At 40.7% G+C, this 1,153,433-nt stretch overlaps 3 protein-coding genes across 10 annotated transcripts; 2 read left to right on the top strand and 1 right to left on the bottom strand.

Annotated features, from left to right (window-relative positions):
• The first annotated feature begins 30,105 nt into the window (after nt 1–30,105).
• On the top strand, nt 30,106–913,264 carry LOC136560179 (BEN domain-containing protein 5). 8 transcript variants are annotated; one of them, XM_066555873.1, is made up of 13 exons: nt 30,106–30,151; nt 47,166–47,288; nt 76,711–76,835; nt 248,615–248,709; nt 383,224–383,440; nt 497,725–497,764; nt 708,912–709,001; nt 734,097–734,211; nt 770,124–770,235; nt 821,024–821,176; nt 834,994–835,156; nt 901,603–901,699; nt 913,131–913,264. In XM_066555873.1, the coding sequence occupies exons 1-13, from the start codon at nt 30,109–30,111 to the stop codon at nt 913,252–913,254; spliced, it is 1,497 nt and encodes a 498-aa protein (XP_066411970.1). In that variant the 5' UTR covers nt 30,106–30,108; the 3' UTR covers nt 913,255–913,264. The 8 variants fall into 8 exon arrangements, with proteins under 8 accessions (XP_066411970.1, XP_066411971.1, XP_066411967.1 ...); XM_066555874.1 differs by having other exon boundaries at nt 497,728–497,764; XM_066555870.1 differs by lacking the exons at nt 708,912–709,001; nt 734,097–734,211; nt 770,124–770,235; ... (2 more) ...; nt 901,603–901,699; nt 913,131–913,264 and adding exons at nt 573,619–573,752; nt 575,394–575,769; nt 581,869–582,017; nt 586,473–586,686; nt 590,485–590,678.
• A 23,909-nt stretch (nt 913,265–937,173) lies between these two features.
• On the top strand, nt 937,174–978,568 carry SPATA6 (spermatogenesis associated 6). The gene is made up of 13 exons (XM_066555955.1): nt 937,174–937,283; nt 941,868–942,005; nt 943,348–943,396; nt 944,138–944,179; nt 945,525–945,649; nt 949,843–949,923; nt 951,709–951,987; nt 953,588–953,675; nt 954,868–954,908; nt 955,946–956,118; nt 965,210–965,309; nt 968,850–968,917; nt 972,667–978,568. The coding sequence occupies exons 1-13, from the start codon at nt 937,236–937,238 to the stop codon at nt 972,845–972,847; spliced, it is 1,413 nt and encodes a 470-aa protein (XP_066412052.1). The 5' UTR covers nt 937,174–937,235; the 3' UTR covers nt 972,848–978,568.
• Nucleotides 978,569–982,359: 3,791 nt separating this feature from the next.
• SLC5A9 (solute carrier family 5 member 9) lies at nt 982,360–1,003,154 on the bottom strand. The gene is made up of 13 exons (XM_066555579.1): nt 1,003,125–1,003,154; nt 1,001,268–1,001,372; nt 998,806–998,970; nt 996,172–996,277; nt 995,515–995,595; nt 994,561–994,766; nt 993,606–993,741; nt 992,644–992,751; nt 992,329–992,479; nt 991,117–991,285; nt 990,383–990,598; nt 984,452–984,593; nt 982,360–982,821 (listed from the first exon to the last, which is right to left on the bottom strand). Exons 1-13 carry the CDS (start codon nt 1,003,137–1,003,139, stop codon nt 982,613–982,615), a joined length of 1,809 nt encoding a protein of 602 aa, XP_066411676.1. The 5' UTR covers nt 1,003,140–1,003,154; the 3' UTR covers nt 982,360–982,612.
• Between the last annotated feature and the right edge of the window lie 150,279 nt (nt 1,003,155–1,153,433).

Below are 1,153,433 nucleotides of genomic sequence, written 5' to 3' on the forward strand. Positions count from 1 at the left end.
AAAGACAACTGAAAGAAATCATCTGCAGCTCCTCTTTTTGCCCTCTAGAGTTCCTGGAGCTCATCTCTTGGGACGAGGATGACTGTAGCTTTCCTACCAGGCCTCAGATTTTCATGCAGACCTATGGTTTTCTTTAAACTTTGTCTTTGCAAAGTGCGACATACCTTAGCATGGTATGATTTTTAGCTTCCTTTAAAGTAGGGCAGATGAACAATGGGTATTTTTAATATTGTCCTTTTTAAAAAAAATAAAAATATACTAGTAGGTATAAGAGTTTCTCTGGTGCCTAACCTTCCTAATAAATAACTTTATGTTACAGTTACCTAGCAATAGATATTTGGTGCTAGGGCTTCAAGGGATTTGTGCAGCCCAGCTGGAGAAGCTGGCAGGTTGGCACCCAAGAGTGAATTCACTTCTGTGCTGAACTGTCTCTTCCACAGCCACAGCTGATTCGTTTTTTCATTGAACAGGCAGGTAGAAGATGAGGCAGCAGCCAGGCTGCTTGTGGTTTCTCCAGTCTGTGGAGAAAAGCTGCATGTGAGAGGATGGGCTTTACCAGTCCTAGAAGCCAGTGTGGATGAATTTACCTCACCTGAGGTTACCCATCTGCTGGGCAGTGACTCTCCCCAGCCCTTTGTACAGGAGGTTCTTAGGAAATGGGCTCTTCCAAGGCACAGTTCATCTGTCCTGTTCTACAGATTTCTGAGAGGAAGATAAATCAAGCCCTTCTTCACTGGCTGCACACTAGGGAGGTCTCCAATGATCACCAGGGGAGCCTTGCTCCAGCAGAAAGTCCACCTTTGGTCAGCCCAGTCCCACCATGGGTTTACCAGGTGACCAAAGCTGATGGTCTCCAGCTGACCCTCACCTAAAGAACTTTGGCCACACTAGGGTCTCTTAACTCCACAGTGCAATCCTTGATTTAACTCAGCACAGCTGTTTGTAAGGACAAATAAGTACTTCAGTGAGTAGCAATTCAAGCAAGGCAAGTTTAGCACAGACACAGACCCACACCAAGGCCAACACTCAGTGCACCCATAACAGCTACACAAAGCAAATCCTGCAAGACTACATTGGTCTGTACACAGAAAAAGCCTAACATCTTTGGAAGCATGTCAACAACTCATCAAAAGGAAAAAAAAACCAGCAAAGTTAATTTCATGAACTCTAGGCTAGATAATCTCGCTTTCATAACAAAAGCTTTGATTCTGGACCTCCGAAGAGCAAAACCTTAAGAAAAAAAAGGGTTCTAGTACATCCTATTTATGACTGTTGGGAAAAGCAACAATCACATCAAAACAGCTGCTCTGAAAACCTATCCAGCTACAGGCCATCACCCTGCAGTTTAAGAATATTTCACTCCATTGCCTGAACACATTTATATTCTTCCAGGCAGTTTTCCTCATGTTTTATAAGGATTCCCCAATGCAACAACAAACGATCTTTCTTTTAATAGTATCACTGGATGCGTTGTAACCTGCACCTAGGGACACCCTGCTCTGCTCAGATAAAACTTAATTGTTCTTCTGACATCATACAATGAAGGAACTTTAAACTCACATAATAAACAAAACAGTCCTCTGTTTTGAACATTTTCCATAGTCCCATGCCTAAGAAAATTCACTTAAAATGTTCCAAGCAAGCACAGATAACCAACATAGAACTAGTGTACAAAAAAATATGTTTACTTTTTTTTTAAAGGTGTTAAAGGACAAGATTTTATTCTGCTGTGGTGGAGGGTCCTACTTCTGTGGGTAAAGGAAAGCCAGACATCAGTGATGCTGTGGAACATTTGACAAGGAATTTCAACTGCTGGCAACAAATTGCAAAATCACTCCAGCATATTGGTGCTGTGTCTTTCTCCAGACTACTTCCATAATTTTGTGCTTTCTGCCAAAGTAACAGGGCAGTATAGGTGCACACCATAAAATTCTGTGGTTTGGTAGTGGAAATTTCAGCTCATGACCTTTGAGGTTAATGGTGCTATTTAAATTTAAGACACAATGAAGCTATTAACCAATTACTCCCACTGACCTCACTGTTAACTGGAAGACTGTCAACACAGAAAACGCGGCCAATTATTTAGGAGCAATCATCTGTTCAGGAAGCCACCCTCTTCAGCTGGTTGGGAGACTATCCCAGGCTGGAGGATGATGACATGGCTCTATCCATTCCTGCTGCTGTCACTTCTCAGCTGCCACATGGGCACAAAGACTTGGATGCTCAGCAAACTCCTACTAGCACAGAACATTCCTTAGCAACCTGGATGACTTGAGACACACAAAGGTTTTCTTTTCTCTTTCCACTGGCATCAGTCAGGTCTTAGTATGTTCAAGACTCCCCAACACACAGGGCCTGTGCCCACAGCACCAGGTATGAGCACTGCCATGATAAGGACTGCAGCTCTGCACGTGCTGCTGACAGATGCAGAATTCCCTCCAGTAATGAACTCCCTGAATTTCATCATTTACTGTTCCATGTGGAAAGCAGAGCCAACCTCTCCTTCTGTATCATTAGGATCATAACAGTAATTTATTAAAAAAATCTGTCAAAACTAGATGCTATTGCACATTTCATAAGCTTTTAAGTAATGAATGAAGGAAAAAAACATCTCACAGATACAGTCACATCAACTATGCAAACCAAAATAAGACCAGATACTAAAAATGAATGTTGGGAGAAAAACAACATGTAAGTGTATACAGTAAAATCTTGCTCCAAATGCTTCCACAAGACCCAGATAGAAATAATTTTAAAAACACTGCAATCAAGCTTAATGGAGTCTTCACTTGATTCATCTATTTAAGAATCCAGAAAAAAAACCTCTCACAATTTCTACACAAGAGACTGCTTGTAAGATTCAGATTAAGATGAACAGGCCAGATGCTCCAGTGTACCAAATTTGCTCCTCAGCATTTTCCTATCCTGCCCACGAACTCAGCCTCACCATTCTGTGAAAGGGCAAATGCTGAGCATCAGAGCTGACAGGTTAACAGGACAGAGGAAAAAAAAAAGCACATCAGCCAATGACATTCCCATACTGCAAGAAGATCCCAAATGAGTTGTTCAACACTACAAAAAGCAACATAACCTGGCAAAATTTCAAACAGGTTTCCAGTGGAGTGACCTGCAGAGAGCAACATGAGACTCTGGGAGTGAGGAAAGGAAGAAGAGCTGGGAGCATGGCACTGCCATGCACTCCCAGGGTTGAGTGCCCTGATGGGTCCCACCTGCAGCCTCCACCACCACCCCAGCCCAGGTGCTCCATTTAAGCTCAGGGCTTGGGACAGAGGGCACAACTCTGAGTGTTCAGTTTCTAAGTAGACCATTTTACCATTGAGAAAGTGGATGGAAAAACAGACAATAGGCAGCATAACTCCAGCTCTTATCTCCAATACTGTATCTCAGGTTGGGATTTTCATCAGACATTTGCAGGGTAAGATGCACAGAGAGGCACACAAGAAGTGAGTGTCTGTGCCACACAGAGCATCCCAGTAGTACAGATGATTGAACCCCGTGGTTCCATGAAGTGTAGTTAGTTCTGGGTGTTAATAACCCTGATTCAGAACTGTTCAGCAATGTACTCTCATTAGCCAGACCATCTGTGTAAAGGGAACAACCTACCCTGTCACAGCACACGGAGCCTGGGGCTGACCTTAATATCTTCCCCCACATACCAGCAGAGGACAAGTGGAGAGAGAGAAATCTGGCATCAGTTTGTCTTTATTGCTGCCAGAGGAAGATATCTGGGCTGGAGAGGAAATTTCCCACCTCTCCAGTCACTCTGCCAGCTGTGGCAAATGCAAACTGGCAACTGCTCTTCCTCCTAAGGTCCCACTGGCGAAATGGAAAATTTGGCTGTCCTATTATGACAGGGTAAGTCCAGTTCAGATATCACAGGACTCTGACTTACTGGGAAAGAGAGGCTTCACAGATCATGTGAAACAGTGAAACCTCCTGACATTTTTCAGTGTAAATTATCCGATGGACTGAAAATGCCCAGCATGACATGGAATTATATTCCAAATATCAAGTATTTGTTGCTTCTTGCTCCTTCCTCTGTATCACATATCTGCTAAGACAAGCTGCCTGGTGGACATTCCTGGAGGTTTTTCCTACCTGCACAAAAGTCTGAGATCCTTGAGCTGGCTCCTACAGGAGCAACTTACACAGAAAATTGATGCAGATCAGAGGCAGTACAGGACAGTAAGGATACAGCCCATCCCTGAGTGAAACATGCAGCAACCATCTTTAAGCATGCTGAGGTTTAGTCCTCTCTTTCTAGGCACATAATTCTTCCAGAATCTGCTTTTCTGGCCAACAAACATCATGCTTCCTCCTCAGAACAGAAAAAAGGCAAAACAAACCAATCAGATCCAATCTGCTTAATGTGCTACTTACTTCCAAAAATGCCATTTTGTCCTTCTCTACCAATCTCTTTTCATCTTTGATTCCTTCCCTGCTTTCATCTGTTGTGTTTATTAACTTCCTCTGGCTGGTGCCACATCCAAGGAGAGCTGCAGAGAGCAATCCTGGTGCTATTGCGTGCTCCCTGCTGCTGAGAAGAGCCCCAGTGAGCCCAGTACAAACCACAGCGTGCAGCCCTGAGTGACAGAATTTGAACAACTCTTCCAAGACATAATTAAAGCTGATGTTTTCTTTAGAGCAGTGGAATTCAGCAATGAGTACATTAACAGAAAGCTTGGTATTGTGAACACCAACAAGCATCTCAATTCAAGCAAAAGTAGATTGTCTGGATTATGAGATGTTACCTAGGATGCCAGTAAGGGTATACAAAGTGTTTTATCTCTTCTCATCATGGCATGGCAGAAATCATCTCCCACACATTAAGGCTGCTAGCAGGAACCTTGTCCTGTGGAAACAATGCTTTTTTAAGGCTACAGCATCCAGTCTTGCTGCTGTGCAATTCCCAAAGAGATGAGAGCAAATTAAGACCCTTTTTGGACGTTTGATTTTGCAAAACCTAAGATAGTTTAGCATCTTTGAAAATTCCACCTTTCTGATATCTGTTGAAGACTTGCCAGTGGGTTAGAAATTCATTAAGCAGGGAATACATGAACAACAGACAAGCAGGGTAGAGAAAGGACTTCTCTTGAAAAGCTAGGAGCATAACAAGACAGAAGTGATCCAAAACCAGAAATACTTGAATGAGGAAGAACAATTAAAACTGTTGGCAAGTGACAGACCTGGATACAGGAGTCTGTATCAGACCAGCTTTGTATCACATCATCTTAATAGGAAAGCTTCCTTTTTGACATACAAAACTCCTCAAATAAAAGTTACTTCTTTTAAGCAATATCCATTTTTATATACCTTCGACAGTCTGAGGTTCTGCATAAGCAATGAGCAACAGCTTGGCAAAAGTTGACTTTACATGGGCTACTGCAACTAAAGAAACTGGCAAGATGTCAAAAATGCATGAATTGAACTATTACAACTCATTAAAAGACATTTAGAATTATGCATCTGTAAGAAGTAAATACAAAAGGATATATAAGCAGACATGATAGTTGGGAAGCTCAAGAAATCCACTGTTAATATACTGGACAAAAGAAAACATTGCTATGTAGGTATTTTACAGCAAGTGACTGTTCCAAACTGAAAAAGGCCTAAAAAAAAAAGGAAAAACTAACAGCAGCAAGATGGAATGACTTCAGCTACACAAAGCAAAGACTCTTTAGCTATACATTGCATGAAAATATGGAGGACAATGGTTCAAATAAAGTCAACTGTGTTGGAAATAGTGCATGAAATCCCAGAAGTGATAGAACTACTAGTCAGTGAAGAAAATGAAAGGAACCAAGTGGAAGAAATCAATCAAGAAGAAAAAATAAGCTTTTTTTATAAAGGCAGGCAAGGGGCCAGGTAACATAGATGGACACACATGCAAAAAAAAAAAACACAGAAAAGTAGCTCTATCTGTAAGTACAGCAAGTGATAAATTCGATAAACTACAAACCTCCAAACTAAGGAATGACAGCAAGCAGTGAGGGGTGAAAACCATTTTTCTTGTGCTGTAAAAAAAAAAAACCCACCTTCTAATGCAAATGGATGAGCTGATTAACAAAGCTTGCAGAGCCTGTTGTGAAAGACGGGTGAATGGAGAGAACCCGAGGGAGACACTAAGAGCGTGTAAACCAAATCAGGGAGCAGCTGACTGCATTCAGAGGGAAGAGGCTGCAGGAGCACTCAGAAACAGGAAAACAAGAATATGACCTAGGCTGCATGAAGCACCAGTAAACACTCTGAAGTGGAGGGCAACAGGAGGCATCTGTTCAATGTGTTCTTCGACTGCTGAAGTGTCAGCAGTTTTACAAATACCACCATTTATTATTAGTAGTTTTTATAACCAGGGGGAAGCACCAGAATGCTTCTTTTTAATGAAGTCACACAAACCCACAGAGAAACTACACTTGTTTTTCAGTACTAAAAACCCAACTGTTGAAAGGTGAGAACTCCCCTTAATTTATGGAAATCCCAAACCAAATCTCCCATGCATTAACTTTAAATCTTTATGGAAACAAAGGCTGCATATTTTGTCTATTGTAAGGATACTGAAGTACCTTTTTTTCTAAAATAGTTTACTATGTCAATGAAATTGCAGATGCTTCTGTGCACTTCAGGGACTTCAAACATTGCATCAATTATCTGAATAAGTAATGAAAAGACATTGTGAATAAAATGGTTCACCAAGCCTGGTTCACAAGTCAATTGCTTTCTGAATCCAGTTATATACTGTAATATTTTACATGTTATTTCTTTTTGCAAGAGGTTAAGAGTTTTCTATGCTTCTATGCTATACTTGCTGCAAGAGTTTGGAGAGGAAAAAACCCAACAAAATACAAAAGACTGCAGGAAGGACAACACACACTTAGATTCTCCACTACAACCCTCTTTTCACACAAAACACAACAAAGAAGGTCACTGAAACCAGAACTTTGAAGCCCAACCAAGGCAGAAACATGAAAATCCCCTAGTAGATTGCTTATCATTATAGCCCAATCTAATACTTTAAAATTCCACCTTTGACAAACTGGACTAGGTGATGGTACAACACAAAATGTCTGTTTGTGGAGCTCCTGTTTCCAGAGAGTCTCTTTCTGGCACCTGGAAACAGAGCAAGCATAAGGCTGATTATCATTTCCATAACCCCCAAGGAAAACTATCGTGCAAGATGTTTGAGTAAGAGCAGTGCTGTTCGAAGGCAGCATTCATAAACAGAACAAAGACTAAACAAAAGGCTAAACAAGTACATCATAATTAACAACTACCACCAAACTTTTAATTAAGATATGTAAGAAAAATCAAGGGGAGCTAATTAAAAAAACACCAGCATATATACTTTCTTAGAAAAATCTGAATTGGTACCATGAATAAACAGGCTAATTAGAAGTGACCACAATTATTTTGTCACTGTTTCTGAGTTTAGTCATGATTTTTCAGCTTGCTCTTTACTCCTACACCTTGTTTGAACTCCTCTGTTGTTTGAATGCAGGATTCTTCCATCAATTTATTCAAAAACTAAGCGAAAGTGACTAAAATACCACCGAGCTTTAACTCTGTATGGCAGGCATGTTTTGTCATTAGTTTTGAGACACACTCTTCTCTGCCTAGACAGTATCATTCTTGCAGGGCCAGAATTATAATTATTATACACTCCCCCCATTAATCCTGAACAAATCCACAGTTACTACAAATGGAGCCTGATAAAACTGCCACATCAATAATGCTACACTCCACATTTTCCTTTTATCCAGGCAGCTAGACCAGTATAAGAATATGATGCTGTTTCACACAGATTTTACTGTTAGAGGTATCTACTTCCCTTAGGGCCAGAAAGCAGTTACAGATAATAGGAATCTAACTGGCAATATTAAGGTTTTACTTCTCTGCTCTTATATACTACCCTTTCGTGAAAATACATCCATTCTCATTACTTTTGCCATTCTTCAAAACTGTTACTAGGCTGATTTGAACAGTAACAGTTAATGCTGATAGAAACAAGCAAAGAAAAATGCTGACACAACCTGGAGTTATTTAAGAACTTATTTGCTACACATCTATTTCCAGAAAATTAATAAAAAGTTGCTGACTCCCAGCTGTAAAAACCCCAAGTATACCTAGGGAAAAAAAAAAAACCAAACCAGAAAACCTGGGTAAAAAAGGAATTCCCAGCCCAGAATGCAAACAGCAAAGTGACTTGCAATTAACAACTTCTGCCTCTCCCCTACAGTGCTGGCACAAAAACCAACACTCCATTGGGATACATGTTAACTCTTTGTGATTACCAAACTCAGGAACCATCTTCCAGGTTATTTCTGCACCTCCACAGAAGCCAAATTTGACTTTTCAAAAAATATACTCTTACATTTAAGAGAAGTCTATGGCGCCCTAAAATTCTGTTCTAATGTATTACCTTACTAATAAGGTTACCCTTAAACTATCCAGGAAGAACCGTCTGCCCACACCAGCACGTTTCTCATTCCCACATTTAAAGTTCCAGACAATGCTGTTCTGCCTGTAGCTTTCTGACTTAAAGCTGTAGGGTGTCACCTTTTCCCCCTTTCACAAAACCACTAAATATATAAAGCAGCCTTCTCTTAACTAATGACACAGTACACATCTTCCTTGAAAGTCATTCATTTTAAACTTGTAAATTTCAGGTGTTTCCTCTAAATTGAGACAAAAATAACAAGTCCTTCCTGCATATGGCTAAAAAAAGTTAACTGTGTTTCAAACCCCCTTTAAAATTTAGATTAAAATAAACATGCCTGTGCCAGGTAACTCACCAGCAGTGCTGAAATGGAATGCAATCTCCATTTCCTCAGACTATTTCCAGGCTTCTCTACTGCCAAAGCTAGACAAGCACTTTCTCCCTAGTCTACACTTTTCTGTTCAATAGGTGGAATAAAGTAAAAGGCTTATTTCTGTGCAAAGGCTTCTTCCTCTGCATAGCAATAAGCCTCACACTGTAATTGATTTTTTTTAAAGTGTCATTTAAATTATTTTGGTATGATTTATCTTTCCTTACTTTTTCCTAAAACACCTCAGAATATTAACAAGGAAATAAATGTAGTAATACTCTAACATCTTCAAACATTATCTAATTTAAAAATCTAATTTACTTTCCATCATTTGGGCTTCCTTACTATTTCAGATGTCACTCAGTGTGGATAGTAAAATTAGACTATCAATTTCATTTTTGCTTTGAATGTGTTGCAGGCTCTGCTTCTCAACCACTAGAACTTCCTTGTTTAAGGCTTCCAATACTGTTCTGGAATTTTTGAATTAAAAAACAGGGGGAACTATTGCTTTGTTTTTATTGAAAGAATTCTCAACTGCTTTCCCTGACCTTTCTTACAAGAAAAGGCCGAGTGCTGGCACAAAACCAAACCTCCAATATACCTGTTAAATAATATTCTGTAGTCCTCTATTAATACAAGGAGATAATAAAAGTCTTAAATAGCACTGAGGGTGCCACTGGATACAACAACCTTCCAATGACGCCAGTGGGAGACCTACTTAAGAACCAATAAACAAATTGAGCAAGTGATGCAATATGAGCTGTCCTGCTCTTGCTTTGGTGAAATTTAAAGGATGATTTATCACCGTAGGCAGCCTTACTGCCAGCCAGCCTCCACAGCCAGTGAGTCTTACTCAAAGCGTGCCACTGCACTGGAAAAGAACTCAGAGAAAATATTTAGGGAAATCTATATTCTTTAACACAAATGTTCATTGATAGAATTTCCTTTTGGATTTTATTTTATGTATGGCATAACAGATGAACAGAAGTTTAAACTCTATCCATGCCAACCTTTTAACACCTGGGAATACTTCATATACCATCAGCCTGCTACAGGAAAAAAAAAATAATGCCATCAGCATAAAAACAGCACTAACTTCCAGAGTAACTATTGGGCAATTAAAACTACAGTCATGGGTAATGACTTTAATTAAAAACACCTTAATTGTACTCATCACAGTGAAGGGGACTGAGCCTGCAACTCGCATATGCGTCACAGGGTAACACAGGTAGAGAAACAAGGAGAAGCCACTGGAAGGTGAAGAGGTACAGACAGAGGGAGAAGCCACCCACAGGCACGGATACCGGGGAGGCCACCGGGAGTGCCCGGCCAGGGCCCCCGGGAGCGGCCACGGGGCGCGGCCGGGTCCCCGCCCCGGCGGATCCCCCCGGTCCCACTGCCCAGAGGCAGCACCCCGCAAGCCCTCGATGGATCAATTTTCATTCTAAAACCTCTAATTTAGGAAACACAGTGCAAAATTACTTTTTTGTTGTTAAAAAAACCCCCAAACAAACAAAAGCAAGCCTTTTGTTTGGAGCGGAATGAACCCCAAGCCTTTCGTTTAGGCGGCATCACCCAAACCGGTCCGAGCGCGGCGGGCCCGCTCCGGGCGGCACGGGAAGGGGGAAAGGGTGGTTTAACCTCCGTTCTGCGGGAGCGCTGGCCGACAGGAGAAGGGAGAAGGCGATTAGGCCGCTGCGCCCCGTCCCCACCGCCACCCGCCCCGGGCTCCGCTCTCTCACCGCGCTCCGGCCGCGCATCTTCCGCCGCCGCGGGACGGCCTCGAGGGGGGCGCGCGGCCGCACGTGGCGCTGGCGCCTACGGGGTCTCCCGCGCAGGCCGGCAGGGCGCTAGGCAGCGGCGTGAGGCGGCACCGGCACCGCCGCCATACTCCGCTGGCAGCGCTCGGGGGCCGCGCTGAGCGCCGCGGGGACGGCTCTTATGGCACACGGAACCCGCGGCAGCTGTGCGGGCTGCGGGGGCAAACCACGGCCGCGGAGAGGGAACACGTGTGGGGGGCGAGAGGGAAGAGCCGGAGCTGGGGTTAAGCAGCCAGGAGGGTCTGCACAGCTCCGCTCCCTCGCAGGTGGCTCCCGGTGTGGGAATGGAAATTAATGAAGTGCGGCGGGCAGGGTGAGGTTTGTGCCGATCTCCACCATGCAGGTGCTTTCCCCCTCTTTCTGACTGGGTCTGTGACCCTTGGCTGTAAAGATGTATGAGGAAGAATTTTCAGTAGGTTAAAAAGCCTCTTTTTCAATCAAGGAGAGGATAAGATGATGTGACACAAATGTATGATCGTGTGCTACAAATAGAACATTGTGGGAAGCTTTTCCTTAGACATAAGCTTTGTCCTATATTTTTTCAAACAGTTTATTTTCTTGCTGTGTAGGTCATCCTTAACATTAGGCTAAATTTAGATGAGGATTCACCAGCAGTGAAGACAGTCTAAAGAAGCTGAGCTGGACCTACAGCCTCAGCTGTGGCCTAGTCAGGAACCTGGGTGTGAAATTATTTACCTTTTTACTGACTTCTTTTGTTTCAGGTAGCTTGGTTAAAAGTACTGAAATATCAGAGGTTTAAATAAAATACCTGGAGTCCCAAAGAATGAGGGGCTTCTAGCTTCCAGCTTGCCTGCTTTACTTCAGTGCTGCAAGCCATATATACAACTAGCATTAATTTCAAGGGTATTTCTACCACAAAGTGAGGTAAGACTGAACATCTTGGGCCTTTTGAAGATCTGTACCTGAAACTTCAAAACAGGGTCCAATCTCCGCTTCCAGTATGGACGGCAGAATTTGTACTTGTTTATGCACTTTGATTTTCAGTTCTTTGTGTATAAATTTAGCTGTGGGTGGAGTATCCTGAGCCAGATTCATCCCTATATGCTATACATACAAGATTGCAGAAAGGCAGACATGATTCTGTGTTAGATTGACAAGGAATTGCATTTCCCAGCAAATGCTGGATCAGAGCCATCTGTTTCAGAAATTAGCATAGCAGCAATTTGTTTGTTTGGCTTCATCTGTCTATTAGTTTGGTCCAAATTCTCTTGTTTTAGAGACATGCTATCACATAGGGAAAAGATCTGTGATACACTCTGTGCAGGCAACCCCTAAAATACATGAATTATTCTAAACAGAGGAGATAGGAAATGTCATTGTCAGGAATCCAGACAAAGCTAAAGTAAGATTATTTGTTTTCCTGTAAACAAGCTTGACTTTCTCACAACACTCTTATATTAAATCATCTGCCCCTTCCCAGTGTCCTGGTCTCAGAGTGCTTCTCTCCCACCCAAAGTAGTGTTGCTGTACTCTTAGGTGCGCTGGATATTTTCCTTGTATTTATTTTGACAGAATGATGGAAAATCCTTCCTGACTTACAGCCTCTACAAATTTTGAAGAGGTATTGATACTCTTAAAAACTGAGAAGTCTAGCTGCAAACAACAGTCAGGAAAAGGGCATCAATCCATTAAATGATAAGGAATCACCACATTAGACAACAGCTTTTCTAAAAGCATTTTACTTTGAACGCTGTATACCCAAGAAAATGACATCTTTTACACAGCTTTTTTTATTTGTGGCATACCCAGGCTGCACTATTCAGGATTTCAGTTATTTACCTAGAAGTTTTAGGTCTCAAGAAAAAAAATAAATTACGTAATACTCCAAAACTGTGCATCTATTATTTTATAGTTCCTACTGGATCTGGTTACAGTGCAAATGTTTCTCCACAGGTGTAGAGGAAGGTCTACACTGTTGTACAACTAATGATCATTATCTGGCATTGGCTTGATGATGCAAGTTTGGATTCAGAGGATATTCCTACCAACTCTTTAAAAATGGAACCAAAAATAGTCATAGAAAAGCCTTCTGTACCCTTGAGAAGTGTAAAGACCAATGTAGGTATTATGGAAAGACAATTCTAGGTAGATCTGCTCAAATAGGAAGCAATTGTGACTGTTTCTTATAACTGAATGCTGCTAATGCATGATTTAGAGACTACACAAAGTAAAAGATTTAGTTCATTTTCATGCTGCTTCATTTCTTAGTTACATGGTGAAACCACCAACAAAAACACCTTCTAAAATAAGAACTTACTTTTCTCCTTCAGAAAAATGAGTCGTGTGTTGTAGGCAGTGAAAGTGAGGTGAAGTCTCAGCTCAGAGGACGTGAGTGCTCATTCTGCACCTGCGCTAGAGATCACCTGTGTTGCTCTGTGTGTCTGTCTCTACCTGAGCACCCTGCTCACCATTCTCCTCCCACAGCCCGCCCCGTTCCTTTGTCTCCTCGGAGCCACCAACAACGGGATCCGCTGGAGCTGGGAAGCCTGGGCCAGATGGAGGGCGGGAGCTGCCAGTGAGAAACGCTTACCCAGGTCACTGCTAAAATCACAGCACCCAGGGCAGAGCTGTGCTCGCATCCTCGCCCAGGTCACTGCTAAAATCACAGCACCCAGGGCAGAGCTGTGCTCGCATCCTCGCCCAGGTCACCGCTAAAATCACAGCACCCAGGGCAGAGCTGTGCTCGCATCCTCGCCCAGGTCGCTGCTACAATCACAGCACCCAGGGCAGAGCTGTGCTCGCATCCTTGCCCAGGTCACCGCTAAAATCACAGCACCCAGGGCAGAGCTGTGCTCGCATCCTTGCCCAGGTCACCGCTAAAATCACAGCACCCAGGGCAGAGCTGTGCTCGCATCACCTGATGATGAAACGGCAGCAGCAGCCGAAGTCAGACGGTGACAACATCTGGTGGCTTCTCTGTGCTGTCAGAGCAGGGTGAGGAAATTGCCCGTTCAGAGGCTGCTTTGTGAATCGATACACGGGTAATGCACACCGCGGTGTTTAGAACAAATAGCAAGTGTCAGAAGTAAATAGTTCTGTATTTTAAGCAATGGAAAGAGAGTGTAAGTGCTTTTCCAGGGTAAGTGTAGAAAGCCATTACAAAGCTTATCTTTGCAACTGACCTATAAAAGCTATAAACACATCAAAGGCTTTGAGGACATCAGATACAAACTTTAATTCTTCCCACAGTCAAAACTACCATGAAGTCAATGTCCCAGGATCACGACTCTGAGTATGTTCAGTAATGCTAATGGAACTCTGACTTCCATGGGCAGCTTCATTCACAATTGTAATTTAATTCAGGTTGCAATTTTTTAAATAGTGATTTCTTGTAATGATTTTTCCTCTAAATTGCTTGATGTAAGGCAACACAATTTTTTAGAATAGAATTTCTTGGAGGTTTTATTATTACAGAATAAAAAACTTAAAAATGTAGCTGAAGTACTTTTTATTCAAGACAACAGCCTTTTGTTTACTTTTAGCAGGTTAAGAGGTTATATTTGTGTCATGACTAAAGGCAGGCAAAATTCCTTCCAGGTAAAGAGTCTAGATTTTCATAGCAATCTCAGATCTTAGCAGCAAACAGCTTTTCTTATATTTTTGTCCATCTCTAACCATAATGCATTTACTCAGTCAAAGAACCATGAATTTCAGTAATGGTGGCTTTTTGATTTTCTAAAATGGTATGCAAAGATGTCCTTTACTGTAAATACTTAATGACTTAACCTGATATCATAAACTACCAATACAGAGGGGATGAAAATGCCAGTGGATCCCTCTGAATGTTTTAGCCTTAAGGCTCCTGCAGGTTTTATTAGGATTCACAACAGGAATGGGAAGGAGGAGATAAATAAAACATTTGTTTCAGAAAGTAGGTGACTTTGACAGAACACTGATGTAAACCATGAAGCCTTGCAGATCAGAGGAATATTGTTAAGAAGGGAGGCTGGTGAAGAACACTCAACACCAGCCCCCGAGTGGTGCTGATCAGAACAGTTCTGCTTTGCTTTGCTTTTAAGTATTATTGCACCTTCTCTGCTATTCTGTAAAGAATTCAGTTGGTGACTCCCACTGATGTATCACAGTCACTCAAAGATGTTTTTACACCACTCATTGGGTATTTTGGTAAAGGTCTAATCTCATTTGGATTTAGTACGATTTATCTCGGATTAAGCATTTATCTGCTAAGGATTATGACCCATACTATGAGGTACTGATGAACCATCAGAGTTCAGGAATGTCTAAGCACATTAGAATGAATCAGCAATATTATTTTTTGACACAGTTTTCACACATTATCTTTTTTCAATCAACTTTGGAACGTTCATACAGATAAGTATCTAATTTTCCTTTAATACGGGCAGTAACCTGGAAAGCTCTTAACATCCAGTAAGAGCAAAGCTACATTTAATTAGGAGCAGCTTAAAAGATCAGGCCTCAGAGCCACATGACTTCATATTCACTCTGCCTTCAACTGTCAGTATAACTATTGATTTTTTTCATACCCATTTAAATATTTTTTCTTAGTTTGGAAATGTATTTTGGTGAGTCTTCCACTGCTATCACAACCTTCTACTTTTTTCTAGTTTGCATAGCCAGGAGTGAAAAAAGGAACAAGGATAAAGAAGAAGAGTATGTTGTTTATATCTTTCTGGACTTTTAAGATTTTTTTTCTGTTTGAAAGTGTTTAAACTGCTTCCACTATTGATATACATGGTACTGCACCTCAGGAAAAGTGTTGGATTTCTCATGGGTTTAAAAGAAGTTAATGTGGCTTCAGTTTGTGGCAAAGCCACCAATGTATGCTATAGTTGCCCCAAAAAGCCTTCTGGCTATTTTCATGCTTAATCATTTTGTATATATATTATATCTTAGAGATTCCATTTTATGTGGTTTTAATTATACAAATTTGGAGAATTCCAGTTGCCACTTTAAATCTGTATGTTTGGAAGTTTTCCTTGCAATTCAGATTTTTTTCTTTATGATGATACATACAAAGAAGGTTTAAATACTTCCTGCTTCCTGGCGGTGTTTTATAATGCTGAAAATAAGACCTTGGATATGAAACTGCACAACTTAATGTGTTTAACCACTCTTAATAAAGGAATTAGGGAGAAAATATATGGTTCATTTCCAGTATACATTTCTACTATTTGCTAAATAGTGTTACATTTAGAATGTGCAGTTCTGTGACAAATGACTACACTGCAGTGTTACTGTTCATTTTGAGGATTGCCTGCAATGCCTGGTTTGCTAAGCAGGGAGTTTGCAGTATGAATGTAGCTGTGAAGAGATGAAACCTCTGAAAGGTTGTAAGGGACACTGGTTTCAGTGTGTTTGATTTCACTGCATGGAGTAATGGAATGAAATTTTGGATTTCACAAGAACAGTGCAAAACTCCCATTTCTTTACAGTGTTGGGATATAGCATGCCCTTTTACCAATTTGTATCACAGTTTCTTATCCAATTAATGTTTAGAGCTATGGACACAGTGATGCGTGTGAAACCTTAGCTCTCATTTCAGTTAAATAAGGAAAAGACTCAGCTGATGAAAAATTAGATGAAACAAAAGAGAAATGGATGAGCACAGAAAAGAATTGATCTACCATAACCAAAAACATTGATGAATAAGCTGTAAAAAGACATAATCAAAGACAAAATTGTTTTTCAGTACCTTTTCTGAAAAACACTGAATAGAAAATCATCTGGATTCAGAAGAGAAAGGTTCTTTACCCACTTTCACATGAATACGTGTGCAAGGAGAGAAAAATAGTGAGTGAGAAGGGTATTTTCTGCTAATGGGATACATTAACGTTGCCATGGAATTTGGGATCAGCATGCACAGGGTATTGATCTTAAACCTGCTTCTCAGCTACAAGGATGAGGAGGACATGTTAATTTACTTACTTTTGACATCAGCCCAGAACTACACATGTATAGGGAAAACCTAAGGATAGGATGGATGGCAAAGGTGAACTTTGAAAATCCTCTTTCTCAGAACCATAGAATCATTCAGTTGGAACAGACTTTAGGAGGTTTTCTAGTGCAAACTGCTGAGATCAGGGTCGACACTGAAATCAGTTGGTTGAGGACACGATAGAGGCTGCTGTGGGGACCATGCTGAAAGCCTTGCTGAAGGCAAGGTAGGCAACATCTACGGCTCTGCCTTTGTCTGCACATCTTCCAGGGCATCACAGAAGGTCATTAGGCTTGGTCAGGTTGGGCAAACCTTGGAAAAGCCATCCTGGATACTATTTCTAATCACGTTTCTTTCTTCAGGAATGGCTCCTGCAGACTTGCAGCATTATTGTCCCAGAGGACAAGCAGTAGTTCCCTGGATCATCATTCTTGCATTTCTTAGCATGATGGGCTTTTGGATAGATTTAAGTGAAACCAGGCTTAAACTTCACAGTTAAAAGATCTGACATAGTCCACAGTGATACCCTCCTTATACACTGGGACTAAAAAGTCTGTAAACAATTATTGATCTCCACATGCTACTGGGGAAATTTTCCAAGATCAGTGACAGCTGGGAAATCACTGGCATTTTAAAGTTATATATCAGTGATTCACTTTTTTGGCATTTACAGTATTGCATTATGGCAATGAACATACTAGATGTGTATTTAAAAAACCAAACTGCCTTTAGCATTTTAGTATTTTTTGTTTGAGCTGTATTACAGATGAAAATTTCTTGATACAATTCAAAATAATGGGTTTGTTTATTGAAGATATATACCCATTAAGAAGAAGTTAGAATGAGGAAAATGCTTCTTTGTGTGAAAATAATTCTACTTTCTCAACAACAGCATCTCCTGAGTTTCTTTGATTCATACCTGATTAATGACTAAACTAGATTTTAACTCCTATAAACACTGTAGAATGCAGAGAGCTATAGAAAAGTAAAACGTATTTTGCCCTCCTAAATCATTGTTTACACAGCCCTCAGTTACATTTTATTCTGGAATTATTTGCAAGAGAGAGGTTTGGTTTCAAGTCATTGTCCCATAGAAGACTGCCAAAGCCTCTGATCAGTCACTGAGCTGTCATAATTTAAGAGGAGGAGCTGAGTGCTTGCCCACAAAAGGGCACAGCTACGTGAAAGGAAAATGTTTATTAGGTAAAACAATGCTAAAATCACCTCTTTGCTGGAAAATAAAAAACGTGTGGTGATCCCAAGCTTGTTCTGTGCTGCTGGGCAGGAAGGACTTCACATTACCACAGTGATTCCTCTGGCTGCTGAGGGATCTGCTGTGACGCATTCCGAAGGATGCTGCATATGCCTTGGCTGGGAAAATGATGTTTTCTTTGTACTGGTCGAGGCTAGAAAAGAAGGGGAAATGGTGGGAGTGGTGACTCGGGTGATCTTTAGAGAAAAAATAATGCAAATAAGAATTGAAGATGAGCTCTGCATACTTCCAGGTTTGAAAATAATTAGTCACAGAGTTCGTAGTCCACTGTCTCAGCTTTCTGCACTGCAAAAATACATTTTAATATAGATTTAAAAATTGGCTAATGAGATTAGCTGGCTAATGTTTTAAAAGGTAAAAGGTATGTCATAGAAAATGACAATCTGAATTGGGAGAGGAAAACATAACATGCAATAAGCTGATTTGAGCTAAGAACTTTGAACACAGAATATATTGTTCAAGATATAAGTGATTTTATTTTAATTCCATGACAGCATCATTTCATCCACTGTCTGTCTTGACATGAGTCCTGTAAAGGTTTGTATTTTGCCTTCTCAGCATGTTTTAGGGAATGATTTGTGATTAGGAGTACAGAGACTATTTCAAATGCCTCTTAAAATATGTGGTATTGCAAACAACGGATATAAAATGAGATTCACACACATAGCTTTGCTGGTGGCCAAGAACTGCGTTGCAATATGCCGGAAATCCAAACATCCTCCTACTCCCAGAGCCTTGCTGACAGATCTACAACAACTTCTTTCTCTTGAAAAAGCTACTTACAGAATCAGAATAAGACAGAGAGAAGCCTGCTAATTCTGAGAAACTAATGTAATACATAAAATGGGAGGTTAAAGATTCCTCATCAATATGAAAATCACATTTTTCTTGAAAATTTTACGGTTTCAAGTAACATCTAGACTATCTAAAATCCTCACAAAAACCAGAGAGGGGAACGTCATGTCATCTCTGAAAAAGCAACAACAGCAAACCTTTAGGATTGGTGTCATTGTTGTCTTGTCTAGCCTTTTAGAGCTGCAAATCATTGGTCTTCTGCCTTAGTACAGGGGTGTGCATCAATGGAACTTGGTACAGAAATAGAACCTCAGCTCAGCAGATCCTCCTTTCTTGAAAAACCATTTAAAAAAGCAAACACAAGGGAATAGAAAAACAAGTAACTTTTCCAGGGATGTGTATTTTTAACAGCATGTTTTGCAAGAAAAGCTGTTGTTAGATGCTACATATTTTAATTAGCTGTTTAGAAAATCAGGTTGACAATGTCGTTTAATTAGTAGACATTGACTTATTCCACGTGTATTATGGCACAGTGAATCTTATTAAGATAAATGTTTCTCTCTGAAGAGATGAAAAAAAAAATCCACTATCATTTGTTTGCTTACCAGATTGCTCACCATCAATACGGCTGCTATTTAAAATGATGAATTTTAGTCACATATTTAATTAGCTAATAGCTGATCTCACTGTTGGGTCTTGATCCTCCTTACATGTGTTCTTTCATCCTTAAAAAGTCTTTGGTTATATCTTGTTTTTGAAGTTTTCGTTTGAAATTGTCCTTGCAACTTTCAAACCTAAAATGCAATAAATTAAATTATTAAAAGTAAAAATTATTGTGAAAACATTTAAGGTTTTGAGTATAGTTTTATACCTACTGCTCATTTTAATATCTTGCTAGAGGCTGTGAACTTAAAAAAAATTACAAGTTTTAATGTTAGATTTTCCAGTTGCTGCAGGTGTTTAGTTTGTGAGAAAATTATGTGCACTTTAAAAGGCTATAAACTAAGTTAAGATGTCAATGCATTTGTCTGTCACTGCTCAGCCTGCAGCCTTCTCACAGAATTCACATTGTTTGGGGGCCACAGTTGGAAAGTGGCCCATATGCCATGTAGCCCATACAGTGTCATGATAACTATTAAAACGAAAGCCTTAATTGTGTTTGCTTAAAAGACATAAAGCTCCTGTGGGTGTCACTGGTTTGGACAAGGGGTCTTCATGGTAGATTCTCTACTTCAGTTGTTCACTGTGTGTGACAAATGGCGCTTCTTAATGCCACAGATTATGTTAGTGCCTAGAATGCCATTCAAGGGCAAACATCCCTCCCTCTTCACAGAAGATGACATTCTGAGTCACATGGACTGGGAGTCATGCAAGGAGCAGGGAGTTGGCCTTGATGATCCTTATGGTACCTTCCAGCTTGAGATGTTCTATGTTCTGGATGATTTTCCTCCAAACCTCTCATTTTCTTCCCATTTGCAGTATTAGGTCATTCCAACAGTACAAGGAAGATAAGCAAGAAGAACATTAATAAATCAGAATTTTCTTTGTTATAGAGACTTTGAAGGGATTGCTATGGCAGGTATTATGTTGCCAAGGAGAAAGGAAGCTGGAGATGCTGTAGAAGGTCCAGGCTGGCCTGTGAATAACCTGGAGGCAGCCTGGGAGGGGTGAGGGAAATCAGGCTGCACTCATTGCAGAAGGTCTGAAGAAGTTCTGCAATATGGGTTTGCAATATGAATTTGTAGCTACACAGGCATGTACCTGCCATGGAATTTGCATTAATTCAAACTTTATATATATATCTATCACCAAAAATTATGAGTGAACTTTCTTTGAAAGGACATTTTGAAATAATACGTGGTCAATGATATGAGTTCCTAGAGGAAATGTTATGGGCCACATGGCTCAAAATAAAGAGAATTTGTTTGCTGAAACCAAAGGGCATGAGGGTGCCTAGAGCTTGGTGGTGCTGGTCACATAAGACACCACCAGACAGGGCTGGATATCCATCAGGCTTGTTTTGCCACTGCTACTTTCCTCACAAACACTGAACAGTAATTAAGTGTCAATATCTATCAAAAACTGGCTATGTTACTTAAAGACCAAGTATTCTCTGACCTCTGGAGCATGTCATTACAAAAAGAAGGGCATAATTGACTTTTTGGATATGCAATTATTTGTTCTCACAGTTGTCCCATAACAGCATGGATTATAAACCTTACATCTTAGTCAGGCAGGCAAAACTCAGTTACCTTAGCCCTGCTGTTTAATTAGTGTTTGCAACTGGACATTGTTTGTATCCCAATAAATGTTGCCTGAGTGAAGACTTTCCCTTAACCAATTATACCAGATGCTTTTCTGTGAAGGTCCTAATTAAATAGCATCTATTCTTATGTTTCCTTTAGTCGTGCCTCTTGTGTGGATCTCTGTCAGAGTGCCATGCCACACTGGGACATTTTACCCACATTTCTGTCACTTTCAGGCTCACTGGCTGGCTGCAGCTGCTCCCCTTAAAAGCTCTTGCTTTCTGTATGGGAGGAAGGTCCTGATGGGCAAGGCTGGTACTTTGGAATCCAAATCAGTTTCTTGAACTACAGTAGAATCCTTAAGTGATTGCTAAGTCACACATGACCCCATCAGGAGGGTGTAACTTCAGGTGGCTGATGGGGTCACTGCTGTAGTGTCCAATCCGGCAGACTCCAGCACAGAATTTTAAGAAAGCTGGAATTTACTTGGAAGCCCTCCTCTACAGAAATTGTCCAGGTGCAGAAACTGTGCCTGGCTTGTGAACAGCTCTGCCCCTCATTACAATTGTGGCACAGTTTCAGGAATGGTCAAGATCAGCTGTCCTGGACAGCGCTGTGCCCTCTCCCTAATCAGACCCTCAGTATTGAGCTTCCCTTCTCCTGTATAATGGAACTTTTTTTTTCTGGCAGGTAAGATTTTAAGAGCTTTTCTATTCTAGGTCCTTTTTCTAAGAGCTGATTCCTAAGTTGCTACCACTTTTATGTGTGCTCAAAATATGAAAAGGAAATCAGCTTCCTTTCTCTGGTACAGCAGCCGCTCTCCTAAGTGAGTCAATGAGCTCCCAAATGTAGTATTTCAATGCCACGTGGAAAAGTATGGAGTGAGAGATGTGTTAGTGCGAACACTGTCTCAGTGCCAATCCTTATGGGTCAGAGGATTACAAAATAATGTAGCCCATCTGTGCTTCACCAAATATCTTCATTTAGAAGATAAACATGGTAATGTAACTACATTTTTTACTGTGTACTTCCTTCATCCAAACTTCAAGTGATTCAAATTTCATCCTAATGCCTTAATTTTTAAATTGTCCTTGATTTCAAGATGGATTAGCTAGTAATTACATTAAATTATTTCTGCAGATTCTGATCAGATACATATATACTCATTCATTTCCTTAAGATCTTAATTTGAAGAATTTTTTATCATCTATAGGGTCAGGTTGCAGTGAGGAGCAGAAAGTTTGCAGGCTGGAAGGGTCACTGAATGCAGAAAATATTATGGATACAAACCTTGAAAAGTTTATCTGAGTTTTTCTACAGACTCTAGGTTCAAGGTCGGGGACAGATAATTGGGTGTGATTATGTCTTACTGGATATTCACTTCTCAGCACTGCTATCAAAACAAGGGAAACAATTTTGGTAATCATGGGTTCAGAAATATCTAGAATTTTGTGTTACTTGGATGACATAGAGAGATTAAAGAAAAGATGCTATGTGTTTCATGTGTTTTTCCAAACACATAAAATAGTGATTTTAAATGTTACTGAGGATGTGGCCTTAGCGTACTGATTCTCTAGCACCACCAAAGCCAGGTCTCCACCTATCTCACCACAGTCAGGCTGGAGTTTGTGTGGGGAGCGCTAGTCCCTAACCATCTTGTGGACCATCATCAGAAATTACATTTTCCTTAGGGGCATAATGATCTTTTTCTCTTGAGTTCTCATTATTTTGCCATAGCAGGTAGTATTTAGGACTAGATTCACTGAACAAATCTTGTTTTTGTATTCTTGAGGGAATGTTGTTGGCCTCGGTCGGTCCCATATTTTGCTTTACTCTGTACCCTGGATTCCACAGAGAATGTGTCTAACATGTTCTTATCCCTTTCCTGAGCTGATGGAGTGCTGGTATGGGCTTTAGTTTTCCTTACTGAACTGTTGTTAAAGGTAAATGTTGATAATATTTTGCACTGCAAGGACTTGTTTTGGTGGCACTGAAGGGCGTGTGGAGTAACTGGGAGTGCAGCAATGTTCCACTGAAGGTGAAAGGTGAACCAGGACCTCAAAGGCTGAAAGTCTTGAGTCCTCACAACAACTTAGCAATGAAAGGCAATCAGCCTGCAGCCCCTGAGTTCACTCCTTGGATTCCTAAAAGGAATAAACCCATCATTGTTCATCTGTGTGGCTGACATTGGCACAGATCTCCTCCACTCCTATCTGAGTACTTGTAAGACTTGTATATGATAGGAGCAAAAGAGAGTTCCTTGCCACTTAGTGTGAGAAAAAAATGCTAGGGAAGACAAGTGCATACTAGGGTGAGCCAACTGTTTACCATGATCTGCTAACAAATGTGAAAACTAAAAATGGCCTTTCTGCACTGGGATTTTATCGTGTATTAGTTGCCATGTGTTAGTGAACATAAGCTTATTGCAGTCTCAAGTAAATTCCTGCCATTTCAGTTTACCTCCTCTTTCCCAGCTGCTACATGTAGTGATTGTCTCTCAGAGATTTGCTGCTCCTTTTTCTGTGCCACTGGAACCTTGAGAAACCATGAATTTATTTTATAAGTATGGAATTTAACATGGTTCCTAAATTCATTATGAATTCTTCTCTTCTCTAAAGAATTAAATTTCAGTTGAGGGCCAAATAATCAGTTTCAAAACAGCAAACAATTTTTTGTTAATCCAAAATTAAGTTCTCCTTGTACCTCTCTCATTTTTCCAGATGTTCATTGGCTACATTAAAAGAATTTTATCACAGTAGATACTGAAAAGGACTAAAAGACAGCAGAGAACTGTAAAGTTTATAGATGATTAAAATGCAATGCATAAAATGTGTCTGTAAATATAGACACACGACTGAGTCTGGACAATGTCCATAATAATATTGAAATATTAATGAAAAACTAATACTTGGATATTAAATATTTCCAGTAAGTATATTAAAACATCACACAAGCATATATTTTAATTTCTAAGTATAGGTATAGTAATCTTTGCCACTGGGACTGGACCAGGATCCTGTAGACCCTTTGGGAACACCTGTCAAGTTACAGACCATGTTTAGCAGCTCCACAATTAGACCCCCCTGGAAAGTGCTTTCCCCACTGAGGGCTTCCAGGGAATTCCAGGGTTCCACTGCAGAAGAGTTCTTTGGGCTCCTCCTCTGAGTGGCGCAGAATTCTAGCTTAGCATTATTCTTTGGGTATGAAATCCTAAACCATCTTGATCCACATGCTCAAATCCCAGGAGAACTGACTTAGCCCTTCACCTTTCCCAGATAAAGTGCACCTTTATCACGTACCTGTGTATACCTTTCTGATGGGAACTTAAAAATGAAGGTTATTTCCTGAAAAGAATTTCAAAGGCTCATTTTAGTAACAGCAAGAGTTTACTCGTGGCCTTGGGTAACATCTCTTTTTCCATTCTGTACCCAGGTGGCTGGCATTGACCTTCCTTCCCTTTCCTAGTCAAATGCAGGGCAGAAGTGCACGCTGGCAGCCAAGCCCTTGTCAGCCCTGCCTGGCTTAGAGGGACACTGAAAGAGCAAGGACGTGCACCTGAGAGAGCTCTACACCTTGGTGATCCCTGGCTTTTACAAGCCCAGAAGTGCTTGTGGAAGAGTGGAAAAGCAAGGCAGCATTCCATATCCTGGAGGCACAGGTTGTTCACCTTCCCTGCAGCACAGTCGTCGTTTGCAGCCTGGGTTCCTTTGGGCCGACAGTGTCTCTGTGTAATTACACAATATTGATGCACATCTGTGGCAACAAACCGTTAGGAACAAACAGTTCAAAATATCTATAAAACATAGAATTAAAAAAAATATTTTCAGGTGTGAAATGAGATGATGATTCGCCTGCATGGGCACAAATTGATCCGAGTTTTGTGATGATAGTGTCACTGGTTTCATATCAGTTATCTCAGCATAACTTTTTGATTATTTCTGAAATCATGCACAGAATGAGGGGAGATTCAGTTTGACCTTTCCAAAGTTGCTGCATTTTAATTTTTCCCATGCTTAGAAATAATACAGAAAAAAAAGCAGCAGGTAATATTATTTTTGTATAAAGCTCTCTAATTATACTAGGCATGTTCAGAATACATTAAAGATACTGTCCTGACACAAAAAAATTTACAGTGTGCTTTTAGATATTACATAACTAATGAGAGCAATAAATGCTGGGAGAACGAATGGATCGAGGTTACAATAATAAGATTATAGGATTCCTCCACTATGTGTGCATAGTTTAAAATTCACTTCAATTTTGCTACCTCAGTCTGGGCTTTGGTTTTCATTTTGGCTTTTTCTTTCTTTATCAGATTTAATTTTATCTCTGAATCCACCGGACCATAACAACCTGGCAAAAAACTCTGACCAGACTTTTGCTTTTCTTTCTTTTTTTCCTGCTTTTTAAAATTGATTGGGTTGTGCCTGCTCTGCTTGCACAGCCACCATGGATGCCCTGTTTGCATCAGAACCATTTCTATGGCCTTTTCTCTGACAGTAGTCACAGTTGAAATATACTTGAATGCCTGCACTACTTTATTCTACGTGGGGAAAGGGATACAAAAAAGAGTAATTATGTGATTTCTACACAATTACACCTGGATTCTTAGATCCCCACCTTGAAGATCCACAACATGCACCATGCATGTGGTGTGTGAAACAGATGCAAAACTTGTGCTAATGCTCCATCTTCTCCTTCTCATCCAGCCTTAACAGTCACTTACAAACGATTTGTGAAAAATCAATAATGCACCTTACTGGCTTTTTTGTAATGTATAAGAAAGGGCATTTTTTTGCCAATTTTTTAAACACTGAAAATATCAGGATTGTAAAATTGGATTTTTACTGATTTTCTTTGGGGTTTCGACAGACATGTATTGACAGCAGCCACCTCTAGCTGAATCAGAAGTATTGAATGTATAAGACAAATCATTCGATCTTCAACATATTTGAATTATCCTCATGTTAAAAAAAAGTGATCAGGAATCTTTTTCCTTTCAAGTCTTTGCTCTTATGTTATTATTCTCTCTTATATTCTTTAATCACCACAGCCTTGCAGGCTGCAAACGAAAGATAAACAAACAATGGAATATCTAATGTTTCAAATACAAGCACAGAGAAAAAAAAGTAAAGCATACTCTTCAAGTCCTTATAGATTAAAAATAAGTAGAAAAATGGCACAAATCTCTATTTAGAAAAATAATTTATTTCTCAATATTTGCAATGAAAGGAGTTGTCAGTCACATTAATTTTTATGTAAATTTACCTAAGCTGATGAATCATAACTGAAATATTGTCTAATCTTCCTGATTTTGGCCAGCATTTCCATTTCCATTGCCTCAATTTATTTCTGTTTGCTTATATAACGAGTTTTAAGGACCCATCCCAGGACCCATAATGAGCAGAGTGGAAAGAGGGGCTGCTTCCAGGCACTGCCAGTCCCACACAAGCAGTGGCTGCCCAGCACATCAGACCAGTCCCCATGACAGACACTCAGCTTGGCACACAGCTGACGATTCATTATCATTCCTTCGGTAGACATCACAGCAGAGGAGATTTTTAGGGAGGGATTTGAAGGAGGAAAATTAAGTGAGTGGGAGTGCGAAGCAGCAGCGAGGGAAAGCATGAAGGTGCTGGTTTGAAAATGTAACAAGTAGAGAGTTATTACTGAATGAAATGTGTGGGGGGAAGCCGTTGGTTTCTCCATAGGCTATTAAAAGATGGTGAGGTGGGAATAAGCTGCAAAGAGCCACAGAAGTGAGGCAGCTTCTGCTTGCCAAGATGCAGAAGGGGGAGGAGGGACATGCTGGAACAAGGAATAGGGCTGAAGCAGCAAATGTGAGGATAACCAGGGCACCAGTGTCTTGCAACAGTGTTCTGTTATTTGTTGTTTTGTAATGTCCAAAATCAGACTGTTAGGGCCAAAGGCCTCTTTGTACTAATGACAACCCCAACATATTCTCAGGTACTCTAAAAATGCACAAATAAAAATAAGCAACTGCCTCTCCTGAAAACCATTTCCCTCATTCTTCAGCCCTGAATCGAATTACACCATCCAGTTATCCTTCTATTTCCAAAAGAACTTTCTATATGAACTTTGCAGTCCTCTCTTGTCAAATTATCTTACTGTTTTTGGAAAGACTGCATATCATCTATATTTAACACCACTTCAGCTTGGTGAGGTGACTATAACATAGCATTAAACTCAGACTAAAAAAATGAGTGTGGCATTTCTAGGTTTTTCAAGTGTGTTAACTCAGAAGAGATAATTTGAATGGAAAAAGTGCTTTCCCCCAAAAGTCTCTGATTTCAATAGAACTTCTTGCAGGTATTTCAGTTGAGTTAATCGGCTGGCAATTAGATGCAAAAGGCCTTTGGATTAGTATTTGTGGTCACCATAGAAGCGAGTCTCAGAGAAATGTGAATAAAGAGGTCACCCGAAGAACAGATATGGAAAGTCTCTCCACAGGCACTTAATTCTTAGAAATTTACAGATGAAAAATGCTATATGGGTAATAATAGATAGAAATGAAATATGGATGAGGGGACACTAAAGCTGGAATAGCAAGTAGAACAAAGGGAATAAGGGGATGTGGGGACATGGTAAGAAACCAGACTAGAGCTGCAAACTTGGACAGAACTGTTTAAGACCTAGTAATAGGAAAAAAAAATCTCAAATAAAGGAATGAAGAGATCAGGACTATGAGAAATTATTTGAAGGATAGTTGGGATGGGACATGGCTATCAGGGAACATAAAAGAAAGAGGAGAAAGATCAGAGTATATGCGGCATATTCTGAAGAGGGAAGTCCCAGGATCATTTACCCAGCAATAGATAAGGAAAAGCAGAAGGCCTGGGTGATTGCTGGCCTGGAGCAAGGCTGTAAGGAAAAGAATGTGTCTGTGGGGGTGTGTGCACTTAGTGTAGCTCACTGTCAGCAGCGAGACAAATCCACCTTTTTAGTATGCAAGTGACCACCTATAGTTTATAAAGACTGCAGAGAGGAAAGTCTAGAAAATATTTTTGCAGAGCTTGGATCTAGATGACCTTCAACATTCTTCTGTGCCAGGGTGTATCTTCCAAGCGCATCACAAAGCCCCCTTGGTACACCACTTCAGACAGGTATTTCATCATGGAACAGGAATGTGGCTGAAGAAATGTTCAATTAGCTTATGTAATACTAAAGTAAGATACTGAGAGAGAAGAGGAATAGGTAAAGGAAAGAGGCCTAAGTGCCACTGAAAAATAAAGGAAACAGTAAAGGAAGTGAAACCACAAAAATAAATGCTGCAAAAATAACCAGAGAACTATGAACTGAAAGAAGAATGAACAAGGCTGCAAAAAGGAGCAGGCTTTCTCTTTTTCAGGGAGAAAGCTAGCAAGTGACCCACAGAAAAATCTAAGTATGTAGAACCTGTAGGTATTATCCACCTGAGTGTTGTTAAGAGGAGCTGAACTGGAGCAGAAAAGGCACATACTAGGTAGGAAGACAAAGAGGTAAAGTGATGTTTAAATAACAGAACTTAGATGGAGAAAGATATAACTTTACATGCCTTAATTTTTAATCTTGGATTGTTTCCCTGACTAGGAGTCACTAGGAAATGGTTACATTAATTTACTAAGGTCTAAGGAAGCAAACACCTGAGTGCATTACCATAACCACAGTCCTGCCTGTTTCCATTGCTCAGCACTGCTCGTGTACTCCCTGTTCCAGAGTTTTAAGAGCCGCCTGGTTCGGGGTGCATTCAGCCCCACGTCTGCCTGTGTATGCACATAAACATGAGCCTTGATGCTTGTACTTGTAACCCTGCCCTCGTCCCGCGGTCAGCCTCGCTTCCCAGAGGCTAGAGCTGTCTGCGGGGAGGATGCACAATGGAGCTTGCGCCTCAGCATTAGCGAGACACGCATGATCACACCCAGGCTGCCGGGTCCCCCGGGACTCACACACATAATTAGCCCCTGTACACCAGAGCCTTCATGGCCGTGTTCGCCACATGGTGAGTGTCACCCAGCGGGCCCGCGAACACGCGCACACAGGAGCCCTCCCGTCCCCAGCACTGCATTTGCCATATGGTCAGGCTCACCTGCTGGGGCTGGGGCAAGGAGACAGACGGGCAACACTCACACGCATAATGAAGCTCCCCACTGGGCTGCCTTAAGAAATTAAAAAAAAAAAAAAATCAAAGTTGACATAACTGCCACATGACCAGACTCACCTGCTGAGTCGTGGGGCAGGGCGGGGCAGTCATGCACACATGCATTGGCCATCTCTGCTGGTGCTGAACCTCAGTGCATGGGGCTGGAATCGGAGCAGGAGGGATGTGCTCGCTTCCCCTGGGCCGACAAGAGACCCCGAGCCCACACAGGTCGCCGGCCCCTCTGCCCCCTGCTGCTCTGAGCTGTGTGGAGGGGGACATGTAACACCAGGACATCGGACAATAGGAAGATTTCTTCACAGAAGGGGTGATTAAACGTGGGAATGGACTGCACAGGGAGGGGATGGAGTCGCCGTCCCTGCAGGTGTTGAAGAAGGACTGGACGTGGCACTTGGTGCCATGGTCTAGGTGACATAGTGGTGTTGGGTCTTAGATTGGACTTGATGACCTCAGAAGTCTTTTCCAACCTAACTGATACTCTGTGATAACGAGCCTCTCCTCCTCAGCTCCCTGTGCGCACCTCAGGCCCACACCGACTCCCACGGGCAGGCAGGAGCCCCGAGAGAAGCTCCGGTACCGGCACAGCTCCATCCTCCGGGGCTCAGTGACGGCAATTGCCGAAGTGGCGAGCAGCCACCAGGGAGCAGAAAACGAGCCCTCCTTTCCTCGTCCGAACAGTGCCGGTAAACAGCGGCCGCGGGAGGCGGGGCGGGGCGGGGCGGGCGCGGCCGTGCGGGAGGGAGCCGTGCTGCGTGAGGGGCGGGCGGCCGGCGGTGCTCCCCTTACGCCCCGCCCGCCACCACCGCGGCGGCCGCCGGGCTGGGCGAGGATGGAAGCGGACGCTGCTTCCCGCGCAGGCTGTTCCCGGGCAGGCACTCCTAGGGAAGGCTCTCTCCGGGCAGGATGAGCCCGGGAAGCCGCTCGCAGGGAAGGCTGTCCCCGGGGAGGGCCGTCAGCCCCGCCGCCATGTCGGGGGGGGGGCGCGGGGCTCCCCCATGGCGCTGACGCGCGTTGCCATGGCGACGGCCGGGCGGCGTTGGGGGGGGTGGCGGGATGACAACAAATATGGCGGAGAGGAGCAGGACGGCAGAGACGGGTCAGTGCCAGCCGCAGGCGCCTGGGCGGGGGGAGAGGGGGAGCCCCCCTTCTCCAGGGGCTTCTGGCGGTAGAGGGGGCCCGGTTCGCAGCGGAGTGCGGAGACGGAGCCCTTCTCCTGGGGGAGACGGGGGGGGAGAACCTCTGGCCGAGGGCACTGAGGTGGTGAAGGGACCGTGGCAGAGGCTCCTGCCCAAGGAGCTGTGACGAAGGGCAAAGCCCTTTCCCTTGGGGGATGAGGAGAGTCTTCCCAGGGACAAGGTGGTCGTGGGGAAAGCTCCTTCAGGCAGGTAGAGAGGGAAGAGCCCGCCTCGTTCCAGGCCTGCCTGAGAGGGACTGACCCGCTGTGGCGTGGAAGGTGTGAGGGCCACAGGCCGGCTCACCCGGCCGGCGCTGCGGGGCCGAGCCCCGGCGGGGCAGAGGAGGAGGCTGATGGTGGGGCAGCCTGCACCCTGCCCCATCCCCATCCTCCCGCACCCTGCCCCATCCCCATCCTCCCGCACCCTGCTCCATCCTCCCGCACCCTGCTCCATCCTCCCGCGCAGGGGCAAAGGTGGCGGTGGCGAAGAGCAGAGCAAACCGGCGGTGCAGAGGAGCTCCCCTTACACAAGAAACGACCGCCTGCGTGAATTAGCATGAAAAAAAAATAATGCATGAAGACACAGGTCTGGGACTGAAACTGCAGCACAAGGCTGGTAGCTTGCGGGTTGACCTGCAGGTGCTGCTTGACCTGTCTGGGAGGTGTCAAGTACCCGGAGGCTGCAGAGGGACAGCGAGCAGCACACCTGACAGCTTCCCTCCCTTACACTGTTACTGAAGATTTCTTTAAGGAAGGTGCCAAATGTTATTCTTCCTGTTCAGGATGTATTAACAATGGCTTTAACTGCGTATGTGAGATAAGTTTGTCTGTGAAACTGAAGCTTTGTGTCTCCTCATAAATTATAAGGACCCTCTAGGTACAGGGGTCTTTCCTGTTGTAACGAAACACAGTTAAGGTCTTTTCCAGCCCACGTGAAAACAAAAGCCCTCAAAATATATTATGAAAATTAGAGATACTAACATTTGGAAGATGGAACAAAGATGACAGTATTCCTGAATATTTAATCTCCCATAGTACCATACATAAATTATCTGAGTTCCTGAACCAGGAGTTCATTTTCCCAGCCTGCTGTGTTAGCTGCTGCACCTCCACTGTTCAGCCTCAGAAGTGGCTCCAAGTAAACATGCATTACCCATAGAACTGATCTTGGATTTGTAGTCCATTTAAGGTGAAAAAAAGGGATAAGTATGTCAAATGCTGTTGTGTTCTGGGAAATGATACTACAGAGTCTGCATCTAAGTGGATTGTCCACATGGATCTTGAACTCTGTGTTCAGCCATACTGTTTATGAACCCATGGAAAAACACTGTGAAGTTTATTGTGTGTTGAACTTGTCCATGAAGCAGGTGATTATTTTCATCTGCACTCTGTAACACTGCCAACACAGGTGATCAGCTCTGCCTGAGCTGTGAATTGGGGAACAGATCCCTGGAGGCCATTGGACTTTGTCAGCTTTCCTGCCTACCCCCTGTACCTGTGCCCTTGTCAGTAACTTCAACATGGAATGTAAATTTCCTGCTACTTCCAGGTTAATTTACATTGTGTTCTCTGCTGTATTGCTTAAACCTGCAGCATCACAGTATTTGTTTTTTAATTTCAGCCTTGCCCAGAACTTTTCCCACTTCTGACCACTAGCTGACTAACCAATGATTTTCTCATAAATGTTGTGTTCCAGCTTGTGCTGAATTCATGTCTAGTTGCATGTCCTGGTCCATGTCTGCTTGAGTTATACAGTGCTTGTCTGGCCACTTTGCAAGTTTAATTTGCAGGTCATTCTGTTTTGGAGAAGCCAGATAAGGAATTAAAAATGCAAATAAACACAAAGATAGGAAAAAGACCCAAAATCCTCAGAGAAAAGGAAGCAATCTTGTGATCTTGGCCCACTTTTAAGAAAGGTCATGGAAAGTAGACTGTGAGAAAAAAAGGTGAGATGGTTTGGATTTTTTCTGACTGTCAGCTGACACTAAGTCGACAGGCAGGTTCTTTCCATGGCAAATCCCTCAAAGAATCTCTTTTTTCCTTCCCTTTACTTCTGGGTGGCACTGACACTGTTGTTGAACACGTAATTGGGGAATGTTCCTGCTGCATCCTCACTGCTTAGTGTATCTTCATCATGTGTGAGATCTTGAGCAGTCTTTAGGAGATACAGGAATGTAGCTCTGGAACCTGCATTTTGCACAAATGCAAGGAGAATAAAACCATTACAGAAGGACTGAACAGTGTTCAAACCATATAAATCAATTTAGCTAGTATGAGTATGTAATACTTGCTGGATAGTTTTTGTTTTGTTTTGTTTTTTTTTATTTTTTTAACAGCAACATCATGTTTTTCGTCAAGGATCAGAAAACACAAGTAATAACTCTCATCATCTCATCTTCTCATCTTGAAATACTGATATTTGCCATTTTTGCATAAGGAAACTGTGTTACAGAGAAATGGATGGTAACTTATTCATGGTTTATAGCAGCACAGATTGCTCTGATGGACCATTCTTTACTGATTTAGTTCAGAACCCAGGTTTGACAAGAGTTGATGTCAGGAAAAATATAGTGTGCACTTAGAGATAAGGGATTATAAAAATTAGGTTTCTTCCTAAAGGTTATCTGACAGAGAATTATGCACATCTAGGATGCTTATGACCCCTCTAAACTCTTAGATTTGAAAATACACTGTGTCAAGACATTTTGTAAATTAATTATACTTTATGGAAAATACATATTTTTTTATAAAGCAAGAATTTTTTCTTTCAGTTTTATTAGTATCTCTTCCTGTTATAGGGAAGTAAATATATTAATCTATTTTATACTGGTAATTATTTGTACTCTTTCCTTATATACAAACATTTTCATATTCCATTCCTTTTCCCTGTAGAAGATTTTTTGTTGCTGTTTTTGCAAATTTTTAACCTTTTAAATTTTTTTTTAATTGGGGAGGGGGATTAGGACACACAGAATTGGACAAAGCATTTCAGGAGAGGGATTTCCATCAGTTTTTAGTCTACTGTTAGGCCCAGCATTGTTCTCTACATCATGGTTTCAGTGCAATTTCATGTAAAATTGAGACTTAATATGGAAAGTAGATTATCTCACACCTGTCTAGTACAGAGTTCATATTCTGCTGCTATCCTCACTGGACTAGGCAGACATCTGCTCTAATCCATTAAAATAGTTTCTGTATTCTGATGTTTGGTTAGAGTGCTGCAAATCAGCTCACTTTATTCTGAATTAATCATTTTACCATTGTAGTTAGCTCCTTAGTCCTACCTGCTTTCTTGAAAGTGTTTAAATCAGCCTTTTGCAGTAAAGTCTAAATTTGTATACCTCCTGTTTGGTTTTCCAGGTTGAAACCTTCATGTCTCAAACTGGGAATCCAACTTAAAAGCAACGTAAACCTTCACAAATGAAGGTTGCAGGAGGATGAAAACGATTGACTGCAGTTAGTTACTCTCAGGAGTTTCTTGGTTTGATTTCCAGTTGTTCTGCTCAGCTCATCTTGTTGTCATAAACCTCTGGAAGATACAGGATACAGGAAAAGAACCAGTTTAGTTAAGTTTCTTCAAAACCAGATGAATGTTATTTTTCCAGTTCTGGAGCAAAGAGGACATTTTATCTTCAGTAAGGAAGGTTTAGAGTAGGTCATAGTGAGTACAGAGTGCCTGTATCTGTTAAAGTTTTTGACCCATGAACCAGATGAAAGTGTTTTCCAATTTAGAATTTCACTAGTTATCTCCTTCTCCCCAGGTTTCTGTTCAAGGCATCTGCATTACCTTCAGAGGACTTGCATCTGGAGACCTGAATGATCAAAGGGTGCAGGTTATCTCTGAGTTCTGTAATAGTTTTCTATCTGAGGCAACTGCATATTAGCCTGGATTGACAGTTCTAATATGTGTTATTCCACAATTGCTGGTCATTTTGTGGATATTAGTATTTCTGGTATTTCATTGTGTCATCATCACTGAAATCATAGTGAAAGCAAGGAAAGGCATGTACTCACAGTACTGGACAGGATAGAAATAAATGTCTTTAGACCAAAAATCCTGGTTATCAGAATAAACAGGCTTCCCAGCTGAACGTGGAGTTTTTAATGTTTATTTACATGTCACAGTCGGTACCTTGCAGAGTGGTGTTGAGTCACATTTCATGTTAAGAATGGTTGGAATTTTCAAAGTGTTCACAGCAGTGCTGTGACCTGGCTTCAGGGAGGAAATCTGCAAACCTCTGCTGAATGCTCAAGCCCCACCCAAAGTTTGTGTAGTAATTAGTGTTCCTAAAGCAATTGGTGTTCAGCTCATTTATTTTGGAGATCTGCATGTGAAGGGGCCAATAGAACAGCTGTGTAAATGCTGCAGTGTTTTCTAATTGATTTCAGTATGATTATGCTGAGTTGGATTGTTTTGAAGATAGCTTTTCATTATTCTTTCAGAAAAGAAAAGTTATTCTTTTAAAAATATTTAATCATATGTGATATGACAACATTCTAGTATCAGACACATAACTGCTTTCTTTTCAGTGGCCTTAATTATTAAATAAAAAAAAACTAAATAAGAAAATAATTGATTTGTCTTTAAATATAGGCTTTTTTGATAACTAATTCACCAGCTTTATCATGAAGAAATTTAAAATAGGAGAGATCAGCTAATTACTTTAACAATAGTACCTAATCTTGGTCATTAAAATAACACTGTACATCAGTGGTACTTCTGATTCTCCAGGTAAACTTAATTTCTTCAATTGAATTAACTTTCCCTAAATGATTTCTGAATTTTAAAGTGTATACAAACAACAGAGCTTATTTTGTAACGTAGACAACTAACCTGTGGGCACAGCAGAATTCCAGTGTTTGGGTAAAGACACTGCAGCCTTCGTGCTGGATGGGATCTGCCCACTGTATCCTCCTATCAACACGAGGAGGCTTCAAGAGTCACTGGAAAACTGTGTGGGGACTGGGCCCAGCCCTGCAGATGTTCACACAGCAGAAAGAGCTGTTTGCAGTTGTTTATAAAATGCTGCAGGGTAGATTTGTAAACAAATCTAAAATGGGTTTTGTTCAATAAAGACATTTGCCAGAATTTACTGATTGCATTGGTACATTTCAGCCAGAGCAGTTGGAAGTCTAGGGGACATTAGAGAAAGGTTTCTTAGTAAATCTGAGCTCTTTTTAAGACTATTAACTATTTCAGTTTTAACTGTATAAGGTGAAATATTCATTGAAGTTCTATACAGAAATTAACTCTAGTTGCTGCAGAAAGGTATTATAGTGATCATTAGACTCTGTTGCCAGTAGGCTGCTATTCAAGTAATTTCCAACGTTTTTTCAGTTATCTAGTGGAAAAAAAAGCACCCACTAGAAAAATTCATTGAAGAAGAGCTGCTAATGTATATTTGGTACTTAAAGCTTTGATCATATTTTTGTTACATAATTTGCCATATAAGGAGACCTGAGAAATACTAATGAAGGCTTTATACAGCCAGAAGATATAATTTCAGAAAAAGAAAGAAACAGGAATGTGTTAGGCATTCCAGCTGCCATTTTTGAATGGTTTACCATTTCCTAACCATATTTCATACATTTTTTTCCTTTGACGAATAATCAAAGCTTTGAAAAGTTACTTACCTCAAGCCTCCCAACATTTTTTCTTTCAGTGTAGTTCAAAGCACCCTATTAATTACTAGCTCTTGTGAGAGGAGGCTTTTGAATTCGTAAAAAGTAAAATGAGACACATGGAGAATTTTAATAGGTTTTATACTGAAATTTGTAAAACAGAAGTTTCTGCAAGTTTCTTTAGTGTGGCTGTCACTACTTTTAGTAGGCTAAAGTCTCATGCAAAAGACCAGATCAACCTCAGAATGCATTTATGTGCCCTACATAGCTTTTCTGTTTTTGGAAGAGGAGTTATATAGATTTAATGCTGAATAAAATAGTTTTTAGAGTCATGTCCCTGTGTTACAATGGAACCAGCTTGATCTCCACATGGGGCCACTACCAGGACTGGGACACTGAGATCTGCAGCACCAGCCCACCCTCCAGGTGGGACACCTCACACAGTAGCTGTCAGCTGCCCCAGGAGGGATGAACAACTTGTCTACGCTGGGAAATTTTCCTTCCTCCTCTTCCCTGCACAACACCTGCTTAGGGACAGAAGGAAATGGCTGAATAGTCATCGTTACCTTTTTCAAAGTTTTTTAATGAAGATGTCTGATAACTTGGCAACAGAAAGCAGCAGCCCTTGGATAAAGGAGGTGCTGGAGGACAGGGAGGGGAGTTTGTGCAGCTGTTTCCTGCTGATGTCACCGAGATGCAGCCGTGCTGCTTTGCTCACAGCAGTGCTGCTGATGCAGAGCAGCTCCAGCACAGCCACCTGGGTGTGTGCATCGGGCTCCATCACTCTTGTTTCTGGAGGATTGATCGTGCTGCCCTTTTCCAGAACGATGGGAATCTGTAGAAACCAGCTTAGATTTCTCAAGTGGTGCCCGAAGGTTGTTGGCAGAGCCTTGATGCAGAATTGCCATGTTTAGATTGCACTGTACCTGAGATAATGAGTTCTTCTGGGCTCAAGCTGTGTCTGGCATTAATCTATAATAGAGGTAAACCAATTTACAATTAATTGAAGTTGGTTATGGGTACACATCAATGTATCCCGTATCCCAGCTTCCTTGTCACATTGTCCCCACAACCAGTTTTCTTGACTGTGCCACAGAGGCCAAGACTGCCATTTAAGAAGTACTGTATTTGTTGACTTTGGATTTTTACATAAGTTTCTTGAAGTAATTTTACTATTTGTATGTTGAAATGGTTTGGAAAACTGCTCTACTAAAATAATAATGACTTCCATTTCATTTTGTCACAGAGTCTCAAACTCAGAATGTGGACTTCAGTATTAAATCTAGGGCTCTCATCCTGCAAATGTTTGGCAATGAATTTGATGTATTTGTGTATAGTAAATGCTTTTCGTGGCTGGTTCTATTTTAGGATAAGTAATGTATAAACATTAGAGACTAAAACTTCTATGTTTTGATACATATATTTTCTAATATACATATGTATCCCTGTTCTCTCAGAATGGTAAACTAGCTGATTTCATAGTTGCATTATGTCAAAAATCAAGCATAGAAAAGGGAATGGAGGAAAAAGTAGTTGTCTTAAATTATTATTATTAGATTAATAAGCTCTCTAATGATTCCATTTAACTGCTAATTTACAGAGCTGCTTACTTAGCAGTGGATCTCACAATCATGAGTGAAAACTGGCAAGATTTTCCTTTTACATTTTGTTTCATAAGCACCTTGAAAAATGCGTTGAATTTCAATCTCCACTAAAGCAAGTGGAACATCAGTTCCCGTGAATCACCAGAGCAGAGCAGCAGGAATCCATCGCAAAGGGAGCCCGTTTGGATTCATTGCAGCTCTGCTGATGTGTTTTCATTTGCAATAAGCAGCAGAGGCACTTTGCCATTACAGACAACTTCAGTGCTGGGAAGCCTGGCAAGTGACTATCAGGTTTTCATGCATATAAAATGCAGATGAGTTAGTATGGTGTGTTTGATTAATGAAAAATTCCTCAAATAACCTATACAAATCCAAAAGCAGCAGCATTATTTCATGGGAGCTGTCCATGTGAAGTAGGATTGTGAGATAAACTTGGCTCTGTACTACTTACCTACACCCAAAGCCTGTGGTGCTCCAGAACAGCAGATGTTTTGTAACTAGGCACAATACCACTATATCTGCTGGTTATTTTATTTCTGAGCAGTACAAATAAACAGTAATTTGATCTCAGAGCTTTCTCTGTGTAAGCCTTCTTGAAGGTAGAATTTTTGGCTTGTGTTCTGCATATTTGAAGTATTTTGTATGCATTTCATATTCCCATAAATATTGTATCAACTTAGTATTTGCTTAGTTAAAAAAACTGCTGAATATGCTGTATTAGTTAGTAGCGTTCTCTGTAGTTTTATTCCTGTTCTGTTGCTGATGCAAGACAGTTAATAGATCGTTTGTTTTTGCTGACATTTTTTATGTTAGAAAATGGGAATTCTGAAAGAATATTTAATTTTTTTTCTATATGGTGCTTTGTGAATAAAATAATACTGCAATGATCAAATTGTTTGGAATGAAATACTAAATTATGTTTTTAAATAAAGGGAATGTGAGTGGAAAATGCTTGGATCAAAGAAATTCTCAATAGTTTAAAATACTACTTTTTGGAATGGACTTTTGGAAAGTAGGGAGAAATGCTCTTCTAAACAAAGAAGTTAAAGGAGTTGTTTCAATGATTAATTATAGCTATGGCAGTAATTAATAATGTAATTGATTTCAGCAACCTGGGGGAACAAATTATTTCAGAAGTAGTACTAAAATCCCCAAATTATTTTAAATATGCAATCGTGAAGAAGAGTCTAACTCAAAAGTGAAGAAACTATGGCTGAAACTACTGCTGGCTTAAGTTTTAACTGGCAGAAGACATCCCTACATCCCTAAACAACAGGTGAATAGGAAGCAAGAGCCAAGGGAAATAGCAGTTTAACCCAAAGAAGAATACAGGAATGGTGTGTAATAACCAGGATGGAAACTGTCCGTGCGCCAAGGCTGCCCAAGTTTCATTTACCACACTCAGGATGGAAGCCCAAGCAGCTGCAGTGACCACCTTTGTTCCAGTCACTTGGGAAATACAAGGTCTTGAACAGAGAGATGGTGCTGTGCAAAGCTGCTGATGTGTTTCCCCACAGGATTTTCTGCCTGCCCTGGAGCCCTCATGGAACGCCCAGTTTCTCATGGATAAAGATTTATTATCACCATAATGATGTTAGTGGTTGAGTCAGAAATTGAATTGAAGTCTCCTGAACACTTGAATTAGTGATAATCAAATATTTTAAAAAAATTTGGACATGTGCATCTGCAAGAAATTTACAGTAGTTGCACTTGAGGTATGAAAAAATTTAAATAGCTGTTAATAGTGGGTTTGGTGTAGTGCCACAGCTGACCTGTGTTGAGGCTCACCAGGCTGATTGCTTGTGAAGAATAGCTGAGAATGAGATAAAAGCCCTATCCAAATTAGAACGCACAGCTGTATTCCCTCAGTGCTAACCCTGGAATAATGTCCATGATCCAGCTTGCTAGCTCAGCATCACAGCCATGCTGCCTGCCTTTGGCCTTCCTGGGATTCAGCAGATAACCTCATGCTCCCACACTGTGGCATAGACATCTCTTTAAATATAAATTTGGGAAGTTCCTGTTCAATCAACAGACATTGTAAGCCATGAAAAGTGCTAGGATTTTGGCATGAGCAGGCTAATTTTCATGAACAGAAAAAGTGCTGTTTATATGCTCCATACTTGACCTTGCTGATATTCTTGAAAGGCTTCCATAGTACTTCATACCTGGTAGTTTTACAAGATGTCTTTTGTGGACAAACATTTTGAATGTGATAGTCAGGGCTGAGGAATCTGAAAACTAGGACAAGATATAAAGCCTTGGCCTTTTGCAAAAGCTGAAATCAACCTACTTCTCTGTTATATGAAGAATATTTATTACCTATTGAATCTTTTTTCAGTTTCCCAGCTGAGAATCAGTTGTTCCCCAAGCAAGGAGACACACAAAGTTGTTAACTTGGAGAGATTAAACTTTGTTAGTAACTAAAGGCTATATAATCTTGGGTCAGGGTCACTGCGTTGGTTGCTATATCAAAGATGCTTTATTTACATTTAGCTTGCCTCAATGTGAGTTATCTTTAGTTTAGAAATTTATTTTCTCATGACTTCTTCTAGTTATGCTGTCAAGTTTAAGCAAGATAATGTGCTTTTGTTAAATCAGTGCCTCACACCCAGGGCAGCTGAAACATGGATGTATACATATTATCCAGGAGTATATATGGATTTATACACAGCATATATCCATGAATCTCTCCCTTTCCTTCCACTTCTTCTATGCTCCCTCACATATAACACAAACCCAGGTATATAAAAGCTGATTTGTTTCAGTATTAAATAGCATGGGAAATATTTACAGCATTTTAGGGTGGCATCAGCAAATACTAGTGAGTAACTTCAACCACTACCATCTTTTTCCAGTTTTGTGAGTAATATCGGGTTTTGCCCTTACCTGAAATTTCCTCCACTACAATTCCAAACCCTGCAATTGCCTACCTGCTTGACTCAGTATTTTTTGCAGGTCACACACCCTCCTTGTCTTTGGGAAATCAGTTGCATACAAATTTCAGAAATATATGGGATGCTATGGAAGAGTTTCGCTTCTCAAAGTTCTGTGGTACCACACAAGGAATTGGCTTTAACTCTTCAGTTCTTTTCCTGCTTCAGAATCCCTAGACAGATTTTCAGATTTTTTCAGATTTTTTCCTACCATTCCAGGTAGGAACATCCCCAAATTTTTTTTCTTGACCCAGAACTTGAATTTCTGTATACTCTTTGCTGGTGTTTCAGCATCTCCTCTCATTCACATGCAGAGCTAATTCTCTGAGCCATCCCTTATTTCCCAGAAAGGGTGGACTTGCTGATACTTTTTTGTGGATGCAACTCTGAGGACTAGTTCAACTCAATAGCTATTATCTTCTCTTTTTTCTGCTAGCTGGTGTTGCATATTATGTACTATAATTTTGTTTACTGTTTATATGTTTTATGCTTTTGTTTGATGTGGTTTTTTTACTTAAGTATTGCTACTATAGCAACTGTTGCATCATGTGATACCTTTGATGTTATCAAGATACCAAATACTTGTTAAAAGTAAACCTATATATCATGAAATCCACTGATCCTTATAATGTTTTTAAATAAACATATTTTCAGTTTATGTATTCAATACAACTGTATTTTCATTCTTTTTTTTCATTTGTGGTAGAATTTTAGTTTAGACCTTATAAGTGCAGTAAAAAGAGTAATGGATTTTTTTTTTTTTTTGCTTGCTGAGTTCAAAGCATTAATTGCTTTTTAAAATTTTCAGTAGAAAAATCTGTTCGTACCTTCTTGGACACTTTGGATTTCACTGAAGTGATAAAAAAAATTTCATTGCCATTTGTCTCTAACAGAAAGGTATATCCTTGGGGACAGCCCACACTGAGATAATAAATGAGTAGTCTTGAAGTAAAGCTTTTAGGTTGAAGAATGGAAACAAATATCACATATGAAATAAGTGCAACGCCACACAAGCTGACTTTTCTTCTTTTTTCTATAAACTCATAAGAGAATGCCAGCCGCTGAGAGTGAGGAGTCATGGGCAGAGCAGTATCTGTCTGCCAAATATCTCCAGCTGAATGTTCCTCATTGGATTTTGGATAGCAGCTATATTGACCTTGGATTGATAGTTGTATCTCTGCGTGGATCTGGTCTTTTTGAAAGGACCGTGCAGTGGAAATTTCTCACCACCTTTTCACACTTGACCAGCCTGGTAGTCAGTGCTTTGTTTTGGGCTAAGCACCTTGTGTACCTTTTCGTCCCTACTTGCCCGGGGCTTTCTGCTCAGCGTGTTGCAGGCAAAGTCCTCTTTGTGGTGCCACTGAGGCTTTCGTAGGCACCCCATGTGTCACCACCTTTAGTGGTCATTTTGCTTTACATATTCTCACATAAGAACGAGATTTTCCACCCTGAGCTTTGCCTCAGACACCAATTCCACACCTTCTGCTACAGTGAAGGAGTTTGGGTCTGTGCAGCTAAAGAGGCATGAGGTATTTAGATCTACTTTAGCTTCTAGCCCAAAATGAAAATTAATGGTGGGTTAGCTAAGGAGTTGTATTAGGAAAGTTGAAAGGTAATATTGTCTGGTAGCCTCTGAAGAAAGAATAACTTGTGCAATAAATTAAAGACCCAAACCATAAATTTTGTTTCCTTCCTATTATGCGACCAACCACAAGCTCTTTCAAGTCCCTGGCAGTAAGATGGAGTTTATTTCTACTGACTACTTTCAGGATCTGTGAATCTGTACAAATCTCAGAATTTGTCTGATCTCTGCTAAACTACAGTTCATCTTTGCTTGTTTTTTTGAATATGAATATCATCTCACAGTTTGGAGACAGACTTGACAAGCAGTCTGTTGGTCAAACCGTAGGAGGAAAGTAATTGAAGAGACAATTGCTGCAAAGCTGCTTTATCTCAAATTTGGTTTTTAAATGACAACACAATATTACTATTTTTTAGAACTAGACCAAGCTATATGACAATGCCTTCTTGTGGTAACCAGTGTTTTCCTTGCTGGACTTTTGAAATAGGTAATGATGACAGAATGGGCTCAGTACCCCAGTGTGAGGAGCAGGTGTGGCTGCTGCCATGCCAGGTATTATCTCAAACCCTGGGATTTGTAGTCTAAATACATTTTTCCCCTTTCTTTTCAGATCACAGTGCCTGTGATTTAAGTACATTTCAGATTGACAGCACTCTGTAGTATGTTTAGATTCTCCGGGTCATGCCCAAGCCTTGCTTCGGGATACATGGCTGTGAAGATCAAAATGACAGTTATGTTTTCTTCTTTTTCTTAGCATTTTTAAGTCAATGGAGCTGGAATTCCAAGTTCCTGACTGCTGCTGCCTGTAGGATTTTTAGAATGGCTACAGAGCATTCAGAATTCATAGCAGAAATAGCTTGTCTTCCTGAATATCAGTGTTTCTGAAGCCTAGGGATAATGATATAAAGCTTTTATTAAAAAAAAAAAAAGTCAAAGAATAAGAGAACATAATCAGCTGTTGAGACTATGAACTTGTACTAAATGCTATAATTGGAAAGAATTTTGCTAAAATGACACTGTTTTCACGTTTGTGGAGCAGACACAGTTATTGGCATAAATTCCATTAGTGCTGCTTAGCCTAAGTGTGAGTTGAGCAGTGTTCATCTGGAGACTTAGAATGTTTTGGAGCTAATAGGAGTTGCTGTTGGTCATCTGATTTTTTTTTTTTTTTAATTGCAAACTGTACTGAGAGTTCAGATTCACTTCTTTTTGTGGGTTTCTATTAAAAGTACTGCTCAAGGCTAATGGAGCTTATCTAGGATACCTGGAGACTTCCTAGCCCCCGGACGATAGGGATCTTGTTATTAGATCTTTATACCATAGATGTTTCCAGCAGCAAAATGTACTCTAATTTTATTCTAAAATAAGGATCTCAAAAAAGAATGCAGGGTGTCTTGATGCCATTTGTAATTAAAGAAAGACTTCCACAAAGGTTCCTTGCAGTTGTTGTAGGTTTTTTTGTTACCTCACCTTTCTAATTGGCTCTCATTGTTAGGCAGTGTGATTAGAAGAAAGATGCAGGTTTTCCAGGCAAATTCTCGCTATATTTTTCCATGTCTGTTTTAATGTAGCTGTGCTCTCCTGCCTAATGTAGCATGAGGGTAGCTGCTGGCTGCTTGCTCCCTGGGTTTTCGTGTTTGGCACTTCTGGAAGCTGGGCTTGTTGTTTACTCAATACAGAGTCCCTGTTACTTTCTAAAGAGGTACCTACCTCTGGAAACTACAGTGTTTAAAGAAAATGTACTTAAATTTGCATGATGTTTATTGTAGCAAATACTGATTTCATCTTTTCCTAAATGAAAAAAAAAAAAAAAGTTGGCTTTACCCTTTGAATTTAAGAAGGGCAAAGAAACTCTGGAAATTTCCAAACTCTCCCTCCCACGAATCCCAGTCTCCTGGAACTGATTCTATTCATTTTCACTAGTTTGATGTGAAATATATCCACAATGACAATAGTGATGAATGCAGATACCAGAAGACTCTGCCCAGGTTTTATTTTAAAGCCTTATATACTTACAGAGATTTCAGGCGCCCACAGATTTTATACCTGATAGAAAATTACCATTAAAGTTTAATACTGCAGTAAAAGTAAATCCTAGGGATTTGCTGGAGCCTCCTGGAGTTTAAGCTATGAAGAATTAGAATAAAATAGCTATGTGTCTTACAACCCATAAGAAAAATAATTGACAAAATAAGAACTACATTCTGAGACAATTTCTTTGCTTGGTTTTGCCTTTGCTTGTCTTATCTAACCTTTTTTTCAAAGGAGACTCTGGTCTCCTTAAGTGGAATGCGCAGGATGTACTTCAGTTAATTCTCTTCTTTCCCTTTCAGTTTGTTTCAGATCGAAGAGCCATTTCCCTTCCCCACTAGGTTCTGTCATACATCTTTGCCTCCAGGCAGGAAAATCTGCTGAGGGCTCCCCGGTTGGGAGGACAGGATCTCAGGATTGGCCAGAGGACTGGAGCCCAGGGTAGCTGTTCCCTCCATCTGAGGGTGGTGTTGTGTTCCCAGCCCCACTCTCTGCATCTGCTGAGCGCACAGGCGTGAAGCCATGGTTTATCATGGACTCACACAGGCTCCTTTTCAGGCAGTTCTCTGGCCTTTTCTTTATCACCCAAGGAGAGCATGCCAGAAGGGACGTGGTGCTGTTGTGCTGCTGAATAATGTGAAGTTCAAAGACAGCAATTTTGCATGTTTAGAGATTAAAGATAATATAACTCAAAATATAGCAACAGTGCGTTCTGAATATTGTAATTACCGTGGAATAAAGAACATGCTAGGAGAGTAATATTGTTAAATGACTATGAATTGCAGGCTATTTGATGATTTTATTCTCATTCCTGGAGGGCTACATTAGGTCAGGAGGAGCAGATGGAAACTTTTTGCTGGGACACAGTTACTTGACAGCTTCCTTCTGCATTGTGTAAAGTCTCCATTGGCAGATTTTCTAAATTGCCAGGGAGATGTAACTCTCTCTTCTGCCTGCTTTTCCTCCACTGTCTTATGGTGTTAGTGCTATGAATGTAATCCTTTCTAGTTTCTTCAGCTTTTTCCCAGTTATCTTCTATAATTTCTAAGAGGTCTGTTACTTTTAGCTGAGACTCAAAAGGAACATTTACCAAGAGGAGTCCAGTCTTCAAACAGCTCTACTCAGGCGACTCCCTGCTTCCCATTCTTTCAGTTTGGTCCCTGGCAGCTCAGGCACTCATGGTGATTTGCAGGTTTTCCACTAATTTTTCTTTGTATCCTTAATTCCACAATGTTTCATTGCACATTTGCAATCTTAGCTGTAAGAGGTAAGTATTGATCCAACTCAGGTGAAACTGAGGAAGGGTTTTCCTCTGGCTCCTGCTCTGCACTGGAGCTTGCTCAATGCAGAGGGGTGAATTTTATCAAGGGACAGGATCACAGCCATGCAGATTCACAGATGCCCCATCCAGGCCTCAGTTTGTCTCTACTGTTCCCAGGCTTTAAGCAAATTGTATCAGCATGCTGGTAAAAAACATCCAGTTAAAATATCCTACGTATCAATTATACACTTAAAGAAAACAATTTAAATGCCACAGATTGCTGTCTGTGGGTAATTATTCAGTCTAAAACAAATAACCCAGAGGTTACAAATAATAATTTTGCTAAAAAATACTATTATGCATTATTAAATTCTAGATTATGCTAAAGTAAGAAAAGGTCTAAATTCTGTTTGTTCTGTTGTAGTACTTCCCAAAGAGAGTAAGTTCCAAATTTCTTCCAGGGGAAGACTGAGGATTCATATGCCAGATATTGACCTGGATTTGCATATTTTTTAATGTGGGATTTATGTACCTGGGAAAATATGGGTATATGATAGAAAGCCTGACAGACCCTTTAATTATGGTGTCACAATACATTGATATAATTTGTTACCTCAGCTAAGGTGTTTTGCCTCAAGAGGTGGAATACTTTTATGTATGGAAAGGTCACTTTTAATTAATAAGCTGTTTTCCTCATTCAGGGACAATATGAATTGCTTGTAACATTTGTGTGAAATACTTTTCAATATAAAAATAAAACAAATTGAGCTTTATGTCACATTTATCATTCCCCATAACCCATTTAAATGTCAAAAAAATCAGTGCAGACCAAAAGTCTATTTCTAGAAGCCTTAGTAGCCCTATTTATCAGAGTGAAATAAGATATTATCATCCCATTATCCCATCCCATGCCTTCTGCACTTGAAGCCATACCATTTCTTCATTTTCTATAATACAGAAGATAGTTTTTCTATTGTTAAATATTTCTTGTCCAAGCTGTAAGTAGTGAAGAAAGTGCTGAATGTTTCTCACACTATAATATAAATGTATGATATAATATACAATTATTTGCTTGCTTTGTTGTACATATCTCAAATGGAAAAAAAATTAGTGTTTTTCTATCCCTATTTGGAAACAAATATTTTGCAGACTACAATTTATTATAATTTTACCGTAAGGATAAAGCTTTCAGTGTATTCAGTACTGATATATTTTGATAAAAATCATGCCATTGTATGGAAACTTACATCCTTCTATATTTTACCATGAAACAATGCCTCATTAAAAAATATAATTATTCAGGTTCTTTTTCTGAGTTTTGTTTCCTAACAAGGAGGGCTCAGTCACATGGCTCTATGGGTGGGTGTCTCTTCCTTCTAATAATTCTAAAATTTCAAATTTGAGTGAGATTGAACAGTGTGAAAGGTTCTAAGTTCATTTAAGATGCATGAAAATAGGCATCAGGATAGAGGAAGAAGATCCCATTAATGCTGATAGAGAAGAAGATGCTTCTGAGGGTTGTGATAAAGAACCTGATGAGGAGTTTAATTCTAGGGAATCCAGCAGGATCTAGAGCTAGAGAATTCCTGTTGAAAGAAGTAGATCCAGCTGAATATCAGACTAATGCATATGAGAGGGCTCAGCTACAGGTCATAAACATGCATGAAACCAGCTGGGTGATTTGTTCCTTAGAGAGGCTTTAACAGGTTATGCCATTATTATATCAAAATTCTTATATACACTTTGAAAAGAAAGAGTTAATTTACTGGTGCAGATGTTAAATGGTGAAAAATTTATTTTATGTAGAAATGTGCGGGGAAGTAGCCTTCTACTGGTTTTTATATATTAAATATATTTTGTTTTATGCTAATGGTTTTTTTTTTCACTTTTACTGCAACAGGCAGTGCCATGGGAAGCGATGATATCATAGCAGGGAACGTGAGCAAGCACATTGTTCTCCCAGCTGGTTACTGTGGACAGCCCAAAAAAGGACATCTTATATTTGATGCCTGCTTTGAAAGTGGTGAGTATTTTCATCATTATGTTACCCAGTTGTCAATATATTAACATTTTAAACTCCATCACTCATCTTTTTATGAAGTGTCTTAATTATAAAGAAGACTTACATTAAATACTACTTAACAAATTTAGCTGATTCCCTTCAGTCACGTTTGACTTCAAGTCAGTCTTCAAATGTCAAAAAAGTTTTGAGGTTTGCTGTTGCCTACAACAAAAATTTCATCAGGTCCATCTTTAACCACATGTGGACACATAACAGGATTTTATTCTGTCATTATTTATGTGTAGTATTTATGTATTTATGATGTTGTATTTAAAATATGCTATTTAAAATTTTAATTTAGAAGTTTACTGGGGCAGTTAACCCAGTAAAGTGCCAAGCCCATCCTTGCATAATTAAAGAATTTTGAAAATCTGTATGTGCTGTCTTTAAATATATTACTTTGGGTTTCCTGTGGCCCGATCCTATATTGCTGAGGCTAATGGAAGTTCTGCCTCTGATGTCAATAGGAGAATTCAACTTTAGGAAGCTACTGCAAAGTGAAACTGTTTTTACAGGAGTTATAGTTAGCACATTAATTTAAAGAGTCATTTTAATTGCTTATATGCATGTGGGCTATGTAGGTAAATATATGCATGAAAATGTAGCATTGTTTAAATTTTTGTGTTACATACATGTGTGCTACCAGATTTTTAGCTTAAATCTATTATTACTGGCTTTCAGACCTACAGAGCACTGTTAAACACCATATGTAGAAAAGGCATTTGGCAGGATAAACTATAGTTTTCTGCATGGTTTATGTGAGAGGTGATGGTAATGCCAAAACTGCTCCAGTGTCTTGTAAAATGAGCTTTTTATAAAGAGTTACATCCCTAAGGGTAGAATACTGGCTGCCAGTTCCTGGATAAATATTAAATTGAGTTATTTAAATCCTGTGATTACATTATGTAAAAAGTGCAAATGATGCAGTGAATAATAAAGAGTATTTTTTTAAGGTGTGTCTCTGAAGGTTCAGACAATAGTTCTGTATTTTTAAAAATACTTTGACTGCTATTTTATAATACTTATGTGCGGTTTTTGCATTTTTGTATCAGAAAACAGCTTAAGAAATGAATCATGGCCAAGCTGGGAAATTTACTTTATTGTGCTAAATTTCTCTGCAATGAAAAAAGATCAGTAGCAGTCATCAAATTATTTGTGAAGTATTGTGAGTCATTGCATGATGGTTTATTTCCAGTTTTTGAACAATGGAATTAATTATATTTTTAAATTAAAATTTTTATTCCGTTCAAAGGTAATGTTCATACTTTACATACTTTGGCAATAATAGAATATGATAGAAGCAGGTGCTATTTGAAATACTGTATTTATTTACATTCTAACATGATGAGGCTGTGATGTTTCTTTGTATATTCAGACACTTCCAAAACACAAGTGTGAATGAAATTAATACCTTCATTTACTTTCTCATGATGACAATGTATTAGCAAGAGTGAGAGTAATATTGTGTACACTTCATATGTAGATTCACTTCATCTTTTGTTCTATGTCAGCCAAGTAATTGCTTGGAGTACCTTTACTGGTCAAAGCAAATTAACTGATCTTGGATAACTTATGAAATTGTTGTTAATAATGAAATCTATCCCACCCTGTTGTCCACACAGTAGGATACAACATTCATAAGATTGTTTTGATGCTCATTGAGTACCACCTTAAATATAATATCCTATTGAAATTGCCTTTTTCAAAGAACAGGTGGTAAAACTGACCCCACCTGCAGTACTGCCCCCAGCTCTGGGGTCCCCATAACAAGAAATACAGGAACCTGCTGGAGGGGCCCAGAAGAGGCCACGAAGATGCTGCAGGGGCTGGGGCTCCTTCCCTTTGGACACAGGCTGGGAATACTGGGCTCATCTGGCCTGGAGGAGAGAAAGTTCTGAGGAGACTTTTGTGGCCTCTCAGTATGTAAAGGGGGCCTGTAAAAAAGGTGGAGAAAGACTTTTTACCAAGGTCTGTGGGGACAGGGCAGAGAGAAAGGGGTTTAAACTGAGATTTAGGTTGGCTGTGAGGAAGAAATTGTTTACAATGAGGCTGGTGAAGCGCAGGTTGCCCAGAGAAGCTGTGGCAGCCCCATCCCTGGAAGTGTTCAAGGCCAGGTTGGATGGGGCTCTGAGCACCCTGGGACAGTGGAAGGTGGCTCTGCCCACAGTAGGGGAGGTTGGAACAAAATTATATTTATGATTCCTTCCAACCCCAGCCAGTCTATGATTCTAAAACAGAAGTTGTGTTAGATGTAATTATATAAGTGGCTTTTCTTTTTTTGGCTGCATTCTCTGCTTTCTTGAAAGGTCTGGTTGATAGAAAGAAAATACCTATTTTTCAATGACTGTTTTATATTGTGGAAATGGAAGTAAACAGATTTCAGAATAGAGAAGGGGTATTAAACTTGTAGAAATCAGGAAAAAATATTAATACATGGAGAAGAAATGCTATTTAATGTGGTTTCATTTTTGTAATTGCTATCATTATTGTATTAAATAACATTGAAAAGTATGAATTTGTTTGAGACAGAGGTGTGTTTTTATGTAGTGTGAAAACCAATGTCCAGCTTGCTGTTTTGAAGTGCCATGCTTTCAAAAATTCATAAAAAATAGAATTGGGCACTGAGATTTCTTTTTAGTCCATTCTGTTGTTGAGAGGCAAAATAAACTATTTTTGCCATTTCTGACAGATATTTATCTTTTTCAGAGACTTTCAGTGAGTTTCAATGAGAAAGCAGCAATTCATTCTAACACTGCAATTTGCTCAGTATAAGAAACATTTTCTTTCTATGTAGAAATGTTCTTACAAAAAAGGCATTAATTCTTGTCCAGTCCTATAGGCACAGAAAGCAGATTATTCCTTTTTTCTTTGACTTAATGGAAAGCTGCTATCATATCTTTCCTTGGCCTTTCCCTCCTCAGGTTAAATAACTGCTATTTTTTTCAATGGTTCCTTAGTGCTCACATTTTCCGAATTTTCTCTCATTCTTTATTTCCTTTGGCCTATCTCCAGCTGTTTTTATTTCCTCTGGCCTATCTCCAGCTGTTTTCTGCCTTTCTTGATTGGCAGTGGTCCAAGGTGAGCATGATACTCAGATAAGCTGGTGCCAATCCTATGTAGAGTTTATTACATGACATGCCTTGCAATCTATTTACTTCTGCTATGTGACAGTCCAATCTTTTTCACAATAGCATGGTACTGTTGACTTCTATAAAACTTGTGAACCCTTATACTGTCCAGGTCCTTTTCTGAAGGAGCTAAACCAGTGCAGCTGGTTCCTTGCACTTTACTTACCCTTAATGAATCTATTACTAGGGAAAAAAACATTGCTGTGAAATAAATGCAATTACTGCAAATGAAGAAAGGTGCCTCAGCCCTTTATCATATTAATAACTGACAGAGGAGTAAAGAAGATGGAGAATTATCAACTTGCAAGTATGTGAGGAATTTGTGTTTCCCATAGTTCAAGTTCCCATAGTTAATGTTCTGCCTGTAATCTTCCTTGTTATCTTTATTATTATTTAAGAATCTATACAGCCAAAAGAAACTTTTTTACATTGATTTATCATTAGCATGAAAGAAACTGATAAAAATTCAGATTTCTTGCATAGCACACCATACTTTTTAGATAATTTCAGTTTTCACAAGAAACATGAGTTAGTTTCAGGGAAAGATGGAAGCACAGCTACCTATGCATAGTACAAATTTAAAGGAAATAAATGCCACATCTAAAATGTCTACATTTTGTCAGTTGTAATTCTGTTTCCTAATATTCATTAATGCATTAAATTATTAACACAGTTTCAGTTTAGCAGCAATGCACAACTGTACAAATGTTTACCTCTCATCCCACCCACTGTTCTGTCAAAATGGGAATTTTGCACATTATAGTGCTCTGGGTAAAAGGATGTATTGATTTCTGCCATGCAAAGAAGTCCTTCCTGATTAAAGAGGGCCCAGATTTTGATATGAACGTGTCCTTCAGGGAATCTGGCATTTCATACTCAAGGTGAGTTGGTATTTCAGACATTTTATCTAAAGGACTTCAAAGTCTAGTTTAGCCAGCTGCCCCTACTGTCTTGTGTTGCCTTCGTGCTTGTGATTTCTGATGGCATCCATTAAGTCAGCAGCCTATTCTGTATTGTGGCTAAGACCTGTTTTATCTGCTTAGTAATTTTAACTGTAAGAGATGTTTTTGGGGATGATACCTCCAGAGCTGGCAGCCACTTGTTTTTCTGGGAGCTTACATATCTGCAATAGCTTTGCTTCTGCACGAGGTCACAAATTTTTAGTGAATTTAACATGATGCATGAGAAGCTTTTTCTATTTATTTTTCAAAGTGAACAAAGAAAACATAAACTGAATTACTCAGCTCTTAAAAAGCCCCACCTTTCTTCTCATTGTGCCAAGGCTGTTTGCAGGGTGTAGCCACCAGTTGCCTTCCTGGCTCCATCACAGAGTGATTCTGAGGTGGGCTCTGGTTGTTCTCCAGCTTTTGCCTCCCTGGGATCTCCATGGAGAGAACTGGCAGATGAAAAACTTGGGCTGACACTGCCAGGGGTGGCTTTGCTGCAGAAGAATGCTGGGGAGGTTCAAATGTTCCTTTTGCCTGGTGTCACTGGGCTGCAGTCCCCAGGGATGGGTTGGTTGGTGGCTCTGGCATGCTTGGGGCTGCACCCCAGTCCTGCCTGGCCTGGGATGGACAGGGAATATGGCAGGGAGCTGGAGTCAGGCTGCAGACTCTGATGTGTTGTGAGCATGGTTAAAAACCCCAAGCTCAACAGTTTCTGCTGCTTGTGGCTCAAATTGCTTGTTTTATAATTACTTTTGAGAATTGAAGGAGCAGTGTTGGCTCACAGAGGTTTGTAAATCTCAGCATTTACACTGTTAAATACAGGGGCTTTTAATAAGGCTTTGAAAATATATATTTTGGCTTGTTAATCAAATATAATGCTGTTTAACTGTTAAAAAATACTGTGTTTCTTGAAATTAGAAATGAAGCTGCTGTCTGCTTTTATTCTCATTTCAACCAAAAAGTGGAACTCCGCCAAGAGTCATTAAATCTTCTATCCTTTGGATGAATTCTTATTTTTTTATGAAAAAATGTTATGATTGGGTAATTTCTGTATTGTGGTTTATGTTCAAAAGATTGTAATTAAAGTTTTGTAAAATTTTAGATTCAATCTCAATTACTGTAAGCCTCAAATTATGTTAACTGCTGTACCACCACCTTGCAATGAAAACGATTCACAAACATTAGTTTGTCTTTTCCTGCAGCAGGTTTGTAAAATATTTTGCATTAGAAACCTGATAAAAAATTCAGGGCTGACAGATTGCAAATGATATTAATCAGTTGGAAAAAGTTAAAACTTACAATGTATTAAGAGATCTCATATGACTGAGAAGTACCCTTGTATCATTTTTGTTAAGGTTTTAAATATCCTCCTATATTTCAAAAATAGGATAATGTACTTATAAAACACTTTGCACAACACTCAAAATTGCAATAAGTGATTGTAATTCCGCTGATCTCATTGTAACCACTTAGAGGCGTGAAATAGGCCATTGAGCTTTACCATGAAAGATATCTTCTGAACAAAAGCACAGATAATATAGGATGGATTGCCCTTTGGGGCTGCTTCTGTCCCAGTTGTTAAGACTTGACATGTAACTTTAGAGAGCTAAAATTAGGGGTGATTATTCTTAGATGTGATTAGTGAAATATCGTAAAATTTGATTTGCAAAGCATTTTCTGAAATTGACATTTTTGTTTGTAAAAATTTAAAAATGAAAACTAAGACAACACAGATGATGATACTAAGTGTCATGCTCAAAGAAGAACTGAAATCCAACCTAGGAAATAGTTGTGTTTTTGCCATCTAACATAGAATTGTAATGTACTTGCAAAATTATTAAACAATCTGACTCTCTGTGTGTTTGTGTTTAAATGAACAGAAAAACCCTTCTTCCCCCTGATTTCAGTAGCACTGTGATGATATCCTAGAAGAGGAATAAAGCAATACAGGCAAGTGTCATAAAGGCACATCAGTAGAAATAGAAAGTGCAAAAGCTGTGTAAGGATACTTTCTTCCAATGCAAACACTTTTAGTAGCAGGCTAAACTGTGTTTTGGAGCAAAAAATAGTTGATATTCCAAATTTCCTGTATTATAATCTCTCATGTATATCTAGAATCACTAAGTCAGGTGGAACTGTTTTGTCTTTCTCTTCTACAGGGATGCTCATCTGTAAAGTAGAAACAAAGGAATGAAAGTCTCTGTGTTATTTCAGTAATGATGTCTGTTTTCAGCCTGCTTTTGGGGCTTCAAGGTGTGTCTGATTAATGAAACATTTTAGTTATTTCCTTATTTTTTGACAGTAATTTATGTCACATTTCAAAGGAAGGCATGAAGTGGTTATTTCTGCCAGTAGGGATAATTTAGCAAATGTTTCCCATTTCTGAACATGTCTGTTCCCTGTTCAGAGCAGTTTTACTCTAGCAGAGTATCAATACCTTTGGACTACTGCAAGTTAAAAGTCAGAAAAATAGTAAGAGCAAAAGATTGATTTTAATTTTTTGTGTGTTTTAATGATGACACTAGGCATAGATTAATGGATGTAGCATGCACAGAGTGCTATCAGTTAACATATATGACATTACTCAGATGTCTCAAACTCCGGAAAAAGCACGTGAATGATTTATGGAATTGATATTAATCTCTTTCCAGTAAATGCATTACTAAAGTTACATGGGAAATTGATGTTACTGCTGTAATGCCAAATTAATTTCTTTCTTGCTAGGTCAGCATTGCAAATGGAACTAAATATTAACCTTTTAAATATCTAAACAGATATAGTATGGAAGGCATTTTTACAAATGGAGAGTGCTTGATGTCAATGTGATGCCAGCCAACACATATGGCATTAGTCAGATAGCATAACTTGTGGAAAATAGATATTAATGACCTATGGAACTAAAGAAAATGCAGGATGTATTACTGTAACAAGAAGAGTAAAGAATTAGGATGATAATTGCAGTTGTTGTGACAATTATGATTTTTACAGTCAGTTTACCATCTGATTCTCACACTACCTTCTTCAGGACCAATCCTCTCCTCCCTCTTCCCATGTGTTTGTATCTCCTCAGCTGGTATTAAAGCACATGTGTTGATTTGCTCTTTGACTGACCTGAAAGGGACCAGAATAAGCAACTAGAAACAAAAGCAGAAATGTCTGTGATCAGATATTGTAAGCTCACAGCAGATTTACAACAGTCTCAGTATCAGAAACAACTAAATACAGTATGGATTCCTAGTCTGGAAAAAAGGCAACTGAGAAGTAATATAATAAAGGTCTGTAAAATTCTGATTTGTAGTTAAAATATCAGTGTTTCCCTGTCTGTTCTCTTTGTACAAAAAATTAAGGGCCATCAAATGAAACTAGCAGTTAATATGTTGAAAGAAAACAGAGGAGAATGATTCCTTACATGTTGTTTAATTAAACTGTGGAACTTCTTCCTGCAGAACATTGTGGATGCTAAAACTTGACATGTGTCATGCTTTCAATAAAAAAACCAACTGACGAGCCCAGGAAAGAAAGATCAGTTAAGAGCTACTAAACACTGACACCATTTCTGGCTCAGAAGGTTCATAAACTGTGCCTTGTAAATTAGGGAATTATACTGGGAGATGTCTTCCAATGGTTGTTGTTTTTCTTATGCTCCTCTATAGGGATCCATTTCTGGCAGTTACTGAGCTGGACCTTGATCTCACCTGATAGAAACATCTGATTAAATGGTTAATCACTGTTAGTACATTTAATAATGTTGTGTTATTTTGTAAAAAAAGATTTGAGGTTATAGTTGCAAGCCAAAATTAACGTCATGCAAAACCTTGATCAAATAATAGGAAGGAAAATCTTACAGTTCTTGTTTCTATTCAAACTGTTTTCTAAGGAGGACAGTGGCTGAAGGTGGTCCAGCAACAGACCTGATGCAGATCTATTCTTAAGATTTTGCACATTTCTGATACTAGATTTCCATCAGATTTAAAAGTTTTCATGGGATTTTTGTAAGCTTCTTCTGTGACAGAGAAGGAATTAAAAAAAACCCCTCAACAACAAAGATACTTTATATAAAGATGGCTAAGTATTTTTTGAAAATAAGCAAAAGTATTTTCCTACATATCAGGTTCTGAGATAAATTTTCTAGTTTTCATTTTTCTGGCTCTGTTCAAAAATTTCCATCTGGAAAAATGATAGAGGGAAATACAAGAAAGAATAGCAATGTCCCTGCCAGTGTGAAGGAACATTACATTACACTGAACAAATATCCTTATCTGAATGTACAATCACTGAAATAAATGCAGCTGTGTTTATTTCAGCATAATCAGATATATTTGAATATAAAATCATTGACATAAATGCAGCTGTGTTTATTTCAAACTGCACATGTTAATATGAACATGAATGTGACATCAGGAATCAGGAATGTATAGAGGTATGTATATATAGTGACACAATGGAAGCCTGGGGCAGTTAAAAGTGTGAAGGAAAAATGTCTAGATGAGTTTGTGCTGTACCTAAAGATTTTTTAACACCATTGGAAGTCACTAATGAGGAGATGCAAAATTCTTCTCATATACAATCCCTGGATTTGAATAAATCTGTGGTTACTCTATAGAATAACAGGTGACCTCTGCCTCAGTTACTGACTAAGGAAATAATTGCTTTGAATAATTGCTTCTTAAAATAGAGAATCGTGTTAGTTTTGAGTGATTGGTAGGTCCAGGTCAATCTCTTCTGATGGGTGCAATGCAGACCTTAACTGTACCTTAGGTTTTTATCCGATTTTGAGCCTTTAAAAGAGCTGTCAGCCACCCTTCCCAAATTTCATCTTGCTGGGTTCTAAAACCCAGGGAAAATACAATGTAGTGCAGAGCCAGTGGAAAAATTCTGGAGTTGTTTATTTTGCCAGGAATGCTGCTCCTTGCTATTTCCTGAAAGTAGTAAAGTACTCTGCCTTCACTGTCCTGTTTATATGCTTAACCTCTGTCTTTTGAAATCAGAGCCCTTCAGAACTAGAAGAAGTTGAAGTGTTCTTTACTCTGCTTATGCAGATGGTGCTATAGAGACTATCACAAGGAGTGGCTGTACTCAGAATAAAAGGGAAAGTAGCATCAGAACAGTAAATATTTGGGAGCTAAGAGGTATTGGAAAGGCTTTATTTTCATCTTGGGAGAACATTGAAATAGTCTGCTTGACTAAATAGTGGTATTTTGTTCAGTTAGTTCAGTAACCTGTAATATTATCCCTGTTTTGCAGAAGACAGGAACACAAAAGCCCTGGTTCTTGTCTGCCTAGTGCCTTTTGTAGTGAATTTCAGCTGTGTGAAATGAATGCAAAATGGCTGAGAAACGTTGAGAGTGCTTTGCATCAGATCTATGTGAGCCAAATTCAGACTGAAATGTAGGAAATTTCATATCTTGTACTATGTCTACTAGATTTGATCAAACAGGGATGCTATAAAGAATAGGGGAACAGAAGGAAGGGGACTAAAGCAGAGAAGAACCATTGGAAATGTTCATGTGAGCCCCTGCCCTGGAAGGGCTCCTGCCATGGGCACAGCGGTGCTGAGCTGCTGCTTCTCTGCCACTGTGTGACCCAACATGTGGTGCTGCTTTTGGCTCAGGACAGGGCTCAGGCGGCACCAGCTGGGAGAACAATGATCCCTGTACTTCTTTCTCAGCCCCAGATACAGGAATACCTTTCACAGAATCCCAGGATGGCGGGAAGGGACCACAGTGGGTCACCTTGTCCCACCTTCCTGCTCAAGCACATGGCACAGGGTTGTGTGCACACAGTTCTGGAATATTTCCAGTGAGGGAGATTCCACACCCTGTCTGGGCATCCTTTTCCAGTGCTCAGTCACTGCACAGGAAAATTCTTCCTCATGTCCAGGTGCAATTTCCTGCGCATCAGTTTCTGCCTGATCCTCTTGTGTCATTTCTGGGCACCACTGAGCCGAGCCTGGTCCTTGCTCTGATCCCTCCCTGCAGACACTGACAGACGGATGAGGGCCCCTCTCAGTTATGTCTTGCCAGGGTTGAACAGGCCCAGCCCCCTCAACCCTTTCTCATTAATCCTACCCTTTGTGTGGTCATGTTTGATTTTTTTCCCAGTGGGCTGAAGACACTGGCACAGGGTGCCCAGAGGGGCTGTGGAGTCTCCATCCACAGAGGCATTCAAAACCTGGGCAGATGCAGTTCAGGGCAGCCTCCTCATGCTGACCCTCTTGTAGGACTAGACCATCTCCAGAAATCCCTAAGAGATCACTTATAATATTAACACTTCTCTTTTTTTTTGCCCTGAAATTACAATACACTTCAGATAGATTCTGTTCTTGTTCTTTAAATCACTTAAAAATTCTCAACTGCCTGCTGTTCCAAAGTTAACAAGCCAAATTAAGATCTTTGCTTGTTTGAGCTGCCACTCTAATGCAAGAAGAGACAAAACGCTGTGAAATAAACAGTGGTCTGTACTTTTGAAAGAATACTGGCTGGAAAACATACTTCAGAAGAGGTGTTTCATAAACAAAAAGTGTTTTTTATTCTTGGATGGATACTATCTGATTTCAGGAGAAACTATTTTGGAATTTTTTGCTCAGCCTAACAGAATTTGGATACAAGTTATTAGGTGGGAAGCACATTGTTTTGGATACATGCAGAGCTTCATTTTGCATTTATCGATGCTATTTAGTAACCTAATTGCCTTCTAGGTTCAGCCTTTAGCATGCTAATTTTGATTTAGTGTTTGTATTTCTGAAAACAAACTGGGAACAAACCATAAATTATCACTGTGTGTTCTTTAGACAGCTACTGGAATTCCAGTATCTACTACAATAACATAATGTGAAGGTAAATTACCATAATATATTAAGGGTTATTATTATGTTCTAACAGTTTCTGGTGGAATCACATCTCTTTTTTCTCATCTGAAACTGTAGCTTTTTCATAAGAAGAATAATTTATTCTGTTTAAAAAAAAAAATTGGTTTGAATGTTTATTGTTGCTACTGTATTATGTTATGAATAATTCATTTTAGTAGCCTTTTTTAGGATTGTAAGTGAATGTCATATTTCTGATGTGAAAAACTTTTAAGCCTTTATCATGAATGCAATATAAAATATGGAGAGCTAAGGAATAATACATCTAGGGTTTTTTCCTTTTCCTTTTAGCAGTTTGGTGGTCAGCTTAAGAAATTATGTTCACAGTGAGTTTTTTGAATGATTGACTAAGAATTCTTTTTGACACTTCTGTTCCTTTTTGGTCTTTCTTCTCACTTGCAGTTTTTATTATATTAGGATCCAATTATATAGACTTCACATATATATTTCATATGATGTTAACTTGTATAATGAAACACCTTCAATGCAACCTAAAACTGCCCAGGTACCTGCGCTGGGCTGATGGTCTCTTGTGTAGGTACAGTTAAATCAGATTGTTTAGCAGTGTTAGCACAGCCCAAAATGTCTTTAGATTGGAGGGTGAGTTCACTCTGGAATTTTGTGCTGTTACAGATCCATTGCTGTCAGAACACCAGAGCTTTGTGCCTGAGCTCACTGGGGTGATGGATGGTAGCTGTGCTCCTTACTAAAAGTAAAGTTAGGAGGAGGAATGGGGCAGCAATGTTATAATTAATTTATGCTTTTGTCTGAGAAATAAAAGCTGATAGCAAGTTGGAACTTGACTTCTGGTTATTACTGTGTGTATTTCAGTGGCCCTTCTGTTTCAGTAGCTTCAGGGCAATTCTCACTCATCTCAGACACTTCTCATCCTCTTACTTGATTATCTCTATGTTGTCCTGCCTGTTAGTTCTCTTTACTCTCTGCATTTGTGTAAATGTTATTGCTGAAGTATCTTCTTTTGTATGTTGAGAGAATGTTGAGCCTCACTCCTGGAGCCTGTACATTAACTGCTGTATCAAATTAAATCTTGCTGTTGTCACATCTAGGACTCCATGTTATTGGTCTGCCATTAGCATTTGTTTTGTTTTTTATTATTCCCATCTGTGTGCTCTTCTTTATCCTTTTGGATTTAGTGATCAATTTATTTCCTTCCCTCATATTTGCATTTCATTTTCATCAGTAAACATTTTATCCATTTTATTTTAGTCAAGGTTTCCCATTTTTACAATTTCCTCTACCAGTATCCCTCCTTGAAAGATTTTTGTAAATCTGCCTTTCCAAAATGCTTCCTATTTTTTTTCTTCTTAAATGTCTTAATTTATATTTATACATATTTAACATTCAAAAGAACTGGGATCCAGAGCTATTGTCCTGATGTTTGTCCTTATTCAGTCTGCATGCTCTTTTGGACATGAAATGTTTCTTGCCCAAAACTTCAACTTCAGCTGTGCACTCTAAATATTTTCTCTAGCATGGGGGATCTATGTTGACAGATACCAAATCTTCAGTGCCTGGTCCAGGGCAGAAATCAGAGGAAAAATTTCTGCATAGCTAGTTGCTGTTGGTTTTGGGTCAGGCCATAAGCTTGTGAAACTTTCTATGAATAAGTAGTCATGTGGCAAGGGGGCAAATGCTCTGTCACTCAATTGGCCACAGATCAGTGAGCGTGGATGCCAAAGGAGTCAGAAGTGATTAGATGGCAGGAAAAAGAGAACATTCTCAGTGATTATGAGGAGTTCAATTAAAAGTGTCTGTCCCATGTATCTGCAGTGTCACAATGACATCTAGATACTTCTTAGGATGTGAATATGTGATTTTATTTTCTGTTTAGAATGTTAGCCTAGTTAATAACTTTTGCTTATACTTATAGTCCTTTACAACAAGAGATCACTGTGTGCTCTTCAAGGTACTTTTGTTTTCATTTTATAGTTCCAGAAAGCCAAGGCTCCCAGAAGTTTAGAGCTTCAGTGTTACATGGTAGAATCACCATTTGAAGCATTTTGACATTACCTTCTTTGAAGCACACTAATTTGATTTAAGCTCACACCTTTGATTACTCTTTAAAACTGAACAAAGTATGTGTCATCCTGAATCACGGTGGCTAAGATGGACTCTCCTTTGTAGGGATGCTATTTTATAATAGTCTGCCATGCTTCAACAGGTATCAGGAATAATAGATACTATTTCAGATAGAATGTAACAATAACTGATATTATTTCAGCAGCACGGGGAAACTTAAATACTGTTGGAAAAATTGTGTTAGGTTATCTTCTCTGAGTCAGACTAATGAAGAATGAATCAGCTGAGTAAAGAAAGAGGAGGGAGAGCAAGCATTATCTTTTGCAACCTATTCAGTTTTGGCTGATTTAACCTAGATGAGGAGAAAAGCAATATTGTGTTCTTTGACAGTTCTGTAACAAGCTTTGCTAACTGATAATAGTAACTGGAAGACATATGTTAAATTGTTGGTTCTTCTGAGAAAGGAAGAATGCTGAAATCAGAAAGTTGTATTATTGTAATTTGATAATTGTGATTTGGTCTTCTTTATCTACATGACTTCATAGTAAGAGCAAATATAAGCTACTATATTCTAACAACATAAAATTTTACAGGGTATGAAGTAGAAAATGTGGAGAAAATTCAGTTTTGCCTAATTAATATGCAATCCAATGTCATTTTACCGTGGATGTTACATTGAAAAGATAATGTTTGTGAATTATTTCCCATCTTGCAGAAGGATTTCAACACCAAGAAAATCTTACCAAATGAAATAAACTTGTTTATTAATAGTATTCTTAATTAACCTGTCTAGTTCTATAAAATTATCTTGCCCTCTAAAAATTGTTAGCCAGTCATTCCTCCATGATTATTGTTGTTTGGTGGATGATACTGGAGGAATGTCCTGGTGTGGTTTTGGTGTCAGATGCCTTGCAGAGGAAGGTGGGGGCTCAGTTCAGTGTGAGAGCAGTGGGCAGTGTCACTGCCCCTGGTGTGACACTCACAGGTGGGGCCGCCTTGGACCACGCCCTTGCCATGCAGCATGCTCAGGGTGGATCTGGGGCCATGGGTTCATTCCAGGCTGTTCTAGGCCTTGATGAGCAGGAAAATGCAGCAGCAAATGCAAAAATAATGAGAGAAAGGGGAAGAAAGACACAAATATCCATGTGACCCTGGAATACCTTGTTCTGTACACTGAGGGCAAATCCCTCAATGTCTATAGAACTGATTTTTGCAGGTTAAATTTTATATGAGCTTAAAAAAATCACTTTGCTAACAACAAAAAATTATGTTTTTTTTTTTTAATGAAAATATAGCTGCTAGGCCCTGATATCCCCTATTTATATACTTATTAGTAAAAGAGTTTATAAATTGAAATATACAACACCTCTGCCATCCTAGTAATTGTAATAAGCTGCCCAGCTGTTCAGAATTGGAAGTCTTTTAGATTCTGATTATAATTCCCAAAGTATAAACTGTTTCCATCTTTAGAAGGGGCAGTGGGACTGCCATGTTTCCTGTGAGTCTGGGATGTTCTAAAGCCAAAGGTGCCTCTGTTGCTGACTGCCTTCACATCAGCAGTGTGACAGAAAGTCATCTCTCAGTTACAGAGATGATGTTTTCCTGTCAGTGTGGTAAAAATATGATCATGAACAGACAGACTTTAAAAGTTCCTGGTTTTGAAGACTGGCTTTTGAAATAGCAGGTCTATTTGGTTAAAGTTAGTGACATTTGTTAACTTCTTTATTTGAAAGTTTTTCACTATGGATAGCAACATGTAAAGTTTTTTTTTACTAACATATTAAATATCTGATTTTTTACTTCCAAGTAAATAAACTAAAGAGATACAGGTTATTGAGGTTAAAGTAGTAGAATGTTATTAAAATGAGGAACCACAAATAATTACTTGCTTCTTGATATGGTTATTGTTTTGTTATGTGAGTTCTTGTCCAGCGTTTCATAATGTATTAAAACTTTCCAATGCATTTAATAACACAAATATTTTTGTATGGCATAATGATTGAATGTGTTGTAAAGCACATACATATAGATTCAAACTGAAAATTGGAATTAACCATGGATATATTTAAAGAAGTAATTTTAATTAACCCCTTAATCTCATAGTTAATGTCCATTATGATCTAAAGAGCTCATGTTATATCAGCAGCTTCTTATATTGTTGGGGTGTACTATTAGAAGTATAACATAATATGTAACAAAAAAAAAGTGTGTTTTGTTGTTGTTTTTAACTGAAAATTTTGATATTTCTTTAAATTCTTATGTACAGGTAAATTGGCACCCCTCTTGAGAAATTCAGCCTAATTTTCAATAGAAATAGTACTGGAAATTGTGTGTAAGTCCCTGCCTTTGAAGAGTCAAAAGCAACATAGGATCTGTATAATTGATCAAGGTCACTTCATGCCCATGAGACACAATAATACAGCTCAACAATCACTGTAAGGTTATTTAAGTACTAATTACTTTAGGATTACTGATTTTTTTTTTCATAAAATAATTGCTGGGAAAATTTTGACTATTTTGAAAATCTACATATTTCCCTTTTTTTTAGATAATTTTTTTTCTTTTTGGAAAAATATGTTCCTACCAAACTCAAACCCAGTGAGAAAAAAAAATTGGAGATGCAGTCAAATAAAAAAAAATTTGCTCCACTTAATTGGAATCCTAAATCAAGCTTAAGTGGGCGTCTTTGTAGGCTAGAAACTTCTGGATATCAAAGAATTATCAGAAAAGCAGAAAAAGTGAGTATGTGATGTGATTTGCTTTAAAATCATAGTTTCCTCCACATTTTTTGAGATTCAGATAAAGGTGAAAAGTAATAGCACAGTGGGCAAGAGAGTTCTGTTTTGATTTTTGTTCCTTCATACTTCGTCATTTTGAGTTTTCTGTATTTAAAAGCCAATTAATCTAGGTTATTATATAGCAAAAAAAAGTCTGCTTTTTGTTTAAAAGCTTTATTGGCTTTTTGGAATACTCACTTATAAGAAAAAGATCTAGGCAGTTCAATTTCAATAATATGTCTGACTCAGATTCTCATCCCATCCATCTTAAATCCATTTTCTTTCTCTAATCACCTGCACGCCCTCGTCACAGTTCCCAGGCTTGCTTTGCTTGTATGGGAGTTTGCAAATTGCACTTTTGGGACACCTGTATGTCTGAGAGACAAGGGAAATTACATTTCTCTTGTGCCTAAAGCACAGGGGGGCTGTGTCCAGGAGGAAACCAAGGTGCTCCGTACCTGAGCCAACGTGAGAAGCTCCGTGATAGCAAACTGAAGTGTGAGACTGTAGGAGGATGGAGAAAGGCAGTGCTCTCTTTTTGTCACACTGATCTCTTCAGTCTGTTGCTTAGCAGACCAATTCCACGTCTCCAAATATGTGGAATTGAATTACTTGTGATCATTATATAATTATTGTAACGTGGAATTTCGGGAACATGTGACGGATGTGCAAGCAACCACATCCTCCAAAAATGGCATTCCTTTGGAAGTAGTTTGGTGTTTGCATGGCTAGAGACACAACATTAATAGCTTGGCTCTGCAAAAAATTGCAGAAATAGCTTGGTTCTGCAGAGAAAATATTGTTAAAACCCAAAATCTCATAAAGGAAATTTACACAGTTTTAATGGACATAGCAATGTATTTCAAGGTAGAGCCATACAAATGTCTTCACATATATGTATACTTTATGGATGTGAATGTGAATTTTCATGAAAGTTCCTGTTTGTATGGATGTAGCTACTTTAAAAGTACTCTCATCTCATTAAAAATTAAGATTAGCATTTAATGTTAACATAATACATGGAATTATAAAAGGTGTATCTATTGTAGAGTACAAATTTTCATTGCTGGCTGCCACTTATAGCAGTCTTCCCTTCGACTTCCTACCTTGCCCTCGCCTTGCCCTTCTCTCTCCCCATGTTTTAGGCATCATTTTCTGATGAAATCCTCATTTTGTGTTAACATGAGGAGTAAAATAATATGTTGATGGCTTGGATATCTGTTGGTGTTCTTATGATCCCTGAGTAGAGAGAGTGATGTGCTGTCACTCTCTCCATAACTCTCCAAGGTTGAGAATTCTATTACATCTTTCAAAATGTCTTTTTACTTTCATCTGAAAATGAAAATAAGTTGAATAAAATCCAGTTTACATTTGAGCTGGGCTGCACACTCACTGCTGTGTATAAAATCAAACTTGATTTCCTAAGGAGTTTTTTCTGTTAATACAACTTTTTTCCTACTTTATGACAATTATCATATATGGTGGGTTTTATTTTTTTTTGTTTTACTGCCACAGTTTGAAGTGAGAGCATTAAGTTAAATTAATTTGACTTTGCTTGGCAAATGGTGATAGTAGCACTTTAACAGCTGTTTGCTTTCCTGGATTGTCCTTGGTGCTGAAATTGCTTTTGTATCTAAACAGCAAAATGTGTTTATAGGGCTACAGAATATGGAGATAAATTTAGCCTGTCAAACAGATATTATTGGGGCTTTTTTTGTGCTGTGTTTCTGGGAGTGGATCCTGACTGCAGTGCTTTAATTCCAGGCTCTGTGTGCCTTTGGACATCTTACAGGAATGTTGTGGAGCTTTTCCCTTTGATTTATGACCTTGCCTGTATGGACTTCTGATCAGATTTTATTCTCATTTAGTGCAAGAGGGGCTAATTATGAAAGTGACAAAGATTCTTTCGTTGTGCTAAAGCTTTTTGAATGACAAAAGGGGGCTTTAAATTAAAATGAACTTTAACAAGGCATTTTCACATTGAAGTGATACACACTCTACCACTGATAGAGTAATTCATTTTCAACCCTTTCTGATTCTATAAACACATTGTCTCACAAGATCAGTAATTTTTTACCTCTCAGGCTAATGAAGAGTGGATGGTAGACCAATGAATTCTCTTTTTGCAGAACTGTTTTGACATTCTTAATTTTTTCTTAAATATCAAAGAAAGGACAAAGAGCTGTGATTTTATTGCATTAATATTAGTAATCATTTATCTGCCAGAAAAACATTTAAATATCACTTGACATTTGCAGAGAAAGATTAATGTTTAATTTACTACAAACATAGAAATACTTTGAAATAAAAGGAAATGCTTCTGGATTCAGCAAAATAAAAAAAAAAAAAACCACAACAAAACACCAAAACCCCAACAAAATTAAGACAGACATTCAGATATAAAAAAACATTGTAACCATGCAGAAATCAAAAACATGTTGGTGCCATCTAAAATGTCAATATTTAAATTATCACTTCTGATTGAAAAAATAACATCAACTAGATAGTTCTTTAAGGTTTAATTTAAGCTTTAGCTAAACAAAGATAAATGAAGGAAAGCAGTTTTCTGTTACATCCATGTGGGTACAGTTACAAAGGCCTGTATAAATTCTAGCATCATTATAAAAACAAACCAACATAATGTAGTTATATTATGAACAGTATTGGCATTTCCTAAATATTGGTAAATCTGAAAGTCAAGGGAAACTTCCAGAACAGGCTGGTGTCTGGAGGAAAGGAAAATAGCAAGACACAGGAGTCAGAAAATTGTATAAGTGAAAATACAGGAGTAAGTTCCATTACCTACAGAAGGATCAAAATGCTGTATAATAAAGAGAAAAGTAGAGAAATCGCCTTGTTCTACAAAAGAATGCCAGAGTAAGAGCTACAGAGGAGGAGGAGGAGGAGATGAGCAGAAAAGTTGTGTATCAGTCTAATCTGATGAAATGGCTAAAAATGTACCCAGACTGCAGGAAAGTCTATCTGTGAATTTTGTCATGGAGATTATATGGTAAGATACCACTTTTAGGCAATGAAATGATGGGATTAATGTATTGAATGAGAATAACATTTCTAGCCCTCAAACTGTTTTTGTGACTAGATTGATAATGGCACAGAGAATCAAATTCAGTTTTATAATAAACTAAAATAAGACTTGTTTCTCGTGCAAAAGCTCTATGTAGGACACATGTTATTCACATTCAGTATTTGTGTGGAAAGTCTATCCTTGCAGTACCTTTTTCCAAGGATTTTTTTTTATAAGATAAAGAAAGTTTCAACTATAAATCCAGTAATTTATTATTTAAAGAAGGATCTTATCCAGGAAAACAAGGTTCTTTTATAGGGCAATACCTGGAACCTTTCCATTAATATTCTTTAATAAAAACTTCTGATTTTATTTACAGCTCTGGTGACTTTTGAGAAGTCTTTGAGAATATAATATAACTGTAGGTCTCTGATTAGGGTTTCCATCTATTAATTTTTATTCAAGTGTCAGTGTGTAGTTATACTTTGGAAGGATTCCCCTGGAAAAATTGTGATTCTGTGTATAAGGTACCAAACTAGGCCAAATGCAGAATTACAGCATTACTGTGCAGTAATAAATCAACAGGAATATCCTCTCTTGTAGGATGAAAGAACTTCCTTGTCTTTTGCATTACAAGAATTCTCTGGGTCTTTGCAAAATGATGAATGTATTGAGTAGGAAGCATTACATAAGTAGCACTGCTGTGATGTATGAAAGAATAAAGAATATGCAGCTTTAAATTTTTTTAACCATTTTTAATACATTTTTGGCATATTTGTGCTGTTAGGGAATATGAGAATGTTTCACATCAGAGGCTGCAGAGAGCAACAGATTTCAGTGATGTGCACTGAGCATCAGGCCCTAAAAACTCAGAATTTGGGACGTGTTTCTGTCTGTGGCACCAGTGATGGTACATCCCACTGTGGTCCTGCAGTTCCTGCCCCCTCATCTGCCTTGGCTGGTGGTTCCTTCCGTGGTTAAGGCTGCAGACGTCGTTATAATTTATTTATTAACTCATTCATTATTTAGGATAGCACCCATTATATGCTAAGTGACTTCCAAACAGAAATTTCCCCAAATGCTTTTCCTTTAAGAGCTCTGCTCTGAAAGATGTGGTACAAGCCCAGCCGTGAGAGACTCATTTTGGGAGCGCACGCTTTGTTAAAGAAAGCTGAGTTTCGTGACACTAATGCAAAACCTCTTTGTATTCTGATTTTCCTCTAACAAAGGTTCACTGCCGTGGCTAAATAACTGCCCATCTGTCATTGGGGGCCTTTGGGGAGTTGATAAAGAGGGAGCTGAGAAATCTGTTTTTCTGGGGATTTGGTGGATTTGGTGTAGTGGGTGTGGATGGCCATCTTAGGGCACAGGCCTCTGATTTTTAAGCACTCTTGACACTCCCTACTAAGTTGCAGCTTTACCACTGCCAGTTGGTGTGTTTACATGATTTTGTAACTTTTTGGAGCATTTTTCCTGCAGTCTTGGGCTCTGCTGATATTTCTGTAATTTGTAAGACTCTCACAGATGTAGGAGAATGAGTCAAGAGCCTGACTCCATTTTATTCATCCTTTACAATTTCCCTACTCGGTGAACATTGACATTTTATTCTTTGCAGCACCAGGATTTTAGGTCCTTTAACTGAAAGCATTAGTTTTTATTGAAAAGGGCAATTTTGAAATAAGGCTCTTTGGCTGCAAGTGATTAAATATCAATCTCATTTTATCAAAACTATTGAATTCTTACAGCAAGATTGTATTGTATAATTTCTTAATACATATTGTTTACAAAATGGTCTTTGTAGTATTTTGGGATACCTGTTACTTGTATTTTGTGCTACTTTGCTCATAGTGGTTCTTGAGCAATCATGATCACTAAATATTCAGGAATACTTGTTGCTGTTTTTGACTGTGCTCTAAACTGGCATCACCAATAAGACTGCTCTACTTAATGAACATAAAAAGACAGAAAATATTCCAGTTCTAGCTGCTTGTGTTGTCTCTCTAAATGTCATTGTTTGCTCTCCTGGTCTATAAAAGAAAGTTGCAAGTGATGTCAGTAGGTGGCCTTTGGCATCAACACATGCTAGAACTTTACAGTTATTTTATAATGTGAAGTCTCTGTAACTGTATCCTCATTGCAGGAGGAACCTCAAGCCTACTTAATAAATTTTAATCCCTCTATTGCCCATTCCCCTTTGCCCAGACATCATTCAAACACTTGTGACCAAGAAAAATATTTTTTCTGAAAGGAAGAACTCATCCTAAATCTATCCATTGGCAGCACTGCCTGGACTCCTAGAACATGAGAATCTTTTTGTAACTGTTTTTAGTAAAATAAATCATGGCATTGGCCACCTCACCCCTCCTTGTTTTATATTCAATGAATAGATTTAAGATCAATTATGATTCTCTCATTTTTCAACCAGTTCTTCTTTCTTAAAGGTTTTGAGTTCTCTTAATTTTCTGTGTGGAAGACAATTCTGCCTCCTACTCTAATTCAGATAAAAGTTTTAATTTATAAAACTCCTGTGGGTGTTTTAGTCTAGGCCACACATGATTAATATTTCTGCAATTTAACTCAATACAAAGGAATTAAAGATTTGTTCTTGACACTTGTTGGGAACCACTGAGAAGCAGTAACTGTGTTCCCAGGCCTATGGGCCAAATGCCCCCAGGGAATGGATCCAGTGCACCTTACTTGTGTCACCTGGGAGGAAGAGTATTGGAGACAGTGGAACTCTGAATGTGATCCTGAAAAGGGGTGGAAAAGCAGATCAGGCTCTCACTGTTATGAATTAAGATCAACACCAAAAGAAACAAATAAATCAGCAGATATCCATAATTATATACCCCCCATTAATACATTTTATTTTAATGCTGTTTACATAGATAAACAAGAAAAGTGTAAAACTAGAATTTTCATGTGCTCTCAGTCACAATTAGATTTTATCACATGGTCTGCTTACAATAAAAGCTCAATCAGAGTTTCTCGGCCTCTGTGAGCTCTACATCCTGATCTACCCTTTGCAGAGATGGAACGTGGCCTTCTACCAGCTGCTGCTAAGACCTAAGTCATTGTTCCCATACAGTATTTTTCACAAAAACTACTGATCTACTGCTATTTGGATGTCACTATTGATAAAAACATAAAACATGATGGAAACAACAATTTCAACTTATTTAATTGAGGAGGGAAGATAGAAAAGAGACTTCAAGTTTGAAGCATCCAGCTTTTTGAGCCATGTACTTTTGAAATGCTTTGCCTATTTGATATTCTTGACCATTTTTCAAAGGAAATCTGGATTTTTGACCAAAAGAGGAGTCATAAGCATTGCTTTGTTTTTAACAGAAACATCAGGTTTTTAAAAGAATGCTATATTGGTGAAGAGTACCCAGGGATTATCTGCAGAGCATTGATTTAACTGTGGTAGTGAAGATAATATTTTGCATTGCAGAGTTTGATATGTGCAATTTGAATAATTTAAACTATAATTTACAGGTGTTGTATATGTGGTTTTTATGGTATTGTCTTGCTTTGTGGTTTCAAGTATCTTGAGCTGACATTGCTCTGGGCACGATGCAAAAACTGTCATGGGTTTTCAGATATCATTAGATTTTTTTTTTTTTCTATTTAGAAATCAAATACTATTTAGAAGTTCTTTAGGACTTATTGCCAAACTATTTTTTATGAACTCTTTTCACAGGCAAAGACCATAAAGCAAGTGGGAATTTACATCTGATAGTCCTAGATGCACTCCTTTCAGAAGATATCTAATCTTTCACTAGAGTGAAGTTTTTACAGATCTCAGTCCCTGTAGTTCCTGTTCCATTTAGAACATATCAATAAAATTTCTTTGCATTATCATCTCAATGTGTTTTATGATCTGTAAGGATGAATTTCATAGAGGTTATTCCATATTCAACATTTTACCTTATTCTGGGAAATGTGGAGTTGCATGAAATATAGATTAATACTGTTTGGCTATCTTGGACTTGATCCCAGGTTCAACTGGTGAAAATGATGTATATTCCAATCTTTTCCTTGGTTGTTTTTGTTTAAAAAATTTGTATAGATTGAAATGCAGCTGCAAGTGTATTAGTGATTTTCTATTGCTTACTTGTCAAGATTTTTATTGTGTGGATGAAAAATAGCATTTCAAAACCTGGCAGCATATTGACAAAAACAGAAGAGCACTTTGTGTAATTCTCTTTTGAAAAACTACCTCTTTTAGAGACAGAGATTGCCTCAGCTACTTCCATTCATATGTATCTTGATCAATAGATTTATTGATAGCTTTTAGCCAAGATTTAATTCTTTTTTTCTCCTCAGTTCACCATGGTGCTCACTTTTCTGAATTAAGAAACTAGAATTAGGCTCCTATAAGCAAGACATACAATATGCAAGTGCTCTAGGTGTAAAAGGAGGCATTTGACCTTTTGTTGCTAATCTGTGACAGGTGCAGGCTATTTTCTTCCAAATGGTGTTAATTTTCATGTGCAAATCCACCCCCTGAAACCTGCATTCTATATATCCACCACAGGGGAATTGGTGGTCATCATGAGTACTGTAATGGACAGCTGAGAGGGATAATCACTGATATTTCAGCACATTTATGCTCGCGACTCAGTCGGCTTTAGTGCACTTCTGTTTTCACTGCTTATTAGGGAGGCTGAAGTTAGTTATTCATGGCCGGACAAAAAAAAAAGTGTCTGAGAAAGTTCATGTGCCGGGAACAGCACATTGTTACAAATTAGTTTCCTTTACCATTTCTGGCAAACTCATTACAAAGTAATCGCGCCCTGCGCTGAAGTGCACTTCCTCTGGGACCAATAACTGTAAATAAGCAGGGCTGCAAGCTGGCTGATAAGTTGTTGTTCTGAAGATAACGGTCCTTTTTAGCAGAGTGTTTGACCTTTTTCTTTATATTGCCTCAGGCTTGTCTAAGACCCTCAAGGTCTATTTTTCATCTTAAAAATTCTCTGTAGGCAAGCAAAATGTGCGGTTTAAGAAGATTTTAGGATTGCTTAACATATCTATATTTTCTTTTCTAGCATTTTTATGATAATTGTTAGAATGTTTAGTAACTTTAGCTAGCATTTTCTTCAGCAGGTTTTCTTTCTTTGTGTAAAGTACACTTTTTATTGATGTAGGAAGCAATAACATTAATATTTTATGAGGACTAAGTGTGTGTTGCATGATTAATAAAATAGTATCATTGGGCTTTTTTCTGACTTTTAAAGAAACTTGAAACATGCTATTGACCCCTTTCACTATTCACATTTTGAGAGCCTTGCACTAAACATTACTCTGTGAAGTAATTTAAGCAAATATAATTAAGAATGTCAGCTCGAATGATTAAAGGAAAGTATGTCTCCTCTTTTCTCAGTATGCTAAGAGTATTGAACAGAACTGTGACTGAAAATTGAGCATGCCTTAAAAACAAACCCCAAGGCTAAGTGAAAGTCAGTTTATAGACATTTGGGAATTTGATTTGTTCACATCTTCCCATCAGTTTAAAAAGATCCATGCTAATATTTCTGTAAAGTAAAATAATAATAGAAAAAAAAACCCCTAAAACTAATTTCAGAGTGCATAGGAGAGAAAATACAAAATGTTTTGCAAAGTGCTGGCTATCCTAATAAATGACTTGTTTTACTTTTAAGATGTAGTCTGACAGTCATTTGCATACAGATGTGCACCCACATTATTAAAAAGAAGTTTAACAAGAATGCCAACCAGTTCAGATTTTTTTGCTCATAATGTTGTTGGTTTTTTTCCCCTTGCAGGTCTCATTAATCAGTTCATTAATCATACATGTACCTTAAATAACATTAATATCTTGTGTTGTATAATCTTAACCCCCAAATATAGTGCTAATCACTAGATATGGAGTGATGAGGCTTTGAAGAATGCTGTATACTCTCATATATACAACTTCTGTATTTATGGAATGGAGTGGTGATGAGTTCACATGGGCGTGAACTCAAAGTGAAGTAAAGCAAAGCTGATGTTTCAGTAGTGTGAGACTTTCTCTGATTTTAGAAGATACTCAACCAATGAGGTTGTGAACAGGCTCTCTTACTGATACCACAAGTGACCAGAATAGCAATGCACACAGAATAAGAACTGTGCACACAAGGGGTCATACAGTAGTTGTACCATGACTGAAAACTATTGGTAGGTTCATTTCACAAAATTGGTGCTATCTGGCTTTTTCTTACATTTGTCACAAATTCAGCACAGAAACTGTTGGCTGCAGATGCTGCAAAGTACAGTGTATACATTGTGGAATTGCACAGAAATTCCTGGGACACAGAAGGAACTTGCTGTCTACCCACTTATTAAATTGTTTTCTCTCTTGCTATATATTTAGCAAAAAATCGGTTTAGAGGTGATTTGCACTTAAGAAAAAAGTTGTTTATTTTCAGTGTTAAAATGTTAAAATGGCTTAATATCTAAATGGAATGCTGTAATCAATGTTTTAATTCCTGTTCCATAGTTTCTAATGCATGTCACTGTGGGACCTGTGGTATTGGAATATAATTGTCATCCATTAGAATAAATGCATTTCCCATGATTAGAGCACTCTGAAGGCAAGACAAAAACTGTGCAGTTTTTTTTATGAGATTAACACTGGGAAGTTTAAATCCTTGCTTGGACACCAAGAAATGTTTTTTGGTGGCATTATCAGTTTTCTACAAAGCATCTCTTAAAGTGAGGAGGTGTTTTGTTCCTACAGTTCTTGGCTTCTTTGTACCAAAACTGCTGTCTTGTTTAATGACATTGCTATGTGGGCTGAAATTAGGCTGACAGATTGTGAGCAAAGGCTGTGATATTACAAACAATAGTCTATTGAGCACGAGGAACTTGTTGAATTAGTTACCGGAGGCATTAGTGCTCAGTCCAGCCTCTTTAGCATCTGGAAGACAGAGAAGAAATAGTGGGCTAATGAAATGTCCAAATGACACCAAACTGCAGAGGGCTGCAGGTTGACAATGGCAGCTGATGTGTGCCTGGTAAGAGGCAAAAACTAATAATAAACCAATAAACTCACAAAAGGAAAAAAAACCCCAGTGCATTAGCAGGGAAAGGAGTATTCAAATCAAGAGAGAAAACCATGTTGGGGCTCCTGAGGAGTCAAGCACACAGATGATTACATTTTAAGGGTTCTGCTGGATTTGAGATGGGTTTTCCAGAGCAGACTGGATGGCAGTGGCTTCAGCACACCAGCTCTTCACCATCCCTTATTCCCTTGACATCAGTACAATTCTCCAGTGCTAGTTTAGGGATCCTGAGGACCCTGTAAAGCAGTTCTGAGTGGGTCATCTGTTCCCTATCCAGTTCAAGTTAGCTTGATGTTGAAAAAGAAACTGAAATGTGCAAAAGATCAAAATCAAGGTCTCATTTTGCTCTGTTTTAATTATTCACTTAATAATCTTTTAGTTTCTTATGCCTTGCAGTACAAGTTTTTAATGGTCTTTGAACTTTAAGTATGAATTTAATTGCTTCTGTCTCCTTCTTTGGGAGTAATTGCATCAAAATTTGCACCTCTGCTCTGTGCTGCAGATAATGCAATCCATATCTGGAATTTCTGGGATTGCTGGGAGGCATGTATAGTAGTTTATTAGTTGACAAGATGGACCTAGCCCACCATCTGTGTTCATGCAGCCTGCTGCCTTAACCCTAGAGAATCTGCCAGGATCACATGCACAGCTCAGGCTCAAGTGAATTCACACACCAAACTTTGTCCAGAGAGATCTAAATCTGTGACCTGTGACACAACTGGAATCTAAACTTTTGGGATGAATACCTTGGACTACCTAAATCCTGAAATATCCAAGGAATATTATTATGCCAGCTATGTCATTTATGCATGAAATTTAATGAAAAATAAAACAAGGAGCAGTGGTGAGCTGGCTTTGCCCACCCAGTGCTTTCTCTCCCCCACTCCTCACCAGGACAGAGGTGAAAATGAGGTGAAGAAGGTCCTGGGTGGAGGTGCAGACAGGGAGACTCATTTATTGCCAGTTAAAATAGGTTTGCATTGTGAAATTCAAAGAGAAACTAAACCAGTGCCTTGTCCCTGCCCTTCCCTGTTTCCCAGGATCATCTTCCTCACACAAGGAGCTGTGCAAGGGGCGAGGGCTGATCCTTCTTTGCTCCCCAGCTCTGCCCTGGGCCTTTTCCCTTCCCAGGGCTGCAGTCGTGTCAGGAGCACCTGCTCCAGCCTGGGTCCTCTGTGGGTCACTGCTTGTCCAGGAGACACCAACCTGCTCCAGCCTGAATCATCTGTGGGTCAATGCTGCTCCAGGAGACACCAACCTGCTCCAGCCTGAATCATCTGTGGGTCAGTGCTGCTCCAGGAGACACCAACCTGCTCCAGCCTGAATCATCTGTGGGTCAATGCTCCTCCAGGAGACACCAACCTGCTCCGGCCTGGATCATCTGTGGGTCAATGCTTCTCCAGGAGACACCAAACTGCTCCAGCCTGAATCATCTGTGGGTCAGTGCTGCTCCAGGAGACACCAACCTGCTCCAGCCTGAATCATCTGTGGGTCAGTGCTCCTCCAGGAGACACCAACCTGCTCCGGCCTGGGTCCTCTGTGGATCAATGCTGCTCCAGGAGACACCAACCTGCTCCAGCCTGGATCATCTGTGGGTCAATGCTCCTCCAGGAGACACCAACCTGCTCCAGCCTGAATCATCTGTGGGTCAGTGCTGCTCCAGGAGACACCAACCTGCTCCAGCTGGGTCCTCTGTGGGTCAATGCTGCTCTAGGAGACACCAACCTGCTCCAACCTCTCCCCACAGGACACAGGACTCTCTGTCCTGGCTCCCAGAGCATCCCCTTCTCTCCTCTTCCTCAGCTCTCCTCAGGCTCCTTCACCCCTCTGCCTGTGTAGGATTTTGGCTTTCACTGGACACATTTTCACCACCTGGGCTGAGGGGCTGGGCTGTGCCATGGGTGAGGCTTTCTGGAGCCATCTGGGAGTGTCAGGAACAAGCTGGAAGGGAAAGGGGCAGCACGGCCTCCCCAAGAGCCAGGCCTGCAGCCCACTCCAGCACCTGGGCACGGGCACCCACCATGGCAGGTGACATTATTTGTGTTTGGCAGAGGCATTCTGGCTTTGCAATAGAGCTGTTTTTTCAAATATTTCCAATGCCAAGTGTCTCCTTGAGGCAAGCCCTCAGGAACAGATTGAGAGCGTGGAGCAGGTCTCTGCAGAGGGAAGCAGTGGAGAGAATTTTCTTCTGAAAAGAAGGATGTGGGTAGGAAAGTAAAGGATAACATTAAAAATAGAGAAGATTAAGCATGTTCCATTAGTAAAGCCAGAAACAATTTAGGATAAGGTAGAAATCCTGGAAGTGTATTGATAAACAGAATTTAAAATGTCTTTTTCCCTCTTCTTTTCCAGCCCAGAGCAGCAGATCTGCTGAATTTTGCTGCTCATGCTGGTATTGAGCAATGTGTTGCCAGAGAACAGTCCTATTGACTGCAGTGGGACTTTCTGAAGAGGGAATCATTTAGCTCAAATAACCTTATAAATACACATTAGAACCCAACAGTATATTTCCAACCCAAGAAGATATATCTAGCCCCAGAAATATATCTGAAACCATAAACCCAGGTTTTCAGTGCTACTTTAAAAAAAGAAATATAATTTAGCATGTGAGCTAAAACATGGCCCTGTCTTACAAGATGAGATGGGTTTTGGATTGGATCAGGAAAATGTAAAGTCTTATTTTTGTAGTGGATAAATGAAATGGACAGTCTAAACCCTGTCTCTAAAAATCTTGGCACACTTCAAAGGAAAAATGCCATTTTAGCAATTTAAAAGCACTTAGTGGGTTTTTCCAGTGCTGAACTTCATTTCTATAGCCGGTGTGGTTGCCTGCTGAATAATGCCATAGGGGACAATGTAGCTCTGACTATATTTAAAAATACTATTCCATGAAATTCACTGGGAGCAAGCTGAAGCAAAATCTCATTTGTGTCTTTGGAAGGAGGTGATAGTGGTTGTAAATGGTGAAGGAAAGGGATTGCGATGGTTTTTGAATCACAGAAGAGATGAAGGCTGGACCATCTGTGGGGAGAGAGGGATGCTTAGACCAACAGCCAGAGGGGCCAGGCAGAAATCTGGGGACTCTTTAATGTTACAGGGACTTGAACTTGAGCAACAGTTGGAAGGAAAGAAGTCCTCACAGGTGGGGACTAAAAGATGTGCTGCGACATCAGTAGAAAAGTGAAAAAAGAATAAGGGAAACAATTAAAAGGATGTTAGAACACATAATTGGAATATTCAGATAAGAGGAGACAAAAGGTCAATTTGATTGAATAATAAAAATCTGTGTTGTCTTCTTTTTGGTGTATTCATATGCATGTAGCTTACTGGTACGTATTTTATTTTATGACTACAGTGAAGCCTTTAACAATAATTCTGAACTACTTTTAACAATAATTGTGAACTCTTGCAAGGCTTATTTTACTCGTATATTTTAACCAATGGAGGTAGAAGTTTTAAAAACTTTTCTCAGTGTTGTTCCTGGAGAGTTGATCAGGCATTCATTAAAACTCATCCTGTTTCATCTGTTCTTGGTAGGGAACCTTGGCCGTGTGGACCATGTCACAGAGTTTGAGTATGACCTCTTCATCAGGCCAGACACCTGCAACCCACGCTTCCGAGTCTGGTTCAACTTCACTGTGGAAAATGTGAAGGAATCACAGGTAAGTGATAATAAATTAGATGGTATGATAGCCTCAAAAATTGCTTACTCCAGAACATGTTTACTTAATAAAAAAGATGACACCCCGGGTTTGCAACTAAAAATTTCTTTAAAATGTATCTTTGTTCTTTGAATTTTTTATAAACAAAAGCAGATATCAGCAGGAGTGGGTATGACCATGCTTTTCGGCTATCCAAGACAGGAGGTAATTGCAAAGACAGTATAATTTTTGCCAACTAACAGAACTGGTATTAATAATGGCTGCCATGTATTTGTGCTTTTGCATTCTAACCAAATATGTGTGTTAATATAAGAAAAAGAAGTCCATCATAGCTGTTCAAATATTATCACTCAAGCCTTCATTTAATACCTGTAGAACAATGGGGTAGCTGTGCAAACAGGCATTTCCCCAGTGACTTGTAGCAGAGGAGTTGCGTGCCAACGAGTCCCTTGTGAAAGAGGAGGTTTAAATGTGAAGCAAATTGATAGGCAACTGTTTCACTTACTTTTAAAGAATGTTTTTTGCAGTAAAGATGCCCCTTGAGAAAGAAACATCCTTGCTCTATTTTATCACTAATAAAAGTTATATACTAACTTTCACATGGAAAAATAATAATAAAAAAATTTCATTTCACTTTTCACATGCGCCTTGAATTTTGTTCTGGTGGCCAGCCTTAGTTTATCAGAATCAGTCTGTCATTTTTACTTAATGGAAATAAAGCATATTTAGTAAGAGAAAATGCAGAGGCTTGATAGTTGTATTCCTACGAGACTAATATCTTAATATCCAGCACTGTATCATTCCTGTTACAACTGGAAATCATGAAATTGTTTATCTATCGTCTTGGAGCCTGATACTTTATCAGACAGACCCTTTCCCCTGCTGTGCCTTACTCAACTATGATCAAATTATATAGTCATGAGATGAATGGGAATCTGTCTCAAGGAGGCAAAGAGATCGGGTAGAAAGATACAATATATATCTCGTGCTTACAGGATATTTGTTTTCATGGTTGTCTACATGAAAGAGAATGGTTCCACTATTAAGTTTGACTTGTGAGGTCTGTTTTTATAATGTGTGCTCCTATAATCTTTTTCTCATCTCTCCAATTTCCGTTAAAATGAGACCTGCCTGGACCTAATCTAGTCTGGAACCTTTTTTAGGTCTTTGTACTACAGGCCATGGGCAGCATTAGTCATTGCAGCTCAGCTATATTAAATGAAAGTTAGAAGTTGCTGCATCAAACGTACTGTGTAATGCAATTTGTTTTCTGCATTTTGATTATTTTATGTTTTACTAGAAAACAGTAACAAGGAAGCCCAAACTGTTCAGTATTGCTTCAAAATGTTGCACTAATACAAATACAGAGGACCTTTGATCACATTATGTATAAAAGTAGATAATTAATAGCTCTCTATAAATCATTACCTGGGTAATATTGCATTTATTTTTGATATATTATATAAGTAACGTGTGAAGAAGGCACATCAATACACCTATATATATGAGGTCTGGTTTCAGCCTTTTGGATAAGGACTCACAAAAAGTAAGTATTTTTGTTTTTTATATTATCTGTTAGTGCAGAATTTTGTGTTATTAATCTACTGATAAATGAAAAGAAAGACCAGTTAGACATTCCAGCTAATCTTGCTGGAATGCATTATCCATGCATTATTCTATAAGAAAACAGGCTCTTTGCTTTCTTCTGGTTTTAATTTTCTTAAGTCATGGAGCTTCCATTTCCTATGTCTCAAAACTGTTTTATGGACTCCTCTCACTTACAGTGTTGCTTGATTTTTAGCCTAAAGCTTTCCTTTATTTAATCCCACAATTCCCAGTTGCAATTCTGCTTAGTAATAACTCCTCTTGGTACGAATAAATCCTCATCATCCCTGACTAACATTTATATTTCTGTGAATTATAACATTCCTCATCATTTGTGTGTCAACCTAGCTATCATGTTTGGTTCTTTCAGCCCTATGTCCAATAGACCACTTTACCTTTTAAGTATTTTCCGCTTTGGGGCCTTTGGACTTTCATCAAAGTGAATGTTTCAGTCCTTTGATAATTATCCCAGTTTCCCAAGGAAGTAAGCTTATATGATCACACTGTCTACTTGCTAGCCTAGGTGTTTGTATGGCTGCTGATCCCCTCTCCTCTCTTTTCTCCTTCAACTTCTTAACTCTTGGCCAGTTTCAGCATCACTGGACAGGAATTCCTGTAAGTTTTGGGAAAACAGGCTGCCAGATGGGCAAGAGACCCATTAGTGTTCCCACTGGCAGACAGGCTATAGTATGAGATCATTTCTTATTAAACATCAGAGAATCCACAGAGGAGATGAATAGGAGAAAGTATTCATTGGAATTTGCATTTTTAAGATACCAGAGAATCCAACCATGAAATCCAAATCCATAGCATTTAGTAATTTTGCTTCTTGCAGAACTTCTTGTTTTTATTATTATTCTTCCTCTTCCAGTTCCTTCAATATTTTCTTTATAGTGCGGAACTAAAATTTAATGGATAATTCTGAGTATGCTAATCCCAATTTACAGAGAAGGGGCTCGAGTCCCTTTGCTCTGTTACTGTCTCGCTGTAGACAGCTGGAAATTGCAGCAGCCTTTTGTTGCAGCATCACTATGGAAACTCAGGCCTAATTTGTTTTTCCCTATCATACAGAAGTCTTTTTTAGAGTGATTGCTTCCTTGCTTCTGTTACGTATGTTTGAGGTTACTGTTGTGCTTCATAGGTAATAGAGCTAAGCTCTGTGCCATGCCAGTGACAGCCCTAATATTTCCAGAATTATTTTTAGAATTTTATTATAAACTTGGTTTATTTGATGTTCACTTCCTGACATTGAAGTCGAACCAACAGACTTTTTTTTTTAAATTTGGATGTTGATAAATTAATTTCTTCCTCCTTATGATTTGGGCTTCTACTTCATTTTGGGCATCTACATCAACAGACATTTTTTGTTGTCAGTTTTATTTGTACTTTTTTTAACAAGGTAAAAAAGATTTTTAAAAAAGGCTAATGCCATATATTTATGGGAGGAAATGAGCCATCATGTAAGATACCTGGAAGATGTAAAATTTGGTCTTTTGGTCTCCTTACATGGTTTCTGACTTGGTACTCAGTTGGTCTGAAAAGATGTGAGCTATGATTCTTTTTTGTTACTTGTTTGGTAAGTTCAATTAACACCAATATTGGAAAAGAAAAAAAGAAACTGATATGTTATATGTAAAGAAAATACATAGACTTTTATGATTTACACATATCCATGAAAGGGAGAGTGAAGGAAATAGGATTTGCTGTGGAACACATGGTCTCATGGGCAAAGCCTCCAATTTCTCTAATTATATATGTGTCACAGGCTGCTCTCTATTCCTGATAATGCTCTTTACTGGGCAGGGGTTGCTTCCTATTCACTTCAGCCATGGCCCTTCAAACACCATCTACGATTTTGCTAAATTTCTTCTCTGCACAGTCGGAAATTGGATGAACAAATTTCATCTCCCAATTGCATTTCAAGTATTTTAAATACACAGTGCTTCAGGTGCAAGATTACCTCTGAGCTAGAATGGCTTTAATGCTATTACTAGCAACAGTGATTCATTTGAGCTTTTTGGGAAAAAAAAAAGAAATGTGTGTACGTGTGATAAATTATAAAAAATATGCTGGTATACTGATATTGGAGGATTTTACAGGTGAAAAGAATGATTATTGTTTTTGAGGGCTATAGTCAGAAATTCTTGTCAAGTGCTTGACACTCACTGTTCCAGATACTGTAACTACACTGGAAAAATATGATCTTTGTCCTAGAAAATTTTCTTTTGAGCAATTTGAGAAGAGATAAGTATTAAATACAAGAAAGCAATGAAAGGATTAAAAATATTTGAGGATTTTTGATTTAACACTCAGCAGCCATATTATACCACTAACTAATGCACATCTAGGCCTCATGACAAATTCTGTGTGTGTGTACCCTGAGGAGCTCTGCTGTTGGATGAATCATGTTGAGAAATGGTATTTTCACTGAGATTAAAAAAAGAATTTCCAACAGAAGGGGTTTCCTAATAGTGCCAAATTTTGTTCTGTAAGTGTTGATAAACACATTTGGAGTTCTTCATCACAAAGGTACTGACAAAATATACCAAGAAGGATAGAGGAGAAGAATGGATATTTGGCAGCTTGGACTTGATCGTTACTTACAGTTAATAAATCAATCCAGATTGAGGTTAAAATCAAAGAACCAAATGTTATTTACTTCAAAGGCATTTTCTCTGTTACTTCAGTTGCTGTTGGACTGAAACTAGAATTTTGACTCATGAATTTTTTTTGGGTTTTTTATGTGTGAGTATGGACCAGGAAAAAGGATAGCCTGCTCTTCAGAATTTTAAGCAGGATGCCCAGGTAAGACAGACATTATCATAGCTGGACATTATTATGAATGCATGGAACTGTCACTGTAGAATTTTATGGGTTTTTGTCCTACACTGTTTTGTAAAATAGAAAAGGCTGTAAGATCTCTGTTATCTTTAATTGATTAGATATTCAGGAAATATTTGTTATTGACAGTGGATTTTATAATATGTTCAGGCCTCTTTTCACTGTCCTAAAACAACTCAATGATCCTTAGCAGACAACTGCTTCTTTATGATGCTACAGCTGTGATTGTTTAAAGATATGAGTGATACGTGTATAGGGAGAGATAATGTCTCTCTTTATACCAACTGACACATTTTGGAGAAGCAGGGAGGAAAAAAAGAAAAGCAGGCATAATTTGAGGTACTCAACCTTTTTTTCTGACCTAAGAACTCATTCTGTGCAGTTAATTCCTGCAGAAGCTGCATCCAAAGTAAGATGGAGTGAATATGACATCAAAAGCAGGCTAAAGTTGGAAACAGGCTACCTTTTTACTTTCTTCTTCTTAAGCAGACATGCTTTGCTCTACTGTCACTTGGGGATTTAGTTACTGGTATCAAGATGCTTTATAACATCTTATACTCTTTCCAGCTTCTCATTTGAGAAGACAGATATTTTCTTTACTGTGTATTAAAGGCTATATTGCATTTACCTAGCTTTGGAAAATGCATATGTAAAAGGGCAGGCTTTTATGAAAGAGTACAGATTTGAAATTTTCAAGTGAATACATTTGAAGTGAATGAATAAAGCATTTTTTTGCAACAATTCCTAACCCATCTTAAATGCATAATTTCTTTAGTGTGTTTCATTGCTTATACCTTCTTAATAAATTAGGTATACATCACTCATTTATTAATAATTTACATTATAATTTATTAATCCTCTTCTGGTCAGCTACTGTAATCTATCCGAATAGCTGTTTATAATAATTTGCAAGGAAAATCACTGGATTATTTGAATTTTCCCTGTTTAGGAAGCTTTCAGCTGCTCCCCATCTTTATGTACCATTATGTGAATTTTTAGCACTCTAGAAAAAGATGTCCAACTCTTCCTTTATTTTGGTATTTTAGTCACCATTTACACAGGTAGGCAAAACCTGATGTTTTTCACATCCCAGTTTTCTTTTGTCATATGAATTTATTTTGTTTCCTTAGTTCTGATACTTTTCTTGAAAACCATCTATATTTAAGAGGTTAAATGGACATCAGTAACCCAGCTGACACTACCAGCTCACATTCCCATTTTGACTTCAAGGTGTAACTGTGAGTAGCATCACTGCTATAACTTTTCATTTCCTGCTTACTGTAGTGTTAGTATTGATTTAGTTAGAGCAGTATCAAATTTTTATTTGTTTCATATGTGAGTGAAGTTTTTCCTTTTCTCTTGGCTATCAAATAGTGGATATCAGTTCTTGTGGCTGAATTTGGTTAAAATTTAAACTTTGGCATGCATCTAAGGCTGCTGGGTTTGCCAGTCATTATCATTCATCATTATCATGTCATATCATATCATGATTTATTTTCCCTTGGAGAAAAGCAAATACTGCATAAAGGTTGAAATTATAATCAGTTTTGTAAGGTTAAAAAGGAGCCAAAGATGTCTTGAAACATTTTCATCAGGAAAAATCAAGTAAAGAAAATTAATCTCAGAGAATGATTTCAGTGAAAATTCTTTGGTGTTCACTAGCAAATATGACAACAGTTGAGCAAAATCAGGTATGTGTTTGTATCCTTTGGGATTCCTTTTAGAATTTAGAAACAGCAAAACTCTGGACTTTAAGTTGGTTTTTGTTTAATCTGATGGCATCTCTGTGTATGACAATGTTGCTTTCATATCCTGCACTGGCCAAGTTCCTTAAAGCTGTGTTTGTGTGCATATGTATATTTTATTTATAAACATGTGCATAAATCTACACCTATCTCCCTAGAAAACACGGGAGGCTGAGGTGAGTGCATTTGGATAATAACTTTTTAGTAACAGCTTTTCTACAGGGTAAGATTATTTATTTGAGTAGCACATGCCCTTCAACTTGGGAAAAAAAAAGGGAAAAGAAGGATGGAGGCAGAATCATGATGCAAATTTTGTAAGACCTTGTGGTACCATAGCACTTGGTAATATGAGCCTGTTACTTTTTGTTAGGGAAGGGCTTGAATTATCTGAAATTCGTATTAAAAATTAAAATGGATTATTTCAAAGGAGCCTTTGTATTTTTAAAAGTAGTTTTACTGATCCCTGGGTTGGAAAGTGGTACAATTTTATCATAAGTCAAAAGTTGCACGGGGTTAGATGATACCTATAGCAGTTGAGGTAATCATTTACTTACTGAGGAAGCCATATGAAATGATAGTTAAATAAGAAACAAAGTGATGACATTTAAAATAGATTGCATGTGTGTCTCAACATTTAAAAAAAGAAAAATCTATTGAACGTGGTGCAGTTTTGAAGAAAAATAATGTTACCATTTTGGAAACTTGTGCCTATATTGGTCATGTATAAAATTAGATTTATAAATGATGATTCTTCCAAGTTGGAATCCTTTCAAGTACGTATAATTTTATTTTGGATCGATAATTCAGTTGTGCTTGGAATAGATAGAGGGTGCATGTGAAACTTTGGTAAGTGCAATATAGTGTGCATATCCATGAAATTATGAAAAGCTGCCATGACAGGTATCATCCTTTAAAAGTAATGAATGCAGGTAGGTTGGTAAACAGGGGAAACAGTCAGCATTACCAGAACAACCTCTGTCCTGGTGAAATATTCACTCTTGGCAAGGCAGTGTTAAATTCATAAACTTTCTCTGTTCCAGGTGTCTGTAAGAACATTTCAGATTCCAGTGTTCAGTAATTATTGCACACCTACTGTACTCTTCAGATTTAACACTGCCTTTTGCCTCCAGGAAACTAATGGCCAGGTGTGTTTAATTTCCTATGGTGGTGGCATCTGTCACTCAAAATGTCAAAAATACATTATAGATGTCATCAACAAAATCAGCGCTGTGATGATCTTGATGTCAGTGATGTGACATGCTTACTTTTCTTTCAGTTTAAAACCTTTTTGATTTCTGATTAAATACTCCCTTTTTTAGTTCCAGAGTGAATTGTCTTCCATGCAAATTTGGTTTCATTTTCCTTTTATTACTGAAAAGTCTTTATATCAGAATGTAGAAGCATACATTGAAGAAGTGAAGATGAAATGTTTTGAACTTTCCTGCTTTTAGATTTTTTTTATCTTTTAAATTCAGAATAATTTTTAATTTTTTAAAAATTTGGAATAATCTAGGTCTCCCATTGATTTCCGAGGGAGCAAAGTTCCTACAATGCTAAATGCCACAGAAAAATTCCATCCTCATCTCAATTAAATATTTTGTTCCTTTGCTATACTGCTCACAGGTATATGCTTAGTTTATAAAACTCTGGAGCATTAAGATAAGCACTTTCACATTTTTAGGGAGCAAAATTAAAATGCCATGATTTGTAGATACTTTCCTTTTTGTTTGTTTCTTTGTTTGTTTTTACTGTTAATTGAAACTGGAAAACTGTATAGGCTACCTGAGATATTACATTATATATAATAAAATTATTAAGTTTCTTCCAGCAAAATATATTTTAATTTATCTATTGAAGAAGCTGTGAAATACTCTGTAAAATTACTGTGCATTTTTATCTGCTTTGAGAAATTAAGGAAAATTAACACTGGATTTATAAGATGACTCTTAACATAGAGCTGCTGTATTTTACATACAGAATGCAGAATAATCAGCTGAGTGATTCTGATGATTGAGTACAGTTCCCCCAGTTTAGAATCTGACCTGTGCACCCTGGATAGGCAACATCTGCTGTTACACCACAGCTCAGGATGGCTCTGGTAATTTTTTTTGTGATTTGAGAAGCTCCATGGAAGCTTCTAATTTTCATAGTAGCACTACCATGATGAACTGAGGCTCATTACTGTAAACTGATGGCAGCTGTTAATACTATTACAGGCAGAGACTTTTTATTTAAGGGAAACATTAGCCAGTAACTGGTAGATTTCTGACACTGTATTACATAAGGCTTCCTGTTAGGAAGGAGAGCAAAGAGAAATGGATTTGAACCCATTAGTATCAGAATTACGTGTCAAAAAGCTAGAGCAGAGTTCAATTTATTTCTGCAATAAAGTGTAAGCTAGAGATTGACTTGACAATTATTTTACCTTACATTGCTCTGGTTGTTCTGAGATGACTATTCCAACATCAAATCATCTTGTTTGGACATCTTTTACAGAATAACATGATAGTCTAAATATGCATTATGTTATGTAGGAACTAAAACTCGGCAGGTTTTTTCAAGTAGAAATGAGTTTTTTATTACTCCTTTTACTAGAGGATGTATATACCGTGGAACACATTCAGCATAGATTTAAAACAACTGCATGTATTTTCTGCTAAATCTAGTGCATGTTGTTGAATGGCGTTTACATTGTAATAGAAAGGATAATCTTTCTGAAGCTTTTAGTGGCTTGGCATAAGGAATACAAATAATCTGCCCAAAATATTTGTTTTCTCTAAGCCAGTCACTGAGCAGGGTTGTGGCTCCTGTTTACCACTCTCTTTTTTCCCTAATAATTTTCCAAGATAAGAGACAACAAATTGGACAAACACTTCCTAATTATAATTTTCAACTTTGAGAAGAGCAGTGCTACCAAAATTTTTGCCCACTTAATATATGTATTGTCCTACTAAACACCAAAATGCATGAATTCAGAGCCTTAACCTTGAACATTATAACAAGCTTTTATTGGAATGGCAATTTTTTCCTGTCTTGAACTGATGGTGCTCTACAGAACACTTATTTAATTTTCTAATTGTGCAGTATAATTTTTGGAGGGTGTTGTGTTAATTGTCCCTCTGAAAATTCTCATGAAGCTTCGCAGAAATGTTTATTAAAACCTTTATAAAAATAGCATTACACCAATGTGCAGATTCTCCCAGCAGGTTTTCCTTTCCCTTTGCATGATTTCATGCAGGACCATGTTGTACTCAGGGGTGATGCAGGGAAAGCAGAATTGCAGCTTTGCAGCTTGTTGTGTGTTCGTGTTCTGATCTTCTGTGAACTTTGTGGGCAAAACTAATCCCACAATCAGAGCCCTACAGAGTCTTGTGGGGTCCATGGCAGGGCATTCCCTGGCCCTGCAAATTTGACAGTGATGCTGAGTACCTCCAGTGTTAGGTTTAGAATCACCTCAATTGTTAGATTAAACCGCATATCCTTCCTGGCAGGCATGTGGAATGGCAATTCCATGGCCTTGGAATATCCAGGATGAAACTACAATAGCTGTTCCTTGTGGGTTGTCTCTTCCCTATGGCTGCAGAAGGATTTCTTTGAGCCAGAGTTTAGTATAGCTACCTACCTAGGTCAATTGTTATTTAACATGGAGTTATATATATTTATTTTATTGATTTAAAGCCGGTTCATTATAAAAATCAGCCTATAAAAAGAGATGGCATGTATGCAGGGAGATAATTTCTTTTTTTTTTTTTTTTTTTTGCCAGGAATTTCTCATGCATAGATACAATGAATTTTCTAAATGTAAATGTTTGGCTAGATTATTCTTCAGAGACACATATTGATTTCTGTTGTCACCCTTCAGTGAGAGTGAGTGTAGGTTACTGGGAAATCCTTTCCAAGCACATACTGAAAAAAATGTAAAATATGATTTCCTTGACAGTTAGTGAAAAGAGACAGAGTAGACGTTAACAAATTAACTGTGTTTATTCCATCCTCACCAGTTTCAGTCTTTCAGCTTCTAAAAAATCAGCTCGTTTGGTGCTTGGAGAACACGGGTCCATATTGCACTGGGTGAGCTCGAAAGCACGTTTTGAAATTCATAGCTTAGCAAAAGGGAATCTTTGCATTTCCTCATTTTCCTTTGCAGATCTAAATGTGGAGTTGTGGCTCTCTCGCCAGAGTGGGAAGTACTGCATAATTTTGCAGTTTAGGCTATTCTATAATGCAAGTAGTATGAGCCTCATGGAAAACTGTATGTGGTGGCCAAGCTTAATCCTAAAATGTGCTTCATTCAGCTTTCTAATAAACCTGAAATTCATAAATTTCTGTGTCTTATAGTGAGTTTGATAATTATGGATTATAATAATTTTATACTTCAGTGCTTAAACCTAAATATTGTTCTACAAATACTTTTTCCTTTTTCTTTTTCTTTTTTCTTTGTTATTTAGAGAGTACAAAATGCCTTCACGAATACCAGAGTGCAACCTATGAAGAATTTGTTATAATTTTTTGTCTATCTAAACAAGTTATTTTAAAACCTAGATAATATTTATATGTCTTACAAGGACTGTTAGATAGAAGTGTTGAATAGCTTGTTATGTTTCAGCCATGATAAACGTCAAGTTCACCTAAAAATTAATAAAAAAATATTATTTCAACAGCTATGAAATCTGATAAATTTTTGCTTTCTTGGCATTGTGGTATTGCTAACTTCCATTAATTTTCTTTGTAAATGGTTTAAAAACTATTAGTGTCATGTCAGGTATAAAGTACGATCAAGAAATGTTTGATTTTAAAAATACATGTTAATATATAGGAGATGAGACTACAATGTTGCAGTAAATTACTGTATTTTATAACATTTAAATCATAATTTCTATGCACTCCTTTGCTTGTTTTGTAGATAATAAATGTACAGAGTTGGATGGAAAACTCAGCTTCTGTTGTTTCAAGGGAACAGTGATGCTTGGGTTTGTATGTGATTAGTAGTGAAGCTACAAATATTAAAGTTATAAAATGATGTAGTTGTATTTTCTCAAAACATTTGGGAGCATTTTGAATTCAGAGGTTTTTTTATGATCTCTCTCTGATGTACTTCAAGGAAGAAAAGCAGAAAGAATTTTGGAAAAAAATTAATCTTTGTGGTAAAACTGGCTTTATAAAAAGCCAAACAAGCAGAGGCATTTTAACATAATTTTCTCCTGACTTAAACAATCTTAATTTTATCACTTTGCCAAACTGTGTTCCTTTGCATGAAGTATGTGCAGGAGATACTTCTGAATTTGCATTTTCATTAGATTTAGCATTCAGCACCTAATGCCATAAATTTGTTTTTGAAACTCTTTAATTCCCCTGAGTGTTCCAACATATTGAATGCTATTTGCTTTGTATTATGTTGGCAGCAAATCTGCAGTGAAAATGCTGTCAATATATATTCATAGCTAACATTGTTAACTAAAAGCAATATTGTTTTTCTATTGTAAGCTGTCACGAATGTTTGGCACCCTGTTGTGTAAGCCAAAAAAATGTCAAAGAAAGAAAAGAATATTTATGAAGAAAAGTGCAGTGATAGTGTCAAGTTTTCTGTATTAAAATACATTCCTTGTTTGTACAGACCTTTACAATTTATGAAATTGTGTTTTGTAGTAATGTAAAGTTAGAATATTGTGAGAAGATGCAGGCTGTTACAGATATTAACTGAGAGGAGCACAGTAAATGATACAGCCATTTTACTTTGTATGTAATGCAATGCTTATCAGGCTGTAAAATGTATTCTACTACACTACAGATTATTTTATTAATAGATGTGCTATATATATGTGGAAAATTAATGAAAAATATTTTGAATTTTTTTCCTGGTTTTTATGATAAAGAGTATAATTAACAAGAACAAATGCAAACTTTTCAACATTCTCCTAGGGAGTATCCTTATCTTTATGCAAGAAACAGTGATTTTGTTTATTTAAGTAGTGTATTCCTTTTCCCAATAATTCATACTTTTCTAATGAAACATACTTTTTGTATCTGCATGCTATTATAAGAATGTCTTAGAACAGAATATTTTAGAGAACTTCTGTGGGGAGAAATGAAAAAAAGAAAAATTCTGTCTGCCATGCAAATAACCATGTTAGTGCTAATACATAATAAATACCCATAAGCTAAAATAAGACAAGTGGCATCTTTTGTGCTACTCTTGCAAGTGTTTTAACCCAGAGAACTTGAAACCTAAACCATGTAAATGGAAACTTCTGAATAAGGTATTTGAAGCACAACCTGGCCACAGGCTGGGTTACTCTGGAATCAGCAGACTTCAGCTGGTGGCAATGGAGAGCTCTGACAAAAATCAGTGTTTCAGCCCCACAGGTGGCTCTCAGTGATGCACCAGATTTCCATTACCCTCATCTCACCAAGGTAACATTTTGCTATGTCCGCCTAGGTGAAAATAATAATCCCTGTACAGTGAAGTACTGGCAGCCCCAGAAATGTTGGCATTCATGACACTTTGTGTCATTCTCTAGAAAACCTGTTTTCTTTGGGAAACTTTTTTTGGTAAAACTTTAATAGATTTGGACGTTGGTCAATGTAGTTTAAAAAACCCCCAACCTTAAATATTCTGATCTACCATTCAAGAACAATCATTGGTGAGTTTGTTTGAACACTCTTTTTCATACAGCAGTGTGTTGGTGACACATATTAACATGTGTCATCTTCTGTGGTCCCGGCCCATGGTGTGAATACATACTGATCATGCTACATGATGCCAGTTATGAATCCTTTTTTTCCTTGCAGCTGATTTCACCCCTCAACTTCAAAATAACCTCTGCTTTCTGTGCTGATATTTGCTCTGCTAGGGTAATACAGGTGCCACAAGTGATTTCACAAGGTCCCTGTTATGGACTTGCTATTTTCAAACATTTTCTAAGAAGTGCAAAATAACCAGAGTTTCCATTGACTTTAGTGACATTTCAGTACTATTAGCACCTTGGAAAATTGGCCTTTATATTTCTTGGCACCAATCTCTATAAATTCTCTCATGTGCTTTCAAGTAAAATTATATAAGCCTTCAGAGCTAAGTCTCCCACTACTGTCCAAATTAATTTTTTTCCTGCTTTTTTGCTTCCAATATTCTTTCCTAATTTTCCTAAAGAAAAGGAATCCAAACTAAAAACATGGAATACATTTGATGTATGGAATTGTTCTCTGGGTCTTTGACTGGCATTATATAACAAGGTCAGAGATGTTTATTAATGTTCTAGGTGAATGTCCAGCACATTCAGGTTTAAGAGAGAACATGTCTTGCCCTCTATTCATTATATTCCAGGTTATTCCAAGAACTTGCACATGACTGAGTCTAATGTGTATCTAGAGAGGCAATATACTCGGACAATTATATTCACAGGTGAATAATATTTTTTAAACACAATAAAAAACTTTAACAGTTTCTTAAATGGCTCACTAGATAGGGATTGCTGTTTCAGAACAGGAGGCAGTACTGCATCCTGCAGACAATTGACAAAATGGACTAGCAGTTTTCATCCTTAATTTAATTCTTTCTCCTCAGTGGCAGAGAGATGCACAGTCTTTCTTACATTGTTTATCTTATTTTGGCATAACAGATTTAATCATGACTATATCCATTTTCCACAAACTGTCTTGTGTCTTGAATCATAGAACGTTTAAATCTTTTACAGGTGTGGGATAACTGTGCAGCTCATCCTACTGGAAAGCTTTGGATTTCTGTGCATTGTGGAAGAATGTGCCTTTCCCCAGTTTTCAGAAATGTTTATGAACCTTTAGAAAGTGCTGTGTCTTCTGTCTGGCAGTTAGATTTCTATCAGTTCTCGCTATTGTCAGGGTTCCTTTTTATTACTTACTTTATTATATATTGTACAGGGGGACCTGCTTTGCCATTTTACTTTTTTTACTGTTGTTTTGTTAGGCATAAATTTGATGCTGAAGGAGGAATGAAGATGTGCAAACCCAGTTATTAATCATGCTCAAATCTTTTCCACATGTGTGTCTTGAAACACTTCTTTTCCTTCTAATACCCTTATATGAAATAAAATTGTATTTTTCTTTTTTATGCTTGAGAGTTTTGACTTGATAAAAATGAAGGCTGTTGCTTGCTCCCCTTTGGCAGAAGTGATGTCACAAAAAAAGGAGCAGACATTCCTAACTTTTTCTCCTAGCCTGAATTAAGCTCATCCCTGCTGAGGAATTTAGGTGGAGGGCTCCTCCAAGATGTGTTACCTGCTTTTTCTTCTAGCAGGGGTGACTCAGAATTCTCTTGAGGATAGCTATTGAAACAACAGTGGAGCACAAAGAGATAGAAATTAAAAAAGTAAATAGGAAAGGCAGTAAATATAGACCAGACCATCCTCATTTACTGTTAGAAATAAGAGAGGAACAGTATTAAGGTACATAGATGAGACAAACCAGCACTTATCCATGGTGAAATCTATAAAATGTCTTCGATTGCTCAAGGGATCTTTAGATATAGCATTATTTTCTCTATCTTATGGATGACTTGACCACCTTCACTATGAATTTTTCATGATTTTCCTGACCCAGCAGCTCTTGCCTGTGGAGAGAGTAATACAGTATTGATTTGGGTGTTAGGTTTCTGCCTTTTTTGCCATAACAGGATTTTTGTAGCCTAGAAACCTCAATCCCTGATTACTCATTAGAGACTTGAACAACTTTTCTTAGATCTGGAATGTAAAAGAATAATCACTTGGTTACTTTTGTCATAGGTAGCCTTTGTAGTGGAATTTCAGCTCATCTTGGTAATGAGTGCTGTTATTAAGCTTTCCTGATTGAATGGGCTCTACTAGGCCTTCAGATTGTAAAAATACTGTTGCCTGTTAACAATTAGTGTGTTTGCAGCAGAATAACACTGGTGAATGTGTTTATTTAGCAGCATACTGCAAACCAGTGGGATAAGTAGGGGTCTGTCCTTCTGCATTATTCCTGGCATTGATGTCTTGGTGACTTATTTTCTGTGCCTCTTGGGCATATTAGGAAATTGAAAGGAGGCCATGATGTTGCTATTTCTCATTTAAACTGTTGTGTTTTTTTTTTTTTTTAATAAAAAATCCATATCTTACATCCTCAGCATTGCCATGGAAACAAGATTTTTAAAAGGGACTTAACTGAAATTTAGCAGCAGTTTTTATTTCTTTGTGATTCATACTTCATAAAAATGCAAATGTCACGCTAATACATGTTTTACCTTAATATTTTATATTACCATTTTGTCTTAATTGGTCTAATGTTTTTCCTAATTAAATTTTGAGCTTCTTTGAATGATTTTAAAACTGTTCTGTGGACCTATCAAGCTTTAAATTTTGACTATGTGACACACAATTTAAGACACTATCATAGAGGAAAATCAATCATTTCAACCTGTAGTCACAGGCACAACAAAAGATTTAAAAGATTTAAAAAGCCTTTTGTCCTGACTGGAAATTTCTTGCCCTCTATAATCTTCATTTCTAGTGAAGTATCACAGCAAATAGCTTTTAATCATTTCTATTCCTTTGTTTTTCACTTTATTCCCTCTAACTGTGTGAAGTTGTTTAGAGGATAAATTACTGCTGTGCTAAATAAAGCTTTTATTCATAGTTCCCTTAAGAGGAGTGTTCTGTTTATGCAAAGCTACAGTGTGCCCATTGGTTTACACACATACTTGCATCAACCTGTGTAAATAAACTACATTAATTTAACATTTTATTTGTGTCTAAACATGCAGCAGTTGATAATGTTAGTTCAAACATGAAAGGATATCTGACATTCTCTTCTGAGTGCCTGTTTGGTCAGGCCTCACAGATCATACAACATTTTGCCTTTTAAAAATGAAAGTTAATATGATTAGAGTAGGGATCCTGGTGATCAAGACTGAAACCATAGAACTGTGAAATTGTTTGGGTTGGAAAAGACCTTTAGGATCATCAATTCCAGCCATTAACCCAGCACTGCCAAGCCCACCACTAACCCATGTCCCTGAGCACCACATCTACACCTCTTTTAATTAACTCCAGGGATGGTGACTCTACCACTTCCCTTGGCAGCCAGTCCCAGGGCTTGACAACCCTTTCAGCAAAGAATTTTCTTTCTAATATCCAATCTGAACCTCCCCTGGTGCAATTGGTGTTCTGTCGCTTGTTGTGGGGAGAAGAGAGCGACCCCCACCTGGTTCCAGCCTCTGTCCATAGAGCTGTGGTCAGAGATAAGTGATCAGTGACAGTGATAGTGACAGTGACAGTGATCAGTGACCAGTGACAGTGACAGTGATCAGTGACAGTGATAGTGACAGTGATCAGTGACATTGATAGTGACAGTGATCAGTGATCAGTGACAGTGATCAGTGACAGTGATAGTGACAGTGATAGTAACAGTGATCAGTGACAGTGATAGTGACAGTGACCAGTGACAGTGATCAGTGACAGTGATAGTGACAGTGATCAGTGATCAGTGACAGTGACAGTGATAGTGACAGTGATAGTGACAGTGATCAGTGACAGTGACAGTGACAGTGATAGTGACAGTGATCAGTGACAGTGATCAGTGACCAGTGACAGTGATCTCCCCTGACCCCCCTGTTCTCCAGGCTGAGCCCCTCAGCTCCCTCAGCTGTTCCTCACCAGACCTGTGCTCCAGACCCTGCCCCAGCCCCGCTGCCCTTCCCTGGGCTCGCTCCAGCCCCTCAATGTCACTCTTGGCATGAGGGGCCCAGAGCTGGACACAGCACTCGAGGTGTGGCCCCACAGTGCCCAGGGCAGGGGCACAGTCAGAGCCCTGCTCCTGCTGCCACACCATTGCTGGGACAAGCCAGGTGCCACTGGCCTTCCTGCCCACCTGGGCACAGCTGGCTCATGTTCAGCCCCTGCTGAGCAGCACCCCCAGGGCATTTTCCCATGTTCTGCCCTCAGCCTGTAGCACTGCTGGGTATTGTTGTGATCCAAGTGCAGGATCTGGCACTTTGTCTTACTGAACCTCATACAGTTCCCTCATCCCAATGATCCAGCCTGTCCAGATCCCTCTGCAGAGCCTTCCTGCCCTCCAGCAGATCAACACTCCTGCCTGACTTGGTGTCACCTGTGAACTGAGGGTGCACCCAATCCCCCTGTCCAGATCGTCAAAGAAGAGATGAAACAGAGCTGATCCCAGTCCTGACCCTTGGGGGGAACCACTTGTGAGCTGGATGTAACCCCATTCACCACCCTCCTCTGGGCTTTCAACAGGGACATCCAGTTAAAGCCAGTGTGTTTTTCACAATTCTCTCGTCTATGAAGCTGCTGAACCTTGTGATGTTAGAAAGAAGAGAAAATGGTGTGGACCATGTACACTACTGGCCTAACTTAGAAATTGTTATTACTCACAGCTCGAGCAGTATGGATCACAGATCCCTCAGTGCTGAGCTGTAAATGAATTGTATTGCCTCCTTTTATTGCATTTTTATGAATGTTTTCAACAGGTAAACCAAACAGAAGGAGGTTTGCATGAGGTTGTCATTTACTGTAGGAAAAAGTGTAGTCACAGGGAAAATACAGAACCATTGGAAGGCTTCTGCCTTGACAATTTTTTTTTTTTAATTAAAAAGCTGTAGCCAAATAACTTTATACCCCTTACCGTAAGATTTTCTTTGTACATGCTGAATATTTATTGGTGTGTGTATTGTCCACATTTTACAAGTATCTTATTCTGGTTAAAGGCATCATGGATGCACATTGAATGATGAAGAGTCTGAAACTGTATTTGAAGCTCAGTTGGGTGCAAATTTTTACTGAGATTATACAATACTAAGTATTTATGATTAAGTTTTGTGTAAGAAGTAAATTAGCTCACGAGGCAGTGGTTGCATGTATTTGGCCCAACAGTAAAATCCATAAAAAGTTATTTTAGATATATTTGTAGTGCTTAGAGCAAATGAAAAAAAAATTTATCATTGAACTTGCCAATTATTTAAATACATTACCCTATTAATTGAATGTATCATCATTGCCTATGCTACAAATGCATTTAAAAGCCTAGAAACATATTGGTCAGGTTCCCAAGGCTGCCCACTCAGATTTAGCTGAGTGTGTATAAAAGCTTTCTTTTGTAAACACACTGAGTCCTGCAGTTTGAGCAGTGTGTTTGCCCATTTTTGCATGCTCAACTTCCATGCAGCCTTCTGAAGAATAATGCTTGACATTCTGGATTGGTGGTACTTAACAGGAGAGGAGACAAAATTCTTCAAAATATCATAATATTGAGGGGCATGCATACACAAATGTGCTTACAGAAATAGTGGAGTGTCAAATGAATGCATTTGAAAAGTAATTACATCTGACTTTTATACTGAAACAAACAAACACAATTGTTCAACAATGTCTTTCTCCACAGAATCAGTTGCCAGTGTATTAATAATCCCACCTAATTGACACTCTCTCTATTTATATTATGTGTACTGTACTATTTCCACTCTTCAGTTTTTCCTTTTTTAAGTAACTGTTGTATCTGCCTCTCTCTGAAGATGAGCAATATCTTTTTCAAGTTAATGAGATTCCTGTTTTACTTAAACAAGATGCATATTCACTATCTTTCTGTTGTTTTAAAATATAATTGCTATGAATATGTTCAACAGTTTGACTTGGTTTCTTCAAATTGAGTGAATTAATTAAAAATTGGTGTTTGCCCATAAAAGAGTGAATGAGCACACTCAGTGCTTGATGTCAGAAATCAGACTGTAAATGAACATAATTATGTTTCACCTTCCTATTTAGTCATTTGTGTGGGCATAAGCCTTTAGTTGTTTGCAATGTTATTTCTTAAACAGTTTCATTTACACTTTGGTTTTTGAAGAAGAGAGGGAGGGTAAAAGAAAAGTTAATGACTAGATAATGATTTCTTTCTGAAAGGCTGAGCATCACTTCTAATCCTCAATTTGCAGAACATCAGGGTAGAAAATACTTCTCTGATGGTATTTTGCTAAGTGTATATTATTTAGAGAGAAATTCTCACCACAGAACGCGAGAGATCATTTTGGCTCCAGGTGCCAGAGTGTTATTCCTACACACATTTATGGTATGGTGTAAGCAACATGAAATATACTCTATCTGTATTGTAGAATATACTGCTTGAAATATACTGCAGACACTGGTGATGGCTGCCATTTTGTTTAAAATAATCCATATTATGGAGTCAAAACAGCATGGCTTTTTCCCTTAAATTTACATACCAAATACAATAGTCTTTTTCTATTTTGACTGCTTACTGAATGGAAAATGAAATGCAGTTCAGCCAGCACATTGCTTGTTATAATTTTGCTTTTTTGTGGGATTGTTTTTCTTGTCCCTAGAGAAACCTAGCATTATATTCATGATTTGGATAGGCTTATTTAACAGTAAGCAGTTGCTTTGTCTCCATGAAGGATTCCATGACCCAACAGCACAGTCAGATAGGAGAATAATTTGGCATTTCTATACAGGAATATTGTCTTGCTACTGAATCAAAAAACCCCTGTGATTATTGTGTGGTTTTATATATATATCAAATAAAAAAAGTACTAAGTGTGGAGTAGGATGTTATATCAGTTCCTTCTAAACTGAAAAAAATTAAATAGGATGATGAACAAAAAATCTGCAATTGAAGATTTCAATTTTAAAAGGCTAAAATTGGAGAAAGGACAGAATGTGGGACATAATGAGAACTTACTGGTTAGTGGCTGAATATCCCTCTGCCACCCTGTCTGCTATGTGAAATATCCAGAAATAATACAATGCTGGACAGGAAGAGAGTTTCTATTGTAGACAGTTGAATACTCTGCTATTATAAATTCCTTAATTTGGCCAGCTATCCTTTAAAATAAAGTATTCCTTTAGCAAACATGTTTGAGATGTTAGTCCTCTGAAAGTTTGAGGCCCTCTAATTTCTCAACTCATTAATAACCACATAAGACTCATTTGTTCTTTTGACAATATTATTCTTAAGACTAACCATCAATTCTGCCTCCCGGGTGTTCATTCCTGTTAGAACTTATGCAGAACAGTCTTTTCCATTTCCCTCTGAAAGTGAGGGATGTTTTTGTGAGAGTATCCAAATAGTCACCAGAGTTTCCCAGTTCAAGTTCATGAGCCTGCATTTACTGGCTCATGTAAAATACCAGGTGCAAATTTTCAGCTTCTTTTACAGCAATGGAATTCTACCTTGGGGTTGAAATAACAGTGTCAGGACTGCACAAAGAATCCTCTGTGCCAAACATGCTCTTTGGTCAATACATGAATTCTCTACTTCCATTAATATCAACTGTAATCTCAAAAACATAAGATCGAAAGAAGAAAGTAATGAGTATAAACTGTGACCTCTTATTTTCCTTGGAAAGCCCCTGAGCAGTAAAGCACTGGAGGAAATATATCTGTAAGGCTGGTTACCACAGAAGTGTTTTTTCAGGTTTCAGGTTATTCCTCAGCAGGAATTTTATCAAATATGGGAAATCAGTGGAATGTTTTTCTTTCTCATAATACTGTTTCAATTGACAAAACAGAGGCATTTTAAGCATTGATAACTATTCTTGATCATCTACTAAAATTCCTGAAAGTCTCCCTTTTACACTGTAGTGCAATGCAAGTAGAACTCTTTTGTTCCTGCAGAAAGGTGACCTCAGGAACTCATAAAAGGTTGAGTGTGATAATTTTGTAACAACTACCAGAATTCTCCATTTATTGGTTAATGACTTGTCATGGATTAATAAGTAGAATATTGATAGTTGAAGGTACATATGAGAAAAAAATGCATGAATAGTAAATAAAAATAGTGCAGTGCTTGTTTAGCTGCCATCTTAGACAATGAAAAGCTATTTTTTTAATGACATGAGACACAAATCACAAAATGTAAGATACCACAGCCTGAAAACTGGTATTTCTGTCCACCTTGCAATCATAAAGGCTGTATGACCTCAAGATCAGTTCAAAAGATAAAGAGTTTTTAAAGATAGTTACCTTGTGAATATCTGTTCTGATGCCCAAGGATACAATTTGAAATTCAATTTGTATATATGGTGTGCTTGGGAAAGGATGAATCAAATATGTGCTAAAGGAAAAAACTTGACTGCACAAAATTGTTGACTAAATTTTACCTGTGTTCTAGTAATAAAGAAAATTTAAAATTTTCATATAAATGTAGCTGCTATTTACATAACCTTCAGGGCTTTTATAGAAATACAATTACCAAAGGTGCAAAAGTCAGAGCCAAACACACCTATAACAAAATAGATTCAAAATTGGAGACAAAACTCCAGTTTGTGCAGCACCAGATCGAAATAATAGAGCTTGATAATAGCATTTGATAATGTTAATCACAACTTGATAATAACGAGTAGTATCTTACACCACACTGAAATGTTGCATATTTCTGGTATCATCCATCCTTTTCCCTCCAAGACTGAAATTCAGTTTAATGATAGTGTTCAGTGATAAAGTGATAATTATTTTGCCATATTTTGCCAGGTTTATATTTTTTTATATTTTTTTAGTGGTAGAGGTCAGAAATAGCACAATTTGCACTGCAAAGGAAAATATTACCTTAGCTAGAGCTTCAGTGGTGAAAAATAGGTGTTCTGCAATAATGAATTGTATTGAGATTATTTGAAATCTACATTTTTGTTTTTTTAAAGTAATTCCTTTGATGTGATACTTATTGAATGATTTAAATTTCAAATAAATTTCTTTTGCAACATTAATGGTGGGAACTCCCTCAAATTCACAGGATCTTCAGGGTTTTAGACCATAGAAATCATTCAGGTCTCATTTTGTCATATGAAAAGTGTGACAGGTACCCTTTAATGGTTACAGACTTTTCCATGTAGAAGAAAGGAATTTTTCAGGATCGTGACTTAAATCCAGAAATTTATGCTAGTTGGATACAGCACTATTAATGGCAATTAATGAATTTATTTTTAAAATTTTAGTTTCTTTTTTTTTTCTAAAAAACCTCCCCAACTGTCAGAAAAGTACCAGAAAATATGAAAATACAAACTTTATAAATAGAGTAATTAAGTAAGGGTGAGAGAATTATCTTGGAAAGCCTTATGGAATAATGAGACAAAGTCTAAGGAGACAGTGAGGAAACAGGGACCAGTAGGTTTATGCACTTCCTCATGAACATGTGTAACTACCTTTGAGTTCCTGTTAGAATAATTAGCAGCAAAAGCAGCAACACCAACAATAACTAAAGAGAAAGAAAATGCAATAAAGCACTCTACTAGGTGGCTTCCTAATATTAATTATTTCTTCAGATTTTTATATAGGCATAAAGCAATCTATGTAATGTGGTACATAGAAATTCCAAAATGAAAAGGGAAAAAAATTATGATTTCCACTGGGTAAAATGTAAAAGTTGCTATAATTTGTGAGAAGTAGAATGAAAAATCACTGAATATACACAAACAAAAAATAATTACAACCAAGATGAAACTGCTCATTAAAGGACTGCCAGGTTTGGTGATAAGTCTAATTTTATTTGACAATTTCGTAAATGATGTGGGGGAGGAATAGACCTTGAATTACATTCTTAGATTGCACTAAATTGGAAAGTGCTGTATATTAATGAGGACAATAATACTTCAAAGGTACTGGAAGGTTTTAGAAATGTGAATATAAGGTAATAGCATTATTTCAGTTTAGGTAGAAAATGAGAGCATAAAAAGGAGAAGCCCTGAAAAGAAAATTAAACCATAAAGAAAATATTGACCATATTTTTAAAAACTGAAAAATAGAGACTTTAGAAACAAACAGCAAGTGATGATGCTTTTGCTGAACTAAAGCTATTGGTGATTTAAAAGAGGTTTATTACTTTTCAAAACTGCATTTCTTTTGAAAGTCTTCTTGCAATGTAAAAATACTGACTTAGATAACTCTCACTGTGTTCCATGGTGCAAATTACAAATATATATATATGTGTGTGACATTACAGAGTGATTTTTTCTCCATATTTGAGGGGTTGTTTATATCTGCAGAAATATATTCCCAGACAAGATACTATCCTGACTTACATTCTGCAGAGATTTGTACCTTGATTAATTTTACAATGAATAAGTGTACTCCAGGTAAATAATACAAAGTTATGAAGTATGTATGCCTTTGTAGTATTGTCTGCAAACTGATGTCTGCAAAAATAGACTGATAATTTGTCTGCAAATATGTTAATGCAGAATTTTAAGTATTAGTGCCTTCATGCATGAACTTTTCCAATATTTCTTTTAGAAAGTTAAAAAAGAGTGGGCAGACTGTGGGGTGACATTGTAGAATCCTATAACACCCTTGTTATAAGAAATAAAGCAATTTTTATTATGGTATGAGCTGATTTATGAAGCTTGCCTTTCAGTCCTGTGTTACATAAGTAATAATTTAAGAAATCATTAAAAATTAAAAAAAATAAAGAAAACTATCTAAAGGATTAAATAATACCAAATTGCATACTACATTTCAATTTACCCAATTAAAATAGAATATCACATTCTGCTTTTATTAAAGGAATGCATATATTATTGGTTTACTTCTTTTATTGTTCTGAACATTTACTTCTCTAAAGACATTATCTTACTAAAAAATATTCTCTTATATCTGTTTCTCATTTTCTTGTTATATTTTGCTGCTGCTGAGTTCCTATTTGCCACCTCCTAACAGTGTTACATATTTTAATCCAGCTCGCATATTGCAGTGATGTTCTGAAGTCACACGAATTTTGCTTAGAGATCTTGATCCTGCAAAAAATTAGGGATGTGTTAGGCTCAAGGATGAGAGATTCCTAGTTAATGTAATAATTGGTGCACTAGGTAACCTCAGTCAAGCTCTAAAGACACCAACTTTAACTCCCAGTCTTTACAGGCTACATCCTGGTAGACTCCCTGCTTTATTTTCCCACCTTATGCCTGTGGAGACTTTTCAGTCTGTTCTCCATCTGTCCATCCCTCGGCCTCATGTAAACACAGATGTGAGTCCCTTGTTTTATGAAGGGACACAGTGGAAAAGGGCCTTGTCAGTCTACAACAATTATATTCTATTCAGCAAACCATTTCACAGAATCATGGAATCAAAGGGAATTTCAAGGATTACAAGAGACCTTAAGGATCCTCCAGCCCCAGCTGCCCTGCCATGGGCAGGGATGCCTCCCACTATGAGAGGTGCTCCATCCAACACGGGCCTTGAAGAATTTCTTCCTAGTATCTAACCTAAATTCCCCCTACTTCAATTTTTACTCAATACTCCTTGTTCTATCACTGCAGTCCCTGACCAAGTGCCCCTCTCTGGCTTCTCTTTAGTTCCCCTTCAATCTCAGCAGCCACTGAGGTGTGTCATTCAGGTCCCAGGTCTGCCTACCTGTGGGTATAAATATGATGTCAGTCCTGTTTTCTCTTGTTGATTCTGGGGTATTCTAGGTTTCCTTTTATTTGCATTAGAAAGAACATCTGACCAACCATTCAGCAGTTTCCTCTGTGGAACACAGCTTTCATCTGCTTCTTGGTAACATCAGAAGGAGTTTTCTCATAATTGGATCACACCCATGAAACAACATGACAATGGGAAGCGTGGCTATTAAAGGCAAGGATCAGGCTAGCTTATATTTATCCCATAGGGAACTTCAGCAGCACAATTGAAGTAAGGTAAGACAGTGTGAACTGTAAGATTTAGTGGTTAATCACATGAAACTGTCACAAAGAGGACTCCACTAATTGCAAAACACAAAGGGTGAGAACTGGTTGAGTGTATGTGCTGATCAGCTGTGGCTGTGAGACATCAATGGAATGTTTTTATGAAAATAATCTTGAATATACATTACGTGAGTGTAACATTAGTATCACTGAAGGCATCAGTAGGACCTACGGTCTCCAGTTCATGGAGTGTTAAACGGAATTTAGAGAAGAACCAGTAAGATAAAGCTTGTTACAATTACTGATAAGTGCAAAGCCTGTTGTACAAGTAATGACTGATGCTTACTTTACCTAACATCCATAAATTGTGAAAAAATTGTCCCAGTTGTTGTTTTAGTTGCTAATTATCTTCATTAGCAAGATATTCCTTATTTCTTGTGTGTATTTGTGGAGTTCCAGCTTCAAAGCAGTGGGTATCATTATGCCTTTTTCTCTTAGAGAAAATAGCTGTTTATAACTTTCTGGCATTTTCTACTAAATTTCAGCCACATCATCCATTTGGTTTAATAAAAATGAAATTGCTTAAATCTCTTTTTAATTATTTTTCCTTGTTTGATTAGTGAAGGAAGATGGATAACTTGCTGCTCATATTATGCTGTCAAAATTGCAGAAGGATTCCAATCCCTATGCAAGAATTGTGGCTGTATAGCTACACTTCTGACTTTTGAAAATAGAAATGCATGTTTGCTTTCATGCATTTGGGCATGTTTACTGAGTCCTTAAATTCTGGGCAGAGAGCATACAGTGCCTTTATAACTTTATAACAAAATATTATGGTCTCGAAGTTTTGGATCATATTTATATTACATGACCTAAACTTTAAGGGAAGATGTTAAAATATAATTATATTCTCATTTACATATTAAGCATGTTTACAGTTATCTATATTGTTTTTCCCACCAAATGGCACTAAAGTTAACATGGCTTAGTGTTTTGGGATTTTAGAATTGCAGGACTATTCATTCCAAAGCAGTTTTGTGTGAATTCCCTTATATTCCAGCTCAAGTCAGTAAATCAGTAGATTGTTCTTTAATTAGTGATGCCAGAAGGACTGCTGATGGAGATGTTATTCTCTGAAGGTGCAGATAAACTCGAGATCCCGATCTCTTGTGAACATTAAAGCTTCTGGGACCCTTTTCAAAGATAAAAGTATTGACTAAATATATTGACTGGATTTCGTTTTGGTTTTTGTTTCTCATCTCATGGTTTCCTACTGTTAGATAAGGTAGGTTGTGTTTCATGTGCTGAGCACATGCATTAGTAATGGTGCACTACTACAGTTGGAAAGTTAGGCTCAAAATACATGTCAGTCAAACAGACTTTTTTATAAAACAGCCTAATTTTGTGATGCTTAAGTAGATTCCTGTGTTTCACATTACAGAGTTACATCCTACAGCATTTTATCCAGGACAGTGGAAGATGAAATCCCCTTCTGACCATATTTGGAATACTTCCTTAATTGTATGTCTTTCTTGTCTGAGTATTTTTCTACAATACTACCATCCACATTAATTTCACAGGGAAAAGACTTTCCCTTTAAAAGTCCCTCTGATTCTGCTCCAACATATTATGGAAAGCTTACACATATGAAATGCAAAGTTGCAGAAGCTTTGGTTCAAAAAAAGATGAAGAAAAAAGGAAAATACGTTCTAATAATGCAAATCTCCAGAAAAACAAAGTTTACTTTTTGTATTAAGTAGTTTAACTCCAGGGATATATGTGCCTGTAAATATATAGGAGCAGAGAACTACATCTTTACCTATAATCAGAGTGTGCAATAAAAAAGGAAAGTGCAGAAAATTTACTCTTCACAAAAAAGTTTTATGTCTTTAACTTTCTCAGCAACAATTTCTTTTAAAATGCTGGTATGCTGTGGTGATTTCACAGAATATTCTCAGGTGGTAGCAAAATGGGTGGAAAATTTCCCATGGAAAAGAAGCCCACCCAAATGCCAGATCTTTGCCACCACCAGAGACTGGTCTTCAAGGCTGCTATACTTAAATTAGTGAGGAAGTGCACATTAAAAAATTGTGAATAAAAATACTCAAGATAAAAATTCCTGGCAGAGCAAGAGCTGTTTCAATTTGTCTGTGTATACCAGTCACAGAAATATGAACTGCACAAAGGTAGCTTGGGATATGGGAGCAGTCCATGTGTTTCAGGCAGCTGGTGTGGTGTCCCTTCACTATAAACAGGCACACAGGGAAGTAGAGGAAGTCCTTTATCACTCCACTAAGTGTGTCCAACACTGAAGCTGAAAACTTTTCCTTTATGTGGCAGAAATAGCAACTCACATGGTCTTTTTAGGCCAGCATCTGTTAGAAGAAACCAAATAATGCTGTCATGGTCACAAAGCCAGTGCTAGGGTATCTAGCATCCACAGGACAGGAAATTCCATAATTCAAGACTTCAGGATGGTTTCACCCCCACCCCAACCCTAATTTTATCCTATTTCCACGGTCATCTGGTTCCAAAGATAACTTTAAACAAACACCAAAGAAGAAGGTGAGCAATATTTATATTTCATATGTATGTCTTTCCTGTGCTGGGCGGGAAGTCTTGCAGATACATGGATTAACCTCCTCTCCAAATGTGTAGGTGACTGGGTTTATGCAGCCTTGGATGAGAGAAAACTTTAAATTGTTGAAACTTCCATCCTTCTGCGTAGATCAAAATAAAGAGTGGTAGAAACATTTAAAAACCTCAGCATGTCTAGAAAGAAAATTAATCTTTTGGCTGAATATTAGAATTTATTTAGCTGCCTCTTTGAGGAGGGTGGCTCCAAGGGGCAATTCCAGCATGACAAAGGACAGCTGAAAGTCACAGCTCAGGGAAGTTGCCTCCCACACTGGACATAGACAACTGAAGAACAGAAGTGATTACACCTTACTTGCTCTTGTATGACACATTAAATTTATTTTTTATAATAATTACAAGAAAAGCTTTTTAAACTTTGGGTCATGATTGGGAAGTGTGTACACTTCAGTAAAATGGGACAAGACAATGGGTTACTTCTAAGGATGCTGGCTTGCTTGTAACTTGAATAACTTCTTTTTTCCCCCAGTGTGGCTGTTCTAACTTCATCAGACAGAATAATGCAGAAGTTACTGAGCAGAAATTCTGAACTGAGGACAAGCAGACCCACCCTCAAGTCTGACAGAAAAATATAAGATCAAAATAGGTGACCATAACAGATACTTTTCTCAGTTTGCTTGAAACATCAAAAAAGACTTAAATTTCTTTAAGTAGAATTTGGCTGACAATATGATCAGAAGAATGAAGATTGTATATACTTGCTATGGTTACTCTGCTAAAGAAACAGAAAAGGAAAAAAATATTTCTCCCAATTAAGTATTTATAAGATTCCCTGGAAATGACAAACTATTAGCTTTGAATATGGAGGATGTCCATGAGGCTTGCCAGGCAGAGCCAACATGCCAGTGGGGTTTCTTTGGAGGTTAGACTCTGGAAAGCTGTGCTCCTGGAGAGATTTGTGCATGTAGCATCACATACTTTGAGTATTCCCACTGAAGTCAATATAGAGGCATCCCAGTGCCAGAGGACAACAGGATAATAAGAGTTTGCATAGTCTGTAGTGATAATTAAATATCTAAACCTCTGATTGACTTCGTATTTAAGAACTTTATAAATGTAAGAAAAGAAATGAGGGGGCTGGAACATGGCATAGTTGTATAGTTCATAGATGCTTAGTCATACTTCTTTTACCTTTCTAAAACCCTTTTGTTCTTCTTTAGCATTTCCTGTTTAAATAATCCTTTTTGTTTGCTCTTTTCTGTTTGCAGTGTAATCCATTTCATTTTCACTTTTCTTCCCTCAAGCATTTGTGAGCTCTCTTCTGCCTTTTCCCTCTTTGACCTGGTCTAACAACTGTGTCCTAGCCTATTTCTCCGCTAAGTGAGGCTCAAGGGTATTTGAATTCAATTTGGGGCCATCTCTACTCTGACAACAATGTTGCTCAAGTAATACCATTAGGTCGCTAAGATACTGTACGAGGCAAGAGGACACAGCTAATAAATTTTATTTTTTTGTCTGGACAAAGTAACTGTGCATTGGTGTAGCCGATGTTCAAGGAAAGTACTCTGTGTGTGATGTTCTGCAAAATGCTCATTTGACTGTTCTCTTTCAAAATTGATCCCCTATAAGAGAAGAAACCTTTTTTTTTTTTTCTCCATGATTCATTTAAACTAGACACATCTTGTGAATGCTGAAGCACTAGGGAGGGTATTTTTTCCCCATCTCTGTTCTTACCAGACATCTTCTGCTTGTCTCGGAAGACGAAAGATTCCCCACAGTAAACTGTAAAAGCAATGTGATTCTTTTTGTTTAACAGAGGAGAGTTAGTGTTAGAATGCTTTTAAGTTTTGCTTGTGGTTAGGAGGTAGATAGGTGGGTTAATTTTGCCATTTTTATAAAACAATTCTGAAGCAAAACAGTTCTGTGAAATCAAATAGATACTGAAGTATAAATTCAACAACAAAATCTGTACAGTTTTAAAACAGGAAGATTTTATAAGTTTTATGGTTGGAGAAGAAATGGCAGGTGCAGAAGGACTTTGTCCTTGTTACTAATAATATTATCATTAACAAATGATATCATTAGCAAAATGTGTGTATAGATGAGATTATGTTATAGCTGATACAATATTTCTTTGAAAGCTTATCCAGAGAATGGTTTAGTGGCTCACAGTCAAAGCTGTGAAAAAAACCTATTGGGTGGGACTCAGTGGAATTCTATTCCTCATTAGACTTAGATGATGGAATTAAAATTTCTATGTGTTGACAACATTCTAGGACAGATTTTTAAGACAAAAAATTAGAATTCAAAATGATCTTTCACTTGGAGAGAGGAAAAAGTATTCTGGACGTAGAAGCAGAAGCCTAGCCTAGAACACGTGTGGAGTAATTTTTTAGCTTTTCCCAGCATGAACAAGGACAAACTGCATCCTGTTTTGCATAATTCACTTCCAGGAAACTGTGGGCTGGATGGAGGCAACTGAAAGAAGAGTGGAAATGATGATCAGAAGTTGTAGGTGATCTGTAATGAAAAATGGAAGAACTTCAGCTTATTAGAGGGAATATTGAGATGGAACATGACAATTTTGAGTATGTGTGGTCTCTTGTGATTTGGGCAGTAACTAACAAACTTTAACTGTTGTAGCACATTGGAAGTGCTGAAGGAGAATTCAGAGTAGATATTAGGTAGAGGCATTTTGCTGTAAAGGCAGAGAATCCCTGAAATGATATTCCTAGGAAAGATATGGTCTCTGTCATTAGATATCTACAACATGGATTAGACAGGAAGCTGCCCAGAGTGCCAAATTATTTTGTGTGTTAGTGAGATGAAGGAAATGACATCTGAGGCCATTTGCCTTAGAACTATGCCTGTTTTGTTGGTAAATCAAACTTTAATTCATGTTACATTTGTAGTAGCTGGAAAAGAGCAGAATCTAGATTTATATCTTGATTACATCCTTTACCTTCTCATTACCTGGGGGAAATTAAATAGTTTGCATTAGAATTGGTTTGCATATAGAACAATGTAAAATATTGACAATGAAATATGTACAAACAGGATAGTGCAACCGTACTTGCATTCAAATTAGCATCCTTTCACATGCTCCTTTTGATAAATGACAATAATAGGGATTAGTTTATAAACCTTAATTCACAGGTGGAAACATGTTTTACCCAAGAAGTTGAATTAAACAACTTGCTTTTGGGATAAGTAATAAGTTCCAGGATTAGGATAGTTTGGGAGGAGTTCTGCTGAACTCTGTAAATGCTACCTAGCAGTGAATACCAGCTGATATTTAACTAGGTGTGCCCATTGCCAGTGTAAGTCTTGTTGGAAGGGATGAGTGTGCTTTGCTGGATAGAGGCCAGGATAGGCTTCATCCTGCTTGGACTCCATCCTATTTGGTCAAAAGCTTCATTTGTTATTTTATAGGTCTGAAAATTATGATGTATGATCAGCTTTGAGATGATCAAAGCATAATTATGACTTGAAGTTAATGGTGCGAGCCATGTGAGCCCAAAAGTTAGGAAGAAGGAAATTGTGTGCTCAGATTCCTTCTTTACCCTCTCTCAAGGGCTCCCTAAAATGTTACTCCAGTTTCACTAATTAGTAAAAGACAGTAGTACATTCTGTATTCTGTAAGTACTGTAGACATGCATGTAAAATACTGCATTCATCATAGATACTGCTATTAATATTTGTTAAATTACTTTTTCTTACTTATTATTTGTCTTGCACAAGCACCTCCAATTTGGAACTGTTAGTGCTGCTTGTCTCTGATTAGATTTGAGATAATAACTGCAATGATGTAAAATGCCTAAATGCTGGTAGGGTTTTTAGTAAAATTAACAACTTCATAGAAGTTGGCTGCATATAACATAAAAAGAAACAGAATAGCCTATAAAATCCTTATGACTATGGGCATCTAAATTAAGGCTGTTGGCAGAAAGATGAAGTTTGAGTACATATATGTATATCTAGTGATTTAAATGGGTCTTACTGCCAAGGCATTACAAATGAGATTGTCAGTGTTGCAGCAGAGTAAATCAGCAGTATCAGGCAGAGCAAGGAGACTGGAACAAAATTACTAATGGATAAATCTCAAAGAGCTAATTTAAGTCAGTTTTCTTTCAGTGTTAAATAAGGAAGAAGTGTAACCTTTAAGTGTGAGTAAACATGATATATTACTTTTAAACTATCACTAAAAATGAATCAAATTTGGGGAACACCTCTCTTGGGTAAATATGTTGCTATTACATAGATTTTTTTTCAAGTGTCTTCTGGGGGTCTCTTTGCCAAAAGTATGAGTCATATGTAAAGTATTCTATAAGAAATGTGTTTGTCCAACTCAGAGTAACATCTGTGTCTTTACCTTCAGTTTCTTATGCCTATTTCCCTTTCTTTCTCAGTGTTTTCAGGACTTGTCTTCTATCAATCCTTCTAGATTCAAACATCTCTCTTTCTCTTTGATTTTAGATCACTTTTATTCTCTCTCTCCTTTTTCCCCACTGCTCCAGGTTATATATATATATGTTAAGTAGCAGTGCCATAAAACCTAATTGCTTTCTATTTAAGGGAAAAAGGAAAAAAGAAAAAAAGAGAAAAAATCTGAAACAAATCTACTAGCCTTGAAATTGTTTTCAGAAAAATGCAGCTGTTATGTTTTTAACCACACAATAATACACAAACTTTCATTATTGTGAATTCTCAGGACTGTACTTGAACTATTTTTGTGAACTGGGTTTTTATCTTTAGACTTTTTTTCCCCTTTAAAAATGGGATTTTGCTCTCAGTTGATGAGATTGGAAATATTAAACTACAGTTGTCCTTGATTCCTTTTGCTGCTTCTTCATAGTCCAAATTGCCCTTCATGCAGAGCTGAGCTTGTAATATGTACTCTAGATGCTGAGTAAATGCTTTCCCTGACTGTCCCTGGCTTACTCACTCAGCCACTCTGAGTCACCTTCAAAACATCAAGATTATGTGTGTATACACTGTAATAAATAACCACCTGCACTGAGGTAATGCAAATTGAATTTGTTGAAATATGGTCTATTATATTAAAATTTATGTTTCTATTATAATTTTTATTGAATGAAAAAATTTGTCCTGTGTAAAATTACTGAGAAATAAGAACTGTATCCATATATAGGAAGGCTTATCTTTTCTTGGGAACTATTTAATAATGGATTCTTACCCTACACATGTCTACTGCATCCTCTTAAGAACACAGAGCTGGATTTTGTCATTCCTAAAACAAGTCAAGTAACTTAATAATGATGTACTCCTTGTAAATATCTAAAAGAGATAATAAGAGATCTGGTTTCTTTTTATACTTTAACAATATAATATTTCTTATATTTAACCATATAATATTCTGAATATTTAACCATAATAATATTTCTTAATATTGTCAACAGATAGAAAGTACACCTAAAATACACTAATTGGAGGGATCTCAAGAAAAAAATCCACCTGTTGGGTCATTTTAGTTTGGAATCTGTGCAAATGGTGACATGGTGGGAATGAAGGTGAAATGTAGTGAGAACAGAAGGACTTTTTTAATACACAGTTCTGGAGCTGACACAACTCTGGTGCTTTTATTGGGCTGAAACAAGTTAATGACCTGTATAACAAATAGTTATTTTCCTGAATGAAAAAAAAACATTAAAGAAGAAAATTTGAAATCAATTGATAAGTATGCAGGCACTAAATTAGCCTTATTTCATGCTAATTCAGCTTTATTGAATTCATATCACCATCCATAAAAGCTGCCTCTGCTGTTCAAAGTAATACCCAGTATATCTCAATTAGCAATGTGTTAACCTTTCATCCAAGCTGGCTAGCAGAGTGAAACTAAATAGATTAACTATCAAAAAAAGGAAATAAAAATCTAAGAACATAAAGAGAAGTTAAAAATATTTTTATTTTTGATTGTAACTTAAAAAATGCCAGTAGAACGGACAAAATGACATTAAACCATGAGTATGCCTAAGTTTGATAGAATATGCATTTATTTTTTAATGGTTGAAACTAATAATGAATATTTGAAGAATTTAAAATATGTTTGTAATAAAAATGGGCCATACCTGTTGCTACCACTGAAAGGAATTAGAGCCTATGGCCTCAGCCTTCATTCCCTATAGCTGTAGAAACATTTCTTGGTGTAGTTAAAATTCAAATTCAAATCATAAATTATATTATAAAAAGAATAATTCAAATAGCATAGTTTGTAAAAGAGAGGACTACAGGTAATGGTCACTTGTATTTTTGTCTTTTAATTGCAATATTTAATCTTTTGGGACGGGACACTAACTCCCTGTATTTTAACTCTGTGAGATAATTAGTTCAATACTGAGACATTCTTCTTAATTAATTGATCTTGGCTCAATTTAAATGTAAGAGGCTATGTGGCATTATTTTTTTAATCACATGTAAAAGCACAATAAGAAAGACAGTCCTTGAGGTTTGAACAACATATGCAACAGATGCTTATTGTAGTGTATTTAAACGTGAATTTCTTTTTTAAACATAGCCTAATATCTGCACTGAGTATTGTAGAAGTTAATGGACTAAAAATGCACTATAAATCCTCCAGGGTGGGTGATGTTTCAGAGTTATTGTCTCCATTGATACCTTCATTCTTGAATCCCAAATTTTGTTTCAGGCTTTTTCTGCTGCAGTCTAATTATGACATTAACATTTTTTTTTCTCCTTTACTCACTAATAGAAATTGTGACTATCATGAATGGAGGGACCATATGCTGCTTTGAAAAGGCAGCAGGGACCATGGAGGCAGCTCATAAATGATCTGAGCAAGAAATGAACAGAGACCAATTAAGCTGGTTAGGAGGCCGAAGGTTTTGGAAAGCGAGGATACTAAATTTGGGTCCCTTCAAAAATTATAGAAGATAGAATTAAAAATTAGTGCAATTATTTTCTGTCTTTTTGCTTAATAATTCCTTTGTCACTTGCCACAACATGGCATGGTTTCTTTTCTCTTTTTAATGTGGGACACAGATTTTAACACTGGAAGTTGTTGTGTGTGAGTGAAATTACCAGGATGGGGCTGGTGGCCACTCACAATATGGCTTTTGTCACTGAGGAAAGTCTGTGCACCAAATAATGCATGCACAATTACCACATTAATCAGGCTGGTCAAAACAGGTGATCCAGTGAATATCTTTGTGCCCACTGCCATTTAATGCTATTCACCCATGTATCTATTATAACTTTTCATTTAACACCACAGGTGTGCTCAGTGCTTTGCAGATATCATGGAGAGGAAGGTTCCTTTCTTAGAGAATTTAAATTCAAGGTATCCAGTATTCGATGGCAATAAAATGCAGGAAAATCTGAGTACGTTTTTTTTTTTTTAAACCACACTTTAGTTAAATTTTTGATCTTTATTTAGCTTTGGAGAGATATTTTGGGAATATATTTTAAGCTTTTTTTTTGAGTCTCTGGAAAGTATCCAATTAGTGAGAAAAGAAGATGTAGCCAAGGAAGGGTTTCCAGATGTAAAGGGTGGAATGAAAAAGTGCCACAGAAGAGAGCAAAGGAACAATTTAAATACCAAAAGCCTCCAGGTAAAGTTGCAAATGGCTTATTATAATTACATTTCATTTGTAAATGCCAAAAAAGAAATAGTAAATTCAGTATTAATTATATATAGAGACACAAATGGGGAAGATAGAGCACTGACTTAAATGCAAAGGGGAAAATCATATTTACAGTTGGGAAGACATCTGTTTTGAAATAAGGAAAACTCCAGAAAAGAGTTTTCAAAAAAAAAAAAAAAAAAGAAAGGAAGATTCTTCCAGGGAACATCTAAATTCTATTAGAAAATCTCAGAGGTTCACACATAGCAAATATGTTTAAAAAGAAAGAAAAGTTTTGATTCCACTGACAACTGCCTCAAACTTCACACTTGAATGCATGAAGGGGTGTGAACTGGGGTCATTATTTAGTTTATTGCTTTGTGGTTACAGTTATGAAAATAACCCATTATTCTCTTTTCCTCTCTTGTAAAACTGTTTTTTCCCCCTTGGCACAGATGATGAGGCAATGTGACCAGAAATCTGTGCGTGACCACAGTGGTTGGGGCTGGCCAACACTTTTATTTGTGCTTTCCCACATGTCTGCCTTGATCTTAATGTTTAAAACTCCTTCAGCCAACACCATTTCTTCCCCAGATTAAAAAAACAAAACTGGACAAGGCCTGAAACTCCCAAACATGAGAATAATATCAGCAGCACACAACAGTGGCAAAATAATGAAGAGCGGAGATTTTTGCTCTGCCTGGGTAAATGAGACGACATAACATGGTGTATCTGAAGTGTACTGCATATCTGAGTATCTCAAAACACTCCACGAATTATAGTGATTCATTGTAATTGCATCATGATATTGCCATTATGTTGCAGTCGTGTTATCATTTCCGTAATAAACATTTATCTTAGGAATGCTTGTGTGCACCACGTAATTAGTTCTGGAATAAAGAGTGCCAAACATGAGGTGTGATTCATTAGGAGAATGATAGAATTTGATTTTTAAATTCTAACAATTTATTTTAACTGTTACTTGTTGAAAGTGAAAACAAACTCAAGTTCTATTAATTGAAAAACTGATACAAAACAAGCTTAATTAATGATTGAAAGCTAATACGTATTTAAATATTAGCACAATTAGTTATTGTTGAGTTTTTCATTTCATGTCACTGTAAAATTTAATTGCTAGGCCTGCTTTATTTATGATTTCAAGTTGAACAGTTTGATCTAGAATCTTAACTAAGAAAACACTTTATTTATCAAAATATAGCCAGGAATAACAATTTCACCCAATACCTTATTGCCTGAATTTGACTGTATCACTCCAAAAGAAGTCTGGCTCTAAATTATTAATAAAAATAATTTTAGAAAATCTATTCTGCTATTGAGATGCCAGCCATACAAGAGGAAGCAGGAAAAAATATTATTTAAAAAAAATCACTTTAGCTTAAAAGCAAAATATACTCAGTTGCAAGCTAATCACTTATTTATTCCATTCTGCACAACTTTTGCCTTCTGAGGTTTGTCTGCATAAGCCAGTGATCTAACTCTAACTTAATTAGCTTGGTTAGTAGAAGAACTATGGTCATATTAGCTCCAAATATGTTTATAGAGCACTGAGTTATGTGTGAGAACAGTACCCAGAGCTTCTGAGAATTGGGGTGTTGTTCACTTCTTGTAAGGATGATATATAAACCCAAACCAAACAAGCAAACAAAATCCACAAATCCTTATGAGAAGTAAATGAGAACTATTTGGCTTTCTTTGCTCCCAGTCCCTGAGAACTTCAGAAAATATCACATAATGTGATCCTTGTGATGCAGGATCACAGGCATGTAGTATAGAAACTTTTGTTTCCAGACTAGACAATTAATATCTCTCAAACATTAGTCCTATAAAAATAAGAACAGTAGGATGAAGAACCACTTTTCTTATAAACAAGCATAAATGAGCAGCTGTTTTTATGGAAGTGTGTTGGTGATTCCACAAAAGGTCAAAAACTTTTCAAAATAACACAGTGTATCTAGTTTATTTTTGAAGCTTAGGTCTATTTATTTAGATCCAAATTCTTTTCAGACATATACCCAGGACAAGGAGCATCCACAAGATTCCCTCAATACTATTGATAGACTACTCTGCCTAAAACAAAAAAGGGAGCAAAATCCGTAGAATTTCAGTGATTCAGACCAGCTACATAATTTCATATTAATCCAAGAGAACAACTTGTTCTTAACTCACACACCAATTTCTTCTTTGGGATCTGAAAGTGTTAGATGTGTCATTTTTGTGATCTCAGGTGTTTGAGATCAGTGCAACTGAGGGTAGATTGAACAAACTAATTGACATGCCTTTTCCCCCTGCAGCCTTTGGCAGTCTATTTTTGAATACTGTGAAAGTTGAAGCATTTTTACTCTTTGGTTACCTGTGTAATGTCCTATTTGGTATGTTTTTACTGAGCTGTCCAAATTTCATAGCAGCTTGCAATTGCTCCTAACTGTGATTACATAATGTTTTCCATCAATAAGAATATTTCAGAGCAAGGGGAACAGCAAATATTTATGTATATATATCATATTCTGTTAATTTTTGTGGAATTATCTAAGTTTTTGACTTTGTGATTTTTTTCCCTAGACTATTATTTTTTCAAGTTCTAATGGTATGCAGAACAAAATTTTTTTTTAAAGGTAATTTGATAAGGAAAGAAATTTTAAGGTTAAACCTTAAGTTCAAGGTAAGGTTATTTTGAAGAAGATGTACTCTTGTTATTAGTGGGGTTTGTGTGGTTGGATTGTGTACAAAAAGATGAAATCCCAAGAGAGTTAATTAGACAGTAGATAGGCATGGTATAAGCACAGTATCTAGCGTGATAGAGTCTAAGAAATGTTTCAATAATGCTGTTACATTTATACATTAGAAAGATTCTTTCAACTCTGAATTACTGTGTATGCACCAATATACACACACTAATATATAGTGTATATGCCCATATATATGCTAATTGCTGATATATATAGTTAAGAAAGATATATATGTAGCATTTAGATTAGTTTGCACTTGGGAGAAGATTTCTGTAGATGGTGAATCACAACTGAGCTTCATTCCCTTCTGCCTGATCAAAATATAACTCCTGTAACGAGCACATTTCTCAGTATGCACAGGAAAAATGATAGCTTGTGTTTATGAAGACTTTTAAGGACAGAAAGGATCTATGGGGAATGCAAGGAAATGACCTAGTTACTTTCAATACCTACAAAAGGCATCAAATAATGGCCAGGTTTTTGCAAAAATGTTCTTTTCAAAATTAACACCAATCGGCATCAATATTTTTCTAGAGTGCTTGTAGTTATTGTAGTTTCTGTCTGTTGGTTTTAAAAGTAGTCAAAACTGAGTGCTCTTTTCCTTTATAGGAAAAATAACTATCAGCTCCTTACCAATGATTATAGTTTAGTCACATTAGAACTGAATAAACATTAGAAATCTGATCAGGAAGTGACCTATCCAAGTGTTTTTTGTCTGAGTGTAAGTCTACCCTGTACTCAAGTTAAGGCTCTGCCCATTTTTTTCTGAAAAGACTAGATCATATATTCTTCAAAGTGATAAATGGCTGTTTACTATAGGTAACAGCAGGCTTTATTTCTTAGAGTATTTTTAACATAGAATGACACATGGTCATAATGCCAACCATCTAATTTTTCAAAGCTTTTCAATGCTATTTTCTCTAAATAAATCAGTAAAGCATTTAAAATGAAATGCTAACAGTTTATTTTCATGGTTTTCAAAGGAGTCCAACACTTAAGGCTAAACTTTAATTATTATGTAGGTGCTTAAGTACCATAGGAAATTTGGGTTTAGTACAAAATTATTTTACCATTGTTCTAGGCAGAGCCGTTTCCAATTAATCTTCTGATTTGAAGTCCTGGGCCTTGATATGATAATTTAGATAGTTTCAGCATATTTTGCTATATGATGTAACTGCTACCATTCCAAACTCTATGCAATTAATTTAAACAATCCTTTTGTTGTTAATGTAAGTGAAACCTTAGTCCCAGTCCAATCCTTGATAGAGAAGAACATTCCCAAAAGCATCTGCACTTACTTCAGCCTCATGCACTTGGAAAACAGAGGGACAGAGTGTGTGTCTTGTCCAGATGACTATTCCCATTTCCTTTGGTCCATGTAAATCACATTTTCTCTATCCTTCTTGTCTTAATTCATGGTATCTGCTTTTATGCAGACAGGAGAAAATAAGAGGCAAAGATATGAGAACACTCTGTGTCAGTCAAAATAACTAGATTTGATACAAAGGAAGGGAAATGCCACAATTCCTATGGAACAATTTCAGATTTTGATTTATTTAAATTTAGAGAATTGTGGAAACTGTGAAAAAGGTGTCTGAATCATCTGATTGGCAGGGAATAAGATATAATTATCAATGGCCAATATGTGTTTATCAGAATCTGACTGGAGAGTCCAGGGTCAGAATTAGCTCTTAGACCTACAAATTTTCATTATAAAAGAGAATAAACCAATGAAATTAATAGAAACTGGTTTTGGACAATGTCAGACTAGTAAATCCTTTGGCATCTTTGTAAGATGATATAATTTTTGTAAAAAAGCAGATATTATTATTACTTATTGTACCACAGTACAATAAGTAATCTATTTATTTATTTATCTATTTATTTATCTATTTATATTTATTTTACTGTACCACAGTAGTCATATCGGGTGATGATAAAGCTTGGTAGGTTGAAGTTTGAAGTCAAGTGCTACTTCTCCTGTGCATTTTCCACCTTTTAAAAATTTTTTTAAGGTAAGAAGAAAATACCCTCATCTTTGGTATTGGTGTCTGAATCTGAATATTTTTTTCACCAAGGAAATTTTTACTGAGATGTGAGTGACTCACTGGAAGTACTATTCAAATCTTTGAATATAGGACTTAATTTTTTTTTTATTTGTGTATGTTTGAATGATGTCAGCAAAGAACATCTTTCTTCAGTGGCAGGTAGTCTTTGAGCATTTAGATTGACAATGCTTGAGATCATTACCATGATTTGAATGAAATTTTAAACACAGGAAGATCAGCGATGAACACCTGAGCAAGTAAATAATGGAAGGGATAGGTGTTCATGTCCATCTAGATGAAAGAACTTTGGCATTGGAAAAAGGACCTTGAAAAAACAAGACATTGACTCAAGTTGCTTCATTGATTGTATAAGGTAAAGAAAATAGAAGGTCTGGCTAAATTAGAAATGCTCTAGAGAAGAGCCACAAGATTGAGAAAAAATTAGGAAACAAAACTTTGATAATGGGATTTTCAATTCAGTAAATAAAAGTACAAATAGAATGACTGGAAATTGAAGCTGACATTATTTATAACCGTTAGGTTAATTAATGTTAGAATGATTTACCATAGGCCGGTTCACTATAAATGGCAACTGATGGATATTTTCACCCTAAAATATATACTTTAATTCAAAAGAGAATTAGTACATGCCTTTATTTCATAAAGGTTAGATTAGATCATCACCATGATCCCCTCAGGCCTTTAATCTATAAATTTGTGAAATTCTCAAGCTGCTTTGGTTGCTCTGATGCACTGAGACCCTGTTGATGGTCACTGAATATAAATGCATTTCAGTATGGCCACACTAATGTGAAACTATTGAAACATATATCTAGAGCTTATCTCTATTATAAACTCTGGGTTTAATTGTTTTTTTCCAGGAAAATACACAAAAATTTCAGGATCTTATTTCAGGATCTCACCTTCCCCCCTCCCCTCTCCCCCCAGATACAAATACTCTCACACACTGAAGATGAAATGAGCATCCTGGGGATTCTGAGAAGTCATTCACCAAACCCAGCTTGTGTGCCGGCCTGAGATGAAGCACCTGTATGAATAGAAAGTCTATCCTAGACAAATGCCAAAAATAAAATTGTGTTGTTGTATGAATAGAATGGAAGTGAAGTTTTCAGGACTATAAGCTCTCAAACTTGAGATTTTAGTAATATTTAATTAGATGTAAGAAGACTGTTAGGTTCCTTTTCTTCAATATTCCTCTCTAGCTACTTCCACAGGAATGTTTAATGTATTTGTTTAATGTAAAATTTTCCAGACATGTTAATTTTGTTATAGGCAACTCCAAAGCTGGTTGAAGGCCATTAGAACTCCTTTATTAACAGCATTACTACCTATCCCACCCATGCATCAATGTATTAGAAAAACTTTATTCTCATTCTTGACAAAATGCTGAAACTATTCAGAAAAAAAGTTTGCTTCGAATTCATTACTATTATTAGTTCATTACTATTATTATTAATAACTTAAGCTAAGAGCTGCTCCAGTGTGGTGCTGGGTATCTGATAACGGTGGTTTGTTGTTGTTGCCACTTGCGTTCAGCAATGCCATATTGTACTCTCTCAGATTTGCAGTTCTTTCAAGAGCAGTGCTGCTGTAGAAGATTCCTCAGTCTTTATTTGTTGCCAGTCAGCCAGGGAATAAATCAGCCTCATTTTCCCAGAAGTAGAACTCTCCTTTCTGGAGTCTGTTCAGCTCTTTTACCTGAGTTATGCTTTGCAGTTTTATTCAGCAGAGACTGAAGTGTTGGAGAGTAGTTTTCTGTGAAAGGAAACAAAAGATCTTACATGGATCTTTTAGTTAGATGTTCACATATATACCTTCTCACACACAAACACTTTTATGGTATTTAAAACTACTTAGAGGAATTCCTATTACAATAAAGGTTAGGGGTTATGCATATCACTATGCAGATGAAGAAATTTAAACAGCTGATTTTAGATTCTTTGGTGCCCTTACTTGTGACTTAATTTGAACCTGTGTGGGAAAGTTGATGTGAGAATGCACCAGCCCAGACATAAATTCACTCATCAGCATTTGACCATAATGATTGATGATAATAGACGAGACTAATGATAATTTACTTCCTTGTCAAAAGAATTTCTCACTCCAGACAGTGGGCAATTAAGACTTTACAAGGCTGATTTAAGGTTAGTTATTGTGAATTCTTTCACTTAATGTTCTGTTATAATCTTTGTCTTATTTTTAAACAACCAATGTTTGTAACAATTGCTGCATTTGAAAATTGCTTTTCTCTGTAGTTGTTTTTTTCTTTTGAATGGAAGCTATTGACTTCTGTATTAATGTCCTATTGAACATATTAAGAATATTTTTCAAGACTATTCAAGTTGCTAGGAAAATATCCATGGAAAATGAATAATTTCTTTTTAACATTCCCCTGTGCATAAAATTTTTTAAAACCTCTATTTTTAATTTGTAAGTCATTTGATACAACAGGGTCTGGTGAAGAGAAAACTTGTTGGCTGATATAGCTCATCTCTTGGTAATGGCTGTAATATCAAAGTATTACTAGTGTATTAGCAGAAAGTTACATTCTGAAAATTTGGACCTGAGTTTATTGCCATGTGATGAAATTGTGATTCATCACAGGCTCACTGGCATGAAAATGATCAAAATGTTTTCATGCCTTCTTTCTGCAAAGATTTAATTTTCAAACAGTTTTATTTCATAACTAGTGTGAAATATCCATAGTAGTGGTTGGTGGTGTCTGGACTAAAAATACCAGTTCTGACTGGGAAAATGCACCAGACAAATTTGCTTGGATCTTTTGATGAAGTGTCCTTGTTAATCCTAAAATTCATTTCACTTAAATGTCACAGTCCAAAGTTTAGATCTCCAGTCTAGATTAGGTGTCTAAACTCCCTGCATGCTTCTCACCCCACTCAAGTCCCTCTGAAAGGCTTTTCATCCCATTTGAAAGCAGCTTGTGAGAGCGAGTGGGGTGATGGATGGCTCTGTAGAAGTGCTTGCCTCTTTCCATTCCTCCAGTCCTGGACTTTGTTCAGCTCATGTCCAAGCCTTGCCAGTTCTTCCCATGCATCTGTCACAGACATTACCTCCTCTCTAGACATGCTCCTAGAACTTTCATTCCACACTTCTTCCAACATTTGGGTATATGGGAGATGAAGGCTGAATTTAAGAACCCACACTGTTCTCTGCACAAGCCCTACACGAGTTCATTTGACCAAGAGCCTCATTGAACCAAGTGGATGCACTGCTCCATGGAGATTCCCATATCCTCTGCCCTAGGACAGACCATGCCAGTGTTCTGCTTTTCCTTCTGCCACTGGTTTGTGTTTAATCCCAGTGAGGAGTTAAACTCCTCTTCCCTGAGCCACTTTTGCAATAGGCTGCCCACATCTTAGCCAATAAGAAAAAGCTTTTATTTATAAGCCTGGTGCCAGCATCTGAACAACTTGGAAAGATTAAAATATCTCCTCAAAGCCTCAGATACAAATCGTGCAACAATAAAAAATTCCCCAAAGTATGAAGTTAGTCATTTTGCTATTAAGTGCTATATATGTAAAGGACAGACTTTCTGGAAGGACTAACATCTTCTTGACAGATACAATTGGCTGAGTTTGTCTATTCCCTACCTTAATGGATGACACCTGTAAAAAAAAGTAAATCTATTTTTAATGGGATAGTCCCTAAATGACCCAATTTCAGGAAGAGTGCACTTTCATGAATATTTATTTAATATGAAAACACTAAAGTAAACAAGAAACTACATGCTATAAATAAAAAGAGCCCAGAGGGTCAAACAGTGATAGACTGTATGATATGAAAGCTAATTTTGTATTGCTTTATGCACTATGTTAGCAAAACAGATCCCAGTGTGTGGCTGCTGCTGACGATGGCAGCCAGGAGGTCTTTGCTACCTTTGCACAGGCAGCTTCTGTGCACTGGGAAGGGCTTGAAGCAGATACCATGTTTTAAACATATATTCTTGTGTGTTTTCTGTAAAAAAAACCCTCCAATTTTCTTCTGTCCTTCTTTAAAATTCTTATTTGTTGTCAGTATGGGTTGCCATTCCAATTTAGAATGTGTTTATTTGGGAGGTGCTTTGGAGAGGCCATGCAGAGACAGGTCCCTGGTTATCCTCCAGATTCTTGTAGGTTAATTTAATTCCATCTAGGTCTTCCTACTAAGTGCAGATTTTTTTTTTCCTGTGGCACAGCAATAGCTGGTGTTCTATAGGGTGTCCTTAGGAGGTGAAACTAATAGCACTGGACAGCATTTGGGGATATGCAATTATTATGTTCCAAACACTTATAAATGTATTGACAGAATAATTGGCAGAGTGTATCTGGTCTTATTCATCTCTCGCCCCCATCAGATGAATTATGTAGGCCCACAGTGCCATGTTTATATTTTCTCAGGCTGGACATTTTTGTGTGCAGTTTATTTCTAAATATATTGTATCACTAGGGTCTGAAGGTGAAAAGGACCTCAAAGTAGGCCACTAAGTGCTGTCATATACACTAGAACTGGATATTTGCTGCGTGTATACTGGGCTTGCCCTGGACAGGAAGTGGTCTAGGTAGTGAGAAGAGGAGCACTGGTGCAGAATGAAAAATCCCACTTGGATATTCATGCCTTTTTCAAAGGCAAGTTCAGAATAATTTAACAATTATTTTATCAAGCTTTATCATAAAACTGTATTGTATCCAGAAAGCCAACATAAGTAACCTCTTTATCTTTTCTTGAATTATAAGCAATTCTATTTGAGAGATTGCTATAAAATATTATAAGTTTTAATGTAAATTCAGCTCCTTTTTATGTATCTAAGTGCCAATATACCTCATACATGACCATTGTTTAATATAAAGCTTTATTCATTCAATCACATGTAGTAAATATTTCTGTTTTCTCAATAACAAGAATATACCTTCATTTATGGAATACTCAGCATTTGAGGCTGGGCAACATGTGATATCACTTTCCTTTTTTTTTTAAGCAGCACCAAATCATCACTCCTGTGGATTTAAAAAATACCAGTTTGAATGACAACATTTATAGGAAGTGTGTGAGAACTGCTTTCCTACACAGAGACAAGCTATAGCCAAACCATCTGGTTCCAGTGAGACAGTAACTTGTGAACCCACTAAATTCTTGTAGGTTCTCTGTAGCTGCCTGTCCTGTGAGACTTCCCTTGCAGTAAACAAGATATTGCCAATTAGGGTATCATTGGTAACCTACTGCACGCAAGCTAAAGATCTCCACAGTGTTTGTGGGAAGCCACTCTCCACAGGCTCTGGCTGGAGCCACTCCTGGGAGATGGTTTTCTCCTTGTTGAGGACCAGTTCCTAGTCCAGGTTATTTTAGTAACCACATAAAGCAGCAAATGTTGTCATTTTTTTCTTACCTTGAGGATAAAGAGTGTTTTACATGCTATTCTCCACATTTTTAAAATTGCAGGAGGTGCAGGAAGAAGACACATTTTAAGAGCTGGAGAAATTGCTTTGTAGTGGGAGATTTAAATAGCTCAATCTGTTTATCTTATCAAAAGAAGATTGATAGGTAACATGATTACAGTGTGCAAGTAAATTCACAGGAAGAAAATATGGGGTATTAAAAAGCTTTTTTTATTCATGCACAGAACCTTGGTAGAAACTAATGCTGGAATCTTAAACCAGATAAAACAAGTTGGAGTGAGGTGCAAATTCTTACTGATCAGAATCATTGTCTGCTGGAGTAAACTCTGAAATTGAGACTCCATGTCTGGTGGTACCTTTGAAAGGGGACTCTGCCCTGGCTAAAACCATGTCATTGTGCTAAATAAGAGGGTGAGTGGCACATTTAATGACCTATGAGCTGCAGGAAGCTGTCCTAAACATTTTATGAATACTTCTGTCCTTCCCCTTTATTAAAACTGCGAAATGCCAAAATTCTCTTCTGTTGGAGACATATTGAGCCCAAATGCTGAGTTTGTAAAAAACACTTATGCACATGCTGAACCTTAATGGATTCCAAGATGCTCAAAAAAAAAAAAAAAAAAAAAAAAAAGGAATTAGGGAATTTATTATTTGCCAGGCCTTTTAATCTAATTTTCACATGACATTTTACAGCTAGAATTCTTGTGCCTGAGTTCACTGCTAGTCAGTTCACTTTTGCAGCTGGGCATTTGCAGAGAGCCTTGTTTCTTTGTTTTCCCCTAGCAACATGCTTTAAAAGAAAAGACAAAATACTCTTTGACTTCACTGAAGTCAAAGGCAAAACTCCAACAAGCTATGACAGGGCAAAGATTTCACCTTAATATTTAGCTAATACTTTTGCTTGATATGAACAATGCTTGTACTTCTCACAAAGATTTTAAGATTTTTTAGCTTTGCAGATGGAAGGCCTTGGACTGCACAGTTGTGAATGAAAGAAAGGGCAGATTATGAGATTATCTTCATGACTACAAGATGGATTGCTATGAAAAATATGGGATTTTGTTTTGCAGTATCAGAGATTATACTTATTGTCATTTTATTGTTGTAAGGTCAAGGTAGCGCATTAAAATGTAGGACCACAGAGGAATAAAATTTACGTTGGAGCATTTGCTATGTCTCCATGCACATTATGAATATTTTTATTTAAAAAAAATCAGCAAAATAAGAGAATTACTTTCTTATTTTACCAGTGTACAACTTTTTCCTAGACTACTGGCAGTTTTTTCATTTTCAAGTCCCTTTTCCCCATCCTTTCTGTCATACATGCTAATCCCCCTTTTTATAACACTGTCTCTGAGTGATTCATTTGTGACAGTCACAGAAGCATGCACTCCAACACCCACACGCAGGTAAATCTGCTGCGGTGATATATTTTAATTACAGATTTAGTCAGAAGTAATTAAGGTTTTATGTCACAGTGATAGCGGAGAGTTTTAAAAATTCATGTGGTTTCAGTCTTTGTGAGCGTGCAGTTTGTGACACAATAGCTTGCAAAACAGGAACGATCCCTTAGTGCTGTTAGATTAATTAATAGAAAGAGAATAAACTTAATGGGGCTAGAAAAGTGCAAAAAATTGTGGTTTTTCCACTGTATATCACACAGATGGAATGGTCGTCCTGGGATTGCGGCGGGGGACAGTAATTGCATTTTAATTACAGTGCTGATGGCTTCTGCTTCCTACCAGATGGAAGGCCCTTTTAAAATAGAGGCACAATAGCAAGCCTCTGCTTATTTTCTCTTCTGATGCTGGCTAACATATAGTGACACAAGACAAAAGCTATTATGGTATGGTTTGATCAGAAAGACTTTATTCAGTGCTATAGTACTTCATAGTAGGAAGAAAATCCATTCTCTGCCAATATTAAAAAGGCTTTTCTTCTGTCTAGAAACTAAAATGGAAATATGCAGGGAACTACCTACTACTTTTATTAGTAACAATCATAGTTAATCACGTTGTTGCTAGGTTGACAATATTTATAGAAGGAAAGAGAGATAACTGAGACTTCCTTTGTTTAGAATGCTTAGCTAAGATGGTTCTCAGGATGGCACTATGCAGAATAGGCACAGGTTAGAGGGAAGTTAAAAGATGCAAAGATCACTCTGTGATGTCCTTTATTTTACAGATATTATTGGGAGTTAGCAAACATAAAAGTGCTGATTATTGAGAAACTGATGTTGCAGAGAAGGGTCAGATCTGTAAATAGTGTGAAAATTACATTCAAAGCCATTAAATTACATGAAGAAGCATACCTTTGTAGATGCACATACAGTATTCATAAGTGAATAAATGAATTATATTTAATAATATTTCACCTTTTTGTCATAGTTTAACTGCTTCATATATTAGTTTACTTCAGCAAGATGCCCTTCCACTGTCATTGCATCTTTGAGAGAATAGCCTCTGGTTTGTTTTTTTTTTTTTATTGTAAAGATACATATCAGAATCTTTTGTCTGTGCTTTGAATCTTAAAAAAATGCAGGTACCAATAAATAAATTTGCTTCACAGTTAATGTATAACTGATTTATTAAGCAACTTCTTTGTGCCAAGGGTCACTCTCTGTAATTTTTATGGAAGAAATGAAGTAGTTGCCATCCTTTAATGGTACTATTATTTAATACTTGTAATTATTAATAATAACTAGCACATTGTTGCTCAGAAATATGTGACTTCTAGTGCTATGCTGCCAGCAACTCAGCTGCCTCTGGGGCAGTTTCCAATTAACCCACTGGAGCCATCTCTGCGTTGTCAAGGATGTGCTGAAAAAACCTCTGAGCTGGCAGCTCAAGGTTCATCCTTGGAGAGCGGGAAGATGGAGGGACCTTGGAAGGGCCCAGACAAAGGATTTGTGATGTCCATTCTCTGACTCTCTGGAATCTGAATACTGGTAATAGTGGAATGTCTCCAGCTGGATTATTCTTCATTAAAATTTATTTGCATAGGCGTTTATGCAAACAGTATTTTTGCAGGCCATTAACACACCCATACATTTCTTTCATAACAAATTGAAGTCTATTTTTTTTTTACTGCTACAGTCCAAAAGGTCACTTTGATTATTATTACATTAAAGGTTCAAAAAAATGAATAAAAACCCCGAAGAAGTGAAAACCCAAGTGAAATATTTAGTGATTTCCTTGCTTGGGTTTTCATGAGATTGTAATCAGTTAATATTTTGTAATCAGTTAAAGTGGGAGGGCCTGCAAACCCATTGAGAAAAGGTCTAAGTATTCTGAGTGATCTTGACAGAACTGCAGGAATGATCCAGTAACGAGGAGACCAAAGTGTTATTTTTAGGAAGGAAAAATAAACCTTGAGTACAAAATATAAAGTCACTGTTTTGGGAGTTGCACTATCTGACAGTAGGAGGCAATAGTGAAGTAAAACCTGAATTTGAATTATTGCAATTGAATGGCAAAACAAGACATATTTTTCTGTGATATGTAATTAGGAGTGTTGTGTTTATGAGATAATTATTACAATTTCCCTCAGTCTGGTGGTGTTGAAATGGATAACATCTTCAGGATTTATCCATCTTGAAATGGATAAATCTCTTGAAGTAGGATTTACTTCAAGAAAGATACAGGTAACTTGAAATTTTGGGGGAGGGAAATCTAAAGATACAGTTAACAGTGGTTCGTCATATCTTCATGTCATAGAATTTTACCCACAGCAAAAGATTTAAATTAGATTATAAAGAGCTTTTCTAACTACAGAGTTAGTGAATGGAACAGACTGTCTGGGTTGTGAAGCCTCTTTCATTAGAGATTAGATAAAACTATCCTCATAGAAAGGGATGTGCGATCAAGATGAAATCACAGGGGTGTGAATGGTAAATATCTGAGTAGTTTTGGTCTTTGTCAGTGTTTATCATAATTTTCTCTTATGGTCCTGCAATTACTCCTCATGGCTCCTTTCAGCTCTTCTTTCCTATGGTTCTTGGATGTTTGGTCTTGTGGACTTCCTCTAATCACCTCTGTATTTTTAAATTTCTGTAAAAATGTAGACCAACAACAGCAAAAGCAAGTTTCATATGGGACAAAACCCATTCCTAAAATCAGATATGAAGTTTGAAAGTACTGAAAATTAGGTTTTCATTGAGAATTTGTAAAAATGTTATAAAGTGTGAGTTTCATGTTGGAGTTTAAAGGGTGTATGCAAAATTTTTTGTATTTCACATTCAATTCAGAAAAGCGCTTGTTTGTTGAAGTCAAGAGAAAAACTGCAAAAGTAATAAAGAGATGGCAAATAATTCTGTAAGGCTGTGGTGCAGCAAGAGAAAATGCCTGCTGAAAGGTATAAATAGGCGTGCTGACATCAAATTTAGTGAATTGTTTGTTAAATGCTCCCCTGGGTAAGAATTGATTAAATAATACCTAAGATTGGGAAAGGTACATGGTGATGCCCTGTAAATATTTAAAAGTAAGGGAGAGTATTTTGAGACAGTATGGGAAACTATTAAAAACTAATGGAGGGAAATAAAATACTGCCATAGTGCAATTTCAGGAAGTTAAAATGTCCAAATACACTAGAGGATGAAGATTTGATAATGAGATCAATACACTTTGCAATAGTTTTCCAAGACTAGTGGTGCATAAAAACATAGAGGTCATAGTACCAGGTCAGAAAAAATGTCTATTACAATCTCTGGTGGGCACCAGCAGATGCTTAAATTACAAAATAAAAGTAGGTGTGACTAAACAGCAGCTACACTAATTAACATTTAAAAAACAGAAACAAATATTAGTAGAAGGTACCCTTGTAAAAACAATGCTGCACTAATTATTTGAATAGGGAACATGAGCTGTTTTTTTTCCTTCTCCAATTTCAAAACATCTGTCTTAGGAAATGTGATTTCATCATGATGAAAAATCATCAAAATTATCTGGAGTGGCTAAGAACTTACCAGCATCAACTATTCCCTCCTTATTTAAAGAGGGTTTTACAGGTATATTAGTTCAGGCATTAGAATTACAAAATTTCTCTCACTCTTATTCACAGTCTAGAGAGATGAAGACAGCTTTAAACCTGCAATAATTAATATGCAATTATTTGTGTGAAATTTGCTATTGGCCATCACAGCACTTGTAAACACTTCATACAATAAATGTCTGATGTTTTCAGTACTTCTGGGCTGAAAATAATTATCATAATATGGCCTCTAATTTTCAATATATAAAATGATATTTCCTGTTATTCTAAGGTAGAGTGCTCTAGCACAAGAAATATTTAAAACCCAAAGGACCATGGCAACATTTGCAGAGGTACTGGACATTTATATGAAATATCTATTTTCATTGTTTATTGTGTTTCAAATAATAAATAACAGAAGATTCATCTATCTAGCCTAGTAATAGGTGCTAAAGAAATAAGTAAAAAGAAACAAATATTTGACATGTGTATATCCATATTTAGGCAAATTGATGATTTTTGGCACTGTAATAAAATTCTACACTGTAGGGAAAGTTTGCCAGCATGGAACAGAAGGAGTATTGACTTTTTACTATAATGACATTTCTGTCAAATTAATTATAAACTTGGGAAATATTAATCTAATTGAAATAATACTGCTAAAGGAAAAATCATTTAGGTTTTTTTTTTCCTGACAGTTCAGTGGTTCACAAAACTTGAAGGACATGAATACAAGAGTATTAGAGAAAATAATTGCTAGTATTATAATCATTTGCATGAATACTATTGAAAAGTAATAAAATGTCTATTCATGTCTTTTAAATATCTATTCATGTCTATTAAAACTCCAACTGAGAGCAATGGAAGAAATTTATCTCTTAATAAAGAATAATAAATAAAGAATTAATTAAAATAATAAAGAAAATGAGCAAAGCAGGAATAAAGAAATATTTATATGATCCTTATTAATTTATTATCAAATATATATTTATCAGCAGTCTATAATATTGTAAATTTTTCATGACACAAAAAATGGCAATAACCAAATTAAAAGGAGATTCATGCCTATCATGTGTGTTTTTGTCAAACCAAAGAAAGTGTTCTAAAATAGATTACATTATTTAAATCAAAGAAAATACGAAATACTGTAGGATCCTATATGGCGTTGCACTACAGGAAGGATGGACACTCTTTGCCAGGTTAGTGAATGCTGAAGGCAGATGCACAAACCCAACTCATGCTCTGCTGGGCTGGGTTTAATCCAGGCTGGAAGCCAAAACTTGAGGGAAAGCATTTATTGAGCACAGGATTTAAGTTCAGAGTGGCATAAATGAGCACTTCTGTTAAAGCACAATTGACACACAGAAATTGGAGGACTTTGACAAAAAGTCAGTGACAGCACCTTGTTTGTACCTTTGTGCCTTTAGTGAAGGCAATGAGCTAAAAACTCTGAACTGGGTCCTTGATGCTGTTTTCTTTGCAGGTGAAGAAATTAAATTTGGTGCATCTAAAAAGTGTAACGAGGAGAGCTCTTGAACCAAAAAGGTTCCTTTGAGTATTCATGGCATCTTCTGGTTTACATGTGAACACTGACTTAGCAGGCCCTGGAAGTGGCTAAAGCAGTCTTTGTCACTTTATTTTGTGTTGATTGTCTAAGTAATGTCCTCATAGGCACTGGGAAAGGATGTTTTTTAGACTGAGTTTAATAGGTGGTTGATTTTTGAAACAACCAGATATTTTACTTAATCACCACACTTGGTGAATAAAAGAGATCCACACTTGGATCTTTCAAAGAGTTGTTGACTGGATTATGTGACACAATACAAACATCTATGACTGAATTATTACCTGAGGGACACCATTTCCTTTTTCCCAATGCTGTGGAGGGATAGAATGTAACAAAATAGTGCAGAAGGTAATCTCACACCTGAGGAGTTGCAGCTGTACTCATCACCAAAGATTAGGAACAGGCCTGCCCTTAACAGGCCAGAGCTGGGTCCAATAAGCAGAGGAGTGCTACAAAAGAGTGGGTTAGCTGGGTGAGGAGAGAGTTGGAGTTGGTTTGTACTGGGAAGAAAAAGGAGTCAGTGCTGCAAGGTGATGCCCATGAGAAATCACCAAGAAGGTGTGGGACTTTTGAAAAAAGATGACAACACAATGCCATGCACAATTTACTGGTGGTTTCTTGGGGGACAGACTGAAACCTTTCTGTGCACCACGAGAAAACCACAGAGCTCCTCACTGCCTGTCACTGAATATTCATTTCCATGCAAGCCATGCATAAGTTAGGTTTCACTTCTGCAAGAGGACTGACTGCCTTGTGTGCTGCAGAGCTCAGCGTCAGCCCCAGCACTGCTCCTCTTGGGTTATCTTCCTTATGGGACACTCCCAAGGAAAAGAGAGGGGCAAAGGAAGGAAACCTCTGGGAAGTCCCAGGGTCAGCACAACAGGGCTTCCAGACCTGGATTGTTCTGCATCAGGGGCACCTTTGGTTCTGTGGAAAGGGACGTGGATTTCGTTCCAAACAGATGCTGGATGTGGTAAGCATTAACAGTTCATACTTTTCTTGACAAGTGATCTGAAAATGGTTTGAAGTGTAATGTCTTAATGTGTAAACAATCCTGATGGGTCCTGTTGTTGGCTCAAGGCTGCTTTGGGCCTAATAAACTGGTTGGCTGACTTAAATATTAAAATGGGTTTTCTATGCTGCAGCTCTATTAGATTCAGGGAGGTTTGAGGTATCTAGAACCTGACTTGTTTCTCTGCAGGTTCTGTATCTCACCATGTGAAAAAAATTGTGCCACTAGTGCAACCAGCATGAAGCTTGTTTTTTATTAGATTTACAAGATGGAAAATAATTGGTGCTACTTTAGTATTAACAACTTTCTCACAAGAGACAGTATTCACAGGAAAAAATTGCTTTTTCTGCCTTTGAGTAGGTGGGTAATACTAAAGCAATTTAAGTCTGGTTGTTAACCAGGGAATAAAATTAACCCCACTTTAAAATCTTTGCCATGTTCCAGAGTTGGATGTTGGAAGCAGAGCTCTTTTGCAGCAGTGGCATACTGTGACTGACATTGGCACTCACCCTTACCACAAGTCTTGTTAATCTGGGCTTTCTAAAAGTATAAATGTGCTTGATTACCTGTCCCTGTTCAGCCTTATATTTCTGCAGTCTTTCCTAAATTGCAGCTCTTGCTCTGGAAGGGCTTTGTCTGTGTAAAAACCACTGCAAAGTGGTTTGGAATGGAATGGTTTTAAATGTTAGTGATACCTCTGGATGACACATTATGGGGAGCTGTATTCCAGTTGTATGGCAGTATTAACTCCACACTAGGATCAAACACCTGCTTGTTTGGCATAAAATTTGGTTACCAACTTGGTTTTCTCATTGCCTGCATAAAATGTATGGCTGTGCTATGACTACGTGTTGTTCATGTACTTCATCACATAGTTCAGGTAGTGTAAGAGTTACTCAGAAACTTCTCTCTTTTCTACAAATGTATTTATTTAGGTGTTCATTTGCAAGTTCTCTGTATGTTGATCCGTCACTGAAGCAGGCAACCCTTCTGTAAATGCAGCCTACATAAATAATCCTGTAAATATATAAACCACATTTATCAGAGTAGCTAAATGAACCCTGCATAATAAGAAAATGATAAACTACTTTGTATTAATTGCTAAAATCAGTGATTCTATTTGACAGAGCACTGAACTGAAACTTAGGAGATCATATTCACTGGCCAGAGCAATTTGCCTATCAGCTTCCTTCATTTTCCACATCTATATAATGGGGAAAATGTTATTGACTTCCTTTTTAAAGCAGTTTCAAGATTTAATACTGAATAAAGCCATATGTGAGAGATGCATTGTTTATAATCTACTGAACAGAGAAATGCAAAACCAAAGTGACACTTTGTCTCTAGAAGCTATTTGGAGTGAGGATTTGCAAGCCTTCAGGAGAGAGAATTCCAGATTTATGGCCTTCAAAAAGCACTGATAAAATGTGATGTGTCTAAATGGGGAAATCAACAACAGCAGGGACAACACAGGAGTGATGTCCATGATAAGACAAAGAGAGAGGACTGGAGCTCTGCACCTGAGTTGCTTTTGATTTATTTTTCAGTCCGCACAAGAAGTGTTCCATTACATAAATCACATTAAATGTCCATACAGCTTTTGGAAATTTTAATTGTTGACTATATTCTGATTTACCTGTGGCAGATAATTCCAGTGTGCATGTTTTTATTGCAAACACAGGGGTTATATTGCTCTTTTTGGAAACAGAGGGGTCTATTCTGCACAGATTTAGTTCCAAACCCAGGTGTTTCCTGGACTGTACCTCAGTTCCCTGCCACTCAAGGGTGCTTCTTAAGCCATCTTCCACAGCACATCTCAGTGGGCTTGATGAACACAAAATGGAAATTATGGTTATGGAAGGCCATGTAATTTTTCCTTCCTGCCTAAAACAGCTTCCTTATGCTTTGACACTTCCTGTTGGAATTCTGCTCCTAGTTTCCTAAGGCCCTTTATACACAAATCCATCATATCAACAGTTTTCTGGTGTGATTGAGTGAAAATCTATTCATGTAGGTCAGCTTCTTGAAATACAGAATACAAGGAATAGAAATGAAATGAAGCCTGATTACAGTTCCTCTTAAACCCAAATAACCTTCTCTCTACGGTTTCTCTAGAGTATGTGCCTCTTTCAGTTTTTGTTATGGCCAATTAATCAATATTTTATAAGAAAATTTTTAAAGCAATTTGTTTTTTTAAAAACAGTTCTTAAGGAAAATAGTTTAATGATTCTTTATAGAGAAGCCTCTATTCAGTCACACTTTTTTTTTGGGCATAGAACTGTTTTTATCTCAAAGACTGCAGATGCATTTACACTTCATGGCCAGAGTGTTTCTTTATAGACTGTTTCTCTTCTTGAATATGTCATCTTCCCACTAAATAATATTTGTTACCATGAATGCTTGTAGAGGAGCTTTTCAACTGTGAGGAGTGTCTAAGGAAAGAGAAGCAAAAAAGTTACTATTATTATTACAATACAAATGACAATTATTCAATGCACATCCATAATAAAATGTGTAAAGAAAGGTGACATTTTTGTGTGTGAGGAGCACTCTACAGACTTAGCCTTCATTACATCATCAGGCCTACAACGATGTTGCAGGAAGATGTCCATTTAGTGTTTATGCAGAAAAAAATAAATTACCAATTAAGTTGTAGCCAGGAGCAGTGAGATGAAAGAAAAATGTGAGAGAAATACTTAGTATTAAATAGAAGTTTTAAGCACAAGTCTACAGTTTTGTCACAGTTCAGCTTGTATTCAATTTCTTCCCCTCTTAGTTTTGGAATAGTAAATTATTTGATTCCAGTTACCTTGGTTCATGTCCTATATCCAAATACATCAACACTTCTTTCCTGGCATTTGACATAGTTCTGGAATCCAAGAGTGAACCTCACTATTTCAGCATTTATTAGGGATTACTCTGTGTGTGTGATGAATTTTGTCTTGCTGGATAGAGTGATGAATATTTGAGTCAATATGCATATGAGATAGGTTATTCATATGCACTGGTTCATATGCAGAACTATAATTTCAAGCTCATTTCTTGGCTTCACTGCATTAAAATTCTTAACCATAGTGTTTCATTAATGGGTTTATTGCCCTAATAAGTTTCCATGAACCCCAGAAAAAGAATAGAAACTGTCATAAGTAGATTTTAAAAGTTTAGGTATAAAAATATGTAGTTAAAATATCTAATTACTGTAGTATTGTGTGCGTTGAAGACACTTTAAGGGGTGTAGAAAAATGAATTTAAGCTAGTGCTGCAGAAAAGACTGATATTCCCTTCATAGAGGTTCCAAGTGATACATCCATTATTATTAGAAAGAGGCTGGGTTCAAATTTCTAGAGCAGTCTAGCTCATCAAGGGCTGAGAAAAAAATAATCTATATCTTATTTCTGAGTACAATTAACACATCCTTACTCATTATTGGCAAAGTGAACTCTGGAAGAGAGAGGAAGCAGAAATCTGAAATGACCTCTTAGACTTCATAAGGGCAGACTTTTGTTTGTTTAGGGACCTGGCTGAAAAATCCCATGGGTTATAGCCCTGGAGGAAAGAGGGGTCCTGGAGAGATGGTTGGTTTTAAAGGAATCATCTATCCTGATGAGATAGAAATCAGATAAAGACAACAGGAGTCCTGCATGGGTGGACAAGTTGGTCTTGAAAAAGCTCAAATGTGAAAAGAAAAAAGAAAAGAGATGGAAGAAGAGTAGGTGACCTGGAAAAAGTAGAGAGACTGTTTGAACGTGCAGGGATAGGGTTAAGAAAGCCAAAGCCCAGCTGCATTTGGATTTGTCCAGGGACTTGGAGGGAAAGAAGTAACTTATCTGTAAAAGGAAGACAAGAGAAATGGTGGGCTCACTGCCAAGGGAGAGATGCAGTGTGGTGATACAAGACACAGGGAAGGAGTAGGAATTTTGACCAACTTCTCAATGTTTGTTGGTCAGACTGCTTTTCAAGGCTCTCAGCTCCCTGAGGCCAATGTAAAGTCTGGAGCATGGAAGGCTTACCCTTGATGGAGGAGGATGAAGTGAAGGAAAACCTAAACCTAAAGTAGATTGTCAGGGAAGTGGATCTAATCAGTGAGCATAAATATCCTTTGGGAGCTGGTGTTGAGGAGCACGGCTGGTGCAGTTGAGTTTGAGGATTGAGGTTCAGACTGAGCTCCGGGTGAAGCCCCAGACAAGAGGCCATGACCTTGAACTTGATGGTGACACCAGCCTGGTGAGTGAGCCCCGAGAGCCACGGCAGGAGCAGGGGACTCAGGAGGAGTGTGGGAATATGAGGGTATAATTTTTTAAACATTTTTTTACTGTAACTCAGATGGAACACTGAAACTACTTGCCCTGATAGGGTATGGACTGTCTGTCTCTGAAGATATTAAAAACTTGTCGGGACATGGTCCTTGACAGCCTGCTTTAGTTCACACTGCTCAGGCAAGAGTGTTGGACAAGGCAACCTGCAGAGATCTCTACCAAACTCAACTTTTCTGTGGTTTTGTGAATATAAAAGAAAGTACTTTTTTTGCATCACAAAGAGCAGTATTTAAGCGTTTCCCAACTAACAAATCCCTTAATCAAAGAAAATGGACTATTATTCTTTTGTAAATGCTCACCCAGAATAAGAAAAAGGACTGTGCTTAAGAACATTAACTGATGACCTCTTCTTTCTTTATTGTAATTTGTGATAATATGGGATGGTGTTAATGCCTTGAAAATGACAGTGCATTGTGAAAATGCTTTGCATAATTTTATACTTTAAGCAGTAGTGGAGATTTTGTTTCAGTCACTCGCATACAGAATTTGCATGTTATGAAATAAATACCACTAAATACTAAATATATTCTTCCCCTGCTCTTCAAGGCATGGCTTCCCTTAAGTACATGCTCTACCTAGCATGTCATCTTTTCCTAGAAACACTATTAATGTGAACAAAAATTTGATATGATCAGGAATCACAATCAATTATTTGATTAGTCTGTAATATAGTTTACATTTAAGAGTCATGTATGGTTGCATTTCCAATAATAAACATTTATAGCAATTATTTACATGAAATATCCATACTGTGTTCCCATACTGCATTTTTCATTAGATTCCCCACAGAGATGAGACAGTAAACATAAAATTCAAAAATTCATAACATTTTTTATTAGAAAGCATTCAAGGACCTTCAGCATTTTGACTATGTTAAAATACTCTGTCAGTTCTCTGTGAGGTTACTAAGATTAATTGCCTTTTCTGTGATTCAAAGAGCTTCAAATGTACTCAGTCTGAATCTGAATTTCCTGTATGTTCATACTCGTTGCACAGCAGTAAAATATAAGATCTTTTGTCCACTGTGCATAAGTTTCAAAGTTTATAATAAATCCTAATGTTTTCATATCTCCTTAAATAAAAGCTGAGGACAGGGAGTAAAACAGGGAAGCCAGTGGATAGTGAGGGAGTCTAATTTCCTCTTCCTTTTTTCCTGAGGTTCATATGGTAGTTTCTTTCTGTAACTGTGGATCTGAGAAATTGGATGTGAACAGTTCTGCTGAGAGGAGGGGTCTCTGTGTTGGTCCTGATGCCAATTTCACCATGCAGAAACTGAAGACAGAATATTTGCTTTGCTTGTATTGGTTGCAGGCATCTAACTTACTTGTTTTACAAGTTGAAGAAATATGTGCATGAATATAGAATTCTAGAAGACATTAATATTTTTTAATTCATCTAACTTAAATCTTTTTTTTTTTTACATTTTTACAAATATTTACACATTAAAAATCTTTTGGCACACTATTTCAGGGTCATTTTGCTTCTTGACTCATTGAAATAAGTGGGAATGAGGAAGTCAGCAAGTCTTTGCAAAGCTAACTTTAAATCCTCAATAATTCTTTTATGGTAGGATAAAAAAAATAACTTCAGAAAGTAAAACAGCCAGGTCCAAATTCTGCTTTTATTTGTCTCCTGTGCAGTAAAATTGAAGAAATTGGATAGTGGTCAAGCTTTTAATTATTTTAAGTCATAAAAAGTACATGAGCTGATGAAGATCTTGCAGAAAAATTCCACTGTGTAGTTGTATTATAATTGACTGAATCCCAGGCCTTGTGCTTGAACCATTGGTCATATTGCCTCCTTCAAATTATGGAAGTACTGTGATTAATTAAATCAATTACTTGGCTTCTCAGTCTGGAGGCTGGGAACAAGAGAGCCTCAGCAGAGTCTGTGGATGCCACTGCTGAATTGCCAAAAAAGTTTTTGCCGTTTCCTTTTCTTGAGGCCTGATGAGTTAATGCTTCTACTCTCTTGAGAGCTTGTAATCAGTAACAGGCCAATGTTTTAGTGTATAAACAGCATGGATTGGGCCATGTGTGTTTGTGTATTGCTGCACATAACCCTGGGCCATGCAGAGTCCTGGCTATTCCACGGTGCAATGTTTTCCCTCTGTACTTAGTTTAGGCACTGAGAACAAGATTGCATTTCTGTCAGAAGCTGGTGGGTGATTCACTAGAGATAGAGGCAAGGGAGAAGCTTTCCTCTCTTTTTCAGAGGCAGTACATGTGATCATGTTAGTATCTGAGCTGGGTTTAATTTCAGCCCTAGTTAGGCCAAGCAGTGCAGTCTCCACAAATATGTGAAAGTGAGCCTGGCTGTATTTCTGGCAGTGTATCTCAGAGAAAAGTATTAGTTAGTTCATCTACAAACTGTTTTTTGCTGTTCCAAATGCAGGCAGGAAGAGTCCAGCTTGCCATTCAAACACAAGGCTGTGTATACATGGCCAGCAGTAAGACTGATTATCACTTTAATAATAATTTAAACAACTAGATATGGATGTTGCAGAAAGAAAATAAACATGGAGATCTATAACATTACATTTGCCACCCCTTTCTACTGTGTGGTGCATAGATATCCTCAGATCCAGCAGAAGATGGCTTATGGTAGTCAAGGGTTACTCTTCACATTGTAAAACACTGGAGAAAAAATTTAAGGCAAAGTTATTTCTTTGAAACATAGTGGGAGTGCAAAGGAGGAAACTTCCTGTTGTGCTGAGATGCTGTGAAATGCATCACATTTCAAAACACTACCATCTTTTCTATACTTTAAACCCACCATACTTACTAAAAAAAGAATGCAAAAGTTTCAGTATCTCACATGTATAAGTTAGGCTGCCTGCAGTTTTAATTTAACTGTATGATGGGATTCTGCTTTTTCCCATCAGGGAAGAAAAGGTTAAACAGTTGGTTTTGAGCCATGATTATTTGAAAGTCATAACAGGACTGGGAGAGCAGGGATTTACAAAGAGATGATAGAAATAAAGGGTGGGGAAGGCAGAGGATTAGAAGTGTGGTGTGTTCTTTCACAGTTTTTAGAGTCAAGGTTTAGTGACTTTTTTGAGACTGTGAGGGCTTGGGGATGGTGGGAGCTCTTGCAGATTTAAGACAATATTCTGTCTTGTTAATGGTGACTCACTTGAGGATTTTGAATAAAAACCCATAATTGATAAAAGGAAAAATATGCAAAGTGTAGGTAGGACAAGCACTGGATACAGACTGCACCTCTGAAAAGTGTGAGGATCGGTTGTGGGCTGCCCAAGCAGCCTGCCTTGTGAGCATGCCCTGCTCTACAATCTTTAAATATGTAATCTCACATTGCTCTCACATAAGAGATAAGAATTTAATGAGCAGTGATCCAGTATTTTGTTTTATCGTGTTCAGTGTGTGGTCCCAGGCTGCAGTATATAGGCTGTTTACTATACACTATTTAAATGCTGTGCTGAAGGCAGAATAATTAACTTCCTCATGGGCTTTTCTATAGCACTCATTGTGGTGAGATTGGAGTGTCTTACAATGTGAAATAAATTGCCACCTTAATGCATGTTTGTTGAGGAGAGACTATTTCTGCTCTCAAGCACAGACAAATGTCAGGCACATTGTATGTGCCCAGTTTGAAACATCTGAGACTTGATTTTTGTGCCTACTCACCAGTACACAATACTTCATTTGATGTACAGCTCCTCTTTGCTGCAGTTGCAGCTGAGGCTATTCAACCATTCCACAACTCTCCAACGGAAAAGCTGAAATAAATAGGGAACACCTGTGAGAATCTCCCCTTTGAGTTGCTTTCAGTGTGTTTGGAATTTCTGCTGGAGAAAAGCATTCTGTGTAGCTGTGCTCTTAGATGAGTGGGATCTTGTGTGGTCCTGCTGTCAGGTTTGGACTTAGACGCAGTGGTTTACAATGCTCTGAGGAGCCAAATGTTTGGAATTGTTTATCATCTTTACTAAGCTGGGACAGGTGAGTAAAATGATAGAAAAACTTTCAAAATTGCTCAACAATGTAGACTCCCATTTTCAAAAGCACATAACTTGTTTATGAGCTTAGGTGCTTTCAGAAAATTGCTTTCCCTTTTATTCCATAATAAAGATGATGAAATAATAACTTTATCACTGTTATAGGACAAAAAGTCTAATTTGAAAGTGCTCTGCATGTAACTTTTAACAATACTCCAAAATTTAGTTGCAAGCTGTTAAAGAAGCATATCTGAATTAAATAAATGCAATATATCTGCCTTGTGAGCAATGTATGATGGTAATTTATCTATTATGTAACTAAACGGAATCTTTAGAGAAAAGGAAGGTTTCTTGAGAAAACATCATTAACTTTATTGCTGCTAGCAGCACCAGAAATCTTCACTCTTATATTCTCACCTAGAACATTCAAGCAAATCAGCTTTTCTCAGAGAGGAGAACACTTGAGTGAGAAAAATAAGTTTATGACTTGAAAGTGAGTGTTTCACACCATTTTAAACTCTGCATTGAATATATACTACAGAGTGAAGACCTAATAATACAGGCCACCAGGAGTATGGCAACACTGTAGTGTTTAAAACTGATTATTTCTTAAATTGCTGTGTGTAATCGAGTGTATTAACATTGATTACTGCTGACAGCCTAATAGAAAGAAGATATAAAAAACTGCTTCAAAAAGATGCCTACCAAAGGATAAAATAGTACAGGCAATACCACTTGTGAAGCTGAAGAACATTTTCATAATTAGTGACTAATTTGTATGATGCATAATGTAAAAATGTGCTTGATTTTAATTCTCTTTATATAGTTTCTTTTTATTTATTCCTAATTTCATGTGCTTGTCATTGCCCTTAAACACTTCTATTTGCTGTGATACTTCTCTGAGGTATTTGAAGAATATGCTAATATAAATTGTAATGTTTTATCATGAAATAAATAAATTACATTAGCATAATGCTCAGTTTGAACCAGCTTTTGACTGTGAACTGACCTGAGATCTCCAAATTCACTTTTGCAGCATCTTTCAGAGGCTGTGGTACTGATCTGACTATCCTTTGTACTTATAGTCTCCTAAACTTTTGAAATGCAATCAGTAACTTGGCTGTACATTGTAGTTGCAATTAAAGCCTTTCAGAAAAATATAATTCATCTGCTTTATTACATGCTATCAGTCTTGCATTTTATCTGTTAACAATAAACTGTGTTTAATCAAAATATATCCCCTGAAACCATATCTGATCATCATTCAAAGATCTCAATCAATGGGGAAAAGAATTGCTAAACTCAGTAATGTCTTCCAACCTTTGCTTTTTAATTTAAAAAATTAGCAGTACAGGTTCTTAAGAGCTGCCTGGCTGGTTCTGTGTTTAAAAAGCACTTAGAACAAGGTATTTATTGTCCTTTGGAAAGGTTTAACATACTCCATTTCAGTCACTCCTCTGCCCTTGCCTGCACTGGCAAAGCTGTGTGTGAAATTTCATCATGAAGCAGCAGCAACTCCTTGAGAGCTGTGGGTGAGACAGGTCCTTGTCCTTTTGCTGGTTTGGTAGTGGAAGAATCTCCCTTGGATAAAGGCCAGAGGATAATTTAAAACTGTTTGTATAGAGAGCTAATGCACTGTAATTCATACTCTGTGAAATGACTTTAACACTGTGGTAACTTCTTGGACTATGCTTGTGTTGAGCCTTTTTTTTTTTTTTTTTTTTAATTAAAGGCACTGAGCTCCAGCAGTTTTGCTGTAAGGTACTTTTAAATCACTTTGGGAATTCACTTTTCAACAACCACTTTAAAACAGAAATGCTGGAACGATGTACAGCCCAAATGTCAGGCTTTCCAGGGTCTTAAGTAGAATTAATGTTGTAGTTCTTATTTTATTCTTTATTTTCTTGTTTAGGCATTCAGGAGTCCAATTTACCCCTTTGCAGCACTCTGGGGAGTCCCAGTGTTTAATTACTCATCCAGTATGAACTTGGCAGTTCCTACATCTCCTGTTTCTGATACTACACTTAGCAAAAAGTTTGTTCCTTATCAGGTTTTTTTTACAGGTTAAAAAAACAAATTGTAATTTAATATATACACATAAGGCAAAATAGGTGTTTCAGTTCACTTCTCTATCTGCCCATCCTCTGCATTTGCTTGCAGGTTTTATTAGAAACCTGAATTCTTCCATTCAGATGAACATGTTCCCTGTCCAGTTGTACATTAATCCCTCCAATGCTGTTCTAAAACAGCTGATGAGTTTCACAGAGTAGTTTCCAGTGGGGAATCACATCCAAGTTAGCTGGCTCCTGGTACATCTAATATATGCTTTGCTGATATTTTGTAAAGCTAATCTGTAAATTACTTGCATGCAGTATGGATTGCAATACTTTTAAAAACTATATTACATGTGAGATTAACACAATCAACCTCCCTTTAATATAATAAAACAGCTTTTTATGGGTCCTATTTTTCATAAAATCATTTTGATTGACTTTTTAAATGTTTTCTCCTTTAATTCTTTATCAATTGAATCTCCTGTCAGCTTTTTCTTCTAACCTCCTGATGGGGTGAACTGGGGTAATCTGCCTTGCCCTTTATTAATATTTGCATGGCCTTCTAAGACTGTAAGAAACTATTTCCCCCTCCCAGAACTTTGTTAAAAGCAGCAACCAGTGGCAGATCACTCCAGCATCTCTTTAGTCCACTGGCCACAAGTTTTTTTTAAAGAGTAACTGCTTAAAAAAAAATTATCCAAAGTTCCTATAGTTGAACACTAAAGCACAAAAGGTCTGAATAATTCAGACAGATTTAAGCAAAAGTGTACAAAATCCCAAACTGGTCTCAGATTGCCTGGCCATTGTGGGTTGTGCTGTGTTTTTTCAGCAGTGTCCTCTGTGACATTCAGGACTGGTTCCAGCCCTGAATTTCCTTATGGTTTTCTCTGCTGCTGGAAAATCGAGTGCTTTCCAGAAACTCCATCCAAGATAGCAAATGCCTGTCATGTGTTCTGCTATCTCTAAATCTGCATTTACAAGATTTATAAGAGGCAATTGTTAATTTTGTTTGCTGCAACCAGCTTGCTGAAGAGAAATGGACAAGAAAGGAAATAAATTCAGTATTTGTTGCAGAGTAAAGAAAGTGCAGGAAAGTATGTTTTCACCAGTCTTTTATCATTGGGTCTGCTGTGCTCTGGCCTCAGCATCATTTATTCCTGTCCTGGCAGTGATCAGTCTTCTTTTTGGACACCATTAAATTCATTGTGTCTTTTGCTCCTTGCAGACCATTAGGAAATTGCTACAGAATTGCAGTTTATAATATTACTTACCCATGCAATCCCTGCTAAAAAGTTATCTTCATACACAGAGAGAACGTTTTGACTCTGAGTTAATGGCAAAATCATAATTCCATTTAGGTAGCGCAAGGAATTTTCTATAAATCTTAATTCATTGTCAGGCCCTTGAGTTTTCGAGGAAGAGGAGAAGATGGTTCCCTAATGAAACTGAATTGGCTTCTTTTTTTTTTTTTTCTGGTTCAGATGGAAATTGTAATTGCCACTGGCCACTCTTGAAAGTATTTGTTTTTTTTTCCTGAAATATTCACCATTACAGTGAGAAAAGGATTGCTGCAGCAGCACTGTGTTTCCCAAAGGTTGGTTTAGGGAGTCAGCCTGCCAAGGAAGCTGAACAGGAATTTTAGCCCTAACTCTTGACTTTTCCCCCTTGTGACTCCTCCTTTCTTTTGTGTTTATACCTGTGTTGAGAGAGTATTGATCCAGTCTGTTAGCCCAGGGCAGGGGGCAGGTTTCAGTAAGATGTGGAATTCATTGAAGGAGAGAGGGAGGGATGTGTGGGGAAAAAAATCATGGCAGCAGTTTTGCATTCTTAGATTTTGCCATATAAAATTTAAATATCAGTAGGTGGCGATTCATATTCTCACTGGAAAAAAAGTTGAATTTATTAAATTATCTCAGGTGTAATCACTGATTTCTCATTACAGCTGGCATATTACACTCTCAGGGCCTGAAGCACTAGTCCTTTATCTCTGTTCTCTGAAAATGTATTGTTTTTTAAGAAAAAAAGATGTGTATCCCATATTAAGGTCTGGGCATATAGTACACTTATAATAGAACAGAATTTTATTTTAAATGTGCCTCTCTTAAAACAGTTTTGGAGCGCCTGAATGAGTCAAACGCTGCAGTTCAGTGCTGCACAAAATCTCTGAGTCACTTTGTGTATTCCTGACAAGAGCCCAAGCAGGATGCTGATTGTCAGAACTGTTCTGGGAAGGGGATGCTTTTCCATGCTCAGAGTTTCATCTCCTGCTCCCAGTTAAAGATGCTGAGCTGTTCTTGAGCCCACCTGAGGCGTCACCTGCTGGGGCTGGCACTGCAACGAGCCCAGCCTGGTTTTAATGACACAAGTGCTTTTCCTGGCACTTCTTTCCCCCCACTTTCCCCCTCTGCATGTTTCTGTTTTATTTTGGCACTGATCCTGCAGCTCTGCTCAGACACAGGAGCCCACACAATGTGAGGTAGGTGCAGCAAATTGCGCAATCAGGTCCATTAAATAGAATTGCACTTCCATAACAAAATATGACAGCTGTCATTTAAAGCTGAGAATTCCCTTCCCCAGCAAGCATATTTTATTCTGAGGCAACAGCAAAGAAGATATTCTCCAATCAAAAAAGACAGAAAGAAACTCTAATGGGGGTTATTTAAATCTAGCTTCATCATTGGAGCAAATAAATGGCTTGGAGATGAACTGATTTGTGTGGTTGGTGCCACAAAGGAAGGACAGAAAGTTCCTAACAACTGATCCACGCTTCTGTGGCATTGAATTTGTAAAGTAAAATGGACTTTAGGATTTTTTAAAATTTTAATTATTCCATCTGGTTCATACAGAAACTCTTCTAGACTTAAAACTCTGTGCAGCATAGGCTTAAATTTCTATGTGACGATTTGTGCTGTGTTTGGATTTTTGGGACATGTTCCAGAACTGACCTGTGCCTGATTATCTGCCAGAAAATCTAAAACAATCATAAGTAGAACATAGAAAGTGAACTTTGCAATTCTGCTACTCATACAGCAAAACTCATAAGCAGAGTTCTAGGAATAGCTTTCATTCCTTCGCGTGTCCTTGAATAACCATTATGAATTGCAGATTATACAGATAATTCTGCATATATGTGTATGATTTTGGTGGAAGGCAGCAGGCCAAAATTTGGCTAGCAAGATAAATTCTTAATAGTTAGACAATGCAAAAGAAATTAATATGTGTATAACTCTGGCAAGTTTGCTAAGTGTGATAATACAGTAGGCCAAAGGGATATATGGTTGCAAATTGTTTCAAGTATAAAAGCCTCAAGTACAACTTGTTCAAATGGAAGCAGAAAACTTGTCAAGTGCTCTGTAGAGTGAGAAATATTTGCCTGAGACTTAATTCTTCAGAGCTCTCACTGGATTAAGTTTTGGGTGGTGTTCTATAAAAAAAGAGATTTTTTCCATTCTTCAAAATTGACCTCAAAATCATCAAGTAAAACTCTTCTAATTGAATTTTATAACTTCATGGGACCTTTGCCTGAGTGAGAACTGTGCTGCACAAAGATTGCTTCTGCTGATAGAAGGAAATTACTTATTCCTATGGATACTTTCAGCATCATAATGGGCTTCAATGTGTATTTGAATCTCTCTGAACAAAAGAAAAGGTGCCTGTGTTACTGATGCACCATAATCCATCTATTTAAGAGCTGTGTTTTACTCTGGTCCTCTGTTCTGGGGTAATTTTTGCCTGAGTAGAGAAAAAAGTTTTTGATAGGTGATAGGAAGAACTTACTCAAAATGGGAGCTTTCAAATCCTGGGAGGCCACACTCTGATATGGAAATTGGAATATGAATTGACAACTGTTAGGAGAGAAATACCCAAGGTACAGAACTTAAGGAACCTTGAGCTTTGTTAAAAAATAATTTATTTAATAATGCAACATTGACTGTCTGAGATTAAGAAGAACCAATTTGATGTAGTTTATTTTTTAAGATATTCACTTCATACAGCTGCATATTTGTTCCTGTCACTCTCTCCAATATTAAATTTCATGGCTCTAAATGGTATGAGTTTGTTTTATTTTCCTCAGTCAGAGACTTTAATGCTTATTTTATTGATTCGTGCTAAAAAAAGGAAACAATGAAGGGCTTCTTCAGGATACTTGAAATCTGATCAATTTTTTTTCTTTTAAATTGGAAATATAATATACCTCTTACTCCAGGATATGTGTCTCTAAGTGCAAGTGGTTGCAGCATACATATTAATTTCCTGTTGTATTTGAATGTACAGGCTCAGCATCCATATTTTATAAATGCTGACACCCTAAAGTTAAGTAGGCTAACATGGCAGTTTTGAAGTAGCAATTTACGTTGCAAGTAAGGCATTATTGAAGTCAAATAAGTGTTTCACAATTTGTGTTATCATGCACATATTTCAGCTACTTGGTGCAATATTTGTAAGTACAACTCCAGGAGTTTTTAGAGCAGGGGCTGAATTCCTGTCACTTTCTGTCCAATACTGATTTTAACCTTGTACATAAGATTAATATGCACATAATTAATAGATGAGTGACAAAACAAGGTTGAGAAGGCAAACAGAAAGGGATTTCCTTAGACACTGTCTTAGGGTTGTTGGAACATATTTCTACCTTTGTTTTGATTTAATTTTAGTCATTAGGAGAAAGAACATTCAAAAAAGAAAAGAGATCTTTATTATGTGTCATGGGTAATAAACTAGGGAGGAATATTAGATCAATAGAGAAGGACTCTAAATTTTTGCCTCTTACATTTGTTTCTATAAGGTGGTATGAGATATTTTTGTTTTCTGTTGCAAAGTAATTTCTATTTTATACTGAAAGCACTAAAAGAGAGCCAGAAAGGTTTTATGAGGGTTGAAAAAGATATTTAGATTTCAGTTAATTTTTTTGAATAACAGACTGAATGCACATGTAGAACTAGGAGTTACAAATGAACGAGGGGAGAATTGAGAAGTTCACAAGTGCCACAATTCACAGTTGTTTCTGCCTGCCTGGATGTAGAAAGTAGGTGGGATTTTCCTAAAATGACCTCCTGTAAGCAGCTAAGAACTGAAAGCTGTTGGTGACTTTCGAAGGGTCCTGGTTGCCCTCATTTGGTTGCAGTTTCTGGCTGGTGCTTCAGGAGGGGAGGGGTGTGGGGTGCCACCCCAGGGAGGGTGGTCAGGCTGAGGGGGAAGCACTGGGGTCTTGCTAAATTTAGGTGGCCCAGAAGTAGGGGAGAGGGTGTCAAGGCTGTGTCATGCAAAGGAGATATTCCAGAGAAAGAGTCCCTGGAAATTTCATATAATGGACTCCTAAGTGTCTACCACTGGGACTTTTCTACTAGGGAAATGGGATTGCATAATAGGATATAGATCTATAATCTTGAGTTTTAAGGACTGTTATGCAAAAGCTGCTGTTTAATGCTTTGTTTTTTTCTTCTTGTAGGCTGCATCTTAGTTCTGAGAGTCCCACTTTTTACAGATTGCTACCAAGGCTGCATTCTAAAAGGGTCATAGTTTGAGAATGTTCAAAGTATAATGTAAATGAGAAAAAGAATGTATATCATTCATTGTATCACAAGGCCAGGGTGCTTTTTATTGCATATTCCTACTCACTCTATAAATTCCTGCAGAACTTTTTTTTTACCAGCTTCCTTTATGTGTTTCCACACAGCTGCCCACCTTCTCTCATTCTGTTCCCTTTGCTTGTTTCATACTCCTCCTCTCCTCCATTAACTCCCTCCAGACAGGTGCTCTAGGTCAAGAAATGACACAGACCCTGCTGGTGAAATCTGTACTTGTTCCTGGGAGCTGGACAGCCACAGTGTTTCCTTTGTTAATAGGGATTTATAACCACTTCAGTAATAAAAAGTACTTTTAAATTTCTTTTAAAATACAACAGCCATAAATAATTAAAGGTTAAGTAAAGAAATTATTTTTAGACAGGTTCTTCATCATGCAGGACCAAGAGTTCTTTATTCATATCAATTAATGTCAGTATTAGTACGTAAAAAGGAGTAAAGACTATAGTGTCCTATTCTGTTTTTGGTTCTAAAATACCATCCAACTATTGCAAGATGAGCACAGAGATGAATGACTAAGAGTCACACTCTTAGAGCACTTCTCTTATTAAACTTTTAATAAGAACATCAGTAATTTGCACTAATGACTTCTATTTGTATTAGAGAAGACCAAACTATAAATTAGGAAGTAAATTAATATATGGAATAAATATCCCAGACATACTGCATTATGTTGTGTACTTTATTCTCTAATTGAAAATGGTGTTTTAATTTAATTAATAATGATGATCATGCAACAGAATGTGCTTTGGAGTCTGCCTTTTAAAAGAAAATAAATTCAAAAAATGAGATAGTAACTGTCGTTCAGCACAAAGGGACAGGGCAAGGACCATTTTTTGACCTTTGTGCCTTTGGCACTTGATGTTATCAATTTGTTCCTGTGAGTGGAGAGATTTCCTAGAAACACAGCAGACATTTTTTTTCTGTGGAATAAGTGTAATTCTGTCAAACTGTTGTAAAAATTCTGTTTGCAATCCACAGAAATACCCAAGGAAGATTTTTTTTAAAGCAAATAATTTGTTCTTCTGTATTTTCTATTTCACACTCTTTTGCATAATCTTTTAAATTCTACAACATTGTGTTTTCTTACTGTTAGAAGACAAAGCATAGTAATAGAATTGCAACTGTCAGAAATACACTTATTGGCAGGAATAGTAAACAGTTAAATTTTTTTTCAAAATTTTCCTTCTGAGAAATAGCATTTCTAAGTCCCACAACATTGTTTCAGCTTCTTGCCATGTGGCTGATACAATGAGCCTTACTAAGATTAAGAAAAGCTCTAAAAAGCACTGGAGGGTTTTCTTTGTTTTGTGTTTGTATTTTGAATAATAGGTGGCAAGACATGTTTGACATAAGACTGCAGAATGATTAAACCAAGGATTTGGACTGCAGCTGCGCTGATGATATTTGGCAGCTTTATTGACACATTGTATTGCCTCAGGCTCATGGTTTTTGCAGTTTTTCAGTCATTTCTTGCAGTCTGTTTAGGCAGAAAGCACTTAGGCCTGCTTATGAGCTGGGTTTGTCTCCAGCCTGTGTCTCTCCCAAGCTGCAGTGATGAACCAGAGCAAATGGCTCTGCTGGAGAGGAGGAGCACGAGAGTCCAAACTGGGCCTCTTTTCAATGCTTTGCATTAATCTAAGTTCTTGTTAGATCAAATATTTCTCTATTAAATGGCCAGATTTTAATTTCAGTTAATCTGATTATTTTCCTTCCCAATTCTTCTCCAGATTTCATTGAAACTCGATTTAAATGCATATTTGAGCTGTAAAAATGGTGTTGTTCTGCCAAGATGTGATTATTGGTGTCATTGCCCTAAAATTCTTGCAACATTTGCAGATCAAATTGTGTTGGAGTCCATCAGAGGTGTGACTTGCCTGGACAGTTCCAGGACAGTGCTCCCTGCACTGCTGTTCCATGGCTTTCCTCAGGTGTCACCTAACACAGTCTGTGCTGCTGCTTCCCACTGTGCCCATGGTCAGGTCCCTCTTCCTGGTCACAGCAGGAATAATATTGAAGTAATAAGAGTATTTGCTATGAAAAAAAAATGGTTTGATGTGCTAATAATTGTTTTTCTGGCTGCCTTGTCCACATGAAAAAGTTTTCCACAGAGAGTGATGAAGTTGTGGAATGGGCTGCCTGGGGAGGTGGTGGAGTCACCATCCCTGGGTGTTTAAGAAAAGGATGGACGTGGCACTCAGTGCCGTGGCTTAGTTGAGGTCTTGATGCTGGGTTGGACACAATGATCTTTAAGGGCTCTTCCAACCCTGTGATTCTGTGAATCTTGTGATCCAGACTGTGCTTGCTACTTGAGATCTTTATGGGGTAGGAAACAGCCCTGTGTGTTTGCATTTCTGACACCTGTGGCTCTCCTGATCACGAGGCCAGTACTGAACCATGGAGGCCACTTTTAAAAATAGTTGTTTTATGCCATGAGGCACAGGCATGTGACATGTCCAGTAGAAATCACAACAACTTGGAAAACTGCTGGTGCTGCAAGATATGCAACTGATCCTGAGGTGAGGTTGTGTCATTAGATATATAATTCATAATAAACATCTCATCATTGCTGCTCTACAAAATGGTTTTTACTCAGTGGTTACAAATAAAAATGTCAGCCAGGCAGGTGATTGAAGCTTTTTTCATTTCCTTAGCTTTACACCGTTTAAACTAAATGCTCATTCTGGTGTCCTGGCTTTATGAGTGATTTTGAGGCCATTTGCTCTGATCTGAATTTTAGAAAGGCAGCTGTTCACTGCTGAGTGGCAGTTCTCACTGAGCTTCCCTGTCTCCCTGAAATGTTCAGATCTTTAATGTCTATAACTGTGCAGTCACCTGCCACTGAACCTTTACCTTTTCCTCTTCATTGGCATGTGGGTTATCCCTCAGATGGACAATAATTACACTGGAGGTAACTTTGTGTTCCTGCATCTAAGTCTTGATGTTTGAAGACTTATAGGGAGTTTTTACTGGCTCAGACCTTTGTGATAACTTCTTGAGGTGAATCTGAGCATACTTTGCTTAATCTCAAAACTTCTTTTTGTGGAACATTCAAAGTATCAAACTATCTTTCAGAAATATTTCTAATCTGTAATTCAAGATGTGAATTCATGTGTAAAGTTTCCTTAAGGATTTTTTTTTAAATGAAAGTTTTCATTGTTACGAGTATCTTCCAGAGTGGAATGAAAAGAATAAAAATAGTGAGTTTTTTGCATCCACTTGTTGCCTATTAAAAAAATTCACATGCTCTGGATCACAAATGGAAGTGTGTTGTCAATACCAATGAAGGTTTAAAATTTTTTAAGTTCCCGAAAACACAGATTACATTGGATAGTTTAAACTTGCCTGACAACTTTTAAAAAAGATCTCAAAATGTTTATACTTCAATCAGAAGGTTTCCATATTTCCTAGATTTATTTAAGATTTTTCTTTGTTTTATATCCTTGCCCACAGTTAAATACTAAAGATTTGGAAGTATTTCCTGCAGAGCATTTTGTCACTTTTATAGCTATATAGCTGATTTTAACATGCAAAGAAAAGTTAGGTGACTTTTTGGACATCATTTGTCCCTCAAACTGCAAAGAAACAGTTCATACTCTTTAGTGCCTGATAAAAAACCCCAGATCAACAAAACCAAATAATCCTCCCTCTCCCCTAACCCAGAAAAAAAAAATGCTCAAGTGAAATATAATAGAAGAAAGCATAAAATCAATTTTCAAATCAGAAATGAACTTTTTGGTCAAATGGCATTTCTTACGTTCCTCTGTATTAAAGCATGAAAGCTCTGCCTCAGTTTTTTCCACATCTGATTGAAATCTGAGTTTGTGGCAACACCCTCACCATGAACTTTCTCTACAGTCACTCTGCTTGGAGGAACTAGATGTGAGATTAATTAGATTTAAGTTTAAGAAACTACCTAGTATAAGGCATTCCCAGTGCAGAAACCTGCAATGCTATAGAACAGATTAACCTAAACAATTTTACTTTATTTGGGAGAAACACCCCCCACCCCCCCCAAAAAAAAGAAAAACCACCACCCCACAACCATTATTTGAAATAAATTTATTTCAGCACTTAAAGAAGTGGGAATTATTATTTGAAGAAATAATTATTAGTCCATATCAAAATTTGAGAAGGTATAACTCAAATTTCTTATGTAACAGGATTATCTATGAACTGAAATGTAATCCCTATAATTATTTTCCTTTTCATTTCTAATATCCCTTCCTGAATTATTTAACATGTGAAGTGCCATGGACATTTGTGCTTTTTCAGAACTAAAACAAAAACCTCAAAACTTTTATTTACTCTAACTATAGTATGTCTTTTAATGAGTTTGGGATATTTGAACTTTTTGAAATCATTAAAATGATAGCTTCAAATAAGTAGCTAAATATTAAATCCCACCAAACAGAATGAAATTAAGTCTTTTTAATACAACACAAAATATTGGTTAACTTGAAAATAGCGATCTGATCCAATCACAAACTGTTGACCAAACTGAGAAGAGAGATTTTTTTTTTCTTTACCATTGGAAAGATGGTTGTGTTACAGCCATTGTAATTGCAGAGTGTAACTAAAACTGTTCTGAGATTTGAAACTGTTTTTTGTTAAAATTGAGTGTGTAGAACTGGGGAAATAGTTTATACAAGCTCTAACATACTTTGATAACAGTGGAAGCTTTAAGAACTGTGTTCTTTGCTGACAGGAGTGAAAACCTCACAGGTATATGTTCCACAGCATCCTATATTGCTGATGTTTTGACCAGTTAATTGTATTTTTAAAATTATTTCACATGTTTAGTTAAGATAAATACCCTTAATTTAAAATCTTCAGTCAGTTCTGTGCTCTGATCCTTCAGAGCACTGTGAGTGGTGTACCTCATAAATACTTTCCTGTGCTTCCACAGTGAAATTATTGGTAATTTCTGGTTTCATATTTCTTTCATGGGACAAAATGAGCATTGCAAACATGCTTTTTCAGAGATTAATGCTTTTACTCAATAATGTCTGTATCCTCATGAGTCCTCAGCAACCAAGACAGAAGAAAGGGAAAGGCTGAGGTTTGTTTGCTGTGTGGTTGCATAATTATTGTGTGACTAATGGGAAGAATTGTGCTCAGTAGGAGTCATTTCACAAAAATTGGACTTTTGTACAATTTGTTTACTCAGACTGAATTAACTTGCCCTGACTTTAATGTTTGCCTGAAAAGCTATTATTTCTCCTCTTAGTACTGCCAGTTACTGTATTACAGTTATTACAATGTGTGCCTTATGTATTTTCCTGGTGTCAGTCAATGTTTTGGGAAGTTATCTGGAAGGATTTTGAAACCTAGAGAATTCTGCCTGAGGGACTGCAGGAAGACTGATGGCCATGTCTTTGGAAGGTCATTAAGAGGATTTCAAGGATTAAAGCCCTTCTTTTTGTCTGGCTGGAGATTAGTGGAGGAACCTGCACCAGTGGGCATTTGGTGTAATCAGACCTGACTGTGGAGCTCCCTTTGTGCTCTGGAGGCAGCTGGACAAAAGGGAGCTTAGTGCTGAGCCTGACCCAGCCAGAATAGGCTGTGTGCAGGCAGGACTGATGAATTCTGAAAAAAACCAGAGGGCAGGCCTCGGGGAGGAAAGTCTGTGGTCAAGCAAGAGACAAAAGGAGACTTTGTTATGTGCAGATATTGAATCTGTGAGGATGGGCAGAGAACAAACAGAGAGAGTAAAAATATCACTGGTTTAGTTCATTTTCAAGTGAGATGCTCATCTGTAGCCTTCCCACTTTGCAAATCTAGGTATTATGTAAACAGGACAGTGTGTGCTGCAATGACATGAACAGCACAGGAGAAATCACAGGAGCAAATGAGGTACTCTGGTTCTTCTGGTTATTGCCTCAGTAAGGACTGAAGTGCAAAGGGCATCTGTGGTGGCTGGGGAGAGGGAGAAGTTTTGCCAGATCAGGAGTTTCATACAGGAAACTATGGAAAGAAATGCTGGAAGGTCATGGGAAGGCCTTTAAAATCAGAATAATCTGGAAATAAGAGGTCAGCTGTGGTGCTGAACACAAATGGTTGAACATGACTGCAGAATCACTGAGTGGTTGAGGTTGGAAGGGACCCTTAGAGATGATCTAATTCCAACCCCCTGCCAAGGGCAGGGACACCTTCCAGCAGATGATGTTGCTCCTCTCCAGTGGTGGGGGTTAAGCAGAGAGAGGGTCAGCCTGCTGGGATGCTCTGCAGTGCCTGTGCTCCCAGAGGTGGGTGTTGGAGTTCTCTTTTGGTTCTCCTTGTGACCTCTGCCTGTTGGTGAGCACATGTACAAGAGAGAAAAGGAGAAGCACCTCTCCTGTCTGAGGCAGCTTCCCCAAACTGCAGCTATGTACAGTTTCTGCACAAAACAATCCATTTCAGAAAAAAGGTTGAGTATCTCAAGTTTTTCTCTGGTACAAGCTAGCTTGAAATATCTTCCTCTTCAGTCACTCGACCCTCTACAAATTGACTTGAAACAGTTTTAGAAGTGTTTATTTAACATCCTAGTAAAAGGATTTTTAAAGTTTGTTGTTCATTGTGAATTTAACACTGAAGGTCATTAAGATTTCTGTATCTGGGGAATTCTGGCATATCTGGATTACAGGGACAGTGATATAACTTCCAACAGGTGTGTTGACTCCTTTGTCAACATATTTTGCATGTCAGCTGCTGCTGCGCCTTTACCTAAAGCTTAGACACAGCCTAAAAAAGACAATATTTTAACTGGATTGTTAAAAGCTGGGAGCTGAAGCTGGACCAGGGGATTTGTGGTGCTGGGAATTTGGCTGAAGGTCACAGTCGAGAGTCTAAGGAATGTGGTTTGTAGGTTTGTCTTTCTAGGCTGTCCAGAGCAGATTAGCCTGGGCTTTGTGTTCTGACATGGAATTAAAGCTTTAGAAAATTTGGTGTGGAATTCTACAGAATTCATGTCTGTGAAGGAGTTCTTAATTATCTTCTACCTAGAAATGTTTTGTTTTTGTTTTTTTTTTTTTTTTTTAATTTTTTTTATTTTAATGTATCGTAAAAAAAAAACCCAAACCCCCTCACTTTGAGAGAACTATTTTATGATAATACTGGTAACCTAACTGATAAACATAACTGATAATGGCAGTAGTAGCTGGTAATGCTTAAAACCATTAAAAATAAATTCATCTGTCTTTAGAATAAATGTGCTTTTTCACTTGAGTATTGTCTCTAATAATATGTGCAGTTTCAGCTCATAATGCAACAATCAAAGTTCCAGTGAAAGGTTATCAAGGGTGACAGATCTATTCACATGATTTTCTAATTGAAATCAATATAATCTGTTTGTGTGCTCTCAGTTATGTTCAGTGTAAAATATCCCCAGACGTAGGTTGGACAAGTAAATAACTAAGTTTTTCAAACATTTATCATTTTAGAGGATGCATTTTTCCTTGTTTGCTTAAGACCAAAATCTATCAGCTAAATAATCATTCCAAACAGATGCTGTTTATTTATTCTTTCTTTTTCTACTGTTTTCTCATACTTATCTATAAGAAGCTTTACTACTATCTAAAAACTCATAATCTATGAAACCAATCAGAATGGAAAAATTCTCGAGGGGTAGAAAAAGCTACTGTAACAGAAATAACATTTGTGTCATTTTGGAATTCAGCATCCAAATTCACTGCCATCATATTTCAATAAAAGTGAATTTGTATAAGATGTGAAATATAAAATATTTTCACAATCAGAAATTAGTGAACTATTAGCCAAAACTCTGATTTAAACTGGATGAAGATATAAAAGGGTGAATATTTCTTCTTTAATTTTATTCTTACCAGATTTTTTTTATATTTGATATAAAAAAATATGTAACGGTTGTTTCCTGAAAAGGCTTTCAATGCAACATAAGAACATTGAAAAGGGAACAATTGTTTCATCTGTGCCAGTCCTGCATTGCTGCAGGTGGCTGGTGGGGCAGTAAGTTCTTAAACTTCATCTTAAAACTGGTTATTTTGCTTTGCCACCAATGCTTCTATTGGAACACTGTCCCAGAGCTTGTTTGAAAGTTAGAACTTCTGAAAAGTTTATTATGATGAATGGTTTAAATTAATATATACTTAAGTATTCCTGATTAAATCCTGTGGTTTATGGATGAACAGCATTATAAAGGTGGGGTTCCGCTGAGAACCGGGCTCCTGCCCAAAACAGGGCCCACTTAAAAGTTGGTTCAAATTGTTCATGGCCTTGTCACAGATGTTAGAGGAGGCTTTAGTTTGATAGTTCCTCTGCCACTGTAAGTTGTCAGACTTATTTCAGCTGCACTAATACTTGTAGGATGTGATACAAAACTCCCTGATTATGACACACAGACTGACTGGGTTTTCAAGAAATGTTTTCTCTCCATTATACCTCTCTTAATCTGGCTTTCTAGAATAGCAATGTGTGTGTGTGTGTTTTGCTATTAAAAGTCTTGAAGGGTGGGGTTTTTTTCTCTAATTACTAAAGATTTGGGTTTTCCTTATGCATCTGAAAGAGCAGTTTGACTTTGAGCTAGCTCACCAAACAAAAATCTAGATATGTTGCACAACCTATACTGAGGTTTTTGACACTAAATAATTGTCTGAAACATCCATAAACTTAGTGAGAGTTTCAGACAGAATTGTGCAGGACTATTGTTTTACAATGATGCTTTGACAAGCAGCCTAGAAAACATAATGGATTTTAGAAAAATCATAGTCTGTTCCATTGCCTGATGTATTGATTTTATTTATTATTATTTTTCTGAGGCTTTTTTTAATGTATATATTGAGTGGAAATAAAGTAGCGTCAATGAAATTGGTATTACTTTAGCCAGAGTATTTTACTTTAAATACCAGGGAAACAAAGGTCTTTCATGCATTCGGATTACACCAAAGTGCTTGCTGGAACAACGATAGAATTTGAGATGTAATTGAAAAATAAAATGAAAGATACTTTCCATAGAATAGATAGGAAATAATGTTCATGACTTTGGAGTATACAAAGCAATAAAAGGCTTTCACGGGTGATTAAATGCTGAAATGAAGCTAAGATGTTTGATCACTGTGCAAGTAATTTATTTCAACACTATGAAACATGATTCCTATTATAAGACAAGATAAAAGAAGATACAACAATATTTGTCTTCTCTTGTGAAGGTCGGGTAGAACAATTAATAATGGAGGGACCAGATGGCTCAAGGGACAGGCAGTGGGCTTAAGATTGTTCTTTTAAATGTGGAACATATCAGTAGTAAATAACCTTTGGTATCTTCTGTTTTCCTACCATATGCAAACTAAGGCAGTTTTATCAGTCCCTTTCTCTTGGAAAGTGTTTGCAGCCTCGAAAGTCACTCTCATGGCTGGCACACTTGATCCTCTTTCGGCAAAAAGACTAAAGAATACATTGACAGTGTCAGCTGGGAGTGAAGGAAATGAATTTATGAACTCAGATTTGTGGAATTAGGTGTGCACAGTTGCCCATATATATTTGCAGACTAACAGACCATGTGTAAACACAGATGTATTCCAGGCTTCGGTTCATCTCACTTAAGATTTTTTTGGCTCACATCCTGTTTTCTTTTGGGGATTTAACTGTTTGAAAGTAGTCTTTTATACAATTGGGTATCCACATACCTGAGTGGTGAAATACAATATCGATGTGAAGCCACCACCATAAATCATGTGGGTTGGTTGACAGAAGGACAAACAGCTTTACAAGTAAGCATATTTTGGGGGGGGTTGTAAATCAAACAATAGAAAAGTTAAAATTTCAAAGCCTCTTGTCATTATAGATGCTGGCAATAGTTTAAGAAATATTTTAATAGTGTCTATTTTAGACAATTTCTACTACTAAAGGACTCTCTTGTTGAACTTTCCAAGTCATAAGAATCTCTCCCATGTCAGTAATCAGGACTGTGTGTGGAATCTTAATGGGCAGTTTTGTACATACTCATATTACTCCTGTACTGTTAATTATTCTGTTATATTTGCATACATAAATATCTCGGTAAAAATGTTCTTTTACAAGAAAATGAATCAGAAGGCCTAACAGATTTCCTTCACCTAATACTTTAATGGGGCAAAGAAACAGTTTTGCTTGGTTTTGTGCAGTTTATCATATTTTAGTTTGCTTTCACTTTCAATGCAGACCTCCTCAGGTTATAAATATTGTGTTTCTGTGACTTTTCTTATCTGTTGAAGAGCAAATTTTGCATGTCAAAACCAACCTCTTTTATTTTAAAAAGGATATTCTCCAAAGCAACAAGCCTTGACACTGACAATAAGAAGCATTTAACCAAGAAAATGATTGCTTAGTCCAGAAGACTATTATTGTGCAGATTATAATGTCTTGTTATAATGGGAAAGAGGAGTTTTGCTTAACCCAGAGTTCTGTGTTTGGAGCTTCCACTTTCTTCATCTGCCTATCCTGGTAACTATCAGAGCCCAAACTGCAGTAAATGATTCCATGTTTCTTGTATATTCCAAACCTTGGATTTGGTTAAAACTGATGCTGCCGTAGCATTGGCTGTTCTAGGTGAGTCATGGAGTAAAAAACTTTGAGGTGGAATAAACCCAGCTTCTGTGCACAAGATCTCAAGATGTATTCCCTCCTAAAAAATTCCAAATGCAAGAAAGTTCATGGGTCAGTCTTAACCTTGGCAAGTGATTTATTTTGTGCCTTTTCAGGTCCACCTGGTGCTCTTAGTTGTGTTTGTATATTTCTTAATTTTCTGCCACCTCTGACTTTGGCAAATGATCTGTACATTGTGCAGCAGTGACACGTTCTCTTGTTGGATGACTGATGTATTTTACCTTATTGTATCTCAATGATTTAAAATTTTTTTCCATGTTAAATTGCTTTGAGTGAAGGATGGCAGAGTGAAATGTTGGAGTAGTGAATGTAGGCTTACCTCTGGTATGCAGCAATATTGCTAAATTCTACTGCCATTTTCTAAGTGTGCAGCTCTGGCATTCAGTACAAAGCACTACCTATGAAATATTGAGCAAACTTAGCCATATGAAAATATTCAAAATGCCTGCAACAACTTTACTGAAAGGTTAAACCCCATCTTTAATGCAGTTCTCACTTTTCCTGAAGGCTGAGATAAAAGAAGAAAGGGCAGTTTTCTTGATTCAGTTCACATGGCAACATGTTTATAAACACTTGCTTCTGAACAGAAACAATTATATTTGAAAAAAAAAAATTTATTGTTGCGTACCCTTTGGCAAAAAAATAAAATCTGTTGCTTAATAACCAGAACCATAATTTTCTTAGGAAAATGCAGAGTGTCTAACAATAGATGGAGGTGAATAATCATGCACCTGATATAATAATACCTCAAAAGGAATCTGGGTAATGGGATCCGTGTTTCCTTCCTGCTAGTTTTGCATGAAAGTGTTATCTGGTGATCTACCCAAAGTACCTTTCAGTGCAGCAAATTATGGTAGAGAAATTACCACGTAGGCAGCTGGTTCTTGATTGGGAAGGTGGATTTGCATCCCCTGCACAGAGGTTTTGTGGCATTTGCACAAAAACCTTGGAAAGAGGAGCCACTCACTCTTAACCACTTGCAAGAAATCCCTCAGGTCCAAACTTTCTCGTGGTCCTGAAGCATCAGAGCAGAGATTGTAGGAGAAGGAAATCCTCACTGGTAAAATATTAGTGAGAAGGGAAAATCTGAAGGCTGTATGCAGCATTTGATGGTTTGACTGTGTTGGATTGGCAGTTGCTAGGCTCTGATTTCCCCTGGGAATCTCAGCACTGCCAGGGACCACCACAGGCAGCCTGTGGCTTTCAGGGAAACAGAGTCCTGGAATGTTCTTTTGCAACAATTCTAATTTAGCCACTTTGAGGTCTAATGCCACATTCAGGTTCCTGTGGTAGATGAGGATTTCAGCTAATTTTAGTGCTCAAGGACATCTCTGCTTTCAGTTCTTCCTTCCAGCCTCTAAACAAAGATGACATTCATACTTGGGGAGTTCTGACATTCAGATTTATTACGAATTTCTAATTGGAAATGACTGTTTCTCAAGGAAAAGTAAAATCCACAAAAGAAATAAGTAAAGAGGATAATAGTGCAGCGCTGTGATGGTTTAATTAATGTTAGGCTAACCTTAGGATGTCGCAAATGTCATTTTCTGTTGGCTGCATTGGGACTGAGCTGGGTTTTAGCCCAGAGCAATGTGTGGGCTGTGGGTGGGCAGAGCACTCAGAGTGTTCTGCCTGAGGATCCTGCTGCAGTTCTCCAGTGCCTCCTTCTTCTTTTCCCAACACCCTGTGGCTCAACAGACATTTTATTTTCTTCCTTTTCTACTCTTGCTGTTTCCCAGTAGTTGCCCATGGCTAATCCAGAGGCTGACACTGGCATGGAGACAAGTTTGAGTACCTGATAGAAGTATGTGTGTTTAATTAGAATATCTTGGTTAGCTAGTGTTAGTTTTTTGGTGTGATTTTTTTTTTTAAATTTTACAGATTTCTTTGCATGTATCTTATACCTAATAATAATTCTTAGCACTTTTACATCATTTGCAATTTCCACAACACTGTACAAACATTGTTTGATTTATCCTACCTGTCTGCTGCAATGCACATATTGAAGTGGCAGCTCACATGAAAGCTTGGATCCTCTGGGCCTTCCTTTATGCTTTGCCCCTTGCCCTTAGAGATCTATATTTACCACAATCCCCCAAAAAATATTTATTCCTCTCTTTAAAAAAACTGCTGAGGAAGAAAACTGAGCTCATGCACAAATATTTTAATTTTCCCATCTTTATCCTGCTGTTTTACGTGCTTTACAAAGTGCTTTTCCTCCCATCTCTATTTCTGATGTGTTTTCTTCCCACGTGAAACCCAAACCTAATCTCTGATACTGAAAATAGGTATTGCACCTCTTCAAACTTCAACTGTAAACTCTGAGTTAATGCAAAAAACCTGCTCAATATTTCTTCTGGTGCCTCTAAGACATGGGGAGGATGACAAGGCATTCTTTTCTTTTTTTTTTTTTTTTTTTCTGGGGGAAGGCAAGCTGCCACAAGAATCTCTGTGGATCAATAAAGCACAATTTATGTAAATCGCAGCAGCTGTCTCCCTTAAATTAAACAAATGGAGCTGGTCCAGCACGCAGTACTTCAGTGGCCCTTTCCATTTTGGGCTTGCTCAAAGTTTCCCTGAGCAACTGAGAACTCTACTCTTGCTTCACCTTGGGACTCTGGCAAGTTAAGAAGTGCAATTGCCTGGTTTTTTCTCATTATCTGCAGCTTAGGTCGGAGAGTACCTTCTGCACTATCATTTAGATTAATTAATTCACATTTTCCTGTGCTGTTTTGCCATTCTGTCCATAAAACCAGTCTCCAAACTACTGTAAAGATAATACAATATGCATGTCATTTCACTTCCATTACTCTTAGGGTCCCTACTAGGCACTGACATCACATTTGCAGCTCTTATTCATATGTTCAGTTGGAAATCTCGTATTTGATTTTAAGATAATCATATTTTCATGAAAGTGCACACAACTTCAGTTCCATCTTAGCTCAGTAAAATTATTTATCATACTGTTATTGGAGTAGAAATTATTGGAACAGCACTGGAAACTTGCCAGCTAACACACACTGAAGCTTTGAGGTATTCAGTCATTTTACATAATATGCTGAGGTAAATTTATGTCGACTTTTCTTGCAAATTGTAGTAGTTTTCCAATTATTTTCCCCCCAAGTGAAGATGTTTGAGGAAAAGATTTAAATGTTTTTATGGAATGCTAAAAAAGAATTTAATGTGGAAAGAGAATAAATTTAAAGGCTCACTTTTACTGTTCCTTAGATAAATGAGTGGAATACAAAGGAGAATATCTGTGATATGGCTGGAGAAAATAATTTTTCTGAGCATTTCCAGGCTCCAAGTGACTGTTTTGGCTTTTCTGGACCCCAATCCTCCCCTCTTTTTTTTTTTTTTGTTTCCTTCCCACCTGCTGATGCCTTTCTGTATCAGATTGCTTCTAAGGATGCTCTTTATAGATAAACTAAACACTGCTTTCAGTACCTTATACACGAGGTCGTTCTTGGGGTCCCTTTGAACAGTTAATTTTTGTGTTTGAGACACTAAAGAGACTTGAAATTTGTTAGCCTGACCTTACAATCTTGAGCTGGTGATGCCCAACCCAACTTGCAAATCTCTGGTAACAGTTCTGAGCCCAGATTGCAGAATGCAGGATCTGAGATAAAGCTTTCCATGAGCCCACCCTTTCCTGCCCTGGGGCCAAGATCCCCTGGTTACAAATGCAGTGGGGAGCAGGAACAGCTTTGCTGCTCCTGCCTGAGGCAGATCATTCCTGGCAAGCACTGGGGATGGTTTTTGTCTGTAGATACCAATAAATGCATTGACAAGGAGGGATGGATGGCTCATGTCCAAGAGTGACCTTCAAAGTCAGCCTTAACTGGCACTGTAGGCATTGATTAAAATAACTAAGGAATATGTTACAAAACATGTGAAACCTAATGTCTTGAAAACAACATTCATAGATGCAACAACATAAGAACAAAAGGAAGATGGGATGCACAAGTCTTAGAATCCAGGGCCCCACTATAGCAGAAAACATCATAAAGGTCCTTTTAGTTTAACTTCCATCTTAAAATAAACTTAGATCTTTCTAATAATTGCTTTGAGTGATTATATTCTCTTTTCTTTCAGAACAGAATCATGAATAATGAAATAGAAATGTGTGGAAATATTATTAAAACTAACAGTGAAATTGCATTTCTGTTTAATATAAATGTATGTAGCCAACAAAGGGAAAAACATTGATTATTCTTATACAATCTTAAGTAGTTATTTAGGTGCTGAACCTTTTAATAAAGAACTAGATTATTTTTAGAGTGAACGCAAAGTAACAAAACTCCTTTAACAAATTATCCTTAGGAGATTGTTAGAGTTTTAATCGGTTTCTTGTACTTAAACTCATTTTCCCAGCATGATGTACCCTATCTGTGGGAGCTTTTCATAAGAAATTCACACTATGATTAAGGCACCAGCTATTTCAAGTGAAAACATTGTGAAATGTTACTATTGTTTGGGCAGTTGGAACTGAAATGATTGAGTGAAGGATGATAGTTATGCTGCAGGCTAATTACATGGCTAATGTCTTTGCTTTACATATGAATAGATGCTTCTAGAGATGAGCAATAACTGAGACTCCATTATCAGTCCAATACAATGCACTTAAATTAGCCACCATTTATGAATACTATTAAAATAAGAGCTGGCTACTGCTTAGTGATGTTGCACTTGACATGTTTTTTGTTATCAGTCTCTAGATGCTGGATATGGTATACAGGGGAGTTTTGACATAGTCAGAGAAGATGTTTTTACAACATTTTGCTCTTAACTACGTATTGATTAAAATCACAGGATTTTTCAATGGGGTAAGAGATCAAAAAAGGCCATCAGAACAAAGGAAAAATGGCATTAGAGGTAATTGTTGCCTTTGCAAATGCAGTGTAAATTAAGCATCATTGGTGAGAGGTTTCATAGCCAAACAATGAAGTTCAGTGGAGCAATGCTAATGGATGCTCTGTCTCAACTTTTGATACAGAATATTTCAAGCTGACCGAATTTTCAGCTTTAAAGTCAAAATGAAAGGTATCATCCCATGTCTGAAAGTGCTTGCCATGGGTTTTCATGGATACTTAAGGAGTTATTGTACTTTGTGAAAGGCTTAACACAGATTTTGTGTTAAGCAAGATATTGTCTCCTTGGCATTGCCTCCGAGTTCAGTGTGTGTGGGAAAAACCACAGGAATGTCATGCAGGCAGCACATGGATTAAAAAGAATTAGGTTTTGCTGACAATATGCCTCTTCTAAGTGGCAGCTTAACTGTTTAAAAGCAAAGATTAAAAAGGTGGGATTAATTATTAATTCCTACTAATCACAGAGCTCTTATTAGGCTGTTGTCCCCTTCTCTGCATTTGGGCAGCATGATGCTCCTCATGTGGGACACTTCCCATCTTCTGGCAGTAATGCTGGAGCCTGGTGATCTGCAGAGCTGATTTCTGTCTGGTGACAGCAGGCTTTTGTCACCTACTTACACAGCATCCATTCTCCAATAATGTACAATTTATGGACCAAGCTACCCGGCTTCAATACAAACATAATTTATGCAGTGCTGTATAGCTGTGTAAGCTGGAAAGAACACGAAGTGTACGGTCAAATTTCAAATTCTTTTTAGAGAAAATGCTCAGGAAAATATTATCTAATTAAATGGAATCAGTTTGTAGCAAGGGCTGAAATTCAGTAGACTTCAACTCCTTGCCTTAAAAGTTAAAAAAACCCAAAAAATGGAAGCATCTCAGATGTGTTTGAAGCATGAGGCCTGAGTGTTTTCCTTGTTGCCCCTGGCACAGGGCAGAAAAATGTGCCCATAAGAAAAAACAATCAAAATAATTGCTCTATGAAATGGCACAAAGCAAGGAAAGGTGCACTGGTGGCATACACAAATGATAGACAAGAACTGTGAACCTTTCCTTGAGAAAAGAGCTGCTGAACATATAGTTTATACTTTATTTTTTAGCTGAAATCTTCATTTAAGGCTGGTGGAAGAGAATGATGATTAAATTATCTTTTTAATGTTTATTAGATTAATTGTAGCATTGTGTTTTTGCTTTTTCCAGTGAGGCTTAGATGTGTTAAACACATCCTGTTACAATCATCTTGTTTCACTTATGGGAGTTGATATTAATATCAACTGATTTAATTCTGGTTTTTTCCCATCAGTTGTTTTGTTTTTAATCAGTTTTGTGTCGTACTTATAGATAAATATGGCTTGTGAATGTAAGCTTGCTTGCTGTCTAGGATGCCTAGACCACAGCAACTACTCTAGAACACAAAATTGCAAGCACAGGATGCCTCCCTTACATCGTGCCTGAGTCTCAGGTAGCAGGTGAATGTGAATAACCTGTGGTATAAATTTCAATGTAGGAGTAAACACAGAAATATTCCTTAACCACCTGCATTTTCTAGGCACACAACTGCTTGCATGAGTTACTCTTCTGTTTTGCCTAGAAATCTATGCAAAGGCAAAGCTTACTATTTTTATTTGACTGGTCAAGAAGGACAGAGCAAATTTGAACCCCTATGACTGCATTCCTAGGAAAGATTATCCATACATTTTTTCCAATAGTTCATGTGGAAAACAAACATTCCAGTGCACTTCAAAGTCCTGCCTTAAGTGCAGATAAGTATTTTCTCCATTTCCATATGTAGCATAGTTTAAACCAAATACTAAGATCTTATTTCAGTTTGCAGATAAGTCTCACCTCAACACTGAAAGATATTCCTTCTTTAATGGATGCCAAACTTGCTGTTATTTTATTTCTTTTCTCAAATGGCAATACAGCCTGTACTGATCATCTCTAAAACCTGTACAGATTTTCTTTGCTCACGAAATTAGAATATATGGGACTAAATGACCTCTACAATCTTCTGGATGTGGAGGTGCCTCATGCTAGTTAAATGTGATTATTGCTTCTCTTTGTTTGTCCAGTAAGGTCACCAACTTCTGTTAAATCAACAGCAAAAATGTTTGCGGACACTGTTTTGTCATGTGCTTCACGACCTTTGTTATCTACATTCACTTTCTTCTCTCAGTTTTCCTAGTAAAATTAATTACTGAATGGCCTCCAGGATCCTCTCTTGAAAGGTTTCATGTTTTTACTTCATCATGGATGCAGCAGTGAATGTGACAGTGAAACACATATTAAAGTTTCAAATAATTTTAAAGCTGGTAGCATTGTGCACATAGTCAGGATAATTGAGCAGAAATATATCTATTTGGCTATCTAATGCAACTCCACATATATAGGTTTTCTTTTCCTGTGCCCATTACATTTACAATTGCATTCTTTTGTATCCTTTCCTGCACTTAAGGAAATTGTCCCCACCACATGTTATGCAGCTGTGAATAAATTCCTGGCATGGACAAGCATTTTGGATTATCTGAAATATTTTTGAAAAGTAATGAATTCAATATAAAGCTTAAATTTGTCTGGATTGATTTTCTGACAGCATTGCCAATGATGTGTATTATATAAGTTTTTAGTTATCATTTTGTTATTGTCATTTCCATGTGACACATATGTGGAGAGCATTATTGTTGGTTCTCTGGTAAGCAATTGTTGGTGCTCATTTTCCTTCAGTTCTCATCTCTTTTATAGGGGATATTTTAAGTTCAAGGACACAATAAATTTTGCACAGACGAAAACGTCACGTGCTGTATTGTAGTCTTCAGATATTCCCATCCAATCTATGAAGAACAAACATGGATAATGATGTCTATGCATGTGTGTAGGTAAAAATTCTTCATATTCATGGAAGAAGCAGTCATGTTGTTCCAGCTCAGATGCGACTATACTTAGGTCAGTTTACCTCTGCCTTTTTATTAGTCAGATAATTTGCTGATTTTGTGAAGAGCTGCCCAGATATCAGAATTCTACTTAGTCTACTAGCTTTGAGGATCACTTATATACGTATATATTTTTTTATATTTGCCCTGGACAGCATAAAATTACTTTAGCCAGTAGCAGAATATCCATCCCAACAAACCAACCCAAGGGATGTTCCCTGGATGGTTTCCTGTGAGAAGAGGTTCAGTCTTTGCTGTGTGACAGAGCAATGGAGAAAGCTCCTGGCCATTGCTGGCTAAAGCATCCATTTAATGACAGACTCCAGCAGAGCAGTGCTTTGCATGAACAAGCAAGGAAGTGTCACAGCAGCTCCTTAATGCAAGGGGGTGATTTGTCTGGGGAGCTGGTGTGTTTTCCTACAGAATCACAATATCTGTGATTCATCTCCTCTGCTTCAGAAACACATTCACAAGTCCTATTGGCAAACATTTCTCACAAAGTCTGGAGTGGACAGGCAAGGGTTTGATCTTTGTGCCTGCACTGGATCAATGGAATTGGCTATTCAAATGCCATAAGGTCCTCCTTGCATTTCCTACATTGTAATGCTCCAGAGCAAGACAAACTATGTAGGCTTTTATGGAAATACTTCTCAGCAGAATTAGGATCTGTCAAGGCATGGCTCTTGCCAAGGTTAGCTGCAGTTTTTGACTGCCAGTGTTTGTACTCACTGCTCTCAGCCCTCTAAGCTGAGCAAATCCAAGACCTTCAACATTTCTTTGTATTTTAACTTCTCAAACACCTTAATCATTGTGGTGGCCTCCTACTGCATCACTGGCAGGTTTTCAGTGTCTGTCATGACCTGGGAAGGACCAAAACTAGAAATCTTACTGCTGGTGTGTCTGAACAAGTGCTGAGCAGAATGGGGTGTTTATTTCTCGTTTAATTACACATTTTTAAGAATCTTGTTTATTACCTAAAGCTATGTACTGTTGTTGTTGCCTAAGTATTAACTGACACGTTCTAATGCGAACACTTCTTGTGAGTAGATCTTGAAGGTTGTTTATTGTGTCATAAGAAATATTTTGCCACCTTACAGATGGGGAGCTGAGCCATTCCATGGCAAAGTGCTTTTTGAAAGGTCGTCTCACACACTGAGTCTGGGAAGCAGTCAGGTATTGGCTCTCCCTTTACTGTCATACAGAAAAGGTGCTAAATCACGTGAGAAATCAACCATGCTTTTGATTCTTTATTAAAAAAATATAATTTAAAGCTATTTGACAGATCCACGTGGTAGAATGGCCTGAGATCTCAAGCTGATCCTTTTGTTTCTGGTGCAGGTTACTACATGAGTTCCTCTCATACCAGATTGACTTTATGTTGTTCTTGTGCTTATAAACCAAATACTTAAAAAAATCATACTATCCAAGTATCATCCTTCTCAGAACACCTTATTCTAGTATCTAAGAAATCAACTGTGACAATTGAACAGTTGCTGCCAGCCTTGCCTGGATCTTAAGGGTGTATAGAGTGTATTCCCAAAACTGCATTGGTTCAAGATTAACTCCTGCTTTTATAATATACAGAGATACACAAAAAATACCAAAGAGAAAGAAAGAAATCTCCCCACACAGTACTTCCTGTGACTGACTGTAAAACTTTAGTTGGAATTATCAGTGTCAGTTTGGTGAATTACTCCACTTAAAATAGAAACAGGTCACATGGATTATAATAAGATTCTAAATGCTTTGGAGACAAGTGCTGAATGGAGCTTCATCCTACAGAAATACACTTGTCTACCAAGAAATAATTAGTTTCAGATTGACCAGAACTCCTGGACTGCAGCACTGTGCAAAGGAGGGTGGAACATGCCAAACACTTTGGGTGCAGCTCTACAGCACATTTAACCTTTCTGGCCTGGTTTTGTGGGCTGCAGCCACATTCTGCTGCTCCCTGAACTGATGAAATACAAGCACCAAGCCTGGTGTTGGACCTGCCTTGCCCTTTTCTCCCCACTGCACAATTCCAGTGCAGCATAAATCATTTACAGTGGTGATTTGGGGCAGTGGCTGTAGTTCACAGGACTCTTTTAGAAGTCTATCCCTAGGTCTTCTCTCTGTATTTTTTGTCTCCCCCCACAAGCTCTGATGGGCAAAAGGCATAAAATGTCCACTGAGTTCCATTTTTAATCTGAGCCACATTTTCTGATACACATATAATTTAGTCATCATCATCAAGAGGAGCTCTTCTTCTCACAAAAGAAATTGCCATTATACTGGAAAAAGTCCTGTAAGTGTGGTGAGAGACCACAACCATCATGCACAGAAGGACAAATTACTACTTACTTAAGGAAGTTGAACAGAATTTAGATTAAGGAGAGGAGAATACCAACAGGAAATTACTATTGAGAGTGATCACATGAGGAAAAATACTTGGTGAAAATTATTTTCATTAAATTTAGATGTGTTAGACTCAGCAAGATGTATATAACGCTTCCCAAATAAAGTCAGCTTGCAATGATTGAACCAAATAAATATATATTAGTATGAATTTCTGATTAATTTAATTTAAATGCAAACTAAATAGCCATAAAAGTGAATACTTTTTAGAAATCTCCACTCTGAAAGTTTTATCTGACCAGGCTACAGACTTAGGAAATATGGTTTCAAAATGTGATAATATTTTTACATTTCAAATTTATTGAAGCTGCTTGCTGGAGGAAAAATATTTTTTGGCCATTTTTTGTAACTTCACTCCAAACCAATCAGTTTATTTTCAGTGCATGAAAGTCAGAGGGAGCACTGAGGGAAGGATTTGAGATGCCCGTTATTGAGCTGTTTTAGGGTCCTGTTAAAGTCTTATTTGTCATGGAGAATCAATCTTCTAAGAAGGTTAGGGATTGTGAGCAATAGTTTTTCTTCTTTTTTTTTCTTTTTGTTTTTTTAACAGATGTACTGATAAAATTAGTGTAGGAGGAAACAAACAAGATATTAAGCATGGAAGTGTTTTGGGGGTCAAAAACTTGCCATTGTCCCACCCAGTACCCCACTTGGCTGAATAAGAGATGCCAACTCTTTCTTCAGGGTCTCTCTTACAGCACCAGCCCCAGAGCAGCCCTAGGGATGTGCTCTCTGTGCCTTCTCCCCTAGCTGGAATCATAGATTCTTAGCTGGAACCATAGAATCGTTTCAAATCATTAAGTGGGTTAATTTAATCATGTGAATTACAGAATTCCTGTGGTAAGCCCTGACTCCCCCACTGCTGTCCCAGGGCAAAGGCTGAGGCAGCCACCCCTTACTCAAATGTAACAATATCACTTCTGTTTTTACAGCTTTACCTCAAATCTCCACATTCTCTTTAGACTTATTTGAAAATATTCTCAGCACAAGCACCACGTCTGTGTCCAGTGCCAGCTATTATTAGGAATCTATTATAATAACAATCATATCAATAAATAATGTCTTTCTTTAGTCACAGTCATAAGATCTGAGCATGACAGTTCTGTTTACCAGATCAGGGGAAGTGAGCTGCCCTCTCAGTATTTAAGGGGAGTCCCAACCCTCTGATTTATTATATTTTGGTTGCCAGAGGCAGCCCTGAGGGCAACATCACCTCCCCAGACAGATCATATTTACCTCTAATCTCAGGCTTTAGCCCAAGATTGGGGCGTTGGTACAGCTACAAGTGCAGTTGCTTCTTCTGAAGAAGTGATGCTAAATAGATGGAAGAAGGACTATGGAGACAGGTTTTCTGTGGGCAGGTTGCAAAATGACAGAATCATTGACAGAATGTGCCAAAGGTATTATTTTCTTCATTTAGAAAAAAAAAAAAAAGAAAAAAATCAGCCCAATGCTATCTTCAAAAAGAAGTGCAGAGATTAAAGGAGAAAGAATCAATGTTTCCATTTTGCCATTACAGAGATATATGCAACAAATTGTTTTGTCAGGAAGCAGGTATTATATTTTGTGTGTTGTTACAGGTATCTATGTGTTAGAGGAAAATTGTGCGGCTCTCATACGCAAAGCAGGAATATAATCGTGGGCTAACAGTCATATTTCTACACTCCTAAAACTTTCTAAAAATCTCTACTCTATGAATATTTTTAGACTGGGTGAAGCTGTAATATAATTATTGAATTGTCTCTTTGCAGCTATTTATAATATCCTGTCTTTCAGCCTGAAAAATCCATGTGTTTGAAGGGATTTAGGTCTTCAGGGATGTCAGCTGTGACTGGGGCTTAGAGAGATATCTATCTGTGTTTAATTGCTCTACTCCTAGACTTGCACAGATGAGTACTGTGGGACAGGACACTGAGTTATTTCTTTCCATAGGTAAGCAGTACAAGACATTTAGATATTTTGGGGTTTGTTTTCCCCAAGAATAGACAAAAGATAAACATTTCCACAGAACAGCACAGAAGAGAGGCAGGAGGAAGGATGTAGCACTAAACATAGTGCTTGGTAGCAGCATTTGTCATTAGTTCCTGCTGAGTGTGCTTAGTGCTTTAATATCAATTATAATGTTTTCTATTGTAGGGCTGATGAGTTTTGTATTAAGAAATTGCTTTTCATCCAGCATTTCATAGTACTTTACAGAGTTGGGAAATAGACTTTCTTTCCACAGATGTTTAGAGCCGGGGGCTCTGTTCACTCAAAGTTGCACTGATAATGAATGGATAGTAAATTAGGAAGAGTCTCACTTGAGTGCTGCTTATCTATTTTTTTACAACAGAGATACTTTCTTAATATTTTTGTGTATTGTAACATGCAATAACCTACTTTTAAGGCATATTACAACTTCAAAACCTGCACAAGCTGATGAGAGCACTTAGAAAGCATTTATATCTTGCTTTTTTTAGGTGGTTTTGATAAATCTTTCCAGGAAAGTCCCATCTTTTTGTGCTCAGAGAGGGCTTTAAGGCATAATGTTACAAAATCTTTTCATGATTAAAATAGTGCTGCCCACTGCTATAGTAAACTATGAAATAAAATATGTTCCAATTGAATGTCTTCAACTACAGAGTGCATTCCTTAGTTGCTTTTTTTTTCAGTTTTCATCTATATGTTCAGTAGTGTTTAAAAACAAAGAGGTTGCATTTATGGTACACTTTAAGGCATGGAAAGCTTTCCTAAGAGGGAAGACAGTTCTGTAATGAACAGCATAACTCCCAAATGCTTAAAATAGTCCTGTGTTTAATGTCTGATCTGACGCACGTGTATAAAATTAATAATTGCTTGAATTTTGAACAATGAAAATACAGGGGAAATTGCAACATAACAAAGGCAAACTATGCAAGTGAAAGTATCAGCTGGAAGAATAATAGCTTTATTTGACAGTGTTTTGACATCATTGATGTACTGTTGTCATTGGAGACTTTCCTTTCTGTGTTTGTGATATACTATTTCGATCCATATTATCCCAACAGAATCACAAACATTGAAAAGATCTGATGTGTGATAGTCTCTTACTAATATGTGAGTTGACATGTTGATTGCTCTTTCATATCTGGGACTTGTGAGAATTCTGTTTAAAACCAATTCACCAATACCTAATAAAAGATGCACAGTCGACAAAGGGGATACAGGTGTTTTGAAAGTGATTAGCATGTTAAAAAGTAAAATGACTTCTCCACTCAATTTTGTGGAAAGCAAAAGTAAAAAGTAAAAGTAAACCAAGTGCATGATTGATGATATCTACAGCAGTTCCTGTGTTAAGTTAATGACAAGTTTATTATCCTCATTGAATAGACCAAAAACGCAAATCTGGATGCAAGAGACCTCTTGAAATTTAAAACTTTAAGGTTTCTATTTTTGGAAAAAGTACATAATGGTTATAATTATTCCTAGTTTTTATGCAGCTCTATCAGTGGGTGTTTTTTCCCTGATGGGCAGACACTCATCAGGACAAGCAGGTCTGGGGGAAAGGGGAAACACAAAAGCAGTGGGAAAATATTCCTCAGGAAAAAGTAAAAAATTAACACTTGCAACTCTCAGCCAAATGGACTGACCTGTCCAGGAAATGTCTGTGCAAGCCTACAGGTCCAACCTGGCAGTGTTTGGTGTCTGCAGCCCAGGTGTGCTCACAAGTGAGGAAGGAATCCTTCTCTACTGTTTTGCCACTTGCGTTTTTCTCTCCCTTGTTGCTTGTGTGAAGCACAATTTCCCCACGACAGCAGGCAGGCTGGGGCATGTGTACAGCTGTATCAGGCTTGTTAGGATTTCTCCAACCATAGTCAATAAATTTGTGTGTTTAGACCTGGGTACAGTGATGTGGAGGAAGTCCCTTGGAGAAACATGGGATGAACAGAACTTCCAAGACCAGGTCTGCTTCCACTCAGGCGCCCCTTATCAAAGCAATGAGAAGAAGGAAATATTGGTAGAAGAATTTGGTGCAGAACAGCCACCTGAAGGCAGCCTATTATTCTTTAGCTAATCTGTCCTGCTGTCACCTTCAATCTCATCTCAGGAGCACAAAAGTGCTGTGATGTGATAAAGCAGGAAGGAAAGATGAAGTGTTCTCTCTTTCCCACAAAGCCTGGTGAGTAAGGACTCTTCAGGTTTTTTATACAACGTTGGTAGAATGTGAGAAAACATGGGTTTGAGTTTGAGAAGAATACACTGAAAGAAATTTCCATATGCAGTGATAAAATGTTCAGGATTTTTTTTTTGTGCAATGGATGTGTATGCCTAGGTCATAAAGAAAGAGTCTTCTTAAAGCTGCTTCCCTTTTTGATGCTTTTGTTCATCCCTGCCAAAACCTGCTCCTTTGTCTTCCCAGTATGGATTAGAGGTATCAGTGCATCTATCTGAAGATGAACAAGATGATCTGGTTTGCTCTCTACATATTGTCTCTGGAAAATGGGCTTCGTTTCTTCATTTAGTTCACTAGTTACTATGTTTCTGGTAAATATTTCAATCCTAGGCATAAAGCAGCAGATGGGAATAAAAATTGTGGGTGCCAGGATGTGTGGGAGAGGAAAGGACTGTTAAATTATGAAAGGGAACGCAGCATTCAAAGAGAATGGTCTTTGTGGGAAAGGGTGGACTGGACAAAGTCAAGGGCAGGGCTTAGAATGCACAGTGAGAGTGAAGAAAGATAAAATAAGTGTGAAGAGAGAGGGAACAGATTCCAAAAGCCATTTATATAAAGTTGTCTGTGATGCTGTGGAGGAAAGAGGAAGCGCAGCGCAGACGAGAAAGCAAACAGTGGGTGGGGAGCTGTGCTAATGCTCCTGAGCTGCTCTCGTGTCCTTGGCTGTTCCCAGTGAGTTTGGATCTCTGTGAGGGGATCCCACTCTTCCGTGGAGCTGTGCACACCATGTTTTCTGCAGTCTGAGCCTCACAGATTAGGGTGGGTTAGTTATTAACCCAGCACTCATAGTAAGACAGGTTTCTACAACTTCACTTCTCAGATGGTCAGAAATAGTCAAAGAATTCTCAGTCTAAATTTAATCATGGCTGTTCTCTTACTCTTGCTTGGGGTTTTCTTTAGTATAAAAGCTTTTTTTCCTTCCTTAGATGACAGCTTCCCTGATATATTTTGTATGTACAGGTTTTAATTCTGCCTTTTTCTGGTCTAAGGAGCCCCCAGTGCAGCCTGAGTGTGGGAGGTTGTGCTCAGCCCCACCCTGGGGGCTGTGGTGCCCCACAACCCTGTGGCTGCCCCACAAGGGCTCCCTGATGGCCAGCAGTGTGTGTTCACTGCAGCATCCACCCAATCAATCCACTGCCTTTCCATGGCTGGTCCCTTGGTAAAACTCTTCCTCTTGACAGTTCCTGCCATCCTCTATATAATGGAAATAAAACAGGAGCTGACAGTTTCCAGCATTATAAATAAATACCTCATACTGTGAGTGATACACAAATGTTGTATTCCTTTCAGTGGTAGAAGATAAGGCTTTTGGAGTATGTTACCACTGGCATTTTTCCCTGCAACAAGGGGCTCAGACTGCAGGGTAGGGAATGTTAAATAAATTTCTCAAGCTCTAATGCCATCTATTTTTTTAAACAATGTTGAATTGGAACTGATGACCTTGTCATTGCAGAAATAGAAAATTTTATTTTACAGTTTCTTCTAGATGTATTAGCAAAAAGTATGTTGTGAAAATGGGCAAAAAAATGCACCCATGTTAAATAGATGTTTTTTATGCCCAGTCTAATGAAGATACCTCCAGCAATCAGGAGCCACTTAAGTGACAATAAACAAAACAATATCTGAAGCCTTTCTGTTCATTCACATCAGTGAAGTTATATCATATTAAAGAAGTAACAAGTAGAACTACCTATGCAGAATAATTCTAGTTTGCAATCCCAAAATTTTCCTCTGCCTTTTTTTTTAATGACAACCTCTTATTCTTCTGAGTATTATTGCAAGCTGCTTTAAGCACCCTATCATTAATCCTGAAATATGTATATATCTTCCTGCATTGTTAGTCAGATGAATGTGCTGTAGCTCTTATGATCACCTGAAGAAAATTACAACTCTGTGAGAAATATTTATATTGTAAATTTTCAAAATATTACATGCTCTCAAGTCCAAATATATAATTGCCTTCTATTACAGATAGAAAGGATGTGATTTAAAAAGAAAAGTACTTCCAGGAACTGGCAAGCAAATGGTGTCTAAATTTCACCTAATTTATGGGATCTTTTAAATCCTTCAAGCCTTCAGATGTCTGAAGTCTGGTAGATACCTGAGATTTTGTCACTAGTGTTCTTTCTGTGTCTTCAATCCATTGCCTGCCAGAGCTTCCAAAGTCATTCCTGGCCACCCTAAGCGCAACCCATGCTCTGGAGAGAAGTGCTCAGCCCACGATTCTTTAATTTAATTGATAATGGAGGGAGTCTCTCCTCTGGCCTCTTGCCTCAGGTGATCCTAGAGGAAGGAATGTCCTTTCCACACTGCTGGTGTTTCAGGGCTGTTCTTGTTCCTGAGCTCCCCTGGTTTCAGGGGCCTCCCCGAGGGTTGTCTCCCTGCTGGGAATTGCTGAAGGCCTTTTCCAAGATTATTTTAGGGAATTTTTTCTTGTGCCTGAGGTTCATGTCCCTGCTCCTTAGCTGTGACAAGCTTTGTCTCAGGGCCAAAATCTCTTGGTGGTCCCACACATTGATTGCCTTTTAAATTACAGGGGAAAATGTGTGCCCAGCTTTTCTAGGTGTCCTCCAGCATCCAGACATCACAACAGGCACTCCTGGACAGTGGCTGCATCCAGCAGTGCTTCATGTTTGTAGCTGCTAAACTGAACTAGAAAACACCATTGCAATTGTACTCTGTACTCTCCAAAATTCCCTTTTCTACATGGACAGATGGTAAAATGGTTCTGTTGCTCTCTTATAAACTGCCCTTAATCTCTCCTCTAAATGATAAATTAAACTTCTCTCTGAAAATTTTCCTTGGCACATGAAAAAGTTCCCAAACTTGTAACCAAAAATTAAATAAGCAAATGCTCTAATATTAGTCTACAGGATATTACAAGATGTAGTGATGATATTTGAACTAATTTGATAAAAAAAACTTAATGGGAAAAAAGGAAACATTACAGTTTTAGCTTTTCTCTGATGTAATAGATCTGTTCAACTCTAGCAGGTTTTTTATACTTTTTATTGAGACAAATCCTGAAATCCTTGTTCTTTCCTTCCTTAGGACAATCTCCTTTTAACTTCAGTGAGATAATAAGGCTTATGCTGCTTTGTAAAGTACTTTGAGATCTATGCTGAACAAGATTTAAATATTATTGAAAGGGAAATTTGATTGAGTTAAAATTAAATAAGGAACTTCAGGATTCAGTTTATGGAGATTGCTCTTTTTTTTTCTTCTTTTTTTTTTTCCTTTTTTTTAACCACATGGTTCTTTATGCATTCATAACTTCAGACTTTGGTTGCAGTAGTGAATGCTCTGCCTTCTAGGAGGGTGTAGGAGGGACACTTGTGGCTGGCCTTGGAGCAGGGCTATCTTCCTGCTCTTGTACACAATCTGCCACTTCATGGATACATTTGCCAGCAGAATTACTTGTTTAAATAATTTACTTTGACATGTGGCTGCAGCATTACGAGGAAAATACAGATGCTTTATTTCAGCTTAAGTAAAACCTGCCTCACACCAGAGTTTGTTCTATTAGGTGGGGCCACCAGGGTCAGAACTTTAATGTAGGAGCCCATAAGGTAGATTGCAAGTAATTTTAGTTTCTGAACTTGGTCAAATTCATGAAACATGAATAATTTTTCTTATAGAAATGAAATTTTGTGACGAGAAAGGCATGTGTTTTGAGAGAAAATGATAAATGAAGCGGAAGTAAAAATGGAAAAAGTGTAATCATATCAGTTTCCTATTGACTTTTATTGAATTAGTCATATCTGCTACTTAAGTGTTTTGTAATCTACTAAAAATGCTTTTATAGTGTAGAAATTTCATTTTATGAGTTTCACATAATGCAATCAAAACATTTGGACTAATATCTTCATGGTAAGAAATTCCATCCACATATTATTTTGCAATTCTTTTTGATGAAAAGTAATGTGTCTAATGTTACATGGAAGTATCTTGACAGAAAATGCAAGAGTTATGTAGTAGCATGGAATTCATTGTTTGCCAGTGTTCTGGGATGAGAAAATAAACTTGTGAAAGAAGTGCTAAGTTTAATCTAACATTGGAATGTAGCTTGACACCAAGAGGATCTACTGCCACGTCCCTTGAAGCTCATGGAAATCCTGTTGTTGACTTAAAGTAAAATCTTTGACACTGAAACAAATTCTGTGAGATTTTTATGCTTCTCAATGCAAAAAGGAAGAGGGAGCTAGAGGAGTGAGGCCACCCAGATCTGGATTATAGAAATGTTGATAGTGCCAGTTATTTGGAAGAGGAGGAGGAGGAGTGTGGGTGTATCGAGTGCAGTAGCCAAAGAGCTCTGTTGTAACTTGGGAGGCAAAGTGTGCACAGGTAACCCAGTGATGTGGGACTGCTGTCCAAACCCCATTTTCTCACATTGGTGAGGGATTTCCTCCTGTAGCCCAAGTCAGTAGAATTTCTTTTCTGTCTCCTGCCATACTGGTGCTGCACTGTCAGCTGATTATTGTACTGCCATGTCAGACTGAATGAGGGGGACTCCCTCAAAAGGAAAAAAATGAATTCACTTGAAAAAAGTTGTCTTCAGTGTTGCCCTAATGTAAAAATAGTTAAATTTAATAATTGACGAGACTAGATTTCATTGGGTAACACAGACCTAAGCTGTAGGGCAATGGAAAATGAGTTTGCATCTGCCTGCCTGTTGGAAGAAGCCTTCCATTTCTCTAGCACAGCTCTTTTGGGGAGTAGTGGTCTGAAGACTTGGGCTTTGAGGTACAATAATTCTTGCAAATGAATATTTGAAAATTTCCAGGCACTTAATGTGTCTGAGCATTTCAAGCTGTTCTTTGCAATGTTTGTGGAGGCTGCAGCTCAAACTATGCTGGATTCTTGCATGCTCATTTGCCAGGATTTGACCAAGGATTGCTGCAAAGCCTGAATTGCAGGCAGGCAAATTACATAAGACACTTTATTTGTCTGTCACTGTATCCATCAAAAACATGGTTGACTGGGTCAGAATTCCTCCTCTAGGCAGTGGCAGAGGAGGCTGCTGGGTTTGGCTGCGACAGCAGATCTCAGTGGACTGACTTCCTAAGCCACCGCGTCCCAGTTGTGGCTTCCATGTAGGGAAGAACATCTGGTTTCTTAAAATGTTCTGGGCCCAGAAGTTGTGTAATGACTCTTTGGAGGACAGGTACAAGTATCAAGGAGATCTTTCCTCTTGTTTTTGTGGTGTTGTGGTTTGGGTTTGTTTTGTTTTTTTGAATATCTGCTTTGAATGAAGCAAAAGGTGCAAGATGTCAATATTTAATGAAAGAAAAAAAAAAAGGAACTTGTTAGTATTGTCAAAAAACAACATTTTTTTTAAAGGGAAAAAGTGGTTTCATGGGTAAATGTCACCTCTTTTAGGTTTGCAGGATGTGGTGACAGTGAGAACTTTGCATGGTGGTACTTAATATTTGCATGAGGGAAAGCTTGGTTTGTGAAGTCTCTGTGCATGACTTGAGCCACTTGAGATCAAAATAGGAAACAGATCATCTGAAACAGATAGAATTAGAATGATCCTCCATATTTTTGTGAGTAGGACCAGAAGCAAAGACATTGTTCCAGAACTAAGGCTAATATAACTTCTTGAGGGCTGTTCTACATTTTATTCCAAAGTAATGCTTCTCCCTATCTTTAATTAATATCTATTTAAACACTATATTTAAATATTTAAATACTGTATTTAAATGTAATAATTAAGATATTTGAATAAATTGAAATCCAAGTATTTAATGTATTTAAATAATACCTTTATTTGCTGAAAGCAGGTTTTATCTCAAATTTTAGGGAATCCATTTAGCCCACAAGAAACTAATTTCTTATTTCTCAAAGTCTTCCCTCTGGAATGAATGCAAATAGGAAGACATCTTGAAATGAGAAAAGGTTTACCTTTGTGTACCCAAAGCAATGGGTATTTTATGCTCAAATGGAATTTTTTCAATCCACAAAGCAGGGAGCTGAGTGTACCCATGAGCACTTAAACTTCTGAATAGAGTTTAGGAAACCAGCTGCTGTGTTGAATTCCTGGAGTGCAAAGTTTTAACACGTCAACACACACCAACTAAACACATCTTTTAAAGTTTTGTTTAGTTTTTCAACTGAGGTTTGGTGCAGTTGTAGTGCTAATATACAAAAAAATTCCAAATGTAAAACCACATAAACGTTATTCCAGGACTTGTTCAAACTAGAAAGAGCATTTTCATTGACTTGGATGGACACTGGATTGAACACAGAATGGATATTTTTGTTTAAATAAACAAGAAACATATGGCAGACAGCTGATTCTCTTTCTGTTGTTTGTTCAGTTAACAGCTTCTTGAGAATCACTACATTTGTTATTAGGATATAGATTAGGGATGAGATTAAATAGTCTTCAAATTGCCCACCCAAGTTTGTTCAATTCTCGGAGGCAAACTGAGTAAATTAAACCCTGAGATTGGAGACCAAGATATCTTAATTCAGAGTATTTCTCCTTCCACATCTAAGCTGCTTTCCAGAGACTGGGGCTTTTTTCCCCCCAGTTAGTTAATTCAGCTACTGAATCTTTAGAGGTGTTTGAAAAGAACAGCTGAAAACAAAAATAAAATGCATATTATGTATTATTTAGCAAATATTTATTTAGCTCCTGCTAACACAATTCCTTTTATTCACATTGTTTGCTGCAGGTGCAATACATCTCTTTTTCTTGTACCTGCAAAACATTAAAGACTTCTCCCTGTGAAGAATACTTATTATTTTTTTACTATTTTCTTGCCTTTGGCTGCTATTACAATATGGCATCGGTGGCTGATTGTCTTCTGGAGGAATACATTGTGGTTTGCTGCCATATTTTGGTGTCTCCTGGAGCCTGTGCTCCCTGGCTGAGCAGTGGTGCTGGCTGTAGGCGAGCGCAGCGCGGTGACCGAGCGCTGTTGTAGGTGGGTGTTTCAGCAGAGCAGCCGCAGCTGTTATCTCCCTCAACCTGGTGCAGCATATTAACTATGCCAGCAGTAAACTGAGGCCTGCCTTTAACCATTTTTATTCACAGTTTGTCCCCATTTTGCATTTGTGCTGTCGGGAGATTTTTGTTTTTTTTCTAGAACGACTTCATATCTCCGTCAGCTTTGCTTTCTTTTCTCTTGTGTTCTCTTGATGTTTTTCATGTTGTTTATTCTTTTCCCCTCCCTCAATCATTTCTTTTTATTGTCCTTTTCATTCCTGCAGCTCAGTGCTGTTGAGGAAGAGGCAGTACCTTTTCTCTGGCTGTATGTGTCAAGCCAGCTTAACCTACTGCTCTTTGACTTCTGCATCTTCAGTTTGCTGTCACGCTCTGCTCTCCCTCCAAACTTCCATCATTCTCCTCCTCCCAAGCAGCCTCTTGGACATGCTGTTTCTGGCTGAGTATTCCATGTGCAGGGAGCAGGCTCTGCCTGCCACAGCTCCCAGCATCACCTGCCTCATCTTTTGTGGTGCTTCAGAGCACCAAGGCTCTTTGATGTACCAGAGGGAAGGGGGGAAGTTTTACACAAGTTTTACACACAGACCTCCTCTCTGCCTTCCATCACTGCTATTTATCATATTGCTGACACATGGATGGGAGCATTTCCTTTTTATGTTAAGCCTGGTCAATGCAAAGGCACTGGAAAGCAATTTATACACTGCTGCAACTTGTGGACTGGTATTTTTACAAGTTTGAGACATTACCACAGTTAAATAAACCAGGGTAGTGATGAGGAGGAAAAAAGTGAAAGTGGCTGTAGCAGCTGCACATTTCTGGTAGGGAAAAAGATAATATGGGAATTATGACTTACAGCTTTCTGGGGTAAAATGTGTATGGCTGCAATACCTGAGGTCACAGCTGGGTGTGGACATCATGGTGCACTGCTTTGAAGTGTATACATTTATTGACCTGGGGAGGGTCTTTGCTTTGTCTTTGCCTTGTCCAAGTCATCTGTGACATGTAGCTGCATAAAGAAGTTTTAGATAGGAATAATGCATAGGAAGCTGGGGAAACCTGTTCCAAATAGTCAAGTTAAACCTGCTTAAAGTTTGGTTCTACCCTTCAGTATGGCTTCAGGAATGATATTTATGCCAGCAGGATGATTTGGGCTGATATCACTTCAGTCTGAGGCAAGATGAGGAGCCTGTTCTGATAGCAGAAACGTGAATGTGTATAATTTGGTTTGTGGTTTTTAGTTGGTTTGTAAATATATTAATCATTCAGCGAATCCATTGTGACTGAAAATGAAGATTTGAACACATAGATTCCTCCCAGCAGCCACAGTTTGTTTGCATCTGTGAAGTGTACACCCCTGGCTTGGACTTGTGATAATTGTTTCTTTTTTAAAATGCTTCTCAGAGTGGAATGTAAGTGCTAATTGAAATACTTATTCTACTTTGTTTTTATCCTAAAATTGCATCCACTTAGAGAGGAGTTAGGCTTTAATTGTTTAAAATCTGCTATATCAAGCAGTGTAAATTTTTTTAAGGATGTATGTTTTGCTTTTCACTACGAAAGGCAAGTTATTAAATTTACCAAAATGTAGATAATCTGAAGAGATGGGGGAGAGTGTATTTCTCTCCCTCCTATCCATATTGATTTTTTGGAGCTATAATTACTCTTATTTTCTTTTGTAAAAATTACAAACTCCATTTTGTCTGTGTGTAGCTTCCCTGTTACTGCTATGCTCAGAGTCTCCAGCAGGAGTTCTGTGCAGACAGAGGTGAAATTTAGCCTGATGTGTTGGCATATACTACAGTATATTAAACCTTACTGCTTACATCATCATCATAATCAATTTTATTTGGTCATTTCACCATTTTTTTGACTGAAAGAGTGGTTTAGGTCTGAATTTCAAGTAGTGTCTTTGTTAACAACAGTAAAAGAGGTATAAATCTTGCATTCAAGCAAGTGCACACTCTTGTATACATTATAAAATATGCTAAAATGTTTATAAAGCTCCAAGATGGTGTTTAAATGACATTATGTGACTTTATCAGCAAGTAGTGCTTCTCCAAGTGAAGGCAGTAGTTGTAATGTTTTTGATTTTTACTACATGTTTTTATTCAGAGAGAACCTGAGAGCCTGGAGAGAAGAAAAGGAGAGTTCAAATTAGAAAGTAAAAATAAATGGCAAATCACTGATCTACTCCAGTGGCTTAGGAGAGTTGCATCTCCCTAAAACCCTTCTTTTCTGTGATGCCTGTTTAAAACTGGACAACAGTGTTCTTCTGCTCTGACTCCTGCCTGGAGCAGTGATCACAAGCATCTTGTCACCTTCCATCCCTCTCCATCTGTCCACGCTCCCCTTGTCTTGCAGATGGTGAGCTGTCTAGGGCAGGAGCTGGGGTTTTGTTCTCTGCTAACGCAGCACTTAGTGAACAGCACTTGGCACCATGGAGTCCTGGTCAATGACAAGAACTCTGAAGTTTTGTGATGATGAAGCAAGTAAAATTGTCAACTTCATATCCATTAGAAACTTTGGTTATGTAAATAACTGGTTTCCCCCAGAGTTTTTTTCAAATATTTTACGTTGCTAAATTATTTACGGTAAACACGTTGTCTTACTACTCAGCATAAATTTAAAAGACAATTTTAGCATGGAAAGAAAATATTCATGAAGAGATAGCAGAGGAAGAAAAAAAAGTGATAAATTAATGAAAATGCACTGATAATGGCAATGATCCAGATGAGAAATATCTCTCATCTGAGAGTTCATTTGGTACTGTAAGGATGATTTTGCACCTGTATATATTATGTGCTGCATTTTCCCACCTTTGTGATCCATGTACAGCTCGGGAATAGCGGAGGACAAGGGCATTCTGGAAAGATTTTGGGAAAAGAATTACCTTGAAATGCAGTAGGCAGTGAGGAGCAGGAATGCAGTAGTGCTGCTGGGAGGTCTTAACACCATTGGAGTTTCACTGGGAGCTGTCAGAGCAAGGGGGAAGAAACCAGGGGCATTTGGGGTGCAATAACAATGGATAACCTTTAAAGAATTGTTACCAGATAGAGGCAGCAGGAGCAGACAGGAGAACCCATGGCCCTGAAGCAAGAGGCTGTTCATAGCAAGGTGTGCCATTTTTGACTGCAGAAAACTATAGGCTTGCCTCAGGGAGAGGTCCCTCATGGAACAGGGAAAGGTTGTAACAAGATCTTTCCATACTGTAAATATCACATGTCACCTCCACACTGGGTCTTTTCTCTGCTAGTTTATGTAGACTGAAATGTCAACAACATGCTTCTGCTCTGTTCCATGTCACTTGTACAAAATCAACTGTTGCTAAGAAAAACTGGATTATAGGTGTTTGCCTAAAGATAATCCAGGAGATGATGGCTCTGGCCATAGCCCCAGAACCTATTATTTAATGCAGATATACTTTTAACACTTTTAATAGTTTCAACATTTTAGAAAGACAAGAAACTTCAGCATTTTGCAAAAAAAAAAAAATTATGGCAGAAATTGTGTATTCATTATAAATTCATTATATACTAATATACATATATAATACATAATGAATATATATATTCATATATAGTCATAATGTAACAGTTTGGGAATTAATATTTATTCCTACAGGAACAGAGACAAAGACGTATTGGCCGAGTAGAAGACATGGATAATGTGTTTGTGCAAATCATGAGTTTTCAATAAGCTGAAAAATGCTGTCAGTGTGAGCACTCAACAACAGCTTTGCTGTTTTGTTCTATACAGCAGCAAAATCCAGTATCCTCCCGGAGTCTGACAAGTGTTCTTGCATTTATATCATTATCCTGGATTCTTGCATGAGTATTCTGTTTACTCTGACAGTAATTATAACAAAGTAAGAGGTGGCAGCTCTGATTGTGGTCATGAAGGCTTTCTGTTCCAAAGGATGTTTTCCAAGAGGCAGGATTATCCTTAGTCTCTGTAGGGATACAGCAGTTGTTTCTGTCTTGCTCCAGGGGCATGGAAGCCTTCAGAGAATTCCCACCCTCATGGCACCATTCCCCCATGCTCTGCAAATCTGGCTGGAGCTGAGAGTGTTTATATTTGTGTGTGTTTGTGATTCTGTCCTCCACCTAAGAGTTCAAGTACCCAGAGAAAACATCTGCCTCTGGAAACAAATGAAAAAGATCATCTGTGCTGTATTAGTCATAGAAATATCTTTTTCTTTGGTTGCTGGACAAAATTCTTTACTGAGCAATGTCAAGCATTGAAGTTATTGGGTTTACTGAATTTCCAATGAAATTTGCTTTTGATCTTGGTGAGGTACAGCCCTTACTTTTATGCAATCAAATATTCCTTAAAATGAGTGCAATGGATGTGTTTTAGTTTCATAAAATTGGTTTCAGGAGGTTTCTGCACGATTGCACTATCAAGACAGATACATTAATGCTAGTTTGTTTGTTTGTTTGTTTTTCTCCTTATTTCCAAGTGAACTGGTAGCAGAATTTTGGCCCAGATGAAATATCAGAATTTTGACTGTCCAAATGGCAAATTATCACTCTCATGTGAGACCCTCTGTGCTGTAAGTGTTGCATGATGCCTTTAGAGACTGCAGAGAGCAGTTTCACCTCTGCACACTTGGAGGCCAGGAATTTTGCTGTCCTGCAGTCCTTTCTTCCCTGGTGACTGCAAATCCTGGGTGTGCACGGGTTGTCAGTGGCATCCACGCTTGGGAAAATGGAATATGGGACTGGCTGAGTGTGGTGTCAAATTTCTTGGTCTGCCATCAGCACAGTGAGGCAATAGTTCTGTTCCAGCCTTGCTCTCCAGAAAAGCAGGTGCAGATAAAACAATGTGACATCGAAACCTCCCAGCAAATTCTGCTGCTCTAGCAATATGTTCTCTTACCTTGTAGCTTCCCAGTCTTCTTACACATGCAGGATATTTTGGGCATGCTTTGGAGAAACCTGACAAAAGCCTTTGCATGTACAGAGAAAGAGCAGTGAACCTTAATAAAGGTGTGTAGAAGGGAAATTTTGGATTTGTAGAGTTGCTGTCCTCTCTGTTGGGAACTACAGCCAAGGACAATCTCATCTCTTCATGCCCCTAAACCTGAAAGCAGAAGTGAGACTACACCACAGAAATGGCAGATTAAAGCCCCTGCCATGAGTACAGGGGGCACGTGTGTGACATATGGAGCCACCAGTGTGCTGTGAACATTTCCCTGATTTCTCAGGGAGCCTCTTATGCAGTCCCTTCATGTACAGAAACAAAGGAATCTCCATGAGGAGATTTAAACTACAATTTACACTAATAGGAGAGCAGAAGGATTTTTAATATTAGTCTGTGGAGGTATTTAGGTTTTAGGTATGACTGCAGACTGCTGTGGATTTTGTTGCTGCTTCATGAGAATCTGTTGTCACAAGGGGCTGCTGAAGAATTCATAGGCTATTGTTTTTTTTCTTGTAGGTCTTAAATATTTGCCCTTTAAATTAAAAAATGAGAGAAGGCATTACTCTCATGCTTTGCTTTTTCCTTCAGTGAACCGTGCAAGTTCCAAAATGGAAGTGTACCTATTTTGTGTCTGGGAATATTTGTTTAAAAACTGTGTTATAGTTAATATAAATGATCTATACCATTCCTCTCTTGGTTACAAACTGTTCACAAGTTTTCAGAATCAAAGAAACTGGAAACAATGGATCAGTGAGATTATTACCTTTATTTTTGGGCTATACTTACCTATACTACCTTTCCCAAAGTATCTTTATGGCTAGAGACAGAGATCTGGAGAAGACAAAGTTCTTTGGAACTAAAAGAGTAGGTTCTGTTCAAGATGACACTTGGTCTGGAGTTCTTGGGTTCCTCCTGCTTTTATCTATCCTCCAAAATAAGGAGGTTAAATTTTGTTAGATTTATGGGAAGATATCAGCTCCATATGGAGATATCTCTTTTCCTCTAATGCTCTGCCAAGCAATGCCGAAGGGATGCATCCATCATTAGGCACTAAGAAATGTTTTTGGATCATCATCAGGTGAAAGACTTGGAGGAACCTGGGAATACACTGAAGGTCAGAGCTCAAATATTTGTGTAACTTTACAGTTGACTTGAAGATAGATTAATCCAATGGTAAAAAGCAGCACTATATGCCAAATTTATAAAGGAAAGAATATGCACAGTCACTCTCCCCACTGTGAAGAAGCAGCTCAGCTATGAAAGCAGCAGATTTAGCAATGTATATCTCATATTTCAACTCTCTGGAAGATGCATTGCTATTTTTGGATTATATGAGGAAACAGTATTTTCAACAGTTCCCAAACTGATGGTGAAAGGAATTAAGTTCAGGTGAATATTCAAGTAGTTATATGAAGCACTCAAGTGGACATTAGAGGAATGGGGTCATCCATCATCAACCCATTTGCATTAGAGAAACAGAAAAATTTTCGTTGTTTGGGGCCTCTTTTGCACACTCACATATCCAGAAATATGACCAGAATTCTGGGTCTTTTTCTACATAGGCTGATTAATTTACCAGCTCGATTCACAGCCAGTTGCTGGCCGTGAGCCACTAATAATGGATTGCCTATGCAGTAGCCTTCAAAGAGAAAACAAAAATAAATTTTTATTACCACAGCAATTTTGGCTCTGCTATGAAAATGCATTTTACAATCTTTTGTTCTGTGCTCGAGCAGAATGCTTTGTCATCAGGAGGTTGTGGCAATAAAGATGTGGTGGGCAAGTGGGACTGCTCTGGGTTTTAACTGCTCTGGAGTTTTACCCCCCTGGATATGACATCCTCTCTCTGGGTGTTGAGGCCCAAAAGCCTCTGAAGTAAAAATATGAAGTACTCACGTTACTTTATGGGAGGGAGATGATTAATGTCTCACAAAAAATAGGTAAAATTGCCCACAAAGAGGATGACACGTGGATACCTTGAATAAATCTCTTCACATCCTTTCCTCCTTCTTCTCAGCCCCTGATGAATATTCAATATAAAATCTACCTAGAACAGCCTGTTCACATGACCTCAAACCAACAAATCAGTAGATCAGACAATATCTATGTTATTTCTAAGTTACTAATCCTCAGTGGTTTCTTTTTTGTTCAAAATTTGCATAGAAAACAAAATAATTTGTAGTTTTTCATATGTAATTACCTATGAGTTTTCCTGAAGGTGATGGTGAGATTAAATTTCAAAAATATTTTCTTTTTCTGTTCCTGACAACGGTTAATAAGAAACAACTATTAATGGGAAATCTGAGTCCAAACTGGGACCACAGGTGAGTGCTCTCCCTCACTTGTAACACTCTGCTCACTAAGGCAAAGCTATTTAATTGGTTCCTAAGCACCTAATTTTTATGAGTGGGGCCTAAGTGCTGAAATACAGGAAAGCACATTTCCTTGTGCTTGCTATCAGCACGCAGGAATATAAATGTAGTTCAAAGAAAATCCTAGAAAGCTTCCTAAATTATTCTTTCTTTGGAAAATGGAAAGCATTATCCTGTAATCTTTATTTTTATCGGAGAACAAAGGGGTTTTCTTTGGGAAAAGCACAGTACTCATTTCTGGTTACTTTTAGTGGGAGTTTCACAGAGGGGCAAAAGAAGATGATGTGACTTCCTTTTTTGGTGGGGGAAAGCTTTGACATTAATGCTAAAAATCTCAGAGATATGAGTGCTATGGTGTAAAACACAGTGATGCTTCTTACTGGTGTGACCAACTGAACTTGGTATTGTGACCCTGTCATCTCTATCCTGTTGATTTGGAATCTTTGTAATCAGAGATTCTGACTGAGTTGTATGCAAAGCTGCAAAGTATTTCTGTAAGGTAAAGCAAAGCAGTGTTTTACAAACACCTGGCAACAAACAAGAATATTAAACAATAGCACTGTACTTTTGTCCCTCAGGCAAGATTTATGGTCTTTACAGGTTTATTCTGATGAGTCTTTTTTTCCTCTCTTTGAATGAACATTGAAATAAAAAGAATGTTTTTCTAGTTAGTTCATTGTCTTTAGGAAGCAACATAAACTAAAGTTGCGTCTCTGATTGTTCTCTCTTGACATGCAAGACTTCTATGAATTCTTTATTCTGGTCTCTCTTGTTTGTATCTTATTTTCATAAAAACAATCATTTGCAGTATTCTGATGATGGTAGGTGTTTATAAAAGTCAAATTACACCAGACTGATATGGATAAAGTCTAAAAAATACCATAAAAGATGGAAGATATCAGTTAATTGAACAGTGTCATTACAGTTTTTATTTCTGTATAGGAAAAAAAGGGTAAATTGGAATGCCTAGATAAAAAAAATATTTTAGCTCTTATATTTATTTATTATGGCTATTATATTAAAAATCTATCAATGAAGATTTTATTTAATGATTATAATGGTTTAACATAGTATCCTGGCCCATGGTTCAGGGTTGGTGGCATGACTGCAGCAGATACTTGTAGTAAAAATAATCAAAGTTGTAGAAGGCATCATTTAAAAGAAATTCCACTTTATAAATGAGGTGGAATAAGTGATAGAAATAAAGTATTTCACTTACATTTCTCATTTGTACCTGTGTTTTGATGTTTTAGGGTTCTTTTTTATTTTTTAAATATATTTGACATGACTCTTACAAGATTTGTTAATGGTTACCTTTAAAAGATGAAGATATTTGCATTACAGGTTCAAACACGTGCTTTGTATATTGAAATCAAATGGGAGATATTTCCATCTACCAATGATGGGAGATGGTGCCTTGATGTCCTCGCCCCTGGCAGTTGAGATAAAGAGGAGTTTATGGCTTGTAATAAAAGCTTATGCTAATGAATGAACTTCAGTACTCGAAGGTGCTAAATCCACTTGCCAAAAAAGGTGTCATAAAACTCTTCTTTTTCCAGCCAAGGAGAAATGATAGAACAACTAAAAAATTAACCATAGTTATAAAAAGCACTTTAACTGCACACACTACAAATAAAAGTTCCAACACAAGTAATTTAAATGTTTTATCTATTAAATGGTTATGTATCTAAGGCACAGTTTCTTTCTAAAAAGCTTGAAAAGCCCAAAACCTTTGGCAAGGTATTTTAGGTCTTGATTCTCTCTCTTAGGGTATGTAGTTTAATCTGCCTCAAAGGTCTTCTTCACTTCAGTGTGTGCTATGAATTATTCTCTTCCTGTGTGCTGTGTACATGCCATGTCTGACCCTCCCAGCAGAAGGGGAAAAGCATCCAGCAGCACTATTGTCTTAAAAATTGTGATTTTCATGTTTTAGGCACCAAAAAGTGCTATAATACCTCCTTATGAATAACGCGATTTTTTTTTTCCTGGCAATTTTAAAAGAGAAAGCAAAGTAAACTCTGGGTGCCATCTGGTAGGATATAGGAGCTGCAGGTAAGCACACTAATAATACTTAATGCTACTGCAACATGCTGTGTTTTCAGCACTGTAGGCATCAAGTGATGAATTCTCAGAACATTTCCTGTGCTCAAGGTAAATGTTACTAATCTCTTTAAGGAATCTTCTTGGTCTTGCTGAGAATAATACCTATGTGCTTGCCAGCCCTGGAACCCCTAAAATCAGCTTAATATTGTGTTTGCTGAAGTTTGTTCTTTCTCTGGCCAGCCCTTCTTTTTCCTGCCCTTTTCAGCAGCTCAGACTCTGCTTCTTCAGAGAACGCCTGGTGAAAAAAACCAGACAAAATTAGTGGTTTTTTTTTTTTTTTTTTCCTGAGATATCTGAGAACCCAGGGAAGTGTCGACCTACTGTCATGGTATAAAGAAAGGCAGATTTCCTTCCTACTGTCCAGACATTGCCCCACAGAAACAATAAATACTGTTCTGTGCATATTTTTATTACAGTAAATATGCAGACATATTTGCCAGGCTGGAATCCCTGCATGTTGCTAAGTTCATATTAGCTAAAAGAGACAGGCAGCAGTAAGTGTAATATATTGTCACAATTAATGTTCTAGCCTGTGACCATGTTTAATTAATTATTTTTATCACACTAGCAGTATGTTTAGTGTATAATTAATTTGCCCAGAAGCAGAAGAGTAAAGAAGAACGACTTGAAAACTGATGGTGAAAAGGTTCCTGGCATATCATAGTCAGGCTTGTTCTTTCTGTCTTTCTTCACAGTGGAAGCCCTTGCAGTGTTTTTGCTTTAAAGTAAACAAAATGGATCCCTATGTATTTGCTAAAGAAATTAATGTATCATTTGCTCTGTGTGGGACAAGGCATTAGTCTCAAGTCAGTGCAAGATGTGTAAGACAAGTGCATGAATTTTTTTTTGGTCTCTGTGTTACCTCTTAGGCAGGAAAAGCATCAGCTCCTATTCAGTATCTGTCAATGCTCCAAGTGGATGTGTTACATTTTTCTCACTTCCCAACATGACAGACATTGGGACTGTGGCTGTGTCTTGGTCTTTCTAGTTCTGGCAGCTGAATTCTAATACTTGCTCGGGGCTCTCTGTGACAAGCACACTCCTTGGTGAGGATGTGAGGAGCTTCCTCTGCCTTGGCACTTCAAAGCACTGCAGAGGCAGCTCTGCTGCTGCTCCCTGGGGCAGGTGGACAGGGGAGCAGGCCATGCCCTTGCCTCTGTCTCTATCCCTTGACCTTTGTGTCAGTCTGCTGGAGCTGGTGGAACTGGGGGAGCAGGCTGCACCCTTTCCAGAGACGTCAGCCAGGGCACAGCCTTAAGGACCTGAGGGGGAATCAGCACAGCAGGGCACTGACACCTCCCCCAGGAGTGCTGAGCACAGGTGCCTGCTGAGCTTTAGGGCTGTAATGTGGGAAAACAGACCCTTGTGGATGTAGATTCTGAAGATGTAGAATGCAAAATACAAGTTGAAACATAAATACAAGTTGAAAACATAAATACTTGAACATTCGCTCACAGTCTGGCACACCAGGAGCACTGGAATCAAGGGAAATCACCGCTTTACAATGTGCTGTGAAAGTTTTTGCTCTGTTAACAATTGGGCCCAAGAAAATGAAATGCTGATTTCACTCTTTCCATTGTGTTTCACTGGGTTTAACTGGCTTTCAAATTGGAGTCACCACTGGATGAGCGAGTCTGTGGTGGTGCCAAATAGCTGCACAGGCATGAAATGTGACATCAGAACAATGCAGTGCCTAAGGTTCCCACTGCAAATGCCACCTGGATTTGTAATTTCCTCCATGCTTCTGAAATCACAACAATAGCATTAAAAATTCAAGTCAGGCAGAAGTTTTTCTGTCTCTGAATAGAGATCACTACAATGCTTACACTCTCTAAATGCAGATAATTAGAGGCTGTGGCATAATTCTCTTCTTCCTCGACCTAAAAGCAGTCACAAGTAAAGTCACTGCAGCAATTGGTTACTGTCTCAGAGAGCTAACAGAATGCATTGTGCCTACAGTGAGATCCTTGACTTGCATTAATTTGGGTGGCATGATCTTTACATTACTTTTTTTTTTCTTCAATTGCACAGTCTCATGGCAACTCTTATTTGGAGGTGAACATCAGCAGATGTAGGGAACAGTTGTGATAATGTCTGAACAGTAGGCAGGAGTGGAACAGGAATGCCAAATTTTAAGAATTTTCTCTTTTTTTTAAGTGTTTGGGGAATAAAGGAATCTATGCTATCTACTTTGCTTATAATTCACTAAAATGGGTCAATGCTTGAGCTAGCAGTTGCTCTGAAATTACAATGACTGACTGTAATTAAGAACTAATTTGTAGTCATAAAAAAGCCAGATAAGGGGCTATCCACTTCATGAGAAATGAATATAATCAGGATAACTGGCACAGCTGGTGGCCATACTCTGTCCTCTGTGAGCACACACAATTCCCATAATTCATAATAGGACGTATGTATCTGCCTCAGAAAGTGGTTACTTAAGAAAATTTCTTTTAGATTTGAAACATAAGAACTTACCGAGTGTGGGGACAGGGCTTGGGGAACAAGGTGCAACCATTTATTAACTATACAACATTAGCATTTTGATAGGTGTCATGTGAATGAATTGGGTAGATTTCTTTTGGTTTGCCAGAAAATGTCAGGTTTGTTTCAGAGGAGTTGTATTGAAGCTGAATGTGCCATTTTATAAATGTGAGCAGGAATTGACTTCAACTGAAGCCATTCCTTAGTTGTATTTGAATTTGTGGACTTCTTTCCCTTGATATCACAGGCAGAGCTAGCAGCACTACCCTGTAACCTTTTCATTTGTGATATTCAACTAACTTCTGTATGAAAACAATCAGCTTTAGCTTTACTGCAGAATATATATCTATAAAACCCTGTTAACTGTTTTCCATATGCAAAACAGCAATTATGACCTCTTTGACTTAGCACTTATTCTACAGAAATAAGCAATTGCCATTTGGCTCTATTCATTTTGTACTTTGTTTCACACTTTCTTAAGATGTATCAGCAGACTTTTAATTATCCTGCAAATGATTCTATTAAGCATTCTCCTTGCATATTAAATGCAGAAGACATTGTTTTGAGCTTCCTTTTCCTCCTGTGAATAGAATGTGGGCAGACATAGAAAAATCAAATTATTTTACTAAATGAAAACAACCTGAGCAGAAGAAATCATTTTGAATAATGACAGCTTGGGTGAGAGTGTCACCATTTTCTATCAGTTTGCTCTGCATCAAATAGGAGCTCACTTGATGGAATGTTAAAAAAAGATGTGTCTAGTAAAAATAAGCTGTGACAGTCTCTAAGTAAATGTAATAAATCAGGAGGATTTTCAAAGGGAATAAAAAGTGTCATTTATGATGGTTACAGCTTATACGCCCACTATGATTCCTGTACTGGTACAGTTTATACTCTCCCATGGTAGATAAAATTATTACTTGATCTGTCAAAATGGAGTGACAAAATTTTTGTGGGTAGACAGCTTATTTAAGAATAGTAAAGTTCTATTGTGTGTTTGCTATCCTAACTCAAAGTACTGTAAAAAACAAGAAATGAGGGAAAGCAATCATTGTTCAGAAAGTTGAAATAAAATTGGGGAAAAAAAGGTTAGCAGCAAAAGTCTTAATGTTTTATCCCTAGGAATCTGAAGAAATAGTAAACATTCTGTCATCTGAGAAGTGATTATTTCAGTACCCTGTGAGACCTAAATTCAAGCAGATTTCCTGTGCTAGAGTGAATTGATAATTCTCAGAAAAAGTCTTTGCTCTGCTGGAAGTGGACTGGATTAATCACTCAGTTCCAGGTGTTCTCTGGAATGGGATTAATTCTGAGAATTGACTGTGGTTCCATAGTGCTGGCTCAGATTTGCCAGACACCCATATGTGACCAGGAAATTCAGAGACATGGAATATTTATGCAGCCTCAAGCACTGAATCATTGTCATTTACAGAAGTTCTGTTTCTCTACTTTTTGAGCACATAATTGAGAAGCTGCCAAGTCATGATGTGTAACTGCTCATGTAGGTAAAGGCATCAAATACTGGAAAGCTTTTAAAACTAGCTGAAAATGTCTTATGGCCAGAATTAAAGTCAGCAAGGTGTCAGAAGTAAATAAAGTGCATATGTTCTGACAGTAGGAAGGAATACTCAGCCTTTGGGATGGGTTGTGCAGGAATGTATTGAATCTGTCATTACTTAAAGCCTTTAAATTTTGATTCAGAATACTTCCAACTCTCTAAACTCACCATGAGCTACTGCTGAAACCTGAATAAAGGCCAGGCATACTCTTCTGTACCCTTTTTTCTCTGCTTGCACATTTTGAAAGAAATGTTGTGGAGTTACACTTGCAGTGCTAAATGTGGAGTTGGAGTTCTGTGCTCTGTTAGAAATGGCATTTAGAAGATGAATGCATTTGCATATTTTCTGAAGAAGTGATCACAGTTGAAGGCAAAGGATGATTCCAACATAAGGAATAAGTCCCATATTTCAAAATTGCTACTAATTCCCACTAACCAGATCATACCAGCTCCCACTAGGCAGCTGAAACCCCAAGTGCTTTGGAAGGAGCATGGCTCTAAAAATTTTAGGCTGATCTATAGTGAACTCACTTCACTGACAGAACAACTCCATTCTCTCTGTTATGGCTATTTCTTTTAAGGCATTTTCTACTCGGAAAATGCCTTAAAGAAATTTCTACAGCTTCCTAGAGCATTCATTAATTTTGGTAAAGGAAAAGGGGAGTTGTGGGAGAGGAAGCAATCAAAATTGGGGAACTATTCCCTCCTCTTCAGATAAGGGACAAGCTGTAAAGTGACTGTCTGGATTTTCTAAAATGCTCAGTGAGATGCTGCTTTGGGTCTAACCTTAGTGAAGATAAGCTGGTTTTCATGGGCATCGGCTTGCTCCTACTGCTCGTAGAGCTGAAAGAATGGTTGTGGCAAGTGGAGTCAAACTGGACTTCTTCCCCCAGAAAATGGACATTTTAGGAAAATAAAGCATTTCCTTGCACCAATGGAAAAGTCAGCATAGTGGAGTCTCACTAGGTGGACAGCAAAATTCATGACAAAAATAAGCAAGGGACATCAAACACACCATAGAGTTTTTTTTTTCCAAGAGCAGAGTCTTCTAAATATAGATTATAGTAATTTACTTTCAAACAACTCATTTTCAGCATCTGACATGTTCATTAACCCCAGGTAGAAAAATTATTGTGGTGCATTAATTTTTTACCAATGAAGACATTAGTCATATTTGCAAGTATCATTAGTGTCTGCCACCGAGGTGGAAAAGTCTTACTGTCTCTCTCCAAATGGAGGATGCATTAGAATGTTAACTAGGGTCTGCTGAGTTCTGTGGGTTATCAGCCCTTGCACGCTTTTATGCATTGAATTTTAATTAGACTTTTCTAAAAGTACATCATTAAAAGACATGTTTTATATGTGAATGGGAGAGGTACGTAATCCTTTGGTAAAATAAGGCAAAATGTACAAGGATTTAGTGTAAGTATTCTGATAGTTCTTCTGACAATATGAAAGGTACAAGTTCGTATATTAAACTGTGTGTGTGCTCAGCAATTATAAGAAGGAAATGAGATCAGAGGTATTAGAGTCCACTGGGGGGGAAGGGAAGGTTTCAGAGGTGCCAGCAACAGCAGGTAGGTGAGGTCAGGGAGACTTGGGTGTTTTTCTTCCCACTGTGTCACGATAAATCCCTTACACAGAGCATTCCTAAAATAAAGGCTGAGTATGGAAAAATGTCTCTGAACGATTGCCTCCTATCTTAGATGCTTTTCTGTAGGTTATTTCTACTAGATGATCACAAAGTCTTTCATTTTATCAAATCTTTATTTAAATAGTTTTGCTTTGCATTTATCTATGACCTATTTTTTTAATCCTTCAGGGAATAGTCCTTCTAGCTTTTGTTAAAGACGTGATGAAAAGGAGAAAAAGTTGAAACAATGTTGCTCTAGTTAAATTTTTTCACATTTAAAAAATGTTCAAATTTTATTCCCTGAAGTATAAGGCTGTATATTTGCACAGTGGATAATATTTTAGAACATTATTTTTGTAGCTAGAAGGATGAAGGTGTGTCTTACTGATGAATATGACTAAATTTTGGTCAGGAGCCAAGGGAAACTGACATTCCCTTTAGTAGTTCTTGTAAAACTTGTAATCAATTATTCCCTATTTCCCCAGTTCCATCCCCTTTTACTTGCAATGTCCAATTTCCACTTAAATGAAAGAAGGCATGAATGAGCTCTATGCAGAACCTGCTGAGAACAGTCAACAAGTTCACTAATGGGAGTAACATAATGTGGTGGAAGACATACCTGATTCTCTTCTTCCCCCAGACCAGTTTGGTTGGGTTTCTTTCCTGATACTTTTTGGTATAATAAAGGCAACAGTCTGGCAAAAAAAGAGAAACCATTTATAATTCAAAGTTATTTTCTAACTAATCTGTCCATTATTAGTACAGCTGGGATGGGTCTTGTCTTGCATTGCTCTAAAATTAGGTGTATTGTCTAACTGTGTCTTTTCTCCAATGGAGAAAAGTGGAACAGGAGTCAGTGGAAAGGATCAGTCACTTCCAATGACAATGCTCATTTTCCAGAGTCACAGAAGGCAACCAGATTCCTGGGCACAGGATTCCATCAGGAGCATGACCAGGGTGGGATGTGGTGCATCTCTGGAGCTGCCCATCTCCATGCTGGGCCTGGAGCAGTGATGGGTTTTAAATGTTTGGTTTACAGTTATTGTTAGAACAGACTGTCCAGTGGTGTCTGGAGAGTCCTTTCACTGCGTCCTTTCACACACCAAAACCACAGGCATCACCAAGTGATGTATCAACAGAGCTCCTTAAGTAGGAAATAGTTTATTTTTCCCTAACCAGAGGATTGCCCAGTTAGAGTGTGAGAGTGTCCATAGTTGCCTCCACTGCAGGAAAAGAGTGGAATATTAATTGTCCTGGTTTAGGGCATTCCTAATTGAATTCTTAGCTGGTGAATGTTTGGATTATCATGAGGAATGCCTAAATGTTAAATGATGTAGCATTTAGGAATCTGATGGTGTATGAAGCTGATGGCAAACTGTGACACCAGATATAAACCTTGTCTTCAAGAGGAGAATAAATTGTAGATTCATCCTCTCTTAATAAAGACCTCTGTTATTAGGTTTGTAACTTACTAATTTTTTACCACTTTTGTAAAGTATGTTAGATCTTTCTGATTAAAAAGATGTTTTTTTTTCATTTTCTTGGTAGTGTAGGTGGTAGCATACAATGTGAAATTCCATGAGATTCTCCAGGGAGATGAAATATTAGAATTGGTAATGCAGTTTGAAAATGAAGGCAGGAATGCCCTTTGAGCTTCATGTATCAAAATAAAAGTAAACTTATTAGAACTTTGTTGCATTACTCATGGATTTGCCTTGATTGTAAAAACTTTGTTTAACCAGTATTTAATTTAGTTGTACTACCTAAATTTTTTAAAATAAAGGTAGTAAGTTCTCGTTACTGATTATATTAGTAGTGGAAACTTTAGTTCATGCATCTATTAATTATTGAACATTTGAGTGATTATTTGATCACATCACAATATGAGTAGTTGAATAGGTACAGATGTTGCTTGCTTAATTTCAGTGTTATAATTCAGATTTTTTGAATACAATAATAAGTCCATTTATGAAGCCTTTGTGTAACCATTCTTTTCAGTAGAGTTTTCCTATGGTAGAAGTTTCTAGGAACTGGAAAGCTCACCGAATATTTAACCATTGTACAATTTAATGGCACCTAATATTACATTTCTGGCATTTACACAATACAAAAGCTATTTGTTGCATTTTCATTTGTTTGCCTTTGAGCTCAGCCATAGAAAGTTATTTTCATCTTGAGATAGTTGTATTATTTAAGTACTTTTTGTTTTGATGGAAATTACTTTTGTAGGCAGAAATTTACCGCTTTGACTGCGATCAGGGCCACAGCTCAGTCTGTAACATTCACTGCTGACATGCCTATTTCCTACCTGTCAGAATGAAATACTAATGGTATGTCCTATGAATTCTGACATTGCTTTCTTATTTTTTATAACCAAGGTCACTTTGCTTCAAGTTTACATTTGGCATGCAAATAGCAATGAAACTGTAAAAAGGTTTATTTTATTTTTTTTCTTGCAGCAAATTTGTGCTGATTGTGTCCTATTTTAATATTTTTTCATTTCAAAGAGTAAAACATTGGAGAAATTTAGGTTGATAGATAAGGCATTTACTTGTTGGAAAGCAGAAAAAGGTGGTTTTTCATCTTTATTAAATACACATGCTAAATCAGACTGGCTAATCAGCTGGTTCTTTTCTCAGTGTCTATATTACTGCATTCATGTTTAAATGAAGCATTTGAAAGGTGTTTAAGGACTATTGTCTAACCCTTACAACATTGCTGTTCACAAAGAGTCTAAAGGAAGCTTTAGTCTCTGTAGGAAAGGATGGTCTTTTGGGTAAAAGACATTGCATTTCCCTTGAACACACCAAGGCAGGCTTGCATTCCAATTCCCAGGGCCGATTTTCCACCGAATCTTTGTTCTTTAATCATAATTTTCACTATTGTCTGCTGAGAATATAATTTCTTTTCTTTCAATACTCAGGAGCAAGAAGCCTTGTTTATGGCTCTGAAGTGGGGAACAATTGCACCCCGGGAAAGCAGAGCCCTTGTTTTATCTGCCTGCTTGGGTCAGGGCAGGCAAAGCTTCTCCCGTGGCTGCCCTGCATGGACTCTCTCTGGGTAGCCCAGGAGAAGTGACTCAGCTTAAAGTTGGCATTTTTGGGGAGGACTTCCTGGCTGTGACATGTTTTCAATTGCAATTCTCATGATCTTACCACGAGATCAATCTGTTACACTGAGATAATTTTGTGTCTGTTTGGTTTTGTTTTATTCTGGGGTGATTTTTTGGGTTTCTTTAGCCAGCTGGAATAAGGTTTTTTTTTAGCACTGCTCTGACAAAAACATTCTTGTAAGTTGGAACAATAGGCAGGTTTTGTGTAACAATCTTTTCATTTATTCCAAAACTATGAAACACTGTATTTCCATTGTTCAGAAATGCCAATAAAAGGAGGAGTCGTTTTCGTGGTATAAAAGGAGCTGCTCTTGTGATGGAAACTCAGCAGCACAGTGCCTAGAATTAGGGTCTCTGGAGCATCAAAATACACCTTAATAACCAGACTCCTAGGTAGTTTTTGAAAGGCAAGGGTGTGATCTCAAGACTTCCTTGCAGTGCACTCAATTTCAGATCTATTCCATTTTGCAGCAGTAAATTGATGGAATAATGCAGAACACCACTCTCTTTGGCATATCCAGAAAGAAACAAGAGGCTCTTTATACTGATGTGTGACATAATTTTTTGCAATTTTATCCTTATTGGAGAAATTCCCTTTTTATATTTTGAATTGTTAGATTTTATTTTGGTTAGTATCAAAGGATATTTCATGAACTGGAGGAGGCATAGCAAGAGGATCCTGTTACTGTCATCCCTTTCTTTTTGGCAGTCACTGGGACTTTGTGCTGCTTTACAGAATCAGCTCTGCAATACTCTACAAGCTTGGTTTTTCACCAGTCATTTTGGTCTGGGAAATAGCTTGATTGCTTCAAAATCAAAATTTGCTTTGGTAGATTGAGATTTCCCTGCTGTCAGAAATGGGGGGAAGTATTTGTGGTGGAAGAGCACAAAGTTGAAGGACACAGACTCTGAGATTTGTCCTCAAATTTGCAGCTGGTGTTTGAACAGCCTTCAGCAAGTGTCTCCCTTCACAAAGTGTATTTTGTAGGCATTTTTTGTAGTGTTGGAAGACACTGAAGTCCTGCAATAGGATGTACAAAGTGGTATTTTGTTTCCAAGAAAAATTTTTAAAGCCCACAGTCTTTATATGCTATTTCTTTGTGCACAAGGAATTTTTTTCATCATATCTGATTTCTGTTTCCCTGAATTCAGAGTCTCCATCCAGTTAAATCTAAATATAAGTAAGAAGCTGAAAGTAAAGAAAAAGTAAGCCTTCTGGACTGTACTTACCTCTGTTATCTAGCCAGAAGTGTAGTTATTAGATTTGTTTCCATGTCTGTGTATGATGTGGGTAAGTCTACTGCACATCTATATTTTTAGAATGCCGCCTCTCCTGAAGGAAAGCTATCTTTTTTCTTGTCTTTCTTAATTTTCTTTTCTCTTTTTTTTTTTTCTTTTCTTTTTTGGAGTGTGAGGAAAGTCTGAGCTCAGTGTCATTCAATGGCAGTAGCCTTGCAAGGTGAGAAAATCCATTAAAGGCATATAAATAACCACTTTCCTTTATTTATTTTTTTTTTTTGGTTAAAGAAAAAGTCTCCACTTATTTGCCTTTGGAGTAATAATGCAAAAGCTTCTATTGTAATCTGTGTGCCCAGCACTGTATCTTTTCCCTCTCAGACAGAAAGAAATGGATTTATTTTTCTAGTCTGCCAATCTAACCTCTGCAATTCTGATGTAGACATTTACCAGAGGTCTGAGCCCTGTTTGTGCTGCTCTGATTTATAGAGAGTTCTCACTGATATATGGCCTTGATGTTCCTCCTCTTCTGTATTTTAGCTGTTGGTGGCTGTTCTTTGATTGTTATTTGTTAAGTCTTGTTACTGCACTGCTCTAATTATAGTTCCCATTATTTTTAGGGAAATGCTGAAATACAAGCTCAAAAGGGGCTTTAGAAGTGCTCAGATAAGAATTGGAGATGTGATAAGCGCTCGTCAACAGGCTTCTGGGGCTTTTCATTTGCCATCATTCAAATAATAATTAGAATATTTAGATGCTAAGTACATATCTGAGGGAGAAAATCAAATGGAAATGGTTGGGGCTTTAAAATGTATATATATAAATAGAATATAATGCAGATCTTCACTTGTGTGGACTGACACACAATGTAGAGTTATGTGTATTTTGTCTTTGTTTTGCAGAGCTGTTCTTTACAGGAAGTACTGCAGGCTTTTTATAGTAAATGAAACTGCTAAATATGGATTATGTAGGAGCAGAATTGGTAAAAGACCCGCAGAATGGCTCTGTACTTAAATGCAAAAAGAGAAAGGCACAGTCTAAATTCTCTTAGTGTGGACAGTCTAAGTCATTGCTTCAACCTGGTTTTGATCATAAACAATTGTCAGAAGAACTTTCTGAAAGAGACAGCACAAAAGAAAGGAAACTTAGTAATGAAAATGGGGGGACTATAACACTAAATAAATAGTAAATAGGGAATAAATAGAAATACCTGGAAAAGTAATCATTAAGTGTATGCCAGAATCCATGTGAAGGCATTCCCAGCTTGCCATGTTTCAGGATTGGGAAAGCTGCCTAGGAGCCATACAGTTATCTGTGGTTGCAAAATGTCTAACTTTGCAAGGATGACTCCAATTCCTTTGCCATTTCTTCACAAGCATTGGAAGCAGCAGAGATGGCTCTTCTATACTGGTAGTAAGACCAACGGTTTGCTATGTTTTAAATGCCTATCTTACAAAACATTTTGCTTTTGTAGCTGAAGCCTTGCTCTCTTGTGACTATTGACTCTCCATGAAGCTCATTCTGCAGTAAATATTTTTTCCTTTACCAATGTAAACGTTCCTGATTTCTTATGCATCTCACCCCCCTCTCTCTATGCCTGGTGATCTTCCCTATAGATCCCTTCTGTTTGGATAACTGTGTGCATCAGATGGCAAATGGTTGACTGCTGGTTTGCATGTTGCTGGGATCAATCCTTCACTGATAGGGCAATGGACTGGATGACCTAAGATATGTCTTTCATCTCTATTTTATCACTGCAAAATGCAAGTGGGCGTGCAAATCCCAGCTCTTTGCCAAAGCCATCTGCTCAAAAATATTATACAAACAGACAAGCAGGGTTTAAACTAATTGCAACTTTTGTCTGGTTACGAAAATTATTCTTTGCTACTGCAATCATGTATCTGGGCTTCCTCTAGTTGTGTCTTTTTTAAAATCAGAAAATCTCCTCTGAGCAAAAGATGAAGGCTTTGGGTATTTTTCAGAGATTTTTGGATGTCCCCAGTCCACTTTCTCTGGAAACTGGCAGTTTCTCTGATTGCCAATCAGTTCAATGCACTCATTGTACAAAGACTGCTCATATTTTCCCCTACAATATCAAAGACAGCAATAGGAAAGGCCTAAGCTAGGTTTTCTATTAAATTGTTGCCTTTTTCAGGCTTTTTCACTTTGAAAGGCCTGTCTCTTGGGAAGAACTAGGATTCACATCAATATAAATTTTGTCTTTGGTGTTGGAAACTCTTTGCTTGCGTGAGATGGTGTATTTTGCCTGTGTTGAGAGGAACTTCATTTCACATGGGCTGGAGAAACTGGACTGAACGTGACCTACTTCTAGAGCCTCCAGCAAACCAGAGAATGGTTCCTCTGAACTTCCATGGTCTCCTCTTTCTCTCAGAGCTCGCTGCACCCATTTCCTATTTCCCGATTTGATCAAGAAATGCTTCCAGGGTGACGTGGGCTGTTTCCCCAGCTGGGATGAGTTGTCCCCTGTTTTGTGTGCCCAGCTGTCCTGGGCAGCCCTTCTGCATGCTGAGCTGTGCAGCAGCCAGATGAGGAGTGAATCCTCCCCCGTGCAGCGGGTCACTGAGCTCAGCTCCGAGGCTGTGCCGTGCTGCCGCCGGCTTTTCGGGTGACAGATGGAAAGCCATAAGCTTTGTCACTAAGTGTTGCCTGAGCCAGTAACAGTTGTATGTGCAGTTCAGGGTGCTGGTGTATTCAAAGTTTTATTTGTGTGTTTTGGTTGTGTTTGTGTGATATTGTAAAAAAGAAAAAAAAAACACCGATTAATCTCTTGGCTGGTTAAAGGGAGCTCCCCTTAAAAATAGTAGGGAGGAAAAGGAAAGCTGTTTATGTTCATTTTTAATAGGATTTTTCAGCTTGTTTGGTTTTTCCCCTTCTTTTTCTTTTGGCCAACCCTTTATGGTTTTTACCTTTTCAAGTAGTAACTAAGAATATTTTTAGCCCTGTATTGTTTCAGAGGCATCAGCTCCAGAGAAACTCTGCATCTAAATAAAAGGCTCACTGTTGTCTCAATCAACGTAAGCTGAGTTTGATCACAGTTTTAACACTCTCCAAAGTAATTACATTATTTTTCTGTTCCATGAGTCTGTATTTCAACACATAGAAATCTTTTGCTATTAAAAGTTCTTTTGGAATGGTTAAATTACCTGTGGTGATTATGTGTATCTGTGCTGCCATTGACTCAGTCTCAGAGAGGCTGAACAGTGCTAAAATCTGACCTTAGAGCAGGATATGTGGATATTTGCTTAGAATGAGTGAGGTTGGTTCATCAGAGAAAACAACCAACGTATTTAGCTAAGTATTGGACAATTTTTAGCACTGTATTAGTACATAATTAACAGTTTTGCAACTAGCTTAATAAACAAACAACAATTAAACTTCTACATATGGCTTACTTTGCAAAGTTACACCGCCATGCAGAACTAATGGGTTTGCTACCACATGTTAGGAACAATTCTGTTATAGTTTAATGAAACTGGTGGTTTGTCTGTTGCAGGAATGGCTTTACATTCTTATCAATATCAAATAAAGTATTGGACGTGGGTTGCATTTTATTGCCTATTACCAGACACCTTGCATTGGGATTTGCAGAGAATTTTAGGGTCAGTGAGAACTTTTGTCTTATGTTTTAATGAGGAAAATTAACTGAATTTGAAGAGGAGCCACTGCACTGTTTGGTATCTTAGTGATAATAATGAGATATGATCCTTATCTTCTGCAGGCTCCATGCCAGTTAAATATTACTCAGCTTGGACATCCTAAAGGTCAAGGAAGCAATCCGGGTTTTCATGGCTGGAAACTGAAGAGCAACAGGGTAATGTGGCTGGAATGGCACGAGGGGCAGGGCTGTTGGTACCCAAAATGTGAATGAGGCCAGCCTTGTTCCCAAGCACAGGGAGTGTTTTCTGCTTGCACTGCTCATAATTCAAGTGAGAATGGCCAAGTAGGTGGGGCTGAGGGAGGGGCAGAGTTTTCCCTCACTAAAGCCATTGCAGGAAAAAACAAAATACTGCACAGATTTCTCATGAGCTGCTGCTACCAGGGTCCTGTCCCTTTGTGGGACACATTATAAGGCTGCACACACTGCTCTGGAAACCAGCACAGGCGGTTTTTGCAGTTAATGTGTTTTCCCCAAAGTTGCAGCTCTGGTTGGAGATTGCAGCTGCTGAGATTGCAGGTCAGGGCCATGCCCTGCAATGCTGCAGTGGCAGCCTTGTGAAGCTGCATTTGTGTGCAATTCATACCAGTGGCATTAAGGGCTGCTGCACCAAAACCCCTGAAATTCAGGAATTTCTGAGTCTTTATTCCCTTTTTAGTCATAAGTAAATAAAATCAGGAATTTGTGTAGATACACAGACTTGAATGCATTTGAAATGCATTTTGATGGATTTTTCCTTAATAAACCAATGACAATCACTTGCTTCTCCCTTTTGCTGTTCTTAAAAAAGTTGAATTATTTTGAAAATGGAAACTTGTCATGAAGGGAGATTTGGTTTGTATTGTTTCATGTGCAAACTTCAGCTTTACCTTTACAACTTCCTTTACTGTTTTATGGCTTATGACATTTGTGTCAGATCTACTTTTGTTTCGCAATGTAAGCTATATTCTTTTACTGTATGTCATCCCTCTGCATGAAAGAGAGCTGGACAGAGGTTAGGATATTATCTTTTTGAGGCTAATTAAATTCCAGCATAATCATTACACCTTGCCTATATTTTCTTGTTGAATATAAAACTTGCTTTGAGCAGGAGGTTGGCTGAGATAACCTCCCAAATTTGCTTCTGACCTGAATTACTCTGATTCTATAAAAACAACAGTCGAAGGTGTGTGTTTATTGTAGAAAGAGATGTTTCATTGCCTAAAATTCTGTTTTTGAGAAGTCAGAGTTCATTGTAGAACATTCTGACTTGTGGTAATAGAAAATGAGATTTCCCAGAAGAAAACTGTAACTCTAACATGGACACAGCTAAATACATTCTTCAAATTTCCATCCTCCAGCCTGTAGGTCCTGCATCCTGCAGAAAATACCTGTTCTTCTCAAGGCCATGTAGCTCACAGAAGGCAAACATGTTTTTCTAAAACAGAGGCTTTGCCTTTTAAGAAAAAGGATTGAAATGAAGTGGAAGACTATAATTTAAAAACAAAGGTCTCCACAGTTTCAGGTTGTGGAGAACTCATGCTGTATAAATTTTTTAGAACAGCAATATTTCAGTTGCTGAGTTGATGGATGAACTTGGCAGCCTGTCCTCAAACGATCTGGGATTTTTAGAAAAACAAAAAACAGCACCCTTAATGCCAGGCTTTAAACTGTATTTAATAAAAAATAGAGCTGTGTGCAATGTGCTTATTTTGCTTTTTTAGCTATGAGGCCTGTTGCTGCATTCAGCCATTAACTTCTACCTCATTCTGTCAATATCCAGGATTGCAGATACAATAAGCCACCCTGGCTGCCTTCAGGAGGATGCAAACTGAGGGGAGAAAAACAGCCACAACTTAGCCATGCCTCTCTTAACTCTTTCTTCTCTGATCATGTTTATTCTCTCATTTGATCTTCAGAAACTAAAAACTAATTTAAACATGATACAGGCTCCCTCATGGGACAAGAGCACAGAGCACAGTGAGCACAGTGTTCACAGTCACTAAGGAAGACATATGAGCTTACATCTGGGGTGGGTAAAAGGTCCCTGGGTTTTGTATGCTTAAACTTCTCTGTGTGAAGTCAAAATAGATAATCCCAGAGAAGCAGGCAGGAAGGGCAAGGGAATACGAGTAGGATATGAAGAGATCATGGCCTCTGTTCTCCACAGAATCATTTCCATTTCATTTTCTAAAGCCTCCAAAGAAACAGGTCATCTGGCCTCTATATCTGACAGAATACATATAGAAGGGCTCTGCCTCCAAATCCAAGCCCTTGCCCACTATTTGTTGTTTTCTGTTCATGAGATTCCACAGACCTGCTTATATGCAAATAATTAAAGGTCTGTCTAAAAATGAATGATGATAATTAGGATAAGATTATAATTATTGAACTTCACTGTATCTTTTGCAGTTTCTATTGCCTTTAAGACTGGGATATGCAAGGGAAAAGTGCAGCAAGCAATGCTTTGGTAAATATGCAGGAAATTTAAAATCAGTAAACTGGTCCTTGATTGTGAATCCAGCTGTGCAATAGTTTCTTTCTTTCTTAAGTTGTTCTGAGTCACAGGCAGTTTCAGTATAAAAATATACACATCAGGCTAAAAATCTACATGCTTTCTTTGCTGCACCAAGTTCTAATATGTCAAATTTTGTGCAGTCAGTCAAGCTACATAACTTTATTTACTGGAGAATACTGAAAGCTAGCTCTCCATGTCAGTAGTCAGAAATAATTAAACAAAAAATAGTTTCACAGAGGGTTTGGGTAAGAAGAAAGCAATTTAATTTCTTTCCAGCTTAGGTTTCATGCTCAGTTAATTACAGAATCGTGGAATCACAGAATAATTGAGGTTGGAAAGAACCTCAGGAGATCTCTAGTCCAGCCTCCTTCTCAAAGCAGAGCCAGCTGTGAAATCAGACCAAGTTGCTCAGGGCTTTATCCAGTCAGATCTTGAAAACCTCCAAGGATAGCAATGGCACAACCTCTCTGCACTGTCCTCATGGGAAACAAGTTTCTCCTTCTGTGCCATCAGATCTGCTCTAATTTCAATTTGTATCAGTTGTTGCTCGTCCTGCTGGGATGTGGCACTGTGGAGAGCCTGGTCCCTCCTCTGTGGAACCCTTTGGAGGCTCTGGGGTCTCTTCTCCAGACTGAGCCAGGCCTGCCCCTCCAGCCCCAGAGAAGTGCTTCACCCCACAGCCATCCCAGCACTGAACGTGCTCCAGATGATCAACGCCTCTCTTGTATCTGGAGGGGAAAATCTAGACAAGGGCTGAGCAGAGAGGAATAATTGCTTTGCTACATCCCCTGGCCATGCTCCTGGTCAGATATCCAAGGGTGCTGCTGTCCTTCTTTGCTGCTAGGGAACATGGTTGGCTCCTTTGAAACTTCCCAGCCCTCTGTCATGGCAAGGGCTTGTGGGATTTTGCATTTCTCCTTGCTGAGTTTCATTAGGTTCCTGCCTGCCTTTTTCTCCAGCCTGGGTGGCAGCCCTGCCCTTGGACATGCTGACTGATCCCCCAGGTCTGGTCCTCTCCATTTACAAAATACTGCCATGCATTTCTAGTAGAGCCATATCTGCTGCATTTATTATAGTAGAAATAAAACAACACAGTTTAGACTCAGTGTTTTGACAGTATGAATTTTTGTTTATATCATAGCTGTAAAGTTGTGGAACAGAAAGCTTTGTAAAATTTAACTAAATCATACTGATAGTTAAAATACATAAAAAAAGTCTTTGTGTGCCAAATACCTATTTTACTTGGGTTTGATTTTAATTCATATGTCATGCTGTCCACATTCAATTACATTTGGACCCTCTGGGTTGGACTTGTTCTTGGAAAAAGGTAGATGCACTCCTGTCTGCTTCCTGAGTGTGCTAATACGTCACTACATTGGCTGCAAAATGCATGGTGATATCCATTCGTAAAACAGAAATGGAAACTCTAAAAAACAGTGGCTTGGTGCAGTGTCCCGTGGGGCTGGAAAAAGAAGCCAAATCACAAGTCCCATTCCACTGCCCAGGCGTTAGATTAATACCCTTTCTGGCAGCTATTTAATTCAGAATAGATTTAGATCAGAACTTTTGTTTGAACACAGTGGCCATTTAATCATGCCAAAATGTTTCCACTGTTCCCATTTTTTCTTTCATTACATTGTGTGCTAAAGAAATTATAATCAGCAAAGCACTAGAATTATCACCTGGCTATCCTGAATCATAATGAAGTACTGTGTGGCATTTTACTGTTCCAATTCCTGACTTGTGGTTAAATTTGATATGCAGCATACTGAATTCACATTATTGTGTAAATATTCTCATTATAAGCTATAATTTGCTTTTGATCTGAAAAGGTCATAAACATGCCATCAGTTATTTTGTAGTAGTATAGAATGATTCGTTGGGATTTTTCTCCACTCAGAATGGGAGGTATCTGCAGGAACTGTATGGTAATGCCTGGCAAATGTTGACTTTTATCAATGGCTTGTGTTTGCTTCACGCCTTCAACTCCTACATATTATAGCAGTGATTGCTGTTTCTGTTTTATTCTATGGTGGTTTAGTATTATGCTGGATATACTACTTTGCATAATGTTATCAAATTCCTACTATTAGGCCTTGGAAAATATTCAGCTCATATTCCAAACTGTTCTGAAATAATGGTAAGTTTAAATCTAATTTGTATTCAATAATTCAAGGTCCATAAATGATTGTCAACCATCAATTTAATGCATCTTTAATTCTGTTTTGAAAAACAAACATTTGAATTTTATCTTTTCCAAGTCCCATCTGAAGCTGGTTTTTTTTTTGTTGTTGTTGTTTTGACTATTTCTCGCCTTACTATTCCTTCTGGTCCTGTCACAATCTCTCCATGAAATCAGAGTAATGACTGTGGTGCAGCAGCTTTTCTGAGAAAGCACCTTAGCATCTTATGGGACTTTGGGGAGGAATTTATACTCACACTGAGCCAGAAAGGAAAAGATGTGACTTCTTTCTCACATAAAGTCTTGGTGTTAAGGGAGGTGGCAAGTCAGCAAGAACAGGAAACAGCATTTTTATTATTTCAGTCCAAGTTATTGCAAATTGTAGGTGGCTGCTGCTTGGAATTGTCCCAAATCTGAATGGGTGCTTTATAATAAAGTAGAAATGCAGTACAGGAAGAGTTATTAAATGTAGATGATCTCTGGGGCATGGCAGAGGCATGGATGCTTTGTTTGGATTGCAGACTTCAGTTTAAGTAGCCACCAACATTGCATTTCTATGCACGGAGATTAAACTGTAAGATTAAACAAAAATTAGCCACTTCCTAGGGCTGCCAAAAGCTACCAACAATTCAGGATTTGGCAAAACTGACAAGAAATCTATATTCCACCCTTTGGGCTCATGGAGGGGAAAGACAGAGTCTGTGGGCTCTTCCTTGTGGGAACAGAAATGCCAGGTAGCACAGAACTGAACCCATCCAGAGAATTCCTGATGGAAAGTTGTGAGGGAGGCAGTGATGGAAAGTTGTGAGGGGTTCTGTGATGGAAAGTTGTGAGGGGTTCAGCGATGGAAAGTTGTGAGTGGTTCAGTGATGGAAAGTTGTGAGGGGTTCAGCGATGGAAAGTTGTGAGGGGTTCAGCGATGGAAAGTTGTGAGGGGTTCAGCGATGGAAAGTTGTGAGGGTTCAGCGATGGAAAGTTGTGAGGGGTTCTGTGATGGAAAGTTGTGAGGGGTTCTGTGATGGAAAGTTGTGAGGGGTTCAGCGATGGAAAGTTGTGAGGGGTTCTGTGATGGAAAGTTGTGAGGGGTTCAGCGATGGAAAGTTGTGAGGGGTTCTGTGATGGAAAGTTGTGAGGGGTTCAGCGATGGAAAGTTGTGAGGGGTTCAGCGATGGAAAGTTGTGAGGGGTTCAGCGATGGAAAGTTGTGAGGGGTTCAGCGATGGAAAGTTGTGAGGGGTTCAGCGATGGAAAGTTGTGAGTGGTTCAGTGATGGAAAGTTGTGAGGGGTTCAGTGATGCCACTTCCCAAGCTGGGATGGGAACCTGAGCCCCAGTGTTTGCATTAAACAACACCCCTGAGTCAAACCTCTCAGCCAGGCTCTACAACTTGTTTACTGGTGGTTTTTGGGGCTGCATGGTAGCTGACAATCTTTGGGCTTGTTGCTTGTACTTTGTCAGAGCAAACTGTAGGAAAACTCAGAATTATTAATAATCCAGGATTACGAAGTTTGGTGATGCAATTTTCTTTTGTGACTTTGCTGTCTGTCTGGTGAGGAACATTTTCTGTATTTAAGGAGTTTTTCTGAAGACCATCACATAATATGGATTGAATTAGTTTGCATATAGCAACATTAATAAACCCAAATCATAGATGAGGAATGACCATTCTGGTGTCTGAAGCCAGTGTCCCAAATTCACATGAATTGTCAGGTTAGCTGAATACACAGGTGCTGTCTTACAAATTTTCTACTCAGACATTTCTCATTGCATGCCCTTGAAAATCTACAGAGAGGTGATGAGCAAGGATTTGAGCGTTACCTGAACCCTCTTCATGCACGGCAGCAATTGACTGATGCACTTTTTTCCTACCATTATGTACACAAAGGAGCAACACTTTCCTCTTCCAGAGTATGTTGAAAAGCATTTTTGGTGTCTTAAGACAGCTACTTTCATGCAAGTTTTCCCTACAGCCTCAGATTTTTGATGGAATCTTGGAGGGTGTTCTGTAGATTTAATCTTACCAACACTGAATTTACTCCAGCCAAAAGTGTTTTAAAAATCAAAAGCAAATACATATCTAAGAAAAGTGCCTCACTGTTTCTCCCTCAATTGCAGCACATATTCAAGATTTCCTTTACTGGGATTCTCAGTCTTTTGATGGTAAGGGAGTATATTTGCTCACTACAGAAGTCACAGCTGAAATTCCAAGGCTGTATTTGCTGTGTGTAGTCCAGGATTTTAGAAATAATGGAGATCAATCAGAGAAAGCCCAAATTTTTCTGGCAGACTTTCTTGGCATAATTTTGTCTAGAAAATCTTCATATGGCTCATAAAAATTCATTTATTTCCACTACTGCCTCATGTGATAGAAAAAACCCACATAAAATCCTTATCCTCAGATGTTTGCTATATATATGGGTAAGAAAGTCTTATAGTTCCCCTGCCTGTTGTTCATTATTTTAGCCTCAACACAGTAATCAGTTAACAAAGAACAGTAACTTTTTATTTTCATACTTTTATTCAGAAAAAGAAACAAATTATCTCCCTCATTTACATTTATATTTAATCCATGAGGCATCTTGTCTTTTTTTCCTGAGGAGCAGGGAACAGATTTGTGTCCAGATAGATAGTTTACCAGGATCTGCCTTTGAAGGCCTATTAATTAAAATGTGGATATCTGCCTTCCTGAGTCTGTTTAAATATGCCTTAAATATGTCTTAGCCTTAAATCTGTCTTAGAAGATTTACACTTTTGCTTTTATAAAAATAGCATTAAAAATAATAAAAATAATAATTTGTAAGACCATTTTTATGATAAAGGAAATTATTTTTGTATAACCAACAATGTAGGAACTATCAATTTTTATAACTTTTTCCTGTGAGTGCTTTTTAGCAATTTCATAACACTGAAGAGAAGGATATTAGTAAAATGCATTGTTGTTGGTTTTTCTTTATGTCTTTTCAGTTATAGATCTGGATGTAGAAGTCCTTAGTATGTCAAACTCTTTCTAAACCAGGTGTATGCTTTTGCTGAAAAGACTCATGATGGCAAGAACCGAGGAGCAGAATCGTGTCAAAACATCCCAAAGTCAGCAGGAAATTCTTTTCTAGTTAGGGGGCCTGCACAAAGCTCAACATTTCAATAGTGCCTCATTTAATTCAGGATGAAAATGAGGATTAAATACTGCCTAGGACTACACATGGAGCTTGCAAAGTCCAAGAAGAGGGAGAAACTGAAAAAAGAGGTTTTATATAGGCACAAAATGAAGCTGGGAGTAAGTTCCCTAACATTTAGGATAAAACAAGGTGGTAAAATTTGTTACAAGCAGCCCCCTTTCTTTCTGTTTAAACGTGCTGGTTGATATTCCAGCCTGACTGAAGGCAGGAACAAGATCCCAGTGACAGCAGTGGAGCCAGGATTTCCCTCTCTGGCTGAGGGAAGACATAGATCTTCTGTATTTCTCCCTTTCTTCAGAAATCAGGCTCCAAGGAGCTATTTGCTTTGCATTTGACTTTGCCCATGGGACATCTGCTTTTCCCTTCAGCAGGTGGAGATCAGTCCCTTCCTGGCATGAAGCTTGGAGTTTCCCCTGAGTGTGTGTGTGGGAGTGCCCAAAATAAGTGTGATTTTTCCCTACTATTCTTTGCGATTATGTCAAGGGAAGATGTTTATGAATGTGCTATTTTTAAGTGGGGTTTTGTGAAGGATGTGATGTTCTGAATCAATTTATCCCTTTTGACATCAGCCACCAAACTGCAGATTGTTCTGCCAAGGGGCAGAGCCCAGCAGAAACCACCCATGCAGGGAGCCTGTGGTGGACACTGTGCACAAGTCACAGAGGAAAGTGGTGTGGGAGCAAAACTTGTTAGGTTTTGGTTAATTCTTATATTAGCAATTCTTTAAAAAAAAAATGTAATTTGTGGGGGTTCACTCCCTCAAAGTGTTAAAGAACTCTGAGTTCCTTTAAAGGCAATACTTATCCTATTATCAAAAATAAAACTGTGCTTTTCAAACTTACCTTTTGTTAATTTTTTGGCCTTCTTGCTCTTTCCCTTTCCATCCCTTCTTGATCTTCTTCACAATGCCAATTTTAATATTTTTCTTTTTTTTTTTTCAGTTCCTCATTTAACATTTGGGTTGTGCATGATGTTGCCTTTCTGTTTAGGAAATATGAAGCAGTCAGTATTCCACAGCTGCAAAGTTACTGCTGTCTTGAGGCTGACACAGAAACAGACACAGAGCTTTAGTCTGTTTAAATGGAGATTAAAATTTTATGTAGCAATTAATGGTTAACTGGGGGTAAATGATCCAAAATTACCCAGCAGGGTCTTTGTTGAACAGAAACACTGCTTAATGTGCCTTGTTTACTAACAATCTGATGATGAGTGAGAAGACATTTCTACTTGTGCTCTGTCAGGTCTGTAGAGAAGCCAGGCTGTGCTCCTGAGGAACAGCTCAATAGGGACCTGACAAATCTGTGCCAGTTGCAACAAGATGTGGCATTCAAAAAGGTCAGCTCTGACTTCTGGACATGACAGGGGATGTGGGGAGAACCAGGTATTTGCTTGCCAGTTTGAGCACTCAGGACTTTCCTGTGCACAAAAGCAGTTTTCATTCACGTTCTGGGCACCAAAAGCAGTGTTGGTGCTGGTTTAAAGCTGCGAGGTTGGGAATGAAACTGCCAGTTTGGGGAAAAAATTTCTTTTGACACTCCCTCCTTGGCTATGGGTTTCAGGCTGATTAGAATATGTCCAGAGGCTGCATCCTGGTGCTGCAGCTGTGGGAATGAAAGAAAATATGGGAAAAGGATGGGAAGGTGTCAACAGGCTGCATCCTCCTGAAGGTGGGATGAAGGAGAGAAGGGGGATTTTGAGAAGTGTTCTTCCAAGCAAACGTTTTGTTTGGAAAAGTTTGTATTAATGGACATTCGGACTTGAGATTATTGTAGATATCTGACTGTATTTCAGTTCAGACACCTTTCTAAGGACATAATTTCCTATAAAGTCTGTGGATATAAATAGTGGTACTGTAACTATTGGAAGAGGTGAGTTTTGCCAGAAAGTGGTCCAGATCCCCTAAGTCAAATGCTTAAATTTAGAGATGGTGATGAGCTGGTTGTCAATTACTATTTCCTCTAAATAGGAGGTATTTTCTTCCCCTCTTAAGCTAAAATACAGTCCTGTGACTTTAGTACAGCATATGAAATTGTAGAATTTCCCTCCCAACACACACTTTCCACAGCAATCCTCCAAAGTTATCCACAATGAAAGGTTCCAAGCAAATAAGAGTAGGAGTTAAGTCATCTGCTATGCATTAAATGTACAAATACTGAAAATTAAAATCCTATTTGCAGCATGCATCCCAAAAGGTTTAAAGATTGTTCTGTAAGGAAGAGTGGGAAGGCAAATGTCTCTCAATGCATTTTATATATGCTACCTGTGACAAATGTTTCACAGACTTGAGGAATGGAAGGGAAAAGAATCCTAGGGAGGGAAGCAAATTCCTGCTTGGTTTCCAGCACTTGTAGATCTACTTAAAAATTTAAACGGGGAATATATGATATAAGCACTTTAGCTTACGTGATAATAACTACCAGAAATTTTCTGTGAAAATTAAGTGCATAATGTGCACAAGTACCCTGAAAATCCTGGTAAAAAGTTGCAAATAGCCACTGGTACAGAAGCCGAGCGTGGGCAGATTAAACTGCAAGGCGACGAGCCATTTTGCATTTGCTGGCAGGAGCTGGCATCTGTTTTTAGATGTAACATCCTCAGTGTAGCTGAAGAGCCTCTCAGAAAGAATGTTGCTGGGAAGAGCTCCAAGCAAAGACAAAGCCAGGTTTGCAAGATGTGGAAGTGAGCTGGTGTTAGACTTGCACCACTCAGCAAGACCTGCTCTGTGAGGAGCGAGCTCAACGAGGTACAGGGCTGGCTCAGATTTGGCAGAAACAAGAGTCACTTGAGTTTGAGGTTGTCATGAGCTTTTCCAAATAGCTCATTACGTTTGCAGCTTCCAGGTGGGCTGGATGATAATCTTTGGTCTTTATTATTGCTTCTTGGATGACTGGGATTTTCCCCTGATGTTCCTCAGCTTGACTGTGCGTGACAGTTCTGGCATTGTCTTGGGGAAATGGAGAACTGGCAGAGAAGTGCCTGAGCTAAGGAATCAGAACTCATTCTACATGGTGCCTTCACTGACACCACACTGTTAAACAGCTCAGAAAGACAAGATAACACTTCCTTTTTTTTGGCCTCGTTGCCTTGATCCGGTACTCACATGCTGAGGGGGGACTGTCAGAGCCCTGACAGCTGGCATGATGACACACATACACACATCTCCAGAGCTTATTTTTCAAACTAACTCCTCAAAGGGCTTGAGGATGTGAATGACAGTGTCTGCCAGGCTCCACTGTACCTGAGTCAGCACCAGCTGTCTCCAGCCAGAGAGCTGTCCATGATTGTTTATTCTTCTGCAGGCTTTTCTGTATGCAGCGTGTGGTTCACCTTGTGCCTGTGCCCTGGCAGAGCCAGCTCATGAAAAGGCAGTTTGGAATAAAATGGGTAGTGTATTTATAGTTGCTGAGTATTCAGCTGGTAATAAACCTGTCTTAATCCTTGAGAGATATTTCAGTGAGATGACTCTTTGGAACCATCTTGTTTAAACAATGCATCATTCATACAGATGCAAAAGGTGTGTAGAAGCCTCCTCTCTAATCCCATTGGAGTCTGCAGCTACTTACAGCAAGAGCAGAGCACTGACAAGGTCCTCCCTGCCAGCCACAAACCATTCTCTCATTTGGCAAATGGTCATTATTATTTTAACATGTCCAGGAAGCTGTGGCCAGCTGCTGAAGGCCTGGGCATGCACAACCCAGGCCTTGAAAAGTAGGTGAGCAAAAAAAACCCCATGAGTTTTGGTCTTAAAAGACCACACACATGATAGGAGTTATTTTCTGCTTTTAGCATGACTACTGCTCATGGGAAACTTTTTCTGGGATGATGGCATTTAAAATCAGAAGATGTGGGAATATTTTCTGTGGGAAGGGTGATATTGAAACTCTACTAAGCACATCACTGACCTGGAGTTCAGACATTCCGCTGGAGATATTTGTGACTTCTCAGCTGGTGCAGTTTCTCTTTGGGAGAGAAGGTTTCTGATGGTGCCTGTTGTATCTAACCTCCAGGGTCCTCCAGCTTTTGCAGAGCTCTCAATATGGTTGATTTGAAAGCCTGGCTACGCTGTGACCTTAATCTTTGATACTCCTATAAGCTTCCACAGATGCAGTTTCAGCTTATTTATTTTTCTGGCTGACACACACTAACAAAATACAACAGTTCTTTCAGAAATGTAAACTTTCTGGGGGGTTTTGCAGCCATTTCTTGTAATGTGAGTAAAGTGAGGGGTCCCCCCTCCCTTTTTTTTTTCCTCTTGAACTTTGTCTGGCAAGGTCCAAAGGGAGGCATATCTATATCTCATGCAAGTAAGATTTTTGCCATTACAGTAATTAAGAAGAGACTGTAACTAAAAAGCATTGATCAGTTGGGTCATCTCAGTGATAAGGGACTGGGACTCCTACACACTAAGACTTCAGTATCCAGATAGTAAAAAACCAGTTTAGAATGAAAGGCTTTACAGAAAATAAAAGTGTTTTTTTTTTTTTTTTTTTTTTTTGTTTGTTTGGGGTCAATTGTTTTTCATATCCTTGTGAAGCATTGGTATCTTTTCTTATAAAAATTACGTCTTGAATGTAATATCTCCTTTTATTCTATAGCATGTGATGTAGGTATTTTGTAATTGCTGTGTAGTGGGACTTTATTGAAGTAAATCCAGTGCGTCTTGTATCCCACTTACTTTTATTCTAAATGCATTTCCAAAGAGTACTTTTTTAAAAAGTCACTTAAAAGCAGGTGATCAATATTTCTTTGATTCTAACTGCCTGATGCTGATATAGGTAGTTATTTTTATCTAAAACTCTTCAATCTGCCCATACAACCTAGAAAAATGGCATTTGTGATCAGGGAGTTTCACCTTGGAAATTAAAAAAGAAGTCTACAACAATACTGGAAACACATTTGCTGAGCTGCAAGAATTCTTTCCTGGCTATAGACTGTCCATAAAGAACGTACCTAATTGTACTAGACACACTTTGGAAACTTTCCCAGAGGAGTAATAGATAAGTTAACGGAGCACTTTTTAATTTTGCAAAGTGCACTCTTCCTTATAATTTACTTAATATAGAAATTTAATGTACTGCAGTTTACTGAACAAATTACATTTAAAGTATTTCAGAGTTAAGTTGAAAGCTCTGCTTTGGTAGCCAGTTGGACTTTATTATTTGATTATCCAGATAAGGACAAGCAGTAACAAAGTTCTCTGTCTTAAGTGGTTCCAGGGATTATCTCTCAACCATTACCACTGTTAAATGCAGATTTTAAATTCCCAGGAAAAAAACCCCACAAAACAACAAAAAAGATACAGTAGTCCTTTCCTGCCTCTGCACTAGCTAATGTTTAGTTTTTGTTTGACTTAAGTCTGAGAGGATTTTGTATCTGTTCCATAACAGCTTTCATAAATGGACTAAAACTTCATTAAATAAAACCCTAAAGTTATAGGAAAATACAAGGATATTAGAAATTAGTATGGGCAGAACCAAATGTCCTCTTTGTGTGTTACTGCAGCCCAGCTAACTGAGGTTCTTTTCCATTTATTTGCCTGAAACATGACAAAAAGCACAATCCTGGATTAGAAGTAACAGCATATATTTTCATTAAGCCATTGCCACAGACCCATGATTCATCATGAGTGATACTTCTGTCCTGCCCTCCTGTAGGGAAATCATGTAATGTAACCCCCTCCCCCTGCATTTGTTCTTCAAATTGTGTTAGGGTTTGTTATCAGCCAACAGGTCAAATGAGTGTTTGTACTTGGAATGACATAGACTGTGGCATAAATTATCCCAGGCTCCAAAGCAGCTCATTAAAAAATTTCATCTAGTACATGGTGGAGCTCTACCCATCTTCTGTGTCAGAAGTAGAGTTCTGATCAAAAAATCCTTTTCATGGAGGCTTTTTCACTGGGATGGGCACATAGATCATTTGAAGGAGAGAATTATTTAAACTTCAGGGGAAGCTGATGCAGAGAGTAGAAATCAGAACTCTTCTTGAAAATCTTGGTGGCTGAGGAGATGCACTGTACTTCGCTGTTTAAATTTTCCTATGAATAGTTTCTCTGTCAGGAGGAGTTGTAAGAAAACAGGACACCAAAGAAAAGGAAGTATCCCTGAACATTATGGCGTCTGCTGCTGGTGTGTTCTGCAGATGGGAGTTTGAAGAACTTGATGGCCTGTGGGAGAGGGTGGGATGAGGGAAATACATGGCAGCAGACTACAGCAGCAGCAATCAATGAAACCAGACCATCACACTAAGCATGGAAAAATTTCTAGTCAAATTGCCAGGCAGTTCACAGCTTCTGCAATGAGGTGGAGTCTGGGAATCACCAGACTGGAGAATGGCTCAGACATTCCCAGCTGGGAGCTTCCAAAAAAGCCTGCACTGCAATGGCAATGCCTCAAAATATCACCTGCTCTCAGAGGGTCTCACCAGTGCTGTTCCTCTGTTTAGTTTCAGCAGTTCACTGATGATTAACCTGATGATCTTGGCTTAACACAGAGCCAATCTGGATGAAAAGAATGTTTCTGCAACTGAAATGTGGAGAGGTTGTGTAGTGCTTCATATCTGCCCTGTGCATGTGTCCCTCCATGCAAGACATGGGGTCTCTGAAGGGATTTTAGTAGACATCCCTTCCTGTGGTGTACCAGAAAATTCTAGAGATGAAATCTGTGGCGTGCTGCTGTGGTCCAGGGGGACTAAAGGTAAGCAAATGCCCTCTGTCTACAAAAAACTGAACAATGTTAGGGCAACCTCTATTCCTAATCCTTGCTGCAATCCACATTGTGCTAATGGAAGATGTTCAAATCAGTCGAGGTTTTAGGCAGCCTTTGGTATATTTCCTTGTGACAACAAAGCTTGGAGTTGGATGGTAATTGACTTTGTTTTATCAAGGTAGGTAAGGAAGGTGAAAGAGAATTCACTACTAGACAATCTATTGCATTCTTGAAGAAGAAAGAAAATGCCAAATTGGGCCAAGGGAGGATTTGTCACTCCTACGTCTCTTTTACCAGCTGGGAAAACAGAGATGAAATGGCTAAGAATTGGACAATCAATATTTTTTTTGATGAAAACCTTTTGAATTCTTGAAGTGAAATCACCTGGTTTCCTGGCTGGTGGAGGGACATGGCTTGTGTGTTAATGAGGATTCCAAATGATCATGGGAGCAGTTAGGCAGGACTTTCTTGGTACCTGGATCTGGGCAGTACTGCTGTCTGTGGATAGACTGATGATACATCTCAGAGTTTGAATAGCCCTTTGGTGTGAGGCTTGATGGCTGGAGGTGAAGAATGAAGTTTGCTTCATCTGGAACATAGCCTCAAGATAACATCAGAAAAATGTTTTAAGCCTCTGCTTCTTTTAAAAGCGTATATGTGCCGTTGGCTTTTAGTGAAAACACATAAATGGATAAATGGGTAAATGGCTTCATGAGATTAACGTTCAATTAATGGATGATTTCTGCTATACAAAGATTTTTATTAGCATTGTGATTACTGAGAGTAATTAGTCATAGAAGTCTATATTATCATCAAGTTGAAGAACATGACTGGATCTAATTAAAGCTAATGTGAAGAATTGGATATTGCATTTTGACTAGGATGGCAATGCAAAATCCCATGCTCCTGTGAAGCATGAGCTTCAGTGACATCCTGTGGTCAGGACTCACTTTGTTGCATTGAAAGAAGGCATTTTCAAAACCTAGGGATGAAGACATCGTTCTTTCTGAAAATGGTGTGAGTGTGTGTGGTGGTTGCACCTTGTCCACAGTGACCTCACTGGGAACCTCAGGGTGAAAAACTCAGTTTCCTCCTGGGTCACCTGGTGGTTCTTCAAGGAGAAACAAAAGCTCTTCTGCAAGACCAGGGAGTAGCCAGCTGGAGAAAAGCAGCAGCCAGTGTTCTGACAGGTCCTCAGAAATAGGATTTTATTATTGGAATACTGGAGGTAATTTCTGCCTACAGGTGTGGATTGAGGTAAAAACATAGCTAGATACAGCAAGTTGTTATTATTCACAGACATGAAGAAGATATTTAAGGTAAAGATCATCATTAATTTCCCTGTAATGACTAATGCTTTATATTCCCAGAGGCCTACCCCTTCTTTGATGAAATACTTGCCAAGCTTTGGCTCACACAGGGTTTTCTGCCTTCTCAATGAAGCTCTGCTTCTACATCTTTCAGGAAAAAAAGATCTGGTGATGTTGATACAATGCATGTGAAGGTGCTATAACAGAAGTGAGATGAGCAGGTACACAGATCATTCAGATAAAATCATTATCTACAACAGAAATTAAATTATTTTTTTAGGTTAGAAACACTTAAGTCAGAGTTTTATTGTAATTTTTTACCTTTAACAAAATGTTGTAAAAGACAGTCTCCTGCCTGTTGGGAAGAAATAAGTAAAATTCATAGGGAATTAACTCACAAATAAGCCAATATGTAGATTAAGTGGGCAGATTGACTTTTTGTTTAATAACTCCTATTCCAAGCCATTATCACCAATGAATTTGACTGCAAGGGAAAGGAAATTCCTATATCTTAGTTATGGTGATATAAAAATAATAATTAAAAAAAATGGCTTAGTGTTTGTTGCTTCTTTCAATTTTTTTTTCTTTGATATGCACATAGTTGATACAAACTATCAATGGTTTTGTAGGTGAATAGTGCAAGTCATTTAATGAAACCAGCTTTAAAAATCTTCCAAAGATAATCACATGTGCATCCAAAGAAGATTGACTTCTGCCTTTAACATTTACATGAACATTTTTCTTTACATTTCAAGAATACAATGTTGGGACTGGCAATTTGAAAGAATTTTCTATCATTTTGTGTAGGTTGTTACTGCTGCTGACTGTTAGCAAGTGCATCTCTAATATGCATTTAGAAGTTTTGAGAAACAGAATTTTTAAACATTTTGTCTCTTTTCTAAACAACAATTGTTGCCATCAGCTATTTTTTCTCCCATGCTTTTCTCACAGATCTCCAAGAAAAAAAAAAAAATTCAACTTCTGTGTATGAAGACAGAAAGGTCTTAAAGACAGACTTGGATATCTAGAAATACCACTCATCTCATGACTATTTGGTATTAAAATCTATGTGAAAGTGGTGGAATGCAGGGTGAACAGATTTGAAGGCTCACAACCCAGCAAATTCTAAAAATCTGCTTGTTCTTTGTTTAGATGGAAATTTCAGAGACTTGATAACACATCAACTATGATAAGCTGGAGGTGTGAAACAGCTCAGTCTCTCTACCTCCTTTTCTTTTTTTGTTACAACTCTTCCTTATTTTATTCAGGTGCATTTGCAGTCAGAAGACTCTTATCATATGTGTGCTTATAGTTGAGAATGACACACCTGCCTAGTATCTATGGTAACAAAGGCTCTCTTCAAAATCTCAGACTTCTTGGTTCTCTTTTCTGCCTTTTCATCCTCTGCAAGAATAGATAAGAAAAAAAAATATTTGTGACAGTTTGTTTTAATTTCTCTTACCATTTATAAATTTTCTGTAATAATCCAAGCATCTTGTTACTATAAGCTTTTCTCCATGATTACAGAGGGTTGGTCTTTTGTGGTAATGCATGGTTTCTGTTTTTCACCTTGGGAATATGATTAAAAATGCAAGAAATAGTAAAATGAACATTGCCTTTATAGAAAAGAATGACAATGAGAGAGTTATGTATAACACGTAGAATACCTATAACTGCGTCAGAGAATTCTGTTTCTAACATAAGAAACTGCAGATCTACAGGGAAATTACTTTAATCAAAATGATAAATAAACTCTAGTCCATGTTTTATTATGGAGAGCTGATCCAATGTACTAAGCTCTTTTCTGCTATTGATGAAAAGGCAACATACAATATCAGTTAGCTTGGATCACTCTGCAGTGAATCAATACTTCACAGAAAATAATTGGATTAATAACTTTCTCTTTATTTATAGGCCCTGACAATTAAAAAAAAAAAAGAAGAAAACATAAGGACTGTTTTTCTTCTTAAACCTCTCGCTCTTTCCAGACTTATAAGTACAGCCAGTATTAGCTAAAGGAAAGGGCTTCAGTACCATCTGTTTTGCCTTGTTCTGAGATTCTTTCAGTGAAATCAGAAAGCCTGAGCATATTTTAAGTGGTATTGTTTGTACGTTCTTTTAAATCAAGGTGAAGAGACAAGTCCCCCCGTGGAGTTCAAGAATCACTTAGCAAACCAGATCCTTGTCAGAAAACATAACAATATTCTTTCTTTATAGTGCACTCTATTCAAGGCTGTCTTTCATAGACTACCCATGACATAAGGCTGCTATTCTTCAGTTCCTCCTGCTCTCCTATTTCTCATTTGACAAGCACCTTCCAACAAGTGCAAAACCCTTCACTTCTAAGAACAGGCTTTCTATTAAAATGTGATGTAATCCTCGCTGTGCCCTACTTACAAAACCTCACAGGCCTAATATACTTCCCAAAGGTCTGTGGGTCAGATTTTGTCCCCAGAACATCTGCGTAAATCTCAGTGAGTTGATGGAGTTACTATAGATTTACACTGGTGTAGCAGAGCAGTGCTCTGCTCTATTCAGTATATAATTCCTTAACCACTGCATCATTTTAATATGATGGTTAGGAACGTGATAATTTACTATTTTGTTCTCATTACAACTCATCAAATTTGGATATACAGTATGCTGGGATTTGTGTGAGGGCTTAAGGAGAGAAACAAAATTACTGAAATGCATGTTTTGATCTGAGCCTGTAAAGAGTTTTGCAAATGAAGGTGAATAACTTGGATACAGCTGTGAAAACAAATGTGTACAGGGATTTAAAGACTAATATGGCCAAAGCAACTGACTTGGGAGAATAAACTTTTTGCAGCAGTTTCTTGAACAGCTCTGATCAAAGCAAGGGCACAAACATTCAGAAATGACCTGATAAGGGATGTTGTGACATTAGAAATGCAAAACAATGTTGAGAAGATTCAAATCTGCAGAAACCTTTTACCCTAGAGGCTGAAACACTCAGCTCAGTGGCAGAAAGAAAATTTGGAATCCCTTCCCTGTTTGACCACAAGGCAGTGGCCATATCCAGTGGAGATTTCCCTGAGATTTCCCAGGTTATAGGACCAAGTTCTAATGGATTTCAGTTAGTTAGTTTCTTAAGGCTAAAGAAAAATACTTTGAAAACATCAGACCCGCTAACCTGATGAAATTTTTGTTCAGCTTTCTGGCTGGGAAATCAGTTATTTTCACATCTCTGTTGCACAAATGATGTCTTTTATTTCTCTCCCACCACCTAAATCAGCCTTTCCCACTGCAGTTTATTTTCCAGGTGTGTGCAGTGACTCTGGGGAAAGGGTTAGGGCAGGACTGTGCCTCTGTGGGGTTGGGTGTGCTTGGACACCTCTCAGCTGGACCTGCTGGGGGGAATCCACTGCTGACAGGCAGAAGTGAGAGTTGACAATGTCAGGGCTCGAGCACTGTCTCAGGTGATGCTGCTCTTCTCTCCCTGGTGAGAAATTTACCTCACACAGAGGCTGTTGAAGGCAGAATGGGTGAGGCAGGACCACATGAAATTTTGTTTGCCACCTATGAGGAAAACTCCCTTTTCTTCTGTTCAGCCTGTTCTTCAGATGTGACCAACACTGATCACCACCTGATGCTCAATGTCTGGGATTTGCTGACCTTTAAATGGTCAGCCTTCATGTGCTGGTTGACCTTCAGGGCTGAAGAGCAGAGGTTTGTGCATTTAGTTGTAGGTGAACCTGATATGTAAATATATAAAAATATAGAGAAAATATACAAACACTGTCCTTTAATTTCTTTAATTTCTACTTTTGCACTACAGAGTCCATAGAGGGTAGTGATGGCAGGGAGCAGAGGTCGAAAATATTAATAGGATCATTTAACGTTCTAAAAGAGTTCTGGTTTTCAAGGTTATTCTAATATCCCAGTCAATAGTAATATCATCACAGTGTCTTCATGTAATCAAGTTATGCTTAATAAAATATAGTGCTGAATTCTCAAATTTCAAATGAAGATGGAACAGGGGGGGAAGATTGTGATAAAGAAAGTTGTCATCATCATTTTATCAAATAACTTCTACTGAACAATAGTGAGGCTCCACATAGGTTCAGTGGCCTTGTTGCACAGAGGTCACCCAGATATAACTTGTCCTTCCCTATCACTATTTCAATTATTCCAATTGTTTCCATTTCCTTGCAGAGCTGGCAAGCATTTTAGAATCCATGGGACTTGCTGCTCGGGGGAGAAGAATTCTCTTTATTCAAAGTACAAAATCACAGAATAGCCCAGTTTGGAAGGGAGCTTGATGGGAACCATTTTGTGAGCAATGAGTTTAGATGAGATTATTTAGCACTCTGACCAATTGTATCTTGAAAACTTCCAGAGACGGGGGACTCTGCCATGTCCTGGGGAGGAGATGGAACATGAAGAGCTATCCAGTTTTCCCCAGCTCTGAAATGTGGGTGTAAATACTCTCTCTTAGAAAAGCTGTTTGGGAGAAACTCCTCCTCTCTTGCAAGAAAATTTGTATAGAAGAGGAAATTGAGTGGGGAAGAAGCCGAAGGCTGGGAGAACAAAGGAAATGATTATTTCTAAGGGGAAGAGAATGTGATTGCTCAGGAAATAATTACACTTGTTACTTAATAAATAGTGTTCTATTTATTATGTAGCTAGAACTTGTTTGGTGTCTACGAGGAAATAATTGATTTGACTTTTAACACACACTTAATGAGTTATAGAATAGCTCAGAAATCTTCACACTGTGAATGGAATTGTTTTCACAGCAGATTTGTGAAATTCATGAAGATTGGCCCAGAGTTCAAACCCAAAAGTGAACTCCACCCACACTGAAGGTTTATTTGGATCATTCCTCATGCTCAGCCCATTGATAACAATCGGATTCAGCCTCCAAGAGGAAATTTTTCTTTCTAAGCTTAGGGGTGTTTGAGGCTGAGGTGCTGTTGTGAGGTTCCCTTTGAAATTTTGTTTTACAACTGGTTTAATGGTGATTGGCAATATCACATCCTATCACAAAGGAGAAAATGAGGGCACTCCAATTGCAGTTTTATTCTAACTAAATTCCTGATAGATACACGCAGATATGATTCTATGATTTTATCTTGGTTTAATATGCAAAAGCACATGGAGTGGTTTTGGGTTATTTTTAATTGCTTGGAAACTTCAGCATGCACTGAGTACTTTTGCTGCATTTCTACTCCTCTTTCAGCCCTGTCACTTTAAACAGAAGGGGTAAAAAACTGTCTCATTTGTAGTCTTAAGGACCTTAAACTTATTGGAGAAAAATGTGACTGTGGTCAGTTACCAGATTGTGAGTAAATGCTGATTCATTTAAAAGTAAAAGAAAATAATCTTTTCTTCTTAACTTCAAATGTGAGGGAAAAACTGGATATTGAGACTTTAAAGTAAAAGGTGCTTTTTATTCTCCCCCTGCCCCCTAGCTGATCAAGGATGATTTGTAACTGTTAGTCTGTAAATTTTGGGAAATATCTATAAAGACTGAGGTTGCTTTTGCAGCATTTGATAAGAGCCTCTGTGGGAAACAGATAAACAAGAAAATTATTTTTTTCTATCTTGATTGAGTATTAATATGTTGCACAATTTCATAGATGTAACACGTCTCTATAAGTAAATACTTTCAATCACAAGACCAGATTGTGCCAATAAAAAGAAACCTCATTTTAATGGAACTAATAGCTTGAAATGCTGGGGGTTTTGTTCCCTTCATTTTAAATGAAGCCAAATATAATCCAAGTGGGGGATACAGAGAGTTGGGGAGATTGACTGAAGGAACCAGTGTTTTCAGCATATGGCTACTATTAATACCATAAATGCCATTTTTACCTGCTTCCTGGGATTTTCCTTTGTTGTTTTAGTGCTGGAGGACGTGCAGACCATTGTGCCCACACTGCTCAGACACTGGGTAGGGACAGCTCACATTTCCTGTCTCCAAAGGTGTGGGATTATCCAGTTAGTGGGAACAAATCCAGGCCACAGAAAGGCACCACGCATTTGCAGCAGTGGGGGACATTCAACATTTTCAACCAACTTTGGAAATAATGGACTTGTCTGTCACTTGGAATCTTTAATCAGCCTGATATCTTTTGTAAAAATACATTATTGCATCAAAAATTATAGGTTTGATGAGGGTTATGGGGTGGTGATATATGCACTGTGGAGGCTAGGCAATAATTTAAAATACAAAAGCAAAGCTACTCCTTGTATTCACAATCTCAATATATCACCCTTCTGTAACTGTTTTTTTCTTCAGAACAACCAAAATATTCTTTTGGGTAGGATGAGGGCCAGAAAGGAATGCAGAAGTCCAGCTGGTGGGTAACAGATAACAAGATCATAAAAATTAAAGTTATACTTTGGGTAATTAGGAAGTTTGCTTATTCTATCATTAATTGTGCAGCTGTGTAATTTAAATATAATCTGATTCAGAGTGTTAAAGTTTACTCCAAGCTGAATGTTACTGTTTTCCCTGCAGTCTGCAGCATTTTGCAAGGGAAATATAAAATCTGGGAATAAAAGGAAAACAGTATTTTTTGTTTGCAAAATTACATGTTATGCCTATCTATAATTTTTTTTTTAATAAAAGGAACTTGAAGTAATGCAATTATTTCTACTGGGAAAACCTCTCAGGAGCAAGTTGTACACAGTAATTATGATTTTAGACTGAGCTGACATCTTTACTTAGTTCTGTGTTATCTTACCCTATATTAAGTATGTTCGTTTTTTGAAGTGGGTGTTTCAAATGTCTACTCTTAATTATCACTGTAACTGAAGAGAAGTACAAACTCACAGCCCCATAAATGTGAAGACTGTTTTGATTTGGTTTGTTTTGATATTGTTTTTCACATATAAATCATATGGGCACATCTGCCACTGAAATGGAGATAAACCTCCTGGTGTTATCTTATTTCTTAATTGTAGGCTCTCAGTTTCCAGGGAGAGTGTTGACTTGGTCCTTCCCTTATCATGCCCTCCTCTGCTGTTTACTTGCTTATTTACTGGCAAAGCTGCTTATATTTTAAACCTATCTAGGCAGAGCAAGCTTTAGAAATACACGTCAGATTCGTTTTAATTCAGAAACCATTTTGTTCAGCAGCACATGTGGGCTTGCTCCAATTTTCTATTTCCTTTTTTCCTATTTCACACTAGAGTCATAGAAATGCCTCCTCCAGATAACAGAAGGAGGCAGGTGTTATTGAGAATAGTTTTTTTTTTTTGTGGAAAAGTGGAACCATTATTAAAAATACTTTCAGATAAATGTCAGCCTTTATACTTCCTGATATTTAACACACATTTCAACTTTTCCTACTTGGGTATCTCTGGTGTGAGATACTCTTTGAAATGAGGCAGTCAGATACAAGCCAGAGCTGCTTCTTCTGGGGTCCTGCTAGTGCTGAAGTCCCAGGCTGAGAAAGGCTCACAGGATTTTGGATCTAAGCTCATATTTTTCATCTGGCTACAATATTATTAGGGATAAAATCCTGTTGCACTGCCTGTGGTCGGATGCTCTTTCACCTTGGCACTTCGTAGTTATTTGGAGCTTCCCACTTGATCATTGCACAGTGGCCTGGGCCACTTCATTTGCAAATATACTTCCAATCTTATGAAGTACATACAGGTTTTTTTTCCACTGGTGGAAAAGCTGAAAATTGGAGTGCTGGAAGCAGGAAGGACTGATGAGGTAGGATAACAATAGGAGAAAGCTGCATTGGCAATCAAGGTTCTCTTTCCTCTCTCTTTCTATCCTGTTAGTCCATTATCAGGGACAAGTAACTGTCCTTATAAATAGTGTTTAATTTGAGGTTGCAGCTTTCAGATGTTAGTTAAGACTAATTAACTAAGGGAAGACAGGTTAGAGCTGCCATTTTAGTCCTGATGATGGAAAAGTGGGGCCCACAGATGTCTTATGATTACAAAATGTGCCAGTGTCAGACCCAGGGCTGTGAGATGGGATTGAGCAGCACTCCTGTGAAAATGCCCAGTGCCCAACCAGCCACAAATTGTCTCAAATTTGAGAAAAATTTGTCTCAGATTTGAGTAACCATTTTCCCTGCCATAGTATCCTGATTCATTGAGTCCTGCTTAGTGTTATGGGTGGGAACAGCATCCCTGAGTCCTGGTATCCCTTTTTGTGAATGTTTTAAAGGTTGTCTTCTCCATTTTCCACAGCTGTTATATCCTGTCACAGTTATTTCATGAGTGAGTAGAAAGTATATTTTGCATCTCGTTTAAATGTGCCAGATAAAATGGGGAAATGAGAAATACAGGTGGATTAAAAAGCAAAGGTTTAACCTTGCAGACAGTGCTGAAGAGAATCTTCCAGATGTGATAAATCCGTGTCATTAGATGATTTATGTTGCAGTTAGCTGTGCATCCAGGCAGAGAAAAATTAATAGAACAGAACCTGAAAGTTTTGGAAAACAAACAGGAGATAAAAGTATTTGGAAACATCGAAACTGTTTTTTACCACAACAGTAATTTTCAACAATTCGGTCCTGGTAATCAAAAGTGTTCTGAGAAGGAAAAGCAAATTCAGAAGACTCCAGACCTCCAGAAGCAGCAGGAATTTTCAGAGGTTTAAAAGGACCACTTTCCTCAACTACTGCTGAATAAATTTCTAGATAAATTTATAGTAAATGATGCATTTTGCTGAAATTTCTCTCAACTTATATATAGGACAAGTGGAAGAGTGAAATAAGAATAATCTCATCTGTGAGTTTCTGAAGAACCTAAAAATATGCTCTTAGAGGATAAATAGATATTTCAGAAATAGAAGTCAGAGTACAGTGCTTTCCATTTTTAAGGCAGATGTCTGTGACACAGACACTAAATTCAGAGATCCATTCTGTCTGATTTCAGAAACACTTAGGAGCATCTTGTGGCTGTGTATCTGCTAGACCAACTGCAGCAAATAAGTAACAAAGAATTCTGTGTTATGTTGGATACTGGGATTTTTTCCTATTTCTTCTTGCAACTGCAAAGTTATTTAGTATTTGTTTTACTGTAATTTTCTATTACATTCAGACAAGCCAGATTATTTAGATTTATTCTGATCTGATTCTTTACAAGTTTTGATTTGTCAAATGTTTAGGGAATTAAAAAAAAAGACTGGACAATGTGCAAAGAATTTTCTAGTTTACTGAGGATTTTTTCTCCCTAGTAACGTCCTCTTCCTTAATTTATTTATATTTTATATTTGTCTTTCTAATTAAAGTAGATAAAAAAATTAAACCAAACATTTCCCAAATGGGTAGAAATAATAGACTAGCATAATTAATTTTAAGCATTTAGCTATATTCTTTGCATACAGCCTTCTCTGTCAGTAGCTGTGGTCACTCCATATGGTTTGAACTGTGAAGACCACAGTTTAAAACTGTTCTAATAAAACCCCATTTCAATTGCAAGTTATTTTCATTGTCTGATATTTTTAATGTGCTCTCCAGTAGGCCAGTTTGCCTGAAATTTTAGTCCTTTTTTAAAGTTTGTATGAAAAAAGAGACACTGTCCCAGGGGAAACAGGATGGCTAAAGTAAGATTTAATAAGAATTAGCAATCACCTCTCAGAGCTTTCTTGTGCAAGGCAGATGACTGCAGGCAGAACACTCCATGCAGAGTGGGGTTACTCTTCCCTCCTCCTGAACCCCAAAATTCTGTGACTCAAACTGCCTCACATCTCTTGTCCAGACAGAGTTTTACCTGGCTTTATTCAAGGAGCTTTTCCTCAAGCCTCCTGGTGCCTATAGCAATGATGCTCTGGAGCCTGCAGCCATACACAATCTGTAAAAAAAAAAAGATGAGACAGTAGGTATGGTCCTGGGAATTTCCCACACTCTAAAGCACACAGGCAGGAAAGTGTAGACCCTGGAGAAAACACTTCTGCAGATGAATCCTACAGGCTTTGTGCCACTGCACTCAAAAAATGCCTTTCCAGTGGGAATAACACTGCAACTGGTATTTCCACCCAGACTGGGAGCCACTGTTTAAAGTGCTATTGTGCATCCTTTTTCTTAGTAGCACCTCGAGCTATTTATATTTCATTGAATTTAATAGTTTGTTTTCATGCTGCAGCAGATTTGCCAAACAGTTCATTAAAAAAGTATTAAAAAAAGTTGCTGGGGTTGAGGAAGCATTGTGGAAGATGGATTCTTCCTGGCTTGAAGAAATGGTAATGTTGTTTTTTGGCTATAAGGCAGAATTGATGCATGTTTGTGCTAAAATTACCCACAGTGAAGCAGTTAATAATAGTAACATCAGAGAGATAAAAAGTGCAGTTCACACAGTTTAGAGTTATCACCTCTACCTGTTCGTAGGAGGATATAACACTGCGTTGGATTATATTCTCTTGTTAGGTTGTTAAAAGTCACAAAGGAGGAATACTTTAATGTGATCATTCTGGGTTTTCAGTGAAGTGAAAGAATCACAAAGTGCTTAAATGCCAAGATTAGGGAAAAAAACAACAGAGTGAGATAACTGGATTAAACCCCAGCCTATAGCATAGGGACAATTCTAACTGCAACCTTTTCCTTTAACATTTCCCTTCTCCCTACTTATTTCTGGATGGCTTTAGGAGAGTAATTTTAAGATAACTTAGAAATAGGCCCAAGTCCTGCCTTTCTGAACTCAAAGTTTTGCAGCACCTCATGCAGCACTGGACCACCCACCCTGGGATTCCCATTTTCATCTTTGCATTGTTTTACAGATAGGACTAAACCTGTTTTTTCATTAATTAGCTTGTAAGCTTTTGTAGCAGGGACCAACTCATTGTTATGTCTCTGTGCAGTGCTGAGTCCAATGGGATCATTGCTTATTATTCATATCAGAGGCAGCTTAAGGCTTGTCAGCAGTGTAGGAAAAATTGAATTTTGCTGCCCCTGGGAAGGCTGGCGTGGGCAGTAAGGTTTTTCCAGGGGACATGGCAGAGGGGACATGGAGGACTTTCAGTGTTGGGAGTGTCAATATATTTGAAATTACTGCGAGGTGTGTGGGGATGCTGCAGAATAAACTATGTTAGCTCCTTTCTCCAGATGGGGAAAAAATAATTAAAAGCTTGGTTGAAAAGGTACATTCTTCTCCATGGCTCCTGAGATTTCAAAACTACAATATCAATTTTTAAAATAGGTTTTTAGCCTTTTATGTCTATTTGATTACTTTGAAGAAGGAAGTGAAAGTGGCTCAGAAATATCAGGTCACCTGCAAGGTAGGGTGTGACCAAGCATTTTGAACTCTGAGAGCATGTTATCTTTTGCATCTGATAATACTGCTGTTCACTTACAGAGGCACTTGACTAAATAAGAATAACTATGAAAAAAATATGAGTAACGAATCAATTTTAGTTATTTTCCTTATTAGGCATAATATAAAAATATAATGTTTAATTGCAGGCATATAACAGGGGTCCTGATCATTTCTTATTGAAATATTACTGATATCTCAGTTGATCAGCCTTTAAAACATGATAAGGGTGAGACGTGGCCATGAGATAAATATCTTTATATCCTGTAGAAGTAAAGGTCTTAAAAATATTCTATCTACAAAATTTTTTAGTTGAATATCCAGTGAAGATTGCTCAATTTTAGTCTTATAGTTCTGTGAAAATACAAAAGATGGTAGTGACTCAGAGTTGGCTGGATGTTACTTAGGTTTCTCCCACAGTGCTTCAAAACTTATCCTGTTTCTGATGCTGTCTGAAATCTGATCATTCCTCAGCTTTGAAATAATTCCTTGATTAATGGATACGTTACACTGTTACATTTTCAACAAGTTCTGTCAAAAATTCAACTCACCTGAAAACAAATCATGAAAGAACTGAAAGGAAGAAAAAGGATTTATTCAGGAAAATGTATTTCATTTCTGAGAACTACCATGGCCTATAGATCTCCATGCATACTTCTGGAGTCTTCAGCTAGGAAATGGCCAATGTTGAAATCCTTTTCTTGTCCATTACCCAAATTTTGCAGAATTTTTATCTCTTTTTCATTTTCAAATACATCAAGGGAAAAGATAGTTCACTGAGGAATGTACAAAAAGGGCTTTGTCGGTTTATTAAAGAAAAGATGGATGTGAAAGTTTAAAAAACTCTCATAAATCTGATCTAAGTAACATATTCAAGCTTCAAAAAACTAAATTTGAAACCTGATAACAGTAGAATCACAAATCTTAGAGAAAAACATGATGTGCCATGCTGTGTACCTGAATGATGAATTGCAAAGATTTTTTCTTGTGTCTGCCCCAAGGTACCACGAAGAGGGTGAGGGAGACCTCTCCTTACATAGAAACCTCACTATCTCTGTGCAGCCCAAACTGGGACCTCCCTTTGTGGCATTGCTCCCCACAAACTGGGATTCCAGTTGGCCTCAATGTTTAGTTGTCACTCCTTGTTTGTTTTTATAAGCATGAGCCAACATTTCCCAAGCCATGCCCTTGTGCAAAACGGTGCCAGAGAGCCTCTGGTCATGTAGAGAACAACTCATTTTGGGGTGCTAACAGTTATAGAAAATGTTCTCTTTCTGATAAAAAGAAAAAAGCTTAGAGAGGAGTGGAGAATGACAGAGAAAAGATGACATTTTCCAAAGGCACCCACTCTCATCTCGCAAATTTGAGAACACAATAAGTGTATTCAAATGATTTCTGGTTCATAAACTTGGGAGGGAGAAGTGTTTTAATTTCTAATTAATACATGGGGTATGTATGTTACACAGAATATAATCACAGGAAATTGATAAATGTGAGCCTTTTGCCTGGCTAGAGCATAATGATGGGTTGGAGGGAAAATATGCTGTACTTGAAATTTTGGGGAAATGGAAATTAATTTGGCTTTAGTTTCATATGGTTTCCTTGAAAGACTGTTCATAAAGTACTTTGTGCATAAATGTCTTGTAGAGTGGTAAGGGCTTTTCTTTTCTTTTTGGAAATTCCTTTTAAACTCATTCCTGCTGCAGATATTAATTATCAATATTTAATAGATTACATGCGTGAAGAAGAATATACTTCTTTTACTCTCTTATTGCCTCTTAGATTTTTAATATAATATGGGCAGATATCCACATATAAGATATTTTTTCACACAGCTACCGATAAAGGCATTCTTACAAAGTGGAAGATAACAATATTAGAATCATGTTACAAAATGATAAAAAAGGGTTCATGCTACATTTATTTATACGCATATCTGGATACTCTTGGTATAAGAAAAATAAATGGATGCATTGAAGGTAAAGTAATATTTAATTTAATATGGTTCCAACTTTTCTGTTGAGAGGGTGATTCTCTTGATAGTGAGATTTAAACTCTTATCTCTGCTCTCTGGCTTTGGACATTGCCTTCTATTTGGCAGCAAATGAGAAATTTCAGAGTAAACAGCTACAAGCAAGCAAATATTGTAGACAAACTCAGTTGCTACTGCAGTTCTTCTGTGTAAAAGCTTCTGAGATATGATTAAAGTTGAAATCTAAATGGAGATAAAACAAATAGGCCTAAGCTAAGTCCAAAAGGTAAAGCAGAAGAGGTTTATTTATTTTTAGGTAATGAGATTACAGTTTAAATTGCATTTCATCTCATTTAGGGACTGTTAACGTCTGTTACCTCTTTTTCTGACATTAAGTTACCATATACCACTGATTCCAGCTAATGACTTTTTGAGGGAGACATTTAGGACATTTCCTAGGAGAGGTTAAATTCATTTTTCTACTCCAGGAAAAGATTGAAAATTTTTTTAAACATACCAGGGAGTTAATTTATCTGATTAAGGATTAATTGTGATAATACAGTCCCACTGATTAGGTACCTTCAATGTAAAATTTGACTCCATATATTACAGATTTCTAGATTAAAGATCCTGATAGTCTTTGACCTGGTAGTGACCCCATGTTTGAAAGCAATTTTTTTAGTAAGGTGGGGACAATTCCATTCATGACCAAGTTCTGAAGCTTCAGTTTGGGTTAATTTGATTTTTGTTTCAATCAATTTTTTTTTCCTGTAAAATTAACATCACTTCTGGTTCACCATAATGGTGATCAAATCCCTGTATGCAAGTGTTGTGCTGAAAAGCACATTCTGCTCACAGGTCAAAGCTGCTTGATTTTCTAAAACCTAGGAGAAGTCAACTTTTACATATTGGAGTTCAGAAATATTAAACTGATATTTTTTGTGGGAGTGAACCATGCAGTTTAAACAGTTATTAATGCCTTTGAAAGTGCTATGACAGAATTCTGTCACAACAGGCCAAAACATGAAGGTAATTTACTGTTAATACCAGATAAATCCATCCCTGGTTTCCTGGTGAGTACTTCTGTACAGTGAACATAAAATAAAAACATACAACAAAGGATAGGACCTTCCACAGATTCTGGTGAATCCAGGGGTGGTAGCAGGATGCCATAGAAAGGCACTGAGCTGAATTTTGCCATCATTCCTCAGATTTTGTTTTTCTAAGTAGCAGAGTTTCTATTTTTCTGTAGTCTGTATCCTTTCATTTGGATTTACTCATGGAGAATGATCCCATAATAAAATGGTTATCCATTAGTGAGGCTGAGGCAAACGAGGGAATGCTGACACAATTGCAAATTAGTTCATAACCCCACCAAACCTGTATTAATGTCTGAGAGTGCAACACTTGCTATTTAAAAGAAACAGAACACAACATAAAAAGGGAATTTGAAATAAAAAAGGTCAAGGAGGAAATCTTTGTGTGAATATTACTCCATTTGTGTGCATCCACTTTCGTACTTGGTAAATTCTAAACCACAAAAATGTTTCCTGCCTCATAACAGGAACTTAGGAGGGACAAACTTTTATTTCTACCTCCCATGTATTTCATGTGATGAGATAGATCAATGCCAGCCTTTGGCCTGCTGGGACATATTTAGGGAAAATCTGCAGTATTTAGGATTTTTGGAAAGTGTTCTGGTTTTGTTTGAATCTGATGTTAAAGACAACGATGAGGATATCTGATAATGGTTTCCTTGGGGGTGCTGAATCTGTTTTTCAGCCTTGTCCATGCTGTGAGATGGAACAGGCTCCATCTCACTGTGTGTGTGCAGCCCTGTGTAGTGAGCTGAGCAGATCTGATGTGTAATTGAAAGGAACAGCTTTGTGACTGAGAGTAATGGAGATTAATTAATGTACTGTTATTGCTAGAGAGCTGTTTGTGAGAAAGTTTGCAGTTATTTTGAATACAATAGGAATGTGGGAGACTGGATTATAATTTGCATGGGTTTGAAGGATGTTCCAGTTTATTTTCTCTCACTGTTGCATTTTTCCTCCCAAAATTGTTCATTTTCTGGGCTGGATATTTCTTTCTGTATTTAGTTTTAGTACATGGTCTAAATTCTTGACATTAAATTCTGTCAGCAATTTTTCAGTAATTTTCCCCCTATATATGCAAGGACTGGAATGGCTGGCCAAACAGGATTTGTTCAAGCAAGGATTTCAACCTGGACAAATAATGTAGCTTTAGCATATTCCCCAACAAAATCCCATTATCCTTAAATTATTCTCTTTAGTCAGCTTTGATTGTGTTGCAAATACTACACAGATTGAAATACTAGTATATTAGTAATAATGTCCTATATTAGTAATAATGTCCTATATTAAAATTAGAATTTTTCAGTGATCAGTTCAATTTTGAATTTAAAATATTAAGAGAAAAAAACAGTGGGGGTTGTTATTTTGAACAAATTGCATGTAAAGCATGACTGCAGCAATAGTAGTAAAAGGCAGGAAGCTATATCATTGCTAATCAATCTAGAGAGCTCTGTCTCTTACAGATGTCAATACAAAGTTAAGTGCTAAAATAATTGTAGTGTAGGCTTCCTCATAATTACTGTTGTTCATTTGGTGTGTTGTGCAAAAAAAAGAGAAAAGAGGAATTTGCTTTGCAGTCAGCAGCCGCAAATCTCTAAGGAGAAAGAAAAAGATAGCAGAAGGCTGATAGTCATCCATCATTCCTGACAATTTCACAGCCTAGAATAACTTGACAGAGACCCAGAACAAAATGTTGTTGAGAATTGAATGCTGCTAAGCTGAGTGAATTGACTTTCTGATGTCAAAGCAGGACCTGCTTCAAGTGGCTGATGATTTTTCTTTTCTGACTTCAGAAACACTGACACTGAAAATGCCTGGTGGTGGGAATAGGCAAATTTGGAACCTGAGGAACTGTTTGAAAACTTTCTAGGTGCTTTTAAAGAATTTAGAAGGTGATTCTGGTCAGCAAGTGTGTGGGGGCGTAGCACACCTACTGTTAAAGAGTATTTGATCATTACATTCCTCAGAAAGCAGGAATAAGGAGTCAGAATTTTTCCCAATTGTCCTGAAACACAAAATTTTTTCAAGACCTGGCTCATTTCATCTAAATTTGTCTTTGGTGCAGTGCCAGTCTCTCTTTTACAAACCTTGGGAAGGTAGGCTTAGTTTGTGTCTGCAAAACATGAGGTTAAATTTGCTATATTCGAACCCACATATTTATTTCTTATTTTAGGTTTAAAAATTCTTGCATTTTGTTTAGAATAGGTACAAAAAATCTTATGATAACATTAAAATGATGTAAGTTGTTACACAGTCTTTATTTAAATATTATTGTTATATGAATGAGATAATTTTTGCAGCTATTTATTTGGAAAAAAACATATATTGGAAATCTTCCTAAATTATCATAATTAGGGCATTTATTTACCAATAAATATTGCCAGTTTTATCTACTATTCAAACACTAACCTTCTAAATTGCTTACAGCCATTAAATTGTATGAAGAACACAAACTGCAGGGTTTAAATGGAAAGAGCTCTTGTTTTGTAAAAGACACACTATATTTTAGAAGTGTAAAAGAAATAGAATGTAAATAGGACATGTGGGTTAAGCATGCCATCCCTGATCAATAATGCAAAAGGTTTAGCAGGTTTATTTGTAAACCTAGCAGCACAGATTTAGTCAGAATGGGGCCTTGTACAGTACATGCAGGTATTTAAAGGTTCAGAATGAGGAATTTCATGATTCTGGCAAATCCTCTGCTGTCATTCCCCAATCTCTTTGAATTATTTCCAAATGTATTCTCACTTTTTTTTTTAACTTTTTTTTTTTTTTTTACTAATGGCAGTGTTACTACTACAGAGCTTTAGTGCTAATTTAACTCCATCACAAATTGGCACAAGGAGCAAAGATTTTCAAAGTGCCTTGATTCCCAGTAATGATATTATAGCAGCTATCTTTATGTTAATGTAGTTATGGCTGGTATAAAAAGGTTACAGTATCAAGCCTGCTAGTCTACAACATTTTATCTGTGTTTCCAGTTTGCTTAAAAAAAAGCAAAGCATGATGTCTGATAGACTGAGGCATAGATCTGGTATTTTACAGCATCCACTGCAACCTGAAAGCAGCACTGAGGGACATAAACCTGAAAATTGGTTGAAAAAACAACTTTTAGTGCAGTTTGTGCTAAAATAAAAACCCAAAGAAACAACCCTCAGACCTTTTGTAGCAGAGCGTGGTTCCTTCCCTCTCCTTCCTCTCTGCCTTCCCTTTCCATCATCACAATGAAAAAAGAAAACCTTAGGCTTTGCTAAGAGTTAAAGAATAATGTATTAATGGAGGAAAAAGGCAGACATTCTCCCATTTGAAATGTACAATTGTTTTCTGCATGTGCACAGAGGTCTTACCTAAAATATAGACTATCCAAAAAGAGGTTTCTAGGCATAAAATAGCTTTCATTGTCATTTACTGCTCAAAAGTTATTTCTTCAAATGATATAAAATATTTTGCCTCTCATTTATTCTGTTCTTTTTCAAGAAATCAAATATGAGAGCTTTGTTGAAGGCAGTGTTCAGTCGAGCTCTTGTATCCTTTTCCTGACAGCTCTGTTGTGACTGGGTAGTTATGTACATTTCTGTGGTGTAGAAACATGCAGGGGTCTCTTTTTTACAGGGACTAAATGTTTAAAAGAATGGAGATATTTGAATTTTTATATCAATGTCAAAAAAAGAATATTTGCAGTTTTAATAATTCATTGTTTTCATGTATTTTTTAGTTTTAGGTTGTAAAACAGAAGTTTGTTTGCAGATTGCAGAGTTTCTACAAATGCTTTTCAAGTGATCTGAGGTTGTCATCTGTCTGACAAAGACATTTTGTTTGAGATATTCATAATTTTGTGACGTTTGTGTTTTGTTTACATTGCTTCAGTAATTCACTTCTGGGACTAAAACTTGCTTTTGAGGTTTAGGCACACTGCAGGATGCCAAAAAAGCATCAGATTCTTCTGTATTTGAAAGCTTTTGGGCCATCAAGAGATCAAAAGCTGCCAGAATCAAACCTGAGATCTGCCATTATAAATAAGGCACTGACAATTCTTATTGTGAGAGGTCCTCCCAGGGGTGAAAGAAGCAAAGAGAAATGAATTGCCCTGACTTTTTCCTAAGAAAAATCTGGCTATGCAATGGTATCTTTCTTTGAGAAACTTATGTGTATATTAGAAAATGGAGTCTGCCATAACATGTTCTGGTGCTGAAATAACCAGTTTTACTCAATTAAAAATCTACTAAGGTTAAAATAAATCTTACAATCCTTTTGTGGTCAGCAATACCAAATTCTGGGGACCAGAGCTGTCCTGGTTTCAAACTATAATTTACTCTGCTAACCTTGTATTTATATACAGAAACTTACAAAATGCAAAGAAAACATTTCTATAAACATCAAAACAGATTTTTTCAATTTACCAGACCATTTCTCTGGTTTACATTTCATGCATATATAAAGGGTCATAATTCTTTACCAATTCTATTCTATTACACAAGTCTCAGCAGAAGTAACTAACTAGACTAATTCAACATATTCAACATTGTGTTTGTAATGAAACTTTTTTCTTTTACCAGCTGTGTTTTAGTAATTTTTAAAAAAATAATAAACATGCTGTTAATGTGATTAAACCCTTGAAGCTATTTACAAGAGACTTCATATATGTTTATATCTGAATGTCTTTCCATTCTTCTGCTTGTTTGCTGTTGGTAAGGGCATAATGCAGAACTGCTGTAGTTATCACATTGGAACTCAGCAATAAGATCATCCAAGCAAACATCTAGAACAGTGTTGTTTCAAAGCGATCTATAAGAATTGTTCAATAAAGAAAATGTTCCTTATATGTATAGTTCAGCTTTATCTTTATTGATTTGTTCATATTTTTAATAGGTTTTGGAATTGTCAGTGTTCTAGTAAAATATCCTATAATCTGCTTTATTGTTAGGGTAATAGAGTTACAAACTTGGACAAAATTTTAATCTATCCTGCAAGGCAGTTGTTATTTTTTTTTCCTTTTGTCATGCTTTTAAAAGTCAATTCCTTGAGGAAGAAAAGGCTCAAAGCATGTGCTGTGAGGAACAATATGAGAAGAGGAATTGTCCTTTCCAAAAGAGGGAACCTGACTCTTTTTTTTGACCCAACTAATTTTTGGAAGATGGGCATTTTTTAACATGGAGAATTCTTCATGGTCATATTTTTTATTTCAGCATTCCATAGGGGCTGGCATGGTACAGGCAAATAAACAGCACTGTTAGAACTGCCTGAAAACACAAGGGCTTGAAGGGAGTGAAATAAAAAGCACAAGGGAGTGAAGTAAAAATTTCCCCTTTTTTATGTCTATGTTCTTTCTTACCAGGGCTCTGGTTCATGATGAGCTGTAACCTTTCCTTTAGCAAGCAGTAAAAAATACTTTTATATTTACAGAAATGAGCTCCAGGAGGGGATTTAGCAGCTTTTTCCTTCCCAAACCACAGACTCTTACAACAACAACTTCTGTTTGCTTTTCTCTGCTTTTCCTATTTTCTTTTTACCTCTCTTAGACTGGATAATTGAGTCTTTCCACAGTCTGAGTTGCAGTGATTAATTCTGAAGCTTCTCTTTTTTCTTTTGTATAATTTTTTACTTGTATGTGACTTTCTCATGTACGCTTTATTAATTTTTTTGTATTATTATTTTTTTAGAGGCAAGGTTTTTACGTGGTGATGTGGGACTGTACTCTGCAAGTTTATTTGTACTGGAGTCACAGACAAAAGGAGAGGAGATTTGAAATTCTGATGTGAGGGGCCTGTTTATCTCCAGGCTCTGATCTGGGGCTGTGCTGTCACAGGTTACCAGTGCAGTGCTGGCACTGTCATCACTGTCACATTGTCACGTGGAAAGCAGGAAGGTGCCGTCTGGGGGAGCCTTGGGTGGCAAAATGTTGCTATAGGACACGAAATAAAATGATGCGGACACTGGAATCTCCAAGGTAAAAAGGAGAAAGTTTAATTTCTGACTCCAACATTTATAGATTTTCAAAATAACAGTGGATTGGAGGATGACAGTGCCACCTCTCCAATGACACTGGACAAACCAACAGTCCATCAAATTTCTCCTCCTCCAGAAAAGAATGCAAAACAATAAGTATTTACAGAAAAGCAAGTGAGAAAGTTCCTTACAAGAATGTAAACATCAGAAAGCTTAGAAGAACTTAAAAACCAGGGTGGCAGAAAGTTTGCAGTCAGTGCTGCCACAGAGTGTGGATGACTCAGCTCTCCCACCCCAGGGATCTCGGCAGCTGGGCTGGGCTGGACTGTTTAGATTTCTTTGATTTATGCCCAGGAAATCCCTAATGATCCAGAACTAGGACAGTGCTAAGCCATGTATTTCACCCTCCTGAGACACCCAGTGTGCTGCTCTTGCAGCTGACATCCCAAATCTGAATCACCATTTTATTTCTCACAGTCACGTTTACAGCTTCAATCTTTATTCCTGGCATAACTAAAATTCCTGTTGAATCCAGTTTCAAGCACATAAGGACCACAGAAAAGCATTCTCCCATGCAATGGGAATTTGTGCTTTGGTGACAGAGCACTGTTTCAATTTTGTGGGAAAGTCCTCATTATTTTTAAGGTCATATTAGCATTTTTTGTTTATTGAAAGTCCTCTGCTCCTGCCACTGCATGCACTTTTTTTGTTTGTGTTTTCCTGCCTCCCTAGTGATAAGTGGGCTTCTTCCCCTCCCCAGGCTTGGCCACCAAAATAGTGTTTGCAGATTTTGCCTGTGTGATACGTGGTTATAGGCTGGCTGTCAGAGCAGTGTTCATGAGGTGATGTAACTATAGATATAAGTAAAATCAAGGGAGAACTTATCATATGCATTGCAGTAAAAAAAAATGTAAACTACTTTAGTGTTCTGGAAAGCTCAGGGCTTAACTGATACTCTGGAAAATGAGAGATGATCAGCTGTGATTACTTTGTAAGGGAACTGAGGGATGTCTTGGATCTTTGATTACGAATTTTTTTCTTTGCTAATAATTTGTATCTTGTGCTGTTACAATTTTAAAATTCTAGGAAATCTGAAAGGAATTATATTTACATATGGTTTCCAAAAAAAACTTGAGTCTTTTCCAAAATGAAAAAATTGAACAACATAAAGTGTGAAAGATCTTTTTGCAGCATTACGGTTAATATTGAGATGTTGTATTAAAATACTGAGTTATGAGAAGCAATGTTATCAATTTTCACATTTCCCCAGAAGGGTTTTCAGCAACTTTGAATATTCCATCAACCTGGCATATTAAAAGTGCAGAATTTACCTGTTAAAATGCACGGAGCATTCATAGTAGCCTCATAGCAGCCTGCTGTTACTGTTGCTTTGCAGAAGAATAAGCAACCATTTAGAGATGATGTTTTCTCTACCAGGAGGGCTCTTCACAGCAGATTTCTACTCTACCTTTTGGAAGGGATCTGAAGGAAAATCAAATCTGTATCATATTGAAAGGGGCTTTGGCTGTACATGATACAATTTTTTTTAGAAAGATGTTCAGCCCTGTACCATATTTATATCTTTTTGGAGCCTTGTTTTTGATGGAAAATTACCAGAATTTGTGCTGAGACTTGCTTAGTATCTGAGCAATGGTTCTTATAACTCAATATAATATAATAGTTTCAGCAAAGTACCAAATACTCAGTACTTCAAAGCCAATAAAGATGAGCAATCCATTTCCAAATTCCTTTTATTCATACAGAAGATTGATTTACATAAACTAACAAAACAATATTACACTTAAAGTTGATCTGTAACAGTAATAAAAATGTTGCTGCATCACAAAGCTGCAGAAACGTCACTTCCAATCTACAGTGATCACTTAGTAAGGATAAATGGTGCCTATGGGATTTTTGGCAAACCCAGCATCTTTTTCCCATAATTCTGGGCTGCCTTAAATCCTGAATCAGAAATCCACCCATGTTCAGCAAGAAAGTGTGAATGTTTGCTTAACTTTAAGCCTCTAGGAACACTTAAAGTGGAGCTAAATATTTATGTGATTGAGAGCTGTTCTGAACACAGATTTTTTTTATCCGCATTTTAAACTCAGGCAGGGCAAAATGAAGTTTTACCTCTGGCATTTGAAAGCAAAAGGACCTGACTGACTGGACTGCAGTAATGCTGCTCATGCCAGTAATGAGAATTTGCCATTTCTGGGCGATTTTTTCCCCTTTCCAGTGCCAGGGAGGAATGCCAGAGGGGAATGACACCCATGTTACACAAATACAGCACAGGGCACCTTGCTTTAAGACACTTAACTTTCCTGTTGAAATCCTCCCTGCTCCTTTGTTTAGCTGTTCTGTTCATGACACTGCCAAAACATGTTTATTCCACATGCTGTGAATCACCTTTGCAAACAGACAGAGATCAGCATTTGAATCTAACGTTCAGCATTTCAGCTCCAGAATGGGGTTTTCAAAGCTTTGAGTACAATTCATGTTATCCCCTTACTATTAGGGTTGGTTAAGGCAGTTCTGAGGTCTTATTCTAAATGTCAAATAGGTACACAAAAACTAGCAGGAATTAGATCAGATTTCCTTCTACTTACCCTTGGGTTTTCTTTTGAAGCACAAAACTTTGAATAGTCTGTTAGTACATGAGTTAGACTCTTGGAGTAGAATTCTAAGCAGTGAAAATTGAAAATACAAGAAATAGTGCTGAAGAACTGTAGAAATCATTCGCATTTTTTTTCAAATCAATACTGCAAGCTCCTGGTTGTCAATGCTAAGATTCCAATGTGCACTAACACATCGATTGTATTTTCTTATAGAAATCAGTGAATTGTGTGAATGTTGCAGTATTGCAAAAGGATTCAGCTAGAAAGAGCAGAAAAAACCCCCAGTATTTGAACGCTACTATATAGAAATAGAATGGATTATTAATTTTGCAAAGGAAAACTAGAGGGTACATGCTATAATAATATCCCTTATTTTCATGAAATTGATAGCATATAGTTTATGTTTTCCCTCAAAAAGGGTGTTTTTTTTTTTCCCATCAGTGCTGCAGCTACTCCAGTAAGGATTCAATTCAAATTCTGTCTAAATATAAAGGAGCTGTACAATATGGGAAACCTTTATTCTATTACTATTCAGAGCCATGCATGGAAGAACATAGAAGGTTCAAAGGTTTCATTGTAATAGCTTCTAAAATGCTTGAATTAAAGAAAATAAAGGGAAAACCAAGGACCTCCATGAATAACCTGGACACAAAGCCCATCTGTGCTTAGTTACTGGAGAAGTAAATAGAGAGGGTTTATGTTTGCAAGGCTATGATCATAGTAACATGACCAAGACCACTGGCAGTAATGACCAGGGGCTGTACACATCAAAATGTCATTGTTTTCTAACCCATCAGAGAACACTGAGGCAAAAACATTGGTGCTGGTTTTTGAGCTCTCCCATATATCCTGTTTTGCCTTCTATGTGTTATCATCTCCTTCTTTTCCCCCACAGAATTTTCCCACAAGCTCCAGACAAACATTAGCTTTTAACTGTGAAAAATGCCAGCTGCAAAAATACAAAGTAAACAATTGCTGGAAAAGCTTCATCCAAATCTCTCCCTTAACAGGGTTTTCTTTATCTTCCTCACAAGGGCCTACACTTGAAAAGGCTTTTTCATTCTCATCTTCCAGCCTGGGTATCAGATTCTGTTTGTATGCTATTTAAATTGAGATTGTTACCTTCTGTGTGTTTAGGGATTGAGCAAAGTCATGATCCATGCAAGTATCAGTGCCACTCTGTCATTGTTAGTGCCACTGTCACCTGCTGCCTTGCAGTGTTTTGGGTGAGTGTTCAGCACTCCACCTGCATGCTTTCAGCTCTGCATCCCTTTGGTGTCCGTCACCAGGGTGTGATTGGTAGGGAAGTGCATCCCTTGTTGGTAAGGGAGGCTTTCATTCTGGATCATGGGCTGATTTGCACTTTATGAGGGGCTCAGAGAAGCAGTCTGTGCAGAGTGTGCAGAATGCTCCCATATGAACTAAGTGCCACTTCATGCTCTGCTCTTCAGGACAAACTTTATGCCAGTGATTATAACCATGGGCTTTTGGTTCTTACCGTAGTTTCTATATGTGGAAACTTTTTCTGGCCCTTTCCCTTTTCCAAACTGCTCTCCTTGTTTTGAAGCCTCCTGTGGGGCCTGCACCATGAAGGGGATATGGACTAGAAAACATTTCATTGATAGCATTATCTTTTTGTACCACCAAGATGTTACTATTATAACCATTTCAAATCCTACAAAACCTTGTAGCATTTCTTCTCACTGGCTAAATGATTTCTATTAGGAAAAGGAAAATGTAAGTCTTTTCAGCTGCTTCCTCTTGAGGGATGTAAGATATCCGCAAATTTTGCTAACACGTTCCAGAACAGCCAGCTGTTACTATCCACCTGCAGCCATAATATTGATTGAAAAGAATATAGAACCTAAACATGGATAGCTTCTGTAATTATGCAGAATGAGTTTAATACATGATGCTACTTCAAATGTCATCTGGCAGTGGCTGCAATGTGGCATGGAATCTATTAGGAAATAATTCAGCTGGTTGAGAAAGTCTCAGAGAAAGACTATGCACTGTTTTCTTGTATTGCTGATTCCTGAAAATATTCATGGAAGTGGGAAAAGGCAATGGCAAGACCAACAGGGCTCAGGCACCTGTCAGTTAGCAAATAAAAAGTTGCTCTCACATCCCTGTAGCTCTGCAATTTCCCAGCAATGGAACTAGAAGCCTCTCCTTTGCCAAAGTCTGCATATATATTAAGAGATAGGAAATAATAGAAGTACTTGTTTTTTCCCCCCAAGCTAATTAAATAAAGATGCCTTTGTTATTTTTGCAAAAACTTTGACCTTTTGCTACAAAAAATGGACAAAAAATGGCAGGCAGCTTTCAGCTTCAAACCTGTTTTAAATAACTCTGTAGCCTGGTTATATGCCCTGTCAGGACTTGTGCTATTTTCTTTTTGATGAATCAACACAATTCAATATATGTCTTGTGACACATTTGCAATTCTATTGGAGATTTTGGCCCAAGGGAGCAAGGAACAGGAGTCAGTCTAATTACTCAAGTGCTGGCTTTCCAAATGGACATTTCTGAGTTTTCAATTGAAAGTGTCAGATTATTGATGTTCAGATGAAAAGTTAGAACAGAAAGCTGACTTATGATTGCAAGAGAACAGTACTGTTATTCTGTTCATTGAAAAAGTTGCTGTTTTTCCAAAAAAAAGTTGAGTTGGGAAAACTTGGTCTCATAATTTTTAAGTTCAACAGGTCACACAGAGAAGCCAGGTTAGTGGTCATTCCACAGCATGGGATTACACAGGGAGTAGAAATTCCTCTGAAAATCCTTTTGAAAGCTCTCTGCTGGAAGAGGGTCTTCTCCACAGTTTCCCCCTGCTATAGAACTTAGTGAAACCACTCATACAGCTCAAGGGTGCTGGGCTGGCAGCAAACCCAAGAATATCTCCCACACACAGACAAATACCACAATAAAGGCTAAACTAATTTAATAGTTAGCAAAGCATTATATCAGAGGTGTTGTTGTATTAAAATCCTTTGGGTCTCTTTTTAATGTTGCTCTTTGCAACATCCCAGACCTCAGCATTCCTCTCTTTCAAGTAACTAAATGAAGATCTCTTCCAAGGGAAAAACACTAATAATTCATGATCTGTAATACATTTGCTGCGTCACTTTCCTAAAATTTTGTTGTGTTGTAAAGACACGACAGTTTCCACTTAACAAGACACAGGTGCAGCTGATGAGTGAGGCTGGTGGAGCTCTCAGGGGTCCCCAGCATCCTCCCCCCTCTGAAAGTGAGAATTTATGTTCCCCTCCTGAGCATCAGCAGGTTTTGAAAGCTCCTTAGCTGAAGAGAAAAAGGCTAAATGCTGTCAATATTAAAAACTTTTCCATTTGAAAGGACAAGTGTTCCTACAAAGGGAAAAGAAAAGCATGGCTTATTTTAAAATGTTAGCAGTAATGAATGATTTAAATTTGAAAAGGTCAGAAAAACGCTATTTGTAAGTTCTCATTGGGGATTTTGCAAAGACCTGACTGTTATATTACTTGTTTTCTTCAGCATTGATAACAGTTGCAGGTGACACTTTTTTCTTGCCATTTGGAAGTCCCTCCAGTGTAATTTATTTTTGTACAGCTTTGTATAAGGTGCTTTGTCAGAAAAGATCCTAAAGACCTTCTGACTCAAATACCAAAATGCAGCACTATTTTTGGTGAGCAGGCAGCAATCCCGTGTTGCCACTTTCTCACATTCACAAATGGTGTCTCCAAATCTCACAAGTCATGATTTGGTTCATTTTTCTTTCTTTGTGTTTTTTTTGTTTTTTTGTTTTTTTTCTCTTTCTCTCCTTCTGAAGTAGATCTGCCCTTTAAAGGGATGAAAACTTACATCTTTACCTTTTTTTAAAAAAAAGAAGGAAAGGATAACCAAGAATCTAGCCAAGGCAAGAACCCAACTCAAAAAAAGGTGCAGGTTTCAGGAATTCACAAAACGCTGTAATATCTAAAGAATCTACAGGAGAGGAAAGCAAGATCAAAGCAGCATAAGCGAGGCAGAGCCTCATGGTATCCACCACCTTTGGATTTTAATGTTCATTCAAAGAAAAGAAGCTCAGCTTAATTTCAGCTGAAAGGTCTTACTTAGTGCCCAGTTGTCTTATTTTGGCTGGTTAAATGAAGAAATTGTTCATGACTGACTTCAAACAATTGGTCCCCAGGTACTTTGATAGCTCATAGTGGTAGCATTCAGCACTGTCCACTGAATTGAAATTGTTATGCCATTAATATTAAATATATGATATACATTTAAATATTTAATATATGAATGTTACATCAGTATTAAGAAGCCTGACACTTCCTACTGCAAACCCTATTTTCAGTTAGTTAAAACTTCTCATACTTGTAATGATTTGACACAAAATTTTCTGTGCCAGGTGTCTGCCTCAGGCAGAATTTTGTGGTGTTCTATGGTGTGTTTGTTTTTTTTTCCCTTTTAATGTCAGCCAGAGCTGCACATTTATTTCTGTGAGCAGCCAGCCAGGGAAAACCGTGCAAAATAAACCTGGAAGCCTTTTTGAAGGGACCTAATGTATCCTGATCCTGGGGGAAGGCACTTAACCTTTGTCAAAAGTGTGACTTTCTTTTGGAAACCTGCTTCAGTTGGAAAACCTGCTGGGAGCTGGGTGAACCCTGTGCTCCCACCAGCCTGTTGGAATATGATCCTCAATGCAACCATCCCCTCTCAGTGCCTTCAGCTCCAAACCAAAATCACCCTGCTGTGTGCTTGCTCCCCAAACAGCCAGCAGCTCCTTCCAGCACCAGTCAGGAAAACTGCTGGCAACAAGAGGAAAATGTGATGTATTTCAGCCACCTTTCCTCCTTTTATTCATGGCTCATCTTTGTCTTGCTCACCTTAAATGTACCTTTATACCTGATTGTGCTTTAATTCCTGATGTAAGTTTGCAAAGGACTATAAGGAAAACTAGACATAAACTCAATTTCTATGTAAATTTTAAGGCTAAAGGAGGTACCAAGCTTTTCCTTTGTTTTCTGTCCCAGTGGTTTTATGAGCAAGATACCTTCAATTTCATACTTATTGCCCATGTTATGGAAAGAGGTCCTCCTCCTTCTTCTCTCAGTAGGCAGAACTTGCCTGCCTTGTCTCATGTTCTCCAACATCTGTCTCAGATTTGGCAGCGCAAGCCCAGAGCCTGAGACTGCAGCAGTTGTCTTCCCTCATGCTGTGAAGCCACAACACATCCCCAGGAGCATGGTTTGACTCGGTGCTCTCTTGAGAGGCTTTTCTGCATCATGCCTCTTCCACCTACCCAAAAATTGCAGATCAGTTTGTCAAAATAAGGAAATATACTTAAGATTTTATCCAAAATCTGAAGTGAAAGCAAAGAATTATTATTTCTGGTACAGCATCAGTTTGAACATTGCCTCTTTTAGTGGTATTCATACACTCCCAAATACCCAAGAAGTATTTTTATTGTAAAAATTTGCACCATTTTTCTCTGTATTGATGCTCTGGAGACCAGAAAAATTTCTAGGGAATTTTAAGTAGATTTAATCTAATTTTATTTTCTTGACATTTCTTAAATTCTTGAATACTCATTTTGGAGTATCTCAATTATATTGCTTATAAGAGGACAATCTTCTACATCTCTATTACTGATTTAATAATTCAGAATAGTGATAATTTTCTTGCAAAAGAGTGTTTTAATGTGCTCAGTTTGTTTTTAGTCCTTTTGCTCTTTACACTGCATAACTGGTGTGTTAAAGGATTATAAGTATAGACAGAAATTAGACTAAAAATTAGAATGTGCTCAGTTTGTTTCTATTCCTTTTGCTCTTTACGCTTCATAACTGGTGTGTTAAAGGATATAAGTATAGACAGAAATTAGGCTAAAAATTAGATCTGTTCAGCAAAACTTTGATTGCTGTATCACAGCCTTTTATGGCAGCATTCAGTTCAAAGCTGTTTGCATACCTTATTGAGCAAGCTGCATATTTTTCCAGCATGTGTATCCAGTGTGCATCCTGTAGTCATTACATTTTTGCACACTCCACTGGCTGAGCTGCATGGACTATTTTAACCATCACCAGGAACACTTGACGGAGTTCAGCTGCTCATTTGAGTGCTTCGGTTTGTGTGCTTTATGACTTCAGTGGTGTGTGTGTGTTGATAAAGTTCTGCTCTGTGCTGTTAAATCTTTGGTTCTGCCAATCTAGCTCGGTGCCATGCTGGGGGAATTGCACGCGTTGCTGAGCGCTCGCTCCGCGCTCGGAGCGCAATAATCGGCAGTGTTTTGTTAAATGAGCTGCATATTTTTGTTTTTATATACATTGCTTACCCAGTTGTGTACATTTGCCCAACTCATTATACAAAATAAGCTTGATTGGAATAAGAACATTCTCTACCAGCTGTCTGCTCTGAGTCAGTATGTAACAAAATTAGCAACTTTCCCTTTCCAACAGTGACATGATTGCATCCAAAGTTTAAGGCAATTGGTTTGGAGATCTTGTTTGTTTCATTCACTCCATGCAAACATCAAGATTAACAAACCAATTTGTTGCAACTTAATTTGTTTTCAAAAATATGAACAGAGTTAAGTAACAGAGGAAAATCTGAGCATTCTAATAGAGGGAAATGTTTCTATGTAGAGCATAAAGCATGTAGAGACCTGAATACCATTCTGTAACTTAAAGCCATCCATTATAAACATTAGATGGAAAATAACTGGAGACCTCTCAAAGTGGATATTTTTTATCAGATAAGCAATGGCCTAAATACCTAAAATTACAAACATAACATTCTGTAACTTTAAGTGCATTCTTTTATCCAGAGTTATAAAAATAAGTTCATCACATGACCACTCACTAGAAAATGTCAAAATCAAAATACATGAAAACTCTTGTGCTGGGATATGTAGTTTCCCTACTGCCTTTGGTGCAAAATTGAATTACCACCTTCAAAAAAGTGATTTTCTCAACTTTCTAGTTTTTCATGTCAGTTCTAGTCAAACCTACAGGTTTTTTTTAGCTTTTGCTTTTACTGATTGGCAGAATTTGCAGCATAGACGTATGTGCTCCCATTCACAAAACCTTCAGCACTACCTTACCTCAAAAAAACTTAATTTTTCTAGAGTACAGAGCCACTTAGGACTATGCAGTTTACCTGGCCTCCTACCTGTCCCATATGAAAAGATAAATGTGCCTGGTTCCTGTTTGTGTCCCACTGCTGATTCCTTTCACTTTAATATTCTCACTCCCTATTGCCTGAGCAGACTGCCTGGAAGGTCCAGATTTGTTTTTGCAAAGTTGCAAAATATGAAAGCTTATTGTTTTAGTCAAAAATTGTTTGATTTTTAAACAGTGATCAATCGGTTCTTGGGCTTCTTGTGGACCATTATGAAAGGTGCCAATGTTACAATAGTTTGCTCTAAAAGAAAAGTGTGAATATAATTTTTAGTGGTTTGTATTCACTTCTACCTTTAAAAAAACAAATTTAAAGAGAGATACAAATTGAATGCATCACTATATTGTGGACTGTTTTATAAAAACTAATTTAGACTTCATATTTTGTTTTCTTGGAATATATCAACATTGGGTATCAAAAGAGTACAGCAAATGAGGGATACTGCATTTGCCATCTGAAAAGTCAGTGTTCTCCATGAGATGAGCTAGATCCAATTTAGATTTTCTTAACAGAGACAGAATAAGTAATTTTGTATGAAATGACTTGAAGCAGACAGATGGTAAAGAAAAAGGTTTTGTCTCTGTTTTCTCTTGTCTTCTCCCTGCATTAATTTGCTTTTAGTATCAGTCCATTACCCTTAAAGATCTAAATTCTAGTCTTCCCTTGACCTATTAAATGTCATCTTCAGTTTCCCCAAAGTTTTAGTTTAAACTAAGATCAGATTTAGAATATTTTTTTCTTCATATTCAAACAACTGATGGCTATGTGCAATATCTGGGTAGGTATCCTGTACACTTCTTGCAAAGGAAAATTCTTCCTTTTGCCAGGGGAAGAGAAATATTCCTATCTTTGGGAAAAAAAAAATCAGAATTTTTTTTTTTTTTTTGCTGCTGCTGCGTGAGGGCTAAGAAGGGTGGGGGACCAAGTGTACCCTTGCCAGTTTGCAGATGACACCAACTTGGATGGGAGTGTTGATGCGCTGGAATGCAGGAAGGCTCTGCAGAGGGGTCTGGACAGGATGGATTGATCAACCAAGGCAAATTGTATGAAGTTCAAAAAGGCCAAGTGTCAGGTCCAGCCTTTGGGCCACAACAATCCCTGTGGTGGCTGGAAAACTGCCTGGGGAAAAATGCCCTGGGGGTGCTGCTCAGCAGGGGCTGAACATGAGCCAGCTGTGCCCAGGTGGGCAGGAAGGCCAGTGGCACCTGGCTTGTCCCAGCAATGGTGTGGCAGCAGGAGCAGGGCTCTGACTGTGCCCCTGTCCTGGGCACTGTGGGGCCACACCTCGAGTGCTGTGTCCAGCTCTGGGCCCCTCATGCCAAGAGGGACATTGAGGGGCTGGAGCGAGCCCAGGGAAGGGCAGCGGGGCTGGGGCAGGGTCTGGAGCACAGGTCTGGTGAGGAACAGCTGAGGGAGCTGGGGGGCTCAGCCTGGAGAACAGGGGGGTCAGAGGTGACCTTACAACTACGTGGAAGGAGGTTGTAGCAGGGTGGGGGTCAGTCTCTTCTCCCAGATAACAAACAATAGGACAAGAGGTTTTATCAGAGGTTTTAAATTGTATATTGGGGAAAAAAAATCTTCACTGAAAGGGGTGTTAAGGATTGGAACTGTCCACTAAGGGAAGTGATCACCTTCTCCAGAGGGATGTGGATGTGGTGCTCAGGGACATGGTTTAGCAATGGACTTGGCAGTGCTGGATTAATAGTTGGACCTGATCTTGGAAGTCTTTTCCAACTTCAGCAATTCTATATTTCTATCCTACGGTTCTGTGAAGCAGTTAGAAGGTTTTCACAAGGAATGCTACCCCATCTCCCAGGTTTCCATCCATCTCTGTAATGTTAACTGCAGCACACTGGACTAGCTCTGCTCGTTTTTTTGTCTGGCTAAAATTCCTACTGAAAAATCAGCGTGCTAAATTAAAAACATATATTTCACATGTATCAATGCAGTGTGAAACAACATGGACATTTTAAATACTTGGAACAGGCAGGATATCCATTATCTGAGTCTATGGAGAATACCAATAATTCATAAGCTACACATCTATTGCATATGTTATCTGTGTATATTTTTATGCATACCAGTATAGACAGCATATGTTGGAAGTCTTTCAGAATTTATACCTGATCTCTTTTCTTTTCCTTTTTTTCCCTTCCAGAGAGTAATTTTCAATGTTGTCAACTTCAGTAAAACAAAAAGCCTCTACAGAGATGGGATGGCTCCAATGGTGAAATCCACAAGCCGACCAAAATGGTGAGTTACTCTCTTAAAGAGTAATGAGATAAATGTGTTTTACTTGGCACTTGGACCAAAGACCCCATGGTTGAGGAGCACTTTTACCTGAGAGTATGAGAACCTTGATGCAGCAGTGTTGTGAGGACAGGTTCTCTTTGGAACAGATGTGAATTTGAATTCTGGAGGCCTTTGTAGTGCCTTGTTTCAAGTGCCATGACTGAAGGGATGTTCATTTGAGCAAACTGAGCAGTCAGGGCTTGGGACAGATTGTTTTACAGCAACTGTCCAGTTCTTAAGAGAGCAATTGTACCATTTTTCGCCTGCATTAATGTCCCAAAAAAACCCTGCAAATATTATGGGAGATGGACTGGGGTTGGTCTGGTTTGGAAAAGCTGCTTGGAATTGTTCTGCCTTTTTTGGGATGGCTGGAGTTTGGTGCGGGAATGTGAGCTCTGAGCTCTGCCACGTGAGTTGACCTCATGTGAATGAGCAGTGCCTGGTCTAAGGCAGAGGGAGGCCAAACAACCTCATCATCAGCTACATAAAATGTACAAAATGAGAACTCATGTGCATATTAAACATGTGAATACCCATATAGATTGTACATTTTCTCAAAGCAAATGTAATGAAACATCTACTGTGAATAATAATATGTAAATCTAGTGAGTCTGAATGCATGCAAGACTCCCAAGAATTATTTGATTTGCCTTTGCCAGGAGACTTGTTTGAATATGGATAGTGAGGTTAGGCCAGAGGTGTACAGTAAGTTATTCTTGTCAGCCTCCACAGCTGCTACTTTTTATTGGTTAATTAGTAATACATTTGATCAAGCTGGACATTATCTGGGCTTTGTGAATATATCTTTCTTAAATGCTTCAACTGTCACAAATTTTCCACTCACAAGATGGAAATGGTGGTCATAAGATTGTGCTCATTGTGTGGCTTCCTCTTCATATGACCAACAGAATGGATATTTGGCTTTTTGTCTAGATGGCAAGGTCATATGGACAAAAGAACTGACTCACAGTACAGTTAGTGGATTGAGTCAATTCCAGCTCAATAGGAACATGTAATAACATTGAAAATTAATTTAAAAAATCCATTGCATTTAGTGTTTTTGTAGCAAAAGCCATGTTAATTGTGTTTACTATTTAACTTCAGAAAAATCTTTTGGGGCATTTCAGGGCCACATTTATCAAGCATATTTTAATCATCTTTCAAAACCTTTGGCTTCTCTCACTGGGGTCTGGTATTTGCAGCTGAGTGTATTGTGTTTTAAGTTTATCTATAAATCAGATATTGCTTTCATACAAATTTTATGCCTTACTTTGGTTTCAAATTAAAGTGTAAATCTTACAAAACAATGCAAAATGGACTTATTTTTTTAGAACATAGAGGCTCCTTCACTATTTTTAAAACAGATTTCTCTTCAATTTCCCTGGAGATCTATTTATTTTTGTGTTTTATATTTTTAGAGGATGTATTTTGCTCCCATGAAAGTGAGGAATGAATAACATTGCCTGAAGCCAGGCACAGTGTAGGCAGCAGGTGCTGAGCAGCTTCCTTTTACAGGGCTACTACCACACTTTAATCCTGTTTCAAAAATTCAAGATGTAATTTTTTTCTTTAAAAAGATGATTATTCTATTAAGATATTTTTATTTTTTTCTAATAGTCTGCATATGAAAACATCTTGCTCTGCTTTGAAGGTGCACATTAATTCATACTGTTATCAGGGACCTTGGTGATATTGGGGTCTACTCAGTATAATTTTCTGTCTTGATGTTAATAGGATTTATGCATGTGTTTGCCAAGTGGGAAAACATATATATTATTTTTGGATATATGAGCTCTATCAGGGCTGTCTTCCATTTGGATTATGCCTTTCACAGTTACCTCTGTATCTGTTTCCATGGCATTCTAGTGCAACCTGTAAACAAAATTTTCTCTTTCTCTGTTTGCTGAAATAGGATTTAGCAGCAGTGGCAGCTGCTGTTGCAGCACACAGGTGGCTGTGGTCCTTGAACACGAGCAGGGCAATATCCAGCTGCATTGATTGGATCCTGTTTGATGTTTTGTATGTATTACTCTTGTAAGCAATACTGGACCATTCAACGCTGCAAAAGTGCTGAGCTCTACATGAGGGGAGGAAGGTGTGGAAGGAGACTATTGGAACTCTCCACCTTATATTAGGGTTTATGTCAGCATAGCAGTTTTTGTGGGCACAATGTAATTAAATTAGAAAATGATATATTAATTAAAAAAGCTGAAGAAATGCTAAAGGTTTTAAAATCCAGTTAAAGGGAAGATTACCAGTAGCCATGGGCTACAAATACTCTGTGGCTCAGGCTTCATCTCTGAACTCCTCTTTATGAAATATTTGAGGAATTAATCATTATTGTGCCTGCATTTGTTCTGTACCAAAACTCACCCACTGATAGGCACACTCTGACCCCACTGATAGGCACAACCATGTGTCACACATAACTACTCCACTCCCTTTTTAGATGATCAATTTTTATTTTTAGATGATAAAGTGTCTGTTTTCCTTTTTGCATTTGAGAGATATAGGTGCATTATCCCTCTTAATAAAAGATGTTCAGGCCTGAGTTAAGGCTTTTTTGATTTAAATGAAAACTCCTCCTGTATTCAGGCTAGAATTTGACTGTATTGCTCACAAACCCCTGCATATCAAAAGTAGATTGGCCTCCAGAGACTGTGAATTTTAATATTTGTTTTGAATGTGGTTATGCAAACATGGCTCCGAGCTTTGCAACACTTTGTGAGTTTGATTCTTGACTCTGGAACAAATTGCTGCCAAGTGCTCTTGAAGTAGAGAGTGTGTCAAACAGAGATCAACGTTTTTGACCTGTATTCTCTTGCCCTGTGGGGTAAGATCTTTAAATGCAGACAGCATCAAGGTTCAGCTCAGTGTTACTGATGTAAATGGAGTATATCACTGTCATCAAAGCACTCTATGTGGACACAGATGTTCTGGTGTTGACATATTCTTCTCTTTTGAAGCAAGGCCAAACATTTCCAGTAATGAGCTACTGGAAAAGAGGAAGCAGTAGGGATATCCTTGAGGGATAAGGAAAAATATAGGTTTCACTGTAAAGAAAAAGATTTCTTAAAAAAAAAAAATTAAAGCCTGGGAAAAAAAATCTGATTAAAATGATGCATATGTTTTCTCCACATTTGGTCATGGACACTAAATAGTAAGGGATTATATCAGTTGTATCAAATTCACTGCATTGAAGCACAGCTCACATATAGAAATACAGCAATGTGTCACGCCTTGTGACATCAGTTGTGTACTGGACAAGATAAAACTCAAGATTTTATTACAAACCAAGGAAATAGGCTGTGTCACTTTAACATTTTGCTTAAAATTTACTATTGCACCAAGATTTTAGAGAATTGGAGGGTATTTTAAAATCAAAAATTGCAATATATAAATTTTTTAATATAAAACCTCAGTATCATAGAGACCTGTTCTGATTTGCCTGTGTCTGTTTTTCCTGTTTAGTGGATGTGAAGAATTTGAAGGGAGATGGATTTGAGGAAATTGAATTTTTGCTGTGTGTTGTGGACTTTGTGCTGTAATCCTATTTTTCTTTGCTGCTTGATTTAAGTATGACATTATTTTGTTGCAGTTTCTTAATCATGTTTTTACACTAAGAGCTCTGTCTTTGGAAGTAAAGGTAGTAAAAAAGCCTGCCATGTGGGCATAGCAGTAGAAGACCATCTAAGTACATATACTGTACTAATTTATTGATTGCACAAAGTTTTACAAGTTTCTCAAAGTTAAATAGAAGAGTGAATTGTTCAAGAGGCAGCAGATTTTCCAAATGATGAAGTGAGCAAATATTCCCTTTGGGCAGAGAACAGCTATAACTCTTGATTATTCAGTGTGAGCATTGCCTCATTGGGGACATTAGTTTTTCAAATTGTGCTAATCTTTTAAAAGTAACAACTGGCCACTCATCACCTTAGGTATTTCAGCAAGATCATGTGCAAAACTCTAATTAGTATTTATAGAACAGCAACTCCTCCCAGTAGAATAGTAGCAGTAGCTGGCAAATATCTGGTTGACACCTGTTAAGTCTTTAGACATCCATTGTATTTTATTCTGCATTTCAAATGAGTAGAGAGCAGTAGGTGAAGTCCCCATAATTAAGGGATAAAGGATAATAAATAACATGGCTCTTGAGTGGATGAACACAAGGTTAAAGGCTGTTCTGCACTTTTGATGCTGTATTTCAGGAACTGTTTGTTTGTAAGTAATAATGCTAGCTAAAATATTATTGAGCCTTCAGCATACGGAGGATTTATGTCTAGATCTAAATGTGTTTTGTTTATAATGTCAGATTTCAAACTGCTTCTTGGCAAAGCAGCTGCTTCTTCCCTGTCTTTTATCTCACTCAGCAGTGATGGCTTTTAACTGGGTAGGCCCCTTCCCCAGCAAGCACTCTGCTACCTCTGCTGCTAAAACATCTACTGCTAAATGCTCACAACACATTGCTTCTGAAGTGTTTTTCTTTTCCAGCAAACCTGGAAGAACAGAAAAACTTCTGGGTAATTAATTCAAATTTGAATCTTTATGTATCTTGGTAAATATTGTCATGATGAGGAATTTTGGTAGACATCAAGAAAAGCAATGTAAGTTTTATGAACAATACTCCCATATGTTCCATTCATCAGAAGGGGACAAGTCTGAGAAAATCTGAATTTTGAGTAGCTAAAATGTGTTGCTTCTTGCCAAGTTTCTTTAACATTTGTGTCTACAATGCAGTGTTACAATCACTACCATGTCTACCAGGCTGCATTATACATTCTGAGACTTTCAGCAGCATTTTTAGTATGTATTTATATATCTTTAGCCATAAGATAAGCTGTTTGTGAAATGAGCTGTCATTTGTGGTGAAACAGTTTGAGAATAAAGCACTAAATATATATATAGCTTGCTAATCTGAAAGACTAAAACTGCTTACTATAAAATATGTGGCAGGCTGGGGCTAGTGATAACATCACCTGAATTTAGGTGAGGAAGATGAACAAGCTGTTAGCATTACCTGATTCCTTCCTTGGCCTATTTTACAACTTTGGCTACTCTCGGAGGTTTGTTCTTTTGCCAGCTCTGTGATGTCACGTGTGCTTGCTCCTGCTTTCCCGAGGGATGTGGTGAGAATGCTTTTGGAGGCTCAGGAATGTGTCCCGTGGCACAGGTGGGTGTTGGTGCAGCCCCTGCCAGGGGCAGCTCCAGCTCCTCCCTCATCCTGCACAGCTCTGCACGGGAGCACCAGGCTGGGAGTGGGCCCAGGGTAAAACCAAGCTTTCAAGGAAGAGAAAGAGGATTTAGTCTTGGTCTGGGTCATGGCAGAGATCCAAAATCAGCTGTACAGCTCCAGCCACAGGAGCAGTAAGGGAGTTGGGAACCAGTGGCTGAAGCAGGGACGAAGGATTGGGGTAGCAGCTCCCACAAAAATGCCTTGGGAACCGTCTGGGGAACCACAGGCTTAATTTCAATAACTTGTAGCATTTTATTTGGAGAGCATAGGGAGAAAGGCATTTCAGTATCAACCTTTTGATATCCCAATTTGAGTGAAAAGCAGAAGCTTTGTCTTGGTCTTAGTGCAGCTCTTTGGCAGAAAATAAGATCTTTTTAGACAGGTTTCAGGTTGCCATGTATATTAAAGTGAAATAACTGCCAATCCCTGGGTAAATTAATGTTTGTGTGAATCTTGCAAAATAACAAAAGAAACAGTTCCAACCTCTCTACAAACCTGTAAAAGAAACACAGTTATTTCCTCTTTCTCAGCTCAGCAAAGGTGGTTTTTCCTGGATGTAGAGAGGAGATTCCATGGCACTGTTATTAACAACAACTTTTGTGGAAATAGAGGAGATATTATATTCTGCTGAAACAATGTTTGAATCAGATCCCAAAATTAATTGTTTATTGTGTAGATTAATGGGATTAAATTTGTGTCAAGAAAGTAAGTTACATTTTATTGGAGAGATACTTCACTGCAAATTTAAGATGGAATTATGTTGGAGAAAACTAATAACAAAGAAATTAATATAAAGAAAGGCAAATGAGTTTTAGGATTCAAAGAGAAAATGAAGAAATTCCAAAGGCTGCTATGCCATCATGAAAAACCCCAGCTGTTTTATATGTATGTGTGTGTTTCCTCATCATTTATCTAACTGATCTCCTATAAATCAATTTATTTAGATTACAGCAGAGTCAAAAGGCCCCAGCCAGGATCAGGACTTATTGTGCTTAGTGTTGTGGAAACATATAAACAGACAAAGTCCTTTTTTAAAGTTGTGAAAATTTTATGATTGATTTCAGTAAGAGCAAAGTTAGGCCAATACTGAGCACTTCTGAAAACTCCATCCTTAAAGATTTATTCCAAGCAGTAACTGTTTAAAAAATGACATACTGCTTACATAAGAGTCTAAATATTTGATGGTTATAGTATTTACATCTAAAACACCAGAGGCTATGTGCTTTAATACCTCAATCTGTTTCCCATATTCTCTGTCAACATGAGTTCCCTGCATTGATTGAGGGCACTCTGTGATCCCTAAGGTTGTATTCATGAAAGGTTACCCTTGGCACTACTTTATTCATGAAAGGTTTGAAGCCCATAGGAAACAAATGAGTTTGTTCCTGTTAGGTGCATTTTTGTCATCTATAAATACTTAATTACTGGGGTTCTGATGAGAACTTCAAAAAAATCTTAAAAGCATACAGCTGTGTGGAAATAGCTCCCCCATCACTGGTGCAAACCACAATGAAATTTGCAGTTGGGAGATTTTGTGGCAGTTTGAAACAACTGAATTGTAGGTTTTTCCCACTACAGTCCATGGTATTGAGTTTAATAGCTGCAAAATATGACCAGAGCCGTGCATTATATCCCATCCTGAAACAGGTCATTCTCTCTCCTCAGGTGATGGGCATTTGGTGGAACTGATTGCATGAAAAGTGTTCACAGAACTGGGTCCCTAACCTTGGCAGGTTTAACAAAAAGTACATAAAATTGAAGCTTTTTTCTCCCTGAAATGAGTCTGTAAGTTAGATAAATATGGGCAGCACTGAGCTCAAAGTAGAGTCAAACTACCAAGAGGACATTGCAGCTTTTCATTGCAATTTTATACTTTGGACTAATGGAGTGAAGCAGAATGAAAATCACCTCTGTTAAGAATGGCATTTATCAGCTGTAAGTACTTAGTAGTAAGAGCTCTACACAGACAAAGCTGAGAGTCACCAAGAAATGTACTTGAAAATCAGACTGTTAACACAAGACTACACAAATAAGAGCCAAAAACTGTAATCAGAAAATGTAACATCTCTTTAAGAATCTTTTAATGGTCTGAAGAGTGCTAGACAAGTTGAATTTAACAAGATGTAATAACCTATGACATAATATAATTGAGAATGCACCAGGACGCAGCACAGGCAGGTTAAATTTTGGCTTTCCTTCACTTAGCCTTGCAACTTTAAAGATCTTTCAACACAGGGTTTTAAAAATACATAGTCCTGTTTAAATTTACATATGACATAAAAGCATAGAATGTGCAATACATCAGAAATACAATTCTAAGCAAAGTTAGGGCTGAAACATCCAGCCTAATATTTTTAAATGTTTGTTTGAATCATTAACAACAAAGTTTTTTATTCATTTGCTGTGAAGAAACAATGTTTAGTGCAGAGGAAAAGGTGTGAACTTCTGATAAAAGTGAGACCCTTATCGGGCACTTGCCTTATATTCGAGGTGGTAAAAGTCAAAGCAATGAGTTCAATTTCTCTTTTAATAGAAAATAAAATAGGAGACAAAAACATTTTGCTGTACTGTGGAAATTGAGAACTGTAGAGAAAATAAGCAGTAAATAAATATGGCAAGTGATAATGCAGGATCAGAACATTAAAATAATAGGTGCTGTATATTGAACTTGGACTCATGGGATTCAACAGTTGTATACAAACCCAAAAGATAAAAATCTGGGTTTTATGCTGTGATTACTAGGGATAAGTTATGAATTAACTTCTGTATGATATGGCACAGGTTTGAGAGAATTAAAATTTAATGATAATACAATAGGGATAAGATCTTTCCTGTATCTCTAGATGCTGAGGCAGTGCTTAAAGTTTGTTTTTTAAAACTGCTTCAAGTAGGATTATTGAATTCCAGCTTGAAAGTGAAACTTTGTCTTCCTGCTTCACTATATTAAGCATCTCTGAGATTGAAAACCTAGCAAGAGCTCTCCTAGTGTGATTAGAATGTATCCAATATTTTTTGGCAGCAAATACTAATTCCAATCATTCTGTCTAGTACTGCTCAGGCAGCACGAGGATAACTGGCTGTCAGATGTTTTGGGTAATGGAAAGGTGAGGCTCCAGGCTCTCAGGGGAAAGCTGGCAGCTTTGCTGACAGTTCCCTGCCTCTGGAAAATCAGAGTGCTGCTGGGGAGGGGATGGGCTGTGCTGGGTGAGTGGTCTGGGCAGGGCTGGTTCTTGGCTGGAACAGCATCCCTGTGGAAACCACGGATCTTTGGCAGAGGTCTGAACCACGCAGAGCCTTCATTACCACCCTCAGGTTTCCTTACAGCTTTCCCTGCCTTCTGCTGAGCTCCTCTGGCTGGGATGCAGGGCTGGTTTACCATTATGGGCTCCTGGGGTATTGGGAAGCTGGTCTGAGGCATTTCCTGGTACCTGGGGTGGCATTCCCAGGCTGGACATGCCCACAGCTGGGCTGTGCAGGTGGGTGGCGTGAGCCATGAAGGTGGGTGAAGGAGAGACATGCAGGTGGGCAGTGCAGGTGAGCAGTGCAAGTGTGTGAGCAGTGCAGGTGGGCAGTGCAGGTGAGCAGTGCAGGTAGGTGGGCAGTGCAGGTGGGTGAGCAGTGCAGGTGAGCAGTGCAGGTAGGTGGGCAGTGCAGGTGGGCAGTGCAGGTGGGCAGTGCAGGTGGGTGGGCAGTGCAGGTGGGTGAGCAGTGCAGGTGAGCAGTGCAGGTGGGCAGTGCAGGTGAGCAGTGCAGGTGGGTGAGCAGTGCAGGTGGGCAGTACAGGCAGGCAGTGCAGGCGAGCAGTGCAGGTGTGTGAGCAGTGCCCACCCTCAGGGCTGTACCTGCTGCAGATGATTCAAAGCAGCCCCTTGGGGAGACAGGGGCTCTGAGGCAGGAGGGGAGCCCTGCACGTCCCGGCCAAGGAGGGATTCCTCAGCTCCTACACCACAGCAGTGTGTGAGCCCTTTATCTGATTTTGTCTTTTAACAATGATGGGTGTGTGGGAAGTGTTAAAAATGTTGACAAAGAAGCCATAAAGTGTTTATTTTAGCTGGACTGCTTTGTTGGAAAGAAAGTGCCCCACATGTGGCTGGGCTGCGGCCTACCTTGGGGCACCTCCCTTAGGGGCTGCCTTGTGCCCTTTTCTAGGCTTATTCTCTGCTTTTTCCCCATTCTGTGCCCTTGCACAGACACTGCCAAGCCCCATGAGAGGCTGACATCCGTGGTGAGTGGCTATGGGACTTCCTGGCACAGCCTGTCCCATCAGAGGTACCTGTAGGTGTGTGAGCAAGGTGTGTGTGCTCACTCTGCTGCCATCTGCCCCAAAACGTGTGGCCAAAGGAACTGTGTCATGAGAAGCACAATCATGAGCAGAAAGTGTCCTCTCAGCAACTCAAGAATTAGACTTTCATTAAGGATTGGCTGTTAATTTATGAGGGACTTGTAACAGGTAACTGGACCTGTAGTAAAATGACATGAAATGGTAAAATTAGTAACTTCCCTAACAGGGAATTGCTATTGAGATTGGGGAAGAAAATGGTGTTTCTGTTTGTTTTTTGTTTGAAAACATCACTGTTTTTTATCCTTTCTGAGGTGCTGCTGTAAAAATGCTGAATTCATTCTGTGGAGAATTCTTTTGGAATTGTTTATTGGAAATATGTGATACCATTTACAAAATTTACAGGCAGGGACATTTCAGCTCAAGATAAAGAGATTCAACTTAAAAGGATAGATTTACCAAAGAAAGAAACTGAGGAATATCCAAGTTAAAATAACATACTCTGCCTTTTAATATGTGATAAAATCCTTTCCTAATATTTTTCCTAGTGGAATTAAAAAACACCAGTACCCCATGGCTTCACAATTAGAAGTGATATAATGATTTAGCTTTGATAAGAAAAAGAAGTTTTCCCCGTCTGCTATGGTACTGGATACTTTAATGTTCTTATGGTTGTTTTTTAAATGTCATTCAGTGGAAGGGGAGTCATGTAGCATGTGTATTTTTCTGTGTAGTTTTTTATTAAACATAATTCCCTGAGCTCTCCTGAGGGACTGTCTCTATCCTGGGGGTACTGGTGGAAAGGATTGTGATGCCAATCCTGCCCAGGAAGTGTTTGGCTTGTTTCAACTCTGTGAACTTGAGGAATGACTCAGCCAGGGGAAAAGTGCTGCTGCATGTGCAGTCAGAAGGGCTTTACCTTCAGGAGCAGCTTCTGTAGCTAAAAGCAAAGATAAGTAGGGAAGGAAACACATTCAGATTCACTGAGTGTTAACCCCTGCAGGGGAAAAGCTGATTCTTGCTTTGAAAGGAGAAAAAAGAAAAAAAAAAAAAGAGAAATACTGTGTGTGTACCTCGTGAAATGAAGGGGTATTGATTTAGGTGGGAATGATGGATATAAATAGACTTTTCTGTATAAGTTAAAAAACAAACAAGCTACAAACCCTGTGCTGTATGTCACGCTCTTCAAGAATACATGTTCATGTTAACTGTTACATTCCTGCCTGAAATCTGGGGGTTTTAAAACCAGAAAATTATTTACAATCAGAGAGTGTTCACCTGGAGGAAATTTCCAAAAGAGTGGAAATTTCCCAGCTGATGTGAGGTACTTTTAAATCAGAAGTTGACATCTGTGATCTGTGTGGCTGCAGTCTTTGAAAAGAGTCTCAGAGTACAGGCAAGTGAATAGAGCATTCTGGATTTGTCATTTCTAATACTCATCAACTTGTTTCTGTGTGCTATGAAAGTACAGAAACCAATAACCCAGATGAATCATAAATGTCTGGGGTGGGTGTGTTGGTATTTTTGTGTAGGGATGCTCCTTCAGTTTGTGTCCCTTTTCTTTTGGCAAAGAATTCCAAGTTTTCACTAAGGAACTGGGCTTTACAAGCATATCTGGGTAGAGGAAGTGAAGGAGTGGATACAAAGGGCAAGAAAATAGTAGCCTGGAGTGAAATGTGACTGTGCCTGGGGCCTCTGGATCCTAAAATTTAAAAGGGAAATAAATTACATGTTGACTGCATGTTCTTCTATATAGAAAAGAAACAGCCAACTGAGCCATAAGCAAGGCTGGAAAACTGTATTTTAGTTGTCAGCAGCTGCTGCACAACAGAACAGAGTGTTTGCGTTCACAGTACTGCCACTGTGTGGTTTCCCCTGAAATTCTGCAGGTAAGGAAAGCTCTTCTCCAGCAAATTATCAACATACTCAAAGCAGCAGCAGGTGTGGGAAGGAGAGTGATGGCAGTGAAAATGGCATGGTGCATTTCCAAAGGTTTGCTTTTTTAGTTTTAGTTTTGATTTCAGTTTGCCTTCCTTGAAGGAGGGATTTCATGCTTGAAAAGTTTCTGCCTTCCAAATATAGGTGTTCAGCACAACCCGATATTTCAATACCCTCATATTTACAGTTGAAACTGAAGGTTTCCTTTTGTTCTTTGTTTCAAAGGTTGGTATACAATTTTAGGTCCAAACCAAACTTGTTATTAGAGTTTCTTTTGAAGGTTTCAGTTCTTGGAAAGTATAGTGCAATGAAATAAAGATATCCCTTGACAGAATCTTGTGCTAACATAAATAAAGGCTGTTTGTAGCTTTAATTTAACATGTAATTAATAAAAGCTATCTCTCTTGAAGCCACCAAAAATGTGAATTAATGTTTAGAAAACCTTCTGGTAAGTGAAGCTGAGATACTTTCTAGCAGATGCACAACATTTACAAGTATCACTAATATGATCTGCCTGACAGCATGAGCCACATGCATGAGAGCTTAATGATCACTAATGCCTCAGTAAAAGCTATTTATTGGAGTATATTTTCTAAGATATACCTTTAAGTAGAGATACTTGATATTTTGAGTTCCAGTGTGCTTCTGTACTAGTTTCTCATGTTGGTATTCTACCATTTTTGCATTGGTAGGGAATTAAAAACACTTTAAAAATATAAAAAAAGCCTTCTGACCCTAAGTGACATAATACAGATATTGTAGTCAAGGTCAAAAATATAATTTATGTTGATTTTATTAAAATATAGATACATAAAATATATCCTGTTACTGTTCTAGTGGTAAATCAGACTTGAATCTGGAGAGTTTTTGAAAAGTACTAATTTTTTACCTTCACTTTGTGCAAGATTCTGCTGGATATCTTCCATCTTAATTTCATATGAAACAGTTGTAGTTTTGAAATGCTGGTCAACTACTCTTTTTTTCCTATGTATAAGACTGCAACATAGTAAAATGTCTCTTAATTTTTCCTATTATATCTAAATACAACAATATAAATATTCCTATTATAATATCCTATTATATCTAAATGCAACAATATATGCCAGAGTTAGAAAATCTGGAAGCTAATTGTGAACGGCAGTGTCTCTGAAATTGTTTTACTTCTCCTGTCCTTCTCCTGTTTAATACTGGATTTCCTCGAATGTGAGATGTGAACTTCACAAAGCTGGGCCTTGGAAACAAGGATGTTACAGCTGTGAAAATCCAGTAGTGTTCAGAAGCTGGTCATGGATTCAGTTACAGCACAGCAACAATAAAATAAAATAATTGTGATGCTTTTGTTTGTTTGTTTGTTTTGCAAAGGAGCAAAGTTTTTATTCAGTGAGGATGACAGCTGTAAGAAATAGAGAATGGAAAAAAACCACAGTTCTTGAAATGATGGCACCAGACATGGGCTGCACAACAGAGCTGAACCTGCTCCCCAGTCCAATAGCTAAGAGCTGCCTTGGATAGAGATGAAACCAATTGACTTGGATGGATAAAATAAAAGTCAGCTGAGGTGGAAGGAGAGCTTTAAATGTAACTCACAGTGACTCATTAGGTTTTGAAGAGTTAGGGTGATTCTGGTTATGTTTTTGGGGTTATAGACTGTGAGGCTGACTTTGGAAACTCAGCCAGCAAAAGCAAAGTGGTTGTAAATTTTTGCTGTTGTCTGCTCAGAGTCCCATCCCAAGATAGAATATCTAACTAGTATTTATGATCACATTTTACAGGAGGAGAGATAAAGGCAAAAGATAATAGATTTTTTTTCAAGGTCATTGTAAGGAGCAGCTTAGGCGCAACCTCAGAATTTTTTCATTTTATTTGTTTCTCAGTTCAGTGATCTGCAAGCAGTAAAAATCCAGTACCAAATTTACTACATTATACTGTTACATTATTACCTTAAAATTTCATGCCCTACATAGGTGGCTGTAAGCAGGTCCAGCTTGGGTTCTGGGGCTTACTTATTTTTTTTTTTTTCTGGAGATTTATTTGTTTAAACTCCCAGGGAAAGCTTGAAAATTTCCAGGATTTCAGACTTCAGAAAGTGATTTGCTCTTTTTTCAGAAGCATACTACTGATCCTAGCAGATTTATCACACCTTATTAGTTATAAAGGAATATTTATACTCATAATCTGAGAGCTAGAATTTTCCTCTCACAATATTTACATTAAAGTTATCTCTTGCTAGATTACTGAAAAAGAAATCACCCTTCATCACCTCAGAATACTTGCTATTTTTTATTTTTTTTTTATGTTTCAAAGCTGTCTAAAAATACATCCAGACACTCCAAGCTAAGCAACAGAAAGGCTTCCCATAAGTTCCAGAACAATTAAACTCAGTGCTCCCTTCTAAATAAACCATGTGCTGGGTGAGGAGAGGCAGCCTCTTTAGCCCCGAATGTTTGCAAAATGTTCTGCTGGAGCCCTGCACAGGTTTGAAGTTTTTCTCAGGTCTAACTGCCAAAAAATCCCCCTGTACTTGGTTTTAAATTTAGCTTTTAGAAGTTTTTCCAGCTAAGTTTGAACTGCTGAAATGAAGGTTCATAACACAAAGGTTGTCATACCCTTTGTGCAAATGGTGCCCTTATAATGTGGCATATTAAATATTTAACATAGTTTGCAGCAGATAAAAAGCAATTTTGTTTAATTTTTCCTAAATATTAATGCTATCAGGCATCTTAATCCTTTCATTATAACAAAAATTTGTTCAAGCTCATTCTTATTAAAGATTTTCTAATTTATAATGATATGGATGTTTTTCTTCTGATCCTAATAATTAAGGCCAAAATGCCATTTAAAAGGAAAAAAATGTGAGAGCTGGGAGGGGGAATCTTCATTGGTATATTGGGAAGAATTGCAGGCTAGAAAAATAGCTTTATTTTAGCCAAGGATACCAAAGACAATGCCTATCTCTCAAGTAATCCAGCTCAAAGTTTTGGGTCAGTTGCCAAGGAATGAAATAGAATACCTGCAAAATGCTCAGTGAAATGACCTGGAAAATGTATAAAGAGGTTGCCAGTCACTTCTGAGTGAGGATCATTCTTCCATCTCTATCTCTGAACTGCAGAAAAAGAAATAAAATTCCTGAATTGGAATTAGTTTCAAATCAACTTTTCTCTGCATCCCAGAACAAAAATGTAGTCAGCAATTATTTATAATGCTAATTAAAGACCTGTTCTAACAGGGTTACTGGAGGCTGAAAGCCCTTGATATGACAGCAAATGTTTTCCATAACCACCCATTGGCATTCAAAGACAGTATAAAGGTAGGGAAAGGATAGGAACAATGAGAAAGAAACAATTGTAAGGAAATATTGTTTAGAAATTGAATATATTTAGGTGATGTTATACTTTAAGCAGACCGATGTGGCTTCACTAATTGCAGTAAAACTACAGCTGAAAAAAAGGGGGACTGTGGCTCATTTTTGTAGTGGATCCAATATCTCTGGGTTGTTTTTAAAAAAAATTATGTTTATACTTGGTTTCCTTCTTTCTCCCATCTAATTCTCATTTATGCACTCTCACAAAAGGACATTTATAACTATATTTTTTATAATTATGCAGCTTTTCTTTTCTCATGGAATGACTGTTTTTAATTTTCAATGTCCACAGCTTTTCAGCTGAACGGAAGAAATATTGCTAATTTGCTTGTATGCAAAGAGCTTTATTGCTTTTTTTGGTGGATGCACTTTTTAAAAAAATGTTTCTTTTAAATAGTAAGCTGCTTAAAACAGTCTTTGCATAATTCTTGGGTCTGCTGAATCCCATGTTAGTTGATTTTCTGAGCCAATATTACTCATGCATAGGATAATTATATAGATATTTCTGTTGAGAAAGTAAAGAATGAACTTACAAGATAAAGAACTGAGTGTGGTGGCTGTGGGCTTTGTGAATACTATAGGTATTTTCACATCAGGGAAAATCTGGAGAAACCTCTGGATTTAGCTGGGGTAATTTTTAGATTTAAATCAGTGTGATGTAGGCTCCTTTCCTCCATCATATTGTAGGATTTTGTGGTCTCAGGTGAAGCATTCACTTTATTTTGAGAGTTTGCTTGAAGTCAAAATGGAGCACATTTTTAAGTGCCTTGATGGATGCAGACTTCTCCCAAATGCCAGAAATTCACAGGTGGCCATCAGCCATAAACCCCACTTGCTGCTGTTCCTAAGGAGTGTGTCCCAAACATCCTTTGCCTGGCTGGGATCTGCACCCATGTGTGAGGAGCAGCTGGCTGAGATCCACCTAAAGGCAGAGAGGGATGGGGTTGTAGCTAAAGTCAAACTCTCCAAGGATGGGAAAGCTCTTTCATTTTAGAAAATGGTTCTGGATCACGTGCTGCCTGGGGAAAATTGTGGTTCATATAAAAGTCCCCTTTAATTCACTTCCTTCAGTGGACAGCTGGAACACTCTATTCTCTTCCTGATAAGATATGTTGTGAACACACCTGCAGCATCTCTTCAGCTGCACCAGCTACTGAAGATTCTGTTGTTCTGCCTTCCTGGTGACCTCAGAAACACTGGCAAGTTCCAGGTATGGTCTCACAGCTTATATTTGTACTAGAAGCTGCCATGTATCTTCGCCTAGGATAACAAACAGAGACAGGCTTGGTCATGGGTGCTGAAATTCAAGGTGAAAGAAGACAGCTCCCCAGCAGGGTTTGCATTGCAGTCTCTTTTACCAGAACAGATCGGAGGAGTGAGGAGTTTTACTGTCCTCCATAAAGAAATGGAAAACTTCTCTCAGCAATTGTGTTGAAAACCAGTAATAAAAAAGAGGAGAGAAAGAACAGAAAGTAAAAGGAAGAGATTTGTAATAGTATGAGAAGCTCTAAGGGAAAGAAGGAAATATGCTAACAAATCACCAGTCCTAAGAGAAGCATGATGCAAACCAGAACTGTGAAACTGCATGTGTGTTGTACAGGATCCAGACCATGTTCTGTGTAGTCACAGCAGAGACAGACATTCATATTTTCTTCAAGGCAAGTGAAGATTTAAGTCTAAAGGTGAAATAAGGATTTTTTGTTTTTAAACGGCCTAACTAAATAATTATAGTATGCTATTTTTTTTTTTTTGGCACTAATAGATGGACCTCTATACAAGAGGTTGAATCCGGTAAATCTCAGTGGCTTCTGACTGTCAGACTGTACCTGGCAAGCTTAGAGGAGAAAAATTATAGTAAAGGGGAAGGAATAAGTCGACATTAATGTTACATGCCCACATACTAACTTGGCTTAAAGTAGATATGGAAATTGAGGTCTAAAATATCTCCCAATATCGTTAGAAGAGACAGATTTTTAATGTTTTTCAAATAAAAAAGGTTCTTTCAGTTCATGAAGATCTATAAAAGTGTAACTGTACTCTTCATGTAATTGAAGCGTTAATTTCCCCAACCTTTCCATGGAATGCTTGAATGTCTCTTATATGAGTGTCTCTCTTCACAAATATCAAGCTTAAAGGAATTTTTCTTGAACCTGTGAAGATTTCTTGAGTTGCAGAAAAACAGGTTGTTACGAAACCCACAGCTCTCTACATGAAAAATATTGAAGTTCTATTTTAAGTATTACTTGGCATATCAAAACCTTTACACTGGTAATTGCATTGTCAATCATGTAGTGTCCCATTACCAAAGAAATAGGTACAAATCCAGCCATTCTTTATTTTCCAATGGCTAAAAAAATGAGCTTTATAATGAGAAAATAATACAAATTATTCCCTTCAAGAACTACCCAGTGTATATTGCTCAACAAAATTATCATAAGCAACAGTTACATCATGAATTATGCTTGAAATATCTGCATCTTCCAGCTTCCTACAGTCTTTTTAAAAACCCTTTGAGCTGTGCTAATGCCCACTGCGTATCGCTTGAAACCTGCGGAAGGTTTGTAGTCAGTACGAGCTGATGTGCTGTTGATCTCTGTTTGCAAGCTGTTTAATGTTAAAAGTTCTGCTGAAGCTGTCAGTAGAAAGACTATGAATAATTTCAAAGACCCTCCCAGGCTTATCTGTTCTGTTGCTTCCAGCATGCTGCTTTTAGTAATGAAACTATAGGTGCTGCCTGGCTGCGGGAAAAGTGACTTTGAAGCAGTTTCACCACAGCTGTGCAAAACTGAGATGGTGCCTGCACTTCTGGATCAATTACCACTCGTTCCTTGTAGCAGTGATACTCGTTTTTCACCAGACAGTGGTGGAAAAAATATTCATATGCATGAAAAATATGAATATTGTTGTATATATGATCATTGATGTCATCCAACCTTTCTTCCTGGAGACCACAGGACTCGTAGGGTTGGTTCTTCCTGCAGGGTGTGTTTCCAGTGCTTCTAGGTATGATGTATATGGGTGCTGTTTTAAAAAGTCTGATTCCCTTTGGAGCATGTAAAAGCCATTATTTAATGGAAATTTTGAAATACCCGCTGACCTCATAAGATATTTGCCATTATCTTTCAAAAATCCTTCTGCTTTTAATAATCTGGTCTCATCTAAGCTTGAAATAGATAAATTTGTTCTGTTGTTGATGAGAGTCTAGCAAGAAATAGGAGTGTGGTGGTTAGGAGTCTGCATTTCCCATAAGCACCCATTACATATCTGGTATTCGAATCTGTGGGGAGTTTTTTGTCATTTTGTTTGGTAGTTTCTCTGAGATTTAATTTTTCTCCTCTTTTTTCTTTGTTTGTTTCTTTTGTGGATGGGGTTTTTTGTATTTTTGGGGGGGGGTTTCTATTCTTTTTTTCTTTCTAAAATAACTTTGTTAGGAATTTTCTTACTCAATGGAAGACTTCAAATAAAAAACAAAGTTTAAACTGTGAAGGGAAAATATTTTAGAAAGCTCTTGGGGCTGTTAGGTAATAGTTCAGTAAAAAAAAAAGAAGAAATAAAAGAAGCAGTACTGAGGTGGATTGCTTCCTTTTCAGTGAAAGGGTAGTGCAGTAAAAGGTGATCTACTGTTGGAGAGTCTCTACTTGTACTTATTATGGTACCATGGTAACATCAGAACAAGCCACGGAAAATGGGGTAAGCAGCCTGGTAGAACATAATCAAGAGCACACAAACAATGTGTTACAGGGAATCTATAGCAGAAATTACTGACAAATATTGTAGGGTTCTGGGAAGGAACATTGCAGAGCTCTTTGGGGAACAGCTGGAGTAGACGATCCGTCTGTAGGAAATGTGGAAGCTGTTGAAAGAACGCATTGTCTGGGCTGGTGAGAGGAGCGGGGATCATGACCCTGCTGCTACAAAGGGGTGGTGGCATTCTAGGTTGGGAAGAAGTAGAGACCAGTCAGCTTTTGGAATCTGTGAGAGGTGTGATTTCTTCTAGACTTAAAGAAACAATAATTCACTACTGCTCTGCCTGTGTGCTCAACCAGCAGGGCCATAATTAGGTCCTTTCAGTGATTTTTGTGTCTGTCTAAAAGCAGAGTGTAAGATTGTGTGTTGTAGGGGTTTTTTAGGGTAATCAGCTGTCCAGACTGACTCTGCAGTCCCCACAGAAGACAGAGGCAGTCACAAGCATTGTTGGCAGTGCAGGAAGGCACAGGTAGTGTGGCTTCGAGTCTGTAATTGTGAGGGATAAAACTACAGTACGGGGAATATTTGATCCCAAATCAAAAACATCTGACAGGTCAGTATTCCTGTCTGAGAATTCAGCAGTCCCAGATTACAAACCATTAATGGGAAATGAAATGAATGCAAAATCATGGGCATGACTGCATGTGAGACATTAAATAGTGTAGATCACAGCAGACTGCTGTATTTTCATTTTTGACTGCTTTTGTTTCTCACAGGAGGTGTTTATGCACATTGTTTCAAAGGGTTTGTGTACACATTGTGAATTTACTACAACAATGTTGTTGATTTTTGTTCCCCAGCTGCTATGGGTAACATGGGTGTCTTTGTACCACCTGTGCAGCAGGAGGTCCTTCCTTCCTTCAGCTGATTGCAGATTACAGGTTTGGATGTTATCAAATTAACCTTATGAACTGCTTTGGTTATTCTCAAATCAACCTTTTGACCCGCATGTCAAAACTGTTGCAGCTGAACGTGTATGAGCATGTGAGGATTAAGGTGATGGCAATGCTATCCCACCATTCAGTATCAAAGTCAGCCTGGAAGACATTGCTTATGAAATTGATTGATCTTTCTGTTGTGAGGAAATGATAAGGTTGTGAGACACAGAGAGCATAAGAAATGTTTTGTGCAGAGCAAATACGTTAAGTGCAGTGCCCACTCTCACAGTGGTTATTGCATTGCTGGTGTGACAGATTGAAGGACAAGACTGCAGGAGCTCATTCCCTCCAGGGCCACGGAGGAAGATGAGCAGCATCCAAGGTGCTCAGGGGACTGGCTGATGTTCTCTGCCATTGTTTGTTGCCTTGGAATAAAAATGGAAACAGGGAGAGTTTCCTGTTGATTGGAGGAAGACAAATTTTGTCCTCATCTTCAAAATGGCCAAGAGGTCAGCTTGGGGAGGCACAGGGCAGATGAACTCACTTTGGGCCCTGTATGGAGCAGGTTCTCTTGGAAGATATCTCTGGGCTGTGAAGAGGAAGGCATTTGGATGCTTAATCTACCTGATTGCCTTCTATTGCCTTTGCAGATGACAGATGGGAAAGTGGTTATTTACCTCAACTTTAACAAGGCTTTTGGTATGGCCCTTGAGGATATTTTTGTGAGTTGTGTTGGTCTGAGCGCATGGACAATTAAACAGTCCTCAGGTATCAACTCAGGTATCTAAATGTAAAAAGAGACTCCCAAAATATCTAAGGGAATTCAGTTAGGAGTCTTCAGAGAATGATTCAAAATTATTCAGAATGTTTTCAAGTGATAAAGTCAACTACTGTTTGCAAGGCTGCAAAGCATAAACACTACTTGAATCTTATTTATTAGGAAGGCCATACAATTTCTTTTTTTACACATAGACCTCAACCCAACAGAAGATAATGAAGAGTATGCATTAAAACTACAGTAATTGTGTTTGTTTAATAGTAATACAGTAACATTAAAACTCCTACTTGTTATCCCTCTTTATTAATAAATAATTACTGCTTTCATTGTTCATTGTTGGTAGTACCAGGCTGTGAACTGGGAGGGCTGGAGGGGAAGGAACATGTGCTGTCCTCCTCAAGGAAGTGGGCAGTGGCCACTGGGAAGGTGACAGACACTGATGGTCTGGGCAGGTTTCCTCCCTTCCTGTACAGTGGCTCAGCAAACATGCCAGGAATTCACTTTCTGCACAAGGTTTCTGCCACATCAGTCTGCTCCAACCAGATGCTTCAGGTAAACTGTGTAGCACAGGGATGAGGGTCAAGTCAAACACCAAAACAGCTTCTTTGTCACCTTTTCCTGGAGTTGTGGGTGCAGTTCATTAAATGGCATTAACAGCACTCTAAAGCTGACATTCCAGCACGTTTACAGCAGCACACACGTTGTTTGGCAAAGGCTTAGAAGCAGGCTTTGGAATGTGGGAATTTGTAATATTGCCTTTATTTCTTCCTTCCATTTTTCCTCATACTTATGGGACCACTGGTTATGAGAGAAACTTGGGATGGGTTTACAGTGTGAAATAGTGATGTACTTGTGCTTTGCAAGTCATTGCACTTGTGTGATAGAGGATGTAACAGTGAGCAGAATGTGGCCTTTCTTAAGGCAATACTTCTTGGAGAGCTGCACTGAAAGCAGTTTCGTTTAAATGAAGACATGGGTGGATCCAGTTAAGAAGTAACTGGTAACTGATTTAGATGAATAAAATAACACCTGGTTCTCTGGACTTGAAAAAAAGAAGATTGGTGAATATTGTAATATCTTTCCATAAAAAGCAAAAGCAGGGGGATGTAATGGTGAAAAGAGCAGGCAGTGATTAAAAGGATTGAAAGTCTACAGGAGATCACAGTGAACCATTCTGGAATGTGTGTGTATGTGCTGAGTCACTGGCAGAGGAGCTGATGAACACTCCTGCCCACCCCAGGGGCTGATCCAGCCACTGCCAGAGCTGTCCCCAGCCCTGGGGCTGTCAGTCACCCAAGCCACAAACCCTACCCTGCTCACTGTGCTTGCTGGTGGTTCACAGCTGCTCAGCACAGCGTGTGGAATCAGCACCTGACAAGTGCAAACATCCATGCTTGGCTGGCAGGGCCTGGGGATGTGGTGGGAGATTGTATCCTCATTATGTAAACTGTGTTTTCTCTTCTTGCACATACCCAGGGCTGTTTCTTAGCCCTGTCAGGTTGGTTTCTTTTTTTCTTTTTTTCTTTTTTTTTTTTATTTTATTAAAAGTTTAAGTTTGGATGTGTTTTGAGATGTTTTGAGATGTTTTGGCATGAAAGATCCGGCATAAATACAGAACTTTAAAATGAAAAGCTGCATGAATATAAGCTATTACAATACTATAAATGATTTATCTTGAAATACACCCAGAAAAAAGATGTGATAGAGCCAAAGCATATAATATCAATGAAAAGGCAATCCCTACCTCTGCATCTCTCTGAGCTGTTGCAATTTGATTTTTCTCTTTTTCCTTTAAATTGCATTAGCAATTCCAGATAGACACTCAGTCTCCGAAAAAAAGGCCCTTGACATTAAGTGTACTGAAAGGTCGTTGAGCAGTCATAGCTTTCTTTTAATTTTAAATGCATTTATCCAAGAAAACGCAGGACTGATACAACATCTGCTTTTCAAAGGGACTCTGTCTTTTAGCTGAGCTGACTGAGGCTTACAGAGGTCAATTGAAATGCCTAAGGTCACTCAGAGTGTCAGAGTAAGGGATGAGTATCTGGAAAACACACTAAAACAGCAACCTACTTTTTTTCCCCAGAAATTACAGGATTCTCCTTTAAACTTCTGGGTAAACAGCAGTATGGTTCTGGAAAAAAAAATAAAATAGAAATGTTAAAGATGGTGACTCCTGCTGTGCTGATTACTATTGATACTGTGGGTTATTTGTAGAGGATTCTAAAAATTCCTGTCTAGAAAAATGATCAAGTTACATATTGCAAAAGCAACAAATACTCTGAAGGCAGAAAGCTGTGAGAGGGTTTACTGCATTGTTGCCACATACACACTGCTTTTTCAAACTTGTTTTTTAATAATTTTTCTGTGATTGACTTCAATTAGATGGCACTGTCTAAACTGGCTGATGAGCACACTTATAAGATCAGAGCTATTTTGGGAATGAAAGATCCTTTCCCCCCGTCATTGAGCAGTGAAGTAGGATGCAGTGATGACTGTGATTAGCAGAATACATGCACTCGCACGAGGGAAAATGTTACACTGAGCATGAAGTACAATTTTAGCTTTGGAAATCTGCACAAAAGTGTCTGCAATGTTGTAGTGATATCTTTCACTTCTGCGGCTTTTAACCCTCTGACTGTAGAAATTTTGTGAAGTTTCACCCAATTTAGTAAATGCTGCCGTAAGTAAAGGGAAAAAATACAAGGATTTGTTTTAGATGGGTGTTGTGCAGAAGTAAATTCTGTTGAGGAAATGTATAGCCTGTCAACACATTTGTGTAAAAAACTCTGAAGAATTACTATGAATTAGAAGTAATTTATGAACAGGGCTTGTAATTCTGCCTTTGTACCTGCCTCGATCTCCCATTGACTTACATTAGCAAGGATGCTTGAGATGTACAAGGAATGCAAGTTGTAAAACTCAGTTGTCAAAAAGAAAGGCAGCTGTGGGATAAGTCATGGGAAGCAATCTTAACGATTAACAAATTTATTTAAAGATTGCTAGGGGCAAAAGCAAGGAACTCTCTTCCAAGTAGTACAGTTGAAAGATAGCATGACTATCTTTCACCTTCATTGCTGACAAAAAGAGCATTACTGTGCTCTGATGGCAAAATAGGAATTCATAGAGGCTAACTTTGTAAGGTCAGCTGGGAAGGGAGAACATGAAGAGGAATACATGGGAAGTACAACTATGCTTCTATTATTACAGCATACTGAAGAATGATCAAAAGAAATGTGACCTTTTCTGAAGGTGACTGATGCATTCATTGCTGGCTTTAACTTTTTCTGCCAATATTCTGATGTTTCATTTGCCATTTGATTCCCCAAAAGGCTTATTTTTCACAGAAAATAGAGTGGATGTTGAAAATCTCGTTTGGGGTTCATCACCCACCCCACCCTCTCAACTACTCAGGAAACAACCTGGCTACTGGGCAAGAAAAACTCAAGTCATTATTTCTCAGAGGGATTCTAATGTTATTTGGTGGGACACTTTGTAATCTTGTTGAACATTGCAGTTTTCTGTATTGACTTTACTTTGTCCAGTAAAAGCTCTGGCTGGAATATTTTTCTTCTGCTCCCAAACTGCATGTACTGTGTTTGAAAAATGATTTTGCTGAAGTAAAATACAAACTGATCAATCACACAAACAAGACAAAACTCCCACAGAGCACATGGGAAAAAGAACAAAGATTATTTTTGTCTGTCTAGTTAGAATTTTGCATATGCTTGAATATATCTGACAGGTTGTTTGTGCCTTTTAGAAGATTAAAAAAATATAAATAAATATATGGAGAGAGTTCTAATAAGTACAATAGCAGTTTTGTTTTTCAGACATTTGGGGTGCTGAAACAAATCACAAGGGGCAAAGCAGACCAAGTTGTCTTATGTTTTCCCTGCAAATGAAGATAAATGCCTTGTTCTTTATCACTCTGGGTTACATTCCTGAGAGAAGGATTTTTAAAATGGATTTTTAACTTTCTATTCACTTTTTTTCCTTAGTTATATGTGTATTTAAATTATAAAGGAAGTATTTTTAAATTATAAAGGAAGTATTTGAGGGCTGCTGTTAAAGCTGGGCTCCAGCTATTTTAGGCCCTGAAATATTGTGGCTATCCTGAAAAAGACAAAAAAGAGAAAAAATTATGCTAATCCTTCTAGATTATGCTAGTCCTTCTAGGACTAGCATCCTTCTAGTCCCAATAGGTAGACCTATTGGGACTGTAAAATTTCAGAATGTGATTGTAACATGTTTATTGGAGCAAAAACCATAAAAAGATTTATCCCTTTTTTGCTGTAGTTAAGAATTGTAAGAAAATAGAAAATAAGTTTCAGTATTATTCCCCATATGGACCTGCACTGCTGTTTTTCTCTTGTCTCCACTGAAATGATACCTCCTTAAGTAGTGAACTTCCTTGTGTTTGATTCCCGTGTTTTCTTACAAACATTTCAAGACATCTATGTCTTTGCTTGAAGGGGCATCCATTAAAAGCAGTGGCAAGTCCAAATTTCAAGCAAGTCCGAAAAAATATTGAGTGGGGCTCTAGGGACAGCTAAAATACATGAATCTGCCTGAGTAGCTGTGAAAATCCACCCTGAATGACTATGCAAAGTTCTAACCATCTCTATTAAAAAACCCAACCAATCAACCAACCTCAACAACTGTCTAGACAAGGTTCTGCTTCTCTGTCCTTCCACCTCTGCCTGGATCTGAGAAACACTTCACACTGGATTTGAACCCTAGAAGTAAATATAGTTTGAAGAACAGAATAACTCTAAAGATGGAAAGTAGGAATGAGGTGAGAGATGTGTCCTTTCCATTGAGATGTGTCCACCGTGTGGACTCCGAGTGAGGCTTCACTAGGGGAATTTATCCAGACAGCTCCAAACCAGGGCCTGGCTGGGTGGTCTTTGGAGAAAGGAGAGCAGATCCACTCAGTTAACAGGGAGGATCTAAAGTGGGATGGAAGAGATGTCTTGCCCTGGTCTTAGATATGGAAGGATGGCATGAAGAGAGCTGTGTGGAAGCACAAAAATGTTTTGTGGTGGAAGGCATTTATGAGACAACTTGCATGTGTGCTTGAACTCTTGTGGGTGTTAACTCCAAGCCTCAAATGTGTTCAGGAATGCCTAACAAAATGAGTTTTGGATTCAAAAAATTGTTCAGACTTGTTAATATTTGATGGTAGAATTATCTGTGTCTCCATTCATGTGTGACCCACTTTGTATCCTTTTGGGAAATACATATGGGAAGGCCAAAAAATTGCACATGGTTCTTCTCGTGAGTGTATACACTGAAAATCTGCAGCTTGGGAAAATATATATATTTTTTTCTTCTCTGTAGACCACAGGGACATAGCCTTTAAAACTTTCTGCTTCTCTGAGATTTGTGTACATCCAAACATCTGACAAAGTCAGTAAGTGTCAGTAAGTGTCCCTGTGCCCTTGCTGTAACTGCACAAGTTCTGCCTCTCCCTGACCCAAGGGGTGACTTGCAGCACCAGGTGCTTCCAGCTGGTTTGTGTTTCCAGGGTGCTCTTCAGAGAATTTGCAGTGAAGATAAAAAAAACAAACAAACAACCAAATACTACTTGTGGAAGTGTTCATCCTCCTCTGGCTGGAGGAGGGAATGTTTGGCAACCTACCTGTCCTGTGCCCGTGGCCAAGCTCCTCCCAGCTGCAAATCTCCAGCCCTGCAGAGAAGCTTCTGCAGAGCCCACCTGGCTGAGCCCCAGGGCAGCTCCCTTCTGCTCCCAAGCAGGGATGGAGAAGAGGTTTCTGCAGATCCCTGTGATTTACAACCAGCACAGCCAAGAAGTGACTCTCCATACAATAACCTTTGGTTTTGTAGAGCTGGCTAAAACACAGTCAATTGAATGTGAAAGAAGCTAATTAAGAAACAGTAGACCAAAGTAGTCATCATTGTAATTTCTTTGGCTTCGGTGAGCTTATTGCATGGATGAGTTTTATTGGAGACGTTATTACTAATACAGAAAGTATGTGCAAAGTTAAGAGTTATGAAGTCAAAGCTGTAATTCACCTGGGAATACTGTTCTTCATTTTCAAAGAAGGCTGAAAAGAGTTAAACATAAAACTTCTACTTTATTTCTCTTGAATTTGGCTAGTTAATCTTGAACTTTTAAAAATATCCTACCTAGTGAGCCAGTTGCTTAGCTTCTGTGACGAGGAGTTCCCAGAGTGCTAGGTGGCATGCCAAGGAAGCTCTTGCATTAGTATTTCTCTGAATGTAAGTAGTCTGAATTTTTAGCATACTTGCTCAGTCAGAAAAGGATGGAAGAAGCTGCTTTGTGCAACTGTTTCTATTCCTGCGCTTTCCATTTAAGTGGCACAGGAGATTTTGTACCCTTTTCACACTGAGAAGGCAGAGTTCTTCATTACAGAACTGCTTTCTCTCTTTTGGTTTTCTGTCTAACTAAATTCATTTATGGTATTCCAGAAATGTATTTTATGGGTGCCTCAAACAGAGCATTGAACTCTGCCCATGAGCTGCTGTTCTGTGCTGTGAGCCTGAAGGGCATCTTGGCTTCTCAGAGTTTTTGCTTTATTGAGAGGAGCCTCAAGTGCACGGGGGTGATGCATCCCTGCCACAATCTTCACCAAATTTAGTCTCCTATAACGACATATACCTGGATAGAAAGAATAGTCTTGGTGTTCACAGCTTTGGCTCAGATCAGACCTGGAAATTTTAATTAGGGTTTAGATCTGCTTAGGTTTGGAAACTGAAATGATATTGAAATCTTTGGAAATTTGGTGTCTAATTACCTCTTGGGGTTCTGGGACTGAGTGATTTACTTAAGGTCACAAATGGAGTAGAAACAGAAACTGAGCAGAGAATTCCCAAATCCCAGTCCTTCGCCATTTATCCTTGACTAATCTGGTATCTTGTGATCTAGGTTTCACTTCAGCCAGCTGCCTTCATCAAGTCCTTGGTGTCATCCTACCCTGGGACAGCTGGCTGGAGTTTAATGCAGGAGGAAGTGTCATCTGCAGGTCCTTGTTTATAGCCACGGCATTATGGGATGCCTGCTGGCAGCTCGGCACAGACATGGACTATAAACTGGGAAAGGACAGCGTCTGTGGATCTCCAAGGAAAACAGAAAGTTTCTGATCAGAGATTTCAGAGTCTGAAACATAGAATCAAACCTGCCAGAATTAAGTGCTGTTTATTTAGATAATAAATGTAGGAGCCAGGAAATTTAATCTCACAAAAACATCTGCATTTCAGTGGTATACATGCAATGGAAATATCTAGGAGAATGAATTAAGAACATGTCCACAGGTTTCTGTGCCATTCCTTGCCTTTTTTTTTCCTGCATGGCTAGAGGAGACTTGGAATGATTTGCAAGGAAATACTTTTTAAGAAATATTATAAGTAATGAAATGTAAAAAAAAAAAAAAAAAATACAAAGTATTGAAAGAATGACTTTTCAGTATTTAAAATCCAATCCTGATATTTGAAAAGAAAATGCTAAGTAATAAAGGGGATGAATTTCCAGACAGCATACTGCACAGGAAATTTGCACATGCAACCTTTTATTTGTTTAATGGATTTTCTGTGAACATCTCCCATTAAATGTTTGTAAAACTTCAGCCCAAGAAATTTAGTTATGGAAGTGAAAGCATTTATATTCAATAAATGAGCGCAGACTTTTTGCTCATGATTTGGGTGGAATTTAAAATGATTAATGCAGCTTAAAGTAGTTAGGTGATAGGAATTTTCTAAAACATTTTATCTGTATCTAATAAGCCCTCTTGGGGATACAAGAGCTTATGATGCATATAAGGAAATTTAGAATAATTTTAATAAAACACATTTCCAGTTACTTTGTTGATGTTCTTCCATTGTATCTAAAGGCTTCCAGGTGTTTTACTATCTAGTGACGCCAGTCCATAGAGAATAGAATCATATAAACACCTATATATGAGAGGCCCAGCCTTTTATTGTAGACCTGGGAGTTGCAGCTGACAAAGGGTGAAAAGAATCCAGGAATATGTTTTAGCTGAAGTTCAGAAAATCCTTCACAGAAACTGAAAATATCTTTAAGTGAATTTGTCTAGTGAGGAGCTCTTAAGCAACATTCTGTAAAATCTTAAAAGTAAATAAAAGCATTCCAGTCAGATTGTGGTCTCAAATTAATCCTTTTAAGGGGCTTTATGATAAGATAACACAAAAATACTGAATGTAGCTATTTATTCAAATTTTCTAGAGAAGGGAAATTCAGATTTGCCTGAAATTCAATTAAGGACTTTTCCAAGTTTTTGACTGACTTTGTAGTGATGGAGAAATCAGTGTGGATGACAGTAATAAATCATTTACTGCATTCATGGTGCAAATTAAAAGTGATACACTTGGTGCTTTAGATTCCTGGTAAATCAGCCTCTGCAAAGTCACCATTGGCAACATTCAAAGCCAAGCCCCTCTTGGATGGAAAATCAGTGCAGTGGTGTCTGAATTATCCCAGGGCAGACTCTGCAGGTGATGGATGGGAACCAGGCTGCAGGTCCTGAGACACTCAGTCCTGCCTGGGATGAGTCAGTCTGGTGCTGCTGTGAGCAGTGATGATACCAGCCCTGCTGATGGCTGGGGAGCTCTGATTCAGCATTGTCACTGACCTCTCTGTGCACCATTTTTTTCCTCCTCTGTCCTCCTGCAGCCTGATTTACAGGGGAAGAAGTACTGTAGGCAGTAAGGTGGCAAGTTAAGCATTTGTTAATCCAGTTTGTTGAATAGCTGTCATGTTTGTTGTGCATTTCTGACTGCCAGGTATCATTTCTCTGAATTTCTTTGAAGAATTGATTTTAATGAGTTAGAGAAGCCAAAATTTTAGAGTTGGAGGATAAAAAGCATGAATGAAATGAATAGCTATTCCACAGAAGTAGAAACGTATCATTCTCTGGATTCATGTATGAGGTCTATGCCTGTAGCAGAAACTCTTTCCCAGGATAACATTATGATGGAGTTGCTGCAGTTTATGCTGGTCGGTGGATTTAGATTGTGAGCATTTGAGTGAACTCTTCCAGTGGCAGGGATTTAACTGGTACTTATCCCCAGTCATTGCAGTGATGCTGGCAGAAATCTGTAGCCTTGACACAGCCTGAAACTCTCCTCACCTCAATTCTTCCAGCCAGTCTCCCTCTCCTCACAAGGACTCACTTTAATGCAGCTATAAATTTTTTAAAGGAACATTCTGAACTGAATGCCACAGCAAATAAACCATTGTGATAGAACACAGTGATGCTTCATTTCTCAAGGAATGATGAAAAAATAGAGTAATTTGCTCTTTGTTAATATGCGCTCTATGCTCAAAACAGGAAAAAACAACTGATCTGTTTAGCTCTCCAGTTTTACTGCTGGGTACATTAGGAAAGAACAGGACAGAATTGGCAAGGTGGCAGGATTCTTGTTGCCTTGTTTCAAGCCTTACTGACTCAGGGAAGCAGCAAAGTGCTGCCCACCTGGCTGTTTGAGGCGGTGTTCAGCCTCTGCTGCGTTGGCTGCCCAGGTGGCAGAGCAGGGTGTGTGCAGAGTCAGTTGTGCAGGCTGATTTTGGGAGGTGACAGTGAAGTCTCAAATTCTTCTGGACTGTCATGACATGGATGGATGTTTATAAATAGGGTAAACAGAAAATTTAAACTCCTGGAGGCAGGGCAGGAGAGACAGGCTCTGAATACTCGAGGAAGTACTCTTCGATTATTCAGTCAAAACACAGAAATAACAAATTTCGGGTAATTCCTTCTTAGTTGCTATTTGTTTGTGTTGGGTGGCCTACTTTAGGCATAGCATATGTTTAACAGATAATCCTATGCAGAACAGAATTTTTCTACACTTAAATTCAAGGTCACCGAGGTGTTTGTTTCTAAAGATTTATTGAAAGGCCATCCACTCTTTGGGCAGAGAAATTTCTACCCCCCTTTCTTCTGTTAAACTGTGTGATTCTAAATGTCTTCTTGAAATACACACTGCCTATTTCTTTGTAGGTACAGATACTTTTAAAAGATGTCTTAAAATAGGTGCAGGGTGAAGAAATTGTCTGCCATCAGATGAGTAAGACTTGGCGGGGCTTCTCTCTTCCTTTCATCTACATATGCACACCTCTACAGCGATAAAAATATCCTTCTTAAAACCTGCAAGGATCTACTGCTACTCTCAAAAATGTATGGGGCAGTTGTGACTCTTCGTAGCAGTGTAGGGTATAATGTGTGTAGTTCTGCTTCTGTGGGAATGTCTCTTCTGGCAGACTAAACAGTAAAGACTGAACCAAAATTAATCCATGTTAATCTCCCATCATGCTGGACACAAGGACATTGTTGAGGTTTGATTGATGAATTCTGATCCTTGCTTATGAAGTTACAGGAAATAGAATATGCTGGCTTGAAGAAGAGTGATGAATCCATAGGAGTAGAAACAATATGCCCCATACTAGACTCATATTCCCAACTCCAAATGCTCCTTTTCTTTGCATTCCAACATCCCAGATGGCAGATCTCCTTAGCACAGTTTAAAATTTTCAGCTTACTGAAAGTGGTTTATTTTTTTTTTTTTTGTCTTCTTTTCACCATCTTGTCACTTAAGACCCTTCATTTAATGAGTATCTCCAGGGTCACGTTGGGGAATGAGCTGACAGGATGAATGACAGTGTACAAGGACAGGGTGAGAGATTCCACTTCAGTTTACAACCTTGTTGGCACACAGTCCAGAGCATCTCTAATAAAAAGGATTCATAGCTCTCTGGATTTTTCAATTATTTTTTTAATTTCTCTGCTCTCTTCACTATTTCATCACATGGGATGTTGCTCTGATTATCTTTGTTGTAGAATTTTAATAATAAAAAACAATGCCCTAAATTCTCTTCTGTAGAACAGTTAAAACAGCCAAAGGGAAGAAGTTTACCCATCGTGGACTTTGACTTTTTCCTGGTCATCTGGACTCAGATAGAACAAGCTGACAGTCATTTCAGATGTTCTAATACCCACCAATCTATGACCCTTTTCCTCAGATGAAAGGATTGTAATTTTTTAGTCTAGAGACATTATTAGTGATTTCATTGAATCTAATGAAAAGCAGTCATTTATTTTAACTGAGTAGTGATTTAGCTGAACCCTACAAACACAGGCATAGCTGCTGCAATTTACTTTCAGGAACACTTGAGGCTGAGGTCAATGGTGTCCTGCATTATTTCTTGGAAAGTCAGCAATGTGTGCAACCTCTTTTACTAAAAAGAGTAGTCTTATAGAGTAGTATAAAGTCTTAGTATTCCACTTCCATCCTTCCAAAAATTTCCCTCAAAGTTCCAATTAATTGTCATCTTCCCTTCCTCTTCTGAAGAGCTGTCACGTTGTGTTGTTTCTGTGAAATGCCTGATAGCCACTTCAGATGTAGGACTCTGTGTTTTGCTTGGGAAGGAAGCCTTGCTGTGGATAAAGGGTCAGATCCACCACCAGCATATGTCAGCGTGATGTGCTGATTATAGGGAAGGTATTTTAAATATAGCAGGGATGAAACTGAGTCTAAATATTCATGCTTAGGGTATGAAATGAGGTGTGAGTTTTCCTTCCTTTCACCATATATCTGGGGTATTCTGCACTCTGAAAGCTCTGTTCTTATACCTTAGTCATTGTGCCCAGTGTCTTTCCTCACTAACAGGAGGGAAAAGCAGGGAAAAACCTTCTATGGTAAGGTAATGATACCAGCACATATATTGCTCACAGAATTAAAAAAGAGGGTTGGACACACCACTAAAGTGCATGTCTGCAATTGAGTTATACTGATGTGGCCAAGATTTCTGTTGTTGGCTGCTGTTGAAATGGAAGCTTTTAACAAGTCAATAAGAAGAGTGCTTTCATTTTTCTTTAGAGAAATGGATAAAACATTTCTGTTTAAAAAAAATAAATCAGAAGTTTGGTATTCTAGCTATTTTAAAATCCTTCAAAATGGAGCTTTTTAAGAGATATTAGATAGATTTTTTTAAGGAATATTGCAAATATTTTCCTTGCCATTTGGTTTATAACCATAGCTTCTTCCAAAGGATTACAAAATATGAGTGACAGAGATGATCAAAATACCTGGATGCTGGAAATTCTGTGTAGCTTTAGGAAATTACTTCACAGAATCAACATTGCATTGTGTTGATAATGTGCTGGAAAGTGAGTCACCATCTTGAATTTCAAATGTAGGAAGAGTAAATTATAAAATCAGGGTTTATTATAGATGTATCCTTTTTTCCACAAACCACAACTTGAGGTGCAGATCCTTTCAAAATGCTGATATATTAAATAGGTATCATTTCTTTTCATGTTAGTGCTTTCCTGAGCAATACTTTGTGACATGAGAATACATTTAGTTGAAGGAAAGAGTGGAGAAGAGAGGTTGTAGTGGGAGATACTCTCTTCTCTGTCTTTCACCTGCATATTGATAAGCTGGCTTTGAGGTATGTTTCCTGTTTGTTTGCAATTGCGAATTCTTACTAAATTGCAGTAGAACATCTTGTCTGCATTTTATAAATTCACAGCCACTCTACTTAAATACAGTTCTCACCCACACAGAGTTTCATTTGCACAAAAGTCATAGCAGCAGAATATCAGCAATTCCCACAGAAATGACAGCCTAAGCCTTTAGTTCATAATATTGAAAAATTTCCCTAACTTGCAACGTTTCCTGAGGGAATGTCAGAGTTGGCATACATTTCTGCTGCTTTTCTCTAATTTTTAACCTCTTATTACAAATGAAAGCTTGTAGGGCTTTTTAACAGGTGGTTTTTGCCTGGGAGTACATGACAGAAGTAGAAAGCCAGAGAACTGTGATAAAAATTAAACTCGGCAAATCTAACTAGTTCTAGTGAGAATGCAGTAGGGAGTTACAAATCCTCAGTGAAAAGAGCTAAAGATTTCTTAATTAAACAGGGATGCAGAATTAGATTTAACTTTAAACTTGAAATTTAAATGAATTTCTTTGGTGAGGAAACAGTGACTTCTTGAATGTCTTCCTAGAATTTAAATCAGAGTAGTTGCTTATTTCACACAGAAGATTTCAAAATCCCAGAGAATAGGCTTTTATCACTATATTTATAAATTGTCTATAAAGAAATATTAAGTGATGATTAGAGACTATAACCCAGGATAAAAACCCAAAAGAAAAGGAATTTACATTTTTGTGGGCTGTGAGTACTCAGTGGCTGCACTGACTTGAACAGGAAACATTTAACATTCACCAGGTTTTTAAAACCTCATGTAACAGGAGATTTCACAGAAGATCTTGAAGGCCCTTGGAATCTGTGGCCAAAGATTTATAAACACGAGTTAAAAGCAGTGGAAATACTATTAGGAAAGCAGGTAGAGGTAAATTAGTCTTGAAAAAAGGTTTTGGGCAAGTATCTGAAAATGAATTTGGTGTTACCTGTCCAATGGGTTGCATTTATGATTTGTTGTTTCCTTTGCAACTCAGAAGCTGTAGGTTCCCCTACAAATGATACTTCTACCTGTTACCTTTTAGTTATCTCGTGGACTTCTGAAATGGACCAAATGGCATTAATTAAATTTCAAGGAATAAGTAATTGACTTTATAGTTAACCCCCAGAAGTTGTATGGTGGGTACAAGTTAGGCAGGACTGATACAGCTTTGAGTATCTTGCCACTGTCACCCGAGCGTCTTTGACAATTTTCACCTGTCCAGATTTTTATTAATGTAAATCTCTGCCTCGTTTTCATCAAAGACTGTGACAAAAAGTTTTAAGGCATTGGGCTTCATGGTTTCAGAGGTCCTTGGCAAAGATCTTCCAGCAAAGGGCCCTGAGGCACTTTATCTAAAAATGCAAAAGTGATGCTGACTGGGGATGTGGCAAGGCCAAGGTGCCTTAGGGAAATGATGGTTCAGTGCTTCAGCAGGACAGCTTCCCTTGGATGATGCCAATTAAGCTGTAGCTGTCATTTAAAGTTGCTGTCTTCTGGATCGCACCTCCTGTGCATAAGCAGGAATCAATCAGTCTCTGGTACTGTGTTATAAATAAAAATGAAGGTTCATGGTTTTGTAAATGTAAAAAAAAGTCCCCAAAATGACACGTACCCAAATGTTGCTCATTTCCAATAGTGGCAATTATTTCTTGGGCTCTTCCAGGAGGTACTGGAGTCTGTCATCTCAGAAGTTTCATGTACCAGATGAATTAAACTAAAGCCACCACTTAAACACCTTTATAAGGCTGTGAATTATTTTTAAATTCAGGCAGTGTTATATCAATAAACAAGCATGTAAAAAGCTATAGTGTAATCAGGTTTATTGTTTCATAATAGGTTTATACAAATTATGAATACCAGAGTTTTATTAATTGGACTTTTAATTATCTACTATAGTGAAGAGTGATGTAAAATTACTAATAGCTCTGCTAATTAATATGGGGATTCGATGGTTGTTAATTAAGGGCAAATGGGACAGGGCTAACACAATCCCCTTTTGACTATGATGAATAAAAAGTCAAACCAATAGCTTATTTCCAAATTAACATGATTGATAAAAAGTCAACTCTGAGCACAAGTCATTCATCCTAAGTGAGCTGCAATTTTAATGTTTAGATGGTACAAAAAAGAGAACATGTCTACAGGCCTTGAAACAAAGGGAAAAGCTGCAAAAAGCTTCAAAGGGCTAAACCACAGATTTTTAAACTTGCTTTTAAATATGTAACTTTGTGCACAGTGAGGCTTTTCAGATCACTTTCATTCCTCACAGATTTAAATAAAGCTGACACATGAATGACTAGCCATCTGTAATATATTCCAGGAAAATTATCATTATTTGACTTTCTTTTCTGTTGATCAGATATTCTGAACATCACTTTACACACTTAAAAAAAGAAGAAGGTGGTGTTGAGGGAAGAGAAGCACCTTGCCAGCAGCTGGTTTATCAGCCTGTCTCTGTGATCATTGCAGTCTGTCCCCTTCTGATTGCTGCCTGCTCATTACTTGCTTTCCTGCGTGTGGCTAAACATTTGAAACTTGTGTTTAAAATATTCATGAAGTCAAATCTGGGTGTGTATCTCTAGAAAAACCTCCAAGACAGAATCCAGAGCATTTGGTGATGTGCTTATGTGACAAATACTGTGGGATGTATTGAGAGTTTTCATGTAGTATGTGAGGTCTTGAGTTTGGCTTCCCCTTTGTGAAGGAGGTTAAAACTTGCATTTCCCATGATGAATGAGCACCAAGGTAAAGAATGCTTTGTTTTGGGATTGTTTCTGCTTCTTCTGCTGCAGAAATGTTGTATAACAGGAGCAATGAGTACCTAGGACATGAAGTCAGATGTATAAATGTGGTTTCATGAGCAAATATTTAAGGCAAGTTTGAGCCTATTAGGAAAAACAAAAATTCAAAACATTGAAAGCTATAATTGAGACATGCTGAAACTAGAGGAAAAACAGGAAAACATTTTGATCTTTATGAGAGAGAGATGTATGTATTCTGTTTGACATAGAGTGAGTGTAATTTGCATAGTTGAATATGAATTTAAGAACTTGGGATTGGAAGGAATCTCCTGAAACCATATTGCTTGGTCTTCTTCTATCACAGGCAATTATTTCACATAAAATTTTCACAATCTATCACATTCCAAGTTAAAAGAAGCATCTTTTTCTACCTTTGGATGCTGAGTCTGTGCTTTGGTTCTCTGATTGTTAGAAGCCTCCTAATCCCTAGGCTAAATTTATTCATGACTGGTTTATTCTGATTTTGTTCATGACCATTTGTTTCTGTTCCAGCTCTGATTTTTAGCTTGATTTTCCCTCTTGAAAAAATATTTCTATATACAGGCTTTTTTGACTTCCCAGATGAGGCAATTCATATTGAGCTCTTTTATTTGATAGTTTGGCCCTTCCTAATTCCTGTGTTTTACTTCCCTGCATCTTTTGCAACTCCCTCCTGTACACAGGAACCCAGGCAGGGCCTTGTCAGTGCTTTAAGCAGTCCTGGGAGGATTTTATTTTAAGCTCTTTGGGAAATGAACTGATTGATGTATTCTATCTGTGATCATATTTGCCTTTTTTTTTAAAGTTTATACATATCATCCTATATATCTTTTTCTTCCTCCCCTTTTCAGTGTCCTGCAGCTCAGGTTCATAATTTTTAGTCTCCACTTACATACCCTTCACTGCACTGAATTTCATCCTACCTCTATTACTTTACTCCTCAAGGTTTTTCTTTATATGCGATATCCCAATCTTTTATGTTGACATTGTCTCATTTTTTTTAATTAGGAAATTTCATTTTATTCTTACATTTTTTGATTAATATTATGAAAATATTGATCTACTAACTTTCATTTTGAATAGGCTACAGCTTCTTTTTTAATGTAAGAATTTGGTAAAAAAATATCTGTGGGGAGTAGTCTTCCCCCTGCTTTGTATTTCAGTAATATCATAATAAGTTACATTTCTAGAGTGAATATGTACTGTGTTATTGTGAAAAGATATTTTTCATGAAACAGGGCAGGAACTATGTCATGTGCAGTTTGGATTTTTGGATGTTTAGCTTTTATAACTGCCAATACATAACAGTATATATATGAAAAGCTATATTAGCAATAACATTTTCTTTAATTAATTTTTCCATGAATGAATTCCTATTAGAAATTCATTCTTACTACACTGTATTATGTTGTGATGCACTTTGGTGAAATTAACTCAAAGAGCTGCTCTTTGCAATTTTAATATTCCGCTGGGTTTTCCATTCTAGAAAACTCATTATTATACATGTACAAAGCTGAAAAGAAACAAGAGAGAGGCATATTGTGTGAATAACAGTCAGGGAAAAGAGACAGCTGGCATGATAATTTTCTAATAAAGCTTAGAAAAGGCTGCTGTGTCTTGAAAAAAATGAGAGTTTTAATTTGAGTATTCCTTTTGTTTGGATTTGCTTTGTACTAAAAAGTTCTGAATCCTATTCACACCTTTTATGAATATTAACTGAAAAACAAATATATCTTGTCAAGCCCTTCTACTTGGTAGGTGCAAAAGAATCAGTGGTGTGTATCCAGCGGGGGATGGTATTTCTTGTTCTTCTTATCCACTTATTCTCCCCCAACCAGACTGTGCAGTTTGGATCTTGGTAAATAGAGATTTTTCTGAATCATGGACAACTTATTAACACATGGAGCCTTTAACCATCTGTGTGCCAACCTGCAGCCTCTAAGAAATGTTTGTATCTTTCTTAATTCCTATCACATGTAAGATCCTGACCTTTGGAGGCTGTGCCTAAAAGCCCACTAGTGGGAGGCTAGGAAGATTCTAGACAACAGTCATAGAAATTAAACATTTCACTTCTGACCTTTGAAGTCTTGTTATTTGTAAGTAAAGCTTTAGGTTTTTTTCAGATATGACATTTTTAAAGACTACGTGCTACTTTCTTGAGAATTTAAACCAGATTATTTTAAAAAATGTACTAAGTATTTACATTTAATTAGAAAACTCAAACACACAGCTTAGAGAGGCAAATTAAGGTGAAATTTAAATTAGCATGAGGGAGAAAAGTTAATCCCTTAAAAGTGAAAATTGAAACACCAAATTCTGTGCTTGCTGCTACGTTTCAGCAGAGGATGGCCAAGACATCAGGTAGCCTTCCCTAATCTGCATTTCTGACTGCTTCCTTGCATTTTGTAAGGCTTTTAGAAAGGTAACAAATGCAGTTTTGAACACATTATTATAGCAGTGTTTTAAAAATGTATTAGTCCTTTAAAATGTTTTCTGTTATTCCTTGGCTTGATGTATTGTTCTAATGTGTTGCCCTGATATTAGATTATCCTAACTCGTCTCTATTTTCATCCATTCATCCTTTTTATACAATATAATGTTATTTGCATTAATGAAGTTACTGCTAATTTATGTCACAGTGAGAAAGGAATCAGGCTTGTTATATCTGGTATCACAGTTCATGAGAGAATCAGTTAATTGCATTCCATTAGTAATTAACATAGAGGAATATGAAATACTAATGTTTTGTAAACTGCACATGTAATAGCCCTTATTCTCAGTAACCACAGGGCTGCAGGTGGCAGAGAAACAAAGGTCTGCACCTATAGGTGGGACCTCTGCTGCTCTTAAATGAAAACCACTGACAATGGTTTTCTGAAACCACAGCATATAGTCATGGACCATGTGCCACTGCTACCAAACTGGAGACATTTATCTGACATTTGGTTTAATTATTAAACAAGTTATTAATTGGTCCCTTTTTTTCTCTGTAGGTTGAGGTTAGTTAATTTAATATTTTTAAATTTTTGTCAGCTTTTGCAGTACTTGAAACATCTGAACTAATGTATTTGTTCAACCTTGTCTTGTGAACTGTGTGTATCACAGTGGGTTGCTGTCACTGGGTTTGGGTTCTCAGAACCTTACCCATACCCAGGGCTGTTTCATCAGGTTCAGTGCTGCAGGTGGGAGGTTATAGCAGAAGGGTCAATTTTAACCATGCTCCTGCTCCACTGGAGGCAGAGATTGAGTGACCCAGCAGGAAGAAATCCTCATGGTAAAGTCAAGGGAGTTCAGGTTAAGAAATCTTTCAATTTAAATTAAACAGTGTGGGCTCTGTTCTGTTAGGAGTGTTTGGAAGCTCCCTGCTAAGAGCCAAAACCACAGGTACATGAGGTAAACAAACACTGGAGCTTCTTTCCCACTTCTTGGTCTGTAGAATTGATGCATATGGCTTCCCCACATAGACAAAGAACTTTTCTTCACATTTCTAAATGCCATTCACAAGTATTTTAAATTTGTTTAGGTACATCTATTTCTTCATTTCATTTAGTCTACTGGAACAAAGATTTTAATTGGGTTGTGATGATGCCAGGTCTTATGGCATTGTGAAAGACTTGAGTTTCATGAGAAGAGCACTGGAAGTTGGAACACAAGCTGCTAATGGAGTGGCTTTGCTGTTTACAGAGCCATGCCTGGATGTCTTCAGGAGAATTTTTTTGTATGCTCATTGTTTCAGTAGTGTTTATCTGTGAACCTGCTTTGTGGCTGGTCTTGGATAGGTATTTCTTCCCTTCACTGGATGTTGAGATGTCTCTCTCAGCCCTAGGTCCATCCCCATATCCATCCTTTTTCTTGGTCTCTCCTTCTCAGCCATTTCCTCATTGCTGCACAAAACAAATCCCCAGACATTTTGTGTGCATTGCAAATGGATTCACTTAATAGATGTTACTGTTTTAAAATACAGTGTGTACAGTCTAGCTGGGAAATGGGAAGTGTTTTGCAAAAGCAGTGAGCAATTAAATTTCAGTTCTTTGCTGGTGGGAACTATGTAGAAGTCCTTTGAACGTCAGAAGACATTAAAAAAAATAGCAGCAGCCTCTAGAAGGATCCAGTCCACTCGATCAAGATGTAACAAATTAAATCAGTCTCAGTTTCATTTCCTGCTGTTGTAAGTGGCATTGTGTCATCTCCTATGGATAGGTCTGATGAACTCCATACATGGGAAGACTGAGACCACAGTAGGTATCAAAGTTTCCTCCCAGAACTGGTTCTGGAATCAGTTGAGATTTTACTGCCATTTTCATGATCAGAGCAGTGAGGGATCTTGACTGTTGCATACTTGAAATATGGGGGACTCAGAACTGTCCTCTTCAGGATTTCTCATCTGGGAAATATCTTTATGTAAAATAAGCGTAAGCTCTCCTCCCATGTCCTCCTTCAGTGACAGTGGGTGAGGCTGGGCCAAAAATGAAAAGTCTTGGCTGAATATTGAATTGTGCTTAACACTTCAGAGAAAGCACTTGTGGCTGCAGCAATGGTGCACCCAGTGTATTTCCTCACCACTTCATGGCTTCACTGTGTGCTGCTACTGTAAAATCTGGGTGTGAAGTGTGTATTTAAACAGTGTTTCTTTATTTTCCCCAACTAATTTTAGTCTTTGACTTTGAATGACAGTTTATTTGTAAATTAGGAATAAGTGTGAGCAGGAAGGAATGGATAGCCCAGGTGATAGGTAACAGAGAGCCTTTCATTTGTAGCTTGCCAGTTCAAATTTGGCTCGGGTCTGTATTGACAGAAATTCATTATCATCTGATGGTTGTTTGGGAGTCTGTGTGAAAGGAACTGATGGTATTCACATTCAAAAAAACAACAACAAAAAACAAAACCTGTCACAATTACATTCTTTTTGGCAGCTTCTGTGAGCATGAGGATGAACTTCCCTCTGACATCTTAAAGCAGTCTTTCCAGATAAGGCTTCAGGCGAATTGGCAGGATGATGTGAAATTTGCAGACACTGTCCAAGTTTTATCTCTCCTTTGTCTAATCAAGGGATCCTAAGCCTGGAAATGATGAGAAACAAAAGTGGCTTCTATGTGACCTCTATCTTTTGCTCTTTCAGGTGCCCAATATGCAATTGCTGCCCTCTGATTGCCAGAGAATACCAAGCATCCCCAGCAGCTGAAAAGAGATAATTTGGATGAGCCACTCTAGCTTTAAAAATATTCATCTGAGAGATTTGCCCTTGGTCAAATGTAAGTCTGCCAGACAGTCAGAAATATAATGGAGGCATTTTTGTCCCTTAGTCTTGTCTGCAGTTTGGCAAAATTAACTGCTAAATGCCAACAAACTGCCAAAATCCCGTAGCAAAGGTAGACACCAAATCTCTCAGCAGAGCATTTTCTGAGTGTGGTGATATTTAACTTAATTGGGAAAGTGCAGTATGTCAATATGAACTTTTCCCACCCCCCTATCTGTCTCGCTCTGAGGCAGTCATACAATTTCATTTTAGCAATACAGAAACCTTCAACCACCAAAGGATGTGCCAGCCAAAAAACATCACTGCCAACAATTATATGCTAGATGTGTGTGGGCAATAACATATGCACTTAAAAGGACTGAAAAAGAAGGTATGCATGGTTCTTAGCATTTAATCTTATCTTGAGTTTCAGTGTCTCCCTAAAATTAGAATTAATTTCAAACAGCAAAAAGTCTCTGGAAACAGAACATGTAGGAGCCCTGTGATGAGACAGGAGATTTTCATACCACAGTTTTCTTACTTTCACAAGGGTAAGCAGAACTGTCTTCATCACTCTTTTAAATAATTAAGGCTTTCAGTTTATTTCAGCATTGATTATCTGACCAGTTAGAGTAGAGTACCTTATGGTATTTTTTTAATTTCTACTTGAAATCTCTAATAACCCAAGCATATGTTGATACCCACGTAGGTACAAGAAGTAGGATTTTAGTGGTGACTGGAGTGTGACATGACTCATCTCCAACATATAAAAAATAGGCAAGATGTATTATAAAGGCAGACTTAATGCAAAAAACAAAAAATAGCAAATGTGCAGGATACTTCTATGCATATATATGGAAGAAAGTGAGGAGATTCAAAAGGTCCTTGATCTACTGGGGCATTTTCTATTGCATTTCTAAATATATTTCACTGTTGATTCAGCATTAACTGGATTCCCTTCTGTCTGTTGAAAGTCAAACTCGGGCCAATTTATATTTTTGGTCATTCAAGATCTAGTTAAAACGTATTTTTAATACCTCCCACTTCAGCCTTAGACAATTAGACAGTCATCCTATAAATTAGTGCTGGGCCAGGATAGGAGGAATGAAATAACACAGGCCCAGTTTTTACTTTATGCAAATAAAAAGGCTTCTTATCTACACCTGTACACCTCTTAGTGTGGCTTTTGTGGATCAGATGGCTGTCTCATTTTATGGAACTATTAATACTGTACCCAATGAAGAAGGTGGACTGATGGCTTGGAATTACTCATACAGAGAATGTAAATTTGTCCGTGTGTGCCTTTGAGTACTCTTCTGAGTACTCAAAAAGTCATTCTCTGGGCTGAGCTGGGGTATACCACATATTTATTAAATCCAAAGGATACTCTGTAGAGTACTGTGTATATTTTTTATCGTCTATTTTCATAAAAGGTACCTTGGCACAGATACAGAGAAGGCCAAAGAAAAAGCAATCACCCAGAAGATTTTTTTTTGTTTATTCCAGTAAAGTGAAGTCAGAGAAAGGGTAAAATTTACCCTAGTAATACAATCTAGGATTGATATCCGAGAGGAAAAGTTGGCATTAAACTAAAACCACATGGGTAACACTGTCAATGAATAAATTTAGACTGGAAATTAAAAGATTTCTGAATACTGGAGGAGGGGGATTTTGAAACAGCTGTCCAAAAACAGGAAAAATAATTCTACCTCATATTTTGAGACAGTTACAAAATTACATAAATAATGTGTCACCTTTAGTCATTAGAAAATTAATGAGTCAAAAGCTATTTCTAGTATAGGCCCAAGACAGGAGAAACAGAAGTTCTTGCTCCTGAATTCTTACCCCTATCTTCTGGATAATCAACAGGTGGATATTTTTTTTCTTGTATGGGTCCTTCACAGTAGAATAAGAATTATCCAGGAAAAATGTTTGAGATCTTGTCACAAGAAAGGTTCCTGACAGCCTCAGTTGTTCTGTGGGCAGAGACAGCATTTGTTATCTTGTTCTGGCTGTGCCTGTGCTTGAGATCCCCAACTGCAGAGCTTGGGAGCAGGTTTCCTTCAGGAGCATCACAGATTCTGGCACCTGAGCATCAGGAGCACCGGAGGAACTATTGGCCACTTGTTTGTTTTGTGTGAGAGGTGTAGGCATGGCCATTCTGTCTGTATTTCCTTCTCCCTATGGTATTGTAATCAAACATAGATATGCTGTAAAAATAACACACTGTTTGCCTGGGTTTAGCTCTGGTTTTAATGCCAGAGTAATTTTTAGCTACAAGCATAGTGCAGAATCCAAATTAATAATCAGCGTTCAAATGCTATGTAATTATCCATCATGTTTAAAGGTTTAGCTTGTGCTGTCAATGGTTTTACATTTTTAAATGTGATGGTTTTTGTGCTCAGTTATTTCTGCTTCCTCAGTTTGTTTTGTTTTGTTTGTTTGGATGCTGCTAGTACATGCAAAATGGAGATTTTACATTTTAAATTTGCTTTTATTCTACAGTTGATTCGTGCTTTCAAAAGTAAAGTTTACCTTTCTAACTTATAGAACTAATAAACTTCATATAGTGCTTACTATCACAGCTATAATTAAAGCCAAATTATATTCAGGTTGTGTCTATGTATTGTGGTTTGAGAGAATCTCTATGCCAAAGACTTTAAAAATTCTGCAATTTGTTCTGTTACTAGTAAAACTCCAGCTACAAATATATTCCTTCAGCATTTGACTTTTAATCCTAGTCTATTAAAAGGTTTGTTAGCCTCATGCCTGAGTAACACTGAGCACCAGTCACATAACTGAGTTATTGATAAATGTCTAAATAAATAAAATGTGCCTGCTGTTCTACTCTGCTGGCTTTGATTGCAGATGCAGCATTTCCCCAGGTGTTTCACACACTCACAAGCTCACCAGTATTCTTTTGTGGTGAACAAACCATAAATGTTTGAAAATAGCTCTAGCAAAATGTCAGCGCTATCACAGTCACGGTATTCATCAGAAAACTAATGTTTACATGTCTGCCAGTGTATGCAAAACTCATTTTAAACGATGGATCTGATCAGTGATCTTTTTATCACCTCCATCTTCATCATCAGGGTTGCATATGGTGCTTAACTGGAAAACAGTGAGTTCTGGTTTGCTTCACCTGGTTCCTGATCAACACAAGCCCTGCTGCAAGTGCTGATGATATGAACATCTCTCATCCCTCTCGTCCCTGAAAAACAGAGCTCTGCCAGCTGAGTAGGGCAGGGTTTGCCCAGTGCCCAGCCCTGTGGGAGGAGAGGGGCAGTGATGGCAGGCTGTGCTGCAGGTAGGGAGCCCTGGGCCTCCCTCTGGCTCTGTGGCTTTCTCTGCTGCCAAAGGAGTTGTCCCAGTGCCACTGCAGATGGCTGAAGAATCAGCTTAGCTGTCCGTGGTTTGTGCTCTTGATTGCGCATTCCAGCTTGATGAAGTTCTGTAATTCTTTATTGGAATGTAGTTAGCCAAAAGTATTGAATTAATTTTGTTTAGTTTTATACTGACCACAAGGTCATGGACAGCACAACAGACAAGTCAGCAAAGTTCATTCTTCCCAGTCATAGCCAAATGTGTTAGAATTTTGTAGTTAAACAAATCTGAGTAGAGTGAAAGGGAAGATCATGCCTACACTTCCATTCCATGGGGGCCCTTTAGTCCTTTGTCCTGCTGGTTTCTATTTTGAAAATAAATTGGAAAAATCTTTTAGAGGAAAGACTTTAGAATATAAAGCCTTTGGGACTTTCCAGTTTGAGAGAGAAGCGTAGCTTTATTTGCCTTTAAATGATAAAGTTTATTTTTTTGTGTTTAAGTATTTATAACAACTGAGACTGGGGTTTACAGTATGCAGTGAGGTATTCCATTTTCCAGAATGCCCTGTTACTTTTTAATTGCTTTATGTTTTTTAAAAGTAATAATATAAAGTGCCTAATCATTCAGATTAATGAAACAATCTATGTAGAATGGGCGACTACTTTCTATGAAGTTTGGTTTATATGCTATATATCTGAGTAGCAGCTTTACATCCCATGGCCAACCTTTTACTCTGAAAATTGAAGAGGAAAATAAAATCTTTTTTATCTAAAGAAATGCACTATACTTGCCCTGAATTTTTACAATTGTGCTTTCCTCCTTGTGTGTTAATGTTTCTGAATTCTTCAGTATTGAAAACACTTTTTCATTGACTGTATTTCTTTGTATTAATCTGGCAGTCCCAAAGCAATTCATTAACTTTAATTAAATTTTTATATTACCTAAAAAGTGACTTTTGGAAAATGGTGTTGGGGGAATACAGGAACCAAGAGGTCATTTCACAAGATTATTACTACCCTGAAGTGCTGCTGAGATTTAGCTTTTGGTTCTTCTACCTTTGGTTTAAATTTAACAGATGAAAAGAAACAATTTGAAATGTCAGAAATCAAAATATGTCACTAGAGCTAGCAGAGTTCAGAAGTACAATAATATATTTGCAATCTCAAAGAGCATTGCAGTGATTTGATTTTTAAAGAAGTATTATACTGAAATGCCCAAAACAATTAAGATTTTCCAGGATCAGTACCTGGAGTTGCTTTGCTTATGAACAGATGTGTAAATCTGTTTGGCCATTGGGCAATTGTTGATAAAAATAAGCCCCAAAATATTGGAAATAACATAGGTGAATCTTGGGTTCAAGTGATTTCCTCACATAACAGTGGTGTATAAGCATTGGAAAGCAAAAATATAAATTGGAGAGAGGTTGCATAGAATGAGCAGCATTCTGGATACAGAGTACTTCAGCTTTTTTTGTTAGTCTGGCTCAGTTTCCTTTCCTCTGTTGTTTCTCTAATAGTGAAGCTGGAATCACAGCTCCAGTTTCTCTCTGAAGCCAGTGTCTGTGCAGTCTGGATAATCATAGAGTATTGCTCATGACTCATCAGTGTTTTAATGCAAAGGTGATTATTGATGAGATCTTGGTGCTCTTGGCTAGTAATTTCCTTAAAGCTTACGTGTTACGCACATTCCCATCTTCGTGACTAGACCCCAAAAATATTTTTGCTGGCAGCTTAAGCCAGGCTCTGATTTAATATTGCACTGGTGCTATGTGTGTGGGGTTAAATTTAAAAACATATCTCTGATGGATGATACACAGGAAAACCAAATCAATGTCAGTATGAATGTTGATTTAACTCATTGAGTTGCCTGATCTCCACCCTGGACTCCAGAGCAAATTGATGGGTATTGCCTTTCTGAGCTGATAAATAATTTTGTGACCATTTTAATGCAGATTTCCCATTTTAAACAGGGATGATTCCCACCTGTATTGCTTTTTTGTTTTTTTTCTGCAGTGAGAAAGTGAAGGGTGCCAGAAGGCACTAAGGTGTGGGGTTGCCACTCATCCTGATGATCAGCATCTGTTTATCTCCTTGTCCTTGCTGAGCTCGGGTTTTGGTGGCAGTCACAAAGTGGGCACTGCTAACTCCCAGATATGCTACATCTCCCTGCTGCTGTTCAGTGTCTGACACGGCTGTGTGGGCCAGGGGCTGCTCACCCCTCATCTAAAACCCGCTGCACTCCTCGTCAGTGCTTTGCACACAGAGCATCCGGAATCTTTCCAAACCTCAGCCCGCAGCTCGCGAGGGAAAGGGCTCTCTCCAAGGCCTCGTTTTGTTAATGTTTGTCCTTTATTAAAAAAAAAAAAAAAAAAAAAAAGGATGCCGCCTTGATTAGCATTCAGTTCCAGAGGGAGCGGGGCCCCGAGCAGAACGGGAACACAGAGTGATTCAGCCGCACGGAGCGGGCGCGGCGTGGGGAGGCTTTCGCAGCGCCTGCCTGCAGCCGGGAGAGGAGCCTCGCTGCAGAGAGAACAGATGCATTTCACAGTCGCCCGCCAAAGGGAGTATATTATGCTCCCTTTTTAAACTTTCCCAAACACACACCATCTGTTTCACACTAGATACTTACAGCGTTTGATCAAATTAGAAGTCATACTGAAAGGAAAAACTAAGGTTAGCATGGACAGCTTTCTTAAAGCTACAGAAGTCACAGTTCTGTTCCATTAAAGCCTGAGTGTTAACCTCTGTGAGCTGGACTGAAACATTGCTGCTTAGTGGCACTGCCGATTTCATTTGTTCACTTACCTAGTCTCAATCAGAGTAGTACTCGCAAAAGCAAAATTGAGAAAATATCCTATAAAATGACAGCAGGAGAAAACAAGAATGGTGGACATGGAGTGGCTGATAAAATTGAGTTAAAAGTACTGAAACAGATGTTGGCTGCTTCAGAATAGCTACCATTAGCTATGCCTGACTGCAGAAACAACCTCTGCAAACACTGGAGTTCAAAAATCTTCTGGCACAGGATGGAAGGAGCTAGTTCCTAAATCTGGGCTGGGGAAATCACTCAGTGCATACAGTAATTGTATGACAGTGACATTGATACAAATGAAACTGAGACAAGTAGAGGAACTAACATATTGTGATAGGATGAGAATAGTTTTAGTGGTCAGAAAGGAAGATTAAAAAAAAAAAGACAGAGACTTATAGATCTGACAGGTTTTGTCCCTATTTCAGTTCTGAGGTTGTGACTTGCAAAGGTATTTAGTTCTTGTTTCAGCTTGGCAAAATGTGGCTTGCATAGCTAAGGCACCGAGGCTCCAGGAAAATCCATCACATCTGAACACAAAGTTTAGGCTATTTGGGGTATGTCTCTTTTTAATAGCTGTGCTTGAGGTTTGGTTTAAGATCTCAGAGTAAAGTGGTTTGAGCCAAATCCAAAGGAATATTCCTGCCTGTCCTTAACCCTGCTCTGTGCTCCTTGGCAGGGCTGGGTGCCAGTTTTACCTCTACTGCAATTTTTATACAAAAACTGCTGTGATGCCATAGACAGAGGATAAACCAGGTGGGCACTGCTAAGCTGGGGGAGCCCTGCCCAGATCCCGGGCCTCAGCTGCTGGCAGTGAAATGTTGTACAGGTCATCTCCTTGTCCTGAGACAAAACAGTGGGAAAACTGAGATATGAATGTGAAGAAATCCTTATCAAAAAACTTTGCTTTAGCTGTGTCAAAATTGTTGTAGTTAAATCTGAGGCATAGTCACAAAGAACATATGTCACAAATTATCTTGTTTTGTTAAGTGTTGTTTGGCTTGAGACAATTCTAAAATAGAAATATAGACATATAAAACACTTCAAAAATAATGCCAGAATGCCATGGAAAAGGCTGTGTTGAAGACATTTCTAAGACATTTTGCAGCCTGAAGTAGAGGAGCAATCTTTTTTTTTTTTTTAACATCCAAGATTCAGTTATTTCACAGATGTTCATCTTACTTCAAAGTAAAATCTTTTTATGATGATGCTGTATTAACTGCCAGATGTGGATAATTGTTTAAGCCAAACATCCAAACTCTGTAAAGTTCATTCATTACTTCTCATAGCAACCATCCATTTAATGTCTATTTTAGTGAGAGGAGCCCTAATTTAGGGTGTGGTTTTAAGTCATAAATGTTTGTAAAGGCCCCTTGGCCATGAGTGGGACAGATTTGGTGGGCAAATTTGAAATATCTTGATTTGTTACTCTGTAAGAATATTACCTACTTCTTTCTCTTTCCTCCAAAAATAGACAGGCACAAGACATCTTACTAGTTTGGGGTTTTCTTTTAATTATATATGTAGACCTTGACATAAAACCGACAGATACAAAGGAGATTGTTCTCCTCTTCACTACCCTTCTGAAACCAGGAGGCATTGCAATTTCCCGTGTGACATCTTGATTACATTCCTTTGGGAGATAGCATTTTTCTAAAAATTAATTTGCTTTTTAAAGATCATTTCACAAGCCTACACTGACATTCCACATGAGCGGAATGCGATACTGCCAAACCAGATAATCTATACCACAAAGTCTTGACAATATCTGCTCGGAGGACTTTGAAAGCACAGAGCTGTGGGGGTTACTCGTGGCCTGTGGGCTAAGGGAATTTAGACCAGCCATGTTGCCAGGATACTCTTTGCTGATTAGGAATTAATTTCAGATCCTTGCTCCCATGATAAATTTTGTACACTTCCACATAGGTATGATCTAGAATATACAAATACTGCAGTGACACCGTGGAAAAGGGGATTGGCGAAAGAACCGCGCACATCTGTCAAATTTTTATCTTTACCTTGAATTATTTTTGAATTAACCTTTCTTTTAATCTACAAGCTTCTTGCTTGAGGCAAAACAGTCTTTACTTCACAAAACCATCTGCCTGGTTTCAAGACTTTCATGTTAGTGGACAGACCTAGAATAAGGCACCATGTAGCGGTAGGCAATTTGACAGGAGCTTTGACAAATTGGAGATAAATTACATGAACATAAAGAACGTACCATTGAGTGCTGAGTGATATACTAATTATATTTTTGTGCTTTATGAGTGAGAGACAGCTAAAACTGAAGGCAAAGTCACCAGTCCCACTAGCTGGGAGGTGCATTGAGAGCATTGCATACTTCATCAGACAAGCTGGAAGTTTAAGGCTTTCAGAAAAAGAAAGAGGCATGTATCAAGGTGTAATTTTGTCTTCTTCAATTTTTGCATATCACAAACCAAGGAAATGAGTTGAGAGTAAAGAAGGTTCTCTATCAGGCAGTGGCATCTGCATAACAAATAGTCTACTCCCATTGTTGATAGTGTTACCACTTTTTTAATACCATTAAAACTAAAGTCACCTAGCCTTGTGCAGCAGTGAAACCCAACCTTAAATCTAGTGCAAAAAATGTCAATTATTCTAACATTTTTCATAGAATCATGAAATATCCTGAGTTGGAAAGAACCCACAAGGATCACTGAAGTCCACCTCCTGGCCCTACACATGTCAGCCCCAAGAACCCCGCCATGTGTCTGAGAGTGTTGTCCAAACACTGAATGTCTTGGGAGGGTGTGCTCTAGAATTTCTGCAGGTTAGGGAAGAAAAAACAATGTTTGCAATGTTTATGGATTTTTATCAGAGCTAAATAGCAGACAACCCCTCCTACTCTTTTTCTAGAGCAAGTGTGGCATTAGTGGCATCAAACCCAGTATGAGATGTCATGGTAGTGCTTGGGAATTCAGTGGGACATCAGAAACAACTGGTAATGGACAGGAGGTGTCTGAACTGAAAAATAAAGGTTACAATACAAGTGTAAACAGAACATATTTATAATATTCACATCATGCATCCTTTCCAGCTGGGCAGGTTTCTGTAATATTTGTACTGCACCTTGCACAGTGAGGCCTTAGTCTGTAATAGGAGCTTCTAAGCACACATAAATAACAGTGTTTCTGTTGCTCACTGAGCAAATTTAACTAAGAATGCTTTCTTCAGAAATGCAATATGGGGTGAACAGACCATGAAAACTGTCACTGGGCTTTTTTTCTATAATCTATCAGGTTTTATGGGCTGTTCCTGTAGTACTGGGTTTAGCTGTAACGTCTCACAGGGGCACTTTTCAAAGATACACCCTGTTTTTATTTGCAATTAGAGCTGTTATCACTCTCCTTAAATAATGCATTTCATAATTTAAAGCAGACAGGGAAAGCTACACAAACATGAACTTAAGTGTATCTCTACAACACTCCTGCAAGGAAGTTCAAAATTATGATATTGTTGTTACTTTCATTGCTAAATCAATGTACCAAATACAGTAATCAAATTTTAGACAGGGGTTGCTAAAGGAGTTTTCACTGAAAATTGCTTGCAGTGTTTGGCATTATGAGTTTGTTTATTATCTAGTAAGCAGTTGGCAAACATTAAAGGTACACCTATTTTTACGGCATCTTCCAAGCAGAACATTTCTATGAGATCTTTAAATTTCACAAGCCACTGCTATTAATTTATGAGAAAAGATAACAATGGAGTAAAATGAAAAGAAAATGAAGACTCACTCCTGAATATACCTGCAGTCCACATGGTATACAGGTCCTTTTCCAAAGGTTGCTAGGGACAAGGAGAATTCTTTCACTGTTTTCACAGAGATTTGGATTTTATCCACAGAGAAAAGTTAGAAACTCTTTATTTAGAAATGTTGCAAGGTCCTGCAAGGGATCAAAGGAGAAAAGAATTAGTTGGAATCCTATCTTGTCTCCTTGACACAATGAGGACCTTTAAAAAATCATTACATTCAAGTGCCAAAAACTTCTGAGGAAGTGCAAATCTGGATGTAAATAGTTTGAAGTGCTTCTCACCTATCTTGGTGACAATTCCAGGTATAACCTTCACTAAGAGAGGAGAGAATACAAATACCAGAATTATTAAAACATAAATAAAATATCAAAGTCTTGACTCTTCATCTGTTCACAAGTGTCTCGTCTTTGTTTTAAAGAATTTACATTTATTCAAATATATATTTTATAATGTATTGATTCAGGGTTAAATTTTGTAATGCTTACCTGAACTGCATTTCCATGCTCAATGTTTAGCAATGCTAAGCAGGGTGTTTTTATTTATTTATTTATTTATTTACTTAAAAAATATTTGGTGTTTGGCTTGGAACTTTCCTCCTAGGGCTGTATGAAATACATTGAACTGGTCAGTTCTCCCTTAAGGCAATATTTCAAATACTATTTTAGAAAGTATCCATAGCAGCAGACAGACCACACACATTTCAGTTCACATAATTTATTGGTTTCCTTCCTTAGTAATTGCCCCTTGGATCTTACAGCTTCAGTGTAAAATCCTAAGGCCCTCTAATAGAGGTCACTCAGTGATTTCCATAGACTTCAGCTAAGATAGCTTAAGCTATGTGTACCTATTTTGCAAACAAATTATATACTGCTCAGCGCATATTTATCTGCACTCACAGAAATGGATCAATTAATGGAATAAGACTTCCCAGAATTCCTGTTTCTCAGGAAAATGTATCCTGACTTGTTGAGATATTCCTAGATTCTCAGCAACCAAAGCAGTTTAATCAGGCAAATGAGCAAAACTCCCTTCAAGAGTAGGACAAAAGGAGTTGAAACAGAATTTGGGCAAAATTCATACTGAAATTAGTGACCTTTATTTTAGTAGCTGCTAAGTAACAAGGGTGAGGGAAAAGGAGCCTAGAAGTCAATTCCATATGTGACAGAAAAAATTGTGTTTAATTACCATATTCAACTATTGCATTGCTATCAAATCTGGATTGCAGTGTATGGGAGTGGTAAACACCTGTCTGGTATTTAAGCTTTTTAAAATTACTTCCCTTTCACTCTTTTAGTGATCACAGTGTTCTTATTTGCCATGGCAGCAGCATTGCCATGCAGACCAGCCTTTTGCTGCTGTGGCCTGTAGTGGGGAGTGAGTTTCTTTCCACTGCCCTTCATCCTGTCACAGGGCTGGGAGCTGCTGTGGCCCTTCATTAGGCAAACCTGGCATCTGCTGGCCCCAGATGCCGATCACTGGGAGCATTTTTTTCTCAAGGTAACATATGGACTTTAGCATCCCTGTGTGCTTTACTTGCTCCTTTCTGTGTCTCTCTACTTCTCCACAAGAAGCTGAGACAGTACTAGTGTTATTTTCTCAGTGACTTCTTGTCCTGCTTTGTCTCGTTTTATGTGTACCCATCCACGCTTTATTAATGAATACATGGAGAGTTCTTTAGTAGTTGGAAGTGTTCTAGCAAAAGTAAACCATGCCTGGTAAAGCATGTTACTCCTCTCTTACAGCATCCTGGGATATTGAATATGGCAAAATAGAGCACTCTCATCTCTTTGACATTGCATCAGTTTATGCTGGGTATGATGTGCCCTGGAGAAAGCAGATGCAAGCAACAGCTGAGGATAGCTAGGTGGGCATACAGACAAGGCGGATCACAAAGAATTGATGTAAAGGCTGCTCTACTGATCTGAGAATAGCCCACCTAATATGCTGCTACATTTGTGGGGTCACAGTAGAAGAATATGGGACACATGTAAAAAGGTATCATTGATTTATACTGAAATAGGCTAGAGGGAAATTTTTCTGGAATTATTTGTTTGTTGGAAAGTTATGCTGAGTGCAGACCAATTCCTTTGGAACTGCCATCACTGCTGTATTTTAACAATTCTCACTTTTGTTACAGCTGTGAACCTTTCATAGTTTCTTTGTCCTTAGGATGTCAGACATGAAAGGGAGGCAGTGTCATGCTGTTCATGAATTCTAGGTGCCTTGATCCTTGATCACTTTGTTAAATCATTAGAGGAAGGTCCCTCTGGGAATTATCAAAAGTCTCTGAAGAGTCACTTATGAAAATGAATGTACCTCTCACATAACATATATCACTTCCAATCCTGTCTTGAGCCTGGCTTCTCTCTGAAATGTTTCTGAATGTTAATCAGTAATCAGGGCACAGATTGGCACATGCTGCTGGGCTTTGAAGCTGTTCCTATCGTATGATTTGTCACATCCTTAGGAGTACTTTGCATGATTTACATACATATCCTATTAGACTTCCTTGCTTTTAAGGACTGTAGATTTCAGCAAAATACTTGACAGCACCCAACTGTTGGACACTCTTGAAGAGTTTCACATTAGCCAAGTACAAGGTGCCACTTGACAGCTCCAATTGACTAGAGGATTGAGAAGTGGGTTATGTTGCTCATCTCTGTTGTAGCATCACTGCTGGAGAGCTTTTCCAAATGTCAGGGCATATCTGTGCTTCCCAGGCTGGATGCTGTGAGACTGCACCCAGCTATCCTTCCCATTTGCTTGACAGGAGACATCCCAACATTATTTGCTGTGGAGACTTCAGCACAGCTGCTCCCCCAGGGTGGGCAACTAGTTTTATTATAATGTAAATTTTCTTCTCTCAGAGAAAGGGTGTAAATCACAGGAATGGTTTGTTGTTAGTTGATGTTTCTGTGTAAGCACTGCTTGGCAAACCTAAAACATACCTGTGCTATCAAAACTGTTTTCAGCAAAACCCAAAATATAGCTCCATACTGGCTGCTATGAAAAAAACTACTCTGTCACAGTCAAAACCAGCACAGTATATTTTAAACTCCTTAAGGAAATGCTTAAATACCTTTGAAATTAGAGAAATCCCTTTCTGTGGTCTAGTTATCCTCATTCATCCAGGGCAGAATCTCTGCAGGTGGTTTTCCTTGTTTTGGTTTGGTTGAGATTTGGGTTTTTTGGGCTTTTTTTTTTTGGATTTGTTGCCTTTTTTTTGTTGTTGTTGTGGTTGAGATTTTTTTTTGGTTGGTTGGTTGGTTGGGGTTTTTGTGTGTGTGTATGTTTTTTTAATTAGTTTTGTTTTTGAGATTTTTTGTTGTTTTGGTTTTTGTGGTTTATTTGTGGTTTTTGTCTGGGGTTGTGGTTTTTTTCCTTTTTTTTTTTATTTGTTTATTTGGGGTTTTATTTGTGGGCTTTTATGGCTTTAAACTGACAGATGGTAGGTTTAGACTGGATGGTAGGAAAAAATTCTTCAGAGGGCAGGCTCTGAGCAACCTGGTTTAGTGTAAGATGTCACTGCCCATGGCAGGAAGGTTGGTGATGATCTTCAAGGCCTTTTCCAACATAAACCATTCTATGATGTAAGAAATAAGCTGCAATTCAGACATTATTAAGGAAGGGGAAAAAAAAAACTTGTCCTATTTTCAGCACGTTATTTTTGAAATTTCAATTTTAATTTTCACATTTGTTTTAGACTTTTATACCCATCTTTAATCACTACGAGTGAAGGAACAGTTGAGACTACCAGCTGTAGATTAGTGTTTGTGATGATTTTAACATAACTGAGAAATCAAATTAGTTTTTAGCAAAGTCTAAATTTTAGCAGTTTTTCATTATGTTTACAGCAACTATTTACTCTCACTTCCTGTGTGTATGTATGCATAGGGTTTCAAAATATTTCTAGAACAGAAACTAGACTTTTTGTTATTAATATGACTGCCTGAAGGAAATTAAAAATATCTTTATGAAGTGGTGGGGAAAACATTAAGTGTTGATTAGATAGTGTTTGATTATTTTTAAGGTTGGGATGGTGGGGGGAAGAGTCAAAAAATGAAAATTATTTTGAATTAATTACTGTATCTGTTCTAATATCAATCATGTCACTTGTGCCTACTGTTAAAACATCTGGAGAATTTCTTAACATTTTAAATCAGTTTTTATTGTGGTCTACATTTACTGACCACTAAACAGATCAGACCTAGCATAGCCTAAATAATTCTCCTCCTTTTGCTGGGAAAACCCTCTGGTAGGTGCCCTTCTAGTTATCCCCTGCAGGAATGTGAACAAATAATATAGAAAGAGGAAATACAGAAGCTCCTGCAGTGGGGTTAGCTGAGCTCCTACTGAGGAGAGCAGTTGCTTTGTTTTTGTGCTGGGCCAGCCAGAAAGTGAAAAGGGAATGTGTGCTACCATTTCCTATCACAGTTGGATAAGAAGAATGCCTTCCACAGTTGGGCAAGAGGCATTTACTGAAGAAATTATTCTGTAAGGAAATAACTAATGGGAAACAGACCTGCAGTGGGCATAAGAAATATCTAAAGAGGCTCTTGGGAGGAACTTTCAGCTAGGCAATGTTAGCAGATACAATTATAGAGGATTGTGAAACCACATCTGCCAACTGAAATAACTGGCAGTGAACAAAAGATGATAAGTGAAAGAAAATAACCATTGGCATGGTTGTGAAATGCATTATCTAGTCATTTCCAGCATCTGTAACAGAAAGCACACTCCTATTTTATTTGTGGAAGCACAAGGAAGGTTCAATCTGATGGTACAGCAGTGAATGAATTTGTAAAATTTGATATTATAACTTTACTTTATTGTAAGACATTTGAAAATCAGGTGTATTGTGTAGTGTCTAGAGCTGCAAAGAAAGAAGATTTGTATACTCTGGAACAGGTTTTCATTTCTCTTTCATTCCCTGGAGTATATATTGAAGAATGATGACTGGTGCATAATTTTATGTCACTGGCTAAGTCTGACCTGACCCTGTCAAACCATCAGGGTCACTTTCTCTGCTTGAAGAACCAGTTTCCTCAAAAATAAATATAACAGCACACAAACCTTCCAGTAAGACCTTACCTTTGAGCACAGTAGTTTTCTTTCTGTCATAAATGACATGCAGTAGTCTCAGGTGAATGGAAGCAGTGGTGGTACAGGTCTTCAAGAAGTATTTATGGAGAGAGGGGCCATCCAGAGGTGTGAATGATGGCAAAACCAACTTAATTTGCTTGGAAATGCAGTGACCTCCATGGGCTGTATTGGAGCAGGACATGTAGAACAATAGGAACTGAGGAAGGTCAAGTTAGTTGATGAACCAGGCAGTATCTCCAAGAATGGGACAACTTCCCTGAATATTCTACCAGCAAATGAGCCACCTTCTGTGAATTTCTTGCCACCAACAGGCTGGCCAAGTCAGGATTTAACATAATTTATGACATCAGAAGCAAATGTGTGCTAGGAAAAACAGGTTCTCTGCCAGGCTAGAGCTTAATCTCATGAGCGTGTCTCTTTCACAGAGAAGTGAAACACATGAGCAAGCTTTCTTAAATTACACACTAATCTACTTTTCAGTGACTTTAAAATTTATTACTGAAAATACAAATAACTGCCAGCTTGGAACTAATTAAAATGTTAGGATTAACCTAAGGTGTACTGTTGCCCAGGCTTTCAGCAAATGAGAAAGGCATAGAAAAAAAATAAATGGATGTTTAACTGGTACTGTCATAGAACAGAGTTCTCAATGTAAGTGAAATGTCTGATGACTTCAGTGAGGGAATGGATTTCTTAGCAACAATTAGAAGTTTGCAGAAGTTAGGTGAGTTATGTAACGTACCACATTACCTGAAGTAATGATGATTTTAAGAGCTGGACTGGGCATCTGATTATTCTGATTTATAAAAGCAAATGCAATTTATAATGTACCATTTCTTACCAGCTGTGGTAGCTGAGGATCCCTTCACCCCTAATATAATTATTTAATATAGTGGACTATATGTAAAAATACAACCACGCAGCAATCTATAAAACCAGAGGAATTACTAGGCCAGCCCAGTTGCCTCCATGTACACACTCAGAGGTGTGAACGTTGCATAGCCTTGATTTGTACACAGGCAAAACACCAGAGTTTGTATTTGTGCATGGCTCGTGGGCAGATCAGAGGCACTTTCAGCTGCTGCAGCACACTGCTCCTGGGGCAGGGTTTGTGAAGTCTGGGAATACCCTGCTTGAGACAAGGGTGTGCAGGGGCTGAAATTGCAGAGCCATTCTGGCATCTGGCTGCAAACCCAGCTCTGATATTTCCAGTGCAGTCAACAAACCACTAGGAACAAATCCCATCTTCTAAAAGCTTCTTGGCCACTTGATCTGCTTTTCTTTTTTTCCTTCTTTAATTCCTTTGGTTTAGATCTTCTACTTTCAAAAGGCTTCCTCCACAGAGCTTCTTCATGGGGAAGACAGAAATCAGGAGTATGGGAGGAATCTGGCTTATTTTCCAGATCAGCAACTGAACCTAAGAGGAAAACATGGTGACTGCTACAAATCAGAAGATGAATTTTGGGGGAATTTAGTTGGAATTTTACAAACTTGTACAGAGAGGAGCAAATTGTGATGATATGAGAGTTTTTGATCTGGACAGAGTTCATGCAACAGTCAAAGGAACATCTAAGTCCAAAGATTCAGTGTGGGAAACTTTGGCTTAAATCATGAGCGTCATCATAATTTCAACAAGTGAAAACCATTCTTAGTGAGTGATGATTCAGAAAGCTTGAAAAGAAGAAGCTGTCAATCATATCTTTAATTCAGCTAGTTTTGTAGCTAGGGGAAAACTAGCACCGAGCCTTTTAAAATCAATTATTGCTTTCATTTGATGATTTGGCCCCATTGGCAGTTCATTGCTTTTACCTCTGCAACATGTGGCTATCACATTTTGCTTATGTTAGACCAATATTTTTATATTTTAATTTTGAAAACATTAAATGTTTATTCTCTGTTTCTGCCTTGAAGCCACCATGCTACATTGATGACATAATTTCTATGGAGAAAAATGAGTAAAACATAATGGTTTCAGATGAAGACAAAAACAGAGAAACAAATGAAATTCCTAAAATCAAAGGACTTGCAGAAAATTTACCCAAGAAAACAGAAGAATCCAGGGTTTATATAGAGAAGCATTTTAACTAAAATCCTTCTCAAAGTTTTCCATTAAGTGCGAGTCTTAAATTTCATGTACTAACTGCCTGGATGCATGTGGCAAAAAAGTAATTGGGTAATAACTTATGAGCATCTGCAATGCATTTGATAAAACAAGTCAGTCCTTGTTGGTCTGAGGGCACTGTGAACAAAGTGAAAGTTCTACGTTTTGTCTGGAAAGATGGGCAGTTGAACTTCACTTTCTGCTATTGTATTATTGCCACAATGGAACTATCAATCAGCCAGCCAGACACATTAACCAAGCAAGCCATAAATTCCACAAGATCTTGCAATTGTATTTTTCAGCTTTTTTACTTCTTTTAGCATTCCTAAAAGTTATTGCTCTTTCCCTGGCATCTTCCCACACATATAAAGGTTCTGGCAGCTTTGACCTTCACCATGGACTTTTACCAGGTGCCTTCTATTACTGTCTGAAGTTGCTCTGCATATGTACTGTGGAGCCATCATCAATCAACTTGTGTCACCCTGCACCATTCCCATCTACTGCCTGGTCTCATCCTGGCACTGAAGATTTCAAAAAATACATATTTGACTTCTACTGACCTGAGTTTTAAATCCACACTTAGAGAAGTGACCTCCCGTTATAAATTAGCCATTGTGATAGTTGGCATCTCTGTGACAGGATGGACTTTGTCACCCCTAGTCACTCCCCCTCCTCTGCTTTTGGGGAGTGATGAGCCTCTTGACCAAATGGACCCTACAGCCAGTGCTTAGTGCTTCATCATGTTCCCACATCTGCTGCCTTGTCACTTCTGTGAGCTCTGTCACAAGGCTGGGGAAGGAGGGCTGTTGTGGGCCTTCAAGAAATGTGAAACAATTGATTCCCTTTACTGTGTTACATGGCTATGACTTCTAAGCAGTTTCCTAAAAGGGCAACATAAAAGATATTAATATTAAAGCAGGCAAATGTGCTCTGCCCTTATTGCCAGTCCTGGTGTGCATGGGTCAGGAGTCAGTCCATCAAAAAAAAAAAAATCACAATATCGACTGAAAAGTCATGAGACTGAAACACCAATAATTCTATGAAGAAGAATTCTTGCTCTTAGGGGAAAGTGGGAATATGGAGACCTCAAAGGGAGACACAGCTTCCAGAAAGACAGGGTGCCTTCCCACTAGATCCCAAACACTCAAGTTCTTCTGTGGGTCTCCTCAAAATCCCATTATCTCCCCTTTTTCTTCCTTACTCTTTGCAAAGTGAAGGGAATGAGTAATTTAAATTCAGCTTAAAGGGCTTAGTACCTTCCTCAGTGCCCTGGGAGTGTGTCCTTTCATTGAAACCTTGCAATGAGAAGCTGTGCTGAATTTGGGTTCTGAATACCTGTTTCCGCCCCCAAAAACTATTGTTGTCCTTCCTTCTGCACAGCTCTTATGCAGTCATGTAGTGTTAGAGCCTTTCTCAAGTGTGGGAGACCTGGCTTCAGCTCCTGTTTCTATCAAAATCAGGGTCTCATTCCTTAACTGCGTGTCCAGTCTAGAGGTTGCTTGGGAAGGGAAGGGAGAATAATCTCAGCTATCATAGCTTCTCACACAGTGAGACTGAATGTCTGATGGTAGCCTTGCTGCTCTCTGTTGTCACAGAGCAGCAGAATAGCCTGGTTTCCAATGATTTTGGTTTCCAATGATTTTGTTCTAATTTAATCATACTTCAGTGTGAAAAGTAAACTACTTTTTGGGAGCATATAGTGAGATGAAGACTCCTGCTACAAGTGAGTGTTTTCTGATGATTGGGGCTGACAAACTTTGGCTCTCTTTCCTTTTCTCCCTCTTGCAGCCAAATCAACAGAGAGAGCTGAAAGCCTCTTCTCCCATTTCTGTTACCCTTTAACATAAGTGGCTAAAGTGCTTTGAGGCCTTTGCAGCTGAAGTGAACAACTCATGCAGCTGTGTTCTGCTACCCAGACACTCATCTGAGCCCTCCTGGAGCAGAGTGTGAGTTTGGAACACATGCATAAGCAATAATGCATTAACTATTGCTTAATAACTTCTTAGAGCCTGGCTTCTGTGGAGACACCAGGGAAAAGCTACAGCCAATTAGTTGTAAGAGGGTGGTGGAGCAAAGTTAAACTTTAAATTACTGCTGGAAAGGTGAGCTGATAAACTTGAGACTAAACTAGTGTATCAGCACTACAATGGAACTATCAGCTTTGTATAAAACATTAGTATGACAAATTAGTGCTTTGATCATGCTAGATATAACCATATTCATTTGTTTAATTAAACAATCTAGGCTTCTCTTGGTGTGGGTCATTTAAAAAAAATGTTAAAAATAAAATTAAACACATAATTAAGCTGACAACAGATAAAGACCCTTGTGCAGCAAGTTGAAGGCAGTTAATTTATAAGGAGCCTGGTCCCTGAAGGCTGTGTAGTTTATTAAAGTTACTGAGGCAGAGATGTGATAAAATATTTTATGTAGTGCTTTAAAGGCTAAATTGCTCTGACACTTTTAAAGTCCATGGGATATAGTCAATTAGGATGTCTTGTTATCATGTTTTTACTCATAAAGTAATCTAAACAAAATCCATGGTTATACTAATAATTTCTTAAAGTTCCTAGATTGACCTTTTCTCAAATACTTCACTGTGGTGTGTGCAATGGCCCTCACTGGTCACCCTGGTCATAATGAGACTCATCTGAAACATCACGTTTCTCCCAAAATGCTGAGGTAGAGATTGCCGGGGATTTAGGTTGGAAACTTGGTCCAAATCTAAAAAAAAACCCACCTGGTTCTGCAGGTCTCCAGGTACAAGGTCGGTAAAGTTCCTGTATGAAGGGAAAATGCTAGTATTGCCTTAGGTGTCTGGAGCTGGAGGAATTCTGGTTAGGTATTTTCCAGTACCTTCATCTGGATTTGAAAATAAAGCACACCAAAATACCTGTGACAAAAGGTGCAGTAGATAATTAAATAAGCACTTGCCTTTACAACCTGCTCTCTTGAAAGATTAGAAATATATTTGAAAAGGTAATTGCAGTACTGAAATTGTTGTTCTCCATGTTTGGGAGTATGCAAATGTGTCAGCTTTATTTCTGATATTTCTGAGGGCTGAAGGAGTTATTTATCCTGTATTTTACAATGAGATATTTCCAATTTTTTTTTGCTACTGCCTTTTAGCAGTGTTAAATCAAGTCTATCCTTGATCTTTATCAAGGTCACAAGGGCAGCTGCTAAATTTCTGTTGGACTTCAAAGAGTTTTTTATGTAACCCTCAGGCTTCTAAAACAAACAGAAAGAGGGGGAAAACCAAAGGATAACAAGCCCTATTCAGGAGTAAGCTAAGGAAAGGCACAATAGGATGAAGGAAAAGGGACTTAACCCAAAACTTATAAAATCTCCTTGTTTTAAATGGACAGAGATTTTGAAAAGGATGTATTACTTTGTAAAAGAGACTGGGTGAGGTCAGTCCCTGGCTTTCATACTCCTGGTCATCTCTCTTCCTCAAAATATTTCTTTTCCATTTGACAAAGTTTCTCTGAGCCCTGTGTTTGTCATGCAGTGCTGTGTGATGGAGTTGGAATGCAGTCCCCACTTAAAATTTACTGAAGCATGGGACATGATTACATTTAGCTGTTTCACAAATAGCCAAACCTCCCCCCAAGTATACTTTCAATCACCTTCATAGAAAATATCTGATCCAACTGATATTTTTCCCTGGGTTTTGCACTGTCGTGTGTTTCAGAAGCACGATTTAAATTGAAGTTCTAAATTTCTGGGTTGTCTGTGGCACTGAGGTTTGCAGCTGTCAAAGCCATGTTGAAGGACTGCATCCAAATACTCCCTTAAAAAATATCCTTATCCAGTGACAGGGGCTGGCTGCTCAGAGATGGGTGACTGTTTGTTCTGCAAGCAATCTATAGCTTTACATATTTTTTCTTTTTTTTTCCTGAAACTTTTCACCCTTCATATTTTAAAATTAATACCAAGTCAGCTGTGCCTAAAACTTCACTACTACTCAGAGTTTCAGTATTTGCTTTTTACACATATTTTAAGGCAGGCCTATCCAACACTGAAAAGAGAATGGGAGACACAGATTCGGTGCTAATCTTTTAAGGGAAACAAGATGACATGTGAATGCATTGACAATATTAATGTAGATCTCCTGCCAGGCCTTATAGCCTGTTTCCTTCCAGATTTTGGAGATCTGCATTGCAGATCTGAGGGCCAGCCTCAGATCATAGAAAAATAGCTAGCAATAAGTGATTCCCAAATGAATTTTTGCTATGTCTGCACATTATTCAGCTTTCTAAACTTCTATTACTTTTGACTTTAGGTCAGTTTTGATTTATCATTTCAACTATAGTTACTATGTGATTATAAAAGGAATAGGAAATTTTCCTCTTTGTTATTTCAGTGTGATCAGGAAAAGCTCCTTTTAACTGAAACTTTTTCACAAGTTAATTATATTCAAATATTCTGTGGGGTTGTATCTACTAACCCATAAACATAATATTTGAGAAAAAAGATTAATATACCATGGTTTCAAATTTTGTATGCAGGACCAACAAATTATTATAAGTAAATTTCCTTTTGTTTAGCACAGAGATTTTGGAAGCATTGGAAGTTCATGCTTGAATGCTTTTGTGTTTTTTCATAAAAATTACTTTTGCAGATGAAAGTAAATATTCAGTGTCTGAAAGTAAAGGGAGAAATTTGGTTCACTGTGGGATAATGAAAACTGAAAAACAATTATGTTGCTGCAATCAAGATCTCAGCTACAAATAACTAATTTCAGTTCTCTTCCACTGCTCCAAAATATACTGCTTATTGTTCTTAAAATATTTATATGCCTTTGAATTATTTACTGAGCAAAGGATGCTTGCACTCTTTTAACATAGAAGGAGATGGAAGATTATTTCGTGTCAACATAACAGAAGACAATAATAAATCCATAATGTAAATAGTATGCCTGGGAAAAGAGCTGTGTATTATTAGTGTGTGTGTGACTAGATTGCACCTGGGCTTTACTTATGGAAATACCTTTTCTAGCAGTGTGGAAACACTTGGTTTGAGTGAACAAAGTAATCAGGAAAAACTCTTCTGCAGTTGGCTTCTTTTAGAAAGATACTTGAGTAGTCACCTTGTACTAGTTTTAGATTTGATTGCTCAGAAGACTCGAGGATATGGAAACCGGCAAACAATGAATTAATTTCAATTTGTTTCCCATTTCTGTAGAGGTGGATTTGCAATATTAATGTGAGCAGTGTGAGTTCTGACCTTTTCTGTCGTTGTGTTTAGGAATGAGGTGTTAGGGAGAAATTCTTTACTGTGAGAGCAGAGAGACACTGGCAGAGGCTGCCCAGAGAAAATGTGGCTGTGCCATCCCTGGAAGTGTTCCAGGCCAGGCTGGTTGGGGCTCTGAGCAACCTGGGATAGTGGGTGGTGACCCTGTCCATGGCAGGGGTTGGGAATGGATGGTGTTTAAGATATCTTCCAACCCAGCCCATTCCAGGAATAGTGTCTCAGCTTTTCCATTCCTGTCTGGCCATGGGCCCTTGTCTGCTCTATTTCAAATATACTGAAAAAAACCCACCCAACCAACAATGAAAAGCATCCATATAGGAAAAAAATTAGATAGAAGCAGGATAATTTTATGTTTTTCACTTATACCTAAAACATTTTTGCCTTTTCCATGTTTTTCCTTCCCTTGTTTCCTTCATGAAAACATCACCCTGTTAATCTAACACTTTGCATCTTCAGGCTCATGTATAAAAAAATTAACTATATTTTTAATGCAAAGCACAAGTATAATTCTGTACATCTTTCCAAAAAATGGGCAGTATCCAACATAGAATTTGACACTCTGGAACAGAGCAGGAGTCTTGCCAGCCAGCAGTCTCTGAGAGGTGACAGTTTAAAATAATTCAAAGGTGCCCAAGAAATACATTTCCCACATGGCAGTTTCTTTCTAGCCCCAGCAATTATGTCTGACTATTAAAATTTTGAAATGTGGGGCAAAAGGAAAAGAAAGGATAAATGATAAAAGAGGGAGGGGATAATGGCCACAAAAGTTCTCCTTGTGTTTCCTTCAGAAAGGCACATGAATGGAGCCTCAGAACGTTTCCTGCTGCCATTGAAACCAATTAGATTTTTTGCATTAACTTCAGTAAGAGCAAATGCAGGCCCCTGGAGATAAATATTTCTGTCAATATAGCAAAAAATCTGTTTCATTTCAGGTTGTAATGTAGACAGAAATATGATTTTGTCTTCTAATCTGGTGTAGGATTTATATAATTGAAGGAGAAAGGCACTTTAATCCTTGGGTTAAAATGATTATATTTTGTCTTCTAAAAAAAAAATCACACAGGAATTGTTCTGTTATAAAACTATTGAGATTCTTTTCTCTACTAAAAGAACAATCATCTGATCTTTGCAATTACTGATTTGTGTAGTCAAAGAGTCGCTGAAGCATATTCTGTTGTTTCTATTTTAGGAGGAACAGATATCTTCATGATGCTGCCAAAAATTTTTCACTTTTTTTGGGGATCTAAAATTTGAAATGCAATAGACCTCTACTGCAATGCTTCATCATTCAAGTTGCCCTTTTAGATCAGTGAGAGTAAAGATCATCTCCAAGAATTAGAGTACAAGGCATAGATCTGTGAGGAAAAGTCTCTTTAAGAATTGAGAAGTTTAGTAGTTTGGGATTTTCTGCTCTGAAAACAGATGTTTTTAATTTCCAATATAGATGAAGATTTTTCATCAATAAATGCTACTTAGTTTTAGATGAAAATATGTTCTAGAAATATTTAAATTTGTGATTTTTGTTTGTTTGTTTCATTTTTCTGCCACTCCTCTGCATGGGAATCTAAACTATGCTTGAATTGTTGATTTATTTATTTTTAATGGCAAGCCATCAAACAGCTGATTATTCAAGTGTAAAAGTTTTCACATGGCAATGGAAGAATTCATTAGGGAATTGGAAAGTGTATTTGGATAGTAATTTTTTTCCTCTGGAGAAACAGTTGCCAATATGAACATATAAATAAATTATTTCCCCACTGATATAAATCTGAAGTCTTAATTCTGTCTATTGACAATTTAATAGATTTGATTTTAGATATCCTCCTGATGATGTGATTTGTTAAATAATGAACATCCTTAACATCTGTGAAATTGAACAAAAAAGTAATCTGAAGGTGGCAGAAATCTAAACAAATTTTTTCCCTTTCAATGAACAACTTGTGCTTGGTCGACGTTTTGAAAAAAATATCTGTGAAAAAGTTCTTCTCAAATGGGTGAAAAATCAGAAAATATGAAAGCAAGACCAAACCCACAGTATACTTAGGCAAATATTTGTTTTGTAAAATCCTGCATTGTTTTCCTTATCAAAGACAATCCAGATTTTTTCCAAGGGGAAATAGGGAAATAAAATTTTTTCCAAGGCAGCAAAGCCTTGGAAATTCCTTGTAACTGTGGGCAGAAGGTAACACAATTCCCATTGGTTCTGTTTGCCTGCTAATAAATAACACCAGGGCAACTGATCAGCTTGCTAAAACAATTCCTTCAACTATAAAAATACCTGGAAACATTTGGCAGCTTTTTTGTTCAGCTGCCAGAGTTTCCAAGACCCAAAGAGGCTGCCACAAGACCTTTATCTAGAAACTGGCTCCAGAGAGGCTGGGGGCTGGGATGACCAGGGAATACCACAGCACTGCTGACCTGGGAGCAACCAGGAGCTTAAAACCAGTCTTTGAGCTGGGAGGCACAGGCAAGAGTCCTCCAGGATTATGCCTGAGGTTTGCTGAATGTTTACAAATAGGACTACTTCTGCAAGGTGTCTTTATTTCAATATTCAGCTAAGAACATGTCTGAGATTGTCTGAGCAGCTTTGTGTGGATGTATTCAGAGGTCTAAGTGGGGGTGTGGCACAGTGAACCCTCCAGGAAGATATTATTTTTATGAAGTAAACTGGAATAAATCCATGCTGTGACCTCTTTGGACAGATGGGGCAAATATCTTAACAAATGCAGGAGCAATTTCTATCATTCAAAGTTGATGGGACAAATAGCCCACTCTAAAAATGTGTCTAGAGGATGCTGACGTACACACAGATAATCTGCCTTGTTTTGCTTGACAAATGAAAAACAGATAGTGTGAGTGTCTGCAGAATAAAATAAAATAGCAGATAAATTCAGTGTAGGTAAATGTCAGGTAATGCACATGAGGAAAAAAAAATTCCATACTGCCTAGATCTGTGATGATGTCTTGTGATGTTATCCTCTGTGTTCTGGGGTAAGATATTCCACTGACAGTAGGCAAGTCCCTGAGTCAGTTCAGTGCTCAGTAATGGTTAGATAACAAATCAAATGTTAGAAATAATTAGAAAAATAATAATAAAAAAGAAATGAAGAATATAATTATTGTGAAAATCTATGATCTGCCTCCAACTAGACACTGAGAAGTTTTTGCCACCCCTACAGACCTCCCTCCTCCCCAATCTCCAGAAGGCTGCAGTAGAACTGAGGAGGGCTCCATGAAAGGTCTAAAAGATAAGCAAAGAATGGAAGAGCTTCTGTATTAGGAATGATTAAATAAATGAGGATCTTTCAGTCTGGAAAAGAGAGGGCTGATGGAGACTGTGATAGCAGTCTATAAAATCATAAAGTGCTGATAAGGCTCAGTTGTTCACATTCTCTTCACAGTATCTTGTCCAAGAGCCAGGGGAAATCAAATGAAGGTAGCAGGAGCCAGATTTAAAAGAAATAAAAAGACACAGATCTCATGTGTTGGCTAGGTGATCTTGCCAAAAGATTGATGGGTGCTAAAATTCTCTATTGGTCTAAGGGGAGAATGGTCAAGTTCATGAAGGAGAAAATCACTGAGGTTTAGCTGAACACCTGGTTATTGTGTCTGGTTCAGGGAGTCTCTAAGTTGAGAACAAGTGAAACCTGGTGAATATTAGGGGAAATAATGATTTATACTTTTCCTGTTTTTATACTTTTCCTTACTTATCCACTAATGGCTGTTGTTGGAAATGTAATACAGTGCAAGAGGGGTTTCTGGGCTCAATATGGCTGTTTTTATGTTCTCAACTGCTTTTCAAGTTTACCTGAATTTGAGGAATTGTGTACTCTGTGTGTGTCTAAAAAAAAAAAAACAGGTCAGACTCAGAATCTGAAGTTTGAGTCTAAAATGCAGTTCCTGACCTTGATTTGAACTTTTAAATCTGGATGGGAACAGAAAATCCCCAATGGTAAATATATCATTATAATTAAATAAACACTGTGCCTGAAGGTGCAAAATACAGGAATATAACCCCAAACAACTCAACCCTGATTTCCCTTTGCATTTCCTGCTTGCTTGCAATGCTTTTTCAAGAACTCTGTACAGAATGAAGTAAAGGGACAGAATTCTCTACACAGAATGAAGTAAAGCATTTAGTTCAAAATTATCCTGAAAAGAAGTAAGAAAAATGCACTGTAGATTAATGAACATATTTATGCCAATTTATGCAATTTATGGCAATAATCTGTCAAGTCTCCATCAATAGGTACATGTAAGCAAACAAATTTCACCATATCTGATGGGTCAGGTGCCCATAGAAATTAATTGAAACTTTTGAATGGGGCACTGCTCCCTTTAACTTTACTGCTTCCTGCTCTGGCACATTTATTTTCATCTTTCTATTAAAAAGCTTTAGGAGAAATGCATTCAGAAATGCTTACAAAAGTAAATCCAGAACTCAACTTTATTCTTATGATTTGACAAAAAGTCTGGGGGAGCAGAAATGTTGGTAATAATCTTTGTGGCATGTTTTATGAACTGGTTATGCTTGTTTTGTAATTGCATTGTATGAAGTCCAGAAACGACTCTTATAACTATTTGAGAACTTGAAAATTACAGTGAGGACTGTGTGAATGTTAAGCAATATATGCAACTGTGATCAGGAAAGTGAAAATTCCAAATAAATCTTTCCCAAAAGCTTTCCCAAAGCTGCTTTATTACTGAAACAAAGGATGTGGAAGGCACAGCGTTTCTCTGTCATTGTCACCATGTGCAGTGCATCAGTGGCACGCTGGATGTAGCCAGTGTGTGTGACAGCAGAGCTGATCATGCAGCCACACAACTCCTGCTGAGTTCTTCCAGGAGTTTGCCCAGCTGGAGATTCCTGGTGTGATTCTCAGCAGTAGCTGCAAGTGGTGTTTAGGGAGCTGGTCATGGCCCTTCTCTATCAGCCCATCTCTTCTGGCCACTAAATGCTCTTAAGCACAGTCTTAAAAACGAGTGCAGGGAGAGAGCTGTTTTTCTCTGGAAGTGAGTGCAACATATTCTGCAAGAATGATATGGGCTACAAAGAGGAGAAAGGGAAAATATATGTGGTCATGAATGGAGCTGGCTGTGAAACAACCTCTCCTAGCAACATAACTTCCCTTTCTTAAGGCACCAGGCTCCAGTTCATGGAACAACCACTGGCACTTGGCAGAATATCAGGGGCAGATACCACACAGACTGTCTGCTCCTGCTTGGCCACTCAGGTGAGACCAGGCTCTCTGATAAGACAGACCTGTGTGGGAGCCTTCATACTAAATCTGGGAGTGTTTTGTGGAGGAAAAGGTGGCACAGTCTACAGTTCATGTTGCAGGTTTTTGTAGAAACTGCTATGCCAGGAAATACAACTATAAATATTTCCAGCGCCTTTAATCCACAGCCTGCTACTTATTTCTCTATTATCCTATGATGCTGGATGATCATAAGGTAAAGAATCACTATATAATCCTATTATATCCACACTCTCTTTCAACATTCACTGCTTTAGACAATTGTGTAATTACTTTTCATTCATTTCCACCACTTATTATGGAAACCTTTTCTTTCTACATCCTTGAAGCATTGCATCCCATAGGTATGATGGGATATCTTGTGCTAAGAATAATTTTCCCCTGTAAAGCTTTTGAAGCATTATAGAATCTCATTTTTTCTAATCAGCACTCTAGTTTCTTGTGGGCTAAAATTAGGCTTCCTGTCTCTGGCATGCGAGGCGTCAGCGTGTGTGACCTTCAAGCTGCCATCCGGCCTTGAAGTGCAATTTTTGCATCGGGAAATCTAGAGGCAGCAGCTTTACCCTTTTTTGCAGCAGCAGCAAGATCATCAGAAACAGTCAACTGAGCAGCAAGAGCAGGGATATCACTCCCGGGAAGGGAAGCCATGTTACGGTGATGCACAGAGAGCTCTCTCCAGAGCTGAGGCACCGGCAGAAAACGGGGCTGATCCTCCACCGCTCTGTGCCTCCCTGCAAGGTGACCAGCCCCGAGGGTTTGCATGAATATTAATGGCTAAGCTATAGAATGATGAAGAATCAATACTTTAATCTGCATAAGGATAATGTGCATTCCTTATGCATTGTAAAGCTGCTGCACCACAGTGTCTGAATTTCGCTCGTACGCTGAACTCATCTGCAAGCTCTCTCTCCTTCTGAATTATGCATACATTCCATAGCCTGTTGCCTACAACAGATTTATGACAATCTCATTGCACCTATGCAAATCCTTTTTGGTTTTAAGCATCAAGCACTTAATGTCTTTACTGAGGGAGAAAAAATCATTGTGCAGGAGTGGATGCAAAAAGGTTTTATTGCTCACGCTGTATGCTGCTCTTCCTAACTTAGGTATTAGTTCCACATTGTATTTGGTCAGTTAAATGACCATTTTTGCCATGCTCTCAGCACTTTGTTCACTGCAGCTACAGCACAATATTCTTTGTCCTCTTTTTCTCTCACGTACTGAGCACAGCAGCTGATAATAACAGAACCGAAGTTACAGCTTGGAAATCACCGTTTTAGGTGATTTTAATTATGATGGATGAAGGAGAAAAATGGCAAAAACATGATTTCAGTAGTACTGAGCAAATATGACATGGAACTGATACACAGAGCTTATATTACAGATCTGTCAAATTACCCAAGGATAATTTGGGTGGCTGGCGGATTCCCAGCTCATCAGTTCAGTAGCACAGGCAACACATGCTGGTTAGTTTTGCTTGGGCTTGACATATAAATTTCTGACCATCACCAGAGCAGCTTTAATTGATAATGGACATCTAATTCAAAAATAGGTGTGTTCCCCTTTAAATGGTAGCTGTCACATTGCATCACGTCACCTCACATATGTCACGTCATGTCCCATTAAATCACATTATATGCTGGCATGATGCAAGATAGCATGATGAGGGGCTAATGGAACGTGACAGCTAATACCTGCTAACAATTTGAGTGGTGGGTATCAGGTCTGAAGGGGTGCCAGACTTCAGCTGGGTGTTTGTGAGACAGAGCACAGTCTTTGCCCAAAGATCGAGCTTTTCCTCCAAGGGTAACTTTAGCAGCTGCCCAGCTCCAAATTTAAAACCAGTAGTGGTGTATCTTATCTTTTTATATAGTGACTTTTGACACCTTAAGGGACATGATAGGGAAGAGATTAAGGTCTGTCAGAATACATGCAGAAATTTGACATACATGGCTTTAATTTCTCAGCTCCTGGCTGATTTTAGGTGCCAAAGTACTGTGGGGATTTGCCTAATATGAAAAATTATTTTATGAATTGGACGAAGCCCTGCTTAACGCAAGAAAGTTCAGCTGAGTGATCTACTGGAAAACACTCAATAATCAGGAAAATCTGTGATACTGTTTTAATGATGGGGTTAAGTTTCCACACGGTGTTTGTACAGCCCCCTCTGGGATCTCCACAGGTTAAATTACAGTATATGCAAGAGTGAGTTATGACTTGAGTAAAGGCAACAGGGAAAGCACAGTATGTGCAGCTTCCATTTTTCATTGCTTGCACTACATTTGCAGCAATGTCAGTAACACAGACCTTGGGGAATCGGAGTCATTGCCAAATCACAGGGGAAATTTCTCATGTAGCTCTTCCCAAATATTGATTGTTAGGCAATCTTTGAAACCTGCTATGTAAAGAATTTTTTTGCTTGTCGACTGCAGGGATGCAAAGGTTTCTAAGCTAAACATAAAGTGAGATAAAACGTCTCCTAATTGGGGAGGTTTTGCCTCGGGATTTTTGTTGTTGCTTTCTGCACTAAGTCTCATTAAAACCCTGAATAATTCCTGTGTCCAGTGTTATCTATTTAAAGAACTGATTGAGTTGTGGGGTGGCTTTCTCTCCAGTACTTTCTCTTTGAATCTTAATTTAATGAGAAAAGAAGACCAGTCCTTTTCTGGAATTGCTAGGGCATAATCATTTACACTGTAATTTTAAAATCTGGAAAAGTCTGCATCAATCACACATGTAGAGTAGTGGCTGGGATAACTGTTTCAGGCTGCTTAATTATTATGAAACATTAGGATTGTGTGTCTGTTTGTAATCTTTCTGATAGCCTTTTATTCCCTGCACCTTATCTGTCATATCCTCCACTTCATGGAGTACATCAGTCTCTCAACAGGTAAGTCCTTCTGAATGCTCTTAAATCCTGGTGTCCTTGGGACTTTAGGAACAGTTAGAGTGGTCATTATACTGAGAATAACCATTTTTCAACTAATTAAATTGATTATGATAACTCTCAAAATGTCAAGGCTTCAGCTTTCTGGAATCGCTCATGGGAGATGCTAAATTGACAGTGATCATTAATTATAGATTTTCACCTCTTGCTGGGGTTTACTGTAATGGGGTCTGTTTAAGATTACTTTTGGAGAGTTACTTGGATCTGCAGCATGTGCAGGGAGCAGCAGGACCAGCTTCCTGCTGTAGGGTAGGGTAGGGTAGATGTGTTTCAGTCTTTACGCAAAATTTCAGAGATGCTGAAATTTTGTGTGTTCTTTTCCTTGTAGGCTGTGTAGGATTAGGCTCACAGTTTGCTGATTTTAGATTTAATGAAGTCTAGTCTTTCTTAAAGTCAATGTGACTTGAAGGGACAGTGGGAGGAGGGGTGATTCAGGTGCTGCCTGGGCACAGGGTGAGAATGGCATTGATGTTTTAGGACATTGGTGTGCCAGAAACCAAGGCCTCCTTCCTGTAACATTGAAAAGATGAGCATCAGTGTAGGGGCTACCTTGCTGCTCTATTCAGATGGGTAAATTCTTCTTCAGCCTCTGGATCTTGTGTTTCCATTTGACTTACCCTCCCTCCTTGGCAACTAGAGCCAGCCAAGATAAAATTTCAGGTGCAGTGGCTGGGATGGAGTTTGGGCTACCTGCAGAGAGCACCAGATGTAGGTGCCCGAGAAGGCTGAGTATTTTTGGTAAAACCTGTACACCTCTCGCCTTTTGGTGACCTGCCAAGGTCTGTGCACTGCACAAGGTGCCTGGTTTGGATTGGACACTTTATCAGTGGTTCATCACTTCAGAGGTTTCTCTTCTATTGAGAGTGGCTTCTCTAATTTGTTAATGTAATGCAGTTATTTATTTATTTTCATTTTTAATTTGTTGTGTTCCTAGAGACTGTGGTTTGTGGATGCATCAGATCACTGAAAATATGTTATCACAGCTGTTGTGTTACAGCATAAACAAAGAATGAGAGAATAGTGACTAGTTATTTTTAATATATAATAATTTTTAATATATTGGATTTAAAATATTTGATTAACATAAATACTGATAGATTCTTTCCAGACTGTAATGCAGATGTGGAGGCTGTATAATATTTGAGTTTACCAGTGGAAATACTGACATACTGTTCTGGTTTATATCACCAGCTCTATTTTATCTGTCCAGTGCTTGGTACATATTTTTTCTTAGTCACCACAACTCTACGAAAGCTTGCCATCCCTCATCTCCACTCTTATCTGCTACTGTACAACTAAATCCTGCTCCTTGCTGTGAATCAGATTTGTCTGTCCCATCAGCCTTCACTGCAGACACTGAAACAACTGGTTTAGGATTGTCACTTCACTTCTGGCTTTTGTGCTTTTCCTATTTGAATGGACTTCTTCTCCCTGATCTCCACATTCTAATTCTGCTATTAAAATAGGGGGAGTCATCTGAATTTGTTATTTTCTTTCAATCTTTACTGGGCCCTCCACAATTCATTGCTGTTTTTTCTTATTCTACAAATGAGTTTACATTGAATATAGATAAAGGCACAAGATATACATTAATATACAGAACTTAACCACTGAATGAATAATTTTTAGGCAGCTATTTCTATTGTATGGTGATTTAAAGACTTGTAAGTCATTTACCAGGCAAATCCTCCTGCCGCTGGCACTCATGCAAAATAATAATGCAAAATAATTATCTTAATTTCAGTGGAATTACAGTAGTCTGTTGGTAAGGAGAGCTGAAGCTGGCCTGCTGAATCATTTTAATTGAATTGTTTTATAGATGGTTTTGTCTGCTTGAAGGTCAGCAGTCTGTAAGAGGCCCCATTTCCCCTCTTATCTGGCTTCTCTGTGGCATCTTTGTTATTTTGTCTTACTTGTTTTGAGTCCCTACAGCAGCTTGGGATCCAGTTCAAAAAGGAGGGTTATGTTTTGGGGTTTTTTTTGCCAGTCTCTATGTTGAGATAAGTACTCAGAAAGTGAGGATTTGGGGCCAAATGGCCTTTTTCTGTTCTGATGCAAATTCATGTTCTCCATTAAATTACGGCGGGTCCTATGGCGATAACTGCGTGCGAAGGATCGCAGGAGCAGTGGGGTGGTGAGCAATGCCAAGGCTGCCAGTAGTAAAAGCCCCGGGTGATGGGGATTTGTGCAGCATGCAAGGGTTTTGTTTCTGCACTCATGCCAGTGATCACCAGCAGCTCAGGTGCTTTTGCTGTGGCTGGCTACAACGGCAAAATTATTAGCAAGAGAGTGTGATATGTAAGCTGTGCTATCATTTTAACTACTTTTGTAGTTCAGTTTTACACTACAAAATACTGGTGTTTTCTTTCATAGTTTGCTACGCTGTATTTTGTGATGGTTTTTTTTTCCTACTTCAGATATATAAGGTCATAAATGAGTTACAAAACTGTTGTTCTAAAATTGAAGGGATTGATGTGTCTGTTCAGCAACTTAGGGGGTTCTGTTCCAGCAGCATCAGTATGATATCAGGTTTTATCATGAAGTGTATAATTTCATCATAAAGGGCCTAATTCCTAAGTGTGAAACAGCTTCCAGTATTGGTTTCAATTTACTCTACAAAAGCGTTTTCAGGGTTGGCTGAAGGCTCAGTAAGAGGAGAGAAATAACCCCAGAATGATGCATCAAATTACAGTATAATTAACTGAAAAAAGGAGTTGTGCAATGTGCTTTATATTTTGTATACCTTCCAGAAGTGCCACTGGTTTTAACTATGGAAAACCTCAACATAAATACTTTTAATTTTCCCTTAATACAAGACTTTTATTTGAACAGCATTAACAAATGTAATCTATGAGTATCCTAGAACTTCAGATTTTTTGGTGTAAACTCCCCACAGAATGCATAAGGATTTGTGTTTTGACATCTTGACAGAAAGGATCATTATTTATTTTACTTTGAAAAACCGGTGGTTCTGCATTTTCTACATGTCCCAGACAGTGCTACTATCTTGCTTGTCTCCTACCCCGGGGGGAATGTTTGCCATCACTGCACTGAGAGCAAGGAGTGTCATCCACCACTCTTGGTGGGTGTGACAAGGGACCAAATGGGAATAATGGTTCTATCAAAGGACTCATTGGGAACTGTGGTTCCACCTGCGCTGGAGCTGGGGATTCAGGGAACCCCCAGCTTTGCCCACATAGCCCAAGGTGGGGAAGTTGCACTTCTCCAGTCAGGAGGAACAGCTCCTGCTTTACCTCAGCTTGTCCTCACAGAATGCAGTGAAGCTGCTCTGAATGTAACCCTGGCAAAGTGTGGGAACCAGGGAATACAGCCCAAATGACTGCCTGTGATCAGCCCATGCACTGATTTGCTGATTGCCCCTTCTGCAGAGTGTGCAGTAAGTCAGGAGGCCACATATTGAGCACTGAAGAGAAAGCAAAGTATAGAGCAGCTGCACGTCAATAACTGTGGCCTGCCTTTTGTTTCCTCAATATTGCTTGAATTCCATGGGAAGTACAGGCAATGAAGATTTCGCTATGCAATGAAAAATTCATTATTTTGCATATGCAGGAAGGGTATAGGTCAAGATTTAAAAATTAATCTATTTAATTTTGCAGACTAGCTGCTATTTTGACATGCCCTTTATTTTTCTACCCATTGTGCTTGTCCATGCTTTCCCGTGTGCTATGTATGGTACAAGTGCTGACCAGAATGTTACTGGGCATCTGTGCAAAACTGCAGACACTTAAACACAGCTGCTGGAGTTTTTCCAATTTCTATTGTTGGTCACATGCAGAGAATGACAGTAGGAGGCAGAACGCCTCATGCAATCTTGTGTTGATTCACACATTTGTGCATTAAAAATTTGTCTTTAAATGCTGAGGTTTTGTTGACTGGAACAGAATCGTCGTCCTAGAATTATGTATCTGTAGTGACAAACAAGAACATCCTGAAAATTAGTGATTTAATCCTGTGCTCCTTTTTATGTTTCAGCTGTAACACTCTGGCTATGATGCTAATGCTTGTACACGTGTCACGGTGCAACATGGAATTGCTGTAACATGTTCTGTCAGTTTAAGTTGTTTAAATTAGCTGGTAGTAGTGACTGCACAGTCAGCTGATCCCAGAAAAACTGAAAGTATAAACACAGTCAAGTTTAAGAACATTTCTTACGTTGCCTACTTGGCAATATAGTGCAGTATATATATGAACATGTATTCTTCCATGCACGAAACTTGTAAGAAAAAGTGATTAAAAATCCAAGTTTATAATGAGAGTTGAGAACTGCTCCTCTATGGGGGATGTCAAGGAAATGGTCTGCTTTTAGAATGAAGTACACAAAAAGTATGTCTAGAGAGGAATTCTTGGCAATTCTGCTGCCACCTCTTGATCATATCCTGTAGTTACAAGTAGTGGTTGAAAATTTCATCCAAAATACCAAATCTAAAAATGGTGTAGATATATATACATCTAGAGAAGAACAATTATTTAATGTATTGATGCTATAATTTTAGCTGAGCAGGTGGCCATCTTAGGCTCTGCAGTTGATGTACGGTTTTCTTAAGCAGTTTTGTTCAAACTGTATAATAACTTATTCATTTGAAATGAGAGGAATGATAAAAATGATAAATAACTAATGAATTGCAGCTATGTTCTATTAATTTTCTCAGCTTATCAGGTCTTTAATGCAATGCATTTTTATTAAATGTAGCTTAAATCAGGGCTGCTGACCTTCTCTGTCATTAAACTGACCTGGCTGTCTTGCTCTCTGCTCCTCCTTCCCAAGGGGTTTCTTGGAGATTCCCCAAGTGTCTGCAGGTCATCTCTTGGGACTGAAATGTCAGCATCTCCTCTGGGTGTGAGCATGTTACGAACGCCTCCTGTATCAAGGTGGCATGTGTGTGTCAGGTTGTGTGATGGGGGCTCCTTTTTGGCTGAACACACCTCCTGGTAGAGGAGTAATGTCTCATTCTTAAGCAGATGTCGTGCACTTCCAAGCATATGATAGTGTGTGGTACTCATATGCTGTGCTGAAGCTTTAGATAGCTCACCCACACCAGACATTTGAGCAGTGGCCTGCTTGGTTTGTGAGAGCGTCCTGTGAGGGTGGACATGGTGCCCACTGGAGTGTGGGTTGGTTTTTTGGGTTTTTTAGGCATCTAAATAACAGATTCTGGACTTGAACTGGGGTGGAAAGTATGATTGCCAGGTCTTGTGCTCATTCCTTGGTTATCTTCCTAAATTTCCAATCCATAAAGCATAGCCTGCTGTGCCAAAAATATGTTTTAGAATTAGTTCTTCAGGGACCAAATAGATTAATGCTATGCTGTGGCAGCCACATAAATAGCTATAATAAAAAAAATCCAAAAACTTTAAAAATGTTGGTTCTAAGAATAACCTGAATATTTGAATCTGTTGCCAGTATCGAGATATTAAATTATTATATTATGAAGATAATTTTGTAACAAATGAACAATCTTCTTCACAGTGAAATTTCTTATTATGAGAATATGAATCTATGCTTTACTGACATAAATCACAGGCCAAACTTGCTGCTGCCATGGGAGAGTGTTATCCAATACAGATGTTTAGAGTTGCTAGAGAGCTACTATGTATTTTTCAAGTTTACATTTATGTAGGATTGAATCAGTGAAGGGGTTAACTTTGAGACTGTTGATTTTCTTGGTCTTAATTAGTGTTTAGAGGGGAGGGTGGCTGGGAGCCACAGCTGGTTCAGAGCAGTGTGGTTACAGGAAAGGGGGACAATGTTTGAGTCAATGACCCACACTTGGGATGTTTGTTGGCATGTCAACAGGCAGAAATGAATATTTTCCAATTCCTGCTAAGAATGAGAAGTAAGAACCTTGGAGTGCTGGAATCTATTGGTCAGGAGTGATCAGCAAGAGCCACAACTTTATGGGAAAATCATTTGAGAAGGAAGACATGGTCCTTATAGAGGCAGGCCAACTCTGGAACACTGCAGCAGCAGGGACACTGGAGTGGTTGTACAGAGCCCAAAATTCCTCACTGTGGTCAGCATTATGGATAAGGAGTCTTATTATTAACAAACATTAAAATCTTGTCAAAGCCAAGGGCTGGAAGCAGGGGTGAAATGCAGGGAGGGACTTCTAGAACAAGCTGGAGCAGTCTGAGAACAAGAGCTGGAATCTGGTTTAGATGGCCTTTTGTTTTCAGGGCAAATTTTTCCACAGTACATGAGAAATCAGGTTTGTAATTTGCAATAATGGCTGATGCACCTGACTGGTAATAGTCCAAGCAAAAACATAATGAACAGAAGTACTCAATTATTTCATAAGACTGCCTTGTGAACAGATTTTGCTCATTTGCAGCTGAGTTGTTTGTGCTTCTGTTTATCTCAGATACCCATTACACTTCCATTTATAGTGTGACAGTGTTTGGCTATATCTGATTCTCACCAACTCAAGGCAATTAAAACTGCTGGCCCAGTGTCACTTGTCTCAAAACATGCTCAAGCATAGTATGATTACTACAGCTTTCCTCTAAGACTGAAATGTGTGCATTTAATAGCTTCAGCATCAGTATGGAATAGGCTGATTAATAAAAACATTGGGTAAGTGGGATTGTTGGAAAGAAGATGAAAAATTACCCATGGTGTTATCACCTTTGTGTGATGATACCTGCATGGAGTGAAACAATACAGAGCTCGTTATGGCAGAGAGTTGACCAAGTGATGTACGTGCACCAATTTCACCCAAAATATTCCCCCCATGGTAGCTGTCCCCTATAAAAGACCAAACACCTTAAAAGACAGCAAGGTAAACTGCTAAAATTCATAGCTAACAGCTACTAGTCTGTAAATGCACAGAGATTTGTTGTTTATCACAGAGGGAAGGCGAGTTGGAATGTGAGTGATGAAGCTGAGACACAAATGTATAGAGCTTGGATTTTTTTTATTTTTATTGAAGAATAGTGTGTCTCTGTGTGAGAAATGAATTACACAGCCCAGAAACGTTGGCTGCTTCAAGGTGAAGTAGGTCAGCTGGGAGAAACCCTGATCATGAGCAAATCTGTCAACTCTGGGGAGGCACCTATCACCACATCCTTCTGGACTTTTTTTTTTTTTATGTCTTATGTCCTTCTGACCATTTCCTGCTATCGACCCTTTTCTCACACACTAATTTAGTTGTGGCAGGTCTGAAGAGCTCAAACCAGTTGTGAGGGGGAGATGGAACAGGCTCCCCAAGGAAGTGGTGGAGTCACTGAAGTGTTCAAAAGATGAGCAGATGTGGCACCTTGCAATATGGTTTAATGGGCACAGTGGCATTTTCTTCAAGGCTGGACTTGATGATCTTGGAGGTCTTTTGCATCCTTAATGCCTCCATGATCCTGTCACATTGTGCCTGGGCCCTCTGATAGAGCAGAACTGTGAGATCTACCAGCAGGGTAACGGTACCCCAAAAGTTTGTCTGCAGTAGTTGATTTGAGTAGTGATCTATAACTCCAGAAGAACATGCAGAGCAAGGTTTGTCTTATCTGCTTCAAAACGACAGCTGCCTGCACACAAGAAACAAACAGGGTTATTCATTAAGTGTGGTAATGGTGGACCTTGTTGGTATCTGGTGCCAAATATATTTTGCTTTTTAACTGATTATTGTTGGTGCTGGCCCAATTTGGCATCTACTCCAAATGCTTTCCTATAGCTAGGAAAGGTAAAAGTCAATAACTTGGAAGTGTGACATAAGTGTTGACATCTCCTAATTTTATAGCCACAACTATTAATAAATTGTACTTTTCAGAATATTTCCTTGAAGCACCTGTTCAGCAAAACCTGTAGGAATATGGTCAACTTTATCAATTTCAATGTGATTTAGGTGCTTGTGTGTTGTGTTGTTCAGAGTTGGATTGAATGGGGTTGTGTCTTTTGTTATGGAGGCTCAACGTAGCAAAACACCCACATGGGCAAAGAGCAAGTGCCTGGCCTGGGCTTGCACTTTAATAGCTGCCCAAAAATAATGATTTGGGACATTTCATCCTCTAGCATTTGATACAAATTTCACATACCAGTGAGAACAGACTGGACTGATGACAAAACAGCCGGCCTAAAATTGTCTGGCTTTAATGGAACAATCAGAACTCTTATTTGTGGCAAAGATTCTGGTTTTGTCTAATGGGTAAATGTGTCCACTAAAATATCTCATTATGGTAGCTCTCACTTGCAACCTTTCATTCTTCCAAATATGAAGATGAACTAGACAGGGGGGTAGATGCACTGCCTGAACAAACTTTTTACTCTCTTTGGAACTTTTTTTCCCTCCACATCTATATTTAATACCAAAATCTTCCTCCTTGTTATTTAATATTATTACATATCATTTGTTTTTATTCTGCAGCCAATTTTTTGCCCCACCTGTCTTTATGGACTAACATTAGGCATGTTTTTCCCACATGTTCATTAATGAAAGGTCTCAGAGCCTTCACATTCAAATAGTTCAGTTCAGTAGATGATGACTCAGATGTATAAACAACTTGTTTCTTTTCTCACAGTTACCCAGCTGCCAGGCCATAATAGGATTATTCTCTTGGATGTTTCATCTGAGCTTACACCCCACTCTGGCAAAGCACTCATATCATTTACACTATACTTAATTTCTGAGAATGCAGTTGCTACATGAGTCATTATAAACCGAAACTCTTGCTTTAGGACATCTATTACTGTTGCCGTATCTTTTTTTGGGGATGTGAGTGTGTGTGTGTGATCCAGTGAGGCAATATGTCAGCTGCTTCAGATGATGAAACCACCTCAAGGTTAAGGCTGAGCTTTTGATTCCTTTTTTTCAGCATGGAATTTCTTTTTATTATGAAGTATTAGCAAAGGCTCAGAGTGAAAGTCTCCTCTGACTGCATTGTTGTTGAGAGAAGGGCAGCACAGCCTGGGTCACATCCGATGTTCCCAATCACATCAGTCACACTTGTCATCAGTCACCTCCACCAGCTCCTTCTCAGAAGGAATAATGAAGTCTGCAATCTTGGTAACAGAGACATCTTTCTCAACTCAGGGAAGAGTGGAGAGGAGCCTCTCTCTCCACTTTGTCACCCTCTAAGAAACCTCTCCCAGATTCAGCCCTGCTCTGTCTGCCTGCTCCATTACCAAGCAAGCAGGAGGTCTCAGCTGTATTCTGCAAATTGCATGCTTATTCCCAAGGGCCCAGTGTTCTCTTACAAAGCTTCATTTCCAAGTGCCAAAGACAAAAGTGGGTATTCTGAGGCAACTGTGCCCCAAAGCCCACTGGCTAATTAGGTAGTGCAGACACTTGTAATGGAAGCTGCCTCTCCAATATCCCTGAGCAGAGTAATGTGATTCTGCTGAAGCTTTGAGTTGTCGCTTTTTTGGGAGGAGATCAGATATTCTTGCTGGATGAGATGTCATCAAAATATTTTGTTTCTCTTACTCTAGTAATCTAATTCTTGAAATGTAATGTGATCCTTTTTTGTGGAGTATCACATCCAAATTGGCATAATCTGTCTGAATAGAAGCTACCAGTTATTTCACAAAAAGCACGAAGAACTTATAATTCCACTTTTATTGATTAGAGAGATAAATATCTACTTTAACATTTTCTTGGAAATTTTTTTTGAATGGTAAGCTTTGCAAGCCAGCATTGTGTTTTTACCAAGTTTAACTACTCATTAACCCATAGAGAAATGCAGAGGTATTTGGACATTATTCTCAAATGTCCCTGCAAATTTTCACATATAATAAGGGCAAGAGATCTGTGATTTCTATATAGTTTGTCTGGTGCTTGTATATGAAAAAATTAAGATAAATTAAGAAGTTCTGGATTCTTAATTTTCTGTTGTAGATTACATGAACAATATATTTACATAAAGAACTATAAGGGGAAAAGATGAAATAATTTAATGCTCTGTTATCCCCCTCCCAGGCTCAGGGAGCAGCAGTGAAGTGTCCCCTGGTTTAGGCAAAGCTGAATGCCAGTGAAGGGAACAACCCCCAGGAGGCTGGGCCTTACAAAGCCTGACTCAATACAGTGAGATAAGTTTTCCTGGGCATGGCTTGAGGTGATCTATTGTGGTTCCAGAGTGCTGAACTGGAAAAGGAGCATACCTTCTGCTTAACACAAAGAATTAGCCCTGGCCATAGGTGATGGAGAACATCTCAGTCTCTAAAAGGAGCTAACTGGAACCTGATGTATCCCAGATTTATTTCACATGATTTTGGTATTGTGGTATTAACAAGTGAATTATCGTTGCTGTTGTGATAGAAGTGTGTGAGCAGTCAACATCACTGATGAGCTGCATTTTCAGGACACAAATTCATGCCTGAAATAAAAATTGGCACAATTCTACAGTTGGATACTTGAAATTATATTGGGCTCCAGCATCATCATTTGTAGTTTGCTCACAGCAAGCAGTGGATAAAACCAGGATTACCTATATCTTGGCAAAAGATGAAATCCTGACCAGCTGCATCTCCGTTTGCAGGGGTGACTTCTGAACAAGGAATGATTGGGAAAACCAGCAGCTCCTAGGGCTGGCCACATGGCTGAAATAGCTGTGGGAAGACACTGGAGGAGTGTGTGTGGATGGGTCACACAGGTGTGAGAACACATTCTCCAGCTGTTAGCACACACTCAAGGTGCACCATGTGCCTTCTGTAGGTGCTCAGCCAAAGGTGCTGGCACAGCTCTGAGAAGAACACGGGTACATGGGGAGGGTTCATGTGCAGGTTGTGCAGCTCCTGCTGCTCGTGTGCATGTCACGTGTGAGGAGTCGCTGAAGGGGAGGTGTACCCCAGCAAGAAGGTGTGGATGCCTCTGTGCAACAAATTAGTTTGACCTCACCCTTGCTGCTTGCTGACCAGCTCCAATGTAGGGGTTTCAGCACTGGTCAGACATCCTGGGTAGATTTCTGTTCCTATTTTCGGGTCATTTTATGTTTTGTTAAAACAAAGCCTTAAAGCATCAGCTCCTGCCCCTTCTGAAGCAGTAAAAGTATGCACTGCAAGGAAGTGTATTGTAAAAGAAACTCAGTAACTCAGTATTTCTTCCTCATAAGTGTCAGGGTTTAGCCCCAACAACTAAGAACCATCCAGCTGCTTGTTCATATTCCCCAGTGGGATGGGGAAGAGAATTGGAAAGATGAAGTAAGAAAACTTGTGGGTTGAGGTAAGAACAGTTTAATAATTTAAATAATAATTATTTCATTGGTATACCAAAAATAAAATATAAAAAGCATAGAAGCCTAAAAGTCCTTGACAAGTGTAAATACTGCTCAACAACAACTGAAACATCAGAGTTTGCATTATTGTTCTTATCCTAAATCCAAACCACAGCACTATAGCAGCTATTAGGAATAAAATTAACTCTATCCCACCCAAACCCAGCACAAACACTAATGATTGTTGCTGTAATTAAGAAAATGGTATAGACTGTTGCTGTACAACAGCAATCTCCTGCTGCTGCATAAGTGTAGAAGAATTTATTTTCCAAGCAGGAGACGTTGATCCTGTGGCAGTGTTTTGTTGCCTTAACATTGTTTAAATAAAAAAGGAAAAATGATTGATGTAATCATTTAATTTATGGTGCCAAGAAGTGTCAGTTGCTCACTCCAGCAGTATTGATCTAAGGCGTTCTGACTGCCTTATGCATCAGGCCTTTCAAAGTTTTGGATAATTGGAGACCAAAGTAAAAGTACACTTTGATAAACATGATGTTTCCCAATTACTGCTGTGCCATTGATTGCACTCTCCCATAAAATGGCATGACCAGTGAGTGACTACTTGTTATTAAATTACAGTTTTTATGAGGCATCACAAGCTGTAAGAAAGCAGCTTTAAAAAAAATACATATAAAATATAATACCAGGGTGTTTGAGTACGATTCCTCCTGACAATTCTTTTAAATTGGTTGTGCTTGCTTTCACTTTAGTTGCAAATATCCACCTGGGAGGATGAATATTCAGAAATATGATCTTAGGGCAGCAAATCTGGGGAAGGGTCTGGGGCACAAGTCCTGTGAGGAGCAACTGGGGATGTTTATCCTGGAGGAAAGGAGGATCAGGAGGGACCTCATCACCCTCCACAGCTCCTCAAAGGAGGTTGTAGTGAGGTGAGGGTCGGTCTCTTCTCCCACTAAGAAGAGACAGGATGAGAGGAAACGGCCTCAAGTTGCACCAGGGGAAGTGTGGGTTAGACATTACAAAAAAAAAATAATAATCTCAGAAAGGGCTGCCAAGCATTAGAACAGGTTACCCAGAAAAATAGTGGAGTTGCAATCCCTGGAAGTGTTAAAAAATTGTGTAGATATGGAACTTGAGGACATGATTTAATGGTGAACATGGTGACTGTTGGACATGATGATCTTAAAAGCCTTTTCCAACCTTAACAATTCTGTTATTCTATGAGTGTGGTAATTTCCTTTTTTTTTAACCTTTTAGTTCATATATATGTTTTTATAAATATAATCAAGGTCTTTTCTTGAGGCTACAAAGATATCCATAATATATCAAGAAGGAAAAATAATTAACATTAAAAGAATATGCAATATTATAATAAGTGAGAATTTTAAAACATGAAAAAGAAAGTGTAAACCTTTTTAAGGGTTTCAAAGTAGTCTTTAGTATTTGTAAATTTAAATTAGTGGGATCTAAAATTATTGAAAATACCCTTCAGATAAAGTTTATGCTTGAATGTAGATGTGTGGGAGCATTAACCTTCACAAAGTTTTAAATATATTTAAAAAGAAAACCCACCAAAACTAATTATACACCATTTTACTTCCCACCAGTTTCCCTGAAGAATGAAGAAATTGCCCTCTTTAGGTCCTTTTCTACAGTTTATACCATTAAAAATAGATCTTTCTTCTGCACAACAGGAAACACTGGAAGCCTGGTTTAAATTTTCAGGGAACTCCTTTTATTTTTGATCCTTTGAAATTGTAATGTTAATACATTTTCAATTAAATAGGAACAACTCTCCGTGCATCTCAGCATGAAACACAAAGGGATTTTGGGACCCTTCCAATTACTAGGGCTTGAAGATTTTTCTTAATTATTTAACTTTTTACAGTATTTCTTTTTATTTAAAATAGAAGTTCTGTTGTGGGGCTCTTCTAAGACGGAAAGGAATATGACAGCATTCTGTTTGCCCTTTCAAGTAATTTGTTATATAAAGTCTGAATTTTAAGACAGATCTTTTTCTGTAATGTTCTTTTGCTTTTACCATCTGCATTGCTGTCCAAGATGAAAGCTTTTGTTTGTTCCTGCAGGAAAGACGAGGACTGAATCAAAACTACGATAAATCTATGTTCAGTTATTTCATCTGTGAATAAATATGTTCATTTGATTGCCACAAAATGGCTTTGACATCTCACCAACCAATTTGGCTAGTCAGGGTCCTTTGTGCAATATCCTCTCTCTGACACTGTAATACAAAGTGTTGATGAGTGAGAAAAAGGTGGTTTGCGTGTTGCCATGTCTAAATATGCCTTCAGGTGACAAAAGTTCAGAGATAACCTGGGGCTGACAGACAGGGGCTGAGTGTTCCCTGGCTGTGAATAGCAGAGCACGGGGAGAGCAGCCAACGCTCAAACGCAGGTGACAGCATCACTAACAAATCGTTATATTTGACTGATACCGTTTAGCAGCTCCTGCTTTCCATCACTCTCATGGAGGACACAATGCACTAATAACACCCGGGAGGGAGTTTTCACTTGGTGCTCTTAAAATGCTGTTTCATTAAATAGCTGCCACCCACTCAGCTGAGTAAAGCTGGAGGTTCAGGGTGCTGGACTCACCTGACTCCTCAGGTTGTGGCAGGAGTTGCAAAGCGCTGGATTGTGCATATTCCTTCCTCCCATTTTTGGAATAATTTTCCTACAAATTTTCCTGCAATTTTCCTACAATTGGGAAAACAAAATGTTTTAACTCTCCTTGTTTTGTTCCCTCAACTTGAACATATTCTGTTGTGTTACAGAGATAACGAGAACTCAGTTGTAGTCATCATGGTGACAAGTGTGTCCCTGTCTCTGAAAATGGTATCTGTTGCTGCAACCTCAAAGCAAGACAGCATGCAAATTAGTTTTATGTCTCATAAAAAAATGTCTGAGAGGTTTTATTTATCATCTCCTCATATGTTAATTTAAAAAAAATCCCCCAAACTGAAGCAAACCAGAACCATAAAGCAGTGAAATCTACTGTTGCTCGCAATAGCATTCATCCCCACTTTGTTTTCCATAGCAATGTGTCCCAGGGGCTCCTGGGTCTGTGTCATCTTCTTAACCATTCCTTAATTAAGAATATAGATAACTTGTCTCCAAACTTGGGTTTCTAAACTGTTACTTTAAATCTACATGTACAGCCAGTAGCAAGGAGTTTGATTTTCAATTGCAAAGCTGCACTACCTGCAGCAAAATCAGTATTCAAAAATCTGTAGGTGCTCTATAATGGAATTATCCTTCTGGCCTTGGACAACTTGGAGTGAAAATCATGATAGTAGTTTGGAGCTTTGACATTTTTCGGGCTGTGTAATTGATATCAATGATTTTAGGGATTCTCAGTATGGAAGTTAATGTTTATCATGTTTAGTAGTAAAGTTTATCATGGTGTATATCCCATTCTCCACTCAGAGCAAGGAAAATACCATAGATGCACTTCACAAAGACAAATGTTCCTGATATTTTAAAACAGCCCCACTTTCTTTCATGGAATGAAAAATGCTGGTGAAATTTGGAATTCAGGGCTTTTTTGTTTTTAATGTGTTTAGCAGCACGTTTCACATATTCTTTTAAATAAATTAAAGTGTCAGTACCTGAATTGTGGGGTAGCAGATTGTGGAGTGTGTGGATTTTGTGGTCAGATATTCTGTCTTGACCAGATCTGTATCCTGCTCCCATCATTGAGCATTTCAGGTTCCAGCCAAGTATAAAAACTTGTTAAGTGTGATCGGCAGCTCAAGTAAAATTTCTTTCACACCTGTTTTCTTCCTCTGTTTCAATTTGTGGGAATAAAAATCAGTTTCTTCCTTCATAATTGTGGTATTGTGTCAAGCAGTTTTGGATGCCTTCATTCCTTACTCAAATGTGGCATTCATACATCATTTGTGCAATGTGTTTTTCTTGCCCTCATAGAAATACCTGAAAAGATGTAAGTGTCTGGGCATTACACTAATTATATGGAAATACAATCTGTGGTATTTTGTATTTGTTTTTATGTTCAACTCAACAACAATAATTTGTTTTTCTAGAGGTTTATATTATTTTGTTGTTTGAGGGTTTTTTTTTTGGCCAACGAAGACATAATTTTTGAAGCTGAACTTCAAATAAACTTCAAATAAAAAAGATTGAGGTCATTTGGAAGATGAGAATAGACAAAAATAATTGTTAAATACAAATGCCCTGTGAAGACTATGGTCTTTAATAAAAATTTTTACCCTAAACAGTTTTTTTAAAGATGGGTTACTGTACCCTTATAGATCATATGTACTGAATATCCTTGAGTTACTCCTGAGAGCTTTCACTGATGACAGTTTGGTTTAATTTAGCTACTACTACAAAGAGATTAGGTTGTCAAGAAGATTCTATTGGAGGTTTAGGGATTGCTGAAATCCTTCTGAAATGAAAAGTAATATACACTGTAACTTTCTTTGATAGTTCTTTCATGAAGAAACTGGATGAAAATCAACCACAAGGGAACTTTTTTATTTTTCTGGACAAAAGAGAGAAAAAAAAAATCTTATCATGTTTAGCAGTTAATGAACACTAAAAAATAAAAAGGCCCCCAGACCCCCCAACCTAAAAGAAAAAAGGGACTTTTATTTATTTCTTCACTATAATAGGCCATCTAAACTTCTGACACTGATAGTTGAAGCTATCCTCCTATCTAAACATAATTTTGCTTTTTGTTCTGTCTACACATATGGGATCCCTCAGGTCTTTGCTCAGTTTATTTCAATGCAGTCATAGATATAAAGTCAAGCCTGAACCACAGAAGCATATTTTTTAAGAAAAAGGTGTTTGTCAAATGTTAATGGAAAATCCTGCTGGATTTAAAACTTTCTCTAATTTTATCAGTGCTATATATTTCTGTTTAATACTTTCACGGAATGACTGGGTTGGAAGAGACCTTCAAGATCACTGAGTCCAGCTCAGCCCCAGCTCCTCAGCTAAACCCTGGCACCCAGTGCCACATCCAGGCTTTGTTAAACACATCCAGGAATGGTGGCTCCACCACCTCCCTGAGAAGACCATTCCAGAACATTATCACTCTTTCCATAAAAATTTTTTCCTAATTTCCAACCTGTATTTCCCTTGGCACAGCTTAAGGCTGTGTCCTCTGGTTCTGTCAGTGCTGCTTGGAGAAAGAGCCCAACCCCACCTGACCGCAACCACCTTTCAGGAATTTGTAGAGAGCAATAAGGTCACCCCTGAGTCTCCTTTTCTCCAGGCTAAACACCCCCACCTCCCTCAGTGGTTCCTCACAGGGTTTGTGTTCCCAGCCCCTCACCAGCCTCATTCCCCTCCTCTGGATGCTCTCAAGCATACACTATATTCATTACTATAAAATAATTTTAAAAACATTAATGTCATATTTCGGAGGCAAAGTGTTTTATTTTTTGCTATTTCTAGGCAGAATAATAGTAAATAATAAGTCTGGCTGAATTTTTACCTTTTAGTTTTATTTTTGCTGCTTAAATTTGTGTGAAGAAATCTGAGTCATTTTCCCAGTGCTAAAATAAGCATAATTCTTGATCTCCCATAAGGAGACTTTGATTCAGAGTAATCTATTATACTTTGTTTGCAATTAACTAATCCTCCACGAAATAGTTTATTCTGTTCTTCTACTTCAAATGTCATTTTATTGTGCTGGATATGAATTCAGATTAGCTGCAATTTTGCAATATGCAAACCTTTACAAGAGACAGTTGTAATTAATTTGACCTCCCAGGTTGGCCTTGCACTCGGACTGTCTTTGGAAGTTGCAAATATGGAAACCGAGCTCATTGCCCATGTAAATAGAATTTATTTTCTTTTAACACAATTGTAGAAAGACACTGCCAAGTTGGAGGGTTATTGAAAGCATGAACTTGCAATTTCTGGCAATTTTTTATAGCCTCTAGTGTTTTATCTGGTTTGGGCACTGTTTGGAAAGCTATTTCATAGAAAATTGTTTACAGCACTTTGTCTCTTTTCCCCTGAATAGCTGTGAATCTTTAGCTGTATGTGCTGTTAGCCATCTTGTGCACTGAGTTGCATTACCTTGTAAACATTTTGCTTTATCCTGTGAATTTTGGCAGATTGGTCTCAAACACCTATAATTCAGTTGGCATATTTTCAAGAAAACTGAATCATAAATGGCTACAGAGAGTTTTCATTTTATGTAGGAATGTGTGGAATTTGTCCACATAATCCCCAATAACCTAATCTCCTCATGCCATGGTTCTCCTGCTCCCTTGTCTCAAATGGAGCTCATGTGCTGATAAAAGGCAACAAAAAAGGACAGCAGTTCTAGGCAGTCATGGTAGAGGGGAAGTTCTCTGTGTCTTTCAGTTTTACAATTCTTTTCCTGTGATTAGTTCTGAGATTATTGTGTTTTGGTCATATTCAGAAACTGATTTAGGTTGGGAATTTATTTATGTTTCCAGAGTAAGAACAGGCAAATGCTGGACTTCCAGGTTGTACCAAACATTCCTCCTGGTAAGAAACTGCACTTCATGTGAGTTTACAGATCAAAGACAAGCATCAGAATGTTGGTTAGTTTAAAAGTAGCAGCAGCATCATCAAGCCTGAAAAAATAAACTCAACCCATCACAGAGCTACATTTCTGGTTTTCTCACTGGCTATTTGCTGTGAAGTGGAACAGTCTATAAGTTTCCTAACCCATAAAATGGCATGAGGTACTTTAGGCCTATGTTTTCTAGCACAATATTTGACCTTGATCTGTTCAGTCTGAGCAGCAGCAGCATTTGAAGCCTTTGTAGGTTGCAGTTTGGGGTACTGGAGGAAGCACTGTAGTATTCAGTGGCTGATGTGAGAGCTGTCTCTGATTTAAACCCCTAAATGACACAGGAGATGCTTGAGAAATTCTTTATTGTAACTGGAAGATAAAATGAGCTTTCTTCCTACACAGGGCAAATCCCAAATCTCTCTGGAACTGTAATTGACTCAGAATGTGATTAATGTAACTTAATTGTCTTGACTGTACATACATCAAGCACATCACCACCATCTGAGTCCAGGGTGCATTGAATCGCTGTCTAATTTCCAAAGGCACTTTAAAGGATGTCATCCTCTTTGTCTAGACACTGACACCTTTTAAGATGAGGAATACCATGTTCTGAAGTCCGTGTTGCACCTTGTTTATACCAAAGATCTGATTGCTGCCTACAATACATTAGGCACATCAGAATGGCATTTTCATTCATCAGCTCCTATCTGAACTGTCACTAGCAGAAAAATTGAGGAGACTGACAAAACCTTCTTCCTTTTCAACCTGAAATGAAAAAATATATTAAAAATATTGTCTGTTAATGGACAGCAGCACATGACAATAAATTGCAAAGCTGCTCTCTGATACAATCTCAAAGAATAAGGCAGAAGTGCCGTCGATTCACTTAGTATTTCTGTGTGTAAGCTCAGCCAGAAAGTTTGAAACTAAAAAGCCATTTTTATATAACTGGTGATTTAGCTGCCTGTCCCTCCCTCTTCCAGGTCATTAAGTAGGTGGTGCTGTGTTTTTTCTGGTTTTAATATGTCTGTGCAATAAAAATATAATAGATTTCAATTTTTTTATCCATTTGGTCCTGAAATGGAGTATAAATGAATTGCACCATGAGGTGCAGAACAGTACAGGGATTCAAAGAGGTGACAATATCAGCATATGAATTCAAATGTATACACATGTATACATTTAAAAGGACATCTCAATTTTGACAGAAAGCATTAAAGACATGAAATTCATGGCTACAACTGAAATGTACCATATGTCCTCCAGCACTTAGACACAAAGAGCACATTAGCAGAGTAATTAAAGGGCACCCTGTTGTGGCTAGGTGGTGGAAGACATATGGTGTAGCATGAGTAACCATGAATTTTTAAGTTCATATTGTTTTTGATCATAACCTTGTTCTTTGTATTTAATATACTGTATTATTTATGCATTACTACATGCTTCACTTGTGTTGGAGGTCTCAATTTCACCACAGAGATCTAAATCTGCCAGCCTAAATAATGTTTTTTTGTGATTTTTTTTGTGAATTTTGTATTTTAACATAAAATGACTTAAAATATTGAAGTCACAGACTTCATGATAAAGGGGGCAGCACATGTGTTCATAGCTTTCTTCTCTTTCACACTTTCACTTCCTTCTCACAAGTGCAAAGGACCCCACGAGACATGGAGACTCTTGAAAAACATATATTGTTGCAGCCAGATTGTGCAGATTCCACCTCCTCTTGAAAACAGAGCAATTCTTTTGCCTCTTTCTCTTTGTCACTGATAGCAAATGTGATGCTGCCGAAAATTCAAGCTGAGAGTTTTTGCTGGTGACGTAAAATGTAAGATAGGATCCACTTTGCATGGCTTCAGGTGAAAGATTTCCAGCTGGAACAGAGCAAACCCATTGATTTATCTGTAAACGTGTTATTCAGGGACCCAGAGCTGTGTAAGTCACTTTATTTACATAGATGAATTTCTAAACATAGCCATCCTCTGGAAATGCAAGTATCTGGTAGGGATATAAAATCAGAGTATAAATAAGCCGTTTGTCTTTAGGCAAACAGAACATCTCTGAAAGTTTTGTTCTAAGGCAGCGAAATTAAATAGCAGCCTCAGCACGAGCTGTTAGTTGAAACCAGGCTTTGGCCGTGTTTTTCACCGGGATGTAGCTGATCAATGTGAAACTTGAGGCTGACCTTGGGGAAGCAGCAATGAGGTGATGAGTACCTGTCTGGATTTGGGTCTACCAAGATACAATTCTAAGGATGGTCTTTGCAGCTGAGATCCCTGAAACTCCAGGGCATGGTGGGGGCACTAATCCAGTTCAACAGCGACATTCCCTGGCAACCCAAGCTGTGGATGTACGTGCATGAACACTGAGCCAGATCTGTGCCAATTGCACATCAAATTTGGCAGATATCCTCAAACCACTTCTAGCACTATTTTTCTCCCTTTTATTCTGAGGAATTAAAGCTTTCACTTGGAGTGCAGAGTCCTTCACAGATCTTTGAAGTCCAAGAAAGTAATATATTTTTGAAACAGTTTAACTTTTCATCAAATACTAAAAAATTCATAGTACCATTTACGTCAGGTGACCCACAATGTTTTTTTTTTATCCAGTGTAGATCTCTTGTAAAAATATATGTACATTGCAGGGAGTGGAGCGTGGAAACTCACTTAGAGTCATCAGGCTGGAGGCAGGGATTTAGTCATTTTCCCAGGACATGGAAAATACAAATTTGGTTCCATCAGACTGTTCAGAGATTTAAATCCACTGCCTCCTACTCCCAGAGTGAGTAATCCAACCATCACGCTGCTACAAAAAAGTGAGGCATCAGCACCAGAGAGTATAGTCCTGACCAAATTTGACTGTTCAAGTGCCTCTGGGAGGCTTTAGAGAGGTTGTTTTGTGCTAAAATCAGATCGTGGAGGCTCAGCTCAGGAAATTAGGGCCTAACTCCAGAGCTTTTGAGTTCTTACACAGTTTTTTGTGTCTTCAAGGTTAGGTTGCCCTAAAATCAGTGGATTGGTGGGATTCAGATGCATCAGTGGACCAGGTTCAAGTTTCATGGGCCAATTTCTTCCTGCTCCATTTGGACAGAGCTCTTAGCATTCATTGCAGCAGGGAATGAGAGCAGCTCACCCAAAAAAAGGATAGCTTGCATCTTGAGAGGTGGAAAATTTTAACTGAGATGCACTTGGGTAGAGGAACTAATTGAACAAGTGTTTGGTACTCCACATTAGTGCTCTGCCCTCTGCTCCAGTGAAGGTGGAACTTGGTTCTTAACTTTAATTTCATTTCAGTCTTGACCATTCTTGTGTTAGGTGCTCAATTCCAGACTGTGTCTAACCAGTACTGCATTAATCATTCAGAAACAAAAGAGTAGAGAGAGATTTCCTGTATTTCTCAGACAATAAACCAATTTTCTCTATACAACATCCTTCTGCATGTGGTAGTGCTGTGAGCTTCAAGCTGAGTATTGTAATGGAAGTGGAACTAGCAAAAGTTTTCTAACTGTTATGCTGCTATTCATTCAGTTACCTTTTCTGACTTCTTTTTCTTTTCTTTTGAGTGGGTGTTTAGCTCACTATCTCAAACAGATAAATGTTTAATTTAACTGTGAGGTATTTTTTTTTTGTAGAAATTAAACACTCACATGGTCCTAGAACAATTACAGTCTGTAATGTCTGGGTAATGCAATGTAGCCAACTGTAACCTTTAATTAGGTTTGCCTTCAGAACATTGCCAAGTGAGAATCTGAATTCAAACAAATGTCCAGATCTCCTTCTTGGCATCTACTTTTAATATCTGTGAGAGCTTATTTTTAGCTTGTTATGCTGTTAGCCCTACACGCTCCATTACTGTTAGAAGTTGTACAAGAAGAGTTTCATTTCTAAATGGTTGTTTTACAAACTGACTTTTCTGGAATCAGAATCTCATCTTTTGTCAATTTCTATTCATTTAATTTTCAATGCTAATAAAAAGAAATGTCCACATTAACAAAGGAAAAGTTACAATCATTTAGCCTTCTAAATGAGAAGAGACTTTTCTTGGGCTTTTTTGTCTCATTCTTGTATTCTCAGATACAAAGATTTAAATGTAAGCTCTTCTGGGCTTGGAGTCTTTTTTCTCTCTGTGCAGCACTTCACTGTATTTGTCTGGTCAGAGTATGCCTTGAAAGAAAAGAACTACCAAGAAGTGTTTTAACTAAATGAAGTGTTTGAAAAATGGAAAAGAATGGACTTTTTTTCTTTTTTAACAAATATTTCTTCAGGTTTCACTGGCTAACAATTTCCTAGGTTCAGGGTGGAGTTTTGGTGAGATTCATGAAGTTGTTAAAGATGTGTAAGACCCTGGCTCAAGTAGTTTTTTGGCTTTGCCACAGCTACAGCCTTGAACCAGAGCCTGTTTTACCACATGCAGGAACACCCATTGCCAGGCTCTTGGCTCCTATGAGAATGCCTTGTGCTCATTTCCTGGACTGGATTTAATTAAATAAGTATTAATTTGGTGGAAGTGTCGCTTTAGTCTCTCTGCATTTTCAATGCCATTGATCAATGATCTTCTCCTGTGGGTTTGTTGATTACCCCACCACACCTTTATTTTCTGTAAAAAGTAATTTTGAAATGTTTTGACCCATGCATAGGTATAATGGAAAGTGCAGCATTTCAAGTCAAAAAACAGTTTTTCATAATTCATCATAGGAAACAACCTCTTAAGATGTTTGTCTTTATGTCAAACTACCTGCCTTTTACTCCTTAGTGATTCATAGCTTTCCTCAGCAGTGAATTTTCTTTTTCCTACTATTTTTATATTACATTGAGCTTGATTTGTGCACAGGAATATATTCTTGATAATCAATATTCTTCTGATCCAGGAATTACCGGGGATATATCTCTGTTTTGTACTTTTCATCATAAGCTGATCTTGAGCAGAAACCCTCTGGCTTCAGCTGTTGTCCTGTTCTCTTGCTCCTTCTGGTTGTTTGTTCCCCATCTCCTGCTTACTCAAGATTGTACTGAATTTTTGGAAAGATCTTTTTTTCTTTTTGGCTGATTTTTCCTTTTTTTTCTTTTCTTTCCTTTTTTTTTTTTTTTTTTTTTGGAAATTAGTCACTGCAAACCAGCAGTTTGTAAATAATTTGTGTCTAAACACATACAAATAGAAAAACTAAAATAGATAACTCCAGGGATAATGCAATGTAAACCCTCAGGTCCCTGTTGAATGTAAGGCAGTGGTCAAGGTTATATTAGTTGCATATTTTGCTGATCCCGTGGTATAGCCAGGCAGAAATAAAGCACAAGGATATCTTCAGGATGTCCCTTTGGTTTAATGAAGAAATATGCTGATGCTCTGCAATGTTTCATCTTTAATATTTAATCAAGGACATGAAATCTGAAAAACAAGAAATGTTTTGTGCAGGGAAGTTTATTTTAGAAGCTATGTTTTTGCTTTAAAAAGCCCATTTTTTCTCCTTCTACTTTTTTTTCTGATTGAAAATTATTGTGGGGGTGAGTCAGAATCTTATGGGAAAAATAATCATGCTGAAATGACAACAGAGCCTACTTTGTCTTGTAGTGGTGGCAAATTTCAGCACTGCTGAATTCTAATACTGACTTTACCATTTTCCTGATCTCCATTTAAAGAAGTATAAAAGCTTACTTTCATTTAGTAATGAGATGGGATTGAAAAATGTATCCTTGTTAGATTATCATCACTGAGAGATAAAAAAAAAAATAGTGCAAGTATTCATATCTTTCATTTCTTTTGATGCAGTTATTCAGTTGCAGTATTCAACCTACTTGCAAATGTGAGGAAATATATGTCAGAAGATTCAAACCTTTCGCACACAAGTTCGTTTTCCTCCACTGCTGTTTGGTTTAAATCAATGTCTGAAGGATACTTTTAAGTCCTTTGTATCCTTTGGAGTAATGATGTAAGCTGTCAGGGACCCACCAACATTAAAGAAGCAAAATAACTCCTGCTTTAAACAGAATCCCAGAAATCCAACAGCAACTTTACAATTGGCATTAAGGATTCAAATGCAATTGTTTAATGAAGATGTTAGCAGGTGATTTTTTTAAAGCAACATGTCACTTTAATGTTCTTCTTAGGGCAGCTGTTTTTACAAAAAAAAAAAAAAGGGGGGAAAAGAGCATTGTAAATCAAAGTCTATTAGGCAATTTGTGGGTCACTGGGAATTGAGGACACACAGGTGAAAAGTTTGCAGCTCAGGTGCCTGAACTCTTTCTTAGGGCTGTATTCTTTAAAAAGGATGAATCTATTCCCATAGATACAGAAGTTGCATCAGGGGTGCTCTGGAAGGTGTCCAGTCTCATCTGCTGTCCAGTGCCCACCATATTTGCCTTCTTTTTTTGCAGTTCAGACAGTTCCCAGGGAGGAAGAATAGCTGAACACAGCTATAATTTTACTTTATGCTTATGATTTCTTCTTCCTTTTTGAAAGTGCAAGGAGGAGAAGTGGTGATAAATAAATAGTTTTAATTATCCTGTAGAACAGAGCTGTGGTCCTGTGATGTGTGTTTCATATTTAGTATTTAAATTTTATAGACACCAAAATACGAAGCATTGTTAAGGGGATACCTGTGGGAATGTATTTAACACTGGAGGGGATATAGAATCCTCAGCTAGGCTTACACTAATGCAGGGTGGTTCACCCAAATCTGTGTGTTTGGGTTTGCTCTTTGAAGGTGCAAATGGTGTTTCCAGCTCCTTTCCATTTCCATTTGGGCACCAAACCACACCTCTGTGAAGATGGGGCTGTGTGGCCAGACCCCAGCACACCACACTGGCACTGCCAGAGTGGGGCACAAGGAGTGACAGTAATGTCCTCTCATTCCTTCCTCTCCCATCCTGACACCCCTGGCTCACCTTAAACCTTCATTTGTGGGCTCCCATCATCTATCTAAGATGTTTTATCCCAGCAAATGAAGCTCAAAGTCAGTGTATGTTATCAACAGGATGCTGATAGGATTTGTAGAGAAAGGACTTGGAAATTGTTTTCAGTGTGTATTGAAGACCTGGGCAGCATTTAAGAAAGCTCTGAGTCCAGGCAGTGTTCAACTTTAATTTCAGTCTAAGATTGAAATTTTTGCCCTCCAAGTCAGCTCTAAATATGAATTTCCTTACATGTATTTAGGAAGCAAGTCAGATACTGTAAGTGAGCAGTAACGGTAAAATATTGGAACAAGAGCAATATACTATGGGTTTTTTTTTAAACATCTATTTATAGAATGCTTTCTGCTCTAAGGATTAGGGGAATAGAAGCTGGGATTTTTCTGTTCCTTGATGAGTGTTAGTGAAGCATATTTGCTAACACGGTTTGACATACAATATATTTCAGTGCTTATGGTACCTTATGGTATGGTACTCCTGGTACAGTACCTTATGGCATTTTATTTAGTGTTTGTGAGGTTTTCCGATTGCTTCCCAGATAATTTATTTTTATTGGCAGCTAGCTTTGTGCCCTTGTATGGAAAGAAAGCTGAAGCAGAGTGGTTTTTAACATCTACAAAATTTCTGAAGCAGTTTAAAATAATAATACCTTGTTTAGCTGTTTTGGCTAAGAGATTTCCCTCTGATCACTTGAAAAGTAGGGAAATTCTTATCTTGAATACTTATGTGCTACGAAATTAAGATATAACCAATCAGATACCATAGAAATTTTCTTAGCTTGGAATTTTAAGAATCTAATGCTCCCACAGTCATTTCCAGTCTGTCTGCATGGATCCAAAAAACCATTTTTTCTGTTTAAGCCATGAAGGATGGACTCATCTCTCAGCTCAAGATATAAATGCTCTTTCTTGCTGAGCATTGATAAAATGTTTCATAGTTATCTTCCTGCCTTTTGTTTATATGCTGTAGCATACACTTCTCCCCTATAGTTCCCATTTGTTTGCTGCCATAATTGCAAATCCCAGAGACTTCAGCAGCTCTGGCTTTATAGAGCCCTATTTTAATCATGGTTAAAATCTAGTATGAAAGAACATCCATATTGTATTTTCTTTATGTAGCATTATGTCTTTTTTGATGATAAAAGAGAGATGACTTCTCAGATAAAGACAATATGGAAGGTCATTTCCTATATAAAAATACACCACAGTTATCCCTATTTTAGTTTAGAAAATACTTGCAACATCACAAATCAGACTATTAAGATTTTCCTTTCACTGAAAACATACTATAAATTTGTAAAGCCAAATAAAGACCTTTTCTTCAGCAGATGTTTTGCTGTTTAATCACTGATTTTAATTAAAAGCATGTGCCTACTATTGTGTTTTGTACGGTCCAGTCACGTACCCGGGTCACTTTTTAAACTCCTTCATGCCTGAGGAGCAGATGGTTTGAAAAGCAAGCAACAAAATCCAACATCTCCCTGCTTTCATTGTTCAGAGCCCTGCTCTTGTTTCTTGTGCTTGCTCCCTCGTGCTCCTCCCAGCCAACTTTTAATTTGCTCAAATGGGCTCATTTCTTTTGCTTGTCTTGGAGAAGCTCTGTTGGAAACCATATCGAACCAGCTTAGCTCTGCTCTATAATATTGCTTCATTTTCATTATTATTTTTTCCTGTTTTTCTTTTGCTATGCACAAAGTGAAAAATTCCCTAATAATTCTCAGTTTTACTCACTGCATCCCAAATTATTGGCCAGATTCATAATGGGTCTGAAGAGAGATGAAAGTAGGTAAATACAGGTGAACAGACAGGAAAAACAAAAATGGGAAACTGAAATGATTAATCCCCAAAGTAATAAAATGTGTATCTTGGAGACAATGGGTTAAATGTTGGAACAAAAAGAGGTTTCTTATGTTTCTCTCATTCTAAATATACTTTAAATGCCAAAATAGTCTTCTGTTCTGTCCTTAAAAATTGATTCCAATTTGTTAGTCAAAGACTGTAATGAAATGACTCAAACCATAGTCTTGTTCCACTAAGCAGTTTGCTACAGCTTTTTTTTATTAATTATATTCAGACTGCAAGAACCGTCAGAATGTTAAAATTCCTAAGGATAGTTTGCCAACATCTATCACTAGATTAGAAACAGCTCTGCAAAACCTTCAACAAAGCAAATAATATTCCATCATAAAATCAATACAACTAAGCATTGTCAGCACAGTGCTGACAGTTCCAGCTAAAACAATTTATAATTTTTGAAGAAGATATGTTGTAAATAGAAGCTAAGAGGTCTGTGAAAGATGTGACCAGTAAACAGAACCCAGATGTAAACATTTTACTGCTGGTATGTGTGTGTCAGCTCTGCTTGGCCTCTCTCTTTACCCATATTATCCCTACCACAAATTCTGAGCCGCATGGATCGAGTTTATCTTTCATGGAAGTTCAGCACCCTGTACCTTGCTGATTCCATTGCCTGTGCACTAGGAAGAGTCCAAGGGCCTCTTTCCTCTCCCTTGGTGGAATACCTGCTTCTAGGAACACTGAAAAAGCCATGGGGAATAAACCAGTATCTGCACTCATAAGAAAGCAGAGAGCAGTACTCACCTGGCTGCTAAGTATGTCATGTACCACCGTGGTGATCTGGGGCTGCTTCTCGCAGAGAACAGATTTGAGAGTAATACTCATAAATTCTGCAGTGAGCTCAAAATGTTACAGTGTATCTCCCAGAAAATCTACTTTTGATTTATGGATGTCAGGTAATAGAGGGCGATTAACAGAATCTTTTAAGATTTATTTTTATTTTTTTTTTTCTTTTAGATGATAGATAATCCTCCTGTTTGAAAATGCACACGCTGTTCTTAGTTTGAAATACTTCAGTTTCAGCTTTCAGTCTTGGGCCTTCACAAGCCCTTATTCAGCTGAGGTTACAAATGTTTCTGCCTTCTAAATGTCACCCACAAACCTGGGCAGCTTTTTGGGCTGTTCCAGCTGCCCGAGCATGACTGTGCCCTCTCCCAGCCTGCAGTGCCCATCTGAGTGTAACCATACTCTGCAGCCTCAGCAGAGGCTCCACGGCACACATGCCCTTTCAGTGAGCCACAGATGAAATACGATTCTCTTCCAAATTTTTCCATTATTACAACTTCTTTTTTTTTTTTTCTCTCTTGAAGTGTTTCTATCAAAACTTTATTCTGCCTGATGGTGCAGACCAGAACTCATTGCATGTGTGTGGTCTGTATTTGTTTCTGCTGTTCCATGTTTGTCCATTGAAGGTATAATTACCACACATCAGTGTTTCATCCTACCCAGTGTCTCCTTATTCTAAAGTAAAATAATTGTTGAGTGATTTGCTGTCTGTTTTTAGGTTGTGTCCTGCAGAACTTGTATTTGCCAAATGCAGAGACAGTTTTGAGTTAGATGGACCACTGACCTAACCCAAGATGACATTCCTTATATTAAAATATATCACCCCAGTGATTTATCCATGTCATTATTCTCAAAATGTATTCTGCATATGTCACCCACCATATCACCATGTTTTCTTTTTTTTATTCATGAAACTGCCAGAAAAGGGTAAATTTACAAAGGTCCCACACTAGAAATATTTCATGGAGTGATTCCTCATGTTCAGAAGCCTTTCTGGCTCCATCAATGTAGTCAATTTAATTAAAGAAAATGGAGGTTCATGACATTTGGATAGTGCTGTTTTCATTCCAAATATTATGAGAGAGGAAGCCAAATACTTTGTGAAGCCTGAAGCAGGGGATGTTGATAGAGTGCCTGTCATTGCCCTGCAAAGGAGAGATCCTCACCCCAGGGTGTACCCAGCTTGCCACAGAAGTGAGAACTGTGCAGTTGCTTCCCTGTGATCCTCTCCCTCACCTCTAGCCTTCCTGAGAAGTGGGAAATATTCTGTTGGAGGTGTCAGTACTGTGATAAGGCACATTTCCAGGACTCAAGTTAGGATCTCTGTAGCCTTATTGTTTCCTCAGCAATCTCTTAGATGGGATAACTTTGTTTTGTATAGCTGCCTTGTTATCTTTATAGAGATTATTAGAGACTCTAATCTTATTTGTTTGAAATTACCTATGGTCTGCAAATCCTAATGCTTCTTAGTAATTATCATCTGTTTTCCTTCCTGCCTGATTTTTTGCATATCTCTACATTTGTCTGTGGATTGTACATGAGATGAAAAGGTCATATTTGAATCTTTTTGCACTTTAACTCTTTTCATAATACGTGCACTGGTGTTGTTATATTTATCCTCAGAACCTATTTGTGTTCTTTATTAGTCATTGGACATCCATTTGGATGAATCTTTGATGTGTCCTAATGCAGCAGTTTTTACACAAACACACCTAGTCTGTGTATTTTTTTCCCCCTGGTCATTCATGCCATTGGGCATGAATCCTCTTCTGGAAGAGTAAATATTTGCAAAGGTGTTACACCTTGAAGGTTCATCCAGATTCTAGGAAGAAGTGTGATGAGTTCCTCCATGAGAAATCCATGCTCCTGTTTGGATTTTGAGAGTAGCTGTGTGCAGTTGTAATATTTTTCTTCTGAAACTTAAAGGCTTGTTTTTCAAAGTGTCTTTGAACAAACAGTTGGGAGCAATGATTTGCCAAACTGTAATTAAAAGGAAATAGACTAATTCTGAGGAGTGTAAACAATGTGCTGAAGATAACAAAAATAGGGCCCTTAAAGTGATCTGTGGTGAGCCCAGAACAGGACTTGAGATTGTGAAGGATTTAATTGCTGGGGTGAGACCCAGCATCTTGCAGGACTATGCATTTAGTGTCCTGCAGTAACATGTGCAGTTTCTATGGGTTTGCCAACAAATTCATGGAATTTTTTGTCCTCAGATGCATCAGCTCCCTGTTGCTCGTTAACATACTTTGCCAGGAAATTCATGGCATTTTTAGGTCTTCAGCTGTGCATTAATCAACTCCCTGTTGCTAGCTAGCATACCTTCTTTTTCCTCTCTGTGATAACAGTTTTTTGCTTTACAAATAAAATCTGAAAGTAAAAGCTTGACCTACCTAAAACTAATGTCAAAACATCCTTTTTCTTAGAAGCAAAGCATGTGGATTTCTTACAACGCTGTTCTCAGAACTACTCTGCTTTATATAGAAGCTGTTGCATAGAATCTGAGAGCTGTGGGGCCATATTTCCATACTGAACCCTCATCTCATTTTTTAAGCTGTTGCCTTTTATCTTATTTTTTTTATTAACAACTTCCAGTGGTTTACTGTGTTTTCATTAATTTGAGAAAGCCCATGAGATGCCAGAAGTGGAAGCAGGGAAGCTTTAGTGGAAGGATGAGGGACAGGATCCTCCTTTTCCCTCCAGTGCTGCTGGGACACATCTGGAATGCTGTGCCCGGTTCTCTCCAGCAGCAGACAGACATGGAGAGCTCATTCTCACAAAGCTGGTTCAAGGACTGGAGCATCTCTCACATGGGAAGATGCTGACACAGCTGACTCTTGAGCATGGAGGAGAGAAGGCTCAGGGGGAATATTATCAATGCCTTTAAATAGGACATCTGTGGCAGGATGAGGCAAAGGACACCAATGGAAATGCAGGAAATTCCATTTAAATGTAGGAAAAAGCTTTTTTAATGATAAGGGTGGTCAAACAGGTCACTCAGAGAGATTGTAGAGTGTCCATTCATGGAGTTATTGATGCCCCACTGAGAAGATTCTTGAAGAACCTGCAGGAGCTGACCCTGCTCCAAGGCAGGGCTTGGGCTAAACAATTTCCAGAGGTCCCTTCCAACCTCAAGCATTCTGTGTTTCCTTAAAATCTGTGAAGAAAAATGACTGAGAAGCATAAGATTTTCTTGCTTAGACTAACAGCTTGCTATTTATCTTAAAATATGTAGAGTCACTTTTGTCTGAGTCACTTTTATAATTATTTTGATATATTTTGTCATGTATTATCATTTTGAAATATTGGCTCATTCAGAGACAATTTTTTTTTGTTTCAAAAATGTGTCTTTTTGTTATATTTCTAGGATGTGTAATGAAAACATGAAAGAGAAAATTTGCCTGTGTAGTTTCTAAATATCTTTTATATTTCTTTACACTATGAAAGAAATCTAATTATCTTATAACGAAATACCTATCAATAAGTTATTTTTTTCTGAGTAAAACAGTCAGATACCTATAAAATGTTACTCTCATAATTTATCTCAGTGTTTAATTTTCTTTTTATACATTTGTTAAACATGAGTGCTGGGTTTTACAGGATTTTTAAAAATTCAAATGCATTAATGTAGTACTATAAAAAATGAGACTGATTTTAGGCACACTTTTGGCATAAAGGTAGTAGGGATTTTTAATAAGAGTTTCTGCAGGTTATTACAAAAACTGTATACTTTTGCCTGGAAATATAATTTTTGTGGTCAGTTGCTGGATAGGCACAGGTATAGTTTAAAACTGGATTTCTGTTTGTGAGCAGGTTCTTTTAGCCATTCCCCATCTTCCTGTTTCCTTTCTGCATCTATTTCTATTTCTGCATCTTTTTTACAGCTCAAGTTATAAACTGACAAGTGAGGTGGTTTAAGGGCTGTGGGGTATTTTTAAGTCTTTTTTTCAAAAGCCTTTAGATGACTTGACTGGTTAGTTTAGGGTCCAATCCTAGAAACCCATGGAGTAAAGGTGTCCTTGGAACACCTCATTTGATCATGTAGGCTGATAACTTAAGTCATGGATCGCACTTCTGTGTGAATTTTTTCCATTTTCCTGTAAACTGTGTGGCTCTGTGTACATGTGAGCCTGTGTAGATCTCTCAGTAATCTGATCTGAAGAAGAAAAAAATGTATTTCAATAATTCATTTTCTATTAATGCCCAGAAATCCATCATTCATGTCCAAGTCTGCAATTTGTTAGCCATGTTGAGTCCAAGTGACCATGGAGAGTGCTAGGACATGGTCAAGCCTCATTAAAGGGAAGAAGTTTAGCACCCTGTGTAATGACACCCTTTATTCAGTAAATGGCTTTTCCCATTTATTTCTATATTCTTGTTTCTGTCTGTCAGTGGTGGTAAAACTACTTGAAATTCCTTCTGTAGCACAGTTCTTTTTTGCTTCAGTAAAAATTGGATATTTTTTCTGCAGTCAAAAAGAAAAATTTGCACACTTGCTGGCTGGGAAACATGTAAGTCAAGGTATGCTCACACTCTGGTATCCACTCAAGATAAAATTTGCTTTTTCTACATCACCATATTTTGAGAGAACATAGCACTTTTTTTACTTTTGACATTTCTGATTTAGAATTTATGGGGGTCTTTTTTTTTTTTTTTTCATTTTAATCTGAAATTTTGTTTCAACTTCTTTCTAAAAAAGAAGACAAATCCAAGTCAAGATATGAACCTTTTAAATTAATAGTGATGTTCTCACAGAGTTATTACTGACTGTATAATCGAAACAGTTTCAAAACCTGACAAGAGAAATGATCTGACCAATAAAGAGTTCCCCTTGTGCTCCCCTTGTAAAGGTTTTTGTCTCGTGAAGAGAAAAGGCCACTCAGGGCATTTTTTTTTTCTCTTTTGGTATTCATCCATTTAGAAACTCTAAATGGCACTGCTTGCAGGCCAGCTTTAGGATTTGGTGGATTTGGTTTATAAACCTTGTTGTGTCAAGGTTTGCTGTATTTTGGTGGGGGCAAAATGCAGGTTTGGCAAAGAGTGATGATACCAATTTACCAATCACAGTGTTATAGAAATCGCAGAATTTAAGTTCCTTTTGCTTATAATGCAGTAATTGCTTATCTTGCTCTGAGGCACTGTGTGCCAAATGTGTCTGCAGCACACAAAACTTTTCAGGGAAGAATTCCTTGGAGAGGGAAAGGTCCAGCTAGAGGGAGGATTTGCTTTCTGCCGTAGACTGTGAAGCATTTTGTTCTGTAACAGAATAGTGTTGGTGTGAAGATGGTATTTCTGAAAGTATTGGCTGGTCTAAGTTTTATCACCTTATTTCAGACCTTTGGAAATGCATAAAGTAACAAATATTACATCTTTGATGTATGTGTATCCTAACCCCTTGGAACTACATTCTCCTCCAGGCTGAGCACAACCATGAAGTCCATAATCTCCATTTCCAGGGAAATACTGACAAAAGAAAGAGAAATTATAACATCTACCATTATTTCTGATTATTGTTATTCACACCTGCAAGCCTTCTGGGGTTGTGAAGGTGACCTAAGGGGGAGTGCAGTAATTTTTGGAGTGTAATAATGGGGAGTATTGCTACCTCTATTCTTTTTCCAGGTCACTGTCTAAGCCATTCCAAATACCTTCAGAATGTCTGGATTTGCCTACTAATTAGTCTGAATCAAATATTCATCACATCCCTGTTGATGGGATTGGTTGGAGATCTGATTAACCTTCAAGTGGCTCAGTGACTAAACACAGGTTCTTGTCTAGCTGGTGGGATAATTTCCCTGCCACATATATTTCTTGTTCCTCCAACATGAAATTATTGCAAAGAGATGCCCAACCTGAGCCTTCTTTGACCTTAGTTAGGCACAATATAAAAATCTAAAAGAGAGCAAAGCTATCATTTTATTAATAGAAGAAAGAATAAGCCCTATTATTAAATGAAAGGAAGATTTCTTTTGAGGGAAAAGATGAGGCTGTGAAAATGCTGGAGGTGTTTTCACATCTTATTCTTATAAACCCATTACTATGGTTCACCAAGATTCATCTTTGAAGGTTATGATCAGGTTATAATAGAAAGAAAGCTGTGTGGAAATAAAAGTGAGTTTCCACGTGGTGTGTGGGGGGAGCAGGTTGTTCCCATTAACCCTTCTGGGACCATCCTGAGACAGTCACTGCATTGCAGTCAGGCCTTTCCCTAAAATCCATGACCAAGGCTGCTGCAGAGCTCCCTTCAAATATCCAAATCTGGAAAAAAAGTTTAAGGTTGTGCATAAAATCTCTTGTACATTCCTGAGCAGATCCGAATTCTATAAAGCTGAGCAAAACCCAAGCAGCAATGCACAGTCTGTTCAATAAAATCTTTACAAATGTTGTAGAAGTGTAGCAGCAGCATGCACTTATCAAGAAGATGTTCCTAAAACAATAAGTTGCTTTCAATAAACCAGTCTTTAATATCTCTAAGCATTAGAATATATAATTTCAATTTTGGTGTTGTGATGGGGAAGGTAAATTAACTTGTAAAATTAATCATTTTCTTTTTAATGAAAAAATATAAATACAGAAGCAATTTTCTATCTATAGTATGACTTGAGGGGATGAGGGTTTATATTTAAAATACTACTCTCCTGGAATTTCTGCTACTATTTGAGATAATTTAATTTGTGTCATTTGCATATGAAAATATGCATTGAACTAGCAGCAAAATAACCTTTACACAATTCTATAATAGCATAAAATACAGTACATTACACTTTCAGTTATTAAGAATAAAAATACTCCATCCAATTTTGCAAAGAAAATACTTCACAAAGCTAAAAACCCACACAGAACTTGTATCAGATCTTTGCAATTTGTCTTGCTTTGTTATCAGCCAAAGATCTGAATTAGCTAAAGGTATTTCCACGTATTTTATCTTGCTTTTTCTATTTAATTAGCTTCCTGAGGCAGAGATGCATCCTGTATTTTGCATGCTTCCCAGTAAGGTCATCTCCACAATAGCTCGCAGAGCCTGCCAGGGATGGGCAGCACAGAAGGGCTTGGACCTGAGTGTGGTGCTCCCATTACCTGTTATTATTCTCCCACTGAATGGGCATTTTCTCCAACAATAGTTCTTCCCTGGGATAGGAATATCTCGCTAATAAATCAACAGTGAGCATTCCTCATTAATGCCTGGTCCATTACTGACATTGAAGACTCATCAATAGCTGATTAGTGCCATTAGCTGCAGGAGGGCTGGGCTCTGCTTCTTTCCCATCTTTATTTTGTCTCTGCTAGAGGTACAGCCATTGTGGTAATTGGATTCAGAGCAGTAAAATTTCCCCTGGAATGGGCCAAGATGAGGAGATTATCCAAAATACATTGCTGAAAATAGTGAGGAATATCCTTTCCTGCCTGACCCTTGTATGATTAGGGAATGTTGTGTAGATTTATAAATACCATTAACAATTGTTCCATAACTTCTTCCAAATTCATCCCTACTTTAATGTATTACATAAAGAGTGAGGGTTTTTAAATGTATTCCAGTCTGCCCTTTCATCTCTGGTGGGTTAAGCCAACAATCCCAGGTCACCAGAAGTGCACTTTGGCATTCTGTCCAAAGTGCCATTTCCCCTCTTACTCTTTTAATTTATTTCCATTTAAAATAATTTCTGCCTTCTGATAGCCAGCTTCTCTAATCATTCCTTATCATACTCCTTGTTTTCTCTAGTTGCTGCCCTGATAACAAAAGCCAGACCTACCCAGATCCTACCATGGCTGGATCTTCCCCCTCCATCCCCAGAAAGCAGCTGCAGGTTTCTGACTCCACTCAGCAGTCTGCCATGCAGCCCTTCTCCATCATTTTTATTAAAAACACTCACTTTCCACAGAGCTGGCACACTCCACCTGTGTTTACAGAAATTTTCCCTGAGCATTTGGCCTACATTTTAATTGGCTTCTGGAAGGTTATTTTTTTTATACATCTTTCTGAGGTACTCTAGCAGCATCTCTTCCTTAGTGACAGCAGGGAAATTTTGGTGAAGGCCAAGAAGCAGCAGTGTGAGACGAGGAATTACTTCCTGCTCCTCTGGCTCTGAGTGGGACAGGCTCCAGACACGCAGCCCAAAGCAGCAGAGGAGAATTTCCTCCTTATTTAACCCCACTGCCTGTGGGGGCTGGCACAGGGTGAGCTTTGGCTGCTGCTGATTTCCTGAGATGGCTCTGAGTTACCATGGAAAGATGGAGCTGCCCCTCCATCACTGCCTGTGCTCCTTGCAGAAACTTCTTTATTCTATTTAAATTTAATTAATTATTAAAAAAAAAAAAGTTTTTCCCTTTAAGTTTGCTTTTTCCCCCTCTACACACTTTATAATCCTGAACTGGCTTCATTCCTCCTTTTCACCCCTCCTCTGGAGGTGCTGAGGGCTCACATGCAATATTTGTGATCTCTGACAGTGTCAAGCTGGGTCTTCTCAGAGAGCCACTGGTCTTTAGTGTCCTCTAAGGCTGCCCAGTGCTATAGGAAATAGAGCTTTGTGCACAATTTCATTCATGTTGCTTATTTTTAAAATTCTTATGTTTTCTTTTTAGCTACTTATGTCTTTTGCAAATTAAATCTTCATACATTTCAAAATGAGTTTGGTTTTTTTAGGACATTTTATTCTGAGTAAGTCAAAACAAGGTACTTCTTCTGTGATAATTGGTCTTTTTTTTTTTTTTTTCTTCTGGATCTGGTATTTTGAATAGTTTCACTCATTCTGAAGTTGCACTTTTACATATGCACTCTTGCAGTCCAACTGTAAATGAGAATTGTAAGATTCTAGTTGAGTGCCTCATAACTGTTAATAAACACACCTGTTCTCTCTATTCTGTTAGTTCTACACAGTAGAATGAAGAATAACATTCAAGAAGGAAGCAGCATAGACTCAAGAGTTTATTTAAAAGAGATCTTGAAAGACTGAACAGACACATGCAGAACAGTATAATTACAATCAAAAGCAGTACTTTTTTCTCCCCACTATCAAGATAAAATGCAAAAGGATGCTAACTCTATTCTGATGTTCATTTTATCTTACAGAAGTGTTTAATTTTATGGCAAGGACAGTTGAGCTCTGCAAAGAGAAATGGATCAAGCAACCTACTTCATTCTCAGTTTTGGACAAAAAATCCCACCAAAACAAAAAGATCTATTAAAAGACTAATTAGCTTGATTTTCCTCTCTTTTATACAAATAAACATACACATCTCAAAAAATGCGTTATCTCTTTATAGAATTATTTTTCAAAGGGATGTTATTCCTTCAAAAATAAAAATTTAAGTACCATCTTCTGTACTTTATAGAAAGAGCTAGACTTTCCCTACACAAGTAATGCAGGTCTGTGTGGGATCTGTGCTGTCACTGTAGACAGTAAAGGAAATCTTGTGTTATAAAATAAAGATTTTCTACAGCAAAAAAATATCTTCAATGGGTCAGCCATCCCATAGTAACTGAGATTCCCCCTCTGAGTGACTTGTATCAATTTTACAGGTTAACTGGGCGTGAGGTCAGAAAATTCCCATTGAAAGGGCCTGGCTAAGACAAAAACCTCTTTCCATCTTTATGTGCTTTATGTGCCTTTAGTGAAACCTGAACTAGCTTGAATAGTTTAGAAATCAGAAAAGCCTGCCAAGAATAATGAGTAGTTTTACAACCAGTCACAAATTTGCCACCTCTTGAGAAAACTCTCAGAGCCAGCTGCTCCTTGTGTCCTTCTCATCTCCTGGTTTTCAACAGGTTTGGGGTCAAAGACTTTTTTTCCATCTTGGGCAGGTGGCCTTTGCAGGGCCCATGATGTCCACAAGCCTTGTCTCTAAAGAGATTAGAAATCAAAATTATTTGTTTGTCTCTGAGTTGTCCCACTTTGTTCATTGCCTTATAGGCCTGGCCTGCAGTTTCATAGATTTATTGGTCAGAGTGTACAAAACTGTGTGTGATTGCCAAATGCAACACCTGAGAGTTCTCTTTTTTTATCCGAAAGGCTTACCTGTTCTTTCTTCTTCTTCATGCCTCAGGTATCAAATTTCCTTCTCATCTAAGTCTTATGGATTGCTGTAAGATATGTGTTTTGTTTTAATACTTACTGTGAATCTCTTTTGTGCATTGATCTTTATATCTTTATGTGTATGGCTTGGAATTATTGTGACTAGCATATTTCCTGAGGACAAAAACTGAAATCAGGTTATATAAACAGGTTTATATACCAGCATCATAGTATTGGCCTCCAGAGTGTAAGCACACTTTTATGTGAACTGCATCAGGGCCCAGGGATCTCACTGTAATGCAACTTTTTGAAAGATCCTACACAGTCAGATGAAGGAGAGTGGGCCCTTTTTGATAAAGGGACAAAAAAACCACATGTAGCTTCTTGAGTGAGAATATCAGCAAACCAAGGCATTTTTTTCACCCTTGTTTCCTTCAAGAATGGCATCAGGATGAAGGATTCAACAAGGTTGCCAATAGTTCTGGAATAATTTCCATCTGTGGCCCTTCTTTAGTGGCCAGGTGTTGATGGCCAGAGCAGCGTGATGGGGAATACAGAATGTTCTCTGTGTTTTAGTGACAGTGGAGCTGTTTGAGAAGAGATGACAAAACAGAACTGGTGCATACTGAAAGACTTGCATCAGACAGATACTTTCAGTGTCACATATCTGGCATTTACTGGAATACCTATTCTAATGGATGTCACTCACCAGCCAGTGCATGTGTCACCGAGCGACTCCTGATGCCAGTTCTGTTCCAAAAGCTGCTGCTCTATTCTGGGTGATGGTAGGAGAGAGAGAACATTTTAATGTACTGAAAAGTACAATTATTTTTTCCATGGGATGGTATTTATTGCTATAGAAATTCCAGGTAGATCAAATCCTTCAAAATCCTGATGGCAGGCCAAATCTGCTGCTTGTTTCCTGTTCAAATAGAGGTTATGCAGGAATTTTATGCTCCCTGAGGAGTGGGCCACCAAGCTGTCCTTCGTTTTCTCATGAACACTGGTGGGATGAACAGGCCAGGTGAAGGTACCATGGTGAATCAGTTTACCAAACACCTGTGACTCAAAGAGCAGAAACTGAGAGTGTGAGAATCCTTTATAGTATGCTGTTGCTTGAATTTTCTGCATAAAAATGTTACACATGCTCCTCATCAGTGCAGGAAAGCACAGATCAGAAGATAGAAAGGAGTTTTTACAGTGGAAAAACTGCATTTATTGTTTGAGGCTCTTGAGGAGAGTCACCAAAGCAGTAGTTCCAGCCCTGCCCATGTCCCCGCTGGCAATGCCACCTTTGTGCAGCCTCAGTCCTTCCAGCCAAATAAATGAATCTGGCCATCTGTATTTACACTCATTGTCTCACCAGCTCCCAGAAAGCTCCTTTATTGCTTATGTATACAGTACTTTAATGATATGGAAATTCGCTAGTCACAACTTTAATGAACAACTTTTCTTGTATTCAAATGAATAAGATGCTGATGGCTGTTTCTTTGTACACAGCAAATGGTACTTCTATAAAAGCCACAGTAAATCAACAGCATAAGCTGATTTAATTACTAATTTGTTGCAATGGCTATTCCCATACCTAGCATAACTGTGTATTCAATTATCTTTCACCCTAATGCAGGTATGCTTTTGGGTTACATCTCCAAATAGGAAAACAGTTTTTGAATTTTTCTGTTTGATTTTTCTTTTGTTGCTTTTATTTTTGTTGTTTCTGTTGTTTGTGGGGGGCTGTAGTTCTTTCCCTTTCCCTTTTTTCTTTGCAGCTGGTAAAACTAGCAGCAACTAGCATGTGTCTAGTGATTAAGACTTTTTCTCTTTGTAATTGTCAGATTGATTGGGACAATTGAATGATAATGAAAAACAGCTTGTTCCCTCATTTCCAGAGGTGACACTTTCTGCATAATACTCCGAAATATAACAAAAGGGTTTTCTTGGACGCTGCTTAAAGTTAATTGACAGCATCTGTTGTTTGGAACAACGGAGAGAAATAGCATTCCCTTGGCTCTTGGTCACGTTACTCAGGATTAGGCACTGTCACGCCAGCTGATATCTGAATACACTGTATCTATCCACAGGGTCTTAGCTGGGCTTGCCGATGCATCAAGGTTCCCCTTTGTACACAGCTGAGTTTAAAAAAAAAATAGTTGTAGCTCATTAAATTAATGATAAACTTCCTGAAAAATCTGTGGTCTTTATTAACAAGAAAAAAAAAAAAAAAGAGTCAAATTACAATAAACAGGGATATGGAAATAATGGGATAGTTATGAACTTTTAATTTTTTTTTTTAAAGTGTCTTTTACTTTAAAAATCTAACAGCTTTCCACTGCTATTTTATATCTTCTAGGGGTCTATATATCTATAACAGCAGTAAACACTGCAGGCACAGGGATTGCTTATTTTGCTAGATAAATAGTTTTGAGAGGATGTCAAAGAAATTTTTATTCTACAATTCTCACAAAAAAAAAAAAAAGGATAGATCTTAATTGTGCTCTTAGAGTGGCTGTCTGTGTCCTGAGAGTCTGACTATCATTAAATATGCACATCCTTTTATCTTTTGGCAAACTTTTGCTTTCATTGCTGCTCTTTAGTCAGATGTGCATTTTTCTTTATGAGATTTAATATTTCTCTTTTAGAACATTGATCAGTGTCCAAAGTCACTTAAGACCAGCAGAAAAATCAATAGTGAGTGTGGATTGGCTAATTTGGAGCTGCTGCTGCAGCTGATCACCAAGAAAGCAGGGATTTGATTTGATTTTGCATTTTCAAGTCTTTCCCCTGCTCTGTACTGTCTGTCAGTAAACTTCGAAATCGCTGATTTGAAAATAAATGAACATATGTTACTGCTTGAATCCATTCTTTTACTTTTCTTTTTTTTGGTCCTTAACACAAAATGGCAAACACAAATATTAGCATTATTGTTGCTTACATGGCTGCAGGTGTGTGGCGAGCTCCCAGCTGAACTCAAGGTCAGATACTTTATGATGTAAACTCTTGAAGTTAAGATTTGTATTTACATGGAGGGTTCATCAAGCAGCATATTTTAATGAGCCAGTTTTGTCATGTTATTCTGGCAAGTAATTTGACATTTTGCTGTAATACTCTTATATTGAGCTCAGTATCATTGACAGTCAGATATTGAACTGATTGTAATCAGGACCAAGAAAATATTTCATTTCTGTGCTGTAATGTACAATATATTATAATGTAAGATTTTCTCTATAGTGTAAAATGTAACAAATTGCTTTATTTCTTATTCTGAACTCTTTAGATATTGATACAATTACTGAATTGAAACAGAAATAGATTTTTGCTGGAGTTTATTCTTCTATTTAAGTTTGATAATGCACTGTATTATATTGTTTGTGTTTATAAATAATGCTTTGGAGAGAAAAGGCACTAAAAATTCCCCTTTTATAATAAAATTCAGAATAGTCATACTGTGTTAAATTAGCTGTGTTTAAATTATGCTTATGACTTTAAAATATTTCTGAGTTTATATATTTATTTATGTATATATGTGGCTATTGCTGCATTGTATTTATAATGATTCTTATATTAATGCCTATTTCATATTTATTACTAAGAGCAGATATACCAAACCTCTGTTTCAGAGCTAAGCAAAGGAACACATGTAAGGATCATGTTCTTTTTAATATCAACTGAGTTTTAACACTTGTCATAATATAGCTGATGCAATATCCACTTCTCTGTGCTCACACCTCAGCAACAGATCTAAATTATGTTTTAAAGAGAAGCTGTAAAGATTTTAAATAGTCATACTACATAGGTGATGCTACTACAATACTGAGAAACCTAGATTCAGAATTATATAATTTGAAAGTCCTTAATGTAATTGAAAAATATCTCGATACCATAAATACCGGTATGAAAGTTCAGGAAATGTGTTTTTTCCTACTTTCTCTTCTCTTTTGGACTGGTTAGGGCTGATCTCAGCAGTGTCAGTAATTATTATTCTGATGACTTGCCCCTGAAAGGCACTGGCTTGTACCTGTGGGGACAGAGAATCCATTTGCCTGGCGCCGGGGAGTCGGAGGCACAGGCTGGCGCCAGCCAAGAGAAGGGAAAGATGATTAATATGTCTTATAGATTCACTGTCTCTTCACTTGTCCTAGACCTGCCAGTAATTCCACTCCCCTGTGGTTCCACCTTGATCACAGATAATGGAGGCAGATTGAAAGTTTGAAGACACAAGTCTTTCTCTCCTCCTGATCTGACATTGCTCACCCAGGCTAAATGAGCTGTACAACCACCGGCACCTGCCTATGGGAAGGCATCTCAGTGCACTTAGCAGTAATGCTGCAATAAAGCAGCAACTGTACTCTAATTAACCAGGTTCCCTTTCTTCCCTTTTTTCCTTTCTTCCTTTTTTTTCCTTTTTCTTTTTACCTGCGCAGCAGGCTGCCATTAGCAAAGCTATGATATTGCAATGGAAACAGTAACATAAGTATTTCTTCACCTCTGAAATATATTATAACTTACCTTTCCCTTTTTATTTCTTTGCAGAAATAGTATAATGCAAGGTTATTTTGTACCAGCAAGGTAGCTGTTGCATTCTAAGAAGTGGAATTATGAATAGAAAAATAACCCTGTGAAGAATGTCTGTTAAAAATTTTCTTACATAGGTGTATCTTTTTAAAGTTAAACCCCTGTTATTTACCCATTTTTTTCCAAGCTAAACTGGACTTTGTAGTACAAATGTCAAAGGATAATCTCACAAGACCATCTTTGCAAAACTTCTAGCAGAAGTCTGTACACGTGTATTGGTACAAAAATTTATTTCACAGACAATACAGCAAAAGCAGAAATCAGAGTAGTCACTTTCAAGAGGTGTTTTAGGTGATGTCACAGCACACAGTAAATTACAAGATCCATCTGTATATGCCCAGTTTATACCTTCCTTTTAGATGAATGCTTTATTCTGAATCAGACTGTTAGAGAGAAAATGTCCTTTTTTCTTTCCAAAATCAGACCGAGCAGAACATATAAAAAGGTTTTACAGTGGGAAAAGACAATGTCTTATACAGTCTCCAGAGAGATAAGTCATAACAACAACCTCTGAACAGGAGCTTTTTTTTTTGTGTGTGCCCATGAAGTATTTTGCCCTATAGTTCTCTGTGAGGGATTGAGCATTTAAAAAAAAGATATCTGGTATTTTTAAGCATCTTTGATTTCTTGGGAGAAAGCCTGACAATCCTTGGTGGACACAGTAAGTTTTATATATCTTTGGCTTGTTTTGATTTTGAAGGTTTGTAAAAGCAGATTTATATTTTTTGGGCAGTGCATAACTAACTCTTTAAATTAAGTTAAGCCCTGTGTTGTATATAATTGCACTTCTAATAGGGATACTCCAAGAATCTGTACATAGTAAAATGTATTCTGGTTAAAATAACAGATCTGTATCTTCTGAATATTAAAGAAGACTAGGTCTAGCTAGAGAGCTAAATTCCAAAAATTGGCAGACAGCCCACTTTCAGATAAGAAAAGTGATACCATTTTTAGGTATCTAGGGTATTATTATGAGTAAGGAAGAGAAGAGGAATAAATAAACAGAGTAGCCTAAAATATTTTCAAATGCAATATGACCAGGAGTATAAATCTTAAGAGTCATGTTCCTTTAGCAGAAAAACTCTGGGTACTGTATAAAATAGGAAATGTTTACATGCTGTGAAGTCATAGGGAGTAATTTTGTCAGCAGCAAAGGGTGCTAGATTTATTAAAAAAAAAAAAAAAAAAGAAATTCTCTGTGTCATTGCTCACCTCATGTTGCCACTGGGGAGATATTGGGGGTGACCTTTGAACTCCCAATTCCTGGTCCTGCTAGCTGCCTTCTTGAAGGGATTAGCTAATGCAGCACCAGGGGCAACCATATTAACAAGGAGAGAGAATTGGGGTTATTGTGAGAAAAAACATGACTCATTCAAATGGAAATTCTGGGCTCAGAAATTGTAAAGGTCTCCAGGCTGGTTATGGGTAAAGGCTGATTTATCATAACAAATAATGGGGAAAAGTTTTGATGATCTTTCAAGGGAAAAATCCTAATTTTAGAGTAAAGAAAAAAAGCCTAAGCATATTGGAATTTCATAATTCAGTCCATGATCCATTAAAACCTTCATAGTCATGATACGTAAGGAACTGTCAGACAGGTTTAAGTCAACTTTTACTGCTCTCCTAGGATCAAGGATTTTTTGTCCTAAGGATTTGCACTAGAGTTTATGGTAAATTACAGAACCTGTGAAAGAGGCTGGTATCTTTTAAAAAAAATAGAAAAAAAGAAAAAAAAAAAGATACTTGAATGTATCAAGATTTTTCAGCGGGGTATTTTTGTTTTTATTTTTGGTTTTGTTTGTTTGTTTTTGGTTTTTGTTCTTTTAAAATGAAGTTAATTCTAAAATGTCATAAAGCAGCAGATGGGTAGACCTCAAGGCAGAAAGCAGGTCTTCTACAGCCCATTCTGTGACTTCAGCTGTGGAAGTGCCCTGTGTTTTCAGCAGGATCAGCTGGTGACAGGTGTGTTCACTGATTTGCAAGAGTCCCCGTGCAAACCCTTGCGGGCTATCAAGAAACAACTTGTACTCTGCTTGTCCTATTGGGTGTAGAGCCTTGTGTGAAGATGTTTTCCTTTCAACAAGGGATTTTAAGCCCTAGAAAGTATGTAGAAGAGTAGGCTACGTGTCTGCATGCTACTTTAACATCATTTACTAGTGGTCAAAAAAAACTGCAGGATGGAACAATAAACTATGCAGTGCAGACAATTTATTTCACACAGCATTGGAGTAACAGACTTCCATTTCCTCATTGAATCTGTATAGACATGTGTAAAAAAAAGAAAAGCCAAATATGTTTTCAGCATCTACGTCATTTTTCACAGTATAGTTTGGCATCTTATTACTGCTATAGCTAGAAAAATCATAGCACGACATTTGTTGGGCTGGCAACTATAAACTCTTACTTGTGGGCATAATGCTTACTGCCAGGAGTAGTCTCTCTGATTTACTATTTACCACTCTGATTTAGAGCAGTGCTGCTAATGATAGCAAGCATTACACCTGCTGGTAAATGATTTCAGATTTGGCATTTTTAATACTGGGTGTTGGAAGACTAGATGTTGAGTTTAGATGTATAATTTTGTACACAGTGCCACCTGGAGAATTTGGGAATAAGGTTTTGAATATTGATTTTTTTTTCCTTTGGTTTTACTTCATATTTGTTTTAGCTCTGTGGGACTATTAATGAGCTTTCTTGAGGTCTGCTGTGTTTTGGTACTGCTGCCATTTGGTATTGTAATATTCTGCCAGTTGCCTGGTCTAGAAGATGGATCTTCACAAGAACTTGGTTAGAATTGAGCCTGGTTCCAGTTATTGAAACCCAAGTATAGATGTGAAGTTGTAAAGTCCCTGCAGAGCTGCTGTCTAGATTTGTAAGTTCACGAATATTTTTGGTCTCTAAGTTGCTATGTTTTGACTTATGAATTTCTTGAATGTTTGAAGACCTATCTAGGATGCATCCATACATTTGTCAGTTGTAATAATGTCAGAAGCCCAGTCCTAATCTTTGGCTTCTGCCAAGACTTGTAAATTTGGAATTCTTCAGCCTGTTCTGGGCTTATCCTGATGGCTGGGATCAAGACACAGAGAACTTTCCAGGTTTTGTAGAAAACAAGTATATATAAGGTAGGTGGAGAAAGTATCTTTGCTGGGCTGCTGAAAGTTTTCTTATCCAAGAAATCTTTGAATTCCCCTCATCTAAAATGGACCATGTGTGTAAGAACAGAGGAATTTCCTGTCTGAGCCAAGCCAGCAGCAGACTGGTTAGTCCCTGCCCTGAGGGGACAACTCTTAGGCAGAGGTGAGAGTCATGGCAGGTCTCCTTCAAGCTGGGCAGGTGTCCTGAGCGCTGTTAATTGCTGATAGAGTGTCTAACAAAAGACACTCTCACCAGGGTCTGCATGACCTGACTGGATAAACCTCTTGAAAAACCTGGTCTGATCTCATAGCTGACCCTGACTTGAGAAGGAAGTTGGATTTGATGACCTCTTGAGGTCCCTTCCAACCTGAATTATCCTGTGATCACAGAGCAGATGAAATTGTCCTAGTCCTGGGCACTTCCTGCTGCCTCATATTCAGAGCTGTCTGACTCTTTGCTTGTATTGGACAGGCAGCAGATGCACTTTATTTAGACTTGAGAATCTGTTGAAAATGTAGCTCTAAACTACCAGCCAATGCTCTAAGGCATTGGCTGGTAGTTTAGCCAATGCTTCCCCTCCAAAGAACCTTTGGTCTTTCAGCTGTACAAAGTACAGTGGAAGATGAAGCAATGGCAAGTTTTCCTGCCTCATTTCAACTCTTATGGAAGCCTTCAAGCAAATCTGTCCCTACACTTAGCAAACATGGGCCTGGATTTTAGGGAAGTTTTGTTCAGTTTATGGTTTACATCAAGGTCATAAGAAAATTTTAGGCTATGAATATTTTCATAGCGAATCATCATGGTTTTGAACAAGTGTTGTTTTAAGAGCTTGACTTTATAGTTTTACAAATGCTTTGTAGTGGTGAGAGTCTCAGGATAAAATCTCTAATTTCGGAAGAATATTATGGTAAACATAAAACCGCAATAAACAAATACAAAGCACTATGAAAAATTAATGGGTTTCGTATTTTCGATCATTTTCCCCCCTAATTTAAAATACAATTTTCAAAGGTTCTGCAGGAGATTGACTCTCACTCTGTAAACAAGGTACTCAAATAGAGAATTTTCATATTCTTAGCATGTATCATCTTGATATTCGACTTTGTCCAAAGATCTTATCATTCCTCAAGAGCACTCTACAATTGAGCTAAGTTGGTGAAGCTTTTATAACACAGTACTATCATCAGATGATCCTATTTTTAAACACAATTGAAATCAAAGAGCTGGTAGATGACCTGGTGTTTAAAAAGCACGAATCTTAGTCAGTATAATGCATACCTTCAAAGATGATCAAATGCACCAAAAGCTATTTTCATTCATCACTGGAGCAAGTTTGGGCATTTTTTTTTGGGTCTCTAGAATCCCGGCACAACAGGATTCCATAACCATGGATCAGTAGGTTTCAAAATAATTATATGGGAACTAAATTACCTTTTGTGAATTTTCATATCTAGCTGAAATGTCGAGCTGGTATGAGGGTTTTGAAATTGCCTTTTTTTTTTTTAATGTTTTCTCTACAAAGAAATAAAAGGTTTAATTCACTTATAGGTTTTCCAAGGTGTAGTAAGAGACAGAGATTCTTCTCCAGAGTTTCTCCAGCCCTACCATCCCTTCCTATCTGCCTCCTCACAGAGGAACTGGACTGATAAGCACTGCTCAGTAAAAGGGCTCAGCTGTTACTTCAGAAATGAGCTTCCTTCATCTTCCAGCATTGCCAACTTCTATTATGCCGACATAATTTCTCTTGGAGGAACATTCTGCTTGTGGGAACCTCTCACAAAGAGGTTTCTTCTCATCATTTCTGTGATGTGTGGCAAGAAGAGGAAAAGACAAGAGTGGTCAGAAATTAGCATTCCCTCTTTCTCACCCTGCAGTTGTATTATGGGGCAAGGTAGAATTTACCTGAAATTATAATCACTGTGTGGCTCTAGGACTCATTCATTTCTGCCCATGATTTTTTTATGCAGAAGGGGAACATATGGTCCTAACTCCCTCACTTGTTCCGAGGAGAATGGCAAAGCAGAAAATCTAAACTGTTTCAAGTCAAAGCCTTTCATAAATTAAGGCCTTTATATTCTTACCTCTTCTCTGAATGGCTCAGAATTTTCCTTCCTGTGTGATGTTTTGGTGTGTTTAGTGGCTACATGTGAGCACAGTGACATTTATGTGAAGTGAATCTATTAAATTCTTTATAATGAATAGCATGTAACTGTAAAACATGTACAGTTTTCTCATTTTGCCCTCCTCTGGGGGACTACGACAACATTTTGGCAAGTAGGAGTAAACAGCTTTGTGTTGGCATGCAGTAAATTAAACTGAGTAATTAAAATCAATAGCAAAACACTAGCTAGGCAGAAAGGTCATATAACACAACAGAAAACTGTTGGGTAGCATATTGCAGGAAATCAAAATAAATTTCTGAACTTTTCATTATTCTTTACATGCCTAAAACTGGTCTTAAAAGGCTGGTGAGATACAGTGAGGAATTGATAGAGACAGGATCATTCTCTGAGATGGAATAAAAGGTTTTAATACTAATACATGAGATTTTGCAGGGTAAAAGGCTGCAAGACACAGTGGAAAATAGAAGACAGGACTTAAATTTAACTGTAACATAATTATTTTTTTTTAGATTGGCTTAATGTATTACATAATAATGCCTGCAAGTACTGAAGTCAGATATGCCAGTCACTCATCTCTGTCAGTGCAGGTGTCATTTGTAAGTTTAATGTTAATGTTTCCCTGGTCAGCTTGGATGTGGCCAAGCAATTTAGGGGATAGTCCAGGTTTTAAGCTACACATAAAGTCTTTACTCTGATTATCAGGTTTGACTGACAGATAACAATTCTGATTTTTGAATACTGTTCTAAATCATTGTACTTCTCTTATGACCATGGCTTCTCAAAGGAAGTCTGTGGTGGGTTTTTGCATTTTTTTGCTGATGAAATGTGTTACAGTGGTGGAAGAAGGTGGGAGGAAATCATGAGACACGATTCCAGGAAAAGTGGAGATGTAGGATGAGTCACTTAGAGTGTTTGCTTGGGAGAGACCGAAAAGGAATCAAAGGCACAACTAACCTGTAACAAGTATGCTCAGTCATGAAGTGGATATGAGCTAAAGGTAGAATATTTTATGAAATGAGCTGGCTGATTTCGGAAAAGCAGAAAGGTTTAAGGCCCATGAGCTCTTCTGGCTGGATGTGTTTGCTTTTCCCGGTCCAATCTGTTGTTCTAATAGGCACAGCTACTGTGCCTTTCTTATCTCTCTTGAATTTGCCAGCTCCATTAGCTCTCTCTCAGACAACTGCCAGAGAGATCTTGTGTCATCATTCAGGAGGTGACAACATGAAATGTTGCATTTTCAAGCCTTTCTTTAGGTGGTTCGTTTTTGGATTTGCAGCATTTCTCCTGCACGGTTTTGAGGAGCTTTTCCTGACTGTGCAAATCCTGGGACACTCTGTGGCTGTAACAGCTCTCGGCTGATCAGGGGGTTTTGGGGGGGTAAATGATGAGTTACAGCGTGTTTATCTGGCAGATTAGAGGCTTCTGACAGTCAGGCACTGGAGAGACAGTTGTGAAACAAAAGCACTGGGTTGTGGTTTGTGTGTGCTCTTCCCATTTTTTCCTGAGGTCATTTAATTTCCCTTCTGATATTGGTAATTTCAATTTAAGAAAATACATTTTTTTTAAAATGTTTCCATTTACATTGTCTGTTTTGAATTTAATAGTGGCAATTTTAAAATAATAACAGTGATAGGCAGTTTTGGTGCTGGCTGTCTGCAATAGCAGTGTCTTTTCACTTAAAGCCACGCTGCGCTCTTACAGTCGAGTGCTAGGAACAGGCTGAGAGCAGCAACAGCACAAACTGATCTGTCAGGGAAAGTTGGGCTCAGATTTGGTTTGCTTGAGTTATGAAAATGCCTTGGCCTTTTAGCCTGTTCCCCCGGGAGTTTGATGTGTCCACACGCCGCAGCAGCATGGGGCAAACACAATCCAGGCATCTGCTGATGGAGACCCCAGCAGTGAGTGCAGCAGGAGCACTGCAGGGCCACATTATCTGCACCAGCACTGCTGGGTGGGACATGGATTATGTCTGGGGTAAGTGGTTTAACCAGCCAGGCCCTCGTGGTTAATGGACATCAAGTTTAATGATTCTGAGACAGAGATTCATAAAGGAATATGAGCATGATCACATCCAGTTGAAAATGCTATAAGCCATGATATCTTTTTTTCTCCCAGTTCCAATCCAGGTAAATAAAGCTAAAGAACTTTTGGAGGTTTTATATTTTCATTTTTAGTGCTGTGGGACTTAATACATACCTATGTTTTTACATATACAAATAGTGTACAAAATGAGACAGAAATAGTTTTTGTTCTTCTGTTTTCATGTTTTAATGTAATATATGGCTTCCTTTTTTAAAGTCAGCTGTTAACTTTTAAGACCTTTCAGCACATATTTTTCCTGTGCTTGAATTTTTATAGTCATTAATGGAATAGGAAATGGCATCTACCTTCCTGCCTCTTAATGCTAAACCCTAATTTATGAATCTTACTTAAAACTGTGGTTCATATTCAGCAGGACTCTGCTTAAAGCTAAGCTGTGAGAAAATGAGACAGATGCAAAGTCTTCCACAAAGATTTCAAACCAGCGGGCTACGTAATAGCTTGATGTATTTTTTTTTTTATTAATTGCACTTGTATGTGTATTGAATTTTCCCAACTATTTCAGTGAAAATACCATACCTTTTATCTTCAGTATTACATGGTTAAATTTCCTAAGATGCTGGCCATAATAGTTAACACACACTTGTGTTTGGATATACAACACCTCTGTGCCTTCTGGTCCCATTTAAATACCAGAGGGACAATGTTTAATACATGGTGTTGCCTGGAAAAGCAACAGATAAGAAATTGTGACTCCTACTTGAAAGCCTTTAAGTATTTAATGTTATTACAAGCTAAATTTTCACCATTTGTGTGTTTAAACTGAGAGCTGTGTATATTATTTTTCAAGTACTCTTACATAAATTTCCTACAAGTATTTTGACAAATGTCCTGTCATTCTCCTGGAAATACACAATATATGGAGCATTTTGAAGATGATTTGCTTATAAAAGTTTTTGTATCCCATATGTTGCTTTCTCTTATTTTCTCTTATTTAAGCATAAATATTACAGCTTCCTGACACTGTTTGGAAGATTTTTAGATGCTTTATTTCAACACCTTATCCTTACTGCAGTAAAGATTGCTGTTTTTAACAAACGTGCCAGTCCTATACAGCCTTACTTGTCTAAAATGGAAGATAATATTTGGACCAAACCTTTAGATATGTGAAACAGATGAGATCCTGGGAGAAATGTAAAATAATCCCCAGAAAACCTTACATCAAATATAAATAAAAAGTCCTACTGGCTTTTCTGTAGGTGCTAATGTTCTCATGCAGGGTGGTCTAACATGGTGAAGGTAAGGGTAACTCATCATGGTGATGCAGGGTAAAAACCTGAAAGAAACTGAGGAGCATTACTGCTACTTGCTAATATTTCATTTGGAAAACAGAATGACAAAGTGGATGGAATTGATCATATTTTGCTTTACATAAAGTTTTCACATCCTTCCATGTATGATTTCACAGTTAAATTGCATTTTACAGTTGTTGATGCTGATCAGTTCAGGAAATACTGAGAAATATAGAAGGATACCCCATCATCTTGGGATCTTTTCTGTTTTCCTGTTTTTAATTTTATCATTGGAGTCTGTGACCAAAGACCTTTATTTAGAGTTTTCTCTGCCCACTTTTTCCTCATCTGAAATCTACAAGCACCACATATGTTTCACTAGGAATCTGTGGTGATTGGTCTGGACTAGCAACTAGTGCAGCACCTGCTTAGATTATCTCATTGATTAGGCCCTGGAAGTGCAAACATTTGAACAATGATTTTAAGAGTAACCAACCTCTCTGGAGCTTTACAGTGTGTGCCTAGAAATCATCGGAGGCATGGTTTTTACGGTACATGTCTGTCACTTGGAACTCAAACTGTCTGTCATAAACCTCCATTCCTCTTCCCAGAGCTTCCTGAAGATTTAGCTCAGAGAATCTTTGAGGGGTGAAGAGTGAGGAGAGTGTCCTCTATTTTGATGACATTTCCTGAGACCACAGAAAAAAATACTTTTGTTGATCAGATATCAAATTCTGCACTGCAGCATTGGCGATCACTGGCTTGTAGACAACTACCTGATATACAACTCAGGGTATCAGCCTCCCTGCTGACTTAGGAGCAGTGTGTGCATTCTCTCACCAAGTTTTATAACAGTCTAAAGAGGAAGGAAAAGTGGAAAGTGTCTAGAACTTTGTCAGCTGCAGGAGAATGTGAAGAGTCTTTCAAGGCTAAATAAAACTTTGTGTAATTTAACGAAATGTATCCTACCTTTCCCTTCCCTTTGCCATCATGTCTGGTTATGTTGCAGAAGAGGGTAAAGGAGGTAATGCTCTTGTAGTCTAAACAAACTCAGCACGGTGAAATGGGGCAGTACTTTTAAATATGCATAAGGATTGCAGTTGCTCCATTTTGTGACACTGACTGTTCAGGTAGAGGAAAAAAAAGCAAAGCATCAAACCACAGAGTTTTCCCAAAATGAATATTTTTTAAAGGGCTATCAAGAAAAATGATGCTGTAACTATTATTGTGAAAAATTGGAGTGGCCTGGGTGATATCACGCATACAGTTTGGAAAAACAAGATTAGTGTAACACACCATTTTTCAATTTCTCCTGTCTTCCACAGCTCCAACCATTGCAGCATCTCATTTTTTTAACTTTGTGTCTGGGATGAGAAATCCCATGTGTGTACAATGGTTTCTGACTGCCTAGGCCCCCTGCTCCCAGCTTTTTCCCTCTGCTCCCATGTTTCCATGTGCATTGTAAATAAGGAGAGACTGAGAGAGCAGGATGTTTAGTCCCTCTTAGATCAATACTGCTGTGGGTGTCAGCAGCTAGGAATGTTGGAAAAGAGAAGAGGAGGGAATTGTCTTTTATTTCCTCTGCAGACTAAGCACCTTTACATCGGGTCCATCTCTGTTAGCTGGGGAAGAAAGCCTGCTCAGGTTATTTCTGAACCAGCACCAGCAGGCAAAAAGACCAATGTGAATAAGATGGCAAAGGATTTGAGTAGCAAGAAAATATTGGAATTTTTTTCCCCTCACTAAAATAAGGATTTTGTTCTCTAGGTGGCCATCTAGGTGGTGTTTTTTCTTAGGGCTGGGCTCAGTGGGGAGAGGGATCAAGGTCAGCATTTGCTGGAGTTGGGAGGCCTGGGGTGTTTGTGAAGCAGTAGCTCCTGGTCTGTGAGCCAGAGTATTGAAGCCCTGTTTCATTCACTTTCATCTTTCATGTTTGTTGCTCCCTTCTGACTGGGAAAACTGAGGCTTTTCCTTCCAGACTTCCTTTTTTTTTTTTCCTCTGCTGTGTGTTTAATGTGATAGCTCTGAGTTCTGTCTCCAGAAGGGATAACTAAAGGACACAAAAGGCAGGGCTGCCCACCACATGCATGTTTAGTCCTGAAAATGCAGTATTGCCATTGCTAACAGGCCACATGCTGGCACAGGGGATAAATGGGAGACCTACAGCCTCTCCTTGTCGTAGAGAAATGCAAGCACCCTTGGAGATGGGTACTCTGCAACACTCTCAAGAGTAGGAGGATGTCATAAAGTAGTTTTTCAATGGAGGGAGGTGAAAGGAGGGAATTTGAAGGAGCTTACAGAGGAGCATGGAGAATAAAATTTGTGTACATGCAAAATGTGTAGCCTGGGGAAGAAATAAAAATTTTTTGATGCTGAATTTAAATTATTTTGCTCTCACATTGTCATGTCTTGTACATGTTTTAAAATTATGTGTTTTCACGCAGAAAAAATCAGGAATTCTACAGCATAAGTCAGTCTTTATGGCAAACTAGGAGGTACCTATCTTAGACCTGCTCTTTTCTGGGAATAAAGATGAGGCACTATCAGAGATTGAGAAGATGGAGCAAATTGATTAATTAAAAAGTAGTAAATCATCAGTCCCACATGATTTATGTATAAAAGAATTCTGAGGAAGATTAAGAATGAATTAGGTGAACTGCTAACAAAGATATGCACTCTCATTAAAACCAAGCTCTTTTCCAGAGGGTTGGCAAGTATCTGGGGTTTATCCTATATTTAGACCAGTAAGCATTACATCTGCACATTGCAAATGGTCAAAAGAGGAATTTAAAAGGGAATAATAAAACACCTGGAAGATCATGATGCGAGAGACTTTAATGAGAACAGCTTCAGCAAAGGAAAACCAACTCTGTGGATGTGCCCATAAATAGGAATTAGAATGATCATCCTGGATCAGACCAAAATTCCCTCTAGCCCAGCATCCTGCCTCTCTCAGTGCCCTGTCACAGCCCCACAGGAAAGAGAGAGGAATAAAAAGATTTAGATAACCCTTTTCCCTTGGACTTGATTGACAGCAACAAAGGCCATGTCTGAATTTCAGGCGGTCATCTGCTGACATGCTGACATCATCCCTTTCCCAGAAACAAGTCCTGAACTCATTGCTGCTCAGAGAGAGAATTTCCCCCACTGACAAAAAGGAATCAGGTGGTAAAATAAGCAATGTTAGACCACCCTTTTCAGTTTTCCTGAAAAGGATCAGAGAGGACTCCAACAGCTTGGATGTTCAGAGTAGCAATAACCAGCTCCAAGGTATAACTGTACCAGCAGTATTTTCATCTAGTGAGGCCACTGTGTTGTTTTGTTGGCTCTGCACTCGCCCAGCCAAGCATTTCCTGGCAGGCCTCACCTAGAGCTTCTGCTGGCCACACCTCTGGGTGCTCTGCAGTCCATGGTGCTCTCACCCACTGTTCATCAGCTCCCACCCCTCTGCTGACTCGTTTTGTTGTTTCAGCCCTTGGAAAAGTAAGCACAGTGCTGAGAACCAGGCACAGGCTCCCAGTTCTTAAGTGAGGCTTAAACAGCTTCTGGGACTAGCATGTCTTGCAGAAGGCTTTAAGACAAGTCTCCTTTTTACCCCCCACCCCCTTTTTTTACCTTTTTTTTTTTTTTAAGGTGAAACCTTTGTATTTTGCTGCTTTATACTCTTCCTGGATTGACTCACTTGGACAGTCAGTTGACGTGGTCTTTTCCACATTTTCTCCTTGTGATGAAGTAACTCCCTTCATAACAGAAAAAAAATATAATTTTACCTAGCTGTATAGTTGCAGTATGTGCCAAAGAAAGGTGTTTCTGGCTTTCTCACCAACCTTTCCAGTTTATCTCCCTTGGATTGCATTGGATGCCAAGGTGCACTTTCCCCCTGGGAATTCCTGGGAATGTTTCCTCGCCTTTGGGTTTCAGCTCCCAGGCTTATGAGAGATGAGCTGCCTGACATAATGTATTTTGACTTTTTAAAAGCATGTGACAAAGTCTGTCACCAGACATTGCTGCAAAGGCTAAGTAGTCACATATGGTGACAGGGCAAGTATCCCCATAGATCAAAACCCGACAAGGAAACAAAAAGGCAGAGGGCTAAGTGGTCAGTTTTCATCCCACTAAAAGGCCAGCAGCTGTGTTTCTTAAAGTTAACTATCAGGTCACTTGCTAAATCTCTTTGTTAATGATCCTGGGAGAGAGAGGTGAAGGATTAGGTGGTAACATTTACAAATGACGTGTAATTACTTAAGTAATTTAAGCCTGTAGCACACTGTTGCAAACTTCTGGACGATCTAGCAAGAAGGTTCATTCCTGATAAATGAGAAGTTAGTCTGTGGAGGAAACCACACAAAAAACGTTATCCTCTGACTAAAGGGAAAAACCCTGAAGATTGCTGTTGGCAGTTCCACAGCAGAAGTCATTTGAGATGCTGTTATGGTAGAAAAAGTGAACAAGGTGCTAGAAGGCGTAAGAAATGGGGCATTAAAAATGAATTACTGAACTCAGTCTTCATTGTGTGTAGACAGATGAGAGGATAAAGCAAAATATTATGGGGAAGTTTCCCCAGCTAACAAAGTCTGATCCATGATGACAATTTCCTGTTTTCTTTTGTCTTTATCCTGCTCATACATCATCTACTATCAGAGATGCACTGATCTTTATCAGGAATAATATACTTTGGGAAGGCAAAGGCTTCCAGAGAGTTTGAGATCTTGCTAAGGACAGTTCAGTATCAACCAAGCAACAATTGGCAAAAACCTCTTTCCTATCCATTCTCCTTCCTTTGGTAGTTACTTAAAATTTGCATCTAAATGATATAAATTAAAAATCTCAACTTTGTATTTAGACTGTTGAGATCATCAACATTTTCAGCATGGATTTCAGAATTCATATGTTACTGAAAAGCTTCTTCAAGTTGGGGCTCTTATGAGACTTATAAATTATTCTTGCATAGAGAAGTCACCTGAGACTAACCTAAATGAAGTTAACATAGATTTTAAAAATTATTCTTGCAGAAGAACAGGGAGGGGTGGGAATATATGAACAGATGGGAAAGGGAGAAGAGGAGACTGAAGAAAAGGCTAATTAGGTAATTGAGGCTAAGAGGCTATTAGAGCTGACCCAGTGGTCTAGTGGTAATGCAGTTCAGGGACTTGAATTTGGGATTGAGGTTGGTCCCTCATTCCCAGGCCAACACATGCTCCAAACATCATAAGGACTCTGTTTCACAGCCTGTATCATCCTGTATGTATTTTCCAGTCAACATAATCTGGAGGGATTGTATGTCAGATTATAGTGGAGGCAGGAAAGAATTATGGAGTAAAATGCTGAATTTGGTCATGAAGATGTTAAATTATTATGCTAATGGATAAATTGTTTGGTGAAATTCTTTGGGATTCATCTGAATGTCTGTTGAAAAAAAACTGAAATAAATGTGTTTTGAAGAGAGTCTTAGTAAGAATTAACTATTTCTCACCAAGCAGCCTTTCCTAAAATTTGTCCAGGTCATGATTCTCTCAAGCATGATTTTTCTTTCCAGAGACTGTAGACAAAGCAAAGACCTAAAAGGGCATTTATTGTAAGTCATCCCATTACCTTGTTTCTGGCCAATTTGTAGCTGGTGTGCTCGTGCTGTGCCAATCTTGTCCCCTTCTCTCTGTCTCCTGACCTACCTTCTTTCCCAATGCAGTCCGTGATACACATTCTTCTGGATTTTATTTGCTTATTTGCTCCCTGATGTCAGTGTATGCAAACTGTATTCTGAAGTTGTCAGGAGCTTTGCTCTTTTGTGGCCAGAGAGTCTGGTACAGGTCAAAGCCAGGACAGGCATTGTGCTGAGGTAGAACATTTTTTGTCCTCACCTTTTTTTGGTACAACATTATTTATGCTGACTTTATTTTTTGAACTTTTCCACTTATTTACAGCATTTGTGGCTACCCTTTCTCAATTTCTTCAAAATCCTTTTGTTTTTCTTTTCTACACTGCAAACTTCGGAACTACAGAGGCGTGTCACTCCTTTACTTCCCTTGTACCTTACCTTATTCAGTGATTCTTATCACAGATTTAAGTATTTTTAAATTTTATTTTTAATCTGTATTTTTTTTCTCCTGGTAGCTGCATTTTAGGACATAAATGCTGGCCCTTGCATCCTTCTCTTGCACTCATGATATCTTCAGAGGATCACAACACATGTATGGCTAACTAGTATTTTTGTGGAAAGTTGTCTTTTCTCCTTCTCTTTCTTTTTTGTCATTTACAAACACTGCATAGAGATATTTCTATTGAAACAATCTATGGCTGGAATACCTGTGGTCAGTAGGCAAATCATATTTTGACTGAAGAAAAAATCAGCACCATTCATTATCCCTGCAGTTTAAAAGAGAGTTTCTGTAGAATAATTGCAGTGTTGGAGCTGCTGCTCCAACAGAGGAAAGTCACTGCAGTTTGAGATTTAGCAACTGGACAGAATAAACAAAAGATGGAGGGGGGAGTGTGGCTCTGGCTCTGAAGGTAGGCAGGAGGGAGGAAGGAGGGGAATTGGCTGCTTGTGCACTGGAAATCCCACTTGTACCTGCTGCTGGCAGAAGATTTTGGATTTTGTTATCAGCTGACAGCTGCTCTTAGACATATTGAAGTGTTTTGTCAAAAGAGTGATAAATTTTGACCTTTGTGGACAGATTTCGTGTTTAGGGGAGATAGACATGTGGGAAGTTATAGAAGCATTGAATGAAGCCTCCTCCCACAAAACCAAATAGAGGTTTGGAGAAACTGAACCAACACTTTTCTCCATTCGAGGGATTGAGTGTTGCCCTATCTGATATGAAGTTGCTTAAAATTAATTCAGTAATTTTAAAAACTATTTCTTGCCAGTTTACACTTTATCAGCCCTCCCTTTCATTGTCCTAATTTTGGCAAACTGAAGGGTGGTGACTTCATTTCTGCCAGAAGAACCTGGGGACAGCTTTTCAGCATAGCTTCATATCCTGAAATCATGACCCTTCCCTGCTTCTTCCCTGCTTTTTCTCTCAAAAAGGAAAAAAAAAAGCTTAATGATTAATGGAATTTAGAGAAAAAAATGGTTAAAAATGCAGTGTTTTCTCCTTGAAGTTGTAAAGAATGAAGAGACTTTACAAGCAATTTTTGTGCAGTTCATTATTATTTGAATTCCCTAACAGTTTTGATAGAGGTTGCTTAATTATTTCAATTGAAATGAAAGCTGAATGCTTAATGTGTAGAGTTTCTAATTTTTATTAAATTGAATTACACAATATTTTGATTTTTATATTTAAGAAGAAGAAACCAGGTACTGTTAGAGGTGGAAAACCTTGAGGTCTTAAGTTATGAATATATTTGGGGAACATTGTAATACACAGTAGGAAGAAAGAAAGCAGGACTTGTTTCACAGTGTCTGAAACTGAGTTAGCTGTGCCAAAACCCATTCAGTTGTCTGCAAAAAATATTTAACACCATCTGACATATTCACTGTCACTCCATGCTCTGTGAATCAAATATAAAATTATGTGCAAGAAAAAAACCCTACAAACTTATTTTGTCACAAGTAAGCTAAGAATTTTGAAGATGGTCAGCTCCACTTGTCAACAAGAATAAGCAAGAAGAAAAATAATGGCTTAGACTAACAGGGAAAGAAGTCAGGAAGGAAAGGGCTGCCTTCCAGAAGAGGAGTTTGCAGCACAAGATTTACATCCTTAGATTTTGTCCAGGGTTTGTTGGATTTCTTGCAGTTAATAACTGGGGACATCCAGCTCTAGGACTAAAATCTAAGCACTCAGAAAGAGTAGCCACATCTAGGATTCAGGACAACATCAAAAAATACCTGGAGGTTATTTTTCAAAGTTGAATCAGAATCAAGTTTTGGGTCAGTAGGCTTAATTTTGTCTGAGATTGTGACTCAGGCCCACCCCTTGGAGTCCTGTGGCAGGCTTGGAAATTTGTGAATTTGTTCAGTGGTATCCCTCCCTGTGCAAAGTGATGGCAATTGGAAATGCTCACCACAGTGTGCCACCACAGCTAATGCTGCACCACAACTTGAGCGTTTCTCTACAAGCCAGATCCAGGAATTTTTATTTTGGCCATTGATTTTTTACAGCACCTGCAGTTTTTTGTTTTTGCTCCACTTCCTTTGAAGTCTCCTGACTAGGTTATGTCTAACCTGATCCTGTGGAGGCAAGGGACTGAATAATTACTTTATGAGTGCCATATTAAAAGCAGTCCAAAGACTATTTATGCTGCTCATTAAAGTCATTGGGAATTTGGCTGGGCCATAGCTCCCTGCTTTGGTCATGCAATAGGGAGAGGAAAGCGTTCCAAAAATTGTTATTTTGTAATTACTTGTGCTGTGGTGTCACAAGAGGATTTGATTATCACCCTTCCATGTTTAAAACTGAGATTCCACAAAGCAGTACCATCAGTACCCTCAGTGTTTGTCCTCCAAAGCATTGATTAACTCCCAATTTTCAAATGGAAATAAGCAGAAGGTAGCAGAAAAAAAAAAAGAAAAAAAGAAAAAAGCAGGAGATATAATAAAAGGTTTGCTTTTAAAGTCAAAATTCTTAGTTGAAGTTAAAATTATGTTTGAATTAGAAGTATAGTTAGAATAAAGTTTTCGAAGTTCTGAATTTATACCCCTTACTGCCTCTTGCAGTACCAAGGAGTAAAATCTTGGGGCCTCGAAAGTCAACAGGTTTCTGGTACTGGATAAGGACTACAATTTTAATTTTTTTTTTTGTACACTGACAAATTTGATCCTACTGCACACTACCAAAACAGAGCAAATGTCCTGACTCCAGACTGCCCTGCTGCCAACAGAGGAACAGGAAAGCTCATGGACACTCACACTTGGAACAACAAATCCACTGGGTTGGGTGTGCTGCCTTGTCAGACAGGAGGAGAAGACACTCAAAGGCTCAAGTTTTGGCACGGGATTGTTAGCATCAAAATAGAGAGAAACTCTCCATTTCTGTGCCTCCTTCTTCCTTGGACAGAAAGATTTTTGTGTTTATCTTCGAGACTAGGCATTCTGAATTTGTGTCAAACTGATGTATGATATCAAGCTCAATTTCTTTAAATACATCTAGAAAACAGAGTGGAAATGAGTTGTTTGCACGTTATTCTGTGGCTGTGCTTGGAATGGGGGTGGTTCTCCTTTAAAGAACCACTCAGGAGCTCAGACATCCGGGCAGTTGTGCATCAATTAGCAGGATGCATTGCTGAGTGTGAGCTGCCTGGAAATGCAAAGGGACAAATGAGAGCACTGAGGTTTCCATCATCATTTTGCCTTCCTGCCTCTAACTACAAATCAGCTTCATTGTGACTCACAGCGTAAGAAGTTGGTGCATTTCTGCAGATCCGTGATAAGATATTTTTCTTTAGTAAGAAATGCAGTTAGACTCTGCATTCTGAATCTGTTCCTGCCAGGCCCGAGATGCATTAGTATTCCACTGGCAGCTGCCTGTAGGTAGGAATATTGTTTTTGTCCATAACCAGAGGGAACAATCAGACTAAGCCGTTCCCCAGCTATAAACCAGCCAAAGTAATTGGGTTTAATTTTAATTTTTGTAATAGCTTTAAATTAATAGGAGCAGCTGCTGCCACAGTGTGTGGGTGTCCTTTTCCAGAAGGCATAGAACAAAAAAGGGAAAGAGTAAACAATAGTGTGTCTAGGACACAAAGGTTAATTCAAGAACTGAGCAATGTCTTTTCGTTATCAAAAACTCAGTTGGTGATATCTAGCACTTTGTCTCTTTTCTTTCCTTTTCTTTCCCTTTTTTCTTTTCTTCTTTAATTCCCTGATAAGATCTCAATCTGATTAAGCTCCTGTGTGTAAAGATGTGTTGTTGGTATCTAAATGGTAACTCTCTTTCTCTGTATGACTCACAAATAGATTAGCAGTGACAAAGTGCTAGGAGAGATAAAAATAGATTAGCAGTGACAGGAGTACTATTATAATTATTTTTGGAAGATATGGTTTGAATTAAGAGTTTGGGCACTTTTTGCCCTGAGAGGGTGAATTTAAACCTAGGAGCTGAGGATGGTTTCTGCTGTTGTGTCAGACACCAGATAGTGAAATGTCAATACCAGATGTCCTAGACATCAAGATTAGCCATAATAGCCAAATGCAGCCATAAAGTGATGTGTCAAAGTGGATAATAAAACAGATGCTTAGCTTTTATAATGAAGGGGAAAGGGAATGAAATATCAAAAGTGCCTTTAATACATTAACAAAGTTGTCTTCAACTTGCTTAAAAGTAGAAAGTTATTGAACCAAGGAGAACTATGTGTCATTTAAACATTAACTATCAGCAGATGAATTTCAATTAGCATTAGCCTTTCTAAAATCCTGAATTTCCTCCTATTGGTCTCATTTTACATGAAATTTTTATAGCACAAAGTGAGGCTTGTCCTTTATTATTTTCCCCATGCTAATTTGGAAACAAATAAAGTTCAACAACTCAGCAACACACTGTTTAAACTTGCATTACGGTTTGAGGACTGGGAGCTGGAATACATTTACCCACTGCCATATCATCTGCTTGATTTGAGATCAAATGAGGGATGTCCTATAGCACTCCAGAGTAAGGGAGAATGATAGAAATATGTTAAGATACTGAAGAAAACCATTAGGTAAGAGGGCTGCATGCAGATGGCTGGTGGCATTTTTTCCCTACTGATACTTTGTAAAAGAGAATAAAAGGTTTGTTTTTCTGTCTTTTATACTTGTGTGTTAAATAGAATTTCCAGATCTTAATGGTGAACAAATGCCTTATTTAACCAAAAAAATCTTTAAATCATAGATTTCATTAGGTTGGAAAAGTCCTTTAATATCATTGAGTCCAAATTTATCCTGGCACTGCCAATGCTGCCCCCAAAATACATCCCCAGGTGCCACATCTACACATCCTTTAAATACCTCCAGGAATGGTGACTCCACCACATGCTCTGACAGCCTCTTCCAATGCTTGACAACCCTTCCACTGAAGAAATATTTCCTTATATCCAATATAAATTTGAGGTGTGGCCCCACAGTGCCCAGGACCGGGGCACAGTAACTGCCCTGCTCCTGCTGCCACACCATTGCTGGGACAAGCCAGGTGCCACTGGCCTTCCTGCCCACCTGGGCACAGCTGGCTCATGTTCAGTCATGATGGTGAAGTTATTGAGGTCCTGAATGTTCAAGAAGCAGGGCGTTAAAAATGGCAGCAGATAAATTCCTTTTCTGAGTGTAATTAACTGCATCACCGGTTCTTTATTTTGCTTTCTCAAGAAGATTTCAATTCTTTTCTGTTTCTTTTTGTAGACCCTGAGTCTTGCTGGTCAGACTCGTTAACTGATGCTAATTGGCAAACGAGTACCTGTGTATAATGAGAGGGTTTTGTCCTCTAATTCCGATTAGCAATGAGAGGCCAAAACTGAGGCTCTGCTGCAGACCAGCTTCTCGGAATGATTACAAAGACACACATTACTGGTGCTATGTCTGTAAATCTTGTTATGCTTCTACCTCACCATGATCCCAGTTTAGCTGAGATCTGCTTCAATCATTAGATGAGACCTGTTTATAAGGTTGTGTAATTGAATCAGGTAAAGTCTGCAGGACCATAGCATTTTGTTGCCAAACATGACTGGTAAGTTACTTACATCAAATTACAAGAGCATGGCATGATTGGAGACTATTCCTGTCTAAATGAAGCTGGAAATTCCACCTAAGAAATGAACAAAGCATACAAGCAGAAATAGTGAACATCTCCCATCCATAGAACAAGTTTTTGCCCCACCTCTGAAATATTACTTATTTATCTTGAAAAGTAAGAAAATAACAGGAGTTGTGTGAGAGATTGCAGACAGATATTTGTTATTCCTCAAAGAGATACCACCTTCATAACAATGGCATAAATGTCTTTATTATAATTATTTACCATCATGTACATTCATTTCTATCTTGTCAGACAAACCAGAAATGTTGAGGAGAGCAGCACTCCAATTTGGAATGGGAACAGATACAACAAAAGAATTCTCCTTTGCTTTCTGTTTTAAGAGCTGGTTATTTTCCATACCTGAAGTTTTCTTGTATGATTTTCAGGTTGTTTGTTGTTTGTTTGTTTTTTAACCTCAAGAATTTATCTTTTGTTCCATTCATTGGCTATATGTTGATATGTATGCTGACTATTAAGGATATCTATATAAAAAGGTGTGAATTTCAGGGTTAGTTTTGTCAGTGTTGCCTTATGCTGACATTCCTTCATTAGCTGTGCCTCCTCTCTGTGCTGGTGAACTGAAAGAAAGGGTGAAGGTTTGGCTGGAGCCTGTCCATGAGTTATGAGCGGTGTGAGGTGGCAGCAGCCTGATAGTGAAGTAGAGGATATTTGGACAGCCTATGCATCCTTTTCACTTTGTGGGAATGGCTTTGCCTGGTTCTGTGGTACTCTCCCTGCTCTGGTGACTCTGCCAGCCTGGGCACCCGGGCACAGCTGCAGTCCCAGTGGTGACAGTGGCACTGGAGCAGTCACAGCCCTGGTCTGCACAGGTGCTCCCAAACACAAGCTCTGGGATCTCCTCACCAGCTCCTGAGCTGCTCAAGCTGCTCCACTTCATTTACTTTGGAGGGAATCTGAATCTCACACAGATCAGATCTCTTATGTCCGTGTTGATACGCATCAATTAATACATATTGAGATTCCTATGGTGGCATAAAACTTGGAGGAAAAAATTAACTTACAGACACGTTTTTGTTTGTTTTTGTTTTTCAGGCAAAGAATCCCCTCCAAAAACGTGTATTACTACCGCTGCCCAGACCACAGGAAGAACTATGTCATGTCCTTTGCATTCTGCTTCGACCGAGAGGACGACACTTACCAGTTTGCCTACTGCTACCCCTACACCTACACCCGCCTTCAGCACTACCTGGACAACCTCCAGAGGAGGAACATGGACTACTTCTGCAGGGAATTGCTGGGGCTCAGCGTGGTAAGTACCAGCAGGCTTCCTTATGGATGTCTATCTACCCTTAAATGCTTCCAGAGTATCGTTCATCGTCCTTGCTAAAGCACCCACATACACAGATTTGTTTTCTTGCTATCAATGACACAGGAGGAAGTGTACCTGAATGGTGAAGTATAGGCAAATGCTAATTGAATTTCACATAAAATGTTTCATTTGAGATAGTCAAGCCAATGCTAGATTCCTGCGTAGGATCAGTTCACCTCTAAAGACATTAAAAGATGAAACTGAAACGGCTTTATTGAAGAAATGTGATTTTTAGAGTACTCTGACTGTTTGTCTTTCTGGAAGTGCTTTTCTGTTCAGAAAGAAATATGGGGTTTTTGACCCAGAAGACAACTTTTCTTGATAAAATAATGCAAAACATGCACAAACCAGCTATTTTCTTTTCTCTTAAAAATTTGTGCTTTGGTCATTTGCAATTAGAAGGGATTTAGTGGTCTCTGTGTAGATCCTAATGGCCACATAAAATGAAGTGTCATAGTTCTTCTAGAGCAGGAAAGAGAGTTAATGGTAAGGCTGAACTTCTGTTCACTTTGCTATAATCTTCTGAAATGTTGCTTGTCCAGGGGATTTGGCAAGCATGACTCAGCCACTCCCATGTCAACTCAGAAATCATCAGATTAAAAAATAATAGCTCAAATATCTTTTCTCTTTTTTTTTTTTTTAACTTTTGCTTTCTCAAACTTTATAATGCACTTGTACCACACTCTTAATCTTTTATCTGAGATTTGATTTGGTTGAAACTTGTAGTGTGTCTTCCAGAATCAGAAAGTTGTGAAGGCTGCTGATACCAGCAGCAGGGGCTTTGAAAAGAAACCCAGCATATATTGTGAACATCAAAATGAAATCATATATATACCCTGCACTGAAACAAGTGAAAGGCTTCAATCATTAAAGCAGGCCATTGAAATTCCTATGGTGGCATAAAACTTGGAGAAAAAATTAACTTACTGACAAGAGTAAAAGACAGAATTAAAAAGAAGTAATTTTTTAACCCTTTTTGTAGGTTAACTACAGATCTTGTTCTAAAGATGACTATTGCATATCCATGAACTGGCATTAATTATTAATCATTCCAATTAGGGGGACAAACAATTATAAGGGAAAGGGGTATTAAAAAATAGAAAAGTAAAATCTGCAGAGGCTGGGCGGAAAGAGCACTATCATCTTAATGTGTGTAGGGCTTTAATTATTAATCTTAGAGGACAGAGCTGTCATTAATTCTATAATGAAACTGAATTTGTTTCCTTTCACTCTGAAACTAGTGTATAAACAGTCTCATTTGCATATTCATCAAACCTCTGATCTGACTGATTAAAACACAGAGATTGAAGGATTTGTCTTTTATCTGCATTTTGACAGACAGAGCTATACTCTTAAATCTTGTTAACATTGTGTTACCAGTAGTTGCTAAATATTATTTTTCATATTTCAGCATGCTAAACAAACAGATGCCACTCAAAATGTGGCAGGAAATGTGCTGTGTATAAGTCCTGCTTTTATATCTATATGTACACACACAGTATGTTTTGCAGAAATTGATATGGTAACATTTTGCAGCTCCCCAAGCTGTATAAAAAAGCTTCTGAATCAGGCTCATGCTGTAATCTTTGTGAGCAACATTACAATCTCAGAGCATTTCTGGCTTTTCTCCACACACAACTGTCCTAGAACAGCTTGGTAATTTAATGTCTTTGCTGAGCTTGAATAGACAATTTCCATAAGTTCTCTGCGAGTTAAATATTTTAACATAGAGCTTTGTTGCTATCATACATCTTTAAATGGTGAAAAACAGGATCCTTCATTCTTCACTGCACAGTGCTCCATAAAAGCAGAAGCTGGCTGTACTTTGGAGGATTGCGTGCCATATAGGATAGATTTAGAGCTAAGAAAGAGAGCTCTGTCCCTGCCCTGGCCCCTTATGTAAGATAAGAGGAATCAGATTGGCATAAAGAGGCCCTCAGAAGCTCTATTCCTGGCCAAGGGACGATACCCCTGGCAGCACATGGTGAAAGGTATTTTAAAGGTGCCATCTGAGGACAAACTCTGTTTGATTCCTCATGCTGGGCACAGGCTGAGGAGGGAGAACATGGAAGGGGGAGGCTGCAGCACATCTGTCCAGCTGCCACGCAGCTGCTGGTCCCCTCGGGTTCATTCCAGGGGAATCTCACAGCCCCCCACTGCAGTCTGTGACTGGGAGGATGGGGAAGTGTTTGTAATTTCACTTCTCCTGGTTTAGGTGGTTTTGAGCTGTGTCTCTTGGAGATGGCAGAATCTCACCACAGATCTTTGGAGCTGTTTTGGTTTTTTTTTTTTTTCCTTTGTTGTGAAAAAGTAAAACTCAAGTCACAAGAAGCCATGCCTAGAGGATTACTTCAGGAGGCTTTCTGAGTGCACATTTTGCTGCATATAATGTTTTCAAGGCAATCTAATTTCTAATCTAATTTCATATCTTCTCTAAAGAATGTACTCTGCCTCTGTTAACTCCTGAAATACTATCACTAATTCTATGAAAATTGAAAGTGAAATATTGGTATGGGACATGTAATTGTCATTAGGATGGAGAATGACAAAATGGTTCAGAGCCAAATGGCAAAGTTTCCCATTCCCATTTAAATGGATAACTTAGCTGTACTATTTCTGACCTTTTAATGCTTATATTCTTTACTTCAGAGAGCTATCTCACATTCTAGATGTGCCAAATGTTCTTGAAAATAGTCTCTCCTGCAAGTGAGCTGAGATGGTCACCCAGGTACCATTTAAGCTGCTATTTTCATTCTGCTGTTATTGGCCTTGCATAACTTCAGATTTTCTTGTTTGCCCCAACAGATCAGAAGTTCAAAATCTGTGAGCACTTTTTTGAATTGTGGAATTACTTTTTTGCATATTATTGATGTGTCTCTCAGCAAATATAATACAATATTTCACAGTACAACATAATTTAAAACATTTTTTATATTTCTGTGAAAATATAAGCACAGGCACATTTTACATTTACAGTACATATTTTGTGCAGTCTCACGTGCAATAGCTATATGTGTAGCATTATAACCAATTTTTAAGAGTTGTCAAAATTTTGGAGTGTGTTGTCATTTGAGGCTGGTGGTTCAAATTGCCTGTGTGTGCTTGAAGTGTGTGGACCTGTACCTCCACCAGTATTCCACAGACATGCATAATAAATTAAATGAGTTTTGGACAGCCTGGCTCAACTTCTACAGCCCACTTTACAAATTGACACTGGCTGGGCATTATTTTCATTACTCACTCCAAAGAGAACCAGGATTAATCAGAGCCAGATACTTCCTTTCACTCCATTAGGCAATGGTGCTTCCAAATTACACTCAAGGAGAATTGTGACTGCACATACAAACCACGAGCCTCAAAGGGACTCCCACAGTACACAGAGACTAGAATATGGAGTTCTGTTAAATTAAATATTAAACACACATATTTTAAAACAAGAAGGCAATATGTCTAATGTAGGGCTCTGTAAATGAACCCATCTCTTAAGTCAGATATGGAACACTGAAAGACTCAGACTGGGACACAGAGTGCTTCCTCCTGACTCCACACCACTTTGGGGTGTGCTTTTAATTTACATGAGTTACTCCTGATTGATGCTGGTACCAGAGAGAAGCAGAATGATGCCCTAAGACTGTGAAACTGCACACCAGATGTCACATTGCCGCTTCGTTGACCAAATTTCCTTTATTTACTGACTAAATGACTTCGTACCCCAGTAAAAATTCTTGATCGGTTCTGCCGTTTTCTACTGGTCCATTTTTAACTGCTCAGTTATGAACGTTTTAAAGCATGAAGCAAAGAAAATAGGCAGTTTTTCTAAGGTTAAAATTCCCATTTCTGCATTCAACTCTGGGTTATGTAATAACAGCTCTGTAAAAGAAAAGTATACTCTTGGTCTTTGGAAAAAAATAGAAGTTACAGGCTTCTGTGTAATGTAATGTACCTCTGAAATCCTGTTGGTGTCAGATACTGTATTTTCCAATGGATTTGACTGTAACTAGGTTGAAATGTCATGTAAATGTAATTTGTGGCAATTTACTTGGCCTGAAAAAGGCCACAGAAATTGTGCTTAGGAAAAGTAAATCCCCTTTCTCATTTCTCAGTAGTTTAAAAGAGCAGCTATGTATATGTTCAGGACACATTATCTTTATGCAGTGGTGTATTTTTTACTCCTATAGTGCTGCTGTTCCCAAAACATTCGTAATGTGGATGTCATCCCAACCCTGTATGTGAGATTTTAAATGTTCCTACAGCTATTTTCTTAGCTGGATTGGATATCAGCAGAAGTAGAGTTAGACCTAAAAATAACACCACCAGCAGTTCTTTCCAAAATAAAATAGGATTTATAGCACATAATAGCACAGTGTGCTACAAGGGAAATTATATAAATAACATGAAAAATTACAGGGGACTATTCTATACCATCAGTTTTAAGGAAAATGTCTTTTTTACAATTTTAAAGGAGTTCTGGGAGATAACCTGGCTTGTGGGAATCACAGAGTAGGATGGATAGGTGAAATGATGTTACTATTGAGTGTTCCCCTCTGTCTGTTGGATATATACAAGGGTTCATGGTGAAAACAAGAAATACTTTGGTGTAAGTCAGCAGCAGTGTATAGTTTCTGAAAAAAAACAAACAATGAAACCATAATTTGCAGCTAATATCATGGAAGGTTAATAAATGCATAAGCTGGTTATTTCTTAAATTACAGAAAGAACACTGTTTGATAAAGTAAAATAATTTCTAGAAGGATTTGCATTAACTGCTCTTTATCTAATTACGAGTAAAAAAATCTTAAACTGTGAAGAAGGATTCAAATCTTAAGTCCATTTTGCAGCTCACATTTTACAACTACCATTCTCCATTTAATAAAAAGAACTTTTGGAAAAAGCACTTCACCAAAAAGAAGCTTTGAGCACAAAAGGCCCATTGAGGTAAGAAATCATCTGAAGAAAAAAAAAATGTTATGATCTATTTTATTAAGAAGAAACTTCCTGAAAGAAATGACAGCAAATGAATTGTGTGTGGCAACGTTAGTCTATGCAATCTGTTTTCTTGCGCAGGTCCCAAGCTTTACCCTTTCATCTTGTAGTCACTCAGGGAAACCTTTGGAAAGTCAGTGACTTTTCTGAAGTTTTCACTGGACTTTTTGTAGCTGTTCAGGTTGGCCTTTTGCTTCATGGCTCTTCCCATTTCCAAGTCAGACTCTTCATCTCACCTTTACTCCACACTTGTCCTTCATCTGGCCTGCCCTTTCTTTACCTCAGATCTAACCTTCCCTTTTCTTTCCATTTAGTTTGTACTCTCCTAAGCTAGCTAGAAGAAAGAAGCTGTGGTATTTGTTTTCTGCTCTTATGTTACTTATCCTGCTTTGTTCTTTCCTATTCATTCCCCTTATCTCTTTGAGTTGTGAAGGGCAAATCCAAAATAGCTGTGAGGTCTTTTAAATACCAGGACTGCACAAGGTAGTCGTGTTCTCCTCTATGCACTCGATAGCCCCACCTCAGTGCCATTTCACATGACTTCATATCCTGCTCTAGGACTTGTCTTCCTTGCCCTTCTGTCTTTTTTGTTCCCTATTTGCTCCATCCCTTAATATGTACTCCTGCATTTCCAGAAATGCTGGAATAATATGTTGCTTGTCCAGGCTTCAACCTGGAAAGGGAACACTAATGATCTAGTCAGATGTCCTGAAATGGCTGAGCTCACAGCCAGGTGCAGGAAGGCATTTCAGGGTCTGGCTCCTTTTCTCAGGGCAATGGCAAATTTCAAGTAAAAGGCAGGTTTTACTCATTCCTGTCTTCAGCACTTTGTCCTACTTGGTTGAGTGTCACAAAGGGGTAATTTTAATCCCAGTGGGAAACCTACTGGTTTTGTCCACACAGAGAGCTGAACTTCAGATCTATGCAGTTGCCTTTAGTTACTGCACCCTAAGCTTCTGGGAACACAAAGAACCTGTTTTTACTTCCCATGTTCAGTGCTGACTAGAATCCCTGTTTTTAGTTGGTACTTGGGAAATAACATGGCACAACCAATTAATATAATCTCATAAAAACCCCTCAGTCTGAGGTCCTGTGTGTACACCAACATAAAGCTTTTTCATGGTTTTAAAATCTATTTAGTTGCCCTGCAAAACATGAGTGTGTTTTGAGGTTGTGTAGGGCCCTGAGAAAACCCTAGAATGCCTTCAGTCTTCTTGCAGTTCCATTTCCAGAAATGTGTTTTCCCTGCTTTGCAGCACAGCACTAAGCAATAATTACCATGTTGATAGTGATGTTGGATGTGCTGGCGTGGAGGGGAAATCGTGCTATGTGGAGCTATTAACTACATTTGCCCTGTAGCACTTCACTGCATTGATTCTGCTGGGATTTTGGCTGTCTTTGAGTTGGTTTCTGTTTAGATCTCCCAAGTGGTGGCTGTGTAATGCATCTGTGGGGCTGGAGCAGTATTTTAATCTTTATTCTTTGACTGTAGACCCAAAAGATGGTTAGCCTGGCTTGCATTACCTATAGGGCTGAAATCTTGGGATTGAAGGCTTATTTAACAATTTCAAAGTCTGCTCAGTCCAAATGATTTGGATTTATGCCTTTTAATTTAACCAAAGAAAGAACTATTTATTGATTTTTTAACTTTATACCAGTTCTAGAATGTAAGTATAATATATTAAAATCTCTAAATACCTCAGGCAAAATCTTGTTCATATAATTTATGTAAACTGAGCATTGTGGCTCTGATCCAGCAAAACACTTAAGTGTAGATTTAAACTCATTAAATATGTTAAATAGACATGCTGAAGACACTGGCACAGTTCATGACATCAAGTTTCATGTATATAAAATGTCCTCAAGCTCCAAGGTCAAAACAATCAGCACTTAGGCCTGGTGCCCTAATGTTTTGTTGTGAACTTGTACTACCACTGTGACAACATGACTTCAGGCAAAAAATAATAATAGAACCACCCTTTTTGCACTTTTCTATAAATATGCTAAATGTCTGTGTGTAAAGTGAATCCCATCATTGCTCAGCAATCTTTATTTTTTAGTAGTGTATGAGTAAGGTTTGCATTTGAGGCCTTCTGCATAAGAGATTTGTGCTAATCCTGGAGTTCTTTGTCCTTGCCATGCACATGATCAGTAAGACTTTATCTCTTTTGTCCTTAAGACTTGAAAGCTAAAAGCTGCCTCTAAGAAGACTTCTGCCTGTATGTCAGAAGGGATTTGGGGAGATATCATATAGAAATGAGAAAATAAAGACATAAGAACATATTTTGATGCAGATTATAAGATAGTAGAGATGAAGTCAATGTTGCTCATGTGGCCCCAGCTGGCTGAGTGCATCCTTACTGTTGACCCAAGTATTTGAAGATAGGTACTTGAAGAGAGGAAGTAAGGCTCATGAAAATATAGCACATACAAGGAAGCACAGCTGAGAGATGTTATGTGTAGCCTGTGATCTGTAGTTGATTTCAGTGGGATTTTAATGACCCTTACTTTTCTGCACTGTTAGCAAAGAATTTTTGAATCAAAGAACAGTGCAATTATGAAGCACATCAAACTTACATGTGAGGGAGGCCAGTGCCATCCTTATTTTAAGACATCATGTTGCATTCAAATATATTTTATTTTAGAAGACTATGATATTCCTGGAAAAGATTAAAAAAGAGTGTTTTTGTAGAAAATGTTGCTGCTGTTGAAGTGCTGCTATTATCCACAAATACTGAAAGCAATATTTATCTTTGTTTTGAAGACAAAATGACACACAAATAACATGACAAGACAGAAGCTTTTTAATGTAAAGCAGTAGGTACTTAATTGAAAATAGGTTTTTTTCACTTCTTAGGAAATATAAGATACAGCTTAAAGCCTTTTTAATACTCTTTAAAAGAGATCTTACATGGCAACCAGTCATATTGGTACATGAAAAGAACTGCAGTCTCTGATAAAGATCCTCTTTTTCATGTTTTCAAACAGCAGCTGAGCACCATACTGTGGCAGCAGAGAACAATCTGAGAAAATGAACACGGATTGAAAAGGCCCCAGTTACATGACATTTCCAGTGGGAAAAAAAAAGAGCCAGCCTTAGGCCCACAGTCAAATATTTTCACTCAGAATTCCCTAGAATTGTGGACATACCTTTCTACAGAAAGTGTGTTTTTCTGAACCTCCTTTTCTGATGTTCTAATAAATGTGTGACATGGAGGAAGACAAAGGAGAGGTACCATCCACTTCAGGAGTTTTCATGAGTATGCATGAAAGAAAAATCTGTTTTAGAAATAATTTCCCTCCCATTTATTTTTAATTTCTCTTTAATTGCATCCAATTTTGCACTTAGTCCTAATTAGTTAAAATTTAAGGCGACTATTACTTTCTCAAAATCTGACAACTTCAGGATTTTATAATACATACTTTTTTTCTCCTGCATTATGGAGGTTTATAATAATGCATTAATATCCATAATTCTATTTTTAATCAGCTTCTAAATTCATTAGTAACAGCTGCATATTGTTAAATGTTGTTTGTTTTTCCTTCCCCCCCTTTTTTAAAAACATCTATGTTGCTTAAAATTAAAATATTAACTAGTCTTTCCATATGTATGAGTGCTGCACTGTTCTGAGCATGGAATAAGGGAAAATCTCATGCCTGTCTTTAAAGAAAACTTTTTTTTTTTGAACTTTTGCTCTGACAGCCTCCAAAATATTGCATAAATATCAGTAAATTAAGGTTCATAACATTCTTCTGACTGCAGTGTCATTTTATGGGAAAGGAGACTATTGCAGAAACCTGGACTGCTTGGAAGCAGCCTGTGGGAAAGCCTTTGGTGTTCATTTTGAGAAGTCAGCCATAGCAACCTGATAATTTAGATGGAGCTCAGGGCAGGATCGAGTCCTCCCGTCCTTGTCAGGACCCTGGACAGCGCAGCCCATCGCGCTTCCCGAGGCGCTCCCAGCACCTTTTCAGATTCACTTCACACAAACTTCTCTTTTCAGAGCTCCTGATGCACAAAACTGAGCCCCAACTGCTGACATTTACACCCCCAAAATAAGTTTGTGTTTTGGAAACCAGGCCCTATTTTTGTAGCTGCTGAGCTCCTCAAATTATGGTCGTGGTTTTCAGGAAAAGAGCTGGAAATGCAGTCTGCTATTTTGCACAGTTTATGTGATTCAAGACCTCAAGTCTGTTTTTCTTATTTGCCTTCTAAGAATGAAAAATAGCCTGTAATGTGTTATGTCTGATGGGAAATTTATAGGAATGTCAGAGATGACTGATTAAGGGCACTTTATAGATTAACAGATGATGACTAAAACAGAGGTTGATGGTACTGTGGTGAAAAAAGAGGAGGTATTTTGGTAATACAGTGAGATCCATCAAGACTTGTCTGAGACCTAGACATAGATATTAATCCAAACAATGAATATTTCAAAATCTGAAAGGTACTATGTAGAACAAGAATAGTGGTGCTGCACACAACAGGGTGCTCAGCAGCATTGCATCTTCTTTGTCTCCTGTGAGTGGATATAATATACTCACCTTCTTGCCTTAGTCTGTCTTCCTCTCTTAAGCTTAAGGAAATGCTCCAAATCTTTGGCAAGGTCTAGGTAATCAAGTTATCACCATAAATTACTTTGCTCTCTTCTGTGTGGGGACCATCTATCTCTTAGGGGAATTAATGATATAGAGGTTCCTACAGCATTTATAAAAGGTTTTGAGGTGGGTTGTTTCTTGTTTTAGTTTTTCATTTAAATTGTAGTGGCCTCTTTATGGAGAGTCCAGACAATTTATGTCCTTGCTCTCAAGGGAACAAACTGCTCAGAATGTGAACTCAGGAAAACAGAATATGTGTTCCAAAGGTGTACCTTACTGCTGTTGTAATCATCCTTACAAGATACTGTGGCAGCACCAGATTTGCCCTCAGCTCCAGCTGATTTTGAAAACTTCAGAGCTTTAGGAATAAAACTGCACATATCCTCTAGATTTCTTTTATAGAAATAGATAAGCTTTTGTAACAGCAAATAACACTGCAGAGCTGAACAAAATTGTCCTTCTATAAGTGAGACTTGGATGCACTCAGACCAAATAAGATTGTAGACTCATACCACACAGAGTCATAGGAAAACAGAGGAAAAGGTATTATATTCCCCATGGTCAAACAGAATCCTTGTCCATCGCGGCTGAAACTCCCATTAGCCATGGCAACCAAGGAGGGAAATACACAGCAACAGATAACATCGAATTTAATGCTGACAAAGAGGTGGGATGCATTGATCTGTTTGGAAGAAAACTTCATTCTTTTTCATTCCTATAATTCAGATTTTCTCATTACTGGACACAGATGGCAAAATATAATTTTATTAACTATGACCATTTGTTTTGTGGTTCATCAATTAAATTGCAGAGATTACAGAGACTGGTTCATGCCAGCCATTAACAGAAACAAGTTAGTAGCTAGAGCTATACTGCAAATGGCTATAGATGTTGCATACAGTGCTTCAAGATCATTTGTTGCTATGACAATAATGGAGCAAAATGACTGTGGTCTCTGAAATCTCAGATTTTTCATCTTCCCAGAGAAATATAGACAAATACAATCTCTTCTTTTAGAAATCTGGACTTCCTTTAGAACTACAATGAATTTATGTATGTTACAATACAATGAATTTATGTATGCTGGTCTCTCTCTGCTCATTGGAAAGTTAAATCAGAAAAAAAGGAAAATCAATTTATTGCAAAGCTCCTGGACAGCAATCACTTCCCCTTCTTCTAGCAAAATCAGTATGAGCCATCAGGTGGTACCAAGGAAAGTAAACTGATGGTTCCTGTAGCAGCCATCTCCAGAATCTCCTGCACCAGCCAAGCAAATTTTTGGTAGAAGTGAATGAGAACTGCATGTCAAAACCTTTCCTGTCCTCATCTGTCCTTCCTTATTTGATAGGAACTTCACCTGTGTTCATTTTTTAACAAACTGGGTTCTAGAAATTATTTCCACCCCAGTTTCATGTGTTTACACATAATAGCACAAATTTCCTGACATGCTCAATCTGAAAACTTACTCAGAAAGAAAGAAGTTCTCTCCTGCAAATGGGGACCACAGAGTAATTGGTCCTTAATCCCTTTTTTAAGATAACCTAGGGGAGTGACCCTTTTTTATGTCTATGTATTTTTTGAAATGCAGATAAGCTCTCTTTTCTTTCATACAGTCACAAGTTATTATCTTTACATGCAACAGTGCTGAATCACAACAAGAGGTTTAGAAAGACCTTGGACTGATGATGATTAGCATCCATAAAATACTAATTCACAAAAGACACCTTCTTTGATTATCTTCAGAAGTTGCTCCATGTGCTAGAAAGTAGGATAGCCTGTACTCTGGCAGCAGGACACACTACATGATTTATTGGAAAACATGAACAGGAGATGTGGCTTTAACACAACAGGGAGCCCATGTGCACAGAGTTCAGAACATTGGGCTTTTCTGGGAATTGTATTGCACAGAAATTTACTAGAAATCACAAAGGTGTTTCAACATATTCTTTCTCTGATTTAAAAAAAACCCATAATGATGATAAGGCAAGGATCACAGCCGACTGCATAACAGCAATGTGTTGTGGTGGTAAACCTCTGGATCAGATCTCCCTGGCTGCACTTAGCACTGGTGGCAGATGTATTTCAGCAATGATCATGGATAGAATTCCTTACAGCAGCTTCATGCCACCTCCTGTGTGCTGGGAATACCCATCTGCACCTCTGGCTGCAGCCAATATGAACACAACATTTTACAATTTTTGTTCCAGGGACAGTCCATGTTTAATCTCTCTGGGAGACACCTTCACCCTATCAGAGTTGTGAAACTGGTTGTTACTCAAATAATCCCAGATTCTGAAAGCCTGGAACAATTCTGTTAATAGCTAACATACAGCCAAGATAGCTTTTTTTTCAGAAGTCCATTGCATCTCAAAGCATTATGTGTGGATATGTCCTGATTTCAAAAGGTCATATTCATTACAAGTGGAAACATCATAACTACCAATAAACTGCAATCTATCTGAATGGCATTAATTTCTATAAGGAAACTTGATAATTCTCACATTTCCTGTCTTCTGATCAATACTATTTGAAATATTTAATGTTTTAATGTTGCTAATTTTGGACAGCCTCTCCTTTCCACTTTTTTCTTTTTTTCTTCCTTTTTCATTTTTAATCGACAGAGCATCTGAAAGTGCCACAGTCAAGCTGAGTATTTCATAATGCTGCATTCAGTTTCTATAGAACTGGGTAAAGGCCTTTTTTTTCTTTTTTTACTATTATCAAAACCGCTTTCATTGTTCCCCTCATTTTTCATGGCACCTGCACTGGAGCATTGGTCAGAACCTCCTTACACTCCCTCTGTCCAAGCTGCCTTCCTTTGGAGTGCAGTGTCAGTGACAGAGGCAGCAGGACAACATCTGAAACCTGACTTCTCCTGAGCTGTGCCTCATTACCATAAAGGTTCTCCTAGATTACATCTAGATGATTTGTTTGCTGTTTCAGAATTAACCAAATTATTATCTCTGCCTTTTCCTAAGCTTTCTGCTTTGAGGATATAATTGATTTCTAAAATTTCAGGGGATCTTTAGAGCTCTACTTTCACACAGCTCAATTATTCAGGAATCATCTTGATTCATTGGCTGTTTAGGTGGTTTTAACACAGGTCTCCACTCTCAAAACAATCAAAGAACCCACAAAAGAAACACAGACATGAAGTTATTCGGTAGTACCTCATAGACACATTCTGACTGTTGTGTAAATCAGTGAGGGACCTATTGGAGTATCTAACATCCTTTATGTGGCAAGGGTTGTCTTGTGGTTTGGATTTCTTTGCATAGAACATTTCTGACATAGTTTCTTCTTCAGCAGAGCAAGGATTAATTTGTTTAATTTTCTGTTTGGGAGTTTCTCACAGTGGCATGCACACAGAGGCAAGCATGCCTAAGAAATATTCAAGTTATGTACAAAGAAATGTAAAATCCTGTAAAATCACCTTGCACCTTCTTGCACCATGTGTTTATATAATTTAAGATGGCAGAGAAGACAGGAGCTCCATAGCCATGGCCAGCAGTGAAAGCAGGGAAGAACAAGACAATTCTTTGAGAAAAACAGATGAGATCATGGGGTTACCATGAGATCCATGTGGATGTTTTCAGTGGCTCTTTGTCTTTGTGTCACAGCTCAGCCTGTGGTGACACACAGCCTTTGTGCTTGTTTAACATTCAGAAGATATTTATGACAAATAAGGTCATATAATGATGATGCCTTACCAGATTTGGGAATATGTATTGCTGCCATTACTTCAGAGGTCAGTTTTAGCTTTTTCCAATTTAGGGTGCAGTCATCTTCAATCACACTGTAAATTTTGGGAAAATGTTTGTGATGAAATTTGGGAAATGTCTGTGAAAAATGTGCAGAACCATTTGCTGGGTTTTTTTTCATATATGGGTAGTGTTTGAGGTAAGGTTGTTTCTTTTCTTTATGTATTACAAATTAATGCAAAACACAAGAGCCTTGGAGCAACTGTGCAAATCAAAGAACTTGGATGTGTCCATGTTTGTGTTAAACAGGATAGAAATGCACAATACCTTCCTTGATTCTGAGAATAGTTGCTAATGTGGGTCATGGCAATAGTTTCAAAGGCAATTTTTAATATTTTAGTGTCTATAATCCTCTGCAAGTGAGCCAAGAAATGCACTCAGGAGTGTCATCATTCTGCTTGAAGTCATCCTCAAGCTCCTACTACACTCACTGAGCTTTCACAAGGAAGGTGGCGCTTCAGAAACTGTAAAATTTATATATAGTGTTGCATTTTCAGCATGGATATCCAGCCCCTACTTATCTGCAGTTTATTAATTTAAGACATCTATTTTAATAAGTCCCCAAATAGGATTATTTCCCTCATCTGTTTTGGAGACCTCTGAGCACTTTTTGGAAGAGATGAAATGGTAAAGAGCAGCTGTTGGAATTTGGTGATTCTAGAAAGGGGATAAATCTTACAGTCACATAATCCAAATATCTAAAAAGAACTTGCTTAAATCTATCTGCCATTGTTAAAATTCTGTGTTCCTTGTAAGAGCCTACTTGTTCAGGAAGGAGAAGTGTGTGCATTTGGTTTTGTCCATCAGAGAGCTCAGAGACAGAATAATGTTCAATCATGATGTTAATCCCAGCACAACAGTTTCTACTGAAGTGACTCTATAGAGGATTTATTCTCCCATCTATGCAGGTGAACAAAGAATTCTTTTAATGGGTGGTGCATATACTGTTGTAAAAGAATAGACCCCTTTGTATTAAAATTACATGCCTGGGATTTTAACATAAAAACTGAAAAATCCCACTGTGTAAAACTGACTTAAACTCAATTTCTCTCTCCTCCTTTTACAATGTCAAGATGCCTGAGTGCTCAAGTGACTGAATAAGTACTAAATATTTAATGCATGGAGGTTACATTAACTGAGTCTTTGATCTGAAACTTCTTAAAAACATCTTAAAAGCCCTTCAAAAACCGGTTAGTATTTCATTACAGTCACTTAAAATAGATTTATTTTATCAAAACATCCTGTCAGAAACCCCAGAGCTGTGATTAATAACCTGCAGCATTTTGACTAAAGCATCTCCTAATACTGGTTTCATAGTGTATCAACAGATTGCCTGTTGTGGGTAAGAAATCACCAGCCCGATTGCCTCTGTCAGGCTCTTGCAGGTGTTCAGTGTGTCTGCTGAGACTTTGAGCAGGTATGCACAATGGAATCCATGCTGGGATTCTGCATGCTTGCTGCTACTCAAACAGAATGTGTCTCCTGTAATTCTGAGATTAAATTAACTTTTCTTTTTCTTTGCGGAATAAATTTATTAGGGCAGTTTGCTACAGATGTTTTTGTGTAGTAACATTTACAAGCATTTGGGCAACATGAGAAATGGGATAGATCAATAATTTATATCGTCCTGGGAAGCTCCTGCACGTTTTTAATCTGTGCAGCATAATTTGAGAGCATCTCTGGCTGTGTGAAGGCTCTGCCCTTTGCATTGTTTTTATTGTTCAAGGGTAACAGACTGCAGAGTGAGACTGTGTGAGTATCTGCTGGGTCTGTAGAAGATGGAAGCATGCACAGCAGCAGGTTTCTGTATAATTCATTTCTACTGCATCCAGCAGACCTTCTGTGCAAGAGCTTGTCCCACCCAAACCCATCCTTACCCTTTGTTGTAGATTTCCTTCTCATTGGCTTTGTGCACCTCCAGATCCCACTCTGAAATTCCCACTGTTGTTTTCATAACACAAGATGTTGTGTCCTAACATAACATGAACACGAAACTTGGGATCTTAAATGATTAATCACAGACCACCTGGTCACTCTGGTGCTGAATTTTGAAATGTGCTTCTGCACATTACCTCGTGCCCATCATTTCTACTTCTTAACTTATACCTGCTTAACCAGTGAAAAGAAACTGAAACAAACAGTCTGGTAATTGTTCTGTTTCCTTCTCCTCAGCAATCAGTAGATTAGAGCAAACCATTCTATTCTAGGATAATAAAGGGAATTAACCACTAGGTTCTGAGCTCACTGTATTTGCACAGGGAGTCAGTTGCCATTATTTTCTCAAAACAAGAGTTAAGGATTTCTTCTTGAGTCTCCCACAATATTAGCAAAAGGCACGTGGCTGAAGGCTCATGAACCACTTTGAAAACACATTCCGTGTTTCTTCAGGGAAATGTGCTTTTGTCAGTGCATACCTTGTGTAGAAGATGTTTTGCATATAAAAACCACGTGGAGATTGAATGCTGTTATATAAAGCAAAGCTGGCTTTCTGTGGAGTTCTTTGTAGTACCAACATTAAAAGGGTTGTTATAAATAAGAGTGGAATATAATTATAAATGCCCTTCTGAGGAAAAAAAAATCCTTGATTACCTTTGAATTCTTTTGCCCTTTAAAAAGGTTATATTTAACTGGTTCAGTTTCTTACTTGATGTTTCAGTTTCCCAAGGGAAATCAACCTCCAGAACGAACAGTTTCAATTGGGTTACATGACTTTACTTTGTGTCTTGCATTTGTTAACAGACAGGTTATATAACACTGCAGGCTAAATATACATTGCTCTGTTTTCAGCTACCTCTGGTATTCCTGTGCTCAGAGGGATGACCAGAGAAGTGGGAAGTGGCTTTCAAAAGTTCTGCTGGAATTAACCCCTCCTGCTAATAGCATAAACTGCATGGAAGTAGAGACTTCATGAGCAGTGTGAGGCTATAAATCTTAAACTATAAAATCATATTAAATATTTTGATGTGCTACCTATCATCCTTGATAGTTTTTTATGACCAAAAAGAAGTGGGTCAAATTCTGCCCTTTTTCCCAATGGCATATAATCTCTGGAACACTATTGACTGGAACTTGAGAATTTCCTTGAGTTACTGATGTTGTAACAGAGAAAGTAATTGGAGTGCATGTGTGCTGCTTCACTGGGAAGCAGGAGGCTCAATTCTAGGGGGATGTTTTCCATTTCTAGGTAGTTTGGTGTTGAACAGCTTTAGATTCATTATTCTTGTATTTCCATCCAGTAATGCTTTCCTGGTAGAGGAGAAGATGAAAGGACCTTTTAAAAAAATATCAATAACAAAAAAAAAGAAAGGAAAGAAAAAGGAGTTTCATCCTGCCTTTTTTTCTTCAGTCACTGATCAATAGCAGCATGAGAGAGCTGTATTTAGAGAAGAAAGGCAAGCAGGCAAGAATCTTAACTAACTAGCAGGAAGTTGATTGTAGCATGCTGGTGTTCAGGCAACTGATAAGAGGGGAGGAAACATTTATGCTGAGAATCAGCAAAAACAGGAACATGTTTTACCACATTGCCTATTTCATTTCACAAGTCCAACATGCTGCACATAAGCTCTGGAGATAAATTTAGAGTAGTTTTGTTAATTGCATGGCATTAAATTTGGAATGAGATGAACAATGAGCTATGGCAAATGATATTTTGATTCAGAGTACAACAGTGTTTGTATTTGAGATTTATGGCAGAAGTAAGGATCAATTACTGTATAGATTGGCCCCAATCCCTCTGTTCCCTGTGGTGTGGGATGGCACACTGGGGGTATCCCCCAGTCCTTGTCCTAGCAGCCAATTCCTTGCTGTAGGATTGATGGATACACTGCCATCATTTTTACCTGCAGAAATTCAGAGAGCTCAGTCCAAGCTTGCTGTGTTTCATTGTTGTGCTGTCTATAGATGACTGAAAAAGGAACTGGGCTAAGACAATGCTTGCATTTCAGAGCAGAAAAAACTTTATGGCCTTTTTTTCTGCATTGAATTGATTTTTTTCCCCTTTTTTTAGTATTTATTAAAAATGCATATTCTACCCAGAATGATTCCTAGAGTTTTTTGGAGCACTGCTGAGTAAGCCAAACTAAATATATATTTCTTTAGAGGCATCAGTGCTCCTGGCAGACACCATTATTTTTGCAGTCACTCACTGATTGGATTTTTTAAATAAAGCTTTTGTGTTCCTTTTAGTGTTAGGTTAAAAAACAATTACTTTGAATTTCAATATGTAATAAAAGAACATAATTTAAAAAGAATATTTATGGAACACTTTTTTTCAGTCCTCCCCTCTCCAACTTTATTCCTTTTGTTCACTCTGAGCATGTCTTGCCTTGCCTTAAGTTTATTTAAAGTTGTTTAAGAGGCAGAAATAAATCCACCTCTACCTTCTCCATTCTGGTTTCCTCTGTGCCTGAATTTATTCTATGTTCAGTGAAGTCAGACTTCTAAGAGAGTTGGGAATTTTGAATTATATTTGCAGTTCTGGAGTGGTTGTATGTATTTTTAGCAAAATGCTGGCATGCTTTATAGGATTTTTCTTTTCCTGTGGTTCTGTTAATATTTGCACAGGAAGTTTGAATTAGAATGATGAAATATTCACTCTGATGCATAATGATTTGATCCCCTTCACTGCCACATTCTTCACAGCTGGGTTTTTTTGCTCATGCTATTTTGCATATGAACATTTATCATGCAATAAATTGATTTTCCTGTCTACTATTCTCATCTCCTTAAACCTGCACATTCCTGCAGTGTTGATTCTGCTGTTCCTTACTTGTCCTATGCATAATTTCTTAGTCACGACTAACTTCAGTTATGACACATTTTGTAATTCTTACAAAATTATTGTAACATTTTAAAATGTTCTTGCTCAATGCCCCTTCTTCAGATAAGCTGTTGATTACTTTTTACCATTGGGAAGTTATTTTAGCTCTTTAGGTTCTGAGCAATTTATTTTTTTATTCAAAAAAATGTTGTAACAGCTGTGGTTTTGCCCAAGAAACCTTTCAGTACTTAAAAGACTGACCTGTAATCTTTCATAAAAGAAAAAGATTTACTGAAGTATGGTAAGACTGTGACCACAAAACCTTAGCTGGCAATTAATTCCTTGCATGTGCCATCCCTGTGTGGCTGATGCTGTGGATTGCACTTGATCCTGTTTCCTTCTCAGCTGAGAGGGGTGAGTGGGAACCTGCCTTGACAAAAATCTTCCCCTGCCTTGCTTTTTGCACAGCTGTTATTTGAGTCAGTATCAGAGCAGTAATTCAGTGTGATTAAGGCTTTCTCTCTTTGCATCAGCCTCTGAGGACAATTCCCTGTGTTCAGCAGGTGCTCTGAAGGTCTGCAGCAGCAGCAGTGTCTCTTTATTGCCTCCAGCTTCTCCCCCAGCCCTTCCTGCTGTGTCAGCCCCAGCATTTGCAACCTCCCCTCTCTCCTGTTCAGCATCACCCAAAATCAATCTTGGCCTCCCCTTCCCCACTTTGATTTGCTGTCTTAGCACACACCCTGTACCCTGGTATGCAAATTGCTTCTTCAGTTTTCATCAGGCTTTTTGGTGTTTGGAAGCAAAACTCTGTAATTTATTTCAGAAGTCACTGGTATGATTTGCTTTTGTTTGACTTTGCCTAAAATTATTTGCTGTCACAAATAATTCAGGGCAATAAGTTGGGAGCAGGAGCTCTTAACCATTTTTATTCTACATTGTCATAAATGTTGCTCTAACATTCAGCCTGCAGCCAGAGCAGTAGCATGTGTACTCTGTGGTTGTAGTGCACTTTGCACCAATGTTACCTCTGCGTGCGTGCAGAGAAGATCCCCTAAACCTCCTAATGCAAAATAATTCTATTTGTGGGCATATGGGAGTTAAACTTTCTTTCCCTTACAATTTTCATTAGACAGAGGCTTACTGGTACCATGGCAGAATGCTCAAATAAGCATTTTAATGTTGAATAAAGGTCAACACACTGGAATTTGAAACCATTAATCCTTTTGCTCTTAAAGCAGGCCGAACTTTTACAGACTAAATAAGGCATTAAATAGTAGATTCTTAAAGTTCTGAAAAGGAGAAACATATCACAAATTACCCATTTAGATTTCTAGAACCTTTCATTTTCTGCTGTTTGAGCAAAATATGTTTTGAGGGGTTGAGGGGGGAAGTGTTTTTTAAATACAATGTTTTTTATTTTCCAACTTTCTGTTGGGAAAGGATATTTCTGAGTTCACAGGGCTGTGGAAAAGAAGCCCAGTGTATAAAATTACCACATAGCAGAGGAGACAATGCCATTTCAGGTTGCAACACCAGTCTCTGGGTGTAGGGACCCTCCTGTTCAGATGAAAAGGAGTTCAGGCTCACTTTAAATTAATTCCTGGACTTTGAACAATTGTGGGATCCCTCTAGGACATCACAGTCTGTTAAATTAAACCTGTATTGCCTTGGGTTGAACTTTTAACCTACGTATGACTGAAGTCTGTCTTTTGGGAAAGCATCCAGTCTTGATTTCAAGGCATCAGGAAGCAGAGTATCTACTGCTTCCTTTGGTAATTTGTTCCAGTGTCTGATTACTTTCACTGTTAAAAACATAAATCTAATTTTTGAGTCGAATTAATCTTGGATTATATAATTTTTTTTCCCTCTGGTAGCTAATTTTTTTGCTACAAGATTAAGAAATCATTTACTTCTATGGGGGGGATAGAGATGGGAAGTTAATGGTAATTGTAATGCAGCACATTGTAGTACTTGAGTCTCCTGTCAAGATATATTCACCCCTTAAGTATTTCCTGTGGCTTCTTGTTGAGTCTTTTAAAAAAATACAGGTTCTAAATTTCCATCATTTCATTCAGCTTTATAAAATACTTTATTTGGAAAAATATAGATATTTAATTTTGCTCACTGCTCCCAAACATCACGGGCAAGGATCTGATTTCTGGAACATTTCAGTAGGGCTCATGGAATCACACCAGTGGGAAGGACCTTTGGGTAACCTGGATCACCCTTTTAGTGTGGCAAGATCCACATTTATTTTGGAAGGATTTCTGTGTTATTTCTGACAGCTTTTTCCAGGAGTATTCCAGAACTTCCACAGGCAATCTGTCTTCTCTACTGTTTATTGCTTTTTACTGCCTGACAGTTTTTTTCCTAAAATCTAGCCTTAGTCTCCCTGGCTGCTCTTTAAGTCATTTTTGCCTTGCCCTATCTAACATCAGCACAAAGAGCTGTTTACCAGTTTTGTGGTTTGGGGCTTTTTTCCTTTCTTTTTAATTTTTCCCCCCTTAATTTTTTTTGTTGGTTTGTTTTTATTTTTTTTTAGTTTTTTAGCAGCATTTTACTTATATCTGTACTTGTTTTTTGGTTTTTTTTAGCAACCTCAATTCTTGTGTTTCCTAAATCATAAATTTCTTCTGGTTATCACAAGTTGGTCCTCACTTTTTGGAGCTACAGTTCTTCATACTGGATCAAATAAAATGCAGCTGCAGCTTTCCTGGTGCTGAGTAGAAAGATTCTTCTGTGTCAAGCAAAGTAGAACTAATTTATCCATTGCAGTAGGACATTCATCTTTACTGGAGCAGCATGATATTGTTAATGGATTATCCAGCTTGTGATCCACAGTAAGTTTTAATTTTCTACAGAATGGCTACCAATGGCAGTGGTTCTCCATCCCACGTAGTTGATTTTTCTTGGCTCAGTGAAGTACTTTGCATTTATCCCTACTAAACAAGTACTGTGGCCTCTGAATCAGATCTTTAAATTCATCAAGTTTTCTCTGAATTCTGGTCATTATAAATTCAGTGTGTTTTTACTGCCTCTGAGAAGTATATTGTCACAGCAAGTGTGTATGTGATGCTATTTTCCAGGTCATTAATCAAAATCCTAAATGTTACCAGACTTAGGAGGGCCTCATCCAGATTGTCACTTGAGGTAAATTTTCATGTCAATAGGAACATTGCTAATCACACCCCAAGCATTTTTTTTCTGAATCAGTGTTGCAGCCACTTTGTACTATTTTCATCTGAATCATGCTTCCATGGTTTGCTTAGAAGATTGATATGTGGAAGGGGATCAAAAAAGAGTCCAGAGTACAAATGACATCTGATGCTTTCCCTCTGTCCACAAGGCCTGTTACCTTATCAGGGAAGAAAATTAGATTGTTCTGACATGATTGCTCTTGACAAATCCATGTTGGATGTTATACATGTTCTCATTACCTTCCAGACACTCACAAAGAGTTGGGCTCTTTGTTTCAGTATTTTTCCATGAATTGAAGATAAGCTGATTGGTTTACAATTGTCAGGCTTGCCCTTTTCTTTAAAATACTTTGTAAAGGTAGACATCACACTGGCCCTTTTCTAGGACTTCCAGTTTATCCACTGTCCTTTTTAAGTTCTCAGAAATAAGCCCTGATGACTTTGAGATTCCCATTTAGCTCTGTAAGTACTGGTGGATGAAGTTCATTAGACTCAGCCTGTTTAAAAACATCCACCTTATCTAAGTGCTCTGAATATTGTACCTTCTCTATTTGAGGCTCAAGTCTGGCCCTTTGTCAGTGAAATTAATTGTGATAGATGCATGATTGTGATTGACCTTATAGTAAAGATTGAGGTGAAAAAAATAGGTATTCATTAGTCTTTTGGCATCATCCATCATGTTTCACTTCTTCCTTAAGGAGTAGAGTAGTCTTTTCCTTGATATCCCTCTTACTGGAGTATCTATAGAGTGGTTTTTGTTACCCTTGATGTCTCTTTATGTATGTGTCTCATGTACACACTTATTTGGATTTTTTACTTTTATCCCTACCAGATGGGTAGTTCCTTTGTTCTGTAGGTATTTTTATTCATAAATGTATACTTCCATATTTCCTTGCATCTAGACCACAGACTTTGAAGTAGTCCAAATAACACAGTGACCAGTTTTGTATGATTAACCTGCTCTTCATCATCTGTCACCTCTCCAGCTCTCTGTTGGCCACATATGATGGCTGTGGTACATCCACCTTTTCTTTTAGATCCTCAATTCAGAGGTTGGACAGTGTTAGGTAATATCTATTTTTCGTATTTCCATCAAAAACATCTTCATCACATGTTCATTCTTTAATTACTACTGCTGGGGAATTTTCTTCAATTAGCACTTCATGCACTGAACTTATACTTTATTGAATTAATGGAATTATCTATTTTTAAATTCTAGTGACAATTGGAAGTAAGTCAAAAGCTCCATGAAATTATTGCTGCAGACATCAGTTACATTTCCTGTCTGTACTGAGATTTTTAATTTTATACAAATGGTAGTTACCTTTCCAGAAGCAGAAGCTGGGAAAAGGAAAGGTGGGATGGAAAAGGTGCATTAGGATGAGTAAATGGGTAATACGGAGATAAACAAAACAATCTATCTTATCCATAACAAATTTTATTTATGACATGGGGGAAACCCAAAGACAGGACAAGAAAATACCCATCTCTGTGCAGCTTCCTTCCAGCAGTAAAAGTCCTAAATATCTGCTCTGCTGGTTTTCCTATTCCTCTAGGCTGCTCTGTTGCAGGGGTGCAAAGTTCCACCAAATTGATATTGCTGCACTTATACCCACAGTTTGCCACAGGGAGACCCCTTAGGCTTACTCCTAGCCTTGGATCTGCTCAGTGCTTTGGAAGGAGGCTCCATTGTTTCTGAGATCACACTTTATAACACAGTGCTATTGCTTCTGACGTTTATATTGACTGAGGGGCAGCTTCACCCAGGCCTGGGATTGCTCATAGATCAAAGACAGATTTGCCAGCTGTCACCAGCCCTACCCAATGTAATGAGATGCATTGGCAATTATGATACTAAATGCACTGTGATTGTTTATAGATCATTTTTTGATTTAACCAATTGAAGAAGCTATAGTATCACTGTGATATAGCAAATATAAAGAGGGAATAAAAGATTTGATTAATATTGTGAACTAATGAGATAGGCTATTTGCTCACAAGGAAACCTGAAGGTTAGTCATTCATACTCCAACAAAAATCAGACTTTGTGAGATCATATTATAGTTAATTGAAGAAGGCAAATTCTAAGGATGATGCCATGTGTAGCCCTGTTTATTACATGAGTGGAGCTAATTTGACAGTTTGGATTTCCTCGTGTAGAAATGTATTTCTCCCCATATTTGGAGGATGGCAGTGAATGTGGCTCTGTCACATTTCATTACTTTAGACTTTACTCTGTTTCATTTCAGTCTGCAGCAGAACTGCCTCTGAAATGGGATTATTGACCCCTGCCATTGATCACACTGCCCCAGCGTGTGCGTGTGTGCGTGCACAGTTAGCACTACTATCAAAATATGTACATCTGAAGGTAAAAATAATACATTATCTGCAGGGTAAACAATATCTGTGCATCTTCCCATTCTCCTTCTTTTTTACCCCCTCCTTTTTTTCTGAGGCTAGCTTAGTCCATCAGTAGGATGAAAGGAAAAATTGCTACACTTGTGTTAAATTTCCCCTGGGAAAGTAAATTATGGACAAGCCTCCAAGGACAACCCAGAAGGAAAGGGATAAGATATTGATGCACACTATACCTCTCACTCTTTCTTCCTTGTCCCACAATTGAGCACTCCTTCAATGAAAAGTTACGAGTTCCTTGTTAAATTGAATTTCTCTTCTCCTTGTCTCACAATTTATTGTGATGCTGAAAATTTTATAACTTGTTGAAAACTGGCAGCAGCCCCATTTGTCCCCACAAAAGGCTATCCAGGTTTGAATAGGTTTTGAAACAGAGCTATGAATGCTCACACTTAAAGACAGATAGTCATGCCAGTTCCCAGCTTATTATGGGAACTTTTTTAGTTACTGTATTTTTTCACCCAGTTTAAGTGTTATATTTCCGGGGGTGTTCAGGGAAAGAGGGGAGGGGGATGGATGGAATATCAGCATGGAAGAGGAAAATTTGGAATGATGAGTGAGTACCCTTGTGGCAGCATCACTGCGAGCATCACCTGCTGGTTTCTTTAAAGAAACACTGATAAACCCTGTCTTCTAAATTTCATGCTGTAACATTTTGGTGGTCACCAAAACCTCAGGGGTCAGTTTTAAAGTGAGACTTCAAAGATTCATTTCTAAGCCTGTTCATGGATGCTTTGGGTTTGATTCCCAGGTTGGTAAGAATTCTGCTTGGTTTTACTCCACCAAGTAAAATCAGTGTCTTTTTCTCAGTATGTATTTTAATAAAGGACAAGAGATAGAATACTTTAGATTTAAACTTTGCTGGATTTCATCATGATGTCTCTTTTCCTGGATACACAATGTATGGCACCTCTTGTATCAAACCTAAATGTTGAAAAGAAATTGCCTTTTCCCCCAGCAGCTTTCTCTGCAGTCATGCAGGGTGCTTAATTCTGGTGAAAGGGAAAGCAGGAAGACTGACATGCTACATGACATTCCAGTTATGGAAGAGGAAAAAAAAAGTTAGCAGATTGACAGGCCAATAAAAATACACAGAAGGTTTTTCTCCTTTCCAAGGATGCATGTGTGGGAATGTGAGAGAGGAGAAGGCTGGGGAGGGGGAAATGTAATTACATATAGGCACACACATATAAGCCTATATGTACAGGCAAACATTAATTCAACAGGTAATGATGTCTGTTCATTTTGTCATTTTCATACCTTTTGTCTTAATGTTGGCCAAAATGGTGCCATTTTCAGCCGTCATCATCCTACCTTAAACTGAGCCTGCCATTGGTGTGACAAATTGGAAAGATCTTCTTCTGTGTGAGTTGCTGCAAAGCAGTTAAATGATAGAATATTTTTTTGTATTTCAGGTTTGATGGGTTGTTCTGAGCTTATCACATCAAAAAGGCAGGGGTGGCTTGGATGAGCTGACCTTCCTGAGGATGACTGCTACTCTGAAGGTGCAGAGATTTAAGAAAATTATACCAGTCTCAAGTTAAGCTGTAGCTTCCTTTCATATGGGAGAAGATTAAGGATTGGGTTATTTTGTTCCCCCACAAATGTCTTTCCTCCATTTGAAAAATCCCAAAGGCTCATTTGTAGTCCTGGGAGTAATGTGATATTTACCTGCAGACAATGGACAGAAGAGGAGGAGGCATGAATAGCAGAGTGCTGCTGGTGTCAGTTGGGGTGCCAGAGGCATTTTTGAAACTAGTAAAAGTGGAGTGGGTGATGGGATAAGGATTGGAATAACCAGGTTTAAGAGAAGTAAAAATGGGTACATGTGTGCATTGTGAGAGAGACAAGGCACAGCTGTTAGAAGAATTTTGAGAACAGTGCCTTAAATTATTAGAAATAACACTTCTGCTTGGAGTCTGTAAATAATACCAGGACAATCTTTAAAATTGCTGAATACACTGTCCAAATATTCCTTCCAAATGTGCTTGGAAATGTTGGACTGCCAATAACAAATAGTAAATAGCCCTAGTGATGCATTCCTTATGATTGCTTCTTCCAGTTAAAGAGTACACTCATCTTTACATGAAGGAGATGAAAGTTTTAGCTATTACAGTATAACACTATACATTGCATATTAGATACATTAGACAGTGACATTTGTAGCTAGTATGTCTATATAAGCATTTTGCTGTGAATAAAGAGAAAAGAAGTGTTTGAATTCTACTGCCATATGTTTAGGGTTTGTCTCTGGGGTGGTTTTTTTTTCATTTGTTTGGTGTTTTGTGGGGTTTTTGTTTGTTTGTGTTTTTGTTTTGTTTTGTTTTATTGTTCAGTTTCCAAGGCTGTGGTTCATTCTTTTACTACAACTGTTTTGTTGAAATGTTGGTAGTTTATCGAGGAAGATGGTGTATTTTATGTTCATATGTGCTGGTATGTATGCAACCAAAAACTTGGGAATTAATAATTCCTTCCCTGCTTAGAACCTGCAAAGTCCCCATGACCAGGTGGAGCAAGGATCCCCTGAGTCTGCTGCTACCTCAGTTTCTTACCTGGGTTTGGAAGAACTTCTGTTTACTCCCTCTTCTTTGCAACTTTTGGGAGAGCAATTCCTCCTGGCTTTATTCAGCTTGTGTGGTTAGTCAAGGAATGACATTTAGTCTATAGCAGTGTTTAACATTCCCTGCTCTGTGAGAGATCTACGTGCAAAAGCTTAAAGGAGAGAGAAATCTAACAGTTCTTGCATAAACGGTGTTGTTCCTACCTGCCTTTCCAGCCCCTTTTCCTCTCCCTCAGAACTCTTGGTGGATTTCCAGGGAGGTGAAGGTTGAGAGGAGGTGATGCTGTGCCATGTGCAATTTTCCTTTATGGAGATAAGACTTGCTTATTTTGGGGTATTTCTACACCTTGTCAAAGATCTCAGGGGCTGCTTTTCAGGTTTTGAACACTTCCAGAATTGTGTTTATCTGAACGCTACAACTCAGAGAGAAGCAGTTAAAGAACCTTTTTGTGTGTGCTCTCTTGCACTGTTAAAGGGAATAAATTTTGTCATTGCTTTCAAAGCATTTCCAGATATCAGCTTCCAGACTTGCCTATGGGTGATGACCATGAGATTTATTTTTCTTCACAGATACTCTCTGTGACAAAGTTCTAAGGAAATACCAAATGTTATGTTTTTTCATATTATTCTGCTGGCACGAAGTATAAAATTGCTGTGAGAGTTTGTCAAATTATCAGACATTCTCAGTTCTACTGAACTTTCACAGGAACTGCAGGTATTTAGCACCACCAGACCTGGAGACAATTGTCACCAGTAATCTCCTGAAAGATGAGAAAATAGTGACAAAGTTTGAGTACTATGTGAATGCAGTTTTGCTCTTGGTTTCTAAGTTCCTATATCTGAAAAAAATCTATGTAGGCACAAAGTTGGATTTTGTGCACTGCACCAGTGTGTTCCAGGAAGTGACTGGAGATCCATCATAGTACAGATGGAATGTCATCCAGGGCTACTTTAGCAGAAAAGTTAATGTGCTCTACCATTGTGTGCATAGAAAAACCAAGGTCTGAAATGCAATGGTCAGGCCATTCTGTACTTCTGCTAATGATTGGAATTACTCTATTTCAGCAAATCAAAAAAATGTATTTAATTCTCCAAAAACTATTTTCTTTGTCATCAGCAATGCCAAGTCTCCTTTTGCCTGACTGGGTTAAGAGCCAAACTGCTCAGCTCTGTCAAAACTCAGGCAATTCTGAGTGGGTGCCAAAGCAGAACTTGCTAGTCTCTAGTCAGCTTTACAGCCACAAAATGCTGAATGAATGGGATACAAGTGGCAGCTGAGGTTCACAACTCAGGATCGCAGCTCTGGGTTTCTCTACCAAAATTCCTCCTGATTTCAATTTTATGCCTTCAAGTCCTTTTTTTAGACAGAGTCCCAAGTGATATAGCTGACATTCCTGTCAGAATATAAGCTCTATCGAGGCGAAATTGTTTCTTTCCTCACTTAAAATGGCATACACATATCTGACTGAAAAGTCTGAACAGATTATTTCTGTGAGGGCATTCTTGAGGGCCAATATGATCATTCATCTTTTAAACAATAACAGTGTGAGTATTTATTCTCAAAGGATTTCTTCACTGTGCAGCAATCACACAGTTCTGTTTTCGGATCAAATCTGAAGTCGATGTGCAATAGACTTCCATAATGTAATTTACATTCAGTATCCAACTGTGATCTTAGAGCCAACTTCTGAGCATCCCTGTGCTTCATTGTCCCATGGCACATATTCTCTGTGACAAATCCTTTGTTGGCTTGCAGTCTCTTAGGCTGCACAATTTGGCAGCCTGGGTATACACAATAGGAGAGGAATATCTAGGTGAGTTACCTGGCTTGTGTCTGCATCCCCTGCTGCAGAGTGTAGCTGTACACTAAATATTCTCAATCCAGTGGCTTGAGAGGCTGCCAGGAGCTGAGCCAGACCCATGGTGAGTCCCAGGATTGCTCTAAGAGTAACAGAGAGCCCAGAAGGTGCTGTCCTCTTCTTTCATTGCCGGGTGAGTTGTACATGCCTCTGTCACATCTCGAAAATACCCATTTACATCTTAGTCGCCAAATCAAGAGATGTGGCTGTAATCAGCTCTGTGTTTACCCCAAACAATGTGTGTCCTTATTAGTGCCTTTTCAGTCCCCTCAGACATGCTGATATTGACTGAATAAACACGGACAATAATCTCCATTAGCAACAAGCCATGATATGCACACATCCTGTAACCTTGCTGCTACTGTCAAAAATGCTGCAAGATTCCATTTGCAGCCATTGCTTGGGTGGAAACCTCACAGGGTGGTTCCCTCAATCTGTCTCTCAAATATCTCCTTGAGTGTTCTGATCTGGTTCCTTCAGCCTGGAGTCGGGGACCTGTCCTTTGTGTTTCTGTTGTGCTTTCCACTAAAGTATCTCAAAGTGGCATTATAATAAATATTAACCAGGACAGCAGCCATTGAGCCACACACAGCCTCAGCTCCCTGGTCAGGGCAGGACAGACTGAGTTCCATATCCAAAAGAAATTGCAGGAGCAAGCTGGGACAGGGAGAAAGTGCCAGACTGGGAATTTGGCTGGGACACATTCCATTACAACAGGAATGGATAACTTAAATACAAGGATGGTCAGGACAGTGATTCTTGCACTGCAGATGAAGGATCAAGTCTTGTACTTTCTAACACCATTTCACAGAATTAGTTCTGACTCACCTAGTGATTGGAAAATCATGACCTGCTGAGTCATAAATGTCTTAAAAGAAAGGTTTGTTTACTTGTATTTTCAGTTCCATGATGTTCATATTACTCTATCAGTAGGCAGTGTGTGAACAAATAAGATTTCAGGTTTGGCCAAAAAATGTTGGAAATGGCTCAAATAAAGCCTCCATACAATTTTTTCTTCCATATATATGTATTTTTTTTCTTTTTCTGGAATAGCACACAAAATACCCACCCATCAAATTCTGAACTGAGCATGCGAGCTCTGTTCAGTTCTTCCTCATGTGAGAAGCACTCCCATCCATAAATGACCAGTTAGATGGTTAAGGAAGAATGACAGAGCAAACATGATCTGTTTTCTTTGACTTCACTGCTATCTGCCTGCCTTTCATGGTTTCTTCATGCAAGTAAAATATTTTGTGAAGCATAAAGCCCTGTGGAAAATCCTAATCTAACCAACAATCAAGAGAATAATTGTATTGCAGGGAATATTCTCATTCTGTATTAGAGAACAAAAGCCTTGCAATTAAGACAACAGAGTATTAATAACACACATTTATCATTCTATATGAGCTTATTATTTCCATTCCTTTGCAAATAGTTCTAATTTATATATCATTCCTTACAAAGCTGTATGTTAATGTGATCTGCATTGCTAGGTTAGTATCTAGAAATATTTTTATCATCTTGCCCTATAAACTTCTCTGGATTCTTTGAAGGAGAGTGAACAACCTTGAAATTCATTAAAAACGCCCTTAACTTAGCCTTCCTAACCTGATACTCTCTACTACCCTCTTCCTTGAAGTCCAAGAGCTGGATTATATTTTCATTCTAAACCAAACCAAATCCCTTCATTTTCCACTTGGTGTTTCTTCTTCTTCCTACCCAGCCCATTTTGCCCTTCATTCTCAGACATTTCTTGCTCTCAGCTGGCTGTTTATGCTTAGCTGTTCTGGCAGTGCCATGCTCCTACAGGAGAATCTGTGCTTTTTCCTACACCACCCCATATGTCTGGGCTATTTTTCCTTTCTTGGTCAATCCAGATAAGTTTCCATGCTTGGTTCTCATGCATAATTCCAATGTTACATTCTCCTTTGCTCCCTGAGACAGATGACTTTACTGGGAATGAAGCCACGGCTTCATACTGGTGTCTGTCGGTTAAAGAACCACTGGCTGAATTCAGAGGGGAGAATAACTTGCATATGCTAAAGGGCCATCACTGTTACTCTGCAGATGTGAGTGCTTCACACAGAATTCTTACCAAAAAAGGTGGCTTTGCTCCATTTTAGCCACAGTCCATATGCTTTCCATATGCACCATTCCCCCAATATGTATTTTGTGTGTAGAAAGCTGAGTGGGGGTTGAATGGTTCAAGTACTAGTGGAATTAACTCTTAACAATCTCTTTAGAAATGTATAATTTTTTGTTTTGTAAATACTGAGGACTTGAGGGTCAGAAGAGTATTTAAAAATATTGTAATATCATAGATATGAATGTGGCTTGTTTATAACTAATTTTTTGTCTTTCTGTGGTTCTTGAAGTCTAATGCAATTCTCTTGCTAAGATTAAGGGAGTGAGCATGTGAATAAATTAGTGATATTTAAACAGAGGTGTTAATTTGCAATGCATAAGCTGCTCCATAGTAACTGCTTATATGTGTGCTCTGACCTCATGATAAATGGAAGATGCTGTCAGCTTACACCAGTTAAAGTTAGTCCAAAGAGAACAACTCTTCTTCAGAATGGCTTGTCTTTTCCCCTTAGAGGGTATTTTCAGAGAGCTGATCATGAAGGAGTGCTGCTACAGACAATGTAAAAGATAATCAAAGATAGAAAATGGAGTCAGAAGCGTGAGAAAAATATTTGCTTGTTGGATGTAGAATACCATTCATCATAAATTAAATGAGAGAATTTTCCCAGCATGGTTGTCAGTTTTGGAGAGTAGAAAGTGTGTAACATCTTTGACATCCAGCCCTTTTATTTGATCTTCCTTCCACTTGTTTAGCTCCAGTTTGCTGGCATTGTTTGAGATAAGATTCGGTTTTTCAGAAGGCTTCCTAGGACTGCTTTAGGTACCCTTGAGTAGCTGAGGCTTTCACACTGGCACAGCAAATAGGGCAGAGACCCCCAGGAGACCAACTCCAATCCAAAATGGCAGAGGGAGGCTCTTGAAGTTACACTGAGTAACATATGAAATATATGGACTTGTATCAGAAAGTTCTATTGGAAAATTTTCATTGCTAAATTGTTTGTTTTGTTCAGTTATATCTGAAGAATTCACTACTTTTCTTAAGAAATATTTGTCAGCCATCTGTGGACTGAGAATGCAGGCAATTTTCTACTAGAAACAGTTATTAAAGTATAAAGGATTTTTTAGCAATCACTAATAACTATGTTTTAAATATTTATTGTTCTAACTTGGATTCCCAGACTAACTTTATCTAACTTCAGCCCCTGTGTAAACCCCTGTGTCTTTACCAGGGTGCAGGGTGAATTTCAGGTGGGTCATTAGACTTTCCTTCACAATTAGAATTATTTATGCAGCTGTCCTGTCCCAGTTTTCATCACTTATCACTAACTATGCAAATATTCATTATTTCCTACATTCCTACAGTAAAAGAATGTGGAGGTTAGATATGGGCCCACAACAGAAATTGCAAAGAATGAAGATATGCAAGGGAAAGTCAAAGACTTCAGAATATGATATTAATTTTTTATCAATATAACCACTTGGAGGAAAAAAAATAACTCAAGGAATAAAGGGTTATGCCTCTAGAGACTCAAATACTGTATCAATATAGAGGATGAAGGAGAAAGACAGAAGTAAGGGGTATATATGTTTTTGTTTCATTTCTTGGGAGATTTTTGTACCTTGAAGACTGAGTTCAAATTTGGGTTTGACTGAGACAAATATAGCAAATATATTTTTGACTTTTCCTCTCCCAAACCAAAACAAATGTTTTGCTCCAGGGTATTTTTGGAATGTACAATAAATCAGTAGAAAAAGGGAAAAAATTTAAACACTATCAAAGTGTTCTTAAACATCCATTTTCAGAGAATAATGATATTCTAATCCTGCCACATAATGTAAAAGGAAAATAGGACACTTAGGGAAAGTAGCTTTTGAGATAAATTTGAAGTATTTATTTTGGAAGGAAGAGAGAGAATCATATGAGATTGTTTTATTTTGTTAATTTGAATTTATGAGAGCTAATAATTTCTGCACCATTATAGGAATGTGACACAACAGTTATTTTTTTGTGCCCCTCAGAAGTAGATGGTGAAACTTGGGTGGAGTCAGACCCTTCCTCCATTGAACTCCCCAAGGGCAGGGGTTTGCAGATGAGGCAATGAGATTTTAGCCCCCTTTTTTGGTTGGTTTGTTTGTTTTTTGTTTAGAGCAGCTCCAAGAGCTCATTAGACAACTGTGTGTCCTTTCATTCAGCCCCCATGCTAGTCTAACCAAAGTGTGTGAGAAATGTGTATTTTTCCATCACATCTTTTATCTGTAAAAATAGTTTTTTACATTGCAGGCACATTGGTGATTTGGTCTGTTGTTATAACCCTCACATTTCTGGTTAAAGGAAACAGAACAGGCTTCAGTAGGAGCTCTCACACTGTTGGGATCTGGAATCATTGCAAATTAAATGGTGTTATGTAAGTTTGCCCTTCAGAAATTTGCTTTGGAAATTTCTAAATCCAAATAAAAAAGTCCTTTGTTGCCAGTTAATGGAAAAGTTGCCACCAAATGATATAAAGTACATGCTGTTAGGTATTAGTGCACAGGCTCCACAATGTTACTAGGGGGCTAGAAAAGCTGGATTAGCTATCTTTTGGGAATTAATTTGTTTATATCACTAAGTACGTGGTCAGCCATACAGCAGTGTGATTAGCTGCCATGGATTTCTGTTGGCACAGGATCACTTTTACTCTGTCATGTAATTATTGTATTTTAGACAGGTTAGCAAAGGAGAATTCTTAGCCTCTAGCTACTTACTCTCCACTATCTTTTAGGGGGAAAAAAAAAAAAAAAGTAATACCTCTTTCCACTTTTATAATCTCCCATTACAGCAAGTGTTCTCTATCTCAGAAAATATATAAAGACCAGATTTTGCCCTCTGGACACCTGCAACTTAGTGGTCAATCTGTAAAGCTCCTCTTAAGTAACAGAGTTCTCAGTATTTTTTGTCCTTCATCTCTGTTCCATTTTAAGGATAAGGATCTAAGTATCTGAGTAGAAGCAAAATGAACTACAAAATGAGCCATAGCTGATACTTTTGTTCTCTGAAGTCTGGATTAGTATAACTTTGTTTGGTTTTCTCACGTATTATAGGCAATTTGTCAAGTAGATAACATTAGTAGAATTGTAGTTTTAAAACACTTCTGATCACAATCTATTTGTCTGCAATAGGAATGTGAAAAAAGTTGTAAATTGGTTATTACCCTGAGTGCAATTTCAATACAAAAAAATTCCTCTTAAAGGGAGACAGAAAAATGAGAACTTAAATCAATGAGAAGGTGTGAGCTGACTATTACAAACATAAGGTCCTGTTGGTTTCTGCGTTATTTTCTGTGGAGGATAAGAAGGATCACAGCTCATTCTCTTGCTAAATAATAGGTCCTGAATTACTGAGCCTGCTCTATCCCAGTGTATGAGCTGCCTGCAGTAGCCTGGGGCTTGTTTCCTGCAGCAGGAGGAGGGAAAGCAAGGACAAAATTGTTATTGATGATTGGCCAAACTCTCATGCCTAACAACACAGTGTCAGGGACACCATGTTGGAGACTAAAGCTTTATATATGTCTAATTTGACCTTGCCATGTGTTGTGCACAAAACCAGGTCCTCCTGGGTGTGAATTGTAATCCTCTTTAAAAGGACAAGGTGAAGTCTGAAGAACAAAGATATGGATGTTAATGTAGGACCTACACATTGAATCATTTGTTTATTACTGAGCACAGTGGAGTATCCTGAATATATGATGTCCAGGGCTGCCTGAATCCTATAGCATATTGTGTGTACAGTATTCTGCACAGCCTGGCAAATGTTAGTGAATTCAGTAGCACTTCTGTGGCAGTAATGACATGTAACCATCTGTGATTTCGCACCTGCAGAAGCCAGTGTCAGCTGTTGAAGTTCAGCAGCCCTGGCTTTGCATGAATTTATTGCCAAAAAACCTCGCTCATTTACTAGCCATGGAATTCAGATAATCCTTTCAGTGATCTTAAAGCTCTTGTTATGTGGCAAAACAACAGTTCAGAGAGAAAATCTCTACCAAGGAGCCTTTCTCAGTGCATACTGTTGGTACACTGCAGTGCTTTTATAGAGTAAATAAGAAGTTTACATAAAACTGGTAGCACTGCTGGTCCTGGGACACTGCTTGGTGCTCTCACTGCTACTGTGGCCTTTTCATGCAGGCACTGGATGAGTGTACCCAGGGAGAAAAGCTCCCTTCTGAAATGTAGAAAAGGGAAAAGGTAAACAGAGGCACAGAGCAGTGAGCTGGCATTACAGGCTGTACTGCAGCACCATGGGGAATTCAGGATTAAAATCTCTCTCTCCATTTTCCCACCAGTGCCTTAAACACTACTTTATACCATCTGTCATGAAAATGAACAGGATTGGCTGCTTTCTTCAGATTCTGCTAGCAGGCACTCACATGAAATGATTTTATATAACTAACTGCAGAATAAATAAAAACTTTGTTTATTCTACTAGCAAGAGTTGTTCTATTAAATGGGAACAGATATCAGCTGTTTCTTACCAGAATGTGTGCTGAGCTTGGTATTTCTCACATGACTACCCAGATTCATCACAGATGTCATTGTATTACTTTCTATATCCTTTTACAAAAGATTTTTGTGGAGATATGCAGACTTTATGGCTGGCAAAAACACCATCATCCTTTTCACTTCAGTCCTACTGCATAAGCAAAATATGCAATGAGGGGATGACAAGGACTGTGGGATGATGGAACATGACACGTGGCAGATCATTCAGTCTCTATGCCACACTTATGGGGCAAGTGCCTTAGATTTTAAGGTGGCTAAAAAAAGAAAAAGTATTTTAGTATCTTGCTAACATTTCCCATCTTCAAAACCTGTTTGTTTTGTCTAGAAAAGTTTTTTGCTGGGTGGAACACGGAGGGGTTATTTTAAACCAAATTTTTTTTTTAAGTCACATCAGATACGGTCCAAAGTATTCTTTTTCCAGTGGGACAATTAAAAAGGTTCAAAGACAATTATAATTTTTGAGTAGTGAATGAATCAAAAAATATTAGTTGCAAAAATTGGCCTAATGTAATGGCAGTTTCCTACATGATGACAAATGTAATAGCTTTGCCCAACTTACTGACATCAGATAAATGATCATTTTTCCTAATTCCTGCTATTATGTGATTTAAAGAAGAAACATAGATTTCCAAGAACACACAAAATGAATGAATGATTTTCTTTATCGTGGGGACTGGGGGGAAATCAATTTGTTTAATAATAGTTGGGTAAAAAATGATAATGGTTTAAATGATGTTAGTCACAGCCTTTGAAGCTGTGCTATTTCAGCTGCAGAACAGGAAATGATCTATGGCCTTTGGAGGAGCAGACAATGTAGAAGTGAAGAGCCAAGAGAAAGCCACATCATGCTGGGAAAACGCCAGGAGAACTCATGGAAAGTTAATTATAAAGAATCCACAGTAACTTATTTAAATCTGTATCTGTTCCTTTAGCCCTAATTAGCTTGTTTGCAGTGTGAGATCTTACATGTAGAACTATTAAAAATATAAAGAGTTTTGTAAACCTGTCAAAAGGGGAACAGCCCCTTAGCTTTTAGAATTAGGAAAATAAATCCCTTATCTTGTGTGCTAGAGTATCAATGCGTTTAGAGAGAGTATGCTAATAGACCAGGAGCTTGGAGGCTTAATTAGTAGCTAACTCTGTTGATGAAAAGACTCATTACTAACACCTAAGAAATGGATCCTATTGACAATTTGTTTCTAGTACCATAAGTTATAACTAAAACTTTTTTTTGTAGTTATTACAGAGCTTCCTCTTCACTTCTCAAAGTAAAGATTCTAATGGATGTAATGAGTATTTACAGCTTAAACAATAACAGTGCATAACCTCTAGAATCAATATAATTAAGGGAAATCAATAAAACAGCAAAATCTCAACGTGTCAGCATTTAACCAGGAGCTGGTAGGGCCAGTACCATGCAATATGTCTTCAAACAGAATTTTTGCTGTGCTTGTGGTATGGTGGCCATTGTTTTACACGTGGCTATAAGGTAAAATGAAAACCATGCTATGGTGCTGTGAATGCATTTATTTGGTAGAAATAACTTTATGGCTTTCCATACTGCATTTATTGTATTAAAACTGTCCAAGAGCCCAAGATCTCTGCTGAGGGAAGTCAAAGGGCTGTGTAGCTTGCATTCTGAACACAACTTTCTTATAATAATTGAACTTTTTCAGGAAGGTTGGAACACTATGGTTTTAAATACTTCAGCAATCTTAATGTTTGCTGGTAGTTTTTCTTCTGTATATAATAGTGAGCAATTTGTTCTTGATCTAGCTCTACTGTTATTGAATTTAGAAAATGTTCCTATAGGGAATTTTCTGGACCTGCTTGCTGCATCTCACTTTGTGTCCTGGCCTTTTTATTTCTTTCTATTCTATAAAGCCTACTTCTTAACTTTTGTAATGCATATTTTTCATGTTCTGTGCCATTTCTCACTGAAGAGCTTGGGATTTCCCCAAGTTTGTCTCTCACTAAAATGACCACACTTCTTGCATGCTGCCATGACTTGTATTTGTGTCATTAAGAGTTTTACACCTGCTTCCTGTGCTATCTAACCCTGCAGCTCACTGAGGTTATTGGTCTTGAAAGTAGGCCTTTATTTCTCTTTATTTTACTCTTCTCTGCCTTTCCCTTCTCAAAAGATGTCATCTGATCAATGCCTCCTTTCACTGCCCTCTTCCTTTCTGTAGGGTTTAATCAGACCCCAGACACCTTTCTACACATAATTTCTCCAAGTTTTGCTGCTAAAAAAAGCTGTGGTGAGGTTCTTATTAGTTGTTTAACACATCCTGTTCCTCCTGCTTATTTCCTACAAGTCTTGCATTAGTATATACATTCATCTCACACCTACTGTTGTTTTTTGGCTTGGACCTAATGAGATTCCTGCAAAGAAAACCACCAACTCCTTTCTGGTAGTTCCTAGAATTTCATGTCAATCTACATGATTACACGATTGGACAAGGCCAGGCAAAAGAGGATAAACTTGGAAGTTATTCTTTTTCATGAGTAATGTACACAGTAATCGAGGTAATCTAATTGAGATGGATAAAAAAGAAATTACATGGTACTATTTTTTTAGAGGCAGATAAAACCCCCTTATTTGCTGTTGCCTGTGTAGGCATTGACTTTTAGAAGTAACTAAGTAGTAATGTCATCCCTTCTTCCTCTTGTGTCTTGAACAATGGCTTTTGTGTAACAAGATCAAGGGTTAAGTTGAATCAATTATCACCCACTTTTTGTCCTTTCCTTAAATACTTCTTAGTCACTTGCTCTGAACAGGAAGTCAAGAGGCAAACAGCTGAATTTATTCCTAGGTGCCGTGAAACAATTGGAGGGTAAATCCTTTCCTCATATTTTAAGCTTTCCCCAGTCCTTTACCAGAAGAGAGCATTGTGGTTGCTCTCCAAGTCATAGTTATTTGAGATGAATAGTGCTCAAACAGGATATAAAAATAACACTCTGCCAGATAATGAGGTAATCGGAAAAAGTTAATGCAATGCAGTTGAAACAAGTGATCCAAGAAAATTGGACAAAATTGTTTCTTGATATGACTCATGTAACTCATCAGACTGCTAAATATCCAGGTTTTCTTTTAAACACCTTCAGTATTTACAGAAATAAAATTAATATACTTTTAACTAACACTTAAGCATCATTAATATAAAACAGATCAAGCACAACAAATCCAGTGGGCCAATTGCAGGGCAGAACCACAATTACCTTGTATTTATTACCTACACAAGTATTTAACATAACTTCTAAATAAGATTATCTCAAGTTTTCAACAAGAAGGTACAATGAGAGATACAACCCAAAAAAAGACTTTCTTCATAACACTGTCAACATGCACTCTAAATGGGCACCAAAATAAATAGTTTCATGAAACCTTTCAATATTTTAATAAGTCAAAATACACTTTTCTGACAGTATAATTGCTTTTCATACTGGGCCTTAAATCTCCACTACTATAAAAGAATAATGCTACAGTAGATCATTTGTGAAAACTTAATGAAAACTGAGTTAGTGAACCTCGGAGCCAGTAGACCTTGAAATTCACTTTCAAAAACTAATTTGCAGTAAATGTATAAGAAACATATTTAGACATGATAAACTTTCAGTTCTCTGTTAGCTAGGTGTAGAAGTTTATCTTGATTAACTATTTTTCTTTTAATTAATCATTCATAGAGGTAGACAAAATGTTGTGGGTTACATGTCCACTAGTGACACTCATCCAGCAAGAGCAAATTTATTTTTTTTTCTTAGCTTGCATAAATAATGTAATATACCAAATTGTGGTGCTTCAGTAGCCTTTGATTTCTGTATCTCATTAGTTACTGAAGATCCATAGGGTATCTTGATTATAACTTCTACAAGTCGAAAAATATAAATTGTGTTGGAAAATAGTAATATTTTAGGAGCTCTAAGCACTAATTTCATGTGGACATAAATGCTTCACACTGCCATCAGTCTGTATATGAAATTGTAACAAACACAGTCAAGAGATCTTTCACATTCTTGCTTCAACATTCTGCTTCCTCTGGAGCCATTGTGTTGGAGGGAAATTAGAAGGGAGTTTCTATGGGATATCCATTGATAAAGGATAGCACATGATTGCATTGCACCAACCTATTTTCCATTAAACAAGAACAGGTTATCTCGGAAATGTTTGTGCTCATGAGTTCTGCAGTAATGCACCCTCTTAAATGAGCCTCCTACCTCTGAAAGTGAACTGCATTTTATTAGGAAAAAAAAATTATAAAATTTGCAATTTCAACTCTTATCTCCATTTTCTAGGGCTCAAGGTGAAATAACTCTAGCCAGGAGATGTCTGACTCTCTGACTGGCAACTGGGCACACATTTTCTGTGTTCCCTTCAAACTGCTAATTCCTCAGCTCCTTCCAGGAGTTGCCTCAGCTGCCCCTGCAAATTGCAGAGCATGGAGTGAAGGTTTTCCTGGTGTCAGAGGGATTAATCTCTGATTCACTGGGAATGGGTTGCAGATGGGTTATATGGGGTTTAACACAGTAAAGTTCCTGTTCTTGGAATAAAAAAATGATGCTTAGAAGATGCCACTGTGATTAACTACTTACGTCAGCTTTCAAAATCTCTTTTGTAGTATATGAGAAACAAATTAAAGTCAAAAGACCCTGAAAGTCCAGGTTTACAGTCCAATAGGTTTCCATGGCAAACTTTCTGCACATTTGCTTTTTCAATAGCTATTCTAAATGTAGGAGGATTCAATCATTGGATTACCTGAGGAAGAGAAGGAAAGCACAGTTTTGTTACAAGAAAATCAAGTTCTGTTTAGCTTGGCTCACTGATAAACAGAAATTATTAGATTTTATTGTCTGATCCATTGCAAAGCTTTCAGTTCTGATAATAATAAATAATGGTGAACAGTTACACAGCCATTGCCATCAATAACTCAGCCCTGCCTAAAGATGAATAATATATATTTAGCCCGATTTTAAAGATGGAGTAAACAAGATGAATGCTTTTCCCATGGTCACAGAGGAAGATAATATAAAGAGTAAGTTGTTTCTCCGACCCATTCTTCTTCCACAAAGTCTTCATTAGTTTCTTGGTTAAAGCTGAAATATGCTCCAAGGTACTTTGGCATACCCAGGTGCAATAGGTGATTTCTTGTTCTGCTGTAAATCATTGCATCTGTATCAGTTAACCTGAAATCCACTGATAACACCTAAACTTTTTGAACAATCTACTTAGTATTGTGGCTTAAATTTCTACTGAGAAATTTCTTTTTGAATGACAGCTGGCAGCTCTTCCACCAGTCAGTGCAGGAACACACTGATCAGAGAGTCTTGTGTCCCTGTTTCACTACATTGCTGGCATGGGGTGTTTTGTAGCCCAGTGGTCCATCCCTGTTCCCACTGAACTCAGTGAAAAAATCCCATTGTACTGAGAGGCAGCAAGACCTGACCTCTGGGTCCAGGCCAAAAATATATGTGAATATGTTTACATTTATCATCAAGTTCCTCTTTCCTATCCCTGCATGCCTTTAAGGAGGTGAATAGAAGCTGGTTTAGTGAAATGAAGATGAACCATCTCTGAGTAAAGTGCTTAATATTTACAACAATAAAGCGTTGTGGGTCCAAGTCATTGCTTTGTAATAATAAAGGGAAAAAAAGTGCACACAAATGCATTACTTGCCAAATCATCCAAGGCTGGAGTGTTCCTTTCTCTTTCTTAATTGGATAGATAATGCCCTAATCTGTTTGGTATTGTTTCACTTCTATCTATCAGTTGCTTAAAAATACTGAAACAAGGTTATCACAAAACTCCAGATTTGCCCAGCTTTGTAGTCCAAATGGAAATAATTTACAGAGAATGCTTTTCCAATCACTGTTCTTTAATTGGCTCAAGTGGAAATAAATGACACAGATCAGTTGCAGTTTTTGTGAAACTTTGCAGTATGGGGTATGCCATGGTGATAAAGTGGGTATAATTGAGTAGGATGTGTTTTAAATAAGGTATCAGCAGGATGCTATGGTGGCCTCCCTCTTCAGGCTTCCCTGGAACTCTCCTGTCAGCCTTTGCCCACTGCTGCTCACAATTACCAGTGTGAACCAAAATTATTTGTCCTGTGAACTTCTTTGGGTGAACTTAAGAGTTTTCTTAATTTTTTAGGTGGTTTATAAAAATATATGTAAAATAGATTAGATAGAAAGCTTTCTTCACTTTTGAAAAGTCTGATAACAGAAGAAGAACTTCCTTCTCACAAACCAGAGTTTGTTTCCAGTACTTTGTTCCAAGTACGTGGAAAATAAAAAATGAAGCTAAATTCCTTATAGAAGACTGATTTATCTAAAAATACTTTTTAAAAAAATGCTTCCATATTATAAGCATTTCTCAAGTAAAAAAAAAATCAAATCAACCAAACATCTAGAACCATTTGAGTTTTACAAAGTTGAAGACATTCCAGTGGCTTTTTATTTCCCATCTCTTGCACTTGGGTGGTTGCTGCTGCACTCAGCAGGAATCCTGGGTCTCAATCCAAGCAAAGAACCAGGATTTGATCTCATTGTTCTTAGTTTCTGGAAGGATGTGGAAGAAAGACCTTCTCAGCATGCACAAAGTAAAACAAATTAAAACCACAATGGGATTAAAGTAATGCCTCTTACTGATTTCACCTATTTAAGTACAGATCCAAAATAAAAAATAGAAATAATTTAATTATATGGTCAGCAATCCGTCACAACAAAGAAATGGGATTTTATGCTTAATCATAGAGATATTTGCTGTCAAGAGTAAGCGTAAACTGCAAAAGGTGAGGTGAAGAATGAGGGCTTTTCTGTGAAGAATATTGGTTGGCACATTCCTTGGTGGCACAGGAGAGGGATAATGCAATATATATTGCTTTTTAATCTTTTCATTTCTAAAAGAGCAACAATCCTGGCATTTGTACAGAGCCATTAAATTGCATTTTCAGAGCTTATCAAACAGTTGAATATGCAAAGCATCATTTTATGGTTATCTGCTTCTCCTGCTCTCAGGTTTAGAGTTATTGACAAGCCTCCTGACATGCAGGGCATTTCTCCTCGGTTCTTTGACACGTCTAATACTGACACATCCTGGAAATCCTTCCAGACAGCATCAGCCATGACATGCAAAGCTGGCCTTTAGCTGGTTTCTCTTGCTATTTGACCTGGGATTTAAAGCCTTTAGACGTGGCATATCTCAGATTTAGAATAAGAGACCACGGTAGGACTCAGTGTGACTGGCAACAGGGAGGAAAGCAGTGCCTGCACTTGGATCCAAACTGTGTCAGTGTGATTCTGGATACAAAAAAATTTCAGTCCTAACTTAAGCTGTCTGAATCATCCTTCCAGATCCAGGAGCATGGTTTGCAGGTGTGGAAATTAGGCAGCTTGGTTCTTAAAATAAGATGTGTGAATATGGCCTAAGTGCCTTAAAGGCAACTCATTTTTGTTCATCACTGCTAATTGCTAAGTGAATTTCAAGGTTCTTCATTGTGCTAATTACAGGATAGCAAGAAATCCCGGAATGAATCTCTGTGAATTCAGAGAGCAGTGCTGTCACTGTACGCCTCAGTCTTTAATTATGATAAAATTACGATGGGATTGCCTAATTTTGAAAGTTCGGATTTTAAGGGGGAAGAAATTAGACCCAGTTCCTGTCCCTTATGTAGCAGTAAGGAAAACTACTGTTGTGTGCCATCCTTGTACCAGGCTGACTCATCCTTCAGATGATCAGCTTCATTACAGATGAGGACAGATGAATCCAGTGTGGAGGTGGTGTTTGGCTCACATAAGAGTTCCACACCTCTGCAAATCTTCTTCTCTCTGTGGCCTACATCCACTGATGCACATAAATAGATGGGTAATTCTTATTCCAGGATTAGTTCTACTGAGGGTGGAAAACACAAAGCATTCAGTTTTCTCTGCTGTAAGAAGCACACACTGAAGAACAGTTTTGGAAAACAACCTGCTTTGCATTAGAATGGAGGGAATAATAAATTTTGATTGCTGGGGAGAAAACATTTCCAAGATTTCAAAGAAATGGTCTGTGGCCATTGGTTCCTGCAGGCACATGTACAAACACAATTGAGTAAGGTAAATAAAATACTGACCACAGACATTGCAAATTATTTTTTTCTAATTTGTTCAGGGACCTTTTATTTATAGGAAGTCTCAGCTACATTTCTCAGTAAGTCAGTAGCCTGTGGGTCAATTAAAGTTATGCCACTAGGTTAATGTGGCAAAGAGAAAGAATCACTGCAAAAGTAAAGTAGATTCTAACATATTCTGTGATAATAATGAGGCCTGATCTATATTCCCTGTTTTGAGCAGCTGAGTAATAAACCTTGTTGAGACTTTGCTTGATTGATAGATGGCTTCTATCCAGTGACTCCAGATAAGACAGTAGGGAAAAAGCAGCACAAAAACAAAAAGGAAAAAAATAAAACTGATCTCAGACTGTTATGGTCTGATGGCTCAACGTGCTACTGGTGTCTGCCAGCATATTGATTCTTCACATTTGATAGCACTAAACTGGCACTTTTACCAGCTGAAAGGATGGGATCAGGAATGACAGAGCAGAGGGAGTCAGTGCCTAGTTTCTGTAGCTTCAGGGCAAACAAATTGCATGGCAACGATTTACTTTTGATAGGGATAAAGGAACCCAGTGAAGTTGACCGTTGGTTACTAACCTCGTGTTTTACAGGAAAACCTTTGAATGATTTTCTGCTTGCTGTTGTTACTCAGATTTACAGAGATATTATAATTCAGAATGAACTCACAGGGTTCTCTGTGTGAGTGTTATCAGCAAGTTTACCAGATGTGTGTGTTCATGTGGTATTGCTTGGGCAGAGAAAAGTGTTGTAAATCAGTATTTTCATATATACACGAAACACAATCAACAGTATGTTCTACACAAAGTACTGGCTGTGTTTGAAAGAACTGCACAACAAAAATGGTTAATGGTTTACCAAGCAGACCTCACAAATAATTTACAGGAGGAATTTTGTTCACATTTCTACTAGATTAATTTGGATTCCATCTCCCTAGACATATAAACTCCTCTTCATAGCATTGAGTGTCCTATGCATGGAGAAAGAAAAGAGTACTGCTGAGAGTATCTGCTGTGTAAATGGCACATTGGTTTATATTCAGGAGCTGTAGTAGATATGAATGAAACTCTTTAAATCACATTAATTTGTATTGGGATTTTTTTGGTGTGATTTTAATTGGGTGAATGCTGGTTGGAAAACGTGTTTAGATACCTTGTACTGTGTTATTTGGAAGGGGTCATTCCTGTTCCTGGATTTTAAAAGGAAGTATCTTTGTCCTCCAATTATACATCAAAGTTAGCATTCACACTGAAGATCTTTGAATTCTTCCCAGCTTTCCCCACAAATTGTTTAGTTTGCTGCTCAGGAATGTATTATACTCTTGGATGTGTAGTTTAGGAAGATGTAATCAGGTCAGAGATACATAAACATATCTGAAAAAAGCCATTTGGACAACATTCCTCAGATGTTGCGAATAGTCAGATTTTACTATAAATGAGCAGTATCTAGCAGTGTGCAGGGAGTAATATGGGAATGTTACAGAAGGCTGTATTTCCTGTGTGTGGGTTAAAGATTTAATCCTTTATGTAAGATGAAAGGCACGGTAGGTTTCTGAAAGGGTATATGCATTCACTGAGCCAGAGAATAATTATAGCACAGTGAGTTATAAAATTGATGTTTCTATGTTCAGTTTCATTGTCTTGTTGTAGCCTGTGTCTTAATGGAATAATTATCCCTCCATTAGCATGTTTACTCTGGGAGGTGGAGTAGTACCTGTTTTCATTTATCTGACTTGTTTTTTAACTCTTTTATGAAACTTGCGTTTTATGAAATCATTTGATTGTGAAATTTCCATTTCCTAGATGAACAAAAGGTGAGGGGAAGAAGGAATACGTACTTCAGATGTGATTTGTATCCAGTTTTTATTTGATCTATTCAGGATTCAGATTTTTGTAGTGTTGCCAATGTGGGTATTAAGGCTAAAATTTTAATTTATAACAGGAAACTATATATTTAAATTGGTCTATTTTTTTAATAAACACTAGCTTGTTCGTCTTGCCACATGCATTCTCTCAGTGACTCAGTCACCCAGTGTTCCTTGACCAGGTGCTGGGTTGTGTGGTGTCCATCTCAGCAATTGGTATCTGATGTTTCAATCTCTTTCTGCCTTGGAAACCTTTGAGGGCTTGGACCTTGTTGAGATGATTGCCCTCTTCCCTTTGTCCATCCTTCCAGGAGAAATACCACCTGAGTGAGATTGTCAAAACAGCTGCCTGAGTATTGATTTAAGGAATAGAGGTAAGGTTTTAAATGAGCTGTAAGAACAGCAGATCTAAAAGGCTGGAGCATTGGTCTGCTTGTCCAGAAGCTCCAGCTCCACTCCTTTTTCCCTATAAGTATGCTTGATGAAAAGATGCAAAGAATTCTAACCTCATTCCAGCTTCTTACAGATTTCTTCCATTTCTTTGTACCTGCTCTTTCTGTTCCTTATTTCTGGCTGCTGGTTATATTTAGTGTTGGTGTCACAGCCAGTCTGTGAATCCTACAGGAGTGAAAATTTCCCTTCCTACATGGAATGAAATAAAGACTCACAATAAGCTCGTGCTGTACCAGTTTCTCTAAACCAACTCTAGGTTTTTTGCACGCAGTTCTAACACACTGCACTGACAACTTTATTAATATTGACATTAATTTTGCAGATTTCAGTTGCGTGCTAAGATGAGGGGTTTGATGTGAGACTAGATCATGTAAGGGAAGGTTACACAAGGGGAAACATTGATTGCTTTTACAAGCATTCATTTCTGCCAGAGAGTGAGTCTTTGGTACCTGCTATACATCAGAAGCAGCATTCCTTGCCCTGCTGATAGAAAATGTCCACAGCATGGTTTACTGTGGGACTGGAAGAGCACGGATGAGTGATGCCTCTCACTCTTTTCAAGGCACTCTTTGGAGGAGCACAGAGGTGAGCTGGGCTCCCTCCTGGGACTTTTCCCTTCTTTGCACACCCACCATTCTGCAGATAAAACAGTGCACAGTGTGAAGGAGGCTTAAATACAGTATTTGATTTAATTACATATCATTATACCTCCTTTAAAATAGGCAGGGTGTTGATAAAGAAAGAAGCACACATTCCATTATTTCTTTAAATAACAAGAATGAACTCTTTAGCACAAGTGAAAGCAGACCATATGCCTTCCCTTTGGATATCCCTTGGCACTGAGGTTCTGGCATCACAGTCCTTCGTGTAGAAGCCAGCAAAAGATGTTTAATGGCTTTCAGACTCCGAAATGAGTTCTGCGGCCATGTGTGTCCCTCTCCAGTTGTCTGAGGAGATGAGCTTGAATTACAGCTCAGCCACTGCTGCCAAGTACTTTCCATTATTCCAGCAGACCAGGTTGCCAAGCAGGATTTATGGTCCTTTTAACTCAATATCAGGCGATGGAGCAGCATTGTGTGATACAGGCTGTATACCAGATATTCTTATCAATGCAACAGGACTCTCTAGAATCAGGGAGATAATCAACTCTGTAACTCTCACATTGGTAATTGGCACCACTCAGAACACAGTTAAATATAAAAATACAAACGAGGAGCGCACAAGAAATGACTTTGTTTTTGCTGTTGATTAAGTTACTATGCAGATCATACAAATTGCTTTCACATTAAGATTTTCTAACCTCCTTCCTTGCCCTCTGTCTGTGAAGTTCTGAATATGCCTGCAATACAGCAGCTCTTTTGATTGGGTACAATTTTGATAATTACAATTGAATATTATTTTTAATCAGTTGTGATCTGAGACAAAGCTGGGTTTTGTGTTGCTAATAGCAGTGAAACTCTGAATATATTAATCTTTATTTTTCATTCCTATGAACAAAGAGATAGTTATGATATAGAAGTAAACATTTACATTCAGATGTAAAAGAACAATTTTTCTTCTGTGATATTCATAGTTTAAGACTCAGTTTTAGCACAAACCAGAAACCTATCTTTCCAGTTATTTATAGCCAGGGAAAAAAAGAGGCAAATCATTTTAAAGTGGTCTACATATATTTGCAGAAAAGATAAGCTATATAATGCCTGTGCTCTTGTATCTCTACTAATTTGAATATAATGAGCAAACTCTCACCTCACAAAAATTGGGTCCTGGGGGTTAACATATTAGCTTTTTATCTCCAGTGCTATAAAAAATGTCATTGCCTTGCAGCTAATTATATTAAATAGTTACAGATATAAAATACATTGGAATAGTAGTTTAATAAGTAGACAAAAATAAATGGCATTGCAGCTGTAATTTTCTTCATTCTGCTTTTCCCAAATATTAGTGATTTATAAGATGTTTTGAACGTCCTTGACAGGGATACAAGCAGCCCTGCTGACCTTTAGTGTAAGCTCGAAAACAACAGCTGTAAACCACAGGTAAATTAGAACATGGCTTATGTCAGTGTGATTTCAGTACCTTTGATTAGCCAAATAAAAATAAGAAACAACAAAACAAAGAGCAACATTTGCTCTTTACTGTTCACCATGAAGTACTCAAGTATTGGAGCAAATTATTCTTCTGTGATAAATAACTTCTGGTGGATTTTACTGGGTGTTGGACTTGGCTTCCAGAAAGAGTTTGTGCAGTGAATCCCTTAAAAATCTATTTATTTTCCTTTTTCTGTGCTAGACAAAAGCTTCAATATCCTTTACGCTATATATGAACCTTCTCAGATAGAAAAAAAATCCCTTTAATGGCATATCTGGTGCTCACTATCATGAATTCATGTATGTTTTTCCTCCTCTATTTCATCTTATTGCTTAAGAAGAAAGGCATTGCATTTATGTTATGAGGCAATCTAACTAATGGCTAAATTAGTGGTATTCAGAGGATACCAACTAAAGCTAAATTTGTATTGATGTTTACAGTTTCCATTAGATTTCTAGATTACTAAAGAAACCAGTTATTAAGCTGATATAATGAGACCTGATACTCTTATGTTATTCTACCATCTCAGATTGTGCTGAAAGAAGCCATCTCAAGTCCTGAAAAAAAAATCCACAGAAAATACACTCCCAACTGTACTAAACTCTTAGATAAATAAAACATGACTTTAGCAAACCTTTACTGGAAGCTCAAGTGCTTTCTCACAGTGGTGTCAGTCTTCATAGTGTGTTCATGGTTTGCTAGTGACTCCATTTTCAAATCTGTTCCTTTGGTTAGCTTTAGCTGTGTTTGAACTTAAAGAAACCCTAAAATAACCCACAAAGAAAGACTATTTCTTCTTCACTTTATTAGGAAGGGCCCCAGAGCTGCTGCTTTCTCTCTGCCCCTTTCTCTACACCAGTGGTGAGCTGCATCTGTAAGGTTCCATTAGGTGTTTGCCACAGTGGCTGTGGGGAGTGAATGCCTCAGACATTTTCTGTGGAGTGTCTTTGTTTGTCCTAAATGGCATCCATTTGACTTATTTACTGTATTTTTATTTGAAGCAGTAAAAATACATGGTTCTGGTAACTTACACTGAAAAGGGCTGAGAAGGACAGTTTTCAGTGAGGAAGTTTTTTGGGGATTTTCCTATTTGGAGGAACCAGGATCTATTCCTCTATGGCAGCACTCAGAAATGTAGGACTTCATTTCTCAGTTCCATGGAGCCATTTTGGTCTTTTTTGTCAGCTTCAATTTCCCTTCCAGAGAAGTTTTAGTGGTTAAAGAATGTCCTGTTAAAGGTGATCAGGTGGAAGTTATATGACCTGCCAGTAGATTTTGGAAAGTGTTATGAATTTCTCTCTGGTGGTTTTCTTCATTTGCCTCCTCTGCCTTCTGCAGATGGATTGCAACTTCCTGGAGCACCTGTGAGTGCCTGGAGGACAGACATTCCATGTTGGGCACTGCAGGGCTGGGATCATCTCCATCCTGGTGCCCATTCACAGGTAGAGATCCTTATGTGAATGGATTGGCATCCCCACCATGGGCAGGTCTGTGGGAAGACTGGGCCTGTGGAGATCTCTGCCTTTGTGCACCCTATTCATTGTGCTCCTTTGACACAAGGACTGCTTTGGTTTGTGTAATTTTACAAGCTACTGAAGCAGGACCTATTGATATTTAAAAAATAATTAAAGCAGTCAGAGTATTGAGTATTAAAATGCTGCCTTTATGCAGTATCTACTTTTTATATTACAGCATAAGATTTTCACTCTACTTTTGCTATTATGAATCCATTACATGTAAATGAATGAATACTATTGTTAATAACCATTTACAGCATACAGTGTTAAAGCTCCAAAGGAGCTATTAGAGTTTACTGTATGCTGTGAATATATATGAAGAACAATACACAGACCTCAGCTAAACCATAATGAGTGCATTGACATATCAGCTCTGAAAAGAATCTAGGACTCCATAGCCTGTGAATGGCAAAACAAAGAAATTTAAGGTCCAGAGTCCTCTTATTTAATCACTTCTTTAATGCAGTGCTGTGTGATGGGCATCATTGCTGGCAGCAGTTGTGCAGTGCTGCTGGCAATTGGGTGTGCCATGATTACCTGTTGTAGGGTTCAGCTCACTGTGTCACCTCCTGAGCTGCTGGGATGGGCCCCCACATTTGGGATTTCCTGCATATCAGCATGCTGAGTGTACAGGGACATTCATAGCTTGTCTGGTTTGGAATGTTTTAGGTAAAACAGCCTAGGTTTTGTGTACATAGGTGTATTTTTGTCACAAGAGTGTGATGTGGCTCTGTAGCAAAGTTAAAAGTTTGGTAACACTTTCAGTAGAGATGCAGATCTAAATAGGTCCTAACACATAATAGGCTTACTTCAAACCACTGCAATATGAATTCCTTCTGCTTCTTAAGACAAATCTAGAGACAATTTCATGAGAGGTGAGGTACCTTTTGACTCTTTGTTGATTTGTTCTGACACTCCAGTGACAAACTTTGTGATACTGTCTCATTACCAGAGCGGTAGGGAACAGCTCAGAGGGAGCAACAAGAGCTCACAAATTGCTTCACTTCTTACATCCATTAGCCTGACCAAGGACTTCCAGTTCCATTTTTTCAATTATGTTTTGTGTTTTAGTTTATTGCTTTTGATTGCAGCATTAATTTGTTCTGGAGGAAATGGACTGAAATTCTTCATGTTCTTTGACCACAATTAGGAATTACTGGAAATGGAAACTTAAATGGCTGTCCAAATTTGGTGCTAATTTCAATACCCTTGGCTTTTTACATTCATTTTTAAAACTTTTCTCCTTGGTGATGTTTTACTGACTTCCCAAAATATGAACCAGATTATTGCTAGCTGGCACAGACTTTCATGATGAAGGTCACTAAGGTCATCCTTTAATTTTAGATTCCTCTGAGCCAGTTGAAGCTTCTGAAAGTTTCCCGAGGGCCAGGAGCACTATCTAACAAGCAATCTTTGTGAAGTTAGAATTCTTGTTTTTCAGAAATGCAGGTGGAAGGCAAGCAGAAAGCAAAGTTTTGATCTTTGGAATCCAGACACAATTCTCAAAACACAAACAGCTCCAGAGGGTAATGTTGCCTAGAATTTTCTGACTGTCCACAGCTGTGTCCTGCAGAACTCAGTCCTGAGCTCCAGTGGCTTGGTAAAGGCAATGGTGACACAACATTTGAAGTTTTAAGAACGATTTTCTGTCACATGGAAAAAGCAAAATTCCTCTTCTCATGATGTCAGAAAATGAATGAAACTGGTTAAGCCAAAGAAAGGATAACAAAATGCCCATATGAATAAAAAAAAAAAAAAAAGAAAAAGGAATGTCCCTCTGATGTCAGATATAAACTTTTGCAAGCCAGAACATGAATTAAATTGAGAGACCCTGCAGCAAAGCTACTTTTCTGCTTGAGCATTAGTTGAAATAAAAAGGAAACAAATGTGCAGACAGAGACTTGCCATATTGGCCATTTATTTTTAATCAATAAAACATCTAAATAGTAAATTCATGGTAAGTCTGTTCTGTGCATTTTTCCTCAGCTGTATTGAAGGCGATCAATTAAAACCTCTCCTCCCTGTAGTGCATATTTCTGGTGGAGCAGGGTGTGCTCAGTCCTCCATGAAGAGTTTGTAAAGAGAACTTTTCTGAAACACACAGAGCCATCGAGGGCGCTGTCAGAGACCAGCAGCCTCACCAGCCCTGGTACCCACAGAGTTCTAACAAGCCTGCCTGAAAACCTCAAAAAATAAACACCCTGAAGTTCATACTCTCTCTTCATGGTTCATCTCTAGTCCAAAAGCAGTGTCTGTCATTTTGCTATCTGTTTTCTAAGCACGTCTCCTTTAATTAGGTCCTGTGCTCTTCTCAGATTTGTTTCTTTGCCAATATTAAACAGTTTTCTGTATAGAGAGCAGATTCCAAGGCAGATGTCCAATCTTTTTGGATTTTGCTCACTGATTGTAATAAATTTATTACTTCTTCCATGCAAACATAGAGCAAAATTCTTTTGTTGAGCAACAGACCTTCACTGTGTATCTGTAAAACCACATCAACGCAGCAGGAGCTCGGAAGCATTAGTGGTAATAACTTCTGCTGTGGCATTCCCATGTATTTTACTTCAGGTTTCTGGGTTTTTTCTCTCTTCCCTTTCTTTGGCCAAGAATTTGGCTCAAACTTAAACTTCATGCTATATGCACTCCATTCAAAAATGTTCAAGGAAACTTGTTCAGGAGACTCCTCCAAAAACTCAATACCCAAGCTACTCACAGTTTAGAGTGTAAATAAAGTATATATGAATAAAAAGTTAGAACTAGCAAAGGGCAGACTTAGTCAGATTAAGTCTGGTTATTGGAGAGTAGTTTTTCAACAGATTTATTATTAGATAGACACAGAAGCAGATTTTGTTTGTTTCAGATACCAAAAACCTCAAACGTGCTTAGGGAAAGACCAGAATGAGGTTAGGCAGGAAGGATCAGGCTCTTGACTGTTATTCTGCTCTCTTTAAGAACTTCAAAAAGGTAAGCAGAGAATAAGTACACAATTCTATTTGAAGTTGGTGTCATCTGAAGAAATGGGTTCCCAGAGATGCAGGCTGCACATCTGTACCTTGAAGAAGTCTCTGCAGACCCATCAGCCAGGGCTGCACCTGTCAGCTCTCTGTACTGTACCTGGTTTTTACAGATTATAAGGTCATTCTATGTTCTTTATAAAAGATGTGTGAGAAAAAAATCCTGAACTATTATTGGAGGAATCTATTTTTCTAAATAGAACCATTGTGAAAATCAGCTTCAATTTATGCCTCATTTATGCATCCATAAGTCTTTTGCATCATGAATCCATACTGAGTGTGTCAGACCTACTGGCCATACGTGGGGTCATTCCCAGTGTATGTGCTGTGGTTTGAATGGCTTTGTTTCCAGGCTGAAGAGCCTTTGGAGCACCACCATTCCCAGGGCCACCACTCTCCTGAGCACTGACCATGCTCAAAGGGCCCATTGTGCAAACCCACAGATTCAATGAGCCTGCCTGAATGCATGAAGTTACACATGGGCTGAGCATTCAGGACCCTACTGAGCCCAACCAGGTTGTGTTGCTGCCAGGCAATTAACTTCCCAAAAGAAAGTAAATGGAAATGTGTCATTTAGGCCATTCTGTGCATTGTTTGTCCACACTGGAAAGGGGAGCAAAGTATGTGCTCTTAACAGCTAACAGGAAGAGTATTTGTTTGTTTTCTCTTTGTCCCTGTTAAGGCACTCTCAACATGCCAGAGCTGAGAACCTTTAATTTATCACCTTCCTGTGCTTGGGGCTTTATTGCACTCATTGCTTAAGCTAATGCAGGTGGCTGTGCCCTGCTTTGCAGCTGCTTTTACTGTTCCTGATGGTTGCAGTTCAGGCTTTTTTGCTCTGCTCCTGTTCCTTAGACATAAAAATTGATGCTTCAGTTTATTCCATTTACATTAATCAGTCTTTTATCATTTTATTGCCACTTCTCTGCTGTGACTCTTAAGGAAGAACAATGTTTATTCCCTCTGCCCAGCAAGGTTTAACACTGATTCTCTGTGCTACAATTGTTCTTTGTTTCTTTATAATGAGGCTTCATCTATTGTTTACAGTGTATTTATGAGCAGCAGAGACTTGATACCTTTTAGAACGAAATGCCTTCATTCTTTCTAAAAATCTCCTTGTGTTTTTGTAAAGCATTAAGTATCCTGGTGGTGTTCAAAAAAGGGTCATGATTATGAGCACAACAGAGAGGAAGAAAATGGTTAGTCTAAAAATGGTTCCTCTTACTCAGCAAATCTCCTCTCTCTGGATTCTGAGCTGTTGGATGGTAGTGACACAGAAAGCTTCTGGTAATCTTTATTGCCCCTGTTCACACAGCAGAGTCAATATAACTCTGAGGGCTTAAACTGGATTGCACTTTGATCAGATGTGTTGGTATCTATAGCTCCAATCTGGAAAGGAACTGCTGCACGTAGAGTACGATATTAATTATCAATTAAGTAATCTAGGGGCTCAGTTCTATTTTCAGACATTATTTAGGTACCTCAGGAACCAAAATCCCTTGGCAATTCTACAGCAGCAGGATTTTACAGAGATTTTTTTGAAGCTAGTGATTTCAGTCATGTGGTGAAAGCATTTTGTTTACAAATAACTTATGTGGGGCTGGATAGCCACATAACAGAAATTGTGTAGTGGTCATTAACAGGAAGGACTATGGTTATATTTATGTTAAATTACACTGAGGAAAGTAATACCAAATTCCAGCCATTCCCATGCAAATAGATGAAGGGTGAAATTAAAATTTTGCTGAAAATAATATGCTAATATGGAAATTAAAGTCATTAAATGAAAGAGAGTATGAAGAAACAAAACAATCAACTTGATAATAATTTTTTTAATACTAAAAGTTACAGCTTGAACACTCAAAGGGCTTTTCAGACATGGAATGTGAACTGCTTGCATTTTCATGAGGCTAACTTTAAAATAATGTCCTTCCTGATTAGCACAGTGAGCATCATTGCATTTAATTGGGTAATGACCTCTGCTTAGTGAATGTTATAAACTAGGGTGAAATTTGAAAAGAGGTACAATAGCAAGCTGCAGTAATCATGTTTCTATTGGTATTGCCAATTGAAGATCATGAATGATAAACATTAAACCACAACATGTAAACAGTTTTTTCCCTGCAGAATTTAGGCTCAGACTGATCACTTGTCTCTCTTAATATGATTTGTCCTGGCTATTGAAAACAAGGACTCCTCCCTCCCCCGATATCTCTTCTAATGTAATTAGCATCTAGTCAATAATGTTCAGCATTTCATTTTACCGCTTTAATTAACAAATTCAATTTGTTCAAACCGCTGTGAAAACAAATTAAAAGCCCAGTGAATAAAAACCTTAGTGCCAGAGATGTGTCTAAGGTGTTCACCAACCCTTCCTCTGCTAAAAGATCATCTTCTGTGGTTTCTTTCACCCTGTGAAGATGATGGGGGTATTCAAAACTTGGTCTGATTTTTTTCCACTGGATCAAGTTCAGATTCATTGTGGCAGGGTTTATCTGGATTTTTAATTCTCACAGAGATGGTTTCACACCAAAATGCCAACTCCAAGAAACACAGCAAGGCTGTCTGGTCATGGTGTAAATGTTGAACATTTAAGCATTTCCAAAGGTTCGTCACCTTGGCTCTTGCTGTGCCTCTCCCAGTCTGCACCAAGTACAAGACAGATTTTTGGTGCAAATGCAGCAGAGTCTGTCCAGCCGAAGCTGCCTCCATAGCAGCTTGTATGTAACCAGGACAGAGCTGCTGCTTTCTGCCTCAGCTTTGAGGAAGTCTCCTGAGGCTGCAGCACTGGCCAACCCCCATGTTGGTCTCAGCCTCTCCTGTTCCCACCTGGGAAGCCACCAAGGCTGTGACAGCCTCTCTGTCCCATATAATCACAATTTCCTTTTAGTTTTTTCCCCCAGTTTCTTTTGTAGATGACAGCATTTATTGTACAAACATTGTCAGAGCTCTGGAAAGATTGAAACAATACAGATTGAGTTTAATAACTACTGCAAATGTCCCACAAACTTGGTCAACAGACCAGCATGTATTTATATGCACAATAAACACAAACACAGGCAACCCCCATACGGCTGTTTGGAGGTCGGCCTTCCCTTCCCAAAGAAGGTCACTGGCAACTGTGGGCTTTCTGCCAACATGCAGCATTTAGCTTTGCAATATTCATGCAATGGCTTTTTAATATTTACAGCTTTAGATTTGACACAGCTCTCTGTACGTATTTTGATTGCTTTGGCTTTTTCCAAGACCTTCCCAAGGTGGCTGTTTGAGAAACACATTTGAGAGAGTAAATGTTAGCTACTGAGCAGTGCTGGGGTTGGGAATTGTGGCTGCTGAGGTGTGTTGCACCTCCACCAGCCAGAGGGGCTCAGGAAAATTTGTTGGTTTGGATTTATTTTGCAGATCAACATGGAAGCAGTGGACAGTGGACACAGGCTCCTTGTGACACTGCTTTGTGTGGCAGCTGTGCTCTGTAATGCACCATGAAGTTTAGGCTGTGAGTTTTTCCTCACCTGTGGATCTATTTTGAGTATCTCTCCTTTATTTACCCCTGTGTAACCTGTCTAACTGCAATATCACAGAATCACAGAATCAAAGTCAGAGAGTGGTTTGGGTTGGAAGGGATCTTAGAGATCACCTTGTCCCCACATCCCTTCATGGGCAGGGGCACCTTCCACTAGAGCAATTTCCTCACAGCCCCATCCAACCTGGTCTTGGACACTGCCAGGGATGCAGCATCCCCATCTTCACTGGGCAACCCATTCCTGTGCCTAAACCATCCAATATCCATATATCAATCAGGTGTCTTTGAGAGATTTAACAATTGGCTAGTGGGTGCAGTGATGGTAGAGAAGACTGAAAAACTATTAGGGATTTTTACATAAACTGAGTTCTTCAGGAAGCCAGGCTGAAAAAGACCTTCCATTTGCTGTGTTTCCCTTTGCAGTGCCCTTTAGATGATTTGTTATTTCTCAGTTTTGGAATGTGTAGCATTTACTACTCCGTTGAGCTCATCTTCACTTTTATGTGCTCTGAAGTTCATTACACTGCAATTGACCGTCATATTTTGGATTTTTTTTTTAATATGATCACTCCTAAAATTGATCTAGTATTAGCTAGAACTTTACCTGTTCGTTGCTGTACAAGAAAAATGGTGGTATTTGCTGCAAGCTGAAGTCTGGAGGAAGTGAACGACTGAAGCCTGGTACCTTGTGATGAGTAAGAATATGAAGTGATCATGTATTAATGTAAACAAACAGATGCAAGAGCTTTCTGAGATCTTCAGATGGGAGTGTTTAGAAAAGAAATGTTCATATTGTCCCCTCTAATTTCTCCTCAGTGGAGTCACCAATCCCTCTCTTCCATTTAAAATTGCCATTATAATATTTAGCGACACACACTGGTGGTGTTGCCTGAGCAGATCTGTGTCTAGTGATTGCCTCTCTGCTCGGTTATGTATAGCTCATGCCTCTCTGTCTCTCTCGGTTTCCTTTATTTTCTCTTCTCTTTTTTTTTCAAATGTAACCTCATGCCAAATGGTATAAATTATCCAACCATCTGTCCCCCTTCTTCAAAACCCTGAGGGAAAATAGATCTGAAGTGTAGCTCATTTTCGCCAAAAAATGCCAGTTGTAATAGATCCTGACTTTTGTGTCCACTCATCTTGTAACTAGTGGGAAATCCCATAGCCTTGAATTTTTTGGTAGCTATGTCAGACCCTTTAATTAGCAGGTGGCCAGTATTGCCCCAGCTCAGTGATGACAGCAGCTCCTGGACCTTCTGGTTTTTATCTCACCTGTGACCAGTAGAGGAGCTCCCCCTGCCTGTTACTTCTACAGCACTTTCAAGTGGATGAACCATTCACATTTTCCAGATATTTCCTTTGAGGTTTAAATAATTTCATGTAGTTATATATCTGCCCCCCCGCCCCTTAATTTTCTGTCTTGTAAAACAATAATAAGGAAACTGATTTTGCTGCATGAGTCAATTTGCAAATCAAGCAGCCTTTACATTATTTCCCTGTCTGCTGAGTTTCTGTGCCATGTTTCGCTGTCTCGTGTTCAGCTTTCCCCTACTCTGTCTTTCTGACTTGTCAGCTGAAGCTGAAATGCTAATTGAAATCGGATGGGCCTGTCAACTGTGCTGCTCTCCCCTGGTGTGCTGAGCTGGTGTGCTCACTAACTGGGAGAATCCAGAGCTCAGGGAAAATGCTCTTCTTCCCCATGGCATCGCATGCTGCGATGAGCCAAACTTGTGGTCCTGTGTAAACTTCCTGTACTGGAGGCATCCTCCAAAGCCATGTCTATAAAGCAATCTTCCCCTTCCAAAATGAGTGTGAGTGAAGGCAGCTGACCTTGGGACAATCTCGAAGTCCTGGAAATTTCTTCTTTTTAGCCTGAGTCATTAAATGGGGAACTCATCAGCTATGCTTCCACCTTGCTCTCTCATATATTGCCTCATCTTCTGATTGAAGAGATAAAGAGAATCAGATCTGAGATTAGGAGAGCTTCAAATCCTTCAAAGATACCTAGCCCTGGTGGCATGATGATTTATATATTATCACTAGAGCTCTGCAGCTGAGGTGAACTGAACTACGTGGTCTTCCATACCTCATACATAAAAACCTTTTATCTTGCAAAGAGATCCATATGAGTCTTACACCAGTCTTCAAAATCTATACAAGGTGTAAAGGAGCCCATGTTACATTGGGGAACATGAAGGAAGAGCTAAAGCACATAATTTATTTCTCCTCATTAATAATGGCCCTCATATTAGGTGAGAGCTTTATTGCTGGGATTGTAGCCAATATTTCCTCACCGTTGTGTTAATTTTATGTAGTGCTACATGAATAATACACCATCAACAGTACGCTCCCAGAATTTGCTGTGGTCAGTAGGATCTGTCCTGGCTGAACCCAAGGGTCTTAATAATAAACCTTGTAATTCTGGCCCATCCCCAGGATATGCATCTCAAAAGAGTTTTCATCAGTTTGAACCTCACCTATTCACACTGCTGTGCCAGTGCTTTTATGCTTTCAGTCATCCAGTGAAGTATTATTGCAGCTGTGCACAGGAACACATACTTAGATGATTTTTGACTTTCACTTCTGTTAAGCTGACACTGTGATAGGTGCCCAGTCATGATAAACACAAGTATATAAGCAAGCACAGAGAAATTCATATGCGTTTTGGTATGTGAACCTCTGGTATCCTTTGAAAATATTTCCTTTGACTCTGTAGAAAGTAGGTTAGCTGAAACTGTTTACCTTGCTACAGAAAGAATTTCCAGATAGCAATTTTTAGTAAAACAAATTTTTAGTCCTTGAGCTTATCTCAGTGTGACAGCTCTTCCATTTCAGACAGATTAAGATCTTTTCCAAAGTACTCTGGATTGGTGGCTATCCAGGCATATGTCATTAGGCAAAAATGAAGGATAGATATTGAAAGATGTGTTTTAGCACTCAGGTGTTTGATGTTTTTTTTTCCTAAAGGGACTGGTTTCTGAAATAAATTTTATTTTTTAACTAAGCACACATGGGCATTCTTTTAGCAGAACTGTTTAACCCTGGTATCCCACAGATCTGTTTACTGTGTCCCCTAGCCCCAAAACCATCCCACCTCTTCCCCTTTTCACAAGATGTGCGCCAGGAGATCCTCTGGGTGGAAGGAAACAAACCATGGCTTGTCTTGAGTTTTATGTTCATGTTGGCTATCAGGTATTGTTGCCAAATAAAAGGTCTGGAAAATGTAGACCTTGATGCCAGAGGGACACTATGTTGGATCATTGCCTTTGCTTGCCTCCAGACTTCAGGAGGAAATTACCAATTATTGACTTCAGTTCTTTCAAATGTCACTGACCATCAGGTTCAAAAGCAATTTCATATGATCTGGATTATACCAACAGATGAACTGATAATTCTGCCTTGCTTCCACAGAAGGCCAGCATTTCCTGCAAAGACTGTATTTAATGCTTGCTCCAAGTGTTAATCTAGCAAGATGTGTAGAATCTGTTTGCCTTTAGTTTAATATCTGTAAAACAAAGATAATGGTTCACCTCAAAGATGAAGTGTCAAGATTAATCCATTAATTTTTATAAAGTTACTTTCCGCTTCTGAGATAGAAGGCTCTAAGACAATGCAAAGTATTATTCATACTATTATTATTTTATGAGTCATAACAAGACATTTTTTCCTCTTCATAAGAATTCCAATAAGATCTCCTTTCTTTATCAAAATGAGACAACGTTTTAAGTTCTCCTATTTCCTCAGAAACAAACTGCAGTTGCTGGAGTTGTCAGTACATTTTTTAAAAAATGGCTCAATGTCCAATTTCTTCTTTGTTCTTAACTGTGTTGATTTATAACCCTAATCTGACAGACACCCAAAGATTGATACCTTCCAATTACCTGTGGTTTGTAATGTCAACTTAATAATCTTGCAATTTCTACAAGCTCAGGTTGATAACCACCATGCTGAAGCTGGATAATTCCAGCTTTGGAGAGATCCATAATAATGCATTTAAAAAAAAAAAAGAGAGAGAGAGAACTGATTACATCTAATTGATGTTTTATGAAGGTATCTGTTCTAATAACTTCAACCAGTGTAGGAAACAACACAAGTGTGTTAAATTCATTAAAAGGTACAGATGCGGAGTTCCACACGCAAGATGATCATTCCAAATCACATGCATTAGCATAAATGCAGAAATCTTAGCTTGCTGCTTGCCTAACCAGTGCCAGATTGGAGTGACTTATAGCTATCACTCAGAGGCAGAGGAAGGTGTTAAGAACATGTTTAAATGAGAAGATGATGGCAGCTCTACAAATTTTGACAGTCAGTTTATCTGAGGCACAAGTTCCTTGCTCTTTGTTCTTCACTGGTTCCCGAGGGGCTTGATTTTGAGGAGTGCTGAGCACTTGCAGCTTCTATTGACTTCAAGTGGAGTTTTAAGTGTTCTGCACTTGTGAAAATCATGCCCAACTGGATTAACACAAAGAGGTTTTTCTTTTAACATCGGCCAGAAATCTCTTTTCTTCCTAACTGACGTTTTCAGCAAAACACACTTACCATTTCCTAGCAGGCAAAATTGTGTTATTTTGTTATGTATTTCAGTTCCTCGGTGTCTTAGTGAATATGTGTTAGACTTTATTATGCATTTGTACCATTTCTCACAGAGTCAGAGATGTAAGAGATGGAAAAGGCCTGCTAGGTCAGCTGCTCCATGTCTGCAGTAGTACAGCATTGTTCCTTTCAATAAGTTTTCTTGCGTTTTGTCCTTTCTAAATACAGGACACATCTTTGTTTGTTTTGTTGTGGGTTTTTTTAACAGTGAAAAAAAGACTGCACAAGAGTTTATTTTTCCTTCAAAAATAATACCTGTATTTGTAAAGAAAAGAAAGAAGAGTATTTTTAATCTTCCCTGCAAATTGAGAAAGGTATTTCTTTTGATTTGACAGGCAGTGGCAGTTGCTGTCATTATAAATATGGGTGTAAATGCAGGATGCCTTGCAGATTATATTTTGATTTTAAAAAACCCCAAACCCATGACTGCATAACAAGGGAGATCTTTGTCTTCCTTAATTTCTGCTCTTTTGCTGTTTCATGTCCTCTGTCTGTCATGATTTCTGGATGTTTCTCCACTTTGGCTTGTGACCAGAGAGGCAAAATCCCCCAAAGAATACATTCAACAGTGTGCTTTAGTTCCACATTCAAATATACATCTTTGGTCACCCTCTTCCGGAGAAGTCATTGCAATAGACATAATGGGCCATAATTCTGCCATTAATTCCAGCCTGATGATAGGAAGAAGTGTAGTCATTCCAGTAATAAAACTGACTGCCCAGTACAATATGGGCTTTCTCCCTCCCCATCTGCATGAAATATAATTATTGGAAGAACAATCTCTGGATGCATTTCAATAAAAAATACTTTCTCATAGTGGTGTTTTCTAGGGCAAAATAATTTGTTGTCTGTGCTAAATGCTCTTATGAAAAAAACTGTCTTGTGAATTTTTTATTTAGAGGATGAATCTCTCTAAAGCTTTCTGATATAAAGATGATGTTAATTTTCTTTAAATTTCCATTGTTATATCTATTAATACATAGTACTTGAAGATTTCTGCTTTTATTATTATTATTATTATTAAAATGACTGACTAAAAACTGAAGGAGGAAGATAACCTTTAATTTATACTCCTTCTGAAGAAGAGGTCTTTTTATAGTTACATTCAGGTCATTTTTTTTTCCTGTGGATCATCTATACTATTAAATGGGGTTTTATTCCAATTCGGGAGACACTTCATCTTTAAACCTGTACTTACATTAACTTTTGTACATGGTTGCCCAGGCAACAATGTAATTGCATGAAACAATGGCATTCTCCTATTTACCATTTATGGCAAGTTTGCATTTGAAAAAACTTCTTGTCTTATCATCTAAGCAGAATTTGTAGCCCTCTGACAGCTGAAGGAATGTTCAGGGGCCTCGATTCATATTCATTTTCCCTTGTAATTTTAATGGGTACCATCACCTTTCGTTTTCAGGGTGTTTCTTTTTTCCCCCCCTATGATAGTCAGCATTTTAAATGAAAATTCTAGAGCAAGCAAAAGAGACTGGTTATAAAACAGCTCCCAGAAAAGGCTGCAGGTACCATTCTTCCAGCTTGTAGCCTGTGAAATTGCCACTGTTTAATTGATCTTCTATAAGCTTGTCTTTCCAGTGAGATGTACCATTATTGTGCATTAATCAGTGCCTCCAGGCATTATCACTGAGGTAACCAAGAGCTAATCAAGCAGGAATGGAGCTGGCAGACGCCAGGATGTCACGGGTGCCTTGCTGTGTACGAAGTCTGTCAGAGTTGCAGCTTCCAGAGGAACCTGTTTTCACAGAGCTGCAGACTTTGTGTAACCTTGTCATAGCAATGGAAGAAGGGGCAAAGCATCCTGAATATCAAATAGTTGGGCCATGCACAGAGCCAGAGCTCCTGAAATCCTCTGGATGGCAAAAAAACAAAGTTACTCTCCACTAAGAACAACAGCAAAAACAATGATGCTATTTAAGAATAAACAAAATGTTGACAAGTTGATTCATTTTTAAATAGTTTCCTAGGGAATTGAATCAAGCTGAGCAGATTTATGGTGGAAAAATATTCAAAAGATATTAATCAGTCATTGCAAAGTGCCACTAGAAATTGCATTCCTGCTTTTTAATTGATTTTTTTTTTATACTTGCTCATCTAGGAAAAAAAAGACCCAAAACAAACACAAGCCACTGAATTTTCCTGATCGTAATTCCTGGCAGCTAAATACCATATTATGAAAATAACAGATCAGAAAAACAATGTAGAAGTATACCAGATTAATTTAATCAATTTACCTAAAACTATGCTCATTCTTGCTGAAATATCTGTGCAATGCTTTTTTATCAGTTGACAAAATCTGCAATTTGGGATAGGATGGAGCCTAAATTGCGTAGGGAAGCAGCTGAATCTTTGTGGCATAGGTTCTGTCATGTGAGACAAGTTCCAACTGATGGCATGTCAGTGCTGCTTCTTTCTTGCTGGCACATTGATGCCTCTATGTCATCCTTCAAAAATTTCCTCCTTCCTTCTTGCTGGGGGTAGGAGAGAAGCCACTCCAGAGCGGCATTGGCACTGGTGCAGGGCTGACATTAATTTCTGGGGTCAGCCCCAAAGATATCCAAGGATTTAGGACCAACAAGTGCACCCTGATTGTATCCCTTCCTAGATTCACTAGAAACCAGAAAATAGAGTGAGAACAAGGCTTTTCCCTTAAACAGAGTGTAAAAACCAGAGCCTGTGGTTGGTTACCTAGAACTTCCAAGCTTGGTGTTTCTGATGCCCTTTTCTGAAGCCTGAAGCAGCAGCCAGGTTTTCTCCCCACACTTTTGTATTCTCATGTGACCTCCAGTTGCATTGGAGGAAGAGAACTGTTTTTGGCAGACATAGCAAACAAAGTCACTGCCATACAGTTTGACTTGTGCAGCTTTTTTCCTTCAGATTTTGAGAAATCACTATATTTTGCATGCTTTCTTTTCTTCCCAGCTCCCAAGAAAGTGTAAATTAAAGAAATACAGTGTGAAAGCATTAATAAGCAGATTTTGCACAGTTTTCACTTTGCAATTCCACTGACTTTTGTTGATGTGCTCCAAATATAAACAGGTAACAGATCAAAATTTGCCCACTGAATACATATACAGTAAATGTAAAACACTGAACCAAATTGCCTGCTGGCGTATGTCCATTGACAAAAAGGAGTTTTGCCAGAAGGTAGTTTGGCTCATTATAGCTAGTAATTTGAGTATTAATAAGAGGAAAAATATTACTAATCATTGCTAAGCTTTATTGATGACGTTCTCAAAACTCTATTACCTCCCTAAGGTGAACCTGTCAGTGCTGCCTTCCACCTCCCTTGGATTTCAGTGAGGATTGTACACTGCTGATGGTTTGCAAGGCCAAGGTCATTAATGAAGATGTTTTCTGTGTGTGGGAGGGAAGGATTGGTTTTGTTTAATTAAAAAACCCCATGAAATAGAAATACTGCAGAGGGATAAATGTTTCCCTTCCTGAATATAAACATCTTGGCATCACCTCACTGTTTATTTTCAAAAACTGCCTAAGTTTTGCTTCCATATTTATCTAACAGCAGGGGATCATTATCCTGTGACAAAGTTCTATTCCACTGACATTATCTCTTAATTAGAATTCATCCTTTTCTAGTTCTACGTAGTCAGCCTGTAGTTCCCACAAGTCCCATAAAGCAAGGTACATTTTTGGAGGCAGAGGGAAGAGGGAAGGTCTCACAGACCATTAAGAGCTGTTTAATAAGCAGCCTGGTGTGGAGAAGGCTGCTTTTATTCTACATGGGCATAACTATGCAGAATTGCTGATGAGGGCCAGTCTCTGCCCGCCCTTACATCACACCAAGTGACTTGGAGTGATGCGCCAGGCCAGGAAGGAGGGCACTGCTACAGAGGAGAAAATAAATTGCTTGTCTTCCGTAGGAGACAAGGAGAGGAATGGGCTCAGGGCTGTAATCATGCTGCTCTTGGAAGGCTGTGGTGCTGATGGAGGTAGAGAGCGGTGCTGTAAGGTGCTCTGCAGTGCATTGGGAATGTGCTCTGGGATCACAGTCATAAATGGCATCGCTCCTATTGCCAGGGAAGGTCACTCTGCTGTCCCACGACTCCTTTTAGAGAGATGAAGGCACTGCAGCTCCTAAGGCATCTTTCCCTTCTCTCAGGAAGCGTGAGCAGCATTATTCTGTGAGTCCCTTCACAACAGCAGATAAGCAGCCTGACACCAGAACTATGTGTTTGGGTGTGTAAAAGAAAAAAAAAAAATCATGAAAATATTAAGGTAGAGATGTTAAGGCCCTTGCTCCTGCATCGTGACTTGTGGCAATCTATTGCAGTTACTTACAGCATCACTAAAAACATTTTCATGTTTGAGCAGAAAGCACTGAGTGAGAATACTAAAGTAGAAATTGCAAATAGAAATTCACAGCTCTATTTCCATGTCCTCTGTTTCGGTGGGTAGAGGTAAAAGGTGGCAAAGGTGATGGAACACTCAGCAGCTGCTATATTGTGTCTTTACATAGTGCATTACAACAAAAATCACAGCAAACAGACCAAAATCTACGAAAAACAATGGTAATCCACAGGGTGGCAAGAATAGTGCCTGCTGCTGGAGTAGTACCAGGAAAAAATCCACTGTGGAACTGTTAGACACCAGGTGTAACAAAGACCAGAAATACAGAAACATTCCCCTAAGACCAGTTCCTTGAGTGCTTATAAAGAAAAGCTGGAGTTCTAATTGCCTAACAAGTTTCCCATAATATTAAAGCATATGCTTCAGCATTAAATTATTTCATTTTAGCAATTGTGAGGAGACCAAAGGGAGTAACCTTACAGCTGTGTGCAGCAAGGCTGTGGGGCTTTTTCACATTTTCTTCCAAAATACAAGCTATTAGACATTGTTGAGGAAAGAACAATGGGGAAGATCGGTCCATAAGATTCATTAATTGTGGCAATTCCTAAGCTGGCATGATTTTTTGAAATGGTTTCCTGATAATGTTTTGCTATGAAGTAGCTCAGGAGGATAAAAGAAATTTCCCTTAAGAGTCCCTAGTCTGTAAATTAGCCCATGTACAATTTCACTTAATGTTTTAAAGTGATTTTCCCAGTTCTGCTTTTCACATTATTGTCATCTTCACTTAGACCCTGTAAACTTGCTCAGATGTTCAAACTCTCTCTCTGTCCAGAGATGCAAAAAAGAAAAACCACACAAGATAGAAAAGCAAACTCATCGCAAGTTTATTACATCTAGAACATGGCATCAAATTGAAAAGTTTGCTAAATTTATTTAATGATGGGGTACTTCTGAAAGCTGTTTTAACTTCACTGCATTGAATTTTGCAGTATGATACTCCATTGCCAAATATTTCCTTTATCCTCATTAAGGCTATGATTCATGAGAACATTACATCATTTAGACAAGTTTCTGAAGCAGTGTTATATTATTATTTGTTAATTTATGAAGCATAGTTTCACTGCATCCTCATACTTTATAACAATGAGGAAGGACAGAATATTAAACAACAAAATGCATCAGATAGTTAGGGATAAGTCAGTTTATAGGAGACAGCATGTGCAAGGAGACAAAGGAGATGGATTACATGCTGTTCAGGAACATCTGACACTTCCTAAATGGAGCCTCTCCTTTTACATGGGCTCACATTCCTTTCAGCTCTTTGTCCCTGTGTTGTTAGGTATTCAATGGGAGGGTTTGCATTTCTCGCAGAATCCTTTGATTCTGCAAACTTCAAGAAATCTTCAGCCATCCTGGGTCTTTTCTGTGGTTTACAGAATCATACAATAATGGAATAGTTTGGGTAGAAAAGCCCTTAAAGCTCAGCTGGCCCCAAGCCCCCTGCCATGGGCCGGGGTGGCACTCTCCGGATCGGGTTTTTAGGGGCTGATCCAGCCTGGCCCCAAAGCCCGAACTCAACTTCTGCTCCCTAGAGAATCTCTGCTGGACCATCCAAATTAACCCAGTGTGGATGTGGCCAGGGCATTTCTCTGTTTGCAGAAGGGGGACCCAGCAGGGCAAGTTGGGCCTGGACCCAGTTTGGCAGGGTGAAAATGTTGGATGGGGAGAGAAAGGACAGTGAGATTTGTGGCTGCTCCTCGTCTGGTATGACTGACCTCACTGGGAAAGGCAAGGCCCTCCAAGCTCCTGGAGTGCTGGAGACACTCTTGGGGAGCCTAAAGTTTCTCTGCCAATTCTTTATTTTGTGGATGAGGAAGCAATTTGGAGTGCAAAACTATTTAGTTAAAGTTTGGTGCCTTTACTGTGATTCCTGAAGAAAGGTATGAATTTCCTGACTGCAAATAGAGAGGAAGTCACTTGCCCTCCTCTGCATGTGTGTTTCTCTATTTTCTCACTGAATTTAAATCAAGATATATTTTTGAGGAAACATAATTGCAGAACAATGTGAATTTAGTCTTTTTTTAAATAAAAATAAAAATCTTACAGATGGAAAGAATCAGCTGATTTGAACCTGAATGCCTCAGTGTCGTAGAAATCTTCATACTAAATTCACAAATTTAAAATATTTATTGAAATAATATATAAAGTAGCACAAAAATAATTTTCACATATAGAGACTTAATGGATCTTCCAAGAAAAGAGCTGCACTAGCCTCGATCTAGTATAATGCATTTTGCTTTTAGTTAAGTTTCTCAGCAAGTATTGAGGTCTGTGACTGTGTATTCATTACACAATGCCAAACAGCAAAGTGCTTACAAAAAGTACTGCACTGAACACAGCAATATTTGTCTCCTTTCAAACACTGGCTGCTCCTAAATTTTTCCAATTCCATTTGTTATGAAAGAGAAGTATTAAAAGCCCAGATTTTGGTTTTTTCTGTTTTCAAGTTCCCCATTAATGGTCATTATTTTCCTGCTTTTGTCCTTTTTTTCCCCCTTGCAATTTTGCTGTGAGTGATTCTCTCTGTCATCTTGCCGTAAATTGATTAATACTGCCCACTGATGCAGTGCACCACATGGCTAATATATCAGTTAAATGGAAACAGCAAACACCACCTGCTCCTTCAGGCAAATGGCACTTTGGAAAATGGAATGTGTAATCAATAGAATTAAACCTTAAGCAAAGCACTGCAAACAAATCCAGGGGCAAGGTCTTTGTGACTCTGTGGTATGAAAGGTTTCTCCCTTTTTTTCCTCTCTTTTTTCTTTTTTTTTTTTTTTTAATTATCTCTTTGGCTTCCTTTCAGTTCATCAATTATTCTCCATGTGATATACAGTATTATCACTATAACTGTTGTCATACAGTTTGATACTGCTTGGATCAAAGGTGATTTTTCTTATATGAGAAGTTTTAGATGGGTCTGCTTCCCATTGTGTGTTGGAGATACACAGGACCCATTCTTGTCAGTGGCAGTAATAGGTAATAGGATAAATCCTTCCCATTGATGGTGAGATAAATGCTGCTTGAATTTAACTTTCAAATCTGCTAGAGACTGCTTAGCATTAAGGCATTTTCTTCGTTGTGAGCACTTTAAAGATTAAGGACTTGAAGAGCAGATACAAAAGGCACACAGAAGCTTTCAGCTGATGTTAGAATGATCTTCCCCTAATAAATATTTTTTAGAAACAGCAGCACTGCTCAGCTTTACTTCCCCAATGGAAGAGTGAAATTTTAAGATGGGTTTTTATAGGGAAGGGCAATAAATACAGAGAATGAAATAAGAACTTGTGCAATTTGCACGCAAGGAGAGAAAAGGATGATCTGTGCCTGAGATCATTTGAAAGTAACATTCAGCTCCTTTGGGAAGGCAATCATCACTTGGGAGACTTTAGGCTGCCTAACAGTGTCTAATAACTGTTTTAGTTCAGCAAAGAAATAAGGAAAACGAACTCTGCCCTTCTGGGTAGCCTCCCACGGATCAGAGCAGGCTCCCAGCCCACCTTCCACATCCAAGCAGTAAGCGTCTACATCCATGGCTGCAGACACTTCACAAACCCGTAGGTGAAAGCTCAGGCAGAGCTCCTCTCACACCACATCCCACACCTGTAAATTGCTACTGTGTTTGTTTAGAGATGCATTTTGTCTCAGACCAAGCCTGTCAGAACTGCGAGTCCGGCCGATCATTAGCGTGCGCACCGCCCGGCAAACCCGCGGCCAGCTCCAGCAGGAAACCAGCCCAGGCCCATCTCACTGCTGCTTCTAACAACTCACAGCAGACTCCATCCCTCCATCCATCCATCCATCCATCCATCCATCCATCCATCCATCCATCCATCCATCCATCCATCCATCCATCCATCCATCCCTCCATCCATCCTTCCCTCCATCCATCCTTCCCTCCATCCATCCCTGCTCTGTTTGTGGAGCAGCAGTAATTACGTTCTCGCTGGCAGCGCCTCGCCTTTGGTTGCCAGGGCCCGGGCGGCGCGTAGCAAGTGTTTTGGTAATGAATAAAGACGGCAATCAGCAGCAACCTGAGAGCTCGCTGAATGAGACAATCTGGCGGGCACTGAGGGGGTCCTGCTGGCTTGCTCAGATGGGCAGCAGGCAGGGATGAGATAATTGATAGGAAAGGGTAATGAAAGGAAAGGAAGTGGGGGGCGGGGGGGAGAGCAGGGAACAGATTTAGAAAATAGACAAAGACTTTGACCTTAAAGCTAATAGGCTACTTAGGATATTATTTTATAAAGACCAGGATAAAATGAGCTGGCAGCTGAATGTCAGTATAAAATAATCCTTTGTGTGCTTGTGTGTGTGTGTGTGTGTGTGTGCACATGTGGTGGGCTGGGGAGGCAGGAATCCCCATGTGTAGATCTCAGATGATTTCTAGGAAATAATTGAAGTGATAGGAATGGTGATCCGTAGGATCCATAGGATTGCAATGTCCTCTTACCTACACAGCCCTGCTGGGACATTTTGAAGTCAGGGAAAAATTCAAGGCAAGGGAGAGATACGACCTGGACAAATGCATGTAAATATGGAAGGGTTTCATATTTCAGAAAATCCTCATTTGAGACATATCACATTTAATAAAAGAGTTTCCCAGATTTTTTAAGACCTTGAACTGTCCTTTGAAAAACCATGTGAATATTTGTCTTGCCATCATCAAAATTATGAAAGGCATATTAAAAAAACCCAGCACAATTTCAATTGTATGATCTGGAAAAGGAGAAATAGTAAGATTAACAAATGAAGCTGTATACACCTTTCTTTGCAAATAAATACCTTTCTTAGGCTGAACTCTTGCAATATAATTATTCATTTAACATTCACAGGCACAGGAAAAAAATAATAATACCCAGAAAAAATCCATAGTCACACTAATCAAACTCCTCCCAAGACACAAGAGACAGATTTGTTTTCTGAGAGATCTTTCCCTGTAATTTTGCATCCTTATGACATCAGGCATGCTTCCTCCCAGCTTTGTGGGCATAAGAAAAAAAGTCGCATTTTTGCATTGTTTTTTCCCTGAAGATAGGCAGATAGATAGATAGAGAGATAGATGATAGATAGATAGATAGATGATAGATAGATAGATGATAGATAGATAGATATTTTAAGAATGGGCACAGAGTTCAAGAAAGGCAAGGTAAGAAAAGGGCAGTCTGAACCAGAAGGAAATATTTTATACTTGGTAATAGGCCTTTGTTTTCATCCTCTCCTTACTTTAGGCACATATTTTTGCTTAATATTGACAAGCCTGTCAAATCCAGGCCCTAGAAGATTTCCTCTTCAGCAATCTATCTGTTTCTTTGCTTCTTTTTTTTTTTTAAATTATTGTTTAAACATAATATGGCTTTTAGGCCATCTTCCCTAGATACTCAGGTAAGATTAGAGGAAGGTTTTCGATATTTTACTGACTGTTAAATAGCACAGGAGTGTGGGATTTGTTGTGTCACATGGACTGGAATCTCTTCAGTTCTGATAATTCAGATCATCTTGATCTGAGGCAGTGCTTTGATAGGAAACCTTGGGATTGGACATGGATTTTGAAGGGCATATTCCTGGTGATTCAGTGACTGATGCTCCTCTTCTGAACTTACTCTAAAAACGTTGTTACAAAGTGCACAGCTGTGCTGGATGTTGTTGGCTTTGGACAGATGCAAGCAGCACTTCAGGATGTTTGCTATTGAAAATGTACTGTGCTAGTGAGAACTTACCCCTAAATGCAGATTTCCCTGCCCAAATTTCAAACAGAAATGGTATTCTTCCCTTTCTGTGATTATGAGAAATTTCATGCTGTGCTGCTGTGTAGAGTTCATCAGTGCACTGCTTTCTCAGAAATATGGGAATGTATTAGTGATAAAAGAAATTAGTTCACGTAGAGTTTTACAAAATGCTCTGGGATCCTTTTGATAAAAGATATTATATCAGACATTATGATAGGTAGTACTTATTAATATCTGTCATATTGTGACTTTCTCAATCACTTTTATTCTGCTTGGAGCAGCCTCAGGAAACTGTTTTACCCAATTTACCATAATTGTGATGTGACCCATATTGTACCCTTCTCCTTCCCAAGACCTTTGGAAATATGTTATAGATGCTCTCCATGACCTTTCCTAAAAGCTTTTGAATTGAAATGTTGTCATGCAGCTTCCATATTTAAGGTAATTTCATATTTTGATGACCTTCAAGCGCAAGATGAAGGAATATTGCAAGGAGGAGTTGGTTTTTATGTGGGCCCCATTTAGGGCTTTGTGATCCTGCCAGAATGCTGCATGGTCTAAAGCACATGCCAGATTCATCTCCAGCTTTTAGTTTTACCAAATAAACACCAAGGTGCACAGACTTCCTGCAAACCCAAATTGTACACAGAGAGAAGATGACTTGTTGCAGTACAGTATCATAAAGTGTATTTGCTTTTACTGCTCCATCTTTTCCTCTCTGGAGTGTAAGAGAGGTTTTGACAGGACTTCTGTATTATTATTTTTGTAACTCTTACCTTGGTTGGCATTTGTGCAGTGCTTAACTTAAAAATATTCCTGTTTTCTTGTTAGGACATTTATGGTACTATAAGTTATTATTGTTAAAAAGGGTAATATTTTGGCTTGGAAAAATGAGTTCTTTGACTTGATTAAAATTATTGTCCAAATGTTTATATCTGGTTGACTGAATGCCTGTGTGGAGGCTTTTGATCTCTACAAACACTAATGTTACAGACTTGTAATCTGTAAGGTAGTTCAAATATATTTTCTTAGGAATGTGGATCCAAAAATATTGGCCAGGGCTCTAGACTGGGTAAGTCATATTCAAACAAGAGGAGAGAAAGCTACATATTTAGCAGTGCTTCATTTAAAAATAAACATTTGAGCCTATTTCCTTTTTTACATAACACAGTAGACTATAAAAATCAGGAAAAAAAGTAGGCAGAAGAGAACTTCCCCCCTTTCCTGTAGGCAGGGATTTGTTAGATAGTAAATTATGCTATTGTTCCATCACAAGAAAAGTCAGACCATCACAAAATTCAGAAAAGAATTTTATTTATTATAGTAGGGCAAAATGCTGTTTTACAGTCCAGAACTGAATTTATTCATGGTACAGCCTTTGTTGTATTGGGGTTTCCAGCAGTTTCATCTAATGAACTTCCACAGGTGAAGAACCACAGAATATGCAGAAAAGATCAGTCACTGCAGATAAAAAATTCTGCAGCGTTGCTTGGACTAAAGAATTATTAATTTGGCCAGATTCTATGTTGTGTAGTTTTCCTTAGCTGTATTGAGTTCATTGACTGATTTTTATTGACCTTATTTCTTTGACATCATCATGGATATTCTGATTTACATCAGCTCAGGATCTGGCTCTTGGTACTTAATGTGCACAGAAAATTTCAGAAACTCTTTTGAAATGGAATCTGCAGTGTAGTTAATGAGAGCTGATGCTCAAGGCTGGATCCTTTCCCAATAGCCTGTTATGTGGCACTAAACATTATGGGCCAAGTACCGATTTCACATTTTTAGCCAAATTCCTATTGACCCCAACAGGAGTTTCATGTGAGGAATGATAGCAGGATATATCCTGTTATTTCCTGAGAAGGTCAGTGTTCTGATAAAAGTGGATGAAGCTGTCTTTTTCATAGCTGTCAAGCAACTTGGCTTAATGCAGTGATGGAATCTCACCATGATAATAGAAAGCTGGCACGCCTGCCTTGGTGCACCACATTGTAGCTGACCGTGAGTCCTTGTCCTTGCTTTATGGGATGGCTGAAATTCAGCCCTTCTGAATGAGATATTAGTTACTGGAAGTGTGAGCAGCTCCAGTCAGAGGAAAATGTATGCTTCTCACACCAGCATTTATATTTATAGTTGTATTAATCCTTTGCTCAGTTTTTACTCCTGTGTTTCTTGTTCTGTGCATAATGAAGGAAAACCTTGAGTAGATTTTTGTAACTCAGGTAATAGTAGCATAATAATTACAATTCAGACTCTGAACAGCATTAGCTGACAGAGAAAAATCAATCCATTGCTGGCCACTCAACATTTGTTCTACCTCTGGCAAAGAATAAATAAAATATCCTCTGAATTTGCTATAGCTGTTATTTATCATCTTACAGTTCTGTGGCACCTCCAGTTTCAGTCTGTCAGTTTTGTCTGCCTCTTGATCTTCCAATTTGCTTGAAGTGTGCTTGGACAGTACTGCTTTCACTGTTTTGTGTCACCATGCAAAGAGACTGCTTGTCCACATAAACCACCAGAGGAGGGTAGAAGAGTACAAAATCAGAGCCATTAAAAGTTTTCATGCCACTTTCTCCCTGCAGGGTGGCTCAGTGTGCTGCTCCAAGCTGGAAGAGCATCACCCCCATGAACTCTTTTGATGTCTCTCTTCTTTCTTCCCTCCCAGGCTTCCGATTTTCCCTTCCAGCTGCCAGGCTCTCAGCTCCTGGGCCTGCACTCATTGCTGCTTCTCCCTGCTGCTGTGCATCTGCAGCTTGGCCTCTTGCCTCAGCAGGTAGAGGCTCAGGCACATTTGTCCCCATTTGGTGTCTTTTTGGCCCAATCTTTATAATGTATAAAAGCCTGGTTGTTTTTCCAAACCACTTTTCCAAGTCACTTTTTCAAGGACTTAGATGCATTTCATATGTTCCTTCTAAAGGGGCAGAAGATTCAGATGCCTTTGTCCTGATGGTTCTTGCTCTCCTTTAATTTGTATTTCAGCTTCTAAAATTCTCTGTCAAGAGAACTCTTCATGAAGGTTGACACATATGTGGGGAACAGGCTGTGGAATGCCTTCTGTGGCATTGAAAATTCTTTCCTTTCCTTAGCAAAACTCAAAAGGAGCTTGACCACACTGTATCTTGTTACCCAGAAAGACAGGAAAGGTCAGTAACTAGTATTTAACTTTTGGTTTTTTAGTATGTATTTTGGGATGCCACATATCACTTCTGGGCAAAAATGTCATTAATCTTGGTATCTCAGTTTGAGAACTGAAGAAGTGATGGCCAGTTTTGTATTATTTTCTCCTGAACAGAATTGACACTAATTCCTGTTATGTGTGTGAACAGCTGGCACATGCTAAGAGCACAACTTCCCTAATGCAAGTGGTGGATGAGGAGCACCATCCTCATCATCAGGGCCTTGGATCAGGCTCATCTTGTTCACTTCACCACCAACACCATTGAGGCCAGAACATTGTATATATAATATATTTCCCTATTTACATATATGAATAGAAATATAAATGTGAAATATATATATATAGATATATATGACTAGAACATATATTAATAGAAATGGCTAAAGGGGACCCTTGCCCTCGTGCCATTGGGGAATGGAAGAAGGCAGGTGAGTTTAGGTCAGTTTTGTCCCTCATTTTCACTGATGATCCAAAGTTCTTTGCATGCTTTGTCTTTCTTTATAGAACGAGGAGTTTTCTGTAGAGAAGGCTGGTGTAAAATGGGAGTGGATGTTAGTGAGCTGTGATAGCTACTGCCTGTCTGGTTTGGATTAAGGTATTTGCCTGCCTCTGCAGATGTCTACAGCCCTAACTGATCCTTTTTTTAGCATTTTGCTGAGATTTGCTCTAAGCTAGGAGCTTGATCTGGGGCTTTCTTGGTAATCAGTGAAGAAAAAGGCACTTCCATAGTGAATTTGATCTTAGGTTGGCTCAAATGCTTTCTGGAGGTGTCTCTCTCCCTTAGCTGTTTAGGTTGCTTAGGGTGACTTAACTCCTAAATAAGGTGTATCAATTCGGTTACAAAGGAGTGTGACCTCCTTAACCTAATCCAGGGATGAATGGATCTAAAGCAGTGTGAAAGAGAGGGCACCAGCTTTTCTTTCCTGGAAATGAGCCCTGGTTTTGGGAAGTATTTCCAAAGTATTGGAAGTCTGGATTTTTTTTTTCCCATTTGAGATGTGTGCTTTAAGGCCGTAGTGTGTCCCCAGGCTTTCTTAGGAAGAGGGGAATGGCAGGAATGATTGAGGAGTGGTCCTGTATGGGTAAGACCTGATTTCTCACAAGCCTTGTGTTGCTTTATTATTTTAAAAGAAGGCTGGTGAAGTGAATAGCACAGAGGGTTCTGTACAGGCTTCCTTTTTGGGAAACAATGATCCCTTCAGATTGCCAGCATGACTCATGCTGGGTGTTTGAATCATTTTTATTGCACTGCTGATGATGGCTTGGAAAAGGCAAGTTTTGGTCATCAATTCATTCTACATCTTTTATATTGACTGACTTGTATATCAGAAACATGGTCAGTTAGACACTTTTATGAGTCCAAGGAAAGATGTTCTGTGTAAATAACATATAGTCAAGAATAAAAAGCCAAATGTGCACATAGGACCTGATAATGGGAAAGTATGAAGGCTTTAAAGCTGTATTTTGTTTGTACTATACTAAATCAGAGAACTGGATAAAGAGGTTGCTCAGCTGACAGAAATAAACATTATGTTAAAGGATTGAAAAGTTTGAATATTACACAGAACCACCGAGGTTCTGAAACAACTGACAGCAGACAATGTCAGGGCAAAAAATATTAAAAAACTCACCAAAAAACCCCTAACCCAAGTACTAAACCTCTCCTTCCCCCTTCTTTATTTTTTTCTGTCCTGAAATGTTTTCCAAATTTTTCCAAATTTTTCCATCCTGGTTGTACAGAAGGTTGGAGTGGAGAGGTAGGGAATCAATTATATTATTTTAAAGTTGGTTTTTAATAGCCTAGCAAAGGTTATACTGCTTAGGCAGCAGCATAGGTTTGCTGTACTTCCCAAGATTTATTTTTCACTTTATAGCTCTTTCTTTGCCCATATTGCAACTATTTAACACCTCTCTCTACAAGTCTCCCACCTGATTTCTTTTATAAGTCTCAGCTACCCTTTACAACTTATATTGTCTTTACCTTGAAGGCTCGACCGAGAAGGTTTGAGAATATCAGGCGAGAATGGGTTTGGGAGCTGAGATAAAACAAAAGGAGTGATTTCCCCCCACAGTTCTGCAGAAGCTGTGTGACCTGTCAGGGATATAGAGCAAAGGGAACTCCGTGTGGGATGAGCACCAGGAAAACTAATGAGGGAACTGATGAAGTGTCCTTTTCCTCATGACCACTCTGATTTACAATTAATTCTGTTGAGAAGCAGGAAGTGGTTAAATCTGTGGGTTTAGACCTGAAAGATCACAGGGCTTCTTTTGCAAAAGGATACTGAAATAGATTCTATTTAAACACCTCAAATGCCTATATATAAATACTATATTTGAGGCTTTTTATCTCAACAGAAGCTAAATATCAGAATGCTTGCACTTACCAATGAAGAAGATGGTTTTTTTTTCCACTTTGGTGGTACTTTCAGCACTACATTAGACAGTGTTTTAAAATCTCAGTAACAAGCCTCGAGAAATGCTCCAAGAAAACCCTGCAGCAGAGTCTGAGTGTGTTTATCTCATTTCACATTAGTTAAGGGTAAGGCTTGATGTAGTCCCATTATAATCAGTGGGACTACTCCCATTAGTATGGCAAGCAGGATTTGGCCCTTTGTTTGTGATTACACATTCTCTGCCTGGTCTGTTAGACTGAAGGGTATAATAAAATTAAACTATTGGATTAGAATGGTAATTTCAAAACACACATCAGCAAGGGAACATGATTACATTTGCTTTTGGAGGATAAAGGGAAACATTCCTATTTCTCTCTTGGTGTATCTAGGCTGCCTAATGGAAGTAATTGTCTGTATCCAGAACAAGAATGTGAAAAACTGCAGAAATATGGAGAAAGAAATGTGCTCTTAAAAAGAAGCAGAAAAACCCCCACAAATTCTTCTGATTCTTCTTGATGTGTAGATCAGCAAACATTTCTACAAGCTACCAAAATCATTAAGGGCTGCTCCTGAACAGATTTTATTTCTACAGGACTAAGAATAGTTTTTCAGTTTAAATAGCTCTCTTTATCCTAAAAAAGAAGTCACCGTTTTGTTTTCTTGATGGTCTAGGATGGTAACTACAACATGGTATGCTCTGGAAGGGGAAATTACTTCCAGTTTCATTCAGTGTTGGGAACTTAAAAGTTCATCCATCCCTGTTTTCCTCCAGAAGATGATGAGAGCATGGTTTGCAAAACAAATGCTCTCATTGAGCAGCTTGCTGCTAAACCTGGTGTGCAGTGCTAAGAGCTGGCTTCCACAGGGCATCTTGGAAATTATTGAAAATTGCCTTATTGAATTATGCACATTTTGGAGCCATCTCCAAGCAATTTGCATTTAAGCTTCTACAAAATTCTTTGAAACATAACAAATTAAGCTTCTGTGTTTTCTGTCAGGATAAATAGCATAAACCTCATTTAACAGACAAGCAGAACTAAGGCCACAAATGATTCATGCTCTCCCATCTGCACGTGGGTATCCACCACCCTTTCAGCCCTAAGAAAACAATTTTCCCATTGTACTTTTGATTTCCATTCCTCTCACCACTGGTCCCTAACACTTCAGATTCTTTTTTCACTGTAATAGACTCCAGTCTCCTTCCTCTGTAACCCCCTAAAAACATGTCAAATTACATTTTTTGCTCAACTTATCTCTTTTTATTTTTAAACCTAACATGTACAGGTGCAATCTGCACATCTTTCAGAGAACATTCACTTTTGCAGAGCAATATAGAAACATCAGAAAGGCCCTGCTGAGGCAGGCAGGGGTCTGTCTAACTCAGGGCTCTGTTTCCCACAGTGGCAGCAAGAGATGCTCAACAAAGAGGGTGGATCAGGCTGGCCACTGCTTGCAGTGCCTTCCCTTCTCAACCTCTCAGCAGCCACCAGCATTGGATTAGGGATATTAAAAACTACATCCTCGCCTATTCACTTTAGGATCTGTTTGTGGACCTGATGTCCCTGGAGTTCTTTTTAAATTTGTCAGTGCTATCTGTCTCCATGACCTCCTATGGCTACAAATTCCAGAAGTTCAGTCTCTGCTATTTAAACATTATAATTTTGTCTGGTTTAACCCTCTGTTCTATTGGTTTCAGTAAGAATAGTGGCACCTGGTTGTAATTGGGAGATTTGATGAGTAACAAATCTATTTTCTGTTTTCATATTATCCACAAGCTCCAGGATTTTGCAACCTTCTATCCCATCTTACAGACTTCTCTGCAAGCTGAAAAAACCCAGCATTTTCAAAGTCTCCTCATTAGGCAGTTTCTTCATTATCTTACTCATTTGTAACCCTTCTTTGTACTGTCTCTCCTTGTGCTATGTCCTAGAGTCATAGAAAAAATTCATTGTGCTATGTCATAGATTCATAGAAATGTAGAATCACACAATGATTTGGGTTGGAAGGGACCTTTAAAAGACATCTGCAATGAATAGGGAGATCTTTAATTAGATCAGGCTGTTTAGAACCCTGTCCAACCTCACCCTGATTGTTTACAGGGATGGGGCATCCATGACCTCTGTGGGCAACTTGTGTCAGTGTTTTACCACCCTCACTGTAAAAAAAGTCATCCTTATATCTATTTTGAATTTATTCTTTTTTAGTTACAATCTTTTCCCTTTTGGTTTCCCCTTGTCCTACTGTTACAGGCCCTGCCAAAAATCTGTCCCCATCTTCCTTACAGGCCCCCAGTAACACTGAAAGCACAAGAGCTTTCACTTCTCCGGGCTGACCAACATCAACTCTCTCAGCCTTTCCTCACAAGGATGATCACTCTCCTGATCATCTTTGTGTTCTTCTCAGACTGGTCCACATCCTCCTCATGTCCCAGAGCTGGATGCAGTACCCCACGTGTCCTTCCTAGAATGCAGGAACCAAACACAAGGTTCAAAACATTCATGTTCACAAGGGTGTGCATAGCAGTAAAATCATCCTGGCTTGTATGCAACAGCTTTCCTGGTGGTTCCCAACATCCTGTCAGGGATTTTTTGACTGCCATTGTAGCAAATACAAGTGGGCAGTGAATATTTGACATGGTTTTTCTTTCTTAACACAGAGGGGGAGGAATGGAAAGAAGTAGTTTACTTAAGCTTTAAATTTTTCAGGATGGAGTCTTTAAATAATCATTTGAACACAAGCTACAAACTGAGCCATTTGACATTTTTCTATTTTTTTTACAGGTCAGGGATTTTCTCTGCTCACAGTTTAGGAAAGCGACAGAAATGTAGCTCCAATGGTGATTAGGATGGTTTATGGTTAATGCCAGAGGTTTATGGGTAGGAATGTCCAATACAGTAGGTTATCTTTGGTCTGCCTAAAGCAGCTTCTGTGTACTTTATTCTCGTTGTTTTTCAAATTAACTGGTACTGAAATGGGACCAAGATTTAAGAAAGTGAACAGAGAACAGGTAGAAAATGTCTACTCCATTAAAAAGATACTCAAATATTTTAAAGGCTCTGTCATTCCAGTGGCCCGTGGAAGGCACATCAAACTCTTTGCAGGCCAAACAAAATGATAAATATCTTCCCTTTGCCTGATCTGCTTGCAGCTGTTGCAGCCTTTTGGTGTGATTTACTTACCACACAAGGCATTTTGTTAAGGCAGAGAGACAGAGTAAGGACTGCAGGATTAACCAGAGATGTGGGTGGAGCAAAGGGGACCCTGCACCAGCCCCTCCCCAGACCCACAGTGTCCAGGATGTGCCCCTGGGATGTGCCTGGAGAGGCAAGAAGAGATCTGAGCTCCTTTGCAGAGAGCTGGCCTTCCCACAGCAAATGAAAATCGTGTTTTGCTTCACCCTGCTGGGAGCCCTGCATAATTTGCTCATGGTTCTTGCCTGACCTAAGCAAGCAGGACCAAGTGCAGAACAAACACAGACCAAAAGGACTAAATGTTGTCTCTCAGTAGTTTACAGGGCATGTTAAATGGGATGGCCATATTTTTCAGCCTCTCAGATGACCAAAATCAGAATTGCCCAGAGATCCACATTCTACCTTAATGGAGCTGTACATCTAGTAAGGAGGACTGGGAGTTAGGTAGAAAAGAATATTCCAATCTCTGTTCCAAACTGAGTAAAGTAAATTTTATGGTGATTTTTTTAATATAAAGAACTCTGGAAGCACATTTTAATAATCTAATATGTTGCTGAGAAAATAAAAGAGGACTGCTCAAAAATATATTTATTCTCATGGCAACCCCTTTGAGACTGTCAAGTGTCCTCAGGTGAAGTTGTATGACAAAGACACACAATTGTCTCCCCTACTGGCTAACAACTCCCAGTGATATCCATCCTTCAATTTCTTTGTCACCAAGAGAAGTAGGTAGTTAGTAATTAAACACATGGAAAAAAAGAAAATGAGCAGAAAATATTAATTAAGGATTAGGTACAGCTTGCTTAACTGAACACATGCAAATTCTGTAGGAAGGAAACATGGAGCTGCTATACAGAAAACGACCTACAGAGTTTGCTCTGCTAAAGATTCCCAAGGAATCATCATGAAGGAAATGAACACAGCCTTTAGAAACTGGTGGGGCTTGTTCCCATTAGGTCTCTGGAATTTGTAGTAATGTCTTTTTAAACTCAGAATGGTGAAACTTACGTTTCCATGCCCTGTGTTATGTTGGAAAGATATTTCATTATTTTCAGAAAATGGAAGAGAGAGCTTGAAAGTCTTTTAAAACCAAAATGGGACAACATTTTGGTGTTGTATAAAACAGCAATTCAAGCAAAGGCAACTGATTCAAGCAAGATATAAACCAATCTTACCTTGCTATAACCCACAGCATTCCTAAAGCTCTTCTGGAAAGAGAGCCAATAGTAAAGGAAATAATTTTCTTTTTATGATACCTGATATAAACAAATTTAGAAAGCTCACAGTAAAAGCCTATCTGCAAAATCTTCAAATTTCATGAAGTTTCAAGGAAGGCAATGCCCTCTGAGCCAGGAGTGGGTGGTTAGTGGCAGGATGAGGCACTACCTCGTGCTCATGTACAAAAAATAATAATTGCTCAGCTCTATCTGACAAACAGACCTGAATATGAAAACTGCCACGACACTTCAGTCCAGCCAGGCATCAGTGGAGTTAATGCATTTCAGCTGCATAAACTGCAAATATATATAACATGACATGTATGGAAAGGCCACTGAATCTTTAAAAGGAAACAGGCAGAGCTAATAGGTTTCTTTGAATATAAACATCAGTATATATTTTCGTGACTCAACTCAGCATATTCTATATGGGTTGTAATTTTAAAATTAGTGGTTGAAGGGAGAGATAAGCACCATCAATAAATTAAACTGTAACCCAGCGGTTTAGTCATGAAAGGTTAAAATAAACTTGCTTGATTGATTATGAATTTTAAACAGTTTTTCTTCAATGTAATCAGTGCTCTACCAATGTCATTGCTCATTAAAGAAAAGATTTTCATTCCAACATTTGATTGAGGATGTTTTTTCTCATTTGCATTTTGCTTTCTACCGAGTAAGCATCTTGCCTTCAGAATTATTAGATTTTTTTCCCCCCTTGTCTGTCCATAAAAGCCGTAAAGTGGGATGGAGCAGTGATTTAGAGGGATACTACATAAAGATTGAATGAAGATATTGACTACAGGCCCTAATGCAAACAGGACTGTCTGATGGACTGCCTTTGACAGGATGATGGAAGGGAGCCTTGTGGCCTACTTAGCTGCCCTTCTAATTGGCCTTTATGAATATTTAATGAAATCAAGATGAAATTCAATCAGAGCTTTTACCTGCTGAATCTTAGGGAAAAAAGCAGGATATTATTAGATTTTCCTAGCCCTTGTATACAATAAAACTGTACTGAAATGTCTGTGTGTTAGTCAGGTGGCTGAGATATGCTTTTTATCCAGGGACTTGGTTTCTTCCAAAGGAATTAACCTTTTTACCACAAAAAGCAGCACGATTTTCCATTTGCATGCATCACTGGTATTTTATTACTGGCATAGTATAATGTTTAAGCCATGAACAAGCAACAGCTATTCCCTTTGAAAACATACCCTTAGCAAATTCTTAGTCTATGCCAATTTGAAGCCTTTTAGGGAACTTTGAGGTCATATAATAGTTTCAGAACTACATAACGCTGTAGCCTAATATTTTGTGCCACATTGGTTGATTTATGAGAGAGAATTTGCACGATCTCATTTCTCAAACATAATCTAGGTTGCATCAATAACATTAAATTATAGCAATGAGGTATAAAACAGTCTGACAGGCTCCTGCTGTAGTACACTCTTACATTCATTTAAATGTAGATTTTGTTTTTCTGAGTAGAATGCCAGAAAAGCTTTTCATAGAAACACAATGGACAGATTAATCTATAAATGGTAAATTCAACAGTGAAGGAGGTTTCCCCCATTTTTAGTTTTGTGAATTTTATCTTTCTCCCCCAAGATAAGCTGTTTATTCACAGTATGTTGCTTTTATGCATTTTCAGTATCATTTTTTTGGACAGAAAGGAGTTTGGTACTTAGAGATAAACACAGCATGTTAATACCTAGCAATGCCTGAGTAAAACCTTACAGATGCAACTAAATAAGAACATTTCAGTATTGTTATTTAAAGGCTGATTTCTCTAAATAAAACTGGTTTTGTGGGCATCAGGGATGCTCCCTTGGGTCACTAATGCTGATGTCACCACGTATAGAACACAAAATTGAAAATCAGACAGGTGCAGGTGCATGGATGAATGGACACCTGGCTTCCCTCAGTTTGTGGGTATTTTTAACACTCCCTGAACACATATACAAATGGTAAAGATTTTTTTGGGTTATTTTCACAGGGCTGTGCATGAGGACAGCGTGGTCAGCTCACAGGTTTTGTGAGAAGCTTCTAGCGTGGTGCTTTGACATCCATGTGACTGGGCAAATATCAGGAATAATAGTAAATAATGAAATATTGGGGGATAGCATAGAATGAATGTTATTTCATTATTTACTATTATTAAGCTGCATTCCATCTTCTTAATGGCAGTGCTCAGTGGCCAGTACTCAGGAGAAAGTTACCAGAGTGGATCCCTGATCCTCCTGAACTTCAGCACTGGTCCCTGTTCCAGTGTGCCCCATGGGGCAGAGCATCCTGAGGGCCCTCACAGGGACTCTGTGAGCTGCTGTGGGAGCTACAGATAGTCAGAACATAAAAAAACTAGGAAAAAAAGGTGTTAAATGTTACAAGGAAACTGAAGAGAGGGGCAGCACTGGTGTCTCTGTTGGCATCTCCCTGAGCTGCCCCTGGATGTGCAAACACCTGAGTCTGGCTCTGCTCTGTGACCTGGGCTGACACCAAACACTCCTGGCCACAAGGAAGCAGCTACAAAAGCATGGGGTTAACAGAGATGTGCCAGCACTTTCCTGTTCAGCTCTCACACTGGTGCATACTTTATCTTCTAATTGCATTTTTTCTTGTCCCCTTCAGTGGTGTACGAGCTGTGAATCTTGGGAGTTGGGAATTCAAAAGCAGGATGTGAATTCACAGAGAAAAAGCAATTCTCCCCAAAGCCCCATTCCTTCAGGTAGCTCTTTACCCAGGGGATAGTCACCCAGTGTAAACAGCAGCCTACACCCTGATGACTAAAACCATCTTAGAAGCAAACTAAATGAAGTTATATCAGCATATTTTGCTTTCTGAGTCTTCTTAGTGTATACAAAAAAACTGAAGGATGGATAAGAGGGTGAATGCTTATGCATGTATCTGCATGCATGAATGCTGAGCTAAGGAAAATAAACCTGACAGTCTTTCAGAGGCTAAAGACTTTGTATAAAGGCAAGAATGGAACTGGCAATCCAGAGCATAAGGCTCTCCACATCAGCCTTAATTTGGATTTATGTCAACTGTACACATGGATGTGATATTTCAGCCCACTGCTAAGAGTAATTTGTTCTTTGCATCTTATTGTCCAAAGCCTTTTTTTAATCTCTCCATATAGAAGGTGTAGGCAGCAATTATCTTTTCAAACATCTGAGAAGAGAGAATTCACCAGACACAGTACCTTCTGCAGTGCTTCTCAGTAACCACTCAAATTATTTTGTGAAGCTTTGTTTAAATGGACTGTGAATATTCATGTCACAGAATTACTTTCAGTTGATTGAACACATCAGTTTGTCTTCAGATCAAACAGATATGCAGTGGATTTTCACACAGAGATTGGATTGCTTATTTAAACATGTTGTAGTGGTGATAATTAAAGAGAAAATAGGGTTTTGCATAAAGATGGTCAAAACAAAGTAAATTTTGATGCATACACAGAGCAGTGCTTAGAAAGAGAAGTCTACTTGCTTTTTCAGAAATGAGATGCCAGTAGCCTTTGGACCATGAAAGTCATGACAATGAATGATCATTTTTTTGAATGTTTTAGAGCTGCTTCTGTTAAATTCACAATCCACATCCCTCTGTAACATCTCACTAGTCTGCACTTGATGTATTGGACTTTCATCCAACTTTCAGTCTTTTTTGATCCCCTGGCAGTGACCTCAGCAGGACTAAGGCAGGATGTAGTTTACCAAGTGATTTATATGCTCTGAGGCTGATAATTAAGTTTATGTTCAAGTTAAACTCAGCTCTTCACAGGGGATGCATTCCTTCCTGATGTTGATCAGAAATGAAACCAGATGCTTTAGATTTGGGGAAGATTGCTGGCAGTAGTGGAAGTGACATGAAGGTGCTAAAGTACATCAGTACCTCCCAAAAAGTCTGAGATGAGTGAACTGTGTCCTGCTTTAGGCTTAACAGAAATCACATAGAAAATTAATTTGTGATGTATCTCTAGGAATTTCTTTTCTCATTAATTCCTGGCAGAAACTTCAGTTACTTGAGAAACCAGTGGTATCTAGAAATGATGGATTTGATCTGAATCTTTTCACCCAAAGCAGAAGTTCAAGTTGCTAATTATTTTGTGGCTAGTTACCAGTGTATGAAGAGGAAATAGAAATCATTATTTCTATAGGGGCATTAACTGGTGTTATAGAAAAATTATTGTTTAGTAACACATCTGAAATCCTACAGATTTTAAAAGAAATTGGTATTACTTGCTTCTTCAGCTATAGATTTAGAGACTGAGTAGCACTGGGGAGTTGCTTTAGAGGCCTTGGCAAGCTGCTTGCAGCTACAGCATCATTCATAGTCCCTTCCAACCCAAACCATTCTGTGATTCTCTGGTTCCTCTTCCTCTCTGCCCATCCTGGACCTGGGCAAGATATTTTAGGGGTCAGGAGAGGTGCAGGTGGAGTCACCAGAGAGCCAAGGGTGATGCATTTCCCAGCACAGGAGCAGCAGCAGCAGTGCAGAGGTTGCAGAAGGCAAATTTCAGTGTGCCTTAACACATTTCAGTGTGCATATTTCAGTACCCACTGCAAGAACCAGATTTGCTTTAACTCCTTGTTTTACTGAATGAGCCTAAACCAATTCCAGCACTGTTTCATCTGCAAAAGGAATAGAATATTACTTTGTCTCAGGGTTTAAAATATATGTGCATACAGATAATAAATGTCTCATGCTTCCAAAGTTAATGTGCCTTTTTTCACTCTTTAAGAGGTCTTTGTTCCTTTATTTACAAAACTGAGAAGTGAGTAGTGTCAACTTAGCTATTGGAGCTGGGATTCAGCCTCCTGGGATCTGCTCCCAGTTGTGTCACTGATTTTCTCTGCCACCTCAGGTAAATCACTCTTACCTCACCCCAAGCATTTGTAAAAGAGTAACCAGACACCAAATCAGATCAATGAGCAGCTTCATCCTGTAACCAGTAATGAGCTGTAACAAGCACATCATTGAGAGTTCCTAAAGTGGGCAGCCATGAAATTACATATTATGGCCTGATTTCTTCTTAAAATACCAGAAAATGGTTAAAGTCTTACTCCAAGCAAAGAGCTAATTCCTTTACTTCTTTCTACTCAAAAGTACCCCTGAATATTCTCATTAGATGTGCAGAAATCAAATAATTCTTAAATCATACTAAATCTTTCTTTACTGGATTGTGCTAGAGCGTTTCAGAGATTAGCTATGCATATTTTAAGAATTATTCATATAATGTTTCAAATGTTCAGCCCTTCTGTTTCATTAAACTGTCCTTGTCTCCTGCCACTTAATAGTGGTAAATGTCAGTCAGATTAATTCTTTTGCACCATTACTTACTGTCTGTGTCCTTTGTTCCCTCCGAATGAGGAGGCCCCAGCCTTTGCTATGTGCTCTCAGCTGTGTGCCCACAGCACTTATTTCATCTGTTTCCAAGAGTTAACACTCTTTGAGATACAGTGACCAGGATTTACTGCAGCAGGTAAAGAAATATTTTTGAGGTCTGTAGTACTAATGCTGTCTGATAATCAACTCCGATCTTTATGCTTTACTGAACTGCTGTGCAGTTCACTCCATGTAATACATTTTCAGATCATTTGAGGGTAGATACTGCCCAGAAGCAAGGGACTGTGAGAGTATTATCTGGTGCTTTGTATGCCCAAGAAGTGAATTCCATTTCCTGGATCAGACAGAAATGAAACCAATATCCAAGCCACTGTATTATCTATACACAAATTCAGAATGCTCTGATCTCTCACCCTAAGAACACGACACAAGATCTTTCCTTAACTGTTGTGGTATTAAGTTGATTAAAGATATTTTATCTGAGACTATCTCTGGACTCCAAAGCTCAGCAGTTAGAGCTTTTGCCCAATTTCATTTACTGTAATCCTGCTGTTCCAACAGAACTTCAGTAGAGGGTCTTCTCTTTCTCCCATTTTGTAGAAAAGAGAGAGCTGAGCTGTAAAACAGCATTTTATCCCAGCAATACAAGCCCAGTCCAATTTGTTTGATTCCAGTCAGAATTGCATTGAACAGTGATCAGCAAACATTTCTCAAAACCAAGCAGTAAGCAGCAAACACAGCATGAAGCCAATAAAGAGAATTTTTTCCCTGTGCATTGAGTCAGAGATTTTTACAGAATTTAACTTTGTGAGTAGGTTCCTCACCTACACCTTTCTTCACAGGCACCTTTCTTCAGCAAACAAGGACTGAAAGAAAGGGTTTGACAACTGCACAAACAGAGCTGATCAAGTTGAAGAATTATCACAACAGTCTGAGAACTGAAGTGAAACACAGTTTGAAATGAGATATGAGACCTTCAGCTGGTATAAATCAGCTAATGCTATAACACCTGAGGAGTTGGCCAAACATCCTTGGACTAGGATAGGATAAAAAATTTTGTGCAGAATTTCCAGCAAACTGGATTTCCTCACAGAAACTATTATTATGAAAAGAAAAGGACAATTAAAGTGGAGGAGTGTCATGTTAATATTAATAATGTAATATAATAGGATAAATATAAATTAATCCTAGAATATGGGCTATAAATGTTTCATTGCCATGAATCTAAGAAGTAGGATGCATTTCAAGTGGAATGCATAGGAAAAACAATTACACAGATGCATGTACATTATTGCATTGCAAGACAGTAAATGAAAACCTTAAATTGTTACTAAATAGCTACAATTCTTTCCCCCCCCCCTTTTTTTTGTTTTGTCAGGAATAATGACTATGTTTATGTCCCAAAGGAAGGCAAATATGTATTAGTCAGACTGCTGGTTCAGGACTGAAGCCTATGACAGTATTTTTAATAAAATACAGAGTACTTAATATCCGCTTTTTTGTGTCTGCACAACTTATAATTATTGCCAGCAGGCAAAAAAAAAAAGAAAAAAGAACAGTAGGGGAAAAGAAAACAGTGAAAAAATCTTTCTTGATCACTAAAAAACGGTGTGAAAAGATAGGCAGGACATATTAGAGACAGTGCTTGCATGCAAGTGACCTGGGTGAATTGCACATGCACTGTGAGACAATTAAACCTTGAAAAAGTCTTAAAAAACCAGCGTTACCTCACAGGAGATGGAGCGTTTGTAAGTTCTAAAACCAAAACCAGTTTCAGCCTGCAGGCCCCTTTGGAGCCTGGGCTGTGCAATTACAGGTGCTGCAGATGGTGGAAAGCTGAAGGCACTATTTATTTTTTGGTGGCAGACCAAAAATACTCACATGGATTTTTTTTTTTAAAAAAAGCTCCTCTTATTTGCTTTGGTCTCTGTGTGCCCTCCACAGCACATTCTGTGGTCGCTTGGAAATGGACAGGATTTCAGAAAACTGATTCCAGGCTCAAGGGCCAAATTCTCTGTTGGCACAACTCCACCAACACTAATGGTGTTAAGCCAGCAGAAAATCTGGCTCCAAATGCTGTCTGATCAACTGGTCTGTCCATGGACTCCAAGAAGCCCAGAAATTTTCAGCATGGTTTGACTCAGGGTAGCTAGAATGGAGTGTGGGCTGTGGTTTTCATTGTATAATCAAGATTAGAGATGCTGCAGGGCATGGAGTAGAAACACATTTATCTGTGTTTCTAAGCATTCCCTGTTGGAGAACTTGGCTCAAATTTGTAGGAGCTATGGATTCAGGAGTTTAGTAGCCAAATTCTATTTCTATTCCCTTAAAATAGAACCCAGAAAATCCCAGTCCCAGGAGCTCCTTATGCACTGTGGAAGTCTCCTCACATGATATTCCCAGTTACCCAAAACCAAGGCACACTGAGAGCTGTGGTAGGGTGAGCAATGTGCAGGAGTGCCCTTTCCATTTCAGGTTGTATTGCCAGACTCATTTATTTCAGAAATGCTGCTTCACTTTTTTCAGGGTTTTTAAGGAAAATGCTTGTTGGCTCTCAATTCTGATAGATGATTCAACAATTGGTATTTGTCACTTCTGTGTGCATTTTGTTTCCTTTCAGATAGGTTTAATGAGATGGGTTAGCTTCTGTTTTAATTTGATGATCATAAAATGTACTTCTTACATAATTAAAATAAGAATTGACAAATATATTTAAAAAATGGCCATTTACAGATTTATAGAAAGTAACTGGAACCAGTTTAATTGGCTGGCATTGCCTGCTTTATTTTGCTGGATACAAATGGATGTGAACCTCCTTAATGTAGAGTAAACAAGTCCTCCAATATAACTGACATTAGATATTTACTTGGAGAGACATTTTGATTTCAAAATCATTCTCAACAAATACAGTTGTTTCCAGATAATTGAGACTGCAAGTTGCCACCCATACTGTTTATTTTGTTCTGCCTACAAGTTCCTCATTAAAGAATATTTATTGCCTATCTAGATTGATAATCTTGTCCCAGACCTTTTAGAAAAATCCTGTTTCCTTTCCCGGCTTCAGTGTTTCCCAGCTTTTCAGTTCTATCTACCATTTCTATGAAATATCTTACCTCAGTTTTCATAGAGGCAGAATAAAGATTTTTTTTTTTGGTGGTTTAGGTTTTTGGTTTTGGTTTTTTTTTTTTGGTTTGGTTTGGTTTGGTTTGGTTTTTTGGTTTTGTTTTTTGGGGTTTTTTTTAGGTTTTTTTTGGGTTTCTTTTGTTTGGTTTGGTTTGGTTTTTTTTCTTTTGTTTTGGTTTTTTTCTTTTCGGGGGTTTTTTTTGGGTTTTGGGGTTTTTTTGTAGGTGTGTTTTTTTGGTGTTTTTTTAATTTTTTTTTTAGTTTTTGGGGTTTTTTTACTGCTACAACCACAGGCTTAGAACATAATTTATGGAAGCATTGGTAACCCTGTCTCCAGCTAAAAGCAGGCACTGATTCCCTCACAGTGCTCATGCCGATGTGGGCATAAACTCCAAAGGCTCTTTAGTAGAAGGACTGATGTGAGAAAAGAAAACTCGGTGGTTTTCACAAGCAAGCCAGAGCTGGCACGCTCCCAACAAATGCTTTCACTGGCACTGGTGCCCCATAAACACTGAATTCGTTTTCTCATACCAGGCTATTTATGATTCTCATGTGAGGCATGACAGCCATTCATCTTTCTCACAGGACAAGCAAACAGGGCAAGAGCAGTACTAACACTGAGCATGTTGTTACCATTACTCAGAAGTAGATTTATTGGCATTGTATCTTTCAAAGTAACAGGAGGTAGCTCAAAGCCTTCCTCTACAGCAGCTGTTTAATAAAACTACTCTGCTCCAGTTGCTTTCATATTTTAATCCCAAATCAACTAGAGTAGGGTGAAAGAGGAGAAGCAGCACTACAGGGATTCCAGAGCTGCATGGACAGCACTGAGATGGAGAACTGATTTCATACCTTTCAGCTACAGCCAATTTTGTTGACACTCTGTCTAGCACTATAGGGATCCAATTCTGCATTCCCTCCCTCAGCCAAGGCTGCTCTTTATTTCTGAAACATATCTGTGACTCCAGGAGAACATGCTAATGTGTTGTCTTACTGGGGAAGAGTTATTCTTGTCTGACCTTATCAATTAGAGTTGGATTTCTTCAGGAATAGATGAAGACCAAAAAAACCCCAGATCTCCAGGGCACTGTGCTCCATCCTGAGCTTGTTGTTTACAATAGATGAGACTAACAGTTCTTTGGAGGGGCCTGTTTCTCTTATTTTAATAAAATCCCAGTTGACCAATTCAGCTTTGATGCATATCCTGTAAAGATAAGTGAGATGGATCCCACATAGTGTGATTTGTCAGACTGCCATTTTCAAAACATGTCTATACAGAGAGAGTTCTTCTGCAAACTTGAGTGAATATAGATGGTCCAGAAATACAAAAATCCTACTGACTTTAGGAGAGCACAAATCCTCAATTTGTATGGTTTCCCTTCAGGTGTTTATCTATCTTCACTTCCAGCTACACAAATCACAATTAATTTTGTGCTAGCATTTATTTTTACTGGTATCTAGTATCCCTCAGCTTATTTTCCTAAAATTTCTTCTTTTTAGTATAATGACACAGCAGAAGCTGATATCAGTTTCTGCACTAGAACTCCGTGAGGGAGATACTGAACTTTGGGTGAAAATGAGAGAATGCTTTTGCCCCAAATTAGCTGAAACTCCTGTTCAGTACAACAAAGTCACTTCATCCCTGGATTTCTTGCAGGGGCTTAATTTGCAGAGCAGCCTCCCCACCCCAGCCATTATATGAAAAAAGAAAATAACATTGTGCCCATCATTGCTCACAAGCTGCTTCCAAGCAGCTAATTTTCTTCATATATAAGTGCAAGCATGACTGACATCAGGCACACTTAATTCCACTAGCTGAGTCATGGTCTGGGTTTTATCAGTTTCTGGAAGCTGGATATATCCCTGTGTCTATGTATTTGCTTGATTTTATGGTGTACCTCTCTCCTGGGTCAATCCTGATTTTTCAGTGGGATGGAGCTGTTTTCTTTTACCTTTTTACTTGTTCTCGTGGAAGCAGAGCAACATGCGAGGCTCACGTTGAGATGGACCTGATGGAAGGTTGCAGCTCATCCTGGTAGAGTTTACTCCTCTCTCTTGCTCTCCACTGTGACTGAGTGTTTTCCCCTCAAAGCTGCATCATGACAGATCCACTTTCATACACCTTTGTCAAAAGTTTTGCTAGTTACTGAGCTCACAAACTTATGCTGTGTTTGTAGCACACCTATCTTCCAGAACACTAGCTTGGGTTTTTCCTTTCTTTTGGGGGGAGCTTTTTCCTTTTTTTTTTTTTTTTAATCACTAACAGATTGTTTGTGCAAGATCTGCTTATGCATCTCAACTTTTCGTTTTGCCTGTGCATCCAAGGAGCACAAATGAGCCCCTAACCCCAGTGCTGAGCAGGTGCCACACAGCAATTGTTAGATGCTGGTGCTAATGAATACAGGTATCTGGCACAGGCAGCAGTGCTGGATTTCAAGCTGCTGGAGGTGATGACTTTAGAGGCACAGAAAGAAGATCAGAAATTACAAAAATACCTCCATTCCAGACTGTTGGGAAGAGCTCTTGTTTCTTTCATGCCTAATTCAAAGAATTTACCCTGTTGGATGTGTGGCAATGTTTGTATCAAGAGTTCTTCCTGTTCCTTCAGGAGTCAATCCCTTATGTTTCTTCAGATGTGTTCTTCAAGCTTTGTCTTCTCAAATACCTGAAGTTAATTGGATTTCAGAGAATAAACAGAGCAAAATGTTCAACCCTTAACCTCCTTTCGTTTTGTTATCTCTCACAGAATTTATGTCCATTAATGCTAACTGGCTCTCTGATTCAGAAAATCAGCCTTCTAGAATGGTATTATTTACAAGGTTATATTTAGTACCATTTGAAATTCATCTGACTTGTTTTGCTTGTTAGTTCTGCTTATGTAATGTGGTTTAAGTATTTCAAAACTCCTTTCCCTATTTTTAGATTTTTCTTACTCTATAGTATCTCTTGCTAAAGGTACTTAAACTAGAAATGGAAGTTTCTGCCTTCTTTCTTTACAACTGTGTTGAGAATCTTCCTACAAAGATTAAGTTTAAAAAACCTAATCCAGAAAGAAGCATCAGCAGCTGGATGGCTCAGGGAAGTTGCTGTCCTCATGTGCCTTCCAGTCTTTACAAATTTTAGGGTGAAATTAATTTCATCTGATGACAAACCTTAGTTAAGACCTTGTTTGAGCTGCCAATTTGGGCTCTTTCTAAATTGCTGGTGTGTGCAAGGAAACTAAAAGATGATTCACTCTCCCCTAGGACATTTATCCAAGAGAAGTAAAAAAGATTCATCCTATAGAAGGGATTTAATCCATCCATTGATATTAAAGACAGACAAGATAACTAACTTGCACTAGATAGTTTCTAAATATCCAAGGCTGTGAACTTCAGTCAGTTTATGGCACATGGGACATCCACATACAATATTACAAAAGTTGCTCACAATGCAAATGTGTGCACCATTATGCAAATCAGTGCACCAAATTGTTTCTGAGCAAGGAATACAGCTCAGCCTCACTTGGGCTGCCTCAATCTCACCGAGTTTCAGCGGCTTTGGCATGGCAGCAACTTTGAGGGAGAAGTTCGAGATGAGCCCTTATCCCAATTCCAGGAGCTTTGGTCTCCAGTGGACATTTATTACCTGCTGAGCATGGTTTTCTACATGTGTAGAATTCACTGTAAAGATGAACAAGAAAAAAAAAATATTGATTCCTGAACAATGCTGAAAAATCTTGGCACTTAAACTTGCTTGTAGTTTACAATGTAGGGGTACAAATTTTGAGATCTTGTGGGTCTTGCTGCTGGACACTTTCTGAAGATGCAGGTCTAGAACCATTTATGTCAATGAGTATTTCTCCTGAAGTCTTTAAAGAAGTATAAGGACAATTTATAAAATGGTTATTAAAAGCAGGTGCTTTTTTTCCCTTCTCATGCCCAAGAAAATTCTTATTCTACAATCTCTTTGAGTAAGTATTTTAAAAATAGCCTGGTTGTAATATATTCTATGTGTACTTGGGATCAAATGCAATTTCTTCGTGGAGATTTATATGTAATTATTTTATCCAGTCTCCTTCCCCCTTTAGCAATCTTAACAGTGCCCAAGGTTACTTTAGACCAACATTGATAAAATTCATTCTCTGATTAAAAAATAGTCTGATATCAAAACTCTATGTACACTGTAGGCTTCCATTGTTATAGAGTCCTTATTGTCTTGGGTTCATAGGCTGCAGTCTTTGGAATATTGCATTACTATACAGCTTTCTGTATTCTCTTTCCCTCTCTGCATTTTAAAGAGTGTCCATAAACCATCATTTTATTGATGCCATTTGAATACGAAAAAAATTGCAAATTCTTCTAACAGCAGTGGATAGCAGCAATACAGTCATTGCTCAAAGGCTTCCTTTAAGGTTCTTTGGTTGTTAGCAAAGAAAAAATTTTTAAAAAATCAATCAAACAAACAAACAAAAAAAAAATCAAACAAAAAACCTCCCTAGTATTTTATAATTTTCTCTCCTTTAAAACACTTAAAAATATCCTCCTATCTGTTCTTGCTATTATATTTATTAAGGCCATATAATTTCCAGAACAGGTAGAGCACAGTGTGAAGTTAATTCCTTTAGATGGTAAACTAGTAACTTGCTGAAGATTACACAAGAAATTTATGGCAAACCCAATAACAGATAACTGATATTTTAGACATGGTATCATCTACTGCTGATATAATGAGCCCAAAGTGTCCTGTGAGAGAAGACGGGTATTGTTCTACAGTGAGAAGAAATAAAAAGCAAGGACTGATTCTGTTATTTTCTGTCACTAAATCAGGATTCTATTCAAACTGCATTGTTATTAAATTTGAATGAAACTAATTATTAAAAACTGAGAGTTTTTTTTCTTGGAATTTCATGAATCATCACTTAACCAGCCCAGCCAACAAAAGAACAACCACTGTTTTTATTGGGAAGGAAGCAGTCAAACGATATTACAGGTTTAAAGTATTGAAATTGCAGGTCTGGACTTATAGCAGACTTCAGCACCACTAATACATTTACTGGGATTTAGTGTGTGAGTACACTAGAGACAGAATGTGCAGAAGAATAATTCTGTCGCAGAGAAAAGGACCAAACAAAAATTATCAAAAAGTTGTCGAATTTCTTAAAGGGCTAGTGTGTGCTGAGCTCCCTGTTGAATGGGTGAAGCTCATAAAGAATTTCCTTCCTAAAACAGTGCTCATACCCAGGGATCTGAAAACTTGTGTCAAAGTGTTTTGTTGCCACTGAACAGATCCGTGGAGGGGGTATTAAATGTTGGATGCATTGAGACAGGGCCTGGATGCTCCCCCAGCAGGGGCAGTGCTGCCAGCTGGGCCAGTCCCAGCATCTCTGCTCGTGCAGCAGGGTCTCCCCAAGCCCTCGGGAGCAAAGCTCTTTCCAGGAATTGAGGAGGGTGTCAGCAAGAAGGGGGTGCTGGAAAATCACTGACAGCAATTTCTAGCAGGCAGAAGGGCTGAGGACAGCAGGCAGCTATTGTTAGAGACAGGAGCGGCACAGCCAGCAGGAGACTGAGCAGCACTAATCACTGCTAAATCACTGGAAGATGTCCCCACTAAGCAGAATTGCCACCCCTGCTAACCAGCAGCCATTGACATTAAATATTGTGGAGCTGAGCTCGGCTCTCTCAGAGGCATGCTGATTAAAAATGCCCTGATGAAATGGTGTGTACAGTAAGAAGTGGTACTTAGTGTTTTGTCTTCATAATGCTTTAAATTGCTCTGTATCCCCACAAGGTATTTTGCCGTTCTCCATTAAAAAATGGGCAACTGAGTTTCAGAGCCACAGAGCTACTGGAGGACTCCACAGACTTAATTTTGGATTTGAGGATGCTCAGATTAATTTTTGAAAGGGCCTGAGTTTATACCCTGTTTGATAGGCAATAGTGAATTCTTTTTCTTTATCATACCTGTTTTCAAACTCTCACAGTGTCTCTAAGTTACTTTTAATACTTCTTGCTTAACATAGATTAGAAGTTATATAAAAGACCAGAAACTGTTCCTCCCACATCCGTGCAAAATATTATGGTTCATTGTTTTGCCCATGCTGATTTATGATTTCACAGCAGTAGCTCTATAAAGCTCTAGAAAGGATTTTCACATCATAAAAGCACACTGTTTTGAAATTCTTTGTACTTTAGGACAATTTAATGAAGTAGTTAAAAATTATTCCAGACTGAAAATGTTTTCTTCAATCAAGAAAAAAAAATCTGGTACAATATAGGAAAGCAATTAAAAAAAAAAAAAAGAAAAAAACAAAGAAAGAAATCAAAACAGCTCACTCCTGATCATAGAATGATGCTTCTGAAAAAGAGGTGCTCAGTGGGAGAGTTTTTCTTTCCTACTCTCCCAAATGCTTGTGATATGCCCTGCAGTAATGCCACTTTCTTTGTACATTGGGGAAATTTTAGGGGAAATGGAAAAATAAATAAATAATGCTCTTTTTATTACTGAAGAAGGTCACATTTTGATTTTGCCTGGCAAATATTTTGAAATAGTGTGGGCCAGGGACAGTCCTTTATCCCAGATATTTTAGGGCTTTTATCTAACACTGCAGTATCCAGAAATCTTTCATGCGAAGTGAATGTCTGCAGCAATAGCCATAACTTATTTGATAGAAATGGAAATTTTCCCTTTTAAGCAACAAGAAGTCTGCCTGGGCTAGGATGCCAGGGAATGGTCTTTTTTGTTTGTTCCTTTTATTTTCATTAATATCTTAGATTTGGAGAAGCTTGTGGAGTCCACGCGGTGAAGGGGACATCCAGAGCCTGGTCCAAAACTTCTCCTTTGAATGGTCCCAGAGAAACCCCTCAGACCCAAAGCAGCAGTGGCAGTCCTAAGAAGGAGCTGTCTCTCTTCAAAGCCACATCTGTTTTGTTTCTCTTGAATCTGTAAAGAACTCCCTGAGGATTCAAAAGAGAGGCAGGGTAGGGGAAAACATCCCTCATCCTCCCCATCACTTGACTCCTCACAATGTTACAGAGAAGCTGCCTGGGGAAGAGCAGTGCTGGAAATCAATATTTGATCAGATCTGCTTGTGTTTATTGACATAAAAGAATATTTCATAGAATCACTGAGGTTGGAAGGGACCTTGGGAGATCATCTAATGGATGCTTAATGCCAATAAGTGTTTTCTAATTGAATTGGTCCTTCTCCATATCCAGGAAGGGTAACTGTGGCTGCAGGCAGTGACAGGGCTGCTGAGCAGCCTCTGACAGCTGCTCCCAGCGATGCTGGGACACCAGCACTGGTTGGCAAGCTCAGCACCCACACTGCCACTGGAACAACTGGGTTTAGAGCTCATTTTCCTGGATTTTACATGATATTCACCTGAGGTGCACAGCAAAATTCTTCTGCTCCAATACCGGGGTTTGTCCTGGTGATTGGCAATGCAGAGAGCAATTCCATGTAATGGCTTGAGGTGAAACATGGCATTGCAGCCATGATCAGTGAAATCCTGGTAAAATGAGCACTCATCTTCAAGGTGGTTATTATCACATTGCCTTAGTCAGGCCTCTCTCCAACTCTGGAATTCTTGTGCAGCTGTTGCCAAATTTCACAGCTCACAAACACCCAGTTCAGTACCTGGACGTTTGAAAAACACATTTTACTCTTGCATAAAACCCTCTTTTCATTAATTATTTATTATTACTAAATGGAGATCCTGCTCCAAGAAAGAGATGCAGATGCCCACCCCCTGCCATGATTTTGCTATTTTGAGAGCTTGTTGATAGGCACTTTGCAGGTGGCTCAGAAGGTGACTCATGTAGAGTGTTTCTTCTATCTCCAGAAAAGGCCAGTGGCTTCTGACCAGGTTTTGGCTGCATCCCTCACACAGCTGCTCAACCCCATTGTTGCTCCAGTATGACCCAAATTCCAGAGTAACCATTTATTTCATTAATTTTTGTCTTGCAAACCCACTCATTATTATTTGTTTCTCCTTGGAGTAATGCTCTGTATTTTGAGACAATACTTGGGACCATTTGTAAACAATGAAGATACATAGTTAAAATTTTTTGTTGTTTTTAGGGATTAATAGTGTTTCTTTTGACTGTGTTTATATTTGCTTGCAAATAATTATTACAGTAGATTGTAATAGTGCTCCTGTAGTACTTATTCATATTCTAGGTATATTTCTATAAGTACATTACACATTATTGTCTGAATATATCTTTGCAGTCAAAGCTGCATTGCCAACTTGGGTAGAAAAATCCAGCCTGGCTTCAAACTTTCTTGAGTACATGGGGGAGTAGCTGGAGCAGAATGGATCTCAGAATGGGCTGGAAAACTCACTAATATCAGGATAGCATTTCCTCCAACAGGTTACAAATTATACTGTTCTGATGCTGTTGAGAATGGGGAATAATTCATCTCTCAGAGCTATCACTGCATATTTGTTATCATGTATTGCTATAGATAGGTGATTTCCATAACCCTATTCATACCCCATGGAGTGGAAACGAGTTTATCAAGGCATCTGTAATGAATATGTGAATGCTGTGGGGAGGGGTGAGGCAGGACAGTGCTGAAAACAAAGGAAAAAAAGACAAATACTCTAAGCTTTGGATGGTAAAATGCCAAACAGAATATTACATGTTTTGTTACCAGAGGTTTTCTACGAGTTGCTTAATATTGGGGAAGGGAATAGATAAGCACATGTGAGGGAGCTGGGACGACGAGCAATAAAGCAGAAAATAAAAAAAGAAAAGGTTTGAAGAAGCAGAAAGTTGCTTGAAAGCTGATTTTATAAAACATGTACAGACACCTTAAGAGATCAAAATGGCTGTTGAAAGCGAAGCTGCAAACAGGAACCTCTCAGGGAGGTTTTCCTGCACGCCCAGATTCTCGTGGCTGCTTTCCCACGGCTGCTGGTGTCGGGACACTCAGACAGGGCTGCTGAGCCTGCACAGTAAATCCAAAATGTCTGACGTGCTCTGCTCGGGCTGCAGGGAAATAACTGTGCATTACAGCCTGCTTGGGAGGATGGGATTGCTTTTCTTCCAATTCGTTGAACAAATGTGTTAAAAGAACTAAAATGTGATGCTTTTGTGTTTTACCAAAACTGCAGGGAAATCACTTTTTTTTTTCCCCTTTCTTGTCATCAACATATTTTCTTTATTCATGTAACAGTAGGTGTCATTTTTTCTTTAATTATGCCCAGCTATCATATGTTGCTTTTATTTGTTGAGGATGTTAGTTTCAGGGAAAATAATTTAGACAGTTCCATTTTTCAGGCAACAATACACTAAATCCTGTGCTTACAAATTGCAATTAGATAAGAATTCTTCTTTCCACAATCAAATGTGGCAGTTTCTTACTGGAAAGTAATGATGAATCAAACTTATAGTGTAAAATGGGAAGATCAAAGCATTCAACGAAAATGTAATGAAGAAAATACACTTTTATGGCTTGGCATTTGAAATGTCCTCTGTTATATATCACCGTGGCAGCACACAATGGTATAAGTCTTTCTTTAGGAATGAATACAGATTAACACAGCCCCATTTTCTCTGCCAGAATTTCCTTCCTCTGATGATGATATTTCTCTTCCCCCCACATCCCCCTGCATACATACCCCTCTCTTCCCACCCTAAAAGTATTTTAAACATGTTTAGCCTGTCAACAAGCCTTTGCTAAAGGTTTTTGTAGCCTTTGGTAATGACTTCTATTTATGTGACTAATTAGCCTGGGATAAATAGAGATGAGGTGCTTTAGGATAAGGCTAATCTGCCTGTCTGCTGGAAGCTTGAATGGTGCATTTTATGAAGATACAGAACTCAGCAACTCAGTGAAATTAAGGTTGTGACAAAAGGCAGAGAAATTCAAAATGAAGGCAAACACTTCTCTTCCTGAGCTGCTGCATTGGGTGCAAGAAAGGCACTACTGATGGCTTGTAATGAAAAGAAGCATCACTCCAGATTCAGGTAGCCTGGACAGATTTTGCCCACACTGATTGCACAGATACACTTTCATACAGAATTGCATCATCATTTGCCTGTCTTCACCATGCATCTTTTTGCATTTCTGTTGCCTTTATTCTTTAAACCCTCGTGGTCACCCATCTGAGCCCACCTCGCTCCACGTGACAACCAGGCAGTGATGTATGTAATTGTGTGTACAGCAAAGGAAAATCTGCACAAAAAGCTTAGTCTAACACCTCAACACTGCATGATGTTCTCCCAGATAGGGCAAACTGATGCTGGTTAAAGAGGGAAAAAACAAAAGAAAGGAAATGCAGCAGCCTTCTTGCTTAGCTGAGCAGTTTGGTTTCCCCAAGAGCTCTTGAATTTAGAGCTTGACCTCCACAACACCATGCAGAGTAATGCACAAGTACTTTAGGTGGTTTAGTCTCATTTTCAGAAGTGATTTGAGGTGTCAGAGGATGCTTTTCAAAGCCAGTTGCAGGCAGGGCCAGGGCTGGTTTTGCACATTTCAGAGCTCTCAGCAGCTCCTGCCCAGCCTCACATTTTACAGCCACGGCCGGTTCTCACCTGCCAGGTTAGAGATGGGCAATGTTTGATTGTTTTGGATCATGTGGCCATGCCTCCCATCCTTACTGGCCACCTTGTTGAGCTCCTTGAACCTCTTAGTCCAGGATGTTAGAAAAGGCCACCATTGCAGATGTGCAAAATGTAAAAAAATACGACTTTTATTTAGGAATGTACCCAAAATGCTGCCTTGCTTGCTGAAATTGCTTTTGGAAACATGATGTCTAACTCTTTTAAGAGCCTACAATGCAATGCTTAAGACATCCAGAGCTAAGTTGCCCAGAGCAGGGAGAATGACAGATTACTCAATTCCCTTTTCAATTACTTAACCACAGGATCATCATTCTACTTCACTCAAATTGTGGTATATTGATTTCTGTTGTGACTCAAAAGATTTTAATTTTTAATAAAAAGTTAGCATGATATTCTCTTTATGTGTATAAATCCAGAATAATCTGCCTTTTGCAGACAGGGTATTTAAATTGAAAGACCCCATAATATCTGTCATGTTTATAAGGAGCTCTCCCTGAGTTCACAAAACCAGCACCCCATTGCTCAATTCCCCACAGGACAGCAGTAACACAAAAGACTTTGAGGCCTGGATGAGACAATTATAACATAATGAACTTTTAAATTTCAATAACCCTTACTAACAGTTGCTAAAAATCTCCCCTTGTAAAAAAATCAGAGTTTCAGAGTATCAGGTGATGTAAATTACAGAGAAGCCAAAGGAAAAAGTTATCCAAATCCTTTCCTATCTTTTATTAAATATAAATATATATAAATATATGTCTGTAAGGCCAAATTAATATGAATGGGTCTGGGGTTTTAGTAAAATACTAAAGAATTTGCCTTAAATTGCCTGTAGGTTGTGCATACTGACTCCAAACTCCATTTTACTGAGAAATGTAGGAACAGCTCAGGTGAACAGATTTTCCTTCCTTGCACATCCCAGCCTCCAGGTAAGTGACAAATTCAGGTGTAGCAGGCCCTGCCCCTTCCCAAGCCATCTCCAAGCAGCTTCCCAAGCAGCTCTTAGAAACCCTGTGTAAAATCCAGGTAAAAATCTTCTGTACCAGCAGTCCCAATAAGGATAAAAAATTTCTAGATGTTTTTCCATTTGACAGCTTCTGTGGAAAAGCTGCACAGTGAAAACTTAGCCTGAGGAAATTTCTTGGGGACCTTCTGTACTTTCTGGCACACTTCCCAGGAAGGGACTAATCAGAAAAAGCCATTTTTCACACTTGTTCTTTGGCCTGTCCTCTGTGACCTATTTTCTTGACTAATCCTGTGATTTTTATCCCAGCCAATGCCAAATTGCTTTTGTTTCTGCCTGCTCCTGGCCAGTCCTATAACTCTTAGCTCCCAGCAAGATTTTGCTCCCAGCAAAATGTGGAATTTTGAGTGGTTCCTCTTGCTCCAAGTAATCTTCAGAATCAAGGGACGGTGTAAGTAACTCCAAAATTCAAGAGCAGCAGCACTTTTTTATGGTTAAATGAAGACTTTTGGGCAGCTGAGGTCTTCCCTAGAAGATAAAATACAGCCAGGCCATGTGTGATGTGAGGTTTGTACTCCTGGAAGCAAAGAACCCCTTGTGAAAAGCTTTTCATGATGATCTGTGAAGCTTTTATTTTGTTGCCAAAAGAGGGAGCCCTGACAGAATTCTCTCTGCTCTAGCAATAGTTTTGCTTTTGGGATCTGCTCTTTTTTAAAAAAGCTCTGAATTTTGTTTTTCTTACAAAATTTGAGGTCTTTTAGGTTTAGAATAAGTTTATGGCACAGATAATGCGAGCTGTGAGTTTTGCCCTCTTAGGTTTCAATGACTTCAGGGTACAAAGAGAGAAAATAAGCTTTTAATTTTCAGAATTATTCAGCTGGCTATCATGAAGTACACAATGCAGCTTCATTAAATACCATATTTTAGCATTCCAGAGTTAGAAATAATAATCCTGCTAAACAGGACAATTCTTGCTAGGCACAGAATTTGTTTTAAATGCTATACAATTTTGTGTGTTGCAGTTTGGGCTCCACATTACCTTCTGTTTATGTGAGATGGAATTGCCAAAACTGGTACCTGATTCACCTCTCAGCCACACGAGAATGATATTTTTATTCTGAAATACTGAATTAATTCTGAAATTCTGAATGTTTGAGATGGGTGAATAGGATATCTCCAATTTGCCTGAAGATATAAAGGGTAAATTAGTGCTGGGTTTTTTTGTAATCACTTGTAGAACATAATCCAATCAATTTTGGAGGGGTTTTAAGAATTATGCAGCTTGCTACTGATTTTTACCCATGGATTAGGTTTGAGGCAGAAAGAGAAAACACAGGCACTTTTATTAGTGTTTATCTGCAGAGGGAAAGCCTTTGTCTTGAGTTCTGCAAGAGACTGCAACAACAAATAATAAGTTTACCAGAGAGACTCAGTGAGTGTTGATTCATGGTTCACCCTTACCTCCTTCTGAGCTTGAACTGGTTAAAGGAAACTCTGTCATGAGAAATTGCAAGTATTTTAGCTGATCTCTGCCATCTTTCCTGAACCTGTACTGTTCCCCAGACTAGTTGCCATTTGAAGAATTTATTTTCAATGCAATGGTTGCTCTGGCTCTGTGGCTCCAAAGCCCCATTTGGTATTTTCTCTGTTTTGCAACTCTCTCTTCCTTTGGGATGTGGTCTGAGTGGCTGTGACAGTCCAGCCTTTCTTATCTCCCCCAAATCAAAGCGGAACTTGCAAAGCAAAGCAGATAATTGGCCAGTAGAATTTTAAAAAATACTTTTATTTGATGATTTAAGATGTAATCTTGCTATTTTTTGAGGCAAAATTAGAGGCTCCAATCTGACCTGTTTTGGTGAGATTTTGATGCTTAGAATCATTCTCAAAAATACATTACTGCCTAAAAATTATTTGGGTGTCTAATTCACTCTGAGATCAGTTGTTGAAAAATGTCACATCCTTTCTCTTGGCAAGACCTGGAGTGTGATATAGCAGGATTGTTAAATCAGAGCAAAATCCCATTTTAAATGCATATTTCTGATTTGTTGTTAATCAATACTGTGTTAGGGTTGCTGAGGGATTATTGTACCCTAATGGTGGTGAAATTCAGAATAAGTGTAAGGAGAAGATTGGCTGAGATAGGAAGGATAACATTTAGATGATCACTTATTTTTCTCTTTTCCATTAAGTTCTTGTTATTTTGAACACTATTAACATTCCCAGTATACAGAAACACAGGGGAGACTTAGGGCAGGAGATAAGTTGATTGCAATCAAATTACATGACAAAACAGAAAAAATAAACCCAGAAATCATTTTAGGCTTTTTATTTTTAAAAAAGAACATCCAGAGTTAAGATTGAAATAGCCAAAATGGGTGTTTCTGACATTTTATGGATGCTCTGCATAGGTAGTGTGCCTCCAAATATTGGATGCTCTGAAATACCATATGGGCTGCAATTCCTAAGCAATACAGCAGATGTTTTAGGTGATCAATTCAGAACTCACTGGCTTTGTTTAGCTCTCCTCATTCCCAATTTTATATGATGTGAATGTGCCTGTCATCATAAGTAGAGGAACAGATCCGTATTTAAAAATCCGTGCATAATTCAAAGTTGACACAGTAGCAATACTAAAACACTCTCCAACCTAGAAAATCTCATGTTCCTCGGAGTCCAAAACACCTAGTTAGGGAAAGCCATGGCCAGCAAAATTAGCTCTGTGTGGCTTGAATCAAAACTTAACTATTCTTTTGAGTTTAGGTTTATTGTGCAAGGCAGATGAAAGCTGACAGTTCTGATTTCTTTGCTGATCAGAGGGCTGGGGGAGCTGGTTTGTTTGCTTATTTGGTTTTAAGAAAAATTTCATCTTATTTCTATGTAATTTGCTCCAAAGCCATCTTCCTAATGGCACCTTTTTATCTTCAGTTCTCTTAACACTTTCTTCTCTGCTGCCCCTTGCTTTGCCAGTTCCTTGTATGCAAAGTGCCTTTTCTGCCCTAAAATCAATTTCTCTTTCTTTTCCTTTTTTCCTTTTTTCTTTTTTTTTTTTTTTCAAGGAGCTTTTTAACAGTAATCCCTGATGATTTTACTTAGTTTTCTGCTCATGTGGGCTGGAAATCTATTCAGGCTTCATTAAAAAGCTCATTTGAAAATACTGATTCTATTGTATTGTCTAAACCGTTTAGTTTATTTATTTGAGGATATAAAAGACGTGAACTCTCATTTTTTTTTTTCCAGCTGTAAATTAGCACAGATATATTTCTGGTGGCTGAAATAGCAGAGACAGTTTCTTCTGGAGTGGTCTGTGGGGAATAGAGTTTTCCCTGGGGAGGCTGGGACTGGAGAGGGCAAAGCTGAGCTGGGCTCCTGCATCTCCTCCATAACCCAAACCCACAGGACCGTGGCAAAGGGAGCCACATTTCAGAAGGAAAAATGTTCTCTGTCTCCAATGCCCAAAAGAAAAATTTAAGCTCACTGAAAACAAGAATGAATCTGACACCTAATTTTGCCACTATAAATTAGAACATTTACATTTGTGTTGGTCTTTCAAAAAAATTTTTTTAAAAAACCACACTGAAATATTGCTGTCTGACACAATGGAGTTCAGGCTAAGAACAAGGATAAATTTTCCTGGCATTTTCACCTGTGGAAACTCTGTTCACCTTTCCTGCAACTGTGAAATTGATTTGAAATGATGGACTGATGCTTCCCCCTGAGTTATTATTGACATACCACAGCTTTTTTTGCTAACTGAAAAATAGGTACTCTTTGGGGGAAGCAAATTGCTTTTCCTAATGCAGTGTGTAAATGTTGTTGCAAACATCTAGATAATTAATTTTTGAGGTTAATGCTCAATGGATGTTTGGAAACCTCTTGGATTTCTTCTAAAAAATGAAGAATGTAAATTAGGGCAACGGTAGCAGTTAAAATACAGAACTATCTATTTCTAAAAAAAAAAAAAAAAAAAAATTGGAAACTTCAGAGTGACTCACAAATCATAGCTAAACATCCACATTTCAAATTACCCAGAGAAACTATTTTCTGTGCAGCCCAAAGGACAACTGCTTTGTCTCATGACAGAATTACCATGTCTTTGGTTAAATGTTTGTTACATGTGAGCAAATCTCAGTTTCTGTCTGGTGGGGATCTGGTTCTGAGGGGCACAACCTGTCCCTAGTGCCTCACCAGGGGGAGCTGGGGAAATTCAGCCTTTGGCTGGGCTGGACCCTGAAGCATCTCCACATTTGTGATGCAAAAAATGAGCAGTTTCACGTTAAGATTGGTAAATAAGCATTTGGTTCCCTTCCCTCTCCCAGTAGGTCCTCCTGCTCAAAGTAGTGCCCAGATTTTTTCACCAGTGTGTGCTCTGGGTTTTTCAAGCACCATGAGATGTACATCAGGTAGCAGGTCCCCAGTGAATTGCTTATGGAACAACTGTAAAAGAGAGATAATTTGAACCACTTAGCAATGAGGCTAATGAAATGAGGGTTTCAGACCTCTTATCTCTCTTCAGCTGACAGGACAAATGTTGTCCCCTGTTTTATTAGTCAGAATAACCTGACATGGACTGAGGAGAGGAGCAAACCCGTAATATCTGGATGGCCTCATTTTCTTACACAACTCCCCATTGAGGCTGCTCTCAGGCAAACTAATTCAGCTCAGTGATTCTGATGAACCAAGCTTTTATTTTCTCCTTTAATATAACACAACATAATATTTACAACACATATAACTCTCTTCAACTGCTGTGAATAAAAATTCCCCTGGAATCCTTTTCACAGTGTAAAGCACCTGGTTGAAGGATTTGGGTTTAAAATGCCAAATTTAAAAACTAAGATGAAACTGTCCCAGTTGAAATGTATAGAGTGAAATGCTGCCTTGGCTGCAGTAGCCTCTATTTGGCTTTTTTATTAACAATTGTAGGGACACCACCCATTGATTAAACAGGAATTACAGTAGACAGTGTACAAAGGCAGAGTGACCCTGGGAGTGGCTGTGGGGAGTCCCAGAGCTGCCCTGGTAGTCCTTAGGAATTTGATAGCAGTTGCAGCCTGGCTGTACCTTGCTCCACAAGCTTGGTGCCTCAGCTGCAGGAATTAGTGATGATTTTAGCACATTTCATAGGAAAGCACGACGACATGACTTCAGAAACAAATGAGAAAGTGATGGGTCTGTTTGGAAAGCCAGATTGTTCCTTTTACCCTCAGAAAAGCCCACGCTCATTTGTGCCATTTGACTTCTCCAGACAGTGCTGTCATGGGCTGTAATTAAATAGGCAGGTTTTGGGAGAATAAAGATTGGGATGCTCTGAATCATTTGTTGAAGTGAATATGACAAGCAGTGGTCTGGTTTGGAAAAAAAAAATAATTCTGAGCAATAGGAAAACAAACTCACTGCCATGGATTGTGAAAGGAAACAGACTAAAACTGAAATTAGATGAAAAGCTTGAAATTAGATGAGACCAAAATAGTTGAGCATATAAATTTATATATTTGTCCATACATAACAGATTCTAATTTAACTTTTTGAAGAAATTTTTATCATGTTGCCTTAACTTATATATAGTAATTAAGAGACATTACACAATATGTGGGGGTTGAGGGGGGGATTTTCAACAATCCTCCTAGTTTAAATGTGAAAGCACAGAGTTATTCCCCCTTCCCTCCTGCCTGTCCCTATTGCAGAAAAGTCTGTGGCTGTAGTGGTGCCTGAGCAGAGCTTGGAGGGCTGCCGTCAGCCACTCTTTCAGTGAAAAATTCTCATGTTTCAGAAATTTTCCCAACATCTTTAGAATCTGAGGCGTTTTTGGGTTTTTTTCCTCTTCTCCTAGAATTCCCTTTTTTTGCAAACCAGTAATGCCTTTGACCCTAAGCCAGCCTCCTCCTCACCAGTGTCCTGCCTATTCTGGCATGATGACAGTTTATTAAACTTAGTATTAGTTGACATGAAGAGAATAGAAAACTGCTACTAAACTGCTACTAGCTGGTACCTAAGCTGCTTGGGTCAGACATGAATTTTGAACTTAAGCCCCAATTTAAATAAATATTAATTTAGGCATAGAGAGCAAAAGAATGTTTGGGGTAAACCATCTGTGGGTTCAGAACTCAATTTCAGGGTCCAGATAGGGGCCATGAACCTCTGAATTTGTCTCTCCCTTATGATGTAATCACAGGCTCCTACAATTGCATGTTTAGTTTAAAAATTGCCTATGTTGGGGGTTAATCTGTCCTGTTATCTAAAACCAGCCCCCAAACAATGGCTGGTCAGTCAATATCCCATTACTGGTATAGGTAGATATGCTTTGTTTCTAATTAAACATTCATTGAACACTGTTGCTTCTCTCCCCCTGCCCCCCCAACAAATGGTGAACTTTCCAAGTTCATAATTGCTTTCAGAAATGCTGCCCCTTTCCTTGGTAAAACTTAATGTAAGACAGGAATCACAGCTAAAGAATTGCAAGGCAGTGCCTGGAGGGATGTGTGTCATGGATGGATTTTGGTTGTTAATGGCACTGTGTGGGGTCTGTGCAGTTTTTCCTGCCCTTATTTACTCTATCTTTCAAAATAAATAAATCTTAAATAGAAGAGTTTATTAGCTCCTGCTGCTTACTATGTACTTTAAAACATAATCCGTTGTTTGTGGCATTACAATAATCTCTATAGGCATTAAGTAATTGATGTCACAAGCACAGGATTATAACCACAGCTCTGCAATTTACATAGCAATACAAGAAACTATGAAAAACCTGCATGGCAGTGTTTCACCAAAACAAACCCCTTAGAGTGCTGAGTTAAATTGTGGAATTAGTAGATCCTGAACCCTTGCTATGTAAGTACATTTAAAACATGCACAAGCAGCTAAAGAAAGTGCAGCTAAAAAAAGTCTTGATCCCAATCTGGATGTGGGGCCAGACCATGGAGAATGGGCTTCTCTTTTTCTCTTCTCTTCTCTTCTCTTCTCTTCTCTTCTCTTCTCTTCTCTTCTCTTCTCTTCTCTTCTCTTCTCTTCTCTTCTCTTCTCTTCTCTTCTCTTCTCTTCTCTTCTCTTCTCTTCTCTTCTCTTCTCTTCTCTTCTCTTCTCTTCTCTTCTCTTCTCTTCTCTTCTCTTCTCTTCTCTTCTCTTCTCTTCTCTTCTCTTCTCTTCTCTTCTCTTCTCTTCTCTTCTCTTCCCTTCCCTTCCCTTCCCTTCCCTTCCCTTCCCTTCCCTTCCCTTCCCTTCCCTTCCCTTCCCTTCCCTTCCCTTCCCTTCCCTTCCCTTCCCTTCCCTTCCCTTCCCTTCCCTTCCCTTCCCTTCCCTTCCCTTCCCTTCCCTTCCCTTCCCTTCCCTTCCCTTCCCTTCCCTTCCCTTCCCTTCCCTTCCCTTCCCTTCCCTTCCCTTCTCTTCCCTTCCCTTCCCTCATTTCTTGCAGGCCCAGAGCTTTTGGGAAAAAGCAGAACAAAGGTATTGGCTATATCTCCTTTTTTCCCCCTCAGTCAAGAGGCTTTCTGCTCTCATAGCTTTCATGGCAAAGTAAAGGACCAGTTCTTTCCAGAGACGAGATAGCCTCAACAACTTTTTGTTGTGATTGTAAATATTACAGTGAACAGAGAGGTGACTTTTTTTGCATTCCTAGTGGCTCGCTATGAATCTGGTTACTACTTTATGGCAGCTGCATTTGGAAATAAGGCAACCTATAGATGAAGCATGAGTAGATGTCACTCAAGAACATGTGGAAGAGACCATGAATTTGTGGGCCCATAAATCTGAGAGTGGCTCCCATGGCTTGGGCAATGATCAACAGCTCTACCTGCTCACTAAGGGGCTGCAAACTTCTCCTACTGCCATAGGTTTTACTGACTGTGTGCTAAACCTTTCCTTAACCTTTGTTGTATTAATGTTCATTCTGTACAGCTTAGGAGCACAGCAGGGCTGTAAGAACATTATGTGTGGATCTTCTGTTCCTGAGACAAATCGTTCAAGGGGGAAGAAGGCGAAGTCTCGGCTACTTGTTTGGCAGTGCTTTGGGAAAGTAGGAAGGCACCATGCATCACTGGTTTTGGGAAAGAAATAGGCAAGTGTCAGGTATTAAATAGGAGAGGACGTGCACTGGAAGAATGAGTAAAGTAGCTTAAAGGTTTGGCACTGTCTTTCATTATTTGGGCTTGGTTTTGATTCTAAACCAGAATCGAGTTACCACACACTGCAGCAATCAAATACCTGCAGAGGTCACTGTCAAAATGGTTTAAAATGCTCATTATAGTCCTTAGCATGAGCAATAACTTATCCCAAACCACTTTATAAATATTCTTCCACACCTATATTATCAATAATTGATTCCACAGGGTAGGCTACAGCAGATGCAATTTGCTACAATCCCAGTCAAGTGTCAACAAGCTGACTGGTTCATTTTATCATTATACCAGGAAACTTTAGCAGCTATTCATAAAGGAAGTACAAAATGTGAGATCTTGTTTCATTATGTGAACAAAAGTCTGTGATTTTAGGATGGAAAGAAAACATTATGGCTCAGAATAATATGGGGGGAAAAAAGACATCTTTAAATCACCAAATTATCAATTTTTCTGGGATTTGAATTAGTACTTTTTTGGTATCATTACTTAAATCAAGAGTTTCTCTTTGGAGGTAACACTTGCACTCTGAAGGGAAGGAGGTACAAGTAGTGAAACTTCCTTTGAGGAACTAGGAACTGGGCAGACATGAATGTTCACTTTTTCCCCAGCACCTTCCTTCATCAAAGCCTTCCTTAAAAAATTTTTCCAGGTGTTGATCAGCCCTGAATATTTCTTAACCTGTCCAACAGCAGGTGGCAACAAGGAAGGATGAGATAGAGCCTTTAACCTGCCCCTCCTGCACATTTTCCCTCCAGTGCAAACCATGGTGGTGCCTGTGGGCACTCACGTTGTGCCACCCACCTGTGCCAAGCTGAACACTTGGGATCTCCTTCATCCTTTTCTGAACCCCTGGGTTCCTTCATGACATAATGTGAAAGGACAGATTTCCAAAGCATTGGCATTACAGATTGTGGCAATCACAAAGGCCACAGAAATGTGAAATGCACCCTTCAGTACATCCTCAGCTTTATTTGTGATAAGATACACTGGTTTCAATTACTCTTGTGCCAACAGAGTTTACAGAAAAGAAACGCTTGTTTTGAAGTCAAAAAGAAAAGGTGCTGTTAGTGACAACTTGTGGCAAAGTTTCCAGGAAAAAAAAAATAACATTGTGCAATTCACTTCAATCTTAAACCCTCTGCACAGTAAATTGAAGGTGGTGAGGGACAGACACATGTTCAAAACACACTCAAATTAGGGGGAAGAAATCAATAGCATAGACCAGGCTGGGTAAAATAAGAAGACAAAGTCCTTGTGAGGTCCCAGAGAGTCAATTGCAGCTTCCTGTGAGGGAGCAGTGGCAGGAGCTGTCAGTGAGTGGGCAGCCTGGTTTTGGGTTCACAGCTGCAGCAAAAACTGCCCACAGAGTGGAGGCAGTGAAAGGCACAAAGCCAAGAGGAGCTTTCTAGCTTTCTTGGGCTGAAGCTGATCTCAGCTCTGGGCTTAGGAATTTTATATGGAGCAAGGCAGGAATAGATGGCCTTGCTGTTTAGAAATACCTCTGCTGGCTCCTGGGATGTGGATGGCTGGGAAGCTGAAGGAGCTTCCAGCATCATGTGTGGAATAGATCCCTGAGTAGCTGCTGCCAGCTCCATCCCCACTTACCTGCACTGCTGGGTGCAGGGGCCCTGGAGATGATGTGCTGGGACAGAAGGCAGGGATAAGGATATTTTTTGGATCATGGCTGGAGAAAGAGTAGGAAGATGACTTTATAATTGCTTTTTTATCACTCTTTCTGACTATATTGACTTAATACTTGACACAGCTTTGGCTGGCAAGGAAGGCCCAGATACATTCAGAATTAGATATGACGAGGCTCATTCTTACATGAGAAGAAAATCATCGGTTGCTACAGAAACAGCTCCATATCAGTCTCGTGGGGCATCTTTGCATCTGGCTTTTTTTCCCTTCTCTTTTGCTAATCTGTAGATAAGAGTCAAAGCAAGTGCAGCACATCCCACATCCATATAAAAGGTTGGAGGAACTCTGCAGAGAGCAAAGTGTGAAAGAACATCTCATAGATAAGCTAAACTTAAATGAATGAGTTAATTTACACTCCCCCTGCAATTTTTTCCTAGTTTTGCAACTCTTGCTAAGTTAATTGAGGTAAAAATTAAATGACACCAGTCAGCAAATATTTTAAAGACCTCCAAAACCAAGGAAGATAAAGGAGGTACTTAGAAAAGGAGCTACTAAGAAACAGGAAAAAATCTGAAGGGTGAGTTAGAATCTGTGTTGAGAAAATTGCATCTTGCAATGGAATAATAATCCAGACTCACTTTCAGGGAAGTTGTTTGACTTGATAAATTCAGGAATTAGTTAAAAGTAAGTGTATATTATGGGTGAACAGGGACCATTCTGCGCACTGCAGACCAGCTCACCAACAACGTTCTTCAACCGGTTTCCTAAAATGTAATGAATTCTTGATGCTTGGCAGATTAATATTTATTGAGTGAATCAATGCTTAATTTATTAAAAAATTGCCTTCCTTGTATTTTAATATGATTTATTACTCATCAGTGCTTATTGCATTAATTAAGGATTGTGTTAATTTTGTGGAAGTGAGCACGATCTGCTGCAGGTTTGCTCCGAGCCCTGGTACACTGGAGGGACTGTGCCTCTGGGTAGTGCCAGAGATGGAAACTGCTCCAGGTGGGAAGAGGATGAATCACCAGTGGCCTCTTCCTGCCCTTGGCATCTCAAACATTCAGCAGAGTGGAAAAGAGGATGCTGCCCCTTAAGGGCAGGACAGGATTACAGCAGCAGCAGCAGCGATACTGTGATGATGCAGGGAATATTTCTGTTTGCCTCTTATAAATTATGGCTGATGCTGTGGGGATCATTTTTGTGTCTCTTGTGGAATGCCCTTTTGTCAACGTGGGTGAAATCCAGCCTTAGAGACATGGGAAGCTGTCACCACCTTCCCAACCAGGGACAACACTCATCACATTTCAGTGCTCAGATTGTAAGAAATTCTTGGGACAGTGGGTTGCCTGAAGATTGGGATGGTCCCAAGCATCTCAGCAGGGGCAGGTGTTTGAGAAGTGGAAAATTCCTAAAGGCAGAACAAAAAAAGCCAGACATCTTGTGAGCTGAGTCTTTCAAGAAATCTGTCAAAACAGGGAGAGGGTGATCATGCTGGAGGGGGGCCACAGCTGCAATTTGCATCTTTCAGCACTGAAGAAAGAAGCAAATACATAAAGCCCCACAGCCACGATTCTTCTGATGAAATTATTTTAATAATGGGTGTGACATTTGTAATGTCTCTCTCTTTAAATTCAAATACTGCTGTTTTTATAGCTGCTCATAAGTGAGTCTGTCTGGGTTTTTTGTTTTTTTTAAATCCATCTAGTTACTAGGCTGCCTGCATCCAGCTGAGCCCTGGAAATGGCAGAGCTAGCCCTGAGATCTGAGAGCAGGCAGGAATTTCCTGAAAGTGATTGTGTCCATAATTAGGGCATCTTTGCATGTTTAAATGCACGATTCTGGAATGCACTCTGCTGTTTGCTTCTCTCCAGGGCTGGGGTGAGTGTACACAAACTTCCCTTGAGGAGCTAAATCAGAGAAACCTCTTCAAGGTCCAGTGAAGGTCAGAGCTGAGAATTTTTTCCTCCCTCTGTCACCAGGCAGGCAGGAATCACCGAGCTCCAGCCTGGAGCACTTGGGTGGGGCCAGTGCCAAGAACCTGGTGGCATTTCAAATCCCTTGCAGCAGTTAGGTGTTAGATGCAAAAGATCAGTGCTGCTCCACTTGAAGTCAGAGAAATAACTTCAGCTTAAAGTTCAACATATACACAAAGACTTCCTGGATCTGGAGTTAATTTGTTTTTTCCAAGGTCAGCTTGAAGGCAGCAGTCAAACTGGAAAAAAGTTACAAACTGAACATTTGACTTGTAATAATTTCATTTTATTTCCCATTTGTTTGACCTGTCCTATATGCTTTTGTTTTCATGATGCATCAAGCTAAGCTATTTTGGTTTTTCATTTAATGTTTATTTTTACCCCATTTAACAGACTCAAGTCAGGACTGGGGCCCAGTTGGGCTGCATGCCTTTCTCTCTGTTCCATATCTTTACATTTTCCAACTTTCTTTGATGCAGGATATTTATATTCCACCTTTTTTCCTAGTAGAGAGGCTTTCACGGAGTATAGGCTTCAGATATATATTTTCTGCTCTGGCTGCTCGTTAGATATACAGCATTTGGAGTTCCAGTTGTGCTGAGAAATGTAAGCAAAGCTTTTGGCCCAGTGGGGGCTAAGCTCTGGCATTTCACAGCTTTGTACATATGAATCAGGATTAAAGGTGCAGGATCTATATAAAATTTAGCTCATTAGGAGATGTTTTGTCTCACAGCTCCCCTTGGGAAGGTGGGTCCTGTGCTCACACACAGGATTTCTTACTCTGCTTTGCTGCTCCCAGGAAAGGAGGAGGGTGAGCAGGTGACACAAGGCAGCAGCAGGGTTTTCTGCTCCCTTTTACCCTGGCACACCTGGAAAAAGGTTTGGCCCCAGTATTTTAGACTAAAGCAAATATACTCGAGCACACTGCTAAGGTCATGCTTGGAATGACTTAGCAGAGTTAAGAGAACAAGGAGCACCTCTGGAAAAAGAGATAGGAATTTTCTCTCAAATATATTTTGTGTTGTGCCAGAGGTAAGGAACTGAAGGCCAAGAAGGTTTCAGAAAATGTGTTTTTTTCCATCCTGATGCCCCACTTGGCCTTCCAGCAGCGCAAATTTGCTGTTGTGCCCAGCACAGCTCAAGTGTATTCAGTGGATGACCAATGCTGTCCATGCACTTCAGCTAGTGAAGGTTTACCACAGGGAAATGATGGGTTTGGAAAGGACTTTCATCAGTCATGATTTCCAAGGAAGAGCACTCAGGGTAGGGAATACCAAGTCAATGTTTCCTCCTCAAGGACTTTCAGCTGTCACATAGGGAATACAGTGAGTGCAGTGATGAGAATTAGATTGGAAGATCAATAGGGCTGACAATAAATGAAAGTAACACAGACATTATTGAGCAAATTAGGAGAGAGAAATTAAACTGGACAGTACAATCTTCAATACCTGCTAGACACACTGATGTTGGGCAAAGTTAGGAAGAAGACAGGAAGTTGGAAAGTGCTATGACGAAGGGGCAGTAGCAGTCTGTCTGTGAGATGGGGAAAGCCCTGCTTGTGACAGAAAGCTCTCAGCCCACAGAAAAGTGGAAAAAGATGATAATGGTCCAGGAGCACCTGGATTTAAGTGGCAAGCCACAGAGAGATAGTGGTGGAGAAATCACCTGAGACTGGGAACATGGAGTAGGTAACAGCGCTGGCTACGTGTTACGGGAAAAGGGAACCTCAGGTGCACCCACCATCACAAAGGCCTTGGTGGGATTTTTGGCTTGTTCCAGGCCAAACATTTTCCTGACTTTCTCAGAGTAAGGGTTTGTTCATCCTGTGAAGTTTTGCAGCCTTTCTAGAAACCAGTCCTCTGTGTAAACTTGATTATTTGCCATAATGACTGCCTGTATTTTGCTGTCTGTACACATATCCAGTGATGACCAAGTCTGGCAAGCTTTTGGGATGAGAGATATCTGGTGGCAACAAGATCCATGGGCTGACTGCAGTCAGCATGCACAGAAGCTTTCCTTTTATCAGTTCTGAGTTTGTCTAGATCCTCCTGCATGTCTTTGAAAGGTTCACCCCAAGGCAATATAATTGTGTTTGATCGCATACAGGCATTGAGTCAATGATTGATATGAATAAAGAATTTAGAGTTGCTTGTCCTGGTTCCATGTCTTCTTCCCTGTGGAATCAGAAATCACTTTTATAAATATATCGGTCCATCTGTGCTTCCAGCTATCCATTTCAAGTATATGTTCCAAAAAAGAAATAGTAACACTTTATAAGGGCAAATAAATACACATTAAAAGGACCGAGGAAGGGGATTTTTCTCCCTCATAAAGTACATGTGGATCCCTTCCAAAGGAGTTACAGTGAGCCATGTAACTTGTAATTAATCCTGCTGTAAATGTCAGAACACTTACTTTGCAGGTCTAAGATGACCCACTAAAATTAGTCCCCTTTTAACAATTCCTTTATAATTTGTTTTTCAGCAGAAGCGGCGGCTTGACCTCCTGACAATAACCAGCCCTGGTAAGTGAGCTCTGCTGCGCCGCTCTCTTCTCTTTTCTTAAAGAGATGGTTGTCTAAATGTGTTTTTTCCCCTGTCTCTGACATGCAAAATGAAAAACACTGTTCCCCAGAAAATCTTTCACCTAATAACAAGTGACAGCTATATTGTGCTCGGCAAAGCCCCGGGCAGTTATCCGTTCACAGAGCTGCCTCTTCAGACCTTTACTCTATGAATTGGAGTGCTGATATTTCTTTAAGCCTCCTGGGGTTACAGTTAGTGGTATATCTGCAGGGCAGATGCCCTCAAATTCACAAAGTGTGTTCAAGTATCACAGAAATGCAAGCTTGACTTTCCTTGATGGCAAACGGGAGCAGCTTGGGGAGTCGGGAGATGATGGCACTCGACATGTGGAAGGAGACACAAGGTCCAGGCTCAGGGCTGAGAACCCCAAAGTGGGTCAGGAAATATTTAGGTGGAATTAAAATGCCTTAAACCATCTGCTTCATGATGGCTTTTGTCATTTACCTGTCAAGGAGATAAACCAAAATTTGTTCTTATTGGGAAAGTGCGGGGCTGTGGCAAGAGTGAATTTTGAAGGTCTCAGCACCGTGGTGGAAATGCAGGTTGGTTCACTTGTGCTCTTCTGTGATCTCAGCCCTTAAGGCTGGGTGGCTTTTAATTTATTCCTATTTGCCTGGCTCACTTTCTTTCCATTAGCTGCTACAGAAATTTGCCACCCACCAGCTTCAGTTGAAGCCCATCTCAAATAGTGCCACATTTTGGTTAACTTTGTTCATTTTTCAGATGTGTGTATGAATTAAGCTTTCAGGTGGGCTTTGACTGGGACTAATGAATTCTGGCCTTAACTGGTAATAATGTGCTAGCAGAATGAACAGGTGTTATGGGAAGTGAACAAAATGTGACACACATTTGCTTGGATAACAATTTTGCATCAATAATTGTTCTGACACTCTGAATGTAGATATAATCTGTGACATGGTTTCTCCTTCACTAACCTTGTTAAAATAATAAGAATTAAAATAAGGAGGAGGAACACTTTGTTGGGACAGATGTTTGAGGCTATTGGCAATTGCATCACATTTTTGCATGTTCACTTTTCACGCAGTTTGCAATTATGTTAATGTATGCTCAGGGCACTTGCTGATAAAAGCAACAATACAGTGTGATACAGCTATTGTCACTATTCTAACTGTAACTTCAAGGACAAACATGGCACATTTTTCATTTTCCATTTCTTCAGCATTCCCTGTTTCTAGAGGAAAAAGAAAAAAAAAAGATGTCTGAAGGTCCTAATCATAGCACACACTCAGATCTTGGATAAGGGCACCAAACTCTACAGGCACTTTTTCAATAAGAGAAAAGAGGGTTGGGGACCAGAATGACTTAATATGAGAATTTTCTGTAAAACAAACTTATGATACTTTTCTCATAATTTCTAACACAGTATTCAGCGTAAAAGGGTTGATTGGGTTGAGTTGGTGTGTAGATGTGATCAGTAAATAGCTGATCAGGTCTCTGTTTAATAAAGCAATCTACTAAATGAGCACAGCAATTAGAAGGATCTTCAATAACTGTGTAGGTAAGCATGCTGCACTAAAAGTAGGGAAAAAGCTTTCTATAACATGTGCCTTTTCTGAAATGCAAGTTTTACCCTTTGATATTTAACCAGAAATCTACCATAACTGTATACAGAGGGGAAAAAATAATATTTGTTCACTATTACATAATAAAGTGTCTGTAGTTTTTCCTTCAGAAGAGGCATTTTCAAAAGAAGCTTGGTGCTGGATCAGACCAAACTTACCAAAGAGCCTAAAGCTGAGATTTTTCAAAGGGGTTGAAAAAGTTAGGCACTCAATTCCCAGTAGGATTGGAAAATGTCAGCCTGTGGATTAAAGGGTCTAGTTTCAACCCTACAAATACAAATATAAAATAAAATAAATCATAGCCTTGGGGCTTTTGTCTGTCTTTGGAGACTGATACTTTAAAATATTTAATTCTTTGAGTCCTAGTTCTAAGATCTGACATTGACAGTCTGCTTTTACAAAGTCGTGATATCAGTTATGATGGCTGAGATGAGCCATAATCACCGTCAACCCTTAATTTGCTGATTCAAATGAGGGGCTGAGCTGTTTAGTTGCACCTGCCAATCCCCTGGGACTTGTTTCTGTTCTCCACCTTGCCGCAGGCAGGCAGCCTTTGCTTCTGGCAGAGGTCACACAGCTTTAGCTGGAGTTGTGAAAGTCCTCTGTGTCCCACAAGGGGTGTCGGCCACCAAAACCCTATTGCTTAATTGTAAGAGTAGACAAAGGGCTTCAAAAGAAAAGGTGACCTCTGAGATTTGCACTTCTGTCACAATGAATATCATCTCTCTTTCTTGTGTGTGTGTGTGTAGCTCTTGAACCAGTTTTTCTACCTTTAGTCAAGAATTGATGGTGATCCCTCTCAGATAGTACAACAGCTGTTCTCCATGTGCTACTAAAACAATTTCCAAAAACTGATCAGCCAGTTAATGAGATTAATTGCAAAGTAAAATAATGCCATTAATGTAAGTTAAGTGTTGTTGAGACTTAGGCACCAAAACATTTAAAGAGAGTTTGTGGAATCACAGAAACCTTAACGTTGTCTCATGGCAGTCACACTGCTCCTCATGGCCGTGGCTGTTGCACGATGCCTCAGAAATCACCCCCAGAAGGGTCAGAATTTGTGGCTGTTTTTTGTTCCCTGAACCTCACCCCTGCCCGTGCTGTGCTGAACCCACACCGAGAGTGACCCAGCGCTGCCTCTTGCCCTGCTCCACGTGGCTTCCAGCCCCCAAGCAATGGGTGCTTGGCTTCCTGAAACAAGCCCGAACAGGTTCTGGGCTTAAAAGCACATCTGTATGCTAAACTGAACAGGTATAGACCATTGATCTATACCCTGGACTGAAACAAGCCTGGGCAAAAGTGAAAAAAATAAAAGAAACAGGAATACAGATGGCTGGAGCTGCAGCTCCAACTACACCGTTTGTATGCAACATGCAGGGCTCACCTCTTCCAGCACCCTATTAAAACAGGTATGGCAAGCTCCACACCGTGTCCCAGACTGGAGGAAGTCTTTGCTTTGCTGTGGATCTCCAGAAACAGCCAGACACAAATGTTGCATAAGCTGGGAGCAAGCCAGGCTCCCTTGTGCTCAAATATATTCCTTTGAAGTAACTGGCACCCCTGTAAAACGTGGAGGGGAGTTCTCTGCTCTGCCTTGCTGCTGAGGAGCTGGAGGAATGTTAAGTTAAATTTATCAATGCTCTCACCACACTTCTTTCTTCTTGCCCCTTGACATGTGAGGTACAATTAGAGTGCTGCTGTACAGTTCAGGGTGCCCGAGTCAGAGCTGGTGTGCACAGTGGGGTGCGGGAAGGATGTTAAAAATTCATTAGGAGCTGGCAGGGACATGCTGGCAGGGAGTGGGACATAATGAGATTTAAGTTTTGGTAATTTAAATTTTCTTTAAACCCAGCTTTACCTCTGAATTGGATCCAAAACATTTCCTTAACACTATTCTAGTTGTCTTTGAGGTTTAGGACCAAAGCTTGAGGTGGTTTAATTTGGCCTTGTTGCACAAAGGAGAGGAGGATCTGCCCTTCATTTCTCTGTGATCATGTTCTAGTAGCACTTTGAACACGCACATGCAATCACATCACATTTTGTGGTAACCACTCAATAGCTGCAAATAAGATACCCCTGTTTCCATAGCTTTTCCATGGAGACACAGCTTTTTGCATCTCCTGTGTTTATGATAATAACACAGCTTTCCAATTTCTCTTCTCAGTAAGGTAAGTTCCTCTCCCACTGAAGTAATTTTAATTATTGATACCATAAATGGAAGTGTGTTGGAAACTATTGGCTTTGAAAATAGCTAACATGTGATATTATCCAAGAACCATCAGGAAAATTCTTTTGAAATTCTCTTTGATTCAGCCATCCTCAGGGCTTTATCCTTCTCTACCAGTCTCTCTACTGCCAATTTAAAATAACATTCTCTTGAAATCAGTGCAATGTCAGGAGAAATTCATCAGCACCGTAGGTGCATGTTTCCCAGATGTATATAAACCTACTACATTTGGAAGCAGTAAATTGATTGCATTTAAAAAACCTCGGGTAGTTGAATATTCTGTAGTGTCCAGCTTGGCTACAGCACGGAATATAAAGTAATTTTTTTAAGTTTCTTTCAGCTCTGTTTTAGATGAAAAGATGTAAGTGCTGACTCTGTAATTCCTGGCTTTTGATTTACTCAGATTTTCCTAATGTGTAAGCCACATCAGAGCTTTACAGACAGGGACAAAGTAAAATAATCCTAATCTCTATTGAGATTTGGTCAGACGTGTCAATGGCTTCTACGTGCTTCCTCCTAACATTCAAGATCTTACACTTTCAAACAGAGAAAAATGCTTGATTTTAAAAGTATTTATCAGTCTGATCTATGTGGTGAAATATTCTCCCCCCTTTAATATCATCAGTGCTGCATGCTCTAAAAATGTCTCCATTTCATTAATTTGTGATATACTGCTACCCTGAATTCTTTTAAGGTGGCTTTAGCTTCTGCCATACATATTTTACTGCTTTAAATTATAGATATAGGACTGTTGCCTAGTTAATTTCCTCTGGTTAGGAAAATATATTTCTGCTCTCCTGGCATTGCATAAAGTGATATGTGGGATTTGCTATATTTTTTAGCTGATTAAGTTTTGCATTTCTACATATTACTGTTTATGAGACCTCAAGTAAAAGTGCGTAAAGGAAGGAGAAGTTTTATAGAATATTTCAAAGTTTCATTTAACTATAAATTTCACCACTAAGCCCAGCTACAAGACTTTTCCATTACCTTCCAGGATAGTCTGGCTATCAACTTCTTTCTAATTGAAGCATGAAAATAATATGAACTCAAAGTCATGAAGCTATAAGACAGGTATTAGTAAAAATGATACCAACTAATAAAATGTGACAGAAAGTTGTTTGCTGCTAAATCTCAGGGACTTTTTTTTTTTTGCAAGTCCTTATTAATTAATAGCACATTGATTTTGGTCTAAGTATGTGTCAAAGGATGGCATTGAAGATTTTATACAGCCTAACTTAACCACTGCTCATGTTTGTTAGTGAAGCTTCACACACTCTTTTACTTGCCAAGCTGGTGGAGAAAAGAAATTACTTAAAATTCCAGTAATAATTGAGTCTTTTAATGCTCAGTGAATTATTTCCCATATCACTGGGTATTAATCCACCCCTCTGCCCACAATAATATGAGATAACTGGGGGAGTCAGAATCTCACTGCTCAGCAAGGCAATGGTTTGTCTGAACCCACAGTACAAGAATTTCCCTACCATAAAAATAAAATACAAATGCTAGGATCTCTGCTCAAAGTGAAATTCTCGTGTTGTCTGTCTTAGCTGAACCATAAAGCCACAGGAAGAGGTTTTTTCCAGACTTGATCAAACTTTAGCAAGAGAATTGTACTAACAGGGAGCAGAAGGAAGGCGTGGACTCTTTTTATTTTTTTGTGTCATTAGGTTGGCTTCAGCTGTCCTGGGGCTAATTAGGAAATTTTACTATATCCAATTTCTCATCTGAAGAGCTGTAAGAATTTCCATTTGCTGTGATAAGAAGAAATAATATTGTTGCTTGTAATTACTCTTTCATGCAGATCAGTACCTTCCTAATTCTCAGTTATACCTCTGCATTTGCCAGAATAATAATTGCAGAGATGCTCCCTACTGCAGTGTCTTTTCCCTTCCCTCACACCATGTCCCAAAAGAAAAAGTCCTCCCTGATCTTTCTGCCTGCCCCTGACCTATTTCCACCTGTGTTCCCCACCATCACCCACGTCCATGTCCAACATCCCTGTTTTGAGTTCTACTGAAATGACACTTTTTTGATTCAATAATGAAACCAGAACTTTATCCCCATTTGGTTGCAGAATGTTTACTTTGAGTAAGGCTGTTTCATCCCCACCTTTGCATTTAAAAAAGTGACCTTTTTTTTGGATACATGTAGAAGAAGTGATATTTGCGAAGTCAAAATAAGACTGCAGAGAAGATATTCTAAAGGCTAATCCATTACTTTTGAAGAAAAATATCAAGCTTTACCACAATTCCTTATTATTATTCTGGGTCACCATGGTGTTTCCATGCACCTTGGCATGTCCCTTTAATTGGTTCCTTACATGGGAAGGTCCGGCACAGTTGCATTGAAAGCTGACATTTCTAACTAACTGACCTTTTCAGGCCCAGTGACACTCCTATAATGATTATCCTCTAGCATTGTTTGGACACAATACCACATACTTCACAGCACATAAAGAATATGTTCTTTGAGAACTATTCAAAATGCCCAATCTCAAGTTAGCAAAATGAGAAAATTGGGTGCAAACATTCATCAGAGTGTTATTGTGCAGGTATCGATTTGAATGCCCTTTCATTTCTCTGGGAAAAAGTGTTGTATTATAGAGCTCTAAATTAACTTCTGTTCTGTTTTTTTCCCCCAGTAAGTATAAAAAGGTCAAATTCATTCATAAGGCTGAATAGATTTGCAGGATATAAGCAATAAGATAGCAATCAACCTTCAAATAACCTTTAAAGAGACAGTATCTTTTCTTATGAACAGTAATTGATCTGCTCATTAAGTCACTGTGTACTCTTTGGGGCTCACCTGGGCAAAAATGTGTAAGACCTGTGAGGAAAGGATGTCAGCTACAGCAAAACAGGAACAAATCCTCACGTGGAAATCTAAATATTTCACAGGTTTTGAGGGGTGTAAAGCTGATGAGAGGATTGATATTGCAACATGAATTCCTTGACTTTGCTGTTATAAGGGTGGGTGGGAAAGATGGAGAAAAGACCTCAAAGTGTGAATTTGGTATTTGTGAGGACAACAATCAGAGCATGTTCATACCTGCCTGAAACCTGGATACATCTTCAAGTTGCCTTTTGGATTTAGTGGCCAATATGGGAGGGTGACCACTGCCTCTGGTCAGTCCATGTACAGGGGGTGCACATAGAGGGGCCCTGTGCTACACATGGGATAGGGCTGGGCATTGTTCCTCTGTTAAATTCAGTCAGACTGTCAAATGAAGGCTTTCCATGCACCATGAGGGCTTTGGGGATGTGTGTGGGGGTTCATCATCTCTGCCTGCATGGACATGAAACCCATGTCCAGGTTGTTGCAGCACTGACTCCCTGGGCGCTGCCTCCTGTCACCTCCAGCCCTGGGCTGTGGCTCTGGTGCGAGCAGGAGCTGCTGAAGGACTGCTGGAAATCTCTTTAAGGGAACGGTGTCTAGCCAGGGACCTGCTCAAAGTGCCAGGACTGCCAATTTAAGATAGCAATCAGAAGATTAGTGTTCTGACCATGTCCATATTTCATTTCTGCATGTAAATCCACGTTATGTTTTTAGTGTTATTTTTATGAATTGCACATAGGCTGAGGACTATCTGTGCATAATTGATTACAGTGAGTTGTCTTGGTTCTTATCTTTGATCAGAATTTTCAGGAGCAGCAAGTATCCCAGGTGACAAGGCTTTTTATGCTGTAAATGTTTGCACATAATACTTTCTGTTTTATTTCACAATGAGCGTCTCACTCATTTAGAGGGACTGAAAATCAGCAAGTCTGTGCACAGGTGTATTGTGATCCTCTTCTTGTGTAAGCTCAGGGAAAACTTAAAATAGAAACTTTTTTTCTCATAAACCCCTTATTTCTTCAGTATCAGATGGAAAGGATGGAAAACATTCTTCCTTTTTAATGAAATTTTAATTCTCAAGGTCACCTGTCACTCTTCACTTAGGCACATTTCTCCTCGCTGAGTGACCTGAACAAGACTAAGTGGAAATCATTGTATTAAATATCTAGAAGACAGCAGAGGATTATATTGACACTAGAGAATAGAACACAGTGCAGAAATGCATGAGCCAGCAGAGCCCTGAACAGCAGAGCTGTGCTGCAGCCTCACCAGTGTGAGGACAGCTGCCTCCAAGCCCTGTTCCTTGGGTGCTATGCCCGAGACAGATAAGCCCCAAGTCCTTTTCTCACTGGCTTTAGGGTGCTGTTATCCCAGTGCAGCTGAATTTCACTTGGGCCTGAATCTTAGCTTGTGTCTTTTTTTTTTTTTTTAACCTAGCCAGGCACATGCAGCAACTGTGCTTCATTTCTATTTTAGCAGCATCCATGTACCCCAGTCCACAGGGGTGTCATCCTGCTGGATGCAGTGACACCAAACTGCTCCTGAATAATTGGCAACTTAAGCAGACAAAGATCAGGGCAGCGGATGGGAAACATGGAAAGAGAATGTCAAAAATAAAATGTTATTTTCATAGAACTGTGCCTCTTTTCTCCCCCTTTCCTCCAATCTCTGATGTAATAGAAAATGGCAAAAACAGTGGTGATTATACAGCAACAATGAGTGGGACTGGGGAAGAGGGGAGCAGGAACTGCACAAAGCTCTTTTCCTAAGCTCATTTGTTTCTAAGGATTGCCAGTGGGCTCATTTTTTTATGTATGCAGAACATTTCTGTTAAAGCAGTCAGCCAAGGTCACAGGGAAATCCACAAGAAAGGATAACCCAGAGCCCTTATTATTATTTTGAGCTTGTAACAAAGGAATTTTTAGTAGAGATTTGAATGGGGAAGGTGTGCTGGTTCTGTGAATTCAGACTGTAAGTGCAGCATAAGCCATGGTGGAAAAGAGACTTGTTCATCACACAGCTCAGTGCAGTTTTGGAGGGAGTCATTTGAGCTGCTGCTAAATGAGGTAACGTGAGGACTGTTAGAGTAGCAGCACTGCAGTGTCCTTAGGAAGCAGTAAAAGGAAGGTGAAACTCTGTTTGAGCACCAGGCTCTGCTCCCGACGTTGCACAAGACCCTGCTGTGAGTGCCAGGACAGAGAGTGCTGCCAGAGGAGCCAGGCACAGGAGGGGAAGGGCCACAAGGCAGCGTAAACCAGAGTTACATTTCTGGGCCATATGAATCAAAATGAAAATAACTGTTTTCCAAATACCTAGGAGATAGCAGGAGATTGTGTTACTCATGATGCTTTATTTTATTACCTGCCCTGTTGCACAGCTGTATCCCTTGTCCTTATCCTCTGGGGACTATGGGAAGGAAGGAAGGAAGGAAGGAAGGAAGGAAGGAAGGAAGGAAGGAAGGAAGGAAGGAAGGAAGGAAGGAAGGAAGGAAGGAAGGAAGGAAGGAAGGAAGGAAGGAAGGAAGGAAGGAAGGAAGGAAGGAAGGAAGGAAGGAAGGAAGGAAGGAAGGAAGGAAGGAAGGAAGGAAGGAAGGAAGGAAGGAAGGAAGGAAGGAAGGAAGGAAGGAAGGAAGGAAGGTGTTATCTGTAGAGACCCTGATTTATCTGCCCATCCTCCAGGGAGCCTCACAGTGATGCAAAATCCTGTTGTGCTGCTGCCTACGCCCTGTGCTGAACCCACCTTCCTTCCAGGGACTGTGAGGGTGCAGGCCCTGTGGCTGGATGCAAAAGGAACCCTCACTTAGACCTGCTGCACGTTTGCTTTGGGATCTGATCCAGAGCACTTAAATTGCAGCTGACTTGGACCAAACCCCTAATTCTTGTTGGAGTTTGGACAAACCCAACATCGAGAGCGACTTCACGCTGATCCTGAGCTGAGCCCCCTCACTCCAGGGGATGTGCTGGAGTTTTGTTATCCAAACACTCAAATATCTTTCCACGGACTGGGAAACTTTCCTAAATGTCTCATTTGGGCTCTGGGCTGAATCACCAGCAGCAGCACAGCCAAGCAAGGCATTCCCACCTCTGGGGGACAGCTCTGCCAGGGCACTGGTGCTCACTGAGTGGCCGCTTGTGGCATCCCAAAAATGCCTCTGGAAGCACCCAGCATGGGCAGGGCTGGCAGGCAGCAGTGCTGCTGCTCATAAATACCAACCCTGGAGATGCCAGGCTGCCCTGGGAGTGAGCTCTCCCTGCAGCCTGGGCAGCCTGGCCGTGGAGCTGAGGAATTAACTGCAGGGTATTACTCTCTTAAGGCTTCGTGTTATAGTTCTGTTTTCTTCACCTTCAACCCCACAATGGATTATGGCCATACTTTCTCCTATAACTAAATGCTCTTCTGTCCTTTGACAAAACAGATTTGTGTCTTTTCATAGCTTTCTGTAGAGGGCTAATAATACATGGGAAAGCTTTACTGCCCACAGGAGACTTTGCCTCGCCGTAATAATAAGAAATGCTGTTGAAAAGTCATGATCAATGTTAATTCAGTTATTTTTCATTTTCTCTTTTTTTATAATGAAATCTTCTACTTTATGCATTTTATCCAGTGCTACCCCATGAATTGCTTGTTGGAGAGAGGGGTCATTGGTTATAAAAATGAGTTCTTGCTGTTTGTTCTCATATGAAAATAAAAGCAATATTTTGAAATGATGAATTTAAGGGAGGGAAAAAAAAGGTGGAATCTTGGATGTACAAAAGATGTAAATATTGTTTTCCAGGTTTTATGGTTCCCCGATGCCTCCTCTAATTGCATAGGTAACCCTGAGTTTATTAAGTTATTTTCCAGAGTCAAACTCATTTGTAAACATGTCAGAATAAAAACTAAATCTAAAAAACAAAACCTTTGGATTAGAATTCTGGAGTGATAAACAAACTAATTTAGAATGTATTTGCATGTAATTTACATGTGCCAAAATAGGATTGCATGTGGTTTGTAAATACAGTTCTTGAATCTATTTAACATTACAGAATACCACAGAAGAAATTAATAGCAGCACCAAAACAAAAAAAAAAGGTTAAAATAATAAAAATATGGCTTCAAATGGCCCATGTTTGAATGTGATTCAGTGTGCAGAAACTGGTGAGGAGAGATAAGCACACAGGGAAAACTGTAAATTCTAGCAGCAACATCTGTAGTAGTTAGAATACCATGTTTTATAGCAATTCCTTACCTCCCCCCATGGACATTACTATGGCACACAGCATATTTATTATTCACTTTCTGCAAGAGATGTTTGCCTAGCACAGCCTTAAAGATAAAGTCTGCTTCCTTTCTTTTAATGTTCACTCACTCAAAGATGATGTGAGCTTCCATTTGAAGCCTCTGGGCCAGTTTGACCTGTAGGCTCTGGCTCAAGATAACAATTTGTAATTATCTGGGTTATTGCAGTGGTGCCAAAGGATCCATCAGCAGGTAAATCCTTTGCTGGGTGCAGTCCCCATCTGGAAAAGAGCTCAATCCTTCATTTTTTCCCCACCTGAAATACATCATAGAATCATAGAATGGCTTGCACTGGAAGGGATGGTAAAAATCATCATGTTCCACCCCCTGCCATGTGCAGAGAGGATTCCCCTCCCCTAAATCAGGTTCCTCAGGGCTCTGTGCATGTCAAAAGTCAGGGTGGAGCACACGGTACCACCCCATCTCTGCCTGCTGTTTCCAAAATATGCAGGCTGGAGGGAAACATCACCTGTGCAGACCTGGGGCAGAGGGAGGGAGTGACAGCAGCCTTGAGACTTGGCAGGTCTGCCTTTGGCTCCTTGGCCTCTGCTCCTGCTGCCAGGGCTGAAATGTGGCTTATTCTGGGCCTTGGGATTAAAGCAGCTGTGTTTGGAGGGAAGAGGAAATGCTCTCCGGATAGAAAGGGATAGAGTAAAGGCAAATGTAAGCACAGAGTTTAACAGCATTGGATTGCATTGCTGGAGCTATGGGGAAAGAATGCTTTATTTACCATATTAAATATATGTAATGCATGTTTTCAGGCTTGTCTTCAAATGCCATGGAATATCCCTTCCTATATTCACAGCACAGCAGCCTGGAGCTTAAAAGTGGCAGCAAAGTGGCCCTGCAATCTTTGCTGTAAGAGGGTCTGTAAAGCTGGTCAGTGTTCAACCTCACTCTTTTCCAGACCTTGCTGAGAATAAGTAGAAATTTAAGGATTTCTCCTCTGAATCCTGGGATATTTTTTTCTTCACTGGATTAATTTCATATATTTTATTTAATTTTTATACAAAGGGGAGGAAAAATAGTAGGGAGAAGCAGACTTTATGGGATAGGAGGCAGAGCTTTGTGGTGTATTTGTTATTCAGCATTTTCTTTGAGCATCATGGAAGAATATTATCAAGGAGGACCAGATGTCAGGAACCTTTCCATACATTTTTCAGGTCATAATAATTCTATTTCAATGTGCAGATAAATGTTGCTAAATATTTTCTTGTACTTCTTATCATTTCATCTCTGGAAGAAATTAATTGTAGCTTGAAGAAAAGGGTTTATTTCCCACTTGGCTGTGAGCCATTTTGTATATCTGCTTTAAATGTTAATTATTAATTAGGATATAATCTATTTAAATCTATTTAGCTGTCCATTTCTTCCAAAGAAGGCAGCTGGATGAAACAAGAAGCATGCATCATTACAGAGATGATAAATTAGGCTCTTATCCCAGGAGAAGACAGTTCCTCAACACCAAGGTTGAGATGTACCAGGGAGGGGAGGAGCCTCCCAGCCTTGTCCACTTGGTGCTGGATACAGAGAATGAGGATACCAAGATGGATTTTATAATTCAGTTATTGGTAGTAAGGGACCATCATTCCTATAACATTCATTCTAATGGAGTTTTGTTGCTGGGGAATGACTTTGTGGAAGGTTGAGTATTTTTAAGTTGTATTGGAAAGTGAGGAGCTGGAAAACCAACAGTAGGTGATAAAAAAAGAGAAAAAAAATCCAACAAGTAATAAAACTCTTTTGCATGTATCCCAAGTGAGGCAGATCCCTTCCATGAGCATCAGTGAAGCTGCAGCATTTGCATGTCTGACAAAATCTGAATGAATTTGCTATTTTGAGAGAGTGAAGTTGGGACATATATTGTTATAGACATGAATGGCTTCTTGACAGAAAATATGTCATGGCTATGTTAATCAACTGAGTCCTGAAGATGAAATGTGAGCCTGGCAATTGGCACCAATGACCAGATGTGAAAACAGGAGTTTCTCTCATTTACTTTAATTATATTTTTGTTCAAATATTTACATATTTTATCTTCTATTTACTGCAAACTTTATATCAACAGCAGAGACGCTTTGGATTAAATTTTGTATATTTGTGTATTTAGGTCTTTATTTGCCAAGTCAAATGCAAAACAGAGCCCTTGTTTATATGAACAGTATCTATATGGAATTATCTATAGGAACAGTTGAAAAAGCTGGGCACTAGATTGCACAGCTCATCAGTGTAGCTTCAGAGCTTTCCCAGCAAACAGCTGAGGGACTTTGGAAATGTGCAGTGTGTCCCTGAAACTTTACACAACACCATTGTGTTACCTGAGGCAGCTCTGTGGGTCACAGATCAGTGCCTGGGAAAGGCAGAACATTTTCTCCTGTGTTTTATCTGTATCCATTGTTCATAGATGATCAGTTCCAGAAAGAAACACCCTGTCCATGCTGGTATTACCTTCAAAAAATTGCCCCACTGGAGCACAGACACACAGCCCAGCTCAGAGGAATGAACAGATGCTGTGGAGTTGCAAATATGTTTGTGGTACAATAATATGGCAATAATATGACTTTTACAAATTTTTTTATTGTAACTGAAACTGTTGTGTGCTCTTGTGACACAGAGGAGACAGACACAACTGAACTTTTGTTCTGTGCAGGACTCGGGCAGGCAGCTCAGGCAGATGGTCCTTTTAGGATTCAGAGCCAGAATACTGGCATATTCCTGATTTCCTTCATATGTGGTTGGCAGGATTTTCTTCAAATGTGGCTGGTAATTCAGCTGTGATGGACTTACCTTGGACAAGGGAATCCAGAAAGGCACTCCCTGCTCACGGGACTGCATTTCATGGTACAGGAGCTGAAAGAACCTTAAGATAAAACAGATGCTGTGCCCCAAATTCCTGTGCACTTCTCTTGACCTGAGGAGTTCTTACCCCTCAGGAGTGACATCCCAGAGCCTCTGCAAACATCTGCTCAGAGCACAAAAGCAGTCAAAAATGCAGAGTGTTTGATACCAGCAAAATTAAAGAATAAGATGTAACAATGCACGGATCAAAAAATAGGTGTCAGAGCCAGCAGAGGTACTCTGAAAGACAATGAAGATGATCAGCAAAATTACTTCATCTGAAAAGAAATCAAGTAGAACTGTGATTTTTTTTTTTTCCTGTAGGATCTGCCACTATGGAGTGGAGCTTGAACTGAGCTTCTAAAGTTTATGGGTTTTTTTATTAGTTAAAGATGCTGCATCCTGTATTTTGAGCCGCATGATTATGGACAAATACAACAGTAAATATAAGTTACTACTGGCCCAATGATCATAGCAAGTTTATATTCATTAAGGGAGAAGAGAAAGTTGTACTATGGTGTGCTTGGGAAGGACTAAATTCCCACAGCTGTACAAATTTCTTAGCAAATATTTATTTTTCTTAGCAAAAATACTTTTCTGTTTTTTTTCTGTGTGGGTTTTTTGGGTTTTTCTTTTGGTAAGAAAATATATTAATTGCATATCTCCAAAGACACATCCCTTGACATGAAAGAAAACAAATTTAGCTAAAAAATCCATTATGGTTCAGTGACACAATGAAGAAAGCATTTAAAATTAATAGCAAATTTTTAGCCTTAATGGGAATAGGGGACATAAATAGCTTTCAAGAATAAATAGGAAAGGGGAAGAAAAGAAGGGGGAAGAAGAAAATAAAAGACATGAAGGAAAAATCCATGTGGGAAAAACAAAAAGTTCTAGTTTAGTTTATTTTCTGGGATCTCTTTAATTCTAAATAAACTAAACCACAGGTTTTAGTTCAAAATTATGATTTTCAAAAGGCCCATGAGTCTGGTAAGATTTTCTTTTAATTTCTGTCACCTTGGGGTAAAATGCTTTCAAGTCCAGCAATAACAGAGAGGGATTTTGTTGGGGATAAACACTCTTAAACCAGGAGTACAGGAGTCCTAGAGGAGCTGGGATCACCTCAGACCCAATGCTCTGCTAAATGAATGTGTCTTGGAAATGGGAGGGTTGTCTTTGCCATTTTATTGTGCAAATACTCAGGGAGGCAGCTCGTGTGACCCAGGTTAGCACAGACTGGTATTTTGACAACAACTCCCAGGAAACTAATTAAAAGGCTGATGAGGGTTTAGTTAGCAAAAGTTAAATACTAATGAAAGGCAATCAGTGTTGGGAGAGAAAAAGGATTCGTCAAACAATTCTTTTTGGCCTTTGAGTATATCACATATATGTTGACAAAGCTGCATAAACTTTTTAAGGTGTTTGATTTAGTGCCTTACAATCTTTTTAAAATATAGAATGCATCAAACAGGTTAAAGTTCAGTGAACTGACACATCTCACACATCACTCACCATGGGGGAGCCTCACTTGAATGGGGCTCTCTTTAATGGGTTCCTTTCACGGTAGTGGGCCCAATGAGACCTCTAATGACGATTTGTCAGTGATTAAAACATTGCTGTTGAGTGGTAAAGAAAGATGTAGAAAGGTTTGTCACACAGTGCAACCTCGATCTCCTGACTGGCTGGATCCTTCACACAATATAATGCATTTCAGCATAGGAAAAAAAAAAAAAAAACCAACTAGATTTCTGCTTCTTAAAGCCAGGAATGCAGCCAGAGCCTGTTTGATGGAGCAGTATTGATCAAAAGAATTTGGGATTGTGTTTGTCTAGTAATTAAGTTGGATGAAGCCTGAAAAGACATATATTCAAACCATTTTTTTTCTTTTTTCATGTAATATACACAGGGAGACAGAATGGATCAGAATGTCAAACCTGGATCTCGGGATATTTTATACTTCAATACGTGTTATTCTTGTTTTCACTTACAAAGAAAAGGCACTGAAGTATTAGAAGTTGAGAAACCAGTTTAAATTATAAGGTTTTAAATTCAGTTTAGGTCAAAAGCGAGACAGGGAGATGCTGTAACACACATTTGAAGGTAGGCTCTGAGCCTACTGATAGCATGTGTGTACTTGCTTTTTAAAAAAGCAACTTCCAAATCACATATGTAATTTGCCTTTGTGGAGAAGCCCTTTGTGGGTGTGCCTGTTTGTGCTACACAAATGGGAGAGCCACAATCCAAAGTTTTAATGGGAATTATGTCCCTGGGCACACACAAAATAAGAGGTCAATTTACAACAGGAACATATTTACAGCAAAGAACTGTTGAAAGGTATTTTGTCTATCTCTTACAATCAGGAGCAGAATCCCATGGCAACAGGCAAAGGTCTTTTGTACAGCCTGGTATGAAATTTAAAGCAGAGTATTTCCAGTAATATTAACTGAACTGGGTGGGGCATGAGCTGGACTGGTGTTCTCCAAGGCTGTCTGAAATTATATGGACCTGCTGTGGAGGGATGAAATCATTGCTTGCCTGGGTTTAGAATCAAGTAGGTAAATAATTTACAGCTTTGTTTTGCTCATAATCCCTCTGTGGTGCTCAGACAGTGTCGAAACAGGCAGAGCATCAGAGATGGATTTCTGAGAAGATCTGCCCTTTAGTCAGAGGAAATAAACATATCCAAGTGCTACCAGGGTGTGATCACAGCCAAGAGTTATGCCAGTGCAGAGCTCTAGAGTCAGAAAAGCTACCAAGGAGAAGTGGCAACAGTCAGAGTTTAATAGAATATGTGAAGTTTTAGAATAGTGTCTATGTAGTTCCAACACAAGAGCAGAGCTCACAAGTCAGCTCTCAAACACTCAGTGCTTTTTCTCCTGACTTCAAGGTGACCAGTTACACCATGTAAACAGTTGAAGTATTTCATGCTGTGCTAAGCAAGAAACACATAGACAGGAGAAAAGGGGAGTAAAGCACAATAATCTGCTGAAATACTCTGAAGTTAATGGATCTATATGGACAAATGAGATGATTCTTAAAAACACCCAAAATGGCTGGATCAGGCACAGCGTTGAACAGTCTACCAAAAATGACATTTCTGTTGTACTTCCTTCCTCTTCCATTTTGAGTGTCCAGTGTGATGAACTACCTCTGGAGATCTTTGGGCTAATTTGCAATGTCCCAGAAAAGCAAAAGCTGTTGGAAGCATGGAGAATAAGGAGTGAACAGAGCAGATCTGCTTCTGGAAAAAAAACCCAAAACCATATTACTCTTATTTCATACGTGAAACTCTGAGAGTCTCACAAAAGTTAAAGATCAAACTGGAAGGGAGCTCACATTGCTAAAATAATAACACAGAAAAAAATCACTTGCATGGGGTTGAACATTACTTTTCCACTTACCTTTCTATTTGGGTGGTTGGAAGTTTGTGTTTCCCCTTAACAAGGCAAAAGAATTTAATGGCTTTATATTGTTTGGAGTGGAGTGAGTGCCTGCAGGCTTGCTTGATGAGCAAAGTGACATCCTGAGGAAACGTACAGCAAATTGCAAACAAAATCCTTATTAGTAGTGGCAGTTACCTCCTGGAGTAGGATTGATTTGAAATCCCTGTAAGGATAGTGCTCTCCTCGCTCAGCCAACTTGACAAATAAGAGCATTTCTTTGGAGTTCATATTCAAGTTGTGGTGGAGGTAATAGAATTTAACTTTCAGATTCCAAACAATTAGAGCAATGTACTGAACATCACTGTGCCTGAGAGATTTATTTTAAAAGTTACACGTACAGCCCTTTTCTATTCCAAATGCAATAAAAAAGCTGGGGTTTTTTTCTGCAAATCTTTAATGTGGTTATGAAGAGCAACTGGAATTCAAAGACTGGGGATGCTCCCAAAGAGCAAGAGTATTCATTGTGGGAATCCATGTTTTTTCTCAGCTCAGAAACCCAGAAAATCATTTTGATCATTCCTCTGCCATACTCTGGAATATGACAGGAAGAATGTTGAGATAGTCTGGACTATTTGACAACAGCAATGTGAAGCACCAGACATGTTATTTTGCAAAGTGGTTTTTTAGAAAAAAAAAAAGTCATATGTGAACAGTGTAATAACAGCCTTGACAGGAATCAAAACAATCTGCAGTATTTGTTTTATTTCCCATCAGCCACTACTTATGTCACCGCAACAAAAAGTGAAAAGAACCAAAATGTTCATTCCTCTTTGCCCCATGCAACTGAAATATCTGAAAACATTTACATTGAACATGCAAAGAAACTCTGGAGTGGAGACAATTGAGATAAATACTCAGAGTTAATCCCAACTCCTGTTGCTCAAGCTGTGTTTAGATTAACAAATTGTATGGACTGACAGAATTGGATTTTTGGAGCAGAATATTTGGCACTGAACACAGGACCATACCTACTGTGTGCATTCCTGAGGTTTTCCCATTGGATCAGCTCTAGTCTGCTCCTGTGGCTGGAATGCCTGCTGGTGATTAGGGCACATCTTCTAATTAAATTTCATCCATTTTGTGTGCTCCAGGATTGCTCTGTGATGTGAACCAAAGCATGAGGAGATGCACAGATATGCAGAAAGCAGGCTTCAAAACTTAAAATGCTTAGGATGTGATATGGAGGAAATAAATGTTTCATTAACTTACTAGTTGTCAAACATGTTTATCCCAAATTATTTTTAATTCAGGGTACAACCAAAATGCACTCAAATTGGTTTGGTATTGTTTAATTTAGTGAAAGAAAAATCACAGTTAACAAAGTAAAATAGCAGCTGTTATTGTAATGCATCATGTGGAAAGGCAAGGCAAGCATCTAAGTATTTGCTGGTTTATGTTTTGAACAATATTTATTAGTTATTATCTTTACTGCTGGAAGGTTGGACTTCTGCATTTGATAAGCAAAATGATGTTGCCATTGAATGTGAAACCATTCAGAAACGCTAATTAATACTTCTCTTAATGAAATATGTGCTCATTTCCTGAATTCTTTTGCCTGGAAGTATATTTTACTATTTTACCATTTTAAAAAGGCCAATAATGGTCAGAACGGACAAATGAGAATAACAGGCTCACTAGCCTTCTAAGAATTTACATGTTGCTACCCTGAGATTTGGCTGCAAGCCTTGAAAGTTGCATGCAATATTTAAGGCTTCAGCCTGCCATGAGAAAAAAAAGCCTGTTGTGGGTGGATTCTTGAGCAGGTAAAAGCCTGTTGTGGGTGTATCCTTGAGCATCCAGAAACAGTCTCTCTTCTTAAAACTGGCAAAACAAGATTCTAAGTTGTAGGGGTTTTTTCAGTTTTCTGTTTTGAATTAATATCACAGTTTTATATGCTGTATTTGCTGTAGCCTAGTATGAAAACCTTGAAGAATTGTCACATTTCATGCACCAGGTCCTGATAAACAGTGTCCCAGGATACAACAACTGCAAAATTGCCAAATGCATTTTTCCTCTTGCGAAAGGATTGACATGGGTTGGTACTGGAAAGGAGGCAGGAGGTGGAGTCTGTTCCCAAATGTTAATGCTCTGTTTTTGTGGAACTCACAGGAATCAGTTGATCTCACTTCAAGAATGATTTGAGAAGTATTCTTGATACTATCTTGGCTTCTTCTCTGTGAATTACTTTTAGAGGTTTCCCTTTTATGAAGCATTTTTTTCTCTTCTCCCCTTAAACCTGTAGGAATTCTTACTGAACAGTGGGAAGGTATTTTTTGTTTTGCCTGCAATGGGGGGAATGGTCAGAAATTTGGCCAGGGAGTGGATTGCATACAATGAAAAGTGGAGGGTTTTACACTGTGTTATTCATTCCTCTGTTTAGTTTTGATTCCCTAAATGGTCTGTAAGGAGAGCATCTATTTGACAGAAGCCTGAAGTAAAGCCAAATTTGAGATGGATTTACCCCAGAAATACTGCTCTGTTTAGCAGATTTGTTTGTATGACTTTTCACTTGGTAGCAGTCTTTTGCTAGTTGGTATAAACAAGGTCCAGCTTCCAGGGTTAATCTGTGTTTGCATAAGGGCTCTACACTTTTGCACACTGGATATCAGCTTTTAGAGTGTGAAAGACTTCATTCAATGACACACCAAAGTCACTGTCTTCTGGAAAAGCTGGTACATTAAAAATCTCTGAGAACATTTCTTCAGTTTCATCACAGCATTGGTCTCTTCTTCTCAGTGGCAGACTTGAAAAATTTGACAGGGTAACCTAACACTTCCAGCACGGTGTTAGAAGAAAAATGCTCCTGTGCATAAGAAATAGAAATAACATTACATAAACCATACCTCTTATCCCTAATTCTTGTGGGGTCTGGGTTATTCTTTGAATTTTAATGGAGAGTATACTGAATGCTGACAAACAATTAAATTATGGCTACCTTTGTAATGTCTCTTCTAGGCTGTGTTTGTAAAATACGCCCTCTGGTTCTTCTCTTATTATTGAATGGATTTGCAGACAGCCAGGCAGTCCAGAAATTTCCAGCAGTGGAGTTTGGTGTGTTCATGCCCAGAACAGACACTACGAGGTCCTGGCAGGCCAAGCATGTCCCAGTGTGCCTGCAATCCTCCCCTCAAGGAGACAAGCTGGAGGAGGAAGAGGCCAACCCAGCCTTTGTGCCCATTCAGCCCCTGGCCTTTTCCCCCAAGGCTGTCAGCAAGGGTGTTAATTAGTGTCAATTGTGACAGCCAGCAATAGCACCTGTGCCACAAAAGCATTTGCTAAACTACTCTGCCAGCAAGCAGCCCACAGATGGACACGACTTTCATTCACCACCAGCCTGGGCTCTGAAGTCATGGCAGACCTGAAAAAGTTGTCTAATTTGTGACAATTCCCCATGGACTCTGCACCCCTCCTATATTCCTTTGTTTTAGAAGAATAGAGGAAGGCTGAAGTTCAAATGTTTCATTTTCCAGTCTCAGTCCTTTCCCTCCCTGTGGCAGACTGCTCTGCAAGTGCTTCAGTATTGATGAGGATATTTTCTCAAAGGCATCTGAGGCTTCTCTTTTTCAGGGATCAAAGGAAGGAATAATCTGGATTTTTGCAAATGGATACATGACAACATTGATGTCATATCATCAGTGAATTGTAGAGTTAATGTGCTTCATCTGCTTCAGAGGCTATTCTAATACTAATGTGCTTTTACGCCTTAAAAAAGTCCATGACCTAAATACAAATGGGAAATACACTATGATTTTGCTATTTTGTTGTTGAGAGATGCAAGGTTTTCTGGATTTTCATGTCCTAGTTTAGCTTCACTCTTGTCCATTTTTTTTTCTCTTTACCGTTTTCTGCAATCTCGGGCACTATCATTTCAATCCATTGATTCTTTGGGATCACCAGATACTGAGGTCTCATTTGTACTCCTCTCCACCTGTTTGAATGGCAATCAGAGACCCCAGCTGCCAAGCTCTGCAATATTCTGCTCAGTTGAGGATTGTGGTTGGCATCAGTGCAGATTTCATTTAGTTATGCTGGCAGCTTTCACACTACTGCTGGGCTTGCTATAGGTGCAGACACAAGTGTTTTGGTCATTTATTCCTTTTGCATAGTCTAAAAACATGCAAAAAATGTGCCCAGGCAAGTTGCTCCTCCATCCAAATTTCCTTTATTAAAAAGGCATGCAATTTCAAGGTGGAGGCATGCAATCCTGCTCCTCACTTGGCATCAAGTCCCCGTGCTGGCAGAGAGGTTTGTGCTGCCCTTGGCATTCCTGAGCTCTGTTTTTCTCCATCACTCTTGGGGTGGCTCTGGCAGCTGCACGGGCCAGATGCAGAGCTCTTGCCTCTTTTCCAGCAGAGGCATGTGAGGTCTGTGTAAAAAGCTTTCTGGCACAGGCTCTGCATTTTGCCTGGCTCTGCTGTGCCTCCCCAAGATTTCCTCCTCGCCCTCTCTTCGTGTACCATCTTCTGATCCACAAACAAGTGTGAGGAACTCAACTGCACAGGCTGGGAGAAAGCAGCTCACCTCAGGCACACAAAGAGCCCTGTTAGTGCCCGTGTCTGCTCCATTTCTGATGTATAAACAGTTACTTTGACATTTAATGAATTTGTCATCTTATATCTTGGAAGCACAGCAGCACCATGCACTTCTTTAGAATAAGCAGTTCTCTTAGCAGAAAGATTAATAATGCCTGCTTGCAAGTATGGGTTTCCTGGTCTTTAATAAGTAGTGAGCTCATACTACAAATTTTCCCCTGATGAAGACACTTTAATAGTCTCTTTCTCCTTGAATGGTCTGCCTGTTTTCATTAAAAGTGAAGGAGCCTCTGATTTTGCAGGCTACTACCCTTTGTCTAAGAGCTTGAAATTGTTCAACAGGTTCAAGAGTTACTGTAAGCGTGCATATCCTGGGCAAGAAAACCCAACAAAAACCTATTAAAAATGCAGTTTTATTTAATCTGTCAAAATAGTCAGGAATAATTCAAACAGGAATGCTATTTCTGAGCTCTGCCAAGCTGACACTGTCCTGGAGCATTTGTGCTGGCAAAAAGCAATACCCTTCATGATTTCTCTCCAATATCAGTTATTGCTAAATGTTACACTTGTTAACAAATAATAAAGATCCACCTTCAGAAGATTTTGACAAAGTTAGTGGATTTGGCAGCCTAACATTTTATTTTAGGATATTTTACTTAAATAACCATGAAAAGTGCTGTCTTCACTTACTGTACCTGTGAAACTTTATGTTCCCACTAGAATTCAGGACTTAAAAGTTCAGTTATAAAGATGTAGTGGCAAAGGAGATGTAGCTGGCCAGCAGGTCCCCTATCCTTGCATGGGGAGAGCATTTGGAAAAGTGGGGAATTTTCTGCAACCTGATGGTTGTTTCTCTCTTGAGCATAAGAAAGACTTGATGGTTGTTCTTTTCTGTCTGTAAAATGACTTCTTGTTTTGACAAGAAAATTTGAGAAAATATCCTCATCAATAGTTGGGATTTGGGTTGTTGGAAATCTTTTCATGTTTAAGTTGATGCTAATGGTGGTGATATTAGCAGTGTAGTTTTTAGCTTGTCACTTCATGATCTCAGTCTTTATGTAAGAATTGGGGATTTTTCATCTCCTATGATTATCTGGCAGAGATACACGGCTCCCATGATGTCACTCAGTGTCACATTCAGGAACAGGCTGTGGGAGTCATGGCCTCTGTCCCAGACCTCTACCCAGCAAACTGTGTCACAGGAGTACATTTCTGCTCTTCCCACTTCCATTTTTGTAAAGATTTTTGCTCCACCTTATCTGCTGCATTTTGTAGTTGCAGACATTTATAAGCCCATCACAGAAGCATTCAAGTGTCACAGCATTAAATGAAAGGCAAAACCTTAACTCTAAATAAATAGTGCTTACTCATCACCATCTGCTTTGCAGTTAGAATTGTTGCTCATGCTGAAGTTTTGATGAAAAACTGTTTGGTTTTTCATCAGGAATCAAGAAGATTCCTGATGGGATCAAAAGTGCTGTCACAGAAAGGTCAGATCCAGGATGCTGGCCAGGAAGATGATCTCAGGGACCATTGGGTACAGCAGTGCATCCAGAGTGTCAGAAACCTTCACCAGTTGCATCAGAAAGCTGCCACAGGGGATGCTGGGCAGTTGGATTGGTTGGTGATCAAGAACCATTTCCTTTAGGATGGTTCTTTTACTGCTCATAAAGATCACAGGAAAATCGAGCCGTGGTGGTGTTTGACGTTCTGAGGTCGCTGAGTTGCGACATCACCAAGGACTTCATAGTTAATAACCAGCACTTCAGCTTGCACCTGGAATGAGACTGGCAGCCAGCAGGAGCCCAAGAGCAGGTGCAACATGCTCTTGTCCATTGACTCATCCTCTGTGGCAGGCAGCCACCTCCTGCACCAGCTGAAGCTGCCAGATGTCCTTGGGGTCAGGCCCACATCACACTCATTGCAGCAGTCAAGAGTTTTACTTGCTGCTTGCTTTTGTTGACTGTTCCTGCCAGGGTCACTACCTGAGCCTGTCAGTAAAAAACTCCCTAAGTAATTCCTTGTGCCTCCTAGGGAATGCCCTCAGAATAAAGGGGACTTTTTTTGAGGTTGAAGTCTGCTATTGCATGTTAAATTTTTCTTTTTCTCCATCTGATGAGACAGCACATTAACTATCACTGATGTCTTTTTAGATTATTATCTTTAGTGTATTGTTTGCTCCTCCTGCATTTTATCCATAGGGACACTAAACTTCCTTTTGTCAAGGAGGGAATTTCCCTTAAGTCCCTTCAAAATGATATGTTACATTCTAAGTAATTATTAACTTCTTCTCTTTGTGTTAACCACCAAGCCCAGCAGTGCTCCCTTCCCAGCTGAATTGGCAGAACTCTATTGTCATTCAGCTCAGGTGTTTTCCCTAATGGCAGCAGTAAGCTCAGGTAACATTCCAGCCCCAGCTGCCTGTACTCACAGGTTACAATTTCCTGAGATGACCTCAGATTGTGGTGTTTGCCCACTTCAGGAGACAGTGAAGAACATCAAACATGTCTTCATAAATATCATAAATGTCTATTTAAAATTCTAAATGAGGTATATGTTTAAATGTTTTGTGGGCAGGAAGCAGTATTGATCACTGGTTGACCTTTTAAGAAAAACTATTACTGCAAGTTGAAATTGGCCACTCTTCTTACACCAAGCAAATTGGAATAATGTCTGTTTATAAGAAACAAAGGAAAGAATGGAGACTATTGAGTGACCCATTTTGTATTAATATTTTATGTTGTTTGCAGTATTTTTCACAGTAATCCCAAATACCCTGATTTCTAGCAATTTTCCTCTTTTATTTTGACTCTTTTTCAAATTGCTGCTGAAAGGGTAGAGTTAAGGTTGCCTTGTGTGCTGTGTAATTCTCTACTAGCTCCCAGCCTTAATTTGTGTTTTTCAAGCCTTTTAGTTGATTTTTGCAGTGAAGTTTCATTTTGTTTGGTTTTTGTTTGTTTCCTTTAATTGTTTGGAGGTTTGTTTTGTTTTTTCTTTTAATAGCTGTGCAAATTGTTGCAGGGTGTGTTTGCCCTCAAACTCTCAAACTCTACTTATTTTTTTTTTCTCTGTGATAATATGAAGTGTTTTCTCTGATGGCAACAATGCCCCTTTTCGTGCAGTCTCAGGTTTAAAGTGTATCAGGCTCGAGTGTATTTGTACTTTAATAATATGCACATCCCCTCTGTGCCAATGCTGCTGTTTCCCTGATGGCAACCAACAGTGCCGTGAATCCTCATTCACCAATCCTTCTCTCCTCTTAAATGTCACAGCTGTCAGCAAAGGAGTGATGTAAAAAAATATTAGAACAACATTTTCTAGATTCTTCTGTGATGTGCTGCTGCTTTCTCTCGCACAGCAAGTGATGGGAATCATTCAGCAGGGACAGCTTAGAAAATGAAAGCAGCTGGGTAAATCTGACTCGTAGAACTAAATATCATGGATCAAATGGGCTTGTGCCAAACTTTCCCACTGGACTTACTGCAAGACTCTGACCCTTGTAGTATTACAAAAGTGGGTCAAATTTCTGTGCTTGTACAGTAGGTCTTTTGACATTTTACCAATGCCAGTATGCACTACCAAAGGTTTTATCATCAGTTGCCAAAGAGATAACTACAAGTTTTGAATTCCAATAAAGAGTGTAATTGGATGTCCTGCACCTCAAGGAAATAACAGGGGAATGGATCACAGTGCATGTTATACCTCTGTGCTGCCACGAGGAATTTGACACTGAGACTTGGCTGGAATCTAGATGGAAAAGGTGAAAACATCCAAGACAAGAGAATTTTATCCTTGTGGATTAGGGCACATTTCAGTTTCCTCTCAGATCTCTGTACCACCAGTCTGAAGCTGTGTTTTGTCCAGGAGGTGCAGGTGGGCCTCACTGTAAACATAGAATGTGACTCAAAAGGGAGCTTTTCTTCTCTCTTTTCTCCCCTCAAGTATTAGTAGCCTAGTCCTGATCTTGGCCATTCACCTCTCACCCTTACTCCCCTAATTTATATTACAGAGATTTTGTGATCCTTCTGTTTCTTTCCTTTTTATTGGTTGGTTGTAGTCCCCAGTCCTGAAGATTCAATGCCCATTTTTCTCAAAGGAGTAATGGTTCTCTTCTCCTCAGCTCCTCTAGTGAGGCATAGCTGAGGAAATTTGTATTGCTGCAGTCTGGCTTTCACCTGACCATGAGCCTGCATCTTTCCATCTTTGCCATCTTGTCCACTCTGCTCTGTCTCAGAGGTTCCACAAGTTTGAGAACCTGGAGTTCTCAGCACAGTCACTTTTCCCCCTTCCCACATTAGTGGCATGACAGCTTGTCATCAGAGAAGTATTTATAGCCTTGTGAACTGCTTCACAGCCTCAGGTAGGGGACAGGAAAACCAAGAGCTAAGGACAGACCAGTGCTGTGTGTCCATCACCCACTGCAGGTCTCAGTTCATCCAAGGCAAGGGTCAAGCGATGCCAGGGCAGCTCAGTGGTGTGACAGGCAATGTTGCAATTGTAGAAGCTTGACATTTTTCCAAAATGAAACAAAATCGAGTCTTCTAAAATGGCGATAATGCTCCTTACATTACCAGGGTGATACTGGAGGGATCATTTGTCTGCAGGTGTGCAGTGTAACCTCAGACTGGTTGCACACCAGACCCAGCCTCCCTTCCAGTTCTTATAACTCTTAATTCTGGCAGCACAGAAATTAATAGTTTAGGAAAATTTTGCTTTTTTAATAATTAAGTCTGTAGAAGGTAGAAATCAACAGTACAGTGCGTTTTCCCAGCAGAGACCGTAAATTAATTAGGAGCAATTTGCTGTCAGAAACAATTTCCATAATTTTAAGTAAAAAAGCAGAAAACCCGTTTTTATCCTGAAGTGATTTAGCTCCTGTGATGATGAATTATGTGAAATTGCAATTTACCTGCTCCTGGCTCCTGGTACCCAGAATGAAGTGGGTGAGAATCAGGTGGTGGTTTCTACTGCTGGGGCAGAATTTCTGAGAGTGATGCTCTCTCTCCCCACCGTTCAGATCTTGACCTTTTCATAACAGAATTGTCTTTGACACTTGCAAATTCCTGTCAGGAGATAATGAACAAATTGCAGTGCTAATCGAACACAGGCCTTTTGTAGGCTTTTGCCTGATAGTCACGCACCAAAGGTCACAGTCTAACTAATGAGGGCTTTGGGTGATACCTACACAATATGTGGGCCTTTCTGAAAGGCCAAAATTTATGGGTGCCACTTGGGGACAATTCAGCTATCACAAGCATCTTAGAAGTACAGGAAAGGATGATCCATCCATCACTAAAACCCCATTATTGGACTTAAACACTCAGCCTAATATGCATAATTGCCAGACCTTGGGCTCCTCAAAAAGGCCCCAGTGTCATTATGATAGATCCTCCTCCCTGTTTACCAGGAAGAATGAACATGAGATGGTCCATTGTGGCATTTAGAATTTCAGGCCATCAGGATTTTAGGGTGATTTGCAGATATAAAGTCACTGGGATGCTGATTTAAATGACGGGAACATTTGCAGAATCATAAATTTGTCCTGTGAAGTCTATTATGTGGATACCTTTCTGCAGCTGATAAGCATTAAAAAATTTACTGCTTCGCACTTGCATTTTCTCCCCCTCTTTTTTTTTTTTTTTTTTTTTTTTTTTTTTTTTTTTTTTTGGTGGCCTTTTCAGGTGTGAATACATCCATTAGTCCTTTCATTCTTTGCTGTTGTACAATTAAAGCAGTCTGACCTCTAGCTGCCAAAGGTTTCACCAAAATACATCATGGAAACAGTGCCTTCCAGAGCAATGGAATCTGCTTTATCATTAGTTCTTGCTTTAAAGTGACATGTGCACTTGATTACAACTGCTCCAAAATATAGGGGAATTGAAACTGGAAGATATATTAGGGCACTAAGCTCAAAATCTGCGAGTCACCTGCAGAATTTTAAGCCAGCCTGGAACGCGTTAAGGCAGCGATGCTGCTCAGTCCTTTCCCTGGGTGCTGGCACCAGATCTCAGCCTCAGCAATGGTATTTGGGCTGGTCTCCCTGCGTTCCCATTGCACACAGCTTGCATGGTGCCATTCCCTGTCACACAAAGGTCTGGGGCATTGCCACGTGCAGCTCCACAGCTGCTGCGTTTCGGCATTGGGTGAAGCCATCCCTGCATGGAGTTGATCTCTGTTTGGCTCGCACTCCGGGATTCTGTGGGATGGAAGGTGTGACAGAAATGGATGCTATATAAATATTTTTGAGTTCTAGAAAGACAGGCTACAGAAAAAGCTCAGCTTAGAACTGACAGCGTAATCAGAATCTGCATTTCACACCCCAGCGACGGCGCCTTGTGTGACACAGTCTGCTTAGCACTACCCAGCACCACTGTAGCCTTCCAGATCTTCAAAGGAACCATGAGAAGTGAGGTTTGTTAGTCTGCATATTCCTATTCTTTCATATGTGCTGAAAAATAGCTTTTCTTTTTTTTTTTCCCATTGAATGATTACCTTGAAATTGTTTACCTACTGATTCAAACTCCCACCAGATGAGAATTTCTGTTTCTGCACTGCAATTCTTGCTAGATGTCTGGGTAGAACTGATGAAAGGCATTGAAGACACTCTTTCCTGGTCATCCACTGAATGCACTAATTTATTTTTAAATGAGCTTGCAAGTCCTGTTTGTGTTACGTGTGTGTTTATTTAAGGGTACGTTTGGAAATTGGTGCTCATTTGAAGTTAGAGTCCGAGCCAGTGACGTGAGACATCTCTTTCAAATTATCTCAGCACGTGCATCAGATGCCGGGTCCAGGTAAGTTGTGCTGGATATGATAAGTTTGGACACATTGGTCCATGCAGTGAGAAACATCTTGTGTAACAGGCTTTGCACATTGCCACCAAGATAAAAAGCTGAATGACTCCAGGGCCTATCTGTCCTTAAAGCTTTGTTTTGTGTTGGGATTTTTTTGTCAGCCAGTCTGTCAGTGAGTTTTTGTTCTGAATCACTTTGCTATCTCCCCTCCAAGTAAATCCTGCAGCCACTGCTTGTCCTGCTCACAGTGACAGCACCTGAAAGACCAGATGTGAGATATGTTGAACGACAGGCATGAGTCAGTTGCAGCAGGAGGCATGAGAAAAAATCAGAGATATTTTTGCACTTTGCTTCACGTCTTCTACTTTGTGGAATCTTGCACTTTTGAGGGAAATTGCCTGCTATGAACTATACAGCCCTTTTCAAAACACACAGTCAGCTCTTTCCCATATAATATCCAGTATAAACCCTCAGATTTTCCCTTGTGCATGTAACTTGAGTCAAAGAGAATCAAGTGCTATTTTGGCAAGGTATGCACTGGCCAGGACGTGATCTTGTTTCAAAATAAATAAATAAAATCAGCATGAAATCAGGAAGAATCTGTCCATCTGTCACACAGAGCATAGGTTCATTAGGCATTACAAAACCTCTCAGAGAATATATACACTATTTAAAAATAAATGTACAAAGTGTTGGGTATTGGGGGGTGTTTTGATGCATCCTAATCTGGATATAGTCTTGACATAATGTTCCTGCAGCCTTTTAGTAAAAACTGCTAAAGAATTTCAGAAGAAACCTTTAGGAAGTTTGTCACGGCAGAGTCCTGAGACTGCTGATGAGCAGCTTGGGTAAATCACTCTTAAAACTCCTCATTAACAAGCCAAGATAATAATAAACACATTGTCTTCACAGTTGTTAATTCTCTTTGTGGAAGGTGGGGGTTTTGTTGGGGTTTTTGTTTTGTTTGTTACCTTCTTCTACATAAGTCTTACTCGCATCACGCCTCAGGCCACCAGGAACACACTGATCTCTGATGCAGAGGTACAGGACAAAATGTGTGAACTCCTGCCACATGAAATGTTAAACTTTATCAAATGGACTCTCCTGTAACCTCTTGGAGACCATCATTAGAGAAATACTTTCCATCTGAATTTTCAAGTGGTTGCTCCAGTGGGATTTAAGCAGTAGGGCCCTGTGATGGCTCCATCTGAATTTGCCTGGAAACATCAGGTGGATTTCCTATATGGACTGTGCATTTGTGCATAAAAACGTTAAATATTAACTGTTCTTAGCCTTGTCATAAAACTAAGAATGGAATTTAGTTAAAGTAATTCCCAGACTGGGAAGATCATTGGAACTAGCATTTCTGTGGCCAGGAGAGAGAAAGAGAAGGCAAATCATGGACTTAGCAGTGTCCTATATATTAAATGTTTTGTAAAAGATTGGAGCTAGGGGAACAAATAATCCAAGTAAATGAGTAAAATTCCTTGTGTTGCTGGGCGGGGGGGAGCAGGGGGAGGAGAGGAGATATTATTTGGCTTGGATCCAAGAAAGTGTTTAAAGCATGTTAAACTTTAATGAGGTAAATAGTCTCATCTCTGTGGTGCAGAACGTTTAGGCTTAATTCTAGGCACATGCTTAAATTCTTTGCCAAATTGGGGTCTAAAAAAGAGTTATGCTTTTGCATTTGAGAAGCAGGGATGATATCACATGACTTCTATATTTAATCACAACTACTGAAGGCAGCTGGGATTTTGAATACAGAATACTTAAAGCAAACTGTTCTTGATCAATCCATAGAGAAATACTCAGAGGGAGAAAAAATATATACAGTAAATTTGAATAATGAACAGTTTTGAGGAAATTGCAATCTGCTTGCAGACATTTGGAGAGCAGAAAAGAAGCTAAATTTGTTGAGTAAGTTACTTGCTGTGATCTATTCTCTTGGCTCTAATTAGAGAGAAGTGAGCAGTAAGGGAACCCAGAAAATGAGACTGCTGTGGACTGAAGTGCCCAAAGAGAAGAGTTTCAGTTGGAAGGGTTTTTTTAAGTGGATTATTTTCCCCCAAGTATTCTTTAAATAGGAGGGGAAAACGTATAAACAATCAGCTTCGATGCTCGACAAATAGGACAGAAAACATTTGTGTTTTCTTTGGAATTCAAATCTTTAAGTTGACTATAGGAGTTAACTGCGTCAATTAACAACTGACAACTTGGTAATTTTTTAGTCTTACTGTCCATTATGATATCACCAAAGTCTCTTCACTGGCTACTTCAGATCAGACTTGCTCATTAGCAGCATTTAGGTCACAATGCAGCAAATCATTCTATCTTTGAAGACCTTACATGACTGATGGCTGCCCTGTGAAAGACTAAAATATGACTACTGTCACTATTGTTTCTTCCAAACAAAGCTTCCAGACATCAGACGGAAGGTCGTATCCAGAAACTTTAAATTCAAACTCTTCCCCGATCAGGCTGCCCCTTACTTTGTAGCAGGTCCACAGTGACAGTCTCTCCACACAACAAAACTCATTTGTGCAGGGCAGAACTTTCTCAGGCTGGTGGTGAAACAAATCCATAGGAACACAAGACGATCACATCTTAGGTCACATTTCTTTAGCCCTGATTTCTGTAGTACGAAATATAAAGTGGCAGAGATTTTTATTAAAAACAAAAAAAAAAACAAAAAACAAAAAACAAAAAACAAAAAACAAAAAACAACAACAAAAAAAAAAAAAAAAAAAAAAAAACAAAACCAAAAAAACCCAAAAAACCCAAAACAACAAAACCCCCAAACCCCCAAACCAATCACTCTGCAAAGTAATTAAGGGAGTAAAAGGAATTTCTTCTCTCTTATCACCAGTATTGTGGGGGTTGGAACTAGATGTTCATTTAGGTCCCTTCCACTCTAAGATTTTATGATTAGCAACCTATTGAACCCATGGAAAGTCAGCTTTTGGATCATTTTGTCATGTCTCTTGTATTAGGGAGGAGAGTTAGGAGCTCCTAGTCTGAAAATGGGATTGCTTGTTACATATCACTTCTTAAAAAGCAAAAAATATTTTTACCATATTTTTAATATTTCCTGTGCACTTGAAGCATGCATAGTGGGCTGAGTCCTGTTTAACTGTTTCCATATCTACTTTTGAACACTGCTTCCATTCCAAATTTCTATAGTTTGTAGTCTTTCTTTTCATGATTACTGCATCACCATTTGGAATTCTCACAGATAAGTTCTTATAAACAATTCTTTTGGACATGATTGCAGTACATGTGTTCTTAATACTGCAGCTGGGTAAAAATACAGCTGAAACACCTTCTCCCCCATGCATTTATAACACAAAAATCCTCTGCCTGGAGTTCCTAGAGTTCCTTCAGGTTTGTCACAAGCAGAGCTGATGGACTTTAGTTCAATAGTTTTCTGTTAGTCAGCTTCTAGCAGAGGAAGTGGTGACCACTCCAGATAGAACAATCTGAGGCAGTGAATGGCAGTACCTCATCCCTTCCTATTTTCTCTCTCTGCCAATGACATCCTTGTTCGTGCCACTCAGATCCATGGTTTTTTCCCCTTGATTTCATTCATTCTATTGTAGCCTTGCAGGATTGTTCTCAGGGTACAACAGCTTGTTGAAAGGTGTTTATAATAACAATTACACCTACTCCAATCACTAAAGTGTAATCTTTATCTTGATCAAAAAAAAAAAAGGAAAAAGAAAAGGACAGGGGAGGGCAGAAGAAAAAAAATATACATCACAAACTACTCCAAAGTTCTGCTTGAGTTATTTTTCAATTACAGCAGGTGAAGCAGAATGAAATTGTTACAGCCATTTATTGATTGTCTTACTATCCATTAAGGTACAACAGAAGAAGTCCATCATATTGTGTAACAACTTAACTATTTAAAATAACAAAGGCTTCCTATTGTTTCCCTTTTTGGCCATTATCCTGACAAATACATTCCACTTCCATGCTGGAAATCAAATTCAGGAATCATAATGAAGAAATTCCGTATTCAAGGTGACATTATTTCTTCTCCTAGCTATTGAAATTCTTCAGCTTTTCCATTGAAAAATAACTGAAGCAGAACAAAGGTAATGAAATATATTAATTATATTAATGATGTTTTACTGGAACTAGCTGCTTCCTAAAGAGAGGGCATATATAACCGTGAGGAGAGATTCTATCAGTGGGTAGACAATTAACAGGTAATGCTGTCACAGGAGGAATTTTAGCTGCTATGAACTATTCAGCCACCTGAATGACAAACCCTTTTGAAGTTTGGTGGTGAAGAGCAAAGTTTATCATCTTTTCTAAGGTGGTGGTTGCTGGGGAGGGAGCCAGTGGAGTGGTGCAATGAGGGCAGATTTAGTGAGTGATGTTGTGGATGTTGGTGAGAGCAGGCTGGACGTGGGCTCTCTGTTGGTGTCACTGCAGCTAAAAAGCTGATGTACAGTGTCTGATGAAGAACCACATGGTCTTGAGCTGCTAAAATTTCCCTTGAAAGAGTCTCTGTGTGTGTTTAATAATCTCTGCCTCTTATTGGCAGCCCAGCGGGAAAGGTTTTCTGGACCTCCTAGGGATTGTGGTGAAAATGGAGCTGCACAGAGCAGGGAAGTTTTTCCTGTGCCAAGGAGAAATCCTGTCCCTGGCAATTCCAAATGGCACTGCTCAGGGAGAGGGATGGGAGAGCAGGGCTGGGCATTGTCACTTCTCCTTGCAGGCTCTAGCAGCGTGTGCTGCACAGGATCAAACCCCAGACATGTGGGGTGTTCAGTTTGTTTCATGTTTATTTTCATGAGTCCTTGCTTTCACCCACGCACCAGCTTAAATTTCCTACTCAAAAAAGAAACAAAATCTTAGGAAAATGAAGATGACAGATAAGATCCCTATTCTACTTCCACCAGCACTAGCAAAGAAATTACTGAGACAGGAGCCAGAGCCCTTTTCTCCATAGTATTGACCATGCCTTAACCTTGCTGCCACTTCTCTTCCCATTTTCAGTTGTCAGATCACTCTTTGCCAGCACTGATAATCTCGTGGTGTTGCAGCAACTGCTAACGTGAAATGTCCACTGCCTGTTGCTGTAACCACAACTTCTCTCTTTGAACCTATTCACTACACATAATCTTCAAGTTTCTTGCAGCTACACATAATCTTCAAGTTCTGCAGCTTTCCTAAGCAAATTTGACTTTATATTTTGAATACCCATTTAAAGACAAAGCAAGGCTGGCATTCATGGCTTTCTTGCACAGCTTTTTCTATCCTAAAATCCCTAATGACCATTTTTGGGCTTTCAAATCATTGTAAAGTTTTGTTGCCTGTTCCTGTGTCCTGCCCCACTGTCACTGCGGGTTTGGGCTCTTGCATCTCTCAGATGTCTTTTATTTGACTTGTACAGTAAATACCTGTCAGACCCCTGAAGTTGTTTCATCAAACAAACCCCTTGATCTCCATAATTGATGCTGAAATGCTCAATATGAATCCCAGTTGTGTGTGTCAGGGTGTTTTAGGATTGGCTTGAGCAGTGTTTTTGTAGGGTAGTGCTCCCACCCTTATGCAGTGAGACAGAGCACAAAAGGAGCTGCACATCAGGACTGGGTTAACATTCACTGCCCTTTGTGCTTTCAGATGTCTGGGGTATTTCCTCTTTATATAAAGAGATTGAAAATAAATATAAAGCACCTTAAAACATTACCGTGCACATATGTTATTTCTTAATATAGCCCTAGAGCTGAGGCAAAAAGGGCACCTGTCCAGCCATCCTTGGGTCTCCCATGAGTGCAGTGCAGGTATTTCTGAGTCACCTGGTGATGAAGCAATATGCATGGAGATCTTTGTTTCACTGAACAAGCAGCACCCACACGACTGTGCTGTGTGGTTGCACGTCAGGGGTTAATTTTGTTCTCCAAGCACATTTGGGAGTGTGTTCAGGCAGCACACAAAGTGAAGGCTGGGAATCAAAGCAAGCAGGCTATCTCCTCCCACAGATCTCGCAGCAGAATTTAGGAGCTGAACGATGCAACATGTGCATAAAAGCTTGATAATGTTTTTAAAACATATCACTTGAAATATGTTAACGCATATGTTCCGTCATTTAGAACTCTTTCATAATACATAATTTGGCCCTTTAGTTTTACACCCAGCTCATTATGGCTCATGTGCAAAGAGAAACATTCTCAAAAATTTCTCCTGGTCTTTCCCCAACACTAGCATGACCTTTCTTTCCCACCTTGTGCAATCCCTTTTTTCTCTTGGCATCTCACTTTCCAGCTCTTTCTGAGCCATTTCCAGTCTGGTGGCAGTTTATCCCATCAGTGTTTCAAGGGAGGCTGAAAGCTGCAGCCTGCCTAAAGGAGGATTCAGCTTCCTCTCATTTCAAAAGTTTAAAGGTTTCCCACAGTTCAAATTTGCCTGGTTGTCTGTCTGTGAATAATTTGCTCTTTTGAAGCATCAGGTTGTTTTTGGTTGGGTTTTTTATTTTTTTTTATTTGTATCGAGAATAGATAAACAGGATAACAGAACTCCATTGTTACATGATTTGTTGTGAAACAGGCAAATTTCATATTACTTTTACAAAAAGGTTTAAATTCAGGAAAGAGTTTACAGGCACATACACAAGACCTATGTGTCATTTTAATTTCTCAGTCCTGGTTAAGATAATAAGCCAGTAGGCAGAATAGCATTTTAATTTAAAAACTGCAGGAGAATCAGACAAATAATTGCACAGCAGTTCCTTGGATGAGGCAAGGTAATGTTTTTCATACCATATTTTCAGTTAAATAAAATATGTCCTTTACACAGGGCTGTAAATTGGCCTTGAGCACAGCTCCAGGTGGAATTTCCCCCTCTTCCCAAGGATCACACACTGCAGGCTACCACCCAGCCCTTCCTGTGGGCACACAAATTACAATGCTGATTTTGTAAAGTTGCCAGTTACTCAGATGTATGGATTCCTCAAAATCAGGCTCTTTCCTGACTTCTGAATTTCATAAAATTTTGCTCTCAAGAGTTCCCTTTCAAGGTCAAAAGCAATATCTGCACTTCTAGGAATGTTCTACTTGCAGGGATTTTTGATGTTCCTACAGTTCATGATTTTTACTAGAAATTCATTTGTCTCAGCAGATGGGGGGTGATCAGATGATGCTGAGCAATACCCACAGGGAGCTGCCTTCCTGATCTGTCTCGTTTTGTGTAAAGCAGGATAGAAACTTCTGGTTTAATTGTGACTGACTTCCCTCTGCACAAGGGTCCTGAAGCCTGAGTCAGGAGATTTTAAAATACCAGCCACTGATCACAGGCAGAAGAACTGAGGGGCTCAGTTACTCTCCTGAACATCTGAGAGTTGCCTGTTGTTGTTACCTGGTACAGAAATATGAGAATCCAGGGAAGAGAGAACAATGGTATCCCATGGAATGAACTGGTAGCATTGAAAAGCTGAAAACTGGATTGAAATGGGAAAGAAGCTTCCACATGAAACCTTTATTTTCTTGTGGTTAGCAGTCTGTTTTCAGAGTTTGGGACTTTCTGGGTTTGCCTTTCATTTTGTTTCCAGATCAACAATATCAATGTGTTGGATTTTTTTAGAATTTATTTCCATTTCCCTTTCCCCACTTTCCTTTCTTGGTCCCCACCTCTAGTCGCTGCATATTGTAAGGGTATGTGAACAGCCAGAAAATGCAAATGGAACTTAGAATGGTAAACCTATAATTTTTTAGAAGCTTTATGTTTAAATAGCTCAAAAAAATCTGCCTCACAATACCTTCTCTACTCTGTTTAAGGTAAAATATAGAAAATACCTCAATTCTTGAACTAAATGAAGTTTGTATTTTGGGAAGCCAGTAAGCACATCAGCTTAATCTTCTTTTTTTTTTTCCCCACAACATATGGGGTTTTCTGTTTATTGCGTTTCCCTAATTTTCAGTATTTTTCTTTGAGCTTTTGTCAGCAAAGGCACACGCTCCCCTCTGCGGTTTGCACTCCTTCAGAAAAGCAGCAGGTGAATTTGAGTGATTTCCCCTTGCGAGAATGAATTCGCTTTGAGAGTTTAGGTGAATTATATTCTGCTGATTAGCGAGGCAAGTGCTGTGCTCCATCTGCTAGAGGATGGCAATGGGATATTTATAACGTGATGGATGTTCCTGTTGGGTGGGTTTGCAGGGCTCCAGAGTGACTGAGCCCGGGCTCTGGGCTGCTCCCTCTGGTTTCTGTCAAACTGGGCACAGGCAGTGCTGCTGCAGGGCTTTGTGCAAGGACCACAGCTCACCTACAACAGCAGCCAAGCCAAGGGACACTACCTTTTCCAACAGGAAATTCAGGAAAAGAAATGATTTCTCAGTTATAATGTAACTATTCAATGTTAGGTTATTATTTTCCTCCCCTCTCAAAGCAATTAGAGAATGTGCATATGAAATTTCTTCTGCATTCATTGTGCACTGCCTAACAGGATGTTTCTATTGTCCTAGTTGCTCTGAATTGCACATCTATACTTGTATAAATCCTCTAGATTTTACACTTCTCCCCATCCCAGGAATGAGTGGGTGTTTCAGTGCTGCAGAAATGCTGGGTGCTGTTGTTAGGGCACCTTTACCAAATGCATCCTCCATTTCAGTATGTGGAATGAACACTTGAAAACACTGCTGTTCACTGATTAACACACTCTCCCTTCCAGTATGACCAGAGCAACAACTTATTAGCTCACAGAGACGACATAGTTAAAATAAACTGAGAAGCCCCAAAAAGCCCCCCAAACTCGGAATTAATTACAGTGGAATTGCACAAGGATGTCTTGGTACTGAACCATGTTGAAATGTGCTGCTCTTTACAAGTCAAAGGGACATATCCTGCTCTAAAGTAAGGCACTTGTTTTTCTTAAGGTCATACAAAACAAAGCATATTATTTGAACAAATGTCAGAATAATGTGTGTAATGAAATATACTATTTACTTTCTTTCAGCATTTGAACTGTGACAAATCTGGGAAGGAAATCAACAGTTACTGCTCTTGTTAAATAATCCTTTTAATATTACAAGTAAGCTTACACTGCTGGGCCCATGTGTACTTTTATGATTCCTGGAAGTATGATGACTTGGCCCAGAGGAAAGCACAAACCTAATACTTTATTTTGGGTGAATTAAATGCAGCTAATTAAAGCGTAGGAAAATTAAAAATAATTAGGCAAAATAAAAGCACTACTGTAAAGCTTTTATTAAACACTTATACAGTGCATAAAGAATGTGCAGGAAAAAATGAGCCGCTGATTCATTTCTGAGAGCAGCTGACTGCAGCCTCCTGGCTGGGGACTGGGGTACCATTTTTCATGTCTTACCTATCCCTGAGTCAGAGCTCACACAGGTTTGGCCCCCTGGGCATTCAGAAAGGTGCTGTGTATGAAATATCCAATCTGAAAGTGGGATTCCAATTGGCACACAACAGAATGACCCCCTGCACGGGTGGAACAAGTTACCTACTGACAGTGTTATGGATAATGCAGGTGCTCTGCCACTTGGGCTGTGTAAATGAACATTGGCTTTCTTCTCAGTGGAAGTTAACATCTCATAACCCACCTAGATGCCACTGAGGTGAGGGGAAACAGGAATAGATCCTACATGGGAATAATAAATAAAGATACACAATGCCAGAGAATTTCATGGTGATTAAATTTGCAAGCAGAGGAGGTTACACTTCACTCACCCTGAATTTTCAAAACATGTTTGCCTCCATCATTTATTTCTCTGGACTTACACTGATGTGCTTTCTTGGAAAAGCATTTTTAAGAAGTCATTTGCATGAAGGATGTGTGGGTAGAGTTATGCTCAGATTAAGGGCTGGCAAGGATCTGAGGGACAGATGTGCCTGGGGAGAACGAGAAGACAGCGAGCTCCTGGATTAGAGGAGCAGGTTGGGTGCTGTGCTGGGAGTCAAACACCCCAGCTTGATTTGGGTGGCAAGGAACTTCATTCAGAAGTCAGGTGTTACCTAAAAACCAGGAGAGGCTTTTTGTTTTCTTGGAAGTGTGAGACCAAAAGCTCCAAGATGACGATACCTGGGTAAACTCGAGGCAAAGAACATTGATGTTGAAGGCCTTGTGGCATTTCAGATGGACAGCTGATTTCAGAGTAGTTACTGGGAAAGATAGAGAGAAAAATGTATTTAAACTTTCTACCATCTGTTCCTCTGAGAAACAGGAAAAGTGAGAGAGGACACAGCAGGATCTCAGGAAACTGTATTAAAAAACAAAGCAAATAAATATGGGAAGAGGAGTTAAAGTTCATAAACCAAAGCTGACTGGATGAAGTTGAGAGAAAAGGTGGAATGATGCTAAGTTTGAAATATTTTTTTTATGATATAAGACCTATATATTTCAGGTTTTGAAAAAAAATCTGGTATTATTGTCTTTTAACTTCTTTAATTTTTATTTTTCTCATTTGTTTGTTGCAACTTGGAAATAAAATTCTTGCAATGCCAATGCTTCAAATGCTATGGGAATCCTGGATGGCATCCAGCTTTTGCTGCTTTTATTGTACCATGGGTCCCACAGAAGGACTATATTGCTCTTCCAACGCAGTATGGGTTTTATGAACAAAAATTCCATCTCCTGGCTTTGTTAGTGAGTTGGGAGTTTTCCCTAAGTGTTTGGCTGTTTTGTACACACCCAACAGAGTTCTGGGTTGCTTGTGATGAGGATGACCACTCCAAAGAGGGCTAATGCCAGGGATAACAATGTCCAAGAGTGGGCTTGGTATTCACAGTGAAATACACACCAAGAAATATCACACAATGCACTAGTTTTATATATTTAGGTTCATTTTCTGTTCTTGCTTATGCCTTCATATCTCTTATTTTCAGGTCATTTAAATAGGAGACATGTGGTGGGACTCTATCATTTAAGCAAAATTGGTATTCTGCCATCCATGAAATTGCATGGACACCTTCAACTTATCCCAAAGTGCAAATTATGTGTATTTCTCTCCCTTAAAAAGTCAATGTGAATAAATGCTTAAAAATATGGGTCACAAAAAAAAAAAAACAAACCAAAAAACCATTTAAAAGATTATTTTTTTCCCCTTCAGAGTTCATCTTGGTTTTGCCAGCTTTTCTCTTCCTCCTTCACAGCAAATAAAATGAGTTGGATAGTTGTTGACTAAATAAAAGGAGTAGTTGACAGATGTGACAGCAATTTATTGTTTCAGTCCACATGGTTATATTCCTCCTGTTTGCTCCTGCTGAAGCAGCCTCTCCTTCATGAGGTACCCCTGCACTTCCCACGGGAGCAAGCCTGGGATGCATTTCCAGGCTGTGACTGGTGTGACCACATTGCTGAGTAGTCTTTAGCTGCCCTGCCTGCAGAGTCCAGAGGAGCCTGTTGAACCCCTCTGCCCCATGGTTGTGTGCCAACACCCTCCCCTGCTGCAGGATGTGCACGTGGCACTGCCATGCGTTTGGGTTTGCTGCAGGCAAAAAGCAGGAGCAAACATCTCTCTGCCATACTTTTGGTCTCCCCTGAAATGCCAGGTGTCTGGGCTCAGGAGTACACAGCGTAATTCTGGAATTTTGCAAGAGCTGTTTCCTTTGGGTTAGCACCCTGATGTCATCCTAAACAGAGATGGTGTCACAAAGTCTTGGACAGTTGTCCCAGGAGATTCCTGGAGAGTCATCTGGCCCAACCCAAGCCAAGGAAACACACGCCATGCCTGGGGGATGTTTCTGTCACCTCGAGGGACAGAGACTCCCTATCCCCATCCTGCAGTCTCAGCTCAGAGCAGTCTGCTGATGTCTGAACTAAACTGACCCTGCTGAACTAAAAAGTCCATTGCTTCTACCCCTTCCACAATACAGAATAAATAATTCCTTTCCTTTTCCACAACAGACTTTCAAATACCTCAAGTTTGCTTTTTTGAAGACCAAACAACCTCACTCCTTCCAGCCATTTCCCCTGTGTCACCTCTGTACAAGTCCTTGCTCTGCCCAGGGCTCCCTGCACAACAATTTCTCCACTGCTCCAGCTCAGGCTGTATAACAGCTGAGCAGAGCAGGCAGATCAAATCCTGTATTTCATATTTGCCTCATTTGTAAAGTCTGATGCTGTTGACTTGGGTTGTGTTTCTGATTTAATATATGTCACAGTTTCTTGCAAAATCTCTCTCTCAGGTTGTCTTCTAGCTTGTATTTGTTCAGTTAGGTATTCCTTATGTATAACCTTGTCCTTATTGATCTTTCACTATTTTTTCATCAGGCTCTTTCTTCAAGTTGTCATGCTCATTCTGAATTTTAATCCTGTCCTATAATATTTTTTGTGGTATTTTCAAGTCAATACCAGTGAAAGAATCCCTGAAAATGATGAAGGGGGAGGAACAGGACACTCAGTCTGGATAACTTATTTCCTAATTCTGTAATTTATTATGAGTTGTTTGGTCTCTATGAAAGGCTGTTAGTAAGCTGATGCCTATACTATCAGTAAGATGTATGTATACCTATTATTTCCTAAGGCACATTGTTTATGAAGTATCGAACTGTTATGAAAAATTACAAAACATTGAGGCTGAAGATGGCAAAAGTTGGCAAAACACCAGTATGGATAGACATCCAGGGTTCAGCAGTGTGAGCAATCAGAATAGCACTGTCTGTTTGCAGGCCTGGAGAGCAGAGAGAGCAGTTAAAGCTTACAGAAAGGCTAGTCCCCAACTTCAAATTCACATTACTATTTGAAAGATGGTGAACATTTGCATTTTAATCTGGAGTAACAGCAGCTTGTCTCCCCAAGATAAGCAGATAGTGATTCAATTAGTTAATGTGTGTGGCTCCACTTAGAAACACTAGCCTGGCTTTTAATGATGTAACACCTTCCTTCATTTCTTCATGTAAGGTGACTTGCAGACTTGTTTCTGCCTGCAGGGTTAAGATGTAAAATGGGATCTTTTAATAATCCCAAAAGGCAGGACCTGCCTGCTCTATGCCATCGAGGAAAGCTTGATTTGCTCTTCTGGGCCTGCTCCAGGTCTTGAAGATGGTGCAAGCTGGATTAGATTTTAACAAGGTAGAATAAGATGAATACATAACAAGACCTGGTCCCGTCCTTATGTCGATTGAATGTGCTGTGGTTGTTCCAAGCCTCCTTGCTTCACCAGCTTTTCAAACTGCTGTTCACATACTGTTGGCTAAAAATGAATGAGGAAAAATACATTTCCGTACTGCTTGTGCCTGAATTTATGACTATTGAGCCTCCAACTTCCAGTTATGATCTGTCTCATATATGTAATAACACATTTTCTGCAGGTGATGAGGTTGCTGTAACTTGTGATGAAGTGCAGGCAGCAGTTTGGTTTATTTTGTAATGCTTCTTTGTGTGTACCTGAAAATGGGTCATTTTTCTCCTGCAAGAATCACAACAGGTATCTCTGCAGGGGGACAGGCAGCAGCTGAACTGCACAGGGAAGGAGGGATGCTGCCGTTAGCTTCACTCCGATTAAACTATTGCTGCAGCTGGAATAAAACTACCCAGATGCAGGCTCCAGGCTCACCAGGTGGAAATTGTTCCCAGGAATAAATAAAAATAGTGATGATGAAGATTGCCTCTTTAACACACACAGAGGGGGAATTGAAATTTGTCACTTATGGGTTCTGCTTTGGGGACGGCAGAGATTGTTTCCTTGCGTGACCTTTATAACAAGAAGTGTCAGACTTCATCCTGTATGTATCAGACTAGTGTGACATTGGATATTAATCCTGATGGAAAAGGATTATGTGATTTTCACAGGCACTCAGATAGATTATCCTTTCTGGCCTAGCTGGAAGGTGGCAGGAGTCCCTCTCTGCAGATGCTGGCTGGGAGCAGAGTGTTCCCCAGAGAGCAATACCAGAATAACCAAGCAAGGGCAGCAACTCTGGCTACTGAACTTTCTTTTCACTTTCCATTCATTTCTGTTGTTCAAATGTGTTGCTTTGAGGACTTGCCCCTTTGAGCAGGGGCAGTGGCATGGATGGAAATGGTGCAGACTTTGAGAAATCTTTCTGTTAACAAGCCCTTTGAAACACATTAAAAATACCTGAAGGAAATTCTGGAGTAACATCACATTTAAAAAGATGTCCTTTTGTTTCTCAATGCCCATTCTTACATTTAAGTTTTGCCCAATATTTTGACAAATAATGTTTTGTCCTTAGGTCTGGGCACAGCTGATAATTTTGATGTTTCACAGTATCATGTTAAGCCCTGAAATCTCTGCTGGGTTTCCCACTGGATAATAAGAGAACCAGTCATGTTTTGTCTGGTTTGGTACTCACTTCCCTCCGCATCTCTCCCAGGGACCATGTCCCTGCCTTTCACCCCCCAAGTACCTCGCTGAACTTCCCACAGAAAATGTTCCTTCCAGGAAGGGGGTGGAATGTCTGCTCTTGCTTGCAAGAAAAAAAATCAGGTTGCTGCTGCTATCAGGTATTATGGCACTATTGCTTCTGGGGCTGAGGGGTCCTGGCCACCTGTGTGAAAAGTGTGTGCTGTAGGAAAGCTGTTCCCCAGCTTCTTCAGGGAAAAACCAGGGGTTTGGGTAAAGGATTCAAGGGTTGGGCTCTGCTCACCAGCTGCACCAGGCTGTACTGCAACAGTGGCATGGGACAGAACTGCATGGGTGTCACTTCAGCCCCTTCCTGGGGTATCAATTTACAGCAGCTGAATAACCTGAAATACATATCTATTGGGGTCCAGTTTTTTGTTTTGTTTTAAATTACAATAAAAGCTGCAGTTGTACAAAAACCTTTTGGGGAAGTGGCTAAAGCCATAGGCTTACACTGGGACATGGCAGCCTGCAACCACTTGCTGAAAGCTTTATAATTTACATCACTTTCTTTTTCTTCTTTGGTGTTTATAGACTCAAGCATTAAAAAAATACATGAGCAAATCTATATTTTAAGCTCTTCTATATTTGCCTCCTGACTGTTGAGAAATTTCATACAGAGACTATTTTCCCAGACCTTCCAGAATGATTCTCTTTCCTGAATAAGTAAGGTCAGCTTCTGCTCAGAAATATACATTTTTCCCTGGTGCCTTGGCAGGAACCTCAGAGACTGGACACCTGGCTTTCAGACAAGCCAAGGAAAGAAAAATGTGAAAAAAATCCCTCTCCTGTGATGTGAAAGCAGAACCATTTGCACACTGTGTCAGGAGCTTCTGCTCGTTAGACCTGCAAACTTTCCAGTGAAAAATGATCTGAAAATAAATGTGCAGTGAGTCATTTTTTTTCCTTCCCTGAGTTATACCTTTAATTAATCTCAATCAGTTTACAAAATCCATTTTTACTCAGATTTAAAAAGCATGCACTCTGACAAATAAATCTTGTACCAAGTCACAGTGTTTGTGATTGTTCCTGCTCAAGACCTGTCAGCAAATGTATCATTACTAATTGCCCAAGTTCCAACAAATCAAAACACTCTAATTTTATGTTAAGAAAGAAATTGAGTCCTTAAATTTTTGTATCTGTTAAAGCTTTAAACTGCTTTAGTGCATCACATGAATTGAAGCATGTCAGCTTCAATTCAGAAGTAATAATCCAAAGACTTGTCAATAATTGAGGACAGTATAGATAGGCTTATTTATTTTAGTCCAGTTAGGCTTGTTCTTTTGATTTGATTTGGGTTTATATTTTCCTTTATCCTCAAATCCCTTTTGGACCTAAGAGACCAGTATATAAGCAGCAGGTGAAGGTCATTAAAAAAATTAGTCTATTTACCTCAATGAAACCCAGGCTCAACTCAGGATATTTCATGCAAATTACAAACAAAACAAGAAAACAATCTGATGATAGAAATATGAATCAGATGATGTGTTTTATCAAGAAAAGTGCAGCTATTCCACCTGCCTTGTCTCTGCAGGAGGGCTTATATTTCATGATCCAGACTTGCTGTGAGCACTCCCCACTGTAGCCTCATTGTGTTCTGACCTATTGCCAGTCCTGGGTTTGTACCTGTCATCCCATGTTTATGGAAGTTCTTGTTCTGCAAACTGAAGAGTAATAACCCTTTAGCTGCAGTGTTACAATTGTTCTGAACTACCCTCAGATCTCAATCCCTTTCTCATTTGGTTTATTCTTTAAAAAGCAAAATAGAAGACGAGTGTTTGTTCCTTCTTTTGTGTTTGTGGCTTCAAGTTGTATTTTGAAGTAATTTTAAAATATTCTGCTCCTTGTTGTTTTTACATCTTTGCCAGACATATTTCTGTTTGGCATGTCATCCCAAAGTTGCTGTACCTAGACGGTGTAATCCCAAAGACCTCCACCTCTCAAGTACTAACAGCCTTTAAAAAAATCACTTTGGGAAGTGTAAGATTTTCAGAATAATGTTGCCAATATTTACATAGTCTGTGATTGAAGGCATATATTTAATATTCAACAGGCTGGAATTTATTATGAAAAACTAAGGTAAAGCCAGCCCTGTGTGGTGTCACAGTGTTGGGAAAGCTCTCATTCCCACTGGGCATACCAAGAGCCTTAACACAAACCTGAGAATAGTCAGCAGCCCCTTTCTCAGTTACACTGTGCTGCAAAAATAGTCACCCAGACCAGCAACCAGAAATTTGACCTTATAATGCTCTACACTAACGCTAATCATTGTTACACTAATCTTGCTTTCTTACTTTATTCTGTCCCTGGATCGTTCCATGCTAATGGTGATTTTTAAGGGGCATTTGTGGGAGAATATGAGTTGGTCAACACCAGGCACTGTAGCAAGAACTCTCCCTAAACTCAGGCCTTCACTAATAAAGGGCATAGGAGGAGAGAGAATTGCTTTGTTTTGGGTGGGGATGAAAAGAGATTGATTTTAACATTGTGGATGTTTATCAGCAGAAATGATTTTTAACATGTCTTAGAATTCTTACTGTCCATGATATAGAATAGGCATAAAGTAAATAAAAGGTAATAAATATTCAGGCCATGCTATTGCTGAGTGACAGCTGATGCTTTCAGTGGATTTTATGTATCCATCAGTGATAACCTGCAAATAATTCATTACAGTGTGCCTTCTGAAATGATGAGGCTTTGTTAAGCAACATTCAGCTAATGAAATAGCACACCTTAGGCAAAACACCTCCAACATGTGCCACTCATCGCTGCCAAAGACTAAAATCACTCTCTCCAAACGAGACAAGTGAAAGGCAGGTGTTGTGCCAAGGAACAACATATTCCTTTCAATTCAAGGGCATTCCATCTCAGGGTGCTCGCTCCATGAGCTGCTCTCACACGGTGTTTGTGAGGTTGCCTCATTGCATGACTCACCCCAGAGCCTCGCCTGCCAGACCGGCACAGGATCAGGAACCCAACTCCGTGCCCTGCTCAGGGAGTTTTATGAGACTTTTTGTGGACAACACCTTCTGCATGCTGCTTTTGAGCAACAGCTACTGCCAAAGTGCAATGCATTGGCTAAGAGTCACTTCTCCTGCTGCTCACAACTAAGCCTCTTGCTCTTTGAATCCTTTTATTGCTTCCCCATCTTTTCAATATTAGCGCTGAGCCTTCTGTTCCTGCTGGCTAAATCCCACCTAATCCAAATCTTGTCTTTAGTACATCTCTGCTATTATCTCCTGTATCCCTTCCACGTCATGTACCCCTCCCATCTCAACTTCATCATCATTACAAGATAAATACCTGACACAGCTTCCCAAATTTTGTCTTCCTTCTCTCAGTATATTTCTGAGGGCACCCACCACCTGCTCTTGCACCTCCTACCTGTGTCATCTCCCAGCCAGACTGCTGTCCCAGACTGATTCTCAAGTCTGAAAGCGTCAGCCCCCAAATCTCAATCTGCAAAAGCATAATCAGACAGAAAATGTTGTGGCCTGAACACCTTTGTTAGTCATATATGTGAATCAGAGCTTTTTGTCTGGCCATGTGAGTTTCTGGTAGCTTCAGTGGGCTTACTCATGATAGCAAATGCTACATTCAATAGTAGGCATTTGCAGGATCATCCTCTGTGATTGTAATCCCTTTTAGATGGGGAATGTGTCAGCATTTTATAAAGGGATGTAAAGATGCATGTGGCCTGTACAAAGTCTCCATAATTAATGTTGCTCCATCAGTTGATTACAGGAATTTACAGGATGCGCTATTATAATACAATAGCCTGTTGGAGTTTGATGCTTATGAAGAAAGGATAGAAGGAAAGAAGGGGGAAATTAGTGCAAGTGTTCCTTGATGTGGTAGCTGCTTCTGTGGATATAATGTCTATCTGTTCAGGGGTGCTGTTAGCAATAGACAGATATCTTTGTGGAGTTTTTTTTTCCCTAAATTCTAACTTGCGAAGCCTGAGACAGGCTGTGTGTATGGTGTTTGGGATTTATAAGCTGTTTCTCTGTGAACTTTGTGTGAGCATCACATTGTTGAACTGTTTGACAGACTGAAAGAAACCGAGAACGAAGCTCAAAGGACAACAATTCTCCCTTATGCAATCTAGAAAACAATTCTCTAAAATATTACATCAGCTGCTGGCAGCTGCAGGTTTGCCTGCCTGCTAATTTACTATCACAAGTGTTCCAGAATCCTTTGTAATCCAGCCATTGCTATTTATAATAGTAATGATTTATTTAAGGTCTCTGTACATGTCAGCATAAAGTCATCAAAAAAAGCAAAATGAAGATTAGTTGGCTGGAAGCACACAGAATGGAGAAGAATAACCCAACAATGGATTTGAGATAAAGCTTAGACACAGTAAATAACTAAAAAAAAAAAAATAAAGGGCAATCACTTTATTTTCAACTCATCATACAGGAGCCAGAGCCTGTGATTTTGGCACCAGGCAGTTCCCATCACAGGCTATTAGGAGCAGGGAAACAGGTGTCTGGTGGCCAGGGAAGGAAATGAGAAGCCGTGACACCTGAATTGAGATCATAGACCTGCTCCTGCCTTTGTGCCTAGGGAAAAGGCATTAACTGCTTGATGGCTCAGCTCCTCAGCAGGCTGTAGTGGCACCCAATTCTCAGCCGTTAAAACTTTTTACTTATTTATGAGATTTTTTTTTTTCTACAGAGAACTGTAATGATGCAAGGCAACTTTATTATGTTCAGTGAAAAATGCAAAGTTGAGAAAAAACGCTGAAGGATTGTGTAGTGGAGCGCAACACTTTTTAGAGCTGAGTCTCTAGGTCATTCTGAGGCAGGGATTTGAGTGGTGTCCCTTAGGATTTGCTGTTATATATGCTGAAATGATCAATCAAGGATAAAAAATGGACTGTTCTCATCTCATAGATCATTTCACAGTGAAACAGTTAAACTCCTGGCTGCTTTCTGAAAAACAGAGATCTGCATTAATAAGGTGACCTTATCAGAGCCACCCCTGGGGGAAAGGGGGGGAGAAAAAAGGTTGTAGAAAGAAAGCGAATCCTATTGTTAATCTTTTTTTCAGGGAGACTTGGATACCTGAATGCAAATTATTTTATATTTAAATTGTGTGAAAGCACAAAAGGTTTGTGTCTACAACTGACAGTTATTTCATTAGCTGACTTGTGCAGCCTTGCAAATGGTTTCTAGTGTTAACTTTCCTTGGATTTGTTTTCTTTGTTCTTTGCAGATCTTGCAACGGTGATCATTTTGATTAATGTATTCAGTGCTCTGTTTTACTCCTGATTCATGTTTTTTGCAGCAGTCGGTGTTCTGGCCTGGGTAAGGTGAGACTGTGAGGTGGCTTTAGTTTTCCTCCAGCAGTGCTGATCTGATGGGCTGTTCTCCAGCTGCAGAGGAGCATGGAGGATGCTGTAATGCATTTTGCATGGTAGCAACCCCAAACACGAGTCAGAGCAGGTTTTAATCATCAGATGTGGGATTGTTGCAGCCACATCCTGCTGTGACAGCAGATGGGCGCTGTGCATGGGCTCTGTGGGGTTGGAAGTCATCTTTGTATCTCTGTGAGTGGCTCAGGATTAGATACGCTGGCTCTGGGTCTCTGTTCACACAGGTTTGTGGTTCAGAGTGTGGTTCACTACATCCCGAAATTAAGAGTTTCTGTTCTGGTCTGTTTACAAAAGCTACCACACAAGCTGAGGTATTAATCTTGGAGGGAAGGAGAAGGTGAAGGTTATACCTTACCCCATATTGCTTCAGCCACACCACCATGAGTCCAGTCTGTGCTCCATATCTGAGGTACCAATAATCACTTCAGGAGAGAATGGTCCTTCCTACTCCTAAATTGATGGGTGATCTCTCATCTGGAGGTGCTGGCCTTCCATTGATCCAAAAGACGAGCTTCATCAAGCCACTCAAGTTTCAGTAAAGTTGATTTTTGGGATAGATCCTGTCAATCCAACCTGTAGATCTGGACTGAAGAGCATCATCAAGGTTTGCACACCAGTGTAAAAAGCCAGGCATAGGAATTGCTCGATTAATTGTCCCCGATGCACATCGATCTGCAGGCAAGTTGCTGGAAGGCGTGCAAGCTCTTACTACTCTTTCCCTCTTTTCTTCTTTATTTCTTTTACTCAGACTACATTTTTCTTCTTTGCAGAACTTCTTGGCATTAGTTATTGCAATCAATCTGCCATTCCCTGCTGATGCCTCTTATTGCATTGGTTTTCCAAACTCTTTCAGTGGTGCCTGAAGCATTTACATCACTCTTCAATCTGCACCAGGCTCCAAGCCCTAAAACACAAACACCTCGGGGACCTGGGCCTGAGCTTCCTCACAAGCCACTCGTCTCCATTACCCTCCCTGAGAGTCACAGCTTCAGGAATCACAGCCAGATCCCAGGACAAAACACTTGAGACACAAAGGCGGGGCTTCAACAGCAAAATCAGAAAACAGGCCCAGCCACCTCTATAAAACATCACTTTGAAACTGCTCTTCATGTGCAGAGAAAGTGAACTCGTCAGAACAGTTTTACTGTTTTGTAATCTTGTACTTTTACTTCCTCTTGAATATTTTCAAGCTATTTCCCGTTTTTACAAGAAATCAAATATACAAAGGGTTTTCTGAGAACTGTTTGTGAAAATAGGAAACTTGGGGTTTTTTGGGTTCAGAGCCTTGAATTTTTTTATCTTGATTTTACATGGTCACCTACAGAAAAAAGAAAGGAAAGGATTTTATGGGTCTATAAAGGAGGCTCTGAGAGAAAGCAGTGGAAAGGTAGATTATTTTTTGCTTCACAAGTCTAAGTATTTTCCCTGCACTCTCTTCTGCTTCACAGCAATAAATATAATAGGATTTTTTCAGCCTTTATTCTTGGACTCACTTCTTAGTAGATGTTTAATTTTAAAAAGTGAAAGACAAAAGCGGGGATAGAAGGGAATGAGTATCAGGGAAGAACAGGGACACTTGAAACTCAAGGGAAAGGGAAAAACAGAATAGCTCAAGTTAGGTCAAGATTTGTTCATTTTCTTTTAGACTATACTTGGAAGAAAAAATCTTTAGACAAATATTTGTAGATAAAATTCCATCTAACTGCTTTTTCACACAAGAGTCTCACAAATCATTAGCCTGGTCCATAACTGGACAACTCTTCCAGCTGATCTAGCAAAAAATATTCTGATCTCTTTGTCTATGATAACACTGAAATCAAATAGCTGGTCAACATGCAAAATATTAGAGAAACAAATACCTTCTTCTGCCTAATTTTTCTTTACATAGTTTTTATGCTAAATAGTAGACTTTCTGAACACTGTGACAGAGAGCTGTTATTTCTGAACACCAATTTCAATGTTTTGGTTTGAAACTTAGCTTAATGTATGAAACCCATGTCCTTGCTGTCACAAAATCTCCATTTTCCCACTTTTACAATATTGTTGGCAGATGTCTCCAGCTGTCTGTTGCTGACACAGAATTGCTTCTGATTATCTGATGCTGAGCTGTTCTGCTCTGTTTTTGTGGTTTTAATCTCTCCAACAATACCTGAACACGCTGTGCAGATCGTGATTATTGGGGCAGAATACAGTCGTCTCTGAAATTTATTGTCCCACACAGAAAATTGGAAATCCTTAGGATCTTTATATCTGGATTGAATGTGAACTGCACTTCTTTCTGATTTCATAATTTAACATTGCAGACTGTTGACTTATTGACTACAGCGTTAGCATTTTCCAGATTGGCAGACAAATTGCCTTGTAGGAGTGTCTATGCATATTTATACATCATCCAAAGGTTAAACGATAGAATATATTTTAATTGCCTAGAGATAACTTTGCAAATTATATCGCTGGTATCAAAACTTCTAAACTTAAAAGATGAAAGTTAAGCACTGAAACCCATATTTTTTTCCAAGTAAATAAACCACTCAGCAGTACTGATTACTGACAGTCTTTCACTGATGTTAATTAAATAGCATCTCAAAGACATAGCTGCCATTTTAGGCAAAATTTTAAGACAGAGGGAATTCTAGTTTTTTTCTTGGTCTTCCTAAGCATGGCATTTATATTGGTCTTGCTATTTGAGAAAGAACCACAAGCAAATAAACCCCAAAATGTTAAAACAATTAAAGCAAGGTATGTAAGCATTTTTTTCCACTTCCATTTGCCTTAAAATCTGAAGGTATAAAAAACTAACTCCCCAAAGAAGCTGAAACATGTCATGTGCTGCAAGAGCACTGCATACACTCACTGAGAATATTTTTCAGAGAAAACATAACCTTGGAGCTATTTGAGTATTTAAGAGAAAATCTAATTGCTACTTACATTTTTTACTTCCCACTTCAGCAATACTTTTCTCTTTAGAATACAGACCCCTAAAGAAATTACTTAGGAATAACAAGTGTTCTGCAAATTTGCTGATTTACAGTGACTGCTCTTATATATGAGCTCTTAAAATAAGGTTCTGCACATGGATTGGGGCAATCCAAGTCACAAATACAGGCTGGGCAGAGAATGGATTAAGAGCAGCCCTAAGGAGAAGGACTTGAGGATGCTGGTTAATGAGAAGCTCAACATGACCCGGCCATGTGTGCCTGCAGCCCAGAAAGCCAAACCTATCAAGAGCAGTGCAGTCAGCAGGTCAAGGAAGGTGATTTTAGATAATGTTTAAGGTCCCTTCAAACCCAAACCATTTTATGATTCTATGAATGTGAGTAAATTCAAAGTAGTTTGCTCTCAGTGGGAGAAATACATGACCCTGCAGTAGCTTAGTCACTTACTGTGCTTTTGCCTTTACAAGTGATCAGTAAGAACTCATCTGGAGTGTAATGCATTGAGCAGGAGACTGGGAGACAGATGCATCCCTCTCCTGGGGGCTTTGACTAGAGGAAATTATATGTGCTTAGGTGAAGAAAAGGATTTTACAAGTGGAGGTGCAGACTGGGAGGGCTGGACCCCTTCAGGAAGATGGGGGAACCAAAACCAGACACCTCACTTCCCGACAAGGAGCCCAGCAAGGAGCTTATCAATTAAAAAGAGGAGACATCACTGTGGTGATCTCCTGGTCTTGTTGGTGGATTTTGAAATAAATCTCCCTTAGTCTAGTTTTGAAAGGAACTTTGTATCTGCACCTGCCAGGGGTTAGAATTTTAGGCTGTTAAAGTAAGAGGATGGAGGTGTCTTTTTTCACTCTTTGCTCCAGAGCAAGATGGGAGTTACAACACTCTGTGCTCCCTGTTTCTGTGGATGGGGTTTTGGCAGCTTCCACACTGAGCACAGATGGTATTTGAGATCTTGTACTGAGACAGCCCTGCAGGGAAAGCAATAACTCTGTCAGTTTTCCTGGGTTGTAAAGCTGCAGATAGATATCCGAGGTCCACCAGAGTCTTTGCAACATCCAACCTCTGAGTTCATTTTGTTACGTGATGTGAGGGCAAGAATGGCTACTATCCTTGTTCTTTTGGTTAACAGAGTAAAAAAAAAAACCCAAAACAAATGAAACCCATGAGAGCTGGCAGGAGTGATCTTAGTGAGTTTTTGAGAGACTGCAAAAATACCCTTGAGGTGATGGTCAACATGAGCCAGCTGTGCCCAGGTGGGCAGGAAGGCCAGTGGCACCTGGCTTGTCCCAGCAATGGTGTGGCAGCAGGAGCAGGGCTCTGACTGTGCCCCTGTCCTGGGCACTGTGGGGCCACACCTCGAGTGCTGTGTCCAGCTCTGGGCCCCTCATGCCAAGAGGGACATTGAGGGGCTGGAGCGAGCCCAGGGAAGGGCAGCGGGGCTGGGGCAGGGTCTGGAGCACAGGTCTGGTGAGGAACAGCTGAGGGAGCTGAGGGGCTCAGCCTGGAGAACAGGGGGGTCAGGGGAGATCACTGTCACTGGTCACTGATCACTGTCACTATCACTGTCACTATCACTGTCACTATCACTGTCACTGATCACTGTCACAGTTCACTGTCACTGTCACTGATCACTGTCACTGATCACTGTCACTGTCACTGTCACTGATCACTGTCACTGATCACTATCACTGTCACTATCACTGTCACTGATCACTGTCACTGATCACTGTCACTATCACTGTCACTGGTCACTGATCACTGTCACTCATCACTGTCACTATCACTGTCACTATCACTGTCACTGATCACTGTCACTGATCACTGTCACTGGTCACTGATCACTGTCACTATCACTGTCACTGTCACTGTCACTGATCACTGTCACTATCACTATCACTATCACTGTCACTGTCACTGATCACTGTCACTGTCACTGATCACTGATCACTGTCACTATCACTGTCACTGTCACTGATCACTGATCACTGTCACTATCACTGTCACTGATCACTGTCACTATCACTGTCACTATCACTGTCACTGATCACTTATCTCTGACCACAGCTCTATGGACAGAGGCTGGAGCCAGGTGGGGGTCGCTCTCTTCTCCCCACAACAAGTGACAGAACACCGATTGCACCAGGGGAGGTTCAGATTGGATATTAGAAAGAAAATTCTTTGCTGAAAGGGTTGTCAAGCCCTGGGACTGGCTGCCAAGGGAAGTGGTAGAGTCACCATCCCTGGAGTTAATTAAAAGAGGTGTAGATGTGGTGCTCAGGGACATGGGTTAGTGGTGGGCTTGGCAGTGCTGGGTTAATGGCTGGAATTGATGATCTTAAAGGCCTTTTCCAATCTAAATGATTCCATGATTCTGTGATTCTAGATCGTGCCTCCATGTCAGAGGCAGGACAGATAAGGGTGTCTACTGAACTGTCATTAGTTCTTAAGAAATGTGACAATTCCTCACTTCTCATCAGTGAAAATTTATCTAAAGCATTATTAGCTTACTTCCCAATCAGTTAACTATTGAAGCAGAATTTTGAGCTACTGCACTGGGCTGATTCCTTAAACAAAATTCAGATTTCCTTTGCTTTGTGGTCTTTTCTCTTGCATTTTTGGATAAAAGCTGAAGGTATACCTTATATTTATGTTCCCTAAATACTGTGATATATTCTCAGTAGTGCCCCCTTTTGCTTCTAATTAAATCCCCACCTATCTTATCTTTTCTATTTTATTACCTCTTATATGTACTGGTAAATAATAAGAGAGGGAATTTGGAAAAGAAATTCTGTGTGTATCAAATCAGAGAATTTGAAAGATTAGAGAAATATTTACAGCTCCCAAAGAGTCAATCTTTAGTCCAAGATTTAATAAAGGAATGGACACGAGCCCTGTTTGCTCTCACTGTTCTGGAAGGACTGGGTTTGCAATATTTTCTGTCTTCAAAACAGTAAAACTACTTCTGATGAATTTAGCAAAGTTTGTATGCAGCAGTGCCCCAGACACTTTCTTCTTTTCCTTGACATTATTTTTTCATCAGTTTGGATGGTGCAGTATCTGCAGACAGTGCATGTTCCAAATATTGGATTGCTGTGTTTTTGCATGCAAACCTTGTAAAGGAAAAGAAATACCACACTATGTGTACAAGCATCAAAATCTGATTATATGCAGGATTCTAATCTTAATATCACACCATCCTCACTGAAAAGCATTGCAACAATATTCCAATTCATATTCTGAATGGTGTGTTTCTCTGCAGTCATCTTGCAGAATTCTTATTCCTACCAGGAGAAAATCAGTATACTGAACTGAATAAAAATGTATACATTAAATTGCTTATTCAAATGTCCACCTTTGATGTTTGCAGATGAATTCAAGCAGGAAGCAGTATAACCTGAGCTTTGTTCTATTGATACAAGAGGCTAATGTGAGTTACAAAACAGGAAAGAATGAGAAGTTGCTTAATACACTGGAAATGTGGAAAAAAAATGCAGATTTCAGTTATTAGCTTTCACAGCTGTATTTGCATAGAAATATACTAATGGCTGGGTGACATTTCATGCATGAACTTGATAGAGCATCCTTAAAAATATTCATGTTAGAAGAGTACTTAAAGGGAACTTCGAATTTGAACATTCCCGTCTTTGTTTAAAAAAACCCCAAACCCTGGTTTCCCTAGGGTATTCCAGTGCAAGGTATTTCTTTATGAAACAAAGCCTTCTTTGTTATGAGGAATTCTGGGACAGCCTAGGAAAGGCCCTTTTTTCTGATCACACTTTAAAAAATATCCTGATTCCCCTGAATGTTAAATATTATTGAACAATAGATGTTGCTCAGGCTTTTGTGGAAAATACCAGCAAAGCAAGAAGACCCTTGAGGTTTCAAACACCTCTTGGATTATCAGTTTCCTATGCCATTTTCTATTTTGAGGGAACACCTTCCTTGTAAGTGGGACAAAGATGAATGCCAATCATCTACACTGTGTGAGATAAAAGGAGTCACTCTGCTTTGAAAAACTAGAACAATTCTTGGAGGGGTCTATCACAGTTACCCCCTTGTATGAATTTTTGAGAGCTGGGTCACAGCAATTCCTTCCAATTCACATTTACTTGCTGCGCATTGTTTTGTTTTTTTTTTAATTCACCTACTAGAGCAGACCAGGTGCAGCTTCATTTGTAACTCATAAATGATAAATATGTCTGGTTTTATTTAGAGTGGAGAGGTTCAGAGAGCATAGTGAAGGATTTTAGATTAGGGAGCACTTTCACTTGCCAGAAGTTTCAGCTTTCATTTTCTGTTCTTTTAATTTAAACATGATTATTAACAATGCACAGCTGAGGAAGGCACTTTCCTGAAATATTCCAAGGATTATTCCTGCTCTGTTATCTCCCTTTCACCTTCCACAACAGGATTTTAAGTGCTCGCATTAGTTGATGTTCTTCAGAAGAGCAGCTGGTCAATCTCTGATTGTGACTTTCATCAGAAGTAGAAAACTCTACCTTCTGAAGTAGTGAGATGTGAGCACTAAGTCCTGGGAACATTTTCTAAAAACTCAACTCACTTTATAATGAAATATAAACCAGTCTTGAAAGGGATTAGAAGGAATATGACAGGAGTATAAATTAAAAAGCACTGCGTTGTGAAAACATCTATTTAAGCAGTTTTGACTCTGCCTTCACTCAATCCAATTCCTGCAGATGCTGGTTGTCCAGAAGCTTCCAAAACAGCAAGAACCATCTCTGGAGCCTGTCCATGCTCTTGCTATAATCAGATTTCAAAAGGAAAGTGGGAGTATGGGGAGGTACCTTTTTGGAAAAAATGCGGTCCTGCATTTTTAGTAGCTGACCTCCTTTCCTTCTGTGTCTATCCTACACTGTATGAACCTCTCAAGCAGAATAGGTCTCTGCAGAAAAGGGCTGCAGGATCATTTTCCCTGTCAGTATGAGACATAACTGCTCATTCAAGACAGAACAGTGCTGCAGAGATGTGAAAATAGAAAACCAAAATGAAAATATTATGAAAAAGGGTCATTAATATCATCTTAGAGGATCTGTCTAAACCATAACATAATCACAGGCAGTGTCTAGTAATGTTATTTTACACTGAAGAACAAAAGTTACAAAATGACTTTAGTCTTTGCCAAAAGAAAGTCACTTTTTCATCTGAAGTGCAGAAGGAATCAAATTCTTGCAGTGGTGCAAAATCTATGCATGCAAAGCTACTTTTAGAGTCATATTAGTAAAATGCCTGTCAAAAGTCAGGGGAAAGTCTGGTTTATAATAGGAAAGGGCAAATCTCAAATAAAATTTCCAGTTAGAGTGAAAATATATAGGCTGAAGCCATCAGTGGATGGTAGCAGCAATAAAGATCATTTGGGCTGCAAGAGCAATATCGCCTCCAGAGCAGTTTTTGCAGACGGTGGCAATGGCACCTGAAGGACGCGTTTTACAGGTGAGTCTGTGCACGAGTCAGCTCACACAGAGCCCTCCCTGCCTCCCCTGCAGGAAAGGAGTTTATCACATGGAAAACAGCATTTTACCTGAGCGCAAAAGATGGCAATTAGCAAGATTTGGAATGGTACATGAGGGTAGGAGCTGAAAGACAGGACATTTGAGAGTCGTTTGCAGCTCCCAGAGAGGGCTGGGTGAGGGTGGGGGAATTGCTGCTCTCACCAAGGAGAGATGGTGCCGACTGGCAGCGTCTCCTGGTTCCTGTTGACTTTCTGTGGGCACGTTTAACCTGTAATTTGGAAGAGGAAAATACAGTCTGGCACACATTCCTGAAGGGTTGCCAGTCCCAGATCTATCCATTGCATAGCCTGCCAGAATTGGAAAGATAAGTGCCTTACCAACCAGTATCCACAGCAACAGACACCGGAATTTTATATTTTTAATACATATAAAGACCCAAAGACAATAATTACTTTTTTATTTTCCAATTTTATAATAGTAATAATGACCTTTAGGTCAGGAATTTTCAGCAGTTAATGACTGTCTGGCTTTTTCTTTGGTCCTTGGTTTCTCCAGCCAGTCATTAACAGTGAGCAATGTGCCTTCTCCTGTGGACACTTTGGCTTAATCGTTACCTTTTCATGTTACAGAATGCACCAGCTGGGAAATAAGAGTCTCCTATGAGAATGGGTACATGAAGTGTGCCTTGGGTTTCATTTCTTTGAAAGAATATTCTGTGAGGGTGTGAGAGTTTACTGTAAAAGATGATTGACTAGTATCCACAGCTCTGAGAAAAGTTAGATCACTCTGAGGAATTGGGACTGAGCATGGTTTAAGGCCATAGATCTCAAAAGATTAAATCTTCAGAATTTATCTGTGTAATCTAGGTTCCCTTACTCTTGGTAACGGAGTGCTTTGGAATTATATATGGACACAAATATTTTCTCATCCATCTTCTAGGATCACACAGGAAAGGACCTTTTTTTGTTTGTTTGTATTTTTATATGTAATCATTGTGATGCTGAAAGCACAGTATGGTGACAGTGTTTCAAGAGTTAAAATTTATTTTAAAATACAAAACAACCCTCTGGAATGCTTACCCTGCTCCACCTGGATAGTAGATTCCATCCTTCCAACCACCCTCTCTTTCAAAACACCTAGAAGCTGTACCTGACTTTGTTCGGAGGAAAATACATTTATATATGAAAATGACTTTGTCTTGCACTCTATTGTATGATAAAAAATGCAAACCATGGAATGGAAGTATCTTCTGACCACTCTACTGATCATATTCTTCATAAAAATTAGCCAGACTGTGAGTATATTGCGTGCCTGAACTTATATAAACCTTTGAACAGTCTTCAGTTCTTGTGCCTGTTAGCTGAGCTCTTCTTTAACCTGTATAACTTTTAATGCCATTGTTCCAATACAGTGTTACCCAAAAAAAATTGTGAACATCTCTTTCCTTCAAGGTATATTGGAGCTTGAAAACAATTGTGTAAGAAATGCACTACCTGGAGGACAAATAAATCCACAAGAAAACAACAGTTTTCTAAACCACATATTCAATGTGGAGGGACTCCTAGTTGTAGTCCAATGTATGATTACTGCTGAAGAGTCAGGTTACTGCTGAAGCACCTCCACTGGGACAGTAAAAGAAAATGGGAATTTCGTCTTTAGCAGATTTAAAGTCAATAGGGTGTCCTTTGAGAATTTGGTACTAAATATGCAATAATGTGAATGATGAGCTTAATTTTAATGTTTTGCTGGGAAAAGAAATTTGGCACCTGCATAACTTTTATTGGAACTATTAGCTTTTCATTTTGTATCTTTAAGTGAAAACACAGAGTGCACATGAAAGCTGTGGACATCTGCTTTTGCTTGAACGCTTTTTTTACTTTTCAAGAAAAATAACACCAGCAAAATATAAGTAGCGTTCCAAGAAAGAGCTACTCAGGAGTCCCATAAGGGCTGGGACTGTGTTTTGTGGTTTTTCCACTCTTGGAGTGACAGTATTACTTTCTCAGCTGAGGCTTCATTTGCATTTTGAAAGTACAACAATTTACTTCTCAGTAGGGCTGTGCTGTTTCTAAAAGGCTGGACTGGCTCAGGGATTTAAATCCAGTAAGGTTCCAGTAATTCCCTTTACAATGAGTTTTAAAATCTACACCTTTAAAATAGCTCTGCACCTTCAAACTTCAAGCTCAAGTCCGTGTTAAAGCAGCTGGCTAACCAGTAGTAGAAATGGGAAAGGTCCAAAAGACAGGAGTGACACGTGACTTGTGTTTCATTTGCTGCTTTAATGGATTTTTCCTCAGCTTCACAGCTAACCAGTGCAGATTATTTATAGATTTTAAAGCCAGAAATTAACACTCTTCCTTGTAGGCAGAAGAAAAAATGTATGCAATCATTATTAATTCTTTAGCATTATAATGCCTTCTGGCTCAACGTGTGTGCAAGGGACCAAGGGTAAACATGCATTTATCATCCCAACCCTTATCTGTTCTCAAAAACGTCCTTCAGTGGAGAACTGTGAAACAGCCTGCCTAAAGGATTTGAGACCTTTTATTTTTTTGCTGCTGATGCAAAAATCTTTACAGTCTTTGCTATAATTGAACATTCAAACATAAAATATTGTAAACACCAGATTAGAGTGTTCCTTTTCCCCAAATGCCCCAACCAACCAACCAACAAACCCACTATGATGCTAGCTGCCTTCACATGAAGCCTTTTGGCTTCCTTTCATTGGGACAAATTATCCAGGCATCCTTGGATACCCAAAGAGATCTCCCCCTTTCCAACTCAAACTAATTTTTGAGTCCTGACCTTCTCTTTGTTTCCTTTTATTTCCAGTTTTACCATTGCTCTGAGTTCCTATTCCCTAATAGAATTCAGCTGTGGAGGGAATACAATCCTGGCAGGAGGCAGCCTACCCAATCCCTCACTGGCCACTGAACTCAGTAGAACAAAATTGTCCTTCACATCATTTTACCAGTGTTCATGGAGTAATTCCAGCAATCAGCCTGTCCTGTCATCTCTCTGCAGCTCCCTGTACCCCACTGTAACACGAGGTAGAGGAGACAGCAGTGATACAGCAGCTGGTATTGTTTGATCAGCAACACAATCCTTGCTGGAATTTCATTTCCCTTGCAGACTTGCTACTAGAATACATTTGTCATCCATACTTTGTAGCAGAGTTATATTTGCCTGTAATTACGCACGAGTCTGGCAATACTTTATTGTTAACATAAAGTACTGCCATTTAAATCCCCAATCTTAAACTGGAGTATTTGCAAAACTCTGTAATTGCTAAAATAACAAAGCTGCCGTTACTGTATGGGAAGTTTGCAGCTTGTTGGGGAAATACTTATATTGGCTTAACTACACCTGTATAGATTCCTTATGTTTTCAGGTGCTGTTTAGGACAGATTTCTGCTGGGCATAACCAAAAGTTTCTGGCACTGTCACAGAATGGCTGAGGCTGGGAGAGGCCTCAGGAGCTCACCTAATCCAGCCCCTGCTCAAGGGGTTGCCCAAGACCATGCCCAGATGGTTTTGAGTTACCTCCAAAGATGGAAACTCCATCAGCTCTCTGGGAACCTGTGCCAGTGCTCAGTCAAAACTGAACTCCATGTTTTCCAGCTTGTGGTCTAACCCCATGTAGGAGGAAGTTTATAAAAGATAACCAGGAAAAACAAGTGCAGTGTGGTTTTACTCAGTGCAATGGGCACAGATAGTACTGCAAATGCCCGGGGATATGAAAATCCACAAAGGCAATATATTTTGGTTTCATTTTGTGTTGGTGTTTTGCAAACAAAAAACTGGTGATGCCCTTCTCTCGTACTCATTCTGTGATTTTTTTTTATTTTTTTTTCTATTTTTACATTACATAGTTCTCCCCACATGATTGTTCTGTTCCTAAGTCTGGTTGGATAAAACAGATCTCAGGACTAACGACAGCAGTATGAATTTGCTCTGAACCATAAGCAATTTTGCCACATTACCCTTTTCATACTTGAACCTCAAAACATCCATACTTTGTATCTAAGAGTCTCCAAAAGTTTGGTAATTCGTGATAAAACGCGTGCCGTCTCTAAGCCTTGTTCTGACACACCTGCACAGCATTTCTCAGCTCTCTGTGCTCTTTTGGGAGAGGATGGGGGAGCTTTGTGCTCCTCCAGCAACCCCCAGGGCATGGAATGATGGAGTGCAGGTGGTTCTGCATTCCCATGAGGACCTCCATGTAAAAGCTGATGCTCCAGTGCCGTTGCCAAGTGGCAGATGAGTACAGGGTTCTGTTGTCTGGCCAGGAAGGATCCACTCTCCTCACACAGGTTCCCTCCTGCCCCTTTTCCCTGCACTCACTGGCTCTGCCCTGGCCCTCAAAACAAATCCCACCATGTGTCACCCCTCTGTTTCTCCTCCAAAGGTGATCAGAGCGATGGAGTGATGGAGCACCTCTCCAAGGAGGAAAGACTGCGAGATTCGGGATTGTTCAGCTGGAGGAGGCTTCAGGGTGACCTTACCATGGCCTTGAAAGAGACTATAGCACCTGAAAGAGACTTAAGAGGAGAGATGAGGAGAGACTTATTACAAGAGCGTGTAGTGACAGGACAAGGGGGAACAGGCTCAAAATGAAAGAGTGCAGGTTTACATTGGCTAGCAGGAAAAAATTCTTTAGTGTGGTCAGGCTGCTGAGGCCCTGGTACAGGCTGTCCAGGGAAGTCACGGATGCCCCATCCCTGGAAGTGTTCAAGGCCAGGCTGGATGGCGCTTGGAGACCCTGGTCTCCAGCGGAAGCTGTCCCTGCCCGGGGCAGCATGGCTGGAACGAGACGATCTTTAAGGCCTCTTCCAGCACAAACCACTCCATGATTCTCTGGAACAAAGCCTCCTTCTGCGGCACACGTGTACTGAGTTCTCAACTTGGGGGCAAAATCACCTTCCCGAGGCCCTCTCTGGGGCCGCGATCGGCCGAGGGTGGGGACAGGGGAGGCGGGACCCGTGTCCCCGGCGGAGGTGCCGGGGCAGGGCGGGCCTGCGGGGTGGCGGCAGGCAGGGCGGGGGCCGTGAGGGGCCGCGGGCGGGGCGCTGTTTGTGTGCGGCGGGCACCGAGCGGGCCGGGGCCGTACGGGGCTGTGTGGGGCGCTGTTTGCAGCGGGCACCGAGGGGGCCGGGGCCGTAAGGGACTGTGTACGGGGCTGTGTGCGGTGCTGTTTGCGGCGGGCACCGAGCGGGGCTGGGGCCCTACGGGGCTGTGTGCGGCGCTGTTTGCGGCGGGCACCGAGCGGGGCCGTGGCCGCTCCCGCTGCCCCCGCCCGGGCCCGCCCCGCTCGCGTCGCTCCGCGCTGGATTGCTCGCGCCTGGCCGGCGCCGTCTGGGGCCCGGCGGGCGGCGCGGCCAGGCCCGCTCAGCCGAGCGCAGAGGCGGCCGCAGGAACAATACGGCGGCGGGCGCGGAGCCGCGCGGCCGCCCCGCACCATGTACGCGTTCGTGCGGTTCCTGGAGGACAACGTGTGCTACGCGCTGCCCGTGTCCCGCGTGCGGGACTTCAGCCCCACCTCCCAGCAGGACTTCGACAACCAGAAGGTCTACACCGTGTACCGCAACCCCGAGGAGGCGGCGGACGAGGACGACGAGAGCCCCGGCGAGTGGGGCGACCGGCTGCTGCTGCACAAGGCCCAGATCCTGGCGCTGGCAGGTGAGGGCGGACCGGGCCGCGGGCGGGGGGCGATGCCGCCCCCTCCCCGCTGAGGGAGGGAGGGAGGGACGGTGGGGGACGAGGGCCGGGGGTGGGGAGGGGCAGCTCCGAGCGGCCCCGGGCACGGGGAGGGGGCCCAAGGCTCGGTTTCCAAAACAGCCGCGACCCCCCCCGTGATGCCCCCCGCGGTACCCGGGGAGGGGGGCGGTGGAGACTGAAAAAACAAAAAGAAAAAAAAAGTTTAGGTTTTCGTCTACGGCTTATTTATAGTGCATGGAGTCATTTGTATACCTTTGCAGTTGTTGCCAGTTTTGAGGGTGCTGTTTTATGTCCGCTTTGTTAGTTTAAGTGACTTCACCAATAGTGGAACCAGACCTCCAGGTACTGCTCTTGTTAAGCGTGGGCTTGCTGCGTTTGGTTTGTTTCGTGTTCAAAGATAACAAATGTCTCCAAGCTAAGGGGACCAATTCAAGCGTATGGTAGGAAATAACCCCGTGTCTTGGCCATTTGAAGGTGTTCAGCCCTGGTGAGATAGTGCTGTCAGTACATTGCCCCCAGATAGTGACTATGGCAGAGTGTTTCCTTGAAGACTTTGTGTAAGTTTCCTCGCTGCCATGGTTGACATAGAAAGGAAGTTTGGTGGTTGTAGCAAATTGCTGGTTAGTGTGGACTTGCCCAATAGGCTTTTGAAAGACTTTAATGACCATTTGAAATGACAGTCTGGGCAGCAAAGGGGACGCTGGGTTGTTATCCTGACTTTTTCAGTTTGGGCAAAATACTGGTTATGTCTATTTCCCCAACTATGGAATTAAAAAACTCTTTTGTTTAGTCTTGAGCTCTTAGAAGGCAGTGCTGAGCTTTGATGTCTAAAGAGAGTAACTTGGTGTTAAAGTCACCTAAAACTGGTCATTTTCTAATTTTATTTTTAGAAGTTAGCCGTTCCTGAGCCAGTTTAGACTGGTGGGGGCCCAGTTTGTTCTTGGCTCAGCAGTGACTTTCGCCATTATCCTGTTTCTAGTATTGCCATAAACAAATACCTCAAAAGAACCAGGAACAGCTAAACATGAGTTCCCTGCAAAGGTTTTCCAGTTTCTGAGTATTTCCAACACCAGAAGTTCAGGAGAACTAGTTAGGCCATCTAGCAGAGGTGTGGATTCTCCTGCTAAGTTTTTGTTGTCCTGTGGCAGCCCATGTTTTGGCTGCCCTGTCTGTGGCAGAGGAGTGTATGTGTAGTGTTTCTTGCAGGGTCGCTGTCAGATCCATGGAAGACAACAATCCCAGTGTCCAGGGTTGGCATGGCCTCTTCCCACAGGCAGCATCCCATTGCACTTCACCTTCCTCTGTCCCACAGCAGTGCCCTTTCAGTTCTTCCTCTCTGTCTCAACACGGCTAAAGTGCTCCAGAGAAATATTTAGAAATTATATTTAGATATATTAGACCTTTGCTCACATGTTGGGCCCACCAGGTTGCCTCAGTTTTCCAGCAGCAAGTGCTTATCTTTGCCAGTTCCCTTGTTCCAGGCAGAGCCTGTGTCTGCCCAAGATGTGCCCTCCTGAATTTTTCTGTACAGTTTCTCTTTGTTTCATGTATCTTGAGCCAGAACAAACCAATATACACTGTTTCCTTCAGAGAACAGGACTTATTACCTGTATTAGTGATTTGCACGAATTGCTCTCCAGAGGTTCTAATTTCTACAGGAAATTCTCCTGTTGAGCCAGGAACACAAGGAAACACACAGCTGTCTTTATTACAGCTCTCACATCTCAATATATTCTGACTAGATCTGTGTTTTGCATTCTTGGAAAACTCCTCACTTGAACACCAAATGAGTCTTTACTTCTCTACTTCTTTCCAGCCTGTACCATGAAAAAATACCTTAGGTGAATTCAACAGAAGTCATATACCAAGGGTCACTTCTAAAGTTGTCATTTCTCTCCAAAATGTTAATATTGGTTTTTGGTTTTATTGTGGTTAAAAACCTTGGAGAGAAAACTTGGTCTTCATGAAGACATCATAGCACAGTTCTTGCTTTATAGTGACCAACTCAGATTATGACAAGTTTTTGTGGCAAACTTGGCAAGTGTAATGTTATACAAACTGCTTATTTTGTTAAAAATAATTTTGCAAGTCTGCAGTAACGTTTCACATACCAGTACAGAACTTTTAATTCCAAAGGTTTTCAGCCTATCTTAGTAATAAGGTAAACTATGTGTATCAAGTTGCTTTTATATTTAAAATATACATGGTTGATTTTGAATTTTTTGGAAGGAACCCTTAACTGCACAAACCATACATTAATGACTTTAAGGGTTTACTGCTTTGGCCCAAGAATTCCCCATTAGGAAGAGGTTTCAGGATCAAAGTTATGCTACAGATAGTAAATTAAACAGACAACAGAAGAGAGTAAGAGGGGAAAATGTGTTTTTTTGAGCCTGCAAAGTGTTCTTTTACAGTTTGAATGGTGACTAGTTTTCTTGCATGTAAAGCTGCTCAAGTAAACAAAGTTCTAGCTTTTTCTATATATTTTTCTGATCAAACACTGTCCATGCAGTGGAAATTACTCATAGTTTAATAAACAGATCCATTTGTTTTTCCTTTCTGGCAACTTGAAGAAAAGAAGGAAAGAAAGAACACAGATACAAGACACATATAAATGGTTTTTTTCCTTTTGAAAAGAGTTTTCCTTTCCTATTATGTCTAAAGAAATTTAGATACCTTTCAAACATCTACCCTTGTAATGTAGGAATTCACACAGGCCTAAATACAGGTTTATGCCCATAATGCAGAGCTTTATTGGAGCACTGGTTTTGTGAAGGGTTCATAAAACAATTGTCCTCTTTTGAGAGAGTCTAGAAGGAATTCTTTGATCCTTTGTGCTGAGGTTGGATGGTTGGAAGCCAATGCACTTGTGAGGGATATTGTTTCTACAGAGCTGAGAGCGCTGCTGTAAAGGCATCATAAGTTCAAAAATGGAAAAATAAAAGAGGGAAGTGTGTGGGGACATGCTCAGATCATCAGGTAATTGTGAGAGACTTGGTACGTTGTGGAGATAAGTGCTGTTGTCTTTTATTCTGTGGTGAGTAGTGTGATAGTGTTAGAGAAGAGCTGTAGATGAACTCTGAGCAGCTGTGCCTCCCTTTGTGTCCCTGTGTGCATGGTTGGGAACTGCTGAGACTGCTGGGATGTGTTGGCCTGGGAACCTTCCACTTTATCAAACATTAGCCAAGGACTGGGGCTCAAACCAGAAAGGTTGGCCTGACTCAGATGGTTACAGACCTTCCAGCCACAGAAGGCATATTAAAGTCAATGTCCCTTGCCTTGCCTTAACAAGTTCACCATTTGGCTAGCAGCAGCTGATGCCATGTACTAATAAGGGAGTAATTTTCCTCGCCTCTCGAATGGAAGATGGAACTCAGCAGCCTGGACTACAGAGCAGCCTTGAGGTGATGTTAGCTGGTCTGTCTTGTTGAGAATACAAAAATAGCAGACAGCTTTTCAGGAACAGCTTAGGTCTGTCTTTCTGATCATCCACATCCTTCAGCTTTCTTCTTCTCTGTCCTCTCCTCAAAATGCTCCAGAGCTGTTTTTTCTGGTTCCTCTCCTTGACACACATATGCCACTTGCAGCTTTTCCACACTTGTTTAATAGTCACTAGCAGAATGTTATCTCTGAGCATATGCATCTTATAGCAGCATGATCTTTAGATGACTCCATTGGAGCTTTTTCTTTCTTTTCTAGGTGATGAATATTAGGTGGAATGAATTGAGTTTCAGAGACTTCTAAAAGTTCCCTACTTCAGGCTATGTTTGTTAACAAGTTAATCATGACTGTCTTCTCCTAGGAGGTGTTCTTTCCTGACTACAGCAAATAATTGTGCTCTCTAGCTGCTGCCCTCAACATTTCCCACCCACACTTTCATAGCAAACATATCTCCATTAGATTCTCACAGCAATTCCTTAGCTGCCCCAGCAAGTATGTTAATACCTGGTGCATGTCTGTCCTTTCTTGCCCCTTTATAAAATGTTAGCTCCACTTTTTATTGGAGTAGGTTATGTGATTTTTTTTTGTTTCAAGAGCCTGTGCAGCTCATGGTGAGATGTTACTGTGTATTTCAGAAGTATGTAAAATATCTGTTCATAGAAAGATTTTAAATTAGATGATTCTAGGACTGAGTTTTGAAAGTAAGGTTGAGAGTGTTTCAGCTTCTTAGTGTGAATCCAAGCTTCTTTGCTGTAGAAAGTTCATGGAGGAAAGACCTTTTGTCAAATTCTGGAACACATGAAAAATTTTCAATAACAGATTTTAGATTATATCAAGAATATACAAAATTTAGGTCAGGAAGTTGTCTTGATGTGTAATATTTAAATCCAAGCTTTTATTGGTATTCCTGTAGTCTTGGGCTTCTCTGAGGATTTTCCTCCTTGCCTCATTCAGCTTGGGGAGTACCTAAAGCAGGTCCTGGCTGTGGCCACTGTCTCCATGCTCCATCCTATGTTCCTGCATGCTCCATATGTCCCATTTCCTTTCCCAGGGCAGTCAGTGGGGTGAATGAACCATTGTGGTAGGGACAGCTGACTCTTTGTTCCCAGGAATCTCTGGGCCTGTCCCCTGCTGGGGTGCATTGCTTGGATGGTATGTGACAGACCTGGGGAGAAATGGCGCCAGGAAAAATGTCAAAGCACCTGCAGATGCTTCTCAGGTGATCCCAAGGGTTGTTCTCATTAAAGAAGTGCCAGGAAGAGGTTGTAGGAGACCTCCCAGTACTGGTAGTGGTTCCTCACAGGCTCTTTTTAATGTGCTTGATTTTTCCTGGCTAGTTTGGGAGTACTTGGGATGAGCTGTTGTGTCACTGCCCTTGAGCAGCGAGTCCAGCTGTCCCTAATGGTGGTGTCACCTCCTGTGCCTGTGCAGGTCTTGCCCTGCCAAGAGCCCACTCCACTCATTGGGAGAAACTAAGCCCAGCAGTCCAGCCAGTGCTGAAGTAACCTTGTTCAGAATAGCTTTTTTTTTTCATTTTTTAAATTTTTACTGTGATATTTGATGTGCATGGCCTACTTTGTCACCCTTAGCTGACGTGCCACTGCTGTGTTTTACCTTTTCAGCAGGTAAAAGCTGGCTGTATGCAGAGGTTCAGCAAATCATTTTCTCTAACAGAGTAACCAACTACTTCACACTCCTAAATATAGTCCTGAACACAAGTGTGGCAGTACTCATGAAAAATATTTAAAGCTAAATTTCACACTCATTTTGTATTTGATCCATTTCTGGTTTATTTTTAACTCATGTAAGATGAAGAGTGGAGGAATTTTTTCCCTTTTTCTAAATTCTAGTGTAGGACCATCTCTGAGATACGAAGGACTTCCACAAAGGCACAGTTTTGTGGGGTCTTTTTGGTGTTATTTGTTCAGTGTTGAAGCCTTATTATGGCACATTGACACAAAGCTAAATGGCAGCAGCAAAAAAAAAAAAAATTGGAACTTTTAAAACTGTAACTGCTAAGTAGTGGTTTGGAGTAACCCTAATGAGAGTGGTGATGTCATCAGCAGGCTACAATGCCTGTAAAAATTGATTAAAAAGCTGGGATTCATCTGTGCAAGAAGATTTTGCACTTATATTTAATTTCCTCATTTCCTGTATTACCCTGCTTATTCTGAATATACATTTTTTTGTTTGTCTTTAACCCTTGTCAACTGACCTGCTTGTTCCTCAGTCATGTTTCCTTTTTGCTGTATACCTTAATAGTCAGAAATAATCTAATTTATTTTTGTAACATAAAGACATACAGGTGACCTACACTGTTGTTGTTTCTCGTGGTCTTAGTGTTATGTTGCACCACTTAACATCACTTATACTTGTTGTATAAGCTCAGCAAGCATAAAGTAAAAACATGAAATTCAGGATTTTAATAAAATTGACTTCAAAGATAGTATGGTTATGGTAGCTATGGTAACTAAAACTAATTAAAATATGTTAAAATTTGCAAGGGAGTGAAAAGGGAGAAAATGTAACTTAATGTTTTTCTTTTCATAATTAACAGTAAGACATTTCTTCCAGTGTATTGCCTAAGTGCCAGTCAGTCGATTATTTGTGTTTTTTAAAGAGTTCCTTTAAAAATAGTAGAGGCTGAACCACATTGTCATTTTTTGTGTGGAAACTGAAAAAATGCATGAATCTACCCTCTATTTCCATAGTGAGCTTATTCCTTGGGCAGCGATGTTGTGGAGGCTTCCTGGAGTGTTCTCTGTAGGCTGCTGCTTTACCTGCTGGACAGCTTGTGGGCAGCATCTCCATGGCTTTGTGTGACCATCAAATCATCACAGGGTTTGCTCCCAGTATAATCGTACAGTCCAATACAGATGGACTGGTGAGGGCAGCCAGATTGACAAATTATAGCTGTCATTGGGATTGATGGTCTCTTTAAATGAGCTTTTGAACTTCTAAAGAAATACATAGCTTTTGTTATAAATATTTTTTGCAAAATATTTATCATGTTTCAATTTTTGAAAAGTAATGCCCATATTTGAGTTTCATGTGTAGGTGCAGAGGAAAGATGTAATGGATGGCATTTTCACATCCTGCTTGTTTTCAGGGTTTCCTTTAAATGTAATGGTAATGCTGTATTAGTGTACTTGTTTCAGAAAGGATTATGAGAGTTGTTCTATAATAGCTGTAATCCTTTGTGTTTGACATGTGCAGAGTATTGTACAAATATTAACAAATCTGTACAACACTTCAGTGAGCTAGATGGGGACAGTAAGATGAAAAGTTTGAATTATTCAAGGTCAGTATTTAAGTAAATATTGGATCCAGGATTAAAACTATCCTCAGTGTTGTAGAGAGCCTGATTTCCTGTTTCTCAGAGTAGTCTTTTCATGACTTGATTGTCCAGCTCCATGTGTTTGTGCTGCAGCCAAGTTCTGGTATCACTGAAAGTTAAATGAAAGGGAGAGTTTCACTGACAAAGAATAATGGCTGTTTTTAGTTGTATTAGTTTGAGCTGTGTTGCCTTTGGTTAATTATTTTTGATGAGACTTTGTGTTCACTTCAGGACTGAAAAATAGATTTTCTATTTATAATGGAAATTAAGGAAGAAAATACATGTAGGTTTTTCTTGCAGCAAATATCTAGGCTGATACTCAAGACTGTAGATCTGAACAATCTGCTGATAAGTGAGCACATGCAAAAGGAGAATGTTACAAAATGCTTGAGTGTCTTCATGTGCATTGGAAATTTGACTACAAATAGGCGGCCATATCAATAACTGTCACTCCTACCAGAATTAGACTGGGTATCTCAGTTGTTCCACTGGAAGAAAAATTGCATTGAGACCTCAACATTATTTGCTTCAATAGCTGGCATGGTAGGTTGTTTTTTTAGTTTTAGTTTGTTTTGAATTTTGTGAGAACAGCAGCAGGTCCATGCTCTGTGCATTTACTTGTGTTACTGTATTAAATATTAATGAGCAAGAGCCAGACTTGATGTAGGACTTCAGAGAGGATTTAAGAGGTTTATATAATCTGTGCTCTGCTTCTGTAGGATTTTTGCTCCTTAATCTTTCTCTCCCTTCTTTAGTACCTTTGTACAAAGCAGGTGTGGTTTTCTCTCCATCATCAGTGAGCAGTCCTGGTTCAGGCTCCTGGCACATCATCCTTCTTACCCATCATCTCTAAACCTGTCAAGCAGTGGTTTAAGACCTTTCTATCTTGCCTTCCCCCAGTTTGATTAAGAATTATTTTCACCCTGTTTCCTATTCTTCAGACTTTATTGAAATTCACTTCACAAGATTTAGCAGCCTTTTGGGCCAGTTCCTCAAGTGCGTGTCTTCACCTTCCTGGGCTTATCAGCCCTGCCTGTCACAGTGCTGCTTGATGTGTTGTTCTTCCCTGACTTCTTTGCTCACTCTTCTTTGTGCTCTGAAGACAACCTTCCAGTCACTCACTTGTGTGTTGCTGTCATTTTCTCTTTCTGGTGAAGTGCTGCAGAACAACTTAGTTCTTAAAATTTTGGGAGTGATACAAGCCCAGATGATGGCATCTCTCAGCTCTGCCTTTTTATTGCTAACTTTTCTCACATTTTCTGTCAGCTTCCCTTTCTGACACCCTTAGCAGAAATCTTTTTCAGCTTATGCTTAGGATGTCCCAATGTATTTTCCTACAGTTTTTGTCCATTTGTCTTGAACTTGGAGTCTAGAGGAGGAATAATCTCGTTTGTCCTTCCCAACCCAAAATCTTGCTGTCTCTTACATACTCCTCATCTGCTTTGTTACTTACACTCAGCTCTACCTTTATGCCCAACTAAATATACTTCTGAAGTGCTTTCACTGTGCCTAGTGTTTATTTCTGGAATATTTTTCTCTGTCCTTCCAACAATATAGTAAATTTTACTATCCAAATCCTGAATTGACTGTGCCAGCACCTGGTTGACCCCACTTTTGCACACTCCTCCCTTTTTTAGCTGCATTGATTTTGATGGCACCTGTCCTCTTCAATAACTTCTGCATTTCTGCTGCTGTCTGTTGGCCTGTGTTTGTTACTGTCATTCTCAGTTTCTTCTTTTGTAGTGGTCATAATCTCAGTGTACTCCTGTGAGGCACATTTCTTTTTGCTTTGTATCGTGAATATCTTCTGAGCCTGCAGGATCATTACATTTTCTGAAATCTCATCTCTTCTTCCTCTTCCAGTCCTCCTTTAATGTTTGCATTAAATTAGCTAAGAAAGTAATTTATAGTTCTTTTTTTTTCCAGCTTCAAATAAGCTAGGTGGCTTTTTAAAAAAATTATTATTATTATCATGCTGTTTTCCTTCTCAGTCACAGCAGTACTGAAAATTGTTTATTTGTATGTAAGTGGCACTTAGGAATCCATGCCCTGTTGTGCTTGGTGTGTTTGCTCTGGTTCTTGTGCATCTTTTGCTTTTCCTCATCTGTAACCAGTGCACAGCCTGCCCAGGCAGGTGATCTTACCTTCCCTGTAGAAGCAACCTGGCTGAATCAGTACCAAACCAGTTCAGTGCAGCAGTGTGTGGGGAATCTTGTGCAGGTGTTGTCCATATGTGCTGGGTACATGCCTGGAAATGAGAAGGCTGATGGTAAGTTTTTTCATCTGTCAGCATATCATTTTTCACAAGGAGTGGAATTTTTTTGAAGGCTTAGGGGAGGGACGAATTCTGTTCAAGGTTCTTTCATTTTATTACTGTAAGATTTATGGCATTGCCAAGCCCCTTCTTTGGACTGATACCAGACTTGCCATCCCTCATCCATTTGGAGTGCAGAGCTCTCTTCCTTTATTTTTCCAGCTTTCATTCCAAAGATGGAAAAAAATCAGCATTTGAACTCTTTTTTGAAGGGATTAGTTTGTTCAGTCCTTATTTCTAAATTAGAAAGTAAGGAATGCTTTAAGGGGACTTTGAGATTTTCATAGCTTTATTTTACATCCCACAATAGGGTTTTCAGTTTTAGAGCACTAACTTATTTATTTCTCCTTGCATTTAACCCACTCCCTGCCCTGTTGAAATTGCTGTCTCTGCCTCAGTTCCCTTCCCCTCTAGACTTGAAGCTGTTACCTTTTGGCTTGTATCCACCCATCCTGACACTGAAATGAGGGCCTCATTGAAGTAAGCATTCCAGGAACAGTTTATCCTTTGCTAGTTGATAGAGATTTTTAAATGCAGAGTTGCTTCTTTGGCTTTTCTTTCTTTAAGCACTGAGCTGGGGCCAAGTGTGTTCCCAGGCACTCTGGAATTCCTCAGCAGTTCCCTTTTTCCTGACTGCCTGTTCCCAAAGGCTGGATGGGGAGAGACACTGTCATGTGCCCTGGCTGTTGAGCCCTGTGCCTCAGTACCAGGAGGAGTTGGCTGCCAAGATCTCTCCAAGTCTGACCTTTTCTTGGAGCATGGTTATTTCAGCATGCTTTGCTCTTTATCTTGAATCACAGAATACTAGGTTCTCTGTGAACAAAACCAATTTTTCCTAATTTACATGTGTCTTTCAGAATGTCCCTTCCTAAAGAACAGAGGGAATCCATTCTTGTATCGTGCATTGCACCCTGCATATTTTGTTACGAGTGCCTAATTAAGTATGTTAAGTGCTAGTTCTCAGTAATTGATAGCACTGAACCACTCATTGCATATCTGGGGAAAACAATAGACAAAACTTTATAACAAGCTGATCATAGCCACCTAGGGGAAGGTGTAATTTTTAACTTCTAGCAAGGTTTAAATGACTGGGAACAAAGTCCAGACAGATTCTTTAGGTTGTTACAAAATGAGGCTCTGAGTTGCAATGCTTTTAGGCTGCCCTCCTCTCTCATATGTAGCCTCAGGCACTGAATTGGAGCTTGTACATATATTTGGTTCCTATCCTGGTTTTCTTCTGGCTCAAAATCACGTGTGTTGTTTTTTGCGGGAGTGTTCTTGTGTACCTGTCTTTTGTTTGCTGCCACAACAAGAGACAGAATCCTAAGGAGAGCTGCTATAAATGCATATTCATGTTTCTTCTACCCTTCCCCCAGTCTCCACTCTCTCCCTCCCACCCCTTCCCAAATTCCATTAATATTTACAGAACAAGAGCCAGAACTCCAGCATTAATCTCAAATTCAGAGTGAGATTTTTCTGGCTCTATCTGCAGCTAATGCAGAAGACAACAGAGGTTAGAAATGCACTTAAAAAAAAAGAAAAAGAACAAAAGGCCTTTTCATATTCAACACACTGGATGGATTGTGTTAGGTAAAAATAAGCTTTCAAAGACCAGAGCATATGTAAAAAAATATTACATGTATTGTTGTTGGAAGGCAGAGGAACATTTATTTGCTTACTGAATGCGTTGAAAGTTCCTGAGCTTTAACTTATATAAACTCATTGTTTCTTCAAATTTTGTGTGTGGAGAAAACAGTTCCTTTGTTCGTCTTACTGGTTCTTGTACAGATAAGCAGTAAAACCAAAAAGTCAAATGAACAGAAGGAGAACTGTGTTGATAGTTACATGGCAGCAACGTATAAACTAAGCATTTGTAAGGAGATGTCTAAACAAACTTCAAAACCAGTGAAGTTTTGCAAACATAAATTTCATAAACAAACTGAAATTGAGTGAAGAGAATGAAGAATTCAGATAATTTGCATTCGTTCTCTTTGACCCCTAACTAAATATTTTCTTTCATTTTCATTGTTAAGTGCATAGAATGTGTTATTAACCATTTTGAATTGACTTTAAAAGCCAAAATCAAAGATAAATATTACTGTTCTTCTAAATTGTTTTTGTTTCAATGTTAGTTTATTCATTGGAAAGTATTTGCTGACTTCTGTAGTCTGCACAGGCACTTACTCCTCTGTGACCCCTGTCCTTGATTGTTTCAAGAGTCACTTTTCCCTGCCATGGAGAGGATACCTTGTGTCCCTGACAGTTGCTGTGTGCTTCTGGCTTCTGGTGACCTCAGTGAGTTGTCAGCAGACAAATTTTGTTAACTGTGTCAAGTAAGGGATTGTGTCCATCTGGTTGTGAGGCCGAGGGTTATTTCAGAGGACAGAAGCTGATCTGAATTCTTTAAATGAAGAAGGAGGTTATCTGCATGTGCTATGGAAGATGGTTTGGTAAAGCAGTCTGGAGAAGCTGGCTCTGCAGTATCCATGTGCTGTTCTTCCTCCAAGGAATTGAGAGACATATTTTAGCAAAGGATTCCTCAATCTATCCAATACCCCAAAATACATAAACACAGAAAATGTTGGTGGTTTTCTTTTTTTGCCCTTTTCAATATGGATTCATTTATTCTTAAATTCCAAGATAATACCAATACCCATCAGTCTATCCTTTAGTCTGGAAGTTTGTATTATTTGTTTTTTTGGGAAGGGCTCCCATATTTTCTTCTCATCTCTCTGGCATTAGAATTGGCTTATCTCACTTTTCTGATGAACCTACATTTTCCAGATAAATGAAAACATAGGGGTTTATTTTTCAAAACTGAAACAGTTGGATTGCCTTTTTGTTTTACTGGGATAAGCATCCACGATGCTCTGGGGAATGGAGAATGATCTAAAATAAGCCTAGCTGTTTTTTGTTGTTTATCTGTTTCTTTTTGCATCTGTCTTAGTATTTATTGCTACCATCTGCGTTTCATTTCAGGTTGTCTAATGTCTCATTCTGCATGTTCTTTGCCTATTCTTTTTACATAGCCTTGGGCTGTAATATCACCATTTGCCTACAAGAGATCCATTTCTATCTGTAACAAAATGAATTGCATTCATCTGTGTAATTCATTTCTAATGAATGCCTTGCTCCTCATTAAACAGTGATTTACCTTTGTTTCCCTTTCCTACACTGTCAACACGAACCATTTTGAGGTCCTGTGGAGAGATGCTAATTTGAGAAAGCAAAAGTCAATGCAACTAAGCACTCATAGGGGCCATCCTCCTTGGCACTTTCAAAAATATTCATGGGACATGTTGCAGAATAAAATTTGCAGGTGGATAAGAAGACTCAAAATATTTTCCTGTTCATAAGCTCTCAGTGTACGAAGGCAATGCTTGACAGTTTAAATGCAGTTCTCCTTGACACTGCCAGGAGCAAATGAATCTTCTCAGACTTGTCTGTTCTGCAAGAATTTTGCCTATCACAGGCACATTTTGGGAGACTGTATTCTTGGTTCACTGTCCCCTCTCTACCTTTTCAGGAATATTAAAATATTTTGAATGTATTTTCAGATTAATATTTTTAAATACCTAATTTTGAGGTACATCAAAATGTTACAGACTTGAAAATACTTTATTTCAAATTTTTAATGAGATGCAAAGATTCATGTAAATATTTATTGCCTTTGCCAATAGTATCTAAAGGAAAAGGATGAAACCATTAATTAATGAAATAGGGTTGTGGAGTAATTTTGTTACAGATTTCGTTCTTATGCAACTTTTGTGTAATGCACTTTGAAGCTCTCCAGCAACATTCCCTTTTCCAGCCCTGCACTTTGCAGAACAGCAGAATCTGCCATGTGTGCAAATAGATCTGTGCTGCTGACAGATGATGGTTAGAGTATGGGATGAATTACCAAGTTTATTTTCACTTTAACCCTAAGCAGATTTTGAACTGCAGCAATGGATTATGAATATGAAAATACCATTGGTAAACATAATTTAGAGCAATGCAGGAAGTTTTATTTACAACCTCTTCAGCTCTTACTTTGGTGATAGTACAAGCCACTCATCAACACTTTTGATCACTTGAATTTAGCTTGGCATTTTTCTGTATTTATTTGTGTGTTGGGCCAGCCTGATCCCCAGTTGAAACTCTAGAATTGCCAGTGGGCATCAGTGGATTTACACCATGGACTAATTTGATCATGGTATTATGAGGGGATTGGAGTATGGGAGGTTGGGTTTTTGTAACTGGTCTTGCCTAAGTCTTGTAGTATTTGGAAGTAAGAACACTGATTAATGTAACAAAACCTTATTTTTAATATACATTTTAGAGGACAAAACTGACCTTGAGAACAGTGTGATGCAGAAGAAAATTAAAATCCCCAAACTCTCTCTCAATCACATAGAAGAAGCTGGGGAAGTTACAGATTATGGGGAAGAAGATGTGGAGCTTAGACACAGTAAGGTACTGAAGTCTTTCTGTTTGGTTTTTTTTTTTTCACTCCTCTCCTTTTTTTATCTTTTTTTGTAAGTGCTTGGGGCATATATGAACATCCTAGCTTAAGAATTCCAGGCTTGCTTTTGATCCCCTTAAAACAGTGTGTTTGGTGAAACTGGGTCACATTGTGTGTGGGGGTGGGGTATGGGTTTTCAAAACCTGATTTAAGTGTAATCAGACATTTTCCTGTGTATACTGTCTGCAAAGTGTAACTGCCACCTGGGACTGATGCAACAATGCTCTTCCACTTTGGCTCAAAATGCCTTAAACGTGACCAGTACCCAGCTGTACCAGCTGTTCTTGGTGGCAGTGGTGACATTGCTCACTGCTTGTTTGGAATTGGGAAGGGTGCTCCGAGACTGCCCAACTACAGTGATTGAGAAGAAGAATTGACAGGACTGTATCCCTCCATAATAACTCCCAGTTGCCTTTTTAGGTTCAAATGCCAGAAACCCACTATGGAAATGTATTTATTTTTTAATATCAAATCATTTCTTTAAAAGTCTGCCAACCTTCAGAATAAGATACTGCTTGATGGTTTCATGTGTTTTGCAGCTGCAAGAGTGATATTAGTATATTTCCTTGTGGTGAGCCAGGTTTTTTTTAATTGTTAATTTTTTTTAGAAAATGAATGCTGCAGGTGTAACATCAAATAATTTTGTTTTCTACCACGTTACTTATGGATAGTGTGGTATGGGAATTTGATAGTGTCAGTTTCTCACCTCTACTTTGTGAGCTGCATTTACTTTCCTTGCAGTTGCTTGGAAATTCAAACACCTTTTCTTATTTGGCCAGCAAAACTTAGTGACTTTACATATTAGTGTACTGTCACATATTAATCCCACTAACCAGGCCCCAGGAAAGTGGTGTGATTTAATTTGTAGGGTTTGTGCAGATGACTGAAGGTAAAATTCCACTGAGAGTTCCCAGGTCCTGAAGCCTCTGCAATGCAGTACTAATATAGAAGGAATCAGTTGATAAGGAAGATGAAGCTGGATGATATATTCTGTTTCCAGCTTCAGTGTTTTCAAATCCCTTTCAGTGTTTGCTGATAGTGTTAACTCAGTCACTTGCATCAGGCAGTTGGGTGAACGTGCTGTAGGGATACTCAGTGAAGGTTTTGTCTCTCAAAGTGTGGGAAGGACAAGCCCTGAGCTCACAGAACAGCTTTGTGCCTGTGCTGCTTTCACCTCTGATGTCGTCACAGGTGACAAATGGAGAACACAGTTCGTTCTTTCTCTTGCTTATCAGAAAATCAATTGCTGTCAGAAATCTGAATGTTAAGGGTAAACTTTAAAGGAAAAGAGATCTAGATCAACTTTTTCAAAAAGAAATTAATGATACGGAATCAAGTGACCTGTATACACTGCCTGTATACACTTTGTAAGTGTTGCTCAAATGCAGGAAGGCCTTTAACTGCCTCAGAAGTTTGTACATGCATGTAGCTGAGTTACAGCTGCATGTTAGTTGTGCTGCATATTAGATCCATAAGAACCTGTTAGGCAAAATATTTTTGCAGACTGGCTTTGTCTTAGTCTTTTGGAAGACAAGAATATTACCAGTTCTCAAGACTCTCCTAATTTATTTGTTTTCTATTGTAACGTGCAGAGACAAGATGGGAGGAAACAAAGTGAAGGTACACACAAAAGCATTGAAGCAGTTGTTGCTCGCCTTGAGAAACAGAACGGGATGAGTCTCAGTAATACTTCCAGCCCTGAGGAGGCTTTTATGGAGGCTACAGAAGGCATGAACAATATGGACGATGCTGTAGTTCCTCGGATTCTCTATGAGGAATTGCTGAGGAGTTACCAGCAGCAACAGGAAGAGATGAGACACATTCAACAGGAGCTTGAGAGAACGCGGAGACAGCTTGTGCAACAGGCAAAGAAGCTAAAGGAGTATGGGGCACTCGTGTCAGAAATGAAAGAGCTCAGAGACTTGAACAGGAGGCTCCAGGATGTACTGCTCCTAAGACTAGGTAGTGGTAAGTGCCGGACTTAAGTGGGACTAGTTTGAATGAATTTTGCAGGTGTGATCAATAGTCATGGAAATGTATTTGAAGAATAGCAGTGGTTGTTAAACTGGACATTGAATGTTAAAAGGGTTTTCTGCTGTGGCTGTACAATATGTGTCGAATTTGTATGCTATGTACGTCTGCGGCTTTCTTTAAAAACTAGAGGTCTTTGTGCTGGTATGGCTGAATCAGAGTTCCATTTTAAGCAGCTGTATTATAAAGAGTCTCTGACCTTCCAATATATGCTGAAAAAGTTAATAAAGCATCATCTGCAAAATATACCAATATGTTCCAGTTTAAAAAAAAAAAAAGTAAAGAAAAGGCACTGGAATGAATAGTTGGGCTAAAACTAATTTATCCTTTGCAGTTAGGGATTTTGTTTGTTGTTATGTGACTGTTACCTTCCATTTTCTGACCCCTCTTCCCATTAGTAGCTTATTAGAATGTGATATATTCCTGAAGTTTTAGCAGTGGCTTTAAACAGCCATGCTATTTGAAAAACAATGGATTGTTAAAAGCATAATTAAAAAGGCTTTATATTAGTGTCCCGTTTATCAACACTTGTTGCAGGTTTTTGTAATTTGGATTTCAGTTTTTAAATATCTTGGGTCAATTGCTCTTTTGTTTGGGTTTATAACAATCATTTAAGCATTATGTTGGAATAAATGGGAAAAAAGACAAAATAAAAAGTTCATCCTTTTCATTGAAGATGGAACCCTTGGAATACCTTCAAAAATTGGACTAATTACATTTATTTGCGATTAGAATGTGGTACTGCTGTGTTGAAGATTTGCTCGGTGACTGAAACTTGGTTGAAATCTATGCATCCAAACTTAGCATGCCGTTCTTATGTCTGCCTTTGTGTATCTGGAAACTTAATTTCTGCATGTGAGTTGGATATTGGCTCTTCTCCTGGACTGGAACGAGTGCATGCAATTTGCATGTGGGTCTGAGTCCTCACGTACAGAGCTGGATCTGGGAGAGCATGTGCCTGTGCTGTAGCATGTGTTCAGGTGTGCCCACACCCTTGGAGCCAGGTTCTTGGAGTGTCCCACAACCTAAACTGGGTGTCTGATTGTGAATGCTCATCATTGTTACACTGTGCACAATTAAAATGTCGTTACTCACCATAAACATTCTAGTTAACTTTCTAAATAAAACTAAATAGGCAAGGTTGCCGCAGCCTGAAAAAGACGATGTGGTTGGCAGGAGATTCCACTGAGCTTTCTAAAATTTTCCTTGGATGGAAAGATGTTTCTTCATCTGCAAGTAGTTAGCTGGGATTTATGGGAATGGAGCACGAGCCAGATGTTGGTAGGCAATGGGGCTGAACAGCGTAAAGTACCAATTTAGTTGGTAGACTTGACAGCAGTTGGAGTGGTGAGACCGGCAGTGAAATGAAGACAGCTACTGAATTCTATCTCTTTTCTTTCACTTTAAGAAAAAAAAAGATGCATTTTTTTGCTTCAGCCAAATAAAGAAACCTTAGGAGAAAAAGAGAAAAAAGGAAAAAAAAAAAAAAAGAAAGAGGAAAAGGAACCCTGGGAAAAAAATACTAAATCTTCTCTAAATATTGGGCATGCATTTCTATTGTATGTATCAGTGTGACAACTAAAACAAATCCCAATTACATTGAAGATGAGTTCTTTAAATTTAATCACATACCTGGAAAAATATCAGCTATACGACACTTCCAAAAAAAATTCCTTGTTAATATTACTTGTAAGGAACATTGGATGGTAAAGGTGGAATTTGGCCGTGCTGGCTTTGTCCTTCACAGGGTTTGAATTTCCTAAGACTCGGTGTATTAACTGTTGCTTACTCTGTTGTTTTTCCTTTTAGCCTCATTCACAGCAGAGAAACAACCATGTTCTAGAAAGATCAATACAAAACTTATGAATAATTAGCAAGGGAGACATCTTCAGCATGTTCTAAATTAGAGAGTCTGATGACAGTATGAAAAAGTACTACTTTTAATCAAGAATAGATACATAAAGACTTTTTTAGTCTTCCTTACTTTTCCAGCTTATAAATGAGGTATGTTTGGGTATGTGAATAATCTCTGAAAATTGTTCTGAAAATAAATTACATCCTGAATTCATCTGCAGTTGCAGTGATCTCTTAAACCTAGAGTTTCAAATTACATGTAATTTATGTTACACTGCACTTCTAGCAGGCTGGACTTAATGCAAACTAATTGCATTTCTGTTTCACCTTAGAGACTTGTGATTTCTTTGCATGAGATGACAGCTGGTTTGTGCTGATGAATTGCAGCTGTGGGAAATGCTTGCCTGTTGCCATTTTAAACTTGCAGATCAAATATAGAACAGTCTCTTGAGCTAACGTGCAGTCAAGTAGTCAGTTTCCTAATTTCCCATCAACGTGTTGAATTCAGTGAGGAGCTGGAAGTCAATGCATTGTACTTGAGACTTAGGCCTTCAGCTCTGCTGCTAAACTGGAGCCACTTTTGTGGCAGGAGTGAGGAGGTTCACCTTCCTCATGGTGACACCAAATTGTTCTTTGTCACAAAAGAGCCTTGGAGGCAGCTGGGGCAAGCTACAGCAGTGAAATCAGTACTGATCCATGGAGATATGCTTAATATCATCTTTATAATTTTAGTATATTATTTCCAGGCACATCCCTTCACGGAGGAGGCAGGCATTTCACCAGGGCTGTAGGGACCAGAGCAGTGGAAAAGTGGGATGACTGTCGTGGAAAAGGTTATGGTGTCCCTCTTGAGCTCCTGGAATAATGTGTGCAGCCTCTTGCATTGCCCATGTAGGGAGCTGGAAGCCCTGCAGGTGTAGGCCTTTGCAGTTTGTTTTCTTACACCTGAAAACACACCTAATTTGCCCTCTTTTTGTCAGTAGAGAGTAAGATAATTTAAAGAATTAAATAACTGACTCTCCCCTGTAGGGACTTTAAATAGCCCTTGGATTGCAAAAGAAGAATTTCAATAACTTCCTAAAAAAAATAGCTTTCTCCTGGGCAAGATCTGTGCCATTTTCTGTAGCTGGAAATATGGTCAGAAGTACTGAAGTTCTATTGGGATAATGCTTGGGTGTTTTTAGCTCCCTGATAATTTCTTCAATTTCATGTTAGATTTCTGAGAATTAGTGTTGCTCCAAAGTCAGGTGGTATATTCACATTCATTCAGAAACATTGATTCATCAGCATGTGCACACAGACCCCCAAGGTTTTATTTTTAATCCCAGTTTAATTTCAGTGATCCAGTTTACAGTGTCTTGGGACTGACACCAGAGTAGGGAGAATGAAATGGGATTTGTGTCTTACCACATGTCAGGTATTAGTGTTTTCAGCTTTTCTACATTTGTTTGGCTTTTTGATGTTTAAAAAAAAAAAGGCCCAAGGTTTCTTTCAAGTACAGAAATACCTATATTACCACTTCTCAGACTTGTGTTGTTGTGCTTCAAATTCTAGCAGACCATGTGCAAAAACTTACTGCTTACAAATGTATGCTGACCACTTTATCAGTCAATTTGTTTTTATTTTCTTCCTAATTTCAGGAGTAGCATGTAGCCTAAGATGCATTTTTGAGGAAAAGGGATGGTAAAGGAAAGCCTTCTACCTCTTCATCCTGATTTGAGTTTGCTGGCCTCTTGGATATTCTAAAAAAACAGCAGTCAGGAGAAAGATTTTGCAATAAAACATTTGTTTCCTTCTTGCATTCGTCTTTTTTTGTTTTTCCCTGATCCTTATTATGTAAGTGCTGTCATTGTTAAGCCTTTAGATGGAGGTATATATTTTTGTATGTCCCATTCATCATCTTTAAAATAAGATGCAGAGAGAGGGAGCTTGGAGTGTGGTGAATGGGGCACACCACTCTGGCAGGCAGGCAGGAGTGCAGGCTGCATGTGCAATTCCCAGCCTGCAGGGTTGAAAATGTAGAGTTTAGTGGTTGTGGAAGTGGCTGTGGAGACTGCCTGGTTAGAGACAGGTTTCTGTTTGGGAATCAAAAATCAGGATATAAAAAAGAGATTTTAAAGGCTTTCTTTTGGTGACTTCTAAGCAAGTGGTTAAAGCATGAATTGGAGCAGAGGTAATTCTGACCTGTGAGAGCTGTGGTTGTTGTGGACTTTAATCAGCTTTTTCCTTGGGGAAGCTCTGGAAACCAAATTCCAGCTGTGTCAATATATGACTAAAAACAGTAAAAGACTTCTAAATAGGGAGTAGTAAAAGTGTTTAAAGGGAAAGAAATGTTTCCTGCAAGGAAGAAGGTGGTTATACTTAGGTGTCTCTCTCAAAGTGACTTTCAAAGTATAAGAAAATAGCCCTTTGTTGAAGAATGTGAAGTAACAGCTTCAGAGATGACTTCTTAAGGTCACACTGGCAATTACATCCCTGCACCTGCTTGTTCAGCTGTGCCCATGCTGAGGGCAGGCTCTGGGTGCTTTAACCAGTCCAGGTCTTCCCCCAGTCTCAATCAGCTTTACAGTCTCAAGTTCAGGAAGTTCAGTTTGTCTTGGCTGTACTGTTGTATATTCATGGTACTAGAGGTGTTTACTAAGATCACTATGAAATTATAATGCAAATGGGATGTTTTGTGATTTCTCTGTTTGTGCCATGCTTGCACTGGGGCTGGCTCTTAAGACCCTCTTGTTGGTGGCACTGCAGCGTAGGATTGTCTGAGTTGCCAAGACAACTTTTAGTCATTGGTGAGCGTGGAGTGGCAGCCAGCTGAGAACATTGAGCTGGCTCTGTAGGTGTAGGATAAGCTATAGGATAAATGTCAAATGCTGACAACGGAGGAAGCACTGCTATTGCTGTATAATAATCTCTAAATGAAACTGCACAAAGTAGGAGGGATGAATGCTGTGCTTGTTCCAGGCACAGGAACTATTTAAGATGCGTGACTAAGACCTGAGCTGTGGTGCCAGCGTGACTTGCAGAGTTGGATCAGCTCAGGGCTGGGTCTGTGTGCACAAACACTGAGCAGGGAGCTGAGGGGTGACCTGATGATCGATGGCTGAAGATGTCAGGGTTGGGCTGCAGAGTGCTGCAGTGCTCTCAGCACCAGCCTGGGACAATCTAGCACTGACAAGTGGGTGAGTTTATCCTTAGAGTTCTGGACAAGGGGTATTTCCACGGTGTCCAGAGTCTAACCTTGCTGTGCTGTGGAGCCACTGGCCCTGCATGGAACTTCAGTGCCTGCTGGAGCTTCTTGGGATCCTAGAGCCACACATCAAGGGACACTGATGGGCTTGGGGCCATAGCCTAGACTCCTGGTGGAACCCCTGCAATGAATGGAGTCAGGAAATCCAGTTCACAAATCACTTTTAGTTTGTTCTTCTGTCCTTTTAGGAACATTTTATATCTTCGATCTGGAAAAGAAAAGTTGATGACTAACAAAATAACTAATCCACTTTTAAGTCTCAAACATATGCTTAGTAGTATTCCGTTGTTTAATTTGTGCATTATTTTTGTTGATTAAAAATAAGAATCAGTGTTGGATGAATTGGACAATCAAAATTCTAATTTATGTGGGGTTTTTTAACCTTTGATATTCTTTCTGTGCATGATACTTCAGCATAAGGAGCCTAAGTCTGTTTCCTTCATAGCATTTCTGCAGATCCTCCCTATTTTTATACACCTCTGTTATATCTAAAGAGATTTTGGATTTCTATAATATTTGTAATTCTGTGTGGATAATTTATGTAATTATCACAGTAAATTTTGCAGGTTCCTATGCAACTATATGGCAATTCTTATTTGAAGAATTACTATTGTTGCTTTTGCTTTATAATTTCAGTGTCATTTTAACCTAAATTCCTTAGTGTGAAGAAATCTTACCCATATCTGTAATTGTCCTTATGCTTTAGGAATAAAATTTAACACTTAAATTAAAATTAAACATTTTAATGTTTATAAAGCAGGAATACTTATCCTGCTTTTAGTTACTGATGTTCAGAAGTAGGATTTTGGTTTAGATTACTTCTAACATTAAAATGAACATGACTAATATGTTATTTTATGCTAATCATGGGTGATGAAGGGATTGATTTCATGTTCTCTGGGATAGCAGACAGCTCTCTTTTCTTAACTGTCTAGGACCTGCCATTGAGGTTGAAAAAGTAAAACCTGAATCAATTGAGCCCGAGCCTGAGGTACAGAAGACCTTCAGTGAGGAAGCAAATACATCAACGTACTACCCTGCCCCTGTTCCAGTAATGGACAAGTATATTCTCGAGAATGGAAAGGTATTTTATATTAAATATAGCATGAGTCATTTTTAAATGTCCATCTGGTGATGTTCGTGTGGAATTTTCATTGATCGTGGGGGTGTTGCATGGTAGTGGCTTGTAGAAGCTTCCTCAGTTTTCATGAAGGTGTGCTGTTATGCTGAGGAGAATTGTGAAGTTACACAGATACGAAGAGCATAGAAAAATATTCTCAGTGGTGAGAGCATTGAATGATGTGCAACATGAGGAATATAGATATTAAATAAAGATTCATGCACAGGCAAATTGACATAGTATTCAGTTGGTGGCATCCATAAATACACCAAATATTGACCAAAGTCAGTAACCCACGTTATAAAGTTACATGAATCTGTTTAACCAAAATACTTTTCCTAAAGGGTTTTTAATGTTTATAATGTGCTGTAGTCATATTGCAGAGAAGCCCTCATGTTTAGGTTGGAGTGCAGGAGGTAGTTATGAACCCTGGAAGGAAAATGGGCTCCCTTGCTGCTGGTAGGGTAGGAGCATTGCCACTGCATTGAGCTGATGTAGTGCTACTTTCCAGAGACTCTGTGAAGTTTGCTGAAATACCATCTAGCTCTAGTTTGCCAGGACCTGACTGAGGGCCTTTCAGACTTCAGCCTGTTTAACACATTAACTGCTCATCTACCTAGGCCTGCTTTTACAGCTGTTTTCATTATCATTAAATAAATGTGATGTTTCTTACACAAAACGGTAATTCCTTCAGAATTGCCTGTGCAGATCCTGTTTCTTGCTGTATAGAGATGCATTTGGTACCCTAATCTGAGAATCTTTAGGAAGGAGTCATTTATTCCAGCTTTTCTGTGCAGTGGAATTACTGAAGGAATATAGCATAAAACTGCGTTTTCAGATTGGTGTTAAAAGATTGACTGCACAATGTCTGTCCCTCTTGAGGAGGAATTCAACATAATCACTGGGGACAGAATGTACGTGAAAAATAGTAGAATCTTGACAGTTTGACAGGTATTTGGTTCAGATGGCTTTTCTTGCCTAATATATTTAAATATGTCATTTCCTTGATTATTTTGTGTAAATTTGTGCAATGAGTACTTAGGGTGTATTACTGTGCAAGTTTCCTCTACCTCCTTCTCTTCCACTTAAGGTCTGTGGGATAGGGCACATCCTTTAGTATTTGTATGCAGCTTTTCCTGCACCCTTTTTTCATCTGTCAGCTTCTTGGCACTTCTTTTGCTGAAGTTTTCTGTCTTTACAGATATTAGTATCTCTTTAATTTTCTTTTTGTAATTTTGCTTCTTGGTTTGCCTATTTAATAGGTCTACAGCCAGCTCAGATGCCAAAAATGTGAACTAATAATGTATTTGGAGTGTTGGAGGGTAGTTTTCTTTAGTTTTCCTTGTTTATGGCTTTATTTCAGTATTCCTTTATTGATATGCACCACTAGAGTAGTTGAAGTACCTTTTTCCAAATCTTACCCTTTGTGGCACCAGATTTGATCTTAGTAGGATTCTTTCAGAACAGATAAATCTCTTCCCTCCAGAGGGAAAATGGAGTCACTGAAAAAGAGCCTATGACATTCATTTAAAGAAAAGAAAGAAGAAGAAAGAAAGAAAAAAAAAGGGTTCATCTTCTGAGACACGTTTTAGATCTGTTGCAGATGTTAGCACAGGCACGCTGGTGAGCGTCGCTTTGAATTCGCTGCCGTCTCTGTTGCGTTGTGCTTGAAGGTTGATCCCACAGTTGCTGAAATTGGGAGTAAATTTCCCATTGATTTCATCAAGACAAGAGTCTGGCTCATGGGGCAGCTCTTCCAGCAAGAGGGGAATGTCTTAGTGTGGAGTTCACTAAGCTCCCCAGAGCTTTGGGGCTGATAGGAAACAGTAGGGCCTGTTGTAGAGAGGTAAACTGAGACACAGGCAGATTGAATTCCTCACTCTAACAGTGCTAGAAATAGAAAATGGAGATGTAAGATTGCTGTGGCTGTGGCTGTCTGTCACATAGTTGTTGTTGCCATAGGTGTTTCATACCAGCAAATGCTGTTTTAATAAATGAAGCATGTTAAAAGAAGAGATGATCTGTCTGAAGCATAAATATTAAAAATACTTCCTGTAACTTGTTCTTTTCTTTTGAGTAACTTCAAGCTAATGAATAATGTAGTAGCTTTAGAGACTAAATAATCTTTGGCAAAGGCAAACCCTAATTTTGGCAGAGAAGAATTGGATTTTTGATGAAATACAGCAATCCCTACCACTAATGTAATACAAACACCCAAAATTTGCTATGCCACAACATTTCTAATCTTAGTTATTTTCTAGGTAACTTTCAGACATTTTCCTGAAGAAGTTTTCCAGGATCTAACCAGAAATAACTGAATTAAAAAACGAAATTATTTTTTGAGCACAGACTGCTCACTGCTCATTGAAGTTGCCTAACAAAATATGTAGAGAGCACCAAAAAGAGTGTGCCTTTTTAAAAATCATTTATGAAGAGGCTCAACAACAGAGAAAAAGAAAAAAAAAAAAAGAGGGTGCTTGTGTTGTGGTTGTTACTAGTTTAATTTCTCTCCATGCAGACTTGTGAAAAGCTTCCTAGAATCCCTTTAGTGTTGGCGATTCTGCAGGAGAGGCAGCTTGCTGCATGGTTTTATGCTTTAAGGAAGGTAGAGTTTTCTTTTTTTTAATATAACATAGCTTGTAGTCAAACCAGTCATATTACTCTATTTAAGTTTTTAAACATCTAGTTGCTTTTGAAGGATGCCGTTGTAACAAGAAATTTCTTGGGGTTATAGTCCTCATTAATAATTAAAGCAGGTTTCCATTTACAGGAAAAAGGGTATTCAATTGAATACAGGCAGTAAAATGTTGGGTATATAAAATTTTACAGTAGCTTTGTCCAATTTTCATTGCATTTAATGGGACTTCTGTGATACTGCTCAGATTTGTGTGGGTAGCAGGCACAGTTTATGTAAAGCCATATGAAATGAGTAAAACCACAGAAAACTAACAGCAGAGCAGTTAAGACAAACAGTCTTCTGATGCAGTTTTGCTGTAGGATTTTATTGATAGCTTTTTTTTAATCATAAGGTCAAAAGTTAGTTTTAAGTGTTAATGTCACAGAAAGAACCCCCATTGGACCAGACCTAATCAAAGCTAGATTTTGGCTATGTAGCAATCCAATGGTTTGGTATGTTGCACTTGTCCACATTGTCTGAAGGTGAGTGCAGTGAGCTCTGATCAGCAGCTGGGAGCTGTAGGTCACACCTTGGCTTGTTATGATGAGAGCAAGTGTGTGTCCCAGTGAGTAAAGTCCATCACCACATGAACAAAGCTTCTGTGTGCAGAGGTAGTTGAGGAGTCTGCACTGTACTCCAGGAGCTGGAGCATGGACAGACAGGGTGCAAAGTGTTTGTGGTTCCGTGCAGGGCCAGCGTGTGTGTCCTGGTTGCACTTGTGTCAGATTTGTGCTGGTTACTCGTGGAGTTACCTCTGTGCTGGTGCTGGAAGGTGTCCTGAGGGTCAGGGCTGTCAGCTCAAACACATAGTGGCAGTCTAAGGATGGTGCTTGGATTCTTGTATGGCATTTGTCCTAAGACTGGAGCACTGAGAATCTTGGGTTGGAGACATAGGGTAGCCCTGTGGGAGACAACCAAGCACAGTCTGTGCTGAGCAAGGCTAATAAGCAAAACCAGACTTGAGCATCTTCCTTATGGAGACTCTCCAGTGGCTTCACACTGTGTTTTCCAGTACCCATATTATCCTGCTTTACTACTTCAGTGAAATACCTCGACTTCCCATTGTTCAGATAATGGAAAGTTTATGATGTTGCTGCAATGGGTCATTGCCTAACCACAAAACAGTATTCATGTGGTGCATTTACATTGATCGTGCATGATAGACACACTTTGTGTTAGAACTGGAAGTTTTACAAAGCTTCCAAACTCTCCTGGCTTATATTGAAATTGAAGCTCTCAAAGTCCTTTCTCCCCTTCCAGTTACTTCAAACAATCAGTCTGGCTCTTGCCAACAGGTACAGAATACAACTTAGGAAGTAATTCTGTCTCTACTGCCTCTGAAATATGCTTTGGGTAAAGTCTGTTTTAGCCAAAGGGAAGTGTTTCATCTTGCTCCTGAATTAGGCTGGTGCAACTGCTTGGTTTATATGCTCTGCATAATTATATAATACTGGATGTGTTCACTGTTTCCTTCTTTAATCTCTGTTCCTGACCACAGTCTTTCAGGAGAGAGGTTATGTGGGGGGGAAAAGTAGGGATTACTAAAAGGAACTATATTATATATTGAGGTTGACTTGAACTCCCTGACCCCCGAAGTTGGAAGAGTTTCAGAGTTAGGCAAAATGGATTTGTTCAGCCCTAATTACTGTTATTTTAGTTCCTAATATTAATGTTCCTACAGCACTTGGATACTGTTGTGTGCTACATACCATAGATAAGTTGTTATTATTACTACCTTCTAGGTCCATCTTGGCAGTGGAATTTGGGTAGATGAGGAGAAATGGCACCAGCTGCAAGTAACACAAGGAGATTCAAAGTATACAAAAAATCTAGCGGTTATGATTTGGGGAACAGATGTTCTCAAGAACAGAAGTGTCACAGGAGTTGCAACCAAAAAAAAGAAAGATGCCGTTCCCAAGCCACCTCTCTCACCTCACAAATTAAGCATTGTCAGAGGTAGGTTATTTGAAAACTTTTGCTTCCTGCTTTGGAGTTTAACCATTAATCACCGAGTTGAAAGATGCTTCTTTTCAGCTCATTTAAAATTAACTGATTAAAAACTGTAATTCAGATTGCTATTGCATTGTGAAGTGCATACGTACCCAGGAACAGTAAAACACATTGCAATAGCTGTGCACAGTGCAGGCCTCCACAGCTGAAGAGTTGTACATTGACTTCAGTAAGGTTTGAAAATCATCACTTTAGACCATGTGCAGGGCAGGACTCTGAGCCTGGAGAACAACATGTTGTTCTAGAATTCATTTGTAACATGCTGATTTTTTTAAAGTGCATATATTCCTTTAAACAAGACTGAGAGTAGCTTTACGACATTCTTTTATCCAGACATAACCAGCTCTGGCATGAGGCACAGAAACCATTATAGCTGTGACTATAAAAATACGCATACCTTCAAAGGCAAGAAAGAATAGTTCTACCCTTTTAAGTGAAGAAATGGAAATCGTAAAAATTAATTGTTGCACTTGAATTGGAATTTGGACAGGAAGTGTAAATCGCTGACCTCATCTGGTAGGGAAAATTGCAATGACACTTTCAGTAACTACAAGCCTGAGTCCATGTGTGTAGTACTTTGAGAGAGAGGAGGCTTTCTCCTTTATTTAAACTGAATGGTGAATTTCAGTCCTTTTGTATCATCATGCCTGTGTTGCATCATTTCTGTCTCTCCTGGTATTTCAGGCTTCTTTTTAAGTCAGAACTGAGTTGTTTCCTCATGGAACGCATACTGAAATTGGATTTTTAGGTTGTGTGTCCATACTAAATTGCAGTAGGGCTGAAAGAAACCTCCCCATTGGTAGAGCTTCATTATTCTGCATTTCCTGTTCTTAGTTGCTATGTGCTCTTAACTGTGAACTCATTAATAGGTGGTGTAATTGGCTATGAAAGTACCATGTTTTGGAGTAAGAAATACGGTTCCTCTCTGAGTGTGTGCGTGTGTCTGTGTCTGTGTTGTGTGGGGAGAAATTGGAAACTTATCTCCATACTGTCATCTTTCTTAGTTTATAAGAAATGAGGAAAGGACATGGGGTTTTTTTTCACTAAGCTGCTTCAGGATTATATGTGGAAGTGGAAGCTCTTCCATGCTGATTTTCTAGTTCTGTCTGGGGTCTTTAGGTACAATCCTTACACATGTAGCTGAGCAGTGACGTACTGGCCACATAAGGAATCCACTCTGTGGCAGTGGCTCTCCCAAAGGGGAAGCAGAATTGGTTGCCCTGGTGTGCGTTTACAAGCACGCAGCACAAGGGGGTTATTTTCCACTGGCCCATTGCAATGTGGTTTCCAGTTTCCCTGCTGGAGGATTTTGCTCCTCAGTGCTGCTGGCAAGGTTGTTTCTGTGAGAATTTCCTCTTCTACTGTTGTCAGGGATACTCTAATGGCTCAAGCCATTTAAATGACAGCTTTCTTCTGACTCCCCTTGTTTTGGCTACAGTGAGTTTGGGAGTCTGCTCCAACAGGTACATGATGAGAGGCAGATGGGGCCCTTCCCTTTCTTCTCTTCCATACCTTTACACTCACCAGCAATTCAGCTCTTCCCTATTTCCTCGTTTTTCTGTTTTCTGTCATACTTCTGCTTCAAGCCTCAACCCTCATTTGAATTCTACTGTTACATGCCCTGGTTTTCTATGTTCCTCTTTTTAGTGTTTCTTTCACCTTGTCTCTGATTTCCCTTTTGTTAAGACTCCAGCCTGTACAATCTCCTCTTGAACCAGTTAATCTGCATGGCCAATGTTGGAGGTGTCAGGCTGCCTGTATCAGTGGGACTGGGTAGTTCATAACCATGATTTTCCATGTTGTCGTGTCCTTTGCGTCAGTGTTAGCAGGTTCTTGCCCCACCATGGAGAAGAAAGCAAAACAAAACAAACTAATGACCAGCAAGGGGACAAATAGTTGAGATTTGAGGGAGTTTTCCATAGCCAGTGATTTGGATCAGCATCACAAAAAGTAGTGAAGCTCCTGGTTAGCCTTTGAGGTCTACTTGAATCTCTGGTATTCGGCAGTATGAAGGGGTGTCTCTGTGCTCCTGTAAAGCCATAAAACAAGGGAGCAGAACCTCCAAATTATTCTATGAAGCCCTAAGCCAGTATCCTTATGCAAGTACCAAAGTACTATTTCTGCACCCCCTCACAAAATGGAAGGAGATGGAGTGGAAAAACTGTGATCAAAGATCTGTCTGATTCACACCAACTTTTAAAATTACAGCTTTTGAATGAGTTCTGTTAAGTGATTCTTTGCTTGGCTTTGTGGCTAAATGAACAACACAGCCTGTCTTTCACTGGGAGTTCACCTTACTGGGTGTATCTGCCTGGGAGTGTTCTGACACTCTTGTAGGGCCAGCTTATGTCCTGCAAACACACTGCCTTTCTTCAGGCTCCCAGTGATGTGCCTCTTCTTAGGTGTTGTATTTCCAATCATAGTTTATGGATGATCAGCATTTCAGCTATCAGGCTGCATGCTGGTTAATTTCATTTATTTTATATTCAGTACGTCTTACAACATAAAATTCACATTGCTTTAGATGTTCTCATCATTCTGTGGACACAGACTAACTTATTTAAAATAGATTTTTGAATGACAACATTAGCTCTTAATGTGTCTGATATCTCTATAGCTTCTTAAAAATCCCCACTGTGTAGTATGTAATAAAGAAATGATAAAAAGTATGATGGATGTGCACTGTTATAAACCTTGTTAATGCAAAATAACCTTTTATAAAACTTCTCAGAGGTTTCTAAATGAACAACAAAACATGCATAGTACTTAATTTTCATAACTTTTTAATATGGTGCATTAGAAATGTTGTAAAGCACATTAATTAAGCAATAATCTCTATGGCTTTCTGTATATGAAGCAATAAACAGCTAATGGAATAGATCACTAGGCAAAGCAGAACAGAATTTGTTTAACCAGTCTGGGAAGCCTACACAACAAAATACATTGGTCTGTTTATAAAAGCCAAAAAACCCCAAACCTGCCTGTCACTAAGAAGTTACGTGTGTTGCACCACTTCAGATTTCAGTAACTTCTGCAGGATTCTGGCACCAAACTTCCAAATCTGGGAAAAAATTCACTGCCTGCATTACTTTTGCAGTTATTGCTATCACTTGCTTTTTGTATTCCAGATAATGTGTATTTCAGAAAGTGTGTTGATCAAACATGCAAGGAGATGGCACTTGTCCTGAATATCCACCAGTAAAAGTGAAATAAGCCCAGGGACAGGGCAGCTGATAAAGACGTGAACATTAATATACAAGAGATACAAAAAATGAAATAAATGAGTTAAGGTGTTCTCCTGCTGGTTACTGCTTCTCTTCCTGAGCATTGTCATTTCCATACCCTCCTGAAGGGGTGAAGGTGGGAGTGACTCACTGTGGATACAGCTCTGGTGGGACACTTCACCTGGGAAGAGACTAAATCTGTCGTGGAGATTCAGACAGATGCAGGAGACAGGCAGGCAAGGCTGGCACTGTAAAAGGTTGGGTTTAGCCTTGTTTCTGTATGGAAAGCCTATTAATGTAGTCACAGCATAACTGGAAGTTGGTCATGCCACTGATTCAAGCCTGGTGACAAATCTTGACTTAAACAAGATAGACAGTGAATCAAGGAAAGCTTCTCTTGTCTTGCAACAAATATACACAGTACTTACTCACTGCTGTCTCTTGAGTAGTCAGCACAACTCAGGGCTATTGTGTTTTCTAAAAATATCCTAATGACTCTTTCCTTTTTTTTTCTCCCCAGAATGTTTGTATGATAGAATAGCACAAGAAACTGTGGATGAAACTGAAATTGCACAGAGACTCTCCAAAGTCAACAAGTACATCTGTGAAAAAATCATGGATATCAATAAATCATGTAAAAATGAAGAAAGGAGGGAAATTGCAAAGTACAATTTGCAATAAATTTTTGATTTTTAATAAAGTCTTAGTGTTTTACTTAAGTGTTGGTTTTTGATTTGTGTGGCATTTTTGCTGATGGGAGAAGCTGAATCGAAGCGTTGCTCTCTTCCTATAACTGATTCGTTTTTTTTAGCGGTTTTGTCATGGTGTAAACTGCTTTTAACTAATGTAAGATATATTGTAAGTTCACTCCCAATGAAAACTGAAGTTTCCAAGGTTTCTCCAGCGAGTTGCTGTTTGTTACCTGCGGTTGTACGTTGGTTGTGGTTCTGCGGACACCGACCCGTTTGCCCTGCGTTGAGTTTTGCTGGAGTTAGTGGATCTCAGCTGCAGTAAAACACCTGCTTAGAAGGAAGAACTGTACAAAATTCACTTTGCTATTGAAAAGGATTTTATTGTATTTTACAAAGTGTTTTTTTCTGAAATGAAGTTTCAGTAGTTTGTTTTTATAAATCTTTGTTTTGATCTCTAACAATATATTTGATCAAAAATACACAAAGAACGTTTCTTTTTCAATTATCTTGTAGGCAGATCACTATTACCATCACAGTTAAAAAAAAAAAAAAACCAACAAAAACTAAACAATGAACAACAAAGAACCCAAAGGTGTAAGTTGTAAAATCATGATAATTCATTTTAATAAATAAATCTAAAACCAGTTCTTTTACAGGGACCAAGACACTTCAAATTTCTGGTTGTGGTATAAAGTTCCTCAGTGTGTCCATACTGTTGTTCTTGAAATACTACCTTTTTAGTGTATTTGTACTTTCAAACAATTTAAAAATTGCCACACTATGGCAAGAGTATGTACAGTAGAAAATTTAGTACAATTTTGTTTGGGTCCATAATTTAACAATGGACACTTTTAGCACAAATTTTAATTACAAATAAAAATAATTTTCTACATTGAAGTTAGACTTGCGATGCAAAGTTTTTAGAAATAATTTGTCATCTGAACTATATGTTATTGCCTGTAAGTGAAGCAAAATATTCTCTTTTCATGAAGGATTTAGAGATAACTTGAGGTCTGGATTGATGAATTTTAAGGGTTTGTGATCTCACTTAACCTTCCATTTATTTTGTGCCCACAGCTGTGATTGTCTGACTTTCAGTCTGCCTGTTCCTGAGCATCAGCATTTGTTTCTTTACCACTGCAATTCTGTTTCCTGTAGTCTTGAAAAACTTCCCATTTCTTATCACTTTCTTGTAGCACTGGTTCACCCTGAGGTGAAGCCTTTTTCAGTGTCCTGTAAATGTAGATAATGTGGAAAGAAACAGGCTGCTGGGGTGGGCTTGCCATGCCTAGAAGTGTTTAAATGATAAAAAATATAGATGTGGCACTTGGGGACATGGGTCAGTGGTGGGATTGGCAGTGCTGGGTGAGTGCCTGGACTTGATGATCCTTAAGATATTTTCCAACCTAAATGATTACATAAGTCTTTAATGTGGAGGGATAGAATGTAAGAGAATAGTGCAGAAGGTAGTCTACACCTGAGGAGTTGCAGCTGTACTCATCACCAAAGATTAAGAACAGCCCTGAGCTTAATAGGCCAGAGCTGTGTCCAATAAGGAGATGAGTGCTACAAAAGAGTGGGTTAGCTGGGTAAGAAGAGAGTTGGAGTTTGTTGGTTGTGCTGTGAAGAGAGATGGAGTTTGTTGGTTGTGCTGTGAGGGGAACTGCAGTTTCTTGGCTGTGCTGTGGAGAAGAAGGAGTCAGTGCTGTGAGGAGCTGCCCATGAGAAATCACCGAGAAGGTATGGGAGCTTTGAAATAAGATGACAACACTTTAAAGGGCTGGGTGAGTGTTAGAAAAAGAGGAGGGCAGGAGGAGGTGTGCTAGACCTGCCCTGCCTCTCTTGGAAGAGATGAGACAAACAACAGGTTGTTTCTCCCTGTACTTCACCTGTGTGTAATTAATGTCTTAACTCATAACTAAGCGTTTGCTTTATGCTTTCTAAAGTCACTTTCATGGTTGCCTTGCACCAACCTCATGCTGTGCTGCCCAACAGGAACACCAAATTTTCACCACTGGTGCACCTGCATTCCTGTGCCTTCCCTTACCCCCACAGGTGTAACTGAACAGGTGTGTCAGATCCCACTGATTTCCAGGGTTCATTTCTCAGCAGCTGCTTCCCATAGGATGGAGCCAGAGCTTTCATGGTGAGGGGTGGAAAGAGCAGGAGTGTGTTTTTCCAGTGTCTTATGTGTGCCCTGAAGTTTCTTTGAACGGCCTCCCTTGTCTCCTGCTAATATCAAAAGTGTTCTTAGGTAGTGTTTAATGAAGTGCATAAATGTTTATGTCTCCTAATTTGGGATGCTAAATAGCAGATTAGTGTTTAAAATGTCAGTGCATGTATCCTTTTATTAATTAAAAAGAACAAATAGAGATAACACTGAAAAAACATTTAAACAGCAAGTTTCCCCTTTTCAAGCAGACTTGTGAATGTACAAGGTTGGGGTTTTTTAAGTGATACTAAGGCAACCCACTATTTTGGGGAAAATGTCCATAATTTCCTCAGTCTTTTATGGCTTTAGTACTAATGTGTTTCCATTGTAACACATTCTTTAATGAGAAGATCAAGCTGTACTTCTTAGAAGATAAGCCTATTTTATGAAAACTGGAAAAAGCAGTTTAGAATTTAATTAGAGTTAGGACTCCAGCCTGACCCCAAAAATCAGAGGTGTTAATTCCTTCTGCAAAACCAGCATCACCTTTCTAGGGCTTCTTCCTTGACACGCTCGTCCCATCAGATGCTAGTACTGCATTTTGCTGAAGAATTGAAATGTTCTGCTTGGGCACAGTATCTATGGAAGGCTTCATTAAGTTTTTCCTGGAGATTTCATCAACCCAGGTTAGTGTTAGTTTTCATTTGAGTTCAACAAGGGTGTTTGGGTGGCACAAAAAAGTTCGGTTCCCTTTGAAACTTAATATCAATGGGGGCTAAGAAATGTGTCCATTGGACTGGGCAAGTGGTATTTATTGTGCCACTTGAAACTTTGTTGAGTCATGTTAAAGAAGTAGGATATATTAAAGGTAGAACATTGTATTTCAACTTGAACTAAATCTTTGGATACTGGAAATAAGTTTTTTGCTAATAATAAGCCATTTCTGCACACTGTGTTGTATGGCAGCATGCTGGGGGCTCTGCAGGGAGTAATGGGTGTGTGAATAACATTTTATACTTGTATTTGGTCATTACTCTTGTCTTTTCCCTCCCCATGAGCCAGTATCAAGGTTGTCCAATTGTTTCCCAGTGTGTCTGTTTGAAGTAGGGAAATAGGCTGCGGTTCTGTGTTCCAGCAATACCCAAGAAAAATAGGAACTTTAATGGGGTGTGCTTTTCTGCATTGCAAACCCAATGTATAAATTAACTGTGAGTTTCATTTCATTTTCCTACACTGCGTTTATGGCCAGGGCTGTTTTTGTTGGTACATTAATTTTTCCATAATTGTGCCTGCCTGTACATAGTTTGCTTTGTTCATTTTGTGTCTGCTGTGAATCTACCATAGGAAACTTTATAGAAAATAGTCCCTACTAACTTTTTCCTCTAGGGTAACTTCTTACCTGTACATCATGAGAAACAGGAGAGAGTTTTGACAGAAAATGAAGTAGGTTTTATTACACCCAGTAATACCCCTCGTTCGTCATTCTAAGATTTGTGCCAGGCCATTACCTCATACTGTAAACCTGAATTTGTAAGGATCAGAAAGACATGGATTTAAGAGGAAGTGACAGTTTACTTTTTTTTAATCAAAGCAGGAAGGAGGTATTGCTGTTATATGAATAATCTGATCTTCTGTTGCCACGCATTGCTGCAGTAATTTGTGATATTCACAATCTGATCCATATTAAAGTGCCTCTGGCACACTTGCAAGGAAGCAAGATTAGAGTTAACAAAAAGGGCTTTATTTTCTATTAGTGATTTTATAAGGGATATGAGCTGTTGTGTTAAAGGAAAGAATCCTACCAGGGAATTTAATACCTGAGTCAGGAAATCTAGCCACTCAATTAAAAAAAGAAAACTAGTATTTATTAGAGAGGGGGAAAAATTTGTTTGTTTCTGCTTTTTCAGAACAGGTTTGGATTTACTGGTGCTTTATAGAGATGGGAGGGTTTTTTAAAAAAATAGTAAAATACTTATGTCAAAGTTGAACTCTTAAGTAGGAATTCAAGGTTGCATTGGTTAGCTGTTGTTGGCTGTCAAAAGCAGGTGCATTCTCCCCGTGGGAGGTCACTTCTTTGCACCTTACCTTTGATGTTGTATCTGAGAGATTACTGTGATGGCTGCTTTGTTGTCTTAAGCAGAGATTATTGTCCTCTTGGAAGTTTTAAGTAGCAATAAATTGAACTTTTGGGATTTACTGAAATTTTAAAGATAATTCTACTTCACGCTTCCAGAATCTATAGACTTTTAAAAATTAAGGCTAACTGCAGGTCCTTGTTAAAATGATACAATCTTGATGCAGAAGCTCAGAGAATTGTGTGAATTGGGAACATTGTGTATTAGCTGTAGTTTCACTGTGTATGAGCTGTGCTCGTAGCTCTTGAGAACACCAAATGTGGCTGGTTTCAAAAAGGGAAAGCAAGGTTGTGTCACATGGAGCTGCACTGAGGATTATTTCAATATTTCATCTTTCTGACATGAGAATTCTCTTCTGAAAGAGACAAAGACACAACTTGTGCCTCCTCAGAATGAGGTGGTTGCTTTCTCCATACTCTTGAAAATATTTGTCATTCTGTGTGTGCCTTTAGTCTCGGATTGATGAAGTCATAACATCAATTGCTCAGACTTTATTGGTGTCATTTTTTTAATCATAACAGTGTGGAACTCTGAAGTGATTCATACAACACCGAGGCAATAAAAGCATTATGAAGTGCAATCATTGCACATTTCATGCTCAATAGCTAATTTTTAATTTCACCATCTTGGATATTTTTTCATCCCCTCAGGGTTCCTAAATAGGGAAAGAGAATCATTTGGACTTGGACAACAGGAGCAGTGATTCAAGAAGGAATTAATTTATGTGGTTGTTCATCTGTTTTACTTTTGCAATTATTTCTCCTGTTTATGTTTGAACAATAACTTTCATTCCATGCGTCAGATACCCTCCTGTCATGCAGTGAAATCATGGTCCTGTGGTTGTGAGATCATATGTTTACCATAAAGAGGAAAATACCTCACAGCATCAGATGAAGTTGCATTATGGCTGGATCAGAGCAAAGGTGAAAGTGAGTCTGGGAGGGGAGGAAGAAGCTGAGCCTAAGGGATTTTTTTCTGTCTTGCCTTCTGGCTAGAAAACTTCTTCCTACAAAGAAAATTGTTTCCTCCACATTTAGCAGGATATCAACTTTATGTTCCTTGTTTATTGATAGTAAAGCCTTAATGGAACTGAAGTCTTTATGAATATATATGTTTATTGCATCAGGCTACCTACTGTTATGCTGAATTTTGGTCTTTAGTGATTTGAAATTAAAGAGTCACAGAAAATTTTCTGAAGAATCCAAGAGAGGTGTAGGCTGGGGGTGATTTAGCTTTTATTGTAACATAACAATTGCTAAAAGTTCTGTGAAATAGAAGATAAGAAATGATGTGTGTTGGTGCTTGTGTATCCTTTATAGTTGGCCTGAGCTTTCATGCTTTTGGCGTGGAGAGGGGTGCAGGTTTCATGGGACAGGCTGATCATTAGAAGAATTGGCTGTGTACACCCTTTGGTGTTCACCCTGCTGAGTGTGAGTGATGTCCTGGGACAGCAGCAGAGGGAATGTGCCTTGATGGTGCCATATCACACTGGTGCCAGCCCCTTCCACAGGAGACTCAGATGAAAAAGCTTTTATGGGAGCTTCATATCCTTTATACTCAAATATATCTTTAATGTCAGCCCAAATGTTTATTTAAATCTTACTGAATTGTAGTTTAGTTTTTTTAAAAAATGTACTTTGATGTGTTTCTCATTTTTCTTGTAATTAACAGAGTATCATTATGGGAGATGTCTTTCTCCATGTTTCAGCTGGGGTATTAAGCCACTGATACTTGAAAATAGTCCATTTGGACATTCTGTATTTGTGAGCCAGATGAACTATGACTTTACCTTTCCTTATGGAGTCCTTTGCAGGATTTATGGAAGTACCTTTAGAGAATAATTCTCAAAATGTGTAGGATGGAAGGTGGATGGGTCAAAGCATTGCCTCCAAGTTAATGTTTTGTGTTTTCATTTCTTTAAGAATCTTAGCTTATGAAAAACTAAAACTCTGTAAAGTAGGATTTTGCTTTCTTTTCCTGCACTGTATATTAAAATTCTTTGAGACTCGTTGGTTTTCTTGGCGTTTGCAAGGACACTTTCATCTCTCAGGACCAAGTTCTTCTTTCTGCTGTAGATCCTTACAGGAATAAGCAATCAAGTGTGTGCCTTTTGGGATTAAACAAAGCTGAAGGTGCTGTTGTAGGATGATCTCTCCTTTGGAGGACAATACAAGGAGCCACCCTCCTTGCTAGGATTGGGAAGGACACCCTTGAGAGTTGGCTTCTCTTTAGGTATTGTCCCCTAATGCAGCTCATCCAAGAAATGTTGTTTATTACCACATTGGTGGGTATGGGCAACTTCCACTCTGTGGCTTTCCTGAACTTACAGAGTAACTGAGATTCACTCATCCAGCCTGATGTGGAGGAGCATCCCAGTCTGGTGGTGCAGGAAGGCAAAGAAGAGGTGGTAGAAGGGTCACATAGGCCTTTCCCCCTTTTCTACAGAGAGTTAGTTTGTGCAATTGAGGCGAAGTCAGTACCCAAACAGCAAAATCCCAAGCCGTTTAACTGGCATTTAAGGTTTCAATCAGTGAAAAGTTTTATTAATTAAAAAAAAAAAATCCAATCACTCTTAAAGCTCCCAGAATTTAACCTTTAGGAAGTGGCAAAATCAGCATTTTCTTCTGCAGCCAGGGACCTCTCTCTATTGCACATATACAGCTGTATGTGTACAGGTGTGATGTGCCATTATTCTGTGTAAATCTGTCTGTGCCATGTAAATCCACAACTGGATAATGTTCCTGATGGTCCCCAGCCCTGCCTGTTTTCCTGGTCTTCCCTTTTCTGTGCTGTTCCTTCTGCAGATGGGAGTCTGTGCTCTGTGCTTGCCTCACAGGGACAAGGCAGGAGCGTTTCATGATTCCTGCCTTGCAAATTGTCAGCAGGGCTCTGAAGTGAAATACCTGCTTGTTATTCCTGGGGGTGACTGACACAGAACTAGAGCATTTCCTTGGGAGATCTGGTAGTGCTGCTGTCACTGTAAGGCAGACTTTGCCATTCAGGGACTTCACGCAGCAGCATTTTCTTGTTGGTTTTTTTTTTTTTTTTTTTAAATTCCCCCCCCGCCCTGCCAAAGCCTAGATTGTAGCAAAGGAAATTTCATTCTCACATGGAGGTCTTTAAGTGATAACATGGAATAAGTAAATCTTTCAGCAGTATCTCTTAAAAACGTTCATTTCTCAGAGGTTCCCCTGCTTTTGCAGGGGGTCAGTGGCCTGGAAGTTTCACACCTAATGGCAGTGCCCAGGTGAGTGTGCTGGAAAACATTGGGCACCTTGACAGATTCATTCTGATCTGTGGCTTTAATTTGCCCTCTGTTAGTTCCTTTTCCCAGCTGCTGTGTGAGAACAGCCACCTGGTGAACTGGGGAAGAAAGAGCCATTTCCAATTCTGCGATCTTAGGGTGGTTCTTGATAAGGCTGTTTTTAGCTGTGCCTGGAGGTGTGCAGGCTGTGGTGGCTGCTGGGCTATTCCATGAGCTGGTGTGGCTCCCTGCAGAACACATCACAAGGCTTCACTCAGCTGCTCCCTTGAAAAGAAACCTTGGCTGGACCACAGCAGTGCTGTTCAGAAAATAAAGCATTCTTGAGAATCCATCAAAGTGTGAAATCCATCTTTTCCTTGAGTGGTTTATTCCAGTGCTGAGTGCTGCCCTCGCTGCTCAACTTGTGCCTTATTTCTCTGTGAGTCTTTCTGGCTTAACTTCTTATTCCTAGCTCTTAATTTGCCTGTCTTAATATCTTCCCCCAGTATTTCTGCAGCTCACAAACACCTCGATAGACTGACTGAGTGCCTTCACTCTCCTTCCACCATAGATTTTCTAGGTCATGACTGACTCATTTTTGAAATGCTTTTCCTTTATGACTACCCAAACTCATTTGAGTTTTATGGAAATTCTTTCTATAGGAGTGTTTGGTTTAGTTAATGTGATACAATCTGGTGGTTTAGGGCACGTCACTTTTGTATTAAAATGTGATATACAATACTAATTTCATTTTGTGGGCCAACCTTAATTTAATTTTGAAGAAAAAAAAACCCTGATATAATTTGATACTTAACCAATTGATGTCCCAGTGTATTTTTACTCTATTACTAAGTGTAGCTCTGTCCTGGAAATGTTGTTCTTCAAATGAGTGTTTATCTCTGCTCCACTTTCCTCTTTGATTCTGTACCACTCACATGCCAGTGAGGAGACAGAGCACGTTCCTCCTGCTTTCCAGCTGCTTATTCCTGCCCTCACAGCTGGGCCAGGCAGGTGGGTGATGGGGCCCAGCTGGGCTGTGAAGGGCAGCAGGTGAACAGAGTTTCACAGAAAATAGGACACTGAAGAGGTAAAACTTGGAAGAAAGGGAAGCCAGAGCCATTTTACTCCTGTGGAATGTGTCTTCAGGATACCTGCAGGGTTTCCTTGGATGAAGATGGCTTTGAATTGCCAAAGGATGGGGAAAAGTTATCACCATTATGTTGTGATGTGTTCTCAGAACAGGGTAGAATATCCTTAGGGAGAAACTTCAACTTTTGTGGGATTACTCCACTCTCCAGCCGAGTCCCAAGAAGGAATCTGACCTGACAGAAGAGCTTGCTGTGCATGAGCCCTTGCTGTGTCTGCTATGATAAATTAAAGGCTGCTTTGGATAGGACTTATACACATTTTGTTTGACCATTCCTGCTAAATACTCAATATCCTCTCTTAACCTCAGAGATGAGATGAGGATCTGCCAAGTTCCTCCACTGAGATGGTTTAATGAAAATTGTTCTTTGCCAGAATTTTGAAGGTCAAAACCAGCTTAAATATGTAAACAGATATTCTATCATGGTAAAGTAAAAAACTTACAATTAATCTCTTCTAAGAAGTCACTTCCTTCCTTTGAGAATTTTGAATTATGCTAGACAAGGTTCTTCTAAATTTCCTTCATCATCTCCCTGAAGATTCCCTGTTAATTAACTTAGTCATTTATAAACGTTATGAAATCATGTTATTGACTTATTTCTATTTGTAAAGGCACCAGGAAATTTGTGTACTGCACCCTTTGAAAAGTAATTAATGTTTCGCTCCTAAATGCCTATTGATATTTTTGTGCTTCCTATTGATTTGAAATTAATATCTCTGCCAATTTAAAGCTCACATGCTGGTTTGTCCAGCTTCCAAAGAATGGACAGGACATCATTGCTGAGCTGATCTAGTTAAAATGATGACCCTCGTCTGATGACCTCAAGAAAAGAAATACTGGCAAAGTTCTGCCTAGTCTGGGCTCCCTCCCTCCCTGGGGCTGGTGGAAGGTGACCCTTTCCCACGTGCTTTGGGAGGGGCTGGGTAGGTTTTAACTAGCTAGTGGCTTAATGATGGGAGGAGTTAGATCAGTGCAGTTTAAGTGCATGTTGTAATACCAAGGGCAGAAACCAGTTGATGCCCTTACCCCAGTGCTGCAGGATTATTAAACACTCTGGGCAAGGCCTTGGTGATGTTTTGCAGGGTTATGGGTGGCGCAGAAGTTGCTCTCGAGGTCTCCTTGCTTGTCCGACTAATCCGATTTCCTGTTCGGGAGCTCAGGTAGAACCTGTACCTGAGAGAGGTTTCACCTTTGTGGTGCAAGATCTTGCTGGATTTTCACCCTCTGTGTGTGAGAGCTTTCTCATCAATACCTGACCTGTGGTGAGATGCAGAGAGTCCCACAGGCTGCAGAGTTTACCAAATGCATTTAGGGTGGGTGGTGCTTTGTGTGCCCTGGCCTGCTGCTCAGGGAACCTGCATGGCATCCTCCTCCTTGAGCCAGGGCTACACAGGCAGTTCCACAGAAATTTGGGATCTTTTATTTTATTGCTGGGCAACAAACTCTTTTCTGGTCTGGGAAATGAACTTTAGTGGAGCTTTTTTAGCAGAGGGATGGTTTGTTGGCCAGTATTGCCTCTGCTCTGCATGTGAAAATCTCCCATTTGTACTGTCAGGTACCCCAAATGTAATTACTGGAAGAATCAGATATGGTATGATGAAAGGGATTCATATTTGTTATTCAAGGGTTTTCTCTGTATTAAATACTTCAGCAAAATTTCAGTAACCAGTTGACCTCTTTTGAGAAGTGACTCATGGCAAAATTTCAGTGACCTCTTTTGAGAAGTGACTCATTGCATTTTAAAGCCTTTATAACCAAGTCTTCCCTTCTTGTCAGGGACACGGGAGATGAATAGATTGTTCCTGTCTGCGAGTTCCACTCTCAGGGGAAGTCCCTTTTCACTGCCTGTGGTGATGCTCAGCTGCATCACTGCTTTTAATTGCCTGCAGGCTCCTGCAGGACTGCCTGTGTCCCCTCTGGCATGACCTACATCCTTGCAGAGCCACGAATCCCTTGGCACTGGTTAGTGGAGCCTGAGCACAGGACAGAAAGTCCTGTTGTTGCTAATCCCTCGCTGACTCCCAGGGCTGGAAGCTATGTGACAATCTCTTCTTTGCCTAAATTCATCTGGCATTGCCTTGCCTGTAGGAGGATACAAATGAATTATCTGTTTTAAAGATGATGGTAAAAAATGTGGGTGGTGTCTGAAGCATTATGGATACTGGGTGTATCCACAATGAAACCCCGGGAAGGATGTATTAAAAAGAGCACAGGAATTCCATTCTGTATACGTGGCTTTTCTTGAAAGAGGGAATAAATAGTGAAATAATCATGCCAGCTGTAGCCTGAATTGCCTTGCTGCAGGTCACATCAAACTGTATGGATGTGTCAGATAGTTCAGTTTAATTGGGAGGCTTGGGCTTGTGGAGGAGTAAGATTATATTTTGGGTGAGTTAAAGTAAACATTACAGTCTGCTATGGAAAGGAAGAATTTCGAAGATGTAAGGGTCTTCTTGCTCATTTTGGAAAGTTCTCCAAGAGTATCTGTTCCACTCTTCTGTAGCACTGGAAGTGTCTGGACCTGCTGCTGGACCTGTAACACAGGACTGAAGTTACTGGTCCTGTGCTGTTGAAGTCCCACTGTTCCACAGGTTCATCTGTTCAAGTTCGGCTTTTTCTATGCTCATGGCAGATAAACTGAGGACATTGTTCTCCAGGACTTGATTATTTTGTTTCCCCCGACCCAGCTTCCAGTCTGATTTTACTCACGAGCAGCAGTCTATTTATTTGTTCCTGAGTTGCTGTCAAGTTTGAGCAGCTTTTTTTCCCTGTCTCTGAAGAGTTTATAAGAGATCATATCCACTTTACCTTTGCTAGGCTGACCTGCCTTTTAAATTTTTCTTGGGAGATACACTCACCAATTCATCTGCTGTTATCCTACTCAGTGTCTCCTGCACTTGCCTGATCTCTCCCCATCAGTGATGCTTTTGTGCTGGGTTTTATCTTGGGTGGTAACAGTACATTTTACAGAGACATTATCTTTCCAGAAATGCCTTTCTCTAGAAATATCTTCATGGCTTTGTCATGCTGAGGGCTCATAATTCAGCTGCAATCAATGCCTCTGCTGAGGTTGTTATCCTTCCTTTGAGTTAATGTATAGCAGACTTCCTATCACTGTAGGAATTTGCTGTCAAACTCAATCTCACCTCCATTATTCCACTTCTGAAAGTCATCTGGAGGGATCTCTACCTCCCATCTGATATTTCTCTGTTGCCACATCATACTGATATTACCTCCCAGTATGGTGCCATTAGTTTGTCTCTCTAGAGTTTGTCCTTAGCCAGTGCATAAATGAAAACTGCCTTTGCTTTTATGTAGAGTTTTACCCATTCTAAAACTGTTTGTAAACCTTTAATGAAGCCTCAAATTGTCCCAGTGGAGAAATTAGTTTTCCTTCCAGTAAATGACTGAAACAGGGAGCTGGTGACTTGTTCAGCATCACACCTTGAGTCAGAAACGAGCACTGATGACACAATCCCAAGTCCTCTGTTCTAAAAGTCATAAAATAACACTGTATGATCTTTATCAGAAAACTATCAAAAGGCTTTTATAAAATGGGGAATGTCAGTGCAAACTTGAGGCTGGGATCTGGAAAGCCATCTGGAAGATAAATTTAATGGGAGCTGTGTTTTCAAGGTTCTTGGGTAGCTTCAGGTAGTGATGCTTGGAGATTTCAGCCATTTTTTGATATTTTGATGGCTCTGATTTCTGGGGTGCTGTACCTGCATTTCCCCATGGTACTGTTGCAATATCAGGCTGAGCTCCACCATTGCTTTTCTTTACATATTTATGAAACATGAGTAGCTCAGGTGAGCTGATGGTTTGTAGTGCCACACTCATCTGTATTTGCTTGCCTCGAGGACTTGTGGCAAGATTCATTTTGAACTTTCCAACTCTTGAGCTGCATGTGTAATATCCCTAAAAAAAAAAACCACCCGAATGTTCACATTGCTCCCTGATGCCCCCAGTTCTAGTAGCTGTTGTTGTGTTTATTGTGCAGATTAATCTTTAAGCACGGAGTGATTGTGAGCTTAAGCAATAATGTGGAGTGAAATCTCCTCAGCAGCCGAGTTAGGAGGGAGTGCATTCCTGAGAAAGCGAACGCTAAGCTCTGCATCCGCCTGTGCAACCTGGCACCTCCCTTGGAGCTGGGATTAGTCTAATTCCCTCTGCTGCCTCAGCACTGCCTGGCCTTGCTTCACTCCCCCAGCATCCCAAACACCACACACCTGCCCACAGAAGTTGCCACCTTGGGATTTGCACAGTTTTACCTGCCCATGCTCTGCAGCTGCCCCCCTGTCTCTGAGCTGGGGAGGAAACTCCAGCTGAAAGCTTCTTAGAAAAAAAACCAACCAATCAAAAAAACCAAAAAACAAAAAAACCCAACAACAACAACAAAAAAAACAACAAAACAAACAAAAACCCAACCAACCAAAAAAAAAAAAAACCCAAAAAAACCCACAAAACCAAACAAAAAACCACCCAAAAACCCAGCCAAAAAACCCCACCAAATAACCTGGGCATATTACCTTTTGCTGTTAGTTTTGGGTACAGGATAAGAGTATACCAGCTGTGTACAAAGGTTGAGAAGGGCATTTAGCCCCAGGTAGTATAATCTTTTGATGACAAATGTTCAAATTTGTCATTAAATTGCTGCAGTTTAGCAAACCATAGCTTTGTGTTTGTGTGTGAGAGCAATCGCTCTACAGTGGCTACAAGCCTAAACCCTCTCTCTGTGAGCCAAAAGAAGCCAAACTACTTCAGGGTTTTGCTGGGGAAGTGCACAGGACGGGGGTCACTTTGGTTCCCACATGGCCAGAACAGGAGTCTGAGTGCTGCTGTGGCTGAGCTGGATGCCAGGGTTTAGAGTGAATTGTTTTGTTGGTTTTCCGCTGTTAAAAAGGGGGTTTTTTCCTTCATTTCCCATTGTTTCTCTTGCAACCACAAAAACCCCAAATTAGCTTTGTTTGTGGGAATACACAGAATCACTGGGAGTTGTGCTGGCTCACAGGTCCAAGAGGCTCCAACAAAAAGAGGGTGCATCTTTTGTTTTTTAACTCTGTGGATACCATTCCAAAGGCGTAGTGGAATCCTGAAGCCCCAGCCTGAGGATCTTGTTGTGTGCACGGCTTTGTGCATGCTCTCTGTGGCCCTGGCCAGCCCTGGGCATGGGACGTGCTGCAGAGAGGCTCTGAATGCCTATTAGAGGCAATGGAACCTTTCCAATGGTCGCAAACCAAGCCCACAGGGAAGGAATCTGCCCTCTGCACAGTAGCAGCCCCATTGCTCAAGCTCAGGGCGGGTACAGCCAGTGCAAGGCGGCCTTGAGAGGAAGTGTCTCTGGTGAGATGTCCTAGTATGGGGTTGTTTGCATAGCTGGGCATTGTAAAAAGGATTTCTTAGGAGCAGCTTTTAATCTTTGCCGAAGTGGAGTTGTGCAAACACCGTTCTGACATCAGTCGTGCTGGTGGCACATGTACACAGAGCAGCAGTCACTCCTTAAATATGGGAATCACAAATACGTGTTGACAGAAAAATATATTTAAGCAGTTTCCAGTGCGTGCTGTAATAAGGAAACCAGCCATTGTGTTCCACAGAGCTGCATGCTTTAAATGCCTAACAGTAGAGAACAACCCAAAGTGAATCACGGTAATAGAAAAGGAAGTGTTTACATCTCTCAAAACCTTCTGTACGATAATCATTCCTTCTTTACAAATTTGATTTCAGCAAATTTGAATCCAAATGTGATGAAGTTTCAAACACAGGCTTTCATGGCAAGGTACAGCTCGGTGTGTAATCTTTTGCAGGTGGCTGTTACTCATTTATTGTTTGTATTTCCATATTGCTTAGCAACCCCTGTCCTGGACCAGGACCTTGCTGCTGCGAGTGCTCTGCTGACACTGGTGGAATGGATGGCTGCTGCCTGGGAGAATGCACTGTTTTGTAGGGAAGCCAAAAGTAAACTAATGGTTTCTCATTCTGTCCTCTCCGAATGAGAACTGATGAGGCCCAGCTGATATTTAGCCATGGGATTAGAACTCTTGAATTACTGAGTCAACACAAATATTTGGGGGCCCTGTCAAGCACGCAGGCTCAAGTGGGTGTAGTTTTCCCAGGTTTTGCATCCTGATGGCCAAAGCAGGGAGCTCAGGCTCCGAGTGTGGGGCAGGCTGGGTTGTGGCTCCCTGCATCACCATTTATTGAAGGAGTTGCTCAGGCGAGCAAATAACCACTCATGCTTTGTGCATCCCTGCAATTAAAGAGGTGCAGCCTACCCTGCATTGCTGAGCACTTATTAATCCCTCCTCTGCCAGTGGCACAGCACCTGGATCCCTCAGACAGCCCCTGCACTCCACGCTCCCTGCTCTGGCTGGGGAGGTTATGTAAGTCAACATTTGCGGAGCTGTGCCCGAGTCCCCGGCTCACCTCTGAAGCAGAGATGTCCTGATGTTTCAAGGGTTTGTAGAAAGCAGTAATATCTCAGTTTGAGAGCTGGAAAGTTGGAAAAAGTAGACTAACTTTTAGTCTCAAAGTCCTTTCATCAGCAAATTCCTCGCTGGCACAGCTGTGCCTGAGCACTTTGGAGTAGGGATTTGCTGCTGCAGAGCAGAGCAGCCACTGATCACTGGCAGCTTGTGTTTGATAATCATGGCCAAACTCTTAAATAGTGAACTTCATGCCTGTGTTTCAAACCCTCTCTTCACCCTGCAGTGGCCCTGCCTGCCTTGGACAGTGGACAGGATGCAGTGCAGTCTCCCTTTAGACAGGAAACCTGATTGCCTGGCACTGGAAAGGGGTTTGGGTGCTAAACTGGTGAAAACTAAAACTTGAATGGTATTTAAATACTCCCAGATCCTTTGGAGCTGTTTCTGGTGCTGTACTAGGGTGTGTTTGGCTCAGAAGGGGTGAGAATAATATTCTGCTCAGTGACAGCGCCCAGATGCCGCCCAGGCCATGGCCAGGGCTCTGCACAGCTGTCTCAGGATGTTGGTGGTTTGTGCATGGTGGTGTTTTTTAATAGCAGATCCTTGTGCCCAGAGGTCACGCAGGGGAACCATGTGAAAGGCCTTTGCTTTGAGAGGTTAAAAACAACTTATGTTAATTCTGGACTCCAACCAAAGCTGCCCAGCTGTTTAGCTGGGTCTGGGAGCTGACAGGCCAAAAAAAGGGCACGCACAATTAAAATGTCACTCTCTGGAGAGACAGAGAGAGACAAGGGGGTAGCCATCATTGAAACCCAAGTGATGCAGGCCTGAGTGCAGGGAATGGTGTGGGAGGAGTGTGAACACTGTGAGCATGTGCTCAGTTTCCCCCAGGTGCCCTGGGAGATGAGACAAACCTTCCTGTGATGTGCATGGGGTGGGATGCTTGTGCTAGCGAAGGACACCCTGAGCATTAGTTGCTGGAGTTGTGTGGCTGCAGGGTCACTAGCTGAACTTTACATTGGTGACTAAGGGTGTCACTAAGGGTGACACCTTTACATTGTCACTAAGGGTGACAAATACCTCATGTAGAATTCACCTTTGTTGCAGGGAAGCAGTGGCATGCAAATTTTTTTTTTTAAATGTTCCCTTTATGTTGGTTCCCAAAGCCATGAGCTTCTATATTCCATTTCTCATTATCTGGTACTGATTGACTTGTCTGTGACTGACATTTTGTACACAGCACTTGTGAATTTCTAAATAGTGTCCTGTTCACAGGGCAATTATTGCTCTGTAAATGCTGAATATTTGGACTCTGAATGCAATGGCCCATGCTTCTAGTTTGACTTTCTCCAGTGTTATCCTCCTTCCCTCCTTTCTGCCCACAAAACTCACATTGCTGCATGGGAGCACGTTTTGTTGTGTACTTCCCCTTGCAGTGCTTTAACAGGTTGAGCAAACTTGCTGAGCAAACTCTCTAGCCAAATACAAAGAAATTCATCTTTAAACTTTCCCAGCAGAAAGATGGAAACTGGTGAAATATCCCTTTGGATCAGCCTCCTCTGTCAATGGATGGTTCCAATGCCCAGCTCCTTCTGCAGTTTTTTTCACAGCAGCTGTGACACAAATGCTGCCCTAAAAAAAATTTGCATCTTCTTAACCTTGACGTCATTGCCAGTGGTTGAAAAGGCAAACCACCTATTTTTATGAGTTTGTCTGACTTTGTTCTACCTGACATGGCACTGACAGTGTTATGTTTGGCTGGAATGTAAATGAAATGGTGTCATGGGCAAACCAGTCCAAAAGGCCAAAGGAAGGAAAGTTTAATATCAGTTTAGGGGAAAAAAAACAACAAACATCATTTTCTATCTTTATAGGCCTCCAGATCATCTATGATAGTGATGTAAGCCAGCAGACATCAATATTTTCCCTAATAAAAAGAAGCATAGGTTGTCAAAAGTAATTTACCTCTTAAAGGATCCTGAAGTGTGAAAACATAAGTACTTTACACAGGAATAGAGATGAACAAAAGGTAGGAAATACTTTTCATAGATGCCTGGTGAAGTCTGATTATTTGTGGCCTCATCAGATTTTTTTAATGAGAAAAGAAGGGTAATTTCAAGCTCCAAATCCAGCTTAGCTGTGAAATGAGGCAAAAAAAAAAAAAGTTGTATATCTTTCTGAATGAAGGGGGAAAATTATCTTCCTGTAAAATAATCTAAAAGTGCTGCTTATTCTGTGCTTGTGTGCTCACAGAACCCTTTCACAAAAGAGCTTGCCTTCCTTTCACCAGTGACCTGGAAACAGAGAAGTTGTGTGGCAAAGGTTTCTTAACCTTGTTGCCTTGGTTTCTTCCAGAGCTGTGAACCCTATTCCTCCTTCCTCCCAGTGTAGTTTTCTCTCCACTGGACAAATCTGCTCTGTTATATACATCACTCTTCTACCCTACCTGAAATGCTAAGTTAAAGCAAATTTCTGTTTGTTGCCAGTTTGGGTTTTGGTTTGTTTTTTTGGTTTGTTGGTTTTTTTTTTTTTTTTTCCTCAGTAGTATTATTTTTATTATTAAAAAATAAAGGATTAGCTCCAGGTTAAAAGTTTTTTTTTCCCCAACAAACTTCCATTCTGCCCAAAGCTTTCCCCTACTGTAAGACTAAAAACATCCCCATGAAGCTTCAGTTACTGCCATTTGTGGAGATTTCTGTTTTTCTGCATGTTTGGAATTGTCAGGGACAGACATTTCTACCTTTGTGTGTGCAAGAGCAAATGACAGGAGCCAGAAGCTGATCTGCCTAATGCCCTCTGACAATGGGTGTGTGGATTTTACAGCACTGAAATCAGTGAATTATTTAAAGTTTTTGCACCAGATTAGAGCTTACAAAGCCAAAAGAGAATGGTGGAAGCTGAGACATGCCTGTGCTGGCTCTGGTGCCACTTTTCCCAGGCATAGCTGAGGTAGCACCTCTGTCCTGCACAGCTGGCTGTCCCCTCATGTGCTGCTTGGAAAATGCAGTAACCTGGTTTGCTCATGTAGAGAAAAACTTTTTTGCCTTTCATTCTCTGTGTGGCCTTTTGATATTAATAGCTGACAGATTTCCACTTCTTTGCATTTTTTTAATCTGCTTTGTATATGCCATTTGTTATCTCTTTTGTATATGACAACAGTGTAAGGCTTTTGTTGTACACATTTTTAATAAAAAAAAGCCAAAATATTTGAAAGCTGAAGCGGATATTACTTCTCCCATGGAGTATGCAACCTTTGATGGCCCAGACCTTTGATAAAAGTGTGTTGTAATCCAGGCACTGTATTCAGAAAGTATTTAAATATTTGGTGGTGGGTCTGGTTCTTTGGAGCAGATGAGCATTTTGCTCTCAGAAGAGTAAGCATAGTAAGAAACAGAGTGAGTAAACATAGTGGGAAACAGTTATAATTACAGACAGCGCTGGCACACGACATTCAGCCTTTGATCCAGTCCTGAGCTCTTTCAGAGCCCCACTGCTTGGGTCTGGTGCCTCCTTCCTCCTGTCAGGGGGGCTGAGGGCAGATGGGGCATAGGAGATGTGAAGGTGTGGCTGTGGGGGAGTTCTGGGACAGGGGGGAGCCCATCCTTTATCCCCGATCCTGGTGGGCTGGGGGCTGAGAAAAACCCTCCTGCCAGAGGTTCTGCATCTGCTTGTGAGGCAGGGCCTGAGAGACAGAGGAAGGAAGCTCCTCCAGCAGGAAGGGACGGGGTTACCTGGGATCAAAGCCCACAGTGCAGCGCCAGGCAAAGCCCTGGCACCGTTCTCAGAGGTCTCCTGACAATTTGGAGAGGCCTTGAAGGTGGAGGCTGGACCCCAGTGTTTGATGCTGTGGGGAAGGGCAGGCCCAGGCAGCGTGGATGAGCCCTGAACTCTGGTGAACTCATCTCTCTCGCTCTGATGTTTGTCTTAGAGGCCCTGGGCTAGAACATTGCTGTGGCATTTCACCTCCTGGCCCGCAGCCCATCGATGCTGCTGCCTCCCCTTGCATCACTGAGCCTTGTTATGAATGACTGGAGAAAGTGCCAGCACAGATCTGCTGCTGCTGGGGGCACTCCCCAAAACGGCCCACAACAACACCCTGGGTCTAAAAAAAAGCAGGCCCTTGGTGTGCTGATGTTACAGCAAGATTTGGTGCTGCACATGACCCACTTAGGGCCTGGGAATGTTTTCAGCTTTGCTTTTTGTCACCTAGAGATCCTCGCTTTGCCCTGTGCTGTCCATTTTTAAAAAGGAAAGAAAATAAAAAGACACAACAAGAAGGCTTCTCTATAGCTGTGGCTTACATCCTTGCATAAACCATTATGATTTTCACATTGTGTGTCTGTGTTACTTTGCCGTTTTGTGGAGTGTTCCCAGTTCTCACACTGCCTGCCCTTAGCAGCTGAGGTGAATCTAATGCACACCCACCCACCCCTTTCCCTGTTTCCTTACTGATGATCTTCAGGAAAGTGCCTTTATTTTACAGACAAGACATAATGAACAGGGAGGAAATAATGAGCTTGAAAGGAGAAGTGTTGAAACTGCTCATAGTGAAAGTTTTCCCAGTGTGTGGCTCAGGTTGAGCCAGGGTGACAGGAAGGACCTGCCAGTGGGAGAGCTAGAAAGTGATCTTGTTTTGTAAACAAACTGCTGGAACTCCTCCTGCAATGTGTTTGTGCCCTCTGTGACAGAAAGGCATCTGCCCACGCAGCCCTTGGCACTGATCAGAGGATCTGGATCTGCTTATCAGCTGTGCTCTGGGAAGGCTGGGAGGGAGCAGAGCTCAGTGTGCTGAGAGGGACTCGATGAGGGCATCCAGAGCTGCCCCTGGGTGAGCTGAGGGCATCCAGAGCTGCCCCTGGGTGTGCTGAGGGCATCCAGAGCTGCCCCTGGGTGTGCTGAGGGCATCCAGAGCTGCCCCTGGGTGTGCTGAGTACATTGAGGGCTTCACCTGGGTGTGCTGAGCTGCACCTGGGTGAGCTGAGCATATCCAGAGGTTCACCTGGGTGTGCTGAGCTGCACCTGGGTGAGCTGAGCATATCCAGAGGTTCACCTGGGTGTGCTGAGGGCATCCACAGTTTCACCTGGGTGTGCTGAGCTGCACCTGGGTGTGCTGAGGGCATCTAGAGCTGCCCCTGGGTGTGCTGAGCTGCCCCTGGGTGTGCTGAGGGCATCCAGAGCTGCCCCTGGGTGTGCTGAGCTGCCCCTGGGTGTGCTGAGGGCATCCAGAGCTGCCCCTGGGTGTGCTGAGCTGCCCCTGGGTGTGCTGAGGGCATCCAGAGCTGCCCCTGGGTGTGCTGCCCTGTGCTCAGGGCAGTGTGGGTGCCCTGCCCAGCCCAGCAGTGGCAGCAGGGTATGGATGGGCAGCTCCAAGGAGCTGACAGCAGCCCAGCGCTGGATCCAGTGTGAGAGCTGCATTCAGCCCCCACTTAGTGAGTCTCTCTTATCTCATGGCACTGCTCCTGAACAAAATGATGCACTGCTGAAACACTCCCCAACAATGCACCTTTTTTCTGCAGGATGCCCATTTTTTTGCATTTTTTAAGGTTCAGGTAGTACAGGTTGCCAAGATTTAGCACATGCATCACCTGTGCTGAATGACTTAGAGCCCAGCTGTAATCTAATGCTGCACCTCAAGTTATGGATTTGCTAACCAGCACCTCTCCTTGGCATAGAGAGGTTAGAGAGGAAATCCCATACCCTTTCTGCCTGGAGTTGCTCTTTAAACAGGGATGCTAATCTTGGTGGACCCTGATGGTTGTGCTGTGCTGATTTGCTAGTTAATATTTTCAAAGCACTTTGAAGATGAAAAATGCTGAGTGTTATTGGCCTTTTATCTAAAAAAGACATTTTAAAACATGGAGCTAGGGAAAGATCTGCATAAATTAACACATGTTGATTATGCTCTATCTTTCCTTTTCATCTGAATGTATTAAGTAGCAAGAGAACTGTGAGAATTTGTATCTTTCCTTTTCATCTGAATTTATTAAACAGTAAAAAGGACTCTGTGAATTAGTAATCTAATTTGAACATCAAACCAAAAGCAAAATTCTTCCTAATCCATCTTGCAGATCTCTCACCAGCAGCAGAGTTTTCTTCCATATCTCAGGTTAAGAATGAAGTTTCAGGCTCAGGTCTTGATACTTTCTGGATTGACAAGAACTGAAATACAGATTTATTTTTTCAGTTCAGCCTGGAGGGTCAGTAACAATTCCACTTTGCAGTGAAAAAAATGCTGAGCATCAGTCAAGTCCAAGTTGCTCACCCAAATCAGTAATGTTGAACCAGGCAGTTTTCACTGATTTTGGGAGCAAGCTCTGCTTTAGAAACTCCTGAGATTTTCTTGCCATTTAACAGAGTAACATCAGTTCAGTCATTTGAATGTTTTTTTTCAGTAAATGTACATGATAATGATAACTTTTTGTACTTCATGAAATTGTATTCATTCTTGCAAGATCTTTTCAATTGTGAAGGGCAAGATAATATATTACATTGTGATCTGTTAATTTTTTTTGCTTCAAAAATCAGATATTGCTAATTTTAATAGAGGCTATATAGCACAAAACCCAGTGAGGGATTCTGTCTTGGCTTCATGATTTGAGACAAGTTGCAGCTGAAAAATCTTTTTTTCCCCTCTCCAATTTCCAATGCCAGGGTGAAGGGAGTTACAGATATTTGGTGAAAACCTTTGAGAATTTTAAACCTTTTCAATGATAGACTACAGCAAGATGTGGGGAAAGGAGACAGGCCCCTGATGAGCCGGGAGAGGAAAGACAAAAATTCCAGCTACTTAGGGAGAAACTTCTGAAGTCAGGATCTCTCCAGCTTGATGCTGATTTCAGCAGCAGATAGATATTTCATTTTATGCAGCCACCAGGTGAAATGAGGAAAAAAAAATGAAAATGTAGTTTGCTGCTTTTGTTTTGAAGTGTGACAGATCTTAAAAAAAAAAAAAGAGGGGGTAAAAACCCAACCCACCAACAGAGAACAAAAAATTTAACCTCTGCAATGGTAGAACCTTCATTTAGCAATAACCCTTTACCCAGACATTATTGCCACTGGTCTCCCCAGAGCCAGGAATGGTCCCCATGGTGGTTCCTTAGAATGAGTGGCTGGAACAAGCAGCCAGAACATCATTCCAGAGTCCCCATCCCAGTTTTCCTGCATCTGAGACCTTGAGGTGGCAACACCACCCCTGATCTCCTGTTAGCAATGAGATATTTCTCTGGCAGTGACACACAGAACGATATGTGTGCATTTGCTGGTATATGTGTACATTCTACTGGAGAAAAGTGCTGTGAAGTTCTTTGGTTTTTAGTTTTAAAATAATTTCCTCTTTGTGCTGTGGTGAGTTGTTCTGGATGGGGGTACCTCCATACTGTGGAATAAAAATTAAGCCTCATCTTTTCAGCAGAAATGAAAGTCCTTGGTAGTCAATGGAGTAGCTCTGGAGCTCATCTGCCAGTCTAGCTTGGTGTTGAAGTAATTAAAGAGGTCAGGCACAAAAATATTGTGCACCTGGAGCTTTGCCAGCCTCTTTCCTCTTTCTCCCATCTCTTATCACACCCGTCCATTTGGGATTCTTCCACAAGCTTTGTTATATTCATCGTGTAGATTAGTGGTCTGCAACTATTAGCAACAAACTTTGATGCTACAGAGTGGGAATTGCTTGAATAAACAATTTCACAAGTAAATGGAGTCACAGCTCTGAACCAAGAGAGCTCCAAACTTGTTTTAATTTACAAAGGTCAAAAAGTAAATGGGATTGTTGCTTGGGGAGGTAACTTGAGGAGAACATGCAGTGTTCCCTCACAACAAAGGGATGAAGGGCAAAAAATTTGATTGACTTCTGGAGTTTGGTTTTAATTGGCTTTATTCCTACCATCGCCAGCACAGCAAGAACCCTTGTGAGCAGAAGGAAGCTGGTTGGTAAAGGTGCATTTTTTTTTTTTTTGCAATTTTTACCTTTTCAGAGCAGTTCAGTACAAATTTTCCTCAAGGCATAAGCAAGAGAGTTTGCTCCAGAAAAGAGGAGACAGTGGGGCAGGAACTGCCAAAGGAGCAAGTCTGGGTCACTGTTTCTGCTTGGGTTTCCTGAACATCTTTTTTCCAGATGCCTCACAGCTGCTTCTGAGAAAGCAATTTTATTTTGTTTATTTGCTTGTAGTCTGGATTATTTGTGCAGAGGAGTAGAGAGCCATTTCCTGGCATTTTTAATTGCAGAAGACTGTCACTTGCAGTGTGCAGGCAGTAGGGTTTACTGAGCATTTCCTGAGAGATTTAGCAGGATATTGGGAGATCAGTTAAGTGTCTGTAAAACATCTGACTGCTCACTCTGGATTTACCCACAGCCATCCTCAGCTGCCAGTGGTGCCTGCCAGGGTATTTCTGCTCATTTGCCAGCCCCTTCCCTGCTGCCCCAGCTGCCCCTGGGTGGTGGGATGGGGTGGGCAGGTGGAGGGACTGGGCAATAATTTGGAAGTTTGATGGGAATGTCACGGAGCAGTTGGGATTGCTGGAGGGGCACAGGGAGGTACAGCAAGCACAGACCAAGCTCCCTTAGAGCTCAGCTGCTGGTGGGATCAATTAATCCCAGGATTGTTTTTGCTCAGAGCTGTTGGGAATGATGGGGAAGTCAATCACTGACTTTCCTCCTAACCCAGCCAGCTTCCCACCAATTCATCCAACCTCAACGCAAGTCAGCAATCAGAAACTTTTCTCCAGCAGAATTCCTGACAGTGTTGCAGAGAGCTGCTCCTGATCTGCATCCTCCCCTCTTCATCCTCTCATAGCTCTGCCTCCAGCAGCTGGCCCAGGGTGTTCATGGGAGCAGCCAGCAGCTCCTGGGGCAGGTGCAGATGCCAGGCACGGAGCCTTGTGGGGGGGTCTCACTTGTGGGTTTCTCTGGGTCTGGATTAAAGGTACTTGAGACAGTAATCCATGTTCAGACTCAAGTGTTTATTATTTCTTATCAGTAAAACAGTCTCACTACTGTGAGTTCAGCAGCTTTTCATTAGAAAGCACAAAATGGCCAACAATCTCTGGTTACAAGGTCTTTTAAGACTAAACTATCCAATTAAGAACTGACACCTGGATTATTTTCCCTTTTGACCCAATAACTGATCCCAAAAGCCCACAATGCAGACTTTTCTGCCCAATTACAAAATGCCACCCAAACCCATGAAGAAGAAAGAAGAAGAAGCATGAAGAAGAAACTCAGGATGACAGACATCCTGTGCCCTCCATCTTGCTTCCATCCACAACATACTAAAAATACCAAAACCAAAATTTCTCACCAAGTGATACACCTACACTACTCTCTATAATCTATTTCACACTTTTGTGGAATCCAGTCTATCTTGAAGTCTGGGAAACTTTCTCCATGAATGAGGGTCAGAGTCAGTGCTCCCCTGGGGGTCAGAGCACCCCAGAGCAAACAGAGAAAGAGCCTCAGCTGCCCCTGCCCAAGGAGAGGTGTCACAGACATGTTTTATGAAAAATCCTTTCCTTAGAATTTTTCTCCTGAGAAGCTGAGAGGCCTCAGAAACAAAATGTAAACAATGATTATCTGCTGCTGTGGAATGCAACATGTGGATCTGTGATTGGTCTCCTGTGGTTGTTTCTAATTAATGGCCAATCACAGTCTGGCTGTTTCAGACTTGCTGGTCGGTCACAGGATTTTGTTATCATTCCATTCCTTTGCTTGCAAGCTTCCTGGTGAAATCCTTTCTTCTATTCTTTTAGCATAGTTTTAATATAGTTTTAATATAGTTTTAATATACTATATATCATAAAATAATAAATCAAGCCTTCTGAAGCATGGAGTCAGATCCTCATCTCTTCCCTCATCCTTGGACCCCTGCGAGCGCCACCCTAGAGAGGCTGTGCCTGTCCCCACCTCCCCGGGCACCGCACGTGGCCCTGACTCCCTGGAGCACAAGATGAGCTCCAGGACGCATGGCCTGCCCTGGTGGCCCCTCTGTGGCTCCTGCAGGAGCTGTGGGACGTGGTGTGTGCACCTCCTGTGGATAATTAAAGGCAACACCGACGGCGGTGCCCGCGATGCTGCCCGTAAGTCGCAGCACGCAGCAGAAAATGAAGCGATGCTTTGAGGTGGTGGCACGTGTAGCTTCAGGTGTTTGTTTAATATTCAGTGTTCATGCTCAGTGAGAGCTGGGATGGGAGCTTCCAAATGCTGCTCCATGGCTGTGCATCACTGCGCTTTTTTTTTTTCTTGTTTTTCCTTTTCAGGGCCTGACAGATGGTGATGTTTAGGTTAAAAGTAATTTCTTTATTAAGCCAACACCCGTGTTCTCAGTGATTTTTAACGGGAGCTTCATTTGTTGAAACAAGGCTGTTGTGCAGCTAAAGTGTCTGCAAAGGAGGGAGGGCTTTAGAAAGACACTGAAGAAAAATTCAGTGTCTGAAGAGCCAGCAGTGATAGTCACACCAGGGGCTGGCAGATCCACATTCTGTGTCTTTGGTGTTGTGAGGGAGACCTCAGGGGCACCATGAAGCCTTCCCTTCCAAAGTGCTCTGATTTTTGCATTCCTAAACGAGGGAAATGATCCAGAAATTATCAGTGGGCATTCTGGACAGACTAAAAATTGGCTGGTTTTCCTATCCTGCTTTCCAGGCAGGTGTCCCACTGTACTGACCATGGATGTGTGAGAGGGGTGCCAGGGGCACCTGTGTGAGGAGGAAAGGCCAGACCACTCAAGTACCCAACTTCCATCTCAGAGCTGGAGCAGCTTCTGACCTGTGGGCCTCCCAAGGAGGGACTTCACCCTAAATCATGTCCCTCAGCAACCAGGGTGGGCAGGAGGGAGACAATCAGAGACAGGAATGGGGGTTTGCTCTTGCTTGGAGTGCAATCCAAAACCTGTGGAGGAAGTGTCAGCCTGTATGGAGCCATGGATATGGTCCTGTGGGTCACTCCTGCTTGGTTCCCTGCAATCCCATGTTCATATCTAATAGTTCTCAGGTAGTTTCTGGAGGAAATCTAAATTCCCTGCAGGTCCTGTGGTGGTTCCCTGTCACAGGAGTCTCCTGTCACAGCCTGGGGCTCAGGGCTGGGTTTCTGTACAAATGATGGATACTGGGACCGTTTGTAACATCAGATCCATTTTATGGGCTAAAAACATGGTAACTAGTTTGTTAGCTTGAAGTTTTCCACTCAGCACAGTGCTGTAACATGGTCTTCTTGGGAATAAAAATGTCAGTCAAAGGAAACCAAATTTTAATTCTGCCATTGAAAGCCGTATATTTTTTTTCTTCTAAGTTCCTATGGGAAGGTAGATAAACCTTCAAAAAATGAAAATGCACTCTCACTAAAATTATTCTGCTTTTGGGGTCACATTTTAATCAAAACCATACCTGCCTTCAGGAAAAAAAAAAAAAAGTAAAACTGATTGATTTTAATAACTAAAGGAACATAAACTGTCTGCTTTGAAATGTATAATCTCACATGACATTTATTTCATAATGTGATCAAATCATATATGTTGTTATGGGGACAGTCTTTATTAAAAATGCCATTTATTTTAACAAGTGCAATAAAAAGAAACCCATATTTTTTATTGTGGTAGAGGAAAAAATTGCTATTAGTATGCTTTCAGCTAAATGAAAACATCTTTCAAGATTTGTTCAAAAATATTTAAATAAAGTGCTGTGGAATTTATTCATTTGCTGCCTTCCAGCATGAATTAAATTATCTTAAATACAATAAATGATATAGAAGAATTTGTTTTGGTTAGGGGTATCCTTTGCTGATGAAGAATGAGATCATTTAAATATCACATTTTAATATAAGGCTGTAATTATGTCATTGAAAGCCCAGTTTGCTCTTAGTGAAGCACAGAGTGAGCTCTGCAGCTGCAGACAGAGCTTCCAGAAGGCACCAGAGGGGAGCTGCTGGGACATGTCCTCGTTAAACAGGGAGGGACTGGGACACCGCAGAGCACATCTGGTTCCAGTGAGGTCAAATTCATGGCCTGACCCCGTGCAGGGAGTCAGGGCAGGGCTGGATTCCTCCCCCCGTGGGATGGGGGGGAGGAGGAGGAGGAGGATGAGCACAGCTCCTGTTCTTCACAGGAGCTCGTGAGCAGGTGCCTCACTGCCAGGAGGCTGCTGTGCAGAGGCAGCCAGATGTGCCCAAACCATGGGGATGCTCTGCTTGTGCATCCCTCCACAGTCCCTGCAGCAGAGCTGTCAGGACCCAGGACATCCCTCTGGCCAGAGGGGGCTCAGAGACCCTGGCACAGAGCCCAAAACACCTGTGGCTTCAATTATGACCCCTGGAGCAAATTACCAACCTTTTATGAAGATCAGCAAGCCACAACAGTTTAGGTAGAATAATAGTGAAGTTACCACGGGGTGGAAAAGTAGATATTGGGGTTTCTAGAATGGGGATTCAGCGGGGCAAGATGGAGGGATCTGGGCATGTCCAGCCTTTCTCCTTCTGCTTCTTGGCCTCCATCTTCTGCTGTGATGTTGGCACTTTTAGATTGGTTTAGAGTAGAAGCTCACTGTCTAACATAGGTGATAGGTATTGGAAAGTAATTGTAAACATTGTATATGTAGTTTTTAGTATAAAGAGATAACACCACCCTGGGGCAGGCAGAGTGCCTGGAACTGTCCTGCTGGATGGACCTCGGCAGGACAGGAGAAAGAATTTTATAGATAAGATACAATAAACAACCTTGAGACCGAGAACTGAAGAGCTCTGACCCCTTCTTCAAGTGCTGGGCTGGGAAAAGAGACTTTCTAACTTTTCTCAGGGTCACTCTGATAAGCTAAAGATCCCAACACAGAGCCTTTCCATGGCTCCATCCTGCTGGCTCTGTGCCACGGCCTCCCTGCAGTCTGTATCACCTGATTCCCCACTCCCCTGCTCCAAAACCCACATCACAGTGTCTGGAACATCTGATCTGGGATGTGAGGAAGGATGGGACCGGGTTAGCCCTCAGCTGTGGGAGCTCCTGGGAGCACTGGGGCTGCCTCCCCTTGTCCTGTGCAGCTGGCAGCCCCAGGTCTCTGCCCTACAGACTGGCTCTTCCCAGCCTGAATAACACCTGCACCAGGGGAAATGTACTGTATTGCTTTATTGCAGATAAAACCTGGGTGGATGTGGTCTTCTATTAATTAAAGTTCCAGAAGCCAGACTAGAAGATAATAAATGTAACTTGTGTGGGAGCAATGCTCACCTGAAAACATTGAAGATGCTCCTGTTGCCAACCTTGCTGGACTTTATTAGGAAGTAGGGCAGGACCATTAAGGAGTTAGATTTCATTCACCACCTCACAAATAAGACTTGGGGCCCTAAAGAGTTGATAATTAGCCTAATGCCATGAGAAGCACTGAGAAGCTAAAATGTGTGCATCAACTTAATGTGAGGAAGGGCCTTTGTTACAAGCTGGACAATGCAGCTTCCTTCTGCTTTTCAAATTCCATGGGGGAAAAAACCCTATTAGCCACAATTTCTGCAGCTTTTTTATGCTTTTCCCTTAAGTAACCATGGCAAGACCTGGAAAAAGTTAGTTTAATTTCAAACAAAATTACCCTTATGGTATATGGAAAGTGGAAGATAATCTGTGGATGCGCTTTATCTGTGATGTTTCCTTGCAGGAGTATTTGAAGTTTCAAGCCATGTAACTTGTAGCTATACAGCTTGTGGCCATACAGCTGTTAAAGATCCTGCTGATCCCTTCTAGGTCATGTTATTTGACCATTATTAACCTCAAGCACCCACCACAGCAGGCTGTTTCCCTCCCCCCGAGGCTTCCCTGGAAGTGTATGTTCATGTTTTGTTTGCCTGTGTGGTTTTTTGCTTGTTTGGTTGGTTTTTTTTTTAATTTGTTTTGTGGCTGCTTTACCCACTGTGGTGTTTATACTGTCCCAAAAGCAACAGAGCTCAGCTTGGCTTTCACTGACTTCCTGGGGTTTCTCTAGCAGTGTCCTGTGAGGTTTGCTCTGGCAGTCCCTGCAGTCTGCTGGAGCACAGAGGGACATGGACTGACTTGATTCTTGGCAAAGAAATTAATACTGGATGGCATTAGAGACTTCAGGATGAAATGCTGTAACCAAGCTTCTTTCTGAAGTACCCAAGAAAATGCTGAACTGTAGTTTGGGTCTGAAAGTCAATGAACACTTAATGCAGTTTCATGGCAGCAAGTGATGTTTAGGTCAAGAGTGTTCAACTAAACAAAAATGTGACTCTCTCATCTGAAAATCCAGAGGTTTAAGTATCAGTCTCAGCTAAGTAGAGCTCCCAGTGTTGTTTACTCCATACCTAACTAGCATAGATCTGTCATAGGTGGAGAACTAGGTCTAGATACGATAAACAAATTGGTGGTTACAAACAAATTGCTGGTTACCAGAGCTTTTCCTGTTTCCCAAAAGGAAATAAGATTATTAGTCATCAAAGGGGCTGCATTTAGCACATTTTATCTATATAAATCTGCTTCAAGAAATGAAAAGCATGGTAGAAACACTCTTTGAAAGCACACGAGTACCAGTGATGCAGAGTGATGCCCTGGAGTGGAAGTGTTTTAAAGTGAATCATGCTTGTGGAACTGGTTTACCTGAGCTCATTTGAAATCAGCAGAGTGACAGGCCCAGCACATTAAGTGAGGAAGGATTGCTCCGTGACGCCGTTCGAGGCACCGCGTTGGACTCTGTGCAATCATTTCCTTCTAAATTGGTTGTAGTCCCCTTTCAAATTGTCAGAGTAGTTTTCTTCTGCTTGGTTGCACTTGAGAAGCAGGTGGACAGCAAGCTGCTCGGGCTGGTTTGATCCACGTGCTGCTGTTCAGTGGAGAGAGCAAATCAAGCTGGAAGAGATTTCTGGTGGGGCTGTTCCGTGGCTGGATTAACAACAGGAGCTGCTGCAACCCAGGCAGGAGGACATCTCTAATTCTGCCTTTCCTAGGGCAGATTAAAGAAGACAGTGATAAATTTAGCTCCTCAGTGCCAAGAATGGCAAGTGTCAGTGTGACACTTGAATGCAAAATGTATGAAGTCAGCCATCTCTGCATGAAACATCAATTTGTTAGTTTTGAGTGGTCTAGTTCTTGAAGTACAGGAGACTTCATTTGATCTAGCTCCCAAATCACTTTGGGAGTTTCCCCAGGCCTGCCTTCCTATCAGCAATCCCTCAGGTTCCCCCATCTGAGAAAGGGTGGAAAAGAACAACTTGGCAAGGCTGTGTGGCACAATTCACAGAAATCTGCAGAGTATTTTTGGTTTCTTGCACGCAGAATGAGGGGCACACATCACTTCTGTCAAGGTGTTCCTGTGCTCTCTTGCTGCACTGGGCAATAACACAAAAGATGCCAATGTCCTCTCTGTGTTTGTTTCCTTCAGAGGTTCCCTTGCAAGGATGAGCTCTGGCTTATTTGAAAATTCACCTGAGGTTTAGGCCACAGGTTGTGAAACAAAATGAGAATGGGAAGAGAACATTTATCATCAAATGGATTTGTGTTCTCTCATAATGAGAAATCAGCATCCTGCAAAATGAATTTGCAGAGAAATTCCTTGGAGCTGTTCCTTACCTTGATCCCAGTGAAAGCTTAGCCTGATTTAAGGAAAGGGTACCCAGGCAGTAATTTGAGCAGCACCTCTGCAAAGCTTTGTCCATCACTGAGTATTACAGGGCACTGCACGAGCTGTACAGAGCATCCAGGTGCACCAAGTGTGGTCACACAGAGTGAGTGCTGGTATCTTTGAGGCTTTTCACTTGTCACTTGTCTCAGTGACAGCTTTGGTGCAGAGTAAACTCTCCTACCTTTGAAGGAACCTTGGCTCCTGGTGCAGCCAGATTCTAGAGAAGATGTGCACATCACTGATGGACCTCTTTATCTCCTCTTTCTGTGTAGCAACTTGGCAGAAAATATTTCTTGAACATCTTTGTGAGACCAGTAGAGTGGGTTAACTTAAATGCATATACATAATATTTGGATTTTTTTTTTTTTTTTTGCAAACTGCATGGCAGTGCCAGCTTAGGGAGCCTTCCACTGCTCCAAATTTTCTTAGGGTGTTCCCTGCTAGTGGCCTTCCCTGGTGAGGCTTCCTTTCTCTCACACTTTATACAAATATAAAATGTGGGAAAGAAACAAAATGACACATAATTCTTGACAAAGAATAAAATAGGGCTGGATTTTCCTTTAAAATCCCTCTACCCACAGATTCTGTGAATTGCAATGGCACAAAATTGTTAAATTGCTTTACATTTGGGAAAACTCAGTTCATAAAAAATTGCTAACAATTTATTTTTGTACTACATGGTTGACATCCTTCTCTCTCTTTCTCTCTCTCTTTTTTCTCTTCTCCTCACACTCTCTGCTGGTAATATGTTTTTTTTTCTCTGCATGTCTGCTGAGATTCCAAGAAAAACCCAAGTGTGTCATACAACATTGCTTTCTGATTTGCAAGTTAAGTAGTTTACATAGGCAAAAATGTGGAGCAATTGGAATATTCCCTACCCAAACACTTAGGGACTCAAACTGCACATTTTAGCCTGGCAGGCCTCCACTGATATTTTTAGCTAGGAAAAAAAAAACCAAAAACATTCTGAAGTAACAAGGAAAGACAGATCAGATCTAGGGAAAAAAAAAAAAAAGTAAAAGCACTATTGGACATGTTTTGTTGCAGTGTTGGTGTTAGTTTACACCTTGTCCTGTGTGTTCAGGAGTGCAGCACATGGAGTCTCTGAAAGTTGAGGCCCTTCTGAAATGCCTGTTCCCACGATGGGGTTAGCCTTCTTGCTGATTGATTTAGTCTTTTGGAAACAGGCAAACCATCAGGAGCTTTCTGCTCAGAGAGATTAGCATTCATAGCCTGCTGTTTTTTAATTAAAAAAGCCATTTAAATACAAGGGTTGGGGTTTCTGCCAGCAACCATTAAAAATACTTGTTTTGTAATTATCCCCCAACCCCTTTTTCTATTTAATTCTTTTTTTTTTTCCTTTTTTGTTTCTCTGAAGTCCTTGACAGATTCCTCCTGTTCCATCTACCTGCTCCTGTGGCACTGCACCTCCCACCAAGGTGAGCAGCTGCCAGCAGCTGGTGGGAGGTGTGGGAGGGATGTGTTCAACACCCCTTTTCCAGTGGCTGAGCTCATCCCCTGCCTCCTGCTGGGAGGATTGGGGGCACAGAGCCCAGCTTTGTCACCACTGCAGGACCTCGGGGGCATTGTCCCACCCCTGGCTCTGTTTGCACACACAGGGAGGGACCTGCTGGGGCTGGCACAGAGCCTTGAATGGGTCTTAGCTGGTCTGCCAGGGGGTAAATGTGGTGTAGCTGTGCCCCTGTGTGTGCCCCTGCTTGTCTCTGGTGTGTGGGAGCTGTCCAGGCATCCCTGCCAAAGTGGTCTCTTCATGGGGGTTTTCTGTCAAAGGTTGGAGATGATGATCTTGGAGGTCTTCTCCAAAGTTGATGATTTGCTGTAAGGGCTTGGCTGAATATTCTGTATCACTGGGTTCTACAGCCACTCTGGGTTTCTCCAGGTGTTATGCCTGTGCTAGATTTGCAGCTGTAGATATATAATATATATGTGTTCAGGCATAAGTACGCTCACTAAAAATGTGGTGACCAACCTGAGTCATGGCTGCATTTTCATTGCTTCTGAGGAGTTTGCATCTAATGATTTTTGTCTTCTTAATCTTCTTGGACTATGGCCTTGGGCTAGTGCAGAAACCCTGACCCACAATATGAGCATCATAATTCAGCAGCAGTGTTTGCACACAAAACCCCTGATATTTTTACAGCTCTGGGGCCATATAATTTGATGGAGGGAAGAGACAATTCCTGTTTTGGCATCTGACAGGTGATGCCAAGTTTTCAGTTCTTTTCATAAGGGTCTCACTTGTGGAGTTTCAGCCTGCTCTGATCCTGTTTTGTCCCCTCTGCTCCCTCAGCCCATTGCCATTTTCAGCTCCATCTCCTCCCCTGCAATTTCAACCTCCTTAGAGGGTGTTTCATCACTGATACCCCCATGTAGTCCTTCAAACTGCTCAAACCATGGAGGCAGGATTGTGTGTGGCTGCCTTGCCTTGCTGCTGTAAAATGGGGAGGGAAAGTTCAGTTTTGGTCACCCCTGGTATAAACAAAAGGTGCTCTCTTGGCTGCTGCCTTGGTCTCCTGGCTGGTGCAAGCTCCCTTTTCCTACTGATTTTTGCTGCCCTTTCACTGCCTTTTCCTCTCCCCAGCTGCAGTTCTCTGCTTTAGTGTTACTGGTTTGAAAATAGCATGTGATGATAGTGCTTTTGACAAAACATTCTGCAGTTAGGAACAATTCCTTGGGGCAGACTGCTGGTATTAGGTTGAAGGCCTAACCTCCTCCAGCAAATATTTAACACCAGAATGATCTCAATTTCATCTGGCTGAAAACATCCCACTGTGGTCCTAGAATCACAAGAAATTTTTTCCCCCAACAAATTCAGACAGTTGTATTCTACACAAATTGGTAGCCAAATAAAAGACCAGCCCCTCATCTGCTTCTAAATGCACACTTCTAGATTTTCCCTTAGTTTCTGATGGCAGTTCTCAGCAGTATTCTCCAGATAAAAATGATCCACGTGCTATTTTACAAATATGCAAATACCACTCTCATCTGACTTACAGACTGCACAAAAGCTTAGTGAAAAGTGTTGGAGAAATATTGAGGCTCTTAAATGTCTCTATTCAAATCAGTGCTTAAAATTGTCTTCAATTTGGGGTGGAAATAAGACTAGAGCAGAATACTTTTGAAATCCCACTTGAGGTGATTATGTAAGTTATGACATATCTACTATCCAGTGTAAAGCCCATGGAGATGTTTTCATTCCAGGGGGGCTTTTTTTGAACCATTATTTCCCCTGCCCTGGTAGGCCAGTGATAGCAAACACCATCTTGCATTTGCAGTGTAAATTTTAGCAAAATAACTTGTTATAAAAAACCCCAAACATCGATTTTCTTGTTTGCATTTTCATTTTCTTTGACAGACACCAAGTGAATGAGTGCAAACTCTTAGCCTGAGGGCTACAGAGGCATTAGAGCAGTGGCAGGGAGGAGCAAGCAAGGCAGGTGGCATTTGCCTTGTTCCTGTGTGGTGCCAGGCTGGCAGGGAGCACTGGAGGGGAGCAGTGTGAGCACCAGCTCTGCATCCAGTGACTTCCCACAGGAGAAGCTGCAGGGGGAAGGGATTCACCTCAGTCTCAGACCAAAACTGTCACCATCGTATTTTCGGAAAAATCCCTTCACCAGGATTTCTTCTCCTGGGAAGCTGAGAAGCCTCAGAGAAAAATGAAAACAATAATTATCTGATTCGCTTCTCCTGTGTTTTGCTGCTTTGGAATGTCGTTGGAGATTGTTTATCCAACATGTGAATTGTTTTTACTTAATGACCAATCACGGTCAGGCTGTGTTGGGACTCTGGAAAGAGTCACGGGTTTTTCATTAGTATCTTCTTAAGGCTTCTGTAAGTATCATTTCCCTATTCTTTAGTGTAGTTTTAGGATAGTATGATACGATAGAATAGAATAGAATAGAATAGAATAGAATAGAATAGAATATATAAATTAGCCTTCCATTGCCCTCCATTTCCAGCTGGCCCATGGCATGCTGTCACTGTCATATTTTCTGAAAAATCCCTTTGCCAAGATTTCTTCTCCTGGGAAGATGAGAAGCCTCAGGGTAAAATGAAAACAATCATTATCTGATTGCTTCTCCTGTGTTTTCTGCTTTGGAACGTGGTTTGGACATTGTTTACCAACTGGTCATTGTTTGATTCGTTTCATGTGAATTGTTTTGACTTAATGACCAATCACAGTCCAGATGTGTCGGGACTCTGGGAGGAGTCATGAGTTTTCATTTTTATCTTTTAGCCTTTCTCTATTCTTTAGTATAGTTTTAGTATAGCATAATATAATATAATATAATACAATACCTTACCATACCATATCATATCATATCATATCATATCATATCATATCATATCATATCATATCATATCAATTAGCCTTCTAAGAACATGGAGTCAGATTCATCTTTCCTCGCCATGCTGGGGGACCCCAAAAATACCACAGCAGCCTGTGCCTGCCCACCCAGCCCTGAGGTGACAGTCTGGGCTTGGCTGGTGGCATCCAAACCATCAAACAATGACACAGGGGGGACTCCAGCAGTGTCCTGGGCTCTGCGCCCATCCACAGAGAGTGGCCATTCCCACATTCACCCAAAAGGCCCTGTGCAGGTCATGGATCTGCAAAATGCCACATACACATGTACAGCATTTCCTTCTTCAGCACCCAGCCAGCAGATTTTCCAAGTGACTCATTCCCTGTGCCAGGCCAAGCTTTCTGATGCCCAAGAGACAGAGAGCAAAAGTTTCCTCCTGTCCTAGCAGAGGTTGGTGCTGCTCTTGGTGTTCCTGCAACAAGGAATGAAATCTGCATTTGGACAACAAAGGCCAGAAGTAACCAGACCATGAAGGGGAGATTTTGACTCACGATTCAGAGTTTACAGAAGTGGCTGTGCCTGCCAGATCACACCTGTTTAAAGCAGCTGGAATGGGTCTTAAGGTTCTTTATTCTTAGTACTATTTTGCTGTCAGGAAACAGCCATGAAAGCCAATAGCAAAGCATGTGTCTGATCTCATCTCCTTTCAGAGCTGATTCTCAGATAGGATGAAGGCTTTTTTGCTGCTTTTGGTTACTAGATAAGCTCACATGCTGAGAGCTCTAGGTGGATCTGAAGGATCAAACCCTGTTTATAATTCATCTGTGCTCAAGGTGAGGCTATGTGATAGAATTTCCATTTTTATAAGTTTGCTTTCTTTAAAAAAAAAGAAAGAAAGAAAAGAAGAAATGGAAATACACCAAAGAGATTTGTTCAAAGAGCTCCACCTTAGGAAATGGCAGAATGAAGTTGGTTTTGGTCTCTTTTCTGAACTCTGCCAGGATGGTGTTAATAACCTTCTTTTAATGTAGATTTTGAGCATGCAGTACCTGCAGAGAGGGGAGTGTACTGTGTTTAACATGTCTGTAAATGCCAGATCTTACAAAGCACAAAAGTCAGACTTATGTGGGCTGACAATGGCTAAAATTCTCTTCTTTCTTTGTGTCAGTTATATTTGGAGTTCAGGGGATTTGTACAGAATTTCAGATGTTGGTTGAAGATGCTCGTTGCAGGGGGCTGGACCAGGTGACCTTTAAAGGTCCCTTCCAACCCAAACTGGCCTGTGATCCTATGAGTCCATGTTTGCAGAAGTGCTTTATTAATTTTGTCATGCAAAAGGCAAAGTCGATCATTATATGAAAAGTGCCATTTGAAGGGGACCTCTGGTTGGACCAAGAGAAGGAGCAGTTTGTGAGGGGTTGCCAATGTTTTCTCTCTTAGTCTGGGGTACCCCAGAGCCCAAAACATTGTGGGATTTCCATTTAGGCCTATAAGGAGTGAGAGGTGGTGCAGCTTCATGTCTTACCATGAAGAACAGAAGATGCTCATGAAAAATAATGTGCTGGTGCCAGATCTTAGCACCTTGTGGGAGATCTTGTCACCACCCAAGTGATTTTCCTGCATAACAAAAGTCTGGGGAAAGTTGCCAGTGCCTGTTACATTGAGCAATGTAATTTATGCACTTTTTTTTTTTCTCACTGCAAACATTTTTGTGCAACGCGGGATGCCGATCTGTCTGAAAGCCATTGATGGGTTCTGTGCCACTCTCATGGGAACAGTGAGGCAGTGTTTTAAGTGATATAGTCATATAATATCTTTGTTTAAAAACACAAAAATCTAACTGCCTTAACACTCCAGCACACAGTTCCGCAGGACATGTGAAGCACGGCACGCTGCAGCACTTACTCTGTGAAGGATTCCCCTGTCACTGTCAAAATTGTTTTAGAAGTCTAAATTAATGCATAGCACTGCATTTATTAAAATGTGAAATAATCATAAATTTTTCATTCTTTGTACACTTAAGCTAATTTTCACATAAATGAAGCACTTGGCAGTTGAAATTCCACATATGGTTGACAGTGATGTTTGATGTCAGAACAATGCCCTGAGCTCCATGCAAATTAAACATATTTTAATTATTCGGGATATCCATTCTTCTTTTACAGTGTGTCTAAGCAGAATATTAAAAGGAATTTTAAGTGTAATGTATTGTCAGCAGCTGACTCCATCTGCCAGGGTGAATCCTCTTGCCTCTTCTGCTGCTGAAAGGGAAGTGACCCAAAGTGAAAATCAGAAAAAGCACAAGAGAAAGTAAAACTTTTCTCCAGCTTCAGACACTGTCTGGTTTGTAGGGAACAGTCTGAGACTCCCGCTCCAGCAGTGACCTCTGAGGCCACGGGACAGAGCAGAGGAGGGAGCTGAGCCAGAGGCACATGTTGCTTTTGGAATGGGAACTCTGGAATGGGAACTCTGGAATGGGAACTTGAGCTCTCACTGTTGCTTCCCAGGCACCAGGTTTCAGTTCCCTGTGACAAAACCACGGGGTTTCCATGACAGTGGTGATGTCATTGCTTGGGCAATGCCAGGGCTGGCAGTCATTGCAATCCCAACCATGCTCCTGGCATGCTGGGCAAGGGGCTGGGGTGTTCTGGAGCTGTGCATTTTTCTCACTGTTTTACAAACATATTTAAGAGATAAAGATCTGGGCATCCCTGAATTTCAGTTTCTCCTTTAGCCACTGTCCTGTTGCGGGATCAACATCTTCATGCCAAATGTTTTTACAGCTATCTAAAGGCAGACAACTCGACCCCAGATTTCATGGGTGTGTTTAGGTGTCTTTAGTTTCCTTCAAGAGAATGAAAGGCATTCAGTTATCCTAAAAATGCTGCTTTCCATGTCAGTTTAAAAATGTTTAAACAGGAAAGGAAAGGAAAGGAAAGGAAAGGAAAGGAAAGGAAAGGAAAGGAAAGGAAAGGAAAGGAAAGGAAAGGAAAGGAAAGGAAAGGAAAGGAAAGGAAAGGAAAGGAAAGGGAAAGGGAAAGGGAAAGGGAAAGGGAAAGGGAAAGGAGGGGAGAAGAGAAGAAAAAAGAAATCCAGCCTGGCATCTCTAGGGCACAGTTTGAAGGGTTCCCCAGGCCTTCTCCCCCATTGAAACTGAGGGGTGTTGGCCTCAGCTCCTAGTTAAATATCAGATTTCTAAGTAACAGAAATTTATATTTTTGTCACTTTTAGCAGACAAAAATAAACAAAAGCCTACTAGGCTCCAGTTTAAGTAAATGAAAATTTTTTAACTTTGGCTAAGTGCTACCACACAACCTGGAGTGGAGAGACTTTCTGCAAAGTGGGATCATGCATACCCCAGGGTCTTGTGCAGAGGGTTTGGGTCAACTCTTTGTAGTGATCTGAACTCCTAAGTCAGTACAAGCAATAGTTAATTGCTTATCACATCTGTTGTTGTAGGATTGCTTATAAACACTGACTATTGTTTAGGAGCATTACTCTGCTAGGCTGCTTAGAATTTATTCGCAATTTTAGTAGCACTTGTGATTATTTTTAGACATAAGTACATTGGTCTTAAGAAGCTGAAAGCAAATAAACATGTAGTAAGTGAGGAATTATGGTCTTTGATTATAAATTCTTCAAAAAAAGAAAAAACTTAGTTTGAAATAGAAAAAAAAAATCACCCCCAGTGGAAATTAAAAGGGATGTTCCAAAATGCCACGGATGTTTTGCTGAATTTCAGCAGAAGCCATTGATTCTGTCCTGTGCTTATTTAATAAAGTGGATGACTTGAAAAATTCATCAGACTTCTACTTTCCTTCGGATTACTTTCCTTTTTGCATAAAAGAAAGACCATTTTGCTAACTATAACCTGTGTAAAATGTTACCATTGTGTTCAGATTGTGCTTTGTTTTTCTGAAGGTGGGAGGATCCCATGGTCACGATCACAGGCATTTGACTCAGTTCTTGTTCTTGAAACAAAGACAAAGCCTTCAATCTCACTTGTTTCTGGGTGGTTGGGTGTTTGGTGTCTTTTTTTAATCATCTGTCCTCTGGGTAAATTTAAATCTCTGACCCCCTCTAGCTGCTGTATCAAAGAGCTCATTGACTCCTTGCCTTCCTCCCCTCCACTGCAGGGATGAAGGGTGAAGTTCTGAGAAGGTTGGGGCAGGAAAGCTAAGGAAGATTTTTGCCCCAGAGGAAGAGGAGATGAGAATGAAGGCATGGAGCCAGTAAACCTTGATGGCTCAAGAGTCAGAAAGCAGCTAATAAGCTTCTAGATTACATGGGAGAGACACTTCATGCAGCTTTTCAATCAACTTATTTTCTGTGGAAAAGCTTTGGGTTTTGAAATGGGGATGTGAGCACTCCAGTAAGTTCTGGCTCCCTAGCCTTGCTCCCAAGGGTGTCATGTGGAGGATCAGCTATTAAAAATGTACAGAGGTACCGTTCAAGATGAGAAATAAAAAATTCCGACACTTTAAAAGTATTTTTTTTCCCTCTTAACTTTTCCTGTTTCAGCTTGAGGAATGAAAGCTTCAGTGCACTTATTAGCTTCCCAGTTAATGAGATCTTGAAACAGGAGTGTTTTGCTTTGCTTTCCCCTGGCTCATCACTCTGCCTTCTCTTTGGAGAGTGGCCACAGAGTGAAGATGAGAAAAGAAGAGTGCAAGACTCATTTATGTGCTTGTTGCTTGTTGTGAGCAGATAGATCCTGAACTGGCTTTTTTTCAGCTCAGTCCTTCCCCTGTGTGCGTTCCAAGTTTTGCTTTTCTGGCACCTTCAGATGTGGTGGGTAGTGTGCTGTTCACAGGCAAAATGTGCTTGCAAACTTTTGTCAGGCGCCTCAAAATGCAGATATAAACTTCTCAGAGATTGTCTCTGTTCCCTTTCTTGTTCTAAGAACCTCTGCCACCTTCTCTATTCATGTTCCTACAATGAGGCAGAGCTAGGAAATAATGTGGACCATCAGATCAGGTTCCAGCAAGAAGTTTGCAGTTAAATAATGTTGACAAGTGCCACGTATAGGACATGGGAGCTGCAGCTAAAGGAGAACACTTGTTTCTTGTTTCTCCCTGTGGAGTTTGCAATAGGTGATGAGACTGGACTAGAAGGCAGAGGAAAAACAGCCTCTGTTTTAGGAGGAAGGTGAGAGTTAAAGGCATTCAGACAGAGAAACTGGTCTTGCTTAAACTGTCAAAAGAGAAATACTTCAGAATACCTGAGCACTGCACAAAGCTGCAGAAATACTGAGTAGCCCTCTCTTCTCAGTAGGGTATTTCATTTATTCTCATTTATAAAGCGAGCCATTCCTCAAGTGAGCCATTCCTCCATCAGCTCCTTAGAATTAGATGTGGATTAGGTTGGTTTGTGTCTGTGTGCATGCATATTCTCCTTTTTCAAGCTGCTGAGCATGAATCTGCTTTCAGAGAGAAGGTGATCCAAGTGTGGGAAAACAGGGACAGCTTCATAAAAGAGGTGGCAGAAAGGCAACCAAAGAATTGTGATTTTGTCTAAGTTTTAGCAGACGTTAAAGACATGGTTTGGCTACAGTGCACATAAATGTAGAACTCTGAAGGAGAGGGAGGTGAGCTGGTTTATTTGTAGATGAAAGGGCAAAGTGAAGCCAAACAGAACATCTGCACAGAGCAGCAGGACCCATGGAAATAGAAGTCCTCCATCCATCTCCTCTGAAAAAAAGCCCAGCTGAACCTGGCACTTGCTCAGGTGATGAGACAGAGCCCCTTGGGCTGTTCTCCCAGGGCTGGTGCTCCCACCACACTCCTCATCATTCAATCCAAAGCAGATGTTCCAGCAAATGAGCAGCCCTTTTGCTGTGCCTAAAGGTTAATAAGGTTAGTGCTGGGAAGCAGTGAGGGCTGAGCAAATTGGTTCTGCACTGACTTGTGAGGTTTAACAAGATGCTCAGTGGGGACAGGTTGGGGCTGTTATTGAAGAGATTGCACCAGTCTAATGAATTGGTGCTCACAGCAGATATTGGTGGGGATGTGGCATCTAAAGATGGATGGGATTGCATCCCTAGGCTTTCCTGGCTTCACTTGTGTTCCTCCTCTTGCTGCTGCACATCACTAATCATTCCATTAAAGTTCAAGAACAATGTCCTGAAATTAAAGAAAGGCCTGTAAATGTGGCAGGATAACTCAAAGTCCCCCTTAGCTCCTCACTTACAGTAACAACTGCTCAAGTGGTCTGGAGAAGATTTCAAGTGTTGAGTGGGGAATTCCTCTTTTTCTGCTGCTTTTCTTGCATCTAGGAGGGGTGAGAAGGAATAAGAAGGACGTCAGGATGTGTAGGCATAGCGCACACAAGTTTTCATAGCATATTCTCATCAGCTGAAATGTGACCTCCTGTACTGACTGGTTGAAAAGCTGTGTGAAAAAGAACCTTTAACTGTTCCCTTGTGAACATTTGCACAGGAAGGGAGGGATTTTTTTCTTACCTAGGAGAAAAAAAGGAAAATAGAATAGAAAAGAAAAAAGGAAGCAGCATGAGCCAAAAGGACCATTTATCATCTTTAAAAATACATTTTCATTTTTACACAAAACTTAGCAAAGCACTTTTGTTGCCTTAATAGGAAAACAAACAAGATCCTGGATGTTGCATTCTTGGAGTAGGCAGTGGCAGCAACAGGGACTGCTGCAGTGACAGTTACCCTCCAAAAACAGGCAAAAGACCTTCAAAAAAGGCAAAAGGCATGTCTTTTGGTTTTGTCAAACCCACCACTGCTTGGCTAAAATGAGTGGAATTCCTCCCTTGGTGGGCTTCTGACTGCTGCTCAATAGGATTAAATTAGAACTGGGATTCTTCTGAGAAAAGGTCTGGAATCAATTGCAGTATTGATGCTATTCCAGAAAAGAGAGAGCCAGCATGAATTCAATAAGGCTCAAATAATGCCCAGTGCCTTTCACTGCTAAATGGTTTCTGAAAAAAAAGGTGTTTTTTTTTTTTTCCTTGTCTAGGTCTTTAATTAATATTTCTTCTTGTAGTCTTTTGTCATCTCCAGAACAGTTAAATGTATTGCATGACTGACTCATTCTGTCCTGTTGCATGGATTAAGAGTTTGGCATATCCAGACAATATTTGCAAATATGGGGGCTTGAGGACTGAGCCAGGTAAAGCAATTCAACTGTCTAAAAATGCTGGTGAGTCTTTGTCAAACTTTCAAAGACTCTAACATGGCTGAGTTAATTAGTAGGAATTAGAACCCTTAAAAAATCTCCTTTGGTCCCTTGTCTGTACCCTTAGGTCTGTGGGAAGTAATAAATGTTTTAAGATCTGGACCAAAAAGTCTGTGGAAGCCTAAAGAAAATAGCCACTGACTTCTGTGTCTTGGACCAGACTTGGGTAACTGGAGAAGGAGCTGGGAAGCACATGTGTGTGGGAAAGGATGTGCTGCACATCCATCATCTGGGTTAATGAATATTGAACCAGAATACAGGGCAAAACCAGAACCTGAATCCAGCACAGGGAAGTGAAAACTTTAATGGTTGGTGTACAGGGTTAGGATGAGTTGGCTGAGAGATGGAATTAAATGGGCTGAGAGCATTCCAAGACCTCGCTGTTTCCCCACTGTATTGATACTGAAATTCCTTGCACCACTCTGGTTTTCTTACCATCACTAATGTTGATGTAGGACAATTTACAGTGCCTTTCAGGATGGCAATTAAAGAAGCCAACAACCACACAGTCAATTAGTGGGGAAACAACAATCAATAGAACATACAATGAGCCCTAAGTAGCAGGAAGGCAATTAAGACACTGGAGATAAAATAGTGACCAGTGACAAGTGCTAAATCTCTTGCCAGGCGTGTAGGTGAGAGGAATACTCTTGGTCCCTAGGGATAGCTAGGTTCTTCCCTCAGCCTTGCCACTGACACACCCATTGCCTTTGCCATATCTATGAAGTCCTGAATGATTTGTGCCATAGTACAAGTCTTCAGCTCCTTCAGGAACCAAAGTAGCAGTGGGAATTTGAGCCTTCACATTTCTGTGAGCTCCATTTTGATGTTTGCAGATGCTGCCTGGTCAGCCATAACCTCCTGGTGCCAGGGGTTGTTCTCGCCTGCCCTCAGGGCCATTCAGAACCCTGGAGGTGAACTTCAAAAACCACAGAGCTGATCTTTCAGGGCGTGAAGCTCTTTGGACTCTTTGCTTTGGCCCAGTTTATCAGCATCAGTTCACTGTGAGTTCTATTGTGGAACTGTTAAGGAAAGCCATTGCTCCAAATTCCATTGGGTTTGCAAAGAGCAAGAGAAATGCCTTTGGGCCTCCATGGCCGTGCAGAGAGGTGCTGCCTGTTGAATCTGACAATGCTCAGGAGGGTTTGCTGAGACAGGAATCATACAGCAAATTGCATGAGTATTGCCAAGACAAAAAGATTTAATGTGCTACGTGTCTGCCAAAGGCATCCCAGACCCAGCAGGGTGGTGATGCTCTGAGGGCTGATCTTTTAACAGCAGTATCCATGTCTGCCTGACTGATCTGCTGTGGTCTTGAAGAGCAATAGATGGGTTTAATGTGCAACAGCAGCAGAGCTGTGTTTCCTTTCTCTTTTGTGCATTAGTAGTGTCATTCATAAGTGTTCCTGAGTTACCCTGCCATGCTGTATGAGTGAAAAGTGCACAAGTTCATGAATAAGTTATAACCTGAACCCTATTAATAGACCCACTGATGATATGTTATGGCAATCCTCTGGCTTCTCCCCCACCCTCCAGCTTAACTCTTACTCTGCCTGTGAGGAGCTGGGCTGTGGAAATCCTTCCCAGCAGCACTGAGAGCTGACTGCCCTTCTGTGGGTGTTGGTGAGCTGCAGACCCCGAGTGAGACTGCTCTGCTCTCCTTCAAAGGAAACAATCCCTAGATGTTGTCAGAGCCACTGGTCTCCATTCAGAGTCACTGAAGGTGGGATTTTCCAGGGCAGAACCTCCGTGTTTCATTCCTGTTGCTGCTGAGGGGCAGCTGGTGCCAGGTTTGCTCCCTCCCGGCCAGGGTGGCACTGGTGTTTGCTAAGGTTGCTGTTTAAAGCCACTGGGATCAATGGGAGGCGTCAGGGGGCATTGCTGGAGCATGGCTGAGACAACTTCATCCAAGAGACAGCAGAATATGACACTGCCACAAAACCATCAATCTTCTGGCTTCAAAATATTTGTTATTAAGGACGAGATTGGTTGGAAAAATGCTACCTGGGCTCACAGAAGGGCTTTCCTTGAGATTACAGGGGGCTTTCATTCTATGATGCCAGTGACATGTACAAGCTATTCTTTGCTGCTCCTGAGCTGAGCAAGTCTCTACCTTTCTCCAGACCATAACAAACACCTCCCCACTCCTACTCCAGCAACGCCCTTCCTCATTCCCTCTGCAGGCACAGGCTTTACTCCTCCATCCCTGGTCCATCTGCACCCTATATTTCCTCCATTCCATCTCCAAGAGCAAACTCTTGACACGAGCCAAGAATAAGGCTTTTTAAATGATTGCAAACTGGATCTTCATATTTACCCACATCAGGGTAATTCCATGGAGCTGGAGAGTAAATTTGTCAGGTGCTACTTCATCTTTGCCAGCCTCAGCCTAAGTGCATGGCCAGGCCAGCAGGACTATGCTTGAGTTGGTTACAACCAAAGTAATTCAGCAAAATAGGCACATATTGGTATTACTGGTTTTGAGCTTGAACAGCTTTGCAAACTTTTAGAAAAAATAGTTTTGAAGACCACTCTCAGAGGTAGGGAATGAAAATTTCCATATGCCACATGCACCTGTGCAACTCAGAAATCTTCAGCAGCTGAAAAATGATCCTTACTGCCATTACTGAAGAGAACACCTGCACTAAGGTGAGCCTGTGCCATGCTGGAACCTGCTGAGAAGAACAGAGAGATTTGCAAATTAGGCCACCAGTGAACTGATATGTCATAGGAAATTGTTCATGGAAGAGTTTATGAAAGTGTGATGATCCCAAACTATCAAAACCCTCTAAAAAATCAGGTTAGAATATCTTTCTAAGTACTTTCTATATGTAACCTCAGACTTCCCAACTGTATGTGTTGTGTGAACAAAATTGAACTTTGTTCCTTCCTTATTAACCTAAAAAAGGATTAATTCTAATGTTATGGGAGAACAAGAGATTGTTCATTACTGATAAAGGTTGCATTAAAGCTCTATCTAGACTTACAGAAGGGAAAGTGGGGAATGTATCCAATATTTTAAAACACATGCCCCACAGATTTTCCAGCACCATGGAGAAAAGCTTTATAAACCAGCTCAGATAGATGGAAGGCTGTGATAGGTCTTCAGCTGAAGGCATTGCTGAGATATTACAGTGATAGTCATGTTAGAAAAGATGATAGATTAGATGCAGCCCCACTGGAGGGGGCATGTGTGCCCTGACTGCTGAATGCTCTGTGCACAGAGAGATACAGCTCTGGAGCCATCACTTAGCAGCTCTGAAATGTCTGTACAATTTTTTATGCTGTAATTTTGTATTGTTCATAAATATTCATAGGTACTGCTGCTTTTCTTGATCTCATTTTAGTGAAGCAGCACAGTCTGTTGGTTAGGGAAGGAAGCTTGGAGGCACTCAGAGCTCCAGACTTCTGCCCAAATGCCACTGGATTCCTGGGTGGCTGTAAACCAGGCACTTAACCTCATCATGCTCCAGTTTTCCTATCTGTAGATTAGCTATCACACAAATAAGTGCCCTCCTCGCAGGGGAGTGGGAGGCATTAATTAATGCCTGCAGAATGACTGGAGCCCCTCCACTGAAAGGTGCTCCAGAAGTGCAAATGGATTATTGTTATTATGATGCTTATCCATACTGAGCCATATTGAAGGGAAATGCTCTGCTTTTATTACCTATCCTGGGGCTGGATCAGCATCAGCGGGGACACATCTCTGCTTTTGGGAAGTGTTGCTCCCATTCACTGCATTTTGGGCAGGTCCCACCTGGTTAAGCCCAGCAAAGGTGGGGATCAGAGCATCAACTGGTTAAAGTGATGGGGGGAAGGGCAGGAAGAGTGAAAGTCCCATGCTTTTGAGGAAAATCGGCATTGAAGTCCTGGGGACATTATGTTAATGGCATTACTCAATTTCTGGAAGCAATGCTGATTAAATATTCATTGACTTTGATTATACTGAAATTAGGACTAAAGCGTGAACTCAAATTGAGTGGAATAATGGCAGTGTAAATAATGCATACTTTCTAAATTGAAAACACCAGCTTGTGCTCTGCTCCCCCTCTCCCCGCCCCCTCGGTTTGTCATTGTGCCATTTGTTTAGGAGACGATTATACTGATGTGTGCATATCCAGCTATCATTTTTACCAGCTGGGAAAAAAAAGTGAAATTAAAGGTTTTCTACATTGTTTGCTTTTCCCTACTCTTGGAAAACAGAAGTAAATACAGTGCAACAAAGACTAAGCTTGTTTCAGGAGAAGGGGTTAGAGGCTGCTGCTCAGCCTTAGTCCTCTGCATCTCTCCTAAAGGACGAGAAATACTGATGGCAATTGGGCCCTTGGAGAAAGAGGCCAGGAAAAAATCACTGTGGGAGATACAGGGTACAAGGGGAATAGGGTTGGTCTGGCTGTAGAGGTACAGATGGTGCCTTGGATCAGTGCTCTGGTCCACTGGAGACTCCACGTGTGACCTGGGGGACATCTGCGCTGTCCTAGGTGTGTGCTGGAGCCCAAATCCTGAATGCTCATGGAGAGCAGGTGCTGAGGGGGCTTTGGGCAGGGATGGCAGGCAGTGAGAAGTCTCCTCCCTGCACATCCCACTCAGCTGCTGCCCTTTTCTCTGGCTGAAGCTGGGTCTTGCAGAGCCTCCCAGTTCTGGTGCAGTGTGTGCATTGCACTGGAGAGCATTCAGCACTGCCCTGCAAGCAGCTGTGCAAGGTCACCCTCCCTTGCACTGCATCCTCCCATCCCTCCTGTCCTCTCTCTAGAGAGGGGTAAGAACAAAGCCAGGCCTGATCCTCCACTCTCACTGGCTTTGAAGGATCCTTTACTCCCACCCTGAATCTCTCTGGTTCCTGAGGATCCCATCTGACTCTGGGTCTGCAGTGCTCACCTGGGCCAAACTCCCTCGTTCCAGACTTTGTTCTTCTCTCACATTTCTGCTACTAAAAATGCATCTTTTTCAGCTTTTATCAAGGTGATGCTCCGATGGCTCCGATGGCATATTTTTAAAAACTCTTTTTAAAATCAGCAGCACATTATTTTTACTACAATACAGGATGCAGAAATTGCAGGGAGGCTCTCTTGGCAGGGTTGCCAATCAGGCTGGTGGAGCGTGGGGGGAGCAGCGAGCTGCGTGGGTTCCGTGGGCTCAGGGCTGCACACTCTGGAAACCAAACCAGTAGTTTTTCAAAGTTCACATGCTGATTGCAAAGAAAAAGCCCATTAAAGAGCAAATCGTTTAAGGCACAGCCTTCCTTCAAGCCCCAGGGAACTTGCTTTCTGTGACAGCGTGATGGAAGGGTTTCTCAGTCACACTCAGCTTTTCCCTGCACAGCAGGGCTCATTGCTACCTGAGATTTACTCTATTGTGAAGTCCTCACCAGAAAATAGCGGAGGCAGGAGCTCTGTCTAGATCTGCCTTTGCTCCTGGCAGGCAGAGAGGTGCCAGCTCCCAGCCCATCCTGCTGCAGGAGAGCAGGCAGAGGGAGCAGGGCTGCCTGGCCATGGAAGGTGCTGCTGCAGTGCTCACGGGGCTGCAGCACAGCTGCAAACACCACGGGCACTTGGGCCCATTCCAGAGTGATTCTGTTATCTATCCATGAGTATTTCTGCTATCTATCCATGAGTATTTCTGCTTTCCATCCACAAGTATTTCTGCTTTCCCTCTGGCACGTGTCGCCTTCCCCAGCACCCAAGGCTGTGAAGGTACCAAGGCTGTTGCAGTTCCCAGATACACGAATCTGCCCCATTCTGGCTCCTTTCCCAGAGTGTCTGGTTTCCTTTTAGGTCTGGGAGAAGATGGTTTATCCTTGGTCCATGTTTCTGCCACCTTTGATTTGGATCTAGGCTCTATCTGTGGCTTGGAATAATCCACTGCTAAGCTATGACCTTTATGAGCTGTGTGATACATGCACATTTCTGTTCCCAAACCTCCTCCTCTTCTGGAGCTGTTGTACATGCAGGCATGGGCTGTCACCCCTGGGAGCTGCAAGGGGGGCACATCCCTATTCCAGCAGCAGGGATTAGGAAGGGTGTCTCATATCTCTCTGTCCTCCAGCCACTTGGAGGGCGTCACATGGAAACAGGGCAGGGACCCTTCCCTGCACTGCCACTGCACAGCCCACGATCCAGCAGCCTGCTGGATTGCCTTCAGCTGCCTGGTCTTGCTGGGGGAAGGAGGAGTGCCCTCCATCTTTTATGGTAAATTTATGCCTGAAGTGATTTACTTAATCCACCCGCAATACCATGAAAGCTGATGTGAGAGGGAGCTGCGTGCCCTGCTAAGGCTCATGGACTCCTGCTTTTGCTCCTTCCTAACCTATGAGGGGTGGTGGGATTTTAGAGTCATTCTAATTAGATTTTATATTTTCCAGCCCTTTTTTTTCCCAAGGATTCTTTTTTTTTTTCCCCTTTCCTCTGACCTCTCACTCATGTTTTCATAGCTGCAGATGGGGTAAGTAGTGATAGTTCTGCTTTGGCTTTTTTTAATGACCAGAAATTCCAGTCAGAGGAGGAGACTGTGGGGCATTTTGCACTAGAGATTCTTCTGTTCTGTGAAATATCTTTTATTAAAACTGTTATTCACAAATCAAAGCAAAGTCACCACCTGATTAAAACTTGATAGGATTAATTTCTTTCCAGGCTGAATTAATTTAATGACATAAGAATAAAGATTTGTCTTTTTCCTCCTTAGGAGTTTCCTCTCATTAATTTTACCACTGCACCACAACACCATTTCATAGAAATATCTGGATTCGCAGAAAGTTAGCAAAGTGCTTTTTGGTAGGGAGAATGATAAACAAATGGGGAGGAATTTGCACAGGTGTTAAACAGAGATTTGTGTTTCCAGCTGAATGGTTGTGCAGTGGCCATGGTTTTCAGTTTTCTGCAAAGGGCAGAATTTTATCTGTGGCCTTAAGAGCGTCTTAAGCTAATTTGAATTTTTTTTTTGATGAAATATTGAAAATGAGATCATCCCACCTGAATAGCTGGCCAGGCTCAATGTTGCCATTTAGCAATAATTATCTGACATGTCTGTTAAAGTATATTGGGGCAAATCTCCAAGAATTACTTGATCTTAGGAAAATATGATACATTTTAGACAGCTGTTGGAAGATTTTTAACTAAAAAGAGGGGAAATGTGTGCTTCCACCAGAGTACTGTCTACTTGAGGAACTCATGGCCATGCTTTGAAATGGGTTGGGTAGATGGTAATGTCTTGATTGTCCCTAAATTTTCTCCTGATTCCAGTTAGCACCTTTGGGACATGTTACATGGGGGACACGTGAACAGTCACTGCAAAACAACCTCAATTTCTTTATGTTTCCCACTCCTCTGAGGCATTTGGTTGGGCTTACGGCAGAACACAGCTTTCCTGGATGGATGTGTTGGCATCAGTGTTCTCTCTCCCCACACCAAACTGGGAAGTCACAACATTACCTGTAGTGTCCTGGATCAAATCTGTGCTCTGCACCAATGTCCCAAGAGCCTAAATGCAAATTGCTGGATCACAGGATATCAAAGCACTTGGATGATTGTTTCAAAAAAAAAAAAGTTTAGAGTCTCTTTCTTCCCTTTTCTTTTTAAAAAATCTCTTTGCAGCCTGGCACAGCGCACACATACTTAATAATCTATGCTTGTCTCTATGTAAATAATTAATCAGAAAAGGAAAATAATATAAATCCTAGCTATCATATTGCTATTAAAATTGCAGAAGCATTAGTGCATCCAATAAGTATTGTTTCTGTAATTAGATAACCTTCCTGGGCTGTATCAGCACTCAGAATAGGGAACATGTGAACATCTGCTTGGAGGCACCATGGAAGGAGGGAGGAAGCTTTGTTTTACTTGGAGACGTGGATTTCCTTGCAGAAGGAAGGAATTAGCCCAGCACAGGAGATAATTTCTGCCTCTCTCATTTCTCTGAGAGCTGCCTGAGCACGTTGGTTGAGGTCTAATCCAAGGTCAGGATCAGCAGAGTCCACGTCAGCCCTGGTCACACACTCTGGGTGTGACATCCCCCAGGTTTGGTCTGGAAGAGCCCTTTCCACAGCCTGGAGAGGTGGGACAGGGGGATGAACAGCTGAGCTGGACAGCTGGGGACCTGCCAAATCTCTCCCCTGTATTTCTGGGGGTTTTGCCTTGCTGGCAGAGCTTTCAGTCTGTGAGGAGATGGGCAGGAGAGGGAGCACACTGCCATCATGGACTCCTGCCTGTGACTGAAACCCAAGTTCTGTAGGGCAAAGATGGGCAAATACTCACTCTGTCCCCACTGTGCCACCTGCATCACTCCTGTCAGACCAAAGGCGCTTATTAGCAGCACCTTAACATTGGAAGAACACAAATTCAAAACCATGAAGTGTTTTTTTTCTTCTAAATTATACATTTTTTTTCTGAGGTGCTGATAAAACCCCATCAAGACACCACTGAATTTCTGTAAGAGTGGCATTCTCAGTAATACCAAATAATCAGGTTTTTGCTTGCAGTTTGAAGTCTTAGTGCTCATGGCAGACAACCAAGCTTTTGTACTTGGGTACTACTATAAAATAATTATGCAGATAATTCATCCTTTTGAAGGCTCTGTGTGAGAGTTTTTTCAGTGTGTTTGCTAGGCAACTTGGGCTCTCCCTGCAGGACATACATGGGCTGTACCTGGCTTTTTCTCCTCTGGAGAGACTGTCATGTTCTAGATTACATATGGGAAGAAATCTGGCTCTGTCACCACTCTCATCACTGCATATTCTTTTCCATATGGCAAAGCTAACATATGGTTAGTGGAAATTAGGGGATTTCTATTGCCCAAGTCCAGAACCGGATTAGAATGGATGGTGTTGTCCAGGGCAGAGACATATGGACAGATGCTTTAGGAGCATCTTATTTAGCACTCATCAGATTTATGCAGTGCAAGAGTAAATTCTACTAACTGGAAAGTACAAAGCTTCTCCACTGATTAATTTAAACTGGATTTTTCCAAGGAGCCTGAACAGATTAGGTATCAATCCTGTTACATTTTAATGGGAACTGGACACTTTTCATTAATAGGTCCTTTTGAAAATCTATCACTTAGAGATCAATCACTGGAATAATTGAAATTGGACCATATCTTAGTTAACAATTAGTTGAGGTTTGGGGCTTTTTTCCCCCAGTATCTAAATCACTTTTAAATGATTTGGAAAACCCCTCTGTGTGTGCTGGCACAGCCTCTGTTCTCATTACACAATACTGCTGGACACAATTAAAATCCCAGATAAACTAAACCCCCGCAGGACAATGATTGCAAAATTCTGCAGTGCTTAGAAGGATATTTCTAAACCAGCCAAACCCTCAATGCTGGTGGAGAGGATGGTCCATATCTCCCCTCTTCCTTCACTGCTGTGTCAAAGTCTGGGACCTGTAGTTCTGCATGTCTTGTGTCCGTGCCCAGCCCTTTGCAAGGTTTCATCCATGCGCAGATGGATTTTTGCTCTTGCAAATGAAGACTGAAAAAATTTTTCCTTTCCTGTAAGGGAAAAAAAAAAGGGAAGGGGAAAAAAATCTGCCTACAGTAATGTTTCCAGAGTGGCTTCATTTTCCTTTGAAACATCTGATGGATGAAGCTGGTCAATCACCAAGAAGCTAGTTAAATTATTATACAGGATGAGGACTCCAAATCAAAAATAAATTACCCTGCAGCTGCTCCTGAGTTCTCCTGCATGTCCTATCACAAGGATGCTCCTCGTACAAATGTTTCTATGGGCACATGTGCTGTTCTGATAGCACTCATTAGCTCTCTGCACTGCAAGCTCAGAGCTCTGCAGTCAGGTTAATGCTGAGTTATGGAGAATTTCCTTTCCTGCAGGGACACTGCACTGGGTAGCCTGGCCTGGGGGATGCAGATTTCCCACTTGCACATCCCTCCATCTCTGCCACATTAGGAGCAGTTACACGTGCATTTTGTAGGAATATGTGCTGGGTGTGAACCATTGGAATTATTCACTCATCCATTCATATTAGTTGCTGAGCTGATTTTCAGTTCAGAAATCCATATATGTGTGTGATTTTATTTGCTGTTGGTAAATGTTTCCTCTATATTGATGTTTAAAATAAAATTAATACTAATATTGGATGGAGGTGATAATGATTTAATTGCTCCTTGATTGAATTGTTACAAGAGGAAATGAACTGTGGTGTGTAATGTGTTGAAGTTAAAATAGAGTAGTACGAGTTAATTTTGTATTGCCATCAATTTTGTAACTGTAATGCATCTTTCCAAATTGCTCTTTTCAATGATTCTTGATTCCTAACCTGAAAAATTTCATTTGTTCCTTTCTTGATCTTGTGTCTACTGTCTTCTTGCCTTCTGAGTTCTACACTTTTCCTTATTTTCCCCAGTCATAATTCAGAAGTGAATGGTTTTTAGCTGATTAGAAGAAGCTAATCATAAAATACACATTTAAAGTATTCTTAAGATTTATAATTCATATATCTCAGGAGTAAAGGGAGCTGTAAGCAAACCCTATCCTGTAAAGAAGGTGGATTTGCCACACCTGTGACTCAGCAGCATGCGCTGCCAATTTCCTTTTGCTCTGCCAATTCACTCGATGACTTAAACCTGTAGCTGGAGGCTGTGTCTGTAAAGAGGGGCAGGAAGAGGGTAAAGGGCTGGATTAGGGAGCGTGGGATGCGTTTGCAGCAGGAATACAATGTTATCTATGCTGTCATTCCAAGTGTGAGGCTGTAGAGTGTTAAGAGGAGCGCTCCAGGCTTGGCTGTTGAGCTGCGAGGTTGGGACTGTGCCCTGTGAGCAGAGACATCCTTAAAACCCCTCTGCCAGTGGGGAGCTCTGGCTCTGATGCCCTGGAAGGTCTTCTGGTGGCAGAGAACATCCCCTGTTCAGGGCTGGTGTATTTGTGGCACCCTGGTTTGAGCAGAGAGAGCAGCACATCCTCCAGGTAGGCGCAGGACTGTCGCACTGCGAGATGGGGTCTTGCTGATGAGCAAATCTGCATTTTCCTGACTCCCATTCCCTGATAAGTCTATTAGCCTTGAACCTCTCTCTCCCTCATCCCTCCCCTTTCCCGCTGTACGGTGCAGGCAGTCCTTCCTCGTGGCACTGAGAATTATTTTCTTGTTTTAAATCTCAGTTTGAAAATGTCAAAGTTCAGGTTTTGGAGAGAGCAGCCTGGGTGCTAAAAGCAAGAATGTTCTTTTTAATTAGAGTTATGCCCTCGAGCAGTGAGAAACCATTATGTTTTTATTCTTCCTCTGTACTTGTTCCAAAACCTCTTACATGATCAGACTAAAAGGTAAGTGCAAATGAGTAAGCAGATAAAGGAGTAAAGCAGATTCATAAAAAAAAACCCAGCCACAACTGCAGGTCTTGCTAGTTTGTATTTATGAAATAAGTGACACTTTAGATTATGCTGTTTCTGGAGACAAGATATTGGAAAAGAGCATTTCCCTAGCAGAACGTTGTACTTTAGGGGTGTGTGTGGAGCTGAGCTCTGTTTGTAGGACATTTTAGAGCATTATCAGGTACTTGGTAAGAGAGGTGACCTGATGCTTCAGCCAGGGGGGGTGAGGAAGATGCAGCTGTGCGTTTCCAGGGCTGGTATAGCTCTGTGAGCATCTATGGATGTCCAGGGGTTCTCCCTTTCCACTGTAGCATGACCAGAGAGGAATCATTTACTCCTTGTCTCCGTTTGCTGCTGAGTGGGCTTTAAACCTTAATGATCATAATGAATTTTGGAATTAGGACATTATATTACTGGTGTAAGTAACTGGAATTCAAAATAAATGAGGCATTTGGGAAGGGGGGCAATGGATATTGAAAAGAAGAAACAAACCAAACCCAAACCTTGAGGCTTTTTTTTTCCTTTCTTTTTTCCCTTTTTCCTTCTAGTGAGAGGGTAAAAAATGTATTTGTGTTTTGGCACATGCCTGGCCTGGATGTGCCAGGAGTTATCTCGTGCTTGGAGCAGCTGAGCTGCAGCTGAGGGTGGCAGTCACCACTTGTGAGCTCCTGCCCCCAAGCCCAGCTCGTGTCACACATTTGTGTGGTTCCTTCCTTCCCAAACTGTCTGTGCTCTGCCTGAGCACCAGGAGCCTGGCTCTAGAAAACTGACTGAGCTTTCCCCCATCATCACCTAACCCAGCTATCCACACAGGCTCTGTGCAAGCTGTGCCCTCACAGAGGTGCCCCTAAGCACAGAGCCCCCCAACACATGCACTTGGAGATGCATTCCTGCATAAATTATATCCATGTATTACATGAAAGGCACATCAGCCAATGTGTGAAACCCTGACAGGCAGGAAACTTTGAGATAAGAAAGGGGAAAAAAATCATCTCACCTTTCCTGTCTTATGTTTTCCCTGATAATTTTTCTTGCTGGGAGTGTTATAAAGGAGGATGTTATTTAATACAAGATACAAAAATAGGAAGGTGTTATCATGGAGAGGAAGGCACTTTGTTTACCCTGTTCTGCCTTTGCCACAAGGTTGTTCTCTGTCTGGAAGGGTGTGGGGAGAAAAGGCCTGATTTTCAGAGGTGTCTGGGGCTTTATTTTCTTTCTAAGGTGTGTGTTTTAACATGGAACAGTGCAAGGCTCTGAATGGAGCTGCCTTGTGGGGCTGTAACCCTCAGGCTGGGAGTGGAGCCCACTGCTAAATTATTCTGCAAATCCCGAAATAGAGGAGGAGGAGGAGGTGGGAGCTGCAGCTGTGTGCTTATCTCTCAGTGCACTGGGTGGTGAGGATCCAAGTCCAGGGCTGGTATCCTTGAACGTGGTTTAAATGCATGGCAGAGCCTGTGCACCCAAGAGCCAGCCGGCAGCAGAAGTGCTGGGACACCTGGGGCAGCAGGAGTGAGTGCCTGGCCCTGGCAGCTGGAGACAGCTGGGACAGCTGCCTCTGGACAGCTCTGTGGGTGCAGTGTGATGGGAACAGGGGGAATTCTTGCTGGAATTCCTGCTTGCAGAGCCAAACGGACTGGAGGATGCCAGCACAGCCCAGTCAGAAAGCAAAATTCTGCTTTTGGGGATTCCCCCTGACATTAAGGGGACCTGCAGGCTGTCCCTGCTGAACACAGGCTGCATTTCCAGTCACCCCTAGGCTCTCTTTGTGCCCATGGGAGGGTGGTGGTGGTGCTGGAGGGGATGGACACAGCCCTGGCAGTACCTCTGGCTCCCTGGCTGGGGCAGCCAGCAGCTGAGATGAGGCTTCTGGGTTATGGTAGCTGCTTTTCCAGCATCCACTCAGCTAAATCATCTCATTAGAGGGATGCCTGGAAAAGAAACATCATGGCTGGAGTTCTGCTCTGGGCCTGAGGTCTGAACAACAGATGTGCCTTGTATCCAGAAGCCTGCATGTGTCCGAGAGCAGATTTTCCTTATGGGTGAGAACTCAGGAGGATGAAAGGGACCAGGAGGAAAGTCATTTAATGGAGCACTGATAAAGTCTGACTAAAGAAAACAGACTTCTGTTGAGTTTTGTTTTTCCTCTTGCTTTTGCTGGTTCATTAAAAAGTGTTTTATTTACTTTAAAGGTTTTATATTTATTCCCACCACAGAGGATGGAGTGAGGGAGGGCAGAGAAATCAAAAAGAAACATTTTGATAGCAGTTGCTGTCTGTCTAGATGCCAGCTTTCTTCAGGGAAAATCTTAACTGGCATGCTAGCTTGTTGAGTATTGAATAATAAATAATGAGGTGCAAGGTGGACAGATGGGTGATGGATGAATTGTGCAAGGCTTAAAGAGAGGAGAGTTTCCTTTTACTGTTTATTTTTAAGCCTGATTAAAACAAAACAGAAATAGATTATCAGCTGGAAAAGAAAATCTACGTTCTCCCATTTTAATGGAGTTTCATTTCAAATATGTTGAGGAAAACAAAGTTTGTCTTATTTAATGTAATTGTGTCTTCAGGCACAGGATGCCAGGGATCCTTGAGCTACTCTAGTGGGCCAGGTTTGTGTTCTTTTCTCAAGTGTTAAAACATGAAGCGGAGAATGTTCACTCAAGGTGCTCTCCCTTGGCGACTCTGTCTTCATTTCCTTTTTTATCCTCCTCAGTAATGAACCATTTGAGTCTGGAAATAAGTCTTGGGCTGTGTATGGCAGTGCAGTAATAAGTGGGAATGTGCACCTGTTTATTTTGACAGGGACCATTTCTGGTGAAGGTGTTTATTGTAGTTCCTGTTTCCCAGGGTGCTGGCAGATGCCTCTGCTGTCTGTGATGCAAGCAGACACCAGGATTTTATGGCCTGGATTTTTGCATACCCCCTCTTGGAAATGATTGGAAATTGACTCCAGATCAGTCTGTGAAGAGCTGTGGGTGTTTTCTGTGACACAGAAAACTGGGAAGATGTGTTGTACCTGTGTTGGGGTGGGTGGGTGTCCCTGCATCCCACTCCCAGGTGTTTCCCTGCTGTTCCCTGCCAGGATGTGGGGCAGCTGGACTGAGAGGAGGATGCAGCAGGATGAAGCTCCTTTCTTTTCTGCTGGGAGACATCTCCTGGCTCTTTTCCACTGAGCAGCAATGCTGGAGTGTTTGCTGTTTCCCTGGGGGGGAGGTTACAGGAGTCAGAGCTCAGTTACATGAATGAAATGTGATGGCCTAAATAGGAGCTCAAGGTGCACGATCACAGTCCCACTGATGATGCTGCCAAGGTGCCCTCTCCACTGAAGTCTCTCCCTCCCTGAGCAGGAGATGCAGCTGCTGTCTCCTTGGAAAGCCTCCCTGGAGGCATCAGCCCTGGCCCTTGGGCTGGGCTCAGTCCCAGGCTGGGCTGCTTTAATCTGTGCTCTCATTTGTGAGCTGCTCCCACTGCGCTGACCCCAGGGAGCCTGAGGCACTGGGGGGTGAAAGGGAAGAACTCTGGTGTCACAGATATATTTTATGAAAATCTTTTCACTAGGATTTTCCTCCTGAGGAGCTGAGAGGCCTGAGAAAAGAAATGTAAACAATGGTTATCTGCTGCTGTGGAATGTGACAGGTACATCTTTGATTGGTCTTATGTGGTTGTTTCTACTTGATGACCAATCACAGGTCCAGCTGTGTCAGACTTTCTGGTCAGTCACAAGATTTTATTATCATTTTTCTTTGCTAGTCTTCTGATGTCTCCTTTCTCTTTCTTTAGTGTAGTTTTAGTATGTAATTTTATTTTAACATGTTAGATATCATAAAATAATAAATCAGCCTTCTGAAACATGGAGTCAAGATTCTCATCTCTTCCCTCATCCTGGGGACCCACAAACACCACCACACTCTGGTCTGGGGGGTTTTGTGCAGCCCAACAGGCCCTGAGGGGCACTGAATTGAGATGGGGGTGCTTGATCAAACCCTTTGCTTTGGCCTGCTGGGGACAGCCCTGAGCCCGTGCTCTCCCCCTGCTGCTGGCGCCTGCCAGTTCCACCCCTGGAGTTATCTGAGCACGGACCTTGGGTGACCTCTCTGAAATGCTGTGTTTCCTGCAAACTGCATAAGAGAACTTCTAATCTTTCAATTAAAAAGCCAACTATAGAAGAGGCTGTGTCAGCTGCTCTGCCTTGATAAGAAGGGAAAGCTTTACAACTCGCTGTCAAGTCATAACTCCTTCGTGCACACTCAGGTCTGCTCTGCCAAAAGCAGGCAGAAATGCAGAAAGAAAACCTCCCATCAGTTTCATCTCTTTATTGAAAACTATCGTGTGTGACAGTGAGTCTTTTGAAGATAGATGTTTTCCACCTGTAGAACTCACCTAGGACTGTCAGCATCCCATCCCTGTTGCCTGAGGACTTCCCTGCATTCCCTCATTGAGTCTTGCAGCCTGAGATTCCCTCTCTGCTTCTGCCTATTGAAGTGTGAAAAATAAAATAAAAACCAGGCCTTAAGAGAACAGGTCTGGCTGTTAATCACAAATTTATTGGTGCTTAGGCACCAACAGCTTAATGAGCCACTATTTCTCCATTGCTGGGAGAACACAGTGTTTAAGTTGATGGCAACAGAAGAATTCCTACAAGTGTTTCTCCACTTGTGAACATTTAGTATGAAGGGAAGTAACTGCCTTGGACTTGTGGGTTACTGATCAGGAATTTCTATTATTTGAACAATGCTTCTAATCAGCTGAAATAGCAAGTGCTGTGTCAGAGGATTATTCTAGGAAATGAGTATTATGTTTGATTATAACATTGATTTCACACTTATTAAATCCTAGCCAAAGAAGGTGTTAAAGAATATTATTTCTGCCCAAAAGTGTTTTGTTACAGGCAGCACTTGTGCCTGCTAAGCCTTTTCTTAAGCTGGTGGTTATCCATTAAGAACAGTGCTCATTGCCTGAAGGGAGGACTCTTCCCTTCCCTGGTCTGTTTTGCTGAAAAAAGGGGAGCCCAGACATTTCAAACAGCTTTTCTGTGCTTCCTCGAGGTGCCTGTGTAGAGGGACACAGAATCATAGGATCAGTTAAGTTGGGAAAGGTCTTTTAAGTCCAACTGCTAACTGAGCACTGCCAAGTCTACCACTAAACCATGACCCTGGACTAAACCATAAACCTAGCACCACATTTACATGTCTTTGAAATCTCTCCTGTGATGGTGACCCCACCACTTTCCTGAGTAGCCTGTTCCAACGCTTGGCAACACTTTCACTGAAGATGTTTTCCTGTTATCCAGCCTAAACCTTCCCTGGCACAACTTGAGGCCACCTCCTCTTGTCCTGTCACTTGAGAGAGGACATTGAGCCCCACCTTTCAGGGAGGTGTAGGGAGTGATAAGGTCCTCCCTGAGCCTCTCCTTCTCCAGGCTAAACACCCCCAGCTGCTCCTCACAGGATGTGTGCTCCACACCTCACTGGCTTTGTTGAACTTCATGTGCACAGCTGCCTGTGATGGGGATGGTGCTCCTGCCTGCCCAGTGGCAAGAAACACTTTAATTCTTTTTTACAGTTGTTTGGAGCTTTGGAAGACCTCTGTAATTATTTACTGGGGGAGTTTGGCCTTTTGATGTGTTTGGGCCTGGGGGCCTGAGCCAGGCTCAGGGCATGGGAGGGGAAGTGTGCTCCCAAAGGAACAGGGAAAAGAAATCAGTAATCCAGGGTCAAGTAAGCAGCTAGACACTGTTTCTTTTATATTATTAGTAGAAATGTGGTATAGTTAATATTGAGGTTATTTGTGAGTCTCCTTTTTATCACTCCTGTGAATGTCACTTGGTACCTCCTAATTCACTGTACCACCAAACCTGTGAAATCCTGGACACTAAGAGGTTAACTAGCTCCTTCCTACCCACAGCTAAAGGCTATGTACTGCAAAAAAGGGACACCAGGAACCTGGAATGTGGTGGTCTCCTTCTGAGTCAGCTAATCAATAAGCATTAATCTATTATGCCAATTAAATGCTTAGAGAAGGTGAAGCACTATGTAAGTGCCAGGTGTTGTGGGAAGCCTGGGGTCACTGCAATGCCAAAGGTGCTGTCTGATGGATGGGAGATTAAACAGAAGTCTCCACTACAACTGCTCATTAATGATTCTGTAGCATTTTTCATGACAGAAATCTTCCCTGGGAATTAAAGGTGAACTGATCAAAATCTGAACTTTTTTTTTTAGCTTCTGGTCAGTTAAAATTGGATGCAATGCTGAAAAGCAGTATGAGCTATGAGAAACACTAACCTGAAGGTAACAGATGGTAAAAGAATAATGATGGATCCAGTCAACAATAATTTCCTGTCCTATAATTTTTTCTGGCTGGGGCAGTACAGTGCATGCTGAAAGGCTGAGCTAATTTCCGGACTGTGCCGAGGGCTTTCTGCATGATGAGATCAGATCATGAAGGCCCACACTCCTCATTTGGGATGCCTGGATTGACTCCCCTGGGAAGATTTTGAGCTGCTTGTTCTTCCAGCACTTGCACTGAGTGTGCTTGGGGCTGGACCTGGTCCCCAGGGCTTGCAGAGAGCTTGCAGCTCCGTGTGCCAGCAGCCTGCTCAGCACTGCTGGCAGCCCCCAAGTGCTCTGGAGGTTGGATCCTGTGTGGTTTGGCCATCACAGAGAGGGAGCCTGAGCCAAATCCTCCTCTAGGTCTAACCTAGTCCTTAGCCAGAAAGGGATACTTCCAACCAAACCACTGCTGAGCCCCTGAAAGCGAAGTCATCCAGAGTTAAAGCTCTTTGTAGGCTGGAGAAGGAATGAAAACCCCACCTCCTTTGCAGCTGCAGAATATGGCCAAGTTCATTAGCACTTATTAGGTAATGATGAGCTGTACTGTTGAAAGGCCTGTAAATAAGCAAACCATCTACAGATGGCCACTTAATAGGCTCTGCTTCCAGGTTGTAGTACCTGACCCCACGCACAGATGTTCCTTTCCTCGAGCAGCTGTGCCCTGCAGCTCTGCTTCCTGCCAGGGAAACCTCCCCTACCTGCTCCAGGTCCTTTTCAGTTCCTCCAAACCTGCGTGCTCCCTCCTCCCCGCCTCAGCCCTGCTCCCAAGGCATTGTCACTTGCCCAGTTTGCTGTTTGGAGGAGCAGGCTGTGGTGCCTGTCATCCTTTGTGTGCGCTTTGTCTGTGTGCCAGCTCGCATCCCGAGGAGCTGCAAAGTGGCACCCGCGCTCCCTGTCTCACAGCAGGCATGTTTTGCATTTCCTGACACATGGGGAGTGACTGACTAATACTAACATGAAAACAATTCTGACAGAACAAGGGCTTGATGCAGGGAGGGGGGAAAGAAAAAAATATATCCAGGAAAACGGAGCGTGTTCAGCATATGCTATTGCTTTCGCCAGTTCAATAAATATTTATTGTATTTCTTATAATTGAGTTTCTCCACTGTAAACCTAAATGGGAGAGAGTGTAAGTTTAGGCAGATGGCCTTGAGAAAAAAAATAAACCAAGATTCCCTACCCAAGCACACCAGCAGAGGTTTCTTACAATATAAATGAGAAAATATTCCAAAAGAAATTTCTCCCAGGAGTGAAGAGAAGGGGAAGGAGAAAAACAACAATAGAAAAAGCAGAGGAAATGCAACCCCCCAGCCTTCTCTCTGCCTTGGCTTGGGACTTGGGGTGTGAGTGTACATGAGAGACTTCATCCAGCAAATCTTGATATCAGATGAAGCCTTTCATCACCAGAGCTTTTAAACACTTATAAAAAAATAAATCTGTGGTTAGGAAAAGGCAGCAACCAGGGTCATAGTAATAGACAGTCTGAATCCATTAAAGATGAGATGGTAGAAAAACTACTTGATCTGGTGGGAATAAATCTGAAAATCCATAGGTCTCATGTTGGCTCGTTGTTCTGCTGGATAGCTTTTCCCTGGTCACCTCTCCTTCATTTCCACAGCTGACTGTTGGATGTGAATTTTTTTTTTTTGTCTACCCACTCTGCTTGCCTTGGTTGAGCTGTTAAAGCCTTGGATTTAACGAGAATGTTCAGGCTGTTTGGAATTTGTCATTTTTAATGCTACTTTTTGGCAGAAGCATCCATGTTCTGTGACATTTCCCTTTAATTTAGAGCCACTTTGGAGCATCTGTAAATGGTCATGAGATAGGAATTTTAATTGTTTTAATTATATTTCTATCTTCCCCAGCCCCCTCTCTCCAGTGGACCTTTTTTACACTGCATCAGGGAGAATTTTCTTCCCCCCAATACATTTTTCAGATACTGACACTAGGAGACATTCATCAAAGAATAACTTCTACTAGAAACCAAAAATCCATTAATGAAGCTGGAACTATTTGCATAGTAGAAATTATACTTAATAACCTTTAAGGGGAGAACTCCTGTGATTGATGTAGAATACAATTATAGTTAATGGTCAGGGTGCAGGGGTGTTCAGGGCTGTTGTTTTCCATATCTGCTCTCCATCTGTGGCACGCTGGGGCCAGTGCCCTTCGCAGGGCAGGGGAGCTGGAGGAGGGGGCTGTTCCCAGTGGCCCCACTGAAGGGCATCCTCTGGGGTGCACATTCCCCCTCAAAGCTCTCCTGATGAGGGGGAGAGGCACTGAACATGCACAGAGGGAAGAAAAGGCATCAGTAAGGACTGCTGTGCTAGGAAAGGACAAAAGTGTAAGGTTTGCCTCAGGTGTGAGGCTCTAAAACCAGCTGCTCTTGCTTCCTTCTATGTGTAGGATGCAGGGAAAACTCCAGGAGGAAAATGTTGCCTTAGTGGCCATGGATATGAGAGGTTTCTTGGAAAGGTCAGGTATTTTGTGTGTTCTGCAAAGATGGGTTAATAGAGCTGGCAGACAAAGAGCCCTGGAGGGAGCAGGGACACACAAAGGTGACATGGATGCTGAGGGGACCCAGGGTGAGTCAGGGCGGCTCTGTGAAAAGGAGGAGGTAGCTGGGAATGGGAGCTGTGTGCCCTCCTCCTGCCCTGTGCCTCAGAAAGGAGCTTGGCTGGCTCCCCATGCTGCTGCCCCATCCCACCTGGAGCAGGTGAGCCCAGCTGGGGAAGGGCAGCACCCAGCACGGAGCTGGGTGATGAGGGGATGGCTTGGAAAGTCTCCAGCTGCACTAGTGTGCCTGAGTGATCAAGTGAGCAGGTTGCACTCTGGAGCTGTGGCAGATTTTGATCCTGTGTGATGAAGTTGGGGATATTTCTGCAATTTGGAGTTCATTGCATCCAGTGCAAAGCAGTGCTGGGGCTGTTGTTCCCCTATCCAAGCAGGGTTAGTGCTGAGGTCTTTCAGCCCTTTCAAGAACTATCTCAGGACATCTCATTATGCTGTTGCTGAGCTGCCCCTTTGCAATCTCTGCTCTTTCTGCTCTTCAGTACTGCTCATTGTGTTTTCATTCTCCAGCACTTGGGTCTTGGCCTTTGGCCAGAGAAACAAAAAAAAAAAAATTAATTCCAATTCAACATAAAGGTAAAGGTGTAGTGTTATCTCCTGTGTTCGAGGTGAAGGCAAAGGGCTGAGCTCTGGGGAAGCAGGTGGATATTGCAGAGTCTCTGTCTACTAGGAGCAAAACAGAGTGTGCAGAAAAACAAGCCTGTATAGAGGAATCTGAGCTATTTAGGGGACCTCCTGTTTGGTACAGCTGGCTACTCAACCATCTCCATTCCTGCCTGGGAAACATCAGCCTGAAATTCTGCTTTTGTAAAAATGTGCAAAATGGCGAGCAAGCCGTGAGGGTGGGTGTGCTCTGGGAGCAGCACTGAAGAACAAATTCTTCCCCCAGGCACATCAGGCCCAAAAGGGAGCAGAGACCTCTGTGCTGGACCCTGGGCTGCCTGGTCCAAGGCCCAGACCCCTGCTCCCCACAGCTGCAGCAAATGTGCTGCATAGGGGGATGCTGCAGTTCCATATTCCCCCAAGGATTTCCGGATTACAGAGTTTGTTTTTCTGTTTTTAAAGGGATCAACGTTTCTAAGCTGATTTTTCATTCAGATGTCTAACTGATAGCAGTGACAGTGGAGGAAATCAAAGGAGGGAATTATTGTCTGTGCATCTCAGTTAGTCATTCTCGTGGCTGCCTTTATCTGCCAGAACATTTCTGTTCCTTAAAGCCACACTTAACATAAACATAAAACCTTTTTGGCAGGTGGGCTCTGTGCTGGTACTTGGATTTTTGGATTTCTCTGTGACAGATGGAGTCTTTGTCCCTTTCAGATCTGGGGCTTTGCACTTACATTCTGTTTTCAACTGCTTCTTTATTTATTACTCATCAAAGGGAAACAGCATAAAGGAAGCAGGAAAAAAGGAATATTTAGTATTTTTTGAGGGGGAAAAAAATACATTGAGACCTTCCATCAGTACTTTGTGAGCTTGGGGCAGTATCAGTATGGTTTTTTTAAGCTGGTTTTCTTGAACCAAAGCATGATTCCAAAAATACATTGAGACCTTCCATCAGTACTTTGTGAGCTTGGGGCAGTATCAGTATGGTTTTTTTAAGCTGGTTTGCTTGAACCAAAGCACTCTATATGTATATATATGTGTGTGTGTGTGTGTGTGTGTATATATATATATGTATATATATACACACACATGTATATATATATATATATATATGTATATATTTATATACACACATGTATATATATATATGTATATATGTGATGCCTACAGGTAGGCTTGCAGTTTAGAGCTGCAGGATTCTGTGTACTGAAGAATTTGCCCTGAGAAACTACTGGTAGATAGAGGAAAATGACTTGGCATCCTCATAGGTGGTGACCACCATATTTAAAATTTTAGCTCTGCCCATCCTTATCTATCCATAATATAACCTGATAAGATGTCCTGGTACAGACTTGCCCAAGCTGAAGAGTGTTTCAAAGGGAAAGGGCTTCTTGCTGTACAGTCTGTTAGCCAGTGCCTGTAATTGAACTGTGAGCACTCTCTGTGCTGGTCTTGCCAACCTCAGATGAATGTGAGGCCTGGAGGGGCCACTTGACATCCAGACTCTTCATAACTATGGAAATTCAGGCTTGACATTTAGGGCATGGCCTGGGCTTCTGTGGGAGGCAGCTGTGGAGAGCCAGGCCATGCCTGCAGCTCTGGCAGAATCAAAAGGTGTGAAAAAGGCAGGGCACAGATCTTCCTTCTGCTCCCCCTCCCTCTCTGCTTCAGAGCTGATTCCATATTCCAGACATCCCTGCACCTGGTGCCTCCATGGTGTGGGTAGGAGTTTTGCAGGAGGCAGAGCGCGCCCAGCTCGGACAGCAGAGCAGCCCCTCCTTCCCAGCCCCTGCTGGGCTGCTTTCATTAGCCACCCCCACAGAAAACAAACACAGCTCAGCCTGCTGCCCAGTGCAGCCAGATCTCCCCCTCAGCTCACCTGCTGAAAGCTGATGGAGGATAGGAAACAAGGTGCCAAAATCAAGATGCTATTCAAAGCGGAGCCTGTGCATGATTGCTCTTTGTCTTACTGCTCCTGGAGGATGTTTAGAGGACGTTAATGACTTGTCTTTCACTCAGATAGATCCCAGAGCAAATTTTACATTGCACTCAGTGTGATAAACCTATTCTGCAGTCAAAGGCATGCCTGGGCCAGTCTGAGGCGTGTTTCATTTGTACCACAGTGCCATTAGGTGGCATGAAAAATAATAATTTGTCAAGCTCCCCCTTTAGCACTGCGCTTGAGCTAACCCATGAGCCCAGGACAGCTGCTGGCCTTCCCCTGTTCAGCTGAGGCTGGGGGCTTGTGTAGAGCTCAGGAACTCCCCCAGCCAGGGGTGGGTCTGTGCCAGTGAGAATTAAGTCTGGATTTGTGATGCTGGGGTGCACTTGTTCCACCCAATGCTGAAAGGCAGCTATCTCCAGGGAAAATGTGTTTGCCTTTAACCAAACTGCTCAGGATTAATATTTGCTTAGGCAAATGAGTTGAGATTTGGTAGATATTAGCAAAGATAAATTAGAAGTGCTCAGCAGTTATTCTCCAGAATAACTTCTTGCAAAGTTCTGGAAATAACTGATTAAGGCTTCCTGGAAATAACTGATTAAGGCTCTGTGGTCTTGAGTTTTCTCCAGAATCCTATTATTTCTTCTCTGCCTTTTCACTTTCAGTCTGATCAGAGGAGTGGGCTGTGAAGTGGTGCTGGTGAAGAGAACCAGCAGCACTGTTTATCCTGGGTCCAAGTCTGAATTCCATTGACTGTCTCCGGTTGTTAAGACTGACCCAGCCAGAGGGCCCAGCCTGGGGGCTCTGATGGGATCACAGGCAGAGACTGTGAGAGGAACAAATGGATGGAGCATTAAGGATTTCCTCAAAACAGATCTCACTACCACAGATAATTGAATAGATCTTCTCTGTGCATATTCCAGTTTTGTGAACTCAAGAGGCACACTTTAACGTGCTTCATTTTGCCACCAATTAACTTTAATGCATCTTTTCTTGAGCTCTCGAGAATGGAACCCATGCCAGATTGGTTGTCTTAGTTTCTTTAAAAAAATTTTTAAAAAAGGGAAAAAAGAGAGAGAGAGAGAGAAAATGTGAGGTTCACACTGATTACACCAAATCCTTTAAAATAAGAGCATTCAAGTGAACTACTACATGTTCACCTCTATGGAAATAAGGCTCTATGTGTGAAGTGGAGAGCCTGACAAGTGATTATTACTTTCTGTGCAATGTAATTGCCTTGAAGTAACTTAGGGAAAAAAAATCCGAAATCCTCTCCCTTCAAGTCATTCATTTGGAAGGGTCTGAGTAATATGAAGTGGTCCTACCAGAAAAACACATTCTGGGGGTAAGCCACTGCCATTCCACTTTGCATTGAGACTAGGATGCAGTAGATATGACTGCAATTGTTTTTGTCCACAGAAGCATAAACTCCCTTTGGAGTGAAAAGAGTGGAAGGAAATAGTGATTTCTGTGGGTCTGAAGTTGGCCTGAGTGATGCCATTTTGCACAGACACTCCATTTCATAGAAGGGATTAGTATGCATGCACCTTTTTTTTTTTCCTTGCTCCCCCCCCCTTTTCAAGACACATTTTCAAGACACAGGGATGCCCATTTGCTCAGAGCTTTGGCTGCTGCACTGACCTTCTGTAGGCAGAGGAGGCTGAGACATCAGACAAGGGAATAATGCTGAATAAAAACAAGAAACAAGGTGCTGCAGGTAGAAAGCTTCTCAGGGATGCAGTTAAAATAAACAGAAAAACCTGTTGGACTTGGATTCTTCCAACATGAGAACATTGAAGCATAATCAGCTGAGCAGTTTTGCAGTCTGGGGGTACAAGCATGGCAAAACTGAGCATAAGCAAGGTGAAAATTGGATAACCAGTAGCAGAAGTGTCCCTTGTCTTTGGCTGAAGTTGTTTTGCCAGCAAAAAGTTATTCATATTGCCTTGTAGCTCTTTAACCTGGCAATAAAGTCTCCCATCTAACAAGAACACTTATTATTACTGCCTGATCACCTAAAATTGCTGTGCAACAGGAGAACACCTAATAGCCAGAGTGTTATCCCCATGGAAGGAAATGATCCATTAGCAAAATGCTATAAACTGGCAGGCAGGAGGGCAGCTAAGCATTTTGACCCTATTAGCCTGGAGATAGCAAACCTAGTAATCCTAAATGTGATTGCCTCAGAGATAAGTTTAATTACTGAAAATGCTAGAACTGCAGAAAGCCTGCAAAAATCCGTCTTTCTTTGGGAGCAAAAGGAAGCAATGAGTTAGTCTAGCAGCTAGGAAAGGGGACAAAGAGCCCAATAGTTAGTCCATTCCATCCGCATGTAATGCTAAAGCATAACATATACCAACTCTCTCCAAGGGGTTATGGGATGCCCTCCTGAATAAGTTACTTCTTCTGCATTTTCCTTTCCTTTTTCCTCTATCATCTGGATGAGGCCCTCAGCTCTGAATCTGTGAGATTTGTTGTGTCTCATCCTGCCAGTTAGAGGGTGCAGAGAAAGTGTGGTCACAGAGCCATGGAAAGCCACAGAAAAGTGAATTCCATGAGCAAAACTCCACAGTGCTATTAACTGTGGCTGGAGATCATGGAAGGGACGTTGTGTGAGGTGGGAAACTTCTCAGAAACCAAGGTGTTGTCCTTCAGGAAGTCTTAGTACCAAGCATAATAACTATTAATTTAATCAAGCATCCAAGTGGGGATGTGAAATATGATATGGGTGGTTTGTGACATTCCTCTGACAGCTGATCCTTCTGGGAATGAAGGCCAAAGCAGGCAGTTCATGCTGCAGCTGAGGTCTGGAGGCAGCAGTTCTGAGGGACGGGCAGTTTGCTGTCCAAGTCTTGTGTCCTCAGATCTGGTTCAGGGGCACTGAAGAGAGTAGCTCAACCATTTGACTACACAAATCATGAATAACTATGCCTATAGCCAGCTGGAGACTTATGGAATGTTTTCTTCACAGCACTGTCTCTCTTTCTGTGGAAGCAGAAGTAGTAGTATTCCAGGCTATCATCCATTTATGTCCTTGCCGGTGGTAGTTGACTGGTAGCTGATGGCTAAGTAAATAAAATAAATAAAAAGCTATTCACATTGCATGAAGTTGTTATAGAAAATCCCATTATTAACAGCTAAGAGAAATGCTTTGGCTGTCCTGGGACGGCCAAAAGCTTTGCTTGGTGGCAGTCCAAGCAGTGGCACATCTTGTATTTATGGTGACAATACACCTTTGGCCTGACTGCCTGCTTTTAGCATGTGGCTGATTAAGTGGCTCTGCTGTAGAACAGTCAGAGTTATCTCAGTGAAGTCTTAATAATCTCCAGCATGTCTCCAAAGAGAAACCTCATTCTAGGAGATAGCCATGGACAGAGGCAGAAAGAAACTGTTGGCATCAAGCAGAGGTGAAGTTTAAGGTAGTGATTCCTGCCTTTTTTTCCTCATCTTTCTCAGGGATAAAATTAAGACCTAAAATTCAGAAGTCAGATGCATCAAATAATGTCCTCTTCAGTGCCAGTTGCACTCTGCTGTGCTCTGGGAAATAATAATCTCTTTCCTGGAAGGGGTTGGCACATTCTGTGTGGGCCCCATGTGTTCACCTGCTGGTATGAGGAGAGATGGATATCAGCTTTCTGAGAGTACCTGTTGTGTGAGAGCCCTGAGTGCAGGTGTTTGTATCTATTATGGTATGTCAGAGTGTCAATCCAGGGAAGCAGCCCAGCAGAAGTTCCACAGATGTGTCCTTGGAGCCTTGTTTAATGCTTAAAACCTTTCCAGCCCATCCAGGGGAAACAAAGCACAACTGAATCTACAGGTGGGGACTCAGGCAGCCCAAGGCAGCACAAGACAATGTTCCCTCCCTGGGGGAAGATGTAGGGAGACCCTGGAAACCACCTCTCCAGTCTCAGGGGCTGGAAACAAATCCAGATCTCCTGCTTAGCTGAGAGCCACTGAGGACCTGGCAGCTGTTATTTAAACGTGCTCAGAGGGGCAGGAAAAGTTAAACTTCAGGCCACTGTTGAGCACGTTATCTGACCTGAATGGTTTGCCAAACAGTCTCTATGACTGAGGAGAAATAATTGTGCTCTTTAGCAGCTCAATAGCAGAGTAGATCAATCATGAGGAAAACCCCCCTACCCTACCCACTAATTGGAGCAGGAGTTGATTAGCGGCGGGCGCAGCACCCGCTGCCGTGGCAGGGAAATGCAAGGGCTGTTAAGGAATCACTTGGAAAGGACTGGCATTGCTGATGAGCTGGAGGAAGAGCCATGCCCTGGTGTCACTGCAGGAGATGGGCTGATGAGCTGACACTAAAAGGGGTGACCCCCGCTGCTGGTGGAGAGGCAGCAGCCTCCACCAGTGGTTTGCTTTCCCCTTCCCAGGCTCTGGAGTGCTCTTGCATGGGGCTGCTTGGGAAAAGCCTCCAGCAAGTCTGAGATTTCAAAAGACCAGATGTGAGAATTTTGTTTCAATGCACTGACACTAAGCTCAGGGTCATTGGTAATATCTTGAAGAAATAACAAGTGATTGTGTAAATATGTGTCCCCCAGCCGTCTGCTTCTGTTAGACAGTGCTGGGTATTTTATCACAGATTAATCATGCATTCTGACAGTAGCTGGAGTGGCATTTTCTGCTAAACTTATCCCTTTAATTAAATGTAGATGCTCCATCTTCAGGCTGACAGTCTCAGGACACCTGTTTAATTTTTTAATTGGGGCCAGTGCTTTGCCTTTTCGTTGTGCTTTTTCCTTTTTGCATCTCCTCATCCCAACACGTGCTCATGAAAGGCACCAGGCAGAGCTGCAGATATTGAACAGGACAGGCTGGGCTGACAGCTAAGGTCACTCCAGCAAAGAACCAGAGTGCTTGTGTGCTTGAACTGAGAGGGCTGCTGTGTCTCCTAAATGCAGATTGACAGAAGTGTCCAAGGGACAACCTTTCTTTTCCATAGGAAGCATTTAATTACTGCTCTGCATTCTGTGGAAATGCTCACAGGTTTCTGCACTCAGATCTCCCCGAATCGTGATGCGTCTGATCACAATTTTCTTTCTTTTCCATCCAGCCTGCCTGAAATGTGTTTGAGAGAGATTTTTGTGAGGGATTTGGAGAATTAAAATGGCCTTTTTGATCCTCTTAGAATACCAAAATAACGAGTGGGTGAGCTGCTCTTTTCTTGTGAGAATCTAGATATGTGTGCCTTTGCTCTACGCAGTTTCAAAAGGCTGGTTTGGAAATATTGTCTTGTTTACTGATTATGTCCTGAAGTGTTTTATGCCTCATTCCTCCAAATGTAGGATTTTGGCATTTTCTTTACTTTTCTTTGGATTCATAGAGCTTTTCTGAAGTCTAGGAAGATATATATATATATATATATATATATATATATATATATATATATATATATATATTATTATTATTGCTTTAAAGAATACACTTTGCATTTTTAACACCTTTGCAGCTACAGATCTCACAAATGAACAGTTTGGTAGTGGGTGACCATGGTGGGGGGAGAGTTTGAAACAAGATGATCTTTAAGGCCCTTTCCAACCCAAACCATTCTATTAATCCATGATTATAATTAAGCTATACATCATTTCAGGTCTGGTTTGCTACAGGGCTGCCTTGCTTTGTAGAAGAAACTGAAGGGCCTTCCAATCTTTCCTGCCCTCTGAAAACATCATTCTTAGTAACCATCTTTTCTGGGTGCTCCATTTCAGTAAGGAAGGGAAGCATAGCTCTTTCTGCTCATTTTGCACCTGTTTTTACAGAGCAATTTGTGAGGTAGCAGCTGTCAGATGGCTTCTTGTGGAAATGAGGTCTGGAATAATACACCACTTATTCAATTGCCTTGGGTCAGGGTAGACCAGGGCTGTTTGTACAGCTAATTCCCATTGCTGTACCTTGCACCCCTCTCGTGTGGCTGATGTTTGGGGCTTTGGCAGGAAATCCTTTCTGGAACAGAGGAGCTTCACACTGCTGGTGTTCTGTATGATAGAATAGGTGCTCAGAATCCTTCCCCATTACCTCATTTGTGGCAGTCTGCCAGCCTGCAATCCCATCCTGTGTGGTTCTCCTGTTCTTGTGCTCATGGGCTGCCCCACAGGTACCTTAATGATGACACATTTCTGTCCTGGTACTGGCAGTATGACAGAGGTGTCACTCTGCTTCTTATTTGTGACAAATAGCTGTGAACTGCAGGAACACCTGTATTTTGCAAGGCTCTGGTGGACTTACTGTGTTGAAGCACTTTGACTCACCTAGGCTGGACTCGCTGGTACAGCAGGATTTCTCCAAAGTCAGAAATCTGTTCCTAAAATGGTGCACAAAAGATGCATTTTGGGCACATGCAGTCACAACTCAGGCTGGAGAGATGGGAAATATTTCAGAGGACAGGACTGGGGAGGGCTGTTGCAGAGGAGATCTATCATACTGCAGGGAGGGAGAGGCTTCCAGGCACTCTGTTGTGAGATGGAGGTTGGGATGGGGGATGCTAAGGGTCCGCTTGGGGTTATTCTCAATTTTGGGAAACATTCTGCTTCCTAAATACAGCAATAGGTGAAGGGTTGACAGTGGGTGAAAGGCTCTCCCTCACTGCTCCTCTCTTGTCCCCATGGTGTTTTAAATGACACTCCCAGGAGCACAGGGCTGCTATTGGCACAGCAGCACAGTGCCTGGAGACACTTTTCCCAGATGTACTTAAGCTCTGTGGGGTTCCTGGGGGAGCAGACTTTGTGATCAGTACCCTATCAAGGTCAGGGTTTATTTATTTATATATTACATATGTAAATTATATATAATTTATTACATATTTATTATGTAAACATATATAATTTATTACGTATTTATTTACAGAAATATTATTATTAGTAGTAGTAGTAGTAGTAGTAGTAGTAGTATTTTTGTTAGTATTAGTATTTTGCTGGTCTAGATAGTTTTGAAACAGTTGTACTTGACGATGTTTGAGCTTTTTCTCTTTGTATTAATGTCCTCCCTTCCTCCAAGAAGAAGGCTTGACAGGAAAGAGAAATTTGGCTTCTTTCACAGAAACATACCTTAACAAATAGCAGTGGGACACTAATCCTGTCTTTGGTTCCTTTTTGGGTTGTTTTTGTAGCTTTATTTTTTCCTGGAACATGCAGCACACAGAGTGAACTCGATGGGGACTTAGAGGGGGGACCAAGAGAGAGGCAGTGGGTGCTGCATACTGATTGAGCAAGGCTCAGAGCATGCACTGAGCATCTGAACAGTTAGGAACCAGAATGAAGTCCTGAAGGTGAAATACAAAACCTGACAAATGGTGATTCTTGTTTAAAGCACTGACAGCCTCCTCCAGGTGCTGTGCTGACAGGGCTCCAAAGCAAAGCAAACTCATTAGGTATGGCTGTCTTGGTCTTGCTCATGCACCTTCCTCTCCAGGGCTGGACTCTTTGCTGGTGTCGACATATCACAGCAATTAAAAGGAGTCTTGCTCTGGCTCTGGATCTTTCTACTCTGATTCAGACCACTGAACCAGCGCAGAGCACTGTGTGAACATTGCTCCCCACTTGGCGCTCATGGCAGGATTTGCCGTGGAAGTTCATACTAAAACCCTGCTGTTTAAGAAATACTTCACCTTTTACCCCTCTCCTCTGGGATTTGCCCAGAAATGGCTGGTGTTTGATGGCCTGATAGCATTTGTGAATGAGTTGGTCACAGTCCAATCCTTAATAGCCATCTGTATTTCCCTGCACCAGACCACGATCCAGCTCGGTTGGTCTGATTAGCAAAGCCCCAGAGAGGCCCCTGGCTAAATATCACAGTGAGCAAACCTCAGCCTCCAGCTCTGGGCTGGGTCCATCACACCAAGAGGAAAAGGCATGTTTTTTTTTCTTTTTTTATCCAGTGATGGTGGTGTTTTGTCAGAGTCTCTGTTTCTCATCCAAATTGTTTTGGGCCTGGTTCTGATTCCCTCGAGTCTGGCTTCACTGTAGCTTAGTTTGCCTGTAGCCATACCAGTGAAAATAATTAAAGAGTAAAGGATTACTTGGTGTGAAGAAAGGTGGAAGAATTGGGCCCTTGATTAAAGCACTAAAAATAGCAAAATAGAGTTTCAAAGAAGATGTAATTACTTCTTTTATCTGCCCAGCTCTTATCATTTGTGACAGTTACTGGATGTTTCTTGGTGTGTTTTCAGACCTGTGCCTTGATTGCATATTGCAGAGTCTTTTATGCAGCTCCTGAACATTGCAGCAATCTCTGCTTAAACAAATGTAACAATGGCAGTCAGGTACCCATTGCACTTGCTATTTTTGCCCTGTCAACTCATCCTTTCAAACGACACAATCTGAAATCAGTTTCTTCCATATTTATTCTCCATCAGTGAACTCCCAGATCAGATTTGCTCAGGTTTAAAGCCAAAACAAGGTTTCTGTGCTGAATGCTCAGCCTGGCATCTAAAGCTCAAGCTGTGTTCTTCCTGCCGTGCACGTCGCCGTGTCAGCAGCCGTGGGGCTGGAACCAGCCCTTCCCTGGCAATTTTGCTGGAGGCGCAGGACGTGGAGAAAAAATAAAATTTGCTCTCTGGTCTACGCAAATTTTGTTATCAGAAAACTGAATATGTATTAAGCCAGACTTCTCTTTTTATTTTGCAACGGGTGAACTCCAATGTTTTTGGGGATGCTTCAGGATTGTGCAGGTGCTGTAGAGGGGAGCGTGGGACCACGGACCTGGGAAAGGCAGCAGTGGGTGGTACCACAGCATCCTTTAACTGATGTTGCCATTCTGTTTAAGAGCAAACAAAGAAACACCTCCTTCAGTGTTTAGGCTGTATTGTTTCCTGGTGCAGCCCATTACAGAGACAAATGGGTGTACAGCAGTCCCCAGCACTGTCCCATGTGCTGTGGCTGAGAGACAAATGACAGCTTGACAATTTCCTGTGTGTTTTCTCAGCAAGGCTCTTTTTAATTGTTAGAAGGTTTTCTCTTCTTCCATTAGTGTGATGTCATTAGACTGCAGCTCATGGGATTTTACACTAAATTTTTCATGCTGGGAAGCAGAAGTGGTTCTGGGTTGTTTTTTTTTTTTTTTTTTTGGTTGGGTTTTTTTTTTTTTTTTCCCCGCTTGTCATGGTTTTGATTAGGAATTCAACTGATCTCTGTCCAGAAGAGCCTTTATCAAAATGCAGCTAGGGAATTAATAAGTAAAAAGTACACGAAAACTTTTTGTCAGAGTTAGAACAATAAGCATTCCTAAATCTTCTTAGTCTTCTGTTTGTCTGTCAGCCCTCTTAGCTTGAACAGGGAGATAAATTAATATTCTATTAAGAAAGTTTTGCTTTCTTCTTGTTGAGTTGATTTTGGCTTGAATGACCTGCTGTGTGCATGGGAAGTTGTCAGGCATCTTGTGAGGAATACACTGTGCTTTGGTACTCAGGAATGTTCTCTGTTCATTATAGTACCTTTGTTTCTCCTCAAGTTTCAGTATTTTGGATCTAGCTGGAAGACCTTTGGCAGAGGCAGGATGACAGTTAGTTAGAAAGTCAGTTCAATTTTCTGAAAATATAAAAAGTCCAAATGTCAGTGTAGTTTCTGTGTGTTCTTACAACTGAGCCAGTTGAGTAATCTAATTTTTTTTTCCCCTTCTAAAGTTAAATCAAACTATGCTTATTTATTTCGAAGGACAAACCTTCCCCCCAGTTTCTTTCTCTGGGGCTGGACTTGAAGTGTGCAATCTATGGGAGGCCATCTGCCAGCACAAGGAACGTGAGCAGAAATCTCTTTCCCTTAATAAAGGAGTTTACTTGCCATTAATATTGTTGATTGGTTTCCTGACAAAATATTGCCGTGCTCAACAGAGAGCTGCCTTGTCTTCCATCCAGGAGCTGCTTATCAGCGCTGACAAAACAAGCTACTTCATTGTAAGTTTTCAGAGGATTGTGAAATTTCTTAAAGCAAGTGGCAAAAGGTGATTTCTTTTTTTTCCCCTTTGTTTCTTCAAGTCTATGCATGCCAAAGTCTTGACAAGGTGAAGCCCTGTGCAGTGTATTTGTTGGCATATTTCCTTGCCCTTCTGAAAGTCTGTTTTGATTGTGTTGGTTTTCTGCTTTGTACCTCCGAGCAACAACTCAACTTTAACAATGCATGTGAGAAACTCCACAAAGAGTTACTTTTATGTGATGGCTGGCTTGGAAACAACTCTTTTCTGTGACTTACATCCCTACTCCAGCTGCCAGCTGAGATATATAGTGCTTACTCCACTGGATAGCAGTTATACAGGTTGTACTTGTGTGGGCAGCACCTGTCAAATCTTAAGTACTCGACTTGGAGCCCTTAAGACTTTATTCCCATGATTTGTTTTTATTCCTCCTTTCTGCAGTGTGTCATCATAACTTCTGGAGCCACTGATTGCTGTCAGCTAACCAAATCTGACAGGAAAATGGTAGCCTCAAAGGTGAACCTCTAAAATCTTTGTGGAAGATGGGGCATTTCTGCGACAGAGTCCTCTGCCCAGATTGAAAATATCAGGGTGGACTTACCTGCTCGTAGATAAAGAACAGCTTTCTCTTAGAGAAAAGACCTGCATGGAGAGCTTTTGGGCAGGCTTGGCTGCAGGAGGGATTTTGGAGGAAGGTTATGCCATCTTGTCTGGCTGTTTCAGCCAGTGATGGGGTGGGAGTCTGATGGGATGGAGGCTTCATCCTGTGCCTGCAGCGGTCCTGATGTGACCTGCAGGCTGCAGACTTTGCCCTGTCAGGTGTAAGTCCAGCTGCTGAGGTGCTCCTGTGAGGGTGATGGGCTTGCTCAGACCTTTCATGGGGCTTTGACTTGGCTCTTCCCTCTTCAAGTGCCCCAGTCCAAATTTCTCATGCAGGATTTTTTGGGAGCAGCGGGCAAAGGTTGACGGCCTTGGAAAGTTCATTCAGCTGCCACTCAGTCCTAATTCAAGCCCCACTCAGCTTTTCCATGAGCAGAATTGGGCTGGGATCTGTGGGGTTGATGGGCTCTTTGGTGTGTGTTTGCCAGCCCCTAAAGCTGTACCCTAAACCAGGGAGCAAGGACTGCTGAGCCAAGGACTTGAGAAGGGCAAGAGGAGAGCAGAGATTTTCCCAAATCCCTAAAGTTTCCATTGAGGGCTGGTTCTCAACTGTTTGTCTGTCTTTCTTCTTGCATTTAAGACCTAAAATGTTGGGAAATGGTGGTGTTTTGCTTTTGGAATGGCAATTTAACTCTCCCGTAATCCCCAGCTGTTATGTCTCAGTGACAGTAACAGGAATCTGGAAGAAGCTGTGGTTTGATGCCAGGGTGAGGGGTGTTTGTCTTGCCTTCCCAAGGAATTTAGGAATTGCTGTACTACATCATCCCTCCTGATTACAAAAGCTTTTACTGTCCTTCAAAATAAGCCTTGTTCTCTTCTCCCTGTCACCCCAATCTGCGTCTTCTCTGTGCTGGACTATGCCCAGATCAATATTCTCCAAACCCTTTGATTCTCACGTGTGCTATGAAATCTGTGGCCTCTGCACTGTTTGGGTGTAATTAGAGAGACCTCATGTGATGGCTTACCTGCTTGTGGCTGTTACAGAGCACATTTCCTTGCTCTCTCCCTTGGCATGTCCCCCATACTTTGTTGGATACTCAGAGATGAAATCTGGTTTTCACTTCATTAAGTGACTCTGAAACATGGCCACAAACCAAAGCCCAGGCAGATGACAGGCTTGATTGTGCTATGTATGTTTTTTCACTTCTCTGAGTGGATGAGTTTGTAGCTTTCATAATGATGTTTGGCTGGTGTCTGAATGGGCTGAGATGGCTGATTGCCCACAGTGTTGTGACTGATCTAGAATGAGCTGGGAGCCTCCACATCCTGGGGAAAGAGGGACTTGGCAGGCACCATGTCCCATCTCCTAATGTCCTTGGCTCCAGGAATTTCTCATTTCTTTAGCAGAGAAGCCCAGTCAGGCCCAGCATGCCGTGAAACAAATCTGCTGCAGATGAAAATGACATTCTTGTTCCTTAGCAGATCCCATTTAAATGGCAGCATGAGCCTGGAGATCATCTGCTGTGGGCACTCTTTGCTCTGAGCTCGTGCACACGGGTGATTTGCATGGCCATCATTTCCAAAAGTGTCATCTGCCTCAGACCAGATGTTCACCCTTCCTCCACTGAGACTCTGCACTTTTCTTCTTGTTCCTTATTCTTGCGATCAATCTCTTGTAGACATTATCGTGCAGACTGAAACTAGACATTCTCCCTTTGAATGACACACATCCAGCTAGTACCAGGGTAGTTAATCTTGCTGAACCATCCCTGACACAACCTCTGCTGTTCTGGCCTCCAGTCCCTCCCAGTATCCTTTTTTCAGGCCTTTGCACACCCAGGTGGAAGGGCCACCACAACCTGTTGACCCCCAGCTAGAGGAGCACTTAAAGCCTCCGTGTGAAGGTTGGTGTCCTGCAAGAATTATTCTTTCCTGTAGGGGGATAGAATATAAGTGAATAAAGGTAGTATAGAAAGTAATCTTACCCCCCTAAAGAGTTGCAGCTGGGTTAATTATTAAATTATTAAAGATTAGGACTTTAACAGCCCACAGCTGTGGCCAATAAGAAGAGTGTTATAAAAGAGTGGATTGGGTGGTTGAGGGGAACTGGAGTCTGCTGTGAGAAGAAAGAAGAGTCAGTGCTTAGAGGAGCTGCCATAAGAAACATCAAGGTGTGAAACTCTTGCACAAGGGACATAGCAATATGAAACCTTTGCAATATAATGACAACACTTTCCCACTGTCAGATCAGCAGGGACGCTTGCAAAGGTCAGCTGCAGGTTGACTAGGGGGGCTGGGGACAGCAGCAGCCCCCACAAAGGGTGTGGGTGTGGTGTTATGGGATCATGTAAACACTAGTATGACCATCCTCCATGAGTCTGAGACTAGGACATGGTCTATTTTATATCACAGCATACCAAAAGAAGTTCCTGGCTATGTAAAATCTTTTACCAGCTACCCTGGTACCATGAAAGCATCTCCAGTTTGTTTTGTTGCTTATGTTTCTTTTCCTGCATTTAATTCTGCCTCTGAAGTTCCTAATTCTTCCTGCAAAAAGTGAAACCAGCAATCGCACACTGGGAAAAGACTCTGAGATCTTGAGTTGCTAAAAATCTACAACATGTTGCACAGTAAAAGGAAAACTTCCTGTCCTTTCTGTTCCCCTCTCTTTCCTTCCCCTACGCTCACCAAGCATTTTTATAATGTAAAGATAACGTGGACAGAAATTTCTATTCTAAATTTCCTTTTTCTGACTGAATAGAGCATGTCATCTCTACAGTAGGATTACTTTCAGTTATGATGCTGTCTTTGAATCTTTGAAGATTTATTGTTCTTTAAATATTTCTTGGATGCTACATTTAAATTTGATCCACTTTTTTTTTTTTTTTTCCCAAATAGCATGAATCCTGTGCATTGCTTTTGTGCCTTTCTTTCTGTAACATGAGTCAAATGATGCAACTAATTATAAGGAAATGAAAGGTTGTCTGGTGTTTATTAGGCCTTGACAGTGTGGTCTCTGCCTTGTGGAACAGGAAATCACAGTCCCTGCTTCAGTGCTCTCATGAGCTGAGCAGGGCAGTGAGTATCACATCCAAGACAAGCAAGGTCTGGTGAATCAGACCACCAAAGCTTGTTCTTCAGGCTGTTTGTTACAATTTGTTGGTGAATTTGTTTGAAAGGTCTCACCAAAGCAATGTTTTCTGCAGGGGCACAAAAGGAGGGAGTGTGGTGAGGCACGTAAGAAATCACAGATTTAATGCATGGGTGGAAGGTGAGACTTCCACAAGAGTGAGCAAAAGAGAGAAGCTGCTTAGGAGCCTGGAAGGGAGCACAGGGAGTAAAGGGGGAGGATGAGTTGTTGGGGAGATGTGAGTGGGAGGCGGGAAGCTTGGGTTTGGAGTGGTAGGTGAAATGCAGCCAGTGGTGTGACTGAAAAATGGGATTGGGCACAAGTACATGAGGAAAAAGCAGAATTGCAGAGGGAGTGCATTGGGCAGACAGAAAGCAAGTGAAAAGTAAAAAGCACCAAGGTGGACTGTGGATGGATGTTAGATCAGTCCTGGATTCCTGCAAACAAAGCTTGAGATTTCACTGAGCAAATAAGAAGTGAGCAAAAGCAGATGGCAGAGTGGTTTGAGTCCCTGAAGATAAACAGGAGAGTTCAATGCTTAGCAACTTCAATGTTCCTGACAAAACATTAAATAAGTCCTTCAAACTAGTTTGGTTTTGCTTTTGTTTGTTTTGGAGTTTGCTTTTCCTTTTTTTTTGTTTGTTTTTTGTTTGGTTTGTTTGTTTGTTTTGTCTCTTTATTTTCTTTCGTTTGTAGTGCAGAGCATGGCTGAGTTTAGAAGCCATGGTGGACCTGGACCTGACCTGGGAGGTGGAGCTGGGCCAGGATGGTTGGCCCAATTTAAGGTGCTGGGCAGAGTGTGCTGTTCCAAAGCGTGGATTTGATGGATTTGGACTCTCCCTTAGATCCCTTTCCCTCAGTCCTTAGGGACCTGCCCTTAATGCAGGCAATGAAGACTAAATAAAACAGCAGTAGAGGCAGAGGGAGAGCCAGTGCAAAGCCTTCAGCCTGCTTTGCAGGCACTGGGATGTTACTCCTGCATGGAGCTGGCAGCTGGGGCTGCACTTGACAGAGCAGGGCCTGCCAAGATTGCAGCTTCTTCTTTCCTAGTTGTGTTTTTCTCAGAGGTTGATTTACATAATGTAATGCAGTGATGGGCTGCTGATATGTGGCATGGCTGAGTTCAACTCTGGGATGGCTTATTTGCATTAATGCCCATCAGCTGGTGCTGGCAACTGCATTTTTTATTTAAAAAGGGAATCTCCCAAGTCTCCTTGCCATACCTGCCCGCTCATCAGCAGGAGATGGGACATCAGATCCCTGACTCTCCTCACAGTGTCCCTGGATTAAGACTTGGAGGAGATAATGCTCAGGAGAGACAGACACTGCAGCCCAGCTGGATAATTTCCCTGATCTGCTGGTGGATGTGTTTTTCAAATGGCTTCAGTGTCAATGGAGTGAGCTGATGCATGTGCCAAGTTCCTATTGAACTTGTCCTGCTCTTGCTCCCTAGCAGACATTCCCACCCCCATCCTGTGTCAATGGGTCCCTTTGCTAACACAGTTCCCTGCTTACACACTGCTGCTTGCTGAGATGGTTCCGTGGGTTTCCCAAACCCCTCACAGCTGAGGGAGTTGGTGTCCTGGCCCTTCTGGCCCCTGCAGGGAGGGTCTCCAGGGCTGAGTGCACGCTGGCATTCCCTGGATGAGCAGTGGTGGGTGGCACATTCAGCTGTAGCTGTGAAAAACTTAGGGAGCAGAGCTGGCTGCCAAGCCCAGAGAGGATTTTTTTGAGCAGCTGGAGTGTAGAGCTTAGGCTTGCAGAGCTGGGAGTGCCAGGTGAACTATGAATTAATGTGTAAAAAGCCCTGGGAAAGTTCACAATTGTGTATGTTATGAAGTCAATACCCAAGTTATGTTGGGTCTATTGAGCTGGATACATTTCCTGATCCTTGGATTGTCCTTGAAGTTTTCCTTCCCCTCTGGTGTGACTTTCTGGTTTTTCTCTACCCCCTCATTCTCCAGCACAGTAACAACACCTTGATGTGTTTCTTCACTCACTGCAAGCTAAACAGGGACAAATTTTACAGATGCTGAGATTAAATGGGGTCTTCTGGAGTGTTTCAAGAGGGACCAGGCCCCTTGAGCAGGCTAGAAAGGGTCCAGGATTGCATATGGGCAGCAGACTTGGAGGGGTGAGCAGTTCCTCCATGTGTCAGATGCCTGCAAGTGGTTGTTAAACAATCCACCACAGAATGGGAAAAGGTTGCAGACATATGGAATAATTTATTTGGCTACCTTTGAGCTAGAAAAAAAAATAAAGCTGTGTGTGTAGGATACAGTGTCATTTTTTGGAGAGCTCTTTTAGTGTTTGGTGCTAAGGAAGGATAGGTTTGCTAGGAGCCTTTTCAGAGCTGGCAGGAGGTGAAGCTCCTGCTAGTTTCTGTACCCCCAAGGTGACTGGAATGAGGTAAATAATCTGTTGCTTGGGACTCAAATATGGTGGGTTGTTTGGCTTTGCTCTGAGAAGGAAGGACAGCAAAAAAATTAGAAGGTGCAGTAGGTTATTATAGGTAAACAGTCACACTTTGATCACTTGCTGGCCAAGTACTGCCTTGAATCCTGGCTGCATCAGGTTGGGATTGTCCACGGTGAAACTGCTGGCTTTGTTGCCTAAAAGGTGTGGCTGTGGCAGCCTGTGGCTCTGCAGGTGGTGCTGAAAGTGGTCTCCTTCCTCTTGGGCTGCATTGCCCAGAGTCAAGACCGTGGGTGAGAGCTTTCCCTGTCTGTACTGGAGCTGGAAGATGAAACGTCCTTTGGGAAGGTCAAAAGAAGGGCTAGAGAGAAAAGTGGGGAAGCAGACATCATTAAGTGCCTCTTTGATCCTGGCTTTTCTTCCATGATTGTCTGGAGTGGGGAGGGAACCAATCCAAGCAATCTTTTCCAGCCCTTGACCGGTGCTTGCTCACTCACAATTGCTTTTTACAGTTGACACTTTAAAATGAATATTTGCATAAACAGGCATGAGCTGGACCAAAACAATCACAAAAGAAAAGCTGGTTGGAAGCTGTTTCTAGTAGCACTGTCTGCAAACAAAACAAGATGTGCAGCACAAAACCTATTAACTCGATTTGCTATATTTATGCTTTGTGTGTTCAAGAACAGCATGTTGCTATGGGCCATCATGTAATCCAAATTGCCTTGCAGGGGCTCAGAGGTTTAAACCATTCCAGAAGTTTCTTCCCTCCAGAGGCCACCTGGCAGCACTGCAGATTTCCACATGTGATTTTCATCTAAGGTCTTCCCTAGCTATACATAAATCATGGCAGTGAAATCATCTGAGGATGCTAGGAACTCTGAAAAAAGCCCTTTGGGGCTGGGATGTAAACAGGCCTTTCCTGATGGGATTTCATTTATGTTTCATTGAGGCTAAATTCTTCCCTTGGCTACACTAGGCTGTTCTTAAAATAAATGGCTTAAAACTGGGTTTGGGTCTGGTTTTTGGGGGTTTTTTTGCCCTTTTTTTTTTTTTTCTATAAAAGCTCTTTCATGTCAGAGCTACAGTGGGTCAGCTCTGCCTGAAAGATTGAGGCTCTATTTCAGGTACTATCAGAAAGTATCTATTGGTGTTTTGTCCATGACATGAGTGCCTGGGAAGCCTTCATGTGATTGCTCTGAGAAGGGAGAAATGGTGCCTTTATTTGTAGCAGGACTTTGGAGTCACCCACCACATTGGTAAGTGTCCAGCAGTGGGGTGCTGGGTACAACTGCTTTTGAGTACATTTGGATCAGCAGGAAAAATAATGGAAGTGTGGTGTTGCTTTTATTTATTTTTTTTTTTAGCTATACGTTAGAGTCAGAACTTCTGCTGCCATGGCAAACCATGTGTTATTACTCCAGCTGACAGAATAGGTGCATGTGCAATTAGTCCCGAGTTAAAACATGAGACAAGTGTTTTGTTAGCATTGGCTCAGATGTTGTAGGCCAGGAACTCACACACATTCAGCAGAATTTGGCACGACTGCATGGGTTTTGGCCCAAACCTTGTAATCCATTACCTCAGGGCTCTGGAGAAACCTTTCAGTAGTCACCTATTCCTAATACCCAGTACCAAAGACTGGTTGCTGATCAAAGGTGTGGGATGTTTTGTTTTTCCTTCAAATAATAAAAACTAGTTTTATTTTTGGTGCCTGATCTCAGCGGTGGGTAGAAGGGATTAATTCCTTCTGAACTAAGTGGGCTTTAAAAAAAAAAATGCAGCAGGTATATGATGTAGTGCTGCTACAGCTCTCCTTTAATGTAGGAGAGTGGAATGTAATTGCATCAAGTAGTGGTTTTGAAATATCAGATGTCCATTAGTGCATAATTAGGGAGTTAATGATGTGTTGCCAAACAGTGGTGACCTCTTTTTCTCTGCCAGTCTTGGAGACACTGTTGCTTATTGCATTAGTTTCTTGGAAAATGTACCCCACTGGCTGTATCTGCTGGGCCTGTCTCTGAGAGCTCCTGGAAGTGGACTGAAGCTCTTTGTGATGCTGAGTGTGCCTGAAAATGTTATCCCAAGTTCATCTGGGCCCAGCAGGTCTGGTCTACCTTGAAACACAAAGAGTAGAAAAGCAAAAAATCAAAATGGAAGAGCAGAAGGGAAATTTGGAGCACTCCACGGATAGAAGTGAGTCAAATTGGCACAAAACTGTCTCCAGTGGGATGTAAAGACCCAGCACCCAGTCCTTCCAATGCTTTTCTGTGTACATACAGAGTACATGATTGTCTGAGGGAATGGTTACAGACTGTCCTTCATCTTCTATTCACCCAACACTGACCTGCTTAGGGAAGCCAGATTATTCACCAAAGTCAGTCTCTTGCAATAATCCTGAATCCAAATGTGGACATTTTAATTGAAAATGGTTGTTGATAAGAAAGGAATGGTCCTTTGTTCATTTCTGACATGGTATGTTATGTTAGGTCAAGTTCCTTTCTGGTTCGTATTAATGAGATGTCTGCACTGATGATTAAAAATAATAATTAAAAGATTGTTCCCTTTAGCTACAAAATCTCTATGTGTTTGGACAGCAAGTGTTGTCCAGGGTGAGCAATTGCACGTTCTGTCAGACCCAATTTGGGTGTTTGGTTATGGGCTGACAAATAGCTTTGTGCACATTGTAATGTTATTCTGGGAATGATACTGAACTTGGAAATGCTTCATGCTAAGTGAAAGATGCAGTACAGACCTCAGTGGGTGAAGTAAAACTTACCTACAAATTTTCTTATGATTTGGCAGCTACGGTTTAGGGTGTTTTTAGGATAGCCAGGTGAACTTTTGGATGAAAGGATTTTTGTCTCAAATCAGTCTTGGATAACCTTGACCTGTAAGTGTGTGGCATATCTTTGTACTGCTGAGTTCCTTTTCTTTGTCGTGTTCAAGTCTTCTGCTTGTAACTTCTCCCTTTGTTTCCATCACAAACTCTCATTGTCCTGTTTTCTTCCATGGTAGCTTTCACACAGATCTGCCTCTGTCTCCTGGAAGATTAAATTATCTATGTCTCCCTTTTCCTGTCCTTTTTGGATTTAGTGTGTTTCCCCCATGAAAAATGATGCTTGCTTGCTAATAAAGATGAGTTGTGTTATGTCCTGCTCTGGATGTTCTTACAGTGTTACTTTTAAAAAAGCTGCCTTTGCTGGAGCAGAGTTAAGGTTTACAGCTATACAAGAAATATGTCTTGCTTTGCTCAGTCTGAAAGGTCCTGAGTTGTAGCATGCTGTAAAGGCCACTGCTCACATTAAATATCTATTGGGCCCAATCCTTGGCTTGCATGATTCTGCAAGCTCTGTATGTTGATGCTTGCTTGGACCATGTTGTTATTTCCTTCAGCTTATTACTCACAGCATCAAACTGTAAGTCAAGTTTTAGACTGACTCAGAATTCTTCAGTTTGCAGAGGAAATCGGGATTATGGCTGATTTCACCACCTCTGAAATTCACTCTTGGTGCTAAGCATAATATAATCATAGAAAAATACAAGATAAAGCTTTGCCAGTCCTCCTTCACTTGAGGTTTGAGGGGCAGTGGAAGATCTATAAAAAATTAGAGGTTATAAAACAAAATGGTGCCCCATTCCAGAGGAACACAGAAATACTTGGGAATTAGGAAGTGATATCTTCTTTGCAATGGCAACAATAAATATTTGATAAACATAAGGGAAAAGAGACGAAAATCTTCTTGTCCCAGTTTGCTGGATGTTTATCTGCTGAAGAATTTATTTTAGAAAATTGTGATTGGTTTGTGTGGAAGAATTGGCTGCTGTGAGGTTGCCAAGGTTCTCAGGACCTGTTGGGCCTTGCAGGGGGAAATGTAAATCCCACAGTTTAGCTCTGCCTGGGGATCAGCTGTGCTGTGCATGGGAATGGAACACCTTGACTTAACTACATTCAGTTTTGAGGTTAGTCCTCCTAAAGTAGAGTGTTGGAGTAGAAAATCCAGAAGATGTTTTTTCTATCTGAATTTTTCTGTGATTCCTCTACCAGTTTGAGAAGGAAATACAAGTTTTCTCCAGTGATGCTGGCCTGTGTGAGTTGTGTTTTGTTCTGAACAAATGTCTTTGCTGGGAGAGAGGATTTTTTTTTATGTTCTCCTTTTGTTTATTTGAGGCGGTCGAGAGGGCAGACAGAATGTCAGGAATTGATGAATTTAAAAAAAGCTAAAAGAATAATAATTAAAGTAGGCAGAAAGTCACCATTTGACATCAAATGGTGCCACCATTTGACAATTTAAGACCTTAAAAATCTTTCCCATTTTGCAACCATAAAAAATCAGGCTTGTTTTGGTTGAGCTGGGCGAGGGAGGATTTTCTGTATCTTTGTTTGAGAACAAGTCAACTAAAACATGCCTTTTTTAAATTTCTAACTCTATCTCCCTTTCCCCACTTTAACTGTGAGCCAGTGAAATAGAAAATGCAGATAAGGTAGGCATGAACAACAGGTAGGAGACTTGGGAAGACTGCCTTAACTTTGAAATTCAAATTGTGTTAAAATTAATCCTTTCCAGCAAAACACTCATTTGAATTAATTGGTGTGTTACTTAATTTTATTTTCCCACATAATGCAATTTATTTTAAGCTTCCTATTTGTTTAAAGATCTTATCTTTGATTGATGGCTGGGATATTCCGTAAGTAAGCAGGGTTTTTTCCTGAAATGAAAGTGTAGTAAATGAAGTCAAGGAATCATACCATCATACCTTTGCTGCTCTTTAAAAAAACTATTTTTAATCTTGACATCCTAAATAACTGTTTAAATCATCTGCAAGAAGAAATATATCAATACCATGATCTTATATTAAAAAAACCCACCAGATGTGACTGGCAGAGTATGTGTATTTATAGCTTCTCTATTGCTGCTGTAATCTACATTCATTTCTCTGTGACTCCAGAGTTGTACAAGCAAGACTGCATCTCTTAAAAGCATTTGAATGATTACTTGTTCATGTCAGTGTGTGTAGTGATGCAAGGGAAAATTCTTTTCCTTTCCTCCATTAATATACCCTGTAAATAAATGCTTGTTTATTCTTCATCGTGCATATTAATTCTGTAGAAAATCTGTGATCTCTTATGGCCTTGGATGAACTGTCTTTTTTTATTATTATTTTTCCTAAATGCCTTTTTAGAAATGGAAAATGCACTTTAAGTTTTTTTGTAGCAAAAGATGCTGCCAAGGGTTACAAGCAGTTCAATTAAAATATGCTTATTTTAGAAGGCTGCTTAAAAGAGACTAAACAGTAGGAAAAATTGGTGCAAACTCTGCTTTTTAGAAGTGGTGCACCTGGGTTCTGATACATTATGCTCATGTGAAGAGGACAGGACTGGGTCTTTTTGGAGCACCCATTTAGCTGTCGGCAAGTGATTAAGTGGCACTCGAGTAGGTGCTGCAATATGTGGAAAAGTCTGATCTTTGGCTTCTTAAACTAGAAACTGCAAAGTAATAATGAAGGAAAGAAATATGTGGAATGCAGTTAATAATATTTTGGGTTTGCAATTTTCCCACTCGTTTTATTTTAGACTGAAAACAAACTGCGTCCGTAGTGAGTCGGAATCATCAGCTACCTAGAGATATTTCCATTAAAGGTTTCTACTGCAGTATCTTTTTAGAAACACTTTTTTAGTTTTCTTTAGAATGAAAATGTGCTGACAGTCATGGAGTTAAAAAAAAAATCCTTTCCCCACTATATTTTTCCCAGAGGATTATTTTTATTACCGATGTGCATGAATTACAGTAGGATGCAGTAGCTGGATCAGGCATTAATACAACCCTTCGGTGTAACATTTCAGCCCTAAGATTAATCTAAATCTACCCAGGCATCTAAAAGCAAATGAGAGGAAGTAGGAAATGAAGGCAGGGGAAAAAAGAAGAGGAAGAAGAGATCTATCTTGGGACCATGATTTATATAGTTTTCCAGGATTATTCTGCAATCTGTGAGCACTGAAATAGTCTCTGGATTCTGTAGAAATACAACCCAAAACTTCAAGTGCCAAAAAAGCCTTTTCAGCCAGCCCTGTGGGGCCTGTGTTCCACAAAAGCAGGACAGTGACTTGTTTGTTCTTCATCCCCTTTTCCACAGCACATTGATGATGTGATAGGCAAGGCTGGGCATTGCAATTTTTCTTGGGGCAGGAAGATTTGGGGACCTCTCATTGAAATCTGAAGAGACAATGGGGAAGGACAAGATGCCAAGGTCACTAAAACTTGACTTTTCTTCTTGTCTTATTAATTGTCAGAGCCTAAATCCTTGTCTCTCAGTTTTCCCCTTCTCCTTCATCCATGAGCCTTTTAAAACGCATGGAAAACCAGAACTAATTTTAGGGGCTTTTGGTGGTTTAGAGGACTATTATAGTCTGGGCCCTGGGAACCCTGAGGCAGACTCCTCCTGCTCTGAGCTCTTTCTTTCCCCTGGAGTGCTGAGATGGCAGGGAGTGCTGTCACTGCCTGTTCCCACACAAATGTGCAGTGCCTAATGTGGCGGTGTCCCACCCGCATGGGGGCCTCCAGACAAAAATTAATAAAGAATGAAGGTGATAACGGTTTTATTTTGAAGAGTCACAGCTGATCAAATAAACTCCTGCCATGCTTAAAATTTAACAACAACCACAACAAAAAATCCATTTGGAAGGCAGAATTGGGCACGCAGCACCTGCCCTGATTTTTTTTTTTCATATTCTAAAGTAGCACATCTCTTTGCTGACGCTTGACTGCAGTGACTCATCATGGGAGGCTAAATCAGCCATGTAGAGTAATGCAGCGTGACTGATTTAGCCAGCTCTGATGCAGCATGATGAGAGTAACTTTAACCAGGAATTTCAGCTCTTTTCCCCTCCTCTCTCAGCCCAAGAACAAAGGGAAAGTTAAGCATCTTTCCAGCAGTCAAGTATCTTGCTTCAGGGCAAAGCTTTTTGTTTGTTTTCTGTCAGCTAAGAGTCTTGTGTGTAAGAAATAAACATCAAGATCTTGGAGCAGAACTGTGGAGGGATGTGCAGGCAGAGCTTGTTAAAAAACATCTGAGTATAACAAGTGCCTCCTTCATCTAGGACACTTACCCAAATGTGTGGTGAGGGTTTTTGAGGGCAATCCCTTAAAATATTGCATTCTGTGGTGTAATACACAAAGAATATAGCCAGGTTTTATAAGCACACACAGAAGAAGTGCTGGCAAAGTGTGCCTGACCTTATGAGACCTGACCAAATTCCATCTGCCCATCCAGTTATGCAGCATCAGCTGAGCCCTGCTGGCTGCCTCTGGCCCCTTCTCGTGCCCTTCTCAGCAGAAGCATCATCCTGCCCCAACACCTTTGGCTGAGATTTGAGCACAGAGAATTTGTTTCACAAATTGAGCACATTGAACCACAGGACTTATCCCAGGTGAGAGGCTTCTCAGGACTGAGAAATTTTATCATGGGTCTGAGCTTTTGCTCTTGGATGCTCTGCACATTTTTGCTGAGGCAAAGGAAGTTGGCTTTGTACCCCAGCCACTGAAATTCAGACCAGACCACAGTGCAGAATGTCAACCAAACAGTGCATTTTGAGATGAAATGGAGGAGGACTAGGCTTAGAGGGGGAATGAGGCCATGTGGTCTCATTTTTAGAAAAATCAAGTGGATTCAAGTTTGGCTGAACAGGAGTGGCCGTATTTTGCAGAGGGGAAATAATCCTGTTCAAGAATATAATTGGCCTGTTCGAAATAACCAGCATCACTTGAAAGTGGATCCTAAAATGGAAGAACAGAAAATAGAAAGGTAGGAAGAAGGAGCTTTTCTAAACACTTGTTTCTCCAGATGTTTGGCTGAATCACGTCAGTGAAGCAAGCGTGAGTAGCTTTTACTGTTCTTTCCAAATTTAGATATTAGGGTAATGATGAGGAACTCTGCTTACACAGTCTTTTCTCCCTTGAGTATGGTCCCTTGCATCTCTTCTTGCTGATTATCAGTGATTCAGGAGTCTTGCAACAAAGCCTTTTTGCAGGTAATCTTTCAATCAGCCTGAAGTGCTGGCCTGTGTATACATACATATATATACACTGGTATAAAAATGTCTATTCTTTTCCTTTTAAGACAAAAGATACACTGAAGAAAATGGGTTTAACCTCACAATTGCCTTAAATCCTACCTGGGATCAGCTTCTGAGCCTAGAAAAATCAATTGTCAACCCTTAGTCCAATGGAACATCTTGAGAAATGACATCTGATTTAACGGTTTTTTACTATTTCCAAGAGTTTTGATATGAAAGAAAAAAATTTAGCCTTTGAATTCCATAAATAACCTCCTCCAACTGCATGTGCAAAGGAAGAATTCATGATAGTATATACAGATACTTTTTTCTCCCTGATTGCTGTTCTGTGGGGTGTAGATGAGTGGTGACACCTGTTCCTGCACAGTAAATGCTGGTTCAAATCCCTCTCCTGTGCTGGTTCCCATGTGCTGGTTTTGAAATACCTACTGATTGCATCTTGTCTCAGTTTTTGTTGCACAATACCACCTGAAGATTTTTAGATATTAATGAGATAATGATTGTGAGCTACACATTGCTCTGCAGCCTGAAGAATGTCAATGCAGAACCAGAAAGTCTTCAACTGAGCTGCATCTTGTTAGACACAGTGGTTGTCAGCACAGCTCATTGGAGATTGTGCTGTAGGGCCCAAAATGTGTCATTTTGGAGATAACTTTGTATAAGATGTATGATTTTAGTTCCTTAAGTGACCTAGAAGAAAAAATGAAACAACATCAGAAATTCTGATTTTTTATTGGTTTTTTTTTTTTTTTTGCTCTTGTATGATCAAAGTAAGTGGGAAGCAGAATTGTGTGGTGAGCAGTGAGGAACAGAGGCATATTATCCCTTCACTTGGAGTCAGTCTTTGTTAGGCTTCCTGACCAACCACCACAGAAATTTACATTGAATCCAGAAGAAATACCTGAGACTGCCTCTTTGTGCTGAAGGCTAGAGTGCAATTACTGTGTTTAATAGCAAGGCATGAACTCCAGGCAGGAAAACAGGATGGCATAACCAATGCAGGGGCAGAGAGGGCAGCAGAGGTGAGGGATTCGTGTGTGGGCTGGGGTTCTGCAGATGGGACAGGGAGGTTTGTGGACACAGGATGAGAAAAATATTACATATAGCAGAGCAGGTGTTCAGGAACTGCATAAGGAAAAATTTCAAGACTTCAGCAATTTGCTTATTAAACATAATATTTTAATAAGCTGCAATGATTTTTTTAAATTCAATTAATATTTTCTATATTTTCTTCAGTTTGTATTTTTGTGCATACTTAATGTTACTCCCCTATATAGCTGCTTTAAAATATGGTTTATCTCAGATTTTAAGTGTTTTACTCCTGTTTTAAAGTTTAAACAGCATTTTATTAAGCAATTCACTTTTCTTCATCATCGCCTACAGAAATTTCTAGTATTTTTTCATATTTATATTGTATTTCTCCCCATACCTGCTGGCTACTTCACAAGCATACTTAGTTCACGAGAATTAAGTGAAATATTAAACGCAGATTTAAGAAATGGTTGCTCTGTGCAAGTTCTGTGCTGTTTTTTTTCTAGTATTGAGCTCAGTTGTTTTGCCTCAGTCAAAGGCTGCAGCCCACAAACCCTGAGTCCATGTTCCCACTGCAGTCCTTCCACCACTGAGAAGTGAGAGGTGAGCAGTGCTCTTCATTGTGCTCCTCCCCAGTGCAAATCCTGTTATTTGTGCTTGTTCCCTGGGGCCTGGGCTTAGATCTGGGGTTTAACTCTATTGGGAGGTGATAGATGATCTGTTGTTGTCTGCAGCAAGAGCCAATTTCAGGTTGAAACCCTTGTCAGGCCCACTATTCCCAGCCTCCTCCAACACAATGTCTTTCCAGCCTGAGGCCATCTTCCTGCCCAGTGCTGCTCCTACAGGATGTATGAGTTTTATTTTGAAGCCCGTGATGATTGTCTTTAATAACTGAAGGTGTTTATAAAGCTATTCTGAGTGAGGGGTGGTGTGTTTGTGCAGCATTTCAGGGAATATCATGGGTTGGAGGTGTACTCAGGAGACCACATCCCCTGCCAGGGCTGGGCTTGGTTTCCAGCTCCACAGCTCAGGAACTCTGTGTCCTTGGATAAGCTTCTGAACACTCTGTGTCCTCCTGTGTCTGTGAGAATGCTTATCTCACAGGTAGGGCTTAATCAGTGTTTGAAAAGTAATTTGAGATCCTTGATGAAAAGCACTGTGCAAGAAGAAAATATGTGACCACACAGGAGCATCTTGGAGATTGTGATCGCCCCCATTTCCTTTCCTGAGCTTAAGGGAAAAAGTGGTGAGAGGGTTTTTAAAGCAGGGGGAAGCATGCTTCTGATTGTGTGTTTCTTTGCAGCACAAAGCACCAGCTACCCCTAAACCCAGGGTGTGTTTATCTTGCTTGTGTTGCTCTGTGGTTTCAGTTATCTTTGCAGGAAAATGACTGCTCTGGCTCCCGAGACCTCTTTAAGCGATTATGACCTGAGTTAGTTCACAACCACCATCCTTTACAGGGCTTAATCAATAAGCCCTGAAAGCAAACTAATCTTCATTTACTTTTGGAGGCCACTGCAGGAAAAGAAGAATTGTCAGATAAATGCTGGGGATCAGCATTCCTACCTCAAGGCCAAGGGTCAGATATTGGTACACAGGGAGATTGTAAATACAGTTTGGTCCAACAGATGCTGAAATGAGTATGCTGGAAAATTACACCTCCAGGGGACATCATTTTAATGCATACAATCACTGATAAGAAGCTTCTTTATCACCAAAAGAATGAATTTAAAAACCATATATAATATATATATATAATATATAATTTCACTTCGTGCTTAAGGGAGTGAGGGAAGAGAGTGGACTATTAGGTGGCTCAATGGAATATTGTATTCATACTGGGCTGTTTACTAAAGGATGGGAGGCAGTCTGTCCCAGGTAAAATATAAATCTGATGGAGTTTTAGCATGGTTTTCTTCCTATTAAGGAAAGTTTTCTCTGTACAAACTTGGTTCCCAGTATGGAGTTGTTAGCAGTTAAATGTGGAAGGGGGAGTGGATACCACAGAGATTCTGCATCATGGATTGCTACACTGTGTGATGTAAATGAGCAAAACTCTGTAGGTGCCTTCCCAGCTTCATTGCAGAATATGTCTCCTAGCTTTAGAAATGTGATTTTTGGAGTATACACATCATCTCCACATGAAAAAACAGGCTTGGCATGCTGGAGGGTCTGCCTTTGAAAAATAAACCTTGTACATGTTCACTATAAACAGAGGGCTAATGGTATTGGCAGGATTTTATGTGGTAATCAGTCTTAACCCCACTGTGTTTGATGACTCCTCTTAGACCTCAACTTTTCTTAATTTTGTTGTTCTTCTCCTTTTAAAATGTGAAGGATTTGAATGAGGAAACAATATTGTAACCGTGTCTGTTCTCATATGCCTGGTCTCTAGGATAATAAATATGGGGTTTCCTGTTAAAAGAAAGAAGTCAATTTATTAGTTTCTTCCCTATTTTTATTATTTTCAGTTTTAAATCAATGAAGGTGATGGTGGATATGCATTACCTTAGTGTTGGCAGAGAGAGGATGCTGCTTATTTAGCCAGAAATCAGGTGAATGCTGAAATGGACATTTGCTACATATGTTTCTAAAAGTAGAATCAGAATTACTTTGCTGTACTCAGCATGTGTGTTCTGTGTGTTTGTGTTGAAGTAAATGCCTAAATTTTCAATTATTGTGCTTGAATGTTACAATATTTTGGCAATCTTAAGAGGCAGAGCCTTCTGATTTTGTTTGAGACAGATGCGTATGGCCTTGCCTTGTACACATTACTTTTGAATATTGAGGATAGACTCCTCATTAATTATGAGGAAAATCTACATGGTGAAATTGATGATTGAATAGTAATTTAATTTTGTCCATGTATAATTTTGAATGTGCTGCCTGCAAATGTCCCATTTTGTCCACCATCTTCTTTGACTGGAACATCACTTCATTAGGAATACCAGCCAGGAAAAATCATTATATGGAGGCCTTCCTGTAGCTTTTTGTTGGGCGAATAATTGAGTTCCTAGAGGACCTATCTGATTTGAAGGCCAAAACTTTCTTGTAATGCAGACTATGTAAAAGTAGTATAAATCACAGTGAGAGATGAAACGAGGCATTTAAATTTACTTCTAAGAAAGAAAGAAGCTGCAGTGTAGTCAAGTCTTTTGATTGTTCACCAGCCAATTACCCATGTTATTTAGGAATCATCTTGATATTAATCTTTTGAAAACCCTTTTGCACATTGATGATCTCACCCTTCTTCTAAATTCACCTTTCAAAAATATACATCTTAAAAACAGTGACTGATTTATTGAATTTAAATGGGCTTTACCTTATCAATTTCTTTTGCTGAGCCAACTTTATTTCCCCTTCTCATCCCAACACTGTGGATAATTGACAATTGATGATAAGCTTTACAGAGGAGATTAGGATAACATTATGTTTCATTAGTTTGGAGTAATGCAGAAGTGCCTAACCATGGATAAAAGACAATGGTACAGCTCTTGGCCTGCAGAATGTGCCATGTGTGAGGTGAACAAAAGGTTACACATAAAAGCAGAATCATAGCTGTATTTATGTAGGATTACAGATCTATAAATTACTTCCAACTTTTTCTCCATCAGTTTTCCCAACCTGATAAAACTTGTCTTTTGCTGATGTACAGAAACTGATCCCCATATCTTCCTTATTTTCCTTTCCTATTCCTTCCTTTCCTATCTCCTCTGTCATGAACATGTTATTCTAACAGCAGACTAGAGAATCTTGGTGTTTTATGTGCAGTTATTTCAGGAAAAATTTTCTTGAAAACAAGAAAAGAAATAGTGAGATGAAGAGTTGAGCAGCAAAATGTAAATGAGATGAAGAGTTGAGAAATAGTGAGATGAAGAGTTGAGCAGCAAAAAATCTTCCTCAGACAGAGATTTGTTAGTAATTCTTAAAGTCTTTGTTTCTGGATGTTTAATGTCTCTATATCTACCTGAATTTACCAGATTTTAGGTTTAGATTATTAAGGGCCAGTTTTAGTCTTTGCACCCTGTAATCTCTTAAAGGCCATTAATATAGGCCATCCTGTTTGATTCAGACAGTTCAAAGGAGAAAACAGTTAAGATCTTCATGTTTAACTCTTGATTTTCTGGAGGCTGATGATCAGTACCTGACGCCTTGACTGCTGTTGCAAGTTCTGTAAATATTTGTTGTGACTTTTTTATGTTGCTCTTAACAATGCACAATTGGTAATTACATGTTTTATCATTCTGAGCCATTCAAGCAATTCATACTTAAAAACAAACAAACAAAGCACATCAACAACCCCACCCAAACCCCTGAAAACAAACCCCAGCAACCTGAAAAGAAATATGAAACATAAGAGATTAAATAAGGAAAGGCTTTTTGAGTATAGCAGTTCAGGCAGCGAAAGAATGAAAACATGTCATGAGCAGGCAGATGTATCTAAATGCCCTCTAGTCATTGTCATGGGAACTTCAGCAGGTTTTGGCCTTAAAAGCTAAAGATGGCTTGCATTTATCTCATTTCTCTGGATGCAAATTGAGTTTCTGACAGTTTGAAATCTCTGCAAAAAGCCTTGAAGGGCAAAAGTGGTTTATCACAGTAAAAGTTAACGTGAGAACCCTTTGGATTTCTGCTGGTGCAGATCCTGAAATGGGTGTGAGTTCTTGAGTCAAGAGCCCTTTGCCTACAGGTTTTGGGTTGGGACTGTTCATTTGGATTTTTGTAATTACTATTTTATTTTTGAGCTGGTACCAAGGCTACAACGGGTGGTTGTTCTTTGGGGAGCCAATTGCTTTGGAACTCCTGCATAACTGGAAGAATTTCTCCCTCCTGAAACTGTCCTGGAAATAAGGGTTTTTTTTCCTGTGACCAGCTTCAGAAAGTTGATTATCCAGGTTCTGCCACTGTGGAATCAACCTTGGGAAGAGCTTATGAAGTTATAATTAGGTTCCTGTCTGCTAAGCTTCAAAATGTACAATTTCCATGAATATATTTGCAGTACTTTTTGCCTGGTTTCTGACTCCTGCCAAGTTCTTGCCTGGAATTTAAGACATCTGTAGGTAGAAAGAGACAGCAGAGCACTTTAGCTTAGATGGACAGAAACTTATTGTGGGAGACATATTTCTGCTGTCAAAAGCTCAGCTACCAGTCATCTGTAAACAGATTCCCCTTGCTCACCGCTGAGCAAGGGCAGCACACCTTACTAATGGAGATAGGCAGGGAGGGGTGGCTTTTTTGTTGTTGTTAGTCTTATTCTTAGTGGGTTTTCCTCCTAATTTAAGTTTCTTAAAAGGACAGAATGACCCAAGAAAGCATTCATGGGAGCTCAGTGCATTGATGAACTGGATTTTCACCCATGGAGACCCATCTTCAAATCCTGGTGTGACTTTGGGATGAAAATGAGCTCTTACCTGTCTGCTCTAGTACTGGATTTTGCTCCTTTGTTTAAAAAGCTGCAAGTTTTGCCTTGACTGGCTGCTGGCAGGTTTACAAAAGGAGACTTACTGCTCCTCAGGTGTTTGCAGTGATGGATGCTGTGCCAGTTCTGCAGGAGCCCGTGGTCAGGAGAAAGGTGAAATGTCAGAATCAATCTGGTTTAAAAAAAAGACACTTTCTGAGGGAGGCTGGCTCGCGCTGAATTTTTAACAACACATTCTTCTTTCCTTTCCTTATATGTGTCTAAACATAACTTTATTCAGCTAGGAGAGATCCTCTTGTCTCCCTCCCCCTTAATGCAGGGTTGGAATTCAACAGCAGGCAAACTGGTGTTTACCATGGCAGCCCTTGCCATGTTGACAGTGCTGAGTGATTCTTAAGTGTTCAGTAAATCAGTGAAATTTTCTGAACAGTGGGAAGTTTTGATGTCATTAACAAAAGATGCATGTTAACTAGCAGCTGCAAATTAATTAGAAAAATAAATTAGAAGTTGCCTTTTTTTTTTTTCTCCTTTCTGCTTCACGCTGTGTGAACCAGCCAGTCTAAAGAAAGGATATCCAATGAACCCAAATGTCCAGAGCTTTTAGGATCTGAATATTCCAGTTTTTCAAACATTCAGTTTTATGTCCTGCACTGGCTGCTTCTAGAATATTATGGGTCAGGGCATTGCCTGTCCTACAGTGGTTTTCACTGTCAGTTTTCCTAATGTGCTCATCTGGGCAATGTCTGAACCCCTGGCAGTTCTGTGCCAGCCAGGACCAGCTCATGTCCATCTGAGCAGGGTTCAGCTTTGCCAAATGGGCCTCACTGTGCTGAGGATCCCATCCAAAACCAGGCAAATGGCATTGGGGAGGGCAAGGCAAGAGCACTAAATGTGCAATGATACCAATTAATGAGTGCTTGCCTCGTGTTTTGGAATACAGGGATTCATTTCATAAACCTATTAGGGTTGTGTTTAAAGCAATAACATCCTACTTTCTTTTAAAGGGAAACAACCTTACTTTTTTCCATTTGCTGCTTCTAGCAGTGTCAGCTTCTTTAATTATTGCTATTTAATTATGTCTTAGCATTTGAACTCTCCTCATTAACCTTCATCAGACTGAGACACCTAGGATAATGCAATGGCAAAGCTAACATCTTGTGAAATTTTTTCCTTCCCTCCACCCCCTTCCCAAATCTCTGGAATTCATTAATTGAATGTTAGAGCATCTGGGCCACTTGAGTATTCGAATCATGCAGGAACATGGGTAGTGTTAGCCTGCTATGGCTCAATAAACCTCTCATTCTCTTCTTCACGCTTCATTTGAATTTTGCAGAAAACTCTGGGAAAAAAAAAAAAAAAAGATGAGGCATTCAAATAAAAATGGTGCAGATAATGGTAGGAGGAGATGAGGAACTCAGACAAATGTTTACCCCAAGTACTGCGTGTATGTGGCACTGTCATCCCTTTAATTGAAAAAGAGAATGGGCTTCAGAGCCCACAAGCCAGGCTCTATTCCTGTGTGACCTTCAGCTGTCAGTGGAGCTGTCCTCTCTATCTGAAAGCAGAGTTTTTATTTTATGCTGCTAAAGTAGCAGAGCCTAATTTCTCATTTGACAAGTGCTCTAAGATCCTGTGAGGAAAGGTATAATAAAAGTGCAAAATAAAACTATATGTGGCAGTATTACTCCTGATTCTAATGGATTTTAGTAGGATCTTTAATCCCTTTATCTACCATGAATAGATGCATTGTCTATAAAAGAAGCTTTAAGCTCTTTCACTTCACTTTGGTAACACCTTGGCAATGCAAATATGCCTTTGGAGTGTGCCTCATGATACTGGAAAATGAAAGTGCAGGAATAAAGTGTAATGACTGTGAAGGGGGTTCTTTAATGTGACTGCTGGACCTAAGCAAGACTTCTGCATTCCCCCCTCCATTTCTTTGCTCTCCACACCACACAGACAAGGTTTTGCTGCCTTTTCTCCCAACACAGAGTATTCCCAGGTCCTGGCTTGGACTAGGCAGTCACAGAATAGAATACAGGCTGCGTCACACCTCACAGAATTGTATCTCACACCTGAGGTTTTCCTCAGATCCCTGGGCTGCAGAACTCCTGTGTGAAGCAGAAGCAGGATGAAGCCTTCACGCTGAGAATTTCCTGTGGTAGGTATGGATGTGCTTGTGACAGGAGAGGGCTGACCTTTATTTCACAGAGGGAGAAGCAGGGAGAGGCCAAACTCTAGATTTGTCACAACTAAGTATGAGCATTTATCTGAGCTGCCCAGGCTGGAGGCTCCACACTCCCCTGGCAGTCAGTGCAAGAGGACTGCAAGCTCCAAAGGGTGCCTGGTCCCACTAAGGCTTGCTTTGCTCTCTGGAGGTTCTTGGCTCGTTGCTTAAATACTGAAAGCCAGGTGGGATGAATCCTGGTTGAAAGCCAAGGTACAGGAAGGCAGTTAGGGGTCTGATTCCTCCTTATCGTCTAAATCCCGTGGATTCAAAAGGACAGAGCTTTTTTGAATATCCTCCTGGATGTGTTCCTGCCTAATCTCTTCCCTGCAGCCTCTGTACTTCCTTTGTCAGGCTTTGCTCTCCTGTACTTTTCCAGGGAGCCAGAGGAACTCTCCATCCCTCTGCCCAAGGCTACAAGTGACCTTTTTTACCATTTTTTTTACCATATTTTTACCTTTTTTTAAACCTTTTTTTTACCTTTTTTTTACCTTTTTTTTTACCTTTTCTTTTACCTTTTTCTTTTACTTTTTTTTACCTTTTTAACCTTTTTTTAACCTTTTTTTACCTTTTTTTAGCCTTTTTTTACATTTTTTCCCTTTTTTCCTCTTTTTCCTTTTTTTCCTTTTTTACTTTTTTTTTTACCTTTTTTTACCTTTTTTTACCTTTTTTTACTTTTTTTTTTTTTACCCCTTTTTTATCCTTTTTTTCCCTTTTTTTTTCCCATGTAACACTTGTTGCTACTGCTGGCAAAGGATCTCTCCCACCAGCCTGGCTCTGTAACTGAGGTACAAACCCTGCCACTGTCAGCCCAGCAAAGGGATCCAAGGCTTCCACCTCCAGTGGGAGAGTAGAGCTCTGCTCCTTTGAGCTCAGGTCCTGAGTGGCTGTGCCTGGCCCAGATAAGGCTGGGCTTTGCTCAGCCAGGCACTGACACTTCAGGGAAAGGGCTGTGCTGTGCCTTGCAGTGGTCACATTGGGCTGTCACCACTCGAGTGTCACTGTGCTGGCACTCCAGCAGTTCCTATCTGCTGCAGGAGCAGCATCCCCACTGGGGCTGTCACTGCTTCCTTTGGGCAGCTTGTTATTTCTGGCTGAATTAGTAATGCTTTGGATTTTGTAAGGGCTGGTTCTTCCTCTCCCAGTCCTTCATAGCAGAAGTCTGGAATAGATACTTATTTTTCTCTCCTCTCTTCCTCTGTCTCCTTCTCTTCTTCTCTTCTTCTCCTCTCATTGGTTGAGCTTCAGTTACAGTCTGTCTCCATCCACATAAAATCGAGTGAAACCTCCTCCCTAGAAACCTTTGACCTTGTGTCTTTATAGAGATCCTGATTACCCCAAACAAGGTGTCCAAAACCAGGCTGTTTTACTGCTTTCCTTGTGTTAAGAGCTTGGTAATTCTTTTGCCCTTCATGCAGAAGTAGTTTTCTTTACCCTTCTTGTCCTTTTTTACCTCTTTCCTTGTCTGAAGCTGAAGTGGAAAAAGAGGAATGGAAGAGCCATAAACAGTGCAGAGAAAATGACAGGCTGCTCTGTGTCACTGACTGCAGAACAGGTCACCAGGCAGAGACATCAGCCTCCTATTGCCTATGCTCAGTGTTTCATATTTTTTATTTGTCTTTACTGCTATGTATCTGATGTAGAGACATGCATTTTTTGGACAATGACCAGCCAATAAGTCCACATTTGTCAAAGAGAAAATGAGATAATCATCATGTGGCCTGGTATTACTGGGAGGGCAGATTAGATTTGCTCGAAAAAGGTGGCATTTTATGGTTACTTTTATGCTCTGTAAATACAGGAAGAGACAGATTGAAGAGATTACCTTACAAAAAATTCCATTTCAAGTCACTGGGGAAGCAGGTAACCTTCAGATCTGAGCTTTGCATAAGAATGCAGTGGAAGAGGGGGGATTTCTATTAACAGTGCCAGCTGCTTAAAAAAACACAAAAACAAAACAACACTGTCTGCTGCTCTACATCAACCTTTTCTCCTCACTTGTTTTCTCCTTTCCTCCCACCCTGTCCCCTGGCAGTGCCACTAGAGATGAGCCAGTGACTTGGGGCCAGTCCTTAGCTGAGGCAGGGAGTCACATTTCCACTGGCTCCAGCAGAGCAGGAACCATTTCTGCTGGCTGAAGGATGGTCCCTGGTGGCTTGAGCCTTACCCAGAAGGTTTGTTTGTTTGGTTGGTTTTTTTTGTTTTTGTTCAGTTTCCCGAGGTGACAGAGGTCACTTGTAAAGTTTGCACCTGTGTCCAAAGTTTGAGGCTGTTCATGACTGGGGGATTAACAGCACTTTTCAGAATTGTTCCGAATCAAAAGTTGGGTAAGCTGGTTTAGGAAGACAGGTAAGCTTCTGATTGAAAAATCTACTGATGTTTTCAAATAAACTAACTAGATGGACTTTCATATCATCCAGCTCATGTGCCATCAAATCAGGTTTTTATTCTCCTGTTTATGCTTAGATTGTGGAAGAATGGAACTAATCTGGCACTTTTGTGATGGCCTTTGAGGCAGGACTGTAGCTTTATGCAGGGCATAACCCAGTGCATCTCCTGTTTCTTTAGTAAGGAAACAACAGAGCCACTGTAAAAATGTTTTAATAATATTGATTGCTCTCACACAAAACCAAAAAGGAGTCTGTTGTATAATAACTGTTTGCAAATTTTTGGGTGACACTTGAATAGAAATAGAAAGTTCTGGATGTTTGTTAATCCAAGCATCAACACTGTGTCAATCTTTGCCCTTGAGCTGTGCACCTGCGTGGGACTATTTCAGGAGCAATAAATGAAATCAGAGTGTGGTCCATCATGCTACCCACAATAAAAAATAAATTAAGCCAATTAGAATAAAATAGTTGTGTATCTAGCTCAGATGTGTAGCTATCCAAATATGCACCAAACAATATGATTATTTAATAAAGATTCAAGGATGATCTTTGACCACTGTTTTAATTAGGCTTAAATGAAAATTAATTTTATGTTCCATCTGTGACTCTGGTGCATTTATTTTTCCAGCTACTTCAGGTGATTGACCATATTCCCAGATTTGTCACATTTGACTTTTTAACCTTGTGAAATGAAGCATGAGGTCCTTTGGCACAGCTCACAAACCTGATGCAGGAAGCCATGTGAAATCCCAACTTTGGCTTTCCCTGGGCAGTCACAGAAACCCCAAGCAGTGAAAGACTCATGGCTGTACTGGCTGAGCACACGGGGGAATCGTGGATCTATTGAGGTCAATGGCACAATTATCTTTTTGTCCACAATTTCATGCTTGGGAGAAATATTACTTACCTGAAAGGGCTGAGGACGTTGAAGAGAGAACATGGGCAGCTAAATCTGGGAAAGGGAACTGTGAGATTCAGCAGACTCTTGTTTGGGCTGTAGGTCTGGTGAAACCTACAGCAACTCCTTCCACTGGTTCTGAGGAATCAGACCTCCAGACTCCCTTTGCACTGAGGTTGTCTCACTTCAGAAGCAGGAGATGACCCTTTTTCTTGTTTGTGGTGGTGTCTGGGTACTCTGTTATCTGCACCTCCTTGCAGAAATAACCTCTCTGCAGAGCTGGCTGTCCAAATAAGAGATAAGCAGGAGATCTCATGAGAAGTCAGGTATTTATATCTGCTCTACCCTCTCCTGCTGTCACAGTACTTTTTCATTTAACTCCTGGGCCCAGCTGCTGTTGTTGAAGTAGATGACTTGTAGGTTTGCATTGCTGTAACTCAGTGATCAGCTTGTTTCCTAAGTACGAAAAAAAAAAAAAAAGCTTTTTTTTTTTTTTTTTTAATGGAGGAAATTCAACTTGGTGAAGGCTCTGCACACAAATAGAACAACTGCTATTGAGCTTGTCAGCCCTGGCAGTGTCCTGTTGAGAGGCCTCCTGGTGTCAAGTGCACTTGCCTTCTCAATATGAAAAGGAATTTATACTTGTAATGAATATTCATACGAGAAAGGCATGCGCGATCTGCAGATAAAACAAAGATTTTAGCCTCACAAAAGCAGCACTGTGAGAATTAGTATGGAGGGAATCTTAAATGACACATTCAGCCCAGTCCATCACAGGAGCCAATGGGTGCAATTCTGCCCAAATTGATGGAGTGGCTTTCATTTACCCCAACAGTGAATTTGTTACCTACCCAGCCAGACCTAATACCTTTTGACATGAACAGATGAGAGGATCAGTCTATTAATGCAGAAGATTTAGTACTATTTGGTGAGTTTTTCCCATCTTTGACATTTCAAAATGGAGCTTAATGATGCAGCAGTTTAGCACAAACAACCTGGCTGCATGGGGACATTTCTTTTCCTCTCTGTTCTGCTGCCTTTTCCAGGCTTGGCATTCTCAGTGTGGATGACTTGGGACAGTAGGGTCCCTTTTCAAGTGCACCTACAGGCTTTGCCACAGCTGTTAAGCTTCCTTTGTGAAGCAGGAGTTCTACAAGGGCACAGGTTAGTCAGTTTTTCAGAGCTTAAAATAATCCTGTTTCCGTGGTTTCTCAGAAGATGTTGTGTTGAGAAAAAAAAAATAAAATAAAAAAAAAATTACACACTTTAATAGAAATACTTTTCCTTCATTAAATTAAATCTCTAAAGCCCAATAGCATTTTCAGTGCTTATATGAAAATGCCAGTGGGGATTTGAGATTAAAAGGGGTATTTTTGTACAAGTCAATGAAGATCTCAATAGGAAAGAACACTCTTCAAATATAAATTCCTCCAGTATCGAGAAAGACAGATTTTCTGCTTAGGTCCTTGATAATACTTTTCCCAACCTTGTTATGAAACTCTGTTTTCACATATCTGATATAAGGCTGTTACATATTAGCTCCCCATTTAATGAAATCTTATTAATAGTTCCTTTTTTATTATAGAGATATGCCAAGCTACTCAGATTTAATTCATGTTTAACAGTAAACATGAGGTACTGTAACCCATTTATATGCAGCTCAGGTTCTCTTTTTCTATCAAAAAAACTGATTGAATGGCATATTAAAAATTGAACTAAAATATATCTACTATTGATTTATATTGGTATAATCATGGATGTATGTTGCCATGAAAGGCCACTTAGGCCACTTACATAGGTGACCCACAGCTAGAGGAGTAGGAAAGGAATACAACAAAAAAAAAAGTTCCCAGGAAAGGTTTGTTGGTTGTTTGTTTTGGTATTTTTTTCTCCTTCTTCTGATGTCTTCTATCCATTCAAGGAAAAAAAAAACCACCCTAAAACCTGAGATCTGCATTTTTGTAGATAAAATACTGCATGATCAAGGTGCAGATTTTTTGGGAAAGTGCTTTCCAGATTGTTTTACAGGGAACAGAAGAAACAGGCACAATTTGGCTTTAGTAATAAATGCAAAGAGATGTGAAGGTTTTATTTGATTTGAGGATCTCAAAGCAATGTGTAAAACCAGATAATCATTACTAGTGCTTTCAAAATGGAGGAAAATAGAGTAAGAGCTGTGAAAACAGACATCAAAAAAAAAAAAAAGCAAAAAAAAAGCAGGGCAGTTATACACAGTCCCTGTACCAATTTTCCTCATAGAATGGTCTGGGTTGGAAAGACCTTAAAGATCATCTCATTCCAGCCTCCTGCCATGGGCAGAGACACCTTCCACAGGACCAGGTTGCCTGTCCAGCCTGGCCTTGAACAATTCCAAGGATGGGACATCCACAGCTTCTCTGGGCAACCTGTGCCTCCCTCACCACTCTCAGTCTGGAAGGTTCCTGATCTGCTGCTTAAAATAATCATCAGTTTTTCTGTAGTCATCTATGCTCCCAGAAAAAGCCCAAAATAAGGTTTAAACAGGCCCAGTTAACTCAAGGCAGTCACGTAGAGTGTACTCAGGGACAGTCCTTGGATTCTGTCCCTGTTTTCAATTCGCATCCTCTGTCAGCACTCGGAAGTTCCTCTCACCCTGGCATCCCTCCTGAAGTTACACAGACAAGTCAGGGGACAGCTGGGATAGGGAAACAATATTTTAACACACCCCTGTCATTTTAAGTTTTCCAAACTGTGTTATAAATTTGAGCTTTCAGAGAATCCCAGTCTTCATGCTTTGGGGATGGGAAGAGGTGCTTCTATCTTCATGCTGAAGCTACTTTGTCACCTAAGCCAATATTCACTGGATTAGCTGTTGGGCAAGAGCAATCAGGATCCCGTAATCTTCTACTCAGTGTGTCAATGTGGAAGGAGGGAGAACAGGTTTCTGGTTCATGTGCTATTTAATACTATGCACTTTAAAAAAGGAAAAAAATTCTCCAGTAGAATGTGTTTAGGATATTCCTGGAAGCTCAAATGTGGTTGCAGGTGTCTTCAGCCTAAAGAAGGGGTTTTGCCTGGAGACTTGCCTAATGCTGGGCAAGTCTTAGCCTATGAGTGTTGAAAACTTGGAGATTGTTCCCACTACTTTTTTACCTCTGTGATTTTTGTGGTGCTCTTCCCTTAGGTACAATTTGGAAATATCTATTAAAAGTAGCAGGAGAGGCAGAGGTATACGGATTTCTGGGAGACTTGGCCAAAGGAAGAGCTCTAGTTGCCTATGGATACTGACACCTCCTGAACTAGGTGACAGCTGAATGCAGTTTTTGAAGATCTAAACTATGGACTTAAATGGGATTTAGGCTACTTTAGTGGCTAAATCTGTTTGCGGATTTATTCCTGAATGTCTTTTGAAAGGTTACTCATCAGTTCGGTGGAAGAGCAACAGAAAGAACACAGGATTTTTGACTTTTCTCCTCGTATTCAGACAGTGCTATGTTATGTGTTTGATAGAGGACAATGACCTTCAGAAAGTTTTCCATCATTTTAGAAGCTTTCTCAAAACTAGGACAGTGGTCTGGGCTCAGCCCTGACAACTTCTGAAAAGCCTCTCCAGGGTTCAGTCCTAAATATCATCATTGTGGACATGTCTGGTTTGAAAGCTTAAAGTCTGCAATGATGAGAAAAATCTGCTTGAATTTAATGGCATGGAAGCTCTCTTTTTACTTTCTGTGCCTTGGAAATGTGCAGGGCAACATTAAACCAACACTGGAAACAAAACCACTTAAATCCACTCTGGCTTTTGCATGTGCTCTGTATGGTAATAACTGTGGCTAATGGGAAGATAGCTTCCACAATTATTATAATCAATAGATTGGGAATGCAAAGATAAAGCAAATTAGGACTAATCTGTTCTCTGTTTCTCCTAAATCAGTGCATAAACTGAGAAGACAAGCAAGTGCTGACTTAGATTTTCATTCAAATTGAGCTTTTGTGTCACATACTCCTAAGGACAGCAGGGTGACATCTTGTTTTCCCACTTGTCTGGAGTATCCCTGTTAGTTTTTCTTTCATCTGAAAAAGCTCCAAATCTCTCAAATATTTTTGACTGGAGAACAGTGTGGTTGAGTAACACACTGATTTCATCAGAGGTCTGGGTAAGACAAGGGAGTGTCCCCCCAGCCAGGGTGGTGTGGGGAGTTGGGGTACAGATGTTTTGCTGGTGGCTGTGCCAACCACTCAGTAGTCTGTGCTGGATGAGCTGGTTAAGCCATATTGCTTCAAGGATCCATCACTTGAATGGGCTTGAAATTGCTTTTCTCTTACTGACAAAGTGCTGCCTGAAAAATACGTTTTCTACAGCCTGGGGGGTATTTGGGAAGAATTACCAACTCCTGTACAAGTGGGGGACACTTAGCACAAACTGGGATGTGTGTGGTCATGTTGTACTCCCTGATTCTCAGCTCCATGAGGAACCCCAAGGTTGACTGTTGGCTCTGAAGCCTACCTTGGATAAAGGGAAGTGCTGCTGGATTCCAGCTCAGCTGAAGGCCATTAGCATTCTCCTGCTGTATTACATGCAGATTTTCTTGGCTCACAAGAATAGCATTACATGAAGTATGCATCCTATATCGGCAAAAGAAATGCATGCATGCAGAGATATAGCCAGGGTTTATAGGCTTATTAGAAGACTTATAAACAGTCCTCTCCTCCACCTCCTCTGTCCTTATTTCCCACTGACATTCCCCCTGGCTGTGTTTTCCCTTCTTCACCCTTAGGTACTTTCAGCAGATTGGGGTGAGAAGGTTTGTTTTTACTTTAAATAACTTAAAATCAGCAGCAGAGTCTTTGATCTATCACCACCCTGTATTGGCTGACCCTTGGGTGCACAGAGAGTGTTGGGAGTAAATACAAATTCAGTCGTGTATCCTTGGCTCAGGAATTCAAATTCCAGGTGGCAGAATTCCTTATAGTGAGGGGATGTGAATGCAGTCCTCCCTCAAACAGGAAGGGTTGAGCAGCCAAAATTGTATTAAATGACGTAGGCATGCATATTGAAATTCTCCCTACACTTCAGGAATTTTTGTACCATACTGAATATGTATACAGAGCCCTGCTGGCACCAGGGTGATAGGGGATACCACATAGGATGGGGAAGTTGGGGAACTTGGAAAAATGGATTTTCCACTTCCCCTTTAATTAGCCTGTTTTTTCTATTTAAATCAGGATGGATGTGGAGGTGGAGAAAACAGCACTGCTTCTGCAGATGTGGCAAGATGCCTGCAGAGGAAAGGCCTTTGGAAAAGATGAGAGAAGTTCATTTTCTGCTGTAGGCCTTGGGAAGGGGTGGTAGCCAGCAGCCTGCACTAAAGGGGCCCCTGGGTGCTGTGTCCTGCTAAAGCTGGGTGCATGGCCAAGGAGCCTCTGTGGCTCTGGAGACGTTTCCACTGCAGTCATTGCTCCTTTACCTGGAAAAGCTGCTGCAGGCTCGAACCCCCTTGGGTGCTGCCCTTCTGCTCCAAAGTGCATCAAGTGAACAGAAATCAAGAGTAAGAAGCTTAGAGATGCCTTGCTGAGTACTGGAATGTTCTGAGGACAGTGATAAGCAGTGCTGTATGGTCCATGGTCATCTTCTTCCATGAATCTTCTTTCTTTGGAGTAGTATTCAGACTCCACTAGAAAGGTAGTGAGATGCCCAGGTGCTGTGTGAAGGTTGACATGAGTGAAATGCCAGTGGACTCAAGGAGGCAGGAAGATGCTGGTGGCCAGGGATTTTACTTCTATGCCATGAAGTGATTTTCTTGCTTGTTTTGCCATTTTCATAGATGTTGTAGGGCATGTGTAGCACTTGCAGCTGGCATTTTTGATCTGGATGGAGAAACAAACCCTGAGTTGCAAGTGGCAAAGTCCTGGGCTTTCTTCTGGCACTGAGTCGCTCCTCAAGTTCAAGCCACTTAATTAAACTCAACATACTTATTTAAAGTTACTTAATTAAAGTCAACAATGTGTCAATGCTGATGGAAGCAATGACACCATCTCAGGTATCCCTCTGTGATCTGTGATGTCAGCTGCTGTCTGAAAATTTCATTTGCTTCTTAATTTCTTTTTTTTTTTTGGTAAATATGCCCATTGTGCACACTGACTCACTTTTTATTAATGAGAAATGTAAGGCTTTAAAAAAACAATTGCACTGTAGCCTCATTACTATGAAAAATCCATTACATGGAAGCCATTTGTCAAAGACAATTGTTTAGTTGCTGTAATTTACATATTTATCAAGTTTGATTGGAATGTAATGACTTTGACTTTCTTCATTTTTTTTAACCTTTCTAACCCTCTTTCCATGAAAAGGGTATTTTGGTTTGTTTTATGGGAAAGGGCAAAACATAATTCAATTTACATTGACTATCAAATATACTTATTAATGTTTTGAATAATTGAAATTTTTTTTCCTACATTGGAAATGAATTGTATTTCCAGGCTTTTACATGGAAACTAATGTGGGGTCTTATTAATCCATGAAGTTTTTGTTTCTACCAAGGGATCTAGCTGGAAAATTGATAGCACAGGACTCTCTAAATAAGATAATGAGTGTCAAGATAGTCAATATTTGATCTCCATATTTCTTGTAGTTGAAGGCTGAGAGTGGGTGGATTTCCAGTACAATCACATGATTATTATGGGTGATTAATTTGCATGTGGTGCTGGGGATGTTTTGACACAGCCCCAGCTACAAGCATTACATTCCCTTGGCCACAGGCTGGTAGTCAGGAGGCTGCTGAGGACGCTGATCCACACCAGCCTCTGACACTCCACTGAGCTGTAACAATAGATGATGAGAAGTTGCTCCAGCAGCTGATACTGGGAGTTGCTAAAGTTAAGAAATGTGGCACTGCTTGTTTGCAACTGGCCCAGAGTGAAGAAATCTTGCCTGTGCCATGGAAAAGGCTGTGAGATGTGATTTGGTGGCTGCAAAAACAACAGGTGAAGAGCAGGATGCCAGCTTCCTCTGAGCTCTGGAACATGAGAATTGACCAGATCTGTGGTTTGCCTGCCTGTAGAAGTTCATCTGGAGGGGTCAGGCAGTTCCTCTGGAGTTGGCTATGGCCCAAACAAAAGCTAGAATGATGCATAAAAAATTAAGTAATTAAAAAAATATATAAACACCAAGGAAAGAAGCAAGTGACAAATAGAATGAAATTCAGCAAAAGAAACTGCTGGCTAAATACCAAGAAAAATTCCCTCATGTTGGGAGAAAGGAATAATTTTCTGCAGAAATTGGGTGCTGACCAGATAAGGATGCTCCAGATGAGCTAAAAGGTCCTCCCCAGCTCAACTGTGAAAGGGCACACAGATATTTCAGTGCCTAACTTTGAGAGCTAGTGAATATCAAGCAGCAGGTGGTCAGCCACAAGTATAACCTAAGTGACAAAAAATGATCTGCTACAGAAGCTGTGGCATGCAGTTCATCAGCCCCTCTTCTGTCCTCTGCTGCTTCACAGCATCTCCCACTTGACATTCCCATCTTTGACGTGTCCCATCCTTTAAATAAATGATGACTGAGAGTGATCCCCTTGAGCTTCAACTTGGAGCGTGTTTTTATTAATTTATTTCTCGCTGTGCTAGATTTCTCTCCCTCCACTTTTAAAGGCTCCTTTGACTTTAATTAAAATTCTCCATAGGCTTATTGCCTTGAGAGAGGGAATGTGAGTGTGTATAAATTGGTTTTAACAGTTTGCTGACTAAATAGGTTTTGCAAAGCTCTCACAGCCTTGCAGTGTGTGTCTAGTGCGGGCAACAAAATGTGTTTTCCCTTATGGCCCGTGCTGTATTGATTGACTGTGCCTCTGGAGTTTATTGCTAACTAACGATGGGACAAAAAGGACAATTAGGATCGGTGGACACTTGCGTGCACATGAAGTTAATGTGGTGCTTACAGGGAGCTTTGAGAGCGATCACGTCTGTGAGAGGAGCTGTTCTCAGTTTGTTGCCAGGCAGGGGACTGAGGCAGCAGGTTGGCTGGGGAAGGAGAAGGTTTTATGTGACCAGGTGGAATGTAAACGTCTTTGCGATAATTGTTTTTGTAACAGAGGGGAAAATGTCACAAGCAGCATCTGAATAAGAATGGCAGCTTGCTTAATTGTTGGCCCTTAACGAGAATGGAAAGTGCCCTGCCTCCAGGCATGTATCTCACTGCTTCCTTTTGAAGGAAAGGACAAGGGTGTGACAGGACTTTGTCCTGCCAGACTCTGGGATTTATGAGATATGTCCAATATTCCTGGTGCACTTCTGTCTGAGGCCGTGTCTGTGGCACCTGCTGTGCTGGAGTCAGTTGCCAGTGAATGGAGTGCACACACCTAAGCAAAGCTGATTTAGGGCTGTCAACTCCTCCCAAGCCAGAGATTCCCTGACATCGTGTCCCTGTGATTAAAATATGAGAAGAATCAATGAACAAAACCAGGGGCCTGTGAGAAGGGGCCCTTTTCCACCCCATCTCTGCCATCCTGCTTACATTAAGAACAGGTTTCTTACCCTGATTTGAAGCCAACGTCTAATATGACAGTAAAGAAGGATTTGCTCCTGGCTGCCTTAGGGGTGAGTGTACTTCAGCCCTGACGGTAGTCTGTAATCCCCACCTTGCTGCAGTATTTCAAAATTTGAATTTGGTGTGTAAGACCCTCTACTAAGCATCTCAATTTTTGGTTCTGTGGGTTCGGGGCCGAATTCTGATTTCAGGCAAGTGGTGAATATGAAAAGAGAAACAATTCAGTGGTGTCTCTTTCTTGCCTGTGGGCTCAAGCTTCTCTCCAAACAGTGCTGGTGCTTCCCAGTGAGGTCAGTGTCACATTCTGAGGAGCATGCCTCTTCATGAATCTCATTTCAGCAGGTTGCTTTTTATTGACCACTAGCTCAGCTACTGAAGAGCTCACAGTCATAGTTCAGTGAAGGCCAAAACCCCTTGCAAGAACACCCTGCACATCTTGCTTGGGATCACTGCTTTCAAGGTTTTGTACACTGAAGGTTTTATTCTTCCTAACCCTGTCAGTCCTTGTCCTTCTGCCCAGGGAGGGTCTGATGCAACACATAAATCAAAAAAAAATAATAATCTCCTGTGTCCTGTAATTGGTCATGTCCCCGCTTCTTTTCAATGGGTGTTCAGGAAGAATAAGAGAGAGCAGGGTTCCTGTTGTTCAGGTCAGTGTCAAAAAGGTGGAGCACAGGAGATGAATTGGTGACAGTGTTGGTTGTGTTGCTTCACTGCTCCCCCAGGTCTGAGACCTTAGCCCAGCAGGCTGAAACTTTGGTTGCTTTTCAGTTCTTTTCCTCACAGAAGGAGACCTGAGTAGGTCTCCAGCTTTGTCCACTATTTCAGGCCACACCAAGCTTTTCTTTTTTCCTAATTCTCCTCCTGTTATACTTTTTGCCTGTTTCTTAAGTGAATAATACGAGACCTAGCCCCAGAGAATGGAGATTTTCTGGTTACAGCTTCCCAGAAACATCTTTCCCAATTTTTGCATGTTATGTTGCGGCTTGTTCCTTCCCTATTTTTTTTTTCCATTGGCCTTGAGAGGTTAGAGATGCTGGACTCACAGATTCTGGAGTTGTATCTTATGGCAGCTATAAATGTCATTTTCAGCGCTGCCTTCCTTGGAAAAATCCATGAAGAGCACAAGGATGTGGCTGTGCATCTCAAAGAAACTAGAAGAGTTTTGAGAATAGCTGTACAGGGACTGACTCTCAGTTCTGTTCTGAAGTGCACATGGTTTTTCTCAGTTTTTCTATGGGAAAGTCTGAGCACTAAAGTTAATCTCAGGTAAAGCCACAGCAAAACTGGAAAAAAACCCAAAACAGATCAAAGGTGTCCTGGCTGCTCCTGTAACTGCTGGACTACTTTGTGAGGGGGTGGTAATTCCCTCTTTTCTACTTTGGCTGAAATTCTGCCATAAATTATTCTCTTATCTTTAAGTCCATGCATACTTATAGCAAACAAACACAGCCGTAGCCCTCTCCACTGGAGAGAGCTGATAGAGAATTGCTTTTTAAGAGGTCCTAGCATCATGTTCTGAATCCCTGGATTTTAAAGACAAACTGAAAAAGCACCCATGTAATGTAGTATTTCAGGTGGAAATGTCTTGCATCTGAATATTTTAGTTCCATCCCTCTGTAAAAAGTGAAGGCTACTGGGATGGTGAGAATTCTAGAGGGATGATAGCTCTGAACAGAGAGAGCAAGAAAGATACCAGTTAGTATTGATTCCTTCCCAAAGGATGAGGTCTGCTTCCTCTGGGGCAGCAGGCAGCTCCTGAGTGTTGCCATCTCCTCCTCATTGGTGAGGGGCTGTGGAGCTCAGTCAAGAGAGCCCTCTGGAATGGCTGAAGATCATTCCTGCTGTCACTGGAGAAGTGCTGCTGCGTATGTAAGACACTGCATTTCTATCCGATGTAAGATTTTTACAGAGAGACAAATAGGACGTTTGGTTTATTCCATTTGTAATTCATTGTCAACCACTGCAAGGAAAAATAAAGTGAGTACTGTAGATCAGAGTTCATGTATTCAAGTACAGATGCGTGAGTTCTGAGTCAATGGCATTTAAGGAAATAGCACTGAAAGACACTCAAGTAAAATGAAGATTGAGCAAATCGTGTCTAGAATGTTTTTGTATTTTGGTATTTTATTATTTTCCCTGCAGGTAAACTTTACTTTCTTGTTCTATATCATCTGAAGGACACATGCATTTTCTGGGATTTTGGGAATGATTTCTGGGGTTCTGGGATTAGACATCAAATTTAACAAGATGATGTATAGCTTTGAGGAGACACATTTGATGTACCACTTAGCCTTCCCATAATTTACTGCATGCTTCCGGTCTCTGGAGGGCAAGGGGTTGATCTACACTCCAACCTGACTTTATAAATAGCAAAGCAGAAAAGGGAAAAAGAAAGCAGGCTGGGGACCTGCCTGCTAAACTGTTATGATGTGACAGTGATGCAGGTAGGTGACATTAAATGCTACTGTCTGCATCCTTAATTGTGAGTTGTCATCACCTTGGCCATTTGAGGACGAATAATGTGCTGCTCATATTCCAGATTTCTATTCTTATTCATAGAACTGTATGTTCCAATGTTCAAATGCATATGTATAATTTAAAAACAAAACCTCAGGTTTTTAGGAGTGTTTTTTGGAGGCTATTTTTTTTTTAGTGGAGATGAGGAGGAAGGGAAGATATGAGTGTATCTTGAATGGTTTTGCGTGCATTTAATTTTCCTGCCTCAAAAGCGTAGGGAGCTGCCAGTATCAGAAAGCCCAAATGGAAAAATGGTTGCTTACAAGATGTAATGAAGATTAAAAACAAGCAAATGTGGCTGAGAGGTAAGGGGGCTCTTGATCTGTAGGCATTTGCCATTTCTGATTTTGCAAATAGCTCTGCAGCGTCATTCGATCTGTGCTTCAGCATAATTTTACCAGGAGATATTTCTGGCCTTTTGCTTCACAGTCAGATCCCTTTGCTGGGCTATTATGTTGAAAATGCAGTCAAGTTTTAACATCAAAACTGTTTATGTAACCTCCCACCACATGGAACCCTTCCAGAACACCCTGCAACTGAGGCAGGGAAGGGGAAGGGAGGGGATGAAAACCAAGAGCTGGGTGGAAATAGTGCCTGCTCTGAGATGTAGATAGGCCAATTCCTTTCAATAAATAGAAGTTAGGCTGCTGGCATAAGCCTGTCTACTTAAACTGTAGTGGAAGTTCACTCAGCTGCATTCCAGCAGAGCTCCAGGCTGTGAGGGAGGCACGGGGCATTGCTACAGAGGACTGAGAGGGAAGAGGAGGGAGGACACAGCCATATCCAGGAAGAACATCACACAGCTGCTGGGCTTTCAGATTCCTGGTGGCACTGACAAGTGTTGATAACTCTGTCAGCATCTGCCTGCAGAGCACTGAGTCCCACTTTGCTGCCTGCCCCTGTTTGTCCCAATAGGATGCTCACACATGGCAAAAGTCTAAAGGTTCCTTTTTGCCATTTTCTGCTGAAATATATTTAATTTTCTTTGAACAAGAGCAAACCCAAATCCCAGGGCCTCTGAATAAGGGGGAGTTATGGAGGGGGAATACAATTAATGTCTTAATCCTGTGTCACCCTTTCTTTGAGACACTGTGCTACATTAAATTGATTTTGCAAATGAAAGCTAAAAGCTAAGCAAAAGCCACCAATCTATTTTGCCTAAAGATGATTTTAGTGCTCTTTATGTTCCCCTAAATGACAAACCAATTTGTTACCTGCCTACATAAACATTTGCCTATATTAGCCCCAGAAATGTTTTATTTTTATTAGCCCAAACTTTATCTTTTTATGAAGACAGAGGGGCCCAATAAAATTAGTGTGCAAATATAATACCCAATTTGCATTTTTCCATGGTCAGCAGAAAAGCTGAGTAAAATCAATTTGATATTAGGTCAGCATATACATCAATAAAGCATACGCTCACACAGGACCATTGTAATGGTTCCTGTAATTTCTATGCTGCCAGAGTAAAGAGATTAAATAATATTAAATGCTCCAAAATAGCTTCGCTTTTAAGAGGAATGTAAAAAGAAAGGGAGACTTTGGCATAAAACGAGCAATAAAGGATAATAGTTGCACAATCTCCAACTTTAAAACATTGTGACAATGATCTCAGAGGCAGGCTTCCTGCGAAATGGCCCCAACTCAGCTCTCATGCCAAAATTATGGTTAAGCACATTTTTGAGTACGATGCAAGTCCATCCAACAAATCATGTACTTAAGCACCTGACAGAATCAAGGACAGAGCCTGAATGAACACCCAAAACTTGGAAGGTTTTGGATGCAGTTTTGAGCATTACATGCAGGACCATTGCTGAGGAGATGGTCCTTGCACAAAGGAGGCTTTGCTGAAAAAACTCCAGGCAGGACAGAGTGAAGGTGATGGGAGGTGAGGGCAGTCCACGAGCAGTGAGGGTCCCCTGTAGCAATGCCATCCCATCACAGACTTTTCCTTCCATGGCTTTTGCACGGGATACAAAATTCTGCTGCCTCCCATTTTGGGTAAAACTGCATAGGAATGGGTGTCTGGCTTCCAGAACCTCTATCCCAGTCTTTGCTCATCACTCTGTGGTACAAATGGCATCATTTCTACCTTCTGTCCCTCCTAGTTTCTTTGTGCTGCTCAAGCCAACTATAAGAAGGTGAGAAAGAAAATCCAACCTTACCAAGTGCAGTGGATTCACTAGTGACCAAAAATGTTGTTCCTTTGCACTCTTGCATTGCTGAGATGCATGCTCTTACCTGAAATGGCATTTGTGGCCAGAAGGAGCAAAAATAAATGGGATTAGGTGCTGATCTGGTCTCTTAGGAAAAACCAGAGTACAGCAAATGCTGCTTGGATTTGATTTGCTGGAGCAGGTTAATGTGGTGTGGATGAGGCACTTGGGGCAGCGCTCGCTTTCGACACAGATGTTCCAGCTCTGCTGGGCACTGACAAGCTGGGGTGGCACACAGGAGGGAATGCAATTGAGCTGCTTTGATTTCCTCTGTGGAGTCTTTAACTCGCAGGGTTTTGAATAAAAACAAGCTGACATCAGCCCACCTCATACTGCAAAGTACCTGAGACAGGATGGCAGTATGGAATTCATTTGCAGTGGATAACATTCCATTAAAATATACATGGGTATTTAAATAAAATTGTTAATTGGCCATATGTTTGTAGGATGATGGATTCCCATGGATTGGAGCCTTCTGGTCTTCCAGAGATGACAAGGTTTTTCTAGTACCTTTCTCAACTTTGAAGTCCTCTGCAAAGGAGTGAAATTCACTCCCAAGATGTCCTGATGGGCACCAGCCTCACAGCTTTCTGAACCCGACCTCCAGGGTCAGACCTCTCATCCTGAGTGCTGATTTGTGAATTTGAATCATAAACTACATCTTGACTGCAAGACATAAAGAAACCACAAATCTGCAGTCTGATTCTGGTCTGACAGGGCAGCAGAAAAGATCCTGGAGGTTGAGGAGTGATGTTCTCCCTCAGTTCTGTTATAGTACTTCATCTTGGTGGTGCAAATGCAATTCCATAAATTTAATATTTCTGCTTGAATGTTCTAGATACCTGCCATTAAGCTGCTATATACAAATACTATCATTTTCATGTTTTTATAGTAGCATAAAAATGAAAATTGAATGAAAATGGCTAAGTGAATTTCTTGCCTTCCCATGAAGGTTTAGAATTCGATCTGACTCTCTCTTTGTAAGTAGAAAATGTTTTCTGTGCGAGCCTGCTTTAGCTGCAGCAGCACAATAAGCAACCAGGAGTGGAAATTGCTGTTTCCTGGGTGAGAGCTGAGGGAGTGCTGCCAGTGGGGTTAAGTGACTGGCTTGACCTGCCAAAGCTTTAGAGGGGAAGGAACATGGGTTGAGGGCCAAGCAGCACAAGTGATGTTCAGAATGAGAGATCTGAGCTGCTTGCTTGCAGTTCATTGAGTTTCTTTTCACTATGGAATTTGCTTGGTGTTTACCACTACTGTGGTTGCTGGGGAGCCAGAGTAGATGTTGAGGTTAGTGTTGATTGTTCTGAATAGCATCTCAGATCTCCACAGCTTTGCTCTGGGGAATTCTCCTCTGAGCAGGGGCAGGATGGCAGTGGGTGAGTAGCAGGACACCGGGGTCTAACACACAGTGACAGATTATTTAGGTCTCTCGTAAGTCAAGGCAAGTATTACCCACAATAATGATAGTGGTAGCCTTCAAAGGGAAGAGAAAATATTCATTTAAATCTTCAATATATGTTCCAGAAAAGAAAACGGAAAAGGAGCCATTCCAGACATGTCTACTTTCCTCTCTTTCTAAAAAAAACTGTTTTGCAAAGGAGTTTTATTTCTAAGATTCACTGCTATGGTGTTCAGAAGGGTAAAAGTGGTACCACAACAGATTTCTCTGCATTTCCACAAGTCTCAAAGCTGTGGCTAAATGGAGTGTGCCTTTCTGTCATTTTGCTTAAGCGCTTTTGGCATCTACTAAGCAAAGCTATACACTTCTAATCTTCTTAATTTTGATTGATCTTTTCAATCCCGAAGTAGAAAATAGGATGTATTTCTAATGTAACATTTAATTTAAAAAATGAAATGGTGTTTTGTAGTTTTTTAGTGGGTTAACCTTGGTTAGCAGCCAGATGCCCACACAGCTGCTCCCTCTTCTCCAGGACCGGGGGAGGAAATAAAAAGGAAAGGCTCATGGGTCAGAGAAAGACAAGGATATCATTTACTGATTGCATTGGGGGGAAAGCAGACTTGACTTGTGGGGATTTTAATTCATTGCCAATTAAAATAGACTTGCATAGTGAAAGTTATTGATCATAATAATGATTCTAATAAGTGTTATGAAGCATAAATAACAACAATTTTGTAATTGAAAACAAAGCCAAAGCCACAAAACACCCCAAAGCAATCCTCTTTCCAAAAGATTCCTGTCCAGTGCTGATCCAGACCCAAAGCAGCCATGGTGCTGAGCATCACATCTGTGCTGTGCCACAGTCCCTTTAATGCAATGCTGGTTTTCCAAGAGGGGAGGAAAACTCATCTCCTCTTGCTAAAGTGATCCCAGCCTTCTCCTTTTGTTCCTTAAAGTTGGTTTGGTGATTTATCTCCTTCCTCCCACTCTACTTAATGCAAATGATGTGGGATGGTCATCGACTCTGAGCTGATGGGATTTTGCTCCTTTTTGTTGCCTCCCACTTTTCTTCTGCTGAGACAATTGACCCCACCAGCTGCAGGGTTTGGCAGACACTTTCTTTCTTATATTTCTTTGCCTCTGGAGTTCAAAAACATCAGAGAATGGTGAAGCTGGTGTAAGAGAGAACAAATGAATGGCTGAGTTATAGGGAGAGCAGCTGCAGGACTTTGAGATGCTAAGGAAATAAAAGAAGAAACCTGCTGCAATTGTCTCCTGAGAACAGCAAAAAATGTATTGATTATTCCTATGGTTCTGTAAGGTGTGATTTGCCCTAGGGAAAATGGAGCACTTCTAAGAATTTGGGAAATGAAAAAAAATTAACTAAGGTATGGTCTTGAGGACTCTCACACATCTTTGAAAATAAAAGTCTGACTTTGGATATGTGTGCAGTATATCTACCTAATTAAAAGAGGAAAAAAAAAACCCCAAAACAAAAAACCAACAACTTGGATTTAGATTCCAGTCTGTAAACTTTTTACTTCAAAACAAAGATTTAAACTGTCTGTAGCAATTGGAGCCTGCTGTGTTTAGCATTACCCCTGCTGTGTGTGTTCAGGTTGAGATAAGCCATCTAACTGAGGTCCTGACCTCTTATAGTCTTTAAAATTCCCAGAACCCATTTTGCAAGAGCAGGATTTTCATCTGCTGTTTATGAAATGCAGTCACAGCACAAACAAAGGAAGGATCCTGGTTGACCCGTGTAGTTTATGGCTGAAGCAGGTGGCCAAAGTGGTGTGGTTTCAAAACTGAGGGATTAACCCATGTTAAAGTCAGCATAGTTGGGATCTAAATCTGTCTTCCACCTATCTGCAATTTGAAGGGAAAATGGCACATTTTCATGCCCTCACTGGAGAAGGTTCCTGGATTTAATCTTGGTCTCTTTTCTATACTTTTTTTTTTTAACTTTTCTTTCAGCTAGAGCAGGTGCAGTTCCAAACACTTAAAAATTTTTTACAAAATCACCTCTAAGTCCTCCAGAGCAAAGCCTAATAAATATAATTTGTAGCACTTTGCCACTGCCTGGCACTGTTAGGGCTTGGACCAAGTGTAATGCAGGGTGCAATTGGCTTCACCATGACTGGAGCCCAAGTGCTATTCCTGTGGCCCAGGGGGTCATTTGTCACGAGTGAGAGCACAATTACAGTGCAGTTAAACTCTCTGCAATAAATCCTGGGGTTTAAAAAGAGACCTAAACTCATTGTTGCAGGTTTGGCTGCATGTCATTAGTCTTGCAGCCCTTGTGCAGTCTGGGGAGGAGACCTGGTGGCTCTGCCCCTTTGGTCAGGGATTGTGTTTGTTTATAATGTGTGACCAATTCTAATGAAAGGATGTGTTTTAGAAATTAACAGTTGTTTGCTTCTACATCTGGGGCACAGTTTAATGATCTTAATTTCTCTTTTTCTTTCCCCCCACTCTGTCCCCTGCCCCTTTCTGCTGCAGCAAACCTGCGTCCAGGGGCTGAACAGAAAGTGGTGTTCATCACAGCACGGGTCCATCCTGGGGAAACTCCCTCTTCCTTCGTCTGCCAAGGTGAGTGTCTGCTCCAAGGTGGCAGATCTGCTGGGATCTGATCTCCTCCTGCTGGTGCACGTGCTTGGTGGGGAGAGCTTTGGCTCTGGAAGGGGACGTGACAGATTTTTCCACAGTGGAAATCAGCATATCAGGACATCAGCAGAGTCTCTCATCTAATACCCAGCTGCTCATCTTCCTTGAGGCTGTAGGAATAGCCTGGCTCCAAGTCTCGTGAAGGTTTTCTGAACTTGATCAGGATTGGACAGGATTGGGCTCTGAAGCTGTTTGGGAGGAATGAGACAGTCACACTTGCATGCAATATATTTGTGTAAAGGTCCTTTTCTTCGAGCTTTTCCAGCCCATTTTTCTGGGATTTATTCTGTTAACTGCTTTTTTTTTTCTTACTGTGTACCATCTCCAGCTTCTTTTCCATCACAAAGCAGTGACCCTAGCACTCCAGTTGAATTCTAAGAGGCCTCTCTTTGTCTGAAGCTGCTGCTCTGAGGAACACAGCTCCCAGTGGCTGACAGCTGTTTCCTGCACAAAGCATTCCTGCTAAAAATAGAAAGCAAATTGCCCAGCTTGTATTTATAAAGAGTTGTAAATCTCTTGGCTCGTGGGTACAAATAAATAAATAACCCTGGCACGCCTTCATATAACTTCATTGTACAGGTCTGAAATATTGTACTTGTGCATGTGACTGTCTGCAGCAGTGAAGTGTTGATGGTGTAAATCAAAGCAGCTCCCCTGGAGCCAGGGCAATTTGGTAATTCACTGCAGCAGCTTGGACCTGGCCCTGCTGAGCCCATGAGCTGCATCAATCAAGCATATGCAGAGTTTATGATGTTGTCTGCTCATGGTGCCACAGGCTCCATTGCCATGGGCCCTGCTGGTGCCCAAAGACCTCGGTGGGGAGGGTCTGGCTCAGATTCATGCTCTTCTCTCTGTGTGCTCCTCATCCTGGCAAGGGGCTGTGTCTGGCATCATTGAGGGAAAAGGTGCTGCCCCCTCTGCTGCCCCAGCCCCGTGGGCTTGCAGGACACTCTCCTTGCTGGCCTGGAGCAGCAAAGGTAAAACCCTTCCTCTAATAAAACAATGCTTCAGACTGAGAGCAGGAAAACTCAGCGAGTTTCCCACCTCCTGCCGTGCCACAGTCAATGCAGGGCATTATAGCACACATGATGTTTGTTAATGAATATGGATTTTTAATTGGCTGCTTTGATTCTGTTTGTGGCTGCTGGCATAGCCCTGTGAAATGAAAGCTGAGGCATGCTGCTGAGGTGGTGCTTTGTAAATGATGTTATTTTATTTTGATAATGGAGAGTTTATTCAAAAGGGAAATAATCAGAAAAAAAAAAAAAGGATGTGTAAAAGCGTGTGGCATGCTTAGCCTGATGAAACAGCTAGATAGAAGTCATGCTCTGATTGTCTCATGGAAACTTTATGCTTTGTAAGAAAAAAAGCAAAAAACAAACAAAGAAAACCCAAACAAATAAGCAAAAAAAAAAAGGCAGGAAGTACAAGAAAAATAACAAGGAGATATCAAGATATGAGTTTTGGAGAAGCACATGAGAACTCGCTGTGGCTGAGTTACAGCTCCTGATTCACTCCTGGACCCAGAGGCTCTGGGCTCTGCACTGAGCCCCTGCCCCATGCAGGCAGAGCTGCCTCCTGTGCAGAATCAGCATCCAGACAAGTGGAAATGTCAAACATTTCAAGGCCATTGCAGAGTTGTTTCTAACACTGCCAAATGTGAAACTGGGTGCTTGCTCCATCTTTGGAAACTTTTGTGTGGGAGGATCAAAAGAAGGGATAAAAAAGATTCCTCTGGCAGTCAAGTTGAGGGCACACTTAGGAATTTTATTTCTGGAGTCTCAGGAAGGTTTTTGGCATAGTTAGGTGTTGCAGATTTGATATCCAGATGCCAGCTCAGTGCATATGGAACATGTCAGGACTATTTTTTTTCTTGGTGGAGAGATTTCTTCTTGAATGTTTGATGATGCTCACCACCTGGAGCATTAAGATCTGGAAACTGATCCCAAAGATTCCCCAGGAGCTAGCAGCATGTCATGGATGGAAGACCAGAGCTGTGACTGCCCAAGCTTGGAGAATCAGTCCATAGGGGAACAGAGAATGAGCAAAAAGCTTTATATTTTTTGGTTTTCATATTTTCCCATTGATCTTTGGTTTTAATTAGTTCAGTCACTGTCTTCTTTAATGTCTGAACATAATATAATATCTGACTCCTTACTCACTTTTCTACCTGTCTTTGAGCTGACCAGTTCCCTGGTTTTTGCTGAGGGATTTTTAGCTGTATAGTCCAAACAGGAGTTTCCTGAAGCCTGGCAGAAACTACCTATTACAGGCCCCATTTCTTAGAGTTTTTGTTTTGTTTGTTTGGTTTTGGGGTTTTTTTTGGTTTTTTTTTTTTTTTGGTTTTTTTTTTTTTTTGTGTGTGTGTGTGTGTGTATGTGGTTTTTGGTTTTTTTTGTTTGTGGTTTTTTTTTTGTTTGTTTGTTTGCATTTTTTTTTGTTTTGACTAGTCAAGGCCCCTGAGAAGCAAGTTTTCTAGCTTTAATACATCAGGAGATACTTGTGCCTGTCTTTTGATCCCTTGTTCTCCACTTACCCACATGTTATGAATCTAAGCAAGGATTTTGTATTCCTGTGGGAATAAAAAAAATCTTGTAATCTCTCTGTTCAAAATTGTTTCTCTGTCATTCTTCTTCATATTCTACTGTGAAGAATCCACTGAAAACTGAGTTTTGGATACAAATGCCCTTCATTCCTGCAAATGTGCAGGTATTTTAAACTTGATGGACATTTGTGTCACCTTCCAGCTGTGGAGTGCTTGCAGCAGTAGCCAGATCTCCTTAGAATCATCAGGCACCTCATCCAGCAGTTACAAAGAAATGCTGTAATATTTCACACATGCTGCAGCTGCCACAAAACCCTGGAGGGCCTCTTCATAAAAAGATGGATTAAGAACCTTTTGTTTCTGTTTTGGTCTTTTAAGAGTTAGTACAATGGTTCTCCTTTTTAGGAAGTTTTCCTGGTAGTTCTTAACTGCTTGTGGTGGAGCTCAGGGCTGGAAATGGAGACCCAGACATCAGAGAGGATATTCAGAATATTCACATGAGTACCTTTCAGTCCAAGGGTAGGGTGATATTCTCCTCCTCAGATGGTGGTGGTCACCATGAGCATTGATGTTTGCACCACTTCTAGGGATGAATAAGTAGGAGTAGGGTCCAGGATTAAGAGGATTTGTTTTCATTTTGCTATTATAGACCATTTTTTAACCAACTGCTGGAATCACTGCTGCTCCTGGAGGGCTTTTGTAGTGAGCACAAAGAAGTGCAAATTCATCTTACAGCCTGAACTCATCTCTCTTGGGCTGCTCAGATTTCTGAGGGATTTTTCTGAAGTTGTGGGTTTAGATTATTTTCCTTTCTTAGATATTTTCCCTCCTTTCTCTCCCCCTCAGTATTTTCCTTTAAGAAAATGTGTGCTGTTTTCTCTTCCATACTTTACTGTGAAGGCAAATAAATGTCAGGTAACAGTGTGCACTAATAATGAGTGCAAGCCTCTACCCTCTAAACACTGGCCATAAGGCAGCTTTCAAAAGGCTTGGATTTTATCCAAGCTTGGCAATAGGGGTATTTTTAGCCCCCAATATTCTCAGAGTCTTATTTAATTTCTTTTGTTCGCTAGATTTTATATTTTTTGTGGGAGAAAAGCAACTGTCCCTCACTATTCACACCCACAGAGAGTTGTAGGAGACACTCCTAGGTTTAAGTTTATCCTTCATGCTCTGACTTTTGCCAGCAGTCAGTAATTCCAAGGTTAAGCATGTCTAGCTGTACCAAGACATATATTTTACCCACTGATTTAGCATGTTCTATTAGTAGGATGTCATTTGTTGATTTGCCACTGTGGCAACCACTGTGCCATCTAAATGCAGAAATGAAAATTTGTACCCCCAAGCCTCTCATAGGGATTTCCAGGCTGGGATGCCAGAATGGAAGCCCAGTGCAATGCAGGAGGGAGAGGAATCCCACAGCTGGGTTTGAAGCTGCTGAGCATCTCAGGCTCAGTGTAATTTGACCTGGAGCTGACCTTGAATCTTATGGGCTGAAAAGGGAACAGCCATTAAAAAGAAAATATAAGAAAAACAGACACCTGTGACTCTTTTCCATAAGAAATGGAGAAAAAATTACTTTTCAATCAATCTTTTTTTTTTCTTTATAGCTGCTTAAATGAATGCTCCCCCTTGCTTCACCTTAAATCAGATTATATGAAATGAAGGAACAAATTGCACTGGGCAAGGTCTCTTGATTTCCTGTTTGCATTCTTTGTCTGTGTTTTTAACCCTCACCCTCTCACCAGCAGAGGGCAGGGAAAAAAAAAAAATCTGAAAACTTGTACAAATTTTAATTCTAAGTTTAAAGCATGGAATAGCAGACAACAGACTGCCTGAAAACAAGTCTCTCAGCAGCTGTGTCTCAAGTTCTGATGTTGCACTATAACTCACTGGGCCAGTGGGTAATTGAACTTGCTCTCTATGTCACCAGGATGCTTCAGGTGCTATGAAGGATTTAACTCCTGGACAGATTCCAAAGTGGCCTCTTAAAACTGTTTTCTAGTTCATTTTGCGGAGGCAGTGCCTTCAAATCCTTTGAATTTGATCCTGCAGGAAACCTGAGGGAATTGGTAGGAGAGTGAAGTTGCTAAAATACAATAAATGTGACTTGGATGGGTTTTTTTGGTTGTGTTATGGGGTTTGTTTTGTTTTGTTACATGTTTGGGATTTGTGGTTTTTATTTCTTGTGGGAAACAGAGTCTTAAGCGTGAGAAGGGTCCTTGTGAAGCCTGTTTCTTCTACTTGGAATTTTACCCAAACTCTGTCTTTTCTTATGAAGAAAGAGGAGGAATATTCTGTCATGGTTAAAAGCTGATTTTCTGTTTCTTTTATTAAGCATAAATCTTTTGAGCATTAGGACATGAGTTGACAGTAACTGAAGGCCAGGACATGTTTTATATACAAGTGCAAATTCAGCCTTTACCTGTGAAAAGAGCCTTTCTGGAGGAGCAGGGGTGATGACCTTGCTTAGCTGTCTCCAGGGTATAAATTTCTCCTAAGGGAAAGAAACTGAGTTCTGTAGCCATTGGTACAAGAAGCATTTGGGTAGAGCAGCTGCACTGGAGAAGAAAGCAGTGCCCCTAGAAATTGCTGTGGTGGCAATGACTGGGTCCTCAGAAGCTTGGGGACATCATCTGCCAGATTTCCCATCAGACTGAATGTGCATCTGAATAAATGCATGGCTTGCATTTCACTTGATCTGTTTTACTCTTCTGTCTAGCAAGCCAATTCATCTTCATTTCCAAGCTATGTTTCTTACCAGAGGGGGAAAGAAAATATCATTCCATAGGGAATAGGAATCCTGTAATTGCATGTTTGTTGTATTACTGTCAAGTCTCACTTCTGCCTTCTCTGCCAAATGAAAGAGAATGGAAGCAAACACTTCTGCTGTCCTGGCTACTTCTAGGCTCCAAGTGAATGGAATGCATATGTATAGAGGCTTAGTCTGCAATTCCTCTTTGGATGTGTTGGTAAGGCATCTCTGGGTGCAGGAGGGGGCTCTGCCATGGCCAGGCAGCCAAGGAGTGACTGCTCTCTGGTTCAGGAATGACTTTTTTGGGAGCCTTTTCCAGTGCTTCTCTTTGTGGGCTGCATTGCTAAGACTGAAGAGAACTGAGCAACACAGAAGCTCCACTTTAAGGGTATTTTTTTATACTCTCTTGCCACCCCACCCTTTAAGGTATAAAGACACAAGGCTTCCATTCCCTTTCAATATTTATGGTATCCTATGAAAATCTTTCTTCTGGCTGCAGTCCATAGGAAAGTGCATCCCCTGGAGCAGAGTTCCACCCTAGAGGTGACTGCTCTTGGTCAAAAGAAGAATAGAATCTTTCCATGAATGAATGGTGTTCTGTATCCAGATAATGACATGCACAAGTTGTGTCAGGAGAGGATGGGAATGGGAACCCTCCTGTGCCTTCAGAAGGATGGGAACTCTCCTGTGCCTTCAGGAGGATGGGAACCCTCCTGTGCCTTCAGGAGGATGGGAACCCTCCTGTGCTTTCAGGAGGGATGGGAACACTCCTGTGCTTTCAGGAGGGATGGGAACACTCCCGTGCTTTCAGGAGGGATGGGAACTCTCCTGTGCTTTCAGGAGGGATGGGAACACTCCTATGCTTTCAGAAGGATGGGAACATTCCTGTGCTTTCAGGAGGATGGGAGCACTCCTGTACTTTCAGGAGGATGGGAACTCTCCTGTGCTTTCAGGAGGATGGGAACACTCCTATGCTTTCAGGAGGATGGGAACATTCCTGTGCCTTCAGGAGGATGGGAGCACTCCTGTACTTTCAGGAGGGATGGGAACTCTCCTGTACTTTCAGGAGGGATGGGAACTCTCCTGTGCTTTCAGGAGGATGGGAACCCTCCTGTGCTTTCAGGAGGGATGGGAACACTCCTGTGCTTTCAGGAGCAGCTCAGCACTTAGGAGCAGTGAGGGAACATGGGGAGCAGGAGTTGCAGTTCATGGGCTCTTTTACAGGAGTTCAGGAAACCAAATGATGAGAAGCAAACAAAGCCAACAGAATTCAACAGCTCAACCATAAAACAAGCTTCAGGGATCTCTTAAAGTTGTTAAATTGCATTCACCCTTCCCACTAAGATTTTTTTCAAGAGCATAGCTCCTAAGCTTTAATACAAAGGGAAACACACTCTCTCTGGCTTCTAAAGCAACATGAAAACCACTATTGTCTGTCCCTTGTAAATCTCCTGGATGAGATTTTAGTGTGAAGTATCTCAGGAGAGAGAGGTTGTTCTGAGAATACTAAAGCATCCATATTGGAGTAATGGAAATAAAATGGAAATAAAAGCTCCTTTTAAAGTTGTGCTGATGCAAACAGACTGTTAGAGGGGTTCCTGCTCCCCAGTGTGGCACTGGCTGTTACAAGGTACCACAGCCTTTGAATCCATTCACTGTGTGTGGTGTCAGGCAGGTACAAGAGGTTATACACCCAGGTTCCTGAGCTGGAAATGATGATGATTTAAATTCCTCAGGCTGTAGAGTCACGTGATTTACACCCTTACAAAGTGTGTTCTCTGGAACTCCTGCACAGAAGAGAAGGTGTGATGGTGGCAGGCTGTGGAGGTGGACCATGCATGAGCTGGGTGCTGCTGTTTGCAAACCCAGAATTCTGGAAAGCTGAGCTGTCCCTGAGGGAAGAGCTGTGTCACCTGTGGCTGAGACATCTCTCCCCACCAGCAGCAGAGGCTGCTCTCCCACCTCTTCTGTTCAATCTGCAGTGGCAGGAACAGAAATTTGGTCTGCTCAGGCAGGCTCATCCCTCTCCTGCCCACCCCTGTGTGCTCACCTCCCTGCTCCCAGGAACTCCTCAGCCCTGGGACAGCAAGGTCAGCTGTGCCTGTGCAGCTCAGAAATGTCAAGTGGCTTTGTTTGGTTCGGTTTGCCCTTTGCCCAGAGCAGGCCTTTGACTGGCTCTGCTTAACTAATCCTCTTTGGGATAATCACAGAGCTAAAGGAGCCCTTGGTCTTCAAGGGGGAGCATTGAGAGAGGCTTTCACTGCAGAACAACAAGCAAATTTATTTTGTCTCCATGTGATATTGCCCAATTAATCTCTTGAACATCCTGGTTTTGCAATGTTTCTTGACTGCTTATACTTTTGGATAACATGGGCTTAAAGATAATTTCCTCCCAGCCCTACCAACCTTCTTCTAGGACAAAGCACATCATATTTGTACACACTGGGCCACGTTGCTGATGTCTGAGGATAGGATAAAGAGAAAATGTTGATTACCTGGGCATCAGGATCACTTGGCTTTCCTTAATATGGTCTGGTTTTCCCACTAAAAATTGCAGTCTGAGTGGATTCTGAAGGTGTTTATCCATGTCTGCCCAGCTATCAGGGTCCTTTTCTGTGCTTATTGCTCTGTGAGGCCATGGGCAGCAAGTCCTGCACTTTTAGGGAGCAGCATTACCCCCAGGAACCAGATCTTCTCTGGGCCAAGGCAGGAAATAAATATGCAAAACTCAGGTCAAAGATGAAAAAACCACAGCAAGTTTGGGGTTGTCTTTAAATCTACTTTGCATGGCTCTGTTAATGGCAAAGAAAGGGCTCTGATAAATGAACATCATTGCCATCAAGGAATCAAGGCTGAGATGAGCCCTTTCAGTCAGTGCAGCAGTGTGTGAGAGCTGTGCTGATCAAGCTGCAGGTCAGGATTCACAATTAGGAATCTCTCCTAGTTTTTATAATTTAAGCCCTTTCCATTGGCCTTCAGCAGTGCCCCAGCTCTTCCTCACAACTGATACTCATCTTGCTGGTCTATTGTTTCCAGCTTTGTCTTCTGACCCTTTGTTCTTTGCCTGCCCTGGCTGGGTTCAGCTGAATTGATTTTTTTTTTTTTTTTGGGTTCTTTTCATTTTGTTTTCAGTCCTTTTGTCTCAAGGTGCCCTGCACTTACCTTCCTGCTCCTCCTGCTTTGCTCTGAGGAGCCAGCACTGATGAGTGACTGGGACTTGGCTGCTGCCAGCTTTCCTTTGACACCAGGGCACTGGGATTAAACTTTCCCTCTGCCCCTGCACAGATTGCTCACAAGCTCCTCGGGTGCCTGTTGCATTGTGCACATATTTATGAGAGCCATGATTTCTCCAGCTTACAGAGAAAAGGGTGCACAGCTTGTCTGGAGGGCAAGAAGAAGGGACTTGGGATGGAAGCAGGATTCTGCCCCAGACTGCAGCCCTGCAGAGCTTGGCTTTGCTCTTTCAGTGCACTCTGCACTCTGAGGGTGGAAGGAAAGGGTAATGGGGCCCATTCATTACCAGTTCTGCTTATTTTTACCTAAGAAGAGACGCAGGCACGAACTGCTTTGCTGGGACCCTAATGCAGGGGCAAACTTCTATTAAACACTTTGTAGGCAGGAGGGGTAAATTTAGGGGAGTTTTGAACAATGGCAAAGGGCTCTGTAAAATATCACTCTGGCCAGGAAGGTTGGTTCCCTAGTGACTGATGTCACCCCTAAGTGGCAATTTCCAGATGTGCCATATAGTGTTAGTTCAAGGGTCAAATTACTTATTACATGTTCCACAAATGGTAACACACTCCTGGTGTCTGTGCTCTGATTTGGAGGTTATGGCTTTAGTCTCTGCTGCTGCTAAATGTACAAGATAATTGGAGATGGATGAAAAAGAATTAATTTGTTTTTTTTTTCCTAATGCCACAGGTTTACAAAGAGTGCTTTATTATAAATTTCATACAAGCTCATTTATTTTTCTCCTATTTTCCCTTTGTCTCTTTATTTTTTTTTGTTTCTCTATTTTTTGTCACTTCATCACTGATGGAAAAAATGTGGTGGGGAAGGGATAGAACAAAGAAAGGCAAAGATCTGTGGTCAGTTAAAAGAAGAGGAAAGGAGAAGTCTGCAGGTCTCCTTATGTGAAATTTTGTTTGGAATTATAAAAATTTACTTCAGAATTTTTAGCCAGTGGCACAGTGTGTAGGTAAAATGTTAAAAAGATGGATATGTTTTATATTATTGGCAAGCACAAGCCAAATCTTTGGGTGACTACAGAACAAGTGTGACACAGACAATGACAACAGGGCAGGTTCTGGTTCACCACAACCTCCACCTACCCAAAAGGAGCATCACTGAGAGTTTTTAATTTTTGTAATGATTGAAATTTGACTGCTGTGATGATTTTAGTACAACACCAATCAGCTTCATGTCCTGTGACACTTGTGCTTGGTGTCATAACAGCAAAGGGAGAGCAGGAGGGTGCCTGATTCCAGGTACAGGAGAAGCCATTCAGCCTCAGAGAGCTCCACCCACCCTCCATCAAATGGGACATGATCTGTCAGAGAGTCAAGAGTAGACCTGGAAAATGCTGTGACCCAGCCTTGGCCCAGGTGCCACCTTCCAGAGGCTGGGTGTGTTGCTCATTCCTTGGGAGAGGCAGAGAACAGAGCTGGAAACCTCTTGGAACTGCAGCCCTAATTCCCTGCAGGAATTCCCTGCCCTGGGGACAGCAGATTGCTGGGGTCTCAGCCTGTTCTGTGGCACCTCTCCCTTCTGAAGTCTGGCTCCTTCATGCAGCAAAAGGGGCTGTTTATTAAAGTTAAGTTTACCTTTAAGACCTTAAAACTCAATCTGACTGTTCAAGGTAGAAAGTTAGACACTCCTTGCCCTTGGTTACACGTGAACTCTGATTTTTCTTCCTGGCAATGCTCCTAATGGCCAAGGATATGAGGGAAGGAGCATCTTGACATCAGCTGCTGTGGTCACAGTGCTGCCAGAGTTTAAACCCATCCTTGCAAAGTGCTTGGGGAGAGCTTCTGTCTGGAGCTTGCTGGCACTTGAGATTTCATTTGCATCTGAGGCAGACTGTGAATGTAGAGTGCATTAGAACATTTCCACAGCAATTCTTATTCTGGAATGAGAGCATCTTATGCCTTCTTAGTTTAATATGCTTCAAAGTTGATTTTGCAATAAGACTGTCTCTAAACAGAATTCTTTAGGAAATAGTGTGGGTTTTTTAGCTGCTTCTTCCTAAAACAGCAACAACAAACCCCCTCAATCCTTGGAGGCCTCCTGAAAGTTATATCCCTCTGACTTTTCTCCCTCATGCTCCTCAGATGGAAACATGTACTCTTATACCCTCCTGGAGAATTTCACTTCTTCACAAGGAGAGATGCTTGTGGTGGCCCTACTCATGTGAGGAAATGCTGCTGATTATTCCCTTTCCAGTGCTAATTGCCATCACCTTTAGGATCTGCGATGCCTCTTCATTTTCACAGCAAAATTTTCTCTGCAGTGGAGGTAGGGGCTTATGCCATACTCTGTTGCTTAACAGCCAGGAGCACACCTGCACTGACAGAGAGTGACCCTAATTTATTTCTGTGGAGCTTTTTCTTGCCTGGATGTCATGCAGTGTAAATAAAAGAACAGATCCATCTCCAGCGACGAGGGGCAGAGCAGAGCTTTTGCAATTTCTTTCTTCATGTAGAGACACGGTCATTACTTTTTTTTTATTCTTCTATAAGACAAAAAAATAAACCACAGGGAAAAAAGCTTTTTCCTGCTGGAGCCTAGTGCAAGCAGCTACCCAACAAGTCCCTTCCAGTACCACTGAAAGCAACTTGCAGATACACAACTTTCATCTCTGAGTCAAGGGGAGCAAGTTCAGATGCAGCCAGCATTTTCTTGGCCATCAGATCTTCCCTGAGGATTAGGTTTTTGTTTAATAAATCACTCCTTTTTTTCCTTTTTTTTTTCTTTTCCCCAGAAATAGTTCAGGTGTTACATACAGTCCCTGCTTTATTTGCCTGTCAAAACTGAAGCTCCAGACTTTGCTGTGCAAATTGACTTCCATGTTTCAATTCAGTTTTGACTGTCCTTTGGCACTGATTAGAGCAGCACAGCCTCTACTACCTTGATACCATCTGTCAGGGAGGAGATGGACACAGATCTGCTTTAGTCTGGTTTTGCTTATGTGGAACTTTTGGATGTCTTTGAGGGGCAAACCCAGAGCAGGCAGGAAGCTCCCTCTGGCTCCAGGGGACAGGCAGCCAACTCTGAGGAAGCTGATGCCACTCTTGCCTTTCTCATACCCAGAAATAACCACAGGAGAGTGTAAAACAGCTCTCCATCAACAGGATTCTCTCTCTCTCTGATTCTGGTTGTCCATTTTAGAGCTGCTGCCTTGCTGGTGACACCAGCCTTGCAGTGCCTGCAGACTTTGTGCCCTGCTCTGCCACTGGAGCCTTGCAGGTGCCTCTGCCTCCCTGGGAAGGGAAGAACCTGCCTTGTGCCTTTTCAGTCCATCTGAAGGGAAGGACAGGAAAATCCTGTAACAGTGAAGCAGCGTAACCTGCAAACCCAGTAAAGTGGAAATCAATGAAGCAGCCAAAAGGTGCCATTACAGCTGGTTTAGTGTAAGTTCTGTGTATCAGGAGTTACAAAGTGATCTGGTTGTTCATCTCCACAGGGGAAATGAGGGAAATGGCTGTGCAGGTTCCTGCCAGGCCAAGCTGCCAGTGTTTGCATCTGGGCAGTGTCTGGATGTGCCACATGTGAATGGCAAAGCCACATCTCCAGCAGAAGTGAAGAGCTGGGGTTCAGTCCTGAGGAGGGGACACCTCAGCTCTTCTCCTTAGCTGAGTGGATTAAAGTTCTGGGCTGAAGCACAGGAAAGAGTTCCTTTCCCACATCCCAGTTTTCTCCTGAGTCCTGTACCTGTGTCCTCTGGAGATCCAGAGCATTAGGGCACCACATCACCCTCGGGGGCACCAGTGTGCTCCTGCTCCTTCCCAGCAATTTGGGTTCCATTTTCATGCCAGCAGTGGTGGCACCAGGAGTCTCTCTGGCTGAGGAGTTCTCTTGTGATGTACCCAGTAGCATATGTCCACAGGTCATTGAAGATAAAGGCAAATTAAAAGAGATAACTCCAATACTCTCCCAACACCCTAGAGATGAAGGGAACTTGGTGTGAATGAGTGATGTTCTGCAGGGCCCCTCTGGTCTGTGTGTGTGCCTGCCTGACCCAAACCTGTTGCCTCTGGGTCTTTGCTTGGCTGAGAAACATGTTTGCAGATGCTGGAAACCGTTTTTTGAATGTGTTTAAAAATACATATTTTTCATTTCTTGCCTCACATTATTTATGTAATGCCCTTTCCCTTTTTCACTGTGTATTAGATTTTCATATGTAAATGTATTCTCTGTCTGCCTCCAGAGAAATCCACCTTTTGCCTTCTCAGCTTACAGCACATTCTTTGCTTGGGCTAATCTATCCATCTTCAGGTTTCTGCAGCTCTTGTTGTGGCCACAGTTAATTCTGTAAGAGCTCGGTGTAGCTGCTGCTTTGTTCACTGGGCCTGCAGAACAGCACTCTGTGACAGGCCCAGGGGAAAAACTGGGTAAAACTGGGTGAAACTGGGTAAAACTGGGTGAAACTGGGTAAAACTAGTCCAGCCTCTGCTCCCAGTGCCCACTTTTGCTCCACCAAGCACACTGAAATCCCAAATGTTCCTGATTCCCAAGAAAGGCACCTGCTGCCAGGTTGTGAAAAGGTGACTCTGGCCATATGGGAAGTGCTCTGAGTGTGGGGAGACAACTCAAAAAAAGGCTTGAAAGGAGCAGGTTCATCCTCTTTGCCTATTCCTTGCAACTTTTAGTGGTTTCCCAAGTAGAACTAAGTCTGTTTAGTCCTCCCTGTGTCCATCAAAGTTTATTTTTATCACTTTTATAGCTCTGCTGGGAATCTTTTCCCCAGTGCAGGCAACTTTGGAAAATTTACACTTGTGGTGCAGTCTTCTTGCCAGCCCTGGAAAGGTTTCTGACCTCCACATCTGCAGTTGTCATGATGGGGAGGAAAGCAGTCATCTTCCAGGCTCTGGGGAGCTCAGCCTGCTCCTGGGTAAAGCAGCAGCACTCTGATAATGATGCAGTTTCTCTGTTTCCCCTGCAAGACCCTTACAGCTCTAAATAGCAAACTGGAGAATGAAGTGATTTTCGGTTTCTGGTTTTTCTTTTTCCCTCCTTGCTGGTGCTGTGTGAGCTGTTGGTGGACAGCTGAAACTCCCCTTCAGGGCCATGGTGAAAACTCTGGTGTTTTGTGAGTTGATAAGGATAGCAGGAAACAGTACCTGAGTTAATTCTGCCAGGGTACATGCCTGCTTGACTCTGGCTCATGCGTTCTGGATTTTACTCCCCTTATGTTTATTTTCCCCTCTTTGCAATCAAGCCTCTATTCTGGTTTGTCTCTTGTCTTGCACATCAGAGAAGGTGGAATCTTCTGTATATTTCTGTTCAACTCTAGCTGTATTTAACATTAGTTAGTGCTGTAAAAATTGAGGGCCATAATGCAGTGAATATTTTTTGAGCTGACTGGGGGACTCACACTCATGGGAAGGACATACTTTGAATAATAATGACCAAGCACATCATATTCTTGAGGTAACATCTTGAGAATGATTCTGATAAATCCCAAGTAATTCATTAATGAAACAAGATCATCTAATCCTTGCAGTGCTTCTCCAGGAACCCTTTTGTTTTTCCCCAGGAGGAAAAGAGGCATTATCCAGGGGGTATTGGTAGGCTCATTTTGATGCAAGGAGAACTCCAAGCTCCTTACAGCATATTAAGAAAATTAAAGAAAGGAAAGCCAGCCAAGGAAGCCACCCACTCAGTCTGTGCTGTGCACTGAATTTAGGAACCCTTCAGGCAATCCTGAAGCAGGAGCTGTGTGCTCCTGCCAATACCTCCTCTCTTTGTCAGCCTGACAGGTTCTTTCAAGTCACAGGTCTTTGCTGTTGCATCAGTCCTGCTGGAGAGCGGCACAACTGCCCCTGGGCCTGGGGAGATTAGTTTGTGGTTAAGCAAGCAACATCAGCCATCAGGGTAACGAAGGGGCTGAGGTATGAGTTCATCTCTGTGCAGGGCACACAGTCTGCTTCCCTCCGTGCAGGTTTGCGCTTCTCACCAGACGAATCCAGCCCTGGCCTCATTCTGCTCTCCTAAATTAGTCTGCTCCTTTGAAGCTTGTGGCTATCCCATTGCTGCAAGGAAGAGGAAAGGCAGAGACCATGAAATGGTGGGAGGGATTAGCCTGGTGCTCCACCTGGGCTGGCGGTGCTGCTGGAGAGAGCGCGAGTCCCCTGCACCCAGAGCTGCAGTGGGATGGGGGAGATGGTGCCACCAACACCCCACTGCTGCTCTGATCAAGTGCTCAAGCACCCAAGCTTCAATGTAGTGGGTTTTTCCCTCATTGCATTCCTATTCTAAAGTCTGAAAAGATGCACAATCCAAAGATGCTCTTTTCTTCCAAACAAGTAAGCACAGAAAGGAGCAGACAAAGTGTTCCACAAGCTATAGCTGGTTCTATGCACAAGATGCACAATTTAATGGCATCCAAATGAGTCCTGAGGCCATAAATTGCTGCATCCAACAAGTAGGAAAGGGTCAAAGTGTTTGGTTCCTTGGGGTTTCCAGCTGTTAAAGTTTCCAAACTTTGGGGTTTCCAAAGCATCAGAGCAAGTCTTAAGGCATGTTAGAAGACAGTTTTATCAGAACAAGATTACATGAATGTATGTCCTAATAATTACATGAATTATATGACCTAGGGCATCTTTTGTAGCAAGATCATTTGTGTGGTCTCATCATCTACTCAAGTCTGTTTAGTAATGTTAATTTTTTTGGCTTTTCAGGCTGGATCAGGCTTTAGGTAGTATAAAGTATCTAGAGAATTTTAAAGTAGGAACTAGACTTGTCCTTGCAAAATGCTTAATTGTCTTTGCTTTTTTTTTTTTTTTTGGCTGAAAATTTTTACAGGCAAAATTAAATGCCAGATTTCACCCTCTCCAGGTAATCCTGTGAGGTTCTGAGAACCAGCTATAGTTTGTGGAACATTTGTGTGCTCCTTTCTGTGCTTACTTGTTTGGAAGAAAAGAGAAAAGAAAAGAAAAGAAAAGAAAAGAAAAGAAAAGAAAAGAAAAGAAAAGAAAAGAAAAGAAAAGAAAAGAAAAGAAAAGAAAAGAAAAGAAAAGAAAAGAGAAAAGAGAAAAAGAAAAGAGAGTGAGAGTATTCAGGGCTGCAGTTTTGAACTGACCAGTAACACTGGTTGTCTCTGTCACCAAAAGTCTTTCCACCTTGACCTCTACAGGGCTGATTCTCAGAAAGTGCTTACCTTTAGGGAAGAGCAGGCTGGGGATGGACTGCCAGTGGCTCAGATCTCACTAGTGACAGCTGAGTAAGAGCAGAAAAGTTTCAGAATTTTACTCAACACCTAGCATTTTGTGGCCACTTGCCATGTTTCCAACTACAGTCGGCTCCAATGAGCTTTCATGAGTTTGTTTGGAAAATCCATCTGCTGGTTTTGGCCCCAGAGATGCCAGTTTTGCTGCCCTGCAAATCTGGCCATTGCTATCTCAAGTTGAACACACTAAGATAGCAGACTCTGGTAGCAACTTGCCAAAAATCAGCAGTGCTAGAGACTAAGATCTGGCATTCTGGCTCCTGGTCCCACATCCCAGTCACTGGGAATACCAACTTTAATTATGTTTTGCTGGCAATGCATATCTATATCTTTTCAGCACTGAACTGGGGTGTTGTGCTCCAGCCAAGCAGCAGCAGCCACATATCCTTCAAAGCAGATGTGAATCTTTTTATGAGGAAAGAGCAACAGCTCATAAAAATACATAGGAAATCCCAAACACTCATCACTTAGCAACTTTCTACACTGAACTGATTGTACTTGTAGACTGCTGATTTGTGACTAACTATTCCAGTCACATCCATTTCACTGTGTATTCTCCCTGTTTGAAATGAATCTGGAGTGTCAGGGTCTGGAACTCTTTGGTGTTCTGAGGCCTTGTTTGCACAGTCTAAATGTAGAAGTCTCTCAAAAATAGTAGGATAGTGCACATGAAAGGCAGTGGTGTAAATGTGCCTCCTTTATGTGGAATATCCATGATGAATTTAAAGGTTTCCATCCCAGTCAGTCCTGTCCAGTCAGCAGACATATTAAAATGGGAAACAAGGTCTGCCTCGTGGTATCATATGGTCCATTTCCTTACCCAGGAGTCCCAGAATGTTTTACTATGGCACAGTTTTCCCAAATCTTCATTGAAGTTGCAATCTGAATAGATGCCAAATGTCAATTGAGGCTGTGATGGCAGAAATGTCTCCTGTATCCTTACAGTGGTGTGAGAAGGATTTTTGTGCCTATGTAATTGTGGAAAGCAGTTGAAATGCTTGGGTACAGTTGACATGGCCAGTCATTTCATCACAATGGGCGCTCACTGTCCCCACACCCTGGGATCTGCTGGTGTGTTTGGAGAGGGCTGTCACACACTTGTGGCCCTGCACCAGAGACTTCAGTCCCATCAGTTGGATCATTACACGCAAAAGAAGACATCTGGGAAGCCTGGAGGGGTGGAGGTGCTGGCTGGGATGCCCTGACTTGGGTCAGCAGCTGACAGAGCAGCTTCTCTCTCAGACTGACAAAACCCATCTGGGAGGTTCCGGACTGCTGCTCCCATTGCTTTCCATGGATTTGTGCTCCAGCCACACCAAGTTCCAGATTAATTATTTGTGAAACCCTGGGCTAACTGGAGGAGGGAGGGAGGGAGGGAATGGTCAGGAATGATGGGTTTTTAAAATCTTCTTTAAATCAATTACTGTCTGTGCTTACCACGCACATTAAAATTGGAGAAAATCCACAGTGCCTTGCTCTGCCATTTGAAGTATTTGTTGCCAGTCACTCTCAATTCCTTTGCAGCAGCCCCTCCAGCAGAAGCATGGTTTTCTCTGGAGCTGACATTAGCACTGTTCCACTAGGCTGGCAAAATGCAGTGAGGAGTGTGTTCCCTGGGAGACTGGCTGTTTTCCATTTATTTCACTGCTCTGGAAACAGGCCTAGCTGTAATGGCCTAACATATCTTAGAACAGGAAAATTACTAATTCAAGTCAGTGAGCATATTTTCATTTTAAAAGAGTAACAAATTAAATAAACTCCCTGCATTTTACATTTGAGACCTCAGTGTTTCATCTGCTGTAATCTAATTCACCCATTCATTTCCTGCACATTCATTTTTTCCTATTATTTGAGATTTCCTTTGCTTTTAATCCTGTGTTTTCAAGAGACCAAGAGCTACAGAAGAGAATAGATGAGAGACTAAATGGTAAATAAAAGAACCAACATGCCATAATATAGCTTGATGTGTTTCTAATCAATCTGCTTATTGCAGCTGGATCCTTAGTTAGGTGGGCAACTTTTCTGTCTCAGGTTGATTAAAACTTCTTTAAAAATAGGTGAAGTGGGGCTCTGTGCACAATGCACCAGTACTAACTGTTGGTTTGGTTTTTTGGGTTTTTTTTTTACAACAGCAATGATGGTTGCAGGTTTAAAAAAGCTTGAAATAACCATGGGAACCTACAGACTTTTTCTGGGGTGCTTTTAACCAACAAACTCATACAACAAGATCTTACTTAGCACTGAAATATTTACCTGTCTAACTGGGGACAAACTGCTGTGTGATCAAAAGGTTTGATACTCCAAGAGAATCAATGAGCTTTTTTCTTTCTGTACCCTTCAGAAATAATGTAACCAGGGATGTCCTTCCTAGAGCTGTCTCACCTGCCTTGGTTGGCTCTGATGTGTTTTGCCATGGGCAGTTGTTGTTTGGTTGTCTCCCTTGAGACCTTCCTGTCCACAGGAACCACTGGGGAAAATTGTTCACTTCTCTGCACTTTCAAACACCTAGATTGTTTTTCATCATGTGCCACCCTCAGGCCTGTGCAGGTCCCCTCTGAGCCTTTCCTGGGGGAAGTCTAAATGAAGTCTGAACGTCAGCAGAGGAAGCAGGAGAAGAGTCCGACCTGAGAAGTGGGGTCTGAGAGATGCTCACTGGGGTTTTGTGCAAGGTGTAAGGTGCTGCATCCCTCTGAGAGCATCCTGCCCTCCCTTGCCTTGCTGCTGAATGTGCTGAGGATGGCCAGAGAGGGGCTCAGGGAAGGCAGACACTGCTCTGCGTCTTCCCAGTCTCAGTCCCAGAAACTACTGACAGAGAGGCATATGGATGCAGATGAACAGCAGTTTGGGCATGTGGAAACTGGTGTCATAATTCAGACATCAAATTTTCATTCATCTAACGCCATAAGCAGGTGCCTGTTTTGGTTTTGCAGTGCTTCTTCACCAGCCATATTAGCTTTTGTAATTTTGATAAGATAAACCTTGTTTTTGCCATGGATTCCAAAGGGACCTTTGGAAAGATAAAGGAACCTACTAATAAAGCATTCAAAATCCATAGATTCTTTCTGGATTGATGTCAGCATCAGCATTCTTCACCCCTTCCCCTGCACAAGAACCATGTTTCTAAAAAAGTGTGTAATACTACAAACAAAACACACTGGAGTTTGTCAATCTGTTTTTCCACATTAGGAGGAGGAGCAGAACTGTAAGAAGGGGCAGAGTCAGCATCTGTGATGATCTTGTGCAATGGACCCCTCTGTGATGATCTTTTGTAGGAATAATTTTGGTGACAGCATGATGTGAGATCATGTCAGTAACCTCACTATGAGTCAGCTCTGCTCGTTTATCACCCTTCACATGCTTTTATTTTTGTTCTTGTGTTGTGCTGAACATTGAAGCACTTCAGAATAAGGCATTTTTGGACCATTTCTGCCTGTTGGGCTCTGCTGGGGGCTGCACTGAAGGAGCAGCTGTGTGTTCTCTGGAGCCCACCCTGGCGCAGCACTGCTGTGACCTGTGCTGGGTAGGGTTCAGCGGGAGTGTGACACCTTTCCCACCATGCTGGGGTGGAGAAGAGGGTCCATCTGTCTTTTTCATGTTTTGTTTTTTTTTGTTTTGGTTTATAGGTTTTTTTTCCTGCAGTGCCTTGAGACAGGGCAAAGGCTGAACAGAGGAAGGCCCTGTTGCAGAAGGAGAAACACTTCTCAGGCAAATGGTGGCACAGTGGTAGCGTGGTGTCATTTATTCTGTGTATTGTACTTGTTTTTTGGAGGCAGAATATTGTAAGTTCTTGGCCATTATGACCTGGTTTGATTTTTTGTTTTGTTTTTTTTTTTTCACTGTCACATTAAAAAAACCTCTCCAAAAAGCCCAACCCCATATTTTTGCTTTCTTACTCTCCACTGAAACATAACTATGGTGTTATTCACATTGGATTCAGTCTCTTTTAACTGTGTTTTTCAACAGTTTCATGTAAGCATAAATATTTGGGACTCCTTTACATTTATTTTCCGGTGAATAGATCCTATGGCTGTTGGAGCCCAATTGTCACATTCTCTTTAACCTGCAGGCTGTGGTGATCTGACTGAAGGGTACCAGCAGCTACCCAGCATTAGGAAATGGGTTTGAAAACATAAATCACTTCTTTCTTGGCATATACTAGATACAGTGCAGGGTATGTTTGCATTAGCAGTTGCCATATTGCATTAGGATCTGTGCTGATTAGATTTTCACTAATAGGAGTAGGGCAAATGTATTATATAGCTGCACAATTAAATATATTGTCAGACAGGGTGAAAGGATGGAGTAATGGAAAAAGCAGGGGATAAGGCTGGCTTTTCTTTGGAAGGAGCAAATGTGGAGAGGTCATGTTAGAGCCAGCAGGAAGTTTAAACAGAGTTTAAGGAGGTTGGTTGAGGAAATGTCTTGACAGAACAGTGGAAATGACATGTTATGGAGGAGTGCATGATTAACTTGCTTGAGAAGAACCAGCAGATAATTTGGGCTGGGCAGAAAGTTGCCACAGGACCTAACACTGGAGCAGATGAGAGGTGCTGAGCTGCAGAAGGCAGGAGGAATTTGAAAAAGTGCATTCAGCCTTGAGAAAGAATAATGATAAGGAAGTGACTAAGAGTAGAAGGGGCCTGGTCCACACTTAGTGCAGTTTCAGTGAAACTGGGTTTACCAAGAAATCAGTTTTTTAACAATCTGACATTTTTAAGTCAATGTGGCTGTGTCTCTAATGCTAGCAGTTGTGAGTATTGTTTTCCCTTTCCTTTGTTTTAAATTCTTTATTCCCTTTTGCTTGCAACTATGAAAATCTCCTGGAAGTTGATGTAAAGACTTTGGTGGATTTCTAGTGGACTATGAATAAGCCTCTTCCTGTGTCATGGCTGAATGCTGATTTCTGAGCTGTTCTGGTTCCAGGCAGCATCTATAATTGCACATAATTATTTGAAATATAAAGATTTTAACTGCTTTCCAGAAAGCTTGAGAGGAAAATAACCCATATTGTTTTGCTTCTTCTAATTGGAGAACTTTTCCACACTGTAATGTGCCTCGGTAGGCCCATTCCATCACATTCTCTATTTCATTTTGAAGTCTCTTGAAGAGTTACTACTTCATTATTTGGCTATTTTCCTTGATCTCCAGCCACAGAGGTTTGTGTTTTTAAATAATGCTTGTCTTATTTTTCATAGCTGATGTGACTGGTTCAGATTGGATTATTTCCTTTGACCCAAACTGGGGCTACAGTTCGAAGATCCAACCAATCTGTGGGCAGCCCTTTTTTTTCTTTAATAGCAGACTAATTGGCAGACCAATTAATCTGCTCATCTGTGAAAAGAAAATTTATGGCAATAAGTAGTTCTATTTCCAGAAGTCATTCTCTAAAGTAACATTACAGTGGCCTTGTTTACTTCATGCCCTGCAACACGATCCAGTGCTTCAACAGTACCACAGGTCAATTAGTGGACAATTTAAGCAATTATTAGCCACTAACAAGGGTGACTGGCATCATTACCCTTCCTGTTTACCAGCAAACTGTTATTTTAATACAAAGATCAACAAATAAATTAGGGCATCTGTTATATTGCCATGTCTGCCTTGAAGTAAATGATATTAAATGAGCTTTGGTTGCTGCCAAATTCTTAACCCTGGCCTAATGAGATACACTGATATGTCTCTTGCTGATTACAGGAGCTGTAAAATTTAGTTTGTATTGATTTATTAACAGGAGGACCAGGTTCTCGGCAATGGTATTTTTTGTTTAATACTCTGATATCTGTCTTTTTATTTTAAATATTATTGATCTGGACTATTTCAGGCAGTCCAGAACTATTGGGCTCCTCTGAAGGACAAAGCTATTTCCTAGTTATATTGATTCTTTGGATACTTACAATAATTTTAGAGTGAGGATTGTATATGTAAATGTATGCTTTTGTCTCCTGCTTTTCTCATGCCCCTTAGAACTGCCTCTACTTCCAGGTTAGAATTCTGAGAGTTATTTTTAACTCTTCTTTGGTATTTTTGCAATGGGGCAGGGCTTCTTCAGGCTTAACTGACCATCTGCTAAGTAAGAAAATCAAGTCAATCTCTTTTTGATGGGTAACTTGGCTGCAGCAGCCTGAGCAGATTGGGGTGCCTGGGGAGATGCTGGGTCATGTTTGACACCAAGCTCTGGGTGCCCAAGATCCTTTAGTTGGATGCGGTGAATCAGGCACAGCTGACCCTCTCCCACTGCATGTTTATGTGCAGCCTTCCACACCACTGCATGCTCCTTCTTGGGGAGCAGTAATTGCCTGCTAAAGCTGAGAACTGCAGCTTCCAGTTGCCAAGATGCTCCTGCCAAACTCTGAGTGAGGCTGCATCAGTAACAGGGGGGAACCTGTCGGAACCCAGGATATTCCTCTGACTGCCCTGGAGGGCTCAAGACCCTGTCAGGGGGCTCAGAGACCCTGGCACAGAGTCAAAAACACCTGTGCCTTTGATTTTAACCCATGGAAGCAATTAACAACTTTGTGCAAAGATGTACAAGCCACAAGGGTTTGAATAGAATGATAGTGAATTTATCACAGGGTGAAAATGTAGAATTTTGGGGTTTTTAGAATGGGGGTTTGGGAGGCGAGATGGGGATCTGGACATGTCCTGTCTTTCTCCTTCTCCTTCTTTTTCTCCATCTTCTGCTGTGATGGTGGCACTTTTGGATTGGTTTAGAGTAGAGGCAGACTGTCTAACATAAGTGATAGGTATTGGAAAATTATTGTAAATAAAGTACATGTGGTTTTTACTATAAAAAAATAACAGCATCCTGAGGGTGGCCAGTGTGCCTCAACCCGACCTGCTGGATAGACCTCAGTGGGTCAGAGAAAAAATGTTATAGACAAGAAAAAATAAACAACCTTGGAAAGCAGAACTGACACATCTCAGCTTCTTCTTCAGTCCCAGGGCTGGGAAAAAGAGACTTTCCAACACCTCGGGGTGACCTCAACACCAGAGCCCTCGTCAGGAAACGAGCAGAACCTGGACAAGCCTCTCCACAGCACCATGGCAGCCACAGCCCTGAGAGTTTGGGCTCTTGTGTCACCTCCTGAAAGAAAAGCAATGATCCACAATGCGCATGATGCAATATTTGTGCTGGTTTGATTTCTACTTGAAGGGTCTTATCTAACCTGGGATAAAACTTGTTCTGGACACACTGATTTCTGAGTGGTTAACTCCTCCAAGTGTTTTAGAAAATACAAACTGATGAGTTTGAGTCTAGTTGAGTCAAGTTGCAAGCTCTTTAAAACTAAAACCAGCACAGGGTCTTGAGAAACCAAGGACTAAGTGAGGGGTTGTTTCCCTTTAAGTGATTTTGAGCCCTCCAGGTGTGAGTACTGTGGACTGTGTTTCAGACACTGCCAGGAAACAGTCAGAGCAGTAGTTTAACATAGCTAAGCTTTTTGTGTTTGCACACAGTTAGGAAATCTGGTTATTCAGGATCCAACTGTGTCCCCGTCATTCCTTCGTGTTCTTGCTGTTGGATAATGAACAAAAGTCACAACAGCAGCCAAAAAGCAGATCAATGTTCAGTTTCCTTCATTGAGAGGAGGTAATTGCAGGGACATTTCCTGAGAAATATAATTATGTATATGCTCATTTGCCTCAGAAATTCAGGTTTAGTTTCTTCTCGAGTGGAAGACCTGGTTACAGAAAGTTCTTCTCTCCTCTTCAGGATTCATCACTGAGACATGAAAAAATTGCTGATGTTTAGAGTCAACTATGCCTTGATGATCTCAGACACTTCAGAAGCTTAATTTTTCTCCATATGCCTCAGAAAATTCTAATTCATTCCAACAGCAGCCTAGGTTCAGACTTTCTGGTGTTTGAAATACAAAGTGGGCCTTAAGAAATTAGCTAAATGAAGGAGTCACGCAGAATGTAAGATTTTGGTCTCATCTTCAATGCATGTTTCAGCCAAGCTGTAAACAAGTGTGTTTAACCTGGCACGAACATGGGGTTTAGGGGCTTTTTTTAACTCTTTGATAGAATCACAAAAAATCAGGTCTGAAGTCAGCTAGTTAGCCCAGGCCATTCCTTCTATGCTGAATTATTGCTTGTTATAACTATTCCCTGAGGCTTTACCCTGCCCAGTGTTAAATGTTTCTGATGATGGGATTCCACTCTTACCCTGGAGAGACAATTCCACACTCTAATAGAGCTCACCATTACTGAAATTTTACTGATGAGCAGCCTTAATTTTTCTCTGCTTAATTTTACCCTGTTACTAGACCCTAGTGTGATTGATTTATTCTGGGGAAATTCAGTAAATGGTTCCTGCTTCACAGGATGGACCTTACAATAAATAGCAAATTGTCATGACCTATCTGTGGGTGTCCTGAGATTACACAGGAACTCAATTTATCTCAGCATTAATTCCCTGGAAGCTATTTCTGTCAGTACCAACTCAGTGGAGGGATGAGCAGTGAATTTAGCTGCCAGGTTCCTTCTCCTGCCCCAGCACCAGCCCTGGGCTGAGGCAATGTTCAGTGGCTCCCCAAGCACCAGACCAAGAGGAAGGAGCTCCTGCAGGCTCTGGTGCTGTGATGTGCCCAAAGGAAGGGCATTTAGGATCTGCTTCCCCATCACTTGCCAGGGTTCCACACTAGAGGAGCTGATGAAGTGGAGTTACTCCTGGTTTTTAGGAGTATAAAAGAAGTGAAAAATATGGCTGCATAAATTCCAGTCCACCAGTGGCACAATATCCCTGTGCCCAGTGCACATATTGTGCAACTCTCCCAGTTTTTGTGAGGCATTTTACACCCCTTCATACATGCAGGTGATCTGAAATCTGTGTTCATATGCTGTGGGTAGGTCTGGGTGTATGCTGAAATGAATTTGAGATGGCTCATCTCAACAAATTTCCACTCACAAGGTGAGCTCTGAGCGGGCTGGGTGTGAGGGGTATCTCAGTTTCTCCTTTCTATTATTGTGGCTTAGCTGATGAGCAGTAACCTCTCCCTCTGTGGAAACTCGACGGTGTCTGGTAATGCAGCCATGGTGTACTGGCATTATGAGGACAGATTCAGGTATTTCTCCTTAAAGTTCTTGCAGTTTTAAGCAGGTGCTGTGTGATTGCAAGTGGTTTGTTCTGTTGGAAGCAGGAGCAGTGCCAGGAGCCAGGAGGACTCATCATTCTAATCTTTTATATGTGAAATTTCAAGTAGATATCTGGAAATCATTGATGTCACAGACACCCCTCTTCAAACTCCTTTTTAATTTTTTTTTTTTCCTCAGGTATAATTGATTTCCTTGTGAGCCACCATCCAATTGCAAAAGTACTGAGAGACCACCTGGTGTTCAAGATTGCTCCCATGCTCAATCCTGATGGAGTTTACCTAGGAAATTACAGGTATGGTGTGGGGGATGAACCCATTTATTGTTATATTTGCCTTATACACTTTGCACTGTTTTGGCATTTAATCTTATATGACTTGTTTCAATTAATTCCTCTTCAGCTGGAGATTCTCACATGGCCATGTGCTTCTTGAAATTCCCACCTAGGAAAAGGGAAAATAGGGAATTTGTTTGCTCCAGGAGGTAGAGAGCAACTCCCCAAGAGTATCTGCTGTACAGGGCTCCTCTAGGTGTGGGAGTTAATGTCAGCTTAGAGTTAGACTTAGCTGTGTTTTATGAATGCACTCATTATGCTGCTCATCAGCCTCTATGTAAATGTGTCAGTCAATCACAGCTCCCTTAAACTACCCAGATCATCCATTAAAGTCACAGATTTCACTCTGTTATTGTACTGTAATAGATAGGGATACATGGAATGGAATAATCATTCCACCCTATGCTAATTTTGCTCCATTTTAGTATCTGAATTACTACTTTACCACCTCCTCTGCTGAGATCGTATTCAGATAATCTTTTGTTTTCCCTAAAATTGTTTGCTCTTAATGCATTTATTTACAAAATAAATGTGCTGCTGGAGGTGATAATGAAAAGCAGTTGATTAGTTGATGATTTGTTTGTGGGGGCAATTACATGTACCACACAGTTCTCTGGAGAAGCCCCAGAGAAATGAAATATACTGCATGTGGTTTTGCTTACAGTGCAAGACTAAATAACACAATTCACTTTGTAGCCAGGCTACCTTGAGCTCTGATCTAATTAGGTGTTGCATTGATAAGCAGAACAAGGCTGGGTTATTGTATGGGTGAGAAGACCACTGAGGAGGTGGAAGATAGAAGGTGCAGAAAATGGGGCTGCTGGCAGCTCTTTGTTGAGGAAACAGCCTCAAGTTGTGCCAGGGGAGTTTTAGATTAAATATTAGGAAAAAAAAATCTTTGCTGAAAAGGTGATCAGGCATTGGAACCAAGAGAGTGGTGGAATTACTCTCCCTGAAAGTATTAAAAAAATGTGTGGGTGTGGTGCTTAGGGACATGGATTAGCTGTGCTGGGTTAATGGCTGGGCTCAGTGGTTTTAGAGGTCTTTTCCAGCATTTATGTCCTGTGATCTGTGCTCCTTATCCCTCCTTTTCTTTGCTCATTGTTAAGCTGAAGCAGCAGGGAGTGGTGGGGGTGATTTCCACAGTGGTTCTGTGTGTTCTGAGTGAAACTTCACAGAACAGGTGGCTCCTTGCAGCTGCAGTGATGCTCACCCAGCTCTTGGCAAATCCCAAACCAGTCAGTGACACTGCAGGGGTGGCATCAGACAGCACCAGGAATTTATCAGAATGTGTCACTATAAAGGAAAAAAAAGCCCCAAAATGGCTCTAGAATCTGATATTACATCACTTTCCTTTCTTCCAGGTGCCGTGCACATAAGCAAACTCCACTTGCAATTAAGCAGCTTTTGTTTTCCCCCTAAGTTCACTTGCCCTGTAGGGTTTTTCCCCTGCTCTGTTATTTATAGTTTTTGAAAGACATGCAGCTTTTTATAGGCATTCATATGGCTCAGAACTTGAAAAGCCTTTTGGGAACCCAGGTAGTGGGAAAGGGCATGTGAATTAATTTGGAATTGCTGAGCTTGGTGGTGTCCTCTTGGTTTAACTTTCCATGATATGCAGGATTTTCAGCCCTCCTGAACTAAAGAGAACTTTAATGAGCTAGTTGAAAAAAAAATTTGATTTTCTTGCAATTCTTCACTGTATTTACAAATGGCCTAATGTAACTAATAACTTAAAAATGAGGATAATAAGCAAAATGCTACCTGTTATCTTGAGAAGAATATTAAAAAGCCTAGTAATGTGCCAGCATTGCAGTTAACTAGTGCTGAGTGAATAATTTGCAGCAAACACTTTATTTCATGCTCATACAAAATCCACAAACACATCACAATTTATTTACTTGAATTTACTGGATGAATGTCTAAAAAAATCTCTAAGGATCACTTGCTTGTATTTGAAAATTTAACTCTGAGGCTTCTCGGTGATTGGCTAGATAACTCTGCTTCATCTCTTTTGGTCTTTGTTCAGATTAGCACATAAATAGGACTTTCAGAGGTTTTCCAATAGTGGGGTCTAACACAGATCTGTTGGCTGGGGATAACCTCCAAGGGCTGCCACATGCAGCAAGAGCAGTTCTAGGCATTTGAACTTCTTCCTGTTATCTCCCTCCTTCTCAAAGCAGCAGCTGGTGACTATTTCTTTGGTTCATTGAAGGTTCACATTCAGACTATGCAAGCTAAGATAATGAAATGGGTAATTAAACCTCATGCTTGAGTTTGTAAATTGATCTCCTGCCAGTGTGAGAGAGGATTTTCTTTTACCCCACCAGTGCACAGCCTTGCACAACCGGCAAAGTGCACTGTTGGATGCACTTGGCTGTCCTCTGGAATCCCAGGCACCATGAGGAGCCTGAGAGTGTCAGCAGCTCTGGGAGGAGGGATGGGATGGGATGGGATGGGATGGGATGGGATGATGGGATGATGGGATGATGGGATGATGGGATGATGGGATGGGATGGGATGATGGGATGATGGGATGGGATGGGATGGACTTGTTCTCCTGGCATCGGGACAGGAACCAACCACTCACCAAGCCAGGGTGATAAAATAACAGCTAATCTGGTGAGATTTTTCTTCATTGCTGTTTTTGGGGAGGCAGGACTAACTGAGGGTGTGAGTCCTGTGCTCTCATCCAATATCCTTCTTCCTTTGTTGTTGTGAACTGAGGTTTATTAGTTTAGGCCGCTTCTGCAACAATGCCACCAAGAATTGCCTGTTTTCCACAAATAGTTGCTCATTCTCAACAGACAAAATGGGTTGTGACTCTGACTTGGATGTGGTGAAATTTTCATCACCAACAGCAAATGAGTTTGGGACTGCAACTGTAAAGCACAGACTCACCTGTGAGGAAGCTGTTCATATGTTGCAGGTATATTCAGGTGTCTCTAAAAGAAATGGTCTTGGAAATGAATGTCAGAGCTCAGTGTATCAGGATGCATGGAAATGGGATGCTAGACTTTACTGATTTATTCAAGTTTATGCAAGAGTTCAAAAAATTTCATTCCTCTACAATAAGTAATGAAAAGAAAAGGTACCTTGTGGGATGTACAGGGGTGATTAAGCAGCTCCTTTAATTCAGAATGTTTAGGAAGTCTATACATAATCTGAATGCAAGTTTTTGTGGTTCTCTGTTTGGTTGGGGTTTTTTATTGTTTTTTTGCTTGTTTGTTGTTTTTTAACTCTCTTTTCAGTGGAAAAAATACCCTCCAAGTCCTTTTCTTGCTGCATGATTATACCCAGCTGCTCCTGAAATACAGAATAATGACAGGTACCTGCTGTCTGTTTGCTTGTGGCCAAGGATGTAGAGTCTTTCCCAAAACAGGAAGACAGGCTTCTCCCTTTTCTTGAAGTCTTTAAAGCCTGGTATCATTACACTTCTAAGTGTAACTGGTTTTGCAGTTACAGTGCATGGATGATGTTATGCTGCATGGGCTTATTAATTAAATTGCCCAGGAAGATGCCATTGTTTGACCCAGCTAAAATAGAGACTCTTCAGCATGATTTCCCCTCATTTCTAGCTGACAACTTGTCCTCAGCTCTCACCTGAATAGAAGGACTCCTTTTGCTGGGGGTAGTGCACGACTTGATCTTTAGCTTTAGTTTAAAAAAAATGTGGCACAAAAATAAAAATATTTGTGAGTTTCTCCATAACACTAATCTCACCCTCTCTGATGGATTAAACTGTGAAACAGCTTTAGGAAATGAAGGAAAACTAGTGCAGTGAAGAGAGATTTCTCAACTTTTCTCCCTCTATTTGCAGTACAGCATTACCATATTGCCTTCCCCAGGGAGGAGGGGGTATACTAAAGGGAGAAAAAAAAAGTGTTCTTGATTTAAAAGTCGTGCATCCCCAGGCTTGGCCTGAACTTTCCTTTATCAAGAGCTTGTTCTTAAACTGGCATTCTGCAGCTGAATGCTGAAATGTGTCCCTGCAGGCGAGATGACTGTACCACACTGCCTTAGCTTAGTTCCAATTTGTCAGCCTCACCTTTCAGAGGCAAAATCTTAAAATCCCAAAAGGGATGTGTTGCTTAGTCTGGGAAAGGTACCCCAGAAATGCCAAGGCAAGGCAGATGAAATAACCTGACCATTCTCTGAAGGCTCTGTGGCATGGCCCAGTGAGTGTTCCCATTCCTTTTCTCTGCTCCTTCTCTGGGGGAGCTGTGGCAGCATCAGCCTTCAGTAAATTACAGCCATGAATCAGCTGAAATGGTCTGAAATCCCACCACTGCTGTATCCTTCTAGTCAGACTGTAGGGACTGCAAGAATTTGTGGGAACGGGGAGGAGGGGGCACACACCAATTCCAGTCCTTTCTCATTTCTCTGTCAGTGACAATATTTTTGAACCCAATATAGTCCTTACCTCTTGTTTGTGTGAAGAGTTAACAAATTAATTTGTTGGATAGAAAGGAGGCCAGCCCTACCCAGACTGGAAAACCAAATTCACCATAAACAGTGTCAGTGTCCATGTGAAAGCTGTGTTGGGATTTCATGTTTTGAGCAAATGGTATATTTTTGTCTCAGAAATGCAGTTTTGTAAAGACTTTAATAGTTTGTAAAAGAGAATCGAATGTAGCAAACTGTTTCCAGTAAAAAAAAAAAGGGAAGGCTTGAGAAACATTTTAAATCATTCATACCAGCATTTTATAAAGGAGAATCTTATTTATTTTTCGTTTGTTAATGGCATGATTTGTTTAAAAACTGACCTTTTCTAAACATTCATTTTGAAAGGTCTGAAATACAATCAGAAAACTAGGCTTTGGATCAGGTGAAATATTTCAGATTTATCATGAACATGTTTTTCTGGACTTTATTTCTGTGACTGAAGAAATAGTAAAAAAATTCATGTGCACATGTAATTTGTATTTTTTTTATCAGTAAAGGCACATGTAGACTTTATGCAAATTATTTTATTATTTATGTCCCTTTTGGGGGGACTGGATATGTCGGGTGGCTTTTACTATCACTTATTCAGTTGTAAGACACAGCTCCACACATGCAGACTATCATTTGTTTGTCTCTTCATTACTTTTCACCTATTTTTCTGGCAGAGAAGGGTTTTTTTCCCCTTAACTTCATTTAATAGACATGAAATTCATGCATTTTCTTAAATTGAAAAACAGGGTATCCATCTCAGATGACAAGATGAAGCTCTCAATGGAGTTTATTTTTCCTAATTAGGTGTTTGTCATTGTGTATTCTATATAGAAACGTATAAGTAAACAATCGTGGACCTTTTGAATAAATTTATTGGTTTTATTTATGTTACTGGGCATAAAAAAATCTATAATTACCAGGTACAGCAGCAATATAACTGGTATTTAATGACAATTACTTTTTGTTACCATAGAAATGAGTCCAAAGTAGTTACCTATAATTTCTCATTTCCAAACCTCACACATGTTGTATTGCAGTATTACCATAGTAATTGCCTATTAGTCATCATAAAATAAGCAGTTACCCAGAAGATATCAGGATAGTGTGAAATTTCTCATCTTACTCAAAACTTGCAGCACATGCCACTTCTCATCTTCCTTCAGTGGGATTTTTGCCTGGATGACAAGAATGTCCCTTGCACTTTAACCCAAGGGAAGGAGGGATGTGGCTGAGAGGGGATTGTACTCTATAAACACACTGGGTCAGGAAAAGTGTGCTCCCTCCTTGGAAAACACAGAACTGTTTCTCATTATTGAAAAACAGGGATTCCTCCAGCCCTTGAAATGGAGGTTCATTCCTTGCCTTGTGTTTCCTATTTATATATTTTTTTTTTTCAATTTAGTTGTGACCAAAGCAGAGGCTGCATGCCCTGGGGAGGTGTGGGAGCCCAGCTCTGTGTGCCAGACCCCACAAGCCCAGGATGCACTAATGCAGGATGCTTCCTGAACTTCTCCTCACCTTGCTTGACTTTTTAATTAGGATTGTGTGGTGGTGTTCACAGGGGTCCCAGGATGAGGGAAGATATGAGAATCTTGACTCCATCTTTTAGAAGGCTGATTTATTATTTTATGATAATATATTATATTAAAACTATGCTAAAAGAATAGAAGAAAGGATTTCATCAGAAGGCTTGCAAAGAAAGAAGTGGAATGATAACAAAAGCTCCTGACTCTCAGAGAGTCCGAGACACCTGGACTGCGACTGGCAATTAATTAAGAACAACCACACGAGGCCAATCAAAGATGCACATGTTGCATTCCACAGCAGCAGATAACCATTTTTTTTTCCTCTGAGGCTTCTCAGCTCCTCAGGAGAAAAATCCTGGCAAAGGGATTTTTCAGAAAATATCATGGCTACAGGATTGCATGTTATTGAGCCCAGTGAGTCTCTCTCTGAGCCCACCTCGATCTGATTTCAACTGGGAATGGCCATTTCATGGTTCACCTTCTCCCAGGTGGCTGAAGGAGAGGAAAGGCAGAAGATTTCTCCTCCCCCAGCTCTTGCTTGGCATTGAGGATGGGTAAGGAATATTCTCTTCTGTCCTTGTCCCATCCAGCATGTCCCAGCTCACGTGTGTGCCAGGCTGGGGCTCTGGGAAGCAAACTCAGGGGTGGGTGCACAGCTGTGACCCAGGTGTGCTCTGGGCAGCAGCAATGGAAAAGCCCAAGGAGCAGCAGAGTTATCTGTGACCCTCACACCCACCTGGCTTGTGGCATTGCCATTCCTTTCCCATCTGGAAGCTTTCTGTCCATCGTGGCTTTCATTGCCCAGAGCGTGCTGTCACCACAGGACAGCTACAGGGCTTGCTGCTTTGCTCACCATTACTTAAAAAAATCTCCCTTGTAAAAAAAATAAAAAAAAAATAAAAGTTGTCAAGCTTTATCTTAAAACAAATGCTAGGTTTGCAAAAGGGTTCCTATCTATTGCCGTTGAAATGCTCTTTATATTGATGTGGTAACTGCTCATTTAAACCATATTACAGCTCCTGAGTATTTTTCAGTTGCTATTGATGTGACAAATTCTCTTGCACAGAGGACTGCACCAATCAATAGAGTCACTATATGTGCTTTAACAACAAAGCCACATGCCTTGGGGTTCCAGTTGAATCTGAACGTTTTACCAGCATTAAATAAAGCTATATTTATTTTGCTTTTGGTGCAAGGAAAAAAAAAATCCCAACCCAACCTAATTTAATACAACTTGTTGGAAAGATTTGAAGGCAGCATTATGGGCCATTTCCACATGTGATGAATACCTAACTAGTGTCAGAGCTGCTATTTTGTTTTTGTAAGTGAATTCTTCTCTTTTAGTTAGATTGATCTGGAGCTACAGAGTAGCCTTTTATTTTTAGACGAGCGAGGAGAGAAGTCATAACAAGAAATACTGAAATCATAGCTTTTTTTATAGCTGCTACTATTCCACTGAGAATGAGACATGATGTCCTTAAAGAGACAGGGCTATTTATTTTCCATTTAAATAGAACCATTTGTGATTATTACCTTTGAGCCATTATGCAGAGAATAAGCACCCAGCTCATGAATCCCAGCCAAGTGAATCAAAGTTTTGTGCCTAAGTGCCATTTATGTCTGTAAGCTGCTGTAGGAGCCTATTCTTGACCTTCACTGACTTTATTTCTTTTGCTTATCTTTATCTTCCAGAATGTATTTGTAATTAACAGAGGTGTTAAAGTCAGTTTGGTTGAAATATTTGTTTCTCTTTTTTCTCTCCTGAATAGCTGATCTTAGGCCTGACTAATCCCATCTGGGTTTCTTAGATTTACTTTCAGTTAAGTAACTAAACATATTTGGCTTTCTTCTCTTTTTTAAATTTCCTCTATAAATCTGGCTTGTATCTCTGGTGGTTGGAGTTCTTAGTTCTGTTCATAGCAGCAAACAAAGGACTCAATTCTCCAGTGATTTTTTTCTTTGGGTTGACTGCCTTGCTTTTGTGTTTTATTTGGGGTTATTATTGTGTTGGTTTTTCTTTTTTAATTATGTGAACAACAGTAAACTTCTGCCAGCGTGCTGTGGATCTTTGTTTTTGGTTTTGCAAACCAGAGGGGAGTGCCAGTGCAGTGGCAAAGGGCAGCAGAGAGGTCCTTTGGGTGCTTGTCCCAAGAGGAGATGGCCTGGGATAAGGTGTAGATGTCACCAGTGGGGACAATCCCCATTCCAATTCCTGTTTGTCTCCCCCATTCCCCCAAACAAGGTTTGTGCTGCTCTTGTTTTGCTGAAAGTCTGGCTCAGGGAGGTGCCCAGGATGAGCTCTGTGACTCAGGAGCTTGTGTTGGTTCTCTCTGGGCTTTCTCCCCCTCCTGCCCTTGCCCCTGTTTGGTTTTCCCTCTCTAACACAGTTCCTGGGTTGGGTTGTTCCCCAAGTAGTCTCCTCCATTCTACCCCATCTGCAGGACTTACTTTGGTAGAGATTTCTCTGTCCTGACTGCTGGTGAGGAGTACAGGACCATTGTAGTACTTGGCAGAACTTCCTGAATTCCTGGAGAAGGCTCCAGGGAGACCTCATTGCTGCCTCTCAACGCTTCAAAGGGGCTTACAAAAAGCCTTTTTAGCAGGGCCTGTAGCAACAAAACAAACAGCTGGTAATGGTTTTAAAATAAAGGAAAGTAGATTCAGACTAAATATAATGGAAAAAATGTTTAGGGTGAGGGTGGTCAGACACAGGCACAGGTTGCCCAAAGAGGTGGTAAAAGCCTGGTCCCTGAAAACTTCCAAGGTTGGATGGGGGTCTGAGCAACCTGATCTAGTCACAGATCTCCCTTTTCTGGGGGTCTGAGCAACCTGATCTAGTTACAGATCTCCCTTTTCTGGGGGTCTGAGCAACCTGATCTAGTTACAGAATCTAGTTACAGATCTCCCTGCTCTTTGGGGAGCAGATGGGCCAGATGGCCTTTAAATGTCCCTTCCAAGCTGAACTATTCTATGATTCTGTGACTCTCAGAGAACTGGGGCCCCTCTCTCAGCTGGTGCATGGAGCAGAACCAGGCTACTTCTGTATTTTAGCTTTACAGGTTACACTCCAGTACTGGCTTGTGCCAGCGGGGATTGTCTAGGCAACAATTAAGTGAAAAATGGAAATTGCAAGTCAAGGGGGGAAATTTTTCCCTTAACTCTAGAAATTACCAATTAGAGGTCAAATTCTGCCTTCATGAGAGCACCTACAGTTCCTTTTGAGTGAACAGCCTAAAGAGGGAGAGTGAGGAAGGTGTTTTGCCTGTAGTCTGTGAACATAAAAAGGCCCAGCTTGTGATTTGAGTGCTTCCCAGTTTCAGACTCTTCCACCCCAAGCAGCATCTCATCTTTTTCAGTCTTTTCTCACTTCCACTGTCCCATTTCAGCCACATCTGTTCACCTGCACAGATTCACCAGCTGCCAGGGCAGGCTGTACAGGGATTAACTTTTCTTGAAGACCCCTCTGGACAGACATCCAGGAATTTTTTGAAGTTGTAACCATTTACATGAGATCACCAGCAACTACTGATCACTCCCATGATCTCTGTTAGAGCCTCTTTCCTTGTAGTTATAATTATATATAATACAGTTATAATGCTTTACAAGGGAGGGGTTCAATACTTTAAATTGGGAAATAATTTATCAACTGGCAATAGAAAAGTCCAGTCTTCCTATTCCAACTGCTGCTGTGTGGGTGGGGATGGTGAAATACCATCCAAGCTATTAGGAAAACAATAGCAGCCTAAGGGAATGTTTGTTTAGGTTCTACTTTTGTTGTTTTCTTTTCCTGGGTGACAGCTGTTCTTTTATTTTTTTTTTTATTTTTAAAATTGCAGCACTTAAAATGATGGCAGCTTGCTGTTTAATTTATAATATTGGTCCTAAGGGCAGTGTCATGTAATGTCAAAACAATCCTGAGACAAAGCTAAATAATAAGCATTCGTTATCTAAACCAATATTGTATTAATGAAGCAAGATTAAAGAATTTGAGGATGTGCATCCCTTCTCAGGAGTGTAGAGGTAGACACCTGCCCAAAGCTCCCACTCACATGTCTTGGTCAGCACATTGACTCCCAGACACTGGAATCTCTTTGTGATTTGGAAGTGCCTTGTGAAGCACCTCTAAGTGGTTCAGAGTTGTGATGTTTCATTTTCTGTTTGAAGGAAAAAAACATTTTGCTTGGCTTAATTCTTGTAAGGGAATTGTCCCAAAAGAAACATGTTTAAATATTGAGTTTAAGGAGCTTGCAAGGCATCACGCTCTTAAAAACTAGTCCTGGTGCTCATTTGAAAATTTAGTTTGTGGTTGTAAGGGAAACTTTATTTAGCTACTAGTACACATCCCTTTTCTGCTGAAGCACAGAGAGATGGGAGACTGCTGTTCCACAGCTGCTTTAAGCTCAGGAAAATGTGTTCTGGGTACCCAGAGGAGCAGTTCAGCTCTGTTTTCCCTCCTGGCTGTGCATCCCTGCCATCTCCTTTTTGCTAGGACTGGTGCTTGTGTGGCAGTGCTGTGAGCTAGAAAAATACTGATCCCACAGAAAGCCAGCCTGACAAAACAGTTCTCACTTGTCTCCCAGTGCAGCCAGAAAAGTGGGACCCAGACAGAAGAGAGGAATGAGCAGAGAAGGATCCCTTTTTCATGGCAGATTGGGTGGGATGGACATAAAGCAATTCTGAATCCAGACCATAAATTGTAGTTGGCTGTTGTGCAGTGATTCTGGGGGTCTTGGAAATGAAATACAGTGGCAGCCAGTGATTTGTTGGATGGGTTTTGGTGTGCTCAAAAGCAGCCGTGCCCATGTGATCTCATTTTTAGGATTATTATCTCCTAACAGCAGCAAACGATTATTTATACTATTTGGTAATAAATTGGCTGACTTGGCACATCCATTTAAGAAAACAGGGGCTTTTTGGTGCCAGAATCTGGAAATGAGCTGTTCCATGCTCCAGGTATACCCCATTATGTACACGTGGCAAAAAACTGCCCACAAACCCCTTTTCTCTCTGCTCCCTCTAAATACAGAAGCCATCCTAGCTGTGCTGACCTGGCACAGGGAGCAATTAATCTCATAGCAGATTATTTCTCTGCTGCCCCTGGTGCCAGGCAGAGGGGGGATGTCAGGGCAGGCTGTGAGGAGGGAGATGTGACAGCTGATGGCCTTGCCTGGTTGGTGCCCAGGAGCTGGAGGAAGAGCTCTCTGCCACCTTGGAGGAGCTGGGATCAGAAAGGGGATGTGGGATTTCTGGACATGCAGTTTCTGGCCACAAAAGCCTTGTGTGTGTCTCTGCCTGTGTGAGAGGGACAGGGATTGTGGATCCTTGTCCCCTCCCAGGCTGGGGAGGATGGACATTCCTGGAGGCTTAGGTGACTTCAGGGCACCTCCTGGGTGTCCCCCAGCAGTGCTGATCTTGGGCTGCACAGATCATAAACCTGCTGCTCCTGTGCTGCCCGTGCGTGGAATGCTAATGCAGCCCCGGAGCTGACGTGCTGGAGAGATTAGACCATGATAATGGATGGGGAAGGGGAGTTTTGTCTGTCTCTTTAACCAAAACAGGAACAGTAAATCCTGTCGGTTTGCAGAGAACAGCTGGGTTTCTAACAGCACTGGAATGCTGTGGTGGGTGGGGGTGGGTTTGGCTGCCCCCTCCCTTTATCACTGCCATTCAGGCCTTCAAATGCTGGGAAAATGACTGGAGCTTCCCAGAACACCATGCAGCATTTATCCTGGGACTCTGCCAGCTCTGTTGGAGCTTGGAAAAGCCTGACCCCTCTAAGGTGCCTCTACATCATGGACAGGGGAAGAAAAGGATGCAGGGGTTTTTCCTTTGGTTCTCCAAGTAACAGCTGAGTGACAGAACATGTTTTTCTTGTTTACAAGACCAATCTCTGCCCATAGAGTAGGCTGAGCTGTGATTTGATTCTCTGCAAAGCAGTGAGTGAGGCGCATCATGGAAGGGCTCACAGTAAGGCTGTATCTTTGGGACTCCAAGAACTGAAAGAAGGATGTCACAGAAGAGGCCAAAGCCTCTCAGACTGGCTGTATTTTGTATTGTTAATAACAAATTTTGTACATTAGTTTGAAGAGGAGGAGGTCAGCAAGGGAGCCTGAATGTTGAGATGGTCAATAATGCCTTGACACTGCCGTGCTGACCAGAAGCAAAGATCTTGCCCTGCTAGGTGCTAAACAAGTGTATCACAAATGATCCTCACTTTCCCAAGGGCTTTCAGAGCTAAAAGAGTATGGCACAGCAGGGGGACAAGGCAATCAAGCAAGCTGTTACAGCAGGGGAAGACAGAGCACTAAATATAATAGGATGAATAGTGGTAGGTTTTTTCCTCTCTTTCACGTGTCCTTTCCCTCCCTCCCGTTGGTGGAAGGGAACACAATAGCAAACTACACAATCAGGCTGAATAACCTTCATATATCCACTGAGAGTAGGACTACTCTAAATTTGGTGAACCCAGGGAAGGAGCTTTCAGTGACAAAATACATTTGAAAAGGATGGTTGACCCAAAAGGTGCGTTTCTTCAGAATAAATTACTTTTAGAGGTTCTCCTCTTCTTTACTCCTTGGGCAAATCTGTGGAGCTCTACTCAGCTCCCAGTTCAATCATCAAGTACATTCTAGCACCAGGATTGCTGTTATTCTGCTGCAGCTGAGCAGTGTAATGGTTCTACCCATTGTTTTACATCTGAATCAAAGTGTCGTTCTGTGCATCTGGAGGTAGGTTTGTTCAGTAGGTACAGAAAATCCACAGATGTTCAAGGCCCAGTCAATCTTTTGGCAGTGCTTGCTAGTGAGGAAGCTGCACATTGAGAATATCTATCCCACAAAAGCACTCCCAGCAAGTTTTATACCCCAGCAGTTGTCCTTGGGTCTTCTGCCTGCTCTTCCAAGTCTGAAAAGAATCAATTAACAGATTGCCTGTCACCCTTCACCCTCCTCAACTTTCTGCTGTGCCTTTGCTAATCTTCTGTACTTTTTCAGCTGGGAACAACCTTTGGTTTTAATTCTTCCAGCAGGATTTACTTTTGCTCCTGCTCTTGATGTGCAGGGAGAGCTGATGCTGGCATGGGTTTGCTCCTGACATCTCCATCGTGCTGCTGCTGTGCTAACTTGTGTGGGAGAGCGACAGGCCACGAGCAGGAGATAAGGCTGTTATCAGTGTGGGGGCGAGGGAGTGCAATCCTGGCAGGCAGCTCTTTCTCCTTACATTGGTCACCTTTTCAATTACAGATCTGATCTGCTAAAGTTTTGTCATTCTCATTCTAGTTTCTGTTAATGAAATGCATTTAACTGTCAGCTCTTGTTAACAGTAACAACACAGCTGAGGATTCATAAATTCCCATGGAAGTCAAATGACTGCTACCTTAGAGGAACTGAGTCAGGAACTGAGGTGGATTTTTTTTTTTTTTTTAAATCTTGAAGCTGGAGAAGGAGACAACCACAGCTTGCTTGATCAGAAAATCAAAATATTTTGAACCATCAATCTACCTCAGACTTTTATTTCTGATTCATGTATGAAAAAATACTCTGTTTCTTGGAATCCTGGGGGTTTGAGTCCATTTCATCATTCAGTTTTCCTCTGTGTTTCTTGGATCTATATCAAACCACCCAGAACGTTCGGAAATTCAGCTTTCCAAAAGCCACTTAGACAAGTGCATTGATGTGTAAACAGTTGTGCTTGGCACAGGTTTGACCTGTTCTAAAGACCAGGAAGAATAGTTTTAGAAAAGCTGTTCTATGACAAGGCAGTCCTGGAGCTTTGTTTGTTCAGTTTAGCAGAGAGCAGGCAAGGGAATGAATGATCTGGGCCAATATGTGGGGACCCAGTGGTCTGTGATCTGAGCATGTACATAAGGAACATAAACATGGAGTTACAGGAAAGGTTCCTTTCACCATATTAGGGGAGGGAATGACAGAGCTGAATGTCTTGACACAGCTTCTCAAGAAAAGAAGATTCAAATCTTTAAGGGGACATGGTATGTTTTCCCTGATGGACTGTTTTTGTTTGAAATAAAAATATTTTCTTAAAATATCTGTTTGGGATTTTGTTTGTTTTCTGGTTGTTTTTTATTGGTTTTGGGTTGTTTTTTTTTTTTTTTGGTGGGGTGGTTCATTTTTTTTTGTGAATGAGAATGGCTTCAAAAAAGGTCTTTGTGTGCGAATGGTAGATCAGCAAAATGATCATAGTAACCTCTTTCTGGATTGAATATGGATGATTTTCAAGCTATTGTGTAGTCCTCATAGTTTTCTTTTGCAATAAGCCCATATACCAAATGATTTCTTGGTCTTTCTTAGAGTTAAAGGACTGTTTGACTGGAAAAATTTGACATAGTGCCTACAAACTAAGTCATTCCATCTAATTGAAGTATTCTATGAGTTCTGGAGAGAATTTCTTCCTTTCAAATGACAAATTCCACTAGAATCAATGGAAGCTAGAGGCTTTTCCTTTCAACTTTGCAATGCAGACAGGGGTTTGTGGTTTGGTATCATGTAAGCTTAAAAGGGTAAGGAAGAAACATCGCAAAATAAAATGTTGTACTTCCTCAGAAAATCCATTTAACTTTGCTGATGCCTCCCTGAACATTTGCCTTAAGCAGAAGCTGAAGCTGTGTGAGCCCTATAGAGGTTCCAGGTCTGCAGAAGCAAGGGGAAAGTCAGCTTTGACCATTTGACCATTGCTGGCATGAGCAGAAGTAGTTTGTGCCTGCCTGTTCCCTGGTGACAAGTTCATTACAGACATGATGCTTTATTTAAGGTCAAACATGAAAAATAGATTTTTAAAATTATTATTATAAAGATACAATCTCCAACCTGTAAAATAAAAGGCTGATACATGGAATTTGGAACAATTATTTAAGTTGGATGCAGGCCATGACTGAGGGCTGTCGTAAGCAAAGAAAAGAATGTGGCCACATCCTTAATAATGGGTATCTCAGTCCACATCTTTTTTCTCCAGTCTTGGAAACAATAAAGTATTTTCCTATATCGTTAGATTATAAATTGTTTTAAACTCTGAGAGCTTAAATGGTCTCAATGTGACTTTCACCAGTGGTGAAGGTGAAGGTTAGTACTGAGTTCTGTCAATAACAGAATATTTTGCTTTTGGTCATCTTAACTAAAGTGGCCACCTAAATTTCTCTCTCTCTATGTGTTTATCATACTGTATAGCTGAAGAAGTTACCTTGCAAATTAGAATTAGTGCCAGTGACAAAATACAGTAAAAATACCAAGTGGTCATTTACATGGTTGGAATTACTTTAATATAACTGGCTGGTAGTAAGAGCTTTGTTTTATACCAGTCCATGTCTATTAAATCAGTACTTTCAGAACACCTCAGGGAAAATGCAGTCTGGACATCAGTTCTGTGCTCTTCCCAAGCTCCTGTGCCTTCCTCACTCCATCCTGCTGGAGCTGGATGTGGCTCAGGTACCTGGCTGTGCCTCCTGCTCTACTCTTGAGGAAAGCCTTAGATTTCTGCCCTGGATTTGGGGGCTTGTGGTTTTCATTAGCAATTTGTAGTCCTCAGGTGCTGAAGTTGAGGTTACTGTGCCTGAGACATCTCAAAGGCTTCTGGAGTCCAGATGAAGATTGTTTAGTAGCTTTTAATAGTCCAGGTCCTTTATAGCACCTCTCAAATCAGAGAGTGAAATAGTCTCGCAATGTTTGGCTTTGGAATTTAGAGTGTGGCACCTCACTGGTGCCATGGAAAGGCTCTACAGTTATTTGTCCTGTAAATGAAATAGAGGGGCAAGTGGATTTTTAGATGGATGACATTTCCTCTCCTGATTGCAGTCTTACAGCTTGTTTCCATTCAGATGCATTGTGTTGGTGGCCTGTTTGGCATTCCTCATCTCCCACAGCCCCTGTCACTGGATTTTGTTCCTTTGCATGAGTGATCCTAAGAGGAGGAGTAGGTGTAAACCAGCTGCAAGTAGAATTTCCCAAGGGATTGCCTGCAGGCATAGATGCACCAGTGTTGGGACCAGAGCAGATGCCTCTGTCCTCTGTTAGCTGAGGATCTGGTTTGGGGCAGGATGGGGCATCTCAGGACACACAGAATATAGGGAATGGAACTTCAAGAAGTGTGTTCAGCTGCAGGAGACAATTATGTCTTGCTTTACTATCTCTCTTTTTTTTTTTTATTTTCTCTTGAGACTGTTACAATTCTCCCAAGAACTTTATGGAATCCTGGGTTTCTAGGGCTGTTTGATGAAAAAACAAAAAAATAAAAAGGCAGAAATATTTGGTATATATAGTTTAAGATGGTTCCCTTTGTTTAAAAAATTGTTTGCTAAATAGGACTTTTGTGCAGATTATCAATTAAAAGAATCCAAAATATCTGTTTTCTGGTAAGGTCAGATTTCTATAACTAGCTCTGTAATTCTTCTTCAGCACATGGATGTAGTTCTACATGAGGTTGCATTTCTGGACACAGTTGATGCTACAGCAAGTAGGATCCAGAGTGTCTGCAAGAAATTCTTAGATCTGTAAATAACAAGAATGTAACAGCTGCATGTTTTAAGGCTGCACTGGAGACTCTAGTTGTCCTAAAAGATTTACAATCTGAGTTCCCTTTTTAGATCTTGCTTTACCAATCTGAGTTCAAAAAAAGCTCATTAATTTGTGCAATTCATGCACACAGCAGAAGACCACTGAAAATGAAACCAAGTGGCTTGTGCCTTCCTACAGCACCTAAATCACTGAAATAGCAAAAGGTGTCAGAACCTGAGGGTTCTCAAACCCTCTTTATCAATCCCCTTTTAGAACTTGCTTTATCCTGACTTAAAATAAGAAAGAAAAAAAAAAAACCTTCACAGATGGTTTAATGGAATGGGCATTTGCCTTATAACACACCTCTGTAACTACAGTGTGTGGGAGACACAGTCTTCTAATCTCCTAAAAAAGCTGCAGAACAGGCCTTTTGGATATAGACCTGAACAGGAGGAAGAAAGTGCTGTCATTTGCTTTTTTTTATCTCTAAAATACTGAATCCTCTGCCCAGAGATTAGGAGTGAAGGTCTGGCTTTAGTGCTGTAATACCTAATTGAATCACGAGCCTTGGTGTAGTCCTGAGAGACGACTTAGCACAAATTCTCATACTGATTTTGGCATTTCAATTACCTTTCAAGCAATGACACTTGCTTTAATTTGAGTACCTGGACTGTAGCTGCTCTGGGACATATTTTTAAAGGTAACTTGTGCCTAATTCACTTTTATTCCAGCAACTTTTCATGGGACTGAATCTGCTAACAAGAAATTAAGAGTTTGGTGCCCTATGGCTGGGAGACAGGACGTGGTGTCTGTCACACGCATGCCAAGATTATCATTGGTGAGAGCTTCTGTGGCAATCCTTGGCTTGAGAGGGGACAGAGTTCAAGAGAACAGAGCCATAATGACATTTGATACTCTGGGCATGAGCAGAGCCAGAGTGAAGGAGCTGAAACCTGCTCTGAGTGTGGCTGAGGAGGAGAGGGGCTTTCTCTCTCTCCTTGCTCATTAGTCTGTGTTGGGGTGATTTCTGTACTGATTTCTTGTCCCTGGATGATGTGCCACTGCTGTGTTTGCCACCATTTGATGTGGAAATGCAGAGTGGAGTGAATGTTAGATACTTTTTATTTATGTGACACCCTCCTGAGCACTGAGGACTGCACTCAGATAGTGGAACAGCTTGTTGGGGCCACTGGGCTCCCACCTAGACAATAATAAACCTTGCTGCACTGGCTCTGCTTTGGGAGGCTTAAAATTGGGATGTGAGAGAGAGATGCAAAGATCTGCCTGAGGTCTGGAAAACCTGCCTTGTAGAACAAGATAAAGGAGATAATTTTGTTTAATGCAGGAAGCTGACACCACCACCGTGGCTCAGTCAGAGGGGCAAGGCAGGTGATCACAACTTTAGCAGAGGAGGATATGGCAAAAATATTTGGCTTTCATACAGGAAAGTAAATGTTTCAAATGGGGAAAGAAGCTGCCAGTGCAAATAACAGAGTGTCACCTCATGAGGACTGCAGGTGGAGACCAAACTTTTTCCTACCTTGTCGGGGTGACTGTAGAAGTTTGTTGGTATAATATAATCCCTTGTTTTAAAAAGTCAGCTTAGATAAAAAGAAGGTTTCCCCTGACTTCACAGTATGTGGATATTCTGAGGTTGATCACAATTTTCTGGGCCACTTCAAGTATAGTTTTCTGGTCCAGTTCTGCATAACTGTCTAAAAATCTCCTCCAGGAGTGTGCTGTACTCCCCAGAAGACAATTGTATTGTGCAGTACTCTGATGACCAGGGCTTCCTCCAGTACAAACCCACATTAAGCAGAAAGAGAAAACTTATGGGAAGAATGATACAAAGCTTCAGGTGTAATAATTATACTCCCTTTTGCCAGAGTACTGTTATAACAAGAAATAAAAATGGAATAACATTTACTTTATCCTTTCTCAGGGGGCAATAATATGGCCATATTAAAAAATAATCTCTGGTTTAATGTTCCGTATTACCTTCATTAGCTTTCTTTACATTTCTTATTTTATACACCTTTAAATTGAAGGCGGGGCAGGGGAAAAGGAAACGAATGAAACATTTTGGAGGAAAAAGAGCAGAGGAAAGTTTTCTCCCAAGCATTATGCATTCCTCTACAACATTAATAATGCTGCTGCCACTCCATATTGTGGCTTCTTGGATTGCATGTAAATCTTTGGTTGAAGAGCTTTTCACACAAAGTTTTTCTTTGGAAGCCTCATTTCATCCAATTAACTTTTCTGTATCTTTGAAGTTCAGCCAAGATCAGTAAGACAGTGGCTGCTTCTTCCTAGGAAGTGACATAAGTAGCACAGAAGTCATATAGGGTAACAACGCTCTTTTATTTTTTATTTAACTCTAAAAGGGGGAGGGAGGGTTTGAGAACCCTCAGGTTCTGACACCTTTTGCTATTTCAGTGATTTAGGTGCTGTAGGAAGGCACAAGCCACTTGGTTTCATTTTCAGTGGTCTTTTGCTGTGTGCATGAATTGCACATATTAATGAGCTTTTTTCGATTTATTTGCTCTGCAGCGGTGCTTTGCACGCTTGCATTTTTAAAAGAGATGAAAGGATCCCTGTATACAAATATCTCAGACATAGAGCAGTATGCAGTGGAGAACAGAAAAGATGGGTCAGTGAGCCAAAGCTGCTATTGTCTTCCCCAAAGGGTAGACTCCCAAAAGTTAACCTAATTATGGAGGGCACTGAGGCCGTGGGGTTAACAGCTGTTCAGGAAGCAGCAGAGAGCTCCTCTAGGAGCTGAGGTTAGATGTTGGAAATAGTTCCTCGTGGGAGTATACAGGGAAATTGCTGTGCACATGTGCATGTGTGTGCGCAGAATTCAGAACGAGGGGTTTAGACACAGCAGCTCCAAGGATGGAAATAGGTCAGTGGTTTAGTGCTCTCTACGTGTTCCTCCTCTGTGACAGCTCTGACTAGCAGTTGGAAGGCAGCCTGGGATTTCATTTAGAAGCATGAACCAGAAGAAAAGGAAAAAGAGAAAGGAGGGGGTCATTTTGCTTGTTTTGATGCCCATGTGTCCTATTTTCAATTATCCCTCTCATCCACTCTCACTGGGATACAGTGAGATGCCTACAAATGAGCCATGAGAGAATTTCAAAGGTTTGCATGCTCCATTCGTAAAAACTCAGTGGAAAAAACTGTGTACCTCATTGGATTGTAAAACTTGACTTGAAGTTGGTTGAGGACAAAATTTCCCTTGGGGTTTTAGTATTTTGAAAAGCCTGAAAGATTTTGTGTACCTGATTAGGGGATCGTTGTCTTCTTGCTGTCAGATCTTGCCCTGTAGATTCTGGATTTTGCTTAGTAGGTATAACACCACCTACACTTTAAATACACTTTTGAATGAGCAGGTTGGATTAGTTTTGTTTAGGCTTGGCCATCAAAAAGTTAGTCAGGTGTTCTGGACTTGTAGAGCTGGCTGTGGTCAGTGGGTTGTTCCCAGAAAGTGATTTGTGTCATCCATGGTCAGTGGGATAAGCTGCCATTTGAACAGATTTCTGTAACCCTGTTAACTTGGGGCTGGGGTTAGAGTGAGATTTATCCTGCCTCTCTTAAGCTGTTTAAAAAGAGTCAGGAGATCTGACTCAAGTTTCAAATTTACTGATATCCACACATCCGATTGCCAACACTTGTACTAATTTATACTGACTGTGGATCAGCACTCTGGATTTTTAAAAAAAATTATTCTTCTAAGAAAGTATAATCATACTGGATGTAGGTATCTAGGATCTAATTCTGGCTCAGTATCTATACATGAATGGTCAATCTGATTAGCAGTGAAGTGTTCAAGAACATGGGAACTGCTACAAAGGACTAAACCAACATTCTTACATTGGTTACTGATCTGCTGCTCTTTTATATCTTCCTCCTTTCCCCCTGTCCCCTTGTGATGTAAATCCAACTCTTTTGCTGTCATTTGCATCTACAAGTGTCATGTAGACACTTGCCTTTTGGCCAGGGCTGCTCTATGTAGAACTCCTTCTAACCTCGTGCATTTAAAAGTTTCTCAACTTTTTGTCATCCCCTCAAACATAAGCTGAGGCAGCATGGCACAGTGGAGCAAATGGGGCTAAAGAGGTTTTTGTTATGTCAGATTTTTACTCAAAAAAGTTAATGATCCTCCTTTGCTGAGCACTGTGACCACAGCAATGACTGCAGGGAACGTTTAGTGCCAATGCAGAAAGGGCCTGTGTTGGCAAAATAGTCTTGACTTATAATTCAGGGGTTGGAGGGAAGTCAGAAGAGGTATGAACACAAATTTGGAGAGAGGAAGTTTTTTTTTTGTTTGAGAATTGTCCCAATTATTTTGTTGATCACTTCAGGTAAGCCACCTTTCAGTTTTCAGTGATATGCTTGTGTATTGTTCATTACTGGAAAGCAGTTTCAAATTTTTCTGAAGGAGCAAAAGGTTGTTAATTGGCCTTTTTTTTTGCTTTACATCTTCTCTGAACCTCTGTCTGATAGTCATCTTGTCAAAACCGTCAGGAGAAGTAAAAAGCAAACAGACTTTTTAGCCCAAATAATGTATCTGTAAGAGTTTTTCAGTTAAGCTTGGATGGTGCATTCTGTGGAGTGGAGAGGTGTCTGTTGTGCTTTGGGCAAGCAGAGCTCTCTGCGTTTGCCTATTTACCTCCCCACACAGACCAGTTAAGCTCTTCTGCTACACTGGAGAGAGTATCAACACTGATTTTTTTTCCTTAGCTTGGCTAAACTTGCCTGTCCCAGCGTAGGGCAAATTTTTTTTCATATCTGAAGGTAATTTTGCTAACCAGGCAATCTCTGTCTGCTTGGCCAGTATCATTTACTGTTTAGCTCTTCCTCCATAATTACCTGTGAGGAGATAGGGCTAAATATGGAACTGGGCTCTTTTTCAACAAATAAGGCTTATTATTTGTTGAAATCCTTATACCAGTATCTTGGATCTTAAATATTCATATTTACATTTATTTCTTTTGAGGATTTGCACACACAAGTGATGGCTAAAGGTCTGCCTGGACTTGCTGCAGGAGTGACCTTGCTCAGAACAATGATGTTTCCTTTCCTGACTGTAATCCAGTAAAGATGCATGCAGTCAAAAATAACCAAATATTTTGTTGTATATTCCAGGGAGGGAGGTTTTATTTACTTTTTTTGGAATCCTGATTTCTATTTCTGACTCTGTCAGACAAGAGCAGAGTGATCTTGGCTGATTCACCCAATCCCCCTCTGCTCCTTGGTCTTAGTTGCAAAGTGAAACTAATTCTGTGCACCTGCCTCACTGAACCGTTGGAGGACATTCCATTAATGCTTGTGAAATGCTCCAAGAAACTCCCTGAAAAGCAAACCAGAGATGTCTGAATTTTAGGGGGTTTGATTCAGCTCTTGAGGCACAAAGTCTCTGGTTCTGGAAGTGAAGAAAACTGTGTAGAATTGCAACGTCTGAATGTGAAATCTCCATCCCTAGTCACAGGTTATGTGGATTTGTTCACAGTTTGACCTCTATTAACGTTGGATGCCTAGAAAAAACCCAAATCTCCCTGTCACAGTGTGAAACAGTCTGTCTGTTTGATCAGGTATTGCATCCTTGGGGCCTGAGGGGAACATAGCACATCAGTACATCTGTTAGCTACAGTGGGTATCTCCACAAGGGTGGGGAAAATGGGCAGCCCAAGCTGCTGGACATGATTACAATGGCCAGGATAGTGGGGATGCAGGAATTTGTGCTTTCTACCTGGCTGGGATTTAGTACACAGTTAATTACTCTATAGGTAATTTTGACTTCTTTAGATGCATTTAATCTCTTCTTTTCTTTCCCACCCCTTCCCTACAGACAAATGTTTCTTCAGGGTTTGGAGTTTTTTGTGCTGTTTGCTAGAACATGTTCTTTTTGCCTCTGGCACTGGCATATGGATTTTCTATTTGTGTGACAAACAAGATAGCAGTTTACTTAGGAATTCTTGTTCCACCTGTTGCTCAAGATCCCCAGCTTTAAATCTCCCTCTTTGGTTGGAAATGTTTTCAGGCATCCACTGTGACACTTGATGATGTTACAAGAAATGTAAGAATTCAACCTGTGAGCTACATAATTTCAAGTGGCTGTCCAGATAGCAGATCTTTCTTTTCTGTGGATTTTCCTATCACCTTGCATTGTGCTAAACAATAATGCTAATCCATTCAATCACCTTGAATATTTTGCTAATCTGTACTTATCCTGTGAAACTATCTTCAGTAGTTAGATAGGAAATGCAAGCTGAGACCAGGCAAATACAAAGTGATTGTGATATTCTTTTTCTTTTGAAGGAAGCATTTGATGCCATCTCTCTTAATGCACATGCTTTCTGATTTGATCTCATGTTATTGATAATCACAGGCTATTTTTGTGCCCTGCTTTTGTTTAGGAGCCATCACAAATCAATCTCATGAATCTTGCTTCCTGTCCTGTGGCATTGGCATTAGCACATTTCTCTGCTCTGTGGCAATGACATTTGCATGTTATTCTTGTATTTAATCTGCTTTGTTGGGTATTTTGCTCAGAATGTTTTGTGGTATTTTAACCTGTGGAGTTTATAGGATTTTATGGTGTTATTTATCTCAGTTCATGTATCTTTCATTCCATCATTAGCATATGTTTAGGAAGAAGGTACAATAAATGGAAGAAGGCAACTGTGTCCTTCATTTGAATAAAACATAGGTTTGCATAAGAAGTTAATAAGAAATCATGTAGGGACATGGCCTAATTTTTGAAAGAATGGTTTGGAAAAAAATTGAGCTATCTTCCTCTGTCTGGATTTTCATCTGCCCTCTCATCATTTCTAATCCTGTTGCCAAAGCTGCTTTCTCAACTTTAAAATCTTTCTGGAATTAAGTGGCTTCTGGATCTTGACAATGCAACATTTTGATGCATGTGTTTGTCACATCCTGATTAGATTGGTATAACTCCTACTCTCCCAGGTCCCTCTCAAAACTCAATTCATAAACCAGAGTTTCATACAAGATGCTTCCACTAGGGTGATGAAACAGAGAAATTCAATCATACCACGCATAGGTTATCCATTTTCCAGAGGCTGATGGGAGAGATTGGATTTTCAGAGCTCTTCTGGGCTGTTTTGTTTTGTTTTCTTTTGTTTTCTTTGCTTCTGTTCTTGTCTTCAAGGCTTCAATAAATTCTCTTTTAAAGTGGAGAAAGTAATTTCCGTCTCTTCCTGGCCATGAAACTGCTCTTTCCATGGGCTTTGACTGCAGGTGAACCATTTAAATTTTTGTCATCCTTGGATTTGTTTACCTCCACAATCTTTTTCAAGCCCATGCATGGACAGAGTGACCCATATTTGGTTTATTTTATTAGTTCTGCCTTGTAAGTTTTGGATAGAGATACCACAACTTTCTTGGTAGACATTTAGGTCAAGCCAGTGCAGAGGAATTGTTTGATTCTGAAGGTAAGGAATTGCTCTTTTCCCTATGCTTCCAATAATCACATTTTGAGAACCTTACAAACATGTGGGCCCTGCATTTTTCTGTCAGGAGGGAACAAGAACCAACTTCTGAACAACTCCAAGGTTTTTGGAGCACTGGCTACCAAAATCAAAGAACTAAATGTGTGCACAGTGGAAACCACAGCACTCAGCTCTTAGTCCTGCCTTGAACAACCCAGGCAACAGTTCTGCTGAAGAGATTCCTTTCATACCTGCCAAACACTGAACTAATTTTCAGGGTGGAATATGACTGGAGGGATTGATTTCTGAGCCTGTCAGGAAGATGACATTGTGCTAAAACAGCCAGAACCTGCACAGTTAATCACTGTTGTATGGTTGTATGGTGTGGGATACAACAAGCTAATGGATAGATCCGCTGGGAAGATGAACTTTCTTCCTTTGTCCATTTCCAGCTCAAATGAATGTTTACAAGAGCCTGTAACAGAAGCAAACCATCTCCCTAATCACTTCATATTCACCTCCAGATCACTGCACTCCCTGTTGCTAAAAGGTGTAGAAATGGGGCACCATCCCAGATGAGGGCTTTGAGTTTTGCTCCCGCATCAGCTTGGATGCAGGCAGAGGATGAATTTATGAAAAATAAAAAAGAGGAATATATAAAATTTAAATAGACTTTGCAGGCTCATAAAGAGAATTAGCTCAGTGTGAGTCCTTTAGAAGCTATTTCTGCATCTTTCTCTAGAAAGTTATTAGACTGTTCTTATTTTTTCAAAATCTGTTCACCCATCCCAAATTTTGACGGATATTTTAAAAGCTCATTTTTGTTAAGAAGAAAACAACATTTGACAGAGCTGGCTTATTTTTGACAGTCTGGGGGCTGGCAGTGGATGAAGAGAATTGTTTTTGCAGACCCACTGAATGAATCAGGAAAGTTTCATCTTTGCTTCAAACTTTCCCAAGACTTTAAAGAGTTTTTGAAATGTTCTCTTCGCTCCAGGCTCCCTCATTCTCAGTCTCCCTGTGTGTCTTGAGGACACTGTCAGTATCCCCCTCCCACCCCTATATTTTGAGGATGAATTGTTTCATGTTTGTTTATGCTAAGCCATGAAAGCTTGAAATTGAAATTTGTTTGCTCCTCTGCTTCCCATTCATATATGTTCCCATTCATTGTACATTTTTGCTATAGGATTTTGTCTCGAGGGTGCTGAACTGTGTGAGGCTGCAAATATGCAGAAAAAAAAAAAAAGTAATTCTGTGAGCCTGTGAAGTCGCCTGTCCCACAGCAGGGTTCTCTGGTGTCCACCGAGGTATGAGCAGCAGGTGAAACTTTCCCTGTGCCTGAGACTTTAAAAGAATTATAAAGAAAAAGTGTTTAGTGTAGCCCTCTGGAGGTCTTCAGCCCATTCTCAAAGCAGGGCTAACTTCAGTGTTGTGTGGGTTACTTAGGGTATTTACAGGCAAGAGTTGAAAATCTCCATGGATAAAAAAGTCATAATGTGGGAGGGTTTTCCCCTCATTTGAATTCTCTGTTGCCTAATTAAAATTGACTTCATCATATAATCTTTTCAATGGAGGTTGAAAGCTGTGGATGTTCCATCCCCAAAATCGCTCAAGGATGGATGGAGCTTTGAGAAACCTGGCCTAGTGAAAGGTGTCCCTGCCCCTGGCAGGGGGTGGAACTAAATGGTCTTTAATATCTCTTCCAACCCAAATCCTTCCATGATCAACTTCCTCCTGAACGTTTTCCTGGTCTTTCTGTATAACAATTACCAGAAGATTTCATTTTCCCTGGTGTTTCATCTTCACCTCTTTTCTTGAACAGTTACCTGCGTTTAGTAATTGTTGCATTCTTTTATACATCTCAGAAAAGGGTATAATAATAAATTTTTCTGACAATTTTACACCCATTTGCACCTATTTTTGAGGCATAACAGAAAAAAGAAAAACCCAAAAAACAAACAAAAACCCCCCAAACAAAAGAACCACCTCTGAATCCCTGAAGGTTTAAATTTTTCAGCTCTAACATTCTCATCAGGATTCTCAAACTAATCTATCATTGCACCATTATCCATTGCAATAAGATGTTTCAGTGCTCAGGAACCAAAATGTGTAGTTTCAGCTTGCCTTGGTATCAAATCACATTCTGCTGGTTTGTTGCAGTGATGGATAGAAGCCACACTTTGATGGAAGCCACACTTTGAGTGCTTTACATTCCTGTTCCTCTGCATCCAATGAGCATCCAAATCAGACAAGTGACCCATGTCCCATGGGATGGCACCAAATCCCTCTCATGTGGCTTTGAGTTAGGAAGAGGAGGGGTCATGGAGCATCATGAGAAATGTCTCTTTGCCAGGCCTCTTCCCCTCTGGGGTGGACAGTGTGCCCAACTGCTGGGACTGTGGACAATTTAAAGCCTAAGTGATTTGAGGTAGGAATTGGAAATGGACCAGAGACCACCATGCTGTCAAATAGTTCCTCGTTCTCTGGGTTGTTTGGGCTGAGGCAGCACCACACAGAGAAGCTCAGGTGGTAAAACTCTGCCCTTTAAATTAACAAGTGATTGGGAAAAATCTCAGCCTGATTTAACTCCCTTCTGAAGCATCTGGGCTTTTTATTGATTGCAATCAGAGACAGAGCAGGACTTTACAGCTTCTTTGCCATCTTCTGAAATGTTATGTGACAAACATAACACTGGTATTATTTCTGCTTTGAAATGTTAGTTTATTATGGTAGTGATTCTGGGAAGAACACTTGCAACATTCTCAGTTTCTGGTGGACTTTCCAAAAATGGAATAATCTGGAGGTTTTGGTGTGGTATTTTGTTTGGGTTTAGATTTTTTGATAGGAGTTTTGTTAACTGATTTGGTCACATTGGCCCTTTACTAAAGCAGAGTAGTCACCTGGCAGGTGTTAAAATAATCTAATAGAATAAGGTTAATCTTCTCTCTTTAATTGGACAGCCATATGTAACACACCCAGTGGGCCAGATAACCTTGAAATTTAAAGTGAGAATAAAGACAGATTTGAGAGGAAAATATCTTTAGTTACAGGTGGTAAGGGGTAGAAGAAACAGGAGGGAATGTTCACTGATACAACAGCACAACCCTACACAATCCCTTTTCTCCATCCAAACCCTTAGAGAATGCTTCTCAAAAACTGGACTGGGATATCTCATGCTTATCTTATCCTAATGCTCTTATAGGCATTGCAGGATTGTTTGTTAAGTACAAACTTGTGCAATCTTGTTGGAAATGAACCTCAACAAAATTCAGGGTCTGTCAGAAAACCTTTCTTTGATTCCATAGATCACTTAATCTCCATCTGGAGAACCTAATAAAACCCTGTTGCATATAAAACATTAAGGGAAGGCCTTGTAAAACCCTGGCTCAGGGCTAGTACTTTGGCTAAGGGACAGAAAGGGACTGTGGGAAAGGGGCTCAGCTGAATTAGGGGTAGAAAAACATATTGTGTAACCATTGTGTGTACGCATTCTGGTGTGTGGTGGTTGGTTGAATGATGTTTGCTATGATTTAAAACTGTGGAGCTGATAACAAGGCTTTAAAAGGCCTGTTTTTTTGGAATAAAGGTCTCTCCTTTGCAGCTGCCTGGGCACCCTGGGTCACTATGGACCCTCACCTACATATCCCCATCACTGTATCACCAAAACACTCCATAACCCTTCATGCATTTCCCTCTCCAAACACCATGGAGGGATTATAATTATTTTTTTACGAGTGAAGAACTGAGGCATTGCAGTTGTGCCCTAAGTTAGGTAAGAGGCAGTGACAGGACAGTCTCACGGTGTCACCCTGAGTGAACCACTGTGTCACTTGTCCCTCTCCTATATTGTGACAACTGGGATTTTGTTCAGGGCTTGCACACAACTGTAAAACTTCCAGTTGGTTGTGGTAAAGGGAGTGTTTGGCAAATGGGGATGTGCCTGGCTCTAACTCCTGATGACATTTATTCCTGCTGGCCCATGCAACTGGGGAAGGCTGCTTGCAGACCAGAGCACAGGGAAAGTCAAATAGGCCTTTCCTCCCACCAACCCAAAATAAATGCATCCTTATAAATGCAAAAAGTCACTTTCAAGCTGAACAATTTGTAGATGCAGCAAGACTATGCAGGAATACAATTAATATTCTGGCTATGTATGGGAGTGAGAAGTACCTAAGTGTGTCAGAGCGTGTTAGCAAACATTATAAAAGGGAGCCAGCAGCTGTGCTCTGGTGCTGGGGAGTTAAACTTTGCTTGTTAGGGTTCAGCCAGCAGTTTGCCAGCCCTGTGCTGCTTCCCTGAGGGCCAGCACACACCTTCTTGTCAGTTTGGGATCAGGCCAAACCCTTTCTTTAGGATATCCAAGACGAAAAGGCCTTTGTGATGATGGAGATGGATGATTTCTGGCTGAGTTCTGGCATGGCCTATGAGGATGTCCTGGGTTGAAGTAGTCTGGTACCCTGTAATGTAGCAAAGTAATCATTTAAATCTATTCAGGAGAATAAAAGAAATCTCAGGTACAGTGCTAACTCTAACCACCACAGGTTACAGCAGGTTCTCAGACACAGCTGAATGCAGCAGTATCAAGATATAAAGCCAAGAAAAATGGCTGAATTAAGGTATAACTGAAACCCACCCAAAGCCCATTCATGATCCAGTAATACTTTACCATTTTCTACTGATCTCTGACAAAATTCGATGTTTCTAATATTCTGTCCACTGACAGTGCCATTTTTGTGAGATATGGAGAAGCCTTGAATACAGTCAGCTTCAGCTCACATCAGAGATAGGTGCTGGACGAGTAACATGCTATGTAAACCCAAATTCTCCTAAAAAAAGTCCTGTCCTGTCTCTCAGATAGAATGGTTCAAATTAGTGGCTGTCTCTTATGTAAGCCAATTTTTGTCCCAGTTGCTCTTTTATGAACTGGGGACAATGTGGTCCCCTCTTGTACCAGTGCTGTTGGGAAAATTAGTCCATCAGTGCTTATAAAGCAGCTGTCTCCTGAGCACTTTAGAAAAGCCATGAAGAGCTGAATAGCTCTGTCCTTGGAGCAGGCTTTGAGTAGCATGCAGTAAGCAGCAGCCTAGGGTTGCATTTTGAACAATAAGGAAAAGCCAAAATACTGAATAGCCCACTCATGAATGACCCGTGAGGATCCTGTGACAGAATAAAGTGAGAGCCTGTGGAAAAGCACCCTGTGCTCCTGCAGTTAAAGGCTGTGCCACAACAGTGACAAGCACAGGGCTGAAGGAAGGCTCTGTGGACCTGTGCAATGTCCTAAGTTTAAGAGCTCAGCGTTGTGTGGCTCCTTTGAGGGCAGCTCTCTGTGTGTAATGGGTCTGGTGGTAAGAGCTGAACCATCTTCTGGGGGTGTTCCTCTCATGCTGGACTGCAGGGAGCAGGATGTGTCTTCACTCCTTCCTAGAAGTGAGTAGAATTCCAGATTTGTGTGCCAGGCAGGACAGGAGATGTGTAATATGGAGTTATACCATCCTATAACAGCTGGAGTATTCCCTAACAATTCTGAGATGTGTTGTGTGCCTATTTGCACAGCCTAAGGAAGGCCAGAAGTGGGAACAAGAGCACAATTCAAGAGCAGCCATGTCTCCAGAAGTGAACCACTGTGATGATGAAACACTTATTTTCACCCAGCCTGCCCCTCCAGGAATGTAGTCAGACCAACAAAAAATACAAATGTTTTAAAGAAGGGTTGCTTATCTGAAGGGAAACATTTGTTAGGACATTGTGGGGAAGTCAAGTAGATAGGGCAGGAGTGCCCAGAGGAGTTTGACTTGTTCACAGGGTGGGAGTCCAGTAAATTAAGCACATATTAAAATTCTTTTTCTCAGTGGTTTGCAGCTTGTGATCCATGAGCAGGTGGCTTTTGGACAACATCAGAAAAGTTTATGTAATACTGCATTATGGGCTATATATGTGAGAGTTCTGAAGGCCCTGTGCCTACAGTGGAAATATTTTGGGATCCAAAAGTTGGAAAAAAACCTGTCTCTTGTGTCATTAAGTCAGTGATGTGTTTGGTTTTGAAAAGGGCAAACAATGAATCAGGCTTTAAAATGGAAGCACTGTAGGTGTTGCCATCAACTTGTTTAAAACACCTGAATGCCCAAGATTGGCATGGCAGTGACTCAGATCCAGCTGGGAGCAGGAGCCTGAGAAAGCCCTCCCAGGGCAGGACAGATGGGACTGGCTCCTGCAGGGTCATTTGGAGAGATCCACACATGGGGACAGGCTCTTCCTAGGGGAGAGCTTTGCTAAGCTGGGCTTGCATCCCAGGGGAAGTGCTGGAAACCTTGTACCACTGAAAATTGGGCTGGGCACGATGCAGATGTGAAAATACAGAGATCTGGGACAGCTGCTGGGGTGAGCTGCTCTAGGGAGGGGATCTCACCCTCTGACACACCAGGCACACTCACAGGGTGGAGTTCTCCTACCTGCAGGATGGGTTTTTATTTCCAGCACGCTGCTTTGTGCCCATGAATCCTTCTGGCATTACCTGGGGTGTGTAAGGAGGGTTAATACAAGAATTGAGACATATCCTGAAGATCAGAGTGTGCCTGTGTCAGAAGGGGACGTGTGTCTTCCTTGGTGTGTGTGCCTGTGACACCTCTTACCAGCCCTGAAAAATGCATGTATTCATCAGAAGGAGAAAATATCCCTTTGTGTTTATTCTTATTTAACATTGTTTACACAGAAAATGGAGAAACACATCTTTAACCGTCATGTAGGATTTAAAATTATGTCAGTACACCCGGCAGAGCTCATTCTGCAAACATCTACTCCACCGTGTGGTCTCTGCCAGCTAATGCTGCTCTCTGCCTGGAGCACACTGCAGTGCCTCTGTTAAATAGCCTTTGTGAAGGTTTCCAGAGCTCTAAATTAAAAATGCAGAAAGCTGGGGAGGAGGAGGGAGTTTTCAGAGCAGGGGTTCTCTGTAGCTGGAGCGTTAGGATGTCTTGCTACCTAATTGCTTTAGAATATGTGGGCTTGAGTGAGTCCTTTTTAATGAATAATAGGCAAATGCAAAAATGGCAAACCCCAAGCACCCAGACGGTGAAACACACACTAATGAAGACCTGACTTGGCTGGCAGGTGTGGAGCTGATTTGTAAAACAGAACACATCAGTTTTGAGGTGATATTTGTGAAAAGAAGCAAACCTTGTGCGTGCTGCCCTCGCCTTTGCTCCCTGCTCCTGCCATCCCTGCCGCAGCCCCATGGCAGTGCCTGCTGCCACTGCCTGTAAGGGACAGCAGCCAGAGGGACCAGCTACCCCCTGTCTGCCCTCCCACTGCACTGGCAGGGAGGAAAACAGCGCTCCCCCTTCCTCTCTGCCTTCCCAACCCCAAACCCTAACCCTGCTGGTGGTGCCACGTGCGGGTTGGAGCTCCCTGGCTTTGTGAGCGTGGAGATTATCTGGAGATTCACCCGGGGCTGATCCAATGAACCAACGCAGCCTTACAAAGCTGGAGGGAAGGGTGCACAGTTCTCTTTGCAATAAATCACATGGCGTGAAAAAGGATTTCTTTAGCTCCTTTTCTCCATTATTCTCCGTATCTCACCTTGTGGAAATGGGTCTGTAAGGGAGAGATTTAGACTCACATGGCAGGAAAAACGAGCAGGGCAGGGGGAACTGAAGGTAAAGGAAGGCAGAGTTCCTGGAGGTTTCTATAACTTGGGGATTCCAGGAAGAAGAGATTCTTTCTTCTTCCTGAAAGAATAGGAAGAAGCCCTGAAAAATAAACCCAGCATGGGCCTTGGTACTAAATCCTTCCTCAGGATGTTGTCACTAAAGCAGCTGCATAAGAAATCCTTAAAAGCAGTGATGAGTTCAGTCCCAGAGAGGGTTTCTGTCCAGAGAACTGCCCAGCAAGCTGGGTGCTGGTCTGAACATCTTTGGTTTTACTGAGTTGAGCTGGTAACCTCTTCAGATCTGGCTGCCTCCCAAGTAGGGAGGGATGAATACTGCAAAATGTTTCAGTTTCCAGTGCAATTTTGAAACTCATTTGCTTTGACTGAATTTGCACTGTGTTTATGTAAATTTATAAACACTGTAATAAATTTATCTACTTACAGAAAAGAGAAATTTCAGGAAAAGGCTGCAAAACATTGGTGAAACACAAATTCTAATTCAACAAGAATATTCACAGAACCTGATTTAAATGAACATTCAGTCACGAAGCAGAAGCACAGCATGGGGTCTGTATATCTAGCAAACTATGGCAAGCATAATCCAAAATTCAAACAATGGTTATCAGCTTAAATGCTTTAAATTAAATACATGTCATTGTTTCTTGCAATGACTATGTGACCAAATTCTAGGTTTTTACAGTGGGAATGAAGACCAAAATCAGGTAATAGGTGCAGGTTTCTAGTTTGCTTGTAGCTATCTATTCTGACTGTTTTTTTTCCTAACCTGGGAGAGTCTGTGCCAGCACCTCATTCTCATCAGGCTCTGTGGGATTGTGACCTGCCACATTCATAAGAGCATTCATGGGCATGGTCAGTAATGCTCTTGGATTGGGATATCCTCTAGTGCCCTTGTTCCAACCCTCACTAATTAGGAAGCTGGTTTTGTCTTCCTTTGTACCTCTTGGAGTCTGTAATGTTTCCTGATTTTTTGTCTTCTGGGTCCTTCTTCTAAGAGCATCCTTAAGCAGTTCTTTGATATAATTTAGGTTTTTTTCCGCCTTGTTAATTTTATACTGAACACATTAGTTTATTTACAGCACAAAATAAATCTAATCTGTATAGGGCAGATTTGGAGGCATTTTCTAAATTAGGGGAACACTTAGAGCCATGTGAGGAAGTTCATTGATGCAAATGACAACTCTTGCCCCCTGAGTAAAAGAACTGGTCTCAAATATTGAGAGATTATGTATTATTTTAGGAGGACACACTTGTTTCCCACCATGGAGATGCTCTTCCCAGAGCATATCTGTATTTCTACTTTGCCTACCCAGTGTTTGAAGCAGCAGGCAAAGAGTTAAGCAGTGGAACCAGCAGCAAAGTGCTCCAGAAATTAGCTGGTTTAAGACTGGGAGGACGAATTAAAAAACAGTGCAAGATGCAATTTTAAAGTTATCCTGTTGAAGCTCTTGCATTGGAGGCATTAGCCATGAGGGAGATCACATCAGCTGGGAGCAAGATAATAAAATGAATGCAGGATCTGTAATGGGCACGTGGGAGACGCTCTCCGTGTGTTTTGGCCATGTCCTGATATACGTGAGCTCTGGGAGACAGTTCTACATGTAATGGAGTCAATAATCAAATCTGAAGTACCAAGGAACACAACTTGATGTTTCCTTAGAGAGGCCACAAGTTTGCAGCAGATGAATAAAGAGAGGCTGCGGTAGATACAAATTTGTCTTTAGGCAAAAAGGAAAGAAAAAAGACTTGAAAAGTGGAGGCGGGGAGGAAATATTACACTGTTTCCAGACTGGAGAGAAATAGTAATGCCTACATCAGAAAGTTAATTAATTGTTGTTACATTGATAAATATGTGATATACCACATCAAAGACTAGCTAAATGATATTTGGAAATTAATTTGGATTCCTATTAAACAGAGCTCAGAGGAGCTTCCCAAATGAATAACTTGTTTGTTAAGCATTGCTTCCTTCTGTTTATAAAGTCTTTTCAAGTAAAGACAACTATTTTCAACTTTCAATTTTTTCTTGTTGTTTTAAATGAACTACGAGATTCATCTCTTACCAGACATTCCTGACACATCCAAATACTGCAAATTACAATGTCTTACTTAGGATCTCATAAAAATTAGGTATTGATTACCTCTTTTCTCTATGGGTATGACTTAGATAAAGTTATCCCAAAAGTCCCAACCCCCAAATTTAATATTGATGGTGTGCTCATTTTCTCTAGTGTTAAATATTATTAAAAGAAAATGTAAATGTGACATATTAACTATATAAATATAGGTTTAGATTCTGAGATCTTAAGAAAGTTTTTCTACAGTAAGGATGTTATTTTCTTGGAAACTGTGCCAAAATACAGTAAAACTCGTGGCAGTTTCTGCTTTTATTAAATGAAAAACTCATTCTTCTCATTCTGCTTTTCTGCCAATCTTATCCTGGTCTAATTCCACCTACGTCTCTGGAAGTACTTCAGGTTTTTATTAATGTCTATGAGTTCAAAAGCAGATAGGATTTAGTAGAGCTGAGTGCAGAGAGTTTACATGCAGACAAAGAGAAGAGAGAGAGAGAAATTTGACACAATATGCTGTACAGTGGGATGGCAGCAACTTTCTGAGTTGTCTGTGGAATTGTAGTTGTTTAAAATGTCCAGGAAAAAAAATCCATCTGGGTTCTATATGAGCAGAGAAGTGGCTACCATGACAAGGAGGTGGCTTCTGCACCCCAGCAAGCCCCCAGGGCAGCAGTGTTGGAGCTGCAGAGCTGCACTTGGGTGTTTGAGCTCCCAGAGAGCTGATGGGTGGGTTGTGTCAGCCCAAGGAGCAAAGCAGCTCCTGCTTGCTTAGAAACCCATAGGAATTTTTACAAAAGAGTGTCACATTAATTTTGTATCCTTTGGTTCATAGGAAAACAATTATTCATCAGGTTTGGAAATTAATTTCATCCTCTGGTTTACTCCCCTCACTTTTTTAAGTATTTCACCTCTGTTAGTTTTATTTTCCTTTCTCTTTGACAATTAAACCTATATTTTGGGTCTTCAGATTGTTAGATTTTTTTTTTGATTTTTTTTTTTTTTTGTCAGAGGATAGTACTGCAGGAGTGAATCTCTTGTTTGCATAGGTGTGTTTAAAAGATTAAGGCTGAACAGACATTCTTGTAATAGACATGGGATCAATGAAAGCTCTTCTTTTCTCAAGAAGCTTTAAGGCTTAGCAGCAAGGTTGATTTTTTTGTTTGTTTGTTTTAACTGTAGAAGAAATTGCATCTCTACCTGGGCTTCTATTATTTGTATGATCTTCTACAGAATTCCTGAGCAAGAATTTACCCAACTCATCCCAAGCTTAGCTTGAGATGACACAGTTCTCTTCCTGCCTGTATCAGTAGCCAAAGGTTTTCTAGGTGATCTTTGCAGCAGGCAAGGGACCTGATTTCCTCCTTCTCCTACTTGTGCCACTTCCAACTTTCTAATTTCTTTTTCAAATTTCAAATTTTCAATTTTAGTGCTCACTCTTATTGGCAGCCTCCTGAGTTTCAGTGAGGCCTCACAAAGAATTTGGATGGTACTCTTTGGGGCTGTGAGCAGGAGAATCCAAGTCAGGACAGTGTCCTGGGAGGGATCTGAGCCAGGGCAGGAAGGAGAAGCCAAGGTGGCATCCATGCTCCAATGCCTACAGGGTGTGATGGCCAATAAGCATTTTAACTTGTTGGTTTGGTTGGCTAGCTTTTGTGTAGGCAATTGCAGGAGGGGAAGAGACGGAGGCCCTGGGTTAGTGGAACAATGACATTCATGCTTTAAATCCCTTAGGCACAAACCTAATGGCCATTGATTACAATGCTCTGAAGAGCCCTGCTGAGTCAGAGCCTGGCTGAGGACAGGCTGAAGGTCCAGTTTGGTGGAGCAGTGTGTGAATCACCCTCACAGCTGCACACCCTCAGCCAGAGCTCCAAAGAGAAGGGAACCCCAAGGTCAGGCAAGGCTGCTCCAGGGCCAGCCTGCCAGACTGGGAAAAGGCAAAGGATGCAGTGAGCGCAGGCTGTGGAGGGGAAGGAGGCTGCATGCCAGAGCTGTTCCTGTTGATATTCTGCTGGCCATGTTATTTCTGAAAGGTGCCATTGCTGCAGGTCTCCTCAGGGGAGGGTTTGCTTTGTTTCCCCCATGAGAACAACATTTAACTACTTCAGCCACAGAATATAACCCTAATTCTGCAGCTGATCTGAGGAGAGGCCACAGCCCTGCTAAGTCTATGTCTGGTTCTTTAGTGTCTGTTTTTTGTGTGTGTGTGTGTGCAGGTGCTCCCTGCTGGGGTTCGATCTGAACCGGCACTGGGCCAATCCCTCTCCGTGGGCTCACCCCACCCTGCACGGAGTGAAGGAGCTCATCATCGACATGTACAACAACCCGGTGAGTGGGGACAGAGCTGCTGAGCCCCCCTTGTGCTGGGGGAGCCACCCCTCCACTGCAGGAGGTCAGGGAACAGCTGGGCTTTTGCCACAGGAAGCACCAGAAGTGGGGAAAGCGCGTGGAATGATGTTCAGCTCAGATTAACTATGAAATAATTCTGAAAGCTGGGCCTGAATTCAGTTGAGCTGCTCTGAGCAGGATTCAAAACAGCAGGCCCCCCAAATTGAATTAGGGAATGGCAGCACGGCTTAATCCGGGGCTCTGGCGGTGGTGGCTGTGTGGTGTGCAGGGCAGGAGGGGGAGAATGTTTGCAAATATTATATAAAGACACATGAACACACTCATGCTCACTCAGAGAAGCAGAGGTGTTCTTGAAGGTGAAATCTTAGCTAATCAGAGGAGATGGATTGAGGAGAATATGGAGAAGAGGAGTGGGAGGGAGGCAGACAGCTATTGAATGTTTGACATCAAAGCGCGGAAGGATTATTGAACGTGGCACCTAAGAAAAACTGCTGGGAAAAAAAAAATGGATATGGGTAGGAAAAAATCACTACCAAAAAATAAGAGGAGATTTTATAGATTATTATTTTTTCCTTATAGGATTCCTGGTATTTGTCTTTTCTTTTTGCTTCTCACAATGGAGAGGGAATTTGAATCTTTAAGTCCCTGAAGTTTTGCTAATTTTTCCTTTTGTTTTTTCTTTCTTTCCTTTTTGTTTCTGGGAAAAAGAACCTGACTACCCTTGCTAATAAAGAAAGAGGATTCTTACCCCTGGCTACATCATGTAGAGGATAAGACCTCCTTTAATTTAACTCCTGGTTTTCCCAATACATCTTAATTAGACTTTTTATCTTCCAGTAATACCTGTACAGAGGAGTTTTTAGGTACAAGGAAGATAGGTTAATAGATAAGAGCGTTACATATGGACTGGAATCCAATTGCATGAAAAATATTTTTCTTAGACCACTAATTGTTTGGCACAGAATTTGTTTTTCTATTCAGTTTCTGCAGCACCTTGCACTGTGCATTGTGCCTCTGACCAAGGCTCCTGAGCTCTATTAAAGCGATGATGATAATGATGGAAAGGCCCAGAAAGGAGCTTTGGAGCCAGCCTGGTCTTTCCTCTGTTTTCTACCCCAAACAGAAAGATAATTTTTATTCTAGATAATTGAGTGAGCATGCAGATTGCTTTAAGAAGAGTTTTTTCCAAGAATGAAGAGGTCTTTAAACATTACAAGAAAGCTGGATGTAGGGAAGTGCTTGTAGCCAGTAAGGCAACAAATCCTGGCAATATTAAAAGTCACTGTCAATAAAGTAAAGCTATTCTTGGATACAGGGGGAAGTTCTTTTCAGCTTCATCCCTTTCTAAGGAATCTTTGAAAATTCTGGTAGCTTCCAGCTGTCCTGTGTGTGAAGAATGAATTAATTTGCTTTGGTGGCTAAAATGAAAAATCAAAAGAATTGTTTGGTGAGAGCTGATCTGAAATGGAAATTTTTTTTTCCTCCATCTTTCGGACTCCCACTCTCCCCAGTGATCAACCTGAGATGAACCAGTTCCAGTTCATTTCTTTCTGAGGGAAAGAAAAGGGACCCTTTTAACCATTTAATTTTCAAGGTTATTTAATTTTTTTTTAAGTACTTTTTTAGAATTTTTTTTTTATTAAAGTCGCAGCAAAGTTCAGGTTGCTGTTCAGAATTCCATTTCTTAGTGAATTAGCTACCCACCAAAAAAACCTTCTTGTCTGGCCTTGTCAACACCAGCCTTCCTGGCAGTATCAGGAATGCTCAGCAATGCAATGCAGTATATGGGATTACTGTTATTTTCAGGAAATATCAGATTCTTAGTCCCTGTGATCCCAGTAATATTGGTATGAAAAGACCATACCCAAAGTGCTGGGACAAAAGGGGGAGGGAGACAAGCCAGGTGCCATGGGACTGTCCATGCACCATCCCATTTAGCAGTGACTGCTCTTATTAAGACAGAGTGCCAGAATAAAACCTGCTTTGAATCCCTTCAGACAGCTAAAAATTTTAGGTGCTTTTCAGGGGTAGAATGTTACTTTGAGATGACTATTTCATGATGGATGGCTGGCTGCATGCACAGGTGACCTGCTGCAGGAGAGCTGGTGTCAAACTGTGTCACATCAGGCATTTTGCATTTGAACACATCTGTCCTGCCACCCTCTCCCCATCTGAAGTCTTCCCACACTGGGGAAAATGAAGTGAAATGCAAAACCCAATTCCCTGAGAAATTATGTAATAAAAAAAATAACCTTCATCCCTCCCATTGCAGACAAGATCTGCTGTGAAGGGCTGTCCACAGAAGACTGGATTGTTTAAAGCAAGGGGAAGTTTGGCTTCATGTTGGCATTGCAGAACAGCTCAGTGCAGGACTTTTAGATGTATTCATTCCCTTAAATCACTTAAGGAAAATTAGCTGCCATAAGACCATAAAACCATGTTTTAAATATTGCTGCATAGGAGGATTTTTCCTCAGCTCTGCAGCATGGGAGATAAGCTCTTTCCTTTGAAAAAAAGTTCATTCTGGAGCAGGGAGGATGAGTGACACAGAAATAAGTGAAGTGGGTATGAGGCACATGCACAATGCCACAGCTACAGTGATTCCAGCACTGAGTGTTCCAAGGCCGAGTGTTTGCTGTAGGTACTGTATAAAAATAATCCAAAGCACTTGTGGTTCACTGTTCTTCTGGGTTTTACAAAGTGTGCTTATTTTATTTTCTTTTTAAAGTGTTTCAGATTCCTTAAGGACCATATTGCCCTTGGGAGGGAATGGGTGGGTTGAGAAATGAGAAACAATAGGAAGCTTTTGATCTCCATTCCACTGATTTTGACACAGTAACTCTGATGATCAGTGCCATCATGTTGACCTGCATGGAGTCTCAGATGTTTCTAGTGGTATCAGTCTTGCAGATGAGACTGAAGTGATAGTCTCCTCTAGATATGTGCTGCTGGCTGGGGATATTTCTGTTCCCAAGCCCTTTGCCTGCCCATACACGAGCAAGCAATGTCTTCCCACCACTCCACCAGATGATACCTGTTGATGGTTTCCCTGTCTGTGCTGGAGCAGGTAGCAGAATGATCTCAGTGCATGAATATATTGTTTAAACCAACATGTTTGCAGTTTGTTAAAGCATGTTCATGTGAGCCATTCCAGCACCCTTTAAAAACAGATTGAGTGCACTTTCTGCCGGCTCAGCCCACTTGCCATGAGCAAGGAGATTGCAAGTTGCCATTGCGATATGGCCTTTTCTCTCAGGGGCTGCCGTTATTCTCCCTTCTAGACCTCTCCCTCACCAAGTTCTCCAAAGGAAAACTCCCACACACTAAGCAGCTACTCAGTGTTTTACCTTCAGTGTTCATTGTGCAGCCTTGTCCTGTGTTTACTGTGCCCTGTGCAGATCCTGCTCTGAAGATGGAACTGTTCATCTCCTCGTAGGCTCTTTAGTTCTGCTCACTGCTATACCCTGGGAGCATTGCAGAACTGTGGATTATTTTGGGGGAGGGACCCCTGTGAGAGACAAATGTTTCATCCTTGTGTGGATAGGAAGCAGTTATGATCACACCTACTCATTTGTGATAGATGGTTTAAGGTGCCTGGGATCAGATTTGTTTCATGTCATTCAGCAAAGACTGATACCTTTACTGTCTGGTATCTACCCCTTGCTTCTGCAAGGAAGATTGGGATAGACAATTTCTGTCCTTTGGTCCTCCTAGGACCTAAGAGACAAGGAATAGGCTGTGACTGACCATTTGGGATGAATCTGCTTCAGGTAATTTGCTCCTTCCAAGTGAAAATGCAGACACAGGGCTCCCAGGCACTCTCACTGAAACACTTGACTTTGTGTTCTTTCTTCTGTATTTCTTCTGTTCTGCCTGTTTTCCACCTCCTGTTGAATTGAAGCTGGAGTCCTACAAGCAAATGATTCCTTTGCTAGATGCTGTTCACCTTGTGCCCTGAGTGAGCCAGAGACCCTTCCAAAACTGAAAAAAAACAACTTACCACTTAAGGGATGTGCACCTTAATTAGCATCTCCTTTGTCATGTACGTATGTACTAAAATTTAAATTATTTCTGCAAAACTGACCTTTCTTTATCCATTCCTGACTTTGGAGTGCTTGATGTCGCATACTTTTAATACTATTCTGGTTGAAAGTTTTCTATGCAAAATGAAAGTCCCAGCATGCTTGAAACTCTTGAGTCATCTGCTGGGCTGCAACCTTTAGATCCACCACACAGACATCTGCCACAAGGGCTGATGAATTAGCTGATAGAGGATGGCAATCTGCAATTGCTGAGGACAGGAAAGAGGGAGGGAAGGAGCCTGTGGGCTTTGGGGGTGTCTGCTGACAGCAGCATTAGTAATAAGACAGGATGAGTAAACACAATACTGTAGGCATGGGGAGGGTTGCTGTTTGAGGGTGACTGACACCTTTTTATGTTTTTGAGGATTTTTTTTTAAGATCCTGTGTGCAGGCTCAGCTTTGAACAAAATCATTATTTTCCAATCTTCCTGTGTCTCTGAGGAGGCCCAGCTTTTGATCCAGGTAGGTTTGAGTGGGCAAGCAGTACAGGGGAATTAGGCTGGTAAGTCAATGTAACTGGATTCTTCAGCAGATGATGGTGTTCCTCTTCAGAAAGAGAATATATTTGCTTTCTTCCAAAGTTATTAAACATACAGACCTCTGGGTTTGTGTTACCAGCTCTCCTCAGACCCTTCTTTAGAGGCTGATGGGTGTCCTCCTAGGGCTGAATATCCTCAGAACATCCTGCCCCTCACTGCTGCAGGAAGACAGCAGAGAGAGCTTGTTCTGGGGAGAAAGGCCTGATCTCTGAGTTCCAGCTTGTGGCTGATAAGCCCTGATAACAGCAAACAGGTGAAGGTGAAGGTTGAGTGCTGTGTGAAGCAGGTGAGCTCCCAGATGAAGGGAACCACATTGTCTCCCTCATCAGAGCTGCCTGTACTGTCCAGCCCAGCCAGGTGGTTTCTCTAGGTTTTCCCACTGCCAAGGAGTACAATCTTTTCCCCCTGGCTGTGCTCACGGATTTCCTTTCCACGTCCTGATTCTGCCATTCTGGTTCTGTGTTTTCATTGCTGTCAGAAGGTTCAGCAGGTGTTTTTACCATCCAGGTCACTTCCCAGCTGTTTCCAAGATGCAGTTTGGGTGTTGGTGTTGATGAAGTCCCTCCATCAGTGCCCATCTTCGTGCTGCTCTGGTTCAGGCACCATTTAAGCCACCCACTGCCAATGCTCTTGTTCAGCCTACATCTTTTCTAGACCTCCAGTAGCACCATTTGGAGTGTACAGTCAAGGAGAGGAGTTGTGACTGTGCAGGAGCCGTGGTGTTGTGGGACAGCTCCACATGCAGCACATCCAAACCCCCACTTTCCCCATTATCCTCAACTTTTGCAGTGAAACAAGTCAGGATTTTTTTGGTTTTTCTCTTATCCCTGCCATATTTTGAGAGAGGCATTCTGTTTTTATGGAAAACTAAGTCACAAAATACGGGCTTAGAATCCTGGAACTCATACTTTGCAGGTTGCAACTATCCCCAATGGCAGCATTGCTTTCGTGGCCTCACATCCTCTCTGCCTTGGGCAGTGCCACATTCTTCACCAGACAATTCCACATTTAGAAATATGCAGCTGGTCTCCACGATGTGTGTGCTTTGCTTGGAGAGTGACATAAATTTTATTTTTGTCAGTCCTGTAAAGTGTGTCAATCTCAGAGGCTCTGCTTCCACTCATCTCCTGAAATGATGTTGTTAGTATTACCATCAATGTGATACTGGATATTTGACAAGTAAAGTACAACAACAGATTTTGCAAGGTTTTCACATCAAAACTGTACATTTAGGCTTCTTATGCTATAAGCCCTCGAGTAGCATTTTCTAATCTAACATTTGAATGACTGCAAGCAATTGTTTTCTCTTCAAAAACTCTTCCCTCATCATCTCCCCTGCTCCTGTTATAAATCAGAGCAGCAAACTGGAAAATATTTTACTGGAAAATTATAAGCTCCTTCTCATTCTAGCTGAAGCCAGTTTGGATGTTAATAAATGTTTGGAAAGGCTGTGGGTTGGGGTTTGGTGTTGCTCAGAACTCACTTGGAGCCAAACAGATCAGCTGAGGTCTGCATCATCTGGTATGGGGAGTCAGAGCAGATTAACACAGGGTAATGAGCTCTGTAACATCACACACTACCTGGCTCCATTTTGCTGTTAGCAGAGCTCTTGCACTTCTTTCTCCTGCTAAACAACTCAGTAGTAGTGAATAATCATTTTTAACTCAATCTTGAATTTTAACAACCCACTAGGAAGTGATACTCAGAGAGTATCAGACATCCTGGGCTGTCATTTGTACCTGATGGTTTTCACTCCAACATCAAAACAGCCATTGCCAGGCATCATATCTGCCAACAATCCTTGGGATAATATAGTATATGTGATTCTGAGTTCTTCTCAGGCAGAATGGCCAACATGCTGCCTCTTATTTCTCTCCTCCTGAAACTGGAGGAGGGATCCCCTCTGCTCATGCAGTGTGTGTTCAGCTGTGATAGCCCTGTGTCCATTGCTATGGCAATGCTCGTGTTGGTACCACTTTGTTGGTGTTGCAGGAGTGCCCTGTACCACTTCTCTCTTGCAAGTCCCTGTTGAATGAAGTGTAAATTTCAGCATTTTGAAAATATCATTCTTATTTTGGTTCTTTGTTGAACAGTAGCAGGGACAGCCTTTCTCTCAGTGCTGTAATTTAGCAGTCTGATGTACCCACCAAAAGCTTGTGGATTTTAACTATTTCACACCTTCCTGTTGGACCAGCATAATCAGAGTTACTGATGCTCTAGCTAACATTCCTCTTCATATAGGCTGCATAGAAGTATTCCCATTAAACTCCATTCATTGTTAAATAAGGATAAATTTGGTATCTGCTGACAGAAGCAAAGGTGGTGTGCACAATCATTTTTCTGATAAGCAATCTTATCTATGAGAGTTCAGAAGAACTCCTCAGTTCCTTTCATGAAATTTTAACAATTTTACTTCGTGGAGTAAACATTCTCTCTTGATCTAGTAATATGTTCTATGTTTATACCTGGTGAAGCAGCTTCTGATCTTAGCAACTTTCTTCCCACAGTCCTTTAAACACACACAATATTCAAAGAAACTTGCAAATAGCAGAGCTGGTTTTACACTAGAACAGATTATTTGCAGGAGATGCTGAATCTTTGCCACTGGAGGGTTTTATGAGAGGTATTTATTGGAAAAAGGTTAAGATAGAGTTAATTCCCTTTTGAGGCAGTTGAATACACTCAATAAACTCTACAGATTTCCTTCTCATCTCCAATTAATCTATGATTTTTATCCCTTCCCTTTGATTTGTTTTCAACATGTAAATCTTCATAAATATAAATGTATATATAAAAGTGAATATATAATTTCTCTGGTAACTTTTAGGAATCATTAACACTGTTAGATGAAGTTCCACCTGTAACTGTGAGCTCCTTGTTAAAGTGATAGTCAAGGAAGGGAGTGCTTTTCAGGCCAACCAGTGCTAATAGTCTTATTTTTTGCTGAGTAAAATTTCTTCATTTTGAAATTATAAATCACATTTCATCTAAACTAGACAGTCTTTTTGGCTGGTTTTGTTTTGTTTTGATCACACTTGCATGTTCACAGTCTAGCTCTGGATGATGCTCCACTGTATTTTTGTCAAATACTCCAGAGCCTCCAGGAAACAAGTCTGAAATGTGTCTACAGCTACCAAATTTCCCTCTGTTTGTACTCAGTCATTGTGCTAATCATTTCATAGTGGTAATCTCTGACACTGGTTGTAGTTTCTTTGGTTGACTGGAGTTTTTTTACCATCCCTTTTGGAAATTTTTTTATCTAGAATAGGAACAGTTTCAGGTAAAACCAATAACACAAAGAAGAATGAAATGTTTTAATCCCATGTGACTAAAATCTTTTTTTCAACACAGTAATGGCCAGTTCTCATTTGTACCTGACACATCTAAGCTGTTCTCCATGATACTCAAACACCTGCATGAAGCACTGCAGACAAATTAATGTGTGGTTCACTGTCATATCTCTAGATAAGTGTCCCTTTACTCAACTCTGATATTCCCACAGGTTGTGTTAATTCCTGCATTCTGTGGCGTGGGGTGTCTGTGTGTAGTACCTCTGGTACTGCTCTAAACCACTTTTGGGTGTTTTTTCAGGAGTTTGCCTCTCTGAGGAATCTCTGTGCTGCTGCTGTTTGTTTGGGGCAGGCATGTTAGTTATGACCTGCACTTTGCAGTGATCTACTGTACACCTTATCTTCTCTTCCAGGTGTTTTATTGCTATTGCATGGAACTTATGGTGTTGCTTTCTTAGTTTTAGCTCAGCATCTCAGCCTCTTTCCATGGCTCTTTAGGGCCTTTAGTCAAACTCCTCTCTTTTACCTTGGATCAAAATATTATCCATCAAAGCTTTAGTATCCTCTCTACCATCAAAACATGGTTGTATTTTCCTGGCATGTGCCTAGGGGGCTGAACACAACTCAAATATCCCTCTGAGGAAATAGTGTCTCCTAAAATAGTTTTTTGAAGATGTACAGCCATGTTCTCTATTTTTCTGGGGGCATCTGCCAGCCCCCTGCTGATGAATCAGAGCCATCTCTTCAAAGAATTTACCCCTTGCCAATGGAGGAAAACATTCCCTTTATATAATACATGTATTTTTTTCTTGGACTGAGTGTACAAGAGGGGTTCAGCATGGACTCTTTTCTCCTTCTGTTGCATCCTCTTCCTGCTTATACATTCTCTAATTCTTACAGATGTGATGCTTTTGAATTCCTCTTATCATCTGCATTGGGGAGAGAGGGTTCTGGATTTTTTAATTTTAAGTAGCATTAATCAGGGAGTGGCTGACATGTTCAGTGCTGCATTGAGAGTTTCCTCGGGTCTGGGAGATATCATTAAGCTCCTCCTCAGTAATTCTGGTTTCATGTTTCTCCTCCCCTTCTCAGTTTTTCAGTGAGACACGGGAGTTTGAGGTTTTTTTTTTAGCCACTTATGAAAAACTCCCCCTTTGCTTCTGCTCCTTCCCCAAGTGCTTCTATAAAGTGGGTCAGAGCCAAGGTCACTGCCAAATCTGCTTCAGTGCCTGCATTTGAACTGCTGAGCACTGAGGAGAATGAGCTCCTGCACAATGCAGCACTCAATTCCAGCTGCCTCTTGCCAGAGCTTCTTAGAGTCAGGGCTTCTCACAGGATGCAAGTGGAAATGCCTGGAATGAGCTGATCCATTTTATTTTCCCCACTTCAGAAGGTGTTGGGACCATGCCCTTTGTTCAATTTTCCTGGGATTGCATTTGCCTTTTAAGACACTGGGGCAAAGTCACTGCCAGGGCTTTTTTATTTAATACAAAAGAGCTCTTAGTATTCAAAAATGATTTAGAGACAGCTGGCCAAGTGTTTGACCTAACTATGTCTGTTCATGCTATTCTACTGGTGTGAGATAGCAGTAATAGAGCCGGTGGACAATTAGCCCAGTGCATGCAATGAAGATGGGTAAAGTGAAATGCTGATTTTAAATGAGAATATTGACATAATAGCATCTCAATCAGGCAGCACTGGAATAGCAGTGTAAAATTATACACTAATAACAGAGGAAACCAAGCCAGCAGAGGAGTGACATTACAGTTCAAAGAAAGATCAGAAGCAAAAAGGAAAAAAGAAAAGAAGGAAAAAAAAAAAGGCAGGGAGTGGAATTGTATCAACAAGTACTGAAAAATCCCACAATCTCTGTGCATTAAAATTTCACACCAAAATGGAATGGTAGCACTAAGCAACTTTACTGTCATGCTCAGAATTGCCACAGAAGCAATGAAGACTCAAAGAATGTAATGGCAGAGCCTAATTAAGGGTCATGATTAAAACTGATGTAGAAACCACATTTATACACTTTAAAAATGACATCTTCTGGAAGCAAGAAATCAAAGAGCCTGAAAGAGAAGAGCAATTTTTTTTTAATTTATCCCTTAGTGAAGATTAAGTCTTGATTGAAGATGCACCTGTCATAGAAACATTCTGTAATAATAAATATAAACATGCTCAAATTCATCATTCCTGGTGGAATACGAAACCAAAAAGACCTTAGAATGGCACATACTTCTGAAAGGAGGCCAACATAAAATGGAAAAGAAATCTAAAAGCAGTAGCTAAAAGGGCAAAACAGAACAAAATAACACTTTGGGGTGACATGGCAGCTATATAAAATCACCATTGTAGGATGCATTTTTGTAGCTTTACCTTTATAGAGTGTGTTACCCCTATTTGAAAAACTCCAGAACTCATAAAAGGTTACATGAGAAGTCAGCAAAGGGGACTATTAGACTGAAGAAGGTCATTAGCTTTAAAGGACACCCTTTGAAGTCTTGCCCAAATGAACTAAGGAAAAAAAAAACCCCACAGTACACTCTGGTAAGTTAAATGCAAACCCATAATAATAGCAGACAAAAACAATTTTGAAGAATAACTTGCTAAAGGCATAAAAACTAATAATAAAAACTTTTTCAAACACATCAGAGGCAAGAAGCCTGCCTGAAGGTCTATAAGGTTGATAGATGATCAAGATGTAAAAGAAGTGCTCAAGGAAAATTAGGTCTTTCCAGAAAAGCTAAATGAGTTATTTGCTTTGGTGTTCACAGTGAGGAGCCTAAAGGGAATTCCCAAATTAGAGCTGCTCTTTATGGGGGACAAGTCAGATAACATGGATAACAGTGGTTTAATGGGAGTTTTCATTTTTGAAAGTGGAATTTATACATCTGCTAGCCTTTTTTGGGGGGTTTGATGAGCATGAAGATAAAGGCAATCAACCTGTTGCCTATTTTGAATTTCTGAAAAGCATTGGTAAATTTTTAACCAAATTATTTTAAAGAAGAATCCAAGTTGTCTTGGATGATCAGAGCTTTTTGTGCTCATTTTTGATCTTTGTTGCATTGTTTCCTTAAACACCCTGTGCTGCCCATATCCAGGGATCTGTGTGGCTGCTCTTTCATGAGCATGTGCATGGCAAAGAAAACACAGCTCCTCTGACACAGCCTCTTGTACTATTCCCTGATTAAAGTAGATGTTTGGTGGCTGGATTGGCACTATCAGGTTTGTGAACAATCAATAGTGTTTGTTCTGCCTAAAAGAGGGCTCTGTTCGGTCCTGTGTACCTTGGGTACCTCTGCATTCCTCTAATTCTGGTGCCTGGGGACATCTGAATTTTAGTGGAGTTACTTTGCAGTGGCATACAAAAAAAAAAAAAAACCCAAAAAAAAAAAAAAACCCCACCAAAAAAAGAGGAAAAAAAGAGTGAAACTGTGTTTTGATGGGAAACGTTTCCATACCATATGATTTCCCTGGATAAAAGATCATTATCCTCAGGGGAGGCCATTAAATTGTCTTTTTGACAATACACTGAGGTATAGGATAGGCCCACTGATTTCTTGGCATATGCCATTCCAAAATAGTAATCCCAGATAATCCTGTAGACAGGATTCTCCACTGCTTATTTTCAGTTTGTGCCTGGTTTATTGTGTCAACCAGAGCCCATGCCTGAGAACAGGAATCCTGTGAGAAAAACAGAGCAACTGCCTCACAGCTGAAAGGAAGGTAACTAATGGATCCAGTGGGGATATTTAGGCAGATAGGTTTTAGTTACAGAGTGAGTGACTCGAGCTGAACGGATAATTCTGTTTCCCTTCTGCAAAGTATAATAGATACCCTTTATGATTTCAAGTTGCCAGAATCTTTTCCTTTTGCAAACTCATCCTATGAGGATTGTAACGAAGCAGAGCTGCTTCCAGAGTTGCTATTTTCCTTAAACCTGAAAAAACTGCTCTTTTAGTTTCATAGCCATCAAAAAAGGGCTTAATGCTGGTAGCATTACTAGCTGGCTTTTGCAGGCAGCAACCCTGCAGTTTTGCATATGTTTTCTTGATCTAGAGCCCATTTTCAGCTGTTGAATGGGGTCTGTGTCTCTAATGTTCCCTAAGTGCAATTATGAAAAGAAATTGCTTATTTGAATCATTAATCAGTCTCTGGATGGCTGCAAGTTCTTATATTTCATGGCTGGTTTCCATGATGTATATGACCTATTCCTAGCATTGCTCAAGCTGCACTTGAACAAGACTTAATTCCTACTCTTGTTAAAGCTTTTTTACTGTCTTCCTTCACTAGTTTATGCTTAGAAACTCTCCCAAACCCAGAGGACCAGTATATGCAAACCTGCTGGAAAGGCTCCTCAGACAAGAAAACTGAATTAATAACTTAAATCTTTCAAGTTAGTGCTACACAACAGACCAATGTTTCCTATGTGGGTGCATTCAGTCATCTCTTCAGAATCTGATTACTATATGCCTTGTGAAAAATCCAATTAAAATTAATGTATTAATTAACAGAAGTTTAATTTTCTTCTTGTCAGGAGATACATCATGATGTTGGAATTTTACCACATCAAAGTTAGCAATAGTCCCCATCTTAAAAATATTTTGAAAGCTTCTGCTTGCTGTCTTCTGCAGTGCTGACACCAGTGGATCAATAGGTTTTTAAAAGCAGACAGGAATCACCGTGATAATCTAGTCTGACTTACAAAGTACTAAATATCATCCATCATGGTTTTCCTAAATGGGCATCAAAGTCTGAGCTTCCCCAACTTCTGGTGGTTTAGCTGTTAGAGAAAATGACTGATCTAAAAGAGCTTAGAGGATTTATCTCACAAGAGCATCTGGAATATCAAATCTTTGTCCAAATATCTTCAAAACTCCATTCCTGTGCTGCTAAGGTGGTTTTCTTTAAATGAATTATTTTCTTTAAAAAAAAAAATTAAAAAAATTCCTTTTTCTCTTCGGTGCATCTACCTTCTGAGAACTGATATATAGGAAACTGCAGTGTAGAGCTGGATTACTGAGCTGGGTCATTTTGCTGGCCTGAGCTGCAGAATCTGACCATCCTTTATGTGATAAATCTGCCTGAGCATGCTGAAAGCCAGGGATACTCCAACGTGTGAGCTGCCTCCTTCCTTTCTGTGGGGCTTGTTTGTGTTCCAGGGTGATTCCTTCAGAGACAATACTGAAAATTATTTCTTTTTTTCTCAAGACATAGGAGGGATCATATTACAAAGACTAATAATTCTTGATTCCCATAAATGTATATCTGGGAGATTCAGAGAGTTGTTTGAGCATAAAAAGCAAAACTTAAGTTAACATAAACGATGGAGCATATGAGCAGGAAGGAAAAATCAGCAATGTGTTTGATACTGCTGAAAAAGGAGCTCAGCAAAATAATGTGTGTGCCAAGTTTGCTCCCTCCTTCACCCTGGTGTTTGTGTTTGGTTTATAGAATCACAGGACACTTGGGTTTGGGAAGGACCTCCAGAGATCATCCAGCCCCCTCCAAGGCAGGGTCACCTGGAGCAGGTTACACAGGAACAAATCCAGGTGTTTGGATGTCTCCAGGAATGGATTTCCATAACCTCCCTGGTTAGCCTGTCCCAGTGCTCTGTCCTGCTCAGAATTCCTTCTTTGTGTTGAAGCTCACCCCACTGGCCCTCCTTGGCCACAAGGACACTGCCAGCTCATAGTCAAGGCAGACAACAACCCTTTATATGTGTTGATATATAGAATTTAATGGGGGTTTTTGGTAGTTTTGGTGCTTTTGCCCAATTATCAACACTGCATAGTATGTAATGCTACTAGGATTATCATGTGATTTTTTAAATAGGTTGTTGCTTTAAATCTTTTTATTGACGGGCTGACCCCTCAAAGTTCCATGTTTAACTGTGAGACTATCTTGAATTTAGGTTTTGATTTTCAACAGCACCCTCTGAAATAGGATCCTGTCCTGTCTCATTATATCATGAAGACAAACCTGTGAAGTTTAAATGCAAGTTAGGAATCAGTTTATGTCCTACTGAAATGTAGTCACCTCTGGAAAAGACCCCATCAGCAGAGCACTATTTGAAGGCTGTTTACTTAGATGTGCATCAAGAAAAATCTATTTCTGTTCTGAGTCCAGCTATTCTATTGTTTTGTATTTTTTGAAAATAAACTGCCTTCATCTCAGTATTGGTCTTCTGCTAGGGAATTTGTGGTGGTTTATGACTTCCCCCAAGAAGGGTTCACTGTAGAATTAAATCTCGGCAGGAGTAGATTTAATCCTCCCCAATGACTTGTAGTCTATGGAAACGTTATTGCCTGTGCTTGGTTGGCGAGTCTGCCCTTCAGGAACTGGATGTTCTCCTCTTGCTGCAGTTAACTCATGCAATAGAGACAGCCTTTTATTCTGTTTATGTCCCTTGATAATGGCTGTATTGATCTGGCCTGATGTAAGCAAAGGTTCACAGTTTGCCCAATGTTGCTAAGGGTACCAGACTATTACTGCCACCAGCAGACACATTCCATCATCCCTCAGCCACAGTGTGTGAAAGCTGGAGCAGCAGGATGCCACATATTGGTGACTCAGGAAAATGGCATGTGTCAGAATCTGGCATATGTCACACTTGGATGCTGCTAAAATTAGAGTATATTTTTTGTCATTTTTGTTTTGACTGCCAGGCAATGCAGGAAGGTTTAAAGGTTAGCCTAATTTTCACTTGTTTGGAAACATATGTCACAGTGACAACGGTGCGCAAAACCACCTACGAATTCTGTTTTCAAATAACTGAGCATTCATTTCTTTTAAAAAATTATCAAAGTGGCTAAAGCTGCCCTGAGCCAGGAGTAAGAAGGGTGAGGAAGGTAGGATGTTGTCCAGCCTGACAGCTCTGGGCAAATTACTTCATCATCTCCTTGCTTGTTCAGTTCAGCAAGGAATTTTCACTAGAAAGCAAAAGCCAGGAGAAAAGGTTTTGATCCTGACTTTTTACTTGCAGCAACTCCAAGCAGAGCTGCAGGAGTGGGAACTGCTGAATCTCCTAATACTGCTGGGGGGAGGTTGGCTTTTTGTTTAGAAAACAATTTAAGTCTGTGTACTTGATTTTCCCAGCACAAACCCCCAGCTCCCTTGAAATAAGAAATAATATTCCAGCTCTGCAATGATGAATATGTCTCACCATGACAGAATACTTGGACCTGTTTTAGTCTGTTTTAAAAGCCTGACACCATAGCTGGGAAGGGGTGGTGGTGAGAGAACAGGATTAACTACGAGATCAGGATTTTTGGGGTTTTTTCCCCCAGAGTCCAAGGTGGAGGATTGATTAGCTGATTTAAAGTGAAAACTGTTTTCATCTTTTTCCCTTCTCCTTGAGAGCTGGAAAATGCTGGTTGCTTGATCCCATCTCATCCTGGTTGTAGCCTGTTAATTCCATTCTCCAAGTGGTATGGTTACCCTCTAACAAGATTAGGGGAAGGGAGGGAGTAAATGCTCATTGTCCTCTAGAGACCCTTGGAAAGGGTGATCTGGAGTGGGTTGCCAGGAGAAGTGGTGCAACCAGCCCCTCCAACCCAGCCTATTTACAGTGGATTGTTCTCTGCAAAACCAAGTATTTAGCAGTTATTGTGTGTTAGTCAATCTAGATATACCCCTGTTGTATAAATTGGGATTCTGGACAGAGTGTTTGCAAATGAATTTGTTGATTTCAGCAGTGTTGTAATAGGAAAGGGCAATGAAAATGGATATCAGACATTGTGATTTTATGTTATTAGTGAAAATAACTTCAAATGCAGCTTGCTAGATCTGAAACACCAAAATCCATCCAAGTGCAGCATTATTTTAGTTTTCAGTCTTGTTTGGAGAGTGCTAGTATCTTTGACTGAAGTCAGTGGAAGCTGTAAATGATCACTGTGACTGCTTTTAGCCATGCAGATTGATTTATCACCTGAACCATTAATATCTGTGCACTGAGAGCAGTGGGGAAAGCATTATGTGTATGTGTCTCTACATATATTGCACCTATAGGATGTTTTATGCATGGTTTTCCTGTTGATTATGCATTTTGCAAAGGAATTTATCTGCATCTCTTCCCCGTGGAGTTCAGAAGTATGATTGGATCTAGTTGTGCTGCAGTTCAGGGAGATGGCTGGAGCATTTGAAATAAAGCTTGGGAGCCATTTGCCAGGCCATTCCAAAAGCTGTGGTCTGCACTGGGTACCCAGGCCCAAAATGCCAGGGAGGAGCAGCCATCTGGCTTTGCAGGCTGGCCAGCATCAGGAGGGTCTGTGCTAATTGGAGCACAGCCCCTCAGTCAGCTGTGGGGAGCCATCCTGCAGGAGCCTGGACACTGACTGCAAGGGCTGGTAGGAATTTTCCTGCTCTGGCTTGTGTGATGCAGGTCTGGATGGAGGGCACTGCCAGCTGCCACCCTCGCTCAGCAACCTGCAGAGAGAATAAATAAATAAATGCACTTGGGCTCACTGGCTCTGTAGCCCAGCTAATTTTGTTAATAACCAAGTCAATGTCCTCCTGAACCACACTGGGACTTGATGGGGTATTTTAGGATTTTTATGCTTTGGACTGGAAATGACAGAACAGACTGCAGACAGGGCATATTGGATTATCTCCTCCTAAGTGCAGATTTCACCTCACCATAGATTTCTTCAGCTTAGTAGAGTTGTTGTAGTAATGCACAGGTGAAGCTATTTGACTGTACGAAAGGCTGTCACGTTAATAAACAAAATAACTAGTTCTGGTAAGCAAGCAAGTGAATGCTCTTTAGATGTCCCTGAGCTTTATTATTTTAGTACCAGTAAATTCCTTTTATTTTAACTTTACTCTGCTCATTTGAACTGATTGTGTAGCCTAAGCTTTTCTCACAGTGCTACTCAGTCCTTTTGCATTAAAATTAAAGGAGAGGAGGAGGGTGAGATACAGAAATTCAGAAGGCAAAGTGACTTATGTTTAAAAACTAAGAATGTGGAAAGAGCCAATTTGGCTGTAACAGTTTGACATCAGAAATTGTATTTGCAAAAGGAAGATACTTTTAAGATGATCTACTTTTTCCTCCCTGTTCTCAATACCTTTAAAAATGCATCTGGTAATGGCTTTCAGAAACAGCTCTTTCAGGACAGAATATGTATGAAAAACCTTGCTGAAATTTTGCTGAAGGTACAAAAGGACAAATATTCAGCCAGACAAATGGAGACAGAAGGGCACAGGGAGGATGTTAGCTTTCTCCTGAACTTCTTGTAGCAGTAAGCATTTTAAAGTCATTTTGAATAACCTCATGGAATATGAGTGAAAACAGCTTTACTGTACATTGGGCAATAACTGAGCAGGCTTGACATATTTTGTGAGTTGACACCCTTGAATGTAATAAAGTGCATGGATTGAATTTAGGAGCAAAATAAATAACACACAGGTTATTAAACTCCCTGTGTTATTCGTGACCATCTTGCATTTAGCAAAACCTTCCTTTCTGAAGTCTGCTGCAAGCTGCCATGGGAAATCTGGTCTGTCCTGGGGGAGCAATGCAGGAGCCCAGGGAATGCCACAGCAGGCACAAGGCTGGTTTTAGAGCATACAGAGCCTTGCTGAGGCATTAAGGTGGTGTGCTAAGAGCACAAAACCTTCTAAGAAATAGCTCATTACACTCAGGGGAGCTGCTGATTATTCTTATGATATTATAGGAGGGGATGACCAGTCTTCTCTGCAATGTCCAGCCATATGAGGAGGAATCTTGAGACAAAAAACTCCACTTGTCTGTTTTTAAAAGTGTGTCAGGCAGAAAAATTAGTGACAAATTTTGCTTGAGGGGCTGCCTGGTGCCAAGTGGCCTCCAGGTATTCAGTCACCTGGCAGCAGCACTTCACTGCTTGAAGGGATCTTAGAGGTATGTGTGAGGGATAGATAAGGGTGCTTGGGAAGAAATGGCATTTATTCTGAATAAAGATGGATCTGCAGCCTCCCTACTGGCATGTAATCCTTGCAGTCCTGGGGTAATTTCAATCAGCCTTAGGAGATCTCCTCTTAAATCTGGCTGTCATTCAAATGGATTTGGCCACTGCAGAGGTGCCAGGGCCACAGCCAGCTGTGGAGGCACTGCTGTCCCCACCACAGCACATGAGGCATCAGTTCCTGTGTTAAGCTGTACCTACAGAGCCAAAGGGAAAGGGGAGGTGAGCCTACCTTGATGGGAGTGGAGGGGAGCAGTCCTGATCCAAATAAATCATGTTCCTCTGCTAGAAGTACTGGGCATGTCGTGGGTGGCCGAGTCCGTGCAAGGAAAAATAATTACTGTTGTGGCCAAACCTGCCTATTTTGGAATTTGGTCAGATTCTGTCCCCTTGTTAACTGTATGTAAACTTCAAAGCTTGTAGCTGACACATTTGGGCAGATAGAACATTCCAGCTCCCCACTTTATCCTTTCTAATCAATCACTGCTTCAAAATTTAGTCCAAAGTTCCCCATCCATCTCACTCTGGACCAGGTGCTGGGTTCAGCCACCCAAGGGCAGTTTGTAAGCCCCGACAGCAGGAAGAGGATCTTGCTTTCCTCTTTGTGAAGAGCATCCTTTGGCAAAGGAAGGAGCTGATCTCTTCTGCTGTAGGTGGTCCACAGACTTGAAAATGTCTTTTCACTGGTGCAACAAATGTTTTGCTTTGTGCCAGGAACTGGCCTGTCCCTTTGGACATGGGATGAGCAGATGCCTAATTAGCCTATTATTTACCATGGTTGAGATTGCTGAATTTTGATGAAAGAGGCTTTACTTTAATCACTGATTCATGACACAGATGCTCGTATCATGCATTAGGCTGTTTAACCTTCCACAGATATAGTTGTCCCATGCACCCTTTCATAAATATCCTGGCAACTGCCCTCTCTTCCTGCATTCTCTGTGAGGGGGAAGCTTGGGAGCTCCCAAATTGGTCCTTAGTGCTGATAATGTGAATATTGAATGCAAGCATCAGCCACTGAATGGCACCAGGGCACTGGGTGGCTCAGGCACGTCCTGATAGCTTTTAGAGAAGGAAGAGATCCCTGTGCTGAGGTGAAAGGGGCTTGCTCTGAATCCTGCCATGCTCTGTCAGCCTGGAAAGCTGAGCTGGGGCATCCCAGGGAGCAGGTCTCTCAGGTGATCCCTGCATTTTTTTGGGCAGTAGTGCAGCTGTAAACACAGGAGATCATTTAGGTGGAGATAAGGTTATTCCAGACTTCCTTTCTATGGTTCCCAGTGTGGTTGTGTCAGACCCCAGCACCCTGACTCGTTTATTTTCTTCTCTGGAACGAGTCCTGGAGAAGGGGCAGTGCTGCTCTGATCACTGGCTTTGAGGAGGGTGGATTCTCACATGGAAAAAGCTGCTCCCCATATTCTCTTTCCTCTTTTTGTCTCCACTTCTGGACTGACTATACTTTGCTATCAGAAAGTCTGAGGATAAAATGAGAGATTTCCACGTCAGAGGGAAATTCATCTGTGGTGATGAGCAGGGCTGTGACCTTATGGGCTGGGCTGCTCCCTTCATTGCATCCATCCAGGATGCTTTCACGGCTGGGGGGGATCCTTCAAAACTGTTCAAATCTGATGTATGCAGGTGCCAGACTTCTGCAGAAAGTGTAGCAGAACAATTCCCTGATGCTATCTGAAGGCCTGAAACTTTCAAAGAATCCTCTCCCTCAGTAATGCCAGGCTTCCCGAGATGTGATCCTGAATTCAGGAGTGGATTGTCACAAATACCCTTCAATAGGTGTCAGTAGGAAAGCAGACCCTTTTTAAAAGGCCTTTCCAATTGCATTTTTAATCCACCCCTTGGCACCCATCTCCCCAAGACACTTGGGTTCTCATGAGCTCCCTGCTCCATCAGTTTCCTGCTGTCCATCCAGAGCTTGGAGAGTGAGGAGCCCAAAGAGGCAGAGCTGTAAGAAGGAGCTGGATAAACATCGATTTTGTTTTAAAATCTGAATAATTGTTGGGTCTGTACTGCTGGGAAGAGAAAAGGAGTTAAAGCTTTGCTCTCTGTTTGGTGTGATAAATGGCAAATTCTGTGTAATACCAATGATGGATGTAGCCTGAAAGGTCAGGGGAATTCCCAGCACAGGGGCTGACCTTTATTTTACTCAGTTCTCTGCACTGAGTTTAGAATAAATTCACCAGTTAGAAAGAATCTACCACTGGAGGTTTTATCTTTGTGTTTTATTTTTGAATGAGCTCTTTAAATTCTTCTCAGGGATTTTTTTTTGTGTGTGTATGTGTGTTTTGGTTTTTTATTGTTGTTGGTTTGGGTTTGTGGTTTCTGTGTTTTTTTTTTTTTTTTAGTTGCAGGAGGAGGTGAAGAGAAGGGAACATATTTTTAAAATTATTTGGAAAATTTGAGAGGCCAAACAAAGAAGAGACACTTTCTTTTTTGGAGCTTTGAGATTAGTCATGCTGCTGCCTGTTTTGGGAAAGTGTTGATATAATAGAGAGCCCAATCTTGTGCTAATATGTATGGACTGATATAGCTTTCTCTATGCTGCATAAATCCTTCCAAGTGTAATCAATTGGAAACATTTTATTCTGAGAAGAGCAATTATCAGAATTCAGCATATTTCTCCCCCTCCCTGTCACCTAACTCTGTGCTCTCTTCCAGATCTTTTTTGACTTGCATAAGCCCCAAAGAGAAAAGGATTTATTTAGTTTTGACCAAAGGTTTAGCAGAATAAGTTTACAGAAATAAGTTAAGGGGAAAACTTCCCTTAGTATGGGGGTTTTTTAGACTTCTGGAGTAGTCTTCCAATTAAAATGGAAAATTTGACTCATTTTTCTAAGTGCCTGAAAACTGGCACAGAGAAATTCTTTGGGTATTTGCTGTCAGGACCATGGCCACTACTCAGTTCTGTGGGGATCACTAGGAGGGTATTTCTAGGTAGAAGACCCTAAATGAGGGGCTGTGCAGAGGTGGAGGATGTGTTACTGGAGCAGCCCAGGTACTTCATGGGCACTGCTGGGCCCAGCCTGCAGTGGTACCCACCGTGGCTGGATCTCAGTGCTTGTAATTCAGCTTGTTTGTAATTCAGCTTGGCTTGGAAACTCGGCTGGATCCTCTGGAACTGATGCACAGCAGCAGCTGAAGTCACCAAGAGAGGACAGAAAGGCAGCACGAAGCGGGAAATGTTGCTTAGCCAGGAAAATGATTGTGACTGTGTGGGTTGAATTAAGAGCAGCCCTTTCCCAGGCCATCAAGGGTGCCCTGCACACCATTGCACAGCAGTGCCTGTGTGCAGCACCTGCAGGCTCTGCAGGTGAAATCACCTCACAAAAACACAGAAAAGATTTTCTGGACTGTGCAGTGAGGCCTTTGGGAGATGTTAAGGCATTCTTGTGGGATGAGATATGATGTTCCTGTGGCTGCCACAGTTTCAGAACAGAAAACCCCCAAGGTTTTTTAGGAGAAGAGGCAATAATTTTCCTTTGCCCAGCTGGTATAGTTGGAGAAGTAAGACAAGTTTGTCATTGTTTTGTGATGCAGACATTCTGCCAGGAAGTCACATCTTATGAATCACATCTGGTCCCTGGAGACCCGGGCTGGATTTTCACCTGGGAAAAACAGATTCCCAAAATTCTATTTAAATTATGTGTATTCTGGTTTTATAACCAGGTGTTCATAATAATTTGTTCCACAGTTTTGGGGACTACTGAGTGCAACTTACATCTTTCCCATATAGTTTGGTGCTTGTGAAATAGGATGAAGGGATCATTTTTCTTTTCAAAAAGAAGTCCCATAGGTGGCAAAGATGAAGAGCCCATAACATCTGCTGGACTTTATTGGCTTTTGTCCTTGGACAGATCCTTGAATCCCCTGAGACATCTGTGGTTTCTCTGCCCCAGTCTTACCCTAAGGATTTTCTAATTATGCAAAGCCTCTGAACATAGTGAACATACCCAGAAGAGCAACCCAGCCCTAGAGAACCCAACAGCCTTACCCGTTTGGAAGCAGCCATGATGAAGAACTTTCTTTTTTCTAGATTTAAATTTCAGTTTTCTATAACTGGGTGTTAACTCTTTGCATACTCAGGAGAGTTTGTGTCTCAGGAGAAATCCCCAACATAATCCCACTGCAAAGCATCTGGAAACCAGGAGGCATTGCAAAACAGCCCCTTCCCTTTTCTGTTGGTTAATATGTCACTTATCTTTCAAATTACTTCAAAAACATCCATCTGAGCACTGCAGAAGATACCACTTTCAGTTTGTACCATGCAACAGACATCATTCCCAGAAAACACCGGGTTGGCCTGTGAAAGAAAAGAAAACTATGTTGAAAACATGATAGAAGAAATATTAAAAATTAAAAAAAAAAACCAAACCAAAACAAATGAATTCAACAAAGCAAATGAATGAATTCCTGCTTTTTGCATATGGCAATTCCTGGAAAGAATTAACTTTGACCAGTTAATCAGCACTAACATTTATTACTCAAAATGTTATCCCTTTTGATTTGACAGGATTGTTTTGGATAATTTGTCAAAGATGACAAAAAGGCGCATATGTCTCTCATTCATTTTGACCTTTCTTACTATTAGGAAATTAATTTCAGAACTGAAACAAATGTATTAGTGTTGTCATTTAAAAAAAAAAAAGAAAAGAAAAAAAGATGAATACCTTGTCTTCAAGCTGTTTCTTCATATTAATCCATCACACTGTAACATGATCGCTTTTTGACACATAACATCTTACCAAGATACTTTCGACATTCACACCAGCTCTTATTAAATACTGCACATAAATTCCAAGTGCTGGAAGTTATTGATGAAAAAGGGTGAATGATAGGGAGCATACATATGGGAAACACAGGGAGGAGAGAACGGTTTTCTTTAGTTAAAAGGTTTGTCTGAACATGTGGTTTTATGATTGTCAAGGGTAAAAACAAGCAAATAGTCAGTTTCTCCCTTGATAGGGTTTTGTTTTGAAACTCACAGAAGGAATAAATAAAAACTTCCAATCAGTAGGATTTTTTTACTTAGAAATGTTAGGGTTTTTTTTTTTTTGTTTCGCTTAGTGGAAACAAGTTTTAATCCAGTCAGGTTTAAAAAAAAAAACAAACAAACAAACCTGATTTTTCCTTGTTGTTGTTGCTGTGGTTGCAACATTTGTTTTCCTCTATTTTATTTTAATATTTGCTGCTGTTTACCCATAATTCCCACCACATCTTCCCCCTAAATTGCCTGTAGCTCTTTGAAACGTGTTGGTAGGTACCTCATTGAAAAACAGTCGTGATTCCTTTGATCCTTTCAGTTATATATTAAAGCAAGCTTTTGAGCTATATGGACAAATTAAATGATGCACTACTCCAAGACATAAAGAACTACAGACTTGCTAAGCACTGGTGGCTGTCAAGCAGAGTCACTGGGTAATGTTGGATTGGAGTCACAGTTGTTAATGAGGGCTCAAGCCTGGCTGGGGTTGAAGTCCAGGTGAAATCTGAATAAACACTCAAACATGTGGATGCATGTTCAGAAGAAATTATATTTAGTTGTGCTCTTTGTATTGGTAAGTCTGTAAATCTGGGTTTCACAGCTTTGGAAAACTTTGGTAAGGGTCAAGATACAGGAAAGAATGGGGATCACACTAAGATATTGTTGAGATGCCTTTTTATCTAACATACTTAGGATGCAATGGGCTCTGGCTTTACATTCATCATGTAACCCTATTATTGAACCTTAACAGCCTCTTTGATTTGTGAATTCCAGCTTTCCAACAAATCCACTTAATGTGTGGAGTTTAAATCTATGGTTCATGGGTAGACTGGAGCAAAAGGGTCACATCAGCCACATTTTAAATACCATGTGGGTAAATCAATCAAGAATTATCACATCAGACCAGCCACATCTATTATTTTGCAGAGATGAGTTCAGCAAAGTTATGCTCTGTGGACATTTATGTTTATACAGCCATCAGCAGCTGCTGCCTCCCATTTCCATGGTTTAAATGGAAGGCAGACTCCTGAAACTAAAGGACACATTTTATTACCATGGGTGCTGCTGTTCTCTTGCACCGCGAGGTCAGAGTGAGGAAAATGTTGAGAATGATTTTTAGTGAAGGGTGTAAAACCTTGATAAGGGGAAGGGGGTTGCACAGGAGTGGAACATCTGTTTGCACAGGGACATTGTGGCATTTGCAAGGCAAGGTGGGGATGCCAGGCTCTTTCAGCTCCCATGGCCACTCCCTGTCATGTGTGTGTGTGTCCCACCAACCCCAACCTCATAATTTGGCATTTGTCTTGAATCCTGATATTGTTTTGGTCATGCAGAGGAAGGAAAGACCATGTGCCATGAAGAACTGATCATTTTTCTGTCTGTGTGAATCAGTCAAAGGCATGTCTTGGATACATGTAGAGCACTGGAGCCAGGAATAGTCCCCTGGCTGGGCACTTCTCTTTCCTGAGAATGTACTGTTGGAAAATTTGCTGGTGGTTTCCTGTAGGACCAAATGCATTGATCCCTGTGCATTTTCTGGAAGACAAAGTCAGTCTGAGTTGTGGGTACGTGTTGCTTTCTGAAACTGAACCCCATCTCCAGCCCACATCACTGCAATCACAGTGGGGAAATGCAGATAATTGTGAGTCACCTGGGCTGGATTTTGGATAGATTTGTCATTTCTGTAGCAACTTGGAAGACAGGAACAGGAACACTCTGTTAGATTAGCCAGTCCACCCCCACAGCCACCCAAGTTGTTTCTTACCCTACAGTGTTTTTTGGTTTTTTTTAATAAAAATCCACTTTGCTCTGTTCTAACAGCTATTTCCTGTACTCTCATGAAGAAACCCACTATCACATTGATATTCACTCAAATATTCAATGGTCACAAAGGTACAATTCTGTGCAGCATGCACAATACTTTGCACCACAAACACATACATGAAAATGGCCATGTTAAAACAATATATGGAGAGTTCTGGTCCTAAAGTTTTTCTTCTTTGTAGAGCTTCTGCCACACATACTTTAGTTTTTATTAAAATAAATTATCTGTGTGATATTTAGCTTCAGCAGAGTGTAAGGATTTATTTTGGTAGCATATAAGAACAGAAAAATGTATTTTTGCATAAAATATTCACTTCTAGACAAAAGGTTTTTCATTTATTTTTCTTACCATGGGCTTTTCATCCAGCAGCACTCAAGGAGTGTGTGTGGGTGTGTGGTACTCCTTGAGAGTTCTTGGACAGGGCCTGTGACTCTCTCCCCAGTGCCTCCTCAAGTCACTTCTGATTATCCTGGAGAGGTGAAGCCCCAAAATAACATCCTCCCTGCCTTCCCCAGCAGCATAAAGCTGAGGAAAATTGAGGTTGGAGTCCAGACCCTAACCCTTGCTCAGACCCTTGTATGCTGAACAGAAATAGAAGATATTACTCAATTATTTCCCCAGCTGTGCACGCATCCTTCATGCAGGTGGTTTCTCCACTTGCACTGAGCAAGCAGCTGCAATGTTCAGCCCCCCAAGCCAGAGAAAATGCTAACTGTTCCTTTAAAACATCTGTACAGTGACTTTCCTTTTCCCTTGATCCTGCTTCTTGCTGCCATCTTCCTAACAAGGGAGTTGTTACCCAAAGACTTGTTATCCCTCTCTCTGCTGATGACTCGCTTGACAGCTCTGTCTGTATGTAAATTAACTTTTTATTTTGCTTTATTTTTTATCCAGAGGCATCTTGGTTTTGGCAGTCTCATCAAAAAAGCATATTCTGTTTTAAATTACCCCCAGTTCTCTAAAATGTCTCCCCCACCACACTTAAAAATCATTCTTTCTTCTTCTGATTGGGAATTTCAGCAACACTTAAGTCTTAAAATAAATGGCTTGTTTGTGGTTGAATGCTTCCCTTATGCAACACCTTTTGTTATTAATATCTGCACATCTGTTTGTTTAATTATTTGATCTCCTGCATGAAACCAAAAGTCATAATTTTTTTAGAAGTTGGTGCAAGCTGATCAAAGAAAATCTTCTCATTTGGGGTCACAGCAGCTTTCATTCCTTCACCTTTTGGGCACTGTTCCAATGTCAGTCACTTATCATAAATAATCAGTTTCATCAGGTTGCTGCAGAGATTCAGCCCATTGCAGACAACGCAGAGGGTAAATCTGGCCTTAACTCCAGGCTGAAAGTGGCCTTTCAAAATTAATTTGGGGATTTACAAAACGACAGACAGGCTCTCCTCACCAGCCGAGCTGCTGCTCCTTGTTGTTGCTGGTTGGGTGTTTTTTTTTAATTGCCTAGTTAATATAATCTGACACACTTCTAATGGCCCGCTGGTGAGTTCAATAGGGTAGTGGTTTTCATCAGGTGCTGGTAATAGTGTAAAGGAGCTTGGTTTAAAACCTGTTAAGGATGCAGCAATCTTTTTTAAAAGCTCACTGTTAGCAGCTCTTCTGGAGCCTGTGCTAAAGGATATTAATGTCAGGAGCTGCTTTGCTACCAGAGGCTCCAGCTGAGTCCTGCCTGCTCTTGTGTCCCTTTGGTAAGTAGGAAATAGCCAGCCCTCGTGACAAGTTCTAAGCTGGGGCTTTGGGATGTAGAATTTCCAGCTGAGTCTGGGGCAGAATAAACTGAGTTCCAGAGGAGAAGCCCCACAGAATAACATAGAAACACTGATGGGTTTGGTGTGGGAAGACCAGCTCCCAGCCTGAGAGCAGGGATGGATGTCTTTGGGGAGGAGGAAGAGAATCTCCAGCTGTAGAGAGCATGCCAGAGAGGTGAAAGAACCGCTAGGTTGTGTGTTTGGAAGGTCAGGTAGGAACTAATCAAGTGTACTCTCCCTCTTGAGCCCAGGTCACGATGACCATGACCATTTAGGGTATTGAAAAGTTTGCTGCTTCTCCTGTTGGAGAGCTATTTAAACAGGAGTGCAAAGAAATGACTATTTTTAAATTCCCCAAATACCCCCAGCAGCCACTCTTGGCTTTATTTCTGATCAAGGAAGAGCCTGTAATGATGGGTGAAAAGTTTAAAGTCCCAGTGAAGAGGAAGGGTTTTCTTAACCTATGTTTTCTCATAGAAATATATTGCTTCTTCCAAAATGTTACACAGAATGCCAGACCTGGGGTGGTTTCCCATTTGTGCACAATCCTAATTTCCTGTTCTGCATTTTGGCTCAATTCTTATGGTGGTTTTGCTTAAGAAATTTAAGCATTCATTGAAATTTCTTCTGCTTAGCAGTCCTGGTTTGGAGTGAAAACCTGCAATAATTCTGCTTTTCCCTAGGATGTGAACTTGCCTTCTCACATACCTGAAGGGAGGCAAACATCACAAGCTGTCAGCCCTTCTTTGCCTTTGCAAATAGGGATGGATCAAAGCTGTGGTTTCTTTAGTTTCAAAATATATACAGTTTGGCTGCAGACTGGTTTGTGGGCTTTGAAGCACAAGCTCATTTCTAATTGCTCTCTATTTTTATTGAAGTGGTCAGCGTTTTTTCAACAGGATCTTTTGACTTTCATGGTTTCTTGGCACAAGTACTAATAACTGAACCACTACAAGTGCCATGATCCATGCTGTTTTTCTATGGTCTCTACTTTTTTTCCCTGAGGGGCATCATGAGGTAATGACCCCATAGCATGAGGTGTGATGTGGAGTTTAGCCCTCTGTGTTTTTACTGCAGATGCCCCACACATACTACATACCAAGTTTTACCCACATAACGACCTCGGGAGCAAAAGAAAAATAGAAATAGTGAGAACTCTGGTTTCCAAAGGGTAGAAGGAGTGAGGACATTTGAACTGGCTGTTTCACAAATATTTCTGCATGGGTGTGTTGCTGTGTCCATCAGTGTCACAGCAACAGGTATGCTGTGAGGGGCACCAGAGTGATGTTTTCATTTTGCCAGGAGAGTGGGCAGTGGGGAACATCCGAAGGTGCTTGTGCACACAGTGACCCTTAGGGCTGTCCTGTCTGTTTGGGGACAGCTGAGCTCCAAGAACAAAGGCACCAATTTCCCTCCATACTGAGGATGCATCTCTTCCCTCTTTTGCTTTGTGCCGAGGCAGGGCAGCCCTGCTCGTGCCCTCGTATCAGATCGCTATCCCTTTTATTTTCTCTGTGATCACCGCTGGAAATTTTGCCCGATTAGAAGAAACTTTTACCTCCATTAAGCCCCCGAATCTCCATCAGGCATCTGATAGACTGGGCCCTAACGGCAGCCGCTTTACTCCTGCTCAGGCCCCATCCATCAGGCTGACAGTGACTGCCGATGGGCCAGTCATATTGTCTATATTTCATACACAAACATCAGGCCTGCTGACAGCACTTTGCACACTCGGAAATTGCTTTTGCTGTGAGCTGAATTTCAACTAGAGCTTTTTTGCTGGCTCCATCTCTCAGTGTTTATGACCCTCAGGAGCAGAGGAACTGCTGTGAATAGATAATGCTGAAAGCGGTCTTGTAGCACAGAAGGTTTCATGTCTGAAGTATTTAATGTTTACAGCAAATTTGGTGTTTGTTAATTTGCATTTTTATTCTTTCCTTAAAGAACTGTCACCTTATTCTTCCGCCTGTCCTTTGTACAGATGTGTGGCAATTTGTGCTGGGGGAGCAACGCTGATGGGGTGGGGGGAAAGAGGAGAGGAGGTGTTAAGGGGTGGGAAGAAGGCTGGGTAGAGTTACAAAATGTTCCGTGGCTTAGGCAGCAGTTCTGATTAATGCTGCTTCAGAGGATGGGGAAGGAAGGGCTTACAAGCTGTGTGGAGCTACTCCTTTGCTCTACACTGAAATAACTTTGACAGACTACCCATCATCAGCTTAAAAATCAAACACATTAGCATACAGGAAAAAGACTTTAACCTGGAATGAATGGTATGTGCTGGTCCTTTTAGAGAACAGAAAAATTATTTTCATTAGTGGAAAGGACAGATCCCTGCTAATAAAAAGCCCCTCTCAGCAGCTGGATTGTATTTCTTGTGGGAATAGGAATACTTCTGCTGGAGCACAATCATTGTGTGTGCACAGTTACGTGGTTTTGCACTGGGGCTGATACACAAGGGACTGTGATTGTGAGTGGGCAGCCTCGAGTCTTTATCTACACCACTGCAAATGTTTTCCCAGGAAGAAATGTGGTTATGCTCACCTCTGTGTTTGATCCATCTATCCTTGAGAAAGTGTGTGCTGGGAGTCACTCAGAGATGGAGGAGGAAATAAAGATGGCCCTTTAGAAAGTTGTGCAGCAGTTTCAGATGAACTATGGAGGTCACATAGATTAACCTACCCCTACCAAAAGTTCCCCAGGCAATGAGTGCTCTGGCTGGCCAGGCAGTTTTATAAGGACTGTAAAGAATGTACAGAGACATCCCTGTAAAACCAGCTCTTACCTGGAAGCTCAAAGAGCCATCAAATTCAGGAGAAGAGCAACCATTTCTTGGGAAAATGTAATGTTAAGTGTCTCAAAATCAAACTCCAAGCCAGTATATTTTGGTGTGTAGGTAGAGTAACCTGTGTTCAAGTAACATTAAAGATAAATTGTCAGAGTAAAAACCTCACATTAAAAGGAAAAGAAAAAACATCCAACCCTCAGACTTTCCCCAGTATGAGGAACACCTTATTATATGTACTTGAAACAGAAAGGTTTTTGAAGTGTTACTTTTTCTTTCAGTTGTTCTGATGTTTTGTTGTTTCTTTTTCCTTTGGGTATTTTTTCCAGCCTGGAGAGAGCTAGAGATTTGACTGACTAGTTTGCATACATGCAATAGATTTTATTGTCATGCTCTAGATCAGTGATCTTCTCTTTGGGTTGCAAACTATAAAGCGTAAAGTTTAATCTCTGTGTTCCTTTTTGCCAGGCCTGAATGACATTTGTGTTAGTGATTTTTGGGGCATTTTTTTTGCCCTACCCTTTTACACTCTGATTTTTAAATGGAAACTGAATGTTGTGTCTCCAACTTCCTGTCAGGGTTAAAGAATGGCACTTCTATTTCAAAAATAATTTGACTATCTGAAAACTGATTTTCAAGAGACAGTATTTTATTGATGATATGCTGTATGACCTTTTGCATCATTATTGTTGAGATACAAGAATAGAAGGAGAATTTTCTGCATTGATTGAACCTTGGATATGAAATATTAAATACAAAGTAGGGGTAATTTCTTAAGTAAACAGCACCTTTTGAAATAACATTTTTCTGGATGTTCCTTTTACCAGTAATTCTTGCACTTCCACCCTGGAGCACAAGAAAAGGGTGCAGTGTTTAGGTGTGTGTAATGGCAGGCTATATATGGTACAGCAGCTCCTGTTCTGATCAGCATCCCATTGAATTTGCACTACTGGGCACTATGGAAAAGTGTCTTTCACGAGGAGGTGGTGATTTATGGAGATTTAACAAACTGGTTTCTGTAATGCCCATTATAAGAGTGAGAGCTGGGGGGAACTGGATGATTTGTTGAAGGTCAAATGCCAAGCCCATGTCAGAACTGAGGAATCAATGCCCATGTCACTGCATGAGATGGAAGCTTCTGCCCCTTTTGTTTCTGCTGGCTTAGGAACTGTGGAGGCAGGGCCTCCTGAAGTATTCCCTGTAGCAGAAGTACTAGGAAACAACAGTCCTCAATGTGTGATAAATGAGCACAGTGACTTGGGACCCAACAAGAGGAATCCAAAAAAATATCAGAGCACTGGGAGCTATGTTCCCAGGCAGCTGACACTGCATCCTTATCTCCAGTGGAGTGGAACAGAGCCAAAATTATGCCTTCGTGTTGGAATACTTCTTTATATCTCTGCCCCAAACTGAAGGAAGTAAGGTTCCCAGTGTAAAGTGCAGCAAACAGCAAGGTTTTCAAATAGTTTCCCTGAAAACCAGCTTCTGTTTCCTTTGCCTGCACTGATCAGTGGTAGAAGCTGCATTGACTATGAAGCTTCCTGTCCCCCCTAAGCAAAATACTTACCCAGAAGAGGAAGAAGAGAAAGAGATGAGTGACCTCTCATCTCCCTGTCATTTTTGTATTACAACCTCCACCTTCACTCTGCTTGAAAACAGGGTCTAACATGGAAAATGTTTCAGTTCAGCACCTGGAGCCTTTCCCTAGCCCTCCAAAACAAGAGCAGCAGCATAATGGACAGAAATCAAAAGCACTGGCTGGCTTTTCCTCACAGCCTTGGGTGACCTTGGGCAGGTTGTTTTCCCCCATGCTTTGGTTGCTGGGCTGCACTGTGACCCTGCCCACTGAGACAATTCATTAAGTGTTTTCAGACTGGCTAGAAAGTGGCACAGGGAGCACAGGCACGTTGGACAGCAGCCATGGGTGTCTGGGATGCCAACTGAGCCTTGCCCTACTGAGGCTGTATCACAGACATCTTTTATGAAAAATCCTTTCCTTAGGATTTTTTCTCCTGAGAAGCTGAGAGGCCTCAGGAACAAAATGTAAACAATGGTTATCTGCTGCTGTGGAATGCAACAGGTGCATCTGGGATTGGTCTCATGTGGTTGTTTCTAATTAATGGCCAATCACAGTCAGCTGGCTCGGACAGAGAGTCCCAGCCACAAGCCTTAGTTATCATTCCTTCTATTCTATTCTTAGCCAGCCTTCTGATGAAATCCTTTCTTCTATTCTTTTAGTATAGTTTTAATGCAATATATATCATAAAATAATAAATCAGCCTTCTGAAACATGGAGTCAGATGCTCATCTCTTCCCTCATCCTAAGACCGCTGTGAACACGGTCACAGGGGTGGCTTGTAGCTCATGGAACATGGATTGGGAACCTACCATGGGAGCAACTCTGTGATTTCACTACAGGAAATCTGACAGTGTTCCTGAGCTTCCTCTAGCTGCAGTGTGAAGGAAGGGGAAGGATGGACAGTGATTAGACCATGTAAGTTATGATGGGCCTGACTGAGGAAGGCAGAGATGCAACCAGCTCTCTCTGATAAACCTGCACACAGCTGTTAGAATACAAGTGTTTGTGAAGCAGCAAAACAAGGCCTTGATTATGGGTTTTATCAGCTTCCAAGCTCCTCAGAGAGCAATATGTGACTTTTGGGGGTCATGGGGACTTTCAGATGTGGCTTTCTACCACACTAGGCAGCGTGGTAGTCAAAGGCAATAGAATATCCTCCAGAGCCCTTTTGATGTAGAGGATGTGTGGCAGGTTCCACCTTGGCAGGGAATCTCATTAGCTGTTGCTGGGAGGAAGCAACACAGTCAAGGAGCTACTCAAGCTCCCTTTTTTCTCTCTCATCATGTTAGCCATTGGGAGGCAATTTTCTTTTGTTGTTTTATGATCCTTAGAGAGGAGTCGATGATCACAGCTTTGTTTTCTGAGTAAGAAGAAAAAAAGGGTTTGAGAGGTGTCTCCCCCTCCTTTCCTGGTATTTGAAAACTATTTTCCCAGGACCTGTTTTGATAATACCAATATCTATAATATTTATCTGAAATACTGTGATGACCTAAACAAGCTGTGTTCTGTTTATGAACACTGGAACTTCATGGCTCCTCTTCCCCTTCAAACATTTGTGTGTATACAGTTTATCTTCAGCATTAAAAATCGCATTTCAAATCTCCTGAGAAAATTTCAGGAATGCTTTTTATGTCATTCACTGCAATGCTTCCATTTTAATTGAATCACTCCTAATCAGTTGGGATTGCTGAGCAAATAACATGTGAGAGATCTTTTTTCCCCATAGATAAAATAAGACTTTATTTCCATGTCAAGAGGGTTAAGTAAATTTTGCCACGTCATTATTAGTCTTTATATTTTCTTGATGATTCTACAACGTATGAGAATAAGATGGTTATGGAAGGGAGATCTTAAAGGTGTGCAGTTCCCCTGGTTTTTTCCCCTGGAGCATTCCTCATTATTGATACATTCATACAGTTAAGATTTACATCATTGATTAGTGTGATTTAGAGTGTCACAGCTTCACGTTTTTTCAGCCTTTCTAGCAAAGCAAGCAATTTAAAGGCATTGCGTGTGGTACAAGATTTCAAAGCAGTAATTCAGCTGCAGCTTTATGTTTGATCCAGTGTTTACTGCTGTAACAACTGGCCATTTATAAACTCAGAGATTAAAATGATGAGAGATCTCAAAACTCACATAAACCCTAGAGAAGAAGCAGTGTGTGCATACCTGTGACTGTTTTGTGCAGATTTTTCAGCATGCTCAGGTATTTGGGGGTGTTTGTTGCTGTGTGCCCAGCCCATAAAGTGTAGACCAACTATCCAGGGAGAGTTCAGAGTTGGAGGGTTTGTTCATGTCTGTCTCCTGGATAATTTTATGCAATCTGAGTATCTGCCTATCTGCAGTACATCTCTGCTCAAAGTGTGAAAGTGAGCTGCAGTTTTTATTTCCTCCAAGCCTGATAGTTATTTAGATTATCACTGGGTGTCATATCATGTAGGGCTTAACAGTGCCACAACACATCACCATCAGAAACAAGACACTGCAGTGGATGGACTTTAGGTCAGACTATGTCAAGCAATCTTTAAATCCCTAATCATGTCCATGCCATTCAGGAACTGGATTCGATCTTTTTGATTCTGCCACTGGACTCACCTATTTCCTAGCCCCAAATTGCCATAGTAGAAGTTTTTAAAGTTTGTCTCAGCTGGCTTATCAGATATTACATTACTGCTGTTCCTGGAGAACTAAAATTTCCCCAGGTCCTTCCATGCAGCCTATCTGTAACATACCTGCTGACATGCAAACAGAAGTTTAAAAAATGTAATTCATAAGGAAAGTCTAATTATTTGTGACATTTCATCCATCATGTCCTAAGCTTCTCCAGAGGAAAGTAGTAACATTTCGTCTCCTTGACAGCAAACAACACACTGACGAACTGAAAAATGTTCTGCTATATTTCAAGCTGTAGTAAACTGAGTAAAGAGCAAGTACAAAATAAATAGCATGAGTAAAGAGCAGAACCCACATCAGTAGGGGGCAGAAGCTTGGCGAGCTTCCTAAAACATTTCTCTTAGGTTAAAAAACAAAACAATCCTTCAGAAATAACCAGAACATTTCAGGGTAAGCTATAGCAGTGCCACTGGGCCCAGTCTGCATTGACTTTCCTGGCCACTGATGGGAGGAGCTGCCTGGGGCTGCTGTGGCAGCACAGTCCAGTTCATGGTCCTGCAGCACCTGAGTGAAGACAGCTTGACACAGGTTTTTAGGATATCCCCCAACTGCCCACCTCCAGCATTTCAGGACTGCAAAAGGAGAGCTTCTGTTATCTAAAGGAAGAGGAAGTCTAGGAAGCCTGGCCTCCTAATTGTTTTATTTTGAAGATGAAGCCTAAGCTCCTGAAGAATATATGCCAGGCCATACCCAAACTGGCTTTGCCTCTGAAGGCTCTCTCTGGGACATGCCAGGTCTCCCACACTTTCTTTCTCCCTTCCCCATTAGGATTTGATCAAGTTTTGGTGACCATGTGTTCATGGACGACTCATCTCTTTTTTCATGGTTCCTGTAGCTTGCTTACACATCTAGATGTCTCTGCTCCAAAACCTGCAGGTCTCTCCTGCCTCAGCAAAAAGAGAATTTCTGTCAGTAACCCAGATTCCTACACATTTGGGTATTTATTGGGTATTATTATTTGGGTATTGTTTTCCTGGGAACTCAGAGATCTGGTGTCTGTGAAACACACAGGTTCCACCCACTGATGGAGTGGGAAGGTCACCTGTGCTGGCACATGCAGATCCTCAGCTGCTTTCCAAACCCTTATTGGTGTCCCCTTGGCAGATTTCACATTCTTTGTCATTTAAACAAAGAAACTAGCAACATCCCAAAGTAGGATATCAATCAAGTCTTCCATCTGAGAAGTCCAACGATGAATAATAATGAGTTCAAGAATTTGGAAGTAGTTTGGATGTTATGTTTTGATCTTTTCTTTTGGAAGAAATCCTTACATGCAGAAGCTCCAGCACAGAACTTTTCCTTTTATCTCTGGAAGGCTGAGATTGTTCTTTAAGGAAAAGACAAGTTCATGCAGCCATTCCTGGTCTTTCACAGGGTGGAGGCCCTTTCATTTCCATTCTTTTTCTTCTTTTTCCTTTTCTGTTATACACACACATACACAAACTCAGGAGTACATCATGAGCCAAGCTGTATTTTCTGTTTATTGCAACCAGGTTAATAACAGTAATGGTGCGAGGAGAAAATGAAGTGTTATGTAAAATCCTGCATTGCAGATTTTGGTGCTGATGCAAAGAGCTCAATAAAGTGTAACACTTTAATCATGGAGATAAAAATCACACAGCAGCTTCACAGTCTTCCAAGATGCAGAGCCTTAAGACAAAATAGAAGCAAGAGAGAAAGAGAAACTGACAATATTATTGAGTCCCAGAAAACTTAGGCAAGGAAAAAAAGCCCACTTTTTTTTGATGCTTTGATTCAGTCTTTGTATTCACAAGATAAAAAACTGAAAAATGAGTGCATATTAATTTTCTAGTATTAGAGAATAAAATGCCACAGCTTTATACACAACCCAGTGTCATTTACTGGAACCTGGAGAGCCCTTGAAAACAAAGCAAAAAATGGCCTCACCAGAAGAAAAAAAGACAAAAAGAAAACAAAACAAAAAACAAAAAAAAACCCAAACAAGACAACAAAAAACAAAATAAACAAAACTGAAAAAAAAAAAAAAAGAAACAGCACTGTATATTGGTTTTTCCAGGTAGGTGAGCAGCCCAGCACAGTTTTAGCTATGGTGGTTTGAGTATGAATTCATCATGTTGGCACAGAAGAGGAATCAGGCTTGAATGGTGCTTTGCTTCTCTTCACTGGTACTGTCCTTTGTGTCTCTGCTTGCCAGCTGCAGATTAACACTGTAGTGTTGTCAAATTACTGCACATAAAGCTGTAGATTCTTGGCTTGTGGGGTTATTTTGGGGTGGGTGGAGGAAAAGGAAGAGTTATGTGAAGAAGATCTCTCCTGTGCAGGGAAATTTGTGGATGTAAAGACAGACTCTGCTAAAAAGTTAGGATGGTACTAAGGACTGTGTACCTTCAGCCTGGATCACTTCCCATGAGGGACCTGACTGCAGTTGTGTGCTGAGCTTATTCTCCTTTGAATAATATTTCTAAAAGCCCTTTTCTCCACAAATTGGTTATTGAAAAGAATACAAAAATTTTTGCTGAAACAACTACAAGAAATTCAGGAATACCTGGATTAAATAAAAGTGCTTCAGGTAACTCAGAGAAGTGTCACATAGACCCAGTGGCCACCCAGCCCGCCCAGAAGATGCTTCTTCAGAGCAGAGAAGCCATTCTAGAGATGTTAGGTATTCAGCATGAGATGTAACTCTGCTTTAGTTGATGCCTGGCCCTTTGGGCTCAGTTGCCATACCTTGGAGGAGCAGAGCAGCTCCTGTCCAGCCCTCAGCAGGATGAGCAGGAGGAAAGGGTCAGTATTTTCACTTTATTGGCCCTGTTGTGTCCCAAAGCTCACACTCTGCAGCCAGTTAGCACTGCCTGTTTCAATACATTGCACAGCTCTTCCCTTGGGTAAGATTCAAGGTTAATTCAAGGCCATGTAATTCTTGCTAGGGCTTGAAGGTAACCCAGAAGTGTTCATGTTTCTACCTGCTGTGGTACCCATGTGCCAAATCTGGGACCACTGATGGAAAAACTCCTGCAGAGGCAGAGTCAGGAGAATGTTTTAGTGGCCTTTGGTATCTGATAAACTCTGTTATCACTGCTTACCTATGATATACCCATCATAAAGAGTGCCTCATTACATGGCTGGCTTTAGCCAGAGAACATGAAAGCTGACATTTTATATTACTTTATATCCTCTTGACCAGCTGAGTTCACTTGTGTGGAATTAACAGATGTCAGATTTGGATGTTGTGGGCATGGATGGCACAAGAAATGTGTAAATAAACCAACCTTTGTGTAGTATTGTTAGAACAGGTCATGGTAGGAAATGGCAATGAGCGAGAATATCACAGGATCCAATGAAACATTTTCAGGACAACTCAGGGTTGAATCAAGCTGATAATATCACTTGGAGGCTGAAATCTTATCCTGAGGGTTGTCTGAAGTAAAAGCCTCCTGCTTTTTGGCTGTGAAAATTCTGTGTCCAGAAACAGCACTGCAGCAGCTGCAGTGATGGCAGAGTGATCTCAGCACTACCTTAAAGCTCTGCTTCGTATTTGGGGTAAAGGAACCACAGGGATGGACACAGCTGTGCAGAGGTGTGCTTGGGAAAGGAGTCATTGCTCATCTATTTCTTAGGCAGACTCCTCAGACTGTTTGGATTAGTACCACATGGATACCAGTCAAGCCAGTGCTCCAGATACAACCAAATACTCCCAGATGCTCCTGGTTGTTTGAGGAGAAAACCAGGAGAGACATTCTTCATATATTGTGATGTCGTCCTGCTGGCTCAGTTAAAATCCTTTTAATCTCAGGATAAGACCTAAATTCAGAATGAATTGATTAACCATATTCTATTCTCTTGTATTTTTTTTTTCTTAATGGTTTTAAGTTGGGAACTGCTAGAAAATCTGACAGCATTTGTTGCTTAAACAATGGATTCTTTTGTGGTTTGTGAGAGTGGCAGAAAGGAAAACTCTCCAGAGATAGGGGGACCAATGAGATGATGGATGAACAACAGAATACATGTCCCAGAAGGAATGTGATTGGGATAGCTTCTGGTCCTGGGAGTCTAGAAACACTGTTTGCAACTTTTTTAAAAGAGTGAGTCAGTAATTTCCTACTGCTGGGTAAGGAGTGATAGTGCATTTGCCTCCCAGGCATTTAGATTTTGTGTCTGTGCCTTTTCCAAACAGTTACTATTCCTGGGGTTTTTGTGTTTTTGTGGGGTTTTTCAGTTGTTGTTTTTTTTTTTTTTTTGGTTGGTTGGTTGGTGGGGTTTTTTGTTTTGTTGGTTTTTTTTGTTTTTTTGGGGGGGGGTTTTTGTTTTTTTTTTTGTTTAGTTTGGTTTGGTTTTTTTGGTGGAGGGAGTTTGGTTTTGGGGTTTTTTTTTGGCAGGGGAAAGGGAGATGGTTTGGGGGGATTTTTGGTTTGTTGGTAGAGGTTTTATAGATGCGTTTCACTCAGTATAAGACATGAGAAACTGTTAAAAGCATTTAAAATCAGACCCCACGAAGGACTGGCTGGATCTGTGGTTAACCCTTGTTTTAAAAAACGTGAAGTTACCATTTGGCTTGTGTGTCCTTTTAACACTGTGGATCAGCTCTATGTTAGCAAAAGGCAGAGAGGAGAAATGCAGCCCAGAATTGAATGTGCTGCTACTGCACCTTCCCATGGGGCTAAGATGGAATTATCTGAGCACGTTGCTTGCACTTGTACCTGTTTGATAGACTCCCTGCTTAAAATCAGTAATTATTTTCCGGGCCAGGAAGTAAACAAGAAAAAAAGGAAAGAAAAAAAGAAAAATTAAAGGAAGGTAATTGGTAGTAAGCTTTAAGGGTCAGCACAGTATTTGCATCCACTTTGATATTTTACAATGGCTTTAATGCCGTGCAATCATGGACTTGTTTTAAGTCTTCTCATTTTCTCTTACAAGCAGACCACCTCACATTTTAAACATCTGCAGTAGTTCTGGCAATGAAACCAGGGCTATTGTAGCACTGCAATCTCTAAAATTGCAGCGATTTTCGCTTGGATAGTGATCCACTGTACATCTGGAAACGTAGGTGTTGCTGTACATGGCATAATTTCCCCCTTGGGAACAGGACACAATGGGATCACAGCTTCTCCTGGTCTCAGCTGTTGAGCAAATCTGTGTCAGGCCTAGTAGCCAGTGCTCTTTTCCCCTTGATCAGCTGGGCTTTGGTCTTTTGCTGAGTTGAACATTGTTCACTAAATGAATAGCTCTCAGAATGCAAAGTTCACCTGTTATCCGTCCATTTAGGAAAATTGAGAGTTTTTAATCTTTTATACTCTGCATTCAAGAGATGAGAGAGAGAAAAAAAACCCAGCTAAATGTCTCCATTTAAATGTAAATTTTGACTTTTCAAGTCTGACAAAATAGGGTGTTTGTTTTTATAAACAATATATATATATAAATAAAAGCCATGGAATTGAAAGAACAAAACCCTGCTCTTGTTGATATTTTTCCCACAGAGAAATCTTTGCTCTCATCATGCTACATACTTCTTCTTTTTTTGTTGTTTCTCTTTGCTTTAAAACTAATTTTGCTGTGAGAACAAGAACAGAAGATCATTAGGAGGAAATACTCTGGCACTGGCTTGTGCAGAAAAAACATGCCATCTGCCTAATGTGCTTCATCTTGTGTCAGTCTAAGATGTGTTGTTTGGGTTTAACATGCCAGTCACTAGCCTAGAATGAGAGCAGGCAGCAGCTCTGCCACATATCCCAGCCAGGGCTCCAAATCCTTCCTGCTTTTCAGGGATATGGGGATATATCCCTACGATATAGGCCACAAAATTTTGGAGAGAAGATTCATCACCCACCATGTCCTCACATGAGGGTCCAAGGGGCATTTGGGCAAAGTACAGAAGTAGTTTGGGTTGTATTTTTCAGCCTTCATGTGAAAAATACATATATCACAGAAAAATACTCATATCACTGTCCAAGAGGCAAAAGCAAAGACCCAGTCTCAAAGTGGGGTTTTTGGGGGTCTGGCTGGTGCACCATCAGTGGCCAGGTTCAGGTATAGGGGTAGATAACACCTCCTTTAGCAGATGTTTCCTCTTCCAGTGACAGCAATCCTTTCTGATAGATGGATGGTGCATGTCTCAGCTGGGCGAATGTAGCTGGTCATATTTTGATACACAGTGTGTAATAAAGACTTTAGCTTATTTTTTTATTAAGAAAAGACATTGGCAGACAGCTTTAAAAGTCTGCCTAAGGACAAAATGAACTGAGTTTTGTAGATAGCTGGTTTTTTCTCCTTAATAAATAAATAAATGGAAAGATTTTTATGTTGATAATAAAAATAACTAATGCAGAGCTTCTTCCACTAGTGCCTGGAGACATGGACAGATGTGGGATTTTGAAGGGATAAAGAATTGAAATCTGTTGGCAGGTAGTTGCTATAAAAATGCCTATCCTTCCTGCTTCTTATTACAGACCAATATTCAGCAAATGAAGAGTCTCTGTGAAATTTAATGATGACAGGATCAGGTTCCAACCATCAGAGATAGCAGCAACCTCCTTCCTTCTGAGAAATCCATAGTTAAAGTACAGCTCTGGACTTTCTGCAGCTCTCAGTGTGGTGTGTGGGAGTGTGGAGGGGAGGAAACTGTCGGGGAAACTATGGAAAAACACAGCAAGTTCACCAAAAGTTTGCTTTGCCCACGAGTTGTCTGCCAAAGTTTTGTGCAAGACTTTGCTGCTTGGAGTGGAGTTGGTTTCTGCCTTGCTGTGCGGTCTGTGGTTGGAATAGGAGAGCAAACCTTGTTTTCTCACTTTTATCCTCCTGGTTCTCTTCTCCAGTCCACTGCAGAGGGAGTGAGTGGCTCTGTGGGGTTTATCTGCCTGAGAGGGTTAAATCACAATATTTTTGTTTACCAGGCTCAACCTGACAACCATCAGGGATGATGCAACATTTAAGAGAGCAAGGATTAAATGTTGGTCTGATTTATTTACATTTCAGAGAAAATTGCTTTGTAGTCCATTTCAGACAGCTGTAACAGATACAGAGGAAGAGGATGAAAACAAGTTCAAAATTGTACTTAAAGATGCATTTTTACTCACTGGCATCCTTATAAAGTTGAATATATACATATATAGAGGAAAAAGCATGCAGAAACTGCCTAAATCTCTAAGTCAACCATTGATCTTGTGGGTCGGCTGCTGCTGTCTAGGGTGGGAAATATTCTTCTTAGTCCTCCCAATCCTTTGTTAGGTATGCCCTGGTGGGTCCTCTTGAGATTGTCACTTATTTTCTAGAGCACTGTGCTGAATCTTGAGTCCCCTCATCTTCTGCAAGAACTGAATATTCTTTCTGTTTGAAATAATAAAAAATAGTAGTCCCCAGGATGTGCTTGCAGGGGAGACATTGTCTTTGAGATGTTGTGACTTTATTTATAGTCACAGTCCTGCTGTTTGGTCTGACAGGAGGAGCACAAGGTGGCATTATTGCCTGCAGTAACACACAGAACCACAGAATGCTTTGGGTTGAAAGGAACCTTAAAAATCACCTTGTTCCTGTACCCTGCCATGGGCAGGGACACCTTCCACTGCACCAGGTTGCTCAGGGCCCCATCCAGCCTGGTCTTGGACACTCCCAGGGATGGGGCATCCACAGCAACTCTGGGCAACCTGTGCCAGGGCCTCACTAACCTAACAGTAAATAATTTTTATCTGGTATCTAATCAAAACCCGCCCTCTAAGTCTGAGCCATTCTCCCTTGTCCCTGCACTACATGTCCTTGTCAAAAGTCTCTCTGCAGCTTTTTTGTCACCCTAGGGAGGTACTGGAAGGTGCTCTAAGTCCTCCCTGCAGGAGCACTTATACTTCCCTGGAGAAGAAGTTTCCTTCTCCAGGCTGAGCAACCCCAGCTCTCTCAGCCTGTCTTCATGAGAGCTACTCCATCTCTCTGAGCATCTTCATGGTCTCCTCTGGACCTGCTACAGCAGTTTTGTGGCATTTTTATACTAGGGGCCCCAGAACTGTACAGAGCACTCCAGGTGAGGTGTCAAGAGCAGGGTACAGGGGAAGAACCACCTCCCTTGACTGCTGGCCTGATGCAGCCCAGGACACCTCTTGGCCAAGTAGGAATAGGGGAATTTTGGAGAAAAAAGTTTCGTATACAACTGATGCTGACAAAATGCCCTGGGAAAGGCATGATATGTTGTGCTTTCAGTTGTAATGGCAGGCCCTTCCAAAATGTGCATTACATTTTAGCTTTTATAGCACTGTGCAGACCATAAATACTGCTAGATGTAAAGCTCAGAGAAAACATCCCACAGTTTGGTACAAAATGTTATGCTCAGCTGTCTCTGAGTAGGACAAAGCCAAGAAAACCCATTCTTCCCATTATGGATGAATCATGGGTGAGCATGACAGCACTAGGGTCAGTTCTGTTTGGTATTTGCATGCTGTCCCTCCCCTCAGCATTTATGTCTGCTGTAGAGTCCCTAATCTCTTTTGGTGTCATTGTGTTCCTGTTTATCAGCTTTCACTTTTATCTCTTCCTCGATGTGCTGGCTGCTCACCCTGAGCATGAGGAAGGAGCAGAAAGGCTCAGCCTGCAAGGGAGCAGAGTCAGAATAATCACCATGGACAGCTCCTGCCTGTGGCCAGGCTGGGCCAGGAGGGTGAGCAGAAAGAGCTGGTTTGGCTTTCAGCTGCCAGTGCCCTGGTAAAGCATGTGCCCAACGTCCATGCACAGCCTTCCTGTCTTCTCAAGCAAATGGAGGCCCACCTAACCGCTGAATGACGCAGGCAGTGCTGTTTCCTCCCATCTGGCTGAGCAGGTTTGCAGTTCCCATCCAGGTATGGCCTTTTGCTTCATATTCCACACAAATCTATGTAAAATAAAAGTAACCCTTACAGATCCTCTAAAAAGTCCAACTAATCCCGTTTCCTGGATAGGTGGGAAAATCTGGGGGCCTCTAAAATATTTTACATCTGTAAAATGGACCTTGACCTTTGATGTCTACTTATAGTTGTCATTGTTTTAGGGTTTGTCGAGCTGAAAGCTTTATATAGATCAGGATCTAGGTTAGAGTAATTTTTCTAATCTCTTTTTAGAGATTTAGTTTAAACTGTAGAAATGCACATACTTTTCACCACCAATCAACACTTTACCTTTTTAAAAACTACAGAAGTCTCATTCTGCAGCATAAATTAAGGTGTAATTGGAAAATAACAACAGTGATGCTGCATCAAACCCAAGGTCTATTTGGCTCAGAATTTTATTGCAGATGCTAAGGGGTAAACTAAAAAGAGAGCAAGGCTACTGATAATGTGTAATTTGGGATTTAATGTTCAAGGAGTTGTCTTCACTGCTTGGAGTGTAATAACATAATTTTTCTTTGAATTTATCTAATTGATCTTTCTGTTCACCTGTGTTTTGGCCAAAATCTGGTGGCAGTGAGTGCTGCAGTATAAGCTAATTTAAAAAACACTTCATTTTGTTTGCCTTTGGTCTTCTGCCTGATGACTTTATATTCTGCCAGCTGCTACTTATTTAGTAAGAAATAGTGAATAATGATATATATTATTTGAGAGACTATAGAGAAACTGGTAGTTAAAGAGCTTGATTTGCCTACACACAATTTGTCCAACTGCAAGAGTTCCTAGGAAATTAGGGGACAGGGAGCCATAACTCCTAGCCATTGTTTTTAGTCTACTACTCTTTGCCTTTGTAATTAGAGGAGAAGCAGGCAATGTCTTTGGGCCTTATTTATGTACTTGTAAAGTCTGTGCTCCTTGGTTCGAGGGTTCTGCAGAGGTATAATTAAAAGTTAGTGGTAAAACACAAAGCTATTAATACTGCTATGAAGTGAATAGTTGAACAGGAATTCTTGACCTTAATACAATTGCAGGCATATAAGCAGCAATTAATGATGCCTGAAGATATTAAATGGCTTGTGTATTGTCACACAGCAAGCAAGTTGCTGTCTAAGGAACAGCACCAAGGCATGCTAAAACCTTCAGTACAGCCACTGGGAGCATTTCAGCTGGGAGAACCTTCACAACCAGACCAGAGCTAAATTTAATTATCCAGTGAAAACATGGTCATTTAGATATTTCTGTTTCATAACCTAATTTTCTTGCTTTAATTATAAGAGAATAAGTAACAGTTACTGCCTCATCTTCTCCCTGCCTTTCCTTTACTCTCTCTTTCCCTCTTGCTTGCTTTCTTTTATTCTCTCTTTTAGTCTCTTTTATAGTAGGATTTCTTCCCTCTTCTAAAAAGCTCTTGATTCTTTTGCCACTTGTCTTTTCTGAAGAGCCCTTTTTCTGTAGAGCCAATGCTGTTCAGTAGCAGGGGAGTGAGCAAGGTAGGATTTCTAAAGCATTTTCTGATTGTTCTGTTTCTAATTCTAATTTCTAAATTGTTCTGTGGGTCATCTGCTGGTGACACACAAGTGGGCAGAGATGGGCAGAGCCCAGTAAAACCAGCAAAATTTGGGATGAGATAATGCCCCAAGACCCTGTTCAATCCCACTGCTTTTTTTTTTTTTTTTCTAATAATTCAGGCAAGGATTAATAATTCAGAAATTGTGAAGGTCAAAAAACAATGGTGCTGAGTGTATGTGCACATTTGCTTCATATGAGAGAGAGAGGAAGGAGGAGACAGAGCAAGCACTGTCCTTCTTCAGACTCACACTTCTAGTTTTGGCTTGAGGTCAGACCCTAAATCCATACGAGTATATTTTCTGGTCATAATCATTTAGGGTAAAAATTATACAAGAATTGTCCATACAGCCGAGCCAAAAGTCTTGCCTAAACTTGATCTGGGTCTTAACATTGTCTCTTTGGACCCTCTCTAATTTAATATGCATTTGAACAGCAGTGGCTTCTTGATAGAGCCTTTCACCTCCAGGTCACCCTTTCAAATCCAATTCAGGCCTGTCATGACCAAATGTTGCTGCCATCTGACGGCTCTTGTGTGTCCTGTGTGAATTGCTGGCTGCAGTCCAGGGGCTGGTGGACAGGTGCCTGAATGCAAAACCTGCCAGAGCTGACATTAACTGGACGTCTCTGCAGAGGGGTCAGAGCGAACTGGCCCCGCAGAGGAATTAACACTTCACTCGCACACACTGTGATGCTTTGTATCTTCAAAGTGCTTTCCAAACGTCAGCTAATCCTCAGGAGGTGTTGTTATCTGCACTGGCAGGTGAGAGAAGCGAGCAGATAACAAGCCAGGATCAGAATATGCATGTTGCTGACCTCCCACTCTGAGGCCAGCACTCTGAGTTTAGCTCCTTTTGGGGCGACTGATGGGCACACCAGAGTAGGGTTCAGGTTCCTGCTCTTCTGTGGATAAAAGCATCCCTTACTTTTTCAGGCAGGCAGGAAAGCAGTACTGATGGGCTTCCATCCTTTTGCTGAACCACAGACAAACAGAAGTCTCTTCTCCATCCACTTTGAGCCTCTAGGGAGTCATGCCAGGTAACCCCTGCCATCAAGAGGTATCATTATTTATCATTATTTGCCACAAAGCAGGGTTGGTAAATAGTAACTTATGAATAGCAATTGGGTTGGAGTGGTTCATTCTGAGAGAAAACAGCTCCTGGAATATCATTGAAATGTTCTGAAAAAAATGCTTGAAGTGTTATGAAGAGTTGCTGGAAGGTCATGCAGAGTTAGTGGCACATCAGTGTTGGCAAGCTGCTTCTGCAGGGACACTTTAAAAGACATTGTCAGACTGTAAAGGTGTCTACAGAAAAAGAAAAATTGTCTTTTGTGCTTCACACCAGTGAGAACAAGAGTGGTTCTAAACTGGCATGTTCCTTTCTCTGGAAGCAAGATGAGGAAACCATTTTTTCTTAAGGTTGTTAAAAATAGCAACTCCCTTTCCAACTATTAATTTCTTGTGTAAATAATTGCTGTTGTTGTCATGGTGTTTACAGAGGTGAATGAGCAGGTGGTCCGTGAGATGATGAATGGAAGGAGAAGATGTTGTCCCTATGGTTACAAAAGGGGAGTGGTATAAATCTGAAATAGTGCCTCTGATAAGGTGTGGCTTGCATTGTCTGAAAAAACAGAATGATTCCATACAACTAACTTGTCAAAGGTTAGCAGAGGATATATAAAGGATAGCAGAGGAAAATGTGGAAGAATTTAATGGTTTTTTGGGGTGGGAGGGGAAATATGGGGAGAAGGTAGAGCTAAGAAAAGTAATTTGGTTAAAATCCATCTTACCAGGCATCCAAATGCAGGCATTTCAAGCTTGAAAATGTGTGTACCAAATCCAGGCAGTTTGAATCCCACCTCATGCTCCCTTGGAGAGCCAGAAGGAGACAAGTGTCTCACATCTCCAAGGAGCAATTCAAAGCACTGGGCACAATTCAGTTGGGCTGAAAGGGGAAGAAATGCTGCTTTGTAGCTGAATGTGGACTGCTGGCCATGTGATGCTGAATGCTCAGTTTTCCTTCATTTTCCTTAGGAGCACGCTGTGTTTTCTGGTGTCACCACTGTAAGCATTGCCAAAATAGCTAATCCTGAGGTAACAATGTGCTTATGTCAAAAGGGATGTCTTAGAGACACATGCAAAATTTTCTTTTAAAGGGATTCTTTTGAGGAATTTTGCTTTGGAGAGATACCTGAGGCAGCATCAAAGGAGCTATTCTGCTGGGAATTTCTGAATGAAAAGGGTCAAACTCCATCTGCTGAGCCAGCTGTTGAATGTCCATTTACTCCAAACAGTGGTTTAGTAGCAAGAGCACAAAGTCTGCCTGGAGGCTGCTCCCTTCTTTGCAACAAATGACCGTCCATGGTTTTAGTAGCTTGTATAAAACATTGCAAGGAGTTTATCCCATCCCCTATATGAAATATTGGAGTGGAGAAGGATTTTGGATGCCTCTCTCTCTAAACCAATTGCTATGCCCAAGAATTAATAAAATCCATATTGAAGTGACAGCTGGTGGACAGGGCTGGCTTCTTCCTGCATCACTTGTCTCTCTAGTGGCTCATGTTCTGGGCTCAATGCACATTTATCCTTTTATTACAGCATTTACTGACTTCTATTTATTTATTTATTAAACCTCTGTTTTCTTAAGAATCATAATTGCACTCTTCAAGGTCTAAGTTTGGTCACATCAGCACTGGCTATTAACATAGTTCTTTCCTTTCACTCTTTAATTACTGACCTTCCAAAAGGCATTCAGTGAAGGAAATAAAAATGCAGACAAGTGAGAATATACTTTCTCAAAACTTTCTGTGCCATCATGAACTAGCTTCTATACTACTTTAACTATTTCCTCTCTTGACAATGCTAGTTCTTTTTCTTAATTCATGATTTCTTTCATTTTCACCACCCTCTAATTTATATGTACATTTCTGAAGCTGACAGAATCTTCAGACTGACTTAGTAGGAAAATGCATGTCACAACAGTAGGGATTCAAATGAACTTTAGAGCAGAAATTCGTTTTCTTGTTTATTTATGCTAGGTTTATATGGTAAGTGGCAAGAAGAGATAAAAACCATTCTTTTAAAGGGAATCTTTTCTTTCCAAAGAAGTGGGGTTCAGTCATTGTCTCTGTCAGTCTAGTAAGTGATTTCTCTTTTGAGACTCAGAGAAAAGAAAGACCAAGTCTGCCTTTGTTTTCTGGAGCTCTGTAACCTGGGTCATCCAGGTAATTACAGCTTTACTTAAGAAACAGTGTGAGAGAGGAAAACTCTGCCATTGCTTGTAAGCACAAAGAAAAGACGCTTGAGAGAATTAAATTGCATGATGACTTTTATAAGGCATCTGAATCATTTTGCTTTCTACCTCTAAAACAGAAAATGATGAGTTTAATATCACATTGTAGGATGTAACTGGTAAGTGTCTCAGAAGGCAGCTGTGGCATCCAGAGCCATTTGAGCCTAGTTATTCATTATTTTCTGCATAAAGAAAATGTGAATATGAGACTTTGAACCATGTCTGAATTTATTCCCCCTCTCACTTGCAGGTGCTGCAGCAAGAGAAGCCCTGATGGGGTGGGTTGTGGTGTGTGGATATTGCCAGATACCCCTGGAGTACGGCAGCAGAGAGCAGTGGGTTAAGCGTGTTTGCATGTGCTCATGTAAATGCAACCATATATTTACTTACTTCATTCTCCCACTAAAGTTCTCCCATCTCCAAGAGCAACAATTCAGGAGGTCACCTCTCTGCTGACTTTGCTGAAATTGCCATCAGTAGGTGACATTATATATTCCATAAAATGTTAATTCTGTGATCCTACCTGAATTGCTGGAGATTAGTAATTATGTCAAAATCTTCCAGAGAACCTCAACTGAAATATAAAACTTTATTCCCCTGCCTAAATTTGCTGTGTGGCAGTGGGGGGAAACAGTTCCTACATGTAAAGCACCTATGAATATCTATGATTCTGAAGAGGAAGAAGAAATATCGTTATTGTTCAGGAACATAGCACAATTCTTGTGAAGCTTTAGTGCCAACAAATTGTCTGCTGCTTGGTTTACCACTTGAGGCACGAGGTGGCAAACTTTTAATGTCCCAGTGGCTGTTATTGTCCATTTTAAGGCTGCAATAACTTTGTGTCTGGGAATAAAAGGACTTTTTCCATTAGAAACTCATGTGTTATACCAACAATGCACTGAATTATTTTGCTCTGTAATGGAGAATGCTGAACATGTTTCCCTTTGATAAAGTAATGAATGTGAGGAGGAGAAATGTGAACCACTGAAATGCTGTTCTGCTCACACACAGCAGTGTCTGGAAGTAGTACATCTAACTGGCAATTACTCTAGCAATGTTTAAAAACATGCTGAATAGGATGGGCAGTTGCAAGTTTGGACTAAATTTAGTGCACAGGAATATGTGAAATAGAGATTTCTATATGTTCAGTTGGAGGCTAAGGAACAAAGACCAGAAAAAAACTCCAGTTGAATAGTCATTGTGGGCTAACTTAAGAAATTACTTTTTAATTAACTTGAAATGGATGACTTGAAAAATGTTTTTGAACCCTTGTTTGGGTGATGAGCTACCTGTTTAATGGCACAGCTTCCAAATAAGGGATCTGGAAGCTTAATCTGTAGGTGAAGGGGACATCTCTGAAGGACACCGTTCCCTCACAAATAACCATTGCAACCAGATTATTTGAAAATGGTTTTGGTGAACAAAAAAGATCTTCAAGGAAATTTCAGCACACCAGGAGACTTTCTAATATTCTCTGTGACATTTCTACCAACAATTTTTTTGAGTGAAGGTCCTGAGAGAGTTTAGAAAATACTCCAGTGACACTGTGTTAGACTGGATAACTTGATAATTGAATACTAAGCTGAGGCTCAAGTCGTGTTCTGCAGGTGAATTTCTTGCTGGATAGCCTGTGGAAAATTATCTTAGTAATCTGTGCCTCTGCATCTCTGTTTGTGGCCACCTTCTTTTGGAAACAACTTGAAAACTGTGAATGAATAAGTACACCATGACATACCACAAATCCTGCAGTTTACACCAGCAATTTTATTTCTCTTAACTCACAAATTATTCTAGTCCATTGTTATATTTCTCACTGTGCTTCTCGATTATTTTATGTAAGTAACTATGTTCCCATAAAGAATTCTGTCTGGTTGTTCTAGAATTAGTATGACTTAGGTCACTGACTTCTGTGTGAAGGACATTCATGCTTTACAAATACCCAGTTTAACTAGATTATCTGCTCACTTCATCAAATCACTGTTTTGAGACTCTACAAGATGTTCTGTTTTATGGTGATATGCCAGTGTGCATCTGATCTCATCAAATTCTGTTTGTGATGGGGAAATTATCTCATGAAAATAGTATTACTTTATCTTGGTTTTTAATTTCTGTATGCTTGGAGAGGAAGAAAATCCTGTGTGGTGTTTCATCCTGTCAATGCTAATCTTTCTGCTCAGTGCTGTATCTCCAAATAGCAGATGTGTGCTTTATTGCAGGGCTGGTCCTCTATAGCACAGCAGAATGTTTTGGCAGGAGCAAACAATTTATTGTATTAGAGTCAAACACAAGCAAATGTTCCCTTTCCTATGAAGCATGGTCAGATATTGATATTGCATTAGCTAACATTTTAACATAGCAGAGGCTTAATAAGATGCATTATTACTCTCTCTAGGTTGTTTAATTAAACCAAACAGTTGCTGTGTATTATACACTGGTTTTCTGCCAGGGGGAAAGTAAATCTGTATTATATTAGTGTCACATACCAAATGATGTTCTCCCCCCATCAGAGGCTCTAGAAGAGCTGGCACTGCTGTCACATGAACTGTCCAACCCAACCTGCTTTCCTGTCACACTGGAGTGTCCCAAAGCTCAGTGTTCTCCAGCAGCCCAGCAAGCTTGGTGTGCAGGAGAGACCTGGGGCTGCAGAGCTCCCTGATGTATTTCAGTACAGGGAGAAGCTTCATGAGCACCATGCTGCCAGCAGAGCTCTCCTCCATCCCTTTGTTGAGGCAGGGACATGTGAGATCTGGGCATCAGGACAGCCCCAGTGGCCCCATGCTGGCCAGGTGACAGGGATGGGCTTCTGTTCAGGTCCAGAAGTTGTAAGAATTTGAGGAATCATGGTGATTCAGTGGCATCTACTCTGGTATCACTCTTTAGTGCTGCACAGCGCTGCTGATGGCACTGTATGGAGGGATCCAGGTGAACGTTCCCTCTTTCCCACTGGTGCCATGGGAAGAGTGTGGGCAGAGCAGGCACTTCTGTGCTAGAGGGTCCTGCTGTCTTCTTTTAAAGCAAGAATTGGTGCAGAATCCTGCACAAGCAGAGGGGTATTCCAGGCAATTGCTTTGGAGAGTTTTTCTGTTGAGTTACTGCTAGAAAGGAGAGGAAGACAAAATATTTGCAGTATTTTCTCCCTATACACAAGAACTAAACTGCACAGGAAATACTGGAGTCTTTTTTACACAATTTTGAGCCTGTTTCACCTGGCAGAAGGGAACATCTGAGTAATTCAATGCAGAACTGTGCAGAGATGGCAAAGCTATGCCCAACTAATGGTGCTCTAGAACTGGAAGGTGCATATTTTTATCACTGGCAGTAAGCCCTGTATCACAATGAAGGATGGTTTTTTGCACAATGTCCTGTGCAGAATTTTCCAATACTCTCAAAAAAGGTAAAGAAATGTCTGTCATGGTCCTTTGTTGTATTTCACATGCCCCCACAGAGAGGCAGGAAGGGTGTGTGCATCACAGTGAGATCTTCAGTGTGGCTCCCTGCTGCTGGCACCATGGATGGGCTCAAGAATGGCAGGACTGGATTTATGGGAGGCTTCACCTGCATAACTCTGTTATGATTTATCTCATGCTGAATGTTTTGCTGTTGTTGTTTTCCCTCAACAGAAGATTAACCTGGAGTTCTATATCGACATCCATGCCCACTCCACCATGATGAATGGCTTCATGTATGGGAACATCTTCGAGGATGAGGAAAGATTTCAGAGACAGGCTGTTTTTCCCAAGCTACTCTGTCAGAATGCTGAAGACTTTTCTTATGTAAGTCAGTGTTTCTTAATTATCTTTTCCTAGTTTTTCTTTTTTTTTTTTTGGCCTTTATGATAAATCTCTGGCTTTATTTGATTGAGTGAATTTTATTTCAGTATGAATAAAATCCTACTTAAAATTTTTATTATTAGCTACCATCTTCCCTCTTAAACTGACCTTATCCAGCAGTGGTAGGTTGTGATCTTATATATGTCATCAGACACATGAACAAATCAGGTCTCTCATCTTCTGTTTAATAACCTTTGATTCTGAATTACTGGCACACCATGTCAGATCTTTTGTCTTTTGATCAAATGGGTCAACTTTATTGTTCCAATGCTTATGTTAATTTGTCAAAGATTTTACTTGTATACTCTAAATAATAGTATGCTAGCAAATAGAAATAAAATTACGTAGCTTGAAAGAAAATGTTAGATAACATCTGTTGAAAGTTGTGACAAAGGGAATGTATAGTTTTGAAATTCTATGATATTACCATAGAAAACTGTTCTGCAAGAGGATTTTCAATTGCCCAATACTTAGAGCTTGGAGAGTGGGAAAGGGGAAGTTGGGTTCAAGGAACAGCTTGTTCTTACCCTCAGTGATTGAATTTCTGGTGTGCACCTGGTTGTTTCAAAAACACATTAGGGGTAAGGGGCATTCACAGATCATAGCAATGCATTCACATATCATGCAGTTGATAGGAGTTTAGAGATTCTGTGCTCAAGTGTGGGATTTCTCTCTGCTACTGTAGGAGATTAAGTGTTCCTCTTAGCACAAGCCTGCTTGACAAAGGGAAAATCCTTGAGAAGATGATGTAGGAAATAGAAGCCAATAGCTAAATAAACAGCACAGTCTCTCCCTTTTGACTCTCGAGCAGAGTTCCACCCAGGTGCTACTGGCACTGGGTGCATTGAGGCTGGAAGCTCTTCCCCTGCCATCCCTCCAGGCCATTCTTTCCAGGGCAGCTGAGCAGACAGAAGTGTTGGAAAAAGGGACAGCCATGAAGTGTCTGGCATGTGTGAAGTGAAAACGTGTCCCCAAGTAGGAAGGTCTGTTTTCTTGTTTCCAGCCTCCAGCCATGTGGGTTATGTGACTCGTTGAAAATATCAGGTGAAGAGAGGAAAGGAATCCAAAATGGGGGGGGAAAATGTGCTGAAGGTTTAAAAGAGTGTATGTAAATATGCCCTACTGCCTGCTCAAAGGGAAGGGGGGAAGTGCATCGTTAACATTACCAGGCTGGTGTTTGAAAGTGTGGGAATGGACTACTGTTGTTACTAATGAATTTTCCAAAGCTTCAGGAGGTCTCATTTACATTGTATGCTGCTGTGGCCATTTGTTGGGATTATAATACTTCAACAGCAGCACTTCAAGTGAAAACTGGCGGCTGCATGAAGTGTTGTCCATAATTGACTAGCTCCATGTCTTCACACAGCACAGAGACAATGTTCCATTATGTTATCCATTGACAGTATCATTGAAAAGATTACTCTCCTTAAAGCATCTGTCAACCTTGATTGATTTACAAGGGACAAAGCGCTGAAAAGGTTTGAAGTGCGGGTACAATTTTTGCCACCGTTTAGCATACATAATGGTTCTCCTTTGATGTCAAAAGCTCATCTTCTATTAATAATGCAGAGGGCTTTTGAATGCAGGCTACTTGTATGGAGTTCCACACTAATAACCTACTTGCTGTGAAATGGGATTCACTTTGGAGAAGCAGTCATTTGGGTTTTACATGTTCGGAATGAATCCCAACTCAAAGGGATTTCTTTCAGCGCTCTGCGTGATTGCAGCTGAGCCCGGCATGGGTTAGGGAAGGCAGGCAAATCCTCCTCTGCTCTTCCAGCCAAGAATCTGGCAGGAATCACACAGCCAGATGCAAAGGAGCATGAACAACAAGGCTGAGATGATGCGATCAAATGCCTTGTACCGTTTCGTCTGGCAACCTTCTATTAATATACTTTAGAGTGCATTTCATGCCTGGGCTGCTTTCTTCACCTGTCATTTCCAATAGGCCTTTTTATTGAAATGACAGTATCCAAGGGAGGTTGGTGATTAAAGTAGGGGATGGATAGGGGATTTGTACCCACATGCCTGTTATAGGACCAAAGGAGAGTCACCCAGTGCCTCTGTGCCCTGTCTGTTGGGCAGAACTCATGACCCCACAGCTCTCTGGAAGGCTGACTGTGGTTCAGAGGCATAAGTTGGGAAAGGGACCAGAAATTCCTCATTTTTACATGACTTCAGAAAAAAGAGGCCTTCCTTTGGTTTAGCTGTCAGCATGAGAAAAGGAAAGTGGAAGAAGAGCTGGGATGTTTTGCTCCCAAATAAATACGTGAGACATTCTTGTGCAGCTGCCTGGGCAAAAGGGACAAAATCTGTAAGGAAAACATTTTATATTTTCAATGTTTAAGAAGGATATTTTTAAACACTGGGGAGTAAATGCAATCCATATGAAAGCTCTAACAGTGAAAGCTGGCATGCTCTTTTGAAAGGCTGACTCACTGTGTTTTAGGAGCAGTTGTTGACACCATGTCTGAGTGCATTACACATCAGCCATGGCTTGGAGTAGTTGCAGTTTTTGTAGGGATGTTCTTCATTTGACCTTTCTTGTTTGGGAGAGTGGATTAGTCATAAGGACCAGACATGAGCATTTGAGCATTTCAAGAACCTGCTAGTCTTAGAGGTGGCTAACTTTGACCCCTGTGACAGTTTGAGGGGAGACCATCTGTTCTCTCTGGTTCATTTAAAAGAAACAACTGCAGCCATTCTTGGGTGGCTTTATCACTTTGCAAAGATTGCTTTTCTTTTCAGTTAAAGGATAAAGACCAGCAAGAGGTATTTGGCCTGATCCAGTCTGTTTGGTTTCTTTTTTTTTTTTCCCTTTAGACTGTGAACTGGTGGCACTTGGGATACGTTTGAGTTCTCATTTAATTTTCTTGTATTCAGCCTCACAGCAGAGAACCTTCCTTATAAACACTGCTTGACCTTTATGTGCTAGGGTTGGCCAAAGACCCTGATAAAAACTTGGTGTCCCATTATGCTGAGTAACTGCTGAGGAAGTTAGGCACAACCCTAAAAGCTTCCAGCCATTCTGAGAAAGAGATAACAAGTGGGTGAGAAATAATTTGCTTGAAGAAATTGGAGAATAAAACTTGGATGTCCCAAGTGCCAGTCTTGTTTCTTTGTCAGCAGTTCCCTGTTTTATATCATGCTCACAATCAAGAGTGAAGTCTCTAGACAGCAACCCACCAAGTTTCCTTTAGGGAAGCGTGTTGCTAGCTCCAATGCCATAACACTGTCACCTAAGACATATTTTAGAGACTATCATTGTCTCAGCAATATGAGAAGATGCAGATATGGAATGATTTGCACTAGTGCTTTCTGTGGTGGTGTTTTGTTCAGTTGTTTCTGGTTTTTTTTAGTTTGGATATCAAACACAGAGCAGCAAAGAAAAACATTTTGATCTCTTTATATCTTCTGCTGACTTTCTTTGATCCACAAACTCCAGGTCTGCTGTTCTCTTATTCACAGCATCTCCCCATCCAAGCTTTCTTAGGGAACATGTGTTTGTTCCAGCAAACCTCCTCCATTCTACCTATGGCAGCCTCTCTGGGCTGTTATGATTTACCCTGGCTGGACACCTCCCTCTGAAGGCAGTGGTGGTGCAAGTGCTTGAGGCAGTAATATGAACACTGAATTATCAAATCCCTATAATCTGTTCTGAAATAACAAGAACCCCAGCTTGTATATGGCTCAGCAAGGAAGAGGAAGCAGTAGAAAAGTTGCCTGGAATTTATCCTGAAGTAAAATCCATACTCACTTGCATCACCACCTCCTAAGTGCCTCTCTGCTGTTTTGGTAAAAAAAAAAAAAAAAGACTCTTCTCCCAGAAAGGCAAAAGCTGCTGTGTTCAGATAGGTTTTGTTAACAACATGCAAGCTTAACAGATCTACTCAGAAATCTCTTAAAACCTGAGCACAACAAATGATCCTGCCTCCTTTTTTTGTCTTGTACCAAGGCATATCCAGGAAGACAAATACAGCTATTATATGCTTTAGCACCCCTCTGGGATGCATTTCTGCTTGCTGCTTCTTGGACGTGTCGCTCCATAAATTTATTTATTTATTTATTTGTTTGTTTGTTTATTTATTTCTTTATTCTGGGGGCTGGGTGAGCCAAGACAGGAAATGTGTTTCTGGTGTAAAGTCTGTCCTTTTCAGTGTTACAGGCTTTGGCCTCACAAGGACTCTGCCTTTTGGAGAGTCTCAGTGAAATTAAACTGTTCCATTATGTTGTGCTGCACCAGTTCACCCCTCCTTGTATACAGAGGATTGAATTTGTATTGAAAAGAAAAGGAGGGTGGGGGAAGTGTTGGAACAAATGGATTTTCTTTCAGTACCTCCTTGACTTGTTGTTTGTGCGTATAGGAGTCAACAGCCCCTTCTCCATCCCCACGCAGGTAGAAATTTAGAATGTACACAGAAGAAACAAGTTTTCATAGCAATTTTATGGTTTATTTTCAAAGACGAACATTATTCTTACCTAATGTCAACCTGCTGGGAGCAGATGACAGCTTCCCAGAGCAGCAGCAATGAAAGGAGCTCCTGTAGGCTCTCCTGCAAGCTGCCCCTCGTGCAGAGCACCACAAATTCCCTCAGATGGGACAAACTGTGCTGTGAAGGAGGGACAGGAAGGTAGTTAAGAACTGGACACCCATCCCCCTGGCAGGATATCTTTTTGGGTATTATCTTCTTAACCACATGATATTTTAATGTATGTAGAATACACCTCTAGCTCAGAGAACTGTCCTGGACCAGTGAGAGAGCCAAGAAGGAGTGTGAGCAATGAGCTGCACTGGGTTGCTCTGGGAGCAGCATCCTGTCCCACCTTAGGAAGGTTGTGGTCCCCTGATTTAGGCCTGCAAGTGAGGAGAACTCTGCCATGGAGAAAAACACTTTTTCTGCAAACTACTCAAAGCAACTGGGTGCATGATGGCTGCATTTTCCTTTTTGCTTCTCATTGTCCTAGTTTTCTGTCATTTGTATAAATGATTATGAAAGCACTCTCAGGAGACCACGCTCATGCTCATAAAAGTATTGTAAAGAGAAGCATTGCAGGCTATTGCTAGAGGCTATTTTATTGTATATTTTGAGGAAATGTCTCGTTTTCTACTGACAAATGGAGAAAGTGAGAACTCCAGAGACTTGAGTTATTTTCTAAACAGTGTGATTATTCTGTAGAGCTTAGCCTAGGAAATGCCACCATTGGCATGTTTGGGGGAGGAGGTGCTCTGAGAAGCAGAGGCTGCTGTTAGTAAAAAAAAAAACACAGGGGGAAAAGCAGGCCTTTCCTTCATTATTAACCTGACACATTTTCAGATCCCCTGTTTGTGTGCATCACTGGTCACAGCTTGGGAGGGCTCTTAGAAGGGAGAGAAGTTCCAGCCTGACTCTGGGTAATGGGTGACAGGGTAGTGTTTGAGTATGTGACATTGTCACTTGTGGTTAAGTGAACTTGAGGTGATGGGGAGATGCAGGCTCACTAAAGGAGGAGCTGAGAGGACCTGAGGAAGGATGTTTTAATATGTACACTCTGGGGGTGTGTGTGTTCAGGATGGCAGATCCAGCTACAAGGAGCCCTGAGGTTTGCTTTGAGGATGGGATGGAATGTGCTTCCTCCTCTTGTTCTTTCCAGGTAGGCTGTGATGGGCTGCCCATCTCTGTAGGAAAACCCTTGCCTGGCTCTGTGAAGGTCTCAGGCCATCTCCACCCTGCAGGTGTTGTTTAAGGAGTTGTCCCTCAGGAGAGCTGCTGGTGTGATTTGGATTCCATCGTGTTAGCTGCTGTGCTGAACCCAGCAAACTCAATAAACAACTTCAGATCTGTAGCACTGGGAGAGGTGGGAGCTGGGAGTACAACCAGTTTAGGGACACGCGGGGAAGGATTCTGGGGAATGGGAAATGCAGGCCCAAAACCCCTGCACTGCTGCTGGTTCAAGGTGCAGAGCACAGATATTAATGAGCAGTAAAAAGTGCAGCTATTGTACTTCTCACAGGTGAACAGCTGAAACCCTGAAGCGTGAGAGCCAGTTTCTTTTCTAGCTGCAGAATTTCTTTAAAAAAAAGGAACTAATTTGGTACTTTTGGTCTTGAGGCATAAACTGAGAGCTTATAAAGCTCCTTCCTTCCAACCTCTCTCCTAATGACCATGCAAATATGTGTTTTTATCAGGAAACTTAAGCAGGCATGACTGAAGGACACTTGGGAGGGGGGAAGATCTGGTATTCCTGCACTGCACATTAGAGGGATAATGAAGCCCCTCAGGGAGCAGATGTGTGTGTGGTGACAATGTACCTTTAAACTGTTATTTCTCTGAGGAGAATTGCACTTTAAAGCCTGAGAATGTGGTGTGTTGTGTTCATGGTACTCCTACAACAGTGATGCTACCTCTAAAAAAGGGTGATTGCTTTCCACTGAAGAAGGCAAAAAGAATCAGGGAGGAGAATTATTAAAAATCTTTTGGGACTCGGGGCTCTTTGGTCTTCAAGTTTCAGTTTTAGGTGTTCTCACATTCATGGTGAAGCTAAAACTGTTCCAGGTCTCCTCAGACTTCTGCAAATCAAACTCTAGGTCAGAGAATATTCCCCAGCTAAACCCAAACTTTTCTGCCCACCTCAGTGTTTCCTACCAGGTACACAGAAGTTATGGAAATACTGTCAGCTGCAGAGCCTTCTGTGAGAGTGAGTGAGCCCCAGGAATTATCAGTCCAAGGTTCCTAAGGGACCTGGAAAAGCTTCAAACAATGGAATTCCTCTTTGAAAGGATCCTGAACTTTTCTAAACCTCCTCTTCCCAGATTTCAGTAGTCACAATTGGTTTTGAGATGAAATAAGTTTTCTTCCTGTGCATCAGAAACACAGCTAAGCTGCAAGGTGAGATGAATTGTGGAGTAATTTTGAGCTCTGTTCCCATTCCATCACACTTCTGCTCCCAGAATCCTTCCTCTTTGCCTGCTCCCTCCTTCAGATCAGCTGTCTGCTTTGGGGATTGATGCTGACTGCAGCTTGTTAAATAAATTGGAAGAAGCCTGCCTGGTAGCAGCCTCCCAAATGCCATGATTTCCAAGTCTCCAGATCCAGCTGGCATGGAGTTGATGATATCCTATCACAAAAACCACCAAAACAAATACCCAAAAAACCCCAAACCACGCCAACACATCTACTTTCCAGTCTAGAATAGAGTTAAGAGAGTTAAGTTGACTTTTGAAGTGAGAAGTTTGCTCAGTGCTTCCAGAGAAGAAAGGAGGTTAAGTTTTGTTTGTAGGACAGTTTGGCAGGGTCAAAGCAGTGACAACTGGACACACCATGGCAGGAATCAGCTCTTTTTGTGGCAAAGATTCCAAGGCCAGTGCATTTCTGTGCCCTTTCTCAAACTTTTGCAGACTTCAAAAAAGCCTTCTAGAAAATGAGAGTGAGTGAGTTATAGCTGATACTGTAAAACTGCTCTCTGAGATGGATTTGACACTGCCTGGGCTCCAGTCCATTTCCCAATGCACGTCCATTCCTCCTTCATGACAAGTGTGCCATTCCTTTCTTTCTAGAGCACTAACTTTTTTATTATCACTTTTTTTTTTTTTTTGGCCACACCTGGCACTGAGTTGAGGGCTCGTAGAGGTCAAACCTGCTTTGGGAAAAAAAACCTTTCTCTTCATCTATAAGAGCAGCATCAGAAGCCAGCTCTGGTGATGCTGTAAATCAGTCCTGATTACACCTGCCATTGCTGGTGGTGGTCACTGAAGAACATGAAACAACTTCTATGCATAATCCCAGTTTAGCCCAGTAGGTATGGTGTTTATTTCTTAACTGTAGAATGAGTAAAATGTGGGCAGGTGTACTGGGTTTGGAGTGGGGTGTTTTAGGAGTAGTTAAGCTCAGCTGTGAAACACAGCTATGGAAATGGCATAGGCTGACCCAGCATATTTTTAATTGTGTGTTGCAATATGAAACCATTCTCTAATTATTAATCTTCTTAGTGTTTTTGTCTCTGCTTTTCTCCAGGAAAGATTCCTAACATAATTTTATGATTTTTGAGCATGCAGTTGTACATGTTTTGTAGAACACTTCCTGGACCTACATTGTCTATATATATAAGAAACTGTAGGGAAGATCTCTTTATTCTGAATTTCATGTAGATACTTTGTTTGTGAGGAGAAGCGATCATCTGGGAATCATTCATGTGCACACCAGAGCTCAGACTTTTGAAGATATATGCAGTTTGCTACTTCCTTCCACAGGCACATCCATAATCAGTTGTGTTGCAGGAGATGTGAACAGCTGGTAAAAATCTCTCTCGAATTTCAGGAACCTCCCTGGACCTTGCTATGCCAGAATTTCATCTTCTGCATTCTGTCAAAGTCTGTGACCAGATTTCTGCCTGGTTGGCATTCTTCTGAATGCTTTGTACTTTTTTTTTCTATTCTTGCTGGGTTGGGGAAACACCTTAGCATTGGACAGAAATGATGTGCAGTCCATACCCTGGATCCCATGTTAGGAACCTGGCAATGTCTGACTTACTCTGTGGTCATACCTTGCTCCTTTCCTCTTAATGTGTTGAGCAATTTCAGAAGATGACAAAGATTCATTCCCCAAAAAAGTTCTGGATGAGAAGGTCCCTTTGTCCTGCCATCACTGAAGGGTAGAATGAAGCTTCCATCCATCACTGGCTGGACGCAGCTTGCTTTACATTTCATCCCTTTGTGTTATCCCTTCTTCTACTCAAGATTGGATCCAGTTTTACTGGTGTTTGCCTCCAATTTCTCCTTTTGTGCAGCCTGAGGTGCTCAGGTGCTGAAGCAGGCCCAGTCCCTTCTGAGGCCACACTGGGGAGGAGGCCCTGCCAGCCAACACTCCCCCACCATGCAGGGCCACTCAGATTCCAAGCCCATCAGGGCTGAAAAGGGTAGACAGGGCAAATTCAGTCTCAGATGTGTGACAAATGTCCCTCTTTGCCTTTTGGAGCCACTTTTGTGACTACCAGAGGCACACAGAGGCAATCGGCACACTTGTAAACATGGACTGCCCAGTGTGTTCATTCCGGTTGTGACGGTGTTCACAGGGGTCCAAGGATGAGGGAAGAGATGAGGATCTGACTCCATGTTTCAGAAGGCTTGATTTATTATTTTATGATATATATTCTATTAAAACTATACTAAAAGAATAGAATAAAGGATTGCATCAGAAGGCTAGCTAAGAATAGAAAAAGAAAGAATGATAACAAAAGCTTCTGTCTCGGATAGAGAGTCTGAGCCAGCTGACTGTGATTGGCCATTAATTAGAAACAACCACATGAGACCAATCACAGATCTACCTGTTGTATTCCACAGCAGCAGGTAATCATTGTTTATATTTTGTTTCTGAGGCCTCTCAGTTTCTCAGGAGAAAAAATCCTAAAGAAACAGTTTTTCATAAATGTGTCTGTGACACTGGTCAGTTAGTGGGAAGGTGGAGCAGTGCTGAGGAGCCAAGAACATCCCTCAGGCCTGGGGGAGCTGCCCAGGCTCTGGAGCTCACAAATTGCCTCCCAGGGGGCTGAATTCACTGAGGACACACACTGTGGGGCACCAGCCTCACTGGACCACTGAGTGTCCTTATCCCAGGGATTCTGGCACTTCAACAGGTCTGACCAAGGGCCAAGATTCTTTTCTGCTTTGAAATCACTCCAAAAAGAATTTGCATGCATTTTTTTTGTCTTTCTTATTTCCTTCCACACATCTTTGTCTGCTGCAATGCCTGAATAAGGTTCAGTTGGCACTCAGCACAGCATGGGAGGAGGAATGAAGTCTGGTAGGGAGGCCTGGGGAAGCTGCCACTAATGCCTGATGTGTAGAGAGACAGTCAGCACACCTTGAGGCTCCCAAATGTGTTTGAAATCTGTTTGAGTTTTCTTCCACCAGAAAGTAAGGGAATCCTTCGCCCTTCCTTCTCTGCTCTTTTTACACTGGATTTCTTGGCAGCTTTTAGTTCTGTGGATAGTTATTTGTTCACTGAATTTCCTCACACCAGCTGGGAAGCAAAGTCCTTCTGTGAGCTTTAATGTATCTGTGTGTTTTAATAATGCATTACTGTTGATTTTATACAAATATCACTATTTAAGAACTTCAAAGTCTTTGGTGTTCCCCCCACCCTGCAGACTGTGCTTCTCACTGCTGCTGTTGTTAACACTCCCATGCGTTTCAGCCTTGGAGAAATAAATATTTGTTTAGCTGTTCTCCTGCTGTGCCTGCTCAGTGCATTTGTTTAATGATGACTTCAGTTTGGCTTTGCAAAGGGGTTTAGGGAAATAGATTCTCCCAGAAAAGCAAGAGACTCATTTGCAGACAACTTTCCCTGTATTTGTGCCCTCCTCTTGCCACCCCCAGCCCTTTTTTCCCCAGATTAGGGTTTGATTAAATAAATGTGCATGGGCAAAACTTCAAGATCAGCTGTAGTGAGGAATCAAAGTTTTGCCAGTTGTTGCTTTTTTTTTCCCCCACTCCCTTTATCTTGAGCTAAAACAGTGAGTAGAAGGTCAGACTCAGCAAGTACCTGCTGCTCTTTCTTGTCATTACCTAATTTTTCTTTTATCTGTAGTCTTCTTTTTCTCCTATAAAATATCAAATCATATTTTGGCTTATAACACTCTCTCTAGAGCCAGGCCCAAGCTGCTGTTTCAAAACAGGCATTTGCCATGTTCTACCCCAACCTTCTTGAGTCAAATGAGAGGTTTTATCTTTTACCCAAGCTGGCCTATGCCATCAGATTTTGGTTTTTTTTTTTTTCAAAATGAGGACAATTATAACCTGAAAAATCTACATTTGGGTACCTAAATGAAGGATCAGTTTTTATTCCTGGAAATTCAGTACCACTTTGCAAAGAAATAACAGAGGATTTTTTTATTAATGCCTTTGCTATTTCAAGTAATTTTGTACAGCTGAAACTGAAACTCTTCTTTTAAATAAACACTCACAAACAGAAAAAAAAAGGTAACACAGCCCCCCACCCTCCCAAAATAAAACCCAAAGCCCTAAGCTCCGTGAAATAGCATTATAAAAATTCAAACTCTGAAAAGTTGCTAATTTTGGTGGGTTTTTTTGTTTGTTTGTTTTTTACCATTTATGTAATTGTCTTGATAATGTTTAAACTACTTATGCTTCACTTTTGAAACACAGCAAATATAATTTTGCCAATAACTAGATTCAACTTCTGCTAGAAAGCGAAAACTACTTCAATGAAGTAACACATCAGACTCTCTCTTCATATATTTCCAGCTGACAAGGTTTTAGCCTATTGCAGATTTTTTTTTTATTATGCTTTAGTGCATGACCAGGCACTTGTGTGGCTGAGTTTCATCTGACTACAATCACTCTGGCCCTCAAAGTCATCCCACTGCTTTTTTATTTGTATGATATTCAGAACCTCCTCCATAATGATGATTCATTCCACAGTGTGTCATCAGCAAATTTTGTTGGCATGCTCCTCCTTTACCGTGCCAAGAACTGTGATGAAAATATTATGTAAGATTCATCTCAAGAATCATCTATTAGGAATTCTACTCATAACTTTCTTTTAGCCTAATTAAGATAATGGGAAATAGGAGAAGGATTTCATGTGCAAACTGTATCCCAAAACCACCAACTGTACTCAGCAGATACTTGTACAATTTGTTTTCAACATAGTTGATGAGATTCCATAATCTTCTCAAATGTTCCATATCAGTAACTAAGTCTCCTACTCACTGAAGTACTTCTATCCCTAATGTCTTCCCTGAGTCACCTCCTCCCACATTTTCCTTGTTTTTCCTGTGCCAAATACAGCCTCAGAACTAGCTTAGTCCCTTTGTGAGTGATGCTTTTGCACACAAAGCCCAATATCCTGTCCTGAGCGATTTGTTTTCCTGTTCCTTTGTTTCCATCAGCAGCTGATGCTCTCATGCATTAAAAGTTCCACTGCAGGCATTTGTTTGAACATGAAGGACCTTCCCCTGAAGTTGGTGCTCACTTGGCTCAGGAAGAAATGCCCTGAGCATGATCATCTTCCTCTGTTTCTGAAATTTAACTGAGGCCAAAGCTTCCCTCTGTCTCAGGATCTCAGTAGCCTTTTGAAGGTTTATTTTGCAGGGAGCCAGAGAACATTCCCTCTTGTAGACCTCTTTAAGTATTTTACCCCATATATCAAATTAACAGTTAATTTTCCCAGCATTCTTTATGAGTGCTTTACTCCCTCTCCCACAGGTATTCAGAATATCCTGCAGGCTTTTGCTATGTAATTTGGCAGAAATTATATGATATCTACATAGGAGAATGCATTCTGTGTACAAATTACCACAAAGTTAAATATTATGTTACCAAAAAGACAACAAGTTGCATTTGGAAACATCTATATATAATGCTAATAAGAAACCCAATTCCATTTTATTCTAATTAAACTGGAAAACCTTCCTTTTTACAACATGAGAGAGACTTCAAGACATTCAGAATGTTAATAAACCCACAGGTATTTCTGCTTTTTTTTTATATCTCCTGCTATACAGTATTTATCAAGAATTGTTGCTCATTTCAGTATTAACCTGATTTTCTCAGTCTAGAGACATTCAGTACTTTGAACCATTGCATCCCATTTCTTAAATACAAAGGAAATTTTATTTTCCCCAGTTTTGGTGAGAAAAGGATTTCATAAATATTCACATTGTGTTGGCTAGAAAAGGTAGCAGCCCTAAGGCTTCATAGGAGGACACTGGACAGCTCAAAGAATTCACCATGGGCACAATGACTGAACATTGAGCTGTGTTAAGGGTTCTTTGTGTTTCACTGGCAACATAAAATTCTTCTAGCGGGAGATGTAATGACCTTTTATGCAACAGATCCAAGCTGGATCGTTTTTTTGTGGTTGTCACTAGCTTGTGCTGAGCCCAGATTGGCTCAGTCTAATGGTTATGAGGTTTCTGAATAGAGTCTGAAAATCAAAATGAAATCAGAATCCATTTTTCTGTCTAGTTGGTAGGAACAAGCACTGAGACTTCAATCAACCTGAAGATGAGCTGCCCTTTAGTCTCCAGATGTCATGCCTTCAAAGGAGAGCTAAAACTCATTTATGGAAATGCTTGTAGTCCTCCCCTCCACCCCTCAAATGAATAGTCATAAAGCTGTAGGGTTCTTAAAGCCAGATCTTCAGTAATACCACAAAATACTGCCTTTTATACTGTGCTGCCAGTGCTGTAGAATAGTGAGGTAGATTTTTCCACCCAGAGAGCAACACCCCTTTAACATTTAAGTTAGTGAAGTGGAAATTTCTATGACCTAATTTAAGAACCAGTCAAATGTCCTAGGTGAGAAAGTTTCACCAAAACATAAATGCCACTGTATTTCTGCTTTGATTAAGAGCCCAGGTGAAGGGGTGGGGGGAATGGTGATGATACAGGGAATGCAGTGGAGACAAAGGAATCCAATATCCAGGTAATGGTGCAGCTTAACTCCTGAGCAAGGGGGATCTGGAAGGCTCACTTTCAACTCCTGCATATGACAGCCTTGCTTTGTGTTATCTGAGAGGGAAAAGGAAAAGCTGATATTAATGGTGAGCCCAGATGAATTTTGTGAGGGTCTGCCAGGCATCATTTATAGCCCGTGTGCCAGAATCGTGCTTCCCCTCCAGGCCATGATCAAAACCCAGAGCAGTCTATAGAGTGCAAATGAAATCTGGCAATGTGAGTGAAGCTGCTCTATCCTCTCAGACACTCCTTCCCTTGCTGCACTCCTGAGCTCTCCTGGTGTCCCTGTGTTCTTGCTCCTGCAGTCCAGCACGTCGTTCAACAGGGACGCTGTGAAAGCTGGGACAGGCCGGCGCTTCCTTGGCGGGCTCCTAAATGACACATCCTACTGCTACACCCTGGAGGTCTCCTTCTACAGCTACATCCTGGGTGGAGCTGCTCCTGCTGTGCCCTACACTGAGGAAGCCTGTATCCTTTTGAAATCCATCCTCTGGCAGCACACGTGAACCAGGCACTTAAGGTAAATACTTCTGTCTCCATAAGAGTTTGCTGAGATAGAAACACACACAAGTGGAAATGTGAGTCTGCTCCTGATGCTTTAATTTCCCTCATATTGATTCTCCATACTGTGGAAATTCAAGAAGAGAAAGACATTAGATCAAATAAGCCATTTCCCTCTTGTAGGAGATTGTCTCACACACTTGTTATAGGAGCTAGTCCTGGAGAGTCTGTGATCCATTCCCTTCCACAGCCTTCCATTTCTTTCTTCATTTCTCTCCTTATTCCCTCATTAGCCCTGTGTTTGTGTTATTGTTTTAATAGCAAGTTGAGAATGCATCTTTGGTACTGAGTAAAATATCTTCTCTGCCTTTGAACTGCAGCCAAAAGGATCCATTAGGTTCTGCAGCTGCCTCAAGGACAAATCTTCAATGCCAGTTGACAAAGAAATAGAAGTCAAATTGTGAAAACAAAACCATCAAAGTTGTTGGCCTTTTTGAGTGCTCAAATAGAAGTGGTGTCTCATTCCTCAAAAAACACATATCCATCTGGCTATCTCAATGTATCAGCAATTTGTGGAATTGTTCTGACTGGTCTTATGATCTGCTTTTATGTTTTTCTTTTTCTTTTTGTCACCATGCTCAATCAAACAGCCAGTGCCCATACTTCAGCGCTGGGTGTGTTATTTCATTTTGTCATTCTATCATGGCAGCTTTTGAAATTTTCACAGGTTTAGAAACACTGCAGAGGGAGAGAGATTAGCTGTGATTGCCTATTTACCTCTCCACTGCATTTTGGAAGTTGGGGATAGCAAGGGAGAAATTTTCATATGAGATATAATTCTTCACCATCCATGTATATGGATGAATTATATCTCACTGTGGGAATAAGAGCAAGAAACAGGGAGCAGGGAAAGGAATTGTTTGTCATTTGGGCTTTTCTGGTTTGACTTCTCCACTGAAAGTGAAATTTGGGGGAAGGAGGGAGATGAATATATTAAAAGTGATTTACCAGACTTGAGCATTTGGAATAGAAGCTCTTTTTTGCCCAGTAAAGTTAACTGATGGAAAAGCTCCTTGCAACATGCACAAATGTAGTATATCTTGCCACTGTGGAAGAAAATGTTGTTACTCTTAGGTTTAGGTATTTATTTTCTTAAGTTGGTATTTTGGTGTTTCAAGAACCCATGCCTTAGTTTTACCTTTAATTTTCTTCCTCACTTTCTGCTCATGCTGAAATCTACTTATTTCTCTTCCTTATTTATTAAGAACAGTTTTTACAGTGAGGAATGGAAAGAGCCCTTATACACACGAGATCATGATTCCCTTGGAAATGTTTTCCTTCATGACCAGTAGATCAGACTGGCTCAGTCTCCTTTTCTGTAAAGATTTCTGGTCTGTGCTTCACATGGCAGAAGTTTCACCTGTGGGGTCCAACACCTCCATTTGCTTGGCTTCCCTTGCCTGCTGCAGGCAGAGGTGCTCCATTCCCTGTTCCATTCCCTGTTCATTCCATCAGCAGCTGGGGCACAGAAAACAGGATCCAGAGCAGAGAACCTTCTTGGAGCTGGCACAGGGAAAGCTCAAGCAGCAGCTTGGTTTCTGCAGTTGGGGTTTCACTCAGCTGAGTGGAAAAGGAGGAGAAGCAGGTTTTGGTTGGCCTGGCAGACAGCAAGCAGAGGGAAGCTCTTTGCCCATGGAGTATGCTCCACTGGCATTTTGCCCTGGAAGGTTTTATTATTTCCTTTTCAATGTAAGAATTCTTTCCAGAGTACTGCCTGTGAGGTCTTTTCCTCACGTGTGCAGTTTTCTAGTTAGTGGAAGCAATGGAGCTGCTTGGAATGGTCTCTAGACTGGTCTGATCCAACACAGGAGTAGCCACTGGATTTATGCGCATCCTGTCCTGGCAGGGGAGGAAGTTTCACATCACTGAAGTGCCTGTGACTGAAAGTAAAACAATTGCAGAACATTCCAATTTAGCCTGGAATGGGCTATTTGCAAGTCAGTGATTAATTAATGCTCGGATTTTTTAATGGACCTGAACCAAAGACACAGGCAGTCAGCTCATATTGGCCTCCAAGGACAGGGCTGCTTCTATTAACTATCTACTCACATGCAGGCAGCACCTCAAGCAAATAAAGGAAGAAAATACAGCGAGCCCAAGAACTGAATTGATAGTGCAAATATTCTGGAAATCTGCCTTTAAAGATGTATTAGAACTTTGTTCATCCCACTGTGATGTTATTTGGTTGTGTGAGTCTTTTTTCCTTTCCCTTCCCTTTTTCCCTTTCCCTTTTTCCCCTTCTTTCCCTTTTCCCATTTCCCTTTCCTTTCAATGGAAACAGGATCAGGAGGCTAGGATTGTTCACAGCTTCTACTGTTGGATTAAGAAGTGCAGACTGAGAGTCAGCCTCAAATTCAGGTCACCCATGACCATGAAAAGAGACTACAAAGTGGATCACACATTAGAACTAGCCATACTGGCTCCTTTTAGAGAACAAAACCAATTAGGATCTTCAGATTCTGCAAAATATTAATTTAACCTGATGTTGTTCCTGTTGACAGGTAGAAAAACTGAACAAACTCTGAATATACTTGTGTTTGCACTGGTGACAAGTAATGATAGCTGTCAGCTTCTTTTCTTTACAGCATTTGTGGCAAATAAGATCACAGTACTGCTCCCTTTCATGCCATTATATAAGTGGATTAGGTGTGTTGGTGGGTTTTTATCTCTTTGTGTTCTCCAGGTTTTACATGCTAAGTCTGTGATCCATACAAACCTCCATGTGACAGTAATAGATATGTTTTAACATTAGGTGAGATTATCCATTTTTTTTCAGATTTGTGTGACTGACTGAAATATACTTTGTAATTTTTGAGATAAGTGGATACCTTACATGCATGAAAATGGAAGACAGACTTTCAGTCTAAGTGTTTGAATTCTTACCATTAGTGTGGACAGTAACTTTTTTCAATAAGATAAGTAAGAAAAAAAGAATGGGAAGGTATCATTAGAAGTGGAAATCAGTTTCAAATTACTCCAGTTAGTATGTCTGAATGTTCTAAATGAATTGGTCCAGAATTTAGAGGATGACACCTGGAATGATCTAAAAACAAATTGGCTACTGAGGCTGCAATGTTTAAATGAAATCCAGGAGGGAAGGGTCTTCCTCCAGCCTGTGCAGGGTGTTTATGTTTGGGGCATATCTGGTGGGATAACATCATGCAGAGTGTTGAGTTTCTGGCCTTTTCTAACACACAGAATTAACATGACTGCATCAATGTCTCAGGCCTTGATTGGCATGGTATCCCTAATGGCTACTGCTGGAGCTCCTCTTGCATTTTCACCCAGCAAACAAAGCACTTAGACATTGCTGCAGAGCTGTGTCTGTGCCTGCTAGGTCTGTGTCTAACAGATACATACCTGGAGTGTGAGAAACATTAGGGACATGTTCTGTATCCCTTTCTGTAAGCTCTGCAGAAAACCCCACGATAACACTTGCTGCAGATAACAGTGAATGGACTCTGTTTCAAAGGCATAATAAGAGGATTGTAGGCTTGTCTGTTACTCTCCTGGAAGTGGACAGAGAAACGTTTAAAACCCTTCTCACACATGCACACATTTGGTGGTAACTGATTAAAAAAGGCAGCACAACAACAGTTAGCTCAGCACCAGGTGAAGGAGCTTTAAAATGAGCTGATATGCTTCCATTAAATTCCATGTTTTACTAGGCATTTACAGGGCTTATGACATGAGGCTTGTAAACTGCTCTGCAGCACTCACAGGCAGCAGCTGAGCTGCTGAGCTGTCTCGATTCTCACCAGCCTCAGAGCTGGGCAGGGAACAAGGGATAAAGAGGGGGAGGCAGGAGGAATGCCCAGCTGCAGGGCTGAGCCCTGCTCTGACAGCACACCCAGAGCTGGTGCTCTCCAGTATCCCACTATGGCTCTGAAGAGCAGCCATGGCAGCCTGACCTGAGAGCAGCCAGCAAAGGACTCTCACATCAACAGCTCCAAAATCTATTTGGTTCATTGTTTAGAGTGTTTGAACTGGATGCTTGCTGCAAAGGAGGCAGTCCATAACAGAGAATAAAAGGATTTTACTCTTCCACAGCCCAGCCATGAGGCAGGAAGGCAGGAATGATGGAGAACTGGCAGGAACTGGTATGACCATAGCTGTAGGGGAGAATGATCATCGAGATGGGTGGGCATCACAATTGTCAGCATGTCCATAGCTTTTTTTGTGTATTTTTATCTTAATTGCAAGCTTCCTCCAGGTGGAGAAGGACCCCATCCAAAGTGCACTGCTGAACTCTCTCTTGTTTGTGGGCATAAAGATGTATTTATGTGGTTACAGCCATAAAATGAAGGCTTGGATTGACTAGAATCTCTTCAAACACCTAACAGGAGCTCACATCCTGGACTCTTGACACAGAGACCACTGGGTTCATTCTTATTCTTAACTTCAAGCAAAATATCTGCCTGCTGCTTGACTGGGAACATGAGAAGTTAAATCCCCGGAGGAAACAGTCATTTGTTACATCCAGATTTCTTTTAAAGAGCACTTGGATCTCAGTAAATGCCTGTCCTGGGGAAAAGGAATCTGTATGCAAACTACAATTCCAGTAAAAGCATCTATAACTTTTAGAGCTTCATGTACCTGCCAGTCCCCTAGGGCAAATGTACTTGGTTATTTTGGGCTTTTTTACATTTCTTTTTTTGGCAACTGCCTGTCCTGATCCTCCTATCTCTGTTAGTGATATCCTTAAGAGAAGATCCTTATGAGACAGATTATGGCCCTTGCAGGTTCATTCCCAGCCAGTAAAGGCAACATTACTAGCAGAAGCCAATGAGGTATGAAAAGCTGTGCTGATAAAGCTGAGGGAGCTCTGCAGAGGTTATCCAGCGTGGCTTAGGTTTGAACTTCAGTTAGAGGTTCTTGCCAAGATGATTTCAAAGTAAATCAGGCACATATTCAGGGAAAGGAATCCAGAGGTCTACTTCTTTTGCTGAGGCCCTAGAAACAGGCTCCTTTCTGTGTGTTGCAAAACATGGCATTAATCCTAATCCTGCAGATTTTTCTGAGTGACCTCCTTGCATGTCTTGTTTGTTTCTCAGTACCATGTTTAGGGCTGGTTTGGAGGAGAGGAAACAAAATCCTCTTTTCAGCTCTCCAGTCTGTGTGAAAGTGTCAAGGTTTACAGCCACAATTTCAAATGCTCTTAATATTACTGGAAGCATAGAGTTAAATTATAGAGTTGTAAAGTTACTTTATAGTGATAATGCTGTCAAGCATCAATATCTCTGCCCCAGGGCACCATGGAAACTCAGTTAATGATATAAGAAGCTGATATTTTTCAGGGTTGCAGCTGTTGGCTCATACCCAGAAGGAATCTGTGTGTTTGTTCATATTGGGTATATACAGTGGAACCTGCTCAAAGAAAATTAAGAAACAGTGAAAGTCTGTTTAATGAAGTGCAGTGGAGTGAAAGTACAAGGCAGTACAAGATGCTGCAGTATGCACACCTCAAAGGGCTCAATGGAGTGGACAATGCTGCACAAAAACACTTCTGTAGGGGAGGCTGTTTGTGGGGGAGAGTTTATATTAATGTAGATTTGTTCATCTGGTTGCCTGTAGCACTGACTGCATCAGTCTGTCTGGGAGTGTCAGTAGAGAAATGGAAATTTAGGGAAGTGACTACAGTCAACTTAGGAATATGCATAATTTTTGTAATGGATTTCTTAGGATCTGTACCTCAAAGTGCTTTGATAGCCTCAGATGAAAGATGCTATAAAAGTAGAAAGTGTACAAAGGTGCTTTTTTATTTTAAAGGATTTTTTTTTTTGCTTAAATGTAGACTATCAGTCTTGGAAGACATCTTCAAAATGATTCAATTTAACCATATCATTCCAGTTACCTTTTCTTTCCTCTTGTGTATGCATATTTCTTTCCCAGGGATACCAAGGTACAGGGGAGAGAACAGATGGTGGCTGTGGGATGAGAATGAAAGCAGGATGCATATTCAGACTTACAGAAATGCCCTCAAGTCAGTTTTAAACACGAATACAGGAGTTTGCCTTCTTTGAAGAGCAGGAAGACTTGAGTAGCTGTGAGCCTGGACTAGGGAATTTGGACAGGTTGATTTGGGAATCACCAATATTTATAACTGTATTCAGCAACTGGGACCTTGCGGACAGCTGAGCATCTTAGAGACACATGTGCAAATACCACCCCTGCATCCCAGCAGCTGTCCTCAACTCAGGGCTGGCTCAGGATGTGCTCCCCAGCCCAGGTAGGGCTGTATCCAGTGGCAGGGGAAGACTGACCCTCATATGCCCAGCTCTAAAAATGGTATCATCCAGTGCAGCCCTTGGGGTCCCTGCTGAGACACTCAGTGCTGCTGGTGCCAAGCTCTCATTGAGGTTTTGCTGACTGTAAGCCTCACTGGTGCTTTCCACTCAAGCTCTCAATGATTCTTGGTCTGCAAGCACAAAACTCTCTAGTTCAAAAAGGTTTTGATGGTAGTATGTTTTTAAAACCCCATAAAATTTGCCAGCTAATAATATGGATCAATAACAATATTATAATAATAACCATAATAATAATCATAATTTTTTCTATTAGTATTTCTTTTGTACATGGGAAAAAATAACTTAGACCAAGCACAAGTTAAGCTTTTGCTGAAAGGTTGGAAGGTGAAGTTGATCACATGAGTGATTGCAGGTTTGTGGAAAATATAAAGAAGGGAAAGCTCTTTCCAGACACTGCTGCTATCCTTCTTGGAACTGGCTTTCCTGGATTTGAATGCCTCTGTTATGAACTTTCTTTTCCTTAAACATGTATTTTTCCTTTTTTTTAGAAGCAACTTAGACAAAACTAAGCATATAGAACTGATATGAGGCTCTTGGGTGCTCAGAACACCATACAAATGCTATTAGATCCGTAGTTAAAATAATTCTTTGGTAAATGTTAAATTCCTATTAGTAACACTTGCTAAACTTAAGTGCAAAGGAAAGGGCAAGGCTAATCTGAAAGGCAATGGAGAGCAGGGCTTAAAATATATTAACAATTTGTTGGAAATGTCTGAGGGGAGTGGTTATTATTAGTGTCTGTGAGTTGGAGACTTAGGTTAGGAAAGGGCTTTAGCCAGTGCTGTGCTTTGAAGCTTTCCCAAATGTCATTGGGATTGAAGAGGGAAAAAAGCTCAGAACAAGTTGTTTTTCAGAAAGCAATAAACAGCCAAATTGCAGTGTCTCTGGGAGAGGTCTCTCCTTTTCTGCTAGCCTGTGGTGGTGTTTGTGTGTCTCCATATTTCTGCTCTTTTTCCTCTTCTCTGTGTCTCTTCAAATCTGGCTGAGTTTTCTCCCCTGTGCCTGTCCTGTCTGTGTTCTCACCATCTCATTGGCATTTAGGTCATTAGCCCTACCCCAGGCCCTTCTGTCAACCCATGGGGCTTTTTCCAAGAGGTGTTTCACTAATCAGACACTCCCAATCTGGTGGTTTTGTTCACTTTTTACTGCCTTTCACCCGAACTACTCCTTCTTGCTTTCATATTTTGCTACTATCAGCTTGGTTACTGTTGATTAAAGGGAATTCTAGGGCAGGAGCAGAAGCTTTTTCATGACAACTACTTCTTTAGTCTCAAATACCAACATTCTGAAAGAATATCAGAGATGATTTTTAGGAAACTGTGAAGAAACAAGTGTCTTTCTGTCTGTGTGTCTTTCTCAGCTGCTTGACCAATTGCAACTGAATTTGACAGTGATGAAGGTCTCAGAGATATTACATTCCTATGAGTTTCATGAAAAATAACTGGCTGAATGAGCAGAGAGACCACAATTAATCTCTCCAGTGGGGACAGCTGCATGTCTATTGTTAGAAACCAGAGGAGGACAGTAGGCATGAAAGTCACAGGAAACAGATCCAACATCTCCTTTTCTTTCTGAGCATGCCCAAGGTGAGTGGAGACTTCACTTTCCTTTTCTCTCTAGACTTTAACCCCTAACCCCTGTGAAAACCCTAACAAAGGATATCTTGTGGCATTCTGGAAAGCAGATTGCACCCTCCCCATCAATCCTCGGCTGAAAAAGGCCAGAAACCTGTCGGGGTTCAGTTCACAGGTGATGAGAATACCCATCCAAGCCGAGGCCAGTACAGGCCCACTCTAAGCCAGCTGTGTTTCTTGTCATCTAGAGGGGAAACTTTGTCCACAGTTCAGAAAAACAAAGCCTGAACATGTCTCAGGCAGAAACTAAAGATAACCTGCAGCTTTGATCTAGTGCTCAGAAACCTTTGTGTTTTGATAAGAGCAAGGGTGGGTCTGATTCCCTCATGTCTCATCTCTTAAGAAGACAACAGCCAAATCAGCTCAGATCAAAACCAATCCTCTTCAGTGTCTTGACTGACAGAGGTCAAAATAAGGTGCCTGAGAAGAATTTAAAACCAGAATAAGCATGTAACTATTTTCCCAGTATTCTTTGGTTTCCAGCAATTAGTGGATTGGGGATCCCAGAGCCAGAGTTATTGGATTCATGAAATCATTTAGGTTGGGACAGACCTCTAAGATCATCAAGTCCAACCAGTAACCCAACACTGCCAAGCCCACCACTAAACCATGTCTCCAGGTGCCACATCCATGGGTCCTTTGAATCCTTCCAGGTATAGTGACTCCATCACTTCCCTGGGCAGCGTGTTCCAGGGCCTTACAACCCTTCCTGTGAAGAAATGTTTGCTAATGTCCAACCTAAACCTCCCCTGGCACCACTTGAGGACATTTTCTCTAGTCCTATCACTCGTTACTTGGGAGAAAAGACCAAAACCCACATGTTGATTATATCTGAGATAACAGTCAGTGGATGTGTCTCCCATGAACCTGTATACATTTTTAGCATCCACAACTTTCCTTGTTATGGATTTCCATAGCTTACTAATGACTTGTTTGTTTTAAGCCTACCACCAGGAAGCTTTATTTTGTGATTCCTACCTGTTAGCCTGGGAGCAGCATTGACCATCAACCACCTGTATTTCACATTTGAAATTTCACAGCTTACTTAGTTATTTGCTGCATACTTACCCTCTACATCATAAGCAGAAAAATATTACCAGATCAGGTAACCATGTCTAGAGTTGGTTTGTCATCTTACATTTTTTCTTATACACAACTGTTTGAGTTGCCAAGTAATGGAGAATCAACTCCAGTGACTCCAGTGGCATTTGTTGTGTGATTTTTATTTGCATTCAGGATAAATGGCACTCTGGTCACATGAGCAGCAGGTATAAGAACCAAATGAAGAATAAAGCTTTCAGTTTCAGAGTAGAGACTGTAAACATCATGTGTTCAGTTCCTGGTGCACTTAACACTGCGCTTGCTCTCCTGTCCTCTTGTTTTTTTCCTGGTACTTAGGAGGGATTCTAAACTTCTTAAACTAACTGAATTCCTGTTCAGCAAAGCAACTTCCGGATAGCATGCTACCACAGTCAGGTTGCATTCATGATTCTGGCTGGTTATTTCTTTTTCTGAAATTAAGCAATCCTTATTAAACCAGCAATTGCCATCTGGTGCGATAAAAGATCAAGTGGCAGGGGACAATCCATTCATCTTTTCTCCATCATCCAGTCCCTCAAGAAATCCAGTATGAATGTTAGCTGCTCAAGTCCTCTCATGCAGCAAGGAGGATCTGCAGGGCAGAGGAGTAACATGTGTAGCCAAAGCTCACACTGGACTGGCTTCTCTGGACATTTGGCTGGAGCAATATGGGGGGGATATGTGAAAAGTGAGATCTCTTCCCACCACACCAATTCATGACAAATCTCAGTATTGCTTTCAATAAATCCTTAAATATGCTGTTCAAATGGAATGCAGCTGGTTTAGTCAAGATAGGGAATGGAAATGGCTCAGAGGCTCCAATTGTCTTCCCACTGTCCTTCTAGGAGAGAGGCAGCTGGACAGCCAACACTCTACATGGAGTCAGGACTGCATGATGCTGCCAGCCCAAGGGGAGAGAATTTCCAGTCCTTCAGTCCCCTTGTTTTCAAGCCTTTTGATCTCTGTGTTTCTGTGAATTTCTTCAGGGTCTGCTGAGTGGCTGGCTCTGTTGGCAGAACACAGCTTCAGGCTCTTTGTCTCTTTCTGTGCAGCAGTGATACCTCCACTTGAGAAGATGCCCATGACTGTGCCTGTTAGCACTCACACAATCTCATATTCTTGCTGTAATACTGTGAAGATTTGAGACTGGGCTATTTCTGGGCCAACAGGGTTATCATCCTGGTGTTCCTTCTTCCTTACTTAATGATTCTTCTTTGCGCCACATCCCTCACGTTTCTGCCAAGCAGATTTCTTTGCATTGACTTTCTTTCCAAAGCCTGCCCAGAAGGACAGCTTTCCTTCAGCCAGGACACAGAAAGGGCCTGTGTCTCTAGAACCATCAATATTTTTCTTGAGATGATAAATGAGCTGCCAATAAACCGAGGCAGCTGCCAGATCCATCTGAGAAACAGACCTTCAGACCGATTTATCCGTGCTTGGTTTATTCATGTGTCTGGAAACTTTTGGGATGCAAACAGAGGGCTAACCACTCTGAGGCAGCCACTTAGAATTAGATGGTATAGATTGATGCAGTGGGAGTTTATGGGCTGGTTCAGATACATTAGCTATTACTTTGTGCTCACCTATCTCAAACAAGAAAATGGCTTCATATTTGTCATAGGGAACACCACTGAAAAAGAACAAATCTTTCAAAACAACACCTAAATTGCCATATTTGCTGTATCATTCAGTTTGTTTTTCTTCATCTCCTCTGGCCTTTTTTGCCTTTAATTCAGGGTTTTGCATAATCTGTGAAATTTTGTTGTCAGGAGTTTTCTAAGGAGATGAGGCATGGCTGATTACATTGTGCCTGGAGGGATGGGAGCAAGTTTTGTGCTTCAGTGAGTAAGGTGTGTAGGGAGAGCAGTCTGGTTTTGAACCAAATGACACAGCTGGGAAAAGCAGGCAGTCTCTGTGTTTAGGATGCCTTGCTGGGCAGCAGTCTTTCGTGTGTTTGATACACATTCACCCCAAAACTTCTGACCTTATTTTTTTTTGGTTTCTACCAACAAGAGTTCTCATGAGTATTAAGTTTGGGCAAGTTTGATGAGAAGAGGCAGTTGAGCAAAGGAAAGGGACTCATGAAATACTTCTGCTGGGGGCAAGACTGGAGGGAGTGTAAATGTTACTGCACTCCAGAGGGTCTGTCTGGGAAAGTGACCACAAAAAGCTCCAGTAAGGAGAGATTTCAGCGGGCACATTGTCCATATAGCTGGAGACAACCAGGTTAAGGACCTGTGTGAGGCAGGAGCTCCATCTTTGCCCGCGAGGGGACTGGAGGAAGCCCCGAGGCAGGAGAACAGTGAGGAGGGCCCTCGGTGCCGCTCTTGGGAGCAGCATCCTGGTCCTTTGTGCATCCCCGGTGCCCTCTCGGGAACAGCATCCCGGTCCTTTGCGCATCCCCGGTGCCGCTCTCGGGAGCAGCATCCCGGTCCTTCGCGCATCCCCGGTGCCGCTCTCGGGAGCAGCATCCCGGTCCTTTGCGCATCCCCGTGCCCTCTCGGGAGCAGCATCCCGGTCCTTTGCGCATCCCCGGTGCCGCGGCGCAGGCGGGGCTGGTCCAGCCCGAGCCCTGCCGCGCATCTCCGGCTTGCTGGAGCTCAAGTGCCCTCTTCTGGCACCGACCGTGCCGTCCCCCCGTGGCAGCCGGCTGAGAGCAGGGCATGTGCTCCTGATGGTTGCTAAAATCAGGAACAAAGCAGGGTTTTTCTCGCTTTGCTTCCCCCGTGTGTCCGGACTGCCCCGCCGGCGGTAGCAGACTGCTCCGGCAGGATACGGAGCATCCCTGTTGCAGCAGCCTGGCCAGATCCAAGCTTTCCTGTGACACAGGGCTGTGAGGAGATTGTGTTTGCATCCAAGCTGATTAAATAAGGATAATTTTATTCTCTTTTGTCTTTTTTCCCCTGCCTTCTCTGTTGTAAATCTGTAACTATCTTGGTTTGCAGTGGCTGAGATTGGGGTGGCCTTTTCCTGCTCATGTTCTCTCTGTTGTACAAATCCTCTCTTGGCTATTCCTGACCTGTTGATGGCAACAGTTTTCACCGTGAATCCCAATGGGATCTAGATTTGACCTCTATTGACTACCAAGAGAGAGTTGGTCATGAAATGAGGGAGAAAGGGAATGTCAGAGGAGTCCCCATCCTCTGGGGACTGGAAAAGGAAAGTTTGGATACACTTGTTAATGTCAGTTCAAGGTTAGCACTGCACAGCACAGCAACTGCATCTGTCTGCAGAGGCACTGAGAATTAGCCTTAAGAAAAAGGAGTTTCCTGCACTGCTTTATCACATCAGTTACCATCAGAGGCCTTTGCATGTGCTTTGGATTTTTCTCTATGTTTAAGGAACATTTCAAGCCATAATTGATTATAGCTGAATTTGTGTTACAAAGTAGGGAACAGCAGGTCAGGACATTTATGCTATGAGACAAGGCTGAGCCTGATTCCCATGTAGATGCTTTAAGGCAGAAGGGTGGTGGTTTTTTCCCCTGGTTACAAGCAGTGTCTCAGCTATCGAGCACAACACTGTATTAATAATTCTGTACTTACCGTAAGCCCTCTGAATGCAAATCCCTCACACGCGAGCTGGATTGGCATGAAACACTTTGGGAAGCACACACACAATTTATACTGCCCTCCACTGCCTTTATGTGGAGTAAAAGGAGCTGGAGTCAAGATTGCCAGGTTTTGCAAAGTGCCGAGCTGAAAGTGAAAATCCAGCTTCTCCCTTCAAGGTGAAAAGGACAGAGGAGATCCTGGTGGTTTTGGTCTGCCTGAGGATCTTCCTGCAGTGATCCCTGCTCTGGTCTATGCACTTTTAAACTGTCATATGCTGACATTGTTTTTTGCTGATCATTTCACCATTCGTTTAGTAAGGTCTCAGAACTGAGGCTCGGGAAATGTGACTGCTAAAAATGTGATTTTATTTAAACTTTGTGCCTGTGTTTTACCTCGCTTTACTTCTCAGTGCTGGGTGCTTAGATGGAATTTAGGCAGAGATGGCCTGTGGCTGCAGATAAGTGCAGCACCTTGCAGTGCTTTCAACCAAACCCAGGAGTGCAGGGACAGGTAAGTCCATGTGCCAGGAAATGAGATGAGACAATCCAAGAGTTTCCAGCTAATACAAGCTGAGATATTAAAGCAGTTAATATGAACAGACATAACTGAAGAACACAGACAATACTCAAAATTTACCTGATGACTTTGAAAGTGATTACCTGAAATATGACATAAGGATAAAGTGAATATAGTCATCTTCTAACATTTCATTTTAAGGCTGCTGCTCTGCATAGGAAAATTTACATGTGTGAGTGTATGCATACATTAGATATGCACATATAGCAGAACTTTTTTTCTGAAGTACATTCTCAAGATTCATGAAGGAAATGAATGATGACAGCAAGAGAAACTTGCAGGCCTCCCTTTGTGTGGGGAAGTTCCAAGCCAGTGAACAAAGATGCCCCTCTATCAGGCCTCTGCAGACAGAGCTGGAACTGGAGCAGCCCACAGCCATGGTGCTGAGAAGCTGGTACAATAACCAGGCAGAGCAAAGCAGAGCCTAACAGGATGACAGCACAAGGCACCAAAAATAGGTGGCTTTTGTATGACTATAATAGCACCACCTGCTTTCAGAACGTTAGCAATCCTGTAAATGTGTCCATTCCAGTGAATATCCTTCAGGGAGTTGACACAGAAATCCATAGAAACAAGGCACTGAGTCTGGGCAGAGAAAAGGGAGAGGAGCAGGGATGCGTGAGGAGGAGCTGCTGGCAGGGGGAAGGAGCAGCCTGGGATTGTGTGTGTGGGTGTGCAAGGGGTAGCAGAGAAGTTTGCATGCTCTTGAAGGGAAGAATTTGTTTCTTCCTCATCAAACCCCAGCCCCTGCTGCTTTCTTTGATTTTTCTCTAGCGGGGCCAATCTAGGCACTTCAGTGAAGATAAATAACCCGGCATCACAAGGTGACATGCACAGTGACACGATAATATGCAGAGAAAGAGAAGAACCCAGAGGGACATTGTTTCTGTCATTTATTTCCCCAGTGTGCTCTGCAGCTCAGGCACTTTGGGAACCCCATCCCAGGGCTCCATCCGCAGCCTGGCGAGGGGAACCAGGCAAACCTCACTGGCATAGGCAGGCCCTGAAAATGCTGCGTTTTTCCTGTGAGCTTTGTTTGCACTGACCTTGCTAGGATGCTTCAGCCCTGTTTTGATTGAGGGCCTTTTGGGACCTTGTGCATGACCTGAGGTGAAGGGGTTGCCCTGCATGTCACCATGTCACGATACCTGCTGTGACTGGGGGTGGTCACACCACCTCCCTCCCTCCTGCCCTCCCTGCCTTTCCCAGTTGGCAGCTTTCAGCTCTGCCATCCTGACAGGGTTTGTTTATTTGCTTTTTGTTGTTAACATTGCATTTCTGTGCCATTTCCTGGATTTTGTCACAGCAAACCGAGAGCAGAAGTGGTGTTGTGCTGACATGAGCAGAGCATCAGCAGGGCTGAGCCCTGGGCTCCCTGAGCAGGGTGCTGTGCTTGGGCTCACAGAACAGCACCTTGTCCTTCTCTGATGGACCAAAATAAGGAAAGAAAAAAGGGAACCTTTTACCAGAGGGTTTTCTGGCCATTTGCTGGTGCCTAGGGATGTTGAGATGTGGGGATGTGAATCTGGTTGTGGCTCTGTAAAGTGCTTTGCAGCCTCAGTGCCTGTCCTTTCCTCTCCCAGTTTTTTCTTGGATGAAAATGCAGGACAGGAGAAATGGCGTTGTCTAGACAATGACACAGTGCTAGGACACAGTCTAGTGAGATAAAAGGAAAATGGAACAGGCATACAGAGCAAAGTGATTTGCCTAAATCTGCACAACCAGATCTCCTGACTCCTTCACTCTCCCTCCTGTGGCTTCTCCTTAGGAGATGAAGTTGATTGATTGAAATTGCCCTTTTTACTGATTACCATTTTAATAATCTAACCAGTTATGTCAGAAATCCAGCGTAAGGGGTGTTTTTTTTGATGCAATCTGTTTGTTACTTGCATTTCTCACAGGTGGGCACCAAAATCAGACTAGTTGGGTACTCTTTTTATTTACATTTAGGTTTGTGTCCTTGTCATTCAGGTATAGTGTGGTGTTATTGCTGCAGCTGCATTCTCACATGACAGGGGAATATTCTTGTTACAAGGAAATGAAAATTAAAAACAAAAATGTCCCACTCTCCACCTATCCCAGGGGGAAAAAACCCTGAACACAACATCAACAAAAAGCCCACAAACCAATCCTCAAAAATAAATCTTGATCTCATAGGTCTTGGGTAAAGACTCTTTGCATATGCGTGCATGCTTCATCTCCTTGGCAATTGTCATGCTGTGTACAATTCCTGTTTTCTGAGTGTAGGATGGGAACTATTGCTGTCTTCTGCTTTGACATTTCTGTCTCCTCACCGCCCTCTTTGCCTTTTGTTAGTTGCTTCTCCTGCCACATCTGACTGGTTTTCAGTGCTGATAGGGAGTCTTTGCCTTGGAGTTTTACATGACTTAGGCTTAACTGACCACCCCATTCCTTCGAGGTTTTAAATAGGTGAATAACAACCCAGCTTCATGCCCCAGGGTACTGATTCTTGATGGGTTTTCCCACATGCTGTCAACCTGAAAATAAATAATACCTGCAAGAAAAAGGGACTAAAATCATACTAAATCTGCTCTTTTTGCTGAGAGCCAAACGGACTAGTGGCTGGAATGCAAGAAGAAAGGATATTCCTATTCCCTGCTCATTTGGCTGACAGCGTAATCACTCAGAGTAATAAATCTTCATTGGAAACTTAGATGAAAATGGAAAAGGAATGAGAGTGCTTTCAGAGAAGAAGCTGGGAGGGGGCTTTTGTCTCTGCTGAAGCACAGCCTCGGAGGGGGAGAAAAAGGGCTGCAGAAGCTCCTGCTGCTGGATGCAGAATGGCCCTTAGTGCCCAGGGCTGTGCCCCCTGGCTTGTCCCCCGCAGCCCCAGGCATCCCCCCAGTCCTGACCTGTGCCCTCTGCTCCCTGTAGCCCCAGCTCTGGGCAGGAGGGGTGTCTGTCTGCCAAATGCACCTGAGCAGCACGAAGGGGCACAAATATGGGCCGGGAATAAATGGTAGAGAGCTAGAGCAGCTGGCTACCTGCTGTGCTTGCTCTGTAACCCTTCAGGAGCCAGCACTTTCCCTCAGCCTCATGAGCAAACAAGGACAAAAAAAAGCAACCACAGAGCTGAAACATTTTATTTCCCCTGCTGGGCCTGCCAATTAACCCTGTCAGGAGCTGGAAACCCACAGTGGGCGCATCAGCAGACAAGGAGCTGCAGAGGGGGAGTGCTGCAGGAAGGCAGTGCAGGGATCCAGTCACCTCCCCACAGCCCTGGAAGAGCTGAGCTGTGGTGCAGGGACACTGAGAGCCAGTTTGCAGGCACCTTTTGGCTTCAGAAACCACTGCAGGGCAAACAGAGATGCCAAACACCAGCTCCTGGTGGGATTCTGTCTCCTCACTCTCTGGCTGCTGCTTGTCTGTCTCTGCAAATGCCACTGTTCTTGCTCATCCTCATCCTCCAGCTGTGTAATCTGTGCTGGCTTTGCAATATGTTTGGGGAGGTTGAGGGGGCTGGAAGGAAGAAGGAGGCAGCAAACACTTTCCCCTCTACGAAACCTCTCTGTCTGTCACTCATACTGCTCCTGATCTGCTTTGGTGCTGGGATCTTTGTGTTTGGGCAAGCTGATTGCCTCTTCCTTTGCTCCAGGGAGTGGAAAGCTTGAGCTGGACTTACAGTAGTGCTAACTGTGTGAGCTGGATGAAGCACAGGCCACACAGGATGTATTTTGTTTGCTCCCTTTGTCAGCTGCACTGGGGATGTGTAAAGAGCTGGGTCAGGATGAGAGACAGTGAGCAGAGCAGGGCATCCTTCATGGTGGGGATGATGAAGTGGTGACTATACGTGGGGGCTGTTTGGCACCTTGGTGCAAGTTTGTTGAAGTTACTTGGCTAATTTCCTCCTGCATCACCTGTTATGTTTCTACTGAAATCATCAAAGTGACACCAAAGATGAGATCTGTCCCACAGTCACCTCTGTAGCTTTTGGATCAATGCTGGCAACAAAGCAGAGAGGAAGGCTTGGTGCTTAATTAGCATTGCTTTTATTCCTTTCTGCAGAAAGCAATCTTTCTTGCCACTTGTTACTTTCTTTGGGAATAAAAATCAGGTGTTACCCCATCTGCTGTGGGATTGGCACAATGCTCCTGCTCGTGGTTACAGGTGACTCCAGCCCTGTGAGCCCTTTGGTCTCCCTGGCCTCACACCTCATCCCACACACTTCCCAGCTCCCTAATCCTCTCTCTGCTAATTGCCTTCCTAGTGCCTTTGGGCAGTGGTGGCTGTGAGGGGTGACACACATGGAAAAAGAGGGGCTGCTTTGGAGCTGAGTGATGCACAGTTAATATTCTGGCTCTCAGGCCAGGAAATCGATTTTCCAGGTGAATTTGTGGTCTCTTGAATTCATTTTGGGCACAACACACACCTCAAATGGAACAGGCTGCAGCTCTTGACGTCAGTAAATGCTTTCTGCCCTGCAAAAGAGCACAGCTTGGGTTTCATCTTGTTTTTACACCTTCACTTCTCCTTGTAAGGCTCATTGTCACCAACGGGTCTGGTGTCATCCAACTGTGGCAGTGAGACCAACACTCTGTGCTGCAGAAATTCCCAGAGCACAACACTCAGCAGCTGCCAGAGCTTTCTGCTGGCACCTGCTCAAGGCAAGAGAGAGAGAAATATCACTTTGTGTGCCTCCTTTTATTGCTGCCCACCAGGAGCCAGCAGGGACAGCACTTTGCTCCTCTGCTTGAGAGACACATAGGTGAGATGAGTGAGGCAGACACCTTGAGCCTTTGCAGCCTTTTTCCCAGCCAGATTGTGGCTGCCCCATAGCACTGTTCCCTGGAAGGCTGGCATAGAATGGCATTTTGCTGTGCTTTTCTTCTGCTGTTTCTCACCTGCCAAAGTCCTTCATTTAAATGTCACAAGTCTAATTATTTTGGGTATGAGAGTTGGCGATGGCTGCATTTGGGCAAACAACAAAAGGATTCTTTCAGCAAGGCAGGAAGGAAGATTAGATGTTTCTGGTGGTTCTGGGGACAAATCTCCTCTCACCAACTTTCTTTATGCAGCTTCATTCCCTTCGAATTCATGGGTGTTTGCTGTCTCCTTGTCTTTCCATCTAAACTGAGATAACAAATATACTAAATCCCTTCTTTATGGAAGAAATTTTGCAAGTTGAGGATATCAGCTCTTGTGCCTCTCCTTTTCCAGCCAGCTCAGCCCTGAGCAGTGGAGCAGACAGTTTGTGTGATGAGAGGAGGCATCCTTAATGCAGATACTACACAAAGTGTGGGGGGAAGAGTGAATGCAGTGCTCGGCACAGCCCTGCAATGAGCAGCACAAGCTGCCTGCAAGGCACAGAGTGCAGGGACCACATTCTGCTGGTCCTTGCATACCTGGAGCTAAGCAGGGCCTTTCTCTGAAACTGCCAGCCAGGGCTGGGTGTGTTTGTACCTGCCTGGTGCTGCTGTGGTGGGTGCTGTGCTGCCTTGGGCACCTGACATGGGCACGCAGTGTGTGTAAAGTTCCCTGCCAAACAAGGTCATCCTTTCCCTGGTTATCCAACAAGCAACAGGAGCAGGATTGTACCCAGCCTGCAAAGCTGGCTGTGAGGGCTTCCCCTTCCTCCTGCAGCAGCAAATTGTCAGGGTGACCTGAGAAAGGCATGGAGGCCCATGTGCTGTGAGTGAGGTGTGAGGCTTCTCATCCATCTTCCCTCAAACCTGCTGGGTCTCTTCTTCTCATTCCCTGCTTCTCATCCCACGTTCTACCCTGGTCCACAGGCTAAACAATGTTTCTGTGCTCTGGCTCTGCCACATCCTCTCTTTTGAATGCTGTCAAGTTCTTAATTTCCTTGATTTTGGGCAGCAAGGAGCTCCCCAGATCACCAGTGTATGTGGGGAAGCAATCCCTGGGCAAGACCTCCATGAAAGGTCTAGTCCTGCCTTCTCTGGGCTCTCTATAGCACTATATACTCTGGCAAAGCTTCAGCTTAACTGAACAGATATGAAACTGAATTAAACTGGGAGGTGTATAACTTCATCACCACAAAATGGCTTTACAATGCCTAGATTTAGGATGAAGAAATATTTTGTTATATTTATTTTGATTGTGTTAGGGAAAAGATCTTTCCCTCCTAGGAAAGTGGTGGAGACAGTATAGAAATGGGAAATAAATGTTCTTTTCCAGGGAAGAGAATGTAGCCACACCAGACAGCTGGTATACAGCAGAAAATTCAGGCAATGAAACCACCCAAACTTGTTTCCATGTCCCACTAGGATGAAATGCACAAAAACGTAATAAAAGGAATGATGATTTAGTAGTTAAGAGTGAATCAGATAAAAACCCTCTTTCTTCCTAGTGCTATTTGCTGCACAAGGCAGAATACATCGAGGTTAATTATATTTCCAAGTTGGTGCTCTTTAGGGATGGGCCAGTTTATTAGGAGAGGCTGGAATTGTTAAAGACAGATTTTCTATGCATCAAAACAGTTCATATGAGGCTCAAGGCTTGGCTGGTCTGACCTCAGGCAACACTATGCACTTTGATAAAGCTTTTAGTGGCAATAAAGTTTTACTGAATAGTGCTAAAGATGAATCAAACTGGGAGACATAAGGCAGAGGAAATTCTGAAGTGTTCACACAGGTTTTGCCATCGGGACATCAAGAACTTTCTGATCCAGAGGATGCATCAGGCTATCTTTAATAGCCACAGATCTGTTTGTGATTCCCAATTTAGTATCTAAATGTTAGTTACAGTGTTGACTCAAAGGTTAGGAATCTCTACAAACATAAAAACGTAAGATGATACAATAGCTTAAAAGGAAATAAAAGACAAGAGTATTTTTTCACTAGGTCATTCTGTAAGAGAGGGCAAGAAATAAACATATAAGCAATAAAAGGAACAATATTTTTTGACCAGTATTTTCTTGACCTCATATGGAAGGCTTGCTTGGTAAAAGGAACACCCAGGATTTGGAATGCCACTGGATGGCCAGTGCCTCCCACCTTGGACTACATCTTTATGGGGGCATTTTCCAGGTTCTGCATGCCCTGCAGTAGAGGAATGTGCATCCTTCCCTTGTGACAAAATGTGTGACACTGCTTCAAGAAATGTTGAGTAATTTGCAAAATGAGAAGCATCTTTTATGAATTTACATTTGGAAATGACTGGGAGCTACTTTAATCAGGATAGTGTGGAGAGGAGGGGACTCTGATAGACTTGTTTGTGTGGCCCTAGGAATGATAATGTTAGGATACATTGGTTAAATAATGGCAAAATACAATGCTTGACATCCATTATTTTCCCTTTTTTTTCTGATGTGGTCTTGCTTGCTGCTTTATGATTGAATTGTTTTAGGGAGAAAAGGTTTCCATCCTCTCTGGACGTCTCCCTAGCTGTAAGACACATTTCTGTGCAAATCATTTTAGCTGCTTTCTAAATTTCGGTGAGTAGAAAGCTCTGACAGTGGAAGGGGGACACTGGTACCATTCTGCAGGTCCTGTGAGCCCGAGGTATTTAGTCTGGGGTAAGAAACATAATGGCTTGTTGGCTGTTGGGCTCAAGGAGATGGCATTCATACAAAGATTCAAAATGGAGTTCAGCTGCACAATTGCAGCACCTTGACAATGCTGCTAGCATTTAACTTAGAGTAGCTAATAAAATGCTGTTACACATAGTTGGTGATTGATAGAATACCCCAAAAAGGGGCTGATAAGGAGTTCTCACCATGTACATGGTGTTCTGTTGTTCCTGGGCTGATGCAATGTGCATTGAAGTGAGGAACAAAATTACTATGAGCTGAACATTGAAAGATCAAACCTTTTTGAAGATTAGATCCTAAGTCTACACTGACTAAACCTTGCTTTTTATTGTCTCTGAAAGTTGTATAATCTCAGGGAAGAAGATAGGAATGGCTCTGAATTCCTATTTTTGTCCATTTTATGATTGCTTGCTCTGAACTGAGGGAAAAAATGAAACATGTTTCCTTGACTACCGCACTTGTGATGTCATCTGTGTTGTATTTTTTATTCCCTCTCTTTTAGGTTCCTTTCTGAACTCACCCCCTTTATAGCCTACAGTAGTCCTATAGGTTTTCCTGCTGCTCATTTCACTATTACAGCATGGATCACTTCTCTGTATCTAGGTCAGCCATGGCTGTGTAGTATATTTGCCAAAGCATTGTGCAGTCTGCTCTTAGTGTCTGAACTATAGTACTCCAAAAGGTTACTTTCTACTGCTTTTATGAAGATGGAGGACAGTCTGGAAAGTTTTGTTTTTAAAATAAGTTCATTCTGCCTCTTTTTCAGATTTAGGCTTGATCCCTATAGCCTGCCCTGTGCTGCAGTGGGATCACTTGGCTATGCAGGCATGGGCAGGGGTAGAACTGGTGTGATAGCTCTCCCTCAAAACTGGCCTCTCACTGCCTTATCTGCTGACACCTCTCAAGCCCTGATCATTTGGAAAAGCCTTCCTTGCAATACATTTGGGTATGACTAGAATCAATCTCGAGTCAATGACAAAAACAACTTCTCTCTAAGGCTTGGCTTTTGTTTTGGACATTGTCATTTCTGTACTCTGGGGCTGCTCATGTAACACAAGAGTGAAATTTCTAAGCAGGACTTGCCAGAAGTAACTCAGAAGTCACCCAGAATTAGCTGTAGCTCCTTTCCATCTGGCTCACACAAAGGTTCCTGCATTCACTTATAGCAAGGTCTTACCTGTGCTTAGGCTTTGCAGAGTATCAGCTATGCAGGTGTTTTTGCCAGCTAAAGACTTTTCTGTAGAGATGTAATAATAAATGCAGGTCCATTTTGCTGATTTGGGGGGTTATCTTTAGGCAACCTGAATGTGTTGTTTTTTTTTTCTTTCCCTTCACCTTGACTTCTATCCTAGTTTAAAAATGTATTATATGGCTGTGCCACCTGGCTTCTGTGTGAAAAAGGCTGCTGACTTCCTGCTGTAGCCATTTTAGCCTCCCCTTGCTAAAGTTGGAGGCAATTCCCATTTTGTCCTGAGGTCTTGCAAATAAATTGTATTGCTTTTGCATTTGTCAACATTAGGAGCTATTTGCTGCACCTTGTCCAAATTATCCAGCAAAGCTAAGGACCCTGTAGAATTTCTTTGCTTGCTTGCTCCTTCCCTCTCCATGTCCACTTCCCCAATTCTGTGTTGTCAGCAGGCTTAACCAGTTTGCAGTCAGCTTCTCAGAGCCATTTATATAAATTAGGCCTAGCAGGGGTTCTGAGGATCGTGGGGTGATGAACATTACTTTGCATTTGTTGACTTTAATTCTCTTCTGCCGTATGTTGACCCAGTTCTAGAGCAGATCTAAATTGTTGGGTGTTTCTTGGCCGTGTTTCTCACGTCCATTACACGGCCCCACTGGCAACCACAGGAACTCTGAAAACGACCTGGCTTGGAGTCATTTGCACAGCCTAAAACTGGAGCAGGAAGGGGCACATTCACTGACCTAATTCACTGGGCCTCATCGTTTAGGTCTCTTAATTAACAGTGACTCTGCTCTGCTGTTCTGTAGCCTGATCACTATCTGTTCTCATTTGCTACGCCAACTCCTTGCAAAATTTCTGCTGAATTTGCAGCTTTCTGTGGAGTATTTAGCCAGGCTGCCTAAATAAGCCACGATAAATTGTAGGATGTACACCTTGCTCTTTGATTTACTCCCCTCTCCTTCCCAGCCAAGGAATCTTTTGAAAGTTTTTTGTCATCACTTCTCAACCTTAAAAAATTAAAGCGCTTGGAGGGAGATCAAAAGCCTGCACTTGTCTTCAAGGTACTTGGTAGTGATTCTCTAGTAGCCAGAAATACTTTAGCCCATGCTCTCTAGGATCCCATGTGGAGATCCATCTCTCTAGGACCAGCTCTCTGTGATGGCAGCAGCTCATGGGCACCACTGGGTCCTCTGGAACCCTCTCTGGACTGGGAAGAATCCACAACCCCTCATTTCACCTCATCTGGTTTTCTGAATGGGTTCAAGAAGGCTACAGGGAGCCTGGCACAAATTGACCTCTGCCTCTCGTTTCCCTGCCCAAAAGGAGAAAGATGATCATTAAAACGATTTCTTTTAGGGCTCATTTAGCCCATTGTTTGCAACACGTGCTGTGGTGCTTCTGGCTGCTCCAAGCTGTATCTAGCAGAGCTCCCAGGAGAGAGAGAAAATCATGGATGTGCCCCCAGGTCTGCTAAATTTGACTGAGTTGATCATGTCTCTGGTTTTTACAGCTTGTCCAGGACTTTTAATGTTTTAACTTAATAGGAATGGACTGGTCCTATTCTCTCAGCTTCAGGGCCTTTGCTCACTATCACTTTGGAGCAGCTGCATTTATTTGCTTCTGGGTTTAAGGGAGAGAAAACCCCTCTTGGAGCTCTCCATGGGATTGAATATTTCCATGTAAATTGTGTCTGAGGGCATTTTTTGGCCCAGTAATTTTAAGGACAGTATGCTGAAATTAGGCTGGCATGATGTTTTTAGAAAGGCTTTTAGAAACTACAGCATCCTTCCATCCTGCCTCCCTGTTCCAGCTGTTGAGCAGGCAGGAGACTGAAGCAAGTGAGATCCCTGCTTTTTGACGGAGACGGCATTTTCTATCCTATGGATGCCACAGCATCCAGCTACTGTTTGCCAGCCTGCCATGTCACCAGTACAGATTTGTAATCTCTGCACAACTCAAGCAAAGCAAGAGAGCCGCAGAATTTGTTTTGCTGCAGTGTTGGAATAAACACAGTAGAATTGTGCTTTTGTCCATCCAGCATACTGAAAACAAGAATCCCACCCTTGTTCTTCCAAGCAAAATGGTTCGTGTAGGTCCATTGCCTTCTCCAAGGCACCCCTGGATTGGCAAGGCAAGGCTTCCTCCTATCCCCCAAGACTGAGTTTCCAGTGAGACAATCAGCATGCTTCATCCCTTCAGGGAAAAGACAGCCAGGGCTGTATTTCTGTACACTGGGAGCCACTTGAAAAGGTGAGGCCCCTTCTGTTAGTGCCATAATGGAAGTGAAGCCTAAAGAGAAGAAATGTGACCATTTCAGGGGCACAAAGTCATTGCATTTCTGCTGTTACATTCTGGGAACAAAAATAGCAGGGACAGGTCCCAGCTGCCGGCCACAGCATGTTTGAAAAGGTTATCAAGACATTATAGCATGTAAACAGCAGAGCTATTAGCTCTGGGCTGTGAAAAGTTTCTAACCTTCACCGCGAAAACCTTAAATTATTTTTGAAGTGTTAATGAAAGTCAGCTCGCCAAAGATGGATGTGGAGCATGGAATTGCATTAGACAAATGGCAGGAACACTTTAATAGTTATTGCTTTGAGAGCCCCCCCTCTGAGAGAATCCAAGGGGGTTGAAGACCAGACACTTTCATGAGCCTTTTTTTTCACAGGGGTAAACAATGTGTGGTTTATATCGAGCAATTTACAGAAGCACACAGACATTGTGGGTTTGTTTAGCACATGTCTGGGAATTTTCCTTACCTCCTTCAAAATCTTGGAAGTCCCCTGCAGCTCAAGGGTGTTTGGCATGGCTTTAAATCTCCAGCTACTCTGTTCAGCAAGAGAGTCTCAGTCTGACCCTGCAGGTGATGGTAGGTAGGTGCAGGCTGCCCTGTCACGGAACTGCCTCTGGAATGGCTGGGAAACAGCCACAGGCAGAGCATGGGTGCCATTCAAACAAATTAGCAAACCCCCATCCAGTTCAGCAAGGGCAAAGTTCCTCCTGTGTCTTTATTTTATGTGTACGTGCTACTGAGCAGATTGTATATGGAGGTATAGATATATATAGATATATCTATATATATTTACATAGGCACCCTAGTGCATAGTACTTATCTGTGTCTATGCATATGTGTTTTGTGCAATTGTATATAATTCAATTACTTAATTGCTAATTAACTCTAATAGGCACTTGGAGAGAAAAGCTGCTCAGAGTGTGCCCTTCATCCAGAAGTGCCTGTGTGAGCTGCCCCCTTTCAACTGCACATGCAGCCAGAGTTTGACACAGCAGCATCACCCCCAGACTACCTCAAAGAGCACAAAATGCAGCCCAAACCACAGGTATTCCATGGGCAATGCTTAAGCTGGGACAGATGAGCCTCTAAAGATCAAGGTGTCTTCACCTGCTACAAAGGTTTTCTTCTATCTTTAGTCATATTGTGACTGTGTGCATATATTTTCCCAATTTAGTTTCCATTAGGAAAGCTGGGTCTTGCTGAGGCCTTTTGATTCCATGAGGAATTTTTAAAAATGCTCACTTGGGCCACAGGGGTATTGTAAGTGCATAATTCTCTGCAGGATTGGAGCCAGGGGAGCCCTGTCTTGTGTTGGCACAACTGTGTTGTGCCCTGGAGTATCTGCTAATGTCTCACGTTGGAAGATCAAGAAAAGAGGTGAATGTGCAGACTGCATCTGTATTTAAACACTGGGTTAACTGTGAGCAAAGAGAGATTTCAGCTGTCTCCAGCACTGAGCAGCACCAGGCCTGGGTGAGGTTCTTATTATTTGGGCTCCTTCTCTGAGATCCATTTGAGGTTTTTTGCTACTCTTACACAATTTTGCAGGTCGAGCCAATTTTATTTGAAACACTTATCTTTCTTCCAGTCACTTTTTATTGTCAGGTCAGATATTTCCCCTCTCCTCCCCTTTTTTGTAACAAGGGGGAGAAACAACCCTTTCACCAGCTCCATAACCATTTCATGCATAATAACGTTTTAGGCTTTTATTACTCTGTTGAGACAAAGCAGGCTCTGATGAATTTCAATTCAGCACAGAATCGACCATGCCACAGTACCCAGTCATACAGAGAAGAAAACCTCTCTCCAATTCTGAAACAGGTTGAAAGACCAGAAACTGTGATTGTAATACCAGAGTCAATAAAGCTTAAAGCTCTGTCTGGCTTCCCCACTAAGGAAGGTGGAACAAAATCTTCCTACCCCCTACAAATCAATTTTGAAGCCAGTGCACAGTGATGACGTTCATCAGCATTTTCATTGCATAAATGTGGACTCATTTCTGGGCTGAGTGTGTTCAGTTAAAGGGACCCCAGCAGCCTAGGCAGGCTTTGTAAATGAGGTAATTTCTGGCACTGTGTCTTCTCCTAATTCTTGCTTCAGTGTTTTTGAACCTTCACAGTTATGTGTTCCTCTTCATTATTTTGGTTTGTTTTAATTCTCTCCCCGGTTTCTCTGTGCTTGCAAGAAAAGCTTGAAGTGAAGGGAATGCACAAGTGAAGCTGGAATCTAGAACTGCCAGGTGTATTTGGGAGTATTTTCAATCTTTTTGAGTCTATTTTTAGGTCTGCATACAGTTGCATTATTAAGCTTTTCTCTCCAACTGTGAAGCCTACAATTGCATTTTTAAATGAATGCTGGGGAAATCTCAAGTAATCATACAGCTCCCAGAGCCTTGACTTCTACAGGGGATACCAGAGACCTGAAAAACCCTGCAATTCTTTGTAAGCCTGGCTTCATAGAGACCTGAGGAAACCTGCAATTCTTTGTAACCCTGGTTTCATAGCCTGGGAGGAAGAGGAGGTGGATGAGAGGGTAGATCTCTTTCAGATCTGCATGAGTTGTCAAATTTCTGACCCAAGCTGGTGAGGTCCCAGCTGCACAGGTCCTCTCATGGACTCTGTCACCAGCAGCTCCCACATGCCAGGTTGTCAGGACACATGGAGGGGGGTGGCTGGGGACAGGATCTCCAGCCAGGTCTGCGTATTTCAGGACTCAGGAGATGAGGCAGAGGGATGGGAAAGGACAGTGATGACTTTAGGTACCTCACTCATGTTTTTCATTTATCATTTAAGCAAAAGAAAAAGAGTGACTTTGGTTCTCAAGGTAACTCCTCTAAATGTGTGCCTGTTGGTGACTGCAGAACAGACATTTTACTGATTCTCTGAATGGTGCAGCTCTTTATGGAGTGTGAGGAGATGGCAACCAGCTGGGAGAAGCCACCTTAGCCTTCAGGATCTCTTTCTGCAGAGGACTTTTTCCAGCCCATACCTGGATGTGATGGATGGTTTTGCACCTTGCTGATCCCTCATGTACTCTCACTGTTCCACTGCATTTTCCTTCTCTGCACCAGTTTGCCAGTGTAGCTCTGTGAAGTCAGATATGTGCAGAGCCTGCTTTGATCAGCCAGGCATTAAATGTACATCCAGGCAAAACAAAACCCTCCCTGTAATTATACTTGGAATTTGAAGTTAAGGTAACATCCTTGTAAATAAAGTGGCATGGAAAACCTTTGTACAAGTGACTCAGGCAGCCGGCAGCAATACTTTGAGTTTGATTTGCCTGGAAAGATTCCTAAAGCTACTTGGAGTATCACACAAGCTTCCAAGGAGAAAAATTCGGGGGAAATTCAGTGGAGGCTTCATATTTTTCTTTAGACAGCAGCTAAATGGAAACAGTTTTCTTAAAACATTTTCTTACTTCGAGCCTTTTTCCTGTGAAATGCTACCATGGTTAGCATAGGATGAGTTCTCCTCCTCACCAATAGTTATGTAAGGAGTTTTCTGCCCCTTGGACCTCTCCTGAGAGTTGACTAATGTATTTCAGGAAATGTCATAGCACACTTCTGAGGCAAGGGATGATGCTTATTACTGTACTTAAAATAGATGAACTGAGGCAAAAGACGGGTGAAGGTTTTTAGAGGCATTTAAAATACAGATAAGTCTCTCCCAAGACTTTATAAAACACCTAGAGTTTGAACCTATTTTAATTCCAGCAGTGTCCTAGGAATTCTGATTGCTTTTTAACTGCTTGTGGAGGTTTTAGCTCTGTTTTTGCATCTAGCCCAAAGGATTCCATGGGACAACATTTCAGGTTCAAAAAACCCATGGGGGTGACCCAGACATCTGGGTCACAAATCTATTGCTTCGTGTACTGTTGGATGCTAGGAAGCTTTCCCTTGTTTTGGGCCATGAAAAGGGGGGGCAGCAGGATGATGGCCCTCAGAGCAGGAATGCCCTCTGTTGCAAGGAAAAGTTGCTTTTCACAAGGCAAGCACTTGATTCAGCACCTCGTGCAGGCACCTTGTCAGTTCAAATTGAGCTTAGAGCATCTCAGCTGAGGAGAATTTGGCACCACCACGTCTCCTTCCAGTGCATCATTTCATGGTTTCTGTTTGGAGTGGGGAGAGAAAGAGATTGTAAGAAATTAAATTAAAGGAATAATAAAATTACATAAAAGTTTCCTAAAGGGTTTAAATGTGCTCCTCTTGGCAATATAGCTTCATTTGCTGTATAATCCTTGCTTTACAGCTTTTGCAAGGGGTAAAATCTGTTCTGCAGGGTAAATTTTCCACCCCACTTGTATCCAAACCTCTTGACTCTATTGACATTCATGTCTTCAATTCAAGCCCAAATTACAGTGGCATAAGCCTCCATTTAGTGATGGTGAAGCTAAAAAGGCTTTGGGATTTGGTTTAGCTTAGCTGAAATATATCAAACCTTTTCCCATATGATTTGTTCTGGAGCAACTCAGGAGAACATGGTTTCTTAAGGAGTGCTTATGTCACTGTGTTTTTATTAATATCAGAAATGCCTTGAGTCCCTCCCCATCTCTTTTGGTGGTTTCCTTTTATCTTTGTTTTCTCTCATCAGCATGGATGTGCAAAGTCACTTTGCTAAATATGAAACACAAGTGAGTGTTTTCAGGCTTGGTAATTCTTGTGAGAAAAATAAATAAATAAAGGACAAAATGAGAAGGAGCTGTTCTGATTATGAAGCCAAAGCAACCCTAGCAAAGAATGCTCCTGAACTTGTTTTTTTTGGCAGAGCCAAACACTACAACATTGAGAGAGGAGGGAAAATGGTCTGTGGATTTGAACTGGTTTAGTGAGCTCTCAGAATGGCTGGCTCTCCTCTCCCAGCTGTTTGGCTGGAGTCAGACAGGTCTGTGCTGGCTTGGGTCAGCCTGAGGAATCGATGCTGCTCAAAGACAGAGTTGTTCTTTCAGCATGGAGTGTTGCCACAGATCTGTTTACCAGTGTGATTTGTTCTGAAACACTGGAGAACCCAATGAAACTGCGCTGCTGAAACACTCAGAGGGCTGGTTAGGGGCCTGAGGACAAATGTGGGCTCAGCAGAGCCACGCTGTGATTGTGTCATATTGACATCACTACCAATATCATTTGGTCTCAGCCTTGACCCAGCAGCTTGTGATTTTGTGCAGTGCTCTTCCTATCACCTTCATACTTTCCTTGCCTATTTCTGCTACCACACTGCAGAGTCCAAGACTTTGGAGGAACAGCCTGTGCTTGGCAGCATTCCACCATATTCCCTGACCCCCACCTCCTTCCTTAGGATCACCAGGTAATACCAGCATGCATTAGAATCATTAAGGTATTAATATTTAACAGTATTAGAGCTGGAATCAAAAACACCACTGGGCTGCAGTGGGCAATAAATCATCATCAGCCTCTTTGTTTGTGTTTCCATAGAGAGATGGGAGCATCACGAAAACAAATTCCAAAACTTTCATTAGTTTTTATTTCATATGCTAGGGACTTGCCTGCATTGATGCAGTGGGAGATCCCCAATGCAATCAGAAAGCCTCACTGAGTCCAGGAGGGGGTGTGCTTACAAGCCACCATAATCCAGAGGAAGCCTGGAGTGTTCCAGATATTACAGCAGCACTTGGTGTGTCTGCGTCTGCTGCTCTCCGTGGATAGAAGGAATGGCACAGCAGAAATTGCTCTGGAAAGTAATTATTAAACAGTTTTTGCTGATCCATCTGAACAGCACCGTTTACTCCAAGGCAGGCAGAGTGGTGGGACTAACTCAGTGGTTAACTTTCCTGTCAAGCAGAGATTCCCTGCAAGTGTGGTGTCCTGGCCACCCTTCCCATGGTGGGCACCCAGAGCTGCCTGTGTCACACTGCCCATCCAGCCTGGCTCTGTGTCTCAGTCCAGGATGTCTCACCCCATCTTCCCAGGAGAAGATGTGCTTCTCACACACAGGGAATTTGAAATCTGGGAGGTATCCTGGAGATGAAAAACACTTTGTGCCTTTCCCTGCTCCGTGACAATGGCAGCTGTGACTTTGCTCTAATCAGAGCAGTTTTTTTCTGGCTGGCAGTGTGAAAGCACCAAGCTGTCTGTCTAGCCATCACTCCGAGCCTGGTTAAATTAATATTAGCTCTGAGAAATAGGTAATTATTTTCCTTGTTTATTTGGTTGCACCTATAATTATTGCTTTACCTGGTGGGACCCATAAGCTGTTGTAATTATGCTTCGTTAAAATGCTGATTAATAACGGCTTGCTTCTGAAAGGTGTGCTGGGGGACCTACTTTTCCCTGGCCACACTTATTAATTGTAATGTAGATCTATGTACCTATCTATTAACTCTGAGCTAATATACATAGAAATGATGTTAAGATCATATTTCAGCACCTGACTTGGACTCACTAGCACTAGGAAGTCCATACCTCAAAATATTTTTCCTGGTCAAACAAAGACTTGCTGCCTGTGAATCTACTGCACATTTCCAAACAGTTCTAGAAACAACAAGGTGAAATAAATTGTGTAAATGTGCCCTACATAAAGAGAAGTATTTCAGAGCTCCTAAACAATAACCTTTATGCTTATGAATTTCAGACTGCTCTAGAGAGGAAGGCAAATATTCTTTCAATTTCATACATTAGGAATGTGAGTTTTGGAAAATGATCTACTGGAGTATTTGATACATAGATTATATGTGTTTATTTATGAGTACAGGTTTATTGTGCTTTAATTAGCCAAGCCTTACTGCTCAAGCTTCAGGCTGAGAAGCACGACTTCACCAGCCACCTGGTAACTTTTGCAGTGTTATTTTAAGATACCTGCTCCTACCTTTGCATTCTCTTTTGTCCATGAGCTCTGTTATCAAGCTGGAGCAGGACGTGAAAAACCTTGAACCATCTTGATCAAAATATCACTTTCTCCTTTGAGGCAGAACCAGAATGTGCCTTTAATCACTTGATAGCAACTGTTCTTTATACAACAGAACAACAGTTAAAGTGTCACATAATTTGAATAATTGAATTTTGTCACCCCTATGCATATGTGCTGCAGAGAATGTCCTGCCTTAGTGTCAGCTAAGCTAAATTGTACAGAGATTTAGGATATGTTTGGCTGGGGGGAGAAATAAGGATAGGTATCCCTTATGCTATTGAGTGGTTTGTTGACTCTGAGATTCAGTATTTTAAAAGAAATAATATAAATGTTTCTATGATATCCTTTTTCCTAAGGAAACCTGCCCTTGAGGTTTGAATCCTGCAAGGCTGGTAAGCATCCTGACTGTTGCCAACCAGAAATGAATATAGATTCTTTCTTTCTCTTTTTTAACACCTGTTCCATTGTGAAAATAATGCAGGCAGACTTTGATCTGAGAATTCCTTGGTCCCAAAACAGTGAAGGAATTCATAGATAAGGTTCCCATTTGGGCCATTTCTAATAACATGCATTAATCAACTATACTGTTCAGAGATTTTTTTTTTGCATTGTCTGGTTTTCCTAAAGGTCTTCTTTCTCCTAATTTTTCTTGAGTGCACGGTAATAGCTCAACCCAACCAGTACTGTGTCCAGTCACAACCAAGCAGCCTTTAATAATTATCCATTCTTTAGACTTCATATCAAAACCTGCAGTATATGAGGAGCCCTGTCTGTACAGAAAAAAGGAGCTGTTGATGCCAATGAGTGTGTTAAGGATGATTGAGTGGGCGAGACCAGCCAGAGCTTAATATAAGTGAGGCAGAGATTCAGTCTATAAGTCCATGAGATTGAGTCTATACATCTTCATTAGTGCTTTATGCCTTAAAACATGGTCGTGGTTTCAAGAGTGAACTGTATTTGTGCATTAACTTTTTTCACCTCTGGACACCTTTTTTATACCTACTTTGCCTTGACCAGAACTGATACTGGGATCATTTACTGGGCTCATGTAGACAGTGGTCCCAGCTTTTGTATGTTCCCTGTTCTTGACTTCAGTTAGGTTTGGCCATGCCCTTACCTCATTACAGAGCCCGTTCTGCTCATGGGTTGTCTCAATCAATGCAATCCTATTAACTGCAGTTGTATGGCAGGTTTGGTACAGGAGCTAGAAATTAGGATTGGAGAGGGCAAAGGTTCCCTTCTGTCATAAATAATCCATTTTCCATCAGCTTGGTTGTGTTTTGATTCAAGTCCATTTGCCTTCAGGATTTCTCTTTTTTCTCAGACTCGAAGAAAGGATACCATGGGTAGAACTAAGTGCTTTGTAGTGAGTGTTTTTACCCTAAGCACAGACTTAATTTTGTGACACCCAGAGCAGTGAAGCCCCCGGGCACCTCTGTGGTAGAAATGCTGATAGTTTCGAAGTCAGCTCTGTACCCAAGAGGAAATGGAGCTGAAGGGCCCTGTGGTGGGGAGGTGTGGGGCAGTGTGTGCACATACTGGGAAGAAAAAGCTTTGTTTTTAGATTTGGAACACTCCTTCCAGGTGTGAGCTGTACTGAGCAGCTCAGCTCTGCGTAGAGGCTGCTTAAAGTCAATCAGTGATTTTCCATCATTATTATGAAATGTCATCTTTGTCACAATCCTCTCATCTTGTCATGCTGACAGAAGATGATGGTTTGATTCCAGAGCTCTGGCACTTCTTTGTGTTGTTTTGATCAGAAACTAGGTTTGAGCTGATCTAGAACTTAGAGAGAAACATGGCAAATGAAGAGGAAGTTTGTGTTGAACTTGGATCTTGCTCATTTCCCAGCGGACTTAACCCCTAAAACAGAGCTGATGCATGATCTCAATGAGTAGAGGGTATGGCAGATACACCTTCAATGCTTAATTTGATGAATTCTGTAGTCAAGACAAAAAAACTGATGCCAGCAGTGAGGCATTCCTACCCACTGGAAGAAGGGGGTTTTCAGAAGTGGGAAGGATGAGATAAGATACATGATCAACTTTGGCATTGCCAGGAGGTTTTGGGGTAAAATCGCTGGATAATGTGCAAGAAACTGTGATGTAAGAGTGTCTGTTTGTTAAGACTCTTGCCATTTTTGTGTGTCCTGCATAAAGGGAAGGGCAGTAAGAAAGGGATCTTTTCATTTCCCTTTCTAAGAAAATGTTCATATCAGCCAGCACATCTAATTTCAGGCCAGCTGATGTCACTTCTGGGCCTGGCTTTACTTTTCCTATTAATCTCTTAAAAACTAGCAAAGGCCCTTCCACCTGCTCGCTCATTTTGGGAAGGATGTGGTGCTACTCACAATCATTTCCAGCTACGGTATAAATTATTCAGAAAAATTGATGCTGCACATTCTAAGGGGCTAGATTTTTCTGTTCCTTCTTGTCCCTCCTCCCCCCCACCCCACCAAGGTTTTTTTAGGTTCTGATTATACAAATGAATCATGTAAGTGAGTGTTCCCTGCAATGCCACTAATTGATGGGATGCTATACAATTGCATTGCAATAACAAAACACTTTCAGCCTCTGAGAGATTAGTTGCATTGGCCTGGGATTAAGAAACCTTTGAAATCCTGAATCTAAATTACCATTCTTTTGACTGCTGTTTGTGACGCTAATTAGCTGTGTTAATTGGATGTTTTGATACTTGAAGAGCAGAGCAATCCAAATTTTTTCTCTTTGGTTTTTTGGGGTTTTTTTTGAAAGCCAAAATTATTAATGACTTTGGCAAGGGAGCCAGAGTTTATTTTAATGCTGTATACTTTCATATTCCCCTTTTTGTTTTAGTTTGGTGTTTTTGTTGGTTTTTAATGTTGCTATTATTTTTTTTAAGCACTCTGAGTGAGTAATCAGCGTAGGAGAGAATAGTAAATGTTTGAATGTGCTTTCCAACTGAGAGCTCTGATGCATCGCTGTCTCCAAATTATTGAGCTGCTGGAGAGAAAATAGGTCCAAGCCAACATAATTTGTATTGTTGGAGAAGTGGGGCAATAAAGGGGGAAGAGTGTGAAACAGATGAGGAAAATTAATGTGAAGCCATTTGGATAGAGGAGCTTCATTATAATGGCATGGCAGGTGATCTAAAAGAAGCTCCAATTTACTTTCTCCTGGATTGTTGTGTACTCACTTGCTGCTCTGGTGTCAAGAGCCATTCAGGACCCAGAAAGGAATTTGTGTAAATAATCTCATGGGTGTTCAGGAAGGGTTAGAAATCCTTCACCTCATAGGACCAAAACTCAGTGTTTGCCTTCAATCACACTTCCTATCTACATGACTTTGTGGTCTTGATTCAGCTCTCACAGAGAGAACTTGGCAATGGCCTCCTCTTGTTTCTAAGTTTAAAAGGAATAAAAAAGTCAGACCAAACCAATAACAATGTAAAGGAATTAGAGGAACTGTATTGTGCTTTTCTTTGAACCCAGGCCATGCTGGCTCGGTGTTTTGGAAGCACAGACATTTGTGCTTCACCCTTACAGTTCAGGTGAGGGGTGGTGGGGTCATATCCTGACTCTTGGGTGCCACCAGGGCTCCAGCCACCACCCAGGTCAGCTCTGAATGCCTCTTATGGAGGCATTTAAGGCATTTGCCTCTTTTCTCCTGCCCCCTCACAGCCATATCTCTTACACAGGCACAGAATTCACTCAGAATTCCATTTTTGTTGTTGTTGTTGGGTTTTTAGTTTCAAAAGTGTTGTCTCAAGATTTGCATCCAGTTGGAGCACCATCTGGATGGGACAGGATGGAGAGACTCAGCTGCCTCTAAAAAAAAAAAAAAACCCTGGAAAACATTCCAAACCTTAATGTGTAATTACAGTGTGAAACAACAAAACCCGGGCTGCACCAGCTTCTTGGCAGCTCTGTGCTTTGGCCCTAAGGAAATTCACCCTCCAGGGGGATTCAGGGAGGCAGCTCCTGGGTGAGCAAGAGGAGCGAGACGGGGTGGGAAGCTGAAGGATTTGATCTCGAGGGCAGGGCTGTTTTTCTCATGGCTTTCAGTCTCCATCTGTCAGAGGATTCATGTGCTGACACTGACAACTGCTTTGGAGGAAGCAGCACCTCCTGGCTTGGTGGCAGCCTGCTGGTGGGAGGGCAGAGGACAGGGCTGCAAGCGTGTGAGATGTCTCCAGGGGAGGCTGGAAGCCATGCAGAAGTGAAATGGAGCCAGGTTCAGGCGTCTGCAGCCAAAACACTTCCAAAGCAGGATAAACAATACAACATTTCAGCTTTTCACCACGAAGAATAATCTGCATTTTGTTTCTAAACAGTTTCCTAAAAACAACACCAATGCAGGAATGGCATCGAAACTGTTCTACAAATGTTGAGCTCACTTTATTTAGCTGCTTGAGGAACTCTTGATCTGTCTGGCCTTCCTAACCCATTTGGATCCCAAAGGAAGTCCCCCTAATAACATCAGTGTGATTTAAGGGGGTGCAATTTTCAACTGCAGACCTTACAAAGACAGTCCAAGTTGCTCTTTCCCCAGCATCAGTGCAGACCAGGTTTGGCCACGCGTGCCAAGGCTGTGTAGGATCCCAACTCTGAATGATTTTACAGCTCAGTTTGGGTTCCCAGATGGCAGCTTGAGGGTCTGAAGTGTTTCAGAGGGCTCACCCCTGCAGATATTGTGGGCCTTGCTTCCGACATTTGGTATTTTGGGTGAATGCATCACCTACAATTCACAAAGGGAGAACTGACAGCATCTGAAACCCTGTCCTCCTTTGCTTGTCTGGAGAAATGTCCTGTGCAGGACTTTGAAAATGATGCCCTCCAGTGCACACACATTTTCAATCAGACCTTGCTTTGCAAATGGTGCTACGTCTTAAATCCATGGAATGTGCTCGATGCAAACATTTGCAAGCCTAGCTTTCTCCTGAGAAGAATGTGCTTTCCTCCTAATTAAGGCTAGTCTACCCAGCTATTCCCACTGCTGGCTGCCAGCAATAATGCCCATTGTAGTGTGGGTGGAAAATATGCAGTTTTCAAATCTCATTTATTCCATATAGTATTAGATTCTCTCATGAACAGGCTGCTCATTCTCTGTGAAGAAAACAAGCCAAAATGCTCTGGGAACAGTGTGGTCTCTGCCCACACTTATGGATGAGATGAGGGGACATTTACCTCAGCATCCCTTCTCCTCTCCAGTCAAGCTCTACTGCTTCTGATCCCACAGTCTGCACCTTTTCTCCTAATAGTTTCCCTACCCCTGGTCATCCCACCACATCTGATTTGGTGGATTATTTGACTGTGTGGGTTATCTGAGGATTTATTTTCCCAGACTGGTACTCTTAAATGGGTGTGAATTATCTGATATGGGGATTATACACGTGAACATAAAGTAGAGGCTGACATGGGGCATCCCAGCCCACCCTGAAATGCTGTCTGTACACATGATGATTATTAGCAACTCATTTCACAGTAGCCCCTTCCAGCCATCACCATTGATTCGAACTGATGGTCTAAGAAGGAGTGTCACTGGCATTTCCTGGGGCCAGCCAGGCCCAGCAGTGGCTGAGGTTTTCATACAAAACCTCTGAACATCATTTAGCACACCCATGTCTTTCACTGTTCCTTGGTGACACTGGGATCATTTGGTGAGAAAGAAGGACCAGAACACCCAGCTTTAAAATTTCAAGTGATTGATTGTTACCCTAAGTGCCTGGCTAAGTCTTACACCTAACTGGTGTTTGAAATGCTGCTTAATTTTTCCTCTAAGCCTTAATGTGCTAGAAGGAGTTGGCAAAGATTCCTGCTCAGACAGATCCAGAGGCTGGACTGCAACTGCAGTTGATTTGACTGATTTAAAAGGGGCATCAGGACTGCTAAAATATGGGATTCTAATAAGAGAAGATCCTTCACTAAAGGATCACTAAAGGAAAACACTTTCTGGTGTTTTATACCACTGCACTGGTTGTGGATATCATAGGGATATTGTTGTTTTCTGGGAAAGCAGATGACAAAATCTGTGTCATAACCTTAGCTCTGACTAGAGAAGAACACACACTTCAGGAACAGCCACAGAAGCTGTAGGCTGGGAATAATCAATAATTGCTCTTTTGGCAAATAGATGACCCTGTGGACTCACAACAAAGATTTATGGAAGGCAATGTGTTTTTCTTATGAAAAAGAACAATAAGGGATTAAATGGCTGCTCCAGAACTGTCCTCAGTATATAACAGTGGCTGATTTACACTGAAATTCTGTCCTTTCCTTGTGGTCTATTCACACTGAGTATGATGAAAGGCAGGCTGGATGGGCTGTGGAAAGAGTTTGTGTGAACCCTCTCACACAACAGGTCTGGTGATGCTGCCAGTGGATCCCATTTTCAGTATGTGCAGGCACATCAGCTGCTAATGAGGGAAAATTAACTCAGGGGCTGTAAAGAGAGGAATGGATATTAGGCATAAGGTAGCAGAAAGCCCTCAGGATGGGAGGCTGGACCTTTCTTCAGACCAAGAAGGGCACAGAAGGCTAAAAATAAGTAACTCTGCTCTGGAAACAGCAAACAGGTCCCTCTGCTAAAACTGGTGTGGTCTGAGAAGAAGGGAAGTTTCCAGTTTTCATTTGGTATTGAATTCCAAAGTTGGCTGTCCCAACAGATACAGCTGAGCAGGGGGAATCATCTGGTGCTATTCCCCAGCTGAAAACGTTAGACAACCTATTTGCAGTGAACACTGAAATGCTGTGGCTTTTCAACCACAAAATGTGGGTGACTTGAGCACACACTAAACTACTGAAGGTGGCTGAAAATGGCCAAAGCAGAAGTTTGTAAAATGTGAACAAATATTCATGGGCATTTGTTTAAATTACCCTCCGACCTCTGTGAAGAAACCCTTTAAATTTCATTTTGAAATCCTCTGGCAGTGTGAATATCTGTGCTTTAATTTAGTTTGCTCTAGCTCCCAGGAAGCTCCATTTCCAATAGTGTTTTGAACTCCAAATCCTAGCCTGACTGATCTTGTCTCACCTGACAAGTCACAGGTGCTTTAGTACCTGGCTTGGTGCCCCAAAATGTACCTGTTTGTACAGGGGTATGACTTGCCCTACTACTAAATGAAGCACTACAAATAATAACAGTAATAGTTTTCACTCTGAAAGAGCTTTATGGCCATCTCTGATTCCAGCCTCACGCTGGGCTCTGTGCAGGATTTATTGGCCAGGATTTATTTCTTTGGTCCATGTTGAAAGGCCAAGATTTTCCTGTGTGAATTGGAGCCCCACCTGTGCTAAGGATGGTACTGGTGCTCAGGGATGGAGTCTGAGGTGCAGCACAAACAAAGAAGGGACAAAACAGGGTTTAATCACAGTGAGACTTGGCAAATAAACCACCTGTGAGCTGAACTGACCCTCATTTACACTCCTTCTACAGAGAAGTGGTGGGTTATACATTATCTCTGCTTCTTTCTGCATTGCCACACACACAGATACAGCAAAGTTGAACGTATTGTGGGGATGACTCTGGCTAGCTGAGTGTGCTGTAGCTGAGGGGATGACACCAAGCTTGGGATTTTCTGCCTCTCCACCCTGTGCACAGCCCTGTTTGGCAGCCAGGCCCTGTGTGACATGCCCAAGGTCACCTGGTGGCAATGGCAGGAAGCAAACCTGACTTACCCAAGTGTTACTGACCTGTCCCAGCACTGCTTTCTGTTCTGAGGGTGATCTCCTGACCAGAGATGGGAAAGAAGTGTGTTCTCATCTATTTATTTATACCAACATAATCCAAAACATATTTAGCATGTGTATAACTTGAAATAGTAATGCTATTCCACACAGGAGTGTATTGATTTGCAGGGAGGGAATGGTACTGTCGGAATATGGAGCTTTTATCCCATGGACTTATTTTCTGCAAGATGTCAGGCTGTGTAATCCTGCAAAGCTATGAGCCTGGCTGCCATTGGAGAAGGCTGACAGTTTTTCAGTGTTTTTTTTAAGATCTACCATCCCCCATGAGCATTTGTTCTCTCTGTGTGTAGGTGGATTGATTGCTAGGTAGCTCAGTAAATAGGTTGGGAAAATAATACTTAATTGACTTGATATTACAGGTGACTTGAAGGAGTTGGGAAAACAATGTCAATTAAACAGTGCAAACATATATATATATATATATATATGTATGTCTGAGGCTAATGCTTTTAAGTGCTTTTGTAGGCAGAAACTCCTTTAATTTGAAATGCTATTCAGCTCAGTAATGTATTTAATTGTTTGTGTATGTGTGTGTAAGTGGTAAACGGAACTAAAGCTGTGGTTTAATCAATAGCTGTTCCATAAATCTCATCTGAAACAGAACCCATCTCAGCAGATGTTCATGGCTGAATTTCTAAGACAGAAAGAGACCTCTGTCAGATGTTACCTGTGATTCTGGACCTCTTGTGTGCTCAGATTTCTGTAAGGAACAGCTCACAGATGAATACAGCAAAGTGTGCTCTCTAATACCAGCAGTGCTTCGGATCACTTCAGCTGATTGAATATTGCATGAGGCAGCTCCTGGGCATCTTTATAGCATTTCCTTAGAACTGCCTGGGCTGCAGTAGAAACTCTGCAATCCAAATAACGTGGCAGCCTGGCTGTCCACAAAACATCTATCATTTGCTCCTTACTAAATATGTATTTGTGTTAATTTAGCATTCATGGCATCCCATAACAGAGCAGGATCCCGACTGTGCTAAGTGTTGTATGAACGCCGAGCCAAACCCGTGCCCTGCAGAGCCCGCAGCCCCAGCCTCCATTAGCACCACTGAAGATGCCTCTGCTGCTGACAGCAAACTAAGTGTGCCCATTTCTTTTCAGCAGAGTTTGTGCAGCAGCGCTGGCTCCCAGGTTTTGTTAGCAAATCACTCGTAAATGCACGCTCACTTGTTGTTTATCAGCGTTTGCTGAGTGCTCCGGACAAAAAATTACCAACATCCAGCTTGTTAGAGAGCTGCTCACAGTTGACTCTTTGTTGTGTAATGGAGCAAAATAGTCATATGAGGTATCTGTTCTCCCATCTGCACAGTCTTAGTTCCATTACAGACTTATTTTAGGCAGAATAATCAGGCTTTTTGCTCATCTTAATTGCCTGAATTACAATACTGCTCAGGACTCCAGAGGAAACAGGAGCCCTATTGAGTGATGCCAGATACAAACAGTAAGAGAAAGACCATCCTTGCTGGGAAGGCTGTTCAATTTGGGTGGACAAATGTATTATGGGAGAAGGAAAAGGCAGGTGCAAAGTGAGATAGGAAATAAATTGCACAGCTAAAACAGAACTATGTTTCATGCCTGCCAAGTCAGTGCCATTTCCTACCAGCCACTGTCTGGAATTTGAAATCTCAGCTGCATCATGAGGAATGCACTGTCCCTATATATTATAATAATAACAAAATAAATAAATAAAGAAAAACTCCTAGTAAGCTAGCAAAAATAACCTGAAACTTTCATTGAGAACATAACAATTCAGATTTGTTAGTATTTCAGTTAACTCTACCTGGTAACTAAATTACTGATGGAATAACTAAAAAATAATAACTCCTTTGGTAGTTCTAGGACCAACTACTGCCCATAACTCATGGAGGGCCTGAACCCTTCTGTTATTTTAAAAGATTTCTTCACCTCTGTCCCTGCAGCTGCCTTTTCTTTTTTGAGGTTTTCAGAAGGAGGTAAAAGGCCTGACATGAGAACAAATGCATCTGTAAGAGGTCCCTCAGACAGTATCCATGTATAATTATGCATGTTTAGATTAAAGATGTATTTTTGGGGGAAGCCTACCTGATTAATCAATGTCTTTCATATCACCTGAGTTCCTGTCACCTCCAGAAGCACAACACATTCTTTACAAAAGCATCAGCTCTTTTGTGGAAATCAAAATAGCAAGTAGTATTTTCCCAGCGGACCACACAGTGATGAGTTGCATTTGCCCATTGCTTATTAAATGGTAAAGCTTCAAGCTGGCCCAAGTTATCCCACCTGCTCCTTGGTATAAATCAACACTGCAATAAGCTACTCTCACACTGATAAAAAAATGTCCCCGCTTCTGAGGCCTCTCTGAATGAAAGTATTGGCTCTGAAAATGGCTAGTTACAATCAGATTGAGTGAAAATTGGAGTATAATAAAATACTGAAATTACATCTTCCTTGCTTCCTTTTATGCATGTCAGGAGCGAGTCAACAGACCGCATTTGCTGGGTGCTTTTCCTGTCCCTGTCAGCACAGTGATATGTTAGAGAGATGAGGACACAGAGATTTTTAGCTTCCATGCAGTATAAAGCCACTGAAATAGCACAAGAAATGTTTCCCTGAGTGCCTACACCGAGCAGGAGAAATAAATGCCAGTTAAAATTGCTCCAAGGGCCATTGGCTTTGTATTTCCCCCAGGGTAAACCAAATGTTTTCTTGGGTTCAAAATATCTGCAAAACATCTTCTTTTTGTTCTCTTTATTTCGTATTCTGGTAGAAACCAGAAGTAAGAATGATCATAAATATCAAAGAAAACCCCACCTCTGCCCCTAGAGAAGTGGGACATTGCAGCAGTTGCCTTTTTGGGAGTTTCCATGAATCCAAAACATTGAGAGAAGACCATCCTTTCTCTTCCCCAGATCCCTCCACTAAGCTGTTCTGACCACATAAAATTAAGTTTATGCTTGCATTGAAATAATTCACTGGTGGTTTTTTTTTGATTTTTGGTGGGGTTTTTTTGTTTGTTTGTTTTTTTAATTCATACACCCTTGGATTACATCATGTGTCATACCAAAAGCTGACATTAGTGTTTGGTGTTCTGGCAGACACCTGTCTTAGCCAAACTGTGATGCAGATGTGATGATCTTTTTCCTCTCTGAACTTCTCATGCAGACTTATTGCTTGTCATTCTTGTCTTAAAGGGGTTTTGCTTTGTGTTAATGTATGCTGCTAAGTAATTGCTCATGTTTTTATGCAGAGGTAGCCCCTTATTAGTCACGAGTAAAACATTTTGGATCACTTGAGGAAAGAAGTATTAGTGCCTTTTGTAAGATTAAGTCAGTTCATATGTTTTTCTTGGAGGAGAAAGGGTGTAAAATATAAGGTGTGGCATTTCAAAAAACGCTATGAAATTTAGAGGCATCACCTGCCTCAAAGGAAAACATGTCTAAATCCCTGTACCAAATCCTTAACACTCTGTTGTTAGGCTATTGACAGACTTGTTTAAGCCCAAAGATAGAGGCATCTAAATGAAGAAACGTAAAAATTAGAGAAACCTATCAGACAAAATATTGTTTGGGTTTTTTCCTTGTTTATTTTTGGTTTTGGGCCAAAATACAGCTATTTTTCTAAAATCCATTGGCATTTCTTAAAAGAATTTACTGTCTCTTTCCCTCCAAATTTTTCTTGCCAAGTGGCACTTCTGTCTCTCTTCTACAAAAGAAATAATGTTTTGACCTTCTACCTAAGGGGTTAAACACCAAGAGGAGCAGCTCAGGTCTGCTCACTGGTGGCCTCCCACTCAGAATAGTTTTTATTTAGCCAGTAAAATTCTGGATGCAGTATCACAGAACAGTGATCAGAAAGTGGGAATTGTCTTGAAGGGTTCTCCCAGTCTGTCCCAATCTGGCAGGGATGTGTCCTGAGGGCACTGCTGACCATCCTAATTCATGCACTCACTCTGAGACATTCATCCACACATTGCACAGAAATTTAAACAGAGCTTTACTTTGTCTCTCATTCACCCCTGATCAAGCACAAAACCCTGAGCAAGAGGTGCCTTTCCTCTCCCTTTTGGATTCACAGCTCTTTGTGCATGATAGCAGCAGACAGGCAGGAGCATGAGTGGGGAGTTCCTGACCATATTTTTCCCATGGACATTCTCTGCAGTTGTGCTTTTCTTCTCTGCGATTAGAATTAATTGTAGCTGCTTCCCCTCTGCAGTGTGAAAGAGAGGAAAGCTGAAGGTATCTGTCAGTGGTGATTGAAAACAAAATGAGAAAACATGGAAAAGAGGACAGAATTGGTTTCAGAGGCCAATGGATGTTGAGTGAATAGTTGTGCTACTTGCTAAAGAAGTTTCTGTCAGTTCTGTGTGTCCCCCTCCCCCTGAAATCAATAACACATCAAGCAGTCAGTCCCCTGAGCTGCACAGTGTGCACACAGCATGGAGATAAAAGCAGATAAGAAACTACTTTTGCATGGAAAGTAAATGTCTCCACATAGGACGTTTTTGATATATTTGTAAATTCAATCCCATTTGCTTACTTTATTTATTTATTTATGTATTTACTTTGTATTTTTACTTTTGGTATGTATTAGTTTTCCTTTTTCCCAGATTGCTTCAGCATGCCATACAGCACAGTGCCACTTGTGTCCCAGTGAGCTGCTATTTCCATATAAAAAGTAGAGTGTTTTACAGTCAAGCAGATATTTTTAACACTGGGGAATTTAAACTGCACCATGTATTTGTAGAGGCTGCTCAGTGCAAGCGCTTCCACTTGAGAAGATCAAACAAATTGGAGAAATGTTCAGAAAAAAAATGAAAGAGAGGAAGGATGCAATTCAGTGAAAGCAAAGCAGGAATTTATACACAAGCAGGAGGAATTGGCTCTATGGATTGAGGCAGGAGGCAAACTAGTGATGAAAAGGATTTGGGAACTATCACCAGCATGAAATAAATTCTGTTGTGGGGGGAAACCAGCATTTTCTCATGGAAATAGGTGCTGGAATGAGCCCTCTGCTTTCCTCAGCATTTGTGAGGTCACAGCCAGGGCACAGAGGTTAGTTTGGAGTGTGGATTTTATTTTTTTTTATCGCCACCCCCAAAAATGTGGGTCAGGAGGAGAAAAACTGCAGAGACAATTGGAGATCTGGAACACAGGATTTGAGAGGAAAGGTCAGTAGAACTCAGGGTCATTTAGCATGGGGACAAATCAGACAGAGGGGGAGAGCATGATTAAGTGCCAAGTGTCCTGGGTCATGGGATAGGCTCAGGACCAGCAGAGAGGGGAGAGAGCTGCTTGTTGAAATCCCAGCTGCACCTTGCACAAGAGCTCACTGGTCCTGAGGTTTCCCATGCAGCTCCAAACTAGGCAAGGCTCTGCCTCATGCCTAAGAGCTGATAGATCCACAGCCCCAATTGCTGGCTGTGTTTATCTCTCTGAGTGTGGTGCAAATCCTAGTTATTAAAAATCAAGAACAGAAAATCCAATTCTAGATGTAATATCAGTCCAGGCCCAATTTTGAGTAGGTGAAATAAACTAACTTCAGACACCAACAGATAGTTGACTGCTGCACAGTAAAACAACACAATTTAGTACAATTTTCCACAGTTGACATATGTTGATCGATACAGGGCTCAGAATTTAACAGGCATAGAATTTCAATTAAACTGAATTACCGAAGAGTAGAGTCATCACCGTGCTGGGGAAGAGGTGCTTTAGCAAATGAGACAGACAACCAGACTTTTTGCATAGAATCAGAATTATTTGGGTTGGAAGGGACCCTGAAGACCACCTTGTGCCAACCCCCTTTAGCCTAGAGCAGGTTGCTCAGAGCCCCATCCAGCCTGACCTTGCCATGCCATTCTGAATTAAAAAGTGGGTGTTAGCTTTCACAATTAACTGTTAACAAAACCATATCATTCATTTCTTTTTAATTTCATCGTTCCTCCTCCTCTTCCATCCCTCTTGGGGCTTTGTAAAGGTTAAGCACTGATTGTTTCTAAACTGACAGGTGCTTTGTTCCACAAGTGGGCATGGAGCAAGATAAGCAAGCACAAGCCCAGGTGGGCAAATTCCATCCTGCTCACCTTGGTGAGCAGCTCAGCCGAGCCAGGGGAGGGCACAGGCAGGTGGAGCCCATGGATGAAAGGGCTGGTGGAGAGGCAGAACAGCCCTGCTGCTCACTGAAATGCCCTTATGCCAGTGTGCACCCCTCAGATTCCCTGCTGGTGTCGCTCTTCATGCCAGCACTGATGTCCTGAGTTCAGACCTCACTTCATGGTCTCGTTTGCCCCAGTGCCACTGACAGAAGGAATCCCGCTGTGGTCACTTGGAGGTGCTTACATTCTTTACAGAGAACAACAATGTGTTTCAGTGAGGCCCATGAGTGGATTTTGACTGAGGTTAAGAGGCAGGAGTAGATCAACACAGCTACAAGTGCCTAAATTCTGAGCTTGGGAAACTTGCATCATCAACAGCATCCTCCAGCCATGGCAGAAGTGTTTGCCCAAGCTGAATGAGAACTGGAGATCTGGAAAACAGGGTTTGCAGCACAGCAAGAGAGAGAGAGAGAGAGAGATTGCTGTTTACCCTGCTGCAGCTGGCTGTTTCCTGAGGATTCCTGAAGGTTTAGGTTTCCCTGAAGGAGCAGGTGCTTTCAGCTGCCTCCAGCTTGTTTTGCTCTGCAGAGCTGCTGAGTGCAGGCTGTGTTTTTGAGAGCACAATACTCTCAAATGTAATCGGTGTGAGACAGCTTCTGGGTTTCTGGGCTCTTCACTGAAACATCCATTACCAGCCAGGTCACCAGGGTGCAGGGAAAGGCTCTAACTGTGCATTCAGAGGTGACCCAGTGTCTCCAAGTCTCAGCAGGTCTGACTGTGCTGTATTTGAAAGCTCCAGAGAGATACTGTGAATGGTGTGACATATACAAGGAATTGCTTTTATATCTTCTGATGAGAATGCTTCCCATGTGTGTGAATTTAGTGCTGAATTAACAGCCCCAAAAAACTGTATCCATGGGAGAGCTTACCCATGCCACTGTGCCTCAGCCCTCATCTGGTGGAACCAGATTTAGAGGTGAAAAGTAAAGACATCTCAATAGCCTACTGAGTGCCTTTTTATTCTGTGAAAATATGCAACAAGGCTGCCAACCCCTTCAGCAGGATTTGTCTTGTGGACACATTTCCACTGGCAAATGGACCTAAGACCACCACATTCCCTTCAGCTGCATGCTGCACGTGGTGGATTTGTTTTTCCCGACAATATCTGCTCCAAGCTGACTTTTTCCAGAATTTTGTAGTGCCCACCTGACCTTCTTGTCCCCTCTAGAGCCCAGGCCCACTCCAGACATATTTATCAGCTTCTTGTTCATCTCCATTTGGAGACAGACCATCTTCACCTGCTGCCCTGGGTGTTATAGAGAGATAGGTTTGAGTTTGTCTCTGCATGCAGCTGAGCCTTCTGCTGCTCATTTTGCAGACTGCCCATAAACAGTACTGTTAGGTTGGCTTTGGATCGTCTTGGTTTGGTTTGGTTTGGTTTTTTTTAATTATTCTTTCAGGAATTAGTATTAGTTCTTTTGCTGTCACTAACACTTCCATATGTGTGAAATAAATCGAGAGGAAACACAGTCACTCTGAACAGCATTGCTCTTTTCCTGCTTTCTGCAGTACCTGTTAATTAAATGGTTGGTTTGTTACATTTCCCCTGTTGTTTGGAATGTATTTGTGGAAAAAAAAAAAGGAGAGAAGGCCCAGCCTGGCCAAAAAGATGCAAAGCCTTGCTTAGAGAGTCAGAGCCATGTGGCCCATTGGAAGTTTCATCTTCTGGCTTTCAAATTTAAGATTTTTCATGCCCACAGGAGTGCATACCCAGTCTTACCCAGTACCTGAGTTGGAGATGCTGACCCCAAAAATGATGCTGTAAGGCAGGGAAGGAGCAGAGATGCTGGCAGACCAGAGCAGGGTTAACACTTGTGGATGATCCTCTGCCCTGTGCTAGCCCCAAAGATTACAACAGCTCTTTCTTTTCAAGTAATTCCTGCCTGGGCAGAAGGTGATCCAGGGCCTGCTGGACACAGAGGAAAGCTTCCCACTGGGCTGGGACTTGGATTCCCTCATCCTTGTGCTTCTGGGTTTCTGTTAATGGAGCACTCAGGAAAAAAGGAGGCTGATTTCCAGGCGGCAAATAGAGAAACTGCCAATTGTTGGCCTTCAGGCACCTGTGAGGATAGAGCTGTGTAGGGGCAGCAAAAGTTAACTCTTGTTGACATCCAGCAGCCCTGGAAATGGGTTTTGGTAATGCTGGGGATAGCCAAGAAGGCTGGCCAGGTCATGACAGGTCAGCACACCAGGAATGGGTATTGCTGCTTTGGTCTGAAGACTGACAGTAAATAACAAGGAGGTTTGACTTCTAAAGGGAATGTTAAAGCAGAATTGGATGGCAGCCCTGTACGAATTTTGTGTTTGCTCACATTTGGCAAAGCCAAAGGTTGAGCCCTGAGGTCACTGCACACTGATGAGAGGGCGGCCTGCCTTGGGGAGCACTTCTCCATTCCTGCATTTACAGAAATCCATGGATGAGGTGAAAGGAAAGGATAAAACATGTTTGTGCTTAAATCTGTGGTCCTTGAGTGAAGGTTATGTAAACATCTCAGAGTATAGAAGTAGAGAGTGCTCACTGAAATAGATAAAAGGGGAAACAGTTTTGTGTGAAGAGGCTGAATATTTCAGACAAACCTATATTCTGCCTAACAATATCATCCACTCTCTTCTAAATGCTATTGTTGGATAAGCTTTGCCTTGAAATCCTTCAGAAATGTACCCCCAGGAATCTCTCCCTGGAAACCTGCCCTGCACTCCTGGAAGCACCAGGCTGTTCTTTCTGTCTTTTGCAATGGACTAAGAGAAAAGAAGGGTCCAGTATCTGCCTGACACCTTCATCCAACCTGAGGATACCCTTGGACATAACTGGGTTTTGAAACATTTTGATCATAAAAATTAAATGAAGGTGGGGGCTAAATCTTATTTCCCACTGCTGCTGCTCTGGCTCATCTCTGACACCAGTATTTGATGTATCTAATCAGCTGATCTTGCTGGAAAGGTTAGAAGTGAAGGATGTTCCTGTCTCTTACAGATTAGCAAAATGTTAGAGTAGCTTTGGCTTTATGAGACTTGAGGTAAATTGGCTTAGCCCAGCTAAGTGCAAACTCCAGTTTGTTGGAGAGCTGCAGCTGTGGATGGAGAAGTTTCTTTTGGATCAAGTTTTGCTCTATAGACTTGAACTAAAGCACAGGGTATATTTTAAACTGAATAGTGACAAAATATCTTTAGGTTTTGGCAAGTAATCTGGCAAAATCAAGATACTTTACAGGATTTCTGTTATCTTGCACTGCAGAAATCATATATGGCTGCATATTCTGTCTGGTTTTTTCTCAATCCATAGCACCCAGGTACAGAATTAAGCTGAAGGCTGATTTTAGTGCTAGGATCTTGTTGGCCATGGATACAATGGAAATCAGAGGCTTGTGCCTCCTGCAGACTGAATCCAGACCTTTTCCTTCCTTCTCCTCAGGAGCCCCATCTCTTTTCCTTGCACAGCTGAACCAGACTGTCAAAAAGAAATGCTCATAATCTTCCTCAAACTGTGGACTGTGCCCTTTTCTTTTCCCATTTATTACTTCTTTTGTAAGACATAAATGTGATTTTGCCCAGGGGTGTGTTCAGTTTCTCCAGGCAACTTGGATACACAGAATCTGTCTGTCAGGATTTGAGGGTCAAATGCTGTGTGCCATTTCAGAGGTGGTTTCTCCTGTGTTGCCATCTGTCTCCAGATTGGTCTTGCTGGGCCTCCAGCTGCAGATGGATTGACCCAACACACCTCAGAAACTTGTGCTTTTCCCTCAGCACATTCCTGTGCTGAAAGCCACCTCTCAGCACAAAGAACAGGTTTTACTAACCAAGAAACAGACCTTAAGGAGGTTGTCACAAGCAGGAAGAATTCACCTAACCAGCCTTCTAGGTTCAGCTGATTGACTTGCTTTTACCAATTCCATTTCATTCCTCCTATGAAATTCATCCTTTATCCCTTCATCCTAATTTCAGTCTCCATAATCTCCACTACACCCTTTGGGGTAAGATTCCCAGATGAGTTAGAGGATGGGAAGAGAAGCAGATTTTTTTCCTGGGAGCAAATGTTCTGGTAATATCCTTTCAGCCTGAGAGACATAACAGAGCTGCCAGCAGTTCCTGATGATGAGAGGCAGATTCACAATCAAACTGGCCTATCACTATTACCATGGGGAAACCGAGTCAGAGACATCACAGCCAATATTTTACCTGGAAAACACTTCTGACTTTTTAACAGCCTTTAGGAGCCAAGGTCAGTGCCCATATCTAAATAATTTGGTTCCTCTGTCCTCACTTGATACCAAGCTGGACATAAAAGGATGTTCTCTCTCCTAGTTCTGTGCTTTGGCAGCCGCAATGCCTCCAGTCTCAGGAGATTTCATGGAAATCACCCTTCTCCACCATGCCTCAGTTTCCCTGTTTGTAAAAGAGGGAGCCTCCTCTGTTTGGAAAGAAGATTCAGGAGCAGTGAGTAACCTAAGCCTTAAAAGCGGAACAGAAAAACGTGGGGGTACCCCTAGTTAGTGGTTGGGAAGCCTGTGTGACCTTTGCTTTTAGCAGTGCTACAGGACATGTCCCTTTGCAAAGCCCCAGAGGGTCTCCTGCAAAGCTTTCTATCACCTGGACCCTGTGAGAGCTGATCTGTCTCCACACAAGATCCTCATCACTCATCGAGCTTTTAATTCCTTGGAGAGGCAGGAGAGACAATATTCAGCAGCTGGTTATTTCTTCCTTTGCCTCAGTCCCTCACACTGAGTGTCAGTTAAAAAAAAAAATTGCAGAGAACTGGCCATTAGCAAGGAAAACAGTTTAGGGAAGAGACGAAATAAAAATGCAATCAATTATCTCTCACCGTGCCCAGGTGTGTGGGTGCAGTCAATTTTCAAAGTCATCGAGAATTTTAGATGAGAAAAGGGAAGCTGTTCATGGCAAATTGCAAGTGTTGGGGGAAGGGGGGGAGGGAGAAGGAGAGAGAAAGCAGAGAGGGGAGAGAAGGAGAGATTAATTTCCCTCTTGAGTGAGAAGTGTGTTTGAGACAGACAGATGGGCTGTAAATACTCCGAACCAAGGACAGGAGCTGAGACAAGGGAAAGGCTGGTGATTGAAGTGTGACTGTGATGGAAGTGGTGTATTTCCTAACCAAGGTGACTGGTTTTGTTCTGAAAGGGGGAGGTTTCTGAGACGTGGCTGCCGCTCTTCACATCAACCTGGACCAGGACAGCATATTTAGACTTGATAAGTGATATCCAGGTCCCGGTGGGGTTTTCCTGAAGGGTCAGCTTCAACTGCCTGCCTTGTAAGGGAAGTCTAAAAGGGGAGAAGGGAGGGGAGGGAAGAAAGAAAAGAGGGAAAGGGGAGGGGAAGGGAGGAAGAAAGGAAGGAAGAAAGACAGGAAAAAAGGGAAAGACAGGAAGAAAGGAAAGACAGTCTTCTTTCCTCGTTAAAATTATTGAGCTGTCTACAAGTGGTGAGTGAGGGGAGCATGTGACCGGCAGTTAATCACATTGCTGTGAAATGTGACTGCTGCTGCTAATAGGATCTTCCCTTCACTAGAATTTCTGTTTCAGAAGTAGTGATTTTCACAAAGAAAAGAGGTTGAGCGAGATATCATTTCAGATCTAGCAGAGCCCGTGTACATTTCCTTTAGGGAGAAAAACCTCCTTTTTCCCTTTCTGCTATCATCAGCAAATTTTCATTTTCACAGCCCAAACTCATGGAGGACAAATGTAGCCCAGCTCCAGTTTGCCTGCTAGCAGATTAGTTCCCATTTAGTTAACCAACCTTGCTCCAATCAATTAATCCCTAGAACCCTTAATTTATTGATGCCCCAGTCTATGCTAGCTGTCGAAAAGATGAACATCTTGTTTCAAAATGAACTGGTCTCCCTTTCTTCCCAGATGCAGGAGTTATAGGAGGATGGTAGTAAATAAGCATTTAGAAATCCCTTCTGTACAATCAAAGGCAACAGCAGCTCAGAGGAGAATAAAGGGGATTTTAGCATCCATGAAAAACACTGCAATAAAGGAATCGGGCTCTTGGGACAGGAATAGCAGGCTCTGGAGCCACTGTAGGCTTGGCTGAGTTGGCTCCTTCCATCATAAATTCATCTCATGTTCATCAGGTTACTGCAAGAGATAAAGAGAAATAAAAGGGTGGTGGATCTAGACACTTTTGCTCTTTTAGAATTTGCTTGCCAGAATCTCTTCATTCCTTTTTGGGGAGCCTGAATTAATTTCACCCTTGTTCTCTGGGTTTTTGACTGAATTTACTGGTTAATCCAATGTGAAGCTTCTACAAAGCACACTGAAATAAGTAGAAGTCTTTCTGTTGGATTCCTTGGCTTGTAGATCTAGGTGTTGCTAAAGCAGATGCTTCAGTCAGAACTAATTAGAGTTTATCTGGTTGCCTCAAAGAGACAATATTGTAGCATTGAAATAATTTAAATGCTGAGGTCGTTTCCACTGGAAAGGTCCTACTTTTTATTTTCTCTCCATATTTTAAATAGTAGTTGATACTAACATATGCTCTTTTTTGGAAACACGTTTTTTGGAAAACAAAAAACACAGTCATTTTGATATTAAAAATAAAATAAACAAAAAAACCCCAGAATTACAGTCAGCTCAAGTGTTTCTTCTGAGCAGTCTGGCATACTCTGACAAATGATCTGCAAATAGACCCACATTTCCTCAGCTACATCAGCTCAAAATTACTTTGCCAAGCAGTTCTTGGGTGGCTGCTCAGTTGCTGGCTGTTCTTCACGAGAGCCATGCTTTGACGGGGGATCTGCTTCCAGTGGGATCTCCTCTCCTCTCCCTTGGTTTGTTTCCTTGTGCAACTGCTGAACCTGAGTGAGGCATCACCCCATGGCTGTGAGAGCTGAGCCAGCACTGCACTGATTTCCTGAGAACTCTGAGGAAGGCAGTGCACAGCAAGTACAAATGGAGATGGGCCAAAGGGATTTTTCTCCTAGAAAATCTTTGTGGAAATGTTTTTGATGCTAGTCCCTGGTCTTCTCTCCAGACAATGTGTCTGCACTGTCTCCCCTGGTGCAAGCATCAGTTTGACCAAGGACAGGCACGTTCTCATGGACCAAGTGAGGATAGGGCTCCTTTTTCTGTTTGTGCTGCTGCATTTTCCTTCATGGTTGCCAACATCACATCCCCTTTTGCACTTTGGTTTTAATCTATGTCAGATGGAGGAGCCCAGCAGCCTTTGAAAGGTTTCTGCTATTGGCAGGTATTGTTTTATTTGTTGTGGTGACCAGCTTTCTATGCCCCTTAAGTTCTAGATTAATTTTTGATTTGGGAACAGCACTTTAAAGGATGTGCTACCTGATGGATTCCTGGCTCAGGACTTGAAATTGTGCCTGTGTGGTGTTCCATGAGGTCTTGGTAGGCTTTCCAGGCAACAGGGAAGGGAAATTGGTTCTGAAAAGGGCTGAGCCATGTTTGTCCTGGTCAGTGACCAAGGAACTGGGGGCAGTTTAACATATCTGCTCAGCTCAGGGACAACTCCTTGCTGCAGGAGCAAGACTGCTCCTCACACAGGGAGAAAGGGCTCATCCCTTGGTGTAAATCTTATAATTCTTCCTCTGGACACTGGCTGGTGACAAAGACAGGCTGTTGGAGTAGGTCAGGCTTGGTCTGAACCGGCTTGGTATTTCTTGGGAAAGAATCTTTTATTCCTGCTCTCTCTGTGGATTTTTTTCTAGACAGCCCAGAAACTCACTGTCCTCTTTGTGCTTTCTCTGCTCTTTGTCTGCTAGAACAGCTGAGGTATATTTCTCTTTTAGCTGCTTCAGTCCCTGCAAAGCCATGTACAGAGCAAGGACTGATTACCTCCACCATCTTACTAAATGAATGGTTGGTTATTCAACCAGAACACAATCCCAAAAATACCAACTCCCCCAGCCACTGCCAGGCTGCCCTTGCAGTGTGATCCAGCTGCCTTTCCTTCATATTTCCACAATGCTCAAGGTAGATCTGGGGGGTACTGTTTGCATGCAGTTCAAGACATGTAGCTCTGCCTCATTTCCAGCCTCACTAGCTCCTTCCCAGCCTGTCATCCCTTGTCCCCTATTCCTTGCCCCCTATTCCTTGTCCCCTATTCCTGGCCCTGCACCCCACTTGCAGATGCTCCTTGCTCCCCTTGTTTGCTTTAAGGAGTTTCTCCCTGTGCCCTACCAGCTTGTTTTCACAGGCAGTGCATTTATTGCTGGCTGGCACACGCCAGCACTTGGACATACATTCAATTATCTTTGAACAATTTCCATTTACTCTGGTTTTGCTCTTTTCCCTTTCAGTTTCACTGAACACTGCCTGTATTTTCTCAGAGCATTTTCAACTGCAACACAGTCTGTTTGTGTTCTTGTTGCTTTCTTTCTTTCTTTCTTTTTTTTTTCTTTCCACATTTTCCATGTTTTCATTAAGCTCCCTCACTAAACTCTGGTGACCATTCCTTCACTGCTGTCCTCTCTGTAAATTTGCACTGAAAAGGGTCCAAGTTTCAGTCCTCAGTATGTTAAATGCTCCTTTCACCTGGAAGGAAATCAATGGTACAGGCAGATTGGGGTTTTACCTACTCTCCCACACAAAAATGTATTTTTTTATTTTGATGTACAGCAGTCTCCCACTTTCTTGTGGTTTTACTCTTATCCGGTTTTCCAGTAAAACTTTTATGCCAATGGAGTGCACTATGGGGATGATAAGGGTCATTTCTGCTTACTGTCAGGTATGGAATCTTCCCTGAGACCATGCCTATAATTCAGCCTTGCTGCTTTCTATTGCTCGTTCTTCCTTCCCTCTTGCTGGTAAAACATGACTGTATTTGGACCAACTCTTTCATAAAATCCCTTATATTTTTGTAAGGGAGACATTTGGATTTGCTATCCACAAGGAGATGGAATATTGCTAGAAAGGAAGGGTTTTGATTGTCCATCTGTGGAATCATCCAGACTGGATGACTGTTGAAAAAATGACTTTTAGTAAAAGTCTTCAGGAGCAGGGAAGTATCTGCAGCACAGAGGGACTCGAGCTATTTTTAAAGAAGTTGGTTTAAGCACAGGAGAAACAGCATGAAGTGAGCTGTGCAGGGGCACGTGAGGCTGGAGTTTGAGTGCTTCTCATGACAGTTCAAGTGTCCCTGTAACACACCACGGGTACTTCTGTGACTGCAGCACAGGTCACACAGCAAAGGGCTCCTCACCCCCAGTGGGGGCTCTCTGCACTGGCATCCCTTGCTTTGACCAAATTCTGGTCATCTGGATGAGAACCTGTGGAGATGAAATTTAGGAAAGAAGGTGGCAGAGGGTGATCCACCACCATGAGAACAGGAGCCACTTGTCTGGGGTGTCTCCTTCACAACTCCATTAGCAGTAGGTGGTGGTGTGAGCTATCACAGAGGTACCTTCTTTAAATGCTTTTCTTCCACCCACCCACCACCAGTCTGTGTGAGCACAGCCACCAGACAGAGACCTTCAGCCTCTCTCCTGAGGGTACCTGGCTATTGCTTACTTAGCGGGCACGGAGCTAATTGAAGGGTGGTTAATGCCATCAAGCATTGGGATGTATTTATATTTTTAACTACACATAAGTGATTATCAACATTATAAATAATTACAGTCTGCCTCCCAGCCCCTCTGCTCCATTCCACCCTGCTAATTGCAGCGCTTAGATCTCAATGAGCTCATTATGTTTTGTCGATATTCAGCTCTTTGGCTCGCTCACTTCGGAGGGACCGGGGGGGGGACACAAATGGGAGCTAAAGATTGGAAATGCCAAGCTCCCAGGGATTTGAGTTAGTGATCATCTCTGCTTCATCTCTATGCACAATTTATTCAGCACTCCACCTTCCCTAATAAATTATAGATCCCTCAAAGGGAAGCTTTGCCAAGAGATGGGCAATTGCCTTGCTGGTGGGGGAGCCCGTTCTGTGAGGTATTGAGCATCTCTGACATCTGGTCCTCGCAGGATTGGATCCCTCCTGCCCTTCCCTCCACCCATCCCTCCCACCCCTTTTGGGAAGCATTAACCTTTTCACTGTGATGTATGCGAAAGGGCGACAGTCAGCAGTGGCAGCTCCTAATGGATTCTGTTTGTCTGGTTGTTTGTTTGTCTGAACTGCCTGCAATGCTGTCCAGACCTCTTGGAAAAGCGAGCCCAGAGTGCAACCAATGTTTTAATTATCAGCAAAAGGCAGAGAGGCTTTTAAAGAAGAGCAGTGTTTGAATTCAGAAGTAAAGAGCAGATGAATGTGGGACAGGGGACTTGGGATTCCATCCAGCTGAAGACAGTGGTGTCCTTGAAGAGGAGCTGAATTTTCAGTCTCAGGGCAGGTGGTGAATGATGAGCTGGTTAGAGTGATCTTTTGGGACTTGTGGGCTACCAAGTGGTGGTTTTGTGCCCCTTATTCTTCTTCCTGGACATGCAAAAGGAGCACAGGCTTGTCATAATTGCCTTACTAAGGTCTGAGAAAAACCTGGTGGAGAGTGCTCCTATACAGCAAGATCTGAGCCCAAGGAACTGAGTTATAGGGCAACCTTTTGCTGACCCCTCCATCCTCAAAAAGGTTCAACTCTCCTTTCCTCTGGCCTCATAGCTATTTTCCCTAGTTCTGTCTGAAGATGCAGATGTCACTCCCTCTCCAGGAGATATTTTTCTTGTGCCCCACTAGTCTTCTCACTGGAAAGCTTCCCCCTAAGTCTAATCTTAATATGTTTTATTTTAAATTAAGACCATTGCTTCTTGTCCCATCATCAGCAGATGCTGAAAAGTTTATCCTGTTCAACAGCAGCCTTAACTTATTTGTACATTTTCTATCACTATTCCATGGCCCAAAGTCCAGAAATCTTTTCAGCTTTTCTTCCTTGGACTTTCTGTCCTCCTGATCAGCCTTTTTTTATGTCCTTGAAGCATCCAGACAATGAAGCTGAAATTACACCAACTTCAGGAGCTTTGTGTCCCTACAGCAGGCAAACACTGCTTCCAACAGGAGCCTGGGATGCAGCTGGGAGCTCCCCATGCAGCTTTGCAGGGACCAGAGGTGCTGCTCACTGAAAACACAGTCCCAGCCCTCTGCACCAGGGCCACAGCTGCAGCAAACATCCTTGGCACCCGTGGGTGGATATTCCCCAGTGATTCCATGTGAACACCAGAGCCAGGTGCGGCTCTGAGAAGGAGGAGCTGCTGTGTCACCCGAGCTGGGCACCACTGAGACTCCTCCAGGATGACACTGGAACTTGGGAATAGAGGCAAACAGTGCTCCTGGAATTATTCCTTGTTAGTAATATGGAAATAGAGATAGGCAACATAAGCAGAGAGTGAGACTGTGCCAATAGCAAAATAGGATAGGTTTAATTGAAGAGTGACATAAAATAATTTAACCACAGGCTGCTGATTAAGTTACAGTCACAAACACGCTGCTGTGAACCCCATTTCACCAAGGATGGCAGTGGTTATAAAGCTGCCCCACCACTCAATGCTCAATTCCTTCACAAGAACTTCCTCTGAGATGCCCTTTTTAAAATTCAAGGGCCACTCCTTCACTGACCATACAGCAGGACACTGCCAGCTGTTCCAGGAAAGCTGGTGGTTGTGACAATGACAGGAGATGGTGGGTCTGAAGTTTGGCAATGGCTCATTCCCATCAGAGAAACACAGGGAAGAGACAGGCAGGGGATAAGGGGAGAGCTGCAGACCTTTCCAGTATCCTTCTGTGGACACAGCCAGCAGCCCTTCCCCAGGGACATGATGGAGGAAAACAGCCCAGCCTGAGTGAGAAGCTGTTTTAGCAAGGGCTTTGTGACAGCAGTCAGAGGAGTGTTATTTGTGGCAGGGACTATATATAACTATATTTGTGTGTGTGTAGATTAAATATATATATATATATATATATATATATATGCATAGTGCCTTATCACTGCATTCCAGCTTGAATGTAGAACACAAAGGAAAAATCAAAGGGTTTAGAAAAAGCTAAATTTATCTGGGAATGGGAATTATATTAGCAAAGAGGCAATTAACTTTGGAGTGGTGGAGATTATAGTAATATTTTACTTCCCTAAAACGACAAAAATAACATTAGTTCCTCTACCTACCAGTAATAGCCCTAATCCTCCTCCTACCTTCCAGCACCACCTCTCTGGAGTGGCCACCCATGGTGAGGTGTGTCCAGCTGATGTGGGGAGAGCTCTGGCCCAGCTCATGTGTGTCCCTGATTTGGGGAGGAAGCCCCCCCTAGTGCAGACAACCCAAGAGTGGGATGGGTCCTTCAGTCTCAGGGAGCAGTGAGGGCAGAAATGAGGTCTTGGCATTCATGGCCTGAGGCCCCTTCCTTCCAGCATTAATCCATTTGGCTCTGGTTGTCCTCTCAGCCTTCAGTGCCACCCCCAAGGAGCCTTTGAGCACTTCCATCCCTTGCTCTGGAGCCTCTCTGCCCCCCAGCCCAGCCTGGTCCATGCAGAGGGGCAGGAGCCCTGTCTCTGCTTTGGCCAGGGGTAGTTCCCATTGCAAAGTCCCCCCCACTTTTTTTTTTCTTCTTTCTTCCCTTCTTCCACAGAATAAAATTTTTGTTTTTTCTCCCCCCATCTTCATCTCTATGATCTGCCCTTAGTACAGCTCCAGACTCTTGAATTATTTCACAGTTTTCAATAAAACATTAAATCTTTTTTAAAAACTGCTTGTTTTAATTGAAAAAAAATTTCAATCAATCAATTCACCCTTTCTCTACCCTCTTGCCTTGCTCCCCTCCCCCAAACAGACCCATTTGCAGTAAATAATCTGTAGCCAGACTTTCTGCTCTAATGAAATAAATAATTCTGAATTTGCTGAATCCCGCCTGATCTCCCAGCTTTAAATCACTGCACTTTGTACTGAGCTCAGCTGAAATGCTGAACACACTGAAGCATGACTATTACTTGGAGACTGAAAGTGTTTTTAAAGGCACAGCCTCTGAGGCCATGGTCCTTTTTCCTTGCAGGATAGATTGAGAGAGGAGCTAAGCTAATTCCAGAGGAAAAGTGGTCCATTCCCTGCATTTGGCCCACTACAAATGCAGATGGTGCCTTGTTTTGACTTAACAAAGGCTGACTAAAAGCAGAATAAATCCAATGTTTCTCTGATCAAGTGATTAAGAGGCATCTTGACTTAGACGATCCAATAACCACTGAACTGAGTCCTTTTTCAGCTGGGTGACCTCAGGTAGGTTTCAGGAGGTCATCTACATCTGCTCAGACACTGGAGAGCAGATGCAACTGCAGAACCTGTGCTATCCCAGACAGGGAAGGAAGGTTCCCTAAAATCCCAGTGAATCCTGCAATCACTGCCAGCACTCTTCAGTTCTCTTTACTCAAAAACTTGAAACCCAGCTACACACAGGCTTCTGTTTCTTAGTTCCGCATGTTTCTCAGTTCCTCATATTTCTTAGTCAATCCCATTTCTTAATTTCTTCTTTGTAGTATTGCTCTTGTCAAAGCTATTGACTATGCCCTGTCTGACAGTGGAAGCTGCAGCTGAAGAGGGAAAATGCAGCACACAACAGATTACTGATGCCTGCTTGTGATTTATACAACTCATGAGCTTCCAGCAATTTAGAGATGAGAAATGGTTTATCCACGCTTTGGTGTGTCGAAACACTCTTTCTACCATTTATCTTGAAACTGATTTTGTTTGGGTGGTAGTAAATGTTATGCCCAAAGCAGTGGGTGGAATGTCTAATGGGAACTTCCAGACCTGGAGCAACAGGGATTGTCATGTTTGTGAGCTGAGACGTGAGGGACTGAGAGGATCCCCAAAGAGTTCAGCTTATGATTTTCCAGTGTATTTTTGGGGAGGGTTGAATTACAATTGGAGAGTACTGCACTGTTCCTGCATTTCCAACCAAGCTGAAAACAACTGTTAAGGCTTTGTTTTTCATGCTGTTTTTTCCCCCGTGCATTTGAGAATATTCATCTGTGATAGAAGGTTGTGAATACTGGATTTTCACTTGGAAATTTCTTCCCCTGTCCTCATCCCTTCTCAGTACATCAGAGAGAATCAGCTCTGTAATTTTCATTGACTGTGTAAAGAGCTGAGGTCAGCTAATCCACAAGGGCTCCTTCCCAGAGCTGGCAAGTAACCAGAATTAAACAATAGCAAAGATCAGAAATGTTAAAATCACAAAAGAGACTCATCCTATGTTTTCCTGCTACTCTTATTAAAGATCCATCAGACATTAATATGAGACCAGTAAATTCAGGCCCAAATTAATTTTGGGACAGTTTGATAGAAGCTGTTACAATCAGGTTTTAAATGCATAATTTTACAGTATACCAATTTACGAAGTGATGCTGCTGCAATATTTTAATGAAATAAAATGTAATGATGCTGAAATTCATTCTTTCAAGGTTTTTCCTTTTTCAGCTATGATCTTGGCTCTGACCTCTGTCCTTCAGAAAACCTCATCAGGAGTCAGCAATGCCAAGATATTTAATAAACAATTTTCTTTGGTCATTTTATAGTTTAGGCCAGATTACCATTTACCGGAGGGCCCATTTCCATCTCCCACTGGTGTAGAGAGACCGTAAGATGGGCAAAATGTCACTTGCATGGAGCAATGTGAAGATGGTATGAGGACAATGGAGCAGCAGTCAGAGGTGTCCCTGTTAAATCATGCTCACAGCTCTGGGGAAGGCACGTGGATGCAGAGGTAAAATGGGCTGTGGCCCTGTGGTGTTCCCAGTGAGAGATCTCAGCCCTCACTGTTCTGTGCCTGTTCGGGCACCCTGAATTTCCTGTATCTGTCTGTGTGTCTCGAATCTTTGTTGAGCCAGGTGCTCCCTTCTCATGGCCACACGTGTGGCAGCCACTCTGCAGCTCAGTGTCACGGGCAGGTTCCCATCAGCACCAGAATGGGTTCAGCTGGGCACCTCCTTCACCGTGCCCAGACTCACAGGCTGCAGAGCTGGGGCACACTGCTGCTCCCCCACACTCTGCTCCCCTCCTGCCTTGGCTGCCCCTCAATGCAGCTCCCCAGCAGGGCCAGGAGCCCTTGGCTTGTCCAGCCACAGGTGTAAGAGCCAAAATGAGGGATGCAGGACTCCAGGCAGCTCTCCACAATGCATTTTATTCCATCCAAGAGGTTACAGCAGTCCAGGGTGGTGGGTGACAGAGCCTGTGCCTTCACTTGTCAGCTCCAGCTGCAGGCAGGCCTAGAGACCCTTTGGTTTTGGTTCCATTGCATTATAGACTTTGCTGAGCATCTTAATACAGTAGAACCAATCTATACCTTAACTATTATCTATAGCCTATCATAACTACTATAACTACCATATTCATGTTACTGTTCTCCAATCACTAAAAGTTAGTACATTACAGTTTAAGTTAGAAGTTGTTTTTCGGTTTTCTTGCAGTGGAAAGTTCTGAGACCTTTTTTCTACTTGCAGCTTTGCTGACTTGTTTGCCTGTGCCATCTTTCTGCTTGGTAAAAACATCTTCTTGTTTGAGGTGGGTTTATCCTTTGCTCTAAGCCATAAAAACCCCTTCTAATTAACACACTCTTTGCCTCCTTGGTTAGCCAGTAAGACTGGCTCAGCAATTCTTTTCCTCTATATCAAAACTTGCATCCATTTCTATTCCTTCATCAGATACAACATTTAAAAATCTTTCTGCTAAGCATACATATCTGTGAGACTTTCTTGTCAAACTTTCATCCTTCCCAACACACAGGCTCCTGTGCAGCACCACCACCTTCTCTGTTCTCAGTGTCCAGATATTAGGTGGGATCTGCCTGTTTCAGGTCAGCTCAGGAGGACAAAAGAAATGGCTGATGTTGAAATGAGTTCATGGGACACACGGCGTGGTCCTCGAGCACAGCCCCTCCAGCACAGATAAAACAGTGCTCTCCAAGGTACCTGTTCTCCAATCTCCTCTTTCAGAGTAGGAGAGAAAATTACATGCCTCTGATTACTCAGGGAGAAGAGCATACAGCTCCCATCTTGGTAATTTCTTCCACCACAATCAAGCATTTCAGGAAAAGGGCCTGAAAGCCTGAAATAGTCGGTCAGGGATCTTTCCGCCTGGTTCCTTCCCTGATAACACACAAGAGGAATAAAAATGAAGGCTTGTCATTGCTGTTACCTTTGGCTTCCAAAAGCATCTGTCCCATCTGGGATCAGGAGCTGGGGCTGTTGGGAATGAAAATGCTCTCCTTGGGGAAAGTCCCTTTGCTATTTCCAGGTTGGCAGTTCAGGGCTTTTATGGAGTTTAAGGCTGCATGGTCTGGCTGAGTTTCTCGAGTTTGACCCGCTGAGTACCAGGAGAGGGTATCCCCAGTAATTCCCACTCTGAGCCTGGTTCTTACACTGGAGCTATGGAAAGCCCAATCTCCTCCCCAAACTCCCATTTTAGAAGCTTCCTCCTTCTTTGATAAAGATTTTGAAATATGTAACAGCTGTGCTAGGAATTGGGGACATTTTTTCCTTGGAGTGAGTCCCAGGAAAGGATGCATCATCAGCACCCAGACTTGCACCATATTAAATGCTGGTGAAAAGCCTTGGAATAGCCCCTCTTCCCACCCTCCTTCACCAGAGAGTCTCTATTTTGCCCCAGTCACACTTTGCTTGGGGTGGGCCCCCCATGAGATGAGACTGGGGCAGCATCTGTTTATTAGAGAGCAGTGTCAGTACTGTGAAACAAAATAGGCAAGTAACTGGTGAAAACAGCTCTCCTAAAATAGAGGACTAGCTCTGATCAGGCTCGGCATGATATAACATGGTGGTTTAAAGCCCTGTAATGCCATTTTCCATTAGAGCTCTTGTTCGAGTCAGGAAGGGGTTTGATCCATTGATGGAAGCTGTTATAAGCAGATGAGAAAACCTCATCCATATTTCTCTTAAGATTGTGTGAAGCTGACAGTATGCTCACTGACCACAGTCATCTGGGACTCTCCCAAACAAAATAACCCTCTTTTCATAAATAACAGGATCGTTGTTGTGGTGGACTGAGATTTGCTGTAAAATTCAGTTGTGTCAAACAAAGAGCTTCTTCTGGTTTTTAATTTGAGCTATTAAAAAGACTCATTTTTCTCTTTGTTCTCATTTTCCTTACCCTCTTTCTCCCTTTCCTTTTTTTTTTTTCTTCCTCTTTGTCTGTCTTTAGGATAACTTAAAGCTGTTAGTCTGAAACAAAAGACTTGCGTGGGTTTGGCCAGTGGTGCCTCTGGACTGAATGGTCACATTTCAAATCCTACTTAGGATTAAACTTGGATGAATTCCATAAGTTAATAACCCAGTGCAGTGTTTCAAATTGATGGAGGTGCCGTCCTCTAGATGAGACATAAAACCAGAGATCCAATCTGCTTGGCAGAGACCCCACAGGACTTATCAAAGATGAGTGGGGGCTGCTAACTGTTTTGCCCTTGTCAAATCCTTACCACCATCACGGTTTCTCTTCCTGTTCCAAAGCAATGACACTGGACCTTATGAAAATGAGATGGTGAATTTGAAGGAGCCATCCTTTTTTCTAATTATTTAAAGCAGTTTGCTGTGTCTGGCAGAAGGAGGAAAGAGAGATAATCCACTCACTTGAAAGTGGAATGACCCTGAATTTCAAAAAGCAAAACAAAAGCGAGCGAATGGTGCCACCATGCTCTGCAGCAGTGACATTATTAAAGGATCAGTGAGCTATTAAAGCAGCAACATTTAGTACCTCCCCTAATGACTTGTACTGCTAACTGGTTTCCAAATTGAGATTTTTATTGCCTCCATGCACAGACAGAACAAGGCTCTGTCTGCGCTTCCAGAGGCTGGAGCTTAAGCAGACTGTTCACAATAGGCTCAATGAATCGTGTCAGCTGAAAACTAGTAATGGCTTGTGAGAGTCCCCACTCCTCTGTGCTCCTTTCTCACCAGGGCTGGAAGCTTTGGGCTGTGGGGCATGGTAGGGATCATAAATGTGCGGGGTTTTGCAGAGAGCCCAGCACGATTCTTGAACCTCCGAACATCTGTGAAATTTGGCAGAGTTGGGCATAAACAGACTGTCCTGAAATCTCCCCAAATCTGCTGATACCATTCACAGAGTGAATGCTGTGAGAAGGGCGTTTGCAGGAGGGACAGTGGTTTCCACTTCCAAGTAGAAATATGGAGTATGGAGGAGTGAGTCTGTGGAGGAAGAAGAGAGACCAGAGGGAGCTGCAGATGCTAGTGAAGGTAAGGACACACCCAGCTGTTTCCAACATGACTCTCACAAATACATTTTGATTGTCTTGTATGAGCTGAGCTCCCATGATGGGAATAGCTGGGAAATGGCCTTCTGTCAAGTGCAGCTCAGGCTAGGAAGGGAGTTCCTGTGGGCACACAGCACGTGTGACTGCAGAAAGGAAGCTGGTTAAAAACCAACCAACCGACCAAAGCACGCAGTAGAAGTGGGCTTGGGTTGCAGTATCTGTTATTTATGTGCTCAGGATACTCTATAAGCCAAAGTGGAGCTTGAGCCTTCCGTGCACCACAGATAAATGCAAATGTTATTGCTTTAATTTGTTTTCCTCTACCAGTTCTGCACACACTTGCTGCTGGCACTCGCTGAGGGAGTCATGCCAGCTCTTGCCCAGACTGGACAGTCACAGGGAGAGACCAATGCTCTGCCCCTGGTTTTATGTATCAGGTGCCTGATTTCCATGACAGAAACCGCTCATCCCTTGCAGAAATGACAGGCAGAGCAGAGGGGGCAGGATGGCTGGAGAGACTAGTATTAGAACATGCACATTTTTTATCCCATGCTGGTTTGAGTCTCTTTTCATCATTGCTGACTGCAAGTTATTCTCATTTTGTGGCTTTTCAGTGAATGCATGTGGCACTGCATTTCCAGTTTCTTCACGCTCTCCAGCTGTGTCCATGCTCTGCAAAATGCCCTTACCTTTCTTGGCAATCTTAGCAAACAGGTCTCTATGTGGGGTGCAAAATATGTTCAGAACTGTAGGAAAATGGGGTGAAGTGGCCTGAGAGGCCCTTTTATGTTTCCTTACCCAAATTTCATGCAGCACCAGTTACACCTAAACCATTCATGTCTGCTCTGGGTTCAGCCTGTTCTTGAAGAGCTCTGGTCTGGAGATTTCCTGACATGCTAAGGCAGGTTATTCCAGTGGTTAGCTGTCCTTAACCTCAGAAAGCTGTTCCTAAGATCTGAGCTCAGCAGTGGAACTGGATTCCTGCAGGTTAAGGCAGGGTGGTAAGGCAGGAGCTGCTGGAGCCACCTCCTGGGCTGCACCCACTGCCATCCAAGGGCTTCCTCCCCCAGGACAGCAGGTGCAAACCACCGTGCAAACAAAAGCAGTGCAGAGAGACAGAGAAAAGGGCAGCAGGGCCACTTCTGGCAGAGGAGCTTTCTGAGATTGCCACTGACAAAATGTCCTTGAGACTTTACTGAGTCCAATTACCACTTTATGTCTTTAAAGTGACGAGTAAATGAAAGAAACTACAAGATCAAGCCATGTTAGTCTTCTCAATCCTTTAAGTGTCTGACAGCCTTCTCCCCTTCTTCCTCTCTTCCTCAGACTACTCTGAACTCTTAACCTTCACCACCGCTTTGAGTCCACATCCGCAGCAACCAGGCTGCCCCAGCCATCCCCAAATTCCAGAAACAATCACCAAACACTTTCAGAGCAACACTGCCCTCCCTTGAATTGCTAAAGTTCAGGCTGTCTCCAACTTTCTGAGCCTCCCTGCATGCAGGGCTTGCCCAGCAGTCCTGGTAGGCTGCGAGGGGAGCTGGCTGGGCACTGCCACAGCTGGGGAACAGCTGGGGAACAGCTGGTGCTGATCCACACAGCCTGTGCTGGTCCACAGAGCTGCCTCTCCCTGTCCATGCAGGCAACATCTGGGAGCACCAGCTGCTCCAGCTCTGCCCTGCTGCTGGCCAGGAGAACAGAGGTGCCCACAGCACTTGTGGTATTAGGATCAGGAGTGTGTCAGGACAGACCCTCAGGAGGGACAGATCCATGGAACCATCCCCAGCACACCAGTGGGAGCTGGAAAAGCAGGATAAGATCATTGGAGAGAAAAGCAACGTAAGGAGTCGTCCTCAGCCATGAGACCTGACTGCAGCACTAGCAGAGCTGGTGTCTGGATTTTTGCAGAAGTAAAGACTGTCACGTTGGCTTGACCTTCCTTATAAATAAAGAAATAAACGATAAAGAAAGCTCACAGTGCTGTGTGAACCTGATGTCTCAGGCCCACTTGTTTGGATGTGTCTAATGTAAGTGGGCGGGTAATAAAAACTTCATTTAGGAGCCAGTGTCTTCAGTGGTGCTGCTGGAAGCCCCTGGGATGCTGCATTTCTGGAATTTTCCTCTAATGGCAACATCAGCAGATAACTGCTGATAAAGCAGAGCATCATACACACACACAAAACACCCCAGCAATGGTTTATCCTCCTGGACTGCTGGGTGTTGGATGCAGAGACCCCTTCAGACTCCCCAGGTGCTGTTCACACCTCAGCTGCTGCAGCAGCCCTGCTGAAATGCTCCTCACCACCACCCTCTGGGGCAGTGCCCTGGAGCACCCTGAGGTTACTGCAGCCTGGGTAGGCATCAGCTCAAAACAGGCAAATAAAGGAGCCTCCAGCCCCCACAACACAGCTGTGGATAATGTCTGGATATGTCCCAGCTGGACATCACCCCATGGACGATAAGGAGACGCTGCTCTGTAACAGGCAGGCTTAATGCTGCCTTCTCACATGAGCAGCAGGTTCACCCCATGGACGTGTTGTCTGGGATATTGTTTTTCAATGCAATCCACAGGTTATTCAACCTCTTTGTAAGCAGCTGAGTCTTCGGGAAGGTCTGGTTCCTGTGCCCCTGAGGTCTCCATGGCAGCTTTGATGTGCAGTGCCTGGCTAATGCTGGGTTTAGGGGTCAGCTGAAGGAGAAGTCGTGGCTAGTTAGAAGAAACACCAGAGTTACTGCTGAACTTGTTATGGTAACCTACTGTCCTTCCAGGTCCTGAATACAACCCAGGGAAAGAACAGTGAATGCTCCCACGACACTCTGGGTGTCAGAGCTAAAGGTGTGGAGGGCTTCAGCATTAATCCCAACCTTCAGTACACTGGTCCATGGCAGGTTCACACCGTGGTGTAGCTGACCTTGTATCCTGGATACAGAAATACTGCCTGTATCCAAGCATTTTAAGGTAATTATTCTCCCTGAATGTGGAAATTGGAGGGCCCCTTTTGTTTAGTGTATTATTTCATGAGAACCACAGGGGTCTGCAGCCAGGCGTGGGGGGGAAAGGGAGATTGTTTCCTCCTGTCTGTGTTTTTATGCAGCATCTGCCTGTGAAAACAAGAAGCAAACGAGATGACCCCCACCTTATCTGCCAGTGTAAGTAATTTTTGCCTGGAGACCGAACTCTGTGGGATAGTTAATGTAAATCTTGTTCTTGAATTAAATAGCAATAACTTACCTTTAGAGTCTGCTCTTTTTTTTTTTTAATTATTATTATTACTATTACACTTAATGATTAAGAAAATGCTCCTTAATTAAAAACTCACAGATATGAAGCTTGGAAGAAATGTGGCCAGGACATTCTTGGATTACTACAGGCTGAACTCCTTGGTGGAGGGACCACTAGCACCTACTCCTAAAACTCGGTAGGTCAGAAAGCAATTTCTCTTGCTTTAGCTGGGCTGCTCTTTTAATACCTTTCCTGACTAAACTTCAGTGCTACTGCATTACAGCTTTATAACATGTGCTAGTCTAACTGTGCTTATTTTATTGAAATTCCATTTGGAAATAAAGCATTTGTGATCAGGAAAGATACCTGGTTTATGTCTGAAAAAATATTCAGAGGATTTTGGAGATATCGATATCTCTCCTGAATTCTGTCTGCTGTGCACCAATCTCACACCAGTATCTTTAATGGACTTACCCTTCATTTATCTCCTGAGAGCGAATCAGAACCGCTTTTATTTCGCAAAGTTTTAATTCTGGAAGTGAAAACTTTTTCAGTGCTTCAGGAAGCTACTGGCAAGCCTATGCTGAGGCAGAGCTCTCCCCCTGCCCTCGGAGCTGCTGCTGCAGTGCTGGCAGCCAGAGGCAGGTTCCTGCTGCCAGCCCAGCTGGACACTCTGCCCAGGGATCCCCTCTCTCTCTGAGCCCCTACTCCAGCTCCACACCCAGCTCAGGGGGTGCTAGTCCAAAAGGAAGTGGGGTGTGAAGTCAGGCACTGGTGAGCAAGGCACAAAGGCATGAAATGCCCAGGCTCGGCTCCCTGCAGCACTGCTGGTCCTTCTCTGGTGCTGGCCAGCTGCATCCTTTCAGCGTCCCTTAGCTTGTGTGAGGAGCAGGGGAGATACCACTGAGCTGCTTATGGAGAACCAGCATTCCTTGAGCTGGAAAAGCTGTGTAACAACATCCAGAGGGGAGCAGAGCAGGAACCTGTGCAACTGTTTCATGGGAACTGTTTCATATTCACTATTTGCCTCTGTTCTGAGAAAACAGCAATAATGCCTCCAAACTGAAAAATTTCAATAAAATGCATTTGGACCAATTGGAGTGTTTCATTTGGGTTTCAGCTCTTAACAGCACAACCAATATATATAGTTTATATTTTGCAATGGAAAAGGCAATTCCAAATCGGCAAGGGAGGCAGCTGAGCCTTGAGATTTTCCTTCTTTTTTCCTCCCTTAAAAGAGTAGCTGTGGGAATGTTCCTTGTTTGCACAGTAACACTTTCCTACTGAAGATTTTCTAGTGATGTGTAAGATGGATGCTACAAATATCAGCCCAGACCAGAGAGCAATTGCTGGAGTTCCTTCTGCAGCCTTCAAAAATCCTCTCATTGCAGCCATTCTGGCAGTTCCTTATATATGTGGTCAGAGCCAGGCTGCCTGTGTTAGGCCTGCTTTGAGCCCATCTCCCTTTCCTGTTTGTGATCTTGACACCACAGTTTAGGCTGGCTCAAGGAGGATTGTCAGCACTGCAGTTCTGAATGCTCTTATCTGCAGAGACCTGCAGGGTTAGCAGAGAAGAGCATCCAGCATCTTCCTCTCCTCCGGAAATTGAATGTATCATTTCTCTCAGACTCCCAGGGGCCACAGCCTCCAAGGCTAAAAACCCACAACTATTACTGAACCTAATTACCACCTGACAGCAAAGTGCTTTTCCATAGCATCATCCAGTTACCTCATCAAAAGGAATGGTTGTTTGCTTTCTTCATTTTAAATTAAAGAACCACTGACAGTGGTAACTGAAGCATTTTAATCTCATCAAATATCCATGTCCATCTCTATAGAGACAGCCACGCCAGCAGGGAAAGATACACATCTCTAATCAGGTTGCACAGAGCAAATTCTTCTTGTCCCCCCCCACCAGAGCCTAATGCAGTGAGGGATCTTTTGTTTGGGAGGTGCTTCCTCACAGTAAAATCCTAAATACGGTCAATGTTCCGCCCTAAGCCAACAGATGTTTAAGGAATGGATTTTTAAAGATTCATGTTGTTAATTTTCTGATGGATTTCAAATACCAGCTTTTCCCTGTAAGTAGATAAATGCCTTCTATTTGTATCCTGGGCTTTGTCACCTGACATTTCATCAGAGCCTACATATATATATATATATATATATATATATATATATATATATATATATATATATATATATATATGCCTTTAATATATGCACCTAAATTGTACACCAGTGAAATGAAATTGTTCTTTGAAGCTGCTGTGTTAACTGCAATCCTCTCCAAAAGGAATTGCTGCAAACTGCTGGGAAACAGAAGGGAGATGGCTGTAGCTTTAAATATGCCTTGGCTAGGCAGTGGCACTAGCAAAGGACTGGAATATGTAAAATGATACTAAATATCTGTGTAATCAGGACTAATTATATGGCACGGTTATTAGTGGAAACAGGACATGTTGTGCCCACAGTTTATGAAAATATATTTAAACATTACTGGATTTCACATAGTCATTGAAAGAAAGCTGCAGAGTTAATAAACGTGTAAGGGACAGCTAATTGCCTGCTTTGTCCCAGACTAGGACAGGCAGAACAATTTCTGTTTGAGGGAATTAGTGCAGCCAAAATGTGTTAGAATGACAGGCCTGGAAATAGCAACAACCTGCAACACTTCCAGAGCACGTCTGACCACAAGGAAGGAAATGTTTGTGTTGGAATCACCATGTTTTGGAGAAGGAAATTGAGGCACATAAAGGGAGAGGTGGAGCTGAGGGTCAGAAATAGGGCTGGTACCCAAATTCAGGCACCTTTACAAGAGCTTTGTCCTTGCAGTCAGGCTGTCAGAGAGCAGCCATCCTACAGCACAGGCAATGCAGGCAGCTCAGTGGGAATGGGATCAGGATCATCTGGAGTAGGAGGCAACAACTGATGCAACAGCTCTGGTTACAGAACAAGACTGAGGCTGGAGGTGGGGCACGCTCCACTACCAAAAATGCAACTTATTTCAAGGTCACAAGAAATAACTGTATCTGTATTCTGTGTATAATGTCATTATGTGCCTGTAAGTGAGTCCAACTGGTTGGCTGGACCTGGGGTTAAATTCCACTTGTCCTTGCCTACAGGAGCCCAAATGCCACCTGTAGATCAACATATCACAGAATCACAGATTGGTCTGGGTTGGAAGGGACTTTAATCATCCAGTTCCATCCCCTAGATGGTGGACCTTCCACTAGACCAGGTTGCTTGAAGCCCCATCCAACCTGGCCTTGAACACTTCCAGGGATGTGAAGCCCACAGCTTTTCTGGGCAACCTCTTCCAGTGATGGAGCCCAGCACAGCTCATCCAGCTCCTCCTAGAACCCTTCAGCCCTTTCCTCCTACTGAGCTCCCTCCAGCATCCCCCAGTTCCCCTTGGAGTGACCACAGATTTTCCCACAGCCTGTAAAGGAAGGTCAGGTTTGAAGCAGTAACCCCAGTGTGTCCTGCAGTCCTCGTGGCAGGGAGACCCTGTGATCCCAAACAAACACCTAGATCACAAAGATAATGTCTGCTGTTAACTGCATGCTAAGTAATTATTTTCCTGAAGGTGATGTGTCTGCAGCGAGGTAGGAAAGCATCACTGACTCAGCTGAGGAGGTCAAGAAGGTTAGAATATTTTCCTCTGTGAGCTAATGAATTAAAAGCCTTGCTGAAAATGCTGGATGCTCTTTGGAGTGACAAGCCAGCAGGCCCATGAATTTCTAGCAGGGCACAAGAGAGCTCTGAGCTGCCTGCAGAAGCTGCTGGAGAAGAGAGCACTGCCACTTAGCTGTGCTTGAGAGAGGCTCAGAGAGCATGTCCTGGACACCAAGACAGCTCTCTAAGGGTGGGTTAAGTGGGCACAGAGCAGGAGAGAGCAGTGCAGAAAGGGGCTGTTGGACAGCAATGAAGGTTCATGCCCTTCCTCTCCTCTTCTTCCTTTTCTAAGCTGTTCAGTGACCAGAGAGTTCCACTCCCAGTGCGCTCACTGGAAACCATTTGAGTGGGGCTCCTTTTGATGCTGCCAGTGGCACAGGGAGCTCTTGCTCTTACAGAGTCTCTGTCCTGCTCTCACCTCTTTCTACTTGTGCTAGAGGAAAGGTTAAGATTTCTTGGGTTGAAAGTGTGAAATGTCCTCCTCTGAAAGGCGGTTGGTAAAAGGTGAAAAATTTGTAAGAGATTAAGAGACAGCAGAGTACAGCTGTTACAGAGAATGACTAAGGTGGAAAAGCAGAACTTTTGGTGAAAAATTCACAAATGCCAGTCAGCTTGCACTGCCTGAAGCTCATCCCTTTGCCCATATCAGCATTTCTCTGTTCTTTCACTCTGGCTCCCTGGCTGTGACAGAGCCCTGCTCCAGCACAGCATCAGCAGAGGAGATCTTCCCTCTTTAGACCACTGACATTTTCTCTCTGAGATCCACTAGGTCCGTGTTACTCATATTCTGGGCACACTGAATTTCAAATTCTAGATGTCCTGAGTGTTTAAACAGCTCTGGCAGAGGTTAGGGAAGATGGGCTTTGAACAGAGACAGTGTGGGTATCCTGAGAAATCCCACCTGGGCCTTGCTGGTGGAGCATTCTGCAGCTCATGTCTGCCCCATATTTTCCTGTAGGTAAAACCCAGGTGTTCTGCTCACAGAAATGCTGGAAAAGAAATTCTTTCCTATGTAGGAACTTCACAATTGCTACACTGATACACATGAGAGAAAAGCTCAGAAGAAGATGAATAATTCTAAGAGCAGGGATTTGATGGCATGTGGCAAATAGTGCCTGGGGCCACACACTGAATGAAAAAAGGACAGAACAAAATATTGACTGGCCCTTCATTAATTGCTGTCTGTCCATCGTGCCCTGAATAAAGCATCAGCCTTGTTGAAGAAAAAGTAGGCTGTGATGAGGTAATTAAAGACCCCATCAGAAGGCATATCTGCCAGGAGGTTGAATTAAAATTGCTCTGACAGCCTTTATTCTGGCAAGTCCTCCTTTTGCTGCTTGACTTTGCAGCTCTAATGATGATGTATGAGAGCACAGCTGTGTCTCCAACAGGCTGGATGTGCCCACGGGACTGTCCCACCATCCTCAGGCCATGGGCACTGTCTGCTGCACCACCAAGAGCTGTCTTAGTGCTCTGTGCCCACTTAACCCACCCTTGGAGAGCTGGGGATGGGGAAAGGCTTTGTGTGTGGGCACAGTCTGGCCAAAGGTAGGTCCTTCTGCCTGGACAGCTCATTTTGAGCCTCATCTCAACACTAAGCAGCTGTGCCCAGAGGTTGTGTGGGCTGACAGGCTCTGACACCATCCCAGGGCTGTGCTGCTCTGTGGCATGCGCTGAGTGCAGGTCCTTCTACCCCACTGCGTCTGGAATGTTCTCCTGAGTTCACCTCTACCTGTGTTCCAGAAAAACTCCTCTCTACACTTTCAGGCTCAGGATTTTTGAGGTTTCACCTACATCTGGTTGTGCTTTCTTTGACCTGGCCATGACTGATGTGAGAGCTGGGAGTGAAGCCACCTCCCTGCTTTATTCCTGAGAGGCTCTGTTTCCATCCCCAGCTCACTTGTCCCAAACTTAAATTGTTGTCTTGTTGTCTTTTCTCCCACCATTTTCAGTGGCTAAGAGGAGAGCAGAGTGTAATAAACAGGAAAAATGTTCTAGACCAAACAAATGAAAGGTCAGCAAAACCTCTTACAATTTGAAGAGGAGGGAGGAATGGAATGAGGACAGCAAAACAGAACAACTTCAGTTTGATTTCCAGGTCTGTAAATTGTATTAGTAATGGGAGCAATACTAAGGTTTAAAGGCAAATTATATGTTTTGCCTAAAAAAATAATTTTTGGGGGGTTTTCCCCCCTTCTTTATTGGTAATTATAATCTGCCAGCTTGCTCCCACACATGTCTGCACATTTTATGCTACTCTTGATACTTGTAGCTGTCATTAAAGAACACCTTCCAGGTTTTGAACGGTGACATTTGCGTGGGTTCAGTGAAAAGGATTCATTTACAGAGTTTAGAGATGTGCAGTGCTTGGCCAGCTCCCAGCAGAGGCTTCACCAAAATTCCTCATTACAACAATTAGCTTCTCAAACACTTGGGAACGAGGCTGCCAGCTGCAGGGATTTTACCCTGGATTTGAGCACGTGCACACTAAAGCACATGCAAACACCCAAATACATGTCCAGCTTGGTCCTGCTCTTGGAGACTCCCTGACCAGAGTGTAAAAATACTTCAGGATGGGGAGCTGATGTGCCTGACGGGGGGCCTAGCAGGCAAAAATAATCTGCATTACTGTATGAAGTAGTCAGGGTCCATGTTAACAATCCTTTTCAAAGTGAAGGTGCTGTCGGCTGTTTTAATTTAATTTACTACAGTTTTAATTTACTTTTTGGAAATTAGCTAAATGAATAAATTGAATTATGGCTACTTTAACTCCGAAGGAGCATATCACATGAGAGCTTGCTGTGGTTTCACTGATCAGCTTTGCATTTAAACCCTAAATGTATTTAGATTAGCTCTCACAGGCATCCTCACATAGCTATGCCTGCAGGTACCCACCTGCTTTCCTTCTCCTTCCCTGGTCTTGCTGCTCTGAGGAAGCCAGGGCTCAATAAGCAGATTTACAGTGTTTGTGTTTCACCCTGGCCTGGGATTTTGAAAGCAGAGACAGGGGCCTGTGTGAGGAGTGAGTTGATGGGGATAATGTCTGATGTACACAGGATGTTAATCCCAATATCCTGCTGGTAACTTGAACGAGCTCAAGAAACTGCCATTTTCTGCTATATCTCCTCAGGTGAGTGCAATCCATTATTGTCCTGCTGCTCCTTAGGAAATGGGAGGACAGGAGCCAAGACAAAACCCATTCCTGTGCTCTCTTCAGCTCCAGCTCCAGGGTCAGCAGAGATACACAAGGGGGGCTGCGTGTGAGCCACGTGAGTTGCTTGTAATTGTGGCTCCTTCTCTTATGTGATAGTGTGGCTCCAGCTATGAACTAATTATTCCTGCCTCTAGGCACTGTCTCCTGGACAAAGCAGGTGTGTCTTGCTGCACTGAGCTGGGGAGGGAGGCCAGGGATGGATGGCAAGCAGCAGGATCCCTTCTGTGGTGGAGGGAGAGACGTGCACACCCTCTAACCTCTGCCTTCTCTGTGAGCAGCACTGCACTACCAGCCCCTGCACTCAGGAGGGCAGAGCCATAGGATAGGGACCTGATGGGATTTCCAGGTAGTGCTGGGATTCTCTGCATGCTGCTTTAGTGGGGTTTGTATGGCCCAGAGGTCACAATGTGCTGTAATGGATGGGTGGGCACCTGGCAAACATGACCACATGCTCACTTACTGGAAATAGGTGCTGGTGACCGCTTGAGAAAAAGAAAAATCAAGCCTGTGGTAATGGCTGAGCATTTCTGACCTTTGCTCTAACATTTCAAATTTGTTTTTATTGCTTCTAATTGGCCTCGCTTTGGAGCATGCACATTATCTAACTGTCAGGGCACAGGCTGTCATTATCTGCTGGGTCATTTGGTTTGTGTTCTTTATGATTGAAACTTGTCAGGCATTCCCAGAAAATACTGTGCTCCCCTTGCAGTGTCAAACATGGAGCTGGTTAATTGTGCATCCCTGAGAGTGAAGCATTGGGACTGATCAGGCATTGATTGTTTAGCTGAGATGGACACAATGGAAACGTGTCTCCTCTGTTTGGAGGGGAAAGTGCAAAAATTAGATCAGCAGCCACACAACAGCAGCCAGATTTCTTAGTCTCAGGGATCAGAGGTTACCCATTTTCCAGCCTTGATGACTCATTTTTGATCCCACTCACATGGCTTAGATAACTTTATTTTTACCTCTGTTTGCAATTTAAACACCAATTCTCTTCTATTTTGACTGTCTTTAATACACCAACTGCAAAGTCACTAGTTCAAATGTCCCCACCTTGCCTTGCTTCACGAGATGGAAACAAAAGTCAAGAAATGTGTGTGTGAAAGAGCTCAAAATGCCACAGCAGCACAAATGTGCCCCCACTGGTGGCTCTGCAAACCTCAACTCATCCAAAACATCAGCCCAATTTGTAGGTCTGCTAATTCATTTCAAGGCCTTTAAGATTTGCTAATGATTAGAAATCCAGGTGCTGTTATTTTGGATGTGAACACTACATTCAGAGCAGGGCTTGTCCTGTTGATGGGCTGGGAGAGCTGCAGGCAGCAATAGCAACGTCCCCAGTTTTGCAGAGTAAAAACAAGCTTTGCTGGGAACACCAGGCTGTTAGACCTCAGTGTGAATTATGCATCTGCTGTATTTAGATAGAAGCAATTTTCCTGTTGAAATCAGAGGTTGGCATTTTTTTTCCCATGGGGTTCTGTAACTCAAAATTGTGTTGAGATCAAGCATGTAGCAAAGGCTTTTTTAGCTGTAAAGGTGAATGTATTCAGATTATTCAAGTGGTGATTTTTTGGATGTACAATTAGTTGAGTGAGAGATGTGGTATAAATTTGGTATTGTAATTGCTATGCCTCTGAGATTTCAATTTGCAAACCAGTTTGCACGGCTGCACGATTAACTGTTGTCAGTGCAATGAACATGCAGCAGAGCTGTGCTTTGATTGTGACTGTCAATTGGCTGTATGTCCAAAAAAAACCACTTTGCCACAAGTACCTGATGTGAACCGAGTGGTTGATTCTCATGATGCTTCAGTTCAGTGGATGGCTGAAAAAGGCCAGTGTCTAAAAATCTCACCTCTAAGTGCTGTTGGCATGACAGGATTTCCTTTTCCTGTGTTAACCAAATCAGGAAAAAGGAAGTTTAGGACCCATTTTTATCCTCTTTTCATATTTTGCATTATATTTTTTCCTTCACTTGCATAGAGCAGTGTGGGAATGACACTCAGCAGTGCTGCTGGGTGACTGGAGTGGGTGCAGAGAAAAGGGGACCAGGAGCTGAGCCCTGCCTGCCCACCCAGTGCTGGCTGTGCCCTGGGAGAGGGCAGGAAGGCTGTCAGCAGTGACATGGGCAGTGCTGATGCAGCCCCAGGGCAAGGGATGGGCTGCCAGGCTGGCTTTCTGATGTTTTTCATGAGTCTCCATTTAGATCACAGCTGCTGCTGTGTTTGGGTCTCCAGTGTTGTCTAGGAACATGTCAATGTAATTAGACACAGAACCAGGGAAAATGCTTGTTCGCACTTCACTCTGCCTTTCAGGTCTCCCTCCCAGGGTCCTAATTTATTTATTTTTGTCTCAATGTTTATCTCTTCAAAATACCACTATGCCTTAGGTTGGTGATTGAACTGTAGAGATGCAGTAAATGCTGAACTGGTGGCAGCTGTGAGAGTGGGGAGGGAAGGGCTGGTGGAGGTAAAGCCCTCTAAGCCCTGGGCCCCATCAGCAACTTCATTATTACAATTTTTTAAAATGTATATTAAAACATCCTTGTGCAAATAAAAGCAGAAGTATTGAAAACCACACACTTGTGTGGCGAGGAAGGCAGGTTTCTCTGTGTCACTACAGAGGAGCCCAATTCCTTGGGGTGAGTCAGGGTGCAGGGATCAAGAAAAGTGGGGTTCCATTAGCTCTTTTTAGCTCTTCCCAGGTCTGCAGCGTGGCCTTTGGCAGGTCACTTCACTTGTGACACGTGACACGGATGTGTGACACGGATGTGTGACACAGCTCCTCTCCCTCCCGGTGTCTGAGGCTCAGCAGGGTTTGGTACAGCACCAGCACCAGCACCAGCCTGGCCAGGCTCAGCAGCTGCCCTGGGGAATACAAACACTGACCTCAGAGGGAGCAGACTGAGAGCTCAAAGAGCATACCAGGCACAAGTAGAGAATCTTCTCGTCTGTGTCTTGCCACAACAGTGGGGGAAAATAAGCAAAGCTGGCAAAGCATGGCTGAGGGGCCCAAGAGTTCCCTGAGGGAGCACCCTGAAGGGTGACTGGAGCCCCTTGGCTGGTGTGAGCAACACTGACAGCACAGCTTGATTATCTTCCTTGGGATGGGAATGGATAGTTGGGTTTTGCTGCTTGTACAAAGGAGAAGCTGTCTGAAGGTCTGTCTGCAGGGGTTGGTGATGGCTGCTCAGAGGTGGTGTTGCTCTAGGGTGGGTGTGGAGGGACCCCACTCTCCAATGGAATCCCACAGGCAGGCTTATAGGGCCTGCCAAAGATGGCTCCTCTGGCTCCTGGTGGCAGTGTTTGACTCAGAGACAGCTTTTCAGTCCCACTGAGAGCCACCAGTGCTGGCAGGGGCTGTGAAGGGAAGGTCCCTGCTCTGGGACACCCCAGTGCTGGCTGAGCCTCCCTGAATGAGGATGGTGCTGCAGGACCCACACCCTCTGCAATTCAGCCTCTCATCAAGCAAGGCCTCTGGACACAATGGTGTGAGTTATGACCCCTTTTCCCCAGGCCTGGCTCTGCCCAGACAGACAGACAGACGGACCAGGGCTGAGGCTGTCTGGTCACTTGTGCCCATCTTGCTGTGAGCAGTGTGCCAGGACCCAGAGGGAAGAGGGGCAGTGAGAGTGGCAGGCTGTAAGATGGAGGATTTTAATTACAACCTCTAAGCAAAATGGCTCTATAAGTAAACAGAAAAGAAATGTTGCAGAATTAACTGTTAACAGAGATTTATTTTTCCTTAAAGTAGCAAAAATTCATCATGCACACTGTAAACACATACACAGAGGAGTGTTTGCCTGGGAAACGAGTAATGAGACTTAGTTCCTTATCAGGAACTGAAGTGTTACAAAGCAAGTCTTTCCACCAGATAAGCTGTGGGAAGCTGGGGAGCTGGTTCTGTGGTGCTGGGCTGTGAAAAGCTCAGTTCTTACCCTGTGAACTCCTGGGGCATCACTGCAAAAAGCACTTTGTATTTATCACAACCCTGTTCCTTTGGAGGCCAGTTATAGAACTCCCACAGCTCTGCTGCGGCTGCAGCCTGAAAGGGGCACTGGAAACTCCAAACTATACTGACAACTGAAATTTGGCATGAAATTTGGTTAGATAATTGGAGTTAGATAATTGGAGTTAGAAAATTGGAGTTATGGGCACAGTAGCAGTATCACATCCTTGTGGGCCCTTTGAAGGCACTGGTCTGGATGCTGGAAGAGCTGGCATCATGAGCTGGGTGTTCCCTGGCCACACAATCAGTCTGTCCCCAAAGACTCTGACCCAGCTGTGAACATCCCTGGCAGTGGGGGCAATCCAGCTGTGAGCAGATGTGTGAACCCAGCCATGGCTGGGAATGGTACATGCCCCAGAAGGAAATATTCACAGTGAGAGGAGGGCTGTTCATGAGCAGAAATGAAGGAACCTCAGTAAGAGAAAACAGTGGGAAGGGCTTCACCCAAAGAGAAGTGATGGGATCCTTCTCTTGGAGAGCTCAGAGCTAGCACAAAGCCCTTGAAACCTCCTGGAAGGACTAACCCTGCTCTGGCCAGAGAGGGATGGCACCAGCTGGTCTTTAACACCTTTAATTTGTCTCGAGCTACCAAAGCCTTCCTCACAGATGCATTTCACTGTGAGACTTCACACACAGCTTCTCCTCAGAGCTCACCCCACTCACGCTGACCTGCTGATGGAGCACTGCAGTGGCTGACAGCCCCTGTCCTCTCTCTCTTCCTTTGGCAGGAAGGACAAGGTGCCACCCTATAAATGCACTGCCCAGCGGGGCCCAGGGAACAGCCACGCTGGAGGAAAACCTGAGAGGAGGAGCCAGGCACATCTGAAGGATTCGTCTGTGTCCACACGCTGAGAGAGGAGAGGAGAGGAGAGGAGAGGAGAGGAGAGGAGAGGAGAGGAGAGGAGAGGAGAGGAGAGGAGAGGAGAGGAGAGGAGAGGAGAGGAGAGGAGAGGAGAGGAGAGGAGAGGAGAGGAGAGGAGAGGAGAGGAGAGGAGAGGAGAGGAGAGGAGAGGAGAGGAGAGGAGAGGAGAGCTGTAGGGCAAGGTGGAGGAACACGTTGCAGTCAGGAATCGATGATGTTTCTCTTTTTTTTTCCCTCAGACAAATATTTCTAAGATAACAAATAGTCCAAGGAGCAAAGAGGGAGAGGGAAATTAGCTAAAAATTTTACTATTGATTCTTTTTTATTTATAGATGGTGAATCAATTTCAGGGCTTTTTTTTTTCCCTATCTGTGAGGGGAAAAAAAAGAGTGAACTGATAGATTTGCAGAAATCATTTGTGGTGTCTGAAAAGCTATTTATTAAAATGAAAAAGCCTCTCCTTCCTCCATCAGTCCCCTTCTCTCTCTTTAAAGGGGTAATCCATACGATGAGCTAATGAGGGAGTCCTGGCTTCTCTACTGTACCATCTGATGTCTCCCCTTTTAGTGTTGGGCTCAGAAGCCCTTATGCCCACTGCATGTGCTAGTCCTGTTAGCTTGCATTAAGAGAGCCTGATAAATAGCTTCTGGGAGCCAGGCAGGTGCTCCTCAGTGTGCAGTTTATCATCCACTGCATGGCTGGGTTTTTTTCTCTTCTATCAGATCATTTGAGGAGAGGGGTCATGTGAGAAATGGGACTGTCAGGCTGCAGGTATGAAACTTGCTGTGAGACCTGTCCAACAGGCACAGACAGTGGTCCTCCATCAAAAACTGTTTGGGGTCTAGAAAGACCAGACTTGCCAACAGATGTATGACTGAGCCAGAGTGAGTCAGGAGTAGTGCTGAAAGGGGTGAACAAACAGTGTTGTGTAAGAAACCCCAAGCAAAACCTCAGCACCTCCCCGTTAGATGGACAGCATGCAAAATGTCTGCTCAAAAGCCACTGTCACCAGGCAGTCTTGTCTCCTGCAATGTGTGACCCTCTGAAATATCTGGCCTTGATTCTCAGACTGGAGACAAAAAGAGGATGACCCAGAGTGGAGTCTGAATGTCTCCCAGGGGATAGAAGGGGAGAATGCACTTAGAAGTGCTTCTTCTCAACCCATCAGGAGCCTTGGGAAGAAGCTTCTCTACAGCCTTCTGCCAGGAGCTGGGCTGGAATGGTGGCTGGAGGCAGAGAAGGTGCCAAGACCCAGCAGGAAAGAGAGGGAAAGGATGAATGAGACTGAGGGTGAAAAAAGATGAGTGAAACATGACTGAATGAGCTCCTCTTGGTGTGGGGTGGCCCTGAAGAAGTACTAACCCCAGACACTGTTCTCTAGTAAAAGAAATGTGTAGGTTGTCCCTCTCCTCTTTCCCAGGACAGGAGTGCCATGATCCAGGAACAGAGTCAGGCTGAGCTGGCTCCCACATCCCAGTGGACCTCCTGGGAGCCACTGGCGAATGGTTTCCATCCAGTTTGCATTACTGCAGCCAGAACGAGTGAGCAGTGACAAAAGCTTGGTTCTGCATGCCTCTGAAGAAGGACAAGCTACTCAGGATCTGCCAAAACTTGAGCTGAATGCATCTGTGTATAAGCCATCCATTAGCTGGACTTTCCTTAGTTGCTGTCTGACAAGAGGAACTCACTCGAAAGCAAGAAGGAGGTATCCCACTGTAAGGAAAATGATTTAAAACACCAAGCAAACCTGCTGCCATCAGTATTTCAAGGTGAGGGGGTTAAACTGTGTACATTTTTGGGGAGAATAAAATGCCTTCATATGATGAATTCCAAGGCATCCAAAAGGCACAGTGCTGGCTCTCTGTCTCCAAAAGCAGAGTAATGAATAGCAGTGACAGTTTGATAATTAAAATGACCTCTTGGAGATATGGATTAGAAGGTACGCAGGGGGGCAATAAGTTCTCCTTTGAATTAATCTAGTGCTAATTTATGACTATCATTGGGTTTTATAGGGTTTTAGTGGAAGACTTTCAAAGTTGGTTTACTGGAGTTAAAATGTTCTTTCACATGTTCATTGCAAAAACACTTGGAGAATTCCTCACTATTTATTTTTGGATGTTACTATATATACATACATACATACATACATATATATATAATGAGAGAGTTTCAATATTTGCTTAGCTGCTAAAAAGACTACTCTAGAAATATGAATAAAGTGATAAAAGCAGCTGTGGAATGAGTGTGTTGTTTCATTTCCATTTCTTCCTCCTCACAGGCTCCCAGATCACTTCAAAACCAAGACAGCTGGATTCTGGGAAGCCCTTGTGCTGCCCTGCTATCAGCTGTCAAAGGCTCCCTCTGTCAGACTTGCAGAAGTCAATATTTTAAGTTTAATAACTGGATTTTCCTGAAAATCACTGTTTCCACTTCTTACTTGTCTTGTGCACAGGTATCTGCCCCACAGCCTGAAATCTGTAGGTCTTAGGACAGACCTAAAGTAGTTTGCTCATCTCTGCCAGAGATGCTGCCTTTCTGCTGAGATATTCCAACCTTTCAGTGGCACAGGAAGCACAGATTGGAGACAGCTACCCATATGGGGAATGATGACATCCCATTTGTCAAGTCCCATGGTGCTAACCTTCCCATCCTCTCCACCTGCCCAGCAATGCTGTAACATCCAAACAGAAGGTTATCTGCCAAGAGCATCTGCCTTGCTCTTCAGCCAGGCAGCACGCCCGTCCTGGAACCCATCCTCGTTCCAGAATGTCTTGTTCAAGCTCTTTGCTCTTGCCTCCCTTTTCATTCCTCTTTCAGTTTGTCTCTGGCACTTTCTGGCCGAGCCACAGTTGCCAGTACCCAATTTTTCCATGCTGAGATCCCAGTCATATCTCCCCTGAACCCCATAGGCAGAGCTGACTTTATGGTGCTTTCCTCAGAGACCCACGGCTGCTTTCAGGGATCTCCAATAAACTGTGCTTCTTGAAAGCTCTCCCTGACCATCTGGGGATGGGAGCCTGAGCCTTTCTTTCACAGAGGGGTCTCTGCTAGTTTGCCTGAGGGTTTACATATCCCATTTTTTGGGGAGACTAGCATGGGAGGTTAAAATAGGAGACCTTTTGTTCCCAGCCTCTAGGTCCCTTTCCTCCCATGTGAGTGCTGAAGTTCTCTTGCTCCACCTGAGCAGGCAGATCCTGCTTCAGAGCCTACTTCTGGCTTGCCATTAGCCTCTTCTTCCTGGAGATGATCCGTGTCTCAGATGTAAGTAATGCATGCTGAACTCCCAACAGTAATTCCTGATTAGTCACTTGTGTCAGGACCAAGGTAAGGTGACACCAGGGATGCTGACAGGTTCAGAAGCCAATATGGGTCCAAAGCTAGGCTTTTATTTGGACAGAATGGTATTTACTCTTAAGAACAAAGGCACATGTTTATCTGAACACAAGTGGAGGGCTTTTCTTGTGAGGGGACCAGTGGCCCATTGCAAAGCCCTGCCTGCCTCTTCACATTCCCTGCTCTGGGGAGCTGCAGGGCTCTCCCCTGGAGCAGTAGCAATGTATTTGCCTCCCTTCGTACAGGACTGGATGATGAATATTAAAATGCTGAAATTAACTTGTTTTCCATGCATTCTGCTCTCCTGACAAGAAAATCCCACTACAAACCCCTGCATGGGCAGTCTAACTGCACTGAGGTAGACCCTCACTGTGAGGGGATTATATATTCTGATTGGGGCTGAGTTTGCAATTATTCTCTCTGCCACACCAAAAACCTTTACTGCAGAGCTGCAAACCAGTTATAGGAACATGAAATGCTTTGACTTCTTCACTAGGGAAACATTAATCCAATCACAGGTTATGTCCATTACAGACTATGGCAATACTGTATACAGGAATTCCCAGGAGAAGGTTCTACAAAAATTGGAATCTCTCTATAACCATGTTATGAAATTTACTGGTGTGGATAAAATGGGCAGAGTTAAAATTACCAGGCTGGCTATCTCTAAAAGACAGGTGAAGTCCGCTGGCTATCATTGCTTCGCAATATTACAAATGGAAAAGCCCTGACGTAATTGAATAACACATCTGCTGAAAAACCTGTGAGCTGCTATAACCTAAAGATAGACTGCAAGGAAACAATGTAGGTACAGCACCCAGTTAAAAGGAAAAAGATGCTTTCCTTACCTGGTGCAGGAAGATATCGCAAATGCAGGTACAGATTCTCTCTTTGGCTCCTAGATTGCGTGTGTCTATGTGTGTGTGCTCTATATATTTGTGTGTGTGTGTTCGTGTCTACCCACCTCTTTCTTTGCACATAAAAATGAGTTAAACCAGGTTCCTCAGCAGCCAGGGGAATGGTGCTGGATGGGAATGATACATAAGCAGAGCTCACTATGTTTCTTTTCCCACTGGAGGTTGCTGAAAACAATTGGCATGGCTGGCAAAGGAGCTGGTTTCCATCCCCTAAAATCTCTCTGTCCTTGTGCAGAAAAAAGATTTCAAAGCACTTTGCCAGTTGATGGAGGTCTTCTTTGCGTTTTAGTATCAGTATTCAGTGATCTATAACCACATTTTAACAGCAAAGAGCAAGTTCCCTGGCTCCCTGCAAACCCAGGGCTCCAAGGATGGACTGCTGTGGCTGGGGCAGCACACAGCCCCGCAGGGGGAGGATGGGCACAGCCTGGCCACTGCCTCCACATCACCCTGTGAGTGCAGCCACATCACCTCCAGGCACGGACAGCACAGCCAGAGCAGCAGAGTGACTCTCAGCAGCAGAGTGACCACCGTGGCCTCGTCCCTTCTCTGCAGGTGAGTGCTCTGGGCACTGGGCGTTCGTGGCGTGAGAGGGGATTTCAGGACAGGCCAACACCCCTCCTGTGCCTCTGCCTGGCATGGAGGAGCTCCTCTCATGACTCATGTTCCTCCCCATCTGGTGGCTCTGAGCAGAGATCCAAGGGCAGCTGACGTGGCTGTCAGGGGCTGTCACAGCTGCCCAGTATGGGGAGGTGTGATTTATCTCACATCTCATGCACCCCTCCATGGCAGAGCAGCACACGTGGAAGGATGAAATGCTTTGGAGTGCTGCTCAGTATGGGGAGGTGTGATTTATCTCACATCCCATGCACCCCTCCACGGCAGAGCAGCACACGTGGAAGGATGAAATGCTTTGGAGTGCATCTGGAGGGCTCTGAATCCTCCTGTGGAAGGAACACAGGGGAGACTGGGAGCATCAGGACTGATGGGCATGGATGTAACAGATATTTTTCTTTTTCAATAAGTCTTTCATCAAAAAAGTTGTTTCTTTTCAAAAATGTTTTAAAGAATCCAAATTTGTGAAGTATAAAAATGCTGCTTTTTCAGTAAAGCTTGAAATTTACTGTCTGGAAGCAATGGGAACAGAAACCAGACAATTCAAACTGCACTACCAATAGCCTGTGTATCTGAAGGAAGGTTTTATTACCAGCTAGGGTTTGGAAGAAAAGAGTACTAGAGCAAGTTATGCCATTGGGGATGAAGTCTTTCTCACAGCCATAAGGGAGTCAATATCCTACTGTGATTCCCTGTTATGTACACAAAATTACCCTGGGTATAAAGAGCCCCCTGTTCATTTTTCACTTTTAGGGTTGTTACCCCTGATACTTTCAACCAAAGCAGCCTGAACAAATGCTGAGGATTTGTACTTTTTCCCCTTTGGTGCCAGGTGAAGGCAGGGAGTTTTTGGGGGTTGCCCCATGCATGTATTGCTAAGATTGATGAGGCTTGTTCTACAGCATTTAGGGCCCATTTTAAGGCTGGGTTAATAAATCTCCAGAGGTGTGATTATTTTAGGCCCTGAGCATTATCCTTGTTGTGTGATGCCCCTTCCAGAGCTGCCACGAGCACTAAATCGGCTGGCTGGTGTTCACAAGTCTGAAGGCTGAGCACAGCCCTGCAGGGAGACAGCAGGCTCTTGGTGGGGATGTTGTTTTCTGGCAAATTCATGTTGTACTTAGCACTTAATCATTTCTGTGTCCCCTAAGGCAGATTTCTTTTTCCTCTCAGTCGGTCACAGCCCTGTCACGCTCCCAAAGAGTTTGAGCAGCTGATGCTGAGTCACCAAGTGGAAAACACAAAGTATGTCTGAGGAGGCTTGACTAAGAAGTAGGAAGAAGAGGGTAGAAAAAAGGGGGAGAAGCACAGTTTAACTTTAGCTGAGGAAACTGGTTAGAGCATAAAGGTGCTCTTGAGCATGGGAGTCTTGAGTCCTCCCCTCTTCTCCCTTTTTTGGCACGGGAACATGGGTCTCACAGAGCTTGTGATTCAGCCTCTACGGGATGAACCTTTGGTCTTTTTAGGTGAAGAAGCATTTTGCTACTTTTAATAAAGCCAGGATTTTAACCTGGAAATCTTGACTGCAACTTTTAGCTCTTCTATGGATCAGATATTGCAAGATTTAGGATAAGGTGAGGAATATTTATCTCTGTGATTCATGTCTGCCATCCGAACCCCCATGATTTTTTACCTCATACTAATGTTGCCTTATATATCATTTTTTCCATGTGAGGAAACACCCATTTCTCACATGGTGGCCCAAGACTCAGGCAGATGAAGTGAGCTGAAGCAGGGCAGCAGTGGGTCACAGAGCCAGTGAGGGAAGTGAACGAGGCTCCATGGCTGAGTCACAGCAGCCTGTTGAGTGATGGCCATGGATGCCTGGCTAAATCATCACAGATGCTCCCAAGGCAGTGTTGGCAGAGAGTAAGCAGTAATTAATAATAACTGTTAAATGCAGACATTTCATACCTCTCAACCTTGAAACAGGAGAAGGGTTTTTGCAGAATACTTCCTTTTTACTCACTCTCACGCTTCATGTTCAGTACACCCTGTTCCTGAACCAAGCTGTCATTCAGCCATCCTGAGACTTCCCAAGCCATTCATCTGAGGATTTCTGCCTGAAATGGCTGTAATAATCAGAGTCCCCAGGTTATCATTTAGTTCTAAGTCCCTGATATAATCAGGAAATCTCTGAGATGAGAGTTTGTGTGGAAAGCCACATAGAGAAATACCCTAGAAACCCCCATACCACTTCCTTCAATCAGTGCAAATGCCACCTTTTGGAGTTAATTTTTCTTGCCCAAGATATATTTGATTAAAAAAAAAAAAAAGATTTCCTAAGCATCCTCACGCAACTTGAACATATTTTCACTCTTAATACATGTATGTAGTGCAGAATAAGGCCCAAAATCTAAAAAAAAAAAACTCCTTTATTCAGGTATTGCAGATTGGTCCTAAGATGGTTACCTGGAGTAGTTTTGCCATGAATGGCCAGTTTTGCTATGTCCTGCCTTGTGATGCAGGGGAGGCACAAGGCATAAGAGGGACAGAATGATGGTGTAAAAATCATGGTCATAACCAAGTTCTCCCTCTCCAAGTTCAATCTGGTACAACTGGTATTTGAAAGAAATTATTTGCTGGTGCAATGCCTTTTTTAAACAACTTACACTATACTTTTTAAATGTGTATTTGATTTAAACCAGCCCATATGTGGGTTGGTTTTAGAAAAAAAAAAAAAGAAAAAAAGAGATATTTTTTCTTGATTTAGAAAAATAGTGACAATCTGCACAGTCTGAGGGCAGAGGTGGAAACCCAGCCCTGTTCTGAGCAAGGTTCCATGCAGCATGGGACATGCCAGGTCAAAAGGAGGGCATGTTCTGGGAAGGGGAACATGTATTTGGAAATCACCAAGGGCCATGAGAACAACTAGCGCTGTCTAGGGTAAATCTGCCTGAATTTTGTTCCAACCTCCTCACCACTTCAGCGTCCAGACACCTGCCCTTGGCTGTCCCAAAGCATCTCCCCCTGCCCCTGGGGAGATGGGAGTGCTGTGTGCTCCTGGACAGGGCATTAACCAGAGGAGCTAAACACCACGAACCCCTTGTGACTGCCTGCCACAAACTTAACCAAACACAGCAGGAAGAAGAGGGATGGTGGTCTGGTGAAACCCCCACACAGACAGAGCCAGGGCTGCTTGCTATGAACTGGGAATTTCTCCATCCCATCTGGACCACTTGTGGCATCAGAAAAGCAGTTCAGCCACAAACCAAGCCACGAGGCCATCACTCATCAGCACACAGCACTGATGCTACTGCAGAATAGCAGGAAAGGCTCTATCCCCGTCTACTTTTAAATCATCAAGCTAATAAGTACCCTGGATGATAAGATGTAATCTTTTAAATGCAGTATGGATTTCTTCCCTGAATTATGCATGATAACATCTTTAGGCAAGAGAGGTTTTTTCCTCTCCTAGAAGAGAAATCTTGTGGTGGTGGTAATCACTATTTTACAACAGTCTCACCTGGGAAAGGCTCCCCATTGCTGGGCAATCTCTGCTGGCTTCCTGGGGGTGTGGAGCCCCTGGATGGTGCTAGAGCATCTCCAGGTGATGGGAGGCTGTTAAACCCACTGGTTCAACAAGCTGGTACTGGCCTCCAAGCAAAAGTAGCCTGTTGAGGAAAATCAAGAGGGGAAAAAAGAATGAACACTGGGATCTCAAAGGTGACTAGGCAAAATCAGATCACATCTGGTCACATGCAGCCCCTGTCTGGGCCTCACTGGTTCCCCAGGGGGGCAGTGGGGACCACATGCTGCACAAGAGGCAAAGGGCACAAATTAAAACAAATAGATGAAATTCCATCTTAATGCAAGAAAATTGTCTTTAACTATGAGGGTGGTCAAATGCTGGAGCAGGCTATGGAGTCTCTACCACTGCAGATATTCAAAACCCAGCCAGATACAGCCCTGGACAACTCCATGTAGTAACTCAGCCTGGGCAGAGGAGATGGACACAGTGATCTCAAGACCCTTTCCAACATCATCCATTCTGTGATTCTGTTTCCTGTTTCTTATACATGATTTTGACAATTTTTCTGGCCATTTCTCAGCAATTACACCATTTTGCAGGGTAATAATATAAATATTTGGCTCTCGTGCACCATTTTTCCCTCCTTGAGCTCCAGTGCTTTTAATGAGGGTTGTAGTTCACAATCCCCATTGATCAGCTGAGGCACCCACAAACCAAGGGATTTGCTTAAAGATATTCAGGAAAATTGAGTGCAAAGGGATCAATCTCCAAAGTGTCACCTCCCCTTCCCAGACCAGTGCTGCCACTGCAAGGCCTGTGCAAGTGGTATTTCCAGGGAAATTTCTAAGCACCCAGTGACAGCAGAGGATGAAGGTTCAGGAGGCAGCACTCTGTTCACAGATACAGCCCTTGGACTGCAAATCCCAGCAAAGGAAAGACGTTTCTTTGTTTTGCCAGGGAGCAGTGGTTGGTGCAGGCAGCCCTGCTCCACTGAGCTCAGCTGAACCACAAGCAGGCAAACTGGTGCTCCAATGGAAATGTATCCACAACTGGTAAAAACAGGCTTTACCCACCAGTGCTTCAAGCTACAGGTCAGGTTTCTGTGCATCACATTATTTTTTTTTTTTTATTATGTTTTTCCCAGTGTCCTAGTGTCAGATTTGGCCAAGCTGCAACACATAAAAACCAAAACATTTTTTTCTTAATAGTACAATTATTGCCAATCCTTAGAGACTGATGTTTGTAATAGCATAAAAATCATTTTACTAAAACTGACATTGCTGTGATTTTACATCTCAATGTATTTTGATCTATAGGCAAGTACACCTTAAAAAAAGAATTCTGATTTATCTCATGGATAGTGAAAACCAGACAGAAGAGCAGATGTGTGTGCATGTCTACAGACACACAAGAACTGAGCTCCCCTTTAAGTACTTGCTTAAATCCCAGGTCCTAACAAATAGGAATGATCTTGTTACTCCTTTGGTGAGCTGAATAAATACGTGGACTGTGTTTGTATGGAGCAGAGGAAGCAGGCAGTGGCCATTTATGGATGATTAATCACAGCCATGTATTCTTTATTTCCTATTTAGGGGTGATACAGTGGGCTGAATTCTAATCAGCTCTCTCTGTTGCAGGGTTTCATGTTTCTGCTTTCAGCAGTTAACACTTTAGAGATAGCTGAAGTTAAATGAGCAGAATGGCTGTGGATTGGGATCCAGTGTGTGGGCTCCTGGGAAGTTACACTAGAAACGGGTACAGATAATAACACCTCCTAACAGTGAGCTGAGCCCAACTAAAACCCCTTCTGATCCCAGATATTCACTCACTCCCCAATAAAGTTATGAAAACCAATGCAAAACAGAACAAAATGCTTCAACTGGCACACAGGGAACATTCCTATTTGGAGGTGCTTTACAGCTGATATACACTGTATACAGGGATAGTGGTAAGCAAGTGGAAAAGGGGAGTTCAGCCTTGTGCCCCACTCATCAGCAATTCCTCCAACAGCAGGAATGCCTACAAATGAACACAGGGTTTTAATGTTTTCCGAACAGGTTATTTGGTAGGTAAAGCTGGATTTTCTTAATGGTCAGGACTGGAAACTACCCCTGCCTGGAGGGGCAATGCTGCCCTCCCTGGCCTCTGACTCTGGTGTAGTTGTAGTTCAAAGGATTGGCAGACCAAGTGCTCCCAGGTTTCAGGCAAAGCTCAGGCAGGCTCAGTGAGGAATTGTTGCACAAATGATTCCTCCATTCCTCCTTGTTTTTTATTTTAAATATGCAGTATGTCAGAACACTCTTCAGCAGAGACACGATCTTCACCCCTTAGTTCAAGGAGTGGAGAGAAGAATAATTTTAACAGAGCCAGAACCTCTTCTCCTTGCCCGATGCTCAGTTTGACCTTTCCAGCACTACAGTGCTATTAAGATAAGAATCATGTACTGGACCCTGACCTCAGTCACACCACAGCACACCTGAATTTGGAGTCAGTCCACTCAAGTAATTAGAATTGACTGGGACGCAGACTGGTGCCGGCAGTGTTTGATATTCCTGGCATTTGTAGTGCAGGCAGTCGGTGGGATCCATTACCTCAGCCACACCTGCCCTCGGCGCGGCGCTCACAATGTGTTTATTACGCGTGGCACTAATCGCACAGCAGGAGATTAAACTGGAGAGCTTTTAAAAGGCAAATTGGCCTTTTACATCACCTAATTTGGAATGGGGGCCAGATTGCTCTGGATGATTTAGATACCTAACTCAATCAATGAGTGTGAGACATTGAAATGCCTTTGGAAGGAAAAGAAAAACCAAAACAAAAAAAAACACCCTGCAGCCCCTAATCTTTAAATTTCATCTTTAATTTTGGAGTGAAATTGGTGCTTAGAAAATATATCTCAGGGAGGGCAGGGAAAGAAGAGTCCATTGAGCAAAAGTGAAATCTCACTGAGCCAGGGACTGTCATCAACCAAAAGAGGAGATGGGAAATTAGCACACAGCTCAGGCTGGCTCACTCGCAGGAATACACTGACAAAATCCATGCAAGCAGATGATGCCATCCAGCCCCTGAAAATCTAATGTCCTTTAAAATTAGGGCCCTAGGTGAGAGATACTTTTCCAGGCATTAAGACTCTGGCAGCCCAGCCAAAGTACAAGATCAAGAAAATAAATTTGAAGGAGTTACTTTATTACAGATAACAGTCCTTTTCCCAGATAGCCACGCTTCAGTTAAACTCACTGAACCAAAGGCCACGTTGCAATTCACTTGGGAAAAACAGCTTGGACTAAGATATGATACAGGACAAGAAAAATTAATGATTTTGAGACATATCATCATAGGAAGAATGTGAGGAAAGTTTTTGATCTTCTTTTATTGGGACTCTTGAGATCTCCTCCTGGGCTACTATTTAAGACCCAACATTTTTTGTGCTGCTGGGATCCAGTTTCCATAGCCTAGCACAGAAAGAGGCCTCTGAAAAGAAAGCAGCACTATATTCTGCCATATGCAGTGCACCAAGTGGAGAAGAGCCACATCAACAGTGGGTGTTAGCAGTGGGTAAAGAATTTAAGTGATTTTCAAGAAATTACAATTCAGTCCACAAAGGGGCTTGGGGACATGGAGGCTTGAAAGACTTGGAGGCAAAATAATAGAGCTTTGTTTTAAAGTCAGCTTGAGACTGCAGAAAACCACTCTGAAATTACCTGCTGGCTTCAGGTTATCCTTGTGTTAAGAAGGAGATACTTCAGCTGTCTGTTCTGGGGCTAGTGAAAGACCTCAGCCTTCAGAGCTGCCCGTATTCAGTGCTGCAGGTAAGTTGTGACAAATAGGATGGGATTTACAGAGGGAGAAGTGCTGTTGAAGTGCAGTAATGGAGGTAATAAAGACTTTCCTCCTGGACACACAAACAGGATTTCCTACTCACTTGACCAGCCTGAGAAATGTTGCTCATTTGGACACATTTGTCTAAGTGAGAACACACCTGTGTGTGCATGGGCAGTCTGGGGTTAACAAAAGGTTTCTGTCAGTCCCCAAGCACTGCCAGTTTGTCCTCTGCTACACCTAGAAAATGTGAACAGCATGGAGATTAAGATCTACTCATGAGCAGTAACTTAGCTCTTTTATGTAACATGCTGTAATGAAGATTATAAAAGCTACCTTCACAATTTCCAAGTCCAATTCTTTTTCATTTTGCCAGGAATTAAACTTTCAGATCCCAAATGCAGCTTTAAAATCTGAGTTTGTAGGTCAAAAACACCAGAGAGGTTTGCAACAACTTCCTCCTTGCCACAGGCTTTGTCCACAGACACAGCTCAATGAAATGTGACTCCAATGATGGATGCAGACCAATGACCAACACTTTGACCCTTCCAAGCCCTGGGACCACAATCCAGTGGATATGAGAACCCACAGCAAGGGGAACTAGCTGGAGGAACATGCACAGGCCAGTCTTAATGCAGGAAAGCTTCATCCAGTTGCTCTTCTTACTCCATTTTACCGTATTATAGCAGTTATTTGATCTCCAAGAGCTGCTGGACCATGCAAGATTCAAAGCAAGCCAGCAAACTTCCTGTCCAACACTCAGGTAAATGAATATTAAATTCAGGTGAGTATTTGATTGCCCAGTGTGGCAGGCAGAGGGCTCAAACAATGGGGAAGGTTGGAGTCACTCACTACAGCAAGACTCTGTGTTAGGAGGATCCCTATTCTAATTCCCTTCTTGACCTCTAAAGTATTTTTTTCTTCCTTTTTTTTTTTAGTGCTGTTTCTATCTACATCAATGTTCACAGACATCAAAACTAGTTAAGAATAGACTAAAAACTGAGCTAGTCCAAGCCACCAGATCAATGAAGATACAGTTCAAGAAGGCAGCATCATGGCCTGCGCCCAGGTGTTGACTGGAAAGAAGGCAGAGAAGGAACTGTACCTCCAGTCTGATGAGGTTTGTGCTCCATCAGGCCTTTGCAATCATGCCTTGCATCATGGCAGCATAAATGTGGTCCCTAAATCCCAACTTTTTTAAGATAAAGGTACTACCAGGGTTATTTTTTTGGAAGCATAAAAATTTCAGATTTAGATTGATGTTCTTTTTTATTTTGTGATCATAGCTAATTAAAATAATAATAGAAACATATACAGATCCAAAAGTTTATTAGAAAAGAAACATTTTAGTTTAATTATGCCACTTTGTTGTGTATGACAGAAAGCCCACTGAAATCTGAATATTTGATGATCTCTGGAATTTGACTAAGAGCTCTTCAGCCTTAGGGAGAAACTTGACAATTACTAATCTACATATGCTGACAATATCAGGGGCCCCATGAGGGTCTTTAATTGCTCTGTAAACTTCAAACTGGAGTGTTCTTCAGTAGGACAAAACAAGATGCTGCATTCAAGCTAAAGAAGAGTGGTAGTTGACATGTTTATTAAATATCCCCAGGCCCTGAAGGATTGCAGAGTTGAAGGTTCTCTGGATAGAAGAAGTTATAAACGCAGCATCTGATTTATTCCAGACAGAATAATTAAGCATTAATGCTCAGGTGCAGCTACAGCACAATGGATCCAGGTAAACTTTCTGGATTTCCACAACTCCGAACTGTTTTTCCATTCTCTTGCTTCCACAGCCCTTTTTGCTACATTTGCTTAAGCTTTGTGACTGAGCACATGGAATGTCTGCATGATGTGAACAGAAGTGGGCGGTGAGTTCTATAAGGTGCTGACCTGAGATTTCTTGAAAGCCAAATGTGTGATATTTGCCTTACTGTTCCTTAATTGGAGGCAGTGAGTTTTGTCCATGTATCTCGCAGGGGAGAACTTTTGTCCTCCAAGATACCTTCAATACAGGGCCTGAATTTTTGCCAGAAATTTTAGTACGTCTGGCTCAAATAGCAGCTGCAGGAAAATGGATTGTTTCAGAGGAGAACTGATAGTTTCCTATTCATTCCCTTTAATTTACAGCTTGACACAAGCCCACACTTTGATGCTGAAGGTTACATGTGTGTTATGGCCAGCACAGAAGGTTATTCTAGCTCATTCTCCTGTTGCTGCATTGACTTTGATGTTTACCTTGTACGTTGTCAACATAATCACCAAGCAAATTCTGATTGCTTCATTTCTCATTTTATTTCTATTTCAGGAACGTGTAGAGTTTTCCTCCCACTGCTGGGAGGGTTCATTACCTCTGCTGAACTGGACATAGCTAGTGGAGAAAGAAATAACATTAACCCCTCCAGAAGCCACCTAAAACAGCAGAACTGATCTTGGAGAGGGCTTTTACAAAGTGTTCTGTCATTTCTGGGAGCAGAAGGAAAAGACAGATCACAACCCAATGGGATGTGCAGCACTTCCCATTAGGGAAATACCTTGCCTTGCAATGAAATTCATCAGGAAATAATAGGATGGAGTAAATCCTGAAGGTCCCAGTACCAGCTTCATTCTGGGCTCTAGTAACACAGTCCAAACCTTTCAGTTTGGGATGGGAGAATGTTATCGACACAACACGTTAAACAACCTTAACTCCAGTGAGCAATGGCACCAGTAAAACACTTGTTTATTAGCAGAATGCATCTGATCTCAAAGGCCTGCATGACAAGTTCATTACATATCAATTTAATTAGCTGATTTACATTTAATTTACATTTCAATTAATGTCTTTAGCAACAAAACGTTGCCTTAATAGGGTAATTGCCTATTAGGCAATATGTAAAAGAATAAATAGTTGCATTCTGAGGAAGAATTCCTATTTTCAATTTTTTATTACCATAAATAACCTAAATAATTATTGCTCTTAAGGGGCCACGTCCCAGCTCCCTTCTGGGCCTAATTATAAAGACTTAGTACCTCATTAGGCAAAATGGTTTCAGAGTCACAGAAAAGCATTACTCTAATCGTGACTCATTAGTTTCGACAAAAGAGGGGAAAACTGCAAAAGTCGGCAAATTTTGCCATATTAGTCTTGTGGTTCATAAGCAGAGGAACATTTGAGAAGTGGCTCTTACAGCTGTGTAGGCGTTTCTGTCATGAAGTCCTGTTTTCAGAGGGGTTGTTTTGTTAACTTTGGTCATTAAGAGAGAGTCACGTCCAACTGGAAAACCTGGCACGTACACCCCTGGTGTGGAGCAAGAACTTGAGCAAACTTTTGGGTTTCTGCTCATCTTTTCCCCTCATGGCCACAAGTACAGGTGGCTTGGTTTGATGTTATAATGTTGGGTTCATCTTCCACCATGCCAGAAGAGTTGCTTTCAACACCATAATATATTCCAATGCACTGAAAATGGACAAATGATTTATAGGGTTTTTTTGAATTCAATCGTGTTTTATCTCAGCGTAAAATTAACTGCAGGCTTGGATGTGACCAACCTGTAACTTTATGGCTCTCAGTGTTGGATCTACTGATGTAAAGCACTGAACTCATACATGCTCACCCTGATGGCTTAAATTTGTTAAAAAATAACGTGGAGGGTTTGGTGTAGTGCTGATGGGGTTTATGCTACGTTAGGCATCACCTCTCTGTGCTAAGCTAACATGACACTGGATCCAGAATCCTCTGTTCCTCTGGCAGTCAGTGTAAAGCCAACACTAGAGCACCAAGCTGGCACCAGGTGCGTGTCAGAAGCTCTGGCTGATTTGATGGACATGTCTGTGCTTTGTTTGGATGAAGTTTGTTCTGCTGGAGACTCAGCAGTGCAGAGACTCAGAACTGATGAGTGGAACTAAGGGCACTGATTGCAGTTGCTTAAAATTATGCCATGTGAGGAAATAAAAAGGGACTAGTTAAGATATTGTTTAGCAAATCATAAATTAATAATATTCTAGGAATACACAGAGCTTTTAAAATGAAAATGTTTAAATAATGAGAAAACAACCTTTTCAAATAGTGTTAGTTTTCTCATTAACCTTTAATGATGATTCATGTGTAAAAGAAACACAAACAGCTAGAAATAGGATTGTTAATTATAGCATTGTACAGCCTCCAAGAACAGATAATCGGTGGGGGTTCTTTTTTCTCTTTTTTTATTTTTCTCTTCTTTTTTTTTTTTCCCCCTTTTTTAGTGACTAGGTGTTAGTGTCCTCATTTTACAGGGAGTTAAACTGGCAGCACAGAAACATTAAGGGATATTTCATATCTCAGAGCTGTAAGAAGACTTCCTACCCTTACACTCCAGCCTAATCCTGCTCTAATGTTTACTGAAGTCAGCAATGTCTCTAGGGGATTTTGGAACTCATCTTGAACCCCAAGATCTTCAGACCACTTATGACTGTCCCATACTGTGCCAGCTGCTTACCTGGTTACCTGGTGTAACTCACCCAACTTTGGAGGCAATTCATCTGCACTCTGTGTTTGGGCAAATTTATTGCCAGAGACTGGGAAGTTCTAGTTCATTATTACTTAACTTTCCTTTAACAAGGTGCTGTGTGTATACACCATTAAGACACTGAAAAAGAAAGCAGGTAGGAGTCACTTTCTTATAATACTAAGGGCACACTTTTACTAGGATAACAATGCTAGAGAGAAAGAGAGAGAGAGGCTTCTACTTCCAAAAAATATCTTATTACATTCAAAAGTTAATTACCCAGGATTCAGACGTATCTTCTGCTATTCTGAATTTTATTTTTGCCCCTACATCTGATGGATCTGGAATTCTCATTTGAGCTGCTAGCCCAAAAGCTCATTTAAAACCTTCCCGACTTTCCCATGTCCCTGATTAACACTAATCCACTCTACTCTTTCTTTTGCTACAGGTAATCAGCCTAGGGTTAGGGATGTTCCCAAGGAAAAAGATGTGGAGGCAGCCATGTTGTGGCACTTTTGTGCTCCCCTTGGGATGCCTTTACAAATCTTCTTACAATGAAAAAGAAAATGTTCTGCCCTCCAAAGTGAATTCCATTGAAAACCAAAAGTTCTTGTCATTAAAAAAAATATTTTTTTAAAGTATATATATATATGTATGTAATATCGCTCTCTTTTTCTGATGAATTGGAGACATTTTAAAGCAGCAATGTTATAATTTATGGGGAATTTGAGCATAGCCCTCAGAGCTTCCTATTAGAAACTAACTTCAGTCATTATTTTGAAACAGCATTTCAGGTTTTTTTCCTCTAATATAAAAAGCTATGATTTATAACAGGAAAACAAGCCAGCAAGAAAGTCCTTGAGGTTCTCTAGTGACTTCGCTGTTGTCAATCAAAATAACAGGGAAGATGCTCAAACGCTGCTACTTTAATGGGCAGTGAGTGGGACAAAACTCCTGACACACTGCAGAGGCTTTTGGAAAACAAGCGCCTGATGCCATCTGAGCTGGGCGAGGCTGGCGCAAGCCAGAGCCTTGATCTGGATGTGATGGATTTTGAGCTTTAGCTGCCGTTCCAGGTGGCCTGTGCCAAATCTGTGACTTCTCAGCCCCTATTCAGCTGCTGCCTCAGCCTGGCTGCCCAGAGGTGAAGCTTGTCCCCCTGCAGGCTCAGAAGCCTCAGAAGCTGGCATTCCCTGCCACCCCCCAGCAGCTCCCTGGGCAGTGCCAGGCGCTGCAGGGAATGGGCTCCAAGGCAGATCCTTCAGAGCCCTCTCCACTGATCGCTGCTCAGTGAGCAGTGCTTTACCATTATTTGTTAAAATGCTGTACAGTCACAACATTCAGACACAGAACATACAGTCAGGGCAGCCTCCTGTACATCAGAGGCCATTAAATATGGCTGTCAATCTTCTTTTTGTTTGGCTAAAATATGTTTTGTTTCAACAAAAGCATTTCTTTTGTGAGCTTCTCATTCTCCTTTAGTATTGTCAGGAAATGGAGAATTCACTTTCTCTTTGATAGCCGGTTCCAGTGGTTACTCCCTTTCTCTGTTACAATATAATGCCAAATATCTAATTCAATTTTTTTCTATCTTCAGCCTCCAGCAACTGATTCTTGCTATGCCTTTCCTAGTTAAATTAAATATCCATATAGTATTCTGTGTTTTCACAAAGGTACTATCTGCTGTACTCAAGCCACAGCTTTTGGCTTTCTGCTCAGGCCACTGGGCTCTTGCTGTTGCAGCCAGAGTCATTGTGGCTGACTTTCCATCAGCAGAGAATCTTCCCTACAGAGCACTTTTGGACACTACCCAGCTGCTCAGAACTACTGCAGGACAAGAGTCATTGTCTCTGGTGTAGCAGAACAGACAAGAATAGTGAGTCATGTTTGCTTCCTCCATGACCGTTGTCTTGAGCTGCTTTGCCAAGCCAACAATGTTCTTTTCTTTGCCTTTTAAATACAAAGCTGTACATACATAAGAAGTAAAAAGCTCTAATTTATTCTGTGAAAGTGTTCATCAAGTGAGAGACGGGACTCTGGGAAAAGATTAAGAGCTTACATTTTTCATTTGACTTATTTCACATAAAATTTCATAGAGGATAAAATGATGGGCGGAAAAGAAGCAATGATATTTCTGTTTTATCTCTTTCTAAGGACCATAAATCTTTCTGAAGTATCATTAATTATAGCAGCACCATTCACAGTGCTATTGTTAAGGGTCTATCAGCAGTCCCATTATAAAGCCCTATTTTCAGGGGTTTATAACTTGGTTAGAAGAATTTTGTTTCTGGCAAAAACTTTGCTGGGGCAATGTCTCCACCTAAGACAATTTATTTTAAATGTAAAGCACAAAGAAAAATGTTACCTCTTCTGAACTGAGTAAGGGAGAGACTAGGAACTTTCTGTGGTACAAAGCTAATGCTGTCTTCGCTGATTGAATTTGTGTCATCTGTGAATTCCTAAGACTATATTCAAAGAAGTTATCTCTTAGATGAATTTAGATGATTCCTTTACAACACAAGTTTCCAATTACTACAGCTGAATTCAAGATCTGGAATATTCCTCTAGTGGCTGTAATCAAATCAGGCTTGATTTCTTCAGCTGCAGCCAGTTGAAAAAGAATTTAGTGGACCTGGAAAACAGCTTACATGTTAAGAAAACTTCAGTGTCTTTAGATAGCTTGCCTATTATTTCTTTTTTGTTGCAGGCAGGATACACATCAAGAATAAGTGAAGCTAATGCTCACATGCACCAAAGTGAGTATTGACTTAGCAGCAAAATGGAGGAATTGCTCTGTCATGGCTGAGCCACAGTGAAATGTTAAAGAGGCACTGAGTTTCTCCAGATGTGCAGTAAAAATGCTCTGCGAAAGGCACTGGTGAGACTGGGAGGGCATGGCAAAGAAAGGTCACTGCTTCACCTACATAAAAACATGAGCAGGTGGCCTTTTGCCTGTAGCAACTCGTACATTCATCAAGAAAGCCAAGAGCTCTGCCCAGTCGTGTCTTTGCACATCAGGAAAGAGCAAGATGCTCAATAAGACAGGATCAACAAAATCATTGTGGCCTTTTTCGAAAGCAATAGATATTAATGAATGGGAACTTCTGGGCAACTTTTTTTCCCTGCTTTAAAGTAGAAAGATTAGATGAAAATGTATTTTGTGAGGAGTGTGCTGACACCCTCAGGTAATCTCCATCCTCTGTCCTCATCAATAATCTAGCACTCTACCTTTCCCTCTTACATTACTGTCTGCAGTAATCCAATTCACTTCGGTCCCCTTAGATCCTATTAGAATCTCTCACAAAATTCTTCCAGCTCTGCTCTATAGTGTTCTGGGATTATTTAGTCTTAACTTCTGCTGCCTGTTTTCTTCTACTACAATTCTTTGCACAGGGACTGACTTTTGTGGATTGCACATTTAACCTCACAGTGAGTCAGAAGATCAAAATTAATGCAAGGGGGTATTGCCCAGTGGGGTCCCCAGAGCACCCTAATTCTGTTTGGAACATTGTTGAATACATCTTGTGATAACAAGTTCCACCATCTAAAGTACTTTCTTCTATCAGTTTTGATTTTGTCGTCTTTTAATTTCACTGCACGTGTCCTTTGAAAGGATAAATAGGCATGGGCAAACAGAAGAACTTATTTCTACATATTATTCAGTCCCTTATGTACCTCCTTTGAATTACATCTTATTTTTCTCCCCTCTAAAGTAACACAGTCTTAATGTTTTGTTTGTTTGCCTTTCTAATGTGGAAATCTTACCACATCCTGTAATTTATTGCTGTTGTTTGAGCAGATGCCTTCCTGGAATTCTCTTCAGTTATTAATGGTCAGTCATGCTCAGTGATAATATCTAAATAACAGGCTCGATGTGCAGGAACAGAGATGTCTCCTCTGGCTGCCTGGGCAACATCAGGGGCTCAAAATAGGTAGAAATGAACCTCTGACAATATTCCTAAGAACTATAGCACAGGGTGCCAAATGTGGAAAGCTCCTTTATTCCCTTCACTCTGATTGCCAGGATGACTGTGAAATATCACTTTGCACCCGGCGTTCTGCTTCCTAAGAAATGGAGAAAACCATTCCTGGCTTCTTAGCTGAAAGTGAGCCTCTGACAAACTCAGTGATGTTAGGCTTGCTCTCTGATCTCCTGCCTGATCTGATCTAATTCTGTCTAATCCCTAGTATTTTTTAGATTCTGAACTGTACAATAACCACTGTTTGCAAACCTCACCCTTCCTATTTTTCCCACTTTACCTATTTTGCAGCATATTTCAATGCACTGAATCTCCTGATGCCTGACCATCATGAGAACTGCAACAATATGATATAAATCTTGTGGTTAATTATCTTAAACCAGTGTGACTTCAATCTTTTGACAGTTACTTCTAGTTTGCAGTGGTAGAAATAAGAAGAAAATTGAGTATTTTGATGACATCACAGCTCTTCTGTAGCAGCCATTTTAGAGGGCCAGAGGACAGGAAAAGCTGAAGCCCATAACTAGAGTAGATTGTAAAAGAAAAAAATAACACAATGCAGAGAAGTAATTCAGAGTCCTTTAATACATAGAACTAAGTCGTATTACAAGAAGATTTACTGCTGTAAATGCAAAGGAATTCATGTGCTTTCACTGCGGGGAAATTTTACAGCAGTTAAAATCTGAGATCTATACCAGGAGCAAGCACTTTTTTTGTCGTTTTGGTTAACAGTTTTTTCTTATTAGAAATGCATTTTTAGTAAAAGTCTGGGTTTCCCTCATTGTCACCCAGATTCCTGCATTACTGTTCCTGCAGTGCAAATGCAAGTGTAAATCAGGCATTTAACAAAAATGAGAAGGTCCAGCTGGGTCTCACATTGCTGCAGAAAGGGCTGGAGAGGAAAGCACTGCAGCAGCAGCAGCAGCAGCCTTCCTTCCCAAGGCCCAGCAGGGAGAAGGGGCAGAAACTCTGCAGACCAGAAGGGTTTGCCAGGGAAAGGCACTGAAATTCATCACTGCCTTATCACTTTGGAGAAGCTTTCTGTCCTGCCTTGTGCTCCTTTTTCAAGGGCTATAAAGTACTTCTGTTCCAGGGCACTGCACATGGATATTAAATTCTCATCACAAACATGATACCATTTTTGATTTCAGCATTTATCTATCTTCTGTTCTTATAAGGCCACACTTACCATAATATCTCATACTTCACAATCTTTAACACGTTATTTAACCCTCTAAAAAGCATATATATGAAAGCTGGCTGAAAAATAAGCAATAAACCATTTTAATACTGGTACCATCTGAAGCTATGGATCTGTGAGAATTTTCTTCTCATTAACTCTGGAATGCTATTCATAACCTTGAGACTGATAAAACTTAGAAAATTATTTTATCCAACAATAAGCCCCTCCTTAATTTATGTAGTAGAAGTCTACAGAGAATTCTTCAGGCCCTAAACACAGAATCCTTTGCTAAAACAAAAAAAACCCAAAAAACAAAAACCAAATAAACAAACAAAAAACAACCCTAAACCAAAACAACCCAAACTACACCCTAAAAAAGACCCAAACCCACCTAAACAGAAACAAATAGAGCTGCTACAGAAGTCACGTTAATGGAAACAAGCCCTGCCTTTCCAATCCTTTATTTGTTTTAAAATATTAGTATCAAGTATTAGTAGCAACACTTAATCCATCTATCGATTTCACCTTTGGTCTGCACTGGCCTATTGTGTTCTTTGCTGTTTCCTTTAAAAAAATAAGCAAAACCAAAAAACAAAGACAGAAATCAAAGCATTTTCAGAATGCTGTTTCTTTCCAGATCACTTAACATGATTTTTCTTTGAAATTGCAAAATTAAAATAAAAAAAGCCAAGGGATACATTTGAGCCACTGCTTTCTTTTGGAAGCAATTAAAATTTTCTGTCCTCTCTACAGCTGTACTTGAGGACTTGGAAAGAATATTTAAAGCCCAAAATCCCCTCAAGGTGTGAGGCTGAAATAACCTACACTTGCTAAGACAGAAATCAGACTATTTTGGTGTTGGATGGGATTGCAAATACTCTGAAAACAACTAAGCAGCAGAGACATTGGGGAATATCCTTGATATGACCAAAATGGTGAAGATCAAGGACATAAATCTGAGTTTGTGGGAGGATAGGAATAAACAGTTTCAGATATGAGCATGCAGACAAGTCTTCAAAGATGGAATATACCCTGTGCACTGTGTCTCACCCACAGAGGACATTAAAATGGGATACTTGAGTCAAAAGGGCCCAGATGTCTACAACATGATGTAGGTAAATTGCATCAAAAAAGAAAAAAAAAAAAAAAAACAAACATGGAAATCCAGTGCTTTTTAGCTACTTAAGCCTGGAGATGTATAAAACTTGGTTGAGACCCCTCTGCTGCAGAGAAGGCTTGCTGCCTCTCTCTGCACCTTTCTGCAGTAGGACCAAGAAGCTAGAGGAATCTGGCAGATCAAGAAGCTGGAGGAATCTGACACATCCTGAGCTTCACGTTCCTCCTGGATGTCCCAAAGCAGCCCCGTGACCTGTCTGATTCCCTGTCCCACACTGGACACCTGCGCTTTCTCACCAATGCTCCATCACCCACCACTGGCACTGTCCCACCCTCAGGAGGCAGAGGATGGAAATTGTATTTTATCTACTATTTATGGTACTTTTTTATCTACTATGCATGGTACTTCTGGTACACTCCAGCAGCTCCAGAAAGCCCTGTGGGGAGTGCCAGGATGAGCCAGCTTGAGGTCAGGATGGGAAGGTGGGAGAACCAGAGAAGGTTGTGGGATGAGCAGGGATGAGGGACAGGATTAGCGACAGGACAAGAGGACGTACTCTGAAAGTGTGCCAGGGGTTTAGGTTTGAAATTTGGAAGAATTTCTTCATGGAAACGATCATTATAGACTGGAACGGGCAGCCCACGGCAGTGGTGGAACCACAGGCCCTGAAGAGGCGTTTGAGGAAAGACGGGACGTGCGCCATGATCTAGCTGAGAGTGGTGTTCGGCCATAGGTCGGACACGGCGATCTCAGAGATCTTTTCCAACCTGACTGATTCTGTGAGGGCAGGAGGACCCGGAGAGCAGCGAGGGGCTGAGGGGAAGGGGACAAGGGCGCTCGGGGGACGCGCGTAGGCAGGGCGAGCACAGGATCTCATCTTTCCAGCGCGACGGCGGTGAGGGCAGGGCGGGGCGGGCACGGAGACAAGGAAGGAGGGAGGGGAAGCCGCCCCCGAGGAGGGCGGAGCGGCCGCCGCGGGCCGGACGCGCCCCGGTTACCGTGACAACGGCGTCGGCCGAGCCCGAGCGGCCCGGACCCGGCGGGCCCCGCTGCCCGCCCGCCCATGCCGCGGAAAGCGCTGCGCTGCGTCCTGCAGCTGGAGCTCTGCTCGGTGAGTGCCCGGGCCGCGCTCCCCGCCCGCCTCAGCCGGGCCGCGGCCGGCAGGAGAAGCCGCGCTTGGCTCTTCCGGCAGCGCCTCCCGCCCCGCTTTCCTCGGCCGGTCGCCGCCCGCGCTCCCGGCCCGGCGGAGCTTCTGGGGGGCTGCTCCGGGCCCTGCTGCCGAGCGGGGCCGAGCTCCGTCTGGCATTGCAGCCCCTGTGTGCAGCCCCCGCGGGGGTGTTGGCAGCAGCCGTGCCCCTCCGCAGCTCCCTTTTCCTGTGGCAAAGTTGTGGGGGATGTTTGTCCCCGTACCCCGCCCTTCCTCTCGTGTTAGCAACGGCCGTGCCGCTTCAGAGTTCGCATTTTCCTGTGGAAAAGGGTTTTTTTTGAAACATACTGATTCTTGGGGAGCTGTAGGGTGTAGGGAAAAGCACTCTCAGGGGGGGAGAAAAGAAAAAGCTAAAACCAAAACAAGTCCCAGGAAAGAGCGGCTTGTTCATGGCTCTGGGCAGCTCCGAATATCTGGGTGTTACATGGCAGGGAGTGAGGTCAGAAAGTGTGAAAGTGGAAAGTTTTGACATTCATTATGTTAGGATTGTACTCTGCACTTTGCAAAGTTTTCTGCTCATATCCAAGCTGGGAGCACAGCAAGGAGCTGTATGATGCTCCGGAACGGTTTGCAGAAGTAGCTGTGTTAGACAGGGCCCAGTTACCCTGGAGTCGGTGGCTTCATATGCCCTGGTCCTGTATCCAGAACAAGCACTGCCATACATAAAAGGATACCTGCTGCTGAGGGGAAAACACGAGATGCCAGCCACAAAACTCGAGTGCAAATCCAGGAAGTCTACACTGGGAAATTGGCCAGGTATTCCTGGTTGCTTAGCTGCCCTTGTTCCCAAACCTGAGTGGCTGCTCCGAGGCAGAGCTGTGGATTTGCACACATGGATGGCCAGGGTGTCACCCTGGCGCTGTTGTTGTGCTGTATCAACAGCTGGTGTTTGTCTCCACAATGCCAAGGCCTGCTTGGTTCCTGGAGCAGAGCAATGTGCTTGCCTTTTCTGTTCCCACTGGCTGTGAGCTATTCCTGTGCCAGGATTGAGTACAGGGAACACATTTCCCCAGGGTCAGGTTTGCAGGCGTGGGGTATTTGTTATTTACCCTGCTCTCAAGGCTACAAGTAAGAATGGAGACTACTCTTACACAAATATCAACACTGGCTTTTCATTTAAGGATTTTTTTTCCCCTTGGTGTTTGCTCCCTTGATGTGTTTTTTGGGCAGCAGTTCTTTCATTTCCCAGTTGATCTTTATCAGCTAAAGCAAGCTGATATTTTTGGTAGTATTTTGTGTGATGGACTCACCAGCTTTCTTACCATCTTAGGGATGGGAGCTACTCTTCCACTTTGAATATGCATTGATCAGAGTCAAAATTGAACCCTAATTTTGAACCCTAATTTTAAACCCTAAATTTTGTCTTAGGTGATGTAGGGAAAAAAAAAAGGCCAACTTTCATCCTATGTATCTTAATATGAGTCAGGGTCATTAAAAATGTTAAAAGACATGAATCTCAGTAAGCAGAGAGGAATGTTTTTAATGGTAACCTCAGCTTGATACATCCTGGTTTTTGCACATTATTGATGCTGTCCTTTGGCCAGTTCTGTGCCATCTTTGATACTAACTCGTCTACTAACTATTCTTAATTTTTTCATCATAAATAATAATTCCTCATGATACTATATGATATCCTTTATCCAGAAAATGGATTTTCAAGAAAGTGTAGAATTTTTTTTGATTGATCTGTTTTTATGGAATGTGTCCTACTGGATTTTTTCCTAGTGATTTTTTAATCCACGTCTTTATTCTTTATTTTTGAATATTTAAATATTTCGATCAATGGGATTGTCAGTTTTCAGATCTCTGTCTCACATGGATTTTTGAGCAGATTCTACCTTCCCTGTTTTCATTACATTTCATTTAAGAAAAACTACATTCTTCCACAACATGTGCTGAAGATGGTTCAGACTCCCTGTGGCTCCTTGGTCCAGGCCTAGTGCATATTGGATGACTTTTGTTTCCATAACTTAATTCTTCGAGTTGTCTTTTTTCTCCTTTGTTAAATTTTATTAAAACCAAGGCAAAATATTCAGTTGTGTTTGCGACATAGATTTGTTAGCTTTCACATCTTGGCTGATTTATGCCATGTCCGTTAATTCTCTGTTTGCTTTATTTGTGACCAAAGTCTTGTCCAAATTTCTGATTTATTTTCCTGCCATTTTTACAGTGCTCTACATATTTCTCCACCCTCTTTGAAATCTGTCTAGTTTTGTCAGAAGTTCTGCCCTCTGTTTTACCCTTGCTTTAGGATACAGATGGGTTTTGCTTCCTTTGACTTAATGAAATTCCAAGATCTTCTCCAGTCTGAGTCCACCAGCTCTTTAGTTTGTCTTGTTAGTAGTTTCCTTCATTTCTCCTCTCAAATGGAAGGCCTTACTTAAAGACTAAGCAGGTTTTTTGTTTGGTTTATCCTGCCATGGACTGTGTGTAATAACTGCTGTAGAGGGTTAAGATCAGTAGAATTCTGTCCTTTTCTGTGAGCTTAATTCAGCGATTTCTTTATGGCTATATGTGATGTCCCAGCAGTGGAGGGACTGGGGGCTGGTACACATTTTCCATCCTCCTGGGAACTTTCAGCCGAGATATCCAGCATAAACCTGTCCTAGAAATTTCTCATGGTCCTTGGGGTTGCATGTGAGGTCAGTTAATTGCAGCACTGATCTCCCTTTTCCTTAGCTGATCCATAGATAACACTCTTACCATCTTTAAAATAGTCCCTTATCCTGCTGGAGCAGTCTGCAGTCAGATAAGAGCTTCAGTTTGTCTCCCAAGTGTTATGGAGCTCTGCATGTTACAGAATAGGTGTCATGAGCTGCAGGTATGCATGTGTCATTCATTTTTTGTCATTCATTTTCCAAAAGCATTTTTGGAACTGCTTTAAAGGTACATGGCCACATAGATTTGGTGTTCCAGCCCAGGTGATGAGTTGTGCAGTTTATCTCCAGGGTAGTAGAATCAGAAGTTTCCACATGTGCTACCTTGACCCACATGCTCATTTGTAAGAATTTGTTTTCTTTTTACAGGATAACCAGAAAAATGGCATTTGTTGTTGGCAGGTTTGCCCATTCCAGCATCTTCAGGTCTCTTAACAAATAGGCAAACATTGGTTCCCTTCTCTAAGGTGAAAAGCACAAAACTCCAGCTTAAAATGGTTGTAAATTCTACAAAAATATCGAAGACAAAAGTGAGAAGTAAAGCTGATACGACATGCAGTATGTAGTTTGGGGATCTTTCCTTGTATGAATGAAATCTGTCTCTCTCACTCCTGTTCACACTTGCAACTGCATGAGTGTCATACAAGCTGTTTAATGCTTGACAGACTGTTTCAATTGGGTTATCCATTATTCTGGCACTTTTCTTGTGGATTTGAAGCCCTCATTTATATGGAGAGGAAACCTTTTTTTTTACCTTATACTTTATCTGTAGTGATCTATCACACATTGTTTTCTTCTAGTTCTTCCACCTTTTTTCCTGCTGTTTATACAGTTTTCTTTTAAATCCAGTTAGGATTTCTCAAGTAAAATGTTCACTTGGGAGTAGGAGACTGTAACTAAATCACTTATTTTAATTCCCATCACTCTCCTCCTTTGTCTTTCTTCCTGGCAATTGAAAGTCTGAACACTTTCTCCAGAAGCCTTATGCTGGAAGAGACAACCTCGTATTTCTAATACTGACTTAAAAAATGAGCATGAGACCTTAAGTGAAAGGTGTCAGTTCTCTCTCAGGGAAATAAAATAAATCCACGTGGCTTGGAGAAAATAGCAAATAGTTTTGGAGTGAGTTGTGTACATTCTTGCAATCAGAGCTTTAAAAACAGACTGACTTCTTAGTCAAAGAATTTCAGAATTGTGCAGAGAAAGTTGAGAGATTTGGGGCAGTATGTGGCAGCCTAGTGAGAAGCCTTCCCTGCTTTGAGTTCAAAGATGGGCAGACTTCCCAGAGAAAGGAAGAAATGTGTCTGGTAGTACTGGAACAACAGTTGCTTTTTCTCATTTACAGACAATTTGCAAATAAACTTGCCCTTTCTGGTGGCTGGACAGAGTATGGATATCTAAGCACATAAATTTACTAGTTTCATTCTGTAGTTAGGCTGAATTTTGGGTGGGGTTTTGTGTTTTGGCCTCATGTAGACTTCATTCTACATGAGTCTTCATATAGAAGATGATTATGCCTTACACAGTCAGAGCATACCTTTAATTGTGCTAACCTGGCCTTGAGTTTCAGTTTTGGTTGATGACAATGGAGTGTGTTTACTTATGCAAGAATTTGGTCCTGATTGTTTTAAAATGGTGACTTTTTTCTCCTGTCCATTCTGTACAAATGGAATTGCTTTAGAGAAGAATTTTTTTTTTTGCTCTAGTCTGTTGCATCCTGACTTTCACAAATCAACCATTTCAATCCTGACTGTTTCATTTTTATCTTGGAAACAGCCATTGCTTGTCTAGCTAAAGTTCAGTTTGTTTAATGAGTGTGTTACTTCTACAGATAACTTGTCCTGGAGTGCAGCTGAAAGACAAACAGGAACTTTATCTCAGTGTCTTTGTACTTGGGCAGTACCACAAAACTGAATGTGTCCCTGCAGTGTTCCCACTCTTCTTTCAAGAAAGACTACTATTTGAAAAGGTAAGATATGTCAAGTTCTGATGCAACCCAAATAAACCCCATCACAAATTCCACAAAATTTGTCTGCAAAACCCATGAGCACAAATAATCACACTGAGAATGGAGCAGTATTTTATCTCTTGCTTCTCTTTAGCACAGAGGAGGGGTGTGCCTGTATTATTCACATGGGGACTCAAGAATTGTGTGTACTGAAGATTCTAATGTATGATGAGAGTTTTTAGGTGTTTGTTGATTCTTTTGTGAACTGTCCTTCCTCAGTGTCTGTTTTCCTGGCTTGAATGTTTTTGTTCTAAAAATTATGGCAAGGTGAAGAACAGAGACTGTACAAAAATATAGGAGAGGAAACTTAATTTAGTAGAAAGATAAAATAGCGGCTCAAGCCTTTTTGGTGACATCTTACTCCCTTTGAGATACTTTTTTCATGGTTTGTCACCAGAATTCCCAGATTGGTACTCTGGCCCTGTAATTTATAGTTGTTTATCACATATTCTGAGTCCCTACTAGCTTCATTATTAGTACCACAGGGATAATGAAACACAGTATCTTACAGATATGATCTGGCTTCTCCACTACCTATGAATAACAATACCTTGCCCTTTCCAGTTCTTCTCCTTTAAGCATTCCCCAGCACTTTGAAAACCAGGCTGAGTAAACTTGCTCAGAGTGATGCTCTGGTGAAGGGGATGAGAAACAAACAGTGATTATTTCACTACCTGTGAAGAGTAGGAAAGACCATCATTCTTTAAAGGCAAACATAACACAAACTTCTTAAGGGGAATGTACTGAATGCTGTTTTCAGTGTAATGTAGGGACTTCCATCCAGTGCAACATCCTACCCTATTCCTTGCTATCTATTCACATGGGATTCAGGTTAAAAAAAAACCTGAACAGGAGACTGAAAAGTCACCTCTGTGAAAATGAAGCTTAAAACATTACTAATAAATTAGAGAACAGTGACCTATCAGAATTGTAGTACATGCAGCAAATTATGTTTCTTGAAATTTTCTTAGACAGTGCTTACTTTTACATCTTCAACACTTCACAATAAATTATTTTTTGTTATTTACATACAGAGAAGCAACTCTGTATGCATAGGAAGTATATAACAAGAACTGCTGGCCTTCAATGAATTCGATCATGTTCCAAATGATAATTTTAGTATCCTTTCTTTTTTCCAGTGGGGATAGGACTCTTGACAACCATCCTAGCAAGGAAGAGCATTGATTTTTGGGTTTTTTTCCCTTCACATTCCCAAGAGGTCCATCTGATTACTTTGATTGTGTCATCATTATTATTACTACTGCTACTATTATTATTATTATTATTATTATTTCTTTTTCAGGAATTTGCTAATATAGTTGATCCTGGAGACCTTGTGAAGTTACTGGAGTGTAAGTTCTGGGTTTTTTTTGTACTGTGTTGTATCCATTAATGCCATACATATATGGGCTCTAAAGATGTTTTGGAGGTTTAAAGTATGTGATGGTTTTTCTATCAGAAGGAGACTGTTCTCTGAAAAACTAGTAGGTAACCAGTATTACTTAACAAAATGCCTCTAGAAATGTATGTTACATGCTGTGGAACAGGAAAAGGGTAAAAAGTCATAAGTAGTTGAAAGTCCAGCTGGTTATCTGGTAGTGGGTTCCTTTATATGGTTATTTATTTGATTAATTTTCAAATTTTAAAAGGATAAACCTGTAATTTTTGTAAAGTTATTCTTTTCATTTTTAAGAAGATTATGTCTTGCTACATTTGTATAATGAATTGTGGTGAGAAAACGCTGACCTGAACTCAAACTGCAGGATAACTCCCTCACATGGGAGTTATCTGTAAAGGGGGCAAAGCTTGCATAATCTTCTTTAAAAGAGGAAAAACTTGGCAGCAGATAGAACTTACAAGTTCTAAGTCAGATTTAGTTTTGTCATTTGTACCCTGCTAATGCCATTGTGTTCATCTATGATATTTATGCAAGCTATACTTAAATTTATCTTATTATTGGTGTGGTGGAAATAGTGCAGCAATGTACAGTGCTGTGAAGTTTAAATCAGTGATTCATTTTTCTTGGGTTTTGATTATGGAAATTTTCATTTTAGGTTTTTTTTTAACTCATGAAAAACTTTTTTCCCTTCTAGTTGACACAGCAGTACTTGAACTAATACAGCTCGTTCCTCCAGGTATTGTATCAGTCTTTTCATAAATTATGCAGTTTAATAGGTGAATTTCCAGGAGGACATTGCCCATTACAGCACAATTACTTTTTTCAACACACAAACAACATAGAAAGCCCTTCAACAAATAGTCCTCTGAATAGAAAATGTTAATAGATCAAGAGGATCTCATTCTTGAAAGAGAATAATAACTGAATATTTAAATGTATCATACTGAGGCTTAGGAAAGTGATAATATTTTAAAAATGGAAAATAAACTGTAATCATCCAGTGCATAATTATTAACTGCATCACAATTCACTTCTAGAGAGGCTGTCTGTGAAATTTCAGAGTGCATAATCTTGTTCTCAGAGTGACACTTTTTTTCCTTCCATTTTAATGGTGACCACTGGGAAAACTCTTATCCTCACTATAAGTATTACAGGTCTCTTGGGATGTGTGAAGATAATAAATAGCGATTTGTCATACTTCTGTTATTGGTTTGTGTGATTATAAAAATCTATTTTAATGAAATTCAAGTGTTCCCATGAATAATGTAAATCTGCATTTTATTGGAAATAAAGTCAAGTTTTAAAGAGGACTCATTTGGAAACTGTGGTATTAAAAGCACTCTCTCACTTGTCCTTAGTACTTTCAAGGAAACTGCTGCTTCTCTCAGGTGACTCACCAGACTGTTTACTTGAAGAAATGTAGTGAATGGGGATTTTTTTTGTGCGAAGTAAAGGATCTTGCATAAGAATTTATTTTCAGGGCTCAAACATAGGTGTGATACAGCCCAGCATAAGCTAGCAAGATGGCTGCAATATCACAAGATGCATTTTTTCACAATATGCATTCAAGGGTTTACGTCTAAAGAAAAACTTGTCTTTTTCGGAAGTAGCAAGACAGGGTATTGAGAAAAATCTTAAAATAATTATTTTGCTGTTGCTTGTGGGTTTTTTTACTGCTACTATTACTGTTCTGTAGTATGGAATGGTATTTTTTCATAAGGAATTGGGTGCCATTAAAAAATTCTGGTTTTTTTTCTGTGGCATGGAAGGGAAAGAAAGAAGAAAAGTCCTGAAAAGTTACCTGAAGAAAACCTTTCATGTACCTGTTATAGAAGAGTTAACACAATCTTCTTTAATTTTTTTTCCACTAACATTGAAACATCGTTTCATAGTAGATTCTGCACATTTTTGCTGCTGATTTAACTTGATGAGGTTATTTCCTAGTGCTATAGGAGTTTTAGAGCCATGCTGTTAATTTGTAAGGAACAAAATTTATCCTGGCTTCAACATGGCTCTGTGTGTGGTGTCTGTGCTGTGTGGCTTTGTCTATTTTCCAATTAAAGTATGTATTTTCTTTTTAGTGGGAAAAGTTCTAGCTACATATGAAGAAAATACAAGAGATTTCCTGTTCCCTGACCCTAAGCTTACCCATGGGCTCCGTGGTTTGCAGCGTGAGGTTTTAATGAAGAGGTCCCCGTCTTTCACAGTGAGTGAATGTCTGTGGATTGTATTTATGACACAGTCTGCTTCACTGAAGAAACCCCTTGAACTTCTTCAAATGAAAAGCGATTACTTCTGACAGATTTTGCCATTTTAAGGTGTTGAATGTACAAATCCACAGCTGAACTTCGGGGAAAGTATAATCTTTTTTCAAAATGCTTCAAGAAATTATTTAATGTGGAAAAGTTAGTTTCCACTTGGTTTGCAGTGAGGCACCATGACATGTCTCCATTCAGTTTAATCTGTGATGCAGCTGGTGGCTGAAGGGATGCAGGAGATGTCATATTGACTTCATGGTTCTCAACAGAAGCCATGTAACCCTCCTCCTTGGTCCCTCTCCATAGCATTTTGGAACAATAGCTAATTGGCAGAATGAGTGCAGTGAATTAATGCTAATTTTCTGGAGATAAGGGCTCAAGTACATGTTAAATGAAAATGAATTCATTTCACAATGCCCTTTCATGAAGTTTGACTGTTGAATCTTAATTGTCAGCAGAATAACCCAGGAAGGCATCTTAAGAAGGATGGTGATGATGTGTTTTGAGGTTTTTGTGGAGTTTTACCGGTGGATTGGCAGGACATTTGGATAAGAACTCAATTACCCTGTCCATTGTGGTTGGGCTAAAAGCACCTGGGAGGAGGGAAATGCTGATTAAAGTTCATTGTTATCTTTTAGCTGGTGTAGCCTTTCCCCAGAAAGGGCAACCTGGAAACTGCCCAGACTTGCAATTAGAGGTGCTAATTTGGTGTCTAATGCTGTGTTACATTTGAATGAATTAAGGTTGTGATTTTGTGCTACAAAATGTCTGATTCTGCAGTAGCTTAAAAACAAAAACAACCATTATTTTGGCTGTAGTGTTTCTTTGATGTGACTCATCCCATGCCTGGTGGTGTGGCTCAAGAGATGGGGTGGGACTGTTTTGCCTTCATGCTGCTCATAGAATAGGTGCCTTCCTGGTGCTGAGAAAAAACAGTGAGGTAGGAACAAATGAAGTGGTATTAGCTAAATGTTTTTAGATTTTTTTGTGAACAGAATATAGTGAGTCTTCATAGAAGCAGAGCTGCTAGACAAGTTTGATGGGTTTTGTCAAACTGAGTTATTTGAAACAAAAATTATGTATTTTCTAATAAAAAGAAGGTGCCATAATTTGTGAGCTGTGAGAAGATGTGGTCAGAGTAATTTGGAAGTGTAGGTGATGAATGATGATACTGTAGTAGCTTTAAAAAGTTGACTGCTGTAAGACACAGATGTACTTCATATCCTTGGGAGCAGAATAACAAAATCCATCTCTGCCTGGAACAGGGACTGCAGAAGCTTTTGTTGCTCCATTCCATCTCCATAACTTGAAAGTACAGTATAAGAGAGGATTTTGGCATAGTGACCCCCTTTTCAGGAATAATGCAGAAGCTGGGTTTGATTGCATTGGAAGGAGGCTCCCAAAAGGAACTTCTTGTTCCTCTCCTCGTTTGCCAAATGGAAAAACTATGAAAGGATTTTCACCTCCAGTAGAAATGCAGTCTCAAGTGCCTCCCTCTCCCAGTGTTCCCTGAGCTTTACTGGCAAGTGTCTCTTGCTAAGGCTGTCAGCATGAAGTGCTGGATGTGAATGCTAAGCAAAAGGAAGTATTGAACAAGGTCATGAGAACCCTCACATTATTCCTATACTACTGAAGCCATGTTCTTCCCACACGAAAAGTTATTTATAGCCAGCTGAGATGTTGAATATTTTTGAATGGCAGCTGTGCTTCAGTGACAGTTTGATTCCAAATAAATTTGTCTTTTATTAAAAAAATAAAGGTAGCAACAGTAAGGTTACGGTTGTGGAGTTCAGATAGGCAGTGACAAGCAGTGTCTGATTAACACTGCTAATCTGCCAGTTGGAAGGAATCCAAGTTGAGGGGATCAAAACTCCTCCAGAAATCTGGCACTTGGCTGATAATGTCCCTGGCTAAATGTCTTACAAGGTTTACAAACTCAGTGTGCATACAAGACATGCCTCGAGTTATCTCTCCTGGTCCAGTGTTGCCCAGCTGAGGCTCTTGCTGGCTCTTCTGTATTTCTCTGCAACGTTTACCTTTCAGAATATGTTTATGCCTGGACTGTGGTAGTGATTTCTTACAGATGTTCTTATCTCCATTCCCCACCTTCATGCAGTATTTGCCACATTACTTAAAACAGTTTCTTTTTAGCTATGCTATCTTCCATTAACAGTCCAGTGCAAGGCCTTCTGTTACATTCCTGTATACTTTTTTAAGCTAGGGTTGTACTTGTGTTCCTTACAGTCAAAAGCACATATTAGACTTGTATTTTTCTAAAGGTGAACCACCTTTATACTTTTTCTGTGGTCAACTTGGTATTACGTCCCTTCTGTTTAATGATTGGTGCAGAAATGCTCAAGGCTGCAGACACCACTAAGCCAGAAGCAGAAGAGATCCCAAAAACTTCCCAGCTGGATTTTCATTTACAGATGTGTCTGGGGCTATATGATGGTATTTACATAATTCTGTGTTGAGTATCCTAGAGCAACCCCTGATTTGGGAACTGCAGAAAACAAAGAGCAAATTGGCTTTGGCATCTGAGTTGCTTTTGACATATCCATGCCTGTGCATTCAAATGCCATCCCATATTCCCTCTCCACAGACTACTTTTCTGAAGAAACCATAGTTTGTGTCATTTTTTAGGGATGAACACTTAACAATTTTGTAATCATTTCCAGTCTCTGTAAGAGCAGTAGGTGCTCTATTGTTGCATTTTTTAGTAGACTTACTAATTCTGATGTGTCCCTTTTTAAATTGTTGATAGCACTTGACAATTCATTAGTAATAAAAACGAGTTGATTAAAGACGATCAGGCTTAAAACCTCTTTTATGTGCCATAACTTGACTTGATTGAATCCTGGACTCTGTTAATTACTGCAACTGAGCTTTCTTGGCATTTTTGTCATTTGATTTCCATAATCTATTCTGGGGCCAGATCATGTTCCCTAATGGGAAATCAGTGTTTAGGCAGGTGGTAGAGAATAGTTTGGTTAATCAATAGACTTCACTCATGAAGTTCCTGCTAATTCTTATGGATGTGGGATAAAGTCACAAACAGACCAGCTCTTTTTCATGTCTTAGTGATTTTGTGTGTTCATGTGCACAAATGCCTGTGCACTGAGATGCCTTAGGCACCAAATTCTGTCCATGTTGAAAAAAGAGGGGGTAGGAATTTCTGGGGGCACTTGATTTTCTCTTGGATTCTGCAGAGCTGCATAGGATGCACATAGATGATTGCCACTTGTTTATAGCATATGTGGCATTTAGTTCTTTTATGCCTTTTTTTAATGCTGCTGTTTGGGAAATAATCCTTGTGTGTTGTAATCCCTGTCCTTTACACCCAGTAAATTCTGAATGCCTTGGCCAATGCTCAGTGAATAGAAAGGCAGTGGTTTTTCTGAGGTGTTGTGTTCCTAGCCATGGCTGCAGTAAAAGGTGAGTGGAACAGAAGCTGCTAATCATGTAAAAAAGGAGGGACATGCTGGCCATTGCTGTGTGTGCTGTGCTTCACCAGGAGGCCCAGTGGGACCCCAGTGATTCCAAATGGGACAAACTAGGGCTGCCCCATGGGCAGGAGGGGATTGTGAGGGGGTGGAACATGGTTATGGAACAAGGGAGGCATCCACAGAAATCAGACTACTCCAAAGATTACAGAATGAAGGGTATTCTTAGTCATACTGTTAAAAAGGAATAGTTATCTGCAGTGTGATTGACTGATTAAACAAAATGTTTTTACAAATGAGATGGCACAACTGAAACTGTTCTCAAACAAGTTTACAAAGTTAGTATTAATGAAACTTCTAGAGCATGACTGAAATTTTTATTGATGCCATATAGCATGGCATGAAAAATCTTTAAAAGTGCTTTTGACAAAAAAATGTATTAAAATAAAAGTCAGACCTTAATTGTTGTACAAAAGCAGTGTAATCATCTGTAATTGAATTGTCAGAAATGCAAATGTTAGCATCTTGACATTTACCATTGCTGTTCTGTCTTTTCTAATTATCTTTATTAAAGGCTGAAATTAACAAAGGAAATGGCTGAAAATTAGGAATGGTTTGTTACATTAGGTGACATTTACCTCTTTGATACCCTTTATCTTGAGTTGAAGCTTGATATGCAATTATTGTCTCTCTTCTAGGGAATTGCACCAAAATTGAGATTTTCTACAACCTGCCATATTTCAGACAGTCTGTTAATCTTAGGAAGGAGTCACATACAGGTTAGCACAATTTAATTGTTTGCAATTTCTAGATTTAATATTGATAGCCTTGCTTCCAACTTTTGCATGTGCTGCTCACTTCAAACTTTCCTCATTCTTTTGCTGTGGTTAAAGCGGGTATCACGGGTGCTTGACAACTTGATTAAATTTTTAATCAAGTATGAGTAAAGAGTGGGTTTGGTGCATGACAGTAGATGCTGAGAGTTCCTTGAATCTGAAACAATTATCAGCTGCTGTGTTCTATGATCAGCTGAAGTGTCAGTCCCTGGTGCATTTGTCGATGGGAAGATGCCTTCTCACCATTTGTTACTGACACCTAAAATTAAGGACAATAAAAACTAGGTGAGGTTAGAGAAGGTGCATTATTAAACCAAACCAGTTAATTTAATTGTTTTCCATAACTGTATCACTGACAGTAATGGAAATGCAGATTTTTGTTGAAAAGGCTATCACTTGTATTAATCTGGAAATGCTGCTTTTGCAGCAAGTAAAGTTAAGGTGAAGTAGCACTCTTCTCTGGTCTAACAGATTGGAATTTTGGTTTGGATTTCTGGAACAAGCTGTCATGTAAAGTTACTCTTATATCCTCCTTCTTCTGCTGTAATATTGAAAAATGGAGCAGCATCATTGGAAGGGAATGGTTGTCAGGAAGGCTTGTGTGCAAAGACACTTAGGTGACTTTGACCTGTTGGTGGCATTGCTAATGACTTCAATGAGAAGTTTCTTCCAAATTTAGCAAATGAAATGTATCGAGACAGAAAAAGAATTAAAAATCAGTGAAAATTGTCATTGTCAGAAAATTGACTTCAGTGAAGGTGACTTGAATAAGGGCAATTTTATTTAAAATTTAAACTGTTCCTAAAGTATCTATGAATGGCAGCTCAGATTCACTTGTGTTGCAGTTTTACAACTGGTGTAAGCCAGGAACAGCATCACCTGCTTCTGGTGAAGCTGAGATTAGTCTTAGAAAATTAGGTCTGGCTTTGTGTGGCTGGGTCTGTGCTGTGTCTCACCATCAGCTGCACCAGTGAGTTCAGATTCTGTCAATAAAAAACAAACACACAGCCTCAGCCTCACTGGCTGGGTGTAAAGGGAAGGCCTTGAAGGCAAGCTGGACATTTTATATCTGGGTCCCTCTGAACCAGAGCAGTCCATGTAACATTCAGATTTAGGGCTAATGTCAACTAGCTCCAGCTTGAAAAAAAATTTCTAACAGAAAGAGTATTGTTTTTCTCCACTAAACTTTACACTTTAAAAAACTAATAAATTCACCATAATCCAGGAAAATATTAATTTTAGAGCATGTAGTTGCACTTCATCTGGAGCTTTAGGCAACTCTAAATGCATATAATTTAAACTATTAAAAAGGCTCCTTTTTTAATTTGTCTTGTACTTAAAAGGGGAAAAATTTTAAAATAAAAGCTTAAACAGATGAAAACATGCTTCAAATCTGTGTATGGCTAATTCAGATAAACTTTGTACTAAAGGAACTTGAGACAAAATTAAATTTAATTTTTAGAATCTCCATTAACTGTGTGAGAAAGCTAATTGAGTATCAGACGCTTAACATCTAACATGCAGTACTAGGTGTTTAACCTTCTTTTGGTTTCAGAGAAAATGGTAAACATGCTTTTTAAATTGCTGTTTGATTATAGTTTTGTGAGGGGGACTTCAGCTGCCATGGCATCTCCTTCTGGTAAAATTATTAGTTCCTTGTTTGCGTTATGTTCAGGGATCTTTATCCTACCTGCTGTCAAATCAGATCATTTCTCTTTTTCACTTCAGACCGATAGGCAGTGGGTGCATCATCCAACCCCAAATGGAAGAATGCCCTCAAAGCTGGCCAAGAAGAGCCTTCCTTCAGCAGAGCAGGGCGGGCAGAGCTCGGCGCTGAGGAGCTACGAGCAGCCCACCATCGCCTCCAAGTCGCGCTCGCCGTCCCCGTACACCAAGCGCCGCATGTGCGAGCTCTCGGAGGAGGCCAGGCAGAGACTGGCCCACCTGAACCTGGGCCCTCACGAGTTCAGGAGAGACACTGACAAACCTCCCTTTGTCATCAGACGGGTTTGTGTTGGCTCCCAGGGCTTCCAGCTTAAGCTCAGTTCAAATGTTGATCTTTCACTAAATAGCGCTCCAAAAATTCATTCAGCTCTTAGTTTAGATGAATAATTTTTTCTTCTCCTTAACAGTCTGTCACAGAATGATTTAAATGTAAAATTAACTAAACTAAAATTTCTTTTATCCGCTTTAGTAACAGACAAAGATCAAATTCTTTCATGAATATCTTGGTTAAATTCTCTGAGGCCCCATTTCTTTTCTTCCAGCACACTAGACAGGATAATAGGTGTATAAATTCGGCTTGGAAGTAATTGATATTAGTATTAAAAATTCCTGAATAAGACTTTAAAGAAAGTGTGTCTAGTCACATTATGAACACTTACACTTCCTCTCTTTCAACTTTTTTTTTATGTTGTCATCCTGTGATATTTGGAACACTTCCTTTGCTCAGAGCTACATCTGAAATGCTTTGACTTAGAGTTCATAACATAAGGACATTTTGCCATACATGAAAAATTGTCCTGAAATTAGGTACTTAAAGAAATTGTGTGTAGCTCTTTTAAAATGAAGGGCCTACATTTCCCAGCCACCTGGAGGATCATATACTCATTTTTTCCCCCCTCTTAATTACTCTTCTTATTTCAACAATTCTTTGTTTTTAGAAAATCACTTTGAATTTGTAGCGGCACAAATGGGATTGTTCATATTCTGTGCCGTGGCATTATTTCTCTCTCAACTGATTTCTCTACAGTTCTGGGCACCTACCACAACCAGTTAGATAATCAAGTGGTTAAATAGTTTGCTTCTACCTTATATTTTTACCTAGTATCAGTAATAATTAGTTAATACTATATTGTCAAAGTTTAGAAGTTTTATTCTACATATAGCTACCTTTAAGAAATTCAAAATGGCCTGAATAAGTCATTAATCATTAATAAATCTACTGTTTTTCTCAAATATTTTTATTTTAACTCCTTTTATTTAATTCTTCTTGGTGTTGATCTATAGGTGAAGTTCACAGTTTAATTGTAGTATCATTAACACTGATTATTGATTTTCAATGCTTGGTTATGTTTGTACAAAAAAAGGAGAAAGCTTGTCTCTTAATTCAGCATGTCCTCACTGTCATGGCCTTTCTAGATTGAGAAATCTCCTTTTAGGGCATCTTTACTGCTGAGAACTCTTTTGGCCTGGAGATTTTGTGTTATGAAGATCAAAATTGGATTATATTAAATGTAACTTTTTAATTAGGAAGAGATTCAGATCTCTCTTGGTGAGATCTGAGCTGTTTAGAATAAGTATGAGATACCAGGAATTGTTTAAAAAGACTGCAGACATTACAGATGAAGGAGGAGCTGTCTGTATTTTCCCTTTCTTTGAACAATAGGATATTCAGAGTTTTCTCGACCTTTCTAGCACTGTTTCTGTTTATGCACAGTAATACTAATAATGCCCATGAGCCAAGTGCTGTGAAAATAGTCTAAAATAGTATTTAAATAAAGTAAAATATTGCAGAAAATACCAGTTGTGGTCTTATGAACAAAACCAGAAAAAACAGGGATTGATACATCTGATACTGAGTATTTTAACAGTATTTTTGCTTCAGGTTGGACAACCAAGTCCTGGTGCTAAACTTCATTCCTTGTGTTCCCTGCGAGAAAGCACAGCAGAAGCCTGGCCCAAGGCACCCCATGGTCAGTATTTTCTGCTATATATCTCATAACTGCTTTTGATTTCTGCAGGAAGCAGTTTTATTTGGGGTTTTTTATTATTATTTTGGGGGGTTTTATTTATTATGAAAATCTGTGATGGAGAAAAAGCTGTTAGTTCTTCCTAGGAAAAGGAAGAATGCTGAATAAATTACTGCTTCAAAGGGTGTCCTTGAAAAGTTCTTTGCCTCATGAAGCTTGGAGCATAGTTCTACATTATATGAAAATAGGAGAGAATTATAAAGCTCAGACGAGTGCTCTGTTTCACTCTCTTTTTTGTTGAGTTGGATGGTGGAGAAAATTTGCATCACGGTTTGTGGGTGTGTTTATCAAGCTTGGGGTATTGATTATTTTGAAGTTCAGGGGCTCTGTTCCTTCAAAAATGGGTAATGTTTATTTCAGCAGTATTTGTGAGTAGTGGATCAGTGACTTACCATTATTAATGAGCATCCAGGATGTGCTCCAGTATCTGCTTCAGCATCCTTTGGTATCAGTAAGTGAGAGCTTAATAAAAAGTGTGGGACCAGAAATTTAAGAAAGCACCCTAAAACTTGATTTTATTGCACATGTCTTACAATATGAGGATTTTAATGAGTCTCATCAGTATTTGTTTATGTGTGCTCTGCCTCATTTTTATTTCATTTCCTCACTAATTATAATTTGTTACACAGCAAATCCTTATGAACATGTTATTTTACATTTGTTCTTTGTCATTGCACTGGGTGCTGGATTTTAAAGGTTTCACATCCCCTTTGGGAACAGATTTGTCAGTTGTGATGGCTGGATAATGGAACAGACCAGATCATCTGATACCATTGCACACTTAAAAAATGAGCTGGTGGTTTCTGGCCAGTGTTTAAGAGACCAAAATCTACCTCTGTTAATATCCAGAGGAGTCTTTGGTCACCTGTCTGTGTCTTGAGGCTTAACTGTAACTTCTGAAAAGAACAGATCCTTAGGATTAGAAATCTTAATGCAGACAGTACAGTTTAGTCCCTTTTTTCTTTTCCTGGGTCACAGTATGAGGGTTGTTCAGTACAAACTAGTAGAACAGACCAAGAAGTAGATTTAATGTTTGTGAGGACAGATAGGATGCTTTGTAAAAGATTTCATAGAATTTAAGAAATGCAAATGTGATTTTGATTTCTTCTGTCATGGACCTTTTTTCCTTCTCCAGATCCTTCTCCTCTCAACAGCTACAGACCCAAGAAAACTGAAGTGAGTACTTGCAAGTGGTTTTGCTTACACACTGTTTTTTGGGAAGCTCTGAGCTTCCCAGTCTTTCTTGGATCATCTTGCATAGGTATTTGAAACGTTATCTACTGTAGTATCACAAGCAAGAAAAAGGACATTTTCAATCTGATCTAGCCCAGTTAAGGCCTGCTGACAGATTATTTACAAACATTAGAAGGAAACTTAGCACTCTTTAAAGATAAAGATGCCTGCACATACAGAATTTGCTTTTCCTTGGCATTAAGGCTTGCAGCAAGGCCATAGAGGAGCCTTTAAAGGCTGTTTGCATTTGCCTGACCAGTTACTCTGAGAGCATTCTTCATTCTGGAAATGTATGTGAAGGTGGCACTGGTGCAACTGGGAAGCCACTGTTTTGTTATTTCATATCCTTTCTTTTTCAGATTTTGGCTTCTTTCTGTATTAAAAGAATCTAATGTCAGGATTGTTTTGGGTTTGGGAGGTTTTATTCTTTACATCCTCATTTAGTTGCTTTTTGCCTGTGTTCCTGAAGTACTGTAAAAATCGTGGGTTTATGCAGTTATGCGTGCCCTCCTAGATTTCCTAATGACTGGGAAAATTGATGACAACAGGGATGAGGAAAGAAAAGGAATTATGAGGATAAACCTTGATATATATGTTAAGCACACTTTTGTCAGACTCTAAACTTTTATTACCAAGGGCTGTTCTGTGTACTGTGTAGTCTAATATATTGTGCTGCCTCTGGATTCTTCCATGGGTTGTTTAGGCTCTCAGGCATTATTCTGAATCTGTGGGATTCCTGGGAAGCCTTTAATTGTGCACTCAGAAAAGTTGATAAAAGGGCTGTTGCAGAAGAGTTTCACATAAGATGGTGTGTTAGTTACCAACAGATTCCTCTGAGACTTTCTGATTTCCTTTAGACCATGGATTTTTTAAGAGTGTACAATCTGAATGAATATACAATCTTTAGCCTTTCAGGTTAAGATGAAAATTGTACGTCTTGATGTTCGTAATAATTTTTAGTTTGGTGGGGTATTTTTCAGGCAAAATCCACCAGTGGAAAAGGCTTGGACAGTTCTGCTGTTTGCAAGGAGGATGTGAGCCCAGATCCACCCAACAGAGAGTCCCACTCTGCAGCTTCTTTGGAGTGTTCAGCACCTGCAGCAGTTCAGGAGTCTCAGAGTTCTGTGCTGAGTCGATCTTCTCTGAGGGAAAGGTAATGCCCTGGTTTTGTTCATGACATTCTGGAACCAGGAACATGAGCTGGTGATAGCAATGCCTGCATGACTGTATTTGCATGTTTGGAGGTGTGAGGGCTGAAGAGACTGAAAAATCTTCCTGCATCAGCTGTGTTGTTGTTTGACTTTTCCTTTTGCTCTGTTTGCCATCTCTCTGCTTGATGATGACAATCCTAGTAACATGGCAGTGAAAATGTCTGAAACAGTGACACCCCAAATTTCAGGCTGCCAATGTCCGTCTAGAACAGAGAATTAATAAATCATCACTTAAATGAATCATCACTGTTTCAGAGGTGTTTGGAATCTCAGGAATGTAAATACAGATATGTAAAAATGGGAAGTAAACTTTACAGTTGGTGCTTGGAAACCTTTTCTCCATCTGACTTTTCACAGGTGTTTTTGAGCATGTCCTTGTGGCTGTGCTCTACTCAGATGTGTGACTGGTGTGCATAACATGCTTGGGCTAGCTTTAATCTACTCAGTGTGTTATTTTCCAATATTTTCACTTTTTTGACACCCTAAAATCTTGTTTTTGATTTTTTGAGTGCAAGTGTGGACCTCTGCAGCTATTGTGTGTAGATTAACTGCTATATTTAAATTATTTTTTTATCTATCTCTACTGACCCCAGTGGGACTTGTTTGGGAACAGTTTCAAATACTCTTTAATTTAATGGATTTCAGTCCCTGGGTTAATATTTTGGGCCAGCTTCCCAGCTTCAGTGTCTTATGAGGGTGGGATGGAAGAAATGTCAGAAAAGCAACAGCTGGTTTCATGCTTAAGCCCTCCAGTCCTTCAAGGAGAGTATTCCCTGCTTCCTGCTAAGTAGAACATGTTCTTGGTGCTTCTCTTGTACATTCAGGTAGCAAGTTACTGGTTGGCTTTCTGGGAACAGAAAAACTGTATGAAAAGCTAGGCCTGAGTAAGCAAATAGATTAAATAATTGAGAGAAACTAAGCATTAAACTGATGTCCCGTCCTAAATGCTGAAGATGTGCTTTGGTGACCAGTTCACACTGTGTTACCATTGGTACCAAGTTAGTCAATGCTTGCAGGTTGCATTTTACAGCCTACACACAGCCTAATGCTTGTTTCCAAAATAGAAAAACTGTCTCAGTTTTTTCTTTAAAAAGAAAAATGACAGATGGCAGGTGGGGATTGAATTTTTAATACTCACAAAGATCAAGTTGGTGTTTTAACATCTTCCTCTGCTTGAAAACTTGTTTGTTAGTTGTTGTGTGTAATAGTGCATCTTGGAAAGTGTTACACAGAGATTAGAATGTATCTGGGGTTTGAAGGAGGTTTCTTTGTCATCTTGTCTGCCTCCCCATTCTCCTCTGACAGTGTTTGTGCATTAGTTGCCCATATCTGGGAAGAGATATTGTCATGGTAACTTTTTTATCCTTTCTTCAGCTGGACTCTTCTTGGGGGGGTTTGGGCTAAATTATATACACATTTTATTTAGAGCTTAGGGGGTGCCTTCTGTTGATAGCAGGAAAGTCTTGTATGTTGTGAGCTGCTGTTACATGCATAGTAATTTAGTCGTCTGCCAGTTAATCTTGAACTTGTCTGAATGTTCTTGCTTTTTCTCTTTATGAGCCTTTCTCCAGAAGAGATTTCTGATCTTGTGAAATTATGTTTTTTCTTCTTATTAAAGCAAATGTTCTCAGCTCTTCAGAGCTGTAACATCTCTTTATGTAAAATATGTAACCATTTACTTCTGTCATCAGAAAAAAAAATCAAAATGAGAAATAAAGGGCATAGTCTAAAAAAAAATTGATCTCTGTTTCATGCTTCCGAGATAACAATGGTTTTAGCTGATTGTGTACTGAGAGTTATACTTGGAATGACAAACATGGTTTAGAGGTCAGTGTTTGGAAATGCATGCAAACGCTGCTGTTCAGATCATAGAAATACAGAGGAAATCAGAGCACTGAAAGGAAAGCAGTGTTAGTGTGATTGCAAGAATATGGAGTCTTATCTCACAGTATTTGGTGCTTATTTCCTCAATTTTATTTTGAATTACAAAGACAAATTGCTTAGCATATCCAGGCTACTGTTTTTAATGCTAGTCAACCCACAGTCAATATGAAACTTGACTCCCCACCTTGACCTTTAGTTCCCTCTTTTCCCATTCTTTTTTTAAAAGTACTGTCAAGTGGCTGGCTGCCTTCTTGGGAGTGAGTCCCAGAGCCCTGCTGTGTGGTTGTAAAACCACTGCAATACTTTTCAGTGAGACAGAAATTGGGGTCTTGTGCAAGGTCCTCTGAGCCCTTTTGTATCCTCCCTGGCAGTTTCCAGTCTTTTCTTTGAGCCTGCTAGAGACACCACAAATCAATCCTCTTCCCCTTTCCTCTGAGACTTCAGTCAGAAGCAGAACTGTAAATAGATTTACTATTGAACAAGACAGCCAAGTTTTGAATATTGATTTTTCATACTTTCTTTTTACATTTTTCATTATGTACATATAAGGAAAGCATTTGCTGATGTTGGGAGCTGACAGTCAGCAGTGATGTGGCCATAGAACCCTCCAGAGGTCCCTTCCATCCCTCACTATTCCATGATTCTGTGGGGTTTGATTGCAGCCCCTGTGCAGACCAGTGGCACTCACAGACCCTCGAGTTTCTGCCCACAGTGTGGCAAGGCAGTTGTTTGGTTGGTTGTGCAGAGAGGAGCATCCTGGGCATCCTGGATGCTTTGGGAAAGAGCATTCACACTCTGTCCTTTCAGTGCTGCTTCAGGAAAGCAAAGCTGGAGTCCAGTCCTTGCTTTCATGGTGCACAGACATCCTCACACACTCCTAGAAAATGGGGTTTTTCTTGGGGACTTACAAGCTAAGCTTTCCTTGCAGCACTGAAACCTGCAGCAAAGTACCTGTCAGAAAGAAAAGGAGAAATAGTGAGATGGATTCCATAAGGTCAAAAAGTCCTTTGAACAGAGCTGTGTGCTGGTACAAGAAAAATCCTTTCCTCAAGAGACTACAACAATCATGGGAGTATTTGACTATTTCTGTTATGTGAGAGGCAAAGCTACTTCTTGTGCATTTGGGATCAAAGGAGTCTTTTTCCTGCTCTGGAAATAGCATGCTTCTACTTTTGTTTCCAGATTGAAGTGCAGTTCGATAGCTTTTTTCATGTCTTCCTGGTTATGCTGCTGAAATATGATCTTACCTGCTATAAAATTTAACAAAAACCTAAGTTCTCTTTGAAGTGAGACAGAGGTTAAGTGTCTGGATCAGATGCCCTTCTGTAATATTCCTGTATTGTTTTACTACCATCTTTTTATATTCTCATTTTCCTAGTACTAGGGAAACAACAGCATGAAGTTAGATACTGGTAATGATAGATATAATAACAGATACTAATAGATATTAATGAAATACTAAATCCTATGTGAAGTCCTTGAAAACATCAGTTACCAGAATTTTTGGCTTCAGTGATCTTGAAAACAATCATCCCAGGATCTTGAGGGTTATTTTATTGCACAGCAAAAACCAGAAACAGGTGGTTCACCTGATATTTTAGAGACTGGCATGCATCCTGAGACAGGGTTTGCTTCTGTGAGAGCATATGTTTTAGGTTTTGAGAACTCCTGATAAAAAGTAGAACACTGAAAAATATTGCAGACTTCTTAGGAAAAAGCTTGCTCTCAGGAGAGGCTGCACCTTGGTTTCCTGTCTGTTTCTAGCCATTTAAAAGTCATTATTTCTGATTTTTGGAATTTTCTTTGGTAGGAAGGTTTGGGGTTTATCAGTCTCATCTCTTGGGAAAGTTGACTTCTTTTGCATCCTTTAACTATTAATTTCTGGAATCAGCACTTGAAAATCATACCAGATTTGATGAAAGTGAGCAATACCTAAGCCTTGTTTCATATTTTTGACCAAAATCTGTACTATTTGTCATCTTCATTGGTTGATTTTGCTGCAGCAGTAAGTAAATCTGAAATTGATTGCTGTCAGAGCGATTTTGTGTATAAATTAATAAATTCAGAGAAGATAGAAGGTAATGGAAAATCTTGCAAAGAGCATAAGGAGGTGCAGCCAATTTGTGACAAACTAATGATTTAGTAGCACAATGACTTCAACCTTTTGGGAGCAACTGCTCAGCTGGAGTATTGACTTTCATTGAAATTTCGGAAGCTGTCTGCCATTAAGTTTCACTTTTTACATGATGTATATTGCCACAGTTTTAAGGGCTGGATATGAAAAGGAGGGGGAAAAAGCATTTACTAATTTAAGAACTCAACACTGAATGTGTCTCAAGTGCTTCAAGGCCCATCTATAAACAGAGCTTTGAAAGTAAGAGAAGCTACGTAGAAAGCATGAGAAATTTTACCTGTTTTTTCATGTCCTGCTGAAGAGGGAGAGCAAATTGGTGCACAGCTAAGCTGTCAGCTTCTGCTTCCAAATATTTAGGCATCTGTGCTCTTGATTTAAGGCCCTGTCTGTGTGTGGTTGTTCTTGCTTTGTAGTAATATCCTGCCACTGTGAAAGCAGCCACCCTCCTCCACGTCCAGCATTGTGAGAATGGAAGGGGTTTTGTGTTGGTGTAACTTCATTACAATTCAGGCTTCTGTGTACAAACAGAGCCTCTAAAACACTTCAGGGCTGCATCATAGCCTTTCACTTTTAAAAAAAGCAAACCAAATTGTGTCCTTGACTAAATAGACCAGGAAAACCCAGAAGCGTAGCCCAGCTTTTCTATTGTGCCTCCTTACAGAGCAGTATGCACTGCACACCAGGTCCATCCTGCTCAATTACCACCTCATGTCTCTAAAATGAGAGTAAAGCAATGTCCTTCCCTGCTATGAATGCTGAGTAAATATCTGCATAGATATAAAATACGTGAGGTGGGGGTTTTATTTCAGAGTTAAATATTTTTGGTTTTGTTGAGGCTCTCTCCTCTTCCCTGTGTAAGTTCTTGCAGATTGTGGTTTTTTTCAGGTTATACTCAGCTTTAAGTGTTCTTACTCCCTCTTTCCCCCAATTACAGTCGTGTTCTCTGCAGTTGTGAATCTGGTATTACAGGACTTCATTGATTTCTGTCCTGTGATGGTTTGTCCTTGTATGTGGCTTTGCTCAGCATGAGGACTGTGTCTTTGAAGCTGATGAATTCTCGTGGAGGCCACATGCACAGAAATGTTCCCAAGGCAGGGGAGTGCTGTGGTGGGGGAAGGGGTCACGAGAGCCACTGCAAATGCTCTGCACAAGGTTCTGGCATTAATTCTGCTGCTGGGAAATGTATTAATATCTCCCGCTGAAATGTGATATTAATGTTTTTGCTATGTGCAAGTGGATGATTGGGTTGTCTGACATTTAAAAATTCCTATTTATTACAGCTCTCAAGTTTGCAAGCTGCTGTTTGAGTAGAGTACATGGGTGGATGTATCCTGTTTGCATTTCTAATGGAGTATTTCATCCTAACGGATAAAATTATACATGAAAATAATCTTTAGCACAAAATCTACACTCTCTGTTTGGCTGCTTCTTTTTTTTTTTCATCAAGGCAGATGTTGTCTGTATGACCTTAAAAAAATCCTTATCTCATAAAAGAAAATAAATGCCTTTTAGTCACATTACAAGGGAAAATGGTTCTGTTTCCTTGATCGGACTCAACACAACATCTTTGAAATTAATCTTGAAAAGTTCTCTGATTGATCTGGCTTTTTCTAGGTCACTGAGCTATATTTCCAAAGTGTTTATACAATCTATTGGAATCAATAAACAATTTAAACTGATGTAACTGCAGAATGTTTGCAAGTCCTAGGGAAAATTGAAAGTATGACAAAGAATACAGCTGTAGGAGTTTATTTCGTTTATCAGGACAAACAGTCATTGAAATGAAATCACTTTCCTTTGAACACTGCAATATAATAGTGACACCTTAATCACATAAATAAGTAGCTGGTGATTTTAAAGAGTTGTTATTGGTGATTTTGGGCAAATGGAATCCCTGTATTTATAGTCCAAGAAGCTGTGCAATAAAGGCTGTTTTATAAAGTATTTCCAATAGGGGAGTTAGAATATCATAAAAAGGTTTCACTTCAGATTATAGTTGTTGTGTTTCAGGCATGATTTTATTTTAGTTTGCATTCCAGGCATGATTTTATTTTAGTTTGCATTTCAGTTGGCAAATATTAACATTATTCTTCAAATGTGGATTAGACCCGATAGTTGTTGCTAAAATTAGACAATAAAAATACTAGAAAAGCTAATTAAAAAGAAGCTGGTACCATTTTTAATCACACTTAAGGTTTTGATTTTTTCTTTTTTTTTTTTCCCTTTTTTTTTTTTTTGTTAAATGAAGTTTGGGGTCTGTGTGAGGAGCCAACATTTGTTATACCACAGCGCACACTAGTGGACTGATCCATAAAATCACCTAGAGAAAGAATTTAATAGTTCCCGAATTAAGTACTTAAATCTTCTTCTTGCAGACATAGCCATGTATTTTCTAACTGAATACAATAGCAAGCTGGGTTTTCTCTTTTTTTCCCAAAAGTAAATACATTTATCTCCAAGGATATTTGTAAATTTACGATTAATAACAATGACCTGAAGTCTTACATACGAATTTCATAAAATTTATTTCCCAAAGGCAATCTATTCCAACTTCTCAGAGCAAGCCACCTGAGTGCTGGAAGAACAGCAGCTGCTGTATAAATAAGGGAAAATGCCATGACTTCATGGCTCTATCTTTTATTTGTCAAGTGGGAAATGACTCACTCTTACTGCATCTAGGATGCAGATTTTTAAACATGCATTTCAGCGGTCCTTTAATATCAGTAAATGTTGTAAATTCTAATGGGAAGCCATAAGATGATAGTATCACTGCAGACCCTTTCCCTTACCTCTCTTCTTTTAAAAAAAGAAAGTGTGGGGTTTTTTTTTTCAAAACACAGGTGGTAGAGCGCATGCATTGTAATGCAGTACATCAAATGGGGTTTGACTGCATTAGGGAAATGAACATTCCTTTCTGCTTAAGGGACTCACACTTCTGTTTCTTTAAAGGCAATGCTTTTCTCCCCTAACAAAATTCTCAAGCCATTTTACTTTCTTTTAGAAGAAGTTAGGTGAAATCTTTTAGTGCAACAGATTGCTGGATTCTAGTATGCAAAACAATTGCACAGCATGAATTTACCATACATGCTCTTGGGTTTGGAAGTAATTGTAAATTTCTGAGGACAGTCATTTGAATTCTGTAGTCAGCTTGGTGAAAATTGCTGCTTGTAGTGATCCAAGGATAAATAGCAATAAAATCATTAGAAACATGGGAATGCATCCCCATATAGATTATATGTTATATACTTCCAATATTATGTCATTTCTTGGCACCCTTTCCTGAAAAAAAAATAGAAGCATTTTCAAGTAGATTAATTGATTTAAAGAAACTCATAAATAAGCTGAAAATACTGGTGCTGTTTAGAACCAAGAGAGATATTTTGGACCTACAAACAACAGTAAGTGAATCCAAATAAGTTGCTTAGACAAAAGAACATAGAAGATTACTCAAAAGCAGAAAACTGGTCACTTTCTAGTTATATTTCAGTCTCTGTCTCTGTTAATAAAAGGAATGATCCAAAAGATTGCAAAGAACTCTATGCCCTGCCTGCAACCTTCAAGATAATCTGTCACTTCCCACTTTTGGGATCCTGCTTCCATTAATTTTTACATTGCCAGGCTGCTTGTTTTGCACTGAAGCTTTCTCTGTGTACTTGGTTTGTTCTTTTTGAAAGGAGCTGAGCAGTTCCTTGGCTGTATTGAAATTTCTAGAGGTTTGGTGAAGGTGAACTGCGCCAGGCGCGATCAGACTGGGGATTTGAGAGTGATAGACTGGATAATGCAGGGAATGTGATAACTGGGAGAGAGGAGGGCAGGAAAGCTGGCACTCCCAGTCCCTGCACAGAGCAAACTGTGGAATCTCAGCCTCCAGAGTCATGCTGTTTCTTCACTGCATCAAATTTGGGAAGCCACCAAAGCCCTTCGGTGTTCCTGGTGCTCCTGCTGCAGGCAGGGGATGGCAGCTCCGTTCACAGCTGAGATTGCAGTGCCTGCTCTGCCAGCTCACAGCTCACCAGTGACCCGTGCTCACATGGGCATGATCCCACATCAGGAGCTGGGCTTTTCTGGGTGCCAAGTCAAGCTCTCAGAGCTTGGGCAACATTGAAATGAAGATGCACAATCTTCATTTAGTGCTCTGTCTCTTTGCAGTGTGATGAGCTTGTGTAAGTAAGCATTTCATAACTTCCCTCCAATTATGCTTTCCTTCTGTTGATGTCTCTTTTTAAAAAAAAATACATTTTTAATGTAATAATATGGTTGGCATGTAAACAATCATATTCTCAAAATCTTTGTTGCCTCCCTTAAGAGACTGAGAATAATTATTGATATGAAATTTCTGTCAGCTTCTGAACTTGCTCAGAAGGATGAGCTGCTGAGAAGGATGAGAAGGGCTTTTTTTAGTAAAGTGGAAAAAAATAATCCAAAACATAACAAGGTAAAATCCAAAAGTAGCTGTTTGGTTTAAATTACCCATACCAAGCAGCTACCTAGTTTTCAATATTAAAAAAAAAAAAAAAAAAAAAAAAAAACTTAAAATGTAGTTCCTCTTGTGAAATAAAGACTGCAATTGCAAGTTTTTTACTCTATGTGTTTTCCAATTTGCATGCATTGGGGTTACCTTCCTTTTGATTGATTCCAGTGAAAAGAACTTCATGTGTGCAATACTTCCTTTAAAGAGGCAAATGAAACCTGATTACTGGGAATAGTATAGCTTTTTTATTCTGTAGGGACCACACAAACATTACAGAAATATTTCTCAAGTTACAAAATCATCAACATTTTCTATGTTTTTCATCTTCTGTTGCTGTTGTGGCTGTTAATGTTTATGCACTGTTTATGCACTGCTTTTCTTTACTTGTACTCCAGAGAAGAAGAATCAAATAGAAACATTGTGTGTGTTCCAAATAGAAGAAGGTAATGCATGCTTCATAATTAAAAGGAAAAAGAAATCTGTATCATAGAGTTTTTCAACAAGAAAATATTTCTTCACTTTGTTTTTCCTCTTCCTCTTGCAGATTTGGCACTGGTTGGCCTTCACCAGCAAATACTGATGAGATCCATAAAAGAGTGAAAAATATTTTAAGGACACACAGAGCTAGACAGCGCCTCATATTTGTAAGTTTGACTGCAAACTCAATCTTTTCTCTTCTCCAAAATGGCTGAAAAAGAGAACTGTGCCTACAGTCTTGGATTTATTATAATGTTGTCCTTTGGGACAGCCTTGATTGTAGAAATATGGGTTTGGTGTGTGAGCTCAACTGTTTCACACTGATTTCAGAAGCCTCCTTATCTTTCTCCTTGATGAAGTAGTACAGGCAACCCTCTCATGGCTTACTGAGAACAACTATATTGGAGTGTGGGTTTTTTTATATTTTGATTCTCCACTCCAAATTTAAGCAAAAGATGTTACAGATGTGTAGAACATCAAGGCTTAACATGTTGTGCAGCTGCACATCAGCAGCTGCATGTATCCAGCTGTTTCTAGAGCTAATATTATTCTTCAGATGTGTGATTTTTTTCCCTTAATTACCTGGCTTTCAATGAACAGAGCTCTTTATCTAATGAGATTACACCCAGGAACAGAGTATTTTACCTTTGATGAAATTTTGAGGTGTGGTTTTCGACAGACAAATTTTTTCCTATTGTGATTTTGAGAAACATAGTTTCTCAAAAAAATGCTGGAGCATTGTACCAGCTGAATAAGAAGATTGTTCATCTGCAGAGAATTTAGAATCTTGAGTGTGAGGTGAGGCAAAAGAAAGGTAGGATAAAAAGGTTGTAAGGATGAGAGATGATTATGATACAATGATGATAATGATGATTATGATATAAGATGATAAGGAGCTCTGGCATTCTAACTCAGAAATGTTATTGATGGGGTAGAAGAGACATAAGTCTCCCAAATGGAGAAAGGCATCTTTTTTTGCTTCAGTTTCTCTCTTAGAAAATAGAATGTTGACAGAAATCTGCTTTTGAATGTTGGTGCAATTTTAAGTTGCTACTGTCCCCAGCTGTCCACCTTTCCCCTCAGCAGTAGTTCCCTGTATCAGTGGGAAGTGGGATAGAAAGTGTGAGATGATGCCCTGATGTCCCCCCCTCACATTTCCCACAGCAAGGGCAGGTGCAGCTGCCTGGGATGGGGTCTCTACTGGCTACAGGAAGCCCATGGCAGAAGTGATCTTTGTTGTCTTGATCCAGTCCTGCAAGATGGATTGAAGAACATCAGTCTTCACTCTGAAGTCCTTTTTTATTTATTTAGTTGTTTGCTTGTTTGTTTATTCATGTCCCCAGATTTAGTCATGCTGGGCAGCTCAGTGTCTCACCTCATTCTCACTTAATCTGATTCTTTTCTCATTTCTGTTCAATGTTCATGTTTAACTTAGTTGTTGTGGGTTTTGTTTTTAACTCAGAAAAACCTTGTCTCATCCATGCTAAGACAGTTTGATCTAGTTCATGCTGTACCTCCCTGAGTTATTATATGAATGTTATGATTTTGTGAGCTGCTGCCTCTCAAATAGAAGATTCCCATGACATTTTTCTGTGTTTCAGCCACTCAGAATAGGTACAAATCATGTCATATGCTCCCCTGATGTTTCAATGAACTTAAGAGAACAAACTGGATTTCCTGATAGTCCATGTAATGAACACTTGCACAGCCTGAACCATCTGCAGTGATTCTTGACTGCTTTCCTCAAACAGTAGACCATGACTTTATGATAAGGAGGGTTGGATGGTTGGTTACATGGTCTCTCCATACAGTCAAAAAGACTCTGTAAACATTGTGCTGGAATTCTTGAATTGTGATATTTTCTGCTGGCTTTCTCTTGGTTCACCTTGTGATTTCCAGAATCAAACACTTGCTGAATCCTCACAGGGATTAATAAGCAGAGATGATACTGTGTCCTCTTCTGTTGGAAAACCTTGTGTTTCTGCCCTAAAAAATCCAGCTATTAGGGTATTTAATTACCCACCTGATCAAGCCAGTGCTGGCAAAGGACCATTTTTCTCATTCTGTTTCCTTCCACTGAGCAAAAGGAAGGGAAGGATGCTACAGAGAAGTCTTGTGGTGTCAGATAGTTGTGTAGAGCTGGCTCATGAAAGCTGTGCTAACAGCAGCTGACCTAATCAAAAAAGAAAAAAAAATATCCTTGCAGTGAATGCTTTAAAATTCACCAAGACAGGTTGTGCTTCCCCACATGGCCCAAAATTGAGGCTGTGGTATGGCTCAGCAGATGGCTGAGGTAAATTGGTCATCTTGAAAGTGAGGGAGTAGTAAAACAGGTGAGGGAGTAGTAAAGCAATGTGGTGAGCACATTCTGGCTCCAATCTAGATCCTCTTCAAACTTTGAAAGGTTAAAAAGTACCTCTTATTCTGTTTCACTCCAAAGAGCCTAATACTAAATAACCATTCCCAGAAGCATACAGCTGTGTCTTCCAAAATTTCTTTTTCATAATGCTCTGCAAAATAGTGTGACTGGAGCTCTGCTGCAGATTCCTTGGGGTGTCCACTGTACCCTTCTGCTGTGACATTGTGACAGTATTGTAATGTTTCCATCCTTTTTTTTTGCCTTCCAGAACATAATTTGCCTCTGGCAAATGCTGCAGAATTTTATTTACCACTGTACCCCATTTCCTCTTCAGTGCTTTGTAGTCTGTGACTGCTGGAGGAAGAGAGCTCTCCTGTTTACAAACACACTTATTACCTTGTATTTCACCACAATAAATTCTCTCAGGTTTTCCCTCATCCATATGCTGCTGTTCAGCTTGCTCTGCATCTTATTGCCACCTACCACTATATTTCTTGTCTTTTCTCCCAGTTCTGTGTTACCAGCAAGTGTGATTATTTTTACTGCAGTCTTTTTTTCCAATTATTTCTCCTATAGCATGAAAGATGACTTTGTTTAGTAATCCTTACAGCAATTGACTTGTGCTGAAAGCATCACTTAATATCACCCCTTAAGTAGGGTCTTTGCTCTTCAGAGTAGAGTGAACATGATTGTGTGTGCTGGAATTTCTACCATCCCATCTCAGGTGAGCAGCTGGCTCCCTCCACATGGGTGTTTTCTTTCTTTCTTACTTAAGAGGGCAAATTTGGGTTAATTAATGTCTAGATAGCATTTGGAAGGTAAAACTGCATTCTAGCAACTGAGAATACCTGACTGAAGGGTCATTAAGTGCATCAGATATTTTTTAAAGTTCAGTAAGCATGTATTCAACCTTGGATATGAAATTCAAGAATTGAGATGTGTGCAATGCTTCTGCCTTGTAAAACACATGGAATAGATAACATAAGTTTTAGGTGTTTTTTCCCCCTTTCCTGCAAGGAACACAAAAGCAGTAAGTAGTATGTTCCATAGCATTTTGCCAATGTGTTTATTGGGGTTTATTGAAGCTTTTGCTGTCTGCATAGTTCTCTAGATCTACACTGTCTAGAAATTCTTTCCAGTTTATTACCTGAAAATTATTAGCTGAATTGTAGTGAACTTAATTAAAAGTGTTCATAAATGGCATTTGGCTCATTACACTTTGTCCCTTTCTCCCCCAAGAAATGTAAGCACTTTAATAGTCCTCTAAATGGAAAGAAAGTATTTTTGAAATGAGATCATTGTAATCAGAAACCAAGGTAATGAGAATTTGATTTCTGGGTTTTTTTAGGATGATTTGCCTCAGACAAGAGAACCTACAGATAACAAGCCCTTGACTGTGAGTGAGCTGCGGAGCAGGTATGGAGTTTTTTTCTGACCAAGACAAAACAATCATACTCAATATTGCCCTTTACATTTAGCTACAAATTTCTCTTCCCATTTTGAGCTTTGTCCTGTATTGGACAGAGAAAAGGTTTCAGGAAGTGTTACTCATACTAAGCTTTCTCACCTAAAAGCAAAATACAGTTAAATTATTGTGCCTTTGATGTCCTTTGGCACTGTGTCAGTATAGTCTTCATAAAACACTGGGTTTGGAACGGGACTTGGCTATAAAAATGATTCTTGGGCAGACGTTTTTGGAATTTGTCAACCAGAGGGCAAATGTCACTTTTAAAATAATCACTTGGTTATTTTTCCTTTAAAACTATGGGAGTGCAAAAATAAATTTAAGTTCATTTAGTAATATGGTTTGAGGCTCAGTTTTTGGATTGTCCTTTCTTTGGTTTTTTTTGTTTTTTTTTTTTTTTTGGCAAAACAGATATTTGGAAAAGAAAAGCATTTTCCAAAAAATACAGCAAATTTATATGGTATAGTTTAGTGATTCACCATGCTGTATTTCAGAAGCTTTCTTGGAAACCTGAGATCTTATAAACCTGGTTTATGTACATTAATTACTCTGTGTGCTCCTCACATACATGACCAGGGTTTAATTTGATAATTTACTTATAAGATACCAATTAAATTGGTTTTGATTACTTCTGTAGTAGAAGTTACCAATACTGATGTTCTATGTGTATGCACACAGTATTTTGTACAATGTTTTGAGTACCTGTTGGAGGAAAGATACTATGATACTAAGTATTAGAAGTCTTTTTTGGGCTCCTATGGCTTTTCTGGTTTTCTTTATATTAAAGTAGAAGTCCTAGAACTGTGGTGCTATATTTGAGAGGTGTTGCCATTAGAAAAGGCTTTATTTTGATAGTTAAGTATCACACACTGTTTTCTAACAATGGCACCCCTAATCACCACTGTATACACCTGAAAGGAGGGTATTTCTATATGGGTACCATAACAAACTTCTTCTTGAAATTTATAAGCTCCAAAAAGTTCATTTCTGATTTGCTGACTTCTTTAAAAATCCCTGTGGTTTGTAATCCCCTCTGTGCAAGGGATTACTCCAACTTCCATATGGTTGTAAAGTTGCTGCTGCAGTTGTGTCTGCTGTACTGTGCTCACTCCTGTATTCTGTGTAGCCTTTCTGCTCCCTTATCCTTTGTCCTGACAGCAGGGGCAATTAAATTGTTTAGGATGTGTTTGTGAGAGAGAAAGTGCAAGTTTTTGTTTTGAGGCAGCTTTGGGACTTGGAGATTTACGCTGAAACAGCAGACCATGAAAAAAAATGGAAAATAAACCTTAATACTCCAGAATCCTGAAGGGACGGGATATGAAGTGTGGCACTCGGGTTGGGAAAGGACTGCTCCTTGCTTTAGAGGCCAGCAGCACAGGGGGTGAGACATTAAGACCTCGAGGACAGTCACATTGCTGAGTGCTTGCCACAGTGCTCATAAACAGGACACAAGGACAGAGACAGAGTTCATGGAAGGACAGGGTACTGTCGACCAAATGCTGGCAGTAAAGTAGATGGATGATTGAAAACTGCTGGGAGTAAGGAAAAGGTCTGTGTTTTGTGAAATATTTAGTATATGATTCACTCAGAAAAGAACTTCTGGGACTCTTAAAGGAGATGTATGAGGGAACAAAAGCATATGACAGGTATTTCAGAGCAGGGAGTTGCGTGCAGAAATCCTGCTGTTAATATGATTTGTGAGTGTAATTCCCAGATTGCTTAGCTCAGGTTGTCAGCTGGTTTCCAGTTGAGACAGGAGGGGGAATCTTCCCTACCTTGGCTGTAGCTTTGTCCAGGTGTCTCATGCACAAGTGGCTGGCTAATGGAAATGCCTCCTCCAAAAAGAGAAGGGATAATTAGGCCTTTTTACAAGACTTTTTCAGTACCAGAATAAAGAACTTGTAGAAGTTACTGTTGGTTTTTGAGTCTTTACTGCAATTAAAGTGCTGGGGTTTGAGTGTCTCCAGGTAAATTCAGCTTTTAGGAGAAGAAAGGGCAAGCACAAAGATGCTGCTGGAAATGGATTCCAAGGAAAAGAGTGTCAGAGCTGTTTGTTGTGTAGTTACAAGTGCTGTGCCTGCTTGTTGGCCTGAGAATTCTCCATCAGAAGTGAGGTACCACAAACTGCAGGAAGGAGAAAGTGAAACTGCAGTTGTTGATGAGTCCCCAGGGTGTTGACTTGTCTGCATTTGACACAGGCCTGTATAGCTGCTCTATTGATTTTGGTTGGTAGGTTGGTTTCTTTGTGTCCAAACTGTGAGGCACAATTATCTCAGGATGATAAACAAGTTTAAATTTGCTTCCTGCCATTGACTGACTTTAAATGATGGAGCCTTTTTGAATAAGTGTGAACGTGGCCTTCCTCTCTTTTTAATGTTAGAGCCATACAAGAGGTCTTACTTATTTGGTGTAGGTTGGCATCACCCTAATATTTGAATGTAAGAAGTTTAAAAGCAAAAGCTGATCCTTCTGTTGTTTTTTTGGTTTTTTTTCCATGGGACAGTAGAAGCTTAGAGATGTGAATTTAGAAAACCAATCCTACATCTTCCTCTTTTTCCCCTTTTCTGTTCTTCAGATGAAAACCTTGTGTTTTGATGCAGCTGAATACATGTATTCATGGATGTGGCCTAAGGTTTCTTTCAATTTTGTCATATGTTGGCTGATAGTAGCTTGAGGATGAAGTTTTAAGTACTGGTTTGATTGCAGAAGACACTACCATTAATAAATGACGTGCATATAAGAAGCTGTAAAGCTTCCCTGTGAAATGTAATCCATTTCCTAAGTGAAGATGGTCACCTTAAACTTCACATTTCCAGTTTCATTTCCCAGAGAACATTTGCAAAAGCTGAAGATTACTCAGTCCTAATTTTAAGTGTCTTAAGTGCCTAAATCTGAGCAGATGTGAAAAATGTCATCTCAGTTGTAATTTTTTTCTGATGATTTTTGAGCTTCTTGTTTCATGCTTTATTACAGGGAAATTGCTCATTTAATTATATGACACAAACCTTTGTTTTGAAAGTGTCAAGAGGAAGCAGATAGTCATGATGTTGAGATACAAACTACTCAGACTTGTCAGTGTTTTGTAATGATTTGCAGAGTATAAATTTCACTTCATAGATCTCAGGAATAATTTCTCAAAGCAACTGAAAGATGAGCCTGTATTTGTGTTTAGTATTAAAACAGTGACACAGAAGATGGGGTGGGGAAGGAACCCTGGATTGCTACTATATCAAAATGTAGTTGGTAGAAAACTTAATCCATGATGCTTCCAATACAGCACTTTACAGCTGCAACCACAGTAATTTAATGTCCCCCTGATAGATTGTCTTCATATTGAAATAGCTGCTTGTGGTTACAATTTCACCTTCAAAGGACACAAAAATCCTACTGTGTTGCTCTTGCCTAGTCACACAGCCTGCAAAAATACAGCAAAATTACTGCAGGTTCTCTGAAAATTAATTCTATTTGGGGGCATTACAAAGTGTACTCAGATAAGTGGGGGAGGATTTGTGTGAATGAATAACATGGAGGGGGTGGTTCTCATTTCTTAAAAGTAGCTGCAGTGCAGTTTTAATTTTGGTTTGTGGAAGGCAATCTGTGCTAAGCAGCTCTACATTGGTGTTTCTGCTGGTTTTGTGCCACTGATTCCTCTTCCATATCTTGGTTTGATCATTGTTTCTTATCTTCTTTCCTCTGACAGTTCTCCAGTGCAGCAGAGCACTCCTGTTCACTTGGATAGTGGTGAACATTGGCCTGGTCCTGCAGCTGTGTACAAAGAGAAGCCTCACAGAGCAATCTTGGAGGAGAGTCTTGCAAAAATATATAGAGAGATGTATGAAAAAACTGCTGGTGCTGTTTCAGACCACAAAACACATTCCTGAAAGCACCTCACCTGAAAATGCACAGTATATAGTATTTGAAACTAAACCTATTTTTATACAACAATATTTGTATTCTATTTTTTAAGCTGTCTTATGGTTAAGCAGGGTTTTGGAGAAATGGGGATTTGGCCTGGGCTGAAAAAAGGAAATAATTAACATTTCATTCCCAAAAAAAGAAACAATAATCCCTAACAAAAAATCCCCTCTACAATTAAGCAAGATGGTGTTGCTCCTTTGAGACTCTGAACATAGAGTCATTTGAAGACTAATAGGTCTGCTGGACATCCCTTTGTGACATCAACTCAGGTTTCAGCTGCAGCCAGTTCTCTAAATCTATTAAATATCTAAATTTAAGAGAATTGGTTGAAGAAGCAACATGTCCTAGTGGGCAGAGGGGAGACCCAAAGGGGAAGTTGAATGTGAGTGTTGGTTTAAAAGTGACCCACCTAGGACAAATAGAATTGTTTTCTAGACAATTGAATTATTTTGGAGAATGGCACAAACTTTGGTACTGTAGGACCCATCAGGCATGTATTTGAAGTAGTTTTGAGCACCTTTAGTCACAAGTGTTCTAATACTATGAGATTCTAAATGAAGACCACCCAGCCCAGCAGCCTTTGTGTGAGATGAAAGGTCATCTTCACACAGCCTTTGCATTTGAAAGCTTCCACGTTCTCCTAAATGCAGCCATGACATTTGCCAATACACTTGTCATTTTAAAAATATGAATAAGAAAGGACTGTGCAGGGGGAAAGACCAGAGCTAGTCAGCAAGCTCCTTGTGTTCTGTACAGGCCTTCTGAAATTCCTGCATCACAATCCCACCTAATTTGGAGCCTGTCCTTCCCGGTCTGCTGGGATCCTGTTGGCAGCAATCACTTCGTTTTTGCTAAAGGCCACCAAATGTTCATCAGCAGTTCGATGCTTTCCCCAGGGATGGAACCTTTTCAGCCTTGCACTGAGCAGATCCCACATTAGCAGACCAGGGCAAATTGCCCATCCATTGAAAAGCTGAATGTTTTAAAAGGGCAAGAGTGTCCATCTCCTGCTTCCCCCCAGAATGAGGAAAAAACAAATGCCTGTTCTGGCTGCCTCCCTCTCTGAGCAAACACAGGCAGCTCCACCGATGCCATTTTACCTGTTGTGATGAGAGAGAGGATAAAGCTAGCAGTACAGATGGCACAACATATGACTGGAACCTGCCAGCATGCCTACATAAACAAAAAGTCAGTCTATTCTGCCTTCCCTCCTTTAATGCTGAGACAACATAATTGATTTGAGAAAGCAGTTGGTGAGCAGTTCTGCTGGTGGGAGAGCACGTGGAGGGGCTGTGTGCTGCTGTTTCAGGCAAGGGCACTCTCAGAGGAAGTGTCTCACATACAGACATTTCTATTTCTTGTAACTGTTGGACAAGTTGAAGTGGATTAACACTGATAACTTCCTGTCCCTGCTGCCATTTAGCACATTAGTGCTTTCAGAGAGTATTAGTGGCACCCTCTCATGACATGGAGAAGTGCTGAGTCACTCTGTGAAGTACCAGGACACTTTTTGTTGCAGAAGAGAAAAGTAGAATTTGCACAAGCTGTGTCCCTGGGGGCATGGAGGCCGTGGAGGGTTGTGCTACCAGGATGTGGTGGTGTTCACTGCCCTCTCCAGTGACCCCACGTTTGTCCACAAAGGAATAGTTTTCTTCCTGCTCAGAGGAGTAGCTGTATTGAAGTAGATCCTAAGTAGGTGGGGCAGATTCTGAGAAATACTTTCTAAGCTTTTGGTGTAAAATTAATCTGTTGAATCCTGAAGGGTTTTGCAGCTTCCTCTATGTGTTTGAGCCATAAGATGCAGTGTTCCCTGGGCATCCTGCAGTTTTCATTCAATATTCTCTGTGCATTCCCTCCCCAGTGTCACAGCTGAGTAAAAGTTACTCTTCTGAAGATTGGCTCCTCCCCTTTGGCCTCATCTGGCTCCCTGACATAGAAAACCTCTTTGATTTTTCCCTCCCCAGCAATCCAGCAGATTTCAGACCCTGTTTGTTCACTGTGTGAGAAGGCCTAAATGCTGAGGGATTGTTGTGGGGTTTTCTGTATGTTTGATGAAGGACACAATTTGCCATGAACTGAATACACAAGGGGATGAGAAAGGTTGGGAGCCACTATAAGAAAGCAAGGTGGTGCTTTCAAAGGGTCCAAAGAATGGTTGGAGGATATCTGTTTGATTCCCCTAGCTAAAAAAAGGAAGCATATGTTAATATGGCAACCTTCAGTTCTCATCAAAGATTAAAAATTTTTCAGCAAAGGTGAAAACTGGATGGGAGAAAAAATGTCATTATTGAATTTTGAGCAGTATGAATATTCTCAGTGTAGCCTTCTTCTGCAACATAACATCAAATGGAGCAGACAGACTGAGTACCTCTGGCCCTGCTCCAGCTGGGAGGGAGATGTGTGTTCAGTGTCTCTCTGAATCAGCTGCTGCAGGAGATGTTCCTCTCCTGGGTCAGTTATTCCACAGCTCACACTGTGATACAGCAAAGAGTGCTCTCTTCCAAGCACTGTGCTGGAAATCCAGTTTGGCAAATGGAAAACTTTCCTCTGGAATGTGACTTTGGGCCCAAATTACTCTGATCTGTCCCTAGTATCTTCGAGGCACTTTGTTTTCAGAGGCATTTTCCCTTTCCCTGTTTGCTCAGGTGGCCTTGCCAGCCCTCCCAGCTCTGAGCATGGCTGCTGCTCTGCCCCTGCAGCCTGGGAGCAGTGGAGGTTCAGGCACTGAACCAACACAGCAATAAGCTCTAATTGTTTACTGCACCTTGCCTTCTAATACAATTTAAATCCCTTCTATCAAATGCAAATTTCTAGGTGCCTGAGTGGAGCTTTAAATAGCATTTGCTGTGCTCCTTCCTTATCTTTTGCCATCCTCAAAGTTCCAGTGACAGTGGGATGGCATAATTCCACCCCTGTTGTTTTAGCTCCTAAAGGAAAGCTGCCTACTCAAATGTGGCAATAATGGGCCAGATGAGGAGTGAATTGGTGCTTTTCTGTGGAGTCTGTGTCTCTCTTGCCCTCCCCAAGTTATTATAACCCACGGGTGTTCTCACCAAAAGCTGTTCAGCATCCAGTGATGCTTGCAGGATGCAATCAGTGCAATATTTTAATCACTTTCAGTTTAGTGAGTCAGACTCTGCTTCCTACTTGCTCCCTTCCATCTCTCCTATGAATAACTTGGTGCAGTCTAGGATCTTGGGCTGGCTTTAGACAAACTGCCTGCCTGTGTTCAGGAGAAATGCAAATCCATCCTTGGCTGACAGTAGCTGCTTTGGAAATCACTAAGTCATTGACCTGATGTGAATTAAAGGCAAAAATGTCAAACTCTTTAATGATTTGCCTTATCTAAGTTTTTGACTTAGAGGAAGAGAAGCTTAAATTGCTCCACTGAGGATAAGAAACCTAGGGATGGCTGGAGTAATGGGAACAGGTAGGAGCAGCTTTGTAAGATGGATGGGGAGCTGTGTTTATGCTCCAAAGCTGAGCAGCTTGGGAAGTGATGAGGGCTGTTCTTTAGACTGTGCATCACATGTTTGAATTTTACTATTACTTCAGAGGCTGCCAAAATTATCAGGGGAGAAAAAATCTACCTGGAGATGTTCAGAATCTATTTTTGGGGTAAAATAACAGAACATTTAGCTCTGCTCAGTATTAAATAGTCTTTTCCAAACTCCTTCTCATTGTTACCTCAGCTGTAAAATGGGGAGTTTGTGCTCTGTTGAAGCTTAATTAAATGACTGTGAAGTGCTTTGGGATCCTGAGGTGAATGTTAAAGAAATTATTTTATGGAAGCCTGGCTGAAAAGTCCCATCTCATCTCCAGGTTACTAAAAAGGCTTTATTTTAATTTTCCCAGGTTTATTATGTTTTAATCAGACAATTATTAAACAAATCTTAATCAGATTTAATAGATTTCTATCTTGATCAGAGAGGGCTAGAAAAGATAATGAGCTGCTTTACTACATGTGCTCTTAGGAGCTAATCTTTGCAGTTGGTATCTTGCTCAGCTTCTGTCTCCTGCATGATCCAGGTTCATATCCTCACACTGATTGCTCTTATGATACCTTTTTTATCTTTTTTTAAATATAAATTATGTTTTTCATCCTGATGCCTTAGTGCTGTTTGCTCTGTGTACTAACCAGCACTGTTAACATCTCTCACATCATTTATCCTCATCCTCTCCCCAGGAACAAAGGGTGCAATGTGCCATGGGTTTGTCAGGGAAAGCTGGAAGGAATCTCTGCCTTCCCACTCCATGTATGAGGAATAATTTGGTACATAATTCTGCTCTTCCCGATTTTTAAGCTTGAAATGTTTTCTGAAACACTGAACTATGCAACAAAATTCTCAGCCTTTTAGCAGTGGTCTCTTGCTGCATAAATCTGTAATGTGGAATCTCTGGGTCACAGGAAAGGCCATGGTGTTAATTACTTCAGTGGTCATGAAGTGATCATTATCAGGATGCTGAGAATTTGTTTGGTAATCAAGGAATTTGAGGAAACTCAAATCAATGAAATTGAGCCTCTTGGTTCCAGTGAGAACACTTGAAGCTGAGAGAGGACAGCACTTCTAGGGCTGATTCTGATGAGCTGCCTCCCTGACAGAAGGGGTGTCTGCCTTGGGTGATGTCTCTGGGAGCAGCAGGGAATTGCTCTTTGCCCAGTTCCTTTCAGTTCCAACAAATGCAGCAGCCTTGTGGGAAGTGATTGAAGCCCCCAGTATTCTTGTTTCCATTGCACAGGAGCTGTTAAGCAGAAGCCTCCTTGATTACTGTTGGCTTCTGATGCTTTCCCACATGGAATTCAAAACATCATCAACCAAAACCCTTCTAAGATGTGGCTGTAGCTCCTTTTATCAGTGTTGGCTTGCCAAAGGCATGGGGTTTGTTCCCATTTTATCTTTGTGAGAAATTCTCTGAAGTGTGGTGATAATTTGTCTGGATGGCAGCATAAAGGAACTGTAATCTTTCTCTTTACTTGATCCATGTGGAGATTGTGCTTTTTCTTGGTGTGCATTTCCCTTCAATTCTGGGTGATTGCCTCTGGTCCAGCAGAGAACTCCTGCAGCCTGAGCAGTGGGATCTGAGCCACCTTCTCACCTCCTCGGGGAAGAGAGTTTGCTGTTGGTTCATAAGGATTTACTCATCCTGAGGACACAGCACAAAGATTCTGTTCTGTGGCCAGGCCTTTGCACACCCCTGTGGAGCTGATGGCATGGAATGAAGAGAGCTTCACACAGAGCAGGGTAGGAGCCTGGGAGCAAGGCAGACAAGGAGAGTGGCATGCCATGAATTATGCACTTCTATACCATGAGTTATCAGTGTAGGAAATAGCCTGGACAGCTCCTGAGTAACAAAAGCACCATTTACATCACTGAGTGGTGGTGAATTCTAATGCTTGTATTTGTATTGTCACCCTGACTGTAGCTGTAGGAACTGTTTCATTCAGGATTCCAGTAGTAAACACTTGCTAAGAGGTTGCTTTCCCTGCCTGCCTTGTTTTCACCACAGTCATCTAGTGTTTACACACATTTTAGCCTCTGTGCCATTTTTGAAGGCTTTATTTGTCTCATTTATGTTTCTGGTTTGGATAATACTTAAATATGAAATCCATCTGGGAAACATATTGTATATTCACGTCGAGGGGTAAAACCAGTTTTTAATTAAAATTTTATACTGCACTTGTATTTCACTTTGTCCTGTTTTATTATGAAACACTTCAATCTTCTTCCTAAAACACATATGTCTTGTGCGTTTCAAGATGTTCCTTGTTGCTCATGCAGAACCAGTTTGGGAGCTCTGTCAGCACAGTGCCATATGTTCTGGGCTTCATTTAGCTTCTCTGCCGTTTGTGGAGGCAGCAGATTGGATGGAATGCAGCTCAGCTCGGCTCCATTCTTCTCTTTGTAAACTTGTCAAGAGATAAAAAAAGCAGGGAGAAGGGAAACACTGAATAATACTCGAGTGAGTCGAATTATCAAGAAGTTATGGGAATGTGGCCAATCAAAATTGAGGTTTCTCATGTATTTGAGGATTTTCCTTAACTGCGGCTTTTGCAGAGCCTATAAATTGATGCATCCCTCAGTGCTACCCAGTCTTACACCCAAAACCTCACTGAAGATTGAGATATAACCGGAGTCATTTGGAAATGACAAGCGTGAAGTGCTCAATTTTGCATTGATCTGCTGGTTTAAATTAAAAAAAAAAAAAAAAAAGAAAAAAAAGTGAGTAGATTTCACAGAATATTCTGAGATGGAAGGGACCCACGAGAACCATTGAGGCCAGCTCTGAAGTGTGTGGCTCATACAAAGATCAAAGCCTGCCCTCAGTGTTGTTTGCACCAAGTTCTGGAGCAGGAGCAGGTGGAGGGGTCCTGCTCCTCCTTGGTGTCTTCTGGCTCTGTGAGGATCACACTCCACTCTTTAAGTGCCTGGTATTGAAAAGAGGAAGCTCAAGAGTGATGGTGCCCTCCTGCTCAAGCAAACACACACAAACCCAAAAAAAGGTCACTTTTCTTACCAATCCATTCCTGTTTCTTCCCTGTCCCCCATCATCTGACCATGAACCAGTGGGAGCCATCAGCCTTTGATCCATGGCTGGTGTGTAGGCACATCCCAGCCATATCCAGGGGCTCCAGGCACTGCTCTGCTCTGCCCAGAGATTTCAGGGCCACCACAGTGGCTTTGACAGAGGACCAGGGTATTTCTGTGATTCTGTAACTACAGCTTAAAAACAAAACCAAACCCAAAAGAATAAGAAACTGGCAAAAAAAGGAATCCATATTTCTCTGCCTCCCCTCTGCTGAGGTGTGAGGCTGGAGGGGAAGGGCACGAGCAGCTGCTTGATGTGGCTGTGGAGGAGAGGGGAGGGAAACTTCTGCAGTCCTGACCTGAGGTCGGTCAGAAATCACCAGCTGGAGTGACATGAGTGTGAACCTGGGTGAAGTGACAGGCAGCTCAGCCCCTGGGACTCTATTTACATATGTTTAAAACAAACAAAAGAAAGCTGCCTTTGTTCCCCAGGAAAATCTATTTACTTGGCATTCAACTCGTGTATAAGCTGGAAGTTCTTTCACAGAAGTAGAAACAAAGCGAGTGACATTTCTGCTTTGATGTGAGGCTGCAGCTCAGATTTGATTTTGAAATATGAGAGTAAACTGAAACTACCTCCAATTTAAAGGTGGATTTTTAATGACCTTAAAAGTTTTGAAAAGTTTTTTTCTTCTTCCCTTAGGGATCAGAAAAAATTATAACAGTAATCTTACTCATAGCTGTAAGTCTACAGAGACAGTGGCTGTAGGTTAATGAAAAATTGACACTGCTACTTGCTGTGCTTCCAGCAGAATATTTTTTTACTTCAAACTGAAGTGAACTATTGCACTGTGTGAGCTGGTTATGAGTCTCACATATTAAACTGGATGCTGCTTTTGTGGAAGCCACAGGAGCAAGTCACAGAATTTCAACAATTTCTGGTTGGAACACATGCTGCAGTAATTATTGGGTTGCCCTGGTCCTTCCTGCAGAAATAAAGAAATAAAGAATTAAAGAAATGAAGAATTAAAGGTTGCTGGGTTAGTCTAAACCAGAGAGGGGCAGAGGAGCCATTCCCAATGATCTCCATCCCTGGTTCCCAGTGTTGTCAAGCAGCCCCACCACAGTCCAGCAGAGAAAGCCCAGAGCAGGAATGGGCTGTTGTTTGTGCAGATGTTCCTGTTTTGCACTGTTCCACCCTGCTCCTGTGGCACAGGGACTCCTTGGGGGACACCCTGTGGCTCACAGTTGCTCAAGTGCCCTCTGCAGTTTTTTTGGGGACAGCTTGTTCCTGGGAATCAGAAATGGCACCAACTCAGCAGCTGAGGCTGACTTTGCTTCGGGCTCTGAGGACATAGTGACTATTTGTTGTCCTTGGCATGGTGGTGCCATCTGGCCCTGCTTGGACAGCAGGGCTGTGATCCTGCACTGCCTGGAACTCCAGCTCCTGCTGGTGAGATCTTGGGCTGTGCTGGGGCGGCAGCACTGGCAGCTGGTGCCAGCCTGTGGCAGATGGGACAGCTTCAGTCACCCCTGTGAGCTGTGCTGGACAGGGACACACACAGCTGCTGGGATTGCTGTGAGACCAAGGGAGGGAAGGCATGGAGGTGGCTTCAGCTGTGATACAGGACCCCAAGGCAGGAATTTCACAGCCACTGGATGTCTGTAGGGCTCCCTGCTCCCCTGGAAGGATTTTAAACCTGTACCAGTAACAGTAGGAAGGGAATTCTGATAGGTTCCTTCTAATAGGTATATTTATTATTATTATTATTATTATTATTATTATTATTATTATTATTATTATTATTATTATTATTATTATTATTATTGATGTTTATATTGTTGGTATTTTATTTTTATTTTGTTATTTGTTTATTTGTTATTGTTGATATTTTTATTTTATTTTTTTATTCCCATCAAAAGATGGGAGGGGAAAATTGGACAAGAGTGCAGAGGAAAGGAAACTAAACCATGTAAATTTAGTGAATTTGTTTCTTTTCCTCCTGGGGAGCAAAAGTACAGAGGGGTGCTGGCACTCAGCCCACCTGTGCCCTCCTCTCCAGCTTTCCCCTGGTGGAGTTCTGTTCTGCAGGAACACAGGGAAGGCAGTGCTCCCTGCAGGAATCCCAGGAGAGCTGGGATCCTGGTTAGGAGCACTTTAACTGAGGAACAGGGACCTCCAGCTGCAATTCCCCTGAGCAGGTGCCCATCTGTGCATGCCAAAGGTGCTGTGGGTGCCTCTCCCTCCTTGTCCCAGAACTCCAGTGTGAGGAACCAGAGAATTCACAGTGCCCTGTTTGCTTACCCTCCACCCTGCTGAAATGCCTGTGGTTTGATTCCTTTCCTTTGTAATAAACTGTGCCCACCACAGCGTATATTCTTTTAAATAACATTTTAAAATATTTTCTGGTAAATTAAAGTGATGACATGTTTGTAGGGCTCATTGTTAATTTCATTTCCTTTGGCTCAGCCAGCCAGATAAAATGCAATGTTATTAATCTTTGTTTAAAAGAAGATCCTTTGCCGAACAGTAATAAATGATCTTGATAGATTTGTCAGGAAAATGAATGATAATCATTTGCAGACAGACACAAGCCTAGTATGGAAGATTAATAAGAAAATATGTATTGGCATCATTAATAACATCTGCTGCCAATGCACTTGGATATTGGTTACAGGCTGAGAGCAATGTGTTCTTGTTAGGACACCACAACTCATCCCCTGCTGCCACAACCAGCCTGCACAGAGCTCCTGTTCAGCTGGAGTTACATTTTTTGATTGATTTGGTTTTAGTTTTATTTCTTTTTTTAGCTAATTACATTGTTTTCCTAGAAAACACAAGCAAAGGTCAAGATGTTTTGAGACAACTTTCCTTTATTTCAATCAAACCTCTCAGACTTCCCCTCCCCAATCATTCTTTTCCCTTTTGTTTCACTTCAGTGCGTCAAAGTAGTAGTGAAGTCAGAAGAGCTTACCCATGAAATGTGCTCCTGACTTGTCCCACATGCTATCCCATTCATCCCCTGCATCCCAGCTGTGACCAGTGCTGAGTTTTGGTCCCCCCTCATGGAGAAGCTGAGCCCCACAATCATTCCCAGCAAGCAGTGCCTCCAGGGAAGGGCTGTGCTGCTCTGTCACCTGATGCTCCCAGCTTAGACAGGAAGGTGAGAGCAACCAAAGCCACGCCAGTCCTGACCCAGCTCAGCCAAAATATGCCCAGAGGAAGATGTTGGTGGCCATCAGGAGAATGGCACTAATGTTACACACAATCTTCCACTGGGGCTTCTCCTCGATGCTGGTGAGCCTGTGCTCCAGGGCTGCTCTCTCCTCCGGGGCCAGGGTGGGCGTGGGGTTGGTGGGCAGACCACAGAACCACATGTACACCATTTTCCACCAGGGACGTTTGGCTGCTGCAAGAAAGAGACCAAAACCTGTCTCTTGGAATCTGCTGGGACTCTTCCTTCCCTTCTCCCAGTTTTTTGGAGGTGCCTTGGCCAGTCTGGAGTGGGGCTTGAGAGGGACCTTGTGTGGGAGATGCAAGGCGATGGAAAGAAGGGAAAAGGAAAATGAAAATGAAAAAGGAAAAGGGGAAAAGGAGGAGGAGAAGGAGAAGGAGAAGGAGAAGGAGAAGGAGAAGGAGAAGGAGAAGGAGAAGGAGAAGGAGAAGGAGAAGGAGAAGGAGAAGGAGAAGAAAGAAAGGGAAAAGGGAAAGGGAAAGGAAAAGGAAAAGGAAAAGGAAAAGGAAAAGGAAAAGGAAAAGGAAAAGGAAAAGGAAAAGGAAAAGGAAAAGGAAAAGGAAAAGGTTCTCTCTAGACCATGTACAGCACAGCCTGATTGCAGTGAGTTGATTGCACCACTCACTCATTAGTTAATTAACAAACCTCTTCCCCTTCATCCCCACCCCAGAATCTGCTTTTTAAAATTCCTGACAGCATGATGGTCCATTTAGAGATATCCCAGCTTGTTTATTACACATGGCATGCCAGGTGAAGTGTGTGTTTTAATTTTCAGTCCTCTGCTGTGTGTATTTCACTCGCTGTTCTTTCCAAATATAACCTTTTTTGAAATACAGGATGTTATAGGGCCTTGAAAAAAGGTGTTACTCAGAAAAAAAACCCTCATTAAACTGTCAACTGCTGTGTTTCACATTTCCTTCCTCATTTCTGCTAATTACCAAAATACCAAGGTATTTGTTTATAAAAACATGGGCTAGTAAAGTGAACTAGGAATTGATAAGAAATAAGTAGTAAGGCTGAATAACTGCATTCAACTTAAACCCAGATTTACTCTATTGGGGAAGAAAAAAATCAAAGGATTTGTTTAGATGTTCACTTCCATTTAGCTTGGCTGTGATTGGTTCCAATGTCCTTTGGACTGACCAGCAAATGGCAGAAGTGAAGAAATATTGTTTGTGTCTTTATTCTGAGGTTCCTGCTCTGTAACCTTCAAAATTTAAGCTCAAAACCAGAAAGTTGCATTTTTAATAGATTTGCAGAATAAAGCTCTGTCCACTCTGAAAATAACTAGCCTATGCAGCAACTCCTGCTACTGTTCTGTCCCCTGACAACCCTTTAATTTCACTTTGCTCTGCTTTCCTTCCTATTAAATACCTCTGGTAAGACACAGAGCTATTTAAGGTCTGAGTTTTAACCATGGCTTGCATCCTAAGGGAAGATGCAAAGATCCTGTTGGCATCATGGAAATGAGAAAAGTGAGGCCTGTGGGTTCATTCTAGGGCATCCACAAAGTGCACGTCTGCTCCCAGGTCTCCTGGTCCTCTCAGACTGTGCTGCTATTTTGGAGCTCTTTTTTTCAGGTATCTCAGCTCTTCTGAGCCATTCAGAGGGGTGTGACATCGAGGTGTGTTGGGAGGACCAAGAACCACAACACTTGCATTTGTCACATCCTTAAAACTGCAAATGCAAGCCCCAGCTCCAGAGAATGGACCAGGTGGCCCCTCATGAATTTGGGGATGTTTATGGGGTCCTGGCTGTGCACTCCCAGGCACCTGAGTGTGTTTGTGCACAGACAGAGCCCTACCTGCCTCCTCCTTGCCATCTGAAGCTGCAGCTTCCACCAGGTCCTTCTCATTCTGTTCCGGGCCAGTCTGTGCTGCTTCACTGTTTTCCAGGATTATGGCAGGTGCTTTTTTGTGCCTGGTCCACCACATGAGGCCATCCAGCTGCAAAGTGGAACAGAGAGAAAGTGCTCACTGCCTGCCTGTCCCAGTGTGGCCACCCAGACATCTCCCTCCTTGGGGGACACAGGTCCAAGGTTGTCGCAGACATCTTTTTGTGAAAATCTTTTCTTAGGATTTTTTTCTCTTCTGAGAAGCTGAGAGGCCTCAGAAGCTGAATGTAAACAATGGTTATCTGCTGCTGTGGAATGCAACAGGTGGATCTGGGATTGGTCTCCTGTGGATGTTTAGATTTACTGACTAGTCACAGCAGAGCTAGCTCTCTCTCTGTCTGAGCTACAGATCTTTGTTATTCATTCTTTTCTATTCTATTCTTAACTAGCTTCTGAAGAAACCTTTTCTTCTATTTCTTTTTAGTATAGCTATAATGTAATATATATATATATATATATATATATATAATGAAATAATAAATCAAGCCTTCTGAACATAGAGTCAACATTCTCGTCTCTTGCCTCATCCCTGTGAACACTGTCACACAAGGTGATGCTGAGGCCTCTTGGGGGTGATCCCCCAATTTCCCTCCCTTCCTTCCCTGGGTAAGAAGGCTGGCACCATCCAGCCAGAGTTGAAAAGCTGAGAAAAAATGTGAAATAATCTTGTTTCTCTCCTTCAATTTTTTAAATGAACTTGTTCCATCCCTGTCTCTGAGGATTAACCCTTTAGCAGACATTGGAAAAGCAGGTTCCTATTTGCAAGGCCCATGTGATTGATCTCAAACAATGATGGTCTGCTTCCAGAATGGCAGCCCTCCAACAGGGAAAGGTAATAAAGTCAAATAAATAAAAGTAAATCAAAGAAGAAGCCAAGACACCCTCTCTGGATACAGTCAGTCCCAGACAGCTGTTGTGCCCTCAGAAGATTTTTTTTAAATTCCAGAATTCTCTGATGGGCCAATACAAGACCTTGCCTGTCTCTGCAGAGAGCCAGAAAGGATGATCAGTCTGCTTTACAAATGCCCAAGTTCTGAAACTCTTATCCCAGAGCAAGCCTGAAAATCTCCCTGGAGCACAGGGAGTGCACAGGAGCCATCGATCCTGCAAACCTCAGTGGCCCTTTGGCAGCTCAGGGGGGCCACACATCCCAGGGCTCAGAGATCTGGGCTTAAGCCAGGCCTGCTGCTGACCTTGGCATGCCCACGATCTCAGTGGCTCTTCCTGACCCCTGTCCTGGCTCATCCCTCCCTCCCAAAGGCAGCTCCAGCCTGGCAGGGGGGCACAGGGGCACAGGGAAGGGCAGGCACAGTCACACACAGGCCCCAGGAGCAGCTGCCTCCCTGCTCTGCCTGTGTGTGGATATGAACCTCCCCAATGGGTCACTCACAAAGTAACACAAGTTCAATTTCTGAATTTTGCACACACCAATCCAGGCAGAAGCTTCCAGCTGACACAGAATGTTGCATAATTTCCAGAAGATTTATAGCTTTATTTAAATCATTTTCAACCAAGATGAGCATTGGGCAGGGCTAATCTTTCTTGTCATGAAGTGGTAAATTGCTTTGATTTGGTGATCCTCATCTTTCTCAGGCATGCTTTTTTTTTTTTTTTTTCAATCATTTAGGAAATGTCACTGGAATATAGTAAAGTTTTAGGGTTCTAAAGGATTTCCAAAACTTTTTTCCTTTTCTCTCCACACATGAGGGAACCTCATGGCATCACCCCACTGACCCACCCAGGAGAGCTGGTGCCTCTGCCATGGCCAATAAAGAAAACCAGCACCCTAGAGAGCTCCTGGTGACACCACAGCACCCTGCAGCTGTGAGCTGCGGTGGGTTTGGGCTGAATGCACCCCTTGAGATCCCCTCTCTGCTCTTTGCCATTGCTGTGGGGCACAGCAGCAGCTCTGTGGGGCTGGCTGGGCTTGCCAAGGGATGGGCAGGGGAGGCAGGTGGTGGCAGTGCCTGGAGAAAGCAGGACAATGCTTCACTCTGAATTGCCCACAGGGAGCTGTGTCAGCTTTACTGACTGGGACCTTGGAAGTGCTGCCTGAGGCCACCCTGTCCAAGGGCAGGGGAGCAGGAGGGAGCCTTGTGCTGGGTCCTGGGGAGCCCTGTGGCTCTGCCCCCATCTGCAGAGTCACCCTGGGCACTGCTGGGGGAGCCCTGTGTCCCCCCTTAGTTTGCTCCTGCCAGCACCCACAGAGCTGAGCATGGCTCAGAGCCACCAAGGGATGCTGGGGAGCTCCAGCTGCAGCACCCACAGAGCTCTCAGAGCTCTCAGTGCCACCAAGGGATGCTGGGGAGCTCCAGCTGCAGCACCCACAGAGCTCTCAGAGCTCTCAGTGCCACCAAGGGATGCTGGGGAGCTCCAGCTGCAGCACCTCAGGGCTCTCAGGGTGGGCTCAGAGCAGCCCAGGGGGGCTTGGTGCTCCTCCTTGGTGCTCCTCCTTGGTGCTCCTCCTTGGTGCTCCTCCTAAGCTGTGCACCAAGAGGAGCCAATAGAGCCGTGCCCCAGGACACAGGGAGAGATCCCAGTCCCAGAGCACAGCGGGTGGAATTGCCAATCCATCAGCCTGCCTGGGTGAGCCCTGAGCCCTGGGGAGCTGGTGCAGCACTCAGTGCTTTGTGGGCTGCTCCCCTCCCTTTTCTCCCTCACAGTCTCCTTGGGCAAGGGAGTTTGCAAGAACTCAGCAAAGTTTTCCTTTTGTTGTTTGTAAACTAGAATAAATCCTTCTGTTCCAAAATGCCATCTGGCACCTGACAGTTGTGTTTCAGCTTCACAGTCTCAAATTTAATTGTAAGCTCTTTTGCAGGGCTTTCAAGGACGGCGTGACACAATATGGACTACCTACAATGAAGACATATGAACTCTGGAGCATACCAAACAAATTCCTTGCATACTTGTTTTCCAGCACAGCATCAATCACCACAGGGATGGGAGAGTGTCCAAAACAGCAGGAGAAAATGCTACAGCTTGCAGTTCTCAGATTGTAATTCATTTAAAGCCAGGAACATTAGCTGTACCACTCTAACATCAGATACAAATCTCTTTTCTCCTTTTGCCCATTTACTATCTCAAAAGCATTGAGATTCAATATTTAAAGTTGTCCAGTGTAGATCCTCAGCTGGTGCAAAGTGACATAACTGTGCTCAACAGCTGTTCCTGGTCTTTGAAGGCAATGGAGCTGTGGTGATTTACATCTGCTGAGGTATGATCTATCACTGTATTTCCTAGCTTTGTCTTTGCTGCCTTGTTTTTCTACTCTTTTTGCTTGACAAAACAAATGACACAATTCCTAGCTCTTGTGCCATGCCTTTCATCATTCCATCCCCAAGCACTGCAGTAAAGGATGAGCAGAACCAGCCCCATGTGAGCCTTAGGGGAGAAACACCCGAGGCTCAGGAAGGGAATTGATGGACCAGGAAGCTCCAGAGCTCCACAGGGCCTTGTGCAGGATACCCAGCACAGCATCCCCCTCCCAGCACTGCCACAGGGACACTCAGGCCCTCCACCACAGGTTTGCCCATTGCATGCCGAGTCAATAATGGCCAAACACAAAGGCCAGGTGCCACTCTCTACCCAGACAGGCAGAGCCTGGCACATCCACCCTGATCTCCACCTCCTGCCCTTCCTTCCCCAAACACTTCTGTCCCTGAGCCAGCACAGCCACACACTCACTGGAGATGAGGGGGAAAACCATGAGAAACCATGTCACCAGAAGTGATGGTCCAAAGCCACACCTCTGCTCATGTCCAGGGCAAAACCTGGGGTGAATCTGACCCAGGAAAATGAAAAATTTTGGTCTCAGTGCTACCCACCCAGATTCCTGCCAGACAGGCAGAAACCCAGCAGTGTGGTCTCCTACTTCAGTTAAACCCCATGCCTTCCTTTGGCTGTTCTCCGAGGAACAAGGGCAGACCTTTCCTGTTGAAACTGGGGGTAAATAGTAGAAACTGAATGCAATCAGACAAATAGAAATGGGGACAGGCTCTCCCATTCCTACTGAGCCGTGGAAAGAGGGAATGAGCTACTGCTTAGTGGCACAAATTTCCTGGCAGTCCATCCCATTTTCCTGGTGGTGGGAAGATACTGAGGGGTAGGGGGCACGTGGGGTGGTCATCACAAATACCAGATGATGGATCTGGGTCTCTGTGTCCAGCCTTTCACTGCCACAGCCTGTATCATTAATTCTCATTCATTTTCTACAACAGAATCTCTTACACAGGGGGCAAGCACTGAGCTCAGCACTATGGGGGGTCCATGGCATACCAAAAGGCTATCCTGAACAACTCTATTGAGAGCATTTAGCCCAAAAAGCCCAGCTGATGTTAGCTCCTGGCCAGTGCTGCCCTTCAGCAAGCTCTCCTCCCTCCCTGGCCACCTCCCACCCTTTGTTCCTCTGGGATAACTGCACACAGCTGCGTCAGACAGAATCCTGCCCTCCCTGACCATACCCCTGGCTCTTTGAAGGATGTGTTAAATAAGGTCACTTACATCCAGCACCTATAAACTCACACGTTTCAGTAGAAATACCACTGAAAATCTCCCCTGGGGAATCTAAGATTGGAACCTCTCTTTCTCTAATTCTTTTATAGTGGGGTCCATGCTGAAAAGCCCCTCCTGGAAGATGCTTGAAATGTTTTCCTACCTCTGAGGTCAGACTAAAAAGCCTGGAGGTGCTGGGGCCAGTTTCTCCATCTCCTGAACTGCTGGTTTGATGCTCACTGTTCACCAGTGCTGTGTTAATGCATCTTATCTTGCTGTTGCTGTGGGCAGGGAGCTCTGCACATGTTTAGCTATCACAGGTCAGATGATAAGTGGGAACTCATTAAACCACAGTAATTAATTGCTGGCAACCATCTGGCCACCCCTGAGCAGTCATGAACAACGTAAGCAGCAGAACTAATGGTGCCTCCTTGCCAGTATTTCTCTCTCCCATGTGGATCCTCTGATAGCTAATAAAAGCTGAGAGTTTATCTCCAAGCAGACACAAAGCCAGCCTCTCTCCCCCCTCCCCTCCCCTATCTGAGCACCTGCTTTCATGTAATCTTCAGGAGCAGGGTCTCTTTGACACCTATAACATTCCATCAAACATCCATGGAGCTGGTTAATGCTTTACAAGTTATGAGGAAGCAGCAGATTGATGCCATCACAGCATTTTCTCTCTCATGCAGTTAGGCAGGAAAAAATAGGTCTTTTTAATCTATCCAGTAACCTTTGCTGAGAGGTAGGTGGTAGTTTTGTTATATTGGCAGCTGCTTTAAAACTTGGGACTGGGAAGAGTTGCTTGAAGGTTTTATTATATAAAACCTCCCAACTCTGCACCATTTTAATGTGCTAAGTAAAAGAAAGTTGTGCTTCCCTCAAAGTTATTAAATTTAATTGAGATCACATTGGGACAAAATGTTATTTTCCTAAATGCCCATGTTGCAAAAGATATTAATCTTGTTTGCCTGCAAGATTGATGCTGGCTCTGCTGAAGCAGGCTAGATGCTACAATTAGATATATTTAATTCCTCCTCAGCAGTGCTCTGTAATGTGATTTCATCTCCTTCCCCTTCTTCTTTTCTTCCTCTAGCAGTTATGATGGGCTGCGGTGTCTGCCCAGCTCTGGGCACAGCATGGGAACTCACACTCAATTTGAAGCACTCATGCTCAGCAGCATTAACACTCTGTGATCTGGGGGACAGGGAGAGCTGAGCAGCAAGGGCTTCTTGGCAGCACATGCATTACACACCATTTCCTGGCCATGCAGGAGCAGGGAAGGGCAGATCCCAGGGAATTTGGGTATCCAAACGGGGGCTCTGGGGAAAGGGCATGGCTGCAGTCACTCACCTTTTCTTCAGGGATGGGTGGGGTGCAGAGGCTGACCAGGAGGATGGCAATGGAAGTGAGGACAAAGAGGATGAGGGCCAAGTAGAGGTAGTGCACGTCCTTCAGCACAGCTGGCCTCCTGTCCTCCTCCCCACAGGATGGGGCACTGTAAATAAACTCCAGGATCATCCGAACCACACCAACAACAAAGCCGGCCATGAGGCCCCAGAAAGCACCCTGAGAAAAGGCAAACGCAGAGAAAAGGTCACTGCAAGTTTCCTCTGGTTGTGGATTTCCCTCCCCTCTCCCTCTTTCCCCAGACTTTTTATGCCTGATGGAAATCCACACTGAGGTGCATCAAAGGAGAATTTTTTCAGGTAAAAACCCTCATTTTCTCTTGTTGTCCTTGAGCATGGAGCACACAGAGCACAAACAATGCAAGAATCTCCTCCTAACAACACTCCTCCAATGAGCCTTTGACACATCATCCCTAAATGGCAGAACAACTTCCCTTTCATGCTTTCAAATGGGACTGCCAAAAAGTCCCACTTGCAGTGACTTCTTAGAAGCAAACCCACACCCACTAGAGCCTGGGCTAAGATCCACTAATGCATGCCAGGAAAGGCTGCCTGATTGTCACTCTTGAGCTGGACTGAGTTTAACCAGTCTCAAAGGCTAAGCACTGAGGGAAGAGATACCTCTTTATTTTATCAAATTAAACACATGTATCAATTGGTTGTTGGCACTTCACTTACAGGCTCATTAACCCTCTTGCAGAAGATTGCCAGGATAAAGAGGGCTGCAATTGGTGGGCTCAGACAGCTGCCTATGGACTGAATGTAGTCAAAGAGCTTCCCACTGTTGGCCGACTGAACCATTGGGATCCAGAGAATGCTGACAACCACAAGGATGAGGGTGAAGACTCTGAAAGAGAAGGATAAAATTGTATTAACTCTGTAGGTGGATTTGCAGCAAAACACGCTCCCAGTTGTTCTTGGAATTTTCTAAGAAAAAATCCACAGATCGCTATCAAGAATCTTTCCTTGTGTACACAGGAAAAGAGAAAGTTGTTCTCCCAATGTGAGCCTGGTGTAACATGGTCTTCAATGACCTTGCTCTTGGACATGACAGGAAGAGGGAGCTGGTAGCTTGTGGAAGCAATCTTTCTGCCAGCTTTCCAAGCAGGTAATGTGCTCAGTCTCTTGCCTTTGCCAAATTCCAACTCGTTTGCTACTTATTAAAATTGTGTTTGGGGTCTCGGGTGAATATTGAAACCTTCCTCTGCCTTTGCACTGTGTGCCACAGAGGTTTGCCCATAGTGCTGAGCAAGAGGGACTCGTCCTGTACCCACTCTGCCATGGTGAAGTGTGAGTTTGCCTGCAGCCTTCAGCTATGGCTCAGCAAAGTTTAGACCTTAATGCTCATGACTGGAGAGCAAAACTTCCACACTGAATGCAGCCTAAATTCCCCTGTCTGGAGGAGAACTTTATATGCCCCTGATAGAACACAGCACCAAAACTCATCTGCAAAGGACACTACAACTTATCACAGAGACAGAAAGCTGGGAGACTCAGCTCTGCACTTTACCCTGAAGAAAAAAGAAAAAAAAAAAAGTAATTGCAACATATCACTCCTGTCTGATGCAAAAATAACATTTTTATAGACCTCTGGTGACAATGACTCAAGAGCACTTTTGGCTTTTCTAAAAGTTACGTTTAAAGCAGTTTTTATAATAAGTTTAGAGAGAAGAGAGGCAATTATCTGCTTAGCTCAGTGGAACACTCAGAGTTTCTCCTTGACCAGGCCTATCCAAGATGAAGCCGGAAAACACAACGCTCTTTCCCAGGCTGTCCTCCTGCTCTGTATTGCAGGCACCAGATTTTTCTCCGTGAGCCCAGCCTGGAGGATGCAAAAGCTGCTATCAGAAGAGATGGTGAGAGGAACGAGACATAAATAAATGCAAGGACCTGCCCACAATCATCAGCTCCTGCTCGGAGGCCTGCCTGCGGACCCGCTGCCAGATGTCCAGCACGAAGAGGGTGCTACTGCTGTTGAAAACAGAGGTGAGGGAGCTCATCAGGGCTGCCATCATCACTGCAATCATCAAACCCCGGAGCCCTGCAGGAGACAAACACAGAAGGGGAATCAGGGCTGGGCCTCCAAGCACTGTTTTTTCCATCCTGCTCTCTGGTAAGATTTCCTTCAGATGGGTAAGGACAGCCTGATCCCCCCACCCCGTGCAGAGCCTGGCCCAAGCCCAGCCCCACGAGGGTGTTCCTCACCATCAGGCATGAGTTCAATGACCAGTTTGGGGTAGGCAATGTTGGAACAACCCACAGCAGCTCCACAGATCCTTTTGCAGACCTCTGGGTCCACACAGGCCACTTCATCTGGGGAACACAGGGAAACAACAGGGAGTCAGTGCAAACCCCACTGCACATCAAGGGAACAAATCCTGATGCCTTGTGCAGTTTCATACAAATTCAGAGGTGGAATACAGCTACAATGAGTGGAGCTGGAAAATGCTTTATATCATATAATAGAGGTGAAACTTTGAGATGACATTTTGAAATTCTGTTCAGGATACAGCTGAATCTCTCCTGGGTGTTGCATAACTGTAATCCTTGATGATTTGTCACTTGTGGGAACTGGACTGTTTCCATGAACCTGTCAGCTGGATTCCCAGGGATGCTGGAGGCTCACTTACTGCTGTTTAGGAAATCTGGGAAATAAGCTCTTTCCTCTGGGAGTGGTCCTTCTAACCAAGTTATTCTTCCTGGAAAGAGGAAGGCTCTGGAGAAACCAGCAGTGAGAGCTCCTTGGGATATAAGGGAGGCTCGTTTAGCCTAATCCACCAGGACCTAAATGAGTTTGTGTGGGAGGTTGCTAAAACTCTCCAAGATACTGAATGGATGTAATCCATAGGATCTGAAGGACAACCTCAGTGCTCCATGAGTTTAATTTCACTGACTCCCTCCAGATAGATGAATGCAGTGTCCACAGCATGGAGTTATATGCCCCCAATGGCAAAGTATGTCCCTTATGTCTACTCCTGGGGATTTCTGCCACTGTGGGAGAACTGGAGATGGAGGGAGGGCTTGGGAACACCATGGTGCAACAGGAACCTCTATGAACATGCCTGCAGGACAGCAATTTCTGAGTTGCACAAGTGCTGGCAGACCTGTGTGGGATTAGTGGTCACAGCAGGATGGAGCCCCGTGTCAAGGAAGATGGGAAGGCTTACCTGGGAAAAGAGCTCTGCTGATCATTCCTGGCATGACAAGGAAAAACACAGGGAAGAGTTTCAGATATCCTGCAAACACTGATCCACCTTTGGCATGGGAGAGGTTCTTGGCAGAGAGAGACCTCTGGACCATCACCTGCAAACAGTGCAGAAAGGGAGCAGAGAATGAAAGAGCAGCACAGCAGAGAGAGCAGGATCCATTCCCTCTGTCTCTCCTTCTCAGGGATGACTTTCAGCCCACAGGATCCCAGGGTGTTTTGCATGCCAAGGACAACTTTCCCACCTCACTGACTGCAGCCTGCTGCCACCACTCAGAGCTCAGTCCACAGGCTACAGGAGAGGGCAGCGTGGAAATTTCCTTTACAGGAATAATTTCACCCTTGACTGAAATGAAGCCACCTTGAGGGCTGGAGACAGCAGCTGTGTGGCAGCACGAGACACAGGATGAAGCAGACTGTGGGTGTTTTGGTAAAAAGCTCAGTGGTGGGGTTTCATAATTGTCCCATCTGAAAGTACAGAAGCAGTGTCTCGAGAAACACACTCAGCTTTCCTTGTTTGTAGCTTGAAAAGGAATAAGGGACATGAGACATCTGGGAATATGAATGAAGGAATATTGTCTGGAGGTCCGCTCAAGGTCACGGCACAGCCAGCTCCAGATTCACATTTTTATATCCTCGTCATGATAACTGCATGAAGACTCCCAGTACTCACCAGCCCACAGTGGGATAAAGATGGATGAAAACAACCTGTTCTCACTGCACTAAGAAGTGCATAAAATTAGCAGCTTGCTGAGAAGGTGGAAGGAGTGAGACATTCTGGTCTAGACCAGTAAAAAAAGTAGCAGCTCCTGCACACTGAGGCACAGTGATTTTTCAGCTTACAGATCCACAGACTGAGGAGTGGACTAAAAATAACACTGTGGTGGTTTGTCTGCTGAGGGAAAGGTCTTATTTACCTGGTCAGTGCACCAGCACCAAAGAGCCACCACTGTGAGACCAAATACAAGGCCAGGCCAGGGAAGGTCTCCTGTGATGGGATCCCTGAACAAATGAAAGGCATCTGCACGTGGGAGGTGACAGTCTGTGTTTGGGACTGTGATCTTTGGTATTGCTGTGCTGTATTTCTCCTTAAGTCCTTCATACCAGCCAACTTTTTCAAATCCTGTAAAGAAAATGCCAGTGATTTAAGGGCTGTTGCATCATGCAAAGTTATTATCTAATCTGAGTCTCGTGATTACTTTTCTTTTATCTTCCTCTTATCTCCTTTACTTTTCATTCCACCTTTGCTTTTTGCAGTCAAAGTTTCTACAGAAGTCAGCTGGATTTTGCCCAGAGTCCTTGTGGTTTAAACAATACATTCTGGAAGAGGATCAATGCAGGAAAGCCTCCATGATCCTAATCCCTGCAATGTCATCAGCATCTAGTTTTTACTTATACACCCTCCAAAAGCTAGAGCAGGAAAGTATAACATGAAAAAAAGATATACCTAGTTTAGATCTTTCTGTTTGCCAAGAAGGCTTAAAACAAAGACTGATGGTGGTCATTTCCTTGTTGCTGTTTATTTTTTTTATAACTCTCAGTTGCACCCATATGAACTCCCAAAGTCAACAGTAGAAATCAGCAGGGCTACTCTGAATTGATATGGGCTTAATGAGAGCTAAATTTGGCTCTGAGAATGTGATGTTCCAAAGTTCTTTGGCAACTCCAGTGAAGTGAAGGTATCCAGAGCCTCACCTCCATGCAGTTAGCAAGGATGAAGACAGTATGATGGCTTGGAGAATGAGACTTGTGCTGGCACCACTTCTATGAGCAGATCAAACTCATTTCTGCACCACACATGAAAGGGCAAGGCACCTGCTAAGGTCTAGTGGCCTTGGGAGCACTAAAGTGCCACTGCAGGTTCCCCTTACCTATGAACATGAGGACCAAAGCTCCCAGCACCATGATCAGGGTCTGCAGCACGTCTGTGTAAATCACAGCAGTCAAACCCCCTGCCAGGAGAAGCAGAGACAGCAGTCAGTGTGTCACCATGCACAGGTGACACAGGGAAACAGGCACCTCACCTGGAATAAAAGCTTTCTTTAGCCCCAGCCCTGGCATTTCAGGACAGACCCACTGGGAGAAGCTGGTGCTGAGCTGCTCCTCTGGAGCCCACAGCTGTCACAAGCCCTCCCATGAGGAACAGTGTGGAAGGTTTTCCATGTTCATGGGAGAACTCAGAGGCAGCTCAGCATCTTAACAGCTAAAGTTGCTAACTTTGCAGAAAGGGAACAAAATAGCAAATATGGGCAGTGGTAACTTCCTGCACAGAGGGAGCCCAGAGCCTTGTGCAGTGTTAGAAAATCCTCTAAAAACAGTGATGCTTCCCCTGTACCTCTTTCCCATGGACCAAGAGGGGAAGAGTCAAAGATCTCCAACAGCTGAGAGTAACAAGGCAGGTACTACCAGCAACTGGGGCAATGTCTTCCTCAGACCAGAACCTGAACACTCTTTCCCCTCTGTAGGAAATGGGAAACTTATATCCTAAGTTCCAGTTTATGATGTGTCCTTCAAAACCAGCTATTTACCAGCTATGGTGTAGACAGCAGTCACTGCTAGCAGGACCACAGTGGACAAGTAGAGGTTCCAGCCCAAAGCAGTTTGGATGAACAATGCTCCAGCAAAAATGTCTGTCTGGAATAAAAAAACCAAGGGCAGTCTGGCGTTAGCAGTGCTTCGTGCAAGGGAAATCTAATAAAGCAGCCTGCAGCCCTCTGCGGCTGGAAGCACTGACAGGGGAGGACACCACCAAGGTGAACTGGAAGGGGAGGAGAAGAGCTGTTGGGACTCTTGGCTCTGAACCTTGTTTTGCTGTAAGGAAAAACTTTCCTCCAGGTCAGAGTTTTCAGGATTTGGGAGAGCAGCAGGGTGAAAATGAAGGTGCTACGCCAAGGGACTAAAAAGAAATCAAAAGAAAGATCATCTTGAGGCATAGAATCCTGGCTGGCACTGAGAAGGACTGGTGTAAGCTGTCACTTCTTTTGGTGACTGAGAACACATCCCTGGATAGCAGAGCCCGTGTGTCCACAGGCAGACACAGGAGGCAAGGAGGGGGAGATAGTGGAGACCTTTTCTTCCCAGGGCTGCCTCTAGAGCGGCCTCACGGTCCAGAGACACTCCCTCTTGAAAGACTCCTAAAGAGTCACTGATGTCTTGTACCATGATTGGTTTATCTGAGAAGGTCAACAGGTGGTTTTTCTGTTCATGCAGTTCAGCACATTAGAGTGACTCCAGAAAAACAGGTTATACCTGCTGAGGACCTCACTAGAAATACAGAAAGTCCCATCCACTGTGTTTTGTTTGGACCTTCTGGCAGAGTGACACCAGAAACCGGGTGAAACCTGGAATTACACAGATAACATCATTCCAAATTGCAGAAGGTGATATGGGAGATGTTTATGTTGGGAAGGTAAGGTAGAAGGACACCTGTGAGTCTGGTATGGGGTGAGATACAGGTGAAGACCCTTGCCAAGGGAGGCAGAAGGGATGGGGCAAGAATTCCATTTGCTGTATCTGAAATGAGCACCCTAAAAGCAAAGAGCCCTGACCTCTGTGGGCCTGAGACGTGACAGGCACAGCCAGCACTCCACAGGAATCCTTTCCCCTTCTGGGGTTTGGCTTCCCACAGGAAACACCACCACCTCTGTAGCCGTGCAGGATCAGCCCTCTGACAATACTGTTTATTGAGATCTCTGTTTTCTTTGCAAGCCAAGAAGACTCTGCAGTGCCCTGGTTGTTGACCTACGTTTGGGCAGAAAGCACAGGGAGAAAAATCCTTCTTGTAACCAAGTGCCTGCTGTCCAGCCAGCCGCTAAATGAGCTCTCCACAAACAATAGCTGTGCTTAATAGAAAGCACCTGTCACGGCCATAAAGTGCCCCAGCCACATCCATCAGCCACGCGTGAATTGGCTGTGCAGAGGAGAAACCAGTGGGATGAAACAGCACTGATGGGGGCCAGGGTCCTGCTCTGAAAAGCACTGGCAAATGCTGCTCTGCTGAAGGTCACTCTGAAAGACAGCTCTGTTTCATACCTTGTCTGCGTGGCTGTCTCACTCTGGGCTGCTGCAGGAGAGAGCTGCTATTTATCCCTCACAGGTAAAGAGGCTTTAAGTGCCTTTTTGCAAGGCCTCACTCACTCTGTCACCCAGGGCTGTGCTCTGGTCCCACAGAGCAAAGCTGGAGGCAGTGCTGACAGCAGTGGGTGACATGACCAAGAGCTGCCCATCAGAGGGGGAAATCTATCCCACACTCCCAGCCTGGAGCTCCTCTCAATGCCCCTCCCAGGAGCTGAGGCATAATGAGCCTGGGAGAAGGACCTTGAAGCCACATGAGTGTTTTATCTCCAGTCAGTGTCTCCCAAGGCAATTTGACATCTGAATTTTTCAGAAGGGTCTAGTGAAAGCTGGCTTGTACTGACCTTGGGATAATCAGCTGGAGACAAAGGACTGACATCTTCAGTCCCTGTAATGGACTCTCAAATACACTCCTCTCCCTCCAAGGGCACAGGTAGTTCTTAGTAAATATCTGAGCACAATTTCTGTTTCTTTGTGAATGGCATTTAAAAGGGGGAAATACCCAATATACCCAGTACACTGGGATTTGGTTACCAGCAGGGTACAATGCTACAAGCAATTCAGAAAAGATGCTGCATTTTGTCTTAAGCCAGAACCTACCTCCCTTTTCACTGTACCCTTTTTGTGCAACACAAGTGAGAAAGAGAGAGGAACAACCATAAAATACCTAATGCTGAAATCTCAACTACAAGAACAACAGCAGGTTTATGATAGTTTAAGAGAATTTCATCTCTACAAGATGCAGCCAGCCAGATTTTCACACGGGGTAATGCAGCCCTTCCTCTATCTCTGATGCCTAAGGTTTGATGTGATAGAAGAGGAAAAGCAGGCAGACAGCCCACGGTACTTACACTGTTTAGCAATTAGTTGCACATCCCTGTAAAGTTCTCACTGTGCATTGCTGTTTAATGAGGGCTCTGTCTCTCTCTTAGGAAAGGTCTCCATGATCAATACAGAGGCAAGGGCAGCACACTAACACACTGCAGCTGCTCCTGGGAGTGGAGCTGGTCCTTTGAGCAGCCCTGCCTTGCACCCGGATGTGCTCTCCCCGCCCTAGACACGAGGCGGGTGTTCAGATGGACACATACCGATATCCTGGTGAATATGTAGAGAATCAGGGACACCACAGACGTGTAGATTTGCAGCCTCTGCCCTCCAAACCTCTTCTTCAGGTACTCGGGCAGGGTGACAACTCCTGCTGCGATGTAAACTGGCGTGAAGATCCAGCCCAGAGCCAGCAGTGGCCAGATGGCCTGTTAAGGAGACAGAGAATAAAGGCACAGGACTCAACACATGGGAACAGCTCTTCCCCCTGTTCTGGCAGTAGCCATCCTAAGAAAGCAGAAAGGTACAGTGCCATGTGATGTATTCGAGTGTCACTGTCATATTTTCTGAAAAATCCCTTCACCAGGATTTCTTCTCCTGGAAAGCTGAGAAGCCTCAGAGAAAAATGAAAACAATCATTATCTGATTGTTTCTCCTATGATTTGCTGCTTTGGAACGTGGTTTGGACATTGTTTACCAACCACATTGGTTTCATGTGAATTGTCTTAACCTAATGACCAATCACTGTCAAGCTGTGTTGGACTCTGAGGAGAGAGTCACGAGTTTTTCATTATTATCTTCTAGCCTTCTGTCTGTATCCTTTCTCTATTCTTTAGTATAGTATTCTTTAATATAATATAATATCATAAAATAATAAATTATAAAATAATTATTATAATTTATATATTTAAATTATAAAATAATATATTAAAAAATAATAAATTAGCCTTCTAAGAACATGGAGTCAGATTCATCTTTCCTCCCCGTGGTGGGGAACCCCAAAAATACCACATTTGAGAAGCAGACTGAGTTTTTCTCCCTGCTCAGAAGATGAGCCAGCAGCTGGAGGAATTATTACAATTCAGCCAAATGCTTTTGAAGATCTCCTCCTAAGGCCTGCATTTCTCTCTGTCATGGGTGTCCCCTTCGTCTTCCATCCCCTGGTCTTTTTAGCAAGGTGGTGTATTCTGTTGCTCTGGTTCTCTGAAAGATGATGGTGTATTTGGTGGCCTTTAAAACCACTGATGCTGTGGCAGTGAAGAGTTAAGTGATTCAGAGCAGGATGGGAGCATCTGTTTGTTGCTCGATTAGCAAGTGATGAGGCTGAGGCAGCAGACTGTCCCTGTGGAGCATAAAAATAAGCAACAGCAAGATTCTGCTGGGATGTTCTCCTTGCAGGCTGGTGCAGATGTGCTTCTGTCACTGGTAGATAAAGAGGCACTTTAGTTGCTTTGTCACAGGTGAAGAGTCTTTTGGAAAGTGTAAAGGCATTCCTCATGTATTTCTTCTCTAATTCCCAGCAAAAGCCCAAACAGGAGAACTTGAAGGTACATGAAAGCCATGGGATCATCAAACCCCACCTCCTGGTGGTCTCCAGCCATTATCTTTCATCCTTACATTTATTTTGATCAGTTATTTAAGTTTTCAGAAAAAAAACTGATCCCTGTGAGCAGAGATTGTGACTGATTGAGAGCAGCCATGGCTCCTGCAGTGGCAGAGACTGGCTGTGGTGAAAGATGCTCCTATGTTCCTTCCAGCTGAATGATGTCCCATGGCACAGGGAGACAGTAATGGCATATGTAAGTTCTCTTTCCAATCTGAAATAAATCAATCTGAACTCATGAAGTTAGATTTGCCCTGAAACACAATCTTGTCTTCATGAGCTTCTAAAGTGACTTGAATAAATTTCCTTTGAGAACAACAATATTATGTCCTACGTGCACCAGGCTGAACAGTCTCTGTTTTCTTCACAAAGGATTTAAAGGTGACTTAAAAGGTCTAGAAAAAAACATTGCAGTGAATACATACCGCAGGAGAGAGCTTTGATGAGCCCTGCCTGTGCTTGGCACTACTAACACTCTCTGCTGAGGTAGGCAAGAGATTCAGTTAGATGAGTGATGCTTCTTGTGAGGCTGGCACTAATCTCACTCCTCATCAGCTGAGAAATTTCATTAGCACCACACACCAAGGGCCTGGTTTTCATGCTCTTGTGTGTGCTGTCAGTGGCAATTTTCCAGGCCACTTCAACAGGGCACAATGAGTCCTGCCTTCACACCCAGATGTTCACCCCAGAGGTGCCACCTTTTGGCAGCTGCCAGGTGAAGAGAGTGTTGCTGATTTTCATGGATTTACAGTGAATACAGGAGCACATGCTGCATCTTTTTGCTTTTTTTTTTCCAGTTCCTTGCACCCAGAATCCTGTGATTATCCAAGTACCTTTCCAGCATCCATTACCTTTTATTTTAATCTTCACAAGTGCAGAATAAAGCTTAAAAATAAGGCTGTGCACCACTGGGAAGGCCAAAGAGCGAATAATCCCAGTGAATTCCACTTAAACTAAAATAAAGATCTCACGTTTCCGAGGCTGTCGGAATGTCTGCCGGCTTCTCTCCTGAGAGTTGAGCACTTGTTGCTGCTGCTACCGTTAAACACCTGATTTTGGAGGGAAACCCCCAGTCCCTGTGTAAACAGTGACATCTCTGTTGGCAGCAGAGCTGGCACTCACATTCCACTCAAAGCCCCCAACGGCGATGCCCCCGGCTGCCGCCGTGCCCGCCAGGCCGATGAAGGAACCGCTGCCCACGTCGGTCGACATCAGGGAGGCTCCAATCTGGAACACAGGGCACAGGGATGGAACTGAGACACCCACCTGGAGGGACTTCTCTATCAACCCAAGCATTTCCCCCCCCATAGAGTCTCTTTCCCCAGGGTCTCGTCTCCTTGTGGTTAGGCAGATGGGTGCTGACGCAGAGTTGGGTTTTCCTTCAGCTCTCCTCTCCTCACCTACATTTTGATATGGTAAAGCACATCCCTGCTCCCTTCCACTGCCCCCACTCCAGTGCAAAGCTTAATCTCAGACTCAGGGCTCACTTTGCCAGTGGTTCTGAGAAGCACACCTGTTACAGGGGCACAGCAGAGGGAGGGGAGCCTGGTGACACCACAGATTTCTCAGCGTCCATGAAATGTGGTGGATTTCTCCATTCCCTTGTTTGGCAGCCAGCAAGGTGCCATCTCTGACCTTGCTGACCCTCGCTCTGCCTCCACATGTCTTGCAATTCAATATCAGGTCTTAGCTGAGGCCTTGTAATGCACATCTGAAACCTGTCACTCTGATAAAAACAATAATAAAATACAGATAAGCCAGTCATGTACTCAAGGTGAAGGCCACGAGGAGCTGAGCCTGCAGAAGAGCTGCAGAGGTGGAATCAGCTCTGACAAACAAATCTGAGAAGTGAACAGCATTAGAGGTAGCTGAACCTAAAAGGAACCTAAAAGAGTTCAGAAGAGACATGTACCAAACACCCTCTTCAGCCACCTGTAGTTGGAGCCAAAAGCAGTGACAATGTTTTGGGATTTGTTTGGGAGATTTTTTAAATAGAAAAAAAAAACCCAGATATCTTGTTTAGAAGAACAAGATTGAGGAAAAAATATTCAACTTTAGTATCTTTTAATTTTCCCCCTCCTAATTAGAGAAAACCATCAAGCTAAGCTTTTGCATTAAATGTCACTTGGCTGAGGCAGAAGTTTAAAGAACTTTTAAGAAATGACAGATTTTAGAGAGGTGTATGTGTCTCTGGTGGAAGAGGCTGAAAATCTAGCCTAGTGAATTTATGGGCAATGCACAGCCAAAGGAAAAAAAGAAAAACCTGTTTTGGTTGAGAAGTGCATTCCGTTACTCACGACTCACTGAAGAGATATATGGTTCTAGAGTCTGGCATTGGCTGAGAAGAATCTTTATTCCTGTGGCATTTTTATTTCTTTCCAACTCTAAATTATCTTTATATGTACATTTCACTCCCAAGAAAAGGCTCCTTCAATAGATTATTTTTTCCTTCAGAGTGAAGATTTATACTTCAGTGGTTTGAAGTTTATATCCTGTACATTGTTAGTCAATAAACTCAACTCGGCTCTAAATAGCAAGGGCTCAAAGTCCTGGGATTAGGGATTATTTTTGATTTAGTGCTTAAATGCTCTTTACTGGATAACACATTCCTAGATTACCTAATGCTCTTTTGACTTGGGAACATCAGTGGAGAGTTCAAGCAAAGAAGTTTCCAACCCAGGTAGGCAGCCAGCATTCCCCAACTTTCATCAGTGGGAACATTTTTATTGCTGACTTTAAGCAGAGAGACTGAGGTTTGGAAAACCCTGAAGGTGCTGAGCTACCCTTTTGGCCTGGCAGCTCCATGCTGCAGCCCACTGGCAAAGATGAGTGGGATGATTCCTTATGCATCCTTCATCTGTGCCCTTCATCTCAAGACTACAGTCAGAACATGTAAAGGCTGGGTCTCCTCACCAGACCTGCTCTCACACCTGGAATTGCTTTCAAACCATGAGAAACAGAGGGAAGCATTTCACTCACAGGCCACCAAGACATGGATCTTCCAGCCAGGAAATATCCTCCAACAGTGCCCCGGCTCGCTCGTACTGATGACTGGAAGCACAGGAAAAAGAACAGGAAAAAATGTTTTTCTCCATTCACCCTCCTTGAGTCAGACCAAGCCTGGAGAATCCTCAGTGTCTGGCCTCAGCACCAGCTCCAAAATAGTTTTATGGATCTGTTAGGTATGCCAGGCTTCACACACTGCTTCTGCCCCTTTTTGTGCAGGCTTCTGACAGTCGTGCTGTGGAAAGAAGCTGCCTGAACCTGTTTAACGACTTCTCCCTGAATGTATCAACTGGGAGAGAAAAAACAGTTCAGCCAAGCAGAACACAGTAGGTGTCTGTGACAGAGGCCTTTGCCAAACAACACGAACAAATCATTAGCAACAATCTTTCCAAAGTTTTTAAGGTCCCATTTTAGTCTTCTCCAGCATAACCTTGGCTTTTCTTTTGCCTCCTGCCTGTCCATACCCAGATGTGAGACTGCTCTGAGCCGAGCATCATTCCCAGAACAACCTCCAGGGAGTGATCCCACAGTTGTCCCCGGCTGGGGTGGAAGTGAAGGCTCACAGAAGGATTCCTGTCACCCCCAAATTTGCTCCATAGGCACTGGGATAATTTGTGCAGAGGATGCCATTTGCAGGCTAACCCCTTTGTACCCAGGAGGAGTGCAGGGATCATCAAAGCCTCTCTGGCTCTGGCAGACCCAAACCAGGCCCCTCAGGGACTCACCCATATCCCCACAGCGAGGATAAAGACGAAGTACAGAACCACCACGATGATGTCTGCCACTGCAAAGGCTGCTGCTGCCTTGTCCCCTGGCAGCCCAGGCAGCTCTGTGGTGGCTGTGCTCTGCTGGCTCATGGCTCTGAGCAAACTGATGGTTTGATCCCTCACGATGGACTGAAATGCACGTTGGCCTTCATCGTTTCCCTTGTAATAATTAACAGGGTCAAGAATGTGTGAGTGGGGAGCAGAGGCCAGGCAGACTGTGACATTTTTCAGCAGGAGCTTGGTCTCCATGAATCATCAGAGAGGGCCACCACACAGCTCCGTGGTGTGAGGATTCCTCCCATTCCCCCTCCTGTCCATTTACCAGTGGTCCTTTCTCCTGCCCATTTACCCACTGGTGACACCCACTGGGATGTAGGAAATGGTTCTGCTTTGAGGTCTGCCTGGACAAGGCTTGTGCCCCTCAGCCAGCTCTGGAATGGCTCTGCCAGGCCCAGTAGGACCCTTGTGTCCCAGGACATGGGCAGGAAGGACAGAGGGCTGGACCCTGTGACATATCAAACTATGCACCCAGGTCCCCAGCAGGGACATTTCTCATCCTGGTTTGCAGACAAGGTGGGCACCCTCCAGCACGAGCCCCCTGAAACAGGGGAGGGGGTCACACCAAACCTCTCCTCCAGTGGGCACAGGGAGGGGGTCACACCAAACCTCCCCTCCTTTGCAGGGACAGCTTTGGGAGGATCATTAAAGGTTCCTCCTGGGGCTGGCAGAGCCTTCCAGAGTCTTCTCCAGGCAGACCACAGACCTCAAAGCAGAACCATCTCCTACATCCCCCAGCCTCACCCTCTGTGGTCCCTCACCCCATGACATATCACATGGGACATTTTAAACTTAGGTGAGCTGTGCTTGATCTTGGTTTCTAGGGAGGCATCAAAACCTCTCTCTGTCTCACTTTGTTTTATTCCCCTCTCTCCCAGATTTTTCTTGCAAATGCTGGCTACCGACTTGCTCATTAATTGCACAGCTAACATGAAGCCCACATCCACCCCTGCTCCCCAGTCTGAGGCTCCCTGGGAGCAGTGCCTCCCTGTAGGCTCATTATCCACAAGAGGCTTTTCCAAATTGAAATGTTTCAACAAGCTGAAGTACAGTTACCAGAAATTAAATATCTGGAAGCCTAAATCCCCTGGTATAAACAGGCAGCTCTCCCTGCACAGAGCTGATTGACACTCACCCACACACTTCTCCCTCTTAACACCTCAGCACCTGAAAGCAAAAGACACTTGCCTAATCCTAGCATGCATTAAATACCTGCCCAAGAAGCAAACAGTGTCTCCAGTCTTCCCAAACCAGGAATGCTCCTCCACATGGGAAGCCCAAACTCCAAGTATCTGCCTGACCTAGCCCTTCACCCCACCTTCCCACACTGCTGTATCTGCAGCAACCAACACTTGGAAACACTTGAAAGTTTTCACCCCAGGCCAGCAAATACATCCAATAAGCCATTCCCAACAGCCATGAGCTACCATGAGTCCATTGGACACACTGGAATGACACAGGCTTATGGCAGCAGGATGTTGCCAGGTGTTATTACACAGCCTGGACCATCCCAAGCTGCAGTGGCCAGCCCAGTTGCTGGGCAGGATTGCAGCAGCTGCACCTCAAGCATGGACAACACCTTGAGTACATTTGTGGCAATGCTTTCCTCGCTGCTCCATCCTGTTCAGGCAGGAGCTGCTCTGCTCCCCACTCCCAGGACAAGCTGCAGAGGAGTTCTCCTCCCTAGGGATGTGACCACTGTCCCTGCCCACAGCCAAGGCAATGACACATCCTGCTGTTGTGTGGCTCCTTTGCTGCAGCAGCCCTGGGCAAGAGGCAGGTGCACAGTGCAGGGTCCCAGCAGCAGGGCAGTGCTTATCTCCTGCCCCATGCACTGCTGTGTCAGCACTGGGGGCCCTGCATGCTCAGGAGATGCAGTGCTCCTTGCCCTGGGTGCAGATGTGGGAGCTCACATGCTCAGGAGACAATAAAAATTCATCACAGCTGACAAACAAGCGGCCTTGGAGTGAAAGATGTGTCAGCAGCAAAAGCCCAGCATGTGTGATCTGGCAGATCTCTGCTGATTCTGAGGGTGGCAAACTCTGTCTCCCACTTCTCTCCAGGGACCTCAAGTGTGCAGGTCACCTGCTGCAGCAAACCCACCCTCCCCAGCTGGCAGAGGGCTCAGAGCCTCCTGGCCACACAGGCAATGCTGAATTTTGCTTGCCCAAAGTGAAGGAATGAGTTGGTTTCTGTAACTGTGTTGGTGGAAGTGCTGGGCATGACGGAGAGGGGCGAGCCAGTGAGCACAGGGGACAAAGCCTTCCCCACAGTGTGCCATCCATGGCAGGATCACCTGGCAGAGGTGTTGGCTGCATTCATGGGGCAATTCCTCAGAGAGCTGAAGAATACAGATTTTCATCCTTTCCCCATTCCTCCCTTTCTGAGACATCACTCCTGTACCTTCCAAAAACCATTCCTCCCCTCTCCAGGACTCACCTCCTCGTGCAAGCCTGGCTTTATGCAGTGTTTTTGTTGTCTTGGTGAAGGCTGAGAGCAGGGCTATCAAACAGGGGGCAGAAGACATCCCTAAAGCTCACACGGGGCCACCTTGTCTCCCTCCTTGCCAGAGACAGCCCCATTGTCACCAAGCCCAGCATCCACGGCTTCTCCCAGCCCTGCTGTGGTGCCCAGCAGAGGTGTGGGGCAGGCTCCAGAGCTGCAGCAGCCCTGAAAAACCCACACTTTCAGCAGCAGCAGACCCTGCAGCACAGTTAATACACTCTCCTCTCCTTGCAGCAGAGCTGACAGGATGTTTAGTGTCCCCTTGTGGGGTGTTCACCCTCACTCCTGTCACAGAGGCTGGGAATAAGCCCTTCAGGGACTGGAAATTGTAAGTGGCGTTTCAAAGAGTGCAGCTCAGAAAAAAATAAAAAGGTGCTGAAGATCAAGTGTTTCTGGGGCAAAGGATGGTTGGTGGAGTGACAGGCAATTATTTTCACAAATGTTAATGAATAAATGGACTTCCTCTTCATTACCAAGCCACTTCACAGTCATCTGCAAATAGTTCCAATGACAATTAGTGAATTTCTAAATGGATTGAGAAATTGGTTTATACACAGATACCGATGCAACGAGGTGAGGTGACAGCCCAGCCTCACTCCTTACCTTTCCTCCTGGGGGATTTTCCTGTGTGCTGAATGGGTGAGGCATTCAGCTCACCATTATTTTCTTCTCAGCTCTTTCTCGGGGGAACGACTCTTGAATGAAATCCAGCAGTTTAATTTTGGTGTGATATGAATGGGCTTTGAATGTATTTAACGTTTAAAGGCAGCTATTCAGCTCGGAGCCTGCTCCGGAGGAGCAGCGGGAAGCAGAGCCGACCCCCGGGAAGCGCAGCGGTGCTACCGCAGCTCTTTTCTTCCCTCTGCAGGCCGCACTCTGATTTTCACTCCGGGACTGTCCTATAAACCTGGAGGCAGTCCATCACTTCAAGACTCCTTGAATACACTAATTTTGTTTGTTTGTTTGTTTCACCGGGCTGAGTCAGGGACCCCTGTGCCGAGGCAGGGATAAAATGCCATGCAGAAGAGCCAGGGAAGGATTCAGTGGGAGCCTCAGCTCCTTGTCAGGCTGCTCTGAGCCCTGCCACATCAGCTCAGTGTGCTGGAAACTGCTCCTCTCCATTCCCGGGGATGGCAGAGCTCCCTGTGCAGGCTGTGTGTTCACACACTCCCTTCCAGCCATGCAATGCAGCTGGGCTCACATGGGATGTGCTTCCCATGTCTGGGCTCCCTTGGCAGGGGGCTGGGAGCGTGGATCTCTCCCAGCAAGTGGCACTGACCACCTCCTACCCCCTGCTCACTCTCTCCCAGAGATCACTGTGGGCCCATAACCCTGGCATCTGCCTGTGGGCCAAGGACAGCCGTGACACACAGCACAGTTTCAAGTTACCACACAGCTTTTGCTGCACTTAAATGAATTTAGTGAGAGGAGACACCTTGGGCTAAGCATGGTGTTACCAACCAGCCAGTCCAGGATGTGGTGGACTACTAAGAGTGGAGTCTCATCCTGACTGTTTTTAGCCAGACAACTCATTTGCTGCCCCAAACAAGGGTTTGCACCTCCCTGCTCAGCTGAACAATGTCCTCTGATTGCCCCTTCCATCCCCACACATCCCACTGGGAAACTTCTGTGACTGTGGGGAAATTAAGGTGAGAAGACACAGAAGGAGTTTCAGGTCACCCTTCCAGCCACAGCTGCCTAGAAGAATCATTCTAGGACCAAACAGACTTAGGCTGGAAAAAATATGTCACATTTACTGAGTGACTTTTTTGACTAACAGCCAGACTTTGAAAAATATTAGCAAGGGTAAAACATTAAGTGACAGAACAAGGACACTTTAGATGAAGGATGTTGTTCTCCCTTTAATTTACTCCCCTCTACAGCCTTGCAAAGATCTCAGCAGAGTAAGTGTCCTTATTGATGGATACACTATCCTTGTTAAGATGGGACAATATACTTATTTACAGCTTTCATCATTGTCATGAAGGCACAAAGCAAACAGATATAACTAATGAAGATTTAGCTGTTACATAATGTCTTTGCCAACTCCGTGCAGAAGTCTGGGTAAAACCCCTGGAAACAAATCTTTTTATGAGAGCATTTTAAAATAAATTTAAGACATGAAGAGATGTATTTGTAGTTTGTATTAGGACTCTGGGTATTGCTTTCCTGGAAAGATGTCTCAGGTTTGGAGTACAAATGAAGTGATGAGAAACACCAAGGAAGTGAAAACCACATCAGCCCTACAATCCATGCAGTGAATTTGCACATTCATGGTGATGCTCCATGGCAAAGGAGGTGTGAGCTGTGACCATTGGTACCACCAGCAAGATGCAGGCTCAGTAATAAGGGATCAACAGGCAGAAGGGATGGAGGAGCTGCAGTAAAAGCTTCTTCACTTCATTTGATCCTCTCTGGATCCCTCTGAAGATGAGAACAGCCATGGGGGAGCAGCTCATGGTGGCTGGGATAGTAATGCTCCACAGCAAAGCAGGCAAGGTAATGCTTTCACAGCTCCTGCAGGAGCACGTTTGGTACTACAGGAGCAACCAGGTTCCTTGGATGTTCTCCTGAAATCCATTGTCTGAGAATCACAAGGAACTTAGTCCAAGTTTTACCACTTACCACGCAGTAGAACTGGAGGTGGTGCATGATCACCTGGTGAGCTCCTGTGGAGCAGGGAGTAGAATGGCTCTCTCTGTTTCCCACTATGACCTCACACAATCCTTGTACAGATCACACAGCGGGGAAGAAAACTGTCCTTGCTAAATGATTTCTGATCTGTGCTCTCCCAAAAAGCACTCCCTAAACACAACTAAAAAGCAATCTGAGGCATTTAAATTTTCACTTTGTGGCCTCTTTCAAAAGAAAATGCCCCATGGCAAAACCACAGATGTGAATATCTGTTTTGGAACTGTGAATTCAGACAGGTATCAGCAGCTTGATCCATCTCTGCTTGGTGACTATTTAAAAAATCCTTCTCCTCCATGTTAGGAGAAAAATGGCAAAGTAGAATCAGATTCTTCTATTTAATGTTAGGAGGCAGGATAAAGGCATTCTCCCTTATGACAGGGTAGTCAATATTTGGGGGATTGGTCTCACAGGGAGGTGAAGTCTGGTACAAACCCTCTTGTCTAGAAATAAGTCCAACAGAAGCAATGAAGGAATGGTTTCTTCACAGCTGGGGCCTCATCCCAGAGCTCTGCAGAGCTTTTATTAAATTTACAAGGTTTCCTCCATGATGTTCTGTGCTCCTTCTTTCCCTCCTTCATACAGAGCTCCCTCACTTGGTGTCTGCACCAGGGCCCCAGGGAGGGCCCTTCTGCCAGCACCATCCAGCTGCTGATGCTCCCTTGGAGGCAGCCTTGAGCATCAGGGGCAGCAGCTCCTCTTGCCCCAGTGAGGAGTCCATCAACACATCTAATTTCTTCTCACATCCAAGCTCAACAAAAGACAACCATATTTCACTGCCATTTCCCTGCAGTCACTGTGTTACGGACTCACAGAACTGGGAAGGTAATCAATGTCTTTGAGCCAAACCCTATAGATGCAAGATCCCCTTTTAAGCTTCAGCAAGAGCTGAACTTTTCTACAAAGTCTGTTGATCCATTTCTGGCTGAATCACATTTCAAAGAAAACTGGCCGGATAAGATACTTTTTTTTTTTTTTAATAGAAAGGAGCATTTTTGACTGGTGCTGAATTTCCTTCGACTAGTTGATAAAATAGAAGTCAAAAAGCTCTGAGGGTCAAGGATATCTAGGAAATGAGTACAGTCTTTAGAGTTACTATCCCTAAGGAAAAGAACCAGAAAGGAAGGCTGAGACAAAATGGTTGCTGAGACGACGAAGGAGGAGGAAAGGGGGGAGAAGGAGGAGGAAGGAAAAAGTAGTAAAATCCAACTTAATGGCTTGCTGCAGTTTGTGGGGACTGAGGAAACAAATTCTGGAGCTGAAGGAGTTGTCAGGCAGTGAGATAGGGTTACACATCCTCCACACAGAGCCTGCAGTGCTGGCTTGATTAGGAGAAGGGACTTGGGATCACTACAGACAGAGCTGCCTTGCTCCCTGTCAACTTGCACAAGTAATCAGCATCCCAAAATGACAGCTCCCTCCAGGGCTGAGATTTCTTAAAACAAAACTAAAATAAAAATAAAAGGCCTCTTTGGTCCTGCTTCAAACCTAGCTGCACTACCAAAAGGAAAATAATAGTTAAGAGACAGAAAGACTCTGACATTCTCCAGCAACATCCCCAATGCTAATCTTCACCATGATAATAATAATAATAACAACAACAATGACTTACATTATTCCTACACCACAGTTGAGCAGCTCATATCCTGAGGAATACATCAGACTTGATAAACTACTGCCATCAACTTGCACAGTGTGATGAGACTTAGCGTGGGAGGATGCTGATGCTTCGTGATGCCCTAGAGAAGCTGAGGACAAAATGTGATAAAGATTCCCCCCTGCAGACCTCAGTTTCCAGGGAGGATTTTGAGTATGTGGAAGAGGAATCATACAGTTTGGGACATTGGCCAGGGCACAGGAAATAATGCCCTTGTTCTTGGCCAAAACATCAGTGAAGTTTTGTTACTGCCAACTCCAAGCCTTAAAAATTCTTGAGATGGGGGCCAAAATTGAATGATATTGGCTTAGATATGAGGGGGACTTTTTTTTTTCCCAGCAGTAGAGGTTTTTTGTTTTTCTGTTTTCTGTTCCCAGAGGGTGCATTTTTATACTGTTCTCCACCATAATGAGCTCTAGCAGCAAGTCTCATATATGCATGAAATTTGGGAAGTTTACTGCACAAACTGGGACTTCAGGGAAAACAATAAATCTCACCAGTTCCACAGGGGAATTGCCAATGCTGGTGCTCAGCTGAGGGTCCTCTCCACTCTTACACCCCCCCCCCCCTCTCCTGGCAAAGCCTCTGCTCTGAGATGTGCAGCATTCCAAGCTGCAGCTCCAAGGGTGGCTTTCCAAGAGGGCCCCAAGAAACAAGGTCTTCAGTGAGCAATTAAACCAATAATTAAACCAATGAAAACAGCTTTTTTTTTGGCTGTCCATCATAGTGTAGGAGGCTCTGGTGTCACAGACCCACTCTGATGGTCAGAGGGCACTGTTGCTGTGGGTTTTCTCCTGGCTAAGGAGGCTTAAGCTCGCACTTTAATTTTTCCTTTGTGGTGGGATGGATAGAATCTTTCTCTTTCGATCCATAATTTATTTTCATAAACCTTGTAAAGACTTCATATATTTAAAACTATCAGTTCTCTACCAGATGTAGTCAGCATTAACCAAGGCACCCACTGGGTTGTGATGCTCACAAGGACCAATAGATCCCTGCAGCCTCCTCTCTGTGATCACCCCAGGAAATCCCCCTTCCTAATCCAGGGAAACCAATTACTCAGATCACTCCTGGCAGTGTCTGTGGCTTTTATCCTCTCACCTACAAGATTCCTACACGCAGGGAAGGCAGGAATGGTGTCACAGGGCCTGGTGCTGCCTGGGCCATGTGCCCAGCCAGTATTCTTGTGACAGACCTGAAACCTGACTCGTATTTTTATTGGGAAATATGCAGCAGAACAGTTCTGAAGTTGCATAATTCAATTAGAACCAAACACACCAAAACACCTCCCAAACCCCACTAGTCTCTCAGTACCCACTTTCACTTTTTGCTAACCTGCTTTTCTGTGCCTAGGTGAGCAGAAAGCAGCAGAAACACATTTCAACAGATTGTTTCCCACCTCTTCCCCGCCTCCCCAAGGCAGGTTTAATATCCGTCCAGAGAGAAAAACTCATCTCCAATAAATCATCAATTACTGCAGCACTTAAACCCCGCTTGTCCTTCAGTGCTCCGCTGGGAGGGGATTGATTCCCGCATACCTGGATCGCTTCAGCCCAGCCCTCTGCCATCCCCTGAGCCGCTCCCCAGGGATGCTCCCGGCGCTGGGCAGCCCGGGATGTGCCCGGCAGGGATGCGGGGGCTCCAGTTACCAGCAGATGGCAGCTGGAGATCACGGAGGGAAATTCGGGAGTTCTCTGCTCCTGCAAGCGCTGCCCACAAGTCCCGGGTGAGCTTGGCACAGACACGGACTCACCGCCCAGCAGGGATGGGCCCTCCCCGCTTTTCACCCCGAGCTGGGGGATGCACAAGGAGCCCCAGCAAGGACACGGAGGAGAGGGTGGGAAAAGACACGGTGCTGATCCTTCCAGACACTGGAAACAGAATTAAAAAAAAAAAAAATCTACAAATTCACAGGCCACATCTCTCCTCCCTTCACCCCAGGCTCAACCTCTCAAGCCACAGAATCATTTAGATGTCATTTTCTAACCCAATCCCACCACAAACTCTCTCATGCAGGTCCCAGCCAGCCCTCAAATGCATTTTAGGCAGAGTAACTCAGAGGACAGGAGCAATCCCTGTTCTCCCTCCACAGCAAAGCCTCACCCACAGCCCATCACTGCAGCAGCTCCCCAGAAATGAGCATTATCCTATTATCAGTTCTTGCTTCTTTCCTTTTCAGTCCCACTACTCATAAATGTCCCTCCCTCCACCGCAGTCAGTCCTGCAACAGGATTCACTCACTGTGCCATGGCCACTCACTGTGCCCAGCTCCACACCTTCTGAGATGTTCTCTGTTCTCCTTCCAGCTGACAGCCCGGCTGAGCTGTGTCACAGAAAGCACCTGTAAAGAGGAATCATCCCCACCTCTCACCAAGAGGAGCTGGCTTTGAGGGGCTGCAAACATGAGAGAATCCACCCAGTCCCTCAAGCACTGATTGAATAATTGCTTCTTCCTGAAGAGGCCAAGATGGGCACTGCAGCTGGGTCACCCCTCCAGCCCAGACAGCAGGAATGCTGTGTATTAAAATACATTTAAAAGCTAAAGATAACCCCCCCCAGCTTAAAAAAGTTCCTTGCTGTCTAAGGGCCAGATCCATATCTGATCCTGAGGTGTAAGAAGCACTGTGCATCCTCTGCCTCCCTGGTCAAATGTGTAGGACAAAGGTGTGTCCCACCAGGGACTTCTGGGCAGCCAATGCTCAATTTGGGGTCCACTGAGCCCCTGAGCAGCTTTCACCCCCAGGAGGATCCTTGCTGTTCCAGCTCCTTGCACAGATTCCTTCCACAGGCAGCACAGAGATTATTCACACACAGAAGCTTTTCTTGGCAAGGACAGAAAATGAAAATAGCATTTTTTTCCCATTCCCTGCACCCCCAGCCCCCACTGCTTCAGTTCTGCAGAAGCCAATGGAGCCAAAAAAGGGGCTAGACAAGACATCAAGCACTACCCATTTAATCCAGCTCCAGTTCCTCATTTACCAATGTCAGCCTCCTGTCCAAGCTTTCTTTGGCTTTCATCTCTTCTTTTATCTGCATGCTGTCTCTGGTTTGCCCCTTCTGGTTGCTACTGCTTTGATCTCTTGAACTTCTGTAATCCAGACCCAAATCCATGAGAGCTTATGCTGAAGAGTTTCCAGTTTTTTTCCTGTTGTTACACTCTTTAAATTCTTTCTTTGAAAATTTTCCTCTGAAAATTCTGGCAAATTCTTTCTGTGCAGCAAATGAGGAGTTTTGATGTCCAGCCTGGGCAAGTGACCCTTTAACAATTCCCCAGACCCTTGGAAATTTGCATCCCTGTGGGGTTTTTTTTTTGTTTCTTCCATCCCAACCCAGTAGCAGATCCCCTGTGCAGGCTGAGGCTGTACCAGGCTGGGAGAGGTCTACAAGAGCCCCAGAATTCATTGTAGAGTTTTACCTCTACTGTGTTATCTGGTTGTTATGTGGCACAGAGAGTGTCTACACACACAGACAGGATTCCATAATTAAATTTAGGAGAAAAAACATGGGAGACACAGTGGAAACCCTGTGTGCTGACTCATTTGATTCCAGAAATTGATATTTCTTATTCAACGGTGGAAGGTGATTCTTTATTTCGTCATGAATACAGTGAGAAGAGGAAAAAAGGCAGCAGGAAAAAAAATAGCAAAACTTGCTCAAAAACCTGTCTGTCCTTCAGAAGGACAGACAGGTTTTTGAGCAAGTTTTGCTATTCCCAGGTAGGGATGTAGGCATCATGCAGCTATGGGAGGGCTCATCTTTCCCGTCCTGGAGAATGCAGGAGCACTGCAGCAGAGCAGAGCAGGGCAGGGACTGTGTGGATTCCCTGTGAGGGGCACTCAGCCTGCCTGCTCACAAAGCAGCCCCTCATGCTGCTCTCCAGTCGTGTTAGAATAGCTGTGTGCAAGGGAAGTGGCCTCGTTTTTACTCAGAAGTGTGGGAGAAGAAAAACATGAGAATACATTGTTGTGCTTTGAACTTCCTAATTCTTCACCCTAAGGGACAGTGTCAGGGCAGACTGTCCAGTCTGTCCCTTGTGGCCTCTGGCTGATATGGACTAACTTGAAAAGGAGCTGGGGTCACTGCACTGAAGTGTCTGCCCCAGACCCACCTGGGACAGCCCCGTCCCCTTACCCCAGAACCTCTGCAGGGTGGGGGCTCCCCTGCCCAGAGCCCTGAACTGGGGCAGCAGCTGGGCCAGCAGGACCTGCCTCCCCCTCACAGCCAGCCATGCCCAGCCCAGGGCCCTGCTGCCTCTCCTCAGGCTGATTCCTTTTGAAAGCAAAGCACATAACATAAGGCCTGTGTTTATTTTCCCCTTAAATTAGGGTGGCTCGATTTTAATTGAGAGATCTGCCAGAATAAGGCATGTTTGTGCAGCTGTCATCAGAAATGCATGCTTGCTTTTTTCTCCTTCTTTTTCTTTTTTTTTCTTTTCTTCTTTCCTTTTCTTTCTTTCTTTCTTTCTTTTCTTTCTTTTCTTTCTTTCTTTCTTTCTTTCTTTCTTTCTTTCTTTCTTTCTTTCTTTCTTTCTTTCTTTCTTTCTTTCTTTCTTTCTTCCTTCCTTCCTTCCTTCCTTCCTTCCTTCCTTCCTTCCTTCCTTCCTTCCTTCCTTCCTTCCTTCCTTCCTTCCTTCCTTCCTTCCTTCCTTCCTTCCTTCCTTCCTTCCTTCCTTCCTTCCTTCCTTCCTTCCTTCCTTCCTTCCTTCCTTCCTTCCTTCCTTCCTTCCTTCCTTCCTTCCTTCCTTCCTTCCTTCCTTCCTTCCTTCCTTCCTTCCTTCCTTCCTTCCTTCCTTCCTTCCTTCCTTCCTTCCTTCCTTCCTTCCTTCCTTCCTTCCTTCCTTCCTCTTCTTTTTCCTACATCAATTTCCTTGATGCAGCCCTTTCCAGGCTAGGCTGCCCCACTTCCAGAGGACAAGACAAAAGGGGAAGAATTCCCAGGGGAATCTCAGGGAGTCCCAGCTGAAGTGGCACATTTGTTCCTTTGTACCTGGTGACACACTGGTGACACTGGGCAAGCCATGCATGGCAGCTCCAGAGAGAGGGCTGCAGGGGACAGACTGACACAGCCTCTGTCTCACGACGAGTTTCCCATTGCTGTGCCCCAGACATCTCTGTAATATGTGGAGTTTGTGAAGTTTTGAAGGAAGGCTCCAGGTTTGTATCAGTCCCAGACCCAGGGCAGAGGAGCTGATGGGCAGTGGTCCTGGCTATGGGATGCTGGGAATGGGGTCTTGCTGGTATCTTGTGTGGCATCACCACCCCAGCACCCTCTAACCTCCCCAGCCCCTTGCTTTCTATCAAAGAAGTCAGCTTTACATTGTGGAAAGCAACCAGGGAGATCCAGCCCCGCCTGATTCTTTTTCTCAGATGGAACAGCTGGAAAAAGACAGTAGCCTGAGAAACTGGCTGACCTTTTTTGATGCATTCAGCTGTCTAGCCTTGTATTTGTCCTTTAAATTATTTGTCAAAAACCAAACAACCCCAAAACAACCAATCAGCAGTAAAATAAGAGCCCAAACAAAACAAGAGAGACTTCCTTTTCCAGCCTTGCCCTTCTGCAGTTGCTGGTCTGAAGCAGTTTAATCTAAAGCAGGCTCTGGCAATTGCTGGAGAAAGCAATGTCCGTGATGGGTATTTAGAGACCAGGGCTCGCCTGCCCTACACTGTCCAGGGGTTTATTACCTGCTGAAAAAGCTTAATGTGCTTCAGGTGCTATGTGATGTCCAGATGTCGTGGCAGAAGCCACTTGGAGAGTGCTGGTGATAGAAATGCTGCTGGGTGAATGCAGAAACATTAGTGCCAAATGTGATATTCAGTCCCAGTTCATCTATTTGTAGAGAAACACAGGCTGAGCTGCTCAGGGCCAGAGGCTCATCCATCCCAGTACCCTGTGCATGGCAGTCAGCTGCAGTAGGTTCTTCATGCACAATATCAGGGCATGCAGATCGTGGCTCAGGGCCAGTGATTTGTGGTGCTGGGATTTCCTGTGCCAGACATAGTGCCTTTGTATTTAATAGCCCCTGGTGAATTTTGCTTCCAGGAATTTACCTAACTAATTCTAAATCCCTTTGTACCCACAGTTTCCTGTGGCAAGCAGTTTCACAGCTCAACAACACGTATTGTTTAGTGTTGCCCATTTTTTCATACCCTGAAGCTGGGTGAGTGTTCTCTGCTGGATGCCACTCAAAACCTGCCCCGGATCCAGCTGACACAGGAGAGACGGATGGAAGGGTGGATGGAATCTGAAATAGCAGTGCTTTGTGATCAGATGTGCAATTTTCAGCAGCAGGCCACGAGCAGGGTGTGTTTTAGGAGCCAAGACACAGCTCCTCCCCTGCCTGGTTGCTAACAGGTTGCATGATGCTGTCTGCTTTATGGGCAAAGGGAGTCTGAGAATGAACAGGAGAAGATGGACACAGGCTGGGTAGGGAATGAAGGGCAGCATGGAACCAGATGTGCTTGTCAGAGCAATAGAAGATGGTCAGATTGAAGGCAGCATCCCCTGTCAGGAATGTGGAAATTGTGTTCTAACAGCTTTATGTCCAGTTCAGGGAAGGAAAAGAGAGTTGCAGGCTGTGATCTGTATGCAAAGACTTGGAAGCAGGACTTAAAGTGGGACATCCTACAGGGAGTAAGGACACAGCACCTGTTGTTGCAACACATGAGGGGACTGATTTCTCTAGGGAGGTCAGTGAGACCAGCCTGGCAGACACAGTTGTCCCTTTCATCTGAGCAGAGACAGTTTTCAGGCTAAAGCTCACCAAGTGGCTGGGCTTGGCAAGGTAGAATAGCTGTCTTTAAATCAGGTCACTCAAGAAGTTCAAACTTATCAAAGCCACCTGCATCATTTCTACCCTTATCAGGAATAGTACTTGTTGGGAATTGTTCAGCAAGCTATGGCTCAGGCATGGGGGATTTAGAAATTGTTCTCAAATCCACATATGGTAAAAGCATCACGGTGCTTTATTTCCCTATGAACACGAGTGATGAAGCAGAAGTGGGAATGTTTCCTACTTAGAGTCCAATTTCCAGAATTGCTCAGCTCCCATTTAGGCAACAAAGTCATTGGCCAGATGTGGGAAAGAGACAGTCAAAGGGATGGTGCGGAGCAATCCTTTGTGGCTCCTTGCTCGAATGAGAAATTCAAAGCCTCCTCAGCTGGCTGTGAGCCTTATCCAAGGGCTATTTATGGATCCAGAGGCTGTTTAAAAGCTTCATGGTTGACCTCAGGCACACGCTGGATGGTCAGCACATTTTTCTGGGAAAGCAGAGTGCAATTCAAGATTTCTTGTAACTTTTTTTGTTCACCTGACACATGTGCTCCAAAGACAGTGAAAGATGAGAAAATAATACGGGCTTGATAAATGACCGAAAGAAAGTTTCCGATCTGCAGCGGTTCCCATTATTCTTCTTATTCTTGGCATCAGCAGAGTTATGGCAATCTCCCCCTTCCCCCCTTCCCAAGCTCTACTCTGTTAACATTTTTTTTTTCCTGTCAAATTCACAGGAGTGGCACCTGGGAGCATTTTGACCAAGGGGAAATTGACTGAGCAAAGTTGCCTCTTTTCAAATACATTTTCTTGAGGGACTGGAATGAATGAGAATCATAGTCATAACATGGCTAAACAGTCTTTGTTTAACTTAATGCAATATAATAACCTAAGTGTTGCAACACAGCTCCTTGCTGTGACATCCTTTTTCCATTTGCTTAATTTTCACCCCAAACACACGCTGTTAATAAGCTGCTGAGAAAATACAGCTCTTGTGACAAAATCCAGAAACTGAGCCCCTGTATGGTGTGTTAGATACACAACTCTTATTTGGACTGGCAAGTGGCACTGAAATTGGTATTGCAAAGTAGATCCATTTTTCTTGCTGCCAAATGTGATGGACAGATGAAAAGGGAGGGTTGGAGAAGTGGATGGCAATAAGCAGAGGACAAGTAAAATAAAATCCCTGACAGAGCAGTAACATGTGAGTTGGAATAGACATGTGATTGCCAGAAGGGAAATGCAGGATGCGGGGTGCTTTGTCAACAGCCAAAGTTAAAATAAATGTCACACTGGCACTGAAAACTACAAGATTAAACTTCTCCTGGTGATTTATAATTTACAAGAGAAAAAGGCAGACAGACACCCAGTGACTGAGCTCAAAAGAAAAACTCCTATTGACTTTAGTGGGTTTTGGAGAGGATCCAGTGCAGTAAAGGTTCTGATCTGATCTCTGGAGTCAGAGTATGTTTGACCAGTGATTTTAATCAGCAGAATCAGGCTCTTAATCACAGTTTGGTTTACATTTACTGCCTTTTTACTTGCTTTGTAGCAAATCTGGAAGTCATACTTGTTCTTTAGGAGCTAAGTGAAAGTAAATAAAGACTGCCATAAAATTTTGACATCTTTAAATTAAAAGACAATTACATTAAGGAATATGAATAACCCTTTCCCCCTTGGTTTTACCAAACCAGCCCAATGCTTTAGAAAAGCCTGAAATAAACCCTGGTTTTGTACAGACAGCAATATCTTGAAAGTTGCACAAATTGTCCTGCAGATTGCTGGGGAAGGGAGATTTTCTCCAAGAGAAAATGCAAAAGACTGTCATCCTTAGTGAAAGCATAAAAATGTGTTTTATATAATTTATAAAAAGTAATTCATACAAAAATGACATGATGCTGTGTGGAAAATAGGCAAAGACTCTGGTTCCTAGATCTTCATCCTTCCCACAGCTACAGCATTCTGTGACTTTTCCATCAGGGATTTCCAGACTTCAGCTGGAGAGTGCATTTGCCAGGGACTGAATACTGAGATCCAAGATGCAAAATCAAGGACAGAATGCAAAACAAGAAAAAAATTCCAACTTTTGCCACTCAAACCTTTTCTGAGAGTCTCAATGTGTTTCAGTGTTTGTGGAAGGAGTGTTCAGAGCTACATTCCCTTTGTAGAAAAGGAAATGTCTTACAGAGGTATCCACTTGTGTGGGAGTGGACGGTTTATAAGCATATAGAAAACAGATAAATGCTGCTGAGGTCCTCCACACACTGGAAGTGGCTGTGCTCTGTTAGCCCTGCACAATTTGGGAGTGGCACTCAAACCAAAGAAAAGGCTGCCTGTTTGACACACTTCCTTCAGGAGCACTGAGCTCCTGAGAGGACTAGAGGGAGCCAAATGCAAGTGATCTACCAGGGATGGTGAATTCAAACATATTTTACTTGATTATTGATGATTTTATTCAGTTATTTATTGGATGTGTAAGTTTCCCTTTCAGTTAGACCTTCTGAAAGCTGGAGACATGCAAGTTATTTTTAAATTATAGATAGATTTCAAACCTCAGAGGCCTATGACTTCCCAAAAGAAGAAACATTTCAGATGATAACTAACAGAATTATTTTTCTGTAGTCTGACTTTAGGTTTTGGGTTTTTTTTGCAGAATCTCTTACTTCTATCTGCTAAACCAAATAAAATGGGTGATTAACAGTTTCCAGTGTTCCAGAAGTTACGTCAGGCTCTGTCAAAGAGCTCCTGGGCTGTTCAAAGAGCTGTCTGAAGGGATTACAGATCCCTCTTGTTGATGAGATCCTCTGCACAGAGACCTGGCTGAGTCAGAGTCATGGATTTGTGAGCAGAGTCCTTTTGAAGAGTCAGGAGAAAATCCTTCCCCATGCCACCCCCTTTGTGGTTCTGCTGCTTGCTCGGAACTGGAGACAATTCTGAGCAGAAATTTCTGGCAGCCAAGAGCCAACATATGGCACAGGCATTGCTCTGGGGCAGAGCCTGTGGCTGTGATCATCCAGGAGAGGAATGACTGACTGTGGGATAGCTGGAAATCACATAACTGAGATGGGAACACAAACACTAGGAAAAGAAAGAAAACCTTAAGGCAAGAAAGAAGGCAAAAGGTACTGCCTGCATTTGGAAAAGAAAAAAAAAAAGTATTATAGCAGTTTCTCTAGTGCATAAACATTGGGAAAAGTCTGAAAATATCTCTACTTTATGGAGACATCTTCATTGTTTGAAGGGGTTTTTTCTCCTGGGGATGAGAAGTCAATACAGCTGCAAGGCCTTAGATTTGAAGGACAAAAATTGCTCAGAGAGTATGGGCAAGATTGCCCACATAAGCTACAAGAGGAGACAAACATGAATCACATGGACAAATAAAAACTCCAAGGAGCAATACCCAGAAACTTCGTGCTGTCTGTCTCTGTGAGACTGGGATTAGATCACACATTAATTGTGATTTTTGTTTGACATTAAAAATTCCTTCGGAGCAGGCTTTGTGTAACAGCAGCATTGCTGGAAAGAAAAGGTCCTGAAAAATGTCTTCATAGTTTTCCGTGTATGTGTATAAATATTAAACTGCCTTCCTTTCAGACATGCCACTGAACTCTGCTCTTGTTTGCATGTTGAACCTGGAAACTTCTCAAAAGTTTTGCCTACGGATAATTCATGAGTTAAAGCCCAAATTGAAATGCCATGTTACAACTTGTAGAAATGTTAGACAAATATAATGACCATATTTTCCAGTTACCTAATACCCAATCAAAATATAAACCCCAAAAGAACAGAATTGTTTTCATTGCTGTTAACCAGACAATATCACTCCATCTAAATATAGTATGTGATGAAACCAATTTAAATATTGTCCAAGTATTTAACACTGTAAATATTAGACTTAACACTCCATAAAAACAGGCTTTGATGATGTAGGCTGACAAAGGGAGACTAGTTAATTGCAGATTACATCATGGCTAGGACAGCATCACTTCTAGGACAGCCACGATAAATGTGAGGTGCAAAGTAAATCTAATAAAATAAAAATAGTCTCTGTTCAGTGTTCACCTTTATCAGTTTTGCTAACCTTTCTTAGCAAAGAGTTGGGGGAGAATGTAGTCCTAGGTAAAGGAGTATCTGGAGTTCAATATGTTGGTGAAGTTTGCATTTAAGGCCTGATTCAGAAAAACATCCAGATCTGTGTTTGACTTCCAGGATGAGGTTTTGTCCTTTTCACTACAACAGGGCTCATATGACCTTCTGACATTTTCCTGCAGTGGGAAGATTTCCTGAGTCAGGGTGTGAATCTACCTCATATTGTAAAGTATGACACAGCTCCATCAGAGCTGGGGAAACAAACTTTTAAAGCTTTTGGTTACTGATAACTTCAAAGGATTTCTTAAACTTCTGAGTTCAGATAACTATCTTGAAAGTGGGGACAATTTCCTGGCAGTACAGGCCTGATTTTCTTCTTGTAGCAACCTGAACCCTTGCGTGTCTATCAATCTGAGTTAACCTTCCTTGACATCTGCATAGATATTGACATAAAGATGGATTCTGCCCTGCAACAAAGGACAGTTTTGTGGTACCAAAGCCTGGAGGTGGGACGTGTCTACATGGATTTAGCTTCAGACTCATACTGGTAGGAATTTCAGCCTCCAGGTGAAGCCTGGTCCCTCACTGGAACTCCTGAATGGGATGGAGGCATCCATTCCATCACCCTCTCCCCTCCACCAAGGGCTCCCAAATGTGCTGTATGGAGCCTCCACTCTCACTTGCCCAAGACACCAAAAGTGCATTTCAATGGACTACAAAAAGTGCAATGATTTTCCTGAAAGAACAGTGAATAATTCTGTGTAAATTCCCATCTTTTATTGTGCTGAGCTGATAAAGCATCTTGGGGGAACCTCATTTATTGTTGAAATCACTGAAGGTGTTTCTGGCGGCGGATGTGACCAGCAAGTGACTGCCACTGTATTTTGGGCATAAAGGCTATATAATTCCCTAAATGCTGTTTGCCCCTCTTATTTCATGGATCTCTTTTTCTCTCCTTCTGCTCTATATAAGCTGAGTTCCTGCACTTTCTACAACATCCTTCAGTGCCCAAAACACCTAAAATCAGTGATGCTGGAAAGAGCCTCCTGCTCTGGATCTGGTCCCAAAGTGGCTTGTGAGGCCTGTTAACACATCAGAGTAAAATCAAAATAATGATGTTATATAGAGTAAGTGAGTCCAGCTGTCGATGTTGACACTCTCGAGCCATGAAAGGAGAAATGTGATATAACCTTGGGTAACTGTGGTTTGTGCAGGCCCAGCTCCACTGCCTGGCTTTCTGTTTGCTTGCACACAGTGATGGTTACCTGCAGAGATGCAGTGGTTTAGGCCTGGAGCTGGTGGCCAGCATTACCTCAGCAGCAAAGCCAGGAACTGAAATCTGCACTGGTTATAAAAACTGTCTTTTGTGTGTGTGTATGTGTGTCTCTTTGCTTTTCCTCCCTGTTAGGTGATTGCTTTCCTCTGTCACAAGGGACACAGGATCACCCTCAGCCATGGTCCACACCAGTGTCCAGCACAGATTGCAGCAGCAGGGCACAGCTTCCACAGACCAAGAGCACACTGATCTCAAGAGCAGGCAGGAATGGGATGCAGGCCCCCCTCCAGCTTCCCTTTTTTCTACTGTATTTGTCTTTCTTAATTAACCCTGCACCATATTACTGACCCTAAGACATGGCAACAGCAGTGTTGAGAACTGCAGGGATTAAGACATTTGCGTTATAATACCTCAGCCATGAGATCATAAATGCCCTTATGCTGTATTTTGTTATCCTGGGTTGATAATGGAGGCTGATAAAACTCCCACTTTCTCTCTGTGCTCAAGTGAGTTAATGTGTCTGGGCTCGTGAGATCCCGGCAGGCAGAGAAAGCAACAGCACAGAGTCCCCAGTCTCGGATGTAATCAAGTAATGAGGCTGTTTGAGGACATTACTTGTTAACATATTAGCAGGTACCAGGGGTAAGTGAGTGTTTATTTAGTCCTGGTGTAAAAGCATGTCCAAAATGATTTATGCTGGAAGCTGTTTCACAGCAAACAGGCTGCTTTCATGAAAGCGGGTCAATCACCATCTCCCGCCTGCCCTCATAAATCATATTCAGGTGCTAATGTAACCAAAAGGTTTATATAATCTGCACCATCAGCGTGGAGGTCTGGGGGGGTACATAATGGCCTGCCTGCATTAATGCCTTCTGCCTCTAAAGGCTGATATTTGAGGGGAGTCAAATGATTGATTTAAAGAAGAAAGAAAAGAAATAAACTTCCATGACAAGTAACAAAGTGTATGTACAGTTTTCCAGCCACATTTTACACACACAGGAGTAACTTGCCACTGTTGAGATCTGCTGCTGGGACTGGTTTTGCATCAGGATAACTTCCATACATATTCTCTAACAGAATGTGGACTGTGATTTTAAGGTAACAATGACAGATACCAGAAGCACAACACTGTAAACTGGGATTTGCTTTCTATGTTCCCCAAATTTCTCTGGTTAAAGATTAGCTTCACATTATTGACCTCTTTTTCATACTGGTGGAGGACTCCTTTGAGAGATGACATAGGTCTGGAAGGACCATCTGGACCTACATCCAAAACATAACTTCATTATGTTCCATCTTGAAAGTTGCCACAGATCATTTTTTTTCTGCTGTTTACTTCTTTATTCTCCTTCCTCTTCCTGAGGAATGTCACAAGACCACATTTCCCTTCTTCCTAGTTTTCAGGTCAAACTTATTCATTGCCAGATTTTATCCTATTGGTAGTCAGATTTTATCCTATTAGTAGCCTGATTTTATCTTATTATTCCTGTTCTCTTCCCTATGCCAGCATCATCCTTTAGTTTGAATAGCTTTTTTCTTCCACATATATTTACCACTGGATCGGTTTCTACTGTAGGTCTTCATGAGGTCTTAGACCACAGAACACATAACCCCCATAAAATCTTCCACTTTCTTCAGACAAAAGTCCTATTTTAGTTCACATTAGTCAATAGTATCTTCTCTCAGCCTTCAGTGGTTCACACCAAACAAGAGAAACCGTTTGTCTCATAAACCAATTTGGATCAGTCTCACAGTGGCACATACCCTTGAGCAGCACACAGCTCCTGCTTACAAAGCTGCAGCTCCCTCTTTTGTTAACAGCACTGTTAGTGCTGAAAATAAGGTTTCAAAATATTATACCATAATACTTTGATTTGGGAATGATTTTTTTATGAATACAAGAGGTGAACGTATTTTTTCTGAGGAGTAGCATCGTGTTACTTGTTTGCTGAAAGTGTCTGGAGACTTACTGATGGACCATGAAGTCCAGATTGTAGGTAATGACTGTGCTTGGACTTCAGCTGTTAATTGCTCTTCATTATTTGCTTCTTATGAGTCATATTATGCCATTATAAAGTCATAAAGCATTAGGAATTGAATAAGGACTCAGGAGGGATACCGAGCAAAATAAATAACCAGCCATGGGCAAAGATCAGTAAATATTTGGTATGAGCAGATTGAAGTTAACAAATAATGTTAAAACTTAGTGTTTGATGACTAAATGTAAGAAAAGAATTTGTGGAAGCATTCAATAATGAAGTTTTTTTGTGAGTGACAAAGCTAATGAATTTGCCCTCTGCGGTATTGTTTGGGGTTTTTTAAAATTTATTTCCCCATCACAATAACCCACTTTTTGTTTCTGGTAATGCTCTATGCTAGGTTAAGGACAGCCAAGCTTTTTGTATGAGCTGCACCTCTTACAAAAGCAAATAAAAAGAATTAAGTCAATCAGACTGTAGAACAGCTCACAGATACTCACATCATCTATATGTTAGGTACATAAATGAGATGTTCTTTCTTTCTTGGGAAAACTGATGGCAGGATGTTCTGAGGAAAAGGGACTTCCAAATGTTCTACTAATTGACTAGAAAATGTTTAGACAGTGACTTCTTGCTTCTACAAGAAAGTAGTAGCATCAGTCCTCCCTGGTTTTGTTTATTTGTTTTGGGCACTCTAGAGAAGCTGGTGGGAATCACAGTCAGTACTTGTATCACCTTGTATTTTTCATGCTTGATTTCATTCCTGTTAAAGTAATCGAGGTAATGTGACAAGGGTGATTGAAAATGGTCTTAAATATGCTTCTCAAGTCCCTTTGAGCTGTGTATTAATTAGGGTGTGAACTTGGCTGGGTGTTGGTTTGGGTGTTTGGCCACCACTGATGCCAAGTTCTCCGGAGATTTGCTGCGTGATGTTGGGCAAGTCTGCCTGCTCTGTTTCCCTTGAAGTGCGTGGCACTGATGTTTCTGTCTGGCTGTAGGCATGGCTTCCATTCAGCATGAGGATGGGGGGGCCTCAAACTACACAATTCTAGTACTAAAAAACCTAAATTTACAGAAAGACTCTTTATTGCACATAATGGATCAGCTTAACTGTGTCATTCTCATTCTGAGAATCCCATTTAGGCATCAAAGCCATTACCACAGGATGTAAATAGTCTTTCAAGAATTAAGTAAAGATGACACACATGAGCTGATTTTTAATTCTTTTACTCCAAGTCATGCACATATTGTGGCTTTTTTTGTGACAATTTATTTCAGTTTTATTCCTTTCTCCAATAATCATTTATTGACTTAAGCCATTTGTCACTTGGACAATCACTGTGACCTTTAATTCTAACTTAAAAATCGATATTATATGAGACATAATTAATATACCTATTGCCTATAGTGATTAGACAGGTCTACCCTGAATGTCCAGCCAGCAACATACATATCAAGAATGCCAAAAATTGCTTTTTGCCATTACCAATAAAATATACGATTAGCCAACAGGCCAATGGGAATCACTTGCCATTTATCTGTCTTAGAAAGGAAAATAATACAGAATGGAACAGAAAATGGAACTCCCTGGATTGATATCCTCAGTTGTGATTCATCTAACCAAGATAGCTGAGGTGAATGGAAGAGATGTTGTGCAATAACCTTAAACAAGATCACTGTTGTTTAAAAGACCAAGGTTAAGGAAACAAATTTCACCTCTCACTAAAGGTCTAACTACCTGACTCCTAAACAGAGCCCCTGGATAACCCTGCTGCCCAAGCTCCTGTGACAGCCTTTCCTCAAGGTCATAGCATGAACGTAGGGTAATGTTTAACATAGCTGGGAAGAGAAAACAGAAGGAAGTGGGATGTGGTGCTGGCAAAGGCACACCCATTATCTCACTGGTACTGCTAAGCTGGATTGCAGGGACCAAGGGGACACATCCTCCATGCCCTCCATCTCCCCATGGGAGAAGTCCCACGTAAAGCTCAGCAGCAATAGGAGCCAATGCTCCTTCATTTCCTTACCATGGCTTTGTTACTGCCCACGTGTGAAATAAATACCCCTGAGTGGCCAGCCAGGCAGCAGGCACAAGTTTTTTCAATGTGTAATAGCACTCATCCATTAACCATAAATAATCTGTATTTATCCAAGGGGTCCTTAACAAAGCCATGTGTACATTGCACAGAGCATTAGGCTATCAAGGTATAAACTATTTAAAGCAGCCAGTGTTTGAATTGTCATTTCTCAAGTTTAACATTATGTTGTTTCAATATCTAAAGCCTCCTTCCCAATGCAGCAAAAATGCAAAACACATTGAGAGAAAATGTAAAACATACTAACTTGATTATTATGAGTGCTCTGGATTGTGTCACAATTCACTATTAATTTAGACCACATTCCAGTGGCTTCTCCCTTCCCTCTGCATTCTGGACCAATCTGTCAGGGAACTACACCACCGATTAAATAAAAAATGTATATTTGCATCTATGTATTTTAAAGTCTGCTGCTTGGAGGAAATGTTTGGGGTATGCAGTTTAGGGAGCATTATTTTCCATTAGCAGCTAGAAGTGATGGACTGATTTTGAGGGTCAGTTGCATAATAAATTTCTTCTGGGCATCAGGGACATCCACATGGTCAATTCTGTGAATACCATCATGGGCTTAATGGTGAAGTTTGTCTCACCTCCTCCTGCCCATTAGCCATCATTAACCAAATGATGGCTAAATCCCCTCACTGAGAAACTGTTGCCGCCAGAACCAATTTCTGCTTTGGGAGATGTGGAATGGCCTTGTGGTTACAGCTCCAGAATATGGTTCAGCAAAACTGGGTTGTGTTTTTGCCTCTTTTATAGACTGCCAGTGTGACCTGGGGTGAATCACTTATTCTTGTCCTCCTGCAAAGTCAACAAAATGAATTTTCCTATTTTCTCAGTTTAAAAACATAAATACTTCAGGGTATGTTAATCTTAGCTAGTGCTATGACAGTACTAGGCACAATGGGATCCTCCTCTTAACAAAACTATTGTGAATGTAGTATTTATTTAGGGTATTTTGACATCACTGTGTCCAAAGCAGCTGTTGGAAGGAAATGCAAATAATGCATATACCCAGATTTTTCAAAGGGGTGTTTTTTAGGGGAGTTCTGCTGATTTTCTGGCCACAGATTATGCAATCAGTATGGCAGGCATGTATTAAAGAGGCAACAACTGTTCCTGGTCATGTCTGTTGCTCATTTACAAGTTGAAAAGTCAATCTTCAGAGCACCTTTTAAAAGTCTCACAGAAGGATTTCAACTCCTGGCAGAAAATTGCTCAGAATTCACCCTACATAGCAACAAAAGAACAATGTCATGGTTTATCTCCACCAGAACACTGGACAGATCCCTCTCAATCCGTGGGGTTTTGATGTATTTGTTTTTTGTGCTTGGTGGTGGTAGTAAATTTTGGACAAAGAATTTGGGATCCAAATTTTTCATAGCTGGACATCCCAGCTGCAATGTCTCTCTCCAGTTTGTACCCAGAGGGGGCCATAAACACCCAGGCAAGCACTCCCATCTGAGTTTCTTGCTTCTGGGAGAAGAGCACGTCTCTCAGGGAAGGCATCAGCTGCCCCAGTCACTGTCAGTGTGCGTGGGACAATAGTTTGAAGGATTAAGTGAGAGACCAAAAAAAACAACTTTGTGATCTGTGCTAGGCAAATCCCAAAATCCCAGAGGTACATCTCCTGAGTAGCAGAGGTTTTCAAAGGCTGCCTAGGGTGGTCTAACAGGGGAGTCCTGACCCCAGGGACAGCAAAGTTTAGCAAATATGTGGCAGAGGCTGGGGAAGCTCCTTCCCTCGCTGAGTGGTTCTGCTTTAAAAATGACCTCTTCTTTCTCCAGAGACACAGGCCTTTTGTGTGCTGGTGCTCAGCTGCTCCTCTGAGGGATATAACCAGATTATGCAGGGTTTGCTCTGGAAAGATGGAGCTGGGTTCCAGCCTGATACCTCAAACAAAGTCATTAGCTGCAGCTCCAGTGTATCCTTGTTGCTTCCTGCCCTTTGTTGTAGTGCCCGAATGAGGACACTCATCTCTCTACACTCCTGCTGTATCCTACAGCCAGTGAGTACCTCCAGCAGTGCTCTGTCAGCCCTGCTGATCTTTTCCACTGACTGGAGAGGGAGCCTGATGCAGGTGTTTCAGTGAAACTTATACAATCCAGATGTAAATCCAGTGGCAAGTCCCTCAGGATTAGACATGTCTGGAAATGAACATTATTGGGCTGATAAGATTTCTGAGCATTTTTTCCACAGGAAACCCACTGATTTTCATCTCCGGGTTTGGCATGCAAGCTCCCTAAGGCTCCTGGAGAGGCATACCTTGGATTGCCTGTGACAAGATATGAATAGGAGAGCTCCAGCTGACATGAAGGGCCAGGCTGGGATGGCAGTTAGGAAGGAAAAAAACACTCTATTCTTTATTGTCAACTTTGAAAATGTGTTCAGGAAAGGATTAGAATGTCAAGACTGTAATACTGGTTGCGTAAGAATCGCTGTTTGGAGGAGTCGTTTTTTGGAGAAAAAGCTGAGAGAAGAGACCATTCACTTCATTCCTGCAGAAATATCAAATAAAAAGGGATCAGCTAAACCACAGACAAGCCCCGTTTTGCTTTTGCAACTGTTCATTTTTTCCATCAGAACTCAGACCATGGAGCTAAAATCCTAAGTAATGAAAACCTCCCTTGCAGCCCATGGCTGTGCAGCGCCCTAGACCAGGCTGAGATTGAAGTCAAATGGAGTTGATCCCCAATTCTCCAAGCTGCAGCAGGGCAGACCATGGTCTGAGCTTCAATCTTCACACAGATGAAACTGCTGCAGTGGGACTGGTTTCCTGGCTGATGTTTTTCATCTCTCAGTTACTGAGAGCCTGAAAGGAAGTAGAGAAACGTTATCAATTCCCTCTGCTCCAGACCATCCGTCTTTCTCTGCTGGCGTACCTGACAGCTCAAAAATGATCAGGTAGCAGCTGCTTTTTGATTTCTTCTCTTATCTCTAATCCACTGTCTCATGAAATGGCACGTTAATGCTTTAAGGACGTTCTAGCCAGGGGGGTGTGCTTTCCCCTCTAGCCAGCAGGTAGAGCCAGCAAGCCTTGCATCGTGTCACAGGTTAATGGCAATTTCACAGAAACCTGGATAAACAGAGTGCTTCCTCTCTCTCTTCCTCCCTCAGAGAAAGTCCTGACTCTAACTGTAATCCTAAAAACCCATACAGGGAATGAAGCATCTCACAGTTGGGAAGTACTTGCACAGTTGATCTTTTTAATGATGACTTCAGCATTTGCTCAAGTGACTGCACAAGATCAGGAGATGGGAATCTCATTGGATGTAAATCAGCATCCAAACTGAGCCAGCTATTTATCTGGGTTGGGTTTTGTGGTTTTTTTTTTTGTTTGTTTGTTTGTTTGTTTTGTTTTGTTTTTTAATTGGATATCAGAAAAGTAAAAATAAGACCTTGCTGTTTTCCACAGACATGTCCTTTACACTGCAAGGGGTGGAGGGTCCAGGAAAGGCTGCTCTGGGCGTGTTTGAAGCCATGGTCCACTTGTTTCTTCTTCTCCACTGCAATCATGACTTTGAGTCATTATCTTCTTTCTTAAGCATTTAAAAGTGTCCCAAAATCTCTTTTGGCTCATGAGCTTCACGCTGGCCACTACCTGTGTGCTTCAGTCCCCATCAGAACTCATCTGCCTGTCCCACAGTCAGTGAACTGGCCTTAAACCACGTGTTTTGCAAAAAACTACACTTCAGCTTGTATAAAACATAGTGTTATATCTAAGACAAAACCTAAATAATTCTGCAGACAGCAGTCATATATAAAGAATATAGAAATAATTTTTCATTATAGCATTTGTACACAAACATCTTTGATCATATTTGTGAACCCTTAGATTGTTGCATTTCAGCCTGTGATTAGTTTGAATAATTTCATTTTAATATAATTAATGACCATAGGTTTAATTTCTCATTTCAAAAGCATTACTGATATTATCACCAACATTTCACGTTTAATATAAAACATGTAGTTACTCTTTTTCCCCCAGTGCTTTTAAAATCCTTTTGAAACTGCTCTCCAGTCCAATTTCTAAGCTTTCCCAGCACAGCCATTTACCTCTGATGGGCACAGTTTTTCAGAAGGAGGTCAAGGATGGTGAAAGTTGCTATCACATCACAAGAGTTGATAGTGCTACTTTCCCCTCAATGCTTTCTTTTGCTTGCCTTCCAAGGCCTCTTTCAGTTCCCTCGACCCCGCTGCCCTGCTCCTTTCTACTGATACAAGAGAATTAATAATAGAGCTCCGGTTTTCACCGCAGCCGCACAACCACTGGGATATGGCAGTAAAACACATAAGCAAACCCTCAAAACAGCAAAGCCCCCCCACCTCCTGAAACCCATTTTCCTTGCTGCCTTTGATCTGGGGCAGGTGGGAAAGAAAGCAAAAGGTCTTTGGGAGAATTACGACCGCAGTGCCTCCCTAGGTGGCACGGCCGCTTCCTTGAGAGGCGCGGTGCCATTAATGGTTCCTTTGTGCCAGCGCGTATCAGACCACCAAGGCATTTACCCAAAGGCTAGAATGTGTGTAGAATAAAAAGTAACATTTTGCTGCTTCTTTCTGAAGGTCAGATTCATTTCAGTCACACAGCAGCTCACGCTCAGGCAGATGGGTAATGGGAGAGCAGATTGGGGGAAGAAGAGGTTTTCTCATCTCTGTTCTGTGGGAACAGCCATGACTTCTCACATAAATGTGCTCTCCTCCCCCACTCCAGTTTCCTTAAACCACTGGACAAATCCCCTTTTGATCCACCTTCCAAAATCCACTATCAAAGAGAAACAGCTTGTCTCTTTCCTACTTTCCTTTCCCTAAAAGGCCAGCACTGAATAAACACCCAGCTCTGTTCATGTTGTTTTCTGCTGTTGCAGTTGTGTCTTGCCAGGACTGCCAAAGTTTTGGGTAAGACTTCTCATAATTTGCAGAGATTACATGCTGGACAGGTGATATGGGCAGCCTTGTGTCGGTTGTGTACAGAAAAGGTCAAAGAACTATGGAAGTTCTCCCCCAGACTTATGAAGAAAGACAAAGTCTTTAAAAAGCCAAAGTCTCTGAATGTGGTGTTTTGCATCTAATGGACTGAATAGAGAAATGAGCAGGTTGTGCAAAACCCCTTGTGAGTGCTTTGCCCTATTAGTGGTGTCAGGCATGAGGAAACTCTAATTGTATCTGAGCAGGGGTTCAGACAGATTATTCCACAGAAATCTCTGGCCCCCTTGTTCTATCATCCTGCTCCTGCCACCTCCTCTCCTGCCCCTGGGCCTGGTTCTCATCCACAGACCACAACCACGCAGTTGTGCCTATTCCATCAGAGAGTGTGGAACCTCTTGTTGTGGGGGACATGTTCAGGAATGCTTTCAAAGTATATGGAGGCAGAAAGGCTGCCGAGTTTGCCTCAAGCAGTGCAAAAGCGGTCTTAAAACAAAGGCAGAAATGTGACTATCAGGTTAATGTGCCCTGTATCCAACTGCTTTGCTTTGAAGAGAAACACAAGTGCATTATTTCCCCATTTTTCCTGAGTCTCCAGAAAACCCTTTACAGTGAAGGCTGAAGACATAGGCACTGAAGTGCTGGGTGTCCAAGGCAGTGTTTGAGTGGAATTTCGATTTACAGCCACAGTGGCTGTGGAAAAGTCATCATACTTTTGAAACAAAAGAAAGAAACAGAAAATAAAAATATCAAGGGGATGGTAATATATCTTTATAAGATCTTTTCTGATAAATTCTCAGTAAAGGTCATAGTAGGCCATTCAGACTCAATAGAAAAAAATATGCTTGAACCCATGATCATTAGGCCAGCTTGACTTCTAGAGTCTCCTGCATCTGTGAGTGAAGTATTGAAACTGGAAATTGAGAGTGATTCCTTTCCCCAGCTACCACTCTCAGACAGCACTGCTCAGTTGTGTAACTCCCTGAAGACATTAAAATGTCTTTCCCTTCCTGTAAGAAAAGATTTTCTCTTCCTTTTCTTAAGACATTAATTACAGGGTCACTGACTTTGGCAGATTACTTGCTAAATTGAGCTGCATCCCGATATCCTATATTTTATTGGCATGACCACCCATCTTGACACCCAGCTTGGGCTTGACTTAAGATTATCCAACAATGAAATCATGACTCTTTAAAGGAAGAGGATGAATGGCTGCTCTAAAGTGATGTAAGATCATAGAACAAAGCCACAAGCACTCACCTTTCTCCAGCTCCTGGCCATGTGGACCAGCTTCTACTTTTGCCTCAATACCAGCAATCTCAGAGTTGCATGGGGAGTTTGATCTACTAGGTGATCTGTCTAAAAAAAAAATTAAAACATTGCAAGTGTCTTCTTGTTAGGGTAGTTTTAAGCTGGATAAAAGAGAAGGACCAAATCTTCCATAACTGATATTGTCACCACAAAAAGGCCACAGGTGTAAATGCCTGCTCTGGCATAGCAAGGTCCTGGTTAACTTTGGGACAACTAGTATTTCCTCCTGGAAATGGAAATTTCCCCAGGAAAGCATAGGAGAGCTGTGAGCCTCAATCAGGTCAGTATCTCCACTGTACAGAACTCTCAAACCAAGAAATGGCACTCATCACTTGACCCAGGTAGGGGCTCAGAAGGAGCAGTAGAAGGAGCTCAGGTTTGTCTTCTCAGACCAGCAGTAGATTTATGAGGCAGAGGGCACACAAGCTTGCTCCTGAATTCAAAAGTCTTTCTCATCCCTTGCTTTCACATCTTGGTCTCTGGTTTTATGTGACACAGATGCAGAGCCATTCACCGGATTGCCATAAACCCTCAGTATTCTACTGCCCACTATCAAACTGAAACAAGCTCTCTGGCGTTTTAAATTGAGACATTTTTGTAAAAGAAACCCAAGAAACAACTTTTCAGTTTGTGTTTTGAAGCTGATGATAGACAATCTCATCATTTAGTAGCTATGACCACAATGTGATTTAATACAGAAATTCAGCCTTCCTGATGCTTAGCGGAAAAAGCAGTGTCAGAGATTTTTATTTCCCGACCTGCAGGGAGGGGCTAAAACCCCAGGGCTGGTGGAGACAACCCCTGGCTGCAGTTTGGGACCAGCAGAGTGTCCTTGCAGAGTTGTGGGTCTGGCTGGGGCATTCCTTCATCAATAGGCACCATTTATCACAGAGATGCGGCTGGGTTCCAACAGCGACAGAAGGAAAACACTGGCAATGTTTTCATTAAAAGGTACAAAAGATTTGCAGTGTAGCTGACAGAGGCCATATGTGACCTGCTCAGTGTTCAGCAGGGCTGATAAAGAGTAAAAGGAGGGTCCTGTGAAGGTAAAGCTATACCTCACCTTAATGAACAGCCACTCAAGGGTAGGAGGAGGGAGAGGACGATCAGATTTCCTCTGACCTGGAGTTCAACTTCTTTGGATGCAACCAAGAGTGGCTGAGATAGCAAGGTAGCTCAGAATAAAGAAAGTGAGAAAAGAGGGAGACCCTTTTTTCCTTCCTTAATGGAAAAGCTTGGCCTGGGGCTGTTCACAAGCTGCCAGCAGCAGCAGAGATCTGCATGCAGACCACTGTGTTCTGTATGTGACAGCAAAACCTTACCAGGATGAGTGCAAAAATGTCTCCTGTTTTCACAGGTGGAAGCATTTTAGAGGTGTGGAGGAGCAAGAGCCACCCATTTCCCCCCTGGCACCTTTGCATGTCAATTTTACGCCCCCCTGCTCAGCTGTGGCAATGGCCATGAGGAGCATCACCAAGGCCTTGGCAGACAAATGAAGTGCCCACCCCCTTGGGCCCAGTCAGGAGTTCAGAGAGCTGCATCTCCTCTTCTCATCTTATATCAAGGACACACAGAAGTGCTATAGGACTGTGGGCAGAAATTAAGACAATTTCTTACAACAGGGAATCTGTTGTTCTCTAACCTCAGCCAACACAAGATGCCCATCAGTCCTGTTCAACTTCCTGCCACTCTTCCCATCTGCCTGACCTGCTGCGTTTTGCCTGACATTCCTTAGTTAAGTGTTTACAGAATGTTTCATATTTGGCACCTTTATTTCATTCTGGTGTTTTCAGCTGCTACTGTGAAGTCACTTTAAAAAAAAAACATCTTACTGATTCAGCACAGGAGAGATGGTCTGTACAATCATACCAGACATAAAAGAAGAAGGAAACAAACCTCGACCTTACTTCACGCTGTTGAAAAACACTTGAATGAATCCAAACATTTCCTCAAAGTTAAACCAGAGGTCAGGGATAGAGGAAGAGACTTGAAGTTGCTTCATTCCCTGTAGGCTTGAGATCAGAGTAAACTACAGTTTGCTTGAAACACCAGGCACTGACACGGAGCCAGCTCTGGAGTGGCACTTGGCAATGCTCAATCCAGCCAGAGCAGAGGCTGCAATTCCTCTGGCTGAAAGCATTTGAGTGCCAATTCACCTGCCAGTGGCTGGGGCCCTGGTTACAGCAGTGCTGCACAAACAACACTACAAATGTTTTATCAATTAGGCATGTGAACCACAGAGAGCTGAATGTCCCCACAGCTAAAAGGTTAATATAAATAACTATATTTAAAAACATTATTTATTGTTTCTTCAAGTAGCAGGCCTTCACAGGCTCTGTGGCTGGGATATGGTTTCACAGAACTGACGTGGGCACTTGTTGAGGTGTGTGGGGGGAAGGTTTGTGTCCCAGCATCCTGACACCCCGCGCTTGTATATCACTTGTTACTCACCTCGCTCCTGCCCTCTGCTCGCCTCCTTCCCTGCCCCATCTGTGCAAAGGAGGCTTTGTAGAGCTGGCAGGGTGGGTGATTAATTACACAAAGACAAACAGAGTTAATATTCTTCCTGGATACAACTAATTACTCAAGTGTTTGCTTTTATAAACCTCAGATTGATTGTTTCAGAGACAAATCAGTCTAATTGAAAAGACCGTTTGTTTCCAGGAGAGGAAAAATAACATGTTTGTGCATCATGGACTGGGGGGGCTTTTTTCCTCTTCTTTTCAAAAGGGAGGCAGTGAAAGAGTTGGTGCATATTGTTGCACCCTCACTGGACATCAGAGTGGCTGTGCCTCAGCCATTCCCAGACCATTTCCCCTTTCACACAAGCTGCTATTTGTCTCACCAGCACTTTGTGTAGGTTCATGGGGTGTGAGGTGGAGGTATGCACATACTGAAAAGCAGTCCTAGCCCAACATGCTCAGGATTTAGCTGAACAAAGGCAGGAAGAGAGAAGGGGCACAAAATAAACTCATGTCTTTTTCCTGTATATTCTCTGAATCAATTCATGAAGCCTCTCACATCTGGGGAACTGAAAACAACTGGCATATCATTTCTGCTCCAGTGCACTCAAAACACTTTACTGCCTTTCTGCTGCCTTAGTCTGGTGTGTCACCTCCTACTCTCTCCTCTCCTTGGCACCTCACCATCTCAGAGCACTTTGAACTCCTTTGTCTTTCCTTGCAGCCCACCCTCTCTGATGTCTTCTTTCACTGACGTCTCCTCTGACCTTTTTCATTTGTATTTGCTCCTTTCCAGTAGATTTAAGAAGACAGGATTGAATTCATGGAGCAGCCATGGGACAAGAAAGCTGCCTGGGTGCCATAACAGAAAGCACTGACACATGAGACAGGGTACAGCAGAGAGCTGGCATGAAATGCATGCCTGGGCCCTTCACCCCTGAGAAACCTGGCCCAATGGGCTGAAGCAAGGAACTGGAAAAGGGATGCATTTCAAGAGGAGCTTTGAGTATTGCTATACCAAGGTGTCCAGGAATGTAGACTGAGTTCGGGCATCAATCTCCAGCCCCTGATCCCACTTACAGTACTGGCCTGCTCTGCTAATGCCTGCATCGCTGTCCACATGGTCTCTTGGGAGTGAAAGGAAGAAGTTCTTGCTGTGGAATTGGGCTTGTGAGTGAGCAGGATACTTGTAGGCCATTCAGTTCAGGTTTCTCTTAGCTAGGGGACTACACTGGTCATGATAATGCAGGAGGCAGATGAAATTCTGTGCCCTGAAGACCACTTCCCATTTTTGGCTCCAAAAATCTCTCAACAGAGATGCAACCCATCAGTTTGCTCCCTGCTGTCACCTGAGTGAGGCTGCAGGACATGAAGGCCACCTTCCATTCTGGATAGAAGTAATCAACCTTAGATTATTCTTGCTTAGTGAGGACTGAGACAAGGGGAAACCACCTCCATACAAGTCAACTGCACAGAGTGGGGCATGGAGGGACAGGAGGCATTTCCAAAAGAAGGTGATGTAGTACAGGAGCAGGAGGCTGATCTAAGAGTGAAGTGGCAAAATAGCCCCAGGAGCTCCCAGAGGCTCCCAGGAGGCATGAGAGAAGCACCAGAGACCAGGCAAGAGTTACTGGCATCATTGTGGGGGAGAAAACATGGAGGTTTTGCAGGCAGAAGGAAAACCATATGCAAAGAAACCATGTCCCACTGCTAGTTTTCAGCTGCTTGTTTTCAGCAGTGCTTGGGAAAACACAGCAATAGGGTCATTCTTCATAAATAAACACTCAGAGCATCCGCTGCTTTGCCAGGGAAAATAACACTGCAGGCATTTGCTAACCAGCCATGTCTGAGAGGAACAGACATCTCACTGCTGGATTGAGCTGGGAAAGAAGTGCAGGGAAACCCCAATAAAACAAGTCTGGCCCAGTTGCTGTCCAGCTTTTTTTTTTTTTTTTTTTTTTGTAAAATAAGATTTAATGCAAATTTCTCCATTCTCCACCACCACCAAACTCAGGCAAGCATTTTGCACCTTGAAAGAATACAAACCAAAAGGCAGACCAACACTTTTTCAGGAATGTTCTCATCAGGCAATTAGCCAGCCCTCTTCTTAGGCCATGACAACAATTATGGCATGCTGCTGCCTCCTGCACTCTGACTCAGGACGAGAAAGCCCAGCAGTACCCTGTAAATCCCAGCCCTGCTGACAGCCAAAATCAGGAGCAGCTCATTCCCCTGGGAAAAAGATTTGTGAGAAAGGTGCTGAGCTTTCCTTACCCATATGCTTTCTGTTCTCACTACATCTATGCCTTCACCTGCTTTTTGTTTATCTCTATCACAAAATTCATGTGTGAGAGCCTAGAACTGAGAAGGATTTTCCTTTTCCCTTCCACGCTTCCCCTCCCTCAAGAGAAGGCACTTCTAAGTATTTGAGCATTTTCTTACAAAGGGCTTTTCTCCAGCTCCTGGCCTTCCCTTGCTGTCCCTCCCTTTTGTTCTGGATGAATTATATGGTGTCAAGTGTCCACAGCAGCCATCCCTGCTCCAGTCCAGCACTGCAACGTGCAGGATTTGCATGGTGGAGAGGGAAGAGTGCAGAGAGAAAGGGAAATACCGGATATTAAAAATTGCTGACCCTTTACAATCACTAATGCTGAGAGAGGATATATTTTTCATGTGGGAGGGCTGGGCAATTTTCACAAAATTGGCGGGCTGTTTGGTGATCAGGCAGAAATTCAACTGCAATAACATGTTCTCCAGTTTCCCAGCTGAATACCAGGAGGTTTGGAGGTGAAGCCACAAAGGTTGACACGTTTGATCAAACCTTTCCTGCTCTTGGCAGGGGTTATTGCTCTGAGTGTGATACACACCGTTATGGAGGTAACAACAATAACTTTCCTCCTTCAGTTTCAGGGCTGGTTCCACAGAAAGCACCTGCTGGTTCTGCTGTAATGGAGAAATGCTGCAGAGCAACAGCCTTTCCCCAGGCTTAGTGGGAGCAGTCAGTGGAAATTATTTGAGACATCTGCTCTTTCCCTGTTTTACTTGCAGCTATCATCTCTTATTTCTAGTTGCTAATAACAACCACCAGCCTGATCAGCAGTAATTCCTCTCTATATATTGCAAAGAAAATCAGAGTATTATTTTACAGAGTGGGAAAAGCAAAGGACAGGGAAAAGCAAGGCTTGCCCAGCACCACCCAGGAATCCAGTGGCGGACAAACAGATCTCCTCAGCCCCAACTTTCACTGTCAAACAGACAAAGATTGAGCCAGTCATCCTTATAACCACCTCCCTCTTGCTCTCCTTCTTCCTGACACCCCAGTGACCCTATCTCATCATTAAATGCCAAAAGTCAAACCTCAAACGTGAAGAGTTTTCCCAAATGTTTCATGACAAGATGTTTGTGGAGATTAGCATGCCTGAAACCAAACTGACTTTCCAAAAATCAGGCTACAGTGCTCTGGAATTTACTACAAAAATATACAGCCTTTCTGCAGGTACTTCTGATTTTTTATTTTAAGTCTATTTGGTCTGGCCAGAATGAGGAGAGGAGAGGAGAGGAGAGGAGAGGAGAGGAGAGGAGAGGAGAGGAGAGGAGAGGAGAGGAGAGGAGAGGAGAGGAGAGGAGAGGAGAGGAGAGGAGAGGAGAGGAGAGGAGAGGAGAGGAGAGGAGAGGAGAGGAGAGGAGAGGAGAGGAGAGGAGAGGAGAGGAGAGGAGAGGAGAGGAGAGGAGAGGAGAGGAGCTCCTGTTAATCCATTGAACAGGCAGACACACCTTGCAGGACTCATATTTCAGTTTTTCAAGCAGAGTATAGTGTTGCACCAAGCAAACCCCCTCCAGAATATCTACAGAACTGCTATAAAGAAGCCCTCTTTCCAACTCTTATCTCATAGCAGAATGAAAGAAACTAGTAACAGAAAAGACATGCCATAGTTTTTCTCTTTTTCTGTTGCATTTGTTTTCTGGCATCTTATAATACCATTCTATAACATTGTGTCAAGTGCTGAATGCTTTTCTGTGAAAATAAGAACACAGAAACATGGGTTTTGCTTCAGGAGCAAACAGCAGTTGATAGAAGCACTTGGTGGTCAGAAATGGCTACTGTAAATTTTATTGAATTTGAAACAGACACTGAGAGGCAAATCACTTTGCAGATGTCAGGGCAATTCGATCTGCAAGGAACCTGATCCCACAAGCTTCTGCACTGCACCGACTTTCAAACGTTAGGAAATTTTAAACATCTGAAACAATCACTAGAAGTTAAATGTTCTTGCTTATTTAAGGGCAACCTTGTAGCCCACAGAAAGGATTTGAGGATTTGACCAAACAGGCAAAGATCAGTCCCTCAGCCTAGGTTTAGCTGCACTGTCCAATTTAGAGACAGAAACAATGTCCAGATCAGAATGCCACTATTCAGGACAGACAGATCCACACTGGTCACTGGTCTGTGGCTGAATCCTCAATATGCTGTGTGACTGCAAGCGTGCTGGGGAATGCTGCTAACAGCAAGATATTTTTCCACCTCTGAGATGTTGAGAGTTTTAGAAATTACTCTTTTGAGGTGTCTTTCTGAGACAACAGACAAAATGAAATTATTATTTAGGATAACCATATTTTAATAATTAAAACTTGGGAATTTTTAGGGTCAATATTTCTCACGACTGCAAAACAGTCTGAATGCCCTTTCTATGGTCTTCTGAAAATGTCAGCTTTCGATTATGGCTCAACATGTATACATTTCTCAGAGAAAGGACATGGGGGTTTATTTTGCCAAGTAACACCACATTCTGATGAGGTTCATTAATATAGCTGATGGGAAAAGGTCATCTCTGTCCCTGCACTAAATACCATTCTTTTGACATTTGGATTTCAGCCTCCACTAGGGTCAAAGAGAGAGAGAAAAAAAGAAAACCACCAAAGTCTTAGAGGATGTAAATACTTTTAAAAAGGGAAAAAAAGTGGGGTTTTTTGTTCATAAATCAGAACAAACCCTATAGTGCACACCTACACAGCTGCACATTCAGGAAAAGGGAGACTGACTGGGCCAAGGGCAGGAGGTTTAGATTTCCTGGAAAGTACCAAAGGAGCTCTTTAAAAAGCAGCCATTTATCTTCATCTGAAAAAAAAAACCCTCACAAATTTCAGGACACCAAACTACAAATTCACTTTGACCCAGTGAATCAGAATCTTTGACTCAGAGTCTCCTTCTCACACATTGAACAAATCCCACTTCAAGCAGAAGACAGGATCAGACTGGAGCTGTAGTGAAACAGCTGAGCAAATGGGAATTTTGGGGACGCTTTCTCACATCTGTTTTTTGCCTGTGTCTAAGGGGGATGCTGGATGCACCTTTCTCAAACACCTAAGGTCCTGCTCTGCTCAGGGTTGCACCTCAGACATTGTTTTGTTACAAGAATTGAACACTGATTATGTTGAAATCAGTTAACAGGAAAACACTTGCATGAGAGAGATTTTCTAAAGGAAGCTACTGAACAATGAGAAAAACAAAGTTTTGTCTCACAAGAACTGGGCAAATTGCAGCATATCAACTGCAGTTTGATACTATCTTCTCACAGCCTAAAACTTCTTGTAAACCAAATTGAAATACTGAAATGAAAAGCCTGGGAGTTTATTACCTTGATGTGGCACTAACACTCCTGCTCAGGAAGTCAAAATGAGGAGGTAATAATTTTAAGCCAGAAAATCTCTTTGGAGGGTAAAATTGTAGTAATTCTAGAGAATTTTTTCGTAGCTTCATAGCATGAAAACATTCTGCCATTACGTAGAAAGCGAGGCTCTACATCAGCAGTTTATTCCAAGTTATTCTCTTTTGACCTGCCTCTGAGCCAAGCCCCAAATTTAATGTTCAATGCTTGAATCATGCATTACAAGATAAAACAAAGTCCCCAGAGTCCTCCACTCCACTACAGCTATATAAAAATAAAATTATTTCAGGCAGAGAAGTCACAAACAAGCCAAACACAACAGGGCCATAACATGCAGCCTGACATTGTTGGCTCTAAACAAACAAACAATTGCATATTCATTTTGACAAACATCTGAAGAGCTGCACTGAGCAGAGAGAAGAGTCCAGGGGCCAATATTCATTCCCAAGCAAGTCCATGGGCTTTGGTGGAGTTACTCAATAGGCTTGCAGAGCCATTGTGTGTCTCACTTCCAGCAGTCTCCAAGCACATCTGAATCACATTCTCCTGCGAACCGTTTCCTCTCCCCCTGCACAAAAGCAGCCCTAACATAGGGAGCAGCAAAAAGATCAGGCTTTGTTATCTTTTCTGCCTGCTCCAATATTCCAAGTGCTTTGGGGGCTTGCTAGTTCCCTTGAACAGCAGCCGTTCCTGGGTTTATTTGGCATAAATTATACAATTATGTTTCATATCATCACAAGGCATCCGCAAATGAATAGCAGACACCCCCGCTGCACTCAGCCTGTTTAAACAGGATGCCGGCAGAGGAAGGAATGTGTAACACAATGACTCCACACTATTTCCAATGGCAAGAGCCCCTTTACACCTGCATAAATAGAGCTGGGCCAGGCTGGTTGGACAGGCATTGTCTCTTCCAGCTACATGCCCTGCTGTTGTAGCAGCCATTGTTATCATTATGGCTTGGCGTGCTTCTACAGGGAACTCATCCTCTACCTGAGTGGTTAGGTTGTGAAAGGGAAGTAACAATAGAACAGTAGCAATATGTTGTAAAGACCTTGCTGGAGCTACACAGTTTCACTGAATAGCACAGCAAAGTTTCACCGAATGAACGTGCTGCTGAACCTGACCCTCTGGTTGCCATAGAAGCAAAAAGCAACTTGTTTCAGTACCTCCACTGTGAAATTTGCTATAAATGAGGGTTCTAGTGTCAATAGACCTCAGATTTTACTGACCACTCTGTGTCTGAGCTCTGATTGAACATTTCTGTTTATAGTTCAGGTGCAAGCCATGATCCTCAGCTTTCATCCAGGATCACTTCTGAGGCATTCTCCTTCCTCACATCAGCTCTCCAGAGAGCTTCAGCAACCCTGCTTTTCCTCTCTGGTGAGGTCTGGCCCAGCTGTTGCAAATGGTAATGTGCTGGAGTCTGTGAATGAGATGGACCATCTTGGATATTCAGATGAATCACCTTGGACACTGAGCATCCTTTCAAACCTTGCCTGGTTGCTACCAGACTTTCTGATCTGGTCCTTAAACAGGACCATGGATACATGCTCTTGTTCAAAGGAATGACTCACCAAATCCTGGAGGGAAGTTCTCAAGAAAATTATGAGCAACCTTAACCTACTATTCTGTGTAGCAAAAGGGCTTCCCCAAAAGTAGCCATGTCAAGAAAAGGTTTTGTGTATAACTTCTCATGAATACACTGATGGATGGAAAAAAAAATAGAAGAAAGATGAATTCTCCAGGCATTTCCAGATGGGAGGATGAGATGCCCCATCATCAGCTGTCAGCTGTCATTGAGTGATCAGACGACTTTGATATTTAACACAGACCTTTAAACCAGATGCAGCATTAGATTAAAAACTATAAACCTGTTTAATTGTTTGGCATTATGCAAGGAACGGTTTGTTTAATTAGAAGGTATTTGGCAACTTGTTAGATTGTAAAATGTTTGACAATATGCCAGTCAGACCCTCCAAGTGATAACAGCAACACCAGACTCGTACGTGTTGTACATTTTGTGCCACATGTGTGGTACATTCTTCAGTGGAGCCATTCCAAAGCGGAATTTAACGGCTGGGGAAGGTGTCAGATGAGCAATGCAATTATTTTGCACAATAGCTACTGCACAAACAAAGTCAGGGAAGGATTTTTTTGAACCTAAATCCAAGCAGGACACCTGCAGTTTTGGTCCTCAGGGTCTCCCACTCTTACAGTCTTCCACACACACTGGGAAATTCTTTTTTTACTAACCCTTGGTACATGACTCAAAGCACCTCACCCAAATCAGGCTTTTCATGGCTGACTGTCACATCCAGTTGGAAGAGATGGACAGACAAAAGACATTAAGATAAAATGCTCCTCCTACAGTGACTTGGCTCTGCTGTGATTGCCAGCAAAGGATGAGACACAGCAGGATGGGCAGCAGGACACGACCCAGGCATGAGAGAGCCATCCTCACCCAGGCATTTCTGCTCAGGTTATCATGCTCCCTGCATGTGCTTTGAAAAGGGAATGTTAAGTGGATACCAGCACAGTCCTTTGCCTTTTCAGTGGAGGCAGCTGATTCCACTGCATTGAACATGGTGATATGAAAATAAACAGATTGACAACGCAGTAATTTCACTGATTGGAAATGTGAAAGGAGCAGGCCTTTCAGGGTTATATCAGGTAACACAGTTTCCAGCTAGAGAAGCCTTGTGTATTTTTTTTTCCGATCATTCAGAGTTCCTTCTAGCAGAGAGAGAAATTGAAATAATGAAAATTACCTTGACAGAGCTGCTCAAAAAACATGTTTGAAATAGGCAAATTTTGATCCAGCTTGGCTCAGCAAAACTTTCTGATTGCAACAACTACACTTCTGGCATGAGAGGAATAATGATTAATAAATTTTATTTCTTGCCTTTTGTTCTTTAGATGCTAAAATGTATGTGTCAGTGATAGTGTTCTGATTTGCTCTTTGAACATGAATGTACACCAGTCACTGCAGTGCATTAATGTGTGCATCCTTCCATACTTAACATTATGTTTCAGCATTGAATGGAACATACTATCTTGAAGCCACTTCTGAATAAAGACATTTCAAAATATTGGAATTCTTTGCAGACTGGAAATTTTGGTGTTTTGGTCAGCTTTTATTAAAAGCTCATATGAGCAAACTACCTAAATCTTAAAAAATAATAATCTGGCTCAATTTCAGTTTCTCTTTTATTTGCTATCACACAGTTGGGTAATTTTTTTAAAATATTATTTCCTAACACTTTTTTTTCCCATGTAAGCTAATAAACCTGATTCCTACCCCTGCTCTAGGTTACCCATTGTGCTGTCAGAAAGTCACTTCAGTTTTCTGTGCTTACATTCTCCACCAGGAAAATCCTACAGCTGGGAGAGTTAGAGACCGTGAGAGATGATACCAACCAAATATTCCTCCATTCTGCTTTTAAGGACTAACAGAGTCTCCAAATCCAGGCAATCTATCCCTGTGGTGTTTTTTCCATCTCCTTAAAAAGGTTTTCCTCCTGTCTAACCCACAACCACCACTGCAGCAATTTAAGCCCATCACTTCTTGCCTTATCCCCAGTGGATATGGAGAAGAGTTTATTACCTCCCTCTTTGCAGCAGTCTTTAACATATTTGAAGACTGTTATCATGACTGTCTCACAGTTGTCTTTTTCCTAGACTAAACAATCCAACTTCTGTCAATCTTTTTCACAGAACTTCTCCTTTCAGTCCTTCTTATCATCTTTATCATTTTCCATTATTTTCTCTTATTTTGTGGCCACTATCACACTGTTCTCTCTCTGCCGTCTTCTTGGTTTTTATCTTTGTGATGGGAATAATTTTTCTCGAGGTGCACAAGCACCAGCTGGCACAATTCAGGCTTTGGTGATGGGGCACTGCTGTTATACCAGTAAATAAGAGCAGGATGCCATGAACCACATTATTAGAATGTGGAAACAACATCACCTCAGCCATAGACTTCAGAGCTCCATGTAAAAATATGGAGAGATTAAACGCCAGTCAGCTCAAGCTGTGCATTGTCATGAAGGGCTTCTTTGCTTTGTTTTTTTTTGGTTTTGTTTTGTTTTTGGGGTTTTTTTTAATTTTATTTTCAAAGAAGAATTCTAATGAAAAAATGTTCGAATTAGGTCTATAAGCAAAACTTCTCAGGAAGTTGGTTGCCTTTGAAAATATTGGGAGGCATAGTTTTCAGGTCACAATAGTGATTTTTATTTTATTAAAATCAACTGTTTGATAATCTGAAATTGCTGGGAAAAAAGAATGCCTGGGAAGTATGCCTAAGTATATGAAAACCACCAAGCAGGTCTTTAACTTGTGGTATGCATGCTATTTCCATCTGTGTCACTAGCAACCATTCCAGCAAACCACTCTGATCTAGTATCATAAGCAACAAACTTTTCCACATCTCTCCTCTTCCTAAAAATGCTCCCCAGAATCACCATGAAGTGACAGATCCAACACACCAGGGGTGCCTAAAATTTGTGGTGTTCTCTGCACACAAGCACACAAGGTGTCTATTATATAAATCTGGGCTGTTTTCTTCATGCCCCATAGATCTCTGAATAAATGCGACTTAAAAGGGAAGATAATTATTTCAGCACAAGTCTTAGTATGGAGATTTGGAGCAAGGAGGTAAATATTTATTCCTACATTTATTTCTTGGAAAGCTGTCTCCATAAACTGTTCCAGGCTGCAAATTCCTCTTTGAAAGCTAATTTCAGGCATATCTCAGATAATTTCAGAGTGTGCTTTTGTTTCAGATAAGGTATAAATGCTTCAGAGACTTATCTGTGTCTCTTCTAAAGGTCTTCAGTTTGCAAAATTAAGCTATAAGTATCTTGACAAAGAACTTCTACACCTGATTTTTTTTTCTACTTTTCCTTCCACTGAAATTAGAAGAAACAGTATTTAAGATTATTCCTACAGCACTGTCTTTTGCTGGATAAAACATAGGAAATGCAAAAGAAAGAAAGAAAATGTAACCACAAGATATTGAAAGAGAACACATGGAGTTATGGGCAAATTATCCCAACAGACCTGGTTTAGTGACACCCAAGCGATGGGGTCCAGGAGAAACTTGGTTTAAGCCAAGTTGTGCAGGAGGTCCTGCACAGGAGGAGATGTGTGACAGGACTGTCACACTGTGACAGTCTCTGCACTTCCTTGCCCCTCTGCAGGGCCACGCTGACAGCAGAGATTCTGCCCTTTGTTTATTTTTGAATAATGCTAAAATATTAACTCGTGCACCTTTTCCAACAATTACTTTTGTTCCAGAACTCCAGAGCACTGGTGTGCTCAGAGCAGTCCCCAGTGGGGTTATGGGCAGTTGTGACCCATTGCTGTGGCATTGGGCACTCCAGTACAAACCAGGCAGGCACAGGATGACCAGTCCTTTGGCCAAGCATCTTGCTTGTCTGGGTATGACTCTCTTAAATAGAAGTCCTCCATCTTTATGCTAAAAATTAATTCTGTTGAAAAAAAAGAGCACCATAGGCTTTGGGAAAAAAGTAAACAAACAAGCCAACCAAGACCTTTAATACTGTTTTCTGAAGAGTCATGTCTTGTCTCATGGATGTTGTGTTCTCTCTGATTGCAACATTAGCAATGCTGCCTGGAAATTTCCCTTTTCTGCTGGCAGCCTTGTGCTGCATCAAAACCTCCTGTCCTGAGGTGATCTGAGCTGCAGGTTGGCTGAAAAAAACAGCTCCATTCATTTCTGGGTGTAACTGGCAACAGCAATGATAAAAAGAAGGGTGGATCCTCAAGTTGGTATCTAAATTGTTCCTGTTTTCAGGGATCCACTCTCAGAGAGTGGATCTGAATAGCCTTCTCAATATAGCCAGCTGGTTTGAGAAGGAACTGTGGGAATTTCACTGGCATTCAATTGTCATCATCACTGTTTAACATCCACAAGGGTTTGAGACCTTTTGAAGATCTCATTCTCTTTGTGAGCACAGAACACATTAAAAATCATGGTCCCAAAGTGCTTGTTATCTAGCTGGCCAAAAAAAAAAAAAAAAAAAAGAAGAAAAACCCAACCCTGAAACTACAGAGGAGAAGGGTTGTAATTGTGAGACAGAGACAGTTCTTTTCTATGTAATAAAGGAAGTACTGGGGAATACTAGATCTGTCAATATAGCACTGACTAGGTTACATACATGGTTTTACCCTTTAGTTTGGATATCTTCAGCTCCCACACATCCTTGTATTCTACTAGTGGCCAGTACCCAGTGCTTCTCATCAAAGATGATCAATTTGGCCAAATGCTAGATGGAGAGAAAACTTTCCCGGGCATTACTCATGAGTTCTGCTCTTCTCCTTTGGAGCATCCTTCCTCTCCAGCCAGTGGGGTATCTTACATGTGGAATGAGGCAATTCAATGGGAAGTCAAGGGGAGAGGGCTGGTCATTATCTGTTCACCCATCCCAGTGTCAGTGGAGGCCTCCTCTTCCTCACAGCTCCTGAAGGCTTTCTGGTAATCAGCAGGACCTTGTGCTTTTCCTCCTGGCATCAGCAACTTTCCCCTTTTATCACATTTGTTGCTGACTCCTTCCAGTCTGCTGCTCTTTGCAGCTGTCTGCCAAAACCAATATTCTCACAGCTGCCAGAGGCAGCTTAGACTGGCACATCATAAAAGGCAGCAAGGGCCATATTTCCAGATTAAAATAAACCCAGCCACTTCAGCGCCTTCTGACAATGTGTTTGACATGCCTGTGCTGTGGCCTCACTCCTTGGCTCTGACAGGACACAGACATGGCCATGGCAGCTCACGTGGGCACCTTGCTCCCCTCTCTATCTGCCCAGCCACAGGATGACACAGTGCCACACACCTAATCCTGCTCCTCCCTCACACCTGCCTTCTTTCCTTGGGATTACAGAGGGCTGTAGTTGAATACCAAGCTGTTACCTCTGGTAGAGCTTCCCTCCTAACATTTCCAAGACTCTATGCATGTATTTTTAATGTATTTATTGCTGCCTTTTGATACAGGTAGGAATAGGCAGGCACCTTGTTCATTACAGTACAATATATTTTATTTTGGAAGAAGGCTGTTCTCTGTGTCGGCCCATAGCTGTAGCAAAAGGGAAGGGCATGTCTACACATTCTCAGCCAGCACTACATCCTTGTTTTCTGACAAAAAAATTATGAAACTGGCACAGAAGATTGCAATTCCAGAAGACAGGAATTCCCAACCCAGGTGGTCCTTTCCCATTTGCCGTTCCAAAGAAAACTTTAGCTCGTAGACAATGTCTAGCAGGAAAGAACTTCAGGGCAAAATAAAAAAGAGCAAGCCCTGGGCAGAACAGGATAAACAGTGCCTGAACTTTCTGCTTTGGGTGAAAAACATACTCAGAGGCTTTGAAGGTATAAGGCTTCTTTGCTTTTTTACTTAAATCAGTCAGTAAAATCATTTGAAATACTCTGGGGGAAGATCCCAGGGCATGTGTTTATGGGTCACTGAGGGTGAAAACACAGCCTTAAGTCATAGGGTAGCAGTCAGTGTTTGCTGAAAACTCACCTTGCAAGGACCCCAGCTCCCACATGCCCCTCAAGCCTGCTAAAAAAATGAGGCCACGGGGTGTGGCACACACTGACCCCCTTCCAAGGACCAGCAGAAATGCAGCGGTGTGTCTTTTATATATTTCTACTTCTGACACCACAAAGCAGGCACAGTGTTTTGGGGCAAATGCCAGGCTGCCCTAGTGCTTGTTTTCCCAGATCCCTTCCTCACTGCTGGTCTCTCCATTGTCACACTCCAGATGAGTTGCCAGGTTTGCAGGATCCCTCTCTTCAGGATGCCTTGGACACAGAGGATGGTTTGTACGGTCAGTGAAATTTTACAGCCACAAAGAAGCATTGTTCCAACCTCTAGGATGCTGCCATCAGGAGATTGACATCAGTGCTGCTATGAAAATCAAAATCAATCAAAATCCACCAAAATTTGATCCAAGGAAATTAAAGATTGCACCATGTCTGGAGGTAGAAGCTGCTTTTTAACATTGCAGTGCTGGTTAATTATATTTAAGGACATTTCTTTAAGGTGCAGTTAATGGATCTAATCAAGAATTCTTTTAGGTCTCCCTCATTCTGCCTCTCTCTATACCTCTTAATTTTGGGGAAAATCTTTGGGGATTTGTGCTCCCTGTCTCTTCTGAGGGTGGGACACATATCTTGTGCTAAGTATCTTATCCATTCATAATATCTTTATAAACTGATGGTGAGAATGACTCAAGGATTTTAGTGGAGTTTAAATAGTGCAAACTTCCTTATCAGGTGCATCTTCCTTACTCAGAGCCATGTAAATTCCTCAGATTTTAACACCATTATAAAACCAATGAGATGAGTCTCTCTCCAGACATGCCTGTGTCTCTATATTGAGCGTGGAAGGAGATCAAACATTGCTTAGATTGGATGTCTAAATTTTGCATGGGTAAAGTCAGTGCCAGTGTGAAAGAAAAGGCCCTCATAAATTTCATCTGTGGAAGCCAAGAATATTATGGCTTTTAATTTATCAGCTGCCACTTGTATGCCTCATTAGCAAACAATTTTCTACTCTGTTTTTTAACTTCTTAGAGCTGTTTCTTAATTTTTGAGTGAAAAATTTTCCCATGAGAAGTCAGAGTGTCATCTCATTCAAAGTTCTTCCCTATGAAATGGTTGATTTTCAGATGATTTTTTCTTTGCCAGAAAAAATGAAGATAAAATATTTCCCATCAGTGTTGCACTCTGTATCAGCCAACATGTTTCTCATTGAAGATGCAGCTCTGAGTTTGTCGTGACCTTGTCTTCTCCTCAGCTGAACACTATCCCCCAAAAAAATTTGGAGGGCAAGAAGTCAGTCAAATGGGATGTCTGGATTCCTTATCTAGCCAGGACAGCAAGCAAAGTTATCTCTAAACATGCAGGGATCTGCTGCATCTGAGCTGTGGTGTTCAGAATGGAAGGACTTCCACTCTAGGCTAGCTCATCCCTCCCTTTCTCTCATTTTAGAAGACATTTTAGGCAACAACAGCTATAAGAAATTAACCTGAGCCTCCTATGACTGAAATGTTCCAGTGTCAGGATTCTCCTTACATTTGGATGAGAAATAATTTAAGTCTGATAACACCTTTTATTCCACTGGGGGAAACGTTGGTGCTCTCCTCTTCTGCTCTGACATGGGATAAAACAAGTATGTGAATTTCCCATGAGTCAGATATTTTTTTCCCATCCATTGCTATTTTTTATGCAGTGATTCTATATGTGGACTTGTACAAGAAGGAAAGATTGCCAAAAAATATCAGCTCTTCCCAAACAGCATGACACATACAATATATGCAGTACAGATGGAAAACGGCACAGCGTGGACACTTTTATAGTATGAAGATTCTCAGCACTGTCAAAAGCAGAGAGTGAAAAAACAATAGGCCTGACTTTCCTCCCATCTGTCCTGGTGTAAATCAGATAGAAAGCCAGGAGAGCTGCACCTCTATAAAACCAAGAAGTGAGATGAACTAAGAACTGGACCCATCTCACCTTCTAATCCCTGCAATCATTCAAGTTAGCACCATGTTATAGACCAGCTTTTGTGAAAGGTAAGAGGAGAAATGGGCTGAAGTTTTATGTGGAAATTGGAGGTTTGTATAAATTCCTGTCCTCCCCTTTTTATATGCTTACAGCTTCTGAAAACTAGCAAATGTAAGTTACAAAACTAGATATTCTTTCTGGAAAGGGCTGCAGCACCTTCACAACAAAACACCTAATCACTGCTGTCCAGGTTCCTCCCCATCTTCTTTCTCCCTGCCCCTTATACTACTGAAAACTCTTCCTGATTATCAGCCCATTACATTTCTTAACCTACCAGAAATAAGATGTGAAATTTATACAGAAGCAACATAGATATGACTGAGAAGGAGAGAAATAGCTGTCTGCAAAATCATGACTAGTCTGCAGAAGATGAAAACAGTATAATTATTCACAGTCTTTCAATTCAAGGACAGGAAAGAATAAAACAATTTGGAAAGTTGAAGACAGCTTAAAAAAAAAGAAGGTGGTTTTTCATCCAGCTGTGGAAATGCTTGTCACAGGAGCTTGTGGAAAGTAAAGTTTTACAACAGCTCAAAAAGGGGTTTTGGGGGAAAAAAGCCCAAATCTATCAAGAAATGTTAAATGTTCAATACAGAAAGTCACCTGAATTGTATCATACCAGAGCCTGAGGGACATTCTGTATAAATATGCTGCCTGTACCATTATCCTGGACATTAGATGTGGCTGGAGGGATGGACCATTGGCCTGTCTCAATGATTGTTCCTGTGTCAATCCATGGGATGCAGCCTGCTGGGGCAATGTCTGCATCTCCTGCTCTGGGAACAGGGGATGACTGCAGAATCCACATGTTCTTCCAACTCTAGCCCTGTGTTCATCCCCAGATTTCTGGCATTTCTTGCTGCCTACCCAGCAAGCCACTGGCAGGAGACCTGGCTGAGTCTCAGGTTCACATGGGAGCTTCCTTCCTTCCTTCCTTCTTGATCCTGTCAGTCTCACATCCTGCTCTCAGCTGCAGGGCACCTCAAAATCCTTTTGACAGCCCTTGAAGGCTGTGGTCCAGCGTTTAACTGCAGTGCTATCCGAGCCATTTAAATCATGGATAAAGAAAGAACAAAGTGAAATCTGCTCTCTGAGCCCAGCTGCACATATCATAGAGGGGTTTTACAGCCTAAGCCCAATGGGGCACTGCAAACCCTGGTTGAGTCAAGAAGCCAGAAGATACTCTCCACAGGAGAGAGTGCAATTGTGGTATACAACCCATCTGGATACATGCAGAAAGAAACAAGACAGATGAGAAGAAATATGTGGGACATAGCTAGGAGATGAAGGCATAAAAACTGGCCCAGGCAGGATTGCAGCAAATTACCCAGTAATACAGCATCATCAAAATGAAATCCTTCTTGAAAGGGAGTAGAGAACAGGATTGGAGAGCTAAGGGTCTGTACATGCTGGGGGAAGGGCCAGATGACTGACTTTGCAATGCCTGAAATCAGACATCTGTTAAGGATTGTACGTGACAAACTCTTTGTTGAGAGTTAATGAGGTCACTTGAAATGGTTCAACACAATAAATTTAATGAGGCAATAAAAATAATTAGAAATGGCCTGGCTTGTAAGAGTTTGGATCTGAACTTCCTCCCAGTTCAGGGCTGTTTGGACTGAAGGTTTTTGGCTTGGCCCATTACAGAAGGAGAAGTGAGGAAGTGAACTGGAATTCATATCTATCTCTGTCGTTTAGGTGGTTGGGTGTGCATTCAGGGTAGAGTTTAGACTGCTCTTGTTTATTTTTATGAAGCACTGAAATCATACTACATGTACAAAAGCTTCATTGGTTGAATATGTATAAAGTAACAGATATTTAGATCCTGTGACGCTGAAGATGACAAAATGCTAACAGGTATCTGGGAGGAGAGATGTGAGTCTAAGAACTGTTTAGCATCGAATCCTCTAAAATTGGCATTTGGCTGTGTAAAATGTACACAGTAAAATTCACCATGTAATTCAATCACTCTTCAGAACTTGCAAATCCAGTGGTGTCTAGCCCTTAAATAGCTATGTTCAATGGCTTAAAAGTTTTTCAGGCTCTGGAATTAGATGACAACACATCTTAGCATTATCTTGTGTAGAGGAGATATACCCATCTCACATCCAGAACTCTGCTGTGATCTGGTAGCAGGTACCTAAAGATGGCTACCCAAAGCCTCATGAGCCATCAATACTAGTCTTAGGCAGAGCAAACTCATTTTAATATGATGATGTGTATTGGTTAAAGAACTTTCATGGAGTGGTAGTTCAGATTTCCTGAAGCTAACCCTAGAACCTGTACCCATCCTCTGGGATGAATGTGCTGGCCACAAAATTGTTACCACTGCTCTGTTTTTTAACAAGAGCCAGGCACATTTGATAATCTTTGTGGAAAGAAGACTTAACAAATTGTATCCTGTATGGAAATATGGAAATATGTCTTTATAGCAGGTTGGTCTTCCTCTGCCAGAAAACCTGCAAGGAGGGAATTGGATCTGCAGGCACACAGAGGGATCTGCCCCCCTACACTGGTAGAAGATACTTGAGTGGTTACTCTCAAGGTTTGAATTACACTGCAAACAGAAGATGAGATTCTCAAAATGCTAAGTTCTAGGTGTCTAAATTAGATACACTATCATCCTGAATTATTACATATATAATACTCTATAGGGAATTATATATGCATTAAGTCAGTACAGTAGCTACTCGTTGGAGAACAAAGTGTTGTCTCATACATGGAACAGCTCAAACTGAAGATAAATGTGCAAACTATGTGCCATTCCCTCACCTGTGCTCTGCAAAAATCAGTACAATCATGGCAGCCTTTTCTGGTGTTGCTGTCTAGGTATTGTTACCATACACTGGAGACTGAGAAACAGCTAAGAAAGAGCAAAAATAAACAGTGTGAAGATGAGCAGGCTGAATTACACACTGCACACTCCAGCCTACTGAAAGTGCCTTTGCTATTTATGTGGCACAGCCTTCACTTAATAATCAATCTCCAACTACTGATCCATTCAAACAATGTGTATCTTGTTCCTGTTATTAACACAACCTATCTCGTGTTGCATCTGGAATGTGGGCTTCCTTCTGTGCCTGATCAAGGCTGGGTTCCCAAGGAAAGAAAGCTGCTTCCAGGTTTTAGTGTGTTTGCTGAACCAATTGGATTAAGTGAAATCATTAACACCTCAGCACAATGACTTCTGAACCCTGCTGTTGTTAAGAAAAAGCACAACTAAGGCCAGTGCTGCAAATCCAAAATCAACAGAAGCCAATGAGAGCCCTTTAATAGTCTGATTCAAAGCTGCTTTGTGTCAAAATCTGCAATGTGCAAGAGAGACGTCCCCACTCTTGTACAGAAATGAGACTTTGCCGAAACAATAACTCCTCACACAGCTGCCTTGTTACCTTTTAGTTATTTAACTTCCATTGCAGTCTTGTGTTGGCTGTGTAATCCCACAGCATCAACCCTACCAATATCTGCTCTCACATTCAGGAGCACTGACACAGGCAGAGCAGTGGAATCCACGGGACAATGTTGAGTTCAAACACAGAGCAGGTAAATGATGCCACAAGGCCTGTGAGCACCAGGGGCAGCAAAGGAAGAGCTCATTTGCCTCTGTGCCTGTTCCTCATCCCTGCTGAGAGCCCGTGTATGACAATTGTGTCACACCAAAAGGGCAGCAGCTCAAGCCAATGCTCCACAGATTAAAAACCAAGAATAACCTATCTTGAGCCCAGGAGCCATTATATCATTGAATGGAGCACTTTTTCTCATGAGTGGAACACATGTTATTTTGTCACATCATTTGTAAATCTGGAGTAATGCTGCAAGATTTTTATCTCCAACCTTTTTTTTTCATGTTGGGTTTTCGACAAGGTAAATGAAAATCCATCTCGCTTGGCTGAGTTACAGAGCGTAACTTCAAGGGCATTCCTTAATTTCCAGCCTTCTGTTGCTTTTGACATAAATCTTGGGAGCTGGACTACTTAGAAAGCAGCAGGACACCCCAGTCAACATTTCCTATTCTTTCCTTTCAAAATATTCTTGTTTTCATTATAAGGTACTCTCAGAAAGGAGAAGGTTTTATTAATTTTTTTGGTGAAATGCTACAAATATGAGGAGATCAAGAGCAAAACCCATGTCAGACAAAATTGTAGCTGCTAAAAGTGATCCATTGAGTTGAGCTACATTTTGCATATGTGTGTATTTAACCTCCTTGTTGCTACAGGATTTTTTGTTACTCTTTCTTCCCCCTCTTCCAAGAGCTGATGGAGTTCTAAGATTCCAAGGCTAAGATATTTTAAACTTCAGTATTAACTGGATGTTTTCTTTGGGATATCCTAGGTAAACTGAATGCTGATTTTCTTGGCATGCTGTGCTAAAATTTTATTGGTATCAACATTTTCTCTGTCTCAAGTCGCATGGCAGCAAAGCTCTTCCTGAAAGTTCAACAAAACCCACACTAAGAAAAAGGTACTGTCCCCTCATTTTAAACCATTATAAATTAGACTTTAGGCACTGGGAAATTATGGGAATTATTCCAATGTGTTCATCTAGATACAAGAATCAAACATGGAATGCATGGATCAGAATCCTGGCTATCATATGTTAGAAAGAAACAAAACATAGAAGAAACACATCCCTTCTAAAGAAATATTTGTATGCACACAGAGATATGCTTCAGTGTGTGAATATATACAGACATCAGACAAAACATAACTGAAGAGTTTCAAAGTGAAAACCCTTCAGAGAGGGTGTGACAGAGAGATCTGACATGTCACTCATTTATGATGTTCCCAGGCTGCTTTTTAATGCAGCTGTAATACCAGACTACAAAAGGCAATTTTGAACATAGTGTCTATTTTGGGCACACACATTTACAGAGAAATATTGGGAAGTGTGTCCATGAATTTGTGTCTTGTTCTGAGAAGACCCACCCACCCTTCAGTGAGATGTGCTACAGGTTCTCACAGTTGCTATCACCGACCTCTCCAGGCCCTCTGCGATTCCTGCAGCCACTCCTTGGGTTGCTGTGTTTGGTGGGTTTTGTGGTACCACATGTTCTCATGTCAGGCCTCGAATTAAAGGCATAACTACAAGAACCTACGTGCATGTGGCATGTGGGGCTCAGAAACGGAAAGAGGGAAACCCAACCACTTCTGTTGGGAGCTGCCTGTGGGAAGCAAGACTGGGGGATGAATTTAGACATAAATCTGTTCTCAGTTAGGTGACAATTCTGATATCTTCAATTTTTCAGTAAGAACATTTCACAGCATGATATTATTTAAGCATAATTAGCAAATTTAAAAACAACAAAAACAAAAAAGAAAAACAAAAAAGCACTAACCTCCTCAAACCTAATCAAAGCATCTTAGAACTAAAATACTGGTAGTTAATGGGAATTCATTTGACTATGTAAACTATCCCACTTGGAACAGATTTTGGGTTTTGAGGCTGGACTATAAATACTTCGCACACAACTCTCCATATAATCAGTTTTCAGCTGGGATCTGAGTGAATAACGGATCTGTTCCAGCTCACCTTGCCATCTGCTCAGCTGTGCCAGTGCTGTCTGCCTTAACATCCTGCTCTGCTGTTTCTCTAAAAACATCACCATTCACTACTCCCTGTTAGGTCCTTTCAGAAGGCTCAGTCTTTTAAGGATGCCTTCAGTTAACCGAGTAAAGACTCTGCTTAGAGATTGTGTAGTCTTTCACTGGGAAGGAGGATATTTGGAGACCAGACAAGTAGGCCTGTTGGAAATTAATTTACAGCCACTGGTGGAAGAAGTGCAAAGGTGTAAATTTGTGACAGGGAAAGGGAAATTTACTGTATTTAATTTTATTTAGTATAAAGATGATTTTAAGTCATGTGCTTCTCACTTCTGTGGTCAATGTCTTGGTGGGGAAAGACTTATTGAGTGCTCTTTGGGAAAGGGACTTCTCAGGACCTTTCTTGTGTATTGGAAAAATATCTAACAAGTTTCTCTTAGAACAACAATGGCATCACAATAGAAAACAATTCTTCATAGGAATTTTCTGGAATATTATTTGAAGGACTTTATAGAAAGAGGTAATAAAGGAATCTTCATAGCCAATGTGCACAATTTATCATGTTGAGAATGAAATCTCATGTGTAAGACAGCCTTGGATGAGAAAAAAAGAACCACCTTAACAACACTAGTCCTCAAGAACTCTCAGTGCCCAGCACTAGACTCTTCCATAAAGCAAATTGTTCTAGGTTTATTTCCAAGTGTCAGAGCCCTGTGCAGGATTGGATGTTTATGTCTAGTTGGCCTCTCACATCAGGACATCTCTCATCCATGCTCACGAGCACTCTGAAAGTTTAGGCGTCCCTATGTGCTCATGAATGCTCCCTGGTGCATCAAGCCTCTGGAAGTTTCTGTTGGAATGGTAATTGAGGAAATCACAAGCCTGCACTATTTATGGAGATCATCTGGTCTCACAGTTCACTATGCAATATGGAAACAACATGTAGCTGGATATCAAAGGCCATGACAGCTGCAGAGGGCCACATCTTTTTCCAATATCACTGCTTTGAGCAGGGAAAAATGTCTCTTTTCTGAGCTCTTCTCAATCATTGATTTGACTCAGAGCCTGCAAGGAAGGTCTGCAAATCAAAAGGTATCAGTGAATGGTTTTTGAGTCATTTTGTGAACAGAGTACAGATCATGAAAGCCAAGTTCCCTTCTGTTTCTAATCATATCACCTATAATTTAGTCCCTGTACAGCAAGAGAAAATACAGAATGAGTGAATGGCAGAGTCTACAGAGTGACGTTCATGAAGAAGAAACAAAGCATTTGGTTGCAGTCAGGCCTGGACTAGGCTCAAGGCCTCAACTGAGTGGTTGACAAAATACAGGTAGGTCTGAGAGCAGTTAGCACATTCCTCAGAGTGTAGGGAACATGGTTTAAAATGGCAGGAGCAACACGGATCTGAAGAAATCCAATGACATGATTTGACTCACATCAGTCCCCAATTTGCTGTTTCTACATAAGATCACTGGAAAATCCAGTAAAGTTGGCAATGAGCTTTTGTTGCCCATGGCAAAGAAGCCGCACCCTTGACATTCATCATTCAGAGCTCTGCTGTCTGTGTACTCTGGGTCCATGTGCTACAAAGGCAAGGCCAGGCAAGTTGAGGAGAAAATAAAGGCAGGCCTGTGGCATCCCCAGAAGGGCCAGAACCCTGCCCATGTTTCTGAGCATAGCCACTTCATGGAAAGAATAGCAGAGGGTTACTTGTATATCCAGGAGTCCTCATAGCTACAAAGCATTCCCAAATTCCATGGCACTGACAAAGCAGGTCAACATTTGTTTCAGGTTTTTACTTTTCTTCCACCTTGGCAAATTTGTTCTCTTTAAAGAGAAAATCTATGTAAGTTGCTGCAGAGTAGACAGAAGACATGCTGCTCCTTTTGTTTGCTTATTCCTTCATGACTATGCCAAGAAGGGATGTGGAACAAGTTACTTTGCAAATTCTTCCCTGAGAATCACTTGACTGATGCTGAAACATGACTACTTTGCTTCCTAGGCTGTCAATTCTGATTTACCAGTCCTGTGCTCTCAGTCCAGTTCTATAAGCAATAGGAACAGCAATAAAGATAGTAGCACAAATATGGTGAAGCTGAGTGTGGCTTTAGGATGGGATCACATTCCACATATATTAGTCAGTTGACTTCTTGACAGAAGTCAAGTCCCTAGAATAAGAAAAAAATGCTGTTTGTTCCCCTTTCTTTCCATAAGAAGGCTGTTGGGGAAAAGAGGTTTCTTCCTGTGTACCTCTGTTTTCATCACAGATGTTCATGCCCTGGTGAATTTTCTTCAGTGCTTTGATGACCTCATTTTCAAATGCTATAGAGAGAAGTCTTCCACTTCTCTGAGACTCCCACTAACAGATCTCCCTGTTATTCTATGTCCCCATAGTTTCCTTTCCCTCAACTGCACTGATCCCATCTCCTCAAACTTTGTGAAATCATTCCTTTTAAATATGATTCTTTTTTTTTTTTTACATCATATGTGGGGAGGAGAAGGAGTTGCATCCATAGCTTGTCCCATCTTCATTGTGTGGAGAGGTTTCTTTGATATACACAAAGACCAATAATGTTGATAACAATATATTTCTGTGTGGCATTTCTTAGCCACATCTATGTGCTGCTCTTGGCCACACACCACACAACTGCAGTGCAGAATGCATTATAAGACAGAGACAGAGATGGAAGCAGGAGGATTAAGAAAACAAATGTTAAATGGAACTGTAGATAGATTTGACATCCCAACTATTCCTTATGCCTCAACACACACATTTATTATTTGTACATTTCCAGCAGTGTAGAAAATGCCTTTTCCAAATTTCATGCACTGAAAGGAGGATAGTTCCCCCGGTGAGGGAGATCCCAACATTGTTTGTTCTGATCAGACTTTCAGCTCCAAAACCTCTAAGACATGACTATTTTATGTATTTATATGCTTAAGAAACAAAATGTAGCACTCTCTACCAGCTTCAGAGTGGATATAAAGGCCATATTACTGCCATCTAACCTAAAAATTATGAAGTCTCCAACCACTGAAGGGCCACAGTACTAAAAGAGCCAGCGGTCAGCCTCAAGAGGCTGAATGAGAAACACAGATATTTCTGTTTAGAAGGGAACTCTTTTGTGTTCAGACTTCCTTGGTTTCTTCAGCTTCTAGAAGCCTTGAATTTTAGACTTCTGCAGTTTGCCTCTGCAGGTCCTTCTGCTAACCACAGAGTGCTTTGGATAGGCAATGCTAGCTTTGAAGCTGGCAGAAGTCTGGAAACTTCATATAAAACAGAGCAGCTTCAAGAAGGATTTAAATACAGTCAACTGCGGCCCTTTTCCTGACAGCAGAATAGAACTAATTACCATTAGTCACACTTGTAGAACAATTAATACATTTTTCCTTTGCTAAACAAATGCAATTTGCAAGACCAAACCATACAAAAGGGTGGAGGGGTTTTAACAGATGCCAGTTGGATTTGGTTTCTGTGTCTCCAGATGGCAGTGAGTACAGAACAAGGCCACATTTCTCGGCGTGAACAAGAATCTCCATCTGCAGCCTCTGTGTGCCACAAAGCCTGTGACTCATCTGACTGCTTTGTACCGGCTGGGCTACTGCTGGGTTTGTGTAACCATGTCCTCCCAGGACTGGGCTCCCAAGTGCCTCAGTAGGCCCAGATCTGCACATGGTTAAGTCAGAAGAAGGCAGATCTAAGCATATCAAGGATGTTTACCAGCCGCAGAATTCAGGATTCAATTTCTGTCCCTGAAAGCCCATCTGTCCCAAAAGCTCTGGGAATGATGCCCAGGACAACCCACTGACCTGCCTGCCCATGTGTTTTATACTCAGATTGCAGAGAACTTTCCAAAGTTTTGAAGCAGTTCACATTCCAAGAAATGTGAATGAAGACAGGTCATGCCCATCTTTACAGACTGAGCACAGATGCCTTTCTCATCTCTTTTCTTTAGCAAACTCTACCAGCTCCTCCATTTCTCTGGAGCTCACTACAGAAAGGAGATGTCCCCCCACTTTGTGTGACCTGTCCCCTCTGAAGGAGAGGCTTGCCTGCAAGAGAGAACAATAGTTTCATACTATTGTTCAGTAGAACCACCAGACATAGGCAGAGATGTAACAGTCCTTCTAATGCATTTCCTCATACCCCTCTAACAAAAAATACTGAAATACTTCAGTAATAACCATGGACTTAGGTGAGTGCAACTCTCTATCCACCTGTCCCCTTTGTATGCTGGTGAACTCTCCTAAAGCCATACAGACAAATGAATCAAACATCATCTGGTCTTCCAGCTCTACTTTTCCCAATCTTTAGTCATCCATTCTCTTAATAGAAAGATTTTCATTCCTCAGTGAAAAGTAATCATGTTTTTATTTTTCTGTGCTGCTGTAGCTTGAAGGATCTATAGATGTGTCTGAAATCCACAGGAGTAACTCAGGATGAAATAATATTTTTATTATCTAACATCTCTGATGGGCAAAGGAAGAACAAGAGCATGAGACAGAAGAAGAGTCTGAACCTCTGTCTTTTAGCATGAGACTTTGGACCTTGCTACCTCCACAGTAAATGGCAATTTGCCCATACCAGAGAAAAATCACTGAAGAGGTTTTAGTTTTCTCTGTTCATGGGACATATAAGTGGAAGAAACTGCACAGATGCACATTTTGTTTGAAATATAGAAATATTACCAGCTATCATGAAGAGCAGGCCTAGGAGCTGTGTGAGGGCTGTCTAATGCCCAACCTTTCCAGGTGCTGACCATGACCAAAAGGATGGATGACTAGGTGTGGCTGTTGTCCCCACTCTCTGCTCACTAGCTGGTACCGAATAGAAATTCCCGCTAATTTCCAAACCAAGAAAGGCCAAGGCTACTACTGGGAGCCTGCCAGCACACATCACATGGCTTCAGGGTTCAGATGGTGGGGGCTTTACTCTTCTCACCACTACAGAGGAGCACAGGGCCTGTGGGAATTCATGCCTTGGTCGGTTTTACAAGCTCTGAATGCATAAGACTGAATTTATAGAGTTTTCTTTCTGCTGTTTTTCCAGTATAGTGGCTCCCTCTGTGAGATGGCAGGCAAGCAGGCAGCTAGAACATTAGGAAGTATTGTATTTATTGGGTCCTGCAGTCATCAAGAAGGTGGGAGGCAGAAAAAAGTATCCTCTTAGGAGAGATACAGATTAGACTTTGAGTCAGTTCTACAGCCAACTGTTTTAAAAGCCCCAGAAGAGGCTTAACTATTTAAAAATGATTTAGCGGGTGAAGCTGCTCCATATGAATTATTTGGTGGAATTAAGGAGATGAGAATGATTAGGAAGGAGTGAGGAGCTTTATCAACTCAGCACTAAATGTTCAGCTGAAGAAGGGAGGGCAGGCAAGACAGCTCATAGATGCCTGTGATTTTCAAGTGATCCATGAATGTTTATTGGGACATCATGTCTCTGACCCCAGAATGGGATGGGAGCCAATCTGCATAAAAGATACTCTTATATTCCTGACATAGTTTTGTGGTGAGCAGAATCTGCTGTATGTATATTTTATGTTTCAGGTTGCAGGGCCCTGTGTGGGAGTTTTATATAATGTCTTTCAATATTTATTTGGTTAAACTTTACAATTATGATCCTTAGAGAAAATGATTCTCAGATGCTGGTTCGTGCCTGTGTAATTTGACTGAGATTAAGCACACAGACTATCTCTTACACAGCAGCATCTCTATCATGTCTGCTCCTCTAGCCCTTCACTTCTAAATATCTCTGATAATATATTTATCCTCTCAGCCACCATATGGGTAAACCAGCGACAGCTCTCCACGGCAGATTGATGCACAGACACACTGGCAGACAGTGCCTACATTTAAGTGTCTCCCTGGGGTCCTTCTGGTTTCCAAAGACAAACTGGTACGTTCAGAAGGTGTCTCAGACTACCAAAGACCTAAACTACCTGTGGAAGACAGAAACTTCCAGGCATATCTGCTGGTTCAACACATCTAAGTTCAGACAAAGCTAAAAGCACCAGTATTAGTGATTTTTTCCCCCTCAGACTTCCTTCCCTCTTTGTCTTCTCTGGAAGGATCCCCAGCTACAGGTCTGACTTGTACCTGCTATTACCTCATTCCAAACAACTTCTCTAGAGCACTTGAAAGGACCCATGAAAGGTGTCTGGAGTTTAAGAAAAAAATGTTCAGCCTGGAAAGATTAATGTAGGAGAGGGACTGTGTTGGCTGACAGGATGAGGACTGAGAAAACACAGTCATAGGTGGAAGGATAATTTAGCCAAATACCAGCTCTGCTGTACATTACTGTGCAGTGGGAAGAGGGATGTTCTCCAACATGAAGAAGATCCTCTTGCTTCTTAATCATTCCAGACCACAGAAGCTGGAACAATTTGCTAGTAGAATGACAGCCAAACAGATCCAAGAGGTCTCCACCAGCAATGTGGAGATACCAAAGATATTCCAAACATTATCCCAGCATTTTGGTCTGCTTCCTATTGTTTTCTGCAGGTCTAAGCTGATATCATCACTATTGTGTTCATTGGGAAAAGCCTGTAGTGTTGTGTCTTACCCCACTGTCCTCCACACGGAGCTCCCCAATTTCTGAGCTCTTCACAGATTATTAAAAAGAGGCTAAATTAAACAAAGGTCTACTCTTCTTCATCTTTATCCCATTCAACACATGGAGCTCCCCAGTGTATGAGCTCTTCACAAACTATTTAAGAGAGGCTAAATTAACAAGTCTACTCTTCTACTTCTTCATCCCATTCAACACGTGAAGCTGCCCAGTGTCTGAGCTCTTCACAAACTATTTAAGAGATGCTAAATTAACAAGTCTACACTTGTACTTCATTATCTCATATATAAATATCCCCACAATGAGATTGCTGTATCATTTTGGGTACATGAACAATAAAACTGATCAGAGGTTGAGAGATGAGGCTGTGTGTGGGTTGGGTTTGTTTCATGGTGGTTGAACCAGCTCAGATACACAATGAGACAAACGTGTGCCACACAAGCCACCAAAACTTAAGTGGCTTGGGACAGGCCAGGGCAGGCAATCATGTGGGTCTGGTCACACCAGTGAGAACAATCGTGTCTTTACCATTCCCGTGTAATGGAAGCAGCCAAACATCTGTCAGCACAGTAGTTCTCATTAAACCCCAGCGTTTGCCAGTGGTGAGTGGAACCTGGCACTTCCCAGGCAGAAGTATGTGCTGAACACACACTCTCTCTCTGAGGTTTCTGGGAAGCATCAAGCTGTACAGCCACTCCATGCAGGCTCTTAACACCAACATCTTTGATTTGCACAGGGCTTACTGCTCACTGAAGAACCCTCTGTTCAGTGTGGGCACAGTTAGTCCGGAGCTGCCAGGAAGCACGGAGCTGTGGGCTCCAGAAAGGGTTGGGATTTTCAGGGGCAGTGGAGGTATGATCAGTTTGTTTCCTCTGAGCGATACTCAGTAGCTCTCTGCTCTTCCTGTTGGGAAAGGAAATCCTAGAAAAATATCAAAAATCCTCAGATTCTACCAAAACCAATATCCAAGTAAAAAACAAGTGTATTTCTATGTAAAGACAGATGTGAAGTACCTCAAGCCATTGCACAGATGCTAGAGAGAGTCACAAGAAAAGTTAGGCTCTAATCACTACTATGCTGTGTTGTGTTTCATTTTGCATTCCCATGTGGGTAGGAGGGAAAAGGAGAAATTAAATATCCTGAAGTTGAATTTAGGTCATCGGGAATCTCTAGGGTTAATCGGAACTGTTATTGCTGAGATGCCAGGGAAAACTATTTCAGAACTATCAGTTCTGCCAAAAAGAGCAAAATGAATCAAACATTTGAGTTCCTGTGTAGGAAGTAAAAATAATTATTCTGTTATTTATTACTGTAAAAAAGGTCTAATTTCAGCCAAACTGTCTGAAAAAAAAGCATTCAAATTTTATGTGTTTGTGGCTGTAGGAGGATTTGACTTGGATGGTTTAAATAGGTCCCTGTGTGTGTATGTGTAAATGTCACAACATGGCATACAAGCGAGGGTCTGATGAGTCTGAATACGGCTGCATTTGAACTTTGGGAAAATTCAGATTCATGGCCTGCTTGTGAGCCAAAGACTTTACCCAAACACACCCAGGACTGTGAAAAGTTCAGTCCTGTATCCAGTCTCTGGTTCCATGTCTGTTGTTGCCCTAAGCAAGCGTGAAGTGGGCTGCATAGGCCTTTTGTGTGTCATAGATGAACCGATATATTTCCTGCTTTGGTTTGGAAGTGCATCTTGTTGCAGCTTGATAATGAGCTGTCTCTACAGCAGATGTCAAAAGCCAAATTTAAAAAGTTTATTTTCCATCCTAAACTCAGTATTTCCTGAGAAAACAAACTCTGTGAATATGTGAATATTTAAATCTATGTGATGACCTGTGTTTCTCCAGTGCCAATGCTTTGTGTGCTATGAGAGAAAACAAGAGCTGATTCCCAATGTCCTCTTTTCCTTCCCACGCCACTGGCAGCCAAGCCTTGTGCTGAGGCAGCACACTTGGGCCTCAGAGGCACTGAGGGAGATCCTCCACTGGAGGAGTTGATGAGGAAGCTGAAACTTCAGCAGCCTGCTGAGCTGCTGTGCACATCCCAGTCTGAGCTGTGTCTCTGCTGGATGAAGCCCCCTCAGTTTTTCTTGGAGGAGTCCTCCTGTAGAAGCAGTGTTTTTTGCAGGCAGAGCACCTCCAGCTGTTGCCAGTTGTGGGCTCTCACCTTCTACCAGAGTGAGCGATAAAATAATGATTTCCCCACTAGTTACAAAACAATCATACAGAGTAATAGAAAAATCACATTACAGCTATCAAATTCTGCAGAATGGTTCAATAAACATAGGTGACGAACCAATTCGCTGCTACTTCTGTGGAGAGATCTAAAATAACATATGTAGATCCTCTGGGCATCATCCCCATTCTTTTAGATGAGACTTTGCCACAAAAGCATTTAAAAAATAACCGTGAGAGTTGCTGTTTTCTCAGTTTTGGAAGATCACTGGGAATCAGTCCAAGATTGGATCTTACTTAAGGGAAGATTTCTCCAAAGGGAAGTTCCACATGAGATGAGTTCCCTAGGGATGGGAGAGCTCTTGGCTCTTGGCTGCTCCTTTTATGAGATGTATCTGGACTGGCCAGAGCGAGCTGTAAATGAGACATGATCAGGGCTGGCTTTACAAGGCCTATTTTCCCAGCTGGGGCAACCTCCAAGGCTGCACAGTTCAGTGTGAATTCACCTCCTGGAAAACCAAGACTGCCTTGACAATCTGCTCTGGTCCTGCTTGTAATGATCTTTTGGTTATGTTATGGGTGACCCTTTACAGTGTGTTTAATGACTTTATGGGAATCTGGGAAAACATCCAATCATTCATAGTCAAAATATTGCACTTTGGACTTGGTACCAATACAAGCAACCTTGTACTTTATAAAACTGACTGGGAACTGGTTTCCCACCCCTTTTACTCTTCCAAGAACTACAGCCACCACAATAAAGTAGCAGTAGAATTTATGATCATTTACAGTAAGTGGAAACAAGGCACTTCTGGTATTCCATCCCTGGTGCTATTTTCCATAAAGCATCAAGACTCCTAAGAAATGCTTCATGCACAGTCACATGCAAGTATCTACCAGGACTTTCAAGCTGCTTTGACTTGCCCCAAAAGGAGGAAATATCTCTTTGCAGTTGCAAAATAAACACAGGTTAACTCAGATCAAGTCGCCCACAAAGGCAGCACTCCTGACTCAAGGCCTATAAAAGATTCTCAATTATTTTTTTACTTCTTTTACATCAGTATGTTTTATAAAAGTCCCTTCTCATGGTAATACTTTCTCATACATAAAATAGAGATTCTGACAAATGCAGAAGCAACTTTAAAGCATCCTGGACAGAGGTGAAGGCAAGGGGTCTTTCATTTCAGAAAAAAGCTTAGAAAGGGAGAGGGAGAAAGGGAGATCTTCCCAGTTTGAGTGATGGCTCTGCAAATTGAGTTAAGACAAACAAAGATCCCAGCTCATCACTCCAGTATGTAGACTGTTTTTAAAAGAAGGAGATGTTATGTCTGTCAACCTGCCCAGAAATCCTTTAACCAGCAAAAGGAATCTGAAACCAAGATTGTCAAAAGCCAAAAAGGAGTATTTTGCAAAGGTTTTGTGTTGTTAGGGCTGGGCAGAGGAATAAAATTGCTAGAAAACATATCTAGGAAAACAGATTGGCCACTGACTTGTAACAAGACCTAAACTTGCTGCAGTCAAACATAAACTCATGGAATCCTGGGGCTGTGGATTGCTGAATGGAGAGTGGCCAAATGAAGGAAGTGTTGCCCATGGTCTCACTGTGCATAAAAAGGGATTGAGAATGGAATATGGATGAATCTGAACTACCTGGGGAAGGGAAAATCCCCTGCTGTAGCTCCTGTTCTTTCTGGTACTGCAGTACAGGAGCTTCTGTCACAAGGACTCAACACTCCAGAAAATGTTTGGTTTGGTGTGTGAGCAGAAGACCTGTGAAGGGGCCAGAGAGTGTTCCTTGGAAGGCACACCAGCATGAACCTGGCTGGTCCCACAGTGCCAGGAAACTCTTTCATTATTAATGATCCATAAATGTGGAAACTCAAGCACTGAGCAGAGCAGATCTCCAGGTCACAAGGGATCAAGGGCAGTGCTGGAGCTGAAACACAAGCTCCCAACATAAAGAATATAACCCAGTGTTTCCCAAAATTCTCTGTAATTCTAGGTGTGGGGAGGTAAGAGAAATGGGTAAAACCAGAAATGTCTCTTTAGAAACTCATAGTCTCAGGTCCTCAGAAACAAGTGGCTGCTTGAATACACTTGGAGTGGAGCACCTAAGGCCCTAACTAATAACTTATGAAAATATTCTTTGGAAAGGAAGGCATAATCTCTGATGTCACAGACATTGCATGTTTGCTTACATCTATCCTATAGAGTTTAAACAGTGTTTGATATAGCACATACACAGTAGGAAATACCTATAATAGATAAGGCAGCAGTGGAACCCTGAGTTTGCAGAGACTCTGAGCACCTCTAAATTGCTCCTTGCCCTCAGGGTTTTTTTTAATTGGTTTCACCACTTAAAGCATAAAAAGAACCCCATCATAAAGTGCTACTAAAGCTGCTGTCCAAACTCTTGTTGAACATACATACTCAGGGAAGAGGGGAAGGGGAAGACTTTCACCTTCTTTTGAAGGAGGCTGAGCTTTCAAAACTTGAGGAAAACTTAAATCATGCTGTTTCTCCAACACATAATTATAAACTGAACCAACCATGCAGGTTGGTTTCCTCCCTCTGTCTGCTCTGCCAGTTCTGATATTGTTCTTTGAAAATTGTTGTCATTATCATCAGAGTTAAATAACCTGAAAGTGAAACAGAGTGGTCCAAATTGACTAATTTTATATTTCTTTTTTTTTCACCAAATGGCCCAAACCACTATGATTGGTCTTAAAAAATCCAATTCTCTCCTTTCCTGTCCTAATTTCTTCTTGTGACCACAGGGGAGAAAAAAGCAAATTTTCGTATAGGTCTGGCTCACCTGCAAGTGACTGCATCTTCCTGTGGCTGATTTGAAAGCAACAAATTTAATCCAGAAATGTTGTTTGTTCATGAGCATTCCATAGTACACAGAGATAGTTTTTGCTAACAAAGCTCTCTGCAAAAGCAAACAAAATCACAGAAACCTGCTCTGACTGCTGTATAGAAGAAAGGAACATGTAACATTTTCTTGGCAAAACTAACCTGTGGCTTCCACGTAGTGAAAACAAGAGTCATGACAACACATCAGAGGGCAGGAAAACTCAAATAAAAATCTTAGACTTCTTGACATGAATTTTGCTTTAAGAAGCATTGACTAAGAAAGCATGGTAGTAATTACACATTTGCACTTTATTCTTCATTTAAACACATTAAAAAAACCACCATCAGAAAAAAAAAAAAAAGCATCCATTACATTTAATTGCCAGCAGTGGAATTTTGCAATGGCCTGGAGAGAACAATCATTTAACTTTAGGGGCTGTAGGGCACATGAAGGGTTGTTACCCTTCCTGTCTCCGGAATGGAGCCCTCAGATTGGTCAAGCTTATTTTGGAAATTGAGGGCCCTTGTAAAATTTCTCCTAAAACACTCCATTGCCCTCTGGCAGAGCTGTTCACAGTGGATCCTGCAGGTAGAAACACTCACCATCTTTAACCCTGAAGGAGGAACTGCTACTGTTTGAGGTAAAGCAACAAAAGTTACTTGCAGCTTCTCCCCAGAATGAGGCTTCTCACTTTTCATCCTTTTCTTTTTCCTGAACAAAAAGCTGCTTAGTGAATTATTGATAAATGCTGTTAAAGAAACAGCTATGTGAACTGTTCTATAAATTGCATATCCTACCGCATGCTTTCAGAAACCACATCTTTTGCTTTATTTGAAGACATGCTGAAGGCATAACACTCTTTCTTTGAAATGAAAATGTCAGGACACAGCAGAAGAAGCTCAGAAGAGCCTGGATATGGCAACAGCTTTGATTTCTTCCTCCCTCTCAATTCTGAACAAACACAGCCAGTATTTTCAGCAGGGTTAAGCATGCAGAGGCCAGGCCAGGTTGTGAGCAGACCTAACTTCTCATTCATGCATCAAGGAGGGAAAAAAAAAAAGCATTCTATTCTGAAGTCTTCTAATGGAAAAGCACTTCAGGGTTGGACCTTGCACAGCCACATGGCTCTAACTCACTTTCAGAGAAAAAAAGCAGGGTTCCCATAATGGTTTTCACTGCAAACATCATCCTATAAGTATGGCAAGTCCCCACTCTCTGAGCTCTCTGTGCACACCTCAGTGAGTTACTGGAGATGAAAACCTCTCTTAAGGACTCTTTTCTCACTTAAACAATTCATTTTGTAAAGGTGTGGAACCATCTGCTTTTATTCCTTGGGGAGCTATTGAATTGTCATGACAAAGATTCCTTGCCTACAAGATTCTTTTGACTACAAAAGAGGAGGAAAGACAAAAGAGGAGAGGCCTCAATTAAAGTGGGCACACTACCTGAGTTACCACAACTTTTAATCTTCCCTGGTAGCTCCTACCTCCTGAAACCCAAAACAATCAGGTGTCACCCAACCTGCTCCTCGTGACATGATCTGATGATCTCTGGAATATTGTCTTCTTCCCCCATCAGTTTCAGGAGAAGACAAGCCCAAGGGTGTGTGGAGTACACATGAGAAGCCAGTCCTGGAGTTCTTGGCTTGAATCTTCAGTAGAGCTGGCATAAAAGCTGGTTCTAAACCTTGGATCACTGCAGCTTCCTAGGAACTGGCTCTAAGACACATTGTATGACAGGAATTTCCTGAAACATCTCCACACATGCTTAACTCAAAGATTAAAGCTAGAAGGGTATTTTTATCTTTCATCCTCACGCATTTAATTCCAGACACTTCGAAAGAAGGGCAAGGACTGAGATGAGCCCTAAATTCCCCCTTCTTGAGGAGATGAAGCTCTTGGTCATAGATATCCAGGTGCAAGAGCCCAAAGCCTCTGCACAGTAATGAAGATGTCCCCAAGATCACATGAGCCACATCAGAGGGTGCAATGTCCTCAGCTCTCTTCCCTTAGCTCTGTTGATCAAATATAAGTTTGAGTGAATAAGATACACCAGGGAGGCATCCAAGATAGAAAATAATCTGGCTCCACACTGCTATAGATCTATATATGCTACTGCCCAGCTTCATCTGTGTCCTTTACCTATCAGAGCAGAGACTTGGTTGTGATCAAATCCTGCTTCAGTGACTTACTGTGAGGCTCTCTGACTCACTACCCTACAAAACCCACAGTGACTCAAGGGGTTAAATGGATCCCTCCTTCCTTTTCCCATACAGTTAACATCTCACAGGGGTCACAGGGGATTTTTTTCCATCCAGTCCCACAGTGTGATCTCCCTTTCTCTTCACCCCATGGATCATTTCCAACAAAGGCTTTGGACAAGGAGCAAGGGAAAGTATTTGCACAATTGCTGCCCATGTTTAGGATCCCAGCTAATTTCTTGGATTCTGACTTCTAAGCCCTTCAAAATGCCAGCAACTTACCCCACTCTCTCAGGCACTGGTTGGAATGGAAAGAGTATTGAGTCTGAAAGCCCTGGCTAAAAACTGCCCTGAAATAAAAGGAATGAAAACATTTCCAGCTCCCTCACCTGGCTGAAAGACACTCCAATGAGCTAGCTTACTAAAATGCACTCCTTTATTCAGTTTTTTTATTCATTTTACTGGGAATCCAGATTTCTTTCCGCCTTCCAGTTTTGCCTTTGTTGTTGTTGAGTTTCTAAGGAGTCTGTTAGACACGAGAAACAGTATCTCTCAGCACACAAGTGTGTAGGGGTGCCAGGCCAGGGAACGTCATTAGCAGACTTATTTAGAGAAAAGGGTGAGTTAACCGCAAAATGCTCTGCTGATAATTTGTTTAGCTGCTCCTGTGGTCAGAAGTGTGGTCAGGCTCCCAGCATCCAGGAGCTGTTAATCACCTGTCAGCGGGCTCTTGCAGTCTTCTGCAATTGCAGCCCTTGTAGTGTGAGGCTCTGTCAGCAAGGGAAATGAAAAGAGCAATAGTCAAAAAGCTTTCGAGAGAGAGCAGAGCTGTGGCTGAATCCAATCTGTGGTGTATCTCATCTGGGAGTGGGTTTAAGTTGCTAATAGAAACCCAAATTCTTATGGCAGTAAGGGACCATGCAATTAACATTATTTTGCAGCTGGAGTTTTAATGATTCCATACAGCTTGTCTTTCCTCATCTGTTACTCCATCCCACGCCTTACAACGTCTGAATACATGAGCCAATATCAACAAAACTGGACACACAGGAGTAGTCCTGTGCATATTATGTTTCTATATCTCACTGAATCAGGGCAGAAGAGACAGCACCGTGCTGGGAGACTCCTTTCCCTGCAATCTCAGCTCCTATGTACCTGAGACAACATCTATCTCCTGAGAGGAGTGCAACTGCAAGAAAACCTCGAGGTCACATCTAATTCGAGACATCAGAGAACACAGTGTCAGGACAGAGTCCCTGGCTAGAGGAGTCCCACATGGTCCCTCAGATAGATGCCCTGAAGAATAGAGCACACTTTCCTCAAGCTCAAAGAGCCCTTATAAATGAGCCAGAGTTGAGTCCTTTTCTCTACCCTTAACACTGGAAAACTCAGGGCCAAACCTGCAAATCAGAGAGAGGAAAAAGCAGTGCTGGTCATGAAAACTAAAAGGAGAAAGGGGACTTCAGCACTAGATCTGTGTGAGAGGTGTGTTTTACCCTTTCCCTGAGGAAAGAAGAAAACATGAAAGCTCAAAGTAAATGCATATTTCCAAGAAAAATCCTATGTGATTTAGTGGTATGTTTTGATCACTAGCGGTGGATATTTCATCATCCAGGAAATTACTATTAAGGGTCACTGTGCACTAATTAAGCTTTACTTGCTCCGAATCACCTCATCACACCCCATAGCATGTGCTCTGCCTTTACTCTGGCTCCATATGTCCAGTTCTGGGCACACACACAGAGAACTGCTGGAATGACACCCCATGTGCTGGACAGAGCTCTGCTCCTGCCCACACTGGCTGGAATATGCTGCTCCTCACTGGCACCAGAGCACTCTGTTCCAGCAAGAAATGCCTGGCTCTGCTGATTTCCAAGGCAGCCTTTCAGGGCTGTGAGTTGCCAGATGATGTCTGCACATTTTTGAGAGCCCCTGGGAATCCAAAGGTTGATTTTGATGGGCTTTAGGCTGGGCTGTTACGCTCCAGCAGCCAGCTAATGCAGACCAGCGATTCCAGCAGGGAATGCTTCAGCACAGGGGCTGTGTTAGTGGGGAGACTGAATCCAAGTGACAAGGAATAGATAGATGGGGAGTGATTCTGGGGGTAATTAGATACAGCAGTGATGTGGGATTCAGACTGGTGCTCAGTGTGCCCCTCTGCATGAGGAAATCCTGTTTAGTTTCCACCTGGATTCAGGGGTATCCAGGTTGTGGAGCTGGCAGGGCTGAGTGAATATTTATCCAGGATAGACATCAGCTCAGATACATTGATTGCTTAGTCTGCTCTGGATACTCTGGACTTAATTTTCAGAACAGCCAATGAGCAGAGTCATGGGAACCAGATCCAGTCCTGCTCTGCTGGATTTCAAGCCCATGAGGGACTTACAAGCCTTTTGGTTGACCTGCAGCAAAACTGAGTCCATAAACCTCACCCGGAGTTTCCTGCAAGTGGGCCAGGAAGATGTGGGGAATGAGGCTGGGCCTTCAGAGGGGGTTGGCTGGCTTTCTGCTGGACTTCCTGCCAGGTACAACTACAGCACCTCTCAGGCTTCAGATGTTTTACACCACGGTGTACATATAATACCATCTGGCCTTGCCTTCCCATGCTGTATCTCGGTTAAGCCCAAATATTTATGCCTATTCAGCACTCAGTTTATCCTAAATGGAAAGGACTGCTGCCAGCATGTAAAAGATATATGTAACACGATGGATCAGCCAAACCTGGACACTGGCAAAGCTTTCTGAGGCTGCAGAGCAGGGCATATGCCTACAAGCAGGATTTCTGTGTCCTTGCTGCCAAGGAGCTCATGTCTATCTTAGAGAGTTTATTTGTGGAAAGGAAAAAAGTGGCCCATAAACATGAAATGTAACAAAAGAAAATGCCAAACTAAATCTGACAGGCTTTTCTTATACCACTTCATTTCGTGGAAAAATAGCATCTGTCCACTTAAATTAGACCAAAATACTGAGATGTTTCCTAATGAACTGGCAACTATAGATGCCAGAGGGGTGAGAGCTGAAATCTGGAGAGGATATTAGCTTTTCCCCCCGATCCGAATATGATCTTTATTATTATTATTTTTGCTTCTTCTTTCCATTTAATTTGGCAATGGACTTACAGAAGAAGTAAGTTTTTTTTTTTGTGTTCTCCCTTCTGTGAACTCAGACTGAATACAGCCAAAATTAACTTCTCCCTGGGAGGTGAAGATAGAAGAAAAGGAAACTAATCTTCATTTCCGACCTCCATCTCCCTGACATTATATCCTTTATTTACAAGACCTGTGCATCATCTGCATATAAGAAAGAAAGAAAGAAAGAAAATAATGTCTCAAATTGAAATCTGGAAATATTTATTCACTTTATAATGGCATTGCCATAAGAAATTTGATTTTTTCATCTACTCCAGATTGCACTGTGTAAGAATAGTAACCTCTTTAGGCCACCACTGAATTCTGTGATTCATCAGTGTAACAAAAGACTTTTGGAGGGTTCAAAGTATTTCCTTTCTTTTCTGACAATACACACTGGAAAAAATACACAAAATAAACAAGGAAAAAAAGGAGTTTTTTCTGAGGAGAGGCCAAAGAGGGGAGGAAGAAGTTTGCTGGTCAAAGAGTCTGATTAAAAAAAAAAATTGAAATAAATAGGCTTTGCTGAGTTTTAGACATACACTTTAGAAAGTAAGCCTTTAGAAAGCAAAACAAATACTTAACTAGCATTTTGTTAAAATATTAACAAGTATCTCTGTTGCACTTAGGACCCCGGTAGGGAGAGATAGGAAATTTTGCAGATTCTGCCAGGAAATGCTCTGACTTCCGACGTGTAACACTTGTGATTTTATAATGCATCTTCTCCTACAGGTTATCTTTCAGATGTAGACAACATAAGCCTGTCATATTTTTGTTTATGCTGCAGTCAGATATAAAGGTTGTAAATTTGAGTTGATCACAAACCTTGTCTAAAGCACGTGTGCACTTCCATGACCCTGTTTATCTTCAGTGTTCGGCCAGCTGAGATAACAGCTTGGTGTGTCAAACACGTGACATGTGTTATCTGGACACCATGAACACTTTTGTTGCAGAGACATGTTGACACAGCACTTTTGAGGGGATGTAGACATCATGATGGCTCCACTTATGCTAAGGAACAAGATGAGTGGTCGTACATTATTGTGTGTGTCTCCCCCCATGCCTAACTCTGTCATCTTGGGCTTGCAGTGTGGAATAACTCAGATGAATTCAACAACAGAAATGTTAAAAAACCCCAGCACTTTGTTTTGGGTATGAGAAGGATTTCATTTTGTTACTGTGGGATCAGAGAGCAAAAAGGTAGGCAGCTCTTTTCTACAGAGAACATGTACCCACATGGGAAACTTGCCTTTGGGTTGTTTTTTTAAAAAGTGTTTTTTTTTCCTTTGTTAAGAATAAAAATACAGTATTTGAGATTGATAGGCTTGAACACACTTGGAGAAAAAAAAAATTAAGAAGTGCTATTCTTAAGGTCCTTCTCAATCACTAGGACAAATCACAGCCTCACTAAAAACATCACATGTCAAATTCTGTGATGCCTGTATCCCTGAAAACTGCAGTTTTTCAGGGTTGCATCTTTTCTTGGGGGATTCTAAATCCACTGTGCTCAGTCTGCCAACACCCTTCAATGTACAAGGACATCAGAAAGCACAGAATGTAGCTGGGAAGCTGCATTTTTGGGGTTGCAGGGAGAAATTTAATCTCATACTGAACAGTTCTTTATGAGCATGTCTACACCACGAGATGGAAGACAGCAGAGAAGGGCAGGAGTTGGTAGATGCCCTGTGTGAAAGCATCAAATTAGATTTGGAAGTATCTGTCACATCTGTGGGATACCAGACACTGCCAGACCTCTCAGCTCCAAAGGCAGGACTGAAAGAGGCTGATTTCTGCAGGTAGCACTACAGAAACCAGCCTGGGTCCAGCTGCCTCCCAGGTTCCCTCCCGTACAAACAATTTCAGGGGAGGTGAGATTGCATGACAAATTCAATTAGAGATGAGCCTGAGGGGGAAAGAAGCTGTCAAAACAGATGATTAAGATGAATGCAGTTTGCAGCCAAGGGGAGTAACCAGCATTAAGTCATGCCCACAAGCAAGGGAAAATAACGTGCTAAAAACTACGAGGTAAAGCGGACTCTTTTTTTTTTTCTTCATTGTGTTCCTCCTGTTTCTCCTGTTCCTCCTCTCCCACTCGCTATAATGCTACTGCTTGGCTACACATTAAACACTTTGACAGTCACACAAAATCATCTAACATTTCCATGGCAGTGAAACACAAAAGCATAAACAGTTTATTTCTTGTGAAATTTGTAAGGAAAACAAACATTTTACAAGGCTCTGGTTCCCTCTGCCTTTTCCCCCTGTGAAACCCCCAAAATTATTGCCAGTGTAAAAGACAAGAGAGAAAACAGACCTTAAGTAAACAGAGTCATGAGTGTTATTTACTATCCCCTGGTTATATGCCAAGGAGATATCAAGCAAGCAGACATTAGGAAAATATTTATCTAAGCATTAATATATTCTTTGCACATGACACATTGCACATCATTATTTAGCTGGGTTGATAACACGGAAGCTTTACTAACAGCATATTTCTTCCTGTGCTTAGAAGTCTTTAAAGCATTTTTAAGCCTTGCAGTAAATCACAGCCCAGCCTGCAGATATATTCTGTATACACATGCAGATTCTGCTTCAGCCCTTCTAATCACATGGTTGAGTGTCCATATCTGTTCATCCCTGGAACCTGAATGTCATTTCAGTGACTGAAAAAGGAAGGGCAAAATTATCAATGTCTGCCTCATCCTAAGCTCCTACTAAACTTCCCAGCAGCATCTGCCTCCACTGCTTAATGAGGGCACTGGTGGGTGAAGCAGATCAGAAAATACAAGAACTGAGACAAATCTGGAAAGACTCCTGAACAAATCAAGAAAGCCTTTAAAATGTCTAAAGCACTCTATTGTTTCAAGGCTGGGAGGTCGTGGGCTTTTTCTGGTGATCTTTCAATATGTCTCCTCACAATAAGTCCTAAGAAGTCTTATTTTTGGTCTTATTCTCATATTTTTTTACTAAGCTTGGCAGATGAAAATGTTTAGATAGTTCCCATCTGTCCTAGGCAAGAAAATAAATCTCTCACTGTTCTTACTGTTTCTGTGTAATAAATATGAATTCCAAAATGTGGGAATTACAGCAAACCTGATTATATTGACTGAAAATGGAACTAATGGACACAGAAATAAAAGCACAGATCTCTTAACTCATGACTAATGTTTAGTCAGCATTAAAGGTGTAGGGTCCACTGATCAGAGGACACTATGGAAGGGGAGGAAGAAGAGGGTCAAGGCATGGATGTGGGAGGATTAGGTGGTGGGAAGCCCTGAGTTTCCTTGTATCAGACCTCACAGCAATCCCACCAGGACTCTGAGCCCCTCATTGTGCCATTTTCAGTAACAAGCCTAGGGAGACAAAGGTGTAGGTGCCAGTGTTCTGTAACTCAGCACTGATCTGAAACACTTCCTGGTGATGCCATTTAGCCGAACCTTTATCTAACTATTAACACAATATCAAAATATTCTAGATCTTTCTATACCTGCTTTACATGGAAAGCTGGAGCCTGGAGAACTTCAGTGACACGATGAGAGTTGGTGACACCCTCAGGAACAGAAACTGAGTTGTGATTCCTCTTGGTCTGACTGAACTTCCAGGCCCTCATCAAAAAGCCTGGACAGTCTTTGCAGCTACAGATTTGTGCAGAGATCCACAGGGACTCATAAAGGCTAAAGCCGCCTTTAAAAATTACTTCTTAGGCATGAAAAGGCATAAAGTTAAAACTTTCTGAGATAAGTTATAACTTACAGCCCCAGCACATGCCTGCCTACTAATCCATCTTTTCAGTGAAAAATGTCACAAGGAATTGCAATCATTCCCTTTAGAACAGCAAGATCCACAGGCCACTCAGTCCAGCGGCATCATGCTTCCACTTAGTTGGGGATTTGTCATGCTCTCCAACAAAGGGTTCACTTCATAATGTTCAAATAATGTGCCATGTTAAGAGGAGAAATAAAGAAGGGAATTGTTAACACTGTGAGATTTCCCACACACTCTTAAGGGCTTGAAGCCTCGGTCCTGTGACCTCTCTGTGCTATTGGCTGATGACACGTGCAGTCACTTGCCTCTGGGACCTGGCTTTCCAGCTCTTGACTCATCAGGGAAACTCCAAAAATCTCCAGAATCTCTAAGAGTGCTGCAGTGAGTGAATTGCTCCAATTAGGCTTATGACTGTTGGTTTGCAGTTTAGCAATTGTGGAGCACTCCAGCCACAGGTTTGACAGAAAGGGAGGGGAGGGAAAAGTCTGCACATTATTTCGCAGCGAGAAACTCTAGAAGAGATAAGAACATTTCAGGAATAACTGATAAGCTACATCCTGCTGGTGTTTTTTTTAAATTTATATTAATGGATTAGCTGAGCTGAATCAAGGATTCTGGGTGAGGAATGTCTCCGAGATGAATGGAAAGATGACACACGTGGGAGTGATTCTCAGAACAGACTGAACATTGCCTACTGGTTTAATGGCAAGAGTGAGGTTTGCTCAAGGAATTGAGGTTCCATCTCAAAATTTCATAGATTTTTTTTTTTAAACCCAGACAGGATTATTATCTTCAAGCTGTTCTCTTTAGTGCTAAAGTTTCTGCAGCACCTCCCACAAGCCCATAACTTCTGTTTAACACCTCTGTAAAAAGTCTCGACTGAGATATTACAAATGACAGGGACTACACCTTCTCCCAGAAAATGCATTCCATTTCAATCCAACATCAATAGTCCAGCAAATTTGTAACTTAAACTTGAATTACAGGCAGCAATAAATATAGTCGTTTGTTTAGAAAGCCCACTCCCATTTGCCTTGCTAGTATCTTTCCCATGCTTAAGCTGGCACTAGTTAGTTCTGACTCTTGCATACCTCTGGGATATCCATTTCTAGCCTAACTGGTGGAAAATTGGTTGTTGATGCTCAGGAAATAACTGATTTTCCATCCATTATATTGTAGCCTTACTGAGAGCATTATGCTGTTGATACACAAACCACTGATTACAGTTTTTAGTTAACAAATAGGTTTTGTCAATCGCCCCAGGCGCTGCCTAACAAAGCTGAGCTTAACGGCTAAGGAGGCCGATTTCTTTGGGGATATTGCTTAAATGGAGCACAGATCTAGAGCACACAACAGTTGCTATTCATCAGGCACAGGGAAAAAAAAGCCTGGCAGCAAGCCAGAAATGTAAAACAGCTCTGTAAGTTGGCAGAGTAGTTTATAATTACTGCTATTAAAATATACACACACACATATATATATCTATATCTATATATATAAATATATGCATACACACACACGTCGGATTTGCTGAGATACAAAATGCCCTAACTTCAGGGCAATATTTCTGTGATGATTTCATCCAGTGATTAAGTATTTCGGAAGGAAGATACAAGATATTAATTAAAGCAGAGGATAAATACCTTCTTAATTAGCTGATGAAATACAATTTGCATGGAAGTGAATTCTTTTTAATAACTACTGAATGTGCCGGGGGCAATGTTTCAGTACATCCCCACTTTTTCCTTTCTGTCATCTTCAAGGAGTTCTAAATAAATATTTGGAGACTAATTCTGATCTTGCTCACTGTGGTGGAATTACTGTGGTCTGAGAAATCAGAAAGTGAAATCAGGCCAGCTGATTTTGCTCCTTTTTGTTTCCCTTCCTCCTGCATAGCAGAGTGGAAAGAAGCACTCAGAGCCATATGAGATATTCTGGGTTTGCACAAAGAAGACGGCAAGAGAGATGCTACTTCAGGGTTTTCCTACACTGATTATATTATCGTGTAAATCCTCACATGGGGTTTTTTGTTCAGCCTCTAAGTTTTCTGACACCGTGAGATATTCCTTGCTTAGACATTTGCCAGTCCAGAAAATCTGAAGAAGGATATCCCAGCAGCTATGGAATTGCCAGTGTCTGAAAGGGTTCATTTGGGTTTTGTTTGGTTTTGGTTTTGGTAACATCTTTGCCTCATGTAACAGTCTGCAAGGAATGCTAGTTTAATATGGAGATGCTGAATATTTTTATTTAACATCCACAATCAACATGTGGTCCCAAGGTCATCTCTTTTCAGCACACTACTCAAACTCTCTTCTGAAGCTGGAATTATTCATTTCCTTGTGGCCTCTTCTATGTCATTTATCACAAAGGAATCCAAGCATTTAATAAATGATGATGAAAATGGGTTTATTTTCCCAACTTGCTGGTGAGGAGTTAGTTTGGCTGGTGCCACTGCTGCCTTATGGATGGGTGAAGGACAGAAAGATGTATTAAATCCCACATTTCTCCCAAGCCCAAGAAATTCAAGGGGCCTGTGACTTGGTTTTTTCAGCTGACAGCGCATCCTGCTTTCTTCGGAACTGCCGGGTGAGCTTCTGGCTGCACTTTCCTCAGCCCCTTCTCACACTTGCTCCTTACCAGACCTCTGCATCAGCATGGCCACAAAAGCAGCTCCAGCACTGCAGAGAAGACAACTGAAGTCTGCTTTAGAGGAAACATCTACTGACTCCCCAGGGCCTCCTAGGGAGTACTGGATGTGGACCACTTTCCTGTGCTAAGAATTCCCACACTGAACCTCTGACCTCATGAAGATTTTAGGTTTTTTGCTCTTTCACCACTTCATCCTTCTAGTGCAAGTAGTGCCTGGCACCCAGGAGGGAACAGGCCTGTGGTTTTGGAGGCCATTCTGACCTTCCCACTTAGGGCTTTGCTGCAAGCAGAGGCAGATGTGTCCTGATGATAGCTTATTTCAATCTGCAGAGTGAGACTTTCCTGTGCATTAAGAAAAGGACAAGAGTTTTGGGTTGAAAAGGCCAATGTATATAATTAACTGAAACAGGAAAAACTGTCATAGAAGGTGGCTGAATGTTTTCAGGGGAATTTAGCTTCACTATTAAACAGCTAACAAAAGAAATAGAGAAACTGGATGGCCTGTATGGGATGGACTTCAGCCACCTGAACAAAGATCAGCCATTTCCACAGATTGCCACATCAGCTGTGCACATGAATCAAGGCAGCTTGTCCCTGGGACTGAAGTCTCTGCTGATGGCTGAGGATTGGAAAAAGCCAGGTATTACATGCCCTGTTTTAAGGTTGTATATGAGTAAGCTATTGTAAATTCTCTCTTCTTCACAATCTTTCCAGGGATCTCCATTTCCTTCATTCTGTTCCCACAACAGAAGTTCAGAACAAAGGAAGAATTGGAAATGTCAAATTAGCTGTTTCTTTCACCATGCTGTAACCAGACAGGGGAAGGTTTAGAAGGAGGCAAGGAGGAGATGGCAAAGGTATTCACAGGCCATAATGTGTCACCTCCAAACAATGGGCCCAAGATTATGCTATCCAGATTTTTAAGATGAATATTTGTAGATTTTACTAAGCAAAATAATATACTTTCCCCCTATATTTACATTCTGTTTGGCTTTTTTTCTTGTTTTCTTTTAGTGCAATAAGATCAGTCTTGGCACCTGACTTGTTAGATTTCAACCCAAGGTTCAACTACAGTACAGAATTTTATAATGACAAGGTCTGGCCCACGCTTATAACACAGCTGGGCTCCCCCCATCAACCTGCACTAAGCACAGGGGAGGTGAAAGTCTGCTGTTCTCAAGCAATATTGAAGTCTCAAACACAATTTCAGCCTTGCCATGCAAACTCACAGGGAATTCACAGCTGCATGCTCATTTAAAAAAATCTCCCCACTGCAGGCATCAAAGCCTCAAGGCTAAATTTCCCCTGCATGCTCCCACCCTGGCACAGATACGCTCCCAGTGCGGCAGAAAGTCTCTCTCTCCAGGCAAAACCTCTTCCACAGCCCAAGTTACACAGGTCAGCCTCTTTACTGGGTTACTAAAGATATTCTGGTTGTCTGTTCTGCTTTATTGCATCAGCAATTTCCTTTCAAAAATCCAGCCTTTTCCCTTGGCTTCTTATTTAATTTTCCAAAGAATTTCTACCCTGCTATCAGGAGAAACTTCATACTAAACCTGCCCTTGGTCCCTCTCCAGTGCTGCATTCCTCCCTGTCGAGGATGGACAGGTGCTTTCAGATGCACCACAGAGCCACAGAAAGCAGGAAAACTTCTGTCCAGCTGGGGATGAAAACAGGTACCTGTCCTGGCATATGACCCAGCTCCAAGTATGATTTTGGGAAGGAGAGGGGGCTAATCATACCGGGTTTCTAATGAATGTCATGTAAGGCTGGACTTTGCACTGACGTCACATGGGGACAGCACCACAGGGTTTCTCAGAAAACATCTAATATGGCATATAAGGGAGGAATATGATATTTCTGTGTGATTTGTTTTTAAATTCTGGAGGAAAAAAGGGGGAAGAGGGCAAGGAATCCTATTCTGAACCGGAGAGTTCAACAAATGATTTCTGCAAAGAAAAATGCTATTCTTTTTATGCCAGCACCTTTTAGTTGTAGGATTTAAAAGAGTTTGGGGTTCTTTGTTAACCACTTGGACCGATGCCCAACAGTTGTTTTCATTTATCCTCAACAATCTCAACTGCTCCCATTGAAGTGAGATAAAGTAGTAGAAAGAAAAATAAACGGGGCTCCTTTCTGCCCTCTTTCCCCTGCCCTGGGGTCAGTGCTGTGCCTTGCTCTCTGGAGCTGTGCACGGGTGCCACACAAGGCGTGCAGGACAGGCAGGAAGGACAGGCTGGGGCTGGGGATAGGGCTGGGGCTGTGCTGAGGGGCTCCCAGAGCTCAGCTGCACCTCCCAGCTCTGCTCCAGCCTTCCTGCAGTGCCTTTGCCAAGTCACTTCACCTCCCCGTGCCTCGGTTCCTCATCGGAGGAAGACAATATCGCTTCTTTTTTCTCGTCTTGTAGCTTTTTCTCATCTCTAGCTTTGTGTCTGTAGACAGGAAGATATTTTAGGCCAGGGTAATTTCTTACTACCTGTTTCTTGCCCTGCCTAAAACAATGGGGCTTTGGTCTGTAAGAACATTTAGGTAATAGAAAAATTTAGCTAATAGCAAGAGTGCTTGTCCAGATCTGCATGTCCTCTGGGTTTGCCTTACCTTCCTCATGGCCAGAACTGTTGGAACAGTTTTAATCACTCTGTGAATACGCTTGACAGCTTTGAATCAAACCCAAATCCAAATTGAAAACTGATTTGAATTGTTATTTCTTTTCAAAACCAGAACTGAACCTACACTCTTACTTTGAAGACTATGTGGGACTCAAAAAAACCCCAACCAGCAGAGCAAAACTTCCTTTGTAGCTGGACCAAGACTCAACTAAAAAAAAAATGACTGATTTGAGTCCATAATAGATTTACTTCCTTGATGATTTCAGTTCCCTGTTATTCATCATGTCATGTTAGCTGGAGTTATTAGGAAATACACCATTATTTGTGTAAAAATTAATAGTTCCTGAAAGCTTTAAAGTCTTGGCATAAATGGTTACTTGGTAGAAACTTGTTATGAAATGTCATGGTCACTTGTAGCCAGTCTTCCATTTAGAAACCTTTGATCAACTGATTGGAGAGAAAGCACAACTAAACCAAGAAACAAGTTGTAGGTGGAAAGCATTTACCTGAAACCATCAAATAGATAAAAATAACAAAGGCAACATTTTCTGACAGAAATTGTGTTTCGATCTGATTTTCCAGCTCAGTTCTGGCTGCTGATGTGACCAAGTTGCTGTGCTTGGACTTGAATGCTTCACAGTTTTGTTTAAAAAAAAAGAAAAAAAGGTAAAGAGGAGGTTGGGATGTTGTGTTCCAGATAGTGAGCTGAGCAGAGACAATAAAATGAGGAATTTCTTCCCTCTGTTCAGTAAAACTTTTTGACCAAGTCTCATGATCCAGTCCAAAACTATACATTATATTTTGTCTTCTGGTTTTCTAAGTTTGACTTTTAAATGAAAAGTCCTGCTAAAAAATTGAAGAATCCAAACATTTTACTTTAATTTTCATGAGGTGTTGGTGTTACTCACCAGTCAATCTTGTGTATTTAGGTACCATTTCTTTATGGCCTTTTTATCTGTGCAACTGCAGACAGACACTGTCAGAAGACAAAATCATTACAGATCATCTCACATGACACAGGGGTGCATGCAGTGGTGCTCTTCTTGAAGTCTTCTGCCTGCTGCTGTTTTCATAGCCTTAAAATTGAGGCTCTATTGAGTGGACAGGACAGCCTTGGTTTTGACTGGACACAGAGAGAAAGGAGAGAGAAGGAACAGGCCTGGGAAAAGCCCAGGTATGCCAAATACCTGCAATTACCTGCCTCTACCCTTCCTTTCACCATCTATGAACAAGTAGTGACAGGTGACTGCAATGACTGGAGCTATTAATCTACAGCTCAGATGAATTAATTCCATTTTAGTGGGAAAAAATGTTCCCAAACATTCAGGGCTAGACCAGCAAAATTAAGTAGACGCAGGAAAAGCAGGGAGAGGGGAAAACAGCCAAAAATCCTCATATCTTCTACATTCTTACTCTCACACCTCCAGGGAACATCTGCAGTCCCAGCTCTGAGTCTTTTGCAGCCACCAGAACAAGAATCTGGATGATGTGACAAGGCACCAGCAGGTCAGGAGCAGTGGAGCAGATGTGTCCCTGTGCAGACTAACTCCTGAGTAATATTTGAGATTTTTTTTTTCCCCTAGATGGGGCTGTCAAGCACACTGCCCACCACACAGCAGGTAAAGAGAGGGAGCAGCCTTCTTTTCAACAGGAAGCACTTCATGGACTGCCCTTTGCAAGCACATGGCTTTGTTTTGCTGTGCCAACAGAGTGCATGTGTGCATGGCAAGACAACACAAGTTCATTTCCATTTCCACTGCTGAAGAAAGACAAGACTGACTGCAGGTGAATCCCTGCTCTGGTGTTGTTCATGGCTCAGATGGAAAAGCAATCAGACAAGATCATTTGAGACACTGTTGTTGAGAAATGGGTTTGTAGAGGCAGTAACAGCTGTCTGTCTCCCAAGGAAACCACAGTCACTGCTGAAAGCATAAAGCTCATCTTCCCGTCATGTCCCTCCATCCCACCCCCAGGGCTCCATAGCAGCCAAACCTCTGCTTTGTACAGGGCTGACAGACCAGACCCAGAGTGCTCTGCACACAGTCAAGTGACAGAGATAAGGCTGATGATGCTGGAGCAGATGAATTCTGTCTCTGGCTCCCGTCCTTGTTTGTTTGTTGCCATGACCCTGTAAGCTGTTTCCACTGCACTAAGTGACGGGGGAGTCACCACAACCCACTGTGAGGGGAAGATAAAGGCACCCTGTGATCAAATGCACCCAACACCTGATAAAATCCCTCCCTCTCTCTCTCTCCCCCTCCTGGGGGTCTGCAGACAGTCCCTCCTGCAGGCACCTGCTTATGTGGTTCATGTTTGAAACCATCTTCTGTGACACCTACATGGAGACTGACTGGCTTGGACTGACTACTCTACAATAATTCTCTGGTCCTCCCCCCTCTTCTCTTTGAATGTGAAAATGGGGTCAGTGTCTTGGGAAAATGAGCCCAACCGGATCAGGTGATGATGCAGGATTAGGTGCGGTTCCCCACTGGGTGTCAAATCCCAGCACGCCCACTGCTAGCCCATTATATTTTAATGGCAGGAGGATGATAAGTCAACACTTCAAAGAGAGAAAGAAGGCTGTGGAGAGCTTCCTGGATTCCTCTTTAAGGTGAAGAAAGAATCAGACTTAATTGAAGCCACTTCTTATCTGTTTCCATCTTTTCTGTTTCAAGAAAGTAGGAGGTTAAAATGGACAAGAAGAATAGCACAGGAAGAGTCTGAGAGAGAAAACAGATTGTCACTGCATGTTTGTGATTTTCTTCCTTTGCCCTCCATGGATAAAATGACACAAACCTGCCAAAACCTGCACAGAGTCAAATTCTTATCTCCACCCTCCATTACCAGAGCTTTGTCCTTCACAATTTGCCAGGCCCCTTGTTCTGCCTTTCATAGAATCATTTAAGTTGGAAAAGACCTTTCAGGTCAACAAGTCAAACTGTTCACAGCAGGAAGCAGAAGATGCTCAATGAAGTAGCCATATGTAAGGAATCTGTTCAACCATACAACTAAAAATCACAAAATCTGACCTTTTCAGATACCTAGACTGATGCAATCTGGCATTTGTGTTATTGTGCTGAAAATCAGTCATCATTTTAAGTGCTTAAGCTGTACTCGGATAATTCTGCAAGGATGTCAGCTGAGAAGGGAAAGCATTGGCTTTACCAAAAGCAAAAGTAATATCAAAAGGAAGAATTGCAGGCATTTATGCTGCATAAGTATTTTGTCACAGCCAGAGAGGCTTTTTTCACTGAGGGAAGAGGCTCATGTCTTTTTGAATTTGATGGTATGGGAAACAAAATGACAAAACCAGAGAAGATGGAGCAGAGGTTGTAAAAGTATGTGGTGAGAGGTAAATGCTGGCTTCTCCCCATAACCTTCATTGTGGCCTGCTCACACTTGCTCACAAAACAAACTTGCCTCCACAAGGTTTTCACCCTGAGGTACCTCATGACAGTGAACCCCAAGGAGGAACACAATGTTTCCTTCCAGCGAGGCCATAGCCTGAACTTCTGTGTTCTCTCCCTGACCTATTACTGGATACAGCAGTCTGGACAAGAAAAACAGGAGCAAAAACCAAAGTAGACAACAACCTTATGTTTCTGCTACAGACTCACTTCATGCTCATCACTTTCTGTGCCAGTAAAGCATGGTTTGTCTTTTCTTCTTCTCCTTTTTTTTTTTTAAGAAAAAGCTTCCATTTAACATACAGAGCCAGATTCATGAACAACTATGATATCCTAAAGGTGACTGTTTCTGTCCTGTCATAGACACATATGGTGTGATCATGCTGCTGTTTCTGCTGAACTATGGTTTGCAGAGGCATGGGTTAAGAAATGTTAAAAAAGATATTTTCATATCTTTTGTGTCTCACTCCATCATACAGAGAAACCATGTATGCTCTGTTGCTTGAAAGAAATGGAAATGTCAGGACCTGCAGCTCCTAGGATAAAACATTCAGGTATGAGGAAGAGAAACAGGATGATAAAAAGGTCTGGGCAAGGGGGCTTAACTGTACAGTCAACATAGAGAACTGGAACACCACCTTGATGAAAACTGAGGCACCCCTGCACTTCCAAACAAACATGGAATAACCAAAGCACTACTTTCAGAAAGGAAGCTGGGTAAAGGACAAGTCAGCAAAAATGTGAGAAGGTTTTACTTTTAGATTGGTTATGAAAGGAAACCAAACTTGTGAGCCTTCATGGTTGTGTCTCTGAACATGACAAGAAATCCATGATAGTATTTCCCAATAATGTTTAGGTCCAACCAAATATAGCACAGATGTGGAAGAATAAAAAAATAAGTTCTTGCCTATTTCTTGAAAAGAGGTCACTGGCAAATCATTCATAGAGGGACTGCATGGATATTTCCACCTTATCCATTGGAAAATCCATATTAGTGTGCCACCCTTGAATCACAAACTCATAGGATGCCATTGAAAGTGATGCACATGGCACAATCTGTTTTTAACTAACACAGATCATGAAGCAAGTTTTCCATAATGTCAGGGGTTTACCCTCAGTGAAATGAAGATACCAAAAAGTTGGAATAAAGTTCCAGATAAATGGAAATGGCAAAAATGATGAGTGAAAGCAACACAAAGTGAATCCTCCAGGTGAGGGAAGAGGAGCACCAAAAAAATCCCCTGAACTGAGTAGAAGGTGCACAGTGGGGAAAGAGTTGTCATTTCATTGCTACATACTTGAGATACAGCTTTGGCACTGCAAGAAGGAGTGACTGCATGCATTCACACACCCAGGTTACACACACTGCTTAGGAACTCTACACGTCTTGCAAACTCTTCCACTTCTAGAAATAAACTGCCAAGAATGAAGCCACTCCTGACCAGGGTGGACTGGACACTCCCCACACCTCCTAATCCAAGATGTGCTTTTGTTCAAATCTTTCTCACAGAGCAGTTTGACTGACAAGGGTTACATGGGCAGGTCCTTACAGCTGAAGAGAGCTCTCACCAGTTTTCCAGTCACTCAGGAAACTGAAGTGGCAATTTGTATGAAGTCTACGTGTTAGACTGAGAAAAAGCAACAGGTATGTGCTGCTCAGTGTGTTGTAGGTGCTGGGCAGGCAGGATCCACAGTGACAGGGAAAGGACAAAGGTAAATGAAAATGAAAAGGGCAGAGTGTTCTGATATTAAATTATTCCACTTTATGCTGTTGATGCAATCCAAGCAAACCAGCAATTTCCTCTTGGCCTCTGTTTTATGAGCAATCCTATTCAAGCTTTGATAATAAAAGGAGCACAGGTGGGTAATTAAGGAGGTGTGAAACACAAACGAGTAGCCAGCTCTCTGCTAGTGCTTTTTGCAATGTGCTCTGGAAGGCTCTCCTCATCCAAGTGCTGAGTGATTGAGTGACTTCACAGACTGACCTGGGGACTCATTTTCTTCCAAAACAGAATGAAATTCGAAAGGTTTCTGTAAAAAACTTGCTCTAAAAATTGCTGACAGGTTTGCCATTCCAAGAGCTGTACAGAAACAACACTACCTCACTTGCAATCATGCTTTTCATGGATTGCAGCAGAACACAGACACAGCCATAGCAGGTCAAGGCAAAATTCCACCCAGCACAAGATGCATCTGGCAGTGGAAGCTCAGAGAAGAGTGGAATAGGGAATATATGGAGAGATCCTTCCCCTTGCACTGCCCCTCAGCTCTTGGTCTACGGACTCACTGGAGAGGTTGTATCCTACCCAGCAAACAGCCTTCCATGGAGCTCTTCTCCACAGCTCAGTGGCAGTGTAACATCCACACACTGCTAAGGACAAGACTCAGAAACCTTCCCTCCAAAAATTGGAAGTATTGTAAGACCTGCAGTGCAACAGCAGGGAAAGCCTTGCAGGTACAGGCTGAAGTTCTGTCTGGTGTGAGAACACTCTTTACAGGGGAATAAACCATGCAGTTAACATTTTGATTTACCTAACCACATAAATGTGTGTATTTTTAACACATGCAATATGCTTTAATATATATTAACAGATAAAATTCTATTAATATGTTTAATTATATAACATATGCTACCTAAATATTCCTTATTCACAGAGGTGACAAGAGAGTGCTAACTGCATTTTTAGCTTTGTTGAAAAGGCTAACAATGAACAATGTATTTAATCCATCTCAGACATCAATTTTCTTCCATATTAATTTTTCTAACATTCAAGTCCAACAAATTTAATTTGAAAGTATTCAGGCAGCAATAGAAAAGTTTCACTTAGAAAAAAACTGGAATGAAATTAACTGAGGAATTTTTTTCCTTATTTCTGTTAAACAAATGACAACATGCCCACATATGCTTCCTTACTCAAAAATACCCAACCTTCTAAGTCAGCCAGAAAATCTTACAGAGGCCAAATACAGAGGGTATGAGCCACTATAGTGAGTCACAAAAGGAGGTCCTTTGGGCCAGTGCTCTGCCTTTAGAGCAGCCAGTAGCCAGGGTAAGCCAAGTACTGTAATGTTTTTCTTCTGCCCTTCCAGCCCTCAGAAAGCAGTAGTTCATGGTCTTCTTAAGCAGAAGCTGCCTTTGGACACATCCTGTTTAACAGTCTGTGCTGAATTTCTCCTCTGCTAACTTGCCCAACCCTTTTGGAGATGTTTATTCTTGAGAACTGTGTGTACAGCCAGGTGAATGACAGGAGCAGGTTGATAGATCACCCTCCAACATCAGTTCCTGGGTTGTTTTCTTCATCCCATTAAACTCAAGTGAATTGCATGATGCCCATGCACACCACTATTAAACAGCAAGGAGGAGCCCTACTTCTGGAAAGGGCAAGTTTGTTTAGTTCTTTTCCTTGGTCTATTTTGGTCCATGTGAAAACAAGTCTAACATCACTGGTGCTTGGCTTATGGCCTCCCTAATCATTTCTCAAGTTCATGGACATCATGGGACACAAGAAAAAGAAAAGGAAAGAAAACCTGAGAATTTGGAGAGCTAGATCCTTGAAGCTAAAATAAAATAAAACTCCGTATACAGCTTCCATATGACTTACAGGGCCAAAAGGATTTATCTCTTCTTATTTTTTGCCTGTGCAACTGAATTTCCATGTTCTTTGTATGTTTTACTGAAAATCATGATCCAAACTCTGCTTTGTTTTTTTCCATTGTTACTTCAGGTTTGATATTTTGGCTTTTTCTCTGGTATTTTTTGTTTGTCTTCCTGAAGACTACTTCAGGTCTCAGCAAAGTTTCTAAGCCACAGAAATAAAGCTAGATTGCGAAGCAGGTACCTGGGTGCTCATTCTGGTTGCAGTCTCACTTGCTGACATCCTTTCCCAGGAATAAATCTTGAGGCTAGCTGATCACAGTCAGCCAAAAAATTTGCTTTATGATCTATCCCTCCTGTCCATGCCTTAGGAGTGATGGTTTTAAGAGAGGAAGTCATGGTTGTAATTAAATCAACCAGACCATAGTGATACATCCAGAGGGAACACAACTTCATAGTGCACATCCCTGTCCACAGGGATCATTATCAGGACTTCTAAAAATGTATGGGTTTGTGGGCTTTGGTCTTTCTTCCTAACCCCAGTACTTGCAAACTGGCACCTCCTCCATTCCTGTACTCTTTTAACCAAATGAGTACAAGAAAGCTGTTCCTGTGCACATCCTTCTCATCACCTGAACTGTGGAAAGCTGGGCAATTACAAAGTGACCCAAATGGCTCCACAGAGAACCATAATCTGAGATTAAGTCCATGTAGGAAGCCTGATACCAAATATCCAACTGCAGCACAGTAAAACCAAAATTCCCTACCGACTATCTCTGCTCATAAAAGTGATTTAGATTGGTTCTCCCTCTACATGAGTTCTCTGCTGGCTGTCTGAAACAATTAACAGTGTAAATAATAGATTGCAATGTTTTTCTTTCCATCCAGGTTTGTGTTTTATATGAGTGAACAGTTAAAACATACATCTTAAAATGAAAAATCCTGGAACCTCAGAATTCCCTTAGCTGCCAAGGGAAAAGGAACCAGCAAAGCTCATTTGCAGGGAACAGCAACAAAAGCCTTCTCATTCCTGTTGGAGATGCTCAGTTCAGGGTAGGGACTGCAAACTGAACGCTTCATATCCTCAGCTCCTGTGTGACCATTCCATCTGACCTTATTACTTCAATGTTTTTAATTTTTCAAGGGGAAAAAAATGGGAAAGAGACCCAGACCATGGACTTTTCCCTTGTGTGAGTCTGTCATGTAGGAAATCCTGCTAAGGACACAGGGTCTCTGGCTTCTCTACAGATGTGCAGAATCACCCAGATCCACAGCAACGTACAGATTCACCATGTGTTTGTTCATGGCTTCCACAGGAATTTAGCAGACAAATTCATGCTAGGCTAAGCCCCTAAAAACACATATAGGTGTGTTGATACATCAGTTAAACCTCAAAGGGCAAACAGCAGAGGCTGTTCTCCCCTCCAGAAGCTGTTGCAAGAAGTGCAGCATCATGTTCTTTTGGACATGAGGATCTCCTCACAGTTTTGCTGCAGGAGGAAATCCCAAAGTGACTGATAGCCTTTCAGTGCTGAGAAGAGCACAGGAGGTGGATGCAGGAGACTCAGACATAGACATAGTTGTACTTTATTTTCATTCAATTTGAAAACCAGAGGCTTCTCTCACCTAGGAAAGGACATAAAAAATTGTGGGCACATTCCTGTAACACAAAGTTTTCATCATCATGAAATTTCCAGGGTCTTTATTCTTTGGCAAATGCCATGGCAAGCACATTTTATCAATTGGCTTCTGTAAACAAAGTTGACTCTTTCTTTGGAGCAAGAGAAATATGAAATGCAAGTCAGACAGAATTCTGCTGGTTAAACCTGAGTCCTAGGAGAGAGGGGGGAAATGCAGAAAGGAAGACCAGTGTCAGAGCAAAGATGAATATCTTGCATGTGAATATGTCAGATGCTTGAGAATCCAACCTAGGAACTATCAAGTTTCCAGTCACATCATCAGTGTTGACTCTGAAGTAAAAATTAGTGACTTTTCCCATTAAATCCTATTGATCTATTTCTTCAACAAGAAGCTTCTTCATCTAAATCACCAGTTTATTGTGCCTCTGATTGTTTAAAAGGATGCCATGGGAGCCATTGAAGAGTCACTTAAAACACTGTTTGTCCACCACATGTAGACAAGTTGTGTCTCCATCTGAAAGTTTGCTCTGTGAATTAAACCTTTAAACACAGAGTGGCCTTTGTTTGCAAAATTAAAATAATATATATGTATCTTACATGTTTGCAGGCTCTTTCAAAAGGATGGCTGAATCACTCTGCTGTTCAGCTATTCAGGCCTGAAATGCAAAGGGGAAAAAAAATAGTAACTGATGAAATCCACATACACTGGTTACAGCTTTCTGTGGCCAATGGGATACAGGTACATGATGATTTTGCATCAGTAGGTGTAAATAAGGTTTGGCTGTTTACTACACCCTGACAGGTGGCTCACTCGGCCTAAAATAGAATATGCTTTGTATCCCTAACTCTTTTCTGAGGGACAACAAATTAGCACTTCTGCCAGCTCAAGAAGCAAGATTTTTGCTTAGACCTGTGAAGTCCTGGTCCATTCTCTGACAGCCAGTGATGCCCACAATGTATTATGAATATGAAAAATAAATGATCAGTCAATCCTGGCAGCAGGCAGACTTCACTGTTTCTGCACTTTATCCTAGGAGGGTATGTGAGGTTCTTCACTGTTTGGAAGTGAGCCCCTTCCAGAAAATGTCCCTGAGCATTTGGGATGAGAAAGCAGTTCAAATGAAATATGGTCTGAGAGACAGTCCTCCAAAAGCAGCACACAGATCCCTTACAATGCCCTTCTTTCTGGCAGCATTACCACAAAACCTTGGAAAAGAACAATTTTCTGGTTATCCTCCACTTAGCAAGCAACAGAACACAGTCCTGTGTATATTTTGTATTTTGGGAGAGACACTGATATCACAGCCTTAAAAACTGGCATTATCGAAAATATAAATAATCCCTTCTACTCTAAACCTTCTATCCCAAGATGTCTGAACTACATTATGTTATTTCACTGTCCAAAAATGTTTAAAAGTGTTTCAGGCATTCCAGTGAGCAACTAGAAATAGACATTCCTTTCCCAAATCATCAAACATCTATGTCCCATTTGTAGCATAAAAAGCAGTCGAGTGATAGAAAACATAAGGAAAGGAACAAAAACTGTCTTCCAGTCTGCTGGCACTTTATTCTGGAGAGGAATATGTTCAGAAGCCTTCAGATTTGAAAGATTCCACATCTTCCTTTCAAAGTAACATTTTTTTAATATATATTTAAGAAATCTTACATCCTACAAGGTTTTAAAGAGTCAGCACTGATATGAAATTGTAAAGTAAAAACTTCCACTTGTCCCTAAAAGCCTTACTTCTCAAATTCTTTCACAAAGAGTTTGCTATTTCAAACCAGAATTAACAAACCTCTGAAACTTTCTCTTCTCTGCCTGGCATTACAATGTAAAATCTCATCTCTTGCAAGTAGACAAGGAGAACATTTCTCTATGGGGAACAGCAGCTCTTCCACATCTAAGAGTCAGTCCCACCAAGAGCACCAGAGCCCAACACAGAAAGAGGGAGAATGTTCAAATGCCTCACTTTTTCCACTGTTCAGCTTTTCTTAGATTGTTATGTGGATTTTCATTAGGCTTCCAAGTTCGGAAAACTTTTATTATTGTTATAAACTATGCTCGTTAAGTGGATTTTCTAATCCTTTCATGCCAGACGTTTGGCCAAATTCAAGCACAGAATTGATTTGATATCTGACACACAGTCCCATGGGAACCATATCCTGCCACTGACACAGGAATAGATGTTGTCATCAGATAGATCCATTCCTCCTCTATGCTTCTACCACAGCTACCTGTTTTTAATAATGGTGATATTTGGGGAAAACATCTGTGTTACCTCGCCATGTGACCAAAGTTCAAGAGAACAAGCCACATGCTGCAAACATTTCTTGGAATTGCAAACTACTGTTCTATTCAGCATCCAGCTGGAGGTCGATATTCCCAAATACTCAGGAGTGTAGGTCAGCAAATGCCTGTCTTTCATCTAGAAAATCTGATTCCTAAGTCAACAAGGCCAGGCAGGATTCACGACCATTCCCTGCCATGTGTGGCTTTAGAAGTCAGAGGGCTATGAGGTATCTTCAGCTCAATGAGGGGGCTAACTAGTGTATGACAGAACAATCACAGCTGAATGCAGAAGTTATTAATTACTCTGATTTTAGTGTCTTTGGTAATGTTCCCAGCAAGTTGTGTAATGAATCTACTGTGTAACTGGGGACACAAAGGAGTGTCAGCTCATCCCAACATTAACCAAGACTTAATATTTTTTGAACTGACTATCTCCAGAACAATGACATGATTATTCAGCTCATTTAACAGAAAGCAACAACAATCAACACCATTCTGGGAGAATCCAGAACTGTCCAGGACAGAACCATACAGCAGCTTGCAAATTTCTAATTGACTGCTATTGAATTTCAGAAATGTTCTGTTTCCTAAATTATGACTTGGGGAAGGTCATGATTTAGCATCTGTCCTATTTCTGATCCTCTCTTGGCACTGCCTAGACTTACACTCAGGCAGCATCTCCATGGAGTTTGTTTTCTTTTCAGTCACGTGCAAAGGAACAACAGGAACTTGGGATAGTATTATTGTTATTTCTGCATTCTTCTGCAACTCAATCTTTTCCTATCTCCTAAGCTCTTTATAAAACAATGGATTTTCCAGTACATTAGGACTTGCCACTAGCCCAAGGATTTTCACTGCTCCTGGCAGCCCGCTGCATTGGCAGAGTTCCCTCTGCATCCTCGACCTGCTGCTGATTGATCCCCGTAATCCAATTCATTTTCAACAAGCCACTTCAGCGCCAATAAAAACAAGGGGCTTTGCTGATTTCTGGTTTCAGCTGCAGCTGTTGGAGCCACAAATCTAAAAAGAAATATTTTAAGTCTATTTGTAAAAATATCTACTGGTAAAAAAATAAAAGATCCATTACTTTTATTCAGTTAAACTCAGGGGGAAAGTAATTACTGCTTCTTTTTAGGCATTATATCTTCTTTCTTATTTTATTCTTGTATACCTCTCTTGGTGTGATCATAGTGATCCTTTCAGCAAATAGGTGAGGAAATGTTATGACTGAATTACCCCAGGGCTTTGGAAAATGTAAGAATCAACAGTTTGCATAACATGGGTGCTGTGAACATTTCATAGACTTTAAATCTTTGATTTAGAAGAGACTGTTCTAATCTGCCTTTTCCACAAAGCACCAGCCAAATAAAAATCCCATGTCATTCCAGATTTCTTGCACTATAATTATGTTTTTTTATCTGAAGTGAGCAAAAAAACACAAAACATTTCAATCCTAGCACCCATACACCAAACTAGACAAAATTCCCAATGCTTTCAGATACATGATTCCAGTTCTGCAATTACTTGCAAAACTGAAGTTCTGCATTTTATTTTAAGACTGAATTCGACAAGTTACAGCTTCCAGTCATGGAATCTACTAAGGGGTTTTGATGGTGTGGTTGCTACAGAGTAAAGCAGTTGTACCAGGTTGTTAATAAGAGAAAGTTTAGATAGTTTATAGATCAGATAATCTATTTTGGGAAAATAGATTTTGGCTCAGAGAAGAGCCAACCCTTTCTCTCCCTTTTGTAAAGAATGTTCTCTTGATTCAGACCAATATGGTTCTTCCCATACTTTTTCCATCCTTCTATACCTGCATTTCTGCTATTAATATTTGTGGCTTCACTGGTTTTTCTAAGGTTGCTAACACAAATAAGGACTTTGATGGGATCTCCCAGAGCAGTAGTCATCTTTTAAAGACAGAATAGTCCACAACCACTTTTAGCACTACAAGTCATAAAAAGAAAACTATCATAGGCTGATCATTCCTAAAAATAGTAGTGCAGAGAAGTCTGCAATTGATAACTGAAAACTATGGAAAAATTTGTTCAAGCTATAAATTTTTTGAAATTATTTGTGAATTACTTGGGTTCACTGCAGCAGTTAGTGGCTTTTGGCTAATAGTTTAGCTGTCCTTTTGTTTACAGCCATTGTCTGCAATAGCTAATTTTACTAGGAAGGGCAAGGAGGCAGTAGAAATAGAAAGTGTGGGCCAGAGAATTGTACTGGGAAAACTATGAGAGCCAGCAATTTTTTTTTCATTGAGCCTTATATGCTACATTTGGCACAGCATTGCTTTAATGAAATTTTATTGATTCCACGGCAAGCTTCCAATGGAAATCTGCCCAGATTCCTGGGGGTCTCTGCTGAGGCTGGAGACCTTCAATGTGCTGATCCTTGGCTGCAGCCTTTCTGTTAATGGGTCTGTCCTACAGACAGGGGATCACAAGAGCCCCAGAGAAGCTGCTCTGTAAAATGAGACATCTCTCAGCTCTTGCAGACAACTGCTGCTGCCATTTCCTCAGAAAATAGAGAGATTATAACTTCCCACAGCACTCGAGAGACGAGGGAACTTCTGGTGTATTAAAGAATTAAAAAGAGAATAATTTTAGATCAAATTTATCCAAATATTTCGGGAGAGAAGGGGAAAAATGAAATCCTTACAAGCTGAAAAGCCCTCAACATCATCATGATTCAGAGAAATAATAACCCAAAGTATGAAAAACATTTGTTTTGGAAAAGGTAAAATATGGAGAGCTGGTCACTCAAAGACACAAAAAGGAGCACCTCCAGCAGTTTTTTTGCAAAGGAGAGGATGTTTACCAATTTGCAGTGAGGAGAAATGGAGCTATCTCTACCAGATATACTAGAGCAGAAGAGAAGGTTATAATATTGCCTACTCAAGTCCATGGCCAAGAAAGTCTTTCAAACCATTGGGAAGCTCTCAAAAGGACACCTCTATCAGTAAAATAGTTAATTTACAGTCTTGAATCACACTCAGTAGGTACCAGCTGTACCCATTCGTGAACAGGAATTTATAGTAGAGATGTCAGGTTGCCCAGAGAAATTAATCACCAACAGCCATAGGCTCTCAAAGCCAGAAAGTGCTAAGCAAGTTCTGTTATTTTTAAAAACCAAAAAACTCTCAAGGGCCCAGTGTGAGGGGCTGGGGCATTGTTTTCCATTTGCATCTTTGGGATCCACCCAACACTTAGCTCCCTTTGACCATAAAATGAATGTTTATTGGGTAGGGGAAGGAACTCATCAGGTCACCCTGACCTCAGCTACACAAGATTTCCTCTCTTATATTATATCAGGAATTAATTTCTCTAACCCCCTACTGAAGCAAGATGAGTGTAATCAGAATGGGGAGAGCAGTGCATAACTAGAAGGTTATTGAAATAACCTTCAATTTAATTGAATATCTTCTCTTTTAAAGAGCTTCAGGATAGGGGACAAGCCTTTGAACAGACATGACAGCATCAAGTTTTATGGTTATGCAATATAACAGTTTTATTGTAGCACTTCCACTAATTTTCATTTCTCTAATGATATCTTCTCCATGTTGGGCTCAGAGGGACTTCTTTCTGCAGAACTCATGAAATTTAAAAGAAAAACATTAGTTCAATTTCTTGGAGGATTGCTGTTCTCCTAAATTGAATTTTTCTCCTTGCAAAGAGTTTAATCCAATGGACAGTTAAGGGAGAATGTGCTACTGTGGAGAAAGTCACGGTAGCAAGCAGTCATCACTTAACATGCAATTCTCAGTTTAGATACATTTTATCATTAGCTGAGATACAAATTAAGGCTTACCATTTTCCCCCACCTCGTGTGTAAACAGAAATGCATTCATGAGATTTTTCACCCAAGCAGAGAGTGTTTTCCAGCTAAGGAGTATTCAAATATTCCTTGCTCTGTTTCTCAACCATACAGGAAAAAAAAACAACAAAACCAGTTAGGTTGGAGATGCTCATTAATCATATTAGTCTGTACCAAAAACTAACAGGTTGCCTTTAGAGACTGTCCTCATAGATGTGATAGACGAGAATAATTAATAAAGGCAGGTGGTTTAGGGACAGACTCAAGGCCCCTACTTGTTAGAGCAGCACTGTCTTCAAGAGAGTTACTTTAACCCTTGAGATGGAGAAAGACAGTTTCTTTCTCTTTACAATGAAAATTATGTTAGAAAACAATTCCATCACTGTTCTGCTGTTGCAAACCATGAAAGCTTGCGCTCAGTATTTGGTCAAGATGTGCAATAGGAAGAGCTCACAAGCACTGATGTAGGAATATAAAGTTATACAACTGACAACCTTACTGAAGTTCTGGGCCCTACAGTAATGTTTCCAAAGATGGGACTGACCATACAGCATGGCCCATCAGCACCACCTGTTTTATGGCAGAAAGTCCAATAGATTTCCTAATTCCTGGTTCAGTGCAGCCCATGATTTCCATGTCATCTGTGCTCTGGCAGTCCCACTTCTTTTCCTCCTGAAACTCATATCTTCACCTGTGCCTTTATTACTTTTTATGTTTTCTTCCTTCATACTAATTTCTCCCTCATCTTGTGTTGTTTCCTGTAGGTAATGAGCAATGCACAATTCCCAAAACCAGATTCCACTGTGGTGCAAAGTCAGCATCATGCTTAAGTTCTAGATAGATTAATTAGTCTGATCCAATCACATTATTAGAATACCAGTGCTATACTCAGTATTTCTGTGTAGTGTTGCTTTGTGTGGTATGGGTACATTTAATGAGACCAAAATAATTGGCCTCCTAAATCTGTGGCCATGGTGGGAGTGAATTTCATTCATCTGCCACCTCAGAGAAGTTAATATGATTCACAGCCTCAAATTTCAGTTGAAAAGCAAGAACAGAAGCCATTTAGGAGAAATTGCTTGAAAAGTAGCAATCAGGGAGAAGGGATGGGGCACAAGAGAAGAGAGTAGGGTCATGAGATGGAGTGGGTTTAGGTATTACTGCCCACGTTGAAAATGACACCACCATGCACGTCACGTAATTCAGAGACAGGGCCATTTCTTGAAAATCAGAAGCTAATTTATGCAGCCCTACAGTGAAAAAAATCAATCTTCCACCTTTCCTTGGGGAAAAAAAGATCCCCATGCACTATGATTTATGGCAGAGGAAGAGAATCTTAGATTTTCTTTGACTTCATGCAGTGCTCCTTCCACATGTCTAATGTACTGCCTGCAGCTATGCTTCTTGTGGAAGGTGAGTGTGTGTGTCAGCACTGCCCTTAACAGACTTAGAGAGTCTGATGAGTTTTTCTTGTATTATCAGCTTTTTCATTTTTTAATTGCTATTTCTTGTTTTTCTCTTTTAAGCCACTTATTGCATTTGCTCTTTCCATCTGTGTGCAGGGTGATTTGCCTTGAGTTAAGATGCTTGGACACTTTTTGATGATAAATATGTTTAGTGAAATACCCAGGAAGAGTGACTTATCTTTGTGGCAGGAGCTGTGAATGTTCTGACTTTGACCCCAAGGGCAAGAATAAAGTCCTTAATTGTAGTCAATTGCATCCTTGATCTTTCTACTGCGCTGACCTACAAAAGGGCAAATGATGACAACTCTGATGATTTCTGTACTGTAAATAAGCCCATATTTATAAAGTATTCATTCACTGCCATTTTGTCAAGCTAGAATCACACAGACCAGCAGGATTTGTAATATAGGTACGTGAATGGCCTTCCAGTAGCACTAATAAAAGTAACATTTTGCAACTCCTCTCTGTGAATCTGAAAGCAGACATGTAATCACTGCTGGTCACTCCCAATCTGGAATGGGTTTGACCTGCTGACCTCGGGGTGAAAGGCTCTGCTCTGCATTACCATTCCCAAGGGCTCTCTGACTCTCTCTGAGGCTGCTTTTTTATTATTTTGTAGTTAACCTCAAGACAGCATCACCAACAATGGATAACATCTGCAAAACACTGGCTATCTGAACATTTTCTTGCTTTGCAACCAATCATTGGCACTCAATGAATCTGAAGGTTAAAAAGAAATTGCATGTCCAAATACTCACTGCAGAAATAGTGAAATCAGAATGGGGGGAAAAAACCCTTAATAGCTCCTTGCTGACACGAGTGTGTTTTTTAATTTATTCACATGGTCTTGACATTTCGTTTAAAGTAATGCAAGATGTAATGATTTGGGGGGAATCATCCAAATTTGTTCCTTTTAGCAAGAGACAACCCATCCACCAACTCCCCTCAAAAAATAGATGGGCATCAAGAAAGTTTTCATTGCTCCTGGGTTCATTCAAAGTTTTCATTGTCCCTGGTCTTTTACCATTCATTCAGATGTTTAGGTTCTTCACTCATCCATGCTGATGCTATCCCCTGTAGAATCCTGATGCATAAAATACTGCCCAACCTTACAGAAGTCTTAACCACACACTAAAAACAATTGCAGAATGCAATAGAACTATCCTTTACATATCAACCACTTTCTGTCCCATTACAATATTCAAACACCCCATTCCATTCTGCCAGGAGGATGTGACCTCACTGGGGAGTTAGCCACAGCAGGAATCCAGAAAGACCCACTTTCAGTGACACCAGGAGGACCATCCAGGATTTAGATGGATCTCCACCCACAGCAGACCTGATTCCTGGAAACCATTCTTTTCCCCTGCTAACAATGAGTCTTTATAAATTCTGATTATTTGGGAAGCTCTGCTTATGTACCTCTATATACAAATGTCAAATCAGCACTTAATGAGCATGAAGTGATTTCACATTGAACTGTCCATCTCATAAGCATCAACATGTCCAAGAAAGGAAACTCATTTGTTTATTCCCAGCAGTACTTTGGGATGCAGCCTTCACAAGCAGTGGGAATTAGACATGAGGAAGCAGCAAGATATTTTCCCAATTACATATTCACCCATCAGTCATAGTTCTCTTTGAAACCTGGCTACTGGCCACTGGTCCCTGCTGGGAAAATGCTAGAAATGCAAGAAAAAGGGGCATTTTTCCTTTTGTGCCAAATTCCAGTGTAGGGTTAACTTGAAGCTGTAAGTAGCTGTAAGCCCAGCTCCTCTCTGGCAGATCTCTGAGAGGAGATCCATTGTGGAATTTCACAGCTGGATCTCAGCATCTCAGCCCCCTCCATGGTTTGACATTTTGGACATGTTTCACCATTGTTTCCCCAAATTTTCATCTCTGACTTTATTAAAAGAATAAATTTAAAAGAAATTCTGTGCTTTGGAGAGTGTGTTCTGGTAAATTTCTTTTTCCCATTACAACAGGATGCCAAGAAACAGAGACGGAGGCTGGACACATTACTATAGATATGGTATAGAAGAAGAAAATAGATTTAGAGAAAACTCTAGCTGATTAAGCCAGCTGGCATTTTCAGGTCCATATTTCTAGGACTTCATAAAACAGTCTGGTTCTTTTGGAGAAGGAGCTTTCTCTGGGGTGGTCATTTTTTTGTGGTAGCAAAGGCAAAAAGCAAGTATCACTACTTCTTGGGTGAATGAAACTGCTCCAAGGGATACCAAGCCAAGAGTACTGTGGGGAGACTTGGTGCATGCCCAAGCTCTGATCTCCTTTTTGTCACTGAGGAACCAGGAGGAGACCAGGCCACAAGTCATATGGGAAAATATGACCCCAGGAAGTAGTAAAACCAAAATAGTCGAGACAGAAGAATGTTTCTGTGGAAATAAGGAATACACAATGTGAGGATGACAACTACTAAAATGGCCCCAAACCAACATTTTAGAGCAGCCAGATGTTGAGGCTGCAGGCAGAGAATCTCTCTAGGGTAAGTCTAACTCATAGGCAGAGAGATTTTCCCCTAAATTCTGTGCTTTGCTTTTCCATTTTGAAGGTTTATTCAGTCTGACAAGGTCTCTTTTTGCACTTACTTGTCACTTAGACACAATGACTTTGGAGCAGGTGAATTTCCACACTCCATATTTATCATTCAGACATCCACATGGTGCTGGGCTCAGTGGTGAATCTGGCAAGGGGAAGCATTTTGAAGGAAGATTGAAAGCCAGCCTTGAAAAACCCTCTCTCATATGACAGATATTGATCATTCATGATGCAAACAATTTACCACTAATGGCAAACACAAGGAATTCTCTGTGTTCCTTCCTGTATCATCATCATGTAGGCATAAGAAATTCTGAAAATCAATTCCTATGCTTTCTGGAAAAAGGAGTGGGGGAAAAAAAAGAAATAAAGAAGTTGGCATTCAAGTTGATTGTGTTCTCTTCAAAGTCTTGGACCAGCTCTGACCATCTCCTGAAAAATCTACACTCTCTCAGTGGAATGGAATTTCCCAATATGCCATGGTCATTTTGGCACCCATTTCTCTGAAGCAGCTATAAATCTGCAGGTCACAGAATTCTGTAAAAGGAGAAAAAAATTACCCAAGTGTTCTTGGACTGGGCCTGGAGATCAGGAGAGGGACAGAAATGTATGTCTTATCCAAAGAAAACTCTGCCTGACTTTAGACTACTAATAGCTCAGTGGGAAAGTCTGTTTAAGTGTGCACATCCTTCAGAGGTTTCTGGGATGTAACCTGTTATACCCTCACTTAGAACACGTTTCCTCAGTTTTTGAAGGCTTGCTTGTCTGCAGAGTATCTGCCAAGCAAAAGAAATGAACATTAGGGAGCAAAGAAACCCAGTGGCAGCTGTGCATCAGGTCCCAATTAAGACATCAAACTAAACCCTTCAGCCCTAGCTCTCAAACATCCTTGTGTATAATATTTCCCATGAGGCTGGAATTCTTCTGCAAGGTTTTTGCTGGCTTTAATGTATAGCATCAGTGTTCAGTGAGCTCTCAGGGCACTCAAGTTGCTGTGTGAGACAGCAGGGTATGTTTTTTCAGCCCCACACCTCCAAATAAAAGATAAGGGCATGCCCTGTGTTATGACATGACTTGACTTGGACCAAGGGAGCAGGTCCCAACTGTTTGGCATGATGCTGCATTTGAATTTGCCATGCAGTCATGCTGGCTCTGAGCATTCTAGTGTCCTTAATCCTAAACCTAGCCCCTAAGTTTCTAATAGTCATTTAGTGCATTGCACATGCAGTCAAAAGGAAATTCAGCTGCCAGGATCTCTCTCCCCTAAGAAGGGGTGGAGAGGGCATTTAATTGTATGAGGAGATGAGAAGTCTGTGAGGTAGAAGTCCACGAGCTGTGGCTTTGAGTGAAAGCAACCGGATTATGTTTAAGACACTTTCTGTACAATTCCTTTATGAACCCCAGTGCACTTTGGGCCAAATAACCCCTTCAGGTCAAAGATGAAGTTTATAGGTCAAGATGTCTCCATCATGGCATCTGATTTCAGCTCAAATCTCAAGGAATATTTTGCCCTGATGTCAGTGAAAGTCCCATCTGTACATCCCCTTCATTATTGCAGAAAATCTTCTATTTTCCTATTTTTCTGCAGTCTCTTGGACACACAGTCACAGAATCACTGCAGAGTCTCACCATGAGTGCAAAGTGCCTGTCTTACTGGCAGAGTGAAATCATACACTGCTCCCTGCAGAGAGGACCTAAGTCACCCAGCTGTCCTCACCAAAAATTAACTGAATAATCCTGCAGATCACTTAAAATTCCCCTTGCTGTACTTACAAGACAGCCCTGCTGTGAACAGAAGCAGCATGCCCAGAGTCATCTCCCACTGCTCCACAACACAGAACAGATTTGGGTTGAAAATAACAGCAGTAGGAACATCTACATTGCCAAATAGCTGAGCTCCCTGGTTTACTGTCAGATCCTGCTTCTTCAGTTGTCTGTGGTGCTTTCCCTTGGGATCTCTTTGGGACTGGACTAGCTAATTCCTTCAGAAAAATCTCAGTGCATCTCTAGAAGCACTGGGTGGTTGCAGCAACCCCTGCCATTAAGAAAGTAGGAGCATGCTGTCCAGCTCCCTGAACGCTCTCCAGGGAAACCTTTCAGTCACTCCAAGCCCCAAGATAAAACATCCTTAATGAAAAAAACATGGTGACTGTTAGTGGGTACCACACAATCTGTAGCTTTTTTCATGCAAAACTACCTGTAATAAGCAAATAAAGGAATTATTGTATCTCAGAGTTATAGAGATGTTACATGTGGCTCAGAAGGGACCAAGAAATTGTTGTGAAGCACTGGACAAGGCCCACTGACTTTGGAGAAGGATAGATTTGAGCTTGGTGGATGCAAACCACTTTTCCCTCAGCAGTGCCAGGAGTCACTCCTTGGACTGAAAGCCTTTAGAAGCAGAGATGTAACTGAAGAAAAGCCTGGTAGGCCCATGATTCCACCAATCTTGATGCCCACTATTAGGTTTCTTATAAACAATACTTCTGATGGAGAACAAATACAAATTCACCATTGCACAGGCACATAATTGGATGTTTAACCTGGCAGTATGCCAGCTTTGAGAAAACAGACAAAGCCTGAATCAGAGTAATGTTAGATAGGGTCTAACATGATTTGTCTGTTCCATTTTGTCACAGCATCTGCTCGGACAAAATCCTTTCTCTGGCTTCCTTTGAATTAACAGAGAGAACCTGCATTTTTACTCGGTGTCCTACATGACAAGAAAAGCCCAGGATTCCATTTGGAGACAGAGCTGAAAGAACTTGCTTTTAAAAGCTGGAATTTAGTGAAAGTACTGGAGCCACGTAAGTCTAAGTTTCTAGGACCAATAAGCCAAACATCATGTGCATAATTCCCCTGCCATTACTAAAAAGGCACTGAAAAGCTTTCCAGGAGGAAGTTAGCTATCCAAAGCAAGGGATGACAGTGCAAAATGGCTCTTTCAGAGCTGGACTAAGGTTGTGAATGAAAAAATTGTATGAAAACCTGCACAGTGTTGTAGCCAAAAAAGAAGAAGAAACACCCCCCAGGATTTGGGGCAGATTGATGTTGAGAGGAGGTCTTAGCACTCCTGGTTTCTGGCTGCAAATTGAAGTGTTGACAGTTGGAATTAACTTTTAAACACAAGCATGATAGCAAAATGTGATCTCTGGACATAATTGTTCTCCATAACACAAACATGTATTTCTAGGAGCAGCAGAACTAGCGAAGCCTCGTTTCCTACAGATGAACATCTAAGGCTAAATTTCTTTGCTGTCTAACAAGAGTAAGTTTGTGCTGTAAATTGTCTGACGTTATGCAGCCTCTGATTTCCATGACATTTCTAGCAGCTTGATATTTTTGGAAAGAGAACTCCACTCTTTCACTTGTGGTTAAAATAAATCAGCAGATTTTAACACTGTTGGGCAGGCAGGGGGGGCAGGAGGGCGTGACAGAGAAAAACAGACATATGGAGCATGTAATGTCATATTTCTCACTTCCTTAGGAAACCAATCTGGAAAGATATAGATGGCAAAGCCCTACCACATTCTGTTGGAGTGGAGTTTTAATTGGTGCGATGAGTGTCAAGAAAATCCTCTTTCTAAAGAATTGCAAGAGAAAGAGATTATTGCTCTGAGTCATCTCTACACAGCCCTTAAACTACACAACAGGTGACACCTTTGTTGGAGGCAGACTAAGGAAAAGATGAATTACCTCTTAAAATGCAAGTCAGATGATGAGGATAAAGTTTTAGAGTGGATAATTCCCCTTTTCAACATGGGATTCAGGCAAAATTAGTGGTTCTGAGTATGATGTAAGGTTTACCCATCAAATTACTTCCTGGGGTTAAATATATTACAGAATTGGAACAGTTAAGGAAAGGCCCCTACGTACACTTTCATAATCTGATTTATATTCTCTTTTATCTCAGACTCCACCACTTCAAGTCATCTTTTGACAAACCTACTGAGAGGACAAAAAAGGAAAACAGGAATTGGAATATTCCTGAAATTGTCTCTGCAAGACACACATTAGTAATTTACCTGGCAACACTTTCCTAGGAAGCTCTCTGGTTTGGAGAGAAGTAAAAAAAAAAAAAAAAAAAAAAAAATCCACTTCAGGCATTATGTGTTTTATCAATAAGTTAACAGCAAGACATATATCAGAGGCTTGTAAACTGATTTGGTGAAAATAGGTTGTGACTTACAGTCCAAACTGAATTTGCAAGCACTTTCCGAGGATTAAATTGCCCCAATTGAAACAGAAAAAAAAACAAACCAACAGGCCATCAGGAACAACAAATGATTCCTAGTATTGCAGAATACTTCTAAGTGTGATGCGAGCAGTATCAATTGTTCAAGCACAACAACAGCTCCATAACCATATTGATAATATTTATTTCCTTACTTTCATTTCATGGTGTCTGTCTGTGAATGCTGGACACTCACATGACATTTAGGAGACCTTGCTGTAGGGTTCTGTCTGATTTTTAAGCTTTTTTTTTCTTTTAAGATTCTGGCTGGGTAAGCTGCTGAATCTCAGGGCCTCTTGAGCACTCTTACAATGCAAATGTGGTTGTCGAGCTCTACTCCTTGTGGTTCAACTGCTCATCCCCAAGCCCAGTCCTGACCCTGAAACTTCTTAAGCATTTTCTTTCCCTAATCAAAGGAGGGAGTTCAGCTCAGAAAAGAGCAAACTAACACAAAAAAGTTTCACACAGATTTTCTACACACTGGCACTTTAACCTCAAAACATAAAAAAGTCACACATTACTAGAAAGGCAAATCACCAGATTGTTTCATCCTTTCCTTGGAAGTCCTTGGAAAGGTCAGCCAGTGTGCAAGGGGACAGGGCCAGCAGCGAGACAGCTGCTGGCTGTTTCATTTATCATCCAAATGATGCTTTGATCAGCCTCTGCAGGGACCACAAACTCCTGCCAGGAGATTTGATTTCCACAGAAGCCATCACGTCGATTCCCACATTGCCCAGAGCTCATGGGTAGCTGTCATGGCATATGTTACAGACAAGATGGACACAATACACAGAGTATCCCCCCACAATTTCAGAAGGCTTTGAGCACTGGCCCATACAGAGTAACACCATAGTTCATTAGAAGGCCTCTAGCATCTGCAGATACAGAATAACATCCAACCACTTCAGAAGGGTACAAACATCTGCCCACCTTGTCCTTCAGCCCAACCTTTTAAACCCCTCACCTTACATGCATTGCACCTGTGTGTCCCTTTTGTGATGGGTCAGTGCACCTGGGCACTCCATGTCTCATTGCTGTCAATGCTGTTCACCTGATTTTCACAGCTGTACCCATTGGGGATGAGTCTTGGTCACAGCCCCGCTCACAATTACCATAAACTGTGAACCTACAGGTATCTCCTGCCTCACCTGTGTGGGATCTCTCCCACTCTTTGGTGTCAGCAGTGGATCACTTATGCCAATGTTATCCTGCTACCAGCACCTGTGGGATCTGTGCACCAAGAAGAGTAGAGGGAAAACAAAGATGAGGATTCAAGTCAACAGAAAACATGCAGACTATGTGTGTTGCACACTTCTTCCAGACTAACAGCATTCCTCCGCTGTGGAACCCCAATCTACTCCCAAATAATTTGCTAGGGAATGATTCAGACATAAATGGGCAGAGCCCTATTTTTGCAGGTGGGAGAAGAAAAGGAACAACCAACAGGAAATCAGGAGAAGGGAATGAGGTCACAAGGAGCTTCTGAGAACCTGTTGGTCCCGTCAGTGACTTCCCATCTGCCTGGGCCTGCTGTACCTGTCAGTCTAATACTGCTAAAAGCACTGTCAAACACCCTTTCAGCTGTCACCTGAATTGGTCTGGGAACAGTCTCAGAGCCAGTTCACTCCTTTACAGAAGGAGTAGGAAACAGGACTAAGGGTGAGGTACTGACTGATCTCTGGCTCTCTCTGACCTCTGGCTCAGAGGTAGGTGGGAATCTTCCAGGGAAATTCCTGGGAGGGGCCCAGCTCATTTCTTAGACCAAAGAGGTCCAATTTGGAATCAGCTGTTTTTTTCAAGCCAAATGTTCTTGGTGGAAGTACCACCTTTCCACCCTCTAAGAGCATCCTGCCTCTGACTCCACACCACTGCCACACTTCAAACACATTCCCAAACATTCTCCCACCTTCTCTCCTCTTGGGAGAAGTTCCCAATTTTTCAGCTCAACCTTGCTGGCTGGCTATTCCCCTGGAAAAATCTTGGGAAAACACAAACAATGCACAGCTTTTTGATGAGGTGAGATAACATTGGTTCCAGGGAGAGTTCAGCAAAATGCTCCAGCTGTGTTTGACATCGGTGAAGCCCAGGCAGAAAGTGTTCTGCACTGACTTCTAACACTCCTTTTGGCTGATCTAGGCCTTATCCCCTGCAGATGTCCATGAATTTGCCTTTGCTATGAAACACAATCCTTCAATTGCCTAAATGCATATTTACACAATGTTCACAAATCTCTTATGCTGAAAAAGATCTATCCTTTAATTATCCAACACAGTCAACCATCCTCATTGGGATCCGGCCCAAGTTTATTTAAGAGGAGGAAAAAGTTATTATGAAAGTTACCACAGATTTTTTTTTCTTCTTTTTGCAATGAAACATTTTTGTATCAATGCATAAACCACAAGAATAATCATCAGTTTAATAGTTTCCTGCGGGTGAGCCCTTTCAAGTTGAGCTGTCAGGAGGATGGGTGGGGAGCTCACTTGGAGAAGAAGTGAGAATAAGTCCCTTTCACAACACCCCCTGAGGCAAAGATCAGAATTACTCTGGGACAACTTGCTTCACCCTCCACATGTTGTGGGCAGGTCTCAGCCTTCTGCACTCAGTGGCATCAGCTTGCACTGAGAAAAAGCCATTTTTAGCAGGTTGACACCTCTGAAAAAGGGAACATGATGTTCTGTGATCTGCAGGTGAGCAGAAAAACATTACACCTGGATATGTGCTGTTGTCCTGAGTGCTGAATCCTTTGCATAGCTGGCAGAAAGTGCTGTTATGTGGGCAATGAGATATAGAAGAGAGTTGTAAAGCAACTGTTTTCTACGTGTCTTTGGGATTCTTCGATGGAAGTTACATAAACCAAAATCTGGAAACAGATTTTTTTTTTTCAGAAAAGCTGCTTTTGTTGGATTGGATGCACATAAAATCACTTTCTCTATTGCAGATGTTAATTGAGGGCATGCAATTAGCAAAATGATGAATTCTTGGGGACAAGGGAAGGAATTGTGCTGGTGAAATGGGATATTTACCCTTCATCTTCCAATGTGATCAATTACACCCTTCTGATGAAGGCTTTGGATACTTGGGAACTTGGATAGCCAGGTCTCTTCCAGCAGGATCTTCTGCTGGCCCTGCAAAGATTCTCATCTCCCTGTTGTCATAAATGGCATCTAATCCTGTCTACAGCTTGCTGCCATTTTTCATTGCAAAACCTTTTTTTTTTTTTTTGCAAATGAAGAAAAAACTATTTTATTAAGTGTTCTTATTAAAAATCAGTGGCTGAATGTAGGGCATTGTGATTTTTTTAAAAACTTCAAACATACATTTTAGCTTTGAAGATGTTTCAGCACTGGCACTGTTTCTTCTTTACTTCTGAGATTTTCACAGGGGATCTGGACAAAAATGAACATTTTCTCATGTTTTCTCATAAAAAACCAAATGGTAAGTAAAATTCCAAGCCAATAGAAGCTGAGGTTCCTGATTTCCAAGTTTTTCATTTTCAGAGGTATGAGTGGAGCTGATGTTAGTGATCTGAAATCAAAGCCCACTTTTTCAGATGTCCATGTGAACTAACCCATATTTTATCATACCACTGTGACAGTAACATTTGCCCAGTATAACTTACACTAACATTGCACAAATATGTTCAACCCACATTGAATGGGAGCTTGGGGTAGGGGCAGGGGGGAAGTTGATTAAAAATCAAAACCAAATAATTATTTAAAAGTTCAGACAAATCAGAATGTCTGATACAAGGAGTGAACACATGGCAGAGAAAACATGATGTTATTGCAAGCCACCCTCATGATTTGGTATTTTTAATTATTTGTGTGGGATCAGGAATTAGTTTTGTGTTTCCTGGAGTGCCAGGATACTCTCTTGTGGTGAAGTTCACAGGTGTTCTGCCTCTATCTCCTCTCACACACATTACCATGGTAGCTGAATGCTTCTCTAAAGTATGCAGCATGTACAGAATAGTCTGACCATCACTGCTCCTCACATACAGAATGACCCTGAGTGAAAATCCCTGCACTGCCTTCACCACAGCTCCTTAAGGACTTAACAACTACAGAAAAGGTAAGTCATGGTGGAGTTATCAGCAGTTTAAAGAAGTTCTGATATCATTTGATGGAAGGATGACAACTGAACCTGCATTTGAAATAAATTTTCAAACACTGTTTTGCTCATCCTTTTTTTCTACTTCTCTATTTTCTATTAGATAGACTCTTTCAACCTTTTCCTTCCTCAAGACTGAATAATTTTTTAGTATGGATGAAGAATGCTCAGAACTTTCACACGTGAGGTCCTGCATCACACAATATATCTGCTCCACAGGCTGAAGATCACTGACCTACATGGTCTCCCTCTGCATCTCTCCACAACCAAGCCCTCAGAGTTGAAACCAGCACCATGATAAGAAGTGTGATAAGGAGTGTAATACTGAGACATTAATTTTGGTATTGCAAGTGCCATCCATGCTCTTCTATCTGATGGGTGAACACTGGCAGAGAGTGCTTTAGACCTCCAGGGTGGCCCAAAGCCTGGAGGACGCAAAGACAATTCAAGATTTATCATTGGGTATTGCTGTATTGCTCCTGTATGGGTAGGGTTTGAGCTTTCAGAGGACAGCACCATAGGGAAGGCAGCTCTCAGTAGCTGAACATTCTGGGGTTTGTTGTATTTGTTCTTCTCCTTTCAGGTCAGCAAAGCTGAGCTCTTTTGGGGAAATCCCGTCATCTGCAGAATGTGAGACAAAACCAGATCTTCCTTTCTCTCACTCACCATAGAAGCATGGCAGACATGGTCCAATGCTCTGGCACTGGAGCAGATCCTGAAAACTAATTAATTACAACATGATGAGGATTAGCCAGAAAAATCTGTTCCAATTAAAATCTGTCAACACAAATTTGCAAAGGAGCAATGATAATTACAATTGCACATTGGGTGGAGCTAAAAAAACATGTCTCCTGTACCCCCTGAACATGACTATACAATTACTGACTTGCTGTGGTCCCAGTAAACAACTGAGATCCTGTTGTGTCATGTGCTTTCAAAAGAGATGATACAGATTGTTACTGCCCTGAAGAGATCAGATCTCTGAAGAGATCTGAGGGTCTATTCACATTTTGCACTAAAGTTCCCCTCTCTTCTTAGAGAGATCATCATCTTGTTCCTGAACAAGCAAACACACCCTCCTTTGCTATGCATCCAGCCCTGAGAGGGATTACATGCCAAGTAGATTATAATGTATGGGAATACCAAAATTACACCAGAGAGCTGTGGGACAAAAGTCTGGCATGTTTAGGAGACAAGCTGGAGTTTGTAACAGGGAGTGGAAGGTCCTCTCCTACCGGAGTTCACACACACTTAACAGACAAGGTCTAATGCAGTGCATCAAATTTTCTGCTGTATTGGCTGAATTTTTTCCCATATCATTTTGTCTTGTTGATTCTGTAAGTTGCCCAAGAATCTTGATATTTAAATTTCTAAAATCATACATATCATATGTACTCCTCTTTCACTTATCTCCTGTCAGCATGGCAAGCCAGGCCACTGAGCAACTGAAGGAAAGGTATCTCTAGATGAATTAAGGTATTGAGAGTTCCAGGCCTCCATTTTAAGAACTCCTTTCTGAGCAGAGGAATTCAGATTTTATGCAGAGTTGCAAACACATTTATAGAATCTCCTTAGTTGGATGGGGCCCACAAGGATCATTGAAGTCCAACTCCCTGTTCCTGTTTCTGCCTCTCAGTGAGCCCCTAGTACATCTCAGACCTAACCTGCATCCTCCAGAGGAGATGTCTGGCTGCTCCCCAGCACACCCCAGCTCCCTTTCCCCACTCATATTTCTGTTGCTCTTCAAGAAACCCTGGGACAGGACTTGAAAGGATGCAAGTGTTTCACTGTCAGCTGCAGTCCAGAAACTCACATTTTGGGATTATGAGCCTGCACTATTCCACAGAGCAGCCCAACTCTGCTGGCATGGAGTCAGGGATAAAACCATCATTGGCTTCCACAGAAGCTAAGTCAGGCCAAAGCAGGGAGCAAAGCACACTTGAACACTTCACCTGCAAGGTCTTCTGGCCATCAGCAGTTTATGGCAGCACTTCATCCCTGTCTGGTTGCCGTGTGTGAGGCTGGGGTTGGAACTGGCTTCACTCTTACTCACTTTTTGTATATAGCCCCCCTAAAAACAGAATTAAAGCAAGTTTTGCAGATAGGAAAACCCAACCAAACAAACCTATGATGAGAAACAAAATATTGCACATATGAATCACTATGAGGTTGAAACAACAGAAACTTCCATATCAGCCTAAATAATGGGAAACATTCAGTTTAATTGAGGTATCTCCTTTTAGGTACTGCAGGCAAACAGGGGTATCTGGTTATTGTTAGTGATGAGAGGAGGGTGGGGAGGGGCTGGGAATCTCCAAGCACCTCCAGAAAGCATCCAGGAGACAGGATCTCTGCAACAGCCAGTTGCTCAGTGCGTGCTCTGCAGGCTGGACAGATGAGTACATACAGAGTTTTCTCGAGCTTGGGTTTCTTCCAAGATCAAAAATTGAATCCACCTGAGGTAAGCAGACTCACAAATCACCTTATCTTGCACGACATGACAGACAGATGTTTTTCTGTTGCACTGAACTGCACAAATGGGACATGTTCTCCTCAGGTCAGGCTCCCAGGTTAACACCTGGCACATGGAGCTGCTTTCTTGCCTTTTCTGGGGGAAGACCAATGGTGAAAAGGCCAGGAACTGTGGGCTTGCCAACAGGCAACCAACCAGAAGGTCCCAAAGGTACTGATAGCATTGAGCCACACCTAAAATATTCCTTGTGTTGTGTCATTTGGACTCTTAAGATATGGAAGCAGGGACATGTCCATTGATAGATGTTCCTGCAGCAAGGACTTAAGTGCAAAAACCAAAGTCTATCCTGCCAGGAGGCTGCACACAAACTACAAAAATGCAGCATCCACTCCTTCCCCATTTCCTGTGATCTGAATTGCTGCACATAAGAGCACTTTGGAGGCCAGATGAGCACAGCTGTGTCCACAGCAGTTGAGACAGAAGCTTGCACTGAGACATAGCAATGTTTGTAGTTGCTTTTGTGCTCTCCTGTCAACTCCCACCTGGACACTGCTCCCCAGCCTGTGGAGCACAGGGAACAGCATTCCATCAGGGTATCTTGCTGCAAGCATGTGTCCAGCCTGGTCCCTACAGCACAGCAGTGACTGTTAGGTATCCATTCCTCATCCCCCAGTTAGCAAATTGCCTTCTAGAAGCTCAAAAATACACCCATCACAGTAAACCAGGAAGGCTTTGCAGCAGTCATTTGGGGGAGCCTTTTGAGCAGCAGGGCTATTCCCATCAGCAAAAGGAAACCCCTTATGTTCTACAGTCTTATCCTCCTCAGAGTGAGCTCTGGTGAGTGATGTTAAATATTTAAATTATTGCTCTCTTTAACTCCTCCCTCTTCAGAGACTAAAGACTGTGCCTATGTAAACAAGCTCTCTGAATGTGGTGATGGATTTAAATTGCTCTTCTTCCTTTTATTTCATCCCACACCAAAATACTATGGAGCACTAGGTGCTTCCTCACTCACAGAACTCAAGGTGAAGCCTTGGTGATGCTCATGATTTGAAGGTGCTTGGTTTCTTCCAGAGCAGGGCTTTAATTCTGCTTTCTCTAGAGAATTATGGTCAGGACCATAAACTGGCATATCAGTGTTATGAAGTCTCAGATGATGAGCTAGGGCAGTGAACATGCTTCTAACACTTCTATCAAAACTTTGAACTTGCATTTTATGTTGTCCAGCTTTATGGGCTCAGCCTAGGCTCTTTCATTGGACAATCATAATTGCATGAAATATTGCACAGTGCAGTAAAACAGCTGGCACTGGGCCAACCCAAACAAGGATTTGCAGAGTCAATTTGATCTTTCATATGCAGAAGAAATCTTTTATTTCTTCACAAACATGATTTGCATATGCAAACGCAAGTACCTGTCAGCTATTGGTTTGAAAAAAGGATCTGTCAAAATTGTGGTATCTAGACTTCAAAGAGATAAGTTGTTTCTAAAATCTCAAGAAATAAGGCATCCTAAGCCAAGATAGAGGAAGAAATTGGGGAATTTATCCTTCCTGTGTATATGTTTATAAAACTGTTGGTACAAGTGTCTCTCACCAATATGGAACATGGCATTCAGGCAAACTGGCCTCTCTTGCTTGTCTAAATTCCTTCTGCAAGGGCAACCCTCAGATCCTGCTGGGTGTGGATGTGGAACAGAACAAGGAGCAAAACACATTTCCAGTGGAGAGAGACAAGTAAGGAAACTGCTTTTGTCTTGTGAGGAAACTTGATCTTCATGGAGAGCTCTGCAGAACACCAGGCTGGTGCTACCAGCTTGAACTTAACCTTCATCACCCAAAATTTAATGAAACCATCTCATCTTTATCCACAGAGGAACTAACAAACAAAAGAAAAAAAACAAAGCAAAATAACCAAAGAAACCCCCTCAAAAACTTGTTGCCATAAAACCATTAATGTTTAAATTTTAGACACATGGGAAATATTTTTTTAGACATTCTTTTACCTTAAGCATATCTTTTAGAAAAAGAAAAAAAGAGAAGGCAAAGTTAGGTTTGTTTAATTCATATATTTTCTGTTTGAGATGTTGAAAAACCCACCTCAGTTCTGAATTGTATATTGAAACTCAATTATGCTTTATAGATTTACATAATTGCAGTATTTTATATTTGTTCAATATTTTATATTCATATTGGCCCAGAGGATTTGCTAATGGTATGTGGAGACTGAATCACCACATAGCTGCAGCCTGCAGCCAGTACATTGCATTAGCTAAAAGGAAGACACAATCTGAATGGCTAATTTATAAATTTCCAATAAAATGCATGTTTTGGCTAGGTATTGCTGACTTTTTTGGAGGTACTCGGGAAAGAACACCTATTAGTTGTACTTTATTCTAGTTGTGTGATATTTCACTACTCAGCTAAGTTAAAAATCTTTCCATGACAATCTGTCATCTCTGGAAGCATACACTAAATGAATTTGCCAAAGAAGGAGTGAAAGAAGTTTTTTTTTAAATTACAAGTTTCATTAGAATTCAAACTGAAATGTCATTTCTAAAAGATCAAAAAAGATAAAACGTGCCATTCAAGAAATTGCACTGTTTGAGTAGATTTCCTTCTTCCTGAAGAGTTTTTTAAAATTTATATAAACCAGTTTATATTAACTCCAAATATTACTATTGTTTGCTGAAACAACAGTTTTCCTTACGGATTGATGGCAACAATTTTAGAGCAATTATTTGATTTCTTGAGTGGTTGAAATGCAGTAATTATTTTCTGATTCTCATTTATGATAGCAAGCATTCAAGCAGATAGTCAACATTTTCAAGGTCAGATCAGAAGTTGTATTAGCACATTCCTGCTTTCAAGTTAAGCACGTGCTTAAGTGCCTTTCTAGGCTGAGATCTGACACCTGTTTAAATCAAAACACAATTCCACTGAACTCAGTGGTGTTGCATCTGTATGTGAGCAGGATATGTGAGAAGAAAATGAGACCCATATGGCTTTGAAAAAATCTCAGCAAACTGTTGGACTAGTGCTGTGGATTAAAAGGAGGCCTAAAAATCACAAATTATTGTTATTTTAGTTGTCAGTGCTGTATTTATCTGGTATTTCCTGGCTGTCTATCAGGTATTTAAGATAACATAGCCTCATCATTTTATACCAGCTAAGACTTTGACCCTAAAAGTGAATTTTAAATGTATTGTACACTCCAGAAATCAAATAATGAGAGTTAGAGTCCTTTAATCAGGGAAAAGAAGTGACATCATATGCTTAGCACAGCACAGCTCAAATTTCCAATACTGCACTGCTAGGAGCAATCCAGCTGAGTGAACAAATAAGATCTTCAGGACTGACAATGACATCTGAACAAACCATGAGGATGCTGCCTATAAAGAAGATGATGGGATTCATTAAATTAAGTATTTCTTTCTAGAAAAAATATAGGCCCTTCACAGACACACAGATGCACAAGAGTACAGCTACACTATGATCATGAAAGAAAATAACACAGTAAGCGTACCTTGGGTTGAGCTGCACAATCCACATCTAAATTATTATTAGGTAGGCTACCACAAGCTGTGTTTCCATTAGTCCTGTACAGACATACATTCATTGTCACTTGGTAGAATTTGTAGATAAATGTCAGTCCTCCCACTGCTTCTATTGCCTGTGTTGTACTGTACTTTGAACTCCTTGTGAAGGCCCCATGAATAGATCAATATATCTACAGGCCACGAAACAATAGTTCCTGTTTGCTTCTTGAAAAAGGTCTATTTCTAGCTTGACTTATTTGTTCAAGGCCATAAGTAACTGATACCCAATGATAAAAAGAGTTGGCCTAGATTCTCAACAGATACAGCTTGGCAGAGATCCACCAGTGTCCACATAGCCAAGGTAAAGATCTGTTACTTTCTGTTTCTTTAAAGATAAGTTAGGAAAGTGATACAGAAAACTGCTGGTTAAAATTTTCTACTGAAAAGAGCATGGCACTTATGGGTCCCATCTCTTGCCATGAATGCTTCAACCAATAAACAATATTCAAACCAATATTGTTTAACAAAAAATGTGTAATTCCCATTCATTTCCTCTTGTTTGTTTGAAAGAAAGCTACAAAGTATTCTCAAGATTACACAAAAAAAAAAAAAAGAAAAAGAAAAAAAAAAGACAATGCCTTGTGATGTTCTCCTTCTGGTGTTCCAGCACAACCCTGGGGAGCCCTTCTGATTTATTTCCTTTCACAATGATGCACACTGCAGAGAGAATCAGCAAAGAGGGAGTATCTGAGGCATATCTGAAGCTGGAGAGTGACTGTGGTCACTAGGACAGTGCTATGCAAGTGCCTTGCAGATCTATTATAGGCAGCAAATATCACTTAGAAAATATGAAGTCTGTAGTCTTTTCTTCTGGGTGAGTGATCTGGAGGAGTAAACATTGATACCTCAGAGTAATTTCTGTGCAGGTGCACATCACTGGTGTGTCACTCTGACTTGTTACCCAGTGGAGTACAACACTACAAACACTAAAGGACAGTAAATGCCATTAACAGAGGCAAAGAGAAAAATTTCAAAAAAGATGTGTCTGCATACAGAAGATGGATGAACTACAAGGCATTGCAGACACCAGGAATTTACAGAGACTCCAGGGGAGGGTGAGCAACTTTATCGAAGAGAAATCCACAGAGGTTGCCATCAGCCTGTGCCTGCCCTAGCAAGATCAAAATGATAACAGTTGGAGGTCAGGAATGCATTAGGGAGAGCTGTATTACACACTCAACTTTTTCTCATATCCTTTACCAGCTCCCTTCTCTGAGCCACGACTGAAACAGAATCCTGGGATTGATGGAACTGTGGTCTAGTCCATTGCAGCCATTCTCATGGGACAAAAATTCACAGAGCTGCTGGCCTGCAATCTGTCATCTTCTAACAATCATTTGTTGGTTGTACACACTCTCAGAAATGTTCTGATCATTACTAGTTGCTTAAGTAGGCCGAATGCCAGCAGCAGGGGAGGAAAGGCCTTGGTGGCAAGCATACAAAGGCAGTTGACAATGTTGTACTGACATGGGTAAAGAAACTGCTACCCTGGCAATGTGCTGCCTTGGAAAGGCATGAGTGCAGAGCACCAGCCAGAGCAGCCCTGGGGAGAGGAATTCAGTGTGTCTGGAATGAGGGCAACATCCGACTGCACACAAAAGCCAATGCCTACAATACAGTTGTCACTGCTCTTTTGTCTGCCTGAAAAGACAGGACAATTTATAGCTGTCATGGTAAGTGGTCTGGCCTGGCCAATCCTTCTTGCAATGCCTCTGAGTCTTGGGTGGCACAGAAGGGCATGATGAGATCTCCACAACTGAGATCCCGGAGTGTTGCCATATTCTCCTCTGCTCTTCAGAGAATCTGGGCATGTGTCAGTTAACAGCAAATTCAAAGCCATCTCCGATGGCCCACTCTGACACAGTAGAGTTGAAAGACTCTGAAGAAATTCTATAAACCCCTGCTTAAGGCAGATATCGGATGTGGAGCACAATGCTGACGACTTTGGCTAGGACAGAAGAACATCCCAAGCTGTCCCGGGCAGAGTAACAATACAGTGCAGTATGAACAGGCAATCAGATGTCACAAAATCAGGAAAGCAGGTGTGGGTCAGAAATAGGGTTTTGCTGTCTTGGGGGATTATAAAACTCTGTCTTTTTTCCTGCCTGTAAAGCCACTCCAGACTGGCTCTCCAGCCTTGCACAGCAGTCAGGGAGTACAAACCACCAGCCTCCCTAGGGACCTGCAGCTCCAGCAGTGCCAAGGCACAGCAAACTGAAATAGAGGGAGCAGATCAACTAACCCATCCTGGTAACTCAGAATCCTTATCATGCCATGTTAATGATGGCATTTACTCCTTACTCATTCATTTCCAGGAACATCCATCCCCTGAATATAACATGTTATCAGGAAACTTTCCCATGGAATAGCCTTTGTTGCCTGTATTCCTGTGATGCTGGAGGTTCACTGACTGTAACACTGGCCCAGGACAGAGAGGAGCAGCTAAATGGGCCCACAAATGTCCTCTGTGCATGGGGCTAAAGACTCATGAGGAGAGGAGAGCCCCGGGCTTTGCTCTCAGTCACTCAGGGTGTGAACACACAGTAAATCTGCTGGCCTCAGCATGGACTATTAGTCATGTAAAACAAAAAATTTGGTCCTTTAATATTTTTTTTTAACTTGCACTTCTCTGAACTGTGTCCAATTTGCCAGAGTTAGGAATTCAGTGTTTGGTCCCAATGCCAGATACAGCCATTACACATTCACAGAATTGTCAGGCTCAGATAAAAACCTTCAAGATCAGAAGAGCTGATCACTTCCTTACTCCCTAAGATGATGCCTTTTGCACAAGCAGCCTCAAAACTTTAGTTATGGGGTTTTCTTTGCATCCCATTTTGTGTGCCAGAATGATGCCTCTGGAAACACCCTGTGTTTCCACCAGTCTTGCTTCTGCATAAATTTATTTTCCCCATGTTTCCTACTAAATAGATGGGTCTCAGATTTATTTTCTCCACAGCCTGCTTCTTTGCTTGCCTGCTTCTCTCCTTCCTGTGTTATTTTTCTTTTAAGTAACACATATCTGTCTTTACCAGCCATGATCCCATCTCCCAGCTGGACACTGCAGCAGAATTCATGACCAAGAACATGTAACGATCTTGAACATTTTTTTGTTTCTTTTTAAACCAGCTCTGCAAGTTGAGAACTTGGATCTATACTGATCTCTTCAGTGACTCACAAACCAATCCTGCCTGCATCTTAAAGCTGTTTATTTTCATTGCTCCCACAGAAAGCATTTTCAGCCCAGCAGCAGTACCTCTCTCCAAGACAACTTTGCACTGATTACCTAAGCAGGTTTCATTGCAAGACACTCTGATTTTACACTTCCCTAAAATCCAAATACTCTGATAAAAAAGTACAGGTTTTCCAGACAAGATGAACTTTTTGTAAACTGTACTGTTGATTTGCATTATTAAAATTAAAGTAAAAATCTGTAATGAAGATCCACTTTAGGTATGGCAGGCTCGGAACAGATCAGTTGTTGCAATTGCAGCATTTACAATTCTTTTGTTGAACTTGAAGATGGACTATGCTGCTTTCCTCTGCTCCTTCACTGCCTCCCATCAAAGGCTTATGTTTATTAAGCTATTCCCTAAACAACCTGGGATGTGCAGTAACTTATCTCTGCATGTTCACATTCTCCTAACACAGTTATTGAGACTGGGTCTTTCTGACCTGACTCCACATATTTTTCTTGGCACAGGATATATTTTTTAAGGGGATCACTATTTCAGCCAATTTTTGCATCATTAACCACCTCCTCCTCTCTATTTATTTATAATTTAATAAACCACTAATTTCCCAATCAAGGAATAAGGCCAGTTTTGGCTAAAAGCCAAATTCAGACAAAATCCCAGCAGTAATAGAAATAGCTACATGAAGCCATTTTTAGAAGAAAGAATGTCAGTATTAAATATCAGTTAGAAGTTGTGAACTGCAGGTAACTGATAAAGGAGGCAAAAGATATCAGGAAAGTTATTGCTGGCAGATTGGAAGCCAAAGACAAATGCTTAAGGAAGAATGTGATAACAGAATTTCCAACAGTTGTCTGTTACCTGACTGCAGAGTGTAAAATTGCTGATAAGAGACAACTGAGAAAAGAAAAAAATATTCAGCAAGTAGTTTAGCTCTGGATTTGGAACACTTCAGAAGGAGCACAGCAATATGGAGAAGGAAGATTCACCTCCTGTGAGGTCTATGTGCACATGTAAACTCTCAAAGACTTAACCAAATGTCAGTACATGATTAACATGTCCTAAAAAGCTAAGAAATTCAAGAGGACTGACGTGGTAAACACAGGGGGAGTTTCAAAAAGAAAAAGTGGCTTACCCTGCCAATTTTCATCCAGGGAGCCTGAAATCAGCACAGGCAAAAAGAATGGAGAAGCTGATAGATGATTCAGCTGAAAGGCAAAGAAAGAACGGAAGTCTGAAAATAAAACTAATGCAAATCAAGAATATTTTATGGAAAAGAGAGTTTGATAAGCAAATCTGCAATCAATTGAAAAGATGGTTGGCAAAGGCAATGTGCAAACTCTGGGTATGTATTTGGCTGTTTACAATGCACCATTCCAAACACAAACTGCCATTACAACACATCAATAAAGACACGTTTTAGGCAAAGCTTAGTTATTTGAGATCTGTAGAAGAGTCTAGAGAGGATGCACTGACAAAGCAGAAAGAAACTAAATATATCAATTTTATCTGACTAGAGGAACAGAGGAACAGACAGCCATGAAGGCAGGTGGTTCTCTCTTTGTGTGGTGTTGGTACAATACCAAGACCACCAATTCATGTGTGAATAATTAAAATGTGTATCAGTTTGGAGGAATTTTTTGGGAGGGTAAAACACAATGCCATAAGCAAAGGGATAGACAAAACCCTTCTTAACAATTAATTTACGGCCTGATTGGTTATCAAAATGTATTAAGATGAGTCAATTAGGAAAAAAAAATCTTCACTGAGTGAAAACAGCTCAGGTGAATAGACCCTTTCAGGAAGCAGAGAAAGGCATAGTTACAGTCTGTGCCTGAAAGGCAAAGCCAGAAACTGAGAAATAAAAGACACATTTTGAACAGAGTGGATGATTAATTTTAGGACAAACTACCACGGGAAGTGGTGAATTCTCGTATGATTTGGGTCAGCAGAAGGTGGGATCCATCAGTCAGTGCCACATGAGGGATCTGATTAAATCATTTGCAAACCATTCCAGGCTCTGAGGTCTGTGCATTGCAGGAGAAGCCCCATGCTGAGCTGCACCATCTGACCCAGAAACCTGCAACAGGGAAATGTCTCTGGTCAGCTGCACATTGCAACCTCGCTCTTCCTTGCTACCTCTCACAGAATGGATTGCTCCCTCCTAAAGTGCCCATCCTGGCAACACAGGGGCTTAAGAGATGAACAGAGCTTGCTTTGAATTGGAGGGAAACCCATATACATACCTTACCAGCAGGGAAACACATACTTTACAAGGTAAACCGCACCTAAGACTTTTTTCCCTTCCCTCTCTTTTCAAATCAATCAGGCCCTGTGAGTTTGACTCTATATGCACCTCTCTTGCTTTCTGTCAAATTAAAAAATTCAATTCTAGGTGAATATACAATCTCTTCCATTCAGGACTGGTGCTGGCAAAGCATGGGATGGCGGGAAGTTGCTGCTGGCAACATGAAGATGGGCTGCAGCCACACAAGTTCAGCGGGATTCCCACATGCTGACAGAGCTCAGAAGCCATCAAGAGTTTGGGGATTTGGGTCACTTTGCTGTGAAAGGTTTGCTACAACTCAGTCAGGAAAGAGCAGCCACCGTCAGCCCAGTCAGGGAACCCTCTGCCTGCAAGAGACACTGGGCCACCACTATCGCTGTCCTGTCCTTTCTCCTGCCCAAGCTCAGGTCCACCCTCTGCCCTTGGCTTCCCTATTTTTTATCTTTCCACATGTTATGGAAGACCCTGGTTGTCCCACAGACCCTGAATGAGGCTGGGAACCAGTGAGATTCACAGGTCTTAGACCTACAACTCAAAATCTGAACAAAGATTTTATACTTGCTCAGAATTTGGGCTTTGCCAGATCTGAGCATAGAGACCACCAGTTTTCCAGCCTGCCCATTAAATTTCCTGTGCCAGCTCCATATTCACTGGAGGAAATAAATGAGAAAGAAGGGCTGGGAGAGATGAACTTTGTAACAAGCCACATTGGTGTAGGGAAACAGGGAAAGTAGAGTTTATTTTATCAGCACTGCACAGGAAGTCTCAGTCCCAAAAATTGCTCTCATCCCAGCCAGCACTCCATGTTATTTCTGGCACCTTTGTAAATTGATTTGCAAAAAAACCCCTTAGGAGTCCCTTGGTATCTCTCAGCTCCCTCCACCTCAAGTATTTTACTGCAAACCAGAGCTATTCCTACACTGTCAGGTTGAAGCAGCTCTCAGGGGTCCCAGCACCACAGCCAGCAGAGACACACTGACTCCAAAATTCAAATTCTGAATTCAAAAGGCTGCCCCTGGGCACAGCCTGCTCAGAAAGTCGGGTTTGTCACTGGCTCTGCCCAAACTGAGGAAATTAAGCCAGCTCAGCATGCAGATAGAGGGACTTTGCACCTTATGTACATGTCTAGTTTAAGAGGAATATTCTGAGAAAGACCCTGCTACCTTGTTTCCCTGTGAGAGACCTGTCTCATTTCATTCATGCCATATTAAACCTGATTAATAGACAATAATTTAATTTTCTTTAGCTCTTGTCTTCCAAAAATATAGTGATTCTGCATTCTGGGGTGAAAGACACATTTTTAAAACTCAGTTGCAGATTTTTGTTTCAAGAAGAACTTGCAAATCATTCATCGATTCTTCTTGTTCAGAGAGATAATCTGTTTAATTCACAATCTCCTAAATCTGTTTTTCAGGCATAAAAACTGGAATTCGGGGGTCAGACTCGGGCCCACCGGTTTGATGGACCCGTAGAGGGCACCAGACACTCATTTTTCAGTGCACTGGCCAGGTGCTTATCCTGTCCTCCTCAGTAACTGTACAGAGGGCTCTGGACTCCTGGGATAAGGAGTGGGAGCTCCATGGAAATAGAATATTTTCATTCTGATCTGAACTGTTGGAATGGTGGGTATTTCAGTTTCCTGCCTCTTCCAAATTAAATATTGAAATAAAATGTTGGCTTGATCTGAAATTACTTTCTCAAGTATCTGGTGAAATGAGGAAAAAATCAGCTAAAATATTTTCTTTTCCATTGCAAGATTTCAAACAAGAAATAAAAAATAATCTTTTATTATTATCTGTGAAGAGACATGAAAAGTCTCTTCACATGGGAAAACACAAGCATTCAATTTGGAAACAAAAAGAACTGTTTTGACTTCTCGGGGTTTTTTTTCCATTTACAACAGAAAATGAAATTAATTTACAGTTTGGTGTCACTGAATCTGCATTTTTCACCAAAAAGTTCAAACAGGACACTTCCTCCTCCCCCTCTAGCCCCAGTTGTCCCCAGTCAGGGCTCTCTGGAGGAAGTGTTTCAGTGGCCTTTGTAAAGATCACACCCTGAGAATCCCATTTCACTATTTACTCACAGGCAGTGCTAAATGAGAGGTAAATGAAGGGGAAGAAAACAACCCCAAAGTGATTCAGTGTCATGTGAGAAGTGTGCTGTCTGCCAGAACCACAAGTCCTGCTGTATTATCACGGTGGTTTATTTAATCTGTGAGTGAACTCTTGATATCATCGAACACATCTGCTCCCATCTTCCTGCCCATGGATCTCTGTCCTACAGGCAGAGGCTTTAATGTGGGTTTATCTCCACATCTGATGGGGCAAAGGGGCTCAGGCAGTCCCAGCCCAGCACCAGCCTGGTCCTCCCTGTGGGAGAGGGCACCTGAAGCACCTACCAAGGCTGAAATAATACACAGAGCTGCTCAAGGGTTTGCACAAAAGTGGATGAGGCCACTTAACAGATGGGATCTAGGTAGTTGCTGTCAGTAAACCTAAATAAATTTGGGAAAGGGAGGGCAGGCACACCAGACTTGGAAGTAAGATTATGATCAAAATATTGAGGCAATTACACTCTCTTGGTAACTGTCCAAACTGGTATCCTCAATTCCAGACCCTTCAAGTCTCCTAAAGTTTGAAAACTTTCTTAGTTCAGGCTTCTCTATTTTCACCAACCTTTACTCCCACTCGTCTCCCATCTTTCAAACAGCTTTTCACGTCTTGCAGCATGGAGGATGCAACATTCACAACTTTTCAATCAACTTTAGTGGAGTTGGATTAAGCCCAAATTCCTGCAGCAACTGGAAGTCGGGTATCTTTCTAAGGCCACTTATTTCTTATTGCCTAGGACAGACTTTGCTCTGCACTCCTTCCCTCTTTCTCTTCCCAAAGAGGTGAGATTATCCTTAAATAATGTTTCCCTATTGTTTTGTGTAGCAAACACTCCGTGCTTCCTGCTTTATACATGGTTTGCATTCTGTGCACATGGCCTAAGAGATCAGTTGTTCTGCCTCAGGGGGCAATTAATCCCCAGCACTGTAATCTGCACAGAGGCATTTAATCTTTCAGGAAAGATGCACCTGAAAGGAACTTTCTGAGAAGCACATGGCTGATAGAAACCACTGAGTAAAGCCAACAGTTTAGCCAGAGGCTGGGAATCTCCTTTCTGCTCTGATCAAGTTTCCCCAGCAATTAAATGCGGAGCCTTCCAACACAAGTGTTTTTCTAAGGCTGATGAGCAAAAGTCTCAGGGATTCAGTTTCAGCACCTTCTCACAGGTCCCTGTTGCGTAACTCAGCTTCCCCTATGAGAGGGTCTGGTTTTGCTCCCCCTGGATGGGACAATCTTGCCTGGTATTGGCCTCAGCCCTCGTATGAAAGTCCTAGTCCCTATATAGTGGATTTGCAGGGCAGAGACTCTTCCTGTTGCACGAAATCCAAACAACCAGAGGTCCTAATCTCTCCTTTGGCTTTGGAAGTACAACTAAGGCCACAGTCATTTGAAAGCACTTTGATGAGGTAATTACATAGTGATGCATTCTTCATTTTGTCACCTTGCTCTGCACCAAGATATTCTGGATTACTTTTTCAGACTTTTCAACTTCGAGATATTCAGACCTTTCTAAGGGAGCCAATATCAAACCTTTTGCCAGGCATTTCTCTGGAACTTGGCTGAAATTCTAAAGCTCTCTATTTCTAATTTGGCTTCCATGACTTCTTTTCCATTTAGGCTGTTCCTACCTATATCCTGAAATAGCTCTAGCTTTTTTGCATATAGGGTTAGTTGAGGACAATGGGAAACAACACTGGAATCCTAATTTTAAAGCAGTAGTGGACAGTCACTAGAGCCTGCACTTCAGTGCCCAGATATGAAGAGAGCAGTCAGATGTGGACCTCATCCTTACCTGCAATACATTCTCTGCACACCCAGCAACACTTCACAGCCATTCAGAACTTAGATTTATGATTTGGGAGATTTGTCCAATTTAACTTGCTGCTGGCACTCCATGTTGGGAACCACCACAGTATGGGCTCCCTCAAAAGAGATGACTCATCCACCTTTCATTGGTTTCCCTGTTTCCATTCATTTTGCTTTGGCCTCAATCAGGAATTTTCATGTTTTTGCTCAGCTACAGACTCTCAAGCATGGGTGGAAAGGGAAGGCAGGTAGCCTTGCTTTCCTGACTTATCCATGCTTAGCATATCCTTTTGTTCCCAGTCTACCAGAGCCACAGGCACTGCCTTCAGGCCAGCATGGCCCAGCTGCATCCCCCAGCACCCTCTCACACAGCTCCTCTCCAGTGCTGGCTCGACTGAGGGCAAGGAACAACACTCACCCTTCTCCCAGCCTTGCACTGGGTCTCTCCATGCCCCCACTGCCTGCAAAACTGCCCCACTGAACCAGGGCTGGGATAAACTGGCTCCATTTGCAAGGTCTGGTGCCTTTCCTTTTTCTTCCTTCACCTATGGAACAGGTCTGCCAGGAATGCAGGTGCAGGGAGCCCTTCATTGCAAGAGGTGAGGCTCACAGGTCAGCAGCACACATCAAAAGGGCCACATAAAGACCTACATTCAGGGCTGTGTTTTCAAACGCAGGACACAGGCAGATAGACAAAAAAGACATTAAACAGATAATAAGCTTTAGGCAAACATTTCTTCTGAAAATGGCTCCCTGAAAGCCCATAGACTTTTCCTGCCAATAATGAGGTTCTTGCTCTAGGCTAAGGGATGTCTGTAATGCATATCACATATGAATATGTTCAGAATAAGGGGTCTTTAATTCAGCAACCAGTGCTGGACAAGTATAGGATGAGGTCAGTCTTAACTAAACTAAAGTTAAATCACTTTTGAACTGGTATCAGACAAAAGCTCATCTTCTAGTAAAAGCAGAAGGAAAAAAAACCAAGGCAAAAACCAATCTATGAGTCATGAAGTTGAAATAGGTTATTCAGTCACAATATCCTGCAGCCACATTTCCCCCAAGTAAAATGGGTTTGAAGTCTGGAATCTCATGAAATATTCGTGACAATGAGCTCAGCAGTATGACACAGAAGTCACCTTGTCAGACCAATGTTTTCCATGAAGTCCCACCCGTCTCCAGCCTTAGATCACTGCTGTAGCTCCTTGGACAATGTCATGGAATGATCCCTGCTGCATAAGAAGTGTCCCCTTCAGCGTCCTTCTCTGCATTCCTGTTCTTAGGGTGGGTTTTTTTAATGTATTTTGATCCATTCTTTAATTTATTATCTCTGTAATTGGTTATTTCTCCTCAGTTTCTTCTTCTTTAAACTTTCTTTGTAAAGTACCACTCTTAGGTTTTGTAGGTATGGGAGTGAAGGGTGACAGCTCTAAATGGGAGCAACACATGTCTTGAGGAAAATAATAAGAACAGAGAACATATACAGCAACACTTCTGAAACCACCCAGCCTGCAAGGATTCCCTGAACCAGGCTTGGTTGCTTTGTATTTAATAGCTCTATTTAGATTTTTTTTTCCCATGGACTTGTCCAGTCATCCTTTGAACCCTTGGAGGTTTTTAGCAAGGACAATTTCCCCCACCAAAGCATTCCAGACCTTTCCTGTGAACTGGCTATTCGTGAAAAGATCTCCTAATGCCATATTACACTTCTCAAATGTTTATCTGGTAGGCTCTTAGATAAATCGAACATGCACACTATGAGTAGGATACAGAACCTGTATCCTGAACTCCAACAGTAAGATATTTCAGGTGAAAGTTGACCTTAATGTAATTATTGGTGTCTTTATTATATTATAGTATATTTTTTTTAATCACCTGAAGGAAAATTATCTGTGTTTATAAGAAGAAATTGAACTGAATATCTATGAAGAACTGGTAACATTTTAAAAGTCTCTAGGTTTGAATCAACATCAACAGGTATTATCTACACTGAGAAAGTTCCAGTGGTCCAGACTGTACCCTGAGAAAATAACAGGGCAACTCCAGTTCCAGAAAGCTTTTGCAACAAATTAGGCAACAAAATGAAAGCATAAAGAAAATAAAAGGGAATAAATGGAGCTCAAGTGTACATTTAACTGACTGACCCCTCGCCTCATCTCCCAGTATCGTGAACAGCAAGAAATCAAAAGAAAACATTTAATTGCCTCCAAAATAAAGCAGGATGGAAACAAGCTTCAATTTGAGCTTTAGGCAGAAGCTTCCACGGCTCTTTTATTTTAGTTGCTCTGCTCGTTGGTAAAAGATACCTTCAAGAGCTCCTCCCCAGCACACTGTCCTTAGCGATCCGGGGAAGAACAATGCAGTGATTTTTATCAGCCCTCCCTCAGTGGCATTGCAACTGTAGGGAAGGATTGGCTTCCCTGGCAAAGAGCGAGGAGTGTCCTGCACCTCGGCCCTGAATGAGTCAGTGCAAAGGCAGACTGTAAATCACTGCACCCTGAGTTGCACAACTGGCTGCTGGGGAGGCAGGAATACAGCCCCTGGGGAAAAGGAGCAGCCAAACAGGCTGAAAAGTAAAAGTCACCTGCAGGGACTACAATCCAGAAACCCCAAACTGAACTCCACAAGATTTTCATCAGCGTTTCCAGAGGAGAGGTTAGCAAACTGTGGATTGAAACGTGAAATCATTGGACAAACTGAGCGAACCACAAAATGAGTAACTTCCTCCGTGAGCTCCCCCCGGAGGGGTCGGGATTGCTCTAAGGTGCACGGCCTCTGTGATGTAAATTTTCTTGAACCCTAAGAGGTTTTGCAGATTTACATGATAAGGAACTGTTTTCTCCCCCAACTATTAAGCACAATGTGGGGGAGAGATTGAGTGGGAAGGAAAGAAGAAAAGCAGAAGCAGAAAGCTGGAAGGAGGCTGTAGGGAAAAAAGATTCTTGCAACACACTGATAGATGAGATTGGAAGTCAGTGGGGTAAAGAGAGCAAAAGCAGGATTTGAGCAGGATTATTGCAAAAGGAACTGCAAGTGGATATCGCACCTGGAACTGCTCAGGCCTGATGCCAATCTACCAAAATGTGCTTTCACCCATGGCATCCATGTACAGAGAGCTACCAGGCAGTCATGGAACAAAGCAAACACAGTCCTGATTTTCTAAAACATTTCTCCAAATATCAGAAATCATAAGTTCAGGTGATTCTGGAGCTAATGGTAATGTCTTTGGATTTAAAAGGACTTGGTGGATTTTTCTTCCATGAATTTTGCCCAAATTTTTTCCCTTACATAAACCTTTCACTTCTGTGGAATCACATGGCAAGGACTCCATTATTTAATCAAACATTTAATTAGCCAGAGGTGCTCCATCACCCAGGAATGGTGCTTTGGACAGATCCCTCAATGCAGGAAGAGTTGTGGGGGTTGTCTGAGAGAACTCAATGATCTTTTGAGTCTGGATAACCAGGAAAAAAGGGCTACAGTGTCTTCCAGGGACTGGAATGTTCAGGGAAGCAGAACAGAAGTTCTTCATGGTGATAGGAACAAGAGCAGTCAAGGGAACAGAGTACACAAGTAAAGCATTAGGAGTTGGAGGCCATTTCCAGACACTTCATATATCCATAGAAATTGATGAATCAGCATGAGACCACATCTACAAATGCAGTAGTAATGTGAGGATGGAGAAGAATCCGTGCCTCAGGCTCTCTGCCCACAAAGGAGAAACAAGTCAAGCCTGGGAGCATGGAGTGGCTGAAAGGGTATGATGAAGACAGGAGATAAATGGATGTGGGGAACTACTAACATTCAGTGAGGGGAAAAGGAGCAGAAGGTTGACATAGAAATGATTTCTCTGTGTCTGAAGGAAATTTTCAATTCTTTCAAGGGAACATTTTTCACCTCCTATTCCTCCAGGTCTTGTCACAACAGAAAGTTTCATTCTCTTCATGTTCTCAATGGTCCAACTCCCTCCAGATCAGCAAACTTACATAAATGGAAGTCAGCAGAATGAATCCCAGGGCTGGAAGAAGAAAACTCCTTCATCATGAGTCCCTCAGTGCAGCACGTGAGAAGGCTCTTTCCTTTTAGCCTTGGAGAGGATATCAAATTGCTTTTAATGTTGCATCTATCAATGCTGGGCCACAAGTCATTTGTTTGCTTCAGGTGTCATGGGAGCTGAAAAATCTTTTTACAGGGAATGATATTATCCCTCTAAAGCCTTATCTTAAGGAAAACACACGCGATCTTGCAGGGAAGCCTCTCCTGGTTGCATTTTAACTGAACAGGAGGTTCCTTTCCTGACATTTCTGTTAGCACAGGAATATCTGCACACACACATCCACACAGCACTTTAGCAAACAAAGAATGCAAAGCCCTGCTCAGATGGGCTGGAGGAGGGAGGCAGCCAGGGGAAGAAGGCTTCCCATGCCATTCCAGCTTTGAGATATCCCTGGAAAGATGGGGTAATTACACAAAAGCCAAATATGTTGGTTCTAAGCTGCTGCCAGCTGGAGATCTCTGTGTCAGCAGGGCTCAGCCTCACCATCCTCCAGCCACCACCCTGGAGTATCTCACTGCCCGATGCTGCAAAAGGGATAACACATCTGCTGGCCTGAGGATCCTAAACCTTGCTCTGAAAGAAACCTTACTGGGCTTTTTACAGGGCAGTAGAGTGTGGTGCTGTGGGCCATGGCCTTGGGAATGGCACAGAGAAAGCAGCTCCTGCCTTGCTGATGCTGCCAGAGACGGAAGGGATGGATTCTGTACTCTAAGATAGGGACAGAAGAGGTTCAAATTACTGGCAGATTTTGGAAAGCTTTTTAAGTGGTATCTTCAAAGGGTATGTTACTTGTCCTAACTCTGATGGTGTCAAAGAATATTTCAAAGGGGGTATTGTTTGAGCACTTTCAGATGTCTCACCTTTAATGTCTCTGAGCTTCTGCTCCTCCAGTATAAATGGAATTGCCTGCCTTGTCTGTGATTTACTCTATAGGGGAAACTTTACCCTCTGGAAGACTCCCACAGCCCCTGAGATTGTAAGAAGCAGGATAAATAATCACACCAAGAGTGTCTCTTGAAGTCTAAATGTTGTGGTTGTTAAAAATTGAATTCTTAGGTTGTTAGCACAGTTCTACAATAAACTGCTGAATTCCCTTATGCCATTATTCTCCGTTACTGTTTATGTTTTCCAGTATTTTTTTTCTATGGAAGAACTTTTTTCAAAACACATTTTCATTTTAAAATGTTCACTGTTTTTACCCATTGCTATCTTATTTCATTCTAAAGAAAACAAAAATTTAAGTAGAAATATGATTGTGGCTTGCAAGAAAATCTCTGAAGTCAAGATACAATGAACGAGTAAAAAGGTCGATGTCACTATCATGTTTCCAGCTCATCTGGGCACAGTTATCTCTGCTTGGGTTTGTACAGCAGCTTGCTCAGTGCTTGAGCTCGTCTGAGGTTTGCGGGCTTCCCTTTCAGACAAACAGAAGTAGTAATACAAAATCCAGCAGCATGAGTTCAGCCCTGTTGCCAAGGACCCCCACTCCTCATCCCTTCCAAACCCTGAGGAAATCCATCGATTACATGCTGTTTTTTGGAAGTCAGCAGTTTTGGGTGGTTTTGAACTGGGGGGCCTCTTCTAAAGCAAACATAAATCAGCACATATGTATACACCCTCCTGCACACACAAACCCCATACATCATTTTAATAAAACCTACCAAAACAAGGAGTCCAATGCTCTCAGAGAATTCACCTCCATAAGATGAAGAGAGCAAACATTGTCAGAGACACAAGTCACCTCTACTACCAGAAGTCTAAAATTTTGTGGTCATAAGGATGTCATAAAAACATGTCTATAAAGCCAGCACTTGGAAGCAAGGGTGTTTGCATGGCTAATGTGGCTAAAGAAGGAACAGTCAGTGTTAAAGGCAACAGGGATAAAAAATACAAAGAAAATTCTGGAAAGAACATAAAGAAAATTCTGGCCTTTAGAAGATTTGAAAGGGACTGTGGCATCTCAGAACAAATGTTTCTGCCTTCCCTGCTTCCTACTTGAATATCTTGCTGGAAAACAGGAGGTGGGGTATCAGGCAGAGGGAAATATGTCATTTACTGGCACTGCTTCCTTCCCTAGCACTCCCACAGCTGCTGTGGTTTTACTCACAGGCCCACTGAAGGTCAGAGGAATCCCATACCAAGTCTGGAGACACCAGTAAGGAATGAAGCAAAGAAACCCTGCCCCTGAGCTCAGCCAGTGGGCTATAAGCAGAGTTACTGTGGCCACTGCACAACAGCACAGACTACTTCTGTTCCTGCCCAACAGCATCTTACCTCATCCATCAGCCAAGGCTTGGACTGCAACATGACTGCAAACTTCTAGCCACAGTATTTTTCACTTCTTGGGTCAGGTTTCTTTTTGGGGTAGCTGACTGTACCCTCAAAAAAAAAAAAACAAAAAAACCAAAAAAAAAAAAAGGGCCCTAAAACATTTGTCACATTTTTACGTCCCAAATCTGCTGGTCTGAATCAGATCAGCATTCTCCAACATTCCAACCTATCTCTCACTGCAGTACTGTGGCACTGATCCCTTTCCTAGAGATACTAGGACAAGACAGCAGTTTGTGACTGGCTCCTCTTTCTGAGGGATTAGAAAGATCCCCATTTCTTTGCATTGTGACAGAACATTTTGCCTTGGGCTTTCTGGATTTTTGGTGCAATCCCAAGGCTAAGCACTACTTTAAAAACAGAAACAACAAAAACGTATTTTCTGGCATTCATTTCTAGAAGAAATGAGAAGAGCCCAATTTAATATGCATGACTTCAATAGGTCCAGTAAAATCTATTCCTTGTATACAACCTAATGCTCTTGCCATAAATTCAGATTTGTTCATGACCACAACAAAGCCCTTCAATGGCTGAGGAAGATCATTACAAGATTTTCCTTGTTATTACAGCCCAGCAGAGAAAGCAGTTTCAGCACAGCTGACAGAAGTTTCCATCTAGCAAACTCTGCAGATGGGTCACAAGCTTCCAAAAAGTGTATCAGTCAGAGATGAATTGGATTAAAGATAATCTGCAATGTGAAATCCTGTTAGAAAAGGGGTTTCCACTGCTTCCAGAGCTGAAACTCTCCTGGACTGAAAAAAAGGCAGCTGATGTTTGTTTTTACAGCTGTGCAGAGTGAGAGGTGTGTGTGTGCGTGCTGGGGAACAACACATATGGTGGCCATGTGACACGACCCACAACCAGATGAAAGAAAACTGTCCAATATCTCCAGCAGCGTGGTTCAAATTCCACTTCAGCCAAATTGGCAGGCGTGACAAATGCCAGCTAGTCCTTCTTCCCTACATTGATTTAGGAGGCAAAGTACTCCGTTTGATCACCTGCATGCTGTGGTTTTCATCTACTCCTAAAATTTTTGGGACACCAAACAGGGAAAAGCTGCTGGTTGTTAAATCATATCATTGCTTCTCTAGTTCAGATTTCTTACTCTTCCTCTTCCCTTTTTAAAAATGGTGGGTTTTTTCCTTCAAGGTTTATGCCATTGTGGCATATCATGGAAATGAAAGTCTGTGTTCCTGCAGAAGAGGAGGGTGATGCAGCACCAGAAAATTCACTATCAGGGGACAGGACAGAAGCTCAGACTGGAGCAGAAAGAATCTGACATAAAGCAGACAGGTACAGAAAGGGACTGGACAAATTCAGGGAAGAGAATTCCATCTGCAGCTATTAACCAAAAAAAGTGACCTCTGCTCTCAGACCTCTGCTGTAAGGGACTGAGGGGAAAGAATTGCCCAGCCCATGCTGTCTGTATTTCCATTAATTCTGAGTGATAGACAGGTGGACAGGCTTAGGGGTCTCCCTGATCCACCACTGCCATTGGAGATGGAGCTTCCTTATAATTATGGTCTTCTTTTACTTTCATCAATAATACTGATGATTCCTTCATGCCCATATGGGACTCCCAAATACTACTATGTCCAGAAGAAAAGATGGTTCCTCCTGCCAACCAATCCATGGATGACACAAGTGCTGAGACATACCAATACCAATAGCACACACTCTTTTAACATGTTTTATCTTAGGTCAGTTTTGCTATTGAGGAGTCCTTGCTGTGTTTATTCCTTATCCCTGTCTGCCTATGATAGGTCACAAATGGTTCATGCTGTTGCAAGATGCTTGGGAGTGGAAGCATCAATCCTGTTCTACTGAGGTGGGAATTTAGTGAGTTACAGTTCAAACCTTTCTTTTGTAACTGGCCTTGTTTGTGGCTATGGACAGATCTGTTCTCTTCCCATCATTGGGCTGACCCAGGCATACCCACATTATCCAGGTGCCCCACAAACAGTGGCTGCTCAGGGTTTGGAGTCAGCTGTGGTACATGAGGCATCACACAATAAAGACTCAATTCTGGACAGGTCCTTCTGCTCCTGCAGTAACACGCTCTGCATCTGTAGTAACTCTTCACTGAGTTATGAAGCTGGTAAAATTCAATCTGCAGCTTCTCTTGAATTTCTAAAACTGACCTAGGAAACTCCTTCTAGCAAAATATCTTTTCATGAAGTTCCAAATGGACTTGCCAGCAACACCAGGAAAGGCATGAGGACTGTTTTTCTTCCCAGTCTGTTAATGTAAAATATTGAAATACAATTGTCTCAGCAAGGGAAGGATTTAAAGATGCTCACTAAGAACAGATGATATAGTCCAAGCTGAGGAGACACTCCCTCTCAGTTTGACTGTCAAAGCTTTCTATGGACAAACAATCCAGCAAAAGCCCTGACTGAAAATCTGGAGAAGCTTGTTGAGTTATTGTGGAGTGACTTTCCCAGGAGCTGCTCTGTTTGCATGTGTCCCAAAACATTGAGGGCAGAAATCTTAACAGAAGGATCAGTGGAATTAAATGAGATTAATATTTCACACTGATGATGCAGAAAGTGTCTTGGTTATTCCAAATCTCTGCTTTGAGGTGACCTCAAAAGCAAATGGTTTTGTGGATTGTCCAGTAGTTAATGCTTCCTCCCTGCCTTGAATGAAAACTGTCCACACAGGAACCCCTTAGGATTTATTTGAATTCTTAAGCTGACTTTTTAAATGAGCAGAAAACCACCTATAATGATTTCTTGGTTAAATTAAAATTTACTTTTGTTGATCTGAAACCTTTTCCTTCCCACTTAAGATTGGCATTACCAGAAATTTATTTATGCAAACCTGTCCACACAAGCTTTACATTAAATCCATTAGGGGAATAATCATACCTTTAATTCAATCAGCTCAGTGTTGATTGCAAACCAACAACCATTAAGTGGCTGCAAATAGCCTATAGTTCTGTCAAACATACCTCCTCCAGTTCTGTAGGGAGCTTTACTAGAAAACAAGAGTAACTGGAAACCTTGAGCAGTGGCAACCCAAGGAAAGATGCTAAAATGCTCCCTGCTTTTCAGGTCAAACTAAAAATTCCTTCTGCAACTGGTTGCTGAGCATCATATTAATAAGATATGCTTAAGAAATAAAGACTGTTCCTGACAGTAAAGTGGAGGGGGGGGGGAATTACACATGACTCAACTATTTCCTTGCTACGATTTATTAGATTTTAAATGTGCTCATGTTGTACCCATCAGCCTCTCTGCTGCTATGGAGTCTGTGCCAGAATTATGACAAATGAGATTTTTCTGCTCGTTACAAATTTTATCTGAATTATCTACCATGTTAGAGGTCATGGGTATAACACTTCATTTTTCTCAGTACCATAGATACACTGAATATGGATGCCAGGTCATGAACTATTTCACAGGCTTGCTATCATGAACTCATGTGAAAAAAACCGTAGTGCACAATTAGGCTTATCTTCAAGAGTTCCCAAGAATGAAGTCCAGTCTATACTGATTTATCTGATCTTTCCTATAAACTGGAATGAGGATAGTATGGGGGCACAGAATTCACTCTGCACCATCGTAGCAGAATGAAAGGAGCAATAATATCAAGGACAACAGGAACACAGGAACGGTGAGCAGTACCTGGGAAGTGGAGCCCTGACAGGTCTTAAAACAATCTGGCTTTTGAAAGAAATTGTCATCTTCTGAAGAATGACTTGGTAAATACAAAGCACACGCTGAGTAGCCACTGACCCTCACAGAGGAATTTGCCACCCGTGTAGAGACAGAGCTTGAGGGAGAGCTTTCTGCAGCTGTTCTTGACCCTTAGATAGCACTGGAATGACCAAGTTGGGAAAAAGCCCAGTTAATGTCTTCCTCTCAAAGACAGTGGTGGTGGGGCTTTGTCAATGTTTGGGGTTACAAATAACTCCAAAGCACTGAGAAAACAAAGCAAGAACATGTGAAATGTGGGATTATCCCAGATGTTGCACTTTAACTTCAGTTGGCAAAACCACGACCCGAGTAACCTAGTGAGATGGATTGCAGTGCAACTGGATGTATATTATCCATATTATTGGCCTAATATTTCAAGCTGATCTTCTGCTTACAGTTCATGTCAGCACATAGACTGGCTTATTCAACCTCTTGAAAACATCTTGCAGAGATAAAACACATGTGTATATATTATAATCTTTGGTAAGTCAGAGTCTTCTTTTAAGAAACAGTGACGTTTACAGGGGGGGACTGATCATTTTCAGATGTTTTGCTTAATTCAACTAAGCAGTTAGACAGATACTAACAACACAAGAACAATCCTAAACATTTTAGAGCCAGAATCTCTTCATCACCCTGGACCAGTCACTGATCTGCAGTCCTGTGAACTACATTTACACTTGAAGTTTTCTTGTCATAAATTGGAGCTTGGATGTGCCACCAGTTTTAAAACTTTCTGCAACACATTCCCTTTGAGGTGCTCATTGGATTTGTAATTAAGCGAGACATCACTTCTTTGACGTCTCACTTAATTGCAAGACTTTTTCTTCTCCATGCAGTTTTAATTTTTTAATAGGTGGGAACCAGAAGTAGAGAAAGGGACAAGGGAAAATGCAAAGCTGAGCAAAGAATTAGAGCAGAAACACTGGAGACACAGTGATCTGAACACACACTGGTTGCGTACATTGCCTGGTGAATAAAAGCTTCCAGCCCCCTGTAATACAACACCTGAAAAACCACTTGATATCCCAGAAGCTGGCCCCACTATGTAACAGGAGATTGCTTGTAAATTTAGAAAAGAAATTGCCAAGCTACTGAACTACCGTGGGAAACCTGCCAGGGTATCACCTTAAGGAAGGCAGTGCTGGCTACTGGGACTGTGGTTGCTTCTCATTAAATGCACGAACAGCTTCTGGAATAAGACATTTCTCTGTAGTATTACTCTGGCAGCCTGGAATTAAGGAGTCAGAGGACAAGCCCTGCTCTCAGCTAGCAGGAACGTGACAGCCATTTTCTGGCCCCGCTTTCCCAGCTGCTGTTTGGAAAGGATCACCAGGCTTCCCCTTACAGGGAATGACTTTAAAAAGCAGGCCTTTTGTCCATAGATCTTTCCTGTGCAGTTTATGCATGACAGCAAATCAACCACGGAGACTACATTAGTAAATATATTATGATGAGAGAAACTGTGAGGGTATTTTGCTCATCAACATTTGGGGCAAGACTGCTGACTGGTTTAAATGGCATAGATATGTTGATTTCTAAAGACTGCTACAAGTGGGAAATCTCAGGTGATACTCAGACACCTCCATCCTGTTGATGACCATCCAGAATTCCATAGGGAACAGAAGGACAAGGACTCAAAACTGCTGCATAAACCACCAAGGACAACCACTCTTCCCAGTTGCCCCTAATTACAGTGGAGAAAACTCTTTGATTTCAAGGCTAGGAAGGCTACACCTACTGCAGCATCAGGATGTGGCTGGCTGAGATTAGGGTGTGTAAATCTTCACATATAAACTTTGTTCCTTTGTGATGAATGTCATTTGATGAATGTCCCATTTTTTTTTTTAAGGACTGACACAAAGATTGCAATTGCTCAGCAGTCAGGTTGCCGAAACATCTCTTTTGCCCTCTTAATCTAAAAAGCTGTATTGTATTTAAATATTGAGAATCAGCTGCAGAGAGCTACAGAATAAAATACCAAAAATGAAAGATACTTATTTGCACTTTTTCCACAGGGTGAAATGAGCACTTACAGCAGTGACTTCCCTGAGCAATTTTGAGTGGGATAAACTGCACTCTGAAAAGGCCTGTTTCTTTCTGGGTTCAGTAATGTTTTTCAGAAGAACTGAGACATTTATCTGCTATTGAAGTTGAATTCTTAAACCATTAGAGGACTGCCAGTGCAGTATGCTTAATCTTTGCTCTTTTCAGGAGGACAAAGTTTTCCTCTCAGGGAAGACCTATTTCTTTATGGTATTTCAAATCCTTTCTAATAAATTATACAGATCCACATGCTCAGGTTTGGAAGGATCTGCAGTGCAAATTCTTTGGAACTCCTGACTGTTCTCAAAAAACACTGATTTTTTTATGCTTTATGGACTCTATAGATATTGATGGAAATATAATTTCTTCTGTTAGCCCTCAATGACTCAGCTTAGCTTTCTCCTCAGCATCTGAAGCAGCACAGAAATAGCAAAAAAGGAAGAGAAAGAATTCATTAAACAGACATAAATGCAAAGACAAAGTGTGACGAAGAGCTGGAAATCTGACAGCTGAATGGTAGAGGCGGTTCCCAACAGCTTTCAGACACTTTCTTCCCTTTTCCTATACAACCATTTTCCCCGTGAAACCTTTGATCCAAAGCCCTGTGCAGAGTTACAGAAGAAAGGATATTTGCTGACTGTCCTGCTGTCGCCTTGAAGAGACAAGAGAGTCTCTACGAAATGCTGCAATTACTCTGACAGAGTCACAAGTGCACTGTGCTCACTCTTCAAGTCTAGACACTGCTCTTGAAAACTATCTGGACAGACATCCATCAACATGGCTGCAAACATTTGCATCTGCATAGGATAGCAGAGCCTGAATTTTATCACACACTACAGGATGGCTGGTTAAGCTTATTTAAGTGTGGGATGAAAAAACATATTAAGTAGCTAAAACAAAAATGTTTAATGTTTTATATTTTATATAGATGACATGAATGTGACAGAGCAGCTGAGAGTTTTGAGGCTTGTGCAAAATGCAATGAGAAGCTTTCAAGACAATCTACTCCAGAAGGTTTTCTGTGTTTGTGACACATTGGCCATTTTCCTTGTCTCTTGCTCTCCTCTTTATCACACTGGGATAAAGGCTATTGTACACTCAGAATTCTCTCTGCCAAGAGTCATAAAATGTTACTTTTCCCTTTGTTTCAGAATTTCTTTCCCAGAGGTTCTTTCTACTCCTGTGTGAGCCTGAAAATGTTATGACATGTATTTGCCATTTATTTTGAGACCTAGAATGGGTTCTGGATACTAATTACCATGGCAACCTGTATACAATTTTACTAAATGGAATGGATGTTGTGGGGAAGCCACTTGGGTGAAGAGTGCAATGCATGCATAGCTTGTAGTACTAAAAGGCACAGGAAAAACATGACTTGAAACTGAACCTTCAAACTTGTCCTAGAATGAAAGAGAACTACCAGCCCTATGGGCAGCAGTCTGACAGACACTACTGTTCTCTTAGCATATGCTTTTTAAATTTAGCCCTTCTCTTTGTGTTCACTTAGTGCCCTCCTTCGTTGTGTTAACTTTAAACAGTTCTCTGCCTTTTAACATCCCATTTGCACCCTTCCCCGTTTCCAGTGGCACAGGATTTCCATTGGCACAGGTTTTCAGTGTGTTGCCACCGTGCTAGGGAGTGCATTCCCAAGAAGCCATAGAGGCAACTTCTTGCTTTCCTTCAAAACTGCAAAGCATAAAAAAGCTTTGATAACAGACTGACAGACTGAGGCTGGTGCTGCTTATGATGAGGCAACAAAGAAAGTTTATTTCATCAGCTGTATCTGCTGCTGTCTCTCATCTCACTCTTGAGCAGGAACTGCCTTTACGCACACTGCCTCTATCACATCACAGCAGCAGTTAGCTTTTCTCCAGGACAAAGGCTTCTGAGAGTCCCAGCAAGGCAAACAAAAATTACATGTGACCCCTCTCTCCCAGCACTTCTGGCTTTCTGCATTGCATCCTGCACCCACCAGCATACACAAGCCCTCAGAAATGCTGAAAGCACACAAAATTCTAAGAGCTATGTGGTAGCTGCTGGCAAGCACCACTGCTTCAAAGGCAGCCAAAGTCAAAGCTTCCATTTCTGTTATGCTCATAGTCTACCCTGAAAAATGTTTCTGATGTTGTTACAGGTCTTACCATGATGGCAAACTCCCTTCAGGATCAGCATCAGAATGACCTGTACCTTCTACTCTTGATGAAGTACTGCCCACCCAAAACAGGTGAGGGTTTTCCACTAGTGCTGTCCCAGGAAAAGGATGGCATCCTGTGACTCAACATCCTTGTAGGCTGTAAGTGGTCCAAGTGTGGCTTTACATGTGAGAGCTGCTGGGCAATGCAAATTCCTAGCTGTGGCAGGAAATGAGCCAGCAGGGATAGCTGGGTCTGAAAAAGATGGGTTACTTCAAGACTCTTCCCAGTGGGACTCTGAGGGGAGCCACTGTCTCTTGCTGAGAAGCAATCCTGTTTCATGAGAGGTGTACTTTGAGTCTTGTGGCTCTTGACTATATGAAAATTTTGCTGTGAAGCAGAGAGGGTTGGAAAAGTAAGCCACTCCCTCAAAGAAGTCTTTTGCTAGTCTAGAAATATCATTAGATGTGAAATCATATTCTTAACTTATGCTGGCAGGTGATTAGGGTAGACCCAGCATGAGGCTGCCAATTGCAATATGTGAGAGTTTGTTCAAATAACTTGGGTAGGTTTCATTTCTTTAACAACACATTGCAACCCATGGGTCATGTGTCTGCCATGCACCTGAATCTGCATCCCTGACATCTGAGCAGCCACTGGCTGACATTTGACACTGCTCCACTGAGCTTACTAACTCTCACTACTTGTCCTGCTGAACTTTTCATGGCCACTCCATCCATTACAGCTACCCAAAGGGACAGGAAATCAATGCTGGTATCAAGGAAATGCAAATTCTGAGTCAGCCACATGGAGCAAAGGAATCACAGCTTCCAAATATGGCAGCAGGCACAACATGGAAGCGGAGAATTGTGGTTAACTCAGCCCTGAATATTTCTGGGCATTTTACCCAACACAGCAGGAGTGTCTTCAGATGAATGAACTGGGCTCCTGACACTGTGAGTATAAATTTTCAAGTGGGTTTTACTGTCTCCTTTCTCCAGAGGAAACAAGGGCCATGGTAGACACAGACACACACAGACACACACATCCCCTCCAAAAAAAATCAGCAACAGAAACACACATAGAAGTCCCCAAGATCAGCCTGTTGATGTAAACCATAATAAAAAGACACACTCTGGTTTGTGCAAGGTTCTCTGGAGACTTGCATGAAAAAAAAAGTATGCACACTTTCTGTCTGCTATTTTTAAACCTGAATTTTGAACGGATACTCAAGGTCACCTAGGCTGAGCTTTGACAGATGCAATGTTTAACTGATTGGAAAGAGAACAGCAGGGCGGGATGTGGCAGCAATAAAATACCAGCATTCTCTTGTCAAGCCTTCAGAATTGCTCAGCAGTTGTGGTTGGATGATGTACTTTGTGGACCAGCCATCTGGTGGGAGAGACCCTGGATTTAGGAGGATGTCTCAGATTACTGGTTTCTCCATGCTCCTCCCTGGATCAGGAAAGAAGATGTTGACAACCCATGGATGCTTTGTGCAAAAACAGTGATTAATTGGTAGCGCTTATGGTGAAGTGCTTCTACAGAGAGCAGAGAAAAGATTTGGAAATGATACTTGGCAGCTCTGTTATCCCACCAGCCCCTTCCACTTCTCCCTTTAGTCTGGATTTTCCTGCTGCTGGGGTTACTGTCAAGGTGCAAGGTATAAACTCAAAGAATCCAATGATATCCCCATTCAGTTGGTCTGCCTTTCTGGCCATGTTCAAATTCAGAAGGCTGAAAACATCTTCTCAGAGCTGTAAAATCCTAATTTTATGGACAGTGCTAGCAAATCTCCTTTTAGGCTATTTTCTTAATCATCTGGATAATGTCGTTTTGCCATTCTGCATCTTTAATTAAAATGCCTGTGGAAAAGTTGGGAGAAAATATTTCTGCTAGAAGTGTCACTGATGTCACAAAATGCTTTACAGCCACCACTGCCACCACAAGGAAAATCAGTGGTGAAATATAGACCCAAAACTGAACCTTCCAAAATCCAAGCTAGCATACTGTCATGAAGAATCCTTTCCTCAGGACCAGTCTGATATTCTTTATAACTACCATAACAGTTAAAAAAAAAGTGAGAAAATTCCAACCTTCTTTAAAACTACAAAAGGCTTGTTTTTGGTTTTCAAACCTAGATCAAAAAGATTACTCTGTGATTTAAACATATTGCATTTTTGCAGCCAGCAGTGAAAGCATTAAAATGAGAATATTTCTGTCCTGAATGTCTGTGAATTTACTATCTGCAGAGAGGAAAAGGCTCAGTTGACTTTGCAGTTCACATACCAATGGCCTGCTTCTGCCTTGAACTAAATTCCATTGGATTTCCACCACTGTTCAGTAAGGCTAATACTGTTCCCTAAATATCTATCCAACATGGAAAAAAATCAGGCAAAAATTTACTCAGTACAAAAGCAAATCTCCCCCTGCCCTACAGTGCTAAACATTTACTCGTACTATGTACTGAAGTCTTACTAAGTCCAGAAATGTGGATTTGGGACATTTGCCCTTACTATGAGGGATCACTATGATTTTTTTCCCACCTCAAGCCACAGATAGTATGTAGAAGATCTTTGGTCCCTAAACTGAAAATTTTAATTGTTAACATTTTTAATCTCCTTCCAGCAGGTGGAGGTAGATGTGTGTTAGATTTTCCTTTGGGAAAACAAGTGAGATCTATAGCTCAGAAAGCAATTTTATGTGCATCTAAACAACTGTTTGTAATATCTTCTATATCATCCCTTTATCACTCCCTTTTGTTTTCTTCTCAAAAGAAAGAGAAGCTGAGAAAATGAAAAGGAAAAATATTTCTGCATTTGGAATGTGAAAATGTCTTGTCTCCCTTGAAACTTCAAAAGTCCTGCGTGGATAAAATTAAAAACTCATCACAAACTTGAAAAAGTTCCTATTATTCTTTACTTGTTGTCTCTAACTCTCAGTTTTTTCCAGAGTCTCAATTTGGAGATGGAAAGTCAGCACTGTGCTGGAAAATGCCTTTTTCCTGAAGCGTTCTGCCTTGCAAACAAGGGCCAAATGTTTGAGGTAAGAGCCTGATTACATCTGGAAAGCCCACGAGAAGCTTTCTTTACAGGCTTCTTCCCTTGGCCTCACCCTTTGCTCTAAACACTGATGAGAGGGAAGAGTTTCAGGAGACATTCTCCAAGTGGGTTTCCTCAGACAGCCTTTTCTCAGAGCTTCACCGGGACATTATTGGTGTCTGGGTACATGCAAGAGAGGAGTCCCAAACCTTGTGGGAAGCACACAAGGGGAATTCACTGGATATGGAAGGGCCTCTCCACTAATGAGTCAGATGCTCAAATCCAAACATTCCTATCCCATGTTGATCAGATAATGATCTTTTAAAAATTGTAGCTGCCATACAAATGGAGAGCAGAGGAAGTCAACGACACAGATTCCTGGATGATTTGTGTTCCAACCTGAAGGAATCCCTGGCTTGTCAAAGGGATTAGGGTGAGCCTAACAAGACTCATCCACATCTTCTCATGGAAGATATTTGGGTTCATTTGGGGCAATGAGGATTTTTCTCACTGGGTTTCTTTTGCAGCCCCCTTTTGATAAGGGCTTTCCCTGGAAAACCTCAGTTGTCAGGGTTAATGGCTTAAGCAGTGTTGATAAATTCTGTTTATGTTGGGTGAGGGTGTTCAGGTGGCCCAATCTAATGTAAGCTTTCTGTCAACTGTAAACAGCAGCTTTTTATGTCAAAGCTGTGTTTCTGCCTTTTGACAAAGCATTAACAGACCTAGGAAAGAAAGAACCCAGGGAGAGGACAGTAGGAAGAGAGGTTTAATAGGTCATTTCCACTGCAAGTGGTGATAAGTTGACAAAGGAGTTTGTCTTCTCTGCCCAGGTACCAGAGAGAGTTCACATTCACCATATTCTGGCTCCTGTTTTGTTCTACCCTAGGAGCTGGAGAGAAATTTGTGGTGGTGTCTCTGCCAGCTGGGAGGAAAAGTCTGCTGTCACTGCTTAGACCTCCCCAGTCTCATGGTAAGCTAGGGGAGGTTCTGCCTTTGACCACAGCCTTTTCCTGAGGCACTCATTTAGAAATGGCTTGGCTGAAATGGGTCCTGCCTGGGAAAATATTTCCTGTATGGATTCACAGGAAGCTTCCCATGTGTTGTCTGTAAGCAGAGCTATTCCTGGTCTGACAGCTCTGTGAAGACAATCGGACTAAATTAAGACTTTCTCTATGCCTGTGGTCTGGCATTAGGACATGACACCTTGGATGGTATCTTCATTATCTGGTTCCACCCAGAAACGAGACAGATCCAAGACTCTTTGGCTTAGAGGGAGGAGGATTGGCTACTGACCCAAGCTAAGAGCAGAGTGAATTTGGAGCTGTACATCATGTGGTGCAGGAACACCAGCTTTCCTCTCACATTCCCAACCTTGGTGACTGGCTGTGCAGAGAAGGAGAATGCTACAAAGCACATGCTTTGCCCCAGGAGCTGAGATGAAATTGGTCCATAGGCCAAAATATTTTTCTGCACAAGTATCAACATTCAGTTAGGAAAGGCATTGTGAGCCTAAGGGTCCTCCTAGGAACAGGAGAGAAAGGCCACGGTGGGAGATGGGATTAATTCTATCGAGAACAAATTAGAGGAGGTAGGAGGAGGAAGAAAGTCTATAGGAATTATAAGGTTAACTTACTGAAATTTGTGTCCTATAAAAAGATCATCCATACTCCGAAAAGCTTGAGATGTCAGCAACATCATTTACTCTTTTACCACAGTCACCAGTAGAGATAAGCATAGCCCTGTTTTAGAGGGAACTGTGTGAGAATGCTGGTGTAATCCAAGAACCCCACTGCCTTTAACCTATAAGCATCTCAGAAACTTTAACACACGGGGACCCTACTCAAAGGATGAAGACTATCTAATTCTGTTTAAATATGATAATATGTAAATAACTTGGATTGGATGTGGCAAAGTAAAAAAGTACTTAGGTCTGCTCCAGACTTCCTTTTGTGCTGTAGCAAAGACCTCAGGAGGGAAATGGGAGTTGTGCAGTGTGTGACAGTGTTCATTTACTGAATGCAGGTACCAGAATTAGAGAAAAATCATAGACAGAAGGGTTTTACTGAGCTGACACATCACAGTCTCACTGACTGTGGAACAATATTCCTTTCCAGGGAGGTCTTGCCTACCCCCGCTCTACCAAAAAAAGTCCCAAGCCAAGATTACCCTTGCTTGTCTTTCTCTTTACTGGATCTTTTCTATTACCTTCAGGATAAGGTGAAACTTATCTTTACAACCATTTATTAATGTTGTTGACTGATGCACTGGCAGGAGAACAATCTGGTGGAGCAGTGAGTCTGCTGAGAACAACCAGTGGGAGGCCTGGGTGAGACAGCAGTGGACTGCAATCAGCCTTGCACCATCTGATTTTGCTTCTCTTATGCTGACAGATTCTTGGCTCAGACCCAGTAACTCACATAGGGTAAAGGATGGCAGCTAATATTTTGGCATGGGAATTAGCAGAGCATTACAGGATGTCAGAGAACCATCACCTCAGAGGGCCACAAGGTGGTAAAAATGTGGCTTACAGGGTTAAACCATGTTAGAATGAACTTGCTCTGCCAGTCCAAAACAGCTGAAAAGTCTGTTATCTCCATTTATTAGTTTAATCCTTTAATCTACCTTGCTGTCCAATTAGATTAATGAAACAAGAATCCCATTTACAGCTTGACCTGTATTATCACACTTATAACATGGGAAAAAATGTACTTATGAAAGGGGTGTGGAAGTTCCTGGGTGAGGACTGCCATAGGGTTTATTTAGTGAGGGCTGATTAGCCCATTAGTGACCTGAAGAGCACAGGAGGGCTCATGGGACTAACCCATCACCACAAGACAAGGTGATGTTCTTGCTATGATGTTGCCTAACAAAAATTTTAATAGTTCAAAGGAGAATTTATTGCTTTGCGCAAACGCTTCTGAACTCATGGATTTTTTTTAGAAAATATATAATGGTTGGGACTAAACTGCTTTATGTATTAAGAAATGGATCTGCTTGCAAGCAGGATCTGTGATAACTATTTAATGGAAACCAGCAAAATGTTTTACTGGTGTGTCTGTAGGACTTCCCTTAAATTGCTAGAGGTGTTCAGATGAGTTTCCCTGACAAGCACTGACACTCTTTTTCTCTTTTCTTGGGCCAGATTCTGGTCCCACAAATTACTCTCCAGAGTATTTTGACTTCAATAGTTCTCTCTATAGTGAGACTGCTTATGGAGAAGGGCCAATGCTGAACCACCCTTGACACCAGGGACTTTTGGACATCAACAGGATTGAAAAAGTAACTACCACCAGAGAAAGACTCTTCTGAAAGGACTCCCATGCTCCATTTCATACAGTGCCTGAGGTGCTTTTGCTTATCTCATTATCCAATTAAAATTTGCTCTGTGCTAAAACACACTAGATAGGGAGGCAAAGGTAGTTAAGGCACTCATGAGGATTTGGGAGAGCTTTCTTTAGTTCTTTGCTCTAAGACTGGTTCCCTGCATGACCCTGAGGCTGTCCCTCAACCCTGTGGTGTTTCATTTGTAAAATGGGCAGGGTATCACAGAGTTCCTCCACAGGAATGCAGCAAGGAGAAAGTGTTAGACACTAGGTTGTCTCTACTGTCCTGGTAAAGATAAGATACCCTGGAAGCCAGAAGAGCTTATAATCAATTGAAACAAAGCTCTGGGAATTCTCTGTGTTTCTTTACTTCCCTCTGAGCGTTATCTGCATTAATGGATGAAGGCACATGAAAAGTGCACTATTTTTTACCACTCCCTCAACTCTTGCCACTTGTTCTTTGGCCCCAAAGTCTTACTACTACATCTGAAATACTACATGTTAAATCTACCCTGAACCACATTTTTTAGTCACTCTGTACCCTGTGATCTCTGAACTAACATCTGTCAGGACTGCTGCTTTGGTCAAAGCCACAGGAACATGAGGTAACACACAGCTTTCTCATTCTGAAAACCTGGTATAGGAATGATATGAGCTCATCCACCACTTTTTCACTGAGGAAACAGCCTGCAAATGGAATTTAAAAAAAAAAAAATAAAAGTGCTTATGGTTGCAAAGGATCCTGGAAAAAGCTTTAAAAAAGCCATAGTGGTGAACTGTTTCTAGCCAAGTTTTTGGCAGTTGCATTATTTGAAGATAAACCTTGCCCCTGCAGACTTCAGTATTCTGAAGCAAGTATTTTGTGGCCCAGGAAATTTCTCACAGAGGCTGATTAGATGATCCTTAGCCTATAAAATCAGAGAATAATTTAGACTTGACGGCACCTTTGGTGGTTTCTGGTTCAATTCACATCACAAGGCTTTGATGGCTTCCACCAGAACTTGTCTGGAGGAAAATGAAAGATAATATGATGGAGATAGATCTGGAAACTGTAAATAGCAACATCTTTGATGATTAGGATGGTTTTATTGCTTTTCCTGTTAGGGAAATTACTAAGGGTGTCTTCCTAAGACATCAGAATCCAGTGGGTTGGAAACAAGGTATTAACAGTCTTGGCTGTGTTTTAAATATACATTCTTTTGCTATATAGTACTGAATAGAACAATTGTTCTTTTTGAATTGCCTAATGAAAAAACTATCATCCTCTTCAACAGTAGCGACACAGATCTGTGTTCACTGGGTAAGAAACTTTCCAGGAGTCAGGAATCCTGATTCCAGCTCTGATCCTGGCTTGCTCTGTCACCTCAGATAATTTACTTCTGTGTCCTCTTTTTCCTCTCATCTACAGGATGTCCTTTGAAATGAAGGATGAAGATCTCCATGAGTGAACTTTGAAAATAAAAGTTACTATAATAATTGAGGATATATTTAGTCTCGCTTGAATGACTGAATGCTTGATTTAAGAAGTCAGGAAAACATAACATTTTCTTTAAACAAAGTCTGGTGAAAGCTGCCAGAGAAGCAGAATTTTTAGGTTTTAGGAGGTATTTACCTGAATTCTATTTGATGGTAGGTACTCGAGGGGAGGCTCTGCTATTTGGAGAAAGATGGATAGAATATTAACTGGCTTAAGTTCAGTTTTGAAGCTGATTCCACACACGGGAACTGCACAATCTGTTGTTAGGCCTGAGTGGGCACAGAAATCCTGAGCAAAGAAATGGGAGAGCTCCTCTGCCCCATGTAAATGAAGTCTTAGCACTTTCAGTCCAGGTAGAGGACATTGCTGCAGAGGGACTGCACACCCAGGTCTAGAACATGCTCCTTTTCCAGAACAGAAACCAGCCATTTCCAGATGGTGGAAGAACAAAGAAGAAAGACCATAATTGGATCTCACTGTTTGTGGTTTTATTTTCTCCCCTCCCTTTGCTTTCTAATGAGAGTCAGCAATTTGGAGAGTTTGTGGACACAGTGTTCACTGGAGGAGCTTTCATTTCATGGTTACCCACTTGTGCTCGTTGCCAACTTTACAGCTAATTGAAACAAAACTGAGCTTGTAGATTAAATGGCAACCCCTGGGATTTGTTTCTGCAATTACCAGCACTCCTCCTAGACAGATTCTAATTCAATACCAAGTTCTTAGACCTACATGCAGAAAACACTGGGAAAAATCCCACTGCCTGGATGACATCAGAGTTAACTCTGTCCAGTCCAATTCAGCTCCTGCAGTCCATGACAACTGTAGGTGAAATCATGGCTTATTCAAATCTGGGAAATCTGCCATCAGCTTTGTGTAGTTATATGGAGGCTAGGATTTCGCCTTGGAAGACTGTAGGAACTCTCTTTTCTTGACAGCACCACATTTCTAGCTTCACAGCTTGCCTTGCAATGGCTGAAGTTTTACAGAGTGCATTTTCCCTCAGTGTGGTCAAAGCTATTCATGCATTTCATAAAAACACATGCTCAGCTTTGGAGTGCAACATTTTGCAAGCCCCTTGTAGATACCCTGAACCCAGCCTGAATTCCCTGGATGGGAAAAAGGGGGCTACAAAATGCAGCATTTTCAAAAAAAGCTTTTTGAAAGCAGTTTTCAGGGGTTAAAAAGTAACCAGCCACCTCTGAACTATTTTCACCAACAGATATTCAATCTGAAAAGCATTTGCAAACTGGGGGATGAACATGCGGTTAAGCAGATTCACAATGAGATACCAGGCAAGCAAAAAGTTGGCTTTTGCTGTATCTTCTCATTGGCAGAGAGAGATGGAGAGAATGCACACTGACTAACAAGGATTTCTACTACCATATCTGTTTCCATGGTGTAAAGCAAAATTTATCTGCCAACTCACTGACAAACTTTCTCCACTTCTAATTCAATTGAACTTGCTTTCATTCTGGACAGTGCAGCTGGAGAGTTAACATGATAGAGCAGAAACCAGCCATATCAGGTTCTGGATCACCTTTTCTTGCCCTCTTTCAGCTCACCAGTAAGAATTCAAGCATGGAACAAATGCTAAACTTCTCTAAGTGATGCTACAAGCCAAACAACCCTTGGCTTAGTGCTGGGAAACTGGCAGTTTTCATCCTGAACAGCCAAGGATATAGTAAAACTGGAATAGGATATATGGGAGAAAGTGTCTGGAGAACTTTTGTGTGAGAATGCTTGAGGGTAGAAAAGAAAACAGATATGCTCAGCCCTGTAAAACTCAAGGGAGAATTGTGTGATCAGTGAGGGATGGACATTACCTTGCAGATTCCAAGAGATACTTGATGCCAGCTAGAATAAGCTGGAGGTGTGTACAGAGTAGAAGAGGGGAGAGAGGTTTTTATACCCTCACAGAGGTTGTTAAACTCTGGAGCTCTCTGCCACATGTAGGCCCTTTACATGGGCTCAAAAGTTAGTTAGAAAAAGGCATAGAAGAAAAATCAATAAATCAATGGCTGAGGTACCAAAACACAACAGATACCACTTCTGGCTCAATATCTCTGAATGACAATTTTTAAGAGGCTGAAAGAGAACACCTTGGGGAACTATGGATATCATCTGTCTTGTCTTTATACTTTTCCCTGGACATCTGCCAGAAACTACCAGTGCAGACAGCACCCTTAAAAAACTGCGTATGAGAAGATAAGAACTGTCTGGATCAATCTGTGCTCAGAACCAGACACTCATGCTACAGGAAGGGAGCATATGAAAGATGTAGAGGTCTGCTTCTCTGAGCAAGTGCCCCCTACACTCAGGGTCTCACAACCTCCTTTGTAAGGACATTCTGGGATGGAGACATACAGGTGTCTTCCTTGACAGATTTTAAAAGTGATTGAACAGCTCTAATGGGAAGGAAATGCACTTATGATTTCACTCATTACATGAGCTCAGCTGCCTGAGCATTTCTGCCTTCCTGTCTATCTCCTTTCTTAAGCTTATCTGACACAATGAAGTGCAATGATGATGGTGAGCTCAGTGATCCCACATTTCTCCACATCTTGTGGAAATAGGTAGAAGGGAATGAAATCTTATTAGCTCTCCCAAGGAGAGAAATTGTGCTAAGCCTAAGCCCCATTAGACATCAGAGAACTCACACAGGGCAGTGTGTATTGCAAAGGTGGCAGTATCTGTTCTGCCCTCACAGGGTAATTAGTTTTGTTGTCAAGTTGGCTGCTGAGATCTGATACCTTTCCCCAATTTGATCCACTGTGGGCTTTCCACATCTTTACTCCAAAGCCCTGTTTATGAAGAAAAACAATTTTAGCGACTGCCATGCAAATGTCACATTTTATGAGCAAGACAATTTCTCCAAGAAGGGCTTTTTTTCCTTTTTTTTTTTTTTTTTTGGCAGGATTTCAGTTCATGGCCTGGGTCTCCATGCCCCCAGTTGCCCCCCCAGTAATGGTACAGAAATGGACACTGCAAATTTCTGTCTGAGGCCAGCCTTGGCAAAGAAGCCAATGAGAAGAGAAACAGCCTGTGCTCTAATAAGCAAAATATTTATGTCTTGCTTTGGCTAACATACCCTCTTTCAATAAAATATTTTTCCCAGGAGAAGTTCTATGAAAGGGAGGGGGTTCCTTTATTATGTCCTCAAATAATTCTTTTCTGCTCCCCTTCAAAAGCCGCAAAATCAAAGGACACTGTGCTCTGGAGCTTTTTGTTGCCATTCTTGACTTTGTTATCATTAGTTATTACAACCATTATATTGATTTCCATTACGAGCTCTCAGGAGGCCCTGGCTAATCAGCACCCCATTCCAGGCTCTGACAAGTCTCTCACAGCATATGCATACACAAAGCTTGTAGTCTACAAAGACCAGCTAAACAGACTGTTAACACATTCCCATGCCAGGGAACTGCAGCATGGAAAACACCAGCAGTTCAGCAACAGCCCCTGCAGAGCCCAGGACAGAGGGAATAAAGCTCTTCACTGGCATTGGTTATTTCTTGCTGTGTCTCAGGTGACCATTCTGACACAAGGACATCCTCAAGAGACTCTCCACTCTCCACAGGAGAGCCATCCATGGTGTTCCACACTTTAGCTCATGGCTCACCTCACAGCCCAACACTGCTCCAGCTTTACAGCTCCCTCTGCAACTTGTGTGATTTCAGGCAGGTCCAAGCTCAGGTGGAGGGTTACTGGTCTGACCTATTTCTGGTCACATCATCTCCAGCACTCTGCAGTGCAGGTGACAAAATCACTTCTGGCAACTGCTCTCTCTCCCTTAGTGTTATATTACAGATGCTTTTGGTCTATCCCAGTTACTTGTATCATCTCCCTTATTCAAGGCAGGAGACAGACCTGTACCCACCCAGCTGAGAAAGATGATTCTCAGCTTTGATGGAGCAAGATTTCACCTCAGAAATCTACATGCAGACAGTAAAATTTCAATTCTTAGAAAGATGTGGCTATCCACTTAGAAACAAAGCTGGCTTGTCACTAACCACAAGACACATCCTGGTCCATCTGAAGTTCCTCCCCTCAGTTTTGCTGGGAGACAGGGACCAGACACCTCTGTAGTTGTAGACATTCCTCCCCCTCAGACTGCTTTTTGTTCACTGCTGACCTGCATTTCAGACCAACCTCACATGCACTGACAAGTCATTCTTTGCCATCTATCTCTGGGACACAAGGCTTTGTTATATGCTTACAATACCTTTATGTCAATGCAGGAAGCTGTGTCCTCGGAGAGAAAACTCATTTTCTTTACTTGCCTTGCCTTCTTTACAAAGCTCCTCTCCCTTTACCATTGAGTTGCCAATCCAGGAGGCACAGCTGGGATCTGAGCTGACCCTTCTTAGATCCTCAAAAGTGTGTACATGACAGAGCTACTAGGAATGTCTCAAGTTTGAGAAAGGTTTCAGTGGTGACTGTCTTTATTATATTCCAGGGAACCCAACTCAGTCATAAATCCCTAGTAACCTGCCTGCACCATGTTTTTGTGATGGAAACCTATCTACCAGCTCTCAGATGGTGGATAACTGCAGATGTCACTTCACTTCTCTTTGAACTAATGACCTCAAAGCAAAGTGCTCCTCTTAATGGTTCACTTACGACTCTGCAGACTCACTGGACCTTCTCCTTCTCAGTTACCACCCTCCCAGAAACTGTGGTTTGGTGGGGAGAAGAAACAAAAAAAACCCCCTAACCCTAGACTGTTACCTCTAAAGGAAACACAAGAGGAAAAGTCCCATGGATACCAATAGCAAAAACATACACAACCTGGAAGGAAGAGAGAAAAGAAAACCCTATTTGGGATTTTAAAACAAAAGTTGAGCACATACACACAATACTCTTTGGCAAAGGAGCCCAAGCTGGAAAATGTTGCAGCTCCAACATGCTGTGCTCAGAGAAGGTGTTAATGGTCTGGCCATCCTGTATTATTACACACAAACAGGAGAGGCCCTGCAGAACTGTAGGGGTCCTTTAAGATCCCTGCCCAGATGGAAAGAGCAGAGAGAGTTATGTAGGATTAACACAGGAGGAGAGGAAGGAAAGAGGTGAAGGAAAGGTAATGTCCCAACACTACAGCTCTGAGCTATCAAGGCAGCTCTGCTGTCTCACACATTGAAATGGGGATCCTGTGGCTGCCCCCCCTTCCACACCTCGGCCTCTGCTCCATGCACTCCCTGCAGGATGCTGGGGATTCCCTCCTCTCTTGGGTGCATTAATGACCAGCTGCATTCAGGGTCACCAGTCCCAAACTCCTTTCAACTTGCAGCAGGAGTCAGAGGTTTCAGACACTTCGTCTGCCTGGGAGGAAACACCCAAGATGTGTTTGCAGCTGATGTCTGTAGCTGTGGTCTCTTCTTAACAGCATCACAGATACTGATGGCTCTTGTGCTTGAAGAAAGAAATACTGGAAAGGCTGTGACATTGGCCTAAGTGTGTTTGCTTAATGAGAGCTGATGAAATCTTCACCCAAGTGTCAATCTTCCTGGCCCTACAACCACACACCAAAATCTTCACGTGGCTATGAACTTCCAGGCACAAAGCTATGGGTGAAAGCCAGGAGTGTGTGTGCTTGTGGTCTTGGAATTTACATGCAGCATGGAAGGGGTGGTGCCTTTCCCAAAACCTTCCACAAACACAATGGGATACCCAAGGGCTGCTTCGTTTGACTAGGGATGCTGCAACAAAATTTCATACCCAGAAGAAAAAATTTGGTCATATCCAAGTACAAACTAAAGCTTTGCAAGAATCAATACTGAGAGGAGAGCCATTATTAGACTGCACAGGGGAAGGCTGATTCTTCAATGTGCAAATGTTTTAATAAATACTGAAAATTTCTAAATCAGACATAAATTAGATGGCCTTAGGTGGAGGAGACAATCAAGTTCTGCAAGCTAACCTCTAGAAGAGCCGATTGTGACAGTATTGAACACTCATGAATCTCTTCTGCAACAATAACCAGCTGCTATGAGAGGTGAGTAATGTCCAGAAGAAAATGCTGCTGAAAATTCAAACAATAAACCGAATTTCTGGAGGTGCCAGTACTGGCTTTTCCATTTGTAGTCACGATTCACCGTCATCATCTTTATAAGAATTCTTCTCAGAAATGTTTGGAGACTATTTTTGACTCGTCTGTGGAGGGACAAGTCCAGAGTTATAATCAGCTGCACACTGCTAGGCAAAGTGCTGGACTGTTGAACTCATGTACAATTTTCCTGTGGATTAGATCGAATTCCTGATG

Source organism: Molothrus aeneus, chromosome 9 (assembly GCF_037042795.1).
Source record: "Molothrus aeneus isolate 106 chromosome 9, BPBGC_Maene_1.0, whole genome shotgun sequence".
Lineage (NCBI taxonomy): Eukaryota > Metazoa > Chordata > Aves > Passeriformes > Icteridae > Molothrus > Molothrus aeneus.

Coding starts and splice junctions, on each gene's coding strand:
- LOC136560179 (XM_066555870.1), top strand. CDS start 30,109: ATGACAACAAATATGGCGGAGAGGAGCAGGACGGCAGAGACGG. Junction 76,836..248,614: donor AAAATGTGAAGGAATCACAG/GTAAGTGATAAT, acceptor TTTCCCTTCCAG/AGAGTAATTTTCAATGTTGT. Junction 582,018..586,472: donor ATATTCTCGAGAATGGAAAG/GTATTTTATATT, acceptor ACTACCTTCTAG/GTCCATCTTGGCAGTGGAAT.
- SLC5A9 (XM_066555579.1), bottom strand. Junction 992,480..992,643: donor CATTGAACTCATGCCTGATG/GTGAGGAACACC, acceptor TGTCTCCTGCAG/GGCTCCGGGGTTTGATGATT. Junction 982,822..984,451: donor AGATGGCAAGGAGGAGGCAG/GTAGGGCTCTGT, acceptor TCTTTCTTGCAG/CAGCCAAACGTCCCTGGTGG.
- SPATA6 (XM_066555955.1), top strand. CDS start 937,236: ATGCCGCGGAAAGCGCTGCGCTGCGTCCTGCAGCTGGAGCTCTGCTCG. Junction 942,006..943,347: donor AAAGACTACTATTTGAAAAG/GTAAGATATGTC, acceptor TTTCTTTTTCAG/GAATTTGCTAATATAGTTGA. Junction 944,180..945,524: donor AATACAGCTCGTTCCTCCAG/GTATTGTATCAG, acceptor TTTTCTTTTTAG/TGGGAAAAGTTCTAGCTACA.